The sequence below is a fragment of the Uranotaenia lowii genome, chromosome 1, assembly GCF_029784155.1.
Source record: "Uranotaenia lowii strain MFRU-FL chromosome 1, ASM2978415v1, whole genome shotgun sequence".
NCBI lineage: Eukaryota > Metazoa > Arthropoda > Insecta > Diptera > Culicidae > Uranotaenia > Uranotaenia lowii.
In genome coordinates this window covers 206,279,562-207,363,754 of record NC_073691.1, presented here as the reverse complement: position 1 = coordinate 207,363,754, position 1,084,193 = coordinate 206,279,562, and the positions used below count along the sequence as shown (strand labels likewise).

General features: G+C 33.9%; 15 protein-coding genes across 42 annotated transcripts; 8 read left to right on the top strand and 7 right to left on the bottom strand.

The window, feature by feature from the left end:
• Window positions 1-46,455: 46,455 nt before the first annotated feature.
• On the top strand, window positions 46,456-105,730 carry LOC129745364 (delta(9)-fatty-acid desaturase fat-7-like). Its single transcript, XM_055738393.1, has 7 exons — window positions 46,456-46,865; window positions 75,280-75,681; window positions 75,752-76,017; window positions 76,464-76,534; window positions 103,890-104,075; window positions 104,146-104,341; window positions 104,672-105,730. The coding sequence occupies exons 2-7, from the start codon at window positions 75,282-75,284 to the stop codon at window positions 105,110-105,112; spliced, it is 1,560 nt and encodes a 519-aa protein (XP_055594368.1). The 5' UTR covers window positions 46,456-46,865; window positions 75,280-75,281; the 3' UTR covers window positions 105,113-105,730.
• A 12,007-nt stretch (window positions 105,731-117,737) lies between these two features.
• On the top strand, window positions 117,738-119,075 carry LOC129739763 (charged multivesicular body protein 3-like). Its single transcript, XM_055731282.1, has 2 exons — window positions 117,738-117,948; window positions 118,036-119,075. Exons 1-2 carry the CDS (start codon window positions 117,904-117,906, stop codon window positions 118,660-118,662), a joined length of 672 nt encoding a protein of 223 aa, XP_055587257.1. The 5' UTR covers window positions 117,738-117,903; the 3' UTR covers window positions 118,663-119,075.
• Window positions 119,076-120,548: 1,473 nt separating this feature from the next.
• On the top strand, window positions 120,549-123,021 carry LOC129739762 (ATP-dependent RNA helicase SUV3 homolog, mitochondrial-like). The gene is made up of 2 exons (XM_055731280.1): window positions 120,549-121,478; window positions 121,544-123,021. Exons 1-2 carry the CDS (start codon window positions 120,674-120,676, stop codon window positions 122,989-122,991), a joined length of 2,253 nt encoding a protein of 750 aa, XP_055587255.1. The 5' UTR covers window positions 120,549-120,673; the 3' UTR covers window positions 122,992-123,021.
• A 23,532-nt stretch (window positions 123,022-146,553) lies between these two features.
• LOC129745252 (complexin) lies at window positions 146,554-735,164 on the bottom strand. Of its 21 annotated transcripts, none has more exons than XM_055738290.1 (8): window positions 734,713-735,164; window positions 526,000-526,044; window positions 525,606-525,887; window positions 312,927-312,938; window positions 280,148-280,314; window positions 167,378-167,513; window positions 162,451-162,477; window positions 146,554-151,330 (listed from the first exon to the last, which is right to left on the bottom strand). In XM_055738290.1, exons 3-8 carry the CDS (start codon window positions 525,658-525,660, stop codon window positions 151,257-151,259), a joined length of 471 nt encoding a protein of 156 aa, XP_055594265.1. In that variant the 5' UTR covers window positions 525,661-525,887; window positions 526,000-526,044; window positions 734,713-735,164; the 3' UTR covers window positions 146,554-151,256. The 21 variants fall into 21 exon arrangements, with proteins under 21 accessions (XP_055594265.1, XP_055594279.1, XP_055594288.1 ...); XM_055738304.1 differs by having other exon boundaries at window positions 734,842-735,164; XM_055738313.1 differs by having other exon boundaries at window positions 280,148-280,305; window positions 525,606-526,044.
• Window positions 530,982-532,855, bottom strand: LOC129738326 (uncharacterized). The gene is made up of 3 exons (XM_055729510.1): window positions 532,654-532,855; window positions 531,226-532,161; window positions 530,982-531,061 (listed from the first exon to the last, which is right to left on the bottom strand). Exons 1-3 carry the CDS (start codon window positions 532,853-532,855, stop codon window positions 530,982-530,984), a joined length of 1,218 nt encoding a protein of 405 aa, XP_055585485.1.
• LOC129738325 (nose resistant to fluoxetine protein 6-like) lies at window positions 589,857-598,698 on the top strand. Its single transcript, XM_055729508.1, has 6 exons — window positions 589,857-589,969; window positions 590,028-590,173; window positions 590,244-590,478; window positions 597,046-597,719; window positions 597,782-598,456; window positions 598,516-598,698. Exons 1-6 carry the CDS (start codon window positions 589,882-589,884, stop codon window positions 598,639-598,641), a joined length of 1,944 nt encoding a protein of 647 aa, XP_055585483.1. The 5' UTR covers window positions 589,857-589,881; the 3' UTR covers window positions 598,642-598,698.
• On the top strand, window positions 649,142-676,038 carry LOC129745245 (nose resistant to fluoxetine protein 6-like). The gene is made up of 7 exons (XM_055738194.1): window positions 649,142-649,159; window positions 649,782-649,964; window positions 650,115-650,260; window positions 664,364-664,619; window positions 664,700-665,373; window positions 674,970-675,647; window positions 675,732-676,038. The coding sequence occupies exons 2-7, from the start codon at window positions 649,799-649,801 to the stop codon at window positions 675,909-675,911; spliced, it is 2,100 nt and encodes a 699-aa protein (XP_055594169.1). The 5' UTR covers window positions 649,142-649,159; window positions 649,782-649,798; the 3' UTR covers window positions 675,912-676,038.
• On the top strand, window positions 687,311-702,871 carry LOC129738324 (O-acyltransferase like protein-like). The gene is made up of 7 exons (XM_055729507.1): window positions 687,311-687,464; window positions 689,397-690,070; window positions 690,149-690,826; window positions 690,894-691,051; window positions 691,432-691,472; window positions 702,348-702,512; window positions 702,759-702,871. The coding sequence occupies exons 1-7, from the start codon at window positions 687,311-687,313 to the stop codon at window positions 702,869-702,871; spliced, it is 1,983 nt and encodes a 660-aa protein (XP_055585482.1).
• A 51,065-nt stretch (window positions 735,165-786,229) lies between the features above and the next one.
• On the bottom strand, window positions 786,230-792,178 carry LOC129738323 (uncharacterized). The gene has a single exon (XM_055729506.1). It carries the CDS (start codon window positions 792,176-792,178, stop codon window positions 786,230-786,232), a length of 5,949 nt encoding a protein of 1,982 aa, XP_055585481.1.
• Window positions 792,179-856,745: 64,567 nt separating this feature from the next.
• Window positions 856,746-858,097, top strand: LOC129745236 (putative ankyrin repeat protein RF_0381). The gene is made up of 2 exons (XM_055738181.1): window positions 856,746-857,377; window positions 857,438-858,097. Exons 1-2 carry the CDS (start codon window positions 856,787-856,789, stop codon window positions 857,798-857,800), a joined length of 954 nt encoding a protein of 317 aa, XP_055594156.1. The 5' UTR covers window positions 856,746-856,786; the 3' UTR covers window positions 857,801-858,097.
• On the bottom strand, window positions 857,796-902,293 carry LOC129745216 (protein Skeletor, isoforms B/C). Of its 4 annotated transcripts, none has more exons than XM_055738166.1 (9): window positions 902,189-902,293; window positions 901,528-901,885; window positions 875,448-875,603; window positions 875,038-875,385; window positions 874,710-874,969; window positions 872,697-872,796; window positions 860,437-861,123; window positions 860,183-860,376; window positions 857,796-860,127 (listed from the first exon to the last, which is right to left on the bottom strand). In XM_055738166.1, exons 2-9 carry the CDS (start codon window positions 901,577-901,579, stop codon window positions 858,004-858,006), a joined length of 3,921 nt encoding a protein of 1,306 aa, XP_055594141.1. In that variant the 5' UTR covers window positions 901,580-901,885; window positions 902,189-902,293; the 3' UTR covers window positions 857,796-858,003. The 4 variants fall into 4 exon arrangements, with proteins under 4 accessions (XP_055594141.1, XP_055594131.1, XP_055594143.1 ...); XM_055738156.1 differs by having other exon boundaries at window positions 902,164-902,292; XM_055738168.1 differs by having other exon boundaries at window positions 902,230-902,291.
• Window positions 902,294-919,997: 17,704 nt separating this feature from the next.
• LOC129739756 (phytanoyl-CoA dioxygenase domain-containing protein 1) lies at window positions 919,998-943,202 on the top strand. Its single transcript, XM_055731274.1, has 3 exons — window positions 919,998-920,279; window positions 942,119-942,675; window positions 942,739-943,202. The coding sequence occupies exons 1-3, from the start codon at window positions 920,256-920,258 to the stop codon at window positions 943,019-943,021; spliced, it is 864 nt and encodes a 287-aa protein (XP_055587249.1). The 5' UTR covers window positions 919,998-920,255; the 3' UTR covers window positions 943,022-943,202.
• Window positions 943,203-952,985: 9,783 nt separating this feature from the next.
• On the bottom strand, window positions 952,986-954,616 carry LOC129739752 (26S proteasome non-ATPase regulatory subunit 13). Its single transcript, XM_055731267.1, has 5 exons — window positions 954,352-954,616; window positions 954,179-954,292; window positions 953,834-954,118; window positions 953,596-953,749; window positions 952,986-953,537 (listed from the first exon to the last, which is right to left on the bottom strand). Exons 1-5 carry the CDS (start codon window positions 954,456-954,458, stop codon window positions 953,052-953,054), a joined length of 1,146 nt encoding a protein of 381 aa, XP_055587242.1. The 5' UTR covers window positions 954,459-954,616; the 3' UTR covers window positions 952,986-953,051.
• Window positions 954,617-959,395: 4,779 nt separating this feature from the next.
• Window positions 959,396-1,014,017, bottom strand: LOC129739750 (uncharacterized). 5 transcript variants are annotated; one of them, XM_055731260.1, is made up of 10 exons: window positions 1,013,791-1,014,017; window positions 996,979-997,511; window positions 973,894-974,029; window positions 962,148-962,362; window positions 962,049-962,096; window positions 961,852-961,983; window positions 961,312-961,792; window positions 960,965-961,246; window positions 960,626-960,899; window positions 959,396-960,564 (listed from the first exon to the last, which is right to left on the bottom strand). In XM_055731260.1, the coding sequence occupies exons 2-10, from the start codon at window positions 997,344-997,346 to the stop codon at window positions 960,341-960,343; spliced, it is 2,160 nt and encodes a 719-aa protein (XP_055587235.1). In that variant the 5' UTR covers window positions 997,347-997,511; window positions 1,013,791-1,014,017; the 3' UTR covers window positions 959,396-960,340. The 5 variants fall into 5 exon arrangements, with proteins under 5 accessions (XP_055587235.1, XP_055587239.1, XP_055587238.1 ...); XM_055731264.1 differs by having other exon boundaries at window positions 962,049-962,072; XM_055731263.1 differs by lacking the exon at window positions 1,013,791-1,014,017 and adding an exon at window positions 997,951-997,971.
• Window positions 1,014,018-1,033,023: 19,006 nt separating this feature from the next.
• LOC129739748 (adenylate cyclase, germination specific) lies at window positions 1,033,024-1,071,998 on the bottom strand. Its single transcript, XM_055731258.1, has 7 exons — window positions 1,071,727-1,071,998; window positions 1,045,375-1,046,443; window positions 1,043,322-1,043,664; window positions 1,043,055-1,043,178; window positions 1,033,968-1,034,046; window positions 1,033,673-1,033,812; window positions 1,033,024-1,033,614 (listed from the first exon to the last, which is right to left on the bottom strand). The coding sequence occupies exons 2-7, from the start codon at window positions 1,046,421-1,046,423 to the stop codon at window positions 1,033,400-1,033,402; spliced, it is 1,950 nt and encodes a 649-aa protein (XP_055587233.1). The 5' UTR covers window positions 1,046,424-1,046,443; window positions 1,071,727-1,071,998; the 3' UTR covers window positions 1,033,024-1,033,399.
• Between the last annotated feature and the right edge of the window lie 12,195 nt (window positions 1,071,999-1,084,193).

Sequence of the window (1,084,193 nt, the reverse complement as noted above, 5' to 3'; positions counted from 1 at the left end):
ACGCCTGCCAACGACGACGCTCATGGGACCAAAATAATCTACACCGGCGTATGTGAACGGCCGTGCGAATGCTGCAAGCCTACTTGAAGGTAGTGATGCCATAGCAGGAGGATGCGGACGAGCCCTAGCATTTTTACACATCTGACAGTCTCGACGAATTTTATCGCAAACTCTCCTAAGTTGCGATATCTGATACTTTTGCCGTAACTCGTTTACAACTGTTTCAAAATTACAATGATGGAAAACTTCATGAGTGGATTGTACGATTAATTTTGTTACGGGATGCTCTTTCGGTAGAATTATGGGATTTGCAGTGGATGGTTCGATGAATTCACACGCTTCTATTCTGCCACGCATGCGCAGGACTCCAACTTCGTCCAAAAATGGTGAAAGTTTGTAGAGAGGGCTCGTTTTCTGTAACTTACCACTTGTCGAATTAACTTTAGAAAGCGTCCAGACTTCATTGCGGTACACATGTTGCTGCACTTCTCGGTATATGAAGTTCTCCGCCGTACGAAGCTCGTCTTGTTTTAGAGCTCCTGTAGTTGGTTGTTGTTTTAAGAATTTGTATTGGAAGTATCGACAAAATCTTACAACGTATGCCGCAGTACGTTTAAGTTTCAACCACTTAGTAAATCTACTAAAATCAATAAGTGGTTCTCTTATGCTGTGCAAGTTTACTGATCGCTGCATCTCGTTCTCTGTCGTTCCTAGGTCGAAGTTTTGGGTTGGCCACATCTCTTTTTGTTGCCAAATAAATTGAGGTCCGTTGAACCATCGACTACGAGACGAAAAGTCGGGAAGTTTTTGCCATTTTGTGCCTTCATCTGCAACATTGTGTTGCGTGGGCACCCAGTTCCATTCAGATAGATTTGTGTCTTCTAAAATCTCGCCGACTCTAGCTCCTACAAATTTTGTGTACCTCCGATGATCTGAACGTAGCCAACAAAGTACATCTCTCGAATCTGACCAGAAAAATCTCTGGTTTATACGTATTCTGTGACACTCTCCAATATCTTTAGCCAGTCTCACTCCGATTACAGCTGCTTGGAGCTCTAGACGGGGTATCGAGACGTATCGCAATGGGGCAACACGAGTTTTTGACGTTATAAGGGCGCACTCGATGTTTTCTTTCTCCTGATACCGGAAGTATGCAACGGCTGCATAGCCGTTCTCGCTCGCATCTACAAAAACGTGCAATTGAACTTCGCAGGATTCACGATCTGTCACGGCTCTTCGATAACAACGGGGAATAGATATGGTTTCCACTCTTCGCAAAACACTGAGCCAGTGCCGCCATTTAGTTAAATGTTGCTCCTCTATGTGCTCATCCCAATCGATGCCGGAGCGCCATATTTCCTGAAGAAGTACCTTCAAGTACATTAGAAAGTTTGAGAGCAATCCAATTGGGTCATAGATCTGCATAAGGGTTCGCAATACTTCGCGCTTTGTGGGGGTTGCTGTTCCATGTAATAATTCATATTCACAACGCCGTGGTACTTTGAAGGTAAAACAATCATCAGAGGTGTTCCACCACATTCCTAGTATCCTCTCCGTATTTAACTCGTTGCTCACGTTGAGGTCTTTCTGGAATTCCTTACTTTCCCCCATAGCCTTCATCACCTTCTCGGAATTGGACAGCCACCCACGAATTTCGAATCCACCTTGTGAATTTATTATTCTAGCCTCCTTGGCAATTTTTACTGCCTCTTCTTCGCTCTCGACACTGAACAGCATGTCGTCTACATACGTATCGCGAATTATAGCATTTACAGCTTCTGGATGTTGCGAAGAAAAACGTTCGGCATTTAAGTTTTTCACATATTGTGCACAGCTCGGCGAGCATGTTGCACCAAAGGTCATTACTCGCATCACGTACGCCGCAGGTGGTTCTTCAACCTGTCCACTATTCCACAAAAATCGTTGACAATGTTGGTCCTCCTGGTTCACGAGGACTTGGTGGAACATCTCCCGTATATCACCTGAGACTGCGACCCGGTGTTCACGAAAACGTTGCAGTACGTGTGGTAAGGATACGATTTGGTCCGGTCCTTTGAGCAAAAATGAATTAAGCGATAAGTCTCCAACTTTTGCTGCTGCATCCCAAACTATACGCAGCTTTCCAGGCTTGTTTGGGTTAAGAACTGGAAAAATAGGGAGATACCATACTCGACCTGGATAGTTGCGTTCTTCTTCTACTGAAAGCTTGCGTATATAGCCTTTAGTTTCATAATCGGTGAGTTTCTGCCGCAAATCCTTTGCCATCTGAGGTTCTCGAAGCATGCGTTTCACCAGACATTGATGCCTTTTTAGTGCCATTCTTTTGCTGTTTGGTAAGAATACGTTGTCATAGCGCCACAGAAGTCCAGTTTCATACCTGCCATCTTTAAAGACTGTTTTTGACCTAATTATGTCAAGAGCTCGTGAATCATCTTTAGATATGAGCTGGTTTTTCGTCGGTTGAATTCCCAAGCTATCAAAGGAAAAGTAGTCTTTTATAGCTAAATTCAGCGCTTCACATTGGCAAATATGATAGTTGAAAGCTTTCCTATCGCTCAATAATGAAATATCGTTTGTTAAAGAACAAGGACCATAAATCACCCAGCCCAAACGTGTTAGTACTGCAGTTGGTTGACTTTCAGAACCTTCTCTGGAGTCCAGAGGATATTCTAATCTGATGTTATCCATTCCTAACAAGATTCTAGGTTGTACATTGGTGTACGGTTCAATCGAGACATCGGATAAATAACTGAAGCTTTTTACCAGTTTGGATGTGCACAAGGTTTGGGGTGGTAAATCTAAACTGCGGACTGTATGCACCTTGGATAGACAGAAGCGCTTACTTGTTCCAGAGCTTCCCGAAATGTATACTGAGCACTTGATGGAGTCCGACTCATACCTACCCTGACCAGCAGTCCAATTTATGCAGAGCGGATAGTGTTCTCCTTCCAGCTTCAACTCGTTCCACAGACTGTGTTCCATGAGCGTACATGTGGATCCTCCATCTATGAAGGCGTAGGTGTCAATTGATTTCCCATTCCCATGGACGGTAACTCGTACGTATTTCAAAAGAACATTTCCCGTTGTATTTTGGTGAGTGTTGCAGAAGGCGTCCTTTTGTTGTGCTCCACCAGACTGCTTATGCTTTTTATCGTTGTGTAACATACAGTGATGCAGATATTTAAATCCGTTTTTGCTACATGGCACCTTGCGTTCACAGTTTTTAAAATGCTTGGTAAGACACTTCCTGCAGATGTTCTTCTCATGGATTAACGACCAACGTGACTGTACTGACATGTTTTGAAACTGTGTACAGCTCTCAAGTCCACTACATGTACCGAAGCATGCGAGACAGGCTCCTTCCTTGTCCTCCTCGGCCGGTGTGGTGTGTAGGTGTAAAAATGCTCCTTCCTTGTCCTCCTCGGCCGGTGTGGTGTGTAGGTGTAAAAAGGCTCCTTCTTTCTTTGGCTTGCCAGACTGTTTCGACCAGGCCTCTGGTCTTGTAACTAGACTGCATGCCTCTGCTATTCTACCAATCCAAACACTAACTTCAAGAAGGGAATTATCACCCGTTTCTAGACGATGCAATGCCCATTGCATTTTCAACCCTGGTGGTAGTGCATCCACTAATTCCTGTACCAGTGGGGCGTTATACAGCCGTTCCTCTAATTCACATGCTTGAATGGTGGCGCATAAGTTTTGAACTGCTATTCCGAAGTCGATAATTGTTTCCATGCGGTCATCTCTCGGCTTCGGTAATAGTCTCACACGTTTAATCATTGTTTCAATGATTGATTCCGGATTACCAAACAACGTTCTCAGTCGCCCAATGATAACTGGAACGTTATCGGGATGTAGAAGAAGACTTTTCACTGCGTTCAAAGCACGGTCGCACAAAGACTTCTCCAAGCGATCCAGGAGTTCGTTATTGCCAAATGCGCACATCCTGGACGTTCTTTCGAATGCTGCTATGAATCGTCGCCAATCTTCAGGATCTCCTCCGAATTTCGGCAGATCTTTTACCGTGTGTCTTGCTGCTAACTGATTGTTCGATAATGATTCGTCATAGGTGTGGAGGTGAGGAGGTTGATGCGAAGCTATCCTCGACTTACGTTGTGTTGAAGTAAGGTCGCCAGAACGTCCAGAAGCACCGAACTTGTGCTGAACGTCTACATATTTGGGAAGGGGAGTCTCATTCATCGGCTTCGGATTTCTAGAGTTGCTACCTATATCCATTTCATTCAACCATTCATCGATTTTTTGCAAACTTGCACTTGTCTCGGACTCACTATCACTGGACCTCAGCATCTCCTGCTCAAACGCTAAACGCTCCTCTAATTGCTTTTTCTCCAGCGCCTGTCGTTCTTCCATTGCTTTGAGCTGCATGTCCTTGAGCTTCGTCGACTTGTTGGAATCTTTCAAGAATGACTTCGTAGTACTTTTCGGGGCTCGAATGTGCTGAGCGGTAGAGTTAGCTATGGGTTCTTGAGTAAACTTGGTTATATGCTGCTCGCTGCTTGTACCCTGAATCATCATATCTACTGGAGGAATTCGTCGTTGTGTATGTATTGGAGTTGTTTCTAACGGTGTACCATGCAGCTGCGTATGCGGCCACTGCAGTTGAAGCTTCTCAAACTTTCCCGGCTTTGGTCGCTGCATCTCGGATTGCCGCTGTCCAGGTCGTTCAGACTGCTTCTGTTGAGGTAGACTTTTTTGCCACTGCTTCTGCTGCTTCCGAAACTCTTCACGTTCTCCCATCAATACTTCTCGTTCCTTCTCCAACTCTTTCCGCAGGCATTTATTACAGCTCCAATCTCGATTCTCGATACTGTCATCTTCATCAACGCACTCATAGTGAAACCAAGTATCGCAAACGTCGCATTGTACCATTCGACTTGTATCAACGCGGCGACATATGCCACAACTTGCCCCCTCAGAACCGTTCTTGTCTCCCGTAGGACAATCTACAGAGCCTTTTCCGCTACCTTTGGACATACCGAAATAAACGAGAAATTTAATTTGTTCCCGTAAGGGCCACAAGACAGAAACTGTTCCGCAAATTTGAACTGATATTTTATTATAATCGTTAAATTTCTCCTGAAATTGATACATATTCGTTGTTATAATCTTGTGCATGTGGATTATAATTGATGTTACAGTAGTGATTCAGTTTTAATGTTTAATAGTGACTTACGTTTAGTGTTTCTTTCTGTATTTGTCGTCTATCCGGTATTTAGTCCTATACGGTACCAACGGTACGATCGATAGCAGCTCTAGCTATAAGACGATTTGTTTTTAGCTTCTAATTTCAATGATTGTGTAGAATAAAACTAGTACCTGTTTTCTGTCGTGTCCTGGTTAATCGTAATCTTGTTAACCACGGTTCCTTCACTTGTCGTGTCACTAACCTTGTGTTGTAGAATAGGTAAGTATAACTTTTTATGTCGACTATAAATGTATATTGTATTAATTCACCTTTTGGTATTTTAGTTCACGTCTCTTAGCGTTTTAAATTTATTGAAGTACAGTAGAAGTTTTCAAATAAGGAGCTATCTAAATAAATCAGCACAGAAATTCTGAATTCGCTTCTTACTCCAATGATGACTTGCTAAATTTAGTTGAGTAAACGATTGACAGATCTACCACTTATTGTTCACTTCTCTTTGCCTATGCTGTCCTACACTTCTTACATTTCTAGTAACCAGTGGAGCCGTCTTCTAGTGGGGGCTGATTGGAATAGGAGGCGTGGTCGCGCATTGCGTAACAACAAGTAAAGCGAAAATTTTCTCCAAATATTTCACTCCAAATCCGGCGCCCATAAATTTTTCCCGGGCAAATGTTCCTTCCATTCGAATGGGGCTATATTTTGCGAATCTGCATACTCTCGCTGGAGGTCAGCGTAAAAATATCTTCAGGAAAAAGCATTCAATTTTCTCTGCATAAAAAGAAGTTCACTTCCAGCTCCCATGGCCAAATTGATTCCGTGACGGGCGGGTGGTCCGAATCTTTTACTCGATAAATTTACACGGTTTGACACCTTTGACTGCACGATCTCTCGACGAAGCTCCCAGCTCCCAGCAAAAGTGCCAGCCAGAGCTATCTCCATCATCGGGGCTCTAGATATGTATCCAGAGATCCATCCGCGCGTCGTCTGAACCTGGGCCAATTTTTTGCATTGTTTTCTCCATACAAAGTGGTGTCGAACCTAAGCCAACTTCGGCCGCCCCCTTCAGGTCAGGTTGCAAATCATCAATCACATTGAGGAGGAGCCGCGCCCCCTCCCTTTAGGGGTCCACCGCGACCCAAGCGACTTGTTGTTCCGGTCTTGCTTTGGCGGTTGGCGCCTCAAAATGCTGGCTGCTGGCAGCATGAGATTTCTTTTCCACTTTATCAACCTCCAAGCGCTAATTTATGAACGAGTACATGAATTTTCCCATCATCCACCTAGATTGATAAAAGCTGGCGAGGGTGTCTGAGAAAATGCAGGGAAAAAACGGATCGCGAGGGGGGAGGTTGAACAAAAAATCTGGATCAAAAGTGACGGTGTCGTTTTTTTACCTCAAACGTCGGAGGCAATCGGTGGAAAAGTTGTACGCTCAACATTTAATTGGCTCACTAGGTGCCGCATTTTGTGTGCTTTTTTCTGCCACTGCTCCGCACATGCCAATAAAATGTCGGTTGAAGTATGTGGTCAAATGATAGATGAAGTACTTACTTATGATTGCTCCGGGACCCGTTGCAAACTACCTTAAGGTTCCAGACTAAAGGAGTTAACAGGACAGCGACTCCTTACTGCGGATCGCGTTATGAGATAATTTACAGTAAGAGTGTTACACATTTATCTCGAGTCAGCACCAATTATGCTTCTTGCTGTGGAAACATGTCATGAGTAAATATGTTGTCGAGCATGTTTTCGTGGGCAAGAGCATGGCACGACACAACACAACAAGACACGCATTCTTCCCGTGCAGTTGCGCGATCCAGTTTCGGATTTCGCTGTTTTGCTGCGGATATTCTAGTGGGTCATGGCTTGGCTTGAACATGCATGTCTCGCTGCTCAAACGCTTCGGGCGGTATTTGTCGAGCATTGGAAAATTCGAACGAGTCGAGTGTAGAGAAAGATTTAAATACAATTCCCCGATGGTGGAATATGTGTAATTTTATGTAGGCCAATTAGCAGCACAGATGATCAACGAAGAAGGTTAATGAGGCTCAACATTTATCAATGGGTTTTATTTAAAATAGTTCATTAAATCAAGTTAAATATCTTTGTTGGCAAAACTCTGCTGTTACAAGCTCTTTCCAGCTTTGGATAGCAATTTCGAGCAGGAAATTGTTTCGAACCTTCTCTGAATGTTTTTGACAAAATGTTAATATTGAGTTTATAAAGACTTAGCTTAACTTAAAGTTGAGACAGTTTTCAAAAACCGAAATTAAAATTCAAACCCGATCATCTCAGGGTGGGGTGGACCAAATTTCAAAATTCATGTTGCATTCGAATCCTTTTTTCACACTTATTAAAATACATTTGTTTAATCTGGTGCGAAATATTTGCAATGTACTTATAATATGTATAAAATAGTTACTTAAGTCATCTTCCAAAAGTTTGGGATCAGTCTTCTAAAACATGCATTTTTATTTCACGCGTATCTCTGATAACAGATCAACGTATCAACGTATTGTTTATCTGGTAAGCTGATTTGGATGCTAATGAGTTGAATTTGCTTTATGGATATTTAGTTGAAATGTTTTTTAAAACTTACTGCTTTAGAATTTTATCTAAAGTTTTATCATTTTCTGATGATTTTCACCAAATAGCCCGACCCTTAAAAAATATCAAATTTGTTTTGACCATAACTTAGTTGTCTTACAAGTTATTGCAGTTAACTTATTTGAAAGCTTATGACCTGAAAATGATTAAACTTTAGCTAAAGTTTTAAAGCAACAAGTCTTAAAAAATATTTCAACTAAATATCCATAAAGCAAGTTCAACTCGCTAGTTTTCAAATCAGCTTACCAGATAAACAATACGTTTTTTGATAACAGAGATACGCGTGAAATAAAAATGCATGTTTTAGAAGATTGATCCCAAAGACTTAGACTGAGACAGCTATTTTCTTTATTTCTATATTTTATAAGTACATTGAAAATTTTTCGCACAAAATTAAAGAAATGTATTTTAATAAGTGTGAAAAAAAGGATTCGAATACAACTCGAAATTTGAAATTTGGTCCACCCCACCCTGAGATGATCGTGTTTAAATTTCAAGTTCGATTTTTGAAAAATGTCTCAACTTTAAGCTAAGTTTAAGTCATATGAACTAAATATTAACATTTTGTCAAATACACATAGAAAGGTAGTTTTGCTCTTGATCTCTTGAATGAGATCAAAAGAATTCAAATATGTAATAAGATGGCGATCAAAATTTTCATGTTTTTGAGGGGGTGATCCCAAACTTTTGGCCGGCAGTGTATGTTCCTGCCGGTATGGCAGAAAGAAGGCAGGCAGTATGAAACGATGCAACATGCAAGGCCGCATTGATTGAATTTGACTGAGTGACTGAGTGTGTGGCTTTTTGAATTGGATCATGTATCAGTAAGTATCTCACACACTTATGATTCACCAGGTGGTGAGATCGAGTGATCGACTTTGATGCGAATCACCTCTCGCTTTTGAATCTTGTTTACAGTGATCTCGCATTGTCGCTCTGTCGACTCTCTAGAGAACTACAGGCAGCAGCTTTAGAGTTTGAATTTTTTCAACTGGAAACGGATCATGAGCGATTCTTTCGAGTGATTTTCGGAACATTGGTCAAAACAAATTCCTAAAAGAAGTTTTGTATACTAAGCTATCAAAATTTTTAGATTTTTCTATGATATAATTTGATGATCGACTATAAGGTTGAAATTTTTTTTCCGGAACGGCCTGGAAAATCCAGGCTATTTCAAACTTGGCAAAATCCGAGCTTTTGAATTCTGAATTTTCAACCCAAAACTTAGGAATTATTCAACCAAAATCAAGACTGAAATCACTTGAAACATTTTTTTTCCATCGAAAGACATCATCAGATTATTACGACATCCGGGCAACCAGACCGGACCGGATTTTTCCCCAATTTTGTTTAAAAAATCCGGACAAAGCCGGATAAAACAGGGTAATCTGGCAAGCTTACTTTTGAACGTTTCAGTGAAGAAATGTTGAAAATTTTTACTGTATTTTTTCATTGAGTTATTTGTAGCATTTTGTAAGTTTCCATAGGCCTCAGAGAATTTTCGAACCGTAGTTAATTTTTATTCTAACGCTTCACGTTTCAACTTCGAAAAACTATGTTCGCAAGGAATCGGTCAGTATAGAAAGAAATTATTGATAAGAACCCCGTTTTAACGCTTCTCCCGAACAAGATATATAAAAATCTCATATGAATTTCAGACTCGTGGCGAGACTGCTACCCGTTGTCAATTCTGATTAAAATTTAGTACAGACCCCGTTCGTTTTTGGCAACATTCGATTTTGGCAACATTCGATTTTGGCAACATTCGATTTTGGCACATGTGCCATAATCGAACGGTTTTTAGAATCAACATTACCTTTTAGTTTTCGTTACAACAGGACCAATTTAATTTAGACAAACACCATAAAAACGTTTTTATGTTCGAAAATGGTGATAAAATGCAACAATAAAAACAAAAAATTAAAAAAAAAATTATAAAGTACTCAATACTACAAAAAGATGAAAAATTCAAAAAGTTGAAAAACAAATTCAAGCAGAAAATGACAAAAAACAACAACTAAAAATGATGAAAAACGACAAAAACAGCAAATATGACAAATGAAAGCAAACATTATAAACAAAACAAGAAAAGTGGAAAATGCTTCAAAAACATGATGAAAAAAATTAAAAAATGACTACAAATGGTCGAAAATTGACCAAAAATAACGTGTTTGATAATAATAACAGTTATTTTGTAAAAATAACTGAAAAAAAAGTTGAGAACAAAAACCGTTTGATTTTGGCAACATTCGATTTTGGCAACATAAAATGTACGGGCATGTTGCCAAAATCGAACGGGGTCTGTATGTCATCTTCTGGTAGACCAATGATCAAATTAAGCTGTAAGGAAGTTTCATAAAATTTTAAGTCGCAGGTTAATCAAATTTGATTTTGTCCATACTAATTTGAGTGTATCAAATGTAGGGGACGGTTTAAATAAAGCGAAAAAATGAACTTCATGAAGCCTGAAATACAGAAAAAATATGAATTTTTCACAAAGATATTGCCAAAGCGGTAAGATACTTTACATTTTTTTTACAAATTTTGAAAGCAAGCATATACTACAAGCTGTTTTTCTGTTTTATTGGTTTTTTTTTTCAGATATCCTTAACCCATACCGTAATCAAGACATTTTTTGACTAAATATTTCCATCAAATGCTGCTCTTTTGGTACCTGATTAGTTTTAGATAGTGTATTTTGTTGATCTAAACCAAACCTATTCAAAGGAAAAAAAACTGAAAGGGGTTTTTACTATCAATTTTTAAACATTAATTTTTGTTTTTGATTGGGGAAAATAGGGACAGTTGCTCATTTATTCAAAAAATTGTTTAGTTCGAAATTGTTCAACAATAAAAATGCGTCCATTTAAGCTTCCATCTTGTAGAACGCAAATCAGTGCATTTTTTCCAATCTTTTTTTTAACCACACATATATTCGCAGAAATGTTGATGATGGTGCCCAGGACCGTAGGAAGAAACCAATATATTTCCAATAAAATTTTATACTTGAACAATGCATGCATATAGAATAGAAAAAATGAAGTTCTATATAATTATTCAGGTTTGAGTTATTTTACAATAATATAGTTAATATTTGTTGTTTTAAATCCTAACTTTCGAGACTAACTCCTAGAAGTTACCAATTTTTATATGCAATTTAGGTTTCAATTTAAAGAAAACTTTTGTATTTACTCAAAATGGCAAGTAATAAGCTATTTCGTTTTATCCACAAATATAACCATTTTGAGCACTGAAGAAAACATTTTCAAATATCTAAAAATGAAAGTGAGAGATTAAATTCGCAGTTTAAATCAGATTTATTTTTTACTCTTGTTAACTTGATGAAAAATGAAGATTTTGATTTGAAACTTTGTATTTGAAGAATTGGCAATATAAATAAAATCAAACAACAAACACATAAAATATATTTTCAGTTGAATTTTCACTTGAAGAAAAAGTAAAAGTTCTTTGACCAAAAAAAATTTTTCACTCATGATTTAATTCATCATAAGAATTCTAAATTTTTTTTTTAAATTAAAATCTATATTTTTCTAAAAACAAAATCTTTAATATGAATCGAATTTTTTTTAAATAAAAATTTGAATCCTTACGTTTTACCGTGCTTTACGATATAAAATACAGGCCCCATTCGATTTTGGCAACACGCCCGTACATTTTATGTTGCCAAAATCGAATGTTGCCAAAATCGAATGTTGCCAAAATCGAACGGCTTTTTTCTCATCTTGTTTTTCAGTTATTTCTACAAAATAACTATTATTATTATCAAAACGTTATTTTTAGTCAATTTCCGACCATTTGTTGTCATTTTTTAATTTTTTCATGATGCTTTCGAAGCATTTTGCACTTTTCTGGTTTTGTTTATAATTTTTGTTTGAATTTGTTTTTTATCTTTATGAATTTTTCATCTTTTTGTTATTTTTTAAGTACTTTATAAATTTAAAAAAAATCTTTGGTTTTTATTGTTGCATTTGATCACCCTTTTAGAACTTAAAAACATATTTATGGTGTTTGTCTAAATTAAATTGGTCCTATTATAACGAAAACTAAAAGGTAATGTTGTTTCTAAAAACCGTTCCATGTGCCAAAATCGGATGTTGCCAAAATCGAATGTTGCCAAAAATAAAATGTTGCCAAAAACGGACGGGGTCTGTATCTGAGCATTTTCTAAATGATATTGCTAGTAAAGCTAGTAAAAATTTGAGCTATCTCACAAGCTAATTCAAATTTTATTCCAATTCGATATTCGGGACTAAATTTCAAAAAGTGGGGAAATAAAACAAGAACTGGGATCATGGGCCTGAGATAAGAATTCAAAGTTTTGGCATTTATTCTGAGTGGAGATTGTTACTCTTGAATAATTTTGGCCGTTCATCAAAATGTAATAATGAATTTGAAATTTTGAGTTTAGAGAATAACATTGCTGTTGGCATTTTTTGTCTGTCTATTCTTTATAGACTCAGAAACTACTGAACCGATTTGCGTGAAACTTGGTAGGGCGGGTAATTGGAGGCCAGGGAAGGTTCCCATATTGTTTGAAACTCCTCCCCCTCACAGGAAGGGGGAGAGGCCTTCCATACAAATGTTTGTATAATTCGACAATTGACCTAGCAAATGGAACCAGATTTGGCTTGGGAGAGTATTTGGGCACGAGAAAAGTTTTTAAGATTATTTGAAACCCATCCCTTGTTCAAGTGGGGTGTTAGGAAGGGGAGAAGGGGGCTCCCTTATAATTTTCCGCAAAACTCAAAAACCAATCAAACAAATGGAACTGAATTGGGCATGGAAGGGGTTTTTGAGTACGATAAAGGTTTCTATTAAGATTTTGTACCACTCCTTCCTTCCTGTTGGGAGATGGAAGAGGCAGTGACTCCCTAAGAATTTTTGGAATCACTTGAGAAACAGTGAAGCAAATGGAACCAATTTTGGCATAGAAGAGCTTGAGGTACGAAAAATGGTTATGTGATTATTTTTTGCCCTTCACCCTTCCAATCGGGATATAGGAAGGGACGAGGGAGGCTCCCATACAATTATTTTGCACAACCCGAAAATTTTTCAAAATTGAATTTTGCTGTACAGCTCAAGAAATTATCACCCAATGGAACCTAATTTATATGTGAGGGTTTTAGGGTACAAAAACATGAATGATGATTAAAAGAAACGCCTACCTCCTTCAAGCGGTGCTGTGGCATGTCACGTTGTTTAGCCCCGAACAATGTTTTTATGGTAGCTCGTGAGCCCTTCTAGCCTTGGAAAAGGAGAATCCATACCAGTAAAACATTCATTTGGCATTAAAGATCTCCTTCAGTCTTAAAACAGAGTAAAAAATTTAAAAAAATTAAAGAATGCTTTTTTGCTTTAAATTTTTAGTTAGAGGTTTTAAACTTCTAGACAGCATACATTACAAAAGATTAATACAATTTATGCCATCTTTTAAATAATTCTTATTGTTCAAATAGTTTCAAATGTTTCACAATACCAAACCAGGCTAAATAATGTAAAAATACCAAACGTAAATATTTGTTTCTCGTTTGTAGTAGAGGGTGAATATCTCCCTTTTAACTTTTTCCAGGGAACCCGGGAATTGCCGGGAAGGGGGTCATCGGGTTTCCTGATTCCCGGGAAAGTAAAAATGTCCGGGAAATGGACACTCCAATATTCCCCTAAATACCCAAGACATGTCACATCGCTATTTGAATTGATGCCTGTTTTACACAAATGTGAAGTGATACTTTACACAAATGAAATGTCAAACAAAACTTGTCATTAAATTTGACGATTTTTGATGCTTCAAATAATAATTTTTTAAATTTATTCTATCAACATAAACAAAAGTGAATAAAGTAAATTAAATTTATATTTAGATCATACGGGAATTCAAGGCTTTATACCAGCTGTCGGAAGACCGGGGTAAATTACCCCAAATGGGGTAAAAATGAAATTTTTGGGGGTAAATCTGGCAAACAATGGCTTTGAAAGAATATTAGGTCATTTAATTCCCACAAGAAAAGTAGTGTCATTATGATGGTAATAAATACCAAACGAGGTATTCTTTTCTACACTCAAAAATGTACTATGGAAAAATCCTTAAAATCTCATCTTTGGTCAAGAATCCTGTAACAGTTTTCAAAATTCTCTCTTGTAATGATAGAAATTCAGGCCTAATACCAAATTTTCAATAAAATTAGTCTCATGTTTAGATATTCTGATTCCAAATTCAACTATCAAAGATCTATTTTCAATTCTAAATCAAATTCAGAATTCTTGATTCAGTTCGGATAATCATAAGGACGAAATTTGAAATAAAAACCGAGCAGATTTTTATGGCAAAAATTCCTATTTTTGCTATCATGTCTTGAAAACTAAATTTGGTATCATTTTTCCCGAGTAAAAGTGATACGATGTCATAATTTGGGTCTCAATTTCAATATCAGATATCTTATTCATTTCAAGTGCAGGATTCACTGAAATTTTAACACCGTTTAAAAATTATTTGAGAGCACAGTGATGCACAGCGGTATGCAATGAGCCCAGAATACGGCATCATTATGCTTACCGAATTTCATCAAAAAGGCTGGCTTAAAGAGGTATCAAAAATACCCAAACCCAAATTTAGCGGTACAGTGCCACCCGCATATAAAAAATAAGAGCCAAATTTCGGCATTTTACCACTTTTATTCTGGTTTCAATCAGTTCGATTCAAATAAATACAAACACCCTAATAACCTTGATTTTTCGTCGCCGACAAATAGGATACAAAATCATGCTATCATTTTGAACTCATTTTTCTGACCTATAAAGTGAATGAATTATGATGCCTCATTTTGCTAACAATTTTATTTTAAAAAAAAATTGAATCATCAAAACCCCTTGGGGCGGTTCTTTTCCTTGTTTCTGGAAACACGTATTCGGTTCGAGAGTGAACCAAATCTGTCGTCATTTTCTATTTTCAAAGCTGCAGAGGCTTTCAAAATTACACATGAAGAGACGGTTTGAAAATTGCTGCCATGAAACAACATATTTGTGCAAAAAGGCTTCTGCTTTCAGTGCACATAAAAACGAGGAACAGAACTCGATTTAACGCTGAAGACTGTATCAAAATCGCTCCATCATAAAAAAAGTCCTAATCTTGAAGCAATTCTACCGAAAATGAAACAACATAATTTGTCCAAAAACCTCCAGGAAGAAGGTTTTAAAAATTTATTTTTGCTCTACGCTATGGATAGAATCAACCTACACAAAAATATTTTGGGATAATGATTTAAAAGATTCCCCGACCGCTGCTTTATACTAACATTTTAAATTATGAATGAGCAAAAAAACTCAGTGAAGATCTTTGAAATTTCCAGAAAATAGTAGAATAGTAGAATAGTAGAATTGTTGTTCAGCAATCAATATCTGCCCAGCAATAAGATGTTTAGCCGGTGTCAAGCCAATGCAACAGATAATTTCTGATAAACGACAAAACTTAAATAATAAACAATGTTTCACGAGTTACGGCAGTTAAATTCTTTCACATCTCTAAGGTCCATCAAAAAATAAAGTAGTCTTATTTTAAAACCCGGCAATAAACGTTCTCAACTAATCGATTCTACTTTTAATTTAGTCTTGTGATGATTACAACTTGTTTTTGTCTGATTTTGCCATCTGACATTTCAGATAAAACGCGTTTTAGTGGCACAAAAATTATCAAGTTTTGGTTAATTCGAAACAGCTGAATTCACCTAATTGTCTCCAATTTCTGCCTAATAAAAAATGGAAGAAGAAATAAAAAGTCACCTAAACACAGACAAAAATGTACTCATACCGATGGGAGATATCAAGAACTAAGCATAGTTATTTTTTTTTCATAAATCGATAAATAAGTTTTTTATATTTTTCCGTACAAAATGATAAGATTACCTTCATTCTCATCTCAGAAAGTTTTTCGATCAAACGAATGGTTAACAAGATACGCGCATTTATAACTGTTCCTTTTCTAAACGAACTTAGCTTTAAGTTTTGCATTTTATTGAGTTTTCCATCTTTAATACTTTTCCCCTTAAAAGCATTTAAATTCTTTTCCGCATTTGTTTTTGTCATTTTTATAATTTTTTTAGTTTCTTTTTACAGTTCCATAAAGCTTAAACATTTTAAAAATATTTTTCGTATTTTTTACCTTTTAGCGTTTTACCACCTTCCATTTATTTAAATGTTCCAGCCTAACTGAAAGCTCGCCTGCAAGTTGCTTCTGCTATAAAAAAGCTCAACCGTCCCAAACGGTTTTCCCACAATAATCGAGCGGCAAGCGAAAAGCTCACTCAACTTCAAACTACGAAAACGTATTTCCAGCTTCTCTGGTAAACTTGAATAGACAGAACCGAATGCGGCTGTCGAACGAATCGAACGTTTGAAAGTTTGAACCGTTTAAAATAAATAATGAATACTAAACCTTAAATTTGATGTCGATGAAAATTTTAAAAAAAATTTCAAGATAGTGAATTTCAAGGTGAATTTCATGCGAGTTCTTATAATATAATTTTAAACCTATTTTAAAGATTGAATCAGATTTTTCTAATAACATATTTGTAGATAACATGAATACTACCAAAACTTTATCAAAACAATCTTATAAGCAATGAATTACATCACAAATCAATCAATCGATGTGATTTGATCCAATTTAAACAGGTTCAAATGTGTTCTCAATCGGTCATTAGTTCAGTATCAGATCATTGATTTTTTGCTTATTGAATAATTTTATGCAAGTTTTTTTTCGTCTCAAATGCAAGTTCGACCCGATTCGATAGTATCACCTTCGCCAAAAACGAGCAGAAAAACCTGATCGGAAAAATTTCTTCACACGCCATTTTTTGATTGGCGTTGTTTTTTTTTTTGGAGGCTAGCTAGACCAAACCCTGGCCACACACCTACAACGGCTTTGTCAAATCTAGTTTGGCAATAGGCCGAGGTGATCAGAAACCACCGCCCATAACTCGTAGAAGTCAAACTTGGCTGAGCTAACTGTCACATGCGGCATATCACGGAATTTAATCAATGGACGTAGCATCCTCTTCACTTGCGTACGTTCAAAGTTGGGTCATCAACCTTCACAGCTTCCGCCAACCTTTGAACATCTTTGAGGAAATGTGAACCCTCAGCCGGTGCAGTTTTATCAAATTTCTAATGTTTTGCAACATCGGGTCCTTCACATTGGCATGGTTGTTTGGTTTTATTATTTTCAAGCGCCTAAACTAAGTTTGAACTCGTTAGGCTTTACTCAACTGTTTTTTTATCGAATAAAGGTCACTACACTTCTGATGGTAATTGAAGTGCATGTTGCCATATTGAAGTGTAATTTACTTATGAAAAAAAAAACGCCAATTGAGGCGTTTTCAAATTTGTTTTTTTTTTAACTTAAAGCCACAAAATTATCCTCGCAATATGCTCGCTAATAGCCGAAGGCCAAGCCACCCATTGATCATTGAGTGTGACGTACGCTAAGCGATCGTTTGCGTATTCTTCAGAGTTTGTCAACTTTCAAAGGGAGCTTTGCTCTTCTCTCATTTTTTTCGGTTAATTTTTTTAAATCTTTAGTTGTTTTGAAACCAAACAAACATCTGAACTCTTCACTAAATTTTAAATATTTTTTTTAATAAGTTTTAACAACTGATCCACAATGCACCCTCCTAGAGGCATTGCATACATCAAAATTGAACTCCCAAAAAATGAATCCATAATTTCGGTATGCTGTTCACATGTTGTCGATAGGTGCTACTGGATCATTTTTTTTCCTTTCTGTCTCTTATTCTGCCATTACAATTTGGGGGTTTGTAACAGAGGGTTTATTTTTTTTTCAACCCCTCACTGACTGATCGTTGAACTTCTAAGATGAATAAGCCGTTGATGCTGATGAAGGTTTTTTTCGGTAGGTAGGTAATCTTTTTGGCACCGCGGCGGGCCGGCATTAGACTTCGAAATATCAATTCAAGTAACGAGATGGGCACTTTAAGTTGCCCCACCGCATCGGGAGATTTCGCGCTGCAGGTCAGCATTGAAACCGTATCAAATTGTCAGCGTAATTATCGATGTCGCAAGCAAAATAATTTGTATAATTAAGTTTCACGCTATCGAATCAACATAAAAATAAGCGCTCGTTAGAAAATAGATATGCTTTTTTTCCTAAAATTTTGAGTAATGCCATTTTTGTGTATCTACTCAAAGGCCGTGCGAACGTAAACTTTTTTTCCTCAGTAATATTTCTAATTTAAGAAATGAATTTACCGTTTAAATGAGAACTGGTTAATCCCAAATGTTATTTAAAAAAAAGTGTTGACAAACATGTAAGAACATTGGCTCGAATCCCAATTTGGTTCTTTTTAATCACTTAGCATTCCAGATTGCCCGATTTTACCCAGGCTTGCCCGGAAACAAGCGCGTTTTATGGGCTTTAAAAGCGTTTTTCGGCGATTCTGAGCTTAATTTGGGACCGCAACTTTAAAATGCGTTTTCCGGCCTTAAGGAGCGTTTTTTGGCCATTCTGAGCTTGGTGAATTTTCAACATATTTCCCAACTGCCGGTGCGAAATTCCAGGTGTTTGGAAACAATTTGTTCTCTCGACTCGCGATGGTACAGCTCCGTTTCCTTTGAATCGAAAAACACAACCTCGAGTTTGACAGCATGTAAACAATACACATCAATGAGAAAATGTGCAAGATTTGGTTGATTTGTACCCAATGGTAAAAAAGTTATGCCCTGTTGATAGTGTCGCAATATTTTCGTGTTCGTCCTTTAATAAGGCATTTCCCCACTTGTCAGACGAACAGCTGATTTCTTATGTTTGCATTTTCTCGGCATATCGTGGTAGGGTAAACATAACAACAACATAACGTATGTTCAATGACCAGATAGTAACGAAATAAAATTGGCAATGCAATTGTTGTGGTTTTGCAAGCGCACTTTGGTGAGGAGAATATAAATGCTTTATTTAATGATTTGTAAATTCATAACAAGTTGAGACATGAAGGTATGTTGATGCTTTTAATTAAAGAAGTTTTTAGAAGAAAGCATTGAACAGTGCTTATCATCAAAGATCAAAATGGCGACCAATTAGTGTTTACATTTTTCAAAACAAAAACAAAACGCTACCTTACCACAATCTGTCTCAGGAAATACTCTATGTCATTTTTGTGTATCTACTCCAAATCTGTTACATTTTTTTTAAATAAGATTTTCAATAAAATTTCAGCTCGCCTCCAGCTAGCCTCGTATATCAAGATTCCAGATTGCCCGATATTTTGTGAGAATTTCAAGACAACTTCGGCCCGGCCCGGATGTCCGATTTTTGTAGAAAGGATTTTTTAGATATGTTTTGCAAAACTTAGCATAAGTTTCCTGCTAAGTATTGCAAAACAAACCTAAATAAGGTGATTAATTTTTTATTTTTGAATTTTAAAACGATTTTTTAGAATTCGGTTTCGATTTTTGAAAAGGGCGTACACGCCAAGACCTTTGTTTTGAGAATAACGCATTCCAAGTTTCAGAAAATAAAATCAACTTCCTATTTAGCTGCGTACAATCATTTTCATAAATAAGTCGCTAAAATGCCTTCAAATGGATTTAATTTCATCACCCGATTGATAAATATAGCTTTTCCGTACTAATTGCTTCAAAAAATTAATAAATATAACTGTGGGCACTTTTACCACAGACTGGTGCTCTCATTTTGTTCATTCGCCAAATTGGAGCGCCCTTTTGAATTGCAGAATGACTGTTCGCCTTTTGGATCACTCATTAAAGAAGCAATATTCAAATAAATTTCGGCTTGAACGCAAATCCAAATGATCACATTAACACATTAGCACATTCAACGATCTTATAAATACTGACTTGTGCATCTCCTCGTCTAGGAAAACAAATTTCAAAAACTTCAATGCCATTTTTCTATCTCGAAATAACTATTGGCCTTTTCGTTCGCGACAAAATTTTGAGGGGAAATTGCACACTCATAAAAAAGTTATTTGCCTTATTTAAAAAAATAAATTTAACTACACTAAAATAAAAAAAAAATGAAAAGGATATCATATTTTCGGATGTAAAATAAAGAGTTTAACGCATTTATGTGATTATCTGGATTTGTTTACAGTTGGCGCATTCACCGTATTCCAAAATCGATACCGAATTATTAACATCAAACTTTAAAAAAAAACAAAATGGTGTAAACTGAACCTGAAGTTCTTCGACAAAAATTTGAAAATTGAAATGATTTTCTTATATGTCTCTCTTTTGATTTCTGCGAATGATATTCGAGTTTCTTAAATTTTGCTCGGATATTGTTTTGTTTTGTTTTTTTGGTAAATTTTAAATCGAATGCGGTTTGTAAGGTTTTCCAGAAAATTGCCCGGAACAGTCCGGCTTGAATACTTGCAAAAAAAAAATCTGGAATGCTTTAATATACATATCTAGATTAAATTCAAATTCAATCATCAAATACTTATTAACCCATCAACACACTGAAAGCCACTGAAACACACGAATCTTAATAGAGTTAGCGAGTTCAGGACGCCAAAATTTCCAAATCAATAGTTATATCAAAGGCATAAAAAATTATGTTCCCTTGAGTTATCATTTATATTTTATGAATAAGTTATTGAAATGGTAACACATTTTAAATTGAATTTTTTTAATTACTTTTTTACAAGTTCTTCTGTTCTGACATTTCTGCCTTCTTGAAAGCCCATAAATTTTAATTTTTGATAAGAAATAACATCGTTTGTACCTTTTGACTTTTACAGTCAAATTTTCGGGGCCGGACATATCCGGACATTTTAACCCAAAAACCTGAAAAAATCCGGAGTTTCCGCGCAAACCCAGCCTAAATCCAGATATTTTCAATAAAAAAGCGAAATATTAGATGGAGAACAAACAAATAAAAAATGTGTATTTATCCAAGGCACATCCACGGCATTTAAATCATTTCCTACAATTTCAAAAAAGTCTTGAGAATTTATTACACTAAAAAAGTTAAAAAAAAGTTATTTGATGAAAAAAAACAAAAATTTCGAGAAATACATTTCAAGACAATATCTTGGCTGCCAGATCAAACCGGAAAATTTCGTGTTTTTTTATTTTTTTTTTTTTTTTTGAAAAATTTTGGCAAGCCCGGTTAAAATCTGACAATCTTTGATACTTACTTTAAGGATCCAATATTTCAACTGACGGCGACAAAATATTCAATTTTTTTATTTATATCCCAAGTAACCAAAAGTTCCATAAAACAGGCTCTTAGAAGCTTATTCAGCTTTGTTTAACGACTGAATAGCATTCTACTCAGCCTTAAATTTAAGTTCTTATCGATACTTTCAAAGTCCATAGTTGAAGCTGAGTAGAAGGCTATTCAGCCTTCACACGCGACCTCGAAAAAATAGATTAATCAAAAAAGAATCATACTTTTCCTTGCTTTGGATTGTTCTACCTATTTATTCTAATTTAATGTTGCTTTTACTGTGAATGAGTTTTATACTTACTTGAAAATTTGCATGCTTGAAGATTTGAACCTGAACCAACGAGGTGAGAACTGAACATGCTACCTCTGTACCATGGCCAATACTTAGATTGCTGTTATTTTAAACATCAATATAAAAGAAACTTGGAATTATCGCTTTTTCAAAGCAGGCGGTATTAAAAAATGTAAACATTCGTATCTGTTCACCAACGGATGTATCAATTTTATCCAAAACAAACCAGAAGGAATTGAAATTAAACGTGAGTAATTTAACTTTTTTAAGTTGTTTTTTTGTGATTAATTTTTTTACTCTTTGTTTCCAAATTTAGTTTAAAAATGGAGAGTACTTTCATCTGGTTGCTCATCAAAATTTTTCCCAATCATGACAATGAAGATTTTCGGAGCTGTTTCAACTACAGAGAAGGGATAGAGAAAGCTCGAGACAAGTTTATCCTAATGAAGAATATATTGCTAATAGGCTAATAGTTGCGCAAATCTACCGTCGATACTAGCCGGTAATAACTTTGCCCTAGGTGCTGGAGGTTTCCCAGCTTGAGCTGCAATATTAACCTTTCAATGAGAAAAAATTATGGAAAATCGGATGGTAAACGAGGAGTTGTGTTTTTTTTTGTTTCGGTTTGTTAGATATAAATATTGTTAGAATAAAAAAAGTTAAATATATACTAGATTTATGCCATCTATCCATTTTGATTACAACAGTTGATTTCCTTGAGGGTTTAATTCATTGTTCGTTTATTTGTAGCTCTGATATTTTGTTATTCACTCTTGTGCAAAATCTTAACCCTAACGTTTGCATTGAGGTTCAATAGAAGTTGCTTATGGAACCAGAAAGTTCGTATCAAGTTCTGCATGGAACCAAAAAGTTCGTAAGAAGTTCTGTATGGAACCAAAAAATTCGTTAAAAGTTCGTAACAAAGCACGATGAGCCAAACTAAATCCTGGATTTTTTAAGGTACTTGGAACGCACAAAAATGTTCGATGCTACTTGTTTAGACTTTTTATGTTCGTTCAAAAGCCCAAAACAAGCACTTATTTTCATTTCTCTCGAGTACTTTTTATCCAGCCAAATGTGAACTTTTGATGCACAAAATTAAGTATCCATGCTACTTTTGGTTACTTGGGATATTATTAAGTTTTTATTGATTATAAAAGAGACTAAATTTCCAAACCTGTTTCTTTGTCAGAATAATCATTCAATCATAAATTGAACATTTTGAAATATAAAAATATAAAGTTATGATTGAGGCACTTGGGATCAGAGGATACAAGTGCCAAAATGATCGTTTCAAGAAAACAAAATTGCGATTTTTCTTATATTTTTCGAATTCGAGCTGCTTTAATTCAATCGAAAAAGTGTTCAAAAAGCTATAAAAAATCGATGCAGTTAACTTAAAATTTATGATTTTGAAACTTGCACCCCTCTGATGCTGAAGGCCTCAATTGTGAACTTAAAAAATGATTTTTCCAGCCATTTATTTGGATAACTGGATGAATTTAAATATGACTTTAACTCTAATTTCGATCACTGGCACTCTTGAAACAAAACTTAATATGTTTTTTTTATCAAATTGAATACAATCATAATAACATCATCATAATATCATCATCATCATAATAGCATCAATAACGTGTTTTGCATAAATTCTCTTAAGTTAAACAGTTTCAATAAAGATTATTTTCGAAATTTTGAATCGTATTCGAATTCCATGTCTTATGAAATGTAACGAAAATATGATTCAAAAATTTGTAAACTGGATTCCTTAAACAAATTATCAAGAAAATTTATAATTCAGAGTATAGAAAATACTTTTATAATTTATTGATGACTGACCCGGAATTAAGATCTAAAATTTTAATTCTGAAAAATTTAGAGTCCAAATAGATTTTCTTGTGTGATGGTAAAAAAAGGAGTTTTTTTTCAGATATCAATTTAATTTCTTATTGTGCAGTGTTTGTAATGTTATAATTTATAAAAATATAAATTTGTCATTTTTATCATTTTTGTCATTTTTGTCATTTTTGTCATTTTTGTCATTTTTGTTATTTTTGTCATTTTTGTCATTTTTGTCATTTTTGTCATTTTTGTCATTTTTGTCATTTTTGTCATTTTTGTCATTTTTGTCATTTTTGTCATTTTTGTCATTTTTGTCATTTTTGTCATTTTTGTCATTTTTGTCATTTTTGTCATTTTTGTCATTTTTGTCATTTTTGTCATTTTTGTCATTTTTGTCATTTTTGTCATTTTTGTCATTTTTGTCATTTTTGTCATTTTTGTCATTTTTGTCATTTTTGTCATTTTTGTCATTTTTGTCATTTTTGTCATTTTTGTCATTTTTGTCATTTTTGTCATTTTTGTCATTTTTGTCATTTTTGTCATTTTTGTCATTTTTGTCATTTTTGTCATTTTTGTCATTTTTGTCATTTTTGTCATTTTTGTCATTTTTGTCATTTTTGTCATTTTTGTCATTTTTGTCATTTTTGTCATTTTTGTCATTTTTGTCATTTTTGTCATTTTTGTCATTTTTGTCATTTTTGTCATTTTTGTCATTTTTGTCATTTTTGTCATTTTTGTCATTTTTGTCATTTTTGTCATTTTTGTCATTTTTGTCATTTTTGTCATTTTTGTCATTTTTGTCATTTTTGTCATTTTTGTCATTTTTGTCATTTTTGTCATTTTTGTCATTTTTGTCATTTTTGTCATTTTTGTCATTTTTGTCATTTTTGTCATTTTTGTCATTTTTGTCATTTTTGTCATTTTTGTCATTTTTGTCATTTTTGTCATTTTTGTCATTTTTGTCATTTTTGTCATTTTTGTCATTTTTGTCATTTTTGTCATTTTTGTCATTTTTGTCATTTTTGTCATTTTTGTCATTTTTGTCATTTTTGTCATTTTTGTCATTTTTGTCATTTTTGTCATTTTCGTCATTTTCGTCATATTTGTTATTTTTGTCAGAAACTGTTCAACCGAAAACAAATCATCAACATCGTTGTAGACATTTCTATCGATGTCAACTTGAATGAACTTGAATGGTCTCAAACATTCCTGAACGCACAGAAAGTTTCAAATTCACCAGAAAAAGTTATGCATTAGTTGAAAGCCATCCGTCAACCGGGGTGACTTAACCAGTATTCGCTATCCTCAAGACTGTCTAATTCGCCCTACACGCATTCGAAGTCTTTTTCTTGGGGAGGCAAAAAAAAAACATCGAAAACAAAAACCGAAACATCTCAAGGCTTCCCAGCTTTCGGAGTTTCGGAGATCGGCGACGGCGTTAGGTGCCTGTCTGACGGTATGGAGTGTTTGCCAATATGTTGCACTTTTTCGGACTCTTTCGGGCTAAGCTAGGTGACCTTCATAGAAAAGCCACACTGCTGATTGATTCTTCAACTTGAAACTTTTGAACGTTCCCTTAGTGGGTCTCTTGAGTCTGAGAAAGGGTAGCCAGTTGAATGAATATGATTTTTTTTTCAAAGATCTACTTACGTACATACATAAGGGTATGGATAAAAAGTGGTTCGCTCATAGAAAACCCGATTTACCTTACATGGAGTGCAGGTCAAATTTGTTTAGTCTACCAAAAGGATTTCATTTTAAAAAAAAAGAGAGAAACAAATGATGGGGTGATTTTTCAAGAAAATAACCCCAGGACCTAGGAAAATAGAATAAGGTATAATTAAAAAAAATCTTGCGAGGCACAAAATAATAAACTCTAAAAAAATCGTTCTGAAGCTTCCTCAATCAAAAAGTTCTTATCAAAGTACAGACGTGAAGTGCGAACCAAATAACTGGGTGTGAAAATGTTGTACAGCATTGCATTTCTTCCGCGATATGCGTGCTAATTGAGGGGATCCATATTTGTGTTTGCATTTTGAACGTCTCGATCTGATTTCTCTCAAACAGAAAGAAACACATCGAAAATTTATCCAAAAAACATGCAGCTCTGTTCTGACGGCAGAATATCAGCACTCACTCTGTTATCACTAAAAGGCGTTTAATTTTTTTTCCCTGACCCCATAATATGGAACACAGAGAGCAATTAATGGTTGATGGCGTTTAACATGGACGATGACAACAATTACCCGTGGTAAAATGGTACTTTACAGTCGTCCGAATCCTAAGGCAGGGTACCTTGCTTGTTTTGATTTATTGTTCATGTTTACTACTCGAGCTGTGGCCATAAATTAATCATCGTGTGCCAGCTACTCTGCCAAAAGACTGAACTGCTGCTCATCTTCGACGGAGCGATTAAAGAAAAACAATGAACACTGCTTTCAAACATTTTCATGGGTCGGTTCTTGTTATGAGTTCACCTTAAAAGTTAGAACCATATGAATCGTTTTCCCCGAAACAGAAACATCTAGAAAACCACGAGCGATACCGCGAAACTGCATCCATTATGCAAAGTGACGCCAGTCAAAAAGCCTAATTTCGTATGCAGAATAAGGTCAAATCAAGATTAGGAAGTGTTGATGTTGATGGGTCTGAGCGAGCTTTCATTGTGTTCCATCAGAAGTTGCCCACGGAGTGGGGTCTCCAAAACAGCCAACAAGCTGAGGAACCTTCGGATTCAATCTGATGTCCATCGGCATCAGCAAAAATCATAACAACAACGCCGATATGAATTGTTGTGACTGAAAATGTTGCCATTTTCCACCGTACTCATTTTGCCCCCGCCGCGTCGTAATGAGCCGAACAATCAAAGTCAATTTTTTCATTCGTTGATGCTGCAACCTGAACAATTGAACAACTGAAATCGCCTCTCCTCATCAATCGATCTTCTAATTCATAAAACACACACACTAAGCACGGGGTGATGAATTCGATGCAAAGGAATCAATCATCTGGTAATCTTAATTTCTGATGATTTTTTTTTCTTGTCGACTTCTCAACCGAGCCGCTGCTGGCTGCGAAACTTGTGAAAATGGGAGTATGATGTTATGCGAAGTGCTATTAATTTCAAGGTGAACATGTTTGATTGTTCATCGATAAATTGGGTTTATTTAGAGTGCAAGAAAGAAAACACGCGGTTGAGAAAAAAAAACCTGTAAGTACTGTAAATTTCCTCGCACAGATAGAATCATCCTTAAGTTTTGGATACATTCATCCTTTCTTATATTCATAAATAACGACTACAGAGCTTTTTGAAAGATGTGTTTAAAAAAATGTCAATGATTCAACCTCATCATTGAAATTTTGAAATATCTTCGAAGTAAGTTGTAGATATTTCGAAAACGCTTAGCTTAGCTTAGCTTGTTTGACTACTCATATCCACCTTAAATCATTCAACCCGAAATGCTTCTCACACATTGTTTCCCTAATATTATAATTTTTTATTATTTAAAACAAAAAATATATTGAATACATTTCGAGCTCCACGATTGCTGGCGTGGCTAAGTAGAACAAGTTCCACATCGCCAATGGTTGCTACTCTGTGATTGATCGAGGCCATCAATTTTGTACAAGGGCCAAAAGAATGCAGCTTGGGATTAGCAACTCATTCTCAATGCACAAAACTCATGCTCTCCCTTATAAAAAAGATCAATAACGGCGCCGGCCACGTCCTAGTAGTCAAAGAGGAATGAAGGAAGGATTGTTAGTAAGATACTTTTAAGGATCAACCATAAATCTGTCATTCCAGTTATCTTCAAAAGTTTGTTTTGAAAAACTCTGAAACAATGATAGGTCAGTATCACCAGCTATAGAAACCGTCTATACGTCTGCGAATCTATATTCAAGTATCTCAGGAAGGGTTGTGTTAGTAAGGGAGAGGTTTGGATCAGGCGCCATTTTTGGAAAATGGTGCGATCTTCGTTTTACCTACACCTCCTATGTTCCTAGACATTTCCTGAGAAATCTTCTATTAATACCTACGACCTACGCACTATGGGGCTGCTCCATACAATGAGGCGGCAAAAAGTATGATTAGGTGTTTTGTTATTTTGTTATTTTTGAAAATTTTGTATGAAATTTACTATTTTAACTAACTTAAAATAAATACTTACAAGAATTTTGCATAAAAAGGCTTTTAAAGTACGATGCTTGGTGTTATTTTTGACCCTACTTTTTATTTCTTTTGAAAACCAGGTTTTGGACTAATTGATCATTAAATGATAAATAACATCAAGATATTTCATGAAACTCAACAGAAAAATGTGTGAAATGATTGATCAATGATGAGAAGCATTTTTTCGACAAACCAACATACACTTTGTTGAATTTTTACTCATTAATCGGTAAAAATTACCCATTTGTATGATGTTTTCAGCTTTATTTGACTATAACTCAAAAAACGGTGCTTTAAGGTGCCTGGAATCTCTTTCCTTGTATTTTTAGGACTTGAAAATAGATCTTGATAGTGAAAAGAGTATGGGGAAATGCGGGGATTTTTTTGGCAAGCCTTTAAACTTTATGATTTTTGAAGAAAATAATTATTTACTCATTTTTATCATAGATCAATTTAAAGTGTAAAAATTTTGAATGGTTCAAATGATAACTTTTAATATAACCTTTCATATGGTGTTCTTTGAATTTAAGAAGAAAATGTTTTCCATAGAAATATATGTGATTTAAATTTTTTTCTTCATCATATAAATTTTTCAATTTTTCAAAGTCTGATGTCTGTGGTGCGTTCAGTATTCAAGATAATGAGTTGAAAAACTGGGAATATCTTAGTTAAATATTAAGTTATTATCTAGTAAAAATAAAAAAGCGATCCGATAAAGTTCAGTTTTTGACTTTTTGCCGCCTCAAACCCCATAGTGCTACGGTGTGTTATTAATTTGATAATCCAAAAACAATTATGAACACTCAAATTATTAGAAAAGCGATCATTCAAATTTCTCACAAGCAAGCTGTTTCTTTCATTAAAATTTCTAAAACATCATCCTAGCAAATCAATTTTTGGTTAGACTAACTGTAGAGATTTATTTTTTATAATCTACACTTTTAACAAGAACAACAAACAAGACAAGAATCATGCTCAAAAATTTTTAGGTATTTGGATTTCAAATCGAACATTTAATATGCATCCTAAATCTAACAATTTTTTCATATCCTTTCAATTGCAATCTTCAACAATGCGTTCAAATTCTAATTGAATAAAATACATCTCAGTAGAAATTTAAAATTATTTTTTTAAAAAAATCATTTTTCACGGCAGAAAAATTAAGGAATTTGATTTTTAATTTAACCTTGGATTTTAAAACTTGTTTTTTGACAATGTTGAATTGCGTAAAAAATAAAACTTTAAACGTAACCATTAATTTAAAATTGTATAAAAAAATTTTTTAACTCATTCTTGTCTAAACCTCAATTGATTGATTGTGGAAATTTCGAAAACGTATAACAAACTATAAACCACGAAAAAACCACACATTTTGGTTTAAAATTATTTTAAGAAGCCATCCTCAACATATTTTTAAATTAGCGTAACATTTATTTAAATCTGTGAAAAAATTATAAAATGCCAAAAAAGAACAAAAGGCTAATCTGCGGTTAAATACTTGCCTTCTGAACCTTCAGATTCAAATTTGGGCATTTTCAAATGTTTCTTCAAAATTTGAGCATAGTTCAATGGGAATTATAAGTAATTTTCAGGATAATTTCGGAAAATGTACTCATATGGGCCATCATGAAACCAAAAATTTAAACCGTTTACAGCATACGAGCCCATATACGGTCTGAAATTTTTTTACATTTTAATGTATATCAATTCAGTGCTGTAAAACATTTAAAACTATTAAAACCCGAACACACACAGATAGACGGATTTCACGCCAAATCGACACTAAGTTGGCATGACCTCCCAGAATTCTATGAATCTTTGTGGGCAGAAAGATCTTATCTAGTGAAGAAACTTGGCATACTTACACTGAAAACAATTTAACTTTAAAATGTAAGTGAAGTTTGAAGTGAATTTTGGCCATTTGTCAATTCGTGTGAATTTTAAGTGACCGTCAATTGAGTTTCAAATGAGCGACAAAGTGAATTTTAAGTTAGCAACAAAGTTAATTAATGTATGCTCAGGTCTTTTAACAAAGAGAATTTTCAGGTGGAATTTTGGCATATCAATTATCAATTAACTTTGTGATTCAAATCAATTTTTTATTGAAATAAAAAAAAGGAAAAATTACAGTTTGATTCAATTAACTTATTCTGTCCAAATAAATGTTACGACTGGAAAAAACCATCCGTTTTCCACTCAAACAGGTCATTTTTGTTTAGTGTAAATCTGGTCTGGATTCTGGTTTGGTATGCCAGGCGTACTGGGTTCTTATTCCGGTATCGGTACTTAGCTTCAGGCTTGATAGGTCCTTAAGGGTAACAGTTTTTGATTTGCAGATTCGACCGATGCTGCTCCACTATAAAGAATTACAACCTCCTACATTCCGCCGCTTGATATGCTAGCTCGCACACTTTGACCGTCCAGCTGACTGTCCTATCACCCACATCGATAGCTCCATTCTAGGCCTTCCAAATCCGGATTTTAAAGATGATTAAACTTAATTTTCTGACATTTTCTCTCTTTTCAAACTAACTGAAAATAAGGACCTTGAAGAACTCGTCAATTTCCTGTCGTTGATTACTTTGATCCACCTTTTTTACGAAAAGTTCCAGAGTAATGAATAATGGAGAAAAAGAGAAAAACGCTTTCATTGACAAAAAGGGGAAATGGATGTACTTCACTTCAGCATGGCCGTGGGGGTAATTCGACCACGCTTAGAAGAATCTTTTATAAATCGTAAATAAAAAATGCAATCCGGAATATAGAAAATTTCTTCACAAGAAATAAACAAACAGGAACATTCAAATCAATGAAATACGTCCTAATCGTTAAATTTATAAGCTTTCTAAAGTATGATTTCCATTTTCTGTGGGGAAAACCGCGCATATGGATCCGGAGGTGTTTGTCAGATTAAAACAGTTCTCTTTTATTTCACAAATGGAAAAATTGAAGAGACTACATGAGGCGCTGTCTGATCCCTTCCAAAATAATAAGCTTACAACCCTGCTATAGGCTGCCTTTAAGACTGTTTGGTTTTGCTCGATTGGAATGACACTGACAAAAAATCTGAAATTGCAATCTTGACATTTCGTCTCTTTGTTTACTGAAGGTAGGGTTGCCAACATTTTTTTTCCGAAATTCCGGGAGCTTGAAAATAAATCAGACTAACATAAAATGATCGAGCTGAGTGCCTTTTTTTTTGTCACCGTTGTAAAATGTTGTGGAACTGATACACAGTTCATAATTCTTTCTCTGTCACTTCAGCCTTTAAACGCGATATTTTTTGTTTTCATGCCTTTTATTCATATTTCCTATCAAAGATAGACCAGCAATCACATGGTTAACTGACTAAATATAGTGTTTTTCAAATATGTGATCCAGTAGTTGTTTGAAAATAAACCTTTTTGGGCTTGTTTTATTCAAACTGTAATATTTGAAATACAAATCAAAGCCTTTTGCAAAAATTCTTCATATTAGTACTCGCGAAGTTACGTTTCAATGTGGCAGGTTTCCAAAGTTTTCGTGGCAAAAGATACGCAAGAACAATTTTATAAACTTGAAACAAAAATTCCGATTTCTTTAGAAATGTGAACGTTTGCATACGACAGTCATATTTTCCTCTAGTCAATAAGGCCGGAACAAATTTCAAATCCTTCTTTTGTCACTCGGAGTTGGAACATCGCAAGGGGGGGGACAATAAAAAATAATGCGAAAAACAAATAAACTTGAATAAATTGCATGAAATCTTGTATGCAACAAAATTACAAACTATATCATTGCACAAAACCTACAAATGAAGTAATTTTTTATCAAAAAATTCAATAAAATCAAAAATACAAACGATGAAGTAACTCTTATCTTTCAAAATTTAGTTTTTTGGTCTTGTAATCTTTCTGAATCTTGATTTTTTTACGAAATTTACATAAAATACTTCAAACTTTATTTATTTCCCCCTTCGGGTTTTTGGAAATTTTGAAGGGGGGGGTGACAAAAGAAGAAATTGATATTTGTTCCAGCCTAAATTTTGATAAAAAGTACATTGCCGAAGTTTTTGACTTTGAAACACAAATCGATCATTCATTCCGTTTCTATAATTCTCGCATGAGCTTTCATTACGTCAAATGAAAAATCTTAAGAATTCATGGAAAACTGCCGCGAAAGTTATCAAAACAACTTTAAAATTTGTATTTCCTCTATACAATATGTTATCAAAACTACCAATATTCTAAAAGGAAAAAAGTTGCAACTAGTTCATGTCAGTTTTTGTATTTTTTGTGTGTAATAAAACTGTTTTACATTGCCCACGCGAGACTAATTATTTTGAAAACTCATTTGAGAAATTTGTTAAATTTTCGGTAAAACTGTAGAATGAAACATGATTTTAAAAATTGAAGTTTTTACATAAAATTCAACTTTTCCGAAAATTGCTAGTAATTTTGACTTTGAAGCCACAGAAATTTTATTATTATTTTTTATTCTCCTCGTTCTGTCAAAAGTATTTAAATGAAATTTCATACCAAAATGAATTCTAGATATGCTTAGAGTTTGAATTGAAACGCTTTGCAGTCTTCAACAAAGGAGTAAAAAAAATATCAATGATTGATTTATCTCAAAACTGTTGTTTTAGATGTCTTATCATTAAATCTGGATGCAATATACAAAATCTGACAAAAAATTCGAGTTCGGGGCGAAAAAATCTTTTAAAACCAGTTATAAAACATTGATAGAAAATTTAAATCCAACAATGTTTTAAGTTATTGAGTTAAGGTTGGAGTAAGGACGAGCAAGCACTAAATTTCTATTGCGTTTTTAAAGGATCTGTACGAAGTTCTGCTTACGGAAACAATGAATTTTCTGTAAAACCCATAAAATAAGGCAAAATCATGCTTATTTCCAATAATAAGGGAAAAAACAAGTCTTTTCAGGTTATCAGGCAGGACCTTCAAAAATCAGGCATATCCTGACAAATCAGGCACATTGGCATCTCTGACTATATGCTCGTTAGGAAAAATGTATTGCTACGAGCAGTGCTGCCAAATACACCGACATTCTTGTGAATAGATAATTTAATCTTCATGAAATTCAGTAAAATCAAATTTTATGATTTAAATTGAATTATTTCTTTCCAATTCAACATAAAAATTTCTTCGAAAGAGTTATGATGGAAATTTCATATAAATTGAAACAAAATGTTAAACCAGTCTTATCACGGAAACGGAAAAAGTTTTGACATTTTTTTGAGTCTAAAATTGAATATTTCAAACCAACGGTTATATGTAAATGTAATGTAATAGTTGATCTCAAAAGAGGACGGATTGATACATAAAATAAAGATATTTTGCAGCAATTTCAGCTTAAAAAGTGTCTATTATGAACGTTTTGGGTTTCAAACAAGTGCTTTATGGTGTAATACTTTTTCAAAGTAAGTATGTATTGAAAACTTGGCGGAATAAATAAAATAAAGTTCAAACACTTATGTAGCTCGTGATGAACTTTGATTTCGAATGCATCAGACGTAAATAAAAAAAAAGTTTGTAATCTCTAAAATCTTGTTCAGATGACATTTTTCATTAACACCTCTCTGGGCAAAATTCTCAGAAATAGAAATACGTTCTTAAAGTAGTCTAAAAATGATCAGTCTATCTGTCAACGCTTGATTAATGGATATTTCAAGCTTTTTAATTTGTAACAATCGAAGCTCTCGTCCATTAGAGCAAGGTAAACTCGTGCGTCCAAAATCATTGACAGATCGAATGAAAGTCCTGGAGTAGACGAGCTCAATGGTTCCATTTTTGTCCTACGCCTCGAGGTGCGCAAACATGCGGTCCTGACTTGTGCTAGCTAGCTGAATAAGCTTCGCTCAACCAAAGTACCTAATTAACAGCCGAAGGTTATGTTGGCTTGCTCGTATTTAGTTAAACATCCCCTGGCCTGGCCAAGAGCTTGGTTCCGTTTCTAGCAGATTCCTCACCTGTTTCTAGAGCCACATCATTATTGGTGCAACCTAAATCAAATATTTGTTAGGTAAATAATGAGTAGACTCAATACTTAGATATTTGTGAATCGAGCTAAGATGTTTTAGTTTGTCGCACTTTTCAATCGCCCGCTACAGTAACTAACTAAAGCGCAGCCTCACCAGCGATAATTACCGTAAGTACCTACCATTCTCACCATTTGATCAAGCACTTAGATCGAAACGACAACAATGGCTGGTGGTTTTGTAGCATTTTAATGGTTCGTTTTTCCACGCTTCAAAACATTAAATCCCGCATCTTGACGGTTGGTTGACAGAACCTTTGATGGTTTCACACTTAGTTGTTGTGTTTTGTTTCTCCACTAAATGCAGGCAGTTAAGCCTATAGGTAGGTATTGTTGTTGCTGGGTGAATCAATCAAATCGATGATGTTTCGGGTGAGATTAGTAAATGAAGGGTTTATGGCGGCAGCGAAATATGACGCCCATTTGCATTTTCGGTTCGAGAAGAGCTCACCCAATTTGGCTTATCGTTTGTGGTTGACTTTGACTTATTTCTTGTCTTTTACAATCCACAAAGCTGAGCTTCAATCCAACAAGAGCGACTAAACTTTCTGAAAATTTATCCTTTTGAGTTTATGATTATTTTAGGTGAACTCATAAAAAGTGTAGAATTGCTCGTAGCTTGTTACGATTATAACATCAAGCTGAATATGGGATTCCCTTATTCTGAATTGCTCTCACCATAGCTTGTAGATATAGCTCAGAGGAAAAACTTAATCTGAATTCAATCAACTTCCTTAGATTATATCGGAAACTGATAGGAGCTTCTATTCTTATCGACTATCTGTAACATGAAATCCAACGCGTAATTGCTACTTGTTTCCGTTAGATAATGTATTGCACCTACAAATTGTACCGTTGGTTTTGCGTAATCTAGAATCATAACTGAGAGTTCACACTGTGAGTTTTTTTTTTTCAATTTAAATATTGTTATCGCGCTAGAAAAAAAATTTCTACCGATCGTCACAAATTGCATCTACATAACTGGTTAAGTGTGTTTACCCCGCACTTCTAGTAACGGAGTCAAGACAGCATCAGATGTTCTACGGGTTAAATTAGCATAACAATACCATTTAAAAGTTGCGCCTTTGAGAGAGTAATGCGTTCAATACACTTACTATCGGCTGTCAGCTGCTTAGAAGAGCTGGGAGCGGAACCAATAGTTATCAGTGCGTTTATGTTTAAGTCGAAGCTTTTCGTTGATCAGTGTTGAGTATATTCTGACTCATTGATAGTTTCAAAGTCTTCAGAACAAGAATTCTATCGTTATGTGTAACGTTTCTCTAAACATAATATATAACTCGGTCACCTTGTAACCAATATTCTCTGAGCAGAATTATGTTGATAGTCTTGAAAAATCCCTGTTACTGCTCAGCGCTATGAGGAATCTGCATCAAATTATGCAAATTGAGATGACAATGTTGAGAATATATTTCTCCATCCATTTGTGATCTGGTTCGTACGATATTTTCATTTGCATGTATTACTATTACTATTACTATTAATTTAGTTTCAAAAGAGGATCAATTTCGTTGATAGGTTCAAAAATACTGACAAAATTTCGCCTCCATAGGAGTTGCACTTGGTTTAAGTTAATCCTTCTTTTCGGGACAATCAGGATTGTAGCTTTAAAAGAATTTCTGTGAACCCTAATAAATTTATGAAATCTTTTAGTTCTTACATCATTTCATTTCTATGAACTAAATAGGATTGATCGATCTTGGATCGATATTTTGAACTCGAACTTCCGACTTTTTGGATCGATTCTTTAGCTTTAGAAAAACCGATTAAATAGAATTATTTTCGATCCTATATTTCGATCTTCTGAAGTTTATTTTCACTTTTTTCCATAGATTTTAGATTTAGTTTTGTGCAGAATGTTGATGCCTGCACCATCCTAATGACTGCTTTTCATTATTGGTGCTAAATAACATGCCACTAATAAAATCGAGGTCGATTAAAAGATTTTTTACCGTTATACTCTTGAGGAGAACCTGAACTTTTATCGAATACCAAAGTAATCGAAAATTCTAAAGAACGGTTACTTGAACTTACTTTGCTAAAATGAGTAAAATGCCATAGAATATTAATGCTTCAATTAAGCACTTTACTCCACTCAAGATTCACGTTCTAATCGAAACTTTCAAATTTCATAGCAAAAACTCGGTAGAAAGCTAATCATATTACTGTAAAGATAGCTTTTAGGCAAAGAAAGTAGATATAAAGATACCCAACTCTAAACATTTTTCATATAAATCCCAACAGACATTCTTTCTACAAACATCAGCACCACCTTCTAACGGAAAAGGTCAACATTTCTCACATATTGTGTTTAATGATCGTAGCGTGTATAAAAAATGACGTTCAACTCAAGATGCACTCTGATATGTTTTCAATCAAATTTAAATTCAAAACAATTCTAAATGCACTCTGACATAATTTGGGTCAATTCTACAGAAAAAAAGCAACTGACAGAGTTAAATTGAGCTAACCACGATCAGATTCATCGGTAATGAAAATATGAAACTCATTCAGTAAATTTAATAATGAAATCAAATGAAAAATCTTATTTTGTCAGTAACTTAAAAAAGCGACATATTTCAATTTTCTCACATGGTGGAAGGGATGAGGAATAGTGAAGTTACTTCAAGTGGCGTATTAATTTAAAGAAAGATTATTTCATTGTTCATTTGGCAAACTTTGAGTTTTTCTTAAAAACTCAACAAGCGAAAAACGAAATACGAGATAAACTATCGTATTTGGTCCGCAATGTGTTAACTTGTAGTTCACAGAATGAAACTTTGTTTTGACATGTCGCACAAATGTCACAATCCACAGTAATGAAGTGCGCAGCATCATTTAGTGCGCTGTGCATAAAATAATTCGCACCTTTATTTCTGGCACGAAAACTTTTGAGTTATTGCTTTTTGATTGCTGTGGTTAAAAACTCTCAGTTTAGTACATGTTTTCCATCGAGTGATAAAAACTGCAATACATGAGTTATCTGTGCTAACAGTGTTCGCTGTGTTTTAGTTGCATTTTTGCCGTCATATTTGATGGTAACGCTTTTTATTCTTGTCTCCCGGTTTTCCTAAGAGTCGGGAATCTTAATATTAATTATTTTTGCTTCAGGGCTTTAAAATTGCTTCTCACGTAGAGTTCATGAATATCTCGCAAGTTATTAAAAAAAAACCATGGTGCCACATCGAATTTCTATCTATCATCATGTATCAAAATTCACCTGCTTATGCACTCGTCAAAGCTGAATTAGGAACTCCACTTTATAGAAACTCATTGTCTTGAACTGGTCTTTAAGAAAACAAAAACAAACTTTGTATAATGAATCTCCTGTATGGTTTAGCTGGTTGTACTCCATTTACCCGAAAACCATTGCCCAGAATGAAAAATCCCCAGAATTTCAATCGCCAGAAAGAACCATTCTCCAGATTTTTTTCCCCAGACGTACCATTCCCCAGAAAAATTTTCGCCAGAATGTACCATTTCCCAGAAATTTTTTTTACCAGAATGAACCATTTACCAGAATTTTTTTCGCCTTAAGAACCATTTTCCAGAAAATTGAAAACATTTATCCTTACTAGAAATTATTAAAAAAAAAAGGAACTGTTACAAAAAATGGGGTTTCATAACTTTATTCTTTTGCGGCAAAGCCGAAACCAACGAGGATGAAGGGGCTGAGGCGGCACAAACAATCCAATTATCCAATAGGATGGAAATCTCATAAAATGTTTTTCTTGTTTCGCTTGAATGTACGGTTCCCATGCGGCATTGGACTATTGCAATCTCTTTTATGGGTGCAGGTATCGGTCTATCTAAATTATCAACAACTGAGTAATCTTGCATTCATGAACTAACCTCACATGATGGCAGATTATTCTTAGATATTTTACCAAATTTAGGTGACACAGAAGAGCTAACAACGTAAACTTTTATAAAAAGTAGGAGATTTCTTTTCCTCGTGAGGGTTGATTTACTATTCAAAAATGAATCTACATACAATTATTTAACAAGTTATGCCAAATTGATAATTCAGACTTGAAAATTGTATACCTACATACACTGCCGGCCAAAAGTTTGGGATAACCCACTAAAAAACATGCAAATTTTGATCGTTCATATCTCAGCCGTCTTAGGACATATTGAAAATCTTCTGATCTCATTTGAAAGATAATGAGCAATAGCTATCTCGGAGGTATTTTGCCCAAATATAATGTTTTAGTTTTGAACTTAAAACTTAACCTAAAGTTATAAAATTTTCAAAAAATCGCACTCAATATTCAAAGCCGATCATCTCGGGATAGGGTGCACCAAATCTCAAAATTTGAGTGGCATTAGAATTCCTGTTCTTCACTTCTCAAAACACAATCAAAAAATTTTGTGAAAAAATTCAAAAACGTATTTTTAATTAATAAAATAGACACTTGAGTTATCGTCCAAAAGTTTGGGATCACCTCTTTGTATGGTGAGTTTGGGATCATTCTTATAAAAACAGGCAAATTTATTTTATTCATATCTTTCTCATCTAACATCGTATTGCAGAGCTGAAGGGTTCATTTGGAAGCTTAGGAATTGTTGTTTTTTAATAAATTCATTCAAAAATTATATTTTAAGGTGAGAACTATAAAAAAAATCTGGGAACTTTCAAAAAAACAATTAATTTTAGGTGATTTTTTTATGGTTATCACATCAAAATATAATTTTTGAATGAATTTATTAAAAAACAACAATTCCTTAGCTTCCAAATGAACCCTTCAGATCTGCAATAAGATGTTAGATGAGAAAGATATGAATAAAACAAATTTGCATGTTTTTATAAGAATGATCCCAAACTCACCATACAAAGAGGTGATCCCAAACTTTTGGAGGATAACTCAAGTGTCTATTTTATTAATTAAAAATACGTTTTTGAATTTTTTCACAAAATTTTTTGATTGTGTTTTGAGAAGTGAAGAACAGGAATTCTAATGCCACTCAAATTTTGAGATTTGGTGCACCCTATCCCGAGATGATCGGCTTTGAATATTGAGTGCGATTTTTTGAAAATTTTATAACTTTAGGTTAAGTTTTAAGTTCAAAACTAAAACATTATATTTGGGCAAAATACCTCCGAGATAGCTATTGCTCATTATCTTTCAAATGAGATCAGAAGATTTTCAATATGTCCTAAGACGGCTGAGATATGAACGATCAAAATTTGCATGTTTTTTAGTGGGTGATCCCAAACTTTTGGCCGGCAGTGTATATAGGCGAAACAATGACCCAAATTCATTGCTCGAAATTTGAAACTCAGAATTCATGTTTCAATTTTCCGAATTTAGAATTAAGCTTTGCAAATTCACATTTCAAACCTCAGAAAAAGATGGACAGTTTTATGATAACTCAAAAAGAAATCGTCTCAACAGAGTATTTGCACAAGAATTAATCGCTGAAATTTAGTTTTTTTATCAAAAATTTTACATTTTGCCATTAATTTTTGGCACGTGCCGATATTTTACTGGCCACTACTCTTTTGCAACAACTCCCCGATTTGACATCATTTCCAATCGTTTTAATTGCTGTTTTGTAGATATCTGTACGTTTTTCTTCTTAATTCATAGACCATTTTCTGTCACTGGCTGGCTTTTTTTTCACTCGGCGAGCTTTCAGTCTGCCGTTGGCTTTCTTTATTTTCGAAGGCCATCCAATCGAGTGACTAACTTTTAGGCAAACGAACCAACTGCACAACCACGACGACGTTTTCAAACGAAAGACAATCACCAATCAAACAAAACTAACTCCAGCAACCAGCAGCTAAGTTTTGGGGAATCTGGTAAATTTGTCCAACTGCTATAAAACTAATCTCGATTTTACGAGATGATTTTAAGTGAATGTGCTCGGATCTAAGCTTCATTCACTTGGTTCGGTGCAAGCAAGTTGCAGAAGGTATCAAGTGCCTGCGGCTCAGCCTAAAAGACCTATTTCTTCATTGTTGTCGTTGTGTGGTTCGTCCGTCGTTTTGGTTTGAACTGAATTTCGGTTTTCCTATCATTCGTCATAACAGCAGCCAGCAAACGTGGGAATAAGCCTCGCGAACCAGTTTGCATCTCAATAGTTGCGGTTGGATTTTTTTTTCCGTTTCGCGTCAATCACGCGTGGTGAGCTTTTGTTTAGGGTCTTCAAGTTGCAAGTAGTCGAAGGATAGTGACACAATGATGGTCTTCAATGGATCAAAGACGATAAATCACCGCCCTCCGACTCCCTCTTTTTCGGCGTATCTACAGCGGAGATCTGTCAACGGTTCCATTGTCGTGCAAAGATACTAATGTGCATGTCTTGTCTAATGAGCAGTTGTAGTTCAATGTTAATCGGTGTCCCCTAATGGTGGTTGTTGGTATTGCACCAAAGAATGAGTTGCCCTTTCGAAGAACTTTGGGTTTACATTAGACTGAGTCGATTTGGGGTCATTTTCGAATTTCCCAAACTCTGGGGTCTTAAAAGCTTCTTGGTCCAAAACTCATCCATGATTTTTTGCAGAATTTTAAAGTAACGTTTACATGAGTAAATTTGAGCTTTTAGGTTTGTATGGGAAAATTGAATATTTTGTACTGAAAAAGCAACATCGTTTTGGTTTTGTTGGTGGAACCGAGCCAGCTGATGGTTTTTGTGCCAATTTATAAAATTCATAAGGGAAATTTTCCGCTGAACAACTTTGTCCAAGACTTTAACTTTGTATCTCATAAGACAAAAAAGTTATAAGCTGTTTAACAGGTGTATGTCTTTTGGCATTGATAAACCATAAATTAAATTGACATCACTGCTTGAGCCTCACGAAGTATAGCGTGAAAAGTAGTCATGCTCATGCAATACCTCGATAGGCACCCTGCAGTGATGTCAATTGAATTTCATGTTTATCAATGCGAAAAGATATACCCCTACTAAACTGCTAATAACTTTTTTGCCTAATGAGATACAAAGTTAAAGTCTTCGACAAAGTTGTTCAGCGGAAAATTATCCTTAGGAATTTTATAAATTGGCACAAAAACCATCAGCTGGCTCGGTTCCACCGACAAAACCAAAACGATGTTGCTTTTTCAGTACAAAGTATTCAATTTTCCCATACAAACCTAAAAGCTCAAATTTACTCATGTAAACGTGACATAAAAATTCCTCAAAAAATCATGGATAAGTTTTGGACCAAGACGAAGCTTTTAAGACCCCAGGGTTTGGGAAATTCAAAAATGACCCCAAATCGACTCAGTCTAGTTTACATGCTTTTTCGGCGTACCAGGTCGGTACCATGAATAGAATATTACCAGCCTAGTTAATAAGGTGCTGACTATGAACTTCCAGGGATATGGAGAAAAAAAATGTGTTGTCTCTTTAAGCTACAGACAAACTACATTCAGCTCGGAATTAGCACGAATGCCAAAACTTTGGTAAAGTGTTACAAATAAACAAAAAAATTCAACTCAGAAACGTTTATATTGATTAGAGCAAAATAATTTTCTGCTCTTTAGCAAACTTTGATATACTTAACCCTCATCTGTCCATGATTTTTTTACCCGTTATAGTCCCTGGAGTGTCAATTTGACACTCTTCGCTTAAAACGATATAACTTTGCGCTATTACGACCCTTTTTTTTCAAAAATTGCATCAATAGAAACATTTTAATGTCAGTATAAAATATTCTCAGCACTGTATAGGGGAGAATGAGGATACTTGATCCCTGGGGATACTTGATTCCTTAGCTATATCTCGAAACTGGAATGTTTTACAAAGATCAAATGTTCTAGAAAAATGTGCCAAAATGAGCAAAATAACAATGCTTGTAGTTTAAAAATTTTTTAACAAAATAATTGTTTGAGTAATTGAACTTTGTTTGATAAATTTCACAAAATGTAACTTGAAGATCTTTTTTTATCACTTTTAAATGTTCCTTACATGGGAAAATTATGAAAAAAATATTTGTTCCAATGTATCAATCGTTCGAGCGTAAAATGAACTTCATAATGCCATATTTTTGAAGCAATGAAAAACTCTCAACTTTTTTCAGAAAAAGTTTTCTTAAATTTTGATTATGGGTACAATTGATCCCCTAGATTTGGGTATAATTGATCCCCCTTCCAAACGGCATATTCTTCATCTGAATTAATCGTTATGATTGCTGATTACGAAATTACTAATATTTATCCAAAAACTAATGTTTATCAAACAATTGTCTGAAGAAAAGAGCAAAAATAATTAATTTTCTCTAAATTATAAAAAAAATAGCGCCTTTAAGTATGCAATGTTATTAGCGTTGAGACAAAGTTATAGAATTTTCTTCTTATGTCTGCTATAAATTGTGAAATGAGAACAAACGTGACCAAAATAGTCAATTAACATTCTATCTTGGGGTTTTGTTTGATTTTTATACAAGGATTAGGGCTTCCTGAATAAAAGATCAAGTCTCCTACAATAGGGGATCAAGTCTCCCCTAACTTCAGAAAAAAATTTTTTACTCCCACGAAAATGCTTCTAGTTCATCAACGAGTTCAAGTATCGTTGTAATTTTTGGAGCATAGAAACTTGATGTTAGAAGCTGTCATAAAAGGTCAAAGACGGCGAGTTGTTAATTTTTTCCAAAAAGATATGGTGAAAATAATAAAAAGGGATCAAGTATCCCCACTCTCCCCTACAGTTATATTCACTTGCTTCCAGACAATTAAACTTCTTAAATAAAAAATCCGAAAAGCACATCCCTTACTAAAACTACCGTAAGTCATATACGGTTGACCTGAAAAAATATTGTTTTAGTGTTTATTTTTTTTTTTTTTTTATTTGGATGGATTTTAACTTCTAAAAGTCATTCATCCCTTTTAGTGTTTATGAAAGCTGAAGTTCAAAACTATAAGATGGAACATCTAAAAAATTTTTTTAAAAAGAAGTCTAAAAAACGTAGTAATCATTTCCCCTCTTGTGGAAACTTTTTTTAAAATGGATAAATTGTTTTAAAAATACGGCTACAAAAATTCATGTTACTTCCAACATTATGCAATCATTAGATTTTGGATACGTAGAGAACTGAATCTACTACAATATTTCAAAGTTGGCTATTTCGCGGTAATGTATATAAAAAGCAATTTATGTATGTTTGTTTGATTGTTTGCCCTCTATATACTCAGCTATCTTAAAACCTTAAATCCTTAAATCTTAAATAGAGAGCTGAAATTTTTTATGAATGTTCATTAGGACCAGGAATGATGAAAAAAGTTTTTGGATTTTCGATATTGACTTTACAATGACTAGCTGACCTGGTGTGCTTAGCTACCCTTTCCATGGAAAAATTTGGTGCATTAAAATTTTTAAAAATGAAATATAGGTACTTCCTTTAAAATTAAATTTCAACATAATCGAAAACGAATTATTTTTCATCGCATCTAAGCTTCTAACTTGTTTTGAGTCTAAACAGAAAACTTTATAGTTTGAAGGTTGACGGAGCCACCCTTAAGAAAAAAATATATAGGAGGGATCTATAATACAATAACACTAAGACACTAAATGCTAAACATTAAGACATTGTTTTTGTTAATAATATGTTTGTTACGTTTATTGAATATGAGGGTCTTCTTTCATTAAAATGGAAGCCTATACCAATACAATATTATTCAATTTGGTTAACTTGTTTGTAAATTCAATAGATCGTCTCATTAAGTCAAAACGCTGACGTTTATCAATTTTCAAAATTTGGTTTAGTTTATTCATTTATTTTGTATGGGAGCCCCCCCCCCCCTCCCCTTTTTGGATTCGGGTGGGTTTAAAACTCATTCTCGGTCTCGAAAACGGCTACACACAAAATTTCCCGTTGGTCGGTTCAGAAGTTTCCGAAAATGGTACCAATTGTGTAAAATTTCTGGGGCCCCTCTTTTTAGGATTCGGAGGGGTTTGAAGGCATTATAGAGACCATTCCCGGTCTTGAAAATGGCACATCAAATTTAACGTTGATCGGTTCAGTAATTAACGAAAACTGTTCGAATTGTATCAAATTTTTGATAATTTTGTATGAGATGCTCACATTTTCGGATTTGAAGAGATTTAAAAGTATTATAGAAACCATTTCCGGTCTCGCAAATGGCTAAATATCAAATTTCACGTTGAACGATCTGTCTAAGAGAATGTGGCTGGTCAAGGATTCGAAGTGAGAACGCTGGAGAAAATAAGGCAGTTAAGTGAAGTAATTTCATGAGGATAGACGCGTGTGGTGAAGAAAAAAAGAAATGGTCCCTGACGCAGGAACGTCCGATCACTACAATCGGTTCAGTAGTTTAAGAAAATTGTTCGAAATATGTAAAATTTTTGTTAATTTTGTATAGGAGCCCTCTATTTTTGGATTTGGAGTGGTTTGAAAGTATTTTGAAAACCATCCCTAGTCTTGGAAACGGCTACACATCAAATTTCACGTTTATCGGTTCAGTTGTTTGTGTAAATTGTTCGAATTATGTCATATTTTTATTAATTTTGTATGGGAGCCACCCTTTCTTTAAGTAGAAATCATTTCCGGTCTCGAAAATGGCAACACATCAAATTTCATGTTGATCGGTTCAGTAGTTTATGAAAATTTTATTTTTCTAAAAATTGTTTGAATTATGTCAAATTTTTGATAATTTTAAATAGGAGCCCCCCTTTTTTTTTTAATTCTAAGGGGTTTGAAAGTATTATAGAGACCATTCTCGGTTTCGAAAATGGCCACACATCAAATTCAACGTTGATCGATTCAGTAGTTACCGTCTTACCGATATTGTTTGAATTGTGTCAAATTATTGTTAATTTAGTAATTGAGCCCCCCCTTCTTTGGTTTTAAAGTATTATAGAAACCATTCCCGGTCTCAAAAATGGCTACACATCAAATTTTACGTTTATCGGTTCAGTAGTTTAAGAAGATTTTTCGAATTGTGTCAAATTTTTTGAAAATTTGGGTTTGGAAGTATTTTGAAAACCATCCCCATGGATTGGAATGAAAATTTGCGCACTGGCATTTTAAGGGACGAGCAATCGATTCCAGTTCCAAATTTGGAAAAGGAATCAGCAAAAAAGACCGTTTATGGTCAATAGTGTATCAAATTCGATCGAGGAAATCACTTGACAAATTATCGACTTATGTCATATTCTGCATCGATTTTGTATGGGAGCCCTGCTTAACCGTTGTGAGGGGGATCTTTTTATAAAACTTATGAAGTTTTTGTGAAAAAGTACACGTGTAACAAATTCGATATAAATCACATGGAAAATGATCGATTTGTGTAATATTTTACGTCTATTTATATGAGACCAACCCTTCTCCTTTGCCAAGGTGAAAAAGGTTTGTTACTCATCAAAATTTTCCGGTCCAGAAAAACGCTATACCAACTTTCACAACAATCGAATCAATGATACGAAACACTTCTGCATATGCAAAACACGTCAGAAAGTAGTTAAATAAAAAAAATATGGTAAAAATTTAAAGCGATTTGCATCAAAACTGCTACACAAACTAATTTTGATCAAAAAAGATGATTTATCATATTGTTAGGCAAGTTACGATATTATTTGAAAATTTATTGCCCCGTACAAATTCAATGTAATATTTTGGTTTTGTTCGAATTAAATTTGGCATTTTTTTTTCTTGCAAAAATGTTTTTAAAGAAAAAGCGTTAAGGTGCTGCATACATTTAGGGGAAAAAATACTTCAAAAATTCTACAAGCTGAAATCATAAAAATTAATGTTTGGATGGATGAAATTTTGAAATTTACAAACACGTGATGAAAATCGATCATATTCCAACATACAGAAACAAGATTTAAAAGGTGAATCTCTGATTTGCATTTTGATACATTTAAGCTCACACTGGTGACTGAATTATAAAAATATTTATTTAAAAAAATTTGGTGATTATCCGAAAAATATTTTTACACCAACAGTGTTGGTATGGGATTATAAAAGAAATAAAAAGTTTGTAGGTGATATCATTAATCCAAACCGTCATAATTGGTGAAGTTTTTTACGGCATCGAAAAATTTAAAAATTTGTACATCTGTTGCTCGTTTTTTTTTAATTTTCTATGAGAATCAAAAACTTTGAAAAACTATTTCACGATGTGAGAAACTATGGCATCACTATTTTGTTATCATTAAATGATAACTTTATTACATTATATTAAAATAAATATCTTATAAGGGTTGTGGTATACAAATGTTGCATCTAACCCTCAAATGAGGTGCTCATATAAGTTTAGTCAGGATACTTTGTTCCACGCTCTTCTTACCAGAGCACCAGCTAAAGAACGAGCAATAATTACCATATAAGTAGTCCTAAATCTAAACTAAAATCAAATGTATGAAGATGCCATTCAATCGATCTGATCGTCACGGTACAAATCAGAAATTCATTAATCTTATCTCGCTATAGGAAAACGACCGAAGTGTCTCGTGCCTCAAAGTCAAGTTCGCCTCACCTAGAGCGACAGAGAAAAGCGCATTAATTCTGTCGTAATAAATGTTGCGAAAATTTGAACGACCTGCGACACGCTACCGGGCGATATTTGTGGCGATTTCGGCGACAATTAAAAGTGAAGCATCAATTATGATGATGCTTAATGACGATGAAACGAGCGCTTCCTTCGGGCCGATCTGCTGAGGCATGTGAGACTCTAACAAACACGTGCGTTGAAAGAAGTTTGCGCGCGCGTTTGCCCGTTTTGTTGTTTGCCGAATGAACTCGATGGCGGAAGCCACGCGGATGAACGAACATACAATGATCGCGACGCCTGTTTGACAGGATCGCGACTTCATGAATGACCAGCAATGGTGGTTCATTTTGGCTTGGCAGCTTTCTTCAGCTTCATCGAAACACGTTGATGGGTCGCTTTTGGCGTCGCGTTGATGATTCTATCAGCTGATGGACAATGGATTTTCGGCGGTCGTAAAGTTCGATCGCGATCACCGTGTGGCGTCATCAATGAACATTGTTAGGCGTCGTCGTCGTCGTCATCATCGTCCGTCTCTCGGTGGGCGCGAGTGGTAGAGCACGTCGGTCGTTCGTTTGAATATTGTGTATTGTGTCTACCAGCTAGCATCAGGGATTTTACTACAATACACATCAGATTCAGTCGTCCGCCTATCGAGACCTATCGAGACGACTTCGGTCCAGCGGATAATTCAGATCTTCAGTAGCAGCTGAGGTGTGCAGTAGTGCGGAAGTATTTCCAGCATTGGAATTGTGTGGTCCCCGGGGAGGATTGATCAACGAGGATTCCAGGAGAGGTGATTCGCCGATTGGCAGTTTTCATTCGAAACGACAAGTGGAATTCCAAACTATTTTCCCCCTAAGAAAATAACTAGTGAAATTCAGTGAGCCGTTCTTCCAATGCATTAGTTTCATCGACGAAAAAAATGAATGCAAGTGTTCGTTAATCGAAGCAATTTAAGTAAAACTTAACAAAATAGCAAATATCCTTCGGGAAGGTGCAATTTTAAACGACACCCTATAATACGCGGTATTCTGGAAGCAATCATCAAAGTGAGTACCAAATCCACGCCCATGGTAGCGTTCGAAGAATTCAGTATGTTAAACTAATAATATGCTTGAGGGGGAGTGAATGACATATTATTATCGAAGTGAATTACGCAAATGGATAAGCGCGGTCAACACGTGCGAAAGGGCTTCGGAAGAGGTCAATCAGGAGGAGCTGTTCGAAGAATTCTAATAGAATAAAAGTTGTTTGGTGGCACAAGAAGACTGGGAGACTTTTGAAATTGATGGTTTAGATGATCAGAAGCTCCGCCCATCATTTCTGGCCAAAGTCTAGAAAATCCTTGATAAGTGGTTTCATTATAAGATTTTCTAAACGGTGCAACAACAAAAATGGAACATTGTGGCTTAGTGAAGAAGAAGAATTATTTCTGAATTTTTGTACTGGAAACGGAGACAGAAATTTGGAAATCTCTAAGATGGCGAACACATTGAAGGACTGTAACGGTTTGTTTGAGAAAGAATTATTGATATCTGATTTTAAAAAAAATCTCCTTTAATCATTCAAAAAACTCATACAATTATGTATTTCATACCAATTTTATACTAGGTAATAGGAATTTTAAAATATTCAAGACAATATATTTTTCGTTACTTAATTTATAGGCCTTTTCGGTGAAAAGCGATGTCCTTTTTAGTAACAACATCTTAAGATTATGACATTTTTCCAAATGGATAGAAAGTAAGAAGAAATCAAAGATGGTGGAAAAGAGCGGGTAGAATTTATTTAGAAGCATTATCATCACATACCGTCAACCGGGGCAACATGCAACAATTTTCAACTTCAATGGCTTCTAAAATCTTAATGCTTACAGATAATCATACCTCTTGAACATCAAAAGTTTTAAGGTTGATGGGACACCAAACTGACGTAGTTAGAAAATTATTGGTTTTACCAGTTCTTTTTAAATTAACAAAAACATGCGATTTTCACCCTACTAAGAAAAAGGGGTAATTTGCAACAAACTCAGTTATTAATGAAACATAAAATGAAAACGTTTGAAAATTTATAGTTTTTGATACATTTGTGATGTCATAACGCATAATGCACCAATTGCAGTAATTATTGGTTTTGTTCGAATTAAATTTTCCATTTTTTCTGTCAAAATTTTTTGAAGAAAAAAGTGTTAATCTGCTGCATACATTCAGGGGTAAAAAACACTACAAAATATTCTTTTAGCTAAAATCATGAAAATAATTCTTAGGTTGGATGAAATTGAAATGTTAACAGACGCATAATGCAAAACAATCACATCCCAGCATATGGAAACGCGACTTATGAGATTTAGTTCTGATTTGCATCTTGCCCCAGACAGCTAACTGAATTATAAAAATATTTGTTTAAAAAAATTTGGTGATTGTCCGAAAAATATTTATACACCAACAGTGTTGGTATAGGATAATGATAGCAATATAAAGTTTGTAGGTGAAATCATTAAGCCAATCCGTCATACTAGGTAAAGTTTTTCACGGCATTGAAAAATGTAAAAATTTGTACATTTATTGCTCGATTTTTTTAAATTTTTTATGACAATCAAAAACTATAAAAAACTCTTTCACGATGTTAACAACTATGTTATCATCAATTTGTTATCATTCAATGATAACTTCATTACAGTATATTGAAATTAAAATTGAATGAGTGTTGTGGTATACAAATGTTGCATCAAACCCTGCTTTTGCATGTTGCCCCGTTTGACGATACCAAATTTTGGTTTGCCATAAACTATTCTCAATTCTCTTCTATGAAACATAATATTTTTCGTTTATTTTTAACTCAAGAAGGTTTCGAAATGACATCAACTTAATAAAATCTTACTAGTTTACCTAATTTAAACATAATCGTGAACTTTATTGACTGACCCTGACCCACAATTCTAATGTGAAATCGAACGCGACAGTTTGCATAAAAGTATTAAGCGTCAGATTATATAATATATCCAATGCGTGTCAGTCAACAATGTCAATCTTAATTCCTTTTTTTTATTTGTTGCTCGCGAGCAAAATTGCTTGAATTCTCTTTTTCACTTAAGACTTAATGCAACCCTTTCCCGTAATGATCTCTTGCTCTAAATTGGTATATGACCTTCTTTAAACCCTCAGCGCGTGAGATCTATATATTATTTTTTTTTCTGTACAAAGACAAGTAACTCTACTGTACACTATGGTTATTTATTTGATTAGAATTAAATTTCAAACAAACATACTTCGTTTTTTTTATGTTTGATGATTGACGCAGATTAAAAATTCAAAAACCAAACTGTAGGGGAGAATGAAGATACTTGATCCCATTTTCCTATTTTCAACATATTTTTTTGGGAAAATTTAGCAACTCGCACCCTTTTACATTTTCTGACAGCGTGTAACTCCAAGTTTTTATGCTCCAAAAGTTAGAACGAACTTGAACTCATGGATGAACTAGAAGCATATTCGTGGGAGTAAAACAAATTCAATATTGTTTAAGTTAAGGGAGACTTGATCCTTTATTGGAGATCCTTTGTTCAGGAAGCCCTAACCCTTGGGGAAAAAAAACAAACAAGAACCCAAAATAGCATGTCATTCTTCTATTTTGGTCATGTTTGTTCTCATTTCACAATTTATAAGTGTCTGAAGAAGAAAATTTCATAACTTTGTCTCAAACCTAGTAACATTGCATACTTGAGGGCGCTTTTTTCTACGATTAAGAAAAAATCAATTGTTTCAGTCCTTTTTTCAGAAAATCATTGGCTAGTTATCGGATAAATATAAGTAATCACGATCTATTCAGAAGAAGAATATACCTTTTTGAGCTCTAAGAATCGAATGACCCATAATGAACATTTTAGAAAACTTTTCCCAAAAAATATAAAGTTTTCCATGGCTTTGAAAATATGGTTTATGAAGTTCATATTACTCTCTAACGATTGATATATTGGAATGAATATTTTTGATATTTTTTTTTTATGTAGGAAACATTTTAAAGTGATGAAAAAAGATCTTTTAGTCACATTGCGAAATTTGTCAATCAAAGTTCAATAACTCAAAAAGTTATTTTGTTAAAATAGTTTAGGCTTAAAGTATTGTTGTTTTGCCCATTTGGCACATTTTCTAGAACATTTGATGCTTGTAAGACATTCCAGTTTCGAGATAATCAAGGATCAAGGAATCAAGTATCCTCATTCTCCCCTAACACTCTTCCATTAGATGTTAAAGTTTCATACTCTTTACTGTTGCATCATTGCAGATTTAATCGATCTGTAGTAAGTAGAATGCTGAGACCAAGATAAAAGTGAGAAACACTAGGAAAACTCAAACAAAAGGTCCATATTTTTTGACTGTTATAAAAAATAACGTTTTACTTGAATGAAAGATACCTGATATGAAATATTTATAATTATCTACTTGATTTTAATAGTATATCTTGGACAAATGTTTTCAACATAACCTTTTTGTTTAGAACATTTAAAACAACCTTTTAAAAAGTCCTGGTTCGAAACATACCAGTAACTCATCCAAATGTTCTAGGATCTTACAAAAAAAAATAGGATGTTTATGTTAACCAATGAATTTTTCTGAGTACTCCCAGAAAAAAAATTCAAAAGACAAGAATCAGAAATTTCCTGAGACAGGTAAACAGGAAATATTAAAATATATTTGAAACACTCAGGCGAGTCTTGAAAAGTATTATTGTCACTTAGACCATTGGCCTTTCGGTTTTTACAAAGAATTTTATGAAATTCGGTAAGTTTATTTGAAAACTAAACAAAATATAAAGATGAAAAAGGGATTTTTTTTTAACAATTCAGAAGGGAATTTTTCCAATAAAAACATCTCACCAATTAAACTTATTAAAAAAATTTAATTGGTTACTCAAATAAACAGCATTCTGAAGCCTATGTTTTTTTTTTTATTTTCTAGATTATGACGTCCTGAACTCGAATTTTTGTCACATTATGACAGTCACCAGGTGATATGATGTCTATGAGTCTTAAAATGAAGTTGAGTTGAGTTTTATGTTAAATCAATTCTTAGTAACTGATGAACTAACAAATCTTCATGAAAAACCCGATTTTGAATTTGTTTGTTCTACTTCATTCAATAGAGGAATATTTTTTTGATGTAAATAAAAAAAAATTAAGCATTTTTCGGTGAGCGTAATGTGGGATCACTACTTTAAAATTTGTTTTCTGGCCTTTAGAAGCGTTCTTTTCGGTCTCTGAGCTTAATTTGGGATCACAACTTTAAAATGCGTTTTCTGGCCTTTAGAAGCGTTTTTTCGGCATTCTGAGCTTAATTTGGGATCACAGCTTTAAATGCGTTTTCTGGCGTTTTTCGTAATTCTGAGCTAAATTTGGGATCAAAACTTTAAAATGCGCTTTCTGGCCTTTACAAGTGTTTTTCGGCGGTTCTGAACTAAATTTTTTCTTTATTTGTAAATATATTATCACTAGTATGATTGAAATTACTGAAACAAAAAGGTTTTGTTTCATTATACAAACTTGTTAAATCTCACGGAAATGATTTGATGTTTGCTTCAAAAAATATAGAAAATTCAATTGGGTTAAAAATATTTAAAAATCGTTAAAATTCCGGTATTTAACAAATAGAAATCTTCTATAACTATTATCGCAGAAGATGAAAGTAGCTGCGGTCTTAAGCAAATTTGATAATTGGTTTAAAACCTTTATTTGAAATTTTTAAGGTTTTGTCAAAAAATGCAGAAATTTTTAATTTTTTTTACTTATTTTCAAAAGTTATTAAAAAAGTACCATTTTGTAGGAGAAAAAACTTATTCCATATTTTAATTCAGGGCACCCAAATCAATCATAATAAGTTCACAAAATCATTGAACCTTGGAAAAATGAGAATTGAGTGGCCTCGTGGAATTTATTAAAACTCTTGAATGTGAATGTGGAGTTGATCATTAAGAAGAACAAAAAAACTTTTTTTCATTGAGGCTAAAATTGGTTTCTTGAAGAATATTTCATATTACCATAACATTTATAATGAAATACTCGATTTTTTTTTATAATAAAACAATTAATTTTAACAAAGTATAGGGCACTAGGTTTTAGATTTTTTCGCTACTTCTATTGACTTATGTGAGTATTGAACATCTTCATATGGCTTCCAACTTGTTGATGTGTAAAATTAGAATTCGATGCATGAGTTTTGAGGTAAAAATGGTAGGTTTCAAATTCTGAACTTATTCAGTAACACTTCCTAATAAAATCTCCTTTCTTAAGGTAGGGGTTTTGTGTGTCAAGATTCAGGTTTCAAAACAGTAGAATCCATTGAATAGGTTTAGTGAATTGCAGTTCTAACTAAGCTTACAATAAAACATAAGTTTCAATTCGTGAAGGTCATATTTATAGCACTGATCATACGGACATGACACTTAGAACAAAAATTCAACCATTTTCTGTCTATTTTTTGTCAGAATTTGTAGGTTCGCAATACCGACGGCAGGTGGCGAACCTGGAAAAATTGACAAAAAATGCCCTGTAGGAAAAATGTACCTGTTTAGCCCGATTTTATTGTATTGATATTGATATTGATATTGATATTACTCAATTTTGAACACATTTTGGGATCAAGAAATTTTCGGTTACTATAGTAAACTCATTTATTGATCTGAGGATCTTACTTGAGTTTAACCTCTAAACATCCGCCATGTTCTAGACCCCCCGATGTTTTTTTTTCGTGAGTTTCGTCACATTAAATATGAATAGAGGAGACTCCATATAGGGTGGCCAAAATTGAACTATGTCTGGGACTTTGGGGGCTCAACCTTCCATTGATAGCTTAGGGCAGTGGTTTTCAAAATGGTCCCTACCGCCCCCTTGGGGGCGTTTAGAGCTTCGAGGGGGGCTGTCAGCTCAATTTTGAAATTTGGGGGGCGTTTAAAGGGCTCAGAAGGCGGTGAAGTCAAATAACAAAACAACGTTGATTTGAAATAACAACGAGTAAATCCGATGCAAACCAATGAAATTGCGTTACAGAATTAAACATTAGGTTTAAGACTAAAACATCTATAACTTTACAGAGCTGCGAGCAAATTTTTGTTACAGTATCTCATTTTTTTCCCTCATTTCTTATCTTTTCTAAAAACGTATTATAAAGATTTTTTTTAGTTGTCACAGTAGACGCTCTACATGTTGATCTTGTTTTGTAAGATTATTTTGCGTTATATAAAAAAGATTCATATTGGATGGCAATGCTTGATAATTTTTAAAATATATTGTCTCAAAAAAATTGCAAAACAGAAAAAAACCTTCAAACGATTTTTTTAAATTAATTATTAAAGGATTTTTTAGGTCAGATAATTTTGATTTGAAATTCATATTCGTTCATCTTCATTTCAATAATCGATTCGAAAATTTGCATTTTTCTTTCGGACGAAATAGTCTGTCTGTAAAAAGAACTCTAAAAATCTGAAAAATCACGAAATTTAGATTTAAATATGACGAACAGATGGCATTATACAATCAAAATCGACCATTTTCCCCGTACCTCTTTGGCTCTAAGGGCTTCATATAAATTTGAATGATTTTTAGTTAAGTCTTACAACAACATGAAGCCAAAAGCTTATGGTTTTTTTTCAACGATCCAGATTATCATTTTTAAAAAGATTTTCTAAAAATTTTCTCAGGGGGGGCGGTGATCTCGAAAATTTTACAAAAGGGGGCAGTCAGTGAAAAAAATATGAAAACCACTGGCTTAGGGTGCAAGACACAATATTTTATAAGGCGGCGACTCTGAAAAATTATGTTTAGAGGTCACACTGGTTGGATTTTTGGAAAAAAGTAATTTTTTCGATACTTTTTACTAATAACATTTTTAAATCTTGAAAAAGTATCAAACATAAGTCTCTTAATTTTTTTTTAATTTTCTTTATAATGTATGTTTTAAACTAAAAATTTATTGACTCTCAATTAGTATGTATAAGTTTTTAAATTATGCAATATGTATTATGAATTTTTGTAAAAGAAAATATTTACAATTCACAAAAAAGTTACTTTGGATTAAGACTTTCAATTAACATTGAATTCAAAAGACGTTATGATGTGCAACTTTGCAAAAGAAAGTGTATAGCTTTGACTTGTCATTTCAAAGTAATTCAAGTTTCACTGTGGGAAAAAGTCATAATTTTCCAATTTTTGTTAAGAATTGCTTTGAATTATGATTTGGATGAATTTCGAGCAACCTGAGTACCAAATAAACTCCTGATATCAATTTTTTTCATCTTTTTATCGATCCTTAAATCACCAGAAAGAACCATCCCAAGTTTCTAGATTTATTATTGATTGAAGGTCGTGTTACCCATACTTGGGTGACGGTTTGGCGAACGTGTTATGGCTAAAAATAAATAAATTTAAAATAAAAGTCTAGAAACTTGTCATGGTTCTTTCTGCTGATTCAAGGATTGATCATCTACAGGTCCGGACGGGATACCAGCTATCTTCTTGAAACGTTTCATGCAACACTTGCTGACTCCCATCAGACATATTTTTCGAGCTTCGCTGGACTTCGCAACCTTTCCCTCGCTCTGAAAACAAGCTTACATGTTCCCTGTTCACAAAAAGGGAAATAAGAAAGATGGGAACAACTACCGCGGAATATCAGCTCTTTGTTCGATAGCCAAACTGTTCGAATTGGTTGTTCTGGATCCGATTTTCTCGTCCTCAAAACAATACATTTCCAATGATCAGCACGGATTCCTGCCGAAACGATCCACGACAACAAATTTGCTGACTTTTACATCGTTCGTGCAAGATAGCTTCACCATGAAGTCACAAACTGACGCCATCTATACTGATCTGTCTGCTGCTTTCGATAAAGTAAATCACGATATTGCTATTGCTAAACTCGAACGCTTAGGATTCTGTGGTTCCCTACTGGACTGGTTTCGAAGCTATTTAACGGGACGAAGGTTATCTGTGCAAACTGGAAATAACTTTTCAAGACAATTCTCCGCTTGTTCAGGTGTGCCCCAGGGAAGCCACTTGGGACCGATAATTTTTGTCATCTATTTTAACGATGTTCTCACTCTATTGGACGGCCCAAAACTTGCGTATGCCGACGATCTCAAACTTTTCCACACCATCAATGGCCAAGACGATATCGATCTCTTGCAAAGGCAGTTCAACACCTTCGCTCACTGGTGTGACACCAACTGCTTGCCTCTGAACCACAGCAAATGTGCGGTCATTTCTTTTTCTCGCAAGCGGAACCCTCTTCACGCAGAGTACACTCTTGGGAACGAAATCATCGCCCGGGTGGACCATATCAACGATCCTAGACCACCGGCTGGAGTTTAAGACTCATACGAATTACATCGTCGATAAAGCGTCTAGAAGTCTTGGCTTCTTATTTCGCGTAACAAAGGAGTTTAAAGATGTGTACTGCCTCAAAAGTTTGTATTGCAGCATAGTTCGCTCAACGCTTGAATATGCATCTGCAGTTTGGTGAATAGAGGCTATCCAGCGGCGTTTCATACGGTATGCCCTGCGACACTTGAACTGGTTAGATCCGTTTCGTTTACCCAGTTACGAAAACCGTTGCCGCCTTATTGATTTAGACATGCTTCAAATTCGTCGTAACGCTGCATGTGCTCTAGTCGTAGCGGATCTCCTTGCGTCGAGGATTGACGCTCCTATGCTGCTGGAGGCTATTCCTCTCAGTGTGCGGCCCCGAGGATTAAGGAACCAAAATCTACAGCTCTATGTTCCCATCCGGCTGAATAACTACGGAGCCAACAGCGCTCTTATTGGAATTTTGAGAACTTTCAACCGCTTCGCCGAGTACTTCGACTTCGACGCTTCAAGGACTACTTTCCGAAGAAAAATTTTAATGGTTTCGAGAACTTTGTAGATTTAACTAGTTTTTAACTCATTATTTTATTAAGTTATCATTAGGATCAACATGTGGTCCGTTGATGTTTTTACAAATAAAAGTCAAAGCTATACACTTTCTTCTGTAAAGCTGCACTTCATAAAGTTGCGCATCTTTTGAATCAAATGTCGATTGAAAATATTAATCCAAAGTACACTTTATACGTGACACATGTTTGATACTTGTTCAAGATCTGAGAATTTTGTTTGAAAAAAAATGTCGTGGAAATGGCCTTTTTTAAAAAATTGAACCAGCGCCACCTCTAAACATTATTTTTCCAAGTCGATGCCTTACAAAAGTTTGTTTTTTCACCCTAAGTAATCATTTGAAGGTTGAGCCCCCTGAATCTCATACATAGTGCAATTCCCAAGTAACATTAAAAGTTTCATAGAACGCTACTAGATGAAGTTTTGGTTTTATAAGGAGCTTAAAGAGTCTAATAAAACTATCGGTGCTACTTGGGTTTTGGGCCACCTTATCATCACAATTCAACGCACTTGAAAAGGGAGAATCTCCATTAAAATGTGACAAAATTTTCTGAAATGCCAATTTGTTTTTTTTTTTAATAAACCAGAGCAACTTATGCTACAATTTAAAAACAAAGTAACATACTTATGTACTGATCTACTTTTTCAATACATCTCAAATCTAATACCAGAAATGTTCTAGAATCAATCTACCTGGAGAAATCAGACTTAAAATGTGCTTCACTTTTTTTTTTGCAATAATTAAAAATCGAACTATGCACCCGCTTCCCGTTTCATAATAATCGACACTTTCGTTGTCGACCGAACGAACAATTCGCTGTTGTAAAACATTCCAAGCACCATTTGGCTACGCTATGTTCTTGAATGAGCTCAGGCTGAGTAGCTACCTACCTTTACCTAGGTACCCGGACAATTAACAATTTGTATTTGCCGACGAGATTGGGTTGCAAGATTCGCGGCGCATCAGCAAGAACAGTAAGTTGTAATTTGAAGCCTGCTAGCAGTCAATGCAGTCTAAACTGAAAACACCTCCCGCGCGTCGTCAGCAAACTTCCGACAAGCAAACGCTCAATCTGGACGTTTGTATATTGGTCGATTGAGTGCTGCTGTCGCAATTCGTCGTTTGTTGATCGGCCTCATGTCACCACACCACACCAACCGGGGTTCTGAATGACGTGACGTGCAGGAGAGTGCGGAGACGTAGACGACGTAGACGACGACGGGTCATCAAACACCTTAAACCATAGTAATGTAGCAGATGTAATTGCGACCCTCAACTTGAAGCGACACACGTTCTGCGAAAACGATAAGAGATACACGCCCAAGCCCAACGACGGGGTGGATCTCATCGACAACGTCCGCCCTGATCGGCCACAAACCTGTTTGTTTGTTCTTGACCTTTGGCACGCCGAAGCATATGCTTTCTTTCGGATCGGGAATGTGATCATGAGAGATTTTCAATTATTATATATCGTTTCCGATTTCCCTCGACAAACTCGTACATATCGTACAATTAACCACCCGACCGGACCTTTTCTGGACGTACTCAATCAAGCGGACGGACACCGGACAAGCTGTGGTTTAAATCAATTTCAGAATACCTGCAGCAGGACTTGTCACTACTAAGCTGGACTGAGTCACTCGAAGCCGTGCGTTGTGTATAACCTTTTTGAATAATGACTGATATTGGCAGCGCGGTGCGAAACAATCAAGCGGCCGATCGCAAAGTGGAAAGAACAAATTACACGTTCGAGATCAACTCCACTCGACTCTTATCGGGAGTTTTGTTTTATTTTTAAACGTAAGCATGTAAGACGGATGCGTATGGTTATAAATAAGTTGACCAGAAAAAATTAACGTCGAAGGATCTTTCTCTAAAGAAATGAGCGACGACGATCACGGCTAAGTGCCGGTTCGCGTTGTTGCCGGTCGTTTAAGTTCTTCTGTCGTGGCCGGCGGCGTCAAGATCACCCATTTCTGACATACCATCCAACCTACCAACAAGACGGGGGCACGGCTAAAGAAAGAACGAGCCCTTGAATTCTGGAACCGGCCGCAATTGCCCTGTAACCTAGAAACCGACTGCGCCAACATATTTATTCTCTCGATGCAACTCATTCGAATTGCATGTGCAAATACCGTGCCCCACGTTTTGCAGGTCGTCTCTCGTCGTGCCTTCGGGGTTTGCGCACGGGCTAGTTCAGGGTGACAGATTGACGACGACGATCGAGGAGTGATTTATGCTTGCGGTTTGTGAGCTGTCCCTAGACAGTTTAGCTATCTTCGCGCCCTGCAGAAAAGCACATCCTTGAGCTTTCCTCCGTTGCGTTGTCGGTTCTGTTCTGTGGCAACCAAGCCGAGCGCATCTGTCCACAAAATAAAACATTCTCGACAGAAACTCGTCACAAACTGTTGAACCTTTGATAGGGGAGAAGGACGCTCGTTAACCCTTTGGAGATCCTACAGTTTCCAAGTTGTTCAATTTTGTTTGAAAAATAATGTTTAAAAATTCATAAGCAAAATTAAATCCTTAGACGTTCAGGGGTTAAACACTTTTTGCCAGGGTCTTCCGAACCACATCCAGACTTGACCCCGGAGGGCAACGATGAAAACATGATGTTGAACGTTTTGCGATTAATTAACATTTTATGATTGGTTGCGGTGCGTTTTAAAAGATGTTCTTAGGTTGAACGTGGCTTACAGCTGTGCTGTAAGCCATTACACACCCTCTGTGATATGAAGACACTCATAATGGATAAATTGCTTAGCAAGACTAGTTACTCTTGACGTGGAGATATCTTTCTTCCGCTCATGATTCCTTTTTTGGGTCCATCGAAGCACGAACTTGAGCTCAGCGAAGGTTTTCAAGATAACGAAAAGAAATGTATGCATAAGCGAGAAAATATTTACTAAAAGAAAGTTTTTCAATAAAAGTGTCATCATTTTTTGGTTTCGAAATATCCTCAGAAAAAAGCAAGACTTGTTTGTCTTATTCAATAAGAAAAAAAATCAGGAATGTCTTGAGCAGAACATTCTAAAATAGTTTGCTTTTGTAAGTACCGTCTTGTGTTCTCCAGTATTAGGTCAATGGACTTAGCTCAGTCCTAAAACCTCTAGCTTTAGGCGGCTAGAGCTTAGCTTCTCTAGCTAGCTGAGCCAGCTTACCTGGCTGGCAAGCAGTGATGTCAACCTTCCAGATTTTTTCTGGATCTTCCAGACTTTTTGGACTATTGCCAGACATTTTTTCAGGATTCCAGACTTCCAGACTTTTGACATTTCTTCCAGACAATTCCAGACTTTTGGCTTAGGACATGAATTGTTCTAAGAAACTATGAAAATTCAAAATGGTCATGGTATAATATGGCAGAAAATTATTAGAATTTATGAATTATGAATGCAGTTGTTGAAAGCTATGATTAATATGAAATTCTTCGAAGATGTATGTGAATTGAGAGTCAAACAGAACACGTAGCTAATAGTGTCACAAACTATTAGTGCCTATCTGCAACATTGTGATCCGGTGACCAAAAAAAAAAAGGTCATCACCTTCCCAAAAGCAAGGTATCCAAACTTTTTCAGACATTTCCAGACATTTTTTCAAAATATTCCAGATTTTATCGAAAAACAGTTGGCAACCCTGCTGGCAAGGGCCAAACATTCGAAGTTTAATTTTAGTCCGTGTTTTAAAGGCTAAAAGTCCTTACCAAAGTTCCAGTTCGGTTATTTCTCATCTCAGTTCCCTTAACAAATGATTTATCATGAGCAGTAGGTTGTTAGCCTAAGGTCCCTATCCTGCAATGACATCTTGGACTTAGCTGGCGGGAGCCGCCTTTCATATAATCAGTCGTTCGATCCGAAACAGACGCTGTTTGAACCGGGCCTGGCCTGAAGAACAGACGCGTACGGAGTCCCTATTTCAGTTAGCATGAGAACAAAGCATCCACCGGGGTTGGGTACCCGATCTCCTCTAAGATTTAAGTTCTTTGAGTATTTGTAAAATCGTCAATACATTTTATTTTTGATTTATTTATTGCTAAGAAGCTGTTTTTATAAACCCTATATAAAGGAAATGTGAGTTTAATCAATTATCAATTATATGAAAGAACCAACCACATGAATTGCCAAAACAGCTAGGATTTTTTTTCTTCATTCTTCTAATGGATTTCGAAAATTCAAAGATGTCTTTTGGCTTTTTCGAAATGCTTCGCTTAGCCCGATTGACTACTCATATCCACCTTAAATCATTGAGCTCGAAAAAAATTAACAGGTTGTATAATATCCATTCTAGTGGCACATAACTTTTTTTATTTGTTAACAATCTATACATTTCGAATTTCATGATCGCTGGCGTGGCAAAGTAGAACAAGTTCCACATCGCCAATGGTTGCTACTTCGTGATTAATCGAAGCCATCAATTTTGCACAATGTGGTGCTCGAGATTAGCAGCTATTCTCATTGTACAAAACTGAAGCTCTCTCTTTTTTAAAATGATTAATAACGACGCCGGCCACGTCCTAGTAGTCAATGGGGGAAAAAGGAGGGAATATTAGTATGATAATCTTAAGGTTCAACTAGCAACCTCTTGCTCCTACATACTCCAAAAATAATTCGGCAGAACATGCTATCTTTGTCTGCCCCAGGTTCAATTCAAGGCGTCAACAACTTCAAAATTTGAACGCTGAAAACATAGTGAGTGAAATGTGTCGCGACGAGCAGTCGTGGCGTGCTATAGTCGACGAAATCTCGCAAATCATGCGCGATCTGATAAGAATCAGGAAAGATGATGAACGGAGAGAGCGAGATAGTCAACCAAATTTGACAAGCTAATGGAAGGTCTTGGGCCTCGTATGACACTTCAATTCAAAAGCAACGCGATCTTAGGGCGCAGTATAACCCTAATCTGGACTCATACGTGTGGTGGGACTTAAGGGTCTCACGTCCTCAGCTACGATCTTCCCTGCAGCAAAAGGAAGCGGAGATACCATTCGGGGTGGTTGTGTCGGGATTCTAGCTTGGTAGTTTCTCAATCGGCAATCCTGCGGAAGTGGTTGCTGTGACGGGCGCGAGTTACTTTGAAAGCGTTACCTAACCGGCACACGTTTCGGGGTCTTCCGTACCAGTCTGAAGTTAGAGGCGATAGAGGAAAAGAAGAAGGAGAAAAAAAATAAAACAGAACGATGATCAAGGAAAAATTGAGGAAAAATTGAGAAAGAGGAAAAGGGTGAGATGTATAAGTGCATGAGCACAGTCTACCCCTTGATGTAGTATCATAGGGTGAAACCAAGGGGCACATCTGGCACACGAAGCCCAAGGTGGTTTTAGTGGGACGAACAAACTCACGGCAGCAAACACCCGGCTGTTATGGTTAGAAGTCAAATTTCCATGTTGTAAAAAAAGAAAAAAGAAAAAAAACTCCAAAAATAATTTGGAAATAGTCATAACCAGATATAAATTAGTATCACCAACTATAGAAACCGTATGTAAGTCTGAGGATCTCCATTCATGTATGGAAGGGGTTGTGTAAGTTAATGAAAGATAGTGATCGATACTGAACCGATCAGGAGTTCAAATTGATTTCTGTTTGTAATGTGTCCTTTTTATGTTCACTTGACACTTTAATCAATTTGTTCGCAAACACCATTATTTGTGCAAGTACCTTAGGATAAGCATAACTCTCTCGCAACATTAATACTTTCTTCGAGAGAGTCTGAAATAATAGTGTAGTAAGCCATTTTAGAATTAAGTAGAATAGATCAGTACCTTGAATTAGAAGCACGGAATTTTACTTCATCTCCAATAAAGTCTAATTGAATTAAGTCCAACTAAGCGACTTCTCAGTAGTGGATCCGAAATCGGCAATTGTGGTAAACAAATCGCAACTATAACGTGCATACTGTGTGGTGCTTACTCGCAAACCTACCCCAAAGAGGAAAACAAATTCTTCCCCCAGCGGGTGAACAGCTGACTAGTGAAGTGCCGAAGACTTACCTGGACATTCTTGCTGCTGGTGGATGCCGTCGACGAGAGACGGGAAGAAATACCCCGAAATCCGAACCCCCCATCGGCCGAGCCCGAACATTTGGTCCTTCGAACCGGATTCGAGGACAGGAAGCTCATCTGAACCAGCAGAGGAATCATCAATCGCCATCTTCCGAGCGCCATAGCAGTTGTGGTTTGTAGATAATCCACACCAAGGTAGGCCCTTTTGTGATTTACTCACCGCGGATCAGATCATTTTGGCCTATCTTTCACTTGGCCAACGGATAACTTTGTAAATTGGTAAAATTAACCGACACCGCAATAATAACCAAACAATCGATTAGAATCAAAACAAACGGAAATCTTCTACAGTGCCGTTCGAATGTTTTGAAACACAGTGCAGCACAAAAGTTTTGCAACAAGGAAAAATTAAATAACTTTTTACACTTAATTGCATTTTGTGGCCAAAGGTCGGTTCAAGGTGGAAGTGCAAGTGCATTTAGGGTGGTGCACTCTACAGTGTCGATCAAAAATACATCGACACTTGAAAAATTGAAAGTTTTTAAACAAATTGGAATTTACTTCCAGTGGTCACTGAGACACTGAAGAATTGCTGAGACGCATTGAGACAAGTTGCTAGACTACAGTATCGTTCAAAAGTATAGCAATATTTCATAAATTAGATTTTTTGAAAAATTTCAAATCACTTTCGGAGTTTATTTTGTGGCGATTTTAACATTGCTGGGTGGCGTTCATACAAGTTGCTGAGTACAGTACCGATCAAAAGGATAGCAACATACACTGAATAAAAATATTTTGGCGATTTTTATTTATAAAACACATCCGAAAGGTCAATCGTTGGTGGTGTTTCCGATCGTTTTTGGTGTCAAAAGTGTGATTTGAGTGGTGTTGAGTGATGGCTAGCAAGGCGGAGAAAAAGTTAGCAGCGGACCTTCTGACGAGACGACGAGCATGTGCCGAACGAGATGTGGTGGAGAAGTTCGTAGCGGATTTCACCTATGAACGGGACTGTTGCCAGGTTGCGGTACGTTTGGAGGCGCTCAACAAGTGCAACGAACTCTTCTTGAACGTGCAGAACGACATCGAGATGGGTGACAGCGAAGAACGGTTCGAGACACATCTGGAATTCCGGGCGGATTTCGAGGATCGGTTTTGCAGAGCAAAAGGTTTCTTGTTGTCCAAATTGGAAAGTAGGGAGCATCCGTTGAGTTCGACGATCATACACGCATCGGCTTCTCACAGCATGTCTTCAAGCTTTCATCATCGTCTGCCAAAAATCGATTTGCCGAAGTTTAGTGGAGATGAATCACGCTGGATCTCGTTCCGTGACAACTTTCTCTCGATGATTCACTGCAACGAGGATATACCAATCGTCAACAAGCTGCAGTATCTTTTGCAGTCGCTGGAAGGAGAGGCAAGAAAACCGTTCGAGTCTGTGGATATCCAAGCCGATAACTATGCGTCGACGTGGGATGCATTGAAAAAGCGGTATGACAACAAGCGTTTCCTTAGAAAAGAGCTTTTCCGCGGCCTATACAACCTTCCACCCCTTCAGCATGAGTCCGCACAAAACCTCAACACACTCGTTGATGATTTCCAGCGACACGTCAAGGCTCTTGGGAAGTTGGGCGAACCGATCGAGCATTGGGACACTCCGCTCATCTTCATCCTGTCAAACAAGTTGGATTCGGCGACGATTCGTGCATGGGAGCAAGATACTCGACAGAAGGACGAGGTGAAATACGACGAGCTCATCGAGTTTCTCATCCACCAGGTCCGGATGTTGAAATCCGTGGACAGCGATCTCCAGCATCGTTCCTCAGTGCCCACCGTTTCCAAGGTGGCCGGACAAATCACGAAGAAACCAGTTCCCATCCGATCTGTCGTGAACACAGCTACGTCCGAAACTCAATCCAGTACTTCGCCATGCCACTGTTGTTTGAGAACACATCCGCTTCACCAATGTCCAGCATTTTCGAACCTGTCAAGCTCCCAACGACGAGAGTTTGTGACACAGCACAGTCTTTGCTGGAATTGCTTTCGCGCAAACCACCGGGCAACATCCTGCAAATCTAAGTTTCTGTGCAGGATTTGTCAAGCAAAACACCACACCATGTTGCACGACCACCAAATATCACATCTAGAGCAACTCTCTACTGAGGAACCACATCCCGTACAAGCGAATCCAGGCCCCAGTAGATTGCTTAGCCCCCCAACAGTAAATCTTTCCGTGCATTCTGATTCAACCGTTCTCTTGGAGACAGTCTCGCTGTTAGTAGTCGACCGATACGGCAGAAAGATCCAAGCACGAGCTCTACTTGATTCTGCAGCGATGTCAAATTTCATCACCAAGAAGCTGGCGAACGAGCTCGCCACCCGTCAAAGGCCCGTGGACATCTCAATTGCCGGAATCGGAGAGTCAGTGAAGCGCATCAAACACAAGTTAGCTGCCAAAATCGTATCCAAGAACAGCGACTTCTCCACCACACTCGATTTCCTCGTCATGAAGAAACCAACATCCCATCTTCCCACATCCCCGATCGATACAACTGCCTGGAAAATGCCAAAGGTTCCATTGGCGGATCCTCAGTTCCACGTTCCAGCAACAATCGACATGATCATCGGTGGAGAATGTTACCACGAGTTCCACACAGGCGTACGCCACTCTCTTGGTGATAATTCTCCGTTTTTGGTGGACACCCTCTTTGGCTGGACAGTTTCTGGCAAAGTGGATTCCAGCTCCACCACCGCACCGCAAGCGTGCTTCCTCTCCACCGTTGATCAAACCCGAGAAACGATCCCTGGGGAGTTCCGGCCAATGGAAACCGCCGATGGGAGCCTGAGAATGGAAGCTGAACCCTCCACCACTCAAATCCACAAAAAAGGATGCATCGCCCGCCATTCCCGGCCCAATAATCCTAAAACCACCCTTGGAGATTTAAACACGAAGACCACACAACGAAACTCCACCAGAAATGGACACCATCAAACTACTGAAAGTATCACCCAACCCAGAAATATGCACAACAGCGATCCTGTTGAGGACGAACCACACTGCTATCTGCCACATCACCCGGTGCTCAAGGAAGTCAGCAAAACCACCAATGAACGCGTGGTATTCAACGCATCCTATGAGCCCAATTCAGGGTACGCGCTCAACGATATGCTGCTCGTCGTTCCCGTCGCTCAACACAGCCTGCTGTCCAGTACTCCTCTAAGCGCATCCAAGGTCATCGATGAAGGAGAAGGCGCTGCCTGTGGATCCTGCTGCTACGTTGTCCCTTTGGCCAAGCAGCCCTCTGTTACCGTTATGGAGTACTGTGCACCTGTTCTGCCAACAGAACCGTTCCGGATACCCCAGCGGTCGAAGCCGCCACCGCATCGTTGGAGAACTGTCGCTGCTAAACGCGCACCGGTTATCCAGATTGGTACAGACGGGCACAATGTGGCCAGCAATCTGTCCAGCATGTTCCATTTCCCCGATAAGCGTCAGTGCTACTACGACCCTACACGTCAATTTTCGTCCATGGAAAACTGGCCCTGCTCCGCCACCTTGCGGCCACTAAGTCGCATTGCAAAGCTTCATCCAAGTCGAGATGGAGTCGTTCCTGTTTTAGGACTGGAGACAGCCAAGCGAGATGGTTGTCAGAGCGGTGAATCGGATTACCATCTTACTCATCGCCAGCAGCCAAGTCGTCAACTCTACAATCGACCAGAGAAAGCTACAAAGACCGGTAGAGCACGCCGAACATGCTCAACGCGCTTTTAGAGCGCTAAAAGGTGATTAGCGTTCCTGTCACTTTACTTCAACCGTTCGATCTACCGGGTCTTTGTTGTTTACAGATCTTTTTTAATGCTGTAATATCCGCCATCTGTTGTCAACGAGATCAATCTACAAAGACCGGCAGAGCACGCCGAATGTGACTCAACGCGCATGTCGAGCGCTAACAGGTGATTAGCGTTCCAAATTGTCACATTTTCTCGTTCGATCTACCTGGTCTTCGTTGATTTCAGATCCCTTCTCAATCACCACTCTTCCTCATCATTCTTTTTCGCCATCGAGTATTCATCGCCTTTTATCAAGCCAGTCCTAAGCAGAATCGTCCAAGATCGGTAGAGCACGCCGAACGTTGCTCAATGCGCTAACGGAGCGCTAATAGGTGATTAGCGTTCCTATAATTTTTTCTCCTATCGTTCGATCTACCGGGTCTTTTGTCGATTCCAGATCACCCACAATACTTCGACGCAGAATCTTATCATACACCATAGAAGACGGCCAAATCCATCTATGGAGAAAGCAGAGTCTACAAAGATCGGTAGAGCACACCGAATGTTGCTCAACGCGCTAGAGGGGCGCTAACAGGTGATTAGCGTTCCTATAACCTTATCCTCCGTTGTTCGTTCTACCGGGTCTCTTGTCGTTCACAGATTCTGCACCAGTTCCGATGGCGACGAAGTTCTTCGATGCGCGACGTGTCAACCGTATCTTCTGGTCCAACCGGATGAGTTCTCAGCCGAGTGATCACCCGGGTCCCACTATCGATCCCTAGTTCCGACGCTGAGTCGAAGCAGTTTCCTCGATGAGCAACATACCAGCCGTGCCTTCGAATGCAGCCGAAGAAGCATGCAGCAACCCGTTGGGCATATGGGTTATTGAAACGATCGCCAGCAGTTTCAAGGTGGCCGGAATGATCGATACTGAACCGATCAGGAGTTCAAATTGATTTCTGTTTGTAATGTGTCCTTTTTATGTTCACTTGACACTTTAATCAATTTGTTCGCAAACACCATTATTTGTGCAAGTACCTTAGGATAAGCATAACTCTCTCGCAACATTAATACTTTCTTCGAGAGAGTCTGAAATAATAGTGTAGTAAGCCATTTTAGAATTAAGTAGAATAGATCAGTACCTTGAATTAGAAGCACGGAATTTTACTTCATCTCCAATAAAGTCTAATTGAATTAAGTCCAACTAAGCGACTTCTCAGTAGTGGATCCGAAATCGGCAATTGTGGTAAACAAATCGCAACTATAACGTGCATACTGTGTGGTGCTTACTCGCAAACCTACCCCAAAGAGGAAAACAAATTCTTCCCCCAGCGGGTGAACAGCTGACTAGTGAAGTGCCGAAGACTTACCTGGACATTCTTGCTGCTGGTGGATGCCGTCGACGAGAGACGGGAAGAAATACCCCGAAATCCGAACCCCCCATCGGCCGAGCCCGAACAGATAGAGATCAGGGTCCATTTTGGTAAATGGTGCGATCATGTTCTTTCTGTACCTCCTATGCTCCTAGACCTTTCCTAAAGAAACTCCTATTCCTATGAGGCATTCAATAAACGTGCAATACAATATAACGCATTGAAATAAGTTATCATTCGTATTTTTACCAGAGATTAGTTTCGATAATTGCTGAACCTGGGTGCATTTGAACTTTTAGTCAAACAAGCTTATTTCCATAGATAACAAGAATTGGAATTTTTGCAACAAACTACGATTTGGTTTTTCCAAAATTTCTCAGTTCAATCAAAAATAAGATAATCGGATCATTTCACTATTTTAGCCATCCTTAAATATAAGAATTGTTTCTACTTGGTAAAAAATATAAAATATTTGTACGTCTCGGTGGTCGAGTGGTAAGTGTGGTAAGATGGTAATCGCTGGTCCAATGATGGCATGCGTTCGATTTCCATCTCGGTACTGGGTGTTGAATGTTAATCTTAAGTTGTTCATGTCATTTATTCAATCTGTAAAGCCTAAATCGGCTAAGACGGTGTATGTCTCTAAAAAAAATCAACGCACATTCTTATTTGAGGTTAAGAATATATCTCAAATCCCTTCGCGGCACTACTATTTCTCCGTGAAAAAAACAAAAGCAAAATGGTTATAAAATAATAACAAAATGATTATTTTGATGATGAAAAACAAATGACTGATCACGATTATATTTGAAAAATCAATTTATGTTTCATTGAGTTCGAACTGCAATACCTAAGTGCAGTTGTTTCTAATGTTTTTTTTTATAATACCGTCAAACGGGGCAACAGCGAGGTTCGATGCAACATTTATATAACACTACATTGAATCAATTTTTAATTTAATGTAATGTAATAAAGTTATCTTTTAATGATAACAAAATGATGATGACATAATTTCTCGCATCTTAAGCTAGTTGTCTTAAGTTTTTTTTTATGTAAAATTTGAAAAATCGAGCAATAAATGTACCAATTTTAACATTTTTTGATGCCGAAAAAAACTTTACCCAGTATGACGGATCGGCTTGATAAAATTACCTACAAACTTTTTACAGGTTTCCTCATGTTATACCAACATTGTTGGTGTAAAAATATTTTTCGAACAATCACCCAATTTTTTTAAATGAATATTTTTAAAATTCAGTTAGGTGTCTGGGGTTAAATGCAACAAAATGCAAATCAAAGAAATACCTTGTTAATCTCGTTTCCATGTGCTGGAATATGAATGTTTTGCATCATGCGTTTGTAAACATTTAAATTTCATCCATCCAAACATTTATTTTTATGATTTCAGCTTGTAGAATTTTTCGTAGTATTATTTAACCCCTAAATGTATGCAGCATCCTTATTTTCGGAAAAAATGTGATAATTTGTTTTTACAGACCCAAAAACTACTGCAATTGGTGTTGTCATGCGTAATGGTCTTTAAGGCATCGCAAATATATTAAAAACTATGAATTTTCGTACGTATTCATAAGATTTTTCATTAAAAACAAAGTTTGTTGCAAGTTACCCCATTTTCGAAGGAGTGTGAAAATCGCATGTTTTTAGAAAATTAAAAATAACTGAAGAAACCAATAATTTTTTTAACTACGTCAATTTGATGCCCCAGCATCCTTAAAACTTTTGATGCATAAAGGATACGATTAACTGTGAACATAAGTTTTTTAGAAGCCATTGAAGTTGAAAATTGTTGCATATTGCCCAGTTGACGGTATGTAGCGGCCCACCATACTCCCCCACACCGAAAGGCTCATTTGAGCCTCTTGGTAATGGACGCTACTGTTCTCAGCACGTCTGGCAGCAATAAAGCATAACAAAAACACGAGCGAAATTTTACTCATGCTGAGAACTCAAATGTTTTAACTATAGTGCAAGGAAATGTAATGATAAAAATAAATCAAATACTACATATGGGTCTCAATGGAAAACAGATTTTCCTTAAAGAGATCCACTATTTGATTTTAATGCTTCTAAAAAAACATTAAATTGAATAAGTAATTATAATTTAAAAAAACACAAAAAGAAATCAAATTACTACAAAATTCACAAAATGTAATTAGAAAAGAAAAAAATTGGTAACTGATCGACTTTTTTAACGATTCAATCTTCTTCTAATAGCTGTATTACTTTGATTTTGAATGTGGAACGGTTTTTCATGGTTTTGATTTCATTAGGCAAGGTGTTGTACTTAGTAGGACCAATAAATGAGATTCTTTTTTGACCTAAGGATGTCATGGATCGGCTTCGTTGTAGAAAATATGACTGACGAATGTTATGAGTACGCCAACTGTATTGCGTACTACAAAATGAATGTTTTGATTACTGAAATAAGTGTGTAAAATGTCATAGACATATATTATAGTTTGTAAATCACAAAGTTCGTTTAACGGAGAATTTTATGCGCTCTTAAGGAATAGAGCTGCTGTTGGATAGGAAAGAGCAATGGGAGTCTATAAATATTTTTCAAACATCTGTTCTGGAGAGGTCTTGTAAGTTTTACAATGAGACCCTTTCCCATATCATAATATAATAGTTAATATGAGAGTGAATAAAAGCAAAGTAAAATTTCAATAAAATATGTTGAAGCACCATCTCGGTAGATTCCTAAATATTTGAAGCATTTTACCCTATCAATAATATTTTCATTTATCGTTTGGTTATTATTCGGTAGTAATCTTTCATGTGAAGAATGAAATAACATGTACCTATTTGGTTTTCGTATAGTTGAGTGAGAGAAGGTTAGTTTTAACATACATTTAGATAACAATTTCAAATCATTTCAAATTGTTGAATGATAATATCAGTTGATGCTGCTGATTCGAAAATTACTGTATCATCAGCGAATATGCGTGCTGAGCTTTGTAATGGTAAATTACAGAACTCATTAACATACAACAAAAAAAGTAACGGACCTATATTACAACCTTGTGTTATACCATTATCAATATTTCTCAGCACGCTTTTTCAATCGATACAAAATGCTTCCACCCCTCTAAATAACTGTGAAGGATATTATTAGCTGTTCCTCTTATTCCATATTTGTCCAGTTTGGACAGTGATATTTCGTGATTCAATGTATCAAAGGCTTTTTTAAGGTCCTAAAACAATGCTTCCACAATATTTTAGAACCAATTTTAAATAGATTGGAGTCGACTAGTTCTGAGATGGCAACTAGTGTGCTCGAGCCGGACTTGAAACCATAATGCAGCTTATAATTCACGGAGAAAAATATAAAAATTTATCAGTTATATTACGCGTCTACAAGACCATAAATATGATTGTTTGGTTCAGACCCGATTATACGTTGCAACAAATGTATAAATGGCTGATTTGGCGATCGCATCAGCTTCGAGAATCCAACAGGAATTTGTAGTCAATCATTCGTATGGCTGTTTTTACCGTAATACTGCTCCCCATGAACATCGGAAATTTAGATTCAAATATTAATAAAAAATTAATTTGAGCAGTTAAATGCATTGTTTTTCCTTTCTTTTTATAATATAACATACCGTCAACTGGGGCAACATGCAACAATTTTCAACTTCAATGGCCTCTAAAAACCTTATGTTCATAATAAATCCTACCCCTAATGCATCCAAAGTTTTAAGGATGATAGGACATCAAATTGGCGTAGTTAGAAAAATTATTGGTTTCTTTAGTTATTTTTAATTTAAAAAAAACATATGATTTTCACCCTCCTTAGAAAATGGGGTAACTTGCAACAAACTTTGTTTTTAATGAAAAATCTTATGAACACGTATAAAAATTTGAAGTTTTTAATATATTTGCGATGCCTTAAAGGCCATTACGCATGAAAACACCAATTGCAGTAATTTTTTGGTCTGTAAAAACTAATTTTCACATTTTTTCTGAAAATAAGGATGCTGCATACATTTAGGGGTTAAGTAATACTAAGAAAAATTCTAAAAGCTGAAATCATAAAAATAAATGTTTGGATGAATGAAATTTCAATGTTTACAAACGCGTGATGCAAAACATTCATTTTCCAGCTCATAGAAACGAGATTTACAAGGTGTTTCTTTGATTTGCATTTTGTTGCATTTTACCCCACACACCAAACTGAATTATAGAGTTATTTTTTTCAAAAAATTGGGTGATTGTTCGAAAAATATTTTTACACCAACAATGCTGGTATAGCATTAGGAAACCTGTAAAAAGTTTGTAGGTAATATTATCAAGCCAATCCGTCATACTGGGTAAAGTTTTTTTCGGCTTCAAAAAATGTGAAAATTTGTACATTTATTGCTCGATTTTTCAAATTTTAAACAAAAATAAAAAACTTCAAAAAACTAGCTAAAGATGCGAGAAATTACGTCATCATCATTTTGCCATCATTAAAAGATAACTTTGTTACATTACATTAAATTAAAAATTGATTCAGTGTAGTGCTATATAAATGTTGCATCGAACCCCGCTGTTGCATGATGCCCCGTTTGACGGTGGCCCTTATTCTGCGCCTCGCGTGACGTGACGATAGTAGAGTCACCCAAGTCACTCTATTCCAGCAGTCGGTTTAGGTGAGGAACGTCACTTCGGATGAACTTTGTGAGTTCTTACCCTATTCTCGTAGTCACCGTGGGTGAGAATCGTCGTATTCGGGGGACGATTTTAGGTGACAATTGTCGGTACCTTTTCAGGTGGCGACGAGATAGAAATTCAATGAAAAATTTATGAAACAAGGAATAATTTGGCTCTAAAAGCTCAATAACATTAAGGTATAACCATTTCAAAGACAATTTTCACGTAAAAAAAATCTAGAATTGCTGAACTAGTTCGGCAATCAATGAGAATTGTCGGTACCTTTTCAGGTGGTGACGAGATAGAATTTGAATGGAAAATTAATGCAAAATAGATAGTGAAATAGTGAAAAAAAAATTGGATTAAGTTACTTACATTTATTTTAAATATCTGCTTTTTTTTGCTTAATGAAAAATTGTTTCCAAGAAAATTGATGTAAAATCATTGTACCCTTTTAAAAAGTACATTTTTATATATTCAAAGAAAAGTTGTTCTTTAATCCAAAGAATGTTCGCTGTTCCGGTTCCATGAGAGAACTTTACCAATTCGAATTTGTTTTAGTACTTCAGAATATCGAAAGATAATTTCTATGACATTCATCACTTTCCAGTTGGTGGATACATAGGCGATGTTATTCGTAAAATAAATAAAATGTTAAATAACTAAAATGAATAGTAAGGCAAATTTAAAAAAAAATCGGATTAACATCGAGTGCTTTCTATAAACATATTTAGCTTTTTACCTGTTGCTGTTCTAGGGAACCTGTTTCTGGAATATGGACATAATACTCTACGAATAAATTAAAACCGGCCATCAAGTCAGGAAGGATGGTGGTGGAGGACTGTTTTTCAGTGTTGGTAACTATAAAAACTGGAACATCCTGGTTCCATATGAGCCTGGATCGAAGGCTTGCACCGACCCAACCGACAGCTCTAAACGACGATGACCAGTCCGAAACGTTCCTCGCAAAGCAGCTGATCTCGTTTTGCATGCCCGACCGAAATTTTTCAGCTTCACTTTACCCCTAAAATTGGTAAAATACAAATGATGAAATAATCAGTTTAATGTTAATTAAGGTAAAAAATTGTTGATGATGTGAATACTAGCACTTTTTTTGATATCGCAAAAACTTTTTTGGCGAAAATGAAGGCTATCCATCGAATTTCACGCAAACATCATTTTTAGCAGTTTGTAGCACAAAACTAAAACCACTTTACTTACCTGATAACACTTTGAAATTTGGCCTTGAATCCGTTTCTTTATGTACCGATTGATTCGGGCGACTGTTTTCGATTTTCACATTCAATGGTTCTTCCTTCAACACGGTGCAGGTTCCGGACTCATCCTTGAATAATGAAGTTTCCACTTAGACCACACGATTTGGCCCTGTTTTATTTTTAGCAGCTTGCCATTGCCGTAAAATTCGATTGTGGCCTTTTAAAACCCGGAATTCCAACTCGTTTTTTTGAAAATGGATTGTGAAAATCCGAAGCGCGACCAAAATCAAATCAAAACAGAACAATTTCTACCATTTTGACAGATGTGTTCATTCGGTCACTCACCTAGAATGAACCTCTGTCACTTTACCCGTATCGACTCCGGGAATAAGGTGACAAATCTCACGGTGACTCGAAGTGACGTGACAATCGTCACCTCATGCGCGGCGCAGAATAAGGGCCGGTATGTTTTTTTTTAATTTATAATATATTACATCAGTGGCCTATGTTTTCATTTGAGCCATGCAATGTATTCAATTGATGCTGCTACTCCGCCGTTTCCAGAAGGATAATTTTCGAGACTTGCGCGGAAAACGCCATCCTAGGCCTGAATTTGTTTTTTTTTTTTTAACCGAGAGAACATTATAAATATTCAAAAAATATCAAATGACTTACGTGGTAAAATTGATTTGGAGAAATTTTGGGAGATTTCGCTTTTTCCCTTTGCTTCGACCTACCGGGATCAAAGTATGCGCGCTGCAACGAATATGTCCCAGCTGATGAATCTGAAACTGAAAACAACTGTTAGTAGAACAAATCCACTTATAGGGTAAGAACACTATATATTGAACACCATCTTTGGGATTCAACACATTTGTAGCCAATAAACAATAACGAAAGGTTTTTCTGATAAAATTTTGATAGCGTAGCTTAAGCTTATTTCTCTGCTTCAAATCTCTATATTTTTTCGCGGAAATATGTTTTGAAATTATTATTTAAGCCTTTTTATTCAAAATTACTTTTGTTCCAATGATTAAACACAATGATTCAAATATTGAACAGGCAATGTTCTAATTATTGAACACGTAAGCATTGAATATCATTGCATATATTTAGGGGTATTTCGCTCGATAGTATGCCTTGCAGGGGCGATTTTGGTTGAGCTAGCAACCGAGAAACAGTTTGTTTACATTTCCAAACACCAACCGATGTTTGTTCAATAACTGGTACATGCATTTCTTTACGAAACGAGTACTGCAAGATTGAACGTTCAATAATTGAAACATTGGCGTTTTCTGTGATCCAATGATTGAACACTTTAATTTGTTAAATTTTAAGAAATTTAGGATTATAAAGGCTGCCACTCTTCCAGAAATCATTTAAAAAGACTTAGTTGAAACCACTCATATCATTATCTTAGATGTTTATTTGTCTTTTATCCAATTTTTCCCCCAATCAAAAATAGGCTGTTTTCTTCATCCAGTCGAAAAACCATGCCAAAATTTGACCACATATTCAAGTTTCGGGGATTGTGGCTTTAAGGGTCCGAGATTCTTGATAAAAATTTGAACAGAGGTAGAAAATGCTTCAACAGTGGCACAACGAATTTTGATTCATTTTTCTACTGTATATTATTGTTTTAATCGGATAATGTTTTACTAGTGTTCAATATCTGGTACCCGTTCAATAACTAGTGCTTCTACCCTACAACATATTAAACTTACATTTTCGCTTTCTGATGTGTGCTCCAAAAAATTACTTCCACCATCTTCTGTTTTTGTGACATTCTAAAACTGAATTTAAGAATCTTTAAGTTGACCTGAATGAAATAGTCAAATCGGCCATATGTTAGTTTATATTATCGATGAGCAGATAAGAAATCCTCGATAGTCAAAACAACTTCACAACAACGTTGATTTGTTCGTAGATATCGATGTTGATCAAGCAAAACAGTGTTTTGAATTGAAAATCAGTGGCATGGAAGAGGCAACAATGCGAATTTTTATAACAACTCTTTGCAGCTCTGTTTACAGCAGAACTAATCACAAATTCGGTAAAAAGCCACCAAACTATTCCTTATACGCTATGAAATCTCAGAAACTTTGGAAAAATTCGACATCACTTGAACTGAAACAATTGCAAATTGAACAATTTTTTATATGTAATCTCCAATCATATTACATAAAAAAAAGTTCTTGCGTAAATACATTAAACATAGTGTTGTTTTATTTTTTTAGGTAGGTGAAATTAGGTGAACAAATGCATATCAAGGAATCCAGATTTGAATGCCGACAGGCGGAATGCGACAAAGTTTCGACATCCACAAGAGCAAATTTTGTTCACACGACTTTTTCTGTAATTTTCATGTTTATTGAGTGATTTGTTGGTTGAACCCGAAATTCGGGTTTTATACAACAATTCAGTGTGAGGAAAATCTAGCGGTTTTAAATACCTACATACATGAAAGCAATTTCGAAGATGAGTTTTTTTCCATATGAAATCTAAAAATTAAACTTCTCTTTCTCAGCGATGGGTGCCGATTCGAACACCAAAACGATACCGTGCGCCAAAACGGCGGAGCTGATCGACGCCACCATGGGACTGAAAACCAGAAACGGTAACGGAAGCCTTACCTCGTCAGAGCTGACCGATGAGCTGAAGCAGCACGGATCAACCCTGGATCCGTCCCAGTTCCAGAAGGCCCTGTCCAACTGCAACAATCTGGCCCACGAGGGCGAGGTGGACAAAAAGCTGAAGGAAATCGGATCCCACACACCCATCCTGCCGTCGGAGATTGGGACGGATTTCAATTTTAAGCGGGAAATCGTCTGGAAAAATGTGATCGGTTTCGCTGCGCTGCACGTTTGCGGATGGATCGGACTACATTTGGCTTTCTGGCAGTACTGCGACTGGCGAACGACGCTTTACAGTGAGTATTTTTTTTATGTTTGGGAAAATTTTAAAATCTTAGAGATATCTTTTTGAATTGCCCTTCCTAGCTGCCTGGTTGATGTACATGTCCGGCCAAGGAGTCACGATGGGTGCCCACAGGCTGTGGGCCCATCGCGCCTTCAAGGCGAAGCTGTGGCTCCGAGTTTTGCTGCTCTGGCTGCACACCCTGGCCGGTCAAAATTGTCTGTATGTGTGGGTTCGGGATCACCGACAACATCACAAGTACTCGGACACGGATGCGGATCCGCACAACGCCAACCGCGGCTTCTTCTTCTCCCACGTCGGCTGGCTGATGTCCAAGAAACATCCCAAGGTAAATGGCACTTTTCTTGAAAATATTTACAGATAGTTCCAATCAAAATTTATTATATGAAACATTGAGATTAATATTATTACTTAATTTAGTTCAAGCCGTCAAAAAATGCAGTATAAATTTAAAAAATTCATACAAAGTTTTAATCTGTTAGTTTGCTTGTTTTAAGATTGACACCAGCTCACCAAACAATAGATTTATGAACTACGATTCTTGACGTAGCCCTGGTTCATTCAATCGCTCAGCCAATCCTCAAATAAATTGTTAGGACTATTCAAATTTGCCTTATGAACGCAGTTTGCCGGCAACACACTATGTGTAGCTCATTTTGATTATCGAGTAAATATTGAATCATCCTCGATTTAAACTAGCCAACACCAGCCAAAATTCCATACTCAACTGTTTACGTCTATCGCTTTTTCTCTCACTTCCCATTCATCGAACAGGTCATCGAGTATGGCAAAAAGATGGACATGTCCGATTTGGAGGCTGACCCGTGGATCATGTTTCAGAAAGAGTAAGTACCTATACTCCTTTCCTCCACTTTTCGTATATTATAAGGCCTTCGAATGCTTTCAAGTTCATTGTCACCGGGACCGGATGAAGTGCAGTGATGACAAAACTTATTGAAACGTACACCACTTCGAATTCGATCACAGATAAAAAGACACTGAATTTAATTACCGATTTTTTTTTATTCAAGTATACATATATTTAAAAACAATTCACAATAATGAAAACTTTCGTTGAAGAATGCTACCAGAACCTTTATAAAACTCTAATAAAATCCATTCTGAGGTTTTTTGTAAGCCTCTTATGCATTATTTGTGCCGCCTTGTGATGCATTTTTTATTTTTATTTACATAGTTTTCCGTTTCAGAACTAGGATTGGTCGATCTTGGATCGATCCTTGGAAGATCGATCTTTTCAACTCCGATTTTCGATTTTTTGGATCGATTCTTCGGTCAAGAAAAAATCGATTAGATCGGTTTATTTTCGATTCGATCTTTCGATCTTTTTCTCTCATTTAGGGAAAATAAGGGCATAATGGCTACCTTAAAGAGAACGCTTATTTAAGTTGAAAAATAATTAAAAAAAAAATTAATTCATTTCAGTACATTTTATTCTAATTATTACCAAAACCTTGTGAATTGGTTGCATTAAGGTGTTTGTGATCGATTAAGATTAAAAAAAATTGCTATAATTCGTTAAATTTAAGTAATAACAGCGATTTTCCAAAAATTACTTTTTTTAAATAAATAAATTTGATTTTTTTTCTGCACTTTTTATTCGATATCTCTCATATACATTAAAAAATCTTAATAAATATATCTTGAAATAATTTTTTTTAAACTCTAAAATATTTCTTGTCAGTACATTACCTAAAAAAATTAAAGCGTTTCCGAGATATTTGGATATTGATTAGTGTTGTTTCAAAACACTAACTCCGGTTCACCTTTCAAAAAAGCGCTGGAAATTTTTCTATTTTGCATATGATTATACAAATTTGAAATTTTGTGTCTTTATTGCATATTTTCAATAAAAAGCAGTTCCCTCTTGTTACAAATGAAAAGATCGATTAATCAGAGATCGATCTTCAAGCTCCGATTTTTTAGCTAGATCGATCCCAGAACCGTTCATTTGAATCGATCTTGGAGATCGATCTTTTCCCGAAGATCGAACAATCCTATTCAGAACATAACTTGTACGTCTCGATGGTCGAGTGGTTAGCGTGGTAAGACGGTAATCGCTGGTCCACTGATGGCATGGGTTCGATTCCCATCTCGGTACTGAGTGTTAAATGTAAATCTTAGGTTGTCCACGTCATTTATTCAGTCTGTAAATCGGCTAAGACGGTGTATGTCTATTTTTTATAACTTGGTGAACATCATTCCTAAAATTCACTCGGTCCATGGCAACCGTTCTCCAATTTCTCGGGCATCCCACATTCGCCAAATCACGCTCCACTTGGTCGAAGCACCTTGCTCGTTGCCACCCTGCTCGTATCGTTCCTACATGATTCGTAGCGAACACCTGTTTTGCAGGACAGTTGTCAGGCATTTTCGCAACATGTCCTGCCCAGCGTATCCGTCCAGCCCTCACCACTTTCTGGATACTAGGTTCGCCGTGGAGTCGCGTGATTCATCCTTCGCCCCCAAACTCAGTTTTTCACGCCGCCAAAAATGGATCCAAACACTCGTCGCTCGAATACTCCGAGTGTGTGCAGGTCCTCCTCAACTAATATCCATGTCTTGTGCCCGTAGACGACAACCGGTCTAATGAGATTCCCGGAGAAGCCGTTCTCGTTCATGATTTTTCATAGCTCATCACGGTCGATCATGTCGTATGCGGCTTTGAAGTCGATGAAAAGATGGTGCGTAGGGACTTGGTGTTCGCGGTATTTTTGGAGAATTTGCCCTAGTGTGAAGATGTGGTCCGCCATAGAGCGTCCCTCCATGAAGCCAACCTGATGACTTCCCACGAATCTGTTTGCTTGTGGCCATGGATGCTAAAACTCCTCAGATCTGCTTGTCCAGTGAAAAAGAGTGCTAATTTTTTCGTCTGCTCCCCACAAGCTGTGCGGAGAGAGATAAATCGCACTGTAAACAAGAGTGAGATTGTCAACACATATGAGTGAGCGAGAGTATTCACATCCACTGATGTAAAGAATTCCCTTCTTTGGAAAAAATTATTGCGTTTGCGCATTGTGTTGAGGAGAAGTCTAAGAGCTAACACTGTTTTTTTCGGTACGTTTACGAGGAAAGGCGCTGCTCTATGCTGTCTTGAATTTTCAGGATTCTGTAGAGAATAATGATAAAGTATGAAATCATGATATAAAAATAAAACAAAACTGGTATAAAAACAGGTGCATGATACTAAATTTGAATCATTCTAACAGCTAACGCTTGACAATGATGAGAGTGCTTTGATCTTTAGAAGTGAGAGATTATTCTACAGAAAGTGTGAAAGAAGAGAAATGGTCTTCGAAGCTCTTCTGAGTAGGGTTGCCAACATTTTTTTCCGAAATTCAGGGAGCTTGAAAATAAAGATCAGGCTAACATAAAAAGATCGAGCTGAGTGCCTTTTTTGGTCACCGTTGTAAAACGTTATGGAGCTGATACACAGTACCGCTCATATTTAATTCTGTTGAATAAGCTTCATTCTCACTGTCACTTCAACCTTTAAACGCGATATTTTTTTATTTCATGCCTTTTATTCATATTTTCTATCAAAGATTTACCAGCTATCACAAGTTTAACTGACGAAATATAACGATTTTTAAATATGTGATGTGTGATTTGGAAGTTGTTTGAAAATTTACCTTTTTGAACTTATCAAAGCTTTTTGCAAAAATTTTTCATAGAAGTTCTCGCAAAGTTAAGTTTAAATGTGACAGATTTCAAAAGTTTTCATAGCAAACAAAAATTCCGATTTATAGAGAAATGAGATAAAATGTTTGCATACGACAGTTATAAATCTTCCAGTCAATTATTTTTATAAAAAGTACATTTGCCTAAGTTGTTGACTTTGACAAATCAATCATTCATTCCGTTTCTATACTTATTATTTTTAACAATAACAATTGTCTGATCGTTGAACGAAAACATGATATGTTTTTCCGTAAAGCGTTCAGCTTTTTATAAAGAGTTTCACAATATCTAAGATAAATGGCAAATGTAGCAACTGTAGAATAAAACATGATTTTAAAAAAAATTATGTTTTTACGCAATGATCAACTTTCTCGAAGACTGCAAGTAATTTTGACTTTGAAATTAAAGAAATTTTATTTATTTTTTTTCCTGTTCTGTTAAATCGAAATTTCAATGAAATTTAAAACCAAAATAAATTGTAGATATTTTTCAAAGTAGAAGTTAAAACGCTTTGCATTCTTCAACAAAGAAGTAAAAAATAATAAAAAGATTTCAATGATTGATTTATCATAGCTGTTTTTTTAAACGCCGTATCAGTAAAACTGGATGTGATAAACAAAATCTGACAAAAAAAAATCGTGTTCAGGACACCAAAAATTTTTTTGAGCCAGTCAGAAAACATTGCAACATTATCAATGCATTGATAGAAGATCTAAATCCAACAAAGTATGAAGTTATTGAATTCAAGGTTAAAGTGACGACGAACAACCACTGAATTTCTATTAAGTTTTGAGCGGATCTGCACATTTTTTTTTGTGGAAACCAAAAAAATCAGGCAAAACCAGGCTTATTTCCAAAAATCAGGGAAAAAACTAGACTTATCAGGTTATCAGGACGGACCTACAAAAATTAGGAAAATCCCGCAAAATCAGGCATATTGGCATCTCTGCTTCTGAGCAAATGGAAAAAGCTGCTTGATTTTGATTGATCAACGATGATTCGTCAGTTGATGAAAAGTTGTTAGGAAAGACAGTTTGTTGCGTTCTCGTTCTAGAAAAATGTGATTATTTTGTTCAAAATGACGATTAGAAGTCGAAAGCGAAAGAAAGCAATGCGGTCTGCAATTAATGTTGTTCCGAGTTCAGTCGCGTGTATCTGGCTGCATTTGAAAGCAATAAAATCCATCGAATACGACAGATTCGTCCTGATTTTCGGAAGACCATCCCGATTTTTCAAAAACTCTTGATTTGTCCTAATTTTTTTTAAATTGTCTTCAAAATGTCCTGAATTGTCCTGGTGTTTCAACTAAACATCTCAATTATAATTGAATTTGTAGTTAAACGAAGAAAACATCGAACAAATCTTTTATGAAATAGTTTATCCTTTTTAACCGGTGGTAATCTTCGGTTCATGCAATATTTAATTAGTGTTTTGTGTTTTGCTGCTCAATAAAATTTCCAACAAAACTGAAAAAAAAACATTTCATTTCTCATAATAAACTTGACTTGAATTAGAAAAAAAAATGTACAAAAATTCAAAATTTGGGGAAAATTTTGAAATGAAATAAAATTCTACTAAACAATTTTTTGGTGAACTCCCTAATATAACATAAATTGATAAAAAAAATATTGTGACTGATCGGTCTTTGAAAATGTCAACTCTCAATTGAAATCTCAACTGGATGTTTTAAATATTTTTTTCCGGGTAACTTCCTACATGTTCTCGACTTTTAAGGAAAAACTTACATAACCTTAGGAAAATTTCTACAATCAATACCTACTGGGTATGTTTCACAGTAAAATCACTGATCACACTGACATGACTCTTATAACACAAATTCGATCATTTTCTGGCTAAATTATTGCGATTTCTGGCGTCGGTATTGCGAACCTGTAAATTTTGACAAAAAAAAGCCCTGTAGGAAAAGTTCACCCATTTAACCCGATTGTTTCGACGAAATTACCTACTTTTGCTCAAAAGTCGGGTGGCAGTTTCCAACTGGGATATCATTTTATCCAAAGAGATCGATGCGCACTCTGCAATCGAAATTGCGTACTGCTAAAAATTCGTAAAAGTTATCCCATAAACGAAATCGAGTATATAGTCAGTATGGTCAGTTTTAAAACGTTGAAGTTAAATTTTCTGTATTTTTTATTAGTTTGGTGCCTTATCTTAGATCAATTAAGCCCAGAAGTAATTTCTTGAACTCCTTGAAAGCTGACATGAGATATTATATAACGGAAACAAGCTGTAATTTGTATCAACCAATTAATGCGTGCAACTTTGTAGAAGATTTTCCTTCTGGTTATAGTGTCCAGAGAGTGCCATTGTTGTTCCGGCTCTTTCATGCGCGCAGATATCTTTTTCCAGTTGATGTCTATTTTAAACCACTTTAATTTACATGATGTAAAAAAGACAATGGATATAACATGTAAATTATAGTGGTTTAAAATTTATACAATTTAACTGACCTTGGTAGATGGCTAAAACTGGTCTTGTTACTTTCAAGTTAATATGGTAATAATTTTCAATTGCTGAACGGTGGTCAATAATTGTGTCTTAACATACAGTCCATGACGCTTCTCTTCGGGTTTAAAATTGCCAGATGGCCTTGTCTTATCCGGACTTCCGGATATTTTTTAAACAATTTAGGAAAACTCCGGTCCGGCTCGATTGTCTATTTCTTTTCGGATTTATCTTTTTTATTTGCAAAATTTAACAAAAAACTCAAATTGAGTAATCAGAATGTTTGCGCCCAAGAACGGTTTCTTAGCAGGTTTCTTATTAAGTTCATTTTAACAAACATTAACAGATTTTTGGAAGCCAAAAATGAGACTTAAAACGCGCTAATGTATTTTGATGGAAAAAATATATTGTTTCAAGTTATTTCTTCTTGATTTTGAAATCAAATTCCTGGATTTTACCAGGTTTTAAGATCAAATTGCCTGGATTTGCCCGGTCCGGATACGCGGATATTTACGTGCTGAAAAAAATCTGGCAACCTTAATCTAGTAGCTCCTTAGTACCTTTTGGTTATGAATGAAAAGTCTATAAAACGAAAGAACCCGGCCTCAGGTTAAATGAAAAATGTGTATCTTGACGGGCGTCTTGTACAAATGTGCCATTATAGCCATTACTGAGATCACAATAAACTTGACATTGAATCAATGATTAACCGATCGATCAGTTAAGTTCTCGACTGCTATTTCCTTTGGTCGAATTTTCACTATATTGTTTTCTTTACCTTCATTAGCCAAAGAAAAAGGAAATTTTATGTTGTAACAAATCAATTTGTCAAACTTCAGCAGTAGCTTTTTTCCGTTTAACTCGTACAAGCTTCGGTCCACGACAAATTCAAATGATTGACGGTCGTGTAATGACTTTAAGTTTAACGTGCACCCCTTCATACATTTATGACCGATAATGTGTGCCTTCTGGTTTTTTTTTGCTCAGCCACATTGCATTGCATTATTGTGGATTGGAGCCAGCTCAATTCAAGTGATGTTGCCCTTCGATCTTTGGATGCATGTTTTATCTTCGGCTCTCAATTCCGCACCATGTTGACCGCCACGGGTTTATGCTGCAATGAGTAGCACTTATGGCACCTTTCTCGGGGTCAAGTGCACGGTTCGATGATGGCGACGAGACGGCAACGATCGTGATGGCGAGATTCAATGGCACGTGCACGTTTGTTTAAGAAGGGTGACGAAACAAAACTAGATAAACGATAAGTAAGGCAAATTTTTATTTTTTTTATTTTAAATCTGAGGCGTTACTTTCTTCTCCTAATTCGCAGATCCATAGAATTTGAAATTAAGAATATCGATCGCAAAATTGTCAATCATAACTTACGATTGACAATTTTGCGATAAATATTCTTGTCATATTCATAAAACAATAGTCCACGAAAAAAAAAATTAAGAAAATGGTCTCTAATAAAAAAAACCCAGTGGCAGTCTTCCAATGCGTAATATCATGTATAACCGTTTGGGGCAAAATCCGGGCAACCGAGCAGGACCAGGGTTAATAAATTTTGTGTCAAATATCCGGACAAGTCCAGATAAAACTAAGCAATCTGGCAATTTTATACCAGAAGAAAAACGACATGGATTATAGGTTAAGACTCAATTAGTGACCACCGTTCAGCAATTGATAAATATTTCCATATGAATTGAAAAGTAACAAGACTAGTTTTAGCCATCTACCAGGGTCAGTTAAATTGTATAAATATTATTCCACTGTAATTTACATGTTATAACCATTGCTTTTTTACATCATGTAAATTAAAGTGGTTTAAAACAGATACCAACTGGAAACAGACATCTGCGCATAAGAAAGAGCTGGAACAAAAAATGGCATTCCTTGGACACGATAACCAGAAGGTAAATCTCCTACAAAGTTGCACGCATTAATTGATTGAAACAAATTACAGCTTGTTTCCGTTATATAATATCTCATGTCGGCTTCAGGCAAGAAATTCAAGAAATTACCTCTGGGCTTAATTGATCTAAGATAAGCCATAAAATTATTAAAATAAAATACAGGAAAATTTAACATCAACGTTTTACCACCGACTATCACTTTTGATGAAATGCTATCCCAGATGGAAAATGCCAACCCACTTTCAAGCAAAAGTAGGCCATTTCGACGATACAATCGGGTTAAATAGGTGATTTTTTTCTACAGGGCATATCAAAATTTGCGGGTTCTAAATACCGACGCTAGGTGACTGAATAAGCCAGAAAATGATCAGAAAGTGTCATGTCAGTGTTGGTGAGTGGTTTTACTGTGAATCTCACTCAGTTTGATTGTATAAATTTTTTAAGGTTAAGTATACTTTTCCTTTAAAGTCAAGAACATGAAGGAAGTTACTTAGAAAACTAAATAAAACGATTAAAAACATCCAATTGAGATTGAAATTGAGAGTTGATTTTTTCAAAGACCGATTGGCGCAATATTTTTAATCATTTTAGTGATATGTTAAGGATTTCGCTATAAATTATTTAGGTTAATTTAAGTTCATTTCAAAGCTTACCTCCAATTTTCAATTTTTCAATAATTCAAGTTAAGTTTATTATGATCAAAGAAATGATTTTTTCCAGGTTTGTTTAAAATTAAGTATAATTTAAAACTTCATTATTTTTGGAACATCTTTGCATCCCTGCACATCTCTGCAAATCTGACGAACAGGTATAGGTATCTTGACAATCCGAAAAACGTCAATTACAAACGTTGTTAAAAGACACCATCTTTCATGGGTCATTTTGCCTTTAAATTAAACTTATCAACGCAACTTAAGATGTAAATTCTCATTTGGAAAAAAAAGTTTAATGATGACTTCCTCTCTCAACAAATCAATGCCACAATTTATATCATCAAGAAGAAAATGGAATAGTTTTCCTAGATTCGGGGTTTTTGAAACCTTATTGAATTTTCTTAGCTTCAAACAGGTGCAAGCTACAAAGAAACAAACAAAACATAATCCATTTGACTCAATTCGATTATTGTTTTAATTTATTTCAATAATAAAATTTCTTATTTGAAAATGGAAACATCAAGTGCGTTAATACGAGTTTATGAATCATATGATTATAAATTATCATATCCAAAATCCGGATGTCAAAAAAAGCCAAAATTGATAAAAATGACAAAACCAACCAAATTGACAAACTGACAAAATTGAAAACATTAAAAAATGAAAAAATTGACAAAATTGACAATAATAACAAAACTGACAAAAATGACACAAATGACAAAAATGACAAAAATGACAAAAATGACAAAAAGGACAAAAATGACAAAAATGACAAAAATGACAAAAATGACAAAAATGACAAAAATGACAAAAATGACAAAAATGACAAAATTTACAAAAATTACAAAAATTACAAAAATGACAAAAATGACAAAAATGACAAAAATGACAAAAATGACAAAAATAACAAAAATGACAAAAATGACAAAAATGACAAAAAGGACAAAAATGACAAAAATGACAAAAATTACAAAAATTACAAAAATGACAAAAATGACAAAAATGACAAAAATGACAAAAATGACAAAAATGACAAAAATGACAAAAATGACAAAAATGACAAAAATGACAAAAATGACAAAAATGACAAAAATGACAAAAATGACAAAAATGACAAAAATGACAAAAATGACAAAAATGACAAAAATGACAAAAATGACAAAAATGACAAAAATGACAAAAATGACAAAAATGACAAAAATGACAAAAATGACAAAAATGACAAAAATGACAAAAATGACAAAAATGACAAAAATGACAAAAATGACAAAAATAACAAAAATGACAAAAATGACAAAAATGACAAAAATGACAAAAATGACAAAAATGACAAAATTGACAAAACTCACAAAATTGACAAAATGGGCAAAATTGACAAAATTGACAAAATTGACAAAATTGACAAAATTGACAAAATTGACAAAATAGATAAAATTTACAAAATTGACAAAATTGACAAAATTGACAAAATTGACAAAATTTGGTCAATTTTGTCAATTTGTCAATTTTGTCAATTTTGTCAACTTTGTCAATTTTGTCAATTTTGTCAATTTTGTCAATTTTGTCAATTTTGTCAATTTTGTCAATTTTGTCAATTTTGTCAATTTTGTCAATTTTGTCAATTTTGTCAATTTTGTCAATTTTGTCAATTTTGTCAATTTTGTCAATTTTGTCAATTTTGCCAATTTTGTCAATTTTGTCAATTTTGTCAATTTTGTCAATTTTGTCAATTTTGTCAATTTTGTCAATTTTGTCAATTTTGTCAATTTTGTCAATTTTGTCAATTTTGTCAATTTTGTCAATTTTGTCAATTTTGTCAATTTTGTCAATTTTGTCAATTTTGTCAATTTTGTCAATTTTGTCAATTTTTTCAATTATGTCAATTTTGTCAATTTTGTCAGTTTTGTCAATTTTGTCAATTTTGTCAATTTTGTCAATTTTGTCAGTTTTGTCAATTTTGTCAATTTTGTCAATTTTGTCAATTTTGTCGATTTTGTCAATTTTGTCAACTTTGTCGATTTTGTCAATTTTGTCAATTTTGTCAATTTTGTCAATTTTGTCAATTTTGTCAATTTTGTCAATTTTGTCAATTTTGTCAATTTTGTCAATTTTTTTAAATCTTGTAAATTTTGTAAATTTTGTAAATATTGTTAATTCTATCAATTTTGTCAATTTTGTCAATGTTGATCATTTTGACAATTTTGTCAATTTTGACAATTTTGACAATTCTGACAACTTTGCTAATTTTGACCATTTTGACAATTTTGTCAATTTGGACAATTTTGACAACTTTGATAATTTTGACAATTTTGACAATTTTGACCATTTTGACAATTTTGACAATTTTGACAATTTTGACAATTTTGACAATTTTGACAATTTTGACAATTTTGACAATTTTGACAATTTTGACAATTTTGACAATTTTGACAATTTTGACAATTTTGACAATTTTGACAATTTTGACAATTTTGACAATTTTGACAATTTTGACAATTTTGACAATTTTGACAATTTTGACAATTTTGACAATTTTGACAATTTTGACAATTTTGACAATTTTGACAATTTTGACAATTTTGACAATTTTGACAATTTTGACAATTTTGACAATTTTGATAGTTCTGACAATTTTTATAATTTTGACAATTTTGACAATTTTGAAAATTTTGACAGTTTTGACAATTGTGACAAATTTGATAAATTTGACAGTTATGACAATTTTTACAGTTTTGACAATTTTGTCAATTTTGAAAATTTTGACAATCTTTACAATTTTGACAATTTTTACAATTTTGACAACATTGACAATTTTGACGAATTTGTCAACTTTGAAAATTTTTACAATTTTGACAATTTAGACAATTGTGACAACTTTGATAATTTTGACAATTTTGACAATTTTGACAATTTTGACAATTTTAAAAATTTTGACAATTTTGACAATTTTGACAGTTTTGACAATTTGGACTATTTTGAAAATTTTGACAATTTTGACAATTTTGTCAATTTTGAAATTTTTGACAATTTTGACAATTTTGACAATTTTGACAATTTTGACAATTTTGACAATTTTGACAATTTTGACAATTTTGACAATTTTAAAAATTTTGATAATTTTAAAAATTTTGACAATTTTGACAATTTTGACAATTTTGACAATTTTGACAGTTTTGACAATTTGGACTATTTTGAAAATTTTGACAATTTTGACAATTTTGTCAATTTTGAAAATTTTGACAATTTTTACAACTTTGACAATTTTGACAATTTTAACAATGTTGACAATTTTGACATTTTTGACAGTTTTGTCAATTTCGACGATGTAAACAATTTTGACAATTTTAACAATTGGACAATTTTGACAATTTTTCAACGTTGTTCAAATAAAAGATATTCCTGGTGGCCTTCAATGCATTTTATAAAATAAATAAAAATATTTATTAATTGGACTACATATAATTAAAATAACATATTATTTCTGGCTTCTTTTTGCTTACTGAGAAATCTCCAATAGCATATGTCCATTTTGTGGTCTTATCACTTTACTTCTTATACCGTTTATCGGCAGAACAAAAAAAAAAAGAATTTTATCAAGAAATACCGAAATTCATCAAAATTCCTCAAACTGCGACATATTGAAAGGCAATGGCCAGTGTTCGGCACCAAAGCGCTAATCCGCTAATCGCTAGTAAGTCCGCTAACTTTTCATTAGCGGTTTAATATTTCCGCTAAATTTTGATTGTTCTAGCGAATTAAAAAGTTCCGCTATTTTTTGGTTCCGCCAATTGTAGACCGCTAACTCCCATATATTTGTATCAATTTCTCGAGTTATTGGTGATCTAATAAACTTTTTATCATTAATCAAGTTAAGGTTTGTCATCTTTGTTGTCATCTTTCTTTCTATATCACTTTTTTTTCGCAACATCTATAGAAGATGATAACCATAAGAGGTGTTCATCATAAAACTATTTTTAACATCCCTTAATCAACATTTGTTTTAAAAGAGTTGAGATGTTAACTTTCCACAATATAGTTTTTAGAGATTTTACAGATCAGCGCATATTAAAATAAAATCAGAATCACCATAGAATGATTAGTTGATAATCATTCATTGTAGCCTTCGTTTTAAGTTCAAATAGAAATAATATAAGTGTTCACGTTTGAAAATACTGCTGCAAATTTAAAAGGGAGAAAACATATTAAAGATTGTTTGGGCAGACCATTTCGGATGGGTTAAAGATAGGTGTTATCGTGTTGATGACCAAACTAAAAAAGGACATTTATTTGATTTCCATCATTTACATTAATTCTTCCCGCCGGAATTAAACAATAGGTTACAGAAAACAATGACAAACTGGCAACATTTAGGACTTAAATTATAGCAACGATTCTAGGGGGTTTCAACTATTGACATAATTACATTACGATTCGGGTGACCAATATTGATGAGATTCATCATACCGGCCACCAAAAACAACTGTTTTTACATTGGTTACCCTAGCATTGTTTTGGTTAACTTTCGTGCTTTTGTTTTTAGAAGGCACGGTACACTTTTCACTGTACACAACTCTTCTGGTTTGCAGAAAAAATTAAAGTCTCTTTGCAGATCGTCTAGCGGATAAACTGTTGCTTCGGATTCACTAACTGGATGGTACAATGGAACGGTTGGGTAGGTATGTCGGACAGTTGATTGCTGGCAGTTGGATTCTGATCGGGAATGAAGTTTGGACTCCGTAAGAGTATTGTTCAAACTCTTCTGGCCGCTGGACAAATTGATCAGTAATTGACACTATCACTTCCAAAGTGTTTGCAAAATACTTTTAGCAGCTAGTACTGCCTGGCAGACAGTACGGCAGGTACCCAGATGGCTGGCATTGGACCTACCAGTACATCACAACTGGGTCGAATCACTGATCGGGAACGGAACAAATAACATGGGTCACAGATAGGCGTGGGCTTTGGCTTACGAAACAGGATCACAATGATGTCCAACGGGTAGGTACGGTACTGCAAATCGGCTCGGCTTCATTGGGAGTTAACAGGTTGCCTTTCGAGAAAATCGTTATGCGAGATAGTTTGGACTATCTGCTATGCGGCAAGTACTGGTCGGGCAACCAGCACGGCAGGGATCCAGACGGCTGGTATTCGCCCTGAATACCAGTACCATCCATCCGAATCGCATATCTTATCGGGATGAGACAAGATTAATCGGCAACGAACGGCTGGGGTGAATCAAAACTGCTTTGAAACTATCGGTACGGCGATCAACTGTCGGGTCGGATGTGTCGAATAGGGATTTTGAAGGGTTGCTCAAACGTTACTACAGGAATAGGAGCTTAACTCCAATCCTGGTCACGGCACCAAATGTTTGGGCAGACCATTTCGGATGGGTTAAAGATAGGTGTTATCGTGTTGATGACCAAACTAAAAAAGGACGTTTATTTGATTTCCATCATTTACATTAATTCTTCCCGCCGGAATTAAACAATAGGTTACAGAAAACAATGACAAACTGGCAACATTTAGGACTTAAATTATAGCAACGATTCTAGGGGGTTTCAACTATTGACATAATTACATTACGATTCGGGTGACCAATATTGATGAGATTCATCATACCGGCCACCAAAAACAACTGTTTTTACATTGGTTACCCTAGCATTGTTTTGGTTAACTTTCGTGCTTTTGTTTTTAGAAGGCACGGTACACTTTTCACTGTACACAACTCTTCTGGTTTGCAGAAAAAATTAAAGTCTCTTTGCAGATCGTCTAGCGGATAAACTGTTGCTTCGGATTCACTAACTGGATGGTACAATGGAACGGTTGGGTAGGTATGTCGGACAGTTGATTGCTGGCAGTTGGATTCTGATCGGGAATGAAGTTTGGACTCCGTAAGAGTATTGTTCAAACTCTTCTGGCCGCTGGACAAATTGATCAGTAATTGACACTATCACTTCCAAAGTGTTTGCAAAATACTTTTAGCAGCTAGTACTGCCTGGCAGACAGTACGGCAGGTACCCAGATGGCTGGCATTGGACCTACCAGTACATCACAACTGGGTCGAATCACTGATCGGGAACGGAACAAATAACATGGGTCACAGATAGGCGTGGGCTTTGGCTTACGAAACAGGATCACAATGATGTCCAACGGGTAGGTACGGTACTGCAAATCGGCTCGGCTTCATTGGGAGTTAACAGGTTGCCTTTCGAGAAAATCGTTATGCGAGATAGTTTGGACTATCTGCTATGCGGCAAGTACTGGTCGGGCAACCAGCACGGCAGGGATCCAGACGGCTGGTATTCGCCCTGAATACCAGTACCATCCATCCGAATCGCATATCTTATCGGGATGAGACAAGATTAATCGGCAACGAACGGCTGGGGTGAATCAAAACTGCTTTGAAACTATCGGTACGGCGATCAACTGTCGGGTCGGATGTGTCGAATAGGGATTTTGAAGGGTTGCTCAAACGTTACTACAGGAATAGGAGCTTAACTCCAATCCTGGTCACGGCACCAAATGTTTGGGCAGACCATTTCGGATGGGTTAAAGATAGGTGTTATCGTGTTGATGACCAAACTAAAAAAGGACGTTTATTTGATTTCCATCATTTACATTAATTCTTCCCGCCGGAATTAAACAATAGGTTACAGAAAACAATGACAAACTGGCAACATTTAGGACTTAAATTATAGCAACGATTCTAGGGGGTTTCAACTATTGACATAATTACATTACGATTCGGGTGACCAATATTGATGAGATTCATCAAAGATTTTAAATGAGAATAATGTAAAATAATACAAAAAACAACAAAATGGAATAAATTGCACGTAAACTTGTCTACAACGAAATTGCATACTCTCTACTTTGCACCAATAATCGAGTAAATCTTTAATCAAAATTCAAATTAAAAAAAAAAGAAATATGTAGCTAATCATCTTCCACATTTAGTCCTTTTGCTCTTGTAATTGTTTTAAAATTCGGTAATTTTTCTATTAGTACAACACAGAGAGGTGATGAAAAACCCATCTTTGACAGTTTTGGTTTTGCTCATATAATTGTATGAAAATACGAACAGTTTATAGAATTTTTATAAAAATATTTGAAACTTTATTCATTCCTCTTTGGGGAGTTGGAAAAACCGGAAGGGGGGAGGGCGTGACAAGAGGAGAATCAGATATTTGTTCCGGCAACAGTTAGCGATTAGCGATAGCGCTTTAAGCTTAAAGCGATAACTTTTTTGGCACATTTAGCGTATTTAATTAGCGATCGCTAACTGTTAATGAGTTAGCGATTCATATAGCGGCGCTAATTTTACAGTTAGCGATGCCGAACACTGGCAATGGCCTATAATCAATATACGCCTTGAGAAATATGGTACAGAATCAAAAACAATGGAAAACTAAATTTAGTCAAATGTGGCACTAAAGGTCACAATCAAAGTTCTGCAAAATTTTACAAAATCTTTTTTTTTTAATTCACGAACGCCAATCGTTATGCTCTGACGAATTTTCAAACATATCTTTTTTAGGATATTTCATTCTGAGTTCATGATTTTTTTCAAAAACAGGTGTCCACTTTCCTTCGTGAAATCTCCTTACTATTTGAAATTGTTTGATATACAGATCAACGCTAAAATCTGTTTGATTTTTGAAAATTTTACTCATTTCTTTAAAGAAATTTAAAATCTTCTAAATAGTCTCAAATGCACATTTTCCAAAACTTTCAGCACCCGGATTGGGTTCAGCTAAAATTCGACCTTCGCCTGAATAGTTGTCAACCGGATTTCAAATCTATCAAAGTTTGCTGAAACATTGGCTGATGGTCGCTGCGCGGTTGTTGAACTACCTACCCAAAAACTACCGCGGTTTGATTGATTGTCTTTTTGAGTTAATTTTTTTTCATTTTACAAACTCTTGACATGGAGGTCGCTATTGAATTGCGAAAAGAAACTATGAGCTACCAACTGTTTGGGGACATAGTCTATCACCAATTTTGTATCTAATCAATTTGACTCAACTCTAGCTTCGAAAACATCTGTCTTTGGATTGGTTTAAGAAGATTCCGTTCGAAGCCTGTGTCTTTTACGACTTTGCGGGAACGTTGTGTTCAGCGAAATCAATCAAGTGATCTTCTGACAAGCTTGCAAAACATGCCATATCCTATGGTAAAATGAACCACAACCCTCATCAAATGCAGCATCTTTACCACCAGAAGAGCTGCTTTGCCTTTCTAAAATTGCAGTGCAGCAGGACTACAAAAAAGCATCAGATCATAAAATATGGTTAGTCACACTTAGTTTAAGTGTGGTTTCACCGTAAACAAAACTTCACTTTATTAAAGGGTGACAAAAACATGTCATATTAGATCTTTGAGAGGCGAAAGTCAGGCACCAAGTCGATCAACTGCCAATGAAGACGTCTACGTGACGTTTTACCGGAAGAATAGTCTTTCACCCAAGACGGCAGATGATGCTGTTCATTACATATTCAAATCTTTTGAAAAAGTTAGGAATTCAAAGACCGAAATCCTTCCGAACCGGTTGCCCTAGACTACGCCTAGAGGTATTGCATTCGTTCTCCGAAACCTACCCAGAAAGCGCGTGGACCTTGCTTTTGGATCACCTTGACATGGTTCCATTGGAATCGAACCCGAACTGCGCGGCCAGTTCGATTCGAACAAGATAGAAACACAACAAATGCCAATCTTTCCAAAAAAAAAAAAAAAACAGACACAACATTATGAAACACCTCGATTTTTGATTCAATGGCAAGTTGTAGATTTTCCTCTATCTCTCTGTTTTGGGCACCGATGTGGTCAGTGAAATTGGAGACCATGCTCCGTCGTTCTGCCTCTAACGTGCGCAAGAGATTCAATTTTTTTTTTGGACAGTGACGATGGCAGCTTTGGAGAAAAACGCAAATTAGCTCACGATGTGTGTCAAAAAAAATGAATGAATGAATGAATAACATGCCCTTTCTATCGCTGCGGTTGGGATGAATCAGACCCCCTTTCCTAAAAAAAAAACTAAAAACAGGCGGGTTGACCACCTGTATGTGATGCGGTTGCTTAAAGGTTAAAACTACGCAGGGCCGTTGCATCGATTTTATGCGTCGTTGGCGTGTCTTTCGAGGCTGAGACGTCGAGACGCTGCTAACGCCAAAAGTGATCTTGCTCGATTGATCTCGTTCGCCACGGCTGCGTAGAAGAATTGGGCCCAAGTGTACAACGAACTAATGATTTGTTATTTGTGTTTTTTTTTTGGTTTCTTGATGGCGTTCAAGGTAGTTTCCAAATTTTTCAATTTCAAATAGAACTAGCAGCAGCAGCAGCGACAAAAAAGGCACATGGTAGGATGATTTTGCAAAAGTTAGCGAAGCTTAGACCAAAGGTAGTCGAACTTGAGCGGACTGCGGAAAATGGGCCATGAGCCCAAAACAAGACAATATCAATAACTAGTTTCTGTGTTACAATCGATTAAAACATTGAAACTTTGAGAATAAAATTCAGCAGTCGGAGTTGTAACAGCGAGTAATTAAAAAAAACACTTTGAAGATTAAAATGTAATCTTTTTTTTTTTCAAATAATAACATAGAGTATCGACATGAAAATATTTAGATGACAACAAATGTCAAAAATGTCTAAAAATGTCAAAAATGACAAAAATGTCAAAAATTTCAAAAATGTCAAAAATTTCAAAAATGTCAAAAATTTCAAAAATGTCAAAACTTACAATAATGTCAAAAATAAAAAAAATGTCAAAAATGTCAAAGTATCAAAAACGTCAAATATGTCAAATATGTCAAAAATGTCAAAAATGTAAAAAATGTCAAAAATGTCAAAACTGTCAAAAATGTCAAAAATGTCAAAAATGTCAAGAATGTCAAAAATGTTAAAAATATCAAAAATGACAAAAATGTCAAAAATGTCAAAAATGACAAAAAGGTCAAAAATGTCAAAACTGACAAAAATGACAAAAATGACAAAAATGACAAAAATGACAAAAATGACAAAAATGACAAAAATGACAAAAATGACAAAAAAGACCAAAATTACAAACATAAAAAAAATTACAAAAATGACCAAAATTACAAAAATTACAGAAACGAAAAAAATCACCAAAAATTTCAAAAACTACAAAAATAACAAAAATGACAAAAATTACAAAAATGACAAAAATTACAAAAACGACAAACATGACAAATTTGACAAAAATGACAAAAAAGACAAAAATTACGAAAATGACAAAAATGACAAAAATGACAAAAATGACAAAAATGACAAAAATGACAAAAATGACAAAAATGACAAAAATGACAATAATGACAAAAATGACAAAAATGACAAAAATGACAAAAATGACAAAAATGACAAAAATGACAAAAATGACAAAAATGCCAAAAATGAAAAAAATGACAAAAATGACAAATATGACAAAAATGACAAAAATGACAAAAATGACAAAAATGACAAAAATGACAAAAATGACAAAAATGACAAAAATGACAAAAATGACAAAAATGACAAAAATGACAAAAATGCCAAAAATGCCAAAAATGACAAAAATGACAAAAATGACAAAAATTGACAAAAATGACAAAAATGACAAAAATGACAAAAATGACAAAAATGACAAAAATGACAAAAATGACAAAAATGACAAAAATGACAAAAATGACAAAAATGACAAAAATGACAAAAATGACAAAAATGACAAAAATGACAAAAATGACAAAAATGACAAAAATGACAAAAATGACAAAAATGACAAAAATGACAAAAATGACAAAAATGACAAAAATGTTCAGTTTTGTCATTTTTCTCAATTTTGCCAATTTTGTCAATTTCGTCAATTTTGTCATTTTTGTCATTTTTGTCATTTTTGTCATTTTTGTCATTTTTGTCATTTTTGTCATTTTTGTCATTTTTGTCATTTTTGTCATTTTTGTCATTTTTGTCATTTTTGTCATTTTTGTCATTTTTGTCATTTTTGTCATTTTTGTCATTTTTGTCATTTTTGTCATTTTTGTCATTTTTGTCATTTTTGTCATTTTTGTCATTTTTGTCATTATTGTCATTTTTGTCATTTTTGTCATTTTTGTCATTTTTGTCATTTTTGTCATTTTTGTCATTTTTGTCATTTTTGTCATTTTTGTCATTTTTGTCATTTTTGTCATTTTTGTCATTTTTGTCATTTTTGTCATTTTTGTCATTTTTGTCATTTTTGTCATTTTTGTCATTTTTGTCATTTTTGTCATTTTTGTCATTTTTGTCATTTTTGTCATTTTTGTCATTTTTGTCATTTTTGTCATTTTTGTCATTTTTGTCATTTTTGTCATTTTTGTCATTTTTGTCATTTTTGTCATTTTTGTCATTTTTGTCATTTTTGTCATTTTTGTGAACCTTGCGAAATTTGACAAAAAATTCCTTGCAGGAAAAATTTACCTGTTTAGCCAGATTGTATCGTCGAAATTGCATGTATTTCCTTGAAAGTTGGATGGCATTTTCCAACTGGGATAGCATTTCATCGAAAGCGATCGATGCGCACTCTGTAAACGTTATTGCGTACAGCTGAAAAAAAAACCAACAAACGTAATCGAGTGTCCAGTAGAATGAGTCGATTTAAGGTCATTTTTGAATTTCTCAAACAATGGGTCTAAAAAGCTTTGTTTGAATTAAAAACTCATCTATGATTTTTTGCAGAATTTCTGGGTAACGTTTACATGAGTAAATTTTAACTTTTAGGGTAGTAAGTATGAGAAATTGAATATTTTGTACTGAAAAACCAACAACATTTTTTATTAGCTGTTTAACAGGGGTATGTCTTGAGGCATTGAAAAACGATAAATTCAATTGACATCACTGCTGAGAGCCTAGCGAGGTATTGCATGACTACTGTTCATGCAATACTTCGCGGGGCACTAGCAGTGATGTCAATTTAGTTTATCTTTTTTCATTGCCAAAAGACATACCCTCGTTAAACAGCCAATAAATATTTTTACCTTATAAGATACGGAGTTACGGTCTAGAACGAAGTTGTTCAACGAAAAATTTCCTTCAGAATATTTATAAATTGATAAATTTTTACTGCTTAGTTCTGCCTCGAGTCTCATCGTTTTAGGGAGATGTGCTGATTCAAGACTTGTTGTTCTAACGGTGTAAAAAAAGTTCTGTCCCCAAGCAATATGAAAGTACAACTCCTCCACACATCGAAAATGCCATTCAGACGGTAGAACTACAACTAACTTTAATTGACGAGTAATGGTCGGGTTAAGACATTTGCCTTCGCCTTTCGCTCTAGCTATAGGTACTTAGGCTGTGAGAGTTTATCCGATTTGTTCAAACATCATCAGACGAATGGGGCACGCTAAAGTGGAAGTAAAGTACATTTTGCTGACCGTGAATGGGAAGTTTGTGTTAGATGACGATATAACCCATTTGGACCGCGTGTTGTTTCTCGAGCCACTCAAGTCAAATTCAACCGCGGTTCCAGACCCAGCCAGAAGTGTACCGGCACTGCTGTTGATGACGCTGATGAGTGTGCCGAGTACCTGTGCTTGTTGTGAGCATATTCAATTCATTCTTCATTTGTCGGTAATTTTTATGATCCGTCAAATGGCGAATCCCAAGCCATTGTGAGCCTAGCCAGCCAAAAGATTGATCTCTCTGCGGGCTGGACACCGCGGTGCGATTTGATGAGCACATTATGAGCATGACGGGGCCATAAGGTTTCCAAGCGGTCTGTACCGGTGGCTTATTTTGGTGAATTTTATTGAGATTGTTGTTTTTTTCAGGGGTTTGGTCGAAAAGGATTCAAACCAATTGCGGATCTATTTCGGTTCTTTCGAGCACTTTTGTAATTAAGCTCTTGATGGGCGGCCGTAATGAGTGATGGTTCTTCCTCTTCCTTTGTGGCATTAAATAAATTGCACTACAGGTTATTGTCAATCCGAAGAGCAAAATCGAAACTAGCCGCCATTTTTTGAAAATAAATACGTTACTTTTGAAAATCTTGAATTTATCACGCATTATCAAGCTGTCAAGCTATCTACTTTTGACAAAGTTTCCCACTATGCAAGATCGCCAGTTTGCCAAAAGTCATTGCAACTATGTTTGACATCCGTTATCTGTGCTGATAGATTACAAAACTGATAACTCATACCCTGCGAGGAAAAATTGACTAAAATGCAAACCAGTGATTAGCCAACGACGAGGAGGGTCGCTTCATCACAAACGCGACAAAACAACCTCGAACGGGGTGACGATTATTCGCATATTAGCCGTTATTTTACAGGCATTTAATCGGATGATTTACAGCTCAGTTGCACACCTTTAGCTATTGCATTTTGATGGCAGTTCTAACCAGTAACCGATCGAGGCGGGAATGTGAAAAGATTTGGAATCATTAGAAGCATAAGCAACGAACCCTCTTTTCCATGTACAATCAAACTTCAAGAAGGTTTACAGATTACATTTGCCCCGAAATTAGATTAAATTTACCCCAAAACTAGCCGAGTCATCGCCAAGCGCGAGATCACCGGCTGAGTTTGTAGATCGCCGAATACTTACCGGAAACATCTGGTGATCTATCGGAGGTTCTGATTTGTTTTATTCGTTTCATTTTTTTTCACCTCGTGTTTCGATTTGCGTCAGCTTGCGAGGTTTGTTGCTGATGATGGCTGAAATGGAACTGCCATAAAACCCGCCAGCCCTAGCTCAATTAGACTCGGATTAGGATCAGTGTCGACCTTCGGGTTGAAAATTTCTTCCCCAAAAGGTTGAAGCCGCCGCCGCTAGGCGGTGGAAATTGAACCTTCTGTATAGATTACTTTTCGACCGGATCCAAAGAGGAATCATGATTGTAGCACGTGAGATACCGGAGTTTATTCAACGGTTATTTATCAACATTTCTATACATTTCTATACACGTGGTATAAGTTCTACAGCAAGCATTGATTTTTTTGATTGAAAATCCACCAACAAGCCGAATTTTAAAAAAAATTAAATAATGACATAAAAAAATGTCAATTGTCCAAATTTTAAAGAAGACTATATAGGGTGGTGTCCCTAATTTCGCTATATTTTGTCAGGGGTTTTTAGATTTGATAAGAGTAAGCCAAATCTTCAATTGTAAGACATAATTTTTTTTGGTAACTAAGTTCCAAATTCTGTTATGCACTCGGTTGAAGTTTAAAATAATCATTTTAAGCTTTAATTTTCGAAAACTAAAGTGTTTTTTAAAGTGTGTCGATGTTCCTAATGTGGCACTAATTGTTCCTAATTGTTAACATACGTGTTCCTAACTATGGACATATAAAGAAAAAGTGCATCAGCGTCCCAATTTTACATTATTCTGCATCCTGATTCTGCATATGATTATGTTTCTTATTAGTTTAATGAGAAAATTCTTATTACATGCCTATTAATATTCTTCACCAAATTCGATTATGTCAGTTTCGAAGAACTTATAGGTTAAAAAAAATAAAACTTTCATTTTTCAATTGGGACTTGTTTTTTTTCAACATTTTTTTCATTTGCGTTAATTATATTTGAATAAGTAGAAAATTTAATGTTAAGAATACAAATAAATTTATTACGTTTTTTATTCAGATTTTTTTTAAATTTTCCATTTCGCGTGGAGGTTTCTCAAATTGGTCTTCGATTTGAGGAAGAATTGAGAAGCTGTGAACTATCATCGCCCATTACATGTGACAAATTTCGATTTTCCTGGTTTGCAGCAGACTCGAAGAAGTTTTCCTGTTGCTCATCAATCATTTTTGAAATATGTGTATAATAATCCTAAATACACATGAGCAGACAACTGTTTTCTATACATTGGAATAATTTTTATGTTGAAATTTCCTGCAGTTTTATTGTAAAAAGTTGTCTAAATTGTCGAACCTCAAATCGTGCAGGTTTAATGCACCTATTGATGTTGTTTAAAAAAAAAAACTTTCTTCGACAATATTTTCAAAAAATAACGAGAAACCGATATTTTGTATACGACAAAGCTGTAATTAATAAAAATCTACGTTTTTTAATATTTAAAACAAAAGTTGGGGTTGCCATATTTTGAATTCAGTTCATCCATTTAAAAACTTTATAAAATCTGTTTTGAGAAATTCTGATCTCTTTTGGGATGTTTATTAGAGCCTAGATTCAAAGTAAAAATGATAAAAATCTTAAATTTATTCCGTTTTTCCTGTTTTTGAATAGCAAAATTTTACAACATACAAACAGGCCCATTCCTACATTAACGTTCTCTTATTCGCTGCGCGGCAATAAACAAAATCTCCATAGTTCTACTTTCTGATCGGTATTAAGCCTTCATAAAGACCTTTAATTTGTTGTACTTTTGCTGTTCAATTAAAATAGAAACCCATTTTTTTTTTGTTTTAAGCTTCAGTACATATAATTTTTAAAGGTCAAAATATTCTGTACATTGAAAAAAGGTCAAAATATTACATCAATAGTTGTCTAAACATTTTTTTTTAGTTTTTATATTCTTAAATCTCTTACATACCTGATGTTAAAAGCGTATCACCCTCAAAATGCATTGATTAGATTTGTTTCTGAACGGCTGCAGGCGCATTTAACTCGAGAGACACATCCAGGATAACTTTCTCCTACTGTAGTAATTTAAACATGATAATATGTATCAAAATCAAAGCGTTCTCGCAAATGGTTCAATTGTTCAAATAATTTCTTTTGAACTTTCGAACAACGATTTTCTTAGAACTTTTGTAAAATGCTCATTCCCATTAAGTCATGAACATGTACAAGTATTTCTTCTGGAATAGACATATGGCTTTTATTGAAAGCTTCCTTAAATTTAATTGTAGCCAAAGTTTCTTTAAGCTGCTAAGCTTCATGTCTATTTCCAAAACTTCTTCGGGTTTCTTATAAACATATTCTTTCAAAAATATATTTTCGACATATAGATAACGCTTTGAAAAACACTAAAATTAAAAAAGTTATCGCGTTTTTACTTATAACCATTTATTTCACATTTCCTTGAAAATTTAGTTAAGATAAAATTAGTTTTCACAACCTTACGTCAATCATATTCATTTAAAAACATGCTTTACCTTCAAAATACTTTGGAAAACTTTGCCTTTGTCGAACATTAGGAACACACTGAAAACACACACATAGCATTTTTTTAGTTTTTACTTGAAAAAAAAACATGGTTATAACAGTCTAATTACAAAAATTATTGTGATTAACAATCCGACAAAAAAATTTCAAAAAAATGGTTAAAAAATTCAGCTTATATCTTCCATTTCTAAAACAGTGTTTTTTAAGAAACATGCTAAAAACCCCGTTCAATTTGGACATACTTTGAAACAAACCGGTTTTTACTTGAAAGATTAGGAGTTAGAAAACAGAATTGTATGTATGATTAATGTTCAGATGATCCATTACATTATCAATTGTTTTGTAGTTGTGATAAATCGAAAATAAGGTCACAAACTGTCAAAATCAAACGGTATGTTAACATTAGGCACACATGCCAAATTAGGAACACTTGCCCTACTAGACAGTAAACGAAAATTACCCAAGCAACCAGAAGTCCCTTAAAAAGGTTTCCTAGAAGCTTAATCAGCTCTCGTTTGTGTCTGAAGAGAATGCTAATCAACCCAAAATTTAAGTTCTGAAAAGCTACTTTGAAGTTCTTTAGATGGCTGTAGAGAACGCTATTCAGCTTCTAAGAGAATGTCAAGAAATTTCTACGTGACGAAAAAAAATCCGATTGACAGATTGCTCTGACAACCAGATGACAGACTGCTAGGCTGCTGGTCTATCTAAGTTTATATCATTGATTTTAATGTTTACTTTTTACAGATTTTATAACAAATATGCTACTTACGCTATGAGAATTGTTTGAATCGGATTTGGCCAAAACAGCGCTCGTTTCGGAATTTCCCGGGTAGGAAAGATGCATTGTTGATGATGACGATCAGCTCGGTATTGTCTGGAAAATGTCTCAACCTTGTTTTTTTCAATTGTGCCGGAATCGATGAACTTCGCGAACAGACCAGGAATATTGTTCCTTCTTCAAAGGCATCATTATTGCTACGATTATGGTGATTATAGTTGTAAAACTGCACAGCGCAAGCAAAAGCTATTTTTTTTTCGTTTTTGCTTCGTTTTCGTTTTTCTGCTGATGTAAACAACCAACATACGTTTTGACAGAAATATTTGACATATCGCTTGAAAGTTCCAAATAAGTTCTTCACAATACCTAGAAAGATCTTGAATGGTTCCTCAAGGTGTGATAAGCGAATGCTACAGCCATCTTTAAAGAAGTTCCATTAAAAGCGCTAAGAAGTTGCGCTATCGATGTTTCAACCTTTCAAAAGGCGATAGAAGTTCCTGACTAACTTCTACGTAACATGAGTCACCTAAAATTCCCGTAAAACATTTTCTCAGCCAAATGGGAACTTCGAAATTCCATCTTCAAGTAAGAACGCGACTTTTGGTTGCTTGAGTACCGAGTTCGGTAATTATTCACCGAATTCCTAACATGTGGAAATCTGTTCGGCATTTTTTTGTGGATGACAAGTGACAGTTGTCAAATATTACATACCTTTTTCGGTAAAAAAATCACCGAAACTCGGCTGATCATATTGAGGATCATCATCATTATTACCAAAAGGTCGGTGCACGGAGAAAAACGTATGGTAATTCCAACAATAATCCACTTATATTCAATCATTTATCTGATCGATTCTCGACCAACTATAATTATCAAAATCTCTACAATACATATAATATACTATCTGATTGATTTTGTGCATTCAACTATAAATATAATAGATTCAACTATAATGTACAATTGACGTTATACATTCTACAATAATTATAGTAGATTCAACTATTATAGTATGACTGATTTGATTATAAATATGATAGATTCAACTATAATTATATGATTGATTTAATTATAATTATGATACATTCTACTATAATAATACGATTGATTTAATTTAAAGTATGATAGTTTCAATTATATTTCTATGATTGATTCAATGAGGTCAACTATAAATATTATAAATTCAAATTCTGTTTGTATTAGAAGTTATCATATCTTAGAATATTTTTTTTCGGAATAATTTTATGGCTACGTTTTATTTTCTTTTACTTTATTATTTCATCATTTTGCATCTAGTTCACTTAAGCCGCAACGATGCTAGAAAAATGACAGGAAATCACGATATCCTCGTCCTGGTTCCTCCGCTGTTGTTCTTTTTGCATCTTGATGTATGGTTGCCCAGCAAATTGTGCGTCTTAACTAATGGGTCCCAGAAGACGTTCTCAGATTCCGTGCTTCTGCACCCGGCGAAGATTGACCTTGTGGGGGCAAAATTCACTCAATATCATGACATCGATCTATCATACGCTGACTTACCAATGCTATTTTCCTGTGGAATCCTGCCACGATCACGTAAAGGATCGTCGATTGTAGTATGTAATATAGAAATACCTGAAATTCTTACCGAAATGTCTGTAATTATTATCGAAATATCTGATGAATATTACAGAAATATCGCATTTTTTACCGAATACTTGCAAAATTTCGGTAATATTGACCGAACAACCGGTAATTTTTACCTAACAACCGGAATATTGGTAATTTCTACCGAAACTCTTAGGTTTCACCGAAAAATCGGTATTTTTGCTGAACTATTTGAAATTATTTCCGAAATGTCGGTAACATTTACCTAAAGCTGTAAAATTTTAGTAATTCCTTCCGAAACCCGTTAAGTGCTTAGTTGTTTCGGCTATTATGCACAATGTATTACGCGAGATGATTAGAGCATCATAAACTGAAATTACCGAACTTTTTACAGTTTTCGGTAAAAAATACCAAAAATTTTACAGTTATCGGTGAATACTGTCGGCATTTTCGGAGGACGCTACTATAGCAAAAATTTCAAATCTGAAAGTAGTGAAAATTCCACTTAATGCCAGAGTGAATAACTCCAACCTCATTGAAGTGTACGTACAGGAGAGACGTTTGTATTGACAGCGACTCTTTACAGTTTTTTCAACGACTTCGGTGTTTTTTTACCGTAAATCTATTGTTTACATGATTTTTACCGAACTTGACTTAAAAGCACCGTTTAACGAAGTTCGGTATAAAATTGACGTCAAAGTCATGAATTACCGATTTTTTCCAAGTTACAGAACTGGTTCGGCAAAATAAACTACAGTCTCTTTCTTTACTATAGGCATTGGCTCGTCAGGATAACAGTAATCTTGTGCCGATATTACGGTACTTCTTGAAAGTTTAACTAAACCGTTAATTTTGTGTCTTTCTGAGTCAATCTGTAATCTAACCAAAAGTTTAAAGAAATAAAACTTTTTTTACGGATTGTTGTGTGTAATGATTTCGACCATTTTAACCACATCAAAGGGAGAAATTTTAAAGCATTGTTTATTTACAATTTCAGCCACTACAAGCTGCTGTACACGATTTTTGCCTTCTTCGCACCAACTGCTATCCCGGTCTACTTCTGGAATGAGGATCCCTGGTACGCCCTGTTCGTGGCCTTTTTCCTGCGCACCTGTCTGAGTCTCAACGGAACCTGGTCCGTCAACAGTGCCGCTCACATGTTCGGAACACGTGCTTATGATAAGTAAGTTTTCGGTAACGCTTTCTCCCGATTTCCGGTCAATGAATAATTCTATACTCATTGATATTTTCAGGACAATCTGGCCGGTGGAAAATATGTTCGTATCGTTCGTTGCCATGGGCGAGGGCTGGCACAACTATCATCACGCCTTCCCCTGGGACTACCGGGCCTCGGAGTACGGAACCCCGCTGAATCTGACTGGAACGCTGATCGATCTGCTCGCCAAGTACGGTGCTATCTGGGACCGCAAAACTGCCACCTCCAACATGGTGAGACAATTTCAATTGGACGCATTTGGGTTGAAAGTTTTAATTCCTTGCTTAACAATTCACTTTTAGAATTCACACTTAATTTTTGCATGGTTTCTGAAACTGAATGAATCTCCAAAAATTGTAATTTGAGTCTTTCTTTTAGTCGAACTATCTAAAATAGTCGGCTTTTTGAAAGTCAGCAAAGTCGTTTTTTCAGCGGTAATAGCGTATTGGTATCAAACTCATGTTAAAAATTAAAAAAAAATTGTTGAAAAAGTAAAGGTTTCCGTCTTCATTTCTATTCATTTAGTTTTCAAACTATATAATATACTCATTACCTTCTCGCAGGTGAAAAATCGGGTCCTTCGAACCGGAGACAAGTCGCATCACACCTACGGTACCGACGAGGGTCGCAGTGCATTCACGACCCTGTGGAACATCTGGAAGCACCCGTCCAATCCGACCTACAACTCGATCTACACCCCGAAACCGAAGATCATCCAGAGCGACGGCTATGCCCTGATCGAGGACGAGCTGAAGAAGTCCGAAATGGACGAAGACATTCTGCAGAAGGAGGCGGAAGAGTTGCTGCGCCGTCAACAGGAAGAGGAACAGCAGAAGACCGAAGCGTCGAAGATCTACGACAAGTTGTCGCGATACATCAAGGATCAGACAGTTGAAGAGCCGGCGCCTGAAGATCAGACCAATAACAATCTTCTGGACAAGGTTGGCAAGAGTCGACTCAACGTCGATAATAACGAGAATGTGATAACCCGCAGGCATATCTAGTGGGGGCCTTTGGAAAATGGGTAGGGGTTTTCATTCGCTATAATAATTCCTGAACTTAGAATATCGTAATGCTACCTTGTAAGTTAGAACGATAGGACCATGAACTTGGAGTTGAGTGACCTTAAAATCGATTTTTTCCCTCTGAAGAGTGCTAACATTTTTAATTTTGTTTTAGAAATGTTACAAATGTTTACAAATCTGAACCTTACGTTACTCTTAATTCAATGCTCAGTGAAGGAGAGAAGGATTTGAACCGAAATTCGTTTGCTCAAGAATAAAATAAAAATTTTATAGTAAGGCATCGGTTTAGCGACTACCTGTAGTATCCTAATAATAAGAGTAATAATAAATGTACATAGCTAAATCTATCGCGTTTTTTTTTTAAATTCAAATTTCAGCTAAATCAAAACTACGAACAATTAGGGAAGCTCCATTCTTTTGAAACACATTGGAAATCCAAAGAAATTTGCTTTTTGGTTTATTGCGATGCCTTTTTTCGGCTGGCATAAATACAACTGATTTTTTTTTCTCCGAGCTATAATAGCAAAATAAAATCAAATTGACTATTTTCAATAACATTGCATGAAATAATGAATGATCATTTTCTAAAAACAAAGAGTGTAGATAGTATTTCATTTAAGTTATACTGAAATAAAAAAAATACCTCAACTTCATAGTTTTATTCTTTTCAACAAAATATCACAAATTTAGCCATTTAAAATTGCTGTGTTTTTTCCTTAAAATTGTTTCCATAACAAAAAATTGATTAAGCTCTCAAACAGCACTCAGATCGCCAATTATGTTTCAAATCAAACGCTTTATTGAAAACCTTCAACGCGTTGAAGATTTTTTTTTTATTTTAGTCGTTCAAACATTGTTTACATGAAATTTGCGACATTATCTTTTCGAATCAGCTGGCGCATTGCCCGATGCAATTGTGCGAGGTTTATGTTGGGGCTTATATTGTTTCCCTCGTTTTAAGCAATTCTTGTCGAATTTTACCTTTATTAAAAATATTAAAAGTAAAATTCGACAAGTTGTTAAAATTCATATTTTCGTTGAATGTTTTTTAGTCATCAAGAATTTTTTTTTAAACGGGCATCAATTTCGAAATCGAAAACAAAAATAAACTAGTAACAAAAAAAAACAACATTTTAATGATTGGACGGAAATAAATGATGAAAATACGTTAAACAAAATTCATTGTTATTTTCAGTACAATTTGTTCTGTTCGAAGATGTTCGAGTTTCGACGGTGTGACTGTATCGCAGCATTTTCATTAACAGTTTTCCAAAGTGGGAGCCACGACGAGTTAAGTAAGGTGGCCTCTAGTGTAAAATAGCACTTAAGCCATATTGAAAAAAAGTTTTGACAGTTGGCCAAAACAGCGTGATCATCGTACAACATTGAGAACGAGTAGTGTCGAAACTGATGCAATGAAAACACCGGGAACAGAACACCATAAATAATATCATTACTTCAACAACGCAGCAATTCAACTGCCTCATTAATTTTTTTTGCCAGCCATCAGTCAGCCTTAAAAATTTCGGCTTAATTTCGCTCCCGCTTCCAACCCTTGTCAACTTTTTGCCCGACTTGAGACCACCTTGCTTAACTTACCTTGATGGGAGTTTTCAAATACTTTGGCCCAGGAATGCCAAATGGTTTTGCCCAAAATCAGAACAACATGAAGAAAATATCAGGATTTCTCAGGACGCTACAAATTTTGTTTAAAATGCATAATAAAAAGACGGAATACTGGTACTGTAGACGCCTGAACTGGTCTGCAGTTTAAACGAAAAAAAAAATCATTCGAATATCATTTGAACCGAACATCATTATCGGTACAAAAAATGGGCACACATGGTTGTTTTTGAGGTTGATTGTCCCAAAACTGATAAGTTTTTTTGTTTCGATTATAGTCGTTTTACCATCTTTTATGGCATTCGCGACTTTATCAACGTTGCAGTTGGCGAATCGTTATTGAAAAACTTATCCGGTACAACTGTGTTCGATGTTTACTCTTGGGCTCGAACTCGCGGACATCGGCTCAGGAGACAACAGACTTGCCAACTGAGCTATATCACAAGCCCCCAAAACTGATAAGTGTTGGCGCGGTGAAACAACCAACATAATTAGTGGTATGAATAAGGTTTAGCAATTGCTTCGATAGCTTTTACTTAGCTCGAAATCAATCAAAGCAAAAGTCCAAAGCATTTGCTTAGTTTGGTATTGTAGGGACGCACCTTGCGTTATACTATTATTATTATTGAACAAACCTAATAGAAAACGTAACGTGAACGATCAACGAGCAACTGTCAGGAGTAACGGCATGAGCGAAAGGGAAGGAGAGGAAAACGGGAACTTGGATTTAGACGCTGGGACGGATTGGACGTGTGTAAGGTTGCAGGAAAAGTTCAAGGTTTTGTGGAATAAATTTGCAGTGGAATTAGAAAAGAAACGTGTGTTTTGATTCTCTACATTGGCGACGAGGAGACAATGGATCGATTGGTAGGTATTTTTTGCGATTTCGGCTTCTTTTTAAAAAACATGAAATTTAACTTTAGATGTGAAGAAAAGTGAATCGATTTGGAACAAAATGGCGTCCAAACGAAGAATGCTGCAAATTAGTTGATTGGCATTTCTCAAGTAGCATGGGCATATAAATTTACTGAATGACGTGGTTAAAAAAAAAAAAAAAGTGATTTCTTTGTTTTGTGTTTATTGCGTTCTAAGTGGTGCGCTACATTCTGAGGAATGTTATCAATTTGTTTTTTTGGTTGGCGTATTTAAATGGAGCATATGCGAGCATATTCATAATTATGTGTGATCTAGACAGTCGTTCTGTGTAACAATTCGTTTTAAAGTGATGGAAAAAAAAAACACCCCCGTCTTGTCCTGAGGGAGAAAATAGTGAAGCTAAGATGTTTGGTTGTTCTGAGGAACAGAGGTTTTAGCAGTGATGGAAAATAATCCTGAGGGATTTTAAAAACATAATAAAGTTCTTTTCTTATTTCGAGAAATAAGAATGCAGTACTGTGAGATCCAAAAAGTTACGGTTGTTCTGAGGAACAAGGTAGAGGAATTTCGTGTGAAAATAGTTGAAATTCCGAACCGAGCGGATCGGTGTGGAATGATCCTGAGGGATATTCCAACGAGTGAAAGTCTGAATGATCCTGAGGGATAGTTCGAACTACTAATACTAAAAGGCGATTCTTGTTCTGAGGAATAAAGGAAAGGAATGGTTTTTCAGAAATTGTGAATTATCCTGAGGGGTAGTGAGATTTAAAAGAGTATAAGTTTCATGTTCTGAGGAACAAGATGTTGGAATGACGTTTGTTTGTTAACTGAGAGGATGCTCCTGAGGGATAGCTTCAATTCTAACTAGTGAAACGTTCTGATCTTATTCTGAGGAATGATAATTTTTGATTTTTTAAATCTTGTTTTGGATTATCATTCCTACATACATGACAAAATAAATACTTTCGTGAGTTAATATTTTCTAATTTCTAATAATTGGTGCATGATTACAAGTTCTATAATTAGAAGTGAGACATTTGTCATATGGACGTTTCGCTTTGGACTGTAGGAATTGATTACTTTTTTCCTTCTGAACAATTGATTTACAGGCAAGCGAAGCAAGACCACTCCCACCATTCCGATGCGAGGAAATTGATAGAAACCACCTCGCAAAAGAGTGGAAAAGTTGGAAGCAATCTTTGGAGATTTATTTTGAAGCGTACGATGTTACCAACCAACGTAAAATGAAGGCAATTTTATTACATTTTGGTGGAATACAACTCCAGCGCGTTTTTGGAAGTCTAGCTGACAAAGATCATGTCCCATTGGTAGCTGTGGAGGCAAAGTTGTATGATATCGCCATAGCCAAACTTGACGAGTATTTTGAACCTGGTCGTCAGTTCATCCTGGAGCGATGCAAGCTTCGGAAAATACGCCAAGGGGAGCATGAATGCTTCGCACATTTTGTAATGAGAATTCGCCAGCAACTGGCTGACTGTGGGCTAGAGAAGTACGCTACAGAAGTACAGGAAGTACTTAAAGAAATATTCATTATCGATACCATAGTTGAAGGATGTAATTCCGAGGAGCTACGTCGTCGTATATTTCTGAAGGACAAATCTCTTTCAGAAGTTGAGGAACTTGGTGCGATGATGGAGGGAGTAAACCAGCAGATTAAGGATATTGACGCTTTGAACAAGCAACCACAAACAGCTGAACGGGTTTTCCAAGTACAGAAAAACTATTATTCGCGAGCGTTGAACCGTGACAGAACCCAGAACAAACATAAAACTAAACCCTATGGTAATCGCAGGAAGATGGTCTGTTTCAGTTGTGGCACTGAAGGTCACATAAGTTTTGCTGAGGAGTGTAAAGCTCGAGATCAAAATTGTCGCCGGTGCAACAAGGTTGGCCATTTCGAAGCAGTCTGTAGGAAGCAGATCCCAATTCGAGGAAGCCGTGATAGAAATAATCGTGGATCGAATGGTTTGGGTTACAAGAAGGTTAATCTTGTCGAAAATTCAGAAGATGTTCTGCCAGCTAACAATGGTACAAGCCAAAACGATAAACCTGATCAAAAGATGTACTATTGTTTCTATTCGGGAAATGAGTCAAATGAAATTTTATGTGCCGTTGGAAAAATTCCTATGAAATTTCTCATTGACTCAGGTTCCGAGGTAAATCTAATTAATGAAGACACTTGGGAAATTTTGAAGATGAAGGGTGTACAAGTCACGAACATGCAAAAAGGCAGTGAGCAGATTTTGAAGGGCTATGGCAACAATAGGCCATTGCAAATCCTTGGAACATTCGAAGCTGATATTTCTATCGAAACTATGTCTACAAAAGCAAGATTCTTCGTTGTTAAGGATGGCCAAAGATGTATTCTGGGTGATGGTACATCCAAAGAACTTGGTGTCCTTAAAGTTGGTGTAGGCGTTAACAACGTTGGACAAAACGATAGTCATTTCGGAAAGATAAAAGGAGTACAAGTTCACATCCATGTGGACCCATCCTTCAAACCTGTGTTTCAACCGGTTCGGCGAGTTCCAATTCCATACGAAGCTGCAGTGAACGAAAAGTTGGATCAACTTCTTGCGAAGGATATAATCGAGGTGACGTGTGAATAAATATTTTAATTTTTTTTGTTTGTTACTCTTTAATTTCTCTAATTAAATATGAAATAAAAAACTATAACTTTGAAATGCACTATTAATTAATGGAATAATAATGTTGACATACATGAGAAATTGGAAATTCGTTGTAGAAGCCGGAAAATTTAATTTTGCCTTTTTAAAATTTTCAGGTTAAAACAGGACCTGCTTCGTGGGTTTCACCACTTGTGATAGTGGGTAAATCAAATGGTGAACCACGCATATGCCTTGACTTAAGACGGGTTAATGAAGCAATCATGAGGGAGAGATTTCCAATGCCTGTTGTAGACGAACTGTTAGCTCGGATTGGTTCCGGAGCTTTCAGGAGTAAATTGGATATTCGAGATGCGTTTCTCCAGACAGAACTTGCTGCAAGCTCTCGTGATATTACCACTTTCATTACCAGCAGAGGCCTTTACAGATTTAAAAGGCTCCCTTTCGGTCTAGTATCAGCTCCCGAGATTTTTCAAAGGGTAATGGATGAAATCTTGTCGGGATGTGAAGGTACTATCTGTTATTTGGATGACATTTACGTGGAAGGTGATAATTTTGAGCAGCATGAAGAGCGTCTTCAGGCTGTTTTACATCGTCTCGAAAGCCGAAATGTGATGCTAAACCACGAAAAATGTATTCTGAGAGTATCAGATTTGGACTTCCTAGGACACACTATTACACCCACAGGCATCAGACCATCAGTTTCTAAAATAGAAGCGCTTCTATCATTTAGAACTCCAGATAATCCGGCAGAAATAAAAAGCTTTATCGGGTTGGCAAACTACATGGCGAAGTTTATACCGAATCTAGCAGACATGCATGAGCCCCTTCGACGGTTGCTTCAGCCTTCGGTAAAGTTTACTTGGGGTGACGCTCAACAGAAGGCTTTCGATTCAATAAAGAGTGCTCTCAGTAAAACAAAATGTTTGGGTCATTTCAACGTAAGCGATGCAACATCAGTGATCGCAGATGCAAGCCCATCTGCTTTAGGAGCCGTTCTAACACAAACAGATAAAAAAGGCAACCACCGAGTGATCAGCTATGCATCAAAATCACTCACCGACACTGAAAAACGCTACTGCCAAACTGAACGGGAGGCACTTGCACTAGTCTGGAGTGTCGAAAAATTTCAAATGTATCTACTAGGTAAGATCGGAAGGTCCTCGATTCTTAATGATCTGTAATGAATGTTGTGTCATGATTATTCTTATTTCTTATTCTTATTTTTATTAGGAATGAGTTTTGAGCTCGTTACCGATTGTAAGGCTCTAACTTATTTATTCACACCTCGTTCAAAACCTTGTGCAAGAATAGAGCGCTGGATCCTTAGGCTTCAAGCATTTGACTACAAAATAAAGCACATATCAGGCGATAAGAATGTGGCAGATACACTTTCGAGACTTTCAACGATGGAAGCTAAGCCGTTCGATTGTTCTGAAGAAATTTTTGTAAATGAAGTCGCAAAAGCAGCAGCAATACAGGCGGCTATACCTTGGAGTGATCTAGAGGAACACACATTGCAGGATACAGAGATAACAAATGTATTTAAAGCTCTTCAAGAAGACCGTTTATTTGAGCTACCAACTTCTTACAGGGTGGTAGGTAGAGAACTGTGTAGAGCTGGTAATATCCTATTGAGAGGCGATAGAGTGATCGTTCCAACTAGTCTAAGGCAGCAGGTGCTAACACTCGCACACGAAGGGCATCCCGGTTCAAGGATGATGAAAAATCATTTGCGAGCCACAGTTTGGTGGCCTAAAATGGACAATGAGGTAGATAGTTTTGTAAAACACTGCCGGGGTTGCCTTCTAGTGTCAGTACCTAATCCACCAGAGCCAATGAAACGTCATGAATTACCAAATGCTCCGTGGGAAGACCTTGCTATCGATTTTTTGGGACCTTTACCCGAAGGTCAATACCTTTTTGTTGTAGTCGATTATTATTCAAGGTATTACGAAATCTGTGAAATGGTATCAATCACTGCTGAAGACACCATCAGAGAGTTGACAATTATTTTCAGTCGTTTCGGAATTCCTCTTTCTTTGACCGCCGATAATGCTCCACAGCTCAGCGAGGAATGTGATGCATTTGCTAATTTCTGCCATACTAACGGAATTAAGCTTATTAATACGATACCTTACTGGCCGCAAATGAACGGCGAGGTAGAAAGACAAAATCGTACTATTCTTAAACGTCTGCAAATTGCCCAAGAGCTCGGTCATAACTGGAAAGATGAGCTTCAACGATTCCTTTTAACATATAGAGCTTCGCCTCATACAACGACTGGGAGATCCCCTGCTGAACTTCTGTTTGGCAGAAAGATAAGAACGAAAATTCCTCAATTAGCCAACGCCCGAATGGTAGAGGACGAAGCAGTAAGGGATCGGGATCATTTTCAAAAAGCTAAAGGGAAAGAGTACAGTCACAGAGATCAGAGATCGGGCCCTGAACAAACATGTGTCGAATCCATGTGTAAGAATTTAAATTGTCGGCCATTTTAAAACCGTTGAAATTGGCCCGAAAATCGCGCCACCTACTGGCTCTTAGCTAAGTTTTTATCAGATTTTCATTGTAAAAAAATTTCAGCGTGCAAAAATCCGAGTGAAAAAAAATTTTGCTGTCATTCTCAAAAGCAGGGATGCCAGATGATTTCGTAAAAATAAAGTCGAAAAAATATAAGAAAATAGGTACTTTATCTTTGGGTATGTGCGTACCCAAAAATAATAAAGTTCCAAAATATACCTTCATCTGATTTTAAAAGTTACATTTTCAGTCAAATATAGAAAGATATCAATTTTAAATGGCTCAAATATTTTCTGAGTTTGTTTATCTGCTCTCGCCGTAACTTTAAACGGAACAGAAAGGCTGTACGAATGGATTTACCGCTTAAATAAAACCAATACTTTCTATTTTTATAAAATGAATAAAGCTTTTTTTCGATACAGAACAAAATAAACCGATTCGTGTTATCATATTATTATATTTTTATAATTTTTGCATTCATCTTATTGACACAGAATTTAGTCTTTGAGACATTTGGCAATACAATCCTTCTATTATATATTTTTACAATTTTGCTTAGCTCTAATTATAACCTTCGGAATCTTTGTTGTAGACAATCGTTTCAGGTTTTTAAAGAATCCTGACTGGCTTGGTACATCGTTTCCATAATGTGCTCGGAAAGGTGCTGTGGGTCTTCTCGAATTCCATCCTCAACGGCATCACTGCTTCCGGAATAACTATATTTGGTCACCGAACATTTCCTGGAAAACAAAAATAATCGTCATTAACAAGTCATTAAACAAGAAGAATTCTTACCCAGGTATGATTTGGCTCCAGGGGCTTATTCTGCACCGCGAGTGAAGTGACTCACGAAATTTCACTTCTTCGTCCTGACTCCAGAAAATGCTTCAGACAAGAAATTTATGTATCGATGAGTTCTGAAGACCAATATCACCTCATCCGAACGAAAATTTCGAGACTAGAAAGGCTATTTAAGCCAGCAAAACGATATGAAATTCCGTGAGTCACGTCACTCGCGTCGCAGAATAAGCCCCCCAGTTCCCAGCTTGTGTTGAAGTTGGTGACTGTTTCGTGTTGAGGGTGACGTTCCTATTGCTAGCTTGAAAGCTCATATCTCGATCCAGCAATTTGAGCAGCAAATTTTCCAGCAGCCCCGCGGCTGTTTCACGAGCGTGTCCCGGGAGTGGAGTGTTTCCACCCACCGGTTACATACGCTACCTACCGAACGGCTCACCTTGAGAGACGGATGAAGGATGTCGCAGAACGTGCCCGACTTTTCTTGTTGGTGTCTGATGTAAGACACGAGCCTCCGAGGGTACTGGTTTCATGCGTGAATGCTGTGGCCGTGTACTCGGTTGCGGCCAGACCGGACAAGTACAGCATAACTGATGAATGGCTTGATACGGTCGAAAAAGCATAATCGGTTCCTCATCGGGGTGCTCCAGACAAATGCTGGAGGAGGAAGTGTTCTGGCTGTTGTGATGATAGGAGGTTTTCACTTTCTCGGCGAACTGCTGCTGCTGCTCGCGTTCTCGACCGAGACACCGCTCGGGAACCGGAGAGGCTTGAGTGGGTCCAGCTCAGTCAGCAGGTCAGCAAACCTGAACTGAACAAACTATAAACGAACGAAACCAACCACCGAACAAATAAGCCCGAAAAACGTAAACAAACCGAATCCCGGATCGACAGGGGTGCCAGAATCTAAAGCCTAGTCCACACTAGGCAACTTGGACTGCGATTTTGGTTGCTGAGACTTGTTTTTGTTTACATTTGATGAGATGCTCGTCTCAAGTCTCCCGACAAGTATGGGAGACATTCAGCAACCAAGATGTAAACATAAACAAGTCTCAGCAACCGCAATCGCAGTTCAAGTTGCCGAGTGTGGACTAGGCTTAAAGGCTTTGGGTTGGTGTATACACTATAAATATTTGTTAATAACAAGTTTCATTTTTACCCAAAATTCAGTATTTTTATACATGAAATTAAAACATTTATTGATAAATTTTAATTTTAATTCATGCATTAGAACGATTTTTTTTCAAACGACAAATCAGCTGATAGCTGATCATAAGCTGATAAAATAACAGAAAAATAATTACAATATTAATAAACAAGGAAATGGTGAAAAATGAAACATAGAAAAAACAACACCAAAAATTATATTAATCGAAATATTACTTAGTATTCAGTACCAAGAACTAATAATTCTAAAACAATTTAGAAATCTTAAGTAAAAATAAACAGTTATCAACAAAGTTAACGAATTGCTGAACTTATTTCATTTTTATCTTCACATTTTAGGCGTTTCATCCTGTCTTGAGTTATGAATCGCCCGCTGTGCTTTGTTCGTAATGGGTATATCACCCAGTTATAGTTTTTTTTTGTTGGGGAGAGGCCACTGCGATCAGATGTTAGATCTTTTGTAGCATTACCTCGCGTTATTTCTTTCTACTTACATATGCTTCCAGATACATCTTCACTTTTGATAAGTGGCAGGTGAACACTGATTGAGCATTTGATGAGCACACACATATGTTAAATCCTAAGTGCAACCCTACGTAACATCAGTTCACACTAGAAATCCTAAATTCCACGTAATGTTCCCTTGAATGATTCGTCCATATATATGCATTCAAGCGTACAAACTTCCAGAAGTAGCGGCTAGCATGCTTTAAATGCTAAAATCCCCAACCTTCAGAAGCATTATTCATTTATTTATTCACTAGCTAATAATAACATTCTTCTTAAAATTGGTTGATTTGAAACAGTTCGTTTCATTGTTTAAAAAGGGTACATTTAGTTTTATCAACTGTACTCTTGAAAATGAGTTAATTTTAAATCGGGGTACTTTAGACATGACTGGAGTGTAGTATTTCTTAAGCGTGTGTAAAAATGAAAAAAAAGTGTACTGGTAGCGACACCTATGGGCTCTTAGCTAAGTTGCAAAAATGGCGTCGTCTTAATTGAAATCGCCGTTGGCATTCTTACACACGATTGGGGCTCCAGCCCGAACTCTGGTTCTCTGTGGTACAGTGACGAAAAACGTTTGGCTCGAGAACGACCGATTTCAGAGGGAGATCGTGTTCTATCAAAACGCATGAGGAAAGACAACAAGCTCAGCTCAGAGTACACTAATGAAGAATTTATCATTAAGAGGAAATTTGGATCTGATGTTATTGTTGAATCTGTAGAAACAGGTAAGCAATATCGAAGAAATGTTGCTCATCTGAAGAAAATTCCAAACGATACAGGTTCTATAGAAAACGTACCTGACTTGCAGTCTACAATAGATCCAGACACAGCAGATAGTGAAATGGCACCCGAAAATACAAATCATCAATCGGAAGATGGCGAATTAGCACAACCAAGGAAACGTCATCGGCAAGAACCAACCTGGTTCCAAAACTATATACCTCATTAGACTTTGAAGTCTTGGGGGGATGTAGGGACGCACCTTGCGTTATACTATTATTATTATTGAACAAACCTAATAGAAAACGTAACGTGAACGATCAACGAGCAACTGTCAGGAGTAACGGCATGAGCGAAAGGGAAGGAGAGGAAAACGGGAACTTGGATTTAGACGCTGGGACGGATTGGACGTGTGTAAGGTTGCAGGAAAAGTTCAAGGTTTTGTGGAATAAATTTGCAGTGGAATTAGAAAAGAAACGTGTGTTTTGATTCTCTACAGGTATGAATGAATAAACATTTTCTAAGCGGATGTGTACTAAAGTCTTAGAACATAGCTTTTGCTTCGAAAAATAGAGCTATCCAACCAGCAGAATCTGAAGTTTTCTCTAGTATAATGAAAGAAGACGATCAGAACTTGAACTCGACGAAGCGGTTGGTGGGTGTAAGAACGACCGGAATTTTTTTTGGTAAATACGTGCTCGTATGTTGATGTTTAAAGAAAAATGAAAACATATTCGAATATTGTCAAACAAAAAATTGCCTAACTTTAATATTTATCATAAGCTCTTCCACATGTATTCGGATCGGGATAATCCGATGTATAAAAAATAGCAATAGGCGCGCATTTTAATTTAGATATTTTTTAAATCTTAGGATTATAACAAAATTATATAAAAATGATAGATCTGTATAATATTTTAAATTATTACAATTTATTTCTTACTTTGAGCCAATTGGGACTTTTTCCACTATAGCCAGATTTTTTTTAATTTGAAATATTTACTAATTGATTTGTTTAATTTTATCAGGAATATGAAAAAAGTTGGGTTATCACTTCGAATTTTCTTTATCCATGTTGAAAATGCCTTTTTGAATTGTTTTGAAGTGAAATATTGCTAATTTGATAAATTCATGACGTTATTAAAGAATTTTTTATTGGAAAAGTCTGCTACCAAGCATGCTTAGAAAATAAAGCAATAGCTAGGAGATTTGTCGAGCAATTGCTTCAGATTTGAGCTTTATTCATATCAAACTAGCTTGTTCTAAAAGTAAAAGCTCCTGACTGAGAAAATAGCTGTCAAAAAAAACTTTATTCATAACAACCGAAGCAATTGCTTTAAGCTACTGCTCGACTGCTCGATTTAGTTTAGCAAAAGCAATTACTAGGTTTTTTTCATACCACCCAATATCACGAACACTACCAGCAGCAAATAGGACTATTGAAGATTTTTTCGATATCCTGACAATTTATAAATTCAATTACAGTTAAGATATTATTTTTTAAATCAGGACAACAGTACACTTAAAGACCATTTTTCGAAAATCAGGAAAAACAGAACATTTTGGAAAAGCGGAACGATCTTTCGAAAATCTGGACGAATCCTGATACATCAGGACAAATTCTAATTTATCAGAACAACGGATTTAATAGGACAAATCCTGATTTATTAGGACACCTGGCACCTCTGCTTTGGCCGATGAGGCAGAAATGTCAGAACTGACAGCAGTGACAGCACGGGAAATTGTTGGGGTGTTTTTATTTATACAAAATTCAGTGAATCATAGCAAAACATCTGCAAAAATTTACAATTTTCCGAAAATCCATGAAGTTGAACGTTTTTTGTACGGTTTAACTGTTGCTTCTGCTTTGCCTTCTACTAGTTAAAAGTTGCCTGTTTCATTATAGTCATGGGACTGTTCGGAAAAAGTCAAGAACGTAACCCGAAGGATTTGGTAGGTGGAATTTTGATTTATTTTAGCAGGGGCTGTATCGATTCTTCTCTTTTTGACCTTTAACTTTTTTCGTTTCATTTTTCTCAGGTTCAAGAATGGTCTTCAAAGCTGAGAAAAGAATCCTTGGCACTGGACCGGCAGATTCGGTCCATCCAAAGGGAGGAAGATAAAATCAAGCGGTCCCTCAAGGAGGCTGCCAAGAAAAACGACAAAGAGGTTTGTACCATCTTTGCCAAAGAGCTGATCCGGTCCCGAAAGGCCATCAACAAGATATACACGAGTAAAGCACACATAAATTCGGTGCAGCTGCAGATGAAAAACCAATTGGCCACGATACGAGTTGCCGGGTCACTTTCCAAATCGACGGAAGTGATGCAAGCGATGCAGGCTCTGGTTAAATTACCGGAAGTGGCCGCCTCGATGCGGGAAATGTCGAAGGAAATGATGAAAGCCGGCATCATCGAGGAGATGATTGACGAGACGATGGAATCGCTAGAAGACGTGGATGAGATGGAGGAAGAGGCCCAGAAGGAGGTCGACAAGGTGCTGTGGGAAATCACGGCCGGCAAACTGGGCGAGGCACCGTCTGCTCCGATTGCGGCACCGGCCAAGGAGAGCGAAGGCGAAGCTTCCGGCGTGGCCTCGATGGACGCCGAAGAGGACGAGGAAGATATGAAGGACATGCAAAGTCGGCTGCAAGCTTTAAGGTCCTAGAATAAACGCAGGGAATGTAACCGCTTTCTACTTACTTCTTAGCCGTTCAATTTATGTACTTCTGTTTGACTCGATTACTTTTACTAATAGTCAGATGTTAAGCTTCCTTCTGCTTGACGGAGAAGGGAGTTTTTTTTTTCTTTAGCGTACCGCAGTGTCCTCTTGTTAGTTTTGTATATAAATTGAAGGAAAAGTTTTTTTTTCCTTTTTAAAGTTACTCACACACAACTGCTATGAGATCAAGTTAGGAAGTACAAGATTATTGAGAGGCCCGTAAAGCAGCTGCTGCATCCGAGCTATTTACCGTTCGTCGTTACTGTGTGAAACGATTCAAACAATTTACTGTGAAAATTGAATGTATTAACCAGTTTAGTTATATACTTACCAAAGTAATAAACTTTGAATCCATATAATACCAGAAGTTGATTTCGTATTCTGATTCTATCCGAAATTTCTTACAACTTTAAAAACCAAATACGAATAAATTTCGTTTTCTTTTTCCGCAAGTGTGCCACACTAAAATAATAAACTCGAAAACATAAATTTTAACGATAAAATTATATTCCACAACAACAAAACCAACGGCTTTGAATAACTCAAATCTTAACTTGTATGTAATTTGGTACAGTGATGTCCATTTAAAGTTCTCTTTCTTTTAAACTGAGTTGATATTGAATCTTAATCCAGCATTTGAATTCGAGTTAAATCTAAGGCCAGTAGTAAAAATTAGCAATAATGGTAATGCGAATGAGAAAAAAACACAAAAATAAGAGCATCGAGCTTATTTTAACGAGTCTGAAATCTCAATATAGATTTCAAAATTTAAAAAAAGCGAACTGAATCTGGATTCGAATTCGATTTTTGAATTTGAGATCTGAATCTGAAATTTAAATAAGAATCAGATTGAGAGTGGAATTTCAATCTTGGTAGATATATGAAATCTAAATTTTATAAAAAGAATCCGTTATTCAGCAAATTTTAAACACAAATCTGAAACCGTTTTCACCTTGGCTCATAAATTGTGTGTGATTTCTCAATATGTTATTTGAACGTTGCATGTTAATACTCACCGAATATCCTCAAACGACTGCGGCATCTGAAACGCAAGCAGATCATTAAATTTTTTAGTTTTTGCCTTTTTATCTTATAATTAAAATATAAACCATCTCGAATTAAGACATGTTATTCGTTAGCTATTCAAATTCATAATTTACTAACTTCAACGTTGCCCGTCAGTTGAGGAAAATTGTAAATTTAAGTTTTTAAAACTTACCGCATTTTCAGATAGAAGTCATGCAACTAATATGTAAATGGCACGTGGATTTTAAATACGTTTTTTTACATATTAACTACAATTTAAAAATATAGAACAACTTATATGTTATTTGAACAAAAATACCTTTTGTTTTCGGGGAATAGCGATTAAAATGCACTTTCGTTACATTTCATACCCAATTTCTTCTAACATAAAAATTCTCAAAAGAATAATGGCAATTAAAAAAATAGAACCTTCTTTTTTGATTAAAAAATCAGAAACACCGATATGAAAAACAATAACACAAACAACTATATTTTTCTAAATAATTTTTTAGAATCATGAATATTTGGACGAAAAAATTAAATTTGAAAAACACTCTTAACCTAAAAAAAGTCATTGTGATTCGTTAATCATTTGAATTTAATCGTTTTGGTTTTAAAATTTTCCAAAAAAAAAAGTTTAAAAAGTTTTAATTCGTTTTGCGGTCCAAAAATTATTTTCAAACACCCCTCGTTTCTGAAGCAATTTGAAAAAGTCTTTTCGATTTTAGCGTGTATGTGTACCTTAAAAGTGTTTCTGAAGGGTTTGTTATTGTTTTGTGGCACGTGCAAAAAACTCTCGATCACTTTCAACGCGGTCCGTTTGCATAATAATTGCGTGGTGTAAAATTTCGGAAAATCTTGCTTTAATCGTAAATTTCTAATTCCAAATGTTATTCCAAAAGCTGACAGTGATCACCTGCAAAAATCTATAATGTTGAAATTCTACCAGCGGCTTCCGGTTCGGCAGTTTTCTCTGCTAAGTAGTTCGCGACATCAAATTTTCGGTACCGGTAAACGATGCATCCAGCCGGTGCAAGTGCTCGTACAGCGGGGGAAGAAAGATGATAGCAGGTTATTTACACCGGTTCCGATTCGTCCTAGCCCAGATGATATCAACGTGGGAGCCGAGCTGACCGGAGGAGTTTTGGACAAAGCGGAAATGCTAAAGGTGATTTTAAAATTCAGCAACCGAAAGGAGATCAAATTCCTGTGTTTAGAGAATGGGATCGATTCCAATTTGCAACAGCAGGCATTCACCAGCTTTCGGAGGTACTGCTTGGAGACAGACGCTTTGCCAGCGGATTTGCACGTGGTGCTGAGTGACATTCTACAGGGTGCCGGTCATGTGGATGATATTTTCCCGTATTTTTTGAGACACGTAAAACAGATTTTCCCCCATTTGGAATGTATGGACGATTTGAAGAAAATCTCCGACCTAAGGCAGCCGGCCAATTGGTACCCGAATGCGCGGGGCATCAATCGAACCATAATATTCCATTCGGGGCCGACCAATTCGGGCAAAACGTATCATGCCATGGAACGGTTCTTGACGGCTAAGTCTGGCGTTTATTGTGGCCCGTTGAAGTTGCTGGCCAGCGAAGTTTTCAACAAAAGTAATGCTAGAGGGACGCCTTGCGATTTGGTGACCGGGGAGGAGCGGAAGTTCGCCGATCCGAATGGAAATCCCTCGAAACATGTAGCCTGCACGGTTGAAATGACCTCAATCAATACTCCTTGTAAGCTGGAAATCTCCGATTGTAAATGGTGTTTCTCTGAATTGTAAAACGTACTCCTTTTTTAGATGAAGTTGCGGTTATCGACGAAATTCAGCTGCTGAAGGACGTTGGCCGTGGTTGGGCTTGGACCCGGGCTCTACTTGGATTGATGGCCGAGGAAATTCACGTGTGTGGAGAACCCGGAACGCTGGATCTGTTGCAGAATATCTGCAGTACCACTCACGAATCTTTGGAAGTGCGAAACTATAAACGGCTGACCCCGTTGCACATCGAAGACTGTGCCCTACAATCGCTGGACAACGTTCGACCCGGTGATTGTATAGTTTGTTTCAGCAAAAACGACATCTATAGCGTTTCGCGGGAGATTGAAGCACGTGGTCGAGAGGTGGCCGTTATTTATGGAGGGCTTCCACCGGGTACAAAACTGGCGCAGGCCGCCAAGTTCAACGATCCCGACAATAGCTGTAAAGTGCTGGTTGCAACGGATGCAATCGGGATGGGACTAAATCTGAGCATAAGGCGAGTCATTTTCTATTCCATGATCAAGCCTACCGTTAATCAGAAAGGCGAAAAAGAAATGGACACGATTTCCGTATCTCAAGCCCTACAGATTGCAGGTCGAGCTGGTCGCTACGGCATGAAATGGGAAGAAGGATATGTGACGACCTTCAAACCGGAAGATTTATCCACTCTTAGAAACATCCTCTCGCAAACTCCGGATCCGTTGACTCAAGCAGGTCTGCATCCAACGGCCGATATGATAGAACTCTACGCTTATCACCTACCCAATGCCACTTTAAGCAATCTGATGGAAATATTCATTTCGCTCAGCACCGTAGACGATTCGCTTTACTTCATGTGCAACACGGAAGATTTCAAATTCCTCGCGGAAACGATCCAACATGTTCCTCTTCCCCTCAGAGCTCGGTACATATTTTGCTGTGCTCCCATCAATCGGCAGATGCCCTTCGTGTGTTCAATGTTTCTGAAATATGCTCGCCGATACAGCAAAAACGAACCAGTGACCTTCGATTGGCTGTGCAATCAGTGTGGATGGCCCTTCCAACTTCCCCGAACCATCATCGATCTAGTCCATCTGGAAGCGGTCTTTGACGTCCTTGACCTTTACCTGTGGCTAAGTTATCGCTTCCCCGACCTTTTCCCGGACGAAAAGTTAGTTCGAGACATCCAAAAAGAACTGGACGACATAATCCAGCAGGGTGTGTTCCAGATTACCAAACTTCTGAAAAACTCGGAAACGGCCGTCTCAACCAACACACCCCCGGACGAGGATTCGTTTGTGATGCGGCAAAAGAAGAGCAAATACTATCGGGAGCAGGCACCCCGAGGGAAGCTAACCGAACGCTTGTTAGCCCAAGGTTTGCTGACGCCTTCGATGTTGCAGGAGCTAAAAGCCGAATGGGATCAACAGGAGAAGGGAGCGACGGGACACAGTGACGACGATGATTTCTCCGGTAAAAAGGGTCGGCGGAAAACCCGCAAACCTAAGTAGATGAAGGTACGTTGAAGTTGGAAATTATATTCTCTAGACTGTTAAATTTTTCGGTATAATTTATTTGATTTTGAAAGAAATTGCCTTTGTAGGTATGTTGAACTTATTAGAATTAAGTTTTTTTTCTGATTTTTATACGTGATGTTATTCGCTTTATTGTTCTAGATGACAAGTTTTATACTTAAACTGGGAAAATTCTTCAAAATGACTAAAGTTTTAAAAATAACTAATATTTAACTGATATTGAAAAAGATTTCAAAAGGGCATGCAGGACAAAAAAATCCAAAAATTAAATAAAATAAAACGCAAAATGATCACAATAGAGAAAAATTTGACAGCATTTACAAAATTGACCAGACAGACAAAAACAATAAAAATTGGCAAAAATGACAGAAATAGTAAAAAATGACCAATCTACTATGTTAAAAAAAAATTACAAAATAGGGTAGAAGCACTAGTTATTGAACAGGTACCAGATATTGAACACTAGTAAAACATTTACCGATTAAAAGAATAATATACAGTAGAAAAATGAATTAAGATTCGTTGTGCCACTGTTAAAGCATTTTCTACCTCTGTTCAAATTTTTATCAAGAATCTCGGACTCTCTTAATGCCACAATCACCGAAACTTGAATATGTGGTCAAATTTTGGCATGGTTTTTCGACTGGATGAAGAAAACAGCCTTTTTTTGATTGGGGGAAAAATTGGATAAAAGACAAATAAACGTCTAAGATAATGATATGAGTGATTTCAACTTAGTCTTTTTAAATGATTTCTGGAGGAGTGGCAGCCTTTATAATCCTAAATTTCTTAAAATTTAACAAATTAAAGTGTTCAATCATTGGATCACAGAAAACGCCAATGTTTCAATTATTGAACGTTCAATCTTGCAGTACTCGTTTCGTAAAGAAATGCATGTTCCAGTTATTGAACAAACATCGGTTGGTGTTTGGAAATGTAAACAAACTGTTTCTTGGTTGCTAGCTCAACCAAAATCGCCCTTGCAAGGCATACTATCAAGCGAAATACCCCTGAATATATGCAATGATATTCAATGTTTACGTGTTCAATAATTAGAACATTGCCTGTTCAATATTTGAATCATTGTGTTTAATCATTGGAACAAAAGTAATTTTGAATAAAAAGGCTTAAAAATAATTTCAAAACATATTTCCGCGAAAAAAATATATCGATACGAAGTAGAGAAATAAGCTTAAGCTACGATATTGAAATTTTATCAGAAAAACCTTTCGTTGTTATTTATTGGCCACAAATGTGTTGAATCCCAAAGATGGGGTTCAATATATAGCGTTCTTACCCTAATTGGAATTGGCAATTTTAAAACAAAACAAAGAAACGGAATATTGCCAAAAATTTAAAAACTGCAAGAATTGCAAAAAATAACAAAAATTGACAAAATGAAACTGACTGAATAGAAACGATTAACAAAACTGGAAAAATAAAAATAAGACGAATGACATAATTTTTGTCAAAATTTATAAAAACACCTTATTCAAAATAACAAATTTAACAAAAAATTCAAAAATGACAAAAATGATAGAAATGACAAAAATGAGAGAAATGATAATAATTTTAAAAAAATTAGAAATTGAAAAAACACAAAAAGAATTAAAAATTACCAATATGGCAAAAAAATACAAAAATTACCAAAGGAAAAAAAAATACAAATTTTCCAAAATTTCAAAATTATTAAAAATATCGCAAAAATTGCATAAATGGCAAAAAAGACTAATTATCAAATTGACATACATGACAAATATTACCACAATGACAAAAATCTCACAATTTAACAAACATGACAAATATGATAAAAATGACAAAAAATAATGGGAAATTTTTCATTTCTTTCATTTTTGTTATTTGCAACAATTTTATAATTTTCGTCTATTTTGTCATTTTGCCATTTTGTAATTTCTGTAGTTTTTGTGATTTTTGTAATTGTTATTATTTTTGTCAAATATGACTTAGTAAGTAGTAAGATATCAGTTAAATATGCCAAATGTAACAAAAATGATAAAATTACAGAAATTACAAAAATCACACAAATGACAGAAATTACAAAATGGCATAAATGACAAAATAGACGAAAATTATTATAAAAGTGTCACGAATAACAAAAATGAAAGAAATGACAAAAATGTCATAAAAAATAAACAAAATTGCAAAAATGACAAAATCACAAAATTTACTAAAATGACAAAAAGGAAGTGAATAATTATAGCGATAAAATTTAAAAAAATGTGAACCACTACAATTTCGCGGTGCAGATTTGTCTAAAGGGCGTGTGCGCCAAATGGGAACAAATATGTAGAGCTATCGAGTTGGTGGTAAAGCTTTGTTACGTTTGAATACTGCATAAGAATTAATTTTAAAAACTTCGAATTCGAATGGATCAAAAACTTAGGATGGTCTCTTATTTATTTACTAGTCGGAAAATTAATATCGAAACATTGAAAATGCAAATAAGCTTCGTTAATAACGGAAGGAAGTTTGTATGAAATCCAAAACCAAACTTGAACCTTTTTTGAACCAGCATTTTAAAAACAGCATTTCATGATGCAGAATTCGAAAACCGAAATACAATTATGATTTTTGTAATATTGAACCAGAGCTTCCTAAATGAGTTTAATGTCATTCAAAATTACATATTGAGAACTGAAATTCTATCTACAAGTAAGAAAATTTTGAAAATCTGAATCATTAAAATGTGCTTTGAATTGAATTTTCGAGTGTAGAGTAAAAACCTTGCTTGTTTTTTATGGGAAACCCCCACCCCCCATTTCCTACAGCCATGACATGTCAAATTGAAATCTAAGCAATCTTTACTGAAAGCGATGTCAAATGAATCTGTTGAATTTACAGGTTGTTTAAATACTGGAATATCAGAACGGTTGGTTGGAACTTCCGTTGAATCTTCTCTAGAATTTCTTTCTTCCGAAGACGCTTCTGGTTGCGGATCATGTCTTATTTTTTCTGAAGTGTGCGATATTTCTCTCAAATGCTCGGCCTGTCTCTGGATTTTCCATTGTCGCTCTAGGTCCTGTTCGATCAACGACTTTATATTTAGTTTTGTTGAAAGTTGTTGCAAGCTTGTTGGATGGTAGACCATCAACCGGTTTCGATATTGGACTCCTGGGCATGTCTTCTATGATCCTCTCTTTCCTTTCCTTTTTGTTTACTTATTCGATCAAGATCACGAAAATCAGAAGACTGCGGCGCTGTTTCAATATCTTCGATTGACGGTAACTTTGAACGTATAGTTCGTCCTAGGCATAGCTCTGTTGGAGTTTTCCCAGTCGTAGAATGAGGTGTTGTATAATACATTATCAATATTCATTCAAATCTTTCTTCCAATTACGGTTTAATGCATTACTTATTTGAAGTCTTTTCAAAAGAGACCTATTTTGCCGTTCTACTAGTCCATTCCCCTGTGGCCAATATGGTGCTGTATGATTCAGAACCACGCCATGAATTTTGCAAAACTCACCGAATTCTTTGCCAACAAACTGTTTGGCGTTGTCAAGTGTAATAGTTCAAGGATAACCCAATCTAGTGAATATTTTTGTGAGTCTTTCAACAGTGTTCCGAGCACTTATTCTTGGCATGATTTCAACTTCTTTGTATCTGCTGAAGTAATCCACAATAACAAGCAAATACTCTCCTGATGGAAGTGGCCCCAAAAAGTCAATTGCAACATCAACTCACGGTTTTGTGTGTAGTTCACGTCTGCTCATCGGTATTGGTTTGCTTGGTTATCTAATAAGTTGGCAACCTTCACATGAAGAAATGTGCTCTTTAGCTCCACGGTCCATAAACGGCCACCAAGCTTGATCCCGTAATCGTCTTTTCATGATCGATTCTCCCGGATGACCTTCATGAGCTAATTGAAGCATGCTTGGACGTAATTCTTGGCGTACAACTAATTTATTTCCTCTCACAATCGTATCATCAATCAAGTTCAACTCATTTAGGAAAGGATGGATTATTCCAGTTTCCACTTATAAGTGAATCTTTGAGTACTTTCAGTTCAGGGTCCCTTTTAGAAGCAGTTTCAATTTCTGTAACATCAAATGCACCCATTCTTAAACTGCAAGGACTAGACAATGTTTTTCATTTTTAAATTCGACAGGTTCTTCTGATGATACTAGCCGAGACAAAGAGTCCGCATTATTGCCGGTTCCTTTTCGATATTTAACAGTAAATTTGAAAGATTGGAGTCTTAACACCCACCGTTCTATCCGAGCGCATGGAGTAGAAGTCGGAGAAAATATAATTTCTAACGGTTTGTGATCTGTTTCTAATTCAAATTCTCTACCAATCAAATATATGGCAAATCTCTCGACTACCCATACCAAAGTCAGCGTCTCTTTTTCTGTCTGGCAATATCGTTTTTCCACAGACAAAGTTTTTCTGTGATCGTAAGGCTATTACTGGCGTAGCTTATTATCTGAGGATCAGCATCAGATTTTCCTTCAAATTGAATTAACACTGCTCCTAGGGCAACCGGAGAGGCATCTGCAAAGACCCGAGTTCTCAGAGAATTGTTAAAGAACGAAAGGGTTTCAACATTAGCTAACCTTCTTTTTAAAATATCAAAACCAGAGCTGCGATTGCTCCCAGACAATGAAAGAAATTTGACGAAATTGACACAGCAACCTCTATCTTCTTTCAGCACGCTTGTTGATACCATATATTCAGAACGTTGGCTATGACGATTTAAAAAAACTAAACGACCACGTTTATAGAGATACTCTGATATTTGCTTTGGTCACGAAAATGTGCTTTCACGAATATGTTGAAGCAGTAACCATCGCTTTACATTTATCGTACTCCTGTGACGGGGAGTATGAATTTCAGTCAGACTACAATGTTATGAATGATGGTTTTGAAAATGTCAGTCGATTTCATGTGTCCTGACATTTCCCCCATAAAGCCTATCAAAGATTTGTTTTTTTTCATCAATAATTCAACAACGCTTCATGGCAAGGTTTTTTAGCATGGTGAAATCCATGAAGAATGGTTGAGAGATGAATTTCCAATCGGTCTCAGTGTTTAAACTTATGTTGAATAATTTGAAAAAATCTAAATCATCGAAAAGATTTGAAATTCTGAATTAATCATTTAGCGAATCAAATTTGTATTTTTTTCCATTTCTTCGGTTTGTTCCCGATTTGATGGATTAGAGTTCCGTGTTTAATCAAAAACAAAATTTCATACATATATCGTTGTATCTGATGATAACAGCAATTAATGATTGCCTTGTAAATTTTTACGGGTTAATAAGCAGTTTATAGTTGCTCAGTATTGTTTTTTTTTTATCATTTACAGGGCTAGAAGCGCCCATGCGGTAAAAAAGTAGGACAAAATAGTTACTTTGAAGTGAAATTAGGGTAAAATTAGTGACCAGATCAAGACGAAAACTAACTAAAAAATGACATTAAAAACTAAAACAAAACGCTTTAAAGACAATTCTGATAATTGAAAAACGTTTTTTGGAAGGCTCTTGGCCTCACTTGTAGAAAAGCAATATGTTGGACAAAAGAGGAACATTTGAAATGAGCTTAGATAATTTAAGAATAGCGACTGCAGAATCCTAAAGTTCTAAAGAAACAATGGGGGGAATCAAAAGATCGTACTGTAAAGACTAGGACAACTAAGCCCGACAAAAACTTCGAGTTTATACATTTTCTTTGAAAAAAACCCACAAATTTTGAAAATTCATTCTATAGTGTATACATCATCAGAATTTTTTCAATGTCACTAAAACAGTTGAAAAAATCTAAAATTATTTTCAAAAAAGTTAACAGTTCGAAATAAATTTATAGAAACCAAAGATTTCAACAAAATTGTTATATGTGAGAGATCTACAAATGCAAATAAAAAACCGTCACATGTTTAACGAAAAGTTTAAAGAATTTACTTGTTAATCTTAACTCAATGTAGTTAAGATTTACATTTATAGAAATTTCATTTTATTAAAGAGTCATGAAACTAAAAATTTTGAGGTCCTCATGAAAAAGTGACAAAACAATGATAGAGATTTGAAAAAAGATAAAGGACAAAATGTTGACAGAAGATTGACAATGACTTAAAGAAGCTAAGCAAAAAAATTGACTTAAGATGACAAAAAAAGGCTAAATAATTTTTCGAGACTAATCTTCAAGGTAGAATATAATTTTTCAAATTTAAAACTAACTCAAAGAGAATTTACTTACAAAAATGGAACATTTCCTAAGAGATTCACCCCCGACTTTATTGCATGATTCATATATAGAGAGATTTACTAGAAAAGAAACACGACAGTTTCTTTAAAAAAATAACAGATCCAAGAAACACCTCAGAAATATTGTATCCATCCAAGAAACGCCTATTGGAATATTGTAGAAAATATATCAGTAAACCTCTAAAAAGGTACAAAAATTACTTTATCTACCAATTTTTTAAATGATTCGAAAATGTCTAGAAATAAGGGAACTTAGAAATGAAACATCTGATATTTTCGTTTCAATTGAGTCACTTTTCACAAGTTTACTTTTCATTTAATACAACCAAGAGCATTGAAAGCATGGAATGTTTCCTGCCATGTGATTTAGTTCACTGTACAGATTGCGATTGATTTTTTTAAACTTAAGTTAAAAATTATTTTTAACAAATTCAAGCTTTAAAAGTCATAACACTTCCAATCTTGGTTAAACATGTTGTAATAGTGTCACTTTAGGAAATATTTTTTCATGACACGAATGCCAAAACTTTGGTAAAGTGTCACAAATTAACAAAAAACTGAATATTTTTAGGCGAAAAACTATTTTTATTTAAATTCCAATTGTCATCCATATAATGTTTAAGTGTAAGCGATATATCACAGCAAAACAAAACAATAATCTTCATTACTGAATCTGAGCCATTCTCTCAATTTAGGTCGTGTGAATTCCCACAGGACTCGAAAGGAAAGAAAAGGAACCCGCCAAACAACTAATAAACGAATAACCTAATAATAAACTAATGAATAAATACATACCACTTGTCGTGAAACAATATAATGTTTTTAATGATGAGTAGAAAAAGTTTAAAAAAATAAGCTCAGTTGTAAGGAAATTATATACAAAATAGTGACTTTAGGAACCAAATTTTAAAAAAAGTAACTTCTGAGTGACCAGCCTGAAAAAAGTGACCAAGTTACTAAAAAGTGACCAACTTCTAGCCCTGCATTTAGCGTTCCGAGCATCGAAGGCTGAAACTTGACCTAGGTGTAAGGACTAACTTGCCCGGACGCAACAACGACCATCGATCTCTTTTCATTTCTGTCTTCACTAGCTTTGAACGGGCGAGCAAAAAAAAAATTGTTTCCGTCAACGATCACTTCTCAAATGAAAATAACGAAAATTTGTTTTTTCCTTCAGCAGTAGTCCTTAGTAACTGTTGGTTCGAGTTTCATTCATCATATTTTCGGGATACGACTTTTACCAAGTTGTTACTTTCAACAGAAAATATCGCCATGACATTTTCGTTTCTCGAATAATCGTTGATCGTAGGGACTGTGATATTTTCATTTCAACAACTATCATTGACCGATAGGACACGTGGATAGGATGTAGGGCAAAGCTACTAAGATATTTTTGAAAAAGTCGACTTTGAATTTTCTCCCGAATAATCGCAGCTCTGACAAAACTATTCTGATGCTTGTTTTCCCATTTGAACCTATTGTCTTTACAAATAAGTTGACGTAATGGTTCAGTTATTGTAGCAAGGTCTGGAATAAATTTTCCTACATAAGTAACCAAACCGAGGAAACTTCTAACTTCTTCGGCAGTTTTTGGTTCACGAAATTTTTGAAGAGATTCAATTTTGCTTACAGTGGGCTTGATGCCTTCCGATGAAATCTGATGACCAAGGAATTCAAGTTGCTTGACTTTAAAAATACATTACAACTTTTTTCAATGCCAAATCATGTTCCTCTTCACTATCTCCCGATACAACTATGTCGTCCAAGTAATTGACAACATTGTTGCAATCAACCAGAATATGTTCCAAAATCTTTTGAAACATTTCCGGAGCGCAAGAAATTCTAAACATCGAACGTTTGTAACGGAACAACCATTTGTGACAAATTAAGGTTGTTATATAATGGGATGATTCCTCTAACTCAATCTAGAGGAATAGAAATTTAATAAATTCGTGTAGGACATTATTAAACTAAATATTTGAAACTTTTTTTAATTGGAATGTCTAATAATGGCATTTATTTTTATTTTAGGTTGCTTACCTGATGTAACGCATCTTTTATATCTAATCGGCTAAAGTATCGAGATGATTTGAAAAGTGGCAAGAAGTCCTCGAATGTAGGCATGGTGCTCTCTAAAGATGGCTTGATTTGCTCGTCGCATATCTACGCAAAGGCGAAAATCACCATTATCTTACAATAGTTACCAGTGGTGAAACCCAAGGTGATGGTCCTGATACAGGTTCGATTATATCGGTTGTCAGAAGTTGCTCAGGTTTCTCTTCAATCTGACTAAGTAAAGCGATTGGAAGATGACGTACACGTTGAACGTTCTTAATTTTTGGAAATGGTCGTTTTAACTCCGGCACCACTGCGTTGATAGAGTTTTCCAAATTTGTCAATCCAAGTTTCAGCACTCCCAGGCGAATCGCTGTTTCCTTTCCTAGCAGTGACTGTAATCCACCTTCCACAACATAAAACATAGCCGTTGTTTTGCAATTATTCGTACCAGATTCTACTGAAATTATTGCTCCAAACACATGTAAATTTTTTAAAGGTTTGGCTTCGCGTCCGTTCCCTCGCAGTGTAGTATTGGGAACATTTCGTGGAATCCAACTTTTCACGTCTTGTCTTTTCATATAATCCCAGGTAGTATCGTCAATTATGTTTTTTGAACTACCAGAGTCGATTAAAACCTGGAAAAAGTGGTTGTAGAATATTTTCCTTCAATTAAAAATAAAATGAATGGAATCAAAACCTGGACTAAAACTCCGTCAATTTTCGTCCATAAAAACTCGTCACCGTCACCGATGTTGAATATAAAACTTTCTGGTTCAGTGTGACCATTTTCTTCCGACACAATAGCGCGTACATTTCCATACCTATATTTCTTAGCAGGATGATGTGTGGCTGGACTTCCGTAACGTCGTTTGGTGTTCAATCTCGATTGACATACTTTCGCATAATGACCCAATTTGTGACACTTCTCACATTTTTCTTTGCGAGCTGGACATTCAAGGTCGGTTGCAAAATGACCCGATAATCCACAGCGATAGCATAGCTTAAGATTTTGTTTAAGTGGATTATTAAGTCTGTTGATACGATCAGAAGAAGTTTCCGTGATTGCTTTTGTCTGCTGTTTTATGGATTCAAATGAGTTCACCATTCTTGTAAGCTGTGGTAGAGTAAGCTTTTCCTGTTGTTATAGTTTCTCCTTTAACTCCGTCGGTGCAAAGTAGATAACATTATCGATTATTCTAAGCTCCCGGCTTTCTGCATTTGAATTTCCAAAATCGCAAAGTTTTGCCTGCTCTGAGCAACGCATAAGAAATTTCGATAAAGTTTCTGCAGAACCATCCTGAACAGTTGTAGGAGATAACTTGCAGAACTCGTTTCGTTCGAAACTCTCATGCTGTGTTTGGGAAAAGTATTGATCCAGTTTTTCGATAGCTGATTTGTACGGGTCTACATTCGCTTCGTTCTCTACATCAGCTCCTTCAATGGAATAAAACAAATCTTGCAACTCTAAACCCCCTTTCGCTAAGAGTATGTTTTTTAGTTAGGTTGTATTTTTCTCCTCACTTGCCGCAATAATTACTTCGAAATTTCTTTTCCATCTTAACCATTCTTTCTGAATTAGTGTTTCTGGAAGATGGTCGAATTTTAACGGGTTTATGTTCCATCCTTCCATTTTCTTCGTTCAAAAAGAAAAATTTATCATGGTAACAGTTGCCAACCAGGCATGGCAAAAACACCGAACCGTGCGGCACTGGTGCCTTGTCCCACTAAGAACACGCCACCGAGTGCATACCATCAACCACTCGGTGGCAGTGCTCGATCGAGACGCTGCATTGTAGCGATCAAAACACCGGTGTCAGTGGCGGTGCTTTGCTTATCGTTCGGCAAACACCGGAGCCGAGTGCTTTAACTTCGGAAAGGCACCGGAGCCGAGTGCCTTCTGGTTCGTGAAAGCACCGGAGCTACATGCTGATTGCTAGCACTGAGTAGCAAATTCGAACGATCATACCCAACAGCGCGGCGGTAGTAGGTACCGTGTGGAGTTTGTTATTAGGATGGATTTGAATCATTTGGGGTGAAGTTTATTACTTCACTGTACAGTTGTCCATCAAGATAGAAAGTTCATGTCTTCAGCAAAGTTGTTTGTATTGACATAATCTGTAACTTTGTCGAAAATATTAGTTTTCTATCTTGTTGGAGAACTGAATGGTAGAGTAATCATCTTCACTCCATTGATCAACTACACTCTGCTCTACGGTACCAATTTTTTTTTATTCCGCTTCAGATCCTTTGCTTTCCTAAACGAAAATGGTAATGCGTTTGGGATAAAATTGTTCGGGTGGAGAAAAAGTTGGTATAGAATGATTTTGTTTTTCGACAGCGGATTTAATTTTTCGCAATAAGGCCGGAACAAAATTTGTTTTTCTTCTTTTGTCAATGGACCCTTTGGATGATAAAGAAGGGAATTGGAGGAAAATGAAAAAAAAAAATTAGAAATGAACTTATAAGATTTGATATGGAATTTTTGTTGGAAACCCTCGACTGGCAGTTCATACACCAATTTGTTGAACCATTCCAACCAGTGTATTTTGCAACAGTTCGTTTGCAAAACGAATCTCTCGTTATGGGTGATTTTTTTTCGTATCCCAAGTAACACAGATCAAGCCAATTGGCTTTTTTGACTTTTAATATTGTTTCATGAAAACTTTTCGATGGCATTCAAATTTCAAAACAACCGCAAATCAGTCCTCATCATTATTCGCTCATATAACTTATAGATAACAAAATTCTTTCTGGATCAACCGATGAACGTTTGCGCCTAAGCAATAAAAACTTGGCAAACATGATGTTTTTCAAGTTGAACAGTGACCTATTTGCTATGGTACTTGTTAACTACACATGAGAAATAACCTTTTAATACTAATCAATCGTTCCTTTTTTTATTCATTATACTTGAGAGTTTGTATAAGATCAAGGCCGGATTAAAGAGGGCCCCCCGAGGGAATAAAAGTCTTAACATTCCTCTAATCATACTCCTACTTCAATTTCTACAAATCTCTGAAAATAAATCAAAACTAGAAAATCGGAATGAAAACTTGAAATGTTTTAGACATGCCTGTTGCCAACCAAACATGTTGCTATTTTCACTAACAACTTCTAAAATTTTGGCTACTGGTTTTCATTATTTAAATAATTCAGGCTTTTACGCCATTTCCCTGCAAAGCAGCGGAGTATTTAGCAGTGGATCTTTGAATCAGGCTATTACGCCAATCAGGTTCTTACGCCAATCTCTGCTAAAAGCAGACTTTTTCGTTTTCTTTTTTTTTTTTTAATTTTTTTGGAAAAACTTATATTCTTACCTGTTGTGGCCATGAAAAGCCATTGGACTGTAGGAGCGGCGCTTGGCAAAACAACCACTGCTTGCCCTTTCCCCTTCTGGGATTGGGCTTTGACAACCCCTGGTGGTTGCCAAACAGTGGAGGCAGGTCCGCAGACTGTCTGCCTGGGGGCCAAGGCCGGGTCGATGTGAGCGCTTGGGAAACTACCACTGATGGTCCGCTCCCCTCGTGGGATTGGACCTGAAGAGACAACCACGCATGGTTGTCCCATCAGGTCCTCTTGACGCTGCCTGGCGGCCAAGGCTCGGGGGGATCTCGATCGCCTGGTTGATCGAGATCCGAACTCTTTCGGATGGGAGGGCTCTAAAAAGAGCCGGTTGTGGCAGCTGGACCCGGGAGCAAGGCGACGGAGCGAAGCACCAGAAGAAAGAAGGCAATTATCTTCTCAGCTTATATACTATTTATTTCTCTACTTCACTTATTTACTATTATTTACACTTTATATTTACACTACCGTCCCATCTTGACGGTTTGGTGGTTTAATATCGACTGACTCCAGGCGCATCAAAGAATGCGCCCTTAAATAGGCTGACGAACAAGCACACAGCCACGCGCTTGCGTCAGATGGAATAGTGTAGAACATTCTCGACGCTTTCAGCGAGAGCAACCGTTTCGCTCTCTCGGTGCGTTACTCTCGCGTCTATTCTCATTTCTCAGTCCGCTTGTCGGACTGAACACTTACCAGTTTCCAGATTTTCCGGTGTATCCTCGTCGCCAGATGTGGTAACTTGCCTTCAATTTCCGGGTTAAGAAAACACAACTTTACTTGCCAGCTGTATAATGTAGGTAATCTATATTTTCTCAAACCTCTTCTCAAAACCTACTTAGATACTATTAATAAAGTTAGATCGCATAGCCCTATTAGATGCTAGTAGTATTCGTGTCATAATTCAGGGCGTTCCACTAACATTTTTAATTTGGAGAATATTAACCTCTAAAACGACCGTGTTCGTCGGCCGGCTGTTCGATTTTTGCACTAAAATTTTTGGAGGGTAATTTTCCCGTTCTTGTCCGTACACGCCAGTGCCAGTGGGACGCCAATTAATGTGCAGTAGAAGTAAGAAATGTCAAAAAACGACTCTATTAGGATGATTCATTGAAGGGGTGGTCGTTTAGCCTAATGGCGAACGTATCTGGTTTTTAAGCCAGAGGTCCAGAGATCGAATCCCGCAATCCTAAAATCTAGGTTAAGAAATTTTGTAAGTGTCTTCGGACGTAAAACGAACACAAATTCAACGAAATGAAACAATGTAACGAAGAAAAGGGAAATTGTAAACTCTACCGAGTATAAAACGATACAAAAATATTTCTACGTAGTATAGAAATATTGTAACTCTACGGAGTGTAACTCTGTAACTGGACCATAACAGGAGTTAGTCGATAAGGCAGTACATAGGCGTGCTAAAAATAGCATCGGCGAGTAGAAAAAGAAGAAGATTCATTGAAGGAATTAATGAAATTTTCCAATCGATTCATCTTAAGGATATCTTTTTTCCGGAAAATGCTGCCTAGAATTCACATTCAGATTGAACCTTTATCCAAATGACCGTATAAAGTGACATTTTCGGATTCAATAAGTTCTGGACACCAGGTTTCTGTCCCATTTATTTGACCTTCAAACAATTCAAAAACTATCACTTGATGTGGTTTTTTATTCAGTTTGGAATCATCATATTTATTCATTGAAATTTGTTTCGGAAAGTTTTAAATGCATATCTACTATGAAATGGGAGATGGTCTCCCGAGTCTAGGGGTACAGGTTTGTTACAAGCTTGATTTTCTACCGGGGATGCCATAACTTTGTGGATGATGTGAATCGGAATCCCTTAAAATTCCCTGTCTCATAAGAATGAACGGGTAAATGGTTGTTTTTTTTTTTGTTAGTAACTTTTTCAAAGTTTGCCAAATTTTGTGCAAAAAAGCATCAACACGTGATGGGAGACTGTTTTCTAAATTTCTAAGAAAAAGGGTGATTTTAACAACATTTTATTTCTTAGTTATTATTAGGTTTTTGTGTGTGTTTCGGGAATTTTCGTCAAACATTGATGATTTCGTCCAATTTGTGAGAATTTTCCGTGCTACCTCTAGGGAGTTTTAGATCCAACATAAATCTATGGTTTTCAGGTGGTTTTTTTAGGTAAAGTTTTTAATCGGTGCCCTTTTGCTATCTGCACGTGAGTGGGTGTGAGTTGATTCTTTGTTCGGTTCGAACGCTTGGTTTCAATGTATGCTTTATGCGTTTGCTGTAGTTTCAAGATGTAACGTTATCTAAATCGATAGAATGTGTTTCTCTACATTTAAAATTCGAACACCTACCAGAAACTGAGGCGCAATCATCTGGCCGGGAAAGTCCGTAGCATTCCGTATAAAAGGAAGAAAAGCGGTTTGCAGTGGTTCCCATGATGCCAGCCCGGTGAAGAATTCACACCCAATATGGCGTCCCATTTGGCAGGCAAATTCCCCACCCGAGCTGGGCCAGATGTCAGCAATTGTAAAAAGTGATTTATGTGCACATGTGACTTACCATGTTTTTTTTTGCTGTTTTTGATTTTTTTTTAAATTTTATTGTTTTTTTTTTAAATTTTTTGTCAGATATTTTACTGCCAAGCATGTGGCTTCAACAAACGCTTTAACGAGGTTGTCAGCTCATAGATGTTTTTTATGTTTTATATGTTGTTTTGTATAATATAAGTATGATGAATGCTGGACTTTGTTTGTCCGTCTTTTTTTTTCTGTTCATTCTTCGTCATTGAGAATAAATATTTTTCTTACTAAGACCCTAGGAGTGATGTATATGGTACTTATTCAAGTTGTAACAATGCTGGCATTTGCCAATACGCAATACACACGTGGTTTTTTCTTCTTCTTCAAATGTATATAATTTCATTAAGCTTACCTTTTTTTCTGCATTGAAAGATTTTCTTTATGATTTCTTTCACTCTCGCTATCTTGTGTTTATCAAGGATCAAACTAGCGGCCGATCGCTTGTTTCTACTAATCTAGTCGTTGTATGTCAACATTTGTGGGTGTTTGGGGTTTTTCTAGCTTTGATATTGGATCATGGTTTTGTAATACTAAAGTTTTATCAGGTATTATTATTCTATCGACTTTTGTTCTAGATTGCAGATTTCATTATTCTCTACCTTCCATCGACTCTTAGCAGAGAGGGCTGAAACCAGAAGCCATAAATGCTGTCGACATTAGCCAGTCGTTTGAATATGCGGGAAGCTGATTTTTTTTGGGTTTTTTGAAAATTTTTGGAGAAAAATTAATACGCTGAGTCTACTTGAGAGTGTTGTCGAGGTTGTCTTTTTTTTTTGTTGGTTTCCTTCAAGCGCTAGAATATTCGCTCGTTGAAAGACTTGAGTTTTGGGTTTTTTTCTTTTTCCTTGGGCTGTGGAGGTGGTTCAAAAACTTACCGGTGCTTAGGATTTTTCTAAATGTGCTAAAATATACTACATTCTACGTATCATGGTTTTGGTTTTAACTTTTTCACGAAAATAAAAATCACCACTTTCATGAATAAGATTAAAGGTTACATTGCTTTTGATTTGTGTTTCATCCTTGAATTTTTTTTTGTTTCTTTAAATATTTCCTAAGTTTTGGTTTTTAAAACGTATCTAACTCTTACAACTAAACTGTCAGACCATGTTTGGTTTTATGTTCTCTCCCACTTTTTCTTCGCCTTTTTCTATATCAGGGTTTCGTTTTCTGGAAGTGCTTTGGTTTGGTGCAGGATAACAAAAGGAGATGACTCTCTGATACGTTAAATCAAACCGTTGGCGGTGGTCTAAAGTTGCCAGTTTGGGCACGTTCACCCAAATTCCCATGTGTTAGCTGAGTAGAAGTTGAGAGCAGACAGATAGGAAACGATCCGAGAAGCGACATTCACATCAATATCCATCCACCAATCGAGCGATACTTACCGAAGTTTTCTTAAAATTTGTAGTTTCATGCTCTGACGTCAATTCTTGTGATATTTTTTTTAATTTGTTTGATTATTGAAAGGGCTATTTCCAAATATGTTGATCGGCTTTTTTTCTATTGTTAAGTACTCACCTTTTAAAACAGAAGTATTTTATGGAATATTTCCCATATTTCAACTGAACTCTTGTTCCCATAAAAAATTGAAGTTTAATTTCAACAAAATAGAAATAACGAATCAGGGCATATTGAAAATATACATCATCGAAATTAACAGATTGAACTAGTCCGTAAAACTGAAAAAAAAATACTTGGTATTGAATTTGTTCGGTCGTGTTCCCCAAGGTAGTAGCTTAGGATCGCTTAACTTCATTTTTTTTTTCAATTAAATTTCTAGGTTGGTCTAAAAACTGACCAGTGCAAAATTTCAGCTCAATCGGACTTGATTTAGAGGTGCCTCAAAGCGCTCAAAGTTTCGGTTTTTCGACCCTCAAAAATCACCAAAGAGTATCGTGAAAATCAAAATTTCAATTTTGATGCCAAATGACTTAAAAACGCATAAAACGATGAAATGTGGTGTTATCTTGGAAAAAAAATGTTGTCAATAATTGACTTCAAAATTCAATGAAAGACAAATTATTTTTGTTTACTCTGCTAAGCGCAATTTAATGTGAAACGCAAATCATCGTAATGGAGCAAAAGTACGAAGCGCGAGTGGGGCAAAAGTACGAATGTTCACAACCAGGAAACAAAGCTTAGTGAGAAACTAAAGTCTCTTTTGGTTTCCCGTCGGAACGTCTTGCCGTCTTAAGAGACAGTGTTATCAGAAAATTGCTCAACATCGACAGCGACAATACCATCCGAACAGACAGAGCCTGTTTTATTTTCAGAATCGAAAAAAAAACTACAGCAACGACGAAAAAGAGATCACGATTTGAAACTTTCACCAGTACACCATTTAAAGAAAAACTAAAGCTCAAGGCTATTGAGCAAGCGCACAAGCAGTCAAAACTAGATGAATCAATTTTATCAATATTGTCAATTTTATTAACTTCGTCAATTTTGTCAACTTTCTCAATTTGGCAACTGTGTCAGTTTTGTTAATTTGGTCTATTTATTTAAATTTTGTCATCTTTATCATTTTTGTCACCATTGTCCATTTTGTCATTTTTTTTTCCACTTTTGTTTTTTGTGCCATTTTTGTCAATTTTGTTAATTTTGTCCATTTTTTCACAGAGTATTTGAAATGTTATTTTAGTGCAAAAAGATTTTAAATTATTTAGATTTTTTATAGATTGATTCAAGTGTCGTATTCTATTTATTTATAAAAGCCAGGCCCCGAGAACGATATACAATCCGTGTGGAGCACATCTCTCAGATTTAAGCTTTTGTTGTCAGATTTAAGCTTTTTTTTTCAGATTTGAGCTTCCATCTCCTATGCTCTCAAGGCAAAAAAGCTTAAATCTGAGCAAAAAAAAACTTAAAAACGAGATTCACCAGCACTTATTTTAAAGATGATGGTCTCACGATACATAGACGAATCCTGTATCGTTGCCGGGGCCTGATTTCACAGGGTTTTCGATACAAACGAAAGGATTTGTCTATGTATCGTGAAACATTCATCTTTTAAATAAGTGCTGGTGAATCTCGTTTTTAAGCTTTTTTTTTGCTCAGATTTAAGCTTTTTGCCTTGAGAGCATAGGAGATGAAAGCTCAAATCTGAAGAAAAAAGCTTAAATCTGACAAAAAAAAGCTTAAATCTGAAAGATGTGCTCTATATATCCTATTATAGATCGCAACGATATATATCCTATTATATATCGTTGCCGGGGCCTGTGTGTAGCCAGGTGCTATCGGCTTCCACGAAATTCTGGCTACAAAACACTAGCGCCAAATAAGGTTTGACGGGCTGAGATCCAACCTCGAGTTTTGACATTTTTCACGCATACACATCCTTGTGTTGCTTGCTTTTCAAAGAATTAGTGTGATGATGTGCTTTCACTCAAAGCTTGAATGCAAAGCTGCAATGCTTGGATCTTATCTCGCAGGGTGGCCGCACCATTAACATTGTGTAGGTGACGCCAACGATTTGTTCGAAAAAATAACAGCCCGACTATCTTGATAGTTGGAGATCTTTGGTGTAGCTCAGTGTATAAAGCCAGAAAGATTTCAATGCAGGAATGCAGCCGTTATGCAGTGCGGAATAGTGCATCAGTCGAAGAGCAATCCAATGTAGGTTTATGTATTAGCATTCCAGAACTATTTTTGTACGTGGCCGGGCCAGGAACTTCGGCAAACTATTTGGAAAACATGGTGAAAACCGGGTAAATAATATAAAATTTTTCATTCCAAAAACCGAGCAATATTCGACCAAATCTGAAGAACTTTCAGACAAATATCTAGTGAAGAAAAACGATTTATATTTTTTTTTTCGCAACACATCAGCAGCGTTAAATTCGTGTTTGTGCATTCGAAAAAAAAAAGTTTTGGTTTGATTTTTGATTAAACAAACTTTCACAAATCCGATTTTCGACAATTAATTTAAAACTGAATTGGATTTTCTTGTTTCATTTTCCAAATAATGTGAATAAAACTGGGCAAAATCCAAGTAGTTTTTTTTACAACTTTCGAGCATCTGGGCCGGACCAAACTTTTCTCGAAAATTGCATTGAAACACCGGGCTAGCCCGGACGAATCTGTACACTTAAGTTTATGCAACGTTAGTTTCGAACGCGGGTAGCATTAATTTACAAAAGCACCGCATCGCCAGGTAACATTTACTACAAAAATCTTTGTCTATTAAACAAACTGTGAAAATTACGCAGGGATCTGTGACAAATTTTAGAAATAAAACTGCAAAACTTCCACAAATAAAAAAAAAGGATTAATCTTCCTTCACCGCTACACTTTTGATATTTTTCGACCGAAGAAAGCTTTCGTAGCTAATCATTGGTCCTGGTGCAGAACATCAATCTAGAGAAATTAAATTAATATCGCCCAGGAATGAAAAGATAGGTGTTTTGGACAAAGTTGTTAATTCACATATTTTGATATAAAATTGAAAGTCGAGAGGTTCAATAATAGCGCGATAATAACAATAACTTATTTGTTGGGCAAAGTTGTGTATTTTGTTGAGATAAATAATTTTGTAGAAGAAACTTAAGCTCTAAAATGCTTAACAAGAAAGTTATCATTTTTATCTCGCTACTGATGGACCCCTCGACTTTATAATCAAAATATGCGCTTTGTTATACAGAGCAATGTTTGCCGAAGACATCAGCAGTCTACCCAAGCAACCAAAATTCCCATGAAAAGGTTTCATAGATGCTTAATCAGCTCTCGTTTCTGTCTGAAGAGAATTCTAGTCAGACCAAAATTTAAGTTCTTAAAGGTACTTTCAAGTTCGTTTAGGTGGCTGTAGAGAATGCTATTCAGCTTCTAAGAGAATGTAAAAAAACTTCTACGCGCTGAAAAAAAATGCTCTGACAACCAGATGGCAGCTTGCTGTGTTGTCGGTCTATCATGGTCTCTCTCATTGATTGTAAATATTTTAATTTTATTACAACAAAAGCTAATTACGCCTAGAGTAAGGTTGCCAGATTGCCTGATTTTAACCGGGTAGTATATTTAATACAAAATTTTAGAACAGTCCGGCTCGGCCCTTTAATTAGCAAATAAATCAAAAACATTTAAATTGTGTTGCAAAATTTTTTTATTTAGCCACCAAAACAAAAATTTTTGAGCAGATTTTGCAAAAAGAATCATGAAAGGGTTTTTTGATGAATAAAATACGATTTCAAATTTGTATTTTTAATTTTCATGAAAAAATATTTTTTTCTATTCTTCTATCTGGATTTTTGTTGAGTAATTTCTGGGTTTTGACAAAGTTTGCCCGGCTATTGCCCGGATTTTGAGTGTCGATTTAGAACCGCTGCTCTCTAGGTTGCAATGAAACTCACCGGCCTCTCGACCAATCAAGCAATAGTTCATTGCCACTGTAATTTAATTAGTAGGGTGAGTGCTCCTACTTTGGACCTAGAGCCTACTTTAGTCCTAAAATGCCGAAAATTGGAAATAATTCATTTTGCTGGCATAAAATAAAGATATTCCTATGCCCACAATGAACTCTTATTTTTCCTGAACCCTACCATACCGTTTTTTGCCATTAAAAGTCTTTCTGATAAAATTTTCAACGTTTTTCAAAATGTACCTCTTCATCAGTGGTAAATCAGACAGCTCATTTAGTGGGGCGCGTATTGAGAATTTAGAGTGTTTAAGGAAAAATCACGATTTTTTTACTTTCCAAGCCAAAGTTTAAAGGGAAATTACTTTCACTGTGAAGAATATGAACCATACTACCCATTTTTCCAAAAATTCATGAAAATCAATGGAAAAGGAAAATTTGCAAAGGGTCCAAATATAGGAAACTTTCGACTTTGATGTTCCATGTTTAGACCTGACATCACCAAATCTTTGTATCAAAACCAACAATCTTGCGAATTTTTAATTGGGGCATAATTCAGAACCAATATTGAATATTTCCAACATTTTTGCCAGATTTACGCAAATAAACTATAAGTAAGTAAACACAATCAAGTTTCAGCTATCGTTTTGCTGATAGAGCTGACGGGGAATAAAAGTGTTTGTGATATTCATAACAGAAATTTTAGTTTTTTAAATATTGAAAAGCTGTAATACTATTTTATGATAGTAATTGATTTAAGTTTACATTTACAATAAATTTGTTTGTTTATTTTCAAAAAATCCAACTTTTTATAAGAGTTTTAGTTCTAGGTCCAATGAAAGGAACCGGTCCAGTACCAAAATAGGAACAGTAGGTTCAAAGTTGGAAATTTAAATCATCCATGTCTTTGGAAATCTCTCAATAATGGCGAAACCTATGTTGAAAATTTTCATTGAAACTTGCAGATAAGATCATGACTTATAAATTAACTTCCTGAAGGATATACGTTTCCCGTCCATTCGTGAGAAAACCTTGATTATTTAAAAACAACCGCTTAATGGGTCCAAAGTAGGGCAACTAACCCTATTTAAACTTAATGTCATTTGAGATGATTGAATGGGTTGGTCAATAGATTGTACCTTATTTCGTTGATGAAAGTCCTTTTCAGTTCATTCAATAAATAAAACCAAAAGTTGTCATCATCCAAAATTTATTCGAATATCTTAATATTGATTAGAAAAATTCTTGAATTCCATTTGTATATATCACTAGTGATATAAACAAAACAAATACCATGACAAGAAATTGACAGACATTTTTGACATGTCGCTTAGAATTCCCATTATCGATAATTTAACCTTTCAAAAGGCGATGGAAGTTCCTGAGTAACTTTTACCTGACAAGAGTCACCTGAAGCTCCCGTAAAACATTTTTTCAGCCAAATGTGAACTTCGGAGTTCCATCTTCAAGTAAAACGTGATTTTTGGTTTCTTGGAACATCATCTACACAGTAAACGAAAATTAACGGGTTCGGTAATTTTTTTACCGAAATCCAACATGTGTAAATCGTTAAACTGTTCGATAATTTTTTCGGTAAAAAATAAACGAACATTGGTAAATGAAGAATCGATTTACCGATGTTCGTTTATTTTTTACCGGAAAAATTAGCGAACAGTTTAACGATTTACACATGTTAGAATTTCGGTAAAAAAATTACCAAACTCGGTAATTTTCGTTTACTGTGTAATTATATCATCTGTTTAAAAAAATCGACTCGTGATCATGAGGGGCATTTCGATGGAAGAAATAGAAGGAAATTGTAATAATCGAATATTTGAGGCATCGCTGCTGCCGAGCCCTTTCGAGTTTCTTTCATGATGCTGCTGTTGCTAGTTGATGAGTTTTTCTTTTAACCTTGCAACCAGAATTGCCAATGTGCCTGATTTTTCAGGATTTGCCTGATTTTTCGAGGCTTAGCCTGACAACCTGATAGGCCATTGAATTTCCCTGATTTTTGGAAAATATGCCTGATTTTTGCGAATGTGATGAAAACTGGGTAGTAATGAACTGGATTAGGTACCAGTGCTGACGTGAAAAAGTGAAAATGTGGAGCGGCGACCACAAAAAAAGGTCATCACTTTGAGCGAAATTCCCGTTACTTTGACGTAGCCTGATTTTTATTTTACCAGTTCCCTGATTTTTAAAAAACAAAAATGTGGCAACCCTGCCAATCTGCCCCCGTTGCCCGGGCCCAGATTTGTCTGTAAAACCAAGACTTTTGACCCTTCGTCCAGATATTGGTCAGACACAGATTTTGCCCAGATTTTTGCTCAGAGTGTCCAGATTTAACAGACTTTGGGAATTAAGTGATTAAATCAATATTCATATATCGGATTTGATCCGTAAGACCATGAAATTTTTTTCCGCCATGGAACGTAGTAGGAAACAGTGTTAGTTATAGTTTAGTTAGTCTCAACTATAAAATAACCCGAATACAACATAGCACCCCTCCCCCCGCCCCGCTCACACGCATCGAAAAAATTCTTGTTCAGTACAAAATTTGTGATCTTCCTTGTGCACAGACACACGCAGACTTTTTTCAAAATTGCCCAGATTTTTATCCTCAACACCTGGCATCCCTGGTCGTCTTCGTGCCGGACTGGACGAAACGAAGATCGTTTTTATTCTCTTTTGCCGAGAAGGGAAAATATAACGAAGGAAAGGCAAAATACCTCCAAAATAGCTATTGCTCATTATCTTTCAAATGAGATCAGAAGATTTGCAATATGTCCTAAGACGGCTGAGATATGAACGATCAAAATATGCATGTTTTTTAGCGGGTGATCCCAAACTTTTGGCCTGCAGTGTATATGTTCATGACGTCTACCATATTGTGCAATTGGCCTATTGTCTCTAGGACCTATCATTAGTGCGACCTAAAGTCCAGTCTGTTTAAAGTCAGTTTGGCCTTACACTCACTCTGCCTCATAGCCCGAGGAATTTGTCGGCCTTATGGTCCATTTGGCCTAGTCGTAACCAGAGTTGACGGAACCTTACTACTCACATGACGGCGAAAGCACGACTATAGTGACGTTTCTCTGTCTTGTGACTGGCAAGGCTGTTCACACTTCACATGAAGGAAAGAAGGAACCCTGCCTGCACTGAATGTGGGATAGAAGCCATTATACGTTGGAAGCTAGCCGGCGTGGCACGAAAACACTTCTGCATAGGGGAAAACACGCCGGCTAGTTTCCAATGTATAATGGCTCCTGTACCATATTTAGCGCAGGGGTGCCATTTCAAAAAATGTGAAAAAAAAAATGAAATGAAATTTTTCAATTTTGAAATCGTCATTACTTTTGATTGACGCCTCTTAGAGGGACACGGTCTTCAGCAAAGTTGTCCTTTGAATCTTCAGCAATAAGATGCAGAAGTGCAGCAGTGAGGCTGTAGAAATTTTTTAACAAAAAAGTCACTGTTTCCATACTAATTTCCATAAAAACTTTAATTTTTTTTTGCTGCAGCCCATTTCAGATCCTAGATCTACCAAAATTTGCACAGTTATTGGGCCTAAAAGGATCCCAAAGCCGTTTGATATTTTTTGGCCGGATTCTGACCATTCTAGTGTCCATTGCTCATTACAAAACCTGTAAAGATAACCGCAATAATGTCCGAGAAGTGATATCTAGAAGACAAGTAACACCGACACACATATATTCACACAGGCACACCAATAGAGAGAAAGAAATGCAGTACACCGAAACAAAAAGTTACACCAAATGCATACACACACGTACACGCACACGACGACAGGTCAGAAAGATCAGGGTGAAGATAGAACAACAGCTACACAACAGTGAGGTCGGATAAACAAACAAAGAAAAAAAAAAAGAAAAATAGCTCGAGACGACAATTATGATGCACATTCGCACAGACAAACACAAAAAAAAGTATCAAACACAACAAGAAAAACAACATCAAAGACGATTTTGGTTTTATTTGTTTTTACTCTCTTTCTTTGTTTTCCACTCTCGGTTGGTTTGGTTGGTTGGTTGCTTGCTTGGATTGTTATTCATTTATTTGTTTGTTTATATTTTTTTTTGGTATGATGCGTTGGTTGTTGTTTATTCTTTCTCGACTAGCTTTGTTTGTTTTTTTTTAAGTTAAGTCAGATTCGGTATTTATTTAACTATGTATGGTTTTATCATATTTTTTTCTCGCTTTTGCTTAAACTTTTTTCTCCTACCATTTTGGTTCTTGTTCTTTTTCTTCGTTCCTTGTTTCTGGTATTTAACGGCTCAACTATATTTTTGTAGCTGCTAAAATAAGCGTGTGTTAGTGTGAAAGGGGATTTTTTTGTTATATGTGGCACGCGGAATCCGTTTGTTTAATTTTTGCTTTCGATTAATTCTTTTGGTTGTTGGTAATTACTTCTGTTCCGGGGCCACGGAAATTTGTTGCGAGAGATTTGAGGTGTGTCTAATGAGACACTCAGAAAGTAAGGAAACTAACGAGGCAGGAAATCGTTCTAGTTTTGAAAGAATATGTTTTTCTACGAGTGAAAGTTTGCAATTTGTTTCAATTATAGTTGTTAGAAGTGTTATGGAAAGATTTTTTTTCTCTATTTTGAACTAGATTTTTTACACTACAGGTGTGCATTAAAATTATCGATAGATTCAACAGTTGCAAAAATAGTAATGATTTGACCAAGCGGATTTTTTTCCACAGTTCGTAGATGATTGTTAAGAGAAAAAAAACGGGGGATTGTAACTGTAAATAAATGCTCTTGATTTGTTGGTTTTGATATTTTGAAACAGTTTAACTTCTATAGCTGGGTTTGGATTTGGAAAGGTTTTGATTTTGGTTCGTTAAATTTAGCTGGATATAGTAGCAAGTTTGTCAACTTTCAAACACGTGTGTTACATGATGCTGGTTATTGAGAATAGATGTCGTTTCGATGAGGAGCTGAATCTCGCTCAACGCCTACTACATTGTATGTGTTTGGTTTTGAATTTTTTTTCTCCTATGGATTACATACGCTACTGGCACAGTGCTGCCATCTGAAAACGCGTTGACTCTTATATTTATTTAAAACCTGGATGACACCGTCATTCTAGTTCGGTTGTTTTCTTTTTACGAGTGTTTATGAGTGTGAGGCATATTGCGTAATATTTGTGTTTTGTTTTTGTTTGTTTCTGTTATTGGTAACGTTTAATATAGAACAATTTCCATCTTCAAACCTTTCTGTCCAAACTACTATAATTGACACTTAATATTGTTTTCGAATGTTTCTGTTTATCTCATGTTCAGTTATTTGTTTGTGATGACCCATTTTGCGCGACTTTCGTGTATGGTGATGGTGATCTTGTTTTGTTTTGTTGATGAGTGGCAAATTTTCACCATCACACCAAATGGGTTTGGATGATTTTACTCTCAGTCGAATGATATAATTTTTTCTTTTTTTTTCGAGGGGGTGATGTGACGTGACATGAAAGCATGGGTGCTGATGTGAGTGCCTGAACAATGAATTGATGATGTTTTGGAAACAAATAAAACAGAGTTTTCAACAGTTTTTTTTTGTGTTTTATTTTAATGTGTAACTTTTTCATTAATTCTCTTCAACAATTATAAACAAACGTTGTCAATTGTTTTAATTTTTTTGGTTTGTTTTTGTTTTGGTTGCTTCTTTCATTTTTTTTTTCGTGGAATGTATGTTCCTAAATGTCGGTTTCAGTTGTCTGTATTGCTTCAAAACAATGCATTCACGTAAAAACATACAATTTGAAAGTGTTTGCTGCTGATTGTAGAGGTCAGCTTGCGAAAAAGGTTGCGTAATCGATGGGTGCCGCTTTCCGATTTCCGTTTTATTTTTTCGGACTCGGAAAACAACAATCGATCAGATCGGAGAATATAGAGTTGAAGTTGAAAAAGTATACTTGACATTGTTATTGCTGTTTTCGAGATTACCTTGTAGAGATACAACCTATTAAGTGAGATCCGAAGCCGATTGTTGTTCTTCTAAAAGTTGAGAAACTGTTGTCTTTTTTTCCGGTAAAGAAGAGAATTCGTGTTCGTGTGTGTTGGTATGTTGATGTGGTCGAAGGAGAATGTATATAGATTATGCGTTTTTTTTGTTGCTAATTTCGTTCAATATTTACTTTTCACTAATCAATGTTTTTTTTTCTTCTTTTTTCAACGATAGGATAGAGAGTTAAACATACTGCGTGGTTTGCTTAATAAGCTGCATTGTGTTGCTTTTCACTTCTGTTTGTTTTGGGTTCATTTTATTGTTTGTTTTCATACGGAACAGATAAAACTATTGTTTTGTTTTTTTTCGTAGCTTGACTTCTTTTCTGATTTCATGTTTCAAGTAGATTGTTGCTTATGGGTTTCAATACATTGACTACTAGCGACACGACATCAATGAGCGCGACATAAACATTAAATAGAGTGTATGGTGAAACATAATAGCTTGGGAGATTTGTTGTTAGACAGCCTGTTTGGTGAATGTCTGTTATTGTATTTTTTTTTTGTTGGTTGAGAACCAGTTTCCATGCAATCTGGTAGAGGAATGTGATAGTTGTGTTGAATGTTTCGAAAACGCCATCTGGTGGGAACGATTTGTCCAGCGTTTTGACAAGTGGAAAAGAAATTTCCACTGCTAGAAGTTTGTTTGAGTCGATAGGCTTGAGAGCTGGTTGGAAGCGAAAATTCGGCAGTGCTCCCAAATCATCTATTATCACGTTTTCATTTATCACTAAGCCCCGGCAAATTTTCGCTTCCCCGCTCCGATGGCAACATTGACAGAAACAGCATAGTAGAAGACGGTTAAGAAGAGTACGACATCGAAGTTTACTAAACAGACTTGAGATCCGGAAGGATTCGATTAAAGCATTAGGGGGTGCACTTGTGACCCATTACACAGCTGTTAGACATTCGCTAGAAGGGGATTTTGGTTTCCTCAAATATCCTCGAAGTGCACTTGGAAAACTGTTTTTTGTTTTGGTTTTATTTTTCCTTAATTTGTTCATTGAAAGACATCAAATTCACAATCATTTGTGTAAAAGGGAATAACAGTAGACTCAATAGGAATTTGGATGAACGATTGCTTATCTGGCTTTATATCGTGCCTTCGTTGAACATTGCAACAGACTTTTTTTTTGTCAAATCTGGTTTAAAACAGAACTCGTAACTGTCAAACAATTCGCAAACAACAATCGATGCGTCTGTGGGTAATGCTTCTGCCCAACGTGGTTATTTTTTCTCGAGAGTGCACCGAGACAATAAATGAAATGTTCGTAATTTACCTAAGATTTGCTTTCGAGAGGCTTAATTTTGTTTTACTTACAACGTGTTTTTTTTTGGGTTTTAATATTTCCAAATTGTCAACAATTTTCAAGCTAAATATTCGATTTGTCCTAACTGTCAGCGATGATTCGGATTAACCGTCGGTTTTCTGTTTGACTTCTGACTGTCTTTTACACCTATACCAAATTTTGTTTTAAATGTCGTCACCTATCACAATACTTGAACGAACGTTCGTCAGAACGTTTTTCCAGGTTTTAAGTTTTCACGTCATTCTTAAATCCAAAATTTTTAGTTTGATGCAAACCTATCTGAGCCTAAACCGACGGTTTTCCCTCAATTCAGCTGCCAAAGCGTCAAACTAACGCTAGACTTACGTTACACCAACAACGTTTCGTCCAATCGTTAGCTTGCCACTTTCACCGTTGAATTCGCTACCTTTGCGTTTGTTTCGCCACAACACGGTTGTCGTTTTTATGCTGTCCTATACACAACAAAACCGACCTATGGCAAACGAAAAGGACCCTGTTGTTGTTGTTTTTTTTTTTCTTGTTTGGTTATTTGTTAGTCGTCGTTTGGTGGCGCGGTGTTTTCGTGCAGCCCGAAGAACAATCGAATGTTTTCCACTTGAATAATCACATTTTTTCCATCAATCAACGTTGATTCACCTGGGTGTCCTATTTAACAATATTTTTTTGTTCATCTACTATTTTTTCGCATTTTTTTTTCGTCTTCTTGTTTCTCCTCTTGATGATGAATCTATTCCAATAAATGTCCTCTGTATGTATGTATGTGTTTCTCTGTATATGTGCTACTGATACTGATTTCGATGATTCTGGTTACTGAACTGGTAAATGAGTGCAAAGTTTTTCCTCTCTCGCTCTTTTCTGCTTTTTTCTTCTCTTTAGCTCGCTCTTTTTCTCAGTCGAGGATCGAGCAGCTGAGAGCGCCCCACGTACGTGTGTACTGATCATGGCGGGTGGTTCCTATTGTTCTGCTTCGTCGACGACGCCTATTGGTTTTGCTGTCCGCTCTCCGTCGCTTGCGCTCTGTCGTGTTGTGGTTGTCGATTGTGACTATGTGGTTGTGGTTGTTGAAGGTGGTTTGGTGGTGGTGGTGGTGGTGGTGCGATCAATGCCTTTCAAATGGAATGTTTTTTTCTGTCTCTATTTTCTCTTTGAAGGTTAATTTAAAACTTTACATTTAAATATTTTTTTAATTACTTGTTTTCATGACTTTTTTGTTTTTACCTTTTTTCTTCATTAAATAATTACTATTTTGTTTTTTTTTTTTGTCTATAATATTTGCATTCTGCTGTTTTCTCATTCCTTCATTTTTCTGTTTTCTTCTGTTTATTATTAAATTAAGTTTAATATTATTGAATATACTGCTGAATACGGTTGATGCATAATCACTGTAAGGAGCATTTTCCCTCGATCTGCGTTTTGATCTCGTTCACCTGCGTCTCGATGGTGTTCTTCAATTCTGTGATGCCGCAACGGATGGGTTAGTCGGTTTGGTTAGGGAAGAGAAAGAGAACATACAAGCTATGTTAGTACGGTTAAATTCACGGTCGGTTTAGCTATTATGGAATCTTAAGAAAACTTCGAGAAGATATAGAGAAATAGATTAGAAGACAGTCTCAAAGTTGAGAAAGGTACTTCTGTTATCGTGTGGGATATGGAAGCTTTGATCAGTATTGATGTAGAATGTAGCGTTGTATAAGCATAGTAAGTTAGTGTACTAATCGCAAATCAGGAGACAATTGTGTTAGGTACAACGGCTCGTATGTAGACAACCCCTATGTTATTAAGAAATCATTCGAATGGCGACAGTCAGTTTCACACAGAGTTGCGCGAATTGACACGTCACGCTTGACTGGACTGGCAATTTTTTCTCAAAATACGGTTCCGTACTCAATTGACAAGACGGAACAAGCAAGACAGTCAACATTTCTCCGTTTTGTGACTGGCGAGCTCTTCACACATCGTGTTGGGAATGAAGAAAGAACCTTGAGAGCCAGGTTTGCCAAAAAAAATTCAATATTCAGGGAAATGCGAATTAAAAATCAGGATATATAGTTTAACGGAAATTTCGGTTTATTTTTTATCGAGGGATAACGTTTTTTTGTGCGTTTAAGTTATTAAATTTTCAAGGTGATGGAAAATTTTAGAGAAACATGAGGATCAAAAAAATGGAAGAACATAAGCCGTAAATATCAGGAATTCCTTGAAAAAAATACAACGGCTCACCGACAGCATTTGAACCTGTAATCTCCGTTTCAGTGCAACGACGCGTTAGCTAATTACACCACGTCGAACGTGATGGAATCGACCGAAACGAGAATACCAGTCGAGCTCCATTGGTCGACTGCTGGAACTTTCATCAATACACTAAGGTGGTAGCTAAATGGCCAAATGTTGAAATTCGAAAACCGACCAGACCATATTTATTTTGTAGATTGTGTTACGTACTAACCGTAGCAACAATGTACATACGAACCTTCATGTACAGGGGCCTTGGATTATTGCATTGTATGATGGTTAGGAAAATGAGTAAACATACTTAGGTCCTTCGTCCCAACCAATGTCCTCCATCCTTCATCTGTCAGAACTCAGTGTCAGAACATCATCGTTCGACAGGAATAGAGTTGTTTTCGACATTTCTCACGCACATCAACTGGCGTCCCGCTTGCGTCAAAAACGACTATAATGAGTAACGAGTGCGTTAGTTTACCGATGAGTGTAGTGAGAATCTTAGTTTAAACTACGCAATACACCATTATGATTCAAGGGGGTGCTTTGGGGAGGAACGGAGAATGACCACTCCACGATACTGAACGCGTTGAGGCAGCGTGATCAGGTCAACAGAGCGCTAGTCGACACCAGGTGAAGCTGAAGGACGCGTTATGGTAACGGTAACGCTAACGCATCGAAGCGTAACAGGTCATGATGGGAGGAATTACTGGACGGACCTCAAATATCTATGACCGGAGTACGGGGTCAATAGCCTAGCTAAGAAACAAGCTCGAGACGTCGACTTCACCAAACCACACAACCACAAAAAGCCAGTAGGCAACCCAGCAAGTTATCTGGGACACACTTTCAACCAGGTAATCGCCATTTGGAACCCCGTACCCGGCGTCCGACTATTCCATTTCCGTATCCCATCATGTGCCTTAGGACCCCGTAATTTTTGGCTGAACAACAACATCAGCTCCACCGGTCGATCCATCGAAGGTTTAACCTTGAGGTCGCCATCCAGGGAACCGCCAATCCGCTCCATCTAAACTGCGAGTGTCGTGAACTACCAGCCGATACCCAGCGTGCTTCGTCCGTCGTCGCTACAACCCACCAAGAGATCCTTGGATCCCTGTCACCAGCCGTCGGGAAGACGCGAGAAGGTAATCGAGCCGAAGTCAACCCACAATACCGTAACGGCACCATTGTCACCACCGCAACACGAGGTAGGACAGTTTTAATTCCTTGGGAAAAAAACTCTCATATCGGGGGAAGTGAACAACCAAAAAGCCATTCGCCCAGTGTCACGTTAGTGCTTTACGTTTTTGGGAAAATAAAGTGGGAGTTCTCTTGACCTATCTAAAGTGTTTCCTTGATTCCGCGATTCCTTATTCGAGTGCCGACCCTGAGGCTGGGTGCTTTACACACTGCCCCACGTTGGGCGCCAGAGTGTAACCAGCGGACTAATCTACTGCTCAGTAGAGCAAAAAACTCCTCTAGCCTCAGGGTCGGCACTTGTAAAAGGAATCGCGGAATCGAGGAAACACTTTAGATCGGTCAAGAGAACTCCCACTTTATTTTCCCGAAAACGTAAAGCACTAACGTGACACTGGGCGAACGGCTTTTTGGTTGTTCACTTCCCCCGATATGAAGGTTTTTTTCCCAAGGAATTAAAACTGTCCTACCTCGTGTTGCGGTGGTGACAATGGTGCCGGCCGTGACGGTGTTGTGGGTTGGCTTCGGCTCGATTATCTTCTCGCGTCTTCCCGACGGCTGGTGACAGGGATCCAAGGATCTCTTGGTGGGTTGTAGCGACGACGGACGAAGCACGCTGGGTATCGGCTGGTAGTTCACGACACTCGCAGTTTAGATGGAGCGGATTGGCGGTTCCCTGGATGGCGACCTCAAGGTTAAACCTTCGATGGATCGACCGGTGGAGCTGATGTTGTTGTTCAGCCAAAAATTACGGGGTCCTAAGGCACATGATGGGATACGGAAATGGAATAGTCGGACGCCGGGTACGGGGTTCCAAATGGCGATTACCTGGTTGAAAGTGTGTCCCAGATAACTTGCTGGGTTGCCTACTGGCTTTTTGTGGTTGTGTGGTTTGGTGAAGTCGACGTCTCGAGCTTGTTTCTTAGCTAGGCTATTGACCCCGTACTCCGGTCATAGATATTTGAGGTCCGTCCAGTAATTCCTCTCATCATGACCTGTTACGCTTCGATGCGTTAGCGTTACCGTTACCATAACGCGTCCTTCAGCTTCACCTGGTGTCGACTAGCGCTCTGTTGACCTGATCACGCTGCCTTAACGCGTTCAGTATCGTGGAGTGGTCATTCTCCGTTCCTCCCCAAAGCACCCCCTTGAATCATAATGGTGTGTTCCGTAGTTTAAACTGAGATTCTCACTACACTCAACGGTAAACTAACGCACTGGTTACAAATGGCAACACTTCTTCGATTACTTTTCCGTAGCGAGCGAAAAGAAGCGCCGAAAGAAAACGGGTCATTCAAAGTGTGGTCGCTGATCGGTGCGGACGATCAAATCCGTCCGCCTATCAACCAATTCGGATAAAAGAACCACGTGGTTCGGAGAAGGTACTAGTCGTGTCAGCTGGCTGTCACCGATCGAAGCTATTTCCTCAGACCAGTCCGGTCTCCAAGGACTTCTCTGAAAGATAACCGACGGGCCCAGCCATCTTACAGCCCCATCCGGTCTAAGCTCCAAGGACCCCTCGACCACACTTAGATCTCGGTCCACCAGAGTCGTTGCTCTGAAGGTTCGGGCTATCCCCCTGGTCCTAGTTCCGGCCCTGTGCACCGAGGAAGTAAGCTTGGCCACCTTCAACCGAGTCATCCGGAGGAGGAACTACCCTGCGATCCCGATAGATGCTGCAGTGCATTACCGGTCGGGAAAGGCGGGTGTGCTGGTAGTTTGGCCTCAGAAAGGACCCTCTCGTGGCGGTATCACCACATGCGCCAGGCATTCCCCGGGAGGACCACATGACACAACCACCAACTCGTCAACGTGCATGGCCATCGACATCGTTCGGGATGTTACGCCGGCAAGTAACATCATATTTGTAAATGGGCCCCAACGTTCCCTTATCCCTGAACCCTTTTGTAGCCCAGAATGAAATGTAAAAAATGTATATGTCGCCTTGTCAGTAACACGTTCGAAACCCCTTGTACATTTTAGGTTCTAGTTTCATCAGTTGGCTAGCCTTTTCCCTCCAGGTCGTTTGTCCATCGAGTGAAGCCGTGAAGCCGACCCTGAGGAAACGAGTGACTGAGCTAGCCGTCGTTACAATTAGCCCCAAAAAACTGCCTTGTGCCAAATTTCAGCTCCATCGGAGTTGATTCAGGGTCTTTCGGTTTTTTTACCCTCAAAAATCATCAATTTTATTTTGATGCCAAATGACTTAAAAAATGGATAAAACTTCGAAATCTGGTGTTATATCGAAATAAACGAAAATTGTCAAAAATTGACTGAAAAATAACAAAAATCACTAAAGCGGAGGCGGCCAAACGAAATTATGGAATTCGAAATTTAAATTTTGTACCAAATGGCTCCGAAATGCATAAAACATCGAGATCTGGTGTAATCTAGAATTTTTTTTTTTTTTTGTAAAAATCGAATTTCTGGGACTTGGTTGATTTTCCGAAAAACGGCTTTCCCAGAATTTCTGACCAAAATTTTTTTTCAAGATAACACTAAATCTCGACGTTTCTTGCATTTCTTAGTCATTAAGCTTAAGTCAATAAATTAAAATTTCGATTTTTCCGATTTCTTTTGGTCCCCTCTTTGAAAATTTTTAAAATTTTAGTCGATTTTTACAAAAAAAAATCCTTTTCAAGATATCATCAGATTTCGACGTTCTGTGGAATTCTAAGTCATTTGGCATCAAAATTTCCGGTTTCCTTTGGTCCCCGTTTTGGTGATTTTCGAGGGAAAAAATCCGAAACTTAGAACACTTTGAGGCAGCTCTTTTTTTTTTTGTAATTCGTTTATTTGAAACGGCTTGGACCTTTGAGTTTTAAAGAGCCAACATCTTTTTGCTTTTTACAATTGGTTACTTAACCTAGCCTTACAATTTTTCAAAGAAAAGATAGAGAAAGGGAAACGTGAAAATGAAAATAGTTATAGACGAAGGTCGATAGATTTTAGGAATAGATAAATTTCGAACATGTAGTCTAAGTCTATCACAGCCAACACATCTCTCACTTAGGTGGTTTTCCTCGGGCCCGAAGGGAGTCTATTAAATTCGCTCTGGCGACAAGATGGACCTCACACGACCAAACAATATGCTCGATGTCATGGTAACCTTGGCCACAAAGAGGCAGCTCTTAATAAAGTCCAATTGAGCTGAAATTTGACACATCTGGTCAAAATGTGTATAATCGGTTTTTCAAAATTCAATCATGAAATTGCCGCCCTTCTTCATATCTTAATTTATCAAGTGTTCTTGACCCCTATTGATCTTTCTTGTTTCTCTGTCATATCCAGGGTTACGTACATATTTTTTTTTTCAAAATTCAGGTAAATGAGAAATAAAAATCAGGATACATGGTTTAATGGAAATTTCAGTCGAAGTGAGGACCTTATTTTTTTGGTTGTCAATCCACATTTTTACCTCAACCAATGTCTCGAATGCAGTTCCGTACCACCAATTTTCTATCACATTCACAAAAATTAGGTTTACTTCCATAAATCTGGGGAAAACGGAGGTTTATCAGGTTGGGCCTCAAAAATTAGGCAAATCCTGAAAAATCAGGCACATTGGCAACCTTGGTTACCACCCATCGACTCACATGGTCGATTATTTCGGCCAAAAACTTTTTCGTGATTTTTTTTTTAAATCATGTAATTTATTTTTTTTAGTGTAGATTTACAACCTCTTATTCAAAAACTACTTCGTTGAATTGATTGTTCTGCTTTCAAGATTGTTAATTTGTTTAATACCTTTCTCTGTTTGTTGAACTGCCATAAAAGTTCTATCGGAGTTGTAACAGTATTTCCATAATGACCATATTTTTTTCCGCCACCAAAAAGAAATTCATCAAATTCTGAGATGGCTTTTTTTTCAATCAACTTTAAGTTTTTGGTTTGCATTTTTTTTAGCTGTTGACCAGTGACGTTTCTAAACATTTTATTAAAATTCACAATATTTCTTCGAAATCAGTACAATCAATTCAACGAAGCAGTTTCTGAATCAAAGGTTGGTAATCTACACTGAAAAAATACATTCATGATTTTCAAAAAAATATCGTGAAAAAGTTTTTACTATAATACTTCTTTCCCTGAAATATGCACAAGTTACAATGTAAGGACGGCTTGCAGGTCTTGTTATTACCCGGCTTAGAAAAAAAAATCATAAAATTCTGAAATACTGCTTTTTAGGAAATCGAATTTTACTTATTGAAATGCGTTTGTCTTAGTTTAGGATAAAAAAATCAATTTTTTTTATCAAAAACTCAATCATTTTTCGAAAACTTTCTCATAAACCACATTTGTGAAGGAATTGTAATTTTCCAAATAAAAATATTTGTGAATTTTTTGCCTGAAAAGTTTGGGCCTAAGTATGCCAGTTGCTTTACTAGGTAAGATGTGTATGCCCACAAAGTTTTATTAAATTCCGAGAGGGTCATGCCAACTTTGTGTCGATTTGGCGTGAAATCCGTCTCCGGATTTTTTTTTTGTATTTTGTACCTTTAAACTTGTAGGTTTTTCAACTTTTTTCATGATTGTCTTTACAACCATTTTGATTTTCATTCATCTATGTAATTTTTTTTTCAAAATTTTTAATTTAATGTGATTTGAAGCAGAGTTTTTATTATTAAAATTTTTACAATCAGAAAGTCAAACAGCAAAATAGTCAGAAAATCAAAAAATAAGAATTTCAAAAGACAGAAAACCAGAAAGAAAAAAAGTCGATACACAGGAATTCACAAATTTAGAAATTCTGATAATCAAAAAGTCTAGCAATCAGGAAATCAGAAAATCCTAAACTCAGTAAGCCAGAAAGTCAAAAAGCCAGAAATTTTTACAGTCAATAATTCGGAAAGTCAGAAAGTCCTAAGGTTTGGAAGTCAGAAAATTAGAAAGTCACAAAGATCAGAAAATTGAAAAGTCAGAAGCAAAGAAAGTCCGAAGGAAGAAAATTAGATAGCAGGAATTTAGAAGACAGAAATTTTGTAAGTCAGAAAGTAAGAAAGTCAGATAGTAAGAAAGTCAAAAAGTCTGAAAGCTAGAAAGTTATGATGTCAAAAATTCAGAAAGTTCTAAAGTTTGAAAGTTAGAAAGCTTGAAAGTCAAAAAGTTAGAAAGTTAGAAATTCAAACAGTCAGAAACGCGGAAAACAGAAAATTGGAAAGTCATAAAAAGGTCAGAAAGCAGGAATTCAAAAAGTTAAAATGCAGGAGTTCAGAAAGTGAAGTCAGAAAAAAGTCCGAAAGCAGGAATTCAAAAAGTTAAAAAGCAGGAGGTCAGAAAGTGAGAAAGTTAGAAAGTCAAAAAGTCAAGTAGTAAGCCAGAAAGTCAGAAAGCCAGAAAATCATAAAATCAAATTTTTGGTGAGTCAAAAAGTCCTAAAATTTGAAAGTCAGAAAATCAGAAAGGCAGAAAATTGGAGAGTCAGAAGGAAAGATAATTGGAAAGCAGGAATTCAGAAATTCAAAAATTCTATAAGTCTTAGTTTGAAAGTTAGAAAGTCAGAAGGTTAGAAAGTCTAGCAGTCAGGAAATCAAAAAGTCCAAACTAAAGGAAGCCAGAAATCATTAAGTCAAAAATTCGGAAAGTCAAGAAGTCCTTAAATTTGAAAGTCAGAAAGTTAGAAAGTCAGAACGTTAGCAATTCAAAAAGTCAGATACCTACACAGAAGTTCAGCAAATTGGATAGTCAGTCAGTAGGAGAGAAAGTCAGAATGCAAAAATTCAGAAGTCAAATTCTGCGAGTCTGGAATTCAGAAAGTTTGAGAATTAAAAAGTTTGAAAGTCAAGCAGTCAGGAAATCAGTAAGCCCAAAACTCAATCAGCCAGAAAGTCAAATAGCCAGAAAATCATAAATTCGGAAAGTCAGTAAGTTAGAAAGTTAGGAAGTTAGAAAGTCAGAAAGTCAAATAATCAGAAGGTCTTAAAGTCAGATAAGCAGAAAATCAGAAAATTGTAAAGAAAGTCAGAAAGCAGGAATTCATAGTCAGAAAATCAGAAAGTCAGAAATTGCGGCTTAGTCTGCGACTCGAGTGTCGTGACTCATAAAATTTCACTTCTTCGTCCTGACTCCAGGAAATGCTCCAGAAAAGAAATTTGTGTATCGATGAGCACTGAAGACCAATAACAGCTCATCCGAACTAAAAATTACGAGGCTAGAGAGGCTACTTAAGCCGGCAAATGATTTGAAATTTCGTGAGTCCCGTCACTCGAGTCGCAGAAAAAGCCCCATTATGTAAGTCAAAAGGTCAGAAAGTTATAAAGTGAGAAAGTTAGAAAGTCAGCGAATCTCAAATTTCAAAACTTAGAAGTTCAGAAAGAAGGAATTTAAATGGTTAGAAAGTTTCGAAAGTCAGTAAGTCAGAAAGTAAAAAAAATACAGATAATCTGAAATCCAGAATTTCTGCGACTCAGAAACGTTATTTTTGAAATTTTATGAATATTGTAATTTTTTTTTGTATTTTTTTGTCATTTCTGTTATTTTTTTTTATTTTTAATATTTTTGGTTTTTTGCGATTGTGTAAAATTTGGTAATAATAGTAATTTTTTTTATAAAGCCCTATAAGCTAAAGTCGATTTTCGGTCAAAATAAATCTTACTTTTTCGAAAGGGTACCAAAAATTATCATCAAATTAGTTTTCACAGTTCAAAAGTTGAATCAACCCCAACTTTTCCGAAACAAAAAATCAATACCGACAAGCGTTATCCGAGAAATCACGGCGCTGATTTTGCTCTATCATTTGAATGAGCAGATTGAGTTATGAATTTGTTCAGAATCTAATTTGAGAAAAAAAATCTCGTAAAACCCTTGGTGCCTTGATAAAGTTAAAGTCTAAGAAAGTCGACTTTCGGTCAAAATAAGTTTTTATTTTTCGAAAGACTACCTAAAATATTCATCAAATTACCTCTTATGATTAAAAACATAAAAATGCATCATCAGAACTCGGGAATCAACCCCAACTTTCCCAAAACATAAAATCAATAACGTTACCCACTCGACAAATCACGTCGCTGAAAGAGCGCCGGATATCCGTTACCCATAATTAAAAGTGACAACCATTGCCCAACCAATTAAGTGCCGCGCATCGAAACGCGTGATTGTCTAGCTCCTGGGTTTTTTTTTGGCCTGAAAATTTTGCCGAGGCCAATCCGTGTGGCTATAGGTATAGGTAATCGAAACCCCAACATCGACAGCCCAACGAACAACCAAACGTTGAACGACGAGCCGCGGATTGAAATTTGCTTCCCCACCATTCACCAATTCCACGTCAATTGACAGGCGAGACAGGTGACAATCGATTGACAGAGACACAGTTCGGGAAGGTGGGTTTTGCGCCTGAAGGTATACTTTCACCTCCATCGCCAATTTAGGAGAGACTTCATTAGCTACGACGACAACGCTAGAAGGCAAACTGAGGCGACTCATCTCGCGGGGGCGTTGTTGCCTTTAAAGACATTTTCGAGCAATATTGTGTGTTTGATAAACACTCGTAAATTAAAATAAATAGAAACCAAAGTCCATTCGATTCACATTCGATGTCGGTGGGTTTGGCGACGAAACGTGTGATTGTCTACATTTGGGCGTTGAACATTTTTTGTTTTGCTCCCTCGTTTCAAAGTATGGTTTAGTAGCACTCAATCGTTCGCTAATTGGTGTTTCGGGGTGCTACCGACGTTTTGTCGTGATGTGATCTGGAGCATGTTTGTCATCGTGTGATTGATTGATTGGTTTGGTTTGGGTTGGTTGTGTTTTTGGTTGAGTTTGTTTTTTTTTTTTGTAGTAAGAAGTAGAGTTTTCGAGCGTGGAACAAATATTGATGGGAAACAATAGTAGAAGGACAAAAACAGAAACAGTCTATTTTAGGGCGCGTTAAGCAGAAGCCAAGGCTAGCAGCGCTAGGTGAGTGTTTGTTTAAAAAAGAATTCTCTTTTTGAAGTCCGGAACAACAAGAAGGGGTCGATAGTAGTAGCAGTAGAACAGATATTGAGAAAATGATCACTTTCAAAGAAAGTGCTGCCATCTTGTTTATTCTGGAGTTGTTTTTTCGACAGCTTTTTCAAATCATTTAAACAAAACTCCTTCGAATCGAAAGGACTCTCTTTCTCTTTTCATCTTTAGCTGAGGATTTTTTTTATTTCGCACAAGAACCGTTTTTCTCGGGAGAATACGCGACATTCTGAAGAGTAATACTGAGCACAGGAAGGATAGCAGAAGGTGCTGGAAAGAATTTACAAAAAAACTTGCGTGTTCGAGCGTTTCTTAGGCGTTCACATTCTATTTACATATGCAATCGGAACGAAAACGAACATCTATCAGCTGCATTCGGGATTATGAGTAACTTTCTTCGAGCTATTTTTTCTGAAGGCTGCACTTTCTTTGAGTTTCACGGCAGAAAACTGGAGAAAATTGTGACGGTAGTTTGGTGCTTGTATAGATATATATTTTGCTTTGTAATTTGTGTTCTTTCTTCATTGAACAGTGTTGAGTTGGAAAGTTTTGAATTTTCGTCTGTTCATAGTTTTTTTTCTCTAAAGGTGAACGTTTTGATCTGTGGTGTTTTTTTTGACATCGAAACACATCGAAAAGTTGGACATGTATCAATATATATGGTCTTGTATTTTTGTATTTTGTGTTTTACTTGCTCTTGCAAACAACAATACATAACACAGAAAGAGATAGCGAATGAGTATTTGAAAGAGAAAGAGAGAATGTAGGAAATAAGTTTGACAAAAAACACATTGCCATGTATATATATGTAAGGTTTAATTACGAGTAACAAGTTTCACGATTTTTTTTGTATTTATATTAATGAACAAATATTGGAAGGGGGAGACATAATAGAAGATTAAAGTTCAACTATTTTAAAAATCGCTAAAAGAACACCAGAGGCAGCACGGTTTGGTTTTTACTATTCTATTTTTAGTGGTTTTTCATTTTTATTTTCACGAAAAAGAACCATTCAACATTTAGGTCATTTACTTATATCAATTGTTTAAAGTACACGACTACGGCAGAACAAATTTAAGTTGATTGATACTTTTGTATGTAAATATTTAACTATTTATGAACATTGTTTGATCTTCTGCTGTTTGTTTTTTAGAGTTAAAATTTGATTTGATTTGAAAGTGATACATTACACAATATCTTGCTACTTACTTCTATTACCGCTTGACGGGTCTCCATCTACAAGAAGGTGAGGGGGATTGATTTGAGTTCGCGTCAGTGATTCAAGAATGTGATAGAAATGAACTAGTGAGTCGCCTAATGAGTATAACTTCGATGGTGGAACTGTCATGATGAAAATTCGTAAAAGGTTTTCAATCGATTTTTTCTTCCTGAAATTCTCCTTTTTTTAATGAGCTCCTCCAAAAAAGGACTGGATCTAATTTAAGATAATTTTAAATTTTTTTTTGATTGGAATTTTGAATCTTCGCAACAATTCACAGTTGATATTTGAAATCTTGAATAAAGAAAAAATTAAGATTCAGAAATCAGGAACAGATTTGAAATTAAGATTCCGAATACAGAACAGAATCAAAATCCTGATTTCCGAATTCAGATTCAAAATTTCATTTTCAGGATAAAGAATTCAGATTCAGATTCAGAATTCAGATTCAGAATTCAGATTCAGAATTCAGATTCAGAATTCAGATTCAGAATTCAGATTCAGAATTCAGATTCAGAATTCAGATTCAAAATTCAGATTCAGAATTCAGATTCAGAATTCAGATTCAGAATTCAGATTCAGAATTCAGATTCAGAATTCAGATTCAGAATTCAGATTCAGAATTCAGATTCAGAATTCAGATTCAGAATTCAGATTCAGAATTCAGATTCAGAATTCAGATTCAGAATTCAGATTCAGAATTCAGATTCAGAATTCAGATTCAGAATTCAGATTCCGAATTCAGATTCAGAATTCAAATTCAGAATTCAGATTCAGAATTCAGATTCAGAATTCAGAATTCAGAATTCAGATTCAGAATTCATATTCAGAATTCAGATTCAGAATTCAGATTCAGAATTCAGATTCAGTGTTAAGATTCAGAATTTTTTGGCAATTTTGTCGAATTTGTCATTTTTGTCAATAACGTCAATGTTGTCATTATTTTTTTTTCAAATTTTGTTAATTTTGGCAATCATGTCAATTTAGTCAATTTGACAATTTTTCAAGTCATTTTTGTCATTTTTGTTTATTTTGTCAATTTCGTCAATTTTGTCAATTGCTTCAATTTTGTCAAATTTGTCAATATTGTCAATTTTGTCAAGTTTGTCAATTTTGTCATTTTTTCTATTTTTTCTATTTTGTCAAATTTGTCAATACTGTCAATTTTGTTATATTTTTAATTTTGTCATTATTTCCAATTTTGTCAATTTTGTCAATTTCATCAATCTTGTCAATTTTGTCATTTCTATCATTTTTGTCATTTCTGTCATTTTTGTCATTTTTGTCAAATCTGTCAATTTTGTCAATTTTTTTCAATGTTGTCAATTTCGCCAAGTATGTCAATTTGGTCATTTTTTTATTGTCATTTTTGTCATTTTTTTCAGTTTTTTCAATTTTTTAAATTTTGTCAATTTTGTCATTTTTGTTTATTTTGTCAATTTCGTCAATTAAGTAAATTTTGTCATTTTTGTCATATTTATCATTTTTGTTATTTTTGTCAGTTTTGTCAATTTTGTCAATTATTTCAATTTCGTCATTTTTTTCCAATTTTGTCAATTTTTCGATTTTGTCAATTTTGTCATTTTTGTCAATCTTGTCAATTTTGTCAATTTTGTCAAATTTATCAAATTTGTCAATTTTGTCATTTTTTTCAATTTTGTCAATTTTATCATTTTTTTTCAATTTTGTCAATTTTGTTATTTTTTTAATTTTGTCAATTTTTGTCAGTTTTGTCAATTTTGACAATTTTGTCAATTTTTTCTATTTCGTCTATTTTGTCAATTTTGTCAATTTTGTCAATCTTGCCAATTTTTTCAATTTTGTCAATTGTGTCATTTTTGTCATTTCTGTCATTTTTGTCAATTTTTTTGAATTTTGTCAATTTTGTGAAGTTGGTCAATTTGGTAAAAAATTTTCAATTGTGTCAATTTTTTCAGTTTTTTTTATTTTTTTCAATTTTGTCAATTTTGTCAGTTTTTTCAATTTTTTCAATTTTGTCAATTCGTCAATTTTGTCATTTTTGTAATATTTGTCATATCTATCATTTTTGTAATTTTTGTCAGTTTTGTCAATTATTTTAATTTTGTAATTTTTTTTTTCAAATTTTTTCAATTTTTAATTTTTTTTCAATTTTTAATTTTTTTTCCAATTTTGTAAATTTTTTCCAATTTTATCAATTTTGTCAATTTTGTCAACTTTGTCAATTTGCTCATTTTTAAAAAAAAAATTATCAATTTTGTCAATTTTGACATTTTTGTCAAGTCACTTTTGTCATTTTTGTTTATTTTGTCAATTTTGTCCATTTTGTCATTTCTTTCATTTTTGCTATTTTTGTATTTTTTTTTCAGTTTTGTCAATTTTGTCAAGTTTGTCGTTTTTTTCATTTTTTTCATTTTTTTCAATTTTTTTAATTTTTTCAATTTTGTAATTTTAGTGAATTTTGTCAATATTTTTCAATATTGTCAATTTTGCCAATTTCGTCAATTTTGCCAATTTCGTCAATTTTGCTAATTTCGTCAATTTTGTCATTTTTTTTTTCAATTTTGACTATCTTGTCATTTTTGTCATTTCTGTCATTTTTGTCAGTTTTGACATTTTTGTTTTCAATTTTGTCAATTTTTTCAAGTTTGTCAACTTTGTCAATTTTTTCATCATTTTTCTATCATTTTTGTCTTTTCTGTCATTTTTGTCAATTTTTTTAAATTTTGTCAATTTTGTCAATTTTGTCAATTTTTTTCAATTTTGTCAAATTTTTCAACTTTGTCAATTTTTTCAATTTGTTCAATTTTTTCAATTTTGTAAATTCTGTCATTTTTTCCAATTTTGTATATTTTCTGAATTTTGTGAAGTTTGTCAACTTTGTCCATTTTGTCAAATCCGTCAATTTTTTCCAATATTGTCAATTTTGTCAATTTTTTTTAATTTTGTGAATTTTGTCAATCTTTTCAAATTTTTAAATTTTTTAAATTTTTTGAATTTTTTAAATTTTGTCAATATTGTCAAGTTTGTCAATTTTTTCAATTTTGTCATTTTAGTAAACTTTGTTAATTTCGTCAATTTTTTTTTACTTTATCAATTTCCTCAATTTCGTCAATTTTGTCATTTTTTTCAATTTTGTCAATCTTGTCAATTTTGTCAATTTTGACATTCCTGTCATTTTTGTCAGTATTTTCATTTTTTGTCAGTTTTGTCAATTTTTTCAATATTGTCACTTTTGTTAATATTTTCAATTTTTTTAAATTTTATCAATTTTTTCATCATTTTGCTATCATTTTTGTCATTTCTGTCATTTTTGTCAGTTTTGTCAATTTTATCAATTTTTTTCAATTTTGTCAATTTTGTCAACTTTTTTTTTTAATTTTGTCAACTTTGTCAAATTTTTCAATTTTTTCCATTTGTTCAATTTTGTAAATTCTGTCATTTTTTTTTTCCAATTCTGTCAATTTTGTCAATTTTGTCAAGTTCGTCAATTTTGTCAATTTTTTTTCAATTTTGTAAATTTTGTCAAATCTGTCATTTTTTTCCAATTTTGATAATTTTGTCAATTTTGTCAATATTGTGATATTTTTTAATTTTCTCAATTTTGTTAATTTTGTCAATTTTGTCAGTATTGTAAATTTTGTTAACTTTTTTCAATTATGTCAATTTTGACAATTTTTCAAGTTATTTTTTATCATTTTTGTTTTTTTTTGTCATTTTTGTCCTTTTTTTTTTCAATTTTGTAAATTTTGTTAATTTTGAATTTTTTTCCAATTTTGTCATTTCTGTCACTTTTGTCATTTTTTTTCGTATTTTGCCAATTTGGTCAAGCTTGTCAAGTTTGTCAATTTCGTCATTTTTAAAAAAAAAATTTCAATTAAGTCACTTTTGTCATTTTTGTCATTTTCATAATTTTTTTTCAGTTTTGTCATTTTTGTTATTTTTGTCATGTTTGTCATTTTTGTCAATTTTGTCATTTTTCGGAACTTTTTCAATTTTGTCATATTTGGCATTTTTGTCATTTTTTTGTTGTGTGTCAATTTTGTCAATTTTGTCAATTACGTATTTTTGTCAGTTTTGTCATTTTTGACATTTTTGTCATGTTGGCCAATTTTGCCAATTTTGTAAATTTTTTCAATTTTGTCAATTTTGACAATTTTGTCATTTTCGCAATTTTTTTCATTTTTGTCATATTTATCAGTTTTATCAGTTCTGTCATTTTTGTCATTTTGATCATTTTGGTCATTTTTGTCACCAGATTCAGATGCAGATTTTGGATATATTATTTTTATTTGGTATTTTTTGTTTTTAGTTTTTTTTTTCTCTCAAGAAATCAGATTCAGAATATAGATTCAGAATTAAGATTTCGAATTTATATTCAGGGACAAGATTAAACTTCAAAATCAGACTAGAAATTTAAAATTTAGAATGCAGATTTAGTAGATAATTTTCTTGTTTTTTTCGAAATCATCGATTGAAAACTTTTTTGCGACTAGACATTGTGATAGATTAGTCAAATCATGGAAAGTAAAATTGTTATAATAATAGGAAATCATAACTCGAGAAACGAAAATAAAATACTAAAACACTAGTAAGTCTCATGAAACGTTTTTTATTGATACACAGAGAGAGTATTGTTTATTCTAGAAATATCTCGCAAAAGTGCTCTTAAAATGTGATTTAAGGTCATGAGTGTATTGTCATTGAGATTTCTGATCATGGGAAGGTGTTAACATTATAATTATTATTATCGTCACACTATCAACAACATTTAGCAATTACGTATTTGCTTCAGGCGCAAGCCTTCGACCAGAAGGTTTGTAAAGTTTTTTTTCGTTCTAAAAGCTGGACAATTTTCCAAAAAATTATCCTAGGATTTCTTTGAACTTTTGTTTTACTTCCAGCACGCCATCCGACGCATCCAGCCAAAATACTTACTCGTGAAGTCGTCCAGATCTTCCTGTTCCGCCTCGGCGGCCAGCTCTTCGGGCGTTTTCTTTTTCCGCATCAGCGGGTTGGGTTCTTCCTGGGGTGGTGCTGCTTCGACCACTTCCTCCTTTTTCTTTATGTTATACTGTTGAGCGGGGGGGGGGGGGGGGGAGGAAAAGAAAAGGAAAGAAATAAAAGAACACTAATTAATACGAGCTGATATAACTGGGTGACAATCCCTTGTTTTGCGCCCTGAAGGCCTCCCTCCCCTATGCATGGGAGGCCATTTTGATGCGGATCATCACACCCGGAGAGACACGCGGCGAGAGAAAGTTTTAATTATCAAACTTTTGCTGGTTCACGGGTAGCAAATCAAAAATAATAGCCCCAGGAATCCCCCTTTTCTTCTATACCAATATCGGACGGTAGAGTAAGGTTATTGAAATACACGAAAGGCTGTAGATGAGACCAACACTCGCAAGATCCGGCGGGGAAGTTGATGACAGTTACCGGAAGTTCGGTGCGATTCTCGATTATTTGGGAAACAAAACGACAACTTCTCGGGATCCGCTTTATCGATAAAATGATTGCAGCTTTCCGGGATTATCGGAAAACATCAAGCAACGACGGCAAGAGACCGGAAGCTGTTTGTGGTGGTTTCCGGTTAAGTTTTACGGGAGCCCCCCAAAGTTGTTGATGAATAGTTTGGCTTAGAGCGGGTCCCGTAGTTGATTGGATCACATTTGAGATTGGATTAGCAGAAGGGATAAATCTTTTGTTTTCGTTTGGCTGCTACGCAACTATCACTTGAAACTTTACTGAGATGCCAGGTCATTCAAAATGACGTACTAATTGGTTATGAGTTAGAAAAGTTGCAATCTTTCCATTAGTATCAAGATATTTAAATATCTAATAATAATTATAATAATAATAATTATTATTAATCTTTTTTGGGTCGAACTGTACATGCACTGCAAAACGAAACCCGCATCATTTGGCGTATTTCAAGAAAGGAATAAAGCTATGAAGTGGTACGTGAACAATGTATTGTCCAAGTGATGTCCTAGGTTATAAAGCTACTTAACAAGCAAGAGCACGACAGTTGAGCAGAACTTCAAGAAATCGAAAAAAACAGTCAGCTAAATGCAACTTAACGCTAACTGGCGTTCTGAACACGATCTTTGTTAAGGTTTTACTCGTAGTTTTTTAGTTGATTTTTTGTTGAGGTACTCCTAAACAGCTTTTAAAATTATTTTCAGATTTGAACATTCGGAAATATTCCGCGATAGAAAAGGCATACAAAAGGCATACGTTTTTCTATGGTCGGCTTCAAACTAAACAACTAAACAACAGACTGGCCTGCCTTAAGAATCTGTAAAAGAAGTTGCATTGAGATATGGCAAATTGGCTGGTGAATACGAGACCCCACAGTGGTCATATCACCTCTTATTCATAGCTTATATCTCAACCTGATCCACTATCAACAAGGCACAGATACCTCAAAAACAGACAGTGAACTGTGAAAAGAAACTTTTCGTTTTTCGTGCACGGTTCGCACAGCTACGGAAACAGACAGTCAGACTCAAATGTCGTCCATCGCGATTCTGACAGCATCACATGTATAGGTTTCTGTACTTTGGCGTATCACTTCAAATGCGCTGGGCTTTTCACACCTAAAATCCAGAGCAGACAACAATCATCTACTGTAGATCTGCGATGTGTGCTGTAATCTTTTGAAAAAACGCCCCCGGGATTTTAAGAAAAACCAGAAATCCTTAGTTGCGGAAATGTAGACGGAATTAGCCATGACTAGAGATGTACCGAATATTCGGTCGGCCGAATATTCGGCGCCGAATACCGCCAAAAAACCGTTAGGCCGAATATTCGGCTCACCGAATAGTTGAGCTAGGTATTCGGCCGAATAGGCCGAATAGGCCGAATATTTATTTTTTCAAATTTCCACAAAAAGAGACTTGTCAATTTTTTCAACTGATGTTGGAGAATTTATAAAATATCCAAAAGAAATGTTGACAAAGCTTCAAAATCATCAAAAACTTATGATTTCAGTAAAACATTTTAGATGTATCCGTGTATTTTCCACTGTAGATAGCTTTATACTTTGATTATGGTTTATTCCAAATTTTCTTGATAAATCCAGGCATGCCCATAAACAAAATAAGTAATTCGAGAAAAGTTAAGTCTGACCCGGATGGTCACATATTTTTAAAACTTTCCCGATTTTACCCGGGTTTATTCAGATTTTTTGCTAAATCATATAGAAAAAATCAAATGTCTTCTTTAAAATTTTTAAATTTTGTGTTACAAAACCGAATTTTTAAAGTAAATTTATTCGTTGGTTCGATTTGAACACAGCTGCTGTAATTCGATGAAAAATTTCAAGTAATTTTATTTCTTTTTGCTTTTGTATGTTTGAGAATAAGGTCTAGTTGCTGTTCAAATTTTCTCTATTTTTATAAGTTTTTGAAAAAAATCTTTTAGACCCGGCCGTGAGGATACATGTCGTAGAAAGTATTGTATGCTTTGGGGTAAAGATCATTGTGCTTTTGACAACTATTTTGATGACAATTAGCCAAAATTAGACATTCATTTAATGCGATATAAAAAAAGCAATTCCAAAAAGCTTGACACCAGTTTTGACATGTTTTGTCCTAGATTCAACTGGAACCCAATCACATTTGTGAAAAACGTCCTAGAAGCGACAAGTCATCTGATGTCCTTTCAGCTAATGGTGAAATTTTGAAAATCAAAGAGACCTCTACTTAAAAAAGATCTGATACATCTAGTTGCGAATAATCGACTCAAAAACATGAAGGGCATTAAGATGGCAGAAATTGGAGATTTATATTAGAAATAGAAGTATTTCTATTGAAATCTCAACAGGATATTCGACCGAATATTCGGCCGAATATTCGGCCGAATATTCGTTTGGCCGAATAGTTGAAAAGGTTAATATTCGGTATTCGGCCGTTCGCCGAATACCACTATTCGGTACATCTCTAGCCATGACAAACCGAAAATTGGACGAACTCATTACCGACCGTTGCCGTTTAAGTCCATCTCCTCGCATGTCCTCTCGTTGGCCTAGCCTTGGCACCCTTACAAACGGATCGACGGCGAATCGAATCACCCACTCAAGCTTGCTGTTTGGGTACTAAGAAAGTCACCGTGAAATCGATAGCCACTGTTGCGCCACGGAAGAAAAAAAATGGGTCTAACTTGCAAGGTTACAAAATACCGTCACTGCTAAGGACATCGAAGAATTCGTCAGAGAATGTATCCAGTGTGAATCTACCGAAGTTCACCTATTGGTACGAGAGGATGTTGACGTAAACACTCTCAGGTTCGTTTCATTCAAGGTTGGAGTCGGTCGCCGCTTTTACCCTAGATCTTGGCCTGCTGGAATTCTGTTTATAGAGTTTGAGGATCTTGGATCGAAAAATCCGTCGACACCTGCTATCCCGTTTCCTCCTGTGAAATCGCTCACTCCATCTTTAACTTCCAGGAGTTCAACACCATTGCAGTGGTTGTACCACACCAATGATCGCTGACATTAAAAGTCAATCGTTTTTCGACAACGAGTCCCTCGCGGCCTCAGCCTCACGTGTTTGCTACAATTTTATCGGATCCTCGAATCAATCATCTTCGTCGTCGAGGGTTTCTACCCAAGGGCGCAACGGTTTAAGCACTTTGAAGACCTCCGAGCCCTTCGACTCAGTCGCGCCCTGCCAACGTCTTCAGTCGCCGCGGCCAAATTTTCTTCGTTTCGACCAGCCGTGGCTTGGGTCGCATCACCGGGACGCAGCGAGCTTGATCTTCTGAAGACCTCCGAGCCCTTTGACTCAGCCGCCCCGTCATCCGTTGTCCCGGCAGTCGAGGCTACATCATGTACTACGACACTGCCACCGGTTCCCTCGTTCAAAAGGGCCAAAAACTCCATCTGGTTTTCCCAAATGATACCCATCAGATCCAGATTATTCGATTGGATCTTCTGGAGCAGCGATGGCAACAGAAGGGGGTCCTCCTGAAGCAGCTGTTTCATCTCGATGAAGATCAGATGCTCCTACAGGAAGGCCAGCCGCTTCTCGGACGATGGAATGTCATACCTCGCCATGTAACCATCCGATTCGATTACTTTCTGCTGCTTCCAGACAGCTCTTGGAAGGAAATAGTGTTAAATAAGCATAAATCTGTTATAAGTAATGGATAATTAATGTTACTCACTGTTACCGACAAAATTGACACCGTCGTCTATTGGTTCAATGTCGTCCAGCTTTGCTTACCAGCCCGGAACTCAGCCGGTAGATTTTTTTTCGCTTCTATGGATTATATTTGCAAAAATCATGGCTTTATCTGAGCAATATATTGATGATTGGCAAAACTCCGTGTTTTACAAAAATCAGAGCACCAGGCATCCCAGCCAGCCAACAGGCAGCTGTCAAATTTCGGCTGCGTTTCACCCCCACCGCCGCATCCAACCCTCATCTGCTTTTTGCCACAGTGAGACCACCATATCTAGATTCATCATGGTACGGACGTACTGTAGAAGCGTCGATCGGGAATCGACTTCGAAACAGAGAAGCAACCTATCTGAGTCATATCCGACAACGTGGCGACGAGGATGGAGGAAATCGCAATCGCAATCGTTCGAAGTACACCAGCGTTTTACCTAGATCCGGAAGAAAATCTGGTTCCAGTCAGCCCCAGTTGGATGCTGAAGTAGTCACTCAGCGTTGGGATGATTCAGAGAATCAAGGAGCGGAAAGTACCTACATAAGAAAACAGAGGAGCAACAATTTAGAGCTAAATCAAGAGCACGGAAACTTAACGAATGGATTCTGAACAACAGAAACATGTGCATCCTAATGGACGACGCACACAGGAGTATTTTACCCCAAATCCTGGCCAAAACCTCGAAATCAAAATTTTGAAATGATCTATTTTTTTTAGGTTTTTCGGTTGTTAGATAGTTGTTGTATATTAGTATTGTCGATTTTGAACCATCGGTATAATGAGTTCGTAATGGCATAACTCGAAACATTGATGTTTCAAAATCAAAAATTTTGTCTTCCAAAATTCGGTGTAAACACGTACAATTACAGGCTGCGTAACACGCAGAATAATATAACTACTAACAAAATTTCTTCTACAAATCTTTAGTTTAAATATGACCAATGAATTGTGGTTGAAATTGCGTACATTTCTTGATAAACAGATGTGGTAGAGAAGCTAAACAAAATAGTGCAAAATTTTTTGAACAAACTCATATTGTTTTTTTACAAATTAGTGTTGAAGTTTATCTTCCGGGTTCCGCCGGGAAAAAATTCCCATATCACACGAATTCTTGTAACTTCCTTAAACATGTCCAAAAGAAAAATCGTGCGCATACTTGCGAACTCGAGCTATTTTCTATTTTGAAATCTAAAAATTTGAGCGATTTTTGTCCCTAATTTTGTTTCAGATAGCGAGCATGCCATGCATTTACTTTGTGTTATACACACGTTTTTTATTACGTTTGATTTGTTTGTTTAAAAAATGGTGTTTTTCATCATTTTTGATAATTGATCGGCTGGTTTGCATCTAATTTGCTTGAAAACAAACATTTTATAAGGGTGCAGTGAGTGGCCCAAAAAGACCAAATTTAAGAAATTTGAAATTTTGGATAAAAATGAGTTGTGTATAGTTGAAAACAACGAAAATAAGATTTTTAATCATTCTAAAGAGAAAAAAAGGTTTTGGCCAGCTTTTTCCATAGAGTACTCCTATGTGCGACGTAACCTACGTAAAACAGGATTTAGGAACGCTTCCTGGGCCACAATTCTGCACGAAATCGACGGACAAGGAGGTGGATGATGCCGACTGCACGATTGCGAAGGAAAAATTTGGACAGAAGGTTCCAGTACGGCAAGCTATTTGTATATGTGGTCTGCGGTCAAGTATTTTCTTCACAAAAGGTATAATATAGACTGTTCCAGAAATTATAAGCACACCTAATGTTAACGGCCATTTTGAATCGATTTTTTTTTAATTCTACTGGCTGCGTTAATTTGTTTACAGATTTCTGTACTTGATAATATAAAAAAAAACATTTAGTTTGTGATTACATTTCAAAATGCGTGGTCTTACTCCGGAGAAGAGAAAAAGTATCTTGCACAAGTGATCTACTGTGAGTGGAATCTCATTGCGAAAATTGGCCAAAGAAGAGGATTTGCGCGTCGTATGTATGGGTATGGGCTATCAAAAAATATGGTGAACATTGTTAATCTGAAGATGAACCGAGGAGTGGATGAATATCTGGTCCTGTAAGTCCTGCTATCGACAAAAAGGTCAGGGATGCCTTCAAACAATATCATCGGCTTCCGTTCGGATGTTGAGAGAAAAGTCGGGACCTGTACGTCTAACGTGATGCGTGCTAAAGAGCGACTTGGGCTCAAGACGTACCGAAAGCAGAAAAAAACCTAAAAGGAATCCAAATCAAGCCGCTTTTGTCAAATCGAGAGCCCGGAAACTGTATGTTACAATATTTTGCAACAATTCTGGTTGCATGTTCATGGACGACGAAACGTACATATGTGTACTTGGACTGTAAAACCCTTCCTGGGCCACATTACTTCTCTGCACGCAAAAACAAGGATATCCCCAAAACGGAGAAGGCCATTTTCGCCGAAAAATATGGCAAGAAGATGATAGTGTGGCATGCAATTTGCGAGTGTGGCAAAATCTTTAGCCCGTACGTCACATCGGAAACAATGAACACCCAGAACTAGGGGAGAGGAAGGCTATATGCGCATATTAAGGAAAGCACTCATTTTCTCCTATACTCCAAAAGATAGGAGTCCGAAAACTATATGCACATGAGCGGACATCTGTTTTATATACGTTAGTGAAATTTTTCTGTCAAAATCTCTTACAGTTTTTGTGAAAATAATTTTATAATAAAAGAAGTCAAAATAGCCGATTTCCGAAACTGGCGGGCTAAATGCGCATATTTATGTTTTTAGCTATATTTCATTACCACTTAAAATATTTTGATATTATTTAATTGAAAATGGTAGAAACGGATGTTAAGCATACGTCAAGGCCGAAATTTTGGTGAAATTTTTTACATCACTAGATCTTTTGCATGAAACATAGTTAAGTATGCGATATGGCCATATTTCAGGGTAATATTTTTTTCCATATTGTATTTTTATCGGATCAGTAGGAAGTTCTTCTTTTTTCGCTGTAAGATCGTTATTTGAGCGTAGATTTCATGTTTAAATGATAGAAAGTAAAAAATTTATTAGACTAATCTATTTTTCTTGATATAGGCATTTAACCTGCCTTGATATGGGCATTCAGAACCTGTCTCTTATTCCAATATCTTATCATTTACAACTTTGCCAAAAGCTTCGATTTGTTGAATTTCCGATTTCCAGATGATTAAGAAAGAAAAACCACTAAAATTTTTGTTCACAGAATCTGTATGCACAATAATTAAAGTTCAATATATTATAACAAAACTGACAAAAATCTTGTTTGAATTTTTAAATTTTTTCGACTTTACATAATAATTTAATTTTTTTATGCCATGTGTTAAAAGCGTATTACCCTCAAACTGCGTTAATTAGATATGATGAATCTCCAGCCATATCGTCAATCGGCTGTATGCGCATATTACCCAATATGCGCATTTAGGAACACTTCCCCCTATATCAAGGAATGCCTCGAGAAGCGTTTATTGCCGATGGTCAAGCAGCATGATTAGGGTTGTTATACGTACACGAACGTTTTAAGAGTACATGTACTCTTTTTCGATCGAGAAATGAGCGTACTCTTCTTTTTGTGAAATCTTGTGGTTTGTACTCTTTTTTTTTTTTTTGAAAGAAATTTTATCAGAGAAACGAACATATTTCTTCCAGTTCTTGAGTTTGTATTCCTATATGTACAAGAAGTCCGAAAGAATTGCAACACTTTATGCATTCATGACACGGTACTTAAGGCTGGTCCAGATCCCCGACCGGTTGAACGATACCGGGCTATTGTGAAGAGGATATTTAGGAAATATGGGACAGTTTCTCAAAACATGGAAGATTTCGAAAAAATTAAATGGAAGGCAGCATCCAGGAAATGCACAAAAGCTACCGTGCAGAACCTTATGGAAGGCATTTTATCAATGTGCGATCATTCTTTAGATCATATTTTTTTAACTTATGTTTACCATGATATTAAAGCTTAGTTCTTTTAGAAATGGGACACTTTCATTTGCTAATAGCTCGTTAACTAGTTATTGGATATTGAAAATTTTGACAGCATTTTGTTGGCTGTAAAAAGTACTATTCGACCTATTTTTTTCAAAATTTAAAATTTACGCGTTTTTGAGATATGTACGATGCGAGAGAAAAAGAAAAAAATAATTTTGCACAGTTTCCTTGAAAATATGTCATTATCAAATTGATAGCTGACAAAACCGTTGATTATTCAAAGAATTACTGAGTTTTTGTGGTGGATAAGTATGCAAACACTGTCAATAATGTCCACAAAGCTCAAATCAAGCATTGGAGAGAAGCACATGATCGGCAACAACGGTTAAGTATCATCAAGGAAGTCAAGTCTCATACCAGCACTTTTAATTTTCAATAAACGAAAAACTAAGGGTAGATCGCTGAAATGTCCAAAACAATTTTCTCCGATAAGCTGAAAGTGTCGCCTAGTGATGACTCATTGAAATCCAACCTCAAACAACCATTTTTTGATAGTTCCAAAGCTCATAAGCTGTAAAACCGGTACCGAAAAAAAAACGTTCAAAAATGTGGTCAAAAATAATCAAATTTTTTCATTTCGAAACAACTGTATCCACTTAAATGCTTCCAGTTTCCAGTTTCCAGAGAAGTATTGGACCAAAAAGTATCAGAAATTGAAGAAGGAGGGTGAAGCCACCTAAAATATAGATTTTACGAAGCATAAGTTGGAGAAACTGATCAATACCTTGACTGAAAAAAGTGTGCGCCGGCCAATGGGAGATACCAAGAATAAAGTAGAAATTTCTTTAATAAAAAACGGTAAATATTTTTTTTCAAATTTTTTCATGAAAGATCATAACATTACCTTCTTTTTCTTCATAGAAAGTATTTCGTTCAAACGAATGGTTTTTTAGATACAGGCATTCGTAACTGTCCCATTTCTAAAAGAACTAAGCTTTACTCCTAATCATACTGATCTTCAATAAACCGAATAGAAACAATTAAAAAAGTAAAAATTGCTTCGATAACCCCAATTCATAAAGCAGGAAACATTAATAGAACAGGACATTATCGAGGAATATCTATTCTGAGCTGTTTTCCGAAAGTTTTTGAGAGCCTCGTTTATGATGCGCTGTACCAAACTGTGCAACATACCATCTCTGAAAATCTACATGGGTTCATGAAACGTAGATCCAATCTCATGACATACGTTTCGAAATTAGTTGGCAGGCTTGATAAACTTAAACAAGTCGACGCCGTATATGTAGACCTGAGTAAGGATTTCGATAAGGTTTCGCATGATCTAGCTGTAGACAAAATGCGGCGATTGGGGTTTCCAGCCTGGCTCTGAAACTAGGTAAACTCGTACCTCGTAGGCCGAACTGCTTTCGTACGACTGAACCTTGGGAGTGCCTCAGGGCAGTCATCTGGGATCTCTGATATTTCTCCTATTCATCAATGATTTGAATGCTATTCTTGAGACGGAAAAAATGCCGTGCGCCGATGATCTCAAAATTTTTCGGACAATCTCTTCGTTAGTCGATTGCTACGCTTGCCGAAAGGACATTGACTGTCTTCTCACTTGGTCAAGGACCTTGGTATTACTTTGGACAGCAAGCTCAGTTTTTCTCAGCATATTTCCACGACAGCAGTCAAAAGAACAACGGATTCATGCTCCCTCTTTACGAACAACGGTGTTTACTACTCAATTCACCGGTGCCGGCATCAAGGAGCGTTTGCCTGCAACGGCTCTTCATGTTTGACATCATGCAGAATAACGTGAACTGTCTCGAATTGCTGTTGCTCCTGCCATTGATTGCTCCTTCGAGAACAACTCGGTAGCAGGAATTGCTAAGATTTGCTCTCACCGACAATCCTTTAGATCCAACGAAATTGCTAGTGAATTTGATTTTAATTTGTCAAAATCTATGTTTAAATCTAGGATAGAATAGTTTAATCTCTGTAAACAGTTTGAAGCATCTGCAAAGATTGTTAAATAAACAGCCAAAAATGGAGAAGGAGCCATCTTGGTGTCCGCAACAAACGAAGTGCAGACTACAGACATTGCATCTGACCATCACCTCGTCCTTGATTAGATACGACTTAGAGTTGCGCGGGTCCAATGGCGAGAGGAGAAAGTTGGATGTCGTACGACGTCCGCCGGCTGGATATTCCAAAGGTGAAAAGGGCATACGTTGAACAGCTTCAATCCCGAGCCTCGGAACTGCTGACAGACAGAACAGTCGAAGAACAGTGGTTTGGAATCAAGAATGCCTTTATCACGACGAGCCATGGTACTCTCGGTAAAGTTTGTGGAAGACGAAGTGAATGGATGTCGGATGAAACCTGGAGGATGATCGATGATCGGAGAAAGGCGAAAGTCGGAATTGAGCAGGCATGTACCGGGTCAGCCAAAGCTGCCGCCCGCCTACGATATGTAGAGCTGGAAATGGACTTAAACGAGCTTGTAGACGAGACAAGAGAGCCTGGACAAACTCCCTAGCCGAAGAGGGAGAAAGAGCCGCCGGCCGCCAATGAAGATATCCGATTAATTTATGACATTTCTCGCTCCTTCAGTTGCGCAAGGAGCGCTTGAAAGATCGAGCAGGCAGCTGTTGACGTACAGGACAGATCAGCTCAATCGTTGAGTCACGAATAGCTATGGCCAACAGAATCCACAGCTTGAAGTCAACATGGAAGCGCCCTCGCTGGCTGAAATAGAAGCGGCAATCAAAGCCATGAAATCCAACAAAGCGCCTGGAATCGATTGCATCCCTGCTGAAATGCTGAAAGCCGACCCTGCCTTGTCAGCACAAATGTTGCACCGTCTTTTCGCTGACATCTGGGATACTGCAACATTTCCGGCCGACTGGATGCAGAGTATCCTCGTTAAGGTCCAGAAGAAAGGAGACCTGACAGAGTGCGGAAACTGGCGAGGCATAACGTTGATCTGTAAAGCTCTCAAAGTACTCTGCAAAGCGATCTTGAACAGGATCCAGGAGAAGATTGACGCTACACTCCAACGGCAACATGCACCCTCAGAAAATCCTACACAAAAGTAAGTGAAAAGAAGCCAAAACAACCCGTAAGTGCAGGAAGCCACCAGTATGTAAAAATGGTGGTACGGAAAGTTATGTAACATAGGCTGGTACATACCAGTATGTAGAAAGTACGCAAAAGAACGTAGAGCTCTGCGAACTGAAAAATATGTTAAAATCACATAAAATAGGAAAAAACCGTAATTTTTATTAGGAATTAAGAAGCAGGGATATTTTCTTTCAAATTGATTGAAATTTTATTTGATTAAGGTAATTTTTTTTCCATCAATTCAAAGTTTAAAGATAAGTATAGTAATTTGTTTTCGAATACCACCTCAATCATTTCCAGCCACTGTTTTTTTGGCCTACTTTCTCCGATTCTTCCGAAAAATACGTTTTTTTTGTTGGGGATTGAATTGGCCATATCATGATGAATAATCTGGAAACTACCCTGATGAGATTTGTCACACCGTCGGTTGTTTAGCTTGAGCTGGTATTGTCCTTCAGATCCAATTTCTGGGGCAGGGTGTGATTCAACAGTGGACTTGCGGATGAAGTTAAAAATCCTGTTGAAACAAAAAATGGTTAACAAAATTGTAAAAAAAAGATAGAAATATTACCTTTGATTCTTGGCTTTCTTGGTTGCGGCCGCAACTATGGTTGAATCGTCTGATGATAGCGTTTCATGTCGCTTCTGGACCCAGCGGAAACCAACAACTATTCTTAAATTATGGAGATGAATTGGAAAAACATTCAGCTGAAATAAATGTTACCAAACTAACCGAGAGAAATTTTAATGTTTTCGCAAAGACTTATGGGGAAGTTCTGCAAAAGTTGTTGCATGCACGCAAGTACGATGCAAATCACAGACTGACTTTCCGGGGGTGCGAGTGAGAAGCAAAACGCCGTCAACTACAAATTAACTGCAATTGCAGTTCTTTCTACAGAGAGGGTTTTGTAGAACAGAAAGAACTGACAAAGTATGTAATTTCTGAAACTCACTTCTACGTAAAAGTTATCGAACTTCAAAGTATGTAATTTTAACGGTACCACTATGTACAATTTTCTTAGAGTGTGCTGGATTCCGATTCGGACGATCATGTGTGGACCACATCACAACGCTGCGAATAATACTGGAAAAAATCAACGAATTCCAGGACTCTCTTCTGCTGGTGTTCGTTGATTTCGAAAAAGCATTCGACCGACTGAACCACAAAAACATCTGAGCTGCTCTTAGACGACAAGGAGTCTAAGAGAAACTAGTCCATCTCATCGAAGCACAGTACGAGGCTTTTTCATGCAAGGTCATGCCCGACGGAATCCAGAGAGACACCAAAGGAGAGGCAGATCCAGAAACTCGTGATGGCCGGATGGCATTCCAAACTAAGTGGTAAAAAGGGCTAATTTCTTTTAACCGAAACCTCGACACTCTTTATGACATCTAACATTAGCCTGCTGGTTTCTCTTGGTAAGCTGATAATCTTCAACCGATTGACGATCTTCACAGATGGTGAAAAAATCATCCTTAAAAGGATCGTAAAATATCATAAACCTTGTTTATGGACGGTTGCATAACTCTCGGGCGCGTAAAACCCCCAATGTTCAATTTTACGATTTTCGCTCCCGAATTTGGCTGGTTATTAGCTTTCTTCCCGGGAAAATTCACCGACACAGTCAGCAATGGTCAGTAACCACCCCCAACGAACGTATGAACGTACATATGAAGGAATTTGACCAAGGCCGCACAAGTAAGTTAAATTTAAGACCCCCATCGGACCGGCATAAAAACCTTCAAAACTACCCTTTTCCCTCCCAAATTTCTTTGTTGCTTTGTTTTGACCCATTTCTCGGACGCTGATGCAATCCCGGAACATCTCTGTGGGCCGTATTACGGTTGATTGGAAATGAAATGAGATTAAATTTCGGTGCCGTGCCGTTTTCTGGAGTAAAACTGCCGAAACCTCTGTTTACGTTTGAGTCTCTGTGTCGGGTTTTATTTTATTGTCTGATTTTTTTCTTCTGCTCTCCCGTCTGAGCAGGGGTTAAGCTTCGTTCAACCGGCTAAATGAAATTTTCTTTTTTTCGCCGTCAGACCCGTTTTATGTTTGCATCCGCCCTCAAAGGGAGGTGCGATTTTTTTTGCCTCAGTCAGTGCGCGCTTCGATGGACACATTCTAGTACAACGACGACGACGACGGAGGCTTCAAAGCGATTTTCCCGGAAATCCTTTGATGCTACACGGCTGGCATTCTTCGGGTTTGGATATGGTTTTTCCCGGATTGCGGTTGGCGGGAGTTCAGAAAAAAGCTAAAAAAGGGGCGCATCCACCGAAATTGGGTCGGAAAAGGTTGGCTCGGTTTAGCGTTAAATTTCGGCGGGCAGCTGAAGGCAGAAATGGAGCAGCTGTAAAAAAAACCTCAAAGATAAAATGAACCAAAACAAAAGGTTTCGAGGTAGACAACAACGGCAATCATAAAAAAAATATCGGCCGAATGCAATAGAAGGGCACAATTTTGCGCATTTCGGTTCGTTAGGTTTTGGGCTGTTGTTGGCGGACAGGCGCGTGGCAGTCAAGCGGAGGAGGCGCGAAATCACGAACCGGAAAAACGGACAGCTGGTGCCCGTTGAAAGAAACCGAACGAAACCTCAAGCCAGTGTGGCACTAATTGCTTGCGCAATCTGATTTTTAAATTCAAGAGGCGCCGTCTGACTATCAGTTTACGTTTTGGGGACATCTCTTCAAAAACTTATCAATAAAACAATTTTACTGAGAAGTTGAATAAAATTAGTTCGGATTTTTGGATCAGATATGGCGACCGTTAGAAAAAAACAGATTATATAACTTCAGGCGTCTTAAGAAGTTAATTAGTTCTCAGCTAGGCTTTATGTATGAAAATTTTATTTTGATGCAAGTATGGCGACCGTTAGAATAATGCCTGAAGCATTGATGTATGTCAATATAGGCGCAATAAGAAAGATAATGGATAACATATGTCGCTTTCAAAATATTTCAAAAAATCATTGAAAGTCACAATCTGAAAGCTATGAGTTCCATAAACTTCAACAGCATATTCAGGTAGTAAAATATTTTCAATTCTGAACCTCTGCCTCAAACTTTCCGAGGGACGACGGGGCCGTCCATTTTGAAAATTAAATTTCAACTCCCCATATCGTCAGGTTGAATGCAGAGGCCAGGCGAAGCCCACCGAAAAAGTGTCCGGAGCCCACACTTTTGGGGTCAGTAATCGCATGTAAACCCGCTAGTAATCCAGTTAACAGGTCAGTCGGGTAAAAATGTGAAGCGTGAACCGAACCGGGTTGATTGACTGGATTGAATTTGCTGCTGCGGAGGATGGGCACGAGGTGGGTTTGAGCCAGATTAATTATACGCGTAATTTTGCGAACTTTATTACACATCCCATCATCGCCATTGGGAAAGGCTTTAAAATATGACGACGCACATGCACACAGTGCTAGTAGGAAGGGCGGCAACGGAGAAATGCAGTAAAAATAAGGCGAAACATTTTCCAAGCGTACGCCAATCGGGGACGGAAAAATGGCGTTGGCCGCCACCAATTGGAAAACAATAAATATGTGACCAGCGGAGCGCAAAATCGTGATCGTTAGTGTAATTGGATTTATGGATTTCTTCGATTCGCTATTTTGGAGCTGTGTTTTTCCGCACCGTTGATTGTAAGAATCAATAATGCTGTTGTTTTTCGGTTTCAATTTCTCTATGATATGTAAGGTGTAAAGAGAGAAATGTTGACAATTCTCATACTTTTCAGAATATTATGAAGAGGATTCACATGAAGTTCTAAATTCTCTACAGATGAAGTCCTGTCTTAGTAGAATTGTAGCGTTTTATAAGCTTCCATAAAAAATATCCCGATTTAATACTCTTGACAGTGAACTGTAGCCTTTCTTACAGTCTGTTATATTATAAAAATCATAAACAAATGACAGTTTTCTTAATTTTCAATTATCAAATTATCATTAAACAATTTTTAACTCAAAACAAAAATATCATTCGAAAAACAAAAATTCAAAATTGAATATTGGATAACATTATTTTTAAATTATCATAATTTTCGTATAAATAACTTTATTTGTAACTAATTGGTGATTGTTGAATGACTGGATTCTGGAATATCCTGTGTGATCCCGTTTGTATGATTTTTTTTTAAATACGTTTGATCTCAATTTTCTTTTTTGGAGTCACAGCTCATGGTTACTCAACAATAAAAATGAAGAAAACAATTGAAAAAAAAAGATGCCCATCCATATGTTTCAAACAATTTCAAGTTTCCGGATTGACATCTGAAGTTTAGAAAACAAGTATTTTAAAAGTATAATTGGGTAAAATTACAATCGTTGGAGTAAAATATGATGCGGTAACAGAGAGTCCAATAATCGGTCGAAATAACAAATGATTTTGAAAATTTTGAAAATGATGTACATTTAGAAAATTTTGTCAAAAATTTTAATTTTGACAATTTGCCATTTTTGTCAATTAAGTAAGGTTTTCGATTTTGTAATTTTTATTTCAATTTTATCTCTTTTGTAAAAAGCAGGATTTTTTTGGTAAAATTTACAAGTTTTTAGAAAATTTAAAACAAACCACCAAAATTGACCAAATTAGTAAAACTGACAAAAGTTTGAAAAATTTACAAAATTGACAAATAAGACAATAAGTTTCAAAATTAACATAAATGATACAATTTTCCAAATTGACGAAACTCAGAAACTGACAAACATCAATGACAAAACTGACGAAATTGAAAAAATGACGACATTAACAAAAGCGCCCAAGTAAAAAAATATGATAAATTTGACAAAATGAACAATATCAAAAATCTGTATAAAACTGGCAAAATACAGAATAATTGAAAAAAATAACCAAATTAACAAAATTGACAAAATTTGAATAAAAAATGACAAAAATGACGAAATTGAAAAATTTACCACACTAATAAAATTAAATAATTTGACAAAACCAACAAAATGACAAAATTCATAAAACTGACAGAAGAAACATAATTGACATAAATAACAAATGTAAATTTTGTCGTTTTTTTTAAATTTTTGTCAATTTTGCTATTTTTGTAATTTTTGTCTGGTTGTCATTTTTGTCGTTTTTATCATTTTTGTCATTTTCGTCATGTTTGTTTCTTTTGTCATTTTTGTCATTTTTATCTTTTTCTTGTCATTTTCGTCATTTCCATCATTTTTGTCATTTTTGTCATTTTTGCCATATTTGTCATTTTTTTTTGTCATTTCTGTAATTTTTGTCGAATTTGTCATTTTTTTCTATTTTATTATTTTTGCCAGTTTCACCATTTTTGTCATTTTTGTAATTCTAACGCATTTTGTCATTTTTGTCATTTCTGACATTTTTTTTTTCATTTTGGTAATATTTGTCATTTTTGCCATTTTTGTCATTTTTGTAATTTCAACAATTTTTGTCATTTTTGTCATTTTTTGTCTTGTGTGTCATTTTAGCCATTTTTACCATTTTTGTCGTTTTGTGATTTTTGTGATTTTTGTCATTTTTATCAGTTTTGCCATTTTTGTCATTTTTTTCAATGTTTGTCATTTTTGTTATTTTTCTCATTTTTGTAAATTTTGTGAATTTTGTTACTTTTGTCATTCAAATCGACCAATTTTTTCAATTTTGTTATTTATGTTAAACATTCTATTAAGTGTCTTTTTGGTATTTTTTGTCATTTTTGTCCTTCTGTTGTTTTTTTTTAATTTTTGTCATTTTTGTCATTTTTGTTATTTTTGTTAGTTTTTTTCTTTTTTTTTTTTGTCATTTTTGTCATTTTTTTTTTCATGTTTGTCATTTGTATCATTTTTGTTATTTTTATCATTTTTGTCGTTTTTGTAGTTTTTTTTAAATATTTGTCATTTTTACAATTTTAGTAATTTTTACTATTTTTGACATATTATTATGTTTGTCATTTTTGACATTTTCGAATTTTTGTCATTTTTGTTGTTTTGGACTTTTTTTTATTATTGGGAATCTAGTCACTTTTGTCAGTTTTTGTCATTTTGACATGTTGTCATTTTGACATGTTGTCATTTTGGAATTTTTCATTATTGTCTTTTTTTACTGTTGTGTTGATTTAGTCATTTTTTTTCATTTTGGTCTTTTTATTTTTTTTATTTCTGTTATCTTTGTTATTTTTGACATTTTTATCAATTTTGGAAGTTTTTTTATTTTCTTAATTTTTTATAAATTTGTTTTATCATTTTTATAATTTTTGTCATATCGACCTTTTTTTTGTCAATTTTGTCATTTTTGTTAAATCAGGAAATTTTTAAATGTTGTCAATTTTGAGAATTTTTTCAATTTTATCAATTTGGACAAATTTGTTAATTCAATCATTATTGTTAATTTTTAATTCATGTCAATTTTATCATTTTTGATGGTTTTGTAATTTTTTTTTCAATTTTGGCTGTTGTCAATTAAGTCAAATTTGTAATTTTTTGGGAATTTTGTTTATTTTGTAGATTTGATCCATTTTCACAACTTTGTTAATTTAGTTTTTTGACAATTTTTTGATTTTTGACGTTTTTGTTTATTTTGTAAAATCTGTCATTTTTTATGAAAAGAAATATAAAAATCAAACCAAAAAATGATCATTTTGGGAAATTTGGCTCATGATAAGTATAGAAGAGAATTTCCTGTTCCTGAAAAAACGAAAAAAAATCGTCCACAAACGTGGGGGGGGGGGGGGTGTTATGGTTTCTAAATTCAAATTCAGCTTGAAATAATAACAATGCCAAAAAATCCACATAGATTATGAAAATTGATTTTTTAAACAATTTTCCTGCTTATGACCATCTCAGAAACTCGGGAAAAAATTTACTGTTCAGATTCAAAATTATTCACAATCAAAATCTCGAATCAAAGGTTTTTCTGGTGAGTCAATCATAAATTATTAAAAATGACTTTCTAGACTCTGATAGAGAAATTTGCTTGAAAATTTATTCTAAGCAATCTAGTTCACAAATTTGAAAACAATATTTTCCAAATACCAGAAAACGAATCAGAATTAAATTGAATTTTGGATCCTGTAAAGTAAGCATTCCAGATTTTTTTTTTACCGATTTTTAACCGGGCTTGTTTGGGTTTTCAAAGCGAAAAATCGGAATTACTCGATCTGGTCCGGTTCCCCAGATATCGACGAAAAAACTCGGATTTTGGCCATCTTTTTGACAATTTTAGCTAAATCGACACCTCAAACTCAAAAAATTTATGATTTTTACATCAATTATTTCCTTTAGCTAGTTTCAACGAAATAAATTGCATACATTTTTTGGGAATTTTGGAATAAGACATAAAGTTGAAAAAGGTCAAATTTACAACATTGAAAGATTTTTTTTCAATTTATAAAGTCTTGCCATTTTAAAACTAACTTAAAAAATTTAAAAGATAACTCAAGGGAACATCATTTTGGCGTCAAAAGCTCGCTAACTCTGTTGAGTATCGTGAGTTGAAAAAACACCTGTCACATGACTACCAGTTTGTGGATGTGTTAAATTAGTATTTGACGATTAAATTTTGAAATTAAAAGGGTTGATTTTAAAAACGCAACCGGGTTAGTCACACTTTTTAAAAACATGCTTGAGACGAGTAAAGGTTTTGAGCATCAAGATTTGAGTTTCAATTTAAAAGATTTGTGATATTGCAATTTGAAGTTTACAATAAAAAATTAGTTTCAATTTATGAACGTTATATAGTGTCTTAAAATGAAATGTTTTATTTCTAGAGTGGTATAAAGCATTTCAGAATTATTTTTGCACGTATCCGGGCTGAACTATACTGGGCAGTTCTTTTGAAAAAAAAAAACCTTACGTAAACCGTTTTGGAATTCTAATTTTCCACTTCAAAAACCAAGCAATGTCAGAGCGAATCTCAGCAAAGTTCGAGTATTATTACAAGAAATGAAAAGAGAAAGATGTGAGAAAATTATTTAAATTTTTATTTTTTGAAGAAGCACATCAGATTTATTTTTATTTTATTTCACATCATTCTGTTTTTTTTTAATTTTGATGTTAACATATTGCGGACCAAATTCGAGTAATCTCGTTTTTTTCGCTTGCCGCGATGTACCCTTAGAAGCATTACACAAATGTTATAAATTTTAAGATAATACTCTATTCTACAAAATTGAAATATACTAAATTTGTAAAATTTGATCAAGTGACTTTTGAGATAAAGTATGCCGAATTTCGATGTTTCTCAGATTAGATTTCTTGGCAGTGTTAATTTGTCAATAACCTTAAAAATTTCGTTTTTGAACCCAAACATCATAACTTGCCATCACTTAATTTAAGTTTCTTGCTTAGTTTTGCAAAAAACTCTAAAAAAAACGAGCCTTCGGACCGCACCGAGCCGGAGTTGTCTTGAAATTTTCACTCCATATCCAGGCAGCCTGGGTAAAATCGGACAATCTGGAATGCTTAGTTATGTAGGACAAAATTCCGCCGGAGGCAAGCCAATTTTCTGACATGTTTGTTAACACCTATTTTAGAAAACCTTTTGGTGTTTAGCAGTTTCCCTTTAAAATGGTAAGTTTATATCTTGAACTAAAAAAAATAATTGAAAAAAAATCTTCCGTTCACACGGCCTTGTTTCCCCAACATTTCGCTGAGTCAGTTGGCGAAAAAGGAAGAAGTATGCATTGGATCGGCCCGAAATGCGATTCGAAAGTATAAAGTGGAAAACAGCTTTGTGGACATAAAAAATCTGGGAAAAAATTGGGTCCGGTGGACAAAACTTTGGACCGGAAAATCAAGACTCCCTCAGTTCGGGATGTGACGAAAAAAGTGGAATTCCCTCTCCGCATCGTCCATCGTGCCAAGGTAAGATTGGTTCTAAAGACATATAAGAAGCAGAAGAAGCCGAAGCGAAGTCAAAAACAAGCTGCTACTGTCGTTATCATCGACAACGAACCAAGCATGATCACCTAGTCTGGGGTTTGGTGCATCATTTTGATATACAAACTATGCCCCTCTAGAGCATCGAGTTATACATTTTTCTATTTTAAAGTGACATTCACATTTGCAAACTTCTACTTTTTGCACACATTTTGGACAAACCCCGTGTAGAGGCGGGGTTGAGTTCTAAATGGTTGAGGTAAATTATTGTAATGACGCATTGAACAAAGCTGGGATCAGTTCTACAAATTCACTTCAATCCCTATTTAAAAACTTTCATCGAAAATTAACACCACTCGTGAAAGGCATATGTTCAGTGTCAGACGAGCAAATTGAATCAAATTGATTCCACACTTATCGCAGAGCTGGGACTTGACTGCAAGTTAAGCCCACCGACAGAAGGCGTGGGGATGACATTTTGTGGTTTTGTAGTTTCACCGAGCCCAGCCGGATGGATTAGCATCCATTCGACATTTGAGTGGGTTTCTGCTGAAACCAACAACCCCTCTTCGGTGGAATGCGTCGTCCGTATCAGAATGCATACGTTCGATTGAATGTGGAATGCAAATTGGCAATTGCATTCCTACTACTTTGCGACTAATTGAATGGGCACTTTTAGTTGGATGAAATAAATTTACTATTTTTGGTTGACTTCAAAAATTTCTTTTATTTCAACAATGAAAACATTTAATTTGTAATTTTAAAAAATTCAAAAAAGGGTGTTCTAGACTTTAATATTGTAATTTTAAGCCAGCTAACAAATAAGCTTAAGAGGGCCTCGTTTAGTTGGAAAACACCCCAATGGAAGTGTTTGTCAAAGTGAGCTGATCCTATTTCAATGTTTCTATCACATTGCGTCACCTGTCACAACATTCTCTTAACCAAGTCTTGTTAGTCGGCGACTGTTTGAAGGTACACCTACGGTCTAATATGTTCCTGGGAATGATAGTGTCCCTCCTCTAGTGGTGTGGAAATGCTTTGAAGCACATTATAAGCTCACTAAATTGCACTGATATGGCGAAGTGTAGGTTTTGTAGGACGACAACAACTAGCTGTCTAGCTAGGGAGATGTGGGGAAGCATAAACATTTAACGTCATTATCTCATATTTGCAGTTCCCTGTGGCATCGTCGTAGATGTCTGTTCCCCAACTCAACAATCCCACCACTGGCTGCTGACACCTTCTAAATTTTGTCAGATCAAACAACCCGCACACACAAGACACAAACACAAACACAGGAAGGCAGCAGGAACATTAGATAAATGTTTGTGTGCTTGATATATTTGTCTCTTCTCCATTCTTTTCCGTCATCGGGACGACCAAGTTTGTGTCTATTTCTCCACACTAATTTAATTAAGAAGGATGTGTAATTACGACTAAATACACTTTGCACACGAGATAGAGAGATCCAGCAGCAGCTTCGCGGAGTTTCCGACAACCGCCGGCTGGGGAACGGAAACAAATGTATGTAGGATGTATGAAGTCCTCCCGAGGGGCATAAACTTTTCACCACATACATACATACATATGTATGCGCCGCCCGAGGGTATGACGTAGCTCCGGAAAAGTGTTGCTCCAGGCTGGCTGCCGTTTGTCTCCGGAAATAGAGGGACTAACATCGGTGTTCTGCGCCACCACTACTAGTGGGGATCAAAAGTTTTCCCAGAATGGGGATCATCAGAAAAGTACACACAGACCTCCCTGCGGTGAGTAGGGGGGGATGTTTGCATTTTTGTGTGATATGAGAAATTGTATCTCATCAAAGTTGGTTGTCGAATGGATTGAACTGAATTAAAATTATACGCTAGAATAAATTTAAACAAGAATCAGAAAAACTCAAATGAGCAAAACGCTTTTTTTCCTGGAAGAAGTTTTACCTTGACCGACTGTGGATGTTAGGACGTTTTTGAATTCAAGGTATAACGGAGCGAATTTAAGAGCTTCATGTTTTCCATGGCGACCGTCAAAATTTGCGTTCAGTTAGTATCAACGTAATCGCAGCTTTGCTTCTGCCTGAATCACGGTGTCTATTGTAGACTCAGACTCGCGCCGAATATATCGCTAAGTGAAACCTTAATACGGCTGACGGGTGTATTTCCTGGGATGCCCCGCCACATAAAAACGTGTGACGCTCTCTTACTCAAGTTAGCTGCTCAGTTTAGCCACACGTTGAAAATCTCGGAGCTCTCCCTCTTTTCTTTCTCGCTCCGAAAACTTCTTTGGGCCCGGCTTGGAAAACTATAAAAATAAGCGTGACGACGAACGTTTTTTTAAAACTTTTTTGGGGCTTTTTTGGAGTATGAACGCTTAAATCTCAACCGACCAAAATTTGCCATATTCCAGGTATACTGTATACGACAATAGAGTTCCTTTTTCGTGAAACAACTTTCGGGTCTACAGGGTCCAGCAATTGAACTGCCACATAACCCTATGAGTGATTGTTACGAAGCATACAAAACCGAATTATGTCAAAGCTGTCAGAGTATAACGGAGGTGGGGATACTTGATACCTTTTTCTTATTTTCACCATATCTTTTTAGAAACATTAAGCAACTCGCACTCTTTCACATTTTCTGACAGCGTGTAACTTCAAGTTTCTATGCTCCTAAAATTATAACGATACTTGAACCCGTAGATGAACTAGAAGCATTTTCGTGGGAGTAAAAAAATTGCGATATTTTTGAAGTTAGGGGAGACTTGATCCTTTATTCAGGAAGCCCTAATCCATGGAAAAAATCAAACAAAACCCCAATATAGAATGTTAATTGACTATTTTGATCATGTTTGTTCTCATTTCACAATCTATAATTGTGAGAAAAAAAATTCTATAGCTTATTCTCAACCCTTATGAGATTGCATACTTACGGGCGCAATTTTTTTATAAACAAGAGAAAATCAATTATTTTACCCTTTTCTTCAGATAATTGATGGATAAATATTAGTAATCTCGTAATCAGAAATGACCACGATCCATAGAGAAGAAGAATATACCGGGATCATTTGTACCCATATATCAGGGATCAATTGTACCCAAAATTAACATTTTAGAAAACTTTTTCTGAAAAAAGTTGGGAGTTTTCCATCGCTTTGAAAATATTGTATTTTGAAGATCATTTCACACTCGAAAGATTGATGTATTGGAATAAATATTTTTGTAATAATATTTCCATGTTAGGAACGTTTTAAAATGATGAAAAAAGATCTTCAAGTCACATTTTGTGAAATTTTTCAAACAAAGTTCAATAATCCAAAAGATTATTTTGTTAAAATTTTTTGAGCTTCAACCATTGCTGTTTTGCTCCATTTGGCACATTTTTCTAAAACATTTGATCTTTGTACGACATTCCAGTTTGGAGATATAGCTAAGGAATCAAGTATCCCCAGGGATCAAGTATCCTCATTCTCCCCTATACTTGTTAATTTGTAATCATATGCTTTTTGGAATAATAGGCCTCGAAACTCAACGTAGTGCTTCGATTGCCTAGTTCCAGGCTGTGAAACGACAGAAAGACATATTTTGTGAGCTGTCCTTTATAGATACACTTGTATGTAGTTTTGTAATAAATATTGTAACAAATATCTGGGCAAACTCGGATAAAACCGGACAATCTGGCAACCTTACTCTAGAGGGATATGGTCTGTGTATCAAAGTGATTCACCACGCTTAGGGCCAGATTAAGCCTTCGGGAGACCCGGGCATTTTTCCTAAGGGGGCCTCAATTTTTTTTATTCTGATCATTGGTAAATCTGTAGCTGCTTGTATCCTTTAAATTCTGATTAATTTATTGTTAAAAAAGGCTATATTTCTGCTTTACATTCTTTCTCGATAAATTTATAAAAAAAGAGTATTAAATGTTATTAATAACAAATATGTCAGATCGAAATTAAAATGAATGAGTCAAATTGATTATACATTGATTATTCATAAAACACGAATGACATGAAAGCGTTAAAGTGTCTTATGTGCTAAAATTGATTATTCGTTGACGGACACAATGAAAGTGCCAAAACAAAGTTAAGCATTTAAACTTCATCTGGGGAATACAAAAATTTGCATAAGGTTAAAAATAATCAAATCAAGATCACAAATTAGAATCGTATGCGGAATGCAAATTTAGCAATAAAAGATCTCAAAGAAAAAAAACTGGCGATCGCATATGAAAATTCCAATGATAAATCTTGAAAAAAAATTTCACTCTCAAAATAAAGTGTTAGTTAACAAGGTAAAATCAAAACTGAAAATCAAAATTCTCCTCAAACATTCTTCCTAAGAATTATATTTTTGAACCACAAAAATACAATCAGAATTCTTATTTCAAATTATTGTGTAGAGTAAACAATATAAAGAGCAAGTGCCTTCCTAATTTTATAAAGAAGAATCACAATTTAGATTTGGAAGAATGATTAAAATTTCGAAATTTGATAGTTTACACAATTAAAAGAACTATGATTTTTTTATACCTCTTATTCATCATTGGAATATGGAACAGGATTTTGAAATTAGAATTCAAATCAGTTAAAAAAAATTAAAAAAACGACCGTAATGACAAAAATGACAAAAATGACAAAAATGACACAAAAATGAGAAAAATGACAAAAATGACAAAAATGACAAAAATGGCAAAAATGACAAAAATGACAAAATTGACAAAAATGACAAAAATGACAAAATTGACAAAAATGACAAAAATGACAAAAATGACAAAAATGACAAAAATGACAAAAATGACAAAAATGACAAAAATGACAAAAATGACAAAAATGACAAAAATGACAAAAATGACAAAAATGACAAAAATGGCAAAAATGATAAAAATTACAAAAATGACAAAAATTTCAAAAATGACAAAAATGACAAAAATGATAAAAATAACAAAAATGACAAAAATGACAAAAATCACAAAAATTAAAAAAATTACAAAAATGACAAAAATGACAAAAATGACAAAAATGACAAAAATGACAAAAATGACAAAAATGACAAAAATGACAAAAATGACAAAAATGACAAAAATTACAAAAATTACAAAAATTACAAAAATTACAAAAATTACAAAAATGACAAAAATGACAAAAATGACAAAAATGACAAAAATGACAAAAATGACAAAAATGACAAAAATGACAAAAATGACAAAAATGACAGAAATGACAAAAACGACAAAAATGACAAAAATGACCAAACTGACAAAAATGACAAAAATGATAAAATGACAAAAATGACAAAAATGACAAAAATGATGAAAATGACAAAAATGACAAAAATAACAAAATTTAAAAATTTTAACCAATATGACAAAAATGACAGAAATGACAATAATGACAAAAATGACAAAAATGACAAAAATGACTAAAATGACAAAAATGACAAAAATGACAAAAATGACAAAAATGACAAAAATGACAAAAATGACAAAAATGACAAAAATGACAAAAATGACAAAAATGACAAAAATGACAAAAATGACAAAAATGACAAAAATGACAAAAATGACAAAAATGACAAAAATGACAAAAATGACAAAAATGACAAAAATGACAAAAATGACAAAAATGACAAAAATGACAAAAATGACAAAAATGACAAAAATGACAAAAATGACAAAAATGACAAAAATGACAAAAATGACAAAAATGACAAAAATGACAAAAATGACAAAAATGACAAAAATGACAAAAATGACAAAAATGACAAAAATGACAAAAATGACAAAAATGACAAAAATGACAAAAATGACAAAAATGACAAAAATGACAAAAATGACAAAAATGACAAAAATGACAAAAATGACAAAAATGACAAAAATGACAAAAATGACAAAAATGACAAAAATGACAAAAATGACAAAAATGACAAAAATGACAAAAATGACAAAAATGACAAAAATGACAAAAATGACAAAAATGACAAAAATGACAAAAATGACAAAAATGACAAAAATGACAAAAATGACAAAAATGACAAAAATGACAAAAATGACAAAAATGACAAAAATGACAAAAATGACAAAAATGACAAAAATGACAAAAATGACAAAAATGACAAAAATGACAAAAATGACAAAAATGACAAAAATGACAAAAATGACAAAAATGACAAAAATGACAAAAATGACAAAAATGACAAAATGACAAAAATGACAAAAATGACTAAAATGACAAAAATGACAAAAATGACAAAAATGACAAAAATGACAAAAATGACAAAAATGACAAAAATGACAAAAATGACAAAAATGACAAAAATAACAAAAATGACAAAAATGACAAAAATGACAAAAATGACAAAAATGACAAAGATGACAAAAATGACAAAAATGACAAAAATTACAAAAATGACAATAATTACAAAAATTACAAAAATGACAAAAATTACAAAAATGACAAAAATGACAAAAAATAACAAAAATGACAAAAAATCATTTATCACTTTTTACAATATTTTTAAAATTTCGTTCATTTGGTTATTCTAAAAAAAAATTGCATTTTTAGGTTTTGTCCATTTTTTAAAATTTTGTCAATTTATTCAATTTTATAAATTTTTTTGGACAATCCTGTCAGTGTCATAGGTTTTGACAGTTTCGTCAGTTTTGTCTTTGATGTTAATTTTGTCAATTTTGTCTATTTTGTCGTTTATGGTAGTTTTATAATTTTTTATCTTATTTGTCAATTTCGTAAATATCTCCAATTTTTATCAGTTTTTGTTTTTTTTTCTATTTTCTCAAATCTGTCAATTTCAACCAAAAATTATGCAATTTATAAAAGTGATAAAATTTATTGGCTGAATATTTATTTTTAAAATTTATACATTAACAGATTCATCAAATTTTTGAACGTTTTTTTTTATTATTTACAAAATATTAAGAAGTATTATAGAAGTATTAAGAAGTAGAATAATTATTCATCATTGAATTAAGGAAAAGGATTTTAAAATAAGACCAAAATGACAAAAATGACAAAAATGACAAAAATGACAAAAATGACAAAAATGACAAAAATGACAAAAATGACAAAAATGACAAAAATGACAAAAATGACAAAAATGACAAAAATGACAAAAATGACAAAAATGACAAAAATGACAAAAATGACAAAAATGACAAAAATGACAAAAATGACAAAAATGACAAAAATGACAAAAATGACAAAAATGACAAAAATGACAAAAATGACAAAAATGACAAAAATGACAAAAATGACAAAAATGACAAAAATGACAAAAATGACAAAAATGACAAAAATGACAAAAATGACAAAAATGACAAAAATGACAAAAATGACAAAAATGACAAAAATGACAAAAATGACAAAAATGACAAAAATGACAAAAATGACAAAGATGACAAAAATGACAAAAATGACAAAAATGACAAAAATGACAAAAATGACAAAAATGATAAAAAATACAAAAATCACAAAAATTACAAAAATTACGAAAATGACAAAAATGACATGGTCACAGTTTTATCAATTTTGTAATTTTTTTTTTAAATTTTGTCCATTTGGTAATTCTAATAAAAAATTGATTTTTTTAAGTTTTGTCCATTTTGTAAAATTTTCAATTTTTTCAATTGTTTTGGTCAATCCTGTCAGTGGCATAATTTTTGACAATCTCGTCAGTTTTGTCTTTAATGTTTATTTTGTCAATTTGGTCTATTTTGTCGTTTATGTTAGTTGTATAATTTTTTATCTTATTTGTAAATTTCGTAAATTTCTTCAATTTTTATCAATTTTTTTTATTAATCAAATCTGTAAATTTTAACCAAAAATTATGCAATTTATAAAAGTGATAAAATTGATGAGCTGAATATTTATTTTTAGAATTTTTACATTAGCAGATTCGTCAATTTTTTCAATGATTTTTTCCTATTTACAAAATATCAAGAAGTTTTACGGGTAACTTTTACTGTATCACTTCATACTTTGATTATTGTTTATTGTAGATTTTCTTGATATATACAGGGTAGCCCATAAATCAAATAAAGAATTTGAGATATGCCAAATCTGGCCGAGAAACCCATAATTTTGCCCAGGTTAATATAGATTATTTACTTAACTGCTTTACACTGCTTCTCTTATTTATTTAAAACTATAAATTTTATGATATTTTCATTCTTTTTTTTCTTTTACGTTTAAAAATAATGCCTAGATTTTTCAGATTTGCCATTTTTTACAATGATTTCAAAAACTGTCCTGAATTCGTTGTTTTCTACATCAATTTCGAAAAAATCTTGCTGAAATTCAAACTTCACCTAATTAGATATCAAATAAGCAATTTCAAATTGCTTGGTACCTCTTCGACATATTTTGTCCCAGATTTCACAGGAACCCAATCTCTTTGATGATAAACGCCTTTCAGTTATTCAGTTGATTCAGTTACATTTAAAAAAATCAAAGAAACTCCTTCCTGAACATATCTTGTAATACATCATCTAGTAATATCATCTGGTTGAGAATCATCGACCCAAAAACATGAAGTGCATTAAAATTGAAGGTATGAAAGGAAATTGAAAAAATCGCTTTTGTTTTTTCATTAAAAACTTTTTAGAATATTCGACCGAATATTCGGCCGAATAGTTGGAAAGGTACAATCAGTAAATGCGGGAATTTCAATCAGTAAGTGCGGGAATAATATTTGCATAAAAATAAAACTCCCTCGATTTTCTTAAAGGAAGGCCCATGTTCGTCACATTGTGTATTCCATGTTCTGAGCAGCAAATCAGAAACGAACGCAGCTCAAAACTGAGATTCTCTGCCAGGGAGCAAATCCGAAGAAACCCCCAAGCCGGTAAGGGGGGATGAACGCACCAATCCTATAAATCACTTTTCGCTCCACGCATCGAAAGTGGCTCCCATTTGCCCAAACGATCCCACCAACATTACACGTATACGCACATAAAGTGACTTTCGTGTTCGGAAAGTTGATTTCTGTCTCGGGGAAAATTGAAACGGCGAAAGGGAAGAGCTTCATCTCGGAAGAGTCGAAACAAAAAAAAAATCCCGAACAAAGGAAAAGATTATTGACTCAATTTGGTCGTTATTGTTCCCGTTTTTTGCTCGTTGTATTTTAGGTGGTTGGGAAAATGGGAATCGTTCCGAAACGTTCAAAACATATACACTTAGGCTTTCTCTTCCCATGTTTTGCTGCTTTGTTTCAGGTGAGATTTGGGGGTCCGCTGCTTGGTAGAATCTGAGAGAGGGCGTTGTGGCGGTAAGCCAACACAATTTATTCCGATATCTTTTACGACTTCCGGCTCACCAGAATAAATCTACTACACCGATTTGCCGTGTAGCGGAGAAAACATGCCGGGGTCCTCCAGATTCTGCATCTGTTTCTGACGGAAACACGAAGGGGGAACGGTGAAAGCGATTTGGTGAATGGTGGTACATAAAGTATTAATATTGTTTCAGCGAGTGAAACTTAATCATGTAGACAAGTAGGGTTGGTGAGACAAAGTAAAACGCTTTCGAATTGGAGTAAGCTTAAAATTGTATATTTTGTTTTATGGGTTCTATTAAGCGATTCATTTATCTATAGCTACTTGCTGGAAGCCTTGAATTCCGACAACCAATTTAGACGACCGGTCAGCAGGGTCCTTGTTCGGGCGGGCAGACATTGTGGTCCGAAAACAACAATAAATGGGTCTGTGTTTTGGAAGTTCTCCAGTTAGGTTCCTGGAGGACCCATTTATCACTGCTGGAAATCCGACCCGGAACATAACCGCCATTATCCCTAATTATTTCACGTGTTAGCACACTGTGCCAAACAGCACACACCGAACAGTTTTTGCCACAAAGCAGAGATTTTTCATCCCACAGCCACCCTCATCTCCGGTCGCAGCTCACAGTTGACTAAATAACGCATAGCTACAAAGTAATTAAAACAATGTTTTTACACTTACTCATACCGATCTCGTTTTGTGCAGACACGGTAAACACTAAAGCGAGAAAGGGGGGATCGGAGTTGAACATCGAATAAGGCAAAAAGCAAGGGGGTCGTTTGCTCTTTGGGAAAATTTTCCGTAATGAAAGTGATACTTTTAACCCACTTCATCGCAGCAGCGGCACCGTCATCCCCCCTTTCTTCTTGCCCTCGCCGGTCGCCCGGGAAAACCTCGTGAACTGATGCGTAAAGTTTTTCACTCTGCACCATCACACGTTCACAAAATGAAGCTGACAGGCGCACACACAGACACACACATACACACTATGGGACACGGTCGCAAACAAATGGGAAGAATAAAAACCCATTGGCCCATAATCCCACTCGTCGTGAAACATAATCACCGCGACATATACATATGCCAGGGACCTAGGTTCTGTTGTCGCATTCTAGGCGCCCAAGAATCAGATTTAGCAGCAGAACAAGTCGAACGGGTAAGGGGGGATGACGACGATGATGATCTCTCGTTCCAGTTCCCCGTGTGACCTGCAACACAAATAAGCGATTTTAACGTTCAATCATAATACCGAGTGTTGAAAGCTTTTCCACTTAAGGATTCGAGAACGAGACCAAAAAAAAAAAAAAGGTACTTTCGTCAGGAAAGTACCAAAGGGTAATCCGGAAAGGGGGGGAATGGATCGCATTTTGAAGTTTGGCTTTTCATCGCAGTCACGCTCGGCTCGTTGATTTGTGCATTGTGGCAAAACAGTCTGAGTTTTAATGAAAATTTTTCTTGTTTGTTCAGAATTGTTTTGGCGAAGCCTCGACGAGAGCAGATTAAGGAAAAGCGCCGGGGAAGGGCCAAACATATTCTAAACCCGCCAAAAGCAAGGGAGGAACACATTCCCGACAACTTTCCTCGACAAACGTCGGAGTAAGGATACCACCAGCAAAAGTATGTGAACGGCAGCAGCAGCAGCGCATGAGAATTCGAGGAATGTTTTTCGCGCTGAGCAGGAACAGTCCGTAACAACTTGGTAGGACCAACGTCGTAGGAATGGTTCAGTGCTGAGATTTTTCGGATGACTTTCGCAAACATCGGAAACAGTGAAATGGCCGCAGGCTCAGAAGTTATCCGCTTTGCATTGAGGAATTCGCTGGGTTTTGTTTTTTTTTGTTTCGTCCTGAATGGGAGCAAGAGTTTCGAGAACACGTAAACTTTTTTCGGATTTTATTGAAAGATGTTTTGTTCAATTTGACTGAAAATAAATTCAAATTTGAGATGAGACAAAAACATAGAAATGATATTCCTAGGTTTTCAAAACTTCTAGCTCTTAAAATAAAATCAAAAATTTAAAAAAATCCTCATAGTTTTAAGAACCAAATAACGCTGTTCATTCTACAATGAAATACTCTCAATCTGAAACTAATGAATGGATATTTTTAGATTTCATATCATCGACCGACGATTTGGAACTTCAAAATCCGAATGAAGCACTCTGGAGTTGATTATAAGGGTTTTTTTGTAATTTTGGATTCCAAACGCTTAATCTAAAGCTTCTGAGCCATGAAAAATTGATTCTAAAGTTTGGAACTAGTTCTCTAAATTGTGTATCCTTTATTCTAAATTCACATTTTAACATCAGTTCTTCACAACTTGAGTTCTGAAACCCAGTATTGGAACTTGTAACCCTGGGTCTTAAATTTAATGTTGAAAAATCTATCTATCGAGTGCTTTTTGAATTCGGAAGAATTCTAATAAGTAATTAGGAGAATTCCAAGTGGTTTGGAATGACGGATTGAATTAAAAAAAAGCGACTCGGGTAAACAGGAAGTTAAGAAATCAGCTTAACACGTTCGTTGTCATAAGATCCATATTCGGGTGACGGGTGTATTTCCTCATTCGAGAAAGTCACAAAATCCGGGAAAAAGTCGGGATTTAAAATTGATCGTAAAAAGCGGAAAAACGTCAGGAATTCCTCCAAGAAATCGGGAATTTTTAGCTCAGCTGCTCACTGCATATATTTCAGTGCCTTGGAATGATCTAGAACAACTGATAAATTGGGAATAGATTTTCCCAACTAATGTTCTGAAAAACTGGACTCGAAACTTCGAGCAATTCTTTTTTTAATTTTTTAACAGCGTTTTTACTGTAATGCTATTTAATGTGGGGCACCCTTCATATAGTAAGTTCAAAAGATCCCAAGTATTATGTATCAGATTTCAAATAACCATTTTTCACTATTGAAATTTTGTTTTGGTCTAAAAACTTTGATTACGGGTCGATATCTGCATATGAAGTTAAGTTCAAATATGGGAGATCCACATACGGAAAAGCAGAATAAATTTTTTTCATGATTTTTTGACAATTTCACATTTCTATGATCAAAACTTGATCGAAACTTGATCGAAACTAGTTCCCTAGATCATTTTTTTTACCTATCACGATCAAATTTCGATAGTGGCATGTTTTGTTTGCTGCGTTTGCTTGCATGGAAATCACGAGTTTACGAAAAAAACATTTGAATTCGGCATAACTTTAAATGCGCTCTAAATCTCTTCGCTGCAAGGGGCTCCAGCTAATCTTTTCAGAAATTATTAGCACATACCTAAAAGTTAAACAGAATGGAGACTTCAGCCGGAGCATATGGGAAAACAAAACAATCTAGCCCAAAAACTTTGAAATTTCTATTTTTTTTCGATTTTTTTCTTCAAAGTTACACAACAAAATATATTTTGGAAAACTTAATTTATAACGTTTAAAACGATGCACCACACTTATACTATTTTGTGTTTTAAAAAAAAAAAAATTAGAAAATTTTAATTTGCCATTTTTAATCTTAACTTTTCAATATCTCATTGAAGCCTCAAAATGTTGAACTTCTCTTAGTCAAAGTGTCTTCTCCCATAAAAAATATTTAAAAAAAAAATTGGTGACATTTACTTTTCCCGATTTTTGACCACCTGATCTCCCATAGTGGATTCATCGTATACGATAGAAAAAATTGAAAAATGTAAGCTTGTATGTATTCTTAGCAGCATGAAAATAATTACTTTTGAGAATTTCACACAGACGGTCCAATCCCGGGAATTCCCGGCAAACAAATTATTTCAGGAATTTTCGTTTCCCGGAAAATGCTTCAAATTCGAATGCAATTAATAGAACTACATTATTGAACATTTATCCGACCTAAATTGGAAAAATTGATCAGATTTAGCAAGGAAAATGTTGTTTTACCTTGATATAGGGCTTCCAGAGGTGCAAAGATATCCCTACATGTATCATGCAGCGCACGACTTTTAGCCGATTCTAACAGACCGGCGTCAGCCACGAAAGAATCGTCTTTGCAAAGTTGCAAACTGATTCTTTCTCCCTTATGTGCAGAACGTCGAACGTGTCTGCAAGTAAAAGTCAACCGCGCGGTAAAATCCTTTGACTGCACGTTCCGAAAATTTCAAACGATTCTTCGAAGTTAAGATCACTTGCAAACTTGCAAGCCCGAAGATAAAATCCCTTGAGCCGAACAGAAAGAAACATTTCCGAAGATAGCTACAGTCTGCAAGTTGCTTACTTGCAGCGCCGTGATGCGATGTACGTTTGCAAGCTTGCAAGTTGCAGAACGCTAGAATCCTCCTTGTGCGGATCAATATGTATGTTCCCCCAACGACGATGTTTGTTGGCAAATTTGCTTGTTACCAAATCCAAACGTTCGTCGGCTCGTTCTTGTGTGGTTTGGTTCGTTCCACCAATCTGAGCCGAGCACGCGGAGGAAGAAAGTGATTCCAAAATGTCAACCATCCTTTCAGTCGTCGTTCGGCAAGGAACGCGTGCGAACTCTACCCGCATGACGCTATGAAGGATATGTTGGTGCTTTCGTGCTCGGTTCATTTCTTACTTATAAGGTTTCGAAAGGGAGTGGTGCCCAAACTAGGGTGATTCCACTGATGATTCATCTTAATCATCCTAGTTTGGGCACCACTCCCTTTTCAACATATCCTTCAGAGCGTCATGCGGATAGAGTCCGCACGCGTTCCTTGCCGAACGACGACTGAAAGGATGGTTGACATTTTGGAATCACTTTCTTCCTCCGCGTGCTCGGCTCAGATTGGTGGAACGAACCAAACCACACAAGAACGAGCCGACGAACGTTTGGATTTGGTAACAAGCAAATTTGCAAACAAACATCGCCGTCGGGGGAACATACATTTTGATCCGCACAAGGAGGATTCTAGCGTTCTGCAACTTGCAAGCTTGCAAACGTACATCGCATCACGGCGCTGCAAGTAAGCAACTTGCAGACTGTAGCTATCTTCGGAAATGTTTCTTTCTGTTCGGCTCAAGGGATTTTATCTTCGGGCTTGCAAGTTTGCAAGTGATCTTAACTTCGGAGAATCGTTTGAAATTTTCGGAACGTGCAGTCATCACGCGGTTGAATTTTACTTGCAGACACGTTCGACGTTGTGTACATAAGGAAGAAAGAATCAGGTTGCAACTTTGCAAGATGATTCTTTCGTGGCTGACGTCGGGCTGTAAGAATCGGCACTGCATGTAGCGTAAAGGGATCTCTTTGCACCTCTGGCTTAGACTTAAACTTTTTTTTTCTCTTAAAACTGGTTAGTACATTGAATTTGATATTAAATGTTTTTTACTTTACCTAGTGTAAAAGCGGAAAACTACAAAGAATCTGTAAAACCAAACGATTTCAATAAAGAAACGCTACGAGAACAACATCATGTTGTGTCAAAGACCATTTCGGACAGGAAAACTTTGAACTTGAAATAGATCGTTTATTAGGTAATCTTTCATAATAAAATTTTTTCGCGCTTAAATTTAAGAATAAAACCGCCATAGTACGAGAACAGACAACGTAACGGTGGTCGGATAGTTCAGGCGTCTTGTATACTTTAAGGCGTTTAATTATCATGTCAGGGTGACAAATCATGATGATATCGATCACATTATTTAGAACTTCCGTTTCGCAAACTTTTGAAAGAAGCAAAACAATTGGAAAGTAATGACACTTTTTAAAACAAGTTCATAGTTTTTTTTTAAATTTACGAAATTTGATAAATAAGCTGAAGTCTAGCAAACCAACTTTTATCGATAGTGAACAATCTTTCTCAATTATTTCAAAGTTTTGCAGCGAGAAGCAGTAAATTTTCTCGGTTAACGTATCAATTCACTTTGTTTTTGAGTTTTTATTCTATTCTTTTTCTAAGTAACTGTAAGTACACTGATTAATTTAAGGTATTCGCATGATATTAAAATATGATTGTTTTAACCGTCTACTGCAAGAATTATTTTAGAAGTGAGATTTTTTTTCGGTTTCAATAATTTTGCCAAGAAATATATGCCAAAACAAAAATCTTGAACTTTTCGAATAGTGCAAATAATAAATAATTTTTTGGAATATTTTTTTAGGGTTTAAGAATTGCTAATTGAACTTTAAAGGTGTTAAAATAGTTTGAAATGTTTCGCGAATAAGTACCTACAAGATAAAAAAACTGTATAGATAAAGCTTCGTATGCAGTAGAGTGTTAAAATCTTCTACTTCAATTTTTTCCCGAAGAGGATCGTCAGATTTCTCAATTCCTGGGAACGTTAAAATGGACAATCTAATTTCAAATTTCACGATGGCGTACGAATGAACTTTTTCTAAATGTGTAGCCCAGTTACAAGAACTATCAATACCGGTCAAACATTTTAAAAACATTTTAAACCTTTAGTGATTTTTTCACGAATATTTGTCCTCCGGTATGCAAAAGAAAATCAGATAACATTTTCAGATCTAATGTTAAGAAGAAAGGTAGACACATCACCAAGATAGACAACTTATAGAAGAGAGACAACTTTTGACGTTAATTCACTCGATGAAATGAAAACAGTATTTTTTTTTTTAAATTCACCTCTTGAAAATCAGTAAATTTTTTGGAAAGCATAGGGTTTTACAAAGTTCTTGAAAGTTTTTGTAATTGATGAAACACATGATTGCACATGAATCCTCTTGTGAGTTGAATTTACTTATTTGCGGCTTTTTCGTTTATACAAAATATGCCATTTAATAATAATCAGTTCTTCTACAATACCTACATCTATTTAATATATTCATACTTCAAGCAGAGAATTTCCGATCAAACAAAATCTTTCCACATTGTTTTGCTTCTGTTGTTGAAAAACACATAAAATTTCAATTAATTGAATTTGATATAATTTGATACTTATTTTTCTTAACACCAGCCCATTTTTTGGTGACATGTTCGACAACTTAGTGTTGCCAAAATCGAACGGAGTTTTTCATCAATTTTTTTCTCACTCATTATTAGAAATAATCCATTCATATTCTTATTAACGCAGTTTTACATTATTTTTTGATGATTTTTAGTTACTTTTTGGAATTTTTATCATGTTTTAGACACATTTTTTTTTCTTTTTTGGTTATTTTTAGAGTGTTTGTTATTTTTATCATACTAGCAGGGCTGGATTAAGCTCCCAGGACAGCTTCTTCAGCCGCCGGGTAAATTTTTCTAGGAGAACCCCCATTTTTTTTCTATTTCATTAAAGATATATCTGTAACAGTTTGTAAAAAAAAGCATGTTAACTTATTCTAAAAACAAGCTATATTCCTGCTTTAAAAAAATGCAAAATAAAGCTGCAGATCGTTTATTAAAACTCGAGAGATCAACCCTGATTGAATATTCAGCCTCACAACCCAGCAAACACGAAATCTTATCAGAAATGATAACTTAAGTCGTTTTCAATGGTATTGCGAATCGCAATTCCAACCGCATAGTGAAAAGATCGTATAAAATGTCGTCTGAAGTCAGTTTAAATCGGATATGATAGAAAGTCCGCCATGTTTGCAAATTTTGAAATTATTTTGCTCCAATACGAGCTTCAAGTGAGAAAATCATCGACATGTGGGACAGATGGGAATTGAATAATATTGACCAATGAGAGAACTGGAAAATATTTTCGCTGGCAACGATTTGAAGGCTAAAAGAGCAAAATCTTGCATTTTTCCAGCAGATACGAATATGGTGTCGGATAGCGCTCAATTAGTGTAGTTTTCGTCACTCTAGAAAAAAAAGATTTATGGATGTATGTATATTGTCTCCACTTTTATAGGTAAATACTATTTTTCAACTTTTATACGACCACTCTATAACGAATATGGAACGTATATCAAAACAGCATAAGAATATAGCCAACAAAATGTTGGCTGGGAATTTAGTTTCAGTTGAAAAAGTCGAAGTCACATTTAAAATCAAAATGTTCTTTGAGAAATATACTTGTGAACCAGCAAAATACAATTCAGTGTTCCAGTCTAAAATTATTGTGCAGAATAATGATTTAAAAAAAGCAATTGGCTTCAGCATTTAAAATTCTAAATCTGAATAAAAAATTTCAATTCAAGTTCCTAAAGCAAATTAAAAATTTGTTCTGACTGTGGTTCAAAACCTAAAATAATACCATAAATTGATATCAGTTTTCTTGGACAAAATTCAATACTGAAGAGCAGAATCTCAGCAAAATAGTCGACAAAATGAGAAGAGATTATTTTTATTCCTCGAATCAACAGTAGAATAAAGAACATGATTCAAGTATTAGAATTGAAATCAAATTCAGCAAAAGAATAAAATAAAAATAAAAATTAAACAGCATTCAACATTAAAGAGATTCGAATTAAAATCCAGTTCAGTTCAGTCATCCAGATCCAGATAAGAATTCAAAATCCGTCTATTTTTTTAAAAACTTAAATCAAAACTCACTTTAGAAAATGAATGGATAGTTTGAATAAAGCGCATTTTTTTGTCATTTCTATACTAGAAGCGTTTCAAACTTAAGGAAAAATTTGAGCATTGGAATATTCAATCAAAACTTTGATCGTGTCTCTGAGATAACAAGCAGGATCATATTTCAAAATTTGGATGTCGAATGATGGCAGATATGAATCCGCAAATTGAAAATAAAAGATCGTTTTTGTTATTTGTTATCAGACTTTAAAAATCTCTGTACTTGAATTATGGAAAAATTAAGAATTAGGATTATCGAAAAACTGCAGTTTCAAAACTGTGAAATTTGGAATTTATCTCATAATAGTGAGAAAATATATCCTTTTCAGAGCCAAGTGATGTTTGATAAGTGCCTAATTAAAATTATGATTTGTAAAAATTTGTCAAAAGTTTGAAGGTATGAAGCGTTATTTTGTAACATCAAAAACGGGTGACACTCTCTTACTCAAATTAGCCGCTTAGTTTCATCAAGCGTTTTAAATCTTGAAGCTCTCATTAAATATTTTCACGCTTCGAGAATTTCTTAAGGCCCAGTTGGTGAAGCCAGGGTTGGCAATTTTGATTTTCCCAAAAATCAGGCACTGGTTAAATAAAAATTTGGACGTCAAAGTAACGAAAATTTCGCTTAAAGTGATTGACTTACTTTTTGGTCGTCGGTTCATATTTACACTTCAGCAATGGCATCGTATGCAGTTCCTTACTACCCATTTTTCATCACATTCGCAAAAATAAGGCAAAATCAGTCATATTTATTTTAAAAAATCAGGGAAATTCAATGACTTATCAGGTTGTCAAGCTGGGCCTCGAAAAATCAGCCAAATCCTGGAAAATTAGGAACATTGGCATCTCTGAATAGAACTACCAAAATGAGCGTGGCGACGAACGTGTTAAAAATATTTGGAAGAATTTTAAGCAAGCTGAGTGTTATCTCCCATAAAATCGTAAGAAGGAGTCGTGGAGACTGCTGAAAGCGCCCATTTGTGAGAACATAAAGCCCATTGAGCAGACTGCTTGGAATTACGAAAAATGCGAGTCAGGAAGACAGCTTGCAAACATCAATTCGGGAGAACAGCTTAGAATAAGGAATTTGCCGCCGCCCGTGGCGTAGTGGACAGCCTTCAAGTCTTCTAAGCCAGGGGGTGTGAGATCGAATCCTGGTTACGGCATACATAGTACACTTTCGGTGGGTTGGTGGTTTTAGCATTTGTAAGATGCTAGCCATCATGTCCTCGAAAGATGTACGCTTAGAGTTAAGAAAAAAGGAATCTCTTCGAGGAAACATCATGTTTCATTGAGATCCTGTATGTGTTTGTGTTCGTTTTTAAAAAATCCAAGTTAGTTGAGAGGACAGCTGAAACATATTCGTTTGAGCGAGTAGTGGGTTAGAAATTTGAATGAAATAGTAAACTCTTTTTAACCAATTTTTGACGGTCGCCATAGAAGGGTTATCATACGAACGGTTTACGATGAACGGTCAACTGCTCTTGTTCGTTTCGATATTGTTATTAAATTCAAAACAGAATTTATCCCTGATGTAAATGTTTTATGAGAAGAAAAGCTGCTCGAACGTCAATAACAGCTTCTAAACAATGCCAATAATTGAAAATCTATCCGTTCAAGATGACGAGAAATATGATTTAATAGTTCGTTTGAAAAAGTTTTGCTCATGAGCTGCAAGATACAATCAACTCAATTACCAACTTTGGAATTTGATTACTATCGTCGACATCGTCTCCGTCTTGGTCTTGAAACAATCTGGATTAGTTCATTCATAGTTTTTAATCATCAAGAAACTTTTCCTAAAATTGTGACTTCGAATGAACGAACTGGACGAAAAAAAGCTAAGTTCAGTAGTTAAACCATCTTAGGAGGGTTGTGAGTGAGGAGGGAAAGAAACCAAAGTTTTCCATTCGTTCCCATCCATCGTTAGATGGTTGGTTCGGTCATCCAAGATTGATGGAAAATGGGTCCCATCAGGCCCGTTTCAGTTCAGCTGAGCTGGGCAAAGTTCGTTCCGACTGACTATATCGGTTGCATCATATCGAAAGATGGAAAACGATTCCGGTCTTCAGACGAGAGACAATATGCCTTTAAATTGGTAATTTGATGCCAAACTCGATTATCGTTTTTTAATGGAAACTGTAGAGAGCCAATTTGACGATGGCCGGCCGGCTGGGTCGCAAGACTTGACCCGTCCCTTAGTTTTGCCCCAACCTACTCACACAGGAGTCACAGACTGCAAAGTGGCGGCAATTGATACTTCAGTTGCAATTAGTAGCAAGCAATATCAGGGCTTGTTTCGAGCTGTAATTAATAAATTTTTCGCATGCGAGGGGGAAGCTTTTTGCAATTTTCCACGGCACAAAAACCTTCGTCGGTGTTGAAAAGTTGAACTATATTTATGGCCCTGGAAAATTAACAATAACAACAGCAACCAGTCATTGATGGCAGTAAATGGTACGTGTCAGACTTTTATTTTTCTTTTCACTGTCGCCGGTTTTAATTATGCGACGGACGGCTTGTGTGTGTTCACTTTTGAGAGCGAAAAAAAAAACACTCTTTTATGAGTGCCGGAAAATTGATTCGGGTAAATGAGCTGTGAGACGAAATTAAGCAGGGAAAGTTAATTACAGGCCGAATATAAATTAAATTTTTGAGTTAAAATAAGCTTTTGATTGTTTCTTTGGCAAATTGTAATTTGAGTTAATTTTTGATTGAAGAGAAATGAAATTTTCAATGCTCAAAGTTAAATTCTCTCTTAGAGATTCTGACAATGATTGAAGGACTAAACAAGTCGGAAGTTCTCTAGTTAAGTACCCTAAGCTATCGTCCTCATCAACCACAAAGTTTGTAGAAATGTTACAACTTAGCAAACACCGGTTTTCCATTCAAAAAGCCACAATGGCCCACAACCGGATGCAAATTCGTCTAGGTGGAAAATTCGCCCCCTAATCCACTGAAAGGTAGCCAACTGCATTTTCCAGTTGCGTAACGCTCTGTGGTTGGTCGAGGTCGAGAGCTGGTAAAAGGTTTGCTATTTTTGGCAAATCTTTTCTCTACTTCCGGCACCACAAAACAATTACCGAAATGGAGTCAGCTTATCTTGAGCTGTGAAATTTGTGTTATTTCGCTATTCAACGTATTCAGCCGGGAAAGTTCTGCACTATTATACTCGACTTTTAAATTTCCACTGAATGAACCGAATCACTTTGAATAAGTTTGAATTTCATTTTAATTTCGTTGATTACGGAGGATGAAAGGCATTGGGGAAGGGGTAAAATTAACGGTGTTTTTGAAACAATAACAAGTACATTCTCTAGCCTAAGTCCACAAATCCTCAAGGTGTTTGACTATTCTTTAGGGTGGTTCTAAGTTTTTTTTCTCTGAAAGAATTAAAAATCCAGTTTCAAATTCCGTAATTTTTAAATGGAAACTGCAAATTTCTTTGATTTCCTGGAACAACTCTAAACTTCAAATCGAAACTCCCTAGGGAAAATAAACTACATCCCAACTTGGGTCTCACGATGGAAAAGCTCTTGAATGGCAATCTTTCCACAAAGGAAGTTCCTGGTGCCGGTTACCTGGTCGTCCTGGGAGTGAAAAGGCAACTAAGTCAACTTAATCTCCGGACTGGAGAGCGGTCCCATGAATAAACCCCTTCTCGAATGATTTCCCCTGTTAAACCTGGACTGCTGCTCTGGGTAACAAAATCTTTACCCACGTAGGAGTTGAATGCAACGGCAAAGGCCAGCGGACAATTTGTTTTTGGTTCTGGTAAAGTTTGCTCCAACACTCGAGATCGAGAACCGGGTCTTGGCAATCGTTTGTTCCGGTGCAACAAATTTTGTTGTCGGACTCAAGCACGAACATGTTCGGACAAATGAACCAGACTCAAACGGAGATTTTGAGCTTAAAGTTTGTGCTTTTCGAATAAATGGATTTTGGATAGTTCTTAAACATTTTTTTAATGTCCATTTTGTCCTACTTAAGGGGGGGGGGGGGGGGGGGGTAGGGTCTAACACTTTCAAAAAAACGATTTTTTTATTTTTTTATTTTCTTATTGTAAAACATTTCAAGAATGTTGTGTCAAATTTTCAAGTCAATTGAAGCAAAACTGTAGAAATTATAGGCCTTTATCTCCTCCTATCTAATACTGCAAGAAAGCAAGAGCAGAAACTTCAAACGCGTTTTTCTCGAAAGCACATTTTTAAAGTCCGTGGACATCGTCATTTGAAAACTACTTATCCGATTCTTTTCAAATTTGGAACATATTTTCTACACATAAAATACCAGACCCCAACGTTTTTCTTTTTTTGTTTTTTTTACTTTGGGGAGATTTTACAGATAAAAAATGGCGGATTTTTTCGTAAAAAATCGTAGTTTTTACTTCAAACAGTCACAAAAATTTCATAAAAAAATTTTAAGGTTAAATAAAAACGTTGGGGTCCAGAAAAACATCTATTAAAAATATTTTGCCCTGATTTTTTGACTTCGGATGATTCTGTGCTGAGATACAGTGTCCACCGCAAATCCTGTTTTCTAAAACTTCATCCTCGAAAGTGCTCCGTCACCGGCTCATTTTTCAATATTTTTCTACGAAAAAATTACTAAATGTTCTTTTAACAATGCTTTGTATAATGCAAAAAATTTGAATACATTTGTTTGAACGATAGCTCTAGAAAAAAAACGTGAAAATGGTGTTTTTTTACCCGTTAGACCATACCCCCCCCCCCCCCCCCCCCTTAACGTTAGTTGAAACTTTCATTTTAAAAGAAATTAGCTGTGATTCAGCGAGAAGAAGTAGGCGATGATTTGTTAGTTTCGCACGTGTTTTTTTTGCTCCGTCGCGGTGAAAATTAAATTTTCGAAGTTTGAGGAGTTTCTTATTGTAAAATTGTGATTTTTTCTTGAATTAGTGGATAAGGCATTGTAATCAATAATCGCATGTTTCCCCGACACGATTCTTCGTTGATTTCGTTCACCTCAAGCAGGTTGAACGATTCGTCGAAAGAGGAAACACACTTGCTACTTCAACAATTGGTGAGTTCGTTCCATTATCCTTCGCATTCATTTATTCTGAACCGATGTTGCAATCCGGGAGTTTCTACCTGAGAATTTTCAGGAGCCTACAAAATTTGAAAATTCTGAAATACCGTTTATTAATTTATGAAGATATGTGAAGTAATCTCCGCAATTTGCGGGGAGCACAGACGAATTTTTTCAACGTCTTAAGCGTGATCGAGGTCGAACGAGATGAGCCTTCTTGATCTTCTTCGACAGTTTTACTCTACAAAGGTTTGACTGCTGATACTGCTTCAAATATGTTTTGATTGCTGTTTGAACACTTCTGTGATGGGTTCAAAATATGACGGTGTTCCATTAACCTCTCCATAATAAGTTCCCCAATTATTAAAAAAAATGTGCGGAACACCTTTAACCCTCTCTCTTTCCCAACTGGAAGGTAAAAAGGGTTTTATTTTATAATAACCATAGAATCATTCCTCGTACCCTTATATTCTTCCATGGAAAGTTGGGTTAAACTGATTTGATGAGTTCTTGAATTAATCAAAACAAACGTATGCACCTTTCTTCTTTTTCCAATTCCGCGAGGGAAACCAAATCATCTCAGAAATATTTCTTCTATTTCAATAACCTTCCTAATTTGTTACCATCTGCTAGATTACCACTCGAGTTATGAAAGGAGGAAGAAGCCTTAAACAATCATATAAAAAAATCTACTCAAATAACCTCTGCGATTAAAATTGGATAACAATTTCTCGACTGATCCAAGAATATTGTATGAATACCTCCTTCTTTCTTTCCCTCTTCTCGTTGGAGAGAGGGAAGGGTTCCGAATTATAAAAAAAACATTTTTTGTACTCGAATATATTTCCATAATGATTTTTTTTGTTCGATTAGTTCTCGAGTAAAGCATAAAACTGTATGGGAGATCCCCTTCCCCTTCTTATCCATTCCGTGGAAGGATAGATGGGTCTCAAACATCCTTGAAACTTGACTCGTAGCCTTATACGTTCCTATGTGAAATTTGGATCCATTAGTTACCGAATGATGCATTAAATGGTATGGAAGACCCCTCCCCCCTTTCCCCAATCGAAGAGAATGGAGTCCCGCATAATCATAAAAATATTTCTCGTACCCAAATAACCACCCATATCGAATTTGGATTCAATTTACTTGATTAGTGCTTGAGTTCTGCAAAATTAGTATGGGAGCCCCCCTCCCCGCTTACTATTTCCCCATTGGCAGGAGGGAGGGGCCAACTATTTTAGGAACATTTCTCGTACCTAAATACACTTCCATACCAAGTTTGGTTTCAATTGCATGATGGGTTCTCGAGTTATTCATACATGTTTATTTTGTTCAAGAGGTCCTCCCCCTTTCAGAGTCTGAGAGTTTCTGAGTCTATTGAGAACACACAGCCAGACAGAAATTCATTTGAAATATATAGATATACATAAAAATGAATGTTTGTCTTTCTTTCTATCTGTTTCTTATAGACTCGAAAACTGCTGATCTGATCAATGTGAAATTTCGAGAAAATGAGAGTTTTTGAGGTTGGTGATAGTTTCTATAATCCTTAAAAACTGCTTCGACTCAACAAAGGGGAGCTCCCTTACAAAATTCGTATAAATATGACACAAAACATACAATTTGAAGCAATTTCTATTAAATTTTCTACAAAAACGAATTTTTTTATCATGAGATGCCTGTATAATTGAACAACTTTTGACATACTCAGACGATTTATTGTATGGAAATTTTCTGCCATTGTTGAAAGGGGGGAGGATCCTATATAAATCTACTTACGATGCGACAAAATTCAAACAATTTTAAACTTTTTTGATAGCTTGGCACAAATCTTAGATTTTTAGTTGAATACAAAATAACCAGAAACAAAACAAAATTCGAATCAGTTTTGAGAGATTTTCAAAAAGAAAAACAAAATGCCATGATTAGATGCTTGGTTGAATTGACAAACAAATTTTGATTAAAATAATTTATTTTATTGAAAGTTTTTTCTCATTTTTTTTTAAGTCAGATTTCATCTGTATACTTATTATAATCATTGCTTGTCTGTCTGTTCTCTAAAATCTCAGAAAATACAGAACAAACCCCACCGAATTAATTTAGATGGGGCTCCCATATAAAATAAGCAAAAATATGACAAAACTGAACAGTTTTCGGAAACTGCTGAACCATTCAGCGTTAATTTTGATCTGTAGCCGTTTTCAACACCGAAAATGGTTTTCTTTCAAACTTATCAGAATTTAAGAAGAGGGGCTTCCATAGAAAATTAGCAAAAATATAACAAAATTTGGTTTAAAAAAAAAACTCAAAATCGTGAGCGTTTTGACATGATTAGATTGTTTATCTAATTGACAAATAAATGTTGACAAAACTAGATGATGTATTGTATTGATAGATCCTTCCGCACAGTTTCTTTCTCACTTTTAAAACTGGAATAAAAATTTGAATTCTAATTTGCAGCCAGAATATCGACGATCGATGAACGCTATAGGACCGCGGATCTGTTTTGGACGATAACACTTAGGTATGTTCGAGTAAGGAATTTATATTAAATTGTTAATCATTTGAAATATGTTTTATGCTTTCCTACTCAATTTTAGTTCCTTGAAAAAGAATACATACATAGTATTTGAAACGTTGGATGAAGCACAAATAAAAGTATTTTAATCATTTACCGATTAAGCCATCGCATAAACTTGAAATCATCCTGGTCGGAAAAATTATTCTTTCTATTTAAGTGAAAGAATTTATTTTATTTTATTGTAGATCATCATTATTTTTTGTTAAGGGTGGCTCCTACAATCTCCAAACCTCCAAATTAAATTGAAACTAAAAGCACAAAATTAGAATTTCAACTTCTATTAGTTCGCTTTTGAAATATGTAGATATGGAGAGGGAACTTGTCTACTACCGGACTGATTTGAAAATTTGTTGTCTATGGCCGGACACTACGAATTACTTCACCAATGTTGGCACCAATGGCACAAAAATGTAGCAAAATGACTCAAATCACTAGCACAAGTCTTGTAAGTACGGGTTTTTGAATTTTGAACGTTCTATGAAGCCTTTCAAAAAAGTTTTTTTTGACAAACCATTTTTTTTTCCTTTTTTCTCAGGGATTTTAAACCAAGACAAATCATAATGAAACATTTGTTTCGAATAAAACTAGGGAAAAATTGTCTATGACCGGCAGCAAAATTGACAGTTTCTCAGAGGACCAAAATATTTTCGTTTTTGGATACGTATTTCTGCTTACCACTTGAGGGTGCTATAAAGATAAAAAAATGAAAGTTTCAAATTGGAATTATGTTCAACTTTAAATTCTTGGACGATCATGGACAACAATATGGTGTCCGGTCATAAAGAAATCGTATTTTTTTTAAATTTCCTAATATTTAATTCGTTTAGTTAGCCTCCTCATGTAGGTACTAGACATCAAATTTTTTTCCCTGTTTATCCCCGGGAAATACAGGTGAGACTTGTCAACAAAAAGCTTCTGGTTGGAAACCGTTGGTTTATAAATTCGAAACCTTTTTTCCTCTCTTCTCTATAAATCTATAAAAATAAACTGTAGTTGCTTAAATTGGACCGATCGACAATACTGAGTTTTTCTATTGAATTTTCATCCCAATTGCTGTCTTAGACTTGAAATTCGAATTGAAACATTTTTAACTGATTTAATCGAAATTTTATCCTCTACTGAAATAAACATACTGAATTCAGCATATCATTTTCCAAATGATCATTCTCAAATTATTTTTATCATAAAAACGATCTCAATGTTGAGTTGCTTATATCTTTGTGTGATTCTTTAAACATGAATATTTCTATGTTTTTAATCTTATCTTTTTTCATATTCAATTCATTGAGATGTTCAAGTCTTGTGTTGTTTCTTTAGTAACTGAAGTTCAGTTTCGTGGTTTTGAGAACTCAAGATCTTTCGTTAAGGTACTAAAATCATTTGGATTCCTTATTTGACTTTTTTTTAAATGATGACTAATTCTGTATTTTGAACATTTAATCACCACTGTGATTTTTGTATCAATTGATCATTTATCCCTTTTCATACCCCCTTCGCTTGGAGGGCATTAAATGAAACTTTTGTCACATTTAGAATAACAATTTAATTTTTTTTGTTTTTTTTTTTCATCTGATAAGAATAATAAATATTCATAAATATCTCATGAACACTTTTTTGTGTTTTGAAGATTTCAAATTCCTGCTTTGGCTCTGATTGTATTTTTGTTTTTTTTTTTTGTTTTTATTTAATTTGTATTTTGTTTCTTAAAACTTGATTGGAGATTATGGTTTAGATTTGAGACACTGAATTGTGTTTTTGAATATTACTTGATTTTCAGTGTTGAATTCCTAAACTCTTTTTTCCGTTGGTCCATGAAATTGGAATCAAATTATTTTGTATTATTTAGTAGTTTTGTCTTCTAGAGGCTCATATACACTTCACGTGAACAATCAATAACTAAACAACGCGGCGAAATTAGGTTTTGTAACATAATGGAATCGATGGGGGATGATTGAAAGATTAAATTCCTTAAAGCCTAAAAGAACTATTTTTATTCTGATTCCTCCGCCATGATGGAATTCCGGGTTCAAAACTGAGGGAATTGAAATGAAAACAGTTCTAGAAGGTTTTCAGGATCAAGTCTGGCTGGAATTTCATCTTTCAATCATACTCCATCGATTCCACCATGTTACATATGCTAGATGTGTCGCGTTTTTGAGTTATTGATAAAATAAGATTTTTTCACGTTCATTTTCACTTGAATTGTAACCCGGCTTAAGGTTAATTCTTTATGTTACTTCCCAATTGTCATTAGGTAAATATTTCTCGATGAAGCATATATTAGACGTTCAATGATTAAATGAAAAACATTAATATCTCTCCGTTTATTTTTCTAAGCCAGAGAATTTTAGTTGGTGATAAAAGTATTAAAAAATGAAAATTTCATTCATCTAAATATTAGCTCAAATCATATTTGATACATTTCTTAACTCATTCGCAATGTTTGCACGTGATTGATTAACAATTTATATCAGAAACTAGCTTCTCCGCAGACAAAAGGGTTAAGTGAAGACAGTATACTGAACTCAACTCCAGTTCCCTTACACGTTTAAAATGTTTTGTATTCTCTGGGATGGTATTTGAAAAAAAAAATGAAATCAAAGAGGCCCTCCCGAGAAAAATTGCCCCAGGCCCCCTGAGGGTTTAATCTGGCCCTGGACACGATAAAAATCTGTTTAGGATGTTTAGGAATGCATTCAATTCAATTTCAATACTAAGTAATCAATAAAATTGTCACTTTTAAAGTAAAGCTTTGTTATCTGTTGTTATTTAGTTTCCGGAAGTTGACATTTTTCCAATGTCATTTAAATTGAAAATGTGTGTTTAAATCTACGAAAAAAACCGTATCAAGAAAATTTTGACAAGCGTTGACAGACAGCCAATAAAAACATCAAAATCGCCTTAATCGAAAGTGCGCCGGGCGGGGGGCTGCAACAACTTTTTGAAGTGTTACAACGCAATCACTTCTCTCAAAGTTCACAATGTTAAACAGATTTCCTCACTTTAGGCTTTCGGTGGGGGTTCCTCGGTGGCCAATCGATCGATTTGGATCGCCATTACAATCTGTTGACTTCAATCTGGGGCTCCAGTGGAAAAGAGTGGCTTGGGAAGGGAATCGTGAAAAGTTTTCCATGTTCACAAATTTTTGGCAGTCAGCACTCAACTTTTCACTGTTTTCCTCTGTGTTTATTTCTGTTTTATTGGGGTCAACCCCAAATGGTGGTGGTCATCGTATGAGGGGGAGTTGAACGAAGAACTAGGGGAAGATGGTTGTAAAAATCATCATTATACATTTTGTTTTATGCCATGTTTGGAAACTGACTTGGCAGTGAAGGAATTACGATCACTGGGGGATTTCTGGTTTAAAACGCCCTTTGGGTTAATAGTCCCCTAAAAAAATAGAAACTTGTTTGGGGTTCAAACAATTTACTATAATTTATGTATATTTTTTGGATTGTTCATGGGAGAAATTTGAATTGCCCCCAAGTACCCACCGTGTCGTGTGGATTTCAAAATATATGCGGAGCTCTGTGGTAAAAATCAGGACGCACAGTCAATAAAAGACCATTATCATAAAAATCAGCGATCCAAAGTGAAACGGAGGCCATAAATATGTGTGTACGCTTCTCCCCTTTTCCCCGACTTACAGATTGCCTCACACGACTGTTGATGACTGTTGATGTTGTTAGATTCTACCCCAAGCCGCCATTTTGGTCTGTGTCTATCAAACTGGGGGGAAAGTCACTTCCCCTGTTTTTTTTTTTTGGTGTGTGAATCGAGTGAGTTATGGTTTAGTGGAATGACCTGGTTTCCGAACGAACTAAATTTGAAGCCACGTGAACGAAATTAAACGATTTCAAGGGTGGAAAAAACGAAAAAAAACTGAAAATAAAATGAACAAAAAGTTCACATTCAATCTGTTTTTTTTTTTCAAATAAAACAGCACTTAGCACTCAAATCACTTAATCCAGGCAGGATTTCAAGTCACGAATTTCGGTGGAAGGATTTTTTGTTCCTTCTATCCGGATTTACAACCCGGCGGACTCAATCTGACTCCGTTAGGGAGTCACTCGAACACAAGGACTCCCTACTAGAGTCAATTTGGGCCAGACACGGGCAACATTCTTCCATTCATAGTTGAGACTCACTTTTTGCTTCAATATTGTCGAACGAATTTTCAATTTTCCTTTCGAAAAATTTGTCACACTTCATCAAACCAATTGGAGTCGCAGTCCGTTCCTGGAACAACTTTACTCACGAATGATTAACTTGACACAACGGGGTGGTACACGGTTTATGAAATCTCTTCTGCTACAAAACTTTGTTACACAGAAAAACTTGTAAATGAAAAGTTCAGAAGAAAGAAAAACGAACCGAGGAACGGAATGGAAATCAGCAGAAAATATGGGGAAAAAACTCAACCAAACTTAACAAGGCAAATACTCGCTGGATCGAGGAAGGCAGACTGGCGCGAATGAAAAAAAAGCGCGGGAAAAAATAAAACATGAAAACTCGGTCCTCTTCCACTTAATTACATAGACTCTCGGCGAAAAACTGACTGAAACAACTTCCAGGACACTTCTTTTTTTTCGCTCTCTTCTGTGACTTGGTTTGGGTTTAATCAAAGTTCCACTTAAACGAGGTCACACGGGTGAAAAATATGGCAGCGAAACTTGGTTTAAGATTTTTTTTATGGAATCCTTTTATCAAATTTAAATAAAACGTGAACCCTATTCAAATTCAGTTGGTTGAATATTTTTTTAATAACTGTTAAAAATGTTAAAAAGATGGTTTAAAAAATTTCTTCCTGGTCTGGTATTCGGAATCTAACTTCTTTTTTTCAGAACTTCTTTTTTTTTAATTTCTGAATTTCCTAATCCCGAATTCAAAATCGATGATTCGTCTCTAGTTTCGAACGTTTTGACAAAAATGACAGATACTCGCTGACGAAGTGAAAAATAAAATATTATTTAGCAGGATTTTTATTTTTTGGTCATTTAAGTTGTTTTTAAAAAAAAAATATTGAATTTTTTTTGTTACTTTTGTTGTTTTTAGCGTATTTGGAATTTTTGTTTTTTTTTTTTGTAATTTTCTTTATTTTTGTCAACTTTGTAAGTTTTGTCATTTTTATCCAATTTGTTTTGTCGTTTAAGATATTTCTGCTATTTTTGTCATGTGTTATTTTTTCGTTTTGTTTTTTTTATTCTTATTTTTCCTATTTTTTATCTTTCTGTTGTTTATGTCGTTTTTTTCATTTTGGTTCAATTTTTTATTGTTTTCTTTCATAATTCGTTTATTTGGTTCGAAAAATCTTCAAGTGTTTGTTATATTTGTTTATTTCACCACTTTCACAAAGATTGCCATTTAAGTCTTGCCAGCTTTATCATTTCTGACATTTTTCTCAATTATGTCAGATTGGTCATTTTCACCATTTCTGTCATTTTGAATTTTTTAAGTTTTGTATTTTGTGTATTTTTTTCATTTTTGGCATGGTTTTGTTTTGTTTTGATCATTTTCGTTACTTTTTTCAATTTTGTCAAGTGTTTGTTTACATTTTTTCAGTTCAATGTTTCAATTTTTGCGATTTATGATATTTCGGAAATGTAGTCTTGGTTTTTTTACATTTGTCTAAATTTAGTAGTTCTTATCCTTTTTTCATTGTTTCATAACTTTTGGCAGTTCTTTTGTTGTTATTTTTACCCTTCTCTCCATTTAAAAAAATCCATTTATGTCTCGCAAAATTAGGAAAAATGTTCAAGTGACAGAAATGACATTTAAGCTAAATTTGACCTTTATCTCGATTTTGTCATTTCGATAATTTTTGTCAGTGTTATTTCTTTTGTAAATTTTTTGCCATTTATCCATTTTGTGTTTTGGTTATTTAATTAATTTTGCCTTGTAAGAAAGTTTTTTCTATTTTATAATTTTTTTATATTGGTTATTTTAGATATTTCTTCCTTTTTTATATGGATAAAAATTTGGCATTTCCAGATTTGCCATTTTGGTCATTATTCGTAATTTTTAACATTAGGTTTATTGATGCCGTTTTCGTTACTTTTAAGTGTTTTTTTTACAAATTCAATCAAAATAAAAAAAAAATCAATGGTTCTGAAATACTTTAGTTTTGTTCGTTCTTGGTTTTTAGACTCTTCAAACATATTGAGGGTCGAATTAAACCTTCGGGTGGCCCGGGGCAATTTTTCTCCGAGGGCTCTTCATAAAAAAGTAACTATTCACTGTCTTAGAACTTAATCAGCTTTACTGTTTAGTACCTAATACATAAGAGGCTTTTATTTTTACTTACAAGTGCATAAATGTTCTTTCCAAAAAATCCCGCTTCAAAGTTCTCATGATTTTATATACAGTATTGGATGAAATAATGCACTTACTATCAAAATTTTCATTTTTTTAGCCACTTCTTGAGAAATTCAACGGTATTTTTTTATTTTAAACAGAATCAGAATGGGGGTAGGCTTAATAGCGGCACGTTATCCAACCATACGAGAAAATTGTGCCTTTTTGCTTTTAATCTGTGCTCCTGGTTCATTTGAAACGTATTTTTAAGTAATTTTGCTTTTAAACATACCATGCTAACGGTTTTTAGCTTGAGGTTGACGAATATCTACTAAAATATACTTTTTCAACATCATATCGTATTAAAAGGCATCCTTAAAAGAATAAACAAATAAATAAAACCCATAATTTGACGGGTTTTGCAGGGAATGAAAACTTTTTGACTTATGAAAAGACGGAATAATTTTCCGAAATTGATATTAAGATATTATCTGGAAATTCTAACTTAGGGGCCGTTCAAATATTACGTAACGCAATTTTCGATCATTTTCGACCCCCCACCCCCCTACGTAACACATTTTTATCAAATTTTCTATCAAAAATTCACAAACCGTAACAAACTGCTATACCCCCTCCCCCCCTAAACGCGTTACGTAATTTTTGAATGGTCCCTTAAGAGATATAGCGCTTGAAAACATTAAATTTTATAATTTGCGAGATTTTGAATAAATAATTTTAAACTATTTCTATTATCACTAAGAAAAGTCCATGAGTATAAGATTTTCAAGATTAAAATTTATATAACAACTATTTTGAAAACTTCGGAACGTTTTGAAAAACATTATTTTGGCTTAAGACTTTTTCAAAGTTTCGTCTGAAATCCTGTACATATTTGAAAGCAATTTTTTCTTTTGTCACTCGCCCCCCCCTCTTTCGAAATTTCCAAAAAACCCGAAGGATGGAAAAAACAAAGTTTGAAGTATTTTATGTAAATTTCGAAAAAAAAAATCAAATACAGTATTGTTCCGATTTTGTCAGACCCATCTTGAATTTAGGGCTGACAAAACAGGGTACCTGACAAAATCGGGAAATAAAAATTTCTTGAAAATAATTTCAATTTTGATTTGATAATTGTCCGTTTACTTGTTATTTCGATATTTTATGTCAATACCGTGATAAGTAGTGACATTGACCCCTTTTCTTTATTTTTTACCCTTCTTACAAAACTTGAAAAACCGCTTGAAAAACCAACTTTCGATCCGAGGCCCGGAGGGCCAAGTGTCATATACCATTCGACTCAGTTCATCGAGATCGGAACATGTCTGTGTGTGTGTATGTATATGTGTATGTGTGTGTATGTTACAAAATAATGTCACACACGTTTCTCGATGATCGCTTGACCGATTTGAGTTCTTGAGGAGTCAAATGAAAGGTCTTGCAAATAGCAAAATGGAGGACCTGTTCAAAAACTCAACCCTAAGTGATTGTTTACAAACACCCTTCATACAATGGATTATGTATACCCAAGTAACACGGATAATTTTCTTTGTCTCCTCAAACCCCTTATGAAACCAAAACTTGATCTAGTAGCCTGCTATAAAACTTTAAATGTTACTTGGGTATGCCATTTGAAAAACCGTTGGTGCGTAGCTGCAGGATTGATATGCAATTGCAAAACAGCTGAATTTATTGATCACATAAGTTAGATCACTTTAAACTTAATACATCTTGAACCTATCAGCACGTGTTGACAGCGCACTGCTCACATTACAGAAATGATTCATGATTAGGTGTCAATATTCAACAACCTCTTTCTGCTTCCAAGCGCCGAGGTAAGGTGAGGTAAGTTCTAAACTCTAAATGAAATCTGAAAATACTGTTTCCTAATACATACGTTTACCTATTTTTCCGCAGTAATATCGGAAACACCATCAAGAATCTTCGTTATAACTTACTTTAAAAAAAAGTCACCATTAATAGCTAAGCACTGTGCAGAGCAAGGTTGGTACTATCTTAAGTGCTTCAAATTGTACGGTTTTCAAAACAGATGGCTTTTTGCCTTTCTTACAGAAAGGTATAGTTATCGGTCGATTTGGGAGATCCTTAATTATGGGTCTTAGATATACCTTTATAGGTACCTATCGAATCAGCTCGACGAGTTCAGACGATGTCAGTGTATTTGTATGTATTGGTGTGATTTTTTTATAAACTTTGTCACTACGTTTTTGCGAAACTGGGAAGTACAATAAAAATGATTTTTGTCTTAAAAAATTTGATTTTTTTCCCTCTTCAATGTATAAAAGAAAGAAAAAAAAACAAAATAGTTTGAAAAATAAATTTTCATAGTAATTATCATCAAATCATCACTCCAAAAAACGTGTCAATTAGGCTTGCTAGCCACAACCAGCAATCACTAAAATCAAGATTATCGTATATATGACGTCATATACACGATGGGCGCGCTCGCTACACGATGGGCGCACTCCACTCCCACTCATGACGTCTTCATGACGACAAAACGAGCGGGAAGAAGGAGAAGGAGAGATTGAAAATTTGTAAAATATTTAATTTCTGTACCAGTTCAGTGTTAACCGAACCGGTTTCAAAAATTTTAGAGCCGAAGCACTAAAACCATATCGCGATAATACGGAGTTTTAAAAGGGGTATAACCCCGAACTTGTCATACTAAACCGATGGTTGTAGGGTTAAACACCGCATTTTTCTGCAGCGATGGCTGGCTTCGATACGTCGAAGAAAGCGTGAATCTAGCAACAAACGAACGTTACATTTCATAAAGGCGAAACTATCAGTTAGCTCGAAAAAAAAAAACGCTTTTGAAACTTCGGAACATCTAATCAAATCCTATTTAAAAAATCTTGGCTATCTATTACCCCTACCCGGATAAAAAAATCCAATTTTAAATAGGCGTAATTTCGCGTTCAAACGAAAATTCATCAACAAAAAGTTTCACCCAATTTAATTTTATCGACATTTTTTGTACAGACGCGCTAATTTCAAAATGTTGAATTCCCTGGACTTTATAGTATTTCTGATTTTAAACTTAATTTAAAAAAATCTGGTCCAATAGTGAGTTTCAGAATTCAGATTTAAATTCAAAAATTCAGATGCAATCCAGCGCTAGACGATTTTCAAAACAAATTTACAAAACCGACATAATGGACAAAAATGTCAAAATAGTCAATTACTACAAAAATGACATAATTGTTTAAATTTTCTTAAATTACAAAGTGGACCAAATTTACATAATTGACAAAATTGATAAAAATTACAAAATAGACAACATTCACAAACTTTTATCAAGTTTTAACTAACCTGACAAATTTCGCAAATATGGGAAAAGTTGACAAAAATTGACCAATTTTGAATGGATTGACATAAATAATAACATTTACAAAATTGACAAAACTGGATAGATAAAATGAATATAAATCATAAAACTGAAAAAGTTTTCAAAATATGCAAAATTGACAGAATCAATCAATAATTTACAAAACTGACATAATTTTCAAAAATTTCAAAACAGCCTATTATTACAAAAATGACATAATTGTTAAAATCTTAAAAATTACAATTTGGACCAAATTTGCATAGTTGACAAAATTGATAAGAAATACAAAAAAAAAACTAAAATTACAACATTCATAAGCTTGATAAATTTTACAAACCTGACAAATTTTGAAAATATGGCAAAAAATGTGCCCTTTTCAAAAATCTTCACGGTACAACTTGGGTGCGAAGTGCACGCAAGTTTTTGCACTTACTTGCACACAACTTTTGAACGCAAGTTTAAAACGCACCCATTTAAACTCACCGCACTCAAAGTGTAGGGTGCAAGTTCGAGCACGTGCTCGAATCCAGGTGTGAACCCATGTGCGCGCATCCATGTTCAGAAGTCAGGAAAAGGAATCAAATGCAGAAAGTGTAAGCGCTTTAGCATCTTGGGTAACTTTTTTGTTTCAATTCCAATCGTGATGCTGTCTTGGGGTAAAATATTTGCCTTGATTTAGGCTTTGCGAAAACTACTTAAAACCCTTGAACCTCTTGAAAGTCAGGACAAGTCCTGAAAAATCAGTTCACCTGGCACCTCCGACGTGCATTACAATTGTTCAGTTGTTGTTGTTGTTTCTCTTGTGCTTAGAGGTGCCAAGTATCCTGATTTATCAGGATTTGTCCTGATTTTCGAGAGACCGGTTTAATTTTTTTTAAACTCTGGATTGTTCTCATTTTGATGAAAACCTCTAAAATTTAATCTAATTTGTAGTTAAACTATGGGAAAATCTAAAAAATTCGTTATAAAATAGTTGAACTCTTTTAACAGATGGTAATCTTTGATAATATTTAAATTGCGTTTTTTTTTTCAACATGAACTGAAGGCAAGCCAAAAAGCTGCGTACTGTTGTTGCCTAAATCATGGCGTTTACAGCACCTGCTACTGCTTGATGAGTTGATCCCAGTATCACATTATTTTTTTTCCAATAAGATTCTTTTTTCCCTACCCAGCATGAGAGCAGCAGTGGTATCAATTTTTTCAAAAGGGCGTGCGGCCAAATGTTAACAAATCGAATTGTCAGCTGGGTGAAAAAGTACCGTTTAAAGACCTACATTTTAATCCTAATTACTTTCAACGCGATTTTCTCTTTCGCCCTTTGCTAAAATAAATCAACATAGAAATCTTTTCTTTTCTATTTCTTAGCATACCTTTCAGGGGCATTATTACTAGTATACATTTAAAGGGCAATTGGGTTGAGCTAGTAATTAAGAAATTTTATGTTTGGCTTGCATAAAAAGTGATCCGCAATTCACAGCAATTCACTGTTATCGAGCGCACACATAATATTTTAATACATTTTGATGATTATTGATTTACATTTTACATTTTCGTTATTTTTGTCGTTTCTGTCATTTTTATCAGTTTTGTCAATTTTGTCAGTTTTTTTTCAAAATTTCTGTTTCATCAATATTGACAATATTTTTTATCAATTTTGTCAATTTTGTTAATTCAGTTTTGTCAATTTTGTCAATGTGGCCAAAATGGACAATTTGGACAGTTTTTTTTTTCTGTTTCATCAATTTGACCTAATTGACAAAATTGAAATAAATCGACAAAGTTGACAAAATAGAAAAATTGGCATAATTGAAAAAATTGAGATAATTGCAAAAAATTGACCAAATTGGCAGAACTTGTAGGTCAAATTGATGAAACAGAAAAATCTGTGTCTGTGTTGAGTAAACAAAATTGATAAAACATATTGTCAATATTGATGAAACAGAAAATTGAAAAAAATTATTAAACAAAATTGCCAAAAAAAAAAAAATTTTGGAAAAATTAACAAAATTGACATAAATGACGGAAATGACAAAAATGACGGAAATGTAAAATGTAAATCAATAATCATCAAAATGCATTAAAATATTATATGTGCGCTCGATAACAGTGAAATTGCTGTTTGAATCACGGATCGCTTTTTTTTATAAGCCAAACATTAAAATTTTTGGTAACTAGATCAACCCAATTGTCCCTTAAACGTATACCAGTAAGGATGCCCCTGATAGGTATGCTAAACACTTTGAGTTCTATGTTGATTCATTTTTGTAAAGGGCGAAAGCTGTTTCGAGAAAATCGCGTTGAAAGTAATTAGGTTTAAAATGTAGGTCTTCAAACGGTACTTTTTCACCCAGCTGACAATTCGATTTGTTAACATTTGGCCGCACGCCCTTTTGAAAAAATTGATACCACTGCTGCTCTCATGCTGGGTAGGGAAAATAGAATCTTATTGGAAAAAAATACAAGTACAAGTTTTTGTATCATTCAATTCCACTTGCTGTTCCAAATTTTCTTTGCCTATGAATTAACTGACATATAATCGTTTTTCAATTCTATTGGATAATTTCATCATCATTACAATTAGTAATCTATTTGTTATAACTTTCATTTGATAGTATTTCTTATAAAGTTTAATACTGACAACATCAATTAAAAAATGAGAAAAATGAAAAAGTTTACAAAATAGACAAAATTTACAAAAATAACTAAATTGAGAAAAGTCCAAATCGACCATTTCGACTAAATTCTCAAAATTTACAAAATTGGAAACAGTTGACCAACTTGAATAAATTAACTATACGACAAAAAATGCAAAAAAAATCTATGTAGACCAATTTGCGAATTTGACAAAATTACAAAATTGTCCAAATTTAGACAATTGACAAAATTGACTAAACTGACTAAGTTTACTAATTTTTCTAAATTGACTACCTAGGCTTAATTGACAAAATAGCCTAAATTGACTAAATTCACAAAATTGACAAGACTATCCAAATGGACAAGATTGACAAAATTTAAAAAATTTACAAAATTAACAAAATTTACAAATTTTACAAAATTTACAAAATTTACAAAATTTACAAAATTTACAAAATTTACAAAATTTACAAAATTTACAAAATTTACAAAATTTACAAAATTTACAAAATTTACAAAATTTATAAAATTCACAAAATTTATAAAATTCACAAAATTTACAAAATTAACAAAATTTACAAAATTTACAAAATTTACAAAATTTACAAAATTTACAAAATTTACAAAATTTACTAAATTTACAAAATTTACAAAATTTACAAAATTTACAAAATTTACAAAATTTACAAAATTTGCAAAATTTACAAAATTTAAAAAATTTACAAAGTTTACAAAATTTACAAAATTTTCAAAATTTTTAAAATTTACCAAATTTATAAAATTGACAAAATTGACAAAATTGACAAAATTGACAAAATGGATAAAATTGACAAAACTATCAGAATAGACAAAAATGATAAAATAGACATAATTGACAAAATGACAGAATTGAAAATATTAACATTTCAAAGTTGTCAAAATGTTAAATATCTATAGTTAATTCGATCGATTACTCTAAACTACGTTGATTCATTGTATTTTAGTCTAGCAGTTGAAAATCTACTTATTTTTATAATTTTTTCGCTTCCTTTACTTGAGAGGTTGAATTATTTGAAACACATGGTTAGGCATCTTTTTTGAAAATATATACTCTTCATTTTTAGAGCTCTTCTATTTTATAGATATAAGATCATAATGTCATAGAAACGGGATAATACAAGATATTCCAGAATTCAATCATTCAAAAATTTTCAATTAGTTTACAATTATGTAATTATTTAAGTGAAAATTATAATTATTTAAAAATACTTTTGTCCTATTAAAAATTTTGAATCTTAATTTCTTAAATTCATTTAGGATTTACTACGTTCGAAATTCTTAAATCATTACTCAGAATTTATAAATCTATCATTAATTTATTACTTTGTGTCATGTGTATCCAAATATAATTTATAGACTGTAAGAAAGGCTACAATCCACTGTTAAGTGTATTAAATCGGGTTTTTTAACAATTTACAGATGTCTCCAAAAATAGTAGCTATTGAGAAAAAAAACGAAACTCGCTCAGCCTTAAGGAAAAAGTAAAAATCCTTCGGAATTTTGAGGACAAGGCTGCGAATAAAGCAGACATCGCGAAGAAGTACAAAATCCATCCAACAACCGTCAGAAAAAATCAAAAGAACAAAACAGTTTCTTCGACCATGCTCATAGTCAAGGTTCAAAATTTGCTGAAAGTTGCAACGTCCCAGATTCATTTAAATTTTCACTGCACTGGATACATATCTTCAAAAAGCGCTATGGTATCCGCAAGCTTAAGATATGTGGCGAAGCGTTGTCGAGCGATATAGGAAGTGTTGAGGGTTTTTTGGAGAACTTTCACGAGGAAATACTTCATCGAGAGCTTACTGCTCAGATGGTGCATAATGCGGACGATCGGAATTGCTTTTTTAAAATGTTGTCAACAGAATCACTTGTTGGTTCGAAAGAGGCTAGTGCTCCAGGGCGTAAAATTAATAAAGAGCGCATCACTTTTATGCCATGCGCCAATGTCACAGCAGACCATAACCTCCCTCTGGTCGTAATCGGAATCCCAGAGCCTTTAAGAACGTCAAACTTCCCGTAACGTACCTTGCGTCCAAAAATGCATGGATGAGAAGCAGAAAATTTCAACTAAATTTAAAGGTAGACAAAATCGGGAGCTGACAAAATCGGAACAATACTGTATTATAAAAGTTATGGTCCATCAAAGATGAAAAAATATTTTTGAAATTCTTAGTTCTTTACATTACGGTTTTGCTAATTTCTTCAAAACCTTATTAATTGGGTACAGGAAGGTGTTTGTGATTGATTGAAATTAAAAAAAAATTTAGAATTTGCAAATCTGAAGAAATAACAGCCATTTTCCAAAAACAACTTTTTTCGAAAAAATAAATAAATTTGATTATCGCAATTTTTTTGCATACATTGTTCGATATCTCACAAATGCATTGAAAAATCGTGATAAGAATACCATAAGCTAATTTCTTTCAAATTTTTTTGTAAATACATCACTCGAAAATATTCACGCGTTTTCGAGATATTTGGAATTTGATTAGTTTTGTTTTAAAACAACACTATGCATTAAAGGGTTAAATACAAACCCTTTAAATACCAAGTGGTTATGGGTGGTCCTCTACGTGGGTCAGGACAACCCCCCAAAAAAACATACAGTGTTAAATGACTGGGAATTTTAGCTCAAAAGCAGAAAATTTCAACTAAATTTAAAGGCTGACAAAATCGGGATAAAATGCTGACAAAATCGGGGATAGACAAAATCGGGGGTAGACAAAATCGGGAGCTGACAAAATCGGAACAATACTGTATCCAAAAGATTATAAGACCAAAAAACAAATTTTGGAAGATGGGAGCAATTCACATTTTGTATTCTTGATTTTATTGAATTTTTCGATAAAAAATACTTGATTTATAGCTTTTGTGCAATGACATAGTATGCAATTTTGTTTCATATAAGCTTTCGTGCAATTTATTCCCATTTATTTGTTTTTAGCATTATTTATTATTGTCCCCTCCTCGCGATGTTCCAACTCTAAGCGACAAAAGAAGGATTTGAAATTTGTTCCGGCCTAATTTTGAATTAAAATCTTTTTTATCCTCAAAAATGTTCTACAGCTTTATAAAAAGGGCCCAAATTTCGTAAACCAACTTTTAATCAATTTTCAAAACTAATCTAGAAAACGAGGTCTGCGAAAAAAACTGAAAGCGTATTTTCAAGCGGCGCCCTTCAATAAGTCAAAATTTACTCTAAATGTGAATTTTGTTGTCTTGCATTATTGAAAAGTAATTCGTTGTTGTCAAAGATTTTACTCGTTTGGTTCTGGCATTGCTGTTTGAGAATCTGATCATGAGTTCTGTGAATTCAGACGAATGGCTTCAAAATATATTCTCTATCTTTAATGATCAATTTGAAAGAAATTGTCGACCATATAGAATGAAAACTTAGATGAACTTTGAAAATATTCCAGAACGCAAAGTTAGCTTCAAATGCCCTGCTTTAGGCTACTCAGGTTTCGGATAGGTTATTTTGAATTCAGGTTGATAAATAAAAGACTTACAAGGAAAAAATCTTATTTAAATAAATTAGTTGAAATTTTATAAATATAAGTTTTTGAGGTTGACTGTGAACCACAATAAAATTTTCTGCAAAGAAAATTTTTTGAAGCGAATCCTTCGTAGAGATGTACTCTACGAAGGATTCGATTCAAAGTTTCAATGATTTCAAAAAAATTATTTTGAAATATGTAGATAAAAAATTGACAACCAGAGCTAAATCTTAAAATTCAAAATTGATGTTCACTTGAAAGAATCAGACTCACCTCCAAGGTAGCCGAAATCACAGAAAAATCTGTAATTTCACAAAATTTTGAGCAATATTTCATCACAGAATCTGTGTCACAGAACACAAAGTTTTGGAATTTTCACAGATTTCACAGAATTTTTGAATTTTGAATGGATTTCCAAGTTAATTTTTTTAGGCCGATATCAAATTTTTACTTTGAATAAGAAAAGTATGATAGGATTGGTAATGTTTATTGATTTTTCCCAACTAAAATGTTTAAAAAACACTGAAAAATCATTGATTTTTAATAAAATTAAAGGAAATAGCATCACAGAAAACCATCACAGATTTTTTGGATAAAATTACAAAAAGTCAAATTTTTTTTTCTCTCAAAAACACAAAATTGTTTTCGGCAACCTTGCTCACCCCCTCCAAAAGAATCTGTATTGGAATGCAGATTTCATCTTAAATTTATTTAAACTTTTGATTTTAAGCTTCAGAACAAACAATCTCAAGAATAGCTCTAAATTTGATTTTGACTTCGGAAAGAATTTAAATCAAAATTGATTATTTCCTAATTTCATACAAAAAACTGAAATCGTTAGTTATAAATCTGAAACAAAATTCGACTTCAAAATTTTAAAAATGAATAAAGATTCACTCTTCAAGATCCAGAAATCGCATAATGAAGATATGAATTCAACAATGATGTTGCTCAAACGAAGAATGAAATTAAAACAAATTGTCTGTCAATAGCAAAAAATAGCATTAAATTTAAAATATATAGCCATTTAGTTTAAATTTTTTTTTCAAATTTTAATTTACTTTCTTATTTAAATTAGATTAAGGTTGCTAGAACTTTTTCAGGACGCATCCGGGCTGGACAAATTCAGTCTATTTTTTCTTAAAATCTAGCTTAATTCGAGCATTTGATTTCGAAACTGTCGAAAATAAATCGGGACAATATCCGGGCAAATTTTGTCCGGGCATCCAAATGCCAATCCAGGATCTAAATTTTAAATCTCGGTTCCATATGCTAGAATTTTGCTAGTTTTGCATCACGCGTTTGTTAATTTCAAAATTTCATCGATCCGATTTCAGCAAGTAGAATTTGTTTGCCCCTAAAAGTATGCAGCACACGTATTCCTTTTCTCTAAAAGCATTTTTGACAGAAAAAATGTAAAATTAAATTCGAACAAAACCGAAAATTATTGGAATTGATGCTTTCTTTGTTATGACCAAGGTTGCTGGAAAAAAGCTGTGTTTTTAAGAAAAATTATCTGACTTTCCAAGATTTTACCCAATTCCTTGAATTTCATAAAAAAAAATCACGATAAATTGGATATTTTTCACATTTTAGTAGGGCAAAATCAATAAACATTAACAATCTTATCATTTTTTTTTCCAAAATCCAATTAAGAAATCAAAATTTGATATTGGCCAACAAAAGATATAATTTTGGAAATCCATCAAAAATTAATAAAATCTGTGAAATCTGCGATAATTCCAAAATTCTGTATTCTGTGCAACAGATTCTTTGATGAAAATTTAATCAAAATTCTGCGAAATTACAGATTTTTCTGTAATTTCTGCAACCTTGATTATGACATCAAATGTTTTTCAAAAACTATACATTTTCAAACGTTTTCATTTGATTTTTCATTAGAAACAAAGTTTGTTGCAACTTACCCCTTTTTTATTAGTGAGCTGAAAATCGCATGTTTCTGTCAATTTAAAAATCAGTTTGTCATTTTACTTATGATTTTTTTAAATTTTGTTTCTTATTTTTGTTAATTAGTTTTCTGGTATAGGCAACATACATAATCTTTTTACTTTTCGGCCGAACATTTTACAATAAGACATAAAAAGTTGTTACAAATGTACTTTCTACGTTTCCATCAAAGTCGGTAATTTTATTGAATAGTTGCCGAAGTATACTTTTTCGTTTGATAAATTTACAGTTTTCCATAGAAAACTGTCTACTGTGATATTGACAATTTAAATTTTCAAATAGGTTGCCAGAATTTTTCCAGCACGTATCCAAGCCGGAAAAACTGGACAATTTCATATAAAAACCTCCCAAGTAACACTTAAAATCCATTTTGGTTTTATAATTCTTTAACGATAGTTTATAAACGATTTATATTATCTTTTATTGTTTTAAAACGCATTAATGGGCAACTTTTTTACAACTGCCCTCCAGGACATCTATAAGCGTATAAAATATCCAACTTATATAACAACAATAAATTCATTTGATTTGATTTTTATTTTGCTCTTTGAGGGCCTTATAAAACATTAATATATTTGTAAATGATAGTCGATATGCAAATGGTTTAAAATACCATCTTATAAACCTATTTGGTCTATAAAAGCCCTTTCAAACTTATTCGTAGCATTTGTGTTCTTATAAGGTCATTACAAGTCGTTTAGGTTATAAACAGGCAAATAAATAACTTTATGTGGCGTCTATAAATCATTTATAAGAAACGAAACCTTCTATAGGCTATAAAAGTTTTATAAAAGTTTCATAAAGGCCGGACAATCGGCTTACAAAAGCAAGTCGTCTGGCAATCTACCAAAATGTCAACAAAAGAATGTTCTCGGTGAAAAACTGAATTAATATGTATTTTCGCTTCTCCTGGGCACAAAATAGGACCGAATTCACCTCTCCGAACGTTTGGCAAATAGAACTGCAGTAGAATCATCAATTATTGGCTTAGAAAGTGTAGTGTTGCTGAAGTGAAACTCAAGATTAAATCTTAAGTGAAAGTATTCGAAAGTTTAATTTTTGAAATGAGATAAATGTAATAATAATATGTAATTGTGCTATAAGAAAAAAAAACTATTGATGTTGTGAAATAAAGTTACTCTTAATACCAAATTTTAAAAAGTATTTGAAAATTTCATTCAATAATTATTCAATGTTCCACCATTAACATCCCTTGAACCGGAAAAGTTTTATAAGGTATATGTAACGTTCTTTCGAAAAAATTATCTAGAGGGTCTCTAGACCTTTTGTATTTATAAGATTCCTTAAAAAGATTTTAAGAAACACATCATGCCTAACGCAGATTTATAGGAATAACTTGTAGATAGCAACACAACTTTGTTGGTTTATAGAATCTTATTAAAGCAACCCTTTTAAATTCCAAACACTTTTATAAGACGAAAAAGTTATTTAAAAGTTTGATTAGTAATTTTTAGAAAACATAATCGTTTTATAGGGTTCAGTAACGACTATTAATAATTTCGTATATTATCGCCATTTTCATGGTAAATAATGGGATATTTTTTAACAACAGTTTTCTGTTTCTGAAAGTAATCCTCATTTAATTCATGCTCTATAAAAGCTCAGCATCCCAATGGCTGAAATAATTTTGAAAACTTGATCTTGAACAACTACAACAACAAAATTTACTAAAACAGTGATATTTTTCATGAATTCTATTGGGTTATCATTGCTAAAAATAGCAGTTTACTGTAGGCCCGTTATTTGTTCGTAATTCTTTCATACATATTTGCGGTAAACTTAAAAGCGCAAGTTAATTTAGAGCAGGTAACGAAAATTCAGAATGAGAAAATAATATTAAATTTCTTTACAGATTCATAACAAATAAATTTTAGCTTCTGATTTGTTTTTTATATTTGATTTGAATGAAATTCATTTGTTTTAAAACTTATTATTGAAAACCAAATTCCGGAGCAGAATTATTTGTAAATGAAAATTATATGATAAATAGGTTTTATAAGCAAAATTCATACAGAACTTAAGAAGTTGAGTTGGCTTGTAAAGGTTTCATAATTTGCTCTACAGAACCTACTGCAGAAGGGCCTTTTTGTGCTACTAAGCGTTGTATTGGAGTTTTATAGATTCTTACATAACCGAACGTGGTTTTATAGCTTGAATTCTTAGCTAGACTGGAGAGCATTAAAAAACTCAAATTGTTACTTGGGCTGGCAAAATCCGGGCATTTGATTTCAAGAGTGACGACCATAAATGCGGGCAATATTTGGGCAAATTTTGTCAATACCCAGGAGTTACTCAACAAAAACCAAGAGAAAAAAAAATTAAAAAAAAATATTTTTTCACTAAAACTCATCGACAGATTTGGAAACGTATTAAAGGCTTCCAAAAACGTTTCATGATTTTTTTTTATAAATCTTGCTCAGATAATTTCGTTTGAGGCGTTTGATGGTTTTTTGTTTGATTTGCGAAAAAAAAGGGAAACCGGGCAAACCTGGATAAAACCGGTCAATCTGGCAACCTTACCCTAACATAGATAATCGAGCTAACTCAAATCGAAAGAGTCACTGAATATATTGTCTTTTTAAGCTTGAAATGAACGTAGGATGACTACGAAATGTGAGTAAACTATATAAAATATTTGATGCATGAGTTGCAATCTTAAAATATTCCGACATTTAAAGTCAAACTTTGTTTTTACTCAAATTTTGATTTTTTCATTTTGGCACTTTTCACCCACAGCCTGATTCGCTTTTGGTTTTCCTCGAACTCAATCCTCGTTGATTCTTTATTTTTTAAATAAAATTTGTCAACATAAGAAAATATTTAAATAAAAATTAGCATTCTCTCGCACGCTTCCGGGTTTTGTCCGCATCGACCTACCTTATTAAAAATTGCTTCACTTATCATGATTGAGGTTAAAAATGTATTTACCTGTAAGAGAAGAAAGAGAAAAGAATGTTATTAGAATGGAAAATTTCTTCCGGAAGTTATCGAAAATTCATGAGAAGGTTGATGATAACATCGTTCTATAGTCCTTGAAAACATGTTAAGGCTCTCTTCCTATCATAATTGAGGTTCTATTAACATATTCTCGTTAAAAAGTGAGTAATAGACATCTCGAAAACTGATGTCACCTGCTTCTGGTACTAATCAGAAAATTATCAAGTCAGTGTGTGTCCCATGCATGTCCCTGCCCCATTAAGGTAAACAAAAGCTCCAACACTTGGTCGGCCAATATAGTTGGTCTTTTGTCTCGGGTTTGACTTCTGTTCGGCCAGGGGTTCCGGATGTCAAACAAAGACCCTATGAGCTGCACCGGAAGTGCACCAAAGTCCTCACGAAAGCCATCCAGCCAGGTAAAACATCCAACCACAAGTTGTCTGATTACAGGCATCATCATCATCAACGACAACGACAACAAACGACAACATCGTCAACTGGAGTGTTTTATTATAGTTGGAACATGAATCACAGCTTAGAGAGCTTTCCGGGGGAAATTTTCTGGCATACATACATGCAAACCTACATACGTTCGAGTATGGTTTGATTTTTCGAGGATATGTAAATGGCGCCGAATGTTTGAGCTGGTTCAATTAGAAACTACTGTCTATTTAGAGGTACATCAACGTTTTTCATCAGCTAATTGATTGCAAATGGAAACGGTGTGATTACTTAGCGAAATCAAAAACACATGGCGACCGTCACAAAATTGCACCCGAAAAAATCACAGTCAATTTGCCGCTGCATTCACCGCAATTATTTGTCGTTTAATCATTTTGATGAGCATTGGATGATCCCCGGATGTTACGAGAATCTTTTTTCCATGTTTTAGTAAACATTCAACATTGAATATCATTTCTATCTACCTCATGGAAAAAATCTTACAAATTGTATCACAAAGTCAACCATCCTCCAACTATTGATTGTAGCCGTGCCACTCAAATTCCCATCAATCAGTTCAGATTGTCATGGAACACTAAGGGAACCAAGTGGGTGGACTGGGTGGGGTATCAAATCATTATCACAATTGTAGGGCACTAGAAGTGTTTGTAATGTTGGCGCATTTTTTCCCTCCAAACTAATGAATAGCCGCTAATGGTCATTTTCTGTGGAATTAATTTGTAGTGCTCCATTAGCAGTAAACATTTCCGGGAATTTGTGATTGGATAAATTTGATTGGACTCTTTTTATCGATGCAACAATGCTGATTTGATAGTTGACTGTTGTTTAATTATTAATCGGATAAAAATGTTATCTCTCCTCTCGATGGTCCAATGATTAATGATCAGGAATTAAACTTGAAGTATCAATAAACATTATTTTGAACAACCTCACTCCAAGACTACTTTTCCTGCTCTAGGGACCTCTCTTTAAAGATTTAATTTACGAACATGATAATGCTCGATTGAGTACTGGACCAACATTATTTAATGTCATCAGCCTCTTAAAATTCTACCCGACTTGAGAGATCTGCTCGAAATGGGCTCGATAAATTAATTATTCTAATGACAGTCCGTTTTTATCAAACCAGGCATGGTTTTGCCTCGATGTTTCGCTTCTTCCACTCTTCAATCCATTCGATCCGCACGTGCAGCTGGAAAATCGATACCTCAACTGAAGTTTTTCCTAGTTTGACCTTTTGGCCAATCCACAGCGCGCCTCCTTTACGATATGGCTGAGGAGAACCATCATGAGGTTGTTTTTCCCGGAGCGGAAACAGCCAGTTAAAATTAACAACTTCACCAAATCGTCGTCGTCGCCATCGCTGCCATCGAAGAAGCGGGACAGAGTTAGCAGTTTAGTGCTTCATTAAATTTGATGCTCTTTCGATTTCGGGCTGGTTCCTCGAAAGCACCCGGAAATATCTCGAGGCGACTTTTTGGTTCGGAAAATTTTAAGTTGTAAAATCCTTAGCCGAAGGGACATTTTTGGATAGAGCCATCTTGCTTGGAAGCTCTCATTGAGGAATGGGGAAACAAGTGGCGCCGATCGTCTTAATGGGCTTGTTTCGAGTGATGATTGGCTTTTTAAGAGATTATTGAAAATTCCGAAGTTTTTCGGCTCCAAAATGGTTGATTTGACAAGCTAAAGCTTAGTTCTTTTAGAAATGGGACACTTTCATTTGCTAATAGCTCGTTAACTAGTTATTGGATATTAAAAATTTTGACAGCATTTTGTTGCCTGTAAAAAGTACTATTCGACCTATTTTTTTCAAAATTTAAAATTTACTCGGTTTTGAGATATGTACGATGCAAGAGAAAAAGAAAAAAATAATTTTGCACAGTTTCCTTTAAAATTCGTCATTATCAAATTGATAGCTGACAAAACCGTTGATTATTCAAAGAATTACTGAGTTTTTGTGGTGGATAAGTATGCAAACACTGTCAATAATGTCCACAAAGTTCAAATCAAGTATTGGAGTGAAGCACATGATCGGCAACAACGGTTAAGGGTCATCAAGGAAGTCAAGTCTCATACCAGCCTTTTTAATTTTCAATAAACGAAAAACTAAGGGTAGATCGCTGAAATGTCCAAAACAATTTTCTCCGATAAGCTGAAAGTGTTGCCTAGTGATGACTCATTGAAACCCAACCTCAAACAACCATTTTTTGATAGTTCCAAAGCTCTTAAGCTGTTAAACCGGTACAAAAAAAAAACGTTAAAAAATGTGATCAAAAATAATCAAATTTGTTCATTTCGAAACAACTGTATATTCACTGAAATGCTTCCAGTTTCTTTTAAAAGAGAAGTATTGGACCGAAAAGTATCAGAAATTGAAGAAGGAAGGTGAAGCCACCTAAAATATAGATTTTACGAAGTATAAGTTGAAGAAACTGATCAATACCATGACTGAGAAAAGTGTGCGCCGGCCAATGGGAGATACCAAAAATAAAGTAGAAATTTCCTTAACAAAAAACAGTAAATATTTTTTTTTCAAATTTTTTCATGAAAGATCATAACATTACCTTCATTTTCTTCATAGAAACTATTTCGTTCAAACGAATAGTTTTTGAGATACAGGCATTCGTAACTGTCCCATTTCTAAAAGAACTAAGCTTTAGTAGGGTACGATTGTCGATTCAAAGGATGTCAACAAGAGGTTCGACATTCTTAATGATCTTTGCCCGTTGTAAATGGCAGGAAAATCATTCAGAAAACTCAAATGGACATTTTCATCGACCATTTAAATTTTACTTAAGCGATAATCTTCATCATTAGTTTTTAAAACTAATCCACTGCAAAAAAAAAATCGCTGGCAATTAGCAACGCAAATCCAACGAAAAGGATTATTCTCAAAATACAAAAACAGCTTCGAAAAATCTCTGTTCCACAAAGAAGCCATCTTGAAGGGTTTTCTCCCTCCTCAGTGGATTCAATTCTCGGAATATTTTGCACTAAGCTGCCTCTCCTAAAGCGAATTTTATTTACCCAGCTTTCCCCACTCGACGAGCTGCTTCCATTTGTTCTTTTTAACTTTTCTTCTGCATCAACCTTTATCGCAAAGTTAGATGCAATTATGGGAAAACAGTTGACTCCCTTCTGCAACGAACTGCAAACAAGATTGTTGTTTGTAGATGTAGGTGTACCTTGCATGAATGCTAATGATTTACTTTTTGCCTCAACCCTTGCGACGCCTCTTCCCAGGTTGGAATACAAAGTCGCGTTTTTCCTCGGGTGACGGTGTAAAATTTGCAGCAGTGGATTTTTTCCTTCTGCCAACGCGACTTAAATAACGTGACAAGGATAATTGGTCTGTCTGGCTTCATTATGGTTTGAAGTATGGGCAAAAATAACGTTTTAATTACTCTCTTTCTCTTTCTCGGCGCGATAGAATGTTTGCAGGATGCTATAAGAATAAATTACTCGAGAAGTTTTTGTTTTTGCAAAGGGATTTTCTGGAATAGGAAGATGCATCGTCCAGGAACATTCTGGCATTTGACCCGGGAGAAACGTGAGCTTTTCTCAGATTTTATCGTAAACCAAACAAAACCTTCAAATTGACAGAAGACAAAATTTACAAAATTGATAAAAATGACAAAATAACAAAATTGACAAAATTGTAAAAAATTACAAAAATTGAAAATTTAACAAAAATGATAAAAATATCAAAAACCACAAAAAATTACAAAAATTACAAAAAATTACAAAAAATACAAAAACTACAAAACTTACAAAAATGACAAAAATTACAAAAATAACCAAAATGACAAAAATGACAAAATTTACAAAAATTACAAAAACTAAAAAAAATAAGAAAAATTACAAAAATAACATTAAAAAAAATTACAAAAATTACAAAAATTACAAAAATTACAAAAATTACAAAAATAACAAAAATTACAAAAATTACAATAATTACAAAAATTACGAAAATTAACAAAAAGTACAAAAAAAAAAACAAATATTACAAGAATCACAAAAATTAAAAGAATAACAAAAATGATAAAAAAGACAAAAATGACAAAAATGACAAAAATAACCAAAATGACAAAAATGACAAAAATGACAAAAATGACAAAAATGACAAAAATGACAAAAATGACAAAAAGAAAAAAAATGACAAAAATGACAAAAATGACAAAAATGACAGAAAAGACAAAAATGACAAAAATGACAAAAATGACAAAAATGACAAAAATGACAAAAATGACAAAAATGACAAAAATGACAAAAATGACAAAAATGACAAAAATGACAAAAATGACAAAAATGACAAAAATGACAAAAATGACAAAAATGACAAAAATGACAAAAATGACAAAAATGACAAAAATGACAAAAATGACAAAAATGACAAAAATGACAAAAATGACAAAAATGACAAAAATGACAAAAATGACAAAAATGACAAAAATGACAAAAATGACAAAAATGACAAAAATGACAAAAATGACAAAAATGACAAAAATGACAAAAATGACAAAAATGACAAAAATGACAAAAATGACAAAAATGACAAAAATGACAAAAATGACAAAAATGACAAAAATGACAAAAATGACAAAAATGACAAAAATGACAAAAATGACAAAAATGACAAAAATGACAAAAATGACAAAAATGACAAAAATGACAAAAATGACAAAAATGACAAAAATGACAAAAATGACAAAAATGACAAAAATGACAAAAATGACAAAAATGACAAAAATGACAAAAATGACAAAAATGACAAAAATGACAAAAATGACAAAAATGACAAAAATGTCAAAAATGACAAAAATGACAAAAATGACAAAAATGACAAAAATGACAAAAATGACAAAAATGACAAAAATGACAAAAATGACAAAAATGACAAAATAGACAAAAATGACAAACATGACAAAAATGACAAAAATGAAAAAAATGACAAAAATGACGAAAATGACAAAAATGACAAAAATGACAAAAATGACAAAAATGACAAAAATGACAAAAATGACAAAAATGTCAAAAATGACAAAAATGACAAAAATGACAAAAATGACAAAAATGACAAAAATGACAAAAATGACAAAAATGACAAAAATGACAAAAATGACAAAAATAACAAAAATGACAAAAATGACAAAAATGACAAAAATGACAAAAATGACAAAAATAACAAAAATGACAAAAATGACAAAAATGACAAAAATGACAAAAATGACAAAAATGACAAAAATGACAAAAATGACAAAAATGACAAAAATGACAAAAATGACCAAAATGACCAAAATGACAAAAATGACAAAAATGACAAAAATGACAAAAATGACAAAAATGACAAAAATGACAAAAATGACAAACATGACAAAAATGACAAAAATGACAAAAATGACAAAAATGACAAAAATGACAAAAATGACAAAAATGACAACAATGAAAAAAATGACAAAAATGACAAAAATGACAAAAATGACAAAAATGACAAAAAAGACAAAAATGACAAAAATGACAAAAATGACAAAAATGACAAAAATGACAAAAATGACAAAAATGACAAAAATGACAAAAATGACAAAAATGACAAAAATGACAAAAATGACAAAAATGACAAAAATGACAAAAATGACAAAAATGACAAAAATGACAAAAATGACAAAAATGACAAAAATGACAAAAATGACAAAAATGACAAAAATGACAAAAATGACAAAAATGACAAAAATGACAAAAATGACAAAAATGACAAAAATGACAAAAATGACAAAAATGACAAAAATGACAAAAATGACAAAAATGACAAAAATGACAAAAATGACAAAAATGACAAAAATGACAAAAATGACAAAAATGACAAAAATGACAAAAATGACAAAAATGTCAAAAATGTCAAAAATGACAAAAATGACAAAAATGACAAAAATGACAAAAATGACAAAAATGACAAAAATGACAAAAATGACAAAAATGACAAAAATGACAAAAATGACAAAAATGACAAAAATGACAAAAATGACAAAAATGACAAAATAGACAAAAATGACAAACATGACAAAAATGACAAAAATGACAAAAATGACAAAAATGACAAAAATGACAAAAATGACAAAAATGACAAAAATGACAAAAATGACAAAAATGACAAAAATGTCAAAAATGACAAAAATGACAAAAATGACAAAAATGACAAAAATGACAAAAATGACAAAAATGACAAAAATGACAAAAATGACAAAAATGACAAAAATGACAAAAATGACAAAAATGACAAAAATGACAAAAATGACAAAAATAACAAAAATGACAAAAATGACAAAAATGACAAAAATGACAAAAATGACAAAAATGACAAAAATGACAAAAATGACAAAAATGACAAAAATGACAAAAATGACAAAAATGACAAAAATGACAAAAATGACAAAAATGACAAAAATGACAAAAATGACCAAAATGACAAAAATGACAAAAATGACAAAAATGACAAAAATGACAAAAATGACAAAAATGACAAAAATGACAAAAATGACAAAAATGACAAAAATGACAAACATGACAAAAATGACAAAAATGACAAAAATGACAAAAATGACAAAAATGACAAAAATGACAAAAATTACAAAAATGACAAAAATTACAAAAATTACAAAAATTACAAAAATCACAAAAAATACATAAATTACAAAAATTACAAAAATTACAAAAATTACAAAAATTACAAAAATTACAAAAATTACAAAAATTACAAAAATTACAAAAATTACAAAAATTACAAAAATTACAAAAATTACAAAAATTACAAAAATTACAAAAATTACAAAAATGACAAAAATTACAAAAAATACAAAAAATACAAAAATGACAAAAATGACAAAAATGACAAAAATGACAAAAATGATAAAAATGACAAAAATGACAAAAATGACAAAAATGACAAAAATGACAAAAATGACAAAAATGACAAAAATGACAAAAATGACAAAAATGACAAAAATGACAAAAATGACAAAAATGACAAAAATGACAAAAATGACAAAAATGACACAAAAATGACAAAAATGACACAAAAATGACAAAAATGACACAAAAATGACACAAAAATGACACAAAAATGACACAAAAATGACACAAAAATGACACAAAAATGACACAAAAATGACACAAAAATGACACAAAAATGACACAAAAATGACACAAAAATGACACAAAAATGACACAAAAATGACACAAAAATGACACAAAAATGACACAAAAATGACACAAAAATGACACAAAAATGACACAAAAATGACACAAAAATGACACAAAAATGACACAAGAATGACACAAAAATGACACAAAAATGACACAAAAATGACACAAAAATAACACAAAAATGACACAAAAATGACACAAAAATGACACAAAAATGACACAAAAATGACACAAAAATGACACAAAAATGACACAAAAATGACACAAAAATGACACAAAAATGACACAAAAATGACACAAAAATGACACAAAAATGACACAAAAAATGCCACAAAAATGACAAACATGACAAAAATGACAAAAATGACAAAAGTGATAAAAATTACAAAAATTACACAATTTACACAAATTATAAAAATTATAAAAATTACAAAAATGATTTTTTATCACCAATATAATAGGGGATTGGCAAAATCTGTGTAAAGTTTCGAGTTCAGGATATTTCAGTAAAATTCTTTATCTCCCAAATTAACATAGGCACCAAGGGCACTAAAAAACTTATCTATTTGATTTTAGTATCTTGTTTGTATTTTTAAATAATTTCACCGAATTTACTTGAATTTTTTTTTAAATTTTCAAATTATTTCACCGCATACCTCAGTAAACTATTTTAATTCTTAAGATATTTTATAATCAGGGACTAGCTGTTCATTCTCTATTTACTAATCCGATGCTCTCACTTTGTTAAATGAATAATAACGGCGCTGGCCACGTCCTAGTTGTCAATGGAGACATAAGGAAGGAATATTTTAGTATGATACTCGAAAATTTTGTTGATGAAGATGAAATTCTATTTGCCTTGGCTCTGTAACCATTCAACTGAGTCGATCTTTTCCAGAAGATCGAACAGTCCTAATTCAAAAGTTTTGAATCTGAAGTTAGGTGGATTTTGACTAATACACCTGCGGCAGATTGCAATTGCCTTTGAAGCCTTTATTTAAACTTTTAAATGTGATAGAAAGCTTCAAAACTCTTTTATTAGAAAACCTATGCGATTTTCAGATTGATTGAAGAATCATTTTCAGATTTACCATAGGTATCTAATAGAATTTTCAATTGGTTTCTTTGGCATGTAAGATTGCCGAAATTCAAAATTTCTGATCTTGATCCTTCGATGGTCGTTATAGTCTGACTAAAGGCCAAAAATAAAAAAAAACGCCAAACCGATTTCAGTGAATGGTTGCACGCCAAAATGTGGAAATGTTCCGCCATAAAAAAAAAACCAGCCCCGATTGGAATCATCGGCGTAAATTGTTGATTTATTCGGTTGAGTGAGCTCCAGGCACAGCACACATTTTGTTTCGCATTTCCGGCTTTTCCATGACTCTGCTGAGCTGTGTGTTTTTTTTTCTGGCCCGGTTTTCCTCTTGGCCTTCTTACAGGCGATGCGGCTTCCACGGAAACATGAGCTTCGTGGGATCGTGCCCAAATACACAACCAAGGCACACACACACACATGTGACGTGGAAAAGTTCATATTTCAACCGGATTCGATGGTGGTTCGATTTCTGTTTCCTGTCAATGTATGTTGGTTGGTCGGGCATATCGATGTGTATATGTATACATGGGAAGGAACATTTGTGATTTTATTTAATTTGAAGCGATACATCCGGAAAGGGGGATGATGGAAACTTGGGCGTGCTCGTTGCAATGGAGAAGCCTAATTGGAATCAGTTGGTCGGCGATGCTAAATGGGCCGTGAATTAAGCTGATTTCCAATTCGCACAAAATTGGACGACGACGTTCGGCTGTTCTATTTCCGTGAACGAATTCGTTCGTGGGAACTCGTTTTGGACCCCTGCTGTGCGATTTTCATTCATCTGATATGGCTGTTCGGTGATGGAGAAATTTTTACCGTTTATAATTTTCGGATTCATCCAGCACCATTACAAGAAGTATTTATCAGGTTCCCAAAATATGCTTGGTTTCACACACATAAATTTTATAGGGAAAATATTTGTTAAAAAAATATCAAGGAATTTATTGTGTCAGAATGTACTCAGAATATTCAGTTCAATTGAAAGATATCGTCGCAACAGTGATTCCAAGAACAGTGTAAATAGACTCAGCACTTGCCCGGAAATGGTACAAAAAAATAAACCGGGTTTCGATTCCATCAATCATCTGCTTGCAATGTAACTTCACATTCTCGTTCTTTTTTTGTGCTAGTCGGATCTAAATGAATGGAAACTATTCCGGAATGAAAGGGTCTTTCTCGGCTGCTTCTGACAGATCCTTCATGCGTCGACTGCCAATACGTTCCGAGATGAGAAGTGGAAACAAATTGGAAATCAATCATGTCTAACCCTATTTTGGAGTTGTTTTTCACTCAGTTTGAGCCGATGATGGAACACTTTTGGAACTTAATTACAGAAATGTTCCTTAGAAAAATCGATACCTCGATACCTTTAAAAAAACTTCCAAAAAAAAAAATAATTTATGGCAGACTAAATTTACTGTAGACTGTCTCTTGTATAAGTTAATTTTCTTTTTGAAATTGATCGACCCTGGAACAATTTGCGAGCAACTTGTTTCATGGTTCACAACGTTCGCGACTCTGATTAAATCAAGATTTCCGAGAACTTGCTCTTTTTTGTTTCTCGATTCAGATCCCAATTTTTTCTGTTCACGTACTCAACCCATGGGAATTCGTTGAACCCAAAAACGTTGTGTAAACGTTCGCTTTATGGCTTAATTTAAAGCAAACACGTGCTCTTTCCAGAGTAAATATTACGTATATGAAGTTTTTTCATCTTTTTTCCCATATTCAACGTCGCGCACCCGTTAAAAGTCTGAGTACGACGAATCAATGAACGATAAAAGCCGGCACAAAATGAGGAAAACGTGCGGATCAAAAATATTCCCCGACTTGAATATGCCAATTTTCAGTCAAATTTGAAGGCGCTTTTTTTCACCGAAGAAGCCATAATGCTTCGTCGTCATGTTCGATTAAATCTGATTATTTGCCTCATTTTGCAGCATACTTTCGAGCTGAAGAAAGCGACTACCTCCTTCTACCCACCCCTTTATGGGATCAGATTTTCCCTTCTGCGGGGTTATTCTTCTGCTGTCGCAAAGAAAAAGCACACCAAACCAGAAGAAAACCCGTCTGAAGACGACAGGCCAAAGTAAAGAGAAACTTTTAAATCAGCATTGACATGTTTCTTCGGCCCCAGGAGAGCACTTTCATCTTTTTCGTTTTTTTCCTCCGTTGTCGTCGTCGTCGCTAACTCCCCACGCTGAAAATTGGTAAGTTTCTTTTTCGACTTTCGACAATTCCCGGCAAAAAAAAAGCACAACAAAGAATCGCTTCTTACAAGCTCTTAGTGTCAAAGCTACGCGTCCTGTTCACTTTTCACCATTCTTCGGTCTGTTGTCTATTCCTAGCGAACGGTTCCTTCGCCAATCATCCCCCCTTTCCCGAGCAAATAAATAGGGAGGATTGACGCTTTACAAAATTAAGCCTCCCGGTTTGCTTGCCGGATTTATTTTGCTTCCCGTCCCAGCCAATTTCTTCATTCCTCAAACGTCAGGAAGTCGTCTGAAGCAACAAAAAAAACATAGCTCAGCCAGTAAAAGTTTCACCATTTTTCACGGGCCAAATTCAAGCCGCCCTGCTCTCGGTGCGAAAGCTTTTTTGTCAATTTGCCTAGAAAATATAATCCAATTACTACGGGTGGCAGAGGTTTGCGTCCTCTTCCTTTATTTTATTTCCCGGATCATTTTTGTTTTTTTTTTCGTTGGTCGGGGACCACTTCTTCTTCCGGTGAAATAATAAAGAAATGGCCGGGCGCGGACTTTGTTAACCGAAAACATCCATCATCGGGAAAGGTCCATTTCGCCAAATTTCCTTCTTTAACTTGCTGCCTTTGACTTTCGGTCGCAGTCCGGGAGGTCGAATTTCGATTGTGGATTGATACAATTCTTCCGGTAAAAAAGTTTAGCGACTTCTCCGGAAATTGAATGAATTGAAACGGATCAAGCTGACAGTTGAGTCCTGACGGAATTTTATTACACTTAGGTAATATGGAAAACATTCGATGAAAGTTGTTTGGGAAAGTTTTAACTTCAGACATTAAATTACATTTCAATAAAGAGGTTCAAGGTTCCTATCGGAAAAAAAACGCAAGAAATAGTCCAAAATTTGTAAACTCATTTATTCAATGAAGTTTAATCAAATTTCTGTCAACATTTTTTTTAAATTACCTAAAAAGAGCCCAGGTTTTGAAATTCTGTTTGTGCATCTTCAATTTTTAGAACTTAACTTAGAAACACTCGTTTTTAATATTGAAAAATAACCATAAAATATTTACTAAAATCGCGAAAAAAGAACAATTTGTATGACTAATAAAATTTTAATCAGGAAAAATGTTTAAATGTTTAAAATCAACTCCAGTGGCAAAAGCGTCAGGAAAATAACAAAAATGATCACGAAATTTGGCTCCAATAATCCGCAACAACTGAGCAACTTGAAATTAAAAAAAAAACGGAAATTCTGAACTAGATACTAGAATTTATTTCGTAAATTGGAGCCAATCGAGTAAAAAAAATCGCGGATGAAAAAGACTTCACAAAGAATTTTTTTGGATTGAAGAAAAGAATTCGTATCGATTAAAATGTAAGAAAAAAAATGAAAATTGACAAATCACAAAGGATGTTTTCATCCCAATTTAATATACTTCGTCTGTCAAAACAATTTAACGTTATTGTTAATTTTGACAATTTGATTTATTTTTAAAATTGACAATCATGGCTTTTGAGATGATTTTGAAAGATATAACATTTTTAAGTAATTTAACAATTTTTATTCAAATGAACCACTTTTTTTTAAATTAAAACTATTTTAACAACATAAGATAATTGGGAAGATTATGACAATTTATTGATTTTTAAATTGATTAAAAGATTTTTGGAACTTGAGCATAACTTCGTATATTTCGCGTTTATATTGAATTGTCTAAGTAATAGAATTATTGTTCAAATTCACAAAAAATTTCCATTTGGTAAAATTCGAAATTATAGATCATCCGATTTGTCTTAAAATTTTGAAAAATTGTTTGAAATATTCAAAATTGTCAAATTATCTTAAATTTTCAACCCTGTTAAGTTTTCGAAACTAGCCAAAACTTTCAAATTTAACAAGTTTCAAAATAAAAGAACTTATGTGAAAATTGATAAAAATGACATTTTTGCCATTTTGGTAATTTTGGTAATTTTGGTAATTTTGGTAATTTTGGTAATTTTGGTAATTTTGGTAATTTTTGTCATTATTGTCATTTTTTTCATTTTTGTCCTTTTTGTCATTTTTGTCACTTTTGTCATTTTTTTTCATTTTTTTCATTTTTGTCATTTTTGTCATTTTTGTCAGATTTGTCATTTTTGCCATTTTCGTCATTTTTGTCATTTTTGTCATTTTTGTCATTTTTGTCATTTTTGTCATTTTTGTCATTTTTGTCATTTTTGTCATTTTTGTCATTTTCGTCATTTTTGTCATTTTTGACAGTTTGGTCATTTCTGTAATTTTAGTCATTTTGGGCACTTTTGTCATTTTTGTCATTTTTGCCATTTTTGTCATTTTATTCATTTTGTCATTTTTGTAATTTTTGCCATTTTTGTCATTTTTGTCATTTTTGTCATTTTTGTCATTTTTGACATTTTTGTTATTTTTTCATTTTTGTCATTTTTGTCATTTTGTCATTTTGTTATTTTTTCCATTTTTGACAATTTCGTCATTTTTTATCATTTTTGTAATTTGTGTCATTATTGTCATTTTTGTTATTTTTGTCATTTTTACCATTTTTGTCATTTTTTTCGTTATTGTCATTTTTGACATTTTTTGTCATTTTTGTCATTTATTTCATTTTTGTCATTTTTTAAATTTTTGTCATTTTTGTCATGTTTGTAATTTTTGTCATTTTTGTATATTATGTAATTTTTGTCATTTTTGTTTTTTTTTTATTTTTGTCATTTTTGTCAATTTTATCATTATTGTCTTCTTTTTCATTTTTGTTATTTTTTTCATTTTTGTTAGTTTGGCATTTTTGTCATTTTTTTTTATTTTTGGCACTTTTGTTTATCAGTTAAAAAATGAATCAGTGTTGAAGGAAATTAATTTTTGATAACTGATGATCTATCAAATCTACATGAAACAATTAAAAACTGATTTTGAATTTGTTTAATGAACTTATTTGATGAAAAAGAATAAATATTTTGATGATGCTGATGATAAATAATCTAAAAATATTCAACTACAGATTTCGAAAGTCAGAAAGATATCATACCAATTTTTGCTGACATTACTGAAGAAAGTTTATTAAACCCATTGGTAGAAGCCTGCATAATTATTTGATTTTTGCTTTTAAAAATATCTTAAGTTTAATTTTTAATGAAATTCCCTTATTTAAGAGAATGGAGAAGTGTAAACAAATGGAACACTTTTCTGACTTTTCTCGCAGAAGTCAAAATAACTTGCTGTCTTAGAAAATGTTGAAAATTAAGTACTTTGTTTAAAATTTTGTTGGCGTGTTTTGAAGATTTTTCAAAATAGTTTCAAATTTTCTTCAAGTCTTTTTACATCTTTTAAAAAATCATTATAAAAAAGCAGATGGAAAAAAAATTGAATATTTCAATTTCATGAATTTAATGGGAATTATCTCTAAAGTTGAGCATTTAGAAGAACAAGAAACACAAAATAAAATTGAAGTTAAAATTTGTTTTTTGTATTATTGATTAGCAGAAAAACAGGAGCGTGGTATACCCTGTAATGATAAATTACATAAATAATTTATGTATAGCTTAGCTTAGCTTAGCTAAGCTTGATTGACTACTCATATCCACCTTAATTCATTGAACTCGAAATGCTCCATTTACAGGTTTTTCTTTAAATCGATTCTAGAGGAACTTCGTATGTTCGTGGCTAAGCAGAACAATAAATTACATAATCATTTACGTATAATAGAAAAAGTATAGGACCAACATTACTTCAACACCAATCAATATTTCTTAACTTTTGTATTTTCGATAGCAAAAACTGCTTACGGCCTTCTACATAACTCCGAAGGCTATTATTAGCTGTTCCTCTTATTTCATAACTATTTAATTTGGATTGAAGAATATCATGATTGAGGATGTCGAATGCTTTTTTGAGATCCAGAAATATGCCTAGAAGTCAACTATCCTATTAACAAGAGGCATCTCAAAAACTTTACTAAAAATACTTAATGTAATAAGATGGGACGATAGTTGTTGACGTCATGTAAGTCACCCGTCTTTAAAATATGGAATAACTTTCACTATTTTTAAACAATCCGGGAATAGTCCTGTCTCCTTAATTTGATTGAAATATTGTGTCAATATGTTAGAAAATGTTTTGCTGTTATTTTTTAAGACATGTACAAGCCCGTCATGACCTTTTTTGTTTTCAAGTGATAAAATCATCAGGCGAACTTCGTTTATCCTAGTTTGGTCCCAGCGCCGTTTATCCTAGCTGGAACTTATTTTGATTTGATGCACTACAAAATTTGGCTTTTATTAGTATTAATTGATTATGTTATAAAAAAAGCAGCATTTCCTAAAAGAAGCTTCAAATACTTTCTTGTTGCGGTTTAAAACTTAAGACGTACGACCAAAAGAATAAATTCAGGCGCTTTTCCACAGTAGACAAAAAGTAACTGTTGATCACAAAAATTATGAAAAAAGTAAAAAAAAAAATTTTTAATTTTTGTAAATTCTGATAATAAGTTAAATTTTTTAAAATTCTAGTTTCAGAAGTAGACTCCCCAACAACTTCATTCGATGCGGGGTGTCCCAAATCAACCCGAATGGGGGAAGCTTTCTGCCGAATCCCTTCGAGGGCTTTTCACATTGTGAACAAACACACTCATCGATTCGATGTCAACTGAACCAAAAAACATGGCGGAGACTTCGAGTGCCCTGAATTAGACTAGATAGAAGGGCCCGCCAAGGCGCCAACATTGAAATTTGTCAAAAAGGGCCGAACCAAGCACAAACTTCGATGTTCCGGAAGCTTGTTAACTAAATTTATGCACTCATGATGCCGTCTATGCTATCGAACGAAAGCAGTAGCAGCAGCAGCAGCATCGATAGGATGTTGGCGGTATTCCTACGTATGTATATCGGAAACGGATGATGATGGCGTCGCGACGTCGACGATGACGATTGATGGATGATGTCTCCGACTGTCGTATCGGGGAGATATGGCGGAAAATTGTGCACTACAACCGCTTGTATTTATAGTTGTTCGAAACTCACTTCAGGCGACCGAGGAAGAGTGAATTATTTTTCTGACAGAGCATCAGCGGTCCATCAATCAAACGACCAATTCTTATGATTGAATGTGATGTGCTGCTGCCGTCGAGTGGTTGATAAATTTTTAGTTGGTTGCCCAAATTTGAAGCAATCAATTTCAGATGGAAAGCTACTTAAAAGACTTCCTCTTTTTGTTTTACAAACCTCAGCTTCCATTATCAAACAACGTACTGGTTTTAATTTTATCTAAAACAGACAGACTCTCTGGAAAGCTGGAAATCCGGCCCCGAATCAGATTAGCCGGACTGCACTTTCCAGATTGCTGTCAAAAAACTTTCCCCGGAACGCAAGGATTTCCTCTCTCCAGTCAGTAGTCGCCGCAAGCTCCCAGATTAAGATAATCCAGAACAAAACACTTAGTTTTCCATTCATCCTTGCAGGTTTCAAAAGATAGAACACGTTTTGCCATCAGACAGATTGAGAGAGAAAGAGCTTAAAAAAGAGGAGAAAAACCTCTGCCATACTTATGTATTTTAGTTAATGCTTCTGCTATATGTCTGTCTCTCTCTGACTCGATGCAGAAAGAAAAACTGGAAGCCATTTGATAGTTTTATTTCGCAACTTCAAATCGTGGCAACTGGAGAAGGTTCACTGGTTCTCTAAACCTTGACACTTTCCCCTTTAAGTCCCCTTTAGTAGTGTTGTGCACAGCTTGAGGAAGGAGAAAAATGAGAGGGGTTTTTGAAGAAAAACTTTCTTATCAGTGGCAGCTCTCGGGTTTTGTGCTGCCATTTTTTTTCAAAAAAGAAAAAAAACATCATAACTTTACGGTTGGCCCCTGGATAGCGTATCAAAACCGAAAGGCAGCCGCCCACCACGCACCGGACCAAAGTTTTCTAATTTATGTTTCTTTATGGTGCTTTTATGATTATTACTGCATTATTATCACGGCATTATGATGGGGTTTGTTGAAGTTGCCCCGGTAAGGAAGTTGGCAGACGACTTGACTTGAGCGATGGGGTAGGACTTGAGTGTGGGGGCTTGTTGGGTGAGATGGATGGTAGAGTTGACCCTTTACCACCTTTCCCGGGAACCCATCTTTGGTTGATTGCTAGTCGAGGTGTGATTTAACTGCAGCAGTTAAGGATAATCTTTACGAACTGATTCGAGTGGTTGAATTTTTCCAGGAAAAAAAAAACTTTCAAAACGATAAGGAACATCATCATTTTTTATCCAGAAGCTTGACAAACTCTAAGCATTTATTTTAAATACTTTCCAAGGGAAAATAAATCGATGGAAATATAAAAAAAAAATTTGGGCTTAACAGAACCGTTCATGTTCATTTGGCCTCTAGAGAGTCCCCTCAGGAACTCTAGAGAGTCCTCTCAGGAACTCAAGAGAGTCCCCTCAGGAACTCTAGAGAGTCCCCTCAGGAACTCTAGAGAGTCCCCTCAGGAACTCTAGAGATTCCCCTCAGGAACTCTAGAGAGTCCCCTCAGGAACTCTAGAGAGTCCCCTCAGGAACTCCAGAGAGTCCCCTCAGGAACTCTAGAGAGTCCCTTCAGGAACTCTAGAGAGTCCCCTCAGGTACTCTAGAGAGTCCCCTCAGGAACTCTAGAGAGTCCCCTCAGGAACTCTAGAGAGTCCCCTCAGGAACTCTAGAGAGTCCCCTCAGGAACTCTAGAGAGTCCCCTCAGGAACTCTAGAGAGTCCCCTCAGGAACTCTAGAGAGTCCCCTCAGGAACTCTAGAGAGTCCCCTCAGGAACTCTAGAGAGTCCCCTCAGGAACTCTAGAGAGTCCCCTCAGGAACTCTAGAGAGTCCCCTCAGGAACTCTAGAGAGTCCCCTCAGGAACTCTAGAGAGTCCCCTCAGGAACTCTAGAGAGTCCCCTCAGGAACTCTAGAGAGTCCCCTCAGGAACTCTAGAGAGTCCCCTCAGGAACTCTAGAGAGTCCCCTCAGGAACTCTAGAGAGTCCCCTCAGGAACTCTAGAGAGTCCCCTCAGGAACTCTAGAGAGTCCCCTCAGGAACTCTAGAGAGTCCCCTCAGGAACTCTAGAGAGTCCCCTCAGGAACTCTAGAGAGTCCCCTCAGGAACTCTAGAGAGTCCCCTCAGGAACTCTAGAGAGTCCCCTCAGGAACTCTAGAGAGTCCCCTCAGGAACTATAGAGAGTCCCCTCAGGAACTCTAGAGAGTCCCCTCAGGAACTCTAGAGAGTCCCCTCAGGAACTCTAGAGAGTCCCCTCAGGAACTCTAGAGAGTCCCCTCAGGAATTCTAGAGAGTCCCCTCAGGAACTCTAGAGAGTCCCCTCAGGAACTCTAGAGAGTCCCCTCAGGAACTCTAGATAGTCCCCTCAGGAACTCTAGATAGTCCCCTCAGGAACTCTAGAGAGTCCCCTCAGGAACTCTAGAGAGTCCCCTCAGGAACTCTAGAGAGTCCCCTCAGGAACTCTAGAGAGTCCCCTCAGGAACGAAGTGAAAGTAGTTAGGGCCTCATTTTAAAATAAAATTGGTATCACTTTGCTAACCAAGTATGTTAGTTTGTGCTCTTATTTTTGCTGTGTACCACCTTATGTCCAGCAAAATAAAAGCAAATTTGGTTCTCAGGGCGTGATGGCAAAATTTGCTAAATTTTTGGGATGGAAGTCTGCTCGGGTAAATCTTGTCTGTCTTCAATTGAACAGTGGCATCTCAGAATATTTCACGCATTCTTACATCCCAACAGCGATAATCCTTCGAGCTTTGAAATATTCAATCGAACCAATACTTGTCATCACAAATCACTCCATTCGGTAGCAAAAAAGTTCACAGCTCTTGGCTCCACAATTCCATAAGAGCATAGAAAAACATAAATTTCCCCACCATCATTCGTAGCTGCTATTTTTAGCGCGATATTGTAACCGAACTGCTGCTGGTGCTGCATAAGACATCACCTTTCCATATTCCTAATTGCAAAAGCATATTACTTGGACCGTAAAATGCTTCATGTTCAATAAATTTAATCTTTTTTCATTCCCTCGCTATCGCATACATACGAGAGAGAGTGAGCGCGCGATGCATAAAATTCTACCCATATCTGCTTGTCTTCTTCTAATCCCCACCAACTGACGGATGCTCCACCACCAAATATCGATAGAGATACCAACGTGTGTGTGTTCCATATCCTAAATCCGAAATGCAGCCGGAAGTGCGCGCCCGGGATGGAATTTCCTGAAGAGAAAAATATGGTCGTAAATTTTATCGCATACCTCAGCTCAACGCCAGATCCGCGACGAGAGTTTGGTAGGAACTGGCTAGCAGCTAGCTGGAGGTATAAATTTTTTTATTCCACATTTATCTATCTGCCTGGCTCCCCCAATATTTATGGCCGATTCACGGCGGAGAAGGAGCGGAAGATTGGAAGATGGCAGCAACGAAAAATCGCCCAAAGCGAATCGTTAACACTAAAGTATTTGGTACGTTGCTTTGGGGAAGGAAAAATTTTCGGCGGAAAGGGGGGATGATCGGAATTATCGGGTGCTACTTTTTTCCTCGGAGCACGAGAAATCCGGGTTTCCTGATCCGCTAAATCTCGTGGGACACAGATACGACACATTAACTTATATTTCCTTAAGAAAAGTTTAAAATAATTGATCGCTATTTAAGTCGACAAACTACAAAAATTTTAAATTTAAATTAGATTAAAAATTTTAGTAACTATATCACCCTTTTTTTCACAAAATAAAACTTAGATCGAAAAAAATCAATCGTGCAAGGCAGAATCAAATAATGACCATCGACCCTCAATCAAGGAGGGAAGGGAAAACCCGATAGATGAATGGATGAGAGGCAAAAAATAGATTCCCCTCCATAATTTAGGTCAAGAGCGTTTCCTGTCGGTGACAAGAGTGATCGAGTGCCTTTGCCGGCTACCCCAAAGTGGAGGGAGGGCAAAAAAGTTTCAGTTTTAGGATAAGATAGGGAAAATTGTAGCAGTCCCCCATTCGACAAAAAAAAAAACACAGAACACAAAATGGTTCGGAAGACGATAAAAATGGGAACTAAAGACTCGGTCATAAATCAGTCTTCGGAGCTGGTGAAAATTGCAACCTTGTCAACAGCGAAAGCTGAGAGCAATGGGGTGGAAATTTTGTTTTCGATACCCCAAAGGGGGCAAAGAATGTGATCGATCAACTTTGTTTAAACTAAAGCTTAATTTGTCGTTGAAAATTTTAGTTTATTTTTGCTAAATTTCCCAGCCTTAGTATCGTGAAAATCTTTATTTTGTTTTCTGAATACTGAGAATTGACCCAAGATCGATAATGTTAACGCCAAATGGTCAAAACTTTTCTATTAAAAAGCATCTTACCATTACATCTGTTTAAATTCAGCCAAGCGGAACAACTTTCAGCCGGGAATGCACAAATCGGCAATAAAATCAACCCCCAAAATTAGCATTACAATTAAATTCACGTGTGCCATTTGCAGCAAAGTTTCGATGGCCCATTCCGTTTTTGGCAAGGAGCTCTTATCTTTTCCGGAAGCAAAGCAACTCAGGAACTTCGACTTGCACCTTTAGGAAAGAAGCCAGTAATGACTGGCAAAAAATGAAAAAAAAAAAAACAATTTCCACTTTTTAAATGAGGATTCTTTTCCCGGAACTTTGGCTTGTTGGAAGAACCCTCGACTGCAGACCGAGGCAAATGAAACGTCTTTGGAACCGACAGATTCCACCTTCTCATTCGAGTGGCACCGGCTGGCGGTGTGTTGTTTTATTATTTTAAGATATAATTTTTTTTTTACATTTATTTTCCACACTCGTTAAAGCTACCGGAAAGTCATATTCCAAGCCCAAGTTACACAACTCGAAACTCCGTTCGAGACTCTGCTGCAATCATATCGAGAGCGGGAAGATTATCTAATTCCCTTCTGGTTTTCGCGACAAACGTGCTCCCGTCTTCTCGTGTCTTCTCTAATGGCGATTTAAAGCAAGGATCTTAACACCCACATGCCAAACGTTCGATGTGGCAACCAGTAAAACCTTTAAGCTCCCGAAAAGTCTGACAGGTGAAGCCTCCGGGAGCTTTGGGTGCATTTATGCCGCGCTCGAAGCCATGCCAGAAGCTTCCCTGAAGGAACACACACATGGGCTGCAGATTTCACTCAATCACACCGCAGAATTCCACCGCACTTGGATTATCATAAAAGTGTCATCATGGAAGTAAGTAATGACTGATAACGTTGTAAATCTTGCGTTGTGGGCGCGGACTTTTGAAGGCGGTGGAACGGCCTTTGTGTGTGCGTGTTTGTTTTCGAGTCAGAATGAAACGAAGAAAGACGCGGGAAATTTATGTGACAGAGTCAAGCCGATGTGGAGTGCTGATTCAAAAATTGGACGGTCGGTTTTTGAGTATAACAAAATTAATGATTTTTTTCTAAGTAAATACATGTCAACGATGTTTTGTAGAGTAGTAATAAGTAGGAATTTTTTTCACAGTTGCCATGCAAAAATCGAATCTTTTTCCAGTTTTTTTTGTCAATTTAACACTCCTGACTAAAACCGCTAATTAATATTTTTTTGACGGTCGCCATATGAAAATCGAATCTGAAGAAAGTTATACAGGTGCTAGGCTTTTGAATGTAACACCTCTAAATGCTGCTTGCTTGATGGACGGAATGGACTCGCTGAATCTTATTCAATTTAATGAACTCAGAAATCTCTTTGGTCGGGTTCTCTATTTGGTTTTTAGCTCGAGTGAAGAGCCAGTCAAAGTAAGAAATGCTCCAGACATTTTGGTAGAGCTCTTATTTTCAGGAAAATGGGCTTTCTTCATTTCGCTCAACATTTGAATAGATCTGCACCTAGAAAGTACTGAAGAGTTTCAACCAGAGCATAGGTACATCATGATTGCTGATTTTCTAGTCAAGTTTCAAGGGTCTATGTAGAATAGCTTGACTATCGTCATGGATTGTCATTCTGTTCACGAGACGGCTATTATCTTCAAAACCACGGTCGTCAAAGCAAGTTTATTAGTCTTTTATATCGATAATTTTGAAAGGCAAATTTTTTGCACAAATTAAAAAAGGACCGTACAGCCGCCAGGGCAATTTGTCCATTTTAGTCCCTTGGAAGATTTCTCGGTCGAGGTATTTGATGTTCCTTTCGATTATGTCCAGGGTCCAAGGCCGGATTAAGCAGTTGACAAACCCATATCTAAAAATTTAAAATATATGAAATTGGAAACTAGGACGGGGGGTTTCCTTAAGTTGTAAATAATCCTAAATTTATAATTCAGCGTACTATAGGCACGCAAAAAAAAATCTCCAAGGACCCGCTGGATGATGTAAAATCAGGCCACTGTAAGCTTTGTATAGGCATATCGAATTTTTGAAATTTATACCTCTCTTGGCGTTTTTGGTTGTTTTCACTGCGAGAATAGCTAGGGTAGGGGCCCCTAAGACAACGGCTTAAGGAAGCTTTTTTCATTAGTTCAATATAACTGCCTTCCATGTTGTTTAAAAACTGTCATTCATTCATTGAACTATAATTTCAATATTGTGTTATGAAATTATGCAGGAAATAGATAAATCCATTACGTACTTTTGAGTCAATTTATGATTTATTTTTCTCATTCAAGTTCCTCCATTGTCGTACCAGGTCCCTAATTCCGTCGTACAAGGAGACCGGAATTGTCTCAATTTATTCCACCCTCTTCAGAAATACATTTAAAATTTTGCGGTTGCGGTTCATGCAATTAGCATCAGCTTACATCGAACGGATCAACCGCGCAGGATAACAGCAGAAGTTCTTTCGAGCAACCAGTCGCAATAAGCTATGAAACTAGGATAGCTTTATTGTAAAAAGTTCTACCATTGCTTGGCTAATGCATCTGCAGGCAGCAAAATATTATACCTTCTATTCAATTCTACCGAAATTTTTCCTCCCTCATGAGGGATAGATTTGAAATTTTGCGGTTGCGGTTCATGCAAATGCTATTATTTACTTCGCACGGATCAACCCCGCAGGATAACTGCAAAGTTCGAATGAGATCTAAGTCGCAATAAAATGGTCTTGCCAAGAAATCTCAAGGTAGCGTTATTGTAGCTAGGTACCATTGCTTAGCTAAGGCAATTGCAGGCAGCACAATATTAGACCTCACAAATTGAATCGATCCTGCAAATGTATTTTTTACCAACACACTCTCCAACGGACAGGGCTGCCATGATCCAAGATTTGTCTGTAAAATAAGATTTTATAACATTCATACATAAATTTTCCACAAATTACAATGCACAAATTTACACAGAAACTGCACATATTGAAAGAACATCAACATTTTTAATAGTACTATATGTTTTTTTTCCACGTAATGAGACTGAATAGTAAGACATTTGAGGAGAGGGAGAATCACATTTGCGTTTTGTCAACATGTGTATTCTTATCCATGTGGGAACCCTGGCGAAGGATATCGAAACAAAGCAACGCCACGTTGATGCGTGTAATGCGCATTAGACTGGTTCAGCTCATCTATTCGTGTTTTTTTACGAGCGATAAAAGTTTTTGCAAAAAGGTTTTTTTTCGGAAATTGACGCTACGTTATTTTAAAATTTTGTTGTTGTCAAAGTTGCAAATAAGTTTGCATTTAAGTCAGTTAAATGCAAGTTTTTGGGTTCAAATTTTTGGGAAATGACGTAAAGTAATTTCACTAAAATTAAACTTTTTGGATTTTTTCCATTCAAACTGTAATATGTCAAAAACGACAAAACATCTTTTGTTGCAAATTCACTGAGAATTTATAAAAATGAAGCAAACATGAATCAAGTTTCAAAACTTATATGGTAGGAATCAGAATATAAGCAGGTTCGATTTTGTTGGATTTTGAACGACTTTATGTAAAAAAATCATATTTATCGATTTTTTATCTCAACTTGTATTGAAATCCAAACCAGAGACTCATGAATTCTAATTTCAAAATTTTAATGATACATTTATCCAAATTTTCTGGTTATTTTGACTTTCAACGAAAATTAATTGCATTGTTTTTCCATGCATCGTTAAAATTAAATAGAAATCGAGGTTTTCTGTGCAGGAATTGAGATGTTTTCCTCGAGTAGTAATTGATTCCAATTCAAAGAATCTCTGAAAACTGGAGAAGTTTTAGTTTTAGTTTTCAAGGATCTCTCAGTGAATATTCTGTAGAGCAAAGCGTTTGGTCGTATGTAAGGTATTGCAGTTTGAAGTTGAAAAAGTCTAATTTTCATATAATTGATGTATCTAATGTTTCAAATACTTGAGAGAAGTTAAGTGTCATCAGATAATCGAACCAAAAATAATCAAATCTTAAAATATAAAATTATGAAGAAACAATGTCATTGGAGTTGAACGTTAGAAATATGTAAAGTTGGAGATATTCTTGCGTGCACTCAAACGTCTATTAAATTATGCACGGTACTGGTAGTAAATAATTTGTAAAACACCAACCACTTAGCTAAAAAAGCCATCAATTCTTTGTTCATTTAAAACCATGCATTATAAGCAATGCTGAATACATTCAAGTAATTTTTAATATAAATATACTTTTTGCCCTTATCTCCCAGCGCACAAGTTCCTAGCTTGAATGAGTTCAAAATAAACAAAATTACTTGGAAATCAGTTATGTTCATTCTTTATGAGTCCGACTGTGGTCATCAAAAAATATTAAAAATGAACCGGTCTAATTCCAATTATTGCAAAACGGTTTCCTATTCCTGTCGCAAAATTACGACGAATTATGGGGTCCGAGCGATTCGATTTCAATCTAAAATTAACAAATTTATAGAAATCAGATTAGTCTGAGATCATTTTTCTAATTTTATGTAAACATTTTTCTGTTGGATTTTATGATTTTGATCGTTACAGGCATTGACAGGAAGCGTTGAAGCAAAGAAACACGTTGGAGGGATCACTAAGTTCGTCTTTCAATATGGCGGAGTGCGCCAATAATTCATTTCACTTCGCGATTTCAAAATCAAATATCTCAAAAAATAGTTTTAAAAGTGACAAATTTGTGATAGAACATGAACTCCCAGGAGTAAGTTTATCATGTGGAGTAGCTTATTAAGGTGGAAAGTGAGTTTTCGGCTCTAAAACATGCATTCATGAATTAAGACGAATCAGAGGGATACGACGGAGGATGGTGCACCTACCCTATAACAATTTTGGAAGCGATTCGTCGTGTCCTGAATAAGCGCGCCGAGATTTAATTTCGTATGAAAATTGGCATGGGAAAACAAAAAATCGATTTTTTTATTTTTTTATTTTCTTATTGTAAAACATATCAAGAATGTTGTGTCAAATTTTCAAGTCAATTGAAGCAAAACTATAGAAATTATAGTCCTTTATCTCCTTCTATCTAATACTGCAAGAAAGCAAGAGCAGAAACTTCAATCGCGTTTTTCTCGAAAGCACATTTTTAAAGTCCGTGGACATCGTCATTTGAAAACTACTTATCCGATTCTTTTCAAATTTGGAGCATATTTTCTACATATAAAATACCAGACCCCAACGTTTTTCTTTTTTTGTTTTTTTACTTTGGGGAAATTTTACAGATAAAAAATGGCGGATTTTTTCGTGAAAAATCGTAAATTTTACTTCAAACAGCCACAAAAATTTCATAAAAATTTTTTTAAGTTAGATAAAAACGTTGGGGTCCAGAAAAACATCTATTTAAAATATTTTGCTCTGATTTTTTGACTTCAGATGATTCTGTGCTGAGATACAGTGTCCACCGCAAATCCTGTTTTCTAAAAGGCATCCTCGAAAGTGCTCCGTCACCGGCTCATTTTTCAATTTTTCTACGAAAAAATTACTAAATGTTCTTTCAACAATGCTTTGTATAATGCAAAAAATTTGAATACATTTGTTTGAACGATAGCTCTAGAAAAAAATCGTGAAAATGGTGTTTTTTTTAACCGTTAGACCCTACCTCCCCCTCTTAAAAGCTGTTTAACCCTAGGATGAAAGTAAAAAATCGCAGAGAAATCTTTGCATAGCCGATGAATTTGTTGGTTTAAATAATAATAATTTATAAATACTTTTCAATGGATAAAGATTTTTGCATTTTGAAGCATAAACAAATTTTTAAAGTTCTAAATTGATAAAATTTTGAACCTTACACCGTTGAACCTTGGGGATAGCAAGTGATTACATTTAAGATATATTTCTGATAGTTCGCTATATATTTGACATAAATTTACTTATTGTAATTTTTGCAATTTTTGTAATTTTTGTAATTTTTGGTTATTTTTTGTTATTTTTGTCATTTTTGTCATTTTTGTCATTTTTGTAGTTTTGGTAATTTTTGTCATTTTTGTAATTTTTGTAATTTTTGTAATTTTTGTATTTTTTATTATTTTTATTATTTTTATAATTTTTGTAATTTTTGTATTTTTTTAATTTTTGTAATTTTTGTCATTTTTATCATATTTATTGTTTTAAATTTTATTTTTTTTGTCATTTTTGTCATTTTTGTCATTTTAGTCATTTTTGTCATTTTTGTCATTTATGTCAGTTTCGTTATTTTTGTCATTTTTTCACTTTTGTCATTTTTGTCATTTTTGTCATTTTTGTCATTTTTGTCATTTTTGTCATTTTTGTCATTTTTGTCATTTTTGTCATTTTTGTCATTTTTGTCATTTTTGTCATTTTTGTCATTTTTGTCATTTTTGTCATTTTTGTCATTTTTGTCATTTTTGTCATTTTTGTCATTTTTGTCATTTTTGTCATTTTTGTCATTTTTGTCATTTTTGTCATTTTTGTTATTTTTGTCATTTTTGTCATTTTTGTCATTTTTGTAATTTTTGTCATTTTTGTCATTTTTGTCATTTTTGTCATTTTTGTCATTTTTGTCATTTTTGTCATTTTTGTCATTTTTGTCATTTTTGTCATTTTTGTCATTTTTGTCATTTTTGTCATTTTTGTCATTTTTGTCATTTTTGTCATTTTTGTCATTTTTATCATTTTTGTCATTTTTGTCATTTTTGTCATTTTTGTAATTTTTGTCATTTTTGTCATTTTTGTCATTTTTGTCATTTTTGTCATTTTTGTCATTTTTGTCATTTTTGTCATTTTTGTCATTTTTGTCATTTTTGTATTTTTTTTAATTTTTGTCATTTTTGTCATTTTTGTAATTTTGTAATTTTTGTAATTTTTGTCATTTTTGTCATTTTTGTCATTTTTGTAATTTTTGTAATTTTTGTCATTTTTGTAATTTTTGTCATTTTTGTAATTTTTGTAATTTTTTTTCATTTTTGTCATTTTTGTCATTTTTGTCATTTTTGTCATTTTTGTCATTTTTGTCATTTTTGTCATTTTTGTCATTTTTGTCATTTTTGTCATTTTTGTCATTTTTGTCATTTTTGTCATTTTTGTCATTTTTGTCATTTTTGTCATTTTTGTCATTTTTGTCATTTTTGTCATTTTTGTCATTTTTGTCATTTTTGTCATTTTTGTCATTTTTGTCATTTTTGTCATTTTTGTCATTTTTGTCATTTTTGAAATTTTTGTAATTTTTTTTTTGTTTTTGTCATTTTTGTAACTTCTGTAATTTTTGTAATTTTTGTCATTTTTTTTTTTCAAATTTTCAAACCTTCGATTTTCGACATTCGACTTCGAAAAATCATAGCTTTCACAACGCAAACTTTTGATTTTTTTTTCCTTTTATTAGCTAAACTGCATACGTTTTTTTGTCAATTTAAAAAAGAGAGGTTGATGCAAAGAAAATATTTTTCAAATTCTTTATTTCACAGTTTCGAAATTGCTATGTCTCAATGTCTTAAAAATCAAATGGTATTCAATCATCATCATTTGATCAATTTTTTAAATTCTTTTTATTTCTAAATTCAAGTACAAAGCTTACTCCAGAGATTTTTTAATCTGATTACAAATAAGAAATATTTTTTTTCTTTTCTTCAGAGGCACAATTACATTGATCCTTATTTTCCTTAAGGTTTGAGATATTTCAATAAAGAAGCTAGAAAGACTAAATTCCGTGCAATATTCGGGCAAATTTGGTTAAAATCTAGGAATTACTCATTCAAAGTCCATAAAAATATTTCATCAAAATTAAGCAGTAGTTTTTAAATCTTATTTTAGGATTTAAAAAACCTTTCATGATTTTGTTTATTAAACATGCTCAAAAAAATTTTTTTTGAACACATAAATAAAATATGTTTACAACACAGTCCCTTTTTTTTAGTTTGATTTAAGAATGAGAATAAGAATAAACCAGGGAAAATTCGGGCAATCGGGCTGGACCGGGCTTTTCCCAAATTTTATAATAAATCAGTTCACGGTAATGTGTTTTTTGACCTAAACATCTCTCCAGCTCCAGGAATAAAAAAAATGGTGATGCAAGTATAACTTCTCTTGTCTTTTTTTTTATATTTTAGTGAAATATAAACTGCGTTCATCATCAAATTAGGAACGAGTCGAATCAATCTGCTTCTTATAGAAAAGAAGTCCTCAATTTGAATCAAAAATTCTCCCCAACCGAACACGATCTCTGCATAAGCAGTTTGAAAAATCACATCAGCCACGTGACCGAACAACTTAATTGCGTACATATGCGTCCCTCCTAGTTAAATGCAACCATTTTTCTATGTCCCATGCATTACCATGTCATCTATTCGTTTTGAACAGAGAGAAAAAAAAACAACAAACCCATGGAAACTCCATCGTTGGGTCACATCAACCCGAGAGACAGTCAGCGGTAAATCGCAAATCTACGATTATTTGCCCTACGTGAGTTGATTAGTTTTGTTGCCCAGCAGCAGCTTTGGGGTTTCTCGATTTCGAAAGCGACCTTCTCTCGTTTGTGAATCAGTAAAACTTCGACTTTGTGTCTGTTGGTATCACGAAAACTTTCACGAGAAGGAAGGAAGGAAGGAAGAGGAAAAATGTCCTGTAGGGACAAATGTTGAAAAATACCATTTGCACAACATTCCGATCGACGACGATGATGACGATGACTAGGTGGTGGCTTCTGGGCCGTTTATTTTTACTGGTACTATTTTCCTGCATGGATATCCCGCGTATATGGCGACCGTCAATGTTTTCGAATTTCAAACTCCGTAGATACCTACGTAGAGATGAGGAAATGTGGCCTCATCGATTTGGTGCCTTCCCTCGGGGGTCACGATTGGCTGACTCACTTTTATCCTAAGACCGAAAGGAGGGATGCCTGCTCTCTGATAGTAGGGACAAACACACGTGTGAATGTCCAATCTAGCCCACCGAATGACATCCGATCGAATCGGAACGAAACAACAAAACGCTGCGTTTCGCTACTTTAAAAGCACCCGTGTGGAAAATAGAGAACACAAGAATGTGTTTATTATGCAGGATACGTCGTTTATTGTGGGACCCCGGAGGATCTCCATTTTTTTTTGCTGCTGCATACACGTTCCGGTTGGGTCGTTGACAAAGATTATGCTCAAAATGGGGACGACATGTTCAGAACACATCGACTCTTTATCGGAGATTCAGAAGTGTTTACGGAATATCGTCATATTTATCAAAACGATATGCTGACGAATACTTCCTCTCTATTTAATCCTAGCTTGTTTCCTTTTTTCTATTTTTTTTTTCAAGTGAACGTTGGTCTCTCCAAAACGTTCATCATAAATAGATTGCCTGCGAAAAAATTTTTATCATGAAAAAATTCAATCAGCCAAAAACTTCAACCCAATCTGGGTAAATCCGGGTAAACGCGACAAAACAAACCCAATTTCCGATCAATAATAAACAAATGTGTGTAAACGCGTCGCTCATTTCCGCTCTTCATTGGTCGGTCGTGTAGAAATCCCGCCAATGAAAAACCAGCCAAATAAGGTAGGTAATCAATTTTATTTTTTCAACCAATCGGACCGAATCGGACAATCCGGATCCACCACCACCGCCAACTGCTGGCACTGGTTTGCGTTTCGTTTCGTTTCGATTTCGGGTTTGGGGGTTCGGAAAGCCAATGAATCAAATAATGTGTGGAATGACACCTGGCCCTGTTGTGTTGGCGTAAAATATCGTCGAGCCCGATGGCATCGATTCATGGTCACAATTCAGAATTTTTGGTCCAGCTCCAATTTGCATATATGTAGATATGTATGGGGTCTATTGATTCGGAACACACATACATTCACGCAAACGGCTCCGGTTATTTCCACAGAAAAAAAAGAGTAAACACAGAACCGAATACATTATATTCGAGTGGGGTGTCAGTTATATTGGTTGTGCTGATGTTGTTGCCTCTATGATGGAAACCGATAGACACTTGAACGAAATGATGCCTGCCAAGAACAGACAGACCCTTGGATAGGCTGCGTCTGGGGCAGGTGGTTGAAGGCCTATCATTCATAAGTGGCTCTGCTGTTTATTCAATTCCGATGGAGAAAGGATGATGGTGTCTGATTCGATTGGTTCCAGTGAATATTTCTGTGTGATAAATTTTCATTAAGTAGCACAATTTGGGGTAAATCATATCAATTTTTTTTTTGGAAAATTCAAAGATGTCATATGTTTTATTAAAGAAAAATTGACAGTTTTTTATTTTTTTTTTTAATTTTCAACATATATGTTTCCACTTTTCGAAAATGAATTTTTCAAAAGAAACTCGATTATGCAACCGAACGGAATTAATAATTCATTCGACCGATTCCGCACCCAACATGAGTGGTATAAATATTCGATCCCAATTTTCCTCGTCCATTGATTCCCACTTAATGGTAGCCCACTTAAGCGATAGCCGATAATGCGAACATTAAACGGCACTGGAGTGGTTATTATCAACCGAACCGAACGGTTGAATCGAACGAGAACACTCGGCTGTGCGGGTTTATTTTTCAACAAGTATAGATTTATCGGTAAAACAAGTCCAATATTGGTGCAATAAATAAAAGTTGGACGGCTTGAAAACGTTGTTGTGAACAAGTGGAATCATTTTTGCTATCAATTCGGTTTAACAATGAAATGTGATTTTTTTTTATATGGCTACCAAGGTTGAATTTCTACTGTCCCAGAATTTTGAGCAGAATCTGTGCCACAGATCACAGAATTTTTAAAATTTTCGCAAAATTTACAGATTTATAAATTTTGTGCAGATCTCTTCTTTTCCTGAAATATTGGAAAATCATTGGAAAACCGGGAAAAAATAGTCAAAGGGTCCTAAACAGGACACTTTCGATCATGATGTTCCATTTTTAGACCTGACATCACCCAGCAAACATGAAATCGTATCAGGGAAGATTGCTTAATTCGATTACAATGGTGTTTTGAATCGCAATTCCAAATGTATAGTGAAAAGATCGTATAAAATGTCGTCTGAAGTCAGTTTAAATCGGATATGATAGAAAGTCCGCCATGTTTGTAAATTTTGAAATGATTTTGCTCACACGCGGAATTCAAGTGAAAAAATCATCGTCATGTTCTCTCTGCAACCAGCAGTGCATCCAGACGGCTAAAATTCCGATGGAAAGTGAGTAATATTGGCCAATGAGAGAACTGCTACGCTGGCAACGATTTTAAGACTATGAGAGCAAAATCTTTCACTCTCTTGCATTCTTCCGATAGGTACGAATAAGATGTCGGATAACGCCCAATTTGTGAAGTTTTTGTCGCTTAAGAAAGAAATTAAATTTATGTATGTAGACTGCCCCAAATTTGTATGAGAAATTTCAAGCTTGTGAAATATTATGCGCGGCAGGCTTAAATTGATCCTTGGCCTTGTACAAGATCTCATGCCACATTGGGGCCAGATCAGATCACGGGAAAGGTTCGCTCAACGAGCCTAAAGTTTGTATGGGTCTTTGAGACATTTTGTTCGGGAGGAACACGAAAATCAAGTTTTTCATGAATATGAATGTGGATGAAATATTTGTCATAGTTTAGGCTTTCAGAAAAACCGTTTTCAAAAGAAATCGGCCGAAAGGGAACAAAGTTATTCATGAAAAATTAGATTTTCGTGTTCCTCCCGAACAAATTGTCCCAAAATCCCATACAAACTTTAGCCTCATTGAGCGACCCTTTCCCGTGATCCTATCAGGTTCAAATTTGGCATGAGACCTTGTACTAGGCCTATCATTAATTTAAGCCTGCAGCGCATAACTTTCTCAAATGGCACTCTAATGTACATATATTGCTTCCACTTTGGTAAGTAAATATATACATTTTTTTTCAATTTCGTTAGTTTTTGTTATTTGTTTTGTTCGTCAAAATATTTTCGATATCCTTCGTTATTATTTTTAACCGGTGTTGCAACACATTCTTCAACCATTCTTTAACAAACTTCAAATTTCGTTTGATTTGATACAATTTTTGATTATGTGACTTTTAAATTCGATTGTTTGACTATGTTCACAAAGATTATGTGCCAATCTACTTATGTTATACTCTACTAACTTTTTTTTATTGTTGTTAACAAGATCATTACAAAGTAAAAACAGCTGTGATTTGCTTTCACTTGGGATGAAACTGAGACCGATGTTAGACCACACGTTTGCCCACTGGATTTCCGGAAAGGTTGTTGTTATTTTCGGAAAGGTGTTCTATTGATTTATGAAGTGGACACATAGCGACCGTTATGAAATAGAGAGCTAACAAAATCGTTGTTTATACTGGACGTTACTATGCTTGAGTGATGAAAAAGTATGACAACACTGTGAAGAACGTCCACAAAGTCCAAACCAAGTGTCGGAGTGAAACACATGATCAGAAACTACGATTAAAGATCATAAGGGAAGTAGCACTTCTAGCTTGAGAAAATAACGATTAACTTTCCAGATATTTTTCCAATATGCAACCGGACGAAAGTGGTACGAAACTTTAACAGCAATTTTCCTGAAACATGCCAAACAGTTTATACGATCTGTTCAAAACTGACCAGAATTCTGGTTTTGACAGTTCTCCTTGGTGGATTTGGAGACATCTGGTGACCCAGCCAAAAAATTGGTTCAAAGCGATCGTTGAATATTCTACACAATTTTCTTGAGCTGGCTTGTAGGTACGTCTTTTTTTTGGGAAAGATGGCAGATGCCATCTTCCTTATCATTGCCTGCAAGAAAAGACCTCATCGAGAAATTTTTCTACTGCCCGGGGGAAACGAAATGCGGCTCGTAAAATATCGGGAAGTGTTGCTTGCCTAATGATCAACAAAAGCGACGGGTATTTTTTTTTTAAATTTACGATTTTTGTTTGTTTTCAGTGAATTCTAATCCAGTTTTTCTCTTCTGGATCTAGACCAAAAGTGGCAGCTTTCTGTATAACAGTAGTCGAGTCGAGTCAAACTTCAGTCGAGTAGCTCGACTGAGTCGACTAATTGAAAGATGGTGACTCAGCTGTCACGATTAACCGAGCCAAGTTTGTTTTGATCCGGTTTTTTAATTCGATCAGTTTCACTTGACGACCGTAATACGACATTACGCTCGACTCGACAGTGACTGGAGTACCAGTATAGTTGAATTTACTGTATTTATTGTTGAATGCACAACAATAATCATACAATTGTAGTTGAATCTATCATATTTATAGTTGAATGCATAAAATCAATCATACAAATATAGTAGAATCTATTATATTTACTATTGATCGCAAAACATCAATCAGATAATCTATTTTATATGTATTTAATTGAAATCTTCACATTTATAGTTGGTCGAAAATCAACCAGAAATATAGTTGAATATGGGTGGAATATTGTTAGAAAAACAATACTTTTCCTCCAGGCAGAATATTGAAAATTTCTGCTGAAGCTACTGAAGGTCCATAGAACCAAACCATGGAAGATCAGCCAGCAGGTTATCACTGAAAGTCGATTAGCCAGAAGCAAATGTAGATCATCGAGTCATTGGAAAGTCATTGGATCGAAGTTTTTCCATCATCAGACTGAAGCCACGGAAGGTCGTTGATCTGGGAATAAATTATGGTTGTCGAGCCTGAGGTCACTGAGCTCAGTCATCAAAACCATGGCGGTTGATCAGGAAGTCATTGGAAGGTCATCGAGCTGGAAAGTCAGTCGTCAAACAGAGAGCCTAATGGGAGATAGTATAGAGTTACGCATCAAAGGCTATGGATGTTCGTCGACTTATGAACCCTTTGAAAATCAAGAAGGCAGAGTCGATAGAGGGTCTTCGAGTCGGGGCCATGGAAGGTTGTCATGGGTTCTACTTCCGGGGGCATACCTATTAATCAGTCGCTACCTGTCGTGATGCACTGCTCAAGGAGCCTGATAGATGGCTGACTGGCTGACCACTGACTGATGTGACAGTTGAGCGTGGGCAAATAATGGGCGAAGTGCCAGCTGACGAGGAGTTATCTGATGGCAGCTATGCAGCCGATAACAACATTGGAATGCTATGAATTACCGACACTCCACAGCTGCTGGGCCTAGAGCTTCTGTGAGGTCGCTAACCATGGACGGTCCTTCCATAGTCCGAGGTTAGTGACATCACAGTAGTTAAACCATGAACCGAACCATGGACCGAGAGCCCATTGAGTAATCATCGTACCGAGAGCTGTTAGAAAGTGGGTGAGATAGAAAACCATTTGAAATGTCGCCAAACCAGGAGTCTTACGGGAGATCTTAAAGTCATCGAACCGGGAAACGGTGAAGAAGGTCGAGCCAGTGCTAGAGAAAGATCGTCGAGTCGGAGCTGAAAGTTTACCGTTGGGTCAAATTTATTGGAAGATCGTCGGAATAAGCATGAGATGAACTTAGAGGTTCTTCATCCAGAGCCTTTCTAAAGTCGGAATCCAGGAACAATTGAACAGTCGTTAGTCCGGGCCGTTGCAAGGTCACTTCTTGCACCAAAAGCCAACTTGGAATTTATCAATTCGAGAGTCATTGGAATGCGGCCGAGTAGGAGCCACAGTAAGATCATCGAGTCAGAAGCTCAGGATGGTCATCGGACTGAAGAACACTGTTCTAACCGTTTCGTTCTGGATGATACACAAGACTTCCTCGTAGCGGACCTCGTAGGAAGGGGTAACCCACTGTCGGGGGATCAGAAAAGGGGTAGGCTTAATAGCAGCACGTTATCCAAACAAACGGGAAAATTGTGCCTTGGTACACGACGGGTAGAAAAAGCCGCGTGGCAAAATCCTAGGGTTGCCAGCCAAAGGAATACAAGAAGATCGGACAAAGGTCGGAGTAGACTGATCTCATCGATGGGTGGTTGTCGAGTAGAGTGCGTCCAATCCCACGGCATGAAGTTACAAAGATAAGGCAACGTCTTCTGCGTAGCTGATGCCTTGGGTACGTGGCGTTCGTGCGTAGGATGCTCCACCTTCTAGGAGTATCTGAGCAGTGTGGTTCTCAACGACTGAAGATGCGGGGATAATTCACCTTCTTTGTGGTGGAAATCGTTGGAAAAGGGTTATTCCACGGGTAGAGTGGCTCTCAACGCCGGGAATCATCCGAGTAGTTGCTGTGACAGTCGCGAGTCAAGGATAAGCTGCTCTCGATTGGCACACAACGGGCATAAAGGTGGCAAACCTCGAATCCTGGAGATAAGAGGTCGGGCTTCGAGTCGTTAGAGAAGAGGTCAGGTCTCGAATTTTCAGGGGGAGAGGTTTGTGTGGTCAACGCGGAGTCTTTACCATAAGAGGTCGGGTCTCGAGTTGCAAGAGGAGAGATCAGGCATTTAATGAGCAAGAGAAGGGATAACAATGTTCGAGGAGAGGACAGACTAGAGTCGTAAGAGGAGAGATCAGGCCTCGAGTAGCGAAGAGGAGAGGTTCATGTGGGAACCTCGAGTCATTGCGCGGTAATGTCGGTTTTCAAGTAGAAAAAGGAGAGTTCAGACTTCGAGTTGTAATGATGAGAGGTATTGCTAAAAGTGATCTCGTATATGAGTATTACCTAGGAGTGCACTAGCGCGAACAGACCTCTAACTATTGAAGGAAAGTGTGTCAAACAGTTCAAGGTGAGAACAAGGTCTGCAGCCCCAGGTGGTTTTCAATAAATAGGAAATATACACAGAGTATATCACGAGTCTTCCCATTGTATCCATGCACCCAGAGAAAAAAACTGGGGTGACGAGGTGGCTCGTCGTGCCTTGGAATACAATCCGTATACCGGGATTCAGAACCTGGGGTTACCAACTAAAAAAATATGATGCACCAAAGGATTGAACGTCCTTCAGATCAATCATGACCATTTTCTTCTAATATATTCATATGTAACATCCAGTGTTTCAAACATGTATTCTAAAGAAATTAGATTGAAATTTGCTTGAGAGTCCTAACTAAGCCATATTGGAATATTCAACGTAATCTTTGAAACAAGTCTTCAAAACAAGAAAATGTATTACAGAAAATGTACCTCAACAAAACTACCGTAATGTCAATAATCTTCAGAATCGAGAAACGTTCATCCAACAATCGATAGGAAGACGACACAAAAACAACAACATTAGATCAACACTGCTCGATTTCCAATCCAAACAAGTCCCGGACAATGAATGAATGAATGAATGAATGGCGGTGTGCTCATTGTGCCGTGATATGACAAGCCAATATCATCCGCCCGGCAAACAATCGTTCGTTCGCAAGAAATATAACGAAATTAATTGAAGAAAACCGATCATCATCATTGTTGGCCCATAATAATCAACACGCCGCGTTTGGAACAGAGATCCAAAGCAACAACAACAATGGGTCGGCTCGCTCGATGTTGATTGTCAGTTGGAGTTGGCTAGGCCTGTTTCTGGTATCGGAAAACGTCAAATCGTCGTGCTGCGGCCTGCCGCAGGCTTGTTATTCCATTGAGTTGAGTTGATTTTGGGCGCCGCGTCGCGTCGCCCGTTTGGATTGAAGTTTTCCTTCTAGAGCCGTGCCATTGTTGGGAATAAGCATTGTTAACCTTTCCTCTGACCAAACCTATTCCTTAGGAAATAGGCGGGTTCCCTTTTGTTCCTGGCGAGTGGGTGGGTAGGAATCTGGAAAGTCATTTTCTCGCTTATTAGTTTAACATTGTGTGTGGGCTGTTGTCTAGTTTTCCCTATCGGATGGGGGCGTCTTCTAGCACCTGAAGTTTCCTTCAGGCTAAAGACTTCCAATAGGGTTTTGTGCTAGCACTTTCCGCATTGTTGGCCCGCGCTATTTACACCTACAGGAAAAACCTTCACCATGAGCGAAGGAACTCTTCCTAGCGCTCTAGCTGTTATTTGTTTAGCACTGTTTCGATTTCCTTCAACAACCTCGGGCAGCACCAGGAGTAGTTCGTTGGTGTGGAAAATCTCACCTTCTCTCATCGGTGAATGTCGGTGTATTTTTTTCTCCGTTTTCTCCACTAACAACAAACATCACCACCACGGCCGGGAATACAACCGGGAACAAAAACAGATGGTTACACGGGCAGAACAATTCGCTGGTGTTGTTTTTGCTCGTTCCCCAGAAACACTGTTTAATCCTTAAGGAGCCATAAAAAAAATCTGGAACCCTGAGGCTTCTTTTCGCACCTTTAATGGCTCGCTAGAATGTTTGTTTTTACGAGCTTACTTTTTGGTGTTTTTTTTTTCAATTTTCAGGAATCAAAATTGTGGCAAGAGTAGAGGAATTTTGCATAACGAAGTTTCGTGTGTTCTAGAAATAATATCACTTTTTTGTTTGACTAACTTTTTGAAAAACAGGTAAAAACTAACTACAGAAATTAATTTTACTTATTTTTTCCTTACTGGGGATTCCATCTTAGTGTTCCAAAGTTTATAAGAAATAGCAATTCCGATCAACAAAAACATCTACAAAGGTATACATTTCAATTCGAAAACATCCAATCAATAGGAAAGCGAATCCAATTGAATAAAAATCAATCACTCGAGGCAACCAAGCAAAGGGACAAACAACACACACAAAAACAGCTCCCAGTTCGAAGAAGTTCCAATCCGGAAAATGAAAAATTAATATTTCATCCAATCGGCAGTAGCCATCACCGTCATCCCCCCCTACTCCGAACGATTGCTCGGCGAAAAAAAAAGTGTCTAGAAAAAACAGCCTTTTCCACAAAGTCGATACCTACGGTGGTGTAGTCCATTTCTAAACTCTTCGAATCAGTGCTGTGTCAATATTGGTTCCTTCCCTCCCATCCGATGGCGTCGCCCTGTTCCATTTCGATCAACCCGCCAGTACCCGGAAAGATTACTTTGCTTTAAACCCTTTCAATTTTGCAAGAACTGGACAGACCCGAGCCTTTGATTGACGTTCTCTCTACCTTTCGGTTCTGCATGTCCGTCCAGCCGGGATTGAGCCCTTGTGGATTTGAATCAGTGCCCTACTGAGCCGTTGCTTATCCCGGACCTTCCTTCGGATGCAACGTCCGTTCTGACTTCGTTCGATGCAGCAAATTCGAAATGCAGCCAGGTTAGTCCATCTAGGTTCACGAAAATCTACACAAGACACAGGATTCGATCGGGAAAATCAGCTCTTCGGCAAACACTCTCTGAAATCCTTTTGATCTGAAACTTTCCCCCTGACCCACCCTTGGCTGGCCCTTGGACCGAAAACTCCCTTCGACCCGGACTCGATTCATTCGAGGGGCTGTGTTTGTAAAAGGTATTAATTTCACCTGCCGTGAGAATTGGAACAAGCTTCTGCAAATCTCCGGATGAGAGCTGAATCCTCCGAGAAGTTGATTACAAAATTACGTTTCCGGGTTCAAAGGAATTTTTTTTTCTGGTAAGTCTTCGATTGAACGTTACTAACGAGAACGCTGCTCGAAAATTGACGGAAGCCGGACAAGTCTTTCTTGTCGTAACCAGCAACACAGAAGCAGGATGGATTTTCGGTTCAAGCTCTTAATTATTGCATAATTGAGAACTAACCCGACCTGGGCTAGGTCAGCTCAGCTGGGAATCCTACCACAGTGGCTAGCCAAAACAGAAGCCGAGAGGGCGTTTACCGGATTGAGCAACTTTGAAGGCTTCAATGGAATCAACCCTGGGCGGATTTTTCCTTCCAATCAACGCGATTTCCGGTCAGGTGAAATCAATTAGAAGGTGAGTGTTTTGTCGAAGTTTCGCTAACTATGCTTCCATTGTGAGGAGATGTAATTTAAAAAAAAAGTCAAAACAAGTTAATATGTTTTTACATATTCAATCTTTGGATAATTTTTTTAACGACAATCAAATGATCAGTTAATAACATAATAACTGAACAATGCTTCTTAACTGTAAAAAAGAACTATGTTAGACCTTAGAAGCGCAGATGAATCAAATTTCTGGTTATTCCGGATCTAGATTCAGAATCTAAATACAAACAATTTAAATTGAAACTGACTTTTTTTTTTTTTGAAATTCAAGCATTTAGGAAAAACATTAAACTTATTTTGAATCAAGGAAAATAGAATTACTTCACTCGAAATTCATTATCATCTTAGATTTGTTTTTTTTTTTTGTATCAAATCTGATGATGAGTTTTCTATGTATCTCTAAAACTTCATATTTGTGTTAAGTGTTGCAGCGCTATTGTTATTACTCCACTAGAATTGGTATGAATTTGGCTTTCTAATGAACATACTCAAAATCCTACGCAAAGTTGAATTTAAGTGAAGGAAAATCTGAGAAATTGCAAATTGTCAAAAAGTTTGAGAAACAGCTACCTTTGAAAATTGTCGAAAATTCTGTGTTTCGTATTTTGAAAATCTAAAAACGCGAAAATGTGCCAAATTACGTAAACTTTTCAATCCTCTTTTCAATACTTATCTGGTGTGACTCTCACAATTTTCACGGTTCAAATACATTGAAAAACAAAAATAGTTTTTACACCACTTTTTTACATTTTTTTGGTTATGACCTTGAAACATTTCCAAAACTATATCTTTATGTGTAACGTATAGCTTCTAACTTCAGCTTTCTTGGACACCTAAAAAAAATTTGTTGAGCATTTCTTAGCTGGTTTACAGTTTATTTTCAAATCACGTTTTTTTGGGATTTTTTAAACGAAAAACTTAAGTGTTGAATATGAATAATGCCTGAAAACCATATTTGAGTTACGTTACGAGGTTTCCAAAACTATAAATTTTGTAGAAATCGGTCGAGAAACAGGAGAGATAAGAGTTAAATTGACACTCAAGGTCTAATAAGGAAGTTTTTTTCCCTGGGCTTTCTAGGTTCGTCCATTAAAAGTAATTATGGAAAATTAAAGATTTCAAGAATTCATCAAGGGTCCTCAGGGCATTGTCCATGCAATTACCATCTTAGAAAAATTGGCAAACTTAGTAATGATATGTGCCGGTTCTGTAAAACTGAAGTAGAAACTGCAGAACACTTAATGCGTGACTGTGGATATCTTATGACACATCGACTAAAAGTTCTTGGTAAGCGAATCCTAACGCCCGATGATATTTGGAAGATGAAGGCCAGTAAGGTGGTGGAATTCATAAGAAACACCATCCCAAACTGCAATTATGTCTTGACTTCGTCTACAACTGACATCTCAATTAATGATGACAGTACGACGTAATCAGACAAATAGTAAATTGGGTTACTCCACAATAGATCGAATAAATTGGTCGCAGTGGATTTGCTCATACAAAAAAAAGGGTCCTCGAAGAATTTGTTTTATTTTAATGCATCCGAATAAAGTTACATGACGCCAAACTTCCGACAGTGTCATATTGACACTCAAGAGCGGATTAGGGTTAAAATACTGAATAAGGTTGCCGAAAAAAATTCTGTGTTTTTGAAAAAAAATCGGGATTCCTTTGAATTTTGCCAAAAATTATGTGACAGTTTTCTGTGATGCTTTTTCCTTTAATATCATAGAAAATTCATGATAAATTGGGTAATTTTTATATTTCAGTTTGCAAAAATCAATTAGAATCACATATCTTATCATACTTTTTTAATTCAAAGTAAAAAAAATCTCAATTTTATTTTGGCTTAAAAAATTCATAATTTTGAAAACCCATTCAAAATTCAAAAAATTCTGTTAAATCAGTGAATTTTTCAAAATTCTGTGTTCTGTGACACAGATTTTGTGATGAAAATTAGCTCAAAGTTCTGTAAATTTACAGATTTTTCTGTGTTTTTGGTAACCTTGATACTGAAATTTAGTCAGATTACACATGCACCAACAACTTTTGAAGAGTTTTATAAATTATGCTGTTGAAAATTCAAGTTGTTTGTTTTATGAGTATGAAATGAAAAAAAATGCCTTAAAACAATCGACTATTACAAGTTTAAAATAAAAAAAAACTGTCAACCTCAAAACCAACTACTACAAACATTGAATTTAAATAAGATTTTATTGGATCCAAGGTTGAGTCAGTAATAAGCTGACATAGTAAGTATTCAAAAATGCTGTACGACTTATTTTAACTAAAAATAAATATATTCATCTTTAGAAAAGTCACAGCTTTTTAGTGAATTCATATTCAAGCAATTAGCTATCATTTTTTTTTGTTAAATTTGCGTGTCATATTTGTGTCAAGCCGTGATTATTTGTATACGCCTTTATATCTATTTTTTAGTGATTTTTTTATATTAATGACGTGTTATTTCTCGGATCCATATTTACAGTTTTGGAGGCATTTTTAGGCCGCTTTGTACCATTTTATAGGTTTTTCAAACCTTTGAAATTTTGTTTCTTACTTTTTGATTTTTTTCAATTTACATTTAATTTTCAATTTTTTTTCCTTCATTGGTGTATTTGTTTTGATTTGAAGGTAAGGTGAGGTTGTATTGATTTTTTTGCTTTATTTTTTAAAGAACTTAAAATTGAAAGAACAGTTAAATTTTTTCATCAGTTCAATTGACGCTAGTGAATTTTTAACGCTAGTGAATTTTTAACGACTTCCAAATGAAATCTTCATGGAAAATCACCCTGAATCTCATCATTTACACGGTGTGCCAAAATACGTTATTAAAAATAAAAAATGACCACCAAAACGGCACTCGACATTCGAAAGATATAGTATTCAGGCATCTATCCTGAAAATTTGGAAATGTTTCATCGGGCTTTTTTGAAATTAGAGCGATTTTAAATTTAAAGTCAATTTGCATTAGATTTCCAATGGGGTTTTTCGACCTTATGTTCTATGACCATGGATTTTTTTACTACACATATTTTATGACAATCACCCAATTCAATGACTTTATACAAAATTTCATGCCCGACAACTTTGTGGAAGACTGGAAAAAGATTTGAGTTGATCCTGAAAAGTAATTGGCAATTTTATAAACTTTATTAGACTGATTGAAATTTTTCCATGTTTCTTAAGTTTTTTTTCAATTCCGCTTCACTTAAATGCGAATATCTCTTAAGGCGTAGTTTGAATCGTTTTTGGGTCTTCGATAAGGTTGTTTGGGATAGAATTTTCAGCACAAATGTCTATGTAATAGCAAATCTATGGGTTATAGTCATCATACGAGCTTACAGCTCTTTGAAACCAACTGCTCCTGTATCTGCCCAGAATGTGTCCGAAATGAAAGTTGACAACAACTTAAGCGTGAGGAAAACCCTTAGTATTACACGAAACTTCCGTAAAATGGGTATAAATTTTGAGCCTAATCTTAAAGAAAAGTTTGGCTCATATAATTAAAGGATTTCTTCGAAATCAAGAAGTTGGGTGATGTGGGAGGAAACGAAAGCGTCAAAGAAGCACCTGTAGTATACTGGTGGACGGTGGAGGTGGTTCTTTTAAAATTACTTTGTCGGTGATTTCACTGGGACAGCAGTCCAAAGCTGAACGTTTCAAGGATGGCGATGTTCGAAGGTATTTCAGAAATAGTTATGAACATTAGGCTTATAGCACAGCTTATAGTATAATAACGTCAAATTATTTAATCAACTATTAGGCTTTTGATTCTTGCTCTTGCCCCAAAACTGGAAGCAAAATATGAGAATATTGCTCCAATTTAACGATATAAAGTATTTAACGCAAACAAAATAAACTACCAATGCATTTACCATTAGAATTTGCCTCAGTTATCTGAAAGTATGAGAGAAATGTTCGACAAATTAAGCTGGTACCACCTTTATGCAAACGTCCAATTAGTTGTATCGTTTAAAATCAATCGTGGATCAATTTCTCGAAACTTTTAGGCTCCAAACCTACATGAGATTTCTATTTTTTTTTGTGGAATTTTCAACTATTTTGAAACTAAGCTTTTTAGAAATTGCTTTGAATTCAAAGAGGAAATAAGAACACAAAAGCGGTTTTCGAAGAGAACGCGCTTAAATGTTTTCGTTTTGCTCCTTTTTCATGCTAGATTTTTCGAAAAAAAAGAAGATAACATTGAAAAAAAAGCTAAAATTGAAACTAGTTGAATATAGAAATTTGAAGAAACGTTTGACGTTATTAATTCAAAGTTAATAATTTTCTTAATTTAGCTGTATTAACCGATCGCGGGGCTTGGGGCAATATTTCTCGGGGGGCCTCATGAACCGATTTTTTTTTTGCAAATGTCATCCCAGAGAATACATAATATTTTAAACATGCAAAGAAACTGGATCAATATATTGCCTTCAAATACCCATTTTGTTTTCGTAGAAGGTAGTTTCTGGTATCTCCAAAGTTCAAACAATAATTCAATTGCTTGCATTTTATTTCAAAATAATTTTAATTTTTCATTTATCGAAATTATAAAAATATATAATTTGTTTATTCATATTTTTAGGTAATAGAATTGCAACTCATTACCAATTTTTTTTAATACCTCAAAAATATAATAAGCATTATAAAACCCTAGACCCAAAAACTATGTCCTTTAACCGACAAACTTGTCTGATTCTTGCTGCAAAAATTTGAAATAAATGAAAAAGATTTTTCACTATCGTTAAAAGTTTGTTAGCTCGAACTCAGGTTATTGATAAAATCTAGTAATTTTTCAGATAAATATCCTCTTGTTTCCAAATATTCAAAACTTTGCCAAAAATTTTACTACTGTCAACAGTTTGCAAAACGGAAGCTCTAAATGATGAGTGTTGCAATGTGGGACATTCAGATTCATTTCGTAGCGTTTCTTTATTGGAATTGTTTAGTTTTATAGTTTCTTAGTCGTTTTTCACTTATACACCATGTTCTCGCACGATTTCTTTATTTATCAAATTCAATGTATTAACCCGTTTTTAGAAAAAAAGGCTAAAGTCAAAGCCATACATCAAGAAAGATCTATCATTTTTCCTGCTCAATCTGATCCATTTTTCCAATTCAGATTATGACAATTTTTAGAAATTTAGAACTTTTTTGAGCATTTCCGGGATTTAAATACTTAATTGAGATCAAAGTTATATAAGAAATACAGGAGTTGAAAATTTCATATTGTCATTTTTGTCATTTTTGTCATTTTTGTCATTTTTGTCATTTTTGTCATTTTTGTCATTTTTGTCATTTTTGTCATTTTTGTCATTTTTGTCATTTTTGTCATTTTTGTCATTCTTGTCATTTTTGTCATTTTTGTCATTTTTGTCAATTTGTCATTTTTGTCATTTTTGTCTTTTGCTGTCTAAGTCAAAAAGGTGCGCATTTTTATTCGATAAAAGTGCTCAGAAAGCACCGCTTACGTAGAAATTCATTCAAAAGAGTTAGATCTTAAAAAATGTTTTTTTTAGACACGCTCTAACATATCAACATTGAAACACTCAAAGCGCTATGGATTGTATGTCTTCAACAAAGTTGCTTTTAAAGGTATTGGCTGCAACTTTGTCGAAGACAGTTTTACAATACCTTTTCAATTAAAAAAAATAGTATGTCAAATTCATGGAAAAAATGACATGTCCTAATATCTGATACTGGTTAATTAAAGTGCATTATCTATTATTTTCGCATGGTTTAAAATTCATAGGAATACTTATCTGGAATCTAGATTCATATTTTGAATTTAACTTCAAAATGCAGACTTAAACTCAGAAATAAAATTCATAATTCAGATTTTAATCGAATCTAAGTTGTATAATAAAGATTAATATCAATATGAAAATTACATAAAAGATTCAAATTGAAAGGAGATCGTAGATTCAAAATTTTGATTCTCCATTCGAAATATTTTTTTTAAATCCAATCAGAGTCTATGTAGAAACACAAAACTGGTGAAAATCACAAACTAGATCTGGTTTCTTTTCAAAGAATTTGTTTTACGAAAAATCCAGATTTTAGTTTAAAAAACTTATACACGAGGTTTTAATTATGCAATTTACATATTTTTGTTGATAAAAGAATTTGTATTTTATCAACAGGTGAATTTCAGCTGGAAATATTATTTAACATTTATCTTTAATAAAAGTTAAACAAAAATTCTAAGTTTTATTCGAGTTTACAAAAGTTGAAAATAATCCTTATTTGAACCGTAAACCTGATTTGTTACTATTATTTTTGAATATTTGATACCTTTTAACCAATTCTCAAAAATGGTTTGCTTGTGGTTAAAAAGAATTAGATTACTAATTAAAGTAAACAGAGAAAATATTTCTCCTAGATGAAATCCTTCTAAATCCCTTAAGTATTTGCTTATTGTCATTTCAACATCTCTGGGTGGACGGTCTTGAAAAAAATTGGCAACTTCAAGGATTTTTTTTTCGAAAGCTATGGTTTGAAATAAATAACTTTTAATATAAAATAACTGAAATCTGAATAATTTAATTGTACCCATAATTTTTTTTAACTACTCTTTGTGTATACATTGTTCAAGCAAAAATGTTAAAGGAAAAAAAGTCAAATTTTCAATTCTGTCAACATCCGTCTTCGTAAACATCTTTTTTCAAATCTTTTTTCTTAAATCGGATCCTTTTTTCAATGAATCAATGAATCTTCGACTCAATGCTCATAGAAAACGATAGCGTGTATGCAAAATAATATTGAAAAAGTTGCATCGATCCCACCAAAATTGACGCCTAACGTTCTCTTAGTTGAAAAGTCACAATAAACAATCAACCTTCTTCTTTCGAGAGAGCTGATTGCAACTTTTCTCACATTTCCCAAAGCCAACGTTGCGCCTTCTTGCGAGTTAAATTTTTGTTTACCGTCTTCAAAAAGTATAAACTTCTAAACAGCTGAGCTGATGTTATTATTTTAATACCCCTAGTCATCACCTTTTCAGCCACTCATCTGTATGCTAATGAACCGGTTGTTGAGATATCAGACAGAACGATAGCAGAACTCTCTAGCAAACACCCGAGATAAGTTGGAAAATGGCAAAAGTTAGGATTCCCTCGCTCAAGAACAGAGGGCGGGTTATTGTCGGAAAATGTTATTATTATTGAAGAATATTTCGAGAATGAGGTACTCGTTACACTGTGTTTCATTCAAGGCTTTTGTTTTTATAAGCAGTCCTCAAGTGAGTTGGGGGAAAAATTAACATCTCATATCTCATGTTATTCTTAAATCTCCAAATAGGAAGCAGATAAAGAAGCATGGTGTCTCAAATATAGGCTCAGTGAAGTTTGCTGACTAATTAGTCCCGAAAAAGTTAGGTCATTCGTTTTTATTCCGTTGTCGTCGGAAAGACACAATGTCTCATCCGTTTTATGAGGTACACCAAAAAAAGGATAAAAACCAGTATGGGGGGTACTCACTTTGTCCCGGATTTCCTGTCGCATCTTTTCCCGCTCCTCCTCCATCTTGCGGTGTTTCTCCTTCCGTCGTTCCTCGGCTTCGCGGATGGCCTCCTGGCGCTCGCGCTCGGCCTCCTCCTCCTTCTCTTTGTCATTCTCATCGTCACCTCCGTCACCGCCTACAGCACCTGGAACGTGATAGCACACATTACAAGGGGGACAAACATGGGTCCGGGGGTCTTAGGGCGGGGTTCATGGATGTTCCGAAAACAGTATGTGGTATGGGGAAAAGGGTTTCGATGGGAGGAAAAACGCTATCTCAGTCGGTGGTCCCCGGTGGCTTCCTGTACCCCTTATTTCATATCCCTGTCTTACCCGGAAAGTAACGATCTGGCAGCGAAAAGCCCCCCTCGATTGACGAGGGGTCACTGACATGGGTTTCCCGAAACCCATCCCCCTAGGAAAAGGGGGTGGGTTTTATGAACCTAGTTTAGGCTCATTAGGAGGGCTGTTGAGCTGATTACTTAAATGGAATATGTGTGTCGAAGCGAGCGTTTCTTCGAGTGGTGTTTTTCGTTGCCCATTCCACACTCCCAGGAAAAATCTCCCATAGGGTGGATGAAAGGTTAGGGTAATTGAATTACTCTACCCACCCCAATTGTCCCGGTTGGTGGGCCCTGGAAGTCTAAGAAAATGGAAAATCAATTCGAGGGAAATGTTTAAAGTTGTTGAACATGAAACAAAGTAAAACAGCGGTTTGAATAACAAGTTCTTAAGAATTTTTTTAAAATCACGAATTATTTTTAAATGCTGGGATTGAATTTAATACACAGAAAATAACCACAAAAGTGAGTAAAGAAGGCTAAGTACTATAAACATTCACAAATGCCAAAACTGCCAAAATATGCAGAAGTGTTGAAATAGTCGAAGGTATCCAAAATTATTTTTAACAATTTTGACAGTCAAAATTGTCAAAATTGTCAAAATTGTCAAAATTGTCAAACTTGTCAAAATTGTCAAAATTGTCAAAATTGTCAAAATTGTCAAAATTGTCAAAATTGTCAAAATTGTCAAAATTGTCAAAATTGTCAAAATTGTCAAAATTGTCAAAATTGTCAAAATTGTCAAAATTGTCAAAATTGTCAAAATTGTCAAAATTGTCAAAATTGTCAAAATTGTCAAAATTGTCAAAATTGTCAAAATTGTCAAAATTGACAAAATTGACAAAATTGACAAAATTGACAAAATTGACAAAATTGACAAAACTGACAAAATTGACAAAATTGACAAAATTAACAAAATTGATAAAATTGACAAAATTGACAAAATTGACAAAGTTGACAAAATTGACAAAATTGACAAAATTGACAAAATTGACAAAATTGACAAAATTAACAAAATTGATAGAATTGACAAAATTGACAAAATTGACAAAATTGACAAAATTGACAAAATTGACAAAATTGACAAAATTGACAAAATTGACAAAATTGACAAAATTGACAAAATTGACAAAATTGACAAAATTGACAAAATTGACAAAATTGACAAAATTGACAAAATTGACAAAATTGACAAAATTGACAAAATTGACAAAATTGACAAAATTGACAAAATTGACAAAATTGACAAAATTGACAAAATTGACAAAATTGACAAAATTGACAAAATTGACAAAATTGACAAAATTGACAAAATTGACAAAATTGACAAAATTGACAAAATTGACAAAATTGACAAAATTGACAAAATTGACAAAATTGACAAAATTGACAAAATTGACAAAATTGACAAAATTGACAAAATTGACAAAATTGACAAAATTGACAAAATTGACAAAATTGACAAAATTGACAAAATTGACAAAATTGACAAAATTGACAAAATTGACTAAATTGACAAAATTGACAAAATTGACAAAATTGACAAAATTGTTAAAATTGACAAAATTTTCAAAGTTGTCAAAATTGTCAAAATTGACAAAATTGTCAAAATTGTCAAAATTGTCAAAATTGTCAAAATTGTCAAAATTGTCAAAATTGTCAAAATTGTCAAAATTGTCAAAATTGTCAAAATTGTCAAAATTGTCAAAATTTACAAAATTGACAAAATTGTCAAAATTGTCAAAATTGACAAAATTGACAAGATTGAAAAAATTGACAAAATTAACAAAATTGACAAAATTGACAAAATTGACAAAATTGACAAAATTGACAAAATTGACAAAATTGACAAAATTGACAAAATTGACAAAATTGACAAAATTGACAAAATTGACAAAATTGACAAAATTGACAAAATTGACAAAATTGACAAAATTGACAAAATTGACAAAATTGACAAAATTGACAAAATTGACAAAATTGACAAAATTGACAAAATTGACAAAATTGACAAAATTGACAAAATTGACAAAATTGACAAAATTGACAAAATTGACAAAATTGACAAAATTGACAAAATTGACAAAATTGACAAAATTGACAAAATTGACAAAATTGACAAAATTGACAAAATTGACAAAATTGACAAAATTGACAAAATTGACAAAATTGACAAAATTGACAAAATTGACAAAATTGACAAAATTGACAAAATTGACAAAATTGACAAAATTGACAAAATTGACAAAATTGACAAAATTGACAAAATTGACAAAATTGACAAAATTGACAAAATTGACAAAATTGACAAAATTGACAAAATTGACAAAATTGACAAAATTGACAAAATTGACAAAATTGACAAAATTGACAAAATTGACAAAATTGACAAAATTGACAAAATTGACAAAATTGACAAAATTGACAAAATTGACAAAATTGACAAAATTGACAAAATTGACAAAATTGACAAAATTGACAAAATTGACAAAATTGACAAAATTGACAAAATTGACAAAATTGACAAAATTGACAAAATTGAGAAAATTGACAAAATTGACAAAATTGACAAAATTGTCAAAATTGTCAAAATTGACAAAATTGACAAAATTGGAAAAAAATTGAAAGTGACATGTTCGACATTAAAGATTTTATTTTTTTCAATTTGTACAGTTATGACAAATGTTTTCAAAATTCAAAATTAGAAAGTTGCGCTTCGTTTCTGTTATTTTCCAAAATCTGGTTGAGTAGATTTTTTTACTAATTTCATCGATATTTCTGTTTCTTTATGGCAGCGGCTTATCCATACAAAGCCGATTCGTGTCATTCATCTCCATCTTCTCGACATGCAAATTTTCCACTGGGTCCTCCAATCGACCGATTTTATCAGATTACAGCCATGTTATGATGATGCTTGTAAAGTTGACAAATTCATGTGCTTAAGAATGTTATCTCCAGTAATTTATTCGCAACCCTTCCCTATTTTTCGAAAACACCCGCCAGCAGCCTGCATTTTGTTCTGATCTGGTGCTGGCAAAAGGTGAGTTCTTCTCAGCCAGTTTGGTGTAAATGACAACTTAATGAAATAAATTACATTCAGTTTCAATTATCTTGGCAGTTTACCGAACGAATTTCCGGCCTGCCGACCAACCGACAACCGACTAGTCTTGGACGATGGCCCATTGTCTAGCTACATAGTAGGTTTCGTTGATGATCAGCATCAGTGCCATCGTCATCATCATCATCTACATCCGGGTTTATCCGGTTTCCTTTCGAATATTTGTCTCAGTGAAAGGTGTGTATGAATGAGTTTATGTGGGAGTATTTGAATGGTTGTTTTCCAGACCAATCTACTTAGGTACTCCTACACTGTGACTGTGAAAGTCCAGGCTGTGGGATGCCGGAGATCATTTATCAACCCCTTCCAGCTTCCAGCTGATAGAGAAAGAGAGAGAGAAAGACACTTCTGATGGGGGCAAGTTATTCCGACAGAATCCGACATCACACGCCGACGACGACGACGATGCTTCGCAAACTAATGAGAGCAGATGGAAGATTAATGAAAAGTATGCTTTTCGATTAGATTAAATGCCAACCCGGGTGCTCCGAGGTGATTGGATTTACCGGAACTCGAAGCCACCCACATGGATCGGCTGGAAGATTACGAGAAGCTGGTCCAGGTTCTGAATATGGCTAGCTTAAGCACAACATTCCAGCATCACAGCCGCCAAGATTTGGGAATGGTCTTCCGGGAGCGATTGTATGTAGTTTCCCGATTGGATTTTCTCGCTTGAGCAACGATCCCAATTAGTGATAACAAAACTCATAAATTCTCTAACGGTAATAAATTTCATTTTCTTGACCATTCATCTTTTTTGGAAATCGGAATTCTAACCGTAGGTGTTTTGGCTTGGCGTACAAGTTTTTCTGAACAACTTTTTTTTATACTCTTAAAGCACTTGTTTATGAAGCATATATTTTTTTCATATTCTCAAAAAAACAAAAATGCCCTCTTTAACTTGAAAGTTCATCTCCACGATTTGCATTTGAAAATTGAGTCCTGGTATGAATTTTTTTTCTATAGTTTGAATTTTTTACCACCAAATCAGACAAAGTATCCAGCAGAGCGTTTTCAATTGATCAATTTTCGACTTCAACTGACGCCCCTAGATGTCCTGGTCGGCAACGTAAATGCCTGCAAATCATCGAAAATTGAATTTATTCGATCAAATAATGCTCAAACGCAGAGATAATACCCCGTGAATGTGAACGAACGCGCCAGGAAGCCAAGCCAAGTTAGGCAAAGACGAGGCAAGTCCGCCCGACCGGAATCAAATCAATCTTGATTGATCCTAACGAATCGGCTCTCAGTTGGAATTACTTTGCTGCTGTACAAAATAAATACATTCGTGTTCGTGTGTGTAAGTATTTATGTAGAAAAAAAAAAACCAAACACACACACCGATGCTCGAGGATCCTTTTCCAGAAATCCTCCAGGTGAAAGCTACTAAACTCCAGGGCGAATTTCGAGGAAGGTACCTTTTTTCCGTTCGTCCGTCTTGTCTCTGTCGAATCCACCTGCTGTGTGAACAGCAGAGGCAGGAAAATCCCGATCAAGCGGATTAGCATTCCGATGATTGGTTGGGCCTTCATCCCCCCTTACCCTCGCGCGAACATTGAACTTTCTTGTACGACGCACAGTCAGTCTTTCATGGGAGGAAGAAACAAAGAAAGAAATCTTCATCGCACGCATTTCACGGTTGAAAGATAGAAAACATGCTACAAAGCGGTGCGAAAATTTGTCGGAGCTTTGAGATTGATTGAACCCTCGGCTGTCGGTTTCCGGCCGATGAATTACACACTCTTTGGCAGATATGTATTTTACCCGCACCTCCCACGATAAGATCGTGACCACATCCAGCTACTCCCCCTAAAATGGAGTTTTTCCACTCATTCACTGCTAAAGTTTTCGCGAAGAATCAAACCCAACGAACATTAAGGTACACGTAAATTGTTATGGAATCGATACGGTATGCGCGAAAAGGAATAAATTATTGCCAATCAACTCAGACGGAAGGCCTACGTCTGAGCATGGGTGCTATTAATTCCAACTCGATGCTTTCGAGGTAGGAACTAATTTTTGATACCGAATACAGCTACATTTGACGTCATTGAAGTTCAAAGCTCATTTTATGATGCTCCCGGTAGATTCAAAAGTCTTAGATGGTGCCTGAAAACATTGTATAATGAAATACTACAATAACCTTGAGAAATTTTTATTTTCAAGAATAAAAACATTCTGATGATTTGGAACTCTTCTCATTTTGAATATTTTGTAACATTTCTTTTTTCAAGAAATATGATTTTTTTTAATTTTGAAAATATTGTCACTTTTGTCAATTTTGCCAATTTTGTCAATTTTGTCAATTCCGTCAATTTTGTCAATTTTGTCAATTTTGTCAATTTTGTCAATTTTGTCAATTTTGTCAATTTTGTCAATTTTGTTAATTTTGACAATTTTGACAGTTTTGTCAATTTTGTCAATTTTGACAATTTTGACACTTTTGACAATTTTGGCAATTTGGACAATTTTGACAATTTTGACAATTTTCACAATTTTGCCAATTTTGACAATTTTGACAATTTTTACAATTTTTACAATTTTGACAATTTTGACAATTTTGACAATTTTGACAATTTTGACTATTTTTACAATTTTGTCAATTTTGTCAATTTTGTCAATTTTGTCAATTTTGTCAATTTTGTCAATTTTGTCAATTTTGTCAATTTTGTCAATTTTGTCAATTTTGTTAATTTTGTCAATTTTGTCAATTTATATTAACTTTGTCAATTTTGTCATTTTTGTCATTTTTGTCATTTTTGTCATATTTGTCATTTTTGTCATTTTTGTCAATTTTGTCAATTTCGTCAATTTCGTCAATTTTGTCAATTTTGTCAATTTTGTCAATTTTGTCAATTTTGTCAATTTTGTCAATTTTGTCAATTTTGTCAATTTTGTCAATTTTGTCAATTTTGTCAATTTTGTCAATTTTGTTAATTTTGACAATTTTGACAGTTTTGACAATTTTGAAAATTTGGACAATTTTGACAATTTTGACAATTTTAACAATTTTGACAATTTTAACAATTTTGTCAATTTTGGCAATTTTGTCAATTTTGTTAATTTTGTTAATTTTGTCAATTTATATCAACTTTGTCAATTTTGTCATTTTTGTCATTTTTGTCATTTTTGTCATTTTTGTCAATTTCGTCAATTTTGTCAATTTTGTCAATTTTGTCAATTTTGTCAATTTTGTCAATTTTGTCAATTTTGTCAATTTTGTCAATTTTGTCAATTTTGTCAATTTTGTCAATTTTGTCAATTTTGTCAATTTTGTCAATTTTGTCAATTTTGTCAATTTTGTCAATTTTGTCAATTTTGTCAATTTTGTCAATTTTGTCAATTTTGTCAATTTTGTCAATTTTGTCAATTTCGTCAATTTTGTCAATTTTGTCAATTTTGTCAATTTTGTCAATTTTGTCAATTTTGTCAATTTTGTCAATTTTGTCAATTTTGTCAATTTTGTCAATTTTGTCAATTTTGTCAATTTTGTCAATTTTGTCAATTTTGTCAATTTTGTCAATTTTGTCAATTTTGTCAATTTTGTCAATTTTGTCAATTTTGTCAATTTTGTCAATTTTGTCGATTTTGACAATTTTGTCAGTTTTGACAATTTTGACAATTTTGACAATTTTGACAATTTTGACAATTTTGACAATTTTGACAATTTTGACAATTTTGACAATTTTGACAATTTTGACAATTTTGACAATTTTGGCAATTTTGACAATTTTGACAATTTTGACAATTTTAACAATTTTAACAATTTTGACAATTTTCACAATTTTTACAATTTTGAAAATTTTGACAATTTTGACAATTTTGACAATTTTGACAATTTTGACAATTTTAACAATTTTGACAATTTTGACAATTTTGACAATTTTGACAATTTTGACAATTTTGACAGTTTTGACAATTTTGACAATTTTGACAATTTTGACAATTTTGACAATTTTGACAATTTTGACAATTTTGACAATTTTGACAATTTTGACAATTTTGACAATTTTGACAATTTTGACAATTTTGACAATTTTGACAATTTTGACAATTTTGACAATTTTGACAATTTTGACAATTTTGACAATTTTGACAATTTTGACAATTTTGACAATTTTGACAATTTTGACAATTTTGACAATTTTGACAATTTTGACAATTTTGACAATTTTGACAATTTTGACAATTTTGACAATTTTGACAATTTTGACAATTTTGACAATTTTGACAATTTTGACAATTTTGACAATTTTGACAATTTTGACAATTTTGACAATTTTGACAATTTTGACAATTTTGACAATTTTGACAATTTTGACAATTTTGACAATTTTGACAATTTTGACAATTTTGACAATTTTGACAATTTTGACAATTTTGACAATTTTGACAATTTTGACAATTTTGACAATTTTGACAATTTTGACAATTTTGACAATTTTGACAATTTTGACAATTTTGACAATTTTGACAATTTTGACAATTTTGACAATTTTGACAATTTTGACAATTTTGACAATTTTGACAATTTTGACAATTTTGACAATTTTGACAATTTTGACAATTTTGACAATTTTGACAATTTTGACAATTTTGACAATTTTGACAATTTTGACAATTTTGACAATTTTGACAATTTTGACAATTTTGACAATTTTGACAATTTTGACAATTTTGACAATTTTGACAATTTTGACAATTTTGACAATTTTGACAATTCTGACAATTTTGACAATTTTGACAATTTTGACAATTTTGACAATTTTGACAATTTTGACAATTTTGACAATTTTGACAATTTTGACAATTTTGACAATTTTGACAATTTTGACAATTTTGACAATTTTGACAATTTTGACAATTTTGACAATTTTGACAATTTTGACAATTTTGACAATTTTGACAATTTTGACAATTTTGACAATTTTGACAATTTTGACAATTTTGACAATTTTGACAATTTTGACAATTTTGACAATTTTGACAATTTTGACAATTTTGACAATTTTGACAATTTTGACAATTTTGACAATTTTGACAATTTTGACAATTTTGACAATTTTGACAATTTTGACAATTTTGACAATTTTGACAATTTTGACAATTTTGACAATTTTGACAATTTTGACAATTTTGACAATTTTGACAATTTTGACAATTTTGACAATTTTGACAATTTTGACAATTTTGACAATTTTGACAATTTTGACAATTTTGACAATTTTGACAATTTTGACAATTTTGACAATTTTGACAATTTTGACAATTTTGACATTTTTGACAATTTTGACAATTTTGACAATTTTGACAATTTTGACAATTTTGACAATTTTGACAATTTTGACAATTTTGACAATTTTGACAATTTTGACAATTTTGACAATTTTGACAATTTTGACAATTTTAACAATTTTGACAATTTTCACAATTTTGACAATTTTGACAATTTTGAAAATTTTGATAATTTTGACAATTTTGACAATTTTGACAATTTTAAAAATTTTGACAATTTTGACAATTTTGACAATTTTGACAATTTTGACAATTTTGACAATTTTGACAATTTTGACAATTTTGACAATTTTGACAATTTTGACAATTTTGACAATTTTGACAATTTTGACAATTTTGACAATTTTGACAATTTTGACAATTTTGACAATTTTGACAATTTTGACAATTTTGACAATTTTGACAATTTTGACAATTTTGACAATTTTGACAATTTTGACAATTTTGACAATTTTGACAATTTTGACAATTTTGACAATTTTGACAATTTTGACAATTTTGACAATTTTGACAATTTTGACAATTTTGACAATTTTGACAATTTTGACAATTTTGACAATTTTGACAATTTTGACAATTTTGACAATGTTGACAATTTTGACAATTTTGACAATTTTGACAATTTTGGCAATTTTGACAATTTTGACAATTTTGACAATTTTAACAATTTTGACAATTTTCACAATTTTGACAATTTTGAAAATTTTGAAAATTTTGACAATTTTGACAATTTTGACAATTTTAACAATTTTAACAATTTTAACAATTTTGACAATTTTGACAATTTTGACAATTTTGACAATTTTGACAATTTTGACAATTTTGACAATTTTGACAATTTTGACAATTTTGACAATTTTGACAATTTTGACAATTTTGACAATTTTGACAATTTTGACAATTTTGACAATTTTGACAATTTTGACAATTTTGACAATTTTGACAATTTTGACAATTTTGACAATTTTGACAATTTTGACAATTTTGACAATTTTGACAATTTTGACAATTTTGACAATTTTGACAATTTTGACAATTTTGACAATTTTGAAAATTTTGACAATTATGACAATTTTGACAATTTTGACAATTTTGACAATTTTGACAATTTTGACAATTTTGACAATTTTGACAATTTTGACAATTTTGACAATTTTCACAATTTTGACAATTTTGACAATTTTGACAATTTTGACAATTTTGACAATTTTGACAATTTTGACAATTTTGACAATTTTGACAATTTTGACAATTTTGACAATTTTGACAATTTTGACAATTTTGACAATTTTGACAATTTTGACAATTTTGACAATTTTGACAATTTTGACAATTTTGACAATTTTGACAATTTTGACAATTTTGACAATTTAGACAATTTTGACAATTTAGACAATTTTGACAATTTTGACAATTTTGACAATTTTGACAATTTTGACAATTTTGACAATTTTGACAATTTTGACAATTCTGACAATTTTGACAATTTTGACAAATTGGACAATTTTGAAAATTTTAAGAATTTTGGCAATTTTGACAATTTTGACAATTTTGACAATTTTCACAATTTTCACAATTTTGACAATTTTGAAAATTTTAAACTGTAAAATTTTAAATGTATATGTATTATTATATTATGAAAGTTTAACAGAAACCACGAAATAATTGCTTACCAGAAGTGGGCTGAACACAATTTCCCAAAGCCTATAAATTGGATTTGAAGTCTTACTAAGGGCAAACTTAGGCGCATAAATCGAAAAGAGTAGATTAACTTTGAATGCCATAATTTGTACAAAACATAAAAAAGAGAATTCATTGAATGCGGATCCGCTTCTTAGTAAAAACATTTCTCAGCAAGTCGCTCTGCTCGATGTCTAAACATATGCAAATTGACATTTCGATTTAACTGAGTAAGAATTACAATCTGCATACATTTTTGTTTCTTCCGATGACGCACCTCATCAAAATTCAAGCAATGAAGGCCACACGATGACGTTATTCTTTGACGGGGAGAGTCATTCGCCGCTCTAAGGCTCTAAGAGAAAGAAAATTCCTAATAAAATAACAAGCCCTGATGGTTTCATAGTTCCACAATCCAGCGGGGTCCTGGCTGGGTTTGTGGTGTTGTTGGTGGTAAAGCTGCAGAGAGTCCTCCACCAGCGGCGGGGGCGACACAGGGAATAAACACACTCAAACGAACCATAATTTCCATCCGGGGAATAATTTCGGAATCCTCCTGCCTAGCGCCTGACTTCGGCTGGCTCGTGGAATTTGGAATGCCGCCTTCCCGAGACCCGGGAAGGTAAGAAGAAAGTGGGCTGGCTGAGGACTGAGGAAGCTAGAAACAGAAAACCGAAAAACCATCCGGGGCAGATCCGTTGACGACATTTTTGAGGGATCGCGTTCCAGCCCGGAGGGACGACCTCATCATCGGATTCCAAACCGCCATCCACTGCCTGCCGGAATGCCAACTTTCATTTGAATAATTTAATTTTTATTTTCGCCCTCTGCTCTCGTTTTTCATCTACGTACACCACGCGCAGCAACAGAAACGGACGGCCCCCAAGTGAAGTAATGAAGAAGTGATATCTTATTTTCATTTTCATGAAACTTGGCCCCGGACTCTGACTCGGGCTCTTTGTGTGTCTCTGTCTCTGTCTCTAAGATGGTTTGTTCCGTCGAGGTCAGCTCAGTGATGAACATACTTTTTAACTTGCCTCCCGGGGTGAAAATGTAATAAATTCCGGAATCCATTTCTCGGCGCCGTTTTTTTTTGTTTCTCGTTGAAAGTGCTTAGTTCTCTGAAAACTTAATACTTTTTAGAACAATTTAAGCATGAAAATTCCTGTTTGAAAATGGTAAGAACAGTTGCTGAAAATTAAAGATTCGAAAAAAAAACTGTGAATCCAAACTTTTCAAAGCTAGCTACAATTCAAGAAAATTTTCCTCAACAAAATTGGAAAACATTTTGGTTACAAACTGCTAGACGGGATAAATCTGGTCTATGACTTTGAATTCTGAGTTGCAATTCTAAATGCTATATTTGATTTGAATTTAACATCTGAACTCTGAAACAGAACTCTAAATCTTAACTCTTATACTTTGGATTTGAAGTTGTAAAATCTTTTCCTTACATGGCGACCGTTGGAAAAGATTAAATTAGTTTCTTGAGGTTGAGAAACAAATTAATTCATTTCTGACGGTCGCCATGTAAGAATTGTTTGTTTTCGATTTTCAATTAGTTCCATTGTAGCTTGTTTTTTAACAGAAAATAATGTATTACAAATTCACTATCTCACACTGTTCGACCACTGGATCTTTTGAGAGTAAAATTGATCATTCTTTTGAAACAAATTCGTACCGTAGAACGGTATTGATTCAAAAGGAAAAATACAAGACGATCATTCCGTGCACTTTCAGTAACAGCAGCTAATAGAAGATACCCACAAACGACACTCAATCACGGACAATTTCCAGTCGGGTTTGAGAGCTTGCTGCAAAACATCGTAGAACCAATGGCTGATGTGGGATGCTTATCATCACAAGACTGTTGTGTGCTTCTCGGATTTTCGATGTGGGAGAAAATCTCAAACTGTGAAATCTGTACCAACCAACCTTATGGGATTTTCCATTTTAACCTTCCCCCATTGGTCCTTCTCGATGAAGTTTCTGTTTGTGGTTCGAGTACAAAAGTCCGAGAGGAAAAGTCCGCAAAGTCAATATCTAAACGTTAGGGAGGCGTCTCTTCGTTATCGACTGGGAGGGATTGGAATCGGGTAATGTTCCCGATGCTCCTTTGGGGTCAAAGTGTACATTTTCATTTTTATTATCACATGCTACTTGCAAAGCTGTTTTGGTTTGTGGAACAATGTTTGCAAGGCGAAGGGCAGGGAAAATCTCCCGGTTGGAACCTATAATAACGATTATGACGAGCGAGACGTCCGTCGTGGTTGATGTTGACGTTGATGATGACGGTTCGCCTGGGATGGTCTCATCGAAAAATAGTCCCAGTGTTATCGGAACCGAGCTGTGTGGCATCGCCCAGAAGCCTTCTTGATCTGCTAGAGATTCAATTTTCCAGCCCAGCTGCGATGTGGGTTGCTCCGAAGCTCATAATAATCGTGAAGCAGGGAGATGCTCATAATCGATGAACTGTGACTTCGAATGAAGATGGGGGTCGTTTTGCCAAATCAGCCAATCTTTCCGGAAGGCCATAGTCAAAGGCTGTTGATTTTAATTGGATCAACTGCTCCTCCCCAGTTTCCGAAAAATAAAAGATTATGGGGTACCGATAGGCCCTGGGATCGGAGTGAATAATGAGTCGGCCGCTTTGAAGCAAATCCTGATTGGAAGTCCGCCGTTCGGTGATGAGATCCATGAACTAGGATCGAATTGCGCAATAAATTTCCTCACTCCAAAGGATAGCGCCGGCTGACGGCTACTGATAAAAACAGTGGCGCTATCGACATCGAATGACCAGGCCGGCACCCAAATGGTTTCGCCTTTCTTCCCGCTCTGGTGAATTAATATTTGATGAAGCAGTTCAAAAAGCTCGTTTTTGATACTCTTTGAGATTTCCTCAATAATGAACTGATAAAACGCGTAATTCCCTTTCATTACTGTGGCAGTAACGCTCATCAAGAACGCGCTCAAAATGATTACGTTCCATTAAAGTTTAATGTCGCAAGCCATTCAATTTTCATTGCAATTAACTAACAGTCGCCACTCTCTCGACGCCATTTACTAGCGACTCCGATTTCGGAAAATGCACCTCTATCCTGGTAGCGTGCAAACTGCTTGAATAATTAATAGACCATCGTCTGCCCGTCGGTCGTCTTGGAAGGTATTGCATAATCCAAAACAAAAATCGGAAAGCCAAGCAGCAATTTCATCGGAATTTTCCACAAACATTCTTGGAAAAGATAATCTCGAGGTCTGGCACGATGAAAACTTTCCAGCCACAAAGCTCGAATCGATCGATCGGTTTCCTTTGCTTTTCAATAATTCCGAATCCGTCAGAACTCAAGACTTCCCACACCTCCACTGAACGGTGGCAGCCATTCTCCGAAAACATCGAAAGACGGCAGTCATCCGAACCAAGTAAATGAATAATTTCTGACACTCGGACGAGCGATGCCTCCTGGAGACTGTGATTGGCACCGCGCCGGCCGACAGATTCGGACCTCGGACTGACTGACGCTTTCCGCTTCCGGTTGGTCTGTCGATTTGTGTGTCGGTCGTGCCAAAATGTAAACCAAACGGAACGGCGAGGAGGAAAATCGATTTTTCCATCAATTCAGCGGCTCATCATTGATGAATTTGAACTTTGGTAACCATCGATGGTCTAAAAGCGTACAATGCGCGCGTTCGATTTGAGTTGATTGTGCAGCGAAACGATTATTGATATACTGCAAAAGTGACGATAGATCCTGAATTCTGTCTGAATGGACGTCGTGTGAAATGCGTCATTCGCGCTTCTTAATTCAAATGCCACAAGGACAATTACAAAAAAAAAATGTATCATTGCTATGCTAATTTGAATTTTTTAATACAAGTTATATAACGATTCTTAAACAGACTGAAAACTGAAAATTCAAGAAATTTCAACTAATAGTTTTGTAAATTTTGAAAATTTTGTAAATTTTGTAAACCTTGTAAATTTTGTTAATTTTGTAAATTTGTAAATTTGTAAATTTGTAAATTTGTAAATTTGTAAATTTGTAAATTTGTAAATTTGTAAATTTGTAAATTTGTAAATTTGTAAATTTGTAAATTTGTAAATTTGTAAATTTGTAAATTTGTAAATTTGTAAATTTGTAAATTTGTAAATTTGTAAATTTGTAAATTTGTAAATTTGTAAATTTGTAAATTTGTAAATTTGTAAATTTGTAAATTTGTAAATTTGTAAATTTGTAAATTTGTAAATTTGTAAATTTGTAAATTTGTAAATTTGTAAATTTGTAAATTTGTAAATTTGTAAATTTGTAAATTTGTAAATTTGTAAATTTGTAAATTTGTAAATTTGTAAATTTGTAAATTTGTAAATTTGTAAATTTGTAAATTTGTAAATTTGTAAATTTGTAAATTTGTAAATTTGTAAATTTGTAAATTTGTAAATTTGTAAATTTGTAAATTTGTAAATTTGTAAATTTGTAAATTTGTAAATTTGTAAATTTGTAAATTTGTAAATTTGTAAATTTGTAAATTTGTAAATTTGTAAATTTGTAAATTTGTAAATTTGTAAATTTGTAAATTTGTAAATTTGTAAATTTGTAAATTTGTAAATTTGTAAATTTGTAAATTTGTAAATTTGTAAATTTGTAAATTTGTAAATTTGTAAATTTGTAAATTTGTAAATTTGTAAATTTGTAAATTTGTAAATTTGTAAATTTGTAAATTTGTAAATTTGTAAATTTGTAAATTTGTAAATTTGTAAATTTGTAAATTTGTAAATTTGTAAATTTGTAAATTTGTAAATTTGTAAATTTGTAAATTTGTAAATTTGTAAATTTGTAAATTTGTAAATTTGTAAATTTGTAAATTTGTAAATTTGTAAATTTGTAAATTTGTAAATTTGTAAATTTGTAAATTTGTAAATTTGTAAATTTGTAAATTTGTAAATTTGTAAATTTGTAAATTTGTAAATTTGTAAATTTGTAAATTTGTAAATTTGTAAATTTGTAAATTTGTAAATTTGTAAATTTGTAAATTTGTAAATTTGTAAATTTGAAAATTTGTAAATTTGTAAATTTGTAAATTTGTTAATTTGTTAATTTGTAAATTTGTAAATTTGTAAATTTGTAAATTTGTAAATTTGTAAATTTGTAAATTTTGTAAATTTTGTAAATTTTGTAAATTTTGTTAATTTTGACAATTTTGTAAAATGTCAAAAAAGAAAGAATTGACAAAATTGACAAAATTTACAAAATTGGTAAAATTGACAAAATTGACAAAATTGACAAAATTGACAAAATTGACAAAATTGACAAAATTGACAAAATTGACAAAATTGACAAAATTGACAAAATTGACAAAATTGACAAAATTGACAAAATTGACAAAATTGACAAAATTGACAAAATTGACAAAATTGACAAAATTGACAAAATTGACAAAATTGACAAAATTGACAAAATTGACAAAATTGACAAAATTGACAAAATTGACAAAATTGACAAAATTGACAAAATTGACAAAATTGACAAAATTGACAAAATTGACAAAATTGACAAAATTGACAAAAATGACAAAATTGACAAAATTGACAAAATTGACAAAATTGACAAAATTGACAAAATTGACAAAATTGACAAAATTGACAAAATTGACAAAATTGACAAAATTGACAAAATTGACAAAATTGACAAAATTGACAAAATTGACAAAATTGACAAAATTGACAAAATTGACAAAATTGACAAAATTGACAAAATTGACAAAATTGACAAAATTGACAAAATTGACAAAATTGACAAAATTGACAAAATTGACAAAATTGACAAAATTGAAAAAATTGACAAAATTGACAAAATTGACAAAATTGACAAAATGGACAAAATTGACAAAATTGACAAAATTGACACAATTGACAAAATTGACAAAATTGACAAAATTGACAAAATTGACAAAATTGACAAAATTGACAAAATTGACAAAATTGACAAAATTGACAAAATTGACAAAATTGACAAAATTGACAAAATTGACAAAATTGACAAAATTGACAAAATTGACAAAATTGACAAAATTGACGAAATTGACAAAATTGACAAAATTGACAAAATTGACAAAATTGACAAAATTGACAAAATTGACAAAATTGACAAAATTGACAAAATTGACAAAATTGACAAAATTGACAAAATTGACAAAATTGACAAAATTGACAAAATTGACAAAATTGACAAAATTGACAAAATTGACAAAATTGACAAAATTGACAAAATTGACAAAATTGACAAAATTGACAAAATTGACAAAATTGACAAATTTGACAAAATTGACAAAATTGACAAAATTCACAAAATTCACAAAATTCACAAAATTCACAAAATTCACAAAATTCACAAAATTCACAAAATTCACAAAATTCACAAAATTCACAAAATTCACAAAATTCACAAAATTCACAAAATTCACAAAATTCACAAAATTCACAAAATTTACAAAATTTACAAAATTGACAAAATTGACAAAATTGACAAAATTGACAAAATTGATAAAATTGACAAAATTGACAAAATTTACAAAATTTACAAAATTGACAAAATTGACAAAATTGACAAAATTGACAAAATTGACAAAATTGTCAAAATTGACAAAATTGACAAAATTCACAAAATTCACAAAATTCACAAAACTCACAAAATTCACAAAATTCACAAAATTCACAAAATTCACAAAATTGACAAAATTGGCAATTTTCACAAAATTGACAAAATTGACAAAATTGACAAAATTGACAAAATTGACAAAATTGACAAAATTGACAAAATTGACAAAATTGTCAAAATTGTCAAAATTGTCAAAATTGTCAAAATTGTCAAAATTGTCAAAATTGTCAAAATTGTCAAAATTGTCAAAATTGTCAAAACTGTCGAAATTGTCAAAATTGTCAAAATTGTCAAAATTGTCAAAATTGTCAAAATTGTCAAAATTGTCAAAATTGTCAAAATTGTCATAATTGTCAAAATTGTCAAAATTGTCAAAATTGTCAAAACTGTCAAAATTGTCAAAATTGTCAAAATTGTCAAAATTGTCAAAATTGTCAAAATTGTCAAAATTGTCAAAATTGTCAAAATTGTCAAAATTGTCAAAATTGTCAAAATTGTCAAAATTGTCAAAATTGTCAAAATTGTCAAAATTGTAAAAATTGTCAAAATTATTAAAATTGTCAAAATTGTCAAAATTGCCAAAACTGTCAAAATGGTCAAAATTATCAAAATAGACAAAATTGACAAAATTGACAAAATTGACAAAATTGACAAAATTGACAAAATTGACAAAATTGACAAAATTGACAAAATTGACAAAATTGACAAAATTGACAAAATTGACAAAATTGACAAAATTGACAAAATTGACAAAATTGACAAAATTGACAAAATTGACAAAATTGACAAAATTGACAAAATTGACAAAATTGACAAAATTGACAAAATTGACAAAATTGACAAAATTGACAAAATTGACAAAATTGACAAAATTGACAAAATTGACAAAATTGACAAAATTGACAAAATTGACAAAATTGACAAAATTGACAAAATTGACAAAATTGACAAAATTGACAAAATTGACAAAATTGACAAAATTGACAAGATTGACAAAATTGACAAAATTGACAAAATTGACAAAATTGACAAAATTGACAAAATTGACAAAATTGACAAAATTGACAAAATTGACAAAATTGACAAAATTGACAAAATTGACAAAATTGACAAAATTAACTAAATTTACTAAATTAACAAAATTGACAAAATTGACAAAATTGACAAAATTGACAAAATTGACAAAATTGACAAAATTGACAAAATTGACAAAATTGACAAAATTGACAAAATTGACAAAATTGACAAAATTGACAAAATTGACAAAATTGCCAAAATTGACAAAATTGACAAAATTGACAAAATTGACAAAATTGACAAAATTGACAAAATTGACAAAATTGACAAAATTGACAAAATTGACAAAATTGACATAGTTGACAAAATTGACAAAATTGACAAAATTGACAAAATTGACAAAATTGACAAAATTGACAAAATTGACAAAATTGACAAAATTGACAAAATTGACAAAATTGACAAAATTGACAAAATTGACAAAATTGACAAAATTGACAAAATTGACAAAATTGACAAAATTGACAAAATTGACAAAATTGACAAAATTGACAAAATTGACAAAATTGACAAAATTGACAAAATTGACAAAATTGACAAAATTGACAAAATTGACAAAATTGACAAAATTGACAAAATTGACAAAATTGACAAAATTGACAAAATTGACAAAATTGACAAAATTGACAAAATTGACAAAATTGACAAAATTGACAAAATTGACAAAATTGACAAAATTGACAAAATTAACTAAATTTACTAAATTAACAAAATTGACAAAATTGACAAAATTGACAAAATTGACAAAATTGACAAAATTGACAAAATTGACAAAATTGACAAAATTGACAAAATTGCCAAAATTGACAAAATTGACAAAATTGACAAAATTGACAAAATTGACAAAATTGACAAAATTGACAAAATTGTCAAAATTGTCGAAATTGTCAAAATTGTTAAAATTGTCAAAATTAACAAAATTGACAAAGTTGACGAAATTGACAAAATTGACAAAATTGACAAAATTGACAAAATTGACAAAATTGACAAAATTGACAAAATTGACAAAATTGACAAAATTGACAAAATTGACAAAATTGACAAAATTGACAAAATTGACAAAATTGACAAAATTGACAAAATTGAAAAAATTGAGAAAATTAACAAAATTGACAAAATTGACAGAATTGAAAAAATTGACAAAATTGACAAAATTGACAAAATTGACAAAATTGACAAAATTGACAAAATTGACAAAATTGACAAAATTGACAAAATTGACAAAATTGACAAAATTGACAAAATTGACAAAATTGACAAAATTGACAAAATTGACAAAATTGACAAAATTGACAAAATTGACAAAATTGACAAAATTGACAAAATTGACAAAATTGACAAAATTGACAAAATTGACAAAATTGACAAAATTGACAAAATTTACAAAATTGACAAAATTGACAAAATTGACAAAATTGACAAAATTGACAAAAGTGACAAAATTGACAAAATTGACAAAATTGACAAAATTGACAAAATTGACAAAATTGACAAAATTGACAAAATTGACAAAATTGACAAAATTGACAAAATTGACAAAATTGACAAAATTGACAAAATTGACAAAATTGACAAAATTGTCAAAATTGTCAAAATTGTCAAAATTGTCAAAATTGTCAAAATTGTCAAAATTGTCAAAATTGTCAAAATTGTCAAAATTGTCAAAATTGTCAAAATTGTCAACATTGTCAAAATTGTCAAAATTGTCAAAATTGTCAAAATTGTCAAAATTGTCAAAATTGTCAAAATTGTCAAAATTGTCAAAATTGTCATAATTGTCAAAATTGTCAAAATTGTCAAAATTGTCAAAATTGTCAAAATTGTCAAAATTGTCAAAATTGTCAAAATTGTCAAAATTGTCAAAATTGTCAAAATTGTCAAAATTGTCAAAATTGTCAAAATTGTCAAAATTGTTAAAATTGTTAAAATTGTTAAAATTGTCAAAATTGTCAAAATTGTCAAAATTGTCAAAATTGTCAAAATTGTCAAAATTGTCAAAATTGTCAAAATTGTCAAAATTGTCAAAATTGTCAAAATTGTCAAAATTGTCAAAATTGTCAAAATTGTCAAAATAGTCAAAATTGTCAAAATTGTCAAAATTGTCAAAATTGTCAAAATTGTAAAAATTGTCAAAATTGTCAAAATTGTCAAAATTGTCAAAATTGTCAAAATTGTCAAAATTGTCAAAATTGTCAAAATTGTCAAAATTGTCAAAATTGTCAAAATTGTCTAAATTGTCAAAATTGTCAAAATTGTCAAAATTGTCAAAATTGTCAAAATTGTCAAAATTGTCAAAATTGTCAAAATTGTCAAAATTGTCAAAATTGTCAAAATTGTCAAAATTGTCAAAATTGTCAAAATTGTCAAAATTATCAAAATTGTCAAAATTGTCAAAATTGTCAAAATTGTAAAAATTGTCAAAATTATTAAAATTGTCAAAATTGTCAAAATTGCCAAAACTGTCAAAATGGTCAAAATTATCAAAATAGACAAAATTGACAAAATTGACAAAATTGACAAAATTGACAAAATTGACAAAATTGACAAAATTGACAAAATTGACAAAATTGACAAAATTGACAAAATTGACAAAATTGACAAAATTGACAAAATTGACAAAATTGACAAAATTGACAAAATTGACAAAATTGACAAAATTGACAAAATTGACAAAATTGACAAAATTGACAAAATTGACAAAATTGACAAAATTGACAAAATTGACAAAATTGACAAAATTGACAAAATTGACAAAATTGACAAAATTGACAAAATTGACAAAATTGACAAAATTGACAAAATTGACAAAATTGACAAAATTGACAAAATTGACAAAATTGTTTAATTGTTTATTGATTTGTCTTTGGTGAATGGACCTTACAGACTTTGTATCTTAAGATTAAGGAACACTACTTATAGCTATTTTAAAACTACGTTTACACATGTTAAAATCAAACAGATGGTATACAGAATTGAAACGTTCACAACATTTATCCAACGGGTGATTTCGACCATATGCAGTGCGGTGATAGGGGATCCAGAGAAACTGGCGTTGTCGAAGTGTTCGGGTCGAGACGTACATGTTGACACGTTGGAGAATATATGATGAATCAATTCGGCAGGTTAGGGTATCGAAAATTAAAGTTTGCTGCAACTCGGCTCGACGCTTTTCGAGTGTCGCTAAATTCATCAGGCTGCATCTTTGTTCGTACGGTGGTAGTCGATGTGGATCATTCCAAGGAAGCTGTCGTAAAGCGTATCTAACGAAACTTCGCTGAACTCGTTCGAGGCGGTAGGATTGGGTGTTCTGAGAAGGAGCCCAAACCTGCACAGCGTACTCCATGATGCTACGCACTGAAGAGCAGTAGATGGCTTTAAGGGCATAGATATCGTCAAAATCAGAAGTGTTTCGGCGCAAAAATCCAAGAGCTGCGAAACCTTTTGCAGCAGTAAGCGCAATGTGCTCAGAAAATGTGAGTCGGCTATCCACTTTAACACCTAAATCAACAATAGACTTCACGTTCTCCAAGCTCACTCCAGAAAGTTGATAGTTGTAATGAACAATATTACGTGAACGTGAGAAATTAACCACTTTACATTTTTTTGCGTTCGCCGCCATTCCATTTGAGTGGCACCAGTCCTCTAGTTTGGCGATGTCAGTTTGTAGGGCGAGGCAATCAAATTCGCTTATCACTTTCCTATAGAGTTTCAGATCGTCGGCATACATAAGCGTGTCAGATTGAAGCGTTGCACACAAGTCATTTACAAAAATAATAAATAATAAAGGTCCAAGGTGACTACCTTGCGGTACTCCAGACGGCGTGTCAAATTTCCTCGAGCGTGAATTTTTTATTTTTGTGTACGCCTGACGGTTAGCAAGGTACGACGCAGTCCATTCAAGCGACCAGGATGGAAAGCCAAGTCTATCCATCTTTGCAATCAGTATTTTGTGCGGGACCCGGTCAAAAGCCTTCGCAAAGTCGATGTAAACCGAATCTACTTGACATCCTTTTTCCAAATTGTTGTTCAGCGAGCTCACGTAGCACATTAAGTTGGTGACAGTTGACCTTTTTTTAACGAAACCATGTTGCGAGTCAGCGATGAAGGGTTTGATGGCAGCATACATACGTTCATGCATCAAAACTTCGAAGATTTTGGAAATTGCACAGAGTATCGAAATCGGTCTGTAGTTTTCTACACAATATGCGTTTCCTGATTTGTAAATCGGAGTGATAGCCGCAATACGCCAGGCGTTAGGAAATGTCCTTTCTCTGAGTGAGCGATTAAACAGGTGACAAATCGGTGCAGCTAGAGATGCAGCGCAATTTTTTAGTACTGATGGAGGTATATCGTCTGGTCCAGTACCTTTAGATGGGTCGACTGTCGATAATCTTTCGAAAACTTCCTGTTCAGTGAGGGATGGCATAGGTAAGTTGACGTCGTGAGATTGTATAGAGGCTAGATAGTTGCTATCTGTTTCATAGTCGGCGGAACTAAAAACGCTTTGAAAAAAGTCAGCAAACATATTCGTAGATTCCGTCAAGTTACTTGCAGCTACGCCATTAAAACAGATGTCCACAGGAATAGTTGCATGTCTTCTCTTGCCTTTAAAGTGTTTCCAAAACGACGAAGGATCGCGTTTCAGGTTCTGTTGAAGGCGGGTGATGTGTTGACGATAAAGATTGTCGTTCAGTTCTTTAAAATCTCGTTCCAAAGACCTCAAACGGCGTCTTTGATCTTCGGTACGATTCTTAGTATAACACTTGCGGGCCTTACGAAGATGGTTCCGTAGTCGTCTGAGATCAGAGTTCCACCATGCGTGTTTAAATGACTGGGGTCTCGGAGAGCTCTTCAAAGGAACGTATTGTTTCAAAACGGAGTGGAGTTTTCTGTAGTATGCATCGACTGCAACATTGACGTTGTCGTTAGCACCGATGAATTCCCATTTTGTGGAGTCAAACGCAGCAGCAATCAGGTCGAAATTACATTTACTGTAGTCTAAGACGAAGTTAAATCTTCCTGTGCAATCGGTCGGCGAAGAATTGGAGTGAACTTCCACACATAATACGTACGGCTTGTGATGACGGTCGGTAGGAATAATCGAGACCGGAGATTCGAACATGATCACATTACCAGGATCATTGCAGAAAGCAAGGTCCAACAGGCGCATATTGTTGTTTGGTATGGAGCATATTTGATGCAAGCCAGCGGAAAAAAGCATTTCAGTTAGAGAAATTTCGGCTTCAGTTGAGGCGTTTGTCGGCAGGTAGCTATTTAAGTCATGATCAAAGATCCATTGCAGTTGTGGGAGATTGTAATCGCCAACAACGATGACAGAGTCCAGTGCGGTGGCCAGATTCATTATTCGTTGTACTGCGGCGAAATGTGTTTCGTAGTTGCGAAGGCAGCTGTTAGGCCGAAGATATATGCAACATAGGTACAAATATCCCGGATCGGTTCTGATTCTGAAATTGACAACATTGTCAAAATTGTCAAAATTGTCAAAATTGTCAAAATTGTCAAAATTGTCAAAATTGTCCAAATTGTCAAAATTGTCAAAATTGTCAAAATTGTCCAAATTGTCAAAATTGTCAAAATTGTCAAAATTGTCAAAATTGTCAAAATTGTCAAAATTGTCAAAATTGTCAAAATTGTCAAAATTGTCAAAATTGTCCAAATTGTCAAAATTGTCAAAATTGTCAAAATTGTCAAAATTGTCAAAATTGTCAAGATTGTCAAAATTGTCAAGATTGTCAAAATTGTCAAAATTGTCAAAATTGTCAAAATTGTCAAAATTGTCAAAATTGTCAAAATTGTCAAAATTGTCAAAATTGTCAAATTGTCAAAATTGTCAAAATTGTCAAAATTGTCAAAATTGTCAAAATTGTCAAAATTGTCAAAATTGTCAAAATTGTCAAAATTGTCAAAATTGTCAAAATTGTCAAAATTGTCAAAATTGTGAAAATTGTCAAAATTGTCAAAATTGTCAAAATTGTCAAAATTGTCAAAATTGTCAAAATTGTCAAAATTGTCAAAATTGTCAAAATTGTCAAAATTGTCAAAATTGTCAAAATTGTCAAAATTGTCAAAATTGTCAAAATTGTCAAAATTGTCAAAATTGTCAAAATTGTCAAAATTGTCAAAATTGTCAAAATTGTCAGAATTGTCAAAATTGTCAAAATTGTCAAAATTGTCAAAATTGTCAAAATTGTCAAAATTGTCAAAATTGTCAAAATTGTCAAAATTGTCAAAATTGTCAAAATTGTCAAAATTGTCAAAATTGTCAAAATTGTCAAAATTGTCAAAATTGTCAAAATTGTCAAAATTGTCAAAATTGTCAAAATTGTCAAAATTGTCAAAATTGTCAAAATTGTCAAAATTGTCAAAATTGTCAAAATTGTCAAAATTGTCAAAATTGTCAAAATTGTCAAAATTGTCAAAATTGTCAAAATTGTCAAAATTGTCAAAATTGTCAAAATTGTCAAAATTGTCAAAATTGTCAAAATTGACAAAATTGTCAAAATTGTCAAAATTGTCAAAATTGTCAAAATTTTCAAAATTGTCAAAATTGTCAAAATTGTCAAAATTTTGAAAATGATAATAGATGTCAAATTGTTTTATTTTTCAAAGTAGTCAAATTCAAGAAACCTCAGATCACAAAACTTGTCACAAACAACTTCGAAGGCGTATTCTCGAGATTCACAAAGTTGTGTCCTCATTTAGATGTCCGAAAATTTGCCGAATTCTTCACTCGGTTTTTCTGTCTGTTGCCCATGTAGTGAATTTGGTTTCGATTTGGTTCTAAACTGTTCATCTGCAAGTAGGTTTTTAGGTTCCTCAATTTTTGGCGCCAGGAGTTTTCTTGGAACGTGGCTGAAAAAATGTGGTCAAAGTAAGGGGGGATGAATTTTGGAAGTGAAAAGTTCTCTAGAAAAACTGCTAGGAGCTGGACCGAATGCGAAAGGGAGAAACTTTCAGCACTCGGGGGTTGACATCCAGGATAAAGTTTTTTCAATTCAATGCTTGAAAGTTTCTTTTTCGAAAATTTGAAAAAAAAATCTTTGGTTGAAATTTTTCATTCATTCATCAAGGCGTGGTTCACCACCTCAAAAGTAAAGTGCGATTAACAGCCGCTTTAGTTTGATGGACAGTTCTTTCTGAGCCGGAAGAAAATACAACCATACAACCCAACCTATCGCTTCTAAACATCAGAGGACTCTTATCAGGTCCCGGGAACAAAAGCGGGCAGCAGCGGCCACTTCACACGCAACCAACCGGAAGTAATTTTGAGGATGGAATGGAAATTAGAAAACAAAGTAATTTTCATGTAATCGGGAAAAACATTTTACCGCCCTTCGTAGACGAGTCCCATCGTGGGTTGGAAGAAAAAAGGGCAGAAAAAAGTCCGTTGTCGGTCGAACTCGCAACAGATCGACAGCAGACGATAACTATGGTTCCCGGGCAGATCTTCATCTCTAATGAATATTTCATGTCAAGCCTCAATCGATATCCTAATGTGCTGTTGATGTTTGATACTTTTGCCTTCATTGTAGTTCGTTCGATGTTGTTTGGGGTAGATAAGTCACTTGTGCTTTTGCACCCGAGAATGGGGGGATGAATCTTGGTGTCGAAGAGAGGAAATGGCAGAAGGAATCGACGAATCAAGTTTTAATGCTATGGTTTTCCCTTCTTTTGCCACATGAAGGGAGATGCTGTGGGTTTGTGTGTGCCATGGTGTTATATCCGGGAGTGTCGGTTAGTTGGGATATGGATCCATTTTCTGGGAATGTGGGACATAAAGTTGGCTCCGTTTGTCACGACCGAGGACCGATGGCAGTCGCAGTAAAAAGAGAGACAATGATGTCTTCCGTACAGGGCCAAATGACTGGCTGACTGAGTGACTGACTGCCTGACTAGTTTGTCGTTTGGTCGGATGAATGGATGCTAAATGGAATGAATGGTATGATTTTATTGCTTCTCACTTTGATTGGTTGAGGTTTGCGGGAAATGGCCTGACAGATGAAATTCCTTATGGACGTATGACTTTTGATGATAGTAGGTAGTTGGAGATACTCGCATGGTTTTATGAAATTTTGCTGTGCTTTGTAATTTACTCCAGGCTAGGCGGTTGGAAATTTGTCAGCCAGATTCAATCAATCGTACCGAAGCATTAACTTGATTACATTTCCATCAGCTGTCATCGATATGGCTTTGCTATGTCATGCCCGACCAAAGTATTTCATTAGAGTGAGTGATGACAATGGGACATCTACAATTTAAACAGCTCATCAATGAACTAAGCTGTGGAATCAACGAAGATCAGAGTGAGCTTATGTTATCATATTTCGAATCCAAAATCACAATTTAAAACAGATTCTCAGTTAAAAAAAATTATACTTAAGGCTAACGAATCGTAATGCTCGGTAAAAGAAATTTATTGTGTGTGATTAAGTTGTGGTGAACAACTTACGAGGAATGTAATGCCTCGAAATAACAAGGCACGCATTCCGAGCTTTTACGAATTGCTGGATCTATTGCACAAATAAATGCTCGTACGTGACGAGATTCGTGTTAAGTATCAGAACCCCTGCTCCTCACGCTTTCTCAATGGTTCTTCCATCCTCCTCCTTCTCCCAAGAAGAGGGTAAAAATAACTCGCTCAAACTAGATTTGAATGACGAATGAAGGAATTTGTTCATAGGAAATTCTTCCGGAAGCCATGCGAATACCGCAACTTTTCCGGGCAAAATTTTGCCGGGAAGAAAACTAACATGATGAAAGCCCAGTGAAGAGCGAGTCGTGCAAAAGACATTCATGGCACGTATCATCACCGTACCCTTTTTGAAACGGGTGCCCGACTCCAACAACATCAAGTTGGAGGTGAAGATTTGGCACTTGGCTCACTCATTCACACGAGCGCCCTTTCTTCTTCCGTTTGGCCTCTTCATCTAGCTTGGAAGACAGTTCTAGACAGCTGGGAAATAAACCGAAACCATCCATCGAGAATGGAAGGCGGGTTGTTGCTCGCGATCCTCGAATACTTATCTCGGAATTCACGTGGCCATAAAAATTAATTGCTTTTTGATGTGCCCGGAAGGCAGCTCGGTGAGCATTCATCATCGTCGTCATCAACGGAGCCTTGCCTCACTTAACGGAAGTCTTAAAGAGGGAAAACGGCCTTTCGAATCCCAATAATTCAGTTTTTAGTGTTAACAGAATTTTTCTGTTTAACAAAATTTTTGGAATTTTAGAATCACTTTGGCAAGAATATTTAAAGGAAACATTCTAAAAAAAGCAAGGGGCACTTTGCCCCACTCTACCGTTTTTTTTAGGTCTGCTGCTCATTCATTTCCGTACGCGTTAACCTCACTTACCGAACTTATCATGTGGAGGTGCTTAGATATTCTGCCACCCTCTCGTCTACTTAGTTGATTTAGGTAGTTTGGCGAAATTTGCGGAACGCGATAACGTTTGGAGTTATACACCGAATGCGAAATACCGCCAGACATTCATCTACAAAACCATCCCATTCGGAAGGATGATTGACAGCTGAGTGCTTTATTGTTCATCAGAAGTGACTCTAGCTCAAGTTTGTGGTTAGAGTTTTGAGCGATTCGATTTCATTAAGTTAACCCTTTAATGCATGACTTTTTTTAAATGAGAATATCAGCTATTGGTTTATTGAAATAATAACATTTTAATTCGAATAACACAACACAACAGGTTTGAAGTCGTTATTTGAAGTATTATAAAAGTTATGGCCCATAAAAGTTGAAAAATAATTTTTGAAATTCTTAATTTATTACAATACGATTTTGCCAATTTCCTTCAAAACTTAATAATTGGGTGCAGGAAGGTGTTTCTGATTGATTGAGATTAAAAAATTTGTTAGAATTTGCAAATCTGAAGAAATAACAACGATTTTCCAAAAACTACTTTTTTCAAAAAAATAAATAAATTTGATTTTTGCTATTTTTCCGCATACTTTGTTCGATATCTCACACATACATAAGAATATCGTAATAAAAACACCATGGACTGATTTCTTTTAATCTCAAGATTATTTTTTGTGAATACATCACTCAAAAATTTCCACGCGTTTTCGAGATATTTGGATTTTGATTAGTGTTGTTTTAAAACAACACTATGCATTAAAGGGTTAATTGAATGAAAAATCACCCATTTGTCTTGTATCCAATGTCAGATGTGAAATTTCGAGGTTATTTTTTAGTCTCAATTTTAACAGGTTTTTTCTGAACAAGTTTTCGAAGCAAAGTCATCTTTTATCAGAAAAATTTTATCCAAGATTTTTTTTTTTTACTTCTCATGAATGAATTTTCCACGGATAAATCTCAATACAAAACAGAAGTTTCCGCAAACAAAATTTGAAGTGAACATTTTCTATTTTACATACAAAGTAGCTTGAAGGCAACAGCCCAGAACTTTCTACACCCACTTGGAAAACCACACCAACAGCGATGTCAGCAAAGTTAAATTGATTTATAAATTTTCATCGTAACAACACATCCACGGAGGGGCATTGCTGGTTGTCACGTACTTTCCGATCCATGCAGTTTCCAATTCAAATGGACTCACGTAAGCGTGTCATCAACAACGCGTGCCACACCCATGAACACATTCACAGGACAATTTGTGACACCCTCAATTCGGATTTCTGCTCAGCAGTTCGCTTTCCGGAATGTTGCGTAGCTACCGGACCATATGTGGAATTCAATCAGTCTGAGTCAGTTCCCCAGAGAAAGTTGCCCAGCTTCGGAGTAGGGCGATAGGCGATGTGGAAATTAATAAAATTTGATTTATTAAATTGTGGTGATACGATCAATTTCGACAGCATAGCTAGTTCTGTTCAATTATATTATTTCGCTCGAATAGAAACAGGAAACGAATTGCGATGCTCGGCTAAAATCATCAATTTTCAGCACCGAAACCGAGCCTTGGATGGTGATGATGATGGTCTTATTATTGAGCTCAGTTTCGAAATTTGATCGATTTCTCGGAAAACGATATGCGATGCGGCAAAACATTATCACCAAGCCGCGCCGCCGTTCTATTCCATTGAATTAGGGCGGCCATAAAACATTTACATATTCGTACGCTTCTTGCAGTACGTCACTTTGCATTCATCCCCCCCTACTCGGTGGGGTTTTTATGTCCCCGGAAAATTGGCTTGGTAGCTGTTTCCTTGCTTCCTCATGGCAATATTCGGAGGAAACAAAACGTTGAAAGAAGCAGGAAATACAGCTTCTTAATCCAATTTGCCATCAGTATGGTCAAAATGAAATAACGATACCGATGTAATAAAATTTGTTGTTGTGGAGTCATAATTTTGGGCCTGTTATTTTTCTCATTTTTGTTGAAGATGCTCTTGTTTGTATTTTGGATGAGAGGATCGTTCCGGTTTTTTGAATCTCTCCTTGAGCCTTAACCAGTTTTAAAATATGGAAAGATATTGTCGTTTGAAGCAATTTTAAAAATTCAAATGGCAATTTTTAAAATTTAACATATTTAACAACTTTTTGATAATTTTAAAAAATTTACAATTTTTAAAATTTTAACATTTTTGACAATTTTGACAAATTTGACAATTTTGACAATTTTGACAATTTTGACAATTTTGACAATTTTGATAATTTTGACAATTTTGACAATTTTGACAATTTTGACAATTTTGACAATTTTGACAATTTTGACAATTTTGACAATTTTGACAATTTTGACAATTTTGACAATTTTGACAATTTTGACAATTTTGACAATTTTGACAATTTTGACAATTTTGACAATTTTGACAATTTTGATAATTTTGACAATTTTGGCAATTTTGACAATTTTGACAATTTTGACTATTTTGTCAATTTTGACAATTTTGACAATTTTGACAATTTTGACAATTTTGACAATTTTGACAATTTTGACAATTTTGACAATTTTGACAATTTTGTCAATTTTGTCAATTTTGTCAATTTTGTCAATTTTGTCAATTTTGTCAATTTTGTCAATTTTGTCAATTTTGTCAATTTTGTCAATTTTGTCAATTTTGTCAATTTTGTCAATTTTTTCAATTTTGTCAATTTTGTCAATTTTGTCAATTTTGTCAATTTTGTCAATTTTGTCAATTTTGTCAATTTTGTCAATTTTGTCAATTTTGTCAATTTTGTCAATTTTGTCAATTTTGTCAATTTTGTCAATTTTGTCAATTTTGTCAATTTTGTCAATTTTGTCAATTTTGTCAATTTTGTCAATTTGTCAATTTTGTCAATTTTGTCAATTTTGTCAATTTTGTCAATTTTGTCAATTTTGTCAATCTTGTCAATTTTGTCAATTTTGTCAATTTTGTCAATTTTGTCAATTTTGTCAATTTTGTCAATTTTGTCAATTTTGTCAATTTTGTCAATTTTGTCAATTTTGTCAATTATGTCAATTTTGTCAATTTTGTCAATTTTGTCAATTTTGTCAATTTCATCAATTTTGACAATTTTGTCAATTTTGTCAATTTTGTCAATTTTGTCAATTTTGTCAATTTTGTCAATTTTGTCAATTTTGTCAATTTTGTCAATTTTGACAATTTTGTCAATTTTGTCAATTTTGTCAATTTTGTCAATTTTGTCAATTTTGTCAATTTTGTCAATTTTGTCAATTTTGTCAATTTTGTCAATTTTGTCAATTTTGTCAATTTTGTCAATTTTGTCAATTTTGTCAATTTTGTCAATTTTGTCAATTTTGTCAATTTTGTCAATTTTGTCAATTTTGTCAATTTTGTCAATTTTGTCAATTTTGTCAATTTTGTCAATTTTGTAAATTTTGTCAATTTTGCCAATTTTGTCAATTTTGTCAATTTTGTCAATTTTGTCAATTTTGTCAATTTTGTCAATTTTATCAATTTTGTCAATTTTGTCAATTTTGTCAATTTTGTCAATTTTGTCAATTTTGTCAATTTTGTCAATTTTGTCAATTTTGTCAATTTTGTCAATTTTGTCAATTTTGTCAATTTTGTCAATTTTGTCAATTTTGTCAATTTTGTCAATTTTGTCAATTTTGTCAATTTTGTCAATTTTGTCAATTTTGTCAATTTTGTCAATTTTGACAATTTTGACAATTTTGACAATTTTGACAATTTTGACAATTTTGACAATTTTGACAATTTTGACAATTTTGACAATTTTGACAATTTTGACAATTTTGACAATTTTGACAATTTTGACAATTTTGACAATTTTGACAATTTTGACAATTTTGACAATTTTGACAATTTTGACAATTTTGACAATTTTGACAATTTTGACAATTTTGACAATTTTGACAATTTTGACAATTTTGACAATTTTGACAATTTTGACAATTTTGACAATTTTGACAATTTTGACAATTTGACAATTTTGACAATTTTGACAATTTTGACAATTTTGACAATTTTGACAATTTTGACAATTTTGACAATTTTGACAATTTTGACAATTTTGACAATTTTGACAATTTTGACAATTTTGACAATTTTGACAATTTTGACAATTTTGACAATTTTGACAATTTTGACAATTTTGACAATTTTGACAATTTTGACAATTTTGACAATTTTGACAATTTTGACAATTTTGACAATTTTGACAATTTTGACAATTTTGACAATTTTGACAATTTTGACAATTTTGACAATTTTGACAATTTTGACAATTTTGACAATTTTGACAATTTTGACAATTTTGACAATTTTGACAATTTTGACAATTTTGACAATTTTGACAATTTTGACAATTTTGACAATTTTGACAATTTTGACGATTTTGACAATTTTGACAATTTTGACAATTTTGAAAATTTTGACAATTTTGACAATTTTGACAATTTGACAATTTTGATGATTTTTGTGATTTTAAAAATTTAGAAAATTTTAACAATTTTGACAACTTTGACAGTTTTGACAGTTTTGACAGTTTTGAAAATTTTAGCGAATGTATCGAATTTAGTTTTTTAAATTTCCGAAGTTAGAAAAGCATTTTTGATTTCACTTAATTTGTGTTTCACGGCTTGGGAAATCGAAACTTACTGTTTTCATCAACTTTAAGTCGTCACATAAAAGTAAAGTGGTTGGTTTAATTTGTTGATTATTTTTAAATGCACAAATCTTGATTTTTATGAAATAATGAGATGAAAAAATGTCTCTCATATTTGTTGAGAAAATTTGAAATTTGTTAATGGAGCAGTGATTTTTTCGTTTAATTTTGAATGACTCTGATTTTATGAAATGAAACCATAACTAGAGTACAATCTTCAAAGCTCCTAATTTTATTTTTTAAGCTTTAAATTTTTTTCGAATTTGTATTCAATTGTTGTTATTATTTTTAGTCGAATGTGTCTCGTCTGTAAGGTTTTTTTTGCAGATTTTTTGGATTTATCACAGATAGAAGTTGTTTTTCAGGAACTGAACTTCGAATAATTGTACCCTGCGAACGATCGTTTCTCCATTTTTTTTTGTTTTTGTTCATTAACAGTCGAAATTGGATTGGAGAAACTCACGTGCCAGCAGATGACAGTACAACGTCCACGGGTGCTGAAAGAACGATCACACTTACCTCCGGCAGCTCCTAAAGAAATAAGATTGAAAAAAGTTGAAACGAAAAACACAAAATTAAATTCAAGTGAAATCAAACAAACAAAAAATTAAAATGGTGACAACAAAAAATTGAAATTTCACGTTTAAACATTTATTTTAGAAAACACAAAACAAAAATTGACAGAATAAGACGACAAACACAAAAATAAAATCACGATTACGTTCAGTTAGGGTGGAATCGACATCCAAAGAAAAAGAGTTTCGTGAGAGAAATCAAGGAAAATCAGTTACAGAAGAAAGAAGTGAAAAGAAAGAAGGAGGGAAGAGAAGAGAAGAAGAGATCGTTAGTAATTGAAGATTTTTTTGTTATTTGATTTTTTTTTTAATTTTTAATTTAATTCATGTCAAAACAGTAGAAGAAATGTGAATTCTAAGAATGTTTATATATTTGTTAGCTAGTTGGCTTGGTAAATGTATGGGGTGTTCTTGTCTTTTTTTTTTCTTCTGGTTTTGTGTGTTGGCTAGCTAGCTAAGCGGTTTTTTTTTGGAGGGAAGCAAATCATTTTGTGATGGACTGTGAGCTCGGCAGCGCATTCGATGAATGCTTTCTGGGTGGTTTTTCTGGGGCTGGGACACTATTCTGTGTGTGGTGCATTTTGAGGTTGATTCAATTTAGTGATGGTTCTTTCGATTGGGATGTGAATTAAAAATGGGCATGAGAGCAGCTTTGAAAATGTAGTAGCAATAGATTTTGTAGTCTAGAGCAATCAGATGAAAATTGGAAATGAAAGGGGAGAGAAGATTTCACAGGCAAAGCTTGAGGAAAACTGTTGCTATCTAATTGCTTAATAAAAAGAAAATGCTTGAGAAATTTGTTTAGAAAAAAAAAGGAAAATTGCATTGAAAAACGGGCAAGTTGTTGTGGTGTGAAAAAAGTTTAAGCACTAGAAATTTGAACAAACGAACACGAAACAATACAGGACTATCATATCTTACCTTGGATGCAAATTTAAAAGTACTCTTAGCAGTTTGTTTAACAAATGAAGTTATTAGCTGATTTGTTTACTTTTTACAGCTTGCATTGACCCCTGTCAAAAGCTTGAAAAAAGGCAACTACAGGTGAAGGATGAATAAAATGTTTTTATGACAAAAAAAAAAGATTTATTAATGTATTTACACCCAAAATTCTCTTAAAATCTTATAAAAAATTTACCACCGTACATAATTGAACCAATTTTAGTGGTTCCAGAATAGGCAAATTTGGATACTGAGCTTCCAAACCTGAAAGAGCAACTTCTTTTGAATTTAACGCTTCAAGAGCTCGATTTGTTAACATTTTCCCCGTTGCTGCGTAGTCGAAGAGTTTGTCTGAAGGAAACCTCGATTTTTTCACCTTGACATTCATGGATGGTGCCGGCAAGTTTTCTTATTTATAGGATCCCCACGACTTGACGACTTTTCTCCTTACGTTCAGCCCTTTTTTTTAGTAGAAACGTGTAGTTTGGTCGCTGACTGACTACAATGCTTGAAGAAAAACTTACAAGAAAGCAATTTAAGTTTCTCAACCGTTTTTCCTCGCCTTTTTTTTTTTCAAAAAGTAGGAACAAGCAAACTGACTTGAAAGTGGAAGGTTGGGAGGACCACTTTCACTTTGATTGGTTCGGATTTAGTCCTGTCGATGGAAAGACCCTTCTGGAGTAGGGGGGGATGACAAGTACCAAGTACTCGTACGACAAAGACACGTCGAAGACGACGACAACATACACGCTTCCAGATCACTCAAGTGCTCCCTACCTCGGCATCTTGGAAGGAGGCAAAGTGAAGAGAAAAATCCGTTGCTTTATAGTTCACTTCCTTTATGCTGTCTATTATCGTTGCATTATTTGAGTATTTGATGCCGGCGATGGGCGGGATTGTGTGGGTACCAACTAGAAAGATTGGTTTCTTTCCATCGTGAAGACGCTAGTAAGGGGGGATGAAATCTAAAGAAATGCATTCACTTTTCAATTGCTCGGGTACTTTGGAATAACAGTTTCCTTTTTTTCCCTCGCCGCTTTTATTTTTCACAGATGGAGATGTGTGTGAGAAATGGGAGCGCAATTTTTATGCGATGATGTAAAGTGGATGGTGGCTCAATTGTGAGGGGTACACAAATGCAAAAAAAAAATCCCGAGAATCAGAAATGTCTCCCGTCACAGCCGAGCATTGATAGCGCCCTGATGATGTTTCACGCTAAAAGCTTTCCGCTGTTTGAAGGTTTTGTCGATGATTGTGAACCATTTTGCTCCCAGCGGAAATGGTACACATTGGCTTTTTACAACTTCCGATCGTTCTCGGTTGCCAGTCCCAGAAGACGGAAGCAACCTACAATCAATTAGCTTCAATTTCTGGTAAGTGGTGCTGCTGCTGCCGCCGAGGAGAAACATCTTCCTTTTTTGTGTTCCCTACAGCTTTCTGCAGCCGAGAAAATAACGTAGGAAAAGGATGGATTTTCCAACCTCCCCCTCTTTCTCGTAAATAGAAGCAAACTTCCGGCATCATCCAAACGGCTCCGGGCGTGAAAGCAAATTTTCTCTTAATTATTAAAATCAAAGTTGTCCCAAGAAGAACTGTTTCATCATTTCGAGAGCTCCTCGTTTTGCGTACCAACTCAAATCGTCTCCGGTTGCTCTCGGTTGCAATGATTTAATTGAATTTTTATTACTGTAATTAAATTTTAGCCGCAGCATCCCACTTTCGAGAAATCTTACGAGTCGCAGCAAAAAGATGGCAGGCTTTCCCTCTCAAATGCTTCCGATTCGCTCGACGTGGCTTATGAAAATGTACTCCTGGAAATGAGCGCCTAAGTCAGTGCGAACTTTAATTGTCTGTGGCTAGGCACAGACAGGGGATAAAGATTCGTTTTGCTGGGAGCAGCGAACAGAAAAAAAAACAATTTTCAGCTTGAAACAGGAAGCCAAACAACCGGGATCTCCTACAGAAAACCGAAGCTGAAGGCAGAGGAAGTAAATTAAAACAATGATTTTTTAATTACGAGATAAATGGGAAAACTTAAGTTTTTGCAACTGTTTCTCGAGGTTCGAGGAAACCGGAAAGATGCTTTCCTAAGACACGGTCCAGAAACTTGTCTGCCTCAGCAACGGAGTAGCGAAGCTCCTGCAAATCGAAATAATTTAACACGAATGAGTCCGTTGATTGAAATCGGTTGTACAATTGCTGGCAATTAGGTCCTCGTTTAAGGAAATTTAAAATTTGCAGTAATTTTTTTTTTAAGTTTAAAAAATCTAAAATCATGAACACATTTTTTGAGTATTTGGAAATGAGGTTAAGACATTATTCAGTTGGAATTCATGACGAAATTTTACTAAAACAAATAAGTTAAGCTAGAAATTGTAATTCCACTTCGCGTCTGTGCCTCCAGCCATAAACTCAATTCCAACTCTTCGGCCGTTCAGGAGGAGTGCAATCGGTTTGATTGTTTCATAAATCGATTATAGCTCCCGGGATGTACAAACCGCCGTATTTTACCAGCAAAAATGGATGGCCACTTGAGCCCCAGCCCGAACCCGGCCAACATATTCCACAGTTTTTACGAGCACATCAGTTTTTTTTACTCTCTTCTCAATCCTCCAAACGAGTCAACCTTTTGCCCCAGCCCAGCCAGCACTCGATATTTTTACTTGAAGGATCGACGATAAAAAAAAAACCTCGCAAAATCAATAATCCATCGAACTTTATCACCGCACAATTTTACCGTTAGTCCCTTCGCAGATATGCGCTGCTAATTCAATTCATCCCCCCTAACCCGATGGGGTTTAATTCATTTTTTTATCAACCTAGCAGCTGCTGCTACGGCTCCATCTTTCGTGGGCACCCACTCAGCGATTGGAAAACGATGACCACGGATAAAGGCTTGTATCGAAATGTGCATAATCCATCCCTCGACTTCCCCCCCACTTCACCGGAAGCATCCCGGACAGTAAATGGAAAAACTTTATCTATTTTCCCCCGGTTTATCCGCTCTTAAAAACCATCACTGGTAATCCCTACCCGGGAAAAATAAAAAAAAAACCTTCCGAGACTCTTGTGTCAATTTTTTCCACCCCTTCACAATTTGTGTTTCACTCCGCTGTTGTTGTTGTTGTTGTTGTCGTCATCCGATGGACCGACTCGATCCCCTTTGTTGATGATGTTTGACACTTTCAATGGGTAAAGTTTGTGCTCTTGTATAAGAGGACCAGGACGAGGGCGACGCTTTTCAATCATTGTTATTGATTGATTCCTCCAAACAAAAACCCCCTCCCCCTTTCCGATTGTGTATTCCTATTATTTTCATTTACAGTTTTCCAAACAAACTTTAACTGATTGGAAAATATGAACAATGATGGGATGAGTGAGGTAGCATGGCTATTTTATTGAAAACAGTTAGATATTGAACAAAATTTTGAATGCAAAATTATACTCAAAACTGTCAATCTGAATCTTTTCTAAATTTATTCCAAATTATGAATTTTGAATTCTGAATTCTGAATTCTGAATCTGAATTCTGAGTCTGAATTCTGAATCTGAATTCTGAATCTGAGTTCTGAATCTGAATTCTGAATCTGAATTCTGAATCTGAATTCTGAATCTGAATTCTGAATCTGAATTCTGAATCTGAATTCTGAATCTGAATTCTGAATCTGAATTCTGAATCTGAATTCTGAATCTGAATTCTGAATCTGAATTCTGAATCTGAATTCTGAATCTGAATTCTGAATCTGAATTCTGAATCTGAATTCTGAATCTGAATTCTGAATCTGAATTCTGAATCTGAATTCTGAATCTGAATTCTGAATCTGAAATCTGAATCTGAATTCTGAATCTGAATTCTGAATCTGAATTCTGAATCTGAATTCTGAATCTGAATTCTGAATCTGAATTCTGAATCTGAATTCTGAATCTGAATTCTGAATCTGAATTCTGAATCTGAATTCTGAATCTGAATTCTGAATCTAAATTCTGAATCTGAATTCTGAATTTGAATTCTGAATCTAAATTCTGAATCTGAATTCTGAATCTGAATTCTGAATCTGAATTCTGAATCTGAATTCTGAATCTGAATTCTGAATCTGAATTCTGAATCTGAATTCTGAATCTGAATTCTGAATCTGAATTCTGAATTCTGAATCTGAATTCTGAATTCTGAATTCTGAATCTGAATTCTGAGTCTGAATTCTGAATCTGAATTCTGAATCTGAGTTCTGAATCTGAATTCTGAATCTGAATTCTGAATCTGAATTCTGAATCTGAATTCTGAATCTGAATTCTGAATCTGAATTCTGAATCTGAATTCTGAATCTGAATTCTGAATCTGAATTCTGAATCTGAATCCTGAATCTGAATTCTGAATCTGAATTCTGAATCTGAATTCTGAATCTGAATTCTGAATCTGAATTCTGAATCTAAATCCTGAATCTGAATTCTGAATCTGAATTCTGAATCTGAATTCTGAATCTGAATTCTGAATCTGAATTCTGAATCTGAATTCTGAATCTAAATTCTGAATCTGAATTCTGAATCTGAATTCCGAATCTGAATTCTGAATCTGAATTCTGAATCTGAATTCTAAATCTGAATTCTGAATCTAAATTCTGAATCTGAATTCTGAATTTGAATTCTGAATCTAAATTCTGAATCTGAATTCTGAATCTGAATTCTGAATCTGAATTCTGAATCTGAATTCTGAATCTGAATTCTGAATCTGAATTCTGAATCTGAATTCTGAATCTGAATTCTGAATCTGAATTCTGAATTCTGAATCTGAATTCTGAATCTGAATTCTGAATCTGAATTCTGAATCTGAATTCTGAATCTGAATTCTGAATCTGAATTCTGAATCTGAATTCTGAATCTGAATTCTGAATCTGAATTCTGAATCTGAATTCTGAATCTGAATTCTAAATCTGAATTCTGAATCTGAATTGCGTTATTCTTGAAATTTTTGAGTTTTTTGTAATTTTTGTAATTTTTGTAGTTTTTAATATTTGTAATTTTTGTAATTTTTGTAATTTTTGTAATTTTCGTAATTTTTGTAATTTTTGTAATTTTTGTAATTTTTGTAATTTTTGTAATTTTTGAAATTTTTGTAATTTTTGTAATTTTTGCAATTTTTGTAACTTTTGTTATATTTGTAATTTTTGTAATTTTTGTAATTTTTGTAATTTTTGTTATTTGTGTAATTTTTGTAATTTTTGTAATTTTTGTAATTTTTGTAATTTTTGTAATTTTTGTAATTTTTGTAATTTTTGTAATTTTTGTAACTTTTGTTGTTTTTGTAATATTTGTCATTTTTGTAATTTTTGTAATTTTTGTAATTTTTGTATTTATCGTAATTTTTATAATTTTTATGATTTTCGTCATTTTGGTCATTTTTGTCATTTTTGTCATTTTTGTCATTTTGGTCATTTTTGTCATTTTTGTCATTTTTGTCATTTTTGTCATTTTTGTCATTTTTGTCATTTTTGTCATTTTTGTCATTTTTGTCATTTTTGTAATTTTTGTCATTTTTGTCATTTTTGTCATTTTTGTCATTTTTGTCATTTTTGTCATTTTTGTCATTTTTGTCATTTTTGTCATTTTTGTCATTTTTGTCATTTTTGTCATTTTTGTCATTTTTGTCATTTTTGTCATTTTTGTCATTTTTGTCATTTTTGTCATTTTTGTCATTTTTGTCATTTTTGTCATTTTTGTCATTTTTGTCATTTTTGTCATTTTTGTCATTTTTGTCATTTTTGTCATTTTTGTCATTTTTGTCATTTTTGTCATTTTTGTCATTTTTGTCATTTTTGTCATTTTTGTCATTTTTGTCATTTTTGTCATTTTTGTCATTTTTGTCATTTTTGTCATTTTTGTCATTTTTGTCATTTTTGTCATTTTTGTCATTTTTGTCATTTTTGTCATTTTTGTCATTTTTGTCATTTTTGTCATTTTTGTCATTTTTGTCATTTTTTTTTTTTTTTTTTTTTGCATTTATTTAGGACCTTTTTTGGCATTCGGGTCCCTGATGTTTTAAAGTTACAAAGTAATGTTAAATTTTATCGTACAATTGGATTGATTTTAAATATTCTAACACTGTTGTTGCTCTTTCTTTGTCGTCTGCTAATGCCTCTCGAAGGTTACCCGGTACTCCGTGACTGATCCGTTCCTCTTCCAATTGTGGGCACATTGCGATGATATGTTTCACGGTTAATACTTCGTTGCATCTGTGACATAATGGACGGTCAACTCTGTCCAGAAGGTACGAATGTGTAAGTAATGTGTGTCCGATGCGTAAACGTGCTAGGATCACGTCATCTCGTCGATTCCCCAAGAATGCAGCTTTGAATGGAAGCACAGTGTTTTTCACTTCGCGTAATTTGTTGGTTAGGTTTGAATGCCACTGCATCTGCCATCGGTTAATGAACTGTGCCTTAATGATTTTCCGTGTTTCCTTGATGTCTATAATCTGGTTTTCATCCTCTGGCAGTTCCAAAGCCTTTTTTGCTTCAATGTCTGCTCTCTCATTTCCCGGAATCCCGATATGACTGGGGACCCAGAAAATAACTATTTCTGATCCCATCTCGACGATCTGATTGAACAGGGTTTGTACAGAGTCCTTCCATCTGGAGTTTAATTTGCATTTTTCAAGGTTTGTTACAACGCTCATGGAGTCAGTACATATAAGATATGCTCGAGATTCTCGCTGATCGACTATCCAAGTCAGAGCTTGTTTGATTGCTTCGCTTTCTGCTGCGAAAATACTGCTAATGTTATTCATACGCTTTTGGAATACGAAGTCATCACACACTACTCCATAGCCGCATTTCGAGTCCTTTTTTGATCCATCTGTATAGATTGCTTTGTGAATACGGTATTTTGTTTGCCGTAATTCGTTGAAAATGTGTCTTAGATCGTTCGATGTTGAGCCTTGGGAAAGTTCGTGGTGAAGGCTTTTGTCCACGTTGAGTTTAAGCCGTTTCCACGGAGGGCATTCTGGAAATTTGAAGACTGTTGTTCTTGGCAGCTGTAGTTCTAATTCGGCTATCAAATTAGATCCTCTATCGATGTAGCTGTTAGGCTGGATTCTAGATCGTTCTCCCCACCTTTCGTCGGAACTTATATCGCTGTTGCTGTCACTGCTGAGATGGTTTATGTTATCATCTTCAGAGTTTTCCTCGATACGATCAACGGCTAGACATCGGGAAGTATAAATCACGGTTCGCTGATTAATCAGTGTTTTCAAACTGGGGATTCCGGTTTCGGCTTGTAGACTAACCACTGGACTTGTTCTGAAGGCTCCTACGATTGCTCGAAGTCCTGCGTTGTGCACTGTTTCCAACGACTGATGAACTTTACCTTCCATGGCTGATAAAATCGGTGCTGCGTAAAGAAGTTTTTCAAGTATAGTTGCACGATATAGTTTTAACAGGGTGTTTCTATCTCCACCCCAAGTCCTAGCAGCTATGCTCCGGATAAAAAGGACTCTTTGCTGGCAGGCTGCTTTCACTTCTTCAGCGTGGGCACGATATTTCAGGTGTTGATCGAGGATAACGCCTAAGCATTTGTGTTGGTTTTTGCGAGGCACAATCGCCCCATTGAGCGTTAACTTGCTCGGAGTTGTCGGTTTTTTTTTACGTGGTGTGCGGTAGATGACAGTTGCACTTTTTTCAGCTGATATTTTATATCCGGTTTCAGTTTCCCAGGACCCTAAATGGTCAAAAGCTGTCTGAAGCTTTCCTTCTGTTTGCTCTGCGTTTTCGCCAGTTGCGATCAAGATTACGTCGTCAGCGTATATCAGGCATTCAACGGTTGAGGGTAGATAACTAGTAAGGGTATTTATAGCCAGCAAAAACATTGTCACGCTTAACACCGAACCTTAGCAAAGGCCGGTTTCCATTGACTTGAGACTCGACGTATTTCCGTTTATCGATACTTGGAAATTCCTGCTTCGTAGCATTTCTTGAAGGTAGTGCACCATTTTTCCACCGATATTGTTACTCACCAACTGCTCTAGGCAAAGCCTGCGCCAGGTAGTATCGTAGGCTTTGCTGATATCCAGGAATGCTACTTGAGCTATTTTGTTTTTGTTAAAAGTGTCACGGATAATCTTTTCGAGGGTACAAAGGTGATCTGTTGTGCTTCGTCCTTTCCGGAAAGCGTATTGACGATTGTATAGCAGGTTTTTCGTTTCTAGAAGATGAATTAGGCGATTGTTGATCATCCTTTCGAAGACCTTTCCCATGCAGCTGTTGAGGTAAATTGGGCGATAGTTTAGAGGATCTGATCGTTGGCCTTTACCTTTAAAGATGGGGACAACAATCGATTTTGTCCATTCCAGGGGATAGACTGATTCCTCCCATAATCGGTTGTATGTCTCTAACAGAACAGTTTTCCCATCTAGAGGGAGGTGCGAAAGCATCGCGTAGTGGATGTTGTCAGGTCCTGGTGAGGAGCCTTTTAGTCCCTCCAGAGCTTCGTCGAGTTCATATCTGCTAAACTTTTGGTTGTGCTGGCCTGAATCTGCCGGGATAAGCAATGTATTGGATTCGACCTGTCGTTTGTGATTGAGGAAACGTTCACTATACGCACTTTCACTGGATACTTTTTGAAAAGCGTCTCCCAGGGACTCGCATATGGCTTTAGGGTCTGTAGTCGTTTCACTTTCATAGCGGATCGAGGTAATTTGATGGCCCCTCATCTTTCCTTGTACTTTCCGATAATTGCTCCACATTTCCTTCAATGGGGTCTGTGAAGAAAAAGTTCCTGCCAGTTCTTCCCAACTTTTCCTCTTCGCATTTATGATCGCTTCTTTTGCAGCAGTGTTGGCGTTTTGGAAGGTGCTCTCAAGTTGATCTGGGTTTAATCTGTTGGCTTTCAGTTGTCTCAATGCTTTCCTCCTTTTTTTGACGAGCTCTGCGATGTCTTCATTCCACCATGGAACGCTCTTTTTTCCAAAAGTGCCTTTCGTCTTGGGAATGGAAAGTTCTGCAGCCTCGAGGATAGATTTTGTTATATTTACTACTTGGCGTTCCACGTTGCTGTCTCGTTCAAAGTTGAGTGCATTTTGGTACTGCTCCCAGTCGGCGTCCTCGATTTTCCACCTAGCTCGACTTTTTGGTGGTATTATCCTTCCAGGAAAGACTACACTGATCGGTAAATGGTCACTACTGTAGGCATCTGCTGACACGTTGAATTCGAGTAGTCCGGCTAGATCCTCTGAGCAGAGAGATAAATCTAGGCACGACATACTGCCGTGGCGCTGATCGACGTAGGTTGGTTCTCCATTATTTAAGATGATCAAACTATTTTCTTCTGCGAACTCTGCTATCGTTCTGCCCCGCACGCTAACGTGATCTGCGCCCCACAATGGGTGATGGGCGTTGAAGTCTCCAACCAACAATTGGGGCTTCGGGATTTGATTGATGAGTATGGTTAGTTCAGAATTGGTGATGTTTTTTCTTGGTGGCAGGTAGATATTGAGAATGTTTACGTTGTACGGCGTTCCGATTCTGATGGCTATAGCCTCGAGTGCACTTTCGAGCGCTATTTCCTCACTTTCGATGTCTTCTTTGACAGCCACTATGACTCCTCCTGCCGCTCGGTTTCCTGTCATGCGTGGTCTGTGGTAGACTTTAAATCCATTGATGCGTGGACAGTTTAGAGAATTGCACATCGACTCTTGCAAACAGATAACTTGTGGCTGATTTTCTTGAATCAAGATATCTAGTTCGGCTTTTTTGGGTCTGAGTCCTTGCACATTCCACGAGATAATATTGGGTGCAGTGTTCGATGATGTCCTACTGGAAGAACGATGAGTAGGCTGGCAGAGCACGGGTTGAGGTATGACGTCCCCGCTCCCGCTTCCTCGATCGTCTTCCCCTGTAGCCAGGGGTGGGGTGGTTACTTTCTCTTCACCGGCCCCCAACCAGTGAGGATTATTTCTCCTGAGTGCAGTAATTCCATTAGTTCCGTTAGAGTTTCCTGTTGGGTCGCGTTCGTTGATGCCGATAATTCCATTTGTTTCATTAGAGTTTCCATTTGGGTTGCGTTCGTCATTGCCGTGGATTCCAGTTTCGTTGTCTAAAGTTCCAAAGTCGTGTCCGTTTTCGATTGCAAGTTCAGTCATAATTTGGGAAAGGTTAGGGTTTTGCATGCTGGTCATTCCTGTTTTTTGGGGGTCGACCTCTTCTTTTCACGACGACTTCAGGCTGAGTTTGAGCTTCGTTTGTTTCTTCAGTTTCCATGGTTGGACACAGTGGAAGTGAATTTTTTGAGCTCAGCCTCTGCTTTTTCAGCATTGGTGTCTCATCATTTGAAGCAGTTTTCGAGTGGGCGGGATACGATGGTTCGTTGACTTCTGTTTCCATTTCTCGTTCAGATCCGGTTTCAGAAATATCATGATTGTCTTCGGCAGCCTTGAGTTTAGCTTTGAGCTGGTAAAACTCCTTCGCGATTTTTCTCAGTTTTTCCATTTCTGAACGATATTTCTTAATGTCTTCAGTTTCTTGTGAACGATTCACTTTTTCTTTGAGGCTGGCATTTTCCTCTAGCAACTTGGCGATCTGCACTTCTTTTTCCTGATCTTTTCGAAGCTGCTCGAGACGTTGTTGCGCGCCGCATACATTAGCATAGGAATTTTCCGCGTGTTTTTTTGCGTACTCTTTCCTTGCTTCTCCAAAGGATATTCCGCTGTCGACTTTGAGTTTCACTATTTCTTCCTCTTTTTGGTAGACTGCACATTTTCGGGATGTTGGTGGATGATTCCCTTTGCAGTTTTTGCAAAAAGGGTCCTCTTCACACTCTTCGTCTTCGTCCATTTCATTTTCATGGGATTTTGAGCAATTCTTACATGTTGGATTATTCTGGCATTTGTCTTTAGTATGCCCGTAGGTAAAGCAACGGTAACAAAGTAGAGGTGAAGGATAGAACAGTCGCGTTCTACAATTGATGATACCCATTCGTATTTCCTTCGGAATAACAGTGCCTGAGATTGTAAGCACTACAGTTGGTGTGTTGATTCTTTTGCCGTTTTCCTTTCGCGTTATCCTGCGTGCTTTTATAACGCCTTGTGAGGTTAATTCTTCCACCAGCTCATCGTCAGTTAACGAAATCGCTTCCTTGCAGCTTATAACGCAGCGACTAATGTTGAAGACAGGGTGGGGAATAACTTGAATTTTTGTTCCGTCGATAAGCTCTTTCATGTTGATCAGTTTTGTTGCTAATCTAGAGCTGCGTGTTTTGATAACATATTTCGAACCGTTTTCTTCGGTATAAGCGGCTTCGATTTTCCCGATGGACTGGTCAATAGATTTGCTAACAATGAACGGGTTCTGCGGTAGCGGGTGTTTCTCGTCGGCTGAGCTCAGCGATAATATTATTAGTTTTCCGAATGTTCCTAATCGGTCCATGTATTCAGGTAAGGTTCGATCATTTTTATCGGGAGGATCGCCTGTAGTAGTTACCCCCGTGGGGGGATTTAATGCAGCCATAGTGGCTGCCCAGTGTTTGGGCGCTTATTAGATGACCTCAGCACGAGATTTTTGTATTCCACGATAAAATTCCAAATCGACAGATGCGTTCTCACCGTAGTGAGGAACGACTACCCTTTGACCTATTTACACTTCGGTTCACCCAAGGGTTCAAGGTACAAGTGACCGGCAATGCGTTTCCGCCTGAGCGGGTAACGACTACGCTTTTCCTTTATAAACTACTTTGGCCAAGCGTTAAAGGTACGACCAAAGTAGGGACGTTTTACCCTCTTTTCCCCCAGAAACTTGTTCAACACGTCCAAAAGGTACAAACAAGCTCTGCACCTCAACGATCAATTTGAAAACGATCGAGTTTGATGGGGCCGCACGGTGTCTTAACTACTCCACACGTGGGTAAGCTTCCAAAAATTGACAGCAGATGTCTCACTGTTGGCAAGGAGATATTGCTGTTGGTGGATCTTTTCGCTTGCAACTAGGAGGCTAAAACTTTAGCCCTGCGAGCTTTACTTGCACGCAATGTTGCACGCAGCTGCAACCTAGTTGGCTTGTTGACAGCTAACCAAAACAATACAGCTGTATTCACTAGCTGCGGCGAAAGATAATGTCTATTTTAAAGATTTCACAACGCGCTTCGGCAAAATCCTTCACTTCCTTCTAACACTTAGCGATCCAGTGTTTGAACTGGAAGTAACGCTGATTGGAACGGTGACGATTTTCGCACGAAATTTGGTAATCGAATTTCGACCGATTGAACTGAGATGTTTTCAATACCATTGGTACAAAACGTTGTTGTCATTTTTGTCATTTTTGTCATTTTTGTCATTTTTGTCATTTTTGTAATTTTTGAGTTTTTTGTAATTTTTGTAATTTTTGTAGTTTTTAATTTTTGTAATTTTTGTAATTTTTGTAATTTTTGTAATTTTTGTAATTTTTGTAATTTTTGTAATTTTTGAGTTTTTTGTAATTTTTGTAATTTTTGTAATTTTTGTAATTTTTGTAATTTTTGTAATTTTTGTAATTTTTGTTATTTTTGTAATTTTTGTTATTTTTGTAATTTTTGTAATTTTTGTATTTTTTGTAATTTTTGTAATTTTTGTAATTTTTGTAATTTTTGTAATTTTTGTAATTTTTGTAAGTTTTGTTGTTTTTGTAATTTTTGTCATTTTTGTCATTTTTGTAATTTTTGTAATTTTTGTCATTTTTGTATTTATCGTAATTTTTATAGTTTTTATGATTTTCGTCATTTTGGTCATTTTGGTCATTTTTGTCATTTTTGTCATTTTTGTCATTTTTGTCATTTTTGTCATTTTTGTCATTTTTGTCATTTTTGTCATTTTTGTCATTTTTGTCATTTTTGTCATTTTTGTCATTTTTGTCATTTTTGTCATTTTTGTCATTTTTGTCATTTTTGTCATTTTTGTCATTTTTGTCATTTTTGTCATTTTTGTCATTTTTGTCATTTTTGTCATTTTTGTCATTTTTGTCATTTTTGTCATTTTTGTCATTTTTGTCATTTTTGTCATTTTTGTCATTTTTGTCATTTTTGTCATTTTTGTCATTTTTGTCATTTTTGTCATTTTTGTCATTTTTGTCATTTTTGTCATTTTTGTCATTTTTGTCATTTTTGTCATTTTTGTCATTTTTGTCATTTTTCTCATTTTTGTCATTTTTGTCATTTTTGTCATTTTTGTCATTTTTGTCATTTTTGTCATTTTTGTCATTTTTGTCATTTTTGTCATTTTTGTCATTTTTGTCATTTTTGTCATTTTTGTCATTTTTGTCATTTTTGTCATTTTTGTCATTTTTGTCATTTTTGTCATTTTTGTCATTTTTGTCATTTTTGTCATTTTTGTCATTTTTGTCATTTTTGTCATTTTTGTCATTTTTGTCATTTTTGTCATTTTTGTCATTTTTGTCATTTTTGTCATTTTTGTCATTTTTGTCATTTTTGTCATTTTTGTCATTTTTGTCATTTTTGTCATTTTTGTCATTTTTGTCATTTTTGTCATTTTTGTCATTTTTGTCATTTTTGTCATTTTTCATTTGTGTGTTCCAAAATTTTGTCTAGACTCATTCATTTTCAACTCAACTGAGAACAACATTTAGATTTTTGGAAAAAAACCATCAATTTGTTTAAAATAGTCATTCCACTACGTGTTTGTACTTTTATTGCAATTATATTTATTCACAAGCTCGAAATTATCGATTCTCCTATCGCTTGAGGTAAATTCAGCGTGTTTAATGTGTGACACACGTTTTTCGATAATCTAATAACGTGCAAATGGTGTTGTTTCGAGTTGGTTCAAAACTTTTGCGCTACCTTCCGGTTGTCAGACATTCAAATTAGAACACTCAACCGGTGACGAGGCTGGCTGCATGTTTGCAATATCCCACTTTTCCACCACCGTTTCCCGACATCAATCTTCATTCAGCTGCCAGAAACAAAAGTTGCAACCTAGGACATATCCTAGTCTCGTCACCGGCCGCCATGATCATCATCATGCTGAGACTGCTAGCCACCGACCGACATGACATTTCCTGGGCATGGAGTGAAGAGTAGAGACACAGCACGGGGAAAAACCCACAGTTTGTTGTAGTGTTCAGAACAAGCCTCCAACTTCCGGTCCAACAAACCGGCACAAAAAGCACCGGGTAAGGGGGGATGATGTAAAGTGCAATATTTTCCCATTTCGTTTTTTTTGCTTCAGCTTGCGCTCCTAGAAACTTGCCGAGGTGATGAGGCGACGCAAAAAGCGTGCGAGGGAACCCGGTGTTGGTTGCATCTGTTTCCATCATGCTCGAAAATTAATTACATTTCCTAGTTGCGAGTTTCTAAATTGGTACCCGTGAGAGCCCACAGGAATGAACGAACGAACGAACAGCCGAACGAACGTCTGTGTGGACGGCGCGGCTCGTTTGAAATACGGTTAGCGCAATTTTAACACGAAAATTTTTTCGTTCTTCGTTTTTCACGGCATCGGAAAAGGTTTTTGGATGGAAAATAAAATGCATCAAATGCAGGGCCAGAAAATTCGGTCGAAATTGCAACTCGAGAAGTGGATTTTTTTTCCGAATGATTTTCCACTTTGTCTCAACAACATCAGCTGAAAACATCTGCCAACGTTTGAATATTCTCCAAACTTTAAATGCTTTCTGTCAGCTTATGGGCAACAAATTAACTGACTTACTGTCACGAGTTTGGTAACATTGGATGTTTTACTATGTTTGGAATTTTCCTAAAACAAAAAACAAAATAGTTGGGAGAAGTTGTTAACTATTTGATCGCAACAAGTTGCTCAAACCTCGCGAAAATCAACCCAAAAACAGGCGGAAACATTGTGTGTCGGTTTCCGGTTGTTTTTGTAACAAACATAAGCGCCTTAAAGTTAGTCAACACTGTGTAGTCTTCTCCTGCGAGTCGACGGGAAGTTGACAAAATAAATGCGCCCGTTGATTACCATGTTTATGAGAATGTATGAGCCCGGGAATGTGAACCCGAAAAAGACAACCATCCTCTGGAGCTGTTGTGACCCAATGTTGCCGGATGTTGTTCACCTTCAGTTCATTTTTGTTGCGTCGAGTGGGTTTTACTTTCGCCACCTTGTGTCAGCACCAGGAAAAGATGAAAGCTCTTGGCGCGTTTCCCCTCCCAAGAGCTGAACGAGGTTTTGACAAACCAACTGAAGGCCGACCAAGATTAGGGAGGATGAAGTTTCGTCAACCATGACATCTGGATTTAATTAACGGAAACACCACTGCTGGCAGTTTTTCCAGCAGCAAAGGGTGTGGGTTGATGCGCCCGGCTGACTGCATACACGATCAATGATAGAGCGAGTCTTCTTCCGATGGGTTCCCCGCCCTGGTAGAAGTTACATGTCGCATTAACAAACGACTTCCGTAGCCCCTTCGAACCTTCTTCGGTTTCCTCGAGTTTATGGATGGCAAATGGGTGCAGTCAAGCGAAAGTTTATGAAATATTGCTATGCTTTATCATCTGAGTTCAGCAGAATTCCGAAGACAGCACTAGGTTCGATGCGATCGAGATTCTCTTTGATGAATGGTGATGTTCTTTTGATTTAGGTATTTTTACTTGAATATAAATTTAGCTGACTAAAGCCTTGCGAATCTGTTGTAGGCTGATTGGGAAGGAACAAAACTGATTCACTGTTCTTAATGAATCAAATGAGCTTGCCGAAATCATAAAAAAATCTTTGTTTCCAAGTAATTTTTCGGCTAAATTTCACCTGATTTTGTTTTGGTTTAATTTTTACAAATTCTTCAGATCTTCTGATATAAATTGATTTATGTCATTACTTTAAAGCTCATCTCATAAAGCTGTTCGGGTGAAATGTAGGGGAGAATGAGGATACTTGATTCCTGGAGATACTTGATTCGTCAGCTATTTCTCGAAACTGGAATGTCTTACATATATCAAAAGTTTGAGAAAAATTGACCAAGTAGAACAAAACAACAAACCTGTTGTTTAAAAAAAATTTAAAAAAAATAAATGATTTTTAGCTATTCACTTTGTTCGATAAATTTAACAAAATGGGATTTTAAAACTTTTTTTTTATAATTTAAAATTGTTTCCCACACGAATAAATTACAATAAATATGAGCTTCTTTATTCTTTATTTTCAAAAAAATAGTGAACTCTCAATATTTTACCAAAATGTATGTTATGGGTTCACTTGATCCCGCGAGTTGAAAAAGTTAAATTTTTCTACTGAATGTTGATGTTGATCATTGCTAGGCACGAAATTATGACATATATTAATCCAATAATTTCCTGATAAAAAGGACTCAAAAAAGTGATTTTATCTGATAATAGTATGCCATTAATATAGACTAGTAGACAAACTTTTAGAATTATTTTTGTCTGACACTTATAAACTGTGAAAAGAAAACAAATATGGTCAAAAAGTCCATGAAACTTTTATCTTCAGATTGTGCATGATTTTTCCATAGCCTATGCAGCCTGATTAAAGAATCAAGTCTTTTTTAATAAAGGATCTAGTCTCCTTCAACTTTCAAAATATCACAATTTTTTAGTCCAACGTAAACGCTTCTAGTTCATCTACGGGTTCAAGTTTGATCAAACTTAAGCAACATAAAAACTTGAAATTACACGCTGCCAGAAAATACTAAAGACGGCGATCTGCAAATTTGTTTCCAGAAAGATACCTTCTCATTGCACTACAATTTGTGGTCAAAATACAATCTTTGAACCGCCAAAAATTTTTGGTTTAATTCTTATCGGGTTGCAGTCTTGAGGCGAAAAGTTTGTCTTGATTTAAATTTTTATAAAAACAATAAGCAATCGATTGGTGTGACATAAAAACAGTTCTTCTTCAGAACACAATGTCTCAGTAGACTAAGTCGATTTAGGGTTATTTTTAAATTTCTCAAACCCTGGGGTCTCAAAAAATTCGATTTTGTTCAAAACTCATCCATTATTTTTTGCAGAATTTTCAGACTCCAGGGTTTGAGAAATTCAAAAATAACTCAAAATTGACCCAGTCTTATGAAATTTCGTGCAACCGCTTCCCGTTGCCTGATTCAGCTCAAATTTGACATATGGCCTTCTGATGATTTCCTTAAACCATTAAAGCCTGTTTTTGCAAGCGTTTCGATTTCAAGTAGGTATTGATTTTTTTAATAGCGTGTTGATTTTAAATTTTGGTAAACATTTTTGTTAATTTTTAATTTTTTAGTGTTTTTAACCCAAATAAATTTTCAAAAATATAAAATACTAGCTGACCCGGTAGACTTCGTTCTACCATAAATTTCATTCATTTAAGAAATAAGATAATCTTGTTATAACAATGTTTTGAATGATTCCGTACGTACAATAATTTCATATAAGATCCATCCCGTTTTGGAAGTGGGAGGAGGTTTTCGATACAATAAATCATCTTTTATGCCAACAAATTCTTTAAAACAAAATTTCTTGAAAAGTGCATGCACATGATCGATCTTAGTCCTTCTCATAGGCGTTCGAGCTATTCAAAATATGTTTTGTATGTAAGTTCTTCCTTCTAAAAGCGTGAAAAGTTTTCCAATTCAATGGACCATTAATACTTCGTAAAAAAAAATTTTAACAATCTCTTGAAATTTTTTTGCTATGTGTAGCATTTTTTATCGATTTTAACTCGCAAAACTCTATTTAAAAAACCGCTAGAAGTTTTTTAATATAAATCATCGACTTGTTTTACCACATTAGTCATAAAATTATTCAAACTCTTTTGAGTTTTTTTGTGTGTTTGAATTGATTTTCTATAGACACCCCACGTTTTATAAATTGCCATAGTCATGCCATAACCATGACTAAACAGAATTTTCTTGAAAATCACTTGAAAATTCTTTGAAATGTGTCATTTCCAATTTAGCTTTAAAAAAAGAAGCACTCATCCTCCCCTCTGTTTTGAAAAAAAAAGTCTATCAGTGTAATGAATATTAAATCTTTAAAAAGGGTATCGAAATTTGTTTGTTTTTCAAATTTGGTTAAAAAAAGCTTATCAATTATTCCAGCTATGCTTTTTTTTACTGATTTTTCAACGGAATTTCATTGTTATCAAAAATCTTTTCTTCAAATAAACAGCTATAAGTGTCTTCATAACATAGAGTTTCTATACGATCTTCTTGTTTTGAATAAAGTCGTTCATTGCAAAACATTAAATCGTTATGTTTCAAATTGGCTATGTTTATTATTTCAGTTGTGTCTTTTTTTGAATATAGATTATGTATACTCCTCATCCCGTTTTAAGACTATTGAAGTGAAAAATCGTTTGTGTTCTCAGTTGAATTAAAAAGAAAATGCTAGAAAATTGTTCGATTTGTGTCGTATCGATAAGTTTGTAAATTGTTTGAGCTTAAAATTCGATGGAAATGACTGAAAATGCTTCAGTCGTGTCAAATTTTAAATTTATTTTATGTGAGAGTTCCAATACTTCAAAAATGTTTTTGTGCAAAATCCTGATTATGTGGCAATTCGAAAACGATAAGTACAAAATTGTTCGAGTTACCTTGTTTTAGGTAGAGCCCTCCGTGCTTCAAATAGTAGGTAGGGACTTTCAAATCTTCGATCCATCCACCACTTTACGACAAACTTAAAAAACTTACGTCATTTTAATCATCCGTTTTCAACCTTAAACCCTAAATTTAATATTTGAGAATGTTTCAATACAGTTAATCATCCAATTGTACCAAAACTTTTTTTATTGTCTCATATTATGTTCAAAAAATCTTCTTCTTTTTTATCAAACTTGGTTGTAAATAAAATTCTATAAAAATAGCTGAGAACAATTCGAAATGCATTGAGATTTATGTTAATGTTTGAGTATAAGAGCTTTCCATTTTGAAAGTTGTAAAAGTCACTTGTTACTTCAAATCAGATTTTCATATCAAAACTTGCCTGATTACCAAATTTCTTTAATATCATGAAAATTACATCTTTTTTTAATTAATTTTGTATGAAATCCTCCTTTTTCAAGTGAGATGGATCATTGGGTCATTCAGTAAATGATATCTAGTTTTAATGTCAAATTATGCTATAAATCAATTTTCAAGATAATCATCTTGAAAATTTTCGAAATTGGTTATGTTTTATGCTGGTTTTGTATGGAGTACATTTCCCCCTAATATGGGAAGGTTTTCAAACTATCAAACAAATTACGGCATTCCTACCACCGGTTTATATGTGTTGGTTTACAGAAAAAATGTTTTCATATCCATACAAAATAATTTGAACGCTCACCCCCCCACCTCTACAAAAATGGGAGAAAATTCAATAAATTTAGTATGGAGGCCCGTGTAAAGAGCGATAGGAGCCATTTTTTATAATCAATCAAATTCTTTTGTCAAACAATGCTCAGAGCCAATTCTTATGAAAATCACCTAAACGTTGTTCGAAATTTGACATATTTATACTTAATTTTGTATGGAAACCTCCCTTTTCTAAGGCGGCGGGTCTTGAAACTATTAAACATACCATCCATAGCCCAAAAAACCCTCAGATGCATAATTTTACTTCATTCTGACCCTTCGTTTATTCGTGATGGTGTTTGAAAAAAAAATGCCTTCTTTTTTATATACATATAAGATGTTCCGAAAATGCTTCGAATTCATCATGTTTCCATTTATTTTGTATAGGAAACTCTCTTTTAAAAAAAGATAAGCTAATACTTTAAATAATTTCATGGCATTAAAATCTTCATTTTGTGCCAAATTTGATCATAATTGTTTGAAAATCGTTCGATTTCTGTAACATTTTACAATGAATTTGTATAGACCCCCCCCCCCTCTGTTCCACCAAAAGTATTTTTTAATACAGTTACTCATTCAAATATAACAAAACTAGCTAACTAACAGAATGAATCATTTAATTGTCTAAAAATATGCATTAGTAGAAATTTTTTTGGAACACACTTGTAAAAATTTATCAGATTGTGTCATTTTCAGATGAATTTTGTATGGAGACCCCCCTCTCTTAAGTTGGAGTGGTTTGTAAGTATTATAGAAAACCATCTCCAGCCCCCAAAAACCCTCAGATATACAGTTTTACGGTGTTCGGTTCAGTAGTTTTCGAGTCTATAGTGAACAGACAGACAAACAAACATTCATTTTTATATATAGAAGTTATATTTTTTTGAAAATTTAAGAAATTTTTAAACCAAATCTTTGTAAAATGGACTTTTTTCAAAGATCGCGTTTGTGGAATCTCCAAAAATGATTTTTTTTAGTTAGCTCCACGGCCGTAGGAAGAGGGTTTGGTGACCTTTTTTTCTATGATATTTTTGCTCAAACAATGCATGAATAAAAAAAATTGGTATGACTTATTTGACTATACATTTTTAAATTCTTTTACATTAATAGTTTTTCGTATTATAAAGTTACTTGCAAAAATACGTCAAAGAATAAGGTTGCCAGAAACCATGAACAATTTTTTTTAAAGCCTTGAATACAATTAAAAATTGCTGATAAAAAAAAATTTTTTTTCCAAGTTTAGTTTTTCTTTTGTGTTGAGTGATTCCTGAATTTTGACCAGATTCGCCCGAATATTGCCTGGATTTTTGGTCGACATTTTGGAATCAAATGTCCGGATTTTACCAAATTTTTAAATAAAATAGCTCGGATTTCTCCAGCCCGGGTACGTGCTGAAAAATTTTGGCGACCTTATCCTAGAACCTTTAAAATAGTAAGCTAAATTTGTAGAATAAAGCAATAAGTATCTAAAAAGGGAAGCATTTTCCTCGATGGTTATAGGCTTTGAATTTGCTGAAGAGTCTGGATGATTAAAACTTTTTTTTTGAGCAAGACAAATTTTTTTTTAGAAACTTAATTAAAAGTTTAAGATTTTAGTTTGGAATTTGAATTTAGAAAAAATGCAATACTTATATAGTTCAGCAATACATGGAAAAAACATGGCATTCCCTAGAGATTTTTTTGCTAATAGATTTCGTGTTTCTTTATCAGCAATATTTTAAAAATCCATTCCATCAATAAAATCCTGTGGATGATTTGTTCAAAATAAAAGTCAGGTAGTTTTACTAAACAACACTTCATTTTTTTTTTAAATTTTTGTAATTCTTTGCTGTTGTTGTGACTTGGGTTAAAAATTTGAAATTTTGACATTCAATTAAAAATCAAAATTGAAAATCTGCTATCTCTAGTGATTTGAACTCCTCAACGAAATAATCATCTTGATATTTTTATCTTGATTGCATAATTATTTACGAGCCAATCTTAGACCTTAGAGGGTTAAAGGAAAATTTCAAACTTGAAGTCTCTATCTGAATGCTTTTTTCAATTTTAAGTCTTATTTAACATTGGTTTATTTGTTGTGTATTATATGATCATCAGATACTTCACTAAAACCTTATTTGATTTTCGAACTTAAATCAGAACAATTGACTTATGATTTTTATAAAAATACTAACTGACCCGGTAAACTTCGTTTTACCGTTTACTTAATAAATCGTTAGAAAATGTTTAACTACACACCTTTAACTTATTCGTGCTCGTGAAATAGTTTTCATAAAATTCGTCTTAAAGTTGTTCGAGTTGTGTCCCATTTCAAGTTGATTTTGAATGGGGACTCCCCTTCCATAAAAAGTGAGTTTTTCGAGGATATTATACTAACCATCTCTGAGCGAAAAACCCTCAGATACCACTTTCACTTTATTCCGACCGTCCGTTTATACGTGATGTGGTTACAAAGAAAAGGCTTCCATTTTTATATATAAGATGTTTTCAAATCAAAAATCGATTTTATTTACTTGACGGATCTAATCTGATGTCTTAAAACCTTTCTGAAATATCTGAATTTGAATTCCAAAACAGTGCTAAAAATCACACACATTTCCATAAACACACACACATTTTTGGCATAATGTTTTTTTTAGCTTGATTCTGAGTTTTCTATCTCCAATTTTCAATGAGTTTACTCCAAACAAGGGACGTGAAATTCCGAAAGTATGATCCAATTGTTTTGTTAAAATGTTTTCATAAGTTATGAGCTTAAAATTTACCTGGAATCGCCTTAGACATATTGAACAATTTGAATCAAAATTTTAATTGACAGTTTACAGTTGTAAATATTTTGTCATATTAACGATTTTTCATGAGGACGCTTCTATGGAAAATTTGTCAGAAATTTTCAGCACGTATCCGCTGTGTGGGCTGTGTATCTGAAATCCAGGCAAAACCCGGGCAAAACGCGGGCATTTTTTTTTCAAAATTTCCAACCAAAAATCCCGGGCAATATCTGGGAAAATTTCAGGAATTATGAATTACTCAAAGAAAATCGAGAAAAAAACTTGATAAACTTTTTTTTCACCAAAACTTATCAGCAGATTTTAAATCGTATTTAAGACAAAACATGCCCAAAAAATTTCATTTAGATGAAGAAATAAAAAAAATAATTACAACACAATTTGTTTTATTTTTGATTTGTCATTTTAAACTGTTATAAATCAGATTTAAAATCGTCAATCTGGTTGATGAATTCGGTTACATTTTTCAGAACCATCTGCCTCGGAGAAAACTGTTTACTAGGAATATGCATCCATTTTCCACTTTTTCCAACGGCATCAGAGATGCATTTTTCGAAATTGCCGAGCCGGGAGGGACAACATTCTTCGTTTCCGAGTGAAATGTTTTCGCTCCGGGAAAAAAAGGTTTGCAAGAAAGAAATACTGTAAAAGGAGCTGAAAATAAATATGATCGCAAACTCCGCTCTCAAGAAACGGCCAAAATGGGGTCGTAAAAATGTATGAAATTTTCATTTACCCTTTAGGTTTTTTTTCTGGGGTTCGTTGCAATGCCCGATCCTTCGAGAGTTGCAAAAAACCTCCCGGGTTTCAATCTTTTCTCGACGTTTCTTCTGTGTTAGTTTGAGTATATATTGTAGAGGAGTTATTGCGGTCGGTGTGTTTGGAATGTAGCTTGGAAGAGAAGGAGTATGATTTATGACTTTTTCTGCCAAGAGCAGAGGGTAGAGCGTTTTTTCTTCTTCTTGCCAACAAGAATTTCAGGAAACGAAATTCTTCCTAGGGATTTGTACAGAAGTTAATTGTTGTAATTTCTTTGGCATTCTGTGAGCGCTCTCTTTGTGGGGTGCTGGGCAGCGGGATTAAAATTTATGTAAACTGACCGCCAAACGAAACCTTACAGATGTTGATGGCGGTTGAATAGAAAAACTTGTGCTTTTCAAGTTTGAAGAGCATTCAAAAATGAATGATAGCATCCTCTAGCGAAACAAATTAATCTGGTTTCCAAAATCAAGTTTTTTTTGCTATGTTTTCTTGTACATTTGTCCAAAACTTTTTTTTAAATTTTAACGATTTCTCCAAGACTAAATAATGAGCTTAAGGGCTATCAAAAGTTTATCTTTGCTCACAGAAATGCGAAACCAACATCATTCAAATTTTTTTGTTATTGAAAATTTCCACTTTTCTCATCATTCGCTAACGGGGAAAACTTTTTCGGTAACGTCTTCTCCTACAGCTACGGATCGGAAGATAGCCGCAGTAGCAAAACGTCATACTCAAGATGCATCATCCCCCCTTACCAACCCAAATTTTCCACTTCGGTGTGCATCAGCAACAACTTTATGGTCTCAGTAAGAATATTGCTGTAAACTTCCAGAAGGATCTGACGAGACACTCGAAAGCAAGACACGCTTCGACGAACTGCCCGGCAGCAAACTGGTTCAGATTATTTAATAAATTAGCTTAATTCGAGGGAAAATACCTTCGGTTTTGCTTGGGAAAGGAATTTCAGCTGCCATGTTGCTCCGTTCCTAGGGGGCAGAATTTGGAATTTCAAATTTGCATTGCGTCAAAAGATGGGGCCACTTAATTTTATTTGAGCAATGTGATCAGAGTAAATTGTTAACGGTTGAATGAAATTATTAGTTTAAATCGTAGCTCGTTTTCAGTTGTTTTAGTAAGTTGAATTTAACAAAAAGAAATCGAGCGCTGTTTGAATAAAAAGTTGATGAAATTGAAAATACTGCAGTTATCATGCAAGTTCCTACAGTTATCACATTTTTAACTGTTTCAAGTGAAAAGTTGGTGAAATATCTGAAGACGTTTCTCTGGAAGAAATAACAAGACCCCGAAAAGTGAAATCAAAATGAAGCCTTATCTCTACCGAGAAAATGGCCGAAGCCATCGGGAAAACGAGCCAGACGCAGTAAAATAACTTACTGAAAAAAAAGTAAACGAAGATCCACAAACCAATAGAAAAGTTTTTAATGATGACCACTTTTCAGCTGATCTCGGCCGGACCCAACCCGAAAAACCGGATGAAGATTCGTTCGGCGAAATTGCCTCGAGATTTGTTTGCTTTTTTTCCCCCTATATTATATTGTAAATCTTCATCATCATTTGGTGTGGGATCAGTTTGTGCAGCGAATGGATTCCCAGGAATGGATTACCCCGGGAAAGGGGGGATGATGAAGACAGCTTCCTGTCTGGTGGGGGAAACGGCGCCCAAAAGGTTCCAAGAGTTTGTTAACGAGACACACTGTCAAGAGTGTTTTAAATAGCCGGCGCAACCTGCCCGGATCGGATTAGAGGGGTCGAAATTGGCAAGTTTGGGAATTCGTTTGAGCGATCTCGTGAGTGTGGTGGTGTTTTTCTCAGGTCACACCGGAAGGTTGCCAATTTTATGGGGTAACCTTATTTGGTGGGATTTCCGGTTCGGGTCGGGAAGAATTTTCCCCGGTCGGCAGTCGGTAGATTGCCCAGACGGGTTCGTTTGATTCGATTTGTCCATCAACTTTGGCTTAACAGGTGAGGTTAAAAGTTTACGATTTGTGAAATGTAATTTGATAAAAGATACTCATTTGAATTTGATAAGGTTAGCTGATTTTGTTGAAAGTTTGAGAATGAGTTCCATGAAATTTGTTCAAAGCTACATTGGGTCAGCTTTTTTGAAAACCTAGATGAAAAAAAAACAAATCAAGCAAGGTGTTTGTGATAATATGTCCAAGCCAAATGGAACTCAAAAGTATTTTCTTGTTTGGTTTGAGAAGATTCCAGATCTGTCTTGAGATTTATTGCCAACATTTGAAAGAAAAAATCTAAAATTTTGATCAAACATCAGAAACAATTTTGTATAGTTGAAAAATAATTTTGAGTTCAAAACCATGATGATTTCCTGAAATAACTATCACTTTTCCCAAACTTTATTTCAGTTTCATGAAATTATAATTTAAACAAACTTACAAATCTGACAGTTGACAGCTTTAGCACTCAACAGGTGGTTCATTATGTTTTTGTTTGGAAGTTGTTTGGCAGTTTGAAATCGGCGCATAGAAATCAACAGGTGATGAATGTCAAAGTATTTTTTTTTATCTATTGTAACATTTTCAATGCTTTTAATTGGATTTTTTTTATTTATTGTGATTATGTAACCCAATATTGTAATTTTAAAAAGATTGGTGCTTCACCCTCAATATGTTAGAATTACAAAAAAAGATTCCATTTCTTTGCCTGAATCGATTTCTTTGATAGCAAACTTAGATCAAAATGGGGTTCGAACAACCAGCTGGCATTTTCAAAATTTTCTCTGATTAATGTTGAATTTATTTTAGTTTTAATTAAATTAAATTAAACTTTTTAATGCATTACTTTTTTTTAATGAGAATAGCAGTTATTTATTCAATGAATTATTAAAATTTTAATTCGAATAACACAACTCAGGAGGTTTGAAGTCGTTTTTTTTTTAGTTTAATAAAAGTTATGGCCCATCAAAGTTGAAAAATAATTTATGATATTCTCAATTCATTTCAATACTATTTTGCAGATTTGTTCCAAACCTTGTTGATTGGGTGCAATAAGGTGTTTGTGATTGATTGAGATTAAAACATTTGTTGATATTTGCAAATTTGCAAACAAATAACAGCGATTTTCCAAAAACTACTTTCCTAAAAAAAAAAAATATTTTTGAAATTTTCGCACATACTTTGTTCAATATCTCACACATTAATCAAAATATCGAAAAAAAATATACTGGACTAATTTCTTTTAATCTGTAGAATATTTCATGTAAAAACATCACTCAAATTTACGCTTTTTCGAGATTTTGGATTTTGATTAGTGTTGTTTTAAAACAACACGATGCATTAAAGGTTTAATTCATTTTTAATCAAAATTCTTGAAAAAAAACTTGTACAGACAATGTAAATCTGTTAAACCTTCTCTCCATGAGTTTCCATCAAAAACAAGCGAGGAATTCTTCAAAATTTGTTATTTTTAATCATATTTTTTTTCACGGAGTTAGGTTAATCGATAGTAATAATCTTGACTCAGAACTGATGTCAAAATCTCGAAAAGTCTAATCTTAAATTCATCATTTAGCTACAGTTTTTCAAAAAAAAAAATTCACTTATTGAAATGAATTCATTTCGGAATATTAAAAAAAATGATTTAACTCATTTCAAATATTCTAGTTCCTTATTATCAAAATCGATTCCATATTCTGCATTTTATATCCAGTTATGAATTCTTGATTTTCGGTTCAAATCATCATTAAAAATTGAAATGAAATTGCGTTAGAAATCGTCGCTTAAATTTCGTTTTACTTTTCCTTCAAAATTGATTCATGATTTTCGAAACTCATACGCTTTTTTTACATTTAAATAAAACAAATTTTTAAACATCAAAAAATTTTTTGTTCCATATTGAAATTCGAAGTTCAAAATAAACAAATTTCAAATCCAAAATAAGATTCAAAGTTCATGAATTTTATTCTAATGCAAAATTCAAACATAACAAAGGTTCAAAATAGCGAGAGAGATTCATCATTCAAAATTTTTATTTTTATTTAGGTTTTAAAGTCGAATAAGAATAACATTACAGAAATAAAGAATAATCATTGATACCCAAAACATTCGAATTATAATTATGACTTCAGTTTCTGGCTCAAATTTCTGAATTTAGAAATCGTTTTTGCAAAAACGTATTGAAACTCCAAAACAGATTGAAAATTCAGATTTTGATTTCAGGCTCCAAATTTAGATCCAGATTCAGCTCGAAAATGAGTTTCAGAATAAAAAAAATGATCAAGATGATTATTTCCGTAAGGCTAAAAATTCAACCAAAGTCGTTAAAATGTTTAAATTCAACTGAAAATCCCAAAAATTAAGAAGAGTTTGAATTTTTTTTTTATTATTTCTTATGAAAAACTTTCTAAAAAACAACCATCCACAGGATTTGATTTTTGATTAAAAGTGATTAAAAGTCTCTTCTCGTGAAGATATTCCAGGGAATTTCATATGTTTCGGCGTTCTGTTCAACATTTTTTATATTGCAGTTTTTTTCAGGAATCAAATTTCCAACTAAAATCTTTCAACTTGGATAGAGTTTACGTGAATTCGATTTAAACTGCAAAATTTTAATCTTTTACTATTTCTTTTAAAAATTGGATTTAATTTTAGAACAAAAAATTGGAATTAAAGGCTTTTTTTAAATTATTTATAGTAGGTTAAAATCAAATAAGATTACCCGGATTTTCCCGGACGTGCCCGGATATCTGGTAAAATAAGGTTGCCAGATTGCCCGGTTTTATCCGGGTTTACAGGGATATTAAATACAAAATTTATGAACAGTCCAGCACGGCCAATCCAACAAAAAAAACAAATTGTATTGTAATTTTTTTTTATTTATGCCTCCAAAACGAAACTAGTTTTATAGAAATAATCATGAAACGTTTTTTGAAAGCCTAAAATACGATCTAAAGTCTCTTCATGAGTTTTAAAGAAAATTTTTTTTTAAATTTTTTTTTGCTTGATTTTTGTTGATGAATTGCCCGGATTTATTTACGTCAATTTTGAAATCAAATGTCCGGATTTTGCCAGGTTTTATATAAAATTTCCCGAACACGTGCTGAAAAAATTCTGGCAACCTTATGGTAAAAAAATAAAGAATTTTGAAAAGTTCAGCCTGGCCCGGTCACCAAAATTTTGTTGAAAAATATCCTGATTTTGTCCGAATTCATCCATTTTTTTTTGTTAAATCCAAGCAAAAGTTAAAATTGCTTCATTATAAATTCAAATTTTGACGTTTAGCATTGAAATTTTTCAAACTAGATTCATAAAAAAAAATTAACGATTTTTTGGGAGCCTGAAATACGATTCGAAATCTGGTTATGTTTCTTGGTTCAAAACAATGACTCAAATGTTTTTTTTTTTTCTTGCTTTTCATTGGATAGTCCCTGGATTTTTGTCCAAATTTTCCGGATGTTGCATGGATTTTGATATGCAAATTTGGAAATGTAATAATTGAACATAACACTCATTTCAAATTCATTTTCTTTTAATTCTGGCTCATTAAATTCAAATTAAGATTTAGCTCGTAATTGAGTTCCACAGTCAAAATAAAATTACCAAGATGACTATTTCGGTAAGGAATTTAAATTGCATAAGATCGCAAGGCTTATAATTCTGACTGTTAGTTCATTTTGAAAATTTAACCTTAACTTAACTGAAAATCACAAAAATAAAGTAGAATTTGAGTGCAGTTTCCTGGATTAGTCTTATAAAAAACTCATTAAAGAAAAACATCCACAGGAACTGATTCTTAAATGAAACGTAATTGATGATTATGAAACATGTTAAGAAATTTTAGGGAATTCTATATGCTCTGGTGTATTGTTCAATTATTGTGCAGTTTTTTCAAGAACCAAATTTCAAATTAAAATGTTTAAACTTAACTCGTTTTTATCTTGGTTTGCAGGGATATTTAATACAAAATTTATGAACAGTCCAGCTCAGCTTTCTTTGAAAAATGCCCGAGTTTTTTTAATTTTTTTTTTGGCTAATCAAACAAAAATAAAACATATTGTATTGTAATTTTTTTTTTATTTGTGCCTCCAAAACGAAATTTTTTGAACTAGTTTTATAAAAATAATCATGAAACGTTTTATGAAAGCCTAAAATACGATCTAAAATCTTTAGATGAGTTTTAATGGAAAATTTTTTTTTTCAATTTTTTTATTGATTTTTGTTGAGTTATTTTTGGGTTTTGACGAAATTTGCCTGGATATTGCCCGTATTTTTTGTCGTCAATTTTGAAATCAAAAGCCCGGATTTTGCCAGGTTTTTATATAAAATTGATTGAATTTTCCGGCAGGATACGTGTTGAAAAATTCTGGCAACCTCATGGTAAGAAAAAAAAAATGGAAAAAGTTCAGTCCGAATTTTGTTGAAAAATATCCTGATTTTATCCGGTTTCATTCATATTTTTGTTTGGAAAATCAAACCAAATGTTTAAGTTGTATTATTTTATTTAAAATTGTAAGGCCAAGCTCCAAATTTTCCAAGCTAGATTTATTGAAATAAACATAAACGATTTTTTGGGAGTTTGAAATACGATTCAAAATCTGGTTATGTTTTTCGGTGAAAACAAATATGTTTCAAATGTTTTTTTTTACATTTTCGTTGTGTAGTTCCTGGATTTTTGTCGAAAATTTTCCCGGATTTTGGCACGAAAGTTTGGAAATATTATACCCGAATTTTGCCGGGTTTTAAATTAAATTGCCAGAATACATGCGGGAGAAAACCTGGCATTCTTGAGCTAAGTTCACCTGTTAAACAGTTAATAACTTTTTTGTCTAATGAAATTCGATGTCACGGTCTCCGACAAATTTGTTCAGCGGAAAATTTACTTTAGAGAATATATAAATCGGCACAAAAACCATGAGCATACAAACCCAAAAGTTTAAGTTCACTCATGTAAATGTTACCAAAAAATTTTGCAAAAAGCATGGATTTTGTTATTGACCAAACCAAAGTATTTTAGACCCCAGGGTTTGAGAAATTCAAAAATGATCCCAAATTGACTCAGTCTATTGGATATACGTTCAAATTCACTGGTCCAACCATGCCAGATGGTTTTATCAGAAAATCGCTATGAAAAAATAAGAATTTTCCGTACATCACTGAATTGATAGAAATAATTTGCACCTCTGCCAAATTACAGTTATCGTAGACGCCTTAAACAAGAAAAATCTTGACTGGATCAAAATTTTTCTATTGAAAAACACAATTGAAATATAAATTATAAAGAAGATTGTTATCGGAAAATTCTGTTAAATTTATTCTACTACCGATTTATTCGATCAATTAACTTCAATTGTAAATTTGATTTTTTTGATAATCTGTATGATCTCTCGAAAATCGGGACATCTGGCACCCCTGACTTTGACCTTTATTCGGACAAAATGATACCAAATTTTACTCTCAAGGCATGATAGCTAAATAAGGTATTATTTTGCCATGGAAGTCTGCTCCCAAAAGAATTTACCAAACTAGCTCATTCAGACGCATTTTGTTAGTTGCGCAAGTAAAGGCGATTTTTCAAACAATAGTCAATTTTTCAATTTAATATTTCTACTAATTTTCACAAAATTTAACTAAAAACAATCATATCAAAATTGGAACAGAATGCGCGCCAGACCACATGTTTTACGCTCAAATTTAGAATGCTGTTAGCTTTTGGAGAAAAACCGAATATTAAAGCGAAGTATGATTCATTTATTTGCTGACTCTTAAATTGCGATAAGAATGCACAGTTTAATCAAATTTCGTCCTTTTTCAAGTTTAAAAAGTGCACCAATATTTGATTCGAAAAAGTCATCTGCCAATTCGTTGCCTACTTGAAGGCTTTTTACCTATAAGGATATCAAAAAGTGTGCTTAAAAAAGCGACATTTTCGATACGTTTAGCAATAACAAATGAGTTTTTGCCAAAGTATGCTTAGTTTACAAAAATGCGATGAACATGTTACTTAACATTTGATGTAACAGTTATTTTATGATCATTATTCTATTCTGGCCATTAGTTTTGGCGTTTTACTTCTCGATGTGTTCCCTAGCTTGAGGTTGAGTTTTTAAGAAAAATATCATCAAAATTGAGTTTTTATCAATACTTTTCTTTCTAGTAAGACGTAAATTGAATCTCGGAATCGTCGTAAACGTTCGCTTCGATTCTTACATGATTTTTACGCTGTAAATAGCGTTAATGCTTAACTGGCGCGTTCTGTAAAGTTTTCCCCTACGAAAATTTGTGCTTTCGTTTTTGCTGTGTTCCACCTTATGTCAAGCAAAATAAGAGCAAATTTGGCTTTCAGGGCCTGATAGCAAAATTTTCTATAATTTTGGCATAAATGTCTGCTCGGGAAGGTTTTAAATTTTACCTTAAATTCAGCTCATTTTTAAGAAAAATGTTCAAAAATTCAGTTTTAATGGATAAAATATTTGAAATTCTCAACTTAAGGAAGATTTAGTAAAGCCTCAAAGTTCTTATCTCTATCCTTCGATTTCTGCTGAAGTTTGCCATTTCCCAAACTTAAAACGAAAACAGACCGAAAAAACACAAACAACAACTTATTTTTTGAAGAAAAAAAAAAGCCTCTTAACCGGAAGTTCTCCCCCTTCCCTCTTTTTTTTCCATTTGGCCCTATCATCACGTTCCGAACCAAAGCCCTCCTCCAGTGTTTCAAAACCATGTGGCCATGTGATATTTGATCGATTTTCCCTCAGAGCCACTAGGCTGACGACTGGCTGGTTTCGAAACGACGACGAACGTTGGGCAGATTTCTGGTGTTGGCGCTCTTTCTCTTTTTTAGCATAGCATAGTTCTCTCCTGCTCGGGCCTACACGCGAATAGGGGGGGTAAAATTATGCCGCATTGAAGTACAATTTGTGCCTCCCTCCCGCCTTTCTCGACCTTCGCTTTTTGGCCGGTTTTCTGGTCCTTGGACCCTCCCTCCCCCAACTTAATCGTATGGTGGAAAACGTAGAGAAAATTCTAGGCTAGGACTAGGACAAACAAGATAATTATCTGTTGTGGGTTACTTATGGCCGTGGCGCTCCCTGGCCACACACTGATTGATGGTTGAGATTGACAAAATTTGTTCAAGTGGGGGTGCTGTTTGGATTCTCACGGGTGGTTTTTTTTTGCTTGTCGAGTATGATTTATTTATGAGTAGGTGCTATTTTATGTTCGTTTTTTTCTCGGTTAAAGACTAGCCACAAGTCCGACTGAGATAGCAGGAAGGTACAATGATTCATTGGAAAATTTGGTTTACTGAATAATCAGGCCGTTCCTCAGAGCTGCGGTCTGAAGGCTCCGGCCTAACGTGACAAGGGTGAGGAGTTGGAGTTTTCCCTACCGTACCCAGAAAATTCATCTTTTCTAAAGGCGCTGTTTAGCACTAACCGCTAGCTGCCGCTGATGGACGCCGTTTTGGTTGGCTGAACACACTAAGAAATCACCACCGGGATTGTCTCGGACAGTCTGTTCCTGAACTTCAGGACTTTCAAACTATTTACTGGTTTACGAAGGTACAAAAATACTCACGCGAAAATAAACTTTCTTAACGAGCGTTTTCTTTGAGCTAACTAACGGGGTAAAAGTCAGTCTAAGGTACGATTTTTCAGCACTGTACTATCACACAGAATTTTCGGGGTTCACTAGTTTGCTAACAGCCGACTCACAACAATCACTTAGAACTTTCTACTGAAGCCACACAACACGTGATGCGTCTTCTGTTTTCTCAAGAACCCTTCCGCCAGTAGAGGCCAGCTGTTGGCGCCCAAGTTGTTGGGCTTCTACGAGGTGGCGCCGGAAGGTCGAAACGCCAGACTGACAGAGTTCACACCACAGAACTGAGGCCGGAGGTCTCTAGCCCCTGCTGGTCTGCTATTTACTGACGCACCATGTGCACTGAACTAAATTTCGAAACCATCATAGCATGCCGCATCCTGATGAACGACGACGATGATGGCAGGCCATGGAAAAGTCCAAACGCAGCAGCCAGGCAGCGCCGAATCCTGACCGACTTGGATCGTTGCCAAGAACGAAGCCGATCGGGTCATCTTCGGTTCTCGGGTGCTCGAAAAAAAAAACGTCCGAACTGAACCGAGAAGACCTAAAACAATGGGCTCGCTCTCTCGGCGCCAACTAGGATCCAACGGAATAAACCAAAGAGTCCTATTCATACACGAAAAGCACTCACGCACACGAGCAAAATCCGGTACAAAACTCGGAATTGTCTTCGACATCTTCCAGCAAACCCTCGAGTGCGCATGTCCACAGTCCACAGTACGAAAAGACTGGCGGGACTCTCAAAAACTCAGGAACTTCCAGCAGCAGCACACAACTTCCAGCACTCAAAACAAAAAAACGGGAAGCACTCTCGGAAAATTGATAAACTACTAAACACGCCGCTTATCGTTTTCCCCCCATGGTTGGTTTTCTTCGGTTTTCTTTTTTCCTCTTCCTTCTATAGATACCCACATATCTATATTTTCGTTTCGTTCGAGCAGAAGTGCCACGGGACGACGGAAAACCCGTGGTCCACTTCCTGGGGCGGCTGGCTTCGGTTGGCGCCCATTCATCCGACCACACTTCCCACACCACCCACAAGCGATCACACCGAGCGAGCGACGTCGTTGTAAATCACGTGTTCAGTTTCTGTTTTTGTTGTTGGCCATTGCACATTCTGTTGGGTGTTTGCTGACCGAAAATATAAGTATATATGGGCATACGGAATGAGCATTTCCTCTTGGTTCTTCTTTTTTTTTTTCATTTTGTATCTATGCTTCGGATTTTCAAACAACGCGAGACAACATATTGGGTACAATGCATTGTAAAGGTTAGGAGGAATTTAGTGTCATATACATATGTGGAGGCACCTTTTTACATATCTTCTGTAAAGGTCTGTAGACATGTCCGTGTGAATAAATTTCTTTAAATTTGTGACTATCTAGGCTAAGTTTGAATTCGTGCTTTTCGTTGAAAGAAATACTGCGATTTTCTTTTATCCTATTCCCCAACAATTTTATTAATACAAATTCAGTGAACTCTCGATTTTGTCACCCCATATGATGCATATTAGGGTGACAAATTGGGGACAGTTACAAAATCTGGTAATTTAAAAAAAAACCTTTTTTTAAACCCCGATGAAGTTAATCAGAAAACATAATTACTGCGTCGTTTAAAATAGTGTAGAATGTTACTTCGTTTTACCTTTTACTTAAAAAATCGTTAGAAAACGTTTAACGTCATTTGAACGTCCTTAACTTCTTCGTATTGGTGAATCAGTTTTCATGAAAATCGTCTTAAATTTGTTCGAGATGTGCCCCACTTCAAGTTGATTTTGTATGGGAGCCCTCCTTCCATAAAAAGTGAGATCCTCGCAACTATTATACCTACCATCTCTGACCCGAGAAATCTTCGGGTACGTGATTGAGTTACATAGAAAACGCCTCCATTTTTTATATATAAGATTAATAGATTAAGTCTCTTTCTACATCAAACCATCATTAAATTTTGTTGCTTTGTTTCTTAAAACACTCTGTTTCAACTGGTTCAAAATTAACGAAAGCTCAAACTTTTCGAGCAAATATTGTCCAGCTATTCTGAAAATACTTCAGGTTTCCTCAAATATCTTCATGAGGAAATACAGATCCGTAAGCTCAAGGCCCAGATCCACTTTGTTTTTAAAAATGCTTCCATCAAAAACACTAGTTGGTCCAAGGAATAAAAAAGTTACAAGGCATAAAGTTGACATACAGTTTATAGCTTTCATGCCTTGCAGTACTTTAACTGAAAACCACAAGTTACAGATGGTTATCATCAGAAAATCTGAAAATCTAAGAGCATTAAAATACGTAAAGGTGCCAATCATATATTTTACATCTAAAATGCCTGGATGACATACAGTACCGTTCATAATTGTATAGAAATTGGAAGCACGCGCACTGGCACTTCGACTTTGAACTCCCATAACTTTTTACTCTGATGATATTTTTTGATCAAATTTTCTGCGTTAGATAGATCAACTATTACACTTTTATATCACAAAATTTGAGCTTTCTGGAGTTTGTGCGGCCTGAGATACAGTAATTCTACGAAAATCGGACTTTTTGGACTTTTCTCATTCAAACTGCAATATCTCAGAAACTACGCTACATTTTGTATTGAAATTTTGCAGAGTGATTGTTGAAATATAAAGCTAGCATATCTGAACGTTCTATTGATGAGATCAAAAGTTACGCGAGGGACAATCTTTCAGGTATGAACCTAGAAATGCGATTTCTATAAAATTTTGGACTATTCAAGAGAACAATATCGTTTCCATCCACAAATCAGTCAAAAAATGTCGGGCAAAAGCAATGAAGAAAAGAAACAATGGAATAAATGATCTATTTGTGTTTTGAAAACAGAATCTCGCGAAATTGTTTTGATTTTTGGTCGAAATGGATTTACTGGTTGTTAAACAGAGAGTATGATTTTCCTATGAAAACAATCGTCCAAAATTCTATAGAAATCGCATTTCTAGATTCATGCCTGAAATATTGCACCTCGCGTAACTTTTGATCTCATCGATGGAACTTTTCGAAAACTTCAGACATGCTAGCTTTGTGTTTCAACAATCCCTCTGAAAAATTTCAATAAAAAATGTATCGTAGTTTCTGAGATATTGCATTTTGAATGAGAAAAATCCAAAAAGTCCGATTTTCGTAGAATTACTGTATCTCAGGCCATACAATCTCCAGAAAGCTCAATTTTTTTTATATAATAGTTTGATAGTGGATCTATCTAACGCAATAAAATTGATCAAAAAATATCATCAGAGTAGAATGTTATGGTAGTTCAAAGTCGAAGTGACAGTGCGCATGCTTTCAATTTCTATACAATTATGAACGGTACTGTATGTATGTAACAGCTATGATTCAACCTATTAATTAGAACGTTATACAGAACTGTTAACTTAAATATCGTCAAAAACTTTTGCTGCATGTTTTCGCTCGTGTAACCGTGAAACAGTACGTACAGTAATTTGAAGATCGTAGACAATAATTGGAGTAATTTTTGGAGACAAACTTACACAATGAACATGTACCCTTGAGTCATTCATTTAATAAAAAAATTAAACAGTTTAAATTTAAAGAATGGATGTAACCTCGAAGCATTGGAATTGATTTGGATGTAATGATTCGTGTGATTCTCCAGAATTTATAAACAATATTGAAGCTGTACGGATGGGCACAACAGAGTTGATTATGCAAAATTTGGCAGATGTTTCGATAGATGATGTCATCCTCTGATGGCGTATTAAGGAAATTGCTTTGAAGAAAAGTAATTTATAGACAAAAAAAGGTTGTTGATCTTATGAATGTTTTGGTGCTTCGTTTTATTATTTTTTTCATTGTTTTTAACCAACTTTACTGTCGTTCAAATGTGTAAAAAATCGGACATCTTTTCTTTATGTTATTCAAGAGTCATCATCACCTTCACTATCGATGTCATCATGTATAGCAAAGTTTCTTAAGAATTGATGATGATGATGATGTCAATTTTAAGTATTTTTGCATTGAATCAAATATAGTGACAAAATTGGGTCAAATCCTGAACAACACTAAAACTGAAAACCTTTAATATTTCAAGACGTGGAACGTAAAAATTAACAGACTAAAAAAAATTTAATCCTTAACAGCACGGAATTCAAATGACACGAATATTGTTTACTTGACACAGAACGTGATTATTTGATGTGGATTTACATAACATAACATATGACGGAATTTTCAGTGTGAATTAAATATTACACGTTCCAAATATTTAACATGTTTTCAAATTTTACACGCCTTTAAATGTTTACAGACATCATTTACGTCTTAACAAATGTTCTGTTGATCAGAAATATTCCCCAGAAACCAAATGCAGCTTCAATTTGAATTCTGTAGAAAATAAAAAAAAACTAAGTTCAGGTTCAAAAACAATGATCAATTTTCCCCAAGACTACAAGTTATTTTGACTTCTACAAAACAAGTTATAGAATTTCTCTTCTTGTTTACTTTTCCCAATTTCGTAAAAACGGAAATTTTAACGAATTTTTGAAAAGGTTCAAACCGCAGAATTCAAATCGATTTGCTGTATTCGAAAAATTCACTTAAAAAAAACTTTCTTTAATCATGTCAGAAGTACTCGTAATGATATCTTTTCAAATTCCTAAAAATATATTTCTATATATAGAATTAAACTTTTTCGATACCTCTGAAATTAGAATATCTAGACTGAAACTTTTTCGATGATTCAATGAAGGATAATATACATTATCAGAATCAGTTTTCGTTTTTCATGTAGCTTTTTTAGTTCATCGGCCTGATTTCGCTCAAATCTGATCCATTTTTAAACTGATAAACACTATATCATCAAAACTAGAGGTGATAGACAAAACCTGACAAAAGATTCAAGTTTAGGAATCTTTTGTCCGAATTCTTCAAAATCTTTTTTTTTCTTACTTGAAAAAAATCACACAACTTTATAGTTCTTCTTCTTTCGTTCGAAATTTCGTTCAAAACGTTTGTCTTTGCCTTTAAATTTTGAATTCTTGTGTTCAGAAAACATGATCTTCTTATGAGCTTCAAAGCTTGAAACCAAATTTGACTTGAAAATTTACAAACGTTTCATTTGTTTTTATTATAGCAATGCTAGCTGACCCGGTGTGCTTTGCTACACCTTCTTCTCTACAATGAGAGCATTCACATCAAATTATTATACAAATACAAATAAAATTAGATTCTTTGAAATGATTCTTTTTAAAACTTGGTCTGAAATTCTTTTTCAATTATGGTTTTAAATTTGATATTGAGAACTGGTTCTTATTTTCGGTTTTTCCCCTCCAGTCAACGAACTGCCATAATAACATTTTTCGTAATTAATTAGCATCACATTTCATATACGGCTCCATTTGCTTGATAAGTTTTTGAGCTATACATACTTTCCTTCTTCCCGTTTCTCCTCTGGAAGAAGGAGAGGTCTTAAATCTTTAAAAATTCCTTTAATGTAAAATATGATTTCTTTAGCTTGAAAAGTTTTAAAATTTATGAGATGAAACCTCCCCAATTCCCGGCAATGTACTATGGAATACCTCTTTTAAAAAATAAAAACATTTTTCGTGCTCGAAAACGTTGGATAAGTTCTCAAGTGACAAAAATTGTGCGGAACTCCTTTTTCCCTATCTTGATGAGATCTTGATTTTGTCAAAACAAACGTATGACACCTTTCTTCTCTTTAATATCCCGTGAGGGGAACCAATTCATCTTAGAAATATTTCTTGTATTAAAATACTCTTCCTACTTTGTTACTATCTGCTAGATTAGCACTCGATTAAAAAAAACTGTATGGGAGCTCCCCTTCACCCTTCCTATCGAATCAATAAAACGAGGAAGAAGTCTTGATCAATCATAGAAAAAAAAATTCTACACAAAACCCCGCTGCTATTTTATTTGAATAATAAGTTCTCGAGTGATTCAAAAATATTAAATTAAAACCTCCCTCCTCCTTCCCTTCTTTCCGTTGAAGAGAGGGAGGTCCCGAAACATAAAAAAAATATTTCTCGTACTTGGATATCCTTCAATAATTTGATTTTTTTTTGTTCGATTAGTTCTCGTTCTGCATAAAACAGAGACGCCCTCCTCCCTTCTTATCCCCCAGTGGAAGGAAAGGTGGGTCTCAAACATCGTAGAAACTTGAGTCGTAGATTTACACCTTCCTATGTGAAATTTGGATTCATTTGCACGATTAGTTATCGAATAATGCATGAAATTTTATGGAAGACCCCATTGTATCTCTTCAATTGAAGGGAGTCCCTAGTAATCTTAGAAACATTTCGCGTACCCAAATAACCACCCATGTTGAATTTGGTTCCATTTGCTTAATTGGTTCTCGAATTTCGCAAAAAATTGTATGGGAAGCCCCTCCCCCTTTTCTATCTCCACACTGGAATGAGGAAGGAGTCTCTAACCATTTTTAAAATATTCTTCCTACCCATATATCCTTCCATGCCAAATTTGGTTCCGTTTGCTTGATTAGTTCTCGAATTGCTTCATATTTCCCCATTGAGAGGAGGGAGGGGTACCAAACCAGTCTAGGAACATTTTTCATAACCAAATACCCTCCCATGCCAAGTTTGGTACCATTTGCTCGATCGGTTCTCGAGTTATGCAAACATTAGTCTTTTGTTTGGGAGGCCCCCTCTCACCTTCCTGTTAGAGGGGGGGGGGGGTTTCAAACCATAATAGGAACCTTCCTCGGCCTCCAATACCCCCACCTGCCACGTTTCACGTAAATCGGTTCAGTAGTTTTCGAGTCTAGAGGAAGCAGACAGACAGACAGAAATTCATTTTTGTATTTATTTGAATCGATCATGATTTTTGAATTAACCTATGAAAAATTCAAAAATTATTGAAAGAAGCAACTTCCAAGTTAAATTTAAATGCGCAATGTTTTAATTAGCTTCATTAGTTTTTTTTCTTTAAATGATCATCAAGAAATGAAATTTGCCAACCTCTAGTTTGTCAGTTCTTTCAATGTTGAATTGTTCATGTTGTTTTTTTTAATATTTTAAGTTTTTCGTATCAGCTTCAAAAATGAGCTTCGTGAGCCGTTTATATTGATAATCAAAAAAAAAATGATTTAAAAATATTATGTCTCTGACTTTGATCACTTAAAATAAAATAAATTTTTTTCTTCTTTTTTCCAAATCTACATATATTATCATATGTCTTAAATAATCGGTCCTAAATTGAAAATAGATTTAATTTTTTTCCTAATCAAGAACTCATATTTAAAAAAGAGATTGCTTCAAATTTAATTTCAATGTTATCGAGGATTTTTTCAATCAAAGCTTCTTTTAAAAATGATAGAAGGAAAGAAAATCAACATGATTAAAAATTTATAATTTTTGTCATTTTGCCAAACAATTTTCAATCAAAGTTAATTTCTGACCTGATCTGAAAATTATATTATTCAAAATTTTAATTCGTATTCTTTCTCTAGTAAACCGGAAATATTGATTCGAAATTTGTAGTCTAGTTTACAGCTTAAATTTATTTTTCAGCGATTTTTTTTAATTGTTTATCAATGACTCACCGGAGAAAACAGCGATTATATATTTTAATCATGATTAATTAGAATCATTAAAATTTATTACTCAATCGAGTTTGTGCGATAGTCTCAATGAGGAAATCGGTTGTAGAAATTAATTTTCGAACTTTTTTTGCATTTTTGGTATTGGTTTTATTCCTAACTAGATATGGATTTCGAGACCCTTGGAAATTTCCAGACCTTTTGACAAATTAGCTGGAAAATTGCAAATTAACGAAGAGTTCAGAAAACCAATACCTTTGAAAATTCGTAAAAAAAATCAGTGATTCGTATTTTGAAAATAAAATCTTAAATTGCAAAATAAGCCAAATAACGTCAATTTTTCAATCTTTTTCTCAAAATTACCCTGGTGTAACTTAAACAATTTTGACGATTAATTGATTGAAAATTACGGTTTTTACAACACTTTTTTACACTGTGGTCATGTTCATAAATATTCCAAAAAAAATCCTAATGTGCAACGTACAGCTTCTTTGAAAACTAAGTGAAATTTTTTTTCAATATTTCGTAGCTGATCTACAATCTTTTCCCCGAAGCATGTTTTTTTCCGTTTATTTTTTTGTCTTTGAGTTTGAATAACGGAAAACTGAAGTGTTAAAGGTGAATATTGTATAAAAAAACATTTGACCTACACTACGAGGTTTCCAAAACTATAAATTTTGCGAAAATCGATAGAGTAACAAGAGAAAGTGTCAATTTGACACTCCAGGGACTGTAACTGGTAAAAATTTCAGGTCGGATAAAAGTTAAATGATTATGAAAAACTTCTGAAAAATTCAGATGCAAGTAAACTAACAAATAATCTGTTTACTGATTCTAGGTGATCGTATACATTTTGCATCTAAATGTTGTTTTCTTTTTTAACTAAAGTATTTGTTGATTTCAAATCGTATGTAAGCTGAAGCCTTACAGAAACTTACAGAAAAAAAAACCAATTTTTGACTTAATCAAAACGGAAAACCAGCGTTATTAATTAAAATTATTGGTAGATATATCGTTATTCTCAAAATCAATCTCCACCCGATTGATACTTACATCAACTGAGAACTCGACTTTGCACATTGATTTTGTAATAATATCAAGATTTCAAACATTTAGTTTGAAATTTGTTTAAAAGTTTCGAATTTTTAATCTTAATCCTAATTTGGATTGTCTCTATTGAATTTCCTTAGGTGTTAATCAAAAATTTTAGATTAGGACTTGGAATTCAAGTTTTAAAGCTGAGTCTCTGTTTAATCATCTGTTATGTGTTTTTGACAAAAAAAAAAATCTCGAATTCTGTGATTTGAACCTTTAATCCTGTGACGGTTTTCTGTTGCACAATTTTTTTGAAGTAAATTAGGAAATCATGTAAAACATTAATCAATCGGAAACTTTTTACAATTTTTAATAGAAAAGAAAATCACATTACTTTGTTTTCATATAATTTTTAAATTAGAGTCAGAAATAAAAATTTGAAAGTGACATAAAAATTTATAACTTTGGATATCTTAACAAAATTTAGAAAATCTGTGAAATTTTTTTTGAAAATCCTGTGATCTGTGACAAAGATTCTGTGACGAAATTTTGCTCAAAATTCTTTGGAAATACTGATTTTTCTGTGATTTCGGCAACCTTGACCTGAATTCAAGGTGAAATACCGGAGGGATAAAATTTCTACGTTTTAGTCATAATTTCAACCAAAAATCAGCAAATCATCAAATAATCTAAGAAACTGGACTTGGTTATTGATTCCAAATTTCAATTTTTAGTGTGAAGTGGGGTCGTTGGAGCCGAAAAGGTATTAGTGTAATCGAGAAAACACGCTTTTAAGGTGTTGTGCTTGGTTATTTTCCATATGTTTTTCGAAATATTGTGTTTTCTCTCAAAAGTGTAAATAAAATTCTTGAATTTTAAGATTAAAAAACAATTTTAATTGAAAAGACTCCTTTGGCGTGTTCTTCTCAAAATCGATCAATTTTGCACTTATTCCCCTTTGGATCTGATCGTCTCGAATTTATTACGAATTGACATACCTATGCTCGTTTATTTGAAAACAATAGATGCAAAATAAGTTATATTTCATCTAGATTTAAATAGTTTGATATTTGAAATCAGAAAATTCATTTTTAAGGTCTTACAGATCATGCTGATACAAAAATTGAATAAAAAAATGTTATTTGCCATGAATCCAACATTAAAGTCTGTTCTCAAATGTCAATATTCCATTTTACTTTGTTTTTTTTGGTTATTTTCAAGCAAATGTTATACAATAACCAACAATTCGTGTAAAAACGTGACGTTTTGATTTTGTTGACAAAATTCAGTCTGGATAAATTTTATTCTAGATTACCGAAACCATAAAACAAATTTATCTGTCAATTCAAGCGCATCAAATAACGATTATCATTTAACAGTTGGTACCTATTGTACTCGAGGAAATTGTCGAAAGTCATTGCAAGGGATTGGAGGGGGAAAGCCAACGAAAAAAAAAATCCAGAACGCTGAAATCAAATACCACTCTTCAATCATCCAGCCAAATTGACCTTCCGCACGCACTCTGTCAAAACGTGTGTCACTCCCCCGAAATTGGCTTTCTTTTCTGTGCTTTGCGAGCACAAGATTGGGGAAACCGAGGGAGGGATGCTTTCTTTCAACACCCATTTGATGGTGATGATGCTGCTGCTAAGCGCACCCGGTAGGGGGGGATGAATGGAACTTTTCCACTAGCGCAAATGGAACGCATCGATAATAATGGTTCCCGGTGTTCATCCATCAGTCAGTCAGACCATGAATCGCCCCAGAGCAGTCAGTAGCAATGCGGAGGCAAAACAATTTCAATTAATCACAAGTATTTGCAAATGTGATTGACGAGACGACGGAAAGAACGATGAACTGAAAGGAAGGAAGGAAATGTTCCCTCCGAGACTCTAACTCTTGAGGACCGGATTCTGGTTGATTCTTGCGGGAACATCGGAGACAATTTGAAGTCCGGAAGAAAGTTTCCCCTCCATCCCCGGGACGGGTGTGCTTCGGAAGTGGAATGTGATTTCCTCCTACGCATAAGAAAGTAGAACAAGGTGCCAAGTATTATTGATTCTGAACGACTTTTTCTTCTCCCCCAGGCGAGAAATGCTTCGGGGTGTGAACAGGATCAAACCGACCGGGCAAAACTGGGGGAGAATTTTTCCCACCCTTGCAAAACGTGCCGTGCCAGATCATCCCCGTCATCAGCATTTTCATTTTTCATTTTGTTTCTTCTGTTTTTTTTTTCCATTTTAGTTTCTGATCTCTTAAAGTTGTGCGAACTGTGCTGTGCATAGGAAAGTTTCCGGGGACGACATCTCTGTCTTCCCGCAGCCATATGTCATCGGGCAAATCGGATGGGATGCTATTATGATTCTTTTAGCCGGAAAGTGGCGGGGAATGAAGTGACTTTGCGGCGAATGCGATAGCGAAAAATGAGATTTGCCGCTTAGCAGGAAGTGCGGGAAAAAAACTGTCCGGATAGTGAGGGAAATTTCTCGTTTGAGGTCAAAATTTGAGACATGGGGAACTTGAGTTCTGAGCAAGGTTGCCGAAATCATAGAAAAATCTATGATTTCACAGAATTTTGAGCAAATTTTCATCGCAGTTTCTGTGTCATAGAACACAGAAAATTGTAAATATTCACAGGTTTCACAGATTTAATAAATTTTAAAGGTACGTATTTCCAAAATTAAAACTTTTATGTCAACAAAAATTTTGAATTTCAACTTGGTTTTTGAAAAATTTGATAAGATTGGAAATACTTTTTGATTTTTTTCAAGTAAAAATGACAAAAAATGATAAAAATGACAAAAATGACAAAAATGACAAAAATGACAACAATTATTCAACAATTTTTTAAAAAAATTTGATTATTATCTCATAAGCTAAAGTTTCAGCGGGTAATTATGATTGACAACTTTAAAAATCGGAAATTTGCAATTTAACAGTTCAGTCACGAAAAGTCCTGCTTCTCTACCATGGTGCGAGAAATTGCACGACAATAAAAGCAATCGAGTCAGGATAAGTGGAAGGATAATAGCCCGGCGAGGAATGCTATCTTAGGCGAATCGTGGGTGGGTGGGAGGAGTGCAAAAGGAAAGTTTATGGGCGATAGCATAAGAAATGGCACGGTGCAAAGTGGGAAAATTCTTCGTCACAGACGAACTGCGGTACGCACTTTCCGAATAATGATCCCAATAAGAAAAAATAACTGGACTTCGCACAGTTGGAAAATTAAGAAGTAAGGGGGGATGATTGTGATGCTGATGATGCCAGCCCGGATACTCAACGCGCTGGCAGATGATAAAGAGCTTGGCAGAACAACTTGGTCGATGCGGCTTTTGCATTCCTTTCAGTTTTCCGGAGCTTCTCTCTAGTCCTGAGTCTCGCTATTTTTCCGGTCTGTCTCTGACTCTGAATTTTCCCTTTGGCATCTTTTATCCCATCTTAAAATGCTAGTAGAGAGCCACAGGAAACCGGGATGACTAATGCCATTCGACGTAAGCTTCTTAAGTTGATGCTGGAGAGTTGGAGCTTCTGCTTCTGAGCCTGAAAGGGTCCTCAAAAATGGGCTGAAGGATGTCACTGGAGACGGAACAGAGCTGCGGAAAGCCAGCTGTAATTGGAAATTGTTGAAGAGACAACGAACGACGACGTCCCCTTAATCATGTCCCTATCCCTGGCGCGGTAAGGTTGGCAAGATTCATTCCGAGAGATGCAGCCAGCAGCTTTGTGGTCAATTCGTGAGAAATGAGCAATCCCCCGGCTGTCAGTCGCCTTCCGCTGATGTGGATAGTTCGATCCTATTAGAAAAGTTTTCCGATCGTGATTCAATTGGCATTGTGAGGAAACCTGACTGACTGCGTTGCTGTCAGGTTCAGATTAATTGAATTACGGTTGATTGTGATTCCGGGGAAATGAATATTATTTAAAAAAAAAATATTACTTCAAGAACATGCTGTAATTGAGTTTCAATTGAACAAGCTAGATTCAAGTGATGCAATTGGAAAATACTTAACAGAAATAGGATTAAATGCTTCAAACTTTTCATTTTCTCCTTCCCATTTGGCCCGGATATTCAGCCCGGAAAGGTGTGGTTCAGACAATTTGCTTGAATTAAGAAGAAAAATCTAGGTTTGCCCGAAATTTTTCATATCATTTATATACAAACACAAAAAAAATTAGTTTTCAAGTATAGATTATTTTGTGAAAAAAAAATTAAACTTCTGAAATTGTTTTATCAAACTTAAAATAAAATTTAAAAAAAAACTGAATTTAAATTTTGATAATAAGGTTCGACAGAAAAATAGATATTCTAGAAACTTTTCTTAACTTCTAACCTAATTTTTTTTATTACCATGCTTGATTTTTGCTCAGATATGTTCAGATATTTTTCAGATAAGGATTGATCTGATAGGATGATTAACAATTGGACTTCGTAACGTTTCATGCGCAAGTTAGAACAATTGAAAACGCACCGGGTAAACAACATATAATTTACTAAATAACAGAACAGAGAATCACCAGCAGCGCTTCCTAAGCCAATCTGCGCTTCCTAAGTTAATCCGTATTTTTCCACTGAAGACCAAATCAATACAAACAATTCCCAGAAGGGCAATTTTGACTTCGGTATTCAGGAGTACATTAATCTGGGTTTCAAATACGATCCGTCGATCGAAATTTATAGGTTGGATTTCTACGTCGTTTTGGGGCAACCAGGCTATAACGTTACCCAGAGACGATGTAATACTGGTAAGATTGGTTTCATCCATCGTCTCACGAAGAAAGACGCCATGAAACGGTTCCAGCAGAAGTATTATGGTATCAAAGCTAAGTAAAATGCTTTCCATAACCATTTTTACCGTCTCTGTTAAAAGCTTATGTTAAAATACGAAAGAGAAAAAAAATCGTTAATCAGCAGTAGCATCTTGAAAAATCTGCGCTTCCTAAGCCAATCCGTATTTTTCCACCGGAAGGCCAAATCAAAGAAAACAATCCGCAAGAGCAGCCTTAAAAATCTGCGCTTCCTCAGCTATTTATGTCGTTATCCACCGGAAGGCTATATAAAAAAAAATAAATTCAACAGCAGCCGCCTTAAAAATATGCTCTTCCAAAGCCAATCCGTCTTTTCCACCGGAAGGCTAAATCACAATAAACAATCGGCAGCAGCAGCCTTAAAAATTCCGTCTTCATCCACCGGTAGGCCTAATCAAAACAAACAATCAGCAGCAGAAGCCTTGAAAATTAGTGCTTCCTAAGTCGATCCGTCTTTTTCCAATCACAAGCAATTTTGTTCGTAGCAACAGCCTTAAAAATCTGTACTCCTTGTGCCAATCCGTCTTTCTATCGGAGGCAAAATCAGAAACAATTTGTTCGTAGCAGTAGTCTTGACAATCACCGCTCTTTATGCTTATTCAACCAACTATTTACGTCATTGTCGTAATTTTATGATTCTTACGAATCTCAATTCAGAGATTCACTCAGACACGTCAGTCGCTCACATGATCAGTTGCAAAACACGATAAATATTTTAGGTTTCTTAACTTCAACTAGAGATGAAAAAAACTCCACATAACTTCACTCTAATTTTACGTTGGATAGATTCCCACATTTATGGACTTCAAAATATAGTGCAAATTGGACTGCCTTTTTGCCATTTTAAGAGAACGATTTTGAAGAGTTGAACCACTTTTTTCTTCAAATCTGACTTAGAAGCGAATATCCTCCGGGATCACAAACTAAATTGATATTTTATTGGATCTCAAGGTTCAGTTTTCTCAAAAATCCATTCGTTGAACATTTTTATCATAATTTGAGGTACTATCATTATGAAATTCTATGTATATTTTTTTCAATGACGAATAACTCTCAAAACATGATTCAATTACCGTCTCCCGAATATTCTTCTAATTATAGACCAAATCGTCGGACATTTTTGCTGGCCAAAATTCATGAGAACCAATTGGAACTTTAAAAAATCAAAACTTTAAATTAAAAATCGAATTAAAAATAAGAATATATGAAGCATAAAGTGTCTTTTTTGCGTAAAATGTAAATGAAGTAGATAAATCACAATTTAAAAAAGCCTCCATACCATAATTTCAAAATTAATGTTAGTTGCTCCTAAGTAAAACTCATTCGATTCAGTTTTTCTCACTTTTTATTACTCAAACTTCAATTATACTTCAATAATTGCGACGAAAAATGATGTTTCGAGTCAAATTTGTTTACCAAAATAATGTTTCTGTTAAGTGGGGGGGGGGGGGGGGAGGGGTGTAGGGTTTAATGGGTAAAAAAACACCATTTTCACTATTTTTTCTAGAGCTATCGTTCAAATAAATGTATTCAAATTTTTTGCATTATACAAAACATTGTTAAAAGAACATTTAGTAATTTTTTCGTAGAAAAATATTGAAAAAGTAGCCGGTGACGGAGCACTTTCGAGGATGCCTTTTAGAAAACAGGATTTGCGGTGGACACTGTATCTCAGCACAGAATAATCTGAAGTCAAAAAATCAGAGCAAAATATTTTTAATAGATGTTTTTCTGGACCCCAACGTTTTTATTTAACTTAAAAAAAAATTTTATGAAATTTTTGTGGTTGTTTGAAGTAAAAACTACGATTTTTCACAAAAAAATCCGCCATTTTTAATCTGTAAAATCTCCCCAAAGTAAAAAAAAACAAAAAAAGAAAAACGTTGGAGTCTAGTATTTTATATGTTGAAAATATGTTCCAAATTTGAAAAGAACCGGATAAGCAGTTTTCAAATGACGATGTCCACGGACTTTAAAAATGTGCTTTCGAGAAAAACGCGTTTGAAGTTTCTGCTCTTGCTTTCTTGCAGTATAAGATAGGAGGAGATAAAGGCCTATAATTTCTACAGTTTTGCTTCAATTGACTTGAAAATTTGACACAATATTCTTGAAATGTTTTACAACAAGAAAATAAAAAAATAAAAAAAAATCGATTTTTTTAAAAGTGTTAGACCCTACCCCGACCCCCCCACCCTTAAGTAATCCTCATTTATTGGACGTTTTTGGTAGTCGGACGCACTTTTCGGCCCCAAAAGCGTCTGATTAACAAGCGAGTACTATATTTGCGAAATTGTAAATATTCTCATCAGACATAAAAATCATTGATTAAATGACGCGTTAACCAAAGAAAAATTAAAAAGTGATCAGCACCAAAGCGTTGCCATGTCAATTTTTTTTTTTAGTATTGTAATTTTGAGATGATTTTAGATTCAATAAAGCTATCCAGAATGTGAGAGATTTTGTAGCAATCTGTTAGAAAGTTTTAATACAGGACGTTGTCAGATTAGACTGAGTCGATTTGGGTTCATTTTTGAATTTCTCAAACCCTGGGGTCTAAAAAGCTTCGTCTTGGTTCAAAACTCATCCATGATTTTTTGCAAAATTTTCAAGTAACATTTACATGAGTAAATTTGAACTTTTAGGTTTGTATGGGAAAATTGAATATTTTGTACTGAAAAATCAACATCATTTTAGTTTCATGTGTGGAACCGAACCAGCTTATGGTTTTGATGCCAATTTACAAAATTCCCGAAGGAAATTTTCCGCTAAACAACTTTGTTGAAGACCATAACTTCATATCTTATTAGGAAAAAAAGTTATTTGCTATAGAACAGGGGTATGTCTTTTCGCATCGATTAACAATAAATTCAATTGACATCACTGCTTGAGCCTCGCGAAGTATCGCATGAAAAGTAGTCACGCAATACCTCGCTAGGCACTCTGCAGGGATGTCAATTGAATTTATTGTTAATCAATGCGAAATGACATACCCCTGTTAAACAGCTTATAACTTTTTTTCCTAACAAGATACGAAGTTACAATTTTCGACAAAGTTGTTCTGCAGAAAATTTACTTTGGGAATTTTATAAATTCGCATCAAAACCATAAGCTGGTTCGGTTCCACACATGAAACTAAAATGATGTTGATTTTTCAGTACAAAATATTCAATTTTCCCATACAAACCTAAAAGTTCAAATTTACTCATGTAAACGTTACTTAAAAATTTTGCAAAAAATCATGGATGAGTTTTGGACCAAGACGAAGCTTTTTAGACCCCAGGGTTTGAGAAATTCCAAAATGACCCCAAATCGACTTAGTCTATTGTCAGATAGATGGGTTCTTGACGATTTCAAACATCAATGAAACAGTTAATAATGGAAAAGCTGTCAGAAGTTATGAGTATTTTAAAAATAAAATTTATTTTTTACTTTCTGAACCAGTTTCTGATAACCTTGTAATACATTCGACTTTATTTATTTTGAAATGTTGAGTAATTTGAATAAATTACCTACACAATGAATATAATATCATCAAAATCGGTTAACATGTACAGCCGTGAGAACGAAATCAAACAACAACTCAAATTTCCCCGAAACGGATATTTTGCGAACGGCTTAGGAAGGTTAACACATTTTGAAAAATTCTGTGCAAAAAAAAAAAATTAAAATTATGACCGCCCGTTGTGACCGCCCGAGTTGTACCCGGTCACTTTTGAACCTCACACTTCCGCCAAAACTTCTCCAACGTAACTTCAAAACTAAATCCGTCACCAAAATACTTCGATAATCCCGCAATACTACGACTATAATTTCATCGACCGATCACTTACCCGTCGAAATAATCACTGTCGTTCCTTCGTCGTTTTGTTGTTCACCTCCTGCTCCTCAATCACTAGGGTGGTCCGTCACAACGCCCCCCTCCTAGCGAATACTGCGAATGGCACATTTGTCGTTTTCGCCCTTTCTGATGGATTTTTTTGCCATTCGCGTAGGTTCCCTTTTCAGGGTTTAAACTTTGGTTGTTTGATCGAAATAGAACGGTTTCAGCAAACTGATGTGAAACCGTTCCGCTCCTTCCGATTGTGCGGGTGGACCAAACAATAGACATCTTTGTGTAGGGCTTTTGAAACTTCATAAGGTCCCTCATAAACCATGAAGAATTTCTTAATCTCCCCTTGTTGCTCTGATGAAGTTGGGTTAGCCTTCACCAGCACCAAGCTACCCACATTAAACCTAGGAGACGGTTTTGGGGCTCGGCGATTACGTTCATTCGCCTTCCGGATCAAAGTTGCTCGCACTACGTCCAAGTTAATTCCCGTATGCTCTTCAGAATTTGTCGGATATTGTACGAAGTTACGTAAAATATCAAAAGGCTTTCTCCCAAACTGTAGCTCGTAAGGCGAGCATAACGTCGACTCATGGCAAACTGCATTTAGTAGGTCCGAAAAATGTCCGATTTTATTCGCCCAAACCTTATGATTATCCCGGCAATATGTACGACATAAACGGGATATTTCCTTCATAACGCGTTCGACCGGATTGGCTTGTAGATGCCGGACGCACGTGTGTATAAGTCTTATATCAGCCTCCTTACAGTTTCTAATCCACGTTTTTGATGTGAACTGTGTTCCCTGATCGCACAGTATCGCTTCGGGTTTCCCATGCATGCTTATGTATTTTTCGATCCGACGCCATAAAATGACAGATGTTAGTTTTCGAATGCACAACAACGTAACATATTTAGTAAACACATCCAGAACAACAAAGATGTGTTTTACACCAGCCGTGCTAGTAGGGAGTGGGCCATAGAGATCCAAGGATAATATTTGGTTCTTACGGAGCGGGATTACATTCCTGCAGGTTCCCGCTAGTTTGAAGTTCTGATTTTTAGCTAGCTGACAGACTACACAGGTCTTGATAAAAAGTTTAACATCTTTCCGCATACCACGCCAGTAGACGTCTTGTTTCATAGCCTGATATGTTTTAAAAACCCCGAAGTGTCCTTTATCCTCGTGATAGAATTTCAACGCAATCAAGGTAATATTTTTCGGTAGTACTAAACGCCACATTCCATCTCCTTTCTGCCGAGTGAACAGTTTTATGCTTTGGCTTTATGCTGATTTTAGTAAACCACCTCTCAAGGCGGGGTTGATTTTTAAAGGGTTTATAAATTTGAATAACATTTTAATAAAGGAAAATCATGACTCCAGAGTCATAAGATTGTAAAAAAACTATGATTTTAGAATAAAAAGCGAATATCTATATGGATTTGAGGAAAAAATGGCAGTTTGATTTCAGAATCATAACTCAAATTTTTAAATTCATAATCTGTCACCATTGAAAAACGATTCGAGCCAACAAAATTCACAGTTTTTCGAAGAGCAATGAATTTGACTAATTGGAAGCCTCCGATTCCAAATATGCAAAAAGCATTTTTTTTCTTTCAGCTTTAATTTTTGAGGTAACTTCTAAAATTCGTTCAAAATTTACTTTAAAACTTTGTGCACTTTTTTTTCAAAACTGTAGGTTTTATAAAAAAAAATTGCAAACGAAGATGATAAACTTTCCTGAAGTCCTCGAGTCATTTTGACTTCTGAGAAAAGGAGGAAAATATCTTAAAAACCTCTTTAAGAACCTTTGGAATACAATAAAACGCCTAAAAAGGCAGTTATCTATTCATATAGTTGTAGAAGCATTTTTTATTTCTTAAAATTTACTTTGTAAAAGTGTATAACTTTTACAAAGTAAATTTTAAGATGATTTTTGTGGAAAAACAAAAGAAGTACTATTCTTATTTCGCACCCTTTTTCCCATATTTTTGGTCATTGCTTCATCCAAAAAAAGCGAACTTATGCTTGATAAGCCCGTTGAACAGTTTAAAACAAATTGTAAGAGAAATTTTGATGATTTTAAATCTTTCACATTTTTACAAGCAAAACTCATAACGGTTTTATTCTTATTTCGCTCACTGTATATACCTAGTAGTTTCATTTTGTTTTTTTTTTATTTTGCAAAATATGGTGAATCGATTTTCAGTTTTGCCGTTTAAAATTTATCTCATCATGTACCAAAAAATGCGACGGGTTTATAAACTTAAGTAAGAACGTTGAATCAATCGTTCGAGTTGAACATTTGAAAAAAACTTGCAGTGATTTTTGACCAATAAGGCTGGGATCCAAGATTCACACCAATCATATCGTCAATATTGTTCTCAGACTATTCACACAATGATAATTAAAATTGAGTTAAAACCCAGTTCCACTTTCAGTTTTGACAAAAAAAAAGTGGTAAGTGGTTAGTTTTGATTGCAATTGATAAAGCCTGTTATGTTTAAGTAACTGATTCTGAAAGATTTTTGCGTCATAAATTCTAATATTTTGACAAATTTTGTCTGTCACCTCTAGTTTAAGTGTTATAACTCGTGTAAATTCGAAAAAGAATCTTTTTTAATGAACCAATCATTGATAACTGATCAGCTAATGAACCTGCATAAAAACTGAAAACTGATTGTTAATTGTTTTACTGTAATTTATTTAATGAAGGATCTAGATTTTGCCTCGATTTTTAAGCATCAGAGATACAATATTTAAGACAAAAATGAAACTTTACAATTTTTGAAAAATTGATTGAAAAAAAATCAACTTTTCTTTTACATTTACAAAAGGGCGTTTTAAAGTTTTAAATTTTCTAGAATTTTAGATAATTAACAACTTTGTTGAAGATTACCAAGCGGAATTCTTTGAAATTCAGTCAAATTCAGTATTCGTAAAACTAAAAAAAAAAAAATTAAAACTTAGTCAATTTTTTTCAGAAATCAATTCAATTACTCACAATAACTGAAAATGTTTACCATTTATTTAGACCTTCGAATAAAACCACTTGTTTTTTTTTTCAACAAAAACAAGATTATTTCTAAAAATTTACTGTGTAAAAGTGAATAAAAATGCTTCTACGAATTGTTTGAATAGAGAACTGCATTTTAGGGAGTTTTCAAGAATTTTTAAGGTTTTCAAAGGTTTTAAAAGGCGGTTTTAAGAGATGCTCTTCTAGCGTTAAGGAATTTGATATTTTAGCTATAATACTTTGACAAACTGTTTGATTTTTTCAACAACATACATAAGTACGATGCAAAATGACAAAACATAGATTTGAGGCTGAATTTGAATTAAAAAAAACTGGCTTCAAATTCAAAAATTCTAATGTTTTTAAATGTCTTACATTATTTCTCTAGTTTCAAGTCATAGATGGCAGAACTAACTTGCGATAAAACCGAATTGAAGCTCATTTTCGGGCTGGATGGTTTTTGTCAAGACATAAGTACTTGGTACCGTGTGACCGCCTTGGAAATTCTGGGATCACAAAATTAAAAATATAAGAATTACATCAAGGTCACTAAAAGTGAATTTCTTGGATAATCAAAATAACGTTGTACTTTCCGTTTCGCTTGATGGATCAGATGACTAGAAGTATTATTGGTATGATTTGCAATTGAATCGGAAGTTCAGATGCGCAGGAATTTTTGCGGTGGTATATTCTTGTGCTGATGATTTTTTTTGCAAATCCGGAAAAGCTTTCTACAGCGTGAACTCCAACAAAACTATGTTGGAAAACTACCTCGAAATGATGAATATGGGCCTAAATCAACCTGTAAAATCAATATTGGGACTTAATTTGGTTTTAACTGCAGGATAGTGCTGCCATCTACGACTTGAAACTGGAATAAGTGTGGTTAACTGAAAAAAATATAAGGTTTTTGATTTCTAACCTATTTTTTCTGATTCAAAATAAATCCCGAATGTTTGTTTCATCATTTCACTTCATTTAAATGAAGAAAGTAAGTAGTTTGGTAAAGAATTACAGCTCAAATATCAAATTCCCTAACGCTAGAGGAGGATACCTCTAAACCTCCTTTTAAAACCTTTGAAAACCTTTGGAATTCTAGAAAACTTCTTAAAATGCAAATCTTGTTTTTGTTGAAAAACTCAAGTGGTACTATACTTATTTCGTACCCCTTTTTCCACATTTTTGGTCCTCAACGCCAATTGCTAAGTCCAAAAAAAGTAAACTTATGCTTGATTTATCCGTTAAACAAACCAGAACAAACTGTAGAAGAAAATTTTCGTGATTTTCAATCATTCATATTTTAACAAGCATTGTAACACATAGTGGTGCTATTCTTATTTCGCTCACTGTATGAAAAAGCTCAGAAGAAACAAAAATTGAGAGATTTCTAGAATTTTGCTTCATTTTCAACAAATAGAGAATAGTTTTTGTTTATAAAATGACACTTATAACGTAAGATTCCTTAATGAGCACCTAAGTCAATAGATCGATGACTCCTCAGTAAACAAATACGAAAATCACATTTGAATCCACATTTTCTCGAGTGGAAAATTCTTGATTCGCAGTTTGAAGGTTATATCAAAGAATATCGAAATAAGTTTATGTATAGAACAAATTAAGACTTATTTTAAAAATTTAAAAAATTCTGATTTATTTCAATAAAAATCAAATAGGAGGAGAAAAGGCAGTGTGCAGGACCCTCTCTCCCTCTTTTACTCTTTAAAATGTTACTTTTTTCCACAAGATATTTAAACTGTTATAACTAGTCGATTTTTGAAAATTTGTAGCTTGACCCCATGACAAATTCTTAATGGGCACAGCCCATCTTATCGGAAAATACTGGACTGAAGTTTTGCTGGTTGATCCGAAAAAATATCAATATGCCTTTGACCAAAAATTGATGACCTCGGTCAATTACGGAGTAGCAATAATTGCCGAGATAGAACACTCACTTTTTCAATAATAATATTTCGCGGTGCAATATATTTTGCAAATGTGCCAATTATTTTTGTCATTGTTGGTCAGGATGTTAAAATAAGAACAAAAATGTCAAATTTGTTGATCCATCTGTAGGTTATAGACAGTTGTAGTAATAGACACTGAGTGAGAATAAAACCCTTTCATTAATTTGCTGATATGAAATAAAAATTCCAGAGCCAACAATTTCCGAATTCCCTCCGGGAGAATCAACTTCAATTATGCAGCCAGTGAGCAAGCAAGAATGGGAAGCAAGCAATAATAACTACCAACCACTGATGCTGCTGTTACTGTTAGCGGAAAACATAAGGCGGGGATTTGTGTTCATTAGTGACCAGCATAATGCCACACCCCCTTTATTTGTCCGCCTCCCTTTGGCCCACCCACCCACAACGCTCCTGCAAAAGAGGATTCCGGCCGGGCGTTATTTTTTCCCTCCCCCAAGTAAAAGCAGCTTTCATCAAACACAAGCTCTCTTCCTTATACCGAATACTTATGAAAAGAAGGAAATTAATGAGACCTGCAGATCTCCATCGGGCGCGCGGAACCGGCCAAGATTGTGAGCTTCCTCGAATCTTGCGCTCCGAAAAAGGAAATGACAAAATCCGGCATTCCACGCCACACCAGACCAGAGACCAGACCACAAGTGGGTATCCATCTATCTGTCGGATGTTTTAATACATGATGAACGGATCTTCCGGAAAATGGTGGGGATTGGAGGGGCGAGGAAGTTCGCTAGCTTCCTTCTTCTGTCAGATTCGCGTGGTCCGTGGACTAACCTGATGGAATGCTCCCGAGGGAATTCGGGACGGCGTTTTCTTGGCCAGGAAATTTTTGGCACAGCTCAGATCAGGAGGACTCGAAACGCACCGCAGAGTTCCAATGCTCCTTCGCTCGCTAGCTCGAAGCCTGGGCTTCGTCGTTCCGCCGTGGGAAGATAAAATCAATCAATTTCCTCCCGGGAGATCGGACGTTGGATCCTTTCGAGTATTTTCACACCGCGTAGTGCTGTATCGATCGGGTTTGTTGTGGCTTTAATGTTGAGGAATGATTCAATTTAAATTTTTCTACGGATTTTTTTTTATGTAAAAGTTGATCAGAAAATTTAAAAAAATTCAAATAAAAATTTAAAAAATAATGGTCTTAAACAAAATCATCAGCAAAATAAACTTACTACGAGGGGTTTCGTGGCGCAATTTCTAGATCTACATGATGGCATTCAGCGGAAATTCGGGCTAAGCTACTGCTCTTTAGCGATGAATAAATTGAATACTGAGCGTCTGGCAGTTTGAAGCTACATAAGTTGTAGGAAGTCAGAAACGAGCAACTTGTTTATCGTTTTTCCAAAGGATGCAGAAGGATGGTGCGGGTCCTTACCTGTAAAAAGAAAAAAGGAAAGAAAAATTTTAGAATCAAAATTTATTATATTTTTTTTATAAAATGTCTAGATTTTAAAATTCAAAAATCGTACTTTTCAAAAATAGATAAGGCAAATTTTTGTTGAATGATACTTTCCATGGAACGTAATCTGAGTTGAGGAATAAAAAATCGATAAGGTGATTTTGAATTTCAATTTGTTAAATATTTGTACTACTTCCAGGTCATTTTCGTCATTTTTGTGTCATTTTTGTCATTTGTCTTACTTGTGTCATTTTTGTGTCACTTTTAAGTCATTTTTGTGTCATTTTTGTATCATTTTGGTATCATTTTGTGTAATTTTGTACCATTTTCGTGTCATTTTTGTGTCATTTTTGTGTCATTTTTGTGTAATTTGTGCCTTTTAATGTCTTTTTGTGTCATTTTTGTGTCATTTTTGTGACATTTTTGTGTCATTTTTGTATCATTTTTGTGTTTTTTTTTGTTTCATTTTTGTGTCATTTTTGTGTCATTCTTGTGTCATTTTTGTGTCATTTTTGTGTCCTTTTTGTGTCATTTTTTTGTCATTTTTGTGTCATTTTTGTGTCATTTTGTATCATTTTTATATCATTTTTGTGTTATTTTTGTGTCATTGTTGTGTCATTTTGTGTCATTTTTGTGTCATTTTTGTGTTTTGTGTAATTTTTGTGTCATTTTTGTGTCATTTTTGTGTCATTTTTGCGTCATTTTGATAGCATTTAATATTCATTTGTATCACTTTTGTGTCATTTTTCTGTAATTTTTGTGTCATTTTTGTATCGTTTTTGTCTAATTTTTGTCATTTTTGAATCGTTTTTGTCTCATTTTTGTATAATTTTTGTCATTTTTGTCATTGTCATTGTTGTCATTTTTGTCATTTTTGTCATTTTTGTCATTTTTGTCATTTTTGTCATTTTTGTCATTTTTGTCATTTTTGTCATTTTTGTCATTTTTGTCATTTTTGTCATTTTTGTCATTTTTGTCATTTTTGTCATTTTTGTCATTTTTGTCATTTGTGTCATTTTTGTCATTTTTGTCATTTTTATCATTTTTGTCATTTTGTCATTTTTGTCATTTTTGTATTTTTTGTAATTTTTGTCTTTTTTGTCATTTTTGTCATTTTTGTCATTTTTGTCATTTTTGTCATTTTTGTCATTTTTGTCATTTTTGTCATTTTTGTCATTTTTGTCATTTTTGTCATTTTTGTCATTTTTGTCATTTTTGTCATTTTTGTCATTTTTGTCATTTTTGTCATTTTTGTCATTTTTGTCATTTTTGTCATTTTTGTCATTTTTGTCATTTTTGTCATTTTTGTCATTTTTGTCATTTTTGTCATTTTTGTCATTTTTGTCATTTTTGTCATTTTTGTCATTTTTGTCATTTTTGTCATTTTTGTCATTTTTGTCATTTTTGTCATTTTTGTCATTTTTGTCATTTTTGTCATTTTTGTCATTTTTGTCATTTTTGTCATTTTTGTCATTTTTGTCATTTTTGTCATTTTTGTCATTTTTGTCATTTTTGTCATTTTTGTCATTTTTGTCATTTTTGTCATTTTTGGCATTTTTGTCATTTTTGTCATTTTTGTCATTTTTGTCATTTTTGTCATTTTTGTCATTTTTGTCATTTTTGTCATTTTCGTCATTTTAGTCATTTTTGTCATTTTTGTCATTTTTGTCATTTTTGTCATTTTTGTCATTTTCGTCATTTTAGTCATTTTTGTCATTTTTGTCATTTTTGTCATTTTTGTCATTTTTGTCATTTTCGCCATTTTTGCCATTTTTGTCATTTTTGTCATTTTTGTCATTTTTGTCATTTTTGTCATTTTTGTCATTTTTGTCATTTTTGTCATTTTTGTCATTTTTGTCATTTTTGTCATTTTTGTCATTTTTGTCATTTTTGTCATTTTTGTCATTTTTGTCATTTTTGTCATTTTTGTCATTTTTGTCATTTTTGTCATTTTTGTCATTTTTGTCATTTTTGTCATTTTTGTCATTTTTGTCATTTTTGTCATTTTTGTCATTTTTGTCATTTTTGTCATTTTTGTCATTTTTGTCATTTTTGTCATTTTTGTCATTTTTGTCATTTTTGTCATTTTCGCCATTTTTGCCATTTTTGTCATTTTTGTCATTTTTGTCATTTTTGTCATTTTTGTCATTTTTGTCATTTTTGTCATTTTTGTCATTTTTGTCATTTTTGTCATTTTTGTCATTTTTGTCATTTTTGTCATTTTTGTCATTTTTGTCATTTTTGTCATTTTTGTCATTTTTGTCATTTTTGTCATTTTTGTCATTTTTGTCATTTTTGTCATTTTTGTCATTTTTGTCATTTTTGTCATTTTTGTCATTTTTGTCATTTTTGTCATTTGTGTCATTTTTGTCATTTTTGTCATTTTTATCATTTTTGTCATTTTGTCATTTTTGTCATTTTTGTAATTTTTGTAATTTTTGTCTTTTTTGTCTTTTTGTCATTTTTGTCATTTTTGTCATTTTTGTCATTTTTGTCATTTTTGTCATTTTTGTCATTTTTGTCATTTTTGTCATTTTTGTCATTTTTGTCATTTTTGTCATTTTTGTCATTTTTGTCATTTTTGTCATTTTTGTCATTTTTGTCATTTTTGTCATTTTTGTCATTTTTGTCATTTTTGTCATTTTTGTCATTTTTGTCATTTTTGTCATTTTTGTCATTTTTGTCATTTTTGTCATTTTTGTCATTTTTGTCATTTTTGTCATTTTTGTCATTTTTGTCATTTTTGTCATTTTTGTCATTTTTGTCATTTTTGTCATTTTTGTCATTTTTGTCATTTTTGTCATTTTTGTCATTTTTGTCATTTTTGTCATTTTTGTCATTTTTGTCATTTTTGTCATTTTTGTCATTTTTGTCATTTTTGTCATTTTTGTCATTTTTGTCATTTTTGTCATTTTTGTCATTTTTGTCATTTTTGTCATTTTTGTCATTTTTGTCATTTTTGTCATTTTTGTCATTTTTGTCATTTTTGTCATTTTTGTCATTTTTGTCATTTTTGGCATTTTTGTCATTTTTGTCATTTTTGTCATTTTTGTCATTTTTGTCATTTTTGTCATTTTTGTCATTTTCGTCATTTTTGTCATTTTTGTCATTTTTGTCATTTTTGTCATTTTTGTCATTTTTGTCATTTTTGTCATTTTCGCCATTTTTGCCATTTTTGTCATTTTTGTCATTTTTGTCATTTTTGTCATTTTTGTCATTTTTGTCATTTTTGTCATTTTTGTCATTTTTGTCATTTTTGTCATTTTTGTCATTTTTGTCATTTTTGTCATTTTTGTCATTTTTGTCATTTTTGTCATTTTTGTCATTTTTGTCATTTTTGTCATTTTTGTCATTTTTGTCATTTTTGTCATTTTTGTCATTTTTGTCATTTTTGTCATTTTTGTCATTTTTGTCATTTTTGTCATTTTTGTCATTTTTGTCATTTTTGTCATTTTTGTCATTTTTGTCATTTTTGTCATTTTTGTCATTTTTGTCATTTTTGTCATTTTTGTCATTTTTGTCATTTTTGTCATTTTTGTCATTTTTGTCATTTTTGTCATTTTTGTCATTTTTGTCATTTTTGTCATTTTTGTCATTTTTGTCATTTTTGTCATTTTTGTCATTTTTGTCATTTTTGTCATTTTTGTCATTTTTGTCATTTTTGTCATTTTGGTCATTTTTGTCATTTTTGTCATTTTTGTCATTTTTGTCATTTTTGTCATTTTTGTCATTTTTGTCATTTTTGTCATTTTTGTCATTTTTGTCATTTTTGTCATTTTTGTCATTTTTGTCATTTTTGTCATTTTTGTCATTTTTGTCATTTTTGTCATTTTTGTCATTTTTGTCATTTTGGTCATTTTTGTCATTTTTGTCATTTTTGTCATTTTTGTCATTTTTGTCATTTTTGTCATTTTTGTCATTTTTGTCATTTTTGTCATTTTTGTCATTTTTGTCATTTTTGTCATTTTTGTCATTTTTGTCATTTTTGTCATTTTTGTCATTTTTGTCATTTTTGTCATTTTTGTCATTTTTGTCATTTTTGTCATTTTTGTCATTTTTGTCATTTTTGTCATTTTTGTCATTTTGGTCATTTTTGTCATTTTTGTCATTTTTGTCATTTTTGTCATTTTTGTCATTTTTGTCATTTTTGTCATTTTTGTCATTTTTGTCATTTTTGTCATTTTTGTAATTTTTGTCATTTTTGTCATTTTTGTCATTTTTGTCATTTTTGTCATTTTTGTCATTTTTGTCATTTTTGTCATTTTTGTCATTTTTGTCATTTTTGTCATTTTTGTCATTTTTGTCATTTTTGTCATTTTTGTCATTTTTGTCATTTTTGTCATTTTTGTAATTTTTGTAATTTTTGTCATTTTTGTCATATTTGTCATTTTTGTCATTTTTGTCATTTTTGTCATTTTTGTCATTTTTGTCATTTTTGTCATTTTTGTCATTTTTGTCATTGTTGTCATTTTTGTCATTTTTGTCATTTTTGTCATTTTTGTCATTTTTGTCATTTTTGTCATTTTTGTCGTTTTTGTTATTTTTGTCTTTTTTGTCATTTTTGTCATTTTTGTCATTTTTGTCATTTTTGTCATTTTTGTCATTTTTGTCATTTTTGTCATTTTTGTCATTTTTGTCATTTTTGTCATTTTTGTCATTTTTGTCATTTTTGTCATTTTTGTCATTTTTGTCATTTTTGTCATTTTTGTCATTTTTGTCATTTTTGTCATTTTTGTCATTTTTGTCATTTTTGTCATTTTTGTCATTTTTGTCATTTTTGTCATTTTTGTCATTTTTGTCATTTTTGTCATTTTTGTCATTTTTGTCATTTTTGTCATTTTTGTCATTTTTGTCATTTTTGTCATTTTTGTCATTTTTGTCATTTTTGTCATTTTTGTCATTTTTGTCATTTTTGTCATTTTTGTCATTTTTGTCATTTTTGTCATTTTTGTCATTTTTGTCATTTTTGTCATTTTTGTCATTTTTGTCATTTTTGTCATTTTTGTCATTTTTGACATTTTTGTCATTTTTGTCATTTTTGTCATTTTTGTCATTTTTGTCATTTTTGTCATTTTTGTCATTTTTGTCATTTTTGTCATTTTTGTCATTTTTGTCATTTTTGTCATTTTTGTCATTTTTGTCATTTTTGTCATTTTTGTCATTTTTGTCATTTTTGTCATTTTTGTCATTTTTGTCATTTTTGTCATTTTTGTCATTTTTGTCATTTTTGTCATTTTTGTCATTTTTGTCATTTTTGTCATTTTTGTCATTTTTGTCATTTTTGTCATTTTTGTCATTTTTGTCATTTTTGTCATTTTTGTCATTTTTGTCATTTTTGTCATTTTTGTCATTTTTGTCATTTTTGTCATTTTTGTCATTTTTGTCATTTTTGTCATTTTTGTCATTTTTGTCATTTTTGTCATTTTTGTCATTTTTGTCATTTTTGTCATTTTTGTCATTTTTGTCATTTTTGTCATTTTTGTCATTTTTACATCTGAAATTTTTAAACTCAAATTGACTCAAACGGTCAAGTTTTTTTTTCACTTGAAATCTAAATTTGATCTAACAGAATCATAAAACTACATTCATCAGCTGGAAAAGTTTTGTTGTTCCTTATTCGCCCTCTTCGGTTAAAATTACTCCGCGGGGAATTTGGATCCTCTTTAAGCCTGGCATCATTTGCACGAAAAACTATTCAATTTCATTTCCCATTCAAAAAACTTGTCCAGGGCGCTGCTGCTTCACCCAAATATCCAACAAATAGTTCCCGTGGGGCGATAAATATGGCCGAAAATAAAAACTGCATCGGCATTCAAAACTTTTCCGAAATTCTTCCGCTTGGCGACAGCTTGTGTGGGTTGGGTTTGTTTATTCGGGACCAAACGAAGGAACGAACGAAAGAATGAATGAATGCTGATCATGGCTCAAGGATACTGCCATGGCGCTTTGCTGGTACTTTTGAAGCCCGTGAAGCTGGGGTTTGAACCCGTTTCCGTGTTCCATAAACTCCTCTCGGTGATACACGGTTCCTGGTTTAGTTTCCCGGTTGCATTCAACAAGAGGGCGAGGCTATTGCCAGTTCCGGGTTTTGCCGTGATGGTGGTCAGGTTCACATTTCAAAAGCTTGATGTTGGCCAGAATCGTTACAAAAATTTGAGAAATAAAACGATAGAGAAAAGAAAACCAACTAGAACCAACAATATATCGGGTAGCTTACCACCGACGACGATGGCTGCCGGACATAAAAAATGAGCGTGCCCATGTTTATTCATGTAACGATCCCGACAACAGTTTTCCACGAATAGCCGGCAGAGAAACATTTGTCCATCCCTAAATCCACCTTGGCTTGGTAAGGGGGGATGAATTCAGTCCCTTAAAATTACTGGACGACTCAACAATGTGACACTAAAATTAAACATTTTGTTGAAAAACATATTGATTTTAACACAACCCTCAACAACCACAAAAAAATCTTCTAAGATCCTTGAAAATCTATAAAACAATAAATTTTAAAAGAGTTTCCTATTAATAGAACAGTTAGTTGTGAAAATTTCTACTTATTTCAAAAGATTGTATCCACTACTGGGCACATTTACAATTCCATCAAACTGCACAGACTGCAATATTTTTTCTCTCGACCCGCGCTTCCGCTTTGAATTTGAAAAACTAGTTTTTTTTTTGTGCAACCTCTCCGCTGGCTGAGCGATACGGCGCGGTTGCGATTTCAAAGAGTTTGCCCGCTAGAATGTTGGTTGTTGCAGCAGCAAGTGGAAAAATATGAAAATTGAGGAAGGAAAAACCACAGCCTGACATTGAGTCGTTTTATTTCCCCTTTATAACTACAGAGTATATATTTTTGATGTTGAGTTTTTCTTTCGTTTTTTCTCTCTTCTCGGATGGTAGAAAATAGTTCTGCGAAAAATGGGAACAAGCAGTTTTTATAATCTAGACCCAACATTTTCATCGGTTTCATTTTCTGACTTTTTGACCCAACTCTCTCGCTGATCCACGGTTGAGGGCCTCGGGAGGAGGTGGTTTGTTGAATTTGTTTTTGAGCTCAACCGAGTCGAAATGAATTTGTCACTTTCTGGTGCGGCTTTCTTTCCCTTGGGGGCATCTTTTCAACACAAGCTTTGATCTCAGTGTTTATTGCACTTTGGCGATAGAAAACAGTTTTTCGAATAAAAACTAAGAAGTGAAGAGGATCAGAATCGTAAGCCATAAATATTGAAAAGAAAATATTGGAAATGTAGAATGATCAGCTATCCAGTTTCGATGTCATCGAAATATCAATAACTCACTAATTCTCGATTCGCTTTTGTTCTCTTTGTTTTCGATATTTAATCGTTTCACGAACAAAACCCTCAAAGCTCCTATTCAATTGGCACAACAATATGCCTGAATTTGTTTGAGCTTCCCTCAACGCCTCCCGGCACTCTCTGGAGCGACCAAAATCGCCATTTTCCGCAAAACAATTCAATTTTCTAGTAGTCGTCGCGACTAACAATTAGTCGCTACGTATTAGCGGTTCGGCCATAATCGAGACGCAAATTCCGCGCTCCATTCACGCGCTCTTCACACCAAACCGGGCTTAGAGGCCGAGACTTTTCTAGAGCAGGAATCACCACCCGGTATCGGCACTCAAGCTTAAGTGAGGTTGGTATTTTGGTGGAATTAATCCGTTGAGCTTTTCGATTCTCAGAACTGGTGCGCGTGCTGCCGCTTTCCGTGAATTTCCTTGCATTTAGCGTTAAACGCCTGTTGGTGGAATTTAGTCAGTCGAATAACTCATAGTTTAATCAAATCAGCACTGGTGATTGTTTGCTCCCACTCAAGTGTCCTGCTGATGATTGATAAGCCATTACATAGTGGGTTTCTCGGTAATTGTCCGTGGAGGAGTCACTGATCTGGGACATAGATTAATTAAACGATTTGTATGTGTTTAGAAATTTTGATATTTGAACTTAATTAGCTTCTATCACTTCATTATGAATCCATAAGTCTGAGTTATTTGGGGTAATTTTTGACATCCTCAGAACCTGAACCTCCCTGGATTTTAAGGAAAATTGGAAAAAAATCAGAAAAATCAACATGATTTTTTCTGTACTGTGAAACTGAACTTTTTAACTTTTAAGTGCCAATTTATAATTTTTTTAAAGACAATTTGCTGTTGAACAACTTTGTTGGAGACTAGGATTTCTAATCTGTAAAGGAAACAATTTTATAAGCTTATGACTAGGAGTGTATCTTCTGACTTTGAGAGTTAAACAATTTCCAGCAGTGTACAGCGATACAAATCTAGCTGTTCTTATTCAATAACGGCCAGGAATGAAAAGATAGACATTTGGTGTCGTTGGCAACTTGTTCAGTTTTAAAGGGAAAATATTTTGGTTTAATTTATTGCTGAAGAGTCCACAAATATCGAAATAAAAATGCTTACTTTTTTCTTGTTCAAATTAAAGTTTCTTGTCTTCGACCAAGCTAATTATCTAGTCAAAATACATAAAATTGTCATATGTGTCAAAGTTCTATTACATCACCCTCAGAAGTTACAGTGAAAGTAAAACAAAACCATTTTTTGAACAACACTTTTTTAAAATCTGAAACGTTGTACATTAGATAAAATGGTTTGCCGTTTTGGAAACAAAGTTGAAACAAGCCGAGATCTACAATTTCTTCATACATTATTATGGTTTAAGAAGTTTGTGAAGCAAAGGCTCGTTCCACGAAAGTGCACATTTTTGCAACACTACCTTTTGTGTGATTATTTTTGATGATAAATGGAACCATTTCCATTTAAAATTAGTGTGGAAATCGTTTGAACTAGCAGAGTTATAAATGAATGAAAATATTCTTTTTTTTTTGTATAAAAATTACTTTTTTTGCTCAATGACAAATGTAGAACATATATAATTTATGGATTTAAAGTTGCAATATTTTTTTTCATATTTTGAACATTAAATTAAGTTATGATTCAATTTTGCAAAGCAAGGTTTCCATCCGTCCTGCAAAAGCGAGACATGTCCCGCTTTTTTAGAAAATGTTCCACCGTACCGCATTTTTCTCAAAACGTCCCACTTTTTTCTCAAAATGTTCCGCTTCTTCAGACAAAACTTTTGTGGTAGACTCAACTCTCTCCTATTCTTCCAGTTCAAATTGCTTGATGAAAACGCTTCTTATAAAATCGCTCTTCGATCATTTCCAACTCCTGACTTTTTTTTCTAGTCTTCGTTTATCGATTTAAGATTTTCAAAACTAAAAATGTTCTTACTTAATGAACATGACGTTCACCGAAAAGGCTGTAAAAATTAGATAGATAACACTTTTGTGAAGTTTCACCGACTAACACTGGAAAAACCTAAATTTAGTCTCAATTCAAATTCATTGTTTCAACGCACAACATATAATGTCATTCAAATATAATGTTTTTTTTTTGTTTTTTTATTCTTGAAATTAGCAGCATTTTTTTAAGTTAAAATAAGACAAGATAACAAAGCCTTTGTAGTTCTTAGCTTTAAAGGTTACCAGAATATTTTTTTTCAGACATATCCAGACCGGGCGAATCCTGATAATTTTGATCAAAAACTTTGTAAAATCCTGACATGTGTTTTCAAAATTTTCAACCCAAAATCCGGACAATATCAGTACAAATTTGGTCTCAACCACGAAATCATTAAAAAACAAATCAAAAAGAATAATCATCAGATCATAAATCGTATATTAGGCTTCCGAAAAACTGCTCACGGTTATTAAGATAAAACTTGCTCAAAAAGTCACCGATTTGAATAACTCAGTTTAAGTTTTTTTTTTTATTTAAATTTGGAAATAAAGTGCATAAAATTGTGCAAAATCCAATCTTTTTTATACGAAATCTGGGCAACCGGGCCAGAACGAACATTTTCTTAGCTTATCTTAGCATCACCATAACAACCTGGTTCAGTTAAGCGTTCTTTAATCTAGCGATTTTAAAATTTTCTATTGATGAAAATTTTCTTTAAGTTGCTTCCAAATAATTATGACTCCAGATGTTTCTACGGAATTCTAGCAGAATCCCTTGAATATAAAACTTAAGGAAATGGTCGAATTTCGGATAAAATAAAACAGGAGTACCGAGTGAAAAAAAAATTTTACAATCAAACAAAGAGTGAATGGACGAGATAAATTAAATAAACTTTTAAGATGATCAAAAACGGCTGCTTAGCAAATTTAAAACTTCAAATTTTCTTCAAATTTCGGATTTAAAATAACTCTGAACCAATGTTTCAGAAAAAAAATTCTGTGTTTTGGCGAAAAAAAATTTTTACTTTCATGGTTTTCTGTGTCGCTTTTTTCTTATGTTTGATTGAAAAATTATGGAAAATAGGGCTTAGGGGAGATGAGGGCATAACGAGCACCCAGGGCATAATGAGCACTCCTTTTTTCTACAGAAGTACGTATTTTCTTAAACAAATTTTCATAAGGACTTGTTTCGTACTACCCATAGTATTAATTTTTCACCAAAAAAGAAATATCCTTTTCATCTTTACAGAAATATAAAATAATTACCAGCTAGGTTCTCAAGTGACGAAAATATTATAATTTTTGAGCACCACCAAATAAGCTTTTATGACCTTTAATTCATCTTCATCTGATATGTACGCATTGCAACATGATCTACACATAGTTTCTCAATTTTCAACATCATAAAATTTTTGATTTTTCATTTTCATCAATTTTAAAACGATTTTTACTTTAATTTGTTCACTGGAGGCGAACAGAGCACTATCAATGAAGGCATAATGAGCATTTTCTGCCGGGGAATCTTGCAGCAAATTCAACTCGATGAAGTCAACTGAATAATAGAGCTACAGCTTGACTTGTTTCGTCTGTCGATGTGGCCTAATGGTTGGATGTCGGAGAGGTAATCAGTAGACTCAAGTTCGATTCCTATACGAGGGGATTTTTTTTTGCACATACCATTCATGATTGATTTTTTTTATTGTTACATTATACAGCTAATAACATCAAAGCATCATCCGTCAAACAAAACACCAGAAACATAATGTATGAGCATGTGTTAATTCTTTGAATTCTACAAACAGACCTAGATTATTTTGTTATTGTTTTGTTTGATGAATCTACGCCTCACCGTTTAGTGCAGTCATGATCATGAATGATAAATGAAAAAAAAATCACCTCCACCAGGAATCGAACTCGAGCCTACTGATTACCTCTCCGACATCTAACCAATAGGCCAAATCGTCAGACGATACAAGTTAAGCTGCTGTAGCTCTATTACTCAGTTGACTTCATGGAGTCAAATTCGCTGCTAGATTCCCCGGCAGAAAACGCTCATTATGCCTTCATTAATGGTGCTCATACTGCCTCGGGGGGTTTCTCATTATGCCTCTACAATGACTGGTTTTCAGCTTTCGGCAAAAATTTTTAAAATGCATTTTTAAATGTTTTTATCTACTTTTTCATGTTTCATCCAATTAGGCAATAGACTATTTGAGTGTCTGAACACGAAACAATGATGTAATTCACATATTACAGCTGTTCTCTATGGTTAAATAAGCGTTTTCCTTAAGGTGGCCATTATGCCCCCATCTCCCCTACTTATCAAATCTTTTCAATCTAAATTAAGAAATTCGTAATTTTTATCGACTTCAAAAATAAAAATACGTATAAAATTCAAAAAATCTCTGAAATCCATGAGTATCCCAAAAAAATTTGTTTTCTGTGACACAGATTCTGTGATGCAAATTTAATCAACAGTTTTTTCTGTGATTTCGGCAACCTTGCTTTATACTACAACATTTTTGACTTAAGTGTTCACAGTATACAAAGATGGAAGTTTTCTTGAGAATTTTTTTTAGATAAATTTCATTTATCTATGTTTTATAACTTTCTATGAACTATTTTAGCTGAAGGACATTATACATATGTTATTAAAATAAGGTTATAAAGAAATTTTAAAATGTCCCGTTTTTTTTCAGTAGGTTTTATTAGGGTTTTTTATCCTAAATGTTTCTCATTAATTCATCCAGGAACCTTGTGCTTGTGGTTCGTGCTATGAACAACAGTATAGAGAAAAAAAACTTCAAAAATTTTCTCTTTAAAACTTTTATTCATTGGCAGGCATTAATTTGCTTTGGGAGAAGGCTGACAATTATAATCAAATGTTTGAAGAACCTCTTAGCTGAATGAAACTATAATTTCAAAGTAGTCGATGATTTCTTTGAATTCAGAATTTGAAAGACCCAAATACTAGTAACGGAGATAAAAAAATAGATAAAAATCAAAAGTATCATCTTGTGTTAGTTCGACAGGATCGAGACTCTTGATGCTGTTTTTCCGAGAGCTATTGAACACAATTTGAGTAAATAAAATGTTTGAAAAAATAATCAGAAATGCATTGAAAGATTCCAGGCCAACTAAAAAATAAGAAATGATATATCCCAGGCTAGATTGTTCGCTCCTTAGCTGGGTTGCCAGGTGCCCAGATGTGTCTGTAAAATACAGACTTTTGACCCATCGTCCAGATATTGGGCAGACAGGGCCGTAGGAACAGCTGACTCATGAGGGGGGTTTTGATGATCTATTTTTTTCATGACATTTTGGCTCAAACAATGCATGAATTAAAAAAATTTAAAATACTTAGAATTTTTAAACACTATTTGCTTATTCATTTTTATGTTCGTTTTTCTAGTTAAAAAGAAACTAGTTTTTCGTGTTGAATAGAATCTTTTGAAAATGCATCCTTAAATCATTCAAATGATGATTAGGATTTGTATAAAAAATCTTTTAGCATCAAAATAGGAAACTGAATTTCATCGATGGTGGAAATCTTAAGTTTACATCAAAATCTGTTGAACTTAGTTTTAGACCGTCAGAAGTTCTCCGGACGTATCTGGCCGGGCAAATCCGGGCTATTTCATTTAAAACCTGGAAAATTTTCAAACCAAAATCCGGTCAATTTTCGGGTAAATTTGACAAAAATCCATGAACTTTTCACAAAAATTAAGAAAAAAAACTAAAAGTTTATTTTTATTCGTCGAAAAACACAACCAAATTTTGTATCGTATTTTAGTCTCCCAAAAATAGGTTTTTTTTTCAATAAAATTTGGGCGGCTGAACCTTTCCCTATTTTTTTGAATAAAATATCTGGGTAAGTCCGGGTAAAACTGGGTTATCTGGCCTGCTTAATTTTGTTTATTTGAATTGAATTTGAATTAAGTTTTTTTTAAGAAAGCCTTCAATTTCGAAAGATAATTTTAGAAATAAATCCCATTTTCAAAGGCGAGAGTAAAAGATTAAAATTTTTCAGTACAATTCAGATTTATGCAAACTCGATTTTTGTAAAAGATTTTAGTTTGAAATTTTGTCCTTGAAAATACTGCAATATTAATAATGTTGAACTATTCGTCGAAACAAATGGAACTCCCTACAATTTCTTGAAGAAAAGATACATGTTTCCTTACTATCAATTAATTCAATAAATATCAATTCCTGTGGATGGATTTTTTTTTCGCTAAATGAACTATAGTTCTACAAATTTTTTGTCGTTTCCAGTTGAATTGTGCAAACGAACTGACTTTGGTCAAGTTCTAAGAATTAACAATCTCTTGCAATTTAAATCCTATTCGAAATAGTCATCTTGATAATTTTATTTTGATGGTGGAACTCATTTACGAGCTGAATCTGGATCTGAATTTTGAACTTGAATTAAAAAATTGAATTTTTAAGCTATTTCGGAATTTCAATACATTTTCTAAAATGTACATAAAAACGGTTTCTGAATTTAGAAATATGAGCCAAGAATTGAAATCAGTTTCGGAGCCCCCAATCATGAATCCATAACAATAATTCGGATGTTTTGGGCCTCAATGATTACTCTTTATTTCAATTATGTATTTCTTTGAAGAAAATATAAAACCAAATTTAAACGACGATTTCAAACACAGCTTTTATTTCAATTATTATTGATTATTCGGACCGAAAACAAAAATCCTTAACTGGATGCATAATCCAAAATTTGAAAACATAAATAAAATTTCTATTTTGATTGTAAGGAACGAGAATAAAATTTAGTATTAACATTCAGAAATGAATTACTATCCAAAAGTGAGAAAATTTTGAAAATCTGTAGCTGAATTCTGAACCTGAGATTAGTTTTAGATGTTTTGAAGACAGTTTTGAGTCAAGCTTGTTACTACCAAATAACCTTACTGCATCATCAAAATTTGATCAAACTTTTAAAATTTGGAGTGAGTAGAATACCTCGCTTGCTTTTGATGGACCCTCATGGGTTAACCCCCAAAAACTCCCCTCCTCCCCCGTTCCTACGGCCATGTGGGCAGACACAGATTTTTGCTCAGACTGCCCAGAAAATTAGTCTTTGGAATATATAGGGACAACAAGTTGTGATTGATCCTAGAATGTATCCTAAAGCTTGCTCAATTTAGAATTGGAACAAACTTTTGCTCATGTTGTGGCGCTGGATTTTGAAGTTCTTGGCACCCACGTGTCGGGAATTTTACCAGCTCCACGTATTCCGCAAATCGACTGTACTTTGCAAACAATCAATATGGAAACCGAAAGAAGGGGACAAAAATCTGCACAGTTTATTTATTTATCTGTAAATCAGCGTTCTAGGACAAAGAACCATGTAATGCAAGGGTTTTACAATTTTTTCCACTCACTGCTACCTAACCTCGATATTTTGGAGCTCACCGCCCCCCTAGGAGTATTTTTGAAAAATTTGTATGGATATAAAACAAAAATGGATAGTTCTGGGCTCTTTCCCCACCCCCTCGTAAGTTCTCAAAGCACCCAAGGGAGCGTTAGGGATTACTTTGAAAATCACTGATGTAAAGAGATCAGCGTTCCAGGGCCTGTTTGAACAAGCGTCAAACTTAGTAAGTTTAGAGTGAGATCAATCTTCTTTTTTTATTTCGACTGTACATATCTATCGTTGCACTTTACAACCTAAGCCAACTTAATCATAAGGGAACTCCACTCTACATACCTCCTTTTCTCCTGTTTCTAAAGCTTAGCTCTTTTAGAAATGGAACACATTCTTTTGCTGATTGCTGACATTTACTAGTAATCGGACATTCAAATTTTTTACAGTATCTTGCGGCCTGTGAAAAGAACTATACAACCTTTTTCTAAAAAAATTTAAATTTAAGATGTTTTTGAGATTTTTACAATGCAAGAGAGAAAGTAAAAAATAATTTTACACAGTTTCCTTAAAAATCCATCATTATCAAATTGATAGCTGACGAAATCGTTGATTATTAAAAAAAATTACTGTGTATGCAAAAACTGTCAAAAATGTTCACAAAGTTCGAATCCAGCATTGAAGTGAAGCACATGATCGGCAACTACGGTTGAGGGTCATCAGGGAAATCGAGTCTCATACCAGAATTTTTATTTTTAATAAACGAAAAACTAAGTGTAGATCGCTGAAATTTCCAACAATTTTTTCTTCGATATGCTGAAACTGTTGCCTAGTTATGAGTTTTTCAAACCTAACCTTAAAAAATAGAATTTAGCTTGTTCTAGAGCTCGTAAGCTGTATAGCCGGTACCGAGGCCATGAGACAAATTATTTCTGATGGACGACAAAACTGAAAAACCCTATTTAAAACAAACATCAAACAAACATGCTCCTGTGACAAAAAAAAACAATAATATTCAAAACGAAAAGTTTGGTTTAAGCTGTTTTAAAAGCTTGTAAAGAGTTATCTTGTTTGTACCCTTCACAATCTACTATCAAAACTAACCGATTTTACTTTGATATCATTCTATTGGTGGTTTAACCTCGTTATTGTCTGGTTCTACTAGCAGAAATTCCATTAAAAAAAGCTTTAAGTGGCTCAAAAATAATCAAGTTTTTTTTTCCATTTTGAAACAGCTGTATTCACTAAATTGCCCTCAGTTTCTTTCAAAAGAGAAGAGCTGGATCTAAAAGTAGCAGAAACTGAAGGAGGAGGATGTTGCTACCTAAAATACAGATTAGTAGACGAAGTGAAAGTTGGAAAAAGTGATCAATATCATGATTGAAAAAAGTGTGTACCGGCTGATAAAAGATACCAAGAATAAAGTAGTAATTTTTCTTACAAAAACGATAGTTAATTTTCTATTTTTTCATGAATTATCATAAGATGACCTTCATTTCCTTTAAAGAAAATATTTCGATCAAACGAATGGTTTTTGAGATACGCGCATTCGTAACTGTCCCATTTCTAAAAGAACTAAGCTTGATCATTCCTCACTTTATTCTTGATTTTTATTTCGAATAATCAATTAATTCCGCTTTTTCCGCATTTTGTTTAAACAAAATTTCGAATCATATGCTCAGATTCTATTAGGTTTAGGAAAAAATTGATCCAGATTTGCTGAGCCTTCATAAGTGCGAAAAAAATTCAAAAATACTCACTCTAGGGGCCCCTTAGCTTATATTCGAGTTAAACTATTCGAGATATATGTTTAACGTTTAACGTAACCGCCTTGGCTGATATGTTTAACGTTTTAATTTAGATTTCCTAGTTTCAATTTTATTTCGTAGATTTCTTGTACTTTGTATGATTGAATTAATGCTAATTTTTTTTACTAGGCGGGCCCGGAGCAATGGCCTCCATTGAAAAAAAAAATGAGAGTTTAGAAGAAGTCATCTCCATTATTTGGAGTATATATTTCTATCCACCACAGCTAAAAATCAATTGCCCACGTAAGAAGTGCTTTCTCTGGAGTGACACAAGGACAAGCGAGTAAAGGGCATTTTCAATCTTAGCCGTTGACAGCTTGAGTGAGCCAACATGCATTAGAACTTTACCAGGGAAGCTTCAGCCCTGTCCTGATTCAACTAGCTTTCCTAGTTAAGAACAGAGAAACAAGTGCGTGTTTCGGATCTCTGGGTAAAAAAGAAGTCAACAATTGACAGTAATTGATCGGACCTGGACCTGAATGGAGTGCTTTCTCCCAGTCCTCTTCCAGAACCAGGGATTTGCTCTAATGAACTTGATTAAATGGTTCCAATGTTGATGTGGTGTGTAGGTGTGGCATGTAGCTCGATCCGGCTTGTCTCCCATCGTCTTGCGATGCTGAAGGATTACACTGGAAGTAACTTAAAGATCAATTAGGGAGCAATGTTCATTCCATGTTAAGGTAACTCTTTCCCTTCCTTGGGATGATTTTTTTCCCAATCCCCAGTGGAGCTAATTTGTGGAAAAGTGAAACCCAACAGAATCCAGTGGCCAGTATTACGGGTACGGACAAGGTACGGACTAGCAACTTCCGGGGCCAGCAAAGGGCTATAGAGATTGAAGCTCCGGTTATGAGAATGGTGAGGCATCTATCGGTTGTTATTTTTTGCTCCTCGCCTCGAGGGAAAAACTGCAACACTGCTATCCGGTTACCGGGTCTGGTTACGGCGAGGTTTTTTTCCTGGCTAGGGAAAAGTGAGAGCCAGGAAAAACACAACTGTAATGCAAGCTTCCGACGACGACGACGACTTCTCGAGGGTCAGCCAGCTTTGGCAGCTTCATGTCACTGCAAATTGCAGCCGTGGGCAGTATGCAGTATAATTAAATTCTCGCTCATAAGCAGCTTAAATTGGCTTATAATTAAAAATTAATAACAGTAGTTTTGCGGGGACTCATTTGTGGCTGCTGACTGGCGCTTATACTAAGATTTCCCTCGCCGCGGTCCTATCTTGTTTTCCCTCTGCGGTAATTGAGAGCTGACAGATTGAATTGAAAAGTCTATAATTTTAAAAAGATTTTGTATTTTCCAAAAACACTTTTCCAACATTCATAAATCCAGATGAAAATCCAAATGGAAATTCCGTTCCTTCAATTTCGGAAACATCAAGCCCCACTCATTCAATCTGTTTTCAATTAACAGATTCTTCGGTTCATTCATGCCGTTCGTTCTCGACTGAGTAGTCGCCGGGACGCTAAAAATCAATTCCAGAGTTTGTTGCCATTCCGAGCGTGTCCCAGCGAAAGGTAGCGGCAACTGGCCGAATCCTGGCCGGCATCGAAAGTATGCTTCCACCTGAATGATTTATCAAATGTCCCCCCGAAATAGCGTTCCAACGAAAAAGCCTTTTCTCGTTCTCGGTTTGCATGGCCGCGACCCATTTTCGCTCTTTCTTCTGCTGGCCGGCTGGCCCTCATCACGCAGTAAAACCTTTCGCCAGGCCAGGATATTTGTCCACTTTCATTTGGATGCTTTTCCCTATTTTTTTTTTTTTTTGCGCCAGTTGGAATGGATATAGTTGCTCTAGGTTTTTCGGGGCTTAGCTGGGAAATTCTTGCAAACGGATCACGTCCAGAGTGTACGACAACCAGAGTCCAGCAACCGGAGTAAAACAGTATCAGGCAGCAGCATCCGAACGGGAAACAATTTCACAGCCAGGTGTACCTCTGATGATGGAAATCCTTGCCGGCCGGCTGGTCAGTGATTCTTATTTTCCGAAACAAGGGCCTATGTAGTTAGCTACATTTATCTTCCGAAAGCAAAGCAAAAGCATGGTAACGTTTTCCGGGCTCCTGATGAAGTGTAGGTCGATGCAATGTTCAACCAGTTCCATTGGATTCGACAAGGTTGGACTTTAGTTCAGTTTTCCGGGTGTGCGATGGTACTTTTTCGAAGAAAGATACTTAGCAATGGTTGGACTTGGACGTTCCACGTACTGAGCGAACGAGCTTCAACAACAGTTGTCAAAGACAGTTGTAAATAAAAATTGATTGATATAGTGCTTGAAATCGTACGTTGAAAATTTTAATTCAGACACTTTATTTTTTTTTTATTGTTTGGAGGACAAGATTGTTTGTTTGAGAATAATATTTAAATGTGAGGTTGGGTTTATGTTATCGACCGTTTATGATGTTTAATATTCAATTTTTGGCTGTTTATCGGTCTTGGATTTCAAGCAAACAACCTTCTTTTTAAAATGCCCGACGTTTCGACAGTTTTTGGTGGGCTTTTTCCAGGGTACTGGAACTTTATTATTTTCAAAAGACCAAATGAGCATTGTTGAGAGTCTGATTTCAAATGCGAAAACTCCCTTTTCTAATGATTGCTATTGTCAGATTTTCTTTTTTTTTTCAACGTTTAGGTGTCCAGTCTTCGCTGCTCTTCTGTGAATATATATTTGTTATTTTAATTCTACCTAATTTTTCAAATAAAATTAATCGGGTCATATACGACCGATAGTATAAGTAACTGATTGGTCTCAGCCATAAACTCGAAACTGGCCGAGCTTTTGGCCTCATCAGTGATGCCATGTGGTAGGCTGAAAATAAAATTTATTTTGCTTTGGATTGCTAGAAAATTTTTCAAATAAATTTCAATGCATATCTTCTGGATTTTTGAGCATTTTAAATTCAAATTACTGTAAAGCTTAATTCAATAAGAAATGGGACACTTTCATTAAGTAATAGCTAAGTCCCTGGTAATCGAATATAAATACCCGATTTAATACACTTAAAAGTGAATTTTAGCCTTTCTTACAGCCTGTAAATTATATTTGGATACACATGGCCCAAAATAATAAACAAATGAAAGATTTCTAAATTCTAAATTTTGATTTAAGAGCTTCGAACGAAATAAATCTTAAACGAATTTGAGGAATAAAGAATCAAAATTGTGTATAGAATAAAAATATTTTGAAATAATTATAATTAATTTAAATTATAAATAATATCATTTGAAACTAATTGGAAATTTTTGAATGACTGAATTCTGGAATATCTTGTACGTTCCTGGTTCTATGATACTATGAACTTATATCTATAGAATAGAAAAGGTTTAAAAATTTAGAATTCAATTTAAAAAAAAGATGCCTAACCATGTGTTTCAAACAATTCAACCTCTCAAGTGAAGGAAGCAAATATATTGAAAAAATAAAAGAGTAACATTACAACTGCTAGAGTAAAATACGATGCTTCAACGTAGGTTACAATAACCGATCGAATAAACTATGGCTATTAAACATTTTGACAAATTTGAAATGGCATAATTTTCAATTTTATAATTTTGTCAATTATGTGAACTTTGTCAGTTTAGTTAATTTAGTCGACTTTGTCAATTTTGTCAACTTTATCAATTTTGTCCATTTTGTCAATTTTGTTTGTCAATTTTGTAAATTTTATAAATTTTGTCAATTTTGTCATTTTTGTCAATTTTATTCAATTGTGTCAATTTTGTCAATTTTGTCAATTTTGTCAATTTTGTCAATTTTGTCAATTTTGTCAATTTTGTCAATTTTGTCAATTTTGTCAATTTTATCAATTTTGTCAATTTTGTCAATTTTGTCAATTTTGTCAATTTTGTCAATTTTGTCAATTTTGTCAATTTTGTCAATTTTGTCAATTTTGTCAATTTTGTCAATTTTGTCAATTTTGTCAATTTTGTAAATTTTGTCAATTTTGTCAATTTTGTCAATTTTGTCAGTTTTGTCAATTTTGTCAATTTTGTCAATTTTGTAAATTTTGTCAATTTTGTCAATTTTGTCAATTTTGTCAATTTTGTCAATTTTGTCAATTTTGTCAATTTTGTCAATTTTGTCAATTTTGTCAAATTTGTCAAATTTGTCAAATTTGTCAAATTTGTCAAATTTGTCAAATTTGTCAAATTTGTCAAATTTGTCAAATTTGTCAATTTTGTCAATTTTGTCAATTTTGTCAATTTTGTCAATTTTGTCAATTTTGTCAATTTTGTCAATTTTGTCAATTTTGTCAATTTTGTCAATTTTGTCAATTTTGTCAATTTTGTCAATTTTGTCAATTTTGTCAATTTTGTCAATTTTGTCAATTTTGTCAATTTTGTCAATTTTGTCAATTTTGTCAATTTTGTCAATTTTGTCAATTTTGTCAATTTTGTCAATTTTGTCAATTTTGTCAATTTTGTCAATTTTGTCAATTTTGTCAATTTTGTCAATTTTGTCAATTTTGTCAATTTTGTCAATTTTGTCAATTTTGTCAATTTTGTCAATTTTGTCAATTTTGTCAATTTTGTCAATTTTGTCAATTTTGTCAATTTTGTCAATTTTGTCAATTTTGTCAATTTTGTCAATTGTGTCAATTTTGTCAATTTTGTCAATTTTGTCAATTTTGTCAATTTTGTCAATTTTGTCAATTTTGTCAATTTTGTCAATTTTGTCAATTTTGTCAATTTTGTCATTTTTGTCAATTTTGTCAATTTTGTCAATTTTGTCAATTTTGTCAATTTTGTCAATTTTGTCAATTTTGTCAATTTTGTCAATTTTGTCAATTTTGTCAATTTTGTCAATTTTGTCAATTTTGTCAATTTTGTCAATTTTGTCAATTTTGTCAATTTTGTCAATTTTGTCAATTTTTTTAAATTTTGTCAATTTTGTCAATTTTGTCAATTTTGTCAATTTTGTCAATTTTGTCAATTTTGTCAATTTTGTCAATTTTGTCAATTTTGTCAATTTTGTCAATTTTGTCAATTTTGTCAATTTTGTCAATTTTGTCAATTTTGTCAATTTTGTCAATTTTGTCAATTTTGTCAATTTTGTCAATTTTGTCAATTTTGTCAATTTTGTCAATTTTGTCAATTTTGTCAATTTTGTCAATTTTGTCAATTTTGTCAATTTTGTCAATTTTGTCAATTTTGTCAATTTTGTCAATTTTGTCAATCTTGTCAATTTTGTCATTTTTGCCATTTTTGTGTTTTTTGTCATTTTTGTCACTTTTGTTATTTTTGTCATTTTTGTCATTTTTGTCATTTTTGTCATTTTTGTCATTTTTGTCATTTTTGTCATTTTTGTCATTTTTGTCATTTTTGTCATTTTTGTCATTTTTGTCATTTTTGTCATTTTTGTCATTTTTGTCATTTTTGTAATTTTTGTAATTTTTGTCATTTTTGTCATTTTTGTCATTTTTGTCATTTTTGTCATTTTTGTCATTTTTGTCATTTTTGTCCTTTTTGTCATTTTTGTCATTTTTGTCATTTTTGTCATTTTTGTCATTTTTGTCATTTTTGTCATTTTTGTCATTTTTGTCATTTTTGTCATTTTTGTCATTTTTGTCATTTTTGTCATTTTTGTCATTTTTGTCATTTTTGTCATTTTTGTCATTTTTGTCATTTTTGTCATTTTTGTCATTTTTGTCATTTTTGTCATTTTTGTCATTTTTGTCATTTTTGTCATTTTTGTCATTTTTGTCATTTTTGTCATTTTTGTCAATTCTATTTAAAACATAATTTTTTTGAAGAAAGTTTCCAACAAGAAAATTGGCATCTCTTAAAATTTGCCAATTTATTAATTACCAAAAAACAATACTGGTGATCTAGAACAACTTTGTTTTTATTTAAGATTTGCCAAATAAGTACACGAGAAAGTTTTTCGATTTCTCTGTGAATACATCAAAATATAGATTTCCAGCTTAAAATGAATATATTCATGTAAACGTTGTTTTCAAATTCTGCGAAAAATCATGAATGAGTTTTACACCAAAACAAAGCTTTTTAGACCTCAGAGCTTGAAAAAGTCGAAACGATCCTAAATCAACTCAGTCTTCCTTGTAGTTCACTTCTCCTTAGAAATTTTTGATGGAAGAACATTTCATGGTTAAAGAGATTAATCAGAATTATGAAAACTGAAATAGAATATGTAAAAGATTATCAGTTTAAGTGCAGTTTTATACCCAGTGCTTTCTGAGAATCTTTTGAAAAGGCCAATTTTTGCTTTTGGATGGCTTCGGAAATACCAACAAAGTTCCACACTAGCCGCTGAATCAACTTTCGATAAACTTGATTCATTGCAAAATTTCGTCTCCCAGTAGGGAAGCTAATCGGATTCCACAGGACAGCCCGGTTTCCTGGAATACTTGCTTTAGAATTCAGTGGCAAGTGGCACAACAATCTGAAACGTTAATGCAAATTTTCAACCTGAATTTCGTCGTCGGACACCAACAGGGGGCACATTTCGTCGATAAACAAGCCTCCCGCTTCCGGATAGTCCAGTCCAGTTCATCCCAGTTGTTGTTGGTCCAGAAACCGGGCTCATCGATAAATTGCGGTTTGCTGGAAACAGATTGTACCGCACATGGCTTTTCGGCAAAGCAAAGTGGCTAGAATGTGCGGTAGAGATTGTGGCAGATTTTTCCCGATGTCAGCGTCAGGGAAAAAAATTGTCCCCAATTGGTTTTCCGAATGTGGTTGTGTTGACACGGCCTAAGGTTGTCAGTTAACGATACGTAGTATTGCCACAAGAAATTGTAGAAACGTCAAATTCGGTATAAGGAAGAAGTTATAAAAAAAGATAGAGATAGATCGAGAAAACGTGGACACGAAAGTCACGGTGATTTATGAAAATTATTACGTTAATTGATTTATAATAGTGCTATTTATACCTGCCTAACAAAAAGGTTTCTCAAACCCTACCAATCGATATTTAAAAGATCGATATTTGGTATTCGGTAGGTGAATTCTTCATTTATTATAATACGCAAAATAACTGAACCTCCGTTGTACAGGTTAGAATCGTCTGTGTAGAAGAGGTTGAAAATTCAACAGCTACCTACAAAATTATTAGAAAATTCGTGAGAAGGCTCAACAAGTATAGTGCTATCGTAAGTTACGACGGATAATTTATCAGCGAAACGTTAAAATGAATACTATTTACTACAGGTATAAAATCACAAAAATACTTTGTTCGAGCGAGGTTAAGTAGTTAACAAAAACACCCAATTAGAACCATTTGGAAATCTTGAAGGCTCTCCAAATTCTTCCCGGACACGGATTGTAAGTAAACATGAAAAATTAACCTTTGTCAGCTGTACTTGAAGATTTACTCGGTACATTTAGATAAAAAGAGCCAAGAAGTTATATGGAAAAGATCTCACTTCAATAGCACAGAGCGAGGCAAATACTAATTAATTGTAAGTACTAAACATTACACTTAGATTCAGAACGTCATTTGATTGTACTTCCAAAAATATATTTCAGCTTGAGCTGTCACAACTGCTACAAGAATAGTTTTTTGTCACGCGTAAATCCGAAAAAAATACACCTGAACAGGTTGAGTACATAAATAAGCAACAAAAACTTGAAACTTAAATTTTAACCTTAAATATATTTAAAGCGAAATCCAAAAGTAAAGTTTCCACTGATCAATTATTCAACTATGAGTGTGTCTAAACTTGTATAATCGTCTGCCTTAGCTACACTCTCTTGGTCGTTAGAATCCAATTTCGGGGTACCTGTAAGCTCGTCAAAGAAAGCTGGAGGTATTGCATCATTTTCCGTTGCATAATTGATGCATCCGTCTTTGGATCTACAATGGGGAACCGAAAACTTGCCCCAGGGAACGAGTTTTGCTTGCTAAAAATACCAACTATTCTCCCATTATTCTGCAGCTGACGTACCTAAATTTCATCTCGCTCAGAGAGTTCCAATGTTTCGTTCCTGGCACTGAAGGATGCGGATCAGAAGGTGAAAGTGGTGCATCAAATATTCACACAGCTGCTGCCGCTTTCCATGTTCCTACGAGCTGCGGGTGAGACATTGAGGTTTTACAAGGATCCGGATGAGCCAAAGCGTCGTCGTCTCGTGCCAACTTCTTCCCACATGGGTACACAACCGCAACAGGAAACTTTTTCCTTCGAAAGTTTTTCATTGTCGCATCCGGTTCCTCAAACCTGGTTGGAAGCAAACGAAACCTTTACCAGTCAATTCCGACCAAAAACGAGTATCTCCCAAACATTGCCACAGAAACAATTGAAAGTCTTACAGGTTCCAGCTTCAATGAATGGTTTTTTTTTTCGGGAAAATTTTCGCTGACTTAATGTGAGCTCCGAGAAAGAAGTTCACATTTTCGAATTTCCATCCAGCAAAAGTTCTCTACAACTCTCAAGAAACAATCCACAAACAATTCTCACAACAATTGTTTGGCGAACACAATTATGTCAAGGCAAATACCCCTGAATTTGTGAGCTGAGGGCCTCACGAAACGGACAGGAAGATGTTTCTGAATCGACAAGACCATCGTCGTCGTTGTCGTGTCCTTCCAGAAACGGGGGATCATGTCTGTTTGTTCCCAACTACAACATACAACATCTAGCCGCAAGTGAAATGTCGCAAGTGCCCTTACCCTTACAACATATCGGTTCCAAACCGGTGGCAAAGGATGGTGGATATGGATGCGGATTTTCCTGTTGGGTGAAAATGACGACATCCATCCCTGAATGCACGGTCGAATGGATGGCTTTGGATGGGATCACCCTGGAAAACAGCAGCCAAATATGGCAGAGAAGAACAACGACAACCAGGACGATGACGATGAGGTGGCACTTTCCATGTTTGCAAAGACAATAACACATGGCCATGAGCCAGTGTGAAGTCCTTTCGGGTTCAACGCATAGGGTTAGATACGAAGATTTGCGAGTACGTAAGTAAATTATTGTACGGCCGCTGCGTTGCTGTTTGGGTGAGCGAACAAGGCCAAACAAAACCGCGTAGCCAAAGTGATAAACAGGGTCGTCTGGACTTGCTTTTAGAATATCTATATAGCAACCAAACATATTTTTAAAATGTCTTGCTTATACTTTTTTATGAGATCAAACTCTTTACAGTACGTCATTGAACAGTCAAGATGTTAAGTAGATTGTATTTCTAGAATATATCATTTTTGAAAATACAATAAAGGTCTAATATGACTATTCAAGAGGTTTCCAATCAAGGTTTTCATGTTACATGCACATTGAAAGAATTCTATACGCACATGTATTCATGTTGTTAATTTTTTCAATATTCGGAGTCTGGATTTTCGGAAACTCTCGCTGATACACTCAAAAAAAAAAGTTGAAAAATTTCAATGCAGATCGAGGCTTATTATGTGCCGTAAAACAGGAAAACCAACAAGAGGATTGTTCTGAAGGTTTACTTCACGAATTTTTGTTGGATCGAGACGACCAACATGAGGAAATTTCTAAAGTTACATTTCATAAATTTCCGTTGGATTAGGAGGACCAACATGATGAGTGTTCTTCAGGTTTACTTCACAAATTTTCGTTGGATCGGGAGGACCAACATGAGGAGTGTTGTGAAGATTCACTTCACATATTTTAGTTGGATCAGGAGGACCAACATGAGTAGAGTTCTGAAGGTTCATTTCATGAATTAACGTTGGATCAGGAGGACCAACATTAAGAGTGTTTTGAAGGCTCACTTCACGAATTTTCGTTGTATTGGAAGGGCTAACATGAGGAGTACTCTGATGATTCACTTCATCAACTTAAATTGGATTGGGAGGACCAACATGAGGAGTGTTCTGATGGTTCACTTCATTAGTTTTCTTTTGATTGGGAGGACCAACATGAGAGTGTTCTGAAGGTTTACTTCACAAATTTACTTTTGATCGAGAAAACCAATATGAGGAGTGTTCTGAAGATTCACTTCACGAATTAACGTTGGATCGAGAGGACCAAAATGAGGAGTGTTCTTAAGATTCACTTCACATTTTTTCATTGCATCCGGAGGTCCAACATGACGAGTACTCTGAAGACTCATTTCACGAATTTTCATTCGATCGGGAGGACCAACATGAAGAGTGTTTTGAAGGTTCACTTCTTTGGACCGGGAGGACCAACATGAGGAGTGTTCTGAAAGTTCACATCACCAACATGAGGAGTTTTCTGAAGACTCACTTCACGAATTTTCTTTGGATCGGGAGGACCAACATGAGAAGAGTTCTGAAGGTTCATTTCATGAATTAACGTTGGATTAGGAGGACCAACATTAAGAGTGTTTTGAAGACTCACTTCACGAACTTTCGTTGTATTGGAAGGGCTAACATGAGGAGTGTTCTGAAGGTTCACTTCACGAATTTTCATTGGATCGGGAGAACCGACAACAGGGGTGTTTTGGAGGTTTACTTCCCGAATATTCGTTGGATCGGGAAGACAAACATAGTGAGTGTTCTGATGATTCACGGCACGAATTTTAGTTGGATTGGAAGGACCATCAAGAGGGGTGTTCTGAAGTTTAATTTCAAAAATTTTCATTGAATCGGGAGGACCAACATTAGGCGTGTTCTGATGATTCACTTCTCGAAATTATGTAGGACCAGGAGGACCAACATGAGGAGTGTTCTAAAGGTTCACTTCACAAATTTTTATTGGATCGGGAGGACCAACATGAGGAGTGTTCTGAAGACTCAGTTTACCAATTTTCGTTGGATCGAGAGGACCAACATGAGGAGTGTTCTGATAATTCACTTCACGAATTTTCGTTTAATCAGGAGGACCAGCATGAGAGAGTTCTGAAGGTTCACTTCACGAATTTTCGTTGGATCGGAAGGACCAACATGAAGACTGTTATGAAAGTTCACTTCACGAATTCTCGTTGGATCGGAAGGACCAACATGAGGAGTATTCTAATGGTTCACTTCACGAATTTTTGTTGGATCGGGAGGACCAACATAATGGTTGTTTTTAAGGTTTACTTCACGAATTTTAGTGGATCGGAAGGACCAACATGAGGAGTGCTCTGAAGGTTCACTTCACAAATTCACGTCGGATCAGGAGACCTAACCTACCTAAGGGTCCAGCGCCGATTGACCGGCGCATAGGGCTGAGATAAAAGATCTCCACTGCTGGCGATCCGGAGCCAGCGTCTTCACTTGCTGCCAGCCGAGGTTCTCGTCAACTGTGCGGATTTCAGCGGCTAGACTTCGCCGCCACGAGCTTTTGGGCCTGCCTCTTCTTCGATGCCCATCTGGATTCCAGTCAAGCGCCTCTCTGCAAATCTCGTTTTCATCTCTTCGCAGCGTGTGCCCAATCCATCTCCACTTACGTTCCCGAATCTCGATTTCTAGCGCCTTTTGATGACACCGGCGATGAAGTTCAACGTTTGAGATCCAGTTGCCAGGCCACCAAGCGCGGATGATGTTCCGCAGGCAGCGATTCACAAAAACTTGCAGTTTTCGCGTCGTCACCGCATATGTGCACCAAGTTTCACACCCGTACAGCAATACGGATTTGACGTTTGAGTTGAAGATTCGGATCTTAGTTCGTAGAGAGATCTGGCGTGACCGCCAGATGTTTCGGAGACTCGCAAACGCAAATCGGGCTTTTCTGATCCGGGTCTCGATGTCCTTCTTGGTCCCACCATCAGGCGTAATCTGGCTACCAAGATACTGGAAGCACTCCACTGTCTCAACGGATCAGGAGAACCACCATGAAATTTGTTAATCAGGTTCACTTCACGAGCTTACGTTGAATAGGGAGGACCAACATAATCTACGTTGGCTTTAGATGCCTTACATGAAAAGTTTATAATTGTTACCTTGAATTCTATTCTCTATCATCATTTCTATCGAAGACTGAATAATGTTGTTTTCAGTTGGAAATTTGACTCGTTCGCAAATTAAAAAAAAACTTTTCTATACCTCCGATCGATTTGTTTTCCTGAATAGTGCATTGGATAGGGAAGAGTCTCCTCTTTAATGTGTCATATTTTTAAAGATGTCGTTTTTTTCAATTTAAAGGTAAAAAAAGACACCGTGTATACAATTTCAAAGTTCAAGTTTCCAACTACTAACAAATAAGCGTCGCGTTTCAAACCTGTCAAAAGCGTTCATATCGTGAAACAAAATTTTTCCGCTATCATGGAAAAGGTTTTAGAAGCCAATGTCGATAAAAATATTCAATTTTTGAAATTATTTAGTAGATCATCAAGATTCCGAAATTCAAATTAAATTTTGCTTTTGCCTTCAATAAGAACTCAGTAATAATTCCAAAGGAAAGCAATTTTCAGACTCCAAATTCACACCAGGGTCAATATTCAACAGAAAAATAAAAGATAAGTAGTGAATAATCAGGAATAAATAAAAGCATACAGGATAAGGCTCAAATATTGTCATAAAAAAAAGAACAACGAAATATTGAGGCTTTGAATGGGTTTAAGGTCAAAAATTTCATTTTGAAAAACCGAGATCAAAAATTCAATATTCAAAATATATATTTAAAAAAATAACACATAATTCTGAATTCATCGAAATAAACGAAATAAATTCAGTCAAATTATGAAAGAAATGTTCAACATTTATTAGAAAAATATTTGTCATCAGATAAGCGAACTCTGATTTTTTTATTTGAGAATTTAAAAAAAAAATGCATGAGTAACCTTTAACCTTAGTATGGAAAATAATTATATAATGTTTCGAAAAATCAACACGATGTTTCTTTTTAAAAAATCGAACTTTCTAACCTTTTTTGTGCTTATTTCTAAATTTGTTAAAGGAATGCTGTGCTGTTTAAGGCAACAATTTGTCTACTCCGTGTTTTTTTAAACTAACCTAAATGTTACATTTATAATTTGAAAATAAGAAAAATATTTATATTTATATAATTTATATTTATTCTGTTAATTGTCATAAGGTAAGGTTGTTTAAAAAATTTTCAGAGCGTATCCGGGCCGGACAAATCTTGGCAAATTTTATATAAAAAACCTGACAAAATCCGGGCATTTGATTTCAAAACTGACGACCAAATCCGGGCAGTTACCGGACAAATTTTGCCATAACCCAGAAATTACTCAACAAAAATCAAGAAAAAAAAATTTCCATCAAAACTCATCGACTGATTTTAAATCGATGTTTAAGCTTCTTAAAAACCATTCATGATTCTTTTAAAAAACTTGCTTAATAAATTTCATTTTGGAGGCAAAAATAGTGCTCTAGAAACAAATTTAAATTTAAAATTCAGTAAAAAAAAAAATAAAACCACAAACATACGAAAACTTTATCTTAAATAATAAAAGCATAGCAAAAAAGGTGTGAATAGAATAATTTTCGGCAAGTTTTGCAATTGAAGCTGTTACTTTAAATTGCTCCTTCTTATCCCTGAAATTCTCTAGCCGCTGAATATTTGAATAAATGTTATTGGTCAACATTGATATTGATTTCTTAACGTAAAGTGAGTATTCCCTTGCTTGTTCTTGATTTTGGTGTGTTTTGGTTTTGACATGTTTGTGTCATTTTCGGTCAATCTAATGTTATTTATGTGTAATTTATTTACAATTTCTATATCATTCTGAATCGTTGTTTAAAATTTTTTTTGTCATTTTTGTGTTATCTTCTCTATCGTTTATGTTTGTTTGATACTTTTTTGCAGTCATTTTTCATTAATTCCTAAAATTTTGTTGTCTTTTTACATCATTAAAATTTGTTCTTTAAAACACGTCGGCTTTAAAATTTACTTAAAAATAACTTGTCGGATACTTGAACTCCATACGAAGTAATTGAAATCAAGGTCGCGCGCCCCCGTTTTTTTTTCAAGTGAAGTTTTTAACGTAGTAAAGGGAAATTACCTGATCTTAAAAGGTGTGAAACAAGTGTTAACAAGAAATTCAAAAAATTTTCTCGGAAATTAATCCCAACTCACCCTAGGCTTGAGACTTTTTGAATTGTTAATTTCGATTTGAAATTCAATCAACATTTTGTATTGAAACTCCAAACTTAAAATTCAAAAACACTACCTCGTATTTAGAATGGGTTTTTTAAAGAAGCGTAACGAAACAAATTCAGAGTTTGAAACCAACCATTTTAACATCAAAATTAATTCATCGAATACTAATGACTCATGATGGTCATCAGAATTAACGAAACAATATCTTAAACCTTGTACCCTCTTCTTAATTACTGAAAATTTTGATTTACGAAACATTGTGTTGATAAGTAATCTTGAAGAAAAAGAAATCAAATTTCAGTCTCAATTTTATACCGTTTTTCTTGTTTTCTAAATGCTCAACATCACATTCAAAAGCGATGAATAAAGTGTTAAAACAAATTGAGTTTTAGATATTTTTTATGCAAAAAACTAATCGTTTTGCAGGTTCGAACAAGTTTTGATAAATGAATTCAATTTTTTTTTCTAAACTTCGTTGAGTAATCACAGAGATACTTATAATGATATATTTCCAAATTTTTCAAAACTGTAGAATTTTTAACTAACATGCATCATCATTTTTAAAAGTTTATTCCTTAATTGAATTAAATAAATAAAAACAAATTTTGAATCAGATTTTTTTTTAACGAAGATGTTTTTTATTTCATAAGTTATCAATGATTGATTTTACCTCAAACAGATATTTTGAGCCTATTAACTCTATATCACCAAAATACAAGGTGATGGACCAAATTTGACAAACAGAACGAGTTCAGCGTGCTTAAATCTACCAAATCAATCAGTCAATCATAGGCACCAAAATGTTGTTCCTTTGAGTTATCAATAAAATTCTTTGAAAAAAAAATCCAAAAGGGTTAGACGAGTTTATTGAGAAAAAAATACTTATAAAACGTTAAAATCTTATCATTTCCTCTTCATATTTTGTTTTAATTTTCAAATTAACTAACCGAATCTTAAAGTAAATCTATTCAAAGTTTATGATTTTTTTTAAGTTTGTTTTTTTTTATTTAAATTTTTTGTGTTTTGAAAACATAATTTTCTTGGAAGCCTTTCCAACACAATTTTAAATAATAAAAATATTTTTTCCACCTTCTGCCCTTTCCAGGACCCAGTATTCCAATTGAAACTGATATATTATTTAGAGCTTTAATTTCAAACTTCGAAACCTTCTATTTAAAATTTATTAACTTTAAGGTTATAAATTTTTGAATCTTATTTCATTAATCTTCATTATTCTTTCATTTAATTGAAGTAGCAAACTTAAAATTTAATTTAATTTTAATACCCAATATAAACTAATTTTGTATTAAATTTGAAGTTTAAATTTTCACAACAAAACTGGAAATTCATTTTTTTTTTCATTCTATCAAATTCCCATTGATCACTTCCCAATCTGTAATTTGTCAGTTAAACTGAAATTATTTTGAACTTCAGAATTTTTTTTCGCTTTCCGTTTTAATAACTAGAAGAATTTTAATAAAGAAAAGGATTTTATTTTTGACTTTGATCACTGGCAGTCTTGAAATATAATATTAATCAAATATTTTCTTCGTTTTCCGAATAACATTCAATTATCAACTATTGAACAAATTCTTCTAAGCTCAAAATGTTTTTTTTCCTTATCGAGAATCCATATTTCAAATTGCGATAAAAAAATTTCTACAAATTCCAGATACTACAGCGAAATTGTTTAATTTATCTTTAACTGAAAATGGAAAAAGGAAATGTAAAATAAAATGAATAGTAAATAACAATCAATGTCATTTTTATAAATACTTTTATTCATGGTTAATTTTTAACCTAATCTGACATTTGTTTAGGAATTCAGATTTTTTGCTAATCTGTGCATAAATTTTTGTGTCCGAAGCTTTATTCGAATTTTCTATATTTTCATTCTTTTTCTGGTGTTTCGGAAATATTGTTTTCAAGTTTGAAAACTGGACTGCTAGGAATTAGTTTTCAGGCAAATTTCCAGTTCACAATAAGGAACATCATTTTGATAAAAAATAATGAATAACCGGAAATAGCATTGATTTGAAACATTTATCCTGATTTGTTCTGAAAGTTTTGATTTTTATTATCAGCAAAATTTATAATTTTTTTAAGTTTGTGTGTTAATCATAAGTAAGAAAATTGTTTAGAAATCAATTTCCTTATTTATTGTTAATTTTTGGTATTGTTATTATTTTTGGCTAAATTTGAATTTTGAAAACACCCCCTCCCCGCCCCCTTGGACGGGTCCTTCGCACGGGCCCGGTTGAAATAGTAAGATATTTTTGAATGCCTAAATGTTGAGAAAACTTTATTTATTTAATTGAGCTAGAATTTTACCTATTTACTTCAATAAATCAAGAACACAACATGCACAAGAGATCGTAATGAAAAAGGAAAACACTTTTACTCGGATCTACTAAACCAGCCAAATGCTAGGTGAAGCAACAATGACAGCATTCATTGAATTTTTGACAAATTTTTCTCAAATTCTAAATTTCAGAATTAATTTTAAACTAAGATCTTCTCAATTTTGATGTTAGGAAAATAATGAGAATGTTAGGATTATTCTGCATAGGGCTTCTTGCAATGGTGTAATAATATTTTGTCTCTAATTTTTGAAGCTTCTTAAACAATTTCCTCAAGTCAAAGGTTAATATACTTACTAAGCTCGTTCCCTTTTCGTGGATGAAAAACTAACTTACCCTCGGAAAAGTCAAGAACGATCCAGTCCGGGTGGCGCCTGTCTGTGTTATTTTCTTCTCGCCTCGCTGATACGCACGGCTCGAGAAAGGTCTTCAATAAATTTGCACATGTAAATTACTTCCCCATCAGAGCCCCCTTCTCGTTATTCGGTGCTATCGAAGAAGAAGGCATTTGAACAGAAGCTTAGACAAATAGACACGAGCTCTTTCGACACCACATCGCTTAGCCAAAAGTTTATTCTGGAGGAAGCCAAAAAGACAGGACGTTTTCTCTTTATTTTGGTCTCCGAACGAATGAATCCGGACAGCTTTAGTAGGTACTAGTTAGTTAGGTTGGGAGTTTTCTCAAAGTCAGAGGCTGCGAACACAAAAGGTCCTGCTGCTGCTGCTGCTATCGGAGTGGTTACAACAGTTTCAATTACATTTTATGGGTTAAAGATAGTTCCGATGGGGACCGGAGCAAAGGAATGGTACCGAATTCCTCTGCCGGGTACGATTGGAGTGCTGCTCTCGAAAATGGACAAAGATTTAATTAAATTTAGCAGAATGGGCCTCGCCAGATAACGGGGAATAGTCAGTATGAGCAAAGCCAATAATGATGCGGGTTTGGCTAGGCCAGGAAATCTACGACCTCATCGTACATACCAGGAACTGGATCAAGTTCAAGACAAAGAGGACACAGGAAGTAAATCCCTTTTCATACACATATCTTCTCGAGGAAATCCGACGAACAATGTGAGAGCTCATCGTGTTTACTCGATTGGGTCCTAGATTGGATGATGTCATGTCGATTTGCTCGCTTTCATCCTTGCTCCACGAAAACGACCGCCCTGCTAGATTCATCCCCCCATTCTCGGGGATAACAATATGTATGTTGGCTAGTAAAATCTGGGTCAGGTTCAGTACCAACCAAATGATGGAATTATCTAAGCTGCTGCTCCGGAAAACCACACGTGGCGCATAAGATGGAGTTCAAATTTTGCGGTCAATTCACAATACATCAACCACAAGCTGCTGGAGCTTTTGTGGAGTTCAGTCACGAAACTCGATAAACCAACTTAGCCGTTGTGCATCTCTTCAAACTGCATGTTCGGATATTCGTGAATGGAGTTAAAAATTGCATCCCATTTCCAGAAAGAGTGCTCTTCGTGTGCTCCCTAGGTTGAACATAAACCAACTTCCAGGAACTAAATCTCACAACCCTGACTTCTGGAGAGCTCTTGACAACGGTTTTTTTTTTCTATTTCTTCTGTTTGACTCAAACCAGGTCGGAACGACTCTCGACTTCCTTCCCTTTTGACTGGACCCGAAGAAAGACAACACGAGCAATGAGAAATTTAGAAAAATAGGAAAATCTGCAAATGGTACACGATCATATTTTGTAGACGTTCACACAAACACATGCAGAAAGGGAGAGAGAGAGTTCTGTTCTATTAGAAGTGACAGCTTAAGTGGAGCCATTATTCATATCAAGTACAGCTGCTGCTGTTTTACTTTTACTTCTACTGTGCTTAAGGTTGGGCACTGCAAGTAGCTTTAGTTCCTACGAATAGTTTTTCCGGAGCCCATTGAGTGGGAAAGATTGGAACAAAAGAGAAAGGGGAGCAGGTTTTTTTTTAAAGTGTCCTGAGCTGGAATCAAGACTGGTTCCTATAATTTTCGTGTACCGGTCCAGTCCATGGAAAGTCATTTTTCAGCACGTGACTTATGAATGAATGCAAAAGAAACAGGGTTCGAAACTTGTAGGTGGCTGCTGGTTTAAATTGCTGTTGTCATAAGAGGAGATTTCAAATTGGACAATTTATCTGTGTTGTTTTGTTGTAAGAAAGACGATAAACATAGAAAGGTGTTAGCACCTTACAGGTTCTACAACATGGTTGATTTGGATTCCAGTAACATAAAAAAGATTTACGATAAAAGGTAAAAAATATGGAAAGATACGATATCGAAAATTTTGTTTAGTGTCGAAAAGATTTTTCCACACAATTCCACAAGATTTTTTCAACACGAAATTTAAACAACGCTATGAAGAATTAAGGGATTTATAAATCATGAAGAAAATGCGTTTTCTGGCCTTTAGAAGCATTTCTCAGGCATTAAGAGCTTAATTTGGAATCACAACTTTAAAATGCGTTTTCTGGCGTTTTGAAGCGTTTTTTGGCCATTCTGAGCTTAATTTGGAATCTCAACTTTTAAATGCGAAACACGTCGGAAAAGTTCTAATCGTTTTTCAAACTCCCAAAAACAAAACAAAAATCACAGTTATAACCAGATTTCAAAAGACGATTCTCAGAACAGAATAGGTTAACTAAAGATGGATTTCACGCCGAGTTGTCACGAAGTTGGCATGACCCGCTTAGAATTCAATATAACTTTGTGGGCGTAAAGATCTTTTCTAGTAAGCAAATTGGCCATCTTTGTTTTCCCAAAAATTATCTAGACTTACATTTTGAAAAAGCTTAATTTTCAGGCAAACATTTTTTAAACATTTTTAGCTCGAAAATTACAATCTCTAGTCTCTACACCAATGTGGTTCATAAGAGAGTTTGGGAAAAATGTAACATTTTTTTGGAATCCTACACTAAGAAAAATGCATTCCAAAAACAAAAACTCAATTTCCCAAAAAAATCCCATCTCAGAATTCAATGATTTTTTTTGTTTCAATAATAACAATAATAATTATATTTAAAATCAATGCATGCATTTACTTTATTTCGTTGATTAATCAAATAAACTTAAAAACTTAGAGTCGTATGAAGATATCTTCAGAATTTAGTTACCTTTCAGTAGCGTTTTGGAAGTAATTTATATAAATAAAAACCAATTTGCTGCTAAATCGTTTCTTACTTTGAAGATGACCCAATTTTTTTTTAAATTTATTTGATAAAGCAACAAAATTAAGTAAACTGTTTCCCCTTAAGAATGCTCACTTTGAGATGTTCAGAGGAGTTGTAGATCAAAAATTCGAATTCTGATATGGCCTTTTTTTAAATCGTCTTTAAGTTATGAGTCTGCAGTTTATTTTCAGTGTAGGATTTCCACTTATTTTTACCATCGATTCTTACAATCGAAGCTCTTATTTCTTCAAAATCAGTACAATCAATTCAACAAAGCAGTTTTTGAATTGAAGGATGGAAATATACACAGAAAAAAAATAACATGATTTTAAAAAACAAAATCATAAAAAAGTTTTTTTTTCAATTTTCATTTCCCTTAAAAATACACAAGTTGAAATGAATGGATGACTTGTACCCCTTATTTTCACCCGGCTTATACAATTTCATCAAATCCTGAGATGGCTTTATCTGGGAAATTGAGTTGAAGTTTTTGAAATGCATTTTTCTTATTGTTGGATTTTAAAATATTTTTTGTAAATTTTTTTTCTAAAAATTCAATCAAGTTTACACAGCAAAAATTATTTCCTGTTAAATTACACAAATGCTGTGTAAGAAAAACGAGCAAGACATTTACCATAATTTTACAGGTCGAAAAACAAATTACGTGACATTTAATTTTCAGTGTAAAACTTTTTTACAGGACATTTGCTGTAATAATAAATGAATCTTCGCTAACTTTCAAGGAAAACAATTTCAAATTACAGGTTTTGTTAATAACAGGTGATTTATTTTAAAGGTTGCAGGTTTCACGACACGTAAAAGTCAAAAAAAATTTCTGTTTACTTAATTAAATTAAAAGTCTTTAAAATTAACAATCAATAATTTTAACCGGGTTTATGCCGGGTTTTAACCGGGTTTATGGTTTTTTTTCACTTTTCGATCATTATTATTTAAACTATCGTTAGTTTACAACCCAAGCAACCAAAAGTCCCGTAAAACAGGTACAAAAACGCTTACTCAGCCCCATCATTGATATGAAGTACGTTCTATGCAGCTCAAAATTTAAGTTCTTATTGATACTTTCAAGTTGCAAAACAAGTCTTAATGATCTTCTATACAGCTTCCAGCTTCCAAAAAATTGCAAATGGGCAAAAAAAATTCTCTCTATCTCAACTGAACCGTTGACTTCGTTTCATATCACCTTCTCTTGATTATTTATGTGTTATGTACCGGTGCCGCCATGATGCCACGTGCTGGATTTCAAACTCGACAAATTGCTCAATTGCTTCTTTCCTACATTTCCTACATATATCGCATCAGAATGGTTACTCAAGTACAAAATTACTTGTTGAAAAAAAACTTGCCCGGCTTGGGGATCGAACCCCGACCTTCGTGGTGAGAATCGAACACGCTACCACGAGACCACGCCTGGATGTTGTTCTAACTGAAACTAAAACTCGAAGAGGTGATTTGATTCGAAAGCACATCAATGCACTTTTTGTGACTTATCAAATCCCGTTTGAGCACTTTTGTGCCCTTTATGTGATTTACCAAATCCCGTAATGAGCACTTTTGTGCCCTCTATGTGACTTAAGTCCCGTATAACGTACGTATAGATCACTTTTGTAGCTTTCAAGTTCGTTAATGAGCACATATAGTTCACTATTGGGAATTGGGCAAAACAAGTCACATACAATGTACATAATAATCACTTTTGCAACTTTCAAGTTCATTAATGAGTACATAAAGTTCACTAAAGGGAATTGGGCAGTTGATTCTCTTTGTCAGCCAATATGTAACTTTCAATGCCTTCATTCAAGTAAATATGTGACTTTTGGTTGCTTGGGAAATTCAGAACCTTTTCTCTTATTTTTTTTTTTTTTTTAAAGCTGTAGTAGTTCAAATTGGACCAATCGGCCATGTTGAGTTTCTCTATTGAATTTCCATTCCGATTTCAGTCTTAGATTAGAAATTCGAACTGTTTTATTTTCAACTGATTCAACCGAACCATTCGACTATTGAACGAGGTAATTCTGTTTTACAGTTATTCTCTAAATTCAGCTTATCATTTTCATTTTTTTTTTTTTTCATAAAAACACCTCACAGTTGAAATGGTTATTTCATTGAGTGATTCTCTAAGCATGAATATATCAATATTTTTGAACTTCTCTTTTTCCAGATTCCCGGTTGCTCGGCCAGATTGCCCGGTTTTGTTTGAAAAAATCCCAGATTTTGCCTGAGTTCATTCACTTGTTTGGCAATCCAAACAAAAAATAATAATGTTGTTGCATTTTTTTTTTAAATTTATGCCTATATAACAAAATTTTTTGAGAAATTTTGCAAAAGTGAAGAAAAAGTGAAGGAAGTAAAAAAAATCTTTAAAATTCAATAAAATTGTAATTTTTTCTCGAGCTTTCTTGGGAATAAAATTAATAAAACCGGCAAATCTGAAATGCTCACATTTGTAAGCACAAGAAGGAGTATGAATAATGCTAAACTTATGTTAGTTTTTCGAATATTATTTAAATTTGCATTGATTTATACACTGTATATACATTTTAATTTTGAAAAAATGTAACTATAGTTGACTTAATAGGATCAAACCGCTATTGAATTTTTATTTTTATTTGAATCTAAGAATTGAAATTCTTATTGAAACTTTCCAACTGATTAAGACTAAATTTCATACTTCTGGTTCTGATTAACCTTTATTTTTTAATTAAAGGGTGATACGGTCAAAATTTGGTCAATATAAACTTGAAGTATTTCTTTCAATTTTGCATTTAAAAAACCTGAACACCCCTCATTTTGAAGGTGTGTGTGTGTAGAATGTTGCTCCTATTTTGATTTTTTAATTCGCTCCTCAGTTGTCAAAACGCCGTCCAATGAAGTAGAGCAGCGTATCAAAATTTTGCTCGCGCATCGCAAAAATCCGAGCTACTCGCACGCAAAGCTGGAAAAATCGCTAATCAACCGATACAAATGTAATTAAAGTGTTTGGGAAACGTTTGTCGACAGCCAGGAAGTCTGTATCGGGGGGGAAATCGAAAACCGGAAGCCGCTGAGACAACAAAGAGTATTGCCGGTAGTTTCGAGCGAAACCCTAATCTCTCTCTCCGAGATGCCGCAAATAAGCTGGGTTGTCTACAACCGTGCATCGAGCCAAAAAACGAGCCGGACTATCGACTTACAAGAAGGTAGAGACTCCAAATCGCGATGATAAACAAAATACGACGGCCAAAGCGCGATCCCGGAGGCTGTACACGACGATGCTGACGAAGTTTGACTGCGTGGTAATGGACGACGAAACCTACGTCAAAGCCGACTACAAGCAGCTTCCGGGACTGGAGTTTTATACGGAAAAAGGAAGGGGAAAGGTAGCAGATATTTTCAAGCACATGAAACTGTCAAAGTTTGCCAAGAAATATCTGGTTTGGCAAGCCATCTGTACCTGTGGCTCGAAAAGCAGCATTTTCATAACTTCCGGGACTGTCAACCAAGAAATTTACGTGAAAGAGTGTTTGAATAAACGTCTGCTACCTTTCCTGAAAAAACACGGTTGTTCCGTACTGTTTTGGCCGGATTTAGCATCTTGCCATTACGGTAAAAACGCCATGGAGTGGTACGCCGCCAACAACGTGCAGGTGGTTCCCAAGAACAAGAACCCTCCCAACACGCCAGAGCTCCACCAAATTGAGAAATACTGGGCTATTGTCAAGAGGAACCTAAAGAAGACCAAAAAAAAACTACTAAGGACGAGCAGCAGTTCAAGGGAAACTGGCTTTCTGCGGCGAAGAAAGTGGACAAGGTGGCTGTACAAAATCTGATGGCAGGGTTAAGCGTAAGGCCCGGCGATTCGGATTTGGAAAAGCGGAAGCCTAACTGAATATTTTTCCTGAACTTTATTCTAATTAAACTTGAAAAAGAAATTTCATTTGATTTTTTAAATAAACGATTTCACCGATTTACACACGTTTTTCCTTGACCAAATTTTAACCGTATCACCCTTTAAACACGTTTTTTTGTTTCAAAGAGAGGAAATTGAAATAAACATTTGGATTTGAATTTCAAATTTTGCAGTTCATGCTTTCCTTTGACTGTAACATTGATTCCCGATTTTGTATTTGAATCTCATTTATAATTTGATACTACGATTTGAATTTGATACTTTAAATTGTGGGTCTGCATAAAATCCGATTCAAAGTTTTGAATTGCACTGATGAACCATTTGTTTCTCCATAGAATTTGAATTTAATTCTGTTGTTTTTTTTTGCTTTAGACTGTTTGTCTGGGATGGCTCAATCCGGCCCTTAAACCGGAAAATAATCCTTAGGGATCGATAAATCATTCTTACCTATGTATAATAAACACAAGTTTCACCATCATTGAAGTTTTCATTTTTCACTATAGCACCATTGATCGGGGCATGATGGGCATTTTCTTCCGTAAAATTTAGCAGCGAACTCAACTCGATGAAGTCAACTCAATTATAGAGCTACAGCATGACATATTGGCCTAGAGGTAAAGTGCCGAAGAGGTGACTCAGAGAACTCGAGTTCGATTCCTGGTCGAAGGGATTTTTTTCTTTCCATTCACTATTCATGATTGATTATTTTGATCGTTGCTTCATACGGCTAGTCACATAACTCGTCAAGGAAAGTACCAAAAAAATAATGTATGAGAATGCGTGATTTTTTTGTATTATTCAAACACACATACATTATTTTGTTGTTGATTTGTTAGATGGATGATGCGACTAGCCGTATATAATGCAACAATCAAAATAATCAATCATGGAAAGAAAATGAAAAAAATAAAATAAATCGCCTTGATTAGGAATCGAAGGCACTTTTTGGCATTAAATAGGCACTCAAACTTGGATCTAAATCTCTCCGGCTCATCAAAAGATCGATAAAAAAAAATCGATTCAAAAATTGAATACATTTGTAGAATAAATCGATTTTCCAAAGATCGACCAAAGGTTGACCAATCCTACTAGGTCTCATGTCACTTGTCTGATGATTTTGATTTTGTAAAATTAAAGTTAATTCGTTTCAGGCTAGTTAGTTGTTGTTTGTCTTTTTTTTTAAAAAATTGCCATTTCATGTTCAGCAAAGCAAACTGTGAAACTGATGGGAATGCTCTTAAAATTTAAAGGTATTTGAGGCTCAGTTTCGTTGAGCCAAGTTCGAACAGACCTCCTCAAACATCGAAACCACCGGCAAACACTGGCGGATTTATGCAAACGAAACATAACCAACCACGGAAGCATAACCCATGCTAATTACATCTCACGCAGGTGTGCGCCTGTTACAAAAAGCGTTCAAGAGAAGACAACAAACACCGGCAGCTTCCTGGTCCTGATATTTAATTACATCCCGAGCTAGCAGATCACCCTCAATTAGTGGATGCCCGTATAATGAACCCATTCCCATCTTATCTCGATTATTATCGATGGCCCCAGTAGCAGCCATCTGGTGTTGAATCAAAGCTCGACTCTAGTGCAATCGTCTGGCTTCTCCAGAACGGAACTTCCAACTGGATTGATCGGGTTCTCACACACACGCACATAAACATACTTAAGCAGGCAACCATCCTCACACCGTAGGTGGTATAATTAATAATCACACAAGTATTGACACTGCAAATCGTCGGGATTTGTGCACAAACATGTCCTTGGCCCCGGTGATTCTGACCCCGACCACGACCCCCGGAACCGGAACCTCTCTCGGGGAAGATGTGTGTGTTGGTGGGGTGGGTGGGTGTTTGTGGAAAGGCAGAAAACCATTGCTGGAGTGATCTGGAGTGGAAGCACATCAAACACTTCAGTGCCTGTGCCGCACGAGTTAACACTGTACTGGGCTTCAGTACAAGCTCAAATGAGATAACTCATATTTGAGTTAATCTGAATTCAAAGTTAGTTTGCAAACCAAGTTTTATTTTTTAAGGAAATACAAATAAAATTAAAATTTCAAATATGAGCAAATCAGTTACAAAATGTGTTTTCCTAGTTTACTGTGCAAAGGTATTGAAAGGGTTCACACGGTTTGGTTTGTTCTAGCTTTCCCAAAGTGAGTGCGTGACCGACCAGCCGTGGAAAACATCTGGAGGGTCATCCGAGCTGTGGTTCGTTTAGCCAGCAGCAGCATTTCCGGTACCGTGTTCTACGACCGACACCGTACATCTATTTTCCTGGTGTGTTGTTTAGCTCCGGTGAAATCCAGTGGAAATTATTTTCCCACCAGGTGGGTGCAACGAAGCATTCTGCTGTTTATTGATTTTAGCCATGATTGAAACCTTCGTTGAAGGGATCAATATTGGAGGAATGAAAGCCGCTTTTAGAGGAATGGCTATGGGAAAAAAATTTTTTGCAAAGATTTTTAGTTCTTGGTTACTGTATGTGTATTATGTATTATGTATTATGTATTATGTATTATGTATTATGTATTATGTATTATGTATTATGTATTATGTATTATGTATTATGTATTATAAAATATATGTGTATTTGAAAGAGAACCGAAATCTGAGTACTTATTGAATGATTTTGTTTCATTTTTGGTTTCGAACGAATGTCAAATTCTAGAATTCGATTTTGGTTCAGATTGTTTTTAGGAGTTTGAATTTGCACTCTGGTACTATGATCTGCCAATCTTCACAGGCTTCGGACTTATTTGAGAGCCAAAACTCATGGAGCCAAAATCTACTCCCACTCTTTAAACGGCAAGAAGAAATGAGAAGAAGTGACCATCTGCCTAAAAGATGTAATGCTCCTAGGGTAAGGTTGCCAGAATTTTTTCTGCACGTGTCTGGGCCGGACAATTTCGGGCAATTTTAAATAAAAACCAGTCAAAATCCGGGCATTTGATTTAAAATTGATGACCGGGCAATATCTGGGCAAATTCGGTCAAAACCCAGAAATTACTCAACAAAAATCAAGAGAAAAAAAAATGAAAAATAAATTTATCGATCAAAATTTATCAACAGATTTTAAATCCTCTTTAAGGCTTCCATAAACACTTTCAAAAATATATTTATGAAACTTGTTGAAAAAAATCTCGTTTTGAAGGCATAGTTTAAAAAAAAATTTCAACACAATTTTTTTTGTTTGACTAGTAAAATCAAGTGAAAATTCCGGGCTAAATCAGGGCAACCGGGCCAGGCCGGACTTTTCTCCCAAATTTTGGGGGAACTCTGCTCTCTCACTCTGCTCTGAAAAGAGAAATGATTGCTCTACGTGAGCTCGCAGCTCCCTAGAAGAACGCTTGTAAAGTAAACGTTTGTGCTCAGGATCATGCAACGTTACACGCTTACTTTATAAAACGTGTGACCAACATCTAGTTGCTAAGTGTTAGTGATTTTCGTTTTTAGGATTTAAGTTTTTTTTTTGTCAGATTAAGTTTTTTTTTCTCAGATTTGAGCCTTCACCTCCATAGCATTGGAGGCAAAAAATGATTAAATCTGATAAAAAAAAGCTCATAAACGATATTCACTAGCATTTAGCAAATAGATTTTGGTCACACGTTTTATAGAGTAAACGTGTAACGTTCCATGATCCTTTTTTTGTCAAATTTAATAATATTTTTTTCCTTGATAGCCTTGTCAGATGAAAGCTCAAATATGAGAAAAAAGCTTAAATCTGACAAAAAACCATATATCTGAGGGATGTTCTCACACGGCTATTATAAAGTTTCATGATCCTGTTTGTGCTATACACTGCCGGCCAAAAATTTGAGATCACCCCCACAAAAACATGAAAATTTTGATCGACCATATCTCAGCCATCTTATTACATATTTGAATTTTTTTGATCTCATTCAAGAGATCGTGAGCAAAACCTTCTTTGTATGTTTTTGACAAATTTTTGGTATTGGGTTTATCAGACTTAAACTTAGCATAAAGTTGGGACATTTTTCCAAAACCGAACTTAAAATTCAAACCTGATCATCTCAGGGTTGGGTGGACCAAATTTCAAAATTCTAGTTGCATTCGAATCATTTTTTCATAATTAATAAAATTCATTTGTTTAGTTTTGTGCGAATAATTTGCAATGTACTTAAAATATATAAAATAGCAGCTTATGCCATCGTCTAAAAGTTTGGGATCACCCCGTAGTATGGTGTAACGGCCAAAAGTTTGGGGTCAGTCTTCTGAAACATGTTATCAAACAACGTATTATTCATCTGGTAAGCTGATTTAGAAGCTAGTGAGTTGAACTTGCATTATGGATATTTAGTTGAAATATTTTTTAAGACTAACTTCTTTAGAACTTTAGCCTAAGTTTCATCATTTTCTGATGATTTTCACCAAACAGTCCGACCGTCTAAAAACTATGCAAATTTGTTTTCATCATAACCTAGTTGACTGTAAAGTGATTGCAGATCGGATTGGCATATTTCCAAAACAGGTTTTGATCCTAATACTGGAAAATTAGTTACAATTAAATATGGACTCCGATATTCCTCTAGATTGGTTGCATGTAAACTCAACCTGATGTTTGATGGTGAACTGATTCAGGTAAAGCATTCAGTGCTTGATTTAATCTGTATAAAAACTTTAAAATTTTAGTTTTTGAACTGAAAAGCGTTTCACTAAAAAAAAAATCGTATTCATAATAGCAAAAAACTAAGAGCAGATATATTTTGTTGAAACTTTCACCTATTCAACGGAAAATAATTTACAACGGCGATCGGCAGCGCAAGCTAAGTTTTTGCTTCCAGAAAGTAAATAGAGTAAATTGAATTTTTTTTCTATCATCAAATTTTGGATTCTCAATCAAGTTAAGTTTATTAGTTCATGATATTGAGGATGTTATTCATCTTAAAACTGTAAAATAGATTATAATATATCACTTCGGTACAGACATCAATTTTTTTTAAAGATATAGATACATTTTTTAATTGTTTGGAGTTGAATATAAAAAATTCTTTTTTTATTTTTGGTTTAAGTTGTCGTTCAAGTTTGTTCCATGGAAGGTGTATAAAAGGTCCTAGAAAATATCTTATAACATCAAAAAGTTCCTTGAGTATTGAAGATTCCAACCCTGAATAATAATTTTCATTTTCGCTGATTTTAAAAGTGTTTTTTTTTTTTAGGTTTGTGGAACTTTGCAGCCGTATCGTTTTTAAAATTATTTAATACGAATAGTTTGAAAACAATGACTGTCGTTCTCAGCGTTCAACATTTTAATTTCCAATAAATTATATTTCTCTACTTAAATTTCGCATACAAAAATATTTCAAATTATTGCAATCTCAAAATATTTTTATTAAATTATGCGTTGTATGAGAACCTTTTCAAATGATTTATCAGCTTTTTTGTAAATTTTTGCATAATCAGTTATGTGCTAAAACGTGGAATGTTTTTCTTTTTGATTTACATTGGAGATGTGAAGATAGAAAAGTAATTTGTTATAAAAAAAACGATTAAACCGTTTACAATTGCACGCATAATTTATCACGCTGCCATTGACATTTTCAATGTGTGATTAAAAAAGCTTAAAACTGTAGATTAAAAATCAGGACGTAAGTTCTGAAACTTCATTAGATATTTGAATGCCTGTAAACCTTAATTTAGGGATTACTAAAACATGACGATTGACCTTATAATTGATAAGAAAAACTACTTTAATGGACAAGAAAAGGAATTAAATACATCATGATCGTGATCAAGTCCGTTGGGCAAAGAACTACCTAATGGGGGCGAGTTTTGGTGATCGATTTATTTTCTATAACATTTTTGCTCAGGCAAAGCATGAATGAAAAAAAAAAATCCGAAAATTAATGCATATTTTAGAAAACAAAACTGTCAATAAAACCAAATTTTCCTTAAAAAAAGCATTTTTATTATTTTTTTTATCACAACTTCACTTATAACAACAAAATTGTCGAGAATACGCACCAATAAAGTTTGAAAGATCGATAGCAAAATTATTCAACTTCAATGTGCAAAAGAAAAAATTTAAAATTACTGTTTTGCAGTCCGGAATATTTGAATAAAAGTTCTTTTTTTATTGTTAGATAATTTCAGGTTTGAAGCATAAATCAAAATCTGTTCTACTGAGAAATTTTTTTTTCATTATCGGATTTAGCACCCGATTTCTCATATTTAAAATTATCTTAAGCTTACTTAGTTAAAAAATGCTGTAAACAAGAGTTATTAATTTTTGAGTGCATTAACAAAATTGGGTACTTACTTTCATCGATGGTTAAATTTTTAAACTTTCTCTTGAGCAATCTTTGTAGTTTTAGTATATTTGATTTGTGCATAGAATAAGTCTTTCTTAGAAAAAAATCTTTGCTCAAATTAAACAAGCTAAATTTATCAAACTTTTGAGCAAATTCCAAGATTTTAACCTTCAATGTAAACGAATCAAAAAGTAAAAATAACAGAAATAGACTAAATCCAAATTTGAGATTTAAGTTTGAAATTCAGATCTTGTAAAACTTAACTATTGATTACGTTTAATACCAAGAAAATATACAATTTCTTATAGATTTTTTAAAGTGAAGATAGCATGTTTCTATATTAGCAAATATTTCACATAAAAATTAAATTTAAAATTAATTTAAACCCTCAGGAAGATTTTTTTAAATCTTAAATTCAGGAATTTTTTTTATTAAACAACACTTGCATAATAAACTTAAATTTTTGTTTCTAAAATGAATTTGATAAAAAATTTCCTTTTTTTTCAAATTTAATTTACATTCAAAATAATAATTACATTTTTGTGCGATTTGAATTCCTCAACAAAACAATCTTCTCGATTTTTTTTATATTGATTGTAAAACAAATTTATGAACTAAATCTGTATTTTGAACCGAAAATCAATATTAAAATTTTGAATCTGTTTTCGAATTTCAAAACGATTTCTGGAAATAACAAAAAAAACAGTTACTGAATCTTAATTCCAGATCAGAATTATAAATAAGAGTCAAGGAGTGAATATGTTTCATTCCTGAATCTTTGATTTAAATTCTGATGTTATTGGTTTCAATTTGAATTCATTAGGTCAATTATTAAATTTTCATCCAACTTGAAAATCTGGATTAGAATATGCATTTTCAAGCTTGTCGATGTTTAAAATCTGCATTAGAGAGAAGTTCAATAATTTCGAATTTGATTATGAAACAAAAACTAAGGATGGTTTCCAGTTTTTTTATCATTCCGAAAAATATTTAAGGTCGGAAAAAAATCAATTTCTTCTATTGTCACTCCTCTCCTCCCCTTCGATTTTTCCGAAAATGCAGAAGGGAAAAATAAATAAATTTCAAGGTATTTTATTGAAAATTTGATAAATTTTTACAAAATTCAAACAATTAGAAGAACGAATGTCGAATTGAAGGGAATGGGAATTGTATAACCATTTGTATTTGAGATTCTCCCATACGTTCGATCTAAAATAACTCGATTTTTTCATGGTTTGAGATGTAGGTTGTATTGCAAGCTTTTGTCTGATTTGTTCCAATTCATTGAAAATTTGGATTATTTTTTATTATCCCCCCACTCACGATGTTTCAACTTCAAGTGACAAAAGAAGGATTTAATACTTGTTCCGTCCGTATTGAAAATGCATATGAGCTTCGAAAATTTAAATGTGTCTTCAAATCAATTTTTTTACCCCACACCCAACAAATAATAGTTTGTTAGAATGCAAAGGTAACCTCAGTACAAAAGCACAAAATAAAGCTTTCATCCCTTTCTCTTTTTTCAATGTATCCATTGACTACTAAGACTTGGCCAGCGCCCTTATTGGTGTTTAAAGTTTTGTTCAGTGTGAATGAGCTGCTGACCACTTCACCATTCATTTGACATCTGAACAAAATTGATAATCTCGTAACTTGTATTTATTGTAAGTTTATATTTTTTCGATTTTTTTTAATGATTGTGATCACAAAAAATGTAAAAAAGTGGTGTGAAAACCATACTTTTCAATCAACGAATCGTCAAAATTGTTTTAGTCATATCAGATAAATTTTGAAAAGAGCATTGGAAAGTTGACGTAATTTAGTCCATTTTTGCGTTTTTGAGATTTTGCAAGAGAATTTGAGAAATTGCAAATTGACTGAAAGTTCGATAAACAGCCTAATTCGAAAATTCGTCAAATTTCCACATTTTCGGATATTTTGAAAATCAAAAGATCCGAAAATGTGCCTAAATTACGTCAACTTTTCAATCCTGTTTTCAAAATTTATCTGGTATGACTTAAACAATTTTGACGATTCAGTGATTGAAAAGAACGGTTTTCACATCGCATTTTTAACATTTTTTGTGAGCATGATCTTAAAAAAATTCAAAAAAATATAAACTTATGTTCAGCGTATAGCTTCTAACTTCTGCTTTCTTAGACACTAAGTAAAATTTTTCTCGAGCATTCTGTAGCTTTACAGTCTTTTTTTGGATTTTTTTTTATACTTTGAATAACGGAAAACTGAAGAGTTTGAGTTGGAAAATATATTTTAGCTACATTACAAGATTTTTAAAACAATAAGTTTTGTAAAAATCGGTTGAGAAACAAGAGATATATGCTGGATTTAGTATGGAGTGTAAAATTGACACTCAAAGTCTGACTAGGGAGTTTTTTTTCCTGGGCTTTCAGGGTGCGTGTATTATTTGGGTGTACCCGAAGATTGTTTCAAGCTGCCAAACCTCCAATAGTGCGATATATTTTTTAAACTAACACACACACATTTAGGATCTCAGTGAAACTTCATGTTTCTTTGAAGAGATCTAAATTCTACTTGAGACTAAAGCGTACTTCCTTCAAAGATATAATGGTCAGCATTTCACTTATGCTAACACCACCAGCCAACAGAAAGAGTACTATGTATGCCGTGACCGAGATTCGATCTCATGACCTGAAACGCTATCCTCTAGGCCACGGTCGGCGGCATATTGACACTCAAGAGTGGATTAGGGTTAATCCTTCATTTTTAGTCATATAAGTTAACATTCATCAAAGTTTGAAAAAATATTTTTTGAATTCTTTATTTATTTCAATGCGATTCTGCATATTTCTATCAAACATGGCTCATTTCTGCACCGAGTAGGATTTTTTTGATTGTTTGAGACATATTCTAGAAATTCTAAATCTGTGAAAATAACCCCGATTTTCGAAAAACTTCCTTTAAAAAAAAATAAATGATTTTATATTCTATTTTTAACGTCCTGTTTGAAACTGTGTTTGGAATTTAATGTGGAGTTCAATGCTTGTTGAAAATCGACTTTTGAGCTTCCGAGACGTTCTAGTCAGTTTCTTCTTAAGAAACAATTTGGTACTTATCTTTTAATTTCCAAGATTATGTTTAATACTGACGTTATTACAGTTCCACGATCAGCTAAACCATTTCATCATATGTTAGACAGATTTATTGACCCACAATGTTCAAATCACATGTGTTAGTTTGTTCCAGAATCCATTCATCAACCGGTCGGTGGTCGAGGGCGTGGAAACATCTAGCACTTGCATTAAGATTCGAGAGACAGAACACGTGCGGCTAAAAGGAATGAAAGAAAAAAAACGCACACATACAAGAAACACAGGGAAAAAGGAAGTGGCAATAACTTAGGATCCCGACACAATCCTGAGAAAGTACGGCACCCGGGAAATCTTGGCCCCGGTAATATATTTCGGCTTAGCGCGGAGGCAATTTTCCGACCTAGCGAGCCGGATCTCGTCGAACGATGTGTAAAAATCCTTCTCCGGGTGAGTAATTCACAGCGACTGAAACAAACCAAACCCCAGATAAAAAAGAAAGAAGTGTTTTTTTTCTACTCAAACCATCCTTCCCAAGAAGCGCCAGTTTTCCCAAATTGGTCCGACAGAAAATGACTTCGATAAAACCGGAAGTGAGCTTATGGTGGCCACCAGGAAGGATGCTCTCGACTGCTTATCAAGATGCTTTGACCCTTCTTGTTCCTAGCCTGGAGGGCTTTAGCTCCGATGAGCACTTCCGGGGCCAAAGCAAGGGGCAACTTTCCTCTGCAGTTGCTTCGATGACATTCCTAGAAGACTTCGAAAGGGGGGTGGGAAAAGAAATGACGGCTAGCGGATTAGCGTCATCATACGGATCCTTTTCCATTCCGACGAAACGGCGGACGGCGCCGGCGGATTCAATATCCTGAAATATGAAAGCTCGGAGACTTATTGGTGGCTTAGTCGTCTTAGGAACCGACTTGGGTTGGCTTATGGTGGGGTGCATTCCTTTTTTTTGCCCCTTCCTTCGCTGTTGAGCGATGAGTCATAAATTTTAAACGATCCAAAAACCAACATTAAAAGCCTTCCGGTGTGGCTCGGGATGAGGTTATGTCACGAAATGAAATGTATGGTCGAAATCTCTAGGAACATTTGAAACGCTGGAAAAATATGTTAAAATATTTTTCCATGGCGACCGTCGAAAAATTTCTTTTTATCTCAAATTCGATCAAAAGTTTAGACGAATTATTCAGTAAACGGTACAAATTGACGGTCGCCATGTAAAATGTTTTTTTTTTCAAGAACGGCAAAGGCTCTTCCATTTGTTTTGCCGACGTTCATTGTCGAGTGATTAAACTTTAAAATTATTGCTTTGTTCCGAAACGACAAACGAAGTACGATAAACTCGCCTCTTTTGTTCGACGACTTCCACAATTAGCGCGCCTGTGAGCCCAGCGAGCCCTGTACTAATTTTCCTTTTCCGAGCTCAATTTATCGCAAACGCTGCATCTTTCCATTGACGTTCAAATACTAAGTAAGGATCCGCAGTTCGGATCCGCGGATGGGCTCTACGAGGCGGGACGGTTTTCCCTTTTCTTTTATTCAAGGACAGCGGAAAAATACGACAACAATCGCCTGGCCAGGGTTCAGGATGTAAATTGTCGATTGTTGACTTCCGCCTCCTTCCTCCATTTTCTGGTTCCTCCTGGGAAAAGATGGAAAGCCCTATTGCGTAATCGAAAGCTCCCTTCGGTCGTCCCAGCCAAGTAGAAAGTAACAACATCAGCTTCAACAGAACAAAGCAAACAGCAGAAAAACAAGAAAAATGTTCTTGTGCGCTCTCTGTATATTTATGTGTACCGTTGGTATTTGCAGAAAGATTTATATTTCAATCTATCTTTTTTCTGCCCTGCTTCTTCTCGGCCCGGTTGGGTTTCGGGGCAGGGAAGGGAAAAAGTCGAACTGAACTGGCCCCATTTTGGGAAAAGCTTTCCCAAAGTCTAGGATAAATCCGGAACGCAAAAAAAGCACCATCAACCACCATCAATATACTTCGGAAGGTTGATGGTGGTCGTTTGCCGTTGTTGGAGGAAAGTATCTAGATGAATAAATATAACTTTTGCATAATGGTTTCGGGGATGAACCGGGAAAGGAGAAGAGGAAACGGCAAATATAAAAAAAAAACAAAAATCATAACTGTAAGAAGAATGGGAGAAAAATGTGATTCGATACAAAAGATTCCAACCATTTGTCATAAACGTTTGATGTTTTTGTTTGTCAGTTTTTTAGACTTGACTCGAGCTAAGTGAAGCTGTGTTGGAATTTTTATTTTTTTTATTCAGTCTATCGATTTAAATGAAGTTATCGGACAAGAATGATGAGCAAATTTTGACATCGGGTCCGACTGAAAAAAAAATTGCTGCGGATTTGTTTGTTGCCGAATTTATATAAAAATCTGGATCTGAAATATGATTTCTATGTAATATGTAAAAAAAAAAAAAATTATAAAAATACTTGAAGAGCAAATTTAACAAATTTGAAAAATTTGACAATTTTGACAATTTTGACAATTTTGACAATTTTAACAATTTTAACAATTTTGACAATTTTGACAATTTTGACAATTTTGACAATTTTGACAATTTTGACAATTTTGTCAATTTTGTCAATTTTGACAATTTTGACAATTTTGACAATTTTGACAATTTTGACAATTTTGACAATTTTGACAATTTTGACAATTTTGACAATTTTGACAATTTTGACAATTTTGACAATTTTGACAATTTTGACAATTTTGACAATTTTGACAATTTTGACAATTTTGACAATTTTGACAATTTTGACAATTTTGACAATTTTGACAATTTTGACAATTTTGACAATTTTGACAATTTTGACAATTTTGACAATTTTGACAATTTTGACAATTTTGACAATTTTGACAATTTTGACAATTTTGACAATTTTGACAATTTTGACAATTTTGACAATTTTGACAATTTTGACAATTTTGACAATTTTGACAATTTTGACAATTTTGACAATTTTGACAATTTTGACAATTTTGACAATTTTGACAATTTTGACAATTTTGACAATTTTGACAATTTTGACAATTTTGACAATTTTGACAATTTTGACAATTTTGACAATTTTGACAATTTTGACAATTTTGACAATTTTGACAATTTTGACAATTTTGACAATTTTGACAATTTTGACAATTTTGACAATTTTGACAATTTTGACAATTTTGACAATTTTGACAATTTTGACAATTTTGACAATTTTGACAATTTTGACAATTTTGACAATTTTGACAATTTTGACAATTTTGACAATTTTGACAATTTTGACAATTTTGACAATTTTGACAATTTTGACAATTTTGACAATTTTGACAATTTTGACAATTTTGACAATTTTGACTATTTTGACAATTTTGACAATTTTGACAATTTTGACAATTTTGACAATTTTGACAATTTTGACAATTTTGACAATTTTGACAATTTTGACAATTTTGACAATTTTGACAATTTGGACAATTTTGACAATTTTGACAATTTTGACAATTTTGACAATTTTGACAATTTTGACAATTTTGACAATTTTGACAATTTTGACAATTTTGACAATTTTGACAATTTTGACAACCTTGACAATTTTGACAATTTTGACAATTTTGACAATTTTGACAATTTTGACAATTTTGACAATTTTGACAATTTTGACAATTTTGACAATTTTGACAATTTTGACAATTTTGACAATTTTGACAATTTTGACAATTTTGACAATTTTGACAATTTTGACAATTTTGACAATTTTGACAATTTTGACAATTTTGACAATTTTGACAATTTTGACAATTTTGACAATTTTGACAATTTTGACAATTTTGACAATTTTGACAATTTTGACAATTTTGACAATTTTGACAATTTTGACAATTTTGACAATTTTGACAATTTTGACAATTTTGACAATTTTGACAATTTTGACAATTTTGACAATTTTGACAATTTTGACAATTTTGACAATTTTGACAATTTTGACAATTTTGACAATTTTGACAATTTTGACAATTTTGACAATTTTGACAATTTTGAAAATTTTGACAATTTTGACAATTTTGACAATTTTGACAATTTTGACAATTTTGACAAATTTGACAATTTTGACAATTTTGACAATTTTGACAATTTTGACAATTTTGACAATTTTGACAATTTTGACAATTTTGACAATTTTGACAATTTTGACAATTTTGACAATTTTGAAAATTTTGAAAATTTTGACAATTTTGACAATTTTGACAATTTTGACAATTTTGACAATTTTGACAATTTTGACAATTTTGACAATTTTGACAATTTTGACAATTTTGACAATTTTGACAATTTTGACAATTTTGACAATTTTGACAATTTTGACAATTTTGACAATTTTGACAATTTTGACAATTTTGACAATTTTGACAATTTTGACAATTTTGACAATTTTGACAATTTTGACAATTTTGACAATTTTGACAATTTTGACAATTTTGACAATTTTGACAATTTTGACAATTTTGACAATTTTGACAATTTTGACAATTTTGACAATTTTGACAATTTTGACAATTTTGACAATTTTGACAATTTTGACAATTTTGACAATTTTGACAATTTTGACAATTTTGACAATTTTGACAATTTTGACAATTTTGACAATTTTGACAATTTTGACAATTTTGACAATTTTGACAATTTTGACAATTTTGACAATTTTGACAATTTTGACAATTTTGACAATTTTGACAATTTTGACAATTTTGACAATTTTGACAATTTTGACAATTTTGACAATTTTGACAATTTTGACAATTTTGACAATTTTGACAATTTTGACAATTTTGACAATTTTGACAATTTTGACAATTTTGACAATTTTGACAATTTTGAAAATTTTGACAATTTTGACAATTTTGACAATTTTGACAATTTTGACAATTTTGACAATTTTGACAATTTTGACAATTTTGACAATTTTGACAATTTTGACAATTTTGACAATTTTGACAATTTTGACAATTTTGACAATTTTGACAATTTTGACAATTTTGACAATTTTGACAATTTTGACAATTTTGACAATTTTGACAATTTTGACAATTTTGACAATTTTGACAATTTTGACAATTTTGACAATTTTGACAATTTTGACAATTTTGACAATTTTGACAATTTTGACAATTTTGACAATTTTGACAATTTTGACAATTTTGACAATTTTGACAATTTTGACAATTTTGACAATTTTGACAATTTTGACAATTTTGACAATTTTGACAATTTCGGCAATTTTGACAATTTTGACAATTTTGACAATTTTGACAAATTTGACAATTTTGACAATTTTGACAATTTTGACAATTTTGACAATTTTGACAATTTTGACAATTTTGACAATTTTGACAATTTTGACAATTTTGACAATTTTGACAATTTTGACAATTTTGACAATTTTGACAATTTTGACAATTTTGACAATTTTGACAATTTTGACAATTTTGACAATTTTGACAATTTTGACAATTTTGACAATTTTGACAATTTTGACAATTTTGACAATTTTGACAATTTTGACAATTTTGACAATTTTGACAATTTTGACAATTTTGACAATTTTGACAATTTTGACAATTTTGACAATTTTGACAATTTTGACAATTTTGACAATTTTGACAATTTTGACAATTTTGACAATTTTGACAATTTTGACAATTTTGACAATTTTGACAATTTTGACAATTTTGACAATTTTGACAATTTTGACAATTTTGACAATTTTGACAATTTTGACAATTTTGACAATTTTGACAATTTTGACAATTTTGACAATTTTGACAATTTTGACAATTTTGACAATTTTGACAATTTTGACAATTTTGACAATTTTGACAATTTTGACAATTTTGACAATTTTGACAATTTTGACAATTTTGACAATTTTGACAATTTTGACAATTTTGACAATTTTGACAATTTTGACAATTTTGACAATTTTGACAATTTTGACAATTTTGACAATTTTGACAATTTTGACAATTTTGACAATTTTGACAATTTTGACAATTTTGACAATTTTGACAATTTTGACAATTTTGACAATTTTGACAATTTTGACAATTTTGACAATTTTGACAATTTTGACAATTTTGACAATTTTGACAATTTTGACAATTTTGACAATTTTGACAATTTTGACAATTTTGACAATTTTGACAATTTTGACAATTTTGACAATTTTGACAATTTTGACAATTTTGACAATTTTGACAATTTTGACAATTTTGACAATTTTGACAATTTTGACAATTTTGACAATTTTGACAATTTTGACAATTTTGACAATTTGGACAATTTTGACAATTTTGACAATTTTGACAATTTTGACAATTTTGACAATTTTGACAATTTTGACAATTTTGACAATTTTGACAATTTTGACAATTTTGACAACCTTGACAATTTTGACAATTTTGACAATTTTGACAATTTTGACAATTTTGACAATTTTGACAATTTTGACAATTTTGACAATTTTGACAATTTTGACAATTTTGACAATTTTGACAATTTTGACAATTTTGACAATTTTGACAATTTTGACAATTTTGACAATTTTGACAATTTTGACAATTTTGACAATTTTGACAATTTTGACAATTTTGACAATTTTGACAATTTTGACAATTTTGACAATTTTGACAATTTTGACAATTTTGACAATTTTGACAATTTTGACAATTTTGACAATTTTGACAATTTTGACAATTTTGACAATTTTGACAATTTTGACAATTTTGACAATTTTGACAATTTTGACAATTTTGACAATTTTGACAATTTTGACAATTTTGACAATTTTGACAATTTTGACAATTTTGACAATTTTGACAATTTTGACAATTTTGACAATTTTGACAATTTTGACAATTTTGACAATTTTGACAATTTTGACAATTTTGACAATTTTGACAATTTTGACAATTTTGACAATTTTGACAATTTTGACAATTTTGACAATTTTGACAATTTTGACAATTTTGACAATTTTGACAATTTTGACAATTTTGACAATTTCGGCAATTTTGACAATTTTGACAATTTTGACAATTTTGACAAATTTGACAATTTTGACAATTTTGAAAATTTTGACAATTTTGACAATTTTGACAATTTTGACAATTTTGACAATTTTGACAATTTTGACAATTTTGACAATTTTGACAATTTTGACAATTTTGACAATTTTGACAATTTTGACAATTTTGACAATTTTGACAGTTTTTTTATTTAACTGTTTCACTAGTCCATTTGAAGGTTTTTATGTTTTTTCATTTGTTTATTTATTGATGCTCTTTTTTTTCAAGTTATCAGTTTATTTTTTTTTTCATTCTTTAAAGTTAACCTGACCGAATCAGGCTGAAATGTCATAAAATCGATTTTTAATTCTTCTTCAATAACCAACTATAAATTGTTCCTTCATTCGAACTTTCTCAAATGAGCCATTGAAATCATCTCCCAAAAGTGGCCATCTGGTGGAGCAGTAATCAATGGGAACGTCTATTTTCGGAGCACTTTTGATAAACCCCAACTTGAATCCTTAGTCGGGGACCCGTTCCGGTCCATTAGTAACGGACCTTTTCTTTCCGAATGGCCAAAGATGACATTATCATCGATAATTGTGTGTGCGTTTATATATGATTGCCACAGCATATTATTCGTTTGGAAAAGCTTGCGTAAAGAAAAAAAGCGAAAAAGAATATCGGAACCCAAGTCCAAAAATAGAAGCTCGCCCCCATTCAGAATATTAGGCAATTCTTGAGATTTTCCAACTCTTCTCAAATAACTCTTACATCGAACTCGACGCGGGGTGCCATTCGGTTGGGATTTTATTCGACTATTTTCGGCAGCAAAAAAATCTTCTTTTTTCATAACGTAGAAAATGATCCAAAAAAAGCACCGGAAACTATTTCCGGGGAAACCTTTGCCAGCTGACGGCGCAAATATTACCTGATGGTGTTCACGGGGATCGAAAAATGGTTGAATATGCCTTCGATCCCGTTCGTCGTCGAATTTAGTGTTCTCTGCCAGCTTGATTCGTTCCTTACCTGGAATAAGAGGATAAAAAAAACAGGAAGAAAAACACGTTAGGAATGACGGTCATGATTAGAATGTCTGGGTTTGTTGTTGGAATTTTATTTTCCTGGGAGGATGATTCATTTTTTTTTCTATTGCTCTCCTACTTTCTATTCTGCTGATGGAAACACATTTCCTAAAGATTTTTGCAAAATATTTTCCAAGTTTTGTCCCCATCTTTCAAACCTTCCCAACATGGGATGGGAAAAGTGAAAGGTAAAATGGAATGAAAAATGTGGCGACGATGCAAAACGAACTGTATCGCTTGATTTGGATTGAAATTGAAAATTTGTCCTCGGGTGATACGAGACGGGCGGCTGGTGGGAAATTTTGTCTCCAGGCTCCTACTTCACGAGGAACGAGGTAAGAAGTGGAAAGAAATGTTTATCGAGATTTTCGTGCTGTCGAGCGTTTTATTTTGAGAATTTCTGGTATCGAAAGTACGTGCTCGAGTGAAGTCGAAGTGAATTTGTGTGCCTTCATCAATTGGTTTGGTTAATAAATCGTTCTTTAAAAGATACAGTCGGCATAATCTTCGAACAAAATAAAATCAAAGAGTATCAGAACTTCCAACTTCCAGATAATCTTCGAAATATATTTATTTCACAAAATTTAAATTGTCATATAAACAAAATTGTCAAAATTGTCAAAATTGTCAAAATTGTCAAAATTGTCAAAATTGTCAAAATTGTCAAAATTGTCAAAATTGTCAAAATTGTCAAAATTGTCAAAATTGTCAAAATTGTCAAAATTGTCAAAATTGTCAAAATTGTCAAAATTGTCAAAATTGTCAAAATTGTCAAAATTGTCAAAATTGTCAAAATTGTCAAAATTGTCAAAATTGTCAAAATTGTCAAAATTGTCAAAATTGTCAAAATTGTCAAAATTGTCAAAATTGTCAAAATTGTCAAAATTGTCAAAATTGTCAAAATTGTCAAAATTGTCAAAATTGTCAAAATTGTTAAAATTGTCAAAATTGTCAAAATGGTCAAAATTGTCAAAATGGTCAAAATTGTCAGAATTGTCAAAATTGTCAAAATTGTCAAAATTGTCAAAATTGTCAAAATTGTCAAAATTGTCAAAATTGTCAAAATTGTCAAAATTGTCAAGATTGTCAAAATTGTCAAAATTGGCAAAAAAGTCTAAGTGGTCAGTTTTGTTGAACTTGGTTTTGGATATTTAGAATCTTTGTTCCAAATATCAAAATTAGATTGCAATCTCACTGCCGTGTAAATTGTTTTACACTCCATTCGAGCCGGAAATCAAGCAATTATTTTACTTTGTGTTTAACACAATTCAACCCTCCATAAATCCGAAACGGCGACAACCTTCGACGGAACACGTTCCGGAAAATTTAAATTCTGCATTTCTAAATGCTCATTACGTGACATTGCATTCTCCGGTCGAAGTTCAGTCGAAAGTCGAATGCAAAGTACCCATCTACACCGGGTGTGCTTCGTATAAGTACCCTCCTTAACCCAAATTCACCGCCACCATGAAACCGGAGTCGGTCTTTGGTCTTTCGTTAAGCTCGACTGTCAGGCAGGAGTCCAGGACCCTCCACGTGCAGTATTCTTTCATTCACATGAATAATTCATCACTCAAGGAAGTTTCCGCTCCTCGGGATGCAATTTCTTTCTTCTGGTGCTTCTCGTGCTTCCATGAGTTGCAGCTTTTTAGTCTAGAAACCAAGCAGCATCCGTTCGAATCAATCCAAATTACCACCAGCCCGAGTTCGGGTTTGTTCCGGCCAAAGACAGCATCCCAGACCAGACCAGACCACACCACACCGAGTGGAAATGACATTTCCACTTTACCTTTTGTGGAAATGCCAACCGGAAGCGGCGACGTTTTTGACTGAAGAATGGATGGCTGGTTGGCGGTTCTGGTGCTGGCATTGACGTTGATGACTGACGTCGTCGTCGTCGGATGATAACGAGTTGGTGAAACAATAACTTGCCTTCCGGGCGGAATATCGTTGGAAAGCCTCCTGGAAGTTTTCGGAGAAGATTAAAACCAAAACCATGCCGAACCAACAACTCTGCGATGGGTTGAGAATCGAGAAAAGTGCACACAGTTCACGGTAGATTACGCTTATTACAACCAAGTCACGTACTTTGATTACAAACTTCCGGCGGAACTTTGCTAGCACGAAGTCGAAGAAGATGCCGGCAAACAGCCTCCAGAAGCGTTTGATTACTGGATCGAAAGGATTGCAAAATCATCGCCCGGTCTGATGGCATATCCGGTCGGAATCGAGTGGAGAATTTTTTTCCATCCTCACTGAAGGCTTGCTATATCTGGCTTAAGGAAGATGGGGTGACAATTGGTATGGAAAGTTGTTGGTTGGAAAATTGTTTTCCGAAAGTTTCTGCTTTATGAAGTTGAACTATTAGTTTCGACTTTTATGAATAATTTTGCATCAACATAGTAGTTGAAACAGTTAACTGTTCGATATAAACCCGTTATATCCTGAAGTTACGAGAAAAATAATCAGTTTGGAAATCGAAATTATGTGGGGGCATAATGGGCACCATTTTTCTATTAGATATACATAAAGGGTGATACGGTCAAAATTTGGTCAAGGGAAAACGCGTGTAAATCGGTGAAATCGTTTATTTAAAAAATCAAAATAAATTTCTTTTTCAAGTTTAATTAGTATAAAATTCAGGAAAAATATTCAGTTAGGCTTCCGCTTTCCCAAATCCGAATTGCCGGGCCTTACGCTTAACCCCTGCCATCAGATTTTGTACAGTCACCTTGTCCACCTTCTTCACCGCAGAAAGCCAGTTTGCCTTGAACTGCTTCTCGTCCTTAGCAGTTTTTTGGTCTTCTTTAGGTTCCGCTTGACAATAGCCCAGTATTTCTCAATTGGGCGGAGCCCAGGCGTTTTGGGAGAGTTCTTGTCCTTGGGAACAACCTGCACGTTGTTGGCGGCGTAACACTCCATGGCCTTTTTACCGTAATGGCAAGCTGCTAAATCCGGCCAAAACAGTACGGAACAACCGTGTTTCTTCAGGAAAGGCAGCAGACGTTTATTCAAACACTCTTTCACGTAAATTTCTTGGTTGACAGTCCCGGAAGCTATGAAAATGCTGCTTTTCAAGCCACAGGTACAGATGGCATGCCAAACTAGATATTTCTTCGCGAACTTTGACAGTTTCATGTGCTTGAAAATATCTGCTACATTTCCCCTTCCTTTTGCCGTATAAAACTCCTGTCCCGGAAGCTGCTTATAGTCGGCTTTGACTTAGGTTACGTCGTCCATTACCACGCAGTCAAATTTCTTCAGCATCGTCGTGTACAGCCTCCGGGATCGCGCTTTGTCTGTCGTATTTTGTTTATCATCGCGATTTGGAGTCACAACCTTCTTGTAAGTCGATAGTCCGGCTCGTTTTTTGGCTCGATGCACGGTTGTTGACGATACACCCAGCTTATTTGCGGCATCTCGGAGAGAGAGGTTAGGGTTTCGCTTGAAACTACCGGCAATTCTCTTTGTCGTCTCAGCGGCCTACGGTTTTTGATTTCCCCCCGATCCAGACTACCTGGCTGTCGACAAACGTTCCCCAAACACAATTGCAGTTTGCGGACAGTTATTGAAAACTTATCCGGTGCAACTGTTTTCGATGTTTACTCTTGGGCTCATTAGCTTGGGTTTGCATTAGCTTAGGAAGCAACTGACTCGCCTACTGAGCTATATCACAAGCTCACGAAGACACTTATTTAACCAAATAAAACATGTCTACTGCAGTATTACGAAGTAGGTATGCTCATCAAAATCCATTAAACAACGAGGAGAGTACTGGAGCAGCAACACATAACCAGCCCAAGTAACAATTTTAGTTTTATAAGAATCTACAAGAGATCTATAAAACCTCGCCTGAAACCAACACCAAATTTTATAAGTTACTTCAAAACATTTATAAAACGCTTATATATACAAAAAGGCCCACCTACAAGAGGTTTTCCAGGCAGGAATTAAAATACTTTATAATATATAAGGCCTTTACCAAAAACTCTTCTAAGACCATGAATTCTCGTGATAGGAAAAAAAAGAGTCTTGATTGAATCAATTCTCTCCAATAGATGGTTTAAAAATGTTTATACCAAATCAAATCATTGTGACTTCATGTTTTTATATTTTCTCTATCCAATAATCAAAAATCATAAAGTTACATTCGATTTTTTCAAGTTCCTCTCGCATAAAGATGTTGCGCATCTGATTTTGTCGATTAATTTTTTGAAAAACTAGCAATGAAAATGCGCCCCACTTTAAACCTTCGAAATTAATTAAAACAAATCAATTAATTTTCTTCATACTAGCATTCCGTTTTGTGAAAATCTATTTTTCCTTGTATTCTTCGTCATAATTTGATTTAACATTCTGCGAAAATAATACTTTTCTTTAATATACGGTAAAAGATTGCTTTTAACGCAATAACATTCAATAAAAAAATATTTTTTTAACATTTTCGCTTTAAAAAATGGGGAATGAACAATAATTCCTATTTGATTTATAAAAGTCAGTTATAAAACTAGATTTTCTTGACAAATTCCTTTTCTGGAATGATTGGACTTGGTTAAATTTCTTATGCATCTTATAGAACATTTCATCTACATTTTTTCTTGAAGAAAACCATATCCGTAGAAATTTGTTGGCTATAAAACTATTATGTTTTATGCAAAGCTTCCTTTTTTAAAGTTATTTGACGTTTAACTAGAGCGTACAGAACCCAGATGGGTTTTGGTGATTTATCCGGGAAAACAATATACCAAAGTCCAGCCCGTTACTACGGCAAACCGGATACTCATTTCGGACAAGTGAAGCTGAACGAACTCGGATCCTGGATTGTGCGCCGCGGAAAGAGTCCCAAAGACGAAACCGGGACTGTGGTCACTCGCGCTTTGTGGCAATGATAGCACAAATAGTGGCCACCAAAGCGGATGGGATCCGCTCTGGTTTTCAAGGTCATAGTTTAAGGAATGGTTTTACGGTACTACGGTAAGCTGAAGCATCATCGGAACAACAAGTACCTCTAAGAAGGAAGAAATGGAACACAGGAATGGACCAGTGAATGTGGGTGCTGTGGAGTCGATGTGTTATGTAAGATCAAGAACGTCACAGCCTTCCGGCGGGCATTTTCGATTCAAAACATGCTTGATGGAATCAATGTTAGCCATAATTGAAAACGAACGAACTCCCTAAAAGTTAGATTATACATTTTGTAACTGGTGTGAAGATAAAAAAGGAAATATTGACAATAAATTTTACAATATATAAAAATGCAAAAAGTTTGTTTACATTCTGTTTGGCGTTGTACATTTTTTTTCTTGACGAAGACCTCATACGGAGTATTTTGCTACCTATAAAACTATTAAGTTTTATTCAAAGCTTTCTTTCTTTAAAAGGGTTATTTAATGGTATTTTAAAAGTCAATTTGTAATACTATTAAACTATAAGGTTTTAATCGAGACTTTCTATATTCATAAGGGTTATTTAGGGGAATTTTGACTGTCAATTTGTAATACTATTAAACTCAGGTTTTAATCAAAGCTTTCTTTCTTTATAAGGGTTTTTAAGGTCATTTTGACAGTAATTCTCTGAAACTATAAAACTATTAGGTTTTATTCCAAGTTTTATTTTAGGTTATATTTAGGTTATCGCACAGTCAATTTGTACTATATTTTAAAAGCAATTATGATTTTTTTTTTTGGAAGATATTTCAGGTTTAATAAGGAAGTGTGGAAATGGTTTTACAGAACTCTTGAAATCTCTTACAAAAAACCTCAAAAGAAATATAATTGACACTTTTGTAAAAAGTTTTATAAAGGTTTTGTTGCTATCTTGAAGAACGTTTTTATAGAGTTCTTATTGAAATACCTTAAAGGATAACAAAGACTTTTTGAATCTTTTATAAAACACCCTCATTTGCTTACAAAGCCTATTTGAATTTAAATTGTTACTTAGGCAGCTGCATTTTTTTCTACTTTTCAACGGTTCTTGGATTTTTCCACAACCAGGGGCGGTCCTAGAGCTGGCTCTTGGGGGGGGTGATTTTCCAAATTTTGATTTTGTGTGCAGTTTCAAATGAAAGTTCAATATTTGCTGCACACCAGACCCGTGCGATGGACACGTCCATGGGTGGGGAAATTCAAATTTTGTTAGAAATTATAAAAATACCAAAAAAAAGGACAATAAACAAGCAAATTGATTTTTAAAACCATATTGAATCCCATAACCATGGCCGTAGGAACGGGGGGGGTTTTGGGGGTTAAACCCCCCCCATGAGGGTCCAAAAAAGGAAGCGAGGTATTCTACTCTACACTCAAAATATTAAATTCATAATAAATTTATAATAACTAATCGAGCAAAGATATTCAAGAGTTACTATCTGAATTAAAAACTAATACAAAAACATCAAAAACCCATTTCAAGTTCAAAATTCTGCTATAGTTTTTCAAAATTTTCTCACTTGTTCATAGAGTAAGGTTGCAAGATTTTTTTTTCGGCACATATCTGCGCTGTTTTATATAAAAAAACCTTGCAAAATGCGGGTATTTCAAAATTGTCGATCAAATCCAGGCAAAACCGGGCAATTTTGGTCAAAACCTGGGAATTGCTCATCAGAAATCTAGAAAAAAAAAACTAAAAAAACCCTTCATGATAATTTTTTTAAACTTGCTGCCAAAATTTTGGACGCATACATAAAAAAAATTACAACACAAATTTCATTTTAGAATAAAAATGAGAACAAACCCGGGCAAAATCCGAGCTTTTCCAATGAAATCTGGGCAAACGGGTCGGACCAGACTTTTCCCAAATTTTATATTGAACATCCGGGCCAATCCAGTTAAAACCGGGCAATTTGGCAACCTTATCATAGAAATTTAGGTCTGAGTATTCTATTTTAAGTTAAATCCATTTTGGAGGTTCTGGTTCCATATTTCTATAACTAAAATTGTATTTCTACAAATTTTCGTATTTATGATTTTGTATGAATTTTAGGATACTTGATTTTCAGTTCGAATAATCATAAAAAATTAGGAATGGAAAGCTTCTTTGAAATCCTTGTTGAATCATTATTGGCTTATTCTGCGACTCGAGTGACGTGACTTACGAAATTTCATATGGTTTTACAGGCTTAAATAGCCTCTCTTGCCTCGAAATTTTTGGTCTTCAGAGCTCATCAATACACAAATTTCTTTTCAGAAGAATTTTCTGGAGTCCGGACGAAGACATGAAATTTCGTGAGTCGCAGAATAAGCTCCCATGTTTTTCGAAAATCAAAGCATTTTCAATATTTTGATAATAGTTCGCCGAATATGGAAGAGAAGAAATATGTTTAATATTCAAATTCGAAGTTCTTAAACTTGATTCTAACACAAAATTTAAACATTTAAAGCTTCTAAGTGGCGATCCAAAATTGAAAACCAGATTCTGATTCACCATTCGAAATTCACATTTTAAATCGGATTCACAAAACATATTAAAAATAAATAATTGAAATAATGAATTTAGATTAAACCAGCACAACATAATTTAAATAAATGATTCATGAAAATAAAATCTGGAATTGAGATTCGGTAATCGTATTTTTTGTACATTTCGGAAATCGTAAAGAAATTCGGAAACAGATTCAAAGTTCAATTTTTGAATTCAGGTTTAGAATTCAGATTTAAAATTCAGAAAAAGATTTAGCTTGTGAATGAGTTTTTCAATCAACATAAAATTGTTGAGAAATTCAAGAGAACATAAACTTAAAAACTTGCTTGTCAATTCAATTTCCAAATTTCAAAGTTTAAATTTTAATCAGAATAAGTTTGTACACACAATTCAGTTGAAAATCATAAATATAGAGTAGAATTTGAGTTAACTTTCTAAGTTTTGATTGATGCAAAATATCCCAAATTAAATTCATAAAAATCATCTACAAGATTTTTAGTATAAAACTGATTCTTTATGAAAAATATTTCCTGTTTAAGAAACATGTACCTGATTTTCACCTAAAAAATCTGCACATTTTGTTTAGTTTTTAGGTGTATTACTCAACATTATTAATATTGCAGCTTTTTTAAAGCCAAATTTAAAACAAAAATCATAAGTTTAGTTCAAGTTTGCATCAAGCAAATTTGATTCGAAACTTTTTCATCTCTTATTGTTTTTTTTGGAAAATTTTATTTATTTTCATCAAAGGATAGAATCTTGGAATTCGCAAAAGTGTTTAGAAGATTGGGCTTGTTTGATTTGAGTATAGAATAAGTTTTTTTTTTAAGAAATTGAAGGCTACCCTAAAAAGAACTTATTTTATGCTCAATCCAAATAACTTTGATCTACCAGACTTTTAAACAAATTCAAAAAATTTAACCATCGCTTCGATGAAAGCAAATTTCATATATTGTTTCTAGAGGTTTCATTAAAAAAATTTTAGCTCACCCTTTAGGCTAAGGACCACTTTTCTAAAGTTACTTTTTTAAGGTTTTATTAATGACACTTTACCATCCTTGTGGCATTCTTGTCTTCTATTAAGTAACAATTTCATACGAAAACTATCAATGAGTACTTATAAATGAATAACCATATTGTTACAAACATAATTTGTTTTTAATTTTTTTTTATTCGTGTGTTGTTTGACAAAAAATCATAGAAAAAAATTTAGTCACCAAAACCCCCCCCATGAGTCGGTTCTTCCTACGGCCCTGCCCATAACCATCACATAAACTCGAAAAAAAAGATACTGATACGAACCAAAATAAATCAGAACCAAAATTCAAATCAATTTTATTTCTGGTTAGTCATTAATAAATCATTCGAAATGTTGATACTTATTCTGAACAAAAAAAAATTCAAGCAGGTATTTTCAAAACATCAGAAACGGAATGCGAATTTAAAATTGGAATAAAGCCAGAATTTGAAGCTTCGGTCATAACAATCAGTGCACAGAAGAAGAATAGATTATATATAACACCATATTTGATAAGAAATTAAACTCGAATTCTTACAAAAAATCAGATCAGGTCAGAAAAATGGATAATAATGTAAATTATCAACCATATTAATTTACATTTCTTTTCTTCAGTTTCAATTTTAGTTTCGGTTGAAAAATTCCTCTGTAATGTCATCTATTTGAAATACTTTTCAATCACAATTTGAAATGTGAATTATCGATGAGGAAATTATATCCATATTGAACTTCAGAGAATTTTTTTTCGAAATTAGTAGATGATTAAATTAAAAACGAAAATAATTAATTCTATCAAGTTATCAAGTTCATAACTTTATGTATTTTAAATACAACAACAATTCATCATCACAGGCAAAGTGCAATTCAGGAATTGGAAGAGTTCTTAAATGATCAAACACGAAACTGATCCCTTTTATTTATTTATTTATCATTTATTCATTCGTTTATTTTTTTTATCCATAAGAAATGAATTAATGACATGTGATTAAAATGCTTCTTATAAAATTCTACTTTCTCATTTTCAATTTCCATACATTTCTAACTTTCTATTTGACAAGAATTTTCATAATGTTGAAATGTTCTTAGTTATGTTCTTTTAATTTTCATCGATAAGGTCGATGAATAAAATTAACAAACAAAATCACGATGATTAACTCTTCATAAATTTAAATATAATATGATGATGAAAAAGATTAGTTTTAAACATTTGAAAATGATTTTTTCTAATAAAAACGTCTTTCCAAAATAATGCAAGAGATAGCATTTTGGTGTCTATGTTTTAATGATTGATTTAGTAGAACTCGTACTAGATTTTGTTTATCTCCTCTCGTTTTGGTGATATGAAATTTATATGAAGTTTTAAAAAGAATCAGTTTTGAGTGAAATCAATCATTGATAACTGATGAACTTTCAAGTTAACATGAAAAAAAAAACTGATTCTGAACTTGTTTATTATATTTAATTCAATAAAGGAATACTACTTTCATGATGATGAATATCTTAAAAAAATCTACAGTATTTAATAATTCTAAAACACAAGAATTTCTGACATTACTAAAGAAAGTTTTAAAAAACAAAGATTTTATTTCATTTATAAAATTTGCTGAAGTCTGAAAAACGATTTGGTTTCTGCTTTGAGAAATATCTTAAATCCTATGTAGTCATTACTTCTTTAAACATTCGTTAAAAGTCTATTACTTTACAAAATTGGGAACAGTAAATAAACAGAAAACTTAAATTCAAAAAATTTCACAGAAAACAAAATTACTTGCGTTCATGCGGAAAGAAATGTGATATGAACCCTTATTTCGAATTTTTATTGTAATGTTTCAAAGTTTTGACAGAAAAGTGCAGAATTTTCTTCAATAATTTTCAACCTATTTGAAAATAATTTAGGGCACCAACATAATTTAAAATTAGCTCTTAAACTCTTTTTACCTAAAAAAGTTTTGATTTTGTGGCCATGTGAATTTATAAAAAAAACCCTTTAGGATGTGGAGTTGAACATTTAGATAAACAATACAGGCTGAAATTGGGGTCTTGAAAAAATATTTCATATCAGCATAAAATTTGTAATGATTCAACCAATTTTTTAAATTTAAGTGATAAATCATCAAAGTAATGGATGAATTTGATTAGATATACTTCTTAAAAAAACAATATTTCACGACCATGATGCACACTGTTTCTCCTCTTCCCTTATAAATTTCATTTAAATTAATTAGAGGTTTATATTTTTAAAAAAGTTAGAAATTAGAGAAATTTAACAAACTTTTTTACATACTTATTTTGATATCCTTTTAAACAGCATATACATCCTTTAAGAAAACAATCTTTCATATTCACTGCAAACAATTATAGACAAAAAGATAATTTTCGTCATTTGCATACTGAGCAGTTTAAAAATTATCAATTTAAGAACTCTTTAAAGAACCTTCCGATGTAAATGTAATTTTACAAATGAAAAAATACACATATGTGAATGAAAGTCATCTATAATATTTTAATATCAGCGCAAAACTCTCACCATAATTTTAATGATTCTCGTTTTCCAACAATACCTTTTGAATCCAAACATTTATTTGAGAATGTTTTAACAATTGCTATGAATTTAAAACTGAATGTTTTATTATTTTTCAGAAGTATATTGCTGAATCGTGATTCGAAAAAACTAATTAATATAAACTCTTGTTTCGATTCTTCAATTTCAAAATATAAATTTAGTTTTTAAACAAAATCATTAAAATTAAATTTTTGGGTATGCCGCTTTCGGTACTATATTTTTATTTATTTTCTCTTAAATTTCAAGCTCTCATAGATTTTAAAATTTATTGAAACTGAATCGAATGATACAGTTATAAATTTGAAACGAATGATTTAGTAAAAAAGTGAAAATAGTATTTTTGCTTCATGCATTCAAAATTTTCAAGCATAATGTATAACTTAAAATGAAAAAAAAAATGAAGCGTTCATTTCTTATAGCTTATACTATTTTTCAATGAAAAGTCCTTGTTCCTGAGAAAATAGTCGAGTTATGACGGGATATTATTATCGCTGGTTTTATCTCATCTGGGAAAAAATAATACATAGGTAAGTTTTTGGAGCCTTTGTTTTAAAACTTGTTTTTGGAGGTATATTCCTGAACTCAATTTCTATCAGGTTTTGTTCATCACCTCTAATTTAAGAAGTAGTATTTTTGTTATTTTTAGAAAATTGAATAGATATGATTGTATAAAAATCTATAAAAGATTCATATATGGTCAGCAATTTTGAATTAAACACTGTAGGTGTCATAACAAAAGTAATTTGGTGAAAATTGGTCTACGGGATTGCAAGTTACAGCGGTTTAAATTTGGCGGACCGATTTTTTCCAATTTAAAGAATTCAAGAAATTAATAAATTCTTTTAATAACAATCACCCCCACGGAGTGGAAAATTTTGAAAATTCCATAGTACATCCACTAGGAAATGTTCGAACTTTTCATTGAAATTCCAGCGTTTGCGAGTATTTTGTAACGGTTTTTTGCCGCTTGGGGGGGGTGATCACCCCGATCACCCCCCCCATAGGACCGCGCCTGTCCACAACAATATTTCCCGTTTCTCATTAAAAACTTTCAAATTGTGAAACTTTAAAGAAATTGAAATTTACAGGTAGTACACCACTTTTTAACATATTTTGTGGTCATGATCTTAAAAAATTTCAAAAATATATCCCGTAGCAGATTTACAGTCTTTTTTCGAAGCATGTTTTTTTCGGATCTTTTTTTCCTTGGCTTTAATTAACGGAAAACTAAAATGTAGTAGCGGAATATTGTCTAAAAAAATATTTAAATTGTGAGGTTACCAAAACTATAAATTTTGTAAAACTCGGTTGAGATACAAGCAGTTTTAAGCTATGAGTGTCAAATTGACACTCAAGGTCTGATTATTGAGTTTGATTTCCATGGAAGCCAGGGTGTTTCCATAAAGAAATTATCATATTGACACTCAAGAGCAAATTAGGGTTAACACGTTCGTCACCATGAGACCCATAAACCGGTTACGGCTCTCTTACTCAAGATAGCCGCTCAGTTTCAACACGAGTTGGAAATCTGGAGCTCTCTAGCTTTACCTTCAAGCTCCGAGAATTTTTTTTGGGCGACGAACGTGTTTAGCTAGGTTGATTATCTCTACGTTCATCCTCTCTTCTGATCCGTATCAGATCGCACATGGTCTGCCAGATCTCGTCAATCATGGTTCGCCATGAATGTTCGTCGCGACTCGATTCAGTCACAACATTCTCTGCGTTCACGGTTGAAAGATGCCTACGCCTCGACATGAGCCAGTTAAGTTTCACATTTTGATAATATCTACAAGTTGTGTTTTTATTTTTACCATAGTAGGCTGTGACTAATTTTTGATACTTTCAAGCTATGGCGAAAAGTCTAACTAGTACCTAAATGTTCAGAAGACACCTAACAGCGAAAATGAACGACAATAGCACTAGGAAAAAAGTTCCATTTAGGCTCTTTTGGACCACTGTGCATTCGGATGGATCTCTCTTTCCGAAAAAAAACGAATTGTCGGTTTGGAAGTCCACTTTTACCCTCTGTGCATATATAATTAGTCTGTTGAAGATAATCCTCTCTAGAACAGAGTTCGAATTTAACTCTCGTGCGATAAAGACCTATTTCTCGAGTGCTCCGTAACCTTAATCAAAAACTGATTCCAAGGTCGTTTATTGTTTTTTTGAGTGACCAGTTATATAGTAAATTTGTATAGACTATAAAAGGAACAACAATGGCGTCTGACCCGGGTGGCGGGAAGCCATCCTGGGTTTTTGGATCTCGTTTTGGAATCCTAGAAAGTTTTGATCCTGGCGGAAGAGACCTAAAGTCACAACCAGGATTCGGAAAAGGAAAAAAACGAGCAGTCCAACGAAGCTCCAAGGATGAACGTTTTTACTCCAAGGAAGCACGAGTAGATACAAATAATGGTTAACGATATTTGATATTATCACGTGCTGGTAGTGAAGAGACGATGGAAAAAGTTTCTCCGTTTTTCATCAAAAAAGCGATAGATTCTATTACTTCCCAAGTTACCATCAGTAGGATGAAGGACGGGAAACTATTGCTTAAAACAGTCGATAAATTTCAAGCCGACAAGTTGATAAAGCAGAAAATTCTAGGAGGATCCTTCAATGTGTCCATAGAAGAACATCCGACACTCAACACCACAAAAGGCATCGTTTACTGTCGTGACCTTAATTTCCTATCTGACGTTGAAATTCTTGCGGAACTGAAAAGCGAACATGTGGTTGGTGTTCGCAGAATCCAAAAAATGAACGCCAAAGGAGATCCGGAAGACACTGGAGCGTTTGTGTTGACCTCCAATCTTGGACTCTTGCCCACATCGATTGATGTCGGATTTCATCGCTGCAGAGTTCAACTATATGTAGGGGGAAGTGTTCCTAAATGCGCATGTTGGGTAATATGCGCATACAGCCGATTGACGATATGGCTAAAGATTCATCATATCTAATCAGTGCAGTTTGAGGGTAATACGCTTTTAACACATGGCATAAAAAAATTAAATTGTTATATAAAGTCGAAAAAATTTAAAAATTCAAACAAGATTTTTGTCAGTTTTGTTATAATATATTGAACTTTAATTATTGTGCGTACAGATTCTGTGAACAAAAATTTCAATTGTTTTTCTTTCTCATTCATCTGGAAATCGGAATTTCAACAAATTGAAGCTTTTGGCAAAGTTGTAAATGATAAGATTTTGGAATAACAGACAGGTTCTGAATGCCCATATCAAGGCATGTTAAATGCCTATATCAAGAAAAATAGATTATTCTTATAAATTTTTTACTTTCTTCCATTTAAACATTAAATGTACGCTCAAATCACGATCTTACAGCGAAAAAAGAAGAACTTCATACTGATCTGATAGAAATACAATATGAACAAAATATTACCATGAAATATGGCCATATGGCATACTTAACTATGTTTCATGCAAAAAAAACTAGTAATGTAAAAAATTTCATCAAAATTTCAGCCTTGACGTATGCTTAACATCCGTTTCTACCATTTTCAATTAAATAATTTCAAAATATTGCAAGTGTAAATGAAATATAGCTTAAAACATAAATATGCGCATTTAGCCCGCCGGTTTCGGAAATCGGCTATTTTGACTTCTTTTATTATAAAATTATTTCCACAAAAACTGTGAGAGATTTTAACAGAAAAAATGCTCTAACGTATAGAAAACAGATGTCCGCTCATGTGCATATAGTTTTCAGACTCCTATCTATCGGAATATAGGAGAAAATGATGGTTTTCCTTAATATGCGCATATAACCTACCTCTCCCCTACCATCGCCGCTTCGTTGTATGAACTGTTTGAAATTCGGGCATCATAAGGATCGTTGCCGTGGAAACCAGATGTGTGCTCAGTGCGCGGGAATTTTTCATGATGGAAGAAACTGCCAAAATTCCATTACATGCATCAACTGTCGGGGACCTCATAGTTCGATGTTCAAGGGTTGCCCAGTGTACGAGGATGAATATGAGATCCAACGTATTCGCGTTTCGGAAAAATTGTCGCTGAGAGAAGCAAAATCCAAACGACGCCTTCAAGCACCCAATCCGATCGTCCAAAGGCTTACGGAAAGTTATTCTCGAGTAACGAAGACAGGAACATTGCCTCAACAGTCGTACACTCAGCAATCAACAAATTCAAACCAACAAAGACGGAATGAACACTATCTACCATCAAGTGTGCACGAGCTACCCATTGCGCTTTCCTCGAGCTCGATAACGCCTCAGTCGTCGGAAAAACTGCTGCAGTACTCATTCTCGCAAGAGAGTGAGATACTTGCAACGCCATCAACAACAATACAGATTCAACCAACTAAAATAAGTTCACCCAGTACTGAAAATAACAACTTAACACAAAGTGAATCTACGAAATTATCTACACCAACACAACTAACATTACTAGAAAACACTCAATCGAATGATTTGTTCAGAAATTATGATGACCGATCAATGCTAACACAAGCGATCAGCGCTTCAATGTTTGTGAAAGAACTGAACTAAGACTTAAAATTTGAAAGATAGAATCACATAATCCAATCAAAAATCTAGGATAGTATTCATATAATTGTATAATTTATAACCTTGAATTAGATGTAAGATATTTTTGTAAAATTTGAAAAATCATGTACAAATAGCCATTTATGTGCTGAGTACTTAACAAAGAATCAATCAATCCTCTCTAGAAGTTTACCAAGGGTATCCAATAGACCGATTGGTATGTATGATGACGGATTCCCTGTGGGCTTTCCCGGTTTTGGTAGTAACACCAAAGATCCGAGACACTTTTGTAACACCACTCTGAAAGTATCTGCAATGGTCTGTACTGCCACCTTTACCACTAAATTTGGCATTGGGCCTGGGGCCTTGTTTACCGCAAGTTTCTTAGCGATAGCCAAAAGTTCCTTGTGCGTTACTGCTCGATGTCGTGGACTCATGTGTCCTACTGGGTGGCCACTGCGTCGGGCCATGTTGCGGGAAAAGATGCGCAACGATCTCCTTTAACTTTTCCGAACACTTCGCTCAGCGACCTCGGGTCAGCGATTATCGCTTATGCAACTCTAAAGGCTTGATCCCATGGGTTGTTGTCTACGCTCTGACACAGTGCTCTATTGCAGTTCTCCTTGCTCGTCCTGATAGCTCGCTTGAATGCTACACTGGCTGCTCGATAAATGGCACATCTCGATTCTCTGTCGGCATCGTTTCTTGCCTGTTGAGCTCGCCGCCCGACTTTAAGCAGCTAGCACGCAGCACGGCAATTTCTGAGGTCCACTAGTAAGCTGATCTTCGCCACCTCTTGGCTATACTTCTTCTGGGCATATTCATGTCGCACTCCGCTAGTATCATTCCCGTAGGCTGTCCAGCGTTTTGCACTTGCGATTCTCCCTGCATGTTTATAGCTTCGACGCAGACTTAATGATCAAAAGCTTTTGTCTTCCATCTTCGCTCTTGGACCGGCGATTGCCTCGCAACCACAGAATGTCAGCGTCCTACGCTATATCGTATGGCTTGGTGGTCGCTGTGGGTGTAGTCTTCACACACTTTCCAGTTCATATCGGTTTTAAGTGATGGGCTCGCAAATGTGACATCAATCACTGACGTTATGTCTGGTATTCCATGCTTGCCATAGGTGCTCCAGTGTTACACAGCTTAACCTCTAGTCTCGCGAATGCCTCTAGTAAGCTGTGGCCCCTGCTACCTCAGTTAACCGCTCAAGCGTTACAGTCTCCTCCTATCACTACAGGGCCTTCCTTGTCAATTCGTCAGTGAGTTCATCCATTAACACGTCCGTCGCCATGGGACCCATATTCGGGTGACGGGTGTATTTCCTAGGAGGCCCCGTCAAATTAAAACGTGTGACACGTTGCAAATCTTGAAGCTCTTCATCTTTTCCTAGAATTTCTTTGGGCCCGTTTTGTAAAACTACCTAAATGAGCGTGGCGACAAACGTGTTAACACATTCGTCGCCCAAGAAAAAAAAAATTCTCGGAGCGTAAAAGTAAAGCGAGAGAGCTCCAGATTTACAACGCGAGACAAAACTGAGCGGCTATCTTGCGCCCAGTAAGCGCGTCCTCTCAAAAAATTGACAGGGAATTCACAAAATTGAGTACTGGGTATCCCGACTTAGGAAAAAAAACGGATATATCTCATTGAGACTCGCGCACGCCGAGGCCGATATTTCTTCTTATTCGACTTGGGAGCATTGTTCTGAAGAATTTAACTGGGCCGACGGCTGATCGTTTGATATTATTCATATTATTACCTCACCGGGTTACTTGTTTCGAGCTGTGTGCAAGCAGGGTTGCCAATATTTTTTTTTCGAAAATCAGGGAATTGGCGAAATAAAAATTAGGCAAAATCAGACTACGTAAAAGTAACGGAAATTTCGCTCAATGTGATGACCTTTTTTTTGTTGAGCTTTTGATGAGCTCTTGATGGCTCTCGAAAGAAAAAAGACGATCCCAAGCATTAGCAGTAGAAAAGTGGTGGTTTGTAGTGAAATTCAAAGCGCCAGTATGTCATACCAATGCATTGCTTTGCTTTGATTTTTAATTGGAGATGCTTTGTCGCTTGAGCATGACATCAACCTTACCACAGTGCTGGAGCACAGTGCTCAGCGATTTTTTTCGATGTGGCACATTCTTAGACAGATAGCGCAGGTGATGTGGACGTTTTGTTGTCTCAATGTGTTGAGGATAATTTAGTGAGTATAGTGTCGCGACATCATACTCGCAAAAATCAAATCAACTTTAAACAAAGAATACAGAATTTGTAACAAAATCTATGTCAGAAGACCATATAAAAGATTCTAAAGCCTCGATAAGCCTAGAAACTAACAAGGAGAAACTCAATTAAAAACTGTGCTTGACTGTTTGCTGCTGTTGTCGAAAGCGTTCAGTAAAATAAGTACTGTTTTCCGGCAAATCACCTCCCCTCTGATTGTACAGGTTCCTACAGGTAAATCCGGGATAGCTTCAGGGCCAAGAAGCTCCACAACAACAAAACACGTGTCACTGCTCGAAACTACAACGAAAGCACAAGTAGGTATGTGACTTAAGTTGTTATTTTGTCTTCGTCGCCAGTTACATTGCTTAGTCGTCAGTTCATTTTCCCCGAATCCATCAGCAACTCAGCTCAGTCCGTCGTCTATTGGAAAAGGTTACGATTTCCTCAATGGTTTTTCATCCCGCTCGTTTTTTTTTTTTTTGGTTTCCCATGACAGTCTCTTGTCAGCGGAAATCGAAAACAAAACTATCTACAGAAACGCACGGAAAACCTTTACCCACCCACACTCGTGTCTTGGACTTTGTTGTTTGTTATCGGGAGGTTTTTTTTTGTTGTTGTTGGCCCTGCGGCACACTATTGATGCTGACGATGGAAGATCGAAGAAGCATAAGCATCGATAGGTTTTGTTTGTGCTATTGTTTGTCATGTTCAAGCTTTGTTGCTTCTTCCGGTTTTGTTGCTGATGAATCCATGAATAGAAAGCTGTGTTTCAATGAATGTGTGCGTAGTGGAATGAGAACTGTTTGATTTTAACAAGCTGCGTAGAAAAGCAGAATTTTGAAATGGCCGAAAGATAATTTGAAATTTTCGGGCAATTTTGAGCTAAAGTTGTTGTTTTGAGAAATATTTAAAAATTCATTTTTGAAACGGTGATGAATAAGCTTGGATTTCCTTCTTCTTAAGTATCCATGGATGGTGGATAATCGCAGTCTTAAAATTGATCTGGCTAACAGCTACTGGTTACGGGCATAAATAATCTTAAGAACCGAGTGTCGGCGCCATTCATTGAAAGATGCACCCCAACCAAGAAAGAGTAAAATTTACTGCAGCGGTTGCTCGTTCGTTTGCTGCCTTGCATGGTGCAGCAATTCCCAATTTTCCATCCCGATGGACTTAATCCGCTCGAAACATGGTCGCCTAGCAGTTGCCGGGATGGGGAAAATGGTCGGAAAAACGAACCGAAATTGTTATGGCACAATAAAGTTGTTTTAATGCACCCCTTTGGTTTCTGAGCAAGTTGTTGGGCTGAGTTTCGAACCATTCGAAGAAAAACGTTTTCACTGTTTTTGCAACCGATCCTCTTGCTTGACATCTCGGCGCTCCTCCGAACCAAGAAGAGAACATTTGTAGGCGACGTTAAATACAACTCGCTAAATACAATACGCTCTAAACTTTGCATCCTTACTATGAGTCGGCTATTAAACGATGAAGATGAAAAATAGTTATAGTTATAGTTAAAGTTTTGTATTGTTTTTAACTTAAACATGAAAAAATCATTTTGGAATATCCAAAAAAAAGTTCTCTTAACGAGAAACTTTTTTTATATTTCGAATTCCATCGAGATACCAAAATTGGGTAATTTTGAAAACTTTAAAAGCTATAACAATTTCTACAATTTCAACAATTTTGACAATTTTGACAATTTTGACAATTTTGACAATTTTGACAATTTCAACAATTTTGACAATTTTGACAATTTTGACAATTTTGACAATTTTGACAATTTTGACAATTTTGACAATTTTGACAATTTTGACAATTTTGACAATTTTGACAATTTTGACAATTTTGACAATTTTGACAATTTTGACAATTTTGACAATTTTGACAATTTTGACAATTTTGACAATTTTGACAATTTTGACAATTTTGACAATTTTGACAATTTTGACAATTTTGACAATTTTGACAATTTTGACAATTTTGACAATTTTGACAATTTTGACAATTTTGACAATTTTGACAATTTTGACAATTTTGACAATTTTGACAATTTTGACAATTTTGACAATTTTGACAATTTTGACAATTTTGACAATTTTGACAATTTTGACAATTTTGACAATTTTGACAATTTTGACAATTTTGACAATTTTGACAATTTTGACAATTTTGACAATTTTGACAATTTTGACAATTTGGACAATTTGGACAATTTTGACAATTTTGACAATTTTGACAATTTTGACAATTTTGACAATTTTGACAATTTTGACAATTTTGACAATTTTGACAATTTTGACAATTTTGACAATTTTGACAATTTTGACAATTTTGACAATTTTGACAATTTTGACAATTTTGACAATTTTGACAATTTTGACAATTTTGACAATTTTGACAATTTTGACAATTTTGACAATTTTGACAATTTTGACAATTTTGACAATTTTGACAATTTTGACAATTTTGACAATTTTGACAATTTTGACAATTTTGACAATTTTGACAATTTTGACAATTTTGACAATTTTGACAATTTTGACAATTTTGACAATTTTGACAATTTTGACAATTTTGACAATTTTGACAATTTTGACAATTTTGACAATTTTGACAATTTTGACAATTTTGACAATTTTGACAATTTTGACAATTTTGACAATTTTGACAATTTTGACAATTTTGACAATTTTGACAATTTTGACAATTTTGACAATTTTGACAATTTTGACAATTTTGACAATTTTGACAATTTTGACAATTTTGACAATTTTGACAATTTTGACAATTTTGACAATTTTGACAATTTTGACAATTTTGACAATTTTGACAATTTTGACAATTTTGACAATTTTGACAATTTTGACAATTTTGACAATTTTGACAATTTTGACAATTTTGACAATTTTGACAATTTTGACAATTTTGACAATTTTGACAATTTTGACAATTTTGACAATTTTGACAATTTTGACAATTTTGACAATTTTGACAATTTTGACAATTTTGACAATTTTGACATTTTTGACATTTTTGACAATTTCGACAATTTTGACAATTTCGACAATTTTGACAATTTGACAATTTTGTCAATTTTGACAATTTTGACAATTTTGACAATTTTGACAATTTTGACAATTTTGACAATTTTGACAATTTTGACAATTTTGTCAATTTTGACAATTTTGACAATTTTGACAATTTTGACAGTTTTGACAATTTTGACAATTTTGACAATTTTGACAATTTTGACAATTTTGACAATTTTGACAATTTTGACAATTTTGACAATTTTGACAATTTTGACAATTTTGACAATTTTGACAATTTTGACAATTTTGACAATTTTGACAATTTTGACAATTTTGACAATTTTGACAATTTTGACAATTTTGACAATTTTGACAATTTTGACAATTTTGACACTTTTGACAATTTTGACAATTTTGACAATTTTGACAATTTTGACAATTTTGACAATTTTGACAATTTTGACAATTTTGACAATTTTGACAATTTTGACAATTTTGACAATTTTGACAATTTTGACAATTTTGACAATTTTGACAATTTTGACAATTTTGACAATTTTGACAATTTTGACAATTTTGACAATTTTGACAATTTTGACAATTTTGACAATTTTGACAATTTTGACAATTTTGACAATTTTGACAATTTTGACAATTTTGACAATTTTGATAATGTTGACAATTTTGACAATTTTGACAATTTTGACCATTTTGACCATTTTGACAATTTCGTCAATTTTGACAAACAAGAGATTTTTTCAATTTCTATCATTTGCTCAACGACTCTACCATGTGGAGCTCCCAAGGCCTTCCTTAAGTTCTGTCAGTTCTCGTAAAAGTCGGATTCGGAGCAGCAGCATCATGGTTCTGGTCGACTGGCGACGCCTTTTTCGTCCTTCACTCGTTTGTTGTCTAAAATTGAATGTGGGGGCGTTTGTCTTTTCGACAGCCTGGGAATCGGTACCTTCTAAGTTTGTTTCAGTTGCAATGGACGAGAAATTTTCCCCGGAAAATTCTTCGAAATCTGGTTGAATTTTGCTTCAGTCAGAGCTAAGGGGTACCTGAAGAAAGATGAATGCTGATGGTAAATGGTATCATTTGTTGATTTATTTGCACATCGTTTTCCAGCATTTTCTTTTCATTTGCTTCACCCCTATTCCATTCGCTTTCGGAAGAAGATTTGAAAAGTGGAAAATCCTCCACCGGTAATGTTCCTCCATATCGCCGACAAATAACCAAAAGAGGCAATCTCGAACAAATTTGCGTACGGCGTTGTGGTGGCGTTTTCATCGAATGGTTCAGTTAATTCGCTGCGTAAACAGTTTTGTTTTCTGGCAGAAGTTGAACAGTCAGTTAATCTCTGTCAGAGCTTTCAGAGAAAAGTTTCGCAAAGGCTTCACTGCTGCCAGGATGCTGCTTTGTCCCGTTCGAGTAGAAGTTGTGAATGATGAACGGGAAATGAGATTGCCATTTAATGATTCAGTCCGTCGACTTTGGGAAATTCTGAAAGCGGCTTTTGGTTGGACTGTTCCGAAAGATTTCTTCTGATGCCGAATGATGGGGGTGGAAAAATGACAGTTGTTTAACGGAACAATGAAGAGTATGGCAAAATTGACTGTACGATAATTAGCCAAGATGGTGAAATCATCACAATCATGTTATTTTAGATTCATATGAAAAAATTAATTTATGCTAGAAAAAAGTAAAAGGATCAAAGAACCTAACCGGGATATCTAAAATTTACATTTCAAAATATAATTATTTGCGATCTAAAATCGATAAGCACAACATGAAAGAGCCCGAAACTGCAACCGTCCTTCCGCGTTTATCGCTTTGGTGGGCTGCAAAATGCAAATCCAACTAAACCTAAAGCCAGCGGAATGTTGAATATTTCAATTGCATCAAATGAATTCAATCTACTCTATAGAGCTTGGAGGCTTTTCCGTAGCATTTTCCACCAACCTCACCAAGTCTGACCACCAACAGGAGCACCGGCTTTGGTTTTTTGCCAAAATTAGAGCCAATGCAATGCGCTAATGAAAATTTCCTGGAACGGAAAGCTTTCAAAGGTTGGCTTCGATAACGATTTGATCTCACTTGGCACTTGGAATGGGATACCCGCAAAAATCATCCAATATCGTTTAAATGATTCGAGAACAAATAACATTAAATTGAATTTCATTCTAGCATCTTTAACTTAATTCATTTGAATGATTCATAGGTCAATCATGAATTGATTTTGGGGTCTGTTAAATAAATAAATGACAAGTTATACACATATTATTAGGATTTCTTTTAGTGATTTTCTATCGCTTTTCGCTTACAGTATCATCCCAAATATTGCTTATCATTAAACAAACTGTATAAACATTATTGCAATACTCCTGAATTATCAAAAAGAGACGATTCACACATAGTTTATGACGGTCGCCATGTAATACTCTATGTTTTTAAATGGATTCATTTGTCTCCATTTTACTAGATTTACTCAATTTTTAACGGTCGCCATGTAAGGAGATATCGTTAGGTTAATTCACTGGTTTAAATAGTTGCTGAATTTTTTTTTTGAAATATTCAGCTATAATCAAATTTAATCAGTAGAAAGCCTTTGAAATCTTCAGTGGAGTAGAGTGTTTCTGCTCCAAGGATGAATTGAAAAGCAGCCATTCATTGCAGCATCGATTGTTGGAACAAGTTTTTCCTTCGTTAATCCAAAGAGCACCCAGAATATTGAGGAAACAAACAATAAACAACAACCCGATGCTGACGACGACAATGATTCCTTAGAAGCAGGTACCTCCTCACGTTGATCGAACTCGGTAGTTGAAAGAAACGGGGAGGAGGGTCCTCAGTTTTACAATCGCACAAAGCTGATGATCTTTCCATCTTTGAAGATAACATCTAGTTGAGGGTGGGGGAAGGAAGAAACACAAGTCTTAAGAAGCACAGAAAGATGAAAGCTCGTTGTACACAACAAACGATTGGCTCCAATTCATTTCGACATCGATAAACTGGCATGGTCAACAAAGTACACAACAGAAACAGAAGATTCGATAGCCAGTGTAGTGGTAGGAAGGTAGCAAAAGTGTAGCTAGCATCAACTAAACAACGGAATCGATGAGCTTGGAGAAGGTCCAAGGATAATCCGACTTTGTGTCGATTCCAGCAGACGACGACGTCCGGCAGACATCGAATCGAACACAAACAATCAGCAATTTAAACTGAAATGAAATTATAATAGATTGGAGCAAGAAAGCAAAATGAAAAAAAAAACCTGGAAAAATGGGAGGTGGCCCAAGATGCTGCTCCTTGCTACAGATTGGTTGAGTGAAGGCAAAATAAAAGTTTCCTCCGGAATGGAATCGGAACAATTGCCGAGTCGGTTGGTTAGTCGGTCGATTCAGTAATTGGAATCGCATCTGGAAAAAAAAAGATTCCATGTGAAGTGCTCACTGGACAACTATACTTTTCCTTATTTAACAATGTAGAAGTATCTTCCTTTTTTTTGGAGTAATAGAATTTTTACCTTTACTTGATCAAAAGACTCGGTTTTATCAAACTCGTATAATCGGATGCAAAAAGGTTCAAATGTAACCGAAAATCATCCAAATCGAGCGATACAAAATTTCAATTGATTTTTATTGGCTTCAAAAACATTTAGAGAAAAAATAACATCCACTATGAATAAACTAAACCCAAGGCTTCTGAACATATTTGCTATTCAACTCACATATCGTGTTAGCGAATCAAAACATATTTCCATGTGCCTTCTCTGTAAGTCATCGATTTTCACCCAAATCACATGCCAAGGAAAAGCTGAAAGTTTCATCGTTCAATCATGTAAGAAAAATGCTATACGGAAAATTTTACCATAGATAAAAAACTACAATCTAAAACTGTTTGAAATCTGATTTTGAACTTTCTCCACGATTCAAAGATTTCGTGTTGGTTTTTATTCACAGCTTATAATATGAGACGTGACGACCGTGAAAAACTTTGCTATTCAGTTTAGAGGTCTTCTAAGATCTCTTTTCGATGATCCAGAAGGTGTAACAAAAACTGTTTGTTCAGTTTGTATAAAAATTCGTTTGGCATTTACGTGAACTTGCAGATAGTCCGATTTTATCCGGGTTTTTTCCGGATAGGTAATTCAAAATTTCGAGAAAAATCCAATCTAGCAAGTTTTCTAAGATTTCATCGAAAAAGCCCTGATTTTACCCGGATTCATTCACTTTATTTAGCAAATCAAACAAAAAAAAACAATTTGTTGTTAGTTTTTTTACAATTATGTGTCTAAACTAAATTTTTGGAGCGAGTTTTAAAAAAATAATTATGAAAGGTTTATTGGAAGCCTAAAATAAGATTTAAAATCTGCTGATAAAATTTGATTAAAAAAGATTTCTTTTCTCTTAATTTTTGTTGAGGAATTCCTGGGTTATGACCAAATTTGCCCGGATTTTGATCGACAATATTAAAATCCAATGTCTGGATTTTGCCAGGGTTTTATTACCTTAGTTCAGAATTGTAGGTTATTTTTATAAAAAAAAAGGAAATTTCTCAGGTGTCAACTAGATATTTCATTTTTGTTTTTTTTTAGATAAAATTCATGTTCGAGGTCCTGTTCTAGTTGAAATCCGAGAAATGAGAAGAGTTCAGGTTCGAATTCAGAATAGAGAAAAGATTGATATTCAGATTCAAGTTCAGATAAGTTGATACAAGATAAATTCTTCAATTTTTTTGTCGAGTTGATTTCGAGAAAATAATCAAGTTCAGGATTGGATTTATATTGAAGTTCAGTCTCCAGTTCTGATTATCGTTTTGTTTCGAGTTTAGAGCTTAAAATCGAATTTGGGAACGACTTCATAATCCAGATTCAAGTTAAGATACGTGAACAGATTCGAAGTTTGAATTTGAATTCATATTCGAGTGCAGGCTGGTTTGCAGATTCGAGATCAGGTTGAAGTTAAGATTCGAGTTAATTTTATAGTTCTAAATCGAGTTCAGATGCGAGTTGTTATTCGAATTACAGTTGGAACTCCTTTTCAAATTTAGATTCAAGTTTTGACTACTAAGGTGGCGAAAAAAGACAATTTACACTCTTTAGATATGAGTTCAATTTCGAGTTCAGATTTTAGTTCAGATTCGAGTTCTGATTCGGGTTCATATTCGAGTTCAGATTTGAGTTCCGATTCGAATTCAAATTCGAGTTAAGATTCGAGATCCGATTCGATTTCATATTCGATATCAGCTACGAGTTCAGTTTCGAGTTCAGATTCAAGTTCAGATTCGAGTTCAAATTTGAGTTCAGGTTCGAGTTCACATTCGAGTTCTGATTCGTGTTCAGATTCGAGATAATATTCAAGTTCAAATTCGAGTTCAGATTCGAGATAAATTCTAGTTCACATTCGAGTTCAAATTGGACTGCAAATTCGAGTTCAGATTCGAGTTTAGATTTGAGTTCAGATTCGAGTCCAGATTTGACCTCAGATTCGTGTTAAGATTTGAGTTTGGATTCAAGTTGAAATTCGAGTTCAGCTTCAAATTCAGATTTGAGTTCTGATTCCAGGCAAGATTCGAATGATGATTCAAATTGTAGTTCAGATTCGAATTCATATTCATTTTCATATTTGAGATAAGATTTGAGATCTGATTCGAGTTCAGATTCGCGTTCAGATTTAAATTCCGATTCAAACTCCGATTCAAGTCCAGATTCGATAAGAGTAAAGTTTCAAGTTTAGACTTCAGATTAGACTTCAGATTCGACTTCACATTCGAGTTCAGATTTCAGTTAAGAATCGAGTTCAAATTCGAGTTCAGATTCAAGTTCAGATTCATGTTCAGATTTGAGTTCAAATTCGAATTCAGATTCAAATTCAGATTCGAGTTCAGAATCGTGTTCAGATTCAAGTTCAAATTCGAATTCAGATTCGATTTCAGATTTGAGTTCAGATTTGAATTCCAAATCTAGTTCAGATAAGAATAAAGATTCAAGTTCAGATTCAAGTTCAGGTTCGAGCTCATCTACTAGTTCAGATTCGAGTTCAAATTTGAACTTCGGTTTTCAGTTCAGGTTTCAACTCAGAGTTGAGATCAGATTCGAGTTCAGATTCGAGCTGAGATTCGAATTTAGATTCGAGTTCAGATTCAAGTTCAGATTCAAGTTCAGATTCTTGTTCAGAATCGAGTTCAGGTTCGAGATAAAAATCGAGTTTAGATTCGAGTTCAGGTTTGAGTTCAAATTCGAGTTCAGATTTGAGTTCAGATTCGAGTTCAGATACGAATTCTGATTCAAGTTAAGAATCGTGTATAGTCAGGGCCGGATTAAGCCATCGGGGGGCCCGGTGCAATTTTTCTCGGGGGGCCCCTATAATTCGATTTTTTTTCAAATGCTACCCAGAAAATACAAAACCTTTCAAAAGTGTAAAAAAAACTGGAGATGAGTGCAGTATACTATCTTCAAATAGCCATGTTGTCTGTGTAGAACATAGTTTCTGGTATCTTCAAATAAAAATCACGTGCAAACATTAAGAAAGAGTTTAGAAATTTCTTAGAAATAAAAACTCTGATTTACTTAACTCTGTAAAATGCAAAATTTAATTTTCATTATTTTATAAACCCTTATCACCAACTAAAATTATCTAATTTAAAAAAACGGATAAATATTATAAATGATTTTCACATCATCATTGATCGTTTGGTTTGAGCTTATTCGAGAAATATTTACCTAGTGACAATTAGGAAGTATCATGAAGATTTGAAACACAGAAAACAAAATTTAAAAAAAAAATGAAATCCACATTCCATAGAGATACAGATATAAGAGTTTAAAAATTCAAAACTTTAAATCCCGTCATATTCAGAACCACAATTCAGTGTTTCAATTCTAAATCATAATTTCAAATCAAGTTTTGAGAAACAAAATATGAATTAAATTAAAAAAAAAAAAAAAGATAGAAAATTACAATCAGAGCAAAAGCAGAAATTGCACCAAATGTTAATTTCAATTCTATTTCTTTGAAACACAAAAAAATCTTTTCATGCTATGTTTTTGAATATGATTCTTATCAGATAAAATTTTTTTTATCAAATTGTTATTCTAAATGTGACGAAAGTTTCATTCGATGCCCCCAAGGAATATTAGTGCCAAAATGATCGGTTGAAAAAAAAATGAGAATAAAGATTAAATGTTTAAAACACAGAATCAATTATCATTGAAAAAAATCAGATAAGAAATCCAAATGAGTTTAGTACCTTAAACAAAGGTCCTGAATTTTCAAAAAAATGATGAAACTGAACTTCAGTAACTTAAGAAACAACACAATACTTGAAAATCCCAATGAAATGAATCTGGAAAAAGATAAGATAAGGAATATAGAAATATTCATATTAAGAAAATGAATCAATGATACTAGCAACTCAACTATCAGATTGTTTTATGATAATTTGAGAATGATCATTTGGAAAACGTTGTATTGAATTCAGGATATTCACTTCAGTATATGATAAAAATTTGGATGAATCAGTTGAAATTGTTCTAATACAAATTTCAAGTCTAAGACAGAAATTGAGAGTGAAATTCAATAAAGAAACCCTGTACTGTCGATTGGTCCAATTTAAGCAACTACAGTTTTTTTTTTAATATTTCACTTTCAAAAATAGGGAGGGAAAAGGGTTTAGAATATATAAACCAAAGAAAATATCAATTGTAATTATTGAAAGGTGAAAAGTTTTTATAATACGCGGTATTAACCCGGATACTGCCCGGGTAAAATTCTGAAATGTTTATCATAATGCGAAATTAGCTGCTAATTTAGTGCAGTAAACCATAACATGGAAAGTTAACGTAACAACAAACATTATTGTTGTGCAAGACATCTGAATGTAATGGAAATGAGGAAATGTTTTTTTCTTTATTTTACCTGTTCTGTACAGAGTATCGTAACTGATAATTTTCGATAAAAAATTAAAATCTGAGGTGTTTTGCTTCATGATTTCCTTAATTTTTTTTCGAATTCAGTTTTGTCCAGATGATTTTGATATTCTCAGCTCGAAAAATGTGGAAGAGCTCCTTCACTGCTTACTCTAGGGGGCACCCTTAACTTTTTTAAGACAAACACTAATCTAGATATTATTTCACGGGGGTTCTTTAGTTTTTATATTCCAAGTTTTCATTCAGATTTTCTAGTTTTGATTTCTTTTTTTTCCGTCGGGGGGCCCCCTTGAGTCGGGGGGCCCGGGGCAATTGCCCCTTTTGACCCCCTTTAATCCGGCCTTGTGTATAGTTCAAAGTAAAGATTCGAGTTCAGATTCGAGTTCAGATTCGAGTTCAGATTCGAATTCAGATTCGAGATTAGATTCGAGTTCAGATTCAAGTTCAGATTCGAGTTCAGATTTGAGTTTAGATTCGAATTCCGATTCAAGTTCAGATTCGAGTTCAGGTTTGAGTTCAAATTCGAGTTCAGATTCGAGTTCAGATTCAAGTTCAGATTTGAGTTCAGATTCAAATTCAGATTTGAGTTCAGATTCAAGTTCGAATTCGAGTTCAGATTCGAGTTCATTTTCGATTTCAGATTCCAGATCAGATTCGAAAAACGGTTCAAATTGAAAATCGAATGCAAATTTAAAAGCTGGTTCAACTGAAAATCGCAAAAATATTTCACATATTTCATTGATTTTCCAATTTTCTTTTACCTGTCTTTAAAAAAAACTGTAAATTCTGAGGCAGATGCCAAACATCCGACTCGAATTCCAAATAATCAACCAGCCAGTCAGTCCGTTGGACAAAAAGAGTGTGTGTGGGTGTTTTATTGAATGCTCGGTTTTTGCCCCCATTTTGGTTCCGTTATTCCCTTCCGACTATAATGCCAAGCACAAATTAAATTCCTCTCTATTATATGCAAGATTCCTCTTGCCAAAGTTCTACGTTCCTCGGGAACCTGGGAACTGAGCATCATCGCAGCTCGCTATCCCATCATAACTGTTAGTAAGCGGGGGATCGGATAGAGTTCGGAAAATTCCTCCCACTGCGTTTTCCCTGAAGGGAAAGAACAAAACTACCGTTTAAGTTTTCTACGGAATTTTCCCTAGAACCACCTCTGCTTTTCCCAGCATCCAGCAGCTTTTCCCTGGGAAAAGATTACGGAACGGACTGGATTTTTTCTTTCTTATTCCGGTTTCATTCTTCTCAGCCCTAGGGAATCAACAACAAGAACTATCCATGGCAAACTTCATTGCTATGATCTGCCATCGATACCTGGAGAAATGAAGAAACGAGAGACTGAGACTGAGAGAAACAAAGCTAGAAGGACTTTAAGGAATGCATTTATCGGATTCGAGGTTTCATCTGATCCTGTTGGAACGGAATCGTTGTTTATTGAGCAATCAAAAATTTAGGTGCGAATTTCATTGAGGTGAAATTTTGAACAACGAAGTCCTTTTTTTCACTTTTGTGGGAAGCTTTTGACTTAAAAATCCTGAGTCTATGAATTTCGATGTTCGTCATCCTCGGAATTGGAGGCATTTCAAAATTCCGTCCTCTCCCTCCAGATGGCTTACCTGCAATCACATCTACCTCCCATGGATTTCCTCCAGTCTTTGACTGGAAGACAGAAGCTTCCGTTTTGGAATTTGATTCGGAAATACCTCTCTTCTCGAGTTCAGGTACAACTGTCTGGGTGCTGACAATGGAATTTTCTCAGAAATTAAATAATCGTTCATTGAGTTGTTGTTCAAACTAGGCTAGGTTGGGGAATGTGCGGTAGCTCAAGGTATGTTAATGGAATTGTATCACTTTCGTTTAATTTTTCCATCATTTAACAATTGCCGAGGGAACTCTCGAAAAGGATTCAATTACTGATTCCCACATAAAATTAAGCGTTTACCTTAACCTCGATCGCCTTCTAGCTTTTTTTTCCTTCACATCGTCTCGAAGAGCACATTCGTAAGAAAACTCAGGAAGCCCCACGTGTTCTGTTGTCAAATAAATCAAATTTATCCTCCCCCAATTTCCCACTGGAACGTTTCTGGGGGTTCGTTTGTCCGGCATTTGGCTCCACCAGGTACGAAATTCTGTAGTCGAGCTTCGCACCCCTGAGAAAAAAGGGGAAGGAGGAACCAAGAAAATGAAAATTATGACTCGACTTCCTGCTGAGGTTTCTATCTGTTTCGGTTGACCAGTAGAGCTTCCCCTAAATGATGATGGTGCCCCAGCTTCCGACGAAGATGCCACCGAGCAATGAGTTATTGGCTTTTGTTGATTGTTTCTAATGATGGTGGCTGGTCATATGTAGTGATTTTTTGGTTCAAAAATGAAATGAATCGAGAAATTTTTTGAAAATAACAAACCCTAAAAAAGTTTTCAGAACAGCTTAGCAGTTTCCAAAAGGCTTTCAGCTATCAGATTGAGATTAAATATTTTTTATATGAATTTTAAACTTGACTAAACTTCAACTGTTTTTTCTAATAAATAATGATTTTTATCATTTTTCCAAATGAAAAAAAAATGAAAACCATTATCTAAGCAGAAACCGGGAGAACATGAAAAACAGTTTAATTGTCAAGGATGAACTTGAATGTGAACTCAAAACTGAACTCGCATCTGAAGTCGAATTAAAAAATGAATATTTTCTCAATACTAAACACAAGAATGAGCTTGAATCCGAATTAAATTCAAATAATAATTTGAATGTCAACTTGAAATTGAACTCTACAATGAACTCGAAACTAAGCTTGTATTATAACTTCAGTAAGAACTCAAACCTAAACTCGAATCTGAACACGAATCGAAATACCAATCTGACTTGGAATCTGAATTTAAATCGGGATTTGAATCTCAACTTGAATCCAATCTCGAATTTGAACTCAAACCTGAACTCGAATCTGTACTCGAATCGGAATTCGAATCTCAATTCGATTCCGAACTCAAATCTAAACTTAAATCTGAACACGATTCTGAACTCGAATCTAAACTTGAATTTGAATGCCAATCTGAACCTCAAATCTACACTCGAATATAAATTCGAATCTCTAATCTGAACTTGAATCTGAACTCGAATATGAACTCAAATCTGAATTCGAATCATAACTGGAATTTGAACTCGAATTTAAACTCGAATCTGAATTTGAATTTGAACCCGAATCTGAACCCAAATCTGAAATATTATCTGAACTTGAATCTGAACTCGAAATAAAACACGAATCAAAACTCGAATCGGAATTAAAATTCAAATCTGATCTCAAATCTGAACTCGAATCTGACTTGAAATCTGAACTCGAATCCGAGCTCAGATCTGAACTCAATTCTTAACTCGAATCTGAACTCGAATTCGAATTCGATTCTGAACTTGAATCTGAATAAAATCTGAACTCGAATCTGAAATCTGATTTCTAATCTGACCTCAAAACTGAACTCGAGTCTGAACTCGAACCTGAACTTCAATCTATAGATTCTGAACTCAAATTTCAACTCGAATCTGGACTCTAATCTGAACTCGAACCTAAATTTCAATCTGAATTCGAATCTGAACTCAAATCTGAATTCAAATTTGAACTCAAATCTGAACTTGAATCTGAACTTGAATCTGAACTCGAATCTGAACTCGAATCTGAATTCGAACCTGAATTCTAATCTGAACTTGAATCTGAAATCGAATTTGAATTCTTTTCTGAACTCGAGTCTGAATTCAAATTTGAACTCGAATCTGAAATAGAATCTGAAATCGATTCTGAGCTCAAATTTAAGCTCGAATCTGAACTTGAATCTGAGCTCGAATTTGAACTGCAGTCTGAACTCGAATCTAAACTTGAATCCTAATTTAAATATGAACTCAAATGTGAAGTCAAATCTGAACTCGAATCTGAACTCGATTCTGAGCTTGAATCTGAACTCGATTTTGAACTCGCAACTGAACTCGAATCTGAACTCAAATCTGAACTCAAATCTGGACTTGAATATCAATTCGAACTCGACCTCAAATCTGCATTCAAATCTGATATCGAATCAGAACTCGAATCTTAACTCGAATCTGGATCCAATCTGAACTTCAATCGGAACTCAAATCTGAACTCGACACTTAACTCAAATTTAACTTGAATCTGTACTCGAATCTGAACTTGAATTCGGACTCGAATTGAACTCGAATCTGTTTTCGAATTCGAACTCGAATCTGAAGTCGAATTTGATCTCAAATCAGAACTCGATTCTGAACTCGAATCTGAACTCGAATTTGAACTCAAATCTGAACTCGAATCTGAACTCGAATCTGAACTCGAATCTGAACTCGAATCTGAACTCGAATTTGAACTTGAATCTGAATTCGATTCTTAAATCGAAACTGAACTCGAATCTGAACTCATATTTCAATTCGAATCTGAACTTGAATTTTAACTTGAATTTGAACTCGAATCTGAACTCGTATCTGAAGTGGAATCTGAACTCGAATGAACTCGAATATAAACTTGAATCTGAACTCAAATCAGATCTCGAACCTGAACTCGAATCAGAACTTCAATCTGAACTCAAATCTGAAAAGAACTTGAAACTGAACTCGAATATGGACTCAAATCTGAACTCGAATTTTAACTGGTATCTGAACTTGAATCTCCACTTTAATCAGTATTTGAATTAGAATTCAAATCCGAACGCGAATCTGAACTCGAATCTGAACTCGAATCAGATCTCGAATCTTAACAAGATTTTGAATTTGAATTGTTATTTTAATCTAATCTGGAATCTGTATATGAATCTGAACTCCATTCTGAGTTTCAATCTGAGCTTGAATCTGAACTCGAATCCAAACTCGAAGTTGTACTCGAACTTGAACACAAATATAAAATCGAATTTGAACTCGAATCTTAACTCAAATTCAAACTCGAAACTGAACTCGAATTTGAAGTTGAATTCGAACTCAAATTGAAACTCGAATCTGAACTCGAATTTGAACTCCAAAACATCAATAAGTCACACAAACGCAACCAATTTGCAAATCAAAGCTTGTGGGGAATCGTGGGCCACACATCTTGAATCACCTATATTTTTATGTTTTTATATACATTCAGAACTTAAAATAATTTTTATCTATCTGTAAAGTTTTCTTGTGCCAAATGAAGGATTATGAAAAATATTTTGTCCATCCTATATAAGAAATTTTGCCAAATCGTTCGCGAGCCAGGTTTTGGAATCTTTTCGATCATACACAGCTCTCTTTTTTATTTCATCATCTGTAATTGCTTTAAAATAACGAAATTAATTAGGAAATCACAGTTTTGTGTCAACTCATAAACTTTGCATGTTATTTGGTCAATTTGGATTTGGTGGCCCACGATTCCCCACATTTTTTCAAAATCAAAAAAATATTGCTTTTTTTTCAAGCAATTTGGGGAAAATAACTTATAAATACCTTTTGATACCTTGAAAATGTAGAAAACCATACCATTTTTTATTTTTATATTATCTTTTATAATAAAGAAGTTAACGAAAAAAGTGGCCCATGATTCCCCACTCTCCCATACATATATAGAATATAACACCAGATTTTAAAAGAAATCAAAACACAATTGTAAAATAAATTTCAGACATCAGTTCATCATTGAAAGCTTGAACTGACAATGTCCAGTAGGGCGTCCCAAAATTGCATAACTTCTGGGAATCTGGGAGCTCACCCTCCAAATGGTGGATGAGGATGTACAGAACAAACTTTTGTATGGGGCCGACTAAAAATAATCATGTTTAGAGGTTCCGCAAGCGCGATCTTTGAAAAAAGTCCACTTTCCAAAGATTTGATTTTAAATAAATTGTGAGTCCAAAAATTTTCATAAAATTTATATATTTTATATTTTTTTAATTTTGTTTGAGTTAAATACTACACGTCCAAAATGAAAAATGAACCAAATTTGTATCAAAATGTAAAACAATCAAGCTTTTTCCAAGAAAAAAACATTTTTTTGGTCCAAAAATTTTGTATTCAACTGACCAAAATGTGTACCAAGCGTAAAATATTTTGGATACCAATGCCATCAAAAGATGCGGATTTCTATGTACTTAAACTTTGCTGAACAGAACATGTTGTTTGTATCATCGTGTGAATCCTTAATCCTTAATTAAAATCACAATTTATGATATTTTTTATTTAGTTTATCAAATTTGTCTTAATAAATACCTACTTGAAAATCAAAATACTTGCAAAAAAGACTTGGATGGTTTAAGGGAGTCATATGTCAAATTTGATCGGAATCGGACAACAGGAAGGGGTCTCACTGAATCTCAAGTGTGAAAGGGGTTCTGAGACATTATGTTCTAAAGAAGCATAAAAAACTGGTTTTTCATCATATATTTTTTTCTTTACCAATTGATTGCTTAATTATGTAGATTTTATTATAATTTCAATTAAGACTAAAATTTCACCTGAAGGCTGCAACTCGATTGGACTTAAAACAAAAAAGTTATGGCTGTTCAAAGATTGTTTCATGATGATGTGTAAAGTTATTATCCAATGCATGAATTTTGAAGTTAAAAAAGTCAAATTCCAAGCTTGTTTTATTACACCTATTAATAAAAACCCATTCTTAAGGAGGGATTTTTGTTTGTCAAGATTTGAGTTTCTATACAAACGGTTTATTGAATCGCGACTTTAAACTTTAAAAAAAAATTCAATTCGTGAAGGTCATATAATGTAGTAAAATGAAATGTCTCTGGCCCAGAGTGGTTTAGGAAAAACGAGCGCCAATTTTCTGACGTGTTTGTTTAAACTTATTTTTGAACACCTTTTGGGATCAAAAAATTTCCAATACTGTTGTAAATTCATTTCTTGATCAGAAAATTTTACTTGAAATGAATCCCAAGGGGAGGGTTAAACCCTTACAACCTCCCCCGTTCGCACGGCCTTGATTTGAGTTAAGATTCGAGTTGATATTCGAGTGAAAATTCGAGTTCAAATTCGAGTTCAGATCCTAGTTCAGTTTCGAGTAATAATTCAGTTTCAGTTCAGTTTCAGTTCAGTTTCAGTTCAGTTTCAGTTCAGTTTCAGTTCAGTTTCAGTTCAGTTTCAGTTCAGTTTCAGTTCAGTTTCAGTTCAGTTTCAGTTCAGTTTCAGTTCAGTTTCAGTTCAGTTTCAGTTCAGTTTCAGTTCAGTTTCAGTTCAGTTTCAGTTCAGTTTCAGTTCAGTTTCAGTTCAGTTTCAGTTCAGTTTCAGTTCAGTTTCAGTTCAGTTTCAGTTCAGTTTCAGTTCAGTTTCAGTTCAGTTTCAGTTCAGTATCAGTTCAGTTTCAGTTCAGTTTCAGTTCAGTTTCAGTTCAGTTTCAGTTCAGTTTCAGTTCAGTTTCAGTTCAGTTTCAGTTCAGTTTCAGTTCAGTTTCAGTTCAGTTTCAGTTCAGTTTCAGTTCAGTTTCAGTTCAGTTTCAGTTCAGTTTCAGTTCAGTTTCAGTTCAGTTTCAGCTCAGTTTCAGTTCAGTTTCAGTTCAGTTTCAGCTCAGTTTCAGTTCAGTTTCAGTTCAGTTTCAGTTCAGTTTCAGTTCAGTTTCAGTTCAGTTTCAGTTCAGTTTCAGTTCAGTTTCAGTTCAGTTTCAGTTCAGTTTCAGTTCAGTTTCAGTTCAGTTTCAGTTCAGTTTCAGTTCAGTTTCAGTTCAGTTTCAATTCAGTTTCAGTTCAGTTTCAGTTCAGTTTCAGTTCAGTTTCAGTTCAGTTTCAGTTCAGTTTCAGTTCAGTTTCAGTTCAGTTTCAGTTCAGTTTCAGTTCAGTTTCAGTTCAGTTTCAGTTCAGTTTCAGTTCAGTTTCAGTTCAGTTTCAGTTCAGTTTCAGTTCAGTTTCAGTTCAGTTTCAGTTCAGTTTCAGCTCAGTTTCAGTTCAGTTTCAGCTCAGTTTCAGTTCAGTTTCAGTTCAGTTTCAGTTCAGTTTCAGTTCAGTTTCAGTTCAGTTTCAGTTCAGTTTCAGTTCAGTTTCAGTTCAGTTTCAGTTCAGTTTCAGTTCAGTTTCAGTTCAGTTTCAGTTCAGTTTCAGTTCAGTTTCAGTTCAGTTTCAGTTCAGTTTCAGTTCAGTTTCAGTTCAGTTTCAGTTCAGTTTCAGTTCAGTTTCAGTTCAGTTTCAGTTCAGTTTCAGTTCAGTTTCAGTTCAGTTTCAGTTCAGTTTCAGTTCAGTTTCAGTTCAGTTTCAGTTCAGTTTCAGTTCAGTTTCAGTTCAGTTTCAGTTCAGTTTCAGTTCAGTTTCAGTTCAGTTTCAGTTCAGTTTCAGTTCAGTTTCAGTTCAGTTTCAGTTCAGTTTCAGTTCAGTTTCAGTTCAGTTTCAGTTCAGTTTCAGTTCAGTTTCAGTTCAGTTTCAGTTCAGTTTCAGTTCAGTTTCAGTTCAGTTTCAGTTCAGTTTCAGTTCAGTTTCAGTTCAGTTTCAGCTCAGTTTCAGTTCAGTTTCAGTTCAGTTTCAGCTCAGTTTCAGTTCAGTTTCAGTTTAGTTTCAGTTCAGTTTCAGTTCAGTTTCAGTTCAGTTTCAGTTCAGTTTCAGTTCAGTTTCAGTTCAGTTTCAGTTCAGTTTCAGTTCAGTTTCAGTTCAGTTTCAGTTCAGTTTCAGTTCAGTTTCAGTTCAGTTTCAGTTCAGTTTCAGTTCAGTTTCAGTTCAGTTTCAGTTCAGTTTCAGTTCAGTTTCAGTTCAGTTTCAGTTCAGTTTCAGTTCAGTTTCAGTTCAGTTTCAGTTCAGTTTCAGTTCAGTTTCAGTTCAGTTTCAGTTCAGTTTCAGTTCAGTTTCAGTTCAGTTTCAGTTCAGTTTCAGTTCAGTTTCAGTTCAGTTTCAGTTCAGTTTCAGTTCAGTTTCAGTTCAGTTTCAGTTCAGTTTCAGTTCAGTTTCAGTTCAGTTTCAGTTCAGTTTCAGTTCAGTTTCAGTTCAGTTTCAGTTCAGTTTCAGTTCAGTTTCAGTTCAGTTTCAGTTCAGTTTCAGTTCAGTTTCAGTTCAGTTTCAGTTCAGTTTCAGTTCAGTTTCAGTTCAGTTTCAGTTCAGTTTCAGTTCAGTTTCAGTTCAGTTTCAGTTCAGTTTCAGTTCAGTTTCAGTTCAGTTTCAGTTCAGTTTCAGTTCAGTTTCAGTTCAGTTTCAGTTCAGTTTCAGTTCAGTTTCAGTTCAGTTTCAGTTCAGTTTCAGTTCAGTTTCAGTTCAGTTTCAGTTCAGTTTCAGTTCAGTTTCAGTTCAGTTTCAGTTCAGTTTCAGTTCAGTTTCAGTTCAGTTTCAGTTCAGTTTCAGTTCAGTTTCAGTTCAGTTTCAGTTCAGTTTCAGTTCAGTTTCAGTTCAGTTTCAGTTCAGTTTCAGTTCAGTTTCAGTTCAGTTTCAGTTCAGTTTCAGTTCAGTTTCAGTTCAGTTTCAGTTCAGTTTCAGTTCAGTTTCAGTTCAGTTTCAGTTCAGTTTCAGTTCAGTTTCAGTTCAGTTTCAGTTCAGTTTCAGTTCAGTTTCAGTTCAGTTTCAGTTCAGTTTCAGCTCAGTTTCAGTTCAGTTTCAGCTCAGTTTCAGTTCAGTTTCAGTTCAGTTTCAGTTCAGTTTCAGTTCAGTTTCAGTTCAGTTTCAGTTCAGTTTCAGTTCAGTTTCAGTTCAGTTTCAGTTCAGTTTCAGTTCAGTTTCAGTTCAGTTTCAGTTCAGTTTCAGTTCAGTTTCAGTTCAGTTTCAGTTCAGTTTCAGTTCACCAAACTCGAATCTTTTGTCTTCTTGTTTTCCCCAGAACGTAAGAATGAAATGACTCAAGCATTTTTCTTCCATTTAACAGATAATGGATATGGAAATAATCACTCTGTCAGCAGCAGAGCTGTGACTGATATCGCCAATTTTCCACATCCTTTTGCAGCATCGAAGAAAAAAATCGTCTCTACAGCAGAAAACATGCGAAACGTTAGAGAAAAAAAAGCAGGAAATAAGATAAACCCATTGTCTCGGCATTCCGATCCCCGGTTTGTCTTTTTTTTATGGTGAAAAGCTTGAAGAGAGTGTCATTTTTGGGGGAGATTCTGCTCTCAGTGGGTGGTACAGAATCCTATCAATTTCCATCCTGGTCACACGCATCTCGTTTCAAGCTTCGCCACTTCCTGTCTCATCCGTTTGCTGCAAGCTTCCGTCTGCTGGAGACACTCCAAAGCAAGGATACTATCCTCAGGCCCTTTGGGGTTAGGAAATCCAATATCTTCGTTTCCGCCCTCCGGTTGTCTCCGGAGATTTTTTTTTCAGTCTTAAAACCCAAATTGTTTTGAGGATCGAAAGGAGACAAAAAACGACAAACAATCTTCAAAAGCGTAGCCGGTATGGGAAATCCTTCGGAATGTGTTTTTTCCCCGGAACATGTCAGTTTGTCGAATCGAGCCCCCAGCAGTCCAACGATGTTGTCGTCTTCCAGCGGCCCAGAAGATGATCTTTTATTTGGTTGGCCGGCAAAGCCGTGCCTTGCCACTTGGAATTGTTCGGTAATTGAGTGAGGATTGAGTCTCGAGAGTTGATTGGAAGTAATTAGGAAAGTCTTTATTGCGTTCCCCGGGCAGAAAATTTTGGTTCTTGGAATTGTTCGGCGGGCTCAAGTGCTTTCGAAGTGATGAGATTCTGCTCTTTTTTCCGTACGATAGGATCTGGCCGAAATCCGACAGAAAATCGCTGGAAGGACGTTTCCGTGAGGCATGAATGACAGACAGTAAAATGGAAGCGCAATTTACTTTACTAGTCGTTAAGTTTTACGGCCTTGATCAATGATAGGATATGGAAGCTTTAATTGAATTATTTGATATTCCATTGTAAAAACGATTTTTGTACAAAATAATCTCAATGGTTTGAAAAATTTCTGTCCTAAAACTTTCCAGATTCCAGAAAACGAACCTCCTTCCTACTTAAAGTTTTTGGTAGAAAAAAATCTTCTGAAAGAACTCTTTAACCAAATTGCTTCCCCATCAGAAGGTGATTGATGGCAGAAAATTTTGTTTCTCGGAAACGATTTCACCCTCAGTTTTCTCTGATTTGTTCCACTGAAGAAGACACAGAAAAAATGGTAGCAGGAAAAAATCGACACCCGCACCAAACGGCAATTGAACCAATAAGTCGAACTTCTCGTTTGCTGTTGGTCAAGGGACAAATTGAGGTATTTTTGCCTTTTCTGACTAAATTGACACCTTCAAAACGGATTCTATGGATAGCCGTCCGAGAATGGTTCAGGGATTGTTCTAAATTTTGGTAATTTTCTCTTTTCGTGAGCTATCATCCCTGATGATAAGAAAAGGTAGCAAAAACATTTTCCCCAACAGAAGCCTGTCTATTTTTCTGGATAAGTTCTCAGAAATTCGACAGCCGATGGACTTGCTTGTTTGGAAAAACGGTCACACATATTTGAACCATCTCCGTTATCAGGTGTCATTTATCTTGTACCAATTTCGGGGAAATGCTCTTTCACAACCCACTCGCTCACTCGCTCGATTCGATGAAGTCACAAAACAACATTGGATAATCGATGTCTCGGCTCGGGTTTTGAGAGTGTTTGATCCTTGGCACTTTATGGCGACGGTGATTGAGGACAGAGACAAACCACAAGTATGACACCGAGTAGCTACATAAATTTTCCATCACCTCTACCGATGACATCGTATTATGATGGTTAATCGGGAAATCTCTCTAGCTAATTTAAAGGGATAGAAGTACCTACGTGATTTTGAGCTAGTTTCATCATTAGGGGGAAGTGTTCCTAAATGCGCATGTTAGGTAATATGCGCATACAGCCGATTGACGATATGGCTAGAGATTCATCATATCTAATCAGTGCAGTTTGAGGGTAGTACGCTTTTAACACATGGCATGAAAAAATTAAATTGTTATATAAACTCGAAAAAATTTAAAAATTCAAACAAGATTTTTGTCAGTTTTGATATAATATATTGAATTTTAATTATCGTGCGTACAGATTCTGTGAACAAAAATTTTAATGGTTTTTCTTTCTTATTCATCTGGAAATCGGAAATGCAACAAATTGAAGCTTTTGGCAAAGTTGTAGATGATAAGATTTTGGAATACGAGACAGCTTCTTAATGCCCATATCAAGGCAGGTTAAATGCCTATATCAAGAAAAATAGATTATTCTTATAAATTTTTTACTTCCTATCATTTAAACATTAAATCTACGCTAATATCACGATCTTACAGCGAAAAAAGAAGAACTTCATACTGATCCGATAAAAATACAATATGAACAAAATATTACCATGAAATATGGCCATATGGCATACTTAACTATGTTTCATGCAAAAGAACTAGTGATGTAAAAAATTTCACCAAAATTTCAGCCTTGACGTATGCCTAACATCCGTTTCTACCATTTTCAATTAAATAATTTCAAAATATTGCGAGTGTAAATGAAATATAGCTTAAAACATAAATATGCGCATTTAGCCCACCGGTTTCGGAAATCGGCTATTTTGACTTCTTTTATTATAAAATTATTTTCACAAAAACTGTAAGAGATTTTAACAGAAAAATTGCTCTTAGGTATAGAAAACAGATGTCCGCTCATATGCATATAGTTTTCAGGCTCCTATCTATCGGAATATGGGAGAAAATGAGTGTTTTCCTTAATATGCGCATATAACCCGCCTCTCCCCTACGTACTTGAGATGCGAGTGATGGATTGTTCAACGAAATGAATCCATCTTGTGGTTTGCCAAGCTGCAATTTATGTGTTGGTTTTTATTGTTGAAGCCTAGCCTCAATGTCGAAAATTTGTAATTTTTCAGATTTGCGTTTATTTAGTTGAAAATCTAAAATTCATTTGAATCTTAGACTGTGTGAATATTCTGAAGTTGAAATTTCCTCTTGAAAAACTAAGTTTCGGTCCTCCCTTGAATCAATACCTATCAAGAGTTCAATCCTCTAAACGAAGTTTACTCATTTCCTATATTGGAGGAACCCTCCTTTCCATTTCTCTCGCATCCCTATCGGAAAAGTTTTTCCGCCTGCCTGCCATAAATAGAAACCGTCATTGAAAATGAGCCGGAAGAGTCCCCCGTCCCCATTTTCCATATTTCAAGGCGTTGCGCGTCGAACAGATAAAGGCCACATTCATCCCCCCATTCCACGCTACCACAAACAAACTCTTCAACTGCCAAAGATGACCAAAAAAAAAAGCGCGCGCTTGAAAAGACAACCATAAAACTAAACAAACAAACCTGCCAACACGCGCGTAAAACCAACATTTTTACTGTATGGCTTGATCCTGTCCAGGGGAGCGAAATGTCCTCCTCCGACGAAAGGACCTTCGCTCTCAGGAAAGAGGCCCACCAACTGAGGTCCAACTAAGGCAGCAGCTTATTGCGTTGTTTTCGCGTCGGTGTTGTTTGCTGTGTCCCAGTTTGAAGTTTGTGTTATATCTCCCCACCGACGACGACCGGTGAACTTTATTACCCATCTGTGTGGAGGAGGACGATTCTGGGACAAACAGAACTGTTTTTTTATATTTCAGGTACATACCATTTATATTTTCCGCAGCCTCATATCAGCGCTCGCTTTTCGGAAGCACACAAATTTTCCCGGAGACACAACTTTTGCCCCGACCCAAGCACTAATGCGTCGATATTTTGTGTGCTGACTTATTCGATGAGCGAACGAAATTTATTGGTCCAGATAGCGCATAAATATGGGAATTGTTTGGTGGATTTTTTTTTAGTTTTCGATAACAGCAGCATCCCTGCAGAACTGGATGACAAATTTGGACACTTTGGAATGGATCGTTTCATTTGACATGCACAGTAGACTGAATTGATTTGGGGTCATTTTTGAATTTCCCAAACACTGAGGTCCTAAAAGCTTCGTTTTGGTTGAAAACTCATCCATGATTTTTTTGAAAAATTTTAAGTAACGTTTACATGAGTAAATTTGAACTTTTATGTTTGTATGGAGAATTGAATATTTTGCACTGAATTTCAACATCTAATTTGTTTCTTCTATGGAGCCGAGCCTGCTTATATTTTTTGTGTCGTTTTATAAATTCTCAAAAGTAAATTTCCCCCTGAACAACTTTGTCGAAGATCTTAACTTTGTATTTTATAAGGCAAAACAGTTATTAGCTGTTTAACATGGGTGTGTCTTTTGGAATTGATAAACAATAAATTCAATTGACATCACTGTTGGGTGCCTAGCGAGGTATTGCATGACTACTTTTCATGTAATGCTTTGCTAGGCATGAGCAGTGATGTCAATTGATTTAATTGTTGATCAATAGCAAAAGACAAACCCCTATTATACAGCTAATAACTTTTTTGCCTTATAAGATACTAAGTTGAAGTCTTCAACAAAGTTGTACAGCGGAAAATTTTTCTTATGAGATTTTATAAATTGGCACAAAAGCCATGAGCAGGCTCAGCTCCACAGAAGAAACAAAATTGATGTTGATTTTTCAGTACAAAATATTAGATTTTCCCATACAAACCTAAAAGTTCAAATTCACTCATGTAAATGTTACTTAAAAATTCTGCAAAAAATAATGGATGAAGTTTGCAAAAAAGTTTTAACATTACTTTAATCATACTACTTCAATTTCTACAAATGTATGATAAGAAATAAAATCTAGAAAATCGGAATAAAAGCTTGAAATATATCAACTCGTGAAATAATTTCTAGAATAATTTTTCTATTATATAAGTTAAGGGGGCCCCTAAAGTAAACAGTTCTCCCGTATTTTTCGGGCTGAAAATATCGAAATCTTGGTATTGAATTTCATAAAATCTGAACAAAAATAATGTAAACCGAATTCGAAAAAAAAATTAGGAAGAATATGAGACAAAACACCTCAAATTTTCGTTTTTTTTTTAATCTCATCTCATCGACTGTACAGAGTTTCTTTATTGAATTTGCATCCCAAACTATGTCTTAGACTCGAAATTCGTACTGAAACATTTTCAGCTGATTTAACCAAAATTTCATCACCTAATGTAGTAAATATCCAGAATTCATCATATAATTTTCCAAATGATCATACTCAAATTATCACAAAAAATCGTTGAGTGATTCTCTTAACATGAATATTTGTATGTTTTTAATCTGATCGTTATCCAGATTCAATTTATTGAGATTTTCAAATCTTGTGTTGTTTCTTTAGTTACTGAAGTTCAGTTTTATGGTTTTACAGAATTTATATAATGAATCTTTTTTCATCGATCATTTTTGAACTTGTATCTCTTTGGCTTTGAGGGCATCTAATCAAACTTTTGTCATATTTAGAATAACAATTTGATAACAATTTTTTTTATCTGATGAGAATCATATTCATAAACATCTTATGAAAACGTTTTTTTTTTTGTTTTTCAAAGATATAAAATTGAAATTTACATTTGGTGCAATTTCTGTTTTGGCTCTGATTGTTAATTTGAATCTCTTTTTTAAAATTTTATTTATATTTCATTTCTTAAAAGTTGATTTGAAATTATGATATATATTTGAGACACTGAATTGTGATTCTGAATATAACCTGATCTAAAATTCTGAAACTCTGTTTCTCTATGGAATTTGAATTAAATTATTTTGTTTTTTTTTTTTATTTTGTATTTTATGTGTCAAATCTTCATGATACTTCCCAATTGTCATTAGGTAAATATTTTTCCATGAAGCATAAACCAGACGATCAATGATTAAATGAAAATAATTTAAAATTATTCTAAATCAGAGAATTTTAGTTGGCGATAAGGATATTAAAAAAAAGGAGAATGAACATTTGCATTTTGCTCAAATCAGAGCTTTAATTTTTTAAGAAATTTCTAAACTTTTCGGCAATGTTTGCACGAGATTAATTAACAATTTTTATTTGAAAGTACTTGAAACTATCTGCAACGCAGAAAACATGGCTATTTGAAGACAGTATACTGAACTCATCTCCAGTTCTTTTACACGTTTAAAATGTTTTGTATTCTTATATAATAGAATTTCAAACAAAAATCAAATCAGAGGGGCCCCCCAAGAAAAATTGCCCCGGCCCCCCCCCCGATGGCTTAATCCGGCCCTGGTTGTTAAAAAATATTCTTTCGCATACAATTTTTAATGAATGACTATTCCAAATTATATAGGTTGGTTAATTTTCAGAACTTGTCTTTTATCAGCAAATGAAGAAAAAAAGGCAGAAAGTAATTGAAGCCCAGACTGAATGAAATTTAGTATAACATAATAAAAGTTTACGAACAACTAGTTTTTTTCTACCTAAATTTTCCTCAATTCATTCAAACTCAAACAGTTTATATAAACATATTCTTGTTCAACGTGATACAGTTTTCTTTTTTCATCTTTAGATAATTGTCAGTGCGTAGGATATTTAATTTTAACATTTATTCAAGTTTCAGTTGCAGACCATTTTTTGGTATTGATTGGTACTGGGGCAACATGCAACATTTTTCAACTTCAATGGCTTCTAAAATCTTAATGCCTACAGATAATCATTCCTCTTGTACTTCAAAAGTTTTAAGGTTGATGGGACACCAAATTGACGTAGTCAGAAAAATTATTGGTTTACCAGTTATTTTTAAATTTTCAAAAACATGCGATGTTCACCCTACTAAGAAAAAGGGATAAGTCCTAACAAACTCTGTTATTAATGAAAAATCAAATGAAAACGTTTGAAAATTGAAAGTTTTTTATACATTTGAGATGTCATAACGCATAAAGTACCAACTACAGTATTGTTCCGATTTTGTCAGCCCCATCTTGAATTTAAGGCTGACAAAACAGGGAACCTGACAAAATCGGGAACAAATTTTTTCCTGAAAATAATTTCAATTTTGATTTGATAATTGTCCATTTGCTTGTTATTTGAATATTTTATGTCAATACCATGATAAGGGGTGACAAGACCCCTTTTCTGTATTTTTTACCCTTCTTACAAAGAAGGGAATTCATGTCTTTTGAAAAACCAACTTTCGATCCGAGGCCCGGAGGGCCAAGTGTCCTCTACGTGGGTCAGGACAACCCCCAAAAAAACATACCGTGTTAAATGACTGGGACTTTTAGTTCAAAAGCAGAAAATTTCAACTAAATTTAAAGGCTGACAAAATCGGGATCAAATGCTGACAAAATCGGGGATAGACAAAATCGGGGGTAGACAAAATCGGGAGCTGACAAAATCGGAACAATACTGTACAGTAGTTTTTGGTTTTGTTCGAATTAAATTTTACATTTTTTCTGTAAAAAAATGTTTTTAAGAAAAAAGTGTTAATCTGCTGCATACATTTAGGGGTAAAAAAATACAATGTTGCATCTAACCCTGCTTTTTCATGATGCCCCGTTTGATGATATTGAATTTGAAAAGTTCAAGCTACTTATTAAAGCATGTTCTGATCAGGCATATAATTACAACTTTGGATTTGATTTAATCAATTTCTAAATCTACTCTCGAGATATCAGCCTCTTGGTGAATTTCGGATATCCTAGTATCAATCTCAGATCAACCGTAAGAACCTGTACTGCATCCTCTGAAGTTTGTCCCTGTGAGTTTGTGCGCATGACCCCCACACCGAAGGAGCGTAAAAGCTCGCGGGAGATACTATTTGTTTGAAGACGGCCAGTTTGTCACCTCTACAGAGGCAGGATCTACGTTTGATCAGTGGATATAAACATCTGGTCAAGACAGAACACTTTACCAGGGATTTCTCAATTAGTGAGCGGATAAGAAATTTTTGGTCGATCAACATACAACAATCAACCAGATAGGTGACTTCAGCAGACCATGTGCCGTTCATAGTCACTACACAAGATGGATGAAGCATCAGTTTAGGGGATTGCCTATGCAAGAAAAGTATTGTGTTTTTGAGGCGTTGATTTTTATTTTCCACTTGGTGGCGTAGTTAACAAAAGCGTCAAGGCATCGTTGGAGTTTCTTAGTCATTTCGAGTGGTTGGCTATTGCAGCCATCACCGAGAGGGGGGATGTTGGAGGTGTATAGACTATACATCAGAGGGCCTAGAAGACTGCCCTGTGGGACACCAGCCGGGATGGTATAAGTTCTTGGAAGGTATCCGTTCAATGATACCCTGAACATCCTTTGTTGAAGATAACTACGGATGATTTTTATCAGATTTACTGGAACATCGTTGAAAACTTGACAGCATCGATTCAGCGGGTGATTTTGTCAAAAAACTGTTCTGCTCCTTGATATCCAAACGATGGTTTGGTGACGCAGTCGGTGAGCTGGAGTGCTTAAACTTAGACTCTGAAGCACTTGCGGGCAGTCAATATTATTCGACAGGATATCGTTGACAAACATTCTTTGTAGTAGGAACACACCGATGTATAAAGAATGCACTTGAACTTTTTAACTCATTACGGTATGTAAATCACTGACATAGCTCATCAAGTTGGTCAACGTTGATCTTTTCTTAATAAAACCGTGCTGTACCTCGGTAAGCAACGGAGTAGCTGCCGCATAAAACCTTTTGTACATCAGGACTTCTAGTACTTTGGAAAAACAGTAGAGAATTGAAATCGGTCGGTAGTTTTTCACCCGGTGTGCATTTCCAGACTTATGAATCGGTGCAATTGACACATCTCAGCTGTTGACAGATCGAACAGCGTTGGACTGAGCATTTTGAACAATTCTTCCGGGTCACAAATAGCGATGGCCAACAGAACCCACAGCTCGAAGAACCAACAGTGAGTCGCAATAATCGCGTCAACTCGGAAGCGCCCTCGCTGGCAGAAATAGAAGCGGCAATCAAAGACGTGATGTCCAACAAGGCGCCTGGAATCGACGGCAACAAGCTGGATTCCGATCCGGACCATCATGTGTAGACCACATCACAACGCTACGAATCATACTGGAACAAATCAACGAGTTCCAGGACCCTCTTCTGCTGGTGTTCGTTGATTTCGGAAAAGCCTTCGACTGACTTAACCATTAAAACATTTGGGCGGCTCTAAGGCGACGAGGAGTCCCAGAGAAACTAGTTCATCTCATCGAAGCACAATACGAGGCTTTTTCGTTCAAGGTCCAGTGAGTGAGATAAGTAGCAAGGTCTCAAAATCATTGTCGGAAAGACCAAGTCGATGGAAATCAACACAGAATATCATTCCGGTTTTGTTGAAGCTGGACAACAGGTTGAGAATGTGGAGTGCTTCCAGTATCTTGGTAGCCAGATAACGCCTGATGGTGGTACCAAGAAAGACATCGAAATCCGGATCAGAAAAGCCCGATTTGCGTTTGCGAGTCTCCGAAACATCTGGCGCTCAAGCCAGATCTCTCTACGAACTGAAATTCGAATCTTCAACTCCAACGTCAAATCCGTATAGTTGTACGGGTGCGAAACTTGCCCATATGCGGTGACGACGTGAAAACTGCAAGTTTTTGTGAATCGCTGCCTGCGGAGCATCATCCACGCTTGGTGGCCTGGCAACTGGATCTCAAACGTGGAACTACATCGCCAGTGTTATCGAGAGGCGCTAGAAATCGAGATTCACGAACGTAAGTGAAGATGGATTGGGCACACCGTGCGAAGAGATGAAAACGAGATTTGCAGAGAGGCGCTTAACTGGAATAAAGAAGGGCATCGAAGAAGAGGCAGGCCCAAAAGCTCTTGGCGGCGTAGTCTAGCCGCTAAAATCCGTACAGTTGACGAGAACGCTTTAGCTTTAGCGCTAACTTTTTCTGCACATTTATCGGTTAATATTAGCGATCGCTAACATTGATTCAGTTTGCGGTCCAATTAGTGGCGCTAAGTTTCAAGTTTGCGATGCCGAACACTGCCAAAAACCTTGATGCTAAAAAATTGAACTCAACAGTTTATGGGCCCAGGCTCCAGACACGTCTGGTGAGGAATAAGAAATAATCTCATGAAATTCATCGAAAAACTCTTGTATAGCGAGTCAAGAAGCCTTTCAGTCAGCTAGAGGTTCGAAGAGTTCAGCCAACATGGCCCAGGCCCAGGTCCAGAAAAGAAAGCTTGGTCCACCAGGAATCCGGAGGAGCCAGTATCCAAGGAACGAGCCCGGAAAGGTCCGCGTTCCGAGAGGGATCGATGCCGTCACCACCAGTCACGCGGCGGTTTGCATGCGACGCGTTGGAAGGGACCTTCGCAGTACGGAAGTGAAGGATTGAACGCCGATTAAAGGCTTAAAATTTCATCCACTCCATGGTGCGAACCCAGAAGCAGCCTTCTATTCCATTCGCCATTCCATGAAGGAGCCTGCGATGAAGAATGGCGCCTGGTAGACCTCCGGAAGCGCAAAAACGAGGACTCCGAGGCGTTGGACGAGATCGTGATGGCCATCAATAACATCGCCCTGGACCGCATTATCAGGGTACAATATGCGAAAGAGGCTGTAGACATCTTGGTAAAGACCTACCAACTCATCGTTATTTATTTCTAACTAGCGATGCGCGACATGCTCCATGACCTCAAACATCGTAAGAACATCAGATCGTTGAGTCATCCCGGCGGATGAAAAGATCCACGCGCTGATCTCTGCGTCTCCCAACGACTACAATCACGTAAAAGGGGCTTTGCGTAACAAACCCTGCGATGAAGACTCCAAAAGCGTAGAAGATTATTTTCTTCCTGTATGGCGAACTGGGGCACAACAAGAATCGTTGTCCAGCTCAGCGTAAAGTTCGGCGTGGAAAAATCAGGGTGGCTGTCGAAGCTCGGCGTTTAACTGCTGGGTCAAGTTCAGTTATTTCGTCAATTTCATCGACGACTATACCCACTAAAGCGAGGTCTTCGAGTGGTTTTAACAGTACAAGGCAATGAATATTGAACAAAATTAAAAACCGAAACTTGAATTTCAGGACAACTCAAGTCAATTCATGAAATCATAAAGTAGATTGCCATATGAACCGAGCGTAAGCATCCCGCAACAGAATTCATTTTAAGTTTCCTCAAGTAAAAGTTTTCCTAGTAGGGTAAGTGTACCTAAGACAACGGCTTAAGGAAGCTTTTTTCATTAATTCAATAGAATTGCCTTGCATTTTGATTTGAAACTGATATTTATTTATTAAACTTTATTTCGAATACTGTTTTTTGAAACTATGTAGGAAATAGATCAATCCATTACGTACTTTTGAGTCAATTTATGATTTATTTTTCTCATTCAAGTTCCTCCATTGTCGTACCAGGTTCCTAATTCCGTCGTACAAGGAGACCGGAATTGTCTCAATTTATTCCACCCTCTTCTGAAATACATTTAAAATATTGCGGTTGCGGTTCATGCAATCAGCATCAGCTTACATCGAACGGATCAACCGCGCAGGATAACAGCAGAAGTTCTCTCGAGTAACCAGTCGCAATAAGCTATGAAACTAGGATAGCTTTATTCTAAACAGGTCTACCATTGTTTGGCTAATGCATCTGCAGGCAGCAAAGTATTATACCTTCTATTCAATTCTGCCGAAATTGTCTCGAACTATTCCTCCCTCATGAGTGATAGATTTGAAATTTTGCGGTTGCGGTTCATACAAATGCGATTATTTACTTCGCACGGATCAACCGCGTAGGATAACTGCAAAGTTCGAATGAGATCTGAGTCGCAATAAAATAGACTTGCCAAGAAATCCCAAGGTAGCGTTTTTGTATCTAGGTACCATTGCTTGGCTAAGGCAATTGCAGGCAGCACAATATTAGACCTCGCAAATTGAATCCACCCTGCAAATGTTTTTTGTACCAACACACTCTCCAACGGACTGGGCTGCCATGATCGAGGAATTGTCCGTAAAATAAGATTTTATAACATTCAAACAGACATTTTTCATGAATTACATGGCACAAATTTACAAAGTAATTGCATATATTTAAAGAACATCAACATTTTTAATAGTACTATATGTTTTTCTACGCAATGAGACTGAATAGTAAGACATTTAAAGAGAGGCAGAATCACACTTGCGTTTTGTCAACATGTGTATTCTTATGCATGTGGGAACCCTGGCGAAGGATATCGACACAAAGAAACGCCACGTTGATGCGTGTAATGCGCATTAGACTGATTCAGCTCATCTATTCAAGTTTTTTTGCGAGCGATAAAAGTTTTTGCAAAAATGTTTTTTTTTCGGAAATTGACGCTTCGTTATTCTAACATTTCGTTGTTTGGGTTCAAATTTTTGGGAAATGACATAGAGTAATCCAACTGAAATTAAACTTTTCGACTTTTTTCATTCAAATTGTAATATGTCAAAAACGACAAAACATCTTTTGTTGAAAATTCACTGAGAATTTATAAAAATGCAGCAAACATGAGTCAAATATTAAAATTTATATGGTAGGAATCAGAATATAATCGGGTTTGATTTTGTTGAATTTTGAACGACTATATGTACAAAAAATCATATCTACCGATTTTTTATCCAAACTTGTATTGAGATCCAAACCAGAGACTCATGAACTCTTATTTCAAAGTTTAAATGATTCATTCATCCAAATTCTCTTGTCATTTTGATCTTCAACGGGAATTTTTTTCATCGTTTTTCCAATTGAAATTTTTTCCTCGAGTTGATCCCCATTTAGAGAATTCCTGAAAACTGGAGAAGTTTTAGTTTTAGTTTTCAAGGATCTCTCAGTGACCATTCTGTAGAGCAAAGCGTTTGGTCGTATGTGCGATATTTCAGTTTGAATGCAAGAAGCTTAAAAAGTCTAATTTTCAAATAATTGATGTATCTCAAGTTTCAAACACTTGAGAAAGGTTTAGTGTCATCAGATAAAAGAACCTAAAATAATCAAATATTAAATATGAAATAATTTTGAAGAAACAATTTCATTGGAGTTGAACGTTAGAAATGTGTAAAGTTGGAGATATTCTTGCGTGCACTCAAACGTTTATTAAATTATGCACGATACTGTTAGTAAATAATTTGTAAAACACCAACCACTAAGCTAAAAAATCCATCAATTATTTGTTCATTTGAAACCATGCATTATAAGCAATGCTGAATACATTCAAGTAATTTATTAATATAAATAGACTTTTTGCACTTATCTCCCAGCGCATCAAGTTCCTAGCTTAAAAATAAACAAAATTACTGTATTGTGTTGTCATTACTTGGAAATCCATTATTATGTTCATTCTCTATGAGTCCGACTGTGTTCAGCTAAAAATAGTAAAAATGAACCGGTCTAATTCCAATTCTTGCAAAACGGTTTCCTATTCCTGTCGCAAAATTACGACGAATTATGGGGCCCGAGCGATTCGATTTCAATCGAATATTGACAAATTTGTATAGATCAGCTTAGTTTGAAATCATTTTTCTAATTTTATTTCAACACTTTTCTGTCGAATTTTATGATTTTGATCGTTATATGCATTGACAAGAAGCGATAAAATAAAGAAACACGTTGGGGGGATCACTAAGTTCGTTTTACAATATGGCGGAGTGCATCAATAATTCAATTCACTTCGCGATTTCAATATCAAATAAATTAAGAAAAAGTTTTAAAAGTGACAAATTTGTGATAGAAAATAAATTCACAAGCTTAAGTTTATCATGTGAAGTAGCAAATTAAAGTGGAAAGTGATTTTTCGGCTCTAAAACATGCATTCTTGAATTGCGACGAATCAGAGGGATACGACGGAGGAGGGTACACCTACCCTAGATACCTACTGTTTCTTAACGACGACTTCGGAACCAGTTAACAAAAACAAAACATTCAAGTTGTAGGACGTTTTGCCAACAGCAGCACGTTACCTGCTGACTTTGGCCTAGGAAACGAAGAGAAAAACGTCTCGGGGAGCAAAGGTGAGAATTGTTGCGAAACTTCAACATTATGATTATCAGGGCTAGGGTTTTTTTTTCTTTGCTCCCTGGCTCAGTCAATGGAAAAGCTTCTTATGTTTGTGTGCAAGCATCTATAATAAAACGGGACAAACAATTTTGTTCGTGCAGCCAAGTGGTTGTTGTGCTGTTGCGTGTATGAAGGTGTGCAAATGTTTTTGTATTTTAAATTCAAGATATTTTTGTTTCTGAAAGAAGATTACCAACTCGACAGAGGCTTGGCTTGGCAAAGTCTGACTTTTTCGGCGAAAGTTTAAAGTCGGATTGTTTCTGCTTCAACAGACCGGGCAGTTCTTGGGCTGCATTTTGAGAACGGTGGGAGGCAAATTCATATTTTGCATATGTTATCCTGGAAACTTGTTAAGAAAAAAAGAGTGCAACTAGATTCATTAAAGCAAAAATCAAGCCTTTTGAATGAAATAAATTCTTTTTAATTTTGATGCTATGACCTGAACGGTTTTCAATTTGACTTACTGCTAAATGAAGGACATAATCGAGTTGATGAATAGGAACACTTGCCTGTAAGAAAAAGAAAGATAAATTGTTAATTTTGTTACTCATAAACACTAGCTTTAGTTTATTCTGCACATCGGATTTTCGAGATCAAGTATCACCAGTTTATGGGTGGCGCTCAAGTAAAGATATCAAAAACTTATAACTAAGTCGAGCACCATCTTCAGCCATTGGAACGAGAGCACCAAGTCACCTAACTTTGAACAAGTCAACATCTGCCAGATTCGCACCATGTCCTCATTCAGAATTTGCGAGTTGTATAAACTTTAATTTACAACCCGCCCTCCCACGTTCCATTTCAAGTTTCGAAACCAACCCTCGTTATCTATCAGTTCCCAATCAGCTTAAAAAGCAGGGCACACAATTTCTGCCAAGTTTCATCCTGCCATGTTCCAGATTGCTTTTTGCATCCGGGAAACCATCGTTCGTTCCTTTTCCAGATCAGACAAAGACGACGAATCTCGCGGCTCCCTTCCTCTTAGTCATCCCATAAAAAGGCTCGGATTAGAGCTCTTTGGCATTCAGAAGACACATAAATTCAAACGCTAAAAGTATTATTTCGTCGTTCGTCTTTTCCAGAACAGAATTTCTCATCAGTCCCCCGTTTCCCCATCAAATCTTGATTACGAGGGAACCACGTCCCGGTGTCCCCGGAATTGTTCCTCCAGAAGTGTTCGTCCCTCGTCAAGCTCGCAGCAACAGAACTCATTTACTGGCACAAACTGGCGAATGTTATAGCACCCACATCGTAGCTACTTTCTACTATTTATTTTCTCTAGCAAATCACCCTCTCAACAACGTATGGAATAGTGGGTACTTGTCAGCCTGGCACCCTCTAGAGGCAAGTACCTAGTTTCCCGCACATTCATTTGGAAGTCTGGAAAGGGGGGATGAATGCAGCAGTATTGACAAGACCTGTTTCCTTCAGCAGCCAGCCCAGCTTTCCGTCTTCTTGTTCCAGTAGAAATAAAACTATCGCACATTTCAAATTGAAATTTATATCCCGCTACACATGCTCACTAGCTAGTGATGAAACTTGCATTAATCCAATGAATGGAAAGCTGTGCTGATTTCATTTACTCACTTGACGAGTGAGGATATTCTGAAGTACTCACTCCCTTGACTTTGAAAAGACCAATTTAAAATTCTTTTTAGTTTATGGGGATACTTACAAAACGCATTATCGAAAAGAATAAAAATCACGACAAGTAAAGATGAGATTTCAAATTAAAGGAAAACCTAATCATGTTCAAAAAACCTCTTTAAAAGGATAATACTCTTCTAGACAAAAAACATGAAACAATATTGCATCAAAGGATTTGAAATCGAAAGCTCCTGATAGCCGTTGCACCTTGGACTGACTTGAAAAACAGAAGGTCTAAAAGAAATTTGACAAGTTCTAATCAAAATAGAATGCCAATATTAAAAAAAAAATTTTTTTTTTTACAAAGATGGAAATAAACTGAAGCGATTTCTTGGAGATATAGTTTATTTCAAACAAAAGATTTGAACAATTTTTGAGATTTTGATTACAAAACTGAAACATGAATCAAAATTATTATAAAAAATATATTAAAAAAAACTTAATTGTGTTGTTCTTTGTCTAATTTTTTTTTGTAATTTTTGTCATTTTTGTCATTTTTGTCATTTTTGTCATTTTTGTCATTTTTTGTCATTTTTGTCATTTTTGTCATTTTTGTCATTTTTGTCATTTTTGTCATTTTTGTCATTTTTGTCATTTTTGTCATTTTTGTCATTTTTGTCATTTTTGTCATTTTTGTCATTTTTGTCATTTTTGTCATTTTTGTCATTTTGTCATTTTTGTCATTTTTGTCATTTTTGTCATTTTTGTCATTTTTGTCATTTTTGTCATTTTTGTCATTTTTGTCATTTTTGTCATTTTTGTCATTTTTGTCATTTTTGCCATTTTTGTCATTTTTGTCATTTTTGTCATTTTTGTCATTTTTGTCATTTTTGTCATTTTTGTCATTTTTGTCATTTTTGTCATTTTTGTCATTTTTGTCATTTTTGTCATTTTTGTCATTTTTGTCATTTTTGTCATTTTTGTCATTTTTGTCATTTTTGTCATTTTTGTCATTTTTGTCATTTTTGTCATTTTTGTCATTTTTGTCATTTTTGTCATTTTTGTCATTTTTGTCATTTTTGTCATTTTTGTCATTTTTGTCATTTTTGTCATTTTTGTCATTTTTGTCATTTTTGTCATTTTTGTCATTTTTGTCATTTTCGTCATTTTTGTCATTTTTGTCATTTTTGTCATTTTTGTCATTTTTGTCATTTTTGTCATTTTTGTCATTTTTGTCATTTTTGTCATTTTTGTCATTTTTGTCATTTTCGTCATTTTTGTCATTTTTGTCATTTTTGTCATTTTTGTCATTTTTGTCATTTTTGTCATTTTTGTCATTTTTGTCATTTTTGTCATTTTTGTCATTTTTGTCATTTTTGTCATTTTTGTCATTTTTGTCATTTTTGTCATTTTTGTCATTTTTGTCATTTTTGTCATTTTTGTCATTTTTGTCATTTTTGTCATTTTTGTCATTTTTGTCATTTTTGTCATTTTTGTCATTTTTGTCATTTTTGTCATTTTTGTCATTTTTGTCATTTTTGTCATTTTTGTCATTTTTGTCATTTTTGTCATTTTTGTCATTTTTGTCATTTTTGTCATTTTTGTCATTTTTGTCATTTTTGTCATTTTTGTCATTTTTGTCATTTTTGTCATTTTTGTCATTTTTGTCATTTTTGTCATTTTTGTCATTTTTGTCATTTTTGTCATTTTTGTCATTTTTGTCATTTTTGTCATTTTTGTCATTTTTGTCATTTTTGTCATTTTTGTCATTTTTGTCATTTTTGTCATTTTTGTCATTTTTGTCATTTTTGTCATTTTTGTCATTTTTGTCATTTTTGTCATTTTTGTCATTTTTGTCATTTTTGTCATTTTTGTCATTTTTGTCATTTTTGTCATTTTTGTCATTTTTGTCATTTTTGTCATTTTTGTCATTTTTGTCATTTTTGTCATTTTTGTCATTTTTGTCATTTTTGTCATTTTTGTCATTTTTGTCATTTTTGTCATTTTTGTCATTTTTGTCATTTTTGTCATTTTTGTCAATTTTGTAATTTTTTATAATTTTTGTATTTTTTGAAATTTTTGTTATTTTTGTAATTTTTGAAATTTTTGTAATTTAAGTTAATTTTTTTATTTTTGTCATTTTTGTATTTTTTGTAATTTTTTTAATTTTAGTTATTTTTGTATTTTTTTTAATTTGAATTTTTTGTAATTTTTGTAATTTTTATAATTTTTTGTAATTTTTGTAATTTTTGTAATTTTTGTAGTTTCTGTAATTTTTGTCATTTTTGTAATTTTTGTAACTTTTGTAATATTTGTCTTTTTTGTCATTTTTGTAATTTTTGTAATTTTTGTAATTTTTGTTATTTTTGTAATTTTGTAATTTTTGTAATTTTTGAAATTTTTGTAATTTTTGTAATTTTTGTAATTTTTGTAATTTTTGTAATTTTTGTAATTTTTGTAATTTTTGTAATTTTTGTAATTTTTGTAATTTTTGTAATTTTTGTAATTTTTGTAATTTTTGTAATTTTTGTAATTTTTGTAATTTTTGTAATTTTTGCCATTTTTGTAATGTTTGAAATTTTTGTAATTTTTGTAATTTTTGTAATTTTTGTAAATTTTGTTATTTTTGTCTTTTTTTCATTTTTTTGTCATTTTTTGTAATTTTTTTTTTCATTTTTTTTCATTTTTTTTTCTTTTTTTTCATTTGTTTAGTTTTTTTCATTTTTGTCATTTTCGCTAGTAATTTATGTCATTTTTTGTCATTGTTGTCATTTTTAATTTTTTTTAAATTTTCTGATATTTGTAACTTTAATCATTTTGTAAATTTCGTCATTTTTGTAATTTTTGTAATTTTTGCTATTTTTGTCATTTTTGTAATTTTTGTATTTTTTGTTATTTTTGTAATTTTTAAATTTTTTATTTTTTGTACTTTTTTTTATTTTTTAATTTTTGTAATTTTTAGTATTTTTGTAATTTTTGTAATTTTTTGTAATTTTTGTAATTTTTATAATTTTTGTAATTTTTGTAATTTTTGTAATTTTTGTAATTTTTGTAATTTTTGTAATTTTTGTAATTTTTGTAATTTTTGTAATTTTTGTAATTTTTGTAATTTTTGTAATTTTTGTAATTTTTGTAATTTTTGTAATTTTTGTAATTTTTGAAATTTTTGTAATTTTTGTAATTTTTGTAATTTTTGTAATTTTTGTAATTTTTGTAATTTTTGTAATTTTTGTAATTTTTGTAATTTTTGTAATTTTTGTAATTTTTGTAATTTTTGTAATTTTTGTAATTTTTGTAATTTTTGTAATTTTTGTAATTTTTGTCATTTTTGTAATTTTTGTAATTTTTTAATTTTTGTCATTTTTGTAATTTTTGTAATTTTTGTCATTTCGGTCATTTTTGTAATTTTTGTCATTTTTGTTATTTTTGTAATTTTTGTAATTTTTGTAATTTTTGTAATTTTTGTAATTTTTGTAATTTTTGTAATTTTTGTAATTTTTGTAATTTTTGTAATTTTTGTAATTTTTGTAATTTTTGTAATTTTTGTAATTTTTGTAATTTTTGTAATTTTTGTAATTTTTGTAATTTTTGTAATTTTTGTAATTTTTGTAATTTTTGCCATTTTTGTAATTTTTGAAATTTTTGTAATTTTTGTAATTTTTGTAATTTTTGTAATTTTTGTAAATTTTGTTATTTTTGTCTTTTTTTCATTTTTTTGTCATTTTTTGTCATTTTTTTTTTCATTTTTTTTCATTTTTTTTTTCTTTTTTTTCATTTGTTTAGTTTTTTTCATTTTTGTCATTTTCGCTAGTAATTTATGTCATTTTTTGTCATTGTTGTCATTTTTAATTTTTTTTAAATTTTCTGATATTTGTAACTTTAATCATTTTTTTTTTTTTTTTTTTTTATTTATTTAGGACCTTTTTTTGCATTCGGGTCCGTGACGTTCCAAAGTTACAAAGTAATGTTAAATTTTATCGTACAATTGGATTGATTTTAAATATTCTATCACTTTTGTTGCTCTTTCTTTATCGTCTGCTAATGCCTCTCGAAGATTACTCGGCACTCCGTGATTGATCCGTTCCTCTTCCAATTGTGGGCACATTGCGATGATATGTTTCACAGTTAATACTTCGTTGCATCTAGGACATAATGGGCGATCAACTTTGTCCAGAAGGTAGGAATGTGTAAGCAGTGTATGTCCGATGCGTAAACGTGCTAGGATCACGTCATCCCGTCGATTTCCCTATAGTGCAGCTTTGAATGGGAGAACAGTGTTTTTCACTTCACGCAATTTGTTGTTTAGGTTTGAATGCCACTGCATCTGCCATCGGTTCGTGAAGTGTGCCTTAACGATTTTCCGTATTTCCTTGATGTCAATAATCTGGTTTTCATCCTCTGGCAATTCCAAAGCCTTTTTTGCCTCGATGTCTGCTCTCTCATTTCCCGGAATCCCTATATGGCTGGGGACCCAGAAAATGACTATTTCTGATCCCATCTCGACGATCTCATTGAACAGGGTTTGTACAGAGTCCTTCCATTTGGAGTTTAATTTGCATTTTTCGAGGTTTGTTACAGCACTCATGGAATCGGTACATATAAGATATGCTCGAGGTTCTCGCTGGTCAACTATCCAAATCAGCGCTTGTTTAATTGCTTCGCTTTCTGCTGCGAAAATACTGCTTATGTTGTTCATACGCTTCCGGAATACGAAATCATCACTCACTATTCCATAGCCGCATTTCAAGTCTCTTTTCGATCCGTCTGTATAGATTGCTCTGTGAATACGGTATTTTGTTTGCCGTAATTCGTTGAAAATATGCCTTAGATCGTTCGATGTTGAGCCTTGGGAAAGTTTGTGATGAAGGCTTTTGTCCACGTTGAGTTTCAGTCGTTTCCACGGGGGGCATTCTGGGAATTTGAAGACTGTTGTTCTTGGCAGGTGTAGTTCTAATTCAGTTATCAAATTTGATCCTCTGTCGATGTGGGTGTTAGGCTGGGTTCTGGGTCGTTCTCCCCACCTTTCATCGGAACTTATGTCGCTGTCACTACTGAGATGGTTTATGTTATCATCTTCAGAATTTTCCTCGTTACGATCAACGGATAGACATCGGGCAGTATGAAGCACAGTTCGCTGATTGATCAGTGTTTTCAAACTGGGGATTCCGGTTTCCGCTTGTAGGCTAACCACGGGACTTGTTCTGAAGGCTCCTACAATTGCTCGAAGTCCTGCGTTGTGGACTGTTTCCAACGACTGATGAACTTTACCTTCCATGGCTGATAAAATCGGAGCTGCGTAGAGAAGTTTTTCGAGTACAGTTGCACGGTATAATTTTAACACAGTGTTTCTGTCTCCTCCCCAAGTCCTAGCAGCTATGCTCCGGATGAAGAGGACTCTTTGCTGGCAGGCTGCTTTCACTTCTTCAGCATGAACACGATATTTCAGGTGTTGATCAAGGATAACGCCTAAGCATTTGTGTTGGTTTTTGCGAGGCACTCTCATCCCATTGAGCGTTAACTTGCTTGGAGTTGTTGGTTTTTTCTTACGTGGTGTGCGGTAGATGACGGTTGCACTTTTTTCAGCTGATATTTGATATCCAGTTTTTGTTTCCCAGGATCCTAATTGGTTAAATGCTGTCTGAAGCTTTCCTTCTGTTTGCTCAGCATTTTCACCAGTTGCGATCAAGATTACGTCGTCGGCGTAGATCAGGCACTCAACGTTTGTGGGTAAATAGCTAGTAATGGTATTTATAGCCAGTAAAAACATTGTCACACTCAACACCGAACCTTGACAAAGGCCGGTTTCCATTGGCTTGGGACTTGACGAGCTTCCATTGGTTGAAACTTGGAAATTCCTGCTTCGTAGCATTTCTTGAAGGTAGTGCACGATTTTTCCACCAATATTGTTGCTCACTAACTGCTCTAGGCAAAGCCTACGCCAAGTAGTATCGTAGGCTTTGCTGATATCCAGGAATGCTACTTGAGCTATTATATTTTTGTTGAAAGCGTCACGAATAATTTTTTCGAGAGTACAAAGGTGATCTGTTGTGCTTCGTCCTTTTCGGAAAGCGTACTGACGATTGTATAGCAGCTTTTTAGTTTCTAAAAGATGAACCAGGCGATTATTGATCATCCTTTCAAAGACCTTTCCCATGCAGCTGTTGAGGTAAATTGGGCGATAGTTTAAAGGATCTGATCGTTGGCCTTTACCTTTAAAGATGGGAACAACAATCGATTTTGTCCATTCCAGGGGATAGACTGATTCCTCCCATAGTCGGTTGTATGTCTCTAGCAAAAAAGTTTTCCCGTCTAGAGGGAGGTGGGTAATCATCGCGTAATGGATGTTGTCAGGTCCAGGTGAGGAACCTTTTAGTCCTTCCAGAGCTTCGTCGAGTTCATATCTGCTAAACTTTTGGTTGTGCTGGCCTGAATCTGCCGGAATTAACAATACATTGGATTCGACCTGTCGCTTGTGATTCAGGAAACGTTCGCTATACGTGCCTTCACTTGAAACCTTTTGAAAAGCGTCTCCCAATACCTCGCATATGGCTTGAGGGTCAGTTGCCGTTTCACTTTCATAACGGATCGAGGTAATTTGATGACTCCTTTTCTTACCTTGTACTTTTCGATAGTTACTCCACATTTCCTTCAATGGGGTCTGTGAAGAAAAAGTTGCTGCCAGCTCTTCCCAACTTTTCCTTTTCGCGTTTATGATCGCTTCTTTTGCAGCAGTGTTAGCGTTTCGAAATGCGCTCTCTAGTTGATCGGAGTTAGATCTGTTGGCTTTCAGCTGCCTCAATGCTTTCCTCCTTTTTCTGATTAGGTCTGCGATATCTTCGTTCCACCATGGAACACACTTTTTTCCAAAGGTGCCTTTTGTCTTGGGGATAGAAATTTCTGCAGCCTCGAGGATAGATTTTGTTATTTTAACTACTTGGCGTTCTACGTTGTTGTCTCGTTCAAAATTGAGAGCAACTTGGTACTGCTCCCAGTCGGCGTCCTCGATTTTCCACCTAGCTCGACTTTTTGGTGGTATTATCCTTCCAGGAAAAACTACACTAATCGGTAAATGATCACTACTGTACGCGTCTGCTGACACGTTGAATTCGAGTAGTCCGGCCAGATCCTCAGAGCAGAGGGCTAAATCTAGGCACGACATACTACAGTGGCGCTGATCGACGTAGGTTGGTTCTCCATTATTTAAGATTATCAGGTTGTTGTCTTCTGCAACTTCTGCTATCGTTCTGCCCCGCACGCTAATATGTTCCGCGCCCCACAATGGGTGGTGGGCGTTGAAGTCTCCAACCAACAATTGGGGCTTCGGGATCCGATTGATGAGTATGGTTAGTTCGGACTTAGTGATGTTTTCTCTTGGTGGCAGGTAGATATTGAGGATGTTTACGTTGTACGGCGTTCCTATTCTAATTGCTATAGCCTCGAGTGCACTTTCGAGCGCTATTTCCTCACTTTCGATGTCTTCTTTGACAGCCACGATGACTCCTCCTGCCGCTCGGTTTCCTGTCGGGCGTGGTCTGTGATAGACTTTAAATCCGTTGATGCGTGGGCAGTTTTGTGAATTGCACATCGACTCTTGCAAACAGATAACTTGTGGCTGATTTTCTTGAATCAAGATATCTAGTTCGGCTTTTTTGGGTCTGAGTCCTTGCACATTCCACTTTAATCATTTTGTAAATTTCGTCATTTTTGTAATTTTTGTAATTTTTGCTATTTTTGTCATTTTTGTAATTTTTGTATTTTTTGTAATTTTTGTAATTTTTAAATTTTTTATTTTTTGTACTTTTTTTTATTTTTTAATTTTTGTAATTTTTAGTATTTTTGTAATTTTTGTAATTTTTTGTAATTTTTGTAATTTTTATAATTTTTGTAATTTTTGTAATTTTTGTAATTTTTGTAATTTTTGTAATTTTTGTAATTTTTGTAATTTTTGTAATTTTTGTAATTTTTGTAATTTTTGTAATTTTTGTAATTTTTGTAATTTTTGTAATTTTTGTAATTTTTGTAATTTTTGTAATTTTTGTAATTTTTGTAATTTTTGTAATTTTTGTAATTTTTGTAATTTTTGTAATTTTTGTAATTTTTGTAATTTTTGTAATTTTTGTAATTTTTGTCATTTTTGTAATTTTTGTAATTTTTTAATTTTTGTCATTTTTGTAATTTTTGTAATTTTTGTCATTTCGGTCATTTTTGTAATTTTTGTCATTTTTGTTATTTTTGTAATTTTTGTAATTTTTGTCATTTCGGTCATTTTTGTCATTTTTGTCATTTTTGTCATTTTTGCCATTTTTGTCATTTTTGTCATTATTGTCATTTTTGTCATTTTTGTCATTTTTGTCATTTTTGTCATTTTTGTCATTTTTGTCATTTTTGTCATTTTTGTCATTTTTGTCATTTTTGTCATTTTTGTCATTTTTGTCATTTTTGTCATTTTTGTCATTTTTGTCATTTTTGTCATTTTTGTCATTTTTGTCATTTTTGTCATTTTTGTCATTTTTGTCATTTTTGTCATTTTTGTCATTTTTGTCATTTTTGTCATTTTTGTCATTTTTGTCATTTTTGTCATTTTTGTCATTTTTGTCATTTTTGTCATTTTTGTCATTTTTGTCATTTTTGTCATTTTTGTCATTTTTGTCATTTTTGTCATTTTTTTTTGTTATTTTTGTAGTTTTTGTTATTTTTGTAATTTTTGGTTTTTTTTGTAATTTTTGTCATTTGGTTAATTTTGTTTATTTTATCATTTTGTTTATTTTATTTAGTTATGTCATTTTATTTTTTTATTTGTTTCGTTTTTGTTTTTTTTATCCATTTTGGTAGTAGGATTAAGTTTTGAAATGGCATTCTTTAACATTTGTTCTTAGAATCTAGATTGGTCGATGTCAACAAACTTTCAATGGTGGTTTGCTCTGTACATAAAATTTGCATTTTATTTTAATACGTTGTCCACTTTAAAAGCAGATTGTATAATTTTAAATTAAAATAAAAAAAACTCCTGCGAATGACGTCTTTTTATGACGAAATTCGTTTTCAAGTAGAAAGACAAGATCGCTCGTAAATATAACGAGCACTTTAAAGTCTTATCGCCAAAAAAAGCGTGCGTCAAACGTTGCCCTGTTTGTACATCCATGATCAAAATTGCTTCGTTATCACGAGTAGGAACAATCATTGTAAAGAAGTTAATTCAAATGTCAGCATCGGTCAAATCAAGCCATTCGATTTGCAGGAAAGACAATCCAAGTGATATACTTTCTGTAGGTTTAGTTTGAAAAATCTTTTTTTTTTGAATTTTTGGTACTTTTAAAAATATCTGTTCTTATTTCGATTTAAGACTGAGGTTCTAAGCTTACGATTGAGCTTCGAGTCAACAGATTTTAACAGCTTTCATTGTATCATTTCTAAGCATTCAAGTTTCAGAAATCAAATTTAATTTGATATGAAATTGATTTTTTTCATTTCAAGCAAGACTTCAATAAATATTATAAATTTTAGAACCCCCCATCCTGTGAACATTAACTGGAAATATGAAACCATGACAAACGACTCCAAAAGGTCTACCGAACGTATTCATCAATAAAGACCTACCCCCACGCCAACATTTGCCTAAAAGTTAACGATTATTGCTGCTGGAAACCAGAAACGGTTTTTTTCCTCCAAAATGTTGGGAAGCGGAAAAATATGCATTTGATTTATGTTCCGGTAAGGGGTTTTCACCCGGAATAAATGAAAAAAAAAAAAAACAAGAAAAACGAGTAAGCTAACGAAAAAGGATTTCCGTTTGCCATTCTGGTAAACCGTATCTGATGCAGCTTTATTATTAGTGAATTATGGCTGTTCACTTTTCGCCACGTGGGGGTTTGATTTTTTTTTAATTTGCATTTTCCTTTTAACTCCGAAATCTGTTAAATTCAGCTAAATTTTCATTTCCATTAACTGTGTTTGAAATGGACTACCAGTTCGATTTTTCAAGTTTTTTAAACTGAACTGAACTCTTGTCATTAAAAAGTTCACTCAAGAGCATCACGAAAACACAATATTGTATCCTGATGAAAAAAGCCCTCCAATCGGCCTTCCCCTCACGCTTTTTTCATTGTTGCTTACATCACGTCATCAATTTACAATTCTCCCCCACCAGAGTAGTCAGTCACTCTTGGGTAACACGCAATAACAGTGTATTTATGAGCGTGCTATTATTCGAGCCATTCTTCTTTTTTTTTTGTTTCCATCGAAACCTCCCCGCCTTGTGATGTTCTTATTTCCATTCTCGGGAAAATGCACACACAAACGAATGGGAAAACGTCGAGTGAGAACGTGTGAAAACTCAGCTCAGTTTCACAGCATCAATCCAACGACGACGGATGCTTTTTTGCGCCAACTGAAGTGGGGCGTAGAGGAAAATAACACGTGGTACAGCCCCGTGTCCTAGATTTTCGAAATAATGCGACAGGGTAAGGGGGGATGATGGCAGCGAGACGAGTCTTGTAATTACGGAAGCTGTGCTCTTGTTACTCGAGGTTTTATTTCCAACACATTCCTTTTTTGTCTTATTTTTTTAATGTCGTCGCCTTGTACGAGAAATTCCCAGCTTGGCTGTTCATATGTAGATATTTTAGTACATACAGATGTGTTCTTTTTCCTTCGTCCTTTGTACAATCTTGAAAGGCTTGGAAAGTCACTTGACTTCATTTTCATTTCCATTCATTTTAAACTGGATTGCGAATAGTTAGAGCAGGACTCAGAGAACTAACCAGTAACGAGCTTTTAATGTAGGTTTCCCTGAGGTGGTTGAAATATTTGAGATGGAAGGAAGTTCGGCGATGACTTAGAAGTGAATACGTATCAACATTTTCATTCCAAAAAGGTTAAGTTTTCTCTCAGATTCTAAATAACAGTAATTTTATGTTTAAATGCCATTTTCAATATTTTTTGAACCTAATGAATAAAATTAAACTACAAATAATGGCATATAAGTTAAAAAATAATCAAACTGCTTCGTTTAAGAAAACTGAAAAGGATATTAAAATTTTTGATTTGAAAAACAATTTTAAAAAACTTGAAAATTTTGACAATTTTGACAATTTTGACAATTTTGAAAATTTTGACAATTTTGACAATTTTGACAATTTTAACAATTTTGACAATTTTGACAATTTTGCCAATTTTGACAATTTTGACAATTTTGACAATTTTGACAATTTTGACAATTTTGACAATTTTGACTTTTGTGCCTATTTTGACAATTTGGACAATTTTGTCAGTTTTGTCAGTTTTGACAATTTTGACAATTTTGACAATTTTGACAATTTTGACAATTTTGACAATTTTGACAATTTTGACAATTTTGACAATTTTGACAATTTTGACAATTTTGACAATTTTGACAATTTTGACAATTTTGACAATTTTGACAATTTTGACAATTTTGACAATTTTGACAATTTTGACAATTTTGACAATTTTGACAATTTTGACAATTTTGACAATTTTGACAATTTTGACAATTTTGACAATTTTGACAATTTTGACAATTTTGACAATTTTGACAATTTTGACAATTTTGACAATTTTGACAATTTTGACAATTTTGACAATTTTGACAATTTTGACAATTTTGACAATTTTGACAATTTTGACAATTTTGACAATTTTGACAATTTTGACAATTTTGACAATTTTGACAATTTTGACAATTTTGACAATTTTGACAATTTTGACAATTTTGACAATTTTGACAATTTTGACAATTTTGACAATTTTGACAATTTTGACAATTTTGACAATTTTGACAATTTTGACAATTTTGACAATTTTGACAATTTTGACAATTTTGACAATTTTGACAATTTTGACAATTTTGACAATTTTGACAATTTTGACAATTTTGACAATTTTGACAATTTTGACAATTTTGACAATTTTGACAATTTTGACAATTTTGACAATTTTGACAATTTTGACAATTTTGACAATTTTGACAATTTTGACAATTTTGACAATTTTGACAATTTTGACAATTTTGACAATTTTGACAATTTTGACAATTTTGACAATTTTGACAATTTTGACAATTTTGACAATTTTGACAATTTTGACAATTTTGACAATTTTGACAATTTTGACAATTTTGACAATTTTGACAATTTTGACAATTTTGACAATTTTGACAATTTTGACAATTTTGACAATTTTGACAATTTTGACAATTTTGACAATTTTGACAATTTTGACAATTTTGACAATTTTGACAATTTTGACAATTTTGACAATTTTGACAATTTTGACAATTTTGACAATTTTGACAATTTTGACAATTTTGACAATTTTGACAATTTTGACAATTTTGACAATTTTGACAATTTTGACAATTTTGACAATTTTGACAATTTTGACAATTTTGACAATTTTGACAATTTTGACAATTTTGACAATTTTGACAATTTTGACAATTTTGACAATTTTGACAATTTTGACAATTTTGACAATTTTGACAATTTTGACAATTTTGACAATTTTGACAATATTGCCGGTTCAAATTCAATCAGTTTGATATTTTAATTCGATTCTGAAGAGAATATCTGTTTTTTTTGAAGGGCTGCCATTTTCAATTCCAACCCAGATCGACTAGTTGAGAAATGATATTAGCAACAACTCCAAATTGATTAAAAAATTAAATTGCTTCAATTTTCGCAATAATCTCATTAGCAGATTTATACTGCTTCTATCTAAGCTTCCGGTTGTTAATTCAAAGAAATTCCATTCCAAATGCTGCTGCTAAAATGGACAACTTTTTCCTTCCTGAAAAGACACCGTCAAATTAGCACCAATGTTTACGTTTATCTTCTCAATGTCAGGAGGAAATGCATTTCGACGTCGTTGCTTTCAAAATAAATTGAATTCAAAAGTAAACCCTTTCTATCGCCTTGCTCTGATTCTCCCCTTCAAGTATGGAAAACACTTCCTTTTCCCTTTTCAGGAAAAGGACCCATCTCAATTCTGTGTCCTCTCAGCTTTTTTTTCTCCTTTCGCTCAATTCAGCTTTCCCGAAGAAGACGTTGCGCTTTTTTGCTTCCTCCATTTGCTATCCCAACCGTCTCGTTTGGCAATGTTTGAATTTCGTCTCTGCTCGGTACACTTTTTCGGAAAATACACTTTCCAGAAACCGATCCGCATGGAGCATGAAATCGAACCAACCAAAAAGCTCAATACAATTTATCTTTCTCGCTCCCATCCGATTCCGACTCCAAGGCAGCCATTTGTGGGGCGAGATTCCTTGATGGAGGAGGCCACTTTTGCAGGATAATAGCCTGGAAGGATGCTCGCTTTGATTCAATTCTGACTCGAGCCCTTTCTGCTCCATCTTTTGGAGGGCGGCACCCAAAAGTGCTCTCAATTTTCGATCCCCACTTCACTTCCAATTACATCGAGGGACCATTAATAATAATTACTTTGTCTTGAACTCAAAAATCAAATTTTCCTGTCCCAGCTTTGTTTGAAAAAGTTTTGTCAATTTTGCTGCTGTTGCCCAACAAAATGGGGAACATCCCGTGTAATTGAACATTTTACCGATATTTTTTCGAGAGTGCCTTAACCGGAAAATTTGAACAACCGTCGAAGGGTGAACATCCTCCCCCCTACTGCTTGACGTTTGAAAACTTTGGGGACCGTTTTATTTGTTCTCTGTGATTACATTCGAGCAAGAGTTGAATTTTTTTTGCTGGCTTCTTATGCTCCTCTAAACTTCTACAACATTCGATGACGGTTCGATAAGTGCTTTCCAAGAAATGAGCTTTGCTGTACTTTGTTTTCCCTTCTTCTAGTTGAAATTGGAGTGGGGGTTCTGATTTCATTTCATTGTTGTAACAGCTTGTCATTTTGTGTCGGTCTTCCCGTAAGTCCCAGGTGAGTCCTTGTGGAAAAAAACTGGGTAAATTCGATTTTCCCAAAAAAAAGTTTAATTTCACTATGCATCTTCCTTCAAATATTCAAATCGACAAAGAGGATCGGGAGAAGAATCAAAGCAAAGGTACAATCCAATTTATTCAAGTAAAAATTTGCTCAAATATGATTTCGAACTGTAAATGTTTGTCTATTTTTTCTTAGAATTTTTTTTTCACTTTTATTGAAGCATTCGAGGCTAATTTGATTTTTAAAAGGTATTTCTTAAGAGCGTGCACTGAAGCAATTCTATTTCTCTGTTTTCTCAAGCATTTGACTTAACCATTTCGTGTCAAAGCTGTTCGTTTGTCGTTGTAATGAGAAAAGATTGAACCAACTTGTCGCAAATCTGACAAACAAAATGTTGGACTCTGCTTTGTAGCGCCACTACTCAAACGAAGCACTAAAGCTGCCACCCATAAAAAGTAAGACAATCCTCAAACCCCTTTCGGAATGATGTAGGCCGCCAGACTAGAGTTGAGGAAGGGGTGAAAAGCTCAGTTCAGTTCCCAACAAAATCTACCCAATTCAACCCTTTTTATGCTGTGCAAAAATATTTACACAAGCCTTTTATGTTTGGCACTGTCTCGACTTTGATACCGAGCATGTGAGAGCGCCTTGAACTACACAAGCCAAACTCACACGAGTTTCCCAAACTCATCAAGCTTGGAGAAAACGTTCCACGCGAGACATACCAGAGGCCTTTTATTGTAACCTCTGCACTGGTAGGCGCCATCATCCCCCCTTTCCGAGGAGGAACATGACTTGAAACAAATAGGCAAAAAAATCACTCCGAAGGAAAAACATCCGCAAACATGGCGCAGTTTTGTCCACCCCCTGTTTTGTTTTCTTCCTTCGATGGCATTGTCGTCGTTTTGGGGTACCTGTAGTCTTTGCCGGATGTCGATGTTGTCGTCAACGTCGAGGGAGAGTTGATATAAAACTCGGCAGCACCACAGTTCCCCATTTTTCCGCAAGCTTTCAAAAGCGACACCAAAATCCTGCCGACAAATATTGACTCATCTACTTGGGGAATGTCTCTCCCTGTCAGACCCAAACATTCGTGTGGGTGGGTGGGTCTCAGTTGAAGTTAAAAGGCAGCTGACGAAGGGAAATCTTTCGTCCGCTCGACCCTCTTTCAACAACACTACACCGAACTTACTCAGCTGGGTGCGCTCGAGTGTATGATTTTTCTTCTGTCCGAGAGATTATTTGTCATGCAACCGTTTTCATTTTCGCTTTATGTCCAAGTGAAGTACGTTTATGCACCAGTTCATTTGCACCGGAAAATTGAAAAAAGATTGAGGCAGCTCAAATGAGAGACAAGTTCTGGAATATAGCCAAAACGTGACTAGTTTGCTCACGAGTTTTTTTTTCATACTTTAAAAAAGGGAGCTAAAAACCGGAGATTGTCGAAAACTAATTTTGAATACTGTAGAGGTTACATGTCAAAAATTGTACCTGTATGCTCCCGCTTTTTTCCGAATCACTCGTTATTCGGACATTGTCGTAGCTGTCTTGACAGGATCATGACCCGCAATGGTCTAAAGAAGACCCTACAAAGGACCGTAACAATAAAAAAAATCATGTCCAAAAGAATTCTCGAACTTTCGGAATTCATCCCGATCACTTCACCAGGGTGAAAATGATATATTTGCAGTCCAAAATGACACTTTTACTTGAGTTAAACAACGTTTTTGTAAAGTTTAACCACATTATTATAAGGTTTTCTTACGTACCGTAAAATGGGGTAACATTGATCACCGGGGTAGCTTTGATCAACATGAATTTTTTTTACATAATCATCGATAACTAAGTCTAAAGTTAAAATAACTAAAAACTTCTTTTTACGTTTGGAAACCTACATGTTAGGTTTCAAGTTGGAAAAAACTTGGTTTGTATCCAGAAATTTCAAATATTAAATAGTGTGGCAAAAATGTTATTTCAAAATCTTGAAATATCTATTTTTAGAAAGGCAAACAAACACACTTCCTGATGAAATCAAAGCGTTTAGAAGAAGCATGTTGATTTATGTGACAGAAAAACTTTTTTTCTCAGTTAATTTAAAGTGTTGGTGCTGTTTTTGTTATATTTTGAGGTAAATTTTTTATATTTAATTTTTTTCCAAGAGTAAGCCAGTCTAGGATAAAAGGCTAGAAACCGTTTCAGTTTCGGTGACTGATTTTTACCTAGATTTTTGCCTAACAATGCATTGGGAAGAATAAGGATACTAGATCCTCTTTTCTTATGTTTTTGAAAAATTTTGCAACATACCGTCTTTCGCATTTTCTGAAAGCGTGTGATTTCAAGTCCATATGCTCCATAAGTTAGAAAGATACATGAACTCGTAGGTAAACTAGAAGCATTTTCGTGAGACTAAAAAAATTGTGATATATTTTAAGTTACAGGATCCGAAGATAAAAGGTCCGTCAACTATTTTTTGCCATATTAGTTCTCATTTCTCAGTTTGTAAGTGTCAAACAAAGGGAATTCCAAAAGTTTGTCCTTTACCCTGAATTCGTTGCATACTTCGAGGCGCAATTTTCTGGTTTTTTGATAAATACGTTCTTTTAACCTACAAATAATTCAGAGCTACCTAGCTTGAATAATTTAAGGGAGGGAAATGATACACTTTCTTCAGTCGATAACCCACTGAGGATGCTAGCAAGTAGCTAGTGAAATACTAGTATTTGGGTCTTTCAAATACTGTAGCTGAATTCAAAGGAATCTTCGACTACTTTGAAATCATAGATAAATACAGTATTTTTAGTCCTTTTTACCAGAGAATTTCTGGATAAACATTAGTTACTGGACAAATATTAGTAATTTCATGAAAACCAATGAACACGATCCATTCACAAGAAAAATATATCATTTTGGACTCCATGGATCAATTATACCCATAACATATGTACATTTTGGAAAACTTCTGAAAAAAATTAAAAGTTTCCAACTGCTTAAAGAATATGGCATAATGAAGTTCAAATTATACTCTAACGATTGACATTTTGGAATAAATACTTTCGTAATAATTTTTTCATGTGAGAAACATTTCAAAGTGATAAAAAAAGATCACATTTCATTTCAATTTCATTTCATTTCAAATCACATTTTGTTTAATTTATCGAACAAAGTTCAATAACTCGAAAAATATTTTTTTTTAAATTCGTTGAATTAACAGCATATTTGTTTTGTTTTATTTGGCGCATATTCCGAGAACATTTGATATTTGTAAGACATTCCTGTTTCAAGATATAGAGAACCTCACTCTCCCCTAAGGTAAGCTCAATTCCCTTTCATCGATGGTAAAAAATTTTGAATTTATTCAAGAGTCTGGTAGATTCTACTCAGTTGCTTTGAGTACTAAACAAGGTTTCTTTAATAGAGCCTTCCATTTCTTAGCAAATAAATTTTGCACATTCAAAGATTTTAGCCTTTGATGAAAATAAACCAGATTTTCAAAAAAAAAAAAAAAAAGGATAGATAATAGTTTTTCGGATCAAATTGACTTGATGAATTTTAAAAAAATTGGCTTTAAAAACTGCAATATTTGCACATTGCGGACGAGATATTCCGTTTAATGCTGGATTTTAACTCTCACACACTCAAGAGTAAGGTTGTCAGAATTATTTTAGTATGTATCCGAACCGGGCAAATCCAGGCAATTTTATTAAAAAAAAACCTTGCAAAATCCGGGCAAATGATTTCAACATTTCCGATAGAAATCTGGGTAATTATGGTAAATTTTGTTAAGTTTTGGTAAATTTTGGCAAATTTTGTCAAACCCCAAAAATTATTCAACAAAAATTAAGAAAACATATTTGAAAAAAAAATTCATGAAAACTTATCGTTAGACTTTGAATTGTATTTAAGGCTTCCAAAAAAATCTTTCATGATTATTTTTATAGAACTTGCTCAAAAATATTGTTTTGAAGGCATAAATAAATAAAAAAAAATTACGAAAAAAAATTTTTTTTTATTTGTCAAATCAAAGTGAACAAATTCTGGCATTTTTTATTGAAATATGGGCAACCGGGCCGGCCGGGCTGTTCCCAAATTGTGTATTAAATATTCGGGCAAACCCGGATGAAACCGCGCAATCTGGCAACTTACTCTAGAGTGTCATTAAGACATTATTGGAAGTATGATGGCACATCAAAACAAAACAAAATCTTCTAGGACTCCCAATGAATTCATGATATCTTTAATTCACACCTTCACATAACACCTTTTTTATGGACGCTTCCTGAAAACACAGACAAAAATAATCTAGATCTAGAGTGTCAATTTGACACTCCTCGCTAAAAATCGCTATATCTCTTAGGCTTCTCAACCGATTTATACAGAATTTATAGCTTTGGAATCCTCGTCTTGTCACTTAAATATCTGGTGAAAATAATTTTATTGCGAAAGTTTTGCACCTCAAGTTTTAAAAAATCTGAACATTTGCAATTCAAAATAAAAAATTAACAAAACAGCTTCCTTTGAACATTTTTCACAATTTCCTTGTTCCGTATTCTGAGAATCGTATGACACCAAAATATGTTAAATTATGTCAACTTTCCAATCAATTCTTCACATTTTTTTACTTTGACGATCTTGGTCAAGAGTGTCAAATTGACACTGCAAGAACTCTAACGGTTAAAAAAGATTTCGACGGTTTAGAGTAAATGAAAAAGATATAGTTTTTAACATTTTTGAAGTTAATATTTCTATATAAAAATATTATGCATTTTAAAAACATACTAATAATATTAAGTTCTAAGTGTTTAAAAATCCTTTAAAATGTGGAACTGAGATTCTAGAAGAATATAAAACATAAATGGAAAGTTTTTACGGGAATTGATTTTTTGAATAATGTTTTTCAAATATCTGCGGAAAATGTTCCATGGCTCATATTTTTTTTTATCTCAATATTTTTAATAAATCAAAATGATTGTTGGGGATTCTTCCTCAATTTGCTCATTCGGTTGACTGTCTCGAGTAGCAAATATTTGTAACATGGCTACAACGTTGTCGCTACGTTAAACTGGGATTTCATGAATGTATCATAATGTTGAACCGGTTGGTTTTGCATTCTGAAGTTGTATACACTTCTCAAGAGAAACGCCTTCTAAAGACAAAACAGAGATTTTGACAATCAATATTTGGATTCGACTACTTTAGTTAATAGGAGTTGTGATTCAAAGTTTGCCGTAAATTTTTTTTACGATTTTTCATCGTATTAATCTTAAAATGAAATGCCTTGAGCTCATATTACAGACCCTACAGTAAGGCTGCCAGATTGCCCGGTTTTTTATCCGGGTTTGGCCGGATATTTAATACAAAATTTGAGAACAGTCCAGCTCGACCTGGTTGCCCAAATTTCATTGGAAAATTCCTGGATTTTTGCCCGAATTTATTCACTTTATTTGGCAAATCAAACGAAAAACAAAACAAATTGTGTTGAAATTTTTTTAAACCCTTTAATGTATAACTTTTTTAAAATGAAAATAGCAATTATCAATTCAGTGTAATAATATCATTTTAATTCAAATATCACAACTAAAAATGTTTGAAATCGTTATTTTGAGTATTATAAAAGTTATGGCCCATAAAAGTTGAGAAATGATTTTTGAAAATCTTAATTCATAAGAATACAATTTTGCAAATTTCTTCCAAGCCTTGTTGATTGGGTGCAGGAAGGTGTTTGTGATTGATTGAGATATTGATAGAATTTGCAAATCTGAAGAAATAACAGCGATTTTCCAAAAACTACTTTTTTCAAAAAAAAAACAAACTTTATTTTTGTATTTTTTCCGCATACTTTGGAAGATATCTCATACATACATAACAAATTCGTAACAAAAATACCATGAGATAATTTCTTTTTATCTCAAGAATATTTTTTGTGGAAACACCACTCAAAAGTATCCATTCGTTTCCGAAATATTTGGATTTTGATTAATGTTGTTTTAAAACAACATTATGCATTAAAGGGTTAAGTTTATGCCTCAAAAACAAAATTTTTTGAGCTTGTCATAGGTATTTTGGAAACCCCAAATACGATTTTTAATTTCAATTTTTTTTTCTTCATTTCTGTTGAAAGTTTTCTAAATTATGACAAAATTTGACCAGGTATTGACCGGATTATCGGTTTGAAATCAAATGCCCGGATTTTGCCAGGTTTTTAGATAAAACTGCCCGGATATGCCCGGCCCGGACACGTGCTGAAAAAATCAGATGAAATTCCGCCGGAAGCGAGCAAATTTTCTTACAAGTTTGTTAACACCTATTTTCAAACACCTTTCTGGATCCAGTGATTTCCTATTGCTGTGGTAGTTTCAATTCATGAATTAGAAATTTGATTTGGTAGGAAGTTTCCACCTCCTATATTTTCTTTATAATCTTTTTCTTCGCTTAAAGTTAAACAAAAACAAATCGATATTATTTAGTAAAAATTTGAATGTAATTGGTAAACAGCATTCGCAATGCAGATAAACAATGGCTTAAATAACAATTAGAATTCAAAGTAATTCAAAGAAATTTCAGTAAGTTTCAAACTGAAACATAGGTTATTTAGTTTCTAATTACAAAGAACAAAAATATAAAATTCTACTGATGTTCTGACTTTGAAATTGATCGCGATAAAGCAAAGATGAGAGCATTTCTAAACAATTTACTTATCTTATATATTCCCCGGAAATATCTTCTTTCCAAGCTTGATATCTTTTGAATCATCCTACAATTTTCAACGGACTTGTTCAAAATCACGTTGAGATACAGTCTATTCAATTTGTAGAAATTTTTACGTATACACACAATAATTAGTTCCATAATGGTGTTTGCTAAAATAAAAGGTGGCAAAATTTCATCGAATTTGAGCTTTGGTAAGACATCCCTTAAATTTGATCAAATGAGTAGAAAATTGGTAGGGGTCTTCTGGACATGCCAATATGCAATTCTAGATCCCAAGTTTTTGATTCTAGTGCACGTAGTATTTTTTTTACAGCCATTCTGACGGTCAGTAGAGGAATCATTTAATATTTTGTACAAAAAAACTATGAAAAAATATTCAATCTTTATCTCGGAAACTAGAAATATTATACTGGGACTCCGATTGGTTCTTACGTGAAATTATCTCAAAAACTCGATGCAGTCATAAAAATCAAAATAAAAATATACTTTTTTCGAGAAAACTAAGGTTTTAATTTTAGATCAGTAATTGGACGATTTAAACGTTATTTTTTCAAAATATAAATAAAATCAATCAATTTTAACTTAATCTATACACCGAGTACTTTGTCAATTTTCTATGACTTCTAAGTTCAGAGATATTGCATTTTGAAAATGATGACTTTTTGAAAATCGTTAAAAATAAGGGAGGGTCCAGGAAATAGGGGTGTGTGGGTCATTCTAAAAAAATCACAATTTACATTAAAGACCTTAGCGAGTCTATTGGCCAAGTTAGGCGGATTTCGGATAAGGTTTTTTTTTTCGCTGTGCATTGATATGGAATAACCCAGCTGTATTTCAATCTTTTTGTTTATGTGCATTTTCTTAGTTTATTCTTCCACTGAAATTCAACTAGCACCCAATTTCAGTTTACTTTGGCATCCTAAGTGGTTTTGTACAATTCGGTTGAGAACCCAGAGAAGTGATTTTTAGCTAGAAGTGTTGAAGTGGTAATCTTGAAGAGATTAGTGAGTTTTTTGTCTGGACTTCCAGACATCGCCTATAAAAAGTAATGACGTAAAATAAAATATACCATAAATTCAATAAGGGTATCAAAAAAGATATTTTCGTTCGAATGCACAAAAAAAAATTATAGGCCAATAAACTTCAAAAAAGTGTCATGTTGATATTCTATACCTGATTAAGGCTAAGCAAATAACTTTATAGAACAAAGTTTGTGATTTTATGCGTACAATTCTAGGGAAGAGGTAAATATTTAACCCTACAAAGCCGTCACTAAATACCGACTTGGGGAAATTTGAGTTGTAGTTTGATTTCGTGCTCCTGGCTATAAATTTTAACCTAGGAGTCGCAGCAAGCCGTGCTCGAGAACGTACGTGTTTTTTCCGTCGTCACGTTTTTTCCATCTGTTTTTTCGCGAATAAAAATTTGGTGATTTTGATGAAAAATCTAACATTTTTTATATTTTAACAACTGAGATGCAGAAGAAAAATGTTCGCAAGTTGGTCGAGAATTTCGGAGGAAAATAAGTGCAGTTTTTTTAAATAGAGGTTCTAACCGCTAGCTGCGGATTCGCTTTCGGGAGGCCGAGAAGTACGGTTCGGGGTTTGTGTGTGCTACAACCGCGGTTACTAATAGCATTATTTTATTGTTTCGAGTGCCATTCGAAGGTTTATTCTATTAGTATTACAGTGTCGTTCGGTTTCATCTGCAAGTTACTGTTGGGTTTTATTTGATCAGACTCCCAAGAAATTTTGATCAAAAAGTGATAATTTTATGAAGAGGCTCTGCCGCCATTCAGAGTTAATTTTTTTACTCCCCCGTTATGTCAGACAGTTCGTCGGCGTCGTGAGTGTGTGGTTACTTTGATTTTCTGATAATCTGAAAATTTCCGAAATTTTGAATCGAGAAGGTTTGATCTGGCAACACAGTCAAGTGAAAGTTGTTCTCCTTTAAACGGTGTTTCGAAACTGTCGATTTGTGGTGTAATATGCCGAATAAATTCCCTTCGTCTGGGTGGTTCGAGGCGCGGTGGTTAATTGTTGTCGGAAATAGTGAAATTTCATATAAAATAGTGTTATCTGATGTTTTTTTGTGTGAAATGTTGGTGTTGGTGCGTTACAAATATTGAACGCAATATTGCATGTGGAAGGAGGTCAGCCTGATGACAGTGGGCTCCAGATGGATTTTGAGCTCCGAGTTCGAATACGATGTCAAGGATTCTAAGCTAAGTATTCACTTTTCTTTCCTTGCCAAATATGTTAACTGAAGTTAAGACATACTTGTGCAGATTGTAGTTGAAAGTAATCGTAATAATTCTCACTAATAGTATATTATATCCAAAGTTGTTTGTGTATTTTATCCAGAACTGCTCGTTTCAATTTCGCTAGAAAGGTATTGCATGTTTAGAGAAGTTTTATGTAGATAAAAATGATAAAATCCCATCAGCTTTCAATTGGTACAATATTTTTTTTTGTATGACTCATACTTCAAGTTTGGATTATTGATGAATTTAGGTTCGCGCATTTAATATTTATCTAAAAATGATCAGGCAGTTCACTCCCATTTTTTTTTTATAATTTCAAAAAATGATAAATTGTTTCGCATTGATCTTACTAACCGTTCCTTCTTATTTTATATTAGTTCTGCATTCCTAGTGACGTTTATGTCTAAAAAATGAGGCCCAGTTAGATTTACAAAAGGAAAACCAATTCAATAAATTTATGATAAAAACTACATTATGATTGACTAAATTTTCAGGATAAGCTATCCCTTTATTTTAAACATATAAGATCTACAGAGTAATTGAAATTATTTGCCAGATTATCAGAAAATCATTTTAGTTTGTTTAGCTTTTTGAATTTAATTACATTATATTGGAGTTGGTATTAAATTAAAACTATTTATTTGTATGCTTTATAAACCAACAGTAGAAAAGTATTTTAAATATTTGGATCACTTTAAAGTTTTTACCTGAATATAAATGTTTCTAAAATTATAAATACATATACCAGTAACAACAAATAGGAAAAAGATCTGATTTCAATTGATATAATAAAATGAATAAATAGTTAAATTAATTTAATTTTCAGTTTAATTTGTTCATAACTACCTCTTCCCTCGAATTAAGTTTATTTTTCAAAGAATGTTATAAATTATTATTTCTAAATTATATTTAAAAATGTATATCGAAATGCCTCAGTCAGTGATAGGAGTCTCAGTAGGAGACATTAGGAGCATAGGAGGTGTAGGACAAATTCATAACCCGCAATGCTGGCCTAGCATCTCCCAGGGTCCACCCTTCCCAAATAAACTAACAATGCTCCAAAACCTCCTCACGTTTATGGATGGGTCGTAGAGATCTCTGCATCTATCTGTAAAATAAACGTTGACTAACATTCCTTCCCCCTTCCTTACACAGTCCGCAGGATTCGGCCAGGGCACCATCAACATTCTGTGGGGGCTGGTTTTCCATTTTAAGAGATTTTATAATCTGAGGCAACGAAATGGGGGACCTAGCTTCTATTGGAATTATAAGTCAGGAAATGTACCACAATCTCGGAAGAGAAGATGTTGCAAGTCCGATCGGCTATAATTTCATAAAACGGAGAGTTGTTGCGTAGCGCCAACCGAAGTTTTAGGCGACTGCTCCTGCGAATGCGAATGCGAATGCGAATGGCTATAAATTTTAACCTATTTGGATGATATTATATTCATTGTGGAGTCATTACTGTAATGTAATTACTCAACATTTCAAAATAAAGTCGATATGTATTACTAGGTTATCAGAAACAGGTTCAGAAAGTAAAAAGTCCGAAAAATCAATTTTATTTTTAAAATACTCATAACTTATGACAGCTTTTCAATGATTTTTGAAATTGTCAAGAATCCATCTATCCAACAATTTACAGATATGTTGGGATTTTTACCGCAATTTCAGATCTTCTGGTAGAAAAAAATCTAACTTAAAAAAAAACGACATCCAATTTTGGTTTTGCTTAGCTGCAGTTCATTTCCCGATGAACCGATTTTAAAAACTCAAATTTTAATTTCTTGGCGTTAATTTAATCATTATTTTCATAGAACAACTGGGTCTGTCAAAATTCTCAGTTTTCAGTATATTGGAATGATGATAAAGATGTTTCAAATTTGTGCTTCGGGTCGTATTGACCCGAACAGCTTTGGAGGGTTAACCCTCCAAAGCCGTTCGGGTCAATATGACCCGAAGCGCACATTTCAAACATCTTTATCATCATTCCAATATACTGATGTACTGGTAGTTTTGACAGACCAAGTATGTTATATGAAAATAATGATCAAATTAACGCCAAAAAATTAAAATTTGAGTTTTTAAAATCGGTTAATTGAGAAATGAAATACAGCTAAGCAAAGCCAAAACTGGATGACGTTTTTTTAAAGCAAGACTTTTTTCTACCGGAAGATCTGTCATAGCGTTAAAAACTTTCATTGGACCCCAACATATCTATACATTGTCGGATAGATGAATTCTTGAAAATTTCAAACATCAATGAAATAATGAAATACAGAAAAGCTGTCAGAAGTTATGAGTATTTTAAAAATAAAATTGATTTTTCGAACTTTTTACTTTCTGAGCCAGTTTCTGATAACCTGGTAATACATATCGACTAAACTTTTAAATGTTGAGTAATTAGAATAAATTACCTACACAATGAATATAATATCATTAAAATCGGTTAACATTTACAGCCAGGAGAACGAAATCAAATTACAACTCATATTTTCCCGAAACGGATATTTAGCGAACGGCTTTGGAAGGTTAAGTTTGATTAGACCCACAATTTTTTTTATTGAACGATACAAAAATTCATGCAATAGAGGGTCAACATTTGAATGACTGCCATATGTTCAGCACTTATTTAAAATCTTAATAAACGTGTTAAAGGACCACAGACATGGGATTTCAAAAGTTTCACACAAAAATCAGCTGAAACTAACATTCTGTCATTGCACATGACAGTCAACAGTCAACTAATCAACAAAATAATAAGAAACTCAAAAACTGAAAGCTGATTAAGGTGCGTGGGCTTTAACGCAGGTTATGACGAACCAGATGAAGGTGATAAAAAAATTCTACATGAAACCTGCAACCACGTGCGAAATGCAACCGTAAAAAAGTTTTACTGCATATTACGTGTACTAAGCAAAGAAGTTCACGCTTTCAGGATTTGGTCCCAAAATTCAACTCGTAGGCTAAACGCGAACCACGTGGGCCTTGAAGTAAGGTACCAGTTTAGTCCTATTTTTGTCACGTTCCAACCATTCCGGACAAACTGCGCTCCGGCCTCCCGATGAGATATGAATGGCTACTCGGTGTGGTACCGCCATTGCCGTACGAGAGAATATGTGAGAAGCGCTCCAACTTTTGCCAGAATTGAACCGAACGAGCTACACATTTCCAACACTCTTTGCTCCTCATTTGGTTTCGATTCACCCCCAGAACAACCGACCCGCAGTCCTCTGGAGGCGAGAAACAAAAGTTTTACATTACATCAAACTGCTTCTTTACTCCCTACTCCACCTACACTCACCTCAGGAGCTCTGGACCCGGGCACAGCACCACGTATTGTAATATATTTTCAGAAATTATTATTTGATAACGTGATGTCATGCCACTTTCAGTCACCGACGAAACTCTTCCCTTGCTCGACGCTACCCGTCGAGAGCAAGAGGTCAAAGTTTTACCAGACAATGCAGCTGAAGGATATCGTAAATTTACCATTCAACTGAACCTGCATCCTTAATACATATCATCCCCCCATACTCGAAGGAATAATTCACTCCTTTTTGTCCCCAGTCCCATTTAAAATGCCATCAGCAAAGTAGAAGGACCACCACATTTATCCAAAATTCGAGGGCAGAGTGTGGTCAGCTTCCGGGAGCACAAAAGTCGGGGTCGAAATTTTCTAATTTGTAATGAATTACTGTGGTGGCCGTCACGAGTTTTTGGTTTCTGGAGAAATCAGTTTCCACTCGAATGGGCACCTCTTTTTTTTTTGCTCCCTTTCAAACCTCACTCGTGTCCTTGAATAACTTCCCGATAAAGTTTCCAAACACTCAATGGAAGGTTAAAAAGGGTCCAACCGAACCGGGGGCTGTAAGTAGAGTCAAAAACAAAATTCTCCGAAAGGACTAACTGTGCTGAGATGGTTGCTCAACTTCTGGCCCCGGGAAGATGATGGCGGATTTCAGACCGGCCAGAAGAAGGGCGCGCACCATTATGAAAAGTCATTCCCATCATCGTTATCGTTGGAACTGCAAACGACGTGCCCAAACCGTAGTGGGTTTACGATTTTATTCCTGCGAAAGGACCAACAACCAAGAAAAAAAATATATTTTCGAAACCGAAACCCTCAGATCTCGGTTCGGTCCGTTGTCGTCTGAGATGTCGCCGAGTGAGTGGCTGAAAACGTTGGATGTTTAGTGTAGTGGAATTCGATTACTTCAGCTGCTGGCTGCTGTTAAGTGGAAAATCCCTTCGTTGGTCGAGCTGTGGAATTGCGATTTAATAAAACGATTCTGCACTCCTTAGCGGTTAAGTGAAGTGTAACAAAAAAGAACTCCTGATAGCGCGCCCGTTGATGGAACCACCACATAATTTGGGGACATTTCATTAAAGGAGCTTGATTTTTTTTCGATCGTTCAACTTTCCAATGCAAGAGGTTTGACTTTTAGAGTTTACTGTCGCGACGTTTACTAGCCCATTTAGTCGGTGTGTCATGGCGAAATATAAACTTAAAACAAAAAATTAAGTTAACCGGAGTTTCAGTTGATTGAGCGATTTTTTTGTGGGACGTTTTATTATTTTCAAATATTTTTCATCTGCAGCTTGGATGATGAAAATAATGTCTTTCATAAATTTTCAGTTTTAACTAGGCTTAAATTGACTGTAAAAAAGAAAAATCACTGAAATTAATGTATCGAATATTTAGATGCATTGATTTTCACTGAAAGGCTCAATTGGAAGAACATTTTCCTGCCTACAAAGCCTGTCTACTAAGCAATTTTACAAACAGGGATGGTAATACCGAGCCTTTTTTTTCCAAACCCGGTATTCGGCATTTCATTTTTGAAAAAACCGGTAAAAAAGGAAAAACCCAATTAAAAACACTTTACAGTGCATTGTTGCCTTTCATACAGCCTGTAAATTATATTTGGATACGTATGACACAAAATAATAAACAAATAAACACATAAATTCTAAGAAATAATTGAAAAATTTCGAACACAGTAAATCCAAAACTAATTAAATAAATTGAGATTCAAATTTGTTTATAGGATAAAAGTTATTTGAAAAAATCATTATTTTCATATAAATAACAAAATTGGCAACTTATTGGAGATTTTTGAAACACTGGATACTGGAATATCTTGTATGATCCCGTTTTGTGACATTATAATTACACTCATTTTTTTTTTTTTGAGTCACAGCATATGATAACTTTTAAATGGAAGAAGTTAAAAAATTCAAAAAACAATTTAAAAAAAAAAGCTTAACCATGTGTTAAAAATATTTCACCTCTCAAGTGAAGAACACGAATATATTGAAAAAAATATTGGGTAAAATAACAACTGCTAGAGAAAAACACAATGAGGCAAATTAGGGTACGAAAATCGGTCAAATTATCTATGGATATTAAAATTTTGACATTTTTGAAATGTCAATATTTTCAATTTTTTCGTTTAGCCATTTTGTAAATTTTGTCAAAAATGTCAATTTTGTCAGTATGTCGATAGGTAAATTTTGTCATTTTTATCTGAATTTTGTCAAATTTGTCAATTTTGTCAATTTTGTCAATTTTGTCAATTTTGTCAATTTTGTCAATTTTGTCAATTTTGTCAATTTTGTCAATTTTGTCAATTTTGTCAATTTTGTCAATTTTGTCAATTTTGTCAATTTTGTCAATTTTGTCAATTTTGTCAATTTTGTCAATTTTGTCAATTTTGTCAATTTTGTCAATTTTGTCAATTTTGTCAATTTTGTCAATTTTGTCAATTTTGTCAATTTTGTCAATTTTGTCAATTTTGTCAATTTTGTCAATTTTGTCAATTTTGTCAATTTTGTCAATTTTGTCAATTTTGTCAATTTTGTCAATTTTGTCAATTTTGTCAATTTTGTCAATTTTGTCAATTTTGTCAATTTTGTCAATTTTGTCAATTTTGTCAATTTTGTCAATTTTGTCAATTTTGTCAATTTTGTCAATTTTGTCAATTTTGTCAATTTTGTCAATTTTTGTCAATTTTGTCAATTTTGTCAATTTTGTCAATTTTGTCAATTTTGTCAATTTTGTCAATTTTGTCAATTTTGTCAATTTTGTCAATTTTGTCAATTTTGTCAACTTTGTCAATTTTGTCAATTTTGTCAATTTTGTCAATTTTGTCAATTTTGTCAATTTTGTCAATTTTGTCAATTTTGTCAATTTTGTCAATTTTGTCATTTTTGTCAATTTTGTCAATTTTGTCAATTTTGTCATCTTTGTCAATTTTGTCATGTTTGTCAATTTTGTCAATTTTGTCAATTTTGTCAATTTTGTCAATTTTGTCAATTTTGTCAATTTTGTCAATTTTGTCAATTTTGTCAATTTTGTCAATTTTGTCAATTTTGTCAATTTTGTCAATTTTGTCAATTTTGTCAATTTTGTCAATTTTGTCAATTTTGTCAATTTTGTCAATTTTGTCAATTTTGTCAATTTTGTCAATTTTGTCAATTTTGTCAATTTTGTCAATTTTGTCAATTTTGTCAATTTTGTCAATTTTGTCAATTTTGTCAATTTTGTCAATTTTGTCAATTTTGTCAATTTTGTCAATTTTGTCAATTTTGTCAATTTTGTCAATTTTGTCAATTTTGTCAATTTTGTCAATTTTGTCAATTTTGTCAATTTTGTCAATTTTGTCAATTTTGTCAATTTTGTCAATTTTGTCAATTTTGTCAATTTTGTCAATTTTGTCAATTTTGTCAATTTTGTCAATTTTGTCAATTTTGTCAATTTTGTCAATTTTGTCAATTTTGTCAATTTTGTCAATTTTGTCAATTTTGTCATCTTTGTCAATTTTGTCAATTTTGTCAATTTTGTCAATTTTGTCAATTTTGTCAATTTTGTCAATTTTGTCAATTTTGTCAATTTTGTCAATTTTGTCAATTTTGTCAATTTTGTCAATTTTGTCAATTTTGTCAATTTTGTCATTTTGTCAATTTTGTCAATTTTGTCGTTTTTGTCATTTTTGTCATTTTTGTCATTTTTGTCATTTTTGTCATTTTTGTCATTTTTGTCATTTTTGTCATTTTTGTCATTTTTGTCATTTTTGTCATTTTTGTCATTTTTGTCATTTTTGTCATTTTTGTCATTTTTGTCATTTTTGTCATTTTTGTCATTTTTGTCATTTTTGTCATTTTTGTCATTTTTGTCATTTTTGTCATTTTTGTCATTTTTGTCATTTTTGTCATTTTTGTCATTTTTGTCATTTTTGTCATTTTTGTCATTTTTGTCATTTTTGTCATTTTTGTCATTTTTGTCATTTTTGTCATTTTTGTCATTTTTGTCATTTTTGTCATTTTTGTCATTTTTGTCATTTTTGTCATTTTTGTCATTTTTGTCATTTTTGTCATTTTTGTCATTTTTGTCATTTTTGTCATTTTTGTCATTTTTGTCATTTTTGTCATTTTTGTCATTTTTGTCATTTTTGTCATTTTTGTCATTTTTGTCATTTTTGTCATTTTTGTAATTTTTGTCATTTTTGTCATTTTTGTCATTTTTGTCATTTTTGTCATTTTTGTCATTTTTGTCATTTTTGTCATTTTTGTCATTTTTGTCATTTTTGTCATTTTTGTCATTTTTGTCATTTTTGTCATTTTTGTCATTTTTGTCATTTTTGTCATTTTTGTCATTTTTGTCATTTTTGTCATTTTTGTCATTTTTGTCATTTTTGTCATTTTTGTCATTTTTGTCATTTTTGTCATTTTTGTCATTTTTGTCATTTTTGTTATTTTTGTCATTTTTGTTATTTTTGTCATTTTTGTCATTTTTGTCATTTTTGTCATTTTTGTCATTTTTGTCATTTTTGTCATTTTTGTCATTTTTGTCATTTTTGTCATTTTTGTCATTTTTGTAATTTTTGTAATTTTTGTTATTTTTGTCATTTTTGTAATTTTTGTAATTTTTGTAATTTTTGTCATTTTTGTAATTTTTGTAATTTTTGTCATTTTTGTCATTTTTGTCATTTTTGTATTATTTTTGTGTCATTTTTGTGTTATTTTTGTGTCATTTTTGTGTCATTTTTGTGTCATTTTTGTGTCATTTTTGTGGCATTTTTGTGTCATTTTTGTGTCATTTTTGGGTCATTTTCGTGCCATTTGTGTGTCATTTGTGTTTTATTTTTTTGTGTTTCAATTTTTTGTGCCATTTTTGTCATTTTTGTCATTTTTATCATTTTTGTCATTTTTGTCATTTTTGTAATTTTTGTCATTTTTGTAATTTTTGTCATTTTTGTCTTTTTTTTTCATTTTTGTCATTTTTGTCATTTTTGTCATTTTTGTCATTTTTGTCATTTTTGTCATTTTTGTCATTTTTGTCATTTTTGTCATTTTTGTCATTTTTGTCATTTTTGTCATTTTTGTAATTTTTGTTATTTTTGTCATTTTTGTCATTTTTGTAATTTTTGTAATTTTTGTAATTTTTGTAATTTTTGTCATTTTTATAATTTTTGTAATTTTTGTAATTTTTGTAATTTTTGTAATTTTTGTCATTTTTGTAAGTTTTGAAATTTTTGTAATTTTTGTAATTTTTGAATTTTTTGTTATTTTTGTAATTTTTGTAATTTTTGTCATTTCTGTCATGTTTTTAAGTTTTGTCATTTTTGTCAATTTTGTAATTTTTGTCATTTTTGTCATTTTTGTCATTTTTGTAATTTTTGTAATGTTTGTAATTTTTGTAATTTTTGTAATTTTTGTAATTTTTGTAATTTTTGTCATTTTTGTAATTTTTGTAATTTTTGTAATTTTTGTAATTTTTGTAATTTTTGTAATTTTTGTAATTTTTGTAATTTTTGTAATTTTTGTAATTTTTGTAATTTTTGAAATTTTTGTAATTTTTGTTATTTTTGTAATTTTTGTAATTTTTGTTATTTTTGTAATTTTTGTAATTTTTAATTTTTGTCATTTTTGTAATTTTTGTAATTTTTGTAATTTTTGGTAATTTTTGTAATTTTTGTAATTTTTGTTATTTTTTGTAATTTTTGTAATTTTTGTAATTTTTGTAATTTTTGTAATTTTTGTAATTTTTGTAATTTTTGTAATTTTTGTAATTTTTGTAATTTTTGTAATTTTTGTAATTTTTGTAATTTTTGTAATTTTTGTAATTTTTGTAATTTTTGTAATTTTTGTAATTTTTGTAATTTTTGTAATTTTTGTAATTTTTGTAATTTTTGTAATTTTTGTAATTTTTGTAATTTTTGTAATTTTTGTAATTTTTGTAATTTTTGTAATTTTTGTAATTTTTGTAATTTTTGTTATTTTTGTAATTTTTGTTGTTTTTGTAATTTTTGTAATTTTTGAAATTTTTGTAATTTTGCATGAGCAAATTTTCCATAGTTAAAAATCACAGAATAATCAGATAGTTGTAAGAAGTAAACCCAGCTTTTCGTTATGGGCAATTTAACCAGCAAAATGGGAAATTTTAGAAGAAGGGAAGCAAACTGGTCGTTAAATCAATTAAAATATTTAGGAAAATTCTATGTTTCTCTAAAAATATCCATTATTTTTTTAAGTTTGCTTATTCTCAGCTTGCAAAGTACGCTTCATCTTTAGAAACTTTGTCCATGTCGTCTTTCGGAGATTTATTTGATGGTCCAATTCCAGTTATATTATATAAATAAATGAAGACGAGTATGATTTCAATTATTCTTTATCATGTAGGGGGAAGTTCTAATAACGTCTTTTGTGGCTAATTCGCGCCACTAGTTTTTTTTAAGAACCTGTAATATTTTAAGCCTGCAAAATATTGCCAAATAGTTTTGAATGGCTAAGACTATTTTAAATTTAGTAACGTCGTCAGCAAATCGTTGAACATTGTCTATAAAAACTCCAGGAAATTACACTATCTACTGGCCTTGCTTGCTGATCGGTTCAATTCAAAAGTACAGCTTCAGCTTTAATTTTTAAATATTGAAAAGCATATTTGCAAAAATGATCAACTTTTATTGCCTCAGGTGATGAAAGTTGAATTGTCCACAGAATTGGCCATTCTGTTGAAAAAAAAAAAAAGAAAGATGATTCTACCCATAATTTCATTAATCATCAACTATTAATTTCCTGCACATGTCTGCAGCAGCCTTGCCAGGGTTGAGCAATTGGGGGGGTCCATTTGGAGCAGCGCAGCACAGAGTAAATTCGTTCTGTAATGCTCTTCCCAGCCGCCTGCATAAATCATTACTAATGGCCAGAGTACTCTCATAAATTATTCATCACTAATGATTGCAAGTCGGATTTCTGCCCTCACCTTACTTCGAATATCTTTTTTTTTTTTTTTGGTTGAAAAACCAGCTGGTTCGGTGGATAATCATCGAAATATTCGTTTCGTTCTTTTTTTTTCATTCATCTAACAACTCATCTCTCCCAGGAACATTATTGAACAAAGAAATTTCCTGTTCATTCCACATCTTCTAGGATGAATTCCTCCAACAAAGGTATTAGCAACTTCTACCAGGGCAAGATTAAATAGGAATTCCAGTATCCCACTTACAACGCCATTACGCCATTTTTTGCCGACGTCGTTGGAGCTGATGATGCGTATGTGTGTGTGAGTGTGTCTGTGTGCGCGCGCTGAACGGAAGCCAAAGTGAGACAGGAAAACCCTTACGTGAGAAAATGTCCTTCTATTATTCCAATAGATTGACCGACACGGGCTCCGTTTGTTCATTCATCCTTTTCCTGGCCCAAGGAGCAAATAATCTTCGCACCTTTTTTTGTGTGTGCGCTCCCAGGAATGGACAATTTTCCCATCCGGATCCGCCCAGACACACGCCACCGCAAGAAAAAAAAGAAAGGGGTGCCTAAAATACCAACTTTTGCTCGAGTGGAATGCTGACGTCGTTCGTCGAACGAAAAAATTAAACCCAACGATAGGCAAAAGTAGGAATGGAAAAAAAATCTAAATCACCGGGTACCATCAGAAATCCACTTCCAGCTTTCCTTCTGAGGAAAGTGGGTAAGGAGGGGTCCAACCGGCAGAATCTGCTTCTGGTAATCGTATTCATCATCAGGATCACATCAGGATTGTCATCGAGGCTCTTCATTTTCCCTTTTCTTGGCTGCTGGACGAGTGAATGTGTGAGTGTGTCTGTTTTCTGTATGTGGGAAGGATTTCGTTCTACGTTTTTCTCGACTGGGCCCAAAGTGATTGTGTTCAAAGTCATTGTTCGAGGAAATAAGGTCCATTTTCCATTGCCGGTCCAAGCCAAGGAAAGGGGAGGGCGGATTTAAAATTCCGGAACGTCCACGCACTTTATCATCGTCGGTCGGTATCTGCGAAGTGGACTGATTTTCTGGGATTCCCATCCATTCATTCTGTTAGATCCCAAACGAGGGGAGGGTCCAGGAATTTTCCACTCCATGAAAGGGTATCGTGTTGGAAAATTGGATGAATTGTACAAATTTAGATCGGCCTCGAAAGGAGATATCAACTTTGTACTGGGAAAAATAATAATAAACGCTTTTTTTGTAAAACTCAGAATAAGTGACTCTATCAATGCTGATTTTTTTTTATCAATTGAAACATTATGAAATCATAACGTTTGGAATATTTTCTTAATTTTGCATCTCAGTTTTCTTTTAAGAGATTCCTTTTAAATGATAATAAAAAAATCTGTGGAAATTGACAAAAATGACAAAAATGACAAAGAAGACAAAAATGACAAAAATGACAAAAATGACAAAAATGACAAAAATGACAAAAATGACAAAAATGACAAAAATGACAAAAATGACAAAAATGACAAAAATGACAAAAATGACAAAAATGACAAAAATGACAAAAATGACAAAAATGACAAAAATGACAAAAATGACAATTTTTCGATTCTTTTATTACCTACTATACAATAAAGTCTATATATGTTTCCAAATACCTGCGATTTTATGGAACTTCTACCAATCATTCAATCAAATCAACAAGATCTTCAATATTATCAACTTTCCTTTCGGCTTCCCCCTAATATCCTCAAAATATTCATTCTAATCTGTGAAATCTTATCAGTGAGAAATTTCCTAACATGATCGTTAACCTTCTAGTAATCGCAAAAAGTCTCACTCCAGAGACGGAACCCGGTAAAAAACGAGACAGCATTAACGAGACTCTAAATTTTAATTTTTTATTCACCGAAAACCATCCTATTTGAACAGGAAATCTCGTTTTCGAATTTTGAAAATAAATTAGTAATGGTGTCCATAATTGGTCAGTTGTACGACGTTCACCAAGGCCGGATTAAGGGGGGGGGGGCAAAAGGGGCAATTGCCCCGGGCCCCCCGGCTCAGGGGGGCCCCCCGAGGGAAAAAAAATTAACATTACCTTAATCATAAAACTCTAATTTCTACAAATCTATGAAAAGAAATCCAAACTAGAAAATCGGTATGCAAACTTGAAATAAAACAGCTAAAGGAGGCCCCCGTGAAATAAAATCTAGAATAGTTTTTCTCTAGCATAAGTTAAGGGCCCCCCCTTGAGTAAGCAGTGATGAAGTTCTCCCACATTTTGCGGGCTAAGAATCTCAAAATCTTTTGAGGTATCAAAGAACGAAAGAACATAACCGTAAGCCGTAGTTACCTAAATTGAACCGAACGACAGAACACAGTTTCTTTATTGAGTTTCCATCTCAATTTCTGTCTTAGACTTGAAATTCGTATGAAACATTTTCAACGGATTTAACCAAAATTTTATCATCCACTGAAGTTAATATTCTGAAGTCAGCATATCGTTTTCCAAATGATTATTCTCAAATTATCATAAAAACGATATCATAGTTAACCCTTCATTTCATGATTTTTTATTTTTTCTTGAAAAAATTCTCAGTAGTGCGCAATGATGAGTACATGAAGGAAAAAATAATTAAAAAATATAATTTTCACACATTTCGAGTATTTAGCCAAAATATTATTTGTTGCAAATTTGCAACAACATGAAATGGTTATACCTTTTTGTTCCTCACACAAGACAGCTAGAACTAAATGTTTACTCTTAGTTTATCTTGCACTAATCATAGTTTTAGCTCAAAAACTTCGTAAACCTAGTGTCTGGACACCATTTAGCTGGGGGTAGAACCTATGTATGCTGGTTATCCACCATGGGTGCACGAATTCACCGCAGTTGCTACCTAAGTATGTGCTTACATGCATTATTGAGATTAATTAGATCGACAAATCTCCAGTTCATTTTCAGTAACTTCATTTTTTGTGAAAGATTTTATGTGGTTTTATGATCTTCGGTCCATGGTTCTTAAGCGCAATATACAACAATCTAAAAAAAGTTCATTCTCGGCTGACAACAACGAATTATAAAACCATTATAACAGAAAAAGTGATTGTTGTACATGGTATGCTTATTTGTTAAGAACCAAGTAACTTGAAAATCACTGAATGCAAATTGTTGAAGAAACAATTTTCATTGTTTATTGAAACACCAATAATAAAAAAAACAATATTTTCAATATTCCTTAGTTAAAAAAATCGATGGATAAAATACCTTCAAAATGCACTCATATAATTTTTGTTAATTTTTTTTTAATCACAGGTTTATTTATTAAGGCAATTTACTTATAAGTTTCATTTTGCCGAGTGGATCACTATTTAATCCATGTTAGTAGAGGAAGGAGACGTAATAGTTGCGGTGACTCAACTGTTAGCTTTGATTCTAATTTGGAAGAGGGAAGGGGAACGTTTAGGGTCCAATATCGAAAACGATTTTTCGATGGTACACATTCATAAGAGTTAAAGGAATTATAAGTAGGACTAAAATGAAACTGCTATTTCACCATCATGCACCGTTTCCTTATCACATTCGTTCTGAAAAAATTAAATGATGTTTAAATGATAAAAAGTAATTGCAGCACATTATGGAACTCATGTTACAAACTAGGGTACTACATTGTATGAAGTTGAGAACATAAAATGCATTTGCATTTAAAAATTCAATGTTCTAGTATGGAAAAAATATGCTAATAATAAATTTACTAAAAAATGCGAAAATATTTATTTCGAACCCAGAAAATCTTTCCCGAGGATTACAATATAATATTTAAAATCATAGAAACACAGCGCTCGTTGTATTTGAAAAATTATAGATTCAAACTATTACTACATATACTTCAACTACTCAAAAGTCACAAATTTGTACTAAGTGTGACCCTTTGGAAATATATTATCAAACTTAATAATCATACTTAAGCAATACTGAATAAGCATACTGAAAACATACTTAAGCAGAAACTGCGGTGAATCCGTGCACCCATGGTGGATAACCAACATACAGCATACATATGTACATATGTGATTCTTTAGAAGTACAATTTTTCAACTTTTATGCAGGATTTCTAACGAGGTTTCGTTATTAATGCAATTTTTTTTTTTAATTTTATGATACGAATGGTTGATGATCTAGTCAAAAGGATTTTTTACTATTTTTTCACATACTTCTGCAGTTGGTAGCCATTTTGTTCAGCTAGAGGATAAGGAACAGGGCATTAGGGATGAATGACAGCATGCTGTTAAATTCCCGGAAAAAAAAGTTTTAGTTTTTAGAGGAAAATGGATCTGCATTATTTTTAAAAATGTCTCGCTAACATGATAATATGAAATTAAAATAATATTACTTTTATCGGAAAACATATACACTGTTTAAACGATGAAACTTTCGAAAACACACTTTGTAGCCCATATACGTAACTAAAGGTGCTACCGTTGCATGGTGTTGCAAATTTGCAACAATTAATAAAAGGCCATTATATCAGACAAAAATTAAAAAATATCTTCGAATTCTAATCAATTATATTAATTGCATTACTGAAAATGCGAAAATATTTTTTCCAGTCAATTTTTTTTCCTCGGTGCGAATTGAACTAGGTCAAAATTCTGAAAAATAAGCCTTTTTTAACATTTCATATTTTTCAGATTGAAGTTGGTCTAGTTTGTACATATAAACTCGGAAAGTAATTTTTTTTAATTGAACCGTATCTTGAAGTTAGAAATATGATTGCCATGAAGAAAACAGTTGACTATTTGAATTTCTGCATAATTTACAACAGCTTTAATTAATTGTTGCAAATTTGTTACTTTATGAAACGAAGGGTTAAGTTGCAAATATCATTGAGAGATTCTCTTAACATGAATATTTCTATGTTTTTAATTTTATCTTTTTCCAGATTCATTTCATTGAGATTTTCAAGTATTGTGTTGTTTCCTCAGTTACTGAAGTTCAGTTTCATGGTTTTTCTGAATTTTGATTCCTTATCCCTCATTTGGATTCCTTATCTGACTTTTTTCAATAATAACTGAATCTGTGTTTAATACATTTAATCTCTATTCTGAAATTTTTTTTAATCGATCATTTTTGCACTTATAACCCTTTGGCTTTGAGAGCACCGAATGAAACTTTTGTCACATTTAGAATAACTTCTTTTTTATCTATCGAGAATAATATACATAAATATTTCATGAAAACTTTGTTTTGTGTTTCGAAGATTTAAAATTGAAATGCACATTTGTAATCTTGAAATTGAAGGCTTCAATCTCTGATTTTATAAATTAAATTCATATATTCTTTCTCAGAACTTGTTTTGAAGTTATGATTTAGTTTTAAGACACTGAATTGTGGTTCTGAATGTAACCTGACACTCAGTCTTGAATTCTTATCTATATGGAATTTGAATTTAATTATTTTGGTTATTTTTTTTAAATTTTGTATTCAATGTTTCATGATTATTTCCAATTATCATTAGTTGAATATTTCTCAATGAATCACAAACCAGACGAGCAATGATGAAATGAAAATCATTTAAACTATCTATCCGGTCATTTTTCTTAATCAGAAAATTTTAATTGGTGATAAGGTTATTTAAGAAAATGAGAATTAAATTTCACATTTTGCAGCTCAAATCAGAACTTCAATTTAAAAAAAAAATTAACTCTCCCGCAATGTTTGCACGTGATTAATTATTAATTTTTATTTGAAAATACCAGAAACTATCTTCAACGCAGACAACATGGCTATTGGAGACAGTAAACTGAGCTTATATCCAGATCTGTTACACGTTTAAAATGTATTGTATTTTCTGGGATAGCATTTGAAAAAAAAAAACCAATCATAGGGGCCCCCCGAGAAAATTTGCCCCGGGCCCCCCGATGGCTTAATCCGGCCCTGACGTTCACCCTATTTATTACAACTCAATAAACTCATTTAATCTCTTCCAAGCGGTACTGTTTACTTCAAGGTGTGTATATATAGGAGGTGAGCGATTTACCAAATCTCCGATTCAGCCCTTTTGATTCGGCAACTGCGAACTTCGTGGAGTTTGTTTATCAACAAAGCTCTCAGTTCGAACAAATCTACCCATGTTTACAAACAAACTCACCGAACCTCATCGCGCTCTCTTCGCCTACTTGAGCCTAGTCCACAGTAGGCAACATGAACTGCGATTTTTGTTATGAGACGAACTTTGTTGTCTGTTGTTGTTGTTGGAAACATGAGACGGTCTCAGTGTCTCCCGAAGAAAATGGGAGGCGCTGAGACCGTCTCGAGACGAACCGTCTCCTAGTGTGGACTAGGCTTTACTGATGAAGTCTGAGAACCTTGTGCTCTAATATCCTTCGTTCACTTCTAGTGTTTTCGTTTGTTAGCAGTGGCAACCTCGTGGATAACTGAGTTTTGCCCTAACAGAGTTGTTTTTGACATTTCTCGCGCACACTTGCTGAGCGTGTACAGATGAGACGGAACAATTAACCTCAAAAACTCTCAGTACAAAAAACGGGCAGCCGGTCGACACACATGGTCGTTTTTGAGGTCAATTGTCCCAAAACTGAACAGTCTTGGTTAAACAACCAGCATAATATCATGAAAACTACCAGCGGCAAATAGGACTACTGTTGTTATCCGCGATGCCAGATAAATTTTTGATTTTTTGTAGTTGGGACAAATGTATGACCGTTTTCAAAAGCTCTCGGAAAGCTTCCTAACTAATCTAAACTTTTCTATGGAGGACATGGGGTCGGTAGTGTTTGCTTAATAACTCCCATTGTATTCGTTTTTTAATACAGAAGTCCACCAATTTTGCACGAGGTTTGAACCTCAAACAGGCGGTTGCAACCCGTAGAATTGGTCAGTGTTGAGGGTAAGCATAAGAGTAAGTATAGCAACCATATATTCGCATCGTCCCGAGTGACGATTTTGTTTGTTTTTTTTTCAGTAAAAGTTTTGCCTCGCGCCAGTGGAGAAGATGAAAACGCATTAGACACATTCCACCGTGACGTGAAATCGCTTTTCCGGACTTTTCTGCACTGTTATCATTCTAGAAGTCAGGCAATTTACTTGAAAATGAAAAAAATTGTAGCAAACGGTCGCAAATTGAATTTCCTTCAAAATGAATATAATTTGGTCATTTTAAAATTTAAGTTGTTTTTGTTGTGATTAATTACTTTTGTGACGTGAATTCACGCTAGAATTACCCATTTCCGACTTTAGTACATACATCTTTGATTTCCTGTTCTCTCTGTGGAAATAGAATATCGGTGTCTTCGAATGAGTTGTAAAGAAAACAATTACCCACAATTTGATGTACGAAGCTTCTCGATTGAACAACAACGAACGAAGTTATGCTTATTTGAAGTTGTGACGTGAATTCACTTAGTTCAAACAAAACAGGGTAGTTGACTGAATTCACGTCACGAAATATAAAATTATACTGTGGTTATACTGGACCATTCTTTGGATTCTTCAAATTTTAAGAAGGTACACTTTCAAAAACGATATTTTGTTGTTCCGACTTTTACAATCATAAATTTTCAGTACCTGCACCTAACTTTTTCCTTATTTTGATTGGCACTTGAATAGCAACATATTGAGGGATGTTGTTAAAATAACTACTGTCTTTATTTAAAGATTCACCAAAAAAAATTTTTTATTTTTTTTTTCAATCTTTTTGTATTTTTATTTCAAAATAATGAACTTATTAAAAAAATCAACTAAATTATGCTCGATTTGTAAAAATCCGACCATCCGGAGGGTCAAAACAGCTTTCAGAGAACATTTTTCATAAAAAATTTAACAAAAAATCAAATTTTGTGACGTGAATTCACTCATTCGCGCTGTTCTAACTCTGCTAGATTCCAACCAATTTCTATAAATTTTAGAGTTTTAGAATCGTCTTATCGTTTTCAAAGAAAATCTCCTTTTTTTTATTTAAAAAAGTCAGAGTTTTCTTGTAAAACTAAAAACTTCCCTTTTTGTGACGTGAATTCACTTATTTGCGACTGTATTTGTTCGCTTTTCAAACCAACTACATTAGATATAAACAAAATCTTTTTTCTACAAAATGAAGCCATGTTTTTTGGCTTCTGAACATACTAAAAATATTTCCAAAAAAATTCATCCATATATTAAAATTAATGATTTTGTAAAAGTTGTCAAAAACACCACTTTTTTCAACGAAAAAACTGATTTTCAAAATCATCTAAAACATGTGTAAACAATTTTTTTTCTCTTTTTTCCGTTGGTTTTGTGTGATTTGGATTATCAATATTATAGACCATTTTGAGATTTTTCGATACGCGAACGGATAAAAATCACTTTTGAGCGGTACAAGCGCGTGGAATGTGTCATTAGTCACTCACAAATCTCTCGATGGTCCTCCGCAATGTAAACAAATAACTGTCAGTACAGCGCGACTTGTTTGTTGGGATGATGTTCGTTTGTTCACGGATATTCAAATCCCAGAAAAATTACGGAAAACTTGTGGATTCCTCGATAAAAAGGGATCGAAAACCTGTTTGGATTGCTAGTGGGCATTTCTCTTTACTAAAAACATGTTTTGTGACGTGAAAAATAGCGTCTTAAGCTTAAAAGCGGGGTCTAAAATAACAACTATCGATATTATCGACGTGGAAAAATATGCGGAAGACCCTCTTTCAAGGATGGAATGAGTTGTTCCTGCCGACGAATTCGAACCTCGAGTGCGTAGCACTAAATGAAAAACGGACGACCCTTAAACGGATTGAGTTGCTTCTGTTCAGGAATTGTAGGATCAGAAAATGCGGACGACCCTCTCCCTAATGGGATTGAGATGACCCCGCTTTGAGTTATTAATGTTCCCTGAAATTTAAATATTACCCCAGGATAAATTGAATGCCAGGAAAAAAAAATTACCAACCAGAAAAAAACCGTGAGTATTTTTATAACTTTCAAACACAACTTAAGGTAAGGTTAGAAAAAGAATTTAAAAAGATGTTAGGGCTTTAGGGTTTAATAAATTTTCAGAACAAAATAACTATTAGCAAACAAAAAAATTACGAAATTTATGGCACGGTGGAAAAAATAAATAGTATTCATAGAAACTTATGCTAGAAAAATTTTTGAAAATTAAAATAAAATATTGAAATAAAAGACCTTATTATATGAAATTTTTAGAAAAGAAATTGAAAAAAAAAATACAAAAATTCAAATGATTTTTAAAAGAAACTAAAAAAAAAATATTTGTTTTCAAAATTCTAATTTGAAAATGGCATTTGGATAAATAGCAGTCCGGTAAACGATGCATTTCGGTAATTTTTTTGACGAAGAACTACGTCTTACGGCAATACTATAGGGGGACAAATTGAAATTTGCGAACGAATCTCGCGTCACTAAAAACGTCTCATTAACGGACATCACATATGAAGGATTATGACGTCATCACTAACGCCTGCTTTGATGGGTTTTGTTTTTCCCTACCGACGAAAGGTTTAACACGTTCGTCGCCACGCTCATTTTGGTAGTTTTACTAGCCGGGCCCAAATAATTTTTCAGAGAGAGAAAGCAAAGAGGGAGAACTTCCATATTTGAAACGTGTGGCGAAGCTGAGCGGTAAACTTAAGTAAGAGAGCGTCACACGCATTTTAATGTGACGGGCCCCCCCAGGAAATACACCCGTCACCGGAATACGGGTGCCGTGGCGACAAACGTGTTAAAACAAAGTTTCTTTCTCTGTTTGCCGTCGAACTGAACAGACGTTGCTGCGCTTCGATCTGAGTTTGGACCCCACCAGAGTGGTATTCCAACTCAGATATCGATTTGCAGTAGTTCAGTGGCAATCGTGGACCAGTGAGCAGCGATGACGGTCAGCAGCGTGGACAGCCAGCGGCGGAGGCGTTCAGTGGCGGAGGACTTCAATGGCAGGGATCCTAAATGTCATCGCATGTGGCGTTGTCAGATTATGTCACATAGTCGAAATATCTTGCATGATCGAATTATGTCACATTGTCGATTATATTGCATGGTCTGATTATGTCACATTGTCGATTATGTTGCATGGTCTGATTTTGTCACATTGTCGATTCTGTTGCATGATGGGGTTATGTCACATGGTCGATTATGTTGCATGATCGGATTATGTTGCATAGTCAGATTATGTCATGTGGTCGATTTTTTGCATTATTGCATTATGTCACATGATCCAATAATGTAGTAGATCGGATTATGTCAAATGGAATTCTAGTAGACAGTACAAAACCTCTGTTGACATTTCGCTGACCACGATACCAGAAGCCTTGAAAGCATAACCAGAAATCCATTGGTGTTCTTTTGGAATTACTGTCAAACATTCCAAAATGTTTAAGTAATCTCTCGGTATAAACCACCCGGAAATATTCAATGGTTTGCTTTTGATAATCTCTTTAAAAATCCATTCCCAAGAAATGTTTCTCTTTTTTAAGATCTTTCATTTGGAATAACCTTCCAAATTCGGTTAGTCGATTTTTGGCTTAACATTTAGAGATTTAACCAAAACTCCATGCTTCATGAATTTCTTAGTCATTTGGCATCGAAATTAAAATTCCATTTTTCCCGATTTTCTTTGCCCCTCTCTCGTATGTGATTTTTGAGGGTAAAAAATCGAAACATTGAGCGCTTTGAGGCACCCCTTAATGAAGTCTAATTAGGCTGAAATTTTGCACACGGCAGTCTTTTGAGCCAATCTTCAAAATTTTTAAGATCAGTTTTCAAATTGACCCTTTTTGCTGCCACCCTAATGTAAGTGTTAATTTAGAAGGTGAATCAAAACACGTCGGTTTTCCTTTGATATCGATCATAATTTCTTATCTCAACTCCGTACTTCTCTAAAACACGAATGTCTCTCACATAAAAGGATCAATTACATTTTTTCACTTCTTTCTATGTAGATTTTACTTAAAAAAATTATTTTGAAATTATAAATTCTTCAGCTAATCTGTACAAATTCTTTGAATATATCGTCAAATGAAATTTTTTTTTGATAACCACATTAAGACTGTCAAATGTTCGATAGTTACTATTACTCACCTTTTACCGCATTCAGCTGGTTGCCCACCATTTGTTTAGCAATGAACGCCGCCATTGTGTTTGTTGTTTATTTGTTTGTTTTTCTTCCTCTCACAACAACAACAACAACAACAACAACAACAACAAATGGACCTCCTCTTCACTGATCTATAAACACACTTCACAACACTTCTAATTGCTGTTCTCACTTATTGTTCTTTGTTGGGTTAAAGTTTTCCGTTTTTTATCACTTTTTTCCTTTTGTTTAATTTTTTCTAAACCTCTCACCTAAAAGACAGAGAGCTTAAACCAAAATTTATTCCTCGATCACGTTTAGAACCGGAAACAAAAGCTAACCGGTAGGTTAAAATGCGAAAGGAAAGTTCCTAAAATTTATGAACACAGCAGTTTCTACTTCTTATGGTTTTTATTTTTTCTCTCTCTCAGCTTCGCACGATCACTGGAATGATAAAAAAAAAATGAACTTCACAATACTTATCGGAAACTGAAAATGGGAAAATATGTTTCTCTTTCCCCCTCCCCGTTTTTTTCCTTCTTATTTGTTAAAACACGAGTAATGGTCGGGTTTGGCGAAAGTTTTTAAGCAAAATGTTCCCGTTTGGAAGGAAATATTTACGACTGCCAAACGAAAACTCGCTTTTGTGGAGCAAGTTTGGTGCGGCTTAGCTTTTTTTCTGCTCTGCTACAATTTTCCAGTTCTTTCCCGGCTCTGCCTTTGTCCCGGAATGGGTTTAAAAATGCCGAACAAGTTTCGCTTCGAGTTCACCACTGCTGCTGCTGGAAACTAAAAGTTGATGCGTTTTGCACCGGGCGTGATTCTCCAATTCGTTTCAAGCAATTGAGTTTGTTCCCCGAATCGTAGAATGCAGCAGCAGAAGCAGCTTATCTTGAACGAAGCTTAGCATAGGAAAAACTCCGAGCACATCGAGATGAAATTATCTGGAAATGGAAAGAAATGGAGGGAAAACTCAGTTAGTTTAACTTGAAAATACTTGTATTCGTTATTGTGAATAATGGGCTGTAAAAAGATTTTGTTCGTTAGATAAAGTTCAAAATGACACGTTTCGCTAAATATTAATCAAAGCGTATTAGAATATCAGTGTAATTTTTCTTTAAAATACATTGGATACTTGAGTTAGTAAAAATAGGCATTCAATTCTAAAAATATTTTACAACCACTCGACTAAGCTTTTCAAAGCATTCGAAAAGCACATATCCACAACTATTTCAACCATTCAATATTGCAATACTGATGCAATATTGATTTATAGCAATTCATCGACACACAAAAACGCATAAATGAAAGGGGTTTTCAAACATCCCAACCGAATCGAAATGAATTTTTTTAGCAGATATAAACTTTCTAGGGTTAACCATCGAATATGAGGGAGGAAAAGCTAACCGAAACTATTTGGTTTGATGAAAAGAAGAAGCTCATATATGCCAGAGTGAAGTTCAAACAAAATTCGGTACGCATCAGGGTGGTGAAATTGAGTTTAAATTTGGCAAAAGCACAAAAGAAAAGAACGAGAAATCATCCAATTTGAAGATCAAAACATTGTGAAAAAGAAATCGCAATATCATTAATCGACAAATTGACAAATGGACAAATCGGCAAATAGACGAATCGACAAATCGAAAAATAGACAAAACGACAACTCGACAAATCGAAAAATCGACAAATCAACAAATCAACAAATCGAAAAATCGACAAATCGACAAATCAACAAATCGACAAACCAAAAAATCGACAAATCGACAAATCAACAAATCGAAAAATCGACAAATCGACAAATCGACAAATCGATAAATCGACAAATCGACGAATCGGCAAATAGACGAATCGACAAATCTGCAAATAGACAAAACGACAAATCGACAAAACAACAAATCGAAAAATCGACAAATCAACAAATCGACAAATCGGCAAATCAACAAATCGACCAATCGACAAACCAAAAAATCGGCAAATCGACAAATCGACAAATCGACGAATCGACAAATCGACAAATCGACAAATCGACAAATCGACAAATCGACAAATCGACAAATCGACTAATCGACAAATCGACAAATCGACAAATCGACAAATAGAAAAATCGACAAATCGAAAAGTCGACAAATCGACAAATCGACTAATCGACAAATCGACAAATCGACAAATCGACAAATCGACAAATCGAGAAATCGACAAATCGAAAAATCGACAAATCGACAAATCGACAAATCAACAAATCAACAAATCGACAAATCAACAACGACAAATCGACAAATCTACAAATTGACAATTACAAACTGACATATCTTTAAAACGGCAAATTTACAAATCGACATTTTGACAATTTTGACAATTTTGACAATTTTGACAATTTTGACAATTTTGACAATTTTGACAATTTTGACAATTTTGATAATTTTGACAATTTTGACAATTTTGACAATTTTGACAATTTTGACAATTTTGACAATTTTGACAATTTTGACAATTTTGACAATTTTGACAATTTTGACAATTTTGACAATTTTGACAATTTTGACAATTTTGACAATTTTGACAATTTTGACAATTTGACAACTTTGACAATTTTGACAATTTTGACAATTTTGACAATTTTGACAATTTTGACAATTTTGACAATTTTGACAATTTTGACAATTTTGACAATTTTGACAATTTTGACAATTTTGACAATTTTGACAATTTTGACAATTTTGACAATTTTGACAATTTTGACAATTTTGACAATTTTGACAATTTTGACAATTTTGACAATTTTGACAATTTTGACAATTTTGACAATTTTGACAATTTTGACAATTTTGACAATTTTGACAATTTTGACAATTTTGACAATTTTGACAATTTTGACAATTTTGACAATTTTGACAATTTTGACAATTTTGACAATTTTGACAATTTTGACAATTTTGACAATTTTGACAATTTTGACAATTTTGACAATTTTGACAATTTTGACAATTTCGACAATTTTGACAATTTTAACAATTTTGACAATTTTGACATTTTTTTTACAATTTTGACAATTTTAACAATTTTGACAATTTTGACAGTTTTGACAATTTTGACAATTTTGACAATGTTGACAATTTTGACAATTTTGACAATTTTGACAGTTTTGACAATTTTGAAAATTTTGACAGTTGTGACAATTTTGACAATTTTGACAATTTGGACAATTCAATTATTGGACTAAAAGAATATTTAAGATTCACTGTTCAAGTCTAGAGAAAAGAAAGAATGTCTTTTCGTCTGGTTAATTGTCATAATTTATTTTTTTTTATCGCATACAATCATAGGTTCAAGGAAATTTAAATTTCAATCGATGCTTTTTCAAGTTGACATAACGATCAACCTTTTTTTTCAACCATTTTACGTTACATTTCGGGCCATTTGTTATTCTTTCTCTGTTTTGTTACCGAGCGCTGATTCAAACAGAGATCTGTAAGCGTAGATTAGTGCGACTGTTTTCGAAAGCGGGAGGGGGGGAAATTTTTCGCTTATGCAACTTTTTTTTTTCAAGGGAAACTTTTCCCAGATAAGAGGCCAGGAAAAAAACCAGCTTAACAAAACTGTACAAAACCCTTTGCCTGACCCGTAATTTCTCGCTACTGCTTTTATTTGACTCCCAAAAACCCTCTTACCAGCACTCAGGTGTGAAGTGTAAAACATCCCCCCTTACTCCAGTTGTAATCTACCCCGGTAACCAAGTGTGACCTCTAAAGGGAAGCCTTTTTTTGAAGGGGGGAAATGGGTAACAAAAAACCTGGAAAATCTAAAATTCAAATCAACCTTCCCCGAACCGACCACCATTTTTCCTCGAAGGGTGCAGAGGGAACTTTTTCTGCTCCGGCTTGTCTTTTCTTCCGGAGAGCTCAAACACACCTGAGCATTGCTGGTGTTTTTTTTTTTGGATATTTTGCTAGCTTTAGAATTCTGGAAACTAGACTGGCTACACCTACTTCACGTGTCTGTGTGTTCTGGAGGAAACATTTGCCATGCCAAGCACTACTTGCCTTACTAGCAGTTAGCTAGGGTACTAAACTATGGATGGAGCAAAGGTTGGCTCGGTGAAGACCTTTTGTCCAGGCATCTGCTGGCCAATCCGGTTCACTACGGGATCTCAAGTTCCTGGAGGAGAGAATGTTTGAGGGTCCTACGAGTGTGGGTGGATTCAATCCGTTCCCAACAGAAAGGAAGGAAAACCACCCTCAGGGAATTGGTAACCTACATGCAGTAAGCTGATGACCGGCCAGTTGATTGTAAAGTGGGGCATTATTTACCCTTGATGGGTTTGCTACACGGTACTTTTTTGTATTATATTTCCATCCACACGTGTGATATCAGATGTGTTTTATTTGTTGGGCGAAGATTTATTTGCAAAACACTTTTACAAACATTCTCACGGGAGCTTAGCTCAAGAGAGTGAAATGAAACTTATTTTTCATTCATGCCTCACAGATGTAAAACGAATTCCTAACCTACCTTGGTCTGAGAAGGTACCGATTAGATTATGCAGGCAGCACTGGTTTCGACAATTTGTTTCCAGCTAGACAGGAATTCTACAAAACGAAATTGGCTTCGTTCAAACCAACAGAATAGAGAAAGGAATTTTAAGAATTCACTTTACGTATCTGCGGAATCCGAATTGGAAGCATTTGCATAAATTTCACGTTTCTTTAAAGGTGGCAGTTGAATTTTTTTTGGTTCGTTATTTTTGTTAAAAATTTGTTCCTTCCATTGAAAAAAAGATGTAAAATTACCTGCAGTATCGTAAATCAAGACAACATCCTCTAAAAAATGACGCAGCAAAGTAGGACAATTTCTCAGCATCATCCACTGCATTAGTAACATCTGACCACCATCAGCAAGTGAATCTGGTCAAGTTAACACCCGCCCCAAAGGTTAAAATCGAATCTGTCTTCCAGTAAATTAGCACCCCCCATCCCAAAGGCATCCTGCAGGGCGTTGCATCACTTTCAAACCCCAAACGGTCTCGGAAGTTCTCGAATACACGATACAACCACCTTCAACAAACCTTCTGCTCCAACAAAATTTGAACCGGACGCAATTGAACAAAGCCAAGAGCAGGGACAACAGCACGTTCCAGGTTCCAGGAATCTCCGTGCTAACCGGATTCCGAGAAAACAATCTCCTGCCTGATGGCGACGGATGATTCCGAGGAAAAAAATTACATTACCAAAAAGGGGACCGGAAGGACCAGTCGTGGAAATCCGAACCCCAGATGCTCCGTCTAAAGTGACCTCACCACACCGGAGCAACAACAATCCCCATCATTTAGGTTGGTTTCGGTCGGTTTTGGTTTTGGTCTGATTTGGTTGGTCTTTTTCGTACCTTCAGGGGTGAAATGGCACCGGAAAAAAGATTTCGGATGCCAAGTGCAGCTTACGGAAGTTGTCCGGACCATGCAACGGAGCTACAGAAGGAATCAAGTTGAGAACATTACCTTATTTAGTTTACGATTTGATACTATTTTGAAAATTGTATAATAAATTTATGACGGTCGCCATAGACGAAAATAGAAAAAAAAATTCAAATTCGCAAAACTTTCAGAATAACATTGAATTTGGACTTTTCTACCTTTAGGACATGAACTAGGACATGAAATAGGAAAAGGATTAGGACATGGACTAGGACATGGACTAGGACATGGACTAGGACATGGACTAGGACATGGACTAGGACATGGACTAGGACATGGACTAGGACATGGACTAGGACATGGACTAGGACATGGACTAGGACATGGACTAGGACATGGACTAGGACATGGACTAGGACATGGACTAGGACATGGACTAGGACATGGACTAGGACATGGACTAGGACATGGACTAGGACATGGACTAGGACATGGACTAGGACATGGACTAGGACATGGACTAGGACATGGACTAGGACATGGACTAGGACATGGACTAGGACATGGACTAGGACATGGACTAGGACATGGACTAGGACATGGACTAGGACATGGACTAGGACATGGACTAGGACATGGACTAGGACATGGACTAGGACATGGACTAGGACATGGACTAGGACATGGACTAGGACATGGACTAGGACATGGACTAGGACATGGACTAGGACATGGACTAGGACATGGACTAGGACATGGACTAGGACATGGACTAGGACATGGACTAGGACATGGACTAGGACATGGACTAGGACATGGACTAGGACATGGACTAGGACATGGACTAGGACATGGACTAGGACATGGACTAGGACATGGACTAGGACATGGACTAGGACATGGACTAGGACATGGACTAGGACATGGACTAGGACATGGACTAGGACATGGACTAGGACATGGACTAGGACATGGACTAGGACATGGACTAGGACATGGACTAGGACATGGACTAGGACATGGACTAGGACATGGACTAGGACATGGACTAGGACATGGACTAGGACATGGACTAGGACATGGACTAGGACATGGACTAGGACATGGACTAGGACATGAACTAGGAGAAAAATTCCCAGGAGACGGAGTTAGATCTGAACAATGATAAGAAAGTTAGGGCTATGATTGGAATAGAGATTTAAAAAAAAAGAACAAAGACTAAGACAATAATTTGAAAAAAAAAACTCAGACAAAGTTTGAAAAGATAGCAAAATCTAAGCTTAGGTCTCAGATTAATTGGAATCTATCTTAGTAGTAAGCAGTTCTTCATTTGAAACCTCAAAATTTCTGTCCCCTCCTTTCGGATTGTTCCAGCTGCCAAGAAAATGAAATTTCATAATGTTCCCAGCACAATCGGATCATGTTCGTAGTTCCACCGGTATCTGCTCGAGCATAATTCAAATAAATTGGTTGCATAATCTAAATGATATTTAACACAACGCGGCATGTTTTTTCGCCACCCTCGCTTTCCATCGACCAAGCAATATTTACCCTTTAAAACATCGTCGTCGTAAAGCAAACAATCAGAGGAGCAGTTTTTCCGTTTTCAGCATCCGGTACCGGTTAGCTTAGCTTATTTAGCATACGGAACGCCATCTCTCGTTCGGGCCTTGGGTTTTGAGCTGGGGTTAGTTTCCTCAATCTGGTCCCATTCCCAAGATGATGATGCTCTCTGTACCGGATGATGATGCTGCTGCTGGTGAAGTGCAAGTGGCAAAATAAACAGCATAAACTTTCTTCTCCGGTTTCGTGTTTGCGGTCGGATATTTGCTGCAGTTTGCCCCGCATCGTCCCGGAGTGGCGAAAAAAAACAAGCCCGAGATGATAAGTTTTCTTGGACCCTCTTCAGTCCTTCTTTCCTCCTCGAGCAACACAGAGAGAAAGGATCCGCAAACCAACCAGAAAACTTGCAATTGTGCTAAATTTGATTATATCATCAGTTTTCCAGGTCTAGGGTACATTACCGAGTTGAATGCTTCAAAGCGGGAGGAAGGATGGAACAAAAATCTAACTATCCCAGCCCAGGATCAGCGGCCGGGAAAAAGATGCAGCAGACTTACTGCGAACACAAAAGAGGAAAGATATTCGACTCGATTTGTAGAGCAATTTTTTCTTGTCGAAAAAAATTTCTCCCACCATTTTTTCGTTTCACTCTCGTACGACTGAGGCAAACAAGCATGGATTGCAAATATTCTCTTTTAACTATGGAAGTGTTTAAGAGGAAACATTGAGCGCAAGCAAACTTTAACGAGATCCATCCTTAATGCCAAAGCTTCTCGGTCACAAAAGGGATTCCTTCGCTCGTATGAATAGAATTGAGCCATTCAAAAGCTTCCTCCTAAATAGATCCATCGTGGAAAGATGACCGGTTCAGAGAGCTTTTATGAACGTTCGAACTCGGAAAAGACGAGTCTAGCTATTGATTATCGTTCAATTATATTTGCTAAGTCATTTCAAAATGATTGCGATTAGTGACCGACAATACTGAATCAATTCTGTTTTTTTTTTCTTTTTTTAAATTGAAATCCAATTTTCTGAATTTTAATGTCTGTAATTTTGCCGATTTTATTTAGGGTGCACCAGATTCAGTTGAGGTTCGAAAAAAATAAGTGGGAGGAAATTTTGGCACTCATCCAACTGAGTCAAGAACACCGGAATTGGCAAACAGGTTGAAAAGCTTTAAAGCCTCTATACGCTAGCGCAATACAACTTCATTTGGGTGGTGTGATTTTCTTTTGAATAAATTTTGGCTAAAAATTGCCAAAATGTCCAAATTGTAAAACTTGTGAAAAAAGTGAAAATAATGAAAATCATCAAAATTGTGAAAATTGTCAAAATTGTGAAAATTGTGAATATTGTGAAAATTGTCAAAATTGTCAAAATTGTCAAAATTGTCAAAATTGTCAAAATTGTCAAAATTGTCAAAATTGTCAAAATTGTCGAAATTGTCAAAATTGTCAAAATTGTCAAAATTGTCAAAATTGTCAAAATTGTCAAAATTGTCAAAATTGTCAAAATTGTCAAAATTGTCAAAATTGTCAAAATTGTCAAAATTGTCAAAATTGTCAAAATTGTCAAAATTGTCGAAATTGTCGAAATTGTCAAAATTGTCAAAATTGTCAAAATTGTCAAAATTGTCAAAATTGTCAAAATTGTCAAAATTGTCAAAATTGTCAAAATTGTCAAAATTGTCAAAATTGTCAAAATTGTCAAAATTGTCAAAATTGTCAAAATTGTCAAAATTGTCAAAATTGTCAAAATTGTCAAAATTGTCAAAATGGTCAAAATTGTCAAAATTATCAAAATTGTCAAAATTGTCAAAATTGTCAAAATTGTAAAAATTGTAAAAATTGTCAAAAATGTCAAAAATGTCAAAATTGTCAAAATTGTCAAAATTGTCAAAATTGTCAAAATTGTCAAAATTGTCAAAATTGTCAAAATTGTCAAAATTGTCAAAATTGTCAAAATTGTCAAAATTGTCAAAATTGTCAAAATTGTCAAAATTGTCAAAATTGTCAAAATTGTCAAAATTGTCAAAATTGACAAAATTGTCAAAATTGTCAAAATTGTCAAAATTGTCGAAATTGTCAAAATTGTCAAAATTGTCAAAATTGTCAAAATTGTCAAAATTGTCAAAATTGTCAAAATTGTCAAAATTGTCAAAATTGTCAAAATTGTCAAAATTGTCAAAATTGTCAAAATTGTCAAAATTGTCAAAATTGTCAAATATGTCAAAAATGTCAAAAATGTCAAAAATGTCAAAAATGTCAAAAACGTCAAAATTGTCAAAATTGTCAAAATTGTCAAAATTGTCAAAACTGTCAAAATGTCAAAAATGTAAAAAATTTCAAAAATGTCGAAAATGTCAAAAATGTCATAATGTCAATATGTCAAAATGTCAAAATGTCAAAATGTCAAAATGTCAAAATGTCAAAATGTCAAAATGTCAAAATGTCAAAATGTCAAAAATGTCAAAAATGTGAAAAATGTCAAAAATGTCAAAAATGTCAAAAATGTCAACATTTTCAAAAATGTCAAAAATGTCAAAAATGATAAAAATATCAAAATGTCGAAAAATGGCAAGTTATTCGAACATTTTGAAATTTTCAAAATTGTTTAATTTGTTTCCTTTTTTGCTCAGCAAAGTTGATTAAGTATAAAATGAATTGATTTTTTGCGGGTCTATAAGTTAGATTTTTGTGTAGCAAGAAAACACCAATGAAGAATGGAACAAATGACGGGTTAATGATCCGGAAAATTCATCCTTACCCAGCTCAATCTAACTCAGCCACTCATGTCGTTCCTTCAATTTTATGACGTGGTGTTCCGATTTCAAGTAAAATAATTTGTTCCAGCAAACAATTTTATATAAATTCTCTAGAATGTTTTTATGGTTTCCAAAAACTTAAAATAAGGTGGTTTTCCAAGTTATAGTACAGGGAAGATTCCTGATTAGCCAGTCTGCCTTGACAGGAGACCACATGCGGTCGATTTTACTGGATCTAAACAAACAAACTGTCCGACCATTAGTTCCGATTTTCCATTACCAATTCAGCACGTGTCGTTGAGCAGAAGATTTGTTGCGCGCCAAATTTACGAGGACCACACGAGCGTAACTTTTTTTTTATGATACTTTTTTTTTGCTTCTTTTCGAAACCGGGCAACAGTAGCCTAGTACGACTGTGGATAGAAGTTTGCGAAAATTTAATTGAGAATTTCATGGAGAAGGCGAGTTTGATGCAAAGAGGATTGATAGCCAAAAAAAAACACCGAGGAACTGTCGAAACATTGAATTAAGTTCTCAAGACAATGCAGTGGCTCATAAATTTTACTGAGTCAAGGCATCAGCAAATCGAGATTGTTTAAAGCTTGTAAAGCATAGAAAAACTTTGATGAGATTATCCAAAGAAGTGAGTAGGGAAAGATTATTTTAGCAAAAGTGATAGGAAATAGCGTAATTTGTAAAGACAATCAAATTTTCCGAAAATAAATTTCATTAATATGCTCAAAGAAATTAAGATATCTCCAGCTATTTTGCAAAAAATGGAGCAAACTTCAAAGATGACAGTGAAACTTTCGAATTGGATTGTTTATTTCCGATTGTTGACTTGTGAAGTTATCTTTGCCGGTGTGAAATTTATGAAACCGGCTAACATTATTACTCGAAACCATCTGCCATCTCCAGCTTTTTGCTCTAGGATTAATTATTTTGGTTGTAAAAGGATTAATCTTAATCTGATTTCCCTCTCGGCGATCTCATACCGGATGCTGACAGTTGGAAAACAGCGCGCTAAAAATATTGTCTAACTTTGCATCTCAAGCAGCGAGCAATGAATGGAACATCGTATCTGTGTTTGTCTTTGACTTCGTTGGAGGAATAAATTATAATTTATTACCTGGGCGCCAATTTGTCTACGGTATGCTTCTGAAAATTTACCGAGAAATTCGCTCCATTTTTTTTTAACCAGCATTATCAATACTCTCAATTCTATACTCCATTAACAATTGCTTTGAATACCTTTAAAAGCTTTAAGGAAGGAAACTCGAAATTTCAACTTTGGGAATAAATTCGAAGAGTTTTTTTTTCGTCTTCCGGAAAAGCCTTTAAAATTACGAGGCTTAAAGTGTTCCCAAGCGTTGTTTTTTTTTTCTAAATCAAAACCATTGGTTTTTTCCTGAAAATTGGCTCAACCCATCTCGGTATCACCTTCTTAGAAGTTGTCTCCCTTACTCCTGAAATGCTGAAAAAAACGTTAAAGCAAAAACCAGCTTAATTTACCCTTTTCTAAATTTACTTACACACACTCTCGTCGCCGTCGTCGTCGCACAAAAATTAGGCGTGAAAATGGTTCCCCTGGGAAAAACCTGCCGTCAATCAGGAAAGTGGAAAGTCATCATGCGGAAGCCGTTGTAGACATGAATGAAAGTAGGAGCGCTCAGTGAGAGAAAAAAAAATCGTAAATAAACTCAAAACATGTCACAAGCTGTAGGTTCCGCTTATAAATTTGCATAGTCATGAATAGGGAATTAGACGCGCGGCAAGTCGATTGGCGAAATTTACCTGTGCTGGTGTAGGTGATTAAAGAGGTGCGGCTTTGGTTTTTCTCCGAGTCAGGTCTCAAGTCCCAGTTAAAAGTTAACAAAATGCCGATGAGTTGAGCCCCTTGGTTTTTTTTTTTGGGAGAAGCAGCTTTTTAATGGGGATTTTGAGAGAGCTAATTTTTGTTCCAAAAGGGGGTGATAGCGTTGTTTAGCTTAAGTGCTAACGGATGTTTTGTGATCGTCTTCAAAATCCGTTGGATTTTGTGATTTTGCATGCAGATATGCCCGGAAGGCTGTATCAGGTTACACGAAAATTTGTAACATGCTTCTCCTGGTAACCAACACGAGATCAAATGGAATGAAGTTTTTCGCTGGAATATTTTATACTTTATTTTCAATTTTATTTATTAAATATTTAAAAAAAATGTACGAAAGATATATAAATCTTGCCTTGAAATTCCTTTTAGTTTTCAAATTAAATGAAACAACATCATTGTTTATAAATTTTCAATAAATAATTCAATCAAAAATTAATACTCGGATAAACGAAGATCGATGACCCCCACTTTATTTTGTTAGAAAAACTGATGTCATGGATCGTTATCAAATTCAAAGCATGTGTTTTAAAAACAAGGTAGACAAAAATTTTTCCAAGCCGGAAAAAGCCGTTCTATTTTATCTAAAAACCTGACAAAATCCAAACATTTGATTCTAAAATTGTCAATCAACAACAAGGAAGATATCCTGGCAAGATTGGTCAAAAACTAGAAATTTATCAACAAAAAAAAAATTCGTCGGAACTCATCACTAGATTATTTATCGTTTTTTACGCTTCCAAAAACTTTTCAAGATTGTTTTATTAAACTTGCTCAAATAATTTCGTTTTGGACGCATAAATAAAAAAATATTTACAACACAATTTGTTTTGGGTTTTGTTTGATTTCTCAAATGAAGTGAATGAATCCGAGCAAAATTCCGGTTTTTTTTGCAATTTAATCCGGGCTGGACCGAAATTTTCTCCAATTTTGTTTTAAATATCCGGGCAAACCCGGATAAAATCGGGCAGTCTGGCAAGCTTATTCTAAATTCATTACAAACTACCAAAAAAAATGAAAAATTATGTTTAAATTAATATTTCCCGTAACAGAAAACTTAAGATCAATTACATTATTACAAACCTTTTTAAAATTTGATTTTAAATAGATACAAGATGTTAATGAAAAAAAATTATTTCTTGTTACAAAAAAAAAATATCTTCACATACCGAAGAATCTCCTTGAATATATTCTTCAGGATTTGGTGTTTCGAAAATTTCAACAATGGTTTAATTTGGTTTCGGCTGTCGATTCAATCGGATGTGCCCTTTAAGGTTCGGATTCCTTCGGATTCACCTTTGCAAAGCGTTCTCGATCAAGCTCTCGTGAATTTTGTGTCCTCTCGAAGTGCCAGTGATTCGATTTTGTGTTGCAAAATTCGGATCAGTTTTGTTCACAGGATCACAGAATCCCGTGAAAAATTGAAAATGAAGACTTTAACAGTCTTCTGCTTATGGAATTTTATCCATATGGAATTTTGAAATTTTTAGGTAGTAGTATGTTACATTTGAATTTTGATTAGTTTGATTGAGCAATGATATGAGAGAGCAATTTAGGCAACAAGTTTTATTCAATTACCCACCCGTTGCATAAAACAATACGAGCGTGTTGGTTTCAAACCAAATTTGAGAATCAATGGAGAAATGTGCAAGGCATTGTAAACCCAGAGGGAAACTATGGAAAGCGTGTAAAGAAACGCAAGAAAAGGAGCACGCAAGAAAACGTCAGGTCAGTTTCCGCCAGAGAAAAAGGAAGGTGTGGAGCTCGGTCGCGAGTGTTTTCTTTTTGGCCACCCGCAGTTTTGCATCCATGGTGACGAATTCCGGCTGTTCCAGTGAAAGCATCATCTGGATTTCGGGCAGAAAACACCTTCCGGAGCCTAAGATACTCTCCTGCTGGGACAACAAATGCGGCGATCGTGGCACAGATGGCCACTCCATCATCGCCGGCTTCGGAGCCAGTACATCAAAGGTTCCGTTCAAAATTATTGGAGCAGTGTGAGCCTTTTGCAATCGTCCATGAGAACATTGAGATCGACTGGGGCATTGGAAATGCTCTTGCGCCCTCAGCAGTTGCAGCGATGGCATTCGCAGTGGATTCGGCTAGCAAATTTTTGGTATTGAGCTTACCAGTCTTCGAGGGAAGCACCAGAGTGATCTGCTGGCCAGGACGAAAAATCGTAAGTCGATAAAACTGTAAACGCTCATCGAAATATTGTGAAGCTAGGGAGAGAAATTGCAATTGTTGCCAAATATTAAAATAATAAACCAAACTTTCATATCTTTATTTCGTGGCACCGAAAGCCTAAAAATTATTTTCAACAATGGTGCCCCACGTTGGGCGCCATTTATTCTGGAGGCGACCTGTGCCTCTTCCTTCGCCTTGTTGGATGATTGGCAATTCTCCTAGAAGGCTGGCAAGTGCATATGATGACCGTGGACCACCGGAAATTTTGCCACTGGTGCGGCGAACTGACGCGACCGGAATTCAGTGCTGTACCACCGGGATTTTTCACCATTGGTGTGACGATCGGATGCGCTCGGATTCGGCCCCGGACCACTGAGATTTTTACCACTGATGCGGCGCTCAGATGCCTTGGATTTGGTGGCTGTTCCACCGGAATTTCGCCGCGGATAGGGCGATCAGATTCAGCCGGAATCACCGGCGATACCACGGATATTCGCCACTGGTGCGGCGATCGTATGCAGTCGAATTCGGCACCGGTTTGCCGAGATTCTTGCCCCTTGTTCGGCGATCGGAAGCTTCGGATTCGGCTCGGATTGTCCATCCGGGATATTCGCCACTGGTGCGGCGATCGGATTCTACTGAGATTTCGCCACGGATGCGGCGATCGGATTCCACTGGATATTTCGCCACTGCACTGCTGCGGCGATCTGACAACCTACGAATCGGCGGAGGTTCCACCGGATGCCGCCCTTTATGCGGTGATCAGATGCAGACGATTCGGTGGCGGTTCCACCGGATGTTCTTTCACCACTGGAGCGGCGGTGGAAAGCGGACGAATTGCACACCGGAATCCCCGGGATTTTGCCAATGATTCGGCGATCAGATAAAGACGATTCGGTAACGGTTCCACCGGATGTGTTTTCGCTACTGGTGCGGCGATAGAAAGCGGATGGATTCGAACCAGGATTTTGCTAATGGTTCGGCGATCAGATTCAGTCGAATTCGGCACCGGTTCCCCGGGATTTCGTCACTCGTTTGGCGATCGGAAGCCTCGGATTCGGCGGCTGTCCCCGGAATTCTTTCACCACCGGTGCGGCGATCTGACGCACTACGATTCGGCGGCGGTTCCACCGGATTTCCGCCACTGGTGTTGCGATCGAAAGCAGCCTGAGGCCGATTGGATGAGCGATTCTGACGTTTCGTTCCGATCCTGCAAGCCCAGTATGGGAGATATTAACCAAACTGTAGCGCCATAAAGTGCTCCATAGAAGAGTTTAGAGAATCTGAGAAGCTTTTCGGAACAGGCATATAATTGAAGGGAAATTAGCTCTTAATGTTATTTTTTAATAATTATTGGCAAAATTTTGTCATGAGAAGGTACTTGCAAGACACGCCGACGAAAAACATTTGAATTTTTTACAAAAATTTACAAAACATGTGCAAACAGCTCTCACATAAGAGCAGACATTTCAGAAGTGCATTTTTCATTAACGAAATACAACTCTTAAATACATCTATTAAAAATCAAAATCTTTTTAAAATCTTCTTATAGTACAAAAAACAACACAAACACTCCGTAGATTCCAGAAAAATCCATCAAATTTGTTACTTTGTTTAACATAAAACAGGATAAAATCCCAGTTTTTTCAACCAGGTTTTTTCCTTGCTAGAATGCTTTCCAAAACGGAACTTTGGTAAATTTAGCATAAAAATTTCTCCAACAATTTTTTTGAATTAAAGTTTTTGTGAAAATATCACTATTTCATTCAAAAACTTTAAAATACTTAGGTGTGTTTTTTTTTAATCGCAAGAAAATCACCAGTTTTTGAAATTCAATTCATCGCTTAGAAGCTATCAATATTTTTTCAAAAAATATTTAAAACACTAGAAAAGACCGAATAGTTGATTCTACTTACTTTCTAAGAGATCTCTGAAGTAAAAAGCTGTAGTAAAATAGGTTTTAAATTCATCGAAAATTTACACCTTTTTTTTACCTTTTTTCCTAACTACAAAACGTCAAACATTTGTTCTGCACGCTCAGCATCATTCCCTCATTTTTGCGTTTATTCTTTATACACGCTTGCGCTGCTTAACATGAGGTTGGGTTATTGGATGAGTTTTGTTGCCAATCGCTTTTACCGTATCAATTTTGAGACTAATGAAATGAAAATAAATTTTAATGCAACAAGTATTGCAAATCATTTCAACTATTTTAAAGCCTCATTCAAAAATTCAAAAAGCAACTTAAAACCCAAGACCCAAACACTAAGTGATTTTCGACCTGGCTGAAAATAACCAAATTGCATATTTGGATAGGTCGACCTTAAATCAGTAAAAATCAGCTCTTAAACCCTCTTCAAACGGAAAAGCGTAGTTTTTGTTGTCCTTATCTATCGATAGAAGTTAATCGAAACAATCAATTTCATTGGAATAATTTTGTTATTTTGTTTAAATAGTTCACTCAAAACACAAAAATGTTTAAGTACCATGACATATTGAGTCAGTTTAACATTTTTAAAGATCTTAGTGTCTTCTATCGACATAAATATACCCTCATAAAAAGCTCTTAAAAATTCTGTTCAGGGTTGCTAAAAGATCATATGACTATTTTGGGTAATTTTTTTCTGGAATTTGCGAAATTTAATTTCAATTTTTGTCACGGTTTTCGCAAATTTCCAAAGATATCTAAAGCTTAAAAAAGTGTAGTACGAAATTTTCTGATTGTATTACGAGCAGTAGACTTATTCACTTTTCGGCATTTTTTGTTGATCACAATGCCACCCCCAGGTTTTGATCCACATTCATTTTCAAGTATTCAAGTACAAATTTGAGTACATTTGAGTAAGTTTCCAGCATGCGCCAAGTGTTTTAGTGAAATAAGTCAATTATTCTTAAAAATTTTCGTAGATATATTCTAGCAAGATATTGTCAATATAAAATGATAGTTTTATAGTGCACGCAGATTGGTATGATGAGCAATTTATTATTCAAAATTAACAAACTTCGCTCAGAACTGATGCCAAAACCTTGAAAACTATTCCCAGGTTCAGAATTCTGCTACTGATTTCCAAATGTTTTCACTTGATATCAGAAATTAATTTCTGTTTGCTAAATTTTAATAGATAAAACTCATTTCAGGGTTCTGGTACCCTATTATCAGAATTTAAATAGTACTTCTGTTTTCATATTTCACTTTATGTATCTAGTTAAGGATTCTTGATTTTCAGTACTTGAAAAGGTGTTCTTGAATTATTATTCAAATTTGGATAAGCGTTTCATTCAAAATTCAATCTTAAATTTTTGAAACTTCTATGCATTAAAATAAATATAACACAATATTAAGGGTATGATCATTTAAAATCCGGGCAGTAACAAACGCGTGTATTTCGAAAACTTTTCGTTATATCAAAAACGTGAGTCTTGTAATAATTTTTATCTATTTGGACCAAAATATTTCGGAAAAATTCAACAATTTTCAAGTTGACAATTGAAGATTTCCGAGATGATTGTGCAAAAATATTCTTTACCAAGTCCTTTTCCATCGTAAATTTCTCAAAAACAAGTTAACATTGACATCTGAAAAATAAGACAAGGTAGTCTTTTTCACTACCAACACAACGCTACCCAATTCGAATCCGAACTCTAGGAATGTAGTTGTCATCAAAATAAAGTGCCCAGACTCTTAATGATAATAGTTTTAGAAATCATTCTGAGTTTTTGTTTCTATTCAGATGCGAAGTTCTTAAACTTAGTTCTTTTGCAAAATACAAAACTTCTAAATGACGATTCAAATTTGGATACTCAAAATAAGGTTTATCATTCAAAATTCATATTTTTATTCAGATTAAAAACAAAAAAATTAAAATATGAATCCAGATTAAAACCCAAGACATCGTAAAAAAAAATTCTTGGTGGATAATTTTGGGCTCTTAAACAAATTCTGGAATCTGGATTCGGAAATGGTTTTAATTGTAACAGTTCAGAAATTGTATTGAAACTCGGAAAAAACATACAAAACGAAATTCGGGCTTCTTTCAATGAAATTCAGGCACCCGGGCTGAGCCGGAATGTTCCAAAATTTTGTATCAAACACCCAGGCAAACCCGGATAAAATCGGGCAAGCTGGCAACCTTGTGTTATAGAATTCAAACGCATGAATCGGTTTGAAATAAGAGTTTCCATAAGTTTTGTCGTCCATCAGAAATCATCTGTCTCATAGCCTCGGTACTGGCTATACAGCTTACGTGCTCTGAAACTAACAAAAATTTGTTGTTTGCTGTTAGATTTGAATGGCTCATAACTAGGAAAGACTTTTCCGGATAGTACTTTTCCCAGGTAGCAATATGAGCTATCAGCAAAAGAAAGTGTCCTATTTCTAAAAAAACTAAGCTTTATTTTTAAAACTGTCGATAACACAAAGCCCTAGCTCACATTTTCAAACATCTATCCGTTTCTTCTACTTAAAGCGCTTTAGTTTTGACTTGTTCGCTAGGTAATTTCATCATCTTTAAAATATAATTCAATTTAGTTTCTATAAATTTGCCGAAATGGCAACTCAGATTCAAATTAATAAGATTTCAGCGGAGATCAAAATAAGATAACACAGTTTATTATTCTTAAACTTTCTAAAAATCAAACGAAACATTTTCTTTTTTTCCGTACTATTTTTTTTATTATTTTGTTCCACTTCTACGTGAAACATTAAAACACAACCTCTTGGAGTGAAAAATGCAATCATCGCTGCAGTTTGCTTTCTTCCCGCAGTTTTACTTCGTCCAGAAGATGAGACGCTTTTTAATAATTTTGCTTCCCTACTCCCACCTAACTTTTTTTTTGCGCGATTCATGCTTTTCATTAATATTATTCGATCGAACATACCGGACTAAGAAAAAAAAAACCCCGGAAGCATGATGTTCCCACTCAGCGTGATTCATTTTGATGGGGCTGCTGCTGCTTTTTTACGTTTTTTTGTCTTCCATATTATTGCTGCTCTTGTTTGATTTTTTTTTTTTGCGCTTTTCCTTTTGTTTTCGAGCACGCCCGTGAATGAAAAAGGGGAAAATAATTTAAAAAAAAAAAAACGGTTTGCATTTCTCAAGTCCTCCCCCGAACTGTGGACTCCGGAAAAGTGATGAAAATTTGCGCAAAGAATTATGGCGGAACTACCAAGCGATGCGGGATAGGGGAGGAGGTTGAGTTCCCGAAAATGCTTTCGTTCGTCCCGAGGAATGTTTTATGAGGTGCTCGCTACAAATCGACACAGTTTTTGCTTTCATTAAGCAGCTGCTGCTGTTGAATTGTTGCCTCAGTGTTTGCCTTCTGTTTTTATCAAAGGCACAGACGCTTTTCCGAGGAATTTTGCTGGAAAATTTAAACTTTTGACTGGAGTTCAAAGCGCCCGGTTGAACGCTTTGCTCGTTTTAGGCTCAGATGCTGGCTGAAAGCCATTGTTTTCATAACTTCAGTAGAATATCGTTGAGCTAGAAATGGAATTATTTCCAGGGAGCTCATGTGAAATTCTAATTTTTCGCCAACAACCCACCGCACCTGTTTCTTCTGGTTCGGTTGGAATAAAAACGCAGCTGAAATTCCGGGAAAATATCATGGAAGTAAACCGTCGTCGCTAAACAGATTTTCTCTTTGAAATCGGCTGAAAGAATAACAAACATAAAAGTGAGAATATTTTATTTCACGGTAGCTTTTCCCCCGCGTTCCGAATTTGGGACTCTGCCATCACCTGGCTCTCGAAACGGCATCCTCGGGAAGTATTTCCTTATAACAAAAAAATTCGCGGTGAGAAGCTCGTTCTCTGTGTTGTCTTGTCGTCGTCGTCGTCGGCTGACATCTTCGCTTGTGTGGCTGCTGCGTGACGAAAAAAGCTCCCCGGCTCACGGAGTATAACCATAAAATGCAATTTCCCTACAGTGACACATTTTGCACTCTACTTGGTAGTTTGTTTTTTTTCTCGATCTCCCCTTCTGGTGAGTCCATCCCATATTCAGGTGCCTTGTTTCCGCTCTCTGCCGCAAGGACAAGACAAGTCCTGACGCTGCCTCACCGTTTCCTGTGACAAGGACCTTATTGTCTCCCGCAGAAACGTTGTAAAAGCTGTAGAGTTTTTGATATTAAATTTCCACATTCCATCAACCATCGCAAAAAAAAAGTATGGAAAAAATTGCTGTACCTACTTTATGGAAGGGAAACAAAATCATACGCTTCCTCAACGGCGCGGAGAGATGAAGAGAAACCAGAAGAGGAGTGTTACCTTTTCGGTTTTCATTTCTGAAAGCAAGTTAGGACGCTTTTGGAGGAGCTTTCAGAAAAGCAGACAAGCGAAACGTCAGCTCAGACTCTTCAGGCGCTTGGCAGGTTTTCTTTCACCATCCGCCATTCATTGTTGGCGTAGTCTAGTCCTGTGTATAGTCTAAATAGTCATCTACCGAAAGGACGACCTTATTACACCGCTAGCTCTTGCTGCTTCAGGAACTCTAACCGTGCTCGTCTATTTAGTGAGATGCTCTCAAGTGTTGACAAGTTACTTTACGGATTTTGCTATGGTTGTAAGAAAATAAACTACTATTCTAGCTCTGATGATGTGAAGGAGATTTCTTTGTAAAAATAAATTCTCAAATTATTCAATGTAGCAGCAGAATTCCACATGTATGTAGGTTATAATCAAATATTTGAGAAGGCCAGCGTTAAAAAACATTATTGTGTTTTTTCGTGTTTTTTTGTATCGCTTACAAATAGGACACTTTCCTTTGCTAAAAGCTCGTTTACTAGTAATCGGACACTTAAATTTTTGACAACATTTTGCTACCTGTGAAAGGTAATTTTGGACCTATTTTTTCCTAAATTTAGAATTCACATGTTTTTTAGATATTTACATGTAAGTGAAAAAGAAAAAAATAATTTTGCACAGATTTTTTTTCAAATTCAGTCTTTATTAAATTGAAAGCTGACAAAATCGTCGATTATACAAAGAATTACTGTGAAGAAGTGGTGGAAAAGTATGCAAACACTGTCAAAAATATCCACAAAGTTCATTTCAAACATAAAATTGAAGCACATATTCGGCAACTACTGTTAAGGATCATCAGGGAAGTCAAGTCTCATACCAGAATTTTTTATTTTGAACTAGAGAAAAACTAAGTGTAGATCGCTGAAATGTCCAACAATTTTGGTTCCGATGAGTTGAAAGTGTTGCCTGGCTATAAATCATTCGTACCTACCTTCAAACAGCAAATTTTTGCTAGTTCCAGAGCTCGTAAGATGTATAGCCGGTATCGAGGCTATGTGACAGATAATTTCTGATGAACGACAAAACTGAAAAATCCTTTTTTAAACAAATTTCAGCATTTGAATCCTATACCATGTATGCTCGTGGCATGGTCCCTAGAATATTAAAGTATGTATTTGCTGGTTGTTTTGTATAAAATATAATGATTTGTCAAGATTCCGCTCCTGTGGGAAAAAAGCAAAAAAATTCAAACGAAAATTTTGGATTTCGCTGATTTTTGAAGCCTCAAAAGAGTAATCATGTATGTTCCCTTCGCAACCTACGATCCTTAAGCTCAATCTCATGATGGTTTTACTTCGTTATTGTCAAATTTTGCCAGCAGAAATTCCATTCAAAAATATAAAATTTTGTCAATTTCGAAACAGCTGTATCCGTTGAACAGCTCTCAGTTTCTTTTAAAATAGAAGTATTTGATCGAAAAGTAGCAGAAATTTAAGGAGGAAGATGCAGCCACCAAAATACAGATTAGACGAAGTATAAGTTAGAAAAACTGATCAATATCATAAGTGAGAAAAGTGTGCGCCAGCCTATGGGAGATACCAAGAGTAAAGTAGAAATTTTTCTTACAAAAACTATAAATATTTTTTATCAATTTTTCTCATGACTTATCATACGAATACCTTTATTTTCTTCAAAGAAAGTATTTCGATTAAACGAATGGTTTTTGAGATACACGCATTCGTAACTGTCCCATTTCTAAATACACTAAGTTTTAATCGAAGTTGAAATATTGATCGATTTGGTAATATTCATCGTTGGAATTTGAAAATTCTGTTTATAATAGGGGAGAGTGGGGTATTGTGGGCCATGGGGAAACGTGGGCCACTTTTAATATCTCAGATGTGTGTTGAGATAAAAATCTCAAACCAACTGTCATCGTCGTCGCTTTGCGTGAGCATATATTCCTATGTTGTTGTTGACTGATATACGCATCATATGCTTCTTTTATTTATCAAGCTAAAAAATGTTAGAAAAATTTACTTTCATAATTAAAAATACACCCGCTAATTGCATCGATGGGGAACCTAAAGTTCATAACAAAAATAAGCTCATACGCTTATGATCTTAGTTTTGTCATGATCTTTAACGTGGAAAAGGAATTCTTGATGAAACATCAATAAGTCACACAAACGCAACCAATTTGCAAATCATGGCTTGTGGGGAATCGTAGGCCACACATCTTAAATCACCTATATTTTTATGTTTTTATACACATTCAGAACTTAAAATACGTTTAACCTATCTGTAAAGTTTTTTATGCCAAATGAAGAGTTATGAAAAATATTTTGTCCATCCTATATAAGAAATTTTGCCAAAACGTTCGCGAGCCAGGTTTTGGAATCTATGCGATAATACACAGCTCTCTTTTTTATTTCATTATGTGAAATTGCTTTAAAATAACGAAATGAATTAGGAAATCACAGTTTTGAGTCAACTCATAAACTTTGCATGTTATTTGGTCAATTTGTATTTGGTAGAAAATGTAGAAAATCATACCATTTTTTATTTTCATTTTATCTTTTATAACAAAGAAGTTATGGAACAACGAAAAAATGGCCCATGATTCCCACATCTCCCATATATCTGACATGCAATTTCAACCTTCCTTTGCGGTTAGGGTCTATATGACTCGAAGTGTAGCTTCTTGACGCGATATCTCAGAGACAGAGGAAGATACATGAAATTTTTGAATTTTCCTAAAATGAGAAGCTTTACAATTACTCATTTTTAGACTTTTGAAAAAGTTCCCAGAGGCACACAGCAAAAAAAAGTACGATTATCCGGTTAGGGCCTCATACACCCGGATTAGTGATTAAGACATAAAATCAAAACTACTAAACCGATTTTTGTAAACTGTTGGGGAAAATGCGGATACTTGATCCCTGGGGATACTCGATTCCTCAGATATATCTCGTAACTGTCTCATATAGATCAAATGTTCAAAAAAAGTTTGCCAAATAGAACAAAACAGCAAACCTGTTATGTACCTCACAAAGTTTAAAATTTTTATTTTCTAAGTTATTGCACTTTGTTTGAAAAATCCAAAACAATTTGACTCAGAGATTTTTTTTTCTCTGAAGCGCTGCGTAATCCACAATTGAACCAATTACTCTGTAGAATTTCAGGTCATCAGCATACAGAAGCTTTGATGACTTAAGACGAGTTGCCAAGTCATTTACAAAAAGCGCAAAGATTAGCGGGCCTAAATGACTTCCTTGTGGGACTCCAGAAGGCATATCGAACGCCAAGGAATGTGTACCACGGATGTTTATGAAGCCTCGACGATTCATCAGGTACGAGTGCAGCCATCTGCTTGCCCATGAAGGAAAACCATAGCGCTCAAGTTTTCACCGCAATGCTTGGGATACTGTGTAGAAGGCTCTGGTAAAGTCGATGTATACTGGAATCCACTTGCAGTTTTTTATCAGTTGCGGTGTGTAATTCATTAACATAGCACATCAGGTTTGTCACAGCCGATCTTTTCTTAACGAAACCATGCTGGAATTCGGAGATTATCGGAGTAGCTACAGAATAAAACCTTTCATATATCAAAACTTCAAGAACAACAGCTGGTAAAACAGCAAAGAATTGATATTGGTCGGTAGTTCTCAACACGGTGAACGTTTCCAGACTAATGAATAGGAGATATTGCAGCCATTTTCCTAAGAATTGGAAAAACACATTCAGAAATCGATCGGTTGAATATCATACTGAGCGGTGTGGCAAGAGAAGCAGCGAGTTTTGTTGCCAACGATGATGGAATTCCATCCGGACCAGTCCCTTTCAACGGGTCTAGGTTACTTAAAACATTGAAAATCTCCTGGGCAGTAAAATGAGGTTGTGGCAGTCTAATGTCATAGTTTGGTAGAGTATCAAAGTAGATATCAGCACAGTTTGGAGATGGAAAACCATACACGTTGCTAAAAAACTCGGCATACAAATCAGCGGACTCTTTGACGGTTTCCGACGTGCGGTCTCGAAACGATACAGATGACGGTACGATGTTGGTAAGACGCCAACTTTTGATATATTTTCAGAATGTAGAGGGATTTTGTTTTATGTTGCGTTCAATTTTTAAGATGTATAGTTCAAAGGCGGTTTTACGTAGAGCTTTATAGTCGGCTTCTAGTCTCGATAAGTAGGCTTTGGTTTCATCCGTCTTATCTTGAAAGTTATATTGTTGATTCGATGACAGCAAGCTCCTGCTCGGTGGAGGCGTTCCCTGGTAAAAATAATTCTTTTGCAAAAATTTCGATTGAATTTGCAGGTTTTTAATTTTTTTTTCAAATACGATTTGGCGGATTCATTTGCTTCGGTACGAGCTGGACTTTATTGGATTTATACCAAACCATCATCGTGTCGCTTGAGTTGTGAACTGATGCCAAATATAGCCAAAACAGCACTGGGTGATAAATACAACAAGTTGCTTTCGTATAACTAAGGGGTCGTAAATTATATGATCAACTGTTGTGATAACAATCGGTGTGCGTTATCATCGACGATGAAAAATATTTGATTACAAACCATTTCCGACTGACCAGTCTAACACTGTTCGGGATGGCCAAAGTATTGACGTGACGGAGACATATATTTTTGCAGAATAAATTGGTTAAAAAGCAATGGTTTGGCAAGCCATATGTGTGCCATGTTTTCCAATCCGTTCGTGACTACTGACACAATGAATACAGCTGTTTACGTTCCAGAGCATCTGAACTCCCCATAGTTCGCAAGCATTAAACTCTGCTTGGGGTTTTTTCTGCTCCTTTTATGTCTTTAAAACCAATATTACTTTGGCACGATTTACGGTGCTATCCAATCTGCCCACATCCCAATTGAGGCAGTCTTCTTACTAGCTTTAGCACCCATAACTTTTTGGTCCAAAGTTTTATCCACCGGACCTGGTTTCCACCCGATTTTTTTTGTCCACGAAGCTGTCCATCCCAAGCAACCAAACGTCACATATTTACTTGAACGAAGGTGTAGAAAGTTACATATTGGCTAACAAAGAGAATCAACTGCCCAATTCCCTTTAGTGAACTTTATGTACTCATTAATGAACTTGAAAGTTGCAAAAGTGATTAATATGTACGTTGTATGTGACTTGTTTTACCCAATTCTCATGAGTGAACTATATGTACTCATTAACGAACTTGAAAGATGCAAAAGAGATCTATACGTACGTTATACGGGACTTAAATCACATAAAGGCCACAAAAGTGCTCAAAACGGGGTTTAGTAAGTCACAAAAAGTGCATTGATGTGCTTTCAATTTCAAATCACCAATTCAAGTTTGAGTTTCAGATAGAACAACATCTAGACATGGTCATGTGGTAGGGTGTTCGATTCTCACAACGAAGGTCGCGGTTCGATCCCCAAGCTGGGCATGTTTTTTTTTTCAATAAGTAATTTAGTAATTGATGTGACCATTCTGATGCGATATATGTAGGAAAGAAACAATTTATCGAATATGGAGTCTGGCGCGTGGCATCAAGGCGGCACCGGTACAGAATACAGTAAATAATCAAGAGATTGTGATACGAACCGAAGCCAAGGGTTCAGTTGAGATAGAGAGAGAATTTTTACTGATTTTGTGATTTTTTGGAAGCTAAATTAAAAGGCCGCTGGAAGCTGAATAGAAGATCATTGAGACTTGTTTTGCAACTTGAAAGTATCAATAAGAACTTAAATTTTGAGCTGCATAGAACGTACTTCATATCAATGATGGGGCTGAGTAAGCGTTTTTGTACCTGTTTTATGGGACTTTTAGTTGCTTGAGATTCTTCCGAATCGAATTTCAGACCGCTCCTTTTCTTACTTCTTCCATTTTTGCCAACTGAGTCAGCAAAATTTTGGGGATAGTACAAATAAAGTGCCTTGAGCCTATTGAGATTTACGACAAGCTTTGCCTAAAAACAAATTGAATCTGATAACAGCTTGATCAGTTCGTTAATATGTCTCCTATAAGTTTCGAATGGGCTAATTCGACATGAACGATTTGAGCTATCTAGAAGTGAACTGATTTACGATAAATGGGCGGTCCTCCAATTGACACTCTATCCGAACTCTTCTTTCCTTCCCTTTACCGGTTCGTAAAAAGAAAATCTCACCTTCAGATCTGATGCCAACTGATGAGTTGGCATCGTCATAAGATGTCGGACAGCAATCTCAGAGGACTGGAGATAAATTCCCGGTTTAGGAAATTTTTTTTTCGTTTTACTCAAATTACATAAAATCGGTTATCTTGCGTTTTGTGGAGAAATGAAATCGTTGGAATCTTGTCATAGTAGATATATCGCCTCCACTTTCGTAGTCATTTTCTATTTTGGCAAATTTAATACAATCTTTTCAACAGGTATATTTGTTCTGTTTTTCCTGCGATACAACTTCTTAAATGTTTGCTGGGGATTGAAAAGATTTAATCTCGGACGCTTAGCTGGATTAATCTATTTTAAACCGCTATTTTAGATTCTGTTTTTGAATGGAAAATTTGCACTAGAAAAACTCTCATGATGGGGAATTTAACAGTTGAAGTTCTAAGTATTGAGCCAAATTCCAAAATAACTTGAAAACATTGTGCATGGGACCTGACTTTCAACAATACTGTTTAGGTTTTACATTTTAAACATACTCCCGGCCGACTGAAGTCTGCAAAAATTCTCATTCGCCATCACATTCCTACATTGAAACAAAGATGATTTTACCATATCGCTTGAAACAACAAAACACATTACTTTGCAAATTGTTATCTGAAGTGGTGTGTAAGTCATGGTTTCTGTTTTCTTTCCACCCCCCGTCCATCCCAAGTCCCAAGTAGGAAGCAGTTGAATCGGAACAGTATCAGTCAGCCCCATCTTCGTCGTCATCAGCAGCAAGCTGACTGAGTTGATACTTCCGATCCGATCCCGAACTACAGTATGTAGAGAAGATGACGTCAAAAGTCTAGACTGACTGGCGTTGAGGATGAGATCTGATCTGCTTTCTTGATATAATAGTTAGCTGGCTCCTTCTTGTGAGTGCGTTTTGTGGAGCGTGTCATGACCCCATCATCATCATCATCATCAGCCTCGTCATCATCATGGTGGGGAAGAAGGGTGAATTGCAGATGGATGGAATGTTACGTGACGTGATATCGAGTTATACGCATTTCACACCCATGTTACCCACCCACAACATAAGACGTTTCTCGTTGTTATTGGTATAGTTGGAGGAATTAGTTTCCGAAGGATGAGCGCCATTGTGAATACGTGCTTAGATCATTCATTTACGCTTGGTAGACAGAATACTATCCAGGAATCCATTTTCTCTTTCCCCAACCACCTTTCCCCGATTTTGATTTCAGGTGGGGAACGCCAACAAAGGACTTCATCTCGGTGCTCCACAATTTAGTTGAGGTTAGGCCGATTGGGGCGAATATCGGGCAGCAAATTCTGTTACTAAGTACTTAGAAACTGGGGCTCAATGCGAATCATTTGCTCCATCAATTGGAATGTGTTCCATGGAATGCGCTCACGTACCCTCTCCGAATGGACGTGCTGGTGGGTCCAAAATTTCAGCCCATTCAAACCAGCCAAAGTATAAGTTGTTATTTTCTGCATCATAAAGTTTTTGCCCCGCGCACCCGTTCACATTCTTTCAAGGCGAAATGGGCGCCTTACCAATGAAGATGTACCGAACTGAGAGGGGTGGGATCCCATTAATACGGAAAGCTAATCCCACCAAATGATCCTTGGGTCCGTCCGGTTTGTTTAGTTGAAATCTACCGAAGAAAAAACCATTCCCATCCATCTGAGAATCGACCTTCACTACTGAGACGTTCCTCGGCGGGCGGTCGGACAACATTATTATCGCACAAACACCACCCCCGCCATGCGCCAACAAAAGAGCCGAAATTTACAACCCCACGCGAGTCACGCGGAACCTGAATAGTAGCGTTCAATTACGGTTATTACCTGGCAAGTGCATTACTTTTACTTGCGCCGAATTCATGGTTCACCTGAATCGGCGTGGGGTGGTGTGAACTTGATCTCGATAAAAACCTACAAAACGTGAGCTTGATTAAAAATTCACTACCGTTTCGACTAAAATGGGTAGCAAAAGCAGCAACTGCAGCTGGAAGTGGTTTAAAAATTTTCAGCTGAGTCAATAAAGTAACTTTAATTACTGTTGGACTATTAATGAATAAAATATACGACATGTAAGGCTTTAGAATGATTTTCATTAGGTTTTTAAAATGTGGCTCTTGGCATAAGGGGAAATAAAATAAGTTGAGTTTTGGAAGCGTTAGGAGAAATTTTCCACATTTTCAAGGTATTCAAAAAGGAATTTAAATTTTGCTGCAATCTACTGCGTACCACCCGTAAATTTCGACCTTTGGCTGACAATCTCCTACCCTTTCCTTCTGGTACATCAGGAAGATCAGAAGTAAAAATATTGTATGTATAAAATTGGCCCAAGTATACTGCCCTGAGGGACACCAGCTCTAATGGGTGTCCTTTCTCAACATGAATTTTGTTAGCTTACTTGCAAAGTTCGGCTAGTCAAGTAATTTTGAATAATTTTGGTGAGATATACAGGAAAATCAAATCGAACTAATTTAGCAACTAAACCTTTGTGTCAAACACCGTCAAATACTTTTTCAATATCTAGAAGAGCAACACCAGTTGAGTAACCTTCAGATTTTCTAACGTTAATCATATTAGTTACACGCAAGAGTTGATGTGTAAAAGAATGTCCATAACGAAAACCAAATTGTTCATCAGGGAAAATAGAATTCTGATTAATGGAAATCATCATTTTATTCAAAATAACTCTCTCAAATAGTTTACTTAAAGAAGGAAGCAAACTAATTGGTCGATAACTTGAAGGCTCTGAAGCACTTTTTACAGGTTTCAAAATTGGAGTTAGTTTGACATTTTTTTTTATATATATGGGGAAAATAAGCCCAGTGAAAACATTTATTGAAGATTTTAACTTAAAAATTTTAAATGCTGTCAAGTAACTTTTCAATAAGAATATAGGAAATCCCATCTTTCTCCGAAGCTTTCATATTTTTAAATTTTTTGAAAATCAATTTAAGTTCATCAATATTTGTCTCACAAAAACTTTCAAATGCATTTTGCTCAGAAAGAATATCATCAAATTGTAGGGAAATATGAGTATCAATTGGACTAACAACGTTTAAATTAAAATCATGAGCAGACTCAAATTGTTGGGCTAATTTTTGAGCTTTTTCTGTATTAGTTAAAAGAAGTTTATCTCCAGCTTTCAAAGAAGGAATTGGCTTCTTGGGCTTCTTCAGAATTTCAGTTAATTTCCAAAATGGCTTTGAGAAGGGTTTTATGTCTTCGACTGCTTTCGCAAAATGTTCATTACGAATAAAATTTAAAAGACGTTTGATCTCTTTTTGAAGGTCACAAGGTCGTTGATATTGGCTTCGACGAATGTTTTTCAGTCGTATTAAAGGCAGATTAAATTTATGTTTAACTTTGGGTATTGAAGCGGCTTTAGCATTGACTATTGAAGTTGTCAAGTTTTCTACAGCCAAATCAATATCTTCTATTGAATTCAGTGGAACGTTTACATCTAAATTACGTTGAATAAAATTACTTTATCGCTCCCAGTCAGCTTTTTGAAAGTTTAAAGATGATTTTAAAGGGTTTTCAATGGGACTTTGGGATAAAGAAAAAGATACTGGAAGGTGGTCTGAATCGAGGTCCGCATGAGTAACTAATTGACTACAATGCTCGCCTAAATCCGTTAGAACCCAATCAATTGTGGAGGGATTTCTAATTGAAGAGAAACAAGTATGCCCATTAGGATATTCAACAGTATAATAACCTGCAGAGCAGTCATTAAAACAAATATTTCCATTAAAATATGATGAAATATTATTCCAAGATCGGAGTTTTGCATTAAAGTCACCAATAATGGAAAAATACTACTTTTGTTTCTGGTGAGTTTTTGTAAATCTCCATTTAAAAATTGTTTCTGTTCACTGCTTCATTGAAAAGGCAAGTATTCGGCAACTATTATAATTTTCCTTATAGAAGTTTCTTATTCAATTCCAATTGTTTCTAAGACTTTTATATTGAAAGATGGAAGAAGTCTAAATTTGAGACGACTATTTTTGCCCATATTTTTTTCACTTTATTTGAAAAATCAAATGAAAATTCTAATTGAGTCATAAGAATTATGAATTTTGATCTTTGAGCAAATTTTGTCAAAATAAACTTGAATGATTTTTTTAGAAGTCTGTTTAATGATTCTAAGTTGGTTGATGTGTTGCGGTAAAAAAAAAAAACAATTTTCAGGTATTCAAGTGTTGGAAATAAATTCGAAATATGCCCGAATATATGACGAAATTTTAGGAAAATCCATTACAAAAAGTCCGGATTTAGCAAAATTGTGAGATAGAATAGCTTGGATTTTCTATACAGAAGGAACAGATGGATTTTCGTTATTCTAAACTTGAAATTCTAACCATTTTTAAGATTGTGATTTAAAGTTTTATCCTCATTTCTTATGCAGAATTGAAACATAAAAAAGTTTCATGATGGTTTGATGATTAAATAATTAAAAAAAAATCAGAATGATCAGAAACCATACATTCAGAATTCAAATAAGAGATTTTTGCAGCGACTTTCGCATTTTGTTTCACAGTTTATAGAAATTCTTATCTGGAATTTCAATTCAGACTTTCATTTTGGGTTCAAAATGTAAAATTCAGTCTAGGAATTAAAATTCAAAATTTTGATTGAGGGTCAGCTTGAATTTATGTTATACAATCAAAATCAACTTATCAATCAGACACTTTCATAAAGGATTTGAACTGCAGGAGATCGCAGGTTTATAATTTTGACTGTTGATTTAAATTTTATATTCAACCAGAGTCAGTTTGGAAACACAAACCTGGTGATAATTACAAATATTAAATTTAATTTGGATTAATTTGTATCCAAGTATTTGTTTTCTTAAAAAATCTAGATTTAAATTTTTGAAACTTCAATCACAAGATTTTAATTTTGAAATATAAAACAATTAGTGATAATTTTTTGTTGATAGAAGAACTAGTAAGAACTTGTTGAGAAAAAAAAAAAATCGTAAGGAGAAATTCAGCTGGAAATATATTTATTGATTTGTTGTTTATCATTATTTATATTGCCGAATATCCAGAATAAAATTTCAAACAAAAATCTTACATTTTAATCTATTTAACAAAAGTTGAAAATAAATCTCTTTTTAACCGAAAACTTTATTGCTTACTTTTATTTCTGAGTATTGATACGTTTTCATCACCGCTTAAAATGGTTATGCTTGTTGTTATAAAGTAAAAAGTACTTTTAAGTAAGCAACTTATGTAAATACATAAAATTCAATTAAAGCCTTCAAAATCCCTCAGTTGTTTTAAAAGCTTATTGAAAAAAGGCCACTGCTAAGACCAATTTTAGAAAATCGTTCAAGTAAAAATGTAACGGAAAAAAATTATCGAAGTGTTTTTTGAATTGTCTATCTGGAGATTTACAAAACTACATCTCTCAATATTACAAAAATTGGCTGAGAATTCAAAAGTTACATTAAGGCCACGAAAAGTTCAGCAAAGAGTTTTTGAGAGGGGAAAAAAACAATTTTCATCATAAGAACTTAATTTTGATATCCACACAAACTTTCACATTTCAGTTAAGAGACATGAGCTTTCACCATTCATTTTTGTCATTTTTGTCAATTTTTGTCATTTTGGTCATTTTGGTCATTTTTGTCATTTTTGTCATTTTTGTCATTTTTGTCATTTTTGTCATTTTTGTCATTTTTGTCATTTTTGTCATTTTTGTCATTTTTGTCATTTTTGTCATTTTTGTCATTTTTGTCATTTTTGTCATTTTTGTCATTTTTGTCATTTTTGTCATTTTTGTCATTTTTGTCATTTTTGTCATTTTTGTCATTTTTGTCATTTTTGTCATTTTTGTCATTTTTGTCATTTTTGTCATTTTTGTCATTTTTGTCATTTTTGTCATTTTTGTCATTTTTGTCATTTTTGTCATTTTTGTCATTTTTGTCATTTTTGTCATTTTTGTCATTTTTGTCATTTTTGTCATTTTTGTCATTTTTGTCATTTTTGTCATTTTTGTCATATTTGTCATTTTTGTCATGTTTGTCATTTTTGTCATTTTTGTCATTTTTGTCATTTTTGTCATTTTTGTCATTTTTGTCATTTTTGTCATTTTTGTCATTTTTGTCATTTTTGTCATTTTTGTCATTTTTGTCATTTTTGTCATTTTTGTCATTTTTGTCATTTTTGTCATTTTTGTCATTTTTGTCATTTTTGTCATTTTTGTCATTTTTGTCATTTTTGTCATTTTTGTCATTTTTGTCATTTTTGTCATTTTTGTCATTTTTGTCATTTTTGTCATTTTTGTCATTTTTGTCATTTTTGTCATTTTTGTCATTTTTGTCATTTTTGTCATTTTTGTCATTTTTGTCATTTTTGTCATTTTTGTCATTTTTGTCATTTTTGTCATTTTTGTCATTTTTGTCATTTTTGTCATTTTTGTCATTTTTGTCATTTTTGTCATTTTTGTCATTTTTGTCATTTTTGTCATTTTTGTCATTTTTGTCATTTTTGTCATTTTTGTCATTTTTGTCATTTTTGTCATTTTTGTCATTTTTGTCATTTTTGTCATTTTTGTCATTTTTGTCATTTTTGTCATTTTTGTCATTTTTGTCATTTTTGTCATTTTTGTCATTTTTGTCATTTTTGTCATTTTTGTCATTTTTGTCATTTTTGTCATTTTTGTCATTTTTGTCATTTTTGTCATTTTTGTCATTTTTGTCATTTTTGTCATTTTTGTCATTTTTGTCATTTTTTTTATATATTCGGCTATCATGAAAAACGTTTAAAAATTTTCAAATAAAACAATTAATTTTAGGAAGTAGCTAACGTAACTCAGAAATTTAAAAAAATATTAGATTTACCCAAACAATCTGATCTTATTTTGACTATTTAGGCTGCCAGCAAAAAAATGGATCGTTAATTTGAATTAGAGTGGGACCAAAAAAAGATACCTTTCCGTGTGCACAGCGGTGTTTCCGGCTTTTACCCACCCACATTCCTTCGTAGTTTTTTTGCCCCCCATTTGGATAGATTCATGTTTATGAGCGATTATCATGCAAATGGATTGGTCCCGCAGAGGTCCAAAATTCCTATGGAATTTTCTGTTCGAAGGAAAGAAGGTGGAAGTAAGTAAGTGAGCAGGTTTTTTATGATCCCTGGAGGATTTTCTTCTGCTCTATTCTTTGGTGGCAGCGGGGGAGAAAAAAAACTTAAGTCTCTGCACACGGCAGAGAATTTCCGTTGATAAATGACAAAATAATACCGCCTGAGAAGTGGGTGGTTTTTTTGTTCAGTAGACAAAATAAGGATGGATTTACATCCTATGAAAAATCGATAAAAGTCATTAGAATATTGATCAAAATTGTTCGACTTCCAACAAAATTTTGTTTCAATTCAAGTTTGGTATGTTTGGAAATTATAAAAAAAATTCTACCTAGAGAAAGTACATTGAAAATTTTCGATTGCTTAAACGATAAATTTTCATCAGAACTCAAGTCCATCTGTTTTCCGAGCTCACCATCAGCTATGATGAATTTATCCTACGAGGGGATCCAAGGGAGCTTTGTGGCTTAAGGCTGTCTGTAGAGTTTCAATTTTCTCGGTAAATCATTTTTATCGCAACTTTTTTCTGCGTTCGCTACTAACTACAGGATCAGTTTTTTTTCTTCCCCTATAGCTGGTTGCCCGTGTCGGTTGATGTTGGTGAGGATGAAGATGATGACAGTCTGTGTTGAAAGTGTGAAGATAGTATGGCTATTGGCTACGTTTGGAGGAAGAAAAAAAAACGAAAACTTCCCATCCAAGCCAATCGAGAAGCTAAACCTCGAGGTGTCTTACTCCTTGGGGGAGAGCTTTACGGGGACCAAAAAGGACGAGCCTTGGGACCTCCTCAGTCTTCATGTTTCTCCTCTTATCGGCAATCCCACTCCTGGTGGCCGTCCGAGCAAAAAGCATCATTAATTTTCAGATTAGTTTCGCGTCGTTAGGCTTTTAACGGATCGCCACCATTTTTTTGCCTTGCTTTGCTTCCAAGAAATTGTAAAACTTTTTCCTAGGAAGAGAGAGTTGGATGTGATGATGGAGTAGGAATAGCTGCAACTTCCAGCTTTTAACTCTGGGGTCAATCCGCTTGGTTTTTCTTTCTTGGGATCGAGTGACTTGAATGCTGTAGAGCTATTTGATTAGAGAACTAGTTGTTAATTTTTCAATGAAAATCCACTGTGTCTGTAGAAGATGGACGAAGAATCATTTTTCTTTTGTAGTTGCCACTGCTGTCGGTGTTGCAAAAATGCCAGCACGAACATTTTTGAGTAATTTTTGTGACGGTCGCCATGCACTTATTCGGTTAAAACAAATTCTTATCAAACATCCAGTCTCAGAGGCACTGAATCTTTTTCGAAACAGTGATTCATTATTGTTGAGAGATATAAAAAAAACAGGTTATCACCATTTACACTTTTTTTTTTAAAGGTCGCCATGCAATTATTCAATTGCACAAATTTGATTTTATTCTGTTTAGATTGAGCATATCTTTTTCGTGATCATTTAAAGTTTGTTTTAAAATGAGGCATAATTCCAATGGCAATATTGGCCTAGAGACAGCACAAAACTACTACCGAAAAAATTATGCTGAAAGGTCACCCGGCCCTATAATAAGGGTGTGGTCTCTCGTGAATGGCCATCGGGAAACAAAACAAAAAAAAAAAACAAAATAACGGCACGATCAAAATCTGCATATTTTGATTAAAAACATCACTTTTCGTTTCAACTTGAGTCAGCGACAGGGACAACAACGACAAAAAAAACGGTTTCACCCAAAAAAAAAAAGGCTGGAGGCTCGTCGTTTATTATATTTATGCATCATTCCCTTCCTCTCAAGTTTGTTGACCAGCGATTCCTACAGGATAAGCTGGTGGCTTAATGATGCGAGATCACGAAATGTTGTGGAAAATGTTTTGTTAAATGTTTTTTCATTTTCTTTTCTAATTATAAATATGAATTCAAAATATTGACGCAGAAACCTTAAATTTTTCCTAAAATTTTAAAATTAAAAGGAAAAAACATCTTGATCGGTTCAACCGACTTTCTATTAGTCCACCAAAATTCTTGTTGCATTTGTAAATTGTGGTATATAAAAATTTACCCTCTTCTCTCTAGTTTGCCTGCAATTCCCCATCACAGTAATAAAGCTTCCGAAAGTAGCGGCCAAAAACTTTCCCTATCAATTTCCATCAACGGAAACCGAGAAGCTGAACTTGTGTGGCATTCCCTGGGAAAAGTTTCCAAGGCCTAGGCGGTTTGGTCAGTGTTTCGGTTTACTGTTTTACTTACTACTTTGAAAAAGTAAAAACTTTCGAGAAACCCTACGCCCTCGCATGGGAGTGGTTACGATTGAATTACATTTGTTTTTGGGGAATTTTTTTCTCAAGTTTCAGTATCAGTAAGTTTGTTGTCAGACAAAATTTTAGATTGATTTAAAAAATGGTTTAAATTTTTACAAGAGAATTCTAGTGGGTTTGACGTCTTTGTGCTGAAAGCCGGTGGAGGTCAAAAAGGTTGAACTGTTTAAAAAAGGGAAACATATAAACTGATGGGCCACCAACCTAGCTCGTCGAGACCGACAAATGACTATCGCGTGCTGTTAAAGACTTTCAAGAGAGAGAGAGAGAGAGAGAGAGAGAGAGAGAGAGAGAGAGAGAGTGAGGGAATGTTATTTTGCATTTTTATTGGGCAAACGAGAGGGAGTCCCATTAGAAATAAAGCTTTTTTTCGAAACAACCACCCACAAAAACACATCCCCTTATAATAGGGATGGAAAACTTTTGAACTAATGGAATGCTCCGGGGGAACCACGAGTGCTGCTTTTTTGAACATCCAAACTAAATGAAATTATTGAAACTGCTACACCGGCGTTTTTTTTTTCAACCATCAACGATAGGGAAAAAAATGCACCAAATGAAATGAAAAATAAAACCAGACTCATTTGCATATTATCGCTTCAATTGCATTTGTCAAACGCGGACGTTGCTAAAATATTTTTCCTCTCCTCTTCACCCCGGGAGATTTGAACTTTTTTTTAACCTTTTATTACTCGGAATGCAGCTCGAACAACTGATGAGGTTCGGAGGAATTTGAGAGCGATATTTATTGCAGGAAAACATGACAAAACTGATTCAACCTCGGATCTCTGTTATTCCAGTTCATTTTCAGTTCAGACCATTTTGAAAATTTCAAAAATTTTGAGAATTTTAAAAATTTTGAAAATTTTGACAATTTTGAAAATTTTGACAATTTTAACAATTTTGATAATTTTGACAATTTGGACAATTTTGACAATTTGGACAATTTTGACAATTTTGACAATTTTGACAATTTTGACAATTTTGACAATTTTGACAATTTTGACAATTTTGACAATTTTGACAATTTTGACAATTTTGACAATTTTGACAATTTTGACAATTTTGACAATTTTGACAATTTTGACAATTTTGACAATTTTGACAATTTTGACAATTTTGACAATTTTGACAATTTTGACAATTTTGACAATTTTGACAATTTTGACAATTTTGACAATTTTGACAATTTTGACAATTTTGACAATTTTGACAATTTTGACAATTTTGTCAATTTTGTCAATTTTGTCAATTTTGTCAATTTTGTCAATTTTGTCAATTTTGTCAATTTTGTCAATTTTGTCAATTTTGTCAATTTTGTCAATTTTGTCAATTTTGTCAATTTTGTCAATTTTGTCAATTTTGTCAATTTTGTCAATTTTGTCAATTTTGTCAATTTTGTCAATTTTGTCAATTTTGTCAATTTTGTCAATTTTGTCAATTTTGTCAATTTTGTCAATTTTGTCAATTTTGTCAATTTTGTCAATTTTGTCAATTTTGTCAATTTTGTCAATTTTGTCAATTTTGTCAATTTTGTCAATTTTGTCAATTTTGTCAATTTTGTCAATTTTGTCAATTTTGTCAATTTTGTCAATTTTGTCAATTTTGTCAATTTTGTCAATTTTGTCAATTTTGTCAATTTTGTCAATTTTGTCAATTTTGTCAATTTTGTCAATTTTGTCAATTTTGTCAATTTTGTCAATTTTGTCAATTTTGTCAATTTTGTCAATTTTGTCAATTTTGTCAATTTTGTCAATTTTGTCAATTTTGTCAATTTTGTCAATTTTGTCAATTTTGTCAATTTTGTCAATTTTGTCAATTTTGTCAATTTTGTCAATTTTGTCAATTTTGTCAATTTTGTCAATTTTGTCAATTTTGTCAATTTTGTCAATTTTGTCAATTTTGTCAATTTTGTCATTTTTGTCAATTTTGTCAATTTTGTCATTTTTGTCATTTTTGTCAATTTTGTCAATTTTGTCAATTTTGTCAATTTTGTCAATTTTGTCAATTTTGTCAATTTTGTCAATTTTGTCAATTTTGTCAATTTTGTCAATTTTTTCAATTTTGTCAATTTTGTCAATTTTGTCAATTTTGTCAATTTTGTCAATTTTGTCAATTTTGTCCATTTTGTCAATTTTGTCAATTTCGTCAATTTTGTCAATTTTGTCAATTTTGTCAATTTTGTCAATTTTTTCAATTTTGTCAATTTTGTCAATTTTGTCAATTTTGTCAATTTTGTCAATTTTGTCAATTTTGTCAATTTTGTCAATTTTGTCAATTTTGTCAATTTTGTCAATTTTGTCAATTTTGTCAATTTTGTCAATTTTGTCAATTTTGTCAATTTTGTCAATTTTGTCAATTTTGTCAATTTTGTCAATTTTGTCAATTTTGTCAATTTTGTCAATTTTGTCAATTTTGTCAACTTTGTCAATTTTGTCAATTTTGTCAATTTTGTCAATTTTGTCAATTTTGTCAATTTTGTCAATTTTGTCAATTTTGTCAATTTTGTCAATTTAGTCAATTTAGTCAATTTTGTCAATTTTGTCAATTTTGTCAATTTTGTCAATTTTGTCAATTTTGTCAATTTTGTCAATTTTGTCAATTTTGTCAATTTTGTCAATTTTGTCAATTTTGTCAATTTTGTCAATTTTGTCAATTTTGTCAATTTTGTCAATTTTGTCAATTTTGTCAATTTTTTCAATTTTTTCAATTTTGTCAATTTTGTCAATTTTGTCAATTTTGTCAATTTTGTCAATTTTGTCAATTTTGTCAATTTTGTCAATTTTGTCAATTTTGTCAATTTTGTCAATTTTGTCAATTTTGTCAATTTTGTCAATTTTGTCAATTTTGTCAATTTTGTCAATTTTGTCAATTTTGTCAATTTTGTCAATTTTGTCAATTTTGTCAATTTTGTCAATTTTGTCAATTTTGTCAATTTTGTCAATTTTGTCAATTTTGTCAATTTTGTCAATTTTGTAAATTTTGTAAATTTTGTCAATTTTGTCAATTTTGTCAATATTTTCAATTTTGTCAATTTTGTCAATTTTGTCAATTTTGTCAATTTTGTCAATTTTGTCAATTTTTATCAATTTTGTCAATTTTGACAATTTTGTCAATTTTGTCAATTTTGTCAATTTTGTCAATTTTATCAATTTTGTCAATTTTAACAATTTTGTCAATTTTGTCAATTTCGTCAATTTTGTCAATTTTGTCAATTTTGTCAATTTTGTCAATTTTGTCAATTTTGTCAATTTTGTCAATTTTGTCAATTTTGTCAATTTTGTCAATTTTGTCAATTTTGTCAATTTTGTCAATTTTGTCAATTTTGTCAATTTTGTCAATTTTGTCAATTTTGTCAATTTTGTCAATTTTGTCAATTTTGTCAATTTTGTCAATTTTGTCAATTTTGTCAATTTTGTCAATTTTGTCAATTTTGTCAATTTTGTCAATTTTGTCAATTTTGTCAATTTTGTCAATTTTGTCAAGTTTGTCAATTTTGTCAATTTTGTCAATTTTGTCAATTTTGTCAATTTTGTCAATTTTGTCAATTTTGTCAATTTTGTCAATTTTGTCAATTTTGTCAATTTTGTCAATTTTGTCAATTTTGTCAATTTTGTCAATTTTGTCAATTTTGTCAATTTTGTCAATTTTGTCAATTTTGTCAATTTTGTCAATTTTGTCAATTTTGTCAATTTTGTCAATTTTGTCAATTTTGTCAATTTTGTCAATTTTGTCAATTTTGTCAATTCTGTCAATTTTGTCAATTTGGTCAATTTTGTCAATTTTGTCAATTTTGTCAATTCTGTCAAATTTGTTAATTTTGTCAATTCTGTCAATTTTGTCAATTTTGTCAATTTTGTCAATTTTGTCAATTTTGTCAATTTTGTCAATTTTGTCAATTTTGTCAATTTTGTCAATTTTGTCAATTTTGTCAATTTTGTCAATTTTGCCAATTTTGTCAATTTTGTTAAATTTGTCAATTTTGTCAATTTTGTCAATTTTGTCAATTTTGTCAATTTTGTCAATTTTGTCAATTTTGTCAATTTTGTCAATTTTGTCAATTTTGTCAATTTTGTCAATTTTGTCAATTTTGTCAATTTTGTCAATTTTGACAATTTTGACAATTTTGACAATTTTGACAATTTTGACAATTTTGACAATTTTGACAATTTTGACAATTTTGACAATTTTGACAATTTTGACAATTTTGACAATTTCCACTATTTTGACAATTTTGACAATTTTGACAATTTTGACAATTTTGACAATTTTGACAATTTTGACAATTTTGACAATTTTGACAATTTTGACAATTTTGACAATTTTGACAATTTTGACAATTTTGACAATTTTGACAATTTTGACAATTTTGACAATTTTGACAATTTTGACAATTTTGACAATTTTGACAATTTTGACAATTTTGACAATTTTGACAATTTTGACAATTTTGACAATTTTGACAATTTTGACAATTTTGACAATTTTGACAATTTTGACAATTTTGACAATTTTGACAATTTTGACAATTTTGACAATTTTGACAATTTTGACAATTTTGACAATTTTGACAATTTTGACAATTTTGACAATTTTGACAATTTTGACAATTTTGACAATTTTGACAATTTTGACAATTTTGACAATTTTGACAATTTTGACAATTTTGACAATTTTGAAAATTTTGACAATTTTGACAATTTTGACAATTTTGACAATTTTGACAATTTTGACAATTTTGACAATTTTGACAATTTTGACAATTTTGACAATTTGGACAATTTTGACAATTTTGACAATTTTGACAATTTTAACAATTTTGACAATTTTGACAATTTTGACAATTTTGACAATTTTGATAATTTGGACAATTTTGACAATTTTGACAATTTTGACAATTTTGACAATTTTGACAATTTTGACAATTTTGACAATTTTGACAATTTTGACAATTTTGACAATTTTGACAATTTTGACAATTTTGACAATTTTGACAATTTTGACAATTTTGACAATTTTGACAATTTTGACAATTTTGACAATTTTGACAATTTTGACAATTTTGACAATTTTGACAATTTTGACAATTTTGACAATTTTGACAATTTTGACAATTTTGACAATTTTGACAATTTTGACAATTTTGACAATTTTGACAATTTTGACAATTTTGACAATTTTGACAATTTTGACAATTTTAACAATTTTGACATTTTTGACAATTTATTAACCTCGCTGATTTTTGTTGTTTTTTTTTTCAAATTAATTAAAAAAAATTTTGTATACAAACTTAAAAATATGACTTTTTGTTTTTCATTTTTTTTTGTTGAATCGATCCAAAAATTCATGACACAATTTTCAATGCACTGGAGTATATTGTAGTATTTGGCTGAGTATATGGCTTTTGAAATTGATTGATTTGGAAAAGGACGGGTTATATTTGTGATATTTGCTTAGAAATTTGTCAAGTTGTTGCATATATTTTTTACGAAGGATATAAAAGGCATAAATCAAAGTAAAATTGAAAATTTATTTCATTCGAACACAAATTCGAATAAACATATTTCACGTATTCAACCAGAATATTTCATGGTTGTTGAAAAAGTCAAAGAAACACACCGAAATGTCATATTATAATTTATCTTCCACGGAGCGGAAAATCATTTCCCCACGTTACGATTCTCATCGGCTGGGGATGTTGTTCGTGAGGAATACCAAAACCTTCAAATTCCCCCATGAAACCCTCGCATAAGTCCCGATAAATCCCTCGGATGCAAAATATTATGTCACCCAGTTACATCAAGCTGACGTCAGTCAGTGGACGAGGATCCCGAAAACAGATATTTATCATAATCAATCCATGTGACTTTTGCCATCGCAGTGTTTTTGCGCCCCCGTTTTTTTCTTCATTGCGAGGCGAAAGCCAATGGAAAACATCAGATGGGGATAACCTGACACTAAATTGTTCATGTATCTCTAGCTCTGGGATACCCGAAACCGACTGAAAGAATACATACCTCGTCTAAACCCTCGCCGCGCACAAAACCATTTTCAATCATTTATTCAAATCTCATTTTATCTGCTCGATGTGTTTAGCCCTCAACAGCAAGGGCAAAAAAAATCTCCAACGTTGCGGGTGAAAATTGTGGCCCCGCGCGTCAGTGATGGAATTGCTAACGAATTTTCCCCCAAACCCCCAAAAGGGGGAAAAACTCCTCGGCCCAATTTCCTCTTTCTCCTGCCGAAGGGGGATGGTGTACGGCTCATAAAAGTTCTCGCTGAAAATGTTTGACCTCGTAAAAACCGTACAAACTCATTACTGCGAGACACTTATTGCCGCATGTACCCCATCGCCTTGTACGCTTCGTCGTCGTCGTCGTCGGGAAAACCTCGAAGAGAAAGGGGGGATGATTCGGCTGGTTTGGGTTCTTCTGCTGCTGGGGAGCTGCTAATGAAAGTCTGAGGAGTCTGTTCCGACGCTCTGTTGGAACGAAAGACGACGTCGACGTCGGCTCTGATGGCGGTAATGATGATGAGGTTGTTGATGGCATTGGCTGGTTGGTTAGCTGACAGGGATGTGGAAATCTCACCACCAGGCAGGCCCCAGACTCCCAAAGATCGAAGACGTAAAGGAAAGGGGGGATGTATCTGCTTGCGATAAACAGCCACACGGACTACATCGAGTTACGTAATGTGCCTGGGTGGATGTTTATGCCAGAGTGTTTTGGGGGTGTGTGCGTTTTGTGAGATGTAAATAATGTTTTGTATCTGCCTTGCTTACGTTCCATTCCCCAACATAATATAAATGCTAAGGAAGAAAACTTGTTTTGATCTCTCCTTATGTCTGTTTGGATTGTATTCCTACAGCCTTGGTACAAACATGTATTGGTTCGGTATAATTTTGCCATAAACAGAAACAATCAACGGCTTTTCTTTCTCGGCTTATTTCATGAGCATGGTCAATAACATCAAGCCATAACTTTTGACGCCGTCCTTGCATCAAAACAATCCTTTGTCAGTGTTCAAATTGTAAAAGAGAAAAATGCCAATATAATAATACTTATAGGGTGGAATAATATAATCCCAAGATATTTTTAAGCTATACTCGAAGATAGTCTTACAGGTTTTTCAACAAAAACAATGAATGTATTTTTCACCATATAATAATACATATCATAAAATTTTTCTAGACTTCATCGTCAAAATTGGGAAAAAAATGTCGATATTCTCAAAATTGCCAAAATTGTCAAAATTTTCAAAATTGTCAAAATTGTCAAAACTGTCAAAATTTTCAAAATTGTCAAAATTGTCAAAATTGTCAAAATTGTCAAAATTGTCAAAATTGTCAAAATTGTCAAAATTGTCAAAATTGTCAAAATTGTCAAAATTGTCAAAATTGTCAAAATTGTCAAAATTGTCAAAATTGTCAAAATTGTCAAAATTGTCAAAATTGTCAAAATTGTCAAAATTGTCAAAATTGTCAAAATTGTCAAAATTGTCAAAATTGTCAAAATTGTCAAAATTGTCAAAATTGTCAAAATTGTCAAAATTGTCAAAATTGTCAAAATTGTCAAAATTGTCAAAATTGTCAAAATTGTCAAAATTGTCAAAATTGTCAAAATTGTCAAAATTGTCAAAATTGTCAAAATTGTCAAAATTGTCAAAATTATCAAAATTGTCAAAATTGTCAAAATTGTCAAAATTGTCAAAATTGTCAAAATTGTCCAAATTGTCCAAATTGTCAAAATTGTCAAAATTGTCAAAATTGTCAAAATTGTCAAAATTGTCAAAATTGTCAAAATTGTCAAAATTGTCAAGATTGTCAAAATTGTCAAAATTGTCAAAATTGTCAAAATTGTCAAAATTGTCAAAATTGTCAAATTTGTCAAAATTGTCAAAATTGTCAAAATTGTCAAAATTGTCAAAATTGTCAAAATTGTCAAAATTGTCAAAATTGTCAAAATTATCAAAATTGTCAAAATTGTCAAAATTGTCAAAATTGTCAAAATTGTCAAAATTGTCAAAATTGTCAAAATTGTCAAAATTGTCAAAATTGTCAAAATTGTCAAAATTGTCAAAATTGTCAAAATTGTCAAAATTGTCAAAATTGTCAAAATTGTCAAAATTGTCAAAATTATCAAAATTGTCAAAATGGTCAAAATTGTCAAAATTGTCAAAATTGTCAAAATTGTCAAAATTGTCAAAATTGTCAAAATTGTCAAAATTGTCAAAATTGTCAAAATTGTCAAAATTGTCAAAATTGTCAAAATTGTCAAAATTGGCAAAATTGGCAAAAATTGTCAAAATTGTCAAAATTGTAAGTTTAAAACTTATCAAAAATTTCTATCACATACTTTTTTTTCTCAATGATATAAAATATTCTTAATGTGTTTTTTAAACAAAATTAAATTGCCCAAATCTCTCAATTATCTCAATTCGTTTTACTTTTTGGTAGACGGTGTCTTCGTAGAACATGATGATAAAAACTGGGTATTCTAAAATTTCCCAACCATTTGACTGGCGAATGACCTCACGAGAAAATTAATTTCCGCTTGGTCTACATCGTCGGTCAGATCAGTTCCGATTGCCGGGTTTTTCGAGAAGGCCTTCTGGCCCTGACTTTACGGGAGATAACGGTCGCTGCAGTAAAATGGAATAAAATGGAGACCAAAAAAGCGTTATCTCGAAAAATTTCCCCGAAACATGTGACAGTTCCAGCCAAGGCGGGTAAAGCTTCAGGTGTGTTCTTATACCAATGCACGGAATCGTCCATCTTGTGACAGGCAATCGTAATCGTAGGCATGGTAGGCGAACAATTCGCTGTCAAAAAGCGCACCGTCTCCACCCCCCACCAATGAGAAACTTTTGGTACCCCTTGCCTACTTTTCCTCAACATGCACCCACCCTACTGGAGGCACTCTGGTTCCAGCTTTGCAGGAGGAACTCTTTTATGATGGGGGCATCTGCTGGAAGAATCTGGTCCTCGAATGAATGATAGCCCTGCAGAAGTTTTTTTTTCCTCTGTTCTGGTTGATATGGATGTACTCCACTTTTTGGACCAACTGGAAAATGTGTGAGTTTTGGACAAAGAGCGTTTAATTTAATTTAGGTTAATTTACTTTAACAAAGTGCTTTCAGAAAAGTAACAACGAATTTTTTTCCAGAACCAGAAAGAAACTATTCTTTGAGTTTTTTTTTATAACAGCTTACATTTGATGCTCTTTCTAGAAAAATTATCAAAATTATACCTTCGTTTCGTTTATCGAGTTCGTTTTTAATTATCTCTAAACCTTGGAAGTGAATTCAGTCGTTTGAAATTTTGAAATCACCTCCTTTCGAAGTGATGGCAGAAGTCTTAAAACTTTTAAAATGCACATTAACCAGCAGACTGGAAGATCGTGCTCCCATTTTGGGGCGGGAAACTTTTCTCTTTTGGTTCTGTGGAAAAATGAACGAACGAAGCCCTGTTACTTGGCAAGGTTGTCAATGAAATGAGATTATATTGACTTTCTTGAAGAAGTCAATAGTGATTAAAACTTTGATTTTCTGAATACGAGAATTATTATTGAAAATTTTCCCCAATTTGAAGTTAATTTTCTATTTCTAAATTCTCTCGGTTTTCTTTATTTTTGGAATGCTCTGATACCTAATGAAAATAGAACCAACTTTTGTTCCGCCGTTTTAACACCAAGATTTAAATTCTATTTTCAGAAACGCTGTTTTTTTTAGATCCAAAAGAAAAATACTTGGAATTTGATAAAAAAAATGTAGTGAGACCTCCAAAATAACGACTAAATTCGTTTTACCATTCGATGTACTGAGCATAGAAAAACCATCCCCCGCTCCTGATATGGCAAATTCAATTTCGTTTCCAATTTTCATTCTGATTAGTTTCGGTTTCTTGCATATTTGCTGCTTATTGTGTCGTGGGGTCGTCTATTCCAGTTGGCTTTCGAGCGAATATCTTGTTGGGACTTGGGACCTTCCGTGGGTTTGGCTTGGGGAATACCCGAGGAGAATATTTCTTTTGCTGTGTGTTATAGGCTTGGGTTCGATTATGTGTGTTTTGCGTGGAAGCCGTAACAACATGGATGGAGCAAAAGTGCGAGTGCTTTTTTTCCTCTCTGCTGCCTCCAGTAACTTCCGATTCAGCTTGGCAGCCTCAAGGGAGAAAGCACAGAGTGGATTAAAGGTTGAATATCATTTATCCCGGCTGATTCCGGTGAAATCCAGCGAGTCAGGAAATGTGATGAAAATATTGAATTCAAATAAAGAGAGTGCTCTCAACGCTAAACATTACAATTTTAAGGAAAATTTAATATAGATTTTTATGTTTAGTTTTCCAAAATTTGTTTTTCAAATCGACATATTAAAGTTTAGTGGTTGAATTCTCTACTTCTAGCTACTAAGTTTTTTCGACTTTGGTCCTTCCATGGCGACCGTCAAAAATGGCTTTATGGTTTTGCTTTAATTTTGCTTGTCGTTTAGCCACTACGAGGTTAAGCGTTCTCGACTTTTACCTTTCTATGACGACCGTCAAAAACTGACTTTATCATTTTCAGTTAAGTATAGAGTCAGTTTTTTATGATCCACGCCAAAGTGTTGTTGGTACGAAAAAATCTGGCAGACTATTAAGTTGAAAACCTTTAAAAAAATTCTAATTCTCTTGAAAAAAAAAATCAAAAGTTTCAACGATTCGGAAGTTATTTTAAAACTTCTCAAGCAGCACCGAACCGTGTTCACAATTCCGGTCTGTCCACCAACTGATAGCACCACGATCGAGATTGTCCGTGAAAAACATTCATTCTAGATGGATGAACTGCTGCCGGAATGCCACGAGGCGGGTGGTATTTATCATTTTTTTCCTTCTTTTTTTTCTCGTCCAAGTATATTTAGTCGTCCTGCAGACCCAAAAATTTCCTCCCCGGCAACAAACGATAATACGGAATAACAGATGAAACTGGCTTCGGTCAGCTGCCTGACAGCTGCCAGATAGTTAGGACGCAAGCACAAAAACATCAGCAACTACTAAAAGTCCGTTGACGGCGAGAAAAGAAAAAAAAAATCACCGATAGCTTTCATGTGAAACTTTGCTGCTTTGACGAACGAGCGAGCAAAATTCGCGATAAGCCTCCGCAGTCGTCGATCGAGGAAAAACCCCATAGGAAAAAAAGATTCAAATTAAGGCAAAAGAGCCTTATCGTTTTGACTGATTAAAATCCACACCGTGCTACGGTTCTATCAATCAAAGCAGAGGAGAGCGAAAAAAAAAACCGAACCTTCGCTTTGGGAAGGCAGTAGATCATTTAAATTTTCATTGATCGAAGAACGTTCTAATGTTGGCGCCTTTTTTTTGGGAAGTTCGACTAGAACCGGTAAAAAATCTGTTGTTGTCCTCGGTTTATGTTGTTATTAAGGGGGGGTAGGGTCTAACACTTTCAAATAATCGATTTTTTTATTTTTTTATTTTCTTATTGTAAAACATTTCAAGAATGTTGTGTCAAATTTTCAAGTCAATTGAAGCAAAACTGTAGAAGTTATAGGCCTTTATCTCCCCCTATCTTATACTGCAAGAAAGCAAGAGCAGAAACTTCAAACGCGTTTTTCTCGAAAGCACATTTTTAAAGTCCGTGGACATCGTCATTTGAAAACTACTTATCCGATTCTTTTCAAATTTGGAACATATTTTCTTCATATAAAATACCAGACCCCAACGTTTTTCTTTTTTGATTTTTTTACTTTGGGGAGATTTTAGAGGTGAAAAATGGCGGATTTTTAAGTGAAAAATCGTAGTTTTTACTTCAAACAGCCACAAAAATTTCATAAAAATATTTTTTAGTTAAATAAAAACGTTGGGGTCCAGAAAAACATCTATTAAAAATATTTTGCTCTGATTTTTTGACTTCAGATGATTCTGTGCTGAGATACAGTGTCCACCGCAAATCCTGTTTTCTAAAAGGCATCCTCGAAAATGGTCAGTCACCGGCTCATTTTTCAATATTTTTCTACGAAAAAATTACGAAATGTTCTTTTAACAATGCTTTGTATAATGCAAAAAATTTGAATACATTTGTTTGAACGGTAGCTCTAGAAAAAAATCGTGAAAATGGTGTTTTTTTATACCCGTTAGACCCTACCCCCCCTTAACAGACTTCGCATCGCGTGTGCTTATCTTCCATTGCTGAAAGGATGCACGTGGCTTAAGTGAGCGGAAAATGGATTCAAGTGGAAGTGCACGCGCTGATCAATCAACGCATTGACGCTGTTCGAAAACGTATAAAGATAATCAAAATAGTGGCAGAATTCATTAAACATTTACAAGCTCGGCTAGATAAAAAAAATTAAATAAACTATTTGAGAAAACAACCGAAAAACCCCAATCAATTCATCAACACAGGGTAAATTTCAAATGGGATTGACAAGAAAAATCCTTTGTTTGTTCATAAAACTAGACATAACATCGAAAAAATTTATTAAAAACTGATCAAAACAGATCTCGACTTATATTTGAGTGAAACTGAACTGAAACTGAATCACTGAATCAAAATTGTCAAAATTGTCAAAATTGTCAAAATTATCAAAATTGTCAAAATTGTCAAAATTGTCAAAATTGTCAAAATTGTCAAAATTGTCAAAATTGTCAAAATTGTCAAAATTGTCAAAATTGTCAAAATTGTCAAAATTGTCAAAATTGTCAAAATTGTCAAAATTGTCAAAATTGTCAAAATTGTCAAAATTGTCAAAATTGTCAAAATTGTCAAAATTGTCAAAATTGTCAAAATTGTCAAAATTGTCAAAATTGTCAAAATTGTCAAAATTGTAAAAATTGTAAAAATTGTAAAAATTGTAAAAATTGTCAAAATTGTCAAAATTGTCAAAATTGTCAAAATTGTCAAAATTGTCAAAATTGTCAAAATTGTCAAAATTGTGAAAATTGTGAAAATTGTGAAAATTGTGAAATTTGTCAAAATTGTCAAAATTGTCAAAATTGTCAAAATTGTCAAAATTGTCAAAATTGTCAAAATTGTCAAAATTGTCAAAATTGTCAAAATTGTCAAAATTGTCAAAATTGTCAAAATTGTCAAAATTGTCAAAATTGTCAAAATTTTCAAAATTGTCAAAATTGTCAAAATTGTCAAAATTGTCAAAATTGTCAAAATTGTCAAAATTGTCAAAATTGTCAAAATTGTCAAAATTGTCAAAATTGTCAAAATTGTCAAAATTGTCAAAATTTTCCATTTGACTTCAATATTCAACCTTTGCACGGTCATTCAAATTGGTGGTGCTCTATTTTGACAAAAGTTCATCATCCGGGGACCCGGATATCCGGGTGAGACCCGACTGTCACCTGTCAATCGAGATAAGAACCACCCCCTTCCCCATGCCCTCGAATAACGGAAACCTGTCAACTCAACAAAGGTTTCGTGACCGAAGAATGTATGTTAATGTGTGCTGGTCAGTGAATGGCCAGGACCCACTTTCCCTATTTCTCTTCCCTGGAATAGGGAAACAGTTTTTCTTTGTTTTCTCACATGAGTACGATTCGGGGAAAATTAGGGGTGAGACACTCGAAAAATTAACCCAAAATGATTAATTGAAGGTGTGCACCTGTTTCGTGTTAAGTGACAATTAGAAATGAGTTTGTAATTTACTGTTTTTGTCTCTTGTTTAAGATTGATTCATGAGGTAACAGTTAAACACGGAAATTGATTAATGGTCTTCAGATTTTTGATCAAGCCGTGCATTTTATTTTTTTATTTTTCGCATGTTGTTCATCTTAAATGCTATAAACACTTATTTTGGTGTTTTCAAAAACGATGAGCTTAAGTTGTTTTTGAAGTTGTGAATCGCTTAGGAGGGCATCCAGTCAAAACAACTTAAATCGATTATGGATTTTTCTCAGCATCTGTTTACGAAATTTTCTTCATCATCATAATCGTTGAGTCTGAAAGGCAAACCAACACGTTTCTGCTTTAACGTTCAATCGATGGAGAAAAACGCAAGCAGAATCTTAAAAAAATTCGGTTTCAGACAACGATCAACACAGATGAAAGCAACTTTATAAAGGCACAACCACTCTTGATAATAATGTCTGGGAAAAACATTCAGGTTTTTAGAAAGATGGCTTATTTTGATGCTTTTTTTTAATTTTTGAAACTTTTCTGAAAGTTTCAATCAAATAACGGTATGTCTAATTCAATTCAGAGTCCCAAGAATAGTTTTTTGGTTTGTGAACGTTCAGGAAATGGAATCGTTCCATTTCCAGCAATGTCTGGATCCATGCACATTTATTTAATGGCACACCACTTTTCACTTCCTGTTTGCTTTGAGCGTGTCGGTCCATTTTCATTCCGGTGAAAATATGGAACATGGAAACGAGGTGCTTCACGTGTTTGTCAGGCCGAAGCAGCAGAAACCATGCAAGTTCCCGCAAAATGGAACCGAGTTAAGGACAAGGGAAGTTTTGTCAAAATTTTACTTCTCCCCAAGCTTGACTTGACACATATAACAAACGGCTGCGGAGAATTGCATTTGCCAAAGGCTTTTATTTTTCCGAAACCAGGAATTCAAATTTACATGCACTCTAGCACCATCAGAGTAGAATGCAAAGGACAAAAAACAATCGTAATATCTGTCCGAATTCCATTTTGTGGACTTAGGTTTTCCCTGACTTGAAGGGGAGAAAATTTGAATTTTTCACACAACTCATTCAGATCATACAGACCTATTTGAGAATTAGATGCATTCTTTTCAAGAGATATTTTCATTCAATATTTTTCAATTTTCTATATTTCTAGTATGCCACTGAAATTTAAAATAAAAAAAAACCGTCTACAAATTATGTCATTGATGATGTAGACCTTACTGAGAGGAAACCCATTAAAGCTTTGATCATTAATCAAACTTCAGTCAAAATGTAGTTTGGGTTGCAATTGACGTTAACAAAAAGCAGTTGTTTAATTTTGCTAGAATTAAATCAATAAAACGCCAAACACTTTCATTCTAAAAAGCGTGGGACTGAATAAGTTCCCACGAAATAACGACAGCAAAATCAAGTGCAAAAACATAAATCGGAAGCCCTCAAGCTGGAAACACTTGAAAGACAACCCAAAGTTTGAACAAAATATTTAGCTTGCTGCTTCCTCAAGTTTGAAAAAAAAAACTTTTGTCACACTGCTAATTTTTCGTATAATTACTGGGACGATTCGTTGTTGAGTTCCCCAAGAAACTTGTTTGTTTCGACGATTCTCTGAGAGATAAAATAAACAACACTTTCAGCTTGTTATTTTCGATTTGGTGTAGTCAGATCAATCACTCTAATTTTAGATTTTTTCAAGGTTAATTTTGCTTGATGTTATAAGTTTACCATCTTGGATTCATCTCTCTAATTTTCAAAAAAAAAACTCGAGAACGTTTCAGGACGAAAATTACACGATCAACCGAGAGAAACATTTACAAAACCATAAAAACTGAAACACGTGAAGTGGATTAGATTTCCAACAACTGACCCACGCATGTTCGTGCACTCGTGATTCAATGTTACATTTTACGACTCCCGTTAATGGAGGTCTCTCTCTCCTCACTCTCAGATGAACATGGATCAATCGATCGATTGATTCATCGTTCGTTATGATCGAATCTGCCGCAAAAGGCCTATGATTTATTACCTGCCGCCGAGGAACAAGCTGATCGGTCGATGATTTGAATTAGCTGCTGATGTGAGACCGGCGAGCGTCCAGTTTTGATAGATGAAGTTTTTTGTTTTCTTGCAGTTACATTTGTTCCTTCCGATTGGCAACTTACCTGAAAAGAGTGAAAAAAAAGTTGAAGGAAGTTAGTTAGAGCAGGTTCTATTTTTATGCAAATGTGAAATAGATTAATCGATATTTGACTTTTTTTTGGGTTCTCTCAGTTCTGATCTCTATGTTTTTTTTTTGCATAGCGATTCAATAACTTCAAATAATTAAAATAAACATCAACAAGGCAAGTTCTCTTCACAGCCTCAAAGAAAAAGAGAAACAAATTCCCAACTCACAAGCAGTGATGTCAAAGATTGAAAATGATGTCTGCATCTTTCAGCACTGCTTTAACATTTTCTCTAAACTTTCGTCAGGCTTAGCAGTCTTTCGACCAGACATCGATAGTTTCAGGTTGTTTTATTCAAAAAAAAAAATTTGATCATTTTGAAATTGACATATTTGTTTTCAAAACAAATAGTATCTAAGTCACGAGTGCCTTTTTCCAATTCCTGACAACCAAAAATAAGCAACTCACTTAAAAATTTTATCTTCTAAATGTGTTTTTAATTATCAGAAAAATCATCCGGTGCTTTCGAATGACACCCCTTTTGTATAAAAAAAAAACCGCAAAATTTTTAATCTGCAGTGTAAACAAAAACTGCAATTGAAAATAGTTAGTGCGAAAAAAACGCTTTTCTTTAAAAAAAAATGGAACTTTTTTTAAAAAAAGCTCATGCAAAATAAGCAATAAATTCGTGTTTTGTGGTCTCGATAGACTAATACTTAATCTATCGGTTAAAAATGATGTCTTATTTACAGGCCCGAGCGAAGGAGATCTACATGGGGGGGGGGGGGGGGGGGGGGTTAAGAAATTCAAATTTAGCAAAAAATAATAACAAAACAAAAAATGCACAATAAATCCAGTAAGCTATAAAAAAAACTCGAAATCAAGTACCTTTTTTGAGCAGGTAATTTGGTTGTATTTAAAGATACGGACACAAAGATCGTGCTCAGAAATACAATTTAAAAAAATAACACCAGATTTCAAAATACAAAATAAAAAAAATAGAGAAACGTTTATAAACTGTCAAGTTTATTTTATACAGTAAAAAATTTAAAGCTCTGAATATTTTTTCGCCGTCAATTGAAATTTTGGGCCCTGACAAGAACAAAAGGTAGAGACTGTGATTTTCTAATTTAAATTCAGAGAAGATTATGTTTTCAGAAAACGAAAATTTTAAATTAAAAAAACAAAGACAAACTTATTTAACCATATTCTAACCGTTATGTGGTTAATTTATTAAAATATTTCAAAAACTTCACTATAAAACTCGGAGAGTTTAGTAAAAAAAATCAAACAAAACACTGACGACATGGGTCCGATCTCAGTATTGGTTGTAAATGTTAATATTAAGTTGTCCTCGTCACTTATTCAGTCTCTAAAGCCTAATTCGGCTAATACGGTGTATGTCATTTAAGACACAACACAGTATTTTAACATTTTAGAGACCAAAATTTCCATAAGAACTTCTAATTATTTCAAAAACATATTTATGTAATTTAATTGAAAACACGAGAAAACAGCATTTTTGTGCCTATGTAAATTTGGTTAATTTTGGCGTCCTGAACTCGAATTTTTACACAGATTATGTCTATTGCCTCTAGTTTTGGTGTGATTGAGTTTATAAGTTTAAAAATGAATCAATGTTGAGTGGAATCAATCATGAATAACTGATGAAGCAGTTAAATAAGAAAAAAAATTGATCATGATGATGATAAATGATCTACAACGTTGAATTCTACAGATTTTAAAAATTGGAAAAATATCATAACAAGTATTTCTGACATGACTGAAGAAAGTTGAAAAGGTTTTATTTCATTTGTCACCTATTTGTGCAAACCTACAAAATTATTTGATTTCTGCTTTTAATAATATCGAAAATTCAACTTGAGTTGAAGCTTCTTTAAAACCCTTTAACTTTTTTAATTTACAGAATGGGGAAAAGTTTACAAATATAAAATGTCTTTTTTGTCGCACAGTCATAATTTCTTACGGTTTTAGGAAAAGTTGATAATATATTAAAAACCTTTATTTTAATTTTTTTTGTATTGTTTTAAAGTTAATTCTAAATAGTGTTGAATTATTAAAATGATTTTGACCTATTTCTCAAAGTTATTTTAAAAAAATCATTGCATATTTGGATACAGGGCACTCAATTTAAAGAAAATTTCTTCTTCTTTTGAATGTGGAGTTGAACATTGAGAAGAACAAGAAACACAAAAGAATAAGGTTGAAATTCGTTTTTTGGAGAATATTTTACAATTCTTAATAAAAACCTATTCTTACGATGAGGTGTCAAAATAAGACTTTCAATACAAATGGTTTATTAAATTGCAATTCGAAATTATCAATTTTAAATCAGTATCAATGTACATACAGTGTCTTCAAATGAAATGACTTTTTTTCTGACATGTTTATAACACTTATTTTCACTTATTTTTTGCATTTATTAAGGATCTTTATTGGCATTCGGGTCAGTGACGTTTCAAAGTTACAAAATAATGTTAAATTTTATAGTAAAATTGGATTGATTTTAAATATTCTAACACTGTTGTTACTCTTTCTTTGTCGTCTGCTAATAAAGCTTAGTTCTTTTAGAAATGGGACACTTTCATTTGCTAATAGCTCGTTAACTAGTTATTGGATATAGAAAATTTTGACAGCATTTTGTTGCCTGTAAAAAGTTCTATTCGACCTGTTTTTTTTCAAAATTTAAAATTTCCGCGTTTTTTGAGATATGTACGATGCAAGAGAAAAAGAAAAAAATAATTTTGCACAGTTTCCTTGAAAATACGTCATTATCAAATTGATAGCTGACAAAACCGTTGATTATTCAAAGAATTACTGAGTTTTTGTGGTGGATAAGTATGCAAACACTGCCAATAATGTTCACAAAGTTCAAATCAAGAATTGGAGAGAAGCACATGATCGGCAACAACGGTTAAGGGTCATCAAGGAAGTCAAGTCTCATACCAGCATTATAAATTTTCAATAAACGAATAACTAAGGGTAGATCGCTGAAATGTCCAAAACAATTTTCTCCGATAAGCTGACAGTGTTGCCTAGTGATGACTCATTGAAATCCAACCTCAAACAACCATTTTTTGATAGTTCCAAAGCTTTTAAGCTGTAAAACCGGTACCGAAAAAAAAAACGTTCAAAAATGTGGTCAAAAATAATCAAATTTGTTCATTTCGAAACAACTGTATCCACTAAAATGCTTCCAGTTTCCAGTTTTAAGAGAAGTATTGGACCAAAAAGTATCAGAAATTGAAGAAGGAGGGTGAAGCCACCTAAAATATAGATTTTACGACGTATAAGTTGGAGAAACTGATCAATACCATGACTGAAAAAAGTGTGCGCCGGCCAATGGGAGATACTAAGAATAAAGTAGAAATTTCTTTAACAAAAAACGGTAAATATTTTTTATCAAATTTTTTCATTAAAGATCATAACATTACCTTCTTTTTCTTCATAGAAAGTATTTCGTTCAAACGAATGGTTTTTTAGATACAGGCATTCGTAACTGTCCCATTTCTAAAAGAACTAAGCTTTATTTTCACTTTTAACGATGCAGTATATTAGAAAATTGCTACCTTTAACATAAATGCTATTGCTGTGAGATCGAAAAAAATACTTTTCCGTGAGTTTGTCAATAGAAACTATTTGGATATTGTCATGTTGCAAGAAGTACAATTTCACGATTTTTCATGTATTCCTAATTATAAAGCCATAGTCAACATAAGTACATCGAAAAACACAAGCACAGCGATACTGATTCGAGATTCTTGGGTCTTGCCAATATTTTGTTGAACCCGTCTTGTCGAATTATTTCAGCAGTTTCCAATGAAATCAATTTAGTGAATGTATATGGCCATGTTGGATCACAACATATGTTGGAAACAGAAGAACTTTTTTATTATACATTAGCGCCCCATCTGAACAAAAATGAAACTACTTGTACCTTTTTGACTAGAGATTTAAATTGTGTTATAAACTCTCATGATACTGTAAATATCACTATTAATTTCTCAATTTCCCTAAAAAGATTTTTAGAATATTTTAGTCTGTCTGACGCTTTGTATCTTACGTTACCTAATAAAAAGCAATTTACTTTTCATCGAGCTTCTTCCTACTCGCGATCGTTTTTATGTCAGTAAATCGTTTCATGATGTAATTAAAAAAATCAAAACCATCGCTGTTACCTCCACAGATTACCACGCGGTAGTAATGTCATACAAAATAGAAACATCGCAAAGGCTTCTTGTTGTGGGAAAGGAATATTGGAAGATAAATACTAAACTTTCAAATGACCAATAATCTCAAGACGAATTTATTGAATATTATAAACAACTCAAAATAAGGCGTAAATACCATACCAGCTTTAGCGAATGGTGGTCTTTTGATGTGAAATACAAAATCAAACAATTCTTTAGAAATAAATTCTTTGAACTTAACAGATCGCTTCGTATTAAAAAAGATGAATGGACAAAACAAATGTTTGATTCGCAGCAAAAACAATCACAGAATAAAGATGTAGTAGATAAGTTAGCTATAGTTAAATCCAAAATTATAGACTCAGAACAAAATTGGTTGAACGTTTATGCTCTAAGATAAAATGTTTGATCAAGAAAAAAAAAAATATATTTATCAAATTTCGAGAATGATGAAATGTAGAATTAATCCTCAGTTCTAAGTCCTAAAAACTCCCGAAGGAGTTATAAATGATCCGAAATCTATAAGAAACCGAGTTCAATCCCACTTTAAACAATAATTCACTGAAACGAATAAATTAGATACAGTAAGGTTTTTTTTTACACTGATATACGTACCGCGTAAAAAAAAACCGTGTAAAAAAACCGTGTTAATTCCCGAAAACCGTGTAAAAAAAGACCATTCGAATTCTGCAGCTTTGAAGTTCTGACACTTAAGACCTGAGACCTGACACCTGACACCTGAAACCTGAGACTTGAGACCTGGACTTGAGAATGTAGACTAGAGACATGAGACCTGCGGCTTTAGACATGACACCTGAGACCTAAGTCCAGGGACCTGAGATCTGAGACATGAGACCTGAGACCTAAAGAATGAGACCAAAGACATGGGACATTAGACCTGAGACCTGAGACTAGAAACCTTAGACATAAAACACGAGACCTGAGACCTAAGACATGAGACATGAGACCTGAGACATGAGACTTGAGACTTAAAACATGACACCTGAGACCTGAGACCTGAGGCATGATACATGAGACAAGAGTCATGAGACATGAGGCATGAGATATGAGATATGAGACCTGAGACCTAAGACCTGAGACCTGAGACACGAGACATAAGACATGGGACCTGAGGTATGAGACAAGAGCCATGAAAGATTAGACCTGAGACATGAGACTTTAGACCTGAGACAAGCTACTAGTGTTATTACCGCGAAAAATTAGATTAGCTCCGATTTCAACTTGCGACCCCTTGAGTGAAAAGGTTTGACTTGTGAGTGACGAAAAATAGTGTCGCGAAATCGCTAGTACAAGCTACTAGTGTTAGAATCGCAAGAAATTAGTTTAGCTCCGATTTAAACTTTCGACCGGTCAAGTGAAAGGGTTTGACTTGTAGGTGATGAAAAATAGTGTCGCGTATTTTCTCTTAAAAACCGTGTTAATTCGCGAAAACCGTGTAAAAAACCGTGTTTATTCCCGAAAACCGTGTAAAAAAAGCCGTGTAAAAAAAACCACGTAAAAAACCGTGTAAAATAAAACCTTGGTGTAATAGCTTTGAAGCCTTAACTTTTTTAAATAAAAGGTTTAGTAACGAAGCTATTTATAAACTTGTAGAACCTATAACAGATTTAGAACTATCGACAGCGGTTGAACATTCAATGAAAAAGAAGGCTCCGGAACCTGGTGGAATAACTTATGAATTTTATAATTTAATGTTTGACACTATTAAGGAAGAATTATTGAAACTTATCAATGGATTTCTAAGAAATACCTTGAAACCTTTGGAGAATTTTTCTGATGGAATTATAAAACTCATTTCAAAATAGGGATGCAAAAATAATTTAAATAATAACAGGCCTATATGTCTTCTTAATTCAGATTACAAGCTCTTCACGAAAATTCTTGCTGGGAGAATTTCAGCACATATTCATGAGATTATTGGACCGGAGCAATCATCGGGACACAAAGGCAGCTCATGTATGCACAATCTACACATTATTAAAACCCTTATAGTTAGAGCTGAACAATCGAAACGTTTTAAAATAGCACTGTTAAGTGTGGAAAAGACCTTTGATAAAGTCAATTACAGAAAATTTTGGCAAGTATTGAATGAAATAAGCTTACCGTATGATCTAATGAAATGTCTAAAAAACCTTTACAGTAAAGCATCTATACGTATAACTGTGAATGGATATCTAACACACTCATTTCAAATAATTTGTTCAGTGAGACAAGGCTGTCCAATGTCGATGATACTTTTTTCTATTTATGTTGAACCTTTGATAAAACAGATCCAAGCTTATGTTATAGGAATACTCGTAGAAAATAATTTTGTGCAAATATTAGCTAATGCTGATTATCTTACAATACTCATAAGAAGTGATGAAGAAAACTGAAATTTTTTGACGTAGTTTTTCAAACAGATTTAAAACAAATGATTGAAACAAACTTTCATCAAATCATAGTAATAATAAAATCGACTGTATCCCTGTATAGTTGGCAAAAATTGAATTTAATTGATATCTAGCGACTATCAAGATTATAATAAGCCAATTTTTATGGAACCACACACATTTTTCAGAGTTGAGCGGAATCAGTTATACTTACCAAACAACCAAGGTGGTCAAAGCTTGTTAGATCCGGAGACACAAACTCAAGCGCCTTTCATTGAAAACATTCTATTTAACAATAATCAACCAATCCAGCATTTCTTAATAAGCAAACCGGCCCTAAAAAATGAAACCACAAATTTTAGAAAATGGTTAACTATGGCTCAAGATTAGAGTGTCAATTTCCTGGCCATTTTAGCGTTCCCGGGAATCGGGAAATCTGACAATCCTTTTCCCAGGAATTCTCGGGATCCCGGGAAAAATTGAAAATGAAGATCTCAACCCTCTACTGCGTACGAATCCATATCAATATGACATTTTAAAATCTTTGGCAGAACCTAGTATTACGAAACAATTCAATTTTTTTTTTAAAACTTCAAAAATTCAATAAGCAAACCGAAGACCCAAAACAGAGTACTTCCATCCACAAACTCTGATTTTAGCTGCAAAAATTTTAAATAATTGTGAAAGATTTCTTTTTCTCGATAGTAATAAGCTAGACTTAAGGGGGGGGGGGGGGGGTAGGGTCTATCGCTTTAAAAAAATCGATTTTTTTATTTTTTTATTTTCTTATTGTAAAACATTTCAAAAATGTTGTGTCAAATATTCAAGTTAATTGAAGCAAAACTGTAGAAGTTATAGGCCTTTATCTCCTCCTATCTAATACTGCAAGAAAGCAAGAGCAGAAACTTCAAACGCGTTTTTCTCGAAAGCACATTTTTAAAGTCCGTGGACATCGTCATTTGAAAACTACTTATCCGATTCTTTTCAAATTTGGAGCATATTTTCTACATATAAAATACCAGACCCCAACGTTTTTCTTTTTTGATTTTTTTACTTTGGGGAGATTTTACAGGTGAAAAATGGCGGATTTTTGAGTGAAAAATCGTAGTTTTTACTTCAAACAGCCACAAAAGTTTCATAAAAATATTTTTAAGTTAAATAAAAACGTTGGGGTCCAGAAAAACATCTATTAAAAATATTTTGCTCTGATTTTTTGACTTCAGATGATTTAGTGCTGAGATACAGTGTCCACCGCAAATCGTGTTTTCTAAAAAGCATCCTCGAAAGTGCTCCGTCACCGGCTCATTTTTCAATATTTTTCTACGAAAAAATTACTAAATGTTCTTTTAACAATGCTTTTTATAATGCAAAAAATTTTAATACATTTGTTTGAACGATAGCTCTAGAAAAAAAACGTGAAAATGGTGTTTTTTTTTATACCCGTTAGACCCTACCCCCCCCCCCCCCCCCTTAAGGTTAATCATCAAAAATTGTAAATTTTCGAATAACTATTCATTTGTTCATATAACTATCTATTTGTAACAACATGTCATTTATTTGCAGATGATTTTGCTACTGTCAACAGTATCCAAAACGGAAGTTCCAAATGATGAGTTTTGCAATATGGAATTTTCATATTCTTTCAGTAGCGTTTCACTATTGGAATTGTTTGGTTTTATGTTTTTTTTTGTCGTTTTTCACTTTAACACTAAGTTTTCGATTGCCAAATTTTTTTTAATCAAATTCAATGTATTAACCAGATTTAAGAAAAATAATATCTAAGACTTATCCATCAAGGTAGAACTATCATTTTCCTTGCTCAATCTGATTTATTTTTCCAATTTTGATCGTGTAAATTTTAAGTAATCAAGCACATTTTATTGGCTACGGGAAACCCTGGGGTTTTCAAAGCGTTTCCCGGGATTCGGGATTTCCCGAATTTCTCTAATTCCCGGGAATTCCGACCGGGAAATCCCGGGTAGAACACTCTACTCAAGGTATGCAAAAAGAAAAAGAATCGGTTTCCAATAGACAAATATATTATTATATCCAGAAAAGAGTTGTAGAAGTAATCGCATGGGTTTGAGCTTAGATGACCCAGAAGACAAACTTTGTAAAGAAATAGATGAAAATCGATGTAATGAAAGGGCAGGTTTGTTTCTCGTTTCGGAAGCGTTTGCTTACAATATGGTGAATTATAAAAATACTAGTATATTTAGTTTCAAAACCTTTGCGAGAAATTTAATGGGATAATTGTTTGTTTTTTAGACAATTCCTTGATATATACTTAAACATCTGTTAAGACTTGTTTTCAAAATGATATGATAAATGTACAAAAAAATGATGTCATTCCAGCACTTTCTGATAGATTAGTAGAATAGTATTATAAGCAAAAAGATTAGTCTTTAAAATGATTGATTGTTAATAAAATTGTTGATTAAAAAAAATGCAAATGTCATTGCAAATGAATAGAAAAATAATGTTCATATTTGGCGCTCTGCTGGTTTTTTTTTTAAACTTCAATATAACGTTATCAGCAGATGGATTTTAAGCCCTTTTTCGATTTTTCTTCATTTTTTTATTTACATGTAATGAACAAATCAATTGCTTGCTCATCTCAACATGAAATTTATGACATGAAAAATGGATGGGATATTCAATTTAAGTTTTCAAGGACAAAGAAAATCTTATCCAAACTCAAATATTACAGTTTTTTTTTTGTATTTAAGCTGTTGTCAAAAAGAGCACTATTGCAATACTGTAATTAAGGACGATACATTCGTCTTATGTTTGATTCAAACTTCTTATTTTTACATTCAGAATATAAAACGCTTCTTTTTAAAATCTATCGATTCTTTTTCGATAAAATAGTAAATGATTGAATTCGTTCCGCCATAAGGTTTTATTTGTGTCCATTTAACCTCACTGATTTGAACAAGATTTTCTCGTAATTTATCAAACATGCCTAAAACAAGTACAGACCCCGTTCGTTTTTGGCAACATTCGATTTTGGCAACATTCGATTTTGGCAACATCCGATTTTGGCACATGTGCCAAAATCGAACGGTTTTTAGAAACAACCATACCTTTTAGTTTTCGTTATAACAGGACCAAGTTAATTTAGACAAACACCATAAATACGTTTTTATGTTCTGAAGTGGTGATAAAATGCAACAATAAAAACAAAAGTTTTCAAAAAAAATTATAAAGTACTCAAAAATGACAAAAAGATGAAAACTTCAAAAAGTTTAAAAAAGAATTCAAACAAAAGACTGAAAATGATAAAAAAACAACTAAAAAATGATGAAGAATGACAAAAACATCAAATATAACAAATGAAAGCAAACATTCTAAACAAAATAAGAAAAGTGCAAAATGCATAAAAAACATGATGAAAAATATTATAAATGACTTCAAATGGTCGGAAATTGACTAAAAATATCGTTTTTGATAATAATAATAGATATTTTGTAAAAATAACTGAAAAAAAGTTGAGAAAAAAACCGTTCGATTTTGGCAACATTCGATTTTGGCAACACAAAATATACGGGCGTGTTGCCAAAATCGAACGGGGTCTGTACTTGAAATTCCTGCTTTTTCCAAGCCACGAATGAGTAGTCAATGAATTTTTAATAGGAATAGTCACTAAGGGGCCGTTCAAATATTACGTAACGCAATTTTCGGTCATTCTGAACCCACCACCCCCCCCCCCCCCACTCCCCTAAGTAACACATTCGTCTTAGATTTTCTATCCTAGTTCCACTAAGCGTAACAAACTCTTATACCCCCTCCCCCCCCCTAATCGCGTTACGTAATATTTGAATGGCCCCTAAAAGGCCAGCAATTTTCATTGAACGGCATGAGTAGAAATTACTCAAAACTCATAGGACAGGACAGTTGAAGAGGAAATCACATGCAGTCAGATACCGTGTTTTTTCACCTCAGAGGCAACCTAGGTTAGCACTAACTGCTGTCATCGTGCTCATTTATTGCTCTAGAGGCAAACTATTTTCGCTCGAAAAACAGACGAAGTCGCCCTGAGAAGAAAGTCAGTTTTGGGAGAAGTTCACCAATACTCGCAACGTTGTTGTCAAAACAATAAACAGCTGTTTGTGGCTGAAAGCAAAATAGTTGAAATAGTGAACGGAACAATTATTATTGCGGCGATTTTGAACCTCTCAGCCAAGCAAAATCGTACTATCTGCTGTCCAGTGCAATCCGGACACGAAAAAAGACAATCCAGATGTGAAGAACCGAGTGAAGAAATCCAGAAGGGAAAACAAAATGACAGCTGCATGTAAACATTGCGCTCTTTCTCACGCACACCTACGTTTGGAATAACTGTTTTTTTTTTGTTTGTATGAAATAACTCGGGAACAGTGGTGTCAACTGTTTTTCAGATATGTCTGGAAGATTTTGAAAAAATGTCTGGAAAAGTGTGGAAAATTCTGGATGGCGAACTTTATAGGCGATGACCTTTTTTTTGGTCGCCAGATCGCAATATTGCAGTCTAGGGGATAACACTTATTACTTCATCACAGGAGAATACATTCTATACACTATCAATGCCTGAGACTAATGTGATGATGTCGGCGGTACTACGTTTTATGCTTTACTTCCTGTTTTACTACCATCTTCGTGGCATTCATCAATCTTCAATTACATTCTTTTGTCTGAAAATTCAAACTCAAACTTGAAACTCAAAAGTTTGGAAATGTCTGGAAGAAATGACAAAAGTCTGGAAATCTTGAAATCTTAAAAAAATGTCTGGCAAAAGTCCAAAAAGTCTGGAAGAACCAGAGAAAATCTAGAAGGTTGGCATCACTGCTCGGAAATCGAAAGTCGTTTTTTTTTATTCGGATGGATCCAGAGTTAAATCCAGAATAAAAAAAACATGCCAAAAGAACAGTCTGAAACTGTTTTACAGTCAAAGTGACAAAAAATTGATACCTCGTTAAACGGTTCTTACTTATTTGGGGGTAGAGCATTTCATGGATTATAGCCGCTCCTTCAGACCAAGCCGATTGGAATCTTCGCTAAACTATAAATAAAATAGGTTGGGGCTCATTTTTTCCCAACATTTTTGTCTCACTTGATCAGGAACCATTCTCAGACTTCCTTAGAATGAGAACTGACTGTCACACAGCAATGAGCACTGACCTTCCCTGGCTGCCTCATAAATCAGTTGCAACGATCCAGTTTACAATCACAAATGAGATCTATTGAAGTTGGTTAGTTCTTTGCTGCCGGTGGTCTCTCTCCGGATGACCGCCGGGAAGGTCACCAATCGGCGCATTTATTGTCATTTGGGAACAGCAAGACGGCAGATGTAATAAAATTAGCAAACAATATGAGAAATTTGGTCACCTTCGGCGTTGTTGATCCCACAGTTGGGCCCACATCTCTACTGGACGCTGCGCTTAGGTTTTTGCATGGATCGGTGTCTTAAAATGTTTGGACAAAAGGGGGAGTTGTCTCTGCATCGATTGAACCCATACGATTGATTTTGTTTTCGGTCCGGTTTTTGGATCAATTACTCATTCACAAATGTAGGGTTGCGATGCAATAAATCGCTAATAGAAAACAGCTATAAAAACCTATTTCGAAGCATAGTGGTTTAGCAGGTAGCATGTTCGACTTATGTTATATTTGGTTCAATTCAATTGCAGTGATGTCATAAATTTGAAAGTTGTTATGGTTGTATACACCTTTCTAAAATGACTGTTTATTTTTTGATAAACATTAACCGTTCTTATCGTTGAAAAGTAAATTTCTTACTGAATTCAGCCGTAAAATTTTTTGGAGCAATTCCATGTTCTACTCCAACCACAGGTACCCATCGAAAAGAAGTTATTCATAATTTATTCGCCCAAAAAACCCGAATGAATGGACTTGCAAAGCTGTTGGTGCGACGAATTATGCGATAGCTTGTTTTGGCCGCTATGAGAATGAACTTCCATAGCCCGGGGGAGGGACGCCGTTTTGATCTGTGCAGATTCCGGTCCATTCTTCAGCTGCAGCGAGCCAACTTTAGTCTGAAGTTTACTTCCATCGGATCACGTTATTAGGTGTGGAAGTTCCGCGAAGTATTGGTAGTAGTTTAGTGGCTCTTCCTAACCCATCTGGCGTTCGTGGTGCGATATGGCAGATTAGAGGAAACTGTCTCCGACAGAGTAAATTATTCAACGTTTTTTCTCTCATTTCGGAATCTGGACCGGGCGCAGGCGACTTTCGCTGTGGGTCCATTTGTGTCTCATCTCATTCATTAATTATGCCTAGCCATACCAACGGACTGGTGGGACTTATCGTGATTTTAGCCCAGCTGATACAGGGCAGTGCCAGTGGTGATTTCATAGATCGTGAGCAATAAAACCTAAAAAAATTGGGAGCGGGAAGTTACCTTTTTTCTTATTTCAGTGAATGAATACCTCAAGTTCCCCAAACTCTACGATTACGATCATTTTGGAGACTGTCGTAGAACAAATCAGAACCAGTTCGTCTATTGCCTCGTCCAAGTTCACTTCAAACCCAACGAAAGTTCGGCTCTGTGGCGCAATATAAGTGTTTGTAATCTTAGTGATAAGCGAGAAAAATTAAAACACTTTACCAAAGTGTCCCTATCTTTATTCGTAGAAATTTTCCGAAGATCAGCGCCATTACGATCACCGGATCCAAGAGCGAGGAATTTGTGTACCGACATGTGAGAAAAAGCTGAACCAAGATCTCAGCTTGCAGAAACATCATTCGCATGCCGATTTGCTGAAACTTTGCATCGGCCAGGAGCTGGAACGTGATTTCGGATTGCAGATCGAACCAAATCTTGATCTACAGCGTTGCTTCAGCGCAAATGACGTGGCACCGTCTCTCGGTAAGAAAGTAAACGTTTCAGGTGACAAATCTCGGAAGAGTTCAATGACTGTGCCAAGCAGGTTCGGTGGCAAAAAATCAACACTTTGTTGAGAGTTAATTGCCTTGGTGTCTTCTTCTGAATCGAAGAAATTTGCAAAACATTAGCTTAGCCGGTTGACCTCGTCTGAGGTGCGTATTCAAATCAGATTATGGCGCGTAAAATCGTGTAGGTTAGTAACAGTCAAAATACGTTGTTTAGAAATGCGCGTTTCTGATCCAAAAGAGAAAAAAAAAACAATTTTATGCATTAGTGTTTACTGCTTTAGAACAAAAAAATTAACTGAAATAAGTTTGAATCATCGTTTCCGAATTAAGTAAGGACGGAATGATCATTTGAGGTCACCTTGGAGACATCCTCTGTGTTTATGTAATGCAAAACCCCAAAAGTGATTCACCTTGTCTGCTACGCATATTCAAATTTGCCAGTCGTAAACTTGGTTGTCATTGGTATCGACAATAGTGCGTTGGTCAGAAAGATGCGTGTATCGTTTTGTCAAGGAAAAACGAAATCCCGCTCAAGCTCAAGCAAATTGATTTTGGCTCCCATTCTATTCCGTTTCCGTTTTGTTCTAAATGTTTTTCTAGATCTAGATAACCTTAGGTATTCACTTATTGGATTTTTTCAAATTTGTCAATCCATTAAAATTCAAAAGAAAATTAAAAATGAAGATGCTCTAAAGTTGAAGCTCATACAAAATTCATAACCTTTTGCTGGTGATGAATTAACCCTAATCCACTGTTCAGTGTTAATATTAGGGGAGAGAGGGATATCATGGGCCACTTTTTTCTTTGCTTCAATTGACAAAATTGACAACATTGACAAAATTGACAGAATTGACAAAATTGACAAAACTGACAAAATTGACCAAATTGACAAAATTGACCAAATTGACAAAATTGACAAAATTGACAAAATTGACAAAATTGACAAAATTGACAAAATTGACAAAATTGACAAAATTGACAAAATTGACAAAATTGACAAAATTGACAAAATTGACAAAATTGACAAAATTGACAAAATTGACAAAATTGACAAAATTGACAAAATTGACAAAATTGACAAAATTGACAAAATTGACAAAATTGACAAAATTGACAAAATTGACAAAATTGACAAAATTGACAAAATTGACAAAATTGACAAAATTGACAAAATTGACAAAATTGACAAAATTGACAAAATTGACAAAATTGACAAAATTGACAAAATTGACAAAATTGACAAAATTGACAAAATTGACAAAATTGACAAAATGGACAAAATTGACAAAATTGACAAAATTGACAAAATTGACAAAATTGACAAAATTGACAAAATTGACAAAATTGACAAAATTGACAAAATTGACAAAATTGACAAAATTGATAAAATTGATAAAATTGACAAAATTGACAAAATTGACAAAATTGACAAAATTGACAAAATTGACAAATTGACAAAATTGACAAAATTGACAAAATTGACAAAATTGACAAAATTGACAAAATTGACAAAATTGACAAAATTGACAAAATTGACAAAATTGACAAAATTGACAAAATTGACAAAATTGACAAAATTGACAAAATTGACAAAATTGACAAAATTGACAAAATTGACAAAATTGACAAAATTGACAAAATTGACAAAATTGACAAAATTGACAAAATTGACAAAATTGACAAAATTGACAAAATTGACAAAATTGACAAAATTGACAAAATTGACAAAATTGACAAAATGGACAAAATTGACAAAATTGACAAAATTGACAAAATTGACAAAATTGACAAAATTGACAAAATTGACAAAATTGACAAAATTGACAAAATTGATAAAATTGACAAAATTGACAAAATTGACAAAATTGACAAAATTGACAAATTGACAAAATTGACAAAATTGACAAAATTGACAAAATTGACAAAATTGACAAAATTGACAAAATTGACAAAATTGACAAAATTGACAAAATTTACAAAATTGACAAAATTAACAAAATTGACAAAATTGACAAAATTGACAAAACTGACAAAATTGATAAAATTGACAAAATTAACAAAATTGTTAAAATTGAGAAAAATTACAAAAATGTCAAAAATTACAAAAATTACAAAAATGACAAATATAACAATAATGACAATAATGAAAAAAATTTCTTAAATTAAAAAATGATGAACATTCTTTTTCCGAAGCAATTTCTGTTTGTTTTTTTTTTTTCTTAGAGTCTGAATAGTGAAAAATTTAAGTATTTGAGCTGACTATCGTCTGAAAAACCAATTACGTAAAAAATCGGTTGAGAAACAAGAGAGATATGTTGGTTTTAGTCAGGAGTGTCAAATTGACACTCCAGGATTTGTAATGGGTTAAAATTTCTGGGACAGATCTCAAGCTTATAAAATGTGTCGAAGATTAATGGTTAACAAACTTAAACTGAACACTCTAAATACCTCAACGAAAGGTATTTGTTGAAACTCGGCGGCCCAGGGAATTGAAAGTTACGCCTGTTTCAGTCCAACTTTTTTCGATCCTGGGCCGTTAGTGTTAAAAAGCTTAGAAAAAAAAAACGCATGCGAGATGAATTTTGATCAATGAACAAAAAATATAACCAATAAATTTATCAAAAAATTGTATGGAGAAGCGATTTTTGGAAGCATTTTTTTTAATCTTTATATAATAGTAAATATTAACAGTAATATTAATAGTAAAGTTTGTGGAGTATGACATCCAAAAGAATTATTCTTACCTAGCAGTTTTTTTTCTATTTTGGTTTTATTTGGACTAAGTATTTCTTTTGAGGTTCATTCTTTTCAATTTTTATTTTGATTGAATCGAACAGATGAAATTGCAGTGATCTATGATCATTTTATGATATTCTCTAAGAAATGAATCGATTTAAATTATATGCAATAAAACTTAATTTTCACTCAAATTTAATTTTGTTAACAAACATAGTCAAGAATAAATTTTTATCATTTTCCACGAGAATTCAAGAATTTACAGCAACTCGACTTGCAGATTTTCCGATAGCCGAGAATGAAAATATGTCGAGAAATTGTCCACCGGTAAAACTGTCCATTTTCTCAAAACCGGAAATACCGACTTTTGGAACGGTAAAAACCGTTATTTCCGGTAATTTGTTCATCATTCTTTAGCATTGTATTAAAATTGACACAGCTAAATGATTTTTTTTACCAAATATGTATGAGCAAAAATAATCAAACTTTGTTCAATAAGCTTCAAAATCTAACCTCAATAAATCTTACTGCAAGGTTTATGTGAGATTTGATTATTGATAAAGCTTGTCGATGTAACTTTTTTAATTTAAGGTATAATGGCGTTCAAAAGAGCATTGAAAAGCTGCCATCCCTCTCTTAGATGATACTTTTTGATGAAATTTAACACATTTAGTTCAGCTATCGAACTAGCGCTTCACAACATTTAAAGACTGAATAAGTGTACAATGACTGAAAAAAGATACAGCTACAAGAAATTTAAGATCGCTTCACAATGATCACTGTTTTTTTTTTATAGATAAACTGGAATTTGGTAACAAGATGTCAAAATGCCAAATCTATAAACAGGCCAAGCTTATCAAAATCGTTCTAAGCGGAGCCTGGCTTTCACAAATTTAAAATTTCAAACCAAAAAAGTTGAAAACTGATTATAAACTTCCTACTTTGATTTTAAACATAAAATGTTTCAACAGAGTCAGCATTAAAAAGATGTTAAAATGTTTGTATGAAATTTCTGTATCAATATTTTCAAGATAATTTAGGGAACTCTGTTGTTTCTATTTTAAAGTTTTTGAAGCATTTTCTTTTTCCAGACAAAGCAGTTACAAAGTTTCTATAAATTTGCAACAATTTTAAAGCAACAAAGAGCGTAAGGGTCAGATACAAACAACTATATTTATTGCTGAATTTGGACTGGTTTTAAATAGATTTTTATTTCTTTTGTCCGTTTTAATTTTGGAAAGGCAAACCTAATGCGATCACGACCTAGGTTGCGGGGATAATATTCGTATTTGAGACATCTATAATCTGTAACTCTGTGAGTCAACCAAAAACTTTATAATAGTGTTTTGAGTTTTGTTTATTAATTGATAAAGTCATTTATGTTCAACGAAAAATCTGTTTGTTCATCAAGTTTCATTTCAATTTCATGGAAGACTATAAAAACTTTTACTAAATCTGTAAAATCTGTTCTTAAATCTGAATACTTGATGCAACCTCACAACGAAGTTATAAAAAATTACGAATATTATAATTATCATGAGAATGATGATAGATTTATGACAAAGGGATAATTCAAAGGCCTAATAGCATCTTTTTCAATTGAAAATGTTGCGTTAAAATTTCTGAGCAATTTATGCCATTACTTTTGCAATATGGCGAAACCTTTTCGTGAATTCGATATACTTTGGAAAATACTGGTTTTAGCGGTTTTAACGGTTTTATAATTTCCAAATACCAAAATACCGGATTTTAAAAAAACCCGGTAAATCCAACCACACTAGTTTAAGGTTGAAGTGGCAGTGAGCAGCTAGCTTGCTAGCATGTCAGCTCCAAACAACACTCAGCTTTATTTTTTTTATGTTAGCATGATTTTTCCTGATTTTTATTTTCAAGCTCCCTGAATTTTGGAAAAAAAATGTTGGAAACCATGCCTGTTGCACAAAATAAAATTGCTGTATATCGCCAAGTATCTTCACCCTGGCAAAAGAATAACTTCTCTGGCATGTATCTAATCATCGCCACAACGAAGTGTACCTTCTGTAGCACGATTTATCTCATATCTTGCACAAGGCTCATCATCTAACTTGAAATAAATCTCCTCCAACAGCCTAAACGCATAAAATTCTTAAGCTCGAAGCACAAGAACATTAACACAAAGCATATGACCCAACACAGATCGAATCATCGCCAAAGGAAGATCTACGTTATTGACCCGACGTATATAATCTTTCACACAAAGCATATCAATCCAGCACGAAGCATCAATCTTTAGCACAAAGCACGTAGCAAAGATCTGAAGCACGAAGTATACATCTTCAGAACGAAGCATCATTATTTAGCACGAACCATAGATCTTAAGAACGAAGTATACATCTGAAGCACGAAGCCTTAATCCTTTATATACTTTTGCATGAAGAACATTGTCAACAACGATCAAAGCATCTCCAGGCATCGCATCAGGTGGAACAAACCCAGCCTGAATGGAACCTGCCGTACGAAGCAACACTACCTGTTTAAGTGTCCAGACAGCTCAAGAAGGTATAGTCCTACAAAGATAAGACTCTACCTTCTGCGTATGCCGAGCTGTTAGGTACGTCGCGAACGTTGTGTAGGATACCTCCACCGCCACGGAGTATCTAAGTAGAACGCGCTCCATACGACGGAAGCTTCGGAGATAAGACTATACCTTCTTCACAGTCGAACTCGTAGGGGGAAGAGTATTTACGCCGCGAAATACTCTCGGATAGAGAGATTTCATGTCGTCGGCGGGTGAGTCACTCGAGTCGGTGTAGGATAACGTCTTCGCCGGGAATCATCCGAGTAATCATGTGCTATGACTCTCGACCGGCACACGGACGGGCAAAGATGACAGGGCCTCGAGCCAAACCAAGCGGAACCAAGCGGAACCAAGATCTCTAGTCGTTCGAAGAGAGGTCATTGGCCTCTTGCAGTGGTCTCGAACAGAGGCGGAGCGCATGATAGTCGTGGAAAGAGCTGTCAGACACAGTCTTTGCCTCGTTGTTGGGAGAGAATCCAACCGACAACTTAGGGTCGCTCTCGGGTTTGCTCTCGTTGTTGAAAAGGTTTCAGTGTCGCACATGAGAATTGAGTGATTTTAGGAACATGGAGACTGTCTCCAATAAGTTCGTGTTCGATGAACGTCTCGGGTAACATATGTGTTAATCGATAGGAATGTATAACTTTACGGCATAAAAACGTCTCTGTGACACCAGAATTTCCAGCACTTTCGAACAGGCACAGAGAGAAATATGTAGTTCATCATGTTGTGCTTATTGCTTTTTTTGCAAAATGGTATCAAAAACGACTTCTTCCAAGCACTTTGAAATTTACCAGTGCGAATGGCCAGGATGGGTAACTGAGGGTGGCTTCCACATAGCGTCTACGCAATTTTTCAAAGTATTGGCCGGAATTCGATCAGGTCCCACAGCCGATGACGGTAGCTGATGAAGATCAGAATTAATTGACGGTTCCATTGAGGCTGACGCAATGCAACTATCTCCATCCATGTCGTTTATGAAAACCAAGTTAAAAGTGAGACAACGAAGTTCATCCGATGGGACGTTCCTTACCTAAGGCGACTCCTGGAATCGAGTTACTTGGATGACTCTACTATCGTCACCTCAGGCGCGGCGCAAAACAAGAGCCCTTATATTCCTCATGTCTCACGTTTTACGTTTTGCATTTCATGTCAGTAAACTAGATACTTCAACCGAATTTGTACAAAGATCTGAATTTTTAAATTATTTTTTTAAACTAACCAAGATTATTCTCTCTCCCCGCACAGACTTCCTGGAGGTAACGTTCATCATCGTAAGTGCCGTTCTGCTGGCCCTCACAATCTGCTCGACATGGATCGATCTCGGAATCCGGGCAGACACCGGATTCCCGCAGAACTACTTCCGGAAACCTCACTGCACCCGACGCCACAAGCTTCTGACGGCATTCTCCCTACCACGGAACGTCCAGAGACTGAAAGAACCGGCGAATACCGTCGTAAGACAGGATTTACTCTTCTTGGAAGCGTTCCGCTTCATTCAGATGAACCGAGTTATTGATCTTCACGTAACATTGGCGGTGGTAAAGATACCAAAGCTGAATCCTGAGGCGATCGAGGAGATATTCTACAATCCTTGGATAGTGCATTACGTGGCCGAGTTTCAGCACTACGTGCAGACGTTTTTCTCGATTTCCGGAATGCTGTTGATGATTAATTTTCTGGAACATGTGAGAAAGAATCCCCAGTTTGATGCGGGCTATCTGTGGAAGCGATTGCGTGCTCGGTTGTATCGGATCATTCCGGCTTACTGGTTCATGTTGCTGCTGGAGGCGTCCATCGTGAGGAGATTCTCTAAGGATCCTTTGGGGGAGCAGTTTGTCATGGATTCGTATCAGAAGTGCCGAAGGCTTTGGTGGACCAATTTGTTTTTCTTGAACAATTATTTCGGAACACATGAACCGGTGCGAGGGCTGATCGATTGATGAAAATTGTATTGATTATTTTCTGTATTTTTTTTTTCCAGTGCATGATCCAAGCATGGTACCTGGCAGCTGATCTGCAACTGTTTGTGATGGCTCTTCTGATTTTGGCTTTCATCTGGCGATGGCCACTTTTGCAGAAATACATTTTCACAGCAGCTATTCTTGGTGGAGTTTGTTACACGACGGTGATCGCCTACATAAGAAATTACCCTCCGGTGATGATAGACGATCTTAAATTGGCCAAAGAGTACAATTTTGGTAATCCGTACTTCGAACTGTACCAACCTTTTCACCTAAACATAGCGATTTTTGTCGCCGGAATGCTGGCCGGAAGTATCTATCATCGATTCCGGGAATCCCGAGCCACCATCCTAAGATCCCCACTGATGATGGTAATCTTCTATTCAGCCCTAGTGATCTACTTTGCCGGTTGTTTCAGCGACTTCTGGATAGTTGAACACCGGGCCACAATTCCGACCATCCTGCTCGCAATCTATGCCACCCTCTACAAACACTCCTGGGGACTGCTGAGTACGGTCATTCAACTGTGGACATCCCTGGCCTCTCGCAAAGCCACCTTCAAGGCCTTCTTCAGCCATCCTTTTTTTGCCGTTTGCGGAAAACTTTGCTACAGCTTCTATCTGGTGCACTTCACCATAATTCTGCAGACGGCCGGCTCTGAGGGACATCCCTGGTTTTTTACCGTTGGAAAAACTGTGAGTATTGATGTTAGTTTTAACAGCAAAAATTACTTAAATTTGAATTTATCTTTCAGATCGACATGATGTGGAACGTAAGCTTCCGGACGCTGATTTACGGCTTTCTGCTGTGTGTTTGCATTGAGCTGCCCTCGGGTGTGCTACTGAAAGAGTACTTCGAAAGTGATAAAACTGGCACTTAGCCAACCGTAGCATCGCGAACTTGCTTCTGTGTACAAAGTTGAGGCTCAGGGTTACCGATTTACAGGTGTTTTATTTTAAAGAAAGGAAATAAATTACAACGGTTTTTCCATTGACGTGGTTTGTTTACCTTTAGTTGAGCTGTATAATGTAATCAGGTTAAATGATAAATCAGTCAGACCTTCTTTTAACCTTAATTAAATCGCAAACTTAATAAGCAAGAAGGAGGAATTATTAATCAGTTGAACTTTTTTTTGCAACGTCAACATTTGCGTTCAATTGACAGTAATTTAAATTGACCTTAAACAATCCATTGAAATGCTGGGCCAGTAGAAATCATAATAAATTTACAATTCAATTTAACAAAGACCGCTTTTAAACCTTCAGTTTACATTTCGAACCTCTTTTATTCCACATATTCCACAGACTAAAATGCGTTTTTGTAAAATTTACTCAAATAAACAAACATCAAATTTTGAGTCTTCTAGAAAGATTCTCAGACATATTTGAATCGGCATTCAATGCCGAGTATTTAAACATTAATAAAATTTCCCTACCTTAGTTTTTCATTTGAAATGAATTTATTATAATTTTGAAAAAAGTAGGCGGCGATCGTGACTGACAAGCATGGTTAGTTTTGCTGCTAATTTTTTCCCATGAAAAATTACTTTGTTATACTTGTGATATGTTATTTGTGACAAAACTTCGTACAGAAGTTGGATAATTTTAGTTTGCATCCAGTTTATTCTTGTTTTATGTTCAGTGTTTAGAGGTCTGAAAGCTTAGTTCATTATCGAAATTAGAGGACGATGTAAATTGGCTATTGAAATAGCTGTGGCCGGTGTTGGAGTTGGAAGAAAATTTACAGCTATACTTTCTTTAAACCATTCTACAAATCGAAGCTAAGTATACTTTCATTGACTCTAAATTGAAATTTCTTGTTTAGTTTATAGGATTAAGTGTGGCTTTTGTGTTTTGCGATCTGCCAATGATAGTACAAGTTTCCGCAAAACAAAACTATGGTCAAGTTTCCAAGCTGATTTTAATGAAAATGTATTTGACAGATTTTTCAAGAGTCTAAATAAAATTTGCGCTGAATATATTTTGATTATTACGTTTTTCGAAAAAATAGTTTGTTTTTTTTGGTAATCATAAATAAACTCATAGTGCCAAGATTTACTAATTAATTCTAATTGCTAATGGCGGTTTATTGTTTATCAATTTAAAAAAAAACATACCCCGGTTAAACAACTAATAATTTTTTGCCTTATAAGATATAAAGTTACGGTCTCCAACAAAGTTGTTAGGCAGAAAATTTCCTAAGGAGATTTTATAAATTGGCACAAAAAACGTTAGCAGACTCGGCTCCACAGAAGAAACAAAAATGATGCTGATTTTTCAGTACAAAATATTCAATTTTCCCATACACACCTTAAAATTCAAATTTACTCATGTGTACGTCAATTCAAAATTCTGCAAAAAGTCATGCATGAGTTTTGAACCAAAATGAAGCTTTTTAGACCCCAGGGTTTGAGAAATTGAATAATGACCTCAAATCGAAATTCGTTCTAATTCCTCAGTTAAAATTTTTAGTTCATATGTCTTATTGAAGAGTTTTTTATTGTTCATCGGTTTAAAAAAAATTCTTTACGCTTCACGGAAGAAAAAAAATTTTCATATTTATTTTTGCAATTTTTATTAATTCACGTATGGTTTTCGTTCTAGGCACAGTTCAATTCGATTCGAAATTTTTACTCAGGCTTAAATTTTGTTCAAATTGAATCAAATTTTGAGATTTAAATGAGATTTGAACTCTGAGATGCTTGGTATGTCAACTTTTGAGTTAGAATTGTCGTCCGGAAATTTTATTTCTGAATCTGAGGTGTTATTCTGAATTCTCTGTATACATTTTCGAATACCGTTTTTCAATCTAATACTAATTTCTTGTTTGAATTTTTTTTCATTGAGGTTCATATTTTTGGAATTTCTCAGGATATTGTTTTTAAAGCTGACTTCCAATTTTTAAATGGTTTTGTGAAAATGTTAACCTGAAAACAAACACCATGTCATCATTTTTTCAAATGCAATATCGCCGGACTTAAGATGAAGTCATTAAAAATGACAAAATACTCTTAAAATCATAAAATCTTTTAATTAATGTTATATATACCTACTATAGTAGAAGCTTTAAAAAAATATGTTTTAACCTTTAATTGCAGATCTGAAATAAAAGCGTTAGTTTTTTCGAGGAGGTACCAATCTGTCGTACGAACTTGAGCAATGGTCAAATATTGCTTAAAGTTGATCATATAAATTGAAAATTGGTATGAATGTTTAAGAGAGGTCAAGGAGCAACTCAAAATTCCAAAATTTCAAAGAGGACAGTAAGATGTCGCGTGAGCTTTCATTAAGTCGTATGAAAAAAAAAAAATAACAAAGAGTTTTATTACGAAAAAAAAATACAAAAACTGACATAAACTAGTCGAAACTTCTTTCCGTTTAGAATATTTATAGCCTGGACAACATATTCTATATGTAAATTACAAATTTCAAAGTAGTTTTGATAACTTTCAATGCGGTTTTTTGTGAATTCTTAAGATGTTTCATACGACGTACTGAAAGCTCACGTGAGATATATCAAATCTTTTATTAATCTTTTACTAGAAAAATTGTAATGGATTTTTTTTTAAACTGAAATTGATCTTACAAAATATGTTCTCAAAGACACGAATAAGATATAAAATTGAAAACTGAATTATACTCTCCAAGAGGAAACTAACATTTTTATTCCAGAACTTTGACTTCTCATAAGCTTAATTTAATCATCAAAAACATCAACCTAATAAAATACAGCTTAATAGAATCTTTAAAAGAAGTATTTTGTCGTTTTTCTTCAACTTCTAATTCGTGAGATATTGCGTTTTAAAATGATGATTTTTTTTTCTTATCGTAAAAAAGGGGTGGAGATCCAGAAACAAGAACAGTAGGCAAATTTTCGGAAATTTTTTGTTTCTTATGTGCACTCTTAAAAGGAATGAACTAGGTTCTTGCAATTGAAAGAATAAATTTTCAGAGAACAATGTAAAGGTTACAAAACAAGAAACAATGTACAGTTATTTAATATACACTTTTTATACTTAAAAAAGAAATTATGGTATGAGACCATTCAAGTGCAGGAAAAATGACTGAAGAAATTATCAATTCAGGGTGAAATAAGGCGGGAGAATAAAGGACGTATCTTGAAAAAGAAAATTTAATGTAACGTTGCCAGATTGCCCGGTTTTATCCGGGTTTGCCCGAATATTTAATATTAAATTAAGGTGAAGTCCGGTCTGACACGGTTTCCCAGATTTCATTGGAAATGCCCGGATTTTTTTCGAACAAGTTTCATAAAAATAATTATGAAAGGTTTTTCGAAAGTCTAAAATAGAATTTAAAAATTGCTGATAAATGTTGTTGAAATTTTTTTTTCTACATTTTTGAAGAGTAAATTGCCCGGATATGGCATGGATTTCAGTCGACAATTTTTAAATTAAATGCCCGGATTTTGCCAGGTTTTCAGATAAAATAGTCCGCATTTTTCCGGCCCAGACACGTGCTGGAAAAATTCTTGCAACCTTAATTTAATGGACGTTTTTTCAAAAAAGAAAAAGGTCTTTTCGACTTTTCTACTTAAATTTGATTAGTTTAATTAGAGTTTTTTCAGTCCTACTTACAAAAATACGATTAAATACACTTGACAGGGGATTGTAGCCTTTCTTACAACCTGTAGGTAAATGAAACATTTGACTCGAAATAATTAAAAAAAAATGATAGATTATAAAATTCTGAATCATCGAATTATAATAACAGAATTTCAAACGCAGAAGATCCAGAATAAATTGAAAACAAAAATGAATTTTGAAATTTCATTTATGTAACATAAATTGCAATTAAATTGTGATTTTTGAATGACTGTATCCTGAAATATAATGCATGATCCCGTTCCAATGAAAATTTTCAAAGAAGATGCTTTATACCATGTGTTATGAGAATTCAAAATTTGTTCTCAGAAAACTAAAATTATCAAAAATTAAAATTTAAAAAATTGATAAAAAGGAGTGTATTTGAAAAAATGCAACACTTTGTTTCGTGAATAAGTTTTGAATGCATAGATGGAAATTAACAAAATTTGGTGACAATCTAACAAGTGGTTTTTGCGTTCGTTTAAAAATCGTTTAAGAAGTCCTAGATGACCCAATAGTGAGCCTCAATTTGAATTTAAATGAAGATTGTTGATTCCATGAAGTGAGAGCAATGTGAGAAGTTTTTTCAAGCTCATTCCGAAAATATGAATGAGAAAGTGGTAAAAAAGTATTTTTTTTTTGACTGGTTCGTCTAGCTGACTTATAATTATGCTTGATTTCATTTTAACAAGAAAGAAAAGCTGCCCATCGGTAATATAAACAAAATACGGTGGTCAAATCGTGCGCAAAATATTTGGACTGCTTGTGGAGAGATATTTTGGAAAATTTTGTAATGGACAGCAACACGAACTCTTCAGCGAACTGGCAGGTTTCCAACCAGAAACTTTTCGTTGAAAAGTGTTGCCTGTATTTTTCGAAGATAAACAACGATGAAAAATTGAAAAATGTATTGTCTAGTACTTGAGGAGGTTAACGATCTGCAGAAATTGCAAATTACTCATTGTTTCACAACGATTGACAGGAAGAATGGCTAAAAATACAAAAAATACTGCCTCCAAATGCGACCGTTTTCTCTGCAGAGCGCATTTAATAGGTCCCACAAAGTTTATATTCTGTTTCAGTTGGGTCTAAAGTCGTGCCATTACGTAAAATCGGTGATGGAGTGAAAAAAGTCAAATATATTGTTTTTTTTTGTCGAAGGAGGAAAATCGGCTAAATTTGTCATAACTTCGACTAAATCCAAAATTTTGAGATTTTTCAATAGTCAAGTTTCAGGAAACAGTAAACGTAATCAAAAATTGCTTATGATTAAAAAAATGATGATTCATTGTATGCATTATAGATGGCACACGTGTTGCCCAAAAATTAATGTCGAAAGATTTCTTCATCGGAATCTATCTCAAAAAATAACTTTACAGATTTTGTATTTTTTTTCGAAAACACTCCCTATCGACAAAATTGGCAATACAGACCCCGTTCGATTTTGGCAACATTCGATTTTGGCAACATCCGAGCGAAAACCGTTCGATTTTGGCAACATCGAAAAAATACGGTTTTTTTTTGTCAATTTTTTATTTTTTATTCTCATTTCAAATTAATCAAAATTAATGTAAAACGTAATATTAGCATGAAATTTTTCAATTCTGCTTATTTATGATAGTTTTAAACTGTAAAAACACGATTTTTTCCATGTTTTACTGCTTAAAACTAATATAATTGAGCCAAATTGAAAAATTTTATGCTAATGTAAGGTTTTACATCAATTTTGACTTATTTGAAATAAAAATAAAAAATAAAAAAGTGCCATAAAAACCGTTCGATTTTGGCAACATTCGATTTTGGCAACATAAAATTTACGGGCGTGTTGCCAAAAACGAACGGGGTCTGTATTTGAAAATAGACAGAATTTACGAAATTTGCAAAACTAACAAAAATGGCTAAGCTGATAGACAATCAGGGTTGAATTGAAAATTTTTCCACAAAAAATAAAATCACAATAATGAAAAACTGACAAAAATGACAAAAATGAAGAAAAAAAAATTAAAAAAAATAACACATTCCAAATTATCAATTCAGTAAAATTTGCCATTTTTGTTAATTTTGTCCATTCTGTTGTTTTTTTTTTCAACATTGTCAATTTCTAATATTTTGTGATTTTCTGGATTATGTTATTTCTTCCATTCTGTCATTTTTGTATTTTTTATCATTTTTGTCAATTTTGTCAATTTGGTCAATTTTGTCAATTTGGTCAAATTTGTCAATTTTGTCAATTTTGTCATTTTTGTCATTTTTGTCATTTTTGTCATTTTTGTCATTTTTGTCATTTTTGTCATTTTTGTCATTTTTGTCATTTTTGTCATTTTTGTCATTTTTGTCATTTTTGTCATTATTGTCAATTTTGTCAATTTTGTCAGTTTTGTCATTTTTGTAAATTTGGTCAATTTTGTCATTTTTGTCATTTTTGTCATTTTTGTCATTTTTGTCATTTTTGTCATTTTTGTCATTTTTGTCATTTTTGTCATTTTTGTCATTTTTGTCATTTTTGTCATTTTTGTCATTTTTGTCATTTTTGTCATTTTTGTCATTTTTGTCATTTTTGTCATTTTTGTCATTTTTGTCATTTTTGTCATTTTTGTCATTTTTGTCATTTTTGTCATTTTTGTCATTTTTGTCATTTTTGTCATTTTTGTCATTTTTGTCATTTTTGTCATTTTTGTCATTTTTGTCATTTTTGTCATTTTTGTCATTTTTGTCATTTTTGTCATTTTTGTCATTTTTGTCATTTTTGTCATTTTTGTCATTTTTGTCATTTTTGTCATTTTTGTCATTTTTGTCATTTTTGTCATTTTTGTCATTTTTGTCATTTTTGTCATTTTTTGTCATTTTTGTCATTTTTGTCATTTTTGTCATTTTTGTCATTTTTGTCATTTTTGTCATTTTTTGTCATTTTTGTCATTTTTGTCATTTTTGTCATTTTTGTCATTTTTGTCATTTTTGTCATTTTTGTCATTTTTGGCATTTTTGTCATTTTTGTCATTTTTGTCATTTTTGTCATTTTTTGTCATTTTTGTCATTTTTGTCATTTTTGTCATTTTTGTCATTTTTGTCATTTTTGTCATTTTTTGTCATTTTTGTCATTTTTGTCATTTTTGTCATTTTTGTCATTTTTGTCATTTTTGTCATTTTTGTCATTTTTGTCATTTTTGTCATTTTTGTCATTTTTGTCATTTTTGTCATTTTTGTCATTTTTGTCATTTTTGTCATTTTTGTCATTTTTGTCATTTTTGTCATTTTTGTCATTTTTGTCATTTTTGTCATTTTTGTCATTTTTGTCATTTTTGTCATTTTTGTCATTTTTGTCATTTTTGTCATTTTTGTCATTTTTGTCATTTTTGTCATTTTTGTCATTTTTGTCATTTTTGTCATTTTTGTCATTTTTGTCATTTTTGTCATTTTTGTCATTTTTGTCATTTTTGTCATTTTTGTCATTTTTGTCATTTTTGTCATTTTTGTCATTTTTGTCATTTTTGTCATTTTTGTCATTTTTGTCATTTTTGTCATTTTTGTCATTTTTGTCATTTTTGTCATTTTTGTCATTTTTGTCATTTTTGTCATTTTTGTCATTTTTGTCATTTTTGTCATTTTTGTCATTTTTGTCATTTTTGTCATTTTTGTCATTTTTGTCATTTTTGGCATTTTTGTCATTTTTGTCATTTTTGTCATTTTTGTCATTTTTGTCATTTTTGTCATTTTTGTCATTTTTGTCATTTTTGTCACATTTTTGTCATTTTTGTCATTTTTGTCATTTTTGTCATTTTTGTCATTTTTGTCATTTTTGTCATTTTTGTCATTTTTGTCATTTTTGTCATTTTTGTCATTTTTGTCATTTTTGTCATTTTTGTCATTTTTGTCATTTTTGTCATTTTTGTCATTTTTGTCATTTTTGTCATTTTTGTCATTTTTGTCATTTTTGTCATTTTTGTCATTTTTGTCATTTTTGTCATTTTTGTCATTTTTGTCATTTTTGTCATTTTTGTCATTTTTGTCATTTTTGTCATTTTTGTCATTTTTGTCATTTTTGTCATTTTTGTCATTTTTGTCATTTTTGTCATTTTTGTCATTTTTGTCATTTTTGTCATTTTTGTCATTTTTGTCATTTTTGTCATTTTTGTCATTTTTGTCATTTTTGTCATTTTTGTCATTTTTGTCATTTTTGTCATTTTTGTCATTTTTGTCATTTTTGTCATTTTTGTCATTTTTGTCATTTTTGTCATTTTTGTCATTTTTGTCATTTTTGTCATTTTTGTCATTTTTGTCATTTTTGTCATTTTTGTCATTTTTGTCATTTTTGTCATTTTTGTCATTTTTGTCATTTTTGTCATTTTTGTCATTTTTGTCATTTTTGTCATTTTTGTCATTTTTGTCATTTTTGTCATTTTTGTCATTTTTGTCATTTTTGTCATTTTTGTCATTTTTGTCATTTTTGTCATTTTTGTCATTTTTGTCATTTTTGTCATTTTTGTCATTTTTGTCATTTTTGTCATTTTTGTCATTTTTGTCATTTTTGTCATTTTTGTCATTTTTGTCATTTTTGTCATTTTTGTCATTTTTGTCATTTTTGTCATTTTTGTCATTTTTGTCATTTTTGTCATTTTTGTCATTTTTGTCATTTTTGTCATTTTTGTCATTTTTGTCATTTTTGTCATTTTTGTCATTTTTGTCATTTTTGTCATTTTTGTCATTTTTGTCATTTTTGTCATTTTTGTCATTTTTGTCATTTTTGTCATTTTTGTCATTTTTGTCATTTTTGTCATTTTTGTCATTTTTGTCATTTTTGTCATTTTTGTCATTTTTGTCATTTTTGTCATTTTTGTCATTTTTGTCATTTTTGTCATTTTTGTCATTTTTGTCATTTTTGTCATTTTTGTCATTTTTGTCATTTTTGTCATTTTTGTCATTTTTGTCATTTTTGTCATTTTTGTCATTTTTGTCATTTTTGTCATTTTTGTCATTTTTGTCATTTTTGTCATTTTTGTCATTTTTGTCATTTTTGTCATTTTTGTCATTTTTGTCATTTTTGTCATTTTTGTCATTTTTGTCATTTTTGTCATTTTTGTCATTTTTGTCATTTTTGTCATTTTTGTCATTTTTGTCATTTTTGTCATTTTTGTCATTTTTGTCATTTTTGTCATTTTTGTCATTTTTGTCATTTTTGTCATTTTTGTCATTTTTGTCATTTTTGTCATTTTTGTCATTTTTGTCATTTTTGTCATTTTTGTCATTTTTGTCATTTTTGTCATTTTTGTCATTTTTGTCATTTTTGTCATTTTTGTCATTTTTGTCATTTTTGTCATTTTTGTCATTTTTGTCATTTTTGTCATTTTTGTCATTTTTGTCATTTTTGTCATTTTTGTCATTTTTGTCATTTTTGTCATTTTTGTCATTTTTGTCATTTTTGTCATTTTTGTCATTTTTGTCATTTTTGTCATTTTTGTCATTTTTGTCATTTTTGTCATTTTTGTCATTTTTGTCATTTTTGTCATTTTTGTCATTTTTGTCATTTTTGTCATTTTTGTCATTTTTGTCATTTTTGTCATTTTTGTCATTTTTGTCATTTTTGTCATTTTTGTCATTTTTGTCATTTTTGTCATTTTTGTCATTTTTGTCATTTTTGTCATTTTTGTCATTTTTGTCATTTTTGTCATTTTTGTCATTTTTGTCATTTTTGTCATTTTTGTCATTTTTGTCATTTTTGTCATTTTTGTCATTTTTGTCATTTTTGTCATTTTTGTCATTTTTGTCATTTTTGTCATTTTTGTCATTTTTGTCATTTTTGTCATTTTTGTCATTTTTGTCATTTTTGTCATTTTTGTCATTTTTGTCATTTTTGTCATTTTTGTCATTTTTGTCATTTTTGTCATTTTTGTCATTTTTGTCATTTTTGTCATTTTTGTCATTTTTGTCATTTTTGTCATTTTTGTCATTTTTGTCATTTTTGTCATTTTTGTCATTTTTGTCATTTTTGTCATTTTTGTCATTTTTGTCATTTTTGTCATTTTTGTCATTTTTGTCATTTTTGTCATTTTTGTCATTTTTGTCATTTTTGTCATTTTTGTCATTTTTGTCATTTTTGTCATTTTTGTCATTTTTGTCATTTTTGTCATTTTTGTCATTTTTGTCATTTTTGTCATTTTTGTCATTTTTGTCATTTTTGTCATTTTTGTCATTTTTGTCATTTTTGTCATTTTTGTCATTTTTGTCATTTTTGTCATTTTTGTCATTTTTGTCATTTTTGTCATTTTTGTCATTTTTGTCATTTTTGTCATTTTTGTCATTTTTGTCATTTTTGTCATTTTTGTCATTTTTGTCATTTTTGTCATTTTTGTCATTTTTGTCATTTTTGTCATTTTTGTCATTTTTGTCATTTTTGTCATTTTTGTCATTTTTGTCATTTTTGTCATTTTTGTCATTTTTGTCATTTTTGTCATTTTTGTCATTTTTGTCATTTTTGTCATTTTTGTCATTTTTGTCATTTTTGTCATTTTTGTCATTTTTGTCATTTTTGTCATTTTTGTCATTTTTGTCATTTTTGTCATTTTTGTCATTTTTGTCATTTTTGTCATTTTTGTCATTTTTGTCATTTTTGTCATTTTTGTCATTTTTGTCATTTTTGTCATTTTTGTCATTTTTGTCATTTTTGTCATTTTTGTCATTTTTGTCATTTTTGTCATTTTTGTCATTTTTGTCATTTTTGTCATTTTTGTCATTTTTGTCATTTTTGTCATTTTTGTCATTTTTGTCATTTTTGTCATTTTTGTCATTTTTGTCATTTTTGTCATTTTTGTCATTTTTGTCATTTTTGTCATTTTTGTCATTTTTGTCATTTTTGTCATTTTTGTCATTTTTGTCATTTTTGTCATTTTTGTCATTTTTGTCATTTTTGTCATTTTTGTCATTTTTGTCATTTTTGTCATTTTTGTCATTTTTGTCATTTTTGTCATTTTTGTCATTTTTGTCATTTTTGTCATTTTTGTCATTTTTGTCATTTTTGTCATTTTTGTCATTTTTGTCATTTTTGTCATTTTTGTCATTTTTGTCATTTTTGTCATTTTTGTCATTTTTGTCATTTTTGTCATTTTTGTCATTTTTGTCATTTTTGTCATTTTTGTCATTTTTGTCATTTTTGTCATTTTTGTCATTTTTGTCATTTTTGTCATTTTTGTCATTTTTGTCATTTTTGTCATTTTTGTCATTTTTGTCATTTTTGTCATTTTTGTCATTTTTGTCATTTTTGTCATTTTTGTCATTTTTGTCATTTTTGTCATTTTTGTCATTTTTGTCATTTTTGTCATTTTTGTCATTTTTGTCATTTTTGTCATTTTTGTCATTTTTGTCATTTTTGTCATTTTTGTCATTTTTGTCATTTTTGTCATTTTTGTCATTTTTGTCATTTTTGTCATTTTTGTCATTTTTGTCATTTTTGTCATTTTTGTCATTTTTGTCATTTTTGTCATTTTTGTCATTTTTGTCATTTTTGTCATTTTTGTCATTTTTGTCATTTTTGTCATTTTTGTCATTTTTGTCATTTTTGTCATTTTTGTCATTTTTGTCATTTTTGTCATTTTTGTCATTTTTGTCATTTTTGTCATTTTTGTCATTTTTGTCATTTTTGTCATTTTTGTCATTTTTGTCATTTTTGTCATTTTTGTCATTTTTGTCATTTTTGTCATTTTTGTCATTTTTGTCATTTTTGTCATTTTTGTCATTTTTGTCATTTTTGTCATTTTTGTCATTTTTGTCATTTTTGTCATTTTTGTCATTTTTGTCATTTTTGTCATTTTTGTCATTTTTGTCATTTTTGTCATTTTTGTCATTTTTGTCATTTTTGTCATTTTTGTCATTTTTGTCATTTTTGTCATTTTTGTCATTTTTGTCATTTTTGTCATTTTTGTCATTTTTGTCATTTTTGTCATTTTTGTCATTTTTGTCATTTTTGTCATTTTTGTCATTTTTGTCATTTTTGTCATTTTTGTCATTTTTGTCATTTTTGTCATTTTTGTCATTTTTGTCATTTTTGTCATTTTTGTCATTTTTGTCATTTTTGTCATTTTTGTCATTTTTGTCATTTTTGTCATTTTTGTCATTTTTGTCATTTTTGTCATTTTTGTCATTTTTGTCATTTTTGTCATTTTTGTCATTTTTGTCATTTTTGTCATTTTTGTCATTTTTGTCATTTTTGTCATTTTTGTCATTTTTGTCATTTTTGTCATTTTTGTCATTTTTGTCATTTTTGTCATTTTTGTCATTTTTGTCATTTTTGTCATTTTTGTCATTTTTGTCATTTTTGTCATTTTTGTCATTTTTGTCATTTTTGTCATTTTTGTCATTTTTGTCATTTTTGTCATTTTTGTCATTTTTGTCATTTTTGTCATTTTTGTCATTTTTGTCATTTTTGTCATTTTTGTCATTTTTGTCATTTTTGTCATTTTTGTCATTTTTGTCATTTTTGTCATTTTTGTCATTTTTGTCATTTTTGTCATTTTTGTCATTTTTGTCATTTTTGTCATTTTTGTCATTTTTGTCATTTTTGTCATTTTTGTCATTTTTGTCATTTTTGTCATTTTTGTCATTTTTGTCATTTTTGTCATTTTTGTCATTTTTGTCATTTTTGTCATTTTTGTCATTTTTGTCATTTTTGTCATTTTTGTCATTTTTGTCATTTTTGTCATTTTTGTCATTTTTGTCATTTTTGTCATTTTTGTCATTTTTGTCATTTTTGTCATTTTTGTCATTTTTGTCATTTTTGTCATTTTTGTCATTTTTGTCATTTTGTCATTTTTGTCATTTTTGTCATTTTGTCATTTTTGTCATTTTTGTCATTTTGTCATTTTGTCATTTTTGTCATTTTTGTCATTTTTGTCATTTTTGTCATTTTTGTCATTTTTGTCATTTTTGTCATTTTTGTCATTTTTGTCATTTTTGTCATTTTTGTCATTTTTGTCATTTTTGTCATTTTTGTCATTTTTGTCATTTTTGTCATTTTTGTCATTTTTGTCATTTTTGTCATTTTTGTCATTTTTGTCATTTTTGTCATTTTTGTCATTTTTGTCATTTTTGTCATTTTTGTCATTTTTGTCATTTTTGTCATTTTTGTCATTTTTGTCATTTTTGTAATTTTTTGTCATTTTTGTCATTTTTGTCATTTTTGTCATTTTTGTCATTTTTGTCATTTTTGTCATTTTTGTCATTTTTGTCATTTTTGTCATTTTTGTTTGTTTCATTTTGGTTATTCATGATGATCGTCAGATTAACGATAAGTTCCTATTTCATAGTCCTGATGGGTGGAATTTCCATTCTCACGAATTTTCACATTTCAGCACTCAAAGATCCAATCCCGTTTTATCATGATTACATGTTCGAATTTTGCATTGGAGATACTACGGATGTTATTACTTTGCCTGCTAAGGGCCGTTACAAACTTTGATAACAGCACAGTTCTAGTTAGAAGCGTAGTAGCAAAAATAGTTTATATAAAGATTCCCAACTCTTATGAAAACCGGGAGACAAAAAAAATAAGCGCCACCGTCAAATATGACGGCAGAAATGCAACTAAAACACAGTGAACACTGTTAGCAGAAAAAACTCATGTAAAGCTATGTAAAGCATTTTTTATCACACTGTGGGACACATGTACTCAATTGAGAGTATTAAAGCACAGCAATCAAAAGTCCCATTAACAATAACTAATTTTTGCACTCAAAAATCTTTAGTATCAGAAATGGGGGTGTGGATTATTTTATGCGCAGCGCACAAAAAGGGACTGCAAACTTTAGATCAGTGGATTGGTACATTTCTGCCATGTTTTAAATCAGTACCTATTTAAATCAGTTTTCTTTATTTTTCTACACGCTAACCGCTTTTTGTGACAGCAAAAGATTGCACAATATCCAAATTTTTCAAAAAAAAATATATATCAGCCTGATTGTTTAAATTTGAAGAAGACTCAAAATTTGCAAAACTAATAATAAAATAATATTCTTCAAAATTTAACACGACACTTAAGGTAAAGTAAAAATCCACAGTTTTATAAGTTGATCCAGCTGTTTCTATCATACAGCACTTTGAGTATTGGATTTCCTTGCAGGCCATTTAGCTAAATTTAGTTCTGTCTACAAAATTAACAGAGTAAATGAAGGTAGCGGTACATCTCAGGTGAAAATGAAAAATCTTCTCTAGCTAGTAGCTAAAAATAGTTGAAAGATGAATTTTGAACTGGTCTCAGAGTTTAAAACCTCCTAAGATGTTTTAATTTCGATTCCTCTGATTTAACCGTAGGGATGTTATCACATTGAGGGAATCAAAAATTAAAATCTTAAGAAGTTTTAAACACTGAGGCTGGCTTGAAATTCAACATTTCACTATGTTCTTAAATTATACATAGTTAAATATTCCTCAATTATTATTTTCTTTATTCACTTTTTCATTCATTGTTGATTTCAATAATCAAAATAAAAACATTGTGAACGTTAATGTGTTCATTCTTATTTTAACTGTTTAAGTTTAAGTTTTTCAATTCAATCGATGAATCTGAATGCGGTTATCTCAATTTTACTGAGTCAGTAGCATTTGTTTCTGCAAAATTTAATCAAATTACTTCAGAGTGCATTTTGAATAATTTTAAATTGATTGAAAACATATCAGAGTGCATCATGATCTGCACGCTCGGATCTTCAAACACAATTTGTGAGAAATGTTGACCTTTTCCGTCAGCAGGTGGTGCTGATGTTTGTAGAAAGAATGTCTGTTAGGATTTATATGAAAAATTCCAAGAGCTAGGTATCTTTATATCTACTATCTTTGGTAGTAGACAGAAGAAATCAATTTTTGACAGGTCATCATCAATGAGAACACCATAGTTCCAGTTGGAAGCCCAGGTAGACAGAAGAAATCGAATTTTCCTGACAAAACCAATACAGAAACGAAAATTGAACGAACAAAAGGTAATTGAAAAATTGGAACCAAAACAAAACCGACAAAAATCAACCGGTTCAATAAATCCGGTTTCAGACTAAAACGGTATAATCCTCCTATAGCTGATGCTAGCTAGCACTCTTCCCCAGATAGAGAGCGAAAGACTTCGATGATCACAAAACAGGTTCGTCGCTTGAGAGAGCGACGAAATCACTCTTCGTCGACTAAACGATCCAAACGATCGATTGTGGGTGGGTGGGTTTAGTTGGTTTATGATTCGTTTGAAATGTAGAGAGAAAACTTGAGAACTTATCTATCTTCTTTCGACTAGCAAGAGATCGCTTGCAGTCATTTGACGTGCTCCATGGGGGATGGATGTTTCTGCTCAGTTAAACCGATGATCTACAGTAAGCAGATCAATTAACCAGAGTCTAAGGCCTATTATGAAGAGAGAGAGCCTTTTCATGAATGACGTTTAAGGTGAGGGTTAAAGAGCGTTAGTAAAAATTTGCAAGAATAGCTCGGTCAAGGTTATGGGATGTCAACTTGAAGTGCATACATTTGACAGAAATGTTTAATTTGTGCTATCATCAGCAATAAAGTACTAAGGATAGAGAGTAGGTTATAATGGTACAAATCACATTCATCAATTGAAAGGTACTTATTCGAACTTTTAATTTTAAAAAAAATAGACTTACCTTTTAAATGCTGAATTTTAATCTTTGAACTAAATTATGAAATTGAGATTTTTCTACTAAAACTTTTATAAATAAACATAATCCCAAAATACCATTTTTATTTTGAAAGTAAATTTTAAACCTAAATTTTTTACTCAAAAATTCTGTAATGAATTTCTGACTCAAAATTCTTAATCCTAAGTTTTTGATTTCGATGAGCAGATTCCATAGTTGAAGTGAAGGTCTCAATTCTCGTTAATTAAAGTAGTTTTATTATTCAATGGAACCCATGTTTTCTCAATCAACCGCCATTAATAGGTAACACGCGTAAATTTTTTCCCCTTCGCGGTACAACTCCTATTGGCCATCGCCAATTTGTTTAAGGTCTGTCTGTTTGTCTGTCTGATTGCGCTTTGTTTTAATTTTTATTTCGATGTTCGAAGAGTATCCGAATGCCAATTTTCTGTTAAACCTTAATTCAAATTTGACCCCCCAATGCGAAGCTCGAAAATCAGAGTATCAGCGAACCGAATCTTCGGAAAATGCACGTGTCAAATGTGAAAATGGTCGGTACCAAATTAAATCATCAAAAGCACCTCCGGGCTCGGTTAGGTTCTTAGTCGTGCGTGAATGAGGTGCTAGAAATTTCGACACGCAAGCGTCATCAAAGGCTGTCGATAAATCGTTTTGAATTGAGCTTGAAAAGTTTGTGTTGAGCTGATTTTTTTTGACAGGTAAAAATGACGTCAGTTTATTTTAAAATTCCAAGACAAAATGAATAAATTTGTCAAAATTGAGAACCATCAATAAAAGGGTATGTTCCATTGACACGTGGTTGAATCTCTTTTGAATTTTTAAGCATAAATAAGTGTAAGGTATTTTTTGCTTCTCTGCCAAAAATATTTTTTCTCATAATGGCATAACTAACCGATCCAAAAATAGGAGCTAAGCTCGAACGCACATGGAATTTTATCAGTAGTTTCACGACTGGCTGCTTTCAGATTCACAGCTCGCCGGCACAGCTGACGGCGGACATCATTCCTAAATGAACCTCATCAATCTTGAGATTTGAGATTGTCAATTTGAATGCCCTGCTACTTGATGTAATCGTGAATCGATAAGTGAGTAATAAAATTATAAGACCTACGAAAAAATTGTCAAAATTATCAAAATTATCAAAATTATTAAATTATCAAAATTATCAAAATTATCAAAATTGTCAAAATTATCAGAATTGTCAAAATTGTCAAAATTGTCAAAATTGTCAAAATTGTCAAAATTGTCAAAATTGTCAAAATTGTCAAAATTGTCAAAATTGTCAAAATTGTCAAAATTGTCAAAATTGTCAAAATTGTCAAAATTGTCAAAATTGTCAAAATTGTCAAAATTGTCAAAATTGTCAAAATTGTCAAAATTGTCAAAATTGTCAAAATTGTCAAAATTGTCAAAATTGTCAAAATTGTCAAAATTGTCAAAATTATCAAAATTGTCAAAATTGTCAAAATTGTCAAAAATGACAAAAATGACAAAAATGACAAAAATGACAAAAATGACAAAAATGACAAAAATGACAAAAATGACAAAAATGACAAAAATGACAAAAATGACAAAAATGACAAAAATGACAAAAATGACAAAAATGACAAAAATGACAAAAATGACAAAAATGACAAAAATGACAAAAATGACAAAAATGACAAAAATGACAAAAATGACAAAAATGACAAAAATGACAAAAATGACAAAAATGACAAAAATGACAAAAATGACAAAAATGACAAAAATGACAAATTGTCAAAATTGTCAAAATTGTCAAAATTGCCAAATTGTCAAAATTTTCATAATTGTTAAAATTGTCACAATTGTCAAAATTGTCAAAATTCTCAAAATTGTCAAAATTGTCAAAATTGTCAAAATTGTCAAAATTGTCAAAATTGTCAAAATTGTCAAAATTGTCAAAATTGTCAAAATTGTCAAAATTGTCAAAATTGTCAAAATTGTCAAAATTGTCAAAATTGTCAAAATTGTCAAAATTGTCAAAATTGTCAAAATTGTCAAAATTGTCAAAATTGTCAAAATTGTCAAAATTGTCAAAATTGTCAAAAGTGTCAAAATTGTCAAAATTGTCAAAATTGTCAAAATTGTCAAAATTGGCAAAAATTGTCAAAATTGTCGAAATTCTCAAAATTCTCAAAATTGTTAAAATTGTCAAATTTGCTTAAATTAAAATCGGCAAATTTCTTATTTAATAATTACCAATGAATTGTTTCCTAAAGTCAGGGTTTTGTAATCATTCTCATCTCAAGTGGATCGGAATGACAACCTTCTCAACACGGGTCCCAGTCATTTGTCAATCAATCTAGACCTTCCCGAGCGTTGGCAACGACAATTGAAGTCAAGCACCCACACGTTCGCGTCTAGTTTGAGACTGAATTCGCGCGCGATGCGACATCATCAAAAGGCGGCCGGGCCCCCACTTTGTTGCGTTTGGAAATTTGCACTCTAGACACGGTCAATGACAGGATCGCCAAGAATTTGACCATTGAGCATCGGCACGTGTGGGTACCCGAGTAAACAGGTTCGCGACAACGAATAAAATTCGTTAACCAATTCCTAACAAAATTTGTCAATGAAATTTTTCAATGATGTTTTGAAAAACTTCTTTCAGTAAATTTATAAAAATGATCAAAAAGCAGTTTCGACGGTTTAGTTGGCGTTTTTCATTCTTATTTTCGTTTTCAAATCACTGTTTCCAATTCCAATTATCTTCGACCTAAGAACAAAGTATGGAAAGGTTAACAACGAATGACCCAGACAAGACACGCGCAGCCGAATTTCCCTCCAACGGGGAAGCTATAAGTAAGTTTATGGAAGTTTTAGCACACTTGTGACGCAAACAAGCACCTTGACCGGTGCAGACGGAAAAAGGCTTCGCGATCGTTGTTTGATAAAATGGTCGATCCCAATACTCTGACCGCCAATACTTGACCGGTACTACTTGCTCGTGCAGTTTGTAGCCAAAGCTTTTTCCGTTGTCGTTAATCGCCACCCCGCCAGCCCATTCATCTCATCCAGTTGCTGGCTAGTTTCTATCTTCCAATGTTTGGACGCAGTCAAGAGTAAGAAGGAACTGAATAAGTGCCTTCCCCAAAACCACAATGACAAGAAAGAGCCGACCCGACACGATATGCGATTAACGACACGTGCCGTCGTGACGGTAGTTTTCTGATTCAACAATGTTGATTGATTGGAAGTGTTTAGGTTCTAACAGGGTAAAAAAATGCTGTTTCCGAATTTAAATTCCAGCTCTAGTATGTTCCATTGAACAAATAAAGTAAAAAAAAAAATGAGATTTCATTTATCAATTGAGATCGCCAGATGTGGCACATCAAACATACGCGGATACATGCCCATCGAAATTGACGCACTTTTCATAAATAAGGCTCGCGTCATGGCCAATCCCACCATTCATTGGGCGTAGGAATCGAGAACTCCTCCCAAATGCGTAGGTAGTTCTCTGAATGAATTTTCTCAATAGGTCCCCCGCCCCTTTATGGTCAGGATCATCATTGAGGGATCTACGTCAGCGGACGATGATCGGGCGAAAAATTACTGTAATAAATGGGCCCTCCAAACTTCAAGCGGAAATCAATTGATCATATGCTAATCGAAGAGTTACCGTTGTTGGGGCAATTAGGTGCCCCTCAAAGTGGTAATTTTGTTTCAACAAGTATTTTTGGTTTGTGAAGTTTTTTTAATCTTCGCATTCCTTCATGTCCAGAAAAGAAACAAAAAACAGACACAAAATTAAACGAGGTAAAAGTAATTGATTCGATGAAACGATTTTTTTTAACTGAATCACTTACACATTCCCATCGAAGTCGTATTTAAAAAGGTCATCTAATCGAAATTAAGAAACTTGGAATGATGAAAACTTGCATGTAAGTCGCACACACAAAACGGAAGGTTGCCAGATGTTTTTCAGCACGTCTCCGGACCGGACAAATCTGAGCAATTTTGTATAAAAAAAGGCAAAATCCGGGCATTTTATTTCAATATTGACGACTTAAAATCCGGTCGATATTTGTAAAAACCCCGAAATTACTCAGCAAAAATCAAATCTTCAAATTGATCGACAGATATTAAATCGTATTTTATGCTTCCAAAAAATCTTTCATGATTTTATTTTAAAAAATTAAAAAAAAAAAACGATTTGGAGGCATAAATACCAAATTTTTTTTGTTAGATTTTCCAAATGTAGTGAACCAACCCGAGAAAAATCTGGGCATTTTTTTTTATAATAAACGGCAATCGGACCGGACTGTTCCCAAATTTTGTATTAAATATCCGGACAAACCCGGATAAAACCGGGCAATCTGGCAGCCTTAGTCTAAGAGAGATGTAGTGTATATATCGACTTGATTAAGGTTGCCAGATTGTCTGGCTTCATCCAAGTTTGCCTAAATATTTTTAATTAAATTTGGGAATAGTACGACCCAGTCCGATTACCCGGATTTATTCACTTTATTTGACTCATCAAAAATAAAAAACAAATTGTGTTTTAAACATTTTTTAACTATGCCTCTAAAACGAAATTTATGAGCAAATTTCATAAAAAAAAATCAAGAACATTTTTCTTTGAAAGACTCATAAACGATTTTAAATCTGGCGAGAGATTTTGATAAAAAAGTATTTTTTCAATTTTTCTTCTGGGTTTCGACTAAATTTTTTCGGAAATTGCCCGAATTTTTGGTCGTAAAATTTGAAATCAAATGCCTGGATTTTGTCAAATTTTCAGATAAAATTCTTTTCTGGTGAGTTCTGGAACATTTCACACTGTTTACATGTAAATGAGAAGCAATCTTCACTGAAAGTATTTGGAATCAAATTTTAACAAAATGATGGATGATTTTTTTTGTCAATTATGGAAGTGAGGAAATGTAGTGCTAGTTCCGTTGTTATTGTGAATGGAAAGGAAAAACTCTTTCCTTGGCGACCGTTAAAAAAACTTTAAATGACTCTAATGTTTATTTATGATAAGCTCAGCCGTTGTGATTCAAAAGAGAAAATTAAAAAAAAATGAGAAAACATCCATTACGAGTGCCTCTTTTGTTCTTTGCAGACAGCAAGCGAATCTTATTTCGGTTAAGAGTGTCCATCTCGGGATTTCCCGACCAGGAATTCCCGGAAATTAAGAAAATTCGAGATTTCTCGTACGCCGATAAACGGATGGAAAATCCCAGGAATTTCCTAATCCAACAAATAGAGCTTAATTTTTCATAGTTTAAACGTCCTAAGTTGGAAAAATTTCCAAGTTCAGGAAGGAAAATGATTGTTAGTCTTTGATAGTTTTTCTTGAACATTGTTATAACATTAAATTTAAGAAAAGTTTATGTTTGTCTGACAGCCCGGTGTTAAATGAAAAAAAGAATGGAAGATAAAAGGAATTTATGCAATTTTTTTAAATAGTTCTGATTGTTTAAATTGTGTTTCATGTTTGACATCACTAAATTAGGCTAAATAATGTAAAAAAAAACTGAGCGTAAATAATTGTTTTCATAGGAAGTAGAAGCTGAATATTTCCTCTTTCAATTCTATCCGGAACCCTGGGAAATTTTGGTGACAAAATTTTTCCTTTAACATTTTTGCTTGAAAAATGCATACATAAAGAAAAGTAAAAAAAAAGTTATACTAAGAGTCAGGCCTGTGCGAAGGACCCGTCCATGGGGGGGGGGGGGGCTTCGAAATTCAAATTTACCTAGAAATTATAAAAATACCAAAAATGCACATTAAATAAGGATATTGATTTCTGAATCAATTTTTATAACCTATGATTATTACACAAATTCTAAAAAATAATAAATCAACACAGTTTCAAAACTTTGTTATTTCCGATTAGTTATTATTAAATTATTTAATATTATGATCCATATTCTTAACTAAAAATTTTAAGCCAATATTGTCAAAACACCAGAAAACGAATGCGAATTAAAATTTCAAATAGAACTTTAAAACTTTAGACATAAGAATCAGTTAATTGAAATAGAATACATAACATATAACATCAGATTTGGAAGAAAACCAAGTCCAAATTTTAAAATAAATTGAAATTAACCAAGGCGGCATCCATAAATTACGTAACGCAAAAAACGCACTTTTTTGACCCCCTCCCCCCCGTATGTCACAAATTGTAACGCTTTGACGTACCCCCCTATGAAAATTACGTAACGCTGATAATAACCCCCCCCCCCTTCCTTCGATTTTCTCATGTTTTAAAATACTGATTTTCGAAGGTCAAACAAAGAGAATTTTTTTTAACGTTCTTTAAAACGGAATTAATATCGTCGATCAGAATCGCTTCTAAGAACTCATTGATGATAATCTAATATATAAAGATGAGTTGGACTATATATGTTTGTTTGTTTGTATGCACCTTATACAAATCCACACCGCTTAACCGATCAGCCTGAAATTTGGTACAGTTATGTGTTTGGAGTATGGGAAGGTTTTAGTAATAGTTTCGAGCCCCTCCCACCTGAGAAAAGGGATCCTCCCATAGAACTTTCGTTTTTTTCCCACAAACCAAAAGTCATGGCACCCATTTTGGCAGCCGATTTTCGTTTCCATTGGCGGGGTTTTTTTCTTCACCATCATTATGGGCCGAGCATTAGCAACGACCATTCAAAGTTCACGTATACTGGAAAGCAAATCAAAGCTTGCTGAGCATTGAAAATTTGAAAGGGGGAATTTTGGCGGGTATTTTTATTCCTTCTTCTGTTCTAAGCACGTGGTACTGGTAGGAGATATTTGAATGCAATAATGAGCCTACATTTTGGATTGAAAAATACAACTAGCCTGTTAGAAATATATTGAATATAATTGTAGTGATTTTCAAAGTGCTCCCTACCGCCACTGGGGTGCTTTGAGAGTCTACATAAATATACAGTGACCTGAACAGTGAACAGTGAATTGATTTCTTCAGCTGAATGAACCGATTTTCATAAATTCCAGCTTATATGAACCAACTATTGTCGAATTTTTAGAATCTCTCATAGAGAAAGAAAAAATAATAAGATTCAAAGTTATAAGTTGAAGGCCTCGATTTCAACGCTTTAATAGCCGTCGGGGAATTTTAAAGGGGGATTAGAAAATTGATCGTCTATTATCAGGAAAAACTTTTGGTTCCGTTGGAAACAAATCCATTACATGAAACTTTTATTAATTAAATCTGAGGTTTTCAGTTTTATGCAGTTCTATTTCTTTGGCCAATTTATAACTTTTGAGTCAATTTGTTCAATTCTACCATCCAATTTATATAAAACTTTTAGTTGAACCGTTTAGTACTGCGAATTTAAACAAATGAACTTTAAAATTGATCACACTTCACAAGCATTAATGGGATGAATGTCCAAGATTGGGAACATTGAAATGTAACTCACATATAAAATTAAAATGGTTACTTCGGTTCAGAGGTGGGTTGCTTTCAAAAACTTCAAAAATCAAAATGTGGAAATTTCACATTTAAGACCAAGTACTCATAAAACAGTGTGAAATTAAAAATCGAAAATAGTACACAAATAGTTCAAAACATGCAATGTAAGTCTTCAACATGGTTTAACCAGATTTGGATGTTTGTTTAGAAATTTCAAAGTAGATAAAGGTCTAATATACCATTGTACAGGGAGATCATCCGTCTTGAAAAGTGGAATGATATCCAAAAGATGGGAAGATATCAAAACAATTTGATCATTTGAAGATAACAAATAAAAGTCAAAATCTTTTCAAGCTTCCTAAAAAATGGTGGATGAAAAAAATGTTTATCGTGATGAATAAGCTTTCAAGGGAAATTATTTTACATGTCTTTTAATTTATAGCTCATACCTTTAATTTTTTCTATAATATGAAAACGATAAACACAGTGAATAATCTCAATAAAAAACTGAACTATGGCCAAAGATGCGCAAAATTGCTTATAATGATTTAGTTTAATATACAAATTCTCAAAGTCTAACGACTCATTTTGATTTATGTTTTATGTGAACCCGAGCATAGCCGGGTAAAATCAGCTAGTTATCTAATAAAATAAATTGAAAGTCTTATTACGAGTTGCTATGCGCTTGTTAACTGATGATCTATCTTGTTTACTTTATTTTGTTCAAAGAGCATAACTTGCTACTCAAAATATACTCCACTTAGTTATATTCGTCGGAATAATTAAAATAATATTTTTTAAATCAATTGAGAAAAATAGTCAAATTTCCTTTCTTAAGGTTGAATTGAGTTCTTGGAGATAAATGTACCCAAAATTCGGTTTTCCAACAGTTATTTCACGGATATTCAATACACATTTTAAGGAATCTATCTCACAATCATTAAAAAGGAAAGGCCACAATCCTCTTTCAATCACATTGAAGCTGACAAATTTAAAGCTGATTTTCGTTTGCTTATCATTGCATGACATCAAAATAGCTGCGATGAAACTGAAATTTTTCAGGAAAAAATCGTTACGTAACGATGAGCATACCTCCCCCCTCCCCTATGTCCCCCCCCTAGGAGCGTTACGTAATTTATGGATGCCCCCCAAGATTAATTTTTTTTAGCAAATTCATAATAATTAATCAATTTTTATTATTTTAACTAGCCTATCTTTCTAATCTTCATTTTCATTTGAAGAGTTGATTAAAATTCCTTTGTGACATTTTAAATTGTAAATAATATTTAATCACGATTTGAATTTATTCAAAAAACATAGAAATGAAAAAAAAATAATTGTGCCAGTGATCAAAATCAGAGATAAAATCCATTTTTTATTCGATTTCTTCCAATTATCAAAATAAACGGAATGTTTGATTGAAATTCATAATAATAACATTTAATATTTAAAATTCAACCTGTTAAATCATCACTGACAAAGTACAATTCAAATACATATTATATTATGTTCTTTTAGTAAGAACATTTTAAGAAAATGAAAATGCACATTTGTTCCATGAGGAACAAATTGATGCCATATGATGAAAATACTTCTTATCAAATTCTATTCGCTTTATTCAATTTCTATAAATTTCGGTTATATTCAATTTCTATAAATTTCGTGGAAATTTCTATTATTATTTTATAACAAATGGCAAACTCTTTAGAAATTTGAGTAAAATATGATGATTATAAGAGATAAGATAAGACCTTTAGAAAAGAATTTTTTTCAATAAAATCGTCATAACATTTTTTTAACTAATTAATGGAATACATTTGATAACTCAAGATGCCTTTGTTTTTATGATTGGTTTAGTATAATTTTGGCGTCCAGACTCGAATCTTTTGTCAGATCTCATTTGGGTGATATAGAGTTTAAAAGTTTAAAAATGAATCAGTTGAAATAATCATTAATAACTGATGAACTTACAAATCTCCTAAAAATCGTTTATAATTATTTTTTCAGAAATAACATTTTGATGATAATCATGATGACGTTGAAAATTTAAAAAAAACTGGAATTCTATAGTTTTTTTTTAATTTGGAAAGGCAGAGTTTTTTTTATTTAATTTTATCAAATGTGTTGAAGTCTGAAAAATGACTTGATTTTTGCTTTTAAAAATATCTAAAATTCAATTTGATTAACACTTCTTCAAAAACTCGTTTAAAAGCTATTATTTATCTATATAGAGAAATGAAAACAAATAAAAAACTTTTTTTTTTTCGTAGAAGTAAAATTCACTTGCGATCTATTGGAAAGTTTAGAAAAAACTTTTTTTTTATTCTAATATTTTAAGTTACGTTAGAAAATTCAGAATTTTCTAAAATAATTTTGACCTATTTTTTTAAGTTTTAGGTACCAAAATTAAACAAATTAGAAAAAAAGTGAGTTTATGACTTTTTGTAATCAAACCCCTTTTGAATGTGGAGTTTAGCTTTAAGAAAAACAAGAAACACAAAATAAAATTGAGGCCTAAATTGGTTGTCTTGAAGGATATTTCAAAGCAACATAAAATTTGTATAGGTATAAACTTTTTTTTTATCAGTTATCAGTAATAAAGTAATGAAAAAAGAACCCAATTAGATACACTTTCAAAAAAAAATTAAGACGAACCAAGGTTTTTGTAAATTAAGATATAAGTTTCATCACAAAAGGTTTTCTAAATTTTTAAAAGAAATTGACAATTGAATATTCGTTTCAATCCCTGAACGTTGTATAGTGTCGTAGAATGAAGTGTCCTATGACGAAATACCGCGGGAGGCGAGCTTATTTTCTGACACCTTATTAATACTTATTTTTAAACTCTTTTTGTCATGGAAAAATTGCACGTTACTACGGTTAATTCAATTCTTGAACTGATTTTTTTTCTAGGAAAAAATCTCAGTGGAGGGGGTTAAACCACGACCATGCTAAGAGTATCTCATTATTCAGGTTTAAGTTCTTTTTTATTAAAAATTGTTCATTTAAAATCATTGCTTTCGAAAATAAGTCCTAAAAGTGTTCAGCTTTAAAAAGAAAAGAGGGATCATTTGAATCAAAAATTTGTCTGAGGATATAATCAGATATATCCTCAACTCTTGTTAACTCTATACATTCAGGTTATATTTTGAATCTTTATTATAGAAGTATGTACAATATAAATAAAGTTAAACAAAAAAAATCAAAATATATTTTCAGCTGAATTTTCCAGAACCTGAAGATTGAGTACAACTTATTTTATCAACTATAAATTATCATTTTTAGTTTATTTCATTATCAAAAATTAGATTTTTCAAGGATTGCGATTTTTAAAATGGATTCCAAATGGATTTAAATGGATTTCATTTTATAATATTGGTTTTCATCTGCTTTGTGTTTTGTATTGGGAAATTTTGAATCTTAATCTAAATTCTGCATTTTAAACCTGAATAATAATTTATAGCTCCTAATTTGAAATCGATTTCGAACCTTAATTCAAACAACAAAATTCCAATAATTATGAATAGAACAAACAGAATCCTTAACCAAGAATCTCTTATTTGAATTTTAAATCTTTTATTTTCTATACGAATTTTTTCCTCAATTATTAATTGGTAATTCAACCAGTGAATTTGAATGAAAATTCCGAATGATAAATTTCTGATATTTCAATTCTGGATCACCATTATGGTACTTTTTAAAGCCAAAATTTTAAATCCAAATCTTAACCATGCTTTATTATTTTGAATATTTCCTTTCAATGTTCGAACATGTAAAATAAATCTAATTTTAATTATCAATGCAAAACTAAGATTCCTATCAAAACTTTGTCCCAATAATGAACCGAACTGAAAATCAAGAATAATAAACTGGATATCAATTCTACAATCCGGTCACAGGCAACAAATTAAAAAAAATCGAACCAAACATCGGAAATGATTCAAACCTTAGCTCATCAGATATTTTTCCGCAGGGCAGGTAGGGCAGCCCTGATTTTTATCTGAAAGCCTTGCAAAATCCGAGCATTCGATTTCAAACTTCTCAACTCAAAATCTGGGCAATTTTAGAAATTATTCAAAAAATATCAAGCAGAAAAAAAACTCAAATAGTTGTTTTGTTTTAATTCATCGAAACACATCAGCCAGTTTATGTGGATAAATTTTATTCAAAAATATTGTTTTGAACGCGAAGAACATAATTATTATCACGAAATTAAAATTTTTCTTGGATTTTGCACATAATTATTATCACGAAATTAAAATTTTTCTTGGATTTTGCAAATAAAGTAAAAACATTCGGGCGAAATCCGGGCAGTGAGGCAGTGAAAATTTGATATTCGATACTAAGCAATGTACTAAAAATCCATGCACCAACTTCTTTTGTGAATAACTTTCGACAGCGTTTTCCGAGTAAAGTCTTTAAATATCTATCAACAAATGAGAAAATTTTTGAAAATCCGTTGAAGGATTGTGGACATGGAAAATTTTATGGTTTAAACCCAAAGACATACATAAATCCAATACAAATATGACTAATTTGTGCAACGTGAAAACTGATACGTGATGTTACGTAAAATTTTCTTAGACAAATCATTTCAAAAGCGAGAAATCTGTTTTCCAATGCAGCCGAAAATTCTGGGAGAAATAAATTCAAGTACCGAAATTCCGAAATTTGAAACATAAAAACAAACTTGTTGGTCATGAAATAAAATTATGATTGGATGTCAAAATTGTCAAAATTGTCAAAATTGTCAAAATTGTCAAAATTGTCAAAATTGTCAAAATTGTCAAAATTGTCAAAATTGTCAAAATTGTCAAAATTGTCAAAATTGTCAAAATTGTCAAAATTGTAAAAATCGTCAAAATTGTCAAAATTGTCAAAATTGTCAAAATTGTCAAAATTGTCAAAATTGTCAAAATTGTCAAAATTGTCAAAATTGTCAAAATTGTCAAAATTGTCAAAATTGTCAAAATTGTCAAAATTGTCAAAATTGTCAAAATTGTCAAAATTGTCAAAATTGTCAAAATTGTCAAAATTGTCAAAATTGTCAAAATTGTCAAAATTGTCAAAATTGTCAAAATTGTCAAAATTGTCAAAATTGTCAAAATTGTCAAAATTGTCAAAATTGTCAAAATTGTCAAAATTGTCAAAATTGTCAAAATTGTCAAAATTGTCAAAATTGTCAAAATTGTCAAAATTGTCAAAATTGTCAAAATTGTCAAAATTGTCAAAATTGTCAAAATTGTCAAAATTGTCAAAATTGTCAAAATTGTCAAAATTGTCAAAATTGTCAAAATTGTCAAAATTGTCAAAATTGTCAAAATTGTCAAAATTGTCAAAATTGTCAAAATTGTCAAAATTGTCAAAATTGTCAAAATTGTCAAAATTGTCAAAATTGTCAAAATTGTCAAAATTGTCAAAATTGTCAAAATTGTCAAAATTGTCAAAATTGTCAAAATTGTCAAAATTGTCAAAATTGTCAAAATTGTCAAAATTGTCAAAATTGTCAAAATTGTCAAAATTGTCAAAATTGTCAAAATTGTCAAAATTGTCAAAATTGTCAAAATTGTCAAAATTGTCAAAATTGTCAAAATTGTCAAAATTGTCAAAATTGTCAAAATTGTCAAAATTGTCAAAATTGTCAAAATTGTCAAAATTGTCAAAATTGTCAAAATTGTCAAAATTGTCAAAATTGTCAAAATTGTCAAAATTGTCAAAATTGTCAAAATTGTCAAAATTGTCAAAATTGTCAAAATTGTCAAAATTGTCAAAATTGTCAAAATTGTCAAAATTGTCAAAATTGTCAAAATTGTCAAAATTGTCAAAATTGTCAAAATTGTCAAAATTGTCAAAATTGTCAAAATTGTCAAAATTGTCAAAATTGTCAAAATTGTCAAAATTGTCAAAATTGTCAAAATTGTCAAAATTGTCAAAATTGTCAAAATTGTCAAAATTGTCAAAATTGTCAAAATTGTCAAAATTGTCAAAATTGTCAAAATTGTCAAAATTGTCAAAATTGTCAAAATTGTCAAAATTGTCAAAATTGTCAAAATTGTCAAAATTGTCAAAATTGTCAAAATTGTCAAAATTGTCAAAATTGTCAAAATTGTCAAAATTGTCAAAATTGTCAAAATTGTCAAAATTGTCAAAATTGTCAAAATTGTCAAAATTGTCAAAATTGTCAAAATTGTCAAAATTGTCAAAATTGTCAAAATTGTCAAAATTTTCAAATTGTCAAAATTGTCAAAATGGTCAAAATTGTCAAATTGTCAAAATTGTCAAAATTGTCAAAATTGTCAAAATTGTCAAAATTGTCAAAATTGTCAAAATTGTCAAAATTTGTCAAAATTGTCAAAATTGTCAAAATTGTCAAAATTGTCAAAATTGTCAAAATTGTCAAAATTGTCAAAATTGTCAAAATTGTCAAAATTGTCAAAATTGTCAAAATTGTCAAAATTGTCAAAATTGTCAAAATTGTCAAAATTGTCAAAATTGTCAAAATTGTCAAAATTGTCAAAATTGTCAAAATTGTCAAAATTGTCAAAATTGTCAAAATTGTCAAAATTGTCAAAATTGTCAAAATTGTCAAAATTGTCAAAATTGTCAAAATTGTCAAAATTGTCAAAATTGTCAAAATTGTCAAAATTGTCAAAATTGTCAAAATTGTCAAAATTGTCAAAATTGTCAAAATTGTCAAAATTGTCAAAATTGTCAAAATTGTCAAAATTGTCAAAATTGTCAAAATTGTCAAAATTGTCAAAATTGTCAAAATTGTCAAAATTGTCAAAATTGTCAAAATTGTCAAAATTGTCAAAATTGTCAAAATTGTCAAAATTGTCAAAATTGTCAAAATTGTCAAAATTGTCAAAATTGTCAAAATTGTCAAAATTGTCAAAATTGTCAAAATTGTCAAAATTGTCAAAATTGTCAAAATTGTCAAAATTGTCAAAATTGTCAAAATTGTCAAAATTGTCAAAATTGTCAAAATTGTCAAAATTGTCAAAATTGTCAAAATTGTCAAAATTGTCAAAATTGTCAAAATTGTCAAAATTGTCAAAATTGTCAAAATTGTCAAAATTGTCAAAATTGTCAAAATTTTCAAAATTTTCAAAATTGTCAAAATTGTCAAAATGGTCAAAATTGTCAAAATTGTCAAAATTGTCAAAATTGTCAAAATTGTCAAAATTGTCAAAATTGTCAAAATTGTCAAAATTGTCAAAATTGTCAAAATTGTCAAAATTGTCGAAATTGTCAAAATTGTCAAAATTGTCAAAATTGTCAAAATTGTCAAAATTGTCAAAATTGTCAAAATTGTCAAAATTGTCAAAATTGTCAAAATTGTCAAAAGTTGTCAAAATTGTCAAAATTGTCAAAATTGTCAAATTGTCAAAATTGTCAAAATTGTCAAAATTGTCAAAATTGTCAAAATTGTCAAAATTGTCAAAATTGTCAAAATTGTCAAAATTGTCAAAATTGTCAAAATTGTCAAAATTGTCAAAATTGTCAAAATTGTCAAAATTGTCAAAATTGTCAAAATTGTCAAAATTGTCAAAATTGTCAAAATTGTCAAAATTGTCAAAATTGTCAAAATTGTCAAAATTGTCAAAATTGTCAAAATTGTCAAAATTGTCAAAATTGTCAAAATTGTCAAAATTGTCAAAATTGTCAAAATTGTCAAAATTGTCAAAATTGTCAAAATTGTCAAAATTGTCAAAATTGTCAAAATTGTCAAAATTGTCAAAATTGTCAAAATTGTCAAAATTGTCAAAATTGTCAAAGTTGTCAAAATTGTCAAAATTGTCAAAATTGTCAAAATTGTCAAAATTGTCAAAATTGTCAAAATTGTCAAAATTGTCAAAATTGTCAAAATTGTCAAAATTGTCAAAATTGTCAAAATTGTCAAAATTGTCAAAATTGTCAAAATTGTCAAAATTGTCAAAATTGTCAAAATTGTCAAAATTGTCAAAATTGTCAAAATTGTCAAAATTGTCAAAATTGTCAAAATTGTCAAAATTGTCAAAATTGTCAAAATTGTCAAAATTGTCAAAATTGTCAAAATTGTCAAAATTGTCAAAATTGTCAAAATTGTCAAAATTGTCAAAATTGTCAAAATTGTCAAAATTGTCAAAATTGTCAAAATTGTCAAAATTGTCAAAATTGTCAAAATTGTCAAAATTGTCAAAATTGTCAAAATTGTCAAAATTGTCAAAATTGTCAAAATTGTCAAAATTGTCAAAATTGTCAAAATTGTCAAAATTGTCAAAATTGTCAAAATTGTCAAAATTGTCAAAATTGTCAAAATTGTCAAAATTGTCAAAATTGTCAAAATTGTCAAAATTGTCAAAATTGTCAAAATTGTCAAAATTGTCAAAATTGTCAAAATTGTCAAAATTGTCAAAATTGTCAAAATTGTCAAAATTGTCAAAATTGTCAAAATTGTCAAAATTGTCAAAATTGTCAAAATTGTCAAAATTGTCAAAATTGTCAAAATTGTCAAAATTGTCAAAATTGTCAAAATTGTCAAAATTGTCAAAACTTTCAAAATTGTCAAAATTGTCAAAATGGTCAAAATTGTCAAAATTGTCAAAATTGTCAAAATTGTCAAAATTGTCAAAATTGTCAAAATTGTCAAAATTGTCAAAATTGTCAAAATTGTCAAAATTGTCAAAATTGTCAAAATTGTCAAAATTGTCAAAATTGTCAAAATTGTCAAAATTGTCAAAATTGTCAAAATTGTCAAAATTGTCAAAATTGTCAAAATTGTCAAAATTGTCAAAATTGTCAAAATTGTCAAAATTGTCAAAATTGTCAAAATTGTCAAAATTGTCAAAATTGTCAAAATTGTCAAAATTGTCAAAATTGTCAAAATTGTCAAAATTGTCAAAATTGTCAAAATTGTCAAAATTGTCAAAATTGTCAAAATTGTCAAAATTGTCAAAATTGTCAAAATTGTCAAAATTGTCAAAATTGTCAAAATTGTCAAAATTGTCAAAATTGTCAAAATTGTCAAAATTGTCAAAATTGTCAAAATTGTCAAAATTGTCAAAATTGTCAAAATTGTCAAAATTGTCAAAATTGTCAAAATTGTCAAAATTGTCAAAATTGTCAAAATTGTCAAAATTGTCAAAATTGTCAAAATTGTCAAAATTGTCAAAATTGTCAAAATTGTCAAAATTGTCAAAATTGTCAAAATTGTCAAAATTGTCAAAATTGTCAAAATTGTCAAAATTGTCAAAATTGTCAAAATTGTCAAAATTGTCAAAATTGTCAAAATTGTCAAAATTGTCAAAATTGTCAAAATTGTCTAAATTGTCAAAATTGTCAAAATTGTCAAAATTGTCAAAATTGTCAAAATTGTCAAAATTGTCAAAATTGTCAAAATTGTCAAAATTGTCAAAATTGTCAAAATTGTCAAAATTGTCAAAATTGTCAAAATTGTCAAAATTGTCAAAATTGTCAAAATTGTCAATAATTGTCAAAATTGTCAAAATTGTCAAAATTGTCAAAATTTTCAAAATTTTCAAAATTTTCAAAATTGTCAAAATGGTCAAAATTGTCAAAATTGTCAAAATTGTCAAAATTGTCAAAATTGTCAAAATTGTCAAATTGTCAAAATTGTCAAAATTGTCAAAATTGTCAAAATTGTCAAAATTGTCAAAATTGTCAAAATTGTCAAAATTGTCAAAATTGTCAAAATTGTCAAAATTGTCAAAATTGTCAAAATTGTCAAAATTGTCAAAATTGTCAAAATTGTCAAAATTGTCAAAATTGTCAAAATTGTCAAAATTGTCAAAATTGTCAAAATTGTCAAAATTGTCAAAATTGTCAAAATTGTCAAAATTGTCAAAATTGTCAAAATTGTCAAAATTGTCAAAATTGTCAAAATTGTCAAAATTGTCAAAATTGTCAAAATTGTCAAAATTGTCAAAATTGTCAAAATTGTCAAAATTGTCAAAATTGTCAAAATTGTCAAATTGTCAAAATTGTCAAAATTGTCAAAATTGTCAAAATTGTCAAAATTGTCAAAATTGTCAAAATTGTCAAAATTGTCAAAATTGTCAAAATTGTCAAAATTGTCAAAATTGTCAAAATTGTCAAAATTGTCAAAATTGTCAAAATTGTCAAAATTGTCAAAATTGTCAAAATTGTCAAAATTGTCAAAATTGTCAAAATTGTCAAAATTGTCAAAATTGTCAAAATTGTCAAAATTGTCAAAATTGTCAAAATTGTCAAAATTGTCAAAATTGTCAAAATTGTCAAAATTGTCAAAATTGTCAAAATTTTCAAAATTGTCAAAATTGTCAAAATTGTCAAAATTGTCAAAATTGTCAAATTGTCAAAATTGTCAAAATTGTCAAAATTGTCAAAATTGTCAAAATTGTCAAAATTGTCAAAATTGTCAAAATTGTCAAAATTGTCAAAATTGTCAAAATTGTCAAAATTGTCAAAATTGTCAAAATTGTCAAAATTGTCAAAATTGTCAAAATTGTCAAAATTGTCAAAATTGTCAAAATTGTCAAAATTGTCAAAATTGTCAAAATTGTCAAAATTGTCAAAATTGTCAAAATTGTCAAAATTGTCAAAATTGTCAAAATTGTCAAAATTGTCAAAATTGTCAAAATTGTCAAAATTGTCAAAATTGTCAAAATTGTCAAAATTGTCAAAATTGTCAAAATTGTCAAAATTGTCAAAATTGTCAAAATTGTCAAAATTGTCAAAATTGTCAAAATTGTCAAAATTGTCAAAATTGTCAAATTGTCAAAATTGTCAAAATTGTCAAAATTGTCAAAATTGTCAAAATTGTCAAAATTGTCAAAATTGTCAAAATTGTCAAAATTGTCAAAATTGTCAAAATTGTCAAAATTGTCAAAATTGTCAAAATTGTCAAAATTGTCAAAATTGTCAAAATTGTCAAAATTGTCAAAATTGTCAAAATTGTCAAAATTGTCAAAATTGTCAAAATTGTCAAAATTGTCAAAATTGTCAAAATTGTCAAAATTGTCAAAATTGTCAAAATTGTCAAATTGTCAAAATTGTCAAAATTGTCAAAATTGTCAAAATTGTCAAAATTGTCAAAATTGTCAAAATTGTCAAAATTGTCAAAATTGTCAAAATTGTCAAAATTGTCAAAATTGTCAAAATTGTCAAAATTGTCAAAATTGTCAAAATTGTCAAAATTGTCAAAATTGTCAAAATTGTCAAAATTGTCAAAATTGTCAAAATTGTCAAAATTGTCAAAATTGTCAAAATTGTCAAAATTGTCAAAATTGTCAAAATTGTCAAAATTTTCAAAATTGTCAAAATTGTCAAAATTGTCAAAATTGTCAAAATTGTCAAAATTGTCAAAATTGTCAAAATTGTCAAAATTGTCAAAATTGTCAAAATTGTCAAAATTGTCAAAATTGTCAAAATTGTCAAAATTGTCAAAATTGTCAAAATTGTCAAAATTGTCAAAATTGTCAAAATTGTCAAAATTGTCAAAATTGTCAAAATTGTCAAAATTGTCAAAATTGTCAAAATTGTCAAAATTGTCAAAATTGTCAAAATTGTCAAAATTGTCAAAATTGTCAAAATTGTCAAAATTGTCAAAATTGTCAAAATTGTCAAAATTGTCAAAATTGTCAAAATTGTCAAAATTGTCAAAATTGTCAAAATTGTCAAAATTGTCAAAATTGTCAAAATTGTCAAAATTGTCAAAATTGTCAAAATTGTCAAAATTGTCAAAATTGTCAAAATTGTCAAAATTGTCAAAATTGTCAAAATTGTCAAAATTGTCAAAATTGTCAAAATTGTCAAAATTGTCAAAATTGTCAAAATTGTCAAAATTGTCAAAATTGTCAAAATTGTCAAAATTGTCAAAATTGTCAAAATTGTCAAAATTGTCAAAATTGTCAAAATTGTCAAAATTGTCAAAATTGTCAAAATTGTCAAAATTGTCAAAACTGTCAACTTGTCTCAAAAATCGTTAATATCTTTCACATCATTAGATAGATTTAAAAATATGTGACTTTTCTTCATCTTCCACCTTCACTTTTTCAATTCTCCTATGAACCCTAGTGAAACTTCCAACTTTACATTCGATAGATAAGTACTCCCCCGTATTGTCAATTTCCATCCCCTCTACGCAAATGGGGAAGAAAGCAATGTTTTTTTTTTCAGGTTTCCACCGAACCGCATCTAATTGGATACACGTGCTTCTGTTTTGGTTGCCATTTTTTTTTCCGAAACTGTCCTTACTGACGTTTGAATTAGGGTCACCATATTCTGTGATTCATCCTTGTAGAAATTAAAGTCACCGAATGTGCAAAAATGGCAACCCCTCAAGCGGTTTGTTTTTTTTTCTCGTTTTCATGCTGTTTTCAGCTGTTGACTGCTCACTTCAAAGAAAGTCAACACAGAGCGGTGCGTCACTCATGCAATAACGATCGTCACCGTAGACGCCTTTTGGGCCTCTAATAAGAACTTATCAATTCATGGAAAATCTTAAATTCAGATTTTTTTATTTGAATTATTTGACAACACTTCATGGAAAAACAATGAAAATTCCACCCTTCTACAGCCTTTCGAAATACTATTACAGCTCCACTCTTAGAAGGTTAAAATTGTGTCTATAAACCACAAAAACATGCGCCGTTGTTCTGTTTTGATCGATGACTAACAAACATAACACGGATTTCGGTCGATCATTTTTTTTTTCGTTTCCACTTTGAGGGGTGTTCTATTTGGTCGGTGCGTCATCAAATTTGAGTGACCAAGACAGCTTGGCAGCTTCGTAGTAAAAAAAAAGTCAACCCCCATTTCATTGGAACATTCTATGTTAGAGGCTTTCAGTTAATTTTAATCAAAATTTTAGGAAAAAAATTCAAAATTTTTTTTTGTGTTTTGTAGTACCATTAGTACGGGATATTGCTTTGTCTTCCCATCTCTAAATCGATTTGACTGCCTTCAAATTTCCACTAAACACATCCGGAAGCGTTGGTCGGTCAAAATTGACAACTGCAGCACGTTCAATTTCCGGTTTTGTTTCCCAATCATTTCGATGCACCAATCCTTATCGAAGAGAAGGAACGTTCGAATGCTTTTAGTGCTATCGAATGCAGTTCTTTTTTTTTTGTTTTGGCGTCGACACGAGGCAAGCCTTCGTCGAATGTTTCCGATGCTCTACCGGTGTGACCCCTAACCGGGGCGATTCTAGACGACCAAGAAGAAGGACCAAGCGTCAAATATTTTGGCGCAGCACGTGTTGATCGTAAAACGACCAAGGGTAGATGATCTGGAAGACATCTTGGTTTTTGTTAGGCTGATCAACAAAAAAAGTTCGTGTTTTTCCGGCAACAGTTGACTTAACTACCATTTTGGGGGGTAGCTACCCCTGCTGAGCTATGCCGATCGTAAGGAAGACAAATAAAATTTTCCCACACGCTGCAGAACGGCACCATGAATGATCGTGTGTCATAAATTTTCCGCAGATTGAAGATGGTGGAAAAATCCGTGACATTTCGTTTCTCCGGAAGCTTTTTTGCAACAATAATTGTTAATAATTATGCTAAATTTGCAATGGGACAAAATAACAAACACGTGCTCTGTACTTATGCTATTGGGTAGAAAAAAAATTCCATAATTCATAGTATTTTATCATTTTCGTTATAACTGTGTAATTTTTGTTTTATTTTTATGACATTTTTGTGACTTTTTTGGGTCAGTTTTGGGCCGAATTGAATAATTTTTGAGTGTCGTTTTTGTGTCATTTTTGTTACTTTGTTACAGTTTTGTGTCCTTTTCTCACTTTTGTGTAGTTTTGTATCAATTTTAAGTCATTTTTGTGTAATTTTTGTTAAATTTTTGTGTCTTTTTTGCGTCACTTTTTGTGTCATTTTTGTATCACATTTTGTCATTTCTGTGTCATTTTAGTGTCATTTGGCATTTTTGTGTTATTTTTGGATAATATTTGTGCATATTTTGTGTCAATTGTGTGAATATTCATTTTGTCTACATTTTTTGACATTTTTGGGATATTTTCAAGTCATTTATATGTAATTTTTTGTCATTTTCTTGTCATTGGTGTACCATTTTTTGTGTCATTTTTGTGTTAATTTTGTTTTTTTTTTGTGTAATTTTTTTCCATTTTTGTGTCAATTTTTTTTCTAATTTTTGTGGTCAATTTGGTGTAATTTTGGTGTCGATTTGCATCAATTTTGTGTCATTTTTTGTTTGTTTTGTGGTCAATTTTGTGTCATTATCTTTCATTTTTGGTCGTTCTTGTGTCAGTTTTGTATCATTTTTGTGCTTATTTTGTGTTAGGTTTGTGTTATTTTTTTTTATTTTTTGTTATTTTTTTAATTTTTTGTCTTTTTTTTTGTTAGTTTATAGGTCATTTTTGTGTTCATTTGTATCAATTTTGTGTAATATTCTGTTTGTTTTGTGGTCGATTTTGTGTTATTTTGTTTCATTTTTGTGTCATTTTTGTTGTTGTTATTTTTGTATTATTTTTATGTCATTAATGTGATATGATTGTCATTTTTGAGTCATTTTTGTATCATTTTTGTGTCACTTTTGTGTCATTTTTGAAACATTCTTGAGTCATTTTGTGTCATTTAAGTGTCTCTTTTCTTTCATTTTTGTGTCATTTTTGACACTTTGGTGTTATTTTTTTTTGTGATTTTTGCGTAAATTTTGTGTAATTTTTGTTTTTCTTTTGTGTCATCTTTATGACGTTTCTTTGGCATCTTTATGACATTTTTGTGTCATTTTTTAGTCATTTCTGTTCCATTTTGGTATCATTTTTGTGCCACTTTTGTGCACATTTTATTTTAGTTTTGTGTCATTTTTGTGTCATCTTTGCTTAGTTTTTGTTTTAAATTTGTGTCATTTTTGATTTTTTTTTTTGTCATTTTTTGACATTCATATACGAAATGTTTTTGTGTAACTTTTGTTTCATTTTTGTGTCATTTTGTGTCATTTTTGTGTAATTTTTGAGTCATTTTTGTGTCATTTCTGTGTCACTCATGTGTCATTTTTGTATTATTTTTGTTCTTTATTTGTGTCATTTTTGTGTCATTTTGTGCCATTTTCATGCCGTTTTTTTACAGTGTTTTGACATATTAGGGTAAGTTTTTTACATATTTTAAGCTGAATTCGTGCGTATTTTGCGGTTATTTTGGGAATTATTTATCTATTTTTTGTGTCATTTTCAAGTCATTTTTGTTTTATTTTGTGTCATTTTTGTGTCAATTTTGTGTAATTTTTGTGTCATTTTTGTATAAATTTTGTGTTATTTTTGTGTCTTACTGCCATTTTTAAGTCATTTTTGTGTCAATTTATGTCATTTTTGTGTCAGTTTTGTGTCATTTATGTGTGATTTTTGTGTCATTTTTGTGTCATTATTGAGACATTTTTGTATCATTTTTATATCATTTTTTTGTCACTTATGTGTCAATTGGTTCCATTTTTTTTTCCATATTGCATCAATTGCATCAGTTTTGTGCCATTTTGTGAAATTTTCATGCCGTTTTTTGTATAAGTGTTTTGACATATTGGTGGTTTAAGTCAATTTTGTGTTTCTTTTTTGTGTATAATTTTTGTGTCATATTTGAGTCATTTTTGTCTCATTTTTGCGTCATTTTTATGCCATTTTTGTGTCATTTTTGTGTCATTTTTGTGTAATTTTTGTGTCATTTTTGTGTCACTTTTGTGTCATTTTTGTGTCATTTCTGTGTCATTTTTGTGTCATTTTTGTGTCATTTTTGTGTCATTTTTGTGTCATTTTTGTGTCATTTTTGTGTCATTTTTGTGTCATTTTTGTGTCATTCTTGTTTAATTTTTGTGTCATTTTTGTGTCATTTTTGTGTCACTTTTGTGTCATTTTGTGTCATTTTTGTGTCATTTTTGTGTCATTTTTGTGTCATTTTTGTGTCATTTTTGTGTCATTTTTGTGTCATTTTTGTGTCATTTTTGTGTCATTTTTGTGTCATTTTTGTGTCATTTTTGTGTCATTTTTGTGTCACTTTGGTGTCATTTTGGTGTCATTTTTAAGTCATTTTTGTGTCATTTTTGTGTCGTTTTTTAGTCGTTTTTTAGTCATTTTTTGTCATTTTTGTGTCATTTTTGGGTCATTTTTAAGTCATTTTTGAGTCTATTTTGTATCATTTTTGTGTCATTTTTGTGTCATTTTTGTGTCATTTTTTTCATTTTTGTCATTTTCGCATTTTTGTCATTTTCGCATTTTTGTCATTTTCGCATTTTTGTCATTTTTGTCATTTTTGTCATTTTTGTCATTTTTGTCATTTTTGTCATTTTTGTCATTTTTGTCATTTTTGTCATTTTTGTCATTTTTGTCATTTTTGTCATTTTTGTCATTTTTGTCATTTTTGTCATTTTTGTCATTTTTGTCATTTTTGTCATTTTTGTCATTTTTGTCATTTTTGTCATTTTTGTCATTTTTGTCATTTTTGTCATTTTTGTCATTTTTGACATTTTTGTCATTTTTGTCATTTTTGTCATTTTTGTCATTTTTGTCATTTTTGTCATTTTTGTCATTTTTGTCATTTTTGTCATTTTTGTCATTTTTGTCATTTTTGTCATTTTTGTCATTTTTGTCATTTTTGTCATTTTTGTCATTTTTGTCATTTTTGTCATTTTTGTCATTTTTGTCATTTTTGTCATTTTTGTCATTTTTGTCATTTTTGTCATTTTTGTCATTTTTGTCATTTTTGTCATTTTTGTCATTTTTGTCATTTTTGTCATTTTTGTCATTTTTGTCATTTTTGTCATTTTTGTCATTTTTGTCATTTTTGTCATTTTTGTCATTTTTGTCATTTTTGTCATTTTTGTCATTTTTGTCATTTTTGTCATTTTTGTCATTTTTGTCATTTTTGTCATTTTTGTCATTTTTGTCATTTTTGTCATTTTTGTCATTTTTGTCATTTTTGTCATTTTTGTCATTTTTGTCATTTTTGTCATTTTTGTCATTTTTGTCATTTTTGTCATTTTTGTCATTTTTGTCATTTTTGTCATTTTTGTCATTTTTGTCATTTTTGTCATTTTTGTCATTTTTGTCATTTTTGTCATTTTTGTCATTTTTGTCATTTTTGTCATTTTTGTCATTTTTGTCATTTTTGTCATTTTTGTCATTTTTGTCATTTTTGTCATTTTTGTCATTTTTGTCATTTTTGTCATTTTTGTCATTTTTGTCATTTTTGTCATTTTTGTCATTTTTGTCATTTTTGTCATTTTTGTCATTTTTGTCATTTTTGTCATTTTTGTCATTTTTGTCATTTTTGTCATTTTTGTCATTTTTGTCATTTTTGTCATTTTTGTCATTTTTGTCATTTTTGTCATTTTTGTCATTTTTGTCATTTTTGTCATTTTTGTCATTTTTGTCATTTTTGTCATTTTTGTCATTTTTGTCATTTTTGTCATTTTTGTCATTATTGTCATTTTTGTGTCATTTTTGTCATTTTTGTCATTTTTGTCATTTTTGTCATTTTTGTCATTTTTCTCATTTTTGTCAGTTTTGTCATTTTTGTCATTTTTGTCATTTTGGCCATTTTTGTACTTTTTGTCATTTTTGTCATTTTTGTCATTTTTGTCATTTTTGTCATTTTTGTCATTTTTGTCATTTTTGTCATTTTTGTCATTTTTGTCATTTTTGTCATTTTTGTCATTTTTGTCATTTTTGTCATTTTTGTCATTTTTGTCATTTTTGTCATTTTTGTCATTTTTGTCATTTTTGTCATTTTTGTCATTTTTGTCATTTTTGTCATTTTTGTCATTTTTGTCATTTTTGTCATTTTTGTCATTTTTGTCATTTTTGTCATTTTTGTCATTTTTGTCATTTTTGTCATTTTTGTCATTTTTGTCATTTTTGTCATTTTTGTCATTTTTGTCATTTTTGTCATTTTTGTCATTTTTGTCATTTTTGTCATTTTTGTCATTTTTGTCATTTTTGTCATTTTTGTCATTTTTGTCATTTTTGTCATTATTGTCATTTTTGTGTCATTTTTGTCATTTTTGTCATTTTTGTCATTTTTGTCATTTTTGTCATTTTTCTCATTTTTGTCAGTTTTGTCATTTTTGTCATTTTTGTCATTTTGGCCATTTTTGTACTTTTTGTCATTTTTGTCATTTTTGTCATTTTTGTCATTTTTGTCATTTTTGTCATTTTTGTCATTTTTGTCATTTTTGTCATTTTTGTCATTTTTGTCATTTTTGTCATTTTTGTCATTTTTGTCATTTTTGTCATTTTTGTCATTTTTGTCATTTTTGTCGAGAAACATTTCTTAAAACTTACTTAAAAATTTTGTTCGCTTTTATACTTCGTGTTGTAGTTGTAGAAAATTATTATCAGCGTGCTTACCTGTAATGAAAAAGAGAAAAAATATTGTTATACATTTTGACTAGGATTCTTGAGATTGAGATTATCTGATAGGGTGATGACTTTTGACTTTTCGGTCGTATCTCGTCGTAGTCTTAGATGCTGTGCTATGTCAAATGTTCTGTCTTTCTGTTTCCTATAAACTTCGAAGCCTCTAAACTCTAAACCACTGGTGGCCAAGATATTCACCAAAATAGCCTAATTTTGAAGCTAGTGGACAACAGAATTTAAAATACTTTATGAAAATTTCACTTTATAAATCCGCCTATGAGTTCATTATGTACAAACATTCGAAAAAAAAAATGTTTGCAAAAATTCTGGGGCTTTGAATAGTCAAAACAAATTCAAATTTAGATAGTATGCAAAAATTTTTTCTTCCAATATACATAGAGAGCCCACAAACGAATTCATGTTGCGAAATTTTCTCAAAGAAATTTATTTTCTGCCATCCGCTAGCTTCAAAATAGGACTATCTTTGTGAAAATCTTGGCAACCCATGCACTAAACCAATTAGCTCTAAACTTAGCGAATGGGTGATTCTGAGGCCGGGGATGGTTTCTTTTATATTTTGAGACCCAACATGTTTTAATAACCCGAGTACTCATGAAGCAGAGGCAACAAAATTTGACATTCAAGGGTATTTGAGTAGATAAAACATTTCCAAACGGTTTGAAATCCTTCTCTTCTTCCTGAGATACTTTGTTCAATTTTTTTAAGTTTATCATCAAATCACAAAAACGTTTCAATGTTGTAGATTATTCAATTTTAAAAAAACTAGAAAAAGCAAATTTCTATATTTTGGAATTAATGTTTAAAAGCCATTTTTCAAACATAAAACTCAAAAAACGATTTTTTTTAAAACATTTTAAAGCGAGTTTTGAGACCCACATTGTACGAGAGAGTTTTCGTTATTCTTTTTTTTTTCGAAAAAAATTCGTTTTTCGAATACAATTTTTGGGACAATGCATTTAAAACATCATTTTCAAAAAAATGCTTTGGTTTCTTCTACCAAGTTTTTTTTAAATATAGTCTTTTTTTTTTTAATATAGTCTTTTAAATATAGTCTTATAGTCGAAGACTTTTTTATGACTTTTTCACTTTTAGGTGATTTGATAAAAAAAAAAGAAACAAGAAAACAAGCGAATTTTCAAAAAATAACATTTTAGAACATTCTATTAAGATATTTGACATCTAACCCTTAAAAAAACCCATGATCAAATTTTTTGAGTTTTAAAACACAGTGCAGTGCACAGTGGTTTAAAACTCGAAAAACGTGATCATGAAGGTTTGAAACAGTTCGTGTTTAGATCTCGTGCAAGTCAGACGCGTTATACACACTGGCTAGTTTGAGTGCCTTTTGTAAAAGTTCTCAGCCAAGTGCTGATCTATACCTTTGTTACTGGAGTTTATTAAAGTGAACATAAAGGAAGATGGCGGACTTGGAGCTAAAATCTAATTCGCTGCGCATTCGTTTCCCACGTGGATGCAAAGAACCAAATGACAAGCAAATATTCGAATTTATGAAGACGAAGCTTGGTTTGAAACATGACATGTTACTGGCCATGTACAAAGAAAAATTGGAACTCTCGGTGATTGTTAAGTTCAAATCTGAAAGTGTCCTGAAAGCCATATTGGATAACCATCGTGGTACTATGGTTTTTTGTTTCGATGAACACTCTAGTTGTGAAGTGGAATTATCCGCAGCCAATGCAGTGGTTCGTTATGTTCGGCTCTTCAATTTACCACCAGAAATTGAAGATCGAGAAGTTTGGTCGGTTATGGCGAGATTTGGGAAAGTTCAAAGAACGGTTCGCGAAAAGTATGGGGCGGAAACGGGTTTCCCGATTTGGACTTCGGTGAGAGGAGTATATATCCAGCTTAACGAAGGAGTGGAGATCCCAGCATCAGTGCACGTTCGTAACATTCGTGCCCGTATATTTTACGAAGGCCTTATCAACAAGTGCTTCCAATGCGGTAATGTTGGTCATTTAAAAGCCGATTGTTCGAGTAGACGATCGGTTAACGACAGATTACGCCTCACCAACGATGATGAGATAAGCCACGTGGTCAACGCTGATACTGTCCAAACGCAACCTACGTACAGTCAAGTAGCAAGCGTGTGGACAAAAGTGAGAGTTCATAATACATCTCCTCTAGCGACTACAGAAAATGTAGCCGCTCAGAGTGAATTGACGAACCTGAATGTGTTATTTCCGGATTCTAAACCAAGACGGAACTCACTTCCAGCTGCTGCTGGGGCTGGAACACACAAGCCACTGGAAACAACATCGAATGTTACACCCATCATCGGAGAATCTTCGTTACTGCAAAACGATGCCACGAAGCCGAAGGAAATTTCAACCGCTAGCGAGCAAATGGAAGTGACGGAAAGCAGCTTGAAACGGGACCGGAAGGGCGAGAGACGTGGAATAAACGTCGAAACGGAGTCTACATCGTACGACGCATCGGAATCCGACAGTGGAACGGAGAAACTCAACACTCTAAGCGGAATGCAGTCCGCTCGCACCAGGAATCAAAAGAAAAAAATACTGAAGATGCGCCTCAGTAATGGGAACGTGGACAACACTTCATGTAGGGGAGAACTGTACAAGACGCACCAGCGAGGTAAAATGGCCCATGCCATTCTTTCTCAAAAATACACTAACCTTTGGCACCGAATGGTGTTTCTCTTCATTTTTATTGTAGCAAACGAGCTTTTTCATCATTTTTTAGATGAAAAGTTCACAAAAACGACTCTAATTCTTAGAAACAGAAGAATTAATGGATTGTGCCTAAAACTTGTTATTTTTTATGGTTAACATATAAGGTTTTATGGTAAACCAGTATGCGCTATCTGATCCAACTGCAGCTTTTCGTTCTAACACTCGTATGCACTTTCGAATGGCTACTAATATTTTATTATATTTCACTAACTTTCCACAAATTTTAACTAAAATTAATCATATCAAAATTGGGGCAGAATGCCCGCAAAACCACGTGTTTTAGGCTAAAATTTTGAATGCTGTTAACTTTTAAGAAAAACCAAATGTCAAAACAAAATGTCTTTCTTTTCATTTGCTGACTCCTAAATTACGATAAGAATGCATAATTACAACAAATTTCGTCCTTGTTTGAGTTTAAAACGTGCACCAATATTTGACTCGAAAAAATTATCTGCCGCCATGTTTGTCGCGATATCAGTCAAGAAATTGAAATTCGTTGCCTACCTGAAGGCGTTTTACCTATAAAGAAATAAAAAAGTGAATTTTGAAAAGCAAAATTTTCGTTAAATTAAGCAATAAAAAATGATTTTTTGCCAAAGTATGGTTAGTTTGCAAAAATAAGATTAAAATGTAATTAGACATTTTATGTTTCAATCATTACATTCCTTCTAATCATGGTTTCATTTCTTACCACCCTTTCGGTCTGGGGCGTTCTGTCAACTAGTTTTGGCGTTCTACCCCGCGGCTTGTTTTCTGGCTGTTTAAGATTTTCACAAAAATATAACCAAAATCGTGTTTTTAACATATTATTTCTTTCTGATAAGATGTAAATATGATCCCTGAATCGTCGTGAACTTTCAATTTGGTTCATAGATGATGGGTATCGCTGTAAATAGCGATTATGCTTAACTGGTGCGTCTTGTACAGTTTTCCCCTACGCTTAGCAGAGACGGTACGTCAGAAACAAATCCGAACAGTGCGGCAAATAATAAGTGAATCGAATTTGAAAATTTGTATCATATTTAAAAATGAATTTTATTCTAAAAGTAGGTTCTATCAACTTGAACAGCTCAAACAACACGGTAAGTAAAGGTTTGTTGCGCGATTTTATTTATAATAATGATGTAGATATTTTATTTCTTCAAGAAGTTTGTTTTGCAAATTTTTCTTTTGTCCCATCTCATGTGTCTTTGGTAAATTTAAATGATACAGGTTCTGGTACCGCCATCTTGATAAGAGCTTCGCTGGAGTTTGATCAACCGTTGCTTGATCCAGGTGGTAGAATAATCTCTGTTGTTGTAAATAATATAAATTTCATAAATGTGTATGCCCATTCCGGAACAAATCGAAAAATTGAAAGAGAAAATTTGTTTACAAATGATATTAGTTTACATTTAAGCAAAAAACAATTCACTCGCATAGTAATAGGGGGTGATTTCAATTGTATTTTACATTCCATGGATTCTACAGGGAGCAGTAAAAATTATTCCACGGCTTTGAAAAAACTTGTTGATTTAGTAAAATTGAAAGATGTTGCAATTGAACTCAAGAAAAAATGTTTTACTTTTTATCGCGGTGAGTTTTCATCTCGACTAGATCGTTTCTATGTTTCTTCAAATGTACTCGAAAACTCTCTTTCTTTTGACACCATCCCAGCTCCCTTTTCTGATCATTGTGGAATAATGTTGAAACTTAAAATTGATCAAGTTTCCCTCAAAGGACGTGGGTATTGGAAGGTAAACAGCTCTATCGTTCACAATTCGGAAGTGTGTGATCGTCTCCAAGAAAATTATCAAAACTGGCAATTGCAGCAATCTTACACAGGCGATAGGAATAGATGGTGGAATGAGGTAGCAAAAATCAAACTAAGGCAATATTTTAAACATGAAAGTTGGATTCTTAATAGCATGATAACTAACGAAAAAAGCTATTTCTATGGGAAATTGTATGAATGGATGGATAAAAAAAATAATGATATTCCAACGTTATTGGATATAAAACTAATAAAATCGAGATTAATGGAAATTGAAGCAAAAAGACTTAAACATTTTACAAATCATTTACCTGAAACTACTTTAGTACAAGATGAATTAGTTAATATTTTTCAAGTTTCAGCTCACATCAAACGTTTAGAATATAGTGGTTCATTTAAATTAAAAGAAAATAATATTATGATAACTGATAACAATATACTATTAAATAAAGCATACGATTATTATGCTGATTTATTTAAAAACTGTTCGCCTTTGAATAATACATATAATGACCCAGTAAATATGTTACAAAAACAACTATCAGAAAATGATAAAAATATGCTTATGAGTAATATAACGGAAGAGGAATTAAAAACTGTCTTGTTAGGTTGCTCTAAAAAAAAGAGTCCAGGGCCAGACGGTTTAACCTATGAGGTTTATATAAAAAACTACGATTCTATAAAAATCGATTTGTTACATATTTTCAATTCATATCTTTCAGGGGCTAGTAAACCACCTAAAAGTTTCACTGAAGGAATCATAACACTTATTCCAAAACAAGGTAAAAAATCGTATAAGCTTAACGATTATCGCCCGATCAGTTTACTAAATACGGACTATAAGCTTTTCATGAAACTTATATCAGAACGAATTAAAACAGTTTTAGGGAAAATAATAGGGCCTGGTCAAGCAGCATATTTAAACGTAAATCCATGTATAGAGAATTTAAAAGATGTCAGACAAATTTTAACAAAATCTGTAGAATCAAAAAAATTTAAGGGCTGTTTGGTGAGTTTAGATTTAAACAAGGCATTTGATAGGGTAAATCATGGTTATCTTTGGACAATTTTAGAAAAATTTAATTTTCCCCAATGTCTAATTAATTGTTTTAAAAATATGTATGGTTACGCCTCTTCAAAAATTCTTATTAATGGTTTTTTCACTAAAGAAATATCAATAAAAAGTTCAGTTCGCCAAGGTTGTCCGATGAGTATGATTTTTTTCATTCTATATATTGAACCCCTTATTCGTAGTATTTCACAAAACATTTCTGCTGTTCTTGTTGATGAAAAATTCCTTAATGTAATTGCTTACGCCGATGATCTACTGATTTTTGTTCGAAATGATTGTGAATTTGATAAGTTATTGGAAATACTTGATTCTTATAGTTCGTTTGCTAATATTAAATTAAATGATAAAATATCCGGTTTCATCCGATTAAACAATGCTCGAGTGGGTCCTCAAAAAATTCAAGAGTTAGAAAGTCTCAAAGTTCTAGGAGTTACGTTTGAAAAGAATTGGACATCTTCAGTTACAACTAACTTTGACCGTTTGATAAATACAATGAAATCGATGTTACAGCTACACAGCATTCGTTCCTTGAATATTTATCAAAGATGTATTGTTTTAAATGTTTTTATATTATCTAAGTTGTGGTACACTGCTCAAATATTTCCCCCTTCAAATAAGCACTTAGCACAAATCAAATCAGCTTGCGGAAAGTTTCTGTGGAGCGGGTATATGTTTAAATTGGATAGAAGACAACTTTATTTGGATTATTGTAAAGGTGGTTTACGTTTGATAGATCCAGAGTCCAAAGCAAAGGCATTATTTTTGAAAAATATTTTTTACAATTTAAATGAGGATGGTACTTACTCGAAAGATAAATATTTAATTGATTTCAATTCTAAACAACGACTCACACGGAATGCCAGAGATTGGATATCTGTAGGTAAGATCTTGGATAATAATTTTGATTTAACATCTACCAAATCACTTTATGAATACTTCATCAAAGAACAAAATTATCAACCTGAGATTGAAAAAAAGATAATAGCTCCTTGGAATATTGTATGGGAAAATTTAAATGATAAAGTTATATCTCTCAAAGACCGTGAAATAATTTTTACGTTTGTAAATGATCTGATCCCGAATAAATATAAATTAAAACAATATAATATCGGTAATTTAACTAACATTTCCTGTGATAAATGTCATGTAATGGATACGAACGAACATAGAATTAAACTTTGCCCCAAATCGAAATTTGTCTGGAATTGGTGTACTTCAATAATCAAAAGTCGTTACAAAATAAGTTGTCATGATATAGAAGAGATTTTGTTTATCCCTGTTTCAAGGAAGTCAAAAAAAAACTGTGGCTTCATTATGGTTGTTAACGAAAGTAATATCTTTCAATTTGAGGGTAAAAGAACCTGATTTGTATGTTTTAAAAAAAGAAATAAGAGAAATGAGATGGAACAAAAGTAGATGGTTTAGTAAAGAGTTCGGTAATGAGTTGAATATTTGTTGATGAACCTTTATGAGTCGTGTTGCGAGAGCTGGAAGAGTAGAATAGAGCAAGTTAAAACGATGAATTGTTAACCCGAACATTTAGTTTTAAATAATTAATTTTAATAACAAAAAAAAAAAAAATAAAATAAAATAAAAAAAATAAAAAAAAAGATCACAAAAAAAAAAAAAAAATAAAATAAAATAAAAAAATAAAAAATGTCAGAATAGCTTTATGGTATGTTCTACAATGTTTCATCATAATATCACGTATAAGTGAGATAATTTTTATTTAAATTTATCATTTTATCAATATGATGTCTTCGAAAAAGTTGTAGATCATCACATTTTAAAAAAATACGTTAAAGACGTCAAAGCTCTATCTTTTGAAACAACATGTTTTAAAGACATCTTGTTTAAAAACTAATCTCAAAAATCGAAAAATTTGTTTAACTTTTTTCGAAGCGAGTTTCGAGGCAATGTATGAGATAGTTGTGCAGTGGTAGATTGAAACGGAGCTCCCATACAGATTTTTCAACAACTCGAGAATAAGTAGAGCAAGACGAACTAAATTTGGATTGGGAGAACCTTTGGATGTATGAAAAGGCTATGATTGTTTGAAATCCCACTTTCTTACATTGAGTGAAATAGGAAGAGAAGACGGGAGTCCCATACTTTTTTGTTGCGTACCTATTAATCAATCATACGGAAGAAACCAAATTAAGTATGGAATTAGTAGAAGTAATTAAGAAATTAAGAAGTAATTTGTAGAATATCGTTGATTTGTGCTTATTCCCCTCTCTTCTGTCAAAATCGTCAAAATTGTCAAATTGTCGAAATTGTCCAAATTCTAAAAATTTTCGATATTGTCAAAATTATCAAAATTGTCGAAATTGTCCAAATTGTCAAAATTTTTGTTATTGTCAAAATTTTCAAAATTTTAAAAATTTTAAAAATTGTTAAAATTGTCAAAATTGTCAAAATTGTCAAAATTGTCGAAATTGTCAAAATTGTCAAAATTGTCAAAATTGTCAAAATTGTCAAAATTGTCAAAATGGTCAAAATGGTCAAAATTGTCAAAATTGTCAAAATTGTCAAAATTGTCAAAATTGTCAAAATTGTCAAAATTGTCAAAATTGTCAAAATTGTCAAAATTGTCAAAATTGTTAAAATTGTCAAAACTGTCAAAATTGTCGAAATTGTCAAAATTTTCAAAATTGTCAAAATTGTCAAAATTGTCAAAATTGTCAAAGTTGCCAAAATTGTCATCATTGTCGAAATTGTCAAAATTGTCAAAATTGTCAAAATGGTCAAAATGGTCAAAAGTGTCAAAATTGTCAAAATTGTCAAAATTGTCAAAATTGTCAAAATTGTCAAAATTGTCAAAATTGTCAAAATTGTCAAAATTGTCGAAATTGTCAAAATTGTCAAAATTGTCAAAATTGTCAAAATTGTCAAAATTGTCAAAATTGTCAAAATTGTCAAAATTGTCAAAATTGTCAAAATTGTCAAAATTGTCAAAATTGTCAAAATTGTCAAAATTGTCAAAATTGTCAAAATTGTCAAAATTGTCAAAATTGTCAAAATTGTCAAAATTGTCAAAATTGTCAAAATTGTCAAAATTGTCAAAATTGTCAAAATTGTCAAAATTGTCAAAATTGTCAAAATTGTCAAAATTGTCAAAATTGTCAAAATTGTCAAAATTGTCAAAATTGTCAAAATTGTCAAAATTGTCAAAATTGTCAAAATTGTCAAAATTGTCAAAATTGTCAAAATTGTCAAAATTGTCAAATTGTCGAAATTATCAAAATTATTAAAATTGGAATCTAAATTGTGGTCTTAATATTGAATCATTGGTGTTTTCGTCCTCTTTATGCTATGCTATGACATCATTTTTTTCGTCTTTTGTGCAAAAAATGTGAATGCCAAAAAGCTTGATGACTTTTATTGTTTGAATTTATTTCCATGAAAACAAGCTTAATTTTATTGCTGCAGAACAAGACATTGTTAAATTCTAAAGGACCTCTACTTCACCCTACCGGTTCTGGTTTTCCCAACAACATCAATATTGTTGTTTTAAAGGTGTAATTCAGTTAATTAAACAATTCAGTAAACCCACACCATCAGCTCCTCGTTTATCGTTCATTGTTGCGGATAATGTGTATAAAATATATACGCTGCGCCGCTGGAAAATTGAAACCATATACAAATCTCTTGAGGCGACGACTACGCGCGTTTTATTTTGCGTCCCACCAACGCAAACGCCAGCCAGCATTCAGCGCGTCGGATTTGGAAAAGTGAAACTGATCTTGCATCCCGCGCCGAAGGAAGAAGGCGTCGTCGTCAGTCAGTTCCTCGATCCGTCGATCAGTAGATCGCGAGGCGTCGCTTCGAACGTACGAATTTCCACATCAATCTCGCAAGCCCGGAGCTTGAGAATATTCAGACAAGGGCCAGTTTGGGTGAAGTTTTGCGAACGGTCTAGATTTTTCTTATCCTAAGTCAGAAGGGTTGATGTTTAAAGGGTGGGATTAAGTGAGAAGGAAAATAAACAAATTAAATTGAAGGGAAGTTAACTATGTTGTGCCTTCGGTCTGGGGCAGATCGGAAGGAAGAACAACTGACTTAAGTTGGAAATCAACCAAGTCAAATGCATACTGGAGGGCCCTGGCTAAGTGTGAACTTGTGCGACCTTTGGCGATGCTAATTAGAGAAGTTGCAGCAGTGCAGAGCTGAGTGCGCGGTGCGATAAGCCTAAAACGCTTGAAAATTCCTTTATTGTGTTATTTTTTATTTAAAAAAAAAATCAAAATTTTAAAATATTACTTCAGAAATTTTTTTGGGTAAAATTTGTGACATCAAGGTGAATTGTTCGGAAAACTTTCGACAAAACTGAATAATATTTTAAAGATTCAAGGAGTAACTATAATTGTCGATATCTACATCAATTCCTCTCATTTCCTTGGATTACTGACCAAAAAAAATACAAACTGTGATAACCCTGTGTGAGAAAAATAGTCTTTTTCTCGTGCCATATGCATAAATGTCGTAACGGAGAACAGAAATCAACACAAATCAAGTCCAAAATGACAACCTCGCTAAAATTAACGGTGCCTAAATTTTCGCCATGGAAACTGCTGCTGCTGATGGCCACATTCTTGGAACCGGTCATTTTTGTCGGAGGTGTTGATTTTATCGATTGTAAGTGGTTTAAACCCGCCTCGTGTTCTGGGGTGGACGTGAAAGGTTGCATCCTAATGTGTGATTATTTGTGTTTTTTTTTAATCTTCTACTTCCATCGGATCCGGAAACGGCGCCCATTTATCAACGGCACATCACCTCTTAATGCAGTCGCGGAATATGATAAGTTTCCGAAAATTTTCGTCTACGATCAGTTCGAGGAGTGCCAGCAGCTGTACAAGGCGGATTACGCGTACTGTGTAGTGCATGCCCGGATACAGCCGGATGCTCAGTCGCAGCTGTGGCAGAACATTAGTGTGAGTACTTGTTTGGAAGAAATTTAAATTTTTGAATTGCAAAAATTTTTTAAAAAGATCTATGTTTTTTGAAAGCACTTTAGAAAAGTTGAAAAAAGTCAAAATTTCCCCAAAATGACTACTGTGTATGTTTTTTTTACTAACTTCATTGGAGAAGTTCATGTTTAACATCATTTACTTATGTCAATATGATAAGATTAAAATTTAGAATAATTGATTTTTATCCAAAGCTTCGAATTCCGAATTCATTTAAATATGGGACCCTTTCTTTCGTTGATAGCTAAGTTCCTACTAATCGGATCTACCAAATTTTGACAGTGTTGTTTTCCGTGTTTAAAGTATCCTGTCTATTTTTTTAAACTCACGCATTTTTGAATTACTTATTGAAGATGCAAGTGAAAAGACAAAAATAATTGTGCACAGTTTCCTTCAAAAATCATCAATAGGAAATGAGAGTTGACAAAACGGTTCTTCTAACCGAAAATTACTATGCGTGAGTAGTGAAAAAGTATGAAAAAACTGTCAAGATTGTCTACAAAGTTCAAAAAAATTCAGGGAAGTTAAGGCTTATAGCAGCATTTGAAATTATGAATAAGCGAAAAATTTAGAAAGGTTTGCTGAAATATCCAGCAAATTTTTCTCAGAGAGGCTTGATGTGTTGCCCAGCAATCAGTCATGCAAACAAAATCCCAAACAAACATTTTTTTGCTAGCTCCAGAGCACGTTATCTATATTGTGAAGTGGCAGCCAAATGAGTCATATCGAATTTTGAAAACCGGCCATATACATTTTGTAGATTGGCCCAAAAAACTGACCTATGAAAAATTTCAGCTCAATCGGACTCGATTAATGGTGTCTCAAACTTTCGGTTTATTTACCCTCCAAAATCACCACAGAGGGAGACCAAAAGAAATAGTCAATACTGAAATTTTAATGTTGATGCCTTATGACCTGAAAATGAATGAAACGTCGAGATATGGTGTTATCTCGAAAAAAAAATTTTGAAAGTCGATTTTTGAACAAAATTTTTGTTTCCTAATAACACCAGATCTCGACAAATCATGCATTTCTCAGTCGTTTGACATCAAAGTTAAAATTTCGATTTTCCCGATTTGTTGCCTCCCTTGGTGATTTTTGAGGGTAAAAAAATCAAAACTTCGAGCGCTTGGAGTCACCCCTAAATCAAGCCCGTCCGATTGAGCTGTATATGGTCTGTTTTTATAAATTTGATTTTGAAATTTTTCCCCTGCATCCGATGCCACCCTACTGTAAAACCGGTGCAGAGCTAATTCTGGATAAAAATTTTTGAAGGATAACAAAACTTCAGGTAAAATAAGTTTAAAAAAAGTTTCAGCGGTTGAACCCTGTAACATCTCTGCTCGTGTCAAGGTAGGCCTAGTAGAATCAAGTATATATTACTGATTGTTTTGCGAAAAATATCATGATTTGGCAAAACTTTGATCCTGTAGAAAAAAAAAACTAAATTTTAAATGTTTTCAAAAGAATGAAAAAGTAGTCTTGTTTAAAAACCTCTCCAGCAAAAATTTGTGTAGCAATACAGCACTTACCTACAAAAGTGAAGGCAGTCAACAGACATAAATTTCACTTATTTCTGAAGCGATAAAAACTTCTTCAATTGGGCTTTTTCCGACACCTTATTTATACCAATCGGTAGCATGAAAGAGAGCGCAAGATTTTGTTCTTAAAGGCTTCAAATCGTTAATTTTATAACACGAGAAAAACAATCAAAATCTAAATATAAATTCCTCATTCGTTTAGCATCACTCGCAGAAGAAGCAAAAGTGGTGTGTGAAAAACAAAAGTTCGTTTTGTTGCTCTTGTTATTCGGGTTGGTATACCGTAAAGGGCTTTCTCCGATGTGCTATTATCGGGTAGCGAACTATACGGGAGTGAAATATCCATCACCGTGCGCTGCTGAATCGTTTTTTTCATCACCGATATCATCACTCTGGCTTAAGACAATAGGCTCTGGTGCCGTGCGGCTGTGCCGTATCCCAGCCAGCAAACAAAGAACCACGTTGTTGGTTCAGCGGGAGGTTTGATTAGAGTGGTTCACAAATAACTACTCGTTTTTTTCCAAAAATATATTTTGTTTTTTTTTCTTTTGTTTTTTTTTTCTTCTTCCTCACTTTATTGCCTTATTGTTATTCTTTTGGTTATTATTATAATTTTATTATTATTATTATTTTTTTTTTAATTAACTTATTTATTTATTATTATTATTATTTTTTTTTAATAATTCTTTTTCTGGTTTTGCTCTCCGCTTACACCCATTACATCGGAAAGTTACCGACTAATGGATGACGACGGCGAGGCAGGTAAAGATCCTCCCTTTCGGGAGGATATCGGTTCTGAGGAAATACTTTCCGAAGAAATTGTCCCTGAAAATGAGGGCTTGGCTATGAGCATGTCGGACACGGAAAATACCGACCCCCCTCCTGCTCAAACATATACCCTATCAATTTCCCCTGTCCCATTCATGTTTGGCAGCCCCCATCCCCACTCAACGAATGTAATACCCGCATCATCAATTTCACCTCTAGTAAACAGTCCCCCTGTAGATCATGAAAGTGAGCCAAAAGCTACCCCTCGCCGTCGGGTTTACCAACCTGAATCGACGGGGCCCTGGGTAGTTTATATCCGGTCCAAAATGAACGGGAAATCACCTAATGTGATTTCCATCGCTCGAGACCTCGACAGATCTTATCCTTCCATAATCAGCTACCAGCCGATGAGACCGCACAAGATGCGCATTGTTGTTGGTAGCCTGAAGGAAGCAAATGCCATTGCTTGTGACCCGAAGTTTACGATCGAGTATCGCGTTTACGTTCCCGCTCGTGACGTGGAAATCGACGGAGTGGTAACGGAAGAGGGTTTGACCGTCGATGATCTGGTGAAGTCCGGGGTTGGCCGATTCAAAGACCCTGGCCTTCCCACGGTCAAGGTGCTGGACGCGCGTCAGCTAAAATCGGCACAAGGCGAGGGGGAAGAGAGAACTTTTTCCCTGTCAAACTCTTTTCGAGTTACCTTTTCCGGCACTGCACTTCCTGATTACGTTGCGATCGGGAAGGTTCGTCTACCTGTGAGACTTTATGTGCCTTCGGTTATGTTCTGCCAGAATTGCAAGCAGTTGGATCATACGGCCGCCTACTGTTGCAATCAGGCACGCTGCTCTAAGTGCGGGGAGAAGCATGCGGAAGCTTCGTGTGAAATGCAAGCAGTAAGCAAGTGTTTGTATTGCACAGGCGAGGAATCTCATGCTCTCTCGGCGTGCCCAAAGTACATATCGCGCCGGGAAAAAATCAAGACTTCTTTGAAAACTCGCTCTAAAAAATCATATAGAGACATGCTGATGAAGTCTTTGCCAATCGTCTCAGAGAACCAGTTTGGCCTTCTAAGTGAGTATGAATCCGAAGGGGAGGATCCATGTGAAGGAACATCAGCTGGGCCATTTGTTAAAAAAAATGTTTCACAAGCTCCAAAAAGGAAACGCACAACTAACACACAACCCCGATCAGCTGCCAGCAAAGTTAATAAAACAAAAAATCCTCAAAGTGGAAATAGTTATTCTACCCCTCCTATTCAGAGACCTCCGGGTTTTAATCCGTCCCCGAAGGACTTCCCTCCACTTTCTGGTAAGTCAAAACCCCAGACTTCCCTTCAGAATTCAGGACCATCAGTAGCAAACAGGAATGCAACAATACCCGAAGAAACTGCATCTGATCCATCGTCGAACAGTTTGCCCAGCTTTTCGGCTGATGGTAAGATGAAATTTTCGGAAATTGTTGCGTTCATCCTAGACTTTTTCAGCGTACCAGCAGGATGGAGGACTATGATTAATATGTTTGTCCCACTTTTGAGAGAAGTCTTGAAAAAGAAAGCTCTCTCTATGACCCTCATCGCAGAAGCAATTTCTTTTGATGAATAACTCGTCCACTGAGGTAAGAGAAATTGTTTCTGTATTGCAATGGAACTGCAGAAGTATTTTACCAAAATTAGACTCCTTTAAAGTATTGGTACACAATTTGAATTGTGATGTGTTCGCTTTATGCGAAACTTGGCTCTCTCCAAACATAGATTTCAACTTCCATAGCCACAATATTATTCGCCTGGATCGAGATGAACAAAGAGGGGGTGGCGTTCTTTTGGGGATCAAGAAATGCCACTCTTTCTATCGTATTCCACTACAACCATCTCTAGGTATTGAAGTCGTCAGTTGCCAAGCTAGAATTAAAGGCCAAGACCTTTGCCTAGCCTCGGTATATATTCCGCCAAATTCAAGCGTGAGCGGGAACCAATTGGCGAATATTATTTCACTTCTCCCAGAACCCCGGCTAGTTCTGGGAGACTTCAACTCCCATGGCGTGGGCTGGGGTAGCTCACGTGATGATGATCGTGCTAACATTATTTATGAGCTGTGTGACGACTTCAACATGACTGTCTTAAACAATGGGGAAGTGACTCGAATTAATGGATCCCAATCACAGCATAGTATTTTGGACCTTTCTTTAGCTTCTTCCTCTCTGAGCTTGGATTGTACGTGGAAGGTAATCCAAGACCCTCAGGGAAGCGATCATTTGCCTATCAATATTTCTATCACCAGTGGTCGTAGTCCACCCGGAGAGATCAATATTCCTTATGATCTCACAAAGAATATAGATTGGAAGAAGTACGCATCGGGTGTCATTGATGCCATCGAGTCAACAGACGAACTGCCTCCGGAGGCAGAGTACAGTTTTATTTCCGGGACAATTGTGGACTGTGCAATCGGGGCACAGGTCAGACGGAATGACAATTCGACGATACAGAAACGGCCTCCCACTCCGTGGTGGGATGGAGACTGCTCACGTGCGCGAGGAGAAAAGTGCAAGGCGTTTGTTGAGTTTCGCAGAACCGGATTGCCTGAAAAATTCCAACGTTACTTGGCCTTGGAACGCAAGTTCAAGAACTTGATCAGGGGCAAGAAACGTGGGTACTGGCGGCGATTCGTGGATGGGTTATCTCGAGAAACGTCTCTGCACACGCTTTGGAAAACGGCACGAAACATGCGAAATTACACACCTTCGAACGAAAGTGAGGAAAGCTCGAGTCGATGGCTGACACAGTTCGCGAAAAAGGTCTGTCCGGACGCAGTACCAACACAGAAAATATATCGGAATACAGAGAATAGTCCCGAAACGGAGGATCAATTCTCGATGGTCGAACTTTCACTTGCGCTCTGGTCTTGTAACAATTCTGCTCCCGGACTGGACAGAATCAAATTCAACTTGTTGAAGAATCTGCCAGATACCGCTAAGAAACGCTTGTTGAATTTATTCAATAAATGTTTAGAGATGAACATTGTTCCGCATGAATGGAGACAAGTGAAAGTCATCGCCATCCAAAAACCGGGAAAACCAGTTTCTGATTACAATTCGTATAGGCCGATTGCAATGCTCTCATGTCTCCGGAAATTGCTCGAAAAAATGATTCTCTTTCGGCTGGATAAATGGGTTGAATCAAACAATCTGTTATCAAGTACACAATTTGGATTCCGTAGAGGCAAGGGTACGAACGACTGTCTAGCATTACTTTCATCAGACATTCAATTGGCGTTTGCCCAAAAAGAGCAGATGGGGGCAGTATTTCTGGACATCAAAGGGGCATTCGATTCGGTGTCCATAGAAGTGCTATCTAGTAATCTTAACTCTTGCGGACTTTCACCAATATTGAATAATTTCCTTTATAATCTGTTGTCTGAAAAAATCATGCATTTTAGTCATGGAGAAACCAAAGTTGAACGAATTAGTTACATGGGTCTACCCCAAGGCTCATGTTTAAGCCCCCTGCTATACAACTTTTATGTCCGAGAAATCGATGCTTGTATGGCACAGAATTGCACGCTAAGACAGCTTGCGGATGACTGTGTTGTTCATATCACAGGTAAAAAAGGCACTCAAATTAAACCTCCGTTACAAGAAACTCTAAATAATTTATCACATTGGGCCAGGAATCTAGGCATCGAGTTTTCGCCTAGTAAAACCGAGTTAGTAGTTTTTTCAAGGAAGCATTCCCCACCTCAAATAGAGCTCCTTATGATGGGTAGAACTCTAACTCAATCTCTTAGTTTTAAATATTTGGGTGTCTGGTTCGACTCTAAATGCCTCTGGGGAAAACATATTAGGTACTTGACACAAAAATGCCAAAAGAGAATCAATTTTCTTCGAACGATTACTGGAACCTGGTGGGGTGCTCATCCACAGGACCTCATCAGGTTATACCAAACAACGATACTGTCGGTCATAGAATACGGAAGCTTTTGCTTTGGGTCAGCCGCGGATACCCACTTGATTAAACTAGAACGAATACAGTATCGTTGTTTGCGTATTGCCATGGGTTGTATGCAGTCGACACATACGATGTGTCTCGAAGTACTGGCGGGAATAATGCCGTTGAAAAATCGGTTCTTCGATCTATCGCTACGTTTCCTAATTCGAAGTGTAACTATGAATCCTTTGGTGATAGAAAATTTGGAAAGGCTTATGAATATTAATTCGCAAGTAAAATATGTAAACAATTATCATACTTTTAGTCAGTTAGAAATAAACCCTTCTTTGTTAAATTCGGACACGAGTCACTTTTACCCGATCAGTAGTTCCTTAATAAAATTCGATCTGTCCATGACCGCTGACATCCGTGGAATTCCAGATCACGTCCGACCCAACGTCATTCCTTCAATCTTTGCATCAAAAGTACGTGAAATTGATCCTACAAAAATGTTCTTTACTGATGGTTCTAGAATCGACAACGCGACTGGCTTCGCAGTGTATAATGAGGGCTTTGAAGCTTCGTTCAAGCTTCGAGAGCCATGCTCCGTTTACACTGCTGAGCTAGCCGCTATTTACTGCACCTTGGAACACATTCGCACACTGCCCGTAGACCACTATTTCATCTATTCGGATAGTCTCAGCTCCGTTGAGGCGATTCGATCGATGAAACTGATGAAGCGCTCTTCCCATTTTTTGCTGGAAATTTCAGGGATATTGGGCGCTTTGATCGAAAATTCGTACAGGATTACCTTAGCTTGGATCCCGTCTCATTGTCTTATTCAAGGCAATGAGAATGCGGACTCATTGGCTAAGGTGGGCGCGTTACAAGGTGAAATCTTCGAGAGGATAATAACTTACAATGAATATTTTTCAATACCTCGCACTTTAGCGATTAACGCTTGGCAGTCTAGCTGGGAGAATGGCACAAAGGGACGTTGGCTCCATACGATTATCCCTAAGGTTCCGACGAAGGCATGGTTTAAGCATTTTAACATGAGTCGCGATTTCATTCGCGTGGTTTCTCGGCTCATGTCAAATCACTGCCGGCTTGACGCGCATTTGTTTCGTATACAACTAGTTACAAGCAATGTTTGTGTTTGTGGGGATGGCTACCACGACATTGATCATGTTGTGTGGACGTGTGAACGGTTTGATCGATCGAGGGCTTGGCTACTGGATACCCTTAGGGCCCGATGTAAACTACCTGGTGTTCCAATTCGAGACATCTTGGCAAACTTAGATTTAGAATATTTGTATCCCATCTACAAATATCTCAAACTGTCTGACTTGGTCGTTTAGTCCTCTTCCCCTCTGTCTGTACTCTATCTAATGCTCGTTTCGTCTATTTATTAGAACAAACTTTCATCCGACGGGTCCTACAACACCACATAGAAGGCTGGCCAGGAAGTCGAAAACCCTGAGGTAGCTATCGAAACCACAGCTACAGGAAGCCACCACCGGACCCTAACGGAAACTGTTCTTGGAAGTGACCCCAGTTAATCCCCTTTCCTTTCCTATAATAAGTTGAATTAACAGTTGAGTAGCCGCGACGATTACGGCCCCCCTCTTACTAACCCAAAGTTAGGAAAAATACTCCCGGCACATAAAAACTTTATAAGTAAAATGCCTTAATAAAACCTTTGTAAATAAAAAAAAAATAAATATAAATTTTGACCAGATGTAGAAAATCGCTTATTCAAGCATCGCAATAGACTTGGACAATACCAAACGATGAAAATTCGACTTTTGCGAGAGAAATGGGGATGTTCTCTTTGGAAAGGTCCTATTAAAAAACAACCAACATATTATTTTTCTTCCAGTTCAAAAAATAATCTTTCTCCCATCATTCCACAATCAAATATTTTATATTTTAATTAAACAATGCCGTCAAAAAAAATTTTTAGCATCAAACTGAGATATAAAAGTTTAAAAAGTACAAGTTTTTGCTAAAAAGTCCCATAAAACTGACGAACGCTTTCAAATATAAGCAACCTCTGCTAGAGAAAAATGTGCACATTTTGTCTTCATACAAATGCTAAGAAGACATATTTCTAGTTTGAAAATATTCACAAAAGTGAGAGCCAGAATATTGTAATTTTAGACACATTCTATCGTTTCAATGCAGTTGCGTTCAAAATAGAAGGAAATCGTGCACAAACAGCGCACAAACTTCCAACTTTGAAAGCCAATGCCATTTCCCTCACGGTTAATATTTTTTCGTGAAACTTCCACACAAGCCTGATAAACTTATAAACTCTTCATTCAACGAGTTTCCAACATTTTGCGGGCACCAGGAAGAGAGATACAGCTATATTAGTAAATGTGGGGTAAATTGAGATTGTCTCACAAAATAAGCTGTAACTTTGTCAAATAATACGTTTTCATCACTAAATTTGAAGAAATTATGTATCTCTAACTGCCCGCAAAATGTCGAAAACTCATTGAATGAAGAGTTTATAAGTTTATCTATCTGAGCTATGTCAAACTGGGGGAAAGCCATCTGAGAAATTATCAAAAAAAAAAAAAAAAAAACCAGTCACCATAGCTTTCCATGTGAAATATCAATTCGAAAACCAATTTAAAATTTTAATTTTTTGAAGATTTTCAAGTTAAATTATTGCATAAAATTCTTACAGGTCAACTACTGCAATGTGTACCAAGTTAACTTCTGTGTTACATCTCTTATTGTGTTGCAGTCGGGTGGCGGAATTTTTTTTTCCTGATTTATGGTTTAAAAAAAACCCACATTAGGCATCTTAAGCGTATCCGTGTATCTTTCACTGTAGATCGTACAGGAGAATGCTGATAAATATTGCTTTATACTTTGATTATAATTTATTCAAATTTTTTTTTTTAATATCCAGGCTTGCCCATAAATCCAATAAAGAATTCAAGATTAATCAAATCTGGCCTGGATGCTCAGAAATTGTTCAAAACTTTCCGGATTTTGACCGGATTTATTCAAATAACTTGCTTAATCAAATAAAGAATTCTGATTTTTCTTTGAAAATTTCAAGATTTTATGTTCAAAAGCGATTTTTCATCAATTCAAAATGAAAATAAATTTTTGTTCGATCCATACGATACGATTTTAATACTGTTCCTACCATTCAATGAAAATATTAAATTTCAAGTTATTTTCTTTCATTTTCTATTGTATGTTTTTGGCCTTGATTTTGTTCACATTTGCCGTTTTTTTTTAATTTTCTCCTAAAATTGTCCTGATTTGCCCAAGGTTAAAGCACAGACGGCTAAAAACCATCGTACTTTTTAAGAACTATTTTGAAGATATCTTGCTCAAATTCGACTTTCATATATTTCGATATCAAATAAGCAATTTCATATGGCTTGGCACCAGTTTCGACGTGTTTTTTGCCAGATTTCAGAAGAACCCATCTTTTTGGTGATAAACACCCTTGATGCGACAAGTCATCTGATGTCATTTCAGTAATTGGTGATTTTTTTTTAATTAGTGAAAATAAAATGAAAAAAGATTTTGTAATACATCATCTGGTTGGAAATAATCGACTCAAAAGCATGAAAAGCATTAAAATGGAAGCTATAGAAGGAAATTGAAATAATTTATTTTGTATTTTCATTAAAAACCCATCAGTATATTCGACTGAATATTCGGCCTAATATTTGTGTGGCCGAAAAGTTGAAAAGGTCAATATTCGGTATTCGGTCGTTCGCCGAATACCACTATTCGGTACATTTCTAATTCAAACAAAATATAGTTTGTCTAAATTTTCACTTTTGTTGATAGGAATTCACTTCTGAATATTAAATTTTAAATGAAATCAACTCATTTCCAAAGTTCTGGTTTTATGTTATCAAAATCCAAATTTCAGTTCTGTTTTTTTTTATATTACGGATAAGGCTGCTAGCGGTTTTTCGATTTGAAATTCCAAAGTTTCCCCCGGTTTTCCCCCGGTTTTTTTTCCCGGTTATAAATGATGATTTTTCCGATATTTATCATACTCGGTTTTTTTGTTTTTTAAACTTAATCATGGTGGCTTAAAAAAGGCCTCAAATTTCTAACAATTGTATCCCAAAACTTGTTAATTTAACGAAAATGGCATCTATTCTTTGTTTGCTCCACAATTTCAACAACTTTGCACAAATTAGTCCGATCAATTTGATTTTGAAACTAAAATGTAGTACTTTTCAGCCACTATAAAATTTCCTAGAATTTGTATAGAATTGTAGAAAAATGGTAGAGTTTGTATAGCAATATGTAGAAAATACATCGAATCAAAACATCAAATCGGCTTGTCAACTTGAATGGAGGTTTGTCTTATAAAACTTAAAATCATTTGATTAAATGAAAATATTTATTAATTTTCTGTATGCAGTTATTTTTTTTTTGTACAAATCCAAGAACATGTTTTAGAGAAGCATATTTTTTTAATACAAAACAATAAATAACTTTAGTAGTGCCCCAGTGTCATTTGAACATAAGATTCGTGAAACTATAGAAAATTCTGTACAAAATTTTTACATAAGACACATATTCCAGCGTAGGAAACTTTTATCAAAAGTTTAACCTAGGAAGAATGCAAAACAAAACACTTGGGACATATGCTTCGTTCCTCAGGTCAATTCAAACGAAATACACCACAACAACATTGAAAAACTAATATTTTTATTCTAGTGAAAAAGAAGTGCAACTCTACTTAAAAACTGACTTAACTCACTTATCAAGGTTCGACGTTAGTCCGACACTAGATAACATAAAAGATTGTTAAGTAACAATCTCAATGAAATCTACGCTGAGAAACACTGAAATTCTACACGCCAAATATGTACCTATCAGAAACCACTGGACCAAATTATACGAACTGGGTATCACGTTTTGTGTTTAGTAGTTTTGTCGCTAATAGTTTCATCATTAAATTTATAACATTTGAGTTATACTTGTAAGTCTAGCACACTTGCGGAGAGCGAAAAAAATGAAATATGTCATATTGCTCCGCAATTAGTTAAAAAAGCGATTCAAACATCGTTTGTTCACTAATGAACTTTTTTTTTGTTTCGATTATAGTCGTTTTACCATCTTTATGGCATTCGCGACTTTATCAACGTTACAGTTGGCGGATCGTTATTGAAAAACTTATCCGCTACAACTGTGTTCGATGTTTACTCTTGGGCTCGAACTCGCAGACATCGGCTCAGGAGACAACAGACTTGCCAACTGAGCTATATCACAAGCCCGTTCACTAATGAACGAAAATATGTGAGACTGTCAAAAACTTCTCTTAAATTTAAAAATAATTTTAACAATGGTTTCAAAATTCCGGAAAAATTTTCATACATGAAAACTTTCCGTTGTGAAATGCCGAAATTCCCGATTTTTCCCGGTTTCCCGGTGACGCTGTGAAATTACAAAGTTTTTTCTGGAATTTCCGGTTTTCCCAGTTTTCTAGCAACTCTGGGATTCTGTATTCGTCAGTATCTTTAGAAGAAAAAAAACGAAAAGCTGTTTATATCGACGCAAAATATGGTTTTGCATTTCATGCAAAATTTGATTCATTATTTTTCAAACTAATAGGTATACATTCTATAATATTTTTTTCAAATATGAAAAAAAAATAAATCAAAAACCATTCAGAATTTCCGTTTTTAAATCCAGATTCGAAGTACTTAAAATCATTTCTTATGCAGAGTTAAAACATTACAAAGCTTCAAAATCGTGATCCGGAATTGAAAACTCAGAATCGGATTCTTCATTCAAAATTCTTTTTTTTTTATTCAGATTGCAAGTAGGATAAAAAATAAATAATTCAAATAGAAAATTCAGATTAAAACCTAAAATATCAGAATTAAAATACTAGATTTATGATTGAGGACTTTGAAACAAATTTGAATTTCGACTCATATTTAAAATACTGATCTGGATTTTAAATTCAGGAACCTTTTTTGTACATTTCAAAAATCGTATTAAAATTCAGAAACAGATCCCAAATTCTCAAAAAAAAATCTCATATTGAACTCAGTTTATCACATCATGAGATAGTTTTTTTTTTAATGTTCGATTCTCATTGAAAATTAGAAAAATCGAGCAATAGATGTACAAATATTTACATTTTTCAATGCCGTAAAAAACTTTACCCAGTATGACGCATTGGCTTGATAATATCACCTACAAACTTTATATTGCTTTTATTACCCTATTCCAACACTGTTGGCGAAAAATTATTTTTCGGACAGTCACCAAATTAAAAAAAAAATTATAATTCAGTTACCAGAATTGGCTCAAACGCATCTAAATGCAAATCAAAGATTCACCTTTTCAAATTTAATTTCAAAATTTCATCCATCCATTAATTTTTATGATTTCAGCTAGTAAAATTTTTTTGTAGTGGTTTCACCCATAAATGCTGCATACATTACACCGCTGCTTTTTCGATGCCTTTTGGGTTACCAAGCATCAGTTGAAAACTTGAGACGATTTGATTGATTCCTGAGTTAGCGCAAGGCGTTTCAATTTTACAGGAAATTTGTACGGAGGAAGAAAATTTTGCACATTAAATCATCCAGGAAATTCAAATAAATTTAAAATGAAGTTAGTCTTTGATTTTTGGTTTTGACTATTCTTTAGCTTCATTTTATACTAACATGATAAGCTGCTAAGAATTTCATGAAAAAAGTAATAACCATTTAAAAAAATTCTGAATCCTTTGAAAAGTATCCAAAATGACAGATTTTACTTGCTAGAGCTTTTAACAATTTCATGAAATGTTTTTGAAAAGGTTATATAAATCAATATAATTTATTATTTCCATCCTACGGCTACACAGCTTTCAAGTAAGCTGACAAAAACGCAAAAATTAAACAAAAAAAATTTTGATAAAATAATAATTTACATAGCATCGGATATCTTCTCTGGGGTACAATTTAGGTTTGTGCTTTGTTCACATGAATTGTACTGCAAGTATCGAGGTATATTTTTCAACCAAAGTTGATTTTTCTGGAACTTTCAGTACACCTCTGGTGTACTGAAAAATTTTATTTTCCCAAACAAATTTCCATACAAAATTATAACTCGTTGCGCTAGTTCAGGACTGAATGGACCACTTCAAAATTTTTAAGTTCTGGCAGCAAAACCAATCAAAAAAGTTATGGGAAGTGTAAAAATTGAAATATTTGAAATTTCCATACAAAGCTTGCAACGGTCTAATGCAGCATTCTTATGTTTTTTCAATAGAAATATTTTTGAAAGAAGTGAAATATAATATTTAACTCGAACAAACCAAAAATAACTGCAATTGGCAATTTATGCGTTAAGACATAACAAATATATAAAAAAAAACTATAAATTTAACTATAAAACGTTTTCATTTGATTTTTTATTAAAAACAAAAATTGTTGCAAATAACTCCTTTTTCATAGAAGGGTGAAAATCGCACGATTTTGTAAATTTAAAATTAACTGGTGACTGTGCATTGACAGAAGATGTTTCTTATCACAAAATCTGTTCTACTCATTGTCGTAGATTCTATCGAAATGCAATACGTACGTACTTGTTAGAATCGACTGCATTTATACAGATCTTAAGAGGCGGACTAACAGAAAGCCAATTGATGCCTGATAATTAATTTCCATTTAAAGTTTGCTATCAATTATTCATAAATCACACAGTCATCAAACTTCCTCCAAGACTTGATTTAATTTAAAAAATCACTCGCAATGCAGATCACCTGAACGGCCCCGATTTATATACGTACTAATCTATGAACCTGAATATTTCGTTCCTTTCTCTTTCACAAAATAGATTTTTTCCCGGGACCCAAGCCATTACGATCACTCGCTGTTAGAATATGGCATTTGCATACAGAACTGTGAGAACCGGTTACGCAGCCTGGGTCGACTTTCGGAAAACCAAACCCGTCAACACACATCGGAACATTACGCTGCAGTGGCCCGGGAATGCATCAACCTGCAGCTGAAGTCTCAATATCAGCTGGAAGTGGAACGGCATGTTCAACTCTACCATTGCTACAGTGAACAAACCGATAATCCACCAGTGGGTACGACACAAATAACAAATCATTCATAGAACAACCCCCCATTTTAACCCTATGACTTTCCCAATTTCCCAATTCAACAGACGCCTTGGAGGTTCTTTTCGCCCTTTTGTTGGTGATACTTTTTGTGGCCGTGACAATTTCCACCTGGTACGATATGTCGCTCTGTTCCAGGTTGGGATTTTCGGAGAAGCATTTCTCGCAAGCCCCGAAGAGCAAACGGGAACGGGTGCTGGTTTCGTTTTCATTTCCAAGAAATTTGAAACGGTTGACCGAGTCGGTCGATGGACAAATTCGTCAGGACCTGCAGTTTCTGGAAGCTTTCCGATTTTTCCAAATGTTCCGGGTCATCATGCTGCACGTTTTCATCGCCCACAGCAAAGCTCCGCAAGCAAATACCAACTACGTCGAGTTCACCCAGCATGTGCCATTCATGATTTTCTACATTGCCGAGTTCCAGAACTACATCCAGACGTTCCTGTCGATATCCGGGATGCTGATGACGATAAACTTCCTGGAACACGTAAGGAAAAATCCCGACTACGATGGGTCGGTATTTTGGGACAAGCTCAAAACGCGACTCAGCCGTTTGCTGCCGGCGTATTTTTTCGTCGTGTTTATGGAAGCTTCCGTGGCCCGGCGCTTCATGGTGGGACCCATTGGACATCACTTCGTGGGCGAGGGACAGCAAAACTGCCGCGACTGGTGGTGGGCCAATCTGCTCTTCATCAATAACTATATCCGGACGGATTCGCCGGTAAGTGTGGGAAACTGGTGTTTGCTCTGTGAGCTGTCGATGTTTGATTGTTCAATTAAGGGGGGGGGTAGGGTCTAACGGATATAAAAAAACACAATTTTCACGATTTTTTTCTAGAGCTATCGTTCAAACAAATGTATTCAAATTTTTTGCATTATACAAAGCATTGTTAAAAGAACATTTAGTAATTTTTTCGTAGAAAAATATTGAAAAATGAGCCGGTGACGGAGCACTTTCGAGGATGCCTTTTAGAAAACAGGATTTGCGGTGGACACTGTATCTAAGCACAGAATCATCTGAAGTCAAAAAATCAGAGCAAAATATTTTTATTAGATGTTTTTCTAGACCCCAACGTTTTTATTTAACTTAAAAATATTTTTATGAAATTTTTGTGGCTGTTTGAAGTAAAAACTACGATTTTTCACTTAAAAATCGGCCATTTTTCACCTGTAAAATCTCCCCAAAGTAAAAAAATCGAAAAAGAAAAACGTTGGGGTCTGGTATTTTATATGTAGAAAATATGTTCCAAATTTGAAAAGAATCGGATAAGTAGTTTTCAAATGACGATGTCCACGGACTTTAAAAATGTGCTTTCGAGAAAATCGCGTTTGAAGTTTCTGCTCTTGCTTGCTTGCAGTATTAGATAGGAGGAGATAAAGGCCTATAACTTCTTCAGTTTTGCTTCAATTGACTTGAAAATTTGACACAACATTCTTGAAATGTTTTACAATAAGAAAATAAAAAAATAAAAAAATCGATTTTTTGAAAGTGTTAGACCCTACCCCCCCCTTAAGAGATTCCTCAATTGTTGGGCGGATGGAAACGAACGGGATTTTTCAGACAAACTTTATGTGATTACTCGGTCTCTGTTAAAAGTTTGAGGAACTATTGGTTAAAGAGGGCATCAACCTGTGATGTTCCATTTTTTTAAGATGCGGTGTGAGAAAAAACAACAACAGTGATGTCAGAAAGTTTTGATGCAATTTCATAATGTACCACTTTCCGAACAAACTTCGAATTTATCCTACACAAAATTGTACTGGAATTTTCGTGATCATTGATAAGTAAGGAAATACTCATTTTAATCCAAAAACTAATATTTTTTCGATAACAGCTTCGTGAAAAGGATTAAAAAGAAATGATATTATCTAAAAATTAGAATATAGCGCCTTTAAGTATGCCATGAAAATAGAGTTGAAGATGAAATATTTGAATACCGTAAAACGGGGTAACATTGATCACCGGGGTAGCTTTGATCCACTTGATTTTTTTCCACATAATCATCAAGAACGAAACCTAAAGTTAAAATATTTTAAAAAAATTTTCAATGTTTAAAAACATATAAGTTAAATTTCAAATTGGGAAAAACTTGGTTTATTTTTAAAAATTTCGAATGCAAGTAAAAATTTTATTTCAGAATCTTGAAATGTCTATTTTTCCGAAGACTCGCAAACAAACACCTTTCCTGATGTTGTCAAAGCGTTAAGAAGCAGCAAGTTGATTTATGTGAGCGTTCAACTTTATTCCTTAGTTAATGTATAGTTTTGGTGTAGTTTTTGTTGTAGTTTGAGGTAAATTTTTGATATTGAATGGTAAAGTTGAAAGCAAAGTTTTATAAGATGTTAAAAAATTTAGCCCCTTAATTTATGCAACATCATTGTCCATCTTTCGATTATGATTGTTTATCGGGCTTAACATAATAAGGACCGCGATGTTGTTTTTTTAACCGCGAATCTAACCGAAATCTAAACCAAGACACACCTAAATTCAGCACTGCACTGGACCAAAAGTTACAAATTTAGTATATTTTAGCCACCGTGCTCAATTTTGAAGATTTTCATGATTAATTTTATATCATTTAAGTTTGTTCTGAACTGCTTTAGAAATTTATAAACAAACGTTTGTTCTTTATTTCTTTATTTGTGACACTTCCTTTAACTTTTTTACTTTTGCTGCCACAAATAGCAATAAAAAGTTTTGACGCGATCCATCCAGTCCTGAATAAGCGCAACGAAATTTAATTTTGTATGGAAGTTAGTATCAGAAATTTTTCATTCAAAAATCGCCAGACATGTACTGAAAGTTTCAAAACATATAACTTCGGATGTAAAATATTTCTGGATTCTTACAGTACAACTCCTGTCAACAAAGTACAAACTGAACTTGTACCCCAGAAAAGCTATTCGATGTCATAAAAAAATTGTGATTTTTTTTTTTAATTTTAACGTTTTTGACTGCTTATCTGAAAGCTGTATAACCTAGGATGAAAATAAAAAATCTGAAAAAACTGCTTAGCATAGCCACGAAATTGATTGATTTATATAACCTTTGCAAAAAAATTTCATGCAACTATTAACAGCTCTAGCAAGCAAAGTCTGCCATAATTAAATACATTTTATTGATTGAGATTTTTTTTTTTTTGAAATTGTTGTAAAGTGTTATCAATTCATCACTCATCAGGAATAGGGTTGTTTCTTCAAATTAACCAAAACTTCTGCAAAGCAAGTGTAAGATTGTTGCATTGAGTGTGAATTTGTGAGTAAAGATTGGACAATAATTATAATTGAATTTCTTAAAGTCTGAGGTTTCAAAGCTTCATTTTGGTCCAAAACATACCCAAGATGTTTTCTAGAATTGAATGTAAAGTTTACATGAGCAAATCTACATGCGCAACTTTTATGCGTGTATGGGAAAAATTTATATTTCAATCCAAAATAACTTTTTTCTACTACAGAACTAAGCCATGCAATCTTCTTTGTGAAAATTTAGGTTTTTTTTTAAAGAGATTTGAAACGTTGCCTCAAATTATTAGCTGGCGAAAAGGGGGACCATTTTAAGCATTGAAAATCAAACAACGTACTAACAACACCACATCAAGCCAAGCAAGGTACCGTAAACTGGGGTATCTTACAACACTTTTCAACTTCAATGATTTCTAAAATTTTAATGTCCACCGAAAAAAGTACTGCTTGTGCATCAAAAGTATTAAGGTTGATGGTACATCATATTGACGTATTCAGAAAAAATAATTGTTTCACTAGTTATTTTTAAATTTATAAAAACATGCGAGTTTCTATCCTACTAATAAAAAGGGGAAAGTTGCAACAAATTCAGTTTATAATGAAAAATCGAATGAAAATGTTTGAAAATTTGTAGTTTTTGTGATACATTGGTAATAACATAACGCATAAAGCACCAATTGCAGTAATTTTTGGTTTTGTTGGAATTAAATTTTACATTTTTTCTGTCAAAAATGTGTTTGTAAAATGTGTCAGCATAAGGCTGCTGACATTTTACTCCCATATGTTTTTTTCGATGTCTTTTGGGTCGCCAAACATTGGTGTAAAACTTGGGATGATTATCAGCGTATTAAATCATCCAGAAAATTCTTATATGCTTAAAATAAAGTTTGTAGTTAATTATTGGTTTTGCCCATTCTTAACCTTCATTTTTTTTTGCAAATATGAGAAGAAGCAAAGTTTTTCTTAGAAAAAGTTAAAACCATTTCAAAATGATAAATCTGAATTCAATAAAAATTATTTAAAAATGACAGGTTTTGTCATTTTTCTTGCTTCTTATCCTATGGTTAAACAGCATTTAAATGAGTAAAAAACCCAAATATTAAAAGAATATACTTTGAAATATTTTTGTCTGTATAACATCGAATATCTTTTCTGGAGTAAAGTTAGTTTTAAGGTTTCTTCACATGAAATGTACTGCAAAAATCAAAGAACATTGAAAATCCAAAGATATATTTTCTGAATGAAAAATTGACATGTAATTTTTAAAACTAAACGCACTTGTTCAAAGTTTGGAAAATTTTATGGAATTGAGTATAGTGTTACTCGATTAAACCTTATGCTTAGATGTTATTCAACCATAGAGTTTTGCACGTTCCGCTAAGCTATAGCTTATTTAAAAATGTAAGAACTGAGAACAGTTTTCTGATAGTTTTTAAAAAATTACACTCATAGGGGAACCCCTGAGTAAACAAATGCGGTGTGTTTTAAGCAAACTCAGTCTCTTCATTCAAAACATGAAATATAAAAGTTCACTTTTTATCGAAAAAAAAAAACAATTCTTCGATATTTGAAAGTCAAAATCTGCATTTTTTTTTGTCATTTTAAAAAATCAAATTCAAGCCATTTTTGTCATTTTTGTTTATTCTGCAAATTTTGTGTTTTTGAAATCCTTGTAATTTTTGTCATTTTAAAGTTTTGTAATTTTTGTAATTTTTGTCAGTTTGTTTTGAATTGCTTTTTTGTGTTTTTTGTCATTTGTATAATTTTTGTAATTTTTATAATTTCTATCGATTTTGCCATTTTTGTCAATTTTGTATTTTTGTTAATTTTGCCATTTTTGTCATTTTTGAAATTTTTGTCATTTTTGTAATTTTTGTCATTTTTGTAATTTTTGTAATTTTTGTCATTTTTGTAATTTTTGTAATTTTTGTAATTTTTGTAATTTTTTGTAATTTTTGAAATTTTTGTAATTTTTGTAATTTTTGTAATTTTTGTAATTTTTGTAATTTTTGTAATTTTTGTCATTTTTGTAATTTTTGTAATTTTTGTAATTTTTGTAATTTTTGTAATTTTTGTAATTTTTGTAAATTTTGTAATTTTTGTAATTTTTGTAATTTTTTTAATTTTTGTAATTTTTGTCATTTTTGTAATTTTTGTAATTTTTGTAATTTTTGTATTTTTTTGTATTTTTTGTAATTTTTGTTATTTTTGTAATTTTTGTAATTTTTGCAATTTTTGTAATTTTTGTAATGTTTGTAATTTTTGCCAATTTTGTCATTTTTGTTATTTTTGTCATTTTTGTCATTTTTATCATTTTTGTCATTTTTGTCATTTTTGTCATTTTTGTCATTTTTGTCATTTTTGTCATTTTTGTCATTTTTGTCATTTTTGTCATTTTTGTCATTTTTGTCATTTTTGTCATTTTTGTCATTTTTGTCATTTTTGTCATTTTTGTCATTTTTGTCATTTTTGTCATTTTTGTCATTTTTGTCATTTTTGTCATTTTTGTCATTTTTGTCATTTTTGTCATTTTTGTCATTTTTGTCATTTTTGTCATTTTTGTCATTTTTGTCATTTTTGTCATTTTTGTCATTTTTGTCATTTTTGTCATTTTTGTCATTTTTGTCATTTTTGTCATTTTTGTCATTTTTGTCATTTTTGTCATTTTTGTCATTTTTGTCATTTTTGTCATTTTTGTCATTTTTGTCATTTTTGTCATTTTTGTCATTTTTGTCATTTTTGTCATTTTTGTAATTTTTGTCATTTTTGTCATTTTTGTCATTTTTGTCATTTTTGTCATTTTTGTCATTTTTGTCATTTTTGTCATTTTTGTCATTTTTGTCATTTTTGTCATTTTTGTCATTTTTGTCATTTTTGTCATTTTTGTCATTTTTGTCATTTTTGTCATTTTTGTCATCTTTGTCATTTTTTTCATTTTTGTCATTTTTGTCATTTTTATCATTTTTGTCATTTTTGTCATTTTTGTCATTTTTGTCATTTTTTTCATTTTTTTCATTTTTGTCATTTTTGTCATTTTTGTCATTTTTGTCATTTTTGTCATTTTTGTCATTTTTGTCATTTTTGTCATTTTTGTCATTTTTTTCATTTTTGTCATTTTTGTCATTTTTGTCATTTTTGTCATTTTTGTCATTTTTGTCATTTTTTTCATTTTTGTCATTTTTGTCATTTTTGTCATTTTTGTAATTTTTGTAATTTTTGTAATTTTTGTAATTTTTGTAATTTTTGTAATTTTTGTAATTTTTGTAATTTTTGTCATTTTTGTAATTTTTGTAATTTTTGTAATTTTTGTAATTTTTGTAATTTTTGTAATTTTTGTAATTTTTGTAATTTTTGTAATTTTTGTAATTTTTGTAATTTTTGTAATTTTTGTAATTTTTGTAATTTTTGTAATTTTTGTAATTTTTGTAATTTTTGTAATTTTTGTAATTTTTGTAATTTTCTTAATTTTTGTAATTTTTGTAATTTTTGTAATTTTGGTAATTTTTGTCATTATTATAATTTTTGTAATTTTTGTAATTTTTATAATTTTTATAATTTTTATAATTTTTATAATTTTTTATAATTTTTTGTCATTTTTGTCATTTTTGTCATTTTTGTCATTTTTGTCATTTTTGTCATTTTTGTCATTTTTGTCATTTTTGTCATTTTTGTCATTTTTGTCATTTTTGTCATTTTTGTCATTTTTGTCATTTTTGTCATTTTTGTCATTTTTGTCATTTTTGTCATTTTTGTCATTTTTGTCATTTTTGTCATTTTTGTCATTTTTGTCATTTTTGTCATTTTTGTCATTTTTGTCATTTTTGTCATTTTTGTCATTTTTGTCATTTTTGTCATTTTTGTCATTTTTGTCATTTTTGTCATTTTTGTCATTTTTGTCATTTTTGTCATTTTTGTCATTTTTGTCATTTTTGTCATTTTTGTCATTTTTGTCATTTTTGTCATTTTTGTCATTTTTGTCATTTTTGTCATTTTTGTCATTTTTGTCATTTTTGTCATTTTTGTCATTTTTGTCATTTTTGTCATTTTTGTCATTTTTGTCATTTTTGTCATTTTTGTCATTTTTGTCATTTTTGTCATTTTTGTCATTTTTGTCATTTTTGTCATTTTTGTCATTTTTGTCATTTTTGTCATTTTTGTCATTTTTGTAATTTTTGTCATTTTTGTCATTTTTGTCATTTTTGTCATTTTTGTCATTTTTGTCATTTTTGTCATTTTTGTCATTTTTGTCATTTTTGTCATTTTTGTCATTTTTGTCATTTTTGTCATTTTTGTCATTTTTGTCATTTTTGTCATTTTTGTCATTTTTGTCATTTTTGTCATTTTTGTCATTTTTGTCATTTTTGTCATTTTTGTCATTTTTGTCATTTTTGTCATTTTTGTCATTTTTGTCATTTTTGTCATTTTTGTCATTTTTGTCATTTTTGTCATTTTTGTCATTTTTGTCATTTTTGTCATTTTTGTCATTTTTGTCATTTTTGTCATTTTTGTCATTTTTGTCATTTTTGTCATTTTTGTCATTTTTGTCATTTTTGTCATTTTTGTCATTTTTGTCATTTTTGTCATTTTTGTCATTTTTGTCATTTTTGTCATTTTTGTCATTTTTGTCATTTTTGTCATTTTTGTCATTTTTGTCATTTTTGTCATTTTTGTCATTTTTGTCATTTTTGTCATTTTTGTCATTTTTGTCATTTTTGTCATTTTTGTCATTTTTGTCATTCTTGTCATTTTTGTGATTTTTGTGATTTTTGTGATTTTTGTGATTTTTGTGATTTTTGTAATTTTTGTCATTTTTGTAATTTTTGTCATTTTTGTCATTTTTGTCATTTTTGTCATTTTTGTCATTTTTGTCATTTTTGTCATTTTTGTCATTTTTGTCATTTTTGTCATTTTTGTCATTTTTGTCATTTTTGTCATTTTTGTCATTTTTGTCATTTTTGTCATTTTTGTCATTTTTGTCATTTTTGTCATTTTTGTCATTTTTGTCATTTTTGTCTTTTTTGTCATTTTTGTCATTTTTGTCATTTTTGTCATTTTTGTCATTTTTGTCATTTTTGTCATTTTGGTCATTTTTGTCATTTTTGTCATTTTTGTCATTTTTGTCATTTTTGTCATTTTTGTCATTTTTGTCATTTTTGTCATTTTTGTCATTTTTGTCATTTTTGTCATTTTTGTCATTTTTGTCATTTTTGTCATTTTTGTCATTTTTGTCATTTTTGTCATTTTTGTCATTTTTGTCATTTTTGTCATTTTTGTCATTTTTGTAATTTTTGTCATTTTTGTCATTTTTGTCATTTTTGTCATTTTTGTCATTTTTGTCATTTTTGTCATTTTTGTCATTTTTGTCGTTTTTGTCATTTTTGTCATTTTTGTCATTTTTGTCATTTTTGTCATTTTTGTCATTTTTGTCATTTTTGTCATTTTTGTCATTTTTGTCATTTTTGTCATTTTTGTCATTTTTGTAATTTTTGTCATTTTTGTCATTTTTGTCATTTTTGTCATTTTTGTCATTTTTGTCATTTTTGTCATTTTTGTCATTTTTGTCATTTTTGTCATTTTTGTCATTTTTGTCATTTTTGTCATTTTTGTCATTTTTGTCATTTTTGTCATTTTTGTCATTTTTGTCATTTTTGTCATTTTTGTCATTTTTGTCATTTTTGTCATTTTTGTCATTTTTGTCATTTTTGTCATTTTTGTCATTTTTGTCATTTTTGTCATTTTTGTCATTTTTGTCATTTTTGTCATTTTTGTCATTTTTGTCATTTTTGTCATTTTTGTCATTCTTGTCATTTTTGTGATTTTTGTGATTTTTGTGATTTTTGTGATTTTTGTGATTTTTGTAATTTTTGTCATTTTTGTAATTTTTGTCATTTTTGTCATTTTTGTCATTTTTGTCATTTTTGTCATTTTTGTCATTTTTGTCATTTTTGTCATTTTTGTCATTTTTGTCATTTTTGTCATTTTTGTCATTTTTGTCATTTTTGTCATTTTTGTCATTTTTGTCATTTTTGTCATTTTTGTCATTTTTGTCATTTTTGTCATTTTTGTCTTTTTTGTCATTTTTGTCATTTTTGTCATTTTTGTCATTTTTGTCATTTTTGTCATTTTTGTCATTTTGGTCATTTTTGTCATTTTTGTCATTTTTGTCATTTTTGTCATTTTTGTCATTTTTGTCATTTTTGTCATTTTTGTCATTTTTGTCATTTTTGTCATTTTTGTCATTTTTGTCATTTTTGTCATTTTTGTCATTTTTGTCTTTTTTGTCATTTTTGTCATTTTTGTCATTTTTGTCATTTTTGTCATTTTTGTCATTTTTGTCATTTTTGTCATTTTGGTCATTTTTGTCATTTTTGTCATTTTTGTCATTTTTGTCATTTTTGTCATTTTTGTCATTTTTGTCATTTTTGTCATTTTTGTCATTTTTGTCATTTTTGTCATTTTTGTCATTTTTGTCATTTTTGTCATTTTTGTCATTTTTGTCATTTTTGTCATTTTTGTCATTTTTGTCATTTTTGTCATTTTTGTCATTTTTGTCATTTTTGGCATTTTTGTCATTTTTGGCATTTTGGGTATTTTTGTTATTTTTGTCATTTGTCCGAAACTAGAAAAATCGAGATTTTTTATTTTGATCTCAAATTACCTAAAAATGCATGAATCCCTTAGGTTTGGTATTATCTCGAAAAATTAAAATGTTCTAAAAATCGACTTTGGAAGACGTTTTTCTGAAATTCGGCCGTTTTCGTTGTAGAAGTTGAACTCCCAGAACGTTGAAGTTTATATAGAAGTTTTTTTTTCCGGTATTACACCCGATCTCGTCGTTTCATGCATTTCTAAGTCATTTGGCATCCAAATTAAAATTTATATTTTTCTAATTTCCTCCTCATGGTGATTTTGGGGTCAAAAACCGAAACTGTGAGCGCTTTGAGGCGCAATCTGTTAAGAGATTTCTTTTCATTGAGTTGAGAAAGTTTGAATCAAACAATTATTCCGATACATATATAAAGCTGTCAAAACTGATTGATAGCAACGCTGCTTTTTTTTCACCATCCATTTCAGTGTTTGATCCCGATGTGGTACATGGCCGTCGACATACAGCTGTTCATATTTGGCATGCTGGCCATGCTGATGATTTGGAGGTGGCCCCGAACGAAGGTGCCATTTTTTGTGCTCGCCTTCGCTTGCGCTGCAATTATCCCGACTTTCACCAGCTACTTCAAGCGTCTGGCTCCGGTAATGGAAAGCAACATGAAGATCGCAAATCGATATAATCGGGCCAACGATTATCAGCTCAGCATCTATTTCCCGTTCCATCAAAACATTGGCGTCTACAGCTTTGGGATGCTGGCCGGCTTCATCTATCATCGGCATCGAGATTCGAAAAAAGAAATTTTGCGCTCGCCCCTCTTCCGGATCCTGTTTATGGCTGCAACGGCTTTGTACGGTTTTTGCATGATCTCCGCATATTGGGCAGTGATTCACAAAAACGATCTCAACCGGATAGCGTCGGCCGTTTATTCGACGCTCTTCAAACAATCGTGGGCCATCGAAACGACGCTCATCCAGCTGGCACTGGCACTTTGCTCGACGCACTACTGGTGGAAGAGAGCCTTCAGCCATTCATTCTTCGCCGTGGCCGGAAAACTTTGCTACAGTTTCTTCCTCATCCACTTCACCGTCATCGAGATGATCTACGGCCAGGCGGCAGGCCCAATTCACTCGAACGAGCGGCTTGTGGTAGGTTTACTTTAACCTCCCTCCCCCCGATTCGTTGAAAACGAGATAAAAACTAATTAAAATTTCTTTCTTCAATCAACACAGGCCAGCTTCTGTGTCGAGATCTACATGTGGACGATCATGCTGGGGCCGGCATTGGCCCTGCTCGTTGAGCTCCCTGCCTCGGCCGCTCTCAAAGAACTGCTCGATCGGCGGAAAGTTGGTCCGATGGTGGTGGGCGATAGCAATGGTGAAGTCCAGCGATCGCCTAGCAGCGGTCACTAACAACTAAGTAACGAGAAACGAAGAGGTGTGGCCGCAGCCGGTTCTACGACAATTACTCACCCTTACGTTCTCAACAACAACAAACGCAGCTTTGCTTTAATTAGATAACAATTACCCCTTTTAATTTATGACAATACATACCAATGAAAACGAAACGGCGATTGAAGTTTGATTCCGAATGATCACAGCTCTGATTATTGAAGAAAACTTGTATAAGAATAAATTATATACGGGGCTCTGTTCGAATGTTTGGTATGTTGATTTTTCAAGGGATACATGGGCTCCTTATATAAAATCAGATAAAATAAGTTCATTTTACTTTAAAAACGCATCACTTTCTGTTAAGCAAAAATCAAGTGTCTAACATAACCGATAAACAGAAAACGGTGGTCAAAAAAAGCGCTAAGAGTTAGACCGCAACCAAGATGCTTCGTAATGGATGACTAGATGTTTTGTTTGTTCATTTGTTTATTGTTTATTTAGTTAATCCATCGGAAGATTGCATGAACGATACAGCAGTGTAATATGCATTGCCGTAGGAAGGAGGGGGAGGGAGGAGGGGGGGGGGGGCAAGGTGGTTAAATCCCCTTTTCAATGAAAATATGCTTTATTTAGGAAAAATGTTCAAAGAATCGATTGGACATAGTTTCAGACGCCGCACGAGCTTACGAAGATAGAGTGCCGTTTTAACCCCTAATTACACACGTTCTGTTTGGTGGAAATCAAATGTCATTAGTATACTGGATCGACGCATTGAGATTTACCTGTGTTAAATACGGAATTTGCCGCTTCTGAGCTGCTCAAAGTTAATGTAAATTGTGCTTCTTGGAAGATAAATCAAGTTTTTCATCGGAACAACATTCATATCCCTAAAAAGTCATTTTTTTTGTAAAATCAGGAAACCATTGAAACAATTTCTTTCGTGTGCACAAGTGATTTAGTTTTTTACTGTCCGACATCATAAGCGATGAGGAGAACGTACGATCAATAATCCCTCTAAAAGACAAAAAAGTGAGATGAGTGTAAGTGAGCTGGCGAATCTTATGAAATCCCAGCTGCAGACGTTCCAACGTAGTTCCCGCTTGGCGATAAGCTAACCACACAGATGGAAAGACTTCGTTCTGATTTCACCGCCGACATGCAGAAGATACGCGATGAGAGCGCAGTGTTCGTAGATAGAAGAAAAGCATCCGTTGGAGAGGTAAAACGGGACAAAAATATGGCTATCGATCGTGTTGAACGTCATAACGACCTTATCTTGAGTGGAGTTCCCTACGTTCAAAAAGAAAATCTCAATGCGCATTTCAAAGCCATATGTAACATCTTGGGATAAACCGACAATTTCGTCCGCTTGTTGATATTCGCCGTCAATCGAGCAGAATAACTGACAGTGGAACTGCAGCTGTGATCATCATCCAGATCGCGATCAATATCCAGCGAAATGAGTTCTGTTTTAAATATCTATGTACAATCACTGAAGACACACTCACTCTCCTTGGCAAATCTAGGATTTGCTACGAAAAAGGTAGTCTACATGAACGAGAACCTCTCCCTGGAATCCAGACCAGTACGGAATAAGGCGTTACAGCATAAGAAAACAGGGAAGCTTACCGGAGTCTTCTCGCGAAATGGAATCGTTTACGGGAGATATCAAGCTGCTGGCAATGATAAAGAGACATCTGTTGCCGTACCAACCGTGAGCTTTCTTGATCGTGTGATCGCTGCTGAACCCTCACCTAAATAGCTATTTATTCTTTTCCTTCCAATCCTTTTCCTATCATCCCATGACTCCCCTCCTTAAAGTCAAAACAAACCAAAACCTTTCCCAAATAAGTTACTCCCGTCCTTCCAATCCGTTCCTTGTATTCCTATTGATATCCCTCCTGAAAGACAGAACAAAGTTAAACCTTCCCCAATATTCGCTTTTCTCATTCCTACCAATCCTTGTTTTCCTTGTGATTCCCCTCGTAAAAGTCAATCATCAATGATTGGTGAACGAGTCTCATTCAACTCGCCCTGTTGGGGTCGTATGCTGTTCTATATGGACCTGGAAGGATCGTTGGTGTTGTTGTTGCTGCCAATCATATCGGTGATCAAGTGGTATCAATTTTCTCTTTATAATGCGTTGTTTACTTTACATTAATTTGGTTGAACATGAATTTCAAAATAAGAAAGGTAAATGTGCTCAATTTTATCGAATTCTTAATAACTGGATATTCCATTTTTGATTATGCCTGAAGTATTCTTAAGAACACCCTCAACTACCGGGAACAGTAGTTAATTCTACTCTCCACACGAGAAAACTTTCTATTAGCTGCGTCAGAGTATTTGCGCTCAGAACTTAGTGAAATTAGATGAAATAAGAAACCTTTTGTACTATACAGAATAAGATATTTTCTGCATAAGCGAAACGTGGTTGAATGACAATGTAAGCGACAATTTGTTTACAATTGCTGGGTACAACCTTATCAGAAATGACCGAATATGTAGAATGGATGGAGGTGTGGCTATTTTTATTGAAAATAATATTTATTCGTCGGTAGTGCTAAAATCGTATCGTGATTCGAGAATTGAATTCTTTTTATTGGAATTTTTTAGAGATAATACGAAAATGTTGATAGGCTCATTTTTTAACCTCCTGATAATGATTGTTGTGATATTTTGGAAAGTTTGTAACGTGAGTATACTCTTAATTATGAATTTGTTTGTTTTCTTGGTGACTTCAATACAAATCTTCATAATGAAAATACCGTGCAAACTCAACGTTTTTTTTATCAATGATGTCAGGTAACAACATTCATTGTATCGATTCCGAGCCGACTTTTTTTCATCGCTCAGGTCAATCTCAACTGGATTTTTACCAATGATTCAACCAAAACGCTCATATTTAGTCAAATTGAGTTCCCTGTACTTTCAAATCATGATTTAATTTTTGCATCCTTTGGTTTTAACACCGTTCAAACAACTCAAACATACTCTTTTCGCGATTACAACAAGTTCAATCGAAAAACATTATTTCAAGAATTGAATGCAGTTGATCAGCATGAATGATGCTGATATGTTGTTGAATTTCTTTAACCTGAATACTAGGAATCTTCTTGAGAAATGTGTTCCTTTGCGTCATGGTATAACCAAATCTACAGATAGTACTTGGTTCAATTTAAACATCGAACGAGCAATCGTGAATAGAAACTTAGCTTACACACAATAGAAAATTACCCGTGAAATTGATGTTCTTGCTGCTTATAGGAAGCTTCGAAATCGTGTCCTCGTGTTTATAATTCCAAAAGAAACCACTTTAACCAATTCCTCAATCTTAATCTACCGCCAAAAACTTGTTGGAAAAGATTAAAAAATACTAAAATTACCAACCCAAACTCTATTTCCTTAAATAACTTTCATACCGAAGCAATAAACTAACCTTTTTCTAAAGTTTTTAACCATTGTAACAACGTTTAATACCGAAACGTGTTAATATCTAGTTGGAATTCATTTTGTTTTCGAGAACTTCAAGAAATCGAAGTATTTTTTTGCTGGATAACCTTTCCTTTGCCCTATAAGTATACTTTGTGCCTTTTTTGAAGGTATTTGGAAAGGTTTAAAAAAAAACCAAATACATATGTGCTTATTTATCGGAAAACAAACTTATTAACTCATATCAGTCAGCATATCGAGAAAAACACAGTACTAAAACTGCAATGATTAAAGTGCTAGATGATATAGGCTCAATAATTAAATTTGTTGTTATGATTTTGCTCGACTTTTTTAAAGCATTTGACACAATTCATCACGCTGTTCATTGCAATAAATTTCACAACATTTCGCATTTGGAATTTCAGCGACGACTTTGATAAAATCGTACCTTGAAGAGCGTTCTCAAACCGTCTACAACAACAATCAGTACTTATCCTTTCTACCGATTATATCTTGAGTACCTCAGGACTCTATTTTAGGACCTTTTTTTCACCATGTATGTCAACGATTTACCAAATGCTCTAAGATTATTTCAAATACACATTTTTGCAGATGATGTACAACTCTATTCAGATTGCTTAAACTTGACAGAGCAAAGCATTAATTTTCCAGTCTATCCACGCTTGGTCAATGAGAAACGCGTTGTCTTTGAATATTAATAAATTGTATGCAATTTTTCTAAATAAGAATAATTCGATGCAAATAATACCGAAAATTTGCAAACATCGAAGAAAAATTGTGTCAGAATCTGTAAGTTTTAGTTTTAAAATACAATCCAACATTAAATTCTATTCGTATGTACTTCAGTAGTGCGGGAAAATATATAACTCTTTGAAAACTCTTTAATTTCATAAAATATTTTTGGATACAGAGATGAAGATTAAACTTTTCAAGGCTTTTACTTTCCTAATTTTATAGCTTGTGATTTTCTACTATCCCAAGTTTCCCAAGCAGTTCTTAAAAAACTTCAGTTCTTGTGTAAGATTTGCTTTCAACCTCAACCGTATGGATCACGTTTCACATTTTCAAACTAGTGTGATTGGTTGTTCCTTTGAAAGTTTTCCTAAAATAACACTCTGCTTTTTATTTACAATCTAATTTATAGTAAAAAAACCAGCATATCTCTATATAAGATTATCTCAGTTAACAAGTTCTAGAACTTTAAAATTTGTCATTCCTCGCCACAGATCAGAGCTGTATGGTAATTCATTTTTTTTAGAAGTGTGAGCTATTGAAATGCCCTTGCTAGTTCCTTGACACTGGAAACCTCATTCGCAGTAATTAAGATGAGATTTATTGAACACAACAAATTAAGTTAATTATTTTTTGTTCAAATAGCTAGTTATTTATCGAAATAACATCCAAGGCAATTGAATTCTATCAACGCAAAAAATGTAACATGAAAAAAGGTGTAATATCTAATCTTTCTGAATAAAAATGTTTCATAATAATAATATTCGCCTATGTTTTGTAAACAATCCAGAAAAAACACCGATTTGGACTAGAAAATTTTGAACAAAAACAGACCTATCTTGTGTGGTTTTTAACGGCGAATCAAATGAAAGTTGTTAAGCCACCGCACTCATCTGAAAATGGAGCATTCACAGTTTCACCCTCAATTTCCCTACGATTTTTCAATTAATTGAGAAAAAATCTAGCTCGGACTTGAAAATTGGTAATCAAATAAGACCAATCTTGTATGATATTCTCCGAAAAATCGAATGAAGACTGTTTGAGACACCGCACGCATTGCAAAATGGAGTTATGGCCGTTTTACCCAACATTTTTTGTTATAGTTCAGAAAAAAGATTTGGACTGGACTGGACCGGACTGGAAGATTTTAAAGCAAATCAGACCTATGTTGTGTAATTTTTTCCGAATAATCGAATGAAGGCTATTTGAGCCACCGCACGTTTTGTAAAATGGAGTTATGGCTGCTTTTACCCTCGATATCCCCATATTTTTCAATGAATTTTGAAATCAGTGAGTTCGGACTGGAAAATTTTGAATCAAATGAGACCTATCTTGTGCGGTTTTTAAACGAATTTTCGAATGAAGTATTCTCTTCAGCCACCGCATGGATTAGAAAATGGAGTGATTGCCGTTTAAACCCTAAATTCCCCTACATTTTTCAAATATTTCATTAAGAGCATGTTCGGACTTGGAAATTTTGAACCAAATGGGTGATTTTTTTTCTAAGGAATCGAATGAAGGCTATTTGAGCCACGCAAGCATCGAAAACTGGATGTCATTCTATTTTACCCTCAAATTCCTAACATTCCTAACAAAACCTTGTTTGGACTGGAAAATGTTGAACCAAATGAGACATATCTGCTGTAATTTTTTTTTTTTTGGAAATCAATTAAAGGTTATTCGAGCCATCGCAGCCATCGGAAAACGGAGTTATGGCTGCTTTACCCTCAATTCCCCCCATGTTGGGACTGATGTTTTTCTGCAATATGTCAAAAATTTAGGAGAATTAAGATAAAAACAGCCATAACTGTACTCTCCCATGCGTGCGGTGGCTCAAACAGCCTTCATTTGATTTCTCGTAAAAAAATCACATAAGATAGGTTTGTTTTGTGAAAAAAGGTTAGTCCAAATCAGTATTTTTGTGGATAGTTTACAAAATATAGGGGAATAAGGGTTTAAAAAGGCACTTTATCTCAGTCCGTAAGCTTGTGTAGCGTCTGAAACTATGTCCAATCGATTTTTTAAGGCATTTCCACTAAATAAGAGTATATTTTCATAGATTTGGTTCATGTAGGAGGGAAGATATAGAATTTTTTCGCGGTTTATACACTTTTTCCCCATTGTGCATAGCTTTTAAAATTCTGATATGAAATTAAAGTTCGGAAATTTTTCTACATTTCAGTAATCGTATTGAAATTCGGAAACAATTTGAAAATTCTCAAATTGAATAAAGGTGTAGAATTCAGATTCAGGAGGAATTCAAGATATAACAAACTTATGAATTTGTTTTTTAATTTTGATTTCAAAATTTTAATTTTTTTAGGTTGTACACACAATTCTGCTGAAAATCAAAAATATTAAACAAAATTTCGAGTTTATTTTGAATTTTTATTATTTTTTTTTACAACTAGTTTATAAAAGGCCATTTACTTTAACAAAGTTTTAATGTGCCGAGGGTATTCGTTTCACTAGTTAGTAGGGAAGGGGAAATTTTTTAATGTTTTGTTTTATTCAAAAAATCTTTTTGTTATTTGAACATACGTCTTTCACAGATTTATGACTATGGAACTGATTTTCAATTAACAATATTTGCCGATGAAGAAACATGTAGCTTTCTTGATCCAAATCGTAGCGGCCGGGAAATGTACATTATAGCGAAAACTTCTGATTTCAACTGCATTGGCAATAATGATATTGAATTCATGAATTTTTTATGTGATTTAAACCAACTCGATATCAACATTTTCCAATTTTATTTTGTTTCGATTACAGTTGTTTTGCCACCTTTGCGACATTCGCGACTTTATATTTACGTTGCAGTTGGCGGACACAGTTATTGAAAAACTTAGCCGGTACAACTGTGTTCGATGTTTACTCTTGGGCTCGAACTCACAGACATCGGTTCAGGAAGCAACTGACTTGCCAACTGAGCTATATCACAAGCCCACATGTTGAACTATGACGCACTTTTTATACGGTTTGTTGTAGAATTTAAATTATTCAAAATATTATAGTTGTTGATCGCAAAAAAAAAAAATGTAAAACTGGCACATGGTACCAAAATTGAGTTTTGACCCGAAAACCTGGCGAGTTGAAATACTTTTGCGTGCGACGCCAGCAATTCGTCGAAAATGTAATATTTTGCAAATGATATGTTCAGTGGCGGGATGTTGGGTGCAAAATATGTACATAATTCCAAACACTTTTACATTTTTAGAATCGATCGAAATTTGATCTTGCTACTCCTTTATATGCTAAGTCTGCCCTCTAGCTAGGTTTTTTTTCTCTTCGCCAAGTAGAAACATCATAAAACCAAAACCAAAATAAAGATTTTTTGCTCTTTAATCCGTGTTGGATACTATGTAGATACCACATACCAAAATGCTCCTAAAGATCCAGACGTCCGATTAACAGCTAACGGAGAGATGTGTGCTTCAGGGCACAAACAATAAAAATCAATTTATCTTTTGAATTCTTCACCCAATTCGATGGCTGGCCGAGCTGCCGAGACGCGATCTCAAATCATTAACTGTTGACACCATTTGGAGTAACACATCAAAAGGTTCATTTAATGGCAAAATGAGTTGATCATTTTTAGTTGCAGCTTTGATCGATTCCGTACGTCGCGTCGTCCCAAAGAAGCGCTAGGCGAGGAACCCCAAGGTGGATTCAACCTCGGCCGGCAAATCCGTCTAACACAATTTTCCATTTTTCGGTTGGGTATTTTGTCGAGGCTCGAAATGCAACCGGTCTGAAAATTTGCACGCAGCTCAACGTGTTGATGACCCCCCGAAGACAACATCAAGAATGGGTAGATTTTGGGTATGAAACCATGACGCTGCCACGATGTTGGAGTTTGTTTTAGTTAGTTTTTGTTTTGGTATTTTTTTTTTGCTATTTTAATTCAAAGGCCTCTAGCCATCTGGCTGCTTCTAAGGGTGGATTAGTTTGACAAAAGTCTTCGATTGGGTCGAATCGTTTTCCGAAACAACTTACCTAGCTAGGTGGTTTAACTTTGCGGGGTGGAAACTTGTGCCAAAGGGTTTAGTGTAGTAGGAGTTTGTTGTTGATGATCGAGTGAAGAACGGATGTGTTAGTTTTAGGTATTTGAATATTGACAGAGTATTAGTAGATTTATGGCATTGTGCAAAAAAGTGCAGAAAAATAAGTCTAGTGACAAACTACAAAGTGTACCCGCCAAAGAAAAAAAAACCGATGAAAATGGCCGGCATCGTAAACTCCTCCTGGGTAACGCTCGGTCTTTTGGGACTTTTAATAGCTGCGCCTTATTTGAACCACCAAATCATTCTAGCCAATCAACAAACCGAATTTATCGAATGTGAGTTAACTTGATCGGTGAACAGACGATCAACAATGGCAGAGCAGAATTGTCAGCGTCTTGTTAAACAATTTTTTTTCTTTATGTCTTTCGATTTCAGATGCCGAGTATGTAAAATTTCCTAAACTGTTTGTGTACGATGATTTCGAACGCTGCAGAAACATGTACAAAACCGACTATCTCTATTGTGTGGTGCAGGCAAGAATCGCTCCGAATTCAAGCTCCTACCTCTGGAGGAACATAAGCGTAAGTACAACACGGTGTTTTTTTTTCGAAAGGTGATTTTAACAAACATGGACGTTGGCATCTCTGAAAACGAATCCTCGAAGATGAGACTTTCCCCTATCCATCGCTATTAGCTATAGCCTTAAAATAAATCGTCAAGGGATCTAGAACCATTTTTTTGCGAACAAAAGTTACACTTTTCTTAATAAACTAATGAAAATAATACAAATAAAAATTTACTTCAAACATTTAAATTAAATTTCTGGCAGCACTGCATGATCTTTCAGTGTTTAACAATACTTTGCAGTCTGAATCATTTCATTTCTTTTTGTCTTTTTCCATGGTGTTTTCCAGTCTTTTTCAAGCATTTCTCAGCTTTTGAAGGCTTTTTTTTACATTTTTCTGTCTTTCAGCCTTACCGTCTGTCTTTCTGTCTTACCGCTTTCCGTCTCACCGTCTTACCGAATTGACGTCTTGATGTCTTGACGTCTCACTGTCTTACCATCTTGAGGTCTTACCGTCTTACCGTCCTGACGTCTTGACGTCTTACCGTCTTAACATCTTAACGTTTTAGCGTCTTACCGTCTTACCGTCTTGATGTTTCAACGTCTTACCGTCTTGACGTCTTACCGTCTTACCATCTTACTGTATTGACGTCTTGACGTCTTACCGTCTTAACGTCTTACCGTCTTACCGTCTTACCGTCTTACCGTCTAACCGTCTTGACGTCTTACGTCTTTCCTTTTTACTGTCTTACCGTCTAACCCTCTTACCGTCTTACCATCTTGACGTCTTGATGTCTTATCGTCTTACCGTCTTAACGTCTTGATGTCTTACCGTCTCACATCTTAACGTCTTAGCGTCTTACCGTCTTACTGTCTTGACGTTTAACCGTCTTACCGTCTTGACGTCTTGACGTCTTAATGTCTTACCGTCTTACCGTTTAACCGTCTTACCGTTTAACCGTCTTGACGTCTTTACGTCTTACCGTCTTAACATCTTAACGTCTTACTGTCTTACCGTCTTACCGTCTTACCATCTTGACGTATTACCGTCTTGCCGTCATACCGTCTTATCGTCTTTCCGTCTTACTGTCTTACCATCTTACCGTATTGACGGCTTGACGTCTTATCTTCTTAACATCTTACCGTCTAGCAGTCTTACCGACTTACCGTCTTACCTTCTTACTGCTTTACCGTCCTGACGTCTTGATGTCTTACTGTCTTACCGTTTTACCGTCTTCCCGTCTTACCGTCTTACCGTCTTACCGTCTAACCGTCTTGACGTCTTTCCGTCTTACCTTCTTACTGTCTTACCGTCTTACCCTCTTGCCGTCTTACCGTCTTACCAACTAACCGTCTTACCGTCTTACCGTCTTACCGTCTAACCGTCTAACCGTCTAACCGTCTAACCGTCTAACCGTCTAACCGTCTTACCGTTTTATCGTCTTACCGTCTCACTGTCTTAACGTCTTTCCGTCTTACCTTCTTACCGTCTTACCATCTTACCCTCTTGCCGTCTTACCGTCTTATCGTCTTGACGTTTTGATGTCTTGCCGTCTTGCCGTCTTGCCGTCTCACAGTCCTGACGTTTTGACATCTTGACGTCTTACGGACTTAACGTCTTACCGTCTTACCAACTTACCCTCTTACCGTCTTACCGTCTTACCGTTTTATCGTCTTACTGTCTTACTGTCTTGACGTCTTTCCGTCTTACTTTCTTACTGTCTTACCGTCTTGACGTCTTGATGTCTTACTGTTTTACCATTTTACCGTATTACCGTCTTACCGTCTTGAAATCTTGCCGTCTTGACGTCTTACGGTCTTAAAGTCTTATCGTCTTACCGTGTTACCGTCTAAACGTCTCACCGTCTTACCAATTTGCAGTCTTACCGTCTTATTGTCTTACCGCCTTACATTCTTTTTGTCTTACCATCTTATTGTCTTATCGTCTTACCGTATTACCGTCTTTCTGTCTTTCCGTTTAACCGTCTTACCGTCTTACCGTCTTACCGTCTTACCGGCTTTCTGTCTTTCTGTCTTTCTGTCTTTCTGTCTTTCTGTCTTTCTGTCTTTCTGTCTTTCTGTCTTTCTGTCTTTCTGTCTTTCTGTCTTTCTGTCTTTCTGTCTTTCTGTCTTTCTGTCTTTCTGTCTTTCTGTCTTTCTGTCTTTCTGTCTTTCTGTCTTTCTGTCTTTCTGTCTTTCTGTCTTTCTGTCTTTCTGTCTTTCTGTCTTTCTGTCTTTCTGTCTTTCTGTCTTTCTGTCTTTCTGTCTTTCTGTCTTTCTGTCTTTCTGTCTTTCTGTCTTCTTGTCTTTTTGGACTCTTTAACGATTTTTTAACGAATCGTGTTTTGAAAGAGTCTTCTTTATAATGTGGCTAATTTTAAGGATGTTGCTGATTCCGTGTGTTCAAGTGTAAAAAGTTCAAGTTAAAAGTGTAAAAGAAGTAAAAACCACACCGCAGTAATAAGTAGGATTCCATTGATTGACCATCTCATTTCTTCCCTTGCCAAATTCTCCCCAAATAGGCATTCTCCCAAGATTCCCGCCATTACGACCACTCGCTGCTGCAGTACGGGCTCTGTATGGCAGATTGCGAAGGTCGGCTGCAACCCCCGGATCCCGTTGCTCCACCCCCACCTTCCGCAGCCGGCAGCAACAGCAGCTCAATGGTGGAGGAGGTCTTCTCGTTAGAACGCGGCGTTGCTCGATCTGCACGCGCATGCATAAATCGACAAATCGCGGACCGTTACCAGCTGCGGGTGGAGCCACGAGTTTCCGTTCGGCATTGCTACCGGGAGGCTACCGAACGGCCGCGGTTGGGTGAGTTGAAGGGGGGATGTTTACTGATTCTAGCGTTTTGGTTTTTGCTTTTATTTTTAAACTTTGATTTGATCGTATCATTCAGATGTCAATCTGCAGGAAACATCATTGAGACTTCTGGGATATTTTTGGAAATGTCTTCTAAAACAGATGATTAACCTGATCGTTGACCTAAAATTTTCTCTGATTCTAAATTGTGAGATTTTGCTACTAAGGAACAGAAAATCATTGGAGATATTAAAAAAATTCAATCAATTTTAAAAACATTGACAATTTTGATAACTTTGAAAATTTTGACAATTTTGACAATTTTGACAATTTTGACAATTTTGACAATTTTGACAATTTTGACAATTATGACAATTTAAACAATTTTGACAATTTTGACAATTTTGACAATTTTGACAATTTTGACAATTTTGACAATTTTGACAATTTTGACAATTTTGACAATTTTGACAATTTTGACAATTTTGACAATTTTGACAATTTTGACAATTTTGACAATTTTGACAATTTTGACAATTTTGACAATTTTGACAATTTTGACAATTTTGACAATTTTGACAATTTTGACAATTTTGACAATTTTGACAATTTGACAATTTTGACAATTTTGACAATTTTGACAATTTTGACAATTTTGACAATTTTAACAATTTTGACAATTTTGACAATTTTGACAATTTTGACAATTTTGACAATTTTGACAATTTTGACAATTTTGACAATTTTGACAATTTTGACAATTTTGACAATTTTGACAATTTTGACAATTTTGACAATTTTGACAATTTTGACAATTTTGACAATTTTGACAATTTTGACAATTTTGACAATTTTGACAATTTTGACAATTTTGACAATTTTGACAATTTTGACAATTTTGACAATTTTGACAATTTTGACAATTTTGACAATTTTGACAATTTTGACAATTTTGACAATTTTGACAATTTTGACAATTTTGAGAATTTTGACAATTTTGACAATTTTGACAATTTTGACAATTTTGACAATTTTGACAATTTTGACAATTTTGACAATTTTGACAATTTTGACAATTTTGACAATTTTGACAATTTTGACAATTTTGACAATTTTGACAATTTTGACAATTTTGACAATTTTGACAATTTTGACAATTTTGACAATTTTGACAATTTTGACAATTTTGACAATTTTGACAATTTTGACAATTTTGACAATTTTGACAATTTTGACAATTTTGACAATTTTGACAATTTTGACAATTTTGACAATTTTGACAATTTTGACAATTTTGACAATTTTGACAATTTTGACAATTTTGACAATTTTGACAATTTTGACAATTTTGACAATTTTGACAATTTTGACAATTTTGACAATTTTGACAATTTTGACAATTTTGACAATTTTGACAATTTTGACAATTTTGACAATTTTGACAATATTGACAATGTTGACAATTTTGACAATTCTGACAATTTTGACAATTTTGACAATTTTACCGGATGTTTTTGACTTTAAAAAGAGATGCTGAAGAATGCTGATTTTAAATCGCATTCACTCTGTAATTTTTTTTGTATGATTATAACAGAAAAATGAAATGACAAACAACAAATCACCTCAGTTTTTATTGACTGTTGACTGACGACGAACATGATGATTCGTATCGGATATAAACCATAAATCAGTGTGGTGACCTGTTATCGCACCTAAAGCCGCGGCTCGCAATCTTAAAACATGTTTCATTAAATCAGTTAAAAACCACCGTCGAGGCGCGTTTATTGGTACCTACGAATGCATTAATTTTTAGAAGCCACTTGGGAGGAAAAATAACTCTACGGTCATTGATGAGTGATGTTTTTTTTAATGATGTTCAACAGCAAAATATTGTTGGTGATGTAGATAGAAAGTAATTTTTGTTTTAAATTTTCTAATTTTCAGAAATCCTGGAAATTTGCTTTCTGCTGCTCGTTTTGGGGCTGATATTGGTCAAAATACCGGCCACCAGGTACGATATGCGGCTGAACAGCCATAGAGGCTATCCACCCGGTTTCTACCATCAACCTCCTGCGGGGTCCAAGCTCGGTCAGCAGCTTCTGGTGACCTTTTCCTTTCCCCGGAACATCCAGCAGCTGAAGGATCCCGTCAGTAGTCGAAGTCGCAGGGATTTGCAGTTTCTGGAAGCTTTTAGAGTTATCCAGATGATTCGGGTTGTTATTGTTCACGTAGTACTGGCCCTAGCGAAAGTACCTCAGGCTAATACGGCGTTTGTGGAGTCTATGCAGTACCACCCCTTGATGGTAATCTACATAGCTGAGTTCCAGAACTATATCCAAACGTTTTTATCGATATCCGGAATGCTATTGGTGGTCAATTTTGCGGAGCAGCCACAGAAAACGGCTCGGTGGAAAACATTTTTAAAGCTGTTGATGGTCAGATTAGCCCGTTTGGTACCGGTCTATTGGTTTGTGATGCTTCTGGAGACATCTGTGGTTCGCAGGTTTATGGTAGGACCCATAGGACATCAGTTCGTGGGAGAAGGATTTCAAAATTGTCGTCGATGGTGGTGGGCCAATTTGCTGTTTATCAACAACTTCACCAGTAAAAAGGATACGGTAAGGTTGATTTAAACAACAGTGACCTCAAGTCACATCCCTAGGGAACGTCAACTCAAAACAACTTTCTTGTTTCAGTGTCTCCTTCCGACGTGGTATTTAGCCACAGAAATCCAACTCTTCGTTATCGGACTGGCAGCAGTGATGCTAATTTGGAAGTTTCCTCGGCTGAGAGTACTATTCTTCGCAATAATGTTCACCTATGCCGGTTTGTTTCCAACTCTAGCTAGCTATTTGAGTCGTCTGCCTCCAGCGATGACTACCGATCTCAAAACGAGTGCCAACTTACTGAGAGCTCATCCGTACCAGATGGCGCTCTACTTTCCCTTCCATCAGAACATCGGAGCATATACATTCGGAATGTTTGCTGGATTTATCTATCTTCGCTATCGAGACTCTAAGAGAAGTCTGCTTCACTCGAATAGCTTCAAGTATCTCTTCAAATTGGCAACTCTGCTGTACCTAGTTTGCATTTTGTCCGTCTATTGGATGGTCATTTATAGAACAAAACTCCACCGACTAGTTTTGGCTATTTATTCAACAGTATTTAAGCAGTCGTGGGCCATCGAAACAACGTTCCTACAGCTATTTTTAGCTCTTAGCTCCTCGAATTACTGGTGGAAACGAGCGTTGAGCCACCCTATTTTCGGAGTCGGGGGAAAACTGTGCTACTGCATATTTCTCATCCATTTCATCGTGATCGAGATGGTTTTCGGGCAGGCACCGGAACCGGTTGTTACATCGATAAGATCTGGTGTAATACAAAAAAAAAATCTGTCGTACAATCGTGATCATTTTATGTTCTTTTTTCCTCCTCCAACAGATAAGTTTCGGAACTCAAGTCTTCATGTGGAGCCTCTCTTTGGGGGCACTTCTCGCGATATACGTAGAACAACCGGCCGCAAATCTTCTGAAGCTCGCTCTAGGCACTCGAAAACAAGATTCAGAAACATCGCCAGCCCTCGAAAACAACAAATCACTGTAAGTAACTTGTAGAAAAAAAAAACCACAAAATGACATCTTAGCAAGTGTAATCTCTCATTTTAGAGTGCAAGACGTCGAGTTGCATCACGGAAAGAAAACAAAACAAACAATCGGTCAACACTGAATAAACAGACGTAAACGAGACGCAATTCCATGTTTTATACCCATCCCACCTTTTGAAGTAGTATTTATCAAAGCAAAAAAAAAAAACAAGTTCAAAAGTTCATCGCTTTCCATTGATCAATTCCTTCAGCTGATCTTCGAAAGAAAAAAATCCAGCTTTGTAAGTGCTTTTTTGAAGTTTAAAATAGGCCCTCGAGAAAATAATTGCCGGAGGCACACACGGAACTGCTCCATACATATCGTTTGATTGACAGACTTAAACGGCCGGATGACGATGAGGATGATGATGATGATGGTAAGTGCCCAGCGCACTCGAGATTTGACGTGGGCCTCGATGATGGAGAGGCAGAACGAAGAATGGGGGTCAACACCTTTTTCCCCCTTACAAACCTTACATGTTGGTACATATGTAAATTGTGAGTTTCAAGAGTGATCGACGGTTTAAAACTGACTCAACAGCAAGGCGATTGGGATTTCTCGATTGTTAAAAGTATTTCAAAATGTTGGAGGAGTGAACCCGTTTGAAGGGGTCAAAGTCACTCACTTGATGTTTAGATTGGGTTTGTTCGAATTGCTAAAGGTGATTCTTGAAAGTTACACTTACTGTCAGAAAATGAGAAGGTTTTGGTATTTTTTTATATTTAAAAATGTCGGGTTGAGTCTCCAGTGTAAGTTGGATTTTTAGTACACAGATGAGTGCGTATAGAAAGAATTAACAAATGAATGGGTCCAGTAAATTTTCTGGTGACTAGGGTTAATTTTCAGAGATGAACCTTAAGTCATTAGACATTAAATTTAAATTCTAGTCAACATCAACCTTTTCTGCAATTATTTTTTTTGTGTTATTTTGAGATATTCTTGTGTTATTTTTGTGTTATTTTCTACCATTTTGTTTCATTATTGTACCATTTTTATGTGATTTTTGTGTCATTTTTTTCCTTTTTTTTTAATTTTTGTTCCAGTTCGTGTTATTTTTGTTTTATTATTGTCAGTTCTGTGCCATTTTTGTGTCATTTTTGTAACATTTCTGGGACATTTTTGTGTAATTTTGTGCCATTTTTGTGTCATTTTTGTGCTTTTTTTTTGCCTTTTTTTTAATTTCTGTTCCAGATTGTGTCATTTTTGTTTTATTTTTGTCAGTTTTTGTGTCATTTTTGTGATTTTTGTGTCATTTTTGTGTCAAAGTTGTTTCATTTTTGTGTCATTTTTGGGTTATTTTTGTGTCATTTTTGTGCCATTTTTGGGACATTTTTGGATCATTTTTGGGTCGTTTTTGTGTCATTTTTGGGTCATTTTTGGGTCGAAAAAATTGACAAAATTAGCTAAATTGACAATTTTTGTGTCATTTTTGTGTCATTTTGATCTCATTTTTGTGTCATTTTTATGTCAGTTTTGTGTCTTTTAATGTAACTTTTGTGTCATTTGTTGGTCGTTTTTGTGTCATTTTTGTGTCGTTTTTTGTCACTTTTGTGTCATTTTTGTGTCATTATTGTGTCATTTTTGTGCAATTTTTTGCCATTTTTATTTTGCCTTTTTTTATTTTCTGTTCCAGATTGTGTCATTTTTGTTTTATTTTTGTCAGTTTTTGTGTCATTTTTGTGATTTTTGTATCATTTTTGTGTCAAATTTGATCCATTTTTGTGTAATTTTTTGTCATTTATGTGCTATTTTTGTGTCATTTTTGTGTCTTTTTTGTGTTCTTTTTGTATCATTTTTGTGTCATTTTTTTATGTAATTTTTGTGCCATTTTTGTGTCATTCTTGTGTCATTTTTGTGTCATTTCTGTGTCATTTTTGTGTTACTTGTGTCATTTCTGTGACAGTTTTGCATCATTTTTGTGTCATTTTTGAATCTATTTTGTGTAATTTTTTGTTGTCGTTTATGTGTAATTTTTTGTCATTTTATGTCATTTTTGAGTCATTTTTGTGTCATTTTTGCGCCATTTTTGTGTCATTTTTGTGTTATTTTTGGGTCATTTTTGTGTCATTTTTTTTGTCATTTTTTTGACATTTTTGTGTCATGTTTGTGTCATTTTTGTGCCATTTTTGTGTCATTTTTGTGTCATTTTTGTGTCATTTTTTTATCAATTTTGTGTCATTTTTGTGTGATTTTTGTTATTTTTGAGTCATTTTTGTGTCATTTTTGTATCATTAATGTCCTATTTATGTGTCATTCATGTGTAATTTTTGTATCACTTTTGCATCGTTTTTGTGTCATTTTTGTGTCATTTTTGTGTCATTTTTCTGTCATTTTTGTGTCATCTTTGTGTCATTTTTGTGTCATTTTTGTCATTTTTGTCATTTTTGTGTCATTTTTGTCATTTTTGTGTCATTTTTGTGTTATTTTTGTGTCATTTTTGTGACATTTTTGTGTCATTTCTGTGTCATTTTTGTGTCATTTTTGTGTCTTTTTTGTGCCATTTTTGTGTCATTTTTGTGTCATTTTTGTGTCATTTTTGTGTCATTTTTGTGTCATTTTTGTGTCATTTTTGTGTCATTGTTGTGTCATTTTTGTGTCATTTTTGTGCATTTTTGTGTCATTTTTGTGTCATTTTTGTATCATTTTTGTATCAATTTTGTTTTATTTTTGTGTCATGTTTATGTCATTTATAAATCTTTTTTGTGTCATTTTTGTCATTATCGTCAGTTTTGTCATTTTTTTGCAATTTTGTCATTTTTGTCGTTTTTGTCATTTTTGTCATTTTTTTCATTTTTGTCATTTTTGTCATTTTTGTCATTTTTGTCATTTTTGTCATTTTTGTCATTTTTGTCATTTTTGTCATTTTTGTCATTTTTGTCATTTTTGTCATTTTTGTCATTTTTGTCATTTTTGTCATTTTTGTCATTTTTGTCATTTTTGTCATTTTTGTCATTTTTGTCATTTTTGTCATTTTTGTCATTTTTGTCATTTTTGTCATTTTTGTCATTTTTGTCATTTTTGTCATTTTTGTCATTTTTGTCATTTTTGTCATTTTTGTCATTTTTGTCATTTTTGTCATTTTTGTCATTTTTGTCATTTTTGTCATTTTTGTCATTTTTGTCATTTTTGTCATTTTTGTCATTTTTGTCATTTTTGTCATTTTTGTCATTTTTGTCATTTTTGTCATTTTTGTCATTTTTGTCATTTTTGTCATTTTTGTCATTTTTGTCATTTTTGTCATTTTTGTCATTTTTGTCATTTTTGTCATTTTTGTCATTTTTGTCATTTTTGTCATTTTTGTCATTTTTGTCATTTTTGTCATTTTTGTCATTTTTGTCATTTTTGTCATTTTTGTCATTTTTGTCATTTTTGTCATTTTTGTCATTTTTGTCATTTTTGTCATTTTTGTCATTTTTGTCATTTTTGTCATTTTTGTCATTTTTGTCATTTTTGTCATTTTTGTTATTTTTGTCGTTTTTTGTTATTTTTGTCATTTTTGTCATTTTTGTCATTTTTGTCATTTTTGACATTTTTTTCATTTTTTTGTCATTTTTGTCATTTTTGTCATTTTTGTCATTTTTGTCATTTTTGTCATTTTTGTCATTTTTGTCATTTTTGTCATTTTTGTCATTTTTATCATTTTTATCATTTTTATCATTTTTGTCGTTTTTGTCATTTTTGTTATTTTTGTCGTTTTTTGTTATTTTTGTCATTTTTGTCATTTTTGTCATTTTTGACATTTTTTTCATTTTTTTGTCATTTTTGTCATTTTTGTCATTTTTGTCATTTTTGTCATTTTTGTCATTTTTGTCATTTTTGTCATTTTTATCATTTTTATCATTTTTATCATTTTTGTCATTTTTGTCATTTTTGTCATTTTTGTCATTTTTGTCATTTTTGTCATTTTTGTCATTTTTATCATTTTTATCATTTTTATCATTTTTATCATTTTTGTCATTTTTGTCATTTTTGTCATTTTTGTCATTTTTGTCATTTTTGTCATTTTTGTCATTTTTGTCATTTTTGTCATTTTTGTCATTTTTGTCATTTTTGTCATTTTTGTCATTTTTGTCATTTTTGTCATTTTTGTCATTTTTGTCATTTTTGTCATTTTTGTCATTTTTGTCATTTTTGTCATTTTTGTCATTTTTGTCATTTTTGTCATTTTTGTCATTTTTGTCATTTTTGTCATTTTTGTCATTTTTGTCATTTTTGTCATTTTTGTCATTTTTGTCATTTTTGTCATTTTTGTCATTTTTGTCATTTTTGTCATTTTTGTCATTTTTGTCATTTTTGTCATTTTTGTCATTTTTGTCATTTTTGTCATTTTTGTCATTTTTGTCATTTTTGTCATTTTTGTCATTTTTGTCATTTTTGTCATTTTTGTCATTTTTGTCACTTTTGTCATTTTTGTCATTTTTGTCATTTTTGTCATTTTTGTCATTTTTGTCATTTTTGTCATTTTTGTCATTTTTGTCATTTTTGTCATTTTTGTCATTTTCCAATTTTTAGAGAATTTTGCGGTACTGCATTTTTTTTTAAATAAACCCACTTTTAATTCGTGATTTGCCATTCATTGGCATTGTGATAAAATCTTAAACCGTGCCACGTGATAAAAATCAAATTCAACCGTTCATCTCCTTCGTTGCTTTTGTTTTGTGATGAGCTCAAATTATTGTCATCTATTTCACCCAAGAGCTTCGAAAATAAACATCAATCAAGCATCTTCCTCCACCCAAATTTGAAATGCAATTTCCGAGGGCCATTCACGAGCTTCGCGGTAGGGCCACTAATTTATGTTACCGGTTGAAGAAAAAAAAATGGCAAACATCGAGATCCCCCGAAAAGAAGCAGCGAACCAAGCGACCAAGGTCAATTACATCCGGACTAGGTTTATTTTTGAAACACCTTCTACACAAAGGTTAAAGGTATTTAAGAATGCACTGTTGCGCTGCGTTGCTATAAATAAAATATGCCAAAAAATGCACCGAAAAAGATTGTAGGGTGTTGTTTGTTTGTAGAACAACCGAAAGCAATAAAAAATTCAAAGTTAAAAAAAAAAATCAACCAAGTCATAAATTCAATCTACTTGCTGTTGGGCTGGAAACGAAATTTTATTCATCAAAGAGAATGTCAAGTTTTTTGTCCGTTTTTTTAACGCAGAAATGGCAGGTGTGAAAATTAGTCGAGCCGTAAGATGAGCATGATGAACGCTTTCTTACTTGCCCAAATGTTAGCAAATATTGATTAGTGATCGCCTTAGCTATGCACAATATGATTAAGCGATCTACATCGTTTAGAGAAAAAAAAAAACTAATTAAATTTTGGGATGATTGAGCTCAGGAGCAATTTGGAGTATTTAAAAAGAGTTGTTATACAAAAATAATCAACTGTAACGAATGATGATGATATAATTTTTAAATAACAAATTCAGAACTCTTAATTTGTGTCGAAACTTAATTTTTCGAAGAGACATTCTAATTTTTCTCAATCTTAAATCACCAAAGAACTCATTTACGTCTTAAATGCTGATGGAAAGGCAAATAAGTGCCTTCAAAAGTGCATCACGTTCTCCGCTATGATCGATTTTATTGATCATTAAACCTGAATCAAAACATCGATCTAATGAGGACAGCATTCATTTTGGTTTTCATTTATTTTTGGTTTTCGATTTTTTTTAACGATAGCTTTGTGGACGCTTCTAGACGCTAGAGTGTTGTTAATGGATTTTATTGGTATAATAAATGGTATGGTAAAATCCGATCAAACGATTTAGCATTTGACTAGTTTTAGTGTCTATTGACGTCGGTGTTTGCTATAGGTAAAATAAATGATAATGGTCTTCAGTAGTGCCAAAAACATTGTAACTTGATTGAGAAGATTAGCTTTGCCCTGTTTTAGTGGATTACAATAGCTGTGGTTTTCGAGTGTGTATTGGCATTTTTTTTCCAAAACAGTGCTGAATGATAAATTGACTATGCTTGCGGATCATCGGCAGCAGGAGACGATTCAGCCAGCCTCGGACGTAAAGAGCTGTATTCAATGTGTCAAACATCACACTTAAATACATATGGCTTAGCAAACCATTGCATTTTCGCCGATTGTTTCTGCAAAAATTCATGTCTTCGTCTCGTCAACACTTTGGCCATCCCGAAGAGTGTAATATTGGTCACCCGGGAGCGGTTTGTAATCAAACTTTAATAGGTTTCGTTGTCGATATTAACGCACTTCTATTTTCCACACAGCAGTTGATCTTATAATTTACGAGTTCTTGGTTTTACAAATGCAGCTTGTTTTTGGCTCCGTTTCTGTTTCTTGTACGTCTCAAGACCTTATGTTAGCTTGGCACGATTGACGGTGCGGAGAGAAATCCCGCTTTTTTTGTCATATCCCGAACTGTCATATCCCGTTTTCCTACTGGCGTAAGCACGCATGGCTTTCCGGCCCAAAGTTTTGTCCCCCGGACCCAGTTTCCACCCAGATCATTTTCTATCTTCAAAACCGTTGAATGCGTGCTGTTTTCATTTTCGCCAACTGACTCAGCGAAATGTTAGTGAAAATACACCATTTGTACACGATATTTTTGCGCTTTTCCGAGAAATGAAGCTCACGTTACAGAGTTTAGTTTAAATTGAACTGTAAATGACAACACACAGCAGAAATCAGCTGTTTGACCGTTATCCGGAATAAGCCCGGTTTGATCAAAATCGTGCTTAGATATAATGGGACACTAGACTGGCCCAAATTCGTATGGGATGATTTTTACAACCTTTTTTTCAACGCGGCACCCCCTAGAGTGGTGCCTTTAGGTGAAAAAATGACTTTCTGAAAGTTTCAGGTCATTTGGCCGAAGCACGAGCTGGCGCAAAGGACTTGAAATCTCGGGCAAAACTGGTGGACTTCTGAATGGATAAATGAACACAATAACAGCTGTTAGAGACCCCAGCAAAAAAATTTATAGCTATCTTCTTATAGCTACGTTTCATATACATTATTGAATGATTGTACGAAAGTTGAAAAAACAGCATTTACCTACCAAAGTGGAGGCAATATATGTACATACATAAATTTCATTTCTTTTTAAAACGACGAAAACTGCACCAATTGGGCGTTATCCAACACCTTATTCGTACCTATCAGAAGAATGCAAGAGAGCGCGAGATTTTGCTCCCATAGCATTCAAATTGTTGCCATCGACCATATTTTCCAGTTCTCTTATTGGTCAATATAATTTAATTCCCATTTTTATTGGCCATCTGGATGCTCTGTTGGTTGCAGAGAGAACATGACGATGATTTTCTCACTTAAATCATTTCCAAATTTACAAACATGGTGGACTTTCTATCATATCCGATTTAATCTGACTTCAAACGACATTTTATACGATCTTTTCACTATGCAGTTTGAATTGCGATTCGCAACACCTTGGTTAATGACGTAAGTTATCATTTATGATTTCATGTTTGCTGGGAAACTCGTGGGGAACTGAATTGCCTCTGCTAATAAACGCAAATGCTATAAGAATCCAAAATTAAAGAAATAAAGCAATATAATGAAATCCAATTCCATGGAGCTACATTCATTACAGTTCAAGAGTTAAAACCAAAACCTAAAATCAGATTTTATTCATAATCACAGTTCAGTGTTTCAAATTTATTTCAATTACAAATTAAATCCAATAACAAAACTGATAATCGATAATTGTTACAATCAGTGTCAATGCCGGAATTGCTTTTGTATTACAATTTCATATTAATAAACACGAAAAATGTAATGAGATTGAAAAAATCACGAAACTGAAGATGCAACTCAAGACTTGGAAATCTCAATGAGTTGAATCTTTATTGTAAAATTTGGAAGATAAACTATGAAATAAAGAAAAATTGAAATATTTTTATTTGGAGATGGATGAAAATAATTTAAGAATGGTCAGTAGAAGAGAAATTTTTAAAATAAAAATACATCAAAATTAAAAGTACACAACTTCGTTTAAATCAGTTGGACAAGTATTCATTCGAACCAAAAATCTTAGACTGGAATTGGAATGGAATTTAAATAGATTAATTCAGTATAGCCAATTGATCTGACTGTAGCATCCACTGTAGTAAAAGAAATATTTTATTGATTTCCGGTAAAAGGTGTAGAGTGTATAAACCAACGAAAATTCCAATTTTGCACTATTCATACTCATACTTTTGCTTATAAAGTGAGCATTCCAGGTTTCCTGGTTTTATTCATTTCATTCCCATCATTGCTCAAGAAAACATTTTTCTTCAACGTTGTTCTTCATTTTTTAACACTTAACGTACCGGATGCCGTCAAATGACGGTTTTTAAACTTTAAATGATGATTACGCCTAATGTAATTTTTTTTTCGCAAAGGTAACGACAGGGCTTTTTTTTATTTTTAAAATACAAGTAGTGCGTTTTTATTTTTTTTAAGTGTTGTGGTTTTCGAATAACGCATGTGGTATACCTATTCATACCACGAGCGGTCAAATGACGGCTTACACTGTTTTCGCTTAAACTCTCTTGTTTCTCAACATTTCTACAAAAAATATATTTTTGGAAAGCCTATAATGTGACTCAAATATGCTTCTCAGACAGTTTTCAGGTACAATCAATTGTTTTAAAGTTTTTTAACGTCCTAAAAAAATTTTATGAAAAAACATGCTTCGGGAAAAAGGCTGTAAATCAGTCATTAAATGCTCGAGTTTTTTTTTCACTTAGTGCCTGAGAAAGCTGAAGTTAAAAACTATATAATACATGCATGGATTTTTTTAATTTTTTTAAGGTCATGGTCACAAAAAATGTAAAAAAATGTGTAAAAGCTGTTCCAGTTACAGTTGAAAAATTTTAAAAAGTGAATTGGAAAGTTGACGTAATTTGTCACATTTTGGCATTTTTAGATTTCTGAAATACGGAATATTAAATTTATGACGACTTTTCAAAGGTAGCTGTTTTTCAAACTTTTTATCAATATGGATTTTTTAAGACAATTCCCATACTTAAATTCAACTTTGCACTGGGTTTTGAGTATGTTGACGTAAGGTTTAGGCAATGAAACTATATGCAAAAGAAATCAAATATCATACCGATTCTTATCCAAATTTTGACAAATCAAAGAAAAAGTTAATCTATCCCCGTAAAAGCCGTTGCATTTTTTTAATGAAAAGAAAATTCTTCCCTATCAGAACATAATGCTTTTTTCGCTAAAAATCCCTGAAATATTTTCTTTATTCAATAAACAAGAGAAAGTTATGTATTATTTATTGTTGAGTATGCATTCCCAATTTCTCGGATTTATTTGGACATGCCCGGGTTTTCAAAGTTAAGAGAACAATTGAAGCAAACTAACGTCTGAATTAGACTCAATTTTTCTGTGCTTGTTTTATCCGAATGGTTTTTTGGGAGTTTGGAAAAACGTTGGAAAGCTGCTGACGTGTTTCGATAAAAAAAAATGAAAACTTAGGAGGTTTTTGTCACTTTATTATAGATTTTTTTTCCGTATTATCACTGTATTCTGCTTAGATTTGTTCGGATTTATGTAAAAAATTCGAGATCGATTGCTCTGATATTGCCAGGCTTACTCAAAAGGCCCCTTCATTTATATAGAAGTGAAACTTTTCGAGATATTATTTTAAGAGGCCCCTTAACGTTTATATAAAACATTTTAATTCCGATTTTAATTTTCTTTCCTAGTTTTCTAGAAGTTAAAGTAATATGATTAAAGTTATGTTTAAATTTTTAAGATAAGTTAACCACCGTTTTATTGATTTTTGTTTATTACTTTCGACATATCGGTGAAAATGAATATTCTTCTAGAAAGAATAGCAAAGTTTAAGATGGCCATTCCCATCTCGGTACTGGGTGTTAAATGTTAATCTAAAATTGACCACATTTATTCAGTCTGTAAAGCCTAAAACAGCTACCTACGTCTTAAGGAAAAAAAAATCTACCTATTCAGACCAGACGTTATTGGCGATTTTTATATTTCTTCTGAACAAAATGTTTCAAAATGTGACAAAAATAGGCCATGAGACATATAGCATACATTTAATAAAAAGTGTTCATGTAACAGTAGACTGAGTCGATATGGGGTCGTTTTTATATTTCTCAAACCCTGGGATCTAAAAAGCTTTGTTTTGGTATAAAGCTCATCAATAATTTTTCAGAATTTTTAAGTAATGTTTACATGAGTGAATTTTTAAAATCAACATAATTTTTTTTTCTTATGTGGAACTTAGCCTTTAAATGATTCTTGTGTCAAAGTATTGCATGAAAAGAAGTAATGCAATACCTCGCAAGGCACCCAGCAGTGATGTCAATTGAGTTTGCTGTTTTTCAATACCAAAAAAACCAATACATCTGCGAAACAGCTTTTTTAAATTGGCACAAAAACTATAAGTAGTCCCAGTTTCACACAAGAAACATAAATGATGTTGATTTTTCAAAATTCTCCCATACAAACCTAAAAGTTCTCATTTGTTCTCATTTAAACTACTTAAAAATCCTGCATTTAATCATGAATGAGTTTTGAACAAAAACGAAGCTTTTAGGAACCCAGGGTTTGAGAAATTCAAAAATGACCTCAAATCGACTCAGTCTAATGTAACAGTCTATGTTGTCACAAGTGTCCAAGTGATTTTGTTTTGTGATGCATTACATTATGTAATAGAGCAACACCGTCGTTATTCTTATCACAATCGGAATAATAGATATATAAACTCATGATAGCGAATGATGAATGAGGTAATAATATTGAGCAATGATAATCAACTGACGAGCAACCTTGTAAAACTAATTTCTCTGAAATTTTACCAAGTGTTCAAAGGATGTTTACATTCATTGAGCCAATTGGCAATCTTTGTTCAACTGAGAATGCCTTTGATTTTCGAAAGGTGTTCTTAAGTAATATATTCCTTTCTCGTTGTTAAGTAATGTATTCCTTTCTCGTTAACCAACCCACCCATTTCAACCGGTTTACGCAAGCTTTGAACATTGCAAACCTTCTATTAGCAACATTTACCTTCCACTCCCTTAACAAAATAACGAACCTAGGACTGTCCGATGCACGGCCATCAAAGCGGATGTATGATCGACCCGGAGTAAAAGTTGTTTTATAACTGTAGACGACAAACGATAATAACGGATTCCATATGTAAGTCTCTTACAACGGAAACCACCAACAGTTAACTAAGTACCTACAACAAAGTGACTGTTTCATAGGCCACGTTCTCTAATTGAGCTAGGTCCTGGTCCAACTGAACGATCCAACCACCTGTCTGGCTTTACACCGGAACCGGAAACGTTGCCCAGTTCCCAAGCGCTCGCCATTGTTCCTACTAGAGTGTATAAGCGGAAGAAGTGCCCAGATCCATCGATTGTTACCCCTCTTACTTCTGTCCACCTGCCTGGTATCACCTTGTGTCTCTCGTGAAGTTATTTATTCATGTGTAGGCCTTGTTGAGTCAAGTGCTATTTTCCTTGCTTATTACCCCAAACTCACTGAACGAGCGACATCATCTTCTTACTCATCCTGGCTGGGCGCATCCGTTCATGAATCTATCGAAGGTACATATATGGCCGATGACCGCATAGGACAATTATGGGATGATACAATAAGAATGGGATTTTTTTCGCCCTCACCATTTCGCTTTTAGATATGGCGACGTCGACTTCGACGGCGTCGTCGCTGACGATTGTTCAAATATTGATTTTGCTACTAGGTAGAGAAATACCCACTACTTCGAGTGTAGATGCTAATGAGCGATAAGCTCTACTGACAGTTGCCGACACGTTTGTTTTCCTTCATCGATTCGTGCATGAGCTGGATGGTTGCCACGCTCCTTAGCCAACTTGTTGAGAGATCATCCAAACTTCGCGGAATCTATGGTAGATCCGGATTCCATCGAGTAAACAATTGGTAGCTATTTGCTCGACCTGATTGTGCCGGTTGTCCCCGGTTGGACAGTTTGAAATTGAGACGATGTTCACACAGTAAAAACTTCCATTAGAAATAAATCTTCCGCCTCATTTTTTGTTTTGTTTTTGACAGCATCCGAAAATCAAATATTGATTCTACGGGAGTTTGTTTGACAAATTCCACTTTGTTTATCTCTCGATCATGATACCGCAAATTAACTTTTGATGGTTTTTTTTTTTCGAAGTATTTTTCCTCTTCATTAAAGTCAATAAAAAAAACAAAGCTTCGCAAAGGAAGATTTTTTTCATTCAAATGTAAGTTGAGCTAAATTTACAATTTCAACCACAAAAGCTACGGCTCAAAACAGTCCCACAAAGTCACTGACATCCGTCGTCCATTTTGTAGGGCTTCGTGGATAATAATAATTTCCATTTACAACTTTCAACAACTTTATCCTTGCATCGGGCTCACACAAAAAAGTACACCACCCCCATACACTTGACTTCTGGGAGGGGGTAGCTAAGTACCTAACCGTACACTGTTAAAAAAGGCCGGACGGAACATGAAAGTTCCATGTGGTTGTTGTAGGATTTACAGCCCCCAATGAAAGGATTCTTCCCTCACTGAGTGGAACTGACTGGCACTCGTAGGCCTAAACTCGTCGTCATCGGCCATTCAGAAGGAGCCGAGAAGCCGTGTGTTGATGTTTCCGGCAGAAAAATATCCTAGTGGGAGTACAGACTTTTACTGTGAGGGCACCTTCTTACAGAGTGCCTGGCACCGGAAATAAACGATGGGATCTGAAGTCGGATTCAGAGCACTTTCAGGGTGAAAAAAAAGGTCATAACACTCACCCGTTTGCTGCGGCTCTCAAAAGCAAAAGCAACACGTTTTAAAATATTTCGCTCCGATTGCGTGAGTAATAAAAGTTTTGAACAATCGCTCTGGAGGACAAAGATTAAGGTTGGCAGATTGCCCGGTTTTATCCGAGTTTGCTTGCTTAATACTAAATTTCGAAAAAGATCGATCCGTTCCGATTGCCAAGATTTTATTGAAAAAGCCCGGATTTTGGCCGATTTTGTTCACTTTTTTTGCCAAATCAAAATAAAAAACAAACAAATTTCGTTGTATTTTTTTTTATTAATGAGTCCAAAACGAAATTTTTTGAGCAAATTTTACAAAAAATAATCATGAAAGGTTTTTAACGCCAAAAATGTTAATTAAAATCTACTGATAAGTTTTGATGAAAAAATTTTTGTTTCATGTTTTTTTCTTCATTTTTGTTGAGTATTTCTAGTGTTGTTTGACTAAATTTGCTGGATATTGCCGTGATTTTTGGTCGACAACTTTGAAATCAAATGCCCGGATTTTTCCAGGATACGTGCTGAAAAAATCTGGCAATCTTGAAACAGATCAAGTGTTCTAGAAAAATTTGCAAAATAGAACAAAACAACAAACCGGTTATCTAAAAAAAAAAATAATAATTTTCATTTGAGTTATTGCATTTTTTTTTTTGGCAAATCAAACAAAATGTAACAACTTTTTACTCACTTTAAAATGTTTCACACTCGAAAAAAATTATTAATTCCAATATGTCAATCGTTAGAGGATAACATGAACTTCATAATATTTTTCAAGCAATAGTAGCAACTCTCAATTTAAAAAAAAATATTTTCCAAAGTGTATGTTATGGGTTAACATTAACAAAAAATACATTTTTCTTCTAAATGGCTGTAGATCGTTGCTAAGCACAAAATTATTAATATTTATCTAAATATTTATAGTTATCTAATTATTTCTTGATAAAAAGGACTCAAAAAAGTACTTTTATCTAAAACCTGAAAATTGCGCCTTTAAATATGCAATGAACTTAGGGTAGTAGACAAATTTTTAGAATTCTTTTTGTCTGACACCTATAAACAGTGAAATTAAAACAAAAAAGGCCAAACAAGTTAATGGAACTTTTATCTTTAGGATTTGCTTGGTTTTTGTCAAAGCTTATGGCACCCTGATTAAAGAATCAAGTCTCCTTCAATAAAGGATCAAGTTTCCTTTAATCTTCATAATATCACATTTTTTTCAGTCTATCAAAAACATTTCCATTTAATCTACAGGTTCATGTACCGATCTAACTTTTTCAGCAAATAAACTTGAAATAACACGTTGTCAAAAAATGCTACAGGCGGTGATCTGCATTTTTTTTCCAAAAAGATATGATAAAAATAAGAAAAAGAGATCAAGAATCCCCATTCTCCCCTAAGGGTTCTCAACAGGGCCGGATTAAGCCATCGGGTGGCCCGGGGATATTTTTCTCGGGGGACCCATACGAATTAAATTAAAATTCTCTAGAGATACGGATATAAGAGTTCATGAGTGTAATTCGAACTCCAAAATCAGATTTTATTTAGAACCACAATTCAGTGTCTCAAATTTTCGGGATGAATAAACCAACTTGGATTAAAATTCCTGGGAAAAAGTAAAATATCTTCAATTAAAATATTATCTTCAAATCAATATGTGAGAAACAAATTATAAATGCAATTCATATACAAGCATGAGAATCAAAGCTTCTCTAAGAGCCAAAGAAAGGTAAATTTTCAATTTGAAATATTAGTTTATTTTAATTTCATATTCATAAAAACAAAAGAGGATTTATATTTTAATATCAAATATTGGAAACAAGAAAAAAAACAAATAGTTATTCAAATAATTATTTTAAATGTTCTTAATTTTGAAAACATAAAATTAGGATGTAGATAAGATGTTCAAAATAATAATCAGGAATCCTTTAAAAATGATAAGAGTTTAGAATAAGTTTGCCAGATTTTTCTTAGCACGTACCCGGGCCGGACAAATCTGGGTAATTTTATTTTAAAATATGGCAAAATCCGGGTTTTTGCTTTCAAAATGGCCCAACAAAATCATGACAATATCCGGGCAAATTTTGTCAAGATCTAGGAATAACTCATCAAAAATCAAGAAAAAAAAAATTAAATAATGCTTTCAGCAAGATTTATCAGCAGATTTTAAATTGCATTTAAGGCTTTCGAAAAACCTTTCATGGATATTTTTGGGAAACTTGCTCAAAAAAATTCGTTTTTTTTTAGTTTGATTAGAGAATGAGAATGAGAATGAGAATGAGAATGAGAATGAGAATGAGAATGAGAATGAGAATGAGAATGAGAATGAGAATGAGAATGAGAATGAGAATGAGAATGAGAATGAGAATGAGAATGAGAATGAGAATGAGAATGAGAATGAGAATGAGAATGAGAATGAGAATGAGAATGAGAATGAGAATGAGAATGAGAATGAGAATGAGAATGAGAATGAGAATGAGAATGAGAATAAATCCTAGCAAAATAAGAGCTTTTCCAAAAAACCATGAAACTTAAAAGACAACACAAGACTTGAAAATGTCAGAAAATTGGATCTCTATTTGTATTGAAAACAGTTTGAGAAAAATCAATTGGAAAAGGATTGGCTGGATTCCGGATATTTACTTCAATAAGAAAATCTTCAAAATAAAAGTACATCAGAATCAACAGTAGAAAACCTCAGTTGGAAAAGTTTATATGTGAATTTCTACAATTGGAATGAAAATTCAATAAAAAATTTCAGTATGACCGATAGCACCAAATAAAGCAACTAAAGAATTTTCTGAATTGATTTTTTGCTAACTAATTTCAATCATGATCAAAAAGCTAACAATAATTTTGCAATCTTAATTCTCATACTTATGCTTACAAAGTGAGCATTTTAGATTGCTCGGTTTTATAAATTTGATTCCCATTTATTTTCAATGTTTCTCTTCAAGTTCTTTATATATTTCGTTTTAATTTCAATAATCGCCGGCATTTGCTCTTATATTATCCCGTTGAGGATTTTCTTGTAGTCTTTAAATCAACTTTGGTAAACATGAATTATAAATTCCACACAACCAAAACTAAAGTTTGAATTTAAAGCTTTTCAATAACATGAACATTAAAAATACTAGGTAATGAAAGAAAATATAAAATTTTGGACGACATTTTACATTTACAACATTTACATTTGTCACCATCAAGGTTTCCGAAATCACAGAAAAATATATAATTTCACAAAATTTTGAGCAAATTTTTTTACAGATTCTGTGGCACAGAGCACCGAATTTTGGAAATATCACAGATTTTACAGATTTTTTTTTAATTTTTTATGTATTTTCAAAATTATATTTTTTATGTCAAGATAAATTTTGGATTTTTAACTTTGTTTTGGAGAAAAATGATAAGATTGGTTGTTTATTGACTATTCTCAAGTAAAATAAAAAAAAGACTCACTTTTTCATGGCTTTCCAAAGGAATTCATGCTGTTTCCATCAGAGAAAACCATCACAGAATTTTTGGGTAAAATCACAGAAAGTCAGTTTTTTTTCGCAAAAACACAGAATTTTTTTTTCGGCAACCTTGTTCATCATTTGACTCACATCAAGAGATCTTAGAGTTCGTTAATAATGAAGAGCACATTCAAAAGAACATTTTGCTACTTTTTGGTGGAAGACAAAATTATTTGTGCCGTGATCAAACCTTCATTGCCATTGCAAATCCTGTATATCAATCTCATCTCAATCTCAAAAAACTTTCATTACATAATTCTTAAATATTATGTAAAAGTTCTAGTTTTTCAATACGAATCATCTCATCTTAGTTTTAGCGAGAATAGTATTTTCACCAATTTATAAACATGTGTCTCAAAATTCAGCTTAATTCCACGTCAAGTTACTTAAGAAAATGAAAAACGAAACTTCAACTTTTTGATTTGATTTGATTTGAAATTCGTTTAAGAAGATGCCCAGCGCTATCTCGAATAGGCACCCTTTTCAACTATTTTTAAGAAACAAAAAATTGGTTCTATTATACGTGCTAATGAAAAAGTTATTCAGCTTTTTATGAGGCATGTTTTTTATGTTTATCAAGAAATTCACATCAGTTTGCCAGTAACTCGTTCTTGGAATGGGAGTCTAATAAGTTTAATATATTAGAGAATTAAATAATACTTAACAATTCGAAACGTCAATTTAAATTTTTATTCAATTTTTCTAAGGAAACTTTTCTGCAGAAACTTTTAAAAATTCAAGAAGAAGATTCATAGACAATTTTTAACGCGTTCGTGCAATAGCTACTCTATTGTCGATATTCAATTATCTTGTTGATAACATAGATTCGATAGCAAGAATTTACGTATATGACCTCGAATTATGTGCGGAAGGTTTTGAAAAAGTTAATTCACAAAAGTTTGAGAAGAGTTACATTTCTTCTGTTTTTTTGAAGCTTAAAAAATCTTTTACACTGAAAAAACGGTCAATGAAAGGTCGTAGCAAAATGGGTTATTTTATTTTGACCACAAGGTTACAAACAAATAAATTTAGTTTAAAAAACACTGTTGGATTTATTTTTTCAAAAAAGATAAAATTAAGAAAAAGCAATTAAATGTAAATTTTCAAATTTCAACACTGATTATATTGAAGAAGATACAATAAAATGCTAAAAAAAAAGTTCAGAACTATCATCACTGCTTTTTATTTTCGATTCAAACATACTCAAAAAAACAAATTCATTGCAAAGCTTCTGGAAGTATTTAAAGTGTTGCCGAGAGCATTTATGGTCATTACGATTAGTTTATAATTTACTTCAATATTTTATTCAAGTCCTAGAATCCTAGAATCCTCATAGAATCCTAGAATATTGTCTAAAAATCGTTGAACCTTTTAAATTTTCTGTATTGCGTCGAGTTTGGAAGAAACTTTAAACATTTATTGAAAAAAAAATCTATATTTTTAGGATAAATAATGACATAACGTTTATCGAAAAAACGTCTTGATTTACACAAAACTTTAAGACTTAAGAATAATTTTGTTTTGGAACACCCGATAGATTTCTCTAGTGAATATTTAGTGCGTTGGATAAGGCAGTGTCTCATTTTAAGTTTTCAAATTTCAAAAATTGAATAAAATATTGAGCTAGAATATTATCAACACATCAATGAGAAAGCCATCATTACCGAGAACATTTCTTCCGAAGACATCAAACCAAGATTGCCAAAAAAGATTCTGTGTTTTGACGAAAAATAATTCTGACTTTCTGTGATTTTACCCAAAAATTCAATGACCGTTTTCTGTGATGCTATTTCCAATAATTTCATTCAAAAGTCATGTCAAATTGCGACTTTTCTACATTTTTCCATTTAAAACATAGTAATCAAAATTTATATTGACATACAAAATTTAATTTTGAAAACAAAACATCCAAAATTTTTAAGTTCTGTGAAATCTGTGGATATTTCTAAAATTCTGTATTCTGTTACACAGATTCTGTGATGAAAATTGGCTCAAAATTCTGTGAAATTATAGATTTTTCTGTGATTTCGTCAACCTTGCATCAAACCTCTATGAGTCGATTTAAAGAAGTTTTGAGGTTTTTTACAGCACAAAGCAGAAGTAGACAGTAGAAATCAAAAAAGTGTAGGAGAAATTTTTTTCGAATGTTAAATACTGGTTTGAATATATGTTTAAAGATACATTTTCATACGAATAGAACAATTTGTGAGAAAAATTCATTTCAAATTGTAGGTTTTCAATTCCAAAATGTAGATTATTTCAAAATAATAGGAGAAAGGCCAATGCAAATTCTGCGTACCTTATGATTTTCCCGATTTTTTGCCATTTATCATTTCGAATCGCTAGAACTAGAAGTCGCTAAAATCGCTGAAATTTTAGAATATTAATATTTAAAATTTTCAAATAACAAAATATAAATTTAAATAATGTTAATTAGATTAGGTCGGCACAAATATCCAATTCTTCTTTTGTTATCGCTCCCTCACTAAAATTTTCCAAGAGTTCCGAAGTAGGGAATAAATAAAGTTAAAAGAAATTTATTGAAAAACTTGTTAAATTTTTCGAAAATTCAAGCAATAAAAAAGAGCAAATGTCAATCTGAAGTAGAAGAGATCACCCTTTGAATTTGAGATTTTTTCAAGTTATCGATCTGAAATAACTAGATTTTTCGATGTTCTGCAATGCATATTGTATGTCAGTTTGTTGCAAGAAAGCTGAAAGTTGAAAATTCGGATATTTTTTTAATTAACACAATGTTTCAACTTCAAATGAAGAAAAAAGGATTTGAAATTCGGTCCGGCCTTGTAGGCTTCAAAAATAAAGTTTTCGTCTCAAGAGGAACAGTTCTTCCTGTTTTTGATTTGACCCAAAAGTCTACTGTTTTCTGTAGTGTTTTTTTTTATTAGTAGCATTGAAAAATCATACCAAATATTGAAAGAGTTTGTCACTTGCTTGCAAGCCACACAGCCAGAATAATCAAAGAAAACAAACGAATCAGTGATAAAAATCTCAACATAAAATCGCAGATTAGATATTGGGAAATTTCAAAATAGTTGAAATCAGAAATTTTTAGCAACATTTTTTTCTTTATCTAATAAAAATTGATTTAGGCGACTTTGTCTATAACATCAATTCCAAATTATTAATTCTTATATAAACATCTTATCGAAACAATCAGATGAAAAAATCCAAATTTTAGTTTAAAATCAGCACAAAATAATAATAAATTTGCACCTGAAAGTTGATTTCTGAGCAAAATGCGCAACATTTGAGTGGTACAACGTCTATGTTTGTCTTAACACGAAGATAGTTTTAAGATTACTGTTCCTTAAGTTGTTTTCAAACATTTTTTGTTGTATCAAGAATAAACTTGAGTTCGATAACCCAAAAATCGATTTCCTTTTATTTTTAATTCCTTTTCATTCTAGCTCTTCGTTTTCTCATACATTTTGTCAAAAGAAAAATAAGTTTAGCTTACAATCAAGTGTTCAATTCCTTTGACAATAAATACATGTCAATAAACCAAAAAAAGGGCCTGGTCAATCAATTCTTGCACGTGCCTCCCTCCATATGACGACCTGAAGATAGTTATAGTCTTTTTAGGGGATTAGAATTGCCACATGCAAGCCGGGAAAAAAAATCGATACCTAACGATACGAATCAACGAACGAGAGGAAGGCGCCATCCAGCCAGCTAGAACAGGCGACAAGAAAGAAAACAAAATCATGCTTAGGGCAAGGTGCTGCCCGTCCATCGCCACAAATCGAGGTCAATCGCACCCGGGAAAGGGGGGATGATTGCGTAACAACCTCCATTTCTTCCTCCGGGGGGGCTACGGAAACCGAGTTCGGGTTCAGCGCTGACGGCCTCTCTTCCAATAAATAATTAATGCAGCAATATACCCTGAAAGTTGAACCGGGAGCCAGAGAGCCCGCCAGCCTGCCGGATTCAACTGACTCAAGGTTTCCCGGTGTTGGGAAAATCCATTTAGACATATGGCTTCTGGCTGAGTCAACACCTGAGTTGGGTGCTCGTTTCTAAAGCATTTTTAAGATTTTCACTGTTTGTAACGCATAGTTTGGCGAGGGATTTTTTTTTTAAATAAACTAATCCAGCTTAGAGGGTTTAAAATTGTGCAGTTAAAAATAGAGCTTCTCCCACAACACGGAACCACTTCTAAAACCTGTAATGAAAAAAGTCATTAGCTGTTGAAGCAAACACAATATAATGATGCACCCTCGGAGGGAAATTTTCCACAAAAGCCAGCAATGAAGCCGAGGATAATGCTTGAATTTGCTTGGGAAAGCGAAGCGTGTGCAATGCACCATTATGGCAGCAAAAATGAGCCAGAAATTCAGTGCCACTTTATTTTTGTGCTAAACATTTTTCTCTACTTAGTTAACGGTGTGCTGCACTGTTTTCCTGCCGACCCGAGGTAGAAAGTGTGGTTAGAAGGATTTATCCGATTTTTTTTTTCAAATGTAACCAAAACCTGGAACTGCAGAGATTTAAAAATGCATAAAGGCGCGGTGCCATTTATTTGCACATTAACACAAGTTTTAAGTTTGAATACGTAAATCATTTAAGAATAAGAATTACCTTTAAACTAGAAATCGAGATTAAGACTCCTGTGTTTTTAAATAAAATAACAAGAAGCGCAAAAAGTCAATATTAAAACCTATTCACTAAAAATGTAAAAAATTGTCAAAATTGTCAAAATTGTCAAAATTGTCAAAATTGTCAAAATTGTCAAAATTGTCAAAATTGTCAAAATTGTCAAAATTGTCAAAATTGTCAAAATTGTCAAAATTGTCAAAATTGTCAAAATTGTCAAAATTGTCAAAATTGTCAAAATTGTCAAAATTGTCAAAATTGTCAAAATTGTCAAAATTGTCAAAATTGTCAAAATTGTCAAAATTGTCAAAATTGTCAAAATTGTCAAAATTGTCAAAATTGTCAAAATTGTCAAAATTGTCAAAATTGTCAAAATTGTCAAAATTGTCAAAATTGTCAAAATTGTCAAAATTGTCAAAATTGTCAAAATTGTCAAAATTGTCAAAATTGTCAAAATTGTCAAAATTGTCAAAATTGTCAAAATTGTCAAAATTGTCAAAATTGTCAAAATTGTCAAAATTGTCAAAATTGTCAAAATCGTCAAAATCGTCAAAATGGTCAAAATTGTCAAAATTGTCAAAATTGTCAAAATTGTCAAAATTGTAAAAATCGTCAAAATCGTCAAAATGGTCAAAATTGTGAAAATTGTCAAAATTGTCAAAATTATCAAAATTATCAAAATTGTCAAAATTGTCAAAATTGTCAAAATTGTCAAAATTGTCAAAATTGTCAAAATTGTCAAAATTGTCAAATTTGTCAAAATTGTCCAAATTGTCAAAATTGTCAAAATTGTCAAAATTGTCAAAATTGTCAAAATTGTCAAAATTGTCAAAATTGTCAAAATTGTCAAAATTGTCAAAATTGTCAAAATTGTCAAAATTGTCAAAATTGTCAAAATTGTCAAAATTGTCAAAATTGTCAAAATTGTCAAAATTGTCAAAATTGTCAAAATTGTCAAAATTGTCAAAATTGTCAAAATTGTCAAAATTGTCAAAATTGTCAAAATTGTCAAAATTGTCAAAATTGTCGAAATTGTCAAAATTGTCAAAATTGTCAAAATCGTCAAAATCGTCAAAATGGTCAAAATTGTCAAAATTGTCAAAATTGTCAAAATTGTCAAAATTGTCAAAATTGTAAAAATCGTCAAAATCGTCAAAATGGTCAAAATTGTGAAAATTGTCAAAATTGTCAAAATTATCAAAATTGTCAAAATTGTCAAAATAGTCAAAATTGTCAAAATTGTCAAAATTGTCAAAATTGTCAAAATTGTCAAAATTGTCAAAATTGTCAAAATTGTCAAAATTGTCAAAATTGTCAAAATTGTCAAAATTGTCAAAATTGTCAAAATTGTCAAAATTGTCAAAATTGTCAAAATTGTCAAAATTGTCAAAATTGTCAAAATTGTCAAAATTGTCAAAATTGTCAAAATTGTCAAAATTGTCAAAATTGTCAAAATTGTCAAAATTGTCAAAATTGTCAAAATTGTCAAAATTGTCAAAATTGTCAAAATTGTCAAAATTGTCAAAATTGTCAAAATTGTCAAAATTGTCAAAATTGTCAAAATTGTTAAAATTGTCAAAATTGTCAAAATTGTCAAAATTGTCAAAATTGTCAAAATTGTCAAAATTGTCAAAATTGTCAAAATTGTCAAAATTGTCAAAATTGTCAAAATTGTCAAAATTGTCAAAATTGTCAAAATTGTCAAAATTGTCAAAATTGTCAAAATTGTCAAAATTGTCAAAATTGTCAAAATTGTCAAAATTGTCAAAATTGTCAAAATTGTCAAAATTGTCAAAATTGTCAAAATTGTCAAAATTGTCAAAATTGTCAAAATTGTCAAAATTGTCAAAATTGTCAAAATTGTCAAAATTGTCAAAATTGTCAAAATTGTCAAAATTGTCAAAATTGTCAAAATTGTCAAAATTGTCAAAATTGTCAAAATTGTCAAAATTGTCAAAATTGTCAAAATTGTCAAAATTGTCAAAATTGTCAAAATTGTCAAAATTGTCAAAATTGTCAAAATTGTCAAAATTGTCAAAATTGTAAAAATTGTAAAAATTGTAAAAATTGTAAAAATTGTAAAAATTGTCAAAATTGTCAAAATTGTCAAAATTGTCAAAATTGTCAAAATTGTCAAAATTGTCAAAATTGTCAAAATTGTCAAAATTGTCAAAATTGTCAAAATTGTCAAAGTTGTCAAAATTGTCAAAATTGTCCAAATTGTCAAAATTGTTAAAATTGTCAAAATTGTCAAAATTGTCGGAATTGTCAATATTTTTAAAACTTTCAAAATTGTCAAAATTGACAAAATTTTCAGTATCCTGATGTGCTGATTTAGGTTTTTTTTTCTTTCTTTTATCCAAAACAAACCAAAAGGAAAACAAATAAAACCGAGAGATAAATAATAACAGCTTCCCCCCAAAATGGCACTGTCATAAAAAGGAAAACAAATCAAATTAACCCAGATTCAATGAACGGTTGGAGCGAGCGAGTGAATCCTAAACTAGATGAAGAACAGTCCCGGCAGTCGGCAATCTTAACGTGCTGCCTATTGAGGGGAGAAAAATAAACTACCCAACCGGAAAAATCAAACAAAAAATACAGATAGTAGCGGAAAATTCTACTCCCATGAGGCGGAGGCTGGGGAAGGATTTGATCTGCGAACTTTCCGAAAAAGAAAACGGTCAAATTTGAAAAAACCTAACCAACCAGCCAGAGCAATGCGGGAAACCCGAATGAAGGAAAAACTTAAAGAAAAAAATAAAAATAAAAATAAATAAAACAACGAAGCACCCCCAGCCTAGTTGCTCGGATCTCGTTGATGGAGAATGTTTTCAGCGAAATCGGGGAAAACTTCTTGCCGAAAAAATGGAAAAAAACGAACGACATTGATGCGAACCGAGGCAAATCGATAAACGCCATTCAAGGTTTTGCTTTTTTTTGCTACCTACCCTTTACACGTCTTTTTTTCTATAAGAATTTGTACCTAAAATGTATCTAACGTTTTGTTCTTTCACGAAATGTGACACTGTGTCACCTCGCGAAGGAGACAGAATATCTTTTCCTCCCTGAGAAGATTATACCTATTGAGAGCGATTAAACTACTCCCGATTCGAGTGCAACGATCCATGCTGAAACGGAAAATGTTGTTTTTCGGTGTCTTCCGAGGCCCGAAGGTAAATAAATTCTTACCACGTGTCTGCTGGGGCGGAAAATGATGACAAGAACAGACAAGACTGGGACAAGGTCAATATTTTTGTTTCAAATCGATTAATCTCAGTTAAGCGTGTTGCCCAAATCGTCTGTCGGAACTGTTTGATCGCTTGGTTTAGCTTTAAGCTTCTGAGTTGTTACGCACAAATTATGTCGTTGACCGTAGCCGGACTTAAAAAGTTACGAAAGCACTGACAGCGGCTAGCGGAATGAAAACCAAAACAAACCGGTGCCAATACGCAAAGAAGAAAAAAAATTGAGAAAAAAATACAACAGTAAAGGAAACAAAAATAAGAAGGAATACCAAAACAGAGAGAGAAGATTGAAAAAATTCGATCACTCTCTGAGAGAATACGAAAAAAAACTCGATGAAACTCCTCACATGAAAAGCCTCTCACGCAATGTCGGTGAGATCGCTCTGCGCATCAAACTCGTGGGTGTTTGAGTGTTGTTGATGAAAGCAGTGGTGCTGGTTTTTTTTCATTGGCGGAAATTTGTGTGCTTGATGTACTTTTGTAAGAAAAAAAAAACACCCCATGGTTAGGAAGTTTGTTGAAACTGTGGAAAATATCATACTCTAATTTAAATATTTAAAAATTTATAATTTTTTAATTGAAATTCCCACGTGTTCTGAAATAACTAGGGTTAAGAAAATCACATCAAAGCTGGAAAACTTCAAATCTGACAGATATGAAATTGGACAAAAAATAATCTCGATACCTTTAAAGTCTACTGGAAGAAGTGTTCTCCATTAAAATATCTAAAGTGAGAGTTTCGTTTTTTGACACAATTATGCTTTTTAAACATAATGGAATCGTTGCGAAATAGTTAAAACATGAATTTCGAACAGGTCTCAGAGTTTAAAACCTCCTAAAATGTTTTAATTTGGACCACGGCAATTTCTTTGAGGGAATCGAAATAAATACATTAATAAGAAGTTTTAAACACTGAACTTTCAACTTTTCACTATTCTCCGTCGATTCCACCATGCTAGAAAAAAGGAGCATTTTTGAGTTTTTGGCATAATTAGTTTTTTTTTTATTTTCTTTTGAGGTGTACCGCGACGTTAAATTACGGAAAGCTTCCTGCTCAAGATTTTTGTTGTAAATTTCTCAAATATTATAAAAATTCACATAATTAAGTGTCTCTAATAAACAAAAAAAATTTTAAAATTTACAAATGTTCATTAAAAATAATTTCTTTCATACACTATTGAAATTTTTTGTTGAGTTCAAATATCAGCTTAAACACATTGTGAACGTTTATGTTTTCATTATTATATTAACTGATTAAGTTTCAGTTTTTTCACAATCGTTGAATCTGATTGCGGTTTGCTCAATTTTACTGAGTCTGTTTCATTTGTTTCTGAAAAAAATAAAGAAATGAGTGAAGAATGCATTTAGAGTGCATAGTTTTAAATTTAAACTGATTGAAAACATTTCAGAGTGCATCTTGAGATAAACGTCATTTTTTATATACGCTACCAGGGCTGCTAGGTGGTTTGTCAAAAATTAGGACACCGGGATGAAAAAAATCTGGATTTATCAGGACCCCAGCTAACATGAAATCGTAATAGAAATGATAATCCAAATCGATTATTAAGACATTTTCAATAACCATCGTAAACAAGTTGCTATTGAAGTGAGTAAATATGTCTCCAAAAAGTTGGGAATATGCTAATTCGACACTAACGATTTGAGTGAACTGATTTACGATAAATTGGCGGTCCATCGATTGAAACCTTAACCGATCTCTCCCTTTCTTCCTTTGACCGATTCGTAAAAATAAAATCTCATCTATAGAGCTATAGCGTGAATCATATCAACTGATAAGTTGGCTTCGTGGTAAGATACTTGACTATGACTCGGAGGACTGGAGTTAAAATCTCGGTCGCGGAATTTTTTTCCGTTTTACTCAAATTACTTAAAATCGTTTATTTTGCATTTTGTGGTGCTTGTCATTGAAGATATATCGCCTCCACTTTTGTAGCTATATGCTATTTTGGTAAGTTTAATACAATCTTTTCATCTTGTAAATTGTTTGAATAATTCTGTTGTTTCTGCGATGTTTGCTGGGACACCTCTAAAAAATCTGGAAATATTAGGGAGAAATCTTCCCAGAGGATGAAAATCCCGTACAAAAAAAATGATGGAATTAACATGCAGCTCTGTTTAGATTGCATAAATAAAGGCGAAACACAAGTATTGAAAACTCCTCAAATTATGCAAGTGACACGAGAAGAACCTTGGTTGGCCGGCAGTTAATATCGAAAACACCATTTGAATATTATCTGAAACCAAATGATTTTAATCGATTCAACAATTTTATTAGAAATTTGTTTGATATTTCCATCATTTGAATATAAATTCAGTCAAAATTAAGATATTTTTCGAAAATCAGAACAAATCAGGACATTTTACAGACAATAAAAATTGATCATAAATAATTTATTTTAATAAAAATCTTGTGAAGATCTTTTAAACAAGCTCGAGACCAATTGCATACCGTTTGTGCAATGGAATTTTCGTGCCTTTATCGGGACAATCATTCGTTGTGAGTTTACCATTGCTCGGAAAAGTGATAACCTTAGGGGAGAGTGGGGATACTTGATCCCCTTTTCTTATTTTCACCATATCTTTTTGTAAAAATTAAGCAACTCGCCGTCTTTGACATTTTCTGACAGCTTGTAACTTCAAGTTTCTATGCTCCAAAAACTAGAACGATACTTGAACCCGTTGATGAACTAGAAGCATTTTCGTGGGAGTAAAAAAATTGCGATTTTTCTGAAGTTAGGGGAGACTTGATCCCCTATTGAAAGAGACTTGATCTTTTATTCAGGAAGCCCTAATCCTTGTATAAAAATCAAACAAAACCACAAGATAGAATGTTAATTGACTATTTTGGTTATGTTTGTCTCATTTCACAACTTATAGCAGACATAAGAAGAAAATTCTATAACTTTGTCTCAACGCTAATAACATTGCATACTTAAAGGCGCTATTTTTTATAATTAAGGGAAAATTAATTATTTTTGTTCTTTTCTTCAGACAATTGTTTGATAAATATTAGTTATTGGATAAATATTAGTAATTTCGTAATCAGCAATCATAACGATCAATTCAGATGAAGAATATGCCGTTTGGAAGGGGGATCAATTGTACCCAACTCTAGGGGATCAATTGTACCCATAATCAACATTTTAGAAAACTTTTTCTGAAAAAAGTTGAGAGTTTTCCATTGCTTTGAAAATATGGCATTATGAAGTTCATTTTACGTTCGAACGATTGATACATTGGAACAAATATTTTTTTCATAATTTTCCCATGTAAGGAACATTTTAAAGTGATGAAAAAAAAACTTCAAGTTACATTTTGTGAAATTTTTCAAACAAAGTTCAATTACTCAATCAATTATTTGGTAAAAATTTTTTAAACTACAAGCATTGTTATTTTGCTCATTTTGGCACATTTTTCTAGAACATTTGGTCTTTGTAAGACATTCCAGTTTCAAGATATAGCTAAGGAATCAAGTATCCCCAGGGATCAAGTATCCTCATTCTCCCCTATACCAATGGAATTCTCAAAGTTTAGGCTTAATGTATGGAGAATTGATTTTGATGAAAATCAAACAAATAAAAGTTATTTAAGAGTGCTATGAGTTCGAATGTCGCAAAAAAGCCTCCGTTTCGAATAGGCTAAAATTAAAATCTTTATTTTTCAAAGAACAAAATCTTCAAAATAATTCCAATTTTTTTTTATATTTGTGGTTGTTGCTGGTTTCAAATCTGACTCAGATTAAATATAAAATTAAAATTTTGAATGAAGAATACAAAAATTTGAAACTGCAATCCCTTGCAGTTTGAATCCTTAATGATATTTTCACATTGATACGTTTATCTTGATTATAATGCTTAACTTCGAGCTGAAACTTAAATTGAATTTTTTTATTTTAATTCCGGATCTGAATCCTTTCATTTGAACCTTAGTTCAAAATCAGAATTCTGAATTTGACAACAAAAAATTTAATTCAAATTCCGGATAATAATAATAAAAAAAACTTAATAAAGAGTCCGAAATCTGATCACAGATATCGAATTTCAATGTGTTTAAGCAAATTTGGGCCCAAAAAATTCAGAATTAGTCTAACCTACGCTAACCAGATATTTTTCTTCCAGCCGAGTCGTGCAAACTTGGAAAGTTTTCCCCAATATCCGCCGATATCAAAATTATTTAATAAAGATTATGAAGAAAAGCACTTAAAACCTGTTAAAATCGCATCACTCTATTCTAAATCATATTTAAAATTTCCGAAAAATCGTACATGTTAATGAAATTTGTTTAAACAACTTAGATGCAAGATACTTATGAATCAATTCAAATCTTCGTTTGATTATGCAAATCAAGTGAACAAAATCGGGCAGCATCTGGGAAATCTGGCAAGTTTAGTCTTATCTTATTGAAATTCAATATTCAGGACTAAACTTCTATCAACAAGTGAGAATTTTTTTTAATTGTGGATACTTGAATTTTGGAAACTCGATTGATTGAAAAATTGTCTGATTGAAGTAGAACTTGAAATTTTTATAATGAGACCAACTGACCCGGCAAATTTAGTGAGTCTTTGAATTTCGCAAAAATAATGTATATTTAGAAAAGCAAAAAGAAGGTAAATTATTATCTTTGTTCATGAAACTGGATTTGTACCGTGAAATATGGTGAATTGAGACAGTTTTTAGACTATTTTCGGAACATTCCAGGCATATTATATTAAGTAAACCTTAACAACTTACATCAGCTTGAACGTGGATCAGTACGTTGTTTTTCGCTTTGCAAATATTTTAGAGCAATTTAACCTTTAAAGGTCAGGCTTCTTCCTGTTTTTTTTGTTCATTTCAATTTCACGTCTAAACCTTTTTCGTCATCCAAATATATTCAAAGAAATGTGAATGATAGTGCCTACCTTCAGGGTAAAAAACTATTGAAGAAGATTGATTTCCAGCAAACGTTAAAAGTGAATATCTTCTGGAATAAAGTTAAAAACTAATTTTCTTCCATTTTACATTAATTTCTTTATTTAATAAGGTTCCTAGACACTGATATGTTCGATTTCTTTTAACTTCAAGATAAGTGCCAAAAGAATGTTTTGTTGAAATGTGTCGTAATTTTAATTAGTTTTAATCAGTTTCTTTTCTCGCCAAAATCATGTTAGAAGTATTTTTCATCGTTTGCCAAATTTGCAGATATGGCACATCACTACCAAGATTGCTAAAAACTATTCTGGGTTTTTGACAAAATAAGTTCTGTTTTTTTGTGATTTTATTTAAAAAATCTTCCTTTTTTTCAATTTTATTGATAAGTCACATCACACACAACCGAAAAGCAATAACTTTTATAAAATTCTTAGAAAAAATAAATTATTATTACCAACTCAATACATTTTCACAAATTAACGTAAAAAATTCCAGACAAATATTGGCATACAAATGTATATTTGAAAAACGAATTTAGATATCTGTAAAAAACTTCAAAATTCTGTGATCTGTGACACAGTTTCCGTGACGAAAACTTGATCAAAATTCTGTGAAATTACAGAATTTTCTGTGATTTCGGCAACATTGATCACTACAGTGTTTCCAAACAACACTTCACATGGTATGAAATTTCACGATTATTTGTGCTACAAACACATTTTTTCCATTTTGTTTTTCGTTATCTATAATGTATTCGATATATTCTCTGCATTAGACAATCTACTCTGATTTTTATGATCATCTTTTTTAACGACTGAACTCACAGTTACTTCAAATCAAAGGGTTATGGAATTTTTTACATTGTGATCTTGAATTCAAAAACAGAAATGAAATTCCAAAAACTTCTTCACAAATCGTTTTTCATTCTCTCTGTTTTGGATCTTGGAACATGTTTTTCTCGAGAATGAAACTAATGTTTTCCAAGCATGTTGTGTTTGAAGATGTTGTTGAATCAAATATCTGTTTTTGACTCCTGAAAATGAGTGTTGGATAAAATTTTGAGCCTTAGTTCTACAAAGTAAATTCATTTATATCCTAAATTTCGTTTAGTTTTGAAACATCTATGCATGAAAGGAAGAAGTGGTGATTATTAAACGTTTTATAATGTTCCAATTGGTTTTTTTATATTGATGAAGTTCTCATGTAATCACAAAATTTATATTATTCTATTCTCAAACTAACTCAATACCTACATTATTATCGTTTAAAAAAACCAAAAAAAAAATTAATTTATGGTTGTCTTATACTAATTAGTGCAAAATCAAATTCCGGGAAATACCAAGTAAATTTGGGCTTAGTTTAGGAACCAATCAACAAAAATCAAAAAGATGAGTTCTTTATTCTTTTTTTAATCAAAACACATTAGCAAATTTAGAATCGTTCTTTAAGTTTAAGCATCCAGAAAGCGTTCGGAAGGCTGGGACCCTTTGACGGAAAAGAATAGTAGGACCACTAGAAAGATTAGTAGGATTCCTACTAGCCGCCTACTAGCCGTCTCATTGTTTTCTAGTGGAAAATGGCCCAACCGATACAGTAGAAATGACATTCCTGGTTCAGAATGACAGTTCTCGTTGACATCTGCCATTGTTTGATAGTATTGGTGTGATAGGTTTTTGCTTATGTGTGAGTGTATTGAAAAATGGCAGTGCATATGTATGTGTGTCACCTTAAAACGTGGCATTTAAGGACTTTTTCTTCATATTAATAATTTTCATTTGCTCTAATTTTACATAATTTGCTTTATTTTTTACTTTATTTACTTCTTTTTGCATACATTGAAATAACACATTTATTAATCATTTTTTAGTTTTCCAAACACTTTGTAACTTTGGATGAGCAATTGAGCTTTTACTTCACCAGCGGGCCACAATCATTGCGGAAAGCACACCGCAAACGTCCGGAACCAATCGGCCTTCTTCCTCCAGGTGCTTATTGTGGTCCCGGTGCTCGATATCATCTTGTTGCGAATGTCGTGGGAAAGAGGCAGCAGCATACGCATGTGAAACTGCAGTATATGCGGTCCGTGAAGCCCTTGGTTTTCTTTGTGGATTCATATTTTCAAGCCTTTTAGGGGCCAAATTATCTCGAAAAATAAACACAATATTAAACATGAGAAAGTGGAAAAATATCAATAAAATACCTCGAAATCTGAATAGCTAGATGGCAATCGATTTTCCTCTTTTGCTAGGCAGCACATGCAAATCAGAAGTTTTCACTAAATTGGGGCCGGGCGATCTGCAGAGGTATTACTGCGTCGACTGTTAGCTTCGAACTGAAGGGGAGATGGCTTGAACTGAACATGTTTCCTTAAGTCACTCACACTTGCAGCAAAAAGTTAACGCGAGTAAACTATCAGTGTTCTACAGGTATAACAACTGATCAATTTGAAGTGAATGTGTGATGGATATAAAATGAAGGATAAAAACTCACAAATACAAAAAAGTTTGACACTTCAAACCGTTTTTTCACTGTCAATTTACCGTCACAATCCGTCAAATAACCATCAAATGCACGACTAATTAAAAATATGTATACAAGTACACTTGGAATTTTCCCAGCTACATTGATCTACAGAGATAGGGGAGTTGTTCATAATAAAATTTCATTTAGAGCTCCTACTCGAGAAAAACATGGAGCTCCCGGCTGAAGACTGCTAGTGATCGGAAATGAAATTGTTCGAAGAAAGGTTCAAAGATAGTTGTGAAATATTGATAAAGACCAAAGAAGAACTGGAGAAGTTTTTTTAAGTAGTTAACTAATGTGATAAACCAAAGTTCTTCAAAATAACAGGTTACCTCATCCGACATATTGGTTGTCAGATTTCTAGAATGATGACGTAGATGTTATTGAAATAAGCAGGCATTGTTCTGAATTTTTTTCAGTTTTTTCATTAAAAATCCTTTCGAATGCCAGTGATTTGAATGCCACTGTTCCCAAAAGCATAAATTCGAATTCTCAGATTAATGAGCTTCTTAGACAAATATTATTTAGTTTGTGGCTCTGCATTAAATGCGGATTTAACGCGGAAATTTCTAAATTTTCATGGAAATTTTTATTGTCGGTAACGATTCACAAGCTTATTGTAAGCTTAAAATTATAAAAAAAATCGCAAGAAAACATATCTTACAGTCCTCATGATTCATTTAGCACGCAAGTTTAAAGTTTGTTCATAGAAAAATGTTAAGTTTGATTTTCAATTTTTTCTCACATCTATTTTTTATTTTATTTTGGAAAGATTCTAAGCTATTTATTCAATATGTTTCATACCGAAATCATTTTTTTTTATCACGAAATTAAGTTCCATTACCCTAAATACCGAAAATCTTTACGCAATTGGCGAAAACCGATGATTTGAGTACGTTTCCTATGTAATTTATACAAAATATCATAAAAACTACGTCATCATGCTCGGCTCGGGCTAATTTCTCTCTCGATGTACGGTACCCTATAATAAAAATACTCCGGTGATAAACAGATTTTCTGCTAAAAAAGCAACATACAAATTCCTGTTTTCTGCAAAAAGGTTGACGGCGTCAAAATTGAATCACCTGTTTGAGTTGGCGACAATCTTTGGAAATTTCAAATGAGATCAATCAATTTTTTTCTAATTGATCTAAAGTTGAAACTTTAGAAATAAAACGTTGTTTCTTAATATCCTTACAATATATGATCTTAAGAACCGTTTGGCAGGGAACTCCACGCTTCATCTTTCTCTCAATCCTGTATTTTATGCGTTTTCATCACATTGTTGGCCTGGCCGTAGTAGTATCTGCAATGCATGTTTCAAATACTACGAAGAAAGAAAAATGAGGAACGCAAGTTTTTCATTTTCAAGGATGCATACAAAAATTGACCATGTTGGTGGAACGAGAAAAAATTCAAAAAACTGATCCAAAGATGCTACTGAGACTGATCCCATAACCATCGTAATGAAGAAATATTGTTTCGCCAGCTTGAGGAAACTGCATTGATGATTGAAAAAAGTCGAAACCTATAAAAAATAGTGTTGAACCTTCATCAAACCAGGATGACGCCTCCCATCAATGATGTTGACGGCCACATTTCGCCAGATCAATCAATCTCCTAACCCAATAACTCTTGAGGGAGAACTTATGATGCGTTTCACTTAAGAGCGAGAGAAAGTTCGTTTCTTCACAGGTGTTTAAGGATGCAGAGAAAAAATACCCTTTATTGTATGAACAATCAACATGGTTTATGAATTGGAAGGAAAAAAAACCAAATTTTAGAATGTGAAAATGTTGTGGTAAAGTTCAACATTAGCACAATCGAGATCACGTGTCTGATTATCAAAACCACATTTTAACGACTTGTTCTGTCCTTCTTCAAGGGAAAAGAAATGGATGTTTAACCAACTTTACACATTTTGATTTGTAAGCCGTGTGAATTTATAAGTTGGGGCGTTAAAAATCAATGATCTGGCAACTCTGTCATTTAATAAATCTCAAATGATCTCATATTTCAAAAAGTTTGTTGAGGTTAGTCATCCACCAAAAAATCGTCCATCGGAAAGACGAGTTCAAGAGCGAAAAAAAAACAACGACGACGACGACGACGCCAAATTCGAAAGCACGTGACTCTCATGCCCTGTCGGATTTTCACACTCCGAAAAAAGGGTTGTTTCAGCCCAATTTTTTTCTGACGCTAGTTTTCTTTTCGCGGTCGGTCATTATCACTCCGTTTTGTTTGTTGATCTGATCGTAGATATTTGACGGAGCAAAACGGCTCAAAGATCACTCACAGTCTCAACACATCGTCACTCTGGCTGGACCACTACCTAGTTTATTATTCACGGGTAGGTGGATTGTGGGGGTGAGAGAAGGTTTTTATTTCGCTTTAAAGAATGGAACGTCTCGACCCATGTGAAAGCTGATTAAAATTGAATGAAAACGTACACTCTGCACTCTCTGCTTCTCGGTGTTATTTGGTACGACAATGTGGGGATCTCCCAGATTGGTTTTCAATTTGAGCAGCTGATGTATCAGTTTCGGTTTTTTGTTTTGTCATCTGTGGGGTCAACCGTTCAATAGAAGGGTTAATAGTTTTTGGTCAGTTGTTTGTCTTCTCTGCCATTTGTGGGTCTAGTGTTTGTTTGCTGAGTGTCATGGATCGATATTGGTTTTTTTTTTGTATGCCCTAGTGAATTTGTAGCAAGTGTTTGTTGCGGATTTCATTTAGCTAGAAGATGGCTTAAAGAACATACCGTTTGAAGTTGGCTGCTGCTCTGCCGGGATCGGAAGCAAGTGACTGCGTGGGAGAATTTGCTGAAAATCAAACACTTCCCCCCACACACTTGGCAATAAGGCAATTGTCACACCTCTTCCGGGGCAGAGGAAGAACCAGAATCGTTTGCAGTTCAGAACGGATTACAGGCCATTAAGCCCTGGCGGAAACCACACACCACCGACCGATGATGACCGAGCTTCTTCCTCCAGCAACTAGACTAGGCTAGGGCCTCTGGAGCCGTTTTAGTTCCTGTGTCTATTTAGGAAGTGCCCGTACGCGATAAAAATACACCACACACAACGCACCCGTCACAACCTGGCAGGCTTGGCAGAAGGAACACACACAGCTCACCGAAATTCGGACCGAAACTGTCGGCCAGTTGAGAGGTTCGATGGTTCCGACACACGGGGTGTTCCCCCTGGATGTTGCTCCACTTCCCCCAATCGGCGAAAACGACGACGACACGGGTTAGGCGGTGCTCTCGGCCATTCGGGCGTCGGGTCGATTCGTCGTATTGTGGTTCTCTCTCGCGTTTGCTGCCTGTGTATGCACCCACACTAGAGCACTCGGCCACCTTACGAATACCAACACGTGCGATGATAAGCGAAGGGGGGCCAACCCAAAGATCTCAGTAACTCACTGGAAAGCGAACACTGAGTAAGCTCCCAAACAAAAATCACCCAACCCCATCAAAGAAAAACAACAAACACACAAAAACGGTTCAAAAATGGGAAACGAGCTTTCCCCCGAAACCGAAAGAAAGAAAGAAAAAACAAACCGAACAACACTCACGCAAGAACATAGCAATGTTCGGAACAAAACGTCGAAATTCACGGTTCCCGAAACAGAAAATTTCACACTCCCGATCGGCCCAAACGTCAAACCGAATTCGTTCGTCCGGTGGATCTGAACAGTGACTGTCTGCGACTAGCTCGCGAGCGTTCGGGGCTGTTTGAGTTCCCCTCATTCATTCAATCAGTGTTGGAGCTCAGGGAACTCCTCGTGCTGTTGTTAGATCGCCTTCGATGGTCTTGGAATTGAAACGATAGGTTTATTATCGGGTCACGATTAGCATCTCGCGGAATGTGACTCGTGCTCACACTCTTCCCAAAGAAAGCAGAAGCAGCAACAGTGGTGCCACGAGCAGGGTTTCGAATTCGGACTGTTGAATTTTAGTTTATTCTATTATTTTCATTGAATGCATTCAATTAAAGCATTCGATTTGGTTTTGAGAGCGAGTTCACGTCAAATCGAGAGATTCATATTTTTTTAATAAAAAAAAATATCTTGACCCTTAGACGTTTTATGTTTTGATTAGAAATCAATTATCAAAAGTTTGCATTACTTTGAAATCTTTTCATATAGTTTTTGAATACCTAAATAAAAAATGAAACTTATTTATTTTTATTGGTACATAAAAGTTCTGGTAAAATTTCAGGAAGCCGAGAAATTATTTTTTCCAGCATTTCTTTATAAATTTTTGTAGTAATTGTTTCCATAGATTTTTCGAAGAATGGTAGATTTCATTTAAACGTAGAAATATAACAAAATTTAAAAAAATGCACTTAGGGATTTTTTTAATTATCTGACCGGTTTGCGCCGGGAGTGTTAGATCTTCCCAAAAAAAAATTGTTTCATTTTAACGACATAAAAACTAAAATTTTTTTCAGATTCAATCATTTTTATTTTTCGAGTGAGTTTTTGTTATTTTTTTTTTTTTTTTTGAATTACAATAAAACCATTTTTAAAAGCTACAAAACTCTACTGTTTTTCAACGGAATCAAGAAATAGCACATTAAAACGCATTTAAATTTTATCAGCTTTTCAAATGAAATATTTCTGCAAAAAATACCATTGTATATGTTTTATTCAGTGTGTTCAGCAAAACTGACTTCAAGTGAATCAAATTTTCAATTTAGGGCAAGATCTGAAGACCCCCGGCGCAAATTATTAGCTAATAAAAAATCCCCACCTACTAAAGTCTTAAATAAGAAATCGTTTGGCTCAATAACTTAAAATTAAACATTTTAGCACTTATTCCCATTTGGCTCTAATTGTTACTTAAATCATCATTTAAATAAAATATACAACTTAATGTTCAATACCCTATATCATATGTGATAGATATAATTTTTGTTAGCTGGATTCAGAGTTTTTTTATCGCTTTTTTATGACCAGATGTATTTTTGAGCGTTTGCAAACAAATATTTTCCTAAATTGATATTTTTTAATTTTTCAACTAAAACTTAAGACAAGACTTTTGACCAGTACCAACATCCGTTATTTGACAGAATAAGGAATTCAAATACTTTAAATTTATTTTTCTTACTTACTTGAAAAGGGAAAAAAATCTGGCTCAAATCTTCAACATTTTCTCAATCGCATTACTTCAGCAACCCTGCTTAAGACTGTACTACAGGAAAAAACATCAAAACGCCTCAAATTAAAACTTTATTAAAGTGTGTAAACAATTGATTGATGTGATTTCAAAATGAAAGAATACTGTGTATTTTGTTGAAATTCTTGACGTGCCACGATTTTCTAATATATACATCAAGTTTTCAGTTTTTAACTTATGTGAAAATGGTAGTATATTATGTATGTTTTGTTAGTATTTTTTTAAATTTTAATTTAAAACAGGTTTCGAAATAATTCGTAATGGTTTGAATTTTTGGACGCATTTTTATACTCTGGTGTTCGTAAATGTTCAAACTTTTCTATGGTACACTGATGTGTGCAATCAAAATTTTAAAATCTAAGTTAATTTAATGAATAGTGTACTTGGTGACTTTTTTTATCAAATGATCTTCTAAAGGATAAGTTAAGCTACTACAACGGTACTACTTCTCACTTTAAACATTACCAAATACTTAAAATGTCCTTGAAATGATCAATAGTTATTAAAGGATTCTTAAATTTTGATTAACGTTAAAGAAGTGGAAACAACATTTAATTTATCAATTTTCATGATGGCTAAAATTGGATTGGATTTATTAAAACTCACTCAATAAAAGTATTAAAATAATATAATATTTTTTTTAAAATATTTTTTTGAAAGGAAAGTAGGAGGATAACAATTGGAAGAGTCAGCAAAACATTTTTATGTAAAATTGATGTGTAAAATCAGATTTTTTTCGATTTTTTTTTAATTCTAATTGTTTGCGAATGTCCATAGACAAATCGAAAATCACCAAATTAAGCCCAACACATTAATGCATTGAATTTAAAATTACTATCCACATGATCTCTACCCGGAACAAGTAAAAATTCTAAGTAATTTTCTGTTTTTTGCATGAAAAGAGCATACAAATATTGGGAGTTTGGGAGAATATAACTTTTACTTTCTTATAAGTCAAATATTTACAACAACATACCTCAATAAAGTGTGCGAAAGAATGTTTTATATAACTGTATAGTTAAGAAATACTGTATAGTTTGCAAAAATTTCTCTACATCTGTCTTTCAGGGATTTATTTTCAAAAATTCACGCTTATAAATAATACAATTTTTCAACTTCGTGCATTGCAAATTAAATTTGCCAAAACTACCAGAATGAACGTACTTGGGCCGCAAAAATCCAATCTATTTTTTCTTAACACCTAACAAAATCCAGGCATACAATTTCAAATTTTTCAACCCAAAATCCAGACGATATCCGGGCAATTTCCATAAACATTTTAGCAAAACCCCAAAATTAAACTGTTTATATTAAGAAGAAAAACCCTTATTTTTTCATCGGAACACCGTTTTTAACCGATCTTCAGGTTTCCAAGAAATCGTTCTTGTTTAATTCATGAAATAAGACAAACACATTTTTAGACTCAAACATTAAAAACAAAAGTATGTACATAAAAATTTGAGTTTTTTGTTTGATTTTTTGAAGTGAATTTTGTGCAATATCCGGGCTTTTTAGCGAAATCCGAGCCAATCTAGAAAGCAAAAGTAACAACCAAAGGAACATTTTAAAGGACATTTTTAAGTTTTGCATTCAGGATTGATATTGAAGTTTGTGGAAAAAATACTAAAACCAAGTTGGAAATTTTGAATTGGTTTGACGTTAGAATTTTTGGTTTGATAGTCATTTTTCATTGGCATTGAGATGAAAAGTAATGATCAGAACAAAAAAAATCGCAAAATATTATTTAATCGAAAACTTCATTTATAATTTCAGTAGCTGAGTTCAAAATTCTTTGGTGTTGAAATAATAATATTTTATTTAAAAAAAATCTTCATAACCTTAAGAGGTATTTTGACTGTAGTAGACTTAAACTAGGATAAAAATGAAATATAAAACCATATGTTTTAATTTAAAATACGTTTTGGTTATATCATTCGAGACCCTTATACAGTAAAAACATTGTATACAGCTGACAAGGCAGTTGGAATGACTGGCTCATGGGAGGGTTTTTGAGACCTATTTTTTTAAATGAAAAAATTCAAAGTATTATTTTTTCAATACTATTTGATGATTGATTTTTTGTTCTTTTACAATAATAGGTGTTTGTGTGATATAGAATCAAAATACATTCTTAAATCTTTCAAAAAGTGATTTGTATTTGGTTGAAAATCCATTAATAACTACAGTACCGTTCATAATTGTATAGAAATTGGAAGCACGCGCACTGTCACTTCGACTTCGAACTTCCATAACTTTTCACTCCGATGATATTTTCTGATCAAAATTTCTGCGTTAGATAAATCAACTATCACAGTATTATATCACAACATTTGAGCTTTCTGGAGTTTGTGTTGGCTGAGAAACATTAATTCTACGAAAATCGGACTTTTTAGACTTTTCTCATTCAAACTGCAATATCTCAGAAACTACGCTATATTTTTTATTGAAATTTTACAGAAGAATTGTTGAAATATAAAATTAGCATGTCTGAAGTTTTCGAAAAGTTCTATCGATGGGATCAAAAATTACGCGAGGTACAATAGGAGTAAAAAGTTATGGAAGTTCAAAGTCGAAGTGACAGTGCGCGTGCTTCCAATTTCTATACAATTATGAACGGTACTGTATATTCGAATTATAAAACCAAAATCTAGGCAATAACCGTTCATATTGACAAAAATTGGGGAACCATTCATCAAATATCAAGAAGCATTTTTATCATTATTCTTCCATCGAAAAACTTTACCAGATTTTGAATGATATCAGGCTATCAGGCTTCTAAAAAATCATGTATGTTTATTTTAATAAATTCAGCTCCAAAAACTTCATTTTTAAGCGAAAAAATTTAAAATTGGAATAATTTGAAAATTTCTTTGATTTTGCAAAAAAAAAGTGAATAAATCCGGAAAAAAGTCAGGATTATATTTATCGAAATTCGGGCAAACGGACTGAACCAAACATTTCCCAAATATTTTTTAATTAAATATCCGAGCAATTCCGACTTAAACCGGGTTATCTGGTAAACTTAATTTTGCATATTTTATTTGCACTGAAAAAAAGTTTGCTTAAAGAAAGCTTAATATTTCTGAAAAAATATTATTCTATGATAAAATCAAATAAGTTGAATTTATAAAATTCTTGAAAAAAATCAATGATTTCAACCGTCAATGAAAAAAAATTTCGGTTCAAATTGGACTTGTGCACTCTCGATCCAAGTTAAGGATTTAAGTCTGAAATTCGGCATTTGAAAAAACTACGATATTAATCATGTTGAACAATACGCCAAAAACATTTGGATCTCCTTACAATATCTATAAGAGAAGTTACATGTTTCTTTCTCATCAAACAGCTTTCATTTAAAATCAATTCTCGTTAATTCTTTTTTTTTTCAATTTTCAAATGAAAGTTTTTCATAGGACAAAACTTGCAAAATAAACACTAACTCCACTTATTTTTTTTCTTTTTCAACAAAATTTTGACAACGAACTGACTTCGGTTGAAATAAGAAATTTAAAATTCCAACTAACAATTAGAATTATTAGCCTGCGATCACTTGCAATTTCATTTTCATACCGCATGTTCACCTTCAATTTTTTGTTGAAACAATTAAAAAGGTATCATAAAATAATCTTCAGCATCGTTTACCAAATAAGGTTTATCAATAAATAAAAATCATTTTTTTTTGTCTGACTTTTTAACGTTGCACGTAGAATCGTTGTTGAAATTCATTGATAAAAATTTCTGTTTTTTGCGTATTTTCAAGAAGTTTTTCCACAGTTAATGTTTGTCCTCGAAGTCTTAATTTTTGTTTCCCTACGATCGATGAAAAAGAAAATTTTAAACATTTTCAACTTCCGTTTAAGTTGTTCAGCAAAGTTACTAAAATTCGAAAAAAACATAATTTTACTGATTCATTAGCAAATTTTATTAAACCATCTAAGTTAGAGTATTTAAACATGTTTGTTAATTTTTTAACAGATTCGGATATCCGGACGAGATACACCTGAGGATCAACCGAAACTCTATGGGTATTGGACTGGAAAAAAACAAAATCTGAAAAAACTGTAGAATTGAAAAACTGAACTACAATATCCAGATATTAGAAAACCGAAACATAAGCAAGAGAAAAAAAATATTTATATTTTATGTATTTTTTATTTTGTTCAAAAAGCGGCTGGCTCAAAATGATGAAATATAAAAACACTTAGTTTAAGTATTTTTTGTTTATAAAGGAAAAACAAAATAATGGGATGAGATTTCTAACGCTAATTTTAAATTCTTTTGTAATTTTTAATAAGACATGTTGAATTGTTTGCTAATTGTAAAGACTCAATTGGTTGTCATTTCGAGTATTTTTATCCTAAAGTTTCATATTTGCTGGAAGAGAAATGAAATAATCAGCATCGTGTGGTCATCAGTAGTTCTCCAATTTCTTTAATAACTTTTGCTGGCATACTTTTGGTGATTGATTTAATTAGAAGCCTTTAAGCAAAATCGAAAAAATGAATAACTCCAATACAACATTTTTGACAATAGTATTTCACTCATGCTTTTAAAAGAACATATGCTAGAACTAACAAAGGCAATTCATCAAGATAATTTTTGAAAAATAATAGTTTGAGGGTGAATTTTTTGTTTTGCTGAAATAATTTTAATTCGAGCTTACGCTTATTCCATTCGAATTGATATGCTGATGAATGATTTATTTTTGAATTGTCTCAATTTTTTTTATTAAATTTTCCTGTTTTAGATCATAATCACTTTGTGTAGTTTTAATTTAACGAAAAGACATCACGATTTTTGGAAGAAGTTTTTTCTTCAACTTCTTTCAGCTTTTTACATTTAAGTACAGCTCTGGAAAATTTTCAAAAGACAAATTTTTTGCATTTTTTATGTGACTCGAAAGAAGTCTTAAATTATTAAAATTTCAAAAGAAGGGTTGCGAATCTCGTTTCCTCAAAACTGATAAAATTTTTGAGCAACCATGATTTCATATTGAAGACTGATGTAATAAAAATCAGGAAAATAATAATTTTTTAACCAAAAGAAACCGGGAAAAACTTGGGAATTTCAAAAGGAAAAATCGTTTTTTTTTGTTTAGATTGTAGTCGTTTTACATATTGAAATAAAGTAATAGAAATACCATGAGTCAATTCCTTTCAATCTCTGGAATTTTACAATTTTTAAATGCTTTTTTTTTATTCAACTTAGTTAAATATGTTTAAAACATATTTTTGAATGAGGTTTTAAAATTTGTGTTCACTTTAAAAGTGATATAATGTTATTCCGTCTTGTTCAATCATAAATTTCCAGTGTATTTTCTAAGTTTTTCCTCATTTTAACTTCCACTTGCATAACAACACATTGTGGAATCGTGCGTTAAAATTATTACTGTTTCCGATAAACCATATTTAAATATTCATTATAAAAAAAATATTTTTTTTCAATCATTTTTTTTAATTGTAAATTATTCAAATAAAATTTACCAAATTATGTTTGTTTTGTAAAAATTCGACCATCTGGAGATTCAAGATAGATTTCAGAGCATATTTCCCTTGGAAATTTTAAAAAAAAATCTAGTTTCACTCAATTGCACTGTTGGAACTCAGCTGGATTCTAATCGATTTATATAAAATAGAGTACTTCAGAATCTCTCATCATTTTAGAAGAAGCTTCTTATTCTTTTTGTTAGAAAATGTAAAAGTTTTCTCGTGAAAAAGCTGCAAAATTGCACAAAAAATCAATTCATATATTTTTAATAAATAATTTTGTAAAATTTTGTCAAAATTTACACTTTATCAGTTAAAGTTTTGATATTAAAAACTTTATAAAACAAGTAAAAACATTTTTTTTCGATGTTTTTTTGTGATTTGAATTATCGAGGTTATTGACGATTTTGAGATTTTTTTATTCGAGAACGGATAAAAATCACTTCTAAACGGTACAAAGGCGTTGAATATGTCTAATACTTAATTTTAAACAATTTACTAATTGAACTAGCAAATACAAAAAAAAATAACTGTGCATGAAAAGGATAACAGTCCTACTGTTTACTTCTTTCTACGTAATTTCCTGAAGACACAGAAAGAGTGAGAGAGAACTTGGGCTGGGAAAAAGCTTTTCATCCACGTGTTGGTAGAAGGTGCCAGGTTCGATACTTTTCCCCATTCCAAATTTGCTATCTGACGTGAACCGGAGGAGAAATGTGTTTGTAATATTTGTATCGGTTGTAGAACACAAACGTCATATTTGCTGGGAGCTTTTACAACAGCCTGGAGGAAATAGTTTGGATTGAGCTTGATTGTCTTGAATTAGAACCAATGTTATGATTGCATGTTTGATTGGTTCTTAATTTTACCCTTCAATAATTAGAAATGGTAATTTTTAGTGGCTGCCAAACTCGAAGCCCAAATCGGACTCAGCTGTCAAAAACGGAACAGTGACGTAATCTGGGGCACATGCGCACTTCCGCTCCGGCCAAATTCTCGATTCCAGCAGCCGGACCAGTAGCAGCAGCAGAATATTCCTGTCCTGTCTGCTCCAAGCGCTGAATGTTTTCGGTGGTCCAACAACTCACGTGTGTGACCAGCTCTAGAATCTTTGCTCGTTATAGAACTTTAGCTTTCAGCTGCAACAAACTTGGGCGGTGGAAGGTGTGCCGGGGAAACTTTTCCACTAAGCACAGGAAACTGTTATCTAACTTCTTGCGGTTCGTTGGAATTTCGCTGCCACTACCACCTGATCCCGGCACGGTTCGTTGGCTGCCAATCGATATCCAATCAATAAACACACCACTTTTTCCTGAACCCGAACAAACTCACCGTCGTCGTTTCAAACGCAAAGCAAAAGTCTCAACTCTTATCGCTGATTACAGAGTACAATCCTCAACGGGATCACGTGTATTCCTGGAATTTCCGATATTACCCCCGGAAAAGGAAAATACTACACACCACAAATCCACACGAGAGCACTAGCTGAAACAGAGTTTACAATTTGCTACACTTCCCCGTGGCAACGAAATCCTTTTCCTATCGAGCCAAGGCGATAATGTTTTTCATCCGGATTTCGACAACTTTTCTTACAACGACAGACACCGAGACAACGACACGATGAAAAACGCAAATTTCAAGAAAACAACTAGAAACGACACACAGCACTATTTTAGAATAGCACAAATAGCACAGCACTTTTGCACCATCGAAAAAACAGAGAAACGGAAAATTTTGTCCAAACCGAGCGACCGACAACGTCAAGAACACGTACAGATTTTCTGCCCTTTCTCTCTCTGTCTCTCTCTTTCTCTGTCTCTATGTTTTTCCCATTCGAAAGTTCCCTTTTTCCTCGCCCAGTTTCGCTTCGCACCGTGGGTTTTCCTTTGAGCACGGGGGCAGCGATTTTCCCTTTTGGTAGGTTTTACCGTTTTCCTTTTTCCCGAACGAGGGGGTGGAAATTGAAGGCAAATGTAAAGCTTTGTTGACACTAATACCACCCACTTACATCGAACCAATACACCGGAGAGCCAACCAAGGAGGTGGATAGCTTTTTGGAAAATGTGACTCCAGTTTTGAGGGAAAGAGATGGTTGATGACAAAATCCCTTAGTCTACTGTGACTGGTAGAGCGAGAAAACCTTAAAAGATTCGAAAATTTGAGAGTGAGCTTTTGTGCAGCTACAGTATATTCCTGCTCAGAGGATAACTTAAAGTTTTTGGGAGGAAAATGCTTTAGGCTCTCCTGAAGACACTCATACACGGATTAAGGAGAAACGATCAATGTTTTTATAACTGGTGTTAATTATTATTGAATGGATCGTTGAATATTCTCTCCTATGAATGATTGCATGAGTTTCTTTTAATTGTGTCATAATTGCTTCCTAGAAGCAGTAAGTCTTTTAATTATGTACAAATTCTAAATGGCCGTCGGAAGGGGTTTAATAACCAATATGAATAGTAGGAAGCAATTAAAATCGGCCGTTACATCACGTGGCTTGGTTAATTTATGTAAGGAGTGTATCGAAAATTAACTATAAACATATTTGGACCTTCTACTAACTAACGCGTGAACGCGCACAACTGTGCTCACCTGTAAAGCTTAGTTCTTTTAGAAATGGGACAGTTACAAATGCGTGTATCTCAAAAACCTTTCGTTTTCTAAAAACTTTCTATAAAGGAAATGAAGGTAATCTTATGGTGATTCATGAAAAATTTTGAAACTTTTTTTTGATCGTTTTTTTGTAAGAATAAATTCTACTTTATTCTTGGTACCTCCCATCGGCTAGCGCACATTTTTTTCAGTCATGATATTGATCAGTTTTTCAAACTAATACTTCGTCTAATCTGTATTTTAGGTGGCTACATCCTCTTTCTTCAATTTCCGCAACTTTTCGGACCAATACTTCTCTTTTAAAAGAAACTGAGGGCAATTTAGTGAATACAGATGTTGCGAAATATACAGATTTGATTATTTTTGAGCCTCTTTTTTAGCTTTTTAATGGAATTTCTGCTGGCAAAATCTGGCAATAACGAAGTAAAACCATCATGAGATTAAACTTTAAGTATAATGGGTTAGTATAGATCGTAGTTTGCGAAGGGTACATACAAGATTACTTTTTTTAGGCTTTTAAAAACAGCGAAAGCCATAGTTTTTGGTTTTGGATATTGTTATTTCTTTACACAGGAGCAGAATTTTGGTAAATCATAATATTTCATACAAAATAACCAGCAAATACATACTTAAATACTCGGGAACTTGTCACGAGCAGACATGGTATAGGATTCAAACGCTGGAATTTGTTTAAAAAGGGTATTTCATGAGTTTGTCGTTCATCTAAAATCATCTGTCTTAAAGCCTCGGAACCGGCTATACAGCTTACGATCTCTGGAACTAGCAAAAATTTAGTATTTGAGGTGTGGTTTGAAAGACTAATTACTAGACAACACTTTAAGCTTATCGGAGAAAAATTTTTTTTTGGAAATTTCAGCGATCTACCCTTAGTTTTTCGCTTTTTGAAAATTATAAATGCTGGTATGAGACTTGACTTCCCTGATGACCCTTAGCCGAAGTTACCGGTTATATGCTTCCCTCTAATGCTTGATTTGAACTTTGTGGACATTTTTGACACTATTTGCATACTTTTCCACCACTCACATATAGTAATTCTTCGAATAATCAACGCGTTGCAACGGTTTTGTCAGCTATCAATTTGATCATGATGGATTTTGAATGAAACTGTGCAAAATTATTTTTTCCTTTTTCTCTTGCATCGTAAATATCTCAAAAACATTATTTTTTAAATTTCGAAAAAAATAGGTCGGAAAATACTTTTTACAGGCAACAAAATGCCGCCAAAGTTTTGAATGTCCGATTACTAATAAACGAGCTATTAGCAAAAGAAAGTGACCCCTTTATAAAAGAACTAAGCTTTATGTAGCATCTTGATCTGTCAAGAGTGAACCAGCACTTTGTTTACGTTTGAAACATTCGTTTCTCCCAAAATGTCGCGAATTAAAAAAAAGAAGTTAAAATTCGTGTGCTAAACACTTAGATGCGAGAGAAGGGCATCTCGATGAATGAAGTGGCGAAATGTTTCTGCATTCATTCGGCGAGCGTAAAGTCCATCGTCCACAAGTTCGGGGAACACTATACGTTCAATGATTTGCCAGAAAGAGGTAGAAAACCAGGACCATCTGACCCAAATCTAGACCGTAAGGTAATCAACCTCATCAACCGGAATCGATCGATGTCCATACGGGATTTGGCGAAAAAAACTGGGACATCGATCGGAATGGTACAGCGGATCAAGAAGCAACTTGAAGACAAACAAGAAGCAGAAAGTGTCCAAACAAACGGCTGAACAAAAATCACGAGCCAAGCCCGGAAGCTGTATCATCGGATTTTGCAGAAGCCAGAGGCGTGCATTCTCATGGGCAATGAAACTTATGTATAAGAGGACTCCAGTATTCTTCCGGGACAGCAATTCTACACTGCAGCTATTGAGTAGGATGTGAGTGACCACGAGAAGTCAATTGAGGTGGAAAAATTTGGCCAGAAAGTGCTTGTGTGGCAGGCAATCTGCTCCTGCGGATTGAAGTCGGTGAGTTCCATTTCAAAAGGAACAATAAATGCAGATATCTACCAAAAGGAGTATTTGCAGAAATGATTGCTGCCACTATACGACTCCACCATCGTTCTGGCCGGATTTTAACCCACCAAACTGCCCCCAGCTTCGCCCCATAGAACGATATTGGGCTATCGTCAAGAGAGTTTTCAAGAAGGATGGTAAGGCCAACAGGACCTGTTACGGATTTTTGAGCAGCGGCTAGACCAGCCAAGGCAAGGTACCCTAAAAGTACGGAACCTCAGGGCCGGCTGGCTACTGGGTAACCAAGGACTTACGGATAAAATACAGAAAATCGGGAAATTTCATGTTTCTATGTTTTTTATTTAAAGTTTTCTTGTGGCGTGTTGTCTGTGTGTATAAAACAATGTTCTGTGTCTTGTGTGGCGTGTAATTTTTTAACTAACCGTGATTGTGCTGCTGGTGGTCTTGCGTCGCGACGTCGTGGTTCCAGAATTCCAGTTCCGGAAGCAGGAGGGCCGTCAATGTATTGGCGTATTGACGGGGTGCCGAAACCGTCGGCGCCAGCGGGCGTTGCTGGACTCGGTCGTTGTAGGCGTCTTCCTTCTTTGGCTTTTAATCGGCCTGCCCACGAGAGTGCCCCGTATCCGGACAGACCGAGAAGGGAAGTCCTCCTTGAGAGTTAGGGATCCGCAGAACCCGAGAACGAAGATGCTGATCCTCTACGTTAAGGCGCGAGATCACAAAGGATCTGCGGGCCGACCCGTGCCGAAGACACACCGGTATTCGGGTGAATTCCGTGGACGTTCACAAACACTATACAGAACTACGACTTCACACACGGACGCCTGATTCAGAAGACAGCGATTTTTACGGAAGCAAGCTTCCTTTTCGCTTTCCATTTTCTCTTTTTCTTTCCTCTTCTTCTTCTTCTTCTTCTGGTTTGGAGCGAAAGGGCTCCTAAAGGAGGGCCAGTGACTTGGACTATATGCCCTTTCTTTCCTCCTTTCCCAGACAACCATTTGGTGGGTATTTCGAATTTGCAACGCAAATATACATGCAAATATACCTGTAAACATATCGTATATAATGTAGCAAAACCAGTATATACGTACCATTTTGGAGGCCATATAGGTACATTAGCAAACATATTCTTGATTTGGATTGTATTAAATTACGATTTGCACGACTTGTCATGCGCATCATTTACGACTACCCTGATTCTTTTTGGAATATACTTTGACAATTTACATCATCATATAGATGATTGAGGTTGTAATATACGACATTTTTGGTAACAATATGGAAAGTTTGACGACTTATTTGGTCGTCTTTTGCGACTTGAGTGTAGGGCTCTCATTTTCCGTCAGTTGAATAAAAATAAGATTATTATTTTTTTTATACTTTAAACCAATCTGTTTATTCATCCATAAAAATAATAAAAATAAGATTATTTCGTTTTTTGCTGTCAAATTCAAGTTTATATCCTACAAATTTATTATTTGCCTGATTGCTGATTTTATTGTTAGTACCTGGACTTGATCCCCTGACCATACGATCTGCAGCTCATGATGGTTCCTCGACGCTATCTGGAATATATAAATTCAAGGGGATTTGCTTCAAAGACATTAAACCAAAAGCAAATCGTATATTTCTATAACTTAAATCTTTCAAATCGTAGAACGCGTCATCGATGATCTAAAAATAGACCAACATTTTGAAGCCTCCTTTAATTCGATTCCAATCATCGATGTCCCATTATCATAAACGATTTTATTGAACTTTTTTGTATTCTTTTACGATTGCCAGCAAATACGTTTTACGAAAATCTGACATGCGAATTAATTTGCAAAGGTATACGACTGCATGCACATTATTACGAATCAATGCAGTTATATACGTTTTTTATTTCGAATTATTTTATGCATAACACGACAAAATCTCTCAGTCACGGCTGATCACCGTATATCGGTTGTTTCACGGATTTTTTGCGAATTGTCGTACACAAAGGTCGATTTCATATGTACATAAATACGAGTCTCTCTTCTTGTCGTAATAAAATCATGCAATGCTTTTAAATACGATAAAGAATATGCATGGACCGCACATTGTAGGTGCAGATATACGAAAATGAGTATAAATAACATTCTATACGATGTAATCTGTAAAAGAAAATACGACTTCTGGTTGTCTGGGTTTTCTCCACTGTTAATTGACAGCAGCCAGCAGTAAAATGTAGCCTACTGTGGTGCTATCTTGTTGTGAGACTGGACAAGGAACATGAATTTTCTAGCAAATATACAAAACTACAAAATGCAAACACAAATTAAACGATTTGTAACCAACCGGTTACAGACCATGGCGGTTTTCAAGAAAAATTGGAATGCTGCGGCCAACAAGTGTGATCAGTCAGCTGTAGGGGAAAAGTTCATATAACGCCCCATGTGGCTAATACGCGCCACCCTTGTTTTCAAGAATCTGAAACATTTTGAGCCTGCAAAATATTACCAATTTGTTCTAAATGCTGTGATTGGTCATGGCAAGTATGAATTTTTCCTTAAAATGCTCCTGTGTCGTAATAATTTCACAATTTAGGTTTTTCTTCGTTTCAATCTAAATTTTAAAACACTTTCCATAAGGTGTAACCAAGCAGAGAAAATCAAATAAGACAATATTTTCTGACACATCGATAGAGGAGAATCTAAACTATGATTTAATGGTAAAAAATTATACCGAACTCTCTATGGTATGTTTTTTATGGGTATGTTCTATCACGGCCCATGCACTCGTTATAACGCGCCAATCCTAGTAGGCTGAAAATAGCATTAATTTTTCAAAAAGGCCAATTTTCATTGAAAATGAACAAAAAGTCTAAAACCTTATTTTTAACCTTAATTCAGCCCAAAAAATCCACTTTTATTTTTTTAAATTTTTGATTAGTCCATTTTGATTATCTTTTCATTCAAAGTGTCTGTAAGTATTGGTGTGTTTTCGGTCTTCGGCTGCTTTCGGGTGTATTCGGCTGCTAGGCGCGTATTGAATACACGGCGGCGCGTATTTGCGACACAGTTTTGTTCTGTGGCTTTGAATAAGGTTTTTAAAAATCAAGTTTTTGAAGCAACTATAGCAATTTGAGTAATAAAAAATCATAGGCATTTGTAGAAAACAATTTTCTTCAACGATTGCACTCATTTTTAACACAATTTGTACGTGGAATGCGTAGAAAATCAGCGATTCGCTTAGATGGCGCATAATAGGGCATGTTCCCCTACAAAAACTAATGAAACGCGTCAAGTCGAAAGTCCGAGAATATTACCAATTACTTGTATTTCTTTATAAACTGTAAGAATAAGCTTTGTAAAACACTTCCGAACTGTTTCTTTGTTCACATCATCGATAAAATCAATACAATGAAAAAAAAGTGTTTATAACTTATTTTCGATACACTCCTTATTTGGATTCTAGGATTCAATTGTTTATCTAACTCTAGACTTAAAAACTTTTTTCGATTGGTTGATTTACAATTTAAAACTACTAAATAGAATAGAAGCATGATTTAAATTTCTAAACATGGGTCTCAAAATAAACCTTAGCCTAGCAGAAAGCTGATGCCATTTTTAAGCTCAATCGTCCAACTCCCAGGGGTAGAACAACGATGTTCCACCCAAACAAACAAAATTCTCGTTAAACAGGTCAAACACAGTTTAATCAGCCTAACCAAAGAACTTAAATTTGTTTCATTCAGCCCAAAATTGAAGTTCTTATTAAAACTTTGAAATTTTATTGAACATTTCAACAACATTCTGTTCAGCTCACAAGTAGGAGAGAAGCTGGCTAAATGCGCACACTCTTTATCTCCCATATTTAAGAAAATATGAGTCTGAAAACTATATGCAAATGAGCGAACATCTGTTTTATATATGTAAGAACAATTTTTGTGTTTAGATCTCTAACAGTTTTTGATAAAAAAAATTTTCATAATAAAATTAGTCAAAATAGCCGATTTCCGAAAATGAAATTCACTCTGACATTAGACTGAGTTGATTTGGGGTCATTTTTTTATTTCTCAAACCCTGCGGTCAAAAAAGCCTCGCCTTTAGTTCAAAACTCATCGATGATTTTTTGCCAAATTTTTAAGTAACGTTTACATGAGTAAATTTGAACTTTTAGGTTTGTATGGGAAAATTTAATATTTTGTACTCCGTAGTGGTGTCAATTGAATTTATTGTTCATCAATGCCAAAAGACATACCCCTGGTTAATAGCTAATAACTTTTTAGGCTAATTAGATACGAAGTTACGGTTTTCGACAAATATGTTTAACGAAAAATTTTCTATTGGGAATTTATAAACTAGCACAAAACCATTGACGGGCTCGGATCCACAGAAGAAACAAAAATGGTGCTGATTACTCAGTACAAAATATAAAATTTTCCCATACAACCCAAAAAGTTCAAATTTACTCATGTAAACGTTACTTAAAATTGCACAAAATATCATGGGCGAGTTTTGAGCCAAAATGCAGCTTTTTAGACCCCAGGGTTTGAGAAATTTTAAAACGACCCCAAATCGACTAAGTCTACTCTGGCATGTCAGTCGCACTCAATGACTGAATTTGTATTGTTTGTTTTGCCTATTTAGTGTTGCCAAAATATGAAATTTAATTTTTCTTCAGTGTTACCGAATTTGACATTTATTTTATTTTATTAATTTAAAAACTTTATTTATTTTCTAAATATCCATCATCTCATTCCTACATTCCTTCTCATTCTATTCTGAAGAAATACTTTGTATTTATCAATTTTCTTTTAAAAAAATTGAAATTTATAAAATAATCTTTTTCTTAATTTAACATTCCATCCTTTGGAAAAACTGTTATTTATTTTCTCAAATACGTTTAATCTCAATTCTACCTATCATTTTTATCAAAAGCCATTTCGATCCGTACTTTTCCAGACGCTCTGCCTTTGTTTAACTTGAGAGTTAAAGGAAAAACGTGTGGTCTGGTCAAAGTCTGAAGAACAAGTGAAAATTTCTTTTCTGTTTGTTATATTCAGGGCTACTTAGGGTAACCAAAGATATCCAATTATCCTATAGACTTCTTTGTTTCAACACTCCTCCCTAATTGGATACTCCTAACAGTTTCTGGAACGCTTCGAATGTTTGCCTTGGTAAAACCTTCGTGAAGCCATCGGCCGGTTGCTGGTCGGACGGAATTTACTGCAGCTTGACACCGCCGGTATCCGGGGTGTCCTTGACGAAACAATATCGTATATCCACGTGCTTGGTTTTCTGGCTATATCCTTCATTTTGCGCCAAGCAAATAGCGGATTGATTATCGCAGAAAATCTGGATCACGTGTTGAGTGTGGATCTCCTTCAAAAGTGCTTCTTGAATCATACGAGACAGAGCAACGAATTCGGCCTCGCACGATGAAAGTGCTACGGACGCTTGACGTTTCACATTCCACGAAACGGAACCTCCAGCCATGGTGAAAACGTACCCGGTGGTTGATTTTCTGGTGACCGGATCTCCTCCCCGATCCACGTCGGTGTATCCACAAATCTCCGGTTTTGTTGTCTTGCTGTATTCCAGTTTGTACTCATTGGTTCCTTTCAGGTATCGCATGATCCTCTTGATGGCCTCCCAGTGACGACGACCCGGATTGCTGCTGAATTGGCTCACCTTTTTCACCGCCAACGAGATGTCTTGACGAGTTGCTTGGGACAAGTAGTTCAAACAACCCACTGCCTCCTTGAACGGTACATTCTGCATTCCGTTGAGCTCCTCTGCTGTTGCCGCATCCAATTTGTAGCCAGGATCAGCTGGGGTTGCCACAGGTTTGCAATCCCCCAGATGAAACCGCTTCAGCAGCTCTTCAATGTAACGCTGTTGGTCCAGGCTCAATTTACCCGCATTCCGATCACGAGTAATTCGCAACCCTGGACACAACTGCGCCTGCCCCAGGTCCTTGAACTCGAAACGACTGTGCAAGTAATCCTTCAGCTCTTTCAATAGCGCGTTGTCGTTGGTGTAGAACAGGAGGTCATCTACCTACACCGTAACGAACATCATCTTGCCTTGCTGGATCTTGAAGTATAGACAGGTATTAACTTTGGATCGAACCAACCCAAACTGCCGTATCACTTCATCTGGTTCCATATTCTGCTGAATTGCTTCAATCCATACAAAGCCTTCCTAAGTTAGCAGACTTAGGTTGAGTCCTTCACGAATCCCTCCCCGGACCTGCAACGAAGGCTATACCCGAGATGGGAGACCATACTCGCGCAATGCGCTCCACGGCAAATACTCATTTTTATTCGTACTACACCAGCAATCATCATCCACTCTGTGTCACGATCGGGTTGGCAGTCCGTTCGCCGCTACTCGTGACTCAAGTCCCACTCATTCGGTCTCTTGTCACAATTTGAGCCGTCTTGAGCCGTCTCTCTTCGTGACTCGAGGCCCTCTCACATCCATCCTCACGACACAATTCGAGGCGACTCTACCCACCTCTCCTCGTGTCTCGAGGGCTTTGTTCGGTACGTCTCTTGACCCAATTCGAGACGAGAACAACTCGCCTCTCCTCGGGTCTGGAGATATCCACACATCCCACAATTTCTCCGTCTCGACTCTTCGAGACTCATCCTGAGGCCCATCCAATGGGCGCCACATATTACGGCACAAGGCCCCTCTGCCCGTCGTGAGTCGTTCATATCCGCGAATCAGGGCTAGGACCACCCGACGCGCGAATTCGACCAACACCCGCTCGAACATTTGGTCATCCCGCATATCGGGGTCGCGACTACCCGATAAACGATACGACCCCTCCCTCTTGCAACTTGTAACGTTTTGGTGTGGCTAAAAGAAAGATTCACAAGGTCCTATCAAATGTTGACTTAAGCGCCAAACTTCCTAAGAAATTTTGCCAACACTCACGTTAGTTTTGCCCGGAAGCTAGCGGGAAGTCGTGAATCCGTAGCTTGTCTGAAGGACGCAAGTTTCAAAATCAGATTTAGGTACCCTTTAGAAAGATAGTTACAATTTGTATTGATCAACATTTAAATCTAATTGCGTAGCCAAAAAAAACACAACACTCATGAGCGTTCACAGGACACCGCTTGAAGATCAACGAAATCGGCTTCCGACGGCTGAACCGGACATGATCGTATGTAATCCAAGAGAAATCCAAAAGGCCGTTGGAGTCCTAGTGGAAACCAAGGTCGACTTAGTCACACGTTAAGCAAAAACTGAAAGTGACTTACTCGGCCCTTTCTCGTTCATTGCTCCGGATTGCGAGAGCGATCGTTCCTTCTTTTCAATCTCTTTCAATGACAAGTTTTGTTGGCAATGAAAATTGCCGATCCCGCGAAAAGCGGTTTCCAGAAAAAAGGGTCTGAAAACCCGGATCGCTCTCGCGGCGCTTCATCCCGTCGTTGGTTCCTCGCACAGAGTTGGAGTGGTGTTTGTAGACAGCGAATATAGCGCCTCCGATCAATCGCATGGCAACAGCTAGGTACCACATGGTACGGCACGGCACAGCTCAACACTATCACTTGGCCGAACTTTCAACCGATCGGGAGAAGGCCCAGAAACGATATGATCTTCGCGCACTGTAGGTACTGCCCTTCAGCGTTGCCAGATTGAAAACCGCTCAAGTCCGTAGATTTCACGAAAATCGAAAAATGTACTGTTTTCCGCTAAATAAAACTTGATGACCTTTTTTTTTTTTTTGGTCGTCAGGTAGAATTTTCATTTATCCGCAGAATCCCTTGAATTTATTCGATAATCCGTAGAAAATCCGTAGGAAATGCTGAAAATCCGGAGATTTGGAGCATCGATCCGTAGCTCCGTAGAAATGGTCAAAATCCGTAGAACTACGGAGAAATCCGTAGATCTGGCAAGGCTGCTGCCCTTATATCAGTTTTCTACCCGTGCTGTTCGCAGCTGACGATCAAGGTTTTCCGATCGAGTGTTTTTTTTGTTCCTTTGTTCGCACTCGTGTTGATTTCAGTGTTGCTCAAATTGACCTGAACTTGAAATGCTACAAACTGAGCACTGGTACCAAGGTGCCCAGTCGCACCACGTTTTTGTCACACTCGGCACGCAGCCCGTCGGTAGCTGACTGTACCAAGTGTGACGTGTAGTTCTCTTGGCCGTACATCTACAGGTGACAAGTCTGTAGACACGTTTCCACTCTGCACCACGGGGAGGTGAAACTACGTCGCAGAGCAACAGAGCACAGTAGAGTAACGAACCACTGGCGAGTACACCTCATCAAAGTCGAAATCCGGCCTCTGCGAGCACCCTTTGATGACCAACCTGGCTTTGTATTTGGACACCTCGCCATCAGCACCACGCTTGGTTTTGTAAATCCACTTATTGCGGATCACCTTTCTTCCTTCTGGCAAGTCGCAAAGCTCCCACGTCTGATTGGTTTCCAGAGCCTTGATCTTCTCACGCATCGCTTGCATCCACCGATCACCGTCGGGCTGATTCTCAGCCTTGCAATAGCTGAGAGGGTCATCAAACGAACCAGCATCGATCTGTGAGTGGGTGGAAACATCATCGCCAACGGTAGTAGAAACGGTAGTAGCCAACGTTACGTAGAAATTCAAATACTTGCCTGGGAAATAGCGCTCCCTAACGCTGCGCCTCGCCAATTACTGTTCACCAGCCAGCTGAGTTCATTGCGTCGAGAGCGCAGTGCTGGACCCGGGTTCGACGATTTCATCGAGCGGGTTCGACGAGCATCATTTATCGTCGGTTCATTCGAGTCGAACCAACTGTGGAGCTCCATAAAGTTCACCTCGTCGTTTTGCGGAACCATCATCGACTGCTTGCCTTTGTCGATGAACAACACGTTTCGACTTATATCGATATTGTTAGATTTTGGATTGAAAATTCGGTACCCCTTCCAATGTTCAGCGTAGCCCACGAAAATGCCTTCGGTTGATTTTGGGTCAAACTTCCTCCTCTTCTGTTTGGGTACGTGGATCATAGCCTTTGATCCAAAAACTTTAAGATGTATCAATGACGTTTTCTTGCTCGTCCACGCTTCCTCAGGAGTCATCGATTCCAGTTGACTCGCAGGACTTCGGTTGACCAAGTATGCCGCGGTTGACACTGCCTCCACCCAAAAACGTTTGTCCAACCCGGCATCGTTCATCATTGTGCTGGCCTTCTCGACGAGTGTTCGGAACTCCATTCCTTTTATAAACTCCATTTTGCTCTGGAATATATGGACAGGATGTTTGGTGGATGATACCTTCTTTGTTCAGCAATCGTTTCATCGCCACATTGATAAATACGGTCCCATTATCCGTTCGCAAAATCTTCAGGGATCGTCCCGTTTGTCGCTCAACCATCGATTTGAATTTCTGGAAAACGTTGACCACCTCAGCCTTCGATTTAAGGAAATAGACCACCGATGGATTGTTTCTCTATTGGTCCGCACACGTCCGAGTGGACCAAATCCAGCACCCTTCGGACCTGCCACCGCTTGAAGAAAAAGTTTCGCGCGCATGCTTGCCTTTTGCGCACTCCAGACAGTCGAAATGGTTTTGCTTGAAATTAAAACCGCTCACCATACCTTCGAGCTTCCGCATACCATTCTGGTTCAGATGACCAAGCCGTCGGTGTCAGATGCTTGCTTCAGTTGTTAAAAACGACATCTCACAACCATGCTTGCTATTCAATTTGTACAGACCGTCGACTTCTGAACCGGATGCAATAATTTCGCCGGCGTCGTTTTCCACCCTGCAGCCACTTGCGTTGAATGTAACGGTAAGCCCTTTCTTGCAAGTCTTACCGATTGGGAGAAGATTTGTTGCCAAATCTGGAACAAACAGCACATCTCGGGTTTCGATTGGTCCTTCTGCTAGTTCGAGATTTACCAACCCTTTGGCGACTGACAGCATACTTTGATTGTTCGCCGTGTCCAACGATTGATCGTGTTTTTTTTATACAATTCGTTTATTTGAAACGGCTCAAACTCAAAATATAGTTTAACGGAGCCGGGAGACTATTATTTGTTTGTTCAACAGTTGCTTAAGTTTAATTTACAAAGCTTCTCTATTTTAAGGTTTCAAGTATTGAGTTCATCGTTCATTATTTTAAACTACGATAGACAAAAAAGAAAAAGGAAAAAGCAGAAAGGGATACTTAAACGCGGAGATCGATATATTTAAGAAAAAGGTATAATTCGAACATATAGTCTAGGTTTACCGCAATACATCCCTTATTTTTTTCTTCTTTTTGCTGTGTGTTCAAGTAGGAAAATAATTTAAACCCCACCCCAACCCCCCCATGTGATGTTAATAAAAAAAAAGCATCGAATATGACGGAATTTTCAGTTCTAGTTGAATATTACACGCAAGAAAAATTTTGCAACGTGTAAATAAAAATGATGTAAAGTTTTGCAACGTGAAAAACAAAAATGATGTAAATTATAAAATCACTGAATTAAGCAAGAAAAATTTCCAATTGGAATTTGTTTTGTTTTGTTTTTGTTTAAATTATTTAATAATGAAATTCTCGCATCTGTTAATAAAAATAAAATCATTCCATTAATAATTTCATTTATTTTATTAAGTGACAATTATTTTTTTATCTCTCATTTTTTTCATTCACATTTTTATTTTCTACCCCAAAGTACCGTATCAAAAATTGAGTAACGTGGAGCAGCTTTAAGAGCCGCATCCCTGCTTCTTAAAGATCTCCGGGAACCTTACTCGCGGGAAAACTGCTTAAACAAAATACTTAGGTGCACGACATGACTTTTCACTTTGTTTACATTTGTCTGGTCCTATTCTTGACCGTTTATAGTTTTTCATGACATTATCACGTTCATTTTATTGTAATATTGGTTTAATTCAAATTCAATGTCCTTATCGCATTCTATGTCGGGTAATTTTATGAAATTTCTAATTCAGTTTTGTTAAGAATTTTGTGTGACCAAATTTTTTTTGTAAAATTACGTCACTTATGATCACGTCAAGAAAAAGAAGCATCACATATGCGAGTTTAATATCACAATCTAAAAACTTTAATAGATTTGTAAAATTTGGAAGACATGTAAAATATTCAAGACGTGTAGGTAATATTTAATATTCTTTTTATTTACACACTACGAAAAAAAATCTGTAAAATTACATCACATATAATATAAATATAAAGAAGAATGATATATGATAGAATTTTCAGTGCGAGTTAAATATTACAAGCCTGCAAAATTTTGCAACGTGTAATATAAAAATAATGTAAATTTCAAAACAACTGAATTTTGGTAAAAAATCCTATTGGATTGTTTTGTATATTTCTTCATTAATCTGAATCTAACAATGAAAAATAATTTTCTTAAAATAAATATCCTCTTTTCACTTGGCAGCAAAATATTTTCTTGGTAGTACAAATTTATTATTAATAGTCACTTTCACACTTTAACCTTTTTCATTCTTACGAAATACCGGATCCAAAGCAGCGGAGCGTGGGGTCTCTTCCAGAACCGCATTCAATGCCTCTGCCTTCCGGATATCGCTGGGAACCAACTGGAAAACTGCTCAAAACATTCTTTCAAAAAATCACTTCGATGCACAACTTTACTGAACACTTTGTTTGCCTGTATGCTTGTATGTTTGTGTATGCTTGATCGTGACATTCTGTATTTTCACACGTCATAATCGAGTTCAATGTAATGTAATAACAATGTGATTAACTTTCTATGTTCTTAGAACATTCCGGGTCGTGTAGTTTTAAGGAACAAGAAAATTCAGTGCTGTTAAGGATTCATATTTTTATGGGCGGGTACGCACAAAAGTCTATAACAAATGATGTAAATAAAAAAAAGCATCGCAAATGACGGAATTTTTAAATAAGAAATCGTGTTCTATGTCAAGCAAATAAAGTGTGATTCAATTTCTCGGCTGTTAATTGTTCAATTGTTTATCGTTTTCTAAATTAACATAACGAAAACGCGTTCAATGTCATGTAATATTAGGGGTTTTGATTTTCAGTGTTTCCAAGGATTCACATTTTTTTGCTATGTATTTACCAAAGCTTTCATCTACTTTTCCAAAATAAAGAAGGAGGAACTGAAACTGAACGTGAGTTATTTTAACTTTTATGTTATTTTTTATGCATTATTTCTGTTTACAATTTTTGCATTATGCACGAAGAGCGTTTTCATCAAAGTTTTTTTTTCAAACATTTCAAATATGGAGATTAACGGAACTGTTTCTACTACAAAAAATGGAAAGAAAAATTTCTGGGTGAGTTGGAACAGGTGCAAATCAAAAAGTTAATTTCACTTTTTTATTTTCTGTTATGCCACTTACAAAAATTAAATTTCTTGATTGGTTACAGATCAATCTATCATGTTCATTTGGAAGTTTTCCCCAAAAAAAATTATTTGGGAAATGTAAAGGTAAAGTGAGCCTTAACTTGGCATGCTCCTAATCTTGGCATACCAAATGCATCTTGGTGAAATACATGTCAAAATATACATGTGAAATACATGTGAAAATAAGACAAAATAAAAAATCGAAGGAAGTCGAATATTTTAACATACTGCAATCAGTTAACCACAATTGAAATCTAAGTAATAACTGGGTGATATTTTTTTTCACATGGCCAAACCTACCTACCTACCTAAGGGTCCAGCGCCGATTGACCGGCGCATAGGGCTGAGATAAAAGATCTCCACTGCTGGCGATCCGGAGCCAGCGTCTTCACTTGCTGCCAGCCAAGGTTCTCGTCAACTGTGCGGATTTCAGCGGCTAGACTTCGCCGCCACGAGCTTTTGGGCCTGCCTCTTCTTCGATGCCCATCTGGATTCCAGTCAAGCGCCTCTCTGCAAATCTCGTTTTCATCTCTTCGCAGCGTGTGCCCAATCCATCTCCACTTACGTTCCCGAATCTCGATTTCTAGCGCCTTTTGATGACACCGGCGATGAAGTTCAACGTTTGAGATCCAGTTGCCAGGCCACCAAGCGCGGATGATGTTCCGCAGGCACCGATTCACAAAAACTTGCAGTTTTCGCGTCGTCACCGCATATGTGCACTAAGTCTCACACCCGTACAGCAATACGGATTTGACGTTTGAGTTGAAGATTCGGATCTTAGTTCGTAGAGAGATCTGGCGTGACCGCCAGATGTTTCGGAGACTCGCAAACGCAAATCGGGCTTTTCTGATCCGGGTTTCGATGTCCTTCTTGGTACCACCATCAGGCGTAATCTGGCTACCAAGATACTGGAAGCACTCCACTGTCTCAACCTGTTGTCCAGCTACCACGAAATTGGAACGATTTTCTGTATTGATTTCCATCGACTTGGTCTTTCCGACATTGATTTTGAGACCTGCTGCCTTGGAGCTTTCGGTGAGGTCGTCGAGTTTGCTCTGCATGTCTTGTTGTGTTTGGGCGAGCAAAACAATATCGTCTGCCAGGTCAAGGTCGTTCAGTTGCTCCATGGTTGAAGGATTCCACGGCAATCCTCGGTTTGGTCTACAGTCAATCGATCCAGTCAAGATCTCATCCATTACGATGAGAAAAAGCAGCGGTGACAAAATACATCCTTGTCTCACTCCAGCAGTTACCGGGATTGGTTCGGACAAGACACCGTCGTGTAAGACCTTGCACGAAAATGCCTCGTACTGTGCTTCGATGAGATGGACTAGTTTCTCTGGGACCCCTCGTCGTCTAAGAGCAGCCCAGATGTTTTCGTGGTTCAGTCGGTCAAATGCTTTTTCGAAATCAACGAACACCAGCAGAAGAGAGTCCTGGAATTCGTTGATTTGTTCCAGTATTAATTGGCCAAACTGTTAATAAAATTATGATCGTCGGAAAATGCCAAAACGAACCTAGCATGCTAGTGCATCTGCCTACTTTTGGATTGGTTTTAAACACACACATTCCTCCACGTTACAGAAAAACATGGTTGAAAAAATACAAAATTATAACCTTGGTCAAACAATGAATATAAGTTTGAGATTGTTCAAAATAGTAAGAAACTATAAAAGATAAAAAACATAAAAGGAAATAAAAATTCAAAGTTAAAAACGGCTTTAAACGCTTTATTTTTGTAAGACTTTTTTAACGTTTCAATTAAAGCTGAATAGCCTTCTACTCAGCTTTGTTTATGGAACTTGCAAGTATAAATGAGAACCTAAAATTTCAGCTGAGTAGAACGCTATAAAGTCTTCAATCAGGGCTGAGTCAGCTACTAACTTTTGGTTACTTGGGCAGCCATTCTAATGTGTGCTTTTCCTTCAAAATCTGCGCTCCATGACCCAATACAGTTTCGAGTGGCCGAATCAGAAACATTTTTTTTGAGAAGCATCAGCCTTAAAAATCTACGCTTCCTCAGCCAATTCATTTTTTCATCGGTGGCCATATCATAACAAACAATCGTAGCAGCGGCCTTAAAAATCTGCGCTCCGTTTGCCAATTCGTCTTTTTACCGGTGGTCGTAACATAAACAAACATTCGTAGCAGCAGCTTCAAAAATTTGCGCTCCCTGAGCCGATACGTCTCTTTTTGCGCAGTGACAGCCTTAAATATTTGTACTGCTTCAGTCAATCCGGCCTCCAGCCGGTCAATGGCCTTAAAAATCTGCGCTCCCTTTGCAAATCCATCTTTTTACTGGTGGTCGAAAAAGAAACAATTTTTTCGTAGAAGCAGCCTGAAAAATTTGCACTCCCTAGGCCAATCCGTCTTTTCACTGGTGGCCAAATCATAAACAAACAATCGTAGCAGCAGCCTTACAAATCTGCGCTTCTTGAGTCAATACATCTTTCTTCTGGTGGCCAAATCAGAAACAATTTTTTCGTAACAGCAGCCTTAAAAAACTGCGCTCACTTAGCCAATCTGTCTTTTCACCAGTGGCCTAATCATAAACAATCAATCGTAGCAACTGTTTAAAAAATCTGCGCTCGCTTTGCCGATCCGTATTTTTACCGGTGACCGAATCATAAACAAACAATCATAGCAGCGTTCTAACAATCTGCACTCCTTGTGCTTATTCTATCAACTCCGCCACTATCTCACAACGTCTTACGACGTCTTACCAATCATTGTCTTACGAATCTCAATTCAGAGATGTCGCTTACAAGAATAGATCAATGACTGAATTTGTATTGTTTGTTTGGCCTTGTGTTGCAAAAATGTAAAACATTGTTATAGACATTTATTTTTTTTTTTCAGTGTTTCCGAATTCAACGTTTATTTTATTTATTTTTTTAATTTTAACACTTTATTTGTTTTCTACATACTTTTATCTCATCCCTACAAAAATCTATACTGAAATTAGAAACAAAATTAAAAATAATGACTTGGTCATGTCTTTTGGTCTTTATAATTCCAAACAGTAACATTCTGTAATACTATTTAGAAGTCATATTTCAGTAGTTTCCTCCAGTTGTTTTTTCTAAAATCGTTGAAACAAGCCTTTTTTGGAATATTTCAAATGTTAGTAGTGAAATAAGTAAATCCGAGAACTGATTAAAAATCACTTATTTCAAATAACTTGTGTGATGTAAAAATGTTTAAAATGTTTTTTCATCAATCAAAACGGCAGTGGGTAGCTTCCCAGTTGAGTTGAATTCGAATGATGTCCTTCTGAATGAAAAAAAAAATCAGATTCAATGCCCAACCATTCCAACCAATATGATGTTACCTAATCAAATGCATTTCAATATTTTATATCTTCTGTCGAAAGTCAGTCTACCGGAATTCATCAGAACGGCTTTCGTTCAGGAAAGGGTTTCCCGTTTTTTTTTCATATCTCTAGCAGCTTGAATCAGGTTCGATTTCTACATAAGATATGAATGTGGACTCCAAGACGGTTTTCCCTTTAGGATCAGATTATGCACACAGTTTTCTTTCTTTTTTTGGATCGGGTAGCTTTTTCTACCCAACCCATTGAGTAGAGTATTTGATTGCAATCATAAGACATTTTTATTATATTTGCATAATTCGACAAACATCCCGTATGGCCTTTGCTTTCAATGGAACACATTGGACTTGATTTTTTTGTCGAACGTTGATATAGTTGGTTGTTTCACTATTGGTAGTTAGGGAAATCTCAATGGTTGGAACATTTCACAGTTCAGTAATGTAATTTTTTAATTTATAAACTTGATTGAATTCTGCTTGATTCCATCGAAATGTTACAGATATTAACATAAACCCAAAACCAAAACAAATCAATATCTAATCGGTAGTTTGATATTTATATTGCCTGCAACGTCTGTCAGAGCAATAACTTTTTTCCCAAGAACTCACATCCTATAGAGACCATCTTGAGAAGAGCAAAAAATCCCGGTACTGATTCCGAAATTGAGTTACAAACAATTCCGGGTAAAAGAGCACAGACAAATACAGCTCACAATTCTGTATCGATTTGACATTACCGACAGCTAGGCTGCCCTTAAACGTTCTCCCTTCCTGTGCTTTTTTCCAAAAATAAGCCACACATTTTGACGGTCCTTTTTGGAAATCTCAATGGCAACATTTGACTTGCACCAAAGATGGGGAGAGGGGATCCGAGAAAAAAAAAGTTCCTCCCGGATGTTAGATTGTTGGCACCGATAGTTGTGACCGCAGCTTTTTTACTTCAATTTTATGCAACGAATCGTAACACTTCTTTAGCCCAGCTTTAAGATCAAGACCCAATTTTGCTAAATATTCAGAAAAAACAACTTCCGGCCAGTTCACCCTAGAGCAGCCAGCGAGATAAAACTTACCGAATGTATTCCTTGGGGCATGATTTTTTTTTTCCTCTGCTTCCCTTCGGGAAACGTGGCTTCGATATTGCAAAATTGTGGAAAATCCTCCTGCTCCTCAGAGACTTCCAACGTGGAGGCTGCCCTCTGTCTGTCTGCCTGTCGAAGCAAGATGGTTCCTGATAGTTTTGCATTTTACGAGCTTGTTTCTGTCGGTTGTAATCATTTTTTTTCTCTCTCTACTGGCTTCGACCTCCACCGATTCTTTCGAAATCTCTTCTGGAAAGATTTTTCCTTCGATTTTTCGTGCTTGAAGTTTTGTGTGCTTTGCTTGTTTCGAGGATCTGTTTTTTTTTTCCTGGGAAACTATGACGAAGCAAAACGTGCTCTTGGAATTTGCTTTGAATTCGATTTAATTGAGCAGGAAATAACAGCTTGCGATTTTTTTACATTGAATTTGATTTTCCTTGTAAATTTTTTTTACAGTTATAAAAACTGTAAGTGAAAATGAAAAAAACTTCGAACTGGTTTTAAAAGAACAATTATTTTTTCATTATCAAATCCATTAGGATAAAAGAGCAAAATTCAATCATCAGCCCATGGATTCATGTGTTCAAGATCGCCACGCGATGATGCATGCGGGATTTGGGAGCTGTGCGGGTGATAAAACTACTAATCCGGTTGAAATTATACCGTTCAGAGCATATGGGTTTTGACCGGGGCCATCGTTTGGTTTCCGCTGTCTATTTCATCCCCTGAGAGCTTGAGAGAACAAACACCCCGAAAAAAAAATGGTTCCAAAAAGACTGATAATGGACTTTCCCAAAAAAAACGAGGGGACCCGCGCGATATGACAGTGCGATTACATTTTCACATTTTTACGTGTGCTGCTCAGCGTTAGAGCTTAACCTTTATTAATATCGGGTGGAAATTCCCGGCGATGTTCGTTGGTGGCAATTTTTTCGGGCTGATTGAAGGATAAAGAATTCTGTCATAAAATATGTTTTATCCTTAGCATTCGTGCGAGTGTCGGCTGATTGGAAAATGGTACACTTGACTTGACTTATGGACTCAGAAAATGAATTATCTTTAGTCATTGATGAACTTTACCATGTTTTTTAATTGATATATTAATTTCAAATTTAAAGGAAATGTAAAGGACTTAAATTATATCATGATTTAGCGATAAATAAAAAAAAATAGCTATTGCAGTGATTGATTACAAGAATGAAGCTCATGCGGAGTAAATAACGTGGAGACCTAAAGATTTATTGTTTAGAACACCCCTCTCCGATGAGCTTATCTTATCCAATTCAACGAGCTCAGACGGAACAAAAATCTAAGCAAATTGTCAAAATTGTAGCCGTTTTTAGAAGGCTTAGTTTAAATAGTTTTCCATATTTTATCGGGAATATTAACGAGTTTTTAACGGTCGCCATAAGGAAAAAGAAACCGAGTATCATTATTTTTTTGACTTGCTGAACCATACGTTGTCAATCCTCGGCCGCGGGCCAATATTGCCTGTTTGCCTTTTTGTTGCTCGCGAAGCTCTTTCTGGTACTATGAAGGTTTTCTTCTTGGTCTACATCATTTAGAAAAATTAGTATAAATATTCACTAATCCCATTCGATACAAAATCTGAGAAATATTTTTGATTTAATGTAATGTAACTTTACTAGAAGGTTACCGACACTGAATAAAGAAAGTTGGTATAACACTTTTTAAATTATGGATATTCTACAATTTTTGACACATTAGTGTACTTTCAATATTTGATAGAATATTCTGCCATGATTTTGGTTATTTCCATTCTTTTTGGTATTCAAAGTTGTATCCACCATAGTGGGAGTGTTAAAAGCTTTCAAGTCAGTCCAGTGAGTAAGGTTAAAATTATGAGAAGTTTAGAGGACTTCAACAAGACAGAATGCACTGGATCATGTTATCATAATAATCAAAACTCTAAACTTCAACTATTGGTAACTTGAATTCTGTTTTTAAAATTTCGTTTTTCCATCAGAATATTACAACTTTTGTAATTTTATTTTCGTTGTTTGGTTTTGATCATCGCACTTTTCTATGGTTTTCTGTCATTGATATTTTTCGGTGATTTATGTAAATATTTCATAGATCACCGAAAAATATCAATTAAAGAAAATCATAGAGGTTTTTTGATGAAGGTAGACCCTGGGAGACCAGCATTGCGGGTGGTAATTTGGTCCTCAACTTCCTATGCTCCTGAATTTCCTACTGAAACTCCTAGCTCTAACAGTGCGACTTATAAACAAATCGTTCTCTGGCCTTTAGAAGCGTTTTTCGGGCATTCTGAGCTTAATTTGGGATCACAACTTTAAAATGCGTTTTCGGCCTTTAGAAGCGTTTTTCGGGCATACTAAGCTTAATTTGGGATCACAACTTTAAAATGCGTTTTCTGGCCTTTAGAAGCGTTTTTCGAGGATTTTGAGCTTAATTTGGAAGCGTTTTTTGGCCATTCTGAGCAAATTTTGGGATCACAACTTTAAAATGCCTTTTTGCATTGCTTGCATGCTTTGATATTTCAGTGTAAAATAATAACAATTTTTGAACAAACTTAAAATCTATCTAATCGATCTATAACAATCTTCACGAACGAACAAAAAATATATGTTCTGGCATCACTGAGCCGGACAACCGTATCTGATGATTACACGATCATTGTCTTTGATCGGATATCGAACCTGTCAGATTGATCGAAAAGCAAGACTGAGAACAGGAAGTGTAAAGAACACTTTTCGAAAGGCACAAGTGAAGTGGATATTTTCCCAATTTGGATTACTCAAAACGAAGACAGTATTAAGTTTAGAGGCGACAGAAAGATGTAAAGGTTAGTTTTACATGTACCTAGAACAACTTTGTAATAATCATATAATCAATTCAGGCCCTCGAAAACACTGTCTCGGTCTAAATTACAAAATACCTCTCTAACAGATGAGAGCGAGACAATAATGCAGGTATTCAATCTTATAATCCTGAAATGCGATAATTGAAATAAAACTTCTATTTAGCTTTGAGCTACTGTCATAAAAATTGCTACAAAGAATCTCGCTGATCTATCCCAACAATATATAAGACTCCGAAAACAAAAAAAGTAATGGTGAAAATTTGTTTTAAATTCCTTACATTTTTCCGTAACATTTTCAAAAGTTGTATTACAAGCTAGGTGACCAAATATTTTGAAGGTATACTTAATAAATAATATTTTTGATATGTACATTACCAAAACTATATTTGGAGTCTTGACGTAACTTTAAATTTTTCATAGAACTTCGCAAAAATAATTCTTCAACAAGCCTGAATAATTATAAATTATTTTCAGTAGTACACAAGATTATATTCTGTTGCATTCTCAATATACAACTGAGAGAAAAAAAAAATCTTGAAATGAGTTATTTTAAGAACAATCTCTAATGTTTTGATCAAATTAAAGAAAAACATAACAAAAATTCTTAGCATTTTTTCTGACAGTTATCTACTCGAAATATTCTGATGAATTGAAGATTTAATTCAGGTAAATGAGAAAGTTGTCTTTTTGTCATTTTTGTCAGTTTTGTCATTTTTGTCATTTTTGTCATTTTTGTCATTTTTGTCATTTTTGTCATTTTTGTCATTTTTGTCATTTTTGTCAATTTTGTCAATTTTGTCATTTTTGTCATTTTTGTCATTTTTGTCATTTTTGTCATTTTTGTCATTTTTGTCATTTTTGTCATTTTTGTCATTTTTGTCATTTTTGTCATTTTTGTCATTTTTGTCATTTTTGTCATTTTTGTCATTTTTGTCATTTTTGTCATTTTTGTCATTTTTGTCATTTTTGTCATTTTTGTCATTTTTGTCATTTTTGTCATTTTTGTCATTTTTGTCATTTTTGTCATTTTTGTCATGTTTGTCATTTTTGTCATTTTTGTCATTTTTGTCATTTTTGTCATTTTTGTCATTTTTGTCATTTTTGTCATTTTTGTCATTTTTGTCATTTTTGTCATTTTTGTCATTTTTGTCATTTTTGTCATTTTTGTCATTTTTGTCATTTTTGTCATTTTTGTCATTTTTGTCATTTTTGTCATTTTTGTCATTTTTGTCATTTTTGTCATTTTTGTCATTTTTGTCATTTTTGTCATTTTTGTCATTTTTGTCATTTTTGTCATTTTTGTCATTTTTGTCATTTTTGTCATTTTTGTCATTTTTGTCATTTTTGTCATTTTTGTCATTTTTGTCATTTTTGTCATTTTTGTCATTTTTGTCATTTTTGTCATTTTTGTCATTTTTGTCATTTTTGTCATTTTTGTCATTTTTGTCATTTTTGTCATTTTTGTCATTTTTGTCATTTTTGTCATTTTTGTCATTTTTGTCATTTTTGTCATTTTTGTCATTTTTGTCATTTTTGTCATTTTTGTCATTTTTGTCATTTTTGTCATTTTTGTCATTTTTGTCATTTTTGTCATTTTTGTCATTTTTGTCATTTTTGTCATTTTTGTCATTTTTGTCATTTTTGTCATTTTTGTCATTTTTGTCATTTTTGTCATTTTTGTCATTTTTGTCATTTTTGTCATTTTTGTCATTTTTGTCATTTTTGTCATTTTTGTCATTTTTGTCATTTTTGTCATTTTTGTCATTTTTGTCATTTTTGTCATTTTTGTCATTTTTGTCATTTTTGTCATTTTTGTCATTTTTGTCATTTTTGTCATTTTTGTCATTTTTGTCATTTTTGTCATTTTTGTCATTTTTGTCATTTTTGTCATTTTTGTCATTTTTGTCATTTTTGTCATTTTTGTCATTTTTGTCATTTTTGTCATTTTTGTCATTTTTGTCATTTTTGTCATTTTTGTCATTTTTGTCATTTTTGTCATTTTTGTCATTTTTGTCATTTTTGTCATTTTTGTCATTTTTGTCATTTTTGTCATTTTTGTCATTTTTGTCATTTTTGTCATTTTTGTCATTTTTGTCATTTTTGTCATTTTTGTCATTTTTGTCATTTTTGTCATTTTTGTCATTTTTGTCATTTTTGTCATTTTTGTCATTTTTGTCATTTTTGTCATTTTTGTCATTTTTGTCATTTTTGTCATTTTTGTCATTTTTGTCATTTTTGTCATTTTTGTCATTTTTGTCATTTTTGTCATTTTTGTCATTTTTGTCATTTTTGTCATTTTTGTCATTTTTGTCATTTTTGTCATTTTTGTCATTTTTGTCATTTTTGTCATTTTTGTCATTTTTGTAATTTTTGTTGACAACTGTCAAAATTGTCAAAATTGCCATAGTTGTAAAAATTGTCAAAATTGTCAAAATTGTCAAAGTTGTCAAAAATGTCAAAATTGTCAAAATTGTCAAAATTGTCAAAATTGTCAAAATTGTCAAAATAGTCAAAATTGTCAAAAATGTCAAAATTGTCAAAATTGTCAAAATTGTCAAAATTGTCAAAATTGTCAAAATTGTCAAAATTGTCAAAATTGTCAAAATTGTCAAAATTGTCAAAATTGTCAAAATTGTCAAAATTGTCAAAATTGTCAAAATTGTCAAAATTGTCAAAATTGTCAAAATTGTCAAAATTGTCAAAATTGTCAAAATTGTCAAAATTGTCAAAATTGTCAAAATTGTCAAAATTTTCAAAATTTTCAAAATTGTCAAAATTGTCAAAATTGTCAAAATAGTCAAAATTGTCAAAATTGTCAAAATTGTCAAAATTGTCAAAATTGTCAAAATTGTCAAAATTGTCAAAATTGTCAAAATTGTCAAAATTGTCAAAATTGTCAAAATTGTCAAAATTGTCAAAATTGTCAAAATTGTCAAAATAGTCAAAATTGTCAAAAATGTCAAAATTGTCAAAATAGTCAAAATTGTCAAAATTGTCAAAATTGTCAAAATTGTCAAAATTGTCAAAATTGTCAAAATTGTCAAAATTGTCAAAATTGTCAAAATTGTCAAAATTGTCAAAATAGTCAAAATTGTCAAAAATGTCAAAATTGTCAAAATTGTCAAAATTGTCAAAATTGTCAAAATTGTCAAAATTGTCAAAATTGTCAAAATTGTCAAAATTGTCAAAATTGTCAAAATTGTCAAAATTGTCAAAATTGTCAAAATTGTCAAAATTGTCAAAATTGTCAAAATTGTCAAAATCGTCAACATCGAAAATTTCGACAATTTCGACAATTTTTAAAATTTTTGTCATTTTTGTCATTTTTGTCATTTTTGTAATTTTTGTCATTTTTGTCATTTTTGTCATTTTTGTCATTTTTGTCATTTTTGTCATTTTTGTCATTTTTGTCATTTTTGCCATTTTTGTCATTTTTGTCATTTTTTGTCATTTTTGTCATTTTTGTCATTTTTGTTTGAAAAAATAAGCAATTAAAATTTAGTCAAAGTTTTTAAAATCGTAAAAATTGTCAAAATTGTCAAAATTGTCAAAATTGTCAAAATTGTCAAAATTGTCAAAATTGTCAAAATTGTCAAAATTGTCAAAATTGTCAAAATTGTCAAAATTGTCAAAATTGTCAAAATTGTCAAAATTGTCAAAATTGTCAAAATTGTCAAAATTGTCAAAATTGTCAAAATTGTCAAAATTGTCAAAATTTTCCAAATTTTCAAAATTTTCAAAATTGTCAAAATTGTCAAAATTGTCAAAATTGTCAAAATTGTCAAAATTTTCAAAATTTTCAAAATTTTCAAAATTGTCAAAATGGTCAAAATTGTCAAAATTGTCAAAATTGTCAAAATTGTCAAAATTGTCAAAATTGTCAAAATTGTCAAAATTGTCAAAATTGTCAAAATTGTCAAAATTGTCAAAATGTTCAAAATTGTCAAAATTGTCAAAATTGTCAAAATTGTCAAAATGTTCAAAATTGTCAAAATTGTCAAAATTGTCAAAATTCTCAAAATTGTCAAAATTGTCAAAATTGTCAAAATTGTCAAAATTTTCAAAATTGTCAAAATTGTCAAAATTGTCAAAATTGTCAAAATTTTCAAAATTGTCAAAATTGTCAAAATTGTCAAAATTGTCAAAATTGTCAAAATTGTCAAAATTGTCAAAATTGTCAAAATTGTCAAAATTGTCAAAATTGTCAAAATTGTCAAAATTGTCAAAATTGTCGAAATTGTCAAAATTGTCAAAATTGTCAAAATTGTCGAAATTGTCAAAATTGTCAAAATTGTCAAAATTGTCAAAATTGTCAAAATTGTCAAAATTGTCAAAATTGTCAAAATTGTCAAAATTGTCAAAATTGTCAAAATTGTCAAAATTGTCAAAATTGTCAAAATTGTCAAAATTGTCAAAATTGTCAAAATTGTCAAAATTGTCAAAATTGTCAAAATTGTCAAAATTGTCAAAATTGTCAAAATTGTCAAAATTGTCAAAATTGTCAAAATTGTCAAAATTGTCAAAATTGTCAAAATTGTCAAAATTGTCAAAATTGTCAAAATTGTCAAAATTTTCAAAATTGTCAAAATTGTCAAAATTGTCAAAATTGTCAAAATTGTCAAAATTGTCAAAATTGTCAAAATTGTCAAAATTGTCAAAATTGTCAAAATTGTCAAAATTGTCAAAATTGTCAAAATTGTCAAAATTGTCAAAATTGTCAAAATTGTCAAAATTGTCAAAATTGTCAAAATTGTCAAAATTGTCAAAATTGTCAAAATTTTCAAAATTGTCAAAATTGTCAAAATTGTCAAAATTGTCAAAATTGTCAAAATTGTCGAAATTGTCAAAATTGTCAAAATTGTCAAAATTGTCAAAATTGTCAAAATTGTCAAAATTGTCAAAAATGTCAAAATTGTCAAAATTGTCAAAATTGTCAAAATTGTCAAAATTGTCAAAATTGTCAAAATTGTCAAAATTGTACAAATTTTCAAAATTGTCAAAATTGTCAAAATTGTCAAAATTGTCAAAATTGTCAAAATCGTCAAAATCGAAAATTTCGACAATTTCGACAATTTTTAAAATTTTTGTCATTTTTGTCATTTTTGTCATTTTTGTCATTTTTGTCATTTTTGTCATTTTTGTCATTTTTGTCATTTTTGTCATTTTTGTCATTTTTGTCATTTTTGTCATTTTTGTCATTTTTGTCATTTTTGTCATTTTTGTCATTTTTGTCATTTTTGTCATTTTTGCCATTTTTGTCATTTTTTGTCATTTTTGTCATTTTTGTCATTTTTGTTTGAAAAAATAAGCAATTTAAATTTAGTCAAAGTTTTTAAAATCGTGAAAATTGCCAAATTGTCAAAATTGTCAAAATTGTCAAAATTGTCAAAATTGTCAAAATTGTCAAAATTGTCAAAATTGTCAAAATTGTCAAAATTGTCAAAATTGTCAAAATTGTCAAAATTGTCAAAATTGTCAAAATTGTCAAAATTGTCAAAATTGTCAAAAATGTTAAAATTGTCAAAATTGTCAAAATTGTCAAAATTGTCAAAATTGTCAAAATTGTCAAAATTGTCAAAATTGTCAAAATTGTCAAAATTGTCAAAATTGTCAAAATTGTCAAAATTTTCAAATTGTCAAAATTGTCAAAATTGTCAAAATTGTCAAAATTGTCAAAATTGTCAAAATTGTCAAAATTGTCAAAATTGTCAAAATTGTCAAAATTGTCAAAATTGTCAAAATTGTCAAAATTGTCAAAATTGTCAAAATTGTCAAAATTGTCAAAATTGTCAAAATTGTCAAAATTGTCAAAATTTTCAAAGTTGTCAGAATTGTCAAAGTTGTCAAAATTGTAAAAGTTGTTAAAATTGTTAAAATAGTCGTCAAAATCAACGTGCATTCATTGTGATTTACTTACTGCTTTAAATTCTTACAAAATTTTTTAGGTGTTTTCTCATGAAGCACTTCTTTTTCTGGTTTTTTTGTAGAATTCACATTTTTTAGTTTTTTAATTCGGGTGAAAATTTCACCCAAAGCAGCGCAAATTTCTCGAAACATGGCCCGAATTCGACAATTATAATTTGTCTCTGAAAGAAGGAATGGTACACATATTGGCACGAATACCAATCATCCCCCCTTTCTCTTAGAGATGAAGAAGCACCAGAAGGCATCCCTCCTCCCCATCAGAAGAATCACGTTCCGTTCCGAGCTTTCCTCTGAAGCCTTTTCGCTTCTGGATGGTGCTGTCTTTCGCGTGTTCGATGGAGGAAACTTTATTTGCATATTTAATACGCCATTTAAGTTCTCGGGCGCTTGGCGTGGTCTTTCCGTAAATGTGTATGGTATGGAACTTCGTTATCGCTCATTCATTTCTGCTTGCTTGCTTGCTTGCGTGTTTGTTCCTGTGTTCCGTATATCTACACAAGTATGAGCAACGGAAGAATATTCGCTATAGTTGGGAAAAGTTCGAACCGAAAATTGTACGCGAAAACGGAAAGACACCAGCACAGTTGCTCCTCCCAAATCGACTCAACTAACCAAAAACACATTAAACCGGATGAATTTATTCCGACGCTAATGGGGGAGTACGCTGGCTTGGCAAAGGTGAAGTGGAGGTGAATTACATCACGTGGAACCACATTTCGTCAACTAATTATTGCCATTATTAGTGTTATTATTATCATAATTTGAACATACTCAACCGGCTAATGCGTGGAGTCTACAAATTTGGTCCTTCCCTTCGCGCGATGTTTACTCAAGAAGATTCAACCTAATTACTTCGCTGATTTAACATCAGCAAGAGTTAAACATTGGCCCAGCTCCAGAGCGAAGGTTTACATTGATGAAAATTTCCGGTATGAATATTCCAATCCTCATAAACGGCCTGAAGGAAATGTCTGTTAAATTTGTCAATAAATATAAATTTCTCAGCAATAAAATCCTTTTACCAAACAGAAAATTTCAATAGAAACTTGTTTGGAAGAACCCTTCTTATTCAATTAATTTGGACCTTGTTTAACCGCAATAATTTCCGTCGGACGGCAGTCTTGTTTAGGGTTTAAGGTCAAACAGCATAAACTTTGGCAAGCCACAGCCACCGGAAAGCCGATTACCGGAAATAAATTATCACTTCAGCCGGCTGGCTCTTTGTTCGTTGGATCATCTGTGGCTTCTGTTTAATGGTCAAGTTTTGGGGCAGCACAACACACAAAATCGAACATCCTCGGGACGTGATGTAGGGACGCTATGTTGGCCCATGAGAGCCCGAAACTTCCAAAGTTACACACTATCCCATAATGAATGAAGGTATGTGTGCTGTTAGTAGGGGTGCAAAAATAACGACTAGACAACATTACTGAAAATGGCTTTCCCATGCGTGAGGGGATGATCTTTCCGTTCGTGGGACGCTGTAATCTCAAAAATCCAAATTGAAAATTGTTCAAACATAAAATAACAAATACTTGACGTAACACAAAACTTCTTATTCAGACTAAAACAAAGCGAACTAGTCGGTCAATCAATTTTGGTTGGAAAAAATGCTTTAGATTTCACCGGAATTTCCAACAACTTAAACGCTTCCGGGCAAATAACATTAACAGCACATTTAAGTGAAACCATGAAGCAGTTGCTAAATTCTCAACAGCCATCATCATCGTTTCGTAAATTTATAAATCTCAGCATTTTAGCAGTGAAGTTTAATGCAAAACCTCTCGACTGCTGCCAGCACTCTACGGTGGTTCATTTTCTTTCCTGACACCATTGAAAGGGTTTGTTTAACTTTGAATGATTCACCCTAGAGTTACGATTAGTGCTAGTGTTCGCATTCAAACGTTTCCATCCCCTGCAGGACCTGAACTTTTGATAAAGGATAGTAATAGGGTAGTGGCTATCAGCCTCGTACACCGGTTCTATAGAAGAACATCCTCCAGCTATTAGGAGAAAGCTGCTGTTCTAAATTAGTTGCATTGCAACGACTGCAACTTAGCAGACGAAGCTTCTGGAAATGCGCCATTACGGTGCGAATCCTTATCCGATAATGGACGCACAAAGGCTGTTGAAACTGTTTCTCGCTACCTGAAATGATATATCTAGGAATTATATTTCAAACTAGCGATTCGGAAAATTCAAAGATGTGAATGAACAAAAAGGTCATCATATTGTAGCACATCACGATTCTAAACATATGGCTAAAACTAGGCTACTGAGCCGTTAAAAATATAAGTATGATGAATCTCATCCATATTGGTCACTCTAAAATGAAAAACGCCTAGAAGTATACAATGCGTTTCACCGTTTTATATAAAACCATAATGTTGCCAGTTTTCGTACTGTTCATTATTAAATGAAATTTAGGGCGCGAAAAGTTGTAATGCTTAAAGATGGCACTATTAAATTCCTCTTCAGTTTTCATTTGTCGACAAGATCAGAAGTGATTTTTATTTCCCATCCGAAAAATGGTCTGCATCCAACAAAGTATAAAGTTTTCATCTACTCTTCATACTTTCAATCTTTTCTGTAGGGGAGTATGACGAGACTTGATTCCTCAGCTATATCTCGACACTGGAATGTCTTACAAAGATGAAATAATCTAGAAAAATTTGTCAAATAGATCATGTTAAAAAACTAAAATGGCGTATTAAATTTGCAAATAAAGTTTCCTCCATCGAACACGCGAAAGACAGCACCATCCAGAAGCGAAAAAACTTCAGAGGAAAGCTCGGAACGGAACGTGATTCTTCTGATGGGAAGGAAGGATGCCTTCTGGTGCTTCTTCATCTCTAAGAGAAAGGAGGGATGATTGGTATTCGTGCCAATATGTGAACCATTCCTTCTTTCAGAGACAACTGATAATTGTGGAGTTTTAGCCATATTACGAGAAACTAGCGCTGCTTAAGGTGAAATTTTCAACTAAAATTGAAAACTGCAAAACGTGAATTCCGCAAAAATGAGAATAAAAAGAGCTTCTCCAGAAAACGCTTAGAAAAATTTACAAGAATGTTCGGAAAAACTTCAGTAAGTCAGTAAGTCAGTAAATCAGTTACATAGAAAATTTGAACATTGTTTTCGACCACAATTTTGACAATTATGACAATTTTTAAAAATTTTGACAATTTTGACAATTTTGACAATTTTGACAATTTTGACAATTTAGACAATTTTGACAATTTTGACAATTTTGACAATTTTGACAATTTTGACAATTTTGACAATTTTGACAATTTTGACAATTTTGACAATTTTGACAATTTTGACAATTTTGACAATTTTGACAATTTTGACAATTTTGACAATTTTGACAATTTTGACAATTTTGACAATTTTGACAATTTTGACAATTTTGACAATTTTGACAATTTTGACAATTTTGACAATTTTGACAATTTTGACAATTTTGACAATTTTGACAATTTTGACAATTTTGACAATTTTGAAGTCAGTCGATCATAGAACTTTCTGATTGCGCGCCAAGAAATTGCAACCGAACCGTCAACTCACTGGGAAGGACGTTTCTTCTTTCCAATCCGATTCGACACCCAACACGCTAATCGATAGTGATAGGGTTAATTTGCACCGAACTTGATTCCAACTGCAGAACAGCTAGACTACGAGACCGCAGGCGCTCTTTCTGACAGCTAGTGAATTTCCAATAAGCCCACCAGCAATAAATTAGGCTCATCACGCTGCCAAGGCGCGGGGACTTGACTGAAAATCATCCCCCCACGTCAGGAATGGTTGGTTGTTGCTATACTTCGTTCTCGACGAATTGCATTCTCCGCTGAAAGTGCATCGATTTCGGAAGGCCTTAAAGCCTGGTGGATGTAATTCTTGCAGCGGTTATAGCAATGCAGTGTACCAGATAGCTGCGAACCAAATCTGGGATGGAAGTTCACGGCCGGGGCGGAAGCACTTTTGCCACAAAATGAAAGCTGACGATACGGTGAAATATGTTGGCCGATTCGAGCTGAGCAGAACCTGAAATGGAATTCCCTTCGAGGGACTTGGTTTGACGGGAATCTTTCGCAGTGAGTAGAACCCAGAGCTCTTGTAATGCTTCCATTGCGGCGGGATGAATTGCTGTTTGTACGTTCCAAATGAGATATGAGAAAAAAAAAGTTGCGAATGAGAAAAGTTCAAAGAGCTGTGGTGCTGATAGTTTTAAAGCTTTTTTCGCGTGAATTTGAACTATGCTTGTTGATTAATAACAATATTTTCCATTGCATTGAAAGATGAGTATATTATAAAAAGAAATCAACTGTTGAAGACCAACAATAGAAAACATCTTAGTTCAGGAAAAATCGCCTTGTCATCTTCAGAAGCCATTCGAGCAAAACCCAACCCTTATCGGCATCTTCGATGCCTTTCCAAGTCGGATGGCGATAAGTGAAGATTCCTTAGGACATTTTTTTCTCCTGCCACAACCTTCCATTCCATTCTGAGGAAGGCGGATATTCTTTTGCACTCTCGGTCGGTTGAAATTATTTCCAGCCAACCAACCAACCAACTGACTCCGCCAAAGAGCATGTCATTAAGAATGGCATTCGCACCATTCCACGAGTTGTGTGCCGCTTCCGTTTCCTGCAGCCTGATCTGAGTGCCACAAAAAGAAAAGCCCCGGTACAGTAGAGTAAATTGAGCGCTTTTTCTTTTCTTTTAAAAGCTGACGGTGTGAAAGTAAAGTGCACAAATTAGAAGTGCACGTTTCACTGTATTTTTTCTGCTATCCTCTTTGTGGAAGATAATGATCCCTGAGACAAATTTTCTTCGACCACAAGAATACTGATTTTAAGACGTTTTCCTTCCACAGTTAATGATAAAAACCTTGAGAGGATTTTTTTCAACAAAAAAACTGAAAATCTAAGGTTTTGGAAACAATATTCAGTTTTTTTTTTTGAATTTTAACTTTCTATCGTTTAAAATTTCAAACTATGATTGAGGTTTCAAGCAAACACAAACACAACAACTGTCAAATTTAAAAACGACAGAGAAAATTTGTATGCATCGACATTTGCTAGAGCTTTCTCGTTTTAAAGCAAACGAGATGAAGTATTTTGCAAATAGTGTCTATAAAAAAAATTGCTTTGAGATACAGTGCTGAAATACGATTTCCACAATTCTAGCTGCTTGATTTCAGTGGACGAAAGATAAATAAGAATCAGTCAACAATATTAATCACTGAATAAATGCGCATTTTAACAGACGAAGTATTCAAAATTATTAAATTTGAACAATGCGTGCGTTAAAAATCCCTCAGCATCGGTGTCTAAAATGACAAAAATGACAAAATGACAAAAATGACAAAAATGACAAAAATGACAAAAATGACAAAAATGACAAAAATGACAAAAATGACAAAAATGACAAAAATGACAAAAATGACAAAAATGACAAAAATGACAAAAATGACAAAAATGACAAAAATGACAAAAATGACAAAAATGACAAAAATGACCAAAATGACAAAAATGACAAAAATGACAAAAATGACAAAAATGACAAAAATGACAAAAATGACAAAAATGACAAAAATGACAAAAATGACAAAAATGACAAAAATGACAAAAATGACAAAAATGACAAAAATGACAAAAATGACAAAAATGACAAAAATGACAAAAATGACAAAAATGACAAAAATGACAAAAATGACAAAAATGACAAAAATGACAAAAATGACAAAAATGACAAAAATGACAAAAATGACAAAAATGACAAAAATGACAAAAATGACAAAAATGACAAAAATGACAAAAATGACAAAAATGACAAAAATGACAAAAATGACAAAAATGACAAAAATGACAAAAATGACAAAAATGACAAAAATGACAAAAATGACAAAAATGACAAAAATGACAAAAATGACAAAAATGACAAAAATGACAAAAATGACAAAAATGACAAAAATGACAAAAATGACAAAAATGACAAAAATGACAAAAATGACAAAAATGACAAAAATGACAAAAATGACAAAAATGACAAAAATGACAAAAATGACAAAAATGACAAAAATGACAAAAATGACAAAAATGACAAAAATGACAAAAATGACAAAAATGACAAAAAATGACAAAAATGACAAAAATGACAAAAATGACAAAAATGACAAAAATGACAAAAATGACAAAAATGACAAAAATGACAAAAATGACAAAAATGACAAAAATGACAAAAATGACAAAAATGACAAAAATGACAAAAATGACAAAAATGACAAAAATGACAAAAATGACAAAAATGACAAAAATGACAAAAATGACAAAAATGACAAAAATGACAAAAATGACAAAAATGACAAAAATGACAAAAATGACAAAAATGACAAAAATGACAAAAATGACAAAAATGACAAAAATGACAAAAATGACAAAAATGACAAAAATGACAAAATGACAAAATGACAAAAATGACAAAAATGACAAAAATGACAAAAATGACAAAAATGACAAAAATGACAAAAATGACAAAAATGACAAAAATGACAAAAATGACAAAAATGACAAAAATGACAAAAATGACAAAAATGACAAAAATGACAAAAATGACAAAAATGACAAAAATGACAAAAATGACAAAAATGACAAAAATGACAAAAATGACGAAAATTACATGGTTTCCAGTGAACCCAAAGCGCTTTCACTTTAAAGATGCTAGATTTAACAAATCTTATCCTCTTCTAGAATTTCACAAAAACGCATTCATCCTCCCTCCTCACGCATGCAAAGTTCATTTATTCATGCAAACTGGTTCGCATGAATAAATGAAAATCCCGAGGGGTTGGTTTTCGTTTCGTTTTCCAGGTCACTCCTTTCCGGCCAAAATCCCCAACATACGCAGGGGAGAAAAATGGTAGAATTAAAATGCTTGACCAGACCACGACATCTCGTTGCTGCTGGCTGATGCTTCTGTCAGACAAGAAATTCCTTTTGCCGGGCTCAGCGAACTGTTTGAATGCTTCCCTTGTAACCCAGCTAGCCATCCATCATTCCGGAAGCCGGAACATGGTAACACACAAAAAGGCCGAAAAAGCGAAATGCCATTCTCTGCCCTGGATTGTTTCATGTTTTTTTTTATAAATTTTGAAATATTCAAGTGAGGCTATCAGTCAGACTGATTTTTTTTTTTACTTTGAAGCTCAGCTAAGTGTTTATCAAAACTAAGGGAAATTTAAAAAAATAATTTGAACCCTTCTAGACCTTCATTGTGCCGTCATATCTTCGGTTCGAGTTGTTGGCCTAGTAAAGTAAGTAGAAAAGCATATGCGTAACAACAGGGACATGTACCCACATACGCCTATCTAGATGTGATGATGAGGATATGTGCCGAACATAGAAGAGGAAATCTTAGGGCTAAAATGAGTGAGCATAACTCACGTTGGCTTTGCGTCCTATTTATGTTGGGTCCCCGCAGGAGAAATGAATGATTATGATGGTTCTTTTGAGTACATGAGAAATCATTGAGGCTCCCTACCAGTCCACGTGGATGGAGGTTACGCCTGCTCGGGAAGAAAGCCACGCTGAGCGGGATTTCCGCTAAGATGACAAACCCAGGGAAAGTGAGTGTGTGTGATTTGTGGGCTTCATATTTCGGTTCGAAACCACCGAGCAAGCAAACCATATGGTGAAATTCAATAAATAGATCGGGGTTATTCATGGTTGGTGATTTTCTCCCGCCGCTGAGATATCGTTGAAGTTGTGCGGAGCAATCACTTTCGATGAGTTGACATTTTAGGAACATTTTAAATCATACCCAGAATAAATTTTGGATAAATATCCTTACGAAACACTTAAGGCAAGCTTGGTTATCAAAATTTGCATTTCAAATTCAGTAAAACAAAAAAGTCGACGAGTTTTTTTGGTATGCTGGGTTCCGAGTATCGGAATACCCGAAACTATTTTTTTTTTTGTTTTGTCTTTAATACTTATTGATTTGCAAAAAAACACTGTTTCTGATTTTAATAAAAGTTCGAAAGGTTGACCTTCTCCCGGCAAGTTTATAAAAAAAAGTTTTTGGAGAGCACAAAATATGAACAATCTTAAATATACCAAATTTCAATCAAACAATTAACACAGAATTTAAAACAAAATTTTTTGAAAATCTTCTAAGATTGAAGCTAGAAAAAATAAAATTCAAATATCATGAAATTCACTTCTACAATTCAGTTTGTTTTTTTTTGTTGGAATGTGAAATAGCGCTTATTCTAATAGGGCTAATTTTTCTGTTCGTGAGCCAATAGGCGTAACTTAGTACAGACCCCGTTCGTTTTTGGCAACGTTCGATTTTGGCAACATCCGATTTTGGCACATGTGCTAAAATCGAACGGTTTTTAGAAACAACATTACCTTTTAGTTTTCGTTATAACAGGACCAATTTAGTTTAAACAAACATCATAAATGGTTTTTATGTTCTAAAATGGTGATAAAATGGAACAATAAAAACCAAAGATTTTTTTAAATTTTATAAAGTATTCAAAAAGGACAAAAAGATGAAAAGTTCAAAAAGTTAAAAAACAAGTTCAAACAAAAGACTGAATATGACAAAAAAAAAACAACTAAAAAATGATGAAGAACGACAAATAAACAAATATGACAAATGAAAACAAACATTATAAACAAAACAAGAAAAGTGCAAAATGCATAAAAGACATGATGAAAAAATTAAAAAACTATTACAAATGGTCGAAAATTGACTAAAAATAACGTTTTTGATAAAAATATTAATGATTTTGTAAAAATAAATGAATAACAAGATGAGAAAAAAACCGTTCGATTCTGGCAACACAAAATGTACGGGCGTGTCGCTTAAATCGAACGGGGTCTGTATTTGCTAAATTCAATAAATTGCTTAAATTTGTCATTAAAGTTTTAGTTTTTGTGTCCAAAAATGAATTTTAGAGTCAATTTTAAAACGAGCATCAACTTTTGCTTAATCTTGCTACGATTTGAGCGCTGCTCATGTGATTCGATGAGAAATTTAAATTTCCAGTAATTTTATATCACTTTCCTCTTGTTTGTGTTTTGAATACTATCTAGATTTTGTTAAGGTTTGTCCTGTTTTTTCCAAAATTTTCATTAAATTGGCCAGAATTGTGGTGGACAGTATGGTAGCTTAAGGTTTTATATAATCGTTTTTCTTAACAACTATTTTTTATATATCTTGCTCAGTTTCAACTCCAATCTAATACGGTACAAATCAATGATTTCAAATTGCTTTTTCGGCATGTTTTGCCCCAGAATTCACTGGAATTCGTTCACTTATGACAAACACCCTAGAAGCGACATGTAATTTGTCATTTTGAAAATTATCCGATCTTTCCATGGAGCGTGGGATTAACGATTTGCAGCAAAACCTTTTGACATGCAGTGCCAACTAATTTTCACTTACAGTACTAAAAAATATGTGATGATAGCTGTTTTCTAACACGGAAGTGAATACAAATTGTTTCGAAATTTTAGTTTTTTTTTTCTCAGAACCTGTCTAGTTACCAACAATAAAAATCGAGTAAGAAAATCTTCAATTCAGTAGTTCACATGCTTCTTTTGTAGATAAGTAAATTTAAATTTAAACGTTTTTTTCTGAACAAAATTATTTTTGATTCTTTACGATGTGATTCTATCCGGCGGATTCGAGAATGGTTCAGTTTTGGAAGCAAACTATGTAAATTTTCTGGATACCGTAGAAAAACGGATAAAATGGAGGAACATTCATCACAATTTTTTTATATTCTGTTTTGATTTGGATATTTTAGATCCCATCAATGAATGATTTTCTATACAAGTTCTTTTTGTGGTTTCGAAAAGAAGAGTTTTTGACTGCAACGGTTCAACAAACCCTGAGGTAGTTGGTAGATCCGTTACGACGTCAACTTTGAGCGCTTGGTTTCAATTCTCTCATTTCGGTTTGATTTTGCAAGAGAAAACTAATTTTCTCCGAACAAGCATTCCCTAGAAAATTTGTTCTGATACTTTTCACAGTGGCAGTTTAATTTTTCTACCGAATTGATTTCTTCTTCAAAACTCTTCAAGTATTAAACTAAATTTTTATATTTCAGAAATCGATGAATGTTCGAAATGGTGTGAAAACTTACTTGTAATCAAATAGTTAGAAATAACTCTTTGTGATCGGTTGCTTGACTTTGAACCTTTAATGCATAGTGTTTTTTAAATCAACACTTATCAAAATCAAAATATCTCGAAAAAAAGGTCTAAAGGTTAAAAAGACTCAGCTCATGGTATTTTTATTACGATATTCCCATGTATGTGTGAGATATCGAACAAAGTATGCGGAAAAATTGCTAAAACCAAATTTATTTATTTTTTTTTTAAAAAAAAGTAGTTTTTGGAAAAGCGCTGATATTTCCTTCAGATTTGCAAATTCCTTAAAGAAAATTAAACTTCAATAAATTACAAGCACCTTTCAGCATCCAATTTAGAAAGAAATTTGAAAAATCGTATTTAAATAAATTAAGAATTTCAAAAAATATTTTTCAACTTTTATAGGCCATAACTTTTATAATACTAAAAATAACGACTTCAAACCTGTTGAGTTGTGTTATTCAAATTGAAATGTTATTATTTCACCGACTCGATAACTGCTATTCTCAATTAAAAATAGTCATGCATTAAGAGTTAAAAAAAACTTGCTACATTCATAAAAATTGTAGTGTCATATTTCCCTAGTATAAGAATTGTTGATTGCAAAGGTGGTACTGGAAACTTGATATCTCGGGGACTATGGGTTGTTTTAAATTGGCACAGCGCACCAAATTCTAAAAATTATCAGGGATAGAAGAATCAACTGGCCTGAAAAACATTGATCGACTACGTAAATCACTTTTTCTTGCCTTGTTCACTATTCCATTCTTAGCTAATATTTCTTTGAAAAACGAAATTTTCGAAGCAGCAAAATATTTCTCAAGTATCTGACTGAATTTCACGACGAAAGTTCTTAACTCCATTTTCTTGACTCAAAATACATATATAAAATAGACCAGAATGCGTCAACAAACGATCTGAAAAGAACCGTTTCTAAAGCCTTAAAAAGAAGATTGGCTTTTTTATTTAATTTTTTGATTGTTTCTTCACTGATATTCAATCAAATATCCTCACTATCATTTTTAGTTTCTAGAAGATTTTTCGAAATATACTTATTGATACTTCATTAGAGAAAAGGCACATACATTTTAGGAATATACGAAATTTTGCTTGAATTTCTCCTTTTCTTTGTATAAAAACATCTAATGCTTGCCCAACAGATCTTGTATGTGTGTATGGCTAGAGCCCTATTGGAAGTCTTGAAATCTTGGATAGATGAGATACCCATACTTGAAGATGAACTAATGGACTACACATCTGGTTCAAAATAAGGAACTCAAAAACATGAATGCATTTAGATGGAAAAAGCAAAAGATAGTTTAAATAGGGTTAGTTGCCGTACTTTGGACTCTTTAAGCGGTGGTTTGAGTGGTACGCAGTAGATTGCAACAAAATTTAAATTCCTTTTTGAATTACTTGAAAATGTGGAAAATTTCTCCTAACGCTTCCAAAACTCAACTTATTTTATTTCCCCATAAGCCAAGAGCTAAATTTTTAAAACCTAATGAAAATAATTCCATAACTTTTAATGGGGTTTCATTGGAATGATCTGATCACGTGAAGTACTTAGGACTAACACTTGATCGGATTCTTACTTTTAAAAATCACATTGAAAATATTCAATCTAAATGTGATAAATACACTGAATCTCTTTATTCTCTCATCAACAGGAAATCCCGCCTCTGCCTGAGGAATACGATGCTGATATATAAACAAGTTTTCCGACCAGCGATAATGTATGCAGTTCCGATTTGGTCTAGCTGCTGCGCGACGAGGAAGAAAGCCATCCAGAGGATTCAGAACAAGGTTCTGAAAATGATTTTGCGGCTTCCACCTTGGCACAGCACCGAAGATCTTCATCGGATTGCAGGCATTGAATCTATCGAAGAGATGGCCAACAAAATCATCTCTAACTTCAGAGGAAAATCGATGCAGTCTGCCATCGCAGAGATTCGTTCTCTTTATAATTAGTTTAATTTTAGAATAGTGTTTGGTTTTAAGTTTAAAATATTTTTGCCATTACAGGATGTTCTCCTACATTAAATACTTAATTGCGGTAAGCAAATTTAATTCTTATAAATAAATTTTTAATATCTAGTTAACTATAGGGCTCTGAACAGTTCATTATTGAGCTGAACACCTAAATTAATGTAATAATGTAATATAAATGTAATGATGAATTGATGCAAATAAAGACATATTTAAAAAAAAAAAAGCGGTGGTTTGTGTAAACCCATGTTATTCCCATGCATGGACGGGAGTTTTGTGGTTTTTGAAATCTCATTCGTAGTTAAAAGTCTTTACTGCAAGGTTCAATGAGAACTTTCATTCTTGGTTTTGACGTTTTTGATTGCCTTACAAAGATATGGATGATCAAAATTTCCTAATTTTAAACTGTTGTTCCTGTTTTGGTACTGGACTATCACCATATATTGGACTTAAATCTAAAATGCCAGTGAAAAGTTAGATCTCTCGAAAAAACATCAAAAATCTAATTAAATCTTTTATTTCAAATTTAAAATACAATGAATTAGGGATTTGAAAAGATTCAAATTAACACCTTAATTTCTGTAATGAATATCTCAATCTGTTTCCTCATTGGCACATTTCTAAGCAGCCTAATATTTAAAAGGTTTTTTTGTTAACTTGTTGCTTATTTAACCAAAGCTGACACAAGTTTTTGGAAATGTTCAATATAGTTTCTAAACTTTGCCCTAAGAGCAAGTTCACTGGTGTTGGGAAAAAGTGGTAGAAGTTTTGTCACTTTTTGCACATTTTGAAAATTTTGCCATGCAAAAACATTTTGAAGATCTGTAGCCTTCAAGTTTTTTAACAACACATGTTGTAGTGTGGCATGCTATGGGTTTATGTAAGCACGGATGTGTGTTGAATGATTTAAAACCAAAAGTCGTTGGTCTTGTGGTTTTGGTTCACTTGCTGTCTTAAATTTTGTATTAGAGAATGTGTTGAACAGTCTGTTTCTTTTACTACAGTAAGTTTCAGCCGGGCAAGAAGAAAATAATGTTTTCTGGGCCTAGGATTTGTATCCTATTAATTAGAAGTTCTGATTTTATTGGTCAAATTAATAAAATGCTATTGGGTGAAGAAATATGATTCGGTCATGTGATTCGTTATGATTCGGCTGAAATACTAAGTTAACTAAGTTAACTAAGAAAAGAAGCACTCAAATCCCGAAAAGTGATTCATAAGCAGCCTCCATCCCTCATCGCCTATCAATGGACTTTGGTGAGATTGATTCATTTTAGTTTAATCATTTTATACCTATTTCGTTAATCCTATTTGCCATGTAGGATTTCCCACTTAAACATCCCTTCCAAAACCTTCCCGAAACAGCTTTATGGGTTGTATGAGTTCTCTGCACCTAAAAAATTATTTTTGCTGTTTCAGACAATCCCTTCTATGATTACATTGACTTGTCACGGTGTGCATCATGGTACCACACTGATCTTCAAGGGCAGCAATTGAAATGAATTTTGAATCCTGATACTCATTTTGGCATCTTGCGTTGTCCTTGATTATCAGTTGTACCTCGTGTATCAGCCAATGCAAGATGTGTGTAGTCACCCTATGCTATGCTATGCTATGCTACGTGTTGTAGTTTGGCATGCTATGATACAAAAATAGCAATATTTCTATCACATACGGCTGAAATAGAAACAGTGCTGTAAAAAAACACAATGCCCAAAGATCTTGAAAACATTTTTGAATGGTAAAATTTTCAAAATCAAAATTTCTACCACTGTTCCCCAACACCAGTGAACTTGCTCTAATGAATATTTGCACCCTTATTGATTGGTTAGTATTGAAAAAATTGATGTCAGGTCTTAAAATGGAACATCATGGTCAAAAGTGCCTTGGAACCATAACGTACATATTTCCTGGGTTTTCAAATGATTTTTTAATATTTTAGAAAAAATAGATATTACAGTTCATTTTCATCACAGAAATGGTAGTTTTCCCTGAAAATTAGGCTTAGCCTGATGAATAATGTGATTCATTTTAAATCTCTCTGATTTCTCAAAATGCTTCCCATGAATTGAGCTGTCTGTTTTACCACTGAAGAGAAAGTACGTTTTTTAAAACGGTGAAAATTTTATTTGAGCTACTTTTTATGGCAAATAGCGGTTTGATAGAAGAAAGGAAAAATAAGAATTCATGTTGAGTTATTTCCGATTTGCAGCATTTTAGGACCAAATTAGGCTTTATTTAGGTCCAAAGTAACAACATTATATTAGGGCCTCTTCCTATGTGCTCACTGGAAGAAGGGTGATGTCTTAAATAATAAAAGATCCATTTATCGTGCCCTAATCATTATTCCATGTGAAATTGTGTTCCATGTCTTAGATAAGTGTTCGAGTTGTAGAAAAAATTGAATGGAAGCCTCCTTCCTCTCTTCCTGTATCACCAATGGAAGAATTGAGGGGTTTCAAACAATCACATGACCATTTCTCGTATCACATGCCCTGCCATACCAAATTTTCTCAAGTTATGCAAAAAAAAAAACGGAGTCATATTCTTTCCTATCTCCTCACTGGAAGAAGGGTGGCATATCAAAGATTCAGAGAAACAGAGAATTGTGCCCCCTTTTAACCCTCTAGTGCCAAACCCCACCTTCAGGCGAAGTTTTCTAAAATTGTCAAAAAAACGCAAGGAAAAGTAAAAACTCCGCTTATTAATTTAAAATGTTCAAGGATTCCTTAATTGGATAGATGTTTCAAATGCACGTGACATTCGCATTAGCTATGAGAAGCTTAAAAGCCAATTAAAACGAGAAAATTTTATATTTTATCAAAAATCATAGTTTTTAAAGTCTAAGAAAACATAATATCAGAAAGTTTATAGTTATGAAGAAAAATATAAAAGATATATGTTGCCTTTAATCAAAAAACGACGTGGATTGATTTTTTGAAGAAAAAAAACAAATTTAGTTAAAAATTATGAAACGGGCCTTAATATATGTCGGGTCCAGGACGGTTCAAGCCTTTAAAACCCATCAGATGACCACCCAATGCCGGTTTTCGGGTCCGAAAAATAACTAAGACATTACAATTCTTCTATTTCGCACTTTTCGCGACACCGAGTTACTGCACGGTTCGTTGAATACTGTCCTAGTCGGCACAACACTTGCGAACTAGGTGTACGTGAGAAAATCCAAAAGTTCATATACTCTTACTTAACTACACTTGATCGATTTTTCTAGGGATGATCAATCCGACATATATTTCGTTCGATAAATTACATGTTTTCCATCAATATGGTTTTTTGTAGAACAAAAGTTTATTGTAACCACAAAATACAACTTCTGAGAATTTTCAGCGGAAAAAACTGGGATTTTAAAGTAAGGTTGCCAGATTTTTTCATCAAGTATGCGGGCAGGGCCGATCCGGACTATTTGATATTAAAACCTGGCAAAATCCTGGCATTTGTTTTCAAAACTGTCGACCTTGGTCAAAACCCCGGGAAATCCTCAACAAAAATTTAAAAAAATCCTTGAGGATTTTTTTTCATACTCATCAGCCAATTTTAAACGTATTTTAGGCTTCCATGAAACCTTTCATGATTATTTTTATGAAACTAGCTCTATCAAATTTGTTTTGAACACCCAAAAAAAATGTATAACACAATTTGTTTTTTTTTTTTAATTTTTCAAATTAAGAGAATAGATTCGGTTTTTAATGAAATCCGGGAAACCAGGCCGGACCGGACTTTTCCCAATTTTTTTTATAAATATCCGGGCAAACCCGGATAAAAATAGGCAATCTGGAAAGTTTTTCCTGGAGGGTTAGTGGAAAGTCCTGACTTTGACAGAAAGCATCCCAAGGGCCCATTTTTTTTCTTAGTAAAATACAATTTAACTTACTTTTAACTTTTGATGAGGAATATGCATTTTAATTTAGGAATCACGAAAGTAGTATAAAAATGTCCACAACACAAATTTAAAGTCTCTCTAATCAAACAATCAATCAATCCACAACACAAAAACTCACATGCGATTTGTTCTACCTAAACTGATCTTTCCTCATATCGTTTCTTTTATTTCTGCCTAACAGTTCTTCTTTTAATTCCAAATTCCCCGAAATTCCTAACATTAATCGAACGAGTATGGCTTAAAAAAAATTGATGAAAGATGATACATCGGGGAAAGCACGCATACAAAAAAAAATAAACACAGGAGAATAAAATTTAAAACACTTCGTTTCTCCAGCTACCGGTTCACAATTCTTTTTATGAAATAACACTCATTCCCCTCTGAAATTTTGGAAATTTCGATGGACAATTCTACACTTCCTTTGAGCTTTCACTTTTAGCAAATTTTTAGTTCGTTCCCGACTGATTTACGTACTGAAATTAAAAAATTTGTAAAATTTTCGCGGACGGAAAGAAAAACTCGTGCGATTATTTAGCAAAATTTACCGCCTACTTCTCCCACATCCAGAAAGTTTGTTGTGAGGCCTGCAAATCCTGCCGGAGTTGTTCCGATAGTCTCCTACAGCAGTTATTCCTGTTTAAAACGGAATGTACGTAAAATGTAAAAGTCACAAAAACACGACAGAAAAAAACAGACAAAAACAACTTCTCTTTAGTTACTAACACTAAAAAATAAAATAAAAATTTTCTAAAAAAAACTTGAAAAACTGGCAGACATGTCAACTCCACAAAAAGAAAGAAAAAAAAACAAAACGAAAGTGTGAATATTTCTGAGAAGGCCTCACTGAAGTATTTTTCTTTTACACTTAAATATTAAAAACAAAACCAAAAATTTCGATTCCGACCAGTTAAAAAATTAAAAAAATGTAGAAAATTCTTTGTTTACAACAATTTCACCTTCGCAAAATATATCGGTCCCAACATAATCCATATTTCACAGCAAAGCGTCCAATTCTGTGGCTGGCCACCTGCTGCGAGATTCACTTTTTTATTGCTCAGGTTTTTCACCCGGGTGAGCCATCCAAGCGATGGGCATCCCTGGGGATGGCAATGAAAAATATCGTTCATTTTTTTATTTGCTTCTTGCTTACAAAATTTTCAAGCTATAGATAAATCTACCTTTTTGTCCGATCCTAGCTCTGTGAGTACACTTAGGTGATGACGGACTAGTCCGGGTGTACTTTCCGCAAATGAGTAAAAGCAGTTAGTCCGGAACCATGCAACCTGGGACCTGGGACCGCGAGATGAGAGAGACGGTTGCCGGTTGTAAATCTTTCCGGTGGCGATTTTGATATCCTTGGTGGGTTTTTTTTCGGTTAGCTCCAGCTTAGTTGTCTTCAAACAGCAAAAATCCCCGCTGGGATTCGGTCGGTTCCATTAGCAGTTATTGAACCACGCTTTTGGGGATTGATTCACTGGAGGTACATTTTGATCTAAGATCCGGATTTTTTTTTACAAAGAAAGATATCCTTAAGTTAAACTTTTTAAAGTTTCAGAGAAACTTAAATTTGTAAGGCGAAAATTTCGAACAGCTATTTTAACTTCCACCTTATGTCGTTGAGTAATTTATGCATTAATGACAACAAAGCCCAGCTGACGATTTTCTCCTCAAAAACCTTCCGCCAGGTAAGGGACGAAATCGACGAGACATGGGATGGCAGGATCATCAAAAGGACCCCTTTTTCCGGCCGGATTTAATCAACCAGTTATCAATCGTCGTGGTATGTTTAGAGGATGGAAACAGGAAGAAGCTAAGAGGAAATGTTTTCCCGGCCTTTCTTATCGGACTCCTCTAATATCGGTAACCAGGTGTTTTCATGAGCATCTAATCGACACGGCTCACCGCTTTTGGACATTTGTGCGACCCGTTATTATTTACATCGGAGCATCAACTCGGGGATCCAGGATGTTGTTCCTGCTGTCTTCCCTTTTTCTCCCCCATCGCCTGGAACTGAACCGGAACTCAATGAAGCGTTGAGGTTAGGTACATCACATCTCCTTCAAACCTGAAAGGGGTTATTAGGTAAGGTACGAGCTCCATAAAACAACCACCACTTGAAGGGTTTGATTGGTTTATCGCTAAATTGATGGGCTGGGACTAGCCGGTTATCCTTCCACAAAATCGGTTTGTTTATCGATGTCGAAAATAATTAACAATCCATCTAGGAAGGTCGGCATTTTGTTGAATATTTTGAGAGCTTTTAGACCAGCTAATTTTTCTTGAACTATTTAAACACCTTTTTCAAATTAGGAAATTCAGTCCATTATCTTTGGTCTTTATAGAAAGTGAAATTGACATCAGCAGAACTAGCTCCAGCTTCGGATTAAATTGTAATCGAAATATTTTCAACTTAGAAATAAAAGGCTGTCACCCTTTGCTCTTGTTTCCCTTGAATGAAGGACCCGAACCTTTGCGCCAGGATAGGATGAGGGTTGTAAACTATTTAATCTACAGTCCATAACCAGGAGCTGGAACGATTTCATTAGCTTTGAGGCAAACCAGTTTAAAAATATAATTAGCACTTCATGTTTCCAAAACCATAAAATGAGGGTATATTTAGCCACAGTAAAAAAAAAGTTCTCTGGTGAAAACCTAACTCAACTCACGGAAGCTGGACCAGTGGACCGAACCATTCTGGAGATGACAGTTTGCTTTCATTCTACGAGCCGGACAACGAGGATGCTGATAATCTCGCCATTAACGCTATGATAATCGGTAGAATTAATTTCCCATTCAGTTCGACCGGGCAGAATAAAGCACACATTATAGCCTTATAAGTACCGATGTGAATGTGTAGTAGGAACGAACATCCTCCATATCCATGGGTAATCTGTTCCAAATGGGTTGTTCTCGAGTTTGGGAAATTATGCTGGAAGCAATATGCATTGTTCGGAACCAATTGGAATGTTCGTGTTGTTTTCAGGAGCAAATCTAAAATGGTTTTCCAATTTGCGTTACCACATTTGCAATAATTTAGAAACAATAAGAATAAAACTTTAATAAAAAAGTACACATCAAAATACTAAACGCATGAAAACAAATTGTCAAAATTGTCAAAATTGTCAAAATTGACAAAATTGTCAAAATTGTCAAAATTGTCAAAATTGTCAAAATTGTCAAAATTGTCAAAATTGTCAAAATTGTCAAAATTGTCAAAATTGTCAAAATTGTCAAAATTGTCAAAATTGTCAAAATTGTCAAAATTGTCAAAATTGTCAAAATTGTCAAAATTGTCAAAATTGTCAAAATTGTCAAAATTGTCAAAATTGTCAAAATTGTCAAAATTGTCAAAATTGTCAAAATTGTCAAAATTGTCAAAATTGTCAAAATTGTCAAAATTGTCAAAATTGTCAAAATTGTCAAAATTGTCAAAATTGTCAAAATTGTCAAAATTGTCAAAATTGTCAAAATTGTCAAAATTGTCAAATTGTCAAAATTGTCAAAATTGTCAAAATTGTCAAAATTGTCAAAATTGTCAAAATTGTCAAAATTGTCAAAATTGTCAAAATTGTCAAAATTGTCAAAATTGTCAAAATTGTCAAAATTGTCAAAATTGTCAAAATTGTCAAAATTGTCAAAATTGTCAAAATTGTCAAAATTGTCAAAATTGTCAAAATTGTCAAAACTGTCAAAATTGTCAAAATTGTCAAAATTGTCAAAATTGTCAAAATTGTCAAAATTGTCAAAATTGTCAAAATTGTCAAAATTGTCAAAATTGTCAAAATTGTCAAAATTGTCAAAATTGTCAAAATTGTCAAAATTGTCAAAATTGTCAAAATTGTCAAAATTGTCAAAATTGTCAAAATTGTCAAAATTGTCGAAATTGTCAAAATTGTCAAAATTGTCAAAATTGTCAAAATTTTCAAAATTTTCAAAATTTTCAAAATTTTCAAAATTTTCAAAATTTTCAAAATTGTCAAAATTGTCAAAATTGTCAAAATTGTCAAAATTGTCAAAATTGTCAAAATTGTCAAAATTGTCAAAATTGTCAAAATTGTCAAAATTGTCAAAATTGTCAAAATTGTCAAAATTGTCAAAATTGTCAAAATTGTCAAAATTGTCAAAATTGTCAAAATTGTCAAAATTGTCAAAATTGTCAAAATTGTCAAAATTGTCAAAATTGTCAAAATTGTCAAAATTGTCAAAATTGTCAAAATTGTCAAAATTGTCAAAATTGTCAAAATTGTCAAAATTGTCAAAATTGTCAAAATTGTCAAAATTGTCAAAATTGTCAAAATTGTCAAAATTGTCAAAATTGTCAAAATTGTCAAAATTGTCAAAATTATCAAAATTGTCAAAATTGTCAAAATTGTCAAAATTGTCAAAATTGTCAAAATTGTCAAAATTGTCAAAATTGTCAAAATTGTCAAAATTGTCAAAATTGTCAAAATTGTCAAAATTGTCAAAATTGTCAAAATTGTCAAAATTGTCAAAATTGTCAAAATTGTCAAAATTGTCAAAATTGTCAAAATTGTCAAAATTGTCAAAATTGTCAAAATTGTCAAAATTGTCAAAATTGTCAAAATTGTCAAAATTGTCAAAATTGTCAAAATTGTCAAAATTGTCAAAATTGTCACAATTGTCAAAATTGTCAAAATTGTCAAAATTGTCAAAATTGTCAAAATTGTCACAATTGTCAAAATTGTCAAAACTGTCAAAATTGTCAAAATTGTCAAAATTGTCAAAATTGTCAAAATTGTCAAAATTGTCAAAATTGTCAAAATTGTCAAAATTGTCAAAATTGTCAAAATTGTCAAAATTGTCAAAATTGTCAAAATTGTCAAAATTGTCAAAATTGTCAAAATTGTCAAAATTGTCAAAATTGTCAAAATTGTCAAAATTGTCAAAATTGTCAAAATTGTCAAAATTGTCAAAACTGTCAAAATTGTCAAAATTGTCAAAATTGTCAAAATTGTCAAAATTGTCAAAATTGTCAAAATTGTCAAAATTGTCAAAATTGTCAAAATTGTCAAAATTGTCAAAATTGTCAAAATTGTCAAAATTGTCAAAATTGTCAAAATTGTCAAAATTGTCAAAATTGTCAAAATTGTCAAAATTGTCAAAATTGTCAAAATTGTCAAAATTGTCAAAATTGTCAAAATTGTCAAAATTGTCAAAATTATCAAAATTGTCAAAATTGTGAAAATTGTGAAAATTGTGAAAATTGTCAAAATTGTCAAAATTGTCAAAATTGTCAAAATTGTCAAAATTGTCAAAATTGTCAAAATTGTCAAAATTGTCAAAATTGTCAAAATTGTCAAAATTGTCAAAATTGTCAAAATTGTCAAAATTGTCAAAATTGTCAAAATTGTCAAAATTGTCAAAATTGTCAAAATTGTCAAAATTGTCAAAATTGTCAAAATTGTCAAAATTGTCAAAATTGTCAAAATTGACAAAATTGTCAAAATTGTCAAAATTGTCAAAATTGTCAAAATTGTCAAAATTGTCAAAATTGTCAAAATTGTCAAAATTGTCAAAATTGTCAAAATTGTCAAAATGGTCAAAATTGTCAAAATGGTCAAAATTGTCAAAATTGTCAAAATTGTCAAAATTGTCAAAATTGTCAAAATTGTCAAAATTGTCAAAATTTTCAAAATTGTCAAAATGGTCAAAATTGTCAAAATTGTCAAAATTGTCAAAATTGTCAAAATTGTCAAAATTGTCAAAATTGTCAAAAATGTCTTTTTCTTAATTTTCATTTTTAGATTGTCAGTTCAGTTTTTTGGTTTGAATTTCGGATCATGTAAATTTATCTTTGACTGTTTTAGCATCAATTTTTGTTTGTAGATTATGTTTCACATATCAAAGCTCTTTAAAGTCAAATTACTCATCATCATGTTCTCACGTTGGCATGGTTGTGGTTTAATGTTTTGACATCGACTGTTCGTTCAGCCTTATTGTGCCCGCCAGAATTTTGTGGCAAGTTTTTCTGTTCTCGATTGAAACGAGCATATTTTTGCACTCTATTCTGTGAAGTAGGAAAAAAAATGACAACAATTATTGAAACTGCTTCCAGCCAAAACCACAACATTCAGTTGTAGACTTCCATTCTGAAATATTCCTCTCGTAGCAAGAGTGGGTTTTGTTTATCAATTTTTAAAATGTTTTTTTTTTTTTTTTTTTTTTGTAGGAGCAAACCCATGTAGCAATTTGTTGATTTTATGTAGTTCTGAGTTCATACTCGGTGTTCGGATGAAGGAAAGTCGTTTCTGAAGCGGCACTTTTTGTGGGGCTCAAAACTAGAATTACATTTTATTTAGTAAAAGTGTTTAACAAATTTCATTCTATACCTACATCTTGTTATCCCCTAACCTAGCAACTCGAAACAGTTAACTGGACGGAGCAATTATCGAATCGCTGACCTGTAGGCATTTAATTATTAGCTGCTGATATTAATTTCAAGTAAACTATACTCACAGTTTCAATAAACTTTAATAATAATAATGAAATATACTTTTATAAATTCGCTATCAAAAAACGCGGTAGAATTATCTGGAAGCTAACTTCTGTTCTTCTCTTCTGCTAAGTCATCGCTTAGTGTTGACGAATGAATCCCTAAACGAACTGCCAAACACACTTCGACGATCAGGGGCTCTTTTAGAGAGAACGGCCATGTCGGTGCTAACATTCCCCGCCCCGTGGAGCTGATGACCCTCCGGATCCATCGGCTTCACCTGCAACTTCCAGCACGGCAAGTTTGACCACTGGTCGTCTCAATTCTCCATTTCTGGTTTTCACCACGACTCGCCTTACTACTCCATCCTTATTCGGTATCACCTGCACCACGCGTCCGCGAACCCAGCACCTCCGAGTCCCTTCGGCTATGTAGACCAGGTCCCCGACCTTGATCGGTTGCGTATTTTGGAACCACTTAGACCTCTGCTGCAGCGTTGGCAAGTACTCCTTAATCCACCTCATCCAATAACGTTCAGTCATTTGCTGCGACCTCTTGAAACTACTGCGTAAAGCGTCCCCTAGATCGACCGGATCACACATCGCCTCCTTGTTCTCCGATGAGAAACCTTTGATGAAGTGGTTTGGTGTAATAGCTTCTTCAATTGCGGACTCTTGTGGCATGTAGGTAAGTGGCTTCGAGTTTATCAAGTCTTCTACTTCGGCCAATGATGTAAGAAGTATTTCGTCGTTCAGCTTTCCACCATCGTCGTACGCCTTGAGAGATTCCTTCACCGAGCGCACCATTCGCTCCCAAACACCGCCCATGTGGGGAGCAGAGGGCGGGTTGAAACACCATTCCGTTCTTGCGTCCGTAAAGGTCTCCGAACAAGTTTCGTTGATTCGTCGTAATTGCTCAGCTAATTCTCGACTTGCTCCCACCAAGTTGGTCCCATTGTCAGAAAATATCTTCACAGGAGCGGCCTTCCTCTTCACGAAGCGACGTATCGCCATCTTGCAGGAGTCTGTTGATAGGCTATGGGCAACTTCAAGATGTACGCCTCTGGTCACGAGACACGTAAACACCGCAATGTACCGCTTTTCCTTATGACGAGTCACAGTTACTTCAATCGGGCCACAGTAATCGATTCCAACGTAACTGAAAGGTCGAATGTGCGGCGTCAAACGTTCCTTTGGCAGAGGAGCCATCTTTGGATGATCTGGTTTACATTTCCGTATCTTGCACCACTGGCACGCCTTCATCACGTCTTTGATAGCAGCTCGAAGATTTTGTATAACGAAGCGTTGGCGAACTTCGTTCACTACAGTCTCCCGGTTGGAATGTCCGAACTGACGATGATAGTATTCTAATAGTCTGGTAGTAACAAGGTTCTTCCGCGGAAGGATGACAGGAAAGCGAAGATCAAAGGGAAGATCTACAGCGTGTTCTATTCGGCTCTCCATGCGCATCACTCCGAACTCGTCGATGAACGGAGATTTGTTGTAGAGAAAACTGCTCTTTTCCAATGGTTTCCACTTGTCCGCTGGTTTGTCTCGGTTGAACACTAAAATTGAGTATTCATCAGGAAATTCCTGTTGTTGCGCCATCTGCCAAAGATGAAATTCTGCACGTTGATATTCTTTCTGTTGAACTTGGGTAATTGTTGCCGGAAATTGTAAAAGGGCTCGCATATTACCCCTCGGTACTACTACTATCGGCTTCTTTGCAATCCGTCTGCGGCAGTTTTCAATAAATCGGTATACCATCGTCATGGTTCTTACAATTATTTTCCATCTTGAAATACGGCTTGGATCGATGAGAGCAGCTGTAGTTGTCACGTCATGAAAAAGAAACTTTGCTCGAAGTTCTTCCTGCGTTCCCGGAGATGAAAGCGCTGATTCCGGCCAACTAGATTCGCAATCTAGTAAAAACTGAGGACCATGATACCATCGACTGCAAGATTTCAACTCTGCTTCTCCGGTCCACTTGGTTAGAATGTCAGCAACGTTGTCTTTTGTTGGAACCCACCGGCAAGTTCTTACATCGATTAGATCGTGTATCTCAGCAACTCTGTTCCCTACGAACGGCGTGTAGTTCCGAGGATCTGAAGCAAGCCATGAAAGAACTGCTTTGTTGTCTATCCACAAAAACGATTCTCGTATTGGTAAAGAATGATTCGACCGCACCGCGTTGGTCATCCTAGCACCAGCAACAGCTGCCTGTAACTCCATCCTTGGTATTGATAAAGGTTTCAACGGAGCAACTCTAGACTTAGACATCACCAATGCGCATTTAGGTTGCCCCGCATCTACTATACGGAAATACGCCACACAGCCATACGCATGCTCGCTGGCATCAGCAAACACATGGAGTTGCAAGGATTCATACGCAGCAGGATCGCAATTTTCAAAATAACAGCGTGGAACAGATAGATCTTGAAGACAAGAAAACAGTGATGTCCACTTCAGCCATTGTAGGAACTCTGGTTCTTTGAGTTCTTCATCCCAAGTTATTCCACTTCTCCACACATCTTGTAACAGGATTTTCCCATGAACCAATAACGGTGACAAAAGGCCCAAAGGGTCAAACAGGCTCATAAGACAACGTAACGCCATTCGTTTTGTTGGTCGTTGTCCCTGGAACAGAAATGGTCCCAAGTCTTCCCTGGTAGAAGTCGAGAAAAGGAAGACATCTGTTTCTGCCTGCCAGTACATTCCCAGAACGCGATCCACAGAGTTGTTCTTGTCTTCGCCCACTTTCACTAGACTTTCCGCTGATGAACTGCCCATCGCTTCTAAGAACGCTGTTGAATTGGACACCCAGTTGCGGATGTGGAAGCCGCCCTCTTGATGAATCCATCTGACCTGTTGTGCTCGTTCAATAGCTTCTGCAACAGAGTCCGTGCTGTCAAAGTAGTCGTCGACGTACGTTTTGTTGACGATAGCCTCAGATGCTTCTGGAAAGCGCTCCGTAAACTCCTCTGCATTCTTGTTTTTAATAAATTGTGCTGAGCATGGCGAACAAGCTGCCCCAAAAGTCGCCACGTCCATCACATAGACGACTGGCTTGGCTAATGGATTCGGCCTAAACAAAAATCGTTGGGCATGCTTATCATCATTTCTGATGCGCACTTGATGAAACATTTCGGCTATGTCGCCTCCAAACCCAATGTTTCGCTCACGAAATCGGCTCAACACTGTTGGCAGTGCGGTAAGTAAGTCAGGTCCTTTCAACAAAAGGGAATTGAGAGACACTCCTTCAACCTTGGCGGCCGCATCCCACACGAGCCGCACTTTATTCGGCTTCTTAGGGTTCAGCACAATATTAACTGGTAAATACCAAGTTTTCTCCGGACTGGTTTTGGTCAGCTCTTCCTCCGAAGCGATATGCGCGTACCCCTTCTGGATGTACTGATTAATTTGACTGTGTACATTATCTCGAAGCTCTTCGGATTTCGCCAGTCGATGCCTCTTTTCGGCCATAGCGTAGCTACTCGAAGGAAACTTAACGTCCGATGTTCTCCACAGCAAACCAGTCTCGAACCTTTTCCCGATTCGGGTAGTTGTTGCCTCCAGAATTTCTCGTGCTCTACGGTCAGCATCCTTCTCAGGTTGGTTCCCAATATCAATCCCAGCTTCTTCGATCGCATAAAACTGACGCAGCCTTTCGTCCAAGTTTTCACAGGCACAACGGTGTACATTGCAGTATTCGGCAACTGGTAATTCATCTCCTACTGGACCAAAAACGGACCATCCCAAGGCCGAGCGCACCGCAATGGGCTCACCTGGTAAACCCTTGCGACTCTCGATCGGATACAACAGGTCGGCGTGATCTAAACCGATTAATAGCTTCGGTTCTTCCGCAGCGTAGCTATCTACTGGCAAACCTTTCAAATGCTTAAATTTGCTGCGCATTATCGAAGTGTTCATGCTTTGCGAAGGTAAATTCAAGCGGTTGACCGTGTGCACGTTCCACATTTGGATTTTGGTATTACTTCCTCTAGGCGAAATCTGGATCCTGACGTTTTGAGAAGCAGTCTCACTTCTGGTGACGTTCGATGTCCAAGTCATTTCCAACGGCTGGTGAATTCCTTGAATTCCAATTTTGGAGGCCACATTGGCTTCGAGAAGAGACAACGATGAACCGTCATCCAAAAACGCTAGCACATCTATCTGGTTCTCTCCGTTATGCAACGTAACAGGAACTACGTGAAACAGGATTGCTCTTTTGGCCGGTCTGTGGACATTGCAGTAGGCTGTGACATATGAAGGTCCACCATTGTCTCTCCTACCTCCAGTTTGTCGCTGTTCTCTGCTTTCTTCTCCTGCTAATCTTTCTGGATGAAGCAGTGGATGATGACGTTCAGAGCACTGATTCACACCACACCTTCGTTTGGAGTTACATTCCGATGTGTGACCGAAAAAACATAACGAACACAGCTTTTCCTTTTCGATCAATTTCTTTCTTTCAGGTACAGTGAGCCGTTTGAAAACATCGCAGTTTTGCAAACGATGATCAGTGCGTGCGCAACTCACACATGGTATTCTGGCACCTTTGGGTTTCACCTCCACCTCGCTTTCCATGTGTGTGTGAAAATGTCCTTTAGAAGACTGGATTTTATCGAACATGATGGGTTTCAGCTTTCCTGAGGTAATCGTAGTCACTTCACTTGCGTCAAAGATGAGTAGCTGCATAAACTCACCGAACTCCTTCAATGTGCATTCGTTGCATGCACGTTTGTATCGCACCCATTCCATCTGATATGATGATGGCAATTTGGCCACCAATTCGGCCAAAATTGTAGGATTGGACAGATGAGCATCCAACTTAGCTGTTTCGAGGTAGTCACACACTTGTGTCACTGCTACTCCAAAGCTCAACAACGATTCCAAATTTTCCGGATGTGGAGCCGAAACCTTCCGTAAATTGGCCAATAGAGCCTTAATCAGCAGCTCTGGTCTGCCAAATAGCTGTTTCAAGACCTCGATGATAGATGGTACACATTTGGGTTCCATTAGCTTCATCTGAACCACTGCTCGAGCGTTCCCTTGCAAACTCTCCTGAAGGCGGATCAAATTTTCGGTGTTGCTGAACCCACACGCGATGTTCCCATTCTCGTACGTGTTGATGAATAAAGGCCATGTTTCCGGATCACCGGAAAAGGTCGGCAGCTTTTTCGGCCAGATGTTCCTGGCAGCTATTTGTTCCGCAGTGGGTCCTTTCCACGAGTTTTCGTTGTGCGACGATCGTTGCGGTAATCTTGTAGATACCCGGTGTTCCTGTGCTGCAGTTCTCGAACTGCAATCCGAGAGCCTCGTAGAATGTCGATTGTGCCGATTCGCTGAACTGCAAGACCTCGCGACCATTACTTCCGGATGTCGGACTGGGCTGGAATTTCCCTCAGGTTTTCTTCCACCAACAGCATTATCCTCTTCTTCAAGTTCTGGTCCATCTTTTTTCTGCTTATCAAGCCACTTTCGCACTTTATGCGTTCTACTCCACTCACTTTCCAGGACACTTTCAGCTCTATCAATAATTTCCAACTTTTCGCGTAAAAAATCCTCTTCCATTGACAACCTTTTCAATCTAGCATCGCTATCTTCTTTACGACGCTTTTCTTCCTCATCTAACCGCATTCTAGCCAGGTCTTGTTTGGCTTGAAGCAATGCTAATCGCTCGCGAACACTACCCGCGACTTTGACTGACGAACGCTCGGATTTACTAGCTACGCTAATCGGTTTACTACTAACTGCTACGTAGTTATTCTGCTTAGGTCTACTAGCACTTGGTTTAGAGTTAGTATCAAATCTTATGTTGTTGTTCTCATGACTACTCTTATCGCTATTCTTAGAACTAAGCACCTGTTCAGCTGGATCTTTAGCATTCTCGTCTACCAGGGCACTCTCCGCGTCTCCATCCGTAACTGGGGGCAAAACGGGGTCTGCTTGCTTCTTCCGTGCTCCTGTATTCCGGCTGTTCGTCGGTGTAGTGTTTCCACCCGTACACTTGAGGCAGTAGAAGGTACGATGTTTCACTCCGGGCGTAACGTTAGCGCAGTCATAATGCAACCATTTCCGACAGCCCATGCATTCTACCATCCAAGTTTTAGCGTAATTCGGTCGATCGCATACATCGCAGTCACATCCAGTGTCAATCCTGTTCTTCCTAGGTCCCATCGCGAACACTTAACGAACAAGATTTTTGAGATTTGTTCGGATGAAGGAAAGTCGTTTCTGAAGCGGCACTTTTTGTGGGGCTCAAAACTAGAATTACATTTTATTTAGTAAAAGTGTTTAACAAATTTCATTCTATACCTACATCTTGTTATCCCCTAACCTAGCAACTCGAAACAGTTAACTGGACGGAGCAATTATCGAATCGCTGACCTGTAGGCATTTAATTATTAGCTGCTGATATTAATTTCAAGTAAACTATACTCACAGTTTCAATAAACTTTAATAATAATAATGAAATATACTTTTATAAATTCGCTATCAAAAAACGCGGTAGAATTATCTGGAAGCTAACTTCTGTTCTTCTCTTCTGCTAAGTCATCGCTTAGTGTTGACGAATGAATCCCTAAACGAACTGCCAAACACACTTCGACGATCAGGGGCTCTTTTAGAGAGAACGGCCATGTCGGTGCTAACACTCGGAATTACGGAATGCTTTAGTCGTTGTTCCATGACGACATAAAAATACCAATTAAAACATAAATATGCGCTTCAACGGCTGTTAATTGTGAAAATCGGAATGTTGAAATTGCACTGTCAGCTATGTATATGAGCATAGCTGGTGGAAAATTGTGATAAATTATAATATTAAATCGAGCACACCGCACAGATTACTCGCATAATTGTAACCGAAACCATTCAACGATACAGGGGAAAAGGAAGTTGTTTGCCATATCCCAAATCCAATGAGAAACCATTGTAAATCAGCCTCTGAGTAAATGGAATTTGCGTGATTGATTTAGTTATGTTAATGCGATTTGCCAAAGCGTTCCTAATGAGCTTAGCCACTTTTTCATCCTCCGGCACTTTCGATTATTATCCAAACTCATCCATTAAAGGATGGAGTTTAGTGTCGGTGCTTAAATCTATACAGCATCAATTGATTCAATTGAACTATCCGGTGGGTTCTAGAACGATGCTATAAAACAAACCCCCGTCTCCAACACCACGTTTGCACTAAAGAGGAAGTCAGTACGCGCGTAATGTATTGCTTTAATTCATTAGCACTCTTAGAGGATTCTCTTTGTGTTTCTAGGAACTGCAGCAAGTTAGCTCACACTTGAGCACCTCCTCCGTGGCACCTCTAAATATATCCGGAACGGTTCCGATACCCATTTTCTCGGATTCCGATGCGCATAAAGAAACCATCTAATCTGAAATTCAAATCCAAATCTGCTTCTGCATTGTCCTCGTAGCAGCTCAGCAAATAGAGATTGGTACATATCTTTCTGACCGAACACCCTAGAGCAGTAGAAATCAGGAGTTGATGATGCCGGTGGTTGCTTAACGGAGAAAATACGGTATAGGATATTAGATTTTTCCTGGAAAACGGTTCGGTGGACTTTGGTGAACCAAATACTCCTTTGCCAAGATGTACGGATACGGTGACATTGAATTCTGGAACTGAATATTTACGATCCGGACGTTGAAAAATGTCTTGCACAAAGTAAAATTGTCACTTTATTTTGATGATGCCAAACGGCATCTGAAAGAAAGACAAAATAGGTCTTACAAACTTGAAACTTTTGAAACTATAAATTTGAAATCCAAACGACTCACAAACGAGGAAATTAAAAAAAATCGGCATAGCACATTCGGATAAACTTATTCGTCACGGTTTTGAAGGAACTCTCGAATTTCTCCTGTAAAATGGCTCATTAGGCGATGCACATCTTCTTTGTCCATCATTAAAGCTATTTTATTCCAATAGATCTTCATCTGATTGATAAAGTTGACAACCTTTCCCTTTGCCTTGAGTCTCCTCTTCATGATTGCCCAGTATTTCTCAATAGGGCTGAACTGGGGGCAGTTGGGTGGGTTAAGGTTTTTCGGAACAAACTGGACCCCTTTCTCTGCATTCCATTCTTGAACGTCTTTGCTGTAATGACAGCTTGCAAAATCTGGCCAAAACAGCATGGGATGGTCGTGGGATCGAATGAACGGCAAAATTCGTTTCTGGAGACACTCTTTTTAGTATAATTCCGACGTCATGGTCTTATTTGTCACGAAAACTATGGTTTTTTTTTACCACAGCTGCAAATGCCCTGACAAATTAAAAATTTTCGTGTGAATTTGTCGGCAAAAACAAATTTAAATTTGGCTGGAGAGAGAAGAGTAGGCTGCGGCCGTAGACGACGGTTGTGATTTGTTTCGCTGCGAATTTTAATCCCGGAAAAATATTCATTTTCAATCAATCGATTGTTATTTGTGCTGAAAATTGGTTCAGGAGTTGGAAGCTATGAGTTTGCATAACATAGATTCTTGTTTGGTAGATGTTCTACAAGCCTAATTTATTGAAAAAATTGGTGGATGGTTTTTAGTAGCCGCTGTAACAGCTGGAGCCGGTGCTGAAAGGAAATGAACTTCAACACAAAATACTTCCTGCAAATCATTCTTCAGATCAAACTTTCTAAGAAGACCCGGATTATATCACAATTTCTATGAAGCTGAAGTCAGAATCTTTGACCAATTGGTTGAATATACTATAAGGCATCATCATTGCAAACATTCAGATGGTACTTAGAAGAGGAAGGTAGAATGTGTCGTATGAGTTCTCTGCACCTAAAGAGTTTATTTCGCTGTTTCAGAACTTTCCTATCATGATTACATTGACAGTCAATGCAAGATGTGTGTAGTAACCCTATGCTATTCTATGCTATGCAATGCTATTCTATGCTATGCAATGCTATGCTATGCTATGCAATGCTAAAAACGAGTTTAAATTTGGCTGGAACATTCCCCCGAGTCGTTGCCGTATTGGGCGAAAATTATCTGAAAAAAACCAAAAATGAAAACTCGAGAAACCAAATCGAGAGGGAATGATTATGATGATTATGCAGGTATCAAATGCGGGAATGATTTTAGCAATAAAGAGTTGACCCAATAATAAAAAAGGAGTGATTGGTGAAGGGTGAAATGGAGTAAAAATTAAAAAAAACTCTTATAATATTTAGTCATTGAACTCAAAGCTCAAACCTCTGTGCAAAACTTTATGGAGATTAAGGTGATTGATATGATATGAGCAAGGCTGATAAATATCAGTCAATATCGATCTATCTGACCAACGTCTAGTAGTCAGCGGTGTTTAAACTCGCCTCGGAAAGAATCATTCGGCTGATTTTTTCCGAGTTTAACTTGTTGTGTGCAGATTGATTTTATCTTCGTTCCAATCATGACGTGATTGCACACAAAACAAAGAGAACAGTTCCGAGTTGATGTTTTCCCCTCTTCGCAGGAATAAAATCACACCAATGAAACAACAGAACGAAGCTTACCGTACACGAATGCTCACGAGCGATCGTTGCCCGACGGACCGAGTTAACATTCCTCGCACCCTTCTCTCGCTCGTTTCCCGTTCCCTTGTATCTATCACTTTTAGCCACGCCCCCATGCGTTGTCCGATTGATGTGTTCGGCTGCCGAACGAAAACGATTTTTTCTTTAATTCGCTGAACTGTTCGTTTGCTTCGCTGATGTTTCTCCCCCGATTGCTGTTTACTCCTGCCGAGTTTACCCGAAGCTTACTTCCTGATGCTTTCCGAGTTGAACTTTAGATAGCATCATTGCAGATTGAGTTTAACGAAATAAAATCGTTCTGCAAAGAAGGGCAAAGTGCGAGTATGTAGACTCGCGATTTTAACATCTCTGCTAGTAGTCAATGTTATCGAAAGAATATCAAAGTCGTCTACCAGTTGAATGACCAAGCTACAATGTCAGTCAGGCAACAATGTCAATATTGAATGACATTTTTCATTCCACTCGACTCACATATACGATCGACTTTGTATTTCATTTTCTGACTGAGTTGGGATGCAGTTGAAAAAATGTAGTTCTTGACTGTTAGAAGAAAAAAGTCACAGCAAGCATGATGTCGTTCATACAACTTGGTCATGACATTGTAAACTTATGTCGCTGACCAAAAATCAGTATCGCATGACATAGATATGCTAAGCAGTATCAAAGTCGGCTGATATTGGCTGTCTGACACTGATAATTTGCAGCTCTGGATATGAGCGTTTTCCCTGAGAAATTGCCGCCACCCGTGGCGTAGAGGATAGCCTTCAAGTCTCCTAAGCCAGGGGGTATGAGATCGAATCCCGGTCACGGCATACATAGTACACTTTCGGTGGGTTTGAGGTTTTAGTATTTGTAAGATGCTAGCCATCATATCTTCGAAAGATGTACGCTTAGAGTTAAGAAAAAAGGAATCTCTTCGAGGAAACATCATGTTTCATTGAGATCCTGTATGTGTTTGAGTTTAAAAAAAAATTGAAAACGTCCGAGTTCCCGCTAAATAACTGGCATTTCAATAATTTTATCTTTTACAACACGGGGAAAAAAGACGATTGTTGTTCTGATTATAACTAGTATACCAATCATCAAGATGCAGTTGTATTTTCTGAATTCAACTATAAATATAATAGATTCAACTACAAACTGCTGATTGACCTTAGGCAATCAACTGTGAATACAATAGATACAACTGTAATAGTATAATTGATTCAAATGTGAATATGATAGATTCAACTACATCTAGATGAATTTCAACAAAACTTTGAGTATTATTACAAGTGCGTGTAGTTTTTTCTAACAGTAGCAAAAAAGAAAAAAAAACTCGTCACGATAGGTAATTTTTTTTAATTTGGCCGTAATTTATCATTTAATGAACTATTTTCCTTTCTAGGTCAAAGTGGTAAAGTAATCCTCACCAACTGCTTCCTACGAGAAGCAATTTACTCGACATGACACCTCCCCCGGGAACGTATCAAAGGTGTTCAGTGTTCGTAAACGGCGGCACCAGTTTTGCAGCCGAAACCGGAATGGGTGCCTAAATTAAGAACTTTTTTACCAGGAGACACCGAACTAATAAACATAGATCCGTTCCAGATGAATGAAAACCAAGTGGCTAGCCAAGAAGTTTCCTCGGGGGCAGTAGATGTGATGTTCCCACATTAGTCTACCCAATGGCAGCGATGGCCGAATGCTTGTGAAAGTTGGAGTTGGAACGCGCCGAAAGCTTAATTGGTGTATTGTGGTGTGTAACAAAAAAAAATAAATTTTAGAAATAATGGAATACCTTCTAGCAACAAGCTGGAAATCAATTAACAATAAATATGATGACTTTCAAAATAAACATACGCATCACATATAAAATAAATTCAGTTGAACTCATGAAATCAATCATATAAATATATAAATAAATCTATAATAATCACATTTGAATCCACTATACCGTTATAGTTGAATCTACTATACTTATTGTTGAATGAATAAAATAAATCATGCGATTATAGTTGAATCTATTATCTTTATAGTTGAATGCAAAGAATCAATTATACTATCATAGTTGAATCTATCATATGCATTATTGAACACATCAATCAGGTAATCTTGTTTATACAGTACCGTTCATAATTGTATAGAAATTGGAACCACGCGCACTGTCACTTCGACTTTGAACATCCACAAATTTTTACTCTGATGATATATTTGTATCAAATTTGCTGCGTAAGATAGATCAACTATCACACTATTATATCACAAAACTTGAGCTTTCTGGAGTTTGTGTGCCCTGAGGAACAGTAATTCTACAAAAGTCGGACTTTTTGGACTTTTTTCTTTCAAACTGAATCTCTGAAACAACGCTACATTTTTTATTGAAATTTAGCAGAGTGATTGTTGAAATATAAGGATAGCATGTCTAAAGCTTTCGAAAAGTTCTATCGATGAGGTAAAAAGTTACGCGAAATGCAATATTTCAGGCATGAACCGTAAAATGCGATTTTTATAGAATTTTGGACGAATGTTTTCATAGGAAAATCATGTCTTATGTTCTACAGCCAGTAAATCTAATTCTATCAAAAATTCAAATCAATGTCGCGAGATTCTGATTTTAAAACACAAATGGATCATTTATTCAGTTTTTTCTTTTCTTCATTGCTTTTGGCAGACATTTATTGACTGATTTGTGGATGGAAAAGATATAGTTCTCATGAATCGTCCAAAATTCTATAGAAATCGCGCTTTTAGGTTCATGCCTGAAATATTGTAACTTTTGATCCCATTGATAGAATTTTCCAAGAACTTCAGACATGCTTACCCAATATTTCAACAACCACTCTGCAAAATTTCAGTAAAAAGTGTTGCGTAATTCCTTTGATGTTTAAGTTTTAGTTGTTAGAGTCCAAAAAGTCCGATTTTCGTAGAACTATTTTATTTTGCGATATAATAGCGTGATAGTTGATCTTTCTTACGCAGAAAATTTTATCAAGAAATATCATCAGAGAAAAAGGAAAGAATGTTCAAAGTCAAAGTGACAGTGCGCGTGCTTCCAATTTCTATACAATTATGAAAACGGTACTGTATATAGTCGAAATCGTCAGATTAATAATAATTGTTCGAGAAGCAATCAGAAATGTGTTGAATAGAGACGGAATATTGTTGGAAAAACTGTACTTTTTTCTCCGTGAATCGACGCGGGACCATTAAGTAAGTAAGTTTTATAAAAATGTAAAACGTAAGCTTTCATCAATATATTAATGAAATGCACAAAAATAGTGCTATCTAAGCATAAATTTTACGAACAACTGCAACTAGCACCTTATGCAAATTGACCATCGTAAAATTACCCAAACTTGGTATCTTATAAGGCAAAAACATTATGAGCTGTTGAATAGGAATTTGTCTTTTGACATTTTTCCTTGTTTTGTTATAGTCGTTTAAACATATTTATGTCATTCGCGACTTATATCAGTTGGCGGACAGTCATTGAAAAACTTATCCGGTGATCGATGTTTACTCTTGGGCTCAAACTCACGGACATCGGCTCAGGAAGCAACTGACTTGCCACTTGAGCTATAACACAAGCTTTATTTTTTACATTGGAACACAATAAATTCAATTGTCATCACTGCTGGTGCTTAGCGAAATATTGCTTGAAGAGTAGTCATGCAATACCCATATTTAACAGCTTAATACTTTTTTGCCGAATAAGATACAAAGTTCCAGTCTTGGACTTAGACTGTTCAGTGGAAAATTTCCTTTGAAGAATTAATAAACTGGCACAAAAACAGTTAGCAAGCTCGGTTCCGCAGAAGAAATCAAAATAATGTTGATTTTTCAGAACAAAATACTCAAAGTTAAAAAATTTACTCCTTTGAACGTTACTTGAAAATCCTGTAAAAAAATCATGGATGAGTTTTGAACCAATACGAAGCTGCTTAGACTCCGGAGTTTGAAAAATTTTAAAATGGCCCCACATCGGCTCAGTCTGATGTTTTGGTGCAATGCCAATTTAATCTCATTTTAGGTGTGTAAAGTGTGTCAAAACTCATTTAACTCATCAGTTTTAAATTTGATCTGTAACGGTTAAAATAGTATTTGTTTCATCTTCGGGCTAACATGAAATTCCTGTGTTTTATAAGCTTAAAAAATTAAAAAAATACATTGTTTTTGAGAAACATAAGCCATATGGTTTTTTTTTCAATCCTGAAAGTGTTCTGCTTTTAGCATTATTTTATGACCCTTTTTTGTAAAATTGTTTATTATTTCAACCCGAGACGGTTCTGTTTCAATTTCGCATCTTTTGAATAGGCATTTTATAAATCAATACCAATTAAACTTCGAACTCGACAGTCAAAATGAAAATTTATTATTTTTACTACCACGGCTGTGTGACACGGCTGCGAATCAGCCAACGATTCGATACAAAAACAAACAAACAAAAAGACAAGTAACAAAAACATATCCTTGGAAAAACGACGGCTAGCTTCTTTTCTGGTTGATGCCGGTTTCCCAGGGAGATGAATATCCATTTCCTTCACAAATCGCCCTGCTACAAATTCGTGCCGGATGACGGCTTACCACGGCCACACATTCCTGCATCCGGTCCATCGACAAAGTTGCGATGAAAATTTTCAACAAGCAATGTTTTCCCTCTCTTTCGAATCAAATCGAATCAAATCGAGCCCTGGGATTTGGTCAACCGAATGGCCTGGAAAAGGGAAGGGTGGATTGGGCACAAAATGGAAATCTATTGACGATTGAATTTACATAAACTGGGCGCATCTACTAAATGGCGCTGTAGAGAAGATAAATGAAAGCATTGCCGGGGTTTCGATTCCGGAGCATTCAATCGTCGTTGTCGTCGTCGACGACGGCGGGCTTTTGATGGAAATGAGCTCCATTCTCGGGAGATCATTTCCAGTTATGTGGAAGCTGTTGATTGGATTTGGCACCCGGATAGAGAATGGGCCATATTTAGGACTTGTTCGCTGATTTGCCGGGATAACTAACGTGTGGGTGCTGGTAAATTTTCGATCCGTCTCGATAGTAGTCGGAGCAGATTGACGCTTTATTGGCCAAGTAATCCCGGGCCATGATCAAAGCAAATCAATTCAAATCTTATTTTGCTAGTCGAGCTACTGACGTTGACATACGCTAGAAACATTTACTTTCAAGGATTACGGTATATTATCCTTAGTTGTGAACTTTTCTTTTTTGCTCGTAATTTCAATCAAACGTTTGTTATTTTGGCTATAAATACGTGAAAATTGAGCAATTTGGTGCATCAGATTTACATACAGAGAAAATAGGGGCAAAACGAGCACCGGGGCGAATTGGTCACCTCTCTTTTTTATTAAAGTAAAACAGACAACTTTGATTATTTGAACTGACTTTGTTTAAAATTATTTGGTAAAATCATTTTTTCACCAAAGGATCCACTTTAATTGAAAAACTAGCTTATCCCAATGGAAGGTGCAAAGGGTTTTTTTTATAACCACAGAATCATTTTTTGTACCCTTATACTTTCCCCTGTAAAATTTGGTTTGGACAGACAGACAGACAGACAGACAGACAGACAGACAGACAGACAGACAGACAGACAGACAGACAGACAGACAGACAGACAGACAGACAGACAGACAGACAGACAGACAGACAGACAGACAGACAGACAGACAGACAGACAGACAGACAGACAGACAGACAGACAGACAGACAGACAGACAGACAGACAGACAGACAGACAGACAGACAGACAGACAGACAGACAGACAGACAGACAGACAGACAGACAGACAGACAGACAGACAGACAGACAGACAGACAGACAGACAGACAGACAGACAGACAGACAGACAGACAGACAGACAGACAGACAGACAGACAGACAGACAGACAGACAGACAGACAGACAGACAGACAGACAGACAGACAGACAGACAGACAGACAGACAGACAGACAGACAGACAGACAGACAGACAGACAGACAGACAGACAGACAGACAGACAGACAGACAGACAGACAGACAGACAGACAGACAGACAGACAGACAGACAGACAGACAGACAGACAGACAGACAGACAGACAGACAGACAGACAGACAGACAGACAGACAGACAGACAGACAGACAGACAGACAGACAGACAGACAGACAGACAGACAGACAGACAGACAGACAGACAGACAGACAGACAGACAGACAGACAGACAGACAGACAGACAGACAGACAGACAGACAGACAGACAGACAGACAGACAGACAGACAGACAGACAGACAGACAGACAGACAGACAGACAGACAGACAGACAGACAGACAGACAGACAGACAGACAGACAGACAGACAGACAGACAGACAGACAGACAGACAGACAGACAGACAGACAGACAGACAGACAGACAGACAGACAGACAGACAGACAGACAGACAGACAGACAGACAGACAGACAGACAGACAGACAGACAGACAGACAGACAGACAGACAGACAGACAGACAGACAGACAGACAGACAGACAGACAGACAGACAGACAGACAGACAGACAGACAGACAGACAGACAGACAGACAGACAGACAGACAGACAGACAGACAGACAGACAGACAGACAGACAGACAGACAGACAGACAGACAGACAGACAGACAGACAGACAGACAGACAGACAGACAGACAGACAGACAGACAGACAGACAGACAGACAGACAGACAGACAGACAGACAGACAGACAGACAGACAGACAGACAGACAGACAGACAGACAGACAGACAGACAGACAGACAGACAGACAGACAGACAGACAGACAGACAGACAGACAGACAGACAGACAGACAGACAGACAGACAGACAGACAGACAGACAGACAGACAGACAGACAGACAGACAGACAGACAGACAGACAGACAGACAGACAGACAGACAGACAGACAGACAGACAGACAGACAGACAGACAGACAGACAGACAGACAGACAGACAGACAGACAGACAGACAGACAGACAGACAGACAGACAGACAGACAGACAGACAGACAGACAGACAGACAGACAGACAGACAGACAGACAGACAGACAGACAGACAGACAGACAGACAGACAGACAGACAGACAGACAGACAGACAGACAGACAGACAGACAGACAGACAGACAGACAGACAGACAGACAGACAGACAGACAGACAGACAGACAGACAGACAGACAGACAGACAGACAGACAGACAGACAGACAGACAGACAGACAGACAGACAGACAGACAGACAGACAGACAGACAGACAGACAGACAGACAGACAGACAGACAGACAGACAGACAGACAGACAGACAGACAGACAGACAGACAGACAGACAGACAGACAGACAGACAGACAGACAGACAGACAGACAGACAGACAGACAGACAGACAGACAGACAGACAGACAGACAGACAGACAGACAGACAGACAGACAGACAGACAGACAGACAGACAGACAGACAGACAGACAGACAGACAGACAGACAGACAGACAGACAGACAGACAGACAGACAGACAGACAGACAGACAGACAGACAGACAGACAGACAGACAGACAGACAGACAGACAGACAGACAGACAGACAGACAGACAGACAGACAGACAGACAGACAGACAGACAGACAGACAGACAGACAGACAGACAGACAGACAGACAGACAGACAGACAGACAGACAGACAGACAGACAGACAGACAGACAGACAGACAGACAGACAGACAGACAGACAGACAGACAGACAGACAGACAGACAGACAGACAGACAGACAGACAGACAGACAGACAGACAGACAGACAGACAGACAGACAGACAGACAGACAGACAGACAGACAGACAGACAGACAGACAGACAGACAGACAGACAGACAGACAGACAGACAGACAGACAGACAGACAGACAGACAGACAGACAGACAGACAGACAGACAGACAGACAGACAGACAGACAGACAGACAGACAGACAGACAGACAGACAGACAGACAGACAGACAGACAGACAGACAGACAGACAGACAGACAGACAGACAGACAGACAGACAGACAGACAGACAGACAGACAGACAGACAGACAGACAGACAGACAGACAGACAGACAGACAGACAGACAGACAGACAGACAGACAGACAGACAGACAGACAGACAGACAGACAGACAGACAGACAGACAGACAGACAGACAGACAGACAGACAGACAGACAGACAGACAGACAGACAGACAGACAGACAGACAGACAGACAGACAGACAGACAGACAGACAGACAGACAGACAGACAGACAGACAGACAGACAGACAGACAGACAGACAGACAGACAGACAGACAGACAGACAGACAGACAGACAGACAGACAGACAGACAGACAGACAGACAGACAGACAGACAGACAGACAGACAGACAGACAGACAGACAGACAGACAGACAGACAGACAGACAGACAGACAGACAGACAGACAGACAGACAGACAGACAGACAGACAGACAGACAGACAGACAGACAGACAGACAGACAGACAGACAGACAGACAGACAGACAGACAGACAGACAGACAGACAGACAGACAGACAGACAGACAGACAGACAGACAGACAGACAGACAGACAGACAGACAGACAGACAGACAGACAGACAGACAGACAGACAGACAGACAGACAGACAGACAGACAGACAGACAGACAGACAGACAGACAGACAGACAGACAGACAGACAGACAGACAGACAGACAGACAGACAGACAGACAGACAGACAGACAGACAGACAGACAGACAGACAGACAGACAGACAGACAGACAGACAGACAGACAGACAGACAGACAGACAGACAGACAGACAGACAGACAGACAGACAGACAGACAGACAGACAGACAGACAGACAGACAGACAGACAGACAGACAGACAGACAGACAGACAGACAGACAGACAGACAGACAGACAGACAGACAGACAGACAGACAGACAGACAGACAGACAGACAGACAGACAGACAGACAGACAGACAGACAGACAGACAGACAGACAGACAGACAGACAGACAGACAGACAGACAGACAGACAGACAGACAGACAGACAGACAGACAGACAGACAGACAGACAGACAGACAGACAGACAGACAGACAGACAGACAGACAGACAGACAGACAGACAGACAGACAGACAGACAGACAGACAGACAGACAGACAGACAGACAGACAGACAGACAGACAGACAGACAGACAGACAGACAGACAGACAGACAGACAGACAGACAGACAGACAGACAGACAGACAGACAGACAGACAGACAGACAGACAGACAGACAGACAGACAGACAGACAGACAGACAGACAGACAGACAGACAGACAGACAGACAGACAGACAGACAGACAGACAGACAGACAGACAGACAGACAGACAGACAGACAGACAGACAGACAGACAGACAGACAGACAGACAGACAGACAGACAGACAGACAGACAGACAGACAGACAGACAGACAGACAGACAGACAGACAGACAGACAGACAGACAGACAGACAGACAGACAGACAGACAGACAGACAGACAGACAGACAGACAGACAGACAGACAGACAGACAGACAGACAGACAGACAGACAGACAGACAGACAGACAGACAGACAGACAGACAGACAGACAGACAGACAGACAGACAGACAGACAGACAGACAGACAGACAGACAGACAGACAGACAGACAGACAGACAGACAGACAGACAGACAGACAGACAGACAGACAGACAGACAGACAGACAGACAGACAGACAGACAGACAGACAGACAGACAGACAGACAGACAGACAGACAGACAGACAGACAGACAGACAGACAGACAGACAGACAGACAGACAGACAGACAGACAGACAGACAGACAGACAGACAGACAGACAGACAGACAGACAGACAGACAGACAGACAGACAGACAGACAGACAGACAGACAGACAGACAGACAGACAGACAGACAGACAGACAGACAGACAGACAGACAGACAGACAGACAGACAGACAGACAGACAGACAGACAGACAGACAGACAGACAGACAGACAGACAGACAGACAGACAGACAGACAGACAGACAGACAGACAGACAGACAGACAGACAGACAGACAGACAGACAGACAGACAGACAGACAGACAGACAGACAGACAGACAGACAGACAGACAGACAGACAGACAGACAGACAGACAGACAGACAGACAGACAGACAGACAGACAGACAGACAGACAGACAGACAGACAGACAGACAGACAGACAGACAGACAGACAGACAGACAGACAGACAGACAGACAGACAGACAGACAGACAGACAGACAGACAGACAGACAGACAGACAGACAGACAGACAGACAGACAGACAGACAGACAGACAGACAGACAGACAGACAGACAGACAGACAGACAGACAGACAGACAGACAGACAGACAGACAGACAGACAGACAGACAGACAGACAGACAGACAGACAGACAGACAGACAGACAGACAGACAGACAGACAGACAGACAGACAGACAGACAGACAGACAGACAGACAGACAGACAGACAGACAGACAGACAGACAGACAGACAGACAGACAGACAGACAGACAGACAGACAGACAGACAGACAGACAGACAGACAGACAGACAGACAGACAGACAGACAGACAGACAGACAGACAGACAGACAGACAGACAGACAGACAGACAGACAGACAGACAGACAGACAGACAGACAGACAGACAGACAGACAGACAGACAGACAGACAGACAGACAGACAGACAGACAGACAGACAGACAGACAGACAGACAGACAGACAGACAGACAGACAGACAGACAGACAGACAGACAGACAGACAGACAGACAGACAGACAGACAGACAGACAGACAGACAGACAGACAGACAGACAGACAGACAGACAGACAGACAGACAGACAGACAGACAGACAGACAGACAGACAGACAGACAGACAGACAGACAGACAGACAGACAGACAGACAGACAGACAGACAGACAGACAGACAGACAGACAGACAGACAGACAGACAGACAGACAGACAGACAGACAGACAGACAGACAGACAGACAGACAGACAGACAGACAGACAGACAGACAGACAGACAGACAGACAGACAGACAGACAGACAGACAGACAGACAGACAGACAGACAGACAGACAGACAGACAGACAGACAGACAGACAGACAGACAGACAGACAGACAGACAGACAGACAGACAGACAGACAGACAGACAGACAGACAGACAGACAGACAGACAGACAGACAGACAGACAGACAGACAGACAGACAGACAGACAGACAGACAGACAGACAGACAGACAGACAGACAGACAGACAGACAGACAGACAGACAGACAGACAGACAGACAGACAGACAGACAGACAGACAGACAGACAGACAGACAGACAGACAGACAGACAGACAGACAGACAGACAGACAGACAGACAGACAGACAGACAGACAGACAGACAGACAGACAGACAGACAGACAGACAGACAGACAGACAGACAGACAGACAGACAGACAGACAGACAGACAGACAGACAGACAGACAGACAGACAGACAGACAGACAGACAGACAGACAGACAGACAGACAGACAGACAGACAGACAGACAGACAGACAGACAGACAGACAGACAGACAGACAGATAGCAATTTAAATTCGATGTCTGTTGATTGAAATTCGGATTCTGTATCCAGTTTATCGTTACTGAACTTCTATTTGGATCATCATTGGGAAATATCCTGATTCGAATGTTGGTTTTGCATTTCAAACTTCTATGTTCGAAACTCATCCTTTCGAAGTCTGAAAAGAAAATATTTAAACTAATAACCACTTGAAATTTATACTTTTGATTCTTGTGCAGAATTTTATCTAAATTAAGTTTTATAATGGTGATCCAGAATTGAAAAATCTTCATCATTCGCCATTTTTTTCTGACTCACAAATTGAATTTCGAATAAACAACTGAAGAAAGAATTCACATTGAAAGCCAACAACTCGGAATTCAAATTAGAAATTTCTGGTTGAGAATTCAAAAATCAACTTCAAATTCCCAATTTCAAATTGGATCACTCATTCTAGCACAATTCGGATAATGTTATATCTCTTCCAGATGCAGAAAAAGTTTACGTTTGAAATTTATGGATTTGTACATACATCGTTTTGAGATTGAAATGGCGTCTCCAGCTTTCACAGCACATTGATTTTGTGTAGATCCAAAATCTGAACTCAAAACCTATTGTAAATCATTCACTTTATTCCCTTTAAACGGATTCGAGGCCGTTTTTTGCTGTCGTGTTAAGGCAAAGTATTCTTTTTTATGTATTCGATAAATATAGTCAAACATGTTTTGTTTGTTTACGAAATTTAGTCATTTCCAGTGTCTATTAAATCTTCAATAAGACCTGAACAGGTTCACTCACTCTTGCCTTGTCCCAGATGTCGTCAAATGCCGACAAATTTTATTTGCCCAGTTTAATCTATTTGCCGATACCATTACTGCGGGGGACGACGGCTGTTTACGTTTCGAGTGTCATCTCGTTGCGGTCATCTTGTGAGGTTCGGTTTTTTTTCTTCACCTTCTTCTCCCACTCATCAAATGTTTGTGCAAACTTCCTTCAGATTACGGCTCTGAATGTTCTCGCTATGAGTAATTTAATACCTGCATTTATTTTCATTCGACTCCATTAAGTTCAATTGAGTAAATACTTACTCGGACCATCCTTCGGATGGGATACTTTGAGAAATTTTCCCCATTTTAAGGTTCTGCTGAGCAATCGGGCGCTTCGAAACGGATTAGAAATTTGATCCACCACAGAACTACTCTTTTCTTCTGACCAAGAAATCAATCTTATCACAGATTTATGGACATTCTGCCTTCGGCCCTTCTAGACTCTGGAGGAATGTGGATAAAAACCTCAACCCAATATCACTAATGGAATTAAATCAGCATAAACCAAACTAATGCCAATCACCAACCACACAGCTCAGGGAGGACGTCGGAAAACTTGAACCACTTCCATTAAATAAACATTTATTAGCTTCCTTAATTCAGTGACGGGAGCTCATTTTGAGTTCCTGAAGGAAGTATGGGAAACCATCATCAGCCTCTCCACACGTTTGTTTACCCTCGACCTCGTTCTCGCCCCTCATAGACAGATTGTTTGTTAACAGATAAGAAATCGGAATGACTACAACAAGTCGCTCGGATAAGGTGCCGGTAGACACTTTCCTCTAGATTGTCTATCGAATGTTTTCCAGGTCCTTGTTCCTTCTTCTCTATTTGATCTGACAAATGACTACCGTATCGGGACCACCGACGACCGGCAGCTGGAAATTTTCAGCCCAGAATCGATCTCGTCGATGCCCGGTGTTGTGGGAGGGAACGTGAGCCCATCTCGAGCTCTGGTTATTGCCGATTTCCGGGAGAAAAATTATCCAACGGTATGAGCTATTTGCCCGAGTACTACTGGGGATAGAAGCAAACAATCTCGATACGATTGAGGTTAAACGTAGGAAATGTCGTTTATCGGATGCTTACTGAACACTGCTTTTTTACATTTAGATAGGCTGTTGTTTACGTCAGGTCCATTAAGTGTAGGAAACATTTTTAGCCATTTTTGTTTTAAAAATTACTTCATTCATCTAAACCTCATTTAACTCATATTTTAAATACAGTTTTTTTATTCTTAGAATTGTATTCTAAGTGTTTTGAAAATTTACAAAAACTAAATAAGATTAACTGGGGTCATTCGTGCGAATGATTCCCCGATCAGGAGAGCATATCAAAATAATAACTCAAACGTATCTCACCAAGATATTTACATCAGATTCAGTTATAATTAAGTACTCCAAATTTTCGATTTTAAGTTTCTCCAATCTGAATTATATCTTATTCTGATTGACAAACTTGAATGGGGTTGAGCTCATTTTCAATTATCAAGATTTTTTTCGGATTGTCATAAAATAAAATGATTATATCTTATTTTGATATACGTACAACTTTTTCTGAAACACGGACATCGAAGTCAACGGCTCAAACCTTACATTAACGAGTTTCGCTCAACAGATTCATAAAATGGAATTAAATTTTCGGCAAACCAAAAATGGGGCATGGTTTTATCAAATAATGTGGTTTATTGACCTTCCACTGAAAATTTTCTCGAAGCACTCATATCTTGATAAGTTATAATTTTGATATTATTTGTTCTGTCCAATATCAAACTATGCTATCTGAACGAGATATAATCTTGATAGGAGCATATCAAAAACTGATATAATTTAGCTATGATCGTATAGATTTTTTGATATAATTTGAGATATTTTAACATCCTACGAGTACTGAATTATAACTCATTCAGATAGAAAAAAAATTAGTATCAAAATATCTCATCTTGATATAATTTTGTTTTTCCCTCCTGATCGGGTCATTTAATCTTTTCCTTTCTTATCCTTGTAGTCAAGTTTTGTTTGTTCACGTTCCAATGAACCTGAACAAACTTTCTTCAATTTTTTACCACCCTCTGTTTTGGTACACATGTTTGTTGAATATTTGCTACTCCTACTAGGTATCTGTTTTTTTTTCTACAACTATGTTTATGCTTCTTACACTTTAAAACAGTAATTTTCGATAAGAATAGAGTAAAATAGTGTGTGTTGTAACGGACTTATTTTAGACAAACAAGATAAAAATGTGGGAGAACTATGCGATCTTTTTTAACATCTTAAAGCAAGATTTTTTTTGCAAAGTTCATTTTTATCTTTGAAATAACTTTTCTCTTCGAAAAAACTATCGTTGGAGTAAATTCTTCAACAGTTTTTTTTTTAAGTGCATAACTATAGGGGCTGAAAAACTAGATTTTTAGCACTTTATCGCTAGTAATTTTTACTAATAGAAAAAATAGTTTTAAACCACATTAATCTCAAAGCATAAGTTGAATATGTAACTTTTAGACCAAACTGTCAATAATTTTTCATGAAGCATGAAAAATAATTATTTAATAAAAAATGTGCATGTGCTGTTTTTTTCATGTTTTAAGCTTCTTTAAGCTGTACCTTTTGACAACTGCTTATCAAACAGTTCCCATTAACGTAGATTGTAAGATTGACGTGGTTTAAAGCATTGTGCACAAAAAGTAAGTTGGCTTGGTTTTATTCAGTTTGAAGTGAACCTCGTCTAAAGGCGGGTTTGGACGTTAGCGAGATGATTAAATAAAATAGTGCCGAAATTCAAAAATTTATTTATAATAGGCAATTGGAATAGTGTGCATAATTCTTTTTATATCACCGTACAACGATTTATTACGTTCATGAACATTTTACAGTAAGTTTAATATTCAGGTTATGTTAGGTGGTCCAAAATAAGTCCCTAAAGAATTAAGTAGGACCTATTTTCGACATGGGTCAAATTACGATTAAAACAAGTTTTTTTTTGTCCATCAAGCTTGCAAACTAGTTTTAAAGTGTTTTATCATAGCTTTGAACATGCTTGTAGTTGTTAAAATCATCACAGCTAGGCAAAAACTTCTTAGAAGTTGACTCTAATAATGGCACGTCCTCCTTAAAGGGGCTTGATTTGATCCAACTGTGAAAAATAAAAACTTTATTTTCAATTCTCTATCCCTTATCAGCTTATTTAAATGGAATCTTAGATATAATTAGAATCAAGAGAAGAAGCTTTTACTATATTTGTTCAAATTTTTTATGATTAACATGATTTATGAGAGAAACATAGGAAAAAATCTGCAAGGTGGTCCAAAATATGTACCCGGTCCAAAATAGGTCCGTTACCCTATATCATCTCCAGAAATTGCATCGTCCATCGTCACATTTTTTGTTTGTCTTGTTTTTTTAAAAATTCCTTAAAAAACTCAGAAACTTATACACTTTCATGTAATGCGTGTCTTAGTAGATAATTTTCATTGAGTTTTTTAGATAATCCTAAACAAGTAAAATTCTGAATCAACGCAGTCGGAAAATTCCTTAAAATTGAACCACGATTGAATTTATCAATTTAAGCACCTCCTGCGCAGTTTTTCGCTAGACATATACAAATCTTCCATCGGTCGTATTGATATAAAACCTTTTTATTTTTAACAGATGACGGTTCTGAAGTGAAATCTGGTTTAAGTGACATGAAATTATTCAACTTTAAATTAAATGCTAGTGTTATGAACAACACAGCTGTTGAATAAAAAGAATGCCGTTAACCGGGGTAACATTGACAACAATAAATTTTTCCACATTATCAACAATAACTCAGTCAATAGTTTGAATTTTTGAAAAATGTTTTCAACGTCTGAAAGCCTATTAGTTGAGTACCGAAGAGGCAAAATTTGGTTTGTATTTGAAATGTTTTTCTGTTAGTAAAAATGTAATTTCAAAATCGTTAAACATCTTGCAGCGGGTCAAGTGGAAGTTAATAAATCGTTCCAAGCAACTATAACTGGTTCCAGGGTTCCATTTTTTAAGTATGATTATAATTTTAATGGCATGTGCGGCGGAATGAAAACTAGAGAGAATTTATTTTTATAGAATTTGAAAGAAAGGTGGATAGACAGGCATTAGTGCGCCAATAGGAGAAAGCTTGATAGATGTAGAAATTTTAGGCTAGAGGGCATGTTGATGAAAAGCTCTCATGAATTGCTCCCGCCTTTACTCTGCATTAGCTAACTATACATGAGAAACCCAGAAAGAGAATTCCCATGTATAGCGAGCCCAATGGTTTGAGAGCGTGTTTTTACGCACACTTCAAACGAGCAAAAACGTAGCAACCCATGGGCCTACTGAGCTTTCCTTATGCGAGAACAGTTCTATCGGCGTTGCCATTTTTTTTAAAGATTCGCTGCGAATAGTTGCTACTTGTCGATTTTTTCGCATTTCACATTTTATCTATTCCGCGTTCTAACTTTTTGGCCAAGTGTCAATTTTTGAACCGTATTTTTCCTGTTGTATTTTTTTTTTTAACACTGAAAAATAAAAAAAAATGTGCGGATTTTTCAGATGAAGATGTTTTTTTAACAGTAAATATTTTTCATAAATATTCAATTCCATAATGAAAATCCTATGGATGGATGGATATTCGTGTGACACGTGTATTTCCTGGGGGCCCCCGTCACGTCAAAAACGTGTGACGCTCTCTTGCTCAGATTACCCGCTCAGTTTTGCCACGCGTTCAAATTTTTATTGTTCTGTCTTTTTAGTTTCCCGCTCTGAGAATTTCTTTGGGTCCGGCAAGTAAAACTACCAAAATGAGTGTGTTAAAAGAAAATTTGGGTTTTTCGGATAAAACAAAGAACTCAATTCTACCTTTTATTTGTAATTTTCAATTGAATTGTATTTACAAACTAATTTTGTTTAATAAATTGAAATCTGAAAATTGAATTGACAAGAAACCTATGACGAGAAACACCAAAATTCGGCATTCAATATCGCGAAAACCCCTGAACTAAATTTAAAAAGTTAGCATTTTGAAAATACGGCAACTCTTGTGTTCAATTGTGTGGAATAAAGTTTGACACTCAAATTCAGTCCATTCGAGTTATATTTCGAAGTGTAGCACACTGTCGGAAAGCAAAAAAAAAAAGATATCTCGTGTTTGGTCGACAATGTGTTAAGCTCATGATCTCTTGAATCCCTTAATAATTTATTTTGATTGTATAATTTATTTACGTTTTGAACCTGAATTTAAAAATTGTTTAAGAGCCCACATTCATGAATCTATTATTTAAATTCTGTAGTTCAGGTTTTATCTGAAAGCTAATTTCAAAATTTTAAAATATCTATTTTTCCAAGGTTCGCAAACAAACAGCTCTCCTGATGATACTAAAAAGCATTTAGAAGCAAACGGGTTGTTGAATGTGAAGGAACAACTTTTTTTGTTTGTTTTTGTATACTTAGAGTGCTATTTTTATTGTCATTTAATGATAAATTTTTGATATTAAAAAATTTAGGAGAATTTTCAAGAGTCCGCCTATATTGGACAAATCGATAGAAACCCTATCAAATGGTTAACTTGGAAGAAAAAATGAAAATGGAAATAATGGTAAGGTCTAGGGGAATGAGTGAAGGTAAAATTTCCTTTGAATTTAGAAGCTAAAACTATTTAGCAATTGTTATAATTTTTGCCCCTAAATGTATGCAGCATCATTGTTATTTTTTCGATTATAAATGTTTTTTACAGAAAACGTTAACATAGCAAGGTAAAATTGATAAACTAGCATTTGTAAATATTATGAAGTTGTTGTGTTCATCCTTTATGATCAAGAAAGCTAGTTAAAACCGTCCAAGTAGAGACTAATCAATGTTACCCCAAAGCATCAAATTCTGAACAGAGACGAATCGATTTTAAAATCAAATTTAAAACAGTCTAATAAATGTCTGCAACCATGTTTTACGTTCATAGGAGCCCAGTACTGGTTTTAAAAATATGAAACATGCCACATTCCCCTTAACAGTAAAAATAATCGAAAAATATTGAAAAAAGTGATCTATCTTACCCCGAATTACGGTACGTTTAAATAACTTCAATGAAATGAAAAAGATTATTTTTATTATTAAAAAAAATCCCAGATGTCCAACCTGACTTTTAGCTAGACAAATGTATTCGAATGTTCTATATTTCCAAAACAAGTGTTCAATTATTTCTATACCTTCATAGCAATTAAAGCTTAGTTCTTTTAGAAATGGGACACTTTCATTTGCTAATAGCTTGTTTACTAGTAATCGTTCTTTCAAAATTTTGACAGAATTTTGCTGCCTGTGAAAAGTACTATCTGACCTATTTTTTTCAAAATTTTAAATTTACGCGTTTTAGATATATTTACGATGCAAGAGAAAATTTAAAAAATAATTTGCACAGTTTCCCTCAAAATCAATTATTATCAAATTGATAGCTTACAAAACCGTTGATTATTCAAAGAGTTATTGTGTATGAGTGGTGAAAAAGTATGTAAACACTGTCAAAAATGTCCACAAAGATCCAATCAAGTATTGGAGTGAAGCACATGATCGGAAGGTATGGTTGAAGGTCATCTGGGAAGTCAAGTTTCATGCCAGCTTTTTTAATTTGGAATAAGCGAAAAACTAAGGGTGGATCGCTGAGATGTCCAAAAAAAATTCTCGGATAAGCTGAAAGTGTTGCCAAGTAATGAGTCATTCAAACCCGACCTCAAACAACAATTTTTCGCTTGTTCCAGGGCTCGTAAGATGTATAGCCGATACTGAGGCTATGAGACAGATGATTTTAGACGAACTACAAAACTTATGAAAACCCCTATTTCTAACCAATTAAGCTTTTGAATCATATACCATGTCTGCTCGTGGCAAGGTCCCGAGCATAAAAAAAAATGTTTTTGCTAGTTGTTTTGTATAAAATAAAATGATTTGCCAAATTCTGCTCCTGTGAAAAAAAAACCACAATTTTCAAAACGAAAATTTTGGTTTTCGCTAAAAAGAGTAATCTTGTATGTACACTTCGCAACCTCCGATCTATACTAACCGATTATACTTCAAGTTCAATTTTATGATGGTTTCACTTCGTTATTGTCAGATTTTGCCAACAGAATTTGCATTAAAACGCTTTAAAGTGGCACAAAAATAATCAAGTTTTTTTAATTTTGAAACAGATGTATCCACTAAATTGCCCTCAGTTTCTTTTAAAAGAGAAGTATTGAACCGAAAAGTTGCAGAAATTAAAGGAGGTCGGAGGAGCAATCTAAAATTCAGATAAGATGAAGTATAAGTTTGAAAAACTGACCAATATCATGAATGAAAAAAGTGTGCGCCGGCCGATGGGAGGTACCAAGAATAAAGTAGATTTTTTTCTTACAAAAAACGATAATTTTTTTTTTCAAATTTTTTCATGAATTATCATAAGATTACCTTCATTTCCTTCATAGAAAGTATTTAGATCAAACGAATAGTATTCGAGATACACGCATTCGTAACTGTCCCATTTTTAAAAGAGCTAAGCTTTATATTGGTTTTAAATCAAACTTTTTTCTTCTAAATTTTATCCATGAATTTCATATTTTTATTAACATCGACGAGTCTTAGAACTATGGTTACATATAGCATGGGAAATTATCATTTAAGCAAGCGGACAAACATATTTAAAAAAAAAGTTGTATTTAACAATTATGATTTAAATATGCAAAAAAGTACAAAAAAAAGGGGAGATGTATTTGTGCGGAATTCAGGCCCTTATCCTTTCGGTGTCTGCCTTTAATTTCTCAAACGCTTCTAGCGAGCTCAAATTTGTAAAAAAAACACGTTTGAAAGGTCAGGTGGTAATAGGTAGCCCAGTATTGTGAACTGGTGGGTAGACTGGAATCTGCTATCTGTTCGTTTTATATTTACCATGCATAGAGGGTAGGTCCAAAAAACTCCCAGCAAACATTTTTGTAGGTATATTTCGCAACAACTTTGTTTCATATACATTATAGAATGATCGTACGAAACACGAAAAAACAGCATTTACCTACCAAAGTGGAGGCAATATACATACCAATTTTCAACTTCTGGCTAAAGCGATAAGAGTATACGATTTCGACACCATATTCATACATACTGAAAGAATGTAAGAGAGCACAAGTTTTTTTTTCTCTCAACGCATGCGAACTGTTGCCAGCGACAATATTTGCTGACTCTGTCATTGGGCAATTCTTGCAAATACACTATCTGATTTTGAGCAATCTGGTTGCACTGCTGGTCGCAAAGAGAACAACAAATCTGTTCTCTCTTTTGATCCACGCGGGAGAAAAACAACGAACGAAATCGTCTTCAAAATCTGCAAACATGGCGGACTTTTTATCATATCCGATTTAAACCATTTAATACGACTTCGAGTAACGATTTTTACGACATTTTACTGGCGTTAGTTGGAATTACGATTCGCACTAACGTTTTTAATGACTTGAGTTATCATTTTTAATGCGATTTCATGTTTGCTGGGCTGACAATGGTGCAATTCTCGAAAAACTCGAAATGTATAGATCAGGATTAAACTCTTCTGACCTTTCCTAGTAATACCTACTTAAATAAATTCAGCCGAGCCTAAATAATCTCGTCCAAAACTTTTGAATATTTTTTTTTTATTATTCTTTCATACTTTGTGACTCTAAAGCCATTGTATTTTTATAGAGATTAACATTTACAACCATATATTGTACGTAGCAGTTTTTCTTGTAATCCAAAATTTGTTTTTAACGTTTTTAAACATATATTTTTTTGCAAATTTTCTTCATTTTTTAATAAATATCTTAACACATTGTGGAAAAATACGAGAAATCTCGTTTTTCGCTTGCCGCAAATGCGCTACATACAGAAGCATAGATCAAATGTTAAAATCTAGTCATTTAACTGTGTTCTACTAAATTAAACATTACACTTTCGGTAACTCATAGACACTAAATTTGAAGAATTTGATCCAGCAGATTATAAGATATAGATGCCGAATATCGGTGGTTTATGGCTTGTGTTAAGAATTGGAGCTTTTCTTAAAAAAAAGTGTCTACTTTCTGTTACAGATTAAGTTGATTATTTTCGACTTTTGTCAGCGTTATCTCCCATAATGCAACATAGTGCCATGTTTGGTCGATTTCTCTGTATTTTTTCTACTACTTTTATCATGAGGTTTGACAGCTCTGTGCGCTAGTGGCGACTCCTTTCGGAAAATTAGCTTTTTTCAGTGATCCATTAAAAGGAATCTTCCGTTTACAATACATAATAAAGTCACTTTCCAATATGTATTCTAAAACAGCCGATTCACTGTTTTTGTTTTATTCAAGAATTTCGTTTAAATTTCCTTGCATTCCACGTTAACTACAGGAGGTTTATTCTAACGATTTGGTTTGACGCGAATGGTTTTCTGTAAGTAGTCGATAAAAAAGTAGGAGCGATAGAAGCATTGAGAAACTGGAGTTGTTCTACCAAAAAAGTAAAAAAGCCCGTGGTACAGTAATCCTCAACTTAAAAAAAAAGTAATAAATATTTTTGAAAATTTATTCTTATCGGTAATAAGAATTCGTTATTCGAGCCTTTTCAGCTCCTCACTAAAGGTTTGTCAAACATGTTAAGCATTTGCTCACAAATTTTTGAAAAAGTAAGTTTTCAGAAGAAATATTCTGCCCCAAAGTAAAAAAAAAGTGCATAATTTTCTGGCACTCACGAAGACTTGTCTCTTAAATGACGAACGTAAGAAATCGTTCAACAAGAAGTTTTTTTTTCCTTTCACAGGTTAATTCTTAATTTCAGTGGAATCCGATTGAATTTACCGCTAATACTTTTACTCAATAAAAAAATATTTCCCACGTCGCCGTGATTATCGATGTAAAATATAAGTCAACTTTTTATTGTCGTATATTTATTGCCGTCTCTAAGCCGATTACCGGGGAACCTTGTCTTCGTGTTTCCGCTTCGAAATTGCCACGGATGCCACCTCTTCACCGTGTCACGTCACGTCACGTGAAAGAAGGAAATATACGAACGTACCCCCAGTGGTAATACAGTGAGTTTTCGAAAAAGGGGAGACGGGGTGGAACATTCTTTTGTTCACTTCTAAAAAGGATAAGCTTCACTTTATCGCTCACTTGTGTCCCAGACCCAGAAGATGGGCTTGGTTTGAGGAATCTGCGGCTAAATTTGGCATCTGCCATCGAGCATGGCAAGGCTGGAATCTTAATCCGAGGGCGATGGGGAAAAAAGCTTTTCGTCGAAACGACCGAACCCTCCGAAAGTGGAGGATGGGCTAAGGGAAAAAAAACTTACTGCAGCATCCGGTTGAACATGGATGGGTGAAATTAATTTCCACTTTGATGGGTGGTTGATTTTGATAAGGGAAAGTTTATTTCTGAGATCTATTTATATTGATGGTGCTTTAATTGATCATAACTTCATGTCAGATGCCTCTAGCTAAAGTGTCGGTGTCGAGAGCAAAGTTGCTGTGAATTGCTTCGAGGAAAACTGAAAAGGAAGGAAATTTGAAGCCTCGTGGTCGGTTTCCTGCATCGGAGGAACAGGAACTACTACACAGAACAAGGCGGAATCTTTGCTTTTGTTGTTCATTTCCGGGTTTCGCCAACCAGGCAGAGCACGAATGCTCAAAGCACTCACCGATCCGTGAATGGCGATTTCGTTTCTACTGAGTTGCATCCACCAGCTCTTCTGATGGTTGGCTGGCTGAGTGGGTGGAATAGTTTAGTTATTATTTGATGCTATGGGTCTTTGTCTTGCCAGCTTCCCAAAGACGGCCGGTTGCAGTCATGGCGTTGCGGCATCTTACCCTACAGAAATGACAATCAAGTGAGAACACTTTTCCGCCACTTTGAAGTGGCCAAAGTACTGGCCATTATTTTAAAGGCATTAGCAGTGTGGCCGATTCAGAGGAAATCAATCCTAAAAATTCAACATACAATATGAACTATGTCGGAAAAAATAAGACTTCCTAAATTTGTTGATCTTTCTTCATACACCTACTTACATGGTTATCACTCGTATCGTAAATGTTGACCTAGATTATTATCTCCCTTGTAGGAGATGGATTTCAACTATGTTTCTCAAATATTATTCATCAGTCTGCGTCAGATTTCTTCAGATTTTCGCCAAAATTTCAAATTCGGTTAATTTTTGTGACGCAAAAACACATGGTTTTTGCCAGAAAAAAAAATTATGACGAAATTTAAAAAACCTTCAAACCATTTTCCAAATGCTATAACTTTGTCAATTTTCAACAGAAATTATAAATTAGCACAACAATTTATTTATTTACAAGCTGATTCCGTACGAACTTTACATAAAAATGAGATAAGATGATATATTTCAAACAAAGTAAATATTCATTGCACTGAATAAAAAAATACATTTTCAGTAAGAGTAGTCATGAAACCCCCATTAACAACGTTTCTGTTTCTTTCCAAAACTCGTTCTTCAATTCGTTCGATTACCCGTGCAATTTCCACAAAAAGTCGCTTAACTGTTGCTGATTCATTAGAATGACGCTTTTTCCTTGCATGACTATCTGAAATTGAATTCCCGAAATTCCCTTTGACCTTTTCAACTATTCGGCCTTACAAATATTTATTTCAATTTCCTTCTATTCCTTTAATTTAAATGCCCCTCATGTTTTGAGTCGATTATTTTCAACCAGATGATATAACCAGATGATATTTTTTCATTTCAGACCCCTTTGAATTTCAAAATGTCCCCAATAACTTAAAGGAAATCAGATGACTTGTCGCTTCTAGGGCGTTCATCATCAAAAAGATTGGGTACCTGTGATATCTGGGACAATTAAATCGAAAAAATGGAAATGGGAATAAAATTAAGGTTAAATTTGAGCATGATATCTTGAAAATATTTGTTAGAAACAACGACACTTTAGCATACCGTACTTTCTATCACATGATCAGGCAATTCAGCACGGCTAACCTGAACAAAATCAGAACATTATTCTAAAACATACAAGAGAAAAAGGAAAGAAAATTACTTGAAAGTAAAAACATTCGGGCAAACTTCAGGCAGTGAGGCAGTCAAAATTTGATATTCGAGACTAGAGACTGTACTCAAAATCCATGCACCAACTTCTTTTGTCAATAAGTTTTGATAGTATTTTCCGAATAAAGTCTTTGAATATCTATCAACAAGTGAGAATTTTTTTTGAAAATCCGTTGTAGAGTTGTGGACCTTAGATAAGACTCCGAGATTTTGGTCTTAGCTCTGAGTCCAGATGGTTACTCTTGATTCACTTTAGTCGTTCAACAAAATTTGATTATGAATTTTAAATTTTGAATTTGGAGAAGAACATTTTGCTTGAAAGTTTTTTAGCAATAATGAGGGGGGGGGAGGTTTTTACCCCAAACTCCCACCCCCGATGATGTATGATAACATATACAAATTTCCAAAAAAAAAACATAAGAAGAAGATTTTGCTCATTATCTTTCAAATGCGATCAAAGGATAAGCAGTACATATCATAACATTCCGAACATATGGCCAAACAATTTTTTATTGTTTGCGATCCAAAAATTTTGATATCGAATGTTGGTAGATTTCAAAATGTTTCTTCATAAAAGAAGTTAAAAAGTCTGATACGGGATAAGAGAGGTGGCAACACTGCGCGAAAAAGAGAATGTTTGGAGTGTTCGATTTTTTTGAACATTTAGTCGGTCGGTTTTGTGCCAAAATTAATACATCATGGATCAATCGGTGCCTAAACTGGTGCGCCGTTGTGTGAATTTAATCGTTCATTCGAGTTTGCTAGTGAAATTTGACAATTTGCCGAAACAGTTTAATCGATGGAAGTTTTCTTATGGGAAAGAATAAGTATACACTGTGGCATCTTTCAGTGAGAAAAAGAGAATCTAAGGGAAAATTGTTCACTTGTGAGGGAAAGAGACTTTAAAACCGGTATAAACTGTGGTATTAAACGGCGAAACTTTTCTATTGAAAATAAGCTTTCGAACGGGGTTAGTGTCCAGGGAAGTGTTTTTTTTTGTCGCTCGTCTGGTTGTGTGATGACATGTACAAGCTTTATGTTTCGGAATTCCAAACGCCAATCTAACAGAAAATTGCAAATATCATCGCAGGATCTGAGAAAGCATAGCAAGATAAGTAACAATTTCTTTGCTATTTATAAGATTCGATATTTTGTTTGTAGTCGGGGGAACTCAGCTCAGCTTGACGCATAGACAACGTTTAGGATGTTTTCATTTTTCGGAAATCAGTGAAGCCTTAAATTGCACGAAAGCTCGTATCTAGTACAGGGCTACCAAAATTGATTTAATTATGTATTTTATCATTTTGGAATACTTTTGAGTGTAAGAAAAATTAAACATTGTCTTTGCTGTTTTTGTCATGTTAAAATTTTCTATCAATTGGAAATTGATAACGATGAAGAAGTCCGTTTTAAAAGTTTGTCAAAATGTGTGTAGTTTAATGTTTCTCGGTAAGAGAAAATGTGGATAAGAGTTTAAATAAATGAATTAACAAATAATTGCCTAATTCATTTTTATATTGAATGATTGTTAAATCATTTTGCTCCACTTTCTTGGCTGTTGCTGTTTTTCCAGACTCCTCTTTTTAAACGAAAATGTGCATCCCATTATATTCTGGCCTGATTCTATCTATGGTGTATTGTTGTTGTCAGATAAATTCTAAAAAAAATGTAACAGGTTTCTTGAGCGAGCTTTAAAAAGATTTTGCTGCTATGGTTGGAAATATGAAAAACAAACAAATGCATAAGCTGAGAACACAAAAATTATGAGTTGAAATGAAAAAAAAATATGTTCAAAAATCGTAACTTTTCATATCGTTTCAAATATAAGGCTAGAAGCAAAATTCATGTAAAAAAAAAAAACAAATAAAACAATTCTTTTTTCTCCTGACGCGCTTCAAAAATTTTATATTTTTGCTCGATTTTTTTTTATTGAAATTATTATTTAAAGTAAATATGTTTGAGAAAAATCTCAAGAAACTTTTATATAACGGAATTTTACTGGGAAATAGTATATAGGAAAATGTAAGATGTAACATAACACATCCTATCTATAGACTACTAGGACGTGGCTGGCGCCGTTATTGATGTACAAAGAGAGAGCATCAGTTTTGTTCATTGTGAATGTGCTGTCAATCACAGATAACATTATTTTGACCTCTGAACAAAATTGATGGCCTCGGTCAATCACGGAGTAGCAATCCTTGGCAATGTGGAATTCGTTCTACTGATCCACGTCTGCAACGATGGAGCTCTAAATGCAGCTAAAGTAATATAATTCCTATAATGCAATCATGTTATTACTAGAAAAAACTTAGTAATGTAAACATAGAAGTTCACGCATTTCGTGTTTCATGGTTCAGGTGGATGTAAATATTCAATCAAGCTAAGCTAAGCAAAGCTAAAAGAAGTTAAAAAGTCTGATACGTGATACATGATACGCGATACGTGATTTAAAATGCAATTGAAAAATGAGAAAACCAAATTTCACAGTGATGTTACGTCCAATTTTATTAGACAAATCATACTAAACGCAAGAAAGCTGTTTTCTAATGAAGCTGAAAATTCTAGAGAAAATAAATTCAAGTACCGAAATTCCGAAATTTCTAAACATGAAAGCAAACTTTTTTGTTTTGAAAATAGATTTTGATTGTATATCAAAATTGTCAATATTGTCAAAATTGTCAATATTGTCAAAATGGTCAAAATGGTCAAATTTGTCAAAATTGTCAATTTGTCAAAATTGTCAAAATTGTCAAAATTGTCAAAATTGTCAAAATTGTCAAAATTGTCAAAATTGTCAAAATTGTCAAAATTGTCAAAATTGTCAAAATTGTCAAAATTGTCAAAATTGTCAAAATTGTCAAAATTGTCAAAATTGTCAAAATTGTCAAAATTGTCAAAATTCTCAAAATTGTCAAAATTGTCAAAATTGTCAAAATTGTCAAAATTGTTAAAATTGTCAAAATTGTCAAAATTGTCAAAATTGTCAAAATTGTCAAAATTGTCAAAATTGTCAAAATTGTCAAAATTGTCAAAATTGTCAAAATTGTCAAAATTGTCAAAATTGTCAAAATTGTCAAAATTGTCAAAATTGTCAAAATTGTCAAAATTGTCAAAATTGTCAAAATTGTCAAAATTGTTAAAATTGTCAAAATTGTCAAAATTGTCAAAATTGTCAAAATTGTCAAAATTGTCAAAATTGTCAAAATTGTCAAAATTGTCAAAATTGTCAAAATTGTCAAAATTGTCAAAATTGTCAAAATTGTCAAAATTGTCAAAATTATCAAAATTGTCAAAAATGTCAAAATTGTCAAAATTGTCAAAATTGTCAAAATTGTCAAAATTATCAAAATTGTCAAAAATGTCAAAATTGTCAAAATTGTCAAAATTGTCAAAATTGTCAAAATTGTCAAAATTGTCAAAATTGTCAAAATTGTCAAAATTGTCAAAATTGTCAAAATTGTCAAAATTGTCAAAATTGTCAAAATTGTCAAAATTGTCAAAATTGTCAAAATTGTCAAAATTGTCAAAATTGTCAAAATTGTCAAAATTGTCAAAATTGTCAAAATTGTCAAAATTGTCAAAATTGTCAAAATTGTCAAAATTGTCAAAATTGTCAAAATTGTCAAAATTGTCAAAATTGTCAAAATTGTCAAAATTCTCAAAATTGTCAAAATTGTCAAAATTGTCAAAATTGTCAAAATTGTTAAAATTGTCAAAATTGTCAAAATTGTCAAAATTGTCAAAATTGTCAAAATTGTCAAAATTGTCAAAATTGTCAAAATTGTCAAAATTGTCAAAATTGTCAAAATTGTCAAAATTGTCAAAATTGTCAAAATTGTCAAAATTGTCAAAATTGTCAAAATTGTCAAAATTGTCAAAATTGTCAAAATTGTTAAAATTGTCAAAATTGTCAAAATTGTCAAAATTGTCAAAATTGTCAAAATTGTCAAAATTGTCAAAATTGTCAAAATTGTCAAAATTGTCAAAATTGTCAAAATTGTCAAAATTGTCAAAATTGTCAAAATTGTCAAAATTATCAAAATTGTCAAAAATGTCAAAATTGTCAAAATTGTCAAAATTGTCAAAATTATCAAAATTGTCAAAAATGTCAAAATTGTCAAAATTGTCAAAATTCTCAAAATTGTCAAAATTGTCAAAATTGTCAAAATTGTCAAAATTGTTAAAATTGTCAAAATTGTCAAAATTGTCAAAATTGTCAAAATTGTCAAAATTGTCAAAATTGTCAAAATTGTCAAAATTGTCAAAATTGTCAAAATTGTCAAAATTGTCAAAATTGTCAAAATTGTCAAAATTGTCAAAATTGTCAAAATTGTCAAAATTGTCAAAATTCTCAAAATTGTCAAAATTGTCAAAATTGTCAAAATTGTCAAAATTGTTAAAATTGTCCAAATTGTCAAAATTGTCAAAATTGTCAAAATTGTCAAAATTGTCAAAATTGTCAAAATTGTCAAAATTGTCAAAATTGTCAAAATTGTCAAAATTGTCAAAATTGTCAAAATTGTCAAAATTGTCAAAATTGTCAAAATTGTCAAAATTGTCAAAATTGTCAAAATTGTCAAAATTGTCAAAATTGTTAAAATTGTCAAAATTGTCAAAATTGTCAAAATTGTCAAAATTGTCAAAATTGTCAAAATTGTCAAAATTGTCAAAATTGTCAAAATTGTCAAAATTGTCAAAATTGTCAAAATTGTCAAAATTGTCAAAATTGTCAAAATTGTCAAAATTGTCAAAATTATCAAAATTGTCAAAAATGTCAAAATTGTCAAAATTGTCAAAATTGTCAAAATTATCAAAATTGTCAAAATTGTCAAAATTGTCAAAATTGTCAAAATTGTCAAAATTGTCAAAATTGTCAAAATTGTCAAAATTGTCAAAATTGTCAAAATTGTCAAAATTGTCAAAATTGTCAAAATTGTCAAAATTGTCAAAATTGTCAAAATTGTCAAAATTGTCAAAATTGTCAAAATTGTCAAAATTGTCAAAATTGTCAAAATTGTCAAAATTGTCAAAATTGTCAAAATTGTCAAAATTGTCAAAATTGTCAAAATTGTCAAAATTGTCAAAATTGTCAAAATTGTCAAAATTGTTAAAATTGTCAAAATTGTCAAAATTGTCAAAATTGTCAAAATTGTCAAAATTGTCAAAATTGTCAAAATTGTCAAAATTGTCAAAATTGTCAAAATTGTCAAAATTGTCAAAATTGTCAAAATTGTCAAAATTGTCAAAATTGTCAAAATTGTCAAAATTGTCAAAATTGTCAAAATTGTCAAAATTGTCAAAATTGTCAAAATTCTCAAAATTGTCAAAATTGTCAAAATTGTCAAAATTGTCAAAATTGTTAAAATTGTCAAAATTGTCAAAATTGTCAAAATTGTCAAAATTGTCAAAATTGTCAAAATTGTCAAAATTGTCAAAATTGTCAAAATTGTCAAAATTGTCAAAATTGTCAAAATTGTCAAAATTGTCAAAATTGTCAAAATTGTCAAAATTGTCAAAATTGTCAAAATTGTCAAAATTGTCAAAATTGTTAAAATTGTCAAAATTGTCAAAATTGTCAAAATTGTCAAAATTGTCAAAATTGTCAAAATTGTCAAAATTGTCAAAATTGTCAAAATTGTCAAAATTGTCAAAATTGTCAAAATTGTCAAAATTGTCAAAATTGTCAAAATTATCAAAATTGTCAAAAATGTCAAAATTGTCAAAATTGTCAAAATTGTCAAAATTATCAAAATTGTCAAAAATGTCAAAATTGTCAAAATTGTCAAAATTGTCAAAATTGTCAAAATTGTCAAAATTGTCAAAATTGTCAAAATTGTCAAAATTGTCAAAATTGTCAAAATTGTCAAAATTGTCAAAATTGTCAAAATTGTCAAAATTGTCAAAATTGTCAAAATTGTCAAAATTGTCAAAATTGTCAAAATTGTCAAAATTGTCAAAATTGTCAAAATTGTCAAAATTGTCAAAATTGTCAAAATTGTCAAAATTGTCAAAATTGTCAAAATTGTCAAAATTGTCAAAATTGTCAAAATTGTCAAAATTGTCAAAATTGTCAAAATTGTCAAAATTGTCAAAATTGTCAAAATTGTCAAAATTGTCAAAATTCTCAAAATTGTCAAAATTGTCAAAATTGTCAAAATTGTCAAAATTGTTAAAATTGTCAAAATTGTCAAAATTGTCAAAATTGTCAAAATTGTCAAAATTGTCAAAATTGTCAAAATTGTCAAAATTGTCAAAATTGTCAAAATTGTCAAAATTGTCAAAATTGTCAAAATTGTCAAAATTGTCAAAATTGTCAAAATTGTCAAAATTGTCAAAATTGTCAAAATTGTTAAAATTGTCAAAATTGTCAAAATTGTCAAAATTGTCAAAATTGTCAAAATTGTCAAAATTGTCAAAATTGTCAAAATTGTCAAAATTGTCAAAATTGTCAAAATTGTCAAAATTGTCAAAAAATTGTCAATTGTCAAAATTGTCAAAATTGTCAAAATTGTCAAAATTGTCAAAATTGTCAAAATTGTCAAAATTGTCAAAATTGTCAAAATTGTCAAAATTGTCAAAATTGTCAAAATTGTCAAAATTGTCAAAATTGTCAAAATTGTCAAAATTGTCAAAATTGTCAAAATTGTCAAAATTGTCAAAATTGTCAAAATTGTCAAAATTGTCAAAATTGTCAAAATTGTCAAAATTGTCAAAATTGTTAAAATTGTCAAAATTGTCAAAATTGTCAAAATTGTCAAAATTGTCAAAATTGTCAAAATTGTCAAAATTGTCAAAATTGTCAAAATTGTCAAAATTGTCAAAATTGTCAAAATTGTCAAAATTGTCAAAATTGTCAAAATTGTCAAAATTGTCAAAATTGTCAAAATTGTCAAAATTGTCAAAATTGTCAAAATTGTCAAAATTGTCAAAATTGTCAAAATTGTCAAAATTGTCAAAATTGTCAAAATTGTCAAAATTGTCAAAATTGTCAAAATTGTCAAAATTGTCAAAATTGTCAAAATTGTCAAAATTGTCAAAATTGTCAAAATTGTCAAAATTGTCAAAATTGTCAAAATTGTCAAAATTGTCAAAATTGTCAAAATTGTCAAAATTGTCAAAATTGTCAAAATTGTCAAAATTGTCAAAATTGTCAAAATTGTCAAAATTGTCAAAATTGTCAAAATTGTCAAAATTGTCAAAAATGTCAAAATTGTCAAAATTGTCAAAATTGTCAAAACTGTCAAAATTGTCAAAATTGTCAAAATTGTCAAAATTGTCAAAATTGTCAAAATTGTCAAAATTGTCAAAATTGTCAAAATTGTCAAAATTGTCAAAATTGTCAAAATTGTCAAAACTGTCAAAATTGTCAAAATTGTCAAAATTGTCAAAATTGTCAAAATTGTCAAAATTGTCAAAATTGTCAAAATTGTCAAAATTGTCAAAATTGTCAAAATTGTCAAAATTGTCAAAATTGTCAAAATTGTCAAAATTGTCAAAATTGTTAAAATTGTCAAAATTGTCAAAATTGTCAAAATTGTCAAAATTGTCAAAATTGTCAAAATTGTCAAAATTGTCAAAATTGTCAAAATTGTCAAAATTGTCATAATTGTCAAAATTGTCAAAATTGTCAAAATTGTCAAAATTGTCAAAACTGTCAAAATTGTCAAAATTGTCAAAATTGTCAAAATTGTCAAAATTGTCAAAATTGTCAAAATTGTCAAAATTGTCAAAATTGTCAAAATTGTCAAAATTGTCAAAATTGTCAAAATTGTCAAAATTGTCAAAATTGTCAAAATTGTCAAAACTGTCAAAATTGTCAAAATTGTCAAAATTGTCAAAATTGTCAAAATTGTCAAAATTGTCAAAATTGTCAAAATTGTCAAAATTGTCAAAATTGTCAAAATTGTCAAAATTGTCAAAATTGTCAAAATTGTCAAAATTGTCAAAATTGTCAAAATTGTCAAAATTGTCAAAATTGTCAAAATTGTCAAAATTGTCAAAATTGTCAAAATTGTCAAAATTGTCAAAATTGTCAAAATTGTCAAAATTGTCCAAATTGTCCAAATTGTCAAAATTGTCAAAATTGTCAAAATTGTCAAAATTGTCAAAATTGTCAAAATTGTCAAAATTGTCAAAATTGTCAAAATTGTCAAAATTGTCAAAATTGTCAAAATTGTCAAAATTGTCAAAATTGTCAAAATTGTCAAAATTGTCAAAATTGTCAAAATTGTCAAAATTGTCAAAATTGTCAAAATTGTCAAAATTGTCAAAATTGTCAAAATTGTCAAAATTGTCAAAATTGTCAAAATTGTCAAAATTGTCAAAATTGTCAAAATTGTCAAAATTGTCAAAATTGTCAAAATTGTCAAAATTGTCAAAATTGTCAAAATTGTCAAAATTGTCAAAATTGTCAAAATTGTCAAAATTGTCAAAATTGTCAAAATTGTCAAAATTGTCAAAATTGTCAAAATTGTCAAAATTGTCAAAATTGTCAAAATTGTCAAAATTGTCAAAATTGTCAAAATTGTCAAAATTGCCAAAATTGTCAAAATTGTCAAAATTGTCAAAATTGTCAAAATTGTCAAAATTGTCAAAATTGTCAAAATTGTTAAAATTGTCAAAATTGTCAAAATTGTCAAAATTGTCAAAATTGTCAAAATTGTCAAAATTGTCAAAATTGTCGAAATTGTCAAAATTGTCAAAATTGTAAAAATTGTCAAAATTGTGAAAATTGTCAAAATTATCGAATTTGAAAAATGAAAAATCTGCTAGGTGTTTTAAAAAGAATCATGAAATCTCAAATTTTTAAAAAACAATCATTCGAATTTCCTACAAGCTAGCTGTTTCCCTCACTATATACACTTACACATAACTGATTTTCGAAACGGCTTTTGAACAGAATTTGCAAATAAACACTATAGTTATAGAATTATGCAATTTGATAACATGTTGAATTTTGGGAAAGGTTTGCAGAAAGTTCAATACTTTTTAATACTTAAGAATTTGAGCTCACAAACTTTTGTGCTACCCATTATTTTAACCTTTACTACAAAGCCAAATTGAAAAATGCTTTCTCTTGAAGCAAGTGAGTTACTTCTATCCGTTAGATATTACGTTGACAGATTATAAAAAGAATTAAAAACATTTGCTAAAACAATAACAAAAGAAAAAGTCTACGAAATTTTTGAGAGAACCTAGTTATTCGAATATGCTAATATTACTTTTGATAATTGGCCTTAAAACGATGAGAAACAATGTAATGACATTGTTACACTTTAATATTTCAGTTACTTGATTTCACTCTTCTGAAATAAATTTCAAAATAAGATCGCTAAAAATTACAAGACTGAGATATGAATTACTGATTTTATATAAAAAAAAACTTGGGAAGATCAATAAAAGGATACGATTTGTATTGTCAAATTTTACTTTAAAAGTGTTTTCTCTTAAAATGTTTGTCGGTCAGATTTTACAGTTTCGTCGTAATAACGAGTAAATTTTGTTCAAAAGTTATCAGTAGCAGAATAAAAAAAATCATGATATGAACAACTGAACCGTGAAATGCTAAAATGAAAACTTTAATTTAAACTAAAAATTCGAAGCTGTTCGGTAAGTACATCAGAATTTTAATGCTTCATAATGTGAATCGCAGACCGCTGCAAAACAACATTTTAAAATTCATTGAACTCGCTTTAAAAATGAATCAAAAAGAATACTTAACTTCGGTTTACTTGAATTTTTGCCAAAGAGGACGCTGCAGACTCGTCCGCAGTTTGGCCAATGGAGCACACCCGGCCGGGAGAATAACACTCGTCCTCGCTACACTTATTCACTCGCTCTAGGAAATTCTGGGAAGAGCATCATCGGAATTCGAGGACCTTTAAGGTTAATCCATCTACACGATTAGAGGAAACGGCTTAACTTAATTTTCACCTCATTGAAAAACATGGAAGAGAATTTTCCGACAACGATTTTGACACACGCGGGAAAAAATATTATACGTCCGATCCTACCAACGCCTACTCTATTTTGTTCTGGAGTTTCCTATTTCAGAGCTAAAAAAATCATAAACTTTTATGCCACAAAAATCAACAAGATATGCAAATTTCGGAAAAATTTAGAGCTCATAGCAAGTCCATTTTTGATTTTTTTTTTTTTTTCAAGATAATACCAGATCTCGAAGTTCCATGCATTTCTAAGTCATTTGGCATCAGAATTAAATTTTCGATTTTGCCGATTTCCATTGATCCCTTCATTGGTGATTTTTGAGGATTAAAAACCGAAACTTTAAGCGCTTTGGGGCAACCCTAAATGGATTCCCTAAACTTAGCCACCCTAGGGTCTATTTGGTCAGCTATTCACCGATTGATCGGAACATCTCGATTGTTGCTGATTTTATCAAAAAATTTAGCAGACGAAAACCTTCTCGGAAGGCAAAATTCAATCTGCTAGCACTGGCATTCCGAGAATCCTTTCGAGCCCAGCAGAGTGCTCTGATTTTCAAAGCCCCAAGAAGCGACACTCTTTTTTTTTTGCTGCTCAGAGGTTGGTAATAAATTTCCGCTTAGCGTCGGCGCCAGCCGGAAGATGTTCAATTGAAATACGTTTGGATGACTAATTCATAGTGGAAGCACACATTTGGCGAGCGAATCTTTCCAGTTAGCTTTCAGCCTTCACCTACCTACTCATACTTTTTCTCTGTTGAAAGCTCACGTGATCGCGTGGGTGCAAAATTGTTGGTCGCCATTCAAGAAATTTTTTTGCTCAGGATTTGTCCGGTCTTCCGGTTTCCGGGACTTCCATTGTCATTTTGCCAACTCTCCTTTAGCTCAAGAATTGACATGAAAGCAGACGTGATTTGGAAGAGCAATAGTTTCCGAGGCCAGCACCCGCTAATGCTGTTATATTCAAGTAACGTGACGATTTTCACTATCTCTAATAGATGAGCTTGCTGATGCCAAATGAAAGCAGTGCAAATTTGAACGATCTAACGTGACTTTCGGTGACTTTAGAGAAATCTTAAATTTTTAAAAAAGATTTTGCCTTTATATCTTTCTCTGACTCTCCAATTTGTAAGTAAACCCACCCAGGCTAATCAAAGGCTGACAAATGTATTTCGGGAGCGGAATAAAAAGGCTTCACAAGGGAAAAAACTTTCTGCCCAAGAAACAAATCAAGCAAAGTGAAAACCCATTTTTTCTCGGAACAAAGTACAAGTAATTTCAATTTCACCCCCGAGCGGAAACCGCAGCTGGTTGTCCGAGGACTATAAATGAGTTTCCGGCGCTGGCGACCGACCGGCAGATGTGCAATCCTGGGCTCCAATTTGAATCAATTTCTGTGCCACTGCCGCCTGACACTGTTGTATTGTGGTTATGTTTTCCGAGTTTTGGGCTACACGATTTCAGATGGAAGAAAGTTTTCTCTCTGCCGAGAAACTTGGTTTTGATTTAATGTTGGAGCAGAAGATGCTTTTCATTAGAGGTCACATATTATCGAGCACAACCCTATAACGAATTTCAAAAACCAACTTTGTGTTTTCGTTCAAGTTTTTGACTCAGAAAATTAAGTTATGCATGATTGCCCTCATGAAAAAGTGTTCATTCTTAATGACTCTAAAATGCTTCAAACGTTGACGTTTAAGGGTAACTCGAGGACAAAAGTTTAACTTTTTGAGATTTTATAATATTTTTTGGACAACCGACGGAAACATATAAGAAACTTTAAAACTTTACCTTAAAGAAATTGAAATGCAAAATATAAAAGTCCAAGGATAATATACGGCAAACAAGTGTAAATGAAAAAAAAAAAAAAAAAAACGAACCTGTCTACATTAATTTTAACATAAACTTTTACAATTTTGTATTTTTGTTATTTTTTGTTATTTTTGTCATTTTTGTCATTTTTTTCATTTTTGTCATTTTTGTCATTTTTGTCATTTTTGTCATTTTTTTCCGTTTTTTTTTTATTTTTATCATTTTTGCCATTTTTGTCAATTTTGTCATTTTTGTCATTTTTGTCATTTTTGTCATTTTTGTCATTTTTGTCATTTTAGTCATTTTTATCATTTTTATCATTTTTGTCATTTTTGTCATTTTTGTCATTTTTGTCATTTTTGCCATTTTTGTCATTTTTGTCATTTTTGTCATTTTTGTCATTTTTGTCATTTTTGTCATTTTTGTCATTTTTGTCATTTTTGTCATTTTTGTCATTTTTGTCATTTTTGTCATTTTTGTCATTTTTGTCATTTTTGTCATTTTTGTCATTTTTGTCATTTTTGTCATTTTTGTCATTTTTGTCATTTTTGTCATTTTTGTCATTTTTGTCATTTTTGTCATTTTTGTCATTTTTGTCATTTTTGTCATTTTTGTCATTTTTGTCATTTTTGTCATTTTTGTCATTTTTTTTAATTGAGATTGCGTCTGGTTTTATTCAAATTATTAATCCTTAAAATATCTAAAGATGTTCAAATGTCCTATTCAAAGCTTACAAAAGAGCCCTGGAAAGACGGGAAGAATAATTTTTATCACAAAAAAATTTTTTTTTTCTGTGAATCAATTTTCAAGGTTAGAAAAAATGTTTTTATCTGTAAGAATCTAGAATTCATAAGCCATTAACAGCGTTTCCTCACAAAACTTTTCACGCGGAGGCCATAAACATTGTCGTTGCTTTAAAACGGTGCGGTTGGTTGAAAGGGCAATTTGTCAGCACTCGAATGGCGGATATATCTATCATCTTTTAAACACCTCATTGGCACGTTTTTCGGGGTGCACATCCTTATCCCAGATATGGTTCAATTTTCTAAGCTCTATTCCACCTCCAAGAAAGAAAGAAAAAAGGAAGACAAGCTAAAGGTACCGTCAAGAAGCCAACCAGCCAACCAACAACCAGCGCGATAAATCTGTCATATCACGTTTTTCAGATGCGAAAAGCTGCAGATGAACCTTGGCAAAAGTGTACGTGTGCTGCTGTTGTGTATGTGTGTCTGTTGGGGTGCGTTTAAGCCGTAATGCCCATCGAAAATGGAAAGCACTTAGCCATAATCGTGTAGTCGAGTGTGTTGTGAATAAAAGTGTGAAAAGAAGGACGCCGATTTTCATCCCCCCTTACCACCGATGGTTTTTTTCGCTGATTTCGTTTTTTTCCTTCAGATTTTTTAAAACTCTCTCTAAGTGGATGATTTTTTTCTGTCGTTTCAAAAATTGTTCGATTGGGTTCTTATCTTGCGCCTACCGAAGGCAACCATAAACGTGTGACCATCGGAGCGCGAAGAATCGGAGAAAATAGTCCACCATTTGCTGTTTTTTTCCTCAGTTTTCGGTGACGGACTAACGATGGCAGAAAAAGTTGGAAAAATTGACTCCCATTGGCATCGATTTATCATTAGCGGGTTTTTTTTTTCGCCCATCCATTTGTTGTATTGGCATTTGGCCTGGTGGTTTAGTGACTGATTTCTGTTATCGTGGGTGCTCCAGATACTTCAGAGACTAGCTCGAGGAACATCCGGCAGTTATTCGACTCAACCAACCGAGTTTAAATCGATAATCAATCAAAGGTGGGGGCCATTGCGAGCCTTTATCCGATGGGACAGATGGATGAGATTCAGGAAGCCAGCGACCGAGCGCTAACCCCCGAAGCTAGTGACTTCCAACTTGAAGGAAGCACATATCCGTGAATCGAATCCCTAATTAATCATTTCATTGTGTCCTCTGTTCGATTGCCCGATGGGGATGATTATGCAGAAGAAGAGGAAGGATAAACACAACAAGTCGCTGCTTCTGGTTTCAGCTTCTTATATAATTCAAGTATAGGAGAGGCAACACATCCATGAACGGAATTGTTCCTGCTGCCGTTAAATTTCACCCGCAAGGCATGTGGCGATCCTGAATGTGCCTCCTGTTTACCGGAGCACATAATTAATTACATGAGAATTTGCTGATACCCAGGAAGCACCTACACAATCCGAACATGTTTGGTACCCTGGTCAACCCGAATTCCCTCAGGGCCGATATTTGTTGAGCAATGCCAAGAATGAAGCGGTATTCGAATGACAAATCAGCGGGTGAAATTCCGATTTAATTATATCGAGTATTACCTTGTACATTAAATGAAAATCTTCTAACAACTGAAATCTGACATAAAATTTGTAATATAATACTGGGGAACAGCATTTTCTGGTGCCTACATTTAATTGACTGATTTTGGAAGATTTTGTCGTCCTGAATTCAAAACAATTGTCATATTTGGGTTCTCACCTCTAGTTATGGTTATATGGCGTGTAGAAATTTTTAAATTGGTCAGTGATTCAAATAGATCTACCAAATTTTAATAAATAACCTTGAAAATAATCAACCTACATGAAAACTGAAAGCTTGTTTTGAATAAATTTGTTATCCTCCATTAGATCTTCTTCCAGTTTAGACCAGTTTGAGAGATACAACGCTTTAACAAAGTAAATTTTACAATTTTAAAAAAATCATGAAAAGACTTCAATTGTTTCGGACAATATTCATAAAAGTCTTTGAGTATCTGAAATAAAAGATTTTAAGTTAAAATGTTTAACACATTTAACAATTTTGTCGAAGACTGCAAAACGATTTGACTTATTCTTTAAGAACTATCAAAGATTCAATTTAGGGGAAAACTGTAAAGGCGCACCAGCGGGGTAAGATGGCCCATGCCATTATTTTTCAAATATACGCCAACTTTTGCCTATGAATGATGTTTTTCTTCATTTTTGATGCGGCAAACAAGTTTCTCGATCATTTCTTAGGTGAAAATTTCATTTTAACGACTTAAATTCTTAGAAACAGAAGGATGAATCGAATCTGCGTAAAATTTGTAATTTTTCATAATAACATTTGAGGTGATTAATACTTACGGTTTCGGATAGATTCGGAACATTCCTCGACTTCAGCAGAGGACATCTGCATTCCTTGAGAACCGAAGTTTTGGTTCGATTGTTGTTATCCAGTTCGCTTTTGAGAAAAATTGCGGTGATGATTGATGATGAGTGTTGACAGCTGATGATGGTAAACACGGTACAAATGTTTACATGATCACAATGTGAAGCTAAACAACTCAATTTAGGTTCGTGGTAACTCACCAATGTTGCCAGATATTCTGAGTGGTTAGCTCAGAATATCACACGAAAATGAGAAAACTAATAAGTGAGGATATCACTTCAGAGAATAATGTAAATAGCTATCGCTTATGTTTATAATTATTTAAGGACTTGACGAACAAAACGAATAAAGATTAAATCTATTCCACCACAGAAACCTGCGTTTTCAACAAAGGTTTTATGGCAAACCAGACTGCGCAGACTGATAAAATTTTAGCATTTTTTTCCAATCGTAAGCCTGTAAGATGACTATAAATAATTTTAATATTTCAATAATTTTCACAAATTTTAACTAAAAACAATCATATCAAAATTGAAGCAGAATGCGCACCACGTGTTTTACGCTCAAATTTGGAATGCTGTTAACTGTTGAGAAAACCCGAATATCAAATTGAAATGTAATTCTTTTTATTTGCTGACTCCCAAGTTACGATAAGAATGCGTAATTATATCCAATTTCGTCCTTTTCAATTTTAAAAGGTGTAGGGTAAAACTGTACAAAACGCACCAGCTAAGCATAATTGCTTTTTATAGCGATACCAATCATTTAAGAACCAAATTGAAAGTTGACGACGATTCAAGGATGAAAGTTACGTATTACCGAAAAGAAAAAATATGATAAAAACTTGATTTTGACTATATTTTTGTTAAAAAACTAAAACAGCCAGAAAACAAACCGCGGGTTAGAATGCCAAAACTAGTGGACAGAACGCACCAAACAGGAAGGGTGGTTAGAAATAGAACAATGATTATACGGAATGTAATTATTGGAACACCAAAAGTTTAATTACATGTTCATCGTATTTTTGTAAACTACCATTCTTTGGCTAAACATCATTTAGTATTGCTAAACTCATCGAAAATTTTGCTTTTCAAAATACACTTTTTAATATCCTTATATATAAAACGCCTTCAAGTAGGCAACGAAATCCCATTTTTTTGACTGATATAGTGATGTCGCGGCAAACATGGCGGCCGATAATTTTTTCGAATCGTATATTGGTGCAACGTTTTAACTCGAACAAGGACGAAATTCGTTATAATTATGCATTGTTATCGTAATTTGAGAGTCAGCAAATAAAAAGAATGGCATTTTGTTTTGACATTCGGGTTTTTTTAAAAGTTAACACCATTCAAAATTTGAGCGTAAAACACGTGGTCTTGTGGGCATTCTGCCCCAATTTTCATATGATTGATTATTGATAAAATTTGTAGGAAGTTAATTAAATACAACAAAATATTTATAGTCTTCCGAAAGTGCACATGAGTGCTAAAACAATAAGCTGTAGTTTGGTCAGATTACGCAGGCTGTTTTACCATAAAACCTTATATGTTACTTACGAAAAATTACAAGTTTCACGCTGATTCCATTAATTCCTCTGTTTCTAAGAACTAAAGTAGATTTTGTGAACTTTTCATATATTGCATGATGAAAAAGCTTGTTTGCTACAATAAAAATGAAGAAAAACATCATTTGAAGCCGTAGAATAGTGTATATTTGAGAAAAAATGACATGGGCCATCTTACCCCGCTGGTGCGTCTTGTACAGTTTTCCCTGAACAAGACGCACCAGTTAAGTAAAATCGCAATTTTCAGCGATACCCATCTCTATTAACCAAATTGAAAGTTCACGACGATACAGGGATCACATTTACATCTTATAAAAAAGAAATAATATTTTAAAAACACGATTTTGGTTATATTTTAGTGAAAATCTTAAACAGCCAGAAAACAAGCCGCGGGGTAGAACGCCAAAACTAGTGGACAGAACGCACCATACCGAATGGGTGGTGAGAAATGAAACAATGATTATACGAAATATAGTTATTGAAACATCAAATTTTTTATTACATGTTCATCGTATTTTTGCAAACTAATCATACCATGGCAAAAAATCATTTTTTATTGCTTAATTTAACGAATATTTTGCTTTTCACAATTCACTTTTTTATATCCTTATAGGTAATTTACTATGCACACATTCACTCTTTGTTAAATTATCTTATACTAGTTTGGGGACGCGCATCACAATCAAATCTCCAAAAACTTCAAACGTTACAAAATCGGTGTTTAAAAAATATCTACAAGCTTCCTTTGCTTTATCCAACTAGACTCATTTACTCAACCACATCCCATAATATTTTACCTCTAGTAGACATTTGTGACTTTCAAACTATAATGTACGTCTTTGATAGTTTACACTCAACAACGATCATCCGAAATATTCATTTCTCGACTGCAATAAGAACACATAATACTCGCCATTTAAATCAATTACAACGATGTCGATCATCTACTAGTTTAGGTCAGAAAAGAATTTCTTTCATTGGTCCTACAAAATATAACTCCTTACCTAACGAATTAAAAGAAACCAATTCTCGTTCCATGTTCAAAAACAAGTTACTCCAAATATTCAAAACTAAATTAAGTCGTTAAAAAAAGTCGAACAAAGTTAGTCTTAAGTACCTATTTTTAAATTTTTTGTAGCAATAATTTATGTAAAATTTAGTATAACATTTAAAATCTTATTAATTTTATTTTTTTTGTAAATTTGTTTAATTGTTGTTGTAAAGAATAGTAAAATTTAATTTTAACATGAATCTTTTAAAAGGAAATCTCTTTCCATTGAGATTCATGGTGTCAGTTAGTTTAATTAGTATCGTCACATTTCCCCGCATTAAATAACCTATTATTGCGTTCTCAGCATGAATTAAATTTTGCTCGCGTATAACTTTTTAATGCCTTTTGCTGCCAGACATGCTGAGAACAGTAGCGTCCATTACCAGGAGGCTCAATTGAGCCTTTTGGTGTGGGGGAGTGTGGTGGGCCGCTACAAAAAAAAAAAAAAAAAGGCCTTCAGGTAGGCAACGAAATTCAATTTCTTGACTGATATCGCGGCAAACTTGGCGGCAGATATTTTTTTCGAGTCAAATATTGGTGCACCTTTTCAACTCAAACAAGGACGAAATTTGTTATAATTATGCATTCTTATCGTAATTTGGGAGTCAGCAAATGAAATGAAAGACATTTTGTTTTGACATTTGGTTTTTATTAAAAGTTAACAGCATTCAAAATTTGGCCCTAAAACACGTGGTTTTGCGGGCATTCTGCCCCAATTCTAACATGATAAATTTTAGTTAAAAATTGCGGAAAGTTAGTGAAATATAATAAAATATTAATAGTCATTCGAAAGTGCATACGAATGTCATAACGAAAAGCTGCAGTAGGATCAGATAGCGCAGACTGGTTTACCATAAAACCTTATATGTTAACCATAAAAAATAACAAGTTTTAGGCAGAATCCATTAATCCTTCTGTTTCTAAGAATTAGAGTCGTTTTTGTGAACTTTTCATCTAAAAAATGATGAAAAAGCTCGTTTGCTACAATAAAAATGAAGAAAAACAACATTCGAAGCCAAAGGTTAGTGTATTTTTGAGAAAGAATGGCACGGGCCATTTTACCTCGCTGGTGCGTCTTGTACAGTTCTCCCCTACCAATCCAGTATCAAAACAGGAACAGTAGGTTCAAAGATAAAAATTTCGATCATCCATATCATTGTAAATATCTCAAAAACAACGTTCGAAAATCTCATTTGGACTTACAGATAAGATAAAAAACTAGAAATGGATTGCCTGACAAACACTAAACTCCCTTTTAGTCAAGAGAAAACCCATGGATTTACAAAAACGCCGCTTAAACAGTGCAAAGTAGTTCAACTAACCTTACGTTATAAGGCATGGCTCCCGACTAAAAAGATGAGATCCTGAAAAACAAAAAACAAGAAGGTAAAACAAAAAAACAATAAGGTAAATTTTGCACGTCCTTCATCGTAAGATGACACGAGTTGACAGTATCATTTCAGAAGACGCTTTAGACAAAAAACCGGTTTGACTAAATTTCTAATGTCTATTAGTGCTATAATCTGTACTAATCTTAACCAAACTGTCTCCTGTGCAGAAAGAATCTACCAAAAAAGTAATGAAAAGTTCTGTATTTTTTAAGTTAAATCTGTACTTGTGAGTTTTTTTTCTTGCAAAAATAGCTGTCAAAGGTGGCGTTCGAAGCAGAGGTGCCAGGTGGTTTCGTCCAAAAATCAGAACACCGCGATGAAAAAAGCAGGATTTTTTAAGACTCACGTAGATTTATGGAGGTTTAATGCAGCTTTTCTTAGATTGCATAAATTAAGGCTAAATAACATTGCTGTAGACGCCTTAATTTATGCAACAGAAGAGATCAACTGCTTAGCTGGCTTGCAGCTTAAATCGAAAATTACCGTTTAAATATCATCTGAACCGAAGATTCAAGAGGTTAAACTGTTTTATTACAGATTCGGTTGATGTTGTCATCATTTAACTACAAATTCAATTCTAACAAAGATTTTTTTTTTCAAACATCAAGACAATTCGAGAGTTTTTTAAAACATCAGGACGGCCTCTCAAAAATCAGAACAAATTCTTAAAAAATCAGGACACCTGTGGTTCGGAGAACAGCGTCTTTTCTCGTGAACGTACCAAAAAAAAACTGTGTTAGCTCTCAATTTCTCTTCAACACAATGCACAATAGATTATTCCGGAGAAGGGAATTCATTTCATCAGCGGATGTGAATGCTTATGCTCACTCTAATGCACAGAAAATTTGATTCAAATTGAATCTGATATATTTTTAAAACCAGAGGTCAATTTGTTTCGCAGTCTTCAACAAAGTTGTTGAATAAGTGAAAATCTATAACACTAGTAGTTGTAATGTTATCTATTGGAATTTCTTCAAATTGTGAAATTTCATTTTTTCAAAGTGTTATGTCTCTGAAACGGGAATATTTAGGTAGATTTAGCAAATATTTTTCAAAAAGAATCAATTCCATACTAGAAATCCTGTGGATGATTTTTTTTAAATAAAATTTGAGTTTTTCGGATAAACCAAAGAGCATGGATTGAGAAATTGAAGACCGCAAAGAAACACCGAAATTCGGGATTCCTATCTCAGAATTTTGTGATCATTTTTTTTCTTATAAAGTTTAACACTCAATTTCAGTCCATTTGAGTTAAACTTCGAAATCTAGCACACTTTTGGCAAGCACCAAAACAAGATATCTCATATTTGGTCCCCAATGTTTTAAGTTCATGATCTCTTGATTTCCTCAACAATTGATGTTGATTGAAAAATGTATTTACAAGTTAAACCTTTTTCTAATTTATGAATCTGCATTCTGAATCTGAATTCTGAACCTGAATTCAAAAATTGCGCTTTTAATCTGTATTCGAATTTCCATACGATTACTGAAATGTACAAAAAATATGATTTCCGATTTTTATCTAAATTAGAATTTTATGAGCCAAGTTTTAGAGCCCTCATTTATGAATCGATTATTTAAATTCTGTAGTTCAGGTTTAAGCTAAATTCACTATTTAAATAAACTATAAACTATTAGTAAATTAATATTCAATCTGTATTGTGAACATGCGCGGATCTACGGGGGGGGGGGATGGGGGTGATCACCCCCCCCCCCCCCCCCAGGTGGAAAAAAATCGTCTGTAAAATGGTCACAAATTTTTTAACTCAATTTAGATGAAATATAATTTGTCCATGTTTCAATATATCTTAACATTGACATTACCATTTTTAGGCGTGCGTAAGAATTCAATAGCTGCTTAAAAATATTCTTGAATTGAGTACCTATAAACGGTATGCGCGTGTATAACTTCGTGTTGGCTTCGGGCGTGCGAAAAGGATAAAGCTTGCACCTCACTCTTTAAAGAATTTCCGTAAGCATGACAGCAGATTGTTTTTTTAATTAACCGATATCCAGAGTTGTTTTAAGCGCCAGTACCAGAAACGTCGTTTGATAGTCATAAGTCTAAGAAACAGATAAAGGTGCTGTTCCAAAGGCTCCTAACTCATTTATTGATGATATCACAAAGCTTAACATTTTAACTAGACACTCGGTACCTCCACCACAATTTTCGTTTCCATACTCCGAGCATTTGAAAAGTCGAAGTGCTGAAAAAGAAAAACGATACGCAAGTGCAAAGCATTTGGTATTCAGTTAACTAGTTTTTTTTTTTTTCAAAACTGGGCAAGGTTATCTTTGTAAAGTCTATTCGCTCTTTGTAGTCAACCTCACTGATGGAGTGAATAAAACTGTTCAATTGTTAAATCTTGTTACTAAGCCATTGACTTGTTTTTCAAAACTCCCAGCAAAAAAAAAACGCTGTAAGTATTCACTAAGATATGAAGAGACGAATTTATTCAGCGAACCTCTTTAATAAAATTAAATATAATGATTTGCAATCTATATTTTATTTGTTTGGATACGTGCTTATTTGTGTTTTAAATGTTTATTTGTTTTAGATTGTTTTTTGATTCACGTCTTTAAATTGATATTTTAATGGAACTTCAAGTGAAAAATATGTAAAATTATTGAATAAATCTCGGCGACGAGCATTGACGGGTTTCGAAAAGTAATGAAGCAGCATACGGTTTAAAATTGGAACTCAAAAGAGAAAATATTTCAATTAAATATAATTGAAACTTGTGTAAATGGCTTTTTACCCAAATATTGTAATAGATTTCATATTAATAAGACGTAGTTTTAACCATAAAACCAGAGATGCTCATTTGAGTAAGTTGAAATCATGCCAACAGATTTATTTTTGACTGAAAATAAATAAAGTACGATTTTCAAAGTTAAATTGCTCATGGATTTCTAATCTGATAAAAATAAAGATTCCATGGTCATTCCATATCCCAAACTAGATAAATAAACGTAAATTCAAGTTCATACCAGTGGAAAAACATTTGTCTGCGTTTTACCTAAGACTTATCCAGCCACAAACAGATGTACAGAATTCTTTGAACAAACTTTTTTTTAAATTGTCTTCAACATTATTTACATGCTGCTGAATTCTCTTCATCTTTATCATCAACATTTTTCCTGTCACAATTTTTATTTTGCCTAATCACTGAAAAATTTTGGCCATATTTTTTCAAAATTTACTAAATCACCCCCCCTAAGAGCAATCTCTAGATCCGCGCCTGATTGTGAATCAGAATTAAAATATGAATTGCCATTTGGAAGCTTTAATTTTTTTTTAATATCGTGTGAGAATTAAATTTAAGAGCTTCGAATTCGAATATACAACAAAATTACTCTTTTTCATATTGGGAAAACTATTATCAACATATTAAAAATGCATATGATCTCGAAAAACATAATTTAATTTTGATATGAAATGCAAAACCAAATTTAAAGCAGGATTGCAAAGCCGCTTTTCACTTCTAATTTCTTATGATTATTCAAACTGAAAATCAAGAATTCTGAACTGGATAGAGGATTCAAAATACAAAAATAGGAATACGATTTTGATTATGGGAATTATGGAATCAGATCCTCCGAAGTGAGTTTAACTTAATTCAATACTTTATAGTCAGACCTGAATTTCGATGAACAAGTGAAAAAAAAATTAAAATGTGTAGCAGAATTTTGGACTTGGGATGGATTTTTGAGGCTTTGGCATTAGTTTTTAGTCCAGATTGTTACTTTTGATTAACCTTACTCTGTTATCATAATTTGGTTCTAAATCTAAAATTTTGAGTGTAGAGTAGAATACTTCTGTTGCTGTTTTGGATCCTCATGGAAGGGGGGGGGGGTTTAACCCCCAAACCCCCCCCCCCTCGTTCCTACGGCCATGGTCCTACATGTTTCCCTCTTTCCTAAAGCTATGAACCGGATGTGTACAAAAACTACCCGTCATTGTCGATTCAAACTCGCCTAATCTCGCGGGATCTTTCGCCAATCTCCCAGCAGGTTCAGCTGTTTAGGTCTGAGAATTCAACTGAAAAAGTTCATTCAGCTGGCCAACTGGCCGGGTTCTGGAGTGAGAAGCTGGGCCGCAAAACTTTCCGACTTCTAAACCGCATGAAAGGCCGGAAAGTCTGATTACGATTAAATTTAATAAACATTACTTTCGTTACATTTCAACCGAAGCAATTCCGTGGTGCTTCAGTTGAATTTCTCTCGGCAAGACTCGAGCGATTTGCCGGAAAAAACAGAACAAATTTAACACTCATCGTAGTCGCGGAAAAGTGGAATCAAAAATTTCGTTCCATGAAATTCCGAGGCCAGGTGGCTTTGGGCTCTGGGACAGATAGGCTGGAAACGGTACCAGAAATGGGGCTCGCCCTCCCAACAAAAACGATACCGTAATTGATGATTATCCGCGGATTCGAGTTTTCATCGTGAATGGCAAGAATTGGCTGGAGCAAAGACAGTTTCATTCCCCCTCTTGAATGGAGGGGGACAAGCGGGATGAAAATGTTGATTTGGGTGGATTTAATTTAATTTGCTTGCATCGACAGAAGGCATGATGAGAGTTTATTTTTTCGAGAGCGGAATCGAAAAGTTAAAACTTTGTCTTCGTTTGTTTGCCGTCGGTTTCAATTATTAGCTCCGATGAGGATGATGGGATCAGGATTCATTTCCGAAAGTTCAGTGTGCTAATAAGCTCCATTGAGACGCTGCTTGTTCAAATGTTTGCATTCGATTAGTGATTGTTGACGATTACGGTGGTTCTCCAAATCACGATTTGATGATGCTCCGATTCATTATGCGTTTGTCTTTAAATTAAAGTAAAATGGCACCCCAACAAAAGTGGAATCAAGAGCGCACCTATTACATATTCAATTTAATCCATCAAGGTTATTTAAGTCAGTATCTTTGTTCATTGCCCTGGTTTCCGACTATCGGTGCCTAGAAAGCTAGAATTTCTTCCGCTTGGTTTGGCTCACAAAAGAAGAACGCGCAAGGCGAAAGAATAATGATCCCAATCCAGCATTATTTCATGTTGGGGCAAAATTCACCTCCCATTCAGCGAAAATGCTCAGACCCTTCGGAGCGAAATAATTCACATGCTCAATGCGAATATGGATGGGGTTATTTCTGTTTCCGCTTTTCCAGCATCACTCGTTGATGTGCTGCTCCTGCTTTGCTGATGTTGTTGCTACTATCGTCTTTCCAGATTTCTGTGCTCTAGCTTTTGTTCCGAAGTTTCTCGTTCCTTGTGTTGTTTTTCTCTCCCTTGACTTTCCTACCCATTACAAGAGTGATGTTCTCTTTACTGGGGCACAGTTTTTCATCCTATTTATGGAGCAGGTCATTGTTTATATTACCGGCACTGGTGCTTCAATGTTACCCGGCATCATTGTATCGAGCTCATTCCGTTGGAATTTCAAATGAGACGGAGCCCTGCCTTGCCGTATGTTACATTTTACGGATTTCATCCCGAAAAGTGAGCTTGATACGTTTATCAATGAGCACACCGCTTTTAACGGGGTTGTTTCCATTGAACCGTGCGAATATGGCGAGATAGTCGCTTTTGAATGGCTTTACAGTTAGCGGAAGTAACAGGATATTAGAGTTTACAAAAAAAAGGCTTCCAAATTTGGCTAAAGGATGTTCTTACAAGGACTTGCTACAAATTTTTTTTTCGTTTCTGTATTTTTATTTGGCTATTTGGTGCACATTTTATTGTTTTTCATAAAGTTTTTCAAATTCAAAATCACCAAGAATAATTTCCAACTGAATTTTTATCGGAAGCTAGAGTTTCGTTTTTAAATGAAAAATAGGACATGATAAATTAATATAGTTAAAAAACAACTATGCATAAAAGGGATAAAATTGGGTTAGACAATCTTAACAAAGATGTGCAGGAACTAAAGGATGATTTGCTTCTATTTTTATATGAAGAACTCAAGTGGATTTTTTTTAACTTTAAGTGAATAAATTTCAACTCTAATACTTTTCGCATGTTTGTACCCAAACCTCGTTAAAAAGAACATTTCAATATGCACCACCGAAATAAGAGATGAATATGAGTTATAATGATTTTTTTAATTCTGGACAACTAAATTTAAAATGGAGTAACGTGTGAACTGAAAAGTATATTAAAATCAAAAACAAGGAAAATTTTCTAAATGCTAATTAGAAATTTGGAAGCAGCGATATTTTCTTTCAAATTGAAACAAGTTTTATTGAATTATGCTAATTAATTGTCTGCTAGCTGGCTCGTTGTGCTCTGCTACCTATTCCATGGAAAACATTTAATTCGTTGCAATTTTGATGATTAAAATAAACTTCCTTTTTCATTAAATTTTGAAATATGAGGCCCTTGGAGCCAAAGAGGTATAAGTGCATAAAAGTTTATTTCGAAAAAACACGCTTTAAAGTTGTTGTGTTTGGTCATTTTCCATATATTTTTCGAAAATTTGTATATTGCTCTCGAACATAAAATTATGTAAATAAAATTTGAAAAATCTGAAAAAAATCACCAAATAAAGTTCGGCATCATAAACTCAAAACCTACCATTTTGTCACTTATACCCCTTTGGCTCTGAGGGCCTCATATATTAAATGCAAACTATTTTTCATGGTATCTTAACCTCTAGATTGTATTTAGCTTCGACGTAAATTAAAGGTTTAAAGGTTGAAGCAGCAAAATTTTAGAAAAAATAGGTGAGATTTTCAATATAATAAATAACCCCTTAAAATTAAAAAAAAACACCCCTTCTTGAAGCGATAGGAGTATTTAGATAAAAAAAAATTGTACATAATCAAAAAAGTGCCAAACTTTAGAAAACATCTTACTGTTATCATAGTCCAATGTTTTGTTGGGTTTGTTAATACAGACCCCGTTCGATTTTGGCAACATGCCCGAACATTTTGTGTTGCCAAAATTGAATGATGTAAAAATTGAATGTTGTCGAAATCGAACGGTATATCTTCATTGTTTTCTCTTATTTTCACAAAATAACTATTTTTATTATCATTATCGTAAATTTAAGTCAATCTCCGACCATTTTTGATAAATTTTTCTCATGTTTTTGGTGCATTTTGCACTATTCTTGTTATGTTTATGATTTTTGTTTTATTTGTCATATTTTCTGTTTTTGTCAATCTTTATCATTTTTTAGTTGTTTTTTTTTTGTCATTTTTAGTCTTTTGTTTGATATTTTTTTAAATTTTCATATTTTTCTCATTTTGAACACTTTTTGATTTTTTTTTAACTTTTGTTTTTTTGTTAAGTTTTGTCACCATTTCAGAACGTAAAAATGTATTCATTTTGATTGTCTAAATAATATTGATCCTGTTATAGCAAAAACTAAAAGGTAATGTTGTTTCTGAAAACCGTTCGGTTTTGGCAGCTGTTGCCAAAATCGAATGTTGCCAAAGATGAATGGGGTTATGTATGTTACATATATTGAATATGAAAGCCTTCATTCATTTAAAGATGAAGCGTCCCTCAATACAAAATATCATCTAATTTTGTTAAATTTTTTTGTCGATTCAATAAATCATCTCATTATGTCAAAACGCTTACGTGCATCAATTTTAAACAAAAATTGTAAAGATTCGAAGATTGTGAAAATTTAGTCAATTTTTGGTAAATTTGTATGGGAGCCCCCCTTTTTGGATTCGGATAGGTTTGGAACTATTATATAAACCATATCCGGTCAAAAAAAAATGGTTACACAAAAAATTTTCTCGATGATAGGTTCTGTAGTTTCTGAACATTGTTCGAATTGGGTGAAATTTATATTAGTTTTGTATGGGAGCTTTGTTTTTTGGGTTAGGTGGGGTTTAAAAAAAAATATAGAAAGCATTCCTGGTCTTAAAAACGGCTACAAAACAAATTCACGTTGATCGGTTTAATAGTTTCCAAAATATGTTCGAATTGTGTCATATTTTTATTAATTTTGTATGGGACCCCCCCCCCCCCCCTTCTTTAAGTCGAAGCAGTTTGAAAGTAATTTAGAAACCATCCCCGGCCCAAAAACTCTTTCATACCCAGTTTCACATTGATCGGTTCGGTAGGTTTCGAGTCTATAGGGAACAGACAGACAGACAAACATTCATTTTTATATACACTTCCGGCCAAACGTTTGGGATCACCCGCTAAAAACCATGCAAATTTTGATCGTTCATATCTCAACCGTTTTAGGAGCAATTGCTAAAATAACTCTGAAATAGCTATTGCTCATTGTCTTTCAAATGAGATCAGGAGATTTGAAATATGTCCTAAGACGGCTGAGATATGAAAGATCAATATTTGCAGGTTTTTAAGCGGGTGATCCCAAACTTTTGGCCGGCAGTGTATATAGAAAAATTTTAAAATTACAGTTATGTAGTAAACTTTTTTCGATTCGATATCGCCTCATATATTTCCCAGTCACTTCTTTTTGATAAACTGGCTCCGTGTGTTCACCAGAGAAGATCTTCACAGGGGATCGTTTTGAACTAGCCATAGCATGACGGGTAAACCGGAAGCCACTCTAATAGCATTGGTCATTTCGAACAAAGGGAGAGTGTGAGGGGTTTAACTAGTTAAATTTTTATCGTAGGTTTGGGAAATACGTAATCATGAAAGGTGTTTGAAATTAAGTGTTAGCAAGCAAGTCTATAATATGGCTCGCCTCCGGCGGAATTCAGTTTTAAGTAACCCTAGGTTTGAGACATTTCATTCTACAACACTATATGACGTTCACGAATTGAAACTAAGTTTTGATTGTAAATTTCGATTTGCAATTCAATTAACCTTTTGTATTAAAACTCTAAATTTCACATAAAAAAAACCCCTACCTCGTCTTTAGAATGGGTTTTATTAAGAAGTGAAACCTAACAAGAACAAAGTTTGAAACGAACCATTTCAACTTTAAAAGTAGTTCCTCGAATACTTATTTTATAAATCGACAAGATGGACTCCATGTAACAGGTATTCATCTCTCACGATGGTCCACAGAATTAGAAAAACTGATTTAAAATAAAATATCCTCTAGGTATTACTAAAAGTGTTGATTTAAAAAATCGTTTTTGTCATTACAAATGATATGCTGATAAGAAATATTCTCCAAGAAACCAATTTCAGCCTCAATTAATTTTTTTTTCTTCTTCTTTATTCTGAACATCACATCTAAAAAGGTATTTAAAATTACACAAGGCAACAAAATTTACATTTTTCCGATGTAGAATGAATTTTAAACAAAATTTTGACTTATTAGGTTGCCCTGAATCTAAATATGCAATTTTTTAAAAGCTTTCGTTATTGAAATAACTTTTGGAAATAGGTTAAATTCTTGAAGAAAGCTTTGCACTTTTTTGACAAAACTTTTGAACAAAAACATAACAAGTTAAAATACCAGTTTTTAATCAACTTTCTTCAAAGCATTAAGTAATTTAGAGTACTGCGAAAAAAAATTACAGAAGTTTTCTATTTGTTCGAATTTTTCAAGAAGTTTTGAACCTATAAAGGGGCATCCATTAATTACGAAACGCTCCTAGGGGGGGAGGGAGTAAACTCGAGCGTTACGAATTGTGACATGGGGAGGGGGGGAGGTAGGCTCATCGTTACGTAACGATTTTTTCCTAGAAAATTTTAGTCTTATCGCCGCTGTTTTGATATGCCGTTTTTGCAAAATGATAAGCAAACCAAAATAAGCTTAAAATTTGTAGGCTTCAACATGATTGAAACTATAGTTTGTAACCTTTCCTCTTTAAAGATTTTGATAGAGACTCCTTAAAATGTGTATTGAATATCCGTGCAATAACCATTAGAAAACCGAATGCTAGCAACATTTACCCCTAAGAACTTAATTCAACCTTAAGACGGAAATTTTACAATTTTTTCTCAACTGATTTAAAAAATTCAATTTTGATTATTCCGACGAATATTACTAAATGGGAGTATATTCGGCATAACAAGCTATGCTCCTTTAACAAAATAAAGTTAACAAGTGCGGCCATTAGTTAACAAGCACAGAGCAACTCGCATATAGACTATCATTTTATTTTATCAGAAAGTTACCATCAATGAGTACTTAGAAGATTTTGATACATATCAATTCCGTTTTGAAGAACGTTAAAAATTTATGTTAAAATCTTTTTTCACCTTCGAAAATCAGTTTTTTAAAACATGAGAAGAGGGGGGGGGGGGTAATTATCAGAGTTACGTAATTTTCATAGGGGGGTATGCCGAAGCGTTACGATTTGTGACATACGGGGGGGAGGGGGTTAAAAAAGGGCATTTTTTGCGTTACGTAATTTATGGATGCCGCCTAAGAATTTAAGATATTTTTAAGCCTAAATCTAACCATTTCTAACCGATCTAACAGGTTTCAACAACTTAAATGAAATAATTTATTTTTACTTTCTGCAGTGCATCATTCCTTAATTGAATGAAGTATAAAAATCGGTACATCATCACACTGTAAAGCAAACTTACTCAAACTGTGATTAACAGTAACCCTGACAGATAAGAATGAGTAGATTTGTCGGATTACTCATTCAGAAATGAGTACATTCCCGGATAGGGAATATGATAGGTAGAGAGTGACAATAGCAATCGCTAATGAATTGTGTAGTTATGTACTGACTAGACTAGAGATGTACCGAAAAGTGGTATTCGGCGAACGGCTGAATACCGAATATGGACCTTTTCAACTATTCGTTCTGTCCAGTTTAAAATAAAAATTCTAAAGCTTTTTTTCAATGTCCTATTTCTTCCATCTGAATGCCCCTCATGTTTTTGAGTGGATTATTTTCAACCAGATGGTTTATTACAAGATTTTTTTCAAGTAGGGGTCCTTCTGATTTTCAAAATATCACCAATAACTGAAAGGACATCAGATGACTTGTCGCTTCTAGGGCGTTCATCACCCAAAAGAATAGATACCTCTGAAATCTGGGACAAAACATGTCGAAATAAATGCAAATCAATTGGATATTGCTTATTCGAATTAGATTAAATTCGACTTTGAGCTAGATATCTTCAAAGTAGTTGTTTAATAACACGATGATCTTTAACCTTAAGCAAACGATACTTTCTACCACACGGTCGGGCATTTCAAGGTGATTTTTAGAAAAATTTATATAAAAGGGCAAATCTGAACAAAATGTTGACAAAAACATACAAGAAAGAAAGTAAATTGAAATTTCAAGTTTTCATTGAATAACAGTTGCGGCAATCGTATCTAAGGATTGAACAAAAATGTATGTTCATTTTAAAATCGATTTAGCAAATAATTTCAATTAATCCGGGAAGTTTTGATTAATATTTGGGCATCCAGGCCAGATTTGACTAATCTCGAATTCTTTATTGAATCTATGGACAAGCCTGGATATATCAAGAAAATCTGGATTAAACGATAATCAAATTATAAAGCTATCTACAGCGAAAGAGACATGGTTACACCTTAAATGTTTTACTGAAACCATAAATTTGTGATGATTGTGTAGCTTTTGGATATTTTATAAATTATCCAAAATCATTTTGAAAATTTGTTTTGTTATGTTATTGTATATATTTTAAAAATAAATATTCGGCCTATTCGGCTTAGCACTACTATTCGGCCGACCGAATATTCGGTACATCTCTAGAATAGACTGACGAAACATGAATAAAGATAACTCTATTCCACCACTGACACCTACATTTTCAACAAGGTAAAATGAAAAAAAAATCAATGGTTTGGTTTTTACGTTTCTAACGTATCATGAGGCAATTTTTTTCAAATTTTTAATAAGTTATTTTGCCCAAGTTCTGACTTTAAAAAAAAAAGCAATATTTTTTGGATTTTGAAAAAATGGTGAAGAATTGTAGGCCACCAAATCCAAATTGACCAAATAACATGCAAAGTTTATGAGTTGACCAAAAACTGTAATTTCTTAAATCATTTCGTTATTTCAAAGTAATTTCAGATGATGAAATTATAAAAAGAGTTGTGTATGATCGAATGGTTTCGAAAACCTGGCTCGCAAACGTTTCGGCAAAATTCCTTACTTTTATAGGATGATGGACACCAGTGCTGCAAATTTTCAGTGTCAGTGAGAAATTAACAGCTGACTTTATTGCAGTGTATCGGTCAGTTCAATTCCAACTAGATTCATACGAGAATGAACAGAAAGCTCAGTCTTGAAAGCTCTCTGCACACTCATTCACCAATCGGCAACATCGGTGCTTAGTATACATTCAGGCTCTTTGCAGGTTCATGAGGTTATCCAATCTTCATTTTCAGTTTCAAGCGAACATTGCTGAAAGTGAAAAAAGCTTCCTTCTATTATCATTAAGTTTAGTTGAATGGTGACAAAGATTGTTCGACTCGCTAGACATGCGCAAATTTCAGAATTACTGCTGAGATCGCTATTTTTGAAGGATTCTGATAAAAAATACGTCTTTTTCAAATGGTGTGAAGAAGTGGGAAGGTTTAGAAATGAGTGTTCGAGTTGGCGAGACGAACGCTGGCGAGGGAGCGTGTAGACGAATCTGGGGGGGGGGACAAAATTATGACAAAAAGTTGGCAATAAAATGACAAAACATGACAAATGTGGTCAAAGTATGACCAAATTATGACAAAAAAAAATTTGACAAATAGGACTAAAATTTACAATACAATGGAAAAAAATTTACTAACACAACTCTGTGGAAAATATGTTAAATCTGATTAAAATATGACAATATTTTAACAAAAATATGACAAAAAAGACAAAATCATGGCATAAAAAATGACAAATGTCGTTAACAATTGACAAAAATATGACAAATATAACAAAATTATGACAAGCGTGGTAAAAATATGATAATAAATTGACAAAATCATGACATGAAATTGTGATAAAATCAGACAAATTTATATATTTGAAAATTTGATATCAAAAGAACAAAAATACGACTATGTCGTCAAACTATCAAAAAATTTGACAAAATGATTAAATATTACAAATGTGGTATCTTCCAGATTGTTGTCATTCTTTAACCACATATATCATTTTATTGTCATTTTTTTGTGATAATTTTGTTTTAATAATAAGATTTATGTCATAATGTTGTCTTATTTTCATCACATAAGACATGTTTTAGACAAAGGTTTCTCGAAGTTTAATCATCTTATTGTTAAATTTATGTCATATTTGTCAGACTTTGTCATAATTTTGTAATTTTGTTGTCATGTTTTGTCATTGTATTGTAAATGATTTGTTTCATTTTTGTGTTATTTTTCATATTATTATCACATTTGTCAAATGTTTGTCTCATTTGTCGGATATGTGTCTTATTTTTGTTATGTTTTGTCATTTTATTGTCAATTTTTTGTCATATTTATGACATAATTGTTTGATTGATGTCATTTTATTGTCAAATTTTAGTCATAATTGTCAGATTTTTCTCATACTTTTGTCAAAATTTTATCATGTTTTCAACATATTTATCACATTGTGTAATGGGATTGACACGAATGCCAAAGCGTTGGTAAAGTGTCACAAATAAACAAAAAAAAAACATTGTGTAGTTATTTTGTCATTTTTTGACCACATTTTGTCATATTTTTGTCATTATTAATTACCATAAATTCAATTCTCATGAATTTTATATTCATCCATCCTCTTGTCCCCCCTTCAAATAATCGTATAGTCTCAGCGATTTTCAATTCGCGTTTTCTTTTTGAATCCCAATTCAAATTTGCAAAAATGGCAAAAAAAAAAAATGTTTACTGAAATTATCAGCAACTTTCGCTGACACTGATTGAATGCTTAAGCTGCAGTCACTGATCAAAAACAGTGAGTGACAGAAATGCCTAAGCGAAAGACGCTTTCGTAGCTTTCGAGTGAAACAAGTTAGTTCGGGTTTACGAGTGAGCTTTCTACTGACTGATAGACACACTCACATAGCTTTCTGTAGGCACGAGGATGACCGAGCCGATCAGAAGCTTTTATATTTGTTGACTTTTCAATTCCGTTCATTTCAGTTGAAGCTTTTTACACTGATAGAAAATCACAGTCAGTATCATTTGTGCTTTAAGAAAATTTGCAGCACTGATGGACACAATATTTTTCATAACTCTTCATTTAGCTTAAGAAAACTTTGCAGATAGGAAAAATGTATTTTAAATTCTGAATGTGTATAAACACATCAAAATATAGGTGGCCCAAGATACCCCACAAGCTATGATTTGCAAATTGGTTGCGTTTGTGTAACTTATTGATGTTTCTTCAAAAATTCGTTTTCCACGTGAAAGAACATGACAAAACTAAGATCGTAAGCATATGAGCATATTTTTGTTATATACTTTAAGTTCCCCATCGATGCAATTACCGAGTACACCTAGGTATAAGGTTGCCAGAATTCTTTCAGCACGTATCTGGGCTGGACAAATCCAGGAAATGTTATATAAAAATCCGGGCATTTGATTTCAAATTGACGGCCAAAAATCCGGGCAATAACCAGGCGAATTTGGTTAAAACCCAAAAATTTCTCAACAAAAATCAAGAACAAAACATATTTTCATAAAAACTCATCGATAGATTTTGAATCATATTTTTGGATTCCACGAACCTTTCATGATTACTTATATAAAACTTGCTCAAAAAATTTAGTTTTGGAGGCACATTTAAAAAAAAAAGTACAACACAATTTAGTTTGCTTTTTGTTTGATTTCTGAGCATTTTTCAATGAAATTCGGGCAACCGTGCCGGACCAGACTGTTCCAAAGTTTTTTATTGAATATCCGGGCGAACCCGATTAAAACCTGCTTACCTATATCCATTCAGAATTAAAATTTAGCATTATGATATGGATTTTAACACTAAACAAACCGACACTTTGTATATACCTACTCATACCACGAGCGGTCAAAGACGGTTTACACTGTTTTCGCTAAAACTTTCTTGTTTCTCAACCGATTTCTTTAAAATTTATAGTTTTGAAAAGTCTATAATGTGACTCAAATATGTTTCTTAGACAATTTTTAGCTACAATCAATTATTTCAAAGTTATGTTAAGTCCAAGAAATTTTTTATGAAAAAATATGCTTCAGGAAAATTGCTATAAATCTGTTCATCAGTGCTCGGAAAAAATTTCACTTAATGCATGAGAAAGCTGAAGTTAGAAGCTATATTTTGCACATACGGAAATTTTTATCAAATTCGTCATAAATTATGTATTTGGTATTTTAAAAAATCTAAAGATGCCAAAATGTGACAAATAACGTCAGCTTGCCAATAATTTTTTTTAAATGTTTCTACTGTAACAGGAACAGCTTTGGTGGTTGATTGATTGAAAAGTACGAGTTTTACACAACTTTTTTACATTTTTTGTGGCCATGATCTTAAAAAAAATGATAAAAATTTCCGTATGTGCAACATATAGCTTCTAACTTCAGCTTTCTCATGCACTAAGTGAAATTTTTTTCGAGCACCGATGAACAGATTTATAGCAATTTTCCTGAAGCATGTTTTTTTCATAAAAAATTTCTTGGACTTAACATAACTTTGAAATAATTGATTGTAGCTAAAAATTGTCTAAGAAACATATTTGAGTCACGTTATAGACTTTTCAAAACTATAAATTTTGAAGAAATTGGTTGAGAAACAAGAAAGTTTTAGCGAAAACAGTGTAAACCGTCTATGACCGCTCGCGGTATGAATAGGTATACCACATGCGTTATTCGAAAACCACAACACTTAGAAAAATTTTAAAAACGCAAAAATACTTGCATTTTGAAAATAAAAATAGTCCTGTCGTTAAATTTGCGAAAAAAAATTATAGAAGGTGTGATCATCATTCAATGTTCAAAAACCGTCATTTGACCGCCTCCGGTACGTTTAGTGTTAAATTCATTTGTGATTCAAATACAGATTTTCAAGTTTAAGGGTTTTAAATGAAACATTAGACCAAAGTAAAAAATGTATATTTACAATCGCGTAAAATATGACTTCCTTAGAACTCTGGCACGCGACGCCATGATCTAATAAAACTAAATTTTAATTAGCATGAATTTAATTTCACAGTAAAAGTAAGTCGTGAAAATTTCAAAGATTAAACTGGAAAGTTTTATCTTAATTTAGAAAAATAAAAAGATTTACTTGTTGGAATTGACATAAAAGAAAACTGATTTCTAACAGACACAATGCCTTAATTCAATATTTTGTCCCGATTTCAGATAATAATTTAGAAAATAATTGTGTGCTAGACAACACATTTCTAAAATCCTTCTTCAAAAATTCTTTTAGAGTGAGTAGAAATCGAGAAAGCGAAAAGAGATGCACAGACAAAGTAAAGTTTTCTCGCATGTTTTTCAACTTTTATATTTGCTTAATATTTTTACTAAAATTACAAATTTCAAATTGATTTATCCACAAAGAAAAACTGAATGTTCGAGTCAAGATCGATTTCTGGGTTTTATAAAAAAAGTAATTTAGATTTAAAAATATTAATCCGACATTGATAATAAAAAAAACAAGGTCCGTTCACAGGGGGAATTTTGATAACCGGGGTAGCTTTGATCAACATAAAAATTTTGCATCATTAACGATCATCATTAGTCTGAAGTTAAAATATCTGAAAACTGTTTTCTACGTTTGAAAGGCTATGAATTGAGTTTCAAATAGGCTAAATTTAGTTTGTAGTTGGAGATATGTTTTATATTACTTAAAATGTTGTTTTTAAGTTTTAAATATCTGTTTTCTCGAAGACTCACAAACGAGCACCTCTCCTGATAAAATGATAGCAAATGGCTTGTTTTATATAAAAGTTTAACTTTTTTCCTTTGTATAGGTATAGTTTTAGAGTTATTCTTATGGTCGTTCTATGATAATTATTGGATATTAAAAACCGGACATTTTCTATAAGGAAGCCTGTGTAGAACAAATTGCTAAAAACCCTTTCAAATGGTTAAGTTACAATAAAAAAAAGAACATAGGAACAGTGGGATGACCAAAAAATCGCCTGAAGGGGAAATTTCATTTGTTTTTGAGGCCAAAAAATATTGAGGAATGTTTATAATTTTGGCCCCTAAATGTATGCAGCCAAATTCCCCATTTTTTGAGTATATTTGTTTTTGAAAGAAATCGTTGAAAAATTCAATTGAGTCCAAACCAAAAATGTCTGTTATTGATGTTTTAAGCCTTCTGTGATAATTGGCTTTAAAACAATAATTTTGAAATTTTGAGATACGTTAAATCTATAGTGATCAAAGTTATCCCGAAACATGAAATCTTGTTTTATAACATACTTTTAGATACATAAGCTAATGTCGTTTGAATATTCTGCTATCAATGATCATGCTTTATACTCCTTACCTCAGTAAGTATTTTAAAACTTTTGAGTGTTACAAAAAAGAAACCCCTTCAAAAATATTCGGAAATGAATAAAAAAAAAAAAGATCAATGTTTCCCCAGTATACGGTACATTTTCAAGAATAATTTTAGCCTTTAGATTTTAGATCAGGTTTTTTTTGGGGAAACTTTATTTGTGAGTCTTTCAATTTCAAATGGTGGTTGCATTCGGCATTCTACTGTCCTCTGTTAGTGACTAGATTGACTATCATTGAGTCGACTCATTTGATTCTCCATCCGATGTCGACCAAAAAGCTACAAGAAAGTTTCTAATGGAGCAAGCTTTATAGAAGCACAACTTTCTTCAATTCGACCACATGCGCAGTGCAGCCGGATCGATCCAACAGTTTCGCGGGCAACGATAGCCTAACCACCATGCTTCCCTACCAAAAACCGAAATACGGTGTCGGAATAAAGACAGCAAATTTTCCGGAATGTCCACCTGCGTCGGTGACCTGGACCACAGTCTTATTCCCCCATCGGAAACGTTACTTCACTCCGATCATCAATTTCGGGTGTTCCTGACAAAGCAGACCACCTCGACGATTGGCTTCCGGTGGGAATTCGTGGAACCTTTCCGGGATAAGTTCGACATTTTCAAGGTGGAAAAGTGTTTCGGATGCCGCCGGAATCAGTGGGAGGTTGTACACTGGAGCACCGCATGGTCGGTCATGGTGCGAAATTTGGAGCAGAACCTGTGCTATTCGTTTCGAATTTTCGTGCTGCGACAGCGGGAGGAAGATGGAAATATAGTTTATTTGAAAAAGTCCAAGATTTTCAAATCGTTTACGCTGCCCGATGTACCATCTACGATGGCGGTTTTCCGGGCGGTTCGGAAAGGACAGCTGGCAATGGTGCGAAGGATGTTGAGCGTCAAGCCTCATCTGGTTAACGTTCCGGTCAATGGGGAATCTTTGCTGTATCAGGCGGTGCGAACAGAGAACCTGGACATGATCGAGCTGTTGCTGGACTTTGGAGCGGAAGTCAATTTGGGCGTTCCCGGAAATGGACAAACACCGGTGCAGGTGAGAAAATATAATTTTGATATAAAAATACTTGTATTCAAGGAAAATTTTTGTTTTCAGTTAGCAGTTTACAATAAAAATTTGAAAATCGTGAGATACCTAATGGATCACGGAGCCGATCTAAACGTGGTGAACTGCATCGGGATGAATGCAGGTCATTATGCGGTCGATTCGAATGACGTTAATATGCTGCGATACGTTCTGACGCATGGGTGCAGTACCGAGGCACGTGATCGCTGCCATTGGACGTTGATTTTTCGGGCGATATTTGGTCACGCCAGTCAGGAAGTCGTCAAATATCTGCTGGATAAGAAATGTCGCCTGAAAGTGCGGGACAAGAATCAACTGATGCCTATAGATTATGCTCAGTTGAGTGGACAGGAGGAGGTCATCAAACTTATTAAGAGAAAGCTCAAGATTTGAGGAGGAATCATGTCACTGCACGATTTGTTTTACTTTGTATTTACAGTGTGTTTGTTTGTTGTGATTTGTGTGTGTGTTTTTTTTATATCTCAAATCAGCTTAAAAAAGCTTCGCTCAATGTGTACTTTAGAATTAAATAAAACTTATCTAATAATACTTAAACGCCTAATCAAGAAATACGCTAAGCAATGAAAACGAGTATCTTAGAGGAATCTCCGGATCAGCACCAGTAATGGCGTGAGGAGAATCGTGATGGTAGATAATGGTGAAACTGCGCCGCTCTTCTGGTTGTGATATTTGTCCCAGCCATCATCGTGGTTGTCCCCTTGGTGATCGGGATGGTGATGAGCTTCACGCCTTTTCCGGGACTGCTCTCGTCCTTCTTCAGAGGACTTCACGATCGAGAGCTTCGTGGAAATTGGTTTTCCACCGATGTCTTTGCTTTCCTGTTGAGTGATTCCTCCGGGGACCAACGGATTAGCATACTCAGACACTGGTGGCTGCACTGCACTTGATCCTCGCGATCCGTAGATTGGACTCGAATCTGGCGCTTTGTAATCGAAAATCGGTGGGACATCTCCACGGAATGGTCCAAACTGTGGAGTTTCCCTGACCAATTGCTCCGTTTTAGAAGCTGACTTGACAGCCTCTTGTCTGACGGAGGACGGTGAGTTAAGTAACGATACGTCCAAAACTGCTTTTCCATCGTAAGACACGACAGATCCCTCCGGATACACTTTCATAACTTTTTGGGTGGCCGGAGGAAGATAGTAGGCATCCACCCGCTCATCTGCCATTGCCATCTTATCTTCGCCATTTTCCACGTTCATTTCTTTAAGATCTCCCGTCAATCGCTCTTCCGGGTAGTTATCGACCTCATTACCGGACTTTCGCTCCATGGCCATACTCTCCAGAGGCGATGGGATAAACATTGGCTCAAAGGACTGTCTCTGTGGTTCTCCACTTCCGATCATCAGGGCATCGCTTTCGATCGCTTCGTCAATGTCATCGTCCTGGCGTCGCTGAATCATTTCCACCCCATGGTGACGAATCTCGTCGTCATATTCCGCGTTCATGTCGTTTCGTCTGTAGATGGGCTTGAAACCACTTTCGACAACTACCGAGCTCGGTTCAAAGCCATGGTTCACCGGAGGATCGATCGGGGTCTTATTTTCCGTTACTTCATACGGGGACTTGAACATCGGTTTAATGTTAATCGGTTCTTTATGCATTGGCCGTCGGGTTTGACGCAGTGGCAGGTTGATCGGGGTCTGTTGATCTTTTTTCAAGTTGATTGCGAGATGAGGCGAGACATCCGGAACCATGTAGGTTATCTGTTTGGCTGGTTTGACCATCATCATTTCAACGGGTTGGATCATTGATTGCGGGGCCGGTTTCCGAAATGGCTTAATTTCGGTTGGTTCACCCAGGAGTAAGATCGGTGCGATAGCTTTGATGGGCATTTTGGACTTGGGCATGAATGGGCGCATTAATGGACTCACGTTTTTCTGGTAGTGGTTGACGATCATCGATGGTTGCGGGATCACGAAGGGTCGCGTAGGTCGTGCATTGGCCGGTCGTCGCTCAACAGCAATCGGTCTGCGCATCGGCAATTTTACCGGTCGGAACATGGGACCATTGTTCGGGGGTCTCAGGTACACCGGTAGACCGGATGAAGATAGAATCGGCTTTGTTTGACCTGCAGAATCCGGATGGGTATGGTTGTAACCGATTGTGGCATTCGAATAAGTCTGATTACTCTTCAGCCTCTCCTCCAAATCTTCCGCTGCACGAATTCCTTCTTCAATAATCTTTGCCATTTCTGGGTCGTTTTCCAAATCCAGATTGAAGCTACCCTCAGGGTGTTCTGGATTCATTTTGTGATTCTTGAGGTGCTCGTTTTCATCCTTCTGCAGGTAGTTGTCATGATGAGGATGATAGCTGTCCGCAGGGAGCAACTTAGATTCGTGCCTGATCGAAGCCTCAGCCGAGAACGATTCATCCGGATCAGCATAGACTTCATCGATTTCGCTGGGAGCTGCCAGGCTACAAGAATCATGAACGTTGATTCGCCATCCCAGGTACCGATGCGTGAAGCACTGGTAGAAAACTGTATCCGGAGTGTCCGCATCTGGGGTCCAGGTTATGATTCCGGGCTCACCCGGGTCACACTTCAACGTCAGACTACGCTGGTAGGCTCCAAACGATGGATACGCATCAGCCGGAGGGCCATCTGGGTTGGGAGTCCAGTAACAGCTTCGGCCTACTCCCGTTGGAATCAGTTGACCATTTCGACCCATGTGAACTCCGGCGAAGATACGGGTGTTCTGAAAAATTATATATTTTAAGAGTGTTAAAAAACCAACAACGTAATAAACAAACCCTTCGGACGTCCTCCTCCTGGTGATCGTAACCCCCCACAGGATCATCGGTGATGTAGAACGGATGGTACTTGGCGGGGAACTCGGGATCGTGACCACCCTCAACAACGAACGTGTACGTCTTACCTCGGACCACATTGATTTCCGGGATCAGCAAACCGTTGATGTACCACGAAATGCCCCAGCCGACGTGTCCTGGAATTGCAAAATTACTTACAAAAAAATCGTACAATACAAATCTATCCACAAACTCACCAGTGATCGCTGGGTAGCCCTGCTTGCCCCCCGTTGGACCCATCTGGGCGTAGAACACACCGTCCTCGGGTTCGTCGCACTGAATCGGCGGAATCTCCCAGGCTCCTGCTTTGGCCGGAGGTCTAGCGGTGGCAGGTTGTCGTTCCACAACCGGCAGCTTGTTGGGTCTCTGAGCCATAGCATCTACCCGGCGATTTGGTTCCAGGCTTTGAAGCTTCTGAGGATTTTCCGGTTGCTTTTGCTGATCCGATTCCGGAGTCGGACAGTTCCAGTAAGGTTGCCGACCGAAGTCAAACTGTTTGGTGGACTTCAGGAACTGCGAGTGGTACGAAACTTCATATCGTTGATTGAGTGGACCAATTGCCCAAATGATAGCCTGGGATGCGTTCGTGACGATCGGTAGATCCAGATGATCGGTGGCTCTCAAAGGCCTCTGATAAGTTACGATCGAATATCCATTGACCATGGCAGCGTTCAGCAGCCGAATCGAGTTGCTATTTTCGGTTATCCTGGTGTCGGGACAACTTCCTCGACCTCCGGAACATTGTGACTTAGCATCCAAGTAGTAATCCTGAGCATAACCCTTTCCGGTTGCCTTATCGATCCAAACCACGGCGGCATCTGCGCCAACCATAACGCTGCGAGCCGTGTCCGGGGACACACCAAATGACATGTATTCGCCATCCTCTGTAAACATGAATTAGAAAGAACAACTTCATTGATGTAATTTTGTCGCCATACCCTCGACTGCGCTTAGAGTTAAGTGTTGAGTAATTTCTCATTAGATAATCACGCTCGGAGTCAACGGACTTTAATCACAATGTCGTCATAGGCGCGCACATTATAAACATCTTTTTTGCTACCTCGCTTCCCGAATAATCATTGCATTCACAGGTTGTGGTGTTACGCGCAGCACCAGAAACAACCTCATTACCCCAGTCAACCAGATTGAATCGAAAGAGTCGCAAAGAGTGCGAACGATGGACGAATTTCAGTACCAAAGCGGCAGAATGACATCGTTTTACCATTTTTTTTTTTTTTGCTTTCATTATTTTGGAGCACATGATCTCTGGGTTGCGTAACGAAACATCACTTTCACGAATACACACTGAGCCAACTTATTACGGTGGCTAAGTGGTTTGCATGCGCGATACTGCTAACCCAGTGACCTTTTCCAAGTGAATTCAATCAACTGACTTGGGGTGCAAAAAATGGAGTGCAACGTGCAGTCGGTTACTTTTCGTGATGGACAAAGCATATTTCATCATGCGCAAGAAACATTTCTCTGAAACCAGATTCTTGTCCCGAGTTCGTTGAATTAAACTTCTTTCAATTAAAAATAATAGCAATTGATAAAAGAAATTGAATATATTTAAAAATTTTCAAATTTTCAAATTGTCAAAATTGTCAAAATTGTCAAATTTTCAAATTGTCAAAGTTGTCAAAATTGTCAAAATTGTCAAAATTGTCAAAATTGTCAAAATTGTCAAAATTGTCAAAATTGTCAAAATTGTCAAAATTGTCAAAATTGTCAAAATTGTCAAAATTGTCAAAATTGTCAAAATTGTCAAAATTGTCAAAATTGTCAAAATTGTCAAAATTGTCAAAATTGTCAAAATTGTCAAAATTGTCAAAATTGTCAAAATTGTCAAAATTGTCAAAATTGTCAAAATTGTCAAAATTGTCAAAATTCTCGAAATTGTCAAAATTGTCAAAATTGTCAAAATTGTCAAAATTGTCAAAATTGTCAAAATTGTCAAAATTGTCAAAATTGTCAAAATTGTCAAAATTGTCAAAATTGTCAAAATTGTCAAAATTGTCAAAATTGTCAAAATTGTCAAAATTGTCAAAATTGTCAAAATTGTCAAAATTGTCAAAATTGTCAAAATTGTCAAAATTGTCAAAATTGTCAAAATTGTCAAAATTGTCAAAATTGTCAAAATTGTCAAAATTGTCAAAATTGTCAAAATTGTCAAAATTGTCAAAATTGTCAAAATTGTCAAAATTGTCAAAATTGTCAAAATTGTCAAAATTGTCAAAATTGTCAAAATTGTCAAAATTGTCAAAATTGTCAAAATTGTCAAAATTGTCAAAATTGTCAAAATTGTCAAAATTGTCAAAATTATCATAATTATCAAAATTGTCAAAATTGTCAAAATTGTCAAATTGTCAAAATTGTCAAAATTGTCAAAATTGTCAAAATTGTCAAAATTGCCAAAATTGTCAAAATTGTCAAAATTGTCAAAATTGTCAAAATTGTCAAAATTGTCAAAATTGTCAAAATTGTCAAAATTGTCAAAATTGTCAAAATTGTCAAAATTGTCAAAATTGTCAAAATTGTCAAAATTGTCAAAATTGTCAAAATTGTCAAAATTGTCAAAATTGTCAAAATTGTCAAAATTGTCAAAATTGTCAAAATTGTCAAAATTGTCAAAATTGTCAAAATTGTCAAAATTATCAAAATTGTCAAAATTATCAAAGTTGTCAAAATTTTCGAAAATGTCAAAATTGTCAAAATTGTCAAAATTGTCAAAATTGTCAAAATTGTCAAAATTGTCAAAATTGTCAAAAATGTCAAAATTGTCAAAATTGTCAAAATTGTCAAAATTGTCAAAATTGTCAAAACTGTCAAAATTGTCAAAATTGTCAAAATTGTCAAAATTGTCAAAATTGTCAAAATTGTCAAAATTGTCAAAATTGTCAAAATTGTCAAAATTGTCAAAATTGTCAAAATTGTCAAAATTGTCAAAATTGTCAAAATTGTCAAAATTGTCAAAATTGTCAAAATTGTCAAAATTGTCAAAATTGTCAAAATTGTCAAAATTATCATAATTATAAAAATTGTCAAAATTGTCAAAATTGTCAAAATTGTCAAATTGTCAAAATTGTCAAAATTGTCAAAATTGTCAAAATTGTCAAAATTGTCAAAATTGTCAAAATTGTCAAAATTGCCAAAATTGTCAAAATTGTCAAAATTGTCAAAATTGTCAAAATTGTCAAAATTGTCAAAATTGTCAAAATTGTCAAAATTGTCAAAATTGTCAAAATTGTCAAAATTGTCAAAATTGTCAAAATTGTCAAAATTGTCAAAATTGTCAAAATTGTCAAAATTGTCAAAATTGTCAAAATTGTCAAAATTGTCAAAATTGTCAAAATTGTCAAAATTGTCAAAATTGTCAAAATTGTCAAAATTGTCAAAATTGTCAAAATTGTCAAAATTGTCAAAATTGTCAAAATTGTCAAAATTGTCAAAATTGTCAAAATTGTCAAAATTGTCAAAATTGTCAAAATTGTCAAAATTGTCAAAATTGTTAAAATTGTCAAAATTGTCAAAATTGTCAAAATTGTCAAAATTGTCAAAATTGTCAAAGTTGTCAAAATTTTCAAAATTGTCAAAATTGTCAAAATTGTCAAAATGTCAAAATTGTCAAAATTGTCAAAATTGTCAAAATTGTCAAAATTGTCAAAATTGTCAAAATTGTCAAAATTGTCAAAATTGTCAAAATTGTCAAAATTGTCAAAATTGTCAAAATTGTCAAAATTGTCAAATTGTCAAAATTGTCAAAATTGTCGAAATTGTCAAAATTGTCAAAATTGTCAAAATTGTCAAATTGTCAAAATTGTCAAAATTGTCAAAATTGTCAAAATTGTCAAAATTGTCAAAATTGTCAAAATTGTCAAAATTGTCAAAATTGTCAAAATTGTCAAAATTGTCAAAATTGTCAAAATTGACAGAATTGACAAAATTGTCAAAATTGTCAAAATTGTCAAAATTGTCAAAATTGTCAAAATTGTCAAAATTGACAAAATTGACAAAATTGACAAAAATTACAAAATTGACAAAATTGACAAAATTGACAAAATTGACAAAATTGACAAAATTGACAAAATTGACAAAATTGACAAAATTGACAAAATTGACAAAAGTGACAAAATTGACAAAATTGACAAAATTGACAAAATTGACAAAATTGACAAAATTGACAAAATTGACAAAATTGACAAAATTGACAAAATTGACAAAATTGACAAAATTGACAAAATTGACAATATTGACAAAATTGACAAAAGTGACAAAATTGACAAAATTGACAAAATTGACAAAATTGACAAAATTGACAAAATTGACAAAATTGACAAAATTGACAAAATTGACAAAATTGACAAAATTGACAAAATTGACAAAATTGACAAAATTGACAAAATTGACAAAATTGACAAAATTGACAAAATTGACAAAATTGACAAAATTGACAAAATTGACAAAATTGACAAAATTGACAAAATTGACAAAATTGACAAAATTGACAAAATTGACAAAATTGACAAAATTGACAAAATTGACAAAATTGACAAAATTGGCAAAACTGACAAAATTGACAAAATTGACAAAATTGACGAAATTGACAAAATTGACAAAATTGACAAAATTGACAAAATTGACAAAATTGACAAAATTGACAAAATTGACAAAATTGACAAAATTGACAAAATTGACGAAATTGACAAAATTGACAAAATTGAAAAAAATTGACAAAATTGACAAAATTGACAAAATTGACAAAATTGACAAAATTGACAAAATTGACAAAATTGACAAAATTGACAAAATTGACAAAATTGACGAAATTGACAAAATTGACAAAATTGAAAAAAATTGTCAAAATTGACAAAATTGACAAAATTGACAAAATTGACAAAATTGACAAAATTGACAAAATTGACAAAATTGACAAAATTGACAAAATTGACAAAATTGACAAAATTGACAAAATTGTTAAAATTGTTAAAATTGTTAAAATTGTTAAAATTGTTAAAATTGTCAAAATTGTCAAAATTGTCAAAATTGTCAAAATTGTCAAAATTGTCAAAATTGTCAAAATTGTCAAAATTGTCAAAATTCTCGAAATTGTCAAAATTGTCAAAATTGTCAAAATTGTCAAAATTGTCAAAATTGTCAAAATTGTCAAAATTGTCAAAATTGTCAAAATTGTCAAAATTGTCAAAATTGTCAAAATTGTCAAAATTGTCAAAATTGTCAAAATTGTCAAAATTGTCAAAATTGTCAAAATTGTCAAAATTGTCAAAATTGTCAAAATTGTCAAAATTGTCAAAATTGTCAAAATTGTCAAAATTGTCAAAATTGTCAAAATTGTCAAAATTGTCAAAATTGTCAAAATTGTCAAAATTGTCAAAATTGACAAAATTGTCAAAATTGTCAAAATTGTCAAAATTGACAAAATTGACAAAATTGACAAAATTGACAAAATTGACAAAATTGACAAAATTGACAATATTGACAAAATTGACAAAATTGACAATTTTGACAAAATTGACAAAATTGACAAAATTGACAAAATTGACAAAATTGACAAAATTGACAAAATTGACAAAATTGACAAAATTGACAAAATTGACAAAATTGATAAAATTGACAAAATTGACAAAATTGACAAAATTGCAAAATTGACAAAATTGACAAAATTGACAAAATTGACAAAATTGACAAAATTGACAAAATTGACAAAATTGACAAAATTGACAAAATTGACAAAATTGACAAAATTGACAAAATTGACAAAATTGACAAAATTGACAAAATTGACAAAATTGACAAAATTGACAAAATTGACAAAATTGACAAAATTGACAAAATTGACAAAATTGACAAAATTGACGAAATTGACAAAATTGACAAAATTGAAAAAAATGACAAAATTGACAAAATTGACAAAATTGACAAAATTGACAAAATTGACAAAATTGACAAAATTGACAAAATTGACAAAATTGACAAAATTGACAAAATTGACAAAATTGACAAAATTGACGAAATTGACAAAATTGACAAAATTGAAAAAAATTGACAAAATTGACAAAATTGACAAAATTGACAAAATTGACAAAATTGACAAAATTGACAAAATTGACAAAATTGACAAAATTGACAAAATTGACAAAATTGACAAAATTGACAAAATTGACAAAATTGACAAAATTGACAAAATTGACAAAATTGACAAAATTGACAAAATTGACAAAATTGACGAAATTGACAAAATTGACAAAATTGACAAATTGACGAAATTGACAAAATTGACAAAATTGACAAAATTGACAAAATTGACAAAATTGACAAAATTGACAATATTGACAAAATTGACAAAATTGACAAAATTGAAAAAATTGACAAAATTGACAAAATTGACAAAGTTGACAAAATTGACAAAATTGACAAAATTGACAAAATTGACAAAATTGACAAAATTGACAATTTTGTCAATTTTGTCAATTTTGTCAATTTTGTCAATTTTGTCAATTTTGTCAATATTGTCAATTTTGACAAAATTGACAAAATTGACAAAATTGACAAAATTGACAAAATTGACAAAATTGACAAAATTGACAAAATTGACTGTTCGCACAAAATAATAGATACCGCAGTTTTGGGTGTACTCGCGCCACACCAAATTTGTGTGTCTACCGCGCATCCTAAGTAAACCAACAAGTGTAGTTACTTCACTGGATGACCGAACATCCGCACAAAGCGGATAATAAAAAAAGGCAACCAATTGGTCAGTAACAGTCATTACGCGCAGTTGTGCTGTACAGTTCTTTTCATTCCCGTCGGTTAATAAACAGTTTTACTTAACTCTTGGATTAATTTTGATTGTTTTAATATACCGTATTGAGTGGATTAAAAGCGAATTCTGAATCTAGTCCGAAATACTAAATTCCCGGAAAAACATCCTAGTACGCAATTCTCAAATAACTGTCCATTTTGTGGAGATGGTTTCCATTCTGTTTTCCGGTGTACAAAGTTCCTAAAGCTGACAGTCGAAGAACGTAGTTACTTAGTGATGAGGGCTCGACTGTGCCTGAATTGCTTATCACCCGGTCACATGGCTCGTGTCTGTAGCAGAGGATCGTGTCATCACTGCAGATCGCGTCATCATTCCCTGCTGCATCCAGACCCAACCTCCTCCGTCTCGCAAATGCAAAATAATCCCATGTCACCAACACCCGAAGCTCCACAATTCCATCCACAATCGCCCCCACCATCCCAACCGATACCATCTTCAAGTCGACATCCTAACCCTCCAACCTCTTCATCGTTTTCTGCTTCACGAATGCCAAACTTCACTACAGACTTCTCCAGGAAACTTAAACACAAAATTGTACGCAAACGAACACACAACCCAACACGCCCACAAGTTTTGCTGTCGACAGCCGTTGTACGCGTGCAGGATTACGCAGGAAAATTCCATTTAGCCAGAGCCTTGCTAGATTCACAGTTCTGCTTTATGACAACAAAATTCAGCCAACGTCTAAAGCTCAGAAATTCAACCGATTATCTCACCGTCCACGGTATTGGCGGCTCAGCTTCAGTTTCACGGAATCGGGTGACAGCGTCAGTTTTCCCACGTTGCTCGGGAATATCATCTTTTAACACTACGATGCCGTTTTTTGTGCTTCCCGAGCTGACAGCAACGGTGCCAGACTGTCGTATTCGCTATCAGCCGTTTAGTTTGCCGAATAATGGGATACTCGCGGATCCCAACTTCTGCGAGCCCGGACCGATAGACATCGTCATTGGTGCCGAATTCTTTTTCGATCTCCTTTGTGAAAATCGTCGAGAAGTCTCTAAGGATGGTCCCCGCATACAGAACTCCGTTTTCGGATGGATCGTAGCAGGCGAAGTTCCAGAACCGGAAAATTTCCCTTCAGTTGAAAATACACCATGTTCACCTGCCACAACACGTGCAAACGAAACAGTTCGTGTTCGTGGTTTACCACTCATTGATGTTCATCGCAGTCTTCGATCACATCCAGCATGCCGCATTGGTAACAACTTCAATCAGAGAGGTTCGTCGTTTACCATTCGCAACGGGGCAAACAGACAACGCTAGTTTGAGCAGAGTTCCAGCACCAAAGTCTTCAGGGGTGACGCGGTCGCGATCGGACGGGTCGAACCTGTCACCCCACCGCTAACCTTCGTTAAGTAACCATCCAATACCACAGTCCATTACGGACACTCACCCGTTTCTCCTTAACAGGTTGCGGATCGTCGTGCTGGAACTCCCCATCCTGTGTCAACCATGAACCCGCCATACGAAGCAGCAACGACAACAGCGTAGTATCATCATCATCAAAATCTTTTAATCCTCCATCTGTTGCAATCGTGCAACCAGACGCCATTTGTCTGCGCCGGGATCCAGCTCTAAAGCAATCGGGGGTGACGCGGTTGCGATCGGACGGGTCGGACCTGTCACCCCACAGCAGCTATTCGTTAAGTACCCGCTATAGTTCAACGTCCAGTTCAGACATTTACCCGTTTCATTCTAACAGGTTGCGGTACGTCGAGCCGGAACTTCCTGTCCTGTGTACAATCTTTATCAGTCAGCGCAGTTATCACCCTTCGGAGAGTCCAGCGTGACAGCGTGTGGATCTCAATAATAGTAGATACTTATTGAAATTCCTTAGTATTTCAAGGCGGCCGGTATGTTCGCACAAAATAATAGATACCGCAGTTTTGGGTGTACTCGCGCCACACCAAATTTGTGTGTCTACCGCGCATCCTAAGTAAACCAACAAGTGTAGTTACTTCACTGGATGACCGAACATCCGCACAAAGCGGATAATAAAAAAAGGCAACCAATTGGTCAGTAACAGTCATTACGCGCAGTTGTGCTGTATAGTTCTTTTCATTCCCGTCGGTTAATAAACAGTTTTACTTAACTCTTGGATTAATTTTGATTGTTTTAATATACCGTATTGAGTGGATTAAAAGCGAATTCTGAATCTAGTCCGAAATACTAAATTCCCGGAAAAACATTGACAAAATTGTCAATTTTGTCAATTTTGTCAATTTTGTCAATATTGTCAATTTTGTCAATTTTGTCAATTTTGTCAATTTTGTCAATTTTGTCAATTTTGTCAATTTCGTCAATTTGTCAATTTTGTCAATTTTGTCAATTTTGTCAATTTTGTCAATTTTGTCAAATTTGACAAAATTGACAAAATTGACAAATTGACAAATTGACGAAATTGACAAAATTGACAAAATTGACAAAATTGACAAAATTGACCAAATTGACAAAATTGACAATATTGACAAAATTGACAAAATTGACAAAATTGACAAAATTGACAAAATTGACAAAATTGACAAAATTGACAAAATTGACAAAATTGACAAAATTGACAAAATTGACAATATTGACAAAATTGACAAAATTGCCAAATTGTCAAAATTGTTAATATTGTCAAAATTGTCAAAATTGTCAAAATTGTCAAAACTGTCAAAATTGTCAAAATTGTCAAAATTGTCAAAATTGTCAAAATTGTCAAAATTGTCAAAATTGTCAAAATTGTCAAAATTGTCAAAATTGTCAAAATTGTCAAAATTGTCAAAATTGTCAAAATTGTCAAAATTGTCAAAATTGTCAAAATTGTCAAAATTGTCAAAATTGTCAAAATTGTCAAAATTGTCAAAATTGTCAAAATTGTCAAAATTGTCAAAATTGTCAAAATTGTCAAAATTGTCAAAATTGTCAAAATTGTCAAAATTGTCAAAATTGTCAAAATTGTCAAAATTGTCAAAATTGTCAAAATTGTCAAAATTGTCAAAATTGTCAAAATTGTCAAAATTATCAAAATTGTCAAAATTGTCAAAATTGTCAAAATTGTCAAAATTGTCAAAATTGTCAAAATTGTCAAAATTGTCAAAATTGTCAAAATTGTCAAAATTGTCAAAATTGTCAAAATTATCAAAATTGTCAAAGTTGTCAAAATTGTCAAATTATCAAAATTGTCAAAATTGTCAAAATTGTCAAAATTGTCAAAATTGTCAAAATTGTCAAAATTGTCAAAATTGTCAAAATTGTCAAAATTGTCAAAATTGTCAAAATTGTCAAAATTGTCAAAATTGTCAAAATTGTCAAAATTGTCAAAATTGTCAAAATTGTCAAAATTGTCAAAATTGTCAAAATTGTCAAAATTGTCAAAATTGTCAAAATTGTCAAAATTGTCAAAATTGTCAAAATTGTCAAAATTGTCAAAATTGTCAAAATTGTCAAAATTGTCAAAATTGTCAAAATTGTCAAAATTGTCAAAATTGTCAAAATTGTCAAAATTGTCAAAATTGTCGAAATTGTCAAAATTGTCAAAATTGTCAAAATTGTCAAAATTGTCAAAATTGTCAAAATTGTCAAAATTGTCAAAATTTTCAAAATTGTCAAAATTGTCAAAATTGTCAAAATTGTCAAAATTGTCAAAATTGTCAAAATTGTCAAAATTGTCAAAATTGTCAAAATTGTCAAAATTGTCAAAATTGTCAAAATTGTCAAAATTGTCAAAATTGTCAAAATTGTCAAAATTGTCAAAATTGTCAAAATTGTCAAAATTGTCAAAATTGTCAAAATTGTCGAAATTGTCAAAATTCTCAAAATTCTCAAAATTGTCAAAATTGTCAAAATAGCCAAAAACGTCAAAATTGTCAATATTATCAAAATTGTCAAAATTGTCAAATTTGTCAAAATTGTCAGAATTGTCAAAATTGTCAAAGCTGTTAATATTTTCAAAATTGTCAAAATTGTCAAAATTGTCAAAATTGTCAAAATTGTCAAAATTGTCAAAATTGTCAAAATTGTCAAAATTGTCAAAATTGTCAAAATTGTCAAAATTGTCAAAATTGTCAAAATTGTCAAAATTGTCAAAATTGTCAAAATTGTCAAAATTGTCAAAATTGTCAAAATTGTCAAAATTGTCAAAATTGTCAAAATTGTCAAAATTGTCAAAATTGTCAAAAATGTCAAAAATGTCAAAATTGTCAAAATTGTCAAAATTGTCAAAATTGTCAAAATTGTCAAAATTGTCAAAATTGTCAAAATTGTCGAAATTGTCAAAATTGTCAAAATTGTCAAAATTGTCAAAATTGTCAAAATTGTCAAAAATGTAAAAATTGTCAAAATTCTCAAAAGTGTCAAAATTGTCAAAATTGTCAAAATTGTCAAAATTGTCAAAATAGCCAAAAACGTCAAAATTGTCAATATTATCAAAATTGTCAAAATTGTCAAAATTGTCAAAATTGTCAAAATTGTCAAAATTGTCAAAATTGTCAAAATTGTCAAAATTGTCAAAATTGTCAAAATTGTCAAAATCCTCAAAATAGTCAAAATTGTCAAAATTGTCAAAATTGTCAAAATTGTCAAAATTGTCAAAATTGTCAAAATTGTCAAAATTGTCAAAATTGTCAAAATTGTCAAAATTGTCAAAATTGCCAAAATTGTCAAAATTGTCAAAATTGTCAAAATTGTCAAAATTGTCAAAATTGTCAAAATTGTCAAAATTGTCAAAATTGTCAAAATTGTCAAAATTGTCAAAATTGTCAAAATTGTCAAAATTGTCAAAATTGTCAAAATTGTCAAAATTGTCAAAATTGTCAAAATTGTCAAAATTGTCAAAGTTGTCAAAATTGTCAAAATTGTCAAAATTGTCAAAATTGTCAAAATTGTCAAAATTGTCAAAATTGTCAAAATTGTCAAAATTGTCAAAATTGTCAAAATTGTCAAAATTGTCAAAATTGTCAAAATTGTCAAAATTGTCAAAATTGTCAAAATTGTCAAAGTTGTCAAAATTGTCAAAATTGTCAAAATTGTCAAAATTGTCAAAATTGTCAAAATTGTCAAAATTGTCAAAATTGTCAAAATTGTCAAAATTGTCAAAATTGTCAAAATTGTCAAAATTGTCAAAATTGTCAAAATTGTCAAAATTGTCAAAATTGTCAAAATTGTCAAAATTGTCAAAATTGTCAAAATTGTCAAAATTGTCAAAATTGTCAAAATTGTCAAAATTGTCAAAATTGTCAAAATTGTCAAAATTGTCAAAATTGTCAAAATTGTCAAAATTGTCAAAATTGTCAAAATTGTCAAAATTGTCAAAATTGTCAAAATTGTCAAAATTGTCAAAATTGTCAAAATTGTCAAAATTGTCGAAATTGTCAAAATTGTCAAAATTGTGAAAATTGCCAAAATTGTGAAAATTGTCAAAATTGTGAAAATTGTCAAAATTGGCAAAGTTGTCAAAGCCGTCAAAATTGTCAAAATTGTCAAAATTGTCAAAATTGTCAAAATTGTCAAAACTGTTGAAATTGTCACAATTGTCACAATTGTCAAAATTGTCAAAATTGTCAAAATTGTCAAAATTGTCAAAATTGTCAAAATAGAGATTAATTTGAGTAAATAAAGGACGATACTCACCAAGTCTGGCAACCAGTTGGATCACGATGCTCTCTCCGGCGACGGCCCAACGGACTTCGAAGGCTAGGTCATCTAGGAGAACTTCACAGTTCAGCTTGGACTTTTCGAGTTTTAAGAAGGTTTTTTGATGAATTATGATGATGGAGAGAGGGGGGAAAATAATAGAAAAAATCAAGCGATTGTATAAACAGCGCGATCAGTTACAAATGAGCTAGGAAATTGCATGATCACTGTTGTTGGGACGCCTAGAGAAGGATTGTTTGACAAGTGTAGCCATTAAAAGCTATTGCTGTTGATCAGTGTAATATGTGACAGAAGACATAAGAGAACTGTACAAGATTGTCTGAAGAGAGGGAAGGTGAATATGTTCAAAAGTCATAGTAGGCTTTACAGTGTACATTCGATTGGTCAATGGAAAAAAAAACCCGTCACCTTTTTGTGAGAAAACCCGATGACTACGCGTAGGTTTGGCAAAGAATACTTACAAGCGCCTACTACATCCATTGTGATTTTGACACCTTTTCCCAGAGATAGATAGACAGATAGAGACAAAGTCGTCCCGAGAGCAGAGCGCCAATTTGTTGATCAGACAGATGGCAGATTCTAGGCGTTATATGGTTGTTGGTGAGAAGTACTAGAGCAAAAAAAAATACTAGCAGTAATACTTAGTAGTAGATGACCAGACACTGGTGCTTCGGCAAAGCTCCTACCGTAGGTTTTTATTCCGCGTACCAGTTGCGGTGTGATTGTGTTAATCGGGCTTTTTTTTACATCCAAAGCAACATACATACAGTCCGGTAGCAAATATGTCACTTCATCACAATTTTTGAACAACCAAACATAATGGAGACGAAAAGCAGTCTGCAGTCAAATATTTTCTCAACCATTAGCGCAGCATAACTAACGCCACTTGTCACAATTATAAATGGGTTTACGAGTACAGTAGTGACGGCAGCCGTACTAAATCAGGTTCGTCGTTTGTTCACTAGAGCGTGCCACCTGTATCATTGTTTGGTGTTAGGACAGCTTACAACAGCTCAGGTGCCAATTATCAACATAATAATAGAGTGCCATTGTTCATGTGAATGAGAAGCATCGATTTCAAACCATTAAGCTGGAAATGATCCACCTGTGGTGCTTTTTGACACTTCGATTTGGTATGAAACGCCATTCATTCGGAAGCACTTGGACCAAAACATGTTATATGCGGTGACGTTTGTGGTTTTAGACGCGAAAGAAAGTGTTAGTGACGGATATGGTGCTTGAGGTGTTGTTGACATTCGTAAGCTTCCTGTTCCCGAAGTGCCATAACAAGTGACGAGAACGTCGATTTTTTTAAGCATATTAGAGATTTATTGTTGTTTGAATTATATTTTTGAAAGATGGAATTTAGTAAGTTTATATTTATATATTTTTATCACAAATGCATCGGAGACGATTTAGGTATTACGGTGCTGAAGTGCTGATTGCGCATTATTAGTCGAATGATTGCATTGATATACATGTTTGATTTTGGTTAGGATAGATGTTGGATAGCTATCGGAATGAGAAGAAAGTTTTTCCGTTTTGTTTATTAAGACAGGTCTATTTGTTTTTATTACTAACTGAAGATTGTCACAAGTCGATCAAAGATTATGATTCCAGAAAATGTTAATACTTTATTTACATTTCCACGACATGTGAATTTGAGAATCCAAAAAAAACACTGGGATTCTGGTTTATCAGTTGCTTCATACTTCAACAGTGAGTGGTTGTAAAATTTTGAGACTTTATAAACCTATCGTGTACGTACAATCTAGGGTGAAAATCTTAGGAAACCTAACGCGTAATTAGTGAATCTCATGCTTAACGTTCCGTGCGTCTTGCTAAGCCTAAAATCGAACTCTCTCCTCCTTCCAAAGAAGAGCACACCACTCAAAACAGAAGTGAATTGACATAGTCCAGAACGCCCTGTTCCCGGTTTTTGTTCTTGTTGCCGGAAGTTCGCCTTTTACTATTGCTACCATCAGTTACCTGGGGGCTGATGCCCAGCATTTTCAACGACGGAGGAACATTAATCCGGTCCGGGATTCGCACATGGCCGAAATCAACGGTGAAGGCCTCACACCAGACGCCAAAGTGGCCGATATCGAACACGGTCAGATCCCCGGGCAACGTCAGAACGATGGTCTTCTTGTCATACCTACGCAGCGGAGTTTCCTTGCCATTCTCGTCCGGAATCCGGATGCCCTGCGGACTGGGCTTGGCACCTCGACCGACCCAGAACTTGGCATCTGTAACGAAAGTAAGTTCTACCTGTCTAAAATCTTTCCACCAATTAAACCCCTTTGCCCCAAATTACCTGGAGCCTCCCCGTCGTAGTTGAAGTTCGGAATCAACAGCGTCTGAGCGTCGACGATCACAATGTTATCGGAGGAAACGTCATGAATTCCACCCAGCTGCCCGATCTTAGTAGGCCGGGGAAAATCCAAATCATTCCGTATGACTACATCTCCAAAGTTGACACTGAAATCGTCGCACCAAATCGAGAACCACTTGAGATCCCGCAGGGTTTTGCCCTCCGGCAGCGACAGGGTCAAATCTTCGTTGCGATACCTCCGCAGCACCCCGGAACGGCCTCGTTCGTCCCGCAGCCGGTACGCGCCCTTGTTGCTGGGAGCCCGGGTGTTACCGACGTAGAAGTAGGCAGCTGTTCGAGTGAGATGTTAGTTAAGAGAAACCCTCTTCCCAAATTTAGATTAGGACCCCTACCTGGACCTTCACCGTCGTAGTTGAAGTTCTTCAGGAACAGAGTTCGGGCGTCGACGGCATAAACGACGCCGGAAACGCCGTGGTGCAGCTGCGTCAGGTCACCGATTTTGGTGCCGTAGTAGCCCTGGAGAGCGTCTGCTGTGGAAATGAGGCTGCCTGAAATAGTGAAAAAAAAATACAAAATTATTACCAATTTATAGGACTTATAGAAATGTGGATCAATAGCTAGGTCCCAGAATTTGCATTTGCAATGATTTTATCATCTCATATTGAAGATCAGTCCACTAGCATTTTTCTTTGTCCAACGCACATTGAAAAAAAAACTTGGACCACAATATCCACAAAAAATTGAAGCTCTAGATTGTTCCAATATAATACCCAAAAATAATATTTCATGTAATTAGCCAGTTTTAACTTGTTAAGCTTGAGACCAAACTTTTTGATTGTTATTTAATTGTCAAACAATGGGAAATTAAGATGACGTTGATGTTAAGCAGGTTGTTTTTACTTGTTCAACAACTAGAAATTTTACATCCTATATAGTGCTCTGTTCGCACAAAAAATCAATAATCAGAGTTTTGGGTGTATTCGCGCCACACCAAATTTTCTAAGCAAAGCATCTATTGTGCGCATCCCCTTTGTCAAGTCAAGATAGGTACGTTTGGTCACTTCGTTGGATGGACAAACCACCGCACAAAGCGGAGGATAAAAAAACCCAATTGATTACTTGCAAGCTAGTATCCATCGCGTGTAGTACTCTATGCTATACATTCTGTTTCATTCCCGTCGGTTGCAATAAAGTTTATCATTGCATTCTGTATCTCGTTTCATATTTTAAATTAAACGGAAGTTTGATCAAGAAGTGAATTCTTATTGAAAATCCGAAATACTCGGTATCCGTCGAAACATGCTCTATGCATCATGCAAATTTCAGAATCTTCCCACTGTCCTTATTTAATGTTAAAATTTCTAAGAAAACCACATCAGTCGTCTGTTTCGATCAGATCGGTTTTTGTAAGTTTGCTCAAATTTCCCAGAAGCAAGCAAGCTTTTCTTTGGAAAACTGCATTTTAGCAAACAATAATTAAGAGGAAATATTTAAGAAAAAGTGTATAAACATTGAGGTATTAATGGATATATGAGAAGAGCTTCATCGTCGAATTTCGAAAGCCGACCATATATATTTTGTTGATTTTCCCAAAAAACTGACCTATAGAAAAATTTCAGCTCAATCGGACTTGATTTAAAACCTTTTGAAAGCGCTATAAGTTTGGTTTTTTTACCATCAAAAAGCTCCAGAAGGATATCATTTAATATTTGAATAATACTCTAAAATTTTTGGGATTCAGCGTACGACTGACAAAATCTCAAAATGACTTGTTTCAAATTTTAATGGATAACGGATTTTTTCTTCTGAAAATATGTTTAAGAACAACCCTAGTAGAAAAAAAATGGATTACCTAAGACGACGCTTTAAAAACATACGAAGAGTTTATAGTTTTCAAATTAATATTCAGATCTTGAAGAATGCTGTTTATAAGTCATTTTCATCAACATTAATATTTAGATTTTCCTGGTTTCTTTTGGTAAGTTTTACGGGTAAAGAATCAACACATTGGGCGATTTGAACCACTTCTAGATCAAGTCCGATTAAACTGAAATACAAGTAAGTTTTTCGACCCAGAAACACAATGTGTTTGTTTGGTTTTTAATTTTGATTGGAAAAACCCAAAAATTTTACAAAATCCAAAAGGTACACTTCACAAATTGCTCTAGTTCCTGTTTCATCTTACTTGGTACAAGTACCGTGGCTGGATACTGGAATATATGTCTTATGTAAAAATTATGTCGAAAACAAGCTCCTGTTGAAATAAAAGGTCTTTATCCTGATACAAAATAATATCTTACATTTATCTTACGATTAAAGTGCAGCCCTGTCTTATACACAATTTTCTATATTTTGACGAATCTTTGGGCATTACTCAAGTTATTCATTATTTTGTATTAAAAAAAACAACGTTTTCTAAAACATGTCTCTGGATTTGTAAAAAAAAATAACTGCATTCAGAAAATAACTAAATATTTTCCTTCAATCTGATGATTTTAAGTTTTGTAAAACAAATCCACACTATAGAATTTTTTCTACAACTCTAATATATAATTCTAGAAAATTTCACAGTGGTTCAAAAGTACTACATTATAGCTTCAAGATAAAGTTAATCGGACTTATTTTTGCAAAAACTGTTGAAATTGTAAAGCAATTTGAACAGTTTTTGCAAGCATGAATAGATGCCAATTTCGTTAGATTCGTTTAAAAAAAAATCATGAAAACTTGTAAATTTGATTCGAAAAGACTACGTGTTGAGAGACGTCCATATATTCGTCATGATTTCTTTCCTGTAAGAAAGTTTTGGGATACAATTGCTAGAAATTTGGGGCCTTTAGTTTGAATTTCTTATTCGCCATGATTTTATAATGAAAAACGAGTAGGGGAAAGGTTTCCTAAATGGGCCTACGGCCGTTTGACGAAATGGCTGACAAGACAACATATCTTATTAATGCATTTTGAGGGTGATACGCTTTGAACATAAGGCAAGAAAGAATTTAATGAATCGTCACTTCCATCTGTACCGTTGAGCCGTCAACACGTACGCCGGAGCATCGTATCGTTGCTGTGTACCTGCAGGAACATTTTACATTATTTATTTTTTCCTTACCTGTATTTCAATCAGCACTTTTCAGTGCTAAAATTATTTTCATTTTCTTTTATTCATATTTTCTCTTTTCTTTCCAGCATGGGGAAGTCTTCGGCCGGCTCAAGGGCCGGAAGAAAACGGATTGCTGAACCTAATCCAGGGCCATCTGCCAAAAAAGTTGAAATTTCCAATTCATTCGATGTCCTTCATAACATTGGTGATGAGGAAATATTCATATTTAATTCTGATAAGAGTACTAAGAAACCTTCTTCTTCTTATACTCTTAAAAACGAAAAGATTCCACCAATAACGGTCACGATTCCTGACTTCAATGCCTTTCGAAAAGAAATCGTCACTTCCGTCAAGGATGTGAAGATTTCTTTTCAGATCGGTCGAAGGGGAACTGCTCGTATATTGGCGGAATCTTTTAATGATTTTCAAAAGGTTTTAAATTATTTGAATAATAAAAAACACCAATTTTTTACGTACGACACTAGAGGTGATCGTCCTTTTAAAGTTGTACTTCGTGGTCTCACCGGCGATCAGACACCGGATGAGATCACAAATGAATTAAATTCTTTGTTAGGTTTTTCTCCAATTCAAGTAATTCAAATGAGGAAAAGAACCAACACGAATAATACCAGTAGTGTTGGTTTTGCTCCTGAACTTTATTTGATCCATTTTAAAAAGGATCAGGTTAATAATCTGCAAATTCTTGAAAAGGCTCGTCTTATGTTTCATTGTCGAGTCAAATTCGAACCTTTTCGTAAATCTTCTACCAATTTTTTACAAAACATTACGCAATGTCGTCGTTGTCAAGCTTTTTGTCATGGCACTAAAAATTGTAGAATGAATGCCAGATGCATGTTTTGCGGCTCATTCGATCATGAAAAATCTAAATGCCTTTTTGGTGGTGATAAGCCAAAAACAGAATTTTTTAAGTGTGCGAATTGCGCAGGTAATCACTCCTCGAATTCGCTAGATTGTCCCATCAGGGCAAAAATTATTGCTTCTAGGAAAAATCCCAAAGTTTCCAGAAAAGTTTCTTCTCCTCCTTCCTCTTTTTCGTCTTCACACGTCGGGCCGGCAAACAACCTGCCTGTTCGCGGTCAGCCTCGGTCGACATTGGAATCACGGCTGGGTAATACCCGAAGTGATTTTAATGTTACCTGGGCTGATTCTGCGCCACAGACTCGTTGTTTATCGTTCTCAGAGGTGGTTGAAAATGGGATTCCCTCTTCAGGTTTAACTAATAAAAATGGGAAAAAACCAAGTCTCAACGTTCATGCGAAGGCTTGGGAAAATCCCCGAAATTCAAATACTTGTTCTTCTCCTTCATTTTCTGATCCTAACAATTTTGTTGATTTGGGTGAGATTACTGAGGAAAAATTAAAATTTTTGCATCAAAATTTAATGGAAATGATGCAACTTATGTTGAAAGCAAATTCAATGTTTGAAGCTTTCCAAACTTCTTTTAATTATGCTAACAAAATTATTATGACTTTACGATTCCCTCATGGATCCAAATAGATGTTTAAACATTATGAATTGGAACGCTAGATCTTTGCTGGCTAACCAAGATGAATTCTTTTTATTTTTGAAAACTCAAAACATACATATTGCTGCCATCACTGAAACTTTTTTAAAGCCAGACAATAACTTGAAAAGCAATGCTTTCTTTAAAATTTTACGAAATGATCGACTTGATCGACAAGGTGGGGGTGTAGCTATTGTCATCAATAGTCGTCTCAAATTTAGACTTCTTCCTTCTTTCAATACAAAAGTCTTAGAAACAATTGGAATTGAATTAGAAACTTCTATGGGGAAAATTATAATTGTTGCCGCATATTTGCCTTTCCAATGTAGCGGTGAACAGAAAAATTTTTTGAAGGGAGATTTACAAAAACTCACCAGAAATAAATCTAAATTTTTTATTATTGGTGACTTTAATGCAAAACACCGATCTTGGAATAATATTTCATCAAATTCAAATGGGAATATTTTGTTTAATGACTGCTCTGCAGGTTATTATACTGTTGAATATCCTAATGGGCATACTTGTTTTTCTTCAATTAGAAATCCCTCCACAATTGATTTGGTTCTAACGGATTTAGGCGAGCATTGTAGTCAATTAGTTACTCATGCGGACCTCGATTCAGACCACCTTCCAGTAACATTTTCTATATCTCAAAGTCCCATTGAAAACCCTTTAAAATCAACTTTTAATTTTCAAAAGGCTAACTGGGAGCGATATATGAATTTTATTGAACGTAATTTAGATGTAAACGTTCCATTGAATTCAATAGAAGATATTGATTTGGCTGTAGAAAATTTGACAACTTCAATAGTCAATGCTAGAGCCGCTTCAATACCTAAAGTTAAACATAAATTTAATCAACCTTTAATTGATGATGATCTTCAGTTTTTGATACGACTGAAAAACATTCGTCGACGCCAATATCAACGTACTAGGGATCCTTATTTGAAATTAATTTATTGCGACCTTCAAAAAGAGATCAAACGTCGTTTAAATTTCATTCGTAATGAAAATTTTGCTAAAGCAGTAGAGGATATAAAACCCTACTCAAAGCCATTTTGGAAATTAACTAAAATTTTGAAAAAGCCCCAGAAGCCAATTCCTACTTTGAAAGATGGGGATAAACTTCTTTTAACTAATTCAGAAAAGGCTCAAAAATTAGCCCAACAATTTGAGTCTGCTCATGATTTTAATTTAAACGTTGTAAGTCCAATTGATGCTCAAATTTCCCTAGAATTTGATGATATTCTTTCCAAGCAAAATGTGTTTGAAAGTTCTTGTGAGACAAATATTGATGAACTTAAATTGATTTTCAAAAAATTTAAAAATATGAAAGCTCCAGGGGAAGATGGGATTTTCTATATTCTTATTAAAAAGTTGCCTGAAAGCACTTTAAATTTTTTAGTTAAAATCTTCAACAAATGTTTTCATTTGGCTTATTTTCCCAATAAATGGAAAAATGCCAAAATAACTCCAATTTTGAAACCTGGAAAAAGTGCTTCAGAGCCTTCAAGTTATCGACCAATTAGTTTGCTTTCTTCTTTAAGTAAACTATTTGAGAGAGTTATTTTGAATAGAATGATGATTCACATTAATCAGAATTCTATTTTCCCTGATGAACAATTTGGTTTTCGTCATGGACATTCTACTACACATCAACTTTTGAGTGTAACTAATATGATTAACGCTAGCAAATCTGAAGGTTATTCAACTGGTGTTGCTCTTCTTGATATTGAAAAAGCTTTTGACAGTGTTTGGCACAAAGGTTTAGTAGCTAAATTAGCTCGATTTGATTTTCCTGTATATCTCACCAAAATTATTCAAAATTATTTGACTAGCCGAACCTTACAAGTAAGCTATCAAAATTCATGCTCTGAAAGGACACCCATTAGAGCTGGTGTCCCTCAGGGCAGTATACTTGGGCCAATTTTATACAATATTTTTACTTCAGATCTTCCTGATGTACCAGAAGGAAAAGGTAGAAGATTATTTGCTGATGACACTTTGCTTTCAGCCAAAGGTCGAAATTTACGGGTGGTACGCAGTAGATTGCAACAAAATTTAAATTCCTTTTTGAATTACTTGAAAATGTGGAAAATTTCTCCTAACGCTTCCAAAACTCAACTTATTTTATTTCCCCATAAGCCAAGAGCAAATTTTTTAAAACCTAATGAAAATCATTCCATAACTTTTAATGGGGTTTCATTAGAATGGTCTGATCACGTGAAGTACTTGGGACTTACACTTGATCGGAATCTTACTTTTAAAAATCACATTGAAGATATTCAATCTAAATGTAATAAATACACTAAATCTCTTTATTCTCTCATCAACAGGAAATCCCGGTTGTGTCTGCGAAATAAAATGCTCATCTACAAACAAGTTTTCCGACCAGCGATCATGTATGCAGTTCCGATTTGGTCTAGCTGCTGCGCGACGAGGAAGAAAGCCATCCAGAGGATTCAGAACAAGGTTCTGAAAATGATTTTGCGGCTTCCACCTTGGCACAGCACCGAAGATCTTCATCGGATTGCGGGCATTGAATCGATCGAAGAGATGGCCAACAAAATCATCTCCAACTTCAGAGGCAAATCGATGCAGTCTTCCATCGCAGAGATTCGTTCTCTTTATGTTTAGTTTAATTTTAAGATAGTGTTTAGTTTTAAGTATAAAATATTTTTGCTATTACAGGATGTTCTCCTACATTAAAAACTTGATTGCGCTCAGCAAATTTAAATCTTATAAATAAATTTTTATAATCTTGTTACTTATAGGGCTATGAACAGTTCATTATTGAGCTGAACACCTAGTTTAATGCAATAATGTAATATAAGTGTAATGATGATTTGATACAAATAAAGACATATTTAAAAAAAAAAAAAAAGAATTTAATGAATAAACCAACTCAAAAAAATTTAAAAGTTCATACAAGGTTTTGATACTTTTTGATGTAATATTTTGACTTTTAAAGATTATACGAAAAGAAGCTCAAAACAAAAAGTTGGGTGATTTTTGTTTATTATTCAAATGAACCTTAAAAGTAAAACAAATTTAAGCTTTTTTGATGGTTTCATAATGATTGGAAAGAGGAATAAGAGAGTGTTTTTGTATGCCCCCATCATGTTTGTGAAATGCCGCTATCCTAAAATAACAGATTAAATAGAATAAATATATGATATTTATCATTCAAACTTCGAATTTAAGCTCTAATTAACGCCTTTAGAGAGAATTGAAGATCTCTAAACAGATTTGATATTTTTTTCTTATGGATGAATTGCCTCCATAATATAGCAACCCTAACTTTTGTATTATTCTATAAAATTATTAAAGGAAATAGAATTTTAGAAAACTTCAGCTTTGTCGTACAAAACTTTTCAGTTTCTAGCATTTCCATTGAAATTTTACGGAAATTTGGCCAAAAAAAACAGAAATTTTGCCTCAAACATAAATAGGCGCATTTAGCCCGCACGGTTTGAGGTTCGGCAATTTTGACAACATCTTTAATAAATTCGATTTCTCAAAAACTGAAGGAGATTTCAACATAAAAATAATTCCAATGTATAGAAAACAGATGTCTGCTCATGTGGATATAGTTTTTGTACACGTATTCGATGTTATATTTGATTAAATCAGTATTCTGCTTAATAGGCGCATATAGCCCGCTTCTCCCCTATTAGTTGAAAGGGACCAACGAGTAGAAGACGAGTTGCGCTATCTGACGCCATCTTGAAATACAAGATGATGGCTTCCGATTAACTTTAAAAAATGCTTTATATCACGGAAAATCGCATGAAACCCCTAAAATATAGGTATTGGTCGAAAGGGCTAAACGAGTAGAGGTAAAATTTCTCTATCTAACGCCATCTTTAAATCCAATATGGCGGCTTTGCTAAAATTTTAAATGCTGTAAATGACTGAAAATCGCATGAAACAATCACAATGACTCTATATAGCTAAAATAAATAATACTAAATGCAACAAAATGAAAAAGATAACAAAAAATCCAAAATACAGCTCGACATAACAAGATACAGAAAGATAAAACTTGAAGAAAATCGAGACGAAGCATCTACAATATAAAACGAACAACAAGATAAAACTTGACAAAACTCGATGATTGAATAAAAAACTGGACAGAACAAGAGCAAACAAGGAAAATTGTGGACATAATAAGATAAGACCATATTAAACACGATGAAAAGACTAATCAAATCATCCAATAATCAAAAAGATTGAGCAACATAAAAATAGGACAAAACATGATAAAAAAGCTTAAACGAAGAAAAATAATTATAAAACAAAAAAAAACTAGATGAGATAAGTTGAATTATGCTGAAATAAGACATGACATTAAAACATGAAGACAAAACAACCCAAAAGAAAACAAAATAAAAAATTTAAACAAACTTAAAACAAAAAAATAAACTAAACAAACATTAAGAAGTTAAAACAAGATTTAATTCAACATTAAAAGGCATTGAAAATAAACAATTAAAAGACTTTATTGAAAAATAAGCATTTAGAAGTAAACGGAAGCCTCCATTTTGAATGGATCTGAATTGATTTGATTTTTTTTATCAATTTTAACCTACTTTTATCTTATTTTTTTACCTATTTTATAATTTAATTTTTGTTTTGCTTCATAAGTCTTGATAATCTTGTTTTACCTTGCTAGGTATTATTTTATCTTCTTTTGTTTTTTCATAATTTTTTTTGAACTAGTTTCGTCTAATTTGCTATTGTTTTATTATGGTTTTTTTTTTGGTTTGTCTTGCTTAATCTTGTTTCTGGTTTTAATTAACATCGTGTTTTTTATTGTTTAATTTTGTAAAATCCTGTTTTATTTTGTTTCATGATGTTCTCTCATGCATTTCCTAGTTTTCCATTGTTTTTTTTTTTATTTTTTATTTTATCCTTTTTTATTTTTGATTCACTTTGTTTTATTTTGTTTTATTTGGTTTTGTCTTGTTTTACTTTGTTTTAGTACATTGTATCTTGTTTTTTTTTTTGGTTAGTCTTTCTAAATAATATTTTATTTACTTTGTCTTGTTAAACCTCTTTCAACTCGTTTGCCTAAGTAAATCTGGTTTTCTGGTTTTGTCTTTTTTTTTGTTTTTTATTTATGGTTGATCTTATTCTATTTACCTTATTTTATTTAGGTATGTCTTGTTTTGTCATTCTTTTACCTTTTTTTCAAATTATTTGAAATTGCCTTATCTTATTTTGGTTTCATTTATCTTTATGAATCTTATTGAATACATTTTAGTTCAAACGCATCTTAATTGTACTAGTTTTATCTAGTCTTTTTTATGTATTTTATTAAGTTTTTTTTTTACACCGTTAATTTTTTGAGTTGTAACTGGGTTTTTCCTATTTTGTTCAATTTGATTTTTTTTCTCAATTTTTATATTTTTTCTTGTTTTATTTTTTTTTCACATTTTTCTGAAAAGTTTATTCAATTTTTCAAGATTTTAGACCATTTACAACGTTTTTTTCCACATCCTATTCCCACTCGGTTAGTACACTTGTTAAGTTATCGGACTGGCATGTCGAAATAAGACAGTTGCATTGTGTTCTATTCTCACTAATTTTTTTTTTAATTTTGGGATAAATTATCCTATGGGATTAAATACCATAAAACTGTTTTTCTTTTCCCCTGAATGTACTGGTCAAGCATCATTTTGCTTGGGAGCTCGATTTTTTATGCCAGTTATGCTTTTCCAAACACATCATATTAGGCATAGTGCACTTTTCAGCGCATTTTTGGCATAGAGCTAGCGCCGAGCGACATTGAAATTTTGGAGCCTCTTTTTTGGGTGTACAGATGATCACTGCTTGTGCATAAAATCATTAAACTATATCTAATCACTAGTTTTATCAGCTAAGAAATACTGAATTCTAGCTAAAGCAAACCAAAAAAAAAGTTATATTTACAAGCAGCGATATACCGATTGAAAAGTGTTTGTATCACAATTTTGAACTGCAATGCTTATGGGCGGGAACCACCTCTCATTTGCCATAATAGCGTGACAAACATCCTGCAATTTGTACGAATGAGAAAATACTAATTCTGAATCAAATCAATCGAACCGGTTTATCAGGTTTCGTTTTATTAAAACTTCCACCGGAGCGTCTTTTGGTGGTTTTGTACCAGCCAAATCTTATGTCAAGATATATTTTTTCGGCAGACAACATGGCGCGATTTTTTTCTTTCTGCTCTCTTCTGTTCGTTTTTTGTTTGCAGTTTTATTTTCAAGTTTTACTTTGTGGTGGACCTTGACTTTTTCTTCGCTCCATCTCGTGGAGTTGTCAATTTGAACTCGCCTGGGATTTACAGTGGATTTCCATGGTGGGTGGATTGGCCAAGATGAAAGGAACCGTGATATGGTAATTTTTTCCATCTTAAAGCGCCTTAGCAATGATTTGCAGATGTTCGACTGTGTGATCCATGTTAGGAGAGGTACGTGATGGAAAGGGGCTAGGAAAGCCAGATTGGCGCGAATGGATTAACTATAAGCTACCACAAACTAGCGAACGAGTGAGAATGTCATTAGCTCACCTGCATGGCTGCTTGTGGCTGCCTTCCAGCAGTGGGTAGGGTAAGATCAGCTTTAAGACATTCACTTTCCTTCATCCGATGCCGCTAGATTATTCGACTGGCACATCCATTCATCCATCCATTCAAATTGGCAGCAAATAACACAGGTCATAAAGTTGTATGGCTCTGCCCCACGAGATGATCGTGTCCAACCTTTCAATAAATCACTATCTTAGGTCGCCGCATGAGAAGGTTCGGATGGATGCTGAATCAAGTACTGAAAGATGCAATTTTCAAGCATACTTTACTTTTATGTAGAGATGTTTAAAAATCTTCCAGAAAACTTTTATACTCTTTGTAGCTTTGTTAAGATTCATGATTATCTTAAGCCGATGAAAAGTGTGAAAACAAACCTAAATCGGTCTACCGTAAAACCTATCAGAGCGTGCGTGTAGAAAACTCACCCACTCTTGGAGCCAACTGTTCCCTGCATTAAAAACTGAAAATTTTCAAAATATGGGTCAAATTTCGCTTTCTTTCGCACTAGCGCACTCATGCAATATACATGGTTAAGCGGATTAGGGGGAAGCCCACCATGAAAGCAGCGATCAAATTAAGTTAGCTAACAAGCAGTGCAAGATAAATTTGGTCTTTTTTTTCTCAAAAGAGAAAAAATAAAAATCCAAGGAAGAAAGGTGCTAATTAAATTGAGCGTACCGATGCGTACCGTGTTGATCGAGGCAATAAAAATCGTTTGCTGATTTATTTTGATGTTTGTATTCCAAAATTTACATCTATTATTAGATGCAAGTGTGATAACTCTCGATCCTGTCGAAATTGGGGGCCAACTTTGGAAGGTATCGAGACAGACCATCAATCTCGTCGTGATTTTGCGTAATCACAACCTTTATTAGTATGAACATTTATTTAAAGGAAAGGAGAAAGCGGAAGTCTTTTGGAACGGCACGTGTTGAAAGAAAATTGAGAAACTTGATTTTCAGATGGCTGCGTGATTTGTACGTACATAAAACTGAGATGATTTAAGGTCATTTTTGAATTTCTTAAACCCTGGGGTCTAAAAAGCTTTGTTTTGGTTCAAAACTCATCAATGATTTTTTGCAGAATTTTTAAGTAACGTTTCCATGATTAAATTTGATCTTTTAGGTTTGTATGGGAAAATTGAATATTTTGCACTGTAAAATCAACATAATTTTTGTTTCTTCTGTGGAACAGAGCTTATTTATAGTTTTTATATCAAATTATAAGTTCTCCAAAGGAAATTTTCCGCTGAACAACTTTGTTCAAGACCGTAGCGGTCTTGGACAAAGTTTTTCAGCGGAAAATTTCCTTTGGGGAACTCATATATTGGCACAAAAATCATAAGCAGGCTCGGTTCCACAGAAGAAACAAAAATGATGTTGATTTTTCAGTACAAAACATTCAATTTTCCCATACAATCCTAAAAGTTCATATTTAATAATTGATGAGTTCAGAACCAAAACGAAGCTTTTTAGACCCCAGGGTTTGAGAAATTCAAAAATGACCTCAAATCGACTCAGTCCAACGTATATGCCGAATCGTCGTTCGACTCGTTTTTGTATCCGATAATTCTTTTCGATAATCGAGAGTCAAAGTAAGAAGTAGGCTACAATATATGTACATATGTTAAAACAAGGAATCACACCATGAATTTCTTACGAAAACAACTTAAAAAAAAGAAAATTCAAAAAGTATTCGAACAAAATGTTTAAAGTTTTCGTTTCATAACAGGGCCGTTTGAAGAACCGGCTCATGGGGAAGGGTGGAGGTGGAAGGAGGGTTTAGTGAAAAAAAATTTCATAAAACATTTTTGCTTGAACAATGTTTACATAAAGGATAAAAAAACTGAAGGTTCCATATAGTTATTCAGGTTTGAGTTATATTAAAAAGCTGACATTATAGAGCTGTGTTTGTTTGATGATACTTTTGGATTAAAAATACCACACATTGGAAACAACATCAAATTAATTAGCTTTTTGAATTCTTATCTTTTAATCTTTGAATGGCATATTTTAAAGGTTTACTATTTAAAAAAAAATACATTAAAATATTGGTTATCTTTTTTGGTATGAATTTTAAATTTTATGCTCATTGAGATACAATTTGCCTAGGTTGAGGCAGTAGAGGCTACGGAGTGTAAGAAGAATAAAAAAATTAAAAGCCCCAAAAATATCGGTTTTACAATGCGTTATAGAAAAAAATTAGTTTGATTCTACAAAATTATCGCTTAGTGTATGTTTTATTTTTGTTTATTTTTTTATTTTTATCGTTGAAAATTATTTTTTTCCTATATGGTTTTCTTTTATCCTAACGAATCAGTTATGGAATACAAATTTTTACCAAATTCTCGAATGAAAAATCAGTGTTATAAGTCACAAATTTAGGATGCTACTGCCGTTGTTGATATTTCTTTTGAATAATTTATGTTGTCTGCACGAATAAAAAAGGATAATAATGTTCGAGGAAAATCGAACAATCATTCCTCACCTGAATGAAACTGGTACGAAAATGCTCTAACAACTAACAATCAGTGCATTTTAAAATATCAACAACAAAAAATTACCCGAACTGTGAAGAAAGTTGCGTTATCGATTGTTATTATTTCAATGGGAGCTTAGAATTTTTCAGAGTATGCTTTAGTGTTCAGTCAAAAATAGTTATAGTCAAGTATTGAAAATAGATGAATAGACGTCATGTGCTATTCATGCAATCTGGTGAGATCTACCCTAACAAAATCGTGATATGTCTTGTCTAATTGAAGAAAATTGTTTTTTATCTGTGATAGAGTAACAAACAAATTACAAACCTTATTCTACCAACAAATTAGATCATATCCTATATCATGTTTTCAGATAATCACTTTTAAATGAAAAACTCTTACAATTTCTAAAGAATGCTCCAGGCTTATCCATAACATCGATGATCTTTTGTAACATCAAAGAAAATTGTTTTATTAGCCTTTTCATTGATCATATGCCTTTTTTTCTAACAATAAGGGAAATTACTTAAGAATCGCCGCCGCAGCCCGTGGGGTAGAGGATAGCCTTTAAGTGTTCTAAGCCAGCGGGCATGAGATCGAATCCCGGTCACGGCATACATAGTACACTTTCTGTGGGTTGGTGGTTTTAGCATTTGTAAGATGCTAGCCATCATATCCTCGAAAGATGTACGCTTAGAGTTAATAAAAAGGAATCTCTTCGAGGAAACATCAAGTTTCATTGAGATCCTGTATGTGTTTGTGTTCGTTTTTTAAAACCATTATTTATCTGTCCCACAGTTCAGAAGGAGATAGCTCATCATTGCAAAGGATCAGGTTACGGAACTAAGAACAGTCAAGGAATTTCCATGGAAAAGAAATTTCCAAAAGAAGATTTTAAAAAACTTGATCACACAACTCAAAACAGTCTTCTGATCATATCATAAAATTGTTTTGCTACGATGCAGAGGTGACCTCGGTCCTAAAGCATAAATTTATTCTCTATCATCCATTTTTTTGTTTATCTCTCTATATATTGACTACTAGGACGTGGCCGGCGCCGTTATTGATGTTTAAAGAGAGTACATCAGTTTTGTTCAACGTGAATGTGCTGTCAATCCCAGATACCATTCTTTTAACCTCTGGATAAAATTGATGGCCTCGGTCAATCACAGAATAGCAACCATCCGCAATGTGGAATTATTTCTACTGAGCCACGCTTGCCATTATTGTTTTTGAAAAGCTTTTATTGTTGAAAATTAGAGACACTTAATGATATCATTGATGGAAAATTTAACCCTTTATTGCATGCCTTTTTTTTAATGAGAATATTAGTTATTGGTTCTGTGAATTGTTGACATTTTAATTCGAATAACACAGCTGAACAGGTTTGAAGCTGTTATTTTGAGTATTATGAAAGCTATGGACCATCAAAGTTGAAAAATAATTTTTGCAATTCTTTATTCATTTCAATACGATTTTGCAATTTTTTTTTCGAACCTTGAACCCTGTTAATTGGATACAAAGAGGTGTTTTGATTGATTGATTGAGATTAAAAAATTTGTTAGCATGAGCAAATCTGAAGAAAGAACAGCAATTTTCCGAAAAATACTTTTTTCAAAAAAAAAATTTAATTTGATTTTTGAAATTTTTTTGCACACTTTGTTCGATATCTAACACATACACTGAAATTTCGTAATAAAAATAACTAGGACTAATTTCTTTTAAACTCTAGAGTAACTTTTGTGAATACATCACTCAAAAATATCCACGGGTTTTCAAGATATTTGGATTTGGATTAGTGTTGTTTTAAAACAACACTATGCATTGAAGGGTTAAAGAAAGAGAAACTTTTTCTAGGAAATCATTTTATGAAAATAATAATAATGAGCATTTCGAGGTCTATGATTCAGGTGGATGTGAGTAGTCAATCAAGCTAAGCTAAGCTTAGAAAAGAGTACCTACTTATTTTGAATTCTCACTATCGGTAAGTACTAGAAGATGCAATTTTTTTTTTGAAAAATGTTTTTAAAAAAATATTTTAAAGATTTGAAGATTTCATTTTAAAGAAAAACTATTTTTATTTATTTATTTATTTTTTTGATCTTCGCAGATGGTTTACAGTATTTAAACAATTAAAAACCTATCCTATTCTAGATTTAAACACATTCTTGGAAATATTGAAATCGAAAACACTAACTACTTCATTAAAACGAGCACAATATGTATCCAAAGGATTGTTTGACCATACTGGGTTTGTCGAACAGCAAGCCTGAAGAAATCCTGGGATCGAGTTGTTCTCACAGGAGCATTGAACGGTAACAACGATAACAATTCTTGCAATCAACGTTATTATGCAGGATGTCGAAAATAAAAAGCCGTTGCAGGAAGACGGGCCTTGATGCCAGCGTCGGCAAATTTAGTAGCAAGGAGCGTTGTTCATAAGGCGGGAGGTCAGATGAGTCGTTCCATGGTAGTTGTCGTAGAGCATATCTAATAAAGTATCGTTGTATCCTCTCTATCCTATTCGAATGTACCGCTTGATATGGAGCCCAAATTTGCACCCCGTACTCAATAATGCTGCGCACAAGAGCACAATACAGAGCTTTCAAACTATAAAAGTCATTAAAGAATTCCGTGTTTCGACGGATGAAGCCAAGGACCGCAAAACCTTTTTTTTTTTTTTTTTTTTTTTTGTAGCGGCCCACCACACTCCCCCACACCAAAAGGCTCAATTGAGCCCCCTGGTAATGGACGCTACTGTTCTCAGCATGTCTGGCAGCAAAATGATAATAAGAGTAAACGCGAGCAAATTTTAATCATGCTGAGAACACAAATATTTATAATTTTCGCTATCGTTGAGGAGATATGCTGTGAAAAATTGAGCTTGCTATCCAGGGTGATTCCAAGGTCCTTGACGACTAATGTGCGGCTCAAAACGATCGTTGACATTTTATATTCGAAGTTGATGGGATTTCGTTGACGAGTGAACGAGATGGTAGTGCATTTGGCAATATTTGGAGCCATGCCGTTGTGATGACACCAAGCCTGAAGAAAATCGATGTCCGTTTGAAGTGCGCAGCAATCTACTAGAGATGAAATTGTACGGAAAATTTTAAGATCATCGGCATAAAGTAAGATTTCCGACTCAAGAATGGCGCATATGTCGTTGATGAAAATAAGGAAGATCAATGGTCCTAAGTGGCTCCCTTGAGGAACACCAGATGTGATTTCGAATGGTGTCGAGTTCACTGCACCGAGTCGTACGAAAGCAGTTCGGCCTTCCAGGTATGAATGGATCCATTTACAAATCCAAATAGGAAGACCTAGACGACGCATCAACATGCACGGCGTCGACTTGCTGACGTTTGTCCAGTCTCCTCATTTACTTAGGAACGTACGTCATGAGGTTGGTGGTCGTAGATCTGCTTTGCAAAAATCCATGTTGATTTTCTGAGATAGTATGACGTACAGATTGATACAGTGAATCATAGACAAGGCTCTCGAACAATTTCGGAAAACAACTCAGAATTGATTTCCCGCGATAGTTTTCATCCTGGTGTATGTTTCCAGATTTGTGGATTGGAATTATAGATGCAGTTTTCCAGGCACCGGGAAAAATGCCCTCTATTAACGACTGGTTGAAGATAATCGAGAGAGGTATCGATCAGAAATCAGCGCATTTTTTGGACAGGAATTGCGGAATGCCATCTAGGCCAGGTCCTTACGTTTTATCCAAAGTAGCTACCTTACGAAGAACGTCATTCGGGGAAAAACTCAGCAGGCTCAGATTGAAATCTCGACTAATTATGAGCCAAAAGGATAAATATGGATGTTAATAAGAAAATTGGGAACCACACAATGCGGAATAATTCTAACCTAAGATTTCTATTTTTACGCAAGTCTCCTCCGTGAAAACCCAGAATATTTTCTCCAATATCCGCCAATATCAAAATTATTGAACACAAATTATGAAGAAAAACACATGACTTTTGTTTATCGAAACCGATCCTTCCATTTTAAATCATCCTTTTTGCCTTTAACTTTGCAATTTATATAGGATAGTAGACAAACTTTTAGAATTCTTTTGGCTGACACTTATAAACTGTTGAATTAAAACAATTATGATCAAAAATGTCAATGAACTTTAATTTTTTGATTTTGCATGATTTTTTCCAAAGCTAAAGACAACCTGATTAAAGGATCCTTTAACTTTCAAAATATCACAATTTTTAAGTCCTTAAGTTAACCTACATGAACAGCTTTTAGTTAACCTACATGAACAGCAGGAGTGCATGCATCAATCTAACTTTTCCAAAATAAAAACTGTCATTACATTACACGCTGTCAGAAAATGCTAAAGACGGCGATCTCCAATTTTATCCAAAAAGATATGATGAAAATAAGAAAAAGGTATCAAATTTCCCCATTCTCCCCTACTCAAAAAAGTTAAACCCAATAAACATAATTGACTAAGTTTAAATTTTTGTTTGATTGTGTGCAAAAATTCAGGCCAAATCTGCGCGATTTGGCAAGCTTAGGCTAATATTATTCAAATTCGATTTTCGTCACTATATTTCTATCAAAAAGTTAATTTTTTTTTGAAAAATTGTAGTAGAACTATTGACCTGGGATAAGATTTGTTGTCTTTTGTTCTGAGTCGAGATTTCTGCGCTTGAATCATTTTAGTCGTTCATCAAAATTTGATTAGGAGTTTAGATAAAAACATTTCACTTAGCATTTTTGGACCCTCGAGGGGGAGGGGTTTAGCCCTCAAACAAGCCCCCTCCCTCCTCCCGTTCTTGTGGCCAAGGGTCCCAATTAATAGTATTGTTCAATCAATATAAAATTAAAAAAAAAGAACCATCAATGTTGAATGAAGCTGAAAAATAACACGCAATTACCTTTCGACCAATCCTTTCAACTTGCTTATCCAAAATCTCTTTCTAATTTTGTCGATTTATTCGTGTGTCTGAAGCAAAACCAAGCTTCGATTATCTGTCGAACACATCAAGGTTTATCTGTGGATAAAATCGATCCAAAACGGTGGGAAAAACAACATTCGATCATGATCAATGCGACCTTCGCTAAGTCCCATGGAAATTACTTGTAGGAGAAGACCATCACGATCCACAAGCTATAATGGCTTTTTGTGGGACTGGGAAAAAGAAAATTTCACACTAGCCCTTAATCAGCTGTTGGACCGGGCGAAAGCAAGGTGTCAACAAGCTGTCATTGAACCAAAACGTGTGATCACCCCCTTAATTTAACTGATCATTAAGGGGAACGGAAACCGTGTTTTTTTTGTCAGGTGTATTTGAGGAAAGCTCGTTTGAATGCTTGGCGACAGCAATTTTTGACTTGTAAGAAAGCTGCTGAGTAATTTAACTACCTCGTAGATCCTAAGAAATTCGTTATCCAGTAAAGTATTACCGAGCAGTTTTTTTCCCTGGACCTGAACTTTTACATATAAGTATGACGCAGCTTCGAAATGTACCTCATGTTCATTAATGGGAGCTGTTCTCAATAACTACTACTACTAATTCAGCAATCTAATAAAATGTGAATATTTCTATAAGATAAAAGAGGGGGTGCAATATTTTCAGCATAAATCATAGAAAATTTAACATACACAGTATAGTTCACACGAGCAATGGGAACACACGTGTCATTCATTGGATTAAAACAGAAAAAATGAAGGCCAACCGGGGGATTGTTGTCACTTTCGATTTCAAACCGTGAATGTAGGTAGCAATGGTTCATTGAAAGAACTCATCTGCAAACAAACGAATGAAAACGAGAGTCGGTGGTGGTTTTCGAAGCGCCACTATACGTTGGCATCAGTCGCTAAATACGTCTAGTCTCTGGTGTGGGCTTCCAATCGTAAATGCCCAAAGGTCGTAATTCGGCGCCTGTTTATTTGCTTACGCTCTGTTACTATACCAGTTATACGTATTGCGGGAAGTCATTAACCCGATTATTTTACCCGTTTATGTTTTTATTTTCGATCCGGTGGCTTGTTTTTTCACGTACGATGGAAAAGATACTGGTGGGTAGTCACTGTCAGTTTTAAGCTCTGTAAAGCTCCTCAAATAGGAAAGGGGGGATGATTTCAGTGCGACAACACTATATGGTGATGGTGATGAAAACTGCTCTGTGATTCTATGGATGATCGTTGTGCTTACGAGTGGGAAAGTGAAAACACAAACACGTGTGCGGCATGGTTTCTATTCAACGGAAAAGCGTAACAATAAACTAGAGGTCAACTTTTGAACCATAAACACGATTTCAGGTCGAATGTTTTACATATTGTCGTATTATAGATGGTATAATTGATCACGAAAAGAATATTTTAACACGTCAAAAACTTAGACAAAATCTTTTTAAATATCTTTTTAGTTTAATCATCATTCTAATATACTGAGGAACTGAGATTTTTGAAAGATCAAATATGTTCTACGAAAATGTTAATAAAATTAACTGGAAATATTAAATTTATGGCAAAAACAATCGGTTCATTGAAAAATGATAGACAGCGAAGCGAAACAAAAATTGAATGTCATTTTTTTCAGTAAGATACACAGGGGTAAGTGGGACCGTATTTTCGAACAGTTTCAACTTTGAAAAATCATTTAAAAGAATCATCAGTGGATCAATAATGATAAAGCGTGAAAAGATATCACGTAAATTGTTCTGGTCTACTGGTGTATTCGCTTACCTCGCTTCATGAGGTAAATGGGGACGGTAGATTTTCACTTCGGTTTCTAAGGAAATGTTTAACAAGATTGTGTTTTCTTGGTTCGAAACCTTACTTTATTACTTGAACTAAGATTGATCGATCTTCTGGAAAAGATCAATTCTCAAGATCGGTTCAGCTAAATGATTGAAGAATCGATCCATCCGAAAATTCGAAGACAAATGATCGAGCTCTGCAAGATCGATCTTTCAAATTTGGTTAAAAAGGGGTGCTACCTGAGGGCTTCTTTGTGATGAAGTAAACAGCAAAAAACGGCAGAAAAGCTTGTCATTTGAATACATTCATAACATGTACTAGAATTTATCCAATTAATATGTAATGATTTAATACTAATTTAATACTATTTAATACTGATTTAATAATAAGTTTATAAAGTATATTAAATTGAAATTATCATCAGAATGTTAAATATTGTATTGTTGAATTATAGAGACTTTAAACTTTTAACCAGAATGTTATATTTTTCATGACTTTGGTTGAGTGTTTATGATAAGCTTGCCAGAGTGCCCAGTTTTATCCGGGAAGGATCAAATTTGATACAAAATTTTGAAAAGGTCCGACCCTGCCCGGTTGCCCGAGTTTTGTAAAAAAAGCCTTCTTTTTTAACAAAACCAAAGAAAATACTCAAATTGGACTTCAAAGGTATTTTTATTAATTTTGCATCCAAAACCGAAATATCTTATGTAAGTTTCATCAAAACAAACTTGAAAGATTTCACAGATTCACGGCCCGAGGTCACGCAGAAAAAGTTCTGGCAATCTTAGTTTATGACACATCAAAATCAGAATACATATTTTTATGTCCCCTACGCCACACTTTAAAACTTATTAGCCTGTTGGGTATGAACCAGCGGTTCCGGGTGACCTGATTTTTTAGAATTTTACCATATTTTTGAAAGACCATCCTAGTTATTCTTAAACTCTTGAATTGCCATGATTTTCGACAAACGGTCTTATCTTGATTTCAAGAAAAAAAAAAATCTTTAAATTATTATTGAATTTTTTGCTAAACGGTAAGAACATGAATAACATCTATAATGAAATATTTTAACCCATCGGTAATAATTTTCGATTCAGATGATATTTTAATGGTGTTTTTGAAATAAACTGCAGGCCATCCAAGATTCTCTCGCTTCAGTTGCATGTATTAAGACGTCTCCAGCACCTGTATTTCGCCTTAAAATATTTGTGCAATATAAGCAGAGGCCCATGTTGTTTATGTCAATCTAGTGATGTCCTAGAAAATCCCTGTTATTGTTTCGCGATTTTCGACCGATTACAATTATTCAACCATTCGACAAAAGTTTGGGTAATCCTCAAAAGTTTAGACCATGGGTGGCAAAGATATTAGACGTCCAAAAATGTATTTCTTTATAAAAATTTCTCATCATGGATCCGCCTGTATGCTGTTTGTGAATATTGAAAGAGAGAAATGTTTGCATACTTCTGGGAATCATTAACATTCAAAAACCTTGTAACTAGGATTGTTCGATCCAGATCCAGATAAACGGTCGCAGAATCGGTTTTGTAAATAAAGTGAATGAATTTGGAAAAAATCGGATTTTTCAACAAAACCTGGACAATTTGCCTACAGTGGACCTTTCCTAAGTTTTGTATAAAATATTCAGTTAAGTCCGGTAAAACCGGTCAATCGTACAAGCTTTTAGCACCAAATGCGCCTAGCTGGTTAAATGCTGTCGAAATGGCTGATAAAAAAAAACATATCTAATCAATGCATTTTGAGGATGATACGCTTTGAACATAAGGCAAGGAATAAATTTACTAATTTATCAACTCCATAAAATTTTAAAATTCATACAAGGTATTGATACCTTTTAAGATTAAATTTTGATTTATTTTTAAATTAAAGATACGAAAAGAAGCTCGAAAGAAAACCGTGGTCTACACGATGGTGAAAGTCATACGTGCTATCTAAGAAGTCGTTATCGATTCTCTACATTGATTGCATGACGGCACCAATTACTCTGCACTAAATGGAATTTCTAAATCTCCGGTAAGGAGTAAAAAAATTGAAAAAATCGACCCCTAACTGACCCCTATCACTTTTTTCCGCTAAAACTCTTTTGTTTCTCAACCGATTTTGAAATAAATAGTTTTGGAAAGCTTGTAACGTGTCTCAAATATGATTCTCGGACAAAATTCAGCTACAATCATTGATTTTAAAATTATTCAAAGTCTAAGAAAAAAAAATCCCAAAAACATGCTTAGGGAAAATGAATGTTAGTCAATTATAGAGTTTTTTTAAAAAAAATTCACTTGGTGCCTGAGAAAGCTGAAGTTGGAAGCTATATGTTGCACATATGTTTTTTTTTTTAATTTCTTAAAATTGTCCACAAAAATGTAAAAAAGTACTGTTTGTCTTAGATTTTGAGTATGATGACGAAAAATTTACACAAATATGCACAAGAAAGGGAATTTTCTACCAATTCTAGTGATGTAATCACACTAGCGGTCCAATGCTTGGCGAAAATATGGTAAATATTTTTCGGAAAGTAAATCCAGAAATTTTGCGCTTATGCTTGTGTCTTTTTTGTTTACTTTCACCCGTCTTCGTGTTCAAAATAGCTTTGAAAAATTACCACCCAATGCGCCCGTCTGCCAAGCAAAAATTTGTGCGGACTTATCGTACAATTTAATGTAATGTAATTACACCATCAAATCCGGAATAATTCACCTTTCTTATACACAAAGCTTGATTGCGATAACCTAACGTTAACGTACTCAAAATCCAGTGCAAAGTCGAAATCAGTTGCTAGAATTGTGTCAGTCGTCAAAAATTCTGTGTTTCGTGTTTAATAAATCTGAAGATGCTAAAATATCACAAATTTCGTCAACTTTCTAACCAACCTTTCAAAAATTTTCTAATGTGACTGGAATAAATTTGGCGGTTGATTCATTAAAATGTATGGATTTTACCCCACTTTTTAACATTTTTTTTGTGGCCGAAATCCTAAGAAATTAAAAATAAAATTTCCATCTGTGAAACATAAAACTTCTAATTTCAGCTTTCTCAGGCACTAAGTGAATTTTTATTTCAAGCATTGAATAACTGACTTACAGCCTTTTTCTCGAAGAATATTCTTTCTTAAAAACAATCGACTTTGAATAACTTTGGAATAAATGATTGTGAAGTTCATCAAATGTCATTTGACCCACTCCGGTACGTTTAGTGTTGAAAAAAATGGTCAAAAGATTATAAACAAAGAGTTTTCCATATTTTTCAAAATTTAAAAAAAAAATTATTAACGACTGAAGTTTAGACCAATAAAATCATCTCAGAACCTGGGTAATAGATCTAAGAATTTTGTTTTTTTTTCACAGAATTCACAATTCTTATAAATTTGATACACATTTTCAAATTCTAATCTTCTATATCTTTTCTATAGAATTTGAGTTTACAACTCTTATGTGTGAATCTGTTGTTACATTGGTGGTTTTTTTGTTTCGATTAATGTAATTGATTTTTTCTAAGCAAATTGTATGAATATCTAAATTTGATAATGTTTGTCAAGAGCTATAAGTAAAATTAAAAGAAACAACATCACAAGAAACCGTCCCATAGTTTTGAGATAAAATCATGTAATTTTTTGATGGCATAGTTTTGCTGTCAGAAATCAAAAGGTGCAAAGAGATGAACAAAATTTCAGTGTTGAAATTAATAAAGATTAATTTATTTTAGAAACGGGACACTTTGTTTTGCTGATAGCCAATTTACTAGTAATCTGACATTCAATGTTTTGACTGCATTTTGTTGCCTATGAAAAGTACTATCCGATCTTTTTTTTTTAAATTTAAAATCCACGCGGTTTTGAGATTTTTACGATACAAGAAAAAGAATTTTGCACAGTTTCCTTCAAAATCCATCATTATCAAATTGATATCTGACAAAACCGTTGATTATTCAAAGAAGTAGTGTGTATGAATGGTGGAAAAGTATGCAAACACTGTCAGAAATATCCACAAAGTTCAAATCAAGCATTGAAGTGAAGCACATGATCGACAACTACGGTTAAAGGTCATCAGAGAAGTCAAGTCTCATAGGAGAATTTTAATTTTTTTTAAGCGAAAATCTAAGTGTAGATCGCTAAAATGTCCAACAATTTTTTTTTCCGATAAGCTGAAATTGTTGTCTGAATATTATGAGTCATTCAAATCAAACCTCGAACATCAAATTTTTGCAAATTCATGAAAACCCCTATTTTAAAAAAAAAACCAGCGTTAGAATCCTAAAACATTCCTTCTCGTGACATGGTCCCTAATATAATTTTAATAAAAATATGTATTTGATGGTTGTTTTGTAAAAAATATAATGATTTGCCAAGATTCTGCTTGTTAATTTTCGCTATTTGTATCTTTTTCGAAAAAATCATGATATTTACGGCTTATGTTCTTTCGTTTATTGATACCTCATGTTTCTCTAATTCTTTCCATCACCTACGAAAATGTTATTATTTTCAGGTACAAAGATGTACCAAGCGATTTCATAACATGAGTATTGATCCTAAATTTCGTTTAAAACGAAAAGTATTGGAACTAAAGGAGAAGAAATTGAAGGAGGAAAAAACAGCCACCTAAAATACCGATAAGACAAAGTATAAGTTGGAAAACTGATCAAGAATAAAGTAGAATTTTTTCTTACAAAAAAAGTTAATTTTTATTTTTTATCTTTTCATGAAATATCATAAGATTTCGTTTATTTCCTCCATAGAAGGTATTTCGAGCAAGCAAATTTTTTTTGAGCTACACGCATTCGAAACTGTCCCATTTCTAAATGAACTAAGCTTTAATTAATTTAATTATAGTTCATTTTGTACAATTCAGCGAGCAATTTCGTTAGACCAAGTGGAGCGTGATCTGGCGAATGTGGGATGCCCGAGAATTTGAAGAAGGTCTGCCATGGACCGAGTGAATTTTAGGAATTATGTTCGTCAAGTTACGTCGTAAGACAAAATACTTTAAAAATAAAATAAATAAATTTGTACAATTTGGAAAGATTTATTCATAAGTTTAAAATTAAACATGCTTCATTTTTATATTGACCGTTTTTTCTTCACGAATTCATGATCCAAATACAAATGGTTGAATTTTTGACGTCAAAACGCGCCACTTTAAAAATGTTCAAAATCAAATTAATAACAAAATTTATTTTGATTGAAAGAAATGATTGAAAAATAACTATTCAAACCAAAGATCGAAGAATATGGTAGGAGATCTTGATTAATTGTATAAATTCATAAAACATCAAAAAGTTCAAGCATTAACTTTAGCTGAAACTTCAATCTATAAATCGTATAATTTCAAATGAAGAAAGCCATCGGGTTAAGTTTCCATGCACACATTCCACGGGAAACCAGAAATACTCAATGTGTTGATACCAGTTTTACAACACTCCAATGATCACAAAACTGGCCGCAATCTCGATAAAAATCATATTAAAGTCCGAACAAACCAACCTGTCACCGCACCAATGAAAAAAAAAACTCCTCTAAAAGACTCGTTAGCGATGAATAAAAACTCTTTCTCCAAATTAAAAACAATACATTAAATCTTTGCCACCCCAAAGAGAGTCACTGAATAGCTGCCAGCTACAATAGGTGGCCATACGAGGTGAAAATTCGATATATGATTTTCACCCAAAGGCCCCAATCAACAACGTGTGTTTACTGCGCCGATCGACTCAACTGCTCATCAACGAATCTCTCTATCTAGCTATCTGCTGAAGATAGTTTGAAGTCCGGAAGACTCTCGACTTGTCGGCGGCCAGGCGGCGCAATTGACCTAGATCCCCGCCTCTAGGCTCTTCACCGATCATCGATGAAAAACTCCTCACATCATCATCATCATCTTTTTGTATCTTCACTTCAGTGACACCATTTCGCGAACAGTTCGAACCTCATGACTATGAAAAATGCTCCCCAATGCGGAGGCATGAAAATATCCAAGTCAAAGCTAGGTAGCTATTTACACGCTTTTGCCTCCTCTGCATCTACAAGGAAGAGCCCAATCATTTAACTTACATATCGCAAATGCTACAGCAACCGCCAAGATAAAACCTCGTCTGGACAGCATCTTAACGGTTGTTACTGGCCGTCCTACTCCAGTTCCTCCGCTCTTCCTTCCTCCTTCAGCCTCTGTCTCTGCCTTGCTGTCCCTGATCGGACCGAATCGGGAAGTCAATCAGCCACGACTAATTGCTCGTCGATGAGATCTCCCTCACTGGGCTCAACAACTAACTGGTCACTGTATCCATACGCTAGGGGTCACTAGCCTTCAGCAAAACCAACCGAACCAAAACAGACCAGATCTGGGATCCAGCAAACGTAGCTCGACTAGATGTTACTTTCCCACTTTCACGTTTTGAGAATTACTGCGTCACTGAAATAGCCAAACCAGAGATACCAGAACTTCACTTTCCGCGCTTAAGACACCACACGGGACACGCGGGCCTCTTTGGTCATAAATCGTACACCCCACACACACACAGCATCCAACACTAGAAAAACTGTCACTTTCCTCTTCCGTATCAATGATGCAGGTTCAACTTGTCCCAAAACCCAACCCGCTTCGATGCTGGTGGACCAAGGAGGCCTCCAAGTCCCGTTTCAAATCCAAAACTTCACTCTATCATCCACTGATGGACCACAAGTCCTCACCAGTTGCAGCAGTAGCACAACTCACAAATCCAATCCCCCAACTAAGCACCACTCAAATATTCACACACAGAGAGAGAGACCCCTAAGGATCCAGGGAGTTGATCCGATCCGCACCGTTCGAAAGCTCGCAGCAGACTAAAGTCTGCCGCGGAGTTGCAGCAAATTAAGTACCTTCTGATCCCGCCCGACCGACCCAAGCGGCCCCAAAAACCGAACACGATCGAACACAAGCCGAATGAAAAAGCTCCGATGATTAGTGCGGGCTCGATGGGCACGATCAAGTCCCCTCGTCATGGCTCACGCTTGGGGCTTGGGGGCTGCGGCTGCATGCAAGTGAGGCGTCATCGATCGTGTCCGAGCGGGTTCGTGGCTTTAACTGGCGTTGGATGCACTCGGCGACTGTTCTCGGCCCAGAAGGTTGGAAGATTTGAGGCGTTCTTCTGTCATAAATGGTAGAGTGTAATATTGGATTTTAAGGTGATAAAAAATAAATCAAGCTCCCCACAAGATGATGTGCAACTTTCCGGCTGCCTCTAGGCTTCTATAACTCTGGTGGTGGCGTTTGATCGTGACCTTTATCGAGGATGAAGGTTTGGATGATTGGATGGATATGTTAGTTTACAATCATTTCAGGAAGTTGATCGTTAGGAAGGCTGTTTTTTTATTATACCATCTTCCTCGGCATCCAGCTTATAATATTAACCCTAACCTGCTCTTGAGTGTCTATATAACACTATTGGAAGTTTGGCGGCTTGTAACTTTATTCGGGTGGATCCAAAAAAAATTTTCTTTGCGAACCCTCAATAAATTCTTGAAATCTTCAATTTTACATCATTACTTTTTGTATGGACGCAGGAAGAAAACTCCATAATCAGACCTTGAGTGTCAAATTAACATCCCTCGTTAAAACCGCTATATCTCTTTTGTTTCTAACCCGATTTTTACAAAAAAAAATATAGTTTTGAAAACCTCGAAATATAGCTAAAGTATGTTGGTTAGACATAATTCACCTACATCACTTCAGTTTTCCATTATTCAAAGTCTAAGAAAAGAATCCGAAAAACCATGCTATCGCAGCGATACACCACTAGAATCGGTATGAAATAATTTTACTGGTGAAAATAAATTCATTACGGAAATCTTGCGTGAAAATTCTCAAAATCCAGTGCTTATTTGAATTTCAGTCTTTTAAAATCTGAGAAATTGCAAATTGACAAAAGGTTTGAGAAATAGATACCCATTAAATTTCGTATTTTGAACATCTAAAAAGTAAAAATGTGCCAAATTACATCAACTTTCCAATCCTTTTTTCAACATTTATCTGGTGGGACTATAACAAATTCATGTTTGATTAAAAAGTACGGTTTCAACACAACATTTTTACATTTTTAGTGGTCATGATCTTGAAAAATTTTAAAACAAAAATCATATCCTTATGTGCAACGTATGTAATGCTTCTATCTTCAACTTTCTTGGACATTATGTGAATTTTTTTTTGAGCATTCTGTAGCTGACCTTCAGTATTGTTACGGAATTTAAAGATAAACCGTAAGTCCAAGAAGAACCGATTAGAAACCGACAAAGTTAAACCGGTTAGGAAATGTCATTATGACGGATAAAATAAAAGACAGTGTTAATTGAAAAGCTAAACGAAAACCACGCGTTTTATTCGCTGCGCTTCCGCGGTTCCGGAATTCCCAGTATTCTAGTTTTAACATCCGATAGAGTCCTCTCATGTATCGCGGTGTTTCAAGCGTAAATCGAAATACGTCCTTCCCCCGAATAAATCGTCACAGTATTTTTGCGGATTTTTTTTTTAACTTTTACGGAAAACTGAAGTGTTGTACTGGAATATTGCCTGAAAAACATATTTGAGTTACAATACGAGGATTTCAATACTATAAGTTCATAAAAATGGGTTATGAAACAAGATATATATATTGGTTTTAGTCAGCAGTGTCAAATTGATACTCCAGAAATTGTCACGGGTAAAAGTTTTAGGGATGGATGAAGGTTCATAAAGGATTTTCGAATGCTTCAAAATTGTGTGACAAATTTACCAACTTTCCTTTTGTTTTATGTTTATTCCTTACAGTGATGTGGAAAAAAATAGCAGCGCCACTAAATTCTGCGCAAGGGTAGGGAAGGGTTAATGCCCGAACCCCTCGGGCTCAGGGAGAACCCGAGTAAAAAAAAACATATTACTTTTATCATACTGCTTTTAGTTATGAAAATCTAGGAAATGAGTTCGAAACTATAATATTACAGCTAAGAGGCTTACCTGAGATAATATTTCGAATTGTGTCTCTTATATGTGTAAGTAAAGTAAAGTAAATTTTTCCCCGCAAAACAGGACAAATTTATTTCAAAAGTGCAAAATATGAGTTTTAGATTTCGAATTTCTCAACACAAAATCCGGACAAATCCAAGCAGGATCCTTTGAAAAACGTTTTTACCAGTTTTCCAGACGTCTGGTTATCACTCGTCTTCAGTGGACACCAAAATTATTTTTTGAACAATGAATTTTTATCTAATGTAAAATATTACAGTTTGTAAGGTTCTTGAATATTGTAAATTGGATAAAATTTCATTGTACAAAATATAATTTTAGTGTCCACTTAAGACGAGCAACCAAGAACCTCGTTAAACAGGTCAAACATAGCTTAATCGTCTCAATAAATGAGCTTGAATTCGTTTTATTTAGCCCAAAATTTAAGTTCTTATTGAAACTTTAAAGTTCCATTACAAATTTGAACGGCCTTCTGTTCAGCTCACAAGAAATCGATAAATGTGACGAAAAAAATCTCTCCTCTTCTCTCTTACTTCCGTCACCACCAGCCCGCCCCATTTTTAAACTATGTGCTCCATGTAATGAACCGTTTTTTTGGCATTCATTTGATTCCTACAATCAACTTAACTCATCTTACTTAATTGGTTTGTTCGATACATGGCGGCACACGAACAGTTCTGCTACACATTTGTTTTATTTGCTTACTCAGGATGAAAAAAGAAATAGTCTTGACACCAGCTGACACGCTGCCAAGAAGCCATACCTAGACATTGCTCTACCCGCCACTAAAAAATCATTTAGAAGCCTAAATTTATCTAGATATTTAATTCATGAAGCAATTCATACAAAACTGAATTTCAATGTGTGATAAAACCGTGGTGAGTAAATACAGTTTGAAAAAAAATTAAGAAAGAAAGAAATTAAATCTTATAAAAAACAAACCTTTCGAGTTAGCCTTAAACTGTTCTGAGTTGAAATTCCAACAAAACTGATACATTTCAACAATTTGCAAAACTACAAAAAATGATTAACTGATTAAAAGCCCTTTCGTGAAGCTCGTTCAAATTTCATTTTTATAAAATGGCCAATGCAGTTGATTGAGACATGTCAACTGACAATTTAAGGAAGATTTTGTAACTTCAAGTCTTCAAGGGTATATACGGCATATACTGGCCTCAGCCATAACCTCAAATCTTGGTTTGAATTTGGCCTCATCAGAGTTGCCAAATTGTTACGACAAAAATTCATATTTGCTCTCTTTTTATTTCTTGAGTATTTTAACTCAATTTTCAACTATCAACTATCAACATTTGATTGCAACTTTGCAGATTAATGTACGCGTCTTGCGTATGCAAAAACTTCATTTCAGTAAAGAAAATGTAAAATTTCTTATCATGGTATCGTTAAAATTTTGGGTGTTTAGGCACACTGAAACGGCTCATGTACATTTCACTTGCCTCTCACTTAAGTTTTAAGAGACCGAATCAATATTTACTTACTTATCACTTGAGCTTTAAGTGACCGGCACTAAATGTTTTCGATACTCATATCAAAACTCACTTGACCGGTTACTTAACCCAATATTTAGCCCGTCACTTAAAATTCAAGTGAATTTTTACACTGCGAATGTCAAGAATGTCGGGATAGATTGTTTTATCGTTGTTTGGCAGTGATCGGTACAAAAACGCTAATCCGCTTATCGCTAGTTAGTCCGATAACTTTTTGTTAGCGGTTTAATTTTGCCGCTAAATTTTGATTGAGCTAGCGAATTAAAAAGTTCCGCTATTTTTTGGTTCCGCTAAATGAAGAACGCTAACTTCCATTTACTTGTTTCAAATTCACAAATTATTACTGATAGAAGTAGACTTTTTGTTATTTGACAAGTAAAGGAGACATCGGGCATCATTCTTACACCAATATGCGCTCCAAGTGAAAACGGTCACTTCGAATGGTCTCTGGGCAGAAGTGCCTCATACAGATTAACTTTTTTTCTCTTTAAGTACTTCTTTTCTCAATATTCTCAGACAAACAATTCAATAAATATTGTTAAACAGTATTAAACTATTTTAAACATCATTTATATAATTCAAAGCTAGAAGGTCAATTTTTAGATACTGTTTTTTGCTTTCAAAAGTACAGTAAACGGCCTACTTGATCAATATTTTACATGACTTTAGCATGGTCGTCCACATGCGGTGATTTGTTGAAATGTGCTTTTTAGGTTAATCGATGGATTTTCAAAAGCTTTTCCAAATTTCTAAGTTTTTTTAGATCTCAGATTACTATCTCACACTTCAAGTCTCGAATAATAAATGCTGGAAAAATCCGCTTTTTACAACTTTTTTTAAGTGGATGAGATATTTACATATCACAAAGCAGTTTTTTTACAAGTATTTCAAATCTGGTAAAATAAAAATAAGATAATATCACCATAGAATGAATTTGCATATTTATTTCATTTAGTTTTTTAGATACACGTTTGTCAATGCTCCTATCATGAGAATTTGGCATTACTATTTTGAAAGTTTTAAAAAAAATGAGTCCTGGTTTAATTAAGATTTTTCAACAGACTGGGCACAAAAAACAATCTGCACTATGTTTGTAAAGTATTTGAGCAAACGAATTGAAATGCAACCATAATCCATGCTATTGCCATCCTGTTTACGTTATTGTTTATCAACAGTTAGCGATTAGCGATTAGCGCTTTAAGCTTGAAACGATACATTTTTCCGCTCATTTAGCGGTTTTAATTAGCGATCGCTAAATTTGAATGAGTTAGCGATTTAATTAGCGCCGCTAATTTTTCAATTAGCGATGCCGAACACTGTTGTTTGGAAAAGACAAACAACGATAAAACAATCAAACCTTGTTATCGACGTAATTGTCATAAGCGAAACTTGGTTCAAGGATCAAAACTGCTGTCTATTTAATATTCCCGGTTATGTTTCCATATTTTCCTGCCGTAACAACTCTCACGGTGGGCTTGCAATGTACATCAAAGATAACATTAAGTTTAGAATCACAAACAATGTTGCTGAAGACGGTCTTCATCATATAAGTGTTGAACTCTCTACAAATGGTCAGTTTATCGATGTTCATGGCATATACAGACCACCCTCTTTTCCGTTTAATTTATTGTGTGACAGACTTGAAACTATGTTTTCCTCGGTTCCTGATAAACATTCCTGTTTTTTTGTTGGTGATCTAAATGTTCCTGTGAATTCATAAAATAACAACGCAGTTGGAAAATATAAATTACTACTTGAATCATTTGGACTTCTTTGTACTAATACCTTCGTCACTAGACCAAGAAGTCACAATATTCTAGACCACGTCATTTGTAAAGTAAATGATGTTCCACGCGTCAAAAATAATACCATCTATACTTCAGGCTTCGTCGAAAACAATAACTAAGACCATGAAACTGAAAGGTAACTATTGCCCATGGATGTCTTTTGATCTTTGGACCTTGATCAAACTCAAAAATAATTACATCAAAAGAGTCAAAAATAACCCCGAAGATTTGCACCTCAAGGTAATGCTGGCCCATGTTTCAAAAAAAGTTGATATTTGTAAAAGAAACTGTAAGCGTTCGTACTATGAAAATATTCTTAGCAATACAACGCACTCGAAATTATGGAAACAAATTAACTCTATGTTGGGCAGAACAAAAAATGTGTCAACAATCACTCTCAGAATTAATGATGTCCAAATCGACAATAAACTTCAAGTGTGTCAAACACTCAATAATTTCTTTACAGGCATTGGCAAATCTCTCGCCCAAAATATTAATATTGATCCTTCCTACGACTACTTGTCGAGAATTGATCGTATCTCTAGTTCAATTTTCTTACGACCGTCAACTCCTGCTGAAGTAATGCTAACGATTCAGTCATTGAAAAATAAAAAAAGCTGTGGACCGGATAAAATCTCGTCTAATGTTTTGAAAAACCTCTCGGAGTCGTTTGGCCGCATTCTTTCGGAATGCTTTAACAATATTTTGGACACAGGAATATATCCAGAAATTTTGAAAACAGCTAGAGTCACACCAATCTTCAAATCTGGAGACCCTACTGATATAAATAATTATCGACTCATATCCACTCTGAATGTTTTCAGCAAAGTCTTCGAAAAATTATTAATAGATAGAATAAGTTCTTTTTTGAATGATAATAATTTGCTTTATCGCCTACAGTATGGTTTCAGATCTGGGTCAAGCACTCTGATTGCTATTAGTGAACTGATCGATACAATAGTTGAAAACATTGATTGTAAAAAACTTGTTGGTGGTTTGTTCCTAGACCTCAAAAAAGCCTTTGACACGCTTGACCATAATGTTCTCCTTGATAAACTAGAACGCTATGGAATCCGAGGCATTGCTAATGATCTCATCCGTAGCTACTTAATCGGTAGAAAACAATTTGTCTCTATTGAAAATGCGTTTAGTTCCTCAGAGATCCTTGAAGTTGGTGTCCCTCAAGGTAGCAACATCGGACCTCTTTTATTCCTACTATACATAAACGACATAAGCAAACTTCCACTTCATGGTTTACCACGTCTTTTTGCGGACAATACGGCTCTCTTTTACCCGGAAAAATGTCCACACACCATTATCAAAAATATGGAGGAAGATTTAGTGATCTTACAGCAATATTTTTCTGCCAACTTACTTACCCTCAATCTCACGAAAACCAAATACATGATTTTTCGTTCATCACGAAAAGAGATTCAACCACACAGGGATCCAAGTTTTTTAAATGATGTTGTTGAAAAAGTTGTTTATTTTAAATATCTTGGAATCCTACCAGACGAAAAAATAACCTGGCACCATCACATTGATAATCTGCAAAAAAAAATCATCTTTCAGTGGAATTATATGGAGAGTGAAAAACTTTGTACCGCGTCACGTCATTTTAAAATTTTACCACGCGTTTGTGCACTCTCGTTTAAATTATTTAGTAGCTGTCTGAGGTAGAGCAGCATTATCTTTGCTATCTCGGCTACAAGTATTACAAAACCGATGTTTAAAAATGATTTTTAATCTTCCCAGCTGGTACTCCTCCAAATTACTTTACTCTGACAGATCTCACAATATCTTACCGTTAGCGCAACTATGTGATTTACAAACATGTCTTTTTGTCTTTGACAACTTTTGAACTTGGCGTTTACTACCGGTGTACGTTCTCATATCACTAGGCAAGCTAATCATCTTTTAAGATGCAGATCGTTTACTAGCCTCGGGCAACGACGAATTTCTTTTATAGGTCCTACAAAGTATAACAACCTTCCAGAGCATATTAAAAACACCAATAGTCGGAACATTTTTAAGACCAAATCTATACAACATTTTAAAGAAATATTAGCTAATACGCGACCAACAACTTAGCCAGCTTTTTATATATTTTCCTTAATCAATCCTAATTATAAGTTTTAATTTTTTTTGCTTATAATTATATGTATTAGTATTAGTATTAGTATAAGTAGTTATTTAATTATTTAATTTAATTCCCTTTTTTCTAAGTGAATCTCTTCAAAGGAAACTTTTTCCACTGAGATTCACTTTTAGTGTTATTTGTTTTGCTTAAAGTTACATTACCTCGCACATTAAATAAAAAAAAATTGAGTTCTCGGCATGAGTAACTTTTGAACGCGATAAAAAAAGACAAAAAAGAAAAAAAAAAGAAAAAAAAAACAGATGATTGTTTGGGTTGAAGAATTAGATAGAGTAATTTATATGTTTTTAAACAAATATTTTTTCCATTACACGTCGTAGTGACCTTTTGTCTCGTCGAAGCGAAGAAGTGAATGATTTATGTAAGCCGAAACTTCTATTTGAACCTAAATAATGAAAAAAGAGGATTTTGAATAAACAAAGTTGAATCATGTATAAGATTCCGAAATTTCACCTAAAACTCACTTTAAATGAAAGATATTAATGACCTGAGCGAACATTTGAAATTCACTTGACGGTCACTTAAAATTCAGCCTTCTTGATGTCCGCAACAAACGAAGCGCAGACATTGCATCTAACCATTACCTCGTCCTTGGTGAGGTACGACTGAGAGTCGCGCGTGTCCAGCGGCGAGAGGAGAAAGTCAGATGTCGATACGACGTCCGCCGTTTTGAGAATCCAGAGGTGAAAAGGGCATACGTTGACAGCTTGAATACCGAGCCTCGGAATTGCCTACAGACGAAACAGTCGAAGAACAGTTGTGTAGAATCAAGAATGCCTTTATCACGACGAGCCATGGTACTCTCGGTAAAGTTTGTGGAAGACGAAGTGAATGGATGTCGGATGAAACCTGGAGGACGATCGATGATCGGAGAAAGGCGAAAGTCGGAATTGAGCAGGCATGTACCGCGTCAGCCAAAGCAGCTGCCCGCTAACGATATGCGGAGCTGGAAAAGGCAGTTAAACGAGCTTGTGACGAGACAAGAGAGCCTAGACAAACTCCCTAGCCGAAGAGGGGGAAAGAGCCGCCGCCAATGGAGATATCCGATTACTTTATGAAATTTCTCGCCGCCTCAGTGGTGCAAGGACTAATGCAAGAATGCCGCTGAAAGACCGAGCAGGTCAGTTATTGACCGATCGAACAGATCAGCTCAAACGATGGACTGAGCACTTCGAACAACTCTTCCGAGTCATGAATAGCGATGGCCAACAGAACCTGCAGCTTGAAGCGCCAACAGTAAGTCGCATTAATGGCGTCAACTCGGAAGCGCCCTCGCTGGCTGAAATCAAAAACATGAAATCCAACAAAGCACCTGGGATCGATTGCATCCCTGCTAAAATGCTGAAAGCCGACCCTGCCCTGTCAGCACAAATGTTGCACCGTCTTTTCGCTGACATCTGGGATACTGCAACATTCCCGGCCGAATGGATGCAGGGTATCCTCGTAAAGGTCCCGAAGAAAGGAGACCTGACAGAGTGCGGTAACTGGCGAGGCATAACGTTGATCTGTACAACCCTCAAAGTACTCTGCAAAGTGATCCTGAACAGGATCCAGGAGAAAATCGACGCTACACTCCGGCGGCAACAAGCTGGATTCCGATCCGGACGATCATGTGTGGACCACATCACAATGCTACGAAACATACTGGAACAAATAAACGAATTCCAGGACTCTCTTCTGCTGGTGTTCGTTGATTTCGAAAAAGCATTCGACCGACTTAACCATGGAAACATCTGGGCGGCTCTAAGGCGACGAGGGGTCCCAGAGAAACTAGTCCATCTCATCGAAGCACAATACGAGGCATTTTCGTGCAAGGTCTTGCACGACGGTGTCTTGTCCGAACCAATCCCGGTAAATGCTGGAGTGAGACAAGGATGTATTCTATCACCGCTACTTTTTCTAATCGTAATGGATGAGATTCTGATTGGATCGATTGACTGTGCATTGAACCGAGGATTGCCGTGGAATCCTTCAACAATGGAGCAACTGAACGACCTTGACCTGGCTGACGATATTGTTTTGCTCGCCCAAACGCAACCGGAAATGCAGAGCAAACTCGACGACCTCACCGAAAGTTCCAAGGCAGCAGGTCTCAAAGTTAATGTCGGAAAGACCAAGTCGATGGAGATCAATACAGGAAATCCCTCCAGTTTCATGGTAGTTGGGCAACAAGTTGAGAAAGTGGAGTGCTTCCAGTATCTTGGTAGCCAGATAACGCCTGATGGTGGTACCAGGAAAGACATCGAAACCCGGATCAGAAAGGCCCGATTTGCGTTTGCGAGTCTCCGAAACATCTGGTGGTCACGTCAAATCCGTATTGCTGTACGGGTGCGAAACTTGGTGCACATATGCGGTGACGACGCAAAAACTGCAAGTATTTGTAAACCGCTGCCTGCGGAATATCATCCGCGCTTGGTGGCCTGGCAACTGGATCTCGAATGAGGAACTACATCGCCGGTGTCATCAAAGGGCTCTAGAAATCGAAATTCGGGAACGTAAGTGGAGATGGATTGGGCACACGCTGCGAAAAGATGAAAACGAGATTTGCAGAGAGGCGCTAGATTGGAATCCAGAAGGTCATCGAAGAAGAGGCAGGCCCAGAAACTCGTGGCGGCGAAGCCTAGCCGTTGAAATCCGAACTGTCGACGAGAATCTTGACTGGGACCAGGTGAAGACGCTGGCTCCGGATCGTCAACAGTGGAGGTCTTTTACCACGGCCCTATGCACCGGAGGATCGGCGCGGGATCATTAAGTAAGTAAATAAGTTGGGGATAAATCGAATCGAAAAAGGGAAAAACTGTTGTGATTTGAATATCAAACAATTCAACAGGGCTTTCAACTTTCGTTTGATGGCAGGAAAAAGTTCATAGCTTTGTTCGACTGTTTTTGCCATGCAAAAGCTGAAAAAACTGCCTGAACAACATATTTGTAATCTTGATAATAAGTACTTCAGACATTTTCATGCATAATGGAATCAGCAAAAATTCTCTGGTGTATATTGTTTACGTCACAAAGCCTCTCTTACAAACCATACATACAATAATTAAACATTTATGCATTTCCGCAACGACTTCCTCCTCTTATTCCAAGCTAAACCGAACGTCATCGTTCCGTGGTGGCTCGAAGCTTCAGAGACTCAAATAGAGGAAGCAATTGGTCAACTTATCTCCTAGCGCGTTTGATTATTAGATGCTTTGCGAGTGAATCGTTTGACTTTTATCATCACGGCTTGAGGAGGAAACGTCTCGCTCTCGGTGTGTGTGATTAAGTATAAAATAATGACCGAATCGTACGGGCGGGCGGCGCGTCAAGGATGACTACTTCAAGCAGGCAACGTTCTAACTCCTCCTGGCTGGCTAATCGGACCGAGTTCTTGTTCCCCGAAGACATCTTTTTCACAGCGCAGTTCCTGACAAGGGAACTCTAGATTGGATGCTGCGGGGGATCAAGGTAGTTCAAATTGTCGGTTTTACAGCAGCCGGGCAGCTTGTGTCCTACTTTTGAGGTTTGTACTTTTTTTTTTTGCCCTGTACGACTCCTGCTGTATCGGCGTATAGAGTTATTTGTAGTCGAAGCTCTAACTCGGTTGTTAATTTGTTTTTTTTTCTGCTTCTACCTCAGTTTCTGGTGAGGGTGGATGAGAATAGTAGCTGTATGTAGGTACTTATGCTGACTCGCGGTTTTGCTCAACGCCGGATAAAGTCAATTTGAAGCAACGGTTTCCGTTTGATTGCTACCTTAGAGCTTTGTTTTGAGTTTGCCATCCCTGAGGGGGTCTCAAGCTAGAGGAAGGAAGAAGATGGAGATCAAAACAAAGAATTCATAATGATGACTTTACTAGCGAGTAGTGGTTGGAACTTATGGCAACAGCTTGTGGCAGCATTCAAGTTGCGCATCTATTCGAGACATTTGAATAAATCTGTCTCAAATGACCCCTGGAAGCGGAAAAGTTTTAGCATGCTCTTGGAACAATTGCTCGAGATTCCCGCAAGTTCAACGGCACAGCGTGACCGATATTACGCGAACGAACAATTCTGGCCGGGTGCCCGCCCGCCTCGCTCACCGATTCTATGACTTTGGCCATCCGTTCAAGTTCTAGGCTACGCACGGCTGGGATCTAATTATGTCTATAATTATATCGCTGAGAAATGAACTCATCTTTGCTGAACACACACAGGAATCACACTAGACGATCTTGGATTTGCATTGAATGGCAAACAGCTATCGTCCCACCTCGCAAAAACTTCCGCTCACCTTAATCCCACCCCGACTTGCCCGGTTCGCAAAAATCAACAAAGATCATGAATACACAGCTACCTGCCGCTCATCGTTTATGCAATCACTTCATTCAGCCACTTCAGCAGGTTGCTTCCAAACCAGTTGTGTTTAATCGCCTCTCACCTCTCTAGAACCCACAGACAGGTTTGGTTTTCTGATTAATTTGAATATTTCTCGATGTTGGAGATAACCAGCCATTCAGATCACGAGGATACAAAAATATCTGAATTAGAATTTTCAAACTGAATTTTCGGGGATGTTCCTTGGATGTGAATATTGTTTTTCTAACGTTTGCAGAGTGGGATTTTTTAATGAATTTGATTAGTAAAATTCCTAAATTTTAACATAAATTCCAACTTAAACAAAAAAAAGTGCTATCTTCAAGTCATCTGACCAGAAATCGTTAGGGTAGTTCATGTTAGTCGAGTCTGAGACGAGTTTTGTAGTCCGTGACCTTGACCTACGTTCTATAGGTATATCTGCACTGCACGAGTATAGCATAGGTACCTTCCTTCGATAAATCGGCACGTCTGGAAATACCGGTTCTATCTATCAGATGACTGAATAATGTTTGCATTAATTCATAACAGTCCAATGGACGACGGTCGACGACGACGATGACGAAGATGATATTAAATTATTCAATCAATCAGCGGATGAGCAACCGCAGACTCTTAAATAACCAGAAGATGAGCCAGGAGAACTTTTTTGAATAAAATTTTCTTAATCCAAATCCTGATTCCGGTTCAAAAAATTTGTTTGTAATTTTGAAACTAAACTCGACTCTATGTAAATATAGAGCCGATCTTCGACGCATGGAATAAATGTATTGGAATTATCGGGATTTAAAAAAAAATTTGGCAATGGAACAGTATTGAACATTTTCATTTGTTCACTTTTATATTTCATTAACGCCTCACGTAAACTTAAGCGTGAAAATAACGTATTTCGTCAAAAACTGCAATCAACTACACTGTGAATTTTTAAATTAACAGAAATTAAGAGGAACAGTTTAAACAACTTAATCCGGTATCAGAAGCGGTTTAAAATTTAAAAATCTTAATATAGATATATGTATGTATGTTAGGGTGGTAATAGATGTCTGGGAAAAATTTGTTGATCTAATTTAACTATCCGACCATATACACTTTGAAGATTAGCCCAAAAAAACTGACCTGTGCCAAATTTCAGCTCAATCGTAATTGATTTAAGGGTGTCTCAAAGTTTCGTTTTTTTTTTCAAAGGAAATTTGAAAAATGCACAACGACTCAAAAATGCAGAAAACGTCAAAATCTTGTGCAACATCGAAAACAAATCGCCATAAAATTTAAAAATCACCAGAGGGGGGCCAAAGGAAATGCGAGGAATCGAAATTTTCATTTTAATACCAAATGACTTAGACATGAAAAACAAAAAATTAAAAAAAATTGAGATCTGGTGTTGCCAAAAAAAAATTGCAAGGAAATCCTCTTTCTACAACTAGACCAATTTTCCAAGAAAAATTCACTGTAATTTTAGTCCTGTTTGTCCTTTTTTGTCTTTTTTACCTTTTTTTCTTTTTTGTCATTTTTGTCATTTTTGTCATTTTTGTCATTTTTGTCAACGTGTCGTTTTTTTTCCATTTTTGTCATTTTTGTCTTTTTTGTCTTTTTTGTCTTTTTTGTCTTTTTTGTCTTTTTTGTCTTTTTTGTCTTTTTTGTCTTTTTTGTCTTTTTTGTCTTTTTTGTCTTTTTTGTCTTTTTTGTCTTTTTTGTCTTTTTTGTCTTTTTTGTCTTTTTTGTCTTTTTTGTCTTTTTTGTCTTTTTTGTCTTTTTTGTCTTTTTTGTCTTTTTTGTCTTTTTTGTCTTTTTTGTCTTTTTTGTCTTTTTTGTCTTTTTTGTCTTTTTTGTCTTTTTTGTCTTTTTTGTCTTTTTTGTCTTTTTTGTCATTTTAGTCATTTTAGTCATTTTAGTCATTTTTGTCATTTTAGTCATTTTAGTCATTTTAGTCATTTTAGTCATTTTAGTCATTTTAGTCATTTTTGTCATTTTAGTCATTTTTGTCATTTTTGTCATTTTTGTCATTTTTGTCATTTTTGTCATTTTTGTCAATTTTGTCATTTTTGTCATTTTTGTCATTTTTGTCATTTTTGTCATTTTTGTCATTTTTGTCATTTTTGTCATTTTTGTCATTTTTGTCATTTTTGTCATTTTTGTCATTTTTGTCATTTTTGTCATTTTTGTCATTTTTGTCATTTTTGTCATTTTTGTCATTTTTGTCATTTTTGTCATTTTTGTCATTTTTGTCATTTTTGTCATTTTTGTCATTTTTGTCATTTTTGTCATTTTTGTCATTTTTGTCATTTTTGTCATTTTTGTCATTTTTGTCATTTTTGTCATTTTTGTCATTTTTGTCATTTTTGTCATTTTTGTCATTTTTGTCATTTTTGTCATTTTTGTCATTTTTGTCATTTTTGTCATTTTTGTCATTTTTGTCATTTTTGTCATTTTTGTCATTTTTGTCATTTTTGTCATTTTTGTCATTTTTGTCATTTTTGTCATTTTTGTCATTTTTGTCATTTTTGTCATTTTTGTCATTTTTGTCATTTTTGTCATTTTTGTCATTTTTGTCATTTTTGTCATTTTTGTCATTTTTGTCATTTTTGTCATTTTTGTCATTTTTGTCTTTTTTGTCATTTTTGTCATTTTTGCAATTTCTGTCATTTTTGTCATTTTTGTCATTTTTGTCACTTTTGTCTTTTTTTTTTTTCATTTTTGTATTTTACGTCAATTTAGTCATTTTTGAAATTTTTGTCATTTTTGTCACTTTTGCCTTTTTTTTTTCATTTTTGTATTTTTGTCATTTTTGTCATTTTTGTCATTTTTGTCATTTTTGTCATTTTTGTCATTTTTTTTTCATTTTTGTCATTTTTGTCATTTTTGTCATTTTTGTCATTTTTGTCATTTTTGTCATTTTTGTCATTTTTGTCATTTTTGTCATTTTTGTCATTTTTGTCATTTTTGTCATTTTTGTCATTTTTGTCATTTTTGTCATTTTTGTCATTTTTGTCATTTTTGTCATTTTTGTCATTTTTGTCATTTTTGTCATTTTTGTCATTTTTGTCATTTTTGTCATTTTTGTCATTTTTGTCATTTTTGTCATTTTTGTCATTTTTGTCATTTTTGTCATTTTTGTCATTTCCGACATTTTTGTCATTTTTGTCATTTTTGTCATTTTTGTCATTTTTGTCATTTTTTTTCATTTTTGTCATTTTTGTTATTTTTGTCATTTTTGTCATTTATGTAGTTTTTGTCATTTTTGCATTTTTTGTCATTTTTGTAATTTTTGTCATTTTTGTAATTATTGTCATTTTTGTCATTTTTGTCATTTTTGTCATTTTTGCAATTTCTATCATTTTTGTCATTTTTGTCATTTTTGTCACTTTTGTCTTTTTTTTTTTCATTTTTGTATTTTACGTCAATTTTGTCATTTTTGAAATTTTTGTCATTTTTGTCACTTTTGCCTTTTTTTTCATTTTTGTATTTTACGTCATTTTTGTCATTTTTGTCATTTTTTGTCATTTTTTTTCATTTTTGTCATTTTTGTCATTTTTGTCATTTTTGTCATTTTTGTCATTTATGTAGTTTTTGTCATTTTTGTCATTTTTGAAATTCTTGTCATTTTTGTAATTTTTGTCATTTTTGTCATTTTTGTCATTTTTGTCATTTTTGTCATTTTTGTCATTTTTGTCATTTTTGTCATTTTTGTCACTTTTGTCTTTTTTTTCATTTTTGTATTTTACGTCATTTTTTGTCATTTTTGTCATTTTTGTCATTTTTAAATTTTTTTCATTTTTGTCATTTTTGTCATTTTTGCCATTTTTGCCATTTTTGACACTTTAGTCATTTTAGTCATTTTTGTCATTTTTGTCATTTCTGTCATTTTTGTCATTTTTGTCGTTTTTGTCATTTTTGTCATTTTTGTCATTTTTGTCATTTTTGTCATTCTTGTCATTCTTGTCATTTTTGTCATTTTTGTCATTTTTGTAATTTTTGTCATTTTTGTCATTTTTGTCATTTTTGTCATTTTTGTCATTTTTGTCATTTTCGTCATTTTTGTCATTTTTGTCATTTTTTTCATTTTTGTCATTTTTGTCATTTATGTAGTTTTTGTCATTTTTGCCTTTTTTGTCATTTTTGTCATTTTTGTCATTTTTGTCATTTTTGTTATTATTGTCATTTTTGTCATTTTTGCAATTTCTGTCATTTTTGTAATTTTTGTCATTTTTGTCACTTTTGTCTTTTTTTTTCATTTTTGTATTTTACGTCATTTTTGTCATTTTTGTCCTTTTTGTCATTTTTGTCTTTTTTGTCATTTTTATCACTTTTGTCATTTTTGTCATTTTTGTCATTTTTGTCATTTTTGTCATTTTTGTTATTTTTGTCATTTTTGGCATTTTTGTAATTTTTGTCATTTTTGTCATTTTTGTCATTTTTGTAATTTTTGTAATTTTTGTCATTTTTTTCATTTTTGTCATTTTTGTCATTTTTGCCATTTTTGTCATTTTTGTCATGTTTCGCATTTTTTATTTTATTATTCATTTCTATTTTGAAGTCAATTTTTAAAATTGTTTTAAAAATTCAGAAGATGTCAGGAAGTTTGAAACTTAATATTTTAATCCATAAGTATTTTTTTATTTGGACAAGTTTGTAAATTGATATCATTTGAAAATTCCAAAATAGCTCATATTCTCATATTTCATCGCAGTCAATGTTTTCTAATTTTTTAAATGTTTGAATATTTCAACAGTTTTTAAATTTTTCAACAATTAAATCTAAGAGAGTTTGATATGATGACATTTGTAGAAAACAACTGTTGAACATTCATTCAATTAAGTCAAAAGCTCGACTTCAAACCAAGCCTGATCAATCGGATAATCAATTTTCCACACCTGCAGTTACCCGTAAAATCACTAATTTTAACGGCTAATTTGCTGGGCAATAAGGTAGGTCTAACTTAATTTGCACCATGCAGCCCCATCAGCTCCTTAGCTCAGTTCGTGATTAGTTGCCGTAATTAATCGACTATCTACTAGTCACTCAGCTCAGCTGGGAGCGGGAACGGTGAAAGTAGAATCGATTGTACCTATGTATACTGTGAGAAAATCTGGGTGGGAATATAAAAAAAATTAACAAGTGTGTACTATGTTGTTAAATGTTATGGACGCTAAGTTAAGCTAAGTTTTGTTGAACAATGATGCTGAAAACGGCGAGAACCTTGAAATAGAGTAAGATTAGAAAGCAATCAATGATTATCTCAGAATGTAATACAAAACAAAAACACAACTGATAGGAAAATTTGAGTACAAACAGCACATGCTGTTTATTGGGAGAGTTGTTTACTCTCTCAGTAACAAGTTAAAAGAGAATTGAGCACCAGGAGAAAGAGAGTTGAGCAAATGGAATGGCTGCCAATCCTTCCGTTGTAAATTATGAGTTTGTTTTCCTCAACAAAATCAATATTTCAAACTGATCATTAATATCTTATTGTGCTTAGAGATTTTAAGTTTTAAAACCAATCAAGATTTCCAATGATTTTTTAGCGGCGAAAGAAGGGACTGTTTATCAATATCTACTTGAAATTAGTTCAAAAAGAGTACGAGAAACGAGTTTGCTAAAAAAAAATAAGCAGTTTCACACTTCATCCCTGCCCGACATTCAAAATCAACAAAACTCTCTCTCGCGAGAGGATCCGTTCAAGAAAAAATGCACCGATCCAGCGTTCGCTAAGAAGTATATTTACGATCGCCGAGCCGGCGATCGAGTGCAGTTTTCAAGCGGATTTCGGTGCGTCAAGAAGTGGTTTTTCGGAAAGCGAGTGATCGGGCGTGCACAATCTAATCTGGGGTGCTCTTCTTGTCCAGAATTAAGATAAGCCGGCGAAGAAAGCGAATATAAGTGATAAGGATTCCAGTGAGTGGCAATCCATTTGTGCTCTTCGCTGTTGGTCTTCGTGATAAGTAGCAGTTAAGCGCACAGCTGGTTCCTGGTTCTGGAACTTTTCTACTTGAAACGAAAAAAAAAACTCAAATCATGAGGAATTTACTAATCGATCAGGTAAGTTTTCTCTACCGGTGAAATCTTTTCAACCTTTGGAAAATTTTGAAAACCTATTTTTAGTCCTGACTGTTGCAATTGTGCATCCACTTCTGTCTCAATATGGTCCCGAGTGACGATCTTCGATGATCGGTTACTAATCACTTCCTGCCAAAATATCTACTTCTGAACAACTTTTAAACTTTAACCATCGCCGTGGGATACATACCAAATTGTTGAAAACGCGTGGAACAGGCTAAAATCGAGTGGGTGGAAAAACATTTTTCCCACCCTGTTGAAGCTGGTCGTGGGGCACTTTTCCACACCATATCGTTGTTCTATACCCTCCTAGGCAGAGAGGATTCTTTTTCAATTTTTGGCTGCCGTTGTTTGGTTTCCTGGTAAATATTCCGACGACTCGATGAGTTTTTGGGCAGGCCAACGAATTATTTTTAGAGTATTTTTTGGCAGAATTTTTTTCATTTCGTGTTGTTTTCCCTACTGAATCAGCAGTGACTTGCGGCCGGTTCCTTACGGCAAACATAACGTTCACTGACCGGAACGTTTTGCACACCTTGATACTTATTTTTTTGGCTCATATCTACCTTACAAACAAGAAGCGGCTGCTGATGTTTTGCTTTGCGTTCACGGGAAAATTTAATTGTGTTTGTTTTTTTTTGTCGTTCATTCGAAGTCTACCTACATATCTACTTGTTTCTTGGAATGTGAAACATGACAATTTCGCGTCGATAAAAAATTAACTATGCGCTCTCAAGTGTCGGATTTCGAATTGGTTTGTTGAAGCATAATTGGGAGGCAGTTGAACCAGTCGTATAAGAAAAGGAAGGCATTAGAAGTCTTGAATGAACTCATTTTGAAAAGTAGGTCCAATGAACTTTAAAACATATTTTAATTATATTTATTAAGTATGAGTTTAATTTGTGAGAGGTTTTCAGCCTGAGTCTGGTTTTTTCTTAGAAAATAGTACTGAGCGTCACGTACGTAGTAGGGTGTGAAATGACGTTGTTGACAGAAGCTCCGAAAAAATCTAAAAATTTGGAGACAAGTATGCAAATTTTGAAGCATTATGAAGATTATGATTTTTAGAAGCATGGAAGTGCAAAACTGATGAGTTCGTTTCATGTTATAGTGGAAAGCGATTCCTCTTCTTTTTCTTTTACCAACATAGCCAAAACTTATAAGCATCCTGGAAAATGAAAGACTGGTTCCTTCATTTTTCTTTTCAACGTAATCTCTGTTACGTTTGAATATGCATTGCAAAGATCACCACGGCCGGGCCAACCATGTGGTAAATACCGCAAAAGATACTGGAAAAAGTGGAGGAGTAAAGGGTGGAGTTCCCTACCAAACGATTCATATAGACCATATAAATTACACAATAAATTCATATAAAGGTTAGATCTCACCAAATGGGTTTTCGTCAACTTTGCTGATTCGGAATAGTACATCTTAAATTGGCAGGAGCCAGGCTGATGCTTTTTTGATGTCGAAACCTACTGCAAACGAAGTTTTAAAGCTGATTCTTTTCATCCCAAATGCTATAGTTTTTTTTTGCTACAGGACACTTCACAACTTTGTACACGTTTGTGGATATTTCAAAACTGGATACGATACTGGTTCTTCCTTATTTAAATTTTTTCCTTTATCATCTAGAATCAGGGTTACTGATAATCGCTTCGTTTGCTTCAAAATTTCCAATCGTTACGACGCAACCTCAGTTACGACGCTGTTAAGCATCGACTCCCGAACGAATCAAAACATACAACATAAGAACGCCGTCTTAGTGAGAACCATGTACTATGAATTTTTGTTCTGTTTGTGTTGCCTAGCGTTCCTTGTTGATTTTCTCCTTCCGATTTTTAGTCATTGTTTACTCCAGCAATCATTCGCTTCGCTACTGAAGGAATTCGTTTGCGAGTTGATTCGGCGCGAGTTGATGACGATGGTTGATTCATGTTAAAAATCAGACCTTTAAGGAAGAATGCTACTAAGGATCAATTCCTGGGATAAAGACTAAGACCGATATTTTGTAAAATAATTTTCACACCTTGAGAGGAAAATAAGGCAATTTTGGCATAAATTTGGTTTTTGGGCATCTCTTGCGTTCCAAGAATTAACTCGCTTTCCATCATGAAGCGTTCGCGGCGAAGCATGATCGTCAGCGAGTCGAGTAGATGTCGAAGAATTCGACGCCGTCTACATGCAATGTTTTCATTAGAAGCGAATGATGATTGTTTGATGGTTACCGATAGTAACTCAGAAAATTACGGATCACTAAAGAGGGGAAGAAAAACAAACTAGATTTGCGTCGTTCGATGCTGAAAAGCGTCGTTTCTAAAGAAAACAGACTTTCTATGTTGAGGAGTAAACTCGTTGGTGACTAGGATCGGGGTGAAAAACCATTCTGAGCGAAGATCAGCAACCTTGTCTAGAATGACTTTTTCACAGAGCGAGTCAACGCCTACTGGGCTGGGATTTTCTCAAAGCGCTATGCTAAAAATAATTTGCAAAGCGATTTGAACAATAAACAGTAAGTGTTAGGTATATTTTTCTTTTAAATTGAGAAAAATAGTTTAGTTGACTAATTGAAAACATCACTTTTCCTTAGAAAATACAGATTGACAAAAAAGTTAAAACATCAGTTAAATTAGAAAATTTGTCAAAAATTTGGTGTTTTGTATTTTAATAACCCAACGATGCCAAAATGTGTCACGTTATCTTTTGAAACACAATTTCTTGAATTTTTTAATCATCTTTCGGTATGAAAAGTCCGGAAAAAAATAAATTTCTCTAATGCATAAAAAAATAAAATTTTGTCATGACCTTAAACAAATTGAAAAAGTTAACTTAAAGTTCAAATTGTAGCTCCTAAATTCAGCTCGTTAACGTACAAACTGGATTTTTTCTAGTTACGTTACAAGGTTTCCAAACATATAAATTTTGTATAGTTCGGTTGAGAAATAAGAGGCTTGGGCGTAGGAAAAGGGAGTGAAGGGGTAATTTAAATTTAATTTTACAACCGTTTTTTGAATAATTTTCTCTCTCGTTGAAATTTAGTCTCGAATATATATATATATATATATATATATATATATATATATATATATATATATATATATATATATATATATATATATATATATATATATATATATATATATATATATATATATATATATATATATATATATATATATATATATATATATATATATATATATATATATATATATATATATATATATATATATATATATATATATATATATATATATATATATATATTTGTCTTTATTATAGAGATTTTCAACTTTTGTTGGTTCGTCTCTTTAGTCTCGAATATTGAATTTCAATAATATTAGAATTAGCTTGTCAGATTGCCAAGTTTTTTCCCTATTTGTTCCACTTTTCTTTTGCAAAATCAAACAAAAAATTGCAAAATTTGCAATCTTATTTGAATTTTTTTTTAGATATTTTAGATATGCCTTGAGGAAGGCCAAAAACAAAGACCGAAATGTCGGGCAAATTGTAAATTTTGTTTTTGCTTTGTTTTTACAGAAATGCCAATTGAAATAGAAAAAAAGGAGCTTTAGAATCATGTATTTGAGCTCAAATTTGTGTTGAAAATTTTTTTCAAATATAAAATGAATGTACATATTTTTTTTGGGAGTTTGAAATATTGACGGATGTGTGACAGCTCAGATACCTGCGGGAAGTATCTGGAAGGCTCAGGTCAGAATCATTACGGATTTTGTGGTTTCTAAATTTAATTTCAATTTAAAAATTAAATGTTTTTTCACTTTTTTGTCTTTTTTGTCATTTTCGGCATTTTAGACATTTGAGTCATTTTTGTCATTTTTGTCGTTTTTGTCATTTTTGTGATTTTTTCCATTTTTGAAATTTTAGTTATATTTGTCATTTCGGTCATTTTTGTATTTTTTTTACGTTTTTGTCATTTCTGTGAATTTTGTCATTTGTATCAAATTTGTCATTTTTGTTATTTTTATTATGTGTGTCATTTTCATCATTTATTATCGTTATTGTCATATTATATCATTTATGTCATCTTTGCTATTTTTTGCCATTTTTGTCATTTTATCATATTTTGTCATTTTTGTCATTCCTAAAGTTTTTTATTTTTCTCATTTTTGTCATTTTCGTCAATTTTGCCTTTATGTAATTTTTTTTCATTTTTGTGAGTTTTGCCTTTTACGCCATTTAAGTCAATTTTGTCATTTTTGTCATTTTTGGCATTTTTGTCATTATTGCCATTTTTGTCAGTTTGTTATTTTTGTCAGTTGGTTTTTTTTTCTTATTTTTGTCGTATTTGTTATTTTTGCCATTTTTGTCATGTTTGTCATTTTTGCCATTTTTGTCATTTCTGTCATTTTTGTCATTTTTGTTATTTTTGTCATTTTTGTCGTTTTTGCCATTTTTGTCATGTTTGTCATTTTTGTCATGTTTGTCATTTTTGTCATTTTTGTCGTTTTTGCCATATTCGTCATTTTTGTTATTTTTGTCATTTTTGTCGTTTCTGTCATTGCTGTCATTTCTATCACTTCTGTCATTTCTGTCATTTTTGTCATTTTTGTAATTTTTGTCACTTTTGAAATTTTTGGTCATACTTGTTATTTTTGTGATTTTTTGTAAGTTTTTGCCATTTCTGTCATTTTGTTATTTTTGTCATTTTTGTCAGTTTGGTTTTTTTTTTCATTTTTGTCATTTTTGTAATTTTCGTCGTTTTTGTCATTTTTATCATTTTTGTCATTTTTGTCAATGTTGTAATTTTTGTATTTTTGTAGTTGTTGCCTTTTTAGTCATTTTTGTCATTGTTGTCATTCTTGTCATTTTTGTCAGTTTGGTTATTTTTGTCATTTTTGTAGTTTTTGTCGTTTGCGTTATTTTAGATATTTTTGTCATTTTTGTCATTTTGCCATTTTTGCCATTTTTGTCATCTTTGTCATCATTGTCATTTTCCTGATTTTTGTCTTTTTGTACTTTTTGTCATTTTTGTCATACAGTTGTGGGTTGTTTTCGCCGGTTTTGTGAATTTTGTAGTTTTTGCCATTCCTGTCATTTTGTCATTATGTTATTTCTGTAATTTTTATCATTTTTGTGATCTTTTTTATTTTTGCCATATTTGTTTTTTTTTTGTTTTTGTCGTATTTTTATTTTTGTCATTTTTATCATTTTTGTCAGTATCGGCATTTTTGTCATTTTCGTCTCTTTTTTCATTTTTGTCGTTTTTGTCATTTTTAACATTCTTGTTATTTTTGTCATTTTTCGTTATTTTTGTCATTTTTCGTTATTTTTGTCATTTTTGCCATTTTTTACATTTTTTTTACCTTTTTTTTATTTTTTATCATTTTGGCCTTTTATGTCATTTTTGTCATTTTAGTCATTTTTGTCATTTTTTGTCATTTTTTGTCATTTTTGTAATTTTTGTCATACAGTTGTCGACTGATAAGCGATTTTCTGTTGTAATTATATTATCCAACACCAAAAAAAATTAACAGCTTTCAACGATCGTAAATTAAATTGAAAGCTAATTGAAATCAGACGAAGTTAACAATAACGAAAGAAAACCCACAACTGGATGGCCAACGAGCTGCGTCCAACCAGATCCATCAGATATTTGGATAGTCAAAAGGGGGACTAATTAAACAAGTGAAAAATTTGCAGATCATCCAATCGAGAAATGAAAAAAAAAGGGGGGAAACAGACGTTAGCAAAAGACATTGCAACTTCCCACTGATATTATGACCAAGGGGGGGTTGTTTGCCAAAATTGACAGCACCAGGTGACTTACCTGTGTCATGTGATGCTGGGAAGGTGTGTCAAGTTGTTTTTTTATTTATTTTTTTTACAAAAATCAAGCGACATGTCTTTGGAATTCACCGGCTTCGAATACATCTTCAGCTGAAGGAGGATTTAAAAGAAAAGAAACGTTTCTAATTCGTTTCTCAAAAAATTGGCACTCCCTAACATTTTGATTTTTGACCATTACAGGTAAAGTGCTATTTTAAAATCACAATTTTTTCCGGCACGTCAGTGGTCGAAAGGCCGACATTCACAAAATAAAATCAAAAACGAACGGTCAAAAAAACACCAACAAGAAATAAGTCATTACATATTTTAACTAAAATCAGTGGCGCCCGGCAGTCAAAGTTTCCAGTCGGCTGATCGATGCCTTACACTTATGTATGGGCCTCTCTACCTGGTACCTGTTGTTGGAATCGGCCATATAAAGTCATGTTGAAGCCCCCATACAATGACCGGGTCTGCTCGGAGACCTTTTACGGAAACTGGCTTCGGTTGTTTCGAGTTGTTTTCATTATTTCCCCCCTCTTCGCTCTACTCGAACCTATGCAACGGTAAAGGTTGATTTGTGACGACGTTGCGCTGTGTTTATCGCGAAACGCTCGTCTTAATTGAAGTTTAAGTGACTGCTGCCGTGTAGCTTTAGAGCTAAAGTCAGGTAGCTATCAGCTGATTGAAAGGTCTCAAGGACCTTTTGCCGATTTTTTGAAACTAGTATAATAACTAATACAAGGAGTGTATTTGATAAAAATGCAACTCTTTGATTTGAAAATAACTTCTAAATGCATGGATGGGAATTGATAAAATTTTCACCTACACAGAAAATTTATTTGCTGGTCCAGCAATTCAAATTGCTGGAAATCAGCAATCCAGATAGCTGGAAACCAGCTATTTGTTTCAAAACAACCGGCTGTATTTAATATCGAGTTTATATTTCAATTTAAAATTTAATATTGAATACTGGCTGAATTTAACAATTATATTCTCCCATTATTTCAATACGGGATGTAGGTATTTATTTTCAGAAACATGATTTTTTTATCAATATTCCAACACTGGCTGTGGAGTGGCAGCTTTGTGCCAAAGTGTTAACCAACCGCTACCTGAAATAGAGTTTCGATTATCATTTTTTCATAAAATATATACCTATCCAATAAAAACTCTCCCTTGACTTGATGGCTTTTTTTTTTTTTTTTGTTTCGATCATAGTCGTTTTACCATCTTTATGGCATTCGCGACTTTATCAACGTTACAGTTGGCGGATCGTTATTGAAAAACTTATCCGGTATAACTGTGTTCGATGTTTACTCTTGGGCTCGAACTCGCGGACATCGGCTCATGAGACAACAGACTTGCCAACTGAGCTATATCACAAGCCACACTTGATGTCTGTTTGCTAGAGTTTAGAGGAAAATAAGAAAAATTGTTTTAATATTATCTAAGTTCATTATATTAAGGCTATGATCATTTAGTATCCGGGCAGTTACAAACGTGTGTATTTTAAAAACTATTCATTTGATCGAAAAACTTCCTATGGAGGAAATGAAGGTGTTAATATGACATTTAATGTAAAAATATAAATAAAAATATTTATAAGTGATTTAAATCAATACGATAACTTTTTCATAAAATCTCTTTTTTATCTTTGCACACTTTTTTCAGTCATGTATTGATTTTTTTTTTACCATAGAAGCAAAACCTTTGCAAAAACATGATATTTGACACAAACCAGAAATTCGAATCTGATTGGAACCTTTTCATGAGTAGGCATCTCGAAGAATTTGATCTCTTAAATCCGGTTTTAACATTTTTTTTTTTGTCCATCAGAACACATCTGTCATATTGCGTAAAAACCGGATGCACAGATTGTGATCTCTGGAACGGATCATTATTAGTTATATACTTGGTGTCTTCTAGTCAGGCAACACTTTTTGCCTGCCGGAAATAGATTTTTTGCACTATTTGAGGAGTCTGCATTCAGTTATCCCCAATAACCATAGACTTTTTACCATATTTAAGATCAAAGGTACCACTCTGATGCTTGGTTTGAACTTCGTGTGGATCCTAGAGTGTCTACTTGTACTTCTTAACCATTTGTTCCGAAAAAAAAATCAGAAAAAATCAACAGTTCATGAGCTTTCAAGTCAACAATGAAGAATTTTCGAGGCGCAAAATGCGTAAATAAATTTAAAAGGAGCAAATTTGTGCAAAATTATTTTTACCATGTCTTTTTGCATCGTAAATATCTCAAACATACGTTAAGTTAAAAATCTATCAAAAATAGGCAAGATAGTCGTTTTCATAACAAACACAACGCTACTAAAGTTTTGCATATCCGAGCTCTATTAACGTAACTATCACCGAAAGCCTTAAAATTTGAAAACCGATTGCTGATTTGACAGCAAACATGACAAGAACAAAACCGAATACTGCAAAATCCAGCAATAAGAAAACCGATTGCTGGTTTCCCGCATAAAATTTGGATTGTTGAACGTTTCCAGCAAGTTTTTTGCTGGAAATAGAGACAAAAATTTACTGTGTAGTAATGTAATGTATACGTGTACAAAATTTGATGACAATTTGTCAAACGGTTTTAAAGATAGTATCCAATACAGAAGCTCATGTACAATTTTTTTGGCCAGGATCAAGTAAATTCCAGGAAAGTCCCAGTGAGAGACCCAGAAATAACTGAAAATCAACTACTTAACCCAAGTTCGTATGGTAAATCGTTTAAAAAGTACTAAAGGGTCTAACAGAGAGCTAAAATTGCAATAAAAGTGTAGATTATTGATCCCATTAAGCTAAGGAATGTGAGAAGATTTGCCGAACGCAATTCGAAAATTTCAACAGGGGAAGTGGCAAAAAAGATAAATTTTTCTGACTGGTTTGTCTAGCTGATTGATAATCAGGCTTTTATTTCTACTAGGTAGAAAACTGCTCACGGGTAAAATAAACAAAATACTGTTGCCAAATCGTGCGCAAAATATTTGGACCGTTAGTGGTGTCATATTTTGAAATATTTCATAATGGGCAGCAAAATGAACTAGTTAGCAGGCATCCAGCCAGAAACTTTTCGTTGACAAGTCTCGTATGTTTAGCTTAGCTTAGCTGGATTGACTACTCATATCCACCTTGAACTATGGAACCCGAAATACTTTATCATAAATTTCTACCTCAATAGTACGGTTTATTTATATATCATTAAGTGATTCAATTATTGCTTAGACATTACTTTTAAAGCATTTCGAACTCCAATGTCGCAGGCGTGGCTCAGTAGAACGAATTCCACATCGCCAATGGTTGCTACTCCGTGATTGACCGAGGCCATCAGTTTTGTTCAAAGGTCAAAAGAATGGTGCTTGGGATTAGCAGCTCATCTTCAATGCACAAAACAGATGCTCTCTCTTTGAACATCAATAACGGCGCCGGCCACGTCCTAGTAGTCAATGGATAGATTGGAAAAAGAAGAAAGGGATGAAAGATCAATTTTATGCTTTAGGACCGAGGTTACCTCTGCATCCTAGCAAAATAATTTAAGATTGGAGGTTTGGGAGAAAAGGATATGAGCAGGATACACTTTTGACTAGTGTAATGATGTGAAAAACAAAATCCTATACACTGTGCTACGCTCCTGTTTTTTTTTACTAACGACACTCGAAAGTTTGAAAATACATCATGTTCTTATACTATTAACTTCCAGTATTGAAGTATCAACTTAAAAAAAAAAGATATCATTTTTAAAAAATATGATCATTAAACAATCTTGACTGTATTTTTTCCTTTAACCATTTACATATTAAATTTCAACATCATGTATAAAATATGTATCAGATAATCTTTGTAAAAATTTTGTCAAAACTTTTCCATTATGAAAATATTAGTATTATGTTTCCAAAATAATTAATGATCAGAATCCAGGATTTATGATCCTACCAAAATTGGAATTCCTATGAAAACTACAACTTTCTGGAGATTTTTAACTTCCTGAAATAACATCGATTAATTGTTTAGTTTATTTAAGGCTAATTTTGTGAAAAAAGGTATCTAGTTTTACAATAATGTAAAAATGGCAATTAAAGGCAATTAAAAAATATAACGATTTCTTAGGCCGTTAATCAGAAACTCAAACTACACTATACGATCAACTCAATTCAATTAAACGACGAAAATGAAAGTCAAAGTTCTCCATTTCCACTAAAACGCTAAAATTGTTTCATTGTGAACTGTGTCTTTTCAAATTCTGACCTGACTTATAGCGTTTTCGTCTAATTTCCTTTGGCACGGGGCACACTTTTTCCTAATAACAAACATATAACGTATGCATCTTCCCGGGCGGCGATTTTGTTTGTTTATGAAATTTGCTACTGCCTCCGTGTCAGTAGAAAATATACGAAAACGCTTTAAAAGACTAAAAATTCAAAAAGTACTTAGCTTTGTGCTATCCGCTTTTCTAATGGAGAGCATTCCTTGAGGAAAATCGTCCAATTCAGGGATCGGGAACCTAACAGGCAGGAATAATCAAGTTTCGATAGCCCCAAATTCCTCCATCATTTCCTTGCTGAAAATACCGTCCAGTTCCGTCAAGTTTCTTATTGCTGCAATAGTCATTTTCGGTATCACGAATCGAAAATTAGAGACCTTGATCACGATTATTCCTGATAAATCTTGAAATTTTCGGAGCCTCTGTCAAAGACGTCCTTCTTGTAGCGCTGACTACTTAGATCTCCTCTTTTCGTTGACAAGTCTCGTATGTTTTCCGGAGATAAACCAGGAGATAAAATTTAAAAAAAATGATTACTGGTACTTAAAGAGGCCGACGATCTGTGGAAGCTGTAACACAGTTTTATAACGATTTACACGATGAATGGCTAAATATACGAAGAAGACTGCCTCCAAATGCAACCGTTTTCCCTGCAAGCACTTCAATAAGTCCCAAAAAGTTTATACTCTGTTTTGGTTGGATATGGATTTCGTGAAATCCTGCCATTACGCGAAAAGTGTGGTGGAGTGATAAAAAATCAAATATGTTGGTTTTGTGCCGAAGAAGGACAATTGGAATGAATTTGTCATTACTCCGACCAAGTTAAAAAAAAATTGAGTGATTTTGAAGGTCAAACTTCAGGAACCAGAAAAAATTATCAAAAATAGCCTTGATTTGGAAGAAGATGTGTTTAATATTATGCATTACAGATGGAGCACGTGGTGCAAAAAAATTTAAACTCGAAAAAAACTTCTTCACTGGACGCTCTGTCTCAAAAAAACACTTGACAAAACTTCACAAAAATTTGCACATCTAAGCATTAGAATACTAGGCAGCTTCGTTTAAAATTATATCAATGCATTCAAAAGTTATTCACGAAACATTTATTTCCCAGTTTTCTGTCCCTATTTACCCCATTTCACGGTATCGATTTTCTTTAGGAAAAGTTTGTTGAACCATTCTAAAACCATCCTTTTGAAAACAAAAATGATCCATACAAAACTTGTAAAAATTCACTGAACACACTGAAGTTATAAGACAGCTCCAGTTTCTATCAGTTCAGTGACTGAAGCTGGAATTATCTGATAACATGGCATCATTTTCCCGCGGAATCGATTGATAACTCCATCAAAACAGTGGGTAATTAACTGTTCGATTTTCAATTTTGTCAAAATTTTCTTATTCTCAGCACTTGAAGTTGATTTTTCATTAAACTTGTTTATTTATGGCGATCTTCAAATTTAAGTCTTTAATTGGAAAATTGAAATTCTTTAACTTTAAGAAAAAAATAATTCACTTAGACGGGAAGTCGCACAACTTAAAATGTCTGAAAAATGTTTCTTGGAAGAAGCCTTCACTCAAACTATTTAGAGAGATTCCTTTATCATATTTGTCTAAAATGCCTTCTTCTCAACCTTTAATTCAAAATTTATGTCAAGAATCGAAAGATTAAATAAGCAAAACCACTGTTTCCAAACTTGAAGATGACCTGCTGCAACTCTGAGGATTGAATGGGCAACACTTTTGGACGATTAAAGATTTAAAATTCCACTGTATTACCGCACCAACACCGTAATGAACTTAATTATTTTCAAATGATTATCCTTCTCATTTGCAATAATCTTCGTTTGCAGTTAACACGAATGTAGCTAGAGTTCAATCCCGGGATTTCCCAACCGGGAACTGCCGGGAATTTTAAAATTTCGGGAATTTCCGAATCACGGGAAACGCTTAAATTCCCCGGATATTCCAGAACCCAATAGCTGAAACTTAGATGGAAAAATGGATCAGATCCAGGAAATGATTTTTCTACCTTGAATTATGGCTTAGACTTAAAGTTTTTTTTTTAAACACTGTTTAATACATATAAAAAAAAAGTAAGTTTTTTCCGAAACCAAACACTTCCAATAAAGAAACACTACGAGAAGAATTGGAATGTTCTACTTTCCAATACTCATCATTGAAAAACTCCGTTTCGCAAACTGTTGACAGTAGCAAAATCATCCAAGAAATGACACTTTTTGGAAAAAAATGGATAGTTATTTGAAAATTTACGAGATTTTATGAGAATAACCTGAAGTTAAATCAACCAATTTCCATCGATAGTGAAAAATCTGTCTCAAATTTTTCAAATTTTTGCAACAAGTACCTAGCAGTTATTTTTGTCGCTTTGCTTTTGAATTCATATTCTATTCTTTTTCCTAGGTTAATCAGTGTAGGATTAACCTGATTTATTTTTTTCACGAAAAAAGGGCATGACAATAAATTATTATTGTTTTAACAGAATAAAAATGAGAAAAAAATCGCTCAAATATCAAATTGGTCTGATTAACCGACGAGTGAGAAGGTAAAAAATTTTGTTTCTTGAAAATCATCATTATACAAAAAAAAATTTAAGCCTTTAGGAAAGTTTTTAATTAAAGAAGTTTACAAATTCCATCAAACAGAACAGAGCCTTATATATAAAACAATAGTTTTGTTGTATGGTTCCGGCATGAATTTTTATTTCAAACGATTTCAACTCTTTTCAAAAACTGATCAGTTCTTTGTCGAAAAGTAAAAAAATGCTGCAGCGAATTTCTATTTGCCTCACCTAGGATTTCACCGTCAAGCATGAATTATCAATGAAGTTAAAGAAAAATGTTGGTGAAAATAACTTCGTTTACCTGTAGCTTACATATTTATACAAAAAAAGATTTTTTCAATGGTTTTAACTTTTTTGAATACTGTCAAAAAGATTTAAAAAAAATCAATTATTTTTTTGGGGTTTTGTAATTCCTAATTGGATGTTTAAGGCATTGAAATAGTTTGAAATGTTTTGCAATATTTCTACTTGAAAATGTAACAATACCAGATGCAGTAGAGTGTAAAAATCTTCTTTTTTAATTTTCCCGAAAAAAGGAGCAAAACCTGTATGAAAACCTGAAGTTCGGGAACTACGTATATAAAAGTTTTCCGTTTCATAATAAAATTATCATCTTCTAAAATAAATCATCAAAAATGTGTCAAGAGCACGCGTTATATAAAGGTAACCATAAATCAGCAACATAGACAAACAGACGTGACAAGTGTGACATATTCTGTTGCATTCGCTCATTGACGGTGGAGCAATCTGATTCACCCTTTTTCAAATTGAGAAATGGAGAGCTGAAAGTACAGTTCAAATAATAAAAATGACACCTTACATTAAAAATACGACACTGATAGTCCTTCCCGTTTTGTCTATGTTAACGGCTTCCGTTCTATAAATTTAGTGACCCATCTTTCGAAATGTTTGCCTACGTCGTTTGTCGTTTTGCGAACCGGTGTTTTTTTCTGGTTCGGGTGCATCATCATCATGTCTCATGCGCTACATCGTTACCCGAAAGGCTTATATCTTTTTTCTTTTTAACTTTTCCGTTCATAATGCCCATCGTCCCTTGCAGTATGTTGTTCGCGCTGTAACTGCAACTTGCACTTGCAAAATCAACGCGAAACTGACGCATGGTGCCGGTTTTCATCGCCAAATATAGGCGGCGATCTGCAAGATTTATCTGAAACGTACCCACCTATATAGAGACGAATAAATCAGGAGAAGAGCAGAGGTAAGTTAGGGTGGCCAGAAGGGGTGTCGATCGAGAGAAGGTGGCCGAAAAGATTCGTGGCGCTAAAAATAGATAGAAACGATCGCGCTCACGCCTCTCGACCCTTTTTTGGACCCAAACACACCGAACACGAAGCGATGGATTGCAGATTCACCTGTTTCAGATGGGAAAAACGCATTCAAGAGAGTGAGAGAGCGTGGGATTTTCCGAGTTTTCCTCGGAAATCCTAGAATGAGTATTCGAAAGGTCGCAGATGATTTAATTACCTGGCGATTTTTATGGGTTTTTCCGCTTTTGACCATGACCGGAACCGGTGCTTTGCAATAAAAACGCAAATTAATTTTGTCACCTTTGAAAAGCCGTTAACATTTTTTCTTAATTGACGAAAAATCGGACGATAGCAGTTTTTTCAAAGAGAATCATTCGTATGTTGATCGTTAGATGGGAAAAAACGGACTGTAAAAATTTCTAAACCACAACAACGTACGCGCTGTTTCATTTTCCGATCTCGTTTTTATCTCGTGACGAATCGGTCAAAATCAGACACCGAACCAACAATCATGCAATTGCGGGAGAGGAAAAAATCTTAAGAATTTCCCGAGAGCCGCCGTTCATATGTTTTTTTTTAAATTCATATGAGATTATCGGGTAGTTAGCCTGTGGCTTCCTTGAACCTGAAAACAAACGATCAGCTGTTTTGTTTTTTTTTCTCTTCAGATGCGACAGCGAGACTTGATCTTATTCGGTCCGATGAACTAATTTCTTCGAGACCGTTCCGTTGATGATTCATGGGGTGGCAGTTTGACTCATGGAGTACCTTCTCGTATATTCAAGTATTATTTACGATTTATTTAGCAAGATGAATAAACTGGTGTTTTCATCTTAAATTCTTAAATTTTGAATGATGAAGCACGTGAAAATAGGAATGCCTGTTCGCGAAAAACGTAAACGAATACCGATTCCAAATGAAGGTCGATCTACTTTTAGAGACCATGTTTAGGAAAAAAAAGGATGAGGCAGCAAGTGGCATTTATTCAATCCACAAACGTTCAGCTAATTTTATTAACCAACAAAAAGCTACTTGAGCAACAGTCCAATCCACTCAGGAGACTTGAAAGGAATCAACATACGAGAATATGTCACCGATTCGAAGCTTTGGCTTGTGGCGCTGACTCGAATTATGACGTAGCTCTTGACACATTTTATGATATTTTTCAAATTCTAGTTCAGTGAGCTGGAATAAAAAAATATAGTGGGTTTTATAGTTCAATTGTCTATCGTAAAGATAGTTTCGGTATAGAATTTTGAAAACGGCGAATGCGTCAACATCACCGTTTCTATAAAAACGCGTTTGAAATTTGACAGCTCCATAATAGGTTGTGTCGTTTTGCAACTTTTTTCGAATTTCAATAACCCTGTATTAAGTCAAAAAAGCTTTCTTTTTGGTCCAAGCGACCAACAGAACTCTTGCAGATTTTTAAAATGAGAATTAGGTGGCCGGGTTCTAATTTGAAATTTTGTATGGAATTCCAATACATGAAGCTTACTGGAACATTATCTAACAGAGCTTTACCGAAGACGGCAAAGCGGTGAGAGTATCGAGAGTATTTTAAGTGACTTAAAACTTTTTCAAACATACCTTGCATGTATAAGCTCTGCTTGAAAATATATCTCAAAAAACTGAAAATTTTGATAAAAAATATTTTTTTTATTTTTAGACCCTTCTAACTTTTTATGGTTAGCTTCTACGATGTTGACGTTTTTAACAAAATTTACAACATATTACACAATCTTACATCTTGCTGAACACATGACAGCTCTAAAATGAAAATTACAAAAAATAATTTTTCTATCTTACTGGTACGTGATTTAATCACTTTTTCCAAAAGCTCATTTTGAAGTACCGTAAACTGGGGGAACTTTGATCTGCGGGGTAACTTTGATCAACATGAAATTTTTGCAGATAATCATCGTTAACTTAGTATAAAGTTAAAATATCTGAAAACTGCTAACTACATTTGAAAGCCTATAAATTGAGTTACAAATAAGCTGAATTTGGTTTTTATTAGGAGATTTTCAATGTTACTTAAAACGTAATTTTAAAATCTCAAAATATCCGGTTTTTTAAAGGTTCACAAACAAACATCTCTCCTGATCAAATCTAAGCATTTAGGAGCAAATGGGTTGTTAAATGTGAAATTTCAACTTTTTTCTTGGTTTAGGTTTAGTTTAGGTGTTACTTTTATGGTCATTTAATGATAATTTTTGGATGTTTTAAAAAACGGTAATTTCCCATGAAAAAGCCCGTATGGAAAAAATGGCTAAAAACCCTATCAAATGGTTAAGTATGAAGAAAACAAGAACATGGGAACAGTGCGAGGACTTAGGTATTTGTATGAAGGTAAAATATCATTTGTTTTTGAGGCCAAAAAAAATTGAAAAATGTTTATAATTTTTGCCCCTAAATGTATGCAGCAACATTGTCCATTTGTTGAGTATATTTGTTTTTGAAAGAAAACGCTGAAAAATTCAATTGAGTTTAAACAAAAAATTACTGTTATCGATAATTAGAGCCTTCTTTGCTAAATGGCATCAAAACAATAAATTTGAAGATGTTGAGATACGTAAAAACCATAGTGATCAAAGTTACCCCGAAGCTCGAAGTCTGGTTTTGTAACAAAGGTTTAATTATCACCACCAATGTCGTCTGAATTTACTGCAATCAATGATCATGTTTAATACTCCTCACCTCAGTAAGTGTTTTAAAGCTTTCAGGTGTTACGAAAAAGCAACCCCTTCCGAAATATTCAAAAATGAATGAAAAAAGTGATCAAAGTTCCCCCAGTTTACGGTACTTCGTAATGTAGGTAAAACGTCCCGAAGACTCTAAAAGTCTAAAATGCTTCGTTTTGGCGTAAAAAATTTTGATCACTTTTTCGTATCGTTTTCCCCTGAGTGCGGCGTGTTTTCAATTTGCGTCATCCGCTGTTTTGAAGCTGCGCTGCTGCCATCTAGAGTAGTACGATGTTGCGTGAGCAACATTCTGGGTGAACGATAAATTATAGACGACTTTACATTGCTTCGAGTTAAATTTTCATAAATCCAAATGATTATGAAAAAAACACTCCTTTGAAAAAATGGAGTTTGTTGTCAATTAAATTTGAATAATTAGTCTGGTAGGAGAGTCAATTCTATCTGATAGTTCCATTTTAAAATAGTCAGTCGGTGACAGAAAAAAACTAACATGAAAATCAATCTTTTCGTCCAATTTCTATACTTTTAATTTTTTCCAATTATCTTTTTTTTTTATCATATCTTTGTATTAAACTTTATGCGCTTGGCTGGTGGTTGTATGAATTTAATTTTCAATAAAATTTCCCAGAAAAATTCAGATCATGAGGTCCGATAAAATTACAAAACATGATATAACCAAAAGCATTAAAGTAAACTTAAATTGTGTAGTAGTCAAGCAAATTTTTTTTTTTCATTTCAACCACCATCAAATATCCAAAATCGCCTCCCAGCTTTAAAATTATTACGCCTGATTGTATGCAGCTGCAGAAGGAAACCTAATAGAAAATAGCAAAAATTTATGTTTTTTCGAATAAAAAATTCTAGCTTACCAATTGTTCGGTCTTTCCCAAATTTTAAAGGAACGTTAATTGACTACTCTTTTAACAAACTGCAATTTAAAATGGGCATTTGGCTTAAGTTTTCATCCAAAAATATGTGATATACTCAGAAAAGTGTTTGGAGTAGTAAAAAATTGACCTTTTTTGTTGTCGATTTGCGATGCTTCACGGCACATACACATTTTTTCCTATAGCTCACAATAATCACTGAACCTTCTATTTTAAATTTGTATCCGTCATTTTCTGAAAATTCTAACAAAATCAAAGAAAATAATAATTTATTACAAGCTATTATTTCCACCCGTTTATTTACATTTTCTTACACACACACACACGACCTGTCAAAAATTAGCTTCGAAATCGCGAATAAGCCGACCAATACTAAACTACACGGAAAGTAAAAAAAAGGTAAAATTTACTTTTTCGCGAGGTGATTTTTTTCCACCCAGCTTTCTCGGTAAATTTTACCATTTTTCGTCACCTAGCAAAAAGGTAATTTTTACCTTTTTTTAAATTCACCTAGCAAAAAGTAAAATTTACCTTTTTCGAATTCACCTACACCCAAAATTCAGCCTCTGTGCCAATGGCGTGTAATCAATTACATAGCATCATTGGTACAAGAAGATAACGCGACCAGTGCTGATTCGATTTGCATCCACTGGCAATAACCTCCTAGAGCGACCGAATTGCGTATGTCTGAAAGAAACAAAATAAAAACGTTTTCACGTCCCTCCCTATCGCATCACAAGACGAAAAAGGATGGAAATAAATATCGGCCAACACCAGGCAGCCAGCGAACCGAGCACTGTGCGTGTGAATGTAGCAAAAGCAACAAAAAAACATTCCTTCAATTCAATTCGCCGGCAAACAACCACGGCTAAGCTGTGCGTGTGTATGTAGCAAAAGCAACAACAAAAACATTCCTTCAATTCACCGGCAAACAAGCACCGGCCAAGCTGCCCGGCTTTAGCAGCTGTATATATGTAGCGTGTGTATGTAATAGCAGGCAGTAAGCAAAGCACAGTTCTCATTCAATGGGTTTCCCGTTTCCTTCACTCCCGTTTCCATCGCAAGACAAATGAATACCTTGAAAGAAGGCCAAACGTCGGGAAGCCACTGTCGTGCGTTTCTTTTGTGATTGGTCGGTGGCAGAATGCCTATGACAAATATCCCTCTTCCAGCATGAAGCTCAATTAGTACACTGGTTAAGGTGTCGGTCTGGCAAGACCATATGGTTGGTGATTTGAGTTCGATCCTCCCTACGGGCGCTGTGGTTTATATTTTTATTTTCTTGTTTCTGGGATGAATTATCCAATAGGAACGAAATCCCATAAAATGTGTTTCTTGTTTCGCTTGAATGTAGTGGTCATGCATCATTTTAGTTGGGAGCCGAGTCCTTATGCCAGTTACGGTTTTTCAAACATGCCGTCTTCGGCACAGTGCACATTTCAGGGCATTATCGGCACAGAAATTTGCTAAATAGGCATTGGATTTTTGCAACCTCTTCTATGGGTGTAGCAAAATAGTAAATAATACCGTTATCCCATTCTCCTATTTAAAAGGTATATGTTAGCTGGTTTGGTTGGTTTTCTTCAATAAAAATAAATCAAAATCAAAATTCGTTCAAGAATTGAAATTTATTAAAGGTAAATAGGGACTTTACCTAATAAATTATGTTTGAATGCATCACGGTGTTAATAAAAAAATATTTTTGAGCCAAGTCTAGGCTTACTTGCTTCGCCAGGCTCGTGGCGATTCGGCTCATTCATGTCCTTTGATTAATCCGGTCAGATCCGGCTTTTCCGGAATGATCTGGGGAATGTTCCGGAATGACGTGGTAAACACTTGGAAGCTCTGTCGGCCAATCTGTAACAAAAGCAAAGTATAATGACGAGAATCAGCACAACTAAAGAAATCTAAGAAAACATTTACCGTTCTGTTTCGATTTTCAAATATTGGGCACGAAGCAAAACTTGTTCCTGAATGACAAAACAACTTAACCTCATTAAACGGGTTCGACAAATTGGTACCTTTTTTCGAGTTGAGTTGTACCGTTTTGTTTAGCTCAATCCAGGTCAACTTCACCTCACTACGAAGTAAGATTTACCTTTTTTGGATTTACCTTTTTTCTCGGTGAATTTTACCTTTTTTCCAGCTAGATTCAGGTAAACGCTGTGAGGTGAGTTTCACCTCAAAGAGGTAGAAGTTACCTTTTTGGCTTTCACGAGCATTCACCTTGCTATTTCGGTAAATTTTACCTTTTTATTATTTTCCCTGTAATTTTTTACTAGTAAGAAAAATCAAAATGGATTAAATGAAAAAAAAAACATTGATTTATTTGCGCTAAATTATTTCTGAGAAATGGTTTTTTTCACTTTTTGATTGCTTTCAAAATAAATTAGCCGTTTTGAAAAATAATACTATTTTCAGCATTTTATGACTGGCGCTTTATATCGAGCGTATGAGCCGTAATGAAACATATCCATAAAAATCGTATTTTAGCGAGTATAGTATGATTTTTCAACATAAAATCAAAGTTTAGAATATGCTCTATCGATGTATCATAAAATATTTTCTTATTCATTTTTCTTCGCCAAGTGACACCTTATTGAAAGTGTCTTTAAATATATGTACATCGAAATGAAGAAAAAACTAAATTGTGGAATTTTTCCAAATCAGAGCCATTTTAATGAAAAATCATACTTGCCATGACAAATCACAGAATTTTAATTGGTACCTAGTATTTTATGGGATTAAAATGTTACAGTTTCTTGAAAACACGAGTGGCGCGTATTAGGCACTTGGGGCGTTATATGAACTTTTCGCCTTGTTGTGAATCAGATGTGGAAGATCCCTTCCATCTAATAAATATGTAACTATCCCTCATTTGCCAGACTACGTTTTCGTACTCTGGGAGATCACGCTTTAAGCGAATCTGAGTTTAAGATATTAAACTTAGAAGACATATATGTATACTATCATTCCTTACCCAATGTGGAAAAGAGCTTTAATGCTATAATCCCTAAACGTATAGGCTTTATGCCACCTTGAATAGATTTTTTTATGGTTTCTCAGGTAAATCATAAAATCTTTGATCCTTAATGGCAATTACTTGGATTAGAAAAGCCATCTGTTGAATTTTTCAACCAAATTGGAAGTATCTTCTGATTTTTTTTTCCGAAAAATCAGATACAGCCTGTTGAGCCACCGCACGCTTACGAAAATGGAGATATCGCTGATTTTACTCTCAATTCTCCGTCATTTTTGAACTAATTCAGAAAAACATACACTTGACTTGAACATTTTGAACAAAATGAGACCGATCTTGTGTGATTTTTTCCAAGGAATCGAATGCAGGCTATTTATTCCTGAAAAATATAATTCCAAAAAAAATACACAAGTTATAATTGAGGCCCGCAGGATCAGAGGGGTGCAAGTGTTTGCGTTAAGTTTACCTAACGATTTTTCATGTTTTATGTACATCTGGTGCAAAACTCACATTTTGTATAATTTTCTTGAACACTTTTTTGATGGAATTGAAACTGCTCGAATTCGAAAAATATATATGAAAAATCGAGCACTTTCACAACTTTGCCCGATCATGATTTTTTTTCTTAATTAATTGAAAAATGTAGAGGAATTAAGGGTAGAATCAACAATAACTCCATTTTTCAAAGCGTGTGGTGGCTCAAACAGCATTCGATTCCTTAGAAAAAATCACACAAGATAGGACTCATTTTGTTCAAAATATTCAAGTCCAAATCCGTTTTCTCTGAACTATTTGGAAAATGTTGGGACTTGAGGGTAAAACAGCCATAACTATCTTTTTTGAAACGTGCCATAACTATCCTTTTTGAAATAACCTCCATTCGATTCGGATTATTTACAGGGGAATTAGGGGATAAAAAGGCTTTTGATCTTGTAGGAATGAAGATATTGAATTTCTTCGCGGTTCATTTTCTAAAAACTAAGTTCAAATTTAAAAAACTATCAGTATTGAGAAAATAATAAATTAGAAAAATACAGAAAATAAAATTTACAACTAAATATGAAGGGAATTTTTAAAACCAATTCTATTTGCAAAATTGACCGAATTGTCAAAATTATTAAAGTCAAAAATGATCAAAATTTTAATAAAAGAAATACAATTGAACAATTTTTCATTTTTTTTAATTTGAAAATGGTCGAAATTATTTAGATTTCAATCTATAACCGTTAAAACTTCATTGAGGAGCTTAGAAAGTTATTTTTTCCTTTAAAATTTAGGTTTTTTACGAAAAACCAATTTTATAAGTATCTTTCTATTTCTTTTCTTCCCATCAGATTCTGGAAGATGGATTCACCGTCATCGATGACTTCCTAAGCGCGGATGAGGTGACTGAAATGTTGGAAGCGGGCCAAAACCTCCACAAAGATGCCCCCAAAGAGGAAAGGAAAGTTTTCAGTGCTGCCGTTGGTACTACAGCTAGCCAAAACAAGGACCGATACTTCATCGAAAGTGGCAACAAAATCCGATATTTTTTCGAGGAAGGTGCTGTGGGAGAAAATGGTGAACTGCTGGTGGATCCCTCGGTGGCACTGAACAAGGTCGGCCACTATTTGCATGTGGATCATCCGGTCTTTTCGAGAGCCACTTTTTCGAACAGGGTAAAGGAAGTTTGCTGGCAGCTGGGATTCCGAAAACCGGCCGTCGCCCAAAGCATGTACATTTTCAAGAACCCGGGCATCGGAGGAGAGGTTAAACCTCACCAGGATGCGACCTATCTGAGTACCGAACCTAGCACCACTATTGGATTCTGGATTCCGCTGGAAGATGCGACTCTGCAAAACGGTTGTCTGCATTTCATCAAGGGGTCCCACAAGAGTGGAGTTCATCGAAGGTTTTTTTTTTTGATTTGCTAAGAGTGAAGGATATATTTTTATAATTTTCTTGAATATTTCAGATACATCCGCAATCCGGATTCCGCTTCCGATGAGCTCCTGGTGTACGATCGACCGGCTCCCCTCTACCCGCAGTCGAACTTTGTGTCAGCCCCGGTGAAGGCCGGATCGTTGGTTTTGATCCACAGCCAGGTTGTGCACCGAAGTGATGCCAACAGATCAACTCGTAGCCGACATGCGTACACCTTCCACGTGATCGAAACCGAGAAGTGTCAGTACTCCCCGGACAACTGGCTGCAGCCGCCAGCAGATCAACCCTTTCCGGTGCTCTACGAACGGGACTAAACTCCTCCGGATGTTTTCTTTTGTTTTTTGTTTTAGCTCGTAAGGACCACTAGGAAGATAGATTTTCCTCTGTAACGTGCGGGTAGGGAATGAATGTGCCATAGATGATTATTTTTTTGCTCATTTACCACTGTTTCAAATATATCTAAATATATACACACACGAAACGTTCAACTGATAAAGGAAAGAAGCTTTTGATTGAGAGATACCTTTGGCGCATTGATGGACAGAAGAGTGGCTGAATTTTAATGGGCAATATTAAACGAATTAATAATGATAAGCGGCAACAGTCGAAATCGCGTGAGGTACCCGCCCAATTCACACCTGTTTACCTTGGTCCCTTGGTTTTTAATTTAGCTCCAAGCCGTTTGGGCACGTGGCATGCGTGAAATGAGCTGAGTTGCGGCAAAAGTTGAAACACACAAAGACATGTGGTGATGGACACTGGCTAATGGGCCCATTGTTGCTGTTGTTGCAACTTTTAAAAGTTTTCCTCCCGGCCTCCAATAGGGGGAACTTTCTTCTTGCATGCATCAATGATACGAAAAGAAACACACACACACATGATGATGTTGATGTTTCACTTCGCGCCTTATTGATTATGCTGATTGGGGCTGATTGGGATAACCTAGAGGCCGATTCGGCGATTCTTTAAGGCGGTTTGGTCCGACGCTATCCAACCCGTTCCGAACTGTTGCCATAATTGTAGTTGTTTAAAGATCGATTAACATTGAAAGCAGTTGTACTATCTTTTGTGTAAGGTTGTACTTTTTGCTGTACCGCTTAGATCAAAGAGCGTATTAAGGTTGAGGTGGGCTGTAAACGACATCTTCTTCGAAGAGGTTGAACCAATAAAACAAATGACTGTAGCAGTTAACTGGAAGTGCTTGAACCTGAAAACATTATATTTTTCGTAACAAGTACAAAAAGGCAGTTTTCAAATTTTTAACAGATCGCTGTAAGGGTAAACGTTTAAAAAAAACTGAGAGGAATAAACAAATTGACTTATAGAGTAGAGTAACCATATCGTGCAACGCCACAAAGAGTACATTAATATAATCTTCCAAAGGATATAAAAAGGATAAGGAGAAACTTTACAAAATCAAAACCGAGATATTTGAGATTACAGTGGATTACACAAGGTAACAAAAATTGCATTTTTTCGAGGTGCAAACAACTTAGGAGCTGATTTACACTTGTTTTGGGGCATATTTAAATGCAATTAGCTTTTTTAGTAGTTCTTGTTTTCGAGATAACTTTAGAAAATAAGTAAAAATTCATTCGATAAATTTATGCACATTTTTGGCAAAACTGTAGAAGACAACGAAGATTTTTAAATGGAAAGTTTTAATTCAATGATCAACTTTCCCGAAGACCACGAGTAGTTTTGACTTCTAAGAAAAAAAACTCTAGCAGTTGCAGTTTGTAAATTTTTCCAAATTCTGCAAAATACGGAAATCTTTACAATATTTTTAAGAGATTTTAATTCAAATTTAATGCTAGCTATTTCTTTAACCATAATTCCAATCACTCTGAAGTCTTCAACAAAGTTATCTTTTTTAATTTTTAAAAATTGTTAAATTTTTTTTTAAAGCGATGCGTCTCTGAACCTGAAATACCTAGGCAAAATCTGAATCCTTGATTGAATCGAGGATAATGAGCAGATTCAAAATAATACATTTTTATGAAAGTTTTTTGGATCATCAGTTTACAATGATCGATTTTACTAAAAACCGATCCATTTCAAAATTTCCACACACAATATCACTAAAACAACAGCTGATGGACAAAATCGAAAAAATGATTCGAATTCAGGACGCCAAAATCTTCACAAAAAAAAATATTGAAACATACGCACAAAAAATGTTATTCAAGTAGGGGAGAATCACGATACTTGATCCCTGGGGATACTTGATTCCTTAGCTATATCTCGTAACTGAAAAGTCTTAGAAAGATCAAATGTTCAAAAGAAATGTGCCAAATGGAGCAAAACAACAATGCATAATGCTCCAAAAATTTTAACAAAATAATTGTTTGAGATATTGAACTGTGTTTGAAAAATTTCAGAAAATGTGACTTGAAGATCTTTTTTCATCACTTTAAAATGTTCCTTACGTGGAAAAGTTATAGCAAAAAAAATAATAATCCAATATATCAATCGTTCGAGTAAAATATGAATATCATAATACCATATTTTCAAAGCAATGGAAAACTCTCAACTTTTTTCAGAAAAAGTTTTCTAAAATGTTGATTATGGGTACATTTGATCCCTAGAGTTCAAAACGGTATATTCTTCTTCTGAATGGATCGTGATCATTGCTGATTACGAGATTACTAATATTTATCAAATAACTAATATTTATCCAACAACTGTCTGAAGAAAAAAGCTAAAATAATTAATTTTCTCTTAATTATAGAAAATAGCGCCTTAAAGTATGCAATGTCATTAGGGTTGAGACAAAGTTATTGAATTTTTTTTCTTCTGACAGTTCTAAATTGAAAAATGAGAACAAACATGACCAAAATAGTCAATTGACATTCTATCTTGAGGTTTTGTTTGATTTTTTTCCAAGGAGTAGAGCTTCCTGAATGAAGAATCAAGTCTCCCTTAACTTTAAAAATATCGCAATTTTTTTACTCCCACGGAAATGCTTCTAGTTCATTCACGGGTTCAAATATCGTTCTAAATTTGTTGAAAGCTATGTGAAATGATAATCAGGAATTTGCAAAATACTCTCTGCAAGTTGTTTTGACCCTCCAGATGGTCGGATTTTTACAAATCGAACATAATTTAGTTAATTTTTCAATTTGTTCGTTATTTTCAAATAGAAAACAAAAATATTGAAAATTATGGTGAATCTCCAAATAAAGACTGTGAGAAACAGCAATTTCGACGTGTGATTCCTCAATATGTTGCTATTCCAGTGCCAGTCACAATAAGGAGAAAGTTTGGAAAAGATACTAAAAATTCATGATTCAACAAGTCGTAATAACAAAATATCACTTTTGAAAGTGTACATCAAATTTGAGGGCTCTAAAGAATGGTTCAGAAGAACTTTTAATTTCGTGACGAGAATTCAGTACACCGTGTTCTGTTTTTAATTGGGTGAATTCACGTCACAACTTTAAAAAGGCATAAACTTTGTTCTTTGTTAATCAATCGAGAAGTTATTAACATCAAATTGCGGGAAATTATTTTCTCTACAACTTTTTTCAAGACACCAATATCTTACTTCCACAGAAAGAAGTGGTCACTGGAGTCAAAAATTGTCAATTCTAGCGTGGATTCACGTCAAAAAGTAATCGATCACAATACAAACAACTTAAACTTTTTAATGACAAAACTATATGCATTTTGAGGAAAATTCAATTTGCGACCGTTTGCTACTATTTTTTCTTAAATTTCAAGTAAATTGGTTGACTTCTAGAACGATAACAATTCCGAAAAATTCGGAAAAGCGATTTCACGTCACGGAGGAATGAGTCAAAGGTACACAATTCTATACCTAGTAATGGTTTGCACTTTTATTGCAGCATTAAAGGCGTTTTGAAATGGGACCTTCTTTTATTTTGAATATAAGTAGGTAGAGTAGGTACTACATTCCTAATCTGTACTGTGTACAGTTCAATCATATAAGAAACCATTATGATTGGGATCAATATACCAATCTGATCGAAATGGTTCAGAATTTTGAAGAAACAAAATTAAAAGAGATTCTCAGTTTTCTAGAAAAAGCACGACTAAAGATTTAAAAGCTCAAGAAGCTAATTCAAAAGATCAAAAATAAGGAACACCCTATGGTAGTTATCGAAAACACTACGAACAACATCGAAAAGTGGCGATATAGAGTATCAAACTCTCAGCCATAACGTCAGATCCATACATACATACATTCCTAATGAGTTTTTGCACTTAAATTGATAGCGCCGGAAACCACTAATGAATATTTTGGTAAATTTGTTCTATTTTATTCTAAAGTAGATGTATAAAGTAGAGATAAAATAAATATTAAAGACATTTTTAATCCAACTTGGATATATTTTCTATTTTACGTTTTTAAACTAATTACACCGACAGTTTTTCCGCAGTGAATAGTTCAAGTTAAGCATTTTAAAATGTTTTCTTTCAAAAAAAAATTACATTTCCTACAACAAACGGAAAATTAGACCCAAATTGCTTCGTGTGACACTTTCGTGTAGAATCAGAACGCATACCGATGCTAGTTCTACCCAAAAAATCAAGTTGGACTATAATTTGAAAAATACGTTTCTCTTTGTTTATAAAAATGTATAGTAGAGTATCAGTCTTGTAAGTAGTGCTTACCGAAAAGTGTTGGTGAAAATTTCTCTAATGGCGTATTTTTTTTTTGATTCGGATTTGGCTCTGGAACCGACAAAAAAAAACGATTTTCGGGTTTCGAGTTATTCCATACGTAGGTGTGCGTGAGACAAGCGCAATGTTTACATACAGCTGTCATTTTGTTCTCCCTTCTAGATTTCTTCATTCGGTTCTTCACATCCGGATTGCCTTTTTTCGTGTCCGGATTGCACTGGACTGCAGATAGTACGATTTTGCTTGGCTGAGAGGTTCAAAATCGCGGCAATAATCATTTGCCCGTTCATTATTTCAACTGTTTTGTTTTCAGCCAAAAACAGCTGTTTATTGTTTTGACAACAACGTTGAGAGTATAGAGTATTTCCTGAGACAGGTTGTGGTAGGGTAGCGTTTTGTTTTTGTTTTGAAAAATGTAAACACCAACTGGTCGCCATTTTGATCTTTGATGATAAGCACTGTTCAATGCTTTCTTTTAAAAACTTCTTTAGTTAAAAGCATCAACATACCTTCATGTCTCAACTTTTTATGAATTTACAAATCATTCAATAAAGAATTTATATTCTCCTCACCAAAGTGCGCTTGCAAAACCACAACAATTGCATTGCCAATTTTATTTCGTTACTATCTGCACGCTATTTTTTTTAAACTCAAAATTAAGTAGTTTTGGTTCAAAACAGCACTTCGGTGGCATCCCTCAACTTTGAGTTTGACTGGGCAATAGCAAAACTAAGTTCTGATAGGCATACTCAATACTAAGTTCGGCAGCCGAACTCGAATTTATCCTTTTTTTTCGAGGGTAGCTTATTTTCAGGGAATTAAAGGATGATTTAAATTTCTTGTACCCGGATGTTGCTGTTCCGGTACATTGCATTGCAATTACAGAGCGGTGGAAAGTTTTGACACTCCCGGTCAAAGAAAACTTCCGGATGTTACTTCCCACGGGAAGTAAACAACATCCGGAAGTTTCCGGACATTCCAAGCCGCTCACCATATGATGACAATGACAGACAGAATTTTACGCTGACACGGTGAACATGCATTCCATTATGAATTTCCTTCATAGTCTTCCGGTAATTGTTCCGGCACGACAAAATTTTGCGACGTGTTCGTTAGTTGCTGCTCCGGTTCGGACTGAACTCGCTAAGTGTTTTCAGTCCATCAAAGAGAGTTCAATTTTTAGTTCATAAGGTCGAACTCAGCTTTGATCCCTCGCCGAAGGAAAAAAAGGGATCAATTTTGAGTTCGCAGTTCGAACTCCGTTTTGGTCCATCGCAAGGAGGAAAAATGGTACTTAACTTTAAGTTCATAGAATCGAACTATGTTTTGAACCCCGGTCATACTTAATTTTGAGTTAAAAAAAAAGAGCGTGTGGTCATTGAACATACGTAATGTTGTTGTTATGTTTACCCTACCACGATATGCCGAGAAAATGTAAACATGAGAAATGAGCTGTTCGTCTGACAAGTGGGGAAATGCCTTATGGGCGATGAGCGCGCTCGCGATCCCGGTATACGATTTCTCGTGTGTTAAACAGAGAAAGCAATAGCCTTCACTCCAATTTCACTCCGATTAGCTGTCATTCTTATGGAAAACTGTGTAAGAGTAAAGAGCAAGCTTTATTCTTTTTAGCTGGCCCAAGCCCAATTGGTGAACTTCTCGCAAAACTGACTTTCTTCTCAGGGCGACTCCGTCCGTTTTTCGAGCGAACCTAGGTTGCCTCTCGAGCAATAAATGAGCACGATGACAGCAGTTAGAGCGAACATAGGTTGCCTCTAGTTTGCCTCCAGGTGAAAAAAAATGGTATAAGTAAATCATCCTTCTCCCCCACCTTCTATTTTAGTGTTCTTTCCGGTGAATAACATTATATTCGACAGTTTAAACTCATCTTAAGAGACAACCACCTTGATGAAAATTTCGTTTAAGTTCAGAACAAATTTATACTTGTTTTGTTTTCATTCGAAAGTTAACACTAAAAGAGACCGTCCCATGTGACTTTAAAGTCATTTTCACTTTTTAGCTGGAAACGGTCTCTTTCAGTGTTAACTTTAGCATAAAAACACAAACAATTGTACCCTCTTTGTTCTGAACTTATATGAAATTTTCATCAAGGTTTTTGTCTCTATAAGGGTATATACGGGCGATAGTATTGGCGAAAAATTGGCCTCAGCCATAACCTCAAATTTTGATGAGCTGACGGCCTCACCAGTGATGCTAGGTGCGTTCGTAAAATCAGTATTTGTTTGTTTTAAACTAATTATAATATTTCTGAATTGATTAAATTTTTTGACAATCAACAACTAAACGTTTGAATTCATTACGGGGCGTCTCAAAATAGATGAAGATAAGCTATCTTTCGCTAATGAATTTTCAAGGTGAATTTTAAACATCTGAAATATATTTCCATGTACTGCTCGGTAAATTAAACAGAGTTGTTTCTAACTTCTAAACGAATGCAAATCATTCACTGCTACAAAAAAAAGTAAATTAATGAAAGCCACGTCTATGTTGACTATGAAAATAATAGCTTGCATGCTCTGATTATTTTAAATATATCCACATAATTCGCCCCATCGTTTAAGTGTGCGATACAGACAGTTGTTATTCAATTCAGATGAATGTTGCGTTTAATTTTATATTCTAATAGAAATCTACGGGGAAGTTGCAAATTCTCAGTTTTCATGAAAACGTTTTTCAATAAAAATGCAATTAAACAAATATAATCATTTTCCAAATATCAATGCACTTGGCAGCCCTGAACACCCAAAAAAATCAAGACACGAGCATCTGTGTGTCGCTTTTCCACAGGGCGAATTTGTCGATATTAGTACCGAAAAATCGCATTTATCATGCGCCCTGCTCAAGAATTGATTCTGTTCTCCCATGGTTTGAGGTTATGGCTGAGGCCTCCTGCTAAGGTGGTGTTCGTGTAAAACTGTCAATATATCCTAATAGAGATAGGTTGATATTTCTACGGAATAAAAAAAAAAGAAAATTCTATAAAAAATGCAAATTTTATCAAAAAATTCTCTTAAGATGAATTTAAACTGTTGAATATAATGTTATTCACCGAAAATAAAACTTAAATAGAGGGTGGCGGAAAAGCGAGGATCCTTTAGTGATTTATTGGGAGAAATTTTCACCAACATTTTTCGGTAGACAGGATCGAAACTCAACTACATATGCATTTTTATAAACAAAGAAGAACGTATTTCTTAAATTACGGTTTAGCTTATTTTTTTATTTTTTTTTGGGAAAAATAGAAACTATACAGTGACAGTGACAGTACATTTTGAAGACTATTTTTCAAAAACCAAGACAATTGAAGCGTTTTTGGAAAATCAGAACGGTTTCTCAAACATCAGGACAAATCCTGAAAAATCTAGACACCTGGCACCTCTGTATGAGAGTGACATGACGCGGAAGTTTTTAAACGCCTTTTCATAGGCAATAATTTTTTTCTGATGCAGGTAAATACAAACGAATAACAGTATGGATGGAAGTTAGAAAGGCTCAAAAAATTACTGGGAAAAAACTTGAAATCTTTTCTACTGAATATTTCTTTGATCTGCCAGGAGGTCACATGTGAGATTGAAATCGAGAACTTAAACAAAATGAGCGAAATTACGCAAACTACAAAAATCTTACATAATGACAAAACGAAGAGAATGATAAAAGAAAAATAAAAGGAAAAACTCAAAAAGTTAACATGAATGACATTCGAAAATAACAAAAAAAATACACTAAAATTATAAAAATGATAAATATTACCAAGGAATATTTCTCGCGTGAGCTTTCATTACGTCGAATGAAACAAAATTCGAAAAACTGAGATATTCACTAAAAAAGCTTCATTATAACATTATCTACCAATATGATTGATAAAACAATAAATTTAAACCCTTTTAATGCATTAAATTTAAGACTTTCAAAATGACGAATGAAACAAAACCTTGCTTGCCTATTTCAATGTTGCTTACGTCCCTTCTTCCAAACAGCGAATGTGCAGAGGAAGAAAAACCTAGCACATTCGCTATGGATTCCATGAGCAAACAGTGTATACAGGTAGAGGTAACAGAATATCAACCTGGCAATATTATTTCAGATTCTTGTTTTCAGGCGTTCTTAAATCGATACTCAAGGCTTTCGAACGCTGTACAATAATGCAGCAAGGAAAAGAAACCGAACAGCAGCAGTAGCAGCAAACCTAACAACAAACAGCAGCAGGCTGATCGGCAGCAGCCTGCTGCTGTTAGTCACCCAATCACCCGATTCACACTTTTATTACGCATTCACTAATAAATTTACTGCTACACTCGATAACACTGTTAACATTCACTATGCCAAAAAATTTTGAAAATTTACCGGTAATTGCCTCAGAAACATTTGGGCGTAAGTGCAAGTTGAACGAATCAAAGGACGAATGAGACAAATTTCCCCTCCAGCTGATCGGCAACAGAGAGCTGATCAGCAGCAGCGAGTTGGTTTGATCGATGTCGCACCCGATTCACACATTTCATTATGCATTTACTCACCAATTTACCGCTACACCACTTATTAAACAGCCATTAAACAAATAAACAAATTACGCCGAGAAAATTGAAAATTTTCCATAGTATTTTCATCAGAAACATTTGGGCGTATGTGCAAGTTGAACGAATCAAAGGACGAAAGAAAAGAGACGAATGAAACAAATTTTCCCTCCAAACGACGAATGTGTTCAGACGTATGAACGATTTATGTTTGAATATGTCGTATGTTCCTATTATGATTAAAAAAAAGCTCTAAAAATTGCAAAAAATTAAATTCATAATGTGGAATATCTGACACAATTAGTTTCCATGAATATTGCGTATTTTTTGAAGGGTTATCGGCGAAGGAATAAAAATAGGATTTGAAAAACACTCTTCAAATTTCAGAAGCGTTTTTCTCGGTTCGGTGTTTCTGTTTCATTCGACGTAATGAAAGCTCACGCGAGATTTAAAGAAGGTAGTGTCGAGGCTGCCCTGCGCTGGTATAAGAACATGCTGCGACGTCACAATCACGAAAAATATGTTAATTTACTAGGAAATTTGCCTTTTTTGTTGATAGCTCGGAGAATTTGCTGGAATTTTTCCATACCATGCAAAAATGTTTTCAAGATCTTTGGGCGTTGTATTTTTTACAGCACTGTTTCTATTCTAGCCGTATGTGATAGAAAAATTGCTATTTTTGCATCACAGCATGCAAGAATATAACACGTGTTGTAAAAACTCTTTTCAAAATGTGCTAGAAGTGTCAAAATTTCTACCATTTTCTCCCAACCCAACACCAGTGAACTTGCTCTTAGGTAGACCAATAGTAGAAATATTCGTGACCTGCCGGTCGTTTTGAGTACAATTCAATGAATTTCAACGTTTACGTATGCCAAATGTTGGATTATTTTACGGCAGAGATCATGAATCACACATGCGCTTATCAAAAAAATCGTGCGTTGCCTTGCGAAATGTCCTTAATAAAAAAATAAATTAGAATTATTTTGTGTTGCTCACCGGAAGCCGTTTACTATTGGCATATCAGATATCATAACTATTGGCTAAATTCTACCGCAAAAACCGGAGTTTCGGAAAAAAAATCTTAAAAACACCTACCTTAGATAAGTAATTTGTGTATATTCTAAAAGTTTCAATCGCAATTAATACCACACACACGCCGTCTTCAGTTCGTCAGAATCTCGCTCGCTCGGTTTTCGATCAGCTGTTCCATCGAGGTGATCGAGCCCATCCAGGCATCCAGGGTGGTGGCCATCGCAGCGACCTGTTTCCGGTCCAGAACGCGGGGCTGCACCCAGGTCATGTTGACAACTCCAGCCACCTCGTCGATGGCTCCGCGGACCAGCCCCTGAGCTAGAGCCTTCATGATCAGGATTTCTACCTCTTTGATCGGAAGCTTTGCTTCAGTTGCGATTTCTTCGAAGGTGATGGTACGTTTATTGGCCGGTCGTTTGAAAGTCATCTCCATCAGGCAGAGAAGCGAGATTTTCTGACGCAACTTGACCTCTTGGGCGGCCAGATCGGCAATTGTGCTCCATTTGGGTTTCATCTGCTCGAATTTCACGATGTCACCGGAATTGAAAGCGCGCAGCAGCTCTACTAGCCACTCGTTTTCTGAGCCGTTCAGTGATTCGAGGAGTGGGTGGGCCAGCTGAAGATAGAAAATAGTTTGCTTACCAAGAAACTTTATGAAATTTCAATGATCGTACCAGTTCTCCGATGTTGTAGATACCTTCACCCAGAAGGGCGGCCAGACCAAGGAAGAAAGCTTGCTGAGGCCACTGATCTTTAGGATAGGTGTCCATCGAACATCCCAGGAACTGTAAACCGCATCGATAGTAATCGCTGTGTTGACCAACCAGGCTGATAAAGAGAAAATTTCAAATAAGGTTAATATTATGAAGCATAATTGAATGGGGTACTGGCAATTCGTGAAAAAAGTCTTACCGATAGTAGTTCGCAGCCAGCATGTAGTACTTTCCATGGACCGGAGTCACATTGCCCGCTTCCTCCAGGATGTCCTTTAGATCTTCAATAATTTTCTTGGTTTGGTCCAGCTCATTGAGATGTTCCAGATAGATCTGACCCTGCAGCACCTTACACATCCAGAATGCTTCATCACAAGCCTTAACCTTTCCCTTCAGATCCTCCAGAAAGGCGATGGCCTTCTTCTTGTCCGTGATGAACGAAACGACCACCGTTAGGATTTCGACCAGGCCGTAGGGATTGATCCTGTTGGATAATTTTAGATTGTTTTTTAATTCCATACTACTAAAGAATTAGGTTACTCACTTGGTTTCGAAGGCGTTGATGAAATTGTGGTACAGCAGCAGCAATTTTTCCTCATTTTGCATGGCAGGAGTGTTTACGAACACCTTCAATTTGATTGTTAATTCATTCCACAACCTGAAACCCATAAATAAATAAGTTAAAACAGCGTTAAATGAAAACTTACAATAACTTACTTCTCATTGTACAGCTCCTCCAAAATGGTCCACTCGGCGGCGAGTTCTTTGTCGGCCGATTGTTTCTGTTCCGCCAGAAAAAGGGGCACGTTTGGGATGGACATCATGGCGTAGTCGCAGTGAATTTATTTAGTGGAAATCTCTGAGCTAGAAAATAAGGTAGAAAACGAACTAATTCCAGAATAAAATGCAACTTTTAGTCGTTGAGGAACAGTCCCGGGTACGCAAAACGATGCTAAAAGATGAGTTTGCAACTAAAATTGACGTTTCTCTCGCTCTTTTGGCGTTTCTCCATTTTCTCCCTTCCGCTGTGGGCTGATCGCAAAAAGGCTTAATGAAAAATAAAAAGCCTTTTGTCAGGGTTGCCAGTAGATACATACAAAACTAAAACATGAAAAAATAAAAAACTTAATTAAAATGTTTAATAAAAACAACTACCATAGTTTTTCGATAAATTTAACAGCCTGAACATATTGTATAACCTGAGCCGATTCGATTGTATAATTTCACAAAAATGACTACAATAACAATGACAAAAATGACTAAAATGATAAAAATGACAAAAAAGACAAAAAAGACAAAAAAGACAAAAATGACAAAAATGACAAAAATGACAAAAATGACAAAAATGACAAAAATGACAAAAATGATAAAAATGACAAAAATGGAAAAAATGAAAAAAATTACAAAAATGACAAAAATGACAAAAATCACAAAAATGACAAAAATGACAAAAATGACAAAAATGACAAAAATGACAAAAATGACAAAAATGACAAAAATGTCAAAAATGACAAAAATGACAAAAATGACAAAAATGACAAAAAAGACAAAAATGACAAAAAAGACAAAAATGATAAAAATGACAAAAATGAAAAAAATGACAAAAATGACAAAAATGACAAAAATGACAAAAATGACACAAATGACAAAAATGACAAAAATGACAAAAATGACAAAAATGACAAAAATGACAAAAATGACAAAAATGACAAAAATGACAAAAATGACAAAAATGACAAAAATGACAAAAATGACAGAAATGACAAAAATGACAAAAATGACAAAATTTAGATAAATGACAAAAATGACAAAAAATGACAAAAATGACAAAAATGACAAAAATGACAAAAATGACAAAAATGACAAAAAAGCCAAAAATGACAAAAATGACAAAAATGACAAAAATGACAAAAATGACAAAAATGACAAAAATGACAAAAATGACAAAAATGTCAAAAATGACACAAATGACAAAAATGACAAAAATGACAAAAATGACAAAAATGACAAAAATGACAAAAATGACAAAAATGACAAAAATGACAAAAATGACAAAAATGACAAAAATGACAAAAATGACAAAAATGACAAAAATGACAAAAATGACAAAAATGACAAAAATGACAAAAATGACAAAAATGACAAAAATGACAAAAATGACAAAAATGACAAAAATGACAAAAATGACAAAAATGACAAAAATGACAAAAATGACAAAAATGACAAAAATGACAAAAATGACAAAAATGACAAAAATGACAAAAATGACAAAAATGACAAAAATGACAAAAATGACAAAAATGACAAAAATGACAAAAATGACAAAAATGACAAAAATGACAAAAATGACAAAAATGACAAAAATGACAAAAATGACAAAAATGACAAAAATGACAAAAATGACAAAAATGACAAAAATGACAAAAATGACAAAAATGACAAAAATGACAAAAATGACAAAAATGACAAAAATGACAAAAATGACAAAAATGACAAAAATGACAAAAATGACTAAAATGACAAAAATGACAAAAATGACAAAAATGACAAAAATGACAAAAATGACAAAAATGACAAAAATGACAAAAATGACAAAAATTACAAAAATGACAAAAATGACAAAAATGACAAAAATGACAAAAATGACAAAAATGACAAAAATGACAAAAATGACAAAAATGACAAAAATGACAAAAATGACAAAAATGACAAAAATGACAAAAATGAAAAAAAATGAAAAAAATGAAAAAAATGACAAAAATGACAAAAATGACAAAAATGACAAAAATGACAAAAATGACAAAAATGACAAAAATGACAAAAATGACAAAAATGACAAAAATGACAAAAATGACAATAATGACAAAAATGACAGAAATGACAAAAATGACAAAAATGACAAAAATGACAAAAATGACAAAAATAACAATAATGACAAAAATGACAAAAATGTAAAAAATGACAAAAATTACAAAAATTACAAAAATGAAAAAAAATACAAAAATTACAAAAATTACAAAAATTACAAAAATTACAAAAAGTACAAAAATTACAAAAATTACAAAAATTAAAAAAATTAAAAAAATTACAAAAATTACAAAAATTACAAAAATTACAAGAATTACAAAAATTACAAAAATTACAAAAATTACAAAAATTACAAAAATTACAAAAATTACAAAAATAACAAAAATAACAAAAATTACAAAAATTACAAAAAATTAAAAATGATAAAAATGACGAAAATGACAAAAATTATAAAAATGACAAAAATGACACAAATGACAAAAATGACAAAAATGACAAAAAATGACGAAAAATGACAAATAAGACAAAAAAGACAAAAAAGACAAAAAAGACAAAAAAGACAAAAAAGACAAAAAAGACAAAAAAGACAAAAAAGACAAAAAAGACAAAAAAGACAAAAAAGACAAAAAAGACAAAAAAGACAAAAAAGACAAAAAAGACAAAAAAGACAAAAAAGACAAAAAAGACAAAAAAGACAAAAAAGACAAAAAAGACAAAAAAGACAAAAAAGACAAAAAAGACAAAAAAGACAAAAAAGACAAAAAAGACAAAAAAGACAAAAAAGACAAAAAAGACAAAAAAGACAAAAAAGACAAAAAAGACAAAAAAGACAAAAAAGACAAAAAAGACAAAAAAGACAAAAAAGACAAAAAAGACAAAAAAGACAAAAAAGACAAAAAAGACAAAAAAGACAAAAAAGACAAAAAAGACAAAAAAGACAAAAAAGACAAAAAAGACAAAAAAGACAAAAAAGACAAAAAAGACAAAAAAGACAAAAAAGACAAAAAAGACAAAAAAGACAAAAAAGACAAAAAAGACAAAAAAGACAAAAAAGACAAAAAAGACAAAAAAGACAAAAAAGACAAAAAAGACAAAAAAGACAAAAAAGACAAAAAAGACAAAAAAGACAAAAAAGACAAAAAAGACAAAAAAGACAAAAAAGACAAAAAAGACAAAAAAGACAAAAAAGACAAAAAAGACAAAAAAGACAAAAAAGACAAAAAAGACAAAAAAGACAAAAAAGACAAAAAAGACAAAAAAGACAAAAAAGACAAAAAAGACAAAAAAGACAAAAAAGACAAAAAAGACAAAAAAGACAAAAAAGACAAAAAAGACAAAAAAGACAAAAAAGACAAAAAAGACAAAAAAGACAAAAAAGACAAAAAAGACAAAAAAGACAAAAAAGACAAAAAAGACAAAAAAGACAAAAAAGACAAAAAAGACAAAAAAGACAAAAAAGACAAAAAAGACAAAAAAGACAAAAAAGACAAAAAAGACAAAAAAGACAAAAAAGACAAAAAAGACAAAAAAGACAAAAAAGACAAAAAAGACAAAAAAGACAAAAAAGACAAAAAAGACAAAAAAGACAAAAAAGACAAAAAAGACAAAAAAGACAAAAAAGACAAAAAAGACAAAAAAGACAAAAAAGACAAAAAAGACAAAAAAGACAAAAAAGACAAAAAAGACAAAAAAGACAAAAAAGACAAAAAAGACAAAAAAGACAAAAAAGACAAAAAAGACAAAAAAGACAAAAAAGACAAAAAAGACAAAAAAGACAAAAAAGACAAAAAAGACAAAAAAGACAAAAAAGACAAAAAAGACAAAAAAGACAAAAAAGACAAAAAAGACAAAAAAGACAAAAAAGACAAAAAAGACAAAAAAGACAAAAAAGACAAAAAAGACAAAAAAGACAAAAAAGACAAAAAAGACAAAAAAGACAAAAAAGACAAAAAAGACAAAAAAGACAAAAAAGACAAAAAAGACAAAAAAGACAAAAAAGACAAAAAAGACAAAAAAGACAAAAAAGACAAAAAAGACAAAAAAGACAAAAAAGACAAAAAAGACAAAAAAGACAAAAAAGACAAAAAAGACAAAAAAGACAAAAAAGACAAAAAAGACAAAAAAGACAAAAAAGACAAAAAAGACAAAAAAGACAAAAAAGACAAAAAAGACAAAAAAGACAAAAAAGACAAAAAAGACAAAAAAGACAAAAAAGACAAAAAAGACAAAAAAGACAAAAAAGACAAAAAAGACAAAAAAGACAAAAAAGACAAAAAAGACAAAAAAGACAAAAAAGACAAAAAAGACAAAAAAGACAAAAAAGACAAAAAAGACAAAAAAGACAAAAAAGACAAAAAAGACAAAAAAGACAAAAAAGACAAAAAAGACAAAAAAGACAAAAAAGACAAAAAAGACAAAAAAGACAAAAAAGACAAAAAAGACAAAAAAGACAAAAAAGACAAAAAAGACAAAAAAGACAAAAAAGACAAAAAAGACAAAAAAGACAAAAAAGACAAAAAAGACAAAAAAGACAAAAAAGACAAAAAAGACAAAAAAGACAAAAAAGACAAAAAAGACAAAAAAGACAAAAAAGACAAAAAAGACAAAAAAGACAAAAATGACAAAAATGACAAAAATGACAAAAATGACAAAAAAGACAAAAATGACAAAAATGACAAAAATGACAAAAATGACAAAAATGACAAAAATGACAAAATTGACAAAAAATGACAAAATTGGCAGAAATGACAAAAATCTCATAGATGACGAAAATGATAAAAGTTAATCAAATGACAAAACTGACAAAACAAACAAATGATGAAAAAACTGATATAGATGATAAAAACTGATAAAATTGAGAAATCGTACAAGATTTTTTTATTTGTGATATGTATATAGAAAAAATGGCAAAATGTAACTTTCACACTCATGTAGTGGATTTTTTTTCTTCTTTTTATTCGGCTGTACAACTACACACTTGCCATACAGGGATCTTCAATTTCGACATGATTATTTAAGCTAATTCACACAACTTTCCTTATCGCACCATCTCAATCATAAAAAAAATCCCATGCGTTTGGACCCGAAGCATACAACACTTTGGCGAAGGACGATTTCTTGGTTCTTTGTTGGTTGAATAAGTCTCATTTTCATATTCATTCCCCGATTCTACATTCTTAATAGGAATTGTTGTGTTCGTAATCAATTGGTTTTTTTTTAAAACAACGGATTTGCTCGGTTTTGGTATTTTAACCACTTTTAGTGCTTTTAGCTACATCTATTTTCCCTACTTCTGCTTGTTAAGACAATGTTATTTTAAATTCCATGTATTCATTTGAATGATTCGGTTATTAATTCAAATAACTAACAATAAAGAAATAGAGGAAAAATGAAAGTGCAGCCGATTCTTCACTGCGCTATTTCTGTTCAAATTTATTGCATAAAACGATAAAACTATCTTTGGCTAAGAAGAAAAGCTAATTGACGACTGAGAAAACGTCCTTTTCAGATGTTTTTTTTTTAACCTTTATAAAATTTAATTTTTTTTCTATCATTTCAACAACAATATTTACCGCTTTATTTAATGTCTAGATTTCACCATTGATTTGTTTCTATGAGCATGCTTCTACAAGAGCAAAATGTACAAAATGTTAAGGATGATAAACTTCTCGAGTCTGTTTGTTTTGTATCTTAAAAATTTACATCAACTTGCTCAGGTACAAAATGACTTAGACCACCGCTTTTCGTACTCGCTCAGCTGCCAACTGTATCATGTGCGCGTTCTAAAAAAAATCTATTTTTAGCTAAGCCAATATGAGCAACCCAAAGTGGATTCACAACAACATTGGATCATTATGGAGGGAGCTAAACAGTTGAAAATAATTATCTAGTTCCTGTCCTAACCAATAATTTGCATAAACTCCGGTTCCGTGACAACGTACGGTTTGTAGATTGGCATCACAGTGTCCGGCGAAAGATGTTCGTAAATCGTATGCCCCTGCAGCCAGAACGTATCCATCGTTCCTTTGCCCTTGACTTCGATCGTTCCCCGAAGCTTGATCTTGAACCCTCCGATTTTGTCCAGAATTGCTTTGGTGTTTTCCGATACGTGAATTTTCATGGCTAAAATGGAATTTTAAGGCAATATATTCGTCATCTTTGAAACTGCAAAAAGGCGACTCACGTTCCCCGGTAGACTCCATCCGAGAGGCCGTATTGATGGTATCCCCAAACAGGCAATAACGAGGCATAGTCGTTCCGACGACTCCAGCTACGCAGGGACCACTATTGATACCGATTCGTATTTCGAGTGTGTGGTTCCGCATGTGCGGTATGATAAAACCGGAAACTCCACACAGTAGATCCAGGGACATCATGCCAATTTCACCGGCATGTTTGTCACCGTTCCGTTGAGGAAGACCCGAAACTACCATGTACGCATCGCCGATCGTCTCCACCTGTAAAGATCGAAAAGTGTTGAAGGAAGGCTCCACAACGTTTACTGGTGCAACAGCCACCCTACCTTGTAAACATCGTACTTGAGAATGATCGAGTCGAACAACCGATACAGCGTGTTCAACATGGTGACCACCTCCATTGCACTGCTGACGGCTGAAATGTTCGTAAAGCCCACTATATCGCTGAAGAAGATTGTCACCGAATCGAACGTCTCGGCTGGTACTTGGCGCTGCTGCTTCAGGTGTCGAACAACTATCGGCGGGAGCATCTGGTACAGCAACCTATCGGCTTTACCCTTCTCACAACGCAGCTCCAACGTTCTACTCACCAACAGCTTGGAAAAGTCCTAAAAAAAATGTTCAAATTTGTTTTTCGAAGCGTAATTCGTCAAAACAATAATCAACCTCTTACCTGAATAGTGTTCGTCGAACTCTTAATCATCAGCACTAGCAATGGACTGATGGCCAGTATCAAGAGTACCAAACCAATGGAAACCGTCTGCAACAGCTTCGCCGATCGCATTTCCCCGTCCACTGTGTCGATGATTGCCGACTGGGTGGCAGCCTGTAGTTCGTTCATATCCTCGATGAACGTATTCACGGCCCGGTAGTACTCAACGAGAGCATCCTCTTGCTCGTCGATCGACGAGTTTACTAGCACCCGCTGGCGCCACTTCTTCAGCACCAGAAATTCGGAGCTCTTCGAGATCATAATGTTGGTCATGAAATTTTCCGCCGAACGCAGATGGTCCATGGCAGCCGTATCGCGCCGCACGAACTGAGAGAAATCGTCCAAGCTCAATCGACCCCGTTTGATGAACTGAAGCACCAGGATGGAGGCGATGTTAATGTTTTCAACCGATTCGATGGCGTTTTTATAGACCACCAATTGACTGTAGGGAAAAACGATACACTTAAGAATAGCAAATGAGTTAATAATTTGTAATCCTACCGCCAAACGACACCACTGATGGAAAATCCAACACTCTGACTGATTTGATTGATCAGATGTCTGTTGAGATTATTGTAGGGCTCAAAGTACGGCCCTATGGAAACGCTTATATTTTCCACAGGGGATGGCGAACTGTTGAACAGAAAACTCTATTAGTTTAACAAACATATGTATTTTGGGTGATAAAAAAAACTAACCTGAGCATTAAGTTCCTCGTTTCGCTTAAAATGACAGACATAGAGCTCCTTTAACAAAAGAGGTTGTACAACCATAGTGCAACACATCTAACAAAGTACCTTAGGTCGCCGGCAATGGTCTGATTGAGGGTGCCGTCGAACTCGATGTTCCACTCCTGGCGGCGGCCTAGCAATCGGGTCAGCGTTCGGTCCGTCTCGTCCATGGCCGCCAGCACGTTGGAGTGATTTTTCCGTGTTAGAGCGTAGTACGTCAGTAGCTTGCGCTCTGTTTGAACCGCCCGGATCATGCTGGTGATGTTGATGGTCATGCGGATCTGAAAAGGGACGTTAATAAAATGTTAACCTGTATCTGATAGTTTTACCACAGGTTTAATACCAAATTGTTGATTCTTAATGGAGAGTGGATGTGTTGTGACCGTGGGTAAATGGACAGAATCGGTGGAGATTTCGCGGATATAAGTAAAAGAATCGGACTTCTCTAAAACACGTTTTTATTCCGATAGCTTTTGTAAGACTGGCTGTTAGCCAATCGGCAGATTTTTTTTTAAAGGGATGAATGACTTGAAGAAGTTAAAATCCAACCAAATAAATAAAAAAAAAAATCGGCAGATTTGCGATGAACCTCTAATAATCCCTAGGATTGGCAAGCTTACACAAACTAAGTTGCAGGGAAGTTCGGGAGAGCTAAAGAAAACTCCTCAGATAAAGTTCTGTACCGTTTAATGATGCAGTTTTGATCACCCAGCACTTTCTTAACTTAGCTAGCTAACCTTATTCCGTGTACTGATTCCTTCCTTGACGTCGAACTCGGGTTCAGTGAGGTCGGCTTGGAAGCTGGCTGGCTCTAGCGGGTCGTGTTGTTGTACCCGGTCCCACCTTGGGTGCTGAACCGGGCACTGATGGTCCTTGGACGGCAAGCAAGCGGCGTAGATGCTGAGTACCTGACCCCACCTTGGGTGCTGAATCAGGTACGAGGGTAAGTAGCACCGGCGGCGGTCGGTCGATGTTATCGGTGGCGCACTAGGTCCTTCAACGATGAACGGAGCGCGTGGCGACGTCGTACCTGGCCCCACCTTGGGTGCTGAACCAGGTACGGAATTGAGTAACACCGACGGCGGTCGGTTGAGGTGGTAGAGCGCTGTGGCGCTCTCAGGGCTCGGTTGATTAAAAATCAATCCGAAACAGCGGGGTCCTGGAGTTCCAATCTATTCCAGCTTAAGACTGGATTTTCCTTTCTATGGAATCCTTCAATGGCGATGATTCCTGTTCCGTTTAGATGGATGGAACATATCACCAAACTTTGGCAAACGATCGTTGAAATTTTGGGATCGCTATGATGCGTTCGCGAACTAATGGCTGAGTGAAAATGGTCATTTATTTTACGACCTGCTCTGACCCCATTGCCATTCATTGCCCCCGTCCCGTGCTCTTTTTCGCCTCGCCCTATCGCACGCTTCGCCTCCTCGCTCGAACACAACGACTCACATCTCTGCGTCGTCGTCGTGCGGAAGTGTCGTCAACAACGACCTCGGTCGCTGGTTCTGGTAGACTTCCAATATCCGCTGGATCAGGAATCTTCGGACGATTGTCGACAGAATTGCCAACATCAGGAGCAGGATTCGATGGAATAGTTGTCACAGGATTTGGTAGGGCTCGTTGATAGCTTGTACTCGGTTGATTGGTTTTCAACGGCAGATGTTCACCTACGCCGCAGATGTGATCAACATGTCTCTCCCATATTCTTCCATCGTCGAGTCGGACAGTGTACCGTAATTTTCCCAACTTAGAAACAACTCTTCCGAACTGCCACTTATTGTTCGACAGGAAATCTCGTACACGGACTCGGTTGCCATCTGCAAACTGTCGCACGACTAAATTCGGTCGATCTTCTTCGGAAGCTTTCGGTAGCATCAAATCGAGACGAGAACGGATTTGACGACCGAACATCATCATCGACGGGGACTGACCAGTAGAGGGATGTAACATTTTTCGGTACGTCAGCAGGATATTCGCAAGTTCCAAGTTGATCTACGACCTCGGACACTTGAGGGCCTTCAGTTTTTGCTTGAAGGTCTGTACATAGCGTTCTGCTTGCCCGTTGGTAGCAGGATGGTACGGGGCTCCCATCTTGTGCACGATGCCATTTCGTTTCAAAAACAGCTGGAAGGATTCGGCCGTAAATTGTACACCATGGTCGCTAACGAAGACCGAAGGGATTCCGAAAGTACTAAAGATCTCACGGCACATGTTTTCGGTACTCTCGGCAGTAATGGATCGACAAACTCTTATTTCGGGCCATTTGGTGTAGGAGTCCACCAATATGAAGAAGTAAGTATCCATGAATGGACCGGCAAAGTCCGCATGAACCCGTTGGAAAGGTTCGGTGGCAGGCTCCCAGCAGTGCGGTTTGGCCTTCCAGGGATCTGGTCTGACAGATTGACATTCGGCGCAATTCGAGATCAATTCTTCGATTTGGCGGTCCATACTACTCCACCAACAATAACCTCTTGCCAGCGATTTCGTCCTAGTAACTCCGAAGTGTGTAGAGTGGAGTTCTTGTAACACTCGCTGTCGGAGAACATCCGGTATGTACACTCGAATGCCTCGGAGCAAGCAACCTTTTTGCAGCGAGAATTCTGTTTGGTCAACCCCGAATCTGTCTTTGGCATTAACAATTTTCCCGTATTTTAACCTTTGGATAAGTGTACTCACCGACTTATCATCAGCAGTTGCCTGGGAGAGTTCCGAAGTGGTCAGTGGAAGAGTTTCGATCTGGTTCAGCTCAACGACATCGGACTCCTCGATCTCGCTTTCAGGATCCGACCGCTTCACTGGCATTCTGGACAGCGCGTCCGCATTGGCATGGTCCACTGACTTGCGGAATCGTAGCTCGTACTTGAACGATTGTAGAAAGGTGGCATAGTGTTGCATTCTAAGCGCGGACATTACAGGAAGACCTTTGTTCTCGTTGAAGATCTTCGAAACAGCTTGATTGTCCGTCAGTAGAGTGAAGTTTCTACCGTAGATGTATTGGAAAAACTTCTTCACACCGAACACTATGGCGTAAGCTTCTTTGTCCACCTGCATGTAAGCCTGTTGAGTGCGATTCAACGTCTGCGAAGCGAATTGTATCGGGCGTTCGCTGCCATCGGGGTAGATGTGGCTGAGCACCGCTCCGACGCCGTAAGAAGAAGCATCGGTTGCCAGCAGCAAAGGCAGATCCGGTGAGTAGTGTACGAGGCAGTTGTCTGCCTGCATTCTCTCCTTGACGATTCGGAAGGACTTTCGCACTCATTGGTCCATTTGAAGTCAACTTCCTTTTTCAGTAGGTTGTTGAGCGAGTACAGCACTGTGCTCAAATTTTCGAAGAAACGCCCGTAGTAATTAATTAGGCCGACGAAGGATCGAACCTCATCTCATATTTTGGATTGCTTCGACTTTTTTGGGAATTTTGTGGATACCTTCTCGATCGATGAGATACCCACAGTACTGGATGCAATCGGTGAAAAATTCGCACTTTTTTTGATTAACCCGAATGTAAGTAATCGACGCAGAACTTCCTCAAGACGACTCAGGTGTACCGCATCGGTAGGACTTGTTACTTTAATGTCGTCGAGAAAAACGCTTATTCTTTCAATGCCTTGCAAGATCGTTTCGATTTGGCGCTGCCAGATTGCCGGAGCTGATGATATGCCGTACATCAGTCGATTCGGACGATAAAGTCCGCGGTGCGTATTCAGAGTTAGAATTTCTCTATCTTCGGGTGCAACCTCCATCTGCAGGTACGCCTGGACAAGATCAATTTTGGAAAATTTTGATCCTCCGGCGAGCGACGCAAACAGCTCATCTATCGTTGGCAACGGGTGCTGGTCCACTTTTAATTGAGGATTCACTGTTTGTTTATAATCACCACAAACACGTACGCGATTCTCCGATTTCTTTTGGCCAGGGTCCTGTCGAACCATTGGGTCTCGAGCCCTTTTCTTTAGGATGCCAGGTCTTGGATCACCTGGCGACCGTCGTTTCCTCTTCAATCTCTCGGAGTTTCTTGGATCGATAAGCTCATTCCTCACCGTTTGAACGAAGGCATCGATCCGTTTCGAGCGACTGACATTCGCCTTAGAGGGCTTCTCCGCCTCTGTTCCTCTACTAGTTGCGCTGCCATTTAACACTCTTACCATCTCTAGGATTGCTTGGTTTGCCTTTGTAAAAAGAGCCATAGCTTTTACAAGTTTGTCCTTGACCTTCTTATGAATGTTTTGCTTGCTCAAAACCAGGCTAGTCAAAGCCTCCATTTCTGTCATCGCTTCCTTCATTGCCTTCGGTACAGGAACTTCCTCCTTCTGTGGAGAGCTCTCTTTCTTTTTCCGCCATGGAGCCTGGCCATACCTGGCCAACTGGCAACTGATTAAATATTCTGTAACTTGTCTACCCCGATACGGAAACAATATCATGTTTGATCAAATTCCGTACAAATCATACAAAATATTGTCAATAGTAATTTTTCCCGTGTGCTGTGTGTGAAGCAACATAAACGTTGACCAACCCTGTATTCGTTACCGTCAAGAAAACTTGACCCTAAAGCAATGCGTATCAAGCAAGAAGCCAACAACTGACACCGCACTTCCATCGAGTGTGAGGTTTTTGGTGCCAAGTGCTAGAACGGCAGAAAATTTGCTGCCGCGGAAAATTTTTCCCAGTCGCTGTAAAAGGGTGGCCGCGTTAGAAGTATCGATAAAACATCGCCGGCAGCAACTTGGTAAGTGGTATCCCAAGTAACCATAAGCACTAAAGCTTTGCATTTTTATAGCTTTACACCAGCATTCAAAGGCTAAATTACACTATATCAGCACGTCAAGTGCAATTTTGCATTACAACAGCCCTTCGAGTGCTATGCTGCATCATTTTAGAATTATACCACCGTTTTAAAATGCAACTAGCATTTTATCAGCTTTGCACTATGCTTTTGAAATGCAACATTGCTCTAAATCAGAATAACAAATGCTATATTTTCTAAGCATTAAATTGGCATCACACAAGCTTGTTTTAATGCTTTTAAGCACTATGTAAGCACTACAGTGGCATTAGGCCAAAGCACATAAGCATTGATTGATGCTGAATCAATGCAAATTTAGGGCACCGGTTGCTAGAAATTTGATTCAAATAGGTCTTTTTTTCATAGATTAAACGCGGACCTGATAGGTTCACAGGCAAAGTCAATGTCAAATGTCAGAGCCATATATGTCATGAGTTCGATTCCAGATTATCAGCTGAAAAATAAAAAAAAATATCATGTAGAAAATTCAATCCGAGAGATCTTCTCAATATGCATAAGCGAATATAAAAATAATTACAAATTAAGTATCATGGCAGAAAAATGGAACCAAACAAAAATCCGAAAAATATTTTTTTCCGCATGGTCGAACCTCATTTGAACGCCATTTGCATTTTCCCAGCATTTTGCCCGCCAACGCTATAGCATCAACCAATGCTATAACAGTGCTTTTATATGGTTATACCAGTTTCTGCACTAAAGCAGCAGTTAATTTCGCCAAACCTGGCTCACAGTGCTAAAATGATGCACAGAATCAAGCTCTATAGCTGACGCTAGAGCAGAATTGGTGCTAGATTTTAGTGCTTATGGTTACTTGGGTATGTAATAAAAAAAAGTCAATTTCCTTGTTTCGATTCTGCTAGCTCGCACGCTAAAGGCACGGAAAGCCACGCTGAACAGGGAAACCACACCGGCAGCAACCTGGTTAGTTAGATTGCCGACATCCAAGCTAGAAAGGCAACTAGGATCCTCTTTTTTCTATTCTGACAGCTCACAATCTGGGAACAGCCTCACCAAACAAGAGAAAACGGCACAAAAGGACCCCTAAAAAAGGGTAAGTAGAAGCTTCCAAATCATCCGGACTAGCTTCGTCGATTCCGGAAGATTCGCGAGCGCGAAGGAGCCGGCATTCAGGTTCACCAACCTGGAAAGTATTTGTAGAAGCTGGAAGTTGGCGTTTAGAATTGGATCTCCGCCACATAGTTCATCCGGAGAGTTCGCTCGAAACCAATCCCTATCGACAGCAGCTTGCTTGCTGTCCGGCGAACGCCCGGTAACAATCACCGAACTATCCGCCATCTACTGGTGGGAATTAGAAGCGCAAAATCGAAGTTGGTAGCGACCAGAAGACAGACAATTTGATCGAAACAACCGTTTTTTCTATGTAAACCCATACTTTCTTCAGTTCCTCGACTGTTTTCACTACCTTAGGTCGTTTAAGAAGATGCTGCTTCATAATCGCCCAGTACTTCTCGATGGGGTGGAGCTCCAGAGTTTGGGGAGGGTTGAACATTTTCGGCACGAAATTGACCTTATTTCCGCATTCCACTTCAACACGTCCTTTGTAGTGGCATGAGACCAAATCCGGCCAGAAGATTGTTGGGACGTTGTGGGCCTTCAGGAGAGGAAACAGCCGCTTCTGGAGGCACTCTTTCATGTACACCTGTTCGTTCATCGTGTCCTGGGTCACGAAAGGTGCACTCCGCTTCCCGCACGTGCAGGTGGCTTGCCAAACCAAGAATTTATTCGTAAATTTGGACATCTTCTGAGTTCGGACATGTTCCGGAACGATGAACTTATCCTTGGCCGCGAAAAACAGGATGCCTGGGATCTGTTTGAAGTCGGCCTTCACATATGTTTCAGGTTTGGTGGATTTGTTCTGCTTCTCGTCACGATAAGGAGCCTTTTGTACCTCGTACGTTCGAAGCCCATTCTTAATTTTGGCCTTTTGGACAAAATTTCGGCTTAGGTGCAGCCTTTTAGCCACATTCCGAACGGAGGCGTTGGGGTTTCGGTTGAAGGCCCCAACTACGCAGTTGTGATTTTTGGTATTGTGCGGAATACTTTTTTCTTCACTTCTGGGTGTCCGATCGGTGGTCAATCGTTCCTCGAGCCGCTTAATCACTCGCGACACCGTGGAATTCGCGATTCTCAAAGTTTTAGCGATGGAACGATGCGAGAGATTCTTTTTCTCGTTATTAATGCGCATGATGCTGTTCTTTCGACTTCATTTCCGCGAGTTTTGATCACAGGACTTTAAAACTTGCAGGATATAAACAATGCACTAAATCCACCCAAATTTTTGATTAAATTCTACCCTACACTCAGAAATTTAAAAAATATTAAAAATATTATGTTTTAATTACTCTGACATTTGACTGACATTAATATCCAGAAATATTAAAAAATAACAATTCCAGTTATTTAAATTTATGCACCCGAATAATTTCTTGGCGTGTAATGATCCAATGCATAAAATTTAATAACCGAAATATTATTTTGTTCAAACAAACGCTTTGTGATTTGTGCGTTTGAGTCCCAACTCAACGGGTATGAGCACGTGCTAGATTCTTCAGTTGCAAAATGCCGCTCAACTTGACTGCATGCAGATTCCATTCTTTTCGAATTTGTGAATCATCTTTGAAAAGGATGGAATCTATAGCAGAAAAGAATTATTAAAGGGAAAGTGCATTTGTTTTGTATGCTATGGTCAATAATGCACATTGACCATAGAACTCATACGAAAATCAAACGATTTTCGTTTGCTTTTTCTGATTATTTCTGCTTTAAGCGTTTGCCTTTACGTCCCGGCTCAAACTTTATTTCTGACCACCAGATGTCGCTTCCATAACAATCATCCCATTTCTCAATGCATAAATTTTAATCGCAGAAATATTTCTCAGTGAGAAATATCCCAGTAATTACACCATGAGAAATATCCGTGTGCGTAAAGAGGGAGAAACGTGAAAATACCTAAAAATTAATTGTTTGATATTTTATTTATTTCTGAGTGTACGGTAAAAAAAGTTAGAGCAATTTCATAGTGTGGCAATTTCATCGTGGACACCCTTAACCCTTTAATGCATAGTGTTGTTTTAAAACAACACTAATTAAAACTGAAATATCTTTGAAAGTATTGAAAATTTTCATATCATTTATACTCAAAAGTTATTTTTGAGATTAAAACACGCTTAGCTGAGGCACTGGCAGCACTTTTTTGTTGTTTACATCAGAGATAATTCACTTAAAGTGCCGAAAAATTGTGATCCGCAGAAAACATTTTTTTCCCTTACGTAAAGTGCAACGTATTTGTTCAATTCAGCAGGTAAGAATGGCAAAAATATATCAAATTGTTTGTTTTAACTTCAAAAACGTGATTTGGTAGATGATTTGAACGAAAAACACCATAGTTCGATTTTATAAGCAGAAACTATTATGTTGTTTTAAAACAACATTATGCATTCCATTGAGATTCATTGACAAATGTCTAAAACGTGTCACATATGCTTTTCTTGTTCTCTATTTAAAGGATGCGTGATACAGAACTGCAGAAATATTTAGAGAATTTATCAGATTCGGAAGATGGATTCGATGATTCTGACTCTGATCCAGACTATGAGCAACTTCAGGCATGTTACGACGCAAATTATTGTTCTACGGATGATGATACTGAAGAGGACGAGATAGATATACAAGTCATCGATGGACGCAAGACACCAGGTACCTCTAAACCAAATCGGAAGAAACCTTTGGATGTAGAGTGGCTCAAAAAAAATCTTATACTCAACCAAAGTGATCTGAAATTTGGCCCTCAAGGTAGTATTCCTGTCGAGTTATTGGGATGTAAAACCCCCTACGAGTTTTTTTCCTATTTTTTTGGACCCGAAATCAAACAAAAAATTGTTGATGAAAGCAATTTGTATGCCATGCAAAAGAATATTGCCAACACATTTTCAATGCACACATCTGAATTAGATAAATTTGTTGGTATTCTCGTTTATAGTTCAGTCATGAATTGCTCAAATGTACGTTCTTATTGGAATGCGTCTTTTGGATATGAACCAATAAGGTCAGCCATGTGTTTGAATGATTTTGAGCGCATTCGATCAAATCTCCATTTTACGAATAATGATGAAATTTTACCTAAAGATCATCCACAATTCGATCGACTAGCCAAAGTTCGACCATTGATTCACCATTTCAACGAACGATTCGGTCAGTTACCTTTCGAGCAGAAGCTTTCAGTAGATGAGCAAATGTGTGCCACGAAAATGAGCTCATATATGAAGCAATATTTACCAAATAAACCCCACAAATGGGGGTTCAAATTATTCGTTCTTTGTGGAATGGATGGATTCGCCCACAAATTCGAAATTTTTACTGGATCTGGGTCAAAATCGTCACCCTCGGTAGAACCAAATTTGGGTGAAGCTGAAAACGTAGTAGTGCGATTGTGTCGGAATGTTCCAAGAGATATGAACCACATAATGTATTTTGATAACTACTACACGTCTATCCCACTGATATTATACCTTGCGAAAGAAGGTATTTATTCATTAGGTACAGTGCGCACTAATCGTCTACGAAATTGTAAGCTTATGGATAAGCAAAAATTGATGAAAAAGGAGATTCCTAGAGGATATTTTGAAGAAAGAACGTGTAACATTGAAGGAATCGATATCAGTGTTGTAGGATGGAAGGACAATAAACCAGTCACTTTGCTGTCTTCTTACGTTGGAGCAGAGCCAGTTGGTACTATAAGCCGATTTGATAAGAAACAGCATGTTCGAGTTTCCATTCCTTGTCCTAAAGCAGTTCAGGAGTACAATGCGCACATGGGCGGCGTGGACCTACTCGACAGTTTGATTGGTAGATACAAAATTTCATTTAAGAGTCGCAAATGGACCACTCGACTTTTTTATCATTTTTTGGATATGGCAATCATCAATTCTTGGCTGGTCTATAAGAAAGTTATTCGTCGTGATCCGAAAAATACCAAAATACTTATGCTACGGGAATTCAGGTTTGAGTTGGCTGAAGTTTTGTGTAAGATCGGTGAAAACTTTCCAAAAAAAGGACGCCCACGGAAGGACCAACCTCTCAAACGAGTACGTCGTGATCCATTTCAATCTGGTCCACCTCAAAACGTAAAACTTGATCAAACTTCTCACTGGGCAATGTGGAAAAACAAGCAAGCAAGATGCAAATATTCCGGTTGCAAAGGGTTTACAAAAAGATTTTGCGAGAAATGCCAAGTATCACTTTGCGACACAATCACCAACAACTGTTTTTATCGTTATCATAACCCATAATATACGTACCCTCAAATAAATGTTCAATTTAATGATAAAAAATCAATTTGTTTTATTTTATATACATTTCTTTGAAAGGAACCATCAATCTCCATGGAGTGCACAATGTTGTTTTAAAACAACATACTATAAATATATAAAAAATATTATCATTTATCATGAAATCATTTCAAATTATGTTCTTGAATTGAATGAAGACAATTTGATAAGTCAAAAAAATTTTCCCTTCTCAAGAAAAAAGTCATGCATTAAAGGGTTAAGTACCTAAACGGGTTTTAATACGATTTCTAGCGCAGTTCAACAAAAAGAGTTGTCGAAATTATGATGTTCCTCAGGGCAAAACCAGCAATCAATCCGTACATTATTGAAACATGGAAGCGTTGAACTTCAAAATAAAAAACCCGATTTAATACACTTAACAGTGGATTGGAGCCTTTCTAACAGAGTTTAAATTATATTTGGAAATATATAAAATAATATAGAATATACATGATAGATTCCTTCCCTCTGAATCATATAAGTATGATTTCAGATATTCAAACACGAAAAATTCCAATCTCAATGAATCTGAATTCTGAATCTGAATTCTGAATCTGAATTCTGAATCTGAATTCTGAATCTGAATTCTGAATCTGAATTCTGAATCTGAATTCTGAATCTGAATTCTTAATCTGAATTCTGAATCTGAATTCTGAATCTAAATTCTGAATCTGAATATGAGTTCTGAATCTGAATTTTGAATTCTGAATTTTGAATCCTGAATTCTGATTCCTAAACCTGTATCCTGAATTTGAAAACTGAATCTGAATTCTGCATCTGAAATTGAATCTAAATTATGTATGAGTATGTAGAAATGAAAAAAAAAACATAAATTCATTCTTCAACACGAGTAAAAAAAACGAGGGTCATAAGATCTTCATATAAATTCCCCCCCAACGCAGTTTCCTGTACGGCTCTGCATTTTGTTGACACCCGGCATGGCTTTAGACACTATAATTTCATAAATGAAATTATAATGTCTATAGGCATGGCGGACTCTGAAGGAAACGCCCATCCGCCATTTGCTGCATTGAAAAGCAAGAAGTGTAAGATATAAACACTGTTGCCGTATTTGCCCCAGCAGACTGAGAAACTGCCCAGACCACGGTGCGTCTTAGTAATGCCTTTTACCTATTTGAGTTTGAGCCGCTTTCAATCAAGCGTGCCGATGGCTTATTGGATAGCGCTTGCAACTTGGGATCTGAAGGGTTTTGGTTCAATTCTCGAGTTAATAAAAATATTATTTTTTTATTTTGATTATCTTCAATTTATAAATGATTGCTGGTGCTGCTGCTTCGAGGCGCCACTAGCAACTTTTTTTTATGCCATAATAAGTATGATATGTATTTGGTAAAGAAAACGGTTTCAACTATTTTGTTTTTTTCCCGTTTTTGAAAGGGTTGTGTAGAAAAAAAAATGCATTCTTTTGAGACTAAAATCATTTTAATTGTGCAGCCCAGTTTCGCAAAAACGTTCTAGACATTTTTAAAATGGCACATACAAATCCACGGACATCAACAGAACTCGTCGAGCTGAGTCGATAGGTACCTATAAAGGTATGTCTAAGACCCATAATTAATGATCTCTCAAATCGACCGATAACCAAACCTTTCTGTTAGAAAGGCAAAAAGGAAGATTGATCAACACTAACGCAGCTTACCTCTTCATCGACCCGCTTGGTGGTTTCGTACTTGACCATCTGTTGCTGCAGGATGATGACATTTTGCAGCACCACAGCCAAAATCGGTATCAGCACCACGGCCAGCATGTGACACATAAACAACCGGCGGCCTTTCCTGTTAAAAAACAAGTAGACAGAAAGAGAGTTACACGTTTCAGTGACGCTAGACAAAACAAACCAATAAAATTAATATGGGGTTAAGAATCGATCAAGATTTCGATATCGTAAAATAAAATGCCTTTCATTAGACAAAACAACAAAATTGGAAACAGTTCCGAAAAGTGTTTTTTTTATCTTGCTTGGAATGCCGAAAAAGAACTTTTCTCGGAAACCGAAAATATGTGTGGTAAATCACAGCATTCAACACAATTAGTTCCAATTTCCTTTTCCTGGAAGGCATTAATTGAGCTGAACAAAGATACCCACCTGTACTCGGGCGAGAAGAGGCAATCTTTAAATGGCATCTTAATTTCAGAACCCCTTGAATGCTGCAATGCGACGACATCCACAGGGATTCAAAAGAAAACAATTGCACACTCCTGTCTGGGCCGTAAAGTAATTCAACCACGTGTACTAGAAGTATCCCGGGAACGTATGGTAGTCGAGTTAGGGATGCACATTAGGGTGTCCCAAAATTGCATAACTTCTGGGAATCTGGGGGCTCACCCTCAAAATGGTAGATTAGGATGTGCAGAACAAACTTTTGTATGGGGCCGACTGAAAAAAAATATGTTTAGAGGTTCCGCAAGCGCGATCTTTGAAAAAAGTCCACTTTCAAAAGATTTGATTTTAAATAAATTCTGGGTCCAAAAATTTTCATAAAATTTATATATTTTATATTTTTTTAATTTTGTTCGAGTTAAACACTACACGTAAAAAATGAAAAATGAACCAAATTTGAATCAAAATGTAAAACAAGCAAGCTATTTCCAAGAAAAAAAAATTTTTGGTCCAAAAATTTTGAATTCAACTGACCAAAATGTGTACCAAGCGTAAAATATTTTTGATACCAATGCCATCAAAAGATGCGGATTTTTTGCACTTAAACTTTGCTGAACAAAGCATGTTGTTTGTATCATCGTGTGAAGAGCTATTTACGGTTCAATGCTTAATAAAAATCACAATTTAGGATATTTTTTATTTAATTTATCAAATTTGTCTTAATAAATACCTACTTTAAAATCAAAATACTTGCAAAAAAAGACTTGGATGGTTTAAGGAAGTCATCAGAAGGCCATATGCCAAATTTGAGCGGAATCGGACAACAGGAAGGGGTTGCACAAAATCTCAAGTGTGAAAGGAATTCTGAGACATAGTGTTCTAAAGAAGCATAAAAAACTGGTTTATCATCATACATTTTTGTCTTTACCAATCGATTGCTTCATTATGTAGATTTTATTAAAATTTCGATTAAGACTAACATTTCACCTGAAGACTGCAACTCGATTGGACTAAAAACAAAAAAGTTATGACTGTTCCAAGATTGTATTTTTGTGGCAAATTGTCCTGTAAAATGCAATGAGTAAAATGTACTCATTGTGTGTTAAACGACCATTTGCCACAAAAATATAATCTTGGAACAGTCATAACTTTTTTGTTTTAAGTCCAATCGAGTTGCAGTCTTCAGGTGAAATGTTAGTCTTAATCGAAATTTTAATAAAATCTACATAAACAAGCAATCGATTGAGAAAGACAAAAATGTATGATAAAAAACCAGTTTTTTATGCTTCTTTAGAACACTATGTCTCAGAATCCCTTTCACACTTGAGGTTCAGTGCAACCCCTTCCTGTTGTCCGATTCCGCTCAAATTTGGCATATGGCCTTCTGATGACTCCCTTAAACCACCCAAGTCTTTTTTTGCAAGTATTTTGATTTTAAAGTAGGTATTTATTAAGACAAATTTGATAAATTAAATAAAAAATATCCTAAATTGTGATTTTTATTAAGCATTGAACCGTAAATAGCTCTTCACACGATGATACAAACAACATGCTTTGTTCAACAAAGTTTAAGTGCAAAAAATCCGCATCTTTTGATGGCATTGGTATCAAAAATATTTTACGCTTGGTACACATTTTGGTCAGTTGAATTCAAAATTTTTGGACCAAAAAAATTTTTTTTCTTGGAAATAGCTTGCTTGTTTTACATTTTGATTCAAATTTGGTTCATTTTTTATTTTTTACGTGTAGTGTTTAACTCGAACAAAATTAAAAAAATATAAAATATATAAATTTTATGAAAATTTTTGGACCCAGAATTTATTTAAAATCAAATCTTTTGAAAGTGGACTTTTTTCAAAGATCGCGCTTGCGGAACCTCTAAACATATTTTTTTTCAGTCGGCCCCATACAAAAGTTTGTTCTGCACATCCTAATCTACCATTTTGAGGGTGAGCCCCCAGATTCCCAGAAGTTATGCAATTTTGGGACACCCTAATGCACATGTATTCGGAAAATCATAAATCTGACTCCCGGGGAAGGAACGATGGGAAGAGATTTTGGCTTTCAAACAACCGAATGCAACGAGGCATACGACGGCTTTGAGATTTGCCATTCTCCGTGGGCTACGAATATGCTTGAACAAACTTTCTCTCCGGTGCTGTGGGAAAACTTTTTGCCCAAAAAACTTTGACTTCCACCCCAACAATGCAAGCGCACTTCTTTCACCTGCCGCCGCATTATTGACGATGTCGAGGTGTATGTCGTCGGTGTTCACTTGACAAGAATGATAAAATTGAGTGCTTGTGACGTGGTCGGGTTTTTTTACCGACTTGATATTTGTTGGTTCAACAGGCGAGCAAACATTGTGGGCCAAGTTTTTAATAACGTTTTGTCAGCGACCTGGAAAAGCTGAGTCGATTTTTATTTGAATAGATTTAAAAAATGATATTTAAAACCATCTAGATATGCTGTCAAATCAATGCTACCCTATCGGATGAATAACTCTAGGCGATGAATCCCGGAAAAAAAACCAATCCACCAAAACTATAAGCTGTTTCCAGTCGTGTTTTTCTCATAGTTTATTATTATCAAAGAGGCCATACTCAAGACGGTCTCGTATCTTCGCTGTATCCGAATCTGCGGTTTAATTTTCTTCGCACAATAATAGAGTGAAGTTTTTCCATGCAAAAAGCAAAAAAAAAATACAAAATACACACAAAAAACCCCTTTCGGGCAGCAAAGACGTCCACGCTTGTTTGAGTTTTGCCAGTTTGTAGCTCGACTTGGCGTAAGGCAGTTCTTGTAAGCTTTAGAGGGATAAGATTCTATCTTGTCTTATCATTCTATTTAAATTAGTTCTTTGAAAATTTTTCCACTACAAGTTTTTGCAAATGGCTGTCAAAATCTTTCTTAGCTTAAGGTTATTTCAACATTGAGTTACTGTACCGAAAATAACACCACGTACCCTACATCTCTGGAAATATGACCAGTTGCCTTTTCTTGCTGAGCTAAGCAGTTCAATGCTTTGTTTTGCGAGGGAACCCCCAAGGAAATTCACTGTTGGCTGTTTTTATTCTCTCTCAACTCTTGCTTTCAGCTCGTAAAAGCCTAGACAGTTTCCTTACAAATTCTTTTTTTTTTTTTTGAAAATAGGTTTGCAAAAACATTTAAGCTTAATGCGAACCTCTCATTCCAAAAAAGTTTCACATAAATTGGTTTTGCTTAGTGGAAGATTGAAGAGCCAATGTAAATCCTTTTGCCTTATTTTGAGCAGTAAGGTGAAAAAAATGTCCATCATCATTTCAAGTCGTTAAACATTTTCAGGCATTCATGTCCTAACGTTTTACTTGAACTTACTAAACTATAAATGGATTTGCATACTTGAAGGCGCATACATATTGACATATTGCTATGTGAATATGAAAACCTATTGATATGATAATCGCCTTCAGTTATGCAATCAATTATATAAGAAACTAGTTCAAATGTGCTTTGCTCTAAAAAATCCAGTTGTTAGAGATAGACTTTTACAGAAGAATTGATAGCTCATAGAAAAAAACAGAATTTTCAAATGGCTGAAGACTAGCTCTACGAACCCTCAGCACCAATCTTTGATTAATCTGTTAAACACGTTTTGAAGAAACGTAGAATACCGGACATGGGTCCACTCATAGGAGGAGCAGAAGCCACTTGGGTGAATCGGCTTGTCACCATTCCACCAGCCGGATCGGAAGATGACTGGGGAAAGGTAAGCATTATTAGTTCCTTGGGAGACGAGATTGACAGTTCTCGGAAATTATGGTATTTAATAGTTACGACGACGATGTTGATTGGCTTAAGCAAACAAGTAAACAAGAGTGAGCAACATATTTAAGACCTGCCAATCATCCGCCTTCGGAGGCGGTCAGAAATCAACGGCCAAGAGCATCGGTTTTGTGTAATGTTTACTAATTGGAAGAGACAGATTTTGTAGACAAAGTTTTGGGTACATTTCAATTTCCACAATTTTCCACCCAGTTGGAGTGTTTGTCAACCAAAAAAAAAAACTAATTAAAAGTGAGTCCAATATACTCAAATTTTGACAATTTTGACAATTTTTTTTATTTTTTTTATTAAGAAACTTTTATCATTCGGGTCCATTGACAAGTTTAAAATTTTTGACAATTTTAACAATTTTGATAATTTTGACAATTTTGACAATTTTGACAATTTTGACAATTTTGACAATTTTGACAATTTTGACAATTTTGACAATTTTGACAATTTTGACAATTTTGACAATTTTGACAATTTTGTCAATTTTGTCAATTTTGTCAATATTGTCAATTTTGTCAATTTCGTCAATTTTGTCGATTTTGACAATTTTGTCAATATTGTCAATTTTGTAAATTTTGTCAATTTTGTCAATTTTGATAATCATGTCAATTTTGTCAATTTTGTCAATTTTGTCAATTTTGTAAATTTTGTCAATTTTTTTTTTTAATTTTGTTAATTTTGTCAATTTTGTTAATTTTGTTTATCTTGTCAATTTTGCTAATTTTGTTGATTTTGTCAATTTTGTCAATTATGTCAATTATGTCAATTATGTCAATTTTGTCAATTTTGTCAATTTTGTCAATTTTGTCAATTTTGTCAATTTTGTCAATTTTGTCAATTTTGTCAATTTTGTCAATTTTGTCAATTTTGTCAATTTTGTCAATTTTGTCAATTTTGTCAATTTTGTCAATTTTGTCAATTTTGTCAATTTTGTCAATTTTGTCAATTTTGTCAATTTTGTCAATTTTGTCAATTTTGTCAATTTTGTCAATTTTGTCAATTTTGTCAATTTTGTCAATTTTGTCAATTTTGTCAATTTTGTCAATTTTGTCAATTTTGTCAATTTTGTCAATTTTGTCAATTTTGTCAATTTTGTCAATTTTGTCAAATTTGTCAATTTTGTCAATTTTGTCAATTTTGTCAATTTTGTAAATTTTTTTCAATTTTGTCAATTTTTTCAATTTTGTCAATTTTGTCAATTTTGTCAATTTTGTCAATTTTGTCAATTTTGTCAATTTTGTCAATTTTGTCAATTTTGTCAATTTTGTCATTTTGTCAATTTTGTCAATTTTGACAATTTTGACAATTATGACAATTTTGACAATTTTGTCAATTTTGTCAATTTTGACAATTTTGACAATTTTGACAATTTTGACAATTTTGACAATATTGACAATTTTGACAATTTTGACAATTTTGACAATTTTGACAATTTTGACAATTTTGACAATATTGACAATTTTGACAATTTTGACAATTTTGACAATTTTGACAATTTAGACAATTCTGACAATTTTGACAATTTTGACAATTTTGTCAATTTTGACAATTTTGACAATTTTGACAATTTTGACAATTTTGACAATTTTGACAATTTTGACAATTTTGACAATTTTGACAATTTTGACAATTTTGACAATTTTGACAATTTTGACAATTTTGTCAATTTTAACAATTTTGACAATTTTGACAATTTTGTCAATTTTGTCAATTTTGTCAATTTTGTCAATTTTGTCAATTTTGTCAATTTTAACAATTTTGTCAATTTTGTCAGTTTTGTCAATTTTGTCAATTTTGTCAATTTTGTCAATTTTGTCAATTTTGTCAATTTTGTCAATTTTGTCAATTTTGTCAATTTTGTCAATTTTGTCAATTTTGTCAATTTTGTCAATTTGTCAATTTTGTCAATTTTGTCAATTTCGTCAATTTTGTCAATTTTGTCAATTTTGTCAATTTTGTCAATTTTGTCAATTTTGTCAATTTTGTCAATTTTGACAATTTTGTCAATTTTGTAAGTTTGACAATTTTGACAATTTTGTCAATTTTGTAAGTTTGACAATTTTGACAATTTTGACAATTTTGACAATTTTGACAATTTTGACAATTTTGACAATTTTGACAATTTTGACAATTTTGACAATTTTGACAATTTTGACAATTTTGACAATTTTGACAATTTTGACAATTTTGACAATTTTGACAATTTTGACAATTTTGACAATTTTGACAATTTTGACAATTTTGACAATTTTGACAATTTTGACAATTTTGACAATTTTGACAATTTTGACAATTTTGACAATTTTGACAATTTTGACAATTTTGACAATTTTGACAATTTTGACAATTTTGACAATTTTGTCAATTTTGACAATTTTGACAATTTTGACAATTTTGACAATTTTGACAATTTTGACAATTTTGACAATTTTGACAATTTTGACAATTTTGACAATTTTGACAATTTTGACAATTTTGACAATTTTGACAATTTTGACAATTTTGACAATTTTGACAATTTTGACAATTTTGACAATTTTGACAATTTTGACAATTTTGACAATTTTGACAATTTTGACAATTTTGACAATTTTGACAATTTTGACAATTTTGACAATTTTGACAATTTTGACAATTTTGACAATTTTGACAATTTTGACAATTTTGACAATTTTGACAATTTTGACAATTTTGACAATTTTGACAATTTTGACAATTTTGACAATTTTGACAATTTTGACAATTTTGACAATTTTGACAATTTTGACAATTTTGACAATTTTGACAATTTTGACAATTTTGACAATTTTGACAATTTTGACAATTTTGACAATTATGACAATTTTGTCAATTTTGTCAATTTTGTCAATTTTGATAATTTTGACAATTTTGACAATTTTGTCAATTTTGTCAATTTTGTCAATTTTGTCAATTTTGTCAATTTTGTCAATTTTGTCAATTTTGTCAATTTTGTCAATTTTGTCAATTTTGTCAATTTTGTCAATTTTGTCAATTTTGTCAATTTTGTCAATTTTGTCAATTTTGTCAATTTTGTCAATTTTGTCAATTTTGTCAATTTTGTCAATTTTGTCAATTTTGTCAATTTTGTCAATTTTGTCAATTTTGTCAATTTTGTCAATTTTGTCAATTTTGTCAATTTTGTCAATTTTGTCAATTTTGTCAATTTTGTCAATTTTGTCAATTTTGTCAATTTTGTCAATTTTGTCAATTTTGTCAATTTTGTCAATTTTGTCAATTTTGTCAATTTTGTCAATTTTGCCAATTTTGTCAATTTTGCCAATTTTGTCAATTTTGTCAATTTTGTCAATTTTGTCAATTTTGTCAATTTTGTCAATTTTGTCAATTTTGTCAATTTTGTCAATTTTGTCAATTTTGTCAATTTTGTCAATTTTGTCAATTTTGTCAATTTTGTCAATTTTGTCAATTTTGTCAATTTTGTCAATTTTGTCAATTTTGTCAATTTTGTCAATTTTGTCAATTTTGTCAATTTTGTCAATTTTGTCAATTTTGTCAATTTTGTCAATTTTGTCAATTTTGTCAATTTTGTCAATTTTGTCAATTTTGTCAATTTTGTCAATTTTGTCAATTTTGTCAATTTTGTCAATTTTGTCAATTTTGTCAATTTTGTCAATTTTGTCAATTTTGTCAATTTTGTCAATTTTGTCAATTTTGTCAATTTTGTCAATTTTGTCAATTTTGTCAATTTTGTCAATTTTGTCAATTTTGTCAATTTTGTCAATTTTGTCAATTTTGTCAATTTTGTCAATTTTGTCAATTTTGTCAATTTTGTCAATTTTGTCAATTTTGTCAATTTTGTCAATTTTGTCAATTTTGTCAATTTTGTCAATTTTGTCAATTTTGTCAATTTTGTCAATTTTGTCAATTTTGTCAATTTTGTCAAATTTGTCAATTTTGTCAATTTTGTCAATTTTGTCAATTTTGTCAATTTTGTAAATTTTTTTCAATTTTGTCAATTTTTTCAATTTTGTCAATTTTGTCAATTTTGTCAATTTTGTCAATTTTATCAATTTTGTCAATTTTGTCAATTTTGTCAATTTTGTCATTTTGTCAATTTTGTCAATTTTGACAATTTTGACAATTATGACAATTTTGACAATTTTGTCAATTTTGTCAATTTTGACAATTTTGACAATTTTGACAATTTTGACAATTTTGACAATATTGACAATTTTGACAATTTTGACAATTTTGACAATTTTGACAATTTTGACAATTTTGACAATTTTGACAATATTGACAATTTTGACAATTTTGACAATTTTGACAATTTTGACAATTTAGACAATTCTGACAATTTTGACAATTTTGACAATTTTGTCAATTTTGACAATTTTGACAATTTTGACAATTTTGACAATTTTGACAATTTTGACAATTTTGACAATTTTGACAATTTTGACAATTTTGACAATTTTGTCAATTTTAACAATTTTGACAATTTTGACAATTTTGTCAATTTTGTCAATTTTGTCAATTTTGTCAATTTTGTCAATTTTGTCAATTTTAACAATTTTGTCAATTTTGTCAGTTTTGTCAATTTTGTCAATTTTGTCAATTTTGTCAATTTTGTCAATTTTGTCAATTTTGTCAATTTTGTCAATTTTGTCAATTTTGTCAATTTTGTCAATTTTGTCAATTTTGTCAATTTGTCAATTTTGTCAATTTTGTCAATTTCGTCAATGTTGTCAATTTTGTCAATTTTGTCAATTTTGTCAATTTTGTCAATTTTGTCAATTTTGTCAATTTTGTCAATTTGACAATTTTGTCAATTTTGTAAGTTTGACAATTTTGACAATTTTGTCAATTTTGTAAGTTTGACAATTTTGACAATTTTGACAATTTTGACAATTTTGACAATTTTGACAATTTTGACAATTTTGACAATTTTGACAATTTTGACAATTTTGACAATTTTGACAATTTTGACAATTTTGACAATTTTGACAATTTTGACAATTTTGACAATTTTGACAATTTTGACAATTTTGACAATTTTGACAATTTTGACAATTTTGACAATTTTGACAATTTTGACAATTTTGACAATTTTGACAATTTTGACAATTTTGACAATTTTGACAATTTTGACAATTTTGACAATTTTGACAATTTTGACAATTTTGACAATTTTGACAATTTTGACAATTTTGACAATTTTGACAATTTTGACAATTTTGACAATTTTGACAATTTTGACAATTTTGACAATTTTGACAATTTTGACAATTTTGACAATTTTGACAATTTTGACAATTTTGACAATTTTGACAATTTTGACAATTTTGACAATTTCGACAATTTTGACAATTTTGACAATTTTGACAATTTTGACAATTTTGACAATTTTGACAATTTTGACAATTTTGACAATTTTGACAATTTTGACAATTTTGACAATTTTGACAATTTAGACAATTTTGACAATTTTGACAATTTTGACAATTTTGACAATTTTGACAATTTTGACAATTTTGACAATTTTGACAATTTTGACAATTTTGACAATTTTGACAATTTTGACAATTTTGACAATTTTGACAATTTTGACAATTTTGACAATTTTGACAATTTTGACAATTTTGACAATTTTGACAATTTTGTCAATTTTGTCAATTTTGATAATTTTGACAATTTTGACAATTTTGTCAATTTTGTCAATTTTGTCAATTTTGTCAATTTTGTCAATTTTGTCAATTTTGTCAATTTTGTCAATTTTGTCAATTTTGTCAATTTTGTCAATTTTGTCAATTTTGTCAATTTTGTCAATTTTGTCAATTTTGTCAATTTTGTCAATTTTGTCAATTTTGTCAATTTTGTCAATTTTGTCAATTTTGTCAATTTTGTCAATTTTGTCAATTTTGTCAATTTTGTCAATTTTGTCAATTTTGTCAATTTTGTCAATTTTGTCAATTTTGTCAATTTTGTCAATTTTGTCAATTTTGTCAATTTTGTCAATTTTGTCAATTTTGTCAATTTTGTCAATTTTGTCAATTTTGTCAATTTTGTCAATTTTGTCAATTTTGCCAATTTTGTCAATTTTGCCAATTTTGTCAATTTTGTCAATTTTGTCAATTTTGTCAATTTTGTCAATTTTGTCAATTTTGTCAATTTTGTCAATTTTGTCAATTTTGTCAATTTTGTCAATTTTGTCAATTTTGTCAATTTTGTCAATTTTGTCAATTTTGTCAATTTTGTCAATTTTGTCAATTTTGTCAATTTTGTCAATTTTGTCAATTTTGTCAATTTTGTCAATTTTGTCAATTTTGTCAATTTTGTCAATTTTGTCAATTTTGTCAATTTTGTCAATTTTGTCAATTTTGTCAATTTTGTCAATTTTGTCAATTTTGTCAATTTTGTCAATTTTGTCAATTTTGTCAATTTTGTCAATTTTGTCAATTTTGTCAATTTTGTCAATTTTGTCAATTTTGTCAATTTTGTCAATTTTGTCAATTTTGTCAATTTTGTCAATTTTGTCAATTTTGTCAATTTTGTCAATTTTGTCAATTTTGTCAATTTTGTCAATTTTGTCAATTTTGTCAATTTTGTCAATTTTGTCAATTTTGTCAATTTTGTCAATTTTGTCAATTTTGTCAATTTTGTCAATTTTGTCAATTTTGTCAATTTTGTCAATTTTGTCAATTTTGTCAATTTTGTCAATTTTGTCAATTTTGTCAATTTTGTCAATTTTGACAATTTTGACAATTTTGTCAATTTTGTCAATTTTGTCAATTTTGTCAATTTTGTCAATTTTGTCAATTTTGTCAATTTTGTCAATTTTGTCAATTTTGTCAATTTTGTCAATTTTGTCAATTTTGTCAATTTTGTCAATTTTGTCAATTTTGTCAATTTTGTCAATTTTGTCAATTTTGTCAATTTTGTCAATTTTGTCAATTTTGTCAATTATGTCAATTTTGTCAATTTTGTCAATTTTGTCAATTTTGTCAATTTTTTCAATTTTGTCAATTTTGTCAATTTTGTCAATTTTGTCAATTTTGTCAATTTTGTCAATTTTGTCAATTTTGTCAATTTTGTCAATTTTGTCAATTTTGTCAATTTTGTCAATTTTGTCAATTTTGTCAATTTTGTCAATTTTGTCAATTTTGTCAATTTTGTCAATTTTGTCAATTTTGTCAATTTTGTCAATTTTGTCAATTTTGTCAATTTTGTCAATTTTGTCAATTTTGTCAATTTTGTCAATTTTGTCAATTTTGTCAATTTTGTCAATTTTGTCAATTTTGTCAATTTTGTCAATTTTGTCAATTTTGTCAATTTTGTCAATTTTGTCAATTTTGTCAATTTTGTCAATTTTGTCAATTTTGTCAATTTTGTCAATTTTGTCAATTTTGTCAATTTTTTCAATTTTGTCAATTTTGTCAATTTTGTCAATTTTGTCAATTTTGTCAATTTTGTCAATTTTGTCAATTTTGTCAATTTTGTCAATTTTGTCAATTTTGTCAATTTTGTCAATTTTGTCAATTTTGTCAATTTTGTCAATTTTGTCAATTTTGTCAATTTTGTCAATTTTGTCAATTTTGTCAATTTTGTCAATTTTGTCAATTTTGTCAATTTTGTCAATTTTGTCAATTTTGTCAATTTTGTCAATTTTGTCAATTTTGTCAATTTTGTCAATTTTGTCAATTTTGTCAATTTTGTCAATTTTGTCAATTTTGTCAATTTTGTCAATTTTGTCAATTTTGTCAATTTTGTAAATTTTGTCAATTTTGTCAATTTTGTCAATTTTGTCAATTTTGTCAATTTTGTCAATTTTGTCAATTTTGTCAATTTTGTCAATTTTGTCAATTTTGTCAATTTTGTCAATTTTGTCAATTTTGTCAATTTTGTCAATTTTGTCAATTTTGTCAATTTTGTCAATTTTGTCAATTTTGTCAATTTTGTCAATTTTGTCAATTTTGTCAATTTTGTCAATTTTGTCAATTTTGTCAATTTTGTCAATTTTGTCAATTTTGTCAATTTTGTCAATTTTGTCAATTTTGACAATTTTGACAATTTTGACAATTTTGTCAATTTTGTCAATTTTGTCAATTTTGTCAATTTTGTCAATTTTGTCAATTTTGTCAATTTTGTCAATTTTGTCAATTTTGTCAATTTTGTCAATTTTGTCAATTTTGTCAATTTTGTCAATTTTGTCAATTTTGTCAATTTTGTCAATTTTGTCAATTTTGTCAATTTTGTCAATTTTGTCAATTTTGTCAATTTTGTCAATTTTGTCAATTTTGTCAATTTTGTCAATTTTGTCAATTTTGTCAATTATGTCAATTTTGTCAATTTTGTCAATTTTGTCAATTTTGTCAATTTTGTCAATTTTGTCAATTTTGTCAATTTTTTCAATTTTTTCAATTTTGTCAATTTTGTCAATTTTGTCAATTTTGTCAATTTTGTCAATTTTGTCAATTTTGTCAATTTTGTCAATTTTGTCAATTTTGTCAATTTTGTCAATTTTGTCAATTTTGTCAATTTTATCAATTTTGTCAATTTTGTCAATTTTGTCAATTTTGTCAATTTTGTCAATTTTGTCAATTTTGTCAATTTTGTCAATTTTGTCAATTTTGTCAATTTTGTCAATTTTGTCAATTTTGTCAATTTTGTCAATTTTGTCAATTTTGTCAATTTTGTCAATTTTGTCAATTTTGTCAATTTTGTCAATTTTGTCAATTTTGTCAATTTTGTCAATTTTGTCAATTTTGTCAATTTTGTCAATTTTGTCAATTTTTTCAATTTTGTCAATTTTGTCAATTTTGTCAATTTTGTCAATTTTGTCAATTTTGTCAATTTTGTCAATTTTGTCAATTTTGTCAATTTTGTCAATTTTGTCAATTTTGTCAATTTTGTCAATTTTGTCAATTTTGTCAATTTTGTCAATTTTGTCAATTTTGTCAATTTTGTCAATTTTGTCAATTTTGTCAATTTTGTCAATTTTGTCAATTTTGTCAATTTTGTCAATTTTGTCAATTTTGTCAATTTTGTCAATTTTGTCAATTTCGTCAATTTTGTGAATTTTGTCAATTTTGTCATTTTTGTCAATTTTGTCAATTTTGTCAATTTTGTCAATTTTGTCAATTTTGTCAATTTTGTCAATTTTGTCAATTTTGTCAATTTTGTCAATTTTGTCAATTTTGTCAATTTTGTCAATTTTGTCAATTTTGTCAATTTTGTCAATTTTGTCAATTTTTTCAATTTTTTCAATTTTGTCAATTTTTTCAATTTTTTCAATTTTGTCAATTTTGTCAATTTTGTCAATTTTGTCAATTTTGTCAATTTTGTCAATTTTGTCAATTTTGTCAATTTTGTCAATTTTGTCAATTTTGTCAATTTTGTCAATTTTGTCAATTTGGTCAATTTTGTCAATTTTGTCAATTTTGTCAATTTTGTCAATTTTGTCAATTTTGTCAATTTTGTCAATTTTGTCAATTTTGTCAATTTTGTCAATTTTGTCAATTTTGTCAATTTTGTCAATTTAGTCAATTTTGTCAATTTTGTCAATTTTGTCAATTTTGTCAATTTTGTCAATTTTGTCAATTTTGTCAATTTTGTCAATTTTGTCAATTTTGTCAATTTTGTCAATTTTGTCAATTTTGTCAATTTTGTCAATTTTGTCAATTTTGTCAATTTTGTCAATTTTGTCAATTTTGTCAATTTTGTCAATTTTGTCAATTTTGTCAATTTTGTCAATTTTGTCAATTTTGTCAATTTTGTCAATTTTGTCAATTTTGTCAATTTTGTCAATTTTGTCAATTTTGTCAATTTTGTCAATTTTGTCAATTTTGACAATTTTGACAATTTTGACAATTTTGTCAATTTTGTCAATTTTGTCAATTTTGTCAATTTTGTCAATTTTGTCAATTTTGTCAATTTTGTCAATTTTGTCAATTTTGTCAATTTTGTCAATTTTGTCAATTTTGTCAATTTTGTCAATTTTGTCAATTTTGTCAATTTTGTCAATTTTGTCAATTTTGTCAATTTTGTCAATTTTGTCAATTTTGTCAATTTTGTCAATTTTGTCAATTTTGTCAATTTTGTCAATTTTGTCAATTTTGTCAATTATGTCAATTTTGTCAATTTTGTCAATTTTGTCAATTTTGTCAATTTTGTCAATTTTGTCAATTTTGTCAATTTTTTCAATTTTTTCAATTTTGTCAATTTTGTCAATTTTGTCAATTTTGTCAATTTTGTCAATTTTGTCAATTTTGTCAATTTTGTCAATTTTGTCAATTTTGTCAATTTTGTCAATTTTGTCAATTTTGTCAATTTTGTCAATTTTATCAATTTTGTCAATTTTGTCAATTTTGTCAATTTTGTCAATTTTGTCAATTTTGTCAATTTTGTCAATTTTGTCAATTTTGTCAATTTTGTCAATTTTGTCAATTTTGTCAATTTTGTCAATTTTGTCAATTTTGTCAATTTTGTCAATTTTGTCAATTTTGTCAATTTTGTCAATTTTGTCAATTTTGTCAATTTTGTCAATTTTGTCAATTTTGTCAATTTTGTCAATTTTGTCAATTTTGTCAATTTTTTCAATTTTGTCAATTTTGTCAATTTTGTCAATTTTGTCAATTTTGTCAATTTTGTCAATTTTGTCAATTTTGTCAATTTTGTCAATTTTGTCAATTTTGTCAATTTTGTCAATTTTGTCAATTTTGTCAATTTTGTCAATTTTGTCAATTTTGTCAATTTTGTCAATTTTGTCAATTTTGTCAATTTTGTCAATTTTGTCAATTTTGTCAATTTTGTCAATTTTGTCAATTTTGTCAATTTTGTCAATTTTGTCAATTTCGTCAATTTTGTGAATTTTGTCAATTTTGTCATTTTTGTCAATTTTGTCAATTTTGTCAATTTTGTCAATTTTGTCAATTTTGTCAATTTTGTCAATTTTGTCAATTTTGTCAATTTTGTCAATTTTGTCAATTTTGTCAATTTTGTCAATTTTGTCAATTTTGTCAATTTTGTCAATTTTGTCAATTTTTTCAATTTTTTCAATTTTGTCAATTTTTTCAATTTTTTCAATTTTGTCAATTTTGTCAATTTTGTCAATTTTGTCAATTTTGTCAATTTTGTCAATTTTGTCAATTTTGTCAATTTTGTCAATTTTGTCAATTTTGTCAATTTTGTCAATTTTGTCAATTTGGTCAATTTTGTCAATTTTGTCAATTTTGTCAATTTTGTCAATTTTGTCAATTTTGTCAATTTTGTCAATTTTGTCAATTTTGTCAATTTTGTCAATTTTGTCAATTTTGTCAATTTTGTCAATTTAGTCAATTTTGTCAATTTTGTCAATTTTGTCAATTTTGTCAATTTTGTCAATTTTGTCAATTTTGTCAATTTTGTCAATTTTGTCAATTTTGTCAATTTTGTCAATTTTGTCAATTTTGTCAATTTTGTCAATTTTGTCAATTTTGTCAATTTTGTCAATTTTGTCAATTTTGTCAATTTTGTCAATTTTGTCAATTTTGTCAATTTTGTCAATTTTGTCAATTTTGTCAATTTTGTCAATTTTGTCAATTTTGTCAATTTTGTCAATTTTGTCGGTTGTACTCCATTTACCCGAAAACCATTGCCCAGAATGAAAAATCCCCAGAATTTCAATCGCCAGAAAGAACCATTCCCCAGAATTTTTTCCCCCAGACGAACCATTCCCCAGAAAAATTTTCGCCAGAATGTACCATTTCCCAGAATTTTTTATCACCAGAATGAACCATTTACAAGAAATTTTTTCGCCAGAGGAACCATTTCCCAAAAAATTGAAAACATTTATCCTTACTAGAAATTATTAAAAAAAAAGGAATTATTACAAAAAAAATGGGGTTTCATAACTTAATTCTTTTGCGGCAAAGCCGAAACCAACGAGGATGAAGGGGCTGAGGCGGCACAAAGCCGCCGAAGCTCCCAAATCCGAGGTGGCCGCCGACCCGCCGTCGGAAGCGGCGGCCCCATTACATTGGTCTAGGTCTGCCGGGGCTTCCTAGGTCTGCGTGAAAGCTAGGGGTGATCCCTTAGCCCCGTCCGCCACGCGACAGCGTGAAGGACAAAACTTCTTTCAAGTTCGAACGCGCAGCGTGAGGAGTCGGATACCAAAACGGTTTTTTAAAGGACCATGGCAAGCATTGAATCAATTAAAGTACCATAAACCATAAACAAAGCACAATATTGGTTCTAAAATAAATTTAGTTGGAAAATTTCAAAGTTGTAGTTTCATTTAGAAAATCATTTTGAAAAAACGAATTTCGAATCATATGAAATTCACAAGAATTCATTAGAAAAAAAACAAATAAAAATATAAGGGGAAAAAAATCTGGGATTTGTGCCATTCTGGGAAATGTTGCATTCTGGGGAAAAAAGTTCTGGGAAATGGTCCATTCTGGGAAAAAAAAATCTTGTAAAATGGTGCATTCTGGGGAATTTTTTTCTGGGAAATGGTTCATTCTGGGGTTTGATTTCGGGTATTTGTCATTCTGGGAAAAAATCATTCTGGGCAATGGTTTTCGGGTAAATGGGATACAATCATTTTGTCAATTTTGTCAATTTTGTCAATTTTGTCAATTTTGTCAATTTTGTCAATTTTTTCAATTTTGTCAATTTTGTCAATTTTGTCAATTTTGTCAATTTTGTCAATTTTGTCAATTTTGTCAATTTTGTCAATTTTGTCAATTTTGTCAATTTTGTCAATTTTGTCAATTTTGTCAATTTTGTCAATTTTGTCAATTTTGTCAATTTTGTCAATTTTGTCAATTTTGACAATTTTGTCAATTTTGTCAATTTTATCAATTTTGTCAATTTTGTCAATTTTGTCAATTTTGTCAATTTTGTCAATTTTGTCAATTTTGTCAATTTTGTCAATTTTGTCAATTTTGTCAATTTTGTCAATTTTGTCAATTTTGTCAATTTTGACAATTTTGTCAACTTTGTCAATTTTTTCAATTTGGTCAAGTTTGTCAAGTTTGTAAATTTTGTCAACTTTGTCAATTTTGTCAATTTTTTCAATTTTGTCAATTTTGTCAGTTTTGTCAATTTTGACAATTTTGTCAATTTGGTCAAGTTTGTCAAGTTTGTAAATATTGTCAACTTTGTCAATTTTGTCAATTTTTTCACTTTTGTCAATTTTGTCAGTTTTGTCAATTTTGACAATTTTGACAATTTTGACAATAATGACAATTTTGACAATTTTGACAATTTTGTTAGTTTTGTCAATTTTGACAATTTTGACAATTTTGACAATTTTGACAATTTTGACAATTTTGACAATTTTGACAATTTTGACAATTTTGACAATTTTGACAATTTTGACAATTTTGACAATTTTGACAATTTTGTCAATTTTGTCAATTTTGACAATTTTGACAATTTTGACAATTTTGACAATTTTGACAATTTTGACAATTTTGACAATTTTGACAATTTTGACAATTTTGACAATTTTGACAATTTTGACAATTTTGACAATTTTGACAATTTTGACAATTTTGACAATTTTGACAATTTTGACAATTTTGACAATTTTGACAATTTTGACAATTTTGACAATTTTGACAATTTTGACAATTTTGACAATTTTGACAATTTTGACAATTTTGACAATTTTGACAATTTTGACAATTTTGACAATTTTGACAATTTTGACAATTTTGACAATTTTGACAATTTTGACCATTTTGACAATTTTGACAATTTTGACAATTTTGACAATTTTGACAATTTTGACAATTTTGGCAATTTTGGACAATTTTGACAATTTTGACAATTTTGACAATTTTGACAATTTTGACCATTTTGACAATTTTGACAATTTTGACAATTTTGACAATTTTGACAATTTTGACAATTTTGACAATTTTGACAATTTTGACAATTTTGACAATTTTGACAATTTTGACAATTTTGACAATTTTGACAATTTTGACAATTTTGACAATTTTGACAATTTTGACAATTTTGACAATTTTGACAATTTTGACAATTTTGACAATTTTGACAATTTTGACAATTTTGACAATTTTGACAATTTTGACAACTTTGACAATTTTGACAATTTTGACAATTTTAACAATTTTGACAATCTTGACAATTTTGACAATTTTGAAAATTTTGACAATTTTAAAAATTTTGGCAATTTTGACAATTTTGACAATTTTGACAATTTTGACAATTTTGACAATTTTGACAATTTTGACAATTTTGACAATTTTGACAATTTTGACAATTTTGACAATTTTGAGAATTTTGACAATTTTGACAATTTTGACAATTTTGACAATTTTGACAATTTTGACAATTTTGACAATTTTGACAATTACGACAATTTTGACAATTTTGACAATTTTGACAATTTTGACAATTTTGACAATTTTGACAATTGTGAATATTTTGACAATTTTGACAAGTTTGTCAATTTTGACAATTTTGACAAGTTTAACAATTTTGACAATTTTGACAATTTTGACAATTTTGACAATTTTGACAATTTTGACAATCTTGACAATTTTAACAATTTTGACAGTTTTGACAGTTTTGACAATTTTGACAATTTTTACAATTTTGACAATTTTGACAATTTTGACAATTTTGACAATTTTGACAATTTTGACAATTTTGACAATTTTGACAATTTTGACAATTTCGACAATTTTGACAATTTTGACAATTTTGACAATTTTGACAATTTTGACAATTTTGACCATTTTGACAATTTTGACAATTTTGACCATTTTGACAATTTTGACAATTTTGACAATTTTGACAATTTTGACAATTTTGACAATTTTGACAATTTTGACAATTTTGACAATTTTGACAATTTTGACAATTTTGACAATTTTGACAATTTTGACAATTTTGACAATTTTGACAATTTTGACAGTTTTGACAATTTTGACAATTTTGACAATTTTGACAATTTTGACAATTTTGACAATTTTGACAATTTTGACAATTTTGACAATTTTGACAATTTTGACAATTTTGACAATTTTGACAATTTTGACAATTTTGACAATTTTGACAATTTTGACAATTTTGACAATTTTGACAATTTTGACAATTTTGACAATTTTGACAATTTTGACAATTTTGACAATTTTGACAATTTTGACAATTTTGACAATTTTGACAATTTTGACAATTTTGACAATTTTGACAATTTTGACAATTTTGACAATTTTGACAATTTTGACAATTTTGACAATTTTGACAATTTTGACAATTTTGACAATTTTGACCATTTTGACAATTTTGACAATTTTGACAATTTTGACAATTTTGACAATTTTGACAATTTTGGCAATTTTGGACAATTTTGACAATTTTGACAATTTTGACAATTTTGACAATTTTGACCATTTTGACAATTTTGACAATTTTGACAATTTTGACAATTTTGACAATTTTGACAATTTTGACAATTTTGACAATTTTGACAATTTTGACAATTTTGACAATTTTGACAATTTTGACAATTTTGACAATTTTGACAATTTTGACAATTTTGACAATTTTGACAATTTTGACAATTTTGACAATTTTGACAATTTTGACAATTTTGACAATTTTGACAATTTTGACAATTTTGACAATTTTGACAACTTTGACAATTTTGACAATTTTGACAATTTTAACAATTTTGACAATCTTGACAATTTTGACAATTTTGAAAATTTTGACAATTTTAAAAATTTTGGCAATTTTGACAATTTTGACAATTTTGACAATTTTGACAATTTTGACAATTTTGACAATTTTGACAATTTTGACAATTTTGACAATTTTGACAATTTTGACAATTTTGAGAATTTTGACAATTTTGACAATTTTGACAATTTTGACAATTTTGACAATTTTGACAATTTTGACAATTTTGACAATTACGACAATTTTGACAATTTTGACAATTTTGACAATTTTGACAATTTTGACAATTTTGACAATTGTGAATATTTTGACAATTTTGACAAGTTTGTCAATTTTGACAATTTTGACAAGTTTAACAATTTTGACAATTTTGACAATTTTGACAATTTTGACAATTTTGACAATTTTGACAATCTTGACAATTTTAACAATTTTGACAGTTTTGACAGTTTTGACAATTTTGACAATTTTTACAATTTTGACAATTTTGACAATTTTGACAATTTTGACAATTTTGACAATTTTGACAATTTTGACAATTTTGACAATTTTGACAATTTCGACAATTTTGACAATTTTGACAATTTTGACAATTTTGACAATTTTGACAATTTTGACCATTTTGACAATTTTGACAATTTTGACCATTTTGACAATTTTGACAATTTTGACAATTTTGACAATTTTGACAATTTTGACAATTTTGACAATTTTGACAATTTTGACAATTTTGACAATTTTGACAATTTTGACAATTTTGACAATTTTGACAATTTTGACAATTTTGACAATTTTGACAGTTTTGACAATTTTGACAATTTTGACAATTTTGACAATTTTGACAATTTTGACAATTTTGACAATTTTGACAATTTTGACAATTTTGACAATTTTGACAATTTTGACAATTTTGACAATTTTGACAATTTTGACAATTTTGACAATTTTGACAATTTTGACAATTTTGACAATTTTGACAATTTTGACAATTTTGACAATTTTGACAATTTTGACAATTTTGACAATTTTGACAATTTTGACAATTTTGAACATTTTGACAATTTTGATCATTTTGACAATTTTGACAATTTGTACAATTTCAAAAATTGCCCGATATTTTCCCAGTTTTCCCGGATATTTAATACAAAATTTGGGTTGTCCGGATTCCATCGAAAAATGCCCGGTTTAATTCACCTTATTGGGCAAATCAATCGAAAAAAAAAACTGTGATGTGTATATTTTATTTATACCTTCACAAAGGAATAAACATGATTTTTTCGAAGCCTGAATTACGATTTAAAATCTGTCAATGAGTTTTTATGAAACCAAATTAATTTTTTTTTAGATTTTTGTTGAGTTATTTCTGGGTAATGACAAAATTTGCCCGGATATTGCACGGATTTATGGTCGTCAACTTTGAAATCAACTGCCCGGATTTTGTCAGGGTTTTTATTTAAAATTGCCCGGGTTTGTCCAGCCCAAATGCGTGGTGAAAAAATTCTGGCAACCTTAGTATATTCGGAAAATTAGCTAAAAATATGTTCATATCTAATTTACATATTTTTCAAAATACCTTTGATTTTGTTCAATAAAATTCGACTGTTAGAGAAGGTACAGCAGTTATTGTAGACTTGATAGCAACAGCTCCCACCACCTTTTCTCTCTTAAAAATGAAAGAAAAAATTCTTCAGATATTTCCGTCCCTTTATATTGACTTATTTTCGAAAATTTAAAAATCAATCCCCATTTAAGAGCCAGGTCTAGGACCGTGCCCGCTACATCACATCTCCCTTTCCCTTAAAGCAAACCTTGGCAGCTTTAGTATGTTTCGTCCATTTCAATGGAATCAAAAGAATCTCGAAAAGAGGATAGAAGGAGGGAAAACGAAAAGATTTTGGCCAAAGCCCGCAACATGCAAATACAGGAAAAGCGTTCGTCTTATCAATGAATCTAATTAGCAAAAACCGAAAAAGCAAGTGTATCCTTGTCCCATGCAGAGAATGGTTTCGAGAAGCATCTGTGCCTGTAGGCAAGGTTGCCGAAAATACAGAAAAAAATTGGATTATCAAGGAATTTTGAGTAAAATTTCGTAACAGAATCTGTGTCAAAGATTACAGAATTTTTAAAATTTTCACAGAATTTCCATTTTTTTTAAATTTTGTACAAATTTTAGGTTCAAATCACAGAATTCAAGGGTTTATATTGTCAAAAACACTGGCAACCTTGCCTATACAAGAGGCCTAGTAGAGTAGGTCGATCCTTGCTCAAAATAATTCATAATATCACCATTCCTGTTTATTGGCAGTGGTCCAACTCAGGGGAATAGACAGACAGACATACAGACACAGTTCAATCCAACCAACAAATGTCATAAATTAATGGGAGCTGTAGTTCTGCAATGAAACCGCATGAATCGAGACATTGTAGTGGGTTTTTTTTTAAATTTTCTTTAAAGCATCTGTAGATTCTGCAGTCGCCAGCCTCTCTTTTCTAGTTAGTGCAGTAGTGGGATGAAAATGGGTGTGATTGTCGTTTGATTGAGGCGGGAAGCTCAGATGTTTATTTTCAATCTTGGACGGTAACAGCTACAGGTCAGGTTCATTGCATATAAAATATTTTCGAAAAAGTTTTTCGAATGTGTTCCATAATTCAGGTGTTTTTTCTCATGCGAGACTAACCGGCAGTGGGAGGTGAATGGGAAAGAATGCATCTGAAAGCTCTGCGAAACTCTTTGAAGCGCTTCGTTTCGATACTTTTCAAAGGCCAATAAAATTCAGAATAATGCCTTGCGGTTGTGCAGCTATCGAAAAAATAAACCGGTAGCAATATATTTAACTTGATTTCTACTTTTATCTTTTGCCATGTTTATTTTGTTTTTTTTTTGTTCCCTCCTAAGGTGGGAATACAGTACTTCTGTTGAGTACAGTGGGGCAATTCTTTGCGTTTGAAAATATCCCAATTTACTCTTAAACCACTTGTTTATACGAGGATCAAAATCACAAATCATCCAATATTGAAGAGGCAATTTATGAGGCGTTCTCCTTACATATTGAATCTAGAATTTCATTCCGAAAGGGACATTTTACACTCCAGACCCCAGATGTACCTGTACAAATTTCGCCGACTTACCTTGAATTCGGGTTGAACTTGAAGCACCCATACAGGGTCACCTTTTGTGTTCTCTCTGGAGCCACCACATCCGAATTGTTCGACGGCCGGGAGATGGAATTGGCAATCGATGGAGACGAACGGCGCGAGATAATATCCCGCCCACATCCGATGGACGACGACATCCCCCGGGAGATTATCGTCGTTGGGGAGGATGGCTTAACGGATCGACCGCTATCGTCTCCGTTCGAGCTTCGATGATGCTGTTGCAGTTCCAGGGGAGGATCCACCCGTACATTGACCGATTCCAGCAGCCCCGGAGGCATCGAGAAGTCGCCGCTGGCCTGAGCCATTGGCGGCTTGCCACTGGCAATGTCGAACACTTTCATTTCTTTTCCCAGATGATGATGAGGGTGCTCTTTCCTGTTGTGTTTTCTCCTACTTCTCCGAATGTATTCCGGTTCCGGTGCCGTATCGATTCATAGATTCGGGGATTTCAGAGATAAAACGGTCGGCCGGAATCATGATTGCAGCAAATTGTGCTATCGATTTCCCTGCGTTGTCACGGGCAAAGAAGAAATGGTTATTGATACATGCAAATTCGTGCTCAGAAGTTGACTTAGAGTTTGTTCGTTAATTTATTCAAATCCGTCGAGATGGTTGATTCCTTTTAACCTGATAATACTTGTGAAATTGTTTCCTATGTTTTGACACGTTGGCAGTTCTTGTTAAAATTTAACACAGTTTTTCAATAAAAAAAAATTTTAGCAACCTAAAAACATTTTTTGTCACATTAAGTTATTCATTCTGATCTACGAAAATTTCAACAAAAAAGCAACTAATTAATTGAAGTGTAATCTATTTATTAACCATCCGAAAACATAAATAAACAATCGCTTACATTGTACAGACAAAAAAAAATGCATCAATAACTTCATTGCCAACAAGAAAAATTCATTTAGGTACTAGGTCTTGTATCCGTGTCTCACGTACCGGAGAGCAATAAAAAATCCAACACAGATTCCGTGATGATTCTGTTGCCACGGCTTTCGGGGAATAGATGGAACAAAAGTCCATTGAATCTGTTCTTTTTTTTCTACATCCACGTGAAATCAAATCCTTTTTTTTAAAAGGCATATAAAAGAGGCACGTTTCGGACGATGTTACTTTCTTTGAAGGATGTAGCAAAAATGTAACGTCTGTTAGTACAGACCCCGTTCAATTTTGTTACCGTAAACTAAGGGGAGAACATTGATCTCCCAAGCAACCAAAAGTCGCGTTTTTACTTAAAGATGGATCTCCGAAGTTTACATTTGGCTGAAAAAATGTTTTACGGGAACTTCAGGTGACTCTTGTCGCGTAAAACTTACTCAGGAACTTCCATCGCCCTTTGAAAGGTTAAACTATCGATAACGGAACTTCTAAGCGCTTTTAATGGAACTTCTTTCAAGAAGGTCGATAACGTTCGCGTAACATTCCAAAACGCACCATTAAGATACTTGAAGGTGTTTTAAAGAACCTATATGGGAAATCTAAGCGACATGTAAAAAATGTTTTCCAATAAGGTCGATAACGTTCGCGTAACATTCTAAAGCGCACCATTAAGAAACTTGAAGATGTTTTAAAGAACCTATATGGGAATTCTAAGCGACATGTAAAAAATGTCTGTCAATTTCTTGTCATGGTATTCGTTTTGTTGATTTCTGTAATGATATTTACAAATGGAATTAAAGATTTTTTCGAATTTTCTTATAAATTTTAAGATATTTGAATAAGTTTTTGATGATGCGAATTTTTGTTATGATTCATATTGTGTACTGAAAGTCCTTTGAACGAAATAAGGTACAATCTATTGACCAACCCACTCAATCATCTCAAATGGCATTAAGTTTAAATACTAATCCATTACAGTGGCAATTAACTATTGCTGGATTGGTCGAGCGGCTGGTGAGTTTCATTGCAACCTAGAGAGCAGCGGTTCAATTCTCTAGGCGTGTAAGCAGCTTTTGTAATCAAAACAATATAATTAAAATCAATGAGATATACCATGATAGACCGGCAACCTAGCAATCTGACATCTGAATGTCAGAGCAATCTAATCTGACAATCGGATTTTTTTTTTCGGCGCGTAGAAGTTTCTTGACATTCTCTTAGAAGCTGAATAGCGTTCTCTACAGCCACCTAAACGAACTTGAAAGTAGCTTCAAGAACTTAAATTTTGGGCTGATTCGCATTCTCTTCAGACACAAACGAGAGCTGATTAAGCTTCTATGGAACCTTTTTAAGGGAATTCTGGTTGCTTGGGCTCTTTTCCAGTTCATTTTCGAATATTTTGAAAGGGGTTGCTTTTTTTGTAACACTTAAAGCCCATTTGTTTCTAAATGCTATCATTTTATTAGGAGAGGAGAGGGAAAAAACAGACATTTTAAAACTTTAAAATTAGATATTTTTAGTAATATAAAAAATCTCCAAACCAAAAAACTACAAACCGAATTTTGCCAATTTGAACTCAATTTATAGGCTTTCAACCATTACGTAAGTAGTAGGTAAAGTTTTCGCTGGGGGTTTCCCCCAAAATTGAAAACTTGGTTCAGTCGTTAAACTTAAAAACATCTGTATTTTTTCAGATTTCTACGGTTTCAAATGTAGAAGCTAGATTTGAACAAAAAATAATAGACATTTTGATTTAAGGAGAATTTTTTCAAAACACAAAGAATATAATTGAATTGAATTCCATAAAATTGAGAAAAAAAAGAGAATCTATTTCAAGAGTGCCAAAACAGTTATTTTTTAGAACTCACAATGTTAATTTTGTATATATTTCAATTTATCATTGAAACCTTATACAGACCCCGTTCGTTTTCGGCAACATTCGATTTTAGCAACATTCGATTTTGGCAACATCCGATTTTGGCACATGTTTCTAGAAACAACATTACCTTTTAGTTTTCGTTATAACAGAACCAATTTGATTTAGACAAACACCATAAATACGTTTTTATGTTCTGAAATCTTGATAAAAGGCAACAATAAAAACCAAAGCTTTTTAAAAAATTTCTAATGTACTCAAAAATGACAAAAACATGAAAAATTTAAAAAGTTAAAAATTAAATTCAAACAAAAGACTGAATATGACAAAAAACAACTAAAAAATGATGAAGAAGGACAAAAACAGTAAGTATGACAAAAGAGAACAAACATTATATCAAAACAAGAAAAGTGAAAAATGCATCAAACACATGATGAAAAAATTTAAAACTGACTACAAAAGGTCGGAAATTGGCTAAAATAACGTTTTTGATAATAATAATAGTCATTTTGTAAAGATAACTGAAAAACAAGAAGAGAAAAAAACCGTTCGATTTTGGCAACACAAAATGTACAGGCGTGTTGCCAAAATCGAACGGGGTCTGTATTGACATAATATAGATTCCTTGAATGAGCGATAAGAAAATGATGAAAATAAAAAAAAAGGAATTCCAAGTTTTGTTGTTATTATTGAAAGCACAAAGGAAATAGGAATTTATTCAATTACCTTCAAATTCACCACTCTAAATCATTTTTCCAACATTTTATAGATTAATTAAAAAAATCATGATCGATATAAAAAAGGATTTAAAAAAATAAAAATAAGTGGAACGTTTATAAATTTTCCAGAGCAGATTTTATAGGTTAAACTTTCCAACTTTCAATTAAAAACTTGGGACGTGGAAACGACAAAAGATATTAAAAACATAGATTTATCAATTTGAATTTGTTTTTTCCCGGTCTTGAATATGATGTCTGTTGTTTTTGTCGATTCCGTTTTTGTCCAACGGCTAGGTGTCCATTGATTTTTATTCATGTTTCCCACCGGATGGAAAAGAAATGTGTAACTATGGTTGCACAGTTAACGTATGATTAAAATTTTTAAGCTTAAGCTTATTAATGATGCTTCCAATACAAAATTTAGAAGTGAAAATCAAACTTCTTGAAATTTAAAAAAAAACAACAGTCGGACTATACAATTTGGAAAATTTATTTGAAAATCAAAATAAAATATAAGGATGAGAAAAAATAATTGTTATGCATTTAAGAAGGATTTTCAAAAAGTAAAAACGTAATTACATCTATAAAATTTAATTGATAACTCAAAAGACGAGAGATGTACTGAATATTTAGTGACTTTATCAACTGTTCGGCCAAACGAATGTTCTGTCGAATTTTTCATAAAAAATACAAAAGTGGTTATCGGTTATTTCAAATTCCTTCTATTTCTTCATGCCCTCATTCGTCGGAATTCCCGTTTTTGAAAAATAAGAAAAAACAAAAATGAACTGCCATTACTTTTTTCTCAGAGGTCAAATTGCGGTTTCAGCAAAATTGATCAGTTGTTTAAATTTTTATTTATTTTGGTCAGAAAAGTAGAGAAATTTGTAAAATATTTTTTATCTATCTTCAAAACTTTTTTTCTTTTTCAAATAGAAAAGATGATAAAAACTCATTGCATATTTGGATTCAGGGCACCCAAATTAATCAAAATTAGATCTCCAACTCCATGCACCTCGGAAAAAAATGTGAATTTTGTCACTTTGTGTAATTTATGTGGAGTGTAGAGTTGAGCATTTAGAGTAACAAGAAACCCAAAATTAAATGGAGGGTGAAATTGGGGTTTTTAACAATATTCCATACAAGCATAAAATTTGCAATTACATTAAAGAGTTTGTTTTTAATAATGTAATGAGTGATTTGTAATAAAGAAATGGATATTAGGGCTTAGATTTTTTTGTTTATTCTGTTGACTATCGTGATTAGAAAACATCTGTCACATGACTACCAGACGCATAAATTAAAAAAAAAAAACTACAACACAATTTAAATCCCCGTTCGCACGGCCTTAGTTATGTAGCTTTGAAATACGGTTTTATTTTATTTTCAAAAAATAATAAGCTCGATTTTTTTTAGAAATCTGAAAAAATAAAGATGTTTTTAGTCGTAAAAATGAACTAAACCAAAACGGAGTGACTGAAAAAGTACAGATACAGATACAGAGTGAGGCTTCGGTAAATAGTAGGGGAGAATGAGGATACTTAATCCCTAAAAAACTTGATTTCTTCGCTATGTCTCGAAACAGGAATGTCTTACAAATATCGAATAATTTACAAATAATCACACCAATTATCTGCTAAAAAGGATTAAAATACTGTATTCATCTAGAAACAAGAAAATTGCGCCTGAATGTATGCAATGACTGTACGGTATTAGACAAACTTTTAGAATTCTCTTTGTCTGATACTTACAAACTGTGAATTGAGAGCGAATATGGCAAAAAAATAGTCGCCGAATCTTTTATCTTCGGATTTTACTAGATTTTTGTCTAGTGTCAGGGCACCTTGAATCAAGGATCAAGTCTCCTTTAGTAAAGGATCAAGTTTCATGTAACTTAAAAAATATCACTTTTTTTTTGGTCTCACTAAAATGCTTCATCTACGTGATCATGTATCATTCCAACTTTTGGAGTATATAAACTTGAAATTACATGCTATCAGAATATACAAAAAACTACGAGTTGCTAAATTTTCCCAAAAAGATATAATGAAAATAAGAAAAGGAGGTCAAATATCCCCACTCTTCCCCCTACTGAGTGGATGAAAGCTAGAGATATGTAAGGCTCGGGTTAAGATTGCTTGTTTTGATAATGTTCCCGCCAGGAAAATATCTATAAACTGAAAAGCTGTATGCCATAGATTTTCAAGGCTCTTGCTAAGATTGACTTTTTCGAGATTGTTCCAGCTTAAAACAATATGACAGCGCATCTGGAACAGCTCAAATTTTGAAGGCTGCGCGAATCTCAATTTAGAGATTCACTTAGACACGTCTATCACTCACAGAATAGATCCATCATGACTGACTTTGTTTTACCTAGTGTTACCAAGTTATAAAACTTTGCCAAATAAATTAATTATATTACGCTTTTCTTCAGTGTTACCGAATTGAACTTTTATTTTGCTTTTTTTTATATAAAAAACTTAATTTATTTTCTGCAACTTCATCTCATCCCTACATACTAACCTCACCAGAAAAAAACCTCTTAGGTAGCATTAATTTATCAGCCTTAGCGGTGAAAAATGATGTCTTTTTTACATTTATTTACTTTTGATAGATCCTAGGCTTCAGCCTTTAATCTTTAATGATGTTTACAATATATTTATGAAAAAACTAACTTAAGTCTATTTTTGATTTGTTCTCTGGACATATTCAGATTTATAACGTTAGCATGTGCATTGTAGAGCGCCATCATTCTGTAGGGGAGAGTGGGGATACTTGATCCCCTTATCTTATTTTCACCATATCTTTTTGGAAAAATTTAGCAACTCGCCGTCTTTGACATTTTCTGACAGCTTGTAACTTCAAGTTTCTATGCTTTAAAAATTAGAACGATACTTGAACCCGTTGATGAACTAGAAGCATTTTCGTGGGAGTAAAAAAATTGCGATTTTTCTGAAGTTATGGGAGACTTGATCCCCTATTGAAGGAGGCTTGATCTTTTATTCAGGAAGCCTTGTATAAAAATCAAACATAACCCCAAGATAGAATGTTAATTGACTATTTTGGTCATATTTGTTCTCATTTCACAATTTATAGCAGACATAAGAAGAAAATTTTATAACTTTGATCCACGCTCAGACATTGCATACTTAAAGGTGCTATTTTTATAATTAAGAGAAAATTAATTATTTTTGCTCTCTTCTTCAGACAATTGTTTGATAAATATTAGTTCTTGGATAAATATTAGTAATTTCGTAATCAGCAATCATAACGATCAATTAAGAAGAAGAATATGCCGTTTGGAGGGGGGATCAATTGTACCCAACTCTAGGGGATCAATTATACCCATAATCAACATTTTAGAAAACTTTTTCTGAAAAAAGTTGAGAGTTTTCCATTGCTTTGAAAATATGGAGTTTTGAAGTTCATTTTACGCTCGAACGATTGATACATTGGAACAAATATTTTTTTCATAATTTTCCCATGTAAGGAACATTTTAAAGTGATGAAAAAAGATCTTCAAGTTACATTTTGTGAAATTTTTCAAACAAAGTTCAATTACTCACACAATTATTTTGTTAAAAAATTTTAAACTACAAGCATTGTTATTTTGCTCATTTTGGCACATTTTTCTAGAACATTTGATCATTGTAAGACATTCCAGTTTCGAGATATAGCTAAGGAATCAAGTATCCCCAGGGATCAAGTATCCTCATTCTCCCCTAATTATTAATTTATTTTATTACTAGAACTTCCTGAATACATATAAATTTTTAAATGAAATCTAGATTTTTCAAAGAACTAAAATGAATCCAAACTTTTTTTTGTATTCGGGATTTCTCTTGGATTGCGGTTAAAAACTGGCTATGGATGAAAAAAAATCATTTTAAATCCTGTATCAAAATTATGAAACAATGAACTCCTGCTAATTGACGCCTAAATAAAATTCTGACATTGATATTTTAATCTTGATTATTAAACTTAACTTCAAGGTGAATCTCAATCTGAGTTTTTAATTTTTTATTCAAATCTGAATTCCGAATTTGAAAACGATTTTTGAATCTATGTTCCAGATAATAATTTCTACATATCAATCAACAATTAAAATGCGTAATTTGTTCCAGAACCTTTAACGGAATTATCTTTAAATGTTGAACTTCTAGATTTCAATCTGAAGTCTTTCCTCAGTTATTTGTTCAAAATTCAACACTGTTTCAATTCTGGATCATCACTATGAAACATTCTTAAGTTCCGATACTGTGTAAGAGTTAAAAATAAAAATTTTTAATCAAAATCTTTCAAACTGTTTATAATATCAAGTATTTTCTTTCATAATCCAACATGATGAGTTTTCGAATATGAAAAATGCAACTAGTTTAAGTTTGAAATGCAAAACCAAGATTCAAGTGATGATTTTGTTTCAATGATGAAAAACTGAAACTCAAGAATAATAAACTGAATACAGAACCCGAAATCTTATCACAGACATTGAATTTTTATGTTAATAAGCAGCTCTAAAATCACAAAATCTGAAGTAACTCTAACCTTAAGCTTTCCAGATATTTTTCGGCGAGTATTCAGGCCGGGCAAATTTTAGCTATTTTCCTAATTATCCACCAATAACAAAATTATTCAATAAAAATTATGAAGAAAAATATATGAAAAGCTGTTTATTTTTTTTAGAAACACCTCAGACAATTTGAAATCATATTTTGAGCTCCCAAAAATCGATAATGTTTATTTTGGTCAAATTTGCTCAAGCAAAATACATAATTTTTGTTTGCTTTTGCAAATGAAGTGATACAATTCGGGCAAAATCTAGGCAATCTGACAAGCCTTATCTTATTGAAATTCAATATTTGGAACTGAATTTCTATCAAAAAGTGAAACTTTAGAAAAATGGTAGTAAAATTGTTGACCAGGTATAAGACTTCGAGGTTTTTGTTACAGTTACAGTGCGCATACTGCCGATTGACGATATGGCTGGAGATTCATCATATCTATTCAGTGCAGAACTTTAATTATCGTGCGTACAGATTCTGTGGACAAAATTTTTAATGGTTTTTCTTTCTTATTCATCTGGAAATAGAAAATTCAACAAATTGAAGCCTTTGGCTGGGTTGTAAATCATAAGATATTGGAATAAGAGACAGGTTCTGAATGCCCATATCAAGGCAGGTTAAATGCCTACATCAAGAAAAATAGATAAGTCTTATAAATTTTTTACTTTTTATCATTGAAACATCTAATCTACGCTCAAATCATGATCTTACAGCGAAAAAACAAGAACTTGATACTGATCCGATAAAAATACGAAATGAACAAAATATTACCATGAAATATGACCATATGGCATACCTAACTATGTTTCATGCAAAAGAACTAGTGATGTAAAAAATTTTACCAAAATTTCAGCCTTGACGTATGCCTAACATCCGTCTCTATCATTTTCAATTAAATAACATCAAAATAATGCAAGTGTTAATGAAATATAGCATAAAATATAAATATGCGTATTTAGCCTGCCAGTTTCGGAAATCGGCTATTTTGACTTCTTTTGTTATAAAATTATTTTCACAAAAACTGTAAGAGATTTTAACAGAAAAATTGCTCTTACGTATAGAAAACAGATGTCCGCTCATGTACATATAGTTTTCAGACTCCTATCTATCGGAATATGGGAGAAAATGAGTGTTTTCCTTAATATGCGCATATAGCCTGCCTCTCCCCTAAGGGAGAAGGGGGATAATAGATCCCAGATTTTAAGTTTCAACATATCTTTTCGGAAAAAATTTGCAACTCACACCCTTTTACATTTTCTGATAGCGTGTAACTTCAAGTTTCTATGCTCCAAAAGTTAGAACGATACTTGAACCCGTAGATGAACTAGAAGCATTTTCGTGGGAGTAAAAAAAATTGCGATATTTTTGAAGCTACGGGAGACTTGATCTTTTATTCAGAAAGCCCCAATCCTTGGAAAAAAAAACCAAATAAAAACCCAAGTGAGAAAGTCAATTGACTATTTTATTAATTTTTGTTCTGATTTCACAATTTATAAGTATCAGGTGAAGAAAATTCCATAACTTTGTCTCCACGCGAAATTCATGGCATACTTAAAGGCGCTTTTTTTTTTAAAAGAATGAACAGAAAATCAATGTTTTAGCCCATTTTTCAGACAATTGTTGGATAAATATTTGTAATAAGTATATATGTAGAAGAAGAATATATGTACCTTTTTGAACCATAGGGATCAATTGTACCCATAATGAACATTTTAGAAAACTTTTTCTGAAAAAAGTTGAAAGTTTTCCATTGCTTTGGAAATAAGTCATTATGAAGTCCATATTGCACTCTAACGATTGATGTTTTGGAATATTTTTTTGTTATTATTTTCTCATGTTAGGAACATTGTCAAGCTAGGAAAAAAGATCTTCAAACCATATTTTGTGAAATTTTTCAAAGAATGCATAATAACTCAAAAAATTATTTTGTTAAAATTTTTTAAGCCAAAAGCATTTCTGATTTGTTCCATTTGGAACATTCTTCAAGCACATTTGAACTTTGTAAAACTCAAATTTTGAAGGCATTTATGTTTATTTTGTTCTAAGTTTATCTAACTGTGGTAAATAAGACGTATTGGCTGGAAAACAACATATTTGAAAGGCAAGACTCAAAGGTTTGAGTGGCTGGAAGAACGAAAAGGTTGTTACTGTAATTCTTCGTAAGCATTTCTGAATATTTGTGTTACTTTTTTACTATTTTAAATTTAATTTCTACCTCGAATATTTTCTCTCGTAACATACAGGAACGTCCCAGTTCAAAATTAAATACTATTTTCAGCACCCACTCTGCTGCATGCTTAACAAAAAATGACAAGAAAACGGGATTGCGTTCGGCACAATGAAAGCTGCTTGCAATAAAATTGAAAAATTAAAAAATACCACATACGAAGTCAACAATAATAACCTGATTAATTAATTGAAGTGCATTTGTTTGGGAGGGTCTCGTGCGCCAAGCGATTAAGCACCTTTTAGGGGAGGATGGGGATACTCGATCCCATTTTCTTATTTTCAACATATCTTTTCAAAAATTTAGCGAAAATTTAGCAAATCGCACCCTTTTACATTTTCTGACAGCTTTAAGTTTCTTTGCTCCAAAAGTTAGAACGATACTTGAACCCGCGAATGAACTAGAAGCGTTTTCGTGGGATCAAAAAAATTGCAATATTTTATATGTTAAGGTAGGCTTGATCCTCTATTAAAGGAGACTTGATCCTTTATTCAGGAAGCCCTAGTCCTTGGAAAAAAAATCAAACAAAAATCTAAGATTGAATCTAAGAAGAAGAAAGTTCCATAACTTTGTCCCAACGCGTTATTCATTGGATAAATATTATTAATTGGATGCATATTAGTAATCTCGTAATTAGAAATGATCACGATCCATTCAGAAGAAGAATATGCATTTTTTTAACTCTAGGGATCAATTGTACCCATAATGAACATTTTAGAAATTTTTTTTTTGAAAAAGTTGAGAGTTTCGATTCTTTTGAAAATATGGCATTTGGAAGTTCATATTACACTCTTACGTTTGATATATTAGAATAAGTATTATTGTTATATTTTTCATGTTGGAAACATGAAGTGATGAAAAAAGATCTTGAAGTCACATTTTGTGAAGTTTTTCAAACGAAATTCAAAAACTTAAAAAAAAATAACATTTGTTAAAATTTTTGGAGCTTGTTGTTTTGCTCCATTTAACACATTTTTCTAGAACATTTGATCTTTGTAAGACATTTCAGTTTTGAGATATACCTAGTTGAATAATCAAGTATCTCCAGAAAGGTTGCCGAAATCACAGAAAAATCTGTAATTTCACAGAATTTTGAGCAAATTTTCATCACAGAATCAGTGACACAGATCACAGAATTTTGGGAATATAAACAGATTTCACAGATTTTTTAAAAACTTTTACGTGTTTTCAAAATTTGAACTTTTGATGTGAATATAAATTTTTGATTTCTGGGTTTAGATTGGAAGAATACGATTCGATTAGTAAGGTTAATTGATTTTGCAAAGGTAAAATTGAAAAAATGGACCCAATTTTTCAAGAACATTCAATGAAATTCAAGGAAATAGCGCCACAGAAAATCATCACAGATTTTTTAGGTTAAAAACGTCACAGAAAGTTTCTGTCAGATACTCAGAACTTTTCTTCGCCAAAACCCAAGATAGAATGTCAATTGACTATTTTGGTAATTTTTGTCCTGATTTCACAATTTATAAGTGTAAGGTGAAGAAAATTCCATAACTTTGTCTCAACACGAAATTCATTGCATACTGAAAGGCGCATTTTTTTAAACAGAATGAACAGAAAATCAATGTTTTAGCCCTTTTTTGAGACAATTGTTGGATAAATATTAGTAATTGGATAAATATTAGTAATAAGTGATCTCGTACTCAGCAAAGATCAGGATACATTCAGAAGAAGAATATACCTTTTTGAACCATAGGGATCAATTGTGCCCATAATAAACATTTTAGAAAACTTTTTCGGAGTTGAAAGTTTTCCATTGCTTTGGAAATACGGCATTTTGAACTCCATATTGCACTCTAATGATTGATGTTTTGGAAAATTTTGTTTGTTATAATTTTCTCATGTTTGAAACATTTTCAAGTTATGAAAAACAATCCTCAAACCATATTTTGTGAAACTCTTCAAACAAAGTTTAATAACTCGGAAATTATTTTGTTAAAAATTTTTGAGCAAGCATTGCTGTTTTGCTCTATTTGGTAAATTTTTCCAGAACATTTGAACTCTGTAAGACTAAAATTTTGAAGGCTATTATGCTTATTTTGTTTTAAGTTTATCAAACTCTGGTAAATAAGACGTATTGGCTGGAAAACCACAGATTTGGAAGGCTAAAGTCAAAGGTTTGAGTGGCTGGAAGAACAAAAAGGTTGTTTCTGTAATTCTTCTTCAGTGTTGCTGAATATTTGTGTTACTTTTCACTTTTTTTAATTTAATTTCTATATCAATTATTTTCTCTCATAACATACAGGAACGTTCCAGTTCAAAATTAGAGACTATTTTCATCACCCCCTCTGGCACATGCTGCATGATTAACAAAAAATGTCAAACAAGAAAACGGTATTGCGTTCGGCACAATTGAAGCTGCTTGTAATAACATTGATAAATTTAAAAAAAATGCCACATACGAAGTCAACATTAATAACCTAGCCGATTTACTAATTGGTGTGCATTTATTTGGGAGGGTGTCGTGAGCCAAGCGATTAAGCACCCTTTAGGGGAGAATAGGTATACTTGATTTCATTTTTTTTATTTTCTACATATCCCTTGGGAAAATTTAGCAACTCACACCCTTTGAAATTTTCTGACAGCTTCAAGTTTCTATGCTCCAAAAGTTAGAACGATACCTGTAGATGAACTAGAAGCGTTTTCGTGGGATAAACGAAATTGCAATATTTTTATGTTAAGGTAGACTTGATCCTCTATTGATGGAGACTTGATCCTATATTTAGGAAGCCCTTATCCTTGGAAAAAAAATCAACCAAAATCTGAGATTGAATCTAAGAAGAAATTTCCATAACTTTGTCTCAACCCTAATTTCATTGCATACTTCAAGGCGCTATTTTTAATGATTAAAAGAATATAATTTTTTTAGCCCTGTTCTTCAGACAATTTTTGGATAAATATTATTTATTGGATGAATATTAGTAATCTCGTAATCAGAAATGATCACGATCCATGCGAAAGAAGAATATACATTTTTGAATTCCAGGGATTAATTGTACCTACCCATGTTAGAAAAAAATTTTTTGAAAAAAGTTGAGAGTTTCAATACTTTTGAAAATATGGCATTTTGAAGTTCATATTACACTCTTACGATTGATATATTTGAATAAATATTTTCATTATATTTTTTCATGTTAGAAACATTTTAAGTGATTAATAATATCTTTAATTCACATTTTGTGAAATTTTTCAAACAATTTCAATAACCCCAAAAAAACATTTTATCAAAATTTTTCGAGCTTAAAGCATTGTTGTTTTGCTCCATTTGGCACATTTTTCTGGAACATTTGATCTTTGTAAAACTTTTCAGTTTTGAGATATAGTTGAATAATCAAGTATCTCCAGCAAGTTTGCCGAAATCACACAAAAATCTGTAATTTCACAGAATTTTGAGCAAATTTTCATCACAGAATCTGCGGCACAGATTACAGAATTTTGGGAATATTCACAGATTTCACAGATTTTTTTTTAAATTTTGTACGTGTTTTCAAAATTTGAACTTTTGATGTGAATATAAATTTTAGATGTTTAGGTTAAGATTGGAAGAATATGATTCGATTCGAAGGACCCAATTTTTCAAGAACATTCAATGAAATTCAAGGAAATAGCGCCTCAGCAAACTATCACAGAATGTTTAGGAAAAATCACAGAAAGTTTCTGTCTGAAACTCAGAATTTTTTTTTGCCAAAACACAAAATTTTTCGGCAACCTTGATCTCCAGGGATCAAGTATCTTCATTCTCTTCTAAACCTAACATCATACAGTTAAGATGCGTCCTGAAGATTATGACTCTTATTTTTTGTTGGAATCCTAATTATTAGTTAATTAACTTTTACCCTTAAATTGTTGACAATCTTGATAATACAATTTAAGAGTATAGTAAATCCCATTTACTATAAAGTTGAAATAGCTGGAATGACAACGTATGTGTGTATTGCCTTTTTAAAAATCAATCGCTCGAGCTTCAACAGATTGAAGTTTGGCTAAAAACATGAATTCAGTGATTTTTTCAATAGAACAGCCATTGGCCCAACTCACTCTAAATGCTTGGTATGTATAAAGCGAAAGCTGCCTCAAAATTGATGGATTAATTTCATTAAAATTTGATCTCTCCCTTCTTTTGGCGTTGTTTCAATCCCTAAAGTACACTAGCTAAAAATAACCCTGGTTGTTAAACTCCCTCGAATAGAAGAACACAAACTACCTCCCTAAAACATAATGAAAATAGCTCTCAAACTGTAACTGTTTTATTTAGAGAATTGATCTAATTTATCAATTTTAAGTGCAACAGAGGTGTAAATTAAACATGTTCCAGCACAGCACAGAAAAAATGTGAACATATTTCTCACAGAATGTTTTTAAGAACACTGAAAGTTGACTCGAATTTGTTCTTTTTTTGTTAAAAAAAATTCTTACTGTCCATTAATTATCTGGCAGTATACGCCGGTTGACTGCCGAAATCGACCATCAGTTTTCGGGCTTTGTCAGAAATTTATGGCCAAGGATAGATACGAACAGAAACATCCATCGGCCTAGCAATCACGTTCCTTTAAAACATGTTTGGGGTGGTAAAAAACAGAAACGGCTTAATTTTGTTTTTTGTAGATACAAACTATTTTGCCCTTTTCAATTTTCTTGTAATATTTGCTTCCAGCATGTCATTAATTAGGCAACGGGATTTTTTTTTAAATTAATTTTCTTATTCGTCACGATTTTGGAATAAGATTTGATACTTAAAAATTGTTAAGTTAGTTTCTTTTTTTAATATTTAGTCTAAACATAAGTTTCCGGATTTCCATCCGGAAAATGTCCGTCCAACTTCTCCAAGTTTCCATCAGCGGCTATGCTCTTCTATCATCACACCAAACCCGTTTTCTGCAGCTTGTGCAGATGTGTTTAAGTTAAACGGAGTCCAAAGCTTTGCGGAATGCAAACATTTTTTCCCCTGGCATCTGATATTGGATCCGCAGAACTGGAGCATGGTTGGAAGATTAGAGACATACGGTCTGTCTATGGCATCTGGATTTGAATTAGAAATTTAAAAAAAACCAGACTGCAACGGTTGATTTGATGACTTTTAATTTTCGAGTTAATTCCATGAGAGGGGGTTTAACTCCGATCGATTGAATTAAAGCTACATAACAATTTTTCGTTCGAAATCTTATTATAAATAATCTTTCTAAGGGTTTGCTTCCTAACAAAGCTTCCTGCCCGAGGATGATTCTTTCATCTAGTTAATGCAGCATGGGACTCGAATGTTAGATGTTTGTAGCTTTGTTGTGCTTTGAAGACTTTAGTCCATAAGTCAGAAGACGAGGAGGGGTAAAAAAGGATGCGAACCATATTATGAGTTTTTGGTCCCAACGAGGAAGTGAACCTTGAAGTTGCTTCCTACAAATAAATACAGATAAACTGCTTAAGCTGCCCGGAAGTTATCTGATGCCTAGCCTCGTTCCTCCCTCATTGACTGTTTGGCGTAGCAGACGTAGTCTGATGATGTGCGATGCCGCCCAGTGTTCTCCCAGTGTCTCGAGTGGAATTGATTTATGTTTAGGAGAAGACACTAAGACTATACTAGTCAGTCGGTATCCTTAGGCCATCATGTTTTCCGCGAATCCACTCTTAAAATAGTCGATAATACTTGTTGGTAGTACCTAGTAGAGGTTATCAAATATGATTCTTGATAATCATTAACGAGGGGAAACGCCGAGGAGTTTTAACTTCGTTCGGTCTATTTTTCTTAGGAACGCTTTTTCACTTGTGATCCCATGATTGAAGTATGATTCCACTTAATTTGAAGGATGAACTTGATTTCTTGAATACTCAATTAAATGACTTTCGCACGCAAACCTATGATAATCGGTTCTTGGAACAAAAAAGCGCCTGAATGTGCACTAAGCAATTTAACGTGTCGCCGGAAAAATAACCGCCTTTGTGTATGCAATAAAATTAACCACTGGCGCTTTTCATATTTTCGCAAATTGAAAAGCAAGCTTTTCACCATTAGTTACGTCTCAAAGCAATTTGAGTTTGAAAATTTGTAGCTGTCCGATTCCAAGTATAGCGCTGAGTTTTCCTTCGAGTGAACCTCAGCCATAGCTTCACGTATTCCGTTAAAAGTATCCAATGAAAGCGAGAACCCTACAGAAGCGACCACGTGCTGGCTGGCTGACTTTCTGGCTGGGCTGGCAGTATTTGGAAAGCTTTCTTCCAATTAGCGATAGTCGCCGATGACAACCGCAATAATTGCGACCGAAATCGCAAAGGCCCGATCGAACACGATTCAATCAAACGTACTTAAGGACGTTTGTGGAAGGGAATCGCACTCCGGAGAAATGTGTAGCCTGTCGTTTGCTTCCGTTTTCCTACTTTTGCACGGATTTTCAATGGTCTGGCCCTGCTATTCACACAATGCACAAATTGGTGGCACCAATTCACCCAATTATGGTTCCAGTTTGGGAAAAGGACGACTCCTAATTGAGCGGTAATTACCCAAACGTCAGATCTTGTCGATGATGTCTATATTTTTCCAGCCACTCAAACCGTTCGTAATCCTCCAATGGCATGTAACATCAGCTACTATAATAACATATCCAGCTGTTTTTCCAGCCGGATAATCCACCCGGAAGCGCACTTCACACCGACTCTCACACCAGCAACCCCGGAAACCGGATGTAGAAATAACAAGCCTTTGCAAGCAAGATCCGAAACGCGCCACGACCAACCGTCGACTGAAAGCTGCCTTTGCCGCCGGAATGGCTTTATAGCGAAACGAACATCGGCTGCCACAGCTTCGTTTTGTTTTGCTCGACAAGGACCTCTTCTCGGGCCGAACCGGCTGGCCGCCGCCGCCGCCGAGAATCGACAACAGACAGACCGACCGGATGTGCTGACGATGTTTGTTGGCTGATTTGCTTGTTGCATTTCCGCCGTACGACGATTGTTGATGGGAGAGGACGATTGCGTTCGCCCCAACAACATCAGCAAATCAAATGGGGCGACAAAGCTGCTGTAATAATTATACAAACGGCGGGCGGCGTGCTATTTAGCAGTTGGGACACTGACTTTGCACTCGTGTATTTTCTGTTTTGAAGAAAAAAAGGTCCTTACCGCATCGATCGGAAATAACGTCACGTGTTACAATTTAACATCTCTTTTTTTCTTTTTGGCCGAAATTAGGTCGGATGTACGTCACAGGTACGCAGCCAGACTGCACCAGAACGGAGCATATCGGAATAATTAAAAGGAAGGTGCAGTGATCAGCACTCATTGTTTGGGCGCTATCTCGGTATCATAATATTTTGTCATTTGGAGGGAATATTTGTAGCTGATATCATGCATATCGGATCCCGAACAATGTAGCCAACAAAAACAAAAATTGAAAAAAACTATTCCATGATACGAAACGTGGTTGAAAGGTTTTTGATTTTATATTTAGGGCAAAATTTTGAACTTAAGTTGCGTGTTTCGTTACCATAATTTTGGCGATACTAATACTTTCTCCCGGCATTAAAAAAATGGATAATATACTTCAACAGCATCAGTTTGAGTTTGTTTTCCCTTTTTTTCTATGTACTTTGCTTGGCTCTGGTTTCCGTTTTCAACATGGCGGAAACTACAGGTTGTTGGTTTTAAGGTTCAGTAGTGTAATGCGTTCGTTAATATAAATGGGTGAAAAAAAAAATCGAGACCAGTTTTTTTTTAAAAATCGAGACCAGTTTTTTCATCCCTGAGAATTATAATGCTCTGTCTGATGTCGTTGAATCGCATTTTAACCGTTAATATGAAGACGTGTTTTTGCTTTCTAATGGATTCCAATGTAGGTCGTGGGACTTTGAACTTTAATGTAGGAGATTCAAACAGAAATCTGGAGCTTTATTTAAGGCAATTGGATTTTTTAAGATGGGCTATCAAAATTTGAAGTAGTAAAACTGGCCATAAAACTGGCTTATAGAAGTAGGGTGTAAGTCTATTGTTGCCATCAATTCGGAGTATTTAATTTCTTTTTGTACCTACTTTTTTAAGCATTTAAAACATCATATCGAACATTGGTATAATGATTGTTGAGTAAAATTCATGGCAAATGTGAATGCTAGAAAACGCCTAAATTTCTACTTTCATATACACCAAGGTCTTTTTTGACTCGGTTTTTATTTACACGGTTTTTTACACGTCTTTTTTTACACGGTTTTCGGGAATTAACACGGTTTTTTACACAGATTTAGCGAATTAACACGGTTTTTGAGAGAAAATAGTCCTTTTAAAAGGAAATCATTTAGAATCTTTTTGAAATCGGGAAAGTTTTAGCTCTGAGACTAAGAACATGATATATGAGATCTGATACCGGAGACTTTTTATTTTTTTAATTTAGCAGGGAAAAGCCCCCGGGAGTTGGTCACCTTTTTTGGAGAACATTCTCCCGAAGGCATAAAACCTCCTCACTTTTATTCATATTTTTTCCATTTTTTCTATTTTTGTTAACAATGTTAGATAGTTGGCTACATGGGTCTTAAGTTGGACTTTGACTTTGCGTTTGAAACTGGTTCTGTTACTTATGAGTTTCAAGATTACTGGTAAACTGTTGTATTTCGTTTTCCCGAAATATTCTGGGGACTTTTTCATATTTTCAATGTTAGCCCTTCTTTGCAGTAGATTTCCTCTTGACCGTGTGGAAAACCTGTGATTTTGAGGTTGAACTTGTTGATTGTGGTGAAAAAGCGGGTTGTGCAGCATGCTGTTGATCCGAACGACATTCTGAAGTTCTTTGAGTGCGGCTACCGGATTGACTCTGAAGCTTCTTGGAACAGGTTTAGCGTTGAGAAAAGTTTGGGTTTTTTATAAACTGCTTTGAGACATCGGTTGTGTATAGCCTGTAGTGGTTTTAAGTCTCTTTTCCTAGCAGCACCCCAGATGAAGACCATATATTGCAATTTCGATTGCACAAATGCATGGTACATACTTATGAGATTTTTGGTGGGAATAAACCTGGATATCTTCCACATTATGTTGTGTGTAGCAGTAAGCTCTTTCCTCAAACGGTCTATATGGGCATCCCATTTGATCAGCTCGTCAGCCCACTTAAAACTTTTGACTTTCTCAATCACTGTTTGACCAACTTGTAGTTGATTGTAGTTGTAGTTGACAGTCGAGATGCCGGTTAGTTGTTTTAAAAATGACATATTTTGTTTTTTTCAAGGTTTAATGACAAAAGGTTTGCATCGAAGTAACTTTGTAGTGTATCGAGATCATTCGTCATTTGGGATATTATTACGCTTGCGTCAGAGTGTTCATATGACAACGAGGTATCATCGGCAAAAAGTCTGGGTTTGCCATGTAAACGAAGTTTGTTCAAGTCGTTTACGTATAAGATGAACAGAAGGTGTTCCAAATTGCTACCTTGAGGAACTCCAACAGGCAGGTGTCCTAAATCGCTTTAGGACACCTTTCGTTTCGTTAATTCGTACAAACTGCTTCCTATCTGCAAGATAGCTGGCAAATAGGGAATTCGCAGTACCCCTGATTCCATGCGTATCCAGTTTTTGAAGTAGTACTGTATGATGGATCGTGTCGAAAGGCCGTTTTTTAAATCCAGGAACAAAAATCCCATGAATTTGCGGTTGTCAAGGGCGTTGTGAATATCGTCAACTTGTTCGGTAGCACCTGTAAGAGTACTTGAACCTTCTCGGAAGCCGTATTGGTAATTCTATAAGAGATTGTACTGCTTGAGGAACTGCTAAACCCTAGCTGCTAAGAGTTGCTCTAAAATTTTACTGAATACCGATAAGATCGATATAGGGCGATAGTTACTACAGATCGATTTTTTTCCTGCTTTGTAGAATGGAACGACGACACGTGCGATTTTAAGGAATTCTGGGAATTTTCCTGTTCAAACAGCGCCGTTGAAAACTTCTCTGATCAACGGTGCTAAGATGTTATGATGAACTTTTACGAACTGCGCAGAAATTCCGTCTAGGCCTGGATTTTTCGAGAAATCGAGTTTGTTCATTAAAACAATGACTTCTTGCTCAGTTGCTGGTACATATATGCTCGATGCTATGGTGACTGATTGTTAGAGTTTGATTTCCGTGAATATTTCTTGGGATTGTGGCAGCTTGTTGAGTTCCAACGTTACAAAAATAATCGTTGAAAGCATTTGCAACAAGCTTTTCTTCTGATGTGAGGACTCCATCCAGTTTCGGTTTGAGGTTGATTTCGTCCTACCAGTTCGTTTGAATTCTCCCACATCGTTTTCAGATTTGTTAAGCTTCCGCTTTGGCACGTTGAAGTTTTTTTGAGACATGCAGTAAGAAGTCCTTCAAATCATCGTTCACAGGGTGTTTTTTACATCGGGCTAGAGTGTGATCTTTGATTTTCACCAGCTTCCATACATCTAGTGAAATCCAAAGCAGTATCCCCTTACCTTCGCTTCAACAGATACTGTTTTCGAGTATCTGTTTTTCAAGACAGTGTATAACTCAATAAGTTTGTTTAATTTTTCTGAAGGGTTGGACGCTTGTATATTTTTAAATTCTATTCGAAATGCAGCATTCATTTGATTGTGTTGAGTTATTATTTTTTCTAGTTTTCTGTGCATTATGGTTTTTTTCGTATTTATCGTTGTCAACACCAAGCTATGATCACTGATATCGAGTGGGAGTGTCTCATTCAAAATCTGATCAGCTATTGAGTCCGAACATACAACATGATCAAGTATGTTGCTACTAGCTGGGCGAGTTATATGCGTGTTGCTCACTCGACATCCGTAACATCTCAGGAGATCTGAATATTGTGGGACAATAGGGCAGAACTTTAGACCTGAGACCAGAGACAAGCTACTAGTGTTAGTACCGCGAGAAATTAGTTTAGCTCCGATTTCAACTTGCGACCTCTTAAGTGAAAGGGTTTGACTTGTAGGTGACGAAAAATATTGCCGCGAGTTCGCTAAAACAAGCTACTCAAGTTTTAGTACCACGAGAAACTAGTTAAGCTTCGATTTCAACTTTCGATCAACCCCTAAACCCCTACGCACCAACCCAAAAAGCAACACTCAACGTAAAGCTCACGACCAGATGGCGGGGTTTAAATGTGGCGAAAAGGCGAGGCGAATCGAGTTTCAGGGTGGGGCGAAAGAACAATGATGTCCCAACTCATCATACGGCTACGGCGTTAACGACCCGCCATGAATCGGCAATTTCACTGCAGCAGCCAAAGACGCTAGCACGCAACGGCGCAAATTACGCGTACCCTATATTGTGCTTGTAGTAAAAAAAGAAACGAGATTCGGAAGTGCTAGATTCCAGGATATCCAGGTAATCAAAGTACCATGCCCCGTAGCAGTTGTGACAACCATTATTCAACGCCATTCTAATACCCCATCCTGATACCCCATAGGTTTTACCTTAGCTGAAGGTTTGTCTTCGTGCAGAAGCGCGGACTAGAATCCGCCAGATCCCGCTATTGAACGAAGCAGCTGCACTTACCGAGACCTGAGCCTGCTTCAGACAAGCCATTGATGCTTCTTTTCGTCAACCCACCGAGCATCATTGGTTGAATCCGTCGTGGAGCCCAGCTGGTCATGTGAGCCTTCCAGACCTACAATTATAAGCTGCCGATCCACCACCACCCAAAGGTTGTATTGTCGAGCCCACATCCCACATAGTGCTGTGCCTTGGAACTCACCCGAGATCTGCAGCACTTGCCAAGCGGTGTTGTCTACGCAGGACTATTCCGGAGTAGTAGGTACGGCCAGACGAAAGTGGTACCCTAGGAACACTAGGTGGTGCAATAACAACGGAACCGAGGTAGCATAAGGGGTAGGACGAAGTCCCTAGTGTGCACATGTCGAAAAAACCTGGAGGATGGTCGATGATCGGAGAAAGGCGAAAGTCGGAATTGAGCTGGCATGTACCGAGTCAGCCAAAGCAGCCGCCCGCATACGATATGCGTAGCTGGAAAAGGCAGTTAAACGAGTTTGTAGACGAAACAAGTAACTGCTGGAGGGAGACAGGGATGTATTTTATCACCGCTACATTTTCTAATCGTAATGGAAGAGATTCTGATTGGATCGATCGACTGTGCACCGAACCGAGGATTGCCGTGCAATGCTTCAACAATGGAGCAATTGAACGACCTTAAACTGGCAGATGATATTATTTTGCTCGCCCAAACACAACAGGATATGCAGAACAAACTCGACGACCTAACCGAAAGCTCCAAGGCAGCAGGTCTCAAAGTCAATGTTGGAAAGACCAAGTCGATAGAGATCAACACAGGAAATCCCTCCAGTTTCATGGTAGCTGGGCAACAGGTTGAGAGAGCGGAGTGCTTCCAGTATCTTGGTAACCAGATAACGCCTGATGGCGGTACCTACCCAGAAAAACGTCGAAACACCTGGCGGTCACGCCAGATCTTTCTACGAACGAAAATCCGATTCTTCAACTCCGTTCAATCCGTATTGCTGTACGGGTGCGAAACTTGGTGCACATATGCTGGGACGTTGCGAAAACTGCAAGTATATGTCCCGCGCCGGAGATTCGACGCGAATTACTACACCACAAGCACTGCACAAAATACTACAATTGGTTCGTAAAACATATTGTCTGCATAAAACGCATTTTAGTATTTAGGCTTACGCTTAATTAGGATTTCAATTTTGATCATGAAGCAACGAATGGGACAGTGCCATAATTTTAGACAGTTCCATTGGGATTAACTTTTCGCTAGAGATTTATGATCGTTTCGAATCGAATTTCGATACCTTTTAAACTTGAACAAGGTCAAAATTTGTTATAATTTAGCATTCTTATCGTAATTTGGGTTTCTGCAAATAAAAAGAATGACATTTCGTTTTGATATTCGGTTATTCTCCAAAATTGACATCATTCAAAATTTTAGCTTAAAATACGTGGATATGCGCGCATGTTTCACCAATTTTACTATGATTGTTTTAAGTTGAAATTTGTAAAAGGTATGTGAAATATAAAAAAAAAATATAGTCATCCGAAAGTGCATAAAAATGGAAAAACTAAAAGCTGCAAATAGCTGTTTCTAAGAATTAAAATCATTTTATGAACTTGTCACCTCAAAAATTTTGTAAAAGCTTGTTTGTCACAATAATAATGAAGAAAATCATCATTCGAAGCCAAAGTTTAGCGTATTTTTGATAATTGATTTCCCCCTCCTAGAAAATAGGAAGGCATTCTAAACTTACTCACTCATCGAGTTTCTATACCTTTATGATCTCGTTCAACAACCGAACCTATTTAAACAATAAATAATGAACGGCTATTTCTATAATTCCGTGTTACAGGTAAATTAAACATTGTTCTGTCCCCGCATATCATTACAAAGAACTTAATATAGAAAAAAGAAAATGTTTGATTGCACTCTCTACACACTATGAAAAAATCTGTAATAAATGAGCATCACATTATTATGTAAATAAAAAGAATATTCATATATGACGGATTTTTCAGTGTATGTTGAAAACTACACGCTTGTAAAATTTTACAGGCGTGTTATATATAAAAGTGATGTTAATTTCAAAACCACTGAATATAGGCTAAATTTTCCTACGTAGTTTTTTTTGTCTACTTTTAAGTTATATTTGGAAATGGGGTTTTCATCTCTTAAATAAAAACAATTCGGTTTTAATGAAAATAATTTATTAAAAAAAATCTGGTCCTAAGAACACTTTACCAGTAGCAACCACTTTCGTTATCGACTAAAACATAGGAACGCTTAAAAAATTTTACCCGAAAACGTTTGCACCATTTGTCAGCAACCAGAATTTCGGAATACCAGCTTCGAAGGACACTTATGTACGTGGTGCCGCCTCCAGAATCTCATTTTGTGGGTCCGATGCAGTAGCGCCTCAATGAATTCGGCGTATCAGCAGTATCCACTAATTTACAAACGTGAAAACTTCTTCAAAGGAATTTCGACAATTTGCTTTGCAGTGCACGACTTGACTCAACATTGAGAATTTTGTGTGATCAAAAAGATTTGTAGGATTGCATCACATATGATGTAACGAGAAAGATGCATCACATATGATGGAATTTACAGTGAGAGTTGAACATTACACGACTGTAAGCATCAACAGACTTGTAATATTTGAAAGACTTGTGAAATATTTAAGACATGTTATATTTAATTCGTACTGAAAATTTACTCAAATGTGATGCTTCTTTTTATTTACATCATATGTAACGTAAATTTCCATCAAATAATCGCGTTTCGTGTCAAGTAATATTTGTGTTATTAAAATTCAGTGCTGTTAAGGAGTCAACTTTTTTCTAATCTATAAATTTACATTAATAAATCGCGTTCTACATCATTTATAGTTAAAGGTTTTCAATTTTAATGTTGTTAATCAATAATTTTTTTTGCTGTGTACAGAGCTGCTCGTGTATTGGGCGTGTTGGGCTGAAATTGTCACTCGAGCTTTTCTACTAAACTCGTTAGGATTCTGTATCGTGCAGTTTTTGATCTTGCCAAACGAATTCCTGCACAATTTATGAAATGACATTTTCAGGATAACAATAAATCCATTCCCGTTTTCAGCAGTTAATCATCATATTTCGAATAGCTCCATATATTTTGTGAAATAATTCTGTTAAACCTAAATTAGGATAGGTAGAACAAAACGCAACCAACCCAACAAATGCATGGTATGTTGTTGGCGCGGCAGAAAGCATACACGCGTTTTCGTGTGTAGGTTTCAAATGCTTTCGGTCGAATATTAAGTTCCTCGTAATTCATTAAAACTCCATTGTTTGAGAGTTGTGTGTTTTCGATTCAACCTCGCTGTATGACGCGTTCCCGTTGGCCTCGATTCTGGGGCCAGTATTGCTGTTTTAAATGTGTTTCCATTTCGAGTTGAAAATACTTTACACTTTGGGTAGATGGCTTTATTTAATCGTCAGATGTGAATGAGGAAATGGAAAAATATTCCATATTTTTATTGAAAAAAATAAAAAAAAACAATAATTAAAGGGATATCCACAGGCCTTTTCACCGTATTCGAATCCTCAAGTTCATCTGTGCCTCAAGCTTTCAATTTCTGCCAAGCTCTATTATGTTTCATCTATCATCTTCTTCCCAGAAGCAGTCGTGAATAATGTCATGCTTCATTTTACGCATGATATGCAGGAAACCAGGAAATGCTTCAAACGGAAACGAAAAATATGAAACAGGATACTGATTCAAGCGATTTTCTAGTTCCATCTTCGTTGCAACTGGAAAGACGTGCAAAGCAGATCGGTATGTTGATGAAAAAAAAAGAAAGAAAAACGTCGAGCTTCCCTAGTCGGATTACTAATTATTTCCCGAAATACTCATCCTTCGAACCGACCAAGACATTGGTAGGTCTTCCGATTTTTGATCATATGTCATCAACATTTTAGATTTTTTTCCTTCATCAAAACTGGCTCGGCTCTTTGCTTGAAATCGATACAAACAACCATCAGAACTCGCATTGCCGGTTGGAGCGAATAGATAAAATTGATGATAAAACTTTGAAATCCTATCGAACAACTCATTATTGCTCGATGATGCAATGTGATAGCTTGTCAAGCAAAAATTGAAAGTCATACTTGAGGGAACGATTTCACTTCAATTTCCCAAACCTAAAAATTAATCAAAATGTCATGTCCAGGAGAAAGTTGAAAACAATATTTTAATGTGAATTTGTGTTTGTTGCATACACTCAGGCGTTTTATTTTCTTAAAGGAAAATCATCGATCCAAGCAAAAGCATAATTTGTGGCCTTTTCGTACGGCTACACTTAAATTGTTTGTTTTGATTTAATGGTTTTGCTCGTTGAGTAGCTGCACAACGTTTCATTCAAACGAATGAACAAACAACATTTTTATGATTAATCTGTTAATGTACGTGTTGACACAGTCAGACGAAAGCTTTGCTATCGGTTTGAGGTAGAAATACAATTTAAAAGCAGCTTTAATCACTTATAATTGATTTATTATTTTAATTCATGGAAACATGTAAACAATTTGAAAGCACCTCAAGAATTTTCAATAAGAATATGAACTAAACTGAAGAAATTTGTTTAACCATATTACGTTTCACTGAAATTTTATCTAAAGGTCAGTTGTCGGCAACCTTTAAATTGGAATAGCCAGAAAGTTCAAGTATAAATCTGTAATAAGCTGATTTTGTAACCTTCATTGAAAATTCGAGACAAATAATACAGAAACAGTATATTTAAACTGGCAAAATCAGTTAAAAAATTGAAAAAAAAATGATGAATAAAAATGACAAAAATTAAAAAAAAATACGGTTGAAAAAAAAAATGACAAAAATGACAAAAATGACAAAAATGACAAAAATGACAAAAATGACAAAAATGACAAAAATGACAAAAATGACAAAAATGACAAAAATGACAAAAATGACAAAAATGACAAAAATGACAAAAATGACAAAAATGACAAAAATGACAAAAATGACAAAAATGACAAAAATGACAAAAATGACAAAAATGACAAAAATGACAAAAATGACAAAAATGACAAAAATGACAAAAATGACAAAAATGACAAAAATGACAAAAATGACAAAAATGACAAAAATGACAAAAATGACAAAAATGACAAAAATGACAAAAATGACAAAAATGACAAAAATGACAAAAATGACAAAAATGACAAAAATGACAAAAATGACAAAAATGACAAAAATGACAAAAATGACAAAAATGACAAAAATGACAAAAATGACAAAAATGACAAAAATGACAAAAATGACAAAAATGACAAAAATGACAAAAATGACAAAAATGACAAAAATGACAAAAATGACAAAAATGACAAAAATGACAAAAATGACAAAAATGACAAAAATGACAAAAATGACAAAAATGACAAAAATGACAAAAATGACAAAAATGACAAAAATGACAAAAATGACAAAAATGACAAAAATGACAAAAATGACAAAAATGACAAAAATGACAAAAATGACAAAAATGACAAAAATGACAAAAATGACAAAAATGACAAAAATGACAAAAATGACAAAAATGACAAAAATGACAAAAATGACAAAAATGACAAAAATGACAAAAATGACAAAAATGACAAAAATGACAAAAATGACAAAAATGACAAAAATGACAAAAATGACAAAAATGACAAAAATGACAAAAATGACAAAAATGACAAAAATGACAAAAATGACAAAAATGACAAAAATGACAAAAATGACAAAAATGACAAAAATGACAAAAATGACAAAAATGACAAAAATGACAAAAATGACAAAAATGACAAAAATGACAAAAATGACAAAAATGACAAAAATGACAAAAATGACAAAAATGCAAAAATGACAAAAATGACAAAAATGACAAAAATGACAAAAATGACAAAAATGACAAAAATGACAAAAATGACAAAAATGACAAAAATGACAAAAATGACAAAAATGACAAAAATGACAAAAATGACAAAAATGACAAAAATGACAAAAATGACAAAAATGACAAAAATGACAAAAATGACAAAAATGACAAAAATGACAAAAATGACAAAAATGACAAAAATGACAAAAATGACAAAAATGACAAAAATGACAAAAATGACAAAAATGACAAAAATGACAAAAATGACAAAAATGACAAAAATGACAAAAATGACAAAAATGACAAAAATGACAAAAATGACAAAAATGACAAAAATGACAAAAATGACAAAAATGACAAAAATGACAAAAATGACAAAAATGACAAAAATGACAAAAATGACAAAAATGACAAAAATGACAAAAATGACAAAAATGACAAAAATGACAAAAATGACAAAAATGACAAAAATGACACAAATGACAAAAATGACAAAAATGACAAAAATGACAAAAATGACAAAAATGACAAAAATGACAAAAATGACAAAAATGACAAAAATGACAAAAATGACAAAAATGACAAAAATGACAAAAATGACAAAAATGACAAAATTGACAAAAATGACAAAAATGACAAAAATGACAAAAATGACAAAAATGACAAAAATGACAAAAATGACAAAAATGACAAAAATGACAAGAATGACAAAAATGACAAAAATGACAAAAATGACAAATATGACAAAAATGACAAAAATGACAAAAATGACAAAAATGACAAAAATGATAAAAATGACAAAAATGACAAAAATGACAAAAATGACAAAAATGACAAAAATGACAAAAATGACAAAAATGACAAAAATGACAAAAATGACAAAAATGACAAAAATGACAAAAATGACAAAAATGACAAAAATGACAAAAATGACAAAAATGACAAAAATGACAAAAATGACAAAAATGACAAAAATGACAAAAATGACAAAAATCACAAAAATGACAAAAATGACAAAAATGACAAAAATGACAAAAATGACAAAAATGACAAAAATGACAAAAATGACGAAAATGACAAAAATGACAAAAATGACAAAAATGACAAAAATGACAAAAATGACAAAAATGACAAAAATGACAAAAATGACAAAAATGACAAAAATGACAAAAATGACAAAAATGACAAAAATGACAAAAATGACAAAAATGACAAAAATGACAAAAATGACAAAAATGACAAAAATGACAAAAATGACAAAAATGACAAAAATGACAAAAATGACAAAAATGACAAAAATGACAAAAATGACAAAAATGACAAAAATGACAAAAATGACAAAAATGACAAAAATGACAAAAATGACAAAAATGACAAAAATGACAAAAATGACAAAATTGACAAAATTGACAAAAATGACAAAAATGACAAAAATGACAAAAATGACAAAAATGACAAAAATGACAAAAATGACAAAAATGACAAAAATGACAAAAATGACAAAAATGACAAAAATGACAAAAATGACAAAAATGACAAAAATGACAAAAATGACAAAAATGACAAAAATGACAAAAATGACAAAAATGACAAAAATGACAAAAATGACAAAAATGACAAAAATGACAAAAATGACAAAAATGACAAAAATGACAAAAATGACAAAAATGACGAAAATGACAAAAATGACAAAAATGACAAAAATGACAAAAATGACAAAAATGACAAAAATGACAAAAATGACAAAAATGACAAAAATGACAAAAATGACAAAAATGACAAAAATGACAAAAATGACAAAATGACCAAAATTACAAAAATTACAAAAATGACCAAAATGACCAAAATGACCAAATTGGCCAAAATGACAAAAATTACAAAAATTACAAAAATGACAAAAATTACAAAAATTACAAAAATTACAAAAATTACAAAAATTACAAAAATTACAAAAATTACAAAAATTACAAAAATTACAAAAATTACAAAAATTACAAAAATTACAAAAATTACAAAAATTACAAAAATTACAAAAATTACAAAAATTACAAAAATTACAAAAATTACAAAAATTACAAAAATTACAAAAATTACAAAAATTACATAAATTACAAAAATGACAAAAATTACAAAAATTACAAAAATTACAAAAATTACAAAAATTACAAAAATTACAAAAATTACAAAAATTACAAAAATTACAAAAATTACAAAAATTACAAAAATTACAAAAATTACAAAAATTACAAAAATTACAAAAATTACAAAAATTACAAAAATAACAAAAATTACAAAAATTACAAAAATGACAAAAATTACAAAAATAACAAAAATTACAAAATTTACAAAAATGACAAAGATTAAAAACATTACAAAAATGACAAAAATAACAAAATTTTCAAAAAGTACAAATGACAAAAATGAAAAAAAATGACAAAAATGACAAAAATGACAAAAATGACAAAAATGACAAAAATGACAAAAATGACAAAAATGACAAAAATGACAAAAATGACAAAAATGACAAAAATGACAAAAATGACAAAAATGACAAAAATGACAAAAATGACAAAAATGACAAAAATGACAAAAATGACAAAAATGACAAAAATGACAAAAATGACAAAAATGACAAAAATGACAAAAATGACAAAAATGACAAAAATGACAAAAATGACAAAAATGACAAAAATGACAAAAATGACAAAAATGACAAAAATGACAAAAATGACAAAAATGACAAAAATGACAAAAATGACAAAAATGACAAAAATGACAAAAATGACAAAAATGACAAAAATGACAAAAATGACAAAAATGACAAAAATGACAAAAATGACAAAAATGACAAAAATGACAAAAATGACAAAAATGACAAAAATGACAAAAATGACAAAAATGACAAAAATGACAAAAATGACAAAAATGACAAAAATGACAAAAATGACAAAAATGACAAAAATGACAAAAATGACAAAAATGACAAAAATGACAAAAATGACAAAAATGACAAAAATGACAAAAATGACAAAAATGACAAAAATGACAAAAATGACAAAAATGACAAAAATGACAAAAATGACAAAAATGACAAAAATGACAAAAATGACAAAAATGACAAAAATGACAAAAATGACAAAAATGACAAAAATGACAAAAATGACAAAAATGACAAAAATGACAAAAATGACAAAAATGACAAAAATGACAAAAATGACAAAAATGACAAAAATGACAAAAATGACAAAAATGACAAAAATGACAAAAAATGACAAAAATGACAAAAATGACAAAAATGACAAAAATGACAAAAATGACAAAAATGACAAAAATGACAAAAATGACAAAAATGACAAAAATGACAAAAATGACAAAAATGACAAAAATGACAAAAATGACAAAAATGACAAAAATGACAAAAATGACAAAAATGACAAAAATGACAAAAATGACAAAAATGACAAAAATGACAAAAATGACAAAAATGACAAAAATGACAAAAATGACAAAAATGACAAAAATGACAAAAATGACAAAAATGACAAAAATGACAAAAATGACAAAAATGACAAAAATGACAAAAATGACAAAAATGACAAAAATGACAAAAATGACAAAAATGACAAAAATGACAAAAATGACAAAAATGACAAAAATGACAAAAATGACAAAAATGACAAAAATGACAAAAATGACAAAAATGACAAAAATGACAAAAATGACAAAAATGACAAAAATGACAAAAATGACAAAAATGACAAAAATGACAAAAATGACAAAAATGACAAAAATGACAAAAATGACAAAAATGACAAAAATGACAAAAATGACAAAAATGACAAAAATGACAAAAATGACAAAAATGACAAAAATGACAAAAATGACAAAAATGACAAAAATGACAAAAAGGACAAAAATGACAAAAATAACAAAAATAACAAAAATGACAAAAATGACACAAATGACACAAATGACAAAAATGACAAAAATGACAAAAATGACAAAAATGACAAAAATGACAAAAATGACAAAAATGACAAAAATGACAAAAATGACAAAAATGACAAAAATGACAAAAATGACAAAAATGACAAAAATGACAAAAATGACAAAAATGACAAAAATGACAAAAATGACAAAAATGACAAAAATGACAAAAATGACAAAAATGACAAAAATGACAAAAATGACAAAAATGACAAAAATGACAAAAATGACAAAAATGACAAAAATGACAAAAATGACAAAAATGACAAAAATGACAAAAATGACAAAAATGACAAAAATGACAAAAATGACAAAAATGACAAAAATGACAAAAATGACAAAAATGACAAAAATGACAAAAATGACAAACATGACAAAAATGACAAAAATGACAAAAATGACAAAAATGACAAAAATGACAAAAATGACAAAAATGACAAAAATGACAAAAATGACAAAAATGACAAAAATCACAAAAATGACAAAAATGACAAAAATGACAAAAATGACAAAAATGACAAAAATGACAAAAATGACAAAAATGACAAAAATGACAAAAATGACAAAAATGACAAAAATGACAAAAATGACAAAAATGACAAAAATGACAAAAATGACAAAAATGACAAAAATGACAAAAATGACAAAAATGACAAAAATGACAAAAATGACAAAAATGACAAAAATGACAAAAATGACAAAAATGACAAAAATGACAAAAATGACAAAAATGAAAAAAATGACAAAAATGACAAAAATGACAAAAATGACAAAAATGACAAAAATGACAAAAATGACAAAAATGACAAAAATGACAAAAATGACAAAAATGACAAAAATGACAAAAATGACAAAAATGACAAAAATGACAAAAATGACAAAAATGACAAAAATGACAAAAATGACAAAAATGACAAAAATGACAAAAATGACAAAAATCACAAAAATGACAAAAATCACAAAAATGACAAAAATGACAAAAATGACAAAAATGACAAAAATGACAAAAATGACAAAAATGACAAAAATGACAAAAATGACAAAAATGACAAAAATGACAAAAATGACAAAAATGACAAAAATGACAAAAATGACAAAAATGACAAAAATGACAAAAATGACAAAAATGACAAAAATGACAAAAATGACAAAAATGACAAAAATGACAAAAATGAAAAAAATGACAAAAATGACAAAAATGACCAAAATGACAAAAATGACAAAAATGACAAAAATGACAAAAATGATAAAAATGACAAAAATGACAAAAATGACAAAAATTACAAAAATGACAAAAATGACAAAATGACCAAAATGTCCAAAATGACCAAAATTACAAAAATGGCCAAAATGACCTAAATGACCAAAATGGCCAAAATGACAAAAATTACAAAAATGACAAAAATTACAAAAATGACAAAAATTACAAAAATTACAAAAATGACAAAAATTACAAAAATGACAAAAATTACAAAAATTACAAAAATTACAAAAATTACAAAAATGACAAAAATTACAAAAATGACAAAAATTTCAAAAAATACAAAAATTACATAAATTACAAAAATTACAAAAAATTTAAAAAATACAAAAATTACAAAAATTACAAAAATGACAAAAATGACAAAAATTCAAAATTTACAAAGATTACAAAAATTACAAAATATACAAAAATTACAGAAATGACAAAAATTACAAAAATTTCAAAAATTACAATATGGTACAAAAATGACACAAGAATGACACAAAAATGACACAAAAATGACACAAAAATGACACAAAAATGACACAAAAATGGCACAAAAATGACACAAAAATGACACAAAAATGACACAAAAATGACACAAAAATGACACAAAAAAGGCACAAAAATGACACATAAATGACACATAAATGACACAAAAATGACACAAAAATGACACAAAAATGACACAAAAACATTACAAAAATGACACAAAAATAACACAAAAATGACAAAAATGACACGGAAAATGACTTGAAAACGGCTCAAAAATGACACAAAAATGACACAAAAATGACACAAAAATGACACAAAAATGACACAAAAATGACACAAAAATGACACAAAAATGACACAAAAATAACACAAAAATGACACAAAAATGACACCACAATGACACAAAAACGACACAAAAATGACACAAGAATGACACAAAAATGACACAAGAATGACACAAAAATGACACAAAAATGACACAAAAATGACACAAAAATGACACAAAAATGACACAAAAATGACACAAAAATGACACAAAAATGACACAAAAATGACACAAAAATGACACAAAAATGACACAAAAAATGACACAAAAATGACACAAAAACGACACAAAAATGACACAAAAAAGACAAAAAAATGACACAAAAAAGAAACAAAAATGACTCAAAATGACACAAAAATGACACAAAACTGACACAAAAACTACACCAAAATGACACCAAATTGACACAAAAATGCCACAAAAATGACACAAAAATGACTCAAAAATGACACAAAATGACACAAAAATGACACAAAACTGACACAAAAACTACACCAAAATGACACCAAATTGACACAAAAATGCCACAAAAATGACACAAAAATAGCACAAAAATGTCACAAAACTGATACAAAAAAACGGCACAAAAATGACACAAAATAGAACCAAAAATGGAAACAAAATGACACAAAAATGACACAAAAATGAATCAAAAAGACATTCAAATGAAACAAAAATAACAAAAAGTGATACATTAATGGAACAAATATGACAGAATAAGTTACACAAAAAGACCCAAAAATGTCACAAAAATGATACAAAAATGGTATAAAATTACAAAAATGACACAAAAACGATACAAAATCGACAAAAAAAATTATTCAAAAACAACACAAAAAATAACAGAAAATAACACAAAAATTATAAATAAATTACACAAGAATATCAACAAACGGACACAAAATCAACACAAAAAAAAAAGAAAAAAATGTTAAAAAATTGACGCGTTAATATCTCAAATTGACTAAACATGAGAAAAAAATTACACAAAAATAGCCCATAATTTGCATCTAATGACAAAAGTTCGCATGAAAATGACTCAAAAATGTCAAAATGAGAATACTGACACAAAAATGACACAAAAATGGCACAAAAATGACACAAAAATGCCACAAGAATGACACTAACATTGCACAAAAATGGCCTTTTAATATGATAAATTTGACCCAAAAATGACATGGAAATGACAAAAAAGGACAAAAAATAATATCTTATAAAACCTCAAAATGTCAAAAAAAAAAGGCACACAAATTTGGCAGTAATCGACAGTAAATGGACACAAAATCGGCACAATATTATCTTTAAGTTATGTAGTCCAGTAATGGTATATGAATGTTCCTGGCTGAAATCCGGCAAGGTGCCCGCTTAAAAATTCGTTTTGCTGTTCATTACGATTTTTTCAAATATCTCCTCACTAGTGGTCCAAATGTTTTGCGCACGATTTTTCTAAACCATCACAAATACATACAGGATCTCAATCAAATTTGACGTTTCCTCGAAGAGATTCCTTTTTCTTAACTCTAAGCGTACATCTTTCAAGGATATGATGGCTAGCATCTTACAAATGACAAAACCACCAACCCACAGAAAGTTTACTATGCATGCCGTGACCAGGATTCGATTTTATTCATGCCTGCTGGCTTAGAAGATTGTAAGGCTATCTTTTACGCCAGGGGCTGGGGCAATTTGACCACCGTATTTTGATTATTTTAGAGGTGGGCAGCATTTATACCTTGTAGAAAAGAAATCGGGCCTGTTTATTAGTTAGCTAGACGAATCAGTGAGAAAAGTTGACCATTTTTATCACTTCCCCTATTGAAATTTTTGGTTGGATAAAACCTCTAACATTCCTTAATTTCATGGAATCAATCATCTTCACTCAAGTTCAAATTTTAGCTAACTGTTAGACCCTCTAACACTCCTTAAACGATTTACTATTTGAAATTTGGTCGAATAGTTGATTTCCAGCTGTTTTTGGGTCTCTTACTGGGATTTTACTGGATTTTTCTAGATCCTGCTCAAAAAATTTTTGTCAACTTGTATCAGAATTAGACGACTTGACAGGTTGCCACCAAATTTTGCCCACAAACACATTACTAAATGTCTTCGCTGAAAATTTCATCAATTTTCATTCATGCCTTCAAAAGTTATCCACAAAAATTGTGTGTGTTGCATTTTTTTTCTAATACACTCCTTAGCTGATTGATTAGAAGTTGTTTTTTGGGATATGAATTGGTAAATAAAAGAATAAAAAAACCATAAAGTTAGATGACATTGGTTCAATGACACAGCTGATGGTTCAAATCAGGCTTAAGTTTATTTTCAATAACGCACTTATTTCTGACCCGAGAAATAATGTTCCATATCAACACTTGTTTATGCTAAATATATAAATAGGTCGTATATGTATCACAATGAACATGTAAAACATGTATTTATAGCTGAGTAGTTTCGAACACTATGACATAGAGGTTTGTTACAGCTTCAAATACTAGACGAGTGTGCATCTCTCCAGAAAACACTATACATAGATTAGAAACCTGAATCGATTCTTGTAAAGGTGTGTAGTACTGTAACAGTGAGTATTTTCCATCCATAAACACTTAGAAGTTATTAGACCAAACTGGTTCAAAACAGAACACATAAATGCATGGCTGCTAATAATTGATTTATCGTTTTTGGGTTTTGCTTAAACAATCTTCAGGTAGACCGGTTGCATATCGGCGTACCAGGCGACTTCCCCATAACTGTTGGCCACTCCGCCGGTTCTTTCTTTGCAGGTCAACCAGTAGGTGTCCATCAGACCCTTTCCTTTGACGTCAATCAGGCCACGATGTTCTGTTTTGAAGCCCCCAATTTTAGCCAATGCTTCGTTCATCTCGGCCGAAATGTGAATTTTAAGTGCTGAAACAAGGAAAGGTCCCGTAAGTTTCATTCTTAAAATACTATAACGTATACTCACCATCCCCAGTCGATTCCATACGGGAGGCCGTGTTAACAGTGTCGCCAAACAAACAGTACCTGGGCATTTTGGTACCCACAATTCCGGCCACAACCGATCCCGTGTGGATTCCAACCCGTATCTGGACCGGTTCGTTGGATCTAAAACAGTACAACAAGATACAAAACGTTGCATGTCAATGGCTCATTCAGTACACCTGATGTTGTCTTAAATTATGACTAAACTACTGACGACGATACAGCAAGGACCAGCTCATACACACACACATTAGCAATTGATTGGTAATTTCACGTACTTGTGCGGAATGCTGAAGCAGCCGGAAGCATCCAACAGATCCAGGGCCATCGTGGCGATTTCCGATGCGTGCTTGTTACCTGTGGAAGAGTGAAGCATAAGTAAATCGAACATACCTATGCGGCTTATATTCGTCCCATTATCTGCTAGTTACGAGGTGTTGCGCCTGAAAGACAATGGGGTATCCCATGTTTAGCAATAATTAAGCCTCAACAACACTGATTTTCCCTGATCCCCGTGCTTATATTCAAAGATATTTTTTTGGTGGTGCCTAACTCCAGGGGCAAAAAAAGTCATAGATATTAAAGTTTATTTTTTCAAGATTTTCTGCAAAAGCTGAAAGCTACATTTTCGAGGGTTTAATTTGAAAGTTTATTTCTCGAATTTACTTTTTTGGTTCAGCCGTTAAACCAGACATACTATACTATACTATACTATACTATACTATACTATACTATACTATACTATACTATACTATACTATACTATACTATACTATACTATACTATACTATACTATACTATACTATACTATACTATACTATACTATACTATACTATACTATACTATACTATACTATACTATACTATACTATACTATACTATACTATACTATACTATACTATACTATACTATACTATACTATACTATACTATACTATACTATACTATACTATACTATACTATACTATACTATACTATACTATACTATACTATACTATACTATACTATACTATACTAGATATACTAGATATGTTTGGTTAAACCAAATATAATTGAAACAATATTCACCACACTTATTTTCTTCCTATAATGAGAAGGCGACACCATCAGCATCCTCTAGCGGACAAAATGGAAGCATTAATTCGAGAAATTCGTCTAAGTTGTGAATAGCGTGTACTCCGACTCGACTTGATCAGGGATGCCAGTTATAATAAATGAAATAGTTTGTTTCTATTCTTGCACCATAAAAATTTTAGTAAACCAACAAACTTCATTGTTTCAATAAAATACATCGATTTGGAAGCGCATAAAGTGTTTTTTTAAGAAAAAGATTTTAAATTCAATCGGTCAACTGCTTAACTGTTTATCAAAATTTTGCTTACTAATAATAGTTAAGGAAAAAAATATCACGAAATTTACGTAGAAATATCGTTATTTTCTCTTTACTAGATGACGGGTGTCGCTTTTCAATTTGGCAAAAAATGGGTTTTTAAACGATTCGTATTAAAAGATGGTATTGCTATTGTCTCATGCTAGATTTTTCTTGTTAATATTTGAACATTTTCAAACAAATTGGTTTATCATTATCAAACTATAAAGTTTGTTAGATCATTTATCAAATCCAGATCTTAGGTCAAAGGACATTATACCGAGCTTTTATCCAGCAATAACATGACAATAATCTCCTTAAATGTTTATAATTAATGAATCGATTAAAAAAATCAATGCGAACAAATCGTTTCCGAAATGCCAGTGCTAAAAAAAAAACAAAAAGCTAACAACTAATATCCTTGTTTTCGGATTATGGACTTGGAATCATGCCTGAGAGACTTGTGACATATCTTCTGAAAAACAAGAAAGAAGTAAAGGCTAGTGATGCGAATTTTGAATTCATTTCTTAAATGAGCGGAATTTATTTTTTTTATGTGTTCCTAAACTAAACAAAAAAAGTAATGAAAATATGTTTGGACGGCATCCCTGATCAGCATTTTGACAACTCCAGATTAACATTTTGAAAGGGCACAGATTGATTTTTATTTTAATTGAGACAAATGTATGCAACAGAATTGTTTTTTCTTTCAAATTTCAAACCAATTGTACTGAAATAAATAAATAAACTCTTTCGATTCGCAATGAATAATCGGAATGCGATATATTTCTTAATGTTTTCCCATCATTTATTTGTGCACGTGAACGCAAAACAAAAATCTAAACAAATAAAAAATCACAGCTGAAATAGTTTCACAAAAAAGATTATCAAGGAGAAAACAAAATTTAAGCACATTTTTTTTTAATTAATACGAAAACTGTGTGCACATTAAGCATCATGTCATTTGTTATTACCAAGAAGGAAAAGTTTTGTTCCCGCCATGGAATGTGACGAAATTATATTAACTAGGAAAAATTTATAATAATCATTTTTGAATTTCAATTTTTTATTACTTTATCTATATTTAATTTTCGTCTCTTAGCTAAGCTTTCAAAATTTGTAATAAGCTTCCGCTTATTTTGATTTGCCGTTTTGTATGACATATTCTAGGTAACGGATCGTTGTTAAAACTCGAAATAAAGACAAATATGAAATAAAATTTATGGAATTTAATTTAAAGAAACTAAAAGGCGCAAATGTTTGATTAAGAATATGTAGTTTGTTTGCTTTCTCGTTAAGTGTTGGCGGAAATTTGCAATGCAAAAGTCTAAAATCTGTGCAGGCAGATTTTATCGCGAATGTCGTAAATCAATGTATTTTTAGTTATTTATGAAGTCATAATAAATTAGTCATTTATTACGAATTCTTGACCTTAAAGTTTTTGATTCTAATAACATTCCCTTTTCATTCTTTCTTTTTTTAAACTTTGCGCTAAATCGATAGGAATATTACAATCACGATGTTTAAGAGTATCAGCGGCGGTCAGGTGTCAAAGCTATAATAACACACAATTTTGACACTTGCTCCTCGGTATTGAAAAAGCAAGCCAGGAGCCATATTTGAATACCGACCAGCTCCTGATTTGACAGATGCTAACAAAAGGAAATAGCATCAAAAAACAACAACACCTATCGGAGCGTCACCAGAGGCTAAAATGGAAAGCAGTTTAGCACTTACAGGTGCGCAAATGTACTGCTAAAGCTAGAAAAGGACCTAGAATGTGTCCGGGGTTAACACCTGGGATAGCACTTACCGCTGCCGATGCTTCAAGGGTTTAGATAACGTTTTAAGAATTGTAAGAATATGCGCTGTTAATAATTCATATTTATTCAAATAGCACTCATTTTACTTCCGCCATTTCTATATGCTACGCCACACTTTTTGCGATTGTCAATTGAAAAATCAGGACACCTGGCATCTCTGATCAAAGCTCCGAAAAAATTCACAGTGTAATAGTTCCATTTCTGTCGCCAGATTGCGCTATTCGTGTCTCCCGATTTCTCGTTAAGTGGTGTATATCGGTTCTAGTATATCTGGTTAAACGGTATCAGTAGTAAACTTATTAGACCACAAATCAGGCAAATGCAATAAGAGATACCTCAGTTAACAAAAATAAGCCATAAACAGGCCGTGTGAATAACCAACTCATGGGGAGGTGGGGTTTTGAGGACTGATTTTTACCTATGATTTATGCCCAACAATGAACGAATACAAATAAAATTAAAAAAAAAATTTATAACTAAATGATAATTAATTTTTCGCCTTAAACCGTGACTTTGAAAAAATGATCTAATCCATTAAGGTGAGTTTAATTCACTTTCTTCGATGGTAATAATCTTTGAATATGTTCCAGAGTCTGGTTGATCAAACTTTGTTGAACTGAGCTTAAAATTTTTTTTTTTAGAAGAGCCTTCCATTTATTTAAAAAAAACTTATTCTAAATGTACCGTAAACTGATTGAACATTGATCACTTTTTTTTATTAATTTTCGAATATTTTCTAAGAGGTTGCTATTTTGTAACACTTAAAAGTTTTTAAGCACTTACTGAGGTAAGGAGTACAAAACATGATCGTTGATAGCAGAATATTTAAACGACATTAGTGGCTATAACTAAATGTTTGTTGCAAAATCAGAATTCATGGTTCGGGGGAACTTTGATCACTATGGTTTTAACGTATCTCAACATCTTCAAAATTATTGTTTTGATGCCAATTAGCACAGAAGTCTTAAAACATGAATATTAGAAATTTTTTGCTTGGACTCAATTGAATTTTTTGAACGTTTTGTTTCAAAAACAAATTTACTCAAAAGATGGACAATGTTGCTGCATACATTGAGGAGCAAAAATTATAAACATTTCTCAATATTTTTTGGCCTAAAAAACCAATGAAATTTTACCTTCATGCAACTCTATAGGTCCTCCCACTGTTCCTATGTTCTTTTTTTCTTCAAACTTGACCATAAAACCCCTATAAGTTTTTAGCCATTTGTTCTATACAGGCTTGCTCATTGAAAAAGTCCGTTTTTTTAATATCCAAAAATTATCAAAGAATGACCATATAAAAAACTCTAAAACTGTATGGGAGAGTGAGGATACTTGATTCCTTAGCTATATCTCGAAACTGGAATGTCCTACAAAGATCAAATGTTCTAGAAAAATGTGCCAAGCGGAACAAAACAACAATGCTTAAAGCTCAAAAAAAAATTTAAGAGAATAATTGTTTGAGTAATTTAACTTTGTATGAACAATTTCACGAAATGTGACATGAAGATCTTTTTTCATCATTTCAAAATGTTCCTTACATGGAAAAATTATATCCAAAATATTTGTTCCAACATATCAATCGTTCGAGCGTAATATCAAACAATGATAAACTCTCAACTTTTTTTCAGAAAAAGTTTTCTAAAATATTAGTTATGGGTTCAATTGATCCCTAGAGTTAAAAACGGTATATTCTTCTTCTGAATAGATCGTGATCATTGCTAATTATGAGATTATTAATATTTATCCAATAACTAATATTTATCCAACAATTGTCTGTAGAAAAGGGCTAATATAATTAATTTTCTCTTAATTATAGAATATAGCGCCTTTAAGTATGCAATGTCTTTTGCGTTGAGATAAAGTTATAGAATTTTCTTCTTCAGTCAGTTAAAAACTTTAAAATGAGAACAAAAATGACCAAAATAGTCAATTGACATTCGATCTTGGGGTTTTGTCTGATTTATCCAAGGTATAGGGCTTCTTGAATTAAGGATCAGGTTTCCTTCAAAAGAGGATCGAATCTCCCTTAACTTAAAAAATATCGCAATTTTTTTACTCCCACGAAAATGCTTCAAGTTCATCTACGGGTTCAAGTATCGTTCTAATTTTTGGAGCATAGAAACTCGAAGTTACACGCTGTCTGAAAGTGTAAAAGGGTGCGAGTTGCTAAATTTTTCAAAAAAGATATGGTGAAAATAAGAAAAGGGGAACAAGTATCCCCACTCTCCCCTACCTTTACAAAGGAAAAAGGTTAAACTTTCATATATAACAACCCATTTGCTTGCAAATGCTATAATTTTATCAGGAGAGGAGTTTGTTTGTGAGTCTTCAAAAAAACAGATATTTTAAAACTTTAGAACTACATTTCAAGTAATATAAAATATCACCAACTACAAACCAAAGTTAACCTATTTGAAACTCAATTTATAGGCTTTCAAACATAGAAAACAGTGTTCAGATATTTTAACTTCAGACTTAGTTAATGATAATTATCTGCAAAAATTTCATGTTGATCAAAGTTACCCCAGTTTAAGTACTCAATCAAGCAAGCCCAATCTATCAAATTTCGAGGTTAATAAATCAAATTTTCAAAAAAAAAAAAAAAAAAAGACTCTAAGATAAAAAATTATCGGATCAAATTTGCTTGATGCAAATTTAAATCAAATTTATGATTTTATTTAGTAATTTGGCTTTAAAAAAAACTGCAATATTAACACATCACGGACCAAATACGAGATAGCTCGATTTTCGCTTGCCGCTAGTATGCTCCATTACAAAAACATAGTTCAAAAAATGCGAAAAACAAATAAATCGGAATAAAATTACATACTATATAATTGCATGAAGCCTATAAATCAAGTAATTTTTTATCCAAAAATTCAATAAAATCAAGAATACATATCGTCCACAATTTGTTATTTGGTATTGTGATCTTTCGGATATTTGATTTTTTTTTCGAGTTTGACTTAAAATACTTCAAACTTTATTTATTCCTCCCCTTCGGTTTTTTTTTGGGATTTCAAAGGAGGAGGGGGAGGGAGGGTGACAAAAGAAGAAATTGATATTTATTCCAGCCTTAATTGAAAAATGTAGGTGAATTGAGGGCAAAACGGTCATAGCTCCATTTTCCGATGTGTACGATGGCTGAAGAAGCCTTCATTCGATATCTCGGGAAAAATCACACAAGAAACGTATATTTTTGTTCAAAACTTTCAAGTCTGAATCAGTGTATTTCTAGATTGTTTTTTTTTTAACGAACACAAACACATACAAGATCTCAATGAAACTTGATGTTTCCTTGAAGAGATTCCTTTTTCTTAACTCTAAGCGTACATCTTTCGAGAATATAATGGCTAGCATCTTACAAATGCTTAAACCACCAACCCACAGAAAGTGTACTAAGTATGCCGTGGCCGGGATTCGATCTCATACCCACTGGCTTAGAAGGCTTGAAGGCTCTCCTCTACGCCACGGGTTGCGGCTGGGCTGCGGCTACTAAATATGGTGGAATTTAAGAGCTAAAATGGCAATATATCTCCATTCATAAGCTCGTGTGGCTTTTGATACTATATCATATTCAAAAACAGAATACGCAATAAAAATTAAAAAAAAATCTGCATAGGCCTACCTCGATGTACATATTCATCCTAGTAAGAAATTTTTGTTCCATGCATTTTTTTACAAATTCTTTCATGCGATTTAAAACCTTTATTATAAATTCCATAAATCTTTCGTGAGCTTTCATAACGTCGTATGAAACATCTTAAGAATTTACAGAAAACTGCTGCAAAAGTTGTTTACACAACTTTAATATTTGTATCGCACATATAGAATATGTTGTCCAGGCTACAAATATGGAAAAAATTGAAAAAGAAAATTGTGACTAGTTTATGTCAGTTTTTGATTTTTTTTTGTAATAAAATTGTTTGTATACATTTTGTTTCATACGACGTAATGAAAGCTCACGCGAGAAATGTTAAATCGTCGCCCATTTCAAGTTTTGAAATTTACCATTATTCCTGAAAACTTTTGTAGGTGATTCGATTCAAAATAAAAATCACTACATGGAATGGAATTATTGAAAATCTGTTGAAAAAAGTTTAATCTCAAAATTTACCCTTTTTGATTTGCCATCAAAAAAAAAAAATCATATTTCAGTGGAATTTTTTTATGACATAAAATTTTGATCTGATATGTGTATCGGGAGAGTCATCCATAAACAGGATAAAAATGCAATTTCTCAAGAAAAAATACTAATGAGAATGAGGCCAAAGGGAAATAAATGACAAAATGGTGGATTTTGAGTCAATGATGCAAAACGATTCTTCACGTTTCGAACTATATTTGATGATTTTTTCAGATTTTCAGATATTTTTATATACTTATACATTTGATAGAAAAATAAAAATTCTCGAAAAATATATGGAAAATGGCACTCAAATAAATTTTAAAGCATGATTTCTCGAAATATGCTATTATTAATTCGTTATTATTAATTAATTGCTTATTATTAATTCGTCCTTCTGAGAGATTTTCTAGAACCAAACCGGATTGCTTGAAATTTTGACAAGTGTTATCACACTGTAAATTCGAATGAATTTTTATGAGCACGTTACCAATACTAAACTATTTAAACTCGGATTCAATTTCATAGTATTGAATTAAAGCAAAAAGTATCAATTTTTGAATACTTATTTACCAGAGTTTAATTTTTTGTAAAAATAAGCAAATGGTGTAAAATTGTTATGTTTCTATAACACAATTTTCTCTAATAATAGTTGATTTTTTTTAAATATAATTTTTAATATGATGTTAATGTGGTTCGGAGAATTTTCAAGGTTTGATATGATCTGTTTTCCTGAGGCTTTCCAAACTCCCTAAAATTAAAGGTAGAGTCCGCTCGAATGCTCACAACGCTCAACGACCACTTCAAAAACCAATGATCAGAAATAATCAAAAGCAATTGGAAAAAATGCTTAATATGTGATGGAAAGTTCATATAACTAAAGGCAACCAAATTACATTTTTCGAGGTGCAAAGCCTTTAAGAGCTAATTTTGATTCTGAGCTGAATCTGAATTTGTGATCCATGAAAAGCTAGTAGACAGATTCAAAATCAGGTTTCAGTTTTCACGCAGATTTTTAATTTATTTTTAGTATTCAAAGATTGATTTTTTTCAAAAACTGATCCAATATAAAATTTTTACTCGTTAAATTATTTACTCGTCAATTAATTTAGAGGTGATAGATAAAATCTGACAAATGATTTGTATTCAGGACACCACAATCTTCTAAAATCAGTTTTTCAAACATATTCAGCAAAAATGCAGCAGTTCCCTTGCGAATGTTTCAAATATTGTAGAATATTGAGAATTTTTTTATTTCAATTGCATTTGATTCTTCATTAGTAACGGTTACCTGTTTCTATAATAAAATCACATAAAATTATATCAAATCAAGGAGATTTCTCCGACTTCCATTTCAAATGAAGTTGATGAAGATGTAGGTACATTTTTAAAATGATTTTAACCGGGAAAACATTCAAATCTAAGAGCATGGTAATTTCGAAAATAGCTTCGCGGGCCACACAAAGACAGTCGCGGGTCAAATGTGGCCAGCGGACCATGGATTGGCCACCCATGATCTAAACAATATGTTTTGCTAAATAATATATTTATCTTTTGTAGCTGGAGATGTTGATATCTGTCTAAACATAGGTAATTCATTTTACCAAGGCGTAAATTTTGAAAAGAAAAATTAAATTCAAATGCCCCGAATAGGAAATAAATCTTTGCATTCATTTTCAATATTTTATGAATTGTTTACACTTATGTCCGATTGAGGGTGGTACCAACATATAAAAAACTTAGTTTGTGCTAAATAACTACGATGTGTAATCCGGAATTAACTACATGGCTACATTAACGTGTCTCGTGAAGTAAACACAATCAGTTTCAACAAAACCGCCTTCACCTAGACTAAATACGCGGAAACCCTTATCAAATAGCTTCACGTGCTTTCATCTCTGAGATACGTGTGGATATCATGGAATTAGAGAACATGGTTCATTTCGAATTTCTAAGAATTACTCAGTCAGGACCATTCACGCCTTTGTTGTTAGTTCTGCGAGTTGCGAGCCCTCAAAATGCGCTACACGCGGCCGCTTCTACTCACCATTTTTCACCGGCAGTCCTGATGCAACCATGTACGAATCGCCGATAGTTTCAATTTTGTAGACATCGTAACATTCGATGCGTTCGTCAAACATCCGATAGATCGAGTTCAGGAACGAGACAACCTGTATTGGAATGATCAAAAATAGACGAATTCAATTAGAGGAACAAATTGCTAGACATCCATAAGTTTTTTTTAAATTTCAATGGAATCAGAAATGGGTATCGTTCGAACAACACCCACCATCACTCGCAAACGGTTGCCTACCTCCAGGGGCGTACACTCGGCGGCGATTTCGGTGAAGCCAACAATGTCGCTGAAGAATATCGTCACGGCCGAGTAGTACTCTGCCGGGACCGTTTGGGCCTGCTTGAGCTGGGTGGCCACCGTCGGGGGAAGCATCTGAAAGAGCAGCGAGTCCGATTTGCGTTTCTCCCGCTTCAGCTCTTTGGCCTTGTGCGCCAGATGGACGGCATACATCTGAATGGTGGCCACGGCGTTCCGCACCAGGACGATGATGATTGGCGACACAATCAGCACCACGATTAGAATGGCAATGCCAAAGGTTTCCATGCGGTCTGCCTGGGCCAGAACCTTCTGAACTTCTTCCCTGAAATTGAAGGGGCGAAACATTAGCTTGGTTCCGATTGATGTTTAACTTTGTAGATACAAAATTGAGAACAAGAATGTATGATATTAAGAAATCATAATATGAATGAACTACATGAAGAATTCGTAAATTAGAATAATTGAAATGTTAAGTTCATGTCGCTGTGTGCAGTAAAATTGCTGCTGAGACGGTCTTAATTATAACATTATTAAAATTACTCTGTATGGATGCAGGATTTCAAATGAATACTTGCTTGATAAAGCCGTGAAGCTAAGTTCGCTTCAAAATTCTTCCAAAAAGAAATCTGCTTATACACATTCCACTAAATAATCACTCAATTTCTGTAGAATGACAAAAATGAAAAAATGACAAAAATGACAAAAATGACAAAAAAGACAAAAAAGACAAAAATGAGAAAAATGAGAAAAATGACAAAAATGACAAAAATGACAAAAATGACAAAAATGACAAAAATGACAAAAATGACAAAAATGACAAAAATGACAAAAATGACAAAAATGACAAAAATGACAAAAATGACAAAAATGACAAAAATGACAAAAATGACAAAAATGACAAAAATGACAAAAATGACAAAAATGACAAAAATGACAAAAATGACAAAAATGACAAAAATGACAAAAATGACAAAAATGACAAAAATGACAAAAATGACAAAAATGACAAAAATGACAAAAATGACAAAAATGACAAAAATGACAAAAATGACAAAAATGACAAAAATGACAAAAATGACAAAAATGACAAAAATGACAAAAATGACAAAAATGACAAAAATGACAAAAATGACAAAAATGACAAAAATGACAAAAATGACAAAAATGACAAAAATGACAAAAATGACAAAAATGACAAAAATGACAAAAATGACAAAAATGACAAAAATGACAAAAATGACAAAAATGACAAAAATGACAAAAATGACAAAAATGACAAAAATGACAAAAATGACAAAAATGACAAAAATGACAAAAATGACAAAAATGACAAAAATGACAAAAATGACAAAAATGACAAAAATGACAAAAATGACAAAAATGACAAAAATGACAAAAATGACAAAAATGACAAAAATGACAAAAATGACAAAAATGACAAAAATGACAAAAATGACAAAAATGACAAAAATGACAAAAATGACAAAAACGACAAAAATTACAAAAATTAAAAAAATGATAAAAATGACAAAAATTACAAAAATGATAAAAATGATAAAAATGATAAAAATGATAAAAATGATAAAAATGATAAAAATGATAAAAATGATAAAAATGATAAAAATGATAAAAATGATAAAAATGATAAAAATGATAAAAATGATAAAAATGATAAAAATGATCAAAATGATAAAAATGACAAAAATGACAAAAATGACGAAAATTAAAAAAATGACAAAGATGACAAAAATGACAAAAATGACATATTATAAAGAGACTGTAAGAAAGGCTGCAATCCACTGTCAAGTGTAATCCGATTTTATTATCTTGCCTTCTTAGTAAAACATATACATGAGCCTAATTTCAGGCGTTTTGCTTTCCGTTCATTGCACACAGAAATTCCTTCGTATTTTTTTTATAATGATTCAGATTACAAGGTTCGTTTGTTTCTTCTTTTTTTTAAAGTTGTTAGGAAACGTAAAAATTATTGTTCTAAGCTCATATACAGTTTCCTTGCAAAAAATTAACCCACCTAATGATTCGTCTGATTCTATCCTGCAGCTTTCGCAGCTCATCGACGTACGAAGCCATCGCCTCGTAATACTCCCGGGCCATCGTTACATTCCTCGACGGCAGGGCCGTGTTGTTTCTAATGATTGCACTCCACAGCTTCAGCTTGCCGTAATCCTTCATGCCTCTGGTCAAATCTCGGTACATCATTTTTAGCTTCGGGACGTAGTGCAGGGAACTGTTCAGCAATTCTTTGCCCACAATATCATGTTGAATGTAGAGAATGTATGAGGTAGTGTTGAGAACACTCCGTCCATAGTAGTTGATCCCATAAACTGAAGATAGGTCTAAGCTTTCGATGCTCTTCAGCATGTTTTTGAAACTCAACAGATACCTCCAGACACCACTTTTATTAGCATCCTTGATCTGATTGGTGAGATGATCCAATAGAGCTCCGTTGACGGTCGTGTACCAGTGTAGGACATCCTTGAAAGTGCTACTGCTGTCCGACATAATATTCTGCCGAAAATCGTTCAGTTCTTCCCTGAACTCGCTCATATTCAACCACGTCACTCTGCCGCCATCATTCGGAGTCGGTATCGTCAGATCGGGCCATGAGGAAATATTTTCCAGCGCTCGATCCGTCAACAAGAATCCCTCACTAAGGTTTCTCCTCAAAATACTGCCATTCGTATAGATAAAAAACGCCACATCAGATCGCTCCTGCTGCAACCGGGTTACCACCTTGCCCAAATCGGTGGCCATCGTAACCTGATTCTCGATCTCGGTGACCTCCTTCCGGTAGCTCACGATGTCGATCATCTCAAACGAAGTCTGCACAATCAGCGCCAGAATCGGAATGAACGGCAACACAATCATCTGGAGCAGCTGAATTTGGCGACCTCTCTTGAAAGCCGGATTTTTCGCCTCGGCACTGCAGCATCTCATTCCGCGCCAGGTCTTCCTCCAGCCACTATTTCCGGCCGCCGCCGACGAGCTGACATCCTCGGAGCTGACCGATTTAATCGACACGGTACTGTCGACGTGGGCCAAACCTGTGCCGGACTTCATCCTGGTGCGTTCGCAGGTTTCTGAAAGAAAAAAAAAAAACGAAACCAACAATAAGACAGGGACAAATTGCGAGGAAATGTATTTAATTTTCCTCTCGCTGGGAGATTCCTATTGATATTACCAACCGTGCAGGTCGGGGCAAGCACTTTTCATTAAGTTATTATGCTGCACAATGGTTCAATTGGTTTTTCGATTGAAACGGTGAATAATTGATATTAAAAGCTCCTGAAATTAACGATTTATTCATTTGCGATAAATTTTCGTGTTCAATATTTGGTGAAGGGACGATTGAAATGCAAGTGAAAGCCTTTATTGGAATATATCTATCAGTTGTTTTAGCACCAATGTAACCAAATTTTTCGATTGACTGGCAAAAAATAAAATACGTGGGGGAATAAGGGAAAGACAAGCACCTTGAGCCTACGCAAGGTTTAAACCGAGAAATCAAGTATAATCTTGAGACTTACTTCACAGATGAGTGGAATGGGATTTGATACTCTTAAAATGTTGAGAAGAGGCTAAACGTCCAGTTCAACTTATTGAAAATCGGAATTTAGTTAACAGATCCCTGGTACGTGAAAGCGGAAGAAATTAGTGCTTCTGCCAAGACCGGGCGAGCCCCCAGAAGACCCGTCGGCGTACCGGCCGATTTGTCACAACTGGTTTTCACATTTTAGCGTGGTTGTCACTCTGGCCGTGAAGAACGCCTTCAACAGCGTCAGTTGGACAGCGATTTCGTCGTTGGTCATCCAAATGAGGATCCCGGCATATCTGTATAGGCTTATGGAAAGTTACTTCTGCAATCGCCAACTGCAGTGTATGACCGGTGAAAGCATACGGACCCAAGAGGCTTCGGCGGGTGTGCCACAGTGTTCAATACTTGACCCAGTCCTGTGGAACATCACGTACGACGAGCTTCTTCGAATGAGACTCCCATTGGGAGCTGAACTCGAAGGATTTGCGGACGATGTAGTCCTCTTGACGAGAGGCTCCTCGACAGCGGAGGTACAGCTTCTTGCCACAGTTGCTATCCAGGCTGTTGAAGCTGCGTCTAGCCTACCACAAAACCGAGATCACCAACCTGATCTTACCCTACCTTTACCATAACCCTACCCTACCTTAAGTACCTAAGGTTGATCGACGACAGACTCAGCTTAAAGAGTCATGTCGATTAAGTGTGTTGGAGAGCGGATATGGCCACGGCCGCAGTCACACGGATGATGTCGAACTCCTCGTAACTCCGAAGTAGCAAGAGAAGGATACTGTCAAGTGTGACCACGTCAATCTTGCGGTACGGAGCGGCGGTCTGAATCCAGGCCCTGTGAAAACAGTGTAACCTGCAGCTTTCAGCGGTTGATGAACCTGTGGGTTATCAGTGGACCATCTCGTCCGAAGCTGCCTACGTAGTGGCGGGCGTTATGCAGATCTCGGTTTTGTTAGAGGAGGATACCTAATGTTTCGACAAAAAAGACACGCCCAACGTACGAGATCTTGCCAATGAGGACTCGATGTCCAACTGGCAGCAGCTGTGGGAATGCTCAGCGAGAGGAAGTGTACCCATCGTCTGATCCCGCACATTGGGAGCTTGATCGGAAGAAGACACGTCGAAGTGAACTTCCATATTACGCAATTTCTGACTGGTCATGGATGCTTCATGAAGTACCACTACCGGTTTGGACATGTGGCTTCTCCATATTGTCCCGCTTGTGGTGATGAAGAGGAGACACCCAAACACGTGGTGTTTGCCTGTCCATGGTTTGCGGCCCAGCATACTTGCCGTATGTGGGCCCGACACTTGGCATGCGGTCTGTAATGGGTTGACTGCCCTGCAGAGTAGCAGGAGTCAACGCAATCCGCGAACGGTGTAGGATGACTCCACCACCGGGGAGCATCTAAGTAGTGTGCGTCCGGTCCTTAGATCGAAGCTACAAAGATAAGGCATTATCTTCTGCGTACTGGAGGTCATGGGTGAGCCGGAACCAACCGCCGGGAAGTATCCGAATAGTGCTGCTTCCTACGGGGGAAATTGCGGGCATAAGACAATACCTTCCCCGTAGCGGACCTCGTAGGGAGGGGGAGGGAGGTTCTCGATGCCGGGCGAGCCTCTCGAGTCGTTGCAGTCGTCACTGTTGTCACTCCTATGGTTTCCAGCCAAAAGGATATAAGAAAACCGGACAGGCAGCGGTCGGAGTAGACTTATCCCATCGATAAGGGGCTGTCGAGTAGTGTGTTTCCGAAACCGTGGTTTGAAGTTACAAAGATAAGGCAGCATGTTCTGCGTAGCGGATGCCGTGGATAAGCCGCGTTCTCGCGTAGGATGCTCCACCTTCGAGAAGTATCTGAGTAGTGCGGTTCCCAACGATCGAATTTGCGGGGTAAGACTTTATCTTCTTCGTAGTGGATCTGCACCCGACGGGCATAAAGGTGGCAAACCTCGAATCCTGGGTCCTGGAGATAAGAGGTCGGGCTCCGAGCCATTCGGGGAGAGGTCAGGCATCGAGTCTTCAGCAGGAGAGGTTTATGTGATCAAATCCGAGTGGAGATCAAACCTTTAATCAACAAAAGGAAGGGTTTCATTGTTCCTAAGACGCGTTACTCTTTCGTGTGAATTTCGCTAGCAGCAATTTATGTAAATGTGGCCAAGGTTACCTTGACATCGAGCATATTGTTTGGTCGAGTGAGGACCATCTTATCGCCAGAACGAATTTGATTGATTCCCTTTGGGCCCAACGTAAACCACCTAATGTTCTAGTGAGGGATATCGATCTCCGTGTTCAACTGTATTTTCCCTTTTTATCTTCTTTTTTTATCTATAATAGTTTCAAATATTGAACTGTAAATATAAACACTTAACTTCACATTATTCGCTAATCTGGGCCGTTTGAAACCAAAATGGTGTGAAAAAACTTTTTGAGTTAGATTTAAACAACCTGTGTTTTATATATGAAAAAGAAAAAGAAACTTTGGCTCCGTTAAACTAAACGATTGGAGCCGTTTCAAATGAACGAATTAAAAAAAGAGGAGGGGTATAAGTGTTTACCTAGAGTCATTACCAGAAGAAGTCAGATCTCGAGTCGCTAGAGGAGAGATCGGGCCTTGAGTCGTGCAGAGGAGAAATATGTGCACGTCAATCTGTGGTTGATGCGAGGAGAGGTCTGATCCCGAGTCGTGAGAGGAGAGATACAGTCGCGAAAAGAAGAGGGTTATGTGAGAACTTCAAGTCATTGCGAAGAGATATCGGTTCTCAAGCCGTTAGAGGAGAGTTCAGACTTCGAATCGTTATGATGTCCCAGGTGGAGTTTATGGAGTTGGAGGTATACACGGAGTATATCATGAGTCTTCCCATTATACCCATGGACCGATAACTCACCGTACCTCGGGATACAATCCATAAACCGGGAATTACCACCTGTTATCAACTAAAAAAATGGCCACTGCCTCTGGGCTCTGGACTGTAGTTTCACTTTCAGATTTTAAATGTGTCTGCAGACTTGCCACCTGCAGGTGTACGGTCAAGAGAATTACATGCCACACCTGGTACAGCCATGTTGCGGCTACTTGTGCACCAGATGTGGCACAAACGTGGTGTGAATGTTTTTTTTTACCAGATGGAAATTGGACTTCAAACCATAACAGCCGGGTAGAGTTCATACCACTAAAACCACCTTAGGCTTCGTATGCCAGATGTGCCTCTTGGTTCCACCCTTTGATACTACATCAAGGGGTTGGCTGTACTCATGTACTTATTCATCTCTCACCCTTTTCCTTTTCCTCTTCCTCAATTTTGGTCGATGTGAGCCGTTAAGGTAACGCTTTCAAAGACACTCGCGTTCGTCACAGCATCCACTCCCGCAGGCTTTCTAACCACCAAGGCATGGCCGATTGAGAAACTACCAAGCTAGAATCCCGTCACGACCACCCCGAACGGCATCTCCGCTTCCTTTTGCTGCAGGAAAGATCGTAGCTGAGTACGTTAGTCCTTTTAAGTCCCACCACACGTATGAGTCCAGATTAGGGTTATACTGCGCCCTAAGATCGCGCTGCTTTTGAATTGTAGTGTCATGCGAGGCCCAAGACTTTCCATTAGCTTGTCACATTTGGTTGACTATCTCGCTCGCTCCGTTCATCATCTTTCCTGATTTTTATTAGATCGCGCATGATTTGCGAGATTTCGTCGACTATAGCACGCCACGACTGTTCGTCGCGACATATTTTACTTACCTACAATATTTTCAGCGTTCAAATTTTGAAGTTGTTGACGCCTTGAAATGAATAAACAAAGATAGCATGTTCTGCCGATTCCTCCATATCTACGCAATCCGGGCAAGAAGGCGAACTGATTAGCTTAAACCGATAAAGGTATTGCTTAAAGCACCCGAAAGGAACTGCGTCAGGTAGAAGTTGATTGTTTCATACTTCCGATTTACACAGTCTAAAAGTCGCGGGATTAGCCTATGCGTCCATCTTGCATTGTTCGATGCATCCCAATGCTCCTACCACTTAAGAATTGATGCTGCTCGTTGAGCTATACGCACTCCTCTAACAGCTCTTGCTTCGTTACACATCTTATCCTCCGCCAGAGTTATGTCGATGGGAATCATGTCCGCGATGACAAAAACTGCATCTGCTGATATGGTCCTGTATGCACACGACACTCGCATGGCTTTCAGACGATGTGTGCTCCGTAATTTGGATCTGTTGCGCTCTACCTCTATCGCGGAGCTCAAGGCCGCTCCTTCGTATCGTAGTTTCGACAGTGCTACGCTCGCAAGGAGACGTTTCTTGCTACTCTTTGGACCATGGCATTTCGGCATAATCCAGGAAAATGAATCTATGACTTTCGATGCACTTTCATAGCAATATTTGACATGCACACCAAAACTTAAACGATTATCGACCATTACTCCAAGGTATTTCTTTCAACTGCTGTTCCGAAGATGTCGTGTGCCCTCCAACAGTAATCTCCATATGCGGCACAACTCTTTTATTGGTCACGAGTAGAACTTCGGTTTCATGGTGAGCTATCTGAAGTTTAATTCCCTCCATCTAGATGCCAATCCTTTCTACGGACACCGTTGCAAGGTCTTCCACCTCCTCGATTGTTTCGCCGGTGATCATGAACACGATATCGTCAGCAAATCCGACTATCTGCACGCCTGCTGGTAGGTTAACATCTCATTATACATGGCATTCCAAAGCACAGGTCCGAGTTTGGAACTCTGTGTGACACCCGCCGTTAGGGCAGTAGATCGTAACCCACATTCGGTTTCGTACGTCAGGACTCTATTTTCGAAGAAGCTTCCTATTATCCTGCAAAGGGTATTGGGAACACGCATCCTGTGAAGCGTTTTGGCAATCGCTTCCCAGCTGGCTTGTTGAAGGCATTCTTAACGTCGATTGTCACAATGGCGCAGTGACGAACACCTGTCCGCTTCTTTTTATATACGCGCTTCGCGTACTCTGTCATCATTCGGATGGCGTTCACCGTAGATCTCCCTTTCCGAAAACCGAACTGTCTATCCGACAGTCCACTTTCGCCTTCTGTGTTGATAATAAGTCTGTTAAATATTCGCCGCTCTAGTAGTTTACTAAGGGTGTCCAGCAGAAAAATGGGTCTGTATGATGATGGACCCCTGGGGGTTTCCCAGGTTTCGGTAGTATCACGAACTTCGCCGTTTTCCACGAATTGGGAAAAGATCCCTTGTCGAGACACTTTTGTAGCAACACTCTGAAAGTGTGACTGGGTGCCTAAGTACCAGTGCTCAGTTGCAAGTAGAAGTAGAGGTCGGCACGTGTATCGGGAAGTCGCGAGGTGTAGGGAGGTTCCTGGCCCTGATTCGCGGAATGAACGATGCACTACGGTTAAAATAAGTGGAGCCTAGACCTCAAGTCTTAGGAGGAGAGGTCGGGTCTCAGATTGAGTCTCGAAGAGTCGAGATGGAGAACAAAAGAAGAAGGGTGAAAGGTGAGCCTTAATCCTCATCCGTCCGGAAATTTTTATCCATAACAGTCCCTGAAGTCTCCTGACTGAAACCAACATATATCTCTCTTGTTTCCCAACCGAATTTTACAAAACCTTTAGTTCAAATTCAACTATAAACTGGATTTTGAGTATAGAGTTGAATAGACTCAACTGTGTCAATGACACACGAGAAGATTTCCAGATAACTTGTTGTTAAATTTGTATATTTTTTTCTGGAACGAGATGACCTTGAAGTGGTGAAATTTTATCGTTATTTTATACTCTTACAAAAACTCTCTTATTACTAACATCTGATTTCTTGAGCATAGTCTTAGTTCGTCAATTTTAGCTGAAAATGTGAACGCGTTTCATTCTTCCAACCAGCAGTGTTTTGACCTTCCGGAACCGGAACCGCAACCAGAGTGCGACGATGCTGTTTGCTATTGATGGTGTCTTCAACTTTTCCCCTTGATATGCTCAAAATGATACCGGGTACCCATAGTTGGTAATGGGAAGCACTTTTCCGCTGGCGTTTTTTTACTTTCTTCCCTTTGGTTGAATCACAAAGATTGGACTGAAAAACCCCGTCAACTGCACTGACACAGGCAAGATGCTCCGAAGTCATACAAATAACGTCACTTTGACTGTGGGACAGCTTTCCGTCATCACAAAAAGGGTTAGGACTACACATTTTGAAGCGTTCGGTCAAGCTGGGTGCCTTTGTAGTTTCTGAGGGTTTTCTTATAATCGACCTTTCTTTTCTTTTTTCGAAAGGCTACATTAGTTTATAGGTTTGCAGTTAATTTTTCTTTCTTGAAGATTTTATGACCAGAAATGTTACTTACATTATTTTTAGTTAGGAGCAAACGGTTCGTAGTAATTCAATTTGAAACTACAGAATGATGAACGCTGGAAAAACTAAGAATGGAAACTTGTAATTTTCATCTTGTTTTACGCTGTTGGCCATTAAAATGCCGGGGCTGTGGCAATAAAATCAATACTGATTTAGCGCAAATCTCTTTTCATTCAATAAATTTCAATTATCACGAGGGCGCTTGATGGTCCAAAGCAAAGAAGAAAAATCACAACCGTCTTGAATTGGAACCAATCGACGATGATTGTCTTTGGTTAGGAAATTTATCTGGGAAGATGAATTTAGAACCTCAAAGCTCAAAAATTTCAAATTGAAATTTCTTTACCATAAATTTTGGGTCCTTGTAGCATAGGTTTCTCTTTAAATTGTGAACCAATTCGTTATCCTGAATGTCAACATTCTGATTGCATATTCAACGACTGCATCCTACATTCCAAAGCTTCAACCAACAATTTGTGGCAGATAGTTGTTCTCGTTGTGTAGTTTTCTCTCTGATGGTGTTCAGTATTGTTAGGATGGGTGTGTATGGGCAGGTTTGTTATTGTGGTGGGTTCCGTACGATAAGATAACTTATTACCTGATCGTTTTTCTTGGTCTCTGTTTTCCTCTAGTCAGCACAACTACTATCAGCGGCAGTTCTAAATCAGTCACTGATGGAAGGAGAAAAAAAATTGAACTCTCTCATCCTCTGTAGACCAGACATAAATTTTTATTTTCGTTGTTTATCTTTCTCGGTTTTATTATCGGTGGCTCCCGACCGAACAAACGGGGAGGATTTTTGTTTTAGGCATGACGAAACTTAATCGAAGCGATACTAAAATCATTCGAAATTTTTTCAAAGAAAATTCGAACTTTTTGGAAAATCAATAAAACAATCTCTTCGAAATTTCACAGTTGAGGAAGGATGTTAAAAGTTTCAAATATCATGGAGGATTATTTCATCCATTGTCTGTGACGGATGTTTTTGTTTTCTCGTGTGCCTCAGGCAGCATATTTTTGCAACCAACGACCGATTTCCTCAATCATCATTTCCCATTTCCACGCATCCGTCTGAAGGCCGTAATCTATAAATGGATAGAGAAATAGTCGAAAATAAACCCTGAGAAGTTCCATGTTTTTGTCTTTTTTGGCCGTCGTTACCGTCGGGTCTAAAACTGTCGATGAAACAAAATTTAAGAATATCAACAATACTGCATACACAAAAATGAAGCTAAGATGATCGATATGAAATTTATTCATCGTCAATTCGCAAAAAAGAGATATTTGAATCTAAGCAGTTTAAGATATTCAAATCTAAGTATTTACGTCATTTTTAATTTTTTCAAAATATCATATTTGGAGCAACCCTTAATAAATGCTAATTGTCTCTATAATAAGTGTCTCAAAGAAAACAATAAAAAAAATAATTGACTCAGAAACGCTAACATAAAGTACAAATAAACATCATCGATGTACAGTACGACCCATAAAAAATGGCGAAATTATGTTCAGTTTTCTTGAAGTAAAAATGATTTAAAAACTTTTTACTTAATCAGGCATGTAGATAAACGTATTAAAAAACAAAACCCGATGTGACCACTTTCGTTCTCAACTGCTCTCTTCTGGCGAGATCCAAATCGGTAGCATACCTTCACAATATAAGCCTCTGACATTGAAGCCCACGTTTTCATAGAATCGACATTGTTGTTTTCGAATAAGATAGAGCCCATGCCCATACCTCAAAACGGATCCAAACCTGCAGTCCGGAGCAGTCCGGACTTGAACTCCACCGACTGTTTTATATGGGCGTATGTTCGCCGATTATAATTTACCGAAAAGCGAGGTGATTTTTTAGACCCATCTTTCTCGGTAAATGCTACCTTTTTCCTTCATCCACCAAGCCTTTTTACCTTTTCAGCATTCACCCAACAAAATAGTAAATATGTAATACTAAATTCTCATTCACTGATTTTTAAAAGGTAAATGCTAGTTGGTTTGATTGGTTTCTTCAATAAAAAAAACAAAATTCATTCAAAAATTCTGATTGTCAAGGCAGATGCGACGAAAAATTTGTTTTCGATTCGGCCTCCGGTAGGAAGACGAATTGGCACAGGAAGCGCAGATTTTGAAGGCTGCTTCTACGAACAAAATTGTTTCTGATTCGGGTCCTAGAAAAAGACGGATTGGTTAAGGGAGCACAGATTTTTAAGGTTGCTGCTGCTAATTGTTCGTTTTGAAATTTTGGTAGATAAAGACGGAATTAGCTTAGGAAGCGAAAAAAATCAAGACTGCTGCTGCTGATTGTTTGTTACGATTTGTCCCCCGGTGGAAATAGACGGAATTGGCTTAGGAAGTGCAGATTTTAGGCCTGCTTCTGCTGACACTGCTGACAGTTTGTAAAGTAGAATTGTAGAATTGAAATGAAGGATATTTCAAAAATAAAATTTTTTTCAGAGAAAACATAAGTCTGTAACTAAAATTTTCTATTGAGAATAAAGATGTGTTGAATTCTACGTTTTAGCAACAGGGAATTGGTTTGGAAATGAGATACCATTTATTCATTTCTGTTCGTCAAGTCCTTATAAGCTAACTTAGACCTATAGCGATAACAATCTTGTCGCTTAACCTAGGTGATTCCCAACTCTGAATCATTCCTTAAATTCTATCATATTCTGGGCTAACCACCCAGAATAAACTGCCAACACTGCATGATAACTCATAACCACTAGCTGTGTTGGCTGAGTTTAGCGTGCACGATGACAACATTTAAATTGTTGTCATCATCATTGACCATCATTAACTGTCAACCGCTATTCTCAATATGCGAATTGACGAAAGAGAACGAAACCAAAACAATCGGTTTTGGTTTTGCTCGAACGTGGCCGCGAGGAATATTGAGTCCGGAAAACCGTAAGTATCAACAAGATGAGAAGGAATGTAGAGATGAGATGAAGGATATGCAAAAAATAAATAAAATTTTGTAAATTTGAAAAGCCTGAGCTTAGATTATATTGTTAAATTAAGAGGATGGATACTTAAAGAAATAAACAACAGTTTTTGCATAGAATGATATGTAGAATAAAGATGATAAACATGTGGTGCATAAAATTTTGTTAAAAAAGAAACCGGATAAGTTAAAAGTTTCAATCATGGCCGTAGGAACGGAGTTGGTTTTTGGGAGTCTAATCTTAGTTCAAAATTTTAAATTCTATATCATATTTTAATTAATGAGTAAGGTTTTTCAAAACTGATGCAAAAACCTCAAAAACTGATCCTAGGTTCAGAATTCTGCTTCAATTTTTCAAGAAATTTCTCACTTGTTGACCGAAATGCAGTTCTGAATATTTGATTTCAAATGAGATCAAACCCATTTCAGAGGTTCTGGTTTCATATTACAAAATTAAAAATTATTTGTCTTTTTTTATACTTTGGATTCTGTTTCATGTTTAGAATTCTTGATTTTCAGTTAGAATCATCATTAGAAAATAGTAATGAAAAGGTGTTTTGAAATGCTGATGCAAATTTGATTCAACTCAAGTGTATTTTCAATATTTAGAAAATAAAAATTTTGGGTATCAATCAAAGAAATTTTGAAATCATGCTGAGTTTATGTTTCATATTCAGATCGAAGTTCTTTAACTTAATTCGTATGAAGAATTGAAATATATCAAAGGTTAAAAATTTTGATCCAGGATTAGAAAATCGGTTCACCATTCAAAATTTGTTGATTCAATTATCGGATTTAGAATAAATAATTGAAATAGTAAGCTCAGATCGGATCCCCAAAATATCAGAATTTAAATTCATCATTGAAGGCTTTGACACAATTTGCAGTTCTTGGTACATTTTTTTTTTTAATTTAACGTTAAGTAATGCAATTAACTGTATTAAAAATTCCGACCAGGAATTCAGATTTAGATATTGCGTTTTAACATTTTAAAAATAATAATGAAATTCGGAAACAGATATATAATTCAAATATTGAATTTAGTATAAAAGTATCAAGAAAGTATTTCGTAGAGGATGCAATTCGCAGGAGATCGCAAACTTGTTGATTCAATTTATCGTTTTAAATTTTTAAATCAATGTCATAATTCAGCTGAAATTTTCAAATATTAGGTACATTTTGAGTTTATTTTACAAATTTCGTATAATGCATGATTATGCACATGATTTTACTTATAGAATTGTTTTTTTGTTATTAATAAAATAATAACTGATAAAAAGACCCGTTATTTCAACGTAAAAAATCATCAGAAAATTCTATATTTTCCTAATCTATTGTACACTATTTAATGGTACTTCTCAAAGGTCAAACTTTAAATAAAAATTTTCGATTTGGATCAAGTTAACAACAAAATTTAAATATCTTATTTTAACTTTGAAAGTTTGATTCATTTTTATCGATGGTTTAAATTATTGAATTTGCTCGAGAGTATAATGGTTAAGCTTCTTCATTTTAGCTTAATTTTTTCGTAAGAAATTAAAGATTTTCTTGAAACAAACTTATTCGATGATCAAAATATGCCAGATTCTAAATAAATTTCAAATATTTTAACCATCTCTGAAAGTAAGTAAGTAAGTTCTATAATGTAACTGAGGCTCTCGTTGTACAAATGTAAAAAAAAAGACATACACCGTCTTAAACCAATTTAAGCTTTACAGACTGAATAAATGACGTGGACAACTTAAGATTGACATTTAACAGCCAGTACCGAGATGGGAATCGAACCCATGCCATCAGTGGACCAGCGATTACCGTTTTTACCACGCTAACCACTCGACCACCGAGACGTACAAGCTAACCAGCTAACCATTTTAAAGATTGTAGGGCATATGTACATAAGTTACTATTTAATATATGTATAAAAACTCCTCCCATAAGGCGGTTTTTACTACGACTTTGATTTCAATAGATAACAGAGATGATAAGGAATGTAAAGATAAGATGAAGGATATGTATGAAGAAAATAAATTAAATTTTATGAAAATAAAATAATAAATAAAATAATATATCTACTTTTCATACAATACTTCGCGAGGCACAATCAGTGATATCAATTGAATTTATTGTTTCTCAATGCTGGAAGACATACCCCTGTAGAACAGCTAATAATTTTTTTGTCCAATAAGATACGAAGTTACGGTCTTCGACAAAGTTGTTCAACGGAAACTTTCCTTTAAATAATTTATAAATTGGCACAAAAATCATGAGCGGGCTTGGTTCCACAAAAGGAACAAAAATGATGTTGATTTTTCAGTACAAAATATTTAATTTTCCCACACAAACCTAAAGTTCAAATTTACTCATGTAAACGTTACTTGGAATTTCCGCAAAAAAAAATTTATGAACCAAACCGAAGGTTTTTGAACTCCAGGGACTGTGAAATTATCAAATTATCCCAAATCGATTCAGTCTCACCGCCATTTGCTAAAGCAAACTTGACACCACCTCTTTACCAATATAGCTTACACTATACTACTGAATAGTAACGTCAATTAAAAGATGAAGGTTAGAGCTAACACATGTACCTACCCACAAAAAATCCTCGCAAAACAACCGAAACAGACAGAATTTTCTTATTTTTTTATGGGTCATACTGTGCATATAACATTCGTGAATGGGGATAATATCCACATAACAAATCTCTGATCCATGTCCTTCGCCAGCTTTGGATGCGTGCATTTATTGAAAACATTTTTCCGTTGATGTGGATCCAAAAGTAATTCCCCAAACTCCCAGGACCTAGATAGGCGAAGGTCTCATGGGAGAAGCCGCCTTTCTTAATTTTTCCCCCTCGTCAGATGTTCCTGTTTCCCTCTTCTTATTTTTTTGTTTATTGGCTCCGCTGCCTGGCCGCTCTCTCGCTCATTCCCTATAAGGAAAAACGGAAGAAAAAGCATTTTCATTCCGGTCACATAAATCCAATGCAAATCGAGCTTTCCCGAGTCGAGAGCAAACTGCCTCGCCCAATGTAATGCTAGATAATCCGACAAGATTTACCGGTGGCAGTAATTTGTTCCGCTGTTGATGTTACTGTTGCTGTTGTTGTTGTTGCTGCTTTTGGATAGAAGAGCAAGTTCAACGATTGAGCTTGACCTTTGTCGACTTGAGGGAAATGTGTTTGATGTGGGTGGCTGGATTTTGGGGTTTGCTGCCGTGAATTATGATGAACGAATATTGACAAATGGGCGTTCATGAGTAAATGACAAATGGTTGCCAAAAGAGGACGTAGAGTATTGTTAAGCTTCCTCCTTTTTGGACAGCAATTATGGGTCATTGGAAATTTATAAAATATTTAGGAATAAATCTAGAAGAACATCCTAGATACTTCAGATCATTTTCGATCTACTAAACAGGGAAGTAAAAAATGTTTCCAAATTCCAGTATACTTCTTCGACAATCATTTAAGGTGATCGATATTTGAAACTATGATTATTTATTTTGTAAGCGTAAGATAACACTTCCATCGAGGTTTTTGAGATTTTTCGCGAGTACCGCCGACCATGGCTTAGAGGATAGCGTCTAAGTCTTCTAAGCCAGAGGTCATGAGATCGAGTCTCGGTCACGGCATACACACTTCTCTTTCTGCGGGCTGTTGATGTTAGCATTAGCTAACATCTTAAGCCATTATATCCTTGAAAGATGTACGTAGAATTAAGTAGAATTTAGATCTCTTCAAAGAAACATGAAGTTTCACTAAGATCCTATGTACATATATGTGTGTGATCGTTTTAAGTAGATTTCAGCAGTATCTCGCTGTGACTATGTGCAAAGTTTTGACTGTAAAATTGATAACAGCCCCCCCACCTCCCATGGAGAGGTTTCCCAAGCAGAATTATCAGTTCAAGAAATTAATTCACCATTGTATCGGGAAATCTCTTGATCCCAAAAGGCATATAAAAAAAGTGTTAGCAAACATGTCAGAAAATTGGCGGAATTTAGTCCTATATCAATTAAGGTCTTAAACTGTTAGTTGTTAATTTCGAATTGACATTTTAAATCCTTCTTTATTGAAACTCAAATCTTGACTCACAAAAATCCAACCTAGTCTTAAGCGTGGGTTTTCTTCAGGAATTATTACTAAACAAGTTCAGAATTTGAAACCAACCATTTAAACTTCAAAGTTCATTCATCAAATGCTAATTTAATGCACCAAAAAGCTTGTAGCCATGCTTGACAGTAGACAAAGCTTGACAGCCTGTCACTGACAGGTGTTTACTACATAATTTTCAATAGAATTTAAAATTTTGAAAGTAAAGGTTTTAAACGAACGATCAACTTTCCAGAGGAACGCAAGTTATTTATGTGAAAAAAGGGAATTTTTGCCGAATTTTTAAAGAAGTTCTAAACCAAATTATGTTTTAGATGTTTTCGAAGTAAAGTCAAATCATTTTGCAGTCTTCAACAAACTTGATTATAAATTAAGTCCTTTTTTTAACTTCCTTTAAAAAGTTCAGAAATATTTCTTGTAACGTCTTTTCGAATATTTAAAAAAAAATCCTTAATTTACTTTTTGAGCCATTGTGTCTCTAAAATCAGAATATTTAGGCAATATTTTTTGATTAAAAAGAGGGAAAGGGGCTCCTGTAATTATTTTTACAAAACTTGAAATCTATTCAAGCAAAAGGAATACGAGCAATATTTCTCTGATTATTTGAGATCCACCCCCAACTCTTCCTTGGAAAGATAGGAAAGGAGGAGGGAGGCTCCTATACAACTTTTTGCCCAACTTGAGAACTTATCTAAGAAATGGAAGAGTTTTGGGTACGAAAAAATGGTATTGATTATTAGAAACGCCTACCTCTTTCAAGTAGTGGAGCATGAGAAGAAGAAAAGGAAGGTAGGGTCCTTCACAGATATTTCAGCACAAATCAAATTTGGACTCTCCGTTTGTTTAGGGCGGAGTAGAAAAGGAGAAAAGTTCTGGTTTTCGAAATTCATTCGGCATAACTCGAATATGTATCAAACGAATGGAGCCAAATTAGGCATGTGACGTTATTTAGATAAAAACAATGTTTTAATGAAAGTTCTTGAACCACCTCAGCCAACAAAAACTAAAGAAAAAAAAGTTCGTAAGCCCTTCCCACTTTGGAAGGTGGAAAATCCATACAAACAAAACATATATTATGGTATAATTAAAGAATTCATGAAACTTTCAAAATCACAGTAAAAGTCTTGAAAAGTAGATCTCGAAAAACAAATTTAAAGATCAAGTTCAGGAATTTCAGCTAAAGAAAAACATAATTTGTTAAAATTAATCAGGCGGGCTTCGAAATAAGGCATTCAACTGTTCATAGTTCTACGAACAGGGAGGGGTGGTCCTCCATCTAGGGTGGCGTAATCGGAGGTTGCATAAGAGTACAGAAGAGGGAAATGACTCAGCTTCTGTTATGAGTCATTTTCATCTTGGCGTTCGTGTGTTAATATTGGGAGTGTTTAAAAATAATTTCTTTTTTTTCTGTATGTGGTCTTTAATGTCGTTGCCAGCAGAACGTGGCTTAGAGGATAGCATCCTTGTGTTTTAAACCAACGTTCATGAGATCGAATGCCGGTCGTGATCTAACCTGGCACACATAGTACGATGAAGGTTGGCGGTTTAAGCATTGCTAGCCGGGTATGCCTTGGAATTGTACGCCTCAATGATGCAGCACATGCATTTGGATGGATCTTTTCAAGGGAAATGAGATTGCCCTTGGAGATCCTACCTAGTTATGTGTGTTTGTCATGCTACCGGTATACAACTGCAACTTAAATTAATAGTGCAGGGGTGTCAAGTAGCATAGCAAAGTATAAATATTACCGCGGAGTAATACCACAATAGATCAACCTCATGGTCGCAGTGAACTCTCTCCCCAACAGGATATATACCCCCTTATTCTGCGCCGCGCGTGAGGTGACGATAGTCGAGTCAAGTCGGAATCACGTGAGGCCTTATTCCCGAAGCCGATGTGACAGAGGTTCATGCCTGACAACTGACTACTAGATTAGAATATGAACTCAAAAAGTTCATTCTTAAAGACGTTTCTCACCTAAGGCGACTACTGAAATCGGATGACTAGGGTGACTCGACTATCGTCACCTCACGCGCGGCGCAGAATAAGGGGGATAGTGTCGTTCGTTTTGGATCATTCAGGTAATGATTATATTGAATTGATCGATACAATTGTCCCCCAACCGCATATTGGTTCAGTTATAGGACCTTTTGATAATGGATCGATTTTCACCCGAGCATCCTCACACCACATACGAGTCTGCCTAGTCAGTCCCAGACTGGTTCAAAGGAACCATCAACGCAAAGGAGAGTTGTCTCAGACACAAGTGTCTTGATTTTTAAGGAGACCCGTCTAGGCGCGACCAATACGGTCTTTCTGTGGTTCGTCGATCGCATCAAAAAGTAGAGATGCCATTGCAAACCATCCTAAGTGCGCAACAATCTACAAGTTGTGCCCAAATAAGCCACGTTTTCAAACGAATATCATCGAGAGCATAGCTACAGCCAGTAAGCGCGCCAACGTAGAAATCCGTCGATGGAAGGTACTATTGAACCCCATTAAAGCTAGTGAAGTACCGCTGAACCACATCACACACCCACACGTGTGTGAATGGATTAAATCGACACCGCGTTATTCGTCACAAGCGTGTACGCAGTCAGTTAGTCAGTTGGCTAGCGAGCCAGCGAGCATGTCCTCAATTTCAAGCGAGTTGAGAGGACAGCTTGAAATTGAAAGGCGAGTTGAGAGGACAGCCTGAACGTATCGATAGAAATTTCAAGCGAGTTGAAAGGACAGCTTGAAATTGAAAGGCCAGTTGAGAGGACAGCTTGAAAGTATCGATAGAATTTTCAAGTTAGTTGAGAGGACAACTTGAAATCGAAAGGCGAGTTGAGAAGACAGCTTGAACGTAACGATAGAAACTTCATGCAAATTGAGAGGACAGCTTGCAATTGAAATGCGAGTTGAGCGAACAGCCTGAAAGTATCAATAATTTCAAAAGGGGTTGAGAGGATAGCTTGAAATCAGAAGGCGAAATAAAGGACAGTCTAAGTGTTTTATCTTGTGGGGAGTCAAGCAGCTTGAAAAAGAAAATATTGAAAGTTGAGCGAGTCGAGAGGACATATCTTATCAAATTGATGATCAGCAATTTAAAGCGAGTCGAGAAGACAGCTTGAAATTTGTAAAAAAAAAGTTGGACGAACTGGAATATCTTATCAAATTGAATATCAAGCGAGTTGAGAGAACAGCTTGAGATAAAATTTAATTATGAGACGAGTCTGGAAGCTAACATATAAGGACAACCACAATATCATTTAAATTTGAAAATCAAGCGTGTTAAGAAAACAGCTTAATAAAAGATTCAACAATGATGCAAGTCAAGAAGAAAGTTTGAAATTAGGAAAAGGCGTGTCTAGAGGAAGTCTTCAAGAAGCTTGAACTAAACAATCACAAATGTACACATTTAGGAGATAACAGCACAACTGTTTTTTTTTTAAATTTGAAGTGAGTAGCGCTAGTACTTGACAGGACTGCATTGATAAACAAAATTCGTAAAGACAGCTTCCTCATTTATGGAATAAACTGGAGAGTGCCTTGAGAGGACAACTTTGGTGTCTGATCAAATAAATAATCAGGTGGGTCGAGAGAGCAGCATGAAAAAAATAATTGAAAAGAGTTAGGCGAGTCTAGAGAACGGCAAAAATGTCCGAATAGAAAGAAAGAAGGTTTATTTCTTTGACAACTGCAGTTTCATTCAGGATAACTGACCAAATCTTGTTTCCAGTACATTAGTTCGAATTTTGTCAAAACCACAGAGAAGAAGTTCTATTACCAATACTTCATGCTTCTTTGCGTGAGCACTGGAGGAAGATAAATTAAGCCATAGGCAGTGTTATAGAATTTGTTATTTCAGTTTTGACACTGTTTGCATTTTTGGAACAATTGGCGCTTAAGGCACAATTTTCCCGTATATTTAGATAACGTGCCGCTATAAAGCCTACTCCTATTCTGAAGATAGGTAAGCATCGACAACGCACAAAAGCGTAAGCCTTTCATACCTACTTCACATATATTTATTGATAGGAAGCATGGCGGAAGCCAAGAATACGAGTGTTCTTGAATCGGTATTTCAAACTGTGATAATTGTTCTGTAACGTCTCCCCGTTTTCATGATCACATTTTATTAAAAACTTTATAAAAAGAAACGATTTTATAACAGTCTATTAGTAATTTTAATAATGGGATAGGAGGGGGATGTGTGAATGGATTAAATCGACACTGCGTTATTCGTCACAAGCATGTACACAGTCAGTTAGTCAGTCGGCTAGCGAGCGAGCGAGTCGAGTAGCGTGTGTGATTCTCCCGGTAGTTCGTGAACAGTAGACTCTCTGGTTCTGCTTCCGGGCTTCGGAGCTCCGGACCGGTTTGAATTGAAGAAATTGATATTTGTCCCGGCATTACTGAAATTTAAACAAAAATTATTGGCCATATGAGTTTTTGTCCAACCATTGGATAATAATATTTATGTTTACGTGTTTAATTTTGGTAAACTGTTTACTGATAGTAAAATCCCAGCAAAAAAATAGGTCAAACTTATTTGTATGGATAACTGCAACTGCAGAACTCGAAATCAAACTTCCAATTCAGTTACAATATTGATTGAAAAATATGGGGCTTAAACTGGCAGATAGCGAAAAAAGTTAGATTCAAATTAAATTTGCATTTTTTCAATCATGACGTAATCCGAAAATAAATCAAAATTTTTCATACAAAAAAATTGTAACCGTTGTTTCGAAATGTATTAAAGTGATTTCTAATTTATATACATTTTTAGTGTAAACTGTTGTGTTCATTGACAATTTATTTGATCAGGGAACTAAGGTATATTTTGTTCCGCGTTCTCTCCAGTTACCCAAGGAAAGGTCGACCCTGAGACACTGTTCAGGAGTCTGCTGCTGTTGAGCTAGTTTTGTGGGAGTGTTGAACCAGAAGGTTTAAAAAAATGTGTAGGGGAAAGTCAGGTAATTTTCAACAGTGGAATGTTGTTTTGACTTCTTTTTGACAACCTGGAGGAAAACGGGCGAATTTTGGTCGACGGGCTTGAGCAATTTGAAAAAAAAAGTCGCTAGGTCGGGTAAAACGGACACATAAGTCTCTTCAGGTAATTCAAGTTTTTCATCGGTTTGATCTTCCATACGCCTTCAAAAGACTTTGGCAAGATCAATTTTCGGGCGAAAAGCATTCGGAATCTCAAACAGGCCATAAAAACTGTTAATCGCCGGTAAAAACCACGTTGTTTCGCAAGCAGACTTGGACCATTTGGTTCCATTTTGGTTTAAACACATTCTAAAATCCTTAAATCACAAAAATATGAACATGTACAGAAATTTTTTATGCAGTGTCCGTTTTACCAAACCATTTTTTAAAAGCGCAATTCGTAAGATTGTTTTAGATGGCTATAAAAACAGTTTTGCGGAAGGAAATTTACTTGTGCCAATGATAAATGCGATATCAAATATCCTAAACTGCCATCTGCACAAAGATTGCGACGAAAAAAGCAATATTTGATTTTCTATTGGATTCTACCTGATGGTTGGTATTTTTACACACACTCAGAAAAATACTATTATGTATGCCATAAGATTCTCTTATGAAGTGGCGCCATAAGAAAAATTGATGAAATTCATAAGATTGTCTTATGACGCGAATGAATCCTGAAGATGAACGCCTACTTCAATGAGAGGTTGTTGCTTTTCATAAGAGATTCTTATGCAAACAGTAAATCACTTTCTAATAAGAAAATTTCTCGATATTTCATGCTGAAAACATTCACTTTATTGTTTGCCAAATTTGTTTAAAATTAAATCCTTCATGGTCACCATCAGCAGCGCATCAACAGACGGCTCCATCAAAGTTTTTTTTGCCGCATCTTAATCTTCGACCTTTCGTTTTTTGACGATCAGCTTGCTGAAAAGTAAACAAATAATGTATTTTAGTTTAGTAATATATTCAACGTTCACACCAAAAACATCAAATCGAACTTACCATTCCGGAGATAACAATAACATTTTACATTGAAGGAAAACTATAATAACTATGAACTGGCGATTGCTTCGTACTGTTAGATGATGAAAAAAAACTGATGCTATGAATAAATGTGTTCATCATTTTTTCACAATGCCGTTTCTTCTATTTTTCATAAGAACATCGTATGAAAATTGAAAGAATTTCATAAGACTCTTATGAAAAATTAGTTTGGACGCAAAAAAGTGGTTCATAAGATGTATCTTATGATATTTATAATAAGATTTCCTCTGAGTGCATGGTTTGACAATCCCTGAAAAATATTTTTGTTTCGCCTAAATGTTTGTATGCAGTGGTAATGTATCACTTAGGACGAGAGCTCGAGTCTTTGTGCCAGTAGTTGCAAAGTGAGTGTAATAACTCATAAGGATTTTTGATATACCTTGCGAAATTAAAGGTCGTTATCAAAATTCATTGTTTGTTAACTGCACTCATTGGTTACCTATCAAACTTCTGATATCTAAGATTGACTTGTAACTCATAGTCTGGTCGTACAGGGCCTCCACTAACAGCATTTTGAAAAAAAAAGGCTTTTGGGTCATTGATCATCTGAGCTGGAAGGTTATTAAATACGAGCGGGTTCTCCCGATCTTTAGAAAATTTGGAATGAATGGAATTAAAGAACGATCTGAAAATCCTGCAGAATCCTGCAAAATGTCTGGACAGAACTTTGGAGGAAGGCAGAGTTGTCAGAGTAAGAGCTAAACTGGGAGAAAAATATAGAAAACGTCTGATCTTTCTAAAAATGAAATTTCAATAACTTGAACATGAGATTAGGCAAACACATTAACCCTAAGTTTTCGACACAAAAAACTTTAAGATTTCAACCTTATCAAGACCGTTAGAAAAAAAACATTTTAAGCATAGGTGTAATCGTACAAGAAATGCACATCAGCAGAAGGCGACAAAAATCACATTTTATATAAAATAAACATCAATCCACGCTGGAAATTTGAGTTAGTAAGTGAGTAAGTCATAATTTTGATATAAACAACAGTAGGATAAATCAACATGTTTGCTTTAACAAGTAGGTACAGCATTATCATTTGCTGCATCCCGCCTGATACCTTAAATATGGAAATTCAAATACACTGCTTGTCGTTGGGTTGAGACAGTAAAAGTTTACTGTTATCCTTCAAATGCCTATACTTTGGTATCGAACAATTCAATGATAATTCTACGTGCGGTTTGGAAAGAAATTCAAATGATTGAAATTTGAAGTGAAACATTTGACCGGTAGTGTATAATAGCTGCGTCTGGAATGTTTGCATATGTGCAGGGGTATGGTTTCCATTTGACCGCATTTTCCTCGCCTACTTTTCACACCACTACCTACTGGCTCTGACTCGGTAGTTTATTACGGACAATTGACTGGGAGCATCGGCATGAAGTTGAGTCATTACAACAACGCAATGGCGGCGCAGCCTGGCAGAGTGCAATGGCTCCACTATTTTTGTTGTTCATCCAAATATGTAAACATCAACAGGCAGGACCTTTATTGACATGTGCGCAAAAGTAGGATGTAAATTTCGGGGAAAAAACACAAATGATTCCCATCAATTCTCGTGTAGTGAGAAATTATTATTTTACTAAGGGGCAGGTATCATTGCACCGTTGACACAATAGCAGAATTAATTGTTCCACACGCCTGGTATGTTTTACAGTTTTATGATAGATGAAGGATGGTGCATATTTTCACCATCAGTTTGTCAAATGAAGTGTCCCCTCGGTACCATTCCCGTTACATTCCGCCACCTTGTTACTGTTGGCCGTATCCGGTTGCATGTTCTCACATTAAATATCAACCGACAGGCAGGCATCCTAGAAGGACGATGTCTGGTGGCTCTTTTTTATCTACCGTTTCCGCCACTTGATGCCACCTGGTGCTGCTATCAGGTAACACCGAGAAGTGATTATGATCAATAATAATTTAATCTCCATAATTGATGCTGGTGCAGATAGGCTCCGATGCTACGTTTGGCTGAGCAACAGTATTTAGAGTTTATTGGATTGGGTTCAACATTTTGATGCTTGAATTCTCTCAGAAGCTACTTTTTTATGTAAACTCAAAACATAGATTTTTTTAAATCATTAACAGTTCCTTAACGTTTTATTTATCACACTTGAGTATGGCAAACTGTTGATTCAGTCATAGGTAGCCAAACAGATGAAAATATGGCATAATGAACCGTTATTTTCTTAGATTAACATCGACAATGACAGGTATGATGTTGTTTATGTTTATTCAATGTTCCTCGTTGATTGAATGTTCAATATCTATCTTTCGGCAATAAATTTACTTCGAAACAGAGTCAATAGTAATCACGTTATCGCGAGCATTCTGAGGGAAACACACCCTTCTGGCTTTCATTTAGTTCGATTGATAAGAGCTACATACGTTATAGCATAAATTCTTTTTGGGAATTTCAGACCTTGAAATTGTGCTGATGGAATAAATGTTGGCTAAGAATTTTCACCGATTCAATTTCTAAACAAATTTTGAAATATTTTTGTAATTTTTGTAATTTTTGTAATTTTTGTAATTTTTGTAATTTTTGTAATTTTTGTAATTTTTGTAATTTTTGTAATTTTTGTAATTTTTGTAATTTTTGTAATTTTTGTAATTTTTGTAATTTTTGTAATTTTTGTAATTTTTGTAATTTTTGTAATTTTTGTAATTTTTGTAATTTTTGTAATTTTTGTCATTTTTTTTGTAATTTGAGTAATTTTTGTAATTTTTGTAATTTTTGTAATTTTTGTAATTTTTGTAATTTTTGTAATTTTTGTAATTTTTGTAATTTTTGTAATTTTTGTAATTTTTGTAATTTTTGTAATTTTTGTAATTTTTGTAATTTTTGTAATTTTTGTAATTTTTGTAATTTTTGTCGTTTTTGTAATTTTTGTAATTTTTGTAATTTTTGAAATTTTTGTAATTTTTGTAATTTTTGTAATTTTTGTAATTTTTGTAATTTTTGTAATTTTTGTAATTTTTGTAATTTTTGTAATTTTTGTAATTTTTGTAATTTTTGTAATTTTTGTAATTTTTGTAATTTTTGTAATTTTTGTAATTTTTGTAATTTTTGTAATTTTTGTAATTTTTGTAATTTTTGTAATTTTTGTAATTTTTGTAATTTTTGTAATTTTTGTAATTTTTGTAATTTTTGTAATTTTTGTAATTTTTGTAATTTTTGTAATTTTTGTAATTTTTGTAATTTTTGTAATTTTTGTAATTTTTGTAATTTTTGTAATTTTTGTAATTTTTGTAATTTTTGTAATTTTTGTAATTTTTGTAATTTTTGTAATTTTTGTAATTTTTGTAATTTTTGTAATTTTTGTAATTTTTGTCATTTTTGTCATTTTTGTCATTTTTGTCAGTTTTGTAATTTTTGTAATTTTTGTAATTTTTGTAATTTTTGTTATTTTTGTAATTTTTGTAATTTTTGTCATTTTTGTCATTTTTGTCATTTTTGTCATTTTTGTAATTTTTGTAATTTTTGTAATTTTTGTAAATTTTTTAAATTTTGTAATTTTTATAATTTTTTGAATTTTTTCAAATTTTTGTAATTTTTGTAATTTTTGTAATTTTTGTAACTTTTGTAATTTTTGTCATTTTTGTCCTTTTTGTCATTTTTGTCATTTTTGTCATTTTTGTCATTATTGTCATTTTTGTCATTTTTGTCATTTTTGTCAGATTTTTCATTTTTGTCATTTTTGTCATTTTTGTCATTTTTGTCATTTTTGTCATTTTTGTCATTTTTGTCATTTTTGTCATTTTTGTCATTTTTGTCATTTTTGTCATTTTTGTCATTTTTGTCATTTTTGTCATTTTTGTCATTTTTGTCATTTTTGTCATTTTTGTCATTTTTGTCATTTTTGTCATTTTTGTCATTTTTGTCATTTTTGTCATTTTTGTCATTTTTGTCATTTTTGTCATTTTTGTCATTTTTGTCATTTTTGTCATTTTTGTCATTTTTGTCATTTTTGTCATTTTTGTCATTTTTGTCATTTTTGTCATTTTTGTCATTTTTGTCATTTTTGTCATTTTTGTCATTTTTGTCATTTTTGTCATTTTTGTCATTTTTGTCATTTTTGTCATTTTTGTCATTTTTGTCATTTTTGTCATTTTTGTCATTTTTGTCATTTTTGTCATTTTTGTCATTTTTGTCATTTTTGTCATTTTTGTCATTTTTGTCATTTTTGTCATTTTTGTAATTTTTGTCATTTTTGTCATTTTTGTCATTTTTGTCATTTTTGTCATTTTTGTCATTTTTGTCATTTTTGTCATTTTTGTCATTTTTGTCATTTTTGTCATTTTTGTCATTTTTGTCATTTTTGTCATTTTTGTCATTTTTGTCATTTTTGTCATTTTTGTCATTTTTGTCATTTTTGTCATTTTTGTCATTTTTGTCATTTTTGTCATTTTTGTCATTTTTGTCATTTTTGTCATTTTTGTCATTTTTGTCATTTTTGTCATTCTTGTCATTTTTGTCATTTTTGTCATTTTTGTCATTTTTGTCATTTTTGTCATTTTTGTCATTTTTGTCATTTTTGTCATTTTTGTCATTTTTGTCATTTTTGTCATTTTTGTCATTTTTGTCATTTTTGTCATTTTTGTCATTTTTGTCATTTTTGTCATTTTTGTCATTTTTGTCATTTTTGTCATTTTTGTCATTTTTGTCATTTTTGTCATTTTTGTCATTTTTGTCATTTTTGTCATTTTTGTCATTTTTGTCATTTTTGTCATTTTTGTCATTTTTGTCATTTTTGTCATTTTTGTCATTTTTGTCATTTTTGTCATTTTTGTCATTTTTGTCATTTTTGTCATTTTTGTCATTTTTGTCATTTTTGTCATTTTTGTCATTTTTGTCATTTTTGTCATTTTTATCATTTTTGTCATTTTTGTCATTTTTGTTATTATTGTCATTTTTGTCCTTATGGTATTTTTTAATCACATGTTAGCATTTTATTTAAACTTAGCAGCATGTTTTCGACTCGAAAGCACTTTATAAAATTGAGAAATTCCTAGCAGTAAAAACTTTCGCTGTCACTTCAACTGATACCACGCGCGTTTCGCTCTGGTTTTACGACAAATCACAAATAAACATTTGATTTGTCGTCCTTCCTATTTTGCGTTCGTAAAATTTGATGACGGAGAGAGAAAACGCAAACCGGAAATCGTTGCAGCTCATAAAAACTGTGAATACACAAACATTCGATCAAACCTTCACTCGCTTTCGCATTTCATACATTTTTGAATATCCCCCCACAATCCATCATCATCACCATGTTCTTCGTCAAAAATACCAAAAAGGAAACCCATTTTTTCACTCTTTTCCTAATCCATTTCCATGCTGCTGAAAAAGCCGCGTTTGAATAGCAAATGTGATTATGTGGTTGATGGGAGGCACCTTCAAAATCTATTCCGCTTCCGGAACGAATTTCTATGGCATCCGTCGTCGGCACAATTCTGCGAAATCCGCGGGTAATCCTAACGGTTTAATCCACGACTGGTTCTTCTCCACCCAAAAATCGGTCGTTGGCAAAACTTGGAGGCCGCTGCTGACTGGCTGGCTGGCTGATATCCCCTTAGAGGAGTCCTTGGAGTCCAACGGAAACTAAACACTAAACACATCCAGCAGAGGGTTCCGGCTGAAGCTGGCAAGAGGATAAAACCGAACGCGTCGAGCTCACGGATGGAACTGAAAACCACTGTGTGGAAAAATCCTGATCCAACCGACTAGACTACCGCACATCTTCATGAAGCTCTTGGTTGGGTACACTAAATCCACAAAGTGAGAATGTCCTTTCGATGGTCGCGCCAAGCCGGGAAAAGCCTCACGCCTCACCGCATCGCCAGAAATCCGGATGCGGATGAGGGGAAACGAGCTATCTTGGAACAGGAGGATGATTGAAGTGGGCGAATTTTTTTTATTATAGCGATACAATCTCCAGTCTCGTAGATCCTCGGAGGGGTGTCACTTGCCTTTTACCCCTCCACAGACTAAGCTTAGGAATAGAAAGCGGAGGAACAGAAAAACGAACAGGAAGGACAGGAAAACGATTAGCATGACTTGTCGGTTGGCTGTGTTTGTGGGTCTGAGCTGATGTGAGTCGATGATGCATTGCCGGATCCTATCTGTCAACCAGTGGTCAACATACCGTACCGGAAACGGAGACGACAACGAGAGACGGAAAAAGTAAACCAGCTAGCAAGTGAACCAGGAAATGGAAATGGGAGGGGGGCGTTTAATCATGTATGTTTTGAAACTATTTGGCACACTTTTATGGCATCGGATGGGAACATAATCGAATCGTCGTCGCTGACGTACCGGGATAACTTTGATATGGTTGTGGAATATTTCATTCCACTTCATTACTCGCATCAGTGTTTTTTTTCTGTTGATCGGACTCGTGAAGGTTTGTTATCAACAACTTGTTTGAAATTATATTTCTCTGCTATAGATCAAGTTTTTAGGAGTTTTTTAGCTGTACAGTCGAACGAGGATAAGCGAGAACTGGAAAAGCGGGAAACCTCCATAAGCGAGAGAAATCTGTCAGGTTTCATCATTTTGTTTTCAGCCAAACACTACAGGTGAGATTTTTTTTTGCAAAAATTGCGGATTTTTTTAAATTTAGAAAAGTTATTTTTAAATATAAAAAATCTTAAAAAAAGAGAAAAGTGGGGAATTTTGAGCCATCTTAATATTTCTAAAATTCGGTTACCGAACAAACTTCGTTTCGTTTGTTGTTGTTAAATAGAAAATAACAGACATATCACATAGAAGAATCATAAACAATCGGTTTATCGAATATCCCACCTGAAAAAAGCCAGGATAGCTCAGTGTTAAATTTGCATGTTAAGGCTTTATCAGAAGCTAGATTGAAAGAGCCATCATGCGGTATTATTTTCCTTGGTCATTTTAATCAACCGCAATTATTGTGGGTTCCTAGTCATAGCAACAAATTGGTGGTCGATTCTGCTTCAGTACTTAATATGGCTAGTGCTACTTTTTTGGACGGCACTGTATTGAACGGACTTCATCAACGGAATGGTGTACAAAACCTTCAAAATCGGACGTTGGATTTGGTTTTCACGGGTGAATCAATCTTGAACAGCCTAGTTATTGAAGCAAGTGATGCCGTAGTACCAATTGACGTATACCATCCTCCGCTTGAGTTCATCATTTCATTCCCGAGTCCGGTCGCTTTTGTAGAGGCTTTCGACCCATCTGCATGTGACTTCCGAAGGGCTGATTTCGATCTCATGAACCTTGAGTGACAAATTTCCAAAGATGTACTAGTGTAGATGTAGCCGTTAATTCATCTGCGCAATTATGGACGATGTTTTTGACAAATCTGTGCCCATAGCTCTACCTCCACTCAGACCTCGTTGGACTAATCCCGATTGAAACGATTGATGCGCTCGAAATTGCCCATTCATTAAAATGAAACTTAACGATGCTACCAGACAACATCGGATCTACTATCGATTATCCTATCGCCGTTATGTAAATCGTACTCAAAGTGAACTTCGTCGGAACCCGAAAAAGTTTTGGAATTTTGTGAATAACAAACGGAAGGAATCCGGTCTACCTGCTGAGGTACATTTAGATGGCAGAATTGCTAAATCACCTACTGAAAAATGTGTTCTTATTGCAAAGCATTTCTTCAGTGTATTTTCAATTCAATCGCCAACTGAAGATCAAATTAGCGCTGCTATCACACGATTGCCCATCGATGTGTTAGGTATGTGTTAAATCTCAACATGTTTGTTGTTAGCGAGGAAATGGTTTTCGAGGCTATAAAAAATTTGAAGTACTCTACCTCAGTTGGACAGGATGGAATACCTGCGTGTGTATTAAAAAAGTGTTGCACTTTACTTTTACTTGTTAAGCCCCTTACTTGTATTTTCAACCAGTCCTCACAACAACATCAGTTTCCTGCCACCCGGCAAAGATCCTTCATGAGCCCAATCTTTAAAAAGGGTGATAAGCATTTTTTTTAAATTTACATAGTATTCCGTCTCACGACATAACTTGACGAACATTATTCCTAAAATTCAATCGGTCCATGGCAACCGTTCTCCAATTTCTCGGGCACCCCACGTTCGCCAGATCACGCTCCACTTGGTCTAACCACCTCGCTCGTTGCGCCCCTGCTCGTCTTGTTCCTACCGGATTCGTAGCGAACACCTGTTTTGCAGGACAGTCGTCCGGCATTCTCGCAACATGTCCCGCCCAGCGTATCCGGCCAGCTTTCACCACCTTCTGGATACTGGGTTTGCCGTAGAGTCGCGCTAGCTCGTGGTTCATCTTTCGCCTCCACACTCCGTTCTCCTGTACGCCGCCAAAGATGGTTCTTAACATTCGTCACTTAAATACTCCGAGTGTACGCAAGACCTCCTCGAGCAATATCCATGTCTCGTGCCCGTAGAGAACAACCGGTCTAATGAGCGTCATATACAGATTACACTTCGTGCGAGGGCTAAGTCTTCTCGACCGCAGTTGCTTGTGGAGTCTATAGTAGGCACGACTTCCGCTGATAATTCGCCTCCGGATCTCACGGCTGGTGTCATTGTCTGCGGTCACCAGTGAGCCGATATAGACAAAGTCTCCGACTATCTCCAGCTCGTCGCCGTCGATCGTGACCTTGTTATTACTGGACAGGGTGATAAGCATGAGGTGTGCAATTACCGAGGTATCACAGGGCTTGCCGCTAGCTCGAAGGACTAAGAGAGAATTTTCAACGATGTTATGTTTTCAGCCTGCCGGAACTTGATTTCGGACAATCATCACGGTTTTTTTCCGAAACGCTCAATTACGTCAAGCCTAGCAGTTCCATATATCATTCTGCATATCCAATATGGATTGTGGCAAACAAGTCGACGTAATTTACATGGACATCAGTGCAACATTTGACTCAATGAATCACTTAATTTTACTTTTAAAGTTAAAACGCTTGGGATTATCTGAGAGATTATGCGCTTGGATCAGAAGCTACTTAAGTAATCGTCGTCTTGCTGTCAAAATCGGATCCTCCGAATCTCCAGATTTCATTCCGACTTCAGGGGTACCACAAGGAAGTAATTTGGGCCCTTTATTGTTCACCCTGTTCTGTAATGATATTAGCATGCTGCTTGTTGGATGCGGAGTTCTCATGTACGCGGGCGAATTGAAATTTTTTTTTTTGGTCGTTAAAAGCTTGGCAGATTGCCAGATTTTACAGCGATTCCTCGATATGGTTGTCAATTGGTGTGCTGTTAACCTTCTGGCCTTAAGCGTCTCTAAGTACTGTATCATAACATTTGGACGCAAGAAAATTCCATTCTGGTACGACTACGATATCCAGGGTGAATTTCTACATCGTGTTGATCAAATAAAGGATCTTGGCATTGTTTTGGATAGCCATATGACATTTAAGCGTCACTATACTGTGAAAAGGCTAACCGAATGCTGGGATTTATCACAGTCTGAGTAAAGAATTTACAGATCCTGTTTGTCTACGAGCTCTGTATTGCTGCCTGGTCCGTTCAATTTTAGAATCTGCAAATCTGTTTTGGTGGCCATTTGAAGCCACATGGGTAGCGCGTTTTTAAGTGGTTCAACGGAAATTCGTTCGTTATGCTCTGCGTTATCTACTGTGTGATAATCCCCGAAACCTGCCACCTTGTACACAACGTTGCGCTTTGCTTGGCAGTCTTGTCGGATCGCCATTCCATTGGTCAACCACTATTTGTGGCGAAAATTCTCAGAAACGAAATCGACTGTTCTTGGACACTCTCCTGCTGTAATATTTATGCCCCAGAAAGAGCTCTGCGAAATCGTGACTGGCTTTCACTGGAATCGAGAAATACACGCTATGGCAGCAACGACCCCTTACGCTCCGCAAAAATTAGCTTCTTACGCCATTATGCTCTCTTTGACTTTAATGTCTCAACTGCAACATTTAAACGCTTGATCGAATCTAACATAAGTGACTAGTTAAGAAACAACTCATTAGAAAACTCATAATGTACGTTTAGGTAGACCTAGTTTTAAGTAAATCATTAACACACTTACGTCAGATGATCTTTTTTTTAGAAACAATAAACAATAAACAATGTTAGTTTCCAAAGTCGACCACCTTTTCTGACCTTTACTTCAAATATAAATTAAACTCCAAATTTCGTTCTGTAAAAACAATGTGTGCGAATTTTCGTCTGAATCTGATGCAAAATGTATAATGCAAGTGTTTCAAAACACTGATTCGTTTTTATGAACGACTCTTTTCCCGGGCCTCCAACAACAAATTCTGAATCTGGCCATCCAGTTAAACCCCCATTTGCGTATTTTTTATCTCAATCTTATGTAAAGTCACAAAAATATCACAAAAACCGTGAACAGGTAATAAATATGGACAATTCCTTTTCTCCACCCTTGATTCGAATTTTATACCCAAAATTTCTTGAAACAATCATTTGTCAATTATCATTTTAATCCATTGCAAAATCACTTCAATATCGCAAAAACAGTGAACACTTAATATGGGAGACCCTTTTTGGGGTCCTCTGATCAATGAATAGCTAGTCCCTCAAAAGATCTCATTGTAATTTTTTATTTCAATCCAATGCATAAGAACGTCAATGTTGCTGAAACAGTATTTGATTTGTATGGACAACTCCCTTCAAAAGGGGTAATCTTCAAATCTGACAACATTTTTCATCACATCGGAGCTTTATGAGCACCAATGCCAAATATCAGCTTTCAAGACAAACGAACACCCCAATGCCACAATCAAGGCCGCGCGAATGGCGTGGGGGGGGGGGGGGATGTTGGTTATTTTTTAGAGTTTAACCACCCCCATGGACAGTTTAAAAATTGTGTTTACCGTGGCAAACATTACTAGATCCTAAAATATTTTTAAAAATTATTGTTTTCAAACATAGCAGAAAATTGTCTCGCCTTCTGCGGAATTCAATCTTCAATAAAGTATTGAAAAATAGCTTGTGTTAACTGCAAATTTGATGCGAGCATGAAATAATCTTCAAAAAACTATTTTCAGCCTCAATTGTGTTTCTGGTTCCTTTAAATGCTCAACTCCACATTCAAAAGGGTTTTGATAAGTTACACAAGGCAACTTAATTCAAATTTTACGAAGTGCAAAGAAGTAAGGAGCTAATTTTGATTCGTTTGGGTAACCTGGATCCTAACATGCAGTTGGTCTTTTCATCATCTTTTGTTTTTGAAAATAGGTTAAAGTCATTTGTTCGGATGACGTAAGTGAAACCACCAAGATTTGATAGCCGTAAGCTTCAAAGCTAAAACATAATATAAGCCTTTTAATATTAATTCAGCTGATAAATTAATTGAACTTACATTTTAGTGTTCACAATACTTCGAGCGGTAGTGTAATCTGGACTATCTCGAGCTGAACTCGAATTTTAACGTCGATACTAAATAATTTGTAAAGTTATCATATAACGTAATTTAGGTAATTTAATCGTTGGACTTACGATGAACTATCCGATTGCTACGTATCTCGTGTGATACTTCCAATACGTTAATCCGAAACGTCTATTTGCCTTCTTTGGCTAGTTTCTTTAAACTTGCTGCACTTTGATTACAATAGTGAATTAGTTAGTTATTGGTGTGTAAATTATTTTTATAATTGTAATACTAACCAAATACTGCTATTAATGTAACGCAACAATTGTGCTAACGATTTCTGCTAAGCTGAATATTAATTATAGGGTATTACTGATATTGAAAATGCCGCCGCCAGTTTCACGTTCTTCTTGACATTCCTTTTAAGTTCCGCTTCGTAGTCGGAGAGGTGCAAAAGTTCAAACCGTCGTAAATCACAACTTCTGACAGAACTGCTGTTATCGTTGTCAAGCACTGTGGGCCGCGTGAACATCATTTAAGAAGTTTCTGCACTTTTCTGACAAAACTGTATAAAATATTGAAAAAAAAAGTAAAAAAGTCATAATTCAATCAACTTTCACGAAACCACAATTTCATTTCTGAGAATTTCGACAAATTTTAAAATAAGTTTTAAACCAAATAGAATTTTTTATGTTTTCAAAGCAAAGGTCGAATCAGTTTGCAGTCTTCAACTAATTTGTTAATGACATTGAATCTTTTACAATAAATACTCAAAGACTTTAGTAATGTCTATATCGTAATGTAATGATCTCTTTTCAAATTTATAGAATAGGATTTAGGTTTTCAGATCGTTGAATCTCTGAAACTGAAATATTTTGGCAAAATTTGATTTCTTGATTGAATGGAGGAGAATAAAAATTCAGAATCAGTTTTTGTTTTTCATATCGGTTTGTAAGTTTGAGTGATTGGTTTCACTCAAATCTGGTTCATTTTAAAATTGTTAAACATCATATCATCAAAACTAGAGGTGATATACTAAAATCTGAGAAAAGATCTTAGTTCATGACTCCAAAATCTTCCAAATCAATAATTTAACCATAGGCACCAAAAATAGTTGTGCTTTATTTATTAATTAAATTTTAAAAATAAGATTCCAAAATGTAACAATATTTTTATTGAAAATAGTTCCTTCTAAAATGTCGGCAATTTTAAATGTTTTCAAATTCTTACTTGTATTAATTCTCAAAAAAAAATTCCGAATTTCATAGTCCTAGTATTTGATTTTTTGATACTCTTAAAATAGGTTTGTCTTTATTTTTCAATTTTGAAATTTTTGTGTCCTGAAAACTTAATCTTCTTGGAAACCTATAAATCTAAATCAAACATTAACCATATAGACACGGATGAGAAAAAATCTTTTCCGTCCGGTGGAAAACAGCAATCAATGGAGCGAAACGAAATCGACGAAAACAACAGACAGCAAATTCTCTTGAAAAAGATTAAAACATCTGATCGAAACGTCAGGTGTTTCAAAAACAATCGTTGATTCCCAAGACCAAAAAAGCCAAATTCAAATATTTCATTCTTTCAAATCCTTTTGTTATCGATCGTGGTTTTTATAAATTTATGAAATGTTTTAAAAATCTTTCTCAGTAGCAAGCTTAAAGCAAAATTTTAATGCGCAATGTAAACTAAATTTGTATTCGCTTTGGGCTTTCAATTTCAAATCAAATCTTGGAATTTCTTATTTTTATTTTTTCCAGTTGTTCAAGGGGGGGGGGGGGGGGGGGGGGTAGGGTCTAACGGGTATAAAAAAACACCATTTTCACGATTTTTTTCTAGAGCTATCGTTCAAACAAATGTTTTTTTAAATTTTTTGCATTATACAAAGCATTGTTAAAAGAACATTTAGTAATTTTTTCGTAGAAAAATATTGAAAAATGAGCCGGTGACGGAGCACTTTCGAGGATGCCTTTTAGAAAACAGGATTTGCGGTGGACACTGTATCTCAGCACAGAATCATCTGAAGTCAAAAAATCAGAGCAAAATATTTTTAATAGATATTTTTCTGGACCCCAACGTTTTTATTTAACTTAAAAAATTTTTTATCAAATTTTTGTGGCTGTTTGAAGTAAAAACTACGATTTTTCACGAAAACATCCACCATTTTTCAAATGTAAAATCTCCCCAAAGTAAAAAAAAAAAAAAAGAAAAACGTTGGTGTCTGGTATTTTATATGTAGAAAATATGTTCCAAATTTGAAAAGAATCGGTGAAGTAGTTTTCAAATGACGAGGTCCACGGACTTTAAAAATATGCTTTCGAGGAAAACGCGTTTGAAGTTTCTGCTTTTGCTTTCTTGCAGTATTAGATAGGAGGAGATAAAGGCCTATAATTTCTACAGTTTTGCTTCAATTGACTTGAAAATTTGACACAACATTCTTGAAATGTTTTACAATAAGAAAATAAAAAAATAAAAAAATCGATTTTTTGAAAGTGTTAGACCCTACCCCCCCCTTAAATTTAATAAGTAATGTTAAAAAATTAAGCCCCTTAATTGTTGTAGCATCATTTCGATTTTTAGTGTTGTTCGGCCTTAACACACGAACTGCCATAGTTTATCAATTACTAGTTTGTAACTAGTTTGTAGATAATGTTTGTAAATAATATGAAGGTGTTTTGTGTCCTTTATGATCGAGAAAACTCGTTAAAACCGTTAAAATAGAGACTTATTAATGTTACTCGAAAGCATCAAATTCTAAACAAAGACGAAATCGTTTTTAAATCTAATTTAAAGTAAACTTATAAATTTCTGCAACCATGTTTTACTTTCATAGGCGTCCAGTACTGCTTTTAAAAATATGAAACATGCCACATTCCCCTTAACAGAAAAAATAATCGAGAAATATTGGAAAAAGTGATAAATTTTACCCCATTTTACGGTACTCGGAAACTGTTCAACAATAAATATGCGATCCTTTTAGCTCCCACTATTTAAAATGTAAATCAGTACATAGTTTATAGCTTTGCAGATAGGTTTTTGGATATTTTCATAGCCCAGTTATAGCATTTTTATAATCCATACTTATGTATATTCGAAGAAATGTTGATTTGGTGGTGCCTAACTCCAGGGGTAAAAAAAAGTCGAATAAATTTTAGATTTTTATTTTTAGACTTCCTTCCGAACTCTTCTAGGATCATCTCAAAAGTAAATTTAAAAGTAAAATTATTCCTCAAATAATGTATTTTCAATAATTTTTTTTTCAAGCAACGTAATGTTAATTGAATTTCAAAGAAGAAAATTTTGGTCCTGAAAGGTGATAAAACTTTTGTTTAGATTGCTTGGTATTTTGATCACAACCATTCTTCCTATTTGTGTCCCGTTTCACCGCTATGTCCCTATTCAAGCCATTTTACAGTATCTGAACCACTTTTATGGCATTTTTATTCAACAAATCAAAAAAGAATTTGGCTGATGGTGATGGCTGATTTGAAGCACAAATTGCTGCACAAAACTAGTTGCTAGCAGTAGTTTCAAGGTTTTAAACCCCTGGAGGGGAAAGACATGGTGCATGATTGATATCGCTTTCTCTCCAATATCGACACCCGAGATCCTCCCCCTCAGGGTCAGACATATGCCTCAGTATCGGGGAAAATGTCTCAATAGATTTGGATGATTATTTACATGGCAAACCACACGGTGCGCATAAATCATATGAACAGCCAACGGATGGCGTCGCGTCACCCTTCCTGGTCAACATCGACAGCCGGCAATTGACTCAATCGGAATCGGTTTCCTGAATCCAGGCGAAATTTGCGCGTGCCGCCGCTTCCGAATGATCCTTGATGTTGGTACTCATATTTCATCGAAACTCGGTGGTGTTTCCTTTCTTTTTTTTTCGGTTCGAACTCTCGAATTCGAACGGGTTACTGCTTTCGTGAATTTGATTAATACTTTTTTTTTGGCAATTAGCACTGTTGGGTTTGACCTCGAATTTTGAGTGAAATTTCTGTTGAAATTGAATTTTTTTGACAAAGTTAATGAATACATTGGTTTTTTGTGGCTTTCAATCCAAGACGATGGAAAAACCAACAATTATATATGTAGAAACAACACTCAGAAGTATTTGTTTTGTTTTGTAGTGCCATTTACCGGAAATGTACTAGACTTCACTCGAACTTCCGCCGAAGCACTCGCCAGTTTAAGCTTTTTGTATTATCCACTTTGTGGGTGAACATATCGTCCCCCCGGTAAAGTAACAAGAAAACAGGCATGTTTCTGAACAGTGAGCCTTCCATTCTTAAAGCACTTACTGAGTTGCAGAACCGAGAGATCGTAAAAGCCGGGCGCCCACACCACCGAAGGGAGATGTATTGTTTTTGTTCAATGTTGGGTAACAAATTGTTTGCAACACACTACCGCCACCTGTTGATCATAAACATGCATGAGGTAAACTACCTCGTCCTTTGCTGGGCCCTCTCAGAAGTGTGGAAACGAAGGATATATTTCCCAGAGAACTACATACAGGCGATGATGTATTCAAGCTGTGCTGTTGATAGGGTGACTCTCTGGAGCCACTTTTTTTTTTGGAAACTTGGAAACATTTTCCGTCAGTTTCCGTTCTGATTCAATCCTGTTAAAAACTCTGTTCCAGTTCATAATTACGTTCAATTTTCCACCTGGTAACCTTTCTCAATGGACAAAAAGTCCAACAAGCGTGTGATAGCGAGAGAATGTGCCATAAACGAGCGGCCCTCCCTTTGGCATTGGCCCTACTTCCTCGTTTTCCAATCTCGTCAACCGGATCGTCCACAGCTAGCTGACTGATGACGAGGAAGGAAGCGCAACTTTACGAAGAGCTTCCATCAATTTGTACCAGCTTCATTCATCGTTTTTGCATTGAGTGGAAGTACCAATTTCTGGTGAATGGAAGGGTGAACGGGAGAAAATAGTAGTGGCTTAGGTGCTTTCACGGATCAACCACCAAATGGCGGTTGGAATTTTTTTAAGCACTCAGGCACCCACTGTTGAGGTTGAATGGATGTTTTTTCATCTGTTGTAATACACAATTTTTTATTTCTATTTTATTTTTAAATGATGGACAAAATCATTTCACTTGTTCATCAAAAATAAAAATATCAAAAAGTAAAATCTAAAGGATTATTTCATTTAAATTTGACTTCCGTGTCCTCAGCAGTAACAATGAAAAACTTGTTGGCGACAATATTTTTTGCCTAAGTGACATCGGATGTCTGACGTCGCGTCCATGGAAGGAGGACGGGGTTGGCTACGGGACGTCCAAGTGGATGGACATGCCAGAGATGCTATTTTTGGCAGATTGTTTTGGCATCCGTTCCGTCTTTTTGCTGCTTTGTTTATTGCGTGTTGCATGCGCCGTAATCAGATTGGAGTATTTCGCAGCCTGAACTTGATTGATTACATATAACAATGTAATGTTTTTTGATGAGTTCATTGATGCGTGTTTTGGTCCCTTCTCTAGAATCTAAGATATACAGGCGATTTGTTATTGTCTTCCTAACTCGCTAAAGCATCAATTTATGTAGCTTTAAGTAACAACACTCACATTTTATGATTAAAAATCTTAAAGATTTTTTGTTTGTTTTAAAACTGAAACCAGATGATGAAACTCGAGAGGCCACATCTAGATGATGTGGTCTCTCGTTTTTCATTACCTTGTTTCAATTAAAAAACAAAAAATCTGTATGATTTTTTCAAAAACAGTTTTTATTCCAATCCTGGTAGAATTAAGGCTACTGGAAAAACAAATTTGTTAACAAACTAGACCACGTGCTTTCAATTTCGACTGAACTGTGAAGTCTCTCTGCTGACTGATGATTTCATTCAGCTGCTCACCCGCTAAAAAGTGTTGTCCTATCCTATCCGGGAAAACGTTTCAACGAGCTTTTCCGGAAAAGCTACTTCTCGGAAAATTGCGTTCAATTTGGGAAGCGATATTGCACACGATAAAGCGTCCAATTTTTCGACCGTTCATAGCAGTATGAAAAATTCCAGTTTTCGTTATTTAAGCTCTTAAACGGTTTCGTTGGGTTTTTTCTTGGTGCTCGACAATTTCACAGTGTCTTAAGTTTTATGGAATGAAAAAAAAAACCCATCTTGAAGTTCCAGTTCATCTGATTTACTCAAAACATTTCATAGGTTTGTTCAAATTCCCACGAGTTATCACCTTTTCACAAGTTTCCGGTTGATAAGCGACAACAATAAAAAAAAAACCTTCAACAACCGGGTATATTAAACTGTTCGTTAGATCACGACTACTGGTTGTATCCCGTAAATCGAAATCTAGCTGACAGCTATTAAACAGATCATCGGCTGATAAGCCAGATTTAACCCCTCAACAACATCGTGATTTATCATCATTGGAAAAACGATTATTTTGCATGGTTCAAGTACCTACCTATTTTGCTGCTGTTGATGACCCAAAAACAAAACGCACCTGACCCGGGATAGGTTGTTTTCCATTTTGTACCTTG

Bases quoted from the DNA above. Each gene is read 5' to 3' on its own strand.
- LOC129739752 (XM_055731267.1), bottom strand. From the start codon at position 954,458: ATGATGTCCATCCCAAACGTGCCCCTTTTTCTGGCGGAACAGAAACAA. The intron at 954,293-954,351 runs GTAAGTTATTGT...TATGGGTTTCAG, and splicing joins GAGGAGCTGTACAATGAGAA to GTTGTGGAATGAATTAACAA. The intron at 954,119-954,178 runs GTGAGTAACCTA...ATTATCCAACAG, and splicing joins ATCAACGCCTTCGAAACCAA to GATCAATCCCTACGGCCTGG.
- LOC129745252 (XM_055738290.1), bottom strand. From the start codon at position 525,660: ATGGCGGCGTTCATTGCTAAACAAATGGTGGGCAACCAGCTGAATGCG. The intron at 167,514-280,147 runs GTGAGTACCCCC...CCCGCTCAACAG, and splicing joins GACAGGAAATCCGGGACAAA to TATAACATAAAGAAAAAGGA. The intron at 151,331-162,450 runs GTAAGTAGCAAG...GCGGCATCACAG, and splicing joins CCCGTCAAGCGGTAATAGAA to AATTGAAGAACACCATCGAG.
- LOC129745216 (XM_055738166.1), bottom strand. From the start codon at position 901,579: ATGCTGTCCAGACGAGGTTTTATCTTGGCGGTTGCTGTAGCATTTGCG. The intron at 875,604-901,527 runs GTAAGTTAAATG...TCACTATTTCAG, and splicing joins TGCTGTAGCATTTGCGATAT to GCAGCCTCATTTCCACAGCA. The intron at 860,128-860,182 runs GTTTGTTTATTA...ATAATTTTTCAG, and splicing joins AGGAGGAGGACGTCCGAAGG to AACACCCGTATCTTCGCCGG.
- LOC129738323 (XM_055729506.1), bottom strand. From the start codon at position 792,178: ATGGGACCTAGGAAGAACAGGATTGACACTGGATGTGACTGCGATGTA.
- LOC129745236 (XM_055738181.1), top strand. From the start codon at position 856,787: ATGTCCACCTGCGTCGGTGACCTGGACCACAGTCTTATTCCCCCATCG. The intron at 857,378-857,437 runs GTGAGAAAATAT...TTTTGTTTTCAG, and splicing joins ATGGACAAACACCGGTGCAG to TTAGCAGTTTACAATAAAAA.
- LOC129738325 (XM_055729508.1), top strand. From the start codon at position 589,882: ATGCCTAGCCATACCAACGGACTGGTGGGACTTATCGTGATTTTAGCC. The intron at 590,174-590,243 runs GTTTGTAATCTT...CTTTATTCGTAG, and splicing joins CTCTGTGGCGCAATATAAGT to AAATTTTCCGAAGATCAGCG. The intron at 598,457-598,515 runs GTGAGTATTGAT...TTTATCTTTCAG, and splicing joins TTTTTACCGTTGGAAAAACT to ATCGACATGATGTGGAACGT.
- LOC129739756 (XM_055731274.1), top strand. From the start codon at position 920,256: ATGAGGAATTTACTAATCGATCAG. The intron at 920,280-942,118 runs GTAAGTTTTCTC...TCTTCCCATCAG, and splicing joins GGAATTTACTAATCGATCAG to ATTCTGGAAGATGGATTCAC. The intron at 942,676-942,738 runs GTTTTTTTTTTT...TGAATATTTCAG, and splicing joins AAGAGTGGAGTTCATCGAAG to ATACATCCGCAATCCGGATT.
- LOC129739750 (XM_055731260.1), bottom strand. From the start codon at position 997,346: ATGAAAGTGTTCGACATTGCCAGTGGCAAGCCGCCAATGGCTCAGGCC. The intron at 974,030-996,978 runs GTAAGTCGGCGA...GTTTTTTAACAG, and splicing joins AAGTTCAACCCGAATTCAAG to GAAAGGCCGCCGGTTGTTTA. The intron at 962,363-973,893 runs GTAAGCTGCGTT...GTCCCTTTTCAG, and splicing joins CCAAGCGGGTCGATGAAGAG to ATCCGCATGACCATCAACAT.
- LOC129738324 (XM_055729507.1), top strand. From the start codon at position 687,311: ATGGTGGAGGAGGTCTTCTCGTTAGAACGCGGCGTTGCTCGATCTGCA. The intron at 690,071-690,148 runs GTAAGGTTGATT...TTCTTGTTTCAG, and splicing joins TCACCAGTAAAAAGGATACG to TGTCTCCTTCCGACGTGGTA. The intron at 702,513-702,758 runs GTATCACCTTGT...TTTCGCTTTTAG, and splicing joins TACTTCTGTCCACCTGCCTG to ATATGGCGACGTCGACTTCG.
- LOC129738326 (XM_055729510.1), bottom strand. From the start codon at position 532,855: ATGCGGGGCAAACTGCAGCAAATATCCGACCGCAAACACGAAACCGGA. The intron at 532,162-532,653 runs GTATGCTAAATA...ATCATTGTTCAG, and splicing joins CGAACGAGAGATGGCGTTCC to ATCTAACTCCGTCTCCTGGG. The intron at 531,062-531,225 runs GTAGAAAAGTCC...TTCCTTCTGTAG, and splicing joins TCCTAGTTCATGTCCTAAAG to CTCCGTTGCATGGTCCGGAC.
- LOC129745245 (XM_055738194.1), top strand. From the start codon at position 649,799: ATGCATAAATGTCGTAACGGAGAACAGAAATCAACACAAATCAAGTCC. The intron at 650,261-664,363 runs GTGAGTACTTGT...TTCACAAAATAG, and splicing joins AGCTGTGGCAGAACATTAGT to ATTTTTTCCCGGGACCCAAG. The intron at 675,648-675,731 runs GTAGGTTTACTT...CAATCAACACAG, and splicing joins ACTCGAACGAGCGGCTTGTG to GCCAGCTTCTGTGTCGAGAT.
- LOC129739763 (XM_055731282.1), top strand. From the start codon at position 117,904: ATGGGACTGTTCGGAAAAAGTCAAGAACGTAACCCGAAGGATTTG. The intron at 117,949-118,035 runs GTAGGTGGAATT...CATTTTTCTCAG, and splicing joins AACGTAACCCGAAGGATTTG to GTTCAAGAATGGTCTTCAAA.
- LOC129739748 (XM_055731258.1), bottom strand. From the start codon at position 1,046,423: ATGAAGTCCGGCACAGGTTTGGCCCACGTCGACAGTACCGTGTCGATT. The intron at 1,043,665-1,045,374 runs GTGGGTTAATTT...CTTCAATTTCAG, and splicing joins AGAATCAGACGAATCATTAG to GGAAGAAGTTCAGAAGGTTC. The intron at 1,034,047-1,043,054 runs GTGAGTAGAAGC...ACTCTTCCACAG, and splicing joins AGGACTGCCGGTGAAAAATG to GTAACAAGCACGCATCGGAA.
- LOC129745364 (XM_055738393.1), top strand. From the start codon at position 75,282: ATGGGTGCCGATTCGAACACCAAAACGATACCGTGCGCCAAAACGGCG. The intron at 76,535-103,889 runs GTAAGTACCTAT...TTACAATTTCAG, and splicing joins TGGATCATGTTTCAGAAAGA to CCACTACAAGCTGCTGTACA. The intron at 104,342-104,671 runs GTGAGACAATTT...ACCTTCTCGCAG, and splicing joins AAACTGCCACCTCCAACATG to GTGAAAAATCGGGTCCTTCG.
- LOC129739762 (XM_055731280.1), top strand. From the start codon at position 120,674: ATGTTGAAATTCTACCAGCGGCTTCCGGTTCGGCAGTTTTCTCTGCTA. The intron at 121,479-121,543 runs GTAAGCTGGAAA...CTCCTTTTTTAG, and splicing joins GACCTCAATCAATACTCCTT to ATGAAGTTGCGGTTATCGAC.